Source organism: Hesperophylax consimilis, chromosome 25 (assembly GCF_061612785.1).
Source record: "Hesperophylax consimilis isolate HC1 chromosome 25, BYU_Hcon_1.0, whole genome shotgun sequence".
Classification (NCBI taxonomy): domain Eukaryota; kingdom Metazoa; phylum Arthropoda; class Insecta; order Trichoptera; family Limnephilidae; genus Hesperophylax; species Hesperophylax consimilis.
In genome coordinates, this window is record NC_142860.1 from 1,238,029 (window position 1) to 2,331,801 (window position 1,093,773).

At 33.2% G+C, this 1,093,773-nt stretch overlaps 6 protein-coding genes and 1 long non-coding RNA gene across 13 annotated transcripts; 3 read left to right on the forward strand and 4 right to left on the reverse strand.

Annotated features, from left to right (window-relative positions):
• The first annotated feature begins 38,690 nt into the window (after nt 1-38,690).
• On the forward strand, nt 38,691-785,160 carry LOC149411427 (octopamine receptor beta-2R-like). Its single transcript, XM_089646862.1, has 5 exons — nt 38,691-39,281; nt 205,683-206,092; nt 626,781-626,826; nt 776,654-777,126; nt 783,942-785,160. The coding sequence occupies exon 5, from the start codon at nt 783,942-783,944 to the stop codon at nt 785,106-785,108; it is 1,167 nt and encodes a 388-aa protein (XP_089502988.1). The 5' UTR covers nt 38,691-39,281; nt 205,683-206,092; nt 626,781-626,826; nt 776,654-777,126; the 3' UTR covers nt 785,109-785,160.
• Nucleotides 148,808-149,569, reverse strand: LOC149411428 (uncharacterized). Its single transcript, XM_089646655.1, has one exon. The coding sequence runs from the start codon at nt 149,567-149,569 to the stop codon at nt 148,808-148,810; it is 762 nt and encodes a 253-aa protein (XP_089502781.1).
• Nucleotides 785,161-819,263: 34,103 nt separating the features above from the next.
• Nucleotides 819,264-847,338, reverse strand: Sfxn1-3 (Sideroflexin-1-3). The gene is made up of 9 exons (XM_089646656.1): nt 846,826-847,338; nt 838,200-838,369; nt 830,034-830,188; nt 829,493-829,610; nt 828,485-828,560; nt 826,234-826,319; nt 825,726-825,853; nt 819,945-820,133; nt 819,264-819,331 (listed from the first exon to the last, which is right to left on the reverse strand). Exons 2-9 carry the CDS (start codon nt 838,355-838,357, stop codon nt 819,264-819,266), a joined length of 978 nt encoding a protein of 325 aa, XP_089502782.1. The 5' UTR covers nt 838,358-838,369; nt 846,826-847,338.
• A 6,047-nt stretch (nt 847,339-853,385) lies between these two features.
• LOC149411430 (uncharacterized) lies at nt 853,386-858,275 on the forward strand. The gene is made up of 2 exons (XR_016304804.1): nt 853,386-853,522; nt 857,003-858,275. It is a non-coding gene; the product is annotated as an uncharacterized LOC149411430 (long non-coding RNA).
• A 76,117-nt stretch (nt 858,276-934,392) lies between these two features.
• On the forward strand, nt 934,393-938,076 carry NHP2 (NHP2 ribonucleoprotein). The gene is made up of 2 exons (XM_089646926.1): nt 934,393-934,722; nt 937,785-938,076. Exons 1-2 carry the CDS (start codon nt 934,487-934,489, stop codon nt 938,014-938,016), a joined length of 468 nt encoding a protein of 155 aa, XP_089503052.1. The 5' UTR covers nt 934,393-934,486; the 3' UTR covers nt 938,017-938,076.
• A 10,891-nt stretch (nt 938,077-948,967) lies between these two features.
• On the reverse strand, nt 948,968-1,032,964 carry RhoBTB (Rho-related BTB domain containing). Of its 7 annotated transcripts, XM_089646857.1 has the most exons (17): nt 1,006,652-1,007,182; nt 972,871-973,071; nt 972,456-972,559; nt 967,794-967,991; nt 966,705-966,912; nt 966,452-966,544; nt 964,521-964,682; nt 963,739-963,824; nt 963,189-963,312; nt 960,492-960,629; nt 959,725-959,838; nt 957,576-957,746; nt 956,448-956,684; nt 955,348-955,496; nt 954,151-954,278; nt 953,540-953,672; nt 948,968-953,427 (listed from the first exon to the last, which is right to left on the reverse strand). In XM_089646857.1, the coding sequence occupies exons 2-16, from the start codon at nt 973,048-973,050 to the stop codon at nt 953,557-953,559; spliced, it is 2,208 nt and encodes a 735-aa protein (XP_089502983.1). In that variant the 5' UTR covers nt 973,051-973,071; nt 1,006,652-1,007,182; the 3' UTR covers nt 948,968-953,427; nt 953,540-953,556. The 7 variants fall into 7 exon arrangements, with proteins under 7 accessions (XP_089502983.1, XP_089502980.1, XP_089502982.1 ...); XM_089646854.1 differs by lacking the exons at nt 948,968-953,427; nt 953,540-953,672; nt 954,151-954,278; nt 1,006,652-1,007,182 and adding exons at nt 954,807-955,174; nt 980,627-980,718; nt 981,398-981,518; XM_089646856.1 differs by lacking the exons at nt 948,968-953,427; nt 953,540-953,672; nt 954,151-954,278; nt 1,006,652-1,007,182 and adding exons at nt 954,807-955,174; nt 1,032,839-1,032,964 and having other exon boundaries at nt 972,871-973,035.
• Nucleotides 1,032,965-1,061,833: 28,869 nt separating this feature from the next.
• LOC149411433 (uncharacterized) lies at nt 1,061,834-1,079,392 on the reverse strand. The gene is made up of 8 exons (XM_089646657.1): nt 1,079,338-1,079,392; nt 1,077,687-1,077,749; nt 1,076,701-1,076,814; nt 1,075,356-1,075,511; nt 1,069,203-1,069,367; nt 1,065,413-1,065,546; nt 1,063,812-1,063,992; nt 1,061,834-1,061,981 (listed from the first exon to the last, which is right to left on the reverse strand). Exons 1-8 carry the CDS (start codon nt 1,079,390-1,079,392, stop codon nt 1,061,914-1,061,916), a joined length of 936 nt encoding a protein of 311 aa, XP_089502783.1. The 3' UTR covers nt 1,061,834-1,061,913.
• Nucleotides 1,079,393-1,093,773: the final 14,381 nt, after the last annotated feature.

A 1,093,773-nucleotide genomic window follows, 5' to 3' on the forward strand; every position in this document is an offset into this window, starting at 1 on the left:
GAAAACAAATAAAACAAAAACAAAAAACACGCTCACTTCAATAAAAGGCTACAAATTCTTTTTGGATATTTAAAGGAGGGACTTTATTTAATTACAACAGAGTTTGGAAAATAAATAATTCCACGAAAAATCCGATAAGTGATGAAAACATTCGTTGTAACGAACATTACAAATAATATTTTTAATGTGATCCCGCAAAAGATTATTGACTGCCCGGAGCAAATTCATTTTGGGAGGCGGGTTTGGGTGCTGCCCCAGGAATCAACACCTCTGCCAAAGGTCACCCCAAGTGGTTCGCAACGTTTGGTAATTTAGCAGGAATACCCAGGTTTATTATATGAGTTGTGTTCAGGATGCGCCTGCCAAAGAGCTGAGTATTGTGTCAGATTGGGAGAGGCTCATTTGGGGAAACCCTTTGACCTCTCCAACTGGTCTCTCGACCCATCGCTTTGCGCCACAGTAGAAGGGATACATTAATTTATCCATCACTTCTGGACACACTAATCCCTAGATTCCCACCCAAAACTCATTCCTTTTACCTTCCCAAAACTACTTCCTCTCCTTCCGTTCCCTTAATAAAACCCTACATAGAGCATTCCAAAATATGACATAAGCCTTGTGTGAAATTATTTTTTTTCAGGGCCTCCTGTGTGGTGTTAATGTAAAATATTGTAGAATTTTTCTATATACATTTTTAATTTCACCAGGAATTTAGCTAAACATTTTTATGCCCTTATACAGTAAACGTGTGTTTTTTATTTATTCAATATTTTTTTACTGATTGCTACTTGAAAGCCTTACCCCTCAACCACGGAAACTACCAATTATTGTGGCGCAAAAAATTGTTTTATTAATTATTAAATTATTTTTATATCGAAATTTCTCCTAACACTTCCAAGGAAATACACTTTCTGTAGTTGCAATGGTTACTAAACATATTTAAATCCAGTTTTATCTTCTGTTCACTGTTTCCCGAAGAAACATCATTGTTTCTAAGCGATTAAAAATGTACTAGCCATGTATTTATGTTAAATTTGAAGCACTTTAAAATACACCAAATATCCTCACGTTATCCTAACCTAACCCAACTTGGCAATACTTATTAATATCTTCAAAGCAATATTATCGAAGGTTGATGAAAAATATCTTCCATTAGCCCACAAATCTCTCTATAGGCGGGTTCTAATTTTACCCAAAATATTAAGCATCATTTATTACAAGTAGTTTTATTTCAGCAAGTTGGATTAATTAGGCGATATTTACTCAGGGAAGACAAAGCCAAAACACTTGTTAGCGTCTAACAGATGAACAATTCATTGCTTCTTGAGTACACTTGTGTCAACTCTCGTCGCTACCTCTTATTATTCGAATATCGTATTTAAACAACTATTTATCATTTGAACAGATATTCTGTTTATTGACTTTAATTTGGGAGTTATTAAGAAAACATGTTGGTTTCTTGAGAGCTAAAAAAGACGAGGAGAAAAAATTCATATTTTCAGAATATACTATTTTATTTTGTGTTAAGTACTGTAAAATAGAATATTAGCCAATAAAGACAATATTATCGATTCCTAAACAAAAATTTTAAATTCAAAAATCAGAAAAAGATGCGGTCGCATCTAGGACTTGAACCCAGGACCCTCGCCTTGGTAAGGCGTCGCTCTACCAACTGAGCTAATGGGATTCTCATCATCTCATTCGATCATATTTAAATGTATCAAGATAGAACTAGTAATCTTTACACGTAAAAGGAAACGAGAAGGATGGAGCAATCCAACCTTCTATGAAAAGGAATTAGAACCCTCTGACACGGTTAAGTACTTCGAAGTCATCGTAGATGCCAAACTGAGCTGGAAAAACTAGGTGGAAACTGTAGACAGAAAGGCCTATGCTCTAATGTGGGCAACTAGGCGAATCTCCGGCAGAACGTGGGGTCTCAAACCTAAAATGATGCAATGGCTTTACACAACCGTCGTAAAACCAAGGATCATGCACGAAGCCCTGGTCTGGTGGAGGAGAACAACACTGAAAACAGTGATGGTCACACTCAATCACATACAGAGACTTGCATGCAGAAGCATCACAGGAGCCATGAGAACCACTCCAAAACTAGCCATGGGAGTGCTGCTGAACCTAGCCCCACTTAACATAGAAATAGAGGGGGCGGCGATGGCGGTAGCCTACAGGTTACATTGCAATGGCCAATGGAGAGGAGAGTTTCCCAGAAACAGTCACACGGAGGTAGGAATAAGACTGAGAGCAATTAGTCCGACGGCTGGGATGAAGCAGGACGGCAAACAAGCCAAATACTTCTTCGGACAGCTGTTTAAAGTGACGTACCCCACAAGGGAGGAATGGGACACGGTCCCAGGTCCAAACTCCAAACAGGAACTAATCTGGTTCACAGACGGGTCCAAGATGGAGGAAGGAACAGGGGCCGGGGTCTGTCTATAGGGATCTAAGAGGGAACTCAATATACCTCTAGGAGTGCACTGCACTGTATTTCAAGTTGAGATGAAAGCCATCTTAGCCTGCGCACAGGAGAATATGAGTATCGGGTACAGAAATAAGAACATAAATATATGTTCGGATAGCCAGGCGGCCTTAATGGCACTGGAAAGTAACCGATGCAACTCCAGACTGGTGATGGAATGCAGGACTATCCTTATAGAACTGGTGACCATCAATAAAGTAACCCTGCTCTGGGTACCAGGACATAAAGGTATTGAGGGCAACGAGCGGGCTGACGAACTAGCAACGAAAGGGGCGAAAGCACCACTTGCGGGATCTGAGCCGGCCGTAGGAGTAGCAGCTTGCCACACCAAACTACATATTAAGAGGTGGGTCAAATCCCAACACTGGAAGGAATGGAAGAAGGCACCCGGAATGAGGCAATCTAAAGTACTCATAAACGGACCGGACCCTAACCGAACCAGGCAAATACACGATATGGACAGAAACTCACTGAGGGAACTGGTAGGACTATTAACGGGACACTGCCATCTCAGGAGACACATGCAACTATTAGGAGTGGAAAACACCAACATCTGTAGGAAATGTGAAGAGGAGGAAGAGACTCCAATTCACTTATGGTGCCAATGTCCCGCTCTGCTGGGAATAAGGCTCAGATACCTGGGAAGACACAGTGTGGAACCAGAAGACATCGCCACATATCCAATGACAGCCCTGGGGAACTTTATAAAAGGGACCGGGTTACTGGCAAGGGAATGTGGTAAAATGGGAGATAGTACAATGGGCCTACGGCCTAAAAACTTGCGCGGGGAATGTAAGTAAACCGCCTCTGACTTAATTATAAATAAAAATTACCAAACTAACTGTCCTGGGTCCTAAATGCGACCGTATCTTTATCGGTTTTTCCTGCTACAAATTTAACCTATTTATAATTTCTATGTGCCTTCACGTGGGTTTTATTTAAAAACTTGCCATTTGAAAAAAAACCTCAGCAATTTTGATCAAATAAAAAATTGTGCTAATGCAAACATGACAAATTGTATTTGGATTTCCGGGAAATCGCGCGAATGGAAATTTATTTTTACTTTTTCGTAAATACAGTGACGAAGTAAAACGTTTCAGGGAAGTAGAAGGGATGAATTCGAACTAGGGGGATGTTGACAAGACGTGTTACCCGTTTTGTTTCGAAAAGTAAATGTATTCTTAATTTGAATGACAAGGGTTGTGTATGTAATCTTTATTTTCCGCTGGCGAACATGGTTTACTTGTTTAGACGTAAGAAAACAAATTTCCACAAAACAAAGTTCGACTTACATAATAAAATTATCTCTAAATTACGTTACGTTAGTCAGACGGTGGCAGCGTATTTTTCAGAATCTGAAAGCAATATTGCGATATGAAAGCAATATTGCGATGTGAAATCAATATTGCGATTTGAAAGCAATATTGCGATTTGAACGCACTATTGCGATTTGAAAGCAATATTGCGATTTGAAAGCAATATTGCGATTTCTAAACAATATTGCGATTTCACATATTTTCCTTTTTTTTAATGTTATCAAATTTAATTTTATGTTGCTCGGTTGTCAAACAATTATGTGTTTGTTTCACAAATAGATTATTATTAGTTAAAATTTATTATAATCCCTATACCGATGTAATTTACATTGTGACTTGAAAATGCATAGAAGAGACATTGACAGCCTCCGTGGTTAGGCCGTGTAAGGGCAAGGCTATCGACTAGCAAACCGAATTTACAATTTATTAATTTAAAATATTATATGGAGTGGAAGATACTCTCAGTATCGATCTGGTGTAAGACCACCTTTCAGAATTGAAGCATTGCTTGAAATAGCATTACCAGTGTGGTGACTAGATCTGAATTGCCAGGTACTCTTAAGACTTCTTCTACCCCATCTTCTTCCCTTCCCCACTACCTTCAGCCTCACAACAAACTCCAAATGTGAGATACCATAGACTGGCTCCAAATGGTTGGTAGCAAATGGGATTATCTTGCGGTATTCTTAATTATTTTTTTAATTTATTTTGATAAATTTTTTAAAAATTTTATTATGTGTATGAAGATTTAACTATTACAATTACAGTATTTTTCTCATGTTTTTTCTTACTTCCTACTAATGAAGGTTTTTTTATAATATTATAAATATGTTGTTACTAATTGAGGGGTATAAAAGCAAAAACGGTACTCTCCATAGTGATTGACAAGATAAATAAATGGATAGATTTGATAAAGGCAACATACTCAAAGTCGTACAACATACTCAAACTCAAACTCAAACACACTTACAGGCACATACCTATATACTATGAGTTTTTTTGAGTATGTTGTGAGCCTCTTATATATATATTTTTTTTATTATGTACAATATTTTTTACAATTCAGGTTATCCAGTAATGTAGGCCTCACTGGGTGGCTTGCCCGTGCTGAGGCCTTCATACATATATACTGTTTCTAATATACGTGTAGTTGTTATTTCTTGTGTTTTGTATTAATGTAGTATAATTTTAGAATTCAGTTGTTGATGTGAATACATTGAGAATTTACTCATTTATTTTCTAGATAAATAAAATCTGGTGCTTACCACAAATTTTATACTTGAAAAACGTTTCATAAATTATTCAAACCGTTTTACGTAAAAGATTTGAATGTAACGAAACTGTTTTTATTGATCATAAATATAAATAACTTACACCCATGGGTCCGTCTGAAAAAAAAATTGCATTTACAAATTCGTCGGAATTAATTAATATGGAAGCCTTGAGCAAATCCCCCTCTTGTATAGCCAATAGGAGAATATATGAAGCGGACTGTCGTTGAGTTGAGGGGCCGATAACAGGCATGTCAGAATGTTAAGCATTATTCCAAACGTTGCCTGGCTATAAAAGTCACATAAACAGTCTTCCTGATGTGTTTTTATCGTCATCTTTCATAAATCATCCAATCAAATTATTATTTTCGTTAATCTCTACATATACAAAATAAAACCCTTTTTATAAAAGTAAAAATATATATCTTACATTTAACCGCTTTCATGCTAACATTATGGTTTTGGTGTTTAGTCCAACGCTCGTATTATCAAATAGGGCAGCCGTGGGATAACCACAAGCCCCAATATTTAACAGTTTTATCTAAACCACAATATAACGCACGCCTAAAAATTTTACGTTTTTTGTTATATTACTATCGCAGAGCCGTGAAAAATCACGGGATATTTTATTCCCAATTAAATGACAATTTAAATAATTTTCTGTTAAAATATATTCTAATGGGTAGGTACGTATAATATGAATATGAAATGCTTAGTTTAGACATATAAATATCTAAGTTTATAAAAAAATGCTGCTTACATAAATGTAAGAATGAACTATTTTTTGTGTTTCAACGTAAATTGATCATTTGTAATTTAATTTTACGCCCATCATAATACTTACTTACAAAAATTATTTTTAAATAAGAATTTAATTTAGTTTTTATTTCATCATATTTATGTGGTTAATTAGCATTTTTTTTAAATAAGTCATAAATAATTTCCAAATTTGCCTCTAAAATTATGATCAGATGTCTTCTTTGATGGCCTTTATTGTATAAATTAAAAATACAAATTAATAAATTAGTACATTTTCTTACCAGACATATACTCTACCTTTTGGCTTAATTTGTTTTTTCAATTTGGTTAAGTATTTTGGCCTCAAAACCAAATTTGTGTTTTATATCAAAAAGGTCCACTAGCAATAGTTAGAGAAAATTAGAATTTTTATTAAAATTTTATTGCTTATAAGATATCTATGAAAACCTTTAATACTGTCGTCACACTGTGGGTGGCGCCAGTACTCTTCGTTGCAGCCGTTTACATTCCATCAGTCTTTTATGGGAATATTCCTGATATTTGCTCCAGCGACAAGTTGGCACAATTCTGGCTGAAATGGAGTTATTGTAAACCAAACATGTCTTAATAGGTTACCAGCACAGTACAGTAGGTCTTTATTTCAGTAATAATGAAAACTTATTCACAATAGTGGGTTTATTATATGACGAGGGTAAATGAGAAATGATTTAAGAAATCATAAGCTAAGAGCGAAGGAAAAATATATTATTGTAGTTGTAATGAAAAATAAAGATTCCGAGTTTTTGACTTTTGTTCTATGACATTCCTAATGGGAGTGGTGCGAGGCGAAATGGGAGAAGGGAACCTTTTGATATATTTTAATTATTTTATTTATTTAATAATTAATTTTCAGGAAACAATTTACATTTATTTCAGTTTATACATACGTATTATATAGCCAAAATAAAACCAATTATGGATTTTCTCCTAGTGACTTTACCTCTACTGAGACAACATAATAAGAAATTTAAATTTGTAAGAAAGGAATATGAAATCAAAAATTTATAAAAAACATCTATCAATACATAGAGGTCCATAAAATAATATCTAGGTCCATAAAAGATGTAAATCAAATCATAATAGAAATATAAACAATAGAGACATGACATTATTCACAAAACATGAGAAAAATATTTTTTCATGGACTTCTTGTAATCGGTAAGTTCGCAACTAAAAATATCCACCTTGGATAATACGATATTGTAATTATTGCATAGTTTGTTCAGGCGAGAATTCTGATTAGAGTTCGTTTTGCAGTGATCCATCCTGAACAAGACAGAAGAGCGTGTTGAACGCGCAAGCACATTGAATTGAATCATATTTAGCAACTCTGTGCATTGAATATTATTATTAAATAATTCTATATCGCTTTTTACTATCCATGTTTAATATTGGATATTTCATAGGAGGCGAGTTTTTTTAAAGAATGCATGAGTTCCTAAACCCTACTAAAATCAAAATTGGTTCAATCAAATAATTTTTGTTCATATCACTAAATTTAAAAAAGACCATGTGACCGTAAATATCACTTCCATGATTAACCTGTGTTAAACCTTTTGATTTAAAATAATTGGTATAATATTGGAAATAACGGTGTTCATTCCAAGTGGTTAGCTACGTTTGGTGACTTAGCAGCGGTGCCCGAGTTCATCGTATGAGGTGTGTTGAGGTCTTGGCAGCGGATGCGTGGTGGGTCACCGGCTGATCCGGATAGGCCGGTTTGGGGAGACCGTTTGACCTCTCAAGCTGGTGTCTCTCGACTCGTCGTCTTGCACCGCAGTGGGAGGCATAGATTCATACTTCCATCACCCCTGGAAATACTGACCTCTAAACTGAAACCTACCAAACTCTCATACACTTTTCCTTCTCAGAACTTCCTTTCCTAGAAAACAGAAATAAAATCACGCACGACTACGTAAGAGCCTAGTGTGGTAGTTGAGAAAATCACCAAAATCATAATTCAAAACATATACATATTATGAGTCTCTTAAAATTATTCGTAATTCGGTTAAAACCGGGACTGCAGGCCTTTAACGAATGAATCGAGAGGTTTCTAGTAAGCTATCAGTAAAACACAAATGGCGATGTTGGAACATAAAAATTCTAATATTCGCATTTCATCATTGTGGACAAACGCGTGTGCATTAACAGGTGTTGATATATTATGAATGCACTAAAAGTTTTTAAACAGGATTTTAATAAATCAGCAATATTATTTTTTCTCCGTGCTTCTAGGCCCCATACAGGTCAAAAAATCAATCTGTTCAAGAAAGAATAACGATTTTTGAAAATATTTTATGATGGAAAAAATGAGCTTATTTCGGAACAAGTCACTTTTTTATACATATTAATATTCTGTTCAAATAAAATATTCTCTGTTATTATAACATTCTAAGCTTTTATAGAATTTACTTTATAGTACATAATTACTATTCATTATCATAAACACCTCATACCTCGATTTATGTCAGGTTTTATACAAACCTAGTACTCATTCAACTATTTCTACACTAGTGGATATTTCTTTTAATTATGTATTGTTTAACTGCACTTCTATTAACAACTGTATCACTTGCAACAATATTTTTGTATACACATTACTTGTTCTGTAATCACTCTATTTTAAAAGCCATTTTATGGCGTTTAAATAAATAAATACTTACCTGGTAGGTCACTTGAGATTAACACTTAATTAACATTTACTAATTGCTTATTAGCGAAATTTAGATACAGGAAATACGACATAATTGGAAAATTGGATATAACTGGACTTTTTCTCAGGAATTGTAGATTTAATTTAAGGGTATGACAGTTTAAAAATGTAATTTTTTAGTTTAGACCTGAATTCTGTTGGACTTGTTAAGGATCTTAGTTCCGGAGGGAGTTTATTCCAAGCCTTCGGCCCAGATACTCCGGAAGCGCGATCACCAAACTTAGTATTTGACTTGCGCTTATGTTCCATCAGTCTGCCTACAACTACCACGCATAATGGGAATAACCTTCAAAATAAGTTGAAAATATAAGTTGTTCCTGAAGTTAACAATCTACATTATTTAAGCCAGTCTTGGCAACAATCCAAGTAAACATATTTTGGGGTTGCGTGAAATCAATCCTATGCCTTACATCAAATACCCCTAGAGATTGATTTCATATGGCAGGTTATATGATATCAGCGAAACCCTGCTAATTACACTCGATTTCATTAATTGGAAATTTTCTGATTATGAATTATTGAGGTCTATTATTAGATAATTTATCAGCGGGGTGATACTGAAAAGGTCTGCCCCAACACAGGGTGTTCGTGATAATTACTATTTGTGAATAAAAATATTGTTGAACTTTATTGAAATAAGATATAAACACCGGAAAGGCAAAAAGGCTTAAGCGACAATTTAGTAAAAATTTAATTAAATATACCATTTTGATTATAAAAAAAATCCGAACAAACCTGAATGATTAACTGACTTTTGAATAAATTGTCACTTACGCCCTTTTGCCTTCCCACCGTCGATATGATTAGAAATTTTCGCACGCTAAAATATTATACTGGTTTATTGTTGGAGAGTTATGCCGTGTTGCGCTACCTCCTTCTTTAGTCAACGTTTCGGACAGCATTACAGTGTCCATCACCACACATTTGCCCTGATGATGGACACGGTATAACACCCCATAAATAAAACTTTTGATGGTTATACCCATCAATGTAATATATTATTGAAGAAGAAGAAATACTCATAAATCTAAGCTAAATATGAAACAGAACAAGATATTATAAAATAAAAAGGCAAAGGCTTACGGTAACTATCTTGCTTACAACCACAGACATATGAATATGAATTCATATGTCTATGCCTACAACTAAATTATTTAGAACTTTGTACCGATTCAAAAACAAAGCAGCCATATGAAATAAATATGGAATAATTAGTTGAACATAACATTGTTAATTCTGCATTTGAAATATGAGATCGACAAAAGTTTTGTACGTTAATTAGGTCCCAATTGTCGAGTGGTTAGAGGCATTATCCTGGAAATATAGATATCCCAGATTTGATTCCCAGTTAAGGCCGTTAGTATTATCTTCTTCTTCAATGATTGACATACGAGTATTATTGTAACTATTGATAAATACACATCCCAATAAAATAAATTTACAAAATTTTGAAATTAGTTCTGCTGAGTTATTATTATTATTATTAAACGTTGTAGCTGTTTCTCCTTCCAAAGAAATCATCAAACTGTTGTAAGGACAATTACAGACGATCAATGTATATTCATTTTATGTAGTTACTTGTTATGAAAATCAAAGCTTTTACAAAATGAAACAAACACTTAAGACAAGGGTCCTGGGTTCGAGTCCTAGATGTGATCCTTTTCTGATTTTTCTGTTTCAGATTTTCGTTTAAAAAACCACTAATATTGTCTTCAATAATTAAATATATCAATTTGAGATTTTTACTCCATAAAGTTATTCCGAAAAATAAATATTCATTTTAGACTTGCCGAAAAGTCAATAGATGTCGCACATTAAAAATAAGATAGGTTTATCTAAAAAGACGCTGTCTAGATTGCATTTAGTTCGGGTTGAATCTTGCGATCATACATAAAGATAGTTGCCAATAAAAATGGGCGGTGAAAAAATGAAGACAATGTTGATAGTTCTTATTCGAAGTATGATACAATTTTTTTTTTTTTTATAGTGAATACCTCACAAGAGTCCCAACTGCTCCCGTCTGGAGCCAGTGAGACTATGGCATCCCCAATTGGGGGATGTTGTGAGGCTGGAGGTAAGTGGGGAAGGGAAAGAGGAAGGTGGGGAAGTACCTGGCTATTCAGATCTAGTCACTAAACACGGCTAAAGCCATTTGGAGCAACGTTTCAATTCTGAATGGTGGTCTTACACCAGGGCGATACTGGTAGTATCTTCCACTCTGGAACGTGCCGCAAATATACTTTATATTATTTTAATTAATTAATTGTGAAATAACACAAATTAATCAAATAAAATTTATTTGCGCACGCCGGGTTCGAACCCGCGACCTTCGGAATGGCAGTCCAATGCGTTACCACTGGACTATGCCGGCCGTCAATTAAAAGTGACCGATGGGGATAGGGTCCCATTAGCTCAGTTGATAGAGCGGTGTCCCGGAAAGACAAAGGTCCTGGGTTCGAGTACTAGATGTGACCGTATCTATTTCTGATTTTTCTGTTTCAGATTTTCGTTTAAAAAACCACTAATATTGTCTTCAATAATCAAAATAAAGTGGTTTAAAACTAAGTGTTTGTTTCATTTTGTATAATGTCAAGCCACAAAGTGTTTGCTTTCTTCGATAATTCAAAGCTTTTAATTTGCTTTTTAATGTCCGTCAAAAAACAATAGCATTTCAGTAAATAGTTACTTTCGCTAGTATAACATTTCCTTAGATTTTCCTTTACGTATTTTAATACATCACAATTCCTTCTGTGACATCCTCTTCCTCCTCCTCCCCAAACCCCACCTTTCTTGGATAAATCTCCTCTTTGATGTATTTAGATTGCCGCGCGACTCGCCTTTGTGTGCTGTGGAGATATTCGACAACTGTTGCTTTTGGGATTCATTCATAAACAAGGAAAACGGACGCTGGTTAATATTATTGGAATAATATTCACAGATTCTGTTGGCTTAACCCTCAACCCATTGGCTTCTGATTTAAATACTTATTTATTCGATTACTAACGCAAACCCGTGAAAAAACATAAGATATCAAGATTTGTTTAAAGGATTTGAGAAGCTGTTAGTATTTATAACAAAAAGATTTGCCTGACAATCACTGCCTTTCAAAATACGAAATTTTACCTTTACAATGTTCCACTTGTACAATTTTAAAATAACGAGACATCAATAGAGCATCTGTCACATATTTAAACAGTTAAATTCCTTTTTCAAATAAAATTATTTTAATGTATAAAATAATTTTGGTACCTACTTTATCGCTTGTCTGATATTGTGATTTATGCTTGTCAGTTCTAATTTTTAAAGATTAAATGCTCATTGAGCTTGAATAATTTTATGCATTGCACATGAAGACAATTTCTAATCACATACCCTGTGACGACAATTTAAATTTGTATGTTTAATTAATAATAATTTACGCCCATTTGTATGCAAGGGATTATTATGTCGGTTCCATTAAATCATTTGCCAAAGCCAAGCTTCGAATCAGCGACCTCTATGTCCAAAATCAAAAAGCTTCCCTCTCTACCGCAAAGGTTCGTGGCATAAAAGCTTGGAATTTTTTATTTAATGTGAGGCCGTACAAGAGTCCCAACTGCTCCCAAAAGCCTGGAGCCATTGAAATATTGGCATCAGGAGTATATTTTGAGGTTAAATGTACTGTTAAATGTACCTGGCTATTTTGATATGGTCATCAAACACGGCCAAAGCGATTTCAAGTAATATCTCAATTCTAAATTGTGGTCTTACTGAAAGTATCTTCCACTGTGGAATGTGCCGCTTATTAATTATGAGTAATTAGTGTAATAACATAAATTATCAAATAAAATTTACTTGCTCATTCCGGGATTCGAACCCGCTTCAGCTTGTCAATCAAGGACCTTACCCCTCGACCACGGAAGTCTTCAAGATGTATTTTGTAGTCACAATGGGTTGTTCTTGAAAAAAAATTGTTTTATTTTAGTACATTCTGTAACTGTGACAATTAGGCTAATAATAATTTAGACACCATTTGTCGCCAGTGAAATTCAATAATCTCACGTACAAATTCAACCACTCTAGGGCCGTTGTAACATGATTAGTAAAAGACAATGAGGATTGCTTTGTTATTGAATAAAAGAGGTACAATATATTTATTCAAATAACAAATAGGGCTAGAGACTCTCAAATAACAAGATTAGCATGATCTCAAGGGGTGTGTGACAATTCGAAGATTCGATCGCACGGAAAGAATAATTTCAACAATAATTTTATCTACCTACAGACTTGACGTTTCATCCTTGCTCATACTAATTTAAAGAAATAAACGCAAATAAAGCTATATTATAGCAGTAAAAAAGTGCAGAATACATTGATTTCACGATCGTGTGTTGTTTGTGTGTTTTCAAACTTTAAAAAAGTGAATCTGTGCTCTATTTCATTGTTTGTGAAAAAAGGACAATAAGACACAACAATTTAGTGAATTAAACAATTAACAAACAGTGAAACATAACGAAATTTAAAGTTTATCCTAAATATCTAGAACCTATTAAGGTTTTTATTAAAAAACGGTGTTTTTTACTTTAAAAAAAATATGAATCCACATCAATTCATGGATTCTGCGAAGGAGGCAATTGATGATTTATTGAATTGTGTTCAAGATAAAGTGAATAAATTTAATAAAGAACAAATTAACTTAATTACAACAAAAACAAGTGCTATATTTAACTGGATGGGACATCTAACTCTTCAGTTATCTGAAGCAAAGGGAAAAATAGTCGAACCAACATTTGGATACGGCAAAGTAGCTGAAAACCAAAATAAAACATTGGAAAGTGATTACAAATTAATAGTTTCATCGAACAATGCTGACGAATCTTCAGAAAATATACAAAATAAAATCAGGAAGAAAATTAACTTAAGTAAGATTGGTGCAAAAGTGATTGGTGTTAATGCGATATCTAAAAATAGAATACTTATAAAATGTTCGACAAAGTACGATGCGGAAAAAATGAGTAAAGCTATTGGAGACGAGTTCAAAGACATCAGCGCTACAGAAATTAAAAAGAAAAGACCAACTATAATACTTAAGGGCATTGCTAATGACTATAATAAGGATGATATTATACAAGATATAATCGAACAGAATGAAGATATCAAGGATGTGATGATAGATAAACCAGAAATTGAGATGACGTTAAAAAAGATCTTGAAAAACAAATATAATAACACATCTAATTACATAATAGAAGTTAGTACTGAAATAAGAAGAAGGCTAGTATATACCGGTAAAATCTATGTGGGATACCAGAGAATACAAGTAGAGGATGCCCATCCTCTAGTGCAATGCTATCACTGCCTGGGCTTTGGACATACTTCTGTCAGGTGTCTTCATAAAGAAAAGGACAAACCATTGTGTACACACTGTGCTGGTGATCATTCATACAAAGATTGTGCTAACAAAGATAAAGAACCTAAATGTAAAAATTGTGATAAAAAAAATAAAAAAATGAACTGGAATATTGACATCAGGCATTCTGCAAACGATAAAACGAAATGTATTGTGTATAAAAAAATGAGCTTTTTAGCAAAAGAAAAAATAGAATATTGACTAGAAATAAGATTAAACCTGTCTCAAAATAGATTTAGTGTTATTACATTTTATTACATAAATATCGTTATAAAAATTATAAAAAATCACAAATTAACTAACAAAAATAACATTATTATATTACATTATTTTTTTAATAGTAATATCATAACGTCACCTTCAAAAACATTTTTTTGTTTACTTAAACATGCATTTTTTCACTGTGTACTATATTTCACATTCATAATTATAAAAACAGCTTTTAAATTTTTTTTTAAATATGAAAAATATTCTGAAATAACACTAGATGTGAACATACAGTTTATTTTATATTTATTAAGCCTTTATCAAAAATTACTTGTACCAATTAGCTTCAAATACAATCATTTTTATTTTGTTAAATATTTAACATTAAATTCTTCAATTTATACTCAAAATATGTCTGTTAAACAAAACAAGAAAACAATTAATTACCATCACGAATTAAATGGCGCAGAATAATTTTTCTTATATAGATAATGATAATGAAATAGAAAGTAGTACAGTAAATAATTTAGAAGATTGGATAAAAAAACAAAACATAAATTCGTCTGATAATCTTGTTTGTATTCAATTAAATATTAGATCTATACAAAAATATTGGGATGTATTGCATATATATTTAATTAATTGTTTGAAGCATATTGACATTCTGATGCTATGTGAAACATCTATTCAAACTGAAAGTATGTGTATTTACAATATTCCTGGATATAATGCATATAACTACTGCAGGACTGATAAGTCAGGAGGAGGAATTATATTGTATATAAGAAACAAATTTGAATTTAGACTAAAAACATTAAAATCAATACATTTTGAAAATATATCAGGAAAGCTCATACTCCAGGACAAAACTAAAGTCAATATAATAGCTATCTATAGACCTCCTAACCTAATTTCAGTAAATCTTCATTTCTGACGGAATTATCATCATATCTTGAGACAATTAATAGTAAGGAAAATATTATCTTACTTGGAGATATAAATCTTAATTTGCTTGATGAACAAGATAATATTGTAACTTCGTATGAAAACTTACTTACTAACCATTATTTAACTAAATGCATCAATGTAGTAACCAGAGAAGCTGTATCAAATGGACAAATTACTCGCACGTGTATTGACCATATATTTGCCAAATTTAGAGGCAAGAAAATAACAGCTTGCGTCTGTGAAAATAATATTGCCGATCATTTTATCACTGCTATTAATATAAAATGTCATAAACGTCAGGTAGACTTTGCAAATAAGTATATTCAAATCATCTCACAAAAGGATATTGATAGACATATCAGAGATTATAACTGGAGTAAACTTATAGAGGATAAGGATTGTATTTCATTATATGAAAAAATAAAATCTTTATTTAATAAATTTTACAAGATTAGTTCTAAAACGATAGTGCAAAACTCGAAAACACGACCTTATGCAATAAATGAATGGGTAAGCAGTGAATTATTATGTCAAATAAATAAAAGGGATAAACAATATAAAAAATGGAAAAGTACACCAACAAACAAAACATATGAAACAGAATACAAAAAATCAAGAAACCTTGTCAATAAAATTATAAATAAAGATAAAACTAACTACTATAATAATAAATTTAAAAACTGTTTTAATGATACAAAAAAAACCTGGGATGTGATAAATAATATTTTAGGACGTAAACCCAAAAACGATTGTGATGAAACAATAACACGATATATGTTAAAAGATAGAACTGAGGATTCTGTGTCAAATGATTTTGTGAATTACTTCTCGGATAGCATCAGCAACATGTTACATAAATGCAATCACAAAGCTACTAATATTGTACTGGAAGAACTGCCTCACAGTTTATTTATACCAAGAGCTACTATAACTGATATTGAAAACATTGTTAAAAAAATGAAAAACTCTAAAAGCACAGGTATTGACAATATAAGAATGTTTGATTTAAAAAGAAATATAAAAACTCTTGGGCCAATAATTACTCATTTAATCAATACGATAATAAAGCAAGCAAAAATTCCACAAGAATTTAAATGTAGCATTACTAGACCAATATTTAAAGGTGGAAAACACATTGAACTGGGAAATTATAGGCCTATTAGTATACTACCTGCGTTAGAAAAAATTCTCGAAAAATTTTTATCAAATAAATTAAATAATTACATTGAAAAATTCGCTATCATAGATCCAAATCAATATGGCTTTCAAAGAAAAAAAAATACTGAAAAATTACTGCAAGATTTTTCCAATTACATAAATAATCAATTAAATAATAAATTACATGTTATTGTGTTATTTATCGATAACTCTAAAGCTTTTGACACAATTAACTCTAAAAAACTGCTAGAAACCTTAGAAAAAATTGGAATAAGAGGAAATGTGTTAAATTTATTTAAAGATTATCTTAGAAATAGAAAAATATGTACCCAAATAAATAATACTTTTAGTAAAACAAAGAATGTATCTGCAGGAGTTCCACAAGGTTCCATATTGGGACCTACACTATATATAATTTATGTAACTATAATGAAAAAACTTTTCTCTTTTGTTAAACATTTTGTATTTGCAGATGATACGGCATTGGTCATATCACATAAAGATCTAAAAATTGCAATTGAACTCATGCAAATTGACTTTAATCAACTTTGTAAATGGTCACATGATGCAGGACTATTAATAAATGCTAAAAAAACCAAAGTTATGCATATAAGATCACCTATTGCCAGATTTCAATTTAATCCTAATATTATTTCTCATAGTTTTAATTGCATCCATAAAAATATCCCGACTAATTGTAAATGTGAAAGCTTAGAATTAGTTACAGAATATGTCTATCTTGGTGTTACAGTAGATTGCTTTTTCAAATGGGACAAACATATTAAAAAAACCTGTAAAAGACTCAGATCAATTGCTGGCAGAATGTACACATTAAATTTTTTCCTATCAATTGAAACACTTAAAATAATTTATATGTCAATGGCAGAATCTATTATAAGATATGGATTAACCATATGGGGAAATACTAGTATAACCAATCTGAAACAAGTCCAAGTTGTACAAAACGCAATTGTAAAATTACTAGTCGTCCCTAATATTTTTAAACAGAGACATAATACACCGTTGCTGTTTCAGAGTGCCAAAATTTTACCTGTTAAGGCTATACTATGGCAAAAAATCATAATTCAGTATATATTTACCCCGCAGTATAAAGAAAAATTAGAACATAAATACAGTACTAGATTCACGCGCAATGACGGGTTAATAGTTCCGAAATTTAATAATAAATACGGACAGAGAACGTTTGAATACAACATACCGAAGATATTTAATTTATTACCTGACACTATAAAGCAATGTAAATCTATGAATAAGGTTAAATATATGGTGAAAAATTGGCTATCGGAAAAAAAATATTTATTTTAATATGTATGAAATATTGTATGAAAAAATTGTTAATTCTGTAGATATAAGATGTAAATTATAACTTTAAAAAATGTATTTGAAACTAACTTTAAGCACCTGTTGACAAGCCAATTCAATCGGCTTAGCAGGACTTGTTTTTTGATATTATGTATTAACTATTTATTCAATAAAAAAATAAAAAAAAAATAAAAAAAAAAGTAAAAGCTAAAAGTGTGACATTGTGAATAACATAAAATATATCTGACCTGATTCACCGAAATGGGCGCAGTACAACTCTTAGGAAAGAATTATAAATAAGTGAGAGATTGACATGATGACCAGCGATTAAATATATCTAGCTATGTCCGCCATTAGCGTCCCCCGTGTAATATGTCGACTGGAGCAGTTGCTCGTATCACATCAGTTGGCGCGACCTCTCCGCAAGGCTGTCCGATTGGTACTGGCCATAAATGAACCACTCACTAGATCAATATCTTCGGGTTTTTCGTACTGAGCCCATGGGTCCTAAAGTTAGCCAGAGACAAAAGTCTGTTCCTGAAAAATATACGTCACTACACGACATACTCACCATCGACTAGGATAGAAACTATAAAAAAGGCGTAACGATAGACAATATAATTCTCATTCGGAGCCAATCCCATTCACTAGCCTAAAATTGGCCAACGACAGCGGCCTATAAACATGCATGAAGTGCGCACTGTTTGTGGAAAATATACGTCACACGTCAGCCATAGAGCCACACGTGTCTTTTTTTCTGACCCAATTTTTTCTCGGAGTTATACCCCCCTGGTACTGGCTTTAGGAAAAAGGCGGTCTTGGATGGAGTTTGTTTAATTTTGTCTTAAGACGGTAGCGGGGCAAAAGTGAACTGCAACAATTCTTAACCTTCAGGCGATCGCGTCTTTCTGAGTACCGTTGGCACAGTTCTTCAAATTGACATATTTTTTAGAAAGAAGATTTAAATTTTTCATTAAAAAATTGTTGAATTTATTCAAAAAATTTCTTACAAACTTTTCTAATCCATAATTTTATTAATAAAACCATAAAATAAAATTCAAATTCTCTGATAATTGGGATAGTAAAAAAAAACTTTTCTTAGAGACCTTAAGCTAAGAACTATAAATCAACCCGCAAAAATCAAATATCTTTTACAACAAAACAACTTTTGTCAAATAACTTTCAAATCTTAAAAAAATTATTTGTTTGGGATCGAACCTTCATAACTAATAACCTCGCCAAGTGCCGATCGGGTAGGACCGACAATTTATTTCGTATATTAACTGCTGTAACTCCATTCAATTTTAGTGAAATTCTTATATGTCCGCATGTATATACGTGATTGACACCAAAAGGATGATATAATAGTATTTTGTCACCGACAACGAGTCTATTGTCAGATTTTCAGCTCAACCAGATGTCGGAAAGTGTGTTAATTTTCGCTTACAAGATTTGCACTCGGTCATTTCCGAAAACAAAAACAAAAAAACAGACAGATATGTTTCAAAATACTAAATCGAGTCCGGTGAAACCAAATAATAAAAACAGAACACACGTTGACGTTTCCAATCCAACAAGGTCTTAAATTTACAATACAAAACATTATTGATGAAATTCAAATGGGATGGAGATCTACTATGTTAAGCGAGTGTTGCAAAGCGCTGGTCTAATCACTAGTAGTTCTGGTCACCTGCAAAAAATTATGTTTCTTATTTTCTCTTGCTAAATAAATCTAAACCATAATTGCAGGTACTTACATATCTATCTACTTAATTATGAACCACACATATTTTACAAAAATTCAAATAAGGAATGAAACCATTGCATTGGTCCGAAAAAATGTCACCATCTAAATGACAATTCTTTTTCCAAACCTTCTTCTGACTCGTACCATGATATTGATTATTCCGATTTGACAACCACGTAACTAGTCATAACCACGATCATGCGAACTCTGGCGGGATAAAAAGGTAGTATATAACACGTCAACATCACGTACAACCGGAACCGGAATATAACAAACAAATTTACAGACAGATATAATCGTATTGCCAAGTGATCGAGTTTAAACAGGACTTCGTTACCTCAGTCAGTATAATGACATACCTACTATGAGATACTGGTACATTTAAAATATATAAATCTACTGCTAAATGAATTTATTTTTAAAGCGCCCTTGAGGTGATTTTTTTCTCACGACATCATCCAAAAATTATTATTATGTCTAGGTGTTAATTGTCTAGATATTTATTATTATATATAGGTATTAATTGTAAAGATATTTATTAATATGTCTAGGTATGAATGAGATTAATTTGTAGTTAGGTAATAGAAGTTGAATTTTATTGTTGTAGGTTCCAAATGATTTGAGTAGATATATATAAAATTTAATAATGATCTACGAATCAAATATCATCACACTAATTGTGGTTTGTTTTCTTCCGCCTTGCGGTGTAAGAAATAACTTTAACGTGTTTGAAATAATGTCGTTTCATAAGCCTGATTAGCTGATTTGTTTTGCGGTAAAAATAACTTGGCTCTTCCAATTATATTTTACTGAGGTTTTTAGAATACGTTGTTTGTGTATATTCAGTATTTTTTAAATAGACGCCTATTTGGTTTTTACATAGGTAAATAATAAATATGGAAGTTATATAAAAATCAGTCATTTTAAATACATGTAGGATTATGAAAGATTTTTTTAATATATATATATATATATATATATATATATATATTGAGGGATCAGTATGATTTATAGGTCCAATTAGAAGTTCTACCGAGGTGAATTATTTCCCGTTTGATCTCTGGTGATTTGACTTGTTGTTCTTGTATTGTTTTGTATTTATCATGCTTATATAATGCACTTGCATAATGTGGATTGACTAACTGGTCATTTGTGGAAAAGTATGTGGAAGGGTTTAGTTTTCCCTGTGGGGAAGATTAAACCCGGACATAAAGTCGGAAAAAATAACTATAACTTACCAATAAATGCACACATTTAAGTATTATTGCATATCTGCAAGTATATTTGCTTTTTAAAGGCGGCGATGTTTTTAGAATTGAAAAATGTCAATAGAGTATGTTTCATTTCCCACATTTATTTATTAATTGCATACGAGTAGATTTCATTTATATTTTCAGGCGATGCCTCTCTCTCTAGTCCCGACACAGGTCGAGACAGGCTACTTACAAATATTTTATATTAACAATAAGTATTGAAGGTAATTATAGTTATTTTCGACAGGTATAATTTATTGATGAGCCAGAAGCAATCATGTTTGATAGGTTTATGTAATTCAGTATTGGTAATAATAGATAACTACATGGTGACAATAATAGATAACTACATAGAGAACTTTTAATTTAGATTTGCGTTAGTTGACTTAGTATTGCATGACATTTGTTGATGTTCCAATTTTAAGCAATGATTTTAATTTTTATATTTATCAGTTAGATTATTATATATTTTCTTTTTAATGATTATTATAGATTCTCAATTTCAGAAATGGGTTATTAAAAGCTAATTCTTAATGTCAGGAAAGCTTATTGGTTGCCAATTCCTAATGTCAGGAATAGATGGTTAATTACTGATTCCTAATGTAGGGAATAGGTTGTAGATTGCTGATTCATAATGCCTGGAATAGGTTGTTAATTACTGAAACTTAATGTCAGGAATAGATGGTTGATTATTGATTCCTAATGTCGGGAATAGGTTGTAGATTGCTGATTCATAATGCCTGGAAAAGATTGTTGATTGTTGAAACTTAATGTCAGGAATATATGGTTGATTACTGATTCCTAATGTCGGGAATAGGTTGTAGATTGCTGATTCATAATGCCTGAAATAGGTTGTCGATTGCTGAAACTTAATGTCGGGAATAGGGTATTTAATGATATTTAATGTCAAGATTTGGTTGTTGATTGCTGATGCTTAATTTTAAGAATAGGTTTTAAATTCCTGATTCTTTATATCAGGAATAGGTCGTTGGTTGCTAATTCTTAAAGTCGGAAATAGGTTATTGATTGCTGATTCTTAATGTCAGGTATACTTTGAATATCTCCAATGGTTGCTTAATTTCCTTAATGGTAACATGATAAAGGTATAATACGTTTACCTAATACTTTGCCATCTTTTATTCTCTTTTTCAATCCTCCCAACGCATTCTTGGAAAATCGTCTCATTAGAACTAACAATTATTACTGACGGATACTTGTTTAATGTATTTTAATCATTGGATCACTCTTCATTTATTCATTTCAAAAAACCTGAAAATTTTGGAATACTTCTAAAGCATTGGAAAACGTTGCTTGTAATATATGATATAGAACATGACTAGCAGGTAAACTGGGTGGGAGTTAGTACAGTTAGCCACTAGTTTGATAATTTGCGGTATTTTCTCAGTATGTATTCTGTTCTGTTCAAGAAACATACTTATATCGGTTGTAAATCTATATGTGAATGATAGTCACTCTGGTTCAGTGAACTCGTGACCTCTTCAAAATTGGAATTAATAAATGTGTGCCAAGAATTCAGACAAGCTTAAAAAGTTCCTGCTTGAAATCACAATTTATCTAAGAAATTCGTAGATCAATGGCCATTAATTACTTTTGTAGTGTAAAAATTAAGCATTGAAGTAAATAATTTGTTTAAATGGCCCCATAATAAACTCCTTAAACGTTTCCTTGATTTTCGTTCATCTGTTCTTCTTCAGTATTATTATCATTGATGTTTTTATAATATTGTTATTCTTTTTAAAACTATCATTACAACAAATTATAATATCTCGTTTGTAACAAAGGTTTTTAAAAAGTAAATAATTAATATTATGTTTTCTGTAATTCTTTCGTCGGGATTCATCTTATTAACTCGCCGTAGTTTAAAGATCACCGCTGCACATGTCAGTCTGCCGACACCTTCGTAATTTTATGGATCGTAAACTTGTTCACTTTGCACATTACGCGTGGTTGTTGCAAAATATAACATGGTTCACTGGGATATTTTGTGGGGTAATTATCTTTGTTTATGTTTGTAAATATGACATTTAAACAGTTACTTATAAATATAAGTGAGCTGTTCGGGTATAGACCATGTCAACTGACAAAAACAAGTCTTGCGATATAGCGTTTTTAATATTTGCATTATTTAAAATAACATAATAAGTTTAAAAAAAATAAAAGTGGTTTTTATTTTTTATTAAACATTTATTATAACATACAACTAATTTGTGTTCAATGCAGTTATACGGTTTAAAACCAAAAAAAAAACTTGAAAAATGGGAAAAAATGTTGGTTATCATCCTTAACATGAACATTAGAACCAATTTATGGTATATAATATTATATATACATATATATAGATATATATATATATATGTGTTCCGAATATCATAAGTGCTAAAAAGAAAAATAATAGCAGTTCGAAATATAAGGTAAGTATGTTGAAAGTTAATTGAACGAATGTTGAAAAACAACATAATTTTTCATACTTTCATATTGCAACTTATATATTTATACTCTTTATGTTAACTTTATACTATATTAACTTTATACTTATATATATATGTATATATATATATATATATATATATACTTAAGATTAAAAACTAATTATATCCATGATTAATCATCTGGATCCACGTGAATAACACGACATGCCAAGAAATAACAATATTTTCTGGTAAAAAATGGCATGTGCACGTACATATCACTGAACGTTTTTAAAATCAATCAAAGTTGAAGCGTGTAAAACATGTTAAATGGAAACACTTAACATGCTTTAAACAAATAGGTTAGAAATTAATTAATATCTTATCGTCATCATAATATCTTCACAACTTGAAGAGCTTGCCTTATTGTTTTCGGTAGAAAACGTGGGATCTGGTGTACGCTGTCATCACTGTCAATAACTTACAATGTTTGCTATCATTCCATCCATTAATTGTGATGATACAGAACGTGATGTGTGTCGGCCATCCGCCGTCTGTTAAAATGGTGCTAATGATCTCCAGCAAAAGAAGACACCAGAAAACACTATTTACACGAAAAAAAACAGTTTTGAACAAATACAGTAAAAATGGTCTACGAGTAGCTCAATTGCCAATGATAAGAATTTCGATGGACGAATATGAGATGAATTAATTGGATGCACAATTTTACTAAAGAATCATCTTAGTGTAGTCTTTGATAATCGAGATTTAACAATAAAATAGTTGTATCAAAGTTAAATTTGAACTGACAGACATTTTGAACTGTTGTTTGTTCGTTGGTCAACAATTTCAAGTTACCGACATTATCTACCGTGCTAGTGGATACGCTGGTTTAGTAATATTTTAGAATTGCTCTATTTATTACAAGATAGCGATGTTCAATGACAATTATGTTCATTTTATAAAATAAATAAATGGAGAATAATTCAATGATTAAAAACATTAAAGGAATAGCCGTCAGTAATAATCGGAGTTTCAGTGAAATTATTATAAATAATGCGTTGGGAGAATTTTTGTGAAAAAGTGAATAACAACACACGGAAAATTATTGGAAAATGTGATTTTTTTGGCATAGTTTTAGGAAATACTATACTTTCTTCATATTACCATTTAAAACCTCGGGAAATTAAGCAATCACTGGATATATCAAAATTATTCCAGTCATTATGAATCAACAATCAACAACATATTTCTGTCACTAAGAATCAGCAATTAACAACAAATTCCCGACATTAAGAATCAGCAATCAACAACCTACTCCTGACTTTAAGAAACAGCCATCGAAGGCCATGTTTAAAGATCAGCAGATATTTTAACTTGTTTGGACGTCTGCTATAATATTGTATAATGGAACACATATTTATGTATTTTATATGTCTTCATATTAAAATTCAGATGCAAGATATTTTTAATGAGAGCGAGTAATTTCCAAATCCATCGCTTAAGAAATCCCATCACTGGACGCATTCCAGGAATTGACGCGATCACTCGACTAATTATCGATGGACATTGGCCACTATCTATCGATAATGTTGATAAAAACACTAACCATGTCAGGTCTTCTACCGGGACTTACCAAATGAGCTATTGCCACCTGTCCCAGTAAAACCTAGATGATCTGGGTTCGAATCCCAGTTGCGATCAGTACCTTTTTAGTTTCTGTCTAGTTCTCTTTCATATTTTATTTAGAGAGTTATTGATAAAAATTAAATACTAAGGTACATATACAATGAAAATAATATAAATGTAAATTTGCTGTCGTTTTCTCTACAATATTACCAATCATGGTCAAGATCACACTAAAAGGATATTCCAGAACCAATGATCTTACCGCACTGCCACGAAAGCCTGTTCACCACATCTTGCTGTCATTAGCTGTCTGAGCACCACTTGCATCGGCTGCTTATTTGAAGTCAGTTGTTGTCCCTGGTTTATTTTTTCGATCTGTTTTACCTCTTTTCGTTCACCTGTTTCCATTGTATAATGTTGGTAAATATCAGTTTGATTTGATTGCTAGAGAACTACAATGTGTTTGTGATTGTTGATTATGTACGAATCATATGATTGATTGTCACACGGTGATACCTTTAAAATAACCAAACTGTAGTTGTTCTGTCAGGCCTTTCGTATGACAATAAGGGTGTTTGTATTTATATGAATGACTCGCTTTGCTATTCGTCTCGCTCAGAGTAAATTTGAATAAATCTCACATTAAATTGGCAAAAGGAAATCGTTTTCAAAAAAACCTTTAACATAACATATTTTTCACAGAAAATATGATATGTTTAAGTTTTAGTTTCGTACAGTGGTACTGACGTAGAATATGGTATGTTTAAGTTTCGGTTTCGTACAGTGGTACTGACGTACAATATGCTATGTTTAAGTTTCGGTTTGGTAAAGTGGTACTGACGTACAATATGCTATGTTTAAGTTTCGGTTTGGTAAAGTGGTACTGACGTACAATGAAAACACATAAATTTGTTTTAAAGACTTAATATTTTTAAAAATTACTCTACAACTTTTAGACATTTTTTTATTTATCCGGAGAGTAATAAAACTGACAATATTATTACTAAGAATACTATGTATTTTTATGAGAGAAACTTTTAGGTATTTGTGTGCAAATTAGGTTTTACAATAAAGTTATTTTACAGATAATTATTACGTGACGAATAACCTCACACCACCACAGCAAGCGGTAAAATGTTGCTTGTGTTGTGATGGAAGACTTAGCCAGCCGACCAATTGAACACATTACACCTGGGTGGAATCCAAAGGCGATGCCAACTCAGCCACTGACCGGCTAGTACATACCGGTTTACTGGTCAGTGACTGAATTGACATCGTGTTTGCCTGGTCCCACCCAGGCGTCGTAAGTTCAATTCCTCCATCTTTTCGGTTACAGTTATGGCAGTCGGAGATTTTCACATATAATCAGGTTATTTATTTTAAGAAAATATGTATTTGATTTATTTAACAAATATATTTATTTTCATTTATTTGAAAAAAGTTAGATAGAATTTAATATTATTTAACATCGGGTGCGCTTTGATTAAGGAAAACTTTTTAGAAATCATTTAATAGTTCAATTTACTACTAAACAAAAACGAACGGCAGTAAAAATTGATTTTGCATATAATAATAATAATATATTGAGCTGTTGTATTTCCGATTTCATAATATTTTAAGTTATTCCATTTAACCGTGGAAAATTATAAGCCCCCAAAAATTATAAAATTCCTGTGTAGATACTTAAATAAATTAATTTCAGTAATTAAAAAAAAAACAATTTTCAATAACCCTTCCAACTATTCAGGTTATTCTATGAATTCGTTCATTCCAAATAATAGACCAACAGATTTTCAGAAGGTTTGCCGAGGAACTCTTGTTTTCTATGTTTATCAACAGGAAAGAGTTCCCTTCAAGGAGCTTTAATCAAATCCTATGCTTTTAAGCACTGTCCCAGGATTAATCTTAATTATTTGAAGGTACTAATGTGGTGGGTAAATATGTACTGAAAATTTCAAAATTAGGGTCAAGTTTACGACACAACTTTGAACTGTTGGGAGAAGGAAAATAAATATTTAAATTTTTGTTACTGACAAATCGTGCAGGAATTGCTTTATGATTATGAGACATAAAGCGAATAAAAAGGTTTCAATTTTATACCTCCAATTGACCTAAAACGTTCAACTAAACTAATACTACCGAATCTGGTCTACGTGCACCGCTTATCACGTTCCAATAATTGTACTTATCTGTGGGTAATTATGCCTGCTGGTAATAAACAAATTATTGATAATTCAGCTTTGATGATTCAGCTTCGTTGCAATATCACGTGATATTGCAACGAAGATGGTAAAAACCCATACAATTTTAATAAAATCATTTTATACCACCCATGTTAACCTCTTTCCCCCAAATAGTGTGTATTATGTAAAACATAGTCTAAAAATGATGAATAAGTCTGAAGATGGCTGTAATATGCTAAAATCGGTAATGATAAAAATAAAATAATAACATAATAAGTTTTACTAAATTACACAAAAAAAATTCTACACAAGTACATTGAATTTTGGGCGGTGAAGATATTTTTATTTTAACAAAAGTTAAATATAATAATATTTTTATTTAATAAATTTACAACTATGAACATGGAAATATCTAGAATACATAAAAATTACAAAAAAGTTGAGGGTTCTCATTATAATGTAAATAATAGAAATGTTAATGTAGTTATGTGTTAAGGCGATGCCATACGTAGTAGTGCAAAATCATGTGTTTTTGGTTTGAAAATTTGGTCGCCTAGAAATGTTTCAGCTGCCTTAATTAAATACTGCGAGTAGAATACATCTGGACCTTTGAAATAATCGAGTATTTTTTATATAAGTCTTTTTATAAGCCCAGAAAAAAATAATGTATAGGCCTATGAAAACTGCTTTAAAGTTCAAAATCTCCTACTTACGAACCCATTTTCACTTATAATTTTTTTTTTAAATGTTGCAAATTAAGTTATTTATAAAATAATCGGAAAAAAAATATTTATACCTGAACATCCACAAAATAAAATAAAAGGCACTTTTTGGCCATGTTTTTTCTTGCATAAATCAAAACAGGCGGATGGTGTTAAGCGGGAATTTAAACCTTATCGCCATCTACGTAAGGGTTGTTATTGATAGCGGCTCAATTTAAAATATTACACGACGTAGTGCATCGCCTTAAGGTTTATTACTAGGCCTAGCCTGTGTTGAGCCCGCGTGCCTGTAGCTTTGGCAGCTATCTACCAAGTTTATTTATAGTACTATAACATACCTACAATTATATAAAAATACGAACACTCAATAGTTAGGTAGCATCAACATCAATACATCATTTACCAAGTTCGTTTATAGTCCTAATAATATACCAACAATTATATGAAAATACATACAATAATTAGGTTGCATCAATAACTGCGAATTTGGATGAGTGCGCCGGTAAAGGCCCTGTCATTACTTTTGATCCAAATTTTTACGCTATCCTTGAAATTTTTTTGTGAATGACATGTTTTTATTTTATCAGGAAGAATGTTGTAAAGTCTTCTCGAAAGATATCTAAAGTTCCGTTGACCAAAAGTAGTGTGCGTTATAGGAATTTGAAGTAAGTCTTTGTTATTGCTTCGAGTACAGCGAGTCTGAGATCTTTTTTCATAGTATGTATGTATATTTGTGTATAGGTGAGTGAGTATTGTTTTTGCGTATTTCTGCCGAACATCAAACACATTCATAATATTAAAGATCAAATTCGAGTCAGTAATTAGAGGAAGCCTAAGAATTATTTTTATAATAGTTAGATGAACATTAACTGATAAAGAAACGGCAACCTAGAAAACACCTTATTTTTTCATTTTCTTTAAATATTCTCTCTTTTTTGAACCGTCCATTAATTTTTTTTATGTGATTACCGCACGTTTGCTCCCGACTGAAACTAATCGTTGAGAGCCACTGGGACTATGGCATCTCGAATAAGATCATCTTGTAAAGCTGAAGGGAGTAAGAGTAAGGTAAGAAGATGCGGTGGAGAAGATGGCAATATGAAATATTTGGATAGTTGCATATTATATTATACATACTATTCATACTATACATATTGTATGTACATAGTGTATTACTACAAATATTATACACATTGTACAAACTATACATATTATACATACTATACACACCATACATATAATAGATACTATACATATTGTACAATCGGCATTTTCTAGAAGAATTCAGAGATCGAGAATGTAATCAATACGAAAGCTTTCGCAGGGTAAGGCTCTCGACTAGCAACCTAAAGTTTCCAGGTTCAAATCAAAATCAATTTTTTGTTAATAATAATAGCGTTTATTATATTTGTGGCACGTTCCAGAATGGAAGATACTCTCAGTATCGCCCTGGTGTAAGACTACTTTTCAGTATTGAAATTTTGCTTGAAATGACTTTTTCCGTGTTTAGTGACCATATAAGTTTTAAAAATTATATCAAAACTAAAAACTAATGCATCTCCAGTGGTCGATGGTATGACAACTAACTTATTCGGATTCTGTAAAGAAAAATTAGCGGATCATCTTGTTATTCTCATTATTCAATCATTAGCGAGTGGAATGTTTCCATATCAATTAAAGCTATCAAAAATCGTTCCAATTCACAAAGAAGACTGCAAAAAAATCCATCTAATTATCGTCCAATATCAATACTCCCAGTCTTCTCCAAAGTATTTGAACATGTAATCAAAAATAGACTAACAAAATATTTCACAACTAATAATATTCTCACGCCTCAACAATATGGGTTCAGAAAATTCTCCAACATGAAATGTGCTGCCTTTGATTTTATACTAACTCTTCAAAAACACTTAGATCAAGGAAAATATGCAGCGGGCATTTTCATAGACCTCAAAAAAGCGTTCGATACGGTTGATCGTAAGATTCTGTTAGAAAAGCTTCAATATCTGGGCATCGTGGGCAACAATCTAAAACTTTTATCTAGTTATCTTACGGTTAGGTTAGGTTAGGTTGTTATTGGAAAAGAATCAAGTGATCATAGAAATATAACATGTGGTGTACCACAGGGCTCGATTCTCGGGCCTTTATTATTTTTGATTTATATAAATGATATTGCAAAATGTGGGTTGAAAGGTACCCTTCAATTTTATGCTAATGACGCAATATCTATCATAATACTAATTTAAACGAAATGGAAAAAGACATGTAAAGGGATTTGGGTCATCTAGCCGAGTGGTTGAGAATCAATAAACTAAGCCTTAACATTAAAAAGACTCACTATGTGCTATTCGGGAATAGGAAAGGACAATGCCTAAACATTTCCCTTGGAATAAACAAACTGGAACAAAAAGATGTCGCGAAGTATCTAGGACTTTTAATTGACTCACGGCTTACATGGAAAAACCATTTTGACCATGTTAAATCAAAGATTGCTCCGGTGACCGGTGTAATGTACAGACTACGTAAATTGCTTCCCACAGCCATACTGCAATCTTTGTACTATGCTATGATTCACTCCCACTTGGCATATCTTTCGAGTATCTGGGGCTTTGCTACCAAAAAAATGATATCGGAGGTGCAAATAATCCCAAATAGAGCCATGCGTAATATTTTTGGCTTGCCTTGGGATATACCTGTCAAAGATATTTACCGTCACGCACTTGTTTTGCCATTTATGATGGTTCCTAGCTTTGAGATAACAAACACCATTTAAAATATTATTCAGTGTAACACCCACACAAATATAAAACTGAACTATAACAACGATGTTAACCAATATAATACACGACAACACAACAAACTACATATATCAAAAATACACTCAACAAAGTTCGGACTGAAATCATTAGAATATATTGCCTACACTAACTATAACAAATTGCCTGAAGAATTAAGACAGGTATATTATGCCTCTAACAAATGTAGAAACGATATATTGAAATCCTATTTTTTCAAATGTTTTTTGGAAAACGAGTCATAAGTAGGTACAAACTCTGTTCTGATAGCCGTCCTAATTATCTCCAAATACCAAACTTTGTACATCCAGAGATGATGGGCTTTTTTAATCTTCTCATGTATTTTGAATGTTAAACATCTTGTATTAGGTCTGTTTATTTTTGAGCCCGTACTTTTTAATGTATTTCCTGATTTTGTTTTTATGCATTTCTATAGACTATCATTGAGGATACTTTTTTAACTTTTTGACACCAACAGTACATAAATCAAATGAGTGATTATAATAATTCATAATAATTCAAGTCTTATGAGACAATTTTTTTGAGACATATCTGTAAAGTGATTCTTCATATGCTGTGTCTGTATGTTGCTTTTGTGAAATGTTTTCTTCATACATTGTGTTTGCATATTTGGTTGGGTTGGGTCTAATTTTTCTGTACAAAACTCTTTTTTTTTATTTTTTTACTCTTCTATTTCAAAACTACCAATTGGCAATCCCTTAATGATTTTGATAACTCATGGGAGTGCAACATCGTTTGTTGTATGTTTAAAAAAAAAAAAAAAAAAAATATAGCCAGGTACTTTCCTATCTCCTTTCACTCGGCACTACGTTCAGCCTCACAACATATTCAAATTAAGGATACCATATTCTCACTAGCTCCAGGAAGATGGGAACAGTTGGGACTCTTGTGCGGTTTCACTTAAAAAAAAAACTTTAACGAGTTCATGAAATTTCGAAATGATTTACAATAATTATTTTAATATCAACATTATTTCATTCACTGTTCAAAAATAATAACTTAGGTTTTATGTGCGTCTTGTGTAACTCTGATTCAATGAACTCAAATTCACTTTTATTTTAAGTGTCATTTTAAACTGAATTCGAAATTCAAAATTGAAAGCGGTAAAATACCTATGTACATAAGATAAAATATTTTTACCAAAAAACAAAATTGATTTGTCTAGAATTTAGACTATCGGGTCACACTGGTAGTCACTGGTCCGCGCTAGTAATGTAATAACTAACCATCACGCCGTTTACCCGAAAAGGTAGGCAGAGAGAACGGACCGACAAACACTTCAGTCTTGGCACACACTTCATGCCTCATTCACATTCATACATCGTCTCATACATACTCTTCTATTATTCTGACTCTTGACATGGCCCAACTCGAGTATCTGATACACTTGATCGTGCCATGTTTTCCTGCCTTACCACTACTTCTGCTACCATTCGCATTTGCATCATATATCCTCCTTACACTCCTTTTTTTGTTCATTCGCTCTACATGCCCAAACCATCTAAGCGTTCCTTTCTTAATCTTACTCATTACGCTTACATCAGCCTTGCACAATTTACGGATCTACACATTCCTCCTACGATCATACATGGTTTTACCACACATTCGCCTCAGGGATCTCATTTCAACAGCATTCAATCTACTTTCATCCTTTCTCTGCCAGTCCCATGCCTCACTTCCATCCATCAGGGTAGGTACCAGCAACCCATTGTGGACTGCTAACTTCGCTTCTTTGGACATTTTTTTTAGCGCCAACTGCGTTCAGTCCCCTATTAATCGAGTTAACTGTATTTACCTTTCTTTCAATATCTCTGTCAGCCTTTCCATCTCTCGTAAATATACTTCCTAAATACACAAACTCATCCACCTGCTCCAAGTATTCTTCATTCACAACTATATTGAACACTGTTTTGGTACTCTCTTTTTCAAACACCATTACCTTAGACTTACTGTCATTCATCATTAACTCATTCTTCATACATACTTCGTTCATCCTAGACACGAGAGACTGTAGATCATCCATACTATTAGCAATCAGCATAAAACAGCAAATAATATATAATTTAGAAAAAAATATTTTTATTATTTTAAAATAACTCAACTCATTAATACTAAACTTGTCTCTTTTATGTCAGTGTCTTGTATGGTATTCTGAATTCCTTACCATAAGAATAGAGTAAACATAATAAGGAATATTTTTTTCTTCAAATTATATTAAATTTAAGGTCTCGGCAACAAAATGGTGTTTTTCAACAAAAACCATTCCAACCCATCTCAATGTAACCCCATTTTCCTCGATATAGATCACATCGGTTGTTAACCCGAGTTCCAAATACTTGTATTAATGAACATTTCATCTTGGCTTACATTAAATGTATAAAAAATGCCTTGTCACGTTTATTTTCAAATAAAAATATACATTATGCTACAAGGAATAAACCTTGATTTTACGACATTTTATTTATTTTTTATTTATTTATTTATATAATTTGTACATTTATTTATAACAATTACTGGTAATAAAGCCTAAGACGTTATAATTGTACCATTTATGCAGTGTATATGCAATGCCAAAAATCTCGCGAATGCGCTATAGAACACAAAAAATAAATCTATTTTTTTATCTACCGCATTCAAAAAGCACGTAGCTCTCTCCACAGGTGAGTTCATAAATAAATTAGTGCGGCTTGCTCTACTATATAGAAGATTGTGATGACTTCCTCGAGAGTGAGACTCTGGTACAAAAAAAATAATTGGGCCAGTATCTCATTATTAGATAAGTGACCGTTTATTAGTTGGAAAAAATATTTAAGCAAAGCAATACCTCTACGTGTCTCTAGGGAGTGGTAATTGGTCATGCCTAATATATAAATCGATGGGTAAAGCCAAGGGTAACGTCCATAGAGCCGTGAGAATAAAAACCTTAAAAAAAATTCATGGACTCTTTCAATGCGTAAAGTGTATGTTAATTCATGTGGAGCCCAGATGATCGAGTTTGATTCAAATACACTTAGGATTAGTGTATTATATAATAACGTCAGTGTTTTTGTGTTACGAAACGGATATGAATTTCTAATTACGAAGCCGAGAAGCCTGTATGCTCTGCTTATTAAATCATCGATGTGTTGGTAAAAAGTTAGTTTGCTGTCGTAAATAACTCCTAGATCTTTGATTTGGTTTAGGTTTTGGAGAATAATTTCATTGATTGTATATTCAAATACAATCGGTTTCTTTGATCTTGTATACGAGACGATATTGCACTTGGGTGTACTGAAGTTCAAGCCATTTATTTTGGCCCAGTTTGAGACGCAGTCAATGTCACGTTGAAGGAGAATACAGTCAAGATGGTTTTTTATTGAGCGATATAGTTTCAAGTCATCTGCAAATAGTAAATACAGCGAATGTGTGATGACTGAACCAATATCGTTAGTAAAAATCAGAAACAGAAGTGGTCCAAGGATAGACCCCTGAGGAACTCCAGAAAAAACTATGAATTCAAAAGAACTGGAACCCTTATAATAAACAAACTCTCTGCGATTTCGAAAATATGAAGCAAAAAAACAGAGTAGTCTTTTGGAAAAACCAAATGAAGCTAGCTTATTTAGAAGAATGTCGATATCAACCTTGTCGAATGCTTTTTTTAGGTCGAAAAAGGGTCGGTTTTGAGAACTGTGTCTTACTATAACGACATACAAAATACCATTTCCACGCTTTCCTAATGCGTTTTTATTTCAAAAATATTGAGAGATTGTTCGATGATAGATATTATGAACAATTTTAAAAATTAATACAACAATTGTTCCACTTTTTCTGCCCTGTCTCAAGATTACTCTATAATAAGGGCAAAATTCATAAACAATATTTTAGATAGAAAAAAAAAATCCGGATGGTGAATAACTTATAATTAACAATATCAGCACATGAATTTGTTTTTGGCCACTTTATTTTAATTACACTCAACAGGTTCCAGAAATACCCTCCTTCGTCGGGTGAATATTGATACTAGTGTTGATATTAATTTGGTTAATCACCTTTCATACAAAACATAATATATCCCTATTCCCTAACTAAGCGGTATAGTATGTACATAATTAATTAGTGTGACCTATTTACTAATAATTTCTCAAAATTTTCATCTTCTTATAATTCTCTAACTTCTCTATTCTCTTCTTGCAACCCAAACTAGCTTTACATCATTTTTCAAATTTTTCTTTTTCATATAATAGTAATGTATAGATTCTGTACAAACTGTAAAATTCACCCCTCATAAGACAAAATAATCCCTAGCATGAAGGGTGAAATATCACAAAAACCATATGTACTCTCTAAATCAAGTATTAATAAAATAAATCAATAAATAAGTGTATTGTTTACTTAATATTTTAGTTTTAATATTCTCTTGATGAAGGAAGAGTACTTCTGAAACAGGTAAAAATATAGTGGTCAGAAAAAAATTTACATGTTTATATTGTCAATTTGGCGAGTCACAAAGTTAATACTTTTACAAATATGTAACCTTATAATATGTTTCATCTCTTACTTTCATAATTTGAAATGCATGAAGTTACTTGTGCATTGACAAAGAACTTTATTACAACGGAATTGAACGCACGCGCCATGTGGGTGGGAATTCGACCACTAAACAGTCAAAAAAGTTTTCAAAAAAAGAATGATCACTTTAAAAAAAAAATTAATAATTTTTTACATATTTTGTGAAATTGATAAGTAACATTTGCTTACTGGTATCAAAATAGTCTCCTTTTCGAGCATGTTAACTCGTCCACCCTGACAAATCAGCAATTGCATAGCATTCAATTGAAACCGGAAATTACTTTGGATTTGTTCCTGATATTCTGGGAAGACCCTTAACACATGGAGCACGCCTAATAATTGAAATTCATAAAAATCTCATTATATTAATAAAAACTAAAGGACTAAGCTCGTTAGTTTTTTGTAACCGATAGTTGACGGCTGGACGCAAAAAACATCTTAAATCATAATGAATTACCATCTCGTAGATGATTCTAGTTGGCGACACGGTATCACATCTACACTTCCCCACTGTAAGTTTTTTTTATCCAGCTAAGAATTTTTCCTCATAAAACTTATTAATGAAACGTAAAATCAGTCAAGTAAATACAACCATCAGATGGTAATATATAGTAATAAGGCCAAATGAGTCGCAGTACTAGTTAGTTAGAAACATGAAAGGGCATTGCTATAAGCCCTGGCTAGTTACAGTATTACGAAAGAATCCATAAAATCAAAAAAAAAAACCCTTCATCACAATCTTTGCTCCACATTTTTCTTAGTAATACCCTCAAACAATCGCAAAATATTCGCAACAAACTAGGTACATACTCAGCATATTAAATTATGTATTGTAGATAGATAGGTTTTTTCAACATACTATACCTCACAATTACTCAAAAATCGCAAAGGTTGTGTGCGAATCTGTTTGTGGTTTATTTTGGATATTTGACACAACTATTGGGGAGCTGTGTAATAGACTCGAATTTAACGCACTGTACACTGCACATGATTTCTTTACAGACTGGTGATGTATAATACATTATTGCAATGTCACTCATGCAGATATGTAGGTACACCTCCGCTGTCATACAAGGACAGGTAATTGGGTGGAAGAAAGTTGAAACATACGTTAAAGGGAGATAGATGAATATAGTTGTGTCAACGGGTAGATTTTGTTAGCGGATTTTTTAATGGAAAATAGAGATTTTGAGGAAATGGTTCCGATTTTGGTGATGGGAGAAAGTGGGGTTGAATCGGTTAAGTAAAGATATAAGATTTGTTGGATTTCAGAGTAATGTGTTGATAAAAATAAATTAATATTGTTGAAGTGTTAAATTCTTATCCAGAGATCGCAGATTAGCAGAAAAATGTCATTTTGCACATGCAATTAGTATTAAAAAGGGATGGAAATATAGACAATCCTGATTTACTGAGCCTTATCACCTTCAACATACCAACTAGAACTGCACGATCGAAAATTCTATTCGTATGTAGATTGCATGCAGTCGGCTATAATTTCACAAAAATAGTAGACATGTTCAAGTGCACGGAATATAGTTACAAGAAGGCTATAATAACCAAAATCAATAAAAAAATAATACTTAAGGTTATGATAATACTATTCTTCTGCATTAGTTCTACATAATTTTACTAGCAAGTTTAACTTCATGATTACTGTTTCACTGAATTATCATGTATATCACATGTTTGTAAAAACACGTACACGTAATATAAATAAATATAATCAAAACCTTCCTTCAAACGGCTATGGCCGTGATTACTTGCCCATACTTGTTCACTACCATCTTCTTCCCCTCCCCACTTTCTCGAAAGATTAGTAAAAGTAGTAGTAAGTACTCATGTTTTTGTTGTTTAGTTTAAATAAATAAATACAATATTACAACCCACAAAAAATATCTAAAGGCCAAACCGAAGGGCACAATCTGCCCTCGGCTGAAAGTTCTCATGTAAACCTTTTTCGGACTCTCTCAGTCTCTGAGCCCGTGTTAATATGAGCAAATTATCATCTACCGGCCTCATTTCCAATTGCGACCTCTATTTGCAATCTGACGTGTGACCGCCATCACCCGCATTTTCCGGTTTGTATTTTTGAAACCTAAAAAACGGGCGCTAAAATGCATTTTGCATATTTGCATACATGGAACTTATGCACATGCACGTCAAATGTAATAATATACAGGTCTTAGTAACTTACGTCGTAGTCCCGACATATATATATACGTACACGATATAGTCACGTATAGTTCGTAGTAAATATGGATGTATTTTGAAATAAAATAGAATTCTGCTATCTTATCAGTTTCACCATTAGAAGAGAAAAATAATAATTTATTTTGGGGATGCAGACATGGATGTACCGGATCCTAAGCCAATGCGATTAGTAATCTTAACATTTTACAATTTTCATGTGAATTGGTGTAAAAGTAATATTACTTTGGGCATACAGTGCACATGTATCCAATTTCCTCCTCAATTTGAAGCGGCCATAAACCATTGCCGTAGCCCCACCCTAAGTTTTTCGCTGTATTAGGTGACTTAGTAAGGGTCCCCGGGTTTACTGCATGAGGTATGGTCCAGGTCTTGACAGTGGATGTTTCTGCCCACGAGATTCGTGGCGGGCCGGATCAAGAGAGGCTGATTGAGGGAGACCCTTTGACCCCTTTAATCGGAATCTCTGGAACCATCTTCATGGATTTAGTCACTCCTGGACATACTGATCTTCAGATTCCTATGCACCCTCCTCTATCTCTTATAGATTTTCTTCTAAAAGATTTTTCTTTGCACAGAATCTCCAAAGATGTTATAAGCATTGATTGAAAATTATTTTCATCAAGACCTCAGGAATGAAATAAACGTAAAAAAATCTTAGTAGATTATTCGCAACGAATAATTTGAATATTTATTTTTCGGAATAACTTTATTGAGTAAAACCTCAAATTGTAATATTTAAATATTGAAGACAATATTAGTGATTTCTAAACGAAAATCTGAAACAGAAAAATCAGAAAAGGAAACGGTCACATCTGGGACTCTAATAATAATATTACAATATTACAACGAATATTACAATTTGAGGTTTTACTCAATAAAATTATTCCGAAAAATAAATATTCATTCTAGACTTGCAGAAAAGTCAACAGATGTCGCACATTAAAAATAAAAAAATAAGATAGGTTTATCTAAAAAGACGCTGTCTGGATTGCATTTAGTTCGGGTTAAATCTTGCGATCATACATAAAGATAGTTGCCAATAAAAATGTGCGGTGAAAAAATGAAGACAATGTTAGTAGTTCTTATTCGAAGTATGATACAGTTAAAAGTGACCGAGGGGAATAGGGTCCCATTAGCTCAGTCGGTAGAGCACTGTCCCGGAAAGACAAGGGTCCTGGGTTCGAGTCCCAGATGTGACCGTTTCCTTTTCTGATTTTTCTGTTTCAGATTTTCGTTTAGAAATCACTAATATTGTCTTCAATATTTAAATATTTGAATAATTTGAACGTTACACGTAGCAGTTCTACTTTCATAGTTAGAGGCATATTTGCAACGTAGAACTTGTCCGCTGCACGTAGCGGCCGGGTACGGCCTACAAGCCGGGGTGATCGGGGAGGGGGGGACTGCAAGCTATGGCCGGGCCCGGGGGGGACGCAAAAGGGGGGATCGAGCTGGTGGGGGGGACGGTTTGGCGGGTTCAGACCCACGCCAGTGTGAAGTTGGCAGTGCCGCCGGGCAGAGCAGATTTACGCGTCGAACGTTTTCCCGGCGCCGGATTTTCCGATTCGGAAATTTCAATCGGCGTGCGCGTTGTTAATTTTTAAACCGGTACAAACACGAGCATGGTTTTTGCACGCAATGCTGAAAGTGCAGTCATTTTTGGATGCAGTTAACGTGTTTGCGGATGATTTTAGTGCTAAAAAAACATCACATTCAAAATAAAAAAAAAAAAAACAAATACATACTGTGCAAAATTAAAACATTCTCAAAAAAATCTTAAAATACTCAAACATAAAAAAAAACTAAAAATCTAAAACAATCAAACATTATTAATTTAATTTAGTGAGTGTTTTTTGCTGTTACAATTTCGATTTCCATTAAAAAAAGTGTTTCTAAATTTTTGTGTTTTGGTTTTTTTGCTTTAAAAGTGTTGCGTTTCATCTTTTAAAAAAATAATTAGTCAATCAAATAAAAAAAAGTATTTTCAAACAACAGTTTTTTTGTGATAGTTAAAAGACGCAGTTACATAATTTAAAAAAATATATATACTGAAGTATTTTTTGTTTGAGAAACTTGGATACATGAAATCGTGTTCTTGGATGCTAATTAGGCAGTCGGTAAGTCTTACATGTGTTTTATTGTATGAATAAGTGGAATATAAATGTAATTATGTTAATTCTTTCCAACATCCACTCTTTATAAGATGTACAACAAATTCGTTGAGTTTCATTAGCTGCGCGAAAAATGCTAATTATGTTTTTCCTTCATAACGTTGCGCACTGGTATTTTAAGCATTTCTTGGATTATTTAAATGGCGTTTGTGTTCGTTTAAATATTATTACCATTATAATTATATTTTTTCAGGAAATCATTAAGAAATCATTAAACTTGGAATAATTTATGATAATTAACCACCCTTATTTGATTCATACACAATCTTACGACAAACCAAGCGAATAGAGATTTATAAATATTGTTAAACAACATACAAAAATACGGTGACCGGTTATCCCATCAAAATGTTCAGTTCAACACACCTACAAACATTCATGAAAAGTGATGAAACAAAAATTAGGTTAAATAGGTTTCATAGCGAACTATTTAACCTAGTTTTTATTTCATCACTTTTAATGACTCTGTATCCTTTTTTAAAGTTGTGTTTAACTGTCATTTTGATAAAATATAATGGAACCCAAAAATAAATACTTCGACAAATAGAAAATTAGGTAAAATTTCACAATCGCCAGAAACGTTTAATGCAAATACGTTTGAAATGAAAAAAAATGGCTGAAACTGGTAAAACGCTAGAATTCTTGAAACTTTAACTGACAATATTTTTTAACTCTGTTGCATCTTTTGCCATCTCCACCTACGTAAATGGTTGTATTTTAAATTAATTATCTCGAATCGACGTGTTATTTAAAATAATATATTCGTTTTAAAATTATACTCTGAGCTGCTTACTTATAAACGCGGTGTAAAAATTACGCGGCGCGTAAAGTCACAACAGTGAAAAATCTGACGTATGACTTTTTTTTGATTAAAACGGTCTCAAACCAAGCTCAAGGCTGGATTTTCTACACCAGCGTTGAACAGAAGATTAGTAATCTAATAAGTAAGATGATGAAAAATTACCGAAAATTATGTATGTACTTTACCTTATCCATAAATTCCTTTTTTTCTTTGCAAAAACTTGTCCTAGTATAAACTATTAAACAAATATAATACAAAGATGACTTGAAAATTGATTTTTTTTTTCCTAACATTATTTTGTACTTACGTTGATACATGAAAATATATGGTAAATTTACAGAAAATAGTTACACAGTCAATACGTACTTTTAATGGAAAAAAAACAACTGTGCATAGATCAGATGAGAAGTAAGTATTACAGTTTCCGAAAATATAAAATATGGCATTTTAGTACCTATTTCGTAAAAAAAACAAACAATTTGACGTTTATCTTTGCGCCATACTTTGACATAATAACTTAAAATACTTTTTTAAATGTTTTAATTAGGCCGCTAAGTAAATATCGGTTATAATTTCAACGATACAACTTTTAAAATGCAATTTTTCGAAAAGTGAAATACATAATAATATACTCATCATTAAAATAACAATTACACCAAGTCAGTGGACATCTTTAAACAAATATAAAATGTTGTTAATGAAACAATTCAGTTATATACAATAAATAATGTATATTTCTTAATATTAATATGTAAAAGCCCCGAAAAGGAGCGTTAATTAACAAATAATAATAAATTATACGAAGTATTTTGAAAACAAAAAGTGCGTATTAAGCCTTTTGCTAGTTTCTGTAATTTACCCACGATATCGATATCAGATTTGTGTTTAAATTACTACCTCATTTTAAATTTGGATCTATTCTTTTTTATATATTATGATTTTAAGCATTGGTCTGCCAAACGGTATTTGGATATCAATAGTAATAAATGCGTCATTGCGAGATTATTACAAACACGCAAATAGTCCGACAATAATTTCTGACGGCAATTTTCAATTAATTTATTAATTTAAATTCCCTGATGGGATTTTGCATAATACATATATTTTAAAAGATTTATTGGATAATAAAGTGCCAACTGCAGGTTTTTATTAAAAAAAAATAACCAGAGACTTAAAAATGAACATAACGCATGGTAAATATAATTTTCCACAAAAATGTACATAATATAAAAAAAGAGAAAATAAATGAACCAGTTTTAAAGTGCAGATGGCATATAAATAATAGTAAAAGTGAATGAAATTAATTTACAATAAAAATTATATGGATGTTCCAATAATAATAATTTAATTCTACACAAAAAAATTATTCAGGTATGTCTTATACGAGTATACTGATAAACTTATATTAAATATATCAATATTTGAGGTGAATTTGTTTCCAAGTTTATGAAGGCAAGATATAGGTGCGTGAGTGTGGTAGTTAAACCTGGAATTATGTAGAATAATATTCATATTTAGCCTGGTTGATCGATTTGGTACTATAAAGCCGATGAAATGCAGGAGTTCGCAACAGTCTATATTATCAATGAAAACCGTAAGATCGAGAATATTCGTAATAACTATATAATAAATATAGTGTAAAAGTTCATCATAATATATTGTGCAATCCAATATTTTTATAAGGTTAGGTTTGGTTTCTTAGGTGAAGTTTTTATTTTTCGGCATTGCAGTTTAAAAAGAATATTATTTTTTAATCGACCATTTGCAATACCGGTGCTAGGAATTGGTTTCGACGTGTTTGTTCAGGTTATTTCACCTTAGCTAGATAATTTCATCTCCAATATTCTTCCCTTCTCCTAACTCCTCTGAGCCTCGCAATATACCCCAATTGGGGTGAGAAACTTCCACTGGATCTTGACAATTTAGAACAGTTGTGCCCGTAGGCGGTATTCAAATAAAATTCAATAAAAATCGCATGCATTCATCATTTAATACAATATATGAAGGTAGATAATCTTCAATTATTTAACCTTATCACCAGTAATATATTTTTTAATAATTTTGATAGCGTTACAAAGTCCTATTTTAACTCGACTGTTTTGTATTTCGTCTGTCTTTAAATTTTTTTGTGCAATCCGTTTCAAGATGGTGGCCGTGTTGGATGCTGCTTTTTTATCCTGCTAGAGTTTGTAGTGTGGATGCTTATACGAGCTTTAAAATCGAAATAATTAATATTATTATGGTATAACCTGCCAAGAAATTTTAAATAAGAATTTTCATTAAGATACTGACGTCTGTTTGCGCAAATTTTATGATTGCTTATTTGAAAAACAAAAAAAGATGCATAAAAAAATAAATAAGTACCTACTCACAAATATTGTCATTTCAGAGAAAAATTTTATTTTGATTTATGGAACAACAAAAAAAGTTAAATATTATTTCTGAGGTCTATTATTGTACACAGAAGTAGATTATAGTTAGTATAAACAATGTTGTTATGAGATAATAATTAATCGATTTTTTCCTCGCTAAGTTTTGTGAAAAAAATTGTTAAACAATTAATCACTCTGTCGCACAAATTTTTGCTATAAAAAAAACCAATGTTTATTAGATTGCTGCAACACGAATAAAGGTTTCCTTAAAACGCAGTTTTAATAAACTTAACTGAATGTAACTGAACGTAAAGCCAATAAGATAACAAAAAAGCCGTTGTAAGCCGAGTGTATAAATGCGTTTTGTTCCCATTCAGGTAACATGGGTTCATTTTCTTTTCTAGCTAAGTCCTCCATTTGAGTCGTCAACTTGCAAATCCCACTATGAAAATTTCTGCTTGTTCCGATTCTTATACGTTCAAAAAAAGTGCTTAAAATAAAATGAAAATAAATAAATTACTAATATCTTAGGCTTAACCTTTCCTCATCTGTGGTATGTATTTACTACACATTGCTTCTAATAACTTTAATAACTCTATAAATATAGTAAATTCTGGGTTCAGATTTTAGCTGTTCCTCCGTTATACATTTATGCACTGATATAAAAAATAATATTTTACATAGTTTTCAAATTCAATTAAATGACAGAGATTTTTGTTAAAAATCGGGAACAAATACAACAATACAATCAACCGTATGACGCTGCTACGCGAAGAGTGTGCGAGGAAATGAAACTCTATTGATGTCCCGCTTTAGTTCACATGAGAAATCCACACGTCCGCAGTTGTATTTAGACATTTAGACCATCGATACCTACGACCGCATAGCTGTGGGTGTGCGTCCAGCGTCCATCCAGCGCCTGTTGTACGTTAGATGTGGACCCCTCGCACGTTTCTTTAGCATGTGCCGATGGTTTTTTCATGTTTTCAGCAATTAAATGAAATTATTATCACCTTTGATATAAACTATAATACACATACGCGATTAGCTATGAATATTCATGTTTTTCCGATATTAAATCGCTTATTTTGAGATGTGTATTGACTACACAACACCGGAACGCGTGGATTTTTTTAGCACAGTAAGGGAAAGGTTAATAACAAAATAATAATGTATAATTATGTTGATTTTAATATAACAGGTTAATTCAATGTGTTAAAACAGTTTTTTTGTGACATCTACAGATTTTAGAAAAATTTCAAAGCGCATATAGAAACTTACCCTCTATGAAATATTGCTAATTTGTTAAAAATCTAGTTAAGTTATTCGCTTTCCTGTTAAAAGCGGGACTACACGCCGTAAATAAATGAATGAATAGATTTCCTAACAAACTATCAGTAAAACCCGAATGTGTTATGAGGATCTCGGATTTCTTAATGTAATAATATTGTTGCACTTCATCATTTTATTTATCAGAAAAGGCGCAGCTGTAAGAACACGTTTTCCTATACATTATGTATGGACTAATATTTTATTAGGAAATGGTTTGCCATCACGTTTTAAATAGAATTTTACCAAATCAAGCATACTCATTTTTCTACGTGCGGGTTTCGCAAAGTCAACAACTCAAAATCCAAGCCGAATTTTCTTCGCAAAATGATGACAGCATAAGTTTTTCAAAAGCTTTCGGGTTATTCGTAAACCGATAATGTTTTTTTCTTTTTAAAATAGTGTACTGACGATAAAAAGGTTCATAAACCATAAATTATTTCTGGAGTCGCTCGTTTTTTTAATGTTCATGAAAACAATTGATCGCCCATGAATCAGCTGGCATAACCTTATCGCATCTGTGTAATCTACATACGTGCGGTTCCTACACACTGTGCAGAGTAATCGTATTTTAAACGGAAATTATCTGCACTTGTGAACCAACCTTGAACGAGATTAATACAATACTAGGATATAGTAAATTATTTCAACACAAATGATGTCTGAGGTATGTATTTCAAAATGTATAGTAAGACTTTGACTTGTAATCCAGAGATAACGGGATTGAAACCCGGCGTTTACAACTAAATTATATTAGATTAATTTCGTGATATTTTTAATTAATTTATTTTAAAAAAAAGAATAAAATATATTTGCATCACGTTTCATAGTGCAAGATTGCACCCTGGTGTAATAAAATCATTCAGAATTGAAACATTGCTTGAAATGGCTTTAGTTATGTTTGGTGACCAGCTTATGTGACTTCCTCACCTTCCTCTTTCCCATCTTCTCCCTCTCCCGACTACTTTAAGCCTCACAACATACCCTAATTGGGAATGCCATGCAAGTCTCACTGACTCTAGACGGTTGAGAGCGGTTGGATAATTAATATAAAAAATAATTAAAATATTCGTAAATTAATATAATTATATAATTCATATAATTTTTTATAAACCCCTTAATATTTTAATAAATAAACTGTTTGAATGAAATGTTTTAAAACAAATGTAATTTTAATGATATTGTAAAATATTCTTTATTCCAAAACCTTGTCAATTGGTTTGTTTGTTTCACTGCCCGGCTTAGCCCGTATCCTTGTACATATTGTATACGAATACAATTCTCGCGTTACCTTGTAGTTTGCTGAAAAATGCTGAACAAACATTAATCAACAGACACAACTACATTATGTCGCAGAAGACGTTCACTCTCTATTCATGATTTTACCAAATAATAATTGATAAATCGGAATCCAAGGAAAACGAATTCGGCGTTTTAATTTACATTTTTGATACTTAATAGCTAATGATTACAGATGTGCAATTTGAATAACAACAGGGTATCGATTCTCTAATTCAGGCCGCTCGCAATCGCCATCGAAAGTATACACATTGGTCGACATTCTTATTCTTGAATCTCGTCGAAAGAACACACTTCCGTACGCCAAACATCAAAAGTCATATGACTTCGTTGAGAATCGACGCCCTGAATTCCATCAGAACAGACATTATCTAGTAAGGTGCGTATATTTATTAATTTTATCCATTAATTTCTCCATAAAACGGTTATACACCAATATATTACAGAGAACATAACAATTTTGAGGTACATAAAAGGTCATGGGGGCAGTTTTACTATTTAAATCAAAAGATAGTTGCTGAACTATCTTTGTTTGACGTTGTAAATGTCAATGCAGAATCGTTAAGCAGTTATACCTCTCTTTTGATTGGTGAGTTTTAATGGACAGAAGTACTTGTTTTCGGAGTTAAAAGATTGCATGGAATCTCCCACGAGTATACTTATTAGTAATATATATATGTTAACCTCTTTCTATGTGGATTAAGTACAGTTAGTTTAAAAAATGTTTGCCGAAAAAAAAATTTTCGCGTGCTTCTAAGGTGTTAAAATTGAGCCTTCCTGTTAAGAACAAAGGTACATAGAGAAAAATTTAGTACGTAGATTCTTTCAAATATAGGTAACGCATTAACCTCTTATGTGTATAAAGTAAACGAAAAACTAAACTATGAAATGTGTTGAAAAGTTGTTAAGATTTTTGTTTTGATTTAACAAATATATTTTCACATTTATCTTGAAGATTATTGAATCACATGCCATGCTAGATTATTGAAAACAAACGATTTTAAACTAACCCACACGCCATTGAGATGCTATTTTTAAGACATCTATACAGAAAAGTGTATATCCAACACCTAAATGTCTAAATAAATATGCAAAAGGGTAAAATTATTAAAGCATTTAAAACAGAATTGCCATGATGGATTAGAGACAAATAAATACAAATAATAGATATGCCTACAGTAGAACGAAGAAAAAATAAAAATTGATAAAAAAGGGTGTTTTTTTCCATTTCTAGCTTTTATTTTATCAGATGTGTAATGTCTACACTAGGAGCTCACATGTATTGTGGAGGATATTTTACAAGGACGAGTTGTTAAGAAGATTTTTTTATCATTAACCACTATTTCATCTCTTGGGATGCTGTGTATAGGGTTTTTTTTAATTTGAAATGAAGGAGAGGAATTTATGGGTAGGTATAAGGCATGAAGGTTGGCTAGGAATCTATTGATCAGTGTGTCTAGGAGTGACGTATGAATATATCCATCGCATTTAATCGCAAGGCGATTGATCGAGAGACAAGTTGAAGAAGTCAAATGGTCTTCCTTGCGGCACCCCTGCTAAATCACTGAACGGAGCGAACCAATGAGTGAGCTATGGCAGAGGTGTTGATTATTCAATAAATGGTTCCCGGGGCGGCGGTAGCTACACCTGCCTCCAAAATCGAAAACTGAACTTAACATTCATAAACAATCAAAAATTATAAAAAATTACAGCAATATAAGCAAGTTTCAACACAAACAAATGTTATATAATATTATGTAAAAAGGTGTAACTTTTAATTTTTATAGTATTTAAACATTGTACGAAGAAAATATAGTGAATATTTGTATGGTAAATTTTATTTCTTATTCCTCCTCACTAGGGTGACTTGTGCTGAGGAGCTCTAAAGTTGTTCATTTCTATTTTTTACCTATAATAGAAAAGAATTCTTACAAATATATAGGTACCGTGTTTATATTTTACATTTCCCATCGGTCAGGGTATTATATGAAATATTAAAAATATATGTAACAGGGGTAACATTAACGACTTGGCACGTCTTTTCCGAAAGCCCAACAGATTATTTTGGTTTAAGTATTTTAATTGCGGCTGTGAAATAATTTTTATTTACACGTAAAAAGTGTAACCACCAGAGAATACGAATCAAATTAAGCACTTTGTTCCTCATACACTGACTTATAATATATTATTTCGTAAGTATTCCTCAAATGCTTCCGTAATATTGGCACCAATATGAGTGCGTCCATGCCATGAGATTTGCTTTAGAAACACACCATCTTTCCTCTTTTCAGATACAAATTACCATAAAGATTTTGGACCACTCTTGACTTTATTTTCGATATTCTTTAAATAATCCCTATAAACGATCACGTTGACCATAGCAATATCATAAATTCGGTGACCGGATAAATCATCAAAATGTTAATTCATCACATCTTTAAAAAGTTATATAAAGTCATGGAAAGTGATGAGACAAAAAATTTATTAACTTGGTTAAAGGTTAGGTTAGGATTAAAAAATTTTTTTCATCGTTTCTTATCACTTTTAAAGGTGTGTTGAATTGTCACTGTGTTGAGTTATCATGGAACCCATAAATTCAGTTTGTTTGTACTTAACACTTCAGAAATCAACGAAAATATAGTTTAAGTACTCTATATTTAAACTATTGTTAAGTCAAAACGTCACACGGGTAATGTTGATTTTTTGTGTGAAATGTTAGTAAAAATTTTAATCTTCTAGCGGCCTTGTAAAAAGTGAACGAAGGTAAAACAAAAACATCGCTAGCGGTATCGAAATTATTATTCGTGGCCGTAAAAATAGCAATCTTTGGTTATTTATAACTCGTGAATGATGAAGTTTTTGGTACCAATATAATAGTTTCAGATTCGTCAGAACTATGCAGCGTTGCTGATAGTATGAAAACTGGTGTATGGTATCACACAAATCACATACTTAGGTTTTTTATTATTTAGAGAGAATATATTTATTTATTTATCAAAACATAAGAGGATAATAAACATACTATTCAATGTAATAATAGATGTAGTCATAAGATATTATCTGCGAATCAATTAGTGGTTTTCTTGATAAAGTGGACTGAAATCCATAATTACAACTTTTCAAATTGACACAACTCTTTGGAATAGCTGGTCAAGAGTTAGAATTAGGCAGACATTCTGAACTTAGCCGTGGTTTTCTGATACTTGTCTTTTTGGGAATTGATGTCATTGCAGGTGATAATCACTGCACAATTTTCCGTAATACGTTCGAATTTATACGCACTGCGGAAACACTTAATATGTTCACGGCATAGACTTTCTTAACGGACTGGACTAGGTATATTTAAGTTGGACATATCTTGCCTCACTAGGCGAACCTGTATTGAGACAGAATTTTGAAGTAGATGAATTCACACACCGTCCATGGTTATCAATACAACATAAGGTTGTAAAATGTGAATATTTAGAGTTAATTGATGATTTGTGTATTTGCGGGGTATATTTACGAGAGGTGGAATGGCTGATAAGAATATCGAAAGAATGAAATTAATAAAAACTCTTTTCATGGAAAACAGAACGCAGTTGGAGCTAGTAAAAAGTTGTGCAAATAGTTAGCAGTCTTTGATGAAGTTTTTGAGTCGTATTGAGGCACAGAACTGGCAGAGGAATCATGAAATTAGACTGAAAACTGTAGAGATGAGATCCCAGGTGCGTATGTGTGGTCGTGTTAAAACTGAGGATATCAGACATGGCACGATCAAGTGAGTTATATACTTGAGTTGGGACATGTCAGAATAATATAAGTGCATGAAAGCAAAGAGAGTGTGCCGAAATATGTAGCGATTTAACATTTACTATACCTACCTCCGTTGTGAGCCGGTATGATGGTTATTTAGTTAGTTTAGGTTTATTCTTATTCTCCGCATGGTAGAGAAAAGTTTGTGGAGATAAAATTGGGATTCGAGGTTATTTATCATTCACGATGGCATCAGGTGACACATGTATCAGTACAAATGTGTTACAGGGAAATTCGCAAAATGAAATTCGATGAGTTCCCTTGTTTGAATGTGAAAATTGACATTAGGTTTGTTATTTAAAATGGATATAGAATATTATTTTATAAAAAGAATTTGGTTGCTTGGACCTATATGTAGGTACTATGATAAATACCGGCCAATTAAAGATTGATAAGGAGGAAAGTAATTATCTATTTAATCTAGGATATAAACTTACCCAAAACACTTATTCGATATTAATAGTGGCATAATTTTATTAAATAAGAAAATAATTATCTTTGTTTTGAGCATGAAAAATGGTTGGCAAATCAATTTTAAAATTAAAGTTACCATTCATCACAAGAACGATGTCGTATATTTGAGTATGAAGAAACCAAGGTTCAGAGAAAAAACAATAATTCTAGGATGGTAGATACTCTCTTTCCCTGAGGAAACATAACACCTCACTATCCAGAATCGAAAAGTTGCTTGAAATTACTTTAACCATATTTAGTGACCAGATCTGACTAGCCAGGTAGGTACTTCACATTTGTTCTCTTCCCCACCTCCTTTTCCTTTTACACCTCATAAAATACCTTAGTAATTAAATTTAACATTGTCTCACTTGCTCCAGGTAAATGCAGATCTTAAAAAGTAAAATATTTTAAAAATTAACATTCCGTACAAAAAAAAACATTGCGATTGCTTATTTTTCTTTTTCAGGACCCATGAATTCATTTTTTGTAATTTGTCAAAGTTTATAACCAAATTTTGTTGATTTACCCCACAGAAAAAAGAATACAATATATTGTCACAATTACTTTCTTAGTAATTTTTAACCAGTAATAAATCATTTTTGACATCGTAATAATTGGAATTGGGCGGGAGTAAATACAATCATATAAATAAGTCGCCTAAATGTTGTCTAACCACAAAAGGTCCAAACAGCTGTCACAATAATAAAAAAATATAAAATTCCTGCAGAAATTAATAAAACATTTTTAAATTTGATACACCTTTTTTTGTTTTTATTCTAGATAAAAGAAAATTACATTTCACTTATTTAACTAGAAATAACTAATACATTAGGTAAATAACAATATTATTCACTTTCATTGTTTTGTTGATTGAAGTGAAATATTTTTTTTAAATGTGCCTAATGATATTATTCACTTTCATTATTTTGATGATTGAGTATAAAAGTGAACAATTTTTTTTAAATGTACCCTTTTTCCGTTTTTTTCATTTTGTCTGGAAGGCAATTATATAATGTTGCTCCCCTCGTAACCAATGGATTGATTGCCAAAATGAGTATGTATGGTGTTCAAATGTATTTTATCGTGTTGCCGTGTAAAGTGTGTGTACTTGAGACGTTTTAATGTGTTCTGTATTTGTAAGTATGAGTTTATTATTTATTTAAGTATATAAGCAGACATGTTTTATATTCATATAATTTTCTTAATGTTAATAGTTTTGTATCAATATATAATTATTTGTGGATGCTTAAATTTAGAAAAAAAATTTAATGAAAATTACAGATTCAAACTACCGATGTTTTGCTTTGATTTTTTTTCACTTTTACCAAAATTATTTGTTGGGATCTCGACACTGTTTGTTGTTGATAAACTTCGCTTCCAATTTAGGATACTCCGAGAGTATTTATTTTTGGCTTCCGAAACAATATATAAACAGGTACTAACTTCCACTCGAGGGGATAAACAAATAGGGCAGAGGTTAATACTTACTGATGATCCCGATTTCGCTTTGGTCTCAAGTCTTAAATTTCATGATTTCAACCTTAGTTTCAAATTTCAAACATAGCCTTAAAAATTTTTATGTTACATTAATTAATTACAAGTAGGTATATACATGTAATAATGCCTTAATACAGTATAAACATGTTGGGAATTAAGAGCTTCGTAGAGAGATGCATGCACAGATGGCAGTGCATAAAGCTTGCGTGGAAGTCCGCAAGATGGAGCCAGTGGCCAGTTGTCGCCAGGGCCAGTGGGAATGCTCCCAGAGAAACTTACTGTTCCAGATTCCCATTAGCCAGCTTCTAGTTAGGTCAACTATCGAGGCACCATTGTATTACGCGGAGTAATAATAAATCACTGATTAATCTTAAAAAACCTATTATTTATAAACTCTTTCCAAGACGAATTGGAGACCTGTTTATACGAACACAACAATACAGACAAATCATTTTAAAGGGGACACGCTTGAATGTATTGTAATTTGAATAATGCTGAGTGCGTAGTGACTTTTATCAATAATTATAATGTTTATTAGATATTAAATTTCAAAATAAACCTTTTAGATTTATACAATCGATGCGAGTGTAAACACTTTATAATGTCCATATCAATGGTTTTTAATGTATTTCTAAACTAATTGTTTACTGGATTCATTTTAAGAAATGTGATATACCCACCCATCTATGTGGGCAACTACCCTTCGCATTTAAGGCCCTAAGGAAAATAATTTTCCTTAGGGCATGTGTCATCTTAAGGGATGCTGTGTGGAAGTTAATTTTAAGGAATGGAAGGAGAGGGTGTTCTGAGAAGGAAACAAGTATGATGGGTGGGTAGGAACCTGGGGGTCAGTGTGTCCAGGAGTGACGGACGTATGAATCCATCCTTTCAACTGAGCAGGTCAGAAGGCCTCTCTGCATTATCTCTCGATCCAGTCCACCACGCAGCAGGTGGGGAGACGCATCCACCGCCCAGACCTAGACAAATGTTACTTCATGAACCCGGGAACCCCTGCTAAGTCACCAAACGTAGTAACCCAATTCGGGTGACTTATGGTAGATGTGTTGGTTACCCAATTAATTGACCGGTCGGTGGCTGAGTTGGCTGAGTGTTCAATTCCTCGGGTGGCCAAGTCCTCCATCACAACACAAGCAACATTTTCCGCTTACTGTGGTGGTAGTAGGAGATTTTCAAATATTGTCAGGTTAGTCGTAACCCGGGAATGTTTTCCTTTACTTAAAAAAATAATGATAATGGTTACCGGGGTGGCGTACCCATACCCGCCTCCCAAATTGTAAATTTGAATTGCGTATAGCCGTAAAGCGTTAAAAGGCAAATAATTCTATTTTTTTAATTCTAGTACACCACTACATAAGCAAAGGTTTCGAAAAAGATTTACCTGTAGTGCACATTATGTCACCTAATCTAAATAAATATTAATTTTTATAATTTATATTGTAAAATTTTATGAATGCTTTTATTGTCAATGTTATATTTGCTTAATGATCTAGTTTTGTCGTGCACTCCTTATCTAAATATCACTCCCTTTGTAAATTATATTATATTTTCCAACTCCAATTCCATTAATGTATTATAAATTCATTTAAATCACCATACACCCTCATTCCGTCAACATTCTGAAGTTTTCAAAACAGACTATAAAAGTGAAAATACAGCTAAACAACACAGGTAAAATTTCTCAATATTTTCCCGATGTTGAACCTTTTTGATTTAAGATCTAAACATTGTGAATTACGACATTAAATCATTTTCCCTGTATAACCTTGTTTTCCTATATGTTTACCTTAGCTTTTCGTCTACCGTTCTGGATACGGAAATAGCCTTCGAGCAGTCGATTATTCAGCAATATTCGAAGTGTTATGGAAATATTCAGCACTATTGTAATGCTAAACTGGACTTAATTACCATCGGTTAACAAATCAGTTCGATTATTTCGCCAAAATGACGTACTGTTACCACCTATGTGCTTACTAGATTGGTCCGGAATTGTTGTTTTACCGAAAAACTGAAAATTTGCCGTTTGAACTACTTGTTACATTTAGGAATTTAGGATTACATTTGACATGATTTTTAATGCCTTTGTAATTTTTGAAATGTTCAACAAAGTTAAATATCAAAATTTATAACATTTCTTTCGCGGTTACAGCATTTTGAGGCGTAAAAAAATATACAATACATTGTAATGTTTTTCCTTGTGTCTGACATTATCACTGAAAAAATATAATTTAATAAATTTATTTAAGTCCTCCATCACAACACAAACAACATTTTCAGCTTACTGTGGTGGTAGTAGGAGATTTTCAAATATTGTCAGGTTATTCGTAACCCGGGAATATTTGTCTTTCTTTTAAAAACAATAAATTAAAAAAATAAATATATATCTCTTTTGCTTTATAAGCAGGTAATGATAGTATCTACTTTTTTTTCCCCGTTTGTCTGACATTGTAATATTCTTTGAAATAATGTAAATTATCTGATTAAACCTTCTATTTTATTGCATTATAGACAGGTATGAATTATTTAAATATTTCATACATTGAATAGTACTCACATGGATACCTTTATTTTTGTAACAGATTTCAGTAATTGAAAATATAAGATTATAATATATTCGTTGAATTCAGTGAAATTCTCGTGTTATAGAAAACGGATTTAATGTTGCGAGGTTTTGTCAGATAAATAGGTTCCTCGCTAAGCAGATTGCCGTTTCTAAGCAACTAAGCAACATCTCAATTGTTCATTAAACGTGCTCAAAATACGTACGAACTGTTCAGAGTATTCAAAGAAATTTACTGAAATTCCCAAACAAACCCTCAGTCATTCCTTATATCTCAACAATACATTTTTGATTTGGAAAATATCAGCAATTTATTTATTTCTTATGTTTTTATTTATATATTTATTGCATCTCACTATACATAAATCATGTTTTAATTTTAAGTAACCTCACTAGGACTTAGCCCAAAGATATTAGAAGAACGAGATGTGCTACCGCAGTTCGTACTGAGTGGAATTGTTTTGCCCAGTGTCGCCGGTTTTGTTCACCAATACTACTGCACACCTTCGCTTGTGCTAAGGTATCGCTAAGGTATCCGCACTAATACATAGAACAGATTTCTGTGCGTACACGTCCCGATACCGTTCAAAGTACCCTAATTAGGTAGTACTCCGGCTACGGTCCGGCGGCCAACATAGCATATCTCGTTCTTCTAATATCTTTGACTTAGCCTGTATCGTGGTAAACAATTTATATATATATATATATATATATATTTTTTTTTTTTAATATTTTTATATTTTTTTATATATTCAATATTATTGAATATATAAAAAAATAAAAATTAAAATGGAGTTCTACAAATTAAACTTAATAACAATAAATAAAAAAAACCAATTATATTTGAGTGAGGCAAACATAGAGTAATCACTAACATAAAGTATTTGTAATATGAAAGAAAAATAAAGAAATTTACTATTATAAGTTTTGTATAATACACTTGTAAATTATATATTATTTAACATTGATCTATTTTTATGTTATTTGCAATTAGACAACTATTTTTTCCTTTTTTTTCTTACATATAGATACATAATTCTTATATATTATATGACTAGCTGTACCCCGCTACGCGTTGCTGTGGCTCAGTATGTCTGTGCAGATAGAAAAACAATAGTGCATTTACCTCTTACGTTCAACAGATAGCGCTGTTTTTCAAAAACATTTTTGTCCAACAACAAAAAAACAGATGTTTACCTTCACAGGCGCGGCAAACGCATAGTGCAGTTTTGAAAAGCTTTGAAAAAAACGGCCCAATTTACAGCAATTGGGTTTGTTTAATTTTATTCGGTACATCATGCCGTTTTATGCTATTAAGTCCTGAAGATGAAATCAGGAGGATGATGGCCCCCAGCAGGTTTTTGGAACATCTTGGAACACGGCGATTTCTTCCCGAATTCTATCCTTGAGTTATTCTAAGGTGTGATACTGATGTTTAAGAACATTTTTCTTCAGCTAGAAGTAGCAATTTGCAGCCAAAAAGCCCACTGGCTGGCGAAGAAAGAACGAAAACATGCGGACGACAAGCTCCGGCGTTGTCCAGATCAAACCATGACGGCCACTGCGGTTGAGGGATAACGCTCTTGACTAGCAAGCCAAAGTTTACCGGTGCGCAAAATTTTATCTGACTAATTTGTGATATTTCACAATTTATTCATTTAAAATAATATTTAGTATACTTGCAGAACGTTACGGCAGTGGAAGATACTCTCAGTAAAGCCCTGGTGTAAGAGTGTCACAGTTAAAACGTTGCTTGAAATGGCTTTAGCCGTGATTGATGACCAGATCTGAATAGCTAAGTACTCCCCCACATTTTTCCTCATCTTCTTCCTCTCCTCACTTCATCTTCACAACATACCCCAAATCAGGCAGCCATAGTTATTAATGCATAATGCTACTTGCACAATGACAATAGTCATATATTGACATATACAACATGGAGCAAAAGAAATCACCTTATTGGAAAACGCTTTAACTTTTGCAAATGGCGCCAAACGTCAATTTGGTTTAGACATTTGTGAAGTAAACAAACGCAAAATACAAATCGATAAGACATGTGGAGCAAAAGTAATAACCCTATTGGAAAACGCTATAACTTTTGAATTTAAATTTCAATTCAGTTTTGACATTCGTAAAGTAAACAAATCAACAAGTCATGAAAAAGCTTACTCCGCAAAAACGCGGAATAACAAGCAGTACCAAAATTTATCATAAAAAAAAATTACAGCAAAAGAACATCGGGTGACTACTTTTGCCCCATCCTGTAGAATAACACTAAAACTTTACCAACGCGTTTTTGTCAAACATACGTGAAAAAAATACTTCAGAGCGGGTTAGAGCAGTTATGCTACAAGCGGAAGGTCTCATGGTTCCGGTTTCTGAGATAACCTTTTCCTCGCATGTATTTTTACTGCGCATAATTTGACACTAAATGTTGTGTCATAATTTAATTTTAAATTCACACAGCCTTGGTTCAAATTTTGAAACCACAAAATATCAAGATATCTTCCTATATATTCCTCCTAGTTGGGCAGTCAAAGTATTTTTTATGTATATGTACATGTGTCATTGTATCATCACCTGTACTAAATAAATCACCTGTACTAAATAAATCTCCGATTTATTGCATCCTATAAACAATTAGGTATACAGAGTAGTAGATACTCTCAGTATCGCTCTGGTGAGAGACCACACGGATAAAAGTGAGTATTGCTGATTTATTCAAATCCTGGTAAAAACGGGATTGCAGGTTTCCTAATAAACTTTTGGGGATCATGTGAGAGGCACGAAATAAAAGTCGGTGTCAAAGGTCACTGTGTTTATTTATGAGTCGGATAGCCGTGATGAGAGTTGACGCAGGACAGATGATGTAGTATTCTCCGGTAGCTGGCTGTTATGGCTGGTCAAACGCGAGTCAGTGAGTCGACGCCGGGCGCTGATGACCGGGAGTCGTTGACTGTCAGACACTGGCGAAGAACGTGGGTCTTCAGGCACTCCAGTGCTGACGGGAAGGCCGAAGGTGCGGTGGACCTTGTAGGCGGTTGAGTGGGAGCTGCGTAGACCAGTGAGGATGTTGCGTATCCTCGTGGTGGTCATGGTGCGTGGGTGAAGCTCTGGTCAGAGACGCTGGAACCAGGGCGCTGTAATCCGTGGTAGCGCTGGCCAGGGACGGTAGGCAAGGCACTAAGATGATGTCCCGATAGAGTCCATGATGTGCACTGGCGAAACTGGGAGAATTGTCCTTCGCGGGGGCGCGGGGCGCACCGGTTGTCACTCGCGAGATTTGTAAACTTGGCGACATATTGATGACTGAATGACTGCTCGCTGCGTTGGGCTTATTTATACTGTTTTGTTTTTGTTTTTGAATCTTTATTTAGATGTACGCAAATGTTTTCATACATAGTAGAAATATATAAAAAGTACAAAAAAATAACATTTAAATTTTAAGAGAAAAAGATAAATACACAAAATAATATTATATAAGATATCTAGGTGACTAAAATAATATTGGTGAGTATGTTCAACAATCAAAAATTATTTTTTACACATAAAGCAGCATTGTACGGCCGGCGGCGATTGTAGGTAGGTGATATTGCAATTGAATCGGAGACACTCGCTCAGTCTGGGTCTTTCGGGAACTTTCAGTCGCGCTGCGTTAACGCATAGGCAATAGGCTCGAACTTTTTGGCGAGTTGTCGTAATGTGCCAGACCGACTGCGACGTATTGTCGTAAGTAGGCCGCATTGTTTTGTTTACGATTTCGGCTGTCAGTAGTAACCCGCAAGTAGGTACTCGTAGAAAGGTAGGTTACCTAAGTAGGTCGAACTGTTTATTATTAATGAGACAATTCTGGATTTCCGCATATTGTCACAAAATTTTAGTACATTCTTAATATGTCGTTGTTTTTCGGTTCCTTAATAAGCATTCCACTAATTATGGTTTCCATTATCCTTTGTCCAAAATGGCGAAACTTGTCAACTCCACGTCAAGTCAAAGTATTGTTTTTTTTGGTGTAAGCCTGAATGAATTTCGACTGTCGGTACGTAATGTGTAATTTTTAAAAGCCCTTTTACTTCCCTCAGTTGTAATTGTCGTGTAACACATGTAATTGTCTTCCATCTGTCACAAAAAAAACTATACGAATAAGACTTTTGCCTATTAATCAACAAAAAACAAAATAGATTTAAACACACGAATACAAAATTTATGAAAACATCATAAGTTCATTAACACAACACAAGACAAAATAATAAACTGTACACAAATTCAGTGGAGACTGAAAGTGGTTAAAGAAACAGAGGTTTAGAAGTCCAGAAAGGGAAATTTATATATTTTTTTGAACTTGGCAGTAGTTAAAGAATAAAGAAGAAAACTAGAAGTGCTTTCCAATTAAATTTGAATCGAAACAAATGATCCATAAATGTCATATAGCCCAATAGCCCAGCGCTCTCTCTCACTTATATTTGCTAGATATCATAGATCTCCACCCATTTAAATTTCGCAAACACTAATTTGTATTGAAAATTTAAGCTTCACTTGGGCAAATATTTGGATCACGAAAAACGCCCAAAAGGCATTTCTTGTGTTCTTGTTTATTCTATGGTATCATAATAGCATATTGTATATCGGTACAGCTGTTTGTAATATATAACTTTGAAGGAATTTATTGAGTTAGTGAAAAATATTTGTATTTTCAGATAAATTGATTTTATTCCTGAATATAAACTTTCACGATATAAAATTACATTTATATAAACATCTTATGAAATTCAAATTATTTTGTATCTTTTAGATGTTTATTTTCATACAGCATTATGGTGTCACAATATCTTCATGCGACGTTTCCGAAAATAAGGTCAAATATATTTATTACATCCAGCGAGATATTTACATTCATTTTTGCTGTTCGCGTTTCATCGAAAAAATAATTCCGCGATAAATTTAAAGGAATATATTCTCCCCACACCACGAGGCCGGGGAATATAAGAACCGAATAAATCGCACACACGTGAAAACATAAGGAAATTTTATGTCCCATTGCTTAAATAATTTTTCCAGTTGTTTAAATGTTCATCATATAAGTTCTTTTTGTTTAAAGAAGCCAGTGAATTAAACAGAACGTAATAAAAACCTTTCGAAGTTTAGATTTTCCACGAATAATGTTAAAAATTTCATACAAAGGAAATAAATCTTAATTTACTCCACAACAAAAACCATTAGATACAGTATTGTGGATTTATGTAAAAATACAATTTTTCTTCAATATTTTAATAAAGACTGATATGTACTCTCAGTATCACCCTGGTAAAATATCACACCACCATTCAAAATTCAAATTTTTTGCTTTGCAATCGATTTAGCCGTGTTTGGTAGTCTGGATAGCCAGGACTTCTCAACTCGGCATCATCATAGCATACTCATTTTGTGAGTCTGAAATAGCGGGGAAAGGAAGGAGATGGAAAATAGGAAGTTTGGGTAGAACCTACCAGTGTGCGATAATAAGGACGGGATGTTTCACAGAATTTGAATAATTCATAAAATTTAAATAGTTAATTTTCAAGTTTTGTTAAGGTTTAAGTTCTTTCATCATTTCAGTTTTGTAAAAAAACTGACTAATAATGATATATTCAGAACTTGAATAAAACCTTCATAGGACTTAAAAAACAAATTTCAACGTTGATTTTTGGGTTCTGTGAAAATCTTATTCAAGTTTTGTTATCACATTACTATGGGCCAGCTACTTGATAGAACTTGACCTTTTACAGAACTTGAAAATTAACTTTGAAACTTGAAGAATTGTTCAAATTCTCTAAAAAAACCTGCCTGTAAGCAAGTACAAGTTAATGGTAAAGTTTTAAATTTTTAGTAAAACAAACGGTCCGTGATAAGATACTGACAAAACATTAATAGAATTTTACAGAACTGATTTTAACTTTGAAATATAGTTAATTGTTCAAATCGTGAAACATCTCGTCCAAAGAGTTACTACCACTATGAAACGTAATACTGCAAATAGCTTTGTGTATTTTATTTATAAAATTAAACAAATTAATATAACTAAATTTATACGCGCATTTCTGGATTCAAACCCACACTTAAATCGTCATAACTGATTCTGTGATATGTTTACATTATCATAAATGATAATGCTTAGACTTATTACGCATTTCGGAAGAAATTCAATTCTTTGGTATTGTAAAACAATATCATGCAACGTGATTATTGTCTGTGTTCGGTAATCTAAAGCTTGCAATAGGAAATTGGTAACAGCTAGTAAAATCAAAGCTTATAATTCGTTCTCACAATCTAATAATACTGCGCTACCATTTAGCCATTTAACAAGTACTTTCACCTCTCTAGCCGCAATTGCAGTAATCCCGAACATGAGCGCGATTCGTATGTTAAACTTTATGGTAACCAATGCAATGTGGAATATTATGTATGCAAAATACGAAATGTAATCATCTCTGAAGTTGTTGATAACTTTACAACTGAAACTGCAAAATTGTTGAATTCAATTTATTACAGCTTATTCTGTTATACTCCGTATTTATCTATTTTCTCGTCATATATATTTTTATACAAAAGTCAGCAAAATTTTTTTTTCCGAAATTAATGAAATTTTGCTCACTTGATCTTCAAAACTAGAAAAAACTCAGCCTAATGCCTGGGGAACTCCGGGTACATCAGATATCTTTGTATTGGGACACTAAAGGGTGTGACACAGGGTGTTCGGGGGTAAAGTGCGATAACTTCTGGAGGAGATTCTACATAATGGTAGAAGTATAAAAGATACATAACTTTTTTCAGAATTCCAATGTATATTTTCCCTTAAAAATTGGAATATCTAAACAAGTTATTTTTATTTTTTACTTTGAAAATCACGTAGAACCTTACCCCCTGATACCCTCCACGAGTATATATAGTTTCGCAGTGTGTTGCGTGGGTTTGTTTTTTTATAAAGCTTCTTGATGAAATTTTGTACACTTGACGTTCAGCATAAGAGGAAAATTACTATTAAAATTGGTTTTGGAAAAGAAGTACGCTACTCTCCGCATTTCGTTTGGTCCTGTTACGATTTATTCAGTCAAAGGACGCGAGACTTCCATCACTGCATCCTGCAGGGGTTAACGTATTAATGGGGTAATGGTAATTCAGCAACTAGAAAAGTAATAATAATCTTATCAGCACCTATGCGAAACGTCAGTGAATTGTTTTAGCTGGAATTTCCTTGCCTCGATACAAGTCTTTATAAATATCTCACATATACTTACTTTTATTGTGTAGGACGCTCAAAAAAATTGGTATCACAAGACAGAGAATTGAAAAAACTCAACTCTTTGCTTTGTCTTTCAAAATAGGAATCCCTTCATTTTTGACAGATATGCTTCGCCGAATATTCATAAATTAATTATTAAAGATTCATATAATGTGGGCTTCTTCAAAACAACCTTGCCAGAGAAGTTTCACAAGGATGTAACTTTACGGGGAGTTGGACTGAATATTAATATGCCTCGACTAGATATTGATTACTGTGTAACTTCCTCAGATTTCTCTAACGAGTTCCACAGACCAGTTTCCACAGTTTACCTGGCCTCCACCATCTGTCTGTATTTACAACGCTGCCTGCGCTGTGGATGCAGGAGCATTTAGGGCCAATTGCTTTAAAGAAATTATGATATTAAATTGTCATCTAATGGCCAATTTGACGTTTGAAAGGTCTTACATAAACACAAACTCCAGGTCTATTTCGGCTTGGGTATTCGTCCGTTGATCAGCAGAAAGGCAAAATGGTTATGTTGTCATGCTTATCAGCTAATCATAATTTGATAGAATGCCGTAATGGGCCTAGACTTGACATTCAACGGGGACCTTTCAATCTCTAATTGGCCATATAATGACAAGTGAGTGTTAGTTCTTACTCGTTCTGGCTTTGGTTTGTAAGAGTCCGGCTGAAGAAGTCAAAACTCGGCCCACCACGCAGTGAAGTGCTGACGCATCCACCACCAAGACCCGGACAAACCTCACCCGATGAATCCGGGCACTCGTGCTAAGTCACCAAACGTAGCGAATGACTTGGGGTGATCTATGACGATGATAGAAGTGTTAATTAAACCAGTGAAAGTTTCCCGGGCGACGGTACCCATACTCGTCTCCCGCACAATTGGCCTCCGAATTCCGTCATAATAAAAAGAACATCTAAATGATTTTTGCCAGTCGCTAAACAAGTGACGGAATATTAAGTGTCCTGTGGTCCTGACCCACGGCGTATTGTTGACTTGATTCGACTGTCACTTTATTTTCTAATATTATATCTACCATATGTCTTTGCTTTCATGTACCTTTGTCTACTCCTATATTTTGCATTTTACTTTATTCGTGTTATTATTTTGTAATTTGGACGATGTCCGTTAATAAATAAATAAATAAACATGTTGCTTGAGCAATGATTGAATAATTAGCTAGCAGAGGATCTAACTGAATTTACTCTTTAATTTTTATTTCTTAAAAAAAACGACAAATATAATGAGTAATCTGACTTCCTCCTACCATTATGTGCGGAAGATGTTGCTTGTGGATTGACAGAGGACTTGCAGGCATAAAAACTTGGTGGGAATCACCTACTAATCGGTCATCATATGATGGTTGATAATAGTGCTGCTTATTTTTACAATTTAAGGTCGGCTCTTTTCACGGAAAGTTTATTTGAATGTTTTCACGAGACGCTCAGTCAAACGCTTAATTATTCGCGCACGAGACGACAAAGAAAATGAAAACGAAATTCAGGCAGCGTTAAAATAACAGATCGAAAATTGGTCAAATAAGCAGTAACAAGAATTTCGCATTCTTCAGTTGTCAACTAATTTTATATCTGTCTACAACATAAATATCAAAGCATAATAACAAAATTAGGGCACATCCACATTATGACATTACATTTGCCCCACCATATATATGTTATACAGTAATATTATTCACTTTAATTGTGTTGGAACGCGTTATTTAACTAAGTTAGGAATAAGAAATGCAGAGACTACAAACACTATCTAATACAACGCTAAGCAAATAATACCGATGAAACATGTATTTGCAAAGGTAAGATATGAGATAAGAAACCTAAATTGCAAGATAGTTTAGCAAAAGATTTTTTTCAATGTTAATTATTATTATGTTAAATGTGTGCATCAACAAACATTCATAATATTATATCATTGAAACAGTTAAATCCATTATTACAATATATGCACTCCGGGTTTAACGATGAAAGTAGAGATGGAAAAAAACAGATGAACACAGATTAGGTACATTCTGGAGGAGGCCCACCACTTCCCCGCCCTGTTTTAGGTACTGATGGTACCCCTTAAGAGCTCTCGCAAGGACGCTTTTTTTTATATAACGAGTTACATTTAAAGTTTCAAAACAAGACCTCCAAAATGTCCATGCATACAATGTTATTCGCAGTATTCACGTGCTGCGTATTAGTAACTTGTTAGTAAGATCTACTCTATTTGGTTAGTTTAACAGGTCTTATCTACAAGGTATCAACAATATCAGGTAAAAATAATAATTTACAGCAACCTGCAAAAAAAAGAAAATGGTGAAATGTGGACCTCATTGTATGGTGGGGGGGTGTCGTCACCCGCTCCCAGGCAGTCCTTTGGGGAGAAAGCAGGGCATTGGATAGGTTTCAAGAGGATCAGGTTCCGCGCCTCTAAGCCAGGAAACCGGTTGTGCCTCGACGAAAGATGTAAGTTGGGTTTGGGAAGATCCCGAAGACCATGTGGAGAAAGCGTCGGAGAACCTGGAGGCAGGGTGGAAGGTCACCAATTCACAATCAGCCCATCCTCAGTCCCGTTCTTGACCTCAGGGGAGGCGCTGAAGGTAGGCGATGGCACTAATCCCTCATCGTGAAATGGTCGTCCAAGATTAGGTACAATTTGGATTTGTACTTATATACTTTAAGGCTCCATTAAAACTACCGAAGATAGTTTTAAAGGGAGCGAATGTAAATACAAATGATAGAGGGAGCGCAATAATATTTGTGAAAGCGACTGTTGTGAAAACATTTAATAACTTATTTAAATATAGTAAAAAGAATCATGGTGCTAAATAAGGTCAAAGTTTGCGATTTTATCTGTCGAGGCAATTTCATATAATTCATTTTTCAACCTGTTATCTGCAAGGAGTTTATCTTAATAACAACTAAACTTAGATTAATTTAGAATTAGTTTTTCAGAATAAGGAATTAGGAATTAATTCTAACGATATTGTAATTCCTAATTCTGATAAACTCCGCCCACTCCTACCTCTCCCCCTCCTTCCACTTCTTCTTTCCAATTGTAATCAATATTTAATTGAACTTCGTTCACGTAACATGTAGAGATTGTATATAATAAAGAGACGTAAACAAAGTTATTTGTGTTTTAATAAAATAAAACTAAAATATTTCTATAAGTTACTAAGCCCAGTCTTAAAACCTTGAAAAGCTCCTTAACTAAATTTTATTCCTAGTTTTATAATACGTAAAAACACTGCAGAATAACCTTCTGCCATATTATGGTGTTACTTTGTGGAAATAGTTAGAAGCAATGGGGAAAGCAATTTTAACGTTTTCATATGGGCAACCATGCACGCTGATTCCCGAAAAAATGCATTATTGCACATTATATTGCTACTCTAGCGAGAACTTATATTGCAGGAGAAGTAGGCCTTTATAAACATTTATTTTTTCATAATTTTATTTGTCTTTTTCAATGTTTTTATAAATATTAGGTGTACCCGGCGTCGCTCGACCTTTCTCTGCTTCCAATTAATATAATGTAATATAAATAATAATAATAATAATTGAATGACTTGCATAGCGCCTTTTTTGTGTAAAATCTCCTCAAGGGCGTTTCATCTATTATGGTTAAGGTTTTAACGGGTGTAATGTAAAGAATAATTTTACCGGTTTACCCGCGTAACGTAGTCCTCAAAAGGACTTTTTAGTTCTTGACGTTTCGAACAGATCTCACTGTCTATCTTCAGAGGCCTTATGACTTGAATTTTGTCTCAAACTAAACGCTTTCGCGTGTCTGTTTGGTCCAGAAGTCAAGATACAAGCGAAGTCAAGATTCAACTGAAGATGGACAGTGAGATCTGTGCTAAACGTCAGGAATAAAAAAGTCATTTTAAGGACTACTTTACGCGGGTAAACTGAGAAAATTATTCTATAAACCTTCCAGAAAAAATATCTAAATGATAGTGAAAACCCTATCAAACTCCGTTGCAAGGTTTAACAGAAGAACAAAGCGCACAAACAGACAGACGCGGATAGTGACTTTGTTCTATACTATTTGGAGATACCAATCTATTGCCATGATTACGAATTTACTAAAAGTTTATCAGGAATCGGCCTGTTATCCCGTTTCCAGTTCATTATGTTACATGTATGTTCCGGGATGTTCCCGATAATTCTACACTATTCCTGAACATTTCAGAATATTCCGGGATGTTCTGGAATGTTGTGGAATGCTCTCGAATACTTTCAAAAGTTCTTCACTGTTCTGAAAATTTCTAGAAAGTGAAACATCCAGCCCTTATTACTCCAAAAGCACGCCCTTCCGATAAAAACGCGAACCTTCTTCATGGATGAGGGATAGTGGGCAACCACACTATATAACTCCCTTGATGCTTACCAACCAGTATTTGGTAATGATCCCGTGTGCAATCAAAAACTCTATTTCCAAAATATTAGAACTTGACATCCTTCTCAGTAACAGAAATTCGAGAACAAAAGTTCACATGTCTTTTCGTTTAAAGGGGGATTAAACGTGGTATTTATTAAATAAATGACAGATGTAAGAGTTTAAAAATCGTTTTTTATTTAAAAAAAACTCCAAGCCTAGCCGTCCTCAATACAAGATCCTGTAGCCCCCTAGTGAGGAGGAATAATAAAGACCTTAGGTAAATGAATTATCTCTTTTACCTTTCGATATGTAATATTAAGGTTGAAAAAAAAATATTATGAGCTTAATAAAAATTAAAAAAACCTCTTCAAGAAGTCTTTTCAAAACGTACACAAAAAAAAGACTCGTCTATCGAAATATCAAAAGAAGTAAATAAAATCGAATCGGTGTATAATCTTGACTGTCAAAATATTTGGGTAGAACTTTACATCATGCAAAAAAATATGGGAAATTTTCGAGATTAATGTTAGTAATTCAAAAATGGAAATGTGAGATTGATAAAAATTATGGGATGTAATTTATTATATTGCAATAGCTCTGTTGCTTGAGTGCTCGTCCCGTTAGGACTAGAGAGGACGGTTCGTGGTTCAAGTCCCATTTGCGACCGTTAGGTACCTACCTACCCTTTTATTATTTGTGCTTGTCTGTGACATATTGAGATTTTTCGATTTATTATCTTTAATGATTCAATTCAAAATGAGGAAATTTCATTTAGGCTAAGCATAGACATTCAAACTGAGAGACCAGATATTCAGGTAAAAGAGAACAAATAAATTTACGCCGAACGTGGAAGGTGGCATCTTCTCCCTTTCTGTGATTTGTCAATAAACGAATCTTACAGTTTACAGGCAACTCCCATTGTAATATTACTATTCAGTCCGGAAAAAAAAATCTACTTACGAATTACCAAAAAAATCCTAATCAGGTAAACAAAAGTTCGGGCTTGTTTTCAAAATTTAATATTTTGTTGCTCTATTAGTTAGACACTTTTACAAATGTGTTACAATTTACTCACCTCACTCATTTTTAGCGTCGCTACGCCAGGCCTTTTGTTTGAAAACGAACATTGATATTCTGCTTAGATGAGTCCCAAAATTTAATAAGAAAGGGTTAAAGAGCAAAAATATTTTTTAAATTTGCCTGAAATTATCCTTCTTCTCAAAAGATTTCATATACCTTTTAAAAAACGTCCAGTAATCCTTTATTCCATTTTAGACTTTGTTAACCGTATAGAAAATAATTGTACTAATATTTTCAAAACATTTTTCTTGCCTAAACTGAATTTTGCTTTGGGTTCTATTAATCTCCTTTACCTCACTCGACATCACATTCGACCGAAAATTATTTTTCAGAATGGGTAATGCGATATTTTATTTGGATGTGAATTCGAATAATATCGTTATAATCCAATTTCAAGGCCTTTGAAGCGATACCTAGTAGTGGGCAAAGAACCCTCCCTCAGCTATGATCAAAGTAACCGGAGGCCTACAATATTTGCACGGTGGTAGAACTTATAGGCCATTGATATTATAAATAATTCTGACTGAGAGGGTATGGTATTCTTGCAACAACACTAGCGATACATGGAAAGTCTTTTTGGTGGTATAATGACGTACGCTTTATTCTTCTTTAACTCCTCTTTTTTTTCTTTTTTTTTTTAATTGCCGGCAACCCGGGCGTTCATTGAAATAACATTATCATATACCTACAAACAAGTAAGTGATCCGCCCCACTAGAAGATTTCTGTTGAGGTGGATACCTCTGGCTAATTTGTTCGGTTTTAGGCAGAGCTATCTGCATTTGTTCACTTTTCGGAATAGCTCATATTCGGTCCCATATAAATCGTTGTCTTCCTTACAGTCACGGTTAGAAATATGAACTAAATAGAGTAAAAAAGAAAAAACACCAAGTTTTATATTTAAAAAGTCAATCACATCATAATTTAAATGTACACCGCTACGAAACCAATGATTCCGACCGCAATTTGAGAAAAAAATATGAAATTTTGTGTCACGGGTTCAACCAAAACCTCCTAGATCACAAGGCCGGAATCAAATCAGCTTCCTAACTTGTATGAGAACCCAAAAAATGTGTTTTATTATTTTTTTTTAAATTAACTTAAGCTTTTTAAGATGTTTTAATAAATAAGAATAAATTGAAAAAAAAATTAAAACGATTTTTTTTTTTGTAAAATCTCATACGAGTTAGGATGCTGCTTTGAATGAGTGTCCCGGCCTTGTGATCTAGGAGGTTTTGGTTCACCCCCCACTAGTCCTCCAAGTTTGTACTTCAAAGAACTTAATAGGAATTAATCAAATATTGTCAGATTATTCGTGACCTCGGAAAGTTTTGTTTTTTTGTCTCCGGTGACTTATTAAAAAAAAAATTTAAAAAACATTTTTTTTTTAAATTTTTTTTACAGTTTTTTTTTTAAATTTCTTTCTCTTGTCATCACTGTTTATTCTGTCAAGTAACCGCTTGACTTTTCACCCCGACATTAACTGTCCAATATTTACCTAATTTTTTTAAATATTGGAAAGAATCACTGGTTTAATAAAGTAAGTCAAGAACGTCCTTCAACACCCTGTATATCGAACTCAACCCTACCCATGGACCTGATGGACTACATAATACTCGTACTACCACCTAGTTTCTGAATCAGCGGCTCCACCTTGAATTTAACACACATTAATTGGCAAGAAACAGCCAACATTATGAATGATTGGGGGAAAAGTTTTAAGGTTCTGAATCCTAGTGTACAAAGAGGAATTAATTATTATAAGCCTTAATTAGTCGTCTGTAATATCAATACAAATTGAAAATATCTCCCGAGCCCGCGCCTTCTGAAGTCCGGTCAGCCGCCCTGGACCACTGAGCCAAGTCGGCTAGTGTACCAGCCACCAACTAGTGTACCAGTCTACTGGTGTATTTTTTAAAAGTGGGAATACTATTATTCTATTAAAATATGTATTTTTTTCACTTGTTCGTGCCATGTTTTTTTCGGGCTTCCTCAACTTTTTCAATCATTCACTTCCAAGTCACACATTATCCTCACACCTCTTTCTTCGTCCAGCACCTACGCCTCAAGTAACCACAAATAATTATTTGATTAGTGTCTTTTCCACCAATCACTTCATGTAATAATATAAATAATTCAAAAACAACATTATCTATTAAAACACTATCTTATATCGACTAAAATTTGACTCCAGATCTCATTTCAGTGCAAAAATAATAGTTAAGTCTCTTCCGGGCGTCCTTACTTTTTTTACTAATCACTATTGTATACCATACTGCTACTTTTAAAAAATCTACATTATGTCGATATTAATTCGTCTCAATATCTCATTTCCGTGCAGGGATAGTGCGTATAGTTTTCATCGAGCGTCCCCGACTTCTACAATACAAACTATTTTCTAAACATTCATGGCACTAATAAGAACATAAAATGAATTTTTAAGCTAAATTGGTTCTCTAGTTTGGGAGTCACAAGCCTTTATGCATATATAGTTTTGTGGATCGGCTGTATTGACCTAGAAATTATTTTTAATAAAATAGAGAGTATAAATTGTATGAAGCCAGAGCTGGCTTTCGGGGTGAGAAAACACATACTTTTTCTGGGTAATTATTTCAATATTACCTCGCTGAAACAAAAATTTTGCAGTGTAATATATACGAATATATTTACATTCAATAAACAATGGGGAAATTTAGTCTTTCATTCCTTTCAAAAAGCGTCTTGTTTTTACCAAATACCTAAAACCCTTAGATAAATATATTAAATTCTTCGAACATATTTCTAAGGTATTCAAAATGGAATAAAAAAATATTATTTACCTTTTCAATATTCAAGATATCTTAGAAGGCTGTTTTTCTGATCGAATGCCTTTTGGGAAAACAATGAACCGGTCTCTAAAAATTTCAGGATGTAGATTATTTTATATCTTTAAAATTTCCATAGAATTGTTTTGGGATTCCGTTCGCTAATTAGTCAGCTCTGAAAAGTACCTGCTGCTGTATATTTGTTTTTGATGTTGTAGTTTTTTCCTGTTAAAAGCCTTATTAATATATCTGAAGATATTACCCAAAATACGGTAGGTACTCACTTTATAAAATAACTCTGAAGTTGCCAAGGAAAGCGAAAACAGTATTTGACAATATGTTTATTTTATTTATGGTAGCAATATGAGTAGGCAAACCTATTAGTATCGGGTTCTATTAACTCTGCAAAACGTAGTTATGTTGTATTTTATTTGTTTACTAATATTTATACAGTACATTCTAATACAAGTTAATATTTGAGCCCTTCTCAACAAAAATATGTTCTAGATACAGAAAAGTACAAAATAGGTATATGGGTTACCTTTATATTAGAGAATATATGTTAGTAATCCATTCCTATTCATCTATTCTTGATTTCAACACCTTAGGAGCACGGCAAAAAATATTTTTAGAGAAACATTTTTTTTTATATGAAACTCTAGAAAGATACTTAATCCACTTATATTAAAATAAGTCAACTTATATGTGCCTAGCAAGTATACTCGTGGGAGATCCTTTACACATTTTATACTCAAACAGCGAGGACTTGTGCCTATCAGAACGCGCCAAATATCAGAGCGACTCGATCATGATTTCGGCAAAGAGGGAGATCAATGACTGTCTGGTGCAATTTGATGGGAGCACTCTCCCCAATAAAGACTCCATTGAAATGCTTGGAGTTACTATATCAGACCAGCTCAAGTATCGGGGATCCATAGAAGCCCGAGTAAATCAGGCCTCCAAAAAGTTGGGCGTCTTGTACAGGGCTAGGAGATTCTTCAACAGTGACCAGCTGCTGACCCTGTACAAGTCTCAAGTCCGCCCAACTATTGAATTTGGGAGCCACCTTTGGGCTGGTGCCCCAAAATACTTGATAAACCTGCTTGAGTCTGTGCAAAGGAGAGCGATCCGTCTGATTGACAATCCATTGTTAACAGACCGATTGCCTTCTCTGATGCATAGACGCAATGTAGGCATGCTGTGTCTGTTCTACAGGTATTTCAATGGAGCCTGCTCCAAGGAGCTAGCAGCATTGATTCCTGATGCACCGGTGCACGTGCGCGAAACTCGACGGACACGAACTGAACACCCGTTCACGGTTGACGTTGGCTTCATGAGAACGGGCCGTTTTTACGACTCGTTTTTGTGTAAGTCGGCTCGTATGTGGAACGAGCTACCGGCATCTATTTTTCCTCCCTCCTATAATCCGAGCCTCTTCAAGGCCCGCATTAACAAATCCCTCCCTACAGCCCCTACCTTACTCCGCCTCACAACGCCACCCAACCGGGTGGTGACATAGTTCCCCTGTCTGTGCACTGCACAGGCAGGGACACTCTTGTGAGGTGTCACATAAAAAAAAAAAATAAAAAAAATTGACGATCGACATTTTTAACGTCACTCACAGACAGTTCAGCAAGTATCTTTTGACGTATTGACATACTAAATAGTAAAACTGCCCCCCATAAACTTTTACATACGTCAAATTTGTAATCTTTTCCGTAATATATTGGTGCATAACCATTATGGAGAATCTTAATAAATAAGTGATGAGGTATTTAAATTATACATGATTAAAGTACATATTACCTAGGTCCATACAATATCAGTAATTTTACCGAGGTGAGTACGGTTCATAATCTCAACTAACTTAGATAAGAAAAATAAAGTGCGTGAAGAGATAAAGAGTAATTTTGAAATAAAAAATTAAGTAGTTTTGAAATTATTTATATTACAATTAAAAAAAAAATGCGTTAGAAAGGAAGCACGAAAAGTGCGTGAGTATTGGTGAGTTATTTTCTGCTTTGGTGTTGTTGGCTTCTATATCAACAATCTATTTATTATTTAGTAGACTAGCTGTACCCTGCAACGCATTGCTGTATTGTTTATCTGTCTGTGCAGATAAACAATACAATATGTTGATTTTACTTTCAACAGATGGAGCTACTAAGAAAAAAACTTTTTCACCTGTCACAAGTGTCATCTATAAAATATAGGTATATAAAATAACACATATATTTGAATTCAACGTTGTGTTAAAATTTCAAAGCAATCGATAAAAAAACTTTCGGAGAGTTAAGATTTTGAACAAACAAGCATTAACATTTTTTTTTAAAGATTAGAAACAATAGATGTGACAATGTACGTCTTTTTTGTAAACGTGTTATTTTTAGCTTTGTTGAATTTCTTCCGTAAGTGTTTGTAAAATTTATTCTGTATACTTTCTACTAAATCTTATAAATTTAAATAAATGAATTTCAATCAATTTTATCTAAATACGGCGCAGTCCCCGCTGCCCACAGCCATTTAAAATATGTCATCCTCAAATAGGGTACACTGTAAGGCTGAGGTATAGGAGAAAGAGAAAGGTTGGAAAATACGGATATTAATTTTTATTTATTTATTGTAAACGCCCTGATGTGATTTTGCATGATATATATTTTGCCAGATTTACCGCATAATACAATGACGACCAGAGGTTTTTTTAAAACTTAAAAAATGAATACACCTAAAGTTGCAATTAAATGTAAATAATATAAGAATGGAAATTAGATTAAAGAATAAAAGTATATAAAATACAAGTAAAGATTCACAATACACAATTTATAATGTGGGACTACTTTATTTCCCCCCACATGTGGCTATACTAACGCGAATTAATCCGCTGCTATACGCAAGCGAGCATGAGAAGAGGAATCTTCATTCCTGTTTTAGCGTTAGCAATGTCTTTACATTGTACAGTGAAGGGCGCTTTTGTGAGGTGTCAAATAAAAAAAAAAATTAAAAAACAAGCTGTTTCGATGTGTGACGGTGTTCTTTTACCAAAGCGATACTGAGAGTGTCTACCACTATGGAATGTGTCTCAAATATTAAAAGCAGGTGTGTAATATTATGTTATTATGTTATGTTGTAAGCAACATTACTTATCATAAATTAATTATTTTTAAAAAATTTAATGTAAATCAAATTCAATAATATTTTTATTAAGTTTTGCAAGTATTTTTTGGTTTTGTTATTGTTACAGCTGTTTCGGCTTTCAAGTCCATTTTCAAACTGTCTTAAAGGCCGAAACAGCTGTAACAATAACATAAACCAAAAAACAATAGCAGAACTTAATAATAATATTATTTAATTTAATTTACATAAAATATTTAAAAAAAAATTAAATGGAGTTCTACGAATTAAACACAAAAACAATAAATATATAAATTAATTGAAAAATCCCCTATTTTTAAAGAAAGTTCATAGTGCCTACAGACTTAGAAATGTTACATTTTTACATTTCGGAGTGATTAACAATCTTAAAATAAAAAAAATATTATTTTTAATTTCTTCGTTCCTTTTCTTAAAAAGGCTTTTGGTACTCCATCTTTGGACAATGGACATAGGCCTCCATTAAATATCTCAATTTTTGCATTTTTCCGCTCTCATCCATCAGAAGCCATCAAATCTCTTATTTATCTCACTTTGCCATCATCATCTGTAGACGACCTCTGTTTCTCCTTTTCTACCAAATTTGATTTGTCAAAATAATTTTAAAAAATCCAACCAAATAAAAAAGCACCCTTCCCATATACCTTGTTAAAATGTGATGAGGGCCGTACAAAATTATCCGAATAAATGCAAATCTATACAGAGGAAAAAACTAATGTCGTCTTAATCGTATAAAAGCTATTTACGAAAAATAAATCAAGCGATTCTCCCATTTGCCAATGAAAAATTTAGAGCAACTGTTTGAATTAGGCTTGTTTGTCTCTCTTGATGTGCTCTCAACGAAAATAAAATGTAAATGACGCATTTGAAACATACATTCTTTTCCTCCCTTAAGCAGGACTTTGAATGTAAAAATGACACACAGTAGCTTTATTCCATCTACCATGCTGAGGTTTATCAATGACAGTGAATAATTCTTATGCTATACGTACTTTTTTGTTTGGCTTTAAGGATTAAACCTTCCTTCCTAGAGACCGGAGTCAACCACGTCATCAACCTCTCCAGATGGCGATCGTGTAGGAATGACATGTATTTCGTATATTAACTTCTGTAATTTCTCTGATTTCAGTGAAATACAATTTGTCTTATGCGCGATTGCCTCCAATTGATATACCTAATGAATTTTCATCGAAGGCAAGTCTGTCTGTCGAGTTTCAGCTCGATTGAATGTCGGGAAGTGGGGTAATTTCCACTTCTTAGATTTGCATAAATTCATTACAGAAAAAAAGTGAATTCAAATAGATGTATTTAGTTATATTTTATTTTTTCTTTCTGAGGTATATTCATTTTCTAAATACATAAGAAGTCGAGAACGATCCAAAAAATACGAAAAGATTTAGTGGCTCAAAAAGGGATCTTAAATAGGGTTATATCAAGAGATGGAATAACAGAAGAGGAGAGTATTTAAGAGACGACGTATGAATTTGAATAAAGTGGAGAGTAGTGCCAAAATAGCATTTCTTCATATTTTCATATCACTGAGGAAATGGCGTGAGTGTTAAAAATAAGCTATGTGGGTAAGTAGTAAGTAAGCTGAGTGTTAAAAATAAGTTAAAAATACATAGTTAAAAATAAGCTTTTAAAAAAAAATTATGAACATTGTCACTGAAGTTCTTATCATCGTAAAGTCACGAACGGTGACCGTACGCATCTCATTTTGTTAAAGCTTATATATTTATTTATATATATATATATATATATATATATATATATATATATATATATATATGTCGCATGTAAATAAGATTGTGTATCCATGATCCATAGGCGGGATAAGCATACGCATATCGTAGTGTAAGTTTGCAATCTGCTTTTAATCTGCTCTTGGGTGTAAAATGACCTAACTAAATGCTTCCTTACTCTGAGAATATTTCACTATTAGAATCAAACATGAGATTAAATATGTGTAGATTTAAAATAATTTATATGTAAGGGGGTAAGTGTGCGCACCCACAAAACTAAATACGCTTACCCCTGCACACTTACCCTATAAAACAAAATTCAACTTTAAAAAGATATAAATTGTTGAGAAGGTGACCGGATAACTCATCAAAATGACAGTTCAACACACCTTTAAAAGTGATGTAAAGTCATGGAAAGTGGTGAAATTACGACGGTTAGGTATATTCGTTAGTAATTTCCACCACTTTTAATGAAATTACTTCAAAGGTTGTTGAATTGTAATTTTTCTGAGTAACCTGATTGAACCCGCGCTACAGAATTAAGGGATAAGTGTAGGTGAATCATACACGGATTCGTGGCAAACATCGCCGCGTACATTTTCCCACTGCGCTTTTCTCACAAGTCTTTTGAACATCATGGGGCACCTGAAGTAAAATGTAATTTGAAAAAAAATATATGACTAATCTTGCACAATATTTTAAGCAAACTCTATTGTTTTAATAAAATTTTTGGTGTCACTCTCCCACTGAGCTAAAGATACAGCCTCCCTATGCTTTGAGTCCAATATCAGGAATATATTTAATAAAATGTTTTTAATATTTTATAATATGTGCATTCACGTACATTTTTTTACCATTTTTGTCGATAGTTATACGATACTACTTTGAATTGGATAAAAAAAGTTAAATGGTATTTTGTAACTACAATATGTTGGTAGTTTTAATAAGCATTTTGTTGGCCCAGCTATCAAAGCCACCGTTAATATAAATACTTCTCAAGTCATGAATACATTAACTCTCATTTATTTTCTTGGGGATTTTTCTACTTGTTATATACAATGATGTTCACTAGTCTGGTAATACATAGGTGATAGCAAACATTTTGTACGTTGATCGTTACAAGCTCTGGTAGCAAAATGAAGGGTTGGACTTGGATTCTAGTACATAGAGATTACGAAATCTATTTTCACTGCAAGGCTAAAATAATCGTATCCAACCGCAAAATTTTTTTTTCGTTTCTTTTATTTTCTTAATTATTGTCTCCCAAACCTAGACAAAGTTAAAAAAAATGGACCTTGTTGATAGTATTAACTTCACTTGGTAAATTTCTGCTAGTTTTAAAATTATACAGGGTGTGACAGCAAGTACCATAAGGATTTTAAATAGAGATTTGTGAGCATATTTTGAGTAAAATATAAATATAATTATTTGTTTTTGGGGTATTGTGCCATATTGCGCTACCTCCCTCTTTGTCAAAGTAGTTTACACACGAGTGTTAGACTCTCGTGAAGGTAAAAGTTTTAATTATTATTTTTAATATGTTCTTATGATGTAAATATAAATTACTATATTGTATTTTATAAAATAATTAAAAAAAAAAATTAAAAGTTAGTTTCGGGCAGCATTAAGGTGTCCATCATCAGGGCAGATATGGCTAAAGAAAAATAAACGTTGGCTAAAGAAGGAGGTAGCACAATACGGCAAAATACCCCAAAAATAATTAAATGTAATACTTTTGGCCGTAAATATCTTAAATCATATAAACATGTAGATACTTTTTTGTATTACAGAAGAAAAAATTCTATCACACGTCGCCACTAATCATACCCGACGGGATCAGGTGATGCGCGCTGTCTCTCCTCTGTTACCACCTTGGTGAACGAGACGGATTGCGTATCACATGACCCGCTAGGCTGGACTCAACTTCTTACTTGCGACGTATGATGTATTTTTGCTCATTGTTTTAGTTTTAAAAAAATATCATCGACAAGAAAATTGACATGTTAATTTTTTACTCCAAATATGCTATAAATCTCTTACACCCTGTATTTTTCCTGAGTAAACAGTGATGAAAAACGTTTTTTTGTCCTGTTGATGAAACGGAGATAGTAGAAACAGATTGTATTTTTTATAATAGGTAAAAGATACCTACATTTAATTTAGTACTTATAGGAATACAACTCTACTATTTTTGATGAAATTAAAATTTGTGTGGTTTCCAAATATTTTAATATGGCTGTAATCTCTCTCACACACACACACGCCGTTCAGTGGACGGTGTTTCAATTTCTCTCATGTCATCTGGATTCAAGAAGTGGAACGTGTCCCAATTTATTTTCGGACGAGATATCCGAAAATATCTAAATATTTTTACATATCCCATCAGCGGCATCTGTCTCCATCTATCTCACGGGAAGCGCCGCGGAGAGGGGAAGGGAAACAGGGAGAGGGAAGGAGTGGGAGGCGAGACAAGGTTTCATATAAACTTATGAGACAGATGCACAAGAAGAAGACGGTGACGTTATTATTGAGAAAAGAAGCGTTTTCGAATACTATTTGAATTTAGAACAGTATTTGAATACTGTTACAAAGTAGACAAACTCTTGCAATTAACTAAAGGTAAGTTATAATATTTTTCTAACTGAACTTGTATTTAAATAAATCACTATTTTAAATTAAATAAAGACGTAATTTGAAAAATTCTTTAATTAAAATGGAACAAATCGATGGCCTAGTCGACACACGTATTAAATGCAATTTGAAAAATCAATTTATAAGATTACTCCAGATGTAAAACAGCAAAATTAATGTGAATATGCGCTTTTTGACTATTCTATATTAAATAATTAGTCTAAATTTCCAACTAAACATCTTTTTGCAAAGTATGTAATTTTAATAAATGCTTTACAAAACAAATAATTGTTTTTACTTAAAACTGCGCAACAGATCACGTGTGCATTAGGCGATCCAAATTAAACTGGATAACAATAAATAAATATCGGTCAGTGGCTGATTTCACATCGCGTATTGTTCCCTTATAGTCGTCGTGAGTTCAAATCCTCAATTGGCTGATTCCTCCATCATGATACAAGTAACATTTTCCGCTTACAATGTTGATAGTAGGAGATTTACAAATCAGTTTGAAACCGGGGAAAATTTGTCATTATTATGAACAGTAAATGTAATAATTGAGTGGATTTAAAACATTTCCATCAAAATCTTATAGGTATGTAATGATTATGTTATTTACATTTTTTTACAACTTTTTACATAAAATACAATTCTTATATTCACTGGATACTATTTTTTAACTATTTTGTTTTAAAATTGTTCAAACTTAAAAAACATGACAGGTTTTATGTTATCGCTTGTGTTCGTTACGTGAATAATGTTTGTAGACGCATTTAGTTTGCATTCCATGCGTGTCTGCTACATTTTCTGCATTGATACGAAACGCAATCAATTCACATGAAATCATCGATAATTGCATAATTAATTCACAATCGATTATCATTTGTCATGACAGGATAATCGAGGAATGATAACGTTTCCATCTAACAGAGTTACTAGAGTTTAACGCTCCGAATGAAAGATAATACATTTTATTTTTTAAAAGAAAGTCAAATATTCCCGGGTTACGAATAACTTGACAATAACTATCGCCATAGTAAGCGGAAAATGTTGCCAGTGTTGTGATGAAGGACTCAGCCAGATGAGGAATTGAACACATTACGCCTGGGTGGGACCCAAACGCGATGTCAACTCAGCCACCGACCGGTCAAACGAAACCTGTAACCATATTTTTGTTTTTTGGTATTTGAATATTTTCAGATATTAATTTTTTATACTTCCAAAATATCAATTTGTACTCAACGTGCACCACATAACCACGAAGAATTAAAAAAATGTTAAAATATTTGCAAAAATCCGATACCTACAAGGCTCTTCGTAAATTAAAACAGTGCATAGTAATTATAATATATATTTATCTGAAACGAATATTTCATATTCTTCGAACGTGAAATTGGCAACCCCTAACTTAATGGTAAACGTATTTCTATGGAGTTATAGCAGTGGTGAGTAACTTTCGTAAATAAATACACAGTTCCCTTCTTGATACTCTGACCAAAACACCAGATTGTTAAACCAGTGAAATAATTCATATTTCGACGGGCGCCTCCCAACTGTACCTACATAATACTAAAGCACTTAGTTATACCTTCTAAAGTCCTTTTGTGTTCTCCTGCCCAAACCCCACACCTCCTTCTCCTGGCAAACATATTTTAATAGTTATAGAAGTTATTTAGATGTATTCATTTTAATCTTGAATAATTATATTCTTTTAGATTTTGTATTTAGATGATAGTATTATAACTGTCTCGAATTTCCGCAGCGTGTGGGGCTATAGCATAATACATAAATATACAATGTATTGTTTGGTCTAAATTATTATATTGACTGGAGACAACATTCCGTGTGCTTAGAACAAAAAGGTTCTGTCTGCCATCTTTTGAATGAATCTGAGATATTGATGTTCTTACATTTAATCCCGAATATAATACGAATACTATACATTTATGAAAAAATGAATAAAGAATGTAGGTACTATTGAAATTGAATTTTCTTTATTTTAAAATACGTGGCATTTAGCCAAACAAAAAAAAAACAGATAAAACATTGTTGCTCTGAAATTCAGTTAAATTGAGAACCACAATTATAATTTTAATTAGTTTTTTTGGCTAAATGTCATGTTTTCTGCACAGAATGTTAAACCACAATGAATTTTAATGAAATTACATTTTTTCTGAATTCTTACCATTTCATAGAGATGATTTTTCATTTGTTTTCTCAGTTTGATGTAATAGGCCGATGTAATCCTATTATCTCAAGCGAACGAGTTCGAAAACAATGCAAATAGAACTATGTTGCTCTAAAAATATTTTATCTATGGAAAAAATTAAATATGCAAATGAAACTTTGCTTAAAAGATAAATGTAAATTATTTTGTTTATCTGGAAAATTACATGGAATTTCGACCTTTTTATAAAGTGTTTAAAAGATATCAAATTTTAAAAAGCTAAGTGCAAAAAGTCAATTTTGGACAAAATGTTAAAAATAACCTTAATATTTAAAGAGTGGAGACGGTTTTCATATAGTTCCCATGAGCACTTAGGCCGTAGGGCCATTGTGCCATCTCCCATCTTACCTCATTTCTTTAACACACACCGGTCCCTTTTATAAAGTTCACCAGGGTTATCATTGGATAAGTGGCTATGTCTTCTAGTTCCACAATGTGTCTTCCCAGGTCTCATCTTTTTTCTCCATTTTCATTTGGTTCCGTGAAGGCTCTACAACGAAAAAGTTCACGGAGGTGTCCTCATCTCTCCTCTCTACTCCTTCTTGGTTCCCCAAAGGCCCCATGGGGGAAGAGTCCACTCCCCGTTGGTTCCCTGAAGACCCCACGACGAAATAGTCCACTCCTCCTTGGTTCCCTGAGAGTCCCACGAGAGAAAAGGGCCCCTTCTTGTTAATATTATAGAATTTATTTTGATGTATATTAAAATTTCCACTAATTGCTCAGTTACGTAATATACAAATAAAAATATACAATGAAATATAGGTGAATTAATTGGATTTCAACTATAATAAGTAGTAATTAATATATTTAATATATTTCCATATAAATATTCGGAGGTATGATTTTTTGAATGAGCGATGCTTAATTTAAAAATAAATTCCCGGAAATCTTCATAGCTCAAACCATTTATTTTGTAAATACCCCGTCTCTTCAGTGGCTATTTGAAATCTTTAAAATATTACTAAAACTCTTATGATTTATGATTTATCAGGTAGGTATTTAAGTACCTACTAACAACCTTATGATTTAAGTGGAAATTTTTGTTTTATGTCTACTATTCAATAATCATAACCAGTTATGATCTATAGGAGTAATTGTGTTAAAAATCAAGAAAAGCTGAGTTGAGTAAAAACTGTTAGCAAGGTAATGTATAATAGGGTGTATCGATTTTTAACTTTTTTTTTGTTTTCAAATTCCAAGTTGAAATAAAGTTGCTACTAGGTACCACAACTTACCACATTTTTTTTTGGATTTTTAAAAAAATGTGTAGGTCTCCCGCACAAGGCCTAAAGTTTTAATTTTTTTCAAAAAATATCAATTTTTTTTTTAATTTAAAAAAATAAATTCATTACTTTTTTGTCTATTCCTAATTAAAAAACAGTAATATTAGGGCATAAAAATAAGTACGAAACGGTTTTTTTTAATAAAATATGGTATTTTGGTCTCCCGCACAAGCCCTAAAGTTTGTTAATTTTGATGAAATTTTGTAATTTTGTGTACATATATGAACCATGTTTTTTTTAAGTTTAAGCCACCGGAATTAATTGTACTTTTCTTACAGAAGGCATAAAATGAGACAATATATATATACATAATTCTTATATACATACAGTAAAAATATATACCACATATATACTATATATATATATATAATATGTTTTATACCTGAAAAAAGATAGTTGGACGGTGTAAATTGTATGAGAAAGGTGTTGAAAGAAACTAATGTTATTTGCTATTACTGTTGTTTTTTACAAAAGTATAAAAGGTTATAACATGTCATAAAATGTAGTATAAAAACTAAGTACAAAATGTTGCTGATTACTTTCCATACGACATGAGTGGCAGTTTTCTTGTTCTACTGCAAATTTACTGACTTGTTTAAGTATTCGTCCTTTCATCTTGGCTTCAAAACCTTAAATCAAAGTTATGTATAGTATTTACATAGGCCTAGTGAAAATTTTATAAATGTTATTACAGTTCCCAAATGAAATTTCAATTTAATATAGAAGACAGTATGATAAAGACGTTATTTAGAAACATTATAACTACAAAATAGTCGAAAAAACTTACTTAAATTCTAATCCTTTGCAGAGGTTTTGTACTGGCTCTTGGTCTCGAACGTTGGTAGCTCTTTACGGTCTTCCAGTCTGGCACGGATAAAACCATCTCTTTCGATCAGCCCACATACTCGCTTTAAAGCTTCTGTGACTTTCTTGACAATTCGTTCCACCGCTTGAGTGTGAGAAGGAATTCTAAATTCAACCCTTCCACTTTTGCCAGTTTCCGCAATTGACTCCAACTCTTCTAGGCTCATATCAGTAACAAGAAGGGGTTCGGTTACTGAAGTGGATCGCCAGTCAATCATATCTATATAGTCTTCGGCATCAAAATTGATCTGAGGGGGTTTAAATACCCTTACCCCTTTCCTTTCGGTTGCGCGAGCTTTCTGGATTCCCTTATAAGCCAAGGCTCTGATATGTTTTCGTTCATCGAACAGCATAGCTATCAAAACATGCTCTGGGTGAGCCATGAAAGCATTTCTCTGTAACAATGCATGGGCGACTTTTCTTAGCTCATCTTCCAAGTAATTGCGAAAAAGAATCCTTTTTAAAAAATGAATGGAAGCTTGCGGGATTTGGGGATTGCACTTAATTGAGAACCATGATGGTATGTAGACCTTCATTATGAACTCTGCAAGCTTTCTTAGCTGAGGGGTCGGATCATCGGTGGCTACATACAAACGAAGGACTCGATTTTCCAGAGTAAGCCACCTGGCGTGCGAGATGTTGCCGGGGTTTCGTTTGGCCAACTCTTCAGCAATAGAATTGTCTTCCATATTAAATTGAAATTTCATTTGGGAACTGTAATAACATTTATAAAATTTTCACTAGGCCTATGTAAATACTATACATAACTTTGATTTAAGGTTTTGAAGCCAAGATGAAAGGACGAATACTTAAACAAGTCAGTAAATTTGCAGTAGAACAAGAAAACTGCCACTCATGTCGTATGGAAAGTAATCAGCAACATTTTGTACTTAGTTTTTATACTACATTTTATGACATGTTATAACCTTTTATACTTTTGTAAAAAACAACAGTAATAGCAAATAACATTAGTTTCTTTCAACACCTTTCTCATACAATTTACACCGTCCAACTATCTTTTTTCAGGTATAAAACATATTATATATATATATATATATAGTATATATGTGGTATATATTTTTACTGTATGTATATAAGAATTATGTATATATATATTGTCTCATTTTATGCCTTCTGTAAGAAAAGTACAATTAATTCCGGTGGCTTAAACTTAAAAAAAACATGGTTCATATATGTACACAAAATTACAAAATTTCATCAAAATTAACAAACTTTAGGGCTTGTGCGGGAGACCAAAATACCATATTTTATTAAAAAAAACCGTTTCGTACTTATTTTTATGCCCTAATATTACTGTTTTTTAATTTGGAATAAACAAAAAAGTTATGAATTTATTTTTTTAAATTAAAAAAAAAATTGATATTTTTTGAAAAAAATTAAAACTTTAGGCCTTGTGCGGGAGACCTACACATTTTTTTAAAAATCCAAAAAAAATTGTGGTAAGTTGTGGTACCTAGTAGCAACTTTATTTCAACTTGGAATTTGAAAACAAAAAAAAAGTTAAAAATCGATACACCCTAATGTATAATGATCACATTATTATAACTTGCAGACATTATTAAGGGAATTGATACAAGGTGTGCGGCGATGATACGTTAATAATACATTATTTTATCTGCAATCGTGAGCCAGACTTGAATGTTTGCTGTGTTGATGGTGTGTTTCCACTGCCTTCGACTTAATCAATAATTCATCGCGTATTAACTGCAAAAATTAAATATCTGCGTCGCTAAAACATTATAATACATTATATCCAGACTTGAAGTAGATATTCTCAGTTTCGCCCTTGTGAAGGACAATCATTCAGAATCAAAGTGTTGCTTGAATTGGCTTTAACCTAGTTTAGCGACCAGAACTGAATAGCTATACACTTCTCAACCTTCATTTTTACCATCTCCTTCCACTCCTTCTGACTTCATCCTCAAACACACATCAATTGTTAAGAATAAGGTCAATCTTACTTCGGGTCAGTTTGAAATCCATAATAAATCCCAATTAAAATGTTTGACAAGATTTTCAAAAACCATGAATTCTTTTGAAACGATTTGTATACCGCAGTGGTAAACCGTGTGCGAGTCTACGTAGCGCAATTTTTCCGCATTCTAATGCAGGCGAATGAGGTAGCTGTGTAAGATCTGTCAGAACCCACCGACCAATCACAGGGCGTTTATATCTTTTAAGGTTTTAATAGTTTTTTAACGATGATTTATTAAATCTATGTAAAACAATATAAAATAAACTGCTTGTATACTACTTGTATGGTTAGAATTAGCATTTTTCGATCTTTATGAATACATGTTTTTTACTCCATAATATTATTCACTCAAGTCCCTAATTGCAATAGAGTATTTTTTGAGGCGAAAAGAGTGGGAAGCAGAAGGAGACGAGGAAGAGAAAGGTTTGTAATAAACTGGCTATTGAGATCTGGTCTTTTTAAGCAACGCTATTTTTTTTATTTTTTTTTCTTCCATTCTGAATGGTGGTGCAATTTGAAGGTATTCATATAAAAAGCATCTCAACATAACTGGCTCCGGGCAGTTGGCAATTTTGTTGACTATTTAAAATATATATATTAAAAAAAATTTTAAGATTGTTTCATAAAAGTGAACCAAAATTTTCCGTTTTATTTAACCAAACTCAACGATTCATAAAAGCGAATTGAGTTAATGCAGTATAATTGAGTTCACAATTACCTGCAGTTCTACCATTAGTATCGTGGGATTCCGGATTCTGAATAAAAAAAAGCAGTAATTACCTTTACCGTTGTATGTATACTAAGGTCAGGTTTGATTGCATTAGACAACTACTCGATATAAGTGCAGTCAGCCAGATGAATCACGCTGTATATGCATAACAGCGCCACGTCACGCAGCATCCGCTGCAACGGCGGTGGTTATGTGTTAGTACAGTGGTGGTTCAGAAGTGATCATGTATTGGTTATGTTGCAGTTCTACTGCACTTGCCTTCTTTAATTCTGGGCCAAAGTCGGACGAACGGTCTTGGCTCGGTGAGGTCATTACTAGACGGGCTCAGTTTTTCAAATAGATTTTAAATTGAAGTAATCCTAATTTGTATCTTCTTGTTTTACATTAGCTCCACACAGGAAGCCTTCAAAAAAATAATTTCCTTAGAGCCTATGTCATCTTGAGGAAGCTGTGTGAAGGATATATTTAGGAAAGGAAGTTTTGGTCAGAAAAAGGTATGAGAGGTTGTGTAGAGGAGTAACGAACGTACGAATCCATTCCTCCTACTACTGTACCGGTATTTCCTGATCCAACCTATCACACAGTTGGTGGGCAGATCAGGACAAACTTCACCCATGAACCCGGACACACCTGCTAATTTATCAAACGTAGCGAACTTCTAGAGGTGACCTACGGCAGAGGTGTTAGCTATCCTATAATATATTTATATGCTATTATACTACCCGAACGCTCCTCTCAAATTGAAAATCTTAAACGTCATCATATTATGCATTTTTTTTTTATTTAAAAAAACTCTCACTAGGCGACACTTATTTATTTAAAATTTATGGCGCAATCGCCATTTTCATAATTGATAGTTATTGACTGTCATAATTCAATAAAGAAAGAAGAAAAAAACAGTTTTTTTCAGCATATCGCTCGCCCTATACTTCCAATCGGAATGTATGGTGAGCGATATGCTAAAATACGCCAAGCCACGAAAAAATGGTCTGTCAAAGGCATTATACTGAGTTTTGAATTGTCCTGAGCTGTCTAAAAGCCGTCTTACCGAGGTGATATCAATAAATCATATGCACAACTTTTGAAAGACATTTATTTTCGACTTTTTCGTCCTACCGAGTGTTTTAAAAAAACCTAAATAAAATTCCAAAGATCACATAAAACAATACTAAATAAATAATATTTCATAGATATAGTCTGACTAACTACCTACCAACAAAAAATTTTATATTTTCATTTATGTTAATATAATCGATTTTTGCTAGAATGCCAACTCTCATTATGTGACAGGGACAAATCAGTATTCATGAACGCAAAACCTCGGTTTAAGAACCGCGTATCATTGCAAGTTCGAGGTGCAGACTGTCCGGCCGCATTCATGAATGCATTAATGGCGGCTTAACTCGTACAATGTCATTGTCAAATGACAAATAGAACCACTTATGTTTTTTTGTACACTGGATTTATTTTTATAATTTGTTTGTCCCGAATATTGTATTGCATATTTTTTTGTTAATTACTCTTACGTGCAGTGTATATGGTTGTTATTTAATTTTTTTTTTATAAATTTTTGGTCACTTTTTTATTACTATTTTTTATTTTTTTTTTTTATAAAGAAAGACAAACATTCCCGGGTTACGAATAACCCAACAATGTTTGAAAATCTCCTACTACCACCACAGAAAGCCGAAAATGTTGCTTGTGTTGTGATGGAGATTTATGATTTATTTGATTGCTTTATGAAACATATGCAATGATAGCACACTGAGAAAAATGATTATTGCTGATTTATTGAAAATTTCTTTAAATTGTTCGTAATCCGATAAAAAACGGGATTGCAAGCTATATCCTTATAAAAAAACTATCAGTATAAACTTTCAGTAAATTCCTCATATATCGAAACACTTGTTCATGCACCTACATTTGCTTCGATATTAGGTATATAATAACGAAATGTGAAAATTGTTATTTTCATTAACACGTGTTTCGACATCGTGATAAAACATTCCTCTTTTAATAAAAGCTTAATAGAAAACATATCAATTCTTTCGTTAGGGGCCTGCAAACTTGTTTTTAACTGGAATACGAATAATTTGAAGAGATTCTTAATAAATTAGCAATGCTTATTTTTCCCCGTGCAATCTTGAACACCGTATTTTTTGGCTGTGTTTTTTTTTTATTATTTTGGTAGGTGATTTCTTTTTTTATTTTTATTTTGGTAGGTGATCATTATTATTTATTTCGTATGATTAAGTTTTCAGTTTACTTTTTCAGCTGTATTTTAATGAATTTTTAGTTTATTAGGTAACAAATAATATAAGAAAAATGGTTTATTTATAATTAATGAAATTATTGGCTTATTACGTAACAATTCATTTTTGTTTTTAATGTTCATAATAATTATAAAAATAACTTCGCTTATGTGTAATGAGTAGATATTTAACTACTTGAATCATTTTTCAGAAAATTGTAGGTACCTACCTACTTCTCATCAGGTTTAAAAAAAAAACAAGTACAGCTGTTAATAAAAAAATCCGATGTGTTAATATAATAAAAAATACATTAGTACATTAATCGTCTTTACATAGTAATAATTCTACTATTATGTGATTAGCGTGCAAAAGCCTCAAATGCCAACAGCTAGTGGAAAAATAGCAACCCAATTTTTATGCAACATTTTTACTTTTTTTTAATTTTTGGGTTGGTATATTATGAGGCTGATGGATGTGGAGGGCGCAAAGAGATGGGGAACAGGGAGGTTTGAAGTTTCTACCCGGCTATGGGAATTTAATTATTGTTTATGTTTCAATTATGATTTGTAGTATTTCACCAATGAGAATTGAATGCACACGAAGTATAAAAACCTACATAGTCAAAATATTTCAATTGAATTACCTACAGTTGATTCCGCTTAATTGTGAATTTTTGTCAAATAAGCGACGCTTAAAGTACTTAAAAATGATTTATTGAGCTTATTATTGTAATATATATATATAGATTTTATTACATTTATTCGAGTTCTCTCAAATGTGTTTTTAATTACCGACAGTTTTTTGTTTTTGTTTTTTTTAATGAGTTTAATTATTCACAATGTACATTTGTTACTTATTAATTTATACTCATTAAAAAAACAAAAAATGTCTAGAAATTGTTACATAGTGAATGCCAAAGAAATACAAAAAAAAAAATTTATGATGACGAATGTCAAATATCATCAAAAAGTCAGCCTTCTGACACTCATAATCTAATTAAACATAATTTTCTGCTAAATTGTAATTGCCACCCCTTGGAAAGTGTAGATTGTATCATGTATCTAGGTGTAAAGATTGATATTTTTTTAAGATGAAATGACCATATAGATATGTTAACAAAAAATATCAGGAGACTTACATTTATTTATAAAGAACTGCGACACATATTGGACAAAGAGAAATTAAAAACTGTCTATTTTGCCTTAGTCCAATCTCGACTTTCTTATAACATAGTATGCTGGGGATCATGTCTAAAGTCCAATGTTGAACCACTAAATATTTCTCAAAAATTGATTCTTAAAGTAATGTACAAAAAAAAATTCTGTTATCCATCCAACCTACTTTATAAGGAATGTAATGTTATGTGTATAAAACAGCTATATATCACTCAAATACTTTGTCGATTTTTTATCAATATTAAATTTGCTGAAAGAACACAACAAATGCGGACAACTAGAATTAGCTCTACATTGAACTTTGTGGCGGTACATACTAAAACTTCTTTTGGTCAAAGAAATTATTTATATCAGGCACCACTTATGTTTAATATTCTTCCAAATCATATTAAGTCTACCAATTCCTTAGTTAAATTTAAAAATTTAACTAAGATTTTTTTTTTGACAAACAATTGTCTAAGTATTTTTTCATCCTTGTCCTTTCTTAAATAATAAGATTTTATGAGTCCAATTTACTAAAAACTTAATGTCACCCTATCTGTCTTTATTATCTACTTTGCTTCTTCTTTTGAATAATGATTAATGATTAGTTATGGTTCAAATATTGTTACAATATACTGTCAAATTACCCATCTGGTAACACATCTGATACTTATTTTTTTCTTTAATTTTGAAATATTTTATGTTTGTATGTAGAATTAATTTATGTTTGTGATTACTCTTATGTTTGCTTCACTATAATGCAAATTGTTAACCTCGATACAGGCTCAGTCCTAGTGAGGTTGATTTTTATGAGAAAAAAAAAAGATTGTTTTATGTATAATGAGATGCAATAAATAAATAAATAAATATTGGCGGACGGCGAACATCCAGCGTGAGTGTAATCTACATAGTTCTTAATTGCGCGGCAGTGTACTACGAACAACTTTTATGTTGACAAATGTTGGCGGAAGGCGAACATCCAGCGCGGGTGTAATCTACATAGTTCTTTATTGCACGGAAGTGTACTACGAACAGCTTTATGTTGACGAATGTTGGCGGACGACAAACATCAGCGCCAGTGTAATCTACATAGTTCTCAATTGCGCGGCAGTGTACTACGAACAACTTTTATGTTGACAAATGTTGGCGGAAGGCGAACATCCAGCGCGGGTGTAATCTACATAGTTCTTTATTGCACGGAAGTGTACTACGAACAGCTTTATGTTGACGAATGTTGGCGGACGACAAACATCAGCGCCAGTGTAATCTACATAGTTCTTAATTGCGCGGCAGTGTACTGCGAACAAATTTTATGTTGACGAATGTTGGCGGACGGCAAACATCCAGCGCGGGTGTAATCTACATAATTCTTAATTGCGCGGCAGTGTACTACGAACAACTTCATGTTGACGAATGTTGGCGGACGGCGAAGATCCAGCGTGGGTATACATAATTCTTAACTAAATATCGTTTACTGAGACATGTTAAGCATCGACTTCAGATCTGATTTTATCCCAATTAAACGGAATTCCAAGTAACCGATGCAAGTTAGTATTATTTTCTGTTCAATGGGTTTTCTCCAAAATAACCGGTTGTTTCAATAAAGCGGTTTACCAACTAAGCGGAATTGACTTTAATTAAATATGATTTTTCGATCATTTCATAATGAATCTGGAATGCTAATTATTTACGACTATTTCAATTGAATGCACTTGAACAATATAAAGTATTTTCCCGCTCAAATTTGCTCAAACGGAAAGTCACCATATTGGTTTAATTTTAGTAATTTGACTGATTTAAAATTGCAGGAATTACGTTTGAAAATAGGTTAGCGAAGATTACATAGCGTTTGAGCGGTTAGATCCTTTGATCTGGAGACTAAAAACATTCCTTACATCCTAAATGTTTTTTTTTACAAATGTTTGTTTTCATGAATGAATTGATGGAAACCTTGGATGGCAAGTGGAAATTAACACACTTTTCGACATCCGATCTAGCTGAATCTCGGCCAATAGACTCGTTGTCGTTGACAATACTTTCTTACAATAATTAAGTTATGGCAATACTTATACACACTTGGAAATATACGAATTCCTCTGAAACTGGATGACATTACGGCAAGTTAATATTCGAAAATGATATCGGACTTACCCAATAGGGATTTTGTTTAGGTGTTTGTGGTTGACACCAGTCCCTGGGAAAGAATATTCAATCGCTATTCAGAACTAAAAAGTTTCAAAAGACATTTAAATTTCACAGCAGTTAAGTTCCAGACCCTTCGGAGAAAGGTTCAATCCACAGTTTAAAAAAAATATTTGTTACAGGTTGTAAAAAAACTTTATTTTGCGGGTTGCTCTTTTGGTAAATAGTTTAGAAATATAAATTTCCAATATTTAATGGAGATTAATAAAAATATACCGACAACCTAAATGCTTTTTTTTTATTGAATAATTTTAAAAATATATAAGTACAACCAATAAAAATGAAAAATGACGCATTGACCTAAAAAAAGTTGCGTTTTCCTGGAAATTTCAGACAACGTGCATTTTTCAGCTCGCCATTTGAAATTTGCTATACAGTCTCTGAAAAAACACGTGAACATACTACGTAAACTTTGTAGTTGCTAGGTGTACTAATACTTTATGCATGAACAAGTAGTTTATTTATAAATATTGATAAGTCTGCATTGAATACGTAACCTTTTAAGAATACTTATTTAAATGAATCAAATATTAAATGCTGTTTTACTGCACATGTTATACGATAAAAAATATGTTAAATGCATTAAAAATTAAATAAACATAGTCACCGTGCTGAAAAGATAAATAGCTTATGATATTCACCAATTAAATTTTAAGAAATTTTATTGAATACAGTCAAAAAAAATTAGGTCGGTAGGTACCTAGAATTTTTTTTTTGTTCTAATGTTTATTTGTTGAATTATATTACAAGTTTAAATTCTCAATAATATAGCGCACTATACAGTTCTTGATATACAAAGTAGGTGTTATAATAAAAATAAGATGTAATAAAATAATGTCCTGATTTTTACAGTTTTTTATTTCAATTCACAAACCATGACAAAAGCTATAAAATGAATAAATTAAAAATAATAATTTTTATTGTGTCTCAGTGCCATGGGTAACTCGGATTCAAAGAACTCTAGAACTGGGATTTGCTTTGATTTTCAAAAATGTAATCGATTCGTTGATGATTCGCACAACAATAAAGTCCCATATTTTTTTTAAATTTTTAATTCTGTATTTTAAATGTGTATTTCTTTTGTGAAATCTTTTGACAGATGTCCTATTTTTTTGTTTCATATAACTCTTCCTCGGGCGTTGTCAACTTCTTCTACTTTTCACATATTTGTCACATATTTTCGTTACACTCTTGTTTTCATTAATTCGATCTACAATCACATATTTTCGTTACACTCTTGTTTTCATTAATTCGATCTACATGCACAGACTATCAGCGTCCCTTTCTTAATCTTACTCATTGCGTTTATATATCACGCGATCATACATGATTTTACAACACATACGCCTCAGTGATCTCATTTCTACAGCATTTAGTCTTCTTTCACCTTCCTCTGTCAATTCCATGCCTCACTGCCATACATCAAGGTTGGTACCAGATTTGTGTGGGACACGGTCAATATTGTAATAAATAAATACTAAATAAAATGATACAATGAATCGTAATAGGTACTAACCGCCAGATTATCATTATCCTTTGTTGAGTGACCTGAACCAACGGATTCATCCGGATCAACCATTGATCAAAGAGTTAATTCACTTGAAGTAAGCTAAATAATTCTTCGTCCCATTGCTCTCTAGTATTATCAAGTAAAAGATTAAATTTACTCGGACGTATGAAAGCATTTTTTTATTTATTTATTTATTATTATTACATTTATTACATACAAGATATACAAATATAAAAGGAAGCTTTGACTGTCCAATTAGGAAGTTTCCCGTTTTAGGACAGTCAAATATAAAGTTTTTAATATAAAGTTATTTAAATATAAAGTTCAAATTTCCATAAATTTAAAATAAATGAACACTCATTTCACTGCAAAAATGTAACTACGCGTTACATGGTTCAAAGAATCATTCAAGTTTTTGCTTAAAATTCATATTTTATTTATTTATTTATTGCATCTCACTATACATAAATCACTTTTTTCTTATAAAAATTAACCTCACTGGAACTAAGCCTGTATCGAAGTTAATAATTTAAATTTGAGTGAAGCAAACATAGAGTTATCACAAACATAAAGTAATGCTACATACAAACAGAACATATTTCAAAAAGAAAGAAACCTAATATGTATTTGATGAGTTACCAGATGGGTAATTTGACAGTAAATTGTAACAATATTTGAACCATAACTACTTTTTGATCATTATTCCCAAGAAAAAACAACAAGATAATATAAACAGCTATGTGTGAAATTCAATATCTAATCGTCTGTCAATACAAACATCCTAATTTACTTTTTTAATTTAACTAAGGAATTAGTAGACTTAATATGATTTGGAAGAATATTAAACGTAGGTGGTGCCTGATATAATAGTTTCATTGACCAAAAGAAGTTTTAGTATGTACTGACATAAAGTTCGACAAAGTATCTTCTACTTAATCTTAAGTTCTCAAAATAATCCATACTTAGATCATAAAACTAATGTTCAATAATAAATAAAATATTGAAAGAAAACAACAAAATGCAGAAAAAAACTTAAATATCTTACACACAGCAGGAGCAGAGAGTTCCTAGTTAAAAATTTGACTTAATTTTATCAAAAATACATTTGGTAAATTGACTATTTTTACATTGACCCCACACATGAGGCTGTGTGGAGGGTTTTAAAAAAAAGTAAGGATGAAGTTCTGGGAAGGTAAAAGGTATGAGGGTTTGTTAGGAATCTAGGTATCGGTGGGAGTGACGGGTGTATGGATATATCCCTCCGTCATTGATCGAGAGACCAGTTATAGAAGTCAAAGGATCGTCCCAAACCAGCGTCTCCCGATCTGCCACACCACGCGGTTGGTGAGCAGGTGCATTCTGAACACACCTCAGGCAGGCAATGTTGGTTATCCAATAACTGGTTCCCGGGGCGGCGGTACCCAAACCCGCATCCCAAATTGACAATTTGAGGACAAACGGATAATAGTAGCGTCGGAAAAGATATTATTGTATTTTGTGTACGTCTTTCTGAAAAAACTACAACAGACGACCTGCCTAAAAGAAAAGGTACGTGACGCAAGGTCATTATAATGGCTTTTCAATAAAAAAATGTGACATATTACATATATTAAAATAACCTGCTGACAAACTACTATAGTAGTTTGAAAGTTTTATCTCTTAGTCAACCGCCGTTGTAAATGCTTTTTGATGTTTTGTTAAAAAAAAATCTAATCATCAAAAGGGCATAAATATTCTCCGACCTGTTTTAAATTACTTTATTAAAGCTAGACGGCTGAGGCCCTATTAATGGTTAAAAAAAGGTAAAAGAACCATTTTTAATCGTGTTCATTGTGTTAACATCGGGTTTTCTCAAAATTTTCTTTTTTAATTATTGATTTAATAAATTTTACAAAGTACAATTTTGTAATATTTTCAACTACCAAATTAGACTTCTGTCGGTATTATGGCAGTAGTACATAATTACAATGTAAGTAAGAACTAGGAAAATAATACTTTGTAGAAAAAAATAATAAAACATAAGGCAAAATGATATATCAAAAAAAATCATATTACCTATTATATACACAATAATACAAATAAAAATAAATTTAAAATTGATTAATAAAAGATATTTTAAAAATAAAATATGTTAAATTATACCATTTATTTTATATCAAAAATCGTAATAAAATGTTATTCATGATTTTCCAACAAAACTGATCAACGATCTCATTTTTAAATACAAAAGAGATCGTTGAGGAGTAAGTTTGTATGTGCAGACAATTTAAAAGTTCTTCCTTAAACATTGCAGTCATGCATTATTTTGATATTTCGACATTAGTAAATAGTTAAAGTTTTTTATATTTGTTTTTCCTTTGCAATAAATATCAACCAATGATGGTGCTATCGTGAAAATCGGAAAATCTGAAAAGGGTTCCGGCATTGCCCCTGGTGATCTTTCGACGCTCCCTTCCGTTCAGATTTTATGAGATCCGTATCCAGCGAGGTGTGAAAACGCCCCAAGCTCTGACTACTGAAAAAACATGGCGAGAACAGTAATAACAGGGAAGAACCTCGTTTTCTATTCTCCATTTCAGTTTTATTTCGATATGAAGGGAGTTTATTATCTTACATGAAAAATCAGAACGGAAAAGGTGTTATTTTTATTAAAAATTACGATTTTTGTTTTTATTGGGTGTTTTGGTATTGTTACACATTATGGCTGTATTTTTGCATGATAAATAAAATGTTGATTATAAATTCGGTTGGGTATCTGGCCCATCGTTTAATCCTTGCTGGTTAAGTCCTCCATCATTGCACAAGCAACATTTACCTTTTTAGTATTTCTATTGTTATTTGATTTAACGCACAGATAATTTTATATATTTATTACCTAATGACTTGGGGAGACCCTGGACTTTTGTACCAATTTTGCTTGTACCATTTTCTACATCTTAGGTATAAAGTTTATGAGGAAGACACATTACGCCATATGACCTACCATACAGACCTCCCACACATTTTTTTTTCTTCCAATTGCAAACATCTGAGTTCTTCTGGGTCCCGCAGGCTACTGGCAAAAAATTCTTCTTCCAATTGCAAACATCTGATTTCTACTTGGTCCCGCAGGCTAGTGGCAATATTTTTTTCTTAAAATTACAAATATCCGGGTTCTACTGTGTCCCTTGGGCTACTGGAAAATATCCGCACGTGTCAGAGCCATCGCCTGACAACGCATTATAAAAGTTAGTGAGTAATTTGCTTTGGTACTACTGACCCGTAGTACAATAAATTTTTCCGGTATCCCCTATTCAAAAAAGTTTTAAGGCATGGAGTTATTTAAATTCTTTAATTTCTGGTAAAATAAAAATGAAAAATTTTTTGTAATACACGTAACAGTAACATAAATTAAGATATAAACTAAAACAATGACGTTATAAGATGTTAGAAATTGGCGTGGGGAGCCAGTGTTAGGAACCACGTAGGGCGTCATTGTTAGGCATTGTTAGCTCAGTAGTAGAATCATGAAATCTTATCATTCAGGTTAGGGTCGGCAAGGATGTCTTTACACAGGGTACTTTCAACAATCTAGACTCCACTTCTCTCGTCAAATTAAACTCCTATGGGAATGATAAATGGATGTATTTACAGTCAACATGTACATTGTATAACACATGAGCCGTCCCGGGAGATGCAGGAGTTGAGAGACCATGGAGGTGTTACTCACAGTCATAGTGGAGTAGTAACCAAGGTGGTGCCTAATCATACGCGCAAAACGTGCGCGTGCCATGCTTCAATAATGTAGCGGGAACTCCGCGTCCGAGACCGATTTTGTAGCAAACCACCCACACATGTTGTTGAAACCAAAGCTAGATTCGGAGTGATGGCCGCGGGCGGCTACAGAAAGCCGTTGGTGTTTGGCGTTGCTTGCCCAGCGAGATGTGCGTATGCCGCTTTGTGTTGCCAAGGATCTACGTTTAGTTTTGGTTTCGCGGGGTTTTTAAAATGCGTTTGAAAGATCTGCTTCGTGACAAAGACTCACAACTGAAACAACATTATCTACGCTACTATAATTTGTAGGGCTCAGCAAATAGCTGGTTTATATTACGCTCAATTTAAGTTTGGAGTCAGTAAACATATCAATACCCTGAAAATAGTTGCCCAGTTCATGTTTTATATTGGTAAGCGAGTGTGTCTGATATTTGGTTGTGTATGTATTGCAGAAAAATGCTCTAGAAGGAGATTAAATATTTTCATGTTAGGTTTGTTTAGTGTTTTATATACCTACACTGTACACGAGTAGTTATCAGCATTAATTAGTATTACGATAATTATTAAAGTAACTAATCAACCTTGGCGTGAGTTAATGCACTTCATACTAAAATGTCTAAGAACAAATCAAATCAACTACAACAACGGATGTAGTCTTCTATAATTAACGTTACTTAATCACCCTTCGTATCGCGTTAATCATTAAAAATGATTCCTTTGATGAATTAAAGTTATTGTTTTTTTAGTTGGGATTTTTCTTAAGGTGATTTGTGTTAAAAACAAAGTTATATAAGATATTAGGGCTAATATGTGACAGTGAATGACATGAGAATGGCAGAGGAAGACCGAAAGTAGACATGAGATCCCTGAAGCGTACACGTGTCGTGCTATAACAATGTATGCTTATGGTGATAGATATGATGAAGATGTGTAAGAAAACATACATATTTTTAGAACTTTTTTTGTGGATTACGGCACAATTCTTGTAGAGATATCTCTAGTTGTCAATGCAACCTACTGGAACGAGTAGATTCCATTAAATATTTGGGTGGGAAGATCACGAAAGCAATGTTACAAACTGGATACGGAAATTGGCGTATATCTTTAGATCATTACGAAATATTCTAAATAAAAAACACTCTAAAGACGGTATACTTTTCCCTATGTCAATTAATTATATCTTACGGTATAGTAGTCTGGGGAGGATGCTCTAAAACTATATTAGATACATTAATTAAAGCTCGAAAATTGATTATGCGGACAATCTACAAAGTAGACTACATTCACCTCACGAAGGACTTATTTAAGGACTTCAAAGTACTCAATATAAAATCCCTTTACATTAAACACTTATCCTCCTACTAATTCAAACATACGAAAAATTTTTTTTGAATCAACCTATAATACAAGATATTCCAACCAATTCAACTATACTACTCCAGCAACAAGACCTCAATGGCTCAGTCACAATTTAATTTTCTTGCTCCTAAAATCCTTAACAATTTACCAATAGAAATAAGTCAATTGCCAAATACGGCAGTTTCAGCAAGGCGCTTGGAGATTTCTTGATGAGTGATTGTAATACTGTCGGTAACCTGCTTCTCGTACTCAGATAGAGGTGTATAATATATTGTTTACATGTGTCAGGAAGAAGATACATGTATGTAAGTATTGTATATTGCGTGTATGTATGTAAATGAACATATGTATATATTTGCGTGTGTATGTGTATGTATGTATGTACCTATGTGTACTTTATATATTTGTCTTTATTTTATAGAAAAGTTTGTGAGTTATTGAAAACATTGTTTTACCAATTTGCATTTTTCTTTTATAATTCTACCAAAATAAGTTTACACTAGACTTAAATTCAAACTAACTATTCCTCCATTGGTCACCATGAAACAAGCAGCTTCCTAGTATGGTGTTCTAATGTATCTTTTCTAAATAAATGTATAAGTCATGAAACATGTACTTTTAAATAATTTTCTTTAAATGTAGTTGACTGAGCCTGTTTTGACTTTAAATTTGTTTGTGCTTTCCGTGTTCGGTCAATCCTGTCAAGATGGCAGACGGGATTGATAGCAGTAGCGGCCGGTGGTCAAAATATGTGGGGATTCACAGAATTTAATTTAATATTAGATACATTCCAATTTAGAATCTATGATTATGCCACTGTATGTGTGATTCTTCCCAAAAAACTCCCTTTAAAATTCAAAATTCCTAGTTCTGGGGACTTCTTCCGAGACATCACTGCGAGACAATGCTTGACAACAACTAATCACTCATCTCATAATAACATTTTGTAATTTGCATCGAAGAGAGCTGTGAGCGGAATATTGGCTGAAAAAGAGCAAGCAAATTGAAGGCACTTTATCAACAACAATATCATGCAAAACGCATTCCCGTTTAATATGCTACTGAACAAACGGTTCCTTTCAATAAAGTGGTAAAAGCTAGATCGCCGTCCGGGATAATGCTATTATTGGGAAAGAATCGTAGGTACCTACGCTTTCGACTCTTCACAGATTACCCAAGCAAAGTAGTAAAATTCTGGATCGCAATAAAAAATGAACTGCTACGAATAAGTACAGTCGCAATGCAAGTTACGCACGCTTAGTACTAGGTATCCATTGTATGAGATGTTATAACCGAACCGAAATTCGTATTACGATTAGCTATGTCGGAAATTTTGTTGGTTGTTCGGCGCTCGGCAGCACCTATTTCACTGGCTGCTACTGATTGATAGTTATTTTTTGTCTACCAGAGTGACTGTTGCGAGCTGTCATGTCGGAGTAATCAATATTACGCTAAGTATATATGATAGATAGTTGACATGTCGATAGGGTCTCGGACTTTCAGAATAATTTTCATTATTGCTGTTTGGGTTTTAATCAGTGATTTTAGGATATTGTCAGTTGCACTGTCCCATCTGTAATACCGTATTCTAAGAGCGATTGGCAAAGATCCATGCAGATCTTTATTAAGTACTTTTTACTGAGGACATACCTGATGGTTTTGAAAAAACAACTAAGTTTCTTAAATTTTATTATTAAAACTAGCTGTACCACGCCACGCGTTGCTGTGGCTCAGTCTGTATGTAAAGATAGAGAAACAATAGCGCGTGTTGCTTTTACGTCTAACATATGGCATTGTTTAAAAAAAACATTTTTGTTCAAAAGAAGGAGCTTTTTTAATAAAAGCGTGGTTTTACGTGTTACATGTGATATCTATATAATGGTGACCGGATAAATCATCAAAATGATAATAAAGTCATGGAAAGTGGTGAAACAAAAAAAAAATATTAATTGGGTATGTAGGTTAGGTTTAAAAAAAATTTCATCGTTTCTAATGACTTTATATCACTTTTTAAAGGTGTGTTGAATTGTCACTGTGTTGAGTTATCATGGAACCCTATATAATATAGTTATAAAAACACACGGGTATTCGAATTCAACGATGTGTCAAAATTTCAAAACAATCTGTGGAGAAAAACGAACATTACCATTTTTTTATATACCTATAAGATAGATAGTTAATATACTAATTCCATTTTAAATTTTAAAAAATGAATCGATTAATATCATTAACATTTTTATAGTTTCTTTAACGTATCTTAAGATTCCAATAATCGTTTTAATAGCGTAAGAGCAATGCGAAACAAAAAAAAATCTCTGGTAAAAACAATTGTTTATAGCATTTTTCATAACTTATCGGCTAGACTGCGCTGACAGCGCCATTACCCATTATATTATTATGCTATAAGTAGTACAGTTCATTGTGTTAGTATATAGATACTAGTATTAGTGTAATGTGTTCGGTTAACACGTGATTCAGTGCTGGAATCTTTACGCCAATTGGTTAACTACCGCTGTTCTGGTGCCCTTCAAACTTGACAATGTGTCCAGCCGGTGCCAGCTTCCGGCACATCCATGCTCCGTACGTCTAGCTACCGTCCTATTTTATAGGGTTCGTCAACCTAGTCAGTTTAAAAACGAGCAAAAAAATCCTTTATTAATTTGTTAACATTTTATACAATGGTTTTTGCCGTACCTTACTCTCTGCTCCAGTGACGTTAGATCGTTTTGGTTCACACGTTGATTTGGTTTATAGTTAATTTTACACATTTTGGATGATAGCTACATTATTTTTCATTACTGACGAGATAAAAAAATAAAAGTGTGTTATGAGCACAGGTAGATGCCCTAAGTAAGGTCAATATTATCTTACTTAGGGTGAAATTGAACAAACATTTTCAGATGTTGAATTTATTTCTTTTAATTTGAGAGATGGGAATTGGTAACCACGGGAATAATTTATTGGATAATTAATACCTCTACCATAGGTCACTCTACGTTTGATGACTTAACAGGGGTTCCCAGGTTCATGGGGTGAGATTTTAATTGACTGCGAATGATGGATTCATGCGTCCGTCCCTTCTGAACACGCTGACCCGAGATTCCTACCCAACCCTCATATATTTATCTTTCCTACCTCTTTTCTCTTAAAAAGGCCAGACAGCATCCTCAAATATGACATGGGCCCTGAGAGAAATCATTTTTCTTTGGGACCTTCTGTGAAGAGCTAATATAAAAATAACAAAAAATCGTCATCTTTGGCTTCCGTAAATTGGTGAGATCGATTTTATTTGAAATCTTTATGGATTATTATTGAGTTACGTTTAGTTATTTATGTTCAGTGTTTTAATTAAATTATATTATCACTCTGCAAACTAAAGGCCTGGGGTTTTTTCTCAGAGATTATATCATATTTTGAGGATGCTGGTTCTAAATGGACCCATCTATTAGGAGGGAGGAAACACAGAAGTCATCAAATCACTCCACATTGAGAATTAAACGTGTGTGAATTGATATTGGGCATGAAGTATGAAGTGTGTCCCGGCTGTAGGTATATGAGTACATTATTTGGTATGTGAAACATTTAACTTAGACAAAAATGTAATAGATTTTGCAATATGAAACAATAGCAAGTTCGAAAATCAGATATTATTATAAATTTGGTGTCGTTAAAATGAACTCCTTACATTTTTTTCTTGAAACAACTCGACGTTTTTACGTGAATAGAGGCAAACTACCATTCAAATATTTAAAAAATTACCGTAAGTTCAAAAAAACTAAATTTTGCAATTAATTATGGAATAATCCTGTGATATTCTATTTATCCTTCACGATATTTTTTTTCTCTAAATACGTGAAAATTTTTGATATTTGACTCCATAATCATGTTAACGATGTAACCATAAATTTACACGGTGCCCGGGGGTAGAGTGCACTAATTTTGGGGGGTGATTCTACATGATGTCAGAAAAACATTACAAACAGTAAAAAATAAAAACATTTTTTTTTCGAAATTCCAACGTTTCAAGGTAGTTTTTAGGTTAAATAACGTTTAATTGGAAAATAAATATTTTTCTATAGCAATTATATTTTAGTATGGGAAAAAAATATAAATATTTTTTTACTCCTATCATCATGTAAAATTACCTCCTAAAGTTAGCGCACACTTTACCCTGTACACACCTTTAAAAAAAATCCTTAATTCGAAGAGATATTTTCACTAAATATATACTATGTTACATAATTATGTTTACACCATAAATATATTAATAAACCGATATTTTTTTCCAAATGTACACTCCTCTTCCATACACAAGCAAATGCTTTTAATGAAAGAACAAGTCAGATTCAAAATAACCCATTCTAAAACTATAATAATAATAATATTTTGATGATTTGTATTGCGCCGTTTTAGTGCAAAATCACCTCAAGGGCGCTGTACAAATATACATATAATACATTTTTACAATGATCTATGTTATTACTAATTATATAAGTTGATAATATACAGTACCACACTAACCTGGTAGGTCACTTAAGATTAACAAATAATTAGCACTAACTAATTGTTTATTATCGAAATTTCGAAAAAGAATTTAGAACATAAATGGAATATTATTTTTATTTTTTATTATTATTTAACATTATAAATGATAACAATATGCAGACTTAAAAATATAATTTTTTCGTTATTATTCTATTTCTCCATAAGTTGAGCTCCAGGAGCTCGTGTTTATGGGAGGAGTCTACATTTAGTTCTAATGATTTTTTAAACAATAATCAAAAACTTTTGAAATAAATACAAACATAATATTATATAGGTACACAAATTAGAAAATTGTGTTTTTAAAGGTAATTAAAATAATACATCTTTTTACAGATTAAGTAAGCGTGAGGAAATTAAGGGTACAATATGTCAAGAAAAATTCAGAAAAATAGTTTTTTTAAAGACAATCAAATTAATATACATATATATTTTACAGATTGAGTAAGCGTAAGAAAAGTAGGGGTACAATATATCAATATCCAATTTGAGGGACTTAATTAATTTTTTGAATTGTTCATAATTCACAGTTTCGGTTACACTAATTTTATTTTTGGACAATAATATATTGTACCATCTCACACCTAAATACGAATAGTGGTGCTGAGCCGTGGTCGTTCTAAGCATAGGAATGGATATTAAGCCATTAGTTTTGAATCTATTGCTTATGCTATCTGAGGGGTGAATTTTATAAATAAAATATTCTTTATAAATTATATTATATTATTGGATATAATTGGACTTTCTCTCGGGAATGTTATATTTAATTTAAGGGTACGGCTTAAAAAGATAAGTTTTTAGTTTAGACCGGAATTCAGTTGGACATGTTAAAACTAATTATTATGTTATGCACAAAAGTTTATTAATAAATAATAAAAATAAAACGGAATTATCGGAAAGTTTTTTTTAACATTACGAATTTTGTAGACAATATTACAATATAATTATCATGTTTTCATTGTAAAACGTACGTGCCAAAAAAGCTTTTATCAAGTATCGGAGTATTTTTTTAAATTTTTATTTTTTATTTTTTATTTTTCAATGTTGTTATATTATTTGCAGACCTTTCAATCATTATTTGTATTTATGTTGAAAATGTTGTGGTTATCATATTATTTACATTATTAGACTGACCAACAATGAAGCAAATTTCTTAAACATTTTCTTTTATTGTCATAAATGGCTTCCATTTGTGAAACAAACAGAAGCGAAACACGCGATTTAATGCTATAAGGTCGAGGTCTACCCTTTTATAACATATTCTTAAACTGTAGGCAAACCATATCTTTGAATGTATTTGTGTGCACTTATAGTTTAAATTAGTACGAAATATGTTATGAGGAAATCGGAACACATTTTCTCCGAAAAAATAATATTTTTCGCATCTCGTCCATTATATTTATTCGGACAAGACCACTTGCGTTGAACACCTGTTCAGATATTCTCAATGACTAATATTTGATTAGAAAATGGTCATGTAGTCACATTTTGAACAGTATCTTGAAAAAAAAGCCGTACTCATTTTTCTCCGTGCAGAAATAGAAACAATAAAAAAATTGATCCGTAAACTTTGTTGTTGAAATGTTGAACGAGCTCCCTTCATCTTTTTTTTCTCCTTCATAAAATCCAGGCGTCTCCAAGACCCGCATTAATAAGTCCCTTCCTACATCCCCTACCTTAACTCGTCTCACAACGCTGCCCAACGCTGCAACACATTATACTGTAAAGAAAGGAGCGTTTTTGGGAGATCTTATCAGATTTAACAGCCTTGAATTATTGCAATTGATTTCATTTCATGTTTCTAATGGAGTCGCCCGAACAAAAATATTCTTCCACTGCAACAATAACGTCAATACTAAATCATTCATAAACTCCCTTTTGAAGCATATACGACCTAATTAACCAATATGCTTGCAGATATTTTTAACAGCACCGAAAGAACTTACAAAAAGCACTATTTTGATTAACCTTTGCTTCAGATAAATTGAAGGTTTTCCTATCGTTTTGCTTGAGTAGAATACAAATAATAATAAAAAATTAAAAATACAATACTATACAACATATTTTTCAATAGAAATGTAAGAACGCGTAAAGGAAACAACTTTAAAAAATACAGTTTAATAGTTTAGATTATATGTGACAGTTTAAGTTGATTAAATTTTTTGCTTTCATATATAATTATTTACAAAATAAATAAAAACAAGTTTTGTGCTTGAAATCGAACGTTTATAGACTCTGTTGTTTGTCGAGCGATTTTATTGCCTATTGCCTACAATATAAGGTATACCAATAAGATACACATTTTTGGCTTGTAACTTCCCCTTAAAAGTACACGCACCACAAATAAATAAATTATCAATTCTGTTGAAAATAATTTGAAGTTAGATTCTTATATTGTATTAATTTTTTTCGCAGCTATATTTCGCTACGTGCTGGACCCCTGCATTTTATTCAACATAAATCACATTATGTCGTTGCATAACGCTTCAATTCATAGGATCATTGCCAACCGTCGTTTTGTGGATAACTGAGTGGAAAATTATTATTCTACAGGATTTGCCTGCAAATAATATATAAACTTCTATCAATAATACAATTGAAATTAGAGTAGTTGTGCACAAAATCGGCCAATCTAGCACATAGAAAACTGGCAGATGTGAAACATCGAAAAAGATTTTTATCAAAGGAAATGAAAATGAAAGTAAACAAGTCATTATATTTTTATTAGCAAATAAATTCTTTATTATTATTAAAATATGCATAACGTCATATTATATTACAAATTTAAAAACCGTCATTATTTAGAATAGATACATTGCCAATTTTAGTGAGAATAGAAGCTAATATGGGGAAAGGAGTTTTGGTGGCCGACGAGAAAAGAAGTTGGCCGAATGACTCGTCTTTCCATGCAAGAACGTCGTCCCGTCTTGCAACGCTTGCAATGCAATAATCGGTTTTACCCCCCTAGGCGCGCCAAAAGAAAAGATCATCGTATTATTAATGATAGTTTTTTTCTATGTCCAGATTACAGCAGCCAGGGTCCCTCCAAATAAAAGTTAAAAAAAAAAAGTATTTAATAATTTTTAGCAAACAGCTAACATTATTTGTAAAGACATTTGATTTGAGTAGTTCTTCAGATAGCATACAACCCACACCAAACACTTATAGAGAAATTAGCTGTTTAGTAATGAGGGGGATTATTCGCATTTACTTAAGGCGATGCCATACGTAGTAATGCAAAATCATGTGTTTTTGGTTTGAAAATTTGGTCGCCTAGAAATATTTCAGATGCTTTAATTAAATACTGCGAGTAGAATACATCTTGGCCTTTGAAATAATCGAGTATTTTTAGATAAGTCTTTTTATACCCCAGAAAAAAATAATGCAAAGGCCTATGAAAACTGCTTTAAAATTCAAAATCTCCTACTTACGAACCCATTTTTGGTTGTGATTTTATTGTATAATGTGGCGAATGAAGTTATTTATAAAATGATTGAAAAAAATTTAAATATTTATGCCTGAACATCCACAAAATAAAATAAAAGGCACTTTTTGGCCATGTTTATTTCTTGCATAAATCAAAACAGGCGGATAGTGTTAAGCGGGAATTTAAACCTTATCGCCATCTACGTAAGGGTTGTTATTGATAGCGGCTCAATTTAAAATATTACACGTCGAAGTGCGTCGCCTTAAAGGAAATTAAAGTGTGTGTTTTTTTAAATGATGCAGTTAACATAGATCTATGATGTATTAAATCTTTTAGAAGATTCTATGCCAAATTTAATAGAAATTAGATGACTTCTTTCTGCCATGCAAATTGTCTTACAGTACAAATCTTTTAATTGCTTGACACGAAAATTCATCACCAGTTCCAGGCCCTACCAGGGCCCAAATGCCAATAATGATCATGACGGAATTACTTTAAAAATGAAAATTTATTCATTTTTCAGTAATAAACGCCACTTTGTCTGGGCATGTTAGTGGATTGGCTGATTTTAGCAGAATGCATTATAAGGCAGATCCATATATATATACCCTACCCAAATGTATAATTTGGAAATATACAGGGTGTTATGGGACGTATGTACTTGACTTACAAACCAGTGATTCCTGACATTATTTGTAGTAAAATAAAATTTTGGTCTCCGGTGATATTTTTGATGCTTTTTTTATATTTTAATTTTGTTTTTCCCAATCCTTCAAATCGACCATAACTGTCAAATTCCTGGTGATTTTCTATGTTTTTGTAAAGAAAATAAGTTAAGTACATCCCTTAACATCCTGTATATATGAATAAATATATATTTATATCCAAACCATCACACATCTCTGTCGTGGGTCACCCCAAGTGATTCGCTACGTTTGGTGACTTAGCAGGGATGCCCGGGTTTATCGGGTATGGTGTGTTTAGATAATGATACACCTACCCACCAGCAGCGTGGCGGACCGGCTTAGGGAGACCCTTCGACCTCTCCAGCAGGTCTTTCTTGCCTTGCAACGCAGCGGGAAGGATGGATTCATGATTCACTTTCGGATCACTGGATTCCTACCATACCTCAGAAATTCTTCTCCTTCTTTTTCTTAAAACAATATCTCCACACAGCATCTCCCAATGGAAGTTATTTTTGTCAAGGTGTCCTATGTAGAGTTAACGATAAAAAAGTGCTTCCATACAACCGCTATTGAATTCTAAGGACTAAAACACATTTTGTTTGCTATTTAAATTAAATTAAATAAATGATTAGGCATACCAGACCTCTTGTTGGCAAGGCAATATTTATTTCGAATGCTTTTAAAAGTGGCGCCTGTCGCACGTTTAACAAAATAGAGATTTTTTATTGTTTTTCTTTGAATTCTGTTTTATGGATGGTTAAATGTCACCATATATCAATGAGCTTCTTTATTGTGTTTGTGGATGAGAATGAATACGGTTTTTATTATTTTTTGAAACACGAATTTTGTCTGTTTTTCAGTTTTTTTTTTAATTAATAAGACAAAGCCATTTCAAGCAACGTTTGGATTCTGAATGATGTACGTTTGCAATGCTGAGATTAGGTATCTACCATTATCAGTATCACCCTAACAGTAAAGAAGCCGTCATACTTTTTGCTGACGCCAAAGGTAGTGTTATTCTAATGATTAATTCAAAATATCAAAAAAATAACTACTGCCTTCCAAATTCAAATGATGAATTCAAAATATCGTAAAATTAATTACCGCCTTCCAAATTCAAATGGTTTATTCAAAATATCCTAAAATTAATTACCGCCTTCCAAATTCGAATGATTCATTAAAATATCATTAAATTAATTACCGCCTTCCTAATTCAAAACAATCAAATAACAGATGTTATTTTACCTAACACGGTAACCGACTTTACTCAATTATTTAATTAGACTAATTTGGACAAAAACAGAATTGCGGTATATCAGACCAGATTCGGAAATTTGCCATACTGTCCTGCATTGAGTCATCCATCATAACCACTATCAACCGTGCGGTGGTACCAATTTGGGGGTTGAAATTAATAAAGATGTTTAGAAGGTAGATTCTAATCACTGACGATTGCTTTCACTAATCAAACTGTTCTAAACTCTAAATTTTGGTAAGGCAGAATATCTGTGTCACCAACGCGACTGAGTGCGGTTTTTTCTCTTCCCTAACCTCTGCTGCGTGTTGAACTGTCAAAGCGACATTAGCGTACTATTTACAGGTCAAAATCATAATTTTACTTATAAATACCCATTTTATTAAAAAAAAATTCTAAATTGGTTCATGAAAACTAGCGTGTTAAATGAAACATGACGTGTTCTCGGTTTGAACGAGGGTATTACATTTATGTTAATTTACAAATTAAATGGTAACATTTTACGAAATTTATGATTTCTGCAAATGGTGTTCCCAGTACGCCATGGTAAAAGATCATAATTCAAAATCAAAACTGCTTGAAATTTAGTTAGCATCGTTTGTTAACCAGATCTGAATAGTCAGATACTCCCCAACTTTCTTCATCTGCTTCCCTTAAGCCTAACAACGTACCCCAATTATTGGTGATGCTGTAGTCTCACTGGCTTAACTAGTCGAGATGTAAAGCTCTCGTAAGCTGGGAGTCTCGAGTTCAAATCCCGGCGTGTGAAAGTAAATGTTATTTCATAATTTACTCATTTAAAATAATATAAAGTAAATTTATGGAACGTTTCAGAGCGGAAGATATATCTCAGTTTCACCCAGGTGTAAGACCACCATTCAGAATTGAAACGTAGCTTGAAATGGCTTTAGTCGTGTTTGGTGACCAGATCTGAATTTCCAAGCACTTTCCCAACTTACTATCCCTCACCTCCCTCCCCTCTCCGCTATCTTCAGCCTCCCAACACACCCGATTTGGGATGCAATAGTCTCATTGGCTCCAGGCGGTAGGGATCGCTTGGGATTCTTGGTCAGTATTTATAACGGTTGTGATATTGTATGATCTTTCATAACTTACCGTTCGCTACGTAAGTAATTGTCATCGGTGAAATAACGTTAAAGTACTTTATGATACTACAGGGTTTTCCAATAAGGGTTGTTATTTTTATATTCAATCGTAAAAGATCAATAGTTTCGTTGCTTTTTTGGAACGAAGCGCCGTTTTGTTGAAAGTAAACGTTGTCCAGATCAATACCATCCAATTCCGGCCATAAAAAATCACGAATCATCTCTCGATAGCGATCCATTTACCGTAACTGTTGATCCAGCCTCATTTTCGAAAAAGGGAGGTCCAATGACTCCGCCGGACCATAAACCGCACCAAACAGTCACACGTTGTGGATATAGAGGCTTTTTAACAATAATTCTTGGGTTTTTCGAGCCCCAGATGCGACAATTTTGCTTGTTGACGAAGCCACTGAGGTGGAAATGGGTCTCATCACTCAAAATGATTTGCATTTGATTCACTTAAGTGAATTTTAATTTTAATTTTATTTTATTTGGAAAACCAACAGTTATAATTATTACAAGGTATGGTGTAGTAAGTGTTAAATTATTTAACCAATAATAGGTTTTCACTAAGGTATTTTAATTATTTAGTGAACATATATAATATTTATGTTAGAAAAAAAGTTATAAATTAGCCTATAGGGATGGGATGGCGGAAGGGAGAGGGATGGGATGGATCTAGTCTGTGTAATGTGTAACATGTACGTATGTGTATTAATAAAAAAATAATAATAATACTATAATTATTTATTGATTTTAGGTTTGAAATTGTGGGGTGCTGAGTTAAATAAGTCTAATTTACTGTATGAAGTATTAAAATTGTATGAAGCACGGTGAATTAAAGCATTTTGTTTTGAGTTAGTGTTTCATTGAGGGATGTTTAATGTGTGATTTTGTCTGGTTTGTCTAATGGGTACTCTTAATTGAATTCTTTCTAGTAATTCCGGGCAATCTATCACAGAGGTGGCAATTTTTTGTAAAAATAGTACGTCTGCGGAGTTTCTACGACTTTCCAGTGACGAAATCCTGAAAAACGCTGCTGACTTCTCGTGACTAATAATTTAAATGCGTTGTTAAAGCGTGTATTTCATTCCATTTTTATTAATGGCGTAGTTTTCACTTGTAAAATTTCAAAGAATGACAGCTTCAAAAGTAACATCTACCGAAATAGCGGGCTATTCAAAATAACACCTCTTATTGGAAAACCCTGTATAATTAATATAGGGAGTAAAGTTTAAATTTTCTCAATAAATGTTCTGTAAAGTAGGTCAGTTTAATAGAATGAGAACACTATGGTATGTCTAGACATAACACGCAGAAATACATTGAAAAAGTTTTAAAGAAAACATCACGCGAGATAACCAAAATGATACATTTATAACCTTTAAATAACAAGTAGAGTATAATGCTACTTCGTGTCTCCGGTTTCCTGTGTTGATCGCACGTTCTTCCTCCCATTAAAACAAATCGTCAGCCAACACGAAAATGTCAGAAATAATCCCAAATTGGTTTACATCCCGGATAACATGAACTCTCGTTGTAAGTTACCTACACGAGAACACGTGGGCGCAAAACTCGTCGAACAATTAGAACGGTATGCAATATTTTATAATATAATTAATCGTCATTTTTTATTGTCCCCTTTTATACATCCATGGGGTAGGCAGATAGGATGGATTGCCACACAAATCTTGGCAGACATATCATGCCTGATTTACATCCATGCACTGTCTCACAAATACTTGTTCAGACTCTTCACATTACCTACTCAAGTAATTAATTTACGTGATCGTGCAATGTCTTCTTTTGTCGTTTTCTTAATCTTGTTTACAATGCTTTCTTCAATTTTGAATTCTTTTCAAATCCACGCATTTGCAAAACGATCAAATATGATTTTACTAGGCAGATAGGATGGCGTCTCACAAATATTTGTTCAGACTCTTGACATGACCTACTCAAGTATTCAATTTACTTGATCGTGCTGGCGTCTTTCTTAATCGTGTTTAATACGCTTTCTTTAACCTTGAGTTCTTTTCAAATCGTCCCAGGTATTTAATTTCTACAACATCCAGTCTACTTTCATTCTCCTTCTGCCAGTTCCACACGGAGAAGACTTACTGATATCAAAAAATTGGCAAATTATCAAGAGTCCCTTCAACTTATTTGTAATGCGGTTAAAAACGGCACTGCAGGCCCTTACCGAACGAATGAATAGGTTTCCTGTTAAACGAATGTATTATGTATGTGTTCATAAAAATCACAATACTTTCGCATTTTGTCATTATATTATATTATCAAGACAAATGCTGGTGCATTAACACGTGTTTCTGTATATTAGGAAAGAACTAAAAGTTAAGCAGAAAATGGCCTCCAATCCCGTTTTAAGCCGCATTTTAATAAATCAACAGTACTCATTTTTCTCCGTGCATGCCTCACTGCCATATTGCATCAGAACTCATTTGTGGACTGCCACAAAATGCACAGTCTAGACACAATAACATTAATGACATGATGTTACTTGACGAGTAGTTACACAACATATTACTCGGAGATTTTGAAATACGTAATATAATCATCACATTGATGTCTCAGTAGGGATAATTACGCCCAATCGCATTGGTGATACCGATACTGCGTGATTAAATATGAATTTAACCTAAATTATATATTATAAGTTTTGTTTATGAATGTGGACGTTAGTAATAATGATTGCAGAACATACATAAACTATTTTTTTAAATGTGTAGAAGTTCAAAAGTTAAATTTTAAAAATTGGCCATCCTGTATCTGACATACAGCGTGCAGAGTTTGTGTTCAGCGATGAGAAGCCTTAACGTAGTTAATTATAATTTTACCTACTGTACGACGTACAGTCCGCCTGGCTGCTCGACCACTGGATAGGCGATCCTAAATCATGGGGTGGAAATGTCCCAAATTAGTGGTATTATTAACAGCCAGCTAATGGGACGCTAAAGCGTGATTTTATTGGTACAAATGTGGTAATATGTGCCTACAAATTAATATTGTGCTTATTTGAGGTTTCCGTCAACTTTTTGTGTGTTTTTTTATGCAGGGTGGGGCAAAAGTAATCACCCGATGTTCATTTGATGTAATTTTTTTTATGATAAAATTTGTTACTCTTTGTGAAATTTGTTTATTAAATCCATAATCTTATCAATTTGTATTCTGCGTTTGTTTACTTCACAAATGTCAAAACTGAATTGATATTTGGCGCCATTTTCAAAAGTTATAGCGTTTTCCAATAGGGTGATTACTTTTTCCACACCCTGCATGTGAATACCGCACTAGAGCCTTAACTGCTCACAGCTGCATGAAGCCAGTGATACTATGGCTTCCCCGATTTGGGTTGTAAAGCTGAAGGTAGTGTAGAGGAGAATAAGATTGGGAATAAGGATGAGAGGGAGTACCTGGCTATTAAGATCTGGTAACCAAATAAGGCTAAAGCCATATCAAGCAACGTTTCACTACGTCTAACACCAAGGCGATACTGAGAGTATTTTCCACTCTGGGACGTGTCTATATATTATATATTATTTTTAATGAAAAAAATGTCAAATAACACAAATTAATCAAATAAAATTTACTTGCGCCTGCCGGGATTTGAACCCGAAAGCTTCGGCTTGCTAGTCGAGAGCCTTGCCTTTCGACCACGGATGCCGTGCTTACAATTTTTACATCTTATTTCGGATTGTTTTAACTTCTTGTATAAAAATATTAAAGATACCCACCGCCAAAAAGCGTCTTATATTCATTGGATATGAAGTTCGTTGGTTTGGAACAGATCTTAGATATAATAACTAGATCTTAGATCTTGCCGAAATTTACTACCCTTTTATTTTTACAACACCAGGACACTGTCTTATCGAAATTCCCCAATTCCAAGACTTCACAGTCTCGGAAATAAGTACTCTGATCTGGGAGATATATTTCATCTGAAAAATAATCAATATAAATATTGTTTATTTCAATTCTTTTATATATCCAGACACAAATAGACATCTATAATTTCCGCAATGCATATATTTTTATTTTTATTTTGAATATCTATTTATGTCAGACTTTTTATCATTTTTACTAATGTATCTTATTATATACTTTTGTTGTAACATTTAATATTTTTTCTTTTTTTACTTGTATTATGTTTCCTTTATTGTTTTAATTTTGTAGAATTTATAATAACTGTGATACTCTACTATTAAATTTAGTGGTAGTGTGTAAGAGTAGTAGTAGTAGTGTGTAAAAGCCAATTAGGGCGTGTTATAATAAATAAATAAATAAATAATATTTAATTTACATTGGCCATATTATATGGACGATTGAACGTAATATTTTTATACATACGGAGATGTACCTGACTTACTTTAATCAGTGATTCCTGATGATATTAAGAATAAAAAATGGAGATAACATTTGTTCTCCGGTAGGTATTGGAAAGTAATAAGGGGGGGGAGCCTTTTAATTCTCTCAATGCGTTATCGGAATGCAGATACTCTCATTGTGGCCTTGGTGAAAGACCACCATTAGGATTCGATAAGTGGTTTTGAACATATTTGGTGACTAGACCTGAACAGCCTGGTACCAGGTTCCCAACTTTCATCTTCTCCATCTCCGTCCCTTCTCCACTTCATTCAGCCTCACAAAAGGGGGTGCCGTAGTCCCACTCTGGATAGTTGCGACTCGTGTGATTCTCAATACAAAAAAAAATGGATTTTGTGTTTCATTTTCAAACAAAATCACACACCAAAAATATTTTATTTTATTTTTATCCACTTTTTAACTACCCCTGGGTAGTATTCGTATTATGTAAATTAATTATACATATAATATAATAAAATAATTGGCACGATTCCACCCAAGGACAGTATTTCAAAAGGGTAGTCCACGATCCTTCAATAATTTCTATGGGTTTACCACTTCGCCAGTCAAGCAGTCGAGCCGGGTCCCGAATTTTCAAATTAGCTAGGCCGTGCCGCGGAGAGGTCACTCCCTCTGACCCACATTGGCTAGCGCGACCTACCGGGAGGTCATCGCTGTAATTACTTACCGTCGGACCTTAGCAGACTGTACATCAGGGACCTGTCGCTGAATATGTATGCAGCAGATATGAACAAACTCTTACTTCCGATATCAAGAATGGTATTCGGGATAAAATTGTTTTTTTAACTCAGGTAAAAATTTATCTGAATAATTTTAAAATATTTAAGTTTAAACTCATAAAAAAACCACCGAATCAGTCGCTTAAAGTTTCAAACAAAAGATTGCATTTATGATCATTTTTCACGCTCGTATATTTAAAAAGGATTTCGTCCGTGTTCCAGTTAATTTATTTTTAATTTAATTTCTACAAAATATCTTAAATATTTTCCAACACCACTACAATTGAAATTGCCCCATTTGTATACATGTAGCTGATGAGCAGTCAATGTAAGCATTAAAAGAACTGCTTGCCTTCATCCGTGGAGTAAATTATAAATTAGTTAATAACATTGGTCATTTATTCGAGTCTTGGGGTATTTCATTTATATATAGTTTAACAATTGGTTAGAGAGTGTATTTTTATTGAAATACTAAACTTCAACTCTGAATTATGATTTTAAAATATTATATATAGATGGCATTGGTTGCGTTTTGCATTATTAACTCCTATGACAAACACTTCATCTTTGTGCCATCTATGTTCAATTATTTACTTTATGCCTTAAATGTACACAATCAAGCTAGCAAGCCAAGCTTTCCGTGCTTCGAAATTCTAACGGTCAAAAATATTAACGTGATGAATTTTTGGGATAGCGAGCTCTGTTGTGCTTCATCCTTCCATAACCTTCAGTGTAGGTACATTCGCTCTGATGATGGATATTGTAAGGCTTTCTGAAACTTTAGGTTTTAACTTTACTTTAGTTATTTTCATTTTCAAGACTCATCAGCAAAAAATCGAAAGAGTACAACATAAATTTCTAAGGTTTATTAATTACAAACTTGGAATACCAATCAAAGAACTTAATTATTCATGTCTAATAGAATTACTAAACCTAGGCGATTTAACTTCAAGACGCACAGTGATTGACTTAGTTTGCCTTTTCAATATATCAAATGGCTGCCTGGACGCCCTCGATTTAACGATCTTAATAAATTTACGTATACCTACCCGCGATACCCGTTTAAGTGCTCTATATTTTGTTACCAAATCTGCCAATAATTACTTCGTAAACTCCCCAATTCAAAGGCTTCATATACTTGAAAACAAATATCGTTCAATCGATGTCTATCGTTTCCAATCGGTTTCCAAATTTAAAACCAATATATTAGAACTCTGATAATAAAACTATAAACATCTAGCTATTGAACCTCTTATCTAATTATTTCCTCAAGATTTACACAATTATAGGTGTAGTCTTCTTGCAATTACTATAACTGCATTATTTTTCACATGTAATTACTGTAATCATTTTGTAACAATGTTATTTTAATTTATTTATCAATTTACGAACTGACTGGCTTATGGAGAAAAGATAATTAAATGAATGAATAAATACATACACTAGCTTTTATGTGTCGCATACATATTATTTTAATACAAATACTACCTAGTATTACTAAACTTAACATTTTTATAAACAATTTTCATCTTTATGCCTTGGAAGTAGACGAATTCTTATTTTCTTACAACAGGCTTATACCTACCAACTATCATGTTTCCATTTGATTTTTGCTTGCTTTTATATATCGAATGGTGGAGATTATATTATTGCTTTTACTATTCTATACTTATAATCTTCACAATATTTTTTTTATATAAATATTTAAAATATGTATGTAAAATGGCAGACCGATCGCCCTCGATTTAACAGGCCACCATAACCAGTCAAACGCTCTATATTTTGTTAACAATACATATTCTAATTTTTGTTCAATTGGTTTATACCTAAAATTAATTGTTGTATGCATTTACTATTTACTTGCTATTATAAAATGTCAAATGGATATTGTTAAATGTATTATTACTGTTACTATTGTGAACTTACAATCTTCAGAATATTTTTCGTAAGAACTATGTATATAAAAGCCCAATGGGCGTGTAAATTAAATAAAATAAAATAAAAAAAAACAACAGGGCCTAATACCTCGAAAATCAATCACGATAGTTTAACATGTACATAATATCCAAAGATGCCTGCCTCGCTCAGAATCTCATTGACCGCTTTTGTGTTATTAGTACTCGCGCCAAAGCTTGTGTGCCTCTGAGCCATTCTTTAGCAAATAAGCAGGACATAAGTGGGCACTTGTCTGGAAGGCGAACAATTTAGTTCCTACAAAGGACTGACCTACAGAAATATTTATGTACGTTGGGTAAGAGGTTCAATAGGATGTTCAAGTACCTAAAGTGTCTCTTTGGGTTCAATTTTAGCGGAATTATTTATTTAAATATTTTTTATAAGTTTTTTGTATATTTATAAAATATTACCACATTTCAGAAGGTGTGTCGGTGGTGCAATGTAATATATTTTCTAAATCGGAAGATGCAAAGAGCAATCAAAACATTTTTCGATCCGTTGAATATTACAATAGTTTAAAAATTGTAAGCGTGATAAAGGTAAGGTACCATTAAAATTGTGTATAATAGAAGTGCACACGGAAAAAAAGGAGTATTACGATTTTTTTTAAATCCGGTTTAATACTGGATTGCAGGCCATTTCCTTATAAAATTTTAATACATTCTTTATATGTTGGAATACGTGTTAATGTACATGCGTTTGCTTATTAATATACAATGACGAAATGCGAAAATATGCGGTCTTAAATGAACACGTGTTCCGACATTGTAATTATACATTCGTATCTTACAGATATTTCACTAGGAAACCTTTCAATTCATTCGTTAAGGGCCTTCAGTCCCCTTTTTACCCGGATTATTAATTATCTTAAGTGATTTTTAATAAATTAGCAATATTTTTTATCATATGTTTTCTCCTTGCATATATGAAACGATGAATGAGACAAGAAGTATATGTGAAATTAGAGTGATACAGCAGTTAACCCCTGCGGAGAACATACATGTTTTGATTAATAAATACATTGAGGAAATGTGATGGTTCTTTTCACCAAAAGGCCACCACGGGGAAATCTATCAAGGCAAATCATGGCTTTAATGATGGTATTTTTAGATGGACGTAGTTCACTTGGGTGCTTGTATACATCCAAGAGTTGTGTAGTATCATATGAAATAAAATACAGACTAGCACAATTCTGATTTTTTGTACGAAAAACTTCATTAATCATTGCTGCACATAATTTGGATAATTCGTCCAATTTCAAATTAGAAATTTAAGTTCTGCAAATGTTTTAATCATATTCTATTCTAATTTCTTCAAGGGTGGGTTATTTTACCATAGTTAGGTAATAATAGAACTTGAACAGAACTTTTACCGAACTTGCACTTTTGAAATTTGATAAATTGTAAATTCTGTGAAACAATTCATCCTTTGTTCGATAAAACGATATTAAGATATACTAAATACTTATTTTGCTGGATTTCGAAAACCTTAAAAACTTAACATTTTGTTAATGACGTGGGTTGTAAAAGATATATCTATTTTAATTTTATTTGATATGTACAAGAAATCAGCCTATCTACTCAATGTATTAGAACTTGTCAGAAGTTTGATAAATTATTTACCAAATTCATATGAATGAAAAGGAAATTGAATGACAGTATTATGTGACGTGTTTGGAAAAATCATCACCATGTTCTCTGGCAAGTTAATAAATTCCACTTTTCTGAAAATACATGGATATTTTCTAAAACTTTCCAAAAATGCAAGCAAACATCGTGATGTCTGATCGATTAGAGCGAAAATCAAACGTGGCGTGCATTAACCTTTTTACTGGAAAATGGCATAAGCACTCGAAAGCTACTTTTGTTGGTTTTTTGTTCATATTTAAAAAAAAATATCTAGGAATGCTCCAAACTTGCTCCGGCTCTGCCCCTGTCACTTCTGTTCTCCCGGACCAGTTGACAGCTCGCTGACCTAATACTGCCAAGGTAGCGTAATTGCATGGCCCGAACTGTGCAGTGTGTGAATACCTCCACTAAGTAATATGTCCAAAACAGATTCAAAGCGTTGAAATAATAATACATAAATGTTTTGTGTGTACATATGTATAGTAGTTGATCTCCATCCTACGAAGTGATTGACAAGTTACATGGAGGACAATCAGTGTGTTATTTCAATGAAAATAACATTCTTTGTTCACACCACTTTTTATAAAAAAGAAATTTCAATCAGTTTAAAAATCGAAAGCTTCTTCATCAGCGTAAAAAGTATACTGAAAAGTAAAACAACTTAAAAATAAAATAAAAAAACTACCTCAAATCAGATTCTGTCTATATGAGACATCAAGCTTTTCCCCCCAGGCCAGTGAGCCCGAGTGTTAGATATTATTCACTCTCATGTCGCGCAGTTGTGGCTTAGATTATTTTTGATTACGTAGTGGCTGTGTCAATCATACTTTGAACCCCTTCCTCAGCAGTTCTAGCTTCACGGTGATGGAAGGCGTCTTTAACTTCTTTAACCGTCATTACCGATATCTTCAACTCTGGGATTAAATAACCGACACGAGACATAGGGCAGGCGAAGTGACATGTCAAATGTAGTGAAACACTTGGATGGTCGGCAGAGAGTATGTAAAATGGAGAAAATGTGAGAAACACTTGAATGGTCAGCAGAGAGTGTGTAAAATGATGCAGAAAATGTGGTACACAGTTGGATGGTCTCGCAGAGAGTGAGTAAAATGGAGAAAATGTGGTGAAACACTTGGATGGTCGGCAGAGATTGTGTAAAATGGAGAAAATTCGGGTAAACAATTGTATGGTCGGCAGAGAGTGTGTAAAACGGAGAAAATGTGGTGAAACACTTGGATGGTCGGCAGAGAGTGTGTAAAATGAATAAAATGTGGGGACAAACTAGGATGGTCTCGCAAAGTGTGTGTAAAATGGAGAAAATGTGGTGAAACACTTGAATGGTTGGCAGAGAGTGCGTAAAATGAAGAAAAACGTAGTGAAATACTTGGATGGTCCTCGAAAATTGTGTAAAACAGGGAAATATTTGTCGCACCTTCTGAAAAATCTCAGTTTTTGATGAGAGCAGACATTGGGTCAGAATTCCAAGGGATCTTTCATCACTTGAAAGATCCCTTAAAATTCCGACTCACTGTCTACTCTTAATCATTGACATTTTTTTAAATGCAAGCATATTGCCTTTGAAATGATCTACCCGATGATATGATCATATTGATTCTCTTTTTATAACCTACCGTCTAGACAACATTACAGTGAAACCCACATAATATGTGATTCGCTTTCTCCCACAGTAAATTATTTCAACATTTCATTTTTGCTTTGTAAATGTCAAAATAATAATACCGTTTACCGCAACTTGCTTATCTCTATATATCAAAAATTTGAGTAGACAGTACTGCGTTCCAATGCCATCAACTAAAGGTCACATAGTCATAATAAAGTCCGTATTGCCTACCGTTAACCTTTCAAGCTGCGGATTAACTGCAGCGCTGCGGAAATAGTGATGGGACGAGTGCACTCTTTCGAAATACTTTTACGCTACCGCTTCGAAAGCGTATGAAGCAAAATAAGCACAGACAACAATAATGCTTACTTCTTATTTTATTAAGAAAGACAAACTTTACGGCGTTCAAATAACTGGACAATATTTTTAAAACTCCTAGGATCATCAAATATTACTTGTTTAATGGTGTAGGACTTATCTAGCAGAGAAAGTTAACTCACGACACATTTTCCAACTCACCTGCTAACCACAGTTATTACTCTCATGAATGTCATAAAATCTCACGGGAGATTAAAGAATTTCGTATAAAAATTAAATTTACTGATGTGTTAACTTTGCTTTTTATTACCTACGACTCTTTTATCACTCTCCACATGCATTAATCTTTTAAATTTCTACATGCATTGTAAACTTTTATTTCTTTTACAATATTTTAAATATGTTTATATCTGGCATATATCCACTCTACTGTTTGTGAGTACATTGTAAAAATATGAAAATATTATTATGTAAAAACCTTTTTAACAGGCGTAAAAAAATAAATTATGTGAATCATTCCCATTAGTGGAATCTTTTGTAAAACATTTTCATGGAATACCTAAATTCTTAAAAAAAACTGAATGTTTACCATTATTTACTTTTTATACTCTCCTTCCCTAATCTTTAGACTATTTAAAAAACAAGTTTTAGCATATTAATTTTAAAATCGTCAAATTATTATAAGCAATAATTTGTCTCCTGAAATATCCAAACAAATTGAAAATATCTCACGAGTATAAATATTGAACCCGCACCTTCTGATGTCCGATCAGGTTCTCTGGACCACTGAGCTACGTCGGCTTATTTCCAACACGCCAAATAATTCAATATGTACTAGTACTTCAACCAACAATTACTGCTTATTATATTGTTTTCACCTGTAAACAGCCAACTTTATTTTATTTAAAATATTTTTTTTACTATACATTTACATTTATTTTTACTCGGGAGATATTTTCAATTTATATGGATAATTCAAGAGACTAATAATTGCTTATAATAATAAAAACTTTGACTGAAAATTGTTTTCGGTAGTGCCATAATCACATTTATTAGTGACACGAAGGTCTATCACACATATTGAGTCATTTAGGAGATACAGTTGGGCATAAACTGTGTTCACAGTTTGGCATATGAGCATTCCAATCTTTATTTGCGTTTATCTCAAAACTAACTTTTTGTAGATAGGTCCTCGTAATCCTAAACCCCCCAACAGAAAGTGATTGTTGGTGATGACTACCGTACATAGTAGATGTATGAAATTTTAATTAAAACCAATAATGGAGTCGCATAATACGACATTCTGTAACGGAGGTTCAGTTCATGTGAATGTAACAGTAATTATTAAATAATTATTACTAACGAAGTTGTATCATATTACAGCAGTGATGCAGAACCATTCAGTTGTTCCATTTTGCAACGACTAGTAATGAACAGGGGTGCCCGGGTTCAGGTCTTACGCCTACCCACAGACTTGAGTGTGATCCTCTTTCCTCTCCAGCAGGATTCTCTCGATTCATCGCCGTACACCACAGTGAGATGGATTCGTAAGTCCGTAAACCTGAACTCACTATCCTCCTGATTTCTATCCACTCCTCGTAAACTTCTGACTCGTTCTTGTGTTCTCGGATGTGGAACGATTTGCCGTTCTTTTATTTTCCTCAGGGCCTCCTGTACGGAATTAATCTAAAAAAATACCCTTTCCTTCCAAGAATTTCCTCCTCATCCTTTCCTTAAATGTACTCTCCACACAGCATCCCCAAATATGATTTTTTTTCCTCAGGATCACCTTTGAGGAGTTACCGTTAAAAAGTGGCTATTTTTATAACTTATAAATATTACCGATTGCTTTTTTTATTTATTCTTATTTCTTTATAAATTTGGTACAACTTTTGGAAAAGGTTGAAAATTATATTGAGATAAGAATGATAGATACAATACTTGAAATATTATACCCCCAGATTTTATTGTACTGACTTGCAATTGCAATTTTTATGCTGCAACGCAAAAAAAAAAACTTTAATACGATTTTTGATTCTGAATAATAGTGTGTCACAAAAGACCAGAATTAAATTGCAAGAACAGTTATTGCTGAAATTTTCGTATGAGAATTTAGAAATTGCAACCACTGACAACGAGGGCGTATTTTAATAATCGTCTGAAATTAACAAATACCGAATTAAGATAACTTACAGCCCTATATTAACTATTATATTCCTGATTAAAGCCTTTGAAATACCTTCTGTCACTTACCCACCCTCTCTCTTTATTTTGTCTCCTTGTATTTTGTCTTCAATATTTAATTTAATTATGATATCAACCTATTTAATATTACGCCCTATTATATTCGTTGCTTATTAATATTATGCCCTTTATGAAAATTTGCTTTGCTAAACCGTTTCCTAGGCGAAATGAAATCTATAAAGGTATTTGGTGTAAACAGTATTAGCATTTAAAACAGCATGCCTTTTAAAACGTAGGGGCCGACAAGGAACTTCAACAAATAAAAATATATTTTAGATAAAGCCAACACGTGGACAATACCATACTTAACAAAGTTCCATTTTTATATTAATCCTAACCCAGTAGAGGTAATATTCAAATGCAAAATTATTGCACAAGGTCGACACTGTAATTGCAGTGCTTTGTACCATGATCCTTCAACTCAATCTTGTTACATTTTTAATCAAATTTAGTTCCGTCAGCGTTATTTTGTTATTGTTCATGCCTGTGAATTTTTCCTGACTACGGATAATTCGTTTTATGGTTATTCTTGTGTCTCTCTTTGTATTTATTCGTTTCTGAAGTACAAGTGTTATTTTTTTTATATTATTATTTATTTATTATATTTATTATATAATTATATTTTTGTTTATTTGTTACAATATATGATCAAATATTTCAAGACCCCTATTCCATAGAAGCATTAGCTTGTGGCTGGAAGAGGAGTGTACATTGTTTTATTACAATAAGTAAGTAATTAAAAATAAAATGATTTTAAACTTATTTGAAGTGAGTTATTCTTAAGATTAATTCAATTGGAAACATTTTTATTTTTTGTAAGTTTGTCTTTAAAATATTTTTTCACAGTGTTTATTATTTGGATGTTATCATTAATTTTTTTATTTTTTTTATATATACAATAATATTATTATTGGGTTTATAAAAACAGTTTATATTTAAACAAGTTCTGCTGTGTAATTATTATTACGCGTGACAGCTGTTTCGCCCTCTAAAGGCATTATCAAACTATCATTAATGTTTTTAATTTCTTCAGGTAGTCGATTGAAAAAAATTCTTGCCCGGTAAGTGTAATAATTTTGTGCAAAGGAAGTGTTTAATTTTGGGCATTGAAAAATATATTTAAGTCGAGTACGGTTTTCAGTTAGAAATTCATACTTGTCTTTTTCTTTTATGATTTGAATTAATTAATTAATTAATTATTAATTAATTAATAATTAATTTTATTTTGGACTTGTCAATATATGTGTAAACATATGCACCGTTAAGCTCACAGTTTACGTTATCATTTGAAAATCTAATAAATTAAAACTGTTCAAGTCACATTTTTTGAGGATGTTAATTTACAGTTGTTTCAAATAGAAAAAAAGTCTTCAAAGTATAACATGGAAAGCAAGGAATTTTTTGTTGACTAACCACCCAATGGGTGTTGACATAGTTCACCTGCCTTTAAACTGTACAGATAGAAGAGTCACACAAAAAAATTGTGTAAAATGTATGCGTACAATTGCTTAAGGAAACTGTAATAGATATTACTGAACCCTCCAAATATATCATATTTACAAATAGAATTGCAATATTTTACATCCAACATTTTAAAAATCAAACACTATTCAGAAACTGCGGTCAGTGGCTGAGTTGGTATGGCATTTGGGTCCTACCCAGTCGTCATCATCATCAATCACAACACAAGCAACATTTTCCGCTTAATGTGGTGGTAGTAGGAGATTTCAAAATATTGTCAGGTTATCCATAACCTGGGAATGTCTTTTAAAAAAAAATGAATAATAACAATATGTAAATGTGTCATATATAAATTTCCAGGTTTTTAATTTTTTTTTTTTTTTTTTTTTAAAACATGACATATTACATATTACAGTGATCTTTGGCTGTCCAACTAGGAGAATACCTGTTTTAGGACAGTCAGAAATAGGCATATATTATATATAAAAGCGTTTCATGTGAGTCTTGTGTATTGACTTTTACTTATTGCACTTAAATAAGTGATATGAAAAGAAAAAAAAAATAATATAAGAAGTTGCTAACTTGTATTTTAAATAATATAAACGTAGAGAATAGACCAAAAGAATATTCAAATATGATAATACAAAAATAGCAATATCGTAAAAAATTATTGACATATGAGTTTATAAAATTGAAATTTTACTTTTTATTTAGATGAAATTATTATTAATAAAATAAAATACTTTTTTGTTTTAAAACCACGATATTTATTAATTTAAGAACCGACCGGTTTCGCTTTACTTAAGCATCATCAGGGTACAAATTAATACAGTATTAATTTGTACCCTGATGATGCTTAAGTAAAGCGAAACCGGTCGGTTCTTAAATTAATAAATATCGTGGTTTTAAAACAAAAAAAGTATTTTATCTTATTAAATATGTCAAACCACAAAGTGATTGCTTTTTACAATGAAATTATTATTACTTTAAAGAATTCGGAAAAAATGGTTTTTATCATTTCCTGTAAAGTTTTCATTTTGTCGCTTGAAAGCTTTTTCCAAACCACACTCAATATATTTAAAATTTAATGGTTTCAGATGACGAAGAAGTAATAATCTAGCGAACTTGTTTTTAAATGAATAGAAAATTGACAGCGTAAAACATGTGATTCAGAAAGCAGATAATACAGTGAACAATGGGAATTTATTCAGACTCTATTATACACCACCAAAGTAAATTTCGATCGGTATCTCAAGGAGGAATTCATTATTCCTTTTTTAACAAACTAAATCCTGCTTCTCCTTTAATATGGAACGCCCTGAATTTGTGATCCCTCATTTAATCTTGCCTAAATAGGAGCTCGAGAGATTGACATCTTCTTCCCGGCATATTCTAAAATTATAATCTTACCAATCTGTCTAAATTACAGTAAGTTTCTGAGCTTGCCTTAAATAATACTCCCTAATATAAAGCGAAGGCTGTCGGTGGAATATACTGTATTTTCCAGAATGGAATAATAATCTCACTGTACTGAAATCATTATTTAACGAGAAGGCTGAGGAAAACTGCTTAAAAAGGAAAATAAATTTCTTATGCAAAGTGCGGGTTTTGCTCAGATAATATTTACTAATTTTCTTTTTCATTGTAGTAAGAAAAATGATCCGTGTATTTTTCCTTGAGACTACTTTCCCCCAGCTTTCACAAATATTTACTGGAATGGAAGGTGACACATTTTCTGCGTTTCTCATAGTTACAATCATCATCGTGGTACCGGTCTTACAACACAGAGCAGAATTATTCATCTTCTTCAGTTGCTAGTCATTCTATTCCAGTCCTTTTGAAGTCCCATCCTGCTTTAAACTTTCATATCTCTTAAACATTGCCAGCCTATCGTATTACCTGGCACTGCTTTTATACATTACGATTGCCCAAACAATGTACTAGAATGGACAGTGTAATGATCTGCCCTTTCTTACTTCAACTTTTTCTTCTCTTCTTTCTACGATAAATTTTCTTTAAGTCCCATAGGTAATTTTTCCATAAGGCTTTGGTTATGTATATATCCGGGGTAGGAAGGTCCTCCCTGCCGTCTTTCAATCCCTTGCCTCTCTCTTTATTACACACCCCTTCAAGTGTGTACATCCTAGTTTGTCAACGTGACGTACGACCTTGAACGTACTCATTTCACGTGACGGTTCAGTATAAAAAGGCTTCACCGAACGTTGTGTTGGTTTTTTGTTTCTCGGTTTAGAAACCTAGTTATCTATGTATGTGTGGTATCCCTTGGTTCTTTTGAGATAGAGTGAGTTGAATTCATTACCGCTGTGTTTTAAAGCCATCTCATAAACCAGATTTTTCTGAGTCGCCTGCTCTTCAAACTAGCTACGTGAGTCTACCTGTCATAGGATTATGTGAGTATAATAAAGTGTTAGATTTTATATATGTGATATACATACGATAAATTTATGGTGTTAGTTGTCGGCGCCATCCATGTATATATTTTGGGAGGGGAAGGAGAGGAAAGGGAATGAATTTTTTTTCAAGCTAAGATTGGCTCCTCCTCTTTACCAAACAAAACCGATGGATGATAATTTGAGCAAGGCGATCGATATCTGCGTGTCTGGATATCACAACCGGCCGGGTCTCCCCTTGTTCCAAATCGGCAACCGTCACGCCAGAATAAAGAAAACCAGGTCTCATCACCAATTTCAGAATTGCCCCAACCTCAAACACCTCCAGGAAATCTACTTTACTGAGTGTAGAAGGGGAAAACCATGACATCCCTTGTCACGAATCTAGTCGCGAAAATGTGACACGTAAGGTCCTAAGTTACGTGCCACCTCTAGAAAACGTTGTAACTCCCTCGTCGTCGGGGATTTACATCCCTTTCTAGGTCAATAACATAGATAACACACGACAATCTTGTCGACATTTAGCCTGTTTTTTAGCGATAGGTTGTGTGCCTACCCATTCAGCCAATTATCATGTGAGATATATGTAAGGTCTACTCGAGATGCCAAATTTAGGATGAGGACTGTCTGTATTTTAATATTTGGTTCTAGTAATTATTTTATGAGGTTACTAGCATCCTCGTGTATTAGGTATGGGTAACTTCTTCTGAATACCTATCCTCTCAGGTAGGTATAAACGGATAATTGGTTTGATTTTTGCATTTTATTTAAAGAGGCTGCCTACCTCTCGAAAGGTACCTGTTGAGAAAAGTTGTTCGGTTGGTAGTTTTATTTCGGAGATAACCATCTCCCTCTTTTGACTTTAGATTTGTTTTTGTGCATCCCAATTCGTAACTTAGAAAGTCAAACAATAGATGAAAAGTATTAAATTATAAAGTCAAATAACAGAAGAAAAGTTTTCATTTTGTTCCGTCTGGTTGCATCCGATCGCTTTCAATTCGGGACGGCATACGCTAGCAAAACTTCCCCTTTGACTGACTGTACATCGCGCCTCTCGGCCTATATATGAAAAGGTCATTGGCCTGTCTCCCACTCACAGCTGATTGACAATGCGTCTAGCGTATTCCTTTTTATGGGAAGATTATTTGGGTTGCAGGTGTCGTAAACTTAGTTCCTGTACCTCGGTTGTATCCGTCTTTTAAAAAGGGTTCTCTGAAATTTAATAAATAATATAAAAAAAACTCACCCAGTTAGTCATCTCTCATTCTCAGCGTGAAGCTTACCTGGTTACACTATTTAGCTAAATCACTTTAATTTTCGATCCCCCCCCCTATCGGCCTCTTTCCTCATTTTAGCGAAATCCTTGCAATCTGTTCAATTTTGGTCCCCTCTCTACGACTTTAAAAGGGTAATTAAATATTCCTGTAAATAAAATTGTACCTCCCTAATCTGTCAGGATTCGAACCCACAGTTAATAATTTATTTGATTCTCTGGTTTTCGGTCTCCGTGGATAGAATGCCATCTCGCCAAATCAATAACCTAGCCCGATTAAACAGTTCCTGCCTTTATACGTTCACTCTGTTTTAAAAACGCAATCATTAATTTTATCATTTCCATGTTTTTAAGACAAGTCACTTAGTTTGGACTACATATTTACGAAATCACGTTTAATCTAACACACTTTCACTTCACACAAACACCAGATCAATAATCTTTCTCTTTAATTCAATTTTCCACAATATTCTCTAATACCATTTGAATTCAATAATCAACTGTAATTTCACATATCACTTCTGACTTGTATTGATTTCTCGGAGCTGTAAACGTACTCAAGTTCAGAGACCGACTGTCCTCCGATCTCTCCTTTCCCGTGGGAATCTGTTTACTCAAGGCCTATAATCTATCCCATGTTGCTAGTCTAGACAAAAAAAATTTTTTAGAGCACGTTCGTTTATTATTTATCGTTTATTTTTGTGGATATTAAAAACATCACAGCCTCCCTTTAGTTCTAAGCCCAGCGGGTAATCTCGCTTCCACGTGTTAGTCGATGGGATTAGAAATAACTATAGGTAATTTACGTTTCTCGAATACCTCTGTATTTATTTTTTATTTTTATTTTAAATTTTATTTTAATTCTTCCAAAATGTTGAGCGCCCCTGTTCTTCGTTTCTAACCTAGCATCTGTTTATTTTTTGGTTCCCGTGATCATCGGCTTGTTCTACTGGTGAGTTTTTTTCCGCCCTCAGCTTTTTCAAGTGTTTCGTGTCTCTATGGGTAGAAATTCAATATGTCATGTCACACTTGTTTATTTTCGAATTTTAAACTCCGAGTTTTGTTTATTACATAACAGTACTTGACTTAACTTTGTGTTTTTTCATCTCAATGCGTTATTTGTATTATGTTCGAGTGTTATTTATTTTCATGTTGATTTATTTTGTCCTCGGCGGTGATCCGATGGTTTTTTGTCTATATTCTTATCTTCGAGTCCGTTGTAGATAGTTTATTTTAAAGGTTGGCCATTAATCATGGAGACAATATTCGTGTTTTGTTTATTCTATTTGCCTTTGAAGTACGGTGTCTCTGTTATCATTTTTGACGATAGGTACCATTTCTTTCGCTGTTAATGTGAATTAATAAGGTTTATGAAATCCATTTTTTTTTTCTCAACAACAGTAATGAATTCAAGCCAGCTTGTATATCTATCTCTCCTGGTTTGCGGCATCAGATGTAATGATCTGCCCTTTCTTACTTCAACTTTTTCTTCTCTTTTTTCTACGATAAATTTTCTTTAATTCCCATAGGTAATTTTTCCATAAGGCTTTGGTTATGTATATATCCGGGGTAGGAAGGTCCTCCCTGCCGTCTTTCAATCCCTTGCCTCTCTCTTTATTATACACCCCTTCAAGTGTGTACATCCTAGTTTGTCTACGTGACGTACGACCTTGAACGTACTCATTTCACGTGACAGTTCAGTATAAAAAGGCTTCACCGAACGTTGTGTTGGTTTTTTGTTTCTCGGTTTAGAAACCTAGTTATCTATGTATGTGTGGTATCCCTTGGTTCTTTTGAGATAGAGTGAGTTGAATTCATTACCGCTGTGTTTTAAAGCCATCTCATAAACCAGATTTTTCTGAGTCGACTGCTCTTCAAACTAGCTACGTGAGTCTACCTGTCATAGGATTATGTGAGTATAATAAAGTGTTAGATTTTATATATGTGATATACATACGATAAATTTATGGTGTTAGTTGTCGGCGCCATCCATGTATATATTTTGGGAGGGGAAGGAGAGGAAAGGGAATGAATTTTTTTTCAAGCTAAGATTGGCTCCTCCTCTTTACCAAACAAAACCGATGGATGATAATTTGAGCAAGGCGATCGATATCTGCGTGTCTGGAAATCACAACCGGCCGGGTCTCCCCTTGTTCCAAATCGGCGACCGTCACGCCAGAATAAAGAAAACCAGGTCTCATCACCAATTTCAGAATTGCCCCAACCTCAAACACCTCCAGGAAATCTACTTTACTGAGTGTAGAAGGGGAAAGCCATGACATCTCTTGTCACGAATCTAGTCGCGAAAATGTGACACGTAAGGTCCTAAGTTACGTGCCACCTCTAGAAAACGTTGTAACTCCCTCGTCATCGGGGATTTACATCCCTTTCTAGGTCAATAACATAGATAACACACGACAATCTTGTCGACATTTAGCCTGCTTTTTAGCGATAGGTTGTGTGCCTACCCATTCAGCCAATTATCATGTGAGATATATGTAAGGTCTACTCGAGATGCCAAATTTAGGATGAGGACTGTCTGTATTTTAATATTTGGTTCTAGTAATTATTTTATGAGGTTACTAGCATCTTCGTGTATTAGGTATGGGTAACTTCTTCTGAATACCTATCCTCTCAGGTAGGTATAAACGGATAATTGGTTTGATTTTTGCATTTTATTTAAAGAGGCTGCCTACCTCTCGAAAGGTACCTGTTGAGAAAAGTTGTTCGGTTGGTAGTTTTATTTCGGAGATAACCATCTCCCTCTTTTGACTTTAGATTTGTTTTTGTGCATCCCGATTCGTAACTTAGAAAGTCAAACAATAGATGAAAAGTATTAAATTAGAAAGTCAAATAACAGAAGAAAAGTTTTTATTTTGTTCCGTCTGGTTGCATCCGATCGCTTTCAATTCGGGACGGCATACGCAAGCAAAACTTCCCCTTTGACTGACTGTACATCGCGCCTTTCGGCCTATATATGAAAAGGTCATTGGCCTGTCTCCCACTCACAGCTGATTGACAATGCGTCTAGCGTATTCCTTTTTATGGGAAGATTATTTGGGTTGCAGGTGTCGTAAACTTAGTTCCTGTACCTCGGTTGTATCCGTCTTTTAAAAAGGGTCCTCTGAAATTTAATAAATAATATAAAAAAACTCACCCAGTTAGTCATCTCTCATTCTCAGCGTGAAGCTTACCTGGTTACACTATATAGCTAAATCACTTTAATTTTCGATCCCCCCCCCCTATCGGCCTCTTTCCTCATTTTAGCGAAATCCTTGCAATCTGTTCAATTTTGGTCCCCTCCCTACGACTTTAAAAGGGTAATTAAATATTCCTGTAAATAAAATTGTACCTCCCTAATCTGTCAGGATTCGAACCCACAGTTAATAATTTATTTGATTCTCTGGTTTTCGGTCTCCGTGGATAGAATGCCATCTCGCCAAATCAATAACCTAGCCCGATTAAACACTTCCTGCCTTTATACGTTCACTCTGTTTTAAAAACGCAATCATTAATTTTATCATTTCCATGTTTTTAAGACAAGTCACTTAGTTTGAACTACATATTTACGAAATCACGTTTAATCTAACACACTTTCACTTCACACAAACACCAGATCAATAATCTTTCTCTTTAATTCAATTTTCCACAATATTCTCTAATACCATTTGAATTCAATAATTAACTGTAATTTCACATATCACTTCTGACTTGTATTGATTTCTCGGAGCTGTAAACGTACTCAAGTTCAGAGACCGACTGTCCTCCGATCTCTCCTTTCCCGTGGGAATCTGTTTACTCAAGGCCTATAATCTATCCCATGTTGCTAGTCTAGACAAAAAAAAATTTTTAGAGCACGTTCGTTTATTATTTATCGTTTATTTTTGTGGATATTCAAAACATCACAACAGACAGCTGAGATATTATATGGACATATTGGCGATGGGCACTTTAAAGGGTTGGGTGGAATATTTATCGTTCATAATACTGTTGAATCTATATTCAGCACGTGACTGCAGATACTACACATAATAGCTATTTAATATCGTCTATAGAACTACCATAAGGTTCTTCTATTTGAATCAATTTCAATACAAAGCTTTGGCTTGAACATAAGTAAATTATGCAGTTTTTCTGGTTAACTCTAAGGGTTCGTTTGAGATTAAGAACCTCCGCCGATTACCATTAATTCATTCCCTTGTTAATGTTAGGAACGAGTTGGGCTTATTTTATCAAAGCAATCTATTAATGGGTTTTATCCAACTTATTTGTTTTTTGATAATGTAAAAACTATTTACTAATAGAATGCATATAAAGCATTCTTGACAAACTCCTCTTAAAATTAATATGATTTAAGATTTTCACGGCCAAAAGTATTTTTGTTATTTGTTTTTGGGGTATTATGCCGTGTTGCGCTAACTCCTTCTTTAGCCAACGTTTCGGACAGCATTGCAGTGTCCATCATCAGGGCAGATGTGTTAATAACAATAACACATCTGCCCTGATGATGGACACTGCAATGCTGTCCGAAACGTTGGCTAAAGAAGGAGTTAGCGCAACACGGCATAATACCCCATAAACAAATAACAAAAATCCTCTTAAGACTGGTTGTTTCGTTATTTTCTTTGAACATAACAATTGTTTGTGTAATATGAATTGATGTTTCTAGTTTTAAAAGTGTGACAGCTTTTACATATTATGCACAACCTTCCAGAGTTTTATCTGAATTTTAACGCAAAGTCAAACGTCTACGAAGCATAGTAGAATAAGAGTATTGAATTCTCTTTTCTTTAAACTTATTTGGCGAGCGTTCAAGATTTGCTCTCGCGTGTCTTTCTTACCTTTGACAAGTCGGTATCTATGTACCCAAGGAATTTAACAATCCAGTAAGTACCTACGTTATATTCTTGTTTGGAATTTAGAGAAACATTTCGCTTGCATTTTAACGTTTTGAATATTGAATTATGACATGACTTCAAATATACACAGCTTTTGCTATCTACAATATTTAGAAAATTTCAACTCCTTTCGTCAATTGTTACAATGTGATTCATAAAATAATTTTGAAATATAAATTTTTAACTTTTCATAAATAGAGTAAGATGCCGAATTACTCGTTTAAAGTCTTCACTAACCGTTTTTTTTTTTGAATGATAAGAAAACTAACATAAATATGTGGAATTTAATTTATCTGTAGGTTATGTTAAATACAGTTTTTTGGTATGTAGATAATATGCTATATCGGTTTCAATGTAAAAAGATAAAGGGACAAAATAAAAAGAGGTTTTTACGATTACAGTTTACGTACGGAAATTACGAAAACCATTATGATTTTTATTAAAACCTAAATATACCGCACTTTTGTATATTTGGTATATTTCACAATACAAAACCTTTGCATTGAGGCATTTTATATCATTATTGATATTTTTTAAATTATTATTTTATTAAAAAAAAAACAATTGTACTCTCCACTTTCTAATTGTATAAAGTCAATCAACATGATTAAAAATGTTCAATACACAATAAAATAATGATAACGTTAGTAAATTTACATGAATACATGCCCAAGTCACTAATCAAACACACGTCTCACCCACAATTTTGACAGTTGTGTAGTAAAAGTGAAAATCGAAGAGATATATTTAAAAAAAAACACATACAAATTTAAATGAATTTTTGGTTGTTTTTATTAATTAATTTTTTAATCATATAGTTTTCATGGACTTTTATATAAAAATTTGTATAATCAATTTTAGAAAATTTATCTTAGATCTGAATTGTCCATTTAAAATAACTTAACAACCCCTAAAATTATGGAATTGGGGCAGGAATCCTGCCCTTGCGATTAAAATTTATGCTGAGAAAAGATATGCTTTTTCACGCTATGTGAAAAAGTAGGCTTATTATACTCGGTTAATAAGTTGATGGATATTTTATTCAAGTTCCCTTTATTTTGTAAACGTTATCACAAGCGATAACCAGTATTTCTATGAATTTTTAATAGAGTTTCTTAAGAGATAAGATATTTTGTGAAGATGACTAATGCTTGTGTTGAGCGAATGTAAAAAATTAAGTCGACAATTTTGTAGCACATTTTTTGTAAAAGCTTTCAAGTATTTGCTGTACGAAAAAAAATTCTTGTGTTTTATAATAATATTCGAAGTGCGTGATTTGTTTGACCTTGTAATTCCTTGTACGCGAATACGAATATAATACATTTCTATTATATTTGGCAACTAATACTCCGGTAATTACTTTTTATATGACTTTCACACAAGAGTCCTAACTGCTTCGAGGTAATTTTGTCAAACTGACAAAATTGAAACTGCCCTGAGAAAATTCATTCTTCTCACAGCCTGTCATCTTTAAAGATGCTGTGCTGAATGTATTTTTAGGAAAAGAAGGGGAGGAAGTTTGGGAAGGAAAAAGGTATGAGGGGTGGGAATTAATCTGGGGGTGAGTGTGTCCAGGAATGACGGACGTATGAAACCATTTCTACCACTGCGGTGTAAGGCCATGTTACGAAAAATTTCTGCTGGAGGGGTCAAAAGGTCTCCCTCAACCAGTCTCTTACGATTCGACCTGCAACGAATGCAACGAACGCAAAAATTGTTCTCTAGATATACACTCTAAATGTTTGACTCTAATCTCCTACAACTTATTCACAAGTCATGATAATGTATAATTTTTAGACCCAAGCGATCGTAAACCTGACAAAAATTGATAGATTATCATATTAATAGAGTTTTTAGACCCAGGTGATCGTAAATCTGACACAAATAGATAGATTATCATACTAATAGAGTTTTTAGACCCAGGCTATCGTAAACCCAATACAAACAAATATATAATCATTTTAATAGAATTTTTAGACCCGGACGATCATAAACTTGACACAAATAGATAGATTATCATATTAATAGAGTTACTTAACACGTGAAATCTCGTATTGTTCCAAGTAAGATTCCATTATTAAGGATGTAATGTAAATATTTTGATAACATTAATGTATTATATTTAGATGAGACGTGAAGGGAAAAATAGGTTCCATTATTTGCCTCCAATTGACCTCCCAATACTCTAACTAAAACTACCGAAACATTCCACAGCGAACGAAAATATGCTAGTACTAACTTAGTCAAGTCGTTTTTCATACTTTCGTCTCCACCACGAACGTATATGAAAGTATGTTAAAAGGTTAATAACGATGCAAGCTAAGCTAAACTTAGTTAGTACTAGGTCAGCTTATTTTACGGTGGATACAACACGTTTCGACGAGATGTTATTACGCAATAGCGCCTCTAATTGTAGCTCTATGTTTAGTATATTAATTTTGCGACCATAAAGCTTCAATTAGAGTTCCTGGATGGATAATAAAGACTACTAAAATAATATAATTTTGATTAATAAAAAAATATTTTGAAAACTACTTTATAATTGAAACAATTAATAAATCAATAAATATAAAACTTAAATTTTACGCCTCTAGGCAGATTTCTGACAATAAACTTTAAATACCTTACTGTTGCCATAGTTTTTTTAAATTTTTTTATTAATTTATTTTAGTAATTTGTACATTTAAGTTTGCAAATTACTAATTAATTGTTACATATAAATATAATATATTTTTTCTTGCTTGATGTGGCTCTTACGCAACATCTTGAACTTTCCAATTGGGGCAGATTTTAGGTTTTCCGGCAGCGCATTATAGTATTTCATTTCTTTATATAGTATACTATTCTGAGTATTGGCCTTGTTCTTTTTTGGTAGCCTGATTTCATTGCACGTTCTTGTTTTATGTTTGTGTATGTCCTTGTTGTATACAGGGTGTATCGGCACGTACCCGACAAACTTTAACCAGCTATTTCTTAGCATATTTGGAGTAAAAAATCTTATGTGCACTTTGCTGTCCGGTAACGTTTTTTTTTTAATAAAAAATTTACTATTCATATTTTCACCACATGTCACCACTGTTTTATCCTTTGTCAAAGTTTGAAAACCCATCTGACAATTTTTATTCGAATTCTATTGAATAATGCACGAGTGTACCTATATTGGCGCACTTTTACAATCACAACGAAATGGCACTGCACCATTCGTCTCATTTTTAACTATTATTATTTAGTGTGTGCGAAAGAGCGAAGACGCTTTTCGACATACTTGCTTATAACAGCTGTTGAACACGAAAAGCAAAGCCAATGACAGTGATGTAGTGTGGAAATTTTTATTTTTTTTTGTTTTTAATTGAAAAAAAATGCTACCGGACAGCAAAGTGCCCATAAATTTTTTTACTCCAAATGTGCTAAGGAATAGCTGGTTAAAGTTTGTCAGGTTAGTGCCGATACACCCTATATATACAATTTTATTGAAAAATATATGGGTACCAGGTTGTTTACTATTTTGTGTACAAATATCATCTTGTTCAAGGTCAACATCTGTTTCACCGTTAGCCAATTTAGTTCCTTTAACATTTTATTTGCTTTTGAATATCTATTTCGTCCTATTATTGTTCTCATTGCCCTATTTTGGAGAATTTTAAATTTATTTTTTTCTCGGTCGTTACACAGGAAAAGGATAGTTGAGCAGTAGTTAACATGTGGAGCAATAATGGAGTTATAAATGGTGATTGCAGTTTTTCCGGACAGTTTTTGGCGAATTTTTCTCAAAAAAGATATATTTTTTTCAATTTACTTTTGGGTATATTCAGTATGTTTGTTAAAGTTGAGTTTGGAATCTATAACTACGAACTCCTAAGTATTTTATATCGGTAAAATTTTCAATAATTTCAACATCAATTTTGATTTTGCTTTGACTGGATGTCTTCTTATATCCAATTACCATAAATTTTGTTTATAGAGTACCTAGCTACATGAAGAAATAAAATAAAACATCATCTTAGTCGCTGAAAACGTATACTAACATATTTATATAGTCCCCCTCAGCACAGGATCTCCTAGTGAGGAGGACTTCAATGATCTGTTTTAATTTTGTCTGTTTTTATTTCATGTGCCATACAAAAATGTACCTAATTATTTAAAAAAAGTAACTAAATAATAAAAAAAAAATAAAAAAAAACGATTTCAGTTTAACCTACACATCCTTATGGCTGCACTAATAGTTCTGTGAACAGTAGACCTCACGTAGTGTTGAATATTCCGATTTGATAGCTCGTCTACCATATTGACAGAATCGAACAGAAACGGAACACACAAACAAATTTTATAGAGAGACGTTATATAAAGCACTCGAGTTAAAACATTTGCTGCGCTCAGTCAATAAATATAAAATTCATATTTCTAAAATAAAAACAGAACTACAGTAAATTAGGAAACAAAACAGGATACATTTTCATTTTATATCAAAAAATTTCTAATTACATTTCAATTCTGAATAATGAAATGTGATTAGAACTGTATTTTACTGATAATGTTTTTCACTCTTAAACCTCAAAAAATTTTAACAAAAAAAACCATAAAACTTACATTTCATCGTTGTCTTCAAGTTGTGTATTTATTCCTCATATATCATTACATTTTTATCACTTGATTGAGATTGCTGCAATAATCGCTAATGAATTCATTTAAAGGCGCCTCGATATAGTCGAAACACTTCTAACGCTGACAGTTTATAAGGTAAAATTCACTGTACTTAGCATTAAAATTTACTATTTTCTCACGTTTGAAACTCCCTAAGAGCGTGCTAAGAAATAAATAATGTATTATGGGTGGGAAATCGTGCAGCTGCATGCAAATGATGTGATGAACTCGCATGCAAAGGAGAATAATATAAACGAAGATTATAATGTGATTTCATTATATATCAGTTACACAAATGAGCATAATTTAGTGTAAAATTGAATTAAACATTGTAGGTTAATGCATTATTTAACAATTTGTTTATTTAGACATACACGTTACAATGTAAGTATATTAATTTTTACAAAGATAAAGTGTATATTAAGTATGTACATACAATATCTTAATAATTTCCTCTGAAATGTGAATTATGTACGAGTAATAATAATAAAAACAAATGATTAAAGGGTGTTGTGAAATAAAGAGAAATTTAGCTCACTAATAGTAAATTGACCATTAATAAATGTTTAATGAAAAATTATGTGAGTAGTTTTAAATATTATGAATTTGTTTACTAGAAGTATCACTTTGCTTGAGCTACTGACTTATTTATATATTTGTAGCTGCCCTGATTATGATAGACATTACAGCACTGTCCGAAATGTTGTCTTAAGAAGGGAGAAGCGCAACACGGCATAATAACCCAAAAATTGATCAAGATAATACTTTTTGCTGTAAAAATCTTAAAACATTCCTCTTTTGGTTTCTTCCAGGAAAATTCTTGGAAAATGCCTGCATGAAAACCAACTGAGACTGCGATATTTGTAATTTTAGTAACAATAAAAATAAAAATAATAGTTAAATATTGAAGACAATATTAGTGATTCCTAAACGAAAATCTGAAACAGAAAAGGAAACGGTCACATCTGGGACTCGAACCCAGGACCCTTGTCTTTCCGGGACAGTGCTCTACCAACTGATCTAATGGGACTCTATTCCCCTCGGTCACTTTTAACTGTATCATATTTCGAATAAGAACTACTAACATTGTCTTAATTTTTTCACCGCACATTTTTATTGGCAACTATCTTTATGTATGATCGCAAGATTCAACCCGAACTAAATGCAATCCAGATAGCGTCTTTTTTATCTTATTTTTTATTTTTAATGTGCGACATCTGTTGACTTTTCTGCAAGTCTAGAATGAATATTTTATTTTTCGGAATAACTTTATTGAGTAAAACCTCAAATTTTAATATTTAAATATTGAAGACAATATTAGTGATTTCTAAACAAAAATCTCAAACAGAAAAATCAGAAAACGAAACGGTCACATCTGGAACTCGAACCCAGGACCCTTGTCTTTCCGGAACAGTGCTCTACCAACTGAGCTACGAAGCTCCATACCAATTTTTAAATTAATAAAGCGTAAAAATCTATTTTGTATTTTTCTGATTTTTGAACAATAGGAGTTTAAATGAGGAGACCAATTGCATGAATTGTGTGTGCATAATAATTATATATATACAACCAGAGTGTTTATAGTAATTATATGGTTTTAAGGTTATTTTTTAATTATTTCATATTATAGAAACAAACAGTACATGATTTACAGTTTTGAAACAATATACATGAATTAGATACTTCATGTTGGGTACCTATGATATGTTTCCTTGTCATGTCTGCTGTGTGTGCGTAATGTATGTGTGAGTGTTGGTGTGTGTGTGTATGTATGCGCATTGATCAGTTTATATTATTGACATGATGCCACGTTTGAATTTGGGCAGTGAATCCGAAAAGACGTCAATGTTAGTATATCATATTGTTAGTATATTGTTAGTCATATAGTTTAGTCAAATATTATTTAGAGTATGAAGAGCTCGGTTAATTGGTGAATTAGATCCTGCATTTGTTTTATAATTAAGCTTGTGGAATAGCACTGTATGTCGTGTACATCTCAAAGGTGTGTTACTACTAACGATACTACTCGCATATGCTGCAAAGTTTCAAATGTACATTTAATGTATTTGTTGAATTTGGAGGTAATATATTTTATAAATTTGTTTTGGACACGTTTTATACTATCTATGTATAGTTTATATTGTGGATTCCAAATTGACAACGCATATTCCAGTGTACTTATTAAAATCTTTAGCGATTCTGAGAATAAATAGATATATTTTAAGCAACCTTTTGCTTCTTGATGATGGTATCTCACCGGGAGCGGTTGTGAGGATGTCTATAACTTAATACGTTATTTTCTTACATGTTTCTCTGTCTTACATTATAATTCATAATTAATAAGCAACAATTGTCGGTAAATCTCCACTCTTAACTATTCCAATTAAGGGAATGTTGCGTAGCTGAAGAAAGGAGGAAGGAAGAATGGAAACAAAATAGGTAGACGAAGGTTGATATGTTTCTAGCAGTGGCGGTTTTTAATAAAAAGCGTTTCTTATTATAAGACAATTAAACCTAACGTTAAACAGCGCACTATTCAAATTCCGGGCTAAAAAAATCCACCCGTTTGAATAATACTATTCGAAATGATTCTCATGTTTTCTGCTGAAATAATTCATGCAAAACATAAGTAGGTAGTGGCAAATAATGTCTAAGCCGTATGTAATTCATATTTATGGTAATATGGATATTAAAAAAAATATATATATTTATATTTATGGATGTATCGTTTTTGATATTCATTGATATTTAATGATATTTTTATTATTATTTGGAAAAATGGGTGTTTTTTTTATCAAAATTACCTCTACTCGGCAGGCTATGAAAAAAATTGTTTCCCTCGGGGCCCATGTCATCTTTGAGACCCGTTGTCAACGATAATTTATTCATTTATTTAAGAGTGCTGGTATAGATTACGTTTAATTCTATAAACGGTGTCATAGATATATATCAATAATACCCTCAAACTTGTTGCCTAGATCATGAATTTGTCCTGTGTTCCTAGTCGGTACATAGAATTTTATACTGGCGACGATGGAAGGGCTATCAATTAAGTGGCTATCAATTAATGTCAATTCGTAAGAAACAGTTTGGATGCAGGTGAATTCTCTAGTTGATGTTTTGTATATCCTTGTCAATTGATATCTGTTTTTTCTGCTAAATAAAAAAAATAATATAAAAAAATAAAGTTAATAATGACACTGTGTAATACAATAATTATGGATAATGCATTATTTTGGTGGCAATCACGTACACACACGCGGGAGTACATTCATTTTTTTAAAATTGGATGACACAACAGCAGTTAATTTACGAAATAGATAATCAGTCCTCGTCGATTAAAATTTGAAGAGGCTAGTAGAATTGTTCACTCCAGTTCCTGGGTAGGAAGGTGCAATCCTGTGTTAAACCATAAAAGGAAAGTTTTGATGGATATTAGAAAATAAATGTATTATAGGAAAAGAAAAATGTGTATTATCGGTAAATTTTTATTAGTTGAGTGATTGAGTCGATAGTATTGGATAGTTTTCAAAATTTGACTTTGACTTTCAAAATAACATGAATTAATTATTTAAAAACATCTAGAAAGTATGAGTACATAATATGGAGTATGTTGTGAGGATGAAGGCAGTGAGAAAAGAAACAAGATGAGGAAAGGGAAGGTTGGTAAGAATCTTGCTTTTTAGATCTAGTCACCAAACGCGGCGAAAGCCATTAAAATCAATGCGTTGTAACTTTTCAATTCTGAAAGGTGACTCTTTAAACAGGGCGATACTGAGAGCAGTTTCCACATTGATATTTGTGTCATGTCAAAAGTCAGAATAACAGAAGAGAAAATACTTGAGTATGAAGCAAGTAACTTGTGCCGAGACAGAGTAGTGGGGCAATTCAACCTCTCTGCCTACCGTTTGAGGTTAGCGGCATATTTTTTAGTTTGTTATTTTGATTCAATATCAATAGATTTATTTTCGGTTAAAAATAATGTCAAAGCATACAACAAACTATCCATAATTTATTGAGAGAGTTAATGAACATGTAAAGCTGAAAGCTCCAACCTTCGTTTATCTGCAATCAGCAAATTACGTGAACTTACCCCTAACTATTCTAATAAAAAGGTAAACTACTTTGCCTACCCTTATACTGTAATCAAGATTATTATTAGTTTGAAAGAAGTGGTTTTTAGTCGAACTACGATTAAATAATTTTAATAGTGGAAAAAAACTGTCGATCATTCAAGTTTTTTGTGGTATACATGGAAGTTTTAATTTCTACTATTTTAACACCCCTTAAATCAAAAGCTCAGAAGTATTTAATTATGCGCTAGGCATTCGGATGTTAACATATTATTTACAATTACCCTACATTGTTAATTTAAAATAATTAAGTTTATTTTATTTTAATGTTGCTGAAGAGTCCATATTGCTCCAAACCGTGTGGAACCGGCAGTACTATGGCATCCCTAATTGACTTATTGTAAAGCTGAAGGAAGTCATGCAGGGAATGAGACGTGGTTGAGTACTACCTGGCTGCTCAGATTTGGATTCAAAACCTTGTTAAATACGTTCCAAGCAGTGTTACGTTTAATTTTATAACTATGGTCTTTCGCCAGAGCTGGAACTCTCCACAAAAATAGATATTGTAGTACATTATTGTAGTTCAAGAGGAAAAATGGAAAATGCCATTCCTTTCTTGCAATTCAGTCCACGCGGAAACAATAAATAGCCTGACTTATTCAAAAACGAAAAAGAGTGTTATTAATAAACCCAATTATTGAAAAAAAAAGTTTAACTAATTTCCCGATATTATATACATGTTTTAGAAAAAAACACACATAAGCATAAATATATTTTAATGTATTTTTGCAAAACTCTAAAAATGAGAAGGGTAAAACGCGCATCTAGCAAAACCATTCTTGTGTTTCGAACATTCAACGAGATAAAATTGAAAGTGTTTCGCCAAAACATTTTTTTAAGAGCCGCACAATAAATTGTATTCTTTTGCCTGATTGTTATTCCGTACCTTTCGAAGGGACGTGCTGCGGGTTGTTTTATGTTTAACTCGCGTGTCAGTAGGGTGGGTTTGTTGGTTCGGTTATGCCACCCTTTACCCCTTTACTCCTTACCCCATTTAACCGCCCTGTTCCCTACCCAGATACTGCTTTAACCATCCTGTACTCCTTACCCCACGTAACCACCTTGTACCTGCCTTTCGCTACTACTTCGGGGTACTGGCTGTTTCGCCTGCCTGTCTGCTTACGTTTCTAGGTGACGTGAAAAAAACAACCGTCAAGATCAAAAGTTTGTAATGCCTTAGATTTGATTTGGAAAAATTCTTGTCATATGAATATTTACAGATGGTACAAAATCTTCACTGGTATTACCATCGGTGGGGGTTAAGCGGTAAAACTTTTAGAGATTTTCAATGCCACAAGCTTATTTTATATAATTATGTTGTTTGACTCTGCTTTAAATTGATTTTCAAAAATAATTAAAAAAACCTTTTCTTGTACTTAAAAATATAATTTAAAATCCGACGCCACGGGTACCATTTATTGAATCACCCCAAGTGGTTCACTACGTTCGGTGATTTAGCAAAGGTTCTCGGGTTCATGGGTTGAGGCGTGTCCAGGATGCGCCTGCCCACCAGTGCGTGGCGTGCCAGATCGGGAGAGGCAGGTTTGGGGTGAAGTTTTTCTGCCCATCGCCTTGTGCCGCTGTGTGAGGGATATATTCATGTATCTGTCACTCCCACACTAATCCCGAGATTTTTACCTTACCTTACTTATAAGTGAAAATCTCCAAGTAAAAGTTTTAAGCTCTATACCATTCAATCTTTAAAACAATTTGAAAAGATAAAAATAGATAGCTTACTTTAAATTTTAAAATAACACTATTAAAGTTTAAGAGTGCAGTAAAACTCTTCAATAAATCATCGGTCGTTAATAATAATAAATAAACGGTTTACTTGAAAGTAACTAGTCAGTGAAAATCATCAATAAATCATCCTGGATCGTTAAAACCCCGAAGTCTTGCAAACACGATTTCAATGAATTTTCCACCCGTTTTAAAATGTGTATCAAAATACTGTTGTATAAAAATGATTAATTTTAATAATTTCAGAAAGTGTCCATATATGCGTCATAAGTGTTAAATCGTTCAAATGAATCGTTCGATCAATTTTTTTATGACGGTTTGCAATTAGCAATTTTTTTAATTTTTTTTATATTTTATATATAGAAACAAACAGTGCATGATTTATAGAGATGAAACAATATATAGGAATAAGATACTTAATTTTGTGTACTTATGATGTTTCCTTGTAATGTCTGCTAAGTGGTATATTATTTCTTAATTACCAGGTGACTTGTGTAGTTTATAAGTGTGTGTGTGACGTGCGTAATATATGTGTGAGTGTTTGTGAGAGTGTGTGTGTGTGTGTGTGTGTGTGTCTATATGTATGCGTATTGAATACTTGTAATTATTGACATGATGCCTTGTTTAAATTTGGACAGTGAATCCGAAAAAATGTCAATGTTAGAATTAAGACAAATATTATTTAAAGTATGAAGAGCTCAGTTAATTGTCGAATTAGATGCTGCATTTGTTTTATAATTTAGCGTGTGGAATAGCACCGTATGTCGTGTACGTCTCAAAGGTATGTTAAAGTTAATAAGGGACAGAAGTTAAGTACAGTCAATGTCATTGTTTAAAATTCTGTGTATTAATATTGAGTTAGCTACTGCTCGTCTTCGCTGCAAAGTTTCAAATGTACACTCAAAATTATGGTTGAATCTGTAGGTAATATATTTTTTAAATTTGTTTTGGATACGTTGATTACGGTATACTATCTATGTAAAGTTTTTTATAAGTGTCTTTCTCAGGCATCTCAGATTTCTTTCCACGATTTACTAATAAAATATATACACCATAATGTTACTTTTAAAATGCTATATTACATCGAGTTTAATTTGATTCGCTATCCCATTCCGGTTCAAAGATATTGCGTTACGTATTCCTCGAGCTTCTACAACCATTAACACTCTTAACACTCCTGGCACTAATAAGAACAAACGTTGAAATTTTAAGCCATATCGACTACTTTTCGAGTTTTGCGAGCGCAAACAAAGCAAACGTTGCCTAGGTTGATTTTTTTATATATTAAGGCAATGTATTACGGTCGTGTAGTATTTTAAATTGAGCCGCTATCAATAACAACCCTTACGTAGATGGCGATAAAGTTTAAATTCCAGCTTAACACCATCCGCCTGTTTTGATTTGTGAAAGAAAAAAACATGGCCAAAAAGTACTTTTTATTTTATTTTGTGGATGTTCAGGCATAATTTTTTTTTTGATCATTTTGTAAATAACTTAATTATCCGCATTATACAATAAAATCATAACCGAAAATGGTTCGTAAGTAGGAGATTTTGAACTTTAAAGCAGTTTTCATAGGCCTTTACATCATAATTTTCTGGGCTTATAAAAAGACTTATCTAAAAAATACTAAGTTAACGGTCACAACTAGGAATCAAATCAAAAACGCTTATTTTACCTGTATCGGTAGTGGTTTTTTTTTAAAATTTTTCTGTGTCTTGTTCATAATCATGTTTCGTTTAGATTTATTAGTATTTTCATCGTAAAGATAAGGAATCTTTATCCCGAGCCGGTTGGGCAGCGTTGTGAGGCGGGTTAAGGTTGAGGTTAAAGTACAGGAAGGGATTTTTGAATTTAGGTATCATGATTTAGGTATCATGAATTCAGGTCTCATGAATTTAGGTCTCATGAATTTAGGTCTCATGAATTTAGGTTTCATGAATTTAGGTATCATGAATTTAGGTCTCATGAATGCAGGTCTCATGAATTTAGGTCTCATGAATTTAGGTTTCATGATTTTAGGTCTCATGAATTTAGGTATCATGATTTTAGGTCTCATGAATTAAGGTCTCATGAATTTAGATTTCAGGAATTTAGGTATCATGAATTTAGGTCTCATGAATTTAGGTGTCATGAATTTAGGTCTCATGAATTTAAGTCTCATGAATTTAGGAGTCATGAATTTAGGTCTCATGAATTTAGGTATCATGAATTTAGGTCTCATGAATTTAGGTATTATGAATTTAGGTATGATGAATATAAGTCTTATGAATTTAGGAATCATGAAGTTAAGTATCATGAATTTAGGTATCATGAATTTAGGTCTCATGAATTTAGGTATTATGAATTTAGGTATGATGAATATAAGTCTTATGAATTTAGGAATCATGAAGTTAAGTATCATGAATTTAGGTATCATGAATTTAGATCTCAAAAATTTAGGTATCATGAATTTAGGTATCATGAATTTAGGTCTTATGAATTTAGGTATGATGAATATAAGTCTTATGAATTTAGGAATCGTGAAGTAAAGTATCATGAATTTAGGTATCATGAATTTAGGTATCATGAATTTAGGTCTCATGAATTTAGGTATCATGAATTTAGGTATCATGAAAATAAGTATCATGAATTTAGGTCTTATGAATTTAGGTCTTATGAATTTAGGTCTCTTGAATTTAGGTCATATAAATTTTCTCATGTCTTATCAATTTAGGATCATATAAATAAATAAAAAACAGGATTACAAAAAAAATCTATCAAATACTTTTTGCAGGTGACAAATTTTGACTTTATTTAATAAGTCTTTTTGTTAATAAAATCTGCTAAATCCATAAGATTCGACCGAATTTCACAAATTTTGTTCACGTATAGTGGGTGATGCGAAATTAAATATCTCTTTGAATTCAACAGCGGTACAATAATTTTACTGCCGTAGGTACTCTATTTTCATTCGAACAAAATGTATTATACCCGACAATTAAAATAGTTCCGGCATAATTCCATGACGACGAATAATAAATTAACAAAATGGTTCGTGAATGCAGTCGGTAATTGAGATACGATGAAATAGAAATTGAGGATACGCTGCATTGATTCTTCTGTTATTATAAGTGGAACCAAGCTGTTATTTTTTTCTTCACTAACCCTGTATGATATAATACCTATCATCCCAAAGATGATGAAGAAAGTGGATGGTCTTTCTAAAGAAGGAAGTTCTGGGAAGAAAAAAAGATGAGGGGTGGGTAGGAATCTAGTGATTAGTGTGAAAATATGATCAGGAGTTACGGAGGTATAAATCAATCCCTCTCGCTGCGGTCCAAAGCGTTGGCCTAAGAGAGACTAGTCGGAGAGGTCAAACGTTCTCTCCTTATCAGTCTTTCCCAATCTGGTCGGCCAGGCGCTCCGTTGCCAAGACCTGAACACACCTCGCACGAATAACCCGGGTACCACTGCTTAATCACCAAACGTAGCGACCCACTTAGTGTGACCCATGACAGAGATGTTGGTTAACCAATACATGGTTAAATCCAAACCCGCCTCACAAACTATTGTGTCACATGTGTGCATTTATAACATCATTGTAGACGATCAACTTTAGAACGTTTGCTTGAATCTAGCCGTACACTGTAAGTTATTCAATAATATTGGCGTAGAAGCTGACTTATATTTAGTAAAAAAATGAATTTTACTGATGCAGTGGCGGAAAATAAGATGTTTTTCTAATTAGAATATTATAGCTGAAAGAAGCTTCGTTCATCGAATGTGTTTTATCAAGAAAAGCATTTGGAATATGAAATAAATTTTAGAAATTATAGTACAAAAATTTGCTGAAAATAATGAACTTATTTACATAAAAAATGACGTGATTTATAATTCATACACAAAACCATGAATTAATGTGACCTTAAAATGGACTGCCCCAGTAAAGTCAGATTTTTTTTCACTTTTGTAAAAAATAATCGTATGACATATATAAATTTTTATTAAGTTGTGAAATGATACAATATATTACTGTCCAAATACAAAATTAAGGTAACCGAAATTTTGAAATATTAATAATTCAAAAAGCAATTTAACTCACTGTTATTAGATAGTGATATATTGTACCTATAATATACGTTTTTTTAATCTATACTATCTAGCATTTAAAAAAATACAATACTCTGGCTATAAAAATAATTCTCTTAAATTGTGTATATTGAATTACGTTTGTAGTTAATTTGAATATTGAATTATTTGTAGTTATTTAATAAGTTTTTGAACATTGTTTACACATCGCCTTTTCAGCATTATTTTATTTTTGTATATACTTACTCCTCCCATAAACACAAGCTCCTAGAGCTCACTTTGTGGAGTAGTAGAATAATTAGGAAAAAAATATTCATTTTGTATTCTGTTATAATTTAAAATTTTGTATTATTTTGTAAAAAAATAATTAAAAAAAAAAAAAAATTAAAAAGTCGAAAAGAATGTGATTAACTGGGATACCCCGTTCTAAGGTCACACTGTCCATGGTTTTGTTTATGAATTATAAATTATGTCAAGTTTGTGATCTATATGTAAGGTATCTGTAAAATTATAAAATAATTTTGTAATTTAAAATTATTTATAGAAATATTTTTATTTTATAATCTGCATCCTCTACAGTGAGAATTATTGTCTTATTCTGGCGAATAATTACCCATACAAACACTACTCCAGTAAAACATAAATCATATATCTTTCTCATAGCTCTAAGTAGGTATGCAAATTCCGGCTAAACAATGCTTAATTATCACAGGTAGATGTAATAATTACTGATTATTCGACTGCAACATCTGATTATAGGTACCATTCCCTTTTAGTCACTCCTCCAAGGGGACATGTGGTTTGATTTTCCGAATGAATGATATCTCTGATCTAATGGCTTTTTTATGACTTGAAATATGATTCATAACTCATTCATTATAGTCTTGCTTCCTATTAAAGAAGTAAGCACATCGTTTAACGGGACTTGACGCTAAACAAATTCTAATTCTTATAAAAGTATAAGGTTGCGTAGCTTAAAGTTATCAGTCATCACCCTATTGGAAGATGCTGTCATTTTAACAACAACAAAAAAACGCTCTGATCATCACAACTTTGAAATTTATGAAGTAAACAGAATCAGAATCGGCCACGTTGACAAATTCAATCATGAATCACTATAATACAAGAAGGCGTTGCAGAAAAGCGCAATACCTTCGTACGAAGATGTCGTCTTCAACCCGGCAAGCCGCTTGAAGTCCCGAAAGCCCTTCTGGGCGGAAAGAGAGAGGCTCCTCCGATTACCTCTCACCCCAGAAGATAGGAGAGTAGATAGGAGAAACTTGAGTGGCAAACGGCCAACGTGGGAAATGCCATTCTCATACAGGACCCCACCGAGAGACAGCCTGGGTTCTCATTGCCTCCCAAAACCCGGCCTCACACACCACCGAACATGTGATCAACGAATGCCCGCTCATTCCCCGGCGGGATTGATGAGGTTCACATGGCGACGCCTGAGGCCCTAGACTGGCTCGCAGACCTAGATGTCCCCCCCTGACCCCCCACCATCCGATAGAAGAAGACTATAATACTCGCCAAGAAGAAAGAAGAAAAAAAATACAATCAAAATATACTGTCTTAGGAAATCGGATGAGTACTTTTGCGCCACCTTGTATTATAAAGTATTTATTCAAGATCTGAGATATAAATACGCAAAAAAATATGTTTTTTCTATCGCCTTTCATGATTTTTTTATTGATTTTTTAATGAAACACTCACGAATAACCCAAAAATCAGTACAATTTGAAATATTCTTACTAAAATCATTATGTGCGGAATATGTTTCTTGTGCATTGATGGAAACTTATCTGGCTGAGGACTTAAACCTAAGACGCCTGAGTAGGAACCAGAAATAATTTTTCACGCAGTTACTAACCAAGTCACTAAAGGTAGCCAACCAATTGGGGTGACCTAAGGCAAAGGTGCACTGCGCCTACCTTAAAACGAAGAGATATACAATTCAGAGGAGCTATTGCGTTATAATATCCACTATTGCACGCAAGAACCAGTGCGCGGGGATCGGACTGGGTAATTTCCGTTCTCTTACCGTTGAAGCGTTGGAGGTCAATTGACATGAACAATTGACTTTTACTGGCAGGGCACCTCACAGAGCTGAATGATTTAAGTAAATGTGTAGATGCGAATTATGCAGATCTCAGCTATCGGTATATTAGTCGGGTTTGTGGCTCAGTTTGCATCGCGTCTAGATTCCACCCAGGCGTCGTGAGATCAATTCCTCGACTAGCTAAGTCATCTATGACCATATAAGAAATTTTTTCCGCTTTTTGTGGTTGTAATATGAGAATTTTCAGATATTTTCAGTTTATTATTTGAAATCCGCAAATATTTTACTTTAAAAAAATTCATTTAAAAAAATAAAACACATTGAAATCGATAGAATAATGTATTTATGATAACACAATAGTTATATTTTCAGTTAATAACAATTGAGATTGTGGTAAATTGTCGATTGGAATTTCCGAAATTTCATAATTATTAACTTTATCAAGAAATTATTTGGTTAGCGTGAATTACTAAATGAATATGTCTGCGTGTAACTTAAATTAGGTAATGAAGTTAATTATAATTGTTTGTTTGTTGTCTCGTTTCTATGGTAAAGTTTTTAAATAGCTGGTGGTTTAATGCTCTTGTGTTTTAATTGATCAATTAATTAACTGTTTGAACACCAATGATATTTAATTCCGTATGTCTAAACACTTGCGGCATTAGATATTTTTTTCGATTTCATTGGCATTAAAATGAAAATTTTAATGAAGAACGGTGTAGATGTTCTAGAGAGGAGTCGTACGTAAGTCATCTATGATCGTCTTCTTCCTTCTTACACGTCTTTTATGAAAACACAGTAGAACGAAGAATTTTATAGAACAAATAATTTATTTAAAAATATATCACAACATAATAGGAAATAAATTTTACAAGAAAAGAGATAAGTCCAAACAAACCACATTTTAGTAGTTTTTCAATGGGCCTTTATCGATGAAAAGATTATTTTAAGTACTTATTATAAAGAAGATATGTACATAACTATTCAAGATTCTTAAATGTAAATGTACATGAACATATATTGTGCATTTTATAAATAAATAACAACGTACACATACATAAATGGAAATTATAAAATAATATTAGTAAACACAGAGATAACAAAATTAAAACATTTCAAAAATCAACCATGTGCTAGATCAACAGCGATAATATCTACGAACAATAAAAACTATATATATATATATATATATATATATATATATATATATATGTGGGAAGCATAGAATGAGGACAGTTTTTCGAGCGCGCCCATACTTCGGGGACATTTGTATAGTTTGGGGACAGGCCCAAAGTATCTGTCCCCAAACTAACACTTTGCATTATATACGCAACGCATAGATTGAAGCCAATTTTAAAATTATGCAGAAGGCATGCTTTGAGCCATACATTACTAAAATATCCATAGATGCCACTATCGTATCGTTCTCAGATTTTTGAAATTTTCTATTGTGAATTTTCGAATTAGCAAAGGCTCGGTACCTATTTACCTAATTTATGTTTGTATTCTTTTTCGCTTGCTTTTGTCAGAGAATGTCGTATTTTTAAACCCGGTGTCCGCAAATATTTTTTTTATTTAATTGTTAGTATTATTTTTTCTTATTAGATAGTAATAAAATTAACATGCTTAAAATATATGCTCGTACATAATATGATGGTGTATTAAAAACTGATTTTAAAATAATCTAATAAAATAATTACACGTATAACGTTTGTGTAAACATTACAAAAAAATACTTTCATAATTTTTAATCATATTACAGATACATGTATTTTCAAAATAAATTTATTTTCATACTTTGACAATGTGGGCTTCACTACCCATACTGAGTTTTATACTTTTTATTTTTATGGTTTTTTTTCTTGTTACCTATTCAAAAGTATAAATGTATGTAAAATAATAATGAGAAGTACATACTTCCTACTCTCATGTAACGTGAATAATGCAATAATAATATAACTATAAAAAAAGAATTCAGAAATCGCGGGTTCAAATTACGGCGTGCAATTTGCATAATTTCACAATATTTATTTGTTTAAATAATACGTTAGTGCCTATATGGTATATTTGCGGCAAGTTCAAGAATGGTAGATAGGTACTTTCAGTATCGCCATGTTACGTGAATAATGCAATAAATAAATAAATAAATAAATAAATAAATAATTGTTTATTCCAGAATGTGGGGAGGTTAGTGCAATCCCACACAATCCATAAAATATAACTACAATGTTATATACAGAGATACAATTAAGTACAAATAATTTAAAATGTAAGTTTGATAGAGCAAATAAAATATAAGAAAAAGTAAAAGGAACTATATAGAATGGAGAGTGTTAACATAAAACATTTAAATATCTTGTAAGCTTATCATCGGAGCGATAATTATGGGGGCCAATATTTTTCTCCAATGTTTTTCGATGCTCGATCCTGAGGTCTGGCGGGATTCGATGATGAGGATGTTTCTGGAGTTATTGATCCTTCCCCTCGTTCCGGCTACCCTGGATCTCATTAGGGCAGCAAAGCCGGGAACTCTTCCCTCCATGAACATCGAGGAGGCACTGCAGTGCCTTGGAAGTCCGAACATTATGCGGTAGGCATTATTGTATTGAATCCGAAGCCTTTCCATGGTTCGCTTTTTGAAATTGGCCCACAGCTCGCAAGTATACAAGGTAGTGCAGAAAGCTGAGAATAGCGTCCTTTTCACCTGCGGGCTGCAGAGTCGAAATCTTCGACTGAGCATGTTACTTTTTATGCTCAGTGCTCGCCTCTGCCTATCGATGTCGTCGTCATCCGTTAAGTTGTTGGTGATGATATGCCCTAAATATTTCGTTGTTTCTACTATTATGAGAGGTTCTCCATTTAAAAACGCTGGGGGAATCTTTTTTGGTCCTTCTCTGTATTTGACGACCAGCAGTGCTGTTTTTTTCGCGTTATATAACATGTTTGTTTCGAGTGCGTATTCTTCGCAGATCTTCAAGAGAATTCTTAGTCCCCTTATTGACGGTGCCATCAGCACCATATCGTCTGCGTAGCTCACGTTGTTGATGCATTCTCCTCCAATATGGCAGCCTACCCCAGCGTTATTTAACCTGTGAGTTAATTCATCCATATATATATTGAACAGTACTGGGGACAAACAACCTCCTTGTCTGACCCTGAATATTTTAAAAAACTACAAAATAATTGTTCATTGTTTCGCCGTTGAGATTGAGATTACGATCCTTGACTACGAATTAGGAGGTCGCGGGTTCAAATTAGGGCGTGCGCAAGTAAATTTTATTTGATAAATTTCTATAATTTCACAATATTTATTAGTTTTAAATAATTCGTTAGTACCTACCTATATGGTATATTTGCGGCAAGTTCAAGAATGGTAGATAGGTACTTTCAGTATCGCCATGTTACGTGAATAATGCAATATTTTAAATAACTACAAAATAGCTGTTCATTGTTTCGCCGTTGAGATTGAGATTACGATCCTTGGCTACGAATTCGGAGGTCGCGGGTTCAAATTAGGGCGTGCGCAAGTAAATTTTATTTAATAAATTTCTATAATTTCACAATATTTATTAGTTTTAAATAATTCGTTAGTACCTATATGGTATATTTGCGGCAAGTTCAAGAATGGTAGATAGGTACTTTCAGTATCGCCATGTTACGTGAAAAATGCAATATTTTAAATAACTTTTTTCGCCGCTGAGATTGAGATTACGATCCTTGACTACGAATTAGGAGGTCGCGGGTTCAAATTAGGGCGTGCGCAAGTAAATTTTATTTGATAAATTTCTATAATTTCACAATATTTATTAGTTTTAAATAATTCGTTAGTACCTACCTATATGGTATATTTGCGGCAAGTTCAAGAATGGTAGATAGGTACTTTCAGTATCGCCATGTTACGTGAAAAATGAAATATTTTAAATAACTTTTTTCGCCGCTGAGATTGAGATTACGATCCTTGACTACGAATTAGGAGGTCGCGGGTTCAAATTAGGGCGTGCGCAAGTAAATTTTATTAGATAAATTTCTATAATTTCACAATATTTATTAGTTTTAAATAATTCGTTAGTACCTATATGGTATATTTGCGGCACGTTCATGAATGGTAGATAGGTACTTTCAGTATCATAATGTTACGTGAATAATGCAATATTTTAAATAACTACAAAATAGTTGTTAATTTTTTCGCCGTTGAGATTGAGATTACGATCCTTGGCTACGAATTCGGAGGTCGCGGGTTCAAATTACTGCGTGCGCAAGTAAATTTTATTTGATAAATTTGTACAATTTCACAATACTTATTAGTTTTAAATAATTCCTTCGTACCTATATGGTATATTTGTGGCAAGTTCAAGAATGGTAGATAGGTACTTTCAGTATCGCCATGTTACGTGAATAATGCAATATTTTAAAAAACTACAAAATAATTGTTCATTGTTTCGCCGTTGAGATTGAGATTACGATCCCTGGCTACGAATTCGGAGGTCGCGGGTTCAAATTACGGCGTGCGCAAGAAAAAAATATTTGGTAAATAGGTGTAATTAACAGTTTATTAAGTTGACTTAATACGTTGGTACATATACTATAGTATATTTCCGGCACTTTCACTTTGCACAGGCTCTTTCGGAACATTTGTAAATGTGTACTTTCAGTGTCGCCAGGCGGTTAGGAGCAGACTCTTGAGTGATTTTTTTGAATACCGCCTATCTTTCACAAAAACAGCGCAATATAAATAAAATGATCCATATTTTATTACTATGATGCGCTCCGCTCAGACTTGTTTTTAACATTAATATCACATAGGAGGCCCCGAGGAAAATATTTTCTCTCATGGTTTATGACATCTTTGGGGATACTGTATGAAGGGTCTTTTGGATGAGAGGAAGGATTGAACAAGGCACTGGAAGAGACCCATGTTGTAGGAGGGAGGAAAAACAGAGGCCGGCAAATCGTCCCACAGCCGAGCTGTTGAACTCAAGAACCAGTCGTAGGTACCGAAGAGATCAATGATGCTGGTTCTTCAGAGCATCTTTCATTGTAATACCGGTAGATCAATAAGAGCACACATACTTCACGGCTGTTCTCTAAAGATAGTTTTCTGCACAGGGAAAAAGGTCTTTTCAATTATTTTAAGGCTCTTGGCTATTTGGCTAGCGATTTGTACAACAGTGGGGCCCACGTAATATTTTTTTAAACAGAGACAAACATACCCAGGTGACCAATAACCTGACAATCTTTAAATATATCCCACTACTATCACAGTAAGCGGAAAATGTTGCTTGTGTCATGATGGAGGACTTAGCCAGCCGAGGAATTGAATTCACTAAGCCTGGGTGGGACTCAGACCTAAAGGGTAATTATTACATATATAGATAGATCTATTTTAATAAGAAGCAGATACTTTGTGTTTTGACATTATAATTAAAAATATAATAGTGCTAGATCTGAATAGTCAGGTACTTCTTTACCTTCCTCTTTCTCATCCCCTTCCCCTCCCCGTACCAGGTACTAGTAAACGTTTGTAACATAACTACATTCCTACAAATTGTCGTAAAATATATAATCTAAATCATGAAACCATCGGACCATGAGATAATATGCACCTATCAATAGGTACCTACTTATGGTAATATAATATTATCATTTCTATAATTTGGTAAAAATGTCCGTTCCCGAATTTGTTTAGCATGAACTTGTAACTACATGTCTCAACCAAATATGTAGGTACATGTAGATAGGTACTTACAGCCAGCCGTAGCGATCACGCGCCGAAGACGTGATATTTTTTTTGTGAAACCAACTGACACGCAAAATACGCGTGATTATTTTTTGCTACAGAATGCGCTCACGGGCGCACAGTGATTTTATTTTGAAAATTACTGGCCTATACTTTCATGTCTTCATTTTTATGGTTAGTATTATTATTGTTAACACGCAAATAAAATAAAATAAAAATGATTTGACAGACAAGAAAATAGTTTTTGTCTCATTTTAAATAAATAAAAAATATCAAATTTTGTATAAGTAGGTTTACAAAGAGTAATTAATGAAAATATTTAAATAGGAAGCAGATACTTTGTGATGTGACATCATAATTCAAAATATAACACTACAAACTCATTATTTAGTGGTAATTATTACAATTCGCCAGTGAATACAGAGCCGCTCTGTGATTCAATCACCTCAATGGCACTTACAGTATTATTTATTGGTAGCCTCTTCTAGTACTTTTATTATCTTTTTCAAACCAGATGGCTTCTGAACTTTCCAGAGTGGAAAATACTCTCAGTATCACCCTTGTGTAAGACCACCAGTCTTGAAACGTGGCTTGAAATGGCTTTAACTGTGTTTGGTTACCCTCCCCACTATTATCAGCTTCGCAACATACCCCAATTGGGGATTTCATAGTCTCACTGGCTACAGATGGTTTGTAGCAGTTGGGGCTCTTATGCGGGTTAATATTAACATAAATAAAAAATAGATTAAATGGCAGGTCATTTCAAGAATTTGAAAAACGTTAAAAATTAATGAAAAAATTATTTAAATTACACCAATAAAAAATGTTTCGATCTGCAGTTTACAGAAGTAAGTGGTAATTACTGCAAAAGATAAATTTAAAAAAATGCTTGGAAGCTAATGCTGCTGCAACAGAAATCAGTTTGTGTGGTAAAACCATGAATACTCGTGTGAGAAATGTGGAGATCCGCAAATAGTGTAAAGCTGATGTAAGTGTAATGAGTAAAATCAAGAAATGGACGCTTAGATGGTTTGGGCATTAGAGCGAATGAGCGAAGATAGGAGTGTAAGGAGAATATATGATACAAATGTGAATGGTAGCAGAAGTCGGGGACGCCGGAGGAAGATGTGGCACGATCGAGTGAATCAGATACTAGAGTCGGGCCATGTAAAGATTCAGAATAATAGAAGAGTATGTGTGAATGTGAATGAGGCAAGAAGTGTGTGCCAAGACCGAGTTGTTTTGCGGTCCGTCCTCTCTGCCTACCCCTGCGGTGAAACGGCGAGATGGTTGGTAAGTTAGTTTAGCAATAGAAAAGCAAAACATCAAAATATAAATACTAAACATTTTATACATTGCTTATATGTTTCCAAGCAAGGTGCTTTTCGGTTCTGGAAAGTATAGTTGATTCTTCAAAAAATTGCCTGGAATGGACGCTAAAAATATTTTCGTTCTTACCTCTTCCGTATTTTTTTGATATAGTGACATACGAGCTTCTGTTTCCATGCGTATGGTTTGTCTAGTCTGCGCGGGGCAAGTCATTTTAAAATAATGGAGTACTCATCTGCAATAAGTAAAAAGCGCCAGGCGGGATCTCCCGTCGAACACTAACTGAAACTAACTCTTTTTAATAGGTGGACTTTTTAACTACCGGTGGTTTTTGACAACTCGCGGTCGAGAACGCGTCTACTTTTAACTGCCGATAATTCTCCAACTTTATGGATTACTGATTAATATTTTTTTTTTTATAAAATTAAATTTTTGTAATTTATTTTAATACGGAAAACCAACATTTATTATATTTTACAATGTATAGTAAAAGGGTGCGTATAAACAGGCAAAGTTTTATCGAGTCGAACCACGAATTAGGGAAAGGAACGAAAATACCGCAATTGGCATCAATCTTATAATAGCTCTTTTTTATCTTATCTTCGGATATATATTATGTTTTCTAAATTTTTGAAATAATCTCTTATCTTTTTGAACTATACAACGGTTACAATTTTATTTATTTATGTTTAATTTAAAAGAAAGACGAACACCAAATACGAATAACCTGACAATGTTTTATATTCTCCCACTACCCCCGTAGTAAGCAACAATAATTCAAAATCAACCCGTAAAAAGTTCGTCTACTAAATATATGAAACATCTGTATTTATCAAAAGATGTATTTGAAAATATATTTTTTGGTTTGATTAAGGATTGAATCTTCCTCTCCAAGGAATACACGCGGACAAATATGTCCGCGTGTATTCACGTGATTGCCGCCAGTTCATTGTAATCAACAACGAGTCTATCTGCCAAATTTCAGCTTTATTGGATGTTGGAAAATGGGTGAATATCCACTTCATTCATACATTCATTTAAGAAAACGCATGTGAAATTCAAGAAGGTGTATTTAAAAGTATAAAAAAATAATATTTAAAAAAAACACACGAACATATCTTCACAGTTTGAGAACTAATAATAATTGTATACAAAAAATGTCAACAACGAAAAAAACAGTAAAAAAAACATCTGCACATCCGGTCGTCGCGCATCGGCCCATGTAGTGCCCAGCCAGCCTCATATACCTACTATCATATTATTATTCAAAAAGTAATATTTACAATAATTATCTAATTTGGGTTTCTTTTGCGGCAATTTTTTGAAACAAATGTCTATTATTAAAGCCCGAACGAAACAGAAAATACAAAAATGACTGTTACCAGTTTCTCCTTTGAGATTGAGATAACAATCCTTGGCTATGAATTCGGAGGTCGCGGGTTCAAATTACGGCGTGCGAATGTGAATTTTAATTGATAAATTTGTATAATTTCACAATATTTATTAGTTTAAAATAATACGTTAATAACTATATCGTATATTTGCGGCATGTTGAAGAATGAAAATAGGTACTTTCAGTATCGCCATGTTAAATTAATAATGCAATATTTTAAAAACTACAAAATAGTTGTTAATAGTATGAGGTTGAGATTACGATCCTTGGCTACGCATTTTGAGGTCGCGGATTCGAATTCCGGCGTGCGCAAGTAAATTTGATTTGATAAAATCGTTCCACAGCCGAGCTGTTGAACTCAATCCGAAGCCGAAGGGATCAATGATGCTGGTTCCTCAGCGCATCTTTATAAGAAAGACAAAAAGTTAATTTTTGTCACAGATAATCTTAGCCATAATTCTGTGTGTTTTTAAGTACCTAGTTACTCATGTGCGTTCTTATGATAAAATACAGTTTTTAGTATTTTACAATTATATTTTAAAATTATACAATGATACAAAGTAATTGAACAAATATATGTTAATTCCACTCAAGCAAAAGGATGGGAAAAACTTTATCAAAAGCATATTTATTGGTGTTCACCTTGTAAACCGAGTCGAATAATAGAGATACTTACATAAATGATTCGTAGTAAAGATACATTTACAGATGGTCGCTATGGTAGAACGATGGTATAATAGTAATTTATGTGAATACATCACAAGAGTCCCGAGTGCTCCCAACCGCCTGGAGCCAGTGAGATTGCAGTGAGGGCATCACAAATAATTGGGGTATGTTTTTATATACATATATGTAATACCTCACAAGAGCGTCCCTGCCTGTGCAGTGTACAGACAGGGGAACTATGTCACCACCCGGTTGGGCGGCGTTGTGAGGCGGAATAAGGTAGGGGCTGCAGGAAGGGATTTGTTATTGCGGGCCTTGAAGAGGCTCGGATTATAGGATGGAGGAAAAACAGATGCCGGTAGCTCGAAATTGCTTGTTGATAAGCTAAAAGTATTGGAGAGAGGAAGGAGATGTGGAAGAGAAAGGTGGGGAAGTACCTGGTCACCAAACACGGCTAGAGCCATTTCAATCAAATTTTCAATTCTGAATGATGGTATTACACCAGGGCAATACTGAGAGTACCCTCCAATCTGGAACGTATCGCAAATATACCTTATATTATTTTTAAAGATAAATTGTGAAAAAATACAATGCCATATCTGCTTTGTTACTTTTATCTATGGGTAAAACCATCTAGGTGCCTACCTAACACAAAAGTTAAATTGTGTAACGGAACAAGGAAGATAGGCCATTAATCGTTGTTAGTTTGTGTGTAGTGTCGCCAACATCATATAACCTAACAATGCCCTGCATCTACACTCCTACATAGTCACCAAACGTACAACCCGTGCAGTATGGTCTAAGCTCGATGACAGTTGGCAAACTTCCATGCCATATCCGCTTTGTTTCTATTATCTATGGATAAAACCATCTAGGTGCCTACCTAACACAAAAGTTAAAATGTGTAACGGAACAAGGAAGATAGGCCATTGATTGTTGTGAGTTTGTGTGTAGTGTCGCCAACATCATATAACCTAACAATGTCCTGCATCTACACTCCTACATATTCACCAAACGTACAACCCGTGCAGTATGGTCTAAGCTCGATGACAGTTGGCAAACTTCCATGCCATACCCGCTTTGTTTCTATTATCTATGGATAAAACCATCTAGGTGCCTACCTAACACAAAAGTTAAAATGTGTAACGGAACAAGGAAGATAGGCCATTAATCGTTGTTAGTTTGTGTGTAGTGTCGCCAACATCATATAACCTAACAATGCCCTGCATCTACACTCCTACATAGTCACCAAACGTACAACCCGTGCAGTATGGTCTAAGCTCGATGAAAGTTGGCAAGCTTCCACGCCATATCTGCTTTGTTTCTATTATCTATGGATAAAACCATCTAGGTGCCTACCTAACACAAAAGTTAAAATGTGTAACGGAACAAGGAAGATAGGCCATTAATCGTTGTTAGTTTGTGTGTAGTGTCGCCAACATCATATAACCTAACAATGCCCTGCATCTACACTCCTACATAGTCACCAAACGTACAACCCGTGCAGTATGGTCTAAGCTCGATGAAAGTTGGCAAGCTTCCATGCCATATCCGCTTTGTTTCTATTATCTATGGATAAAACCATCTAGGTGCCTACCTAACACAAAAGTTAAAATGTGTAACGGAACAAGGAAGATAGGCCATTAATCGTTGTTAGTTTGTGTGTAGTGTCGCCAACATCATATAACTTAACAATACCCTGCATCTACACTCCTACATAGTCACCAAACGTACAACCCGTGCAGTATGGTCTAAGCTCGATGACAGTTGGCAAGCTTCCATGCCATATCTGCTTTGTTTCTATTATCTATGGGTAAAGCCATTTAGGTACCTACCTAACAGATAAGTCAAAATTTGTAACGGAACAGGGAAGATAGGCCATTAATCGTTGATAGTTTGTGTGTAGTGTCGCCAACATCATATAACTTAACAATACTCTGCATCTACACTCCTACATAGTCACCAAACGTACAACCCGTGCAGTATGGTCTAAGCTCGATGACAGTTGGCACGCTTCCATGCCATATCCGCTTTGTTTCTATTATCTATGGGTAAAAGTTTGTTGGTACCCATAAAAAAGCTAAAATTAACAATAAGTATTGAAAATTATTTTTTTCGAGATGGATGAAATTTTTCACTCTTTTATCTTTCGAAAAACTCAGCGAATAAGTTTCATAAAGGATTTGACTTGAAGACGAAACATTACTTTATCATAATGTACCAAATTCACAGCGCGTAAATATCTACATATTTGATATTATTATTTGTGCCATCTGGCGTCAAGAATATTAATAATTACACATTATTCCAATGGAAGTTTCCTACTTACCATAGGTCGAAAGTATGCTATATGTACACGAAACACCTCTCTGTGAAAAGCATTGTTTGAGACCACGACGGGAAATTATATATAACGCATACATTGAGGACTGTCTTCAAACTATCGTCTGTACAGAATAAAAATATGTCTTCAAAGTATGCTCTAGATGTATGTATCGATATATATTTTAAACGGTACATCATAGACGTATATAGCTGTGAGGGGGTAGTTTTTAAGGGTTGATTAAACAAAATGGCATTAAAAAAAAGTGTATATAATGTGGCTCAAAGTATGCTTTATACAAATATATATATATATTTGTATAAAGCATACTTTGAGCCACATTATATACACTTTTTTTTTAATGCCATTTTGTTTAATCAACCCTTAAAAACTACCCCCTCACAGCTATATACGTCTATGATGTACCGTTTAAAATATATATCGATACATACATCTATAGCATACTTTGAAGACATATTTTTATTCTGTACAGACGATAGTTTGAAGACAGTCCTCAATGCATGCGTTATATATAATTTCCCGTCGTGGTCTCAAATAATGCTTTTCACAGGGAGGTGTTTCGTGTACATATAGCATACTTTCGACCTTATGGTAAGTAGGAAACTTCCATTGGAATAATGAGTAATTATTAATATTTTTGACGCCAGATGGCACAAATAATAATATCAAATATGTAGATATTTACGCGCTGTGAATTTGGTACATTACGATAAAGTAATGTTTCGTCTTCAAGTCAAATCCTTTGTGAAACTTTTTCGCTGGGTTTTTCGAAAGATAAGAGTGAAAATTTAATTCATCTCGAAAAAAATACACATTTAATACTTATTGTTAATTTTTGCTTTTTTATAGGTAACAACAAACTTTTACCCATAGATAATAGAAACAAAGCGGATATGGCATTGAAGCGTGCCAACTGTCATCGAGCATAGACCACACTGCACGGGTTGTACGTTTGGTGACTATGTAGGAGTGTAGATGCAGGGCATTGTTAGGTTGTATGATGTTGGCGACACTGCACACAAACTAACAACAATCAATGGCCTATCTTCCCTGTTCCGGTACACATTTTAACTTATGTGTTAGGTAGGTACCTAGATGGTTTTACCCATGGATAATAGAAACAAAGCGGATATGGCATGGAAGCTTGCCAAATGTCATCGAGCTTAGACCATACTGCACGGGTTGTACGTTTGGTGACTATGTAGGAGTGTAGATGCAGGGCATTGTTAGGTTATGTGATGTTGGCGACACTGCACACAAACTAACAACAATCAATGGCCTATCTTCCCTGTTCCGGTACACATTTTAACTTATGTGTTAGGTAGGTACCTAGATGGTTTTACCCATAGATAATAGAAACAAAGCGGATATGGCATGGAAGCTTGCCAACTGTCATCGAGCTTAGACCATACTGCACGGGTTGTACGTTTGGTGACTATGTAGGAGTGTAGATGCAGGGCATTGTTAGGTTATGTGATGTTGGCGACACTGCACACAAACTAACAACAATCAATGGCCTATCTTCCCTGTTCCGGTACACATTTTAACTTATGTGTTAGGTAGGTACCTAGATGGTTTTACCCATAGATAATAGAAACAAAGCGGATATGGCATGGAAGCTTGCCAACTGTCATCGAGCTTAGACCATACTGCACGGGTTGTACGTTTGGTGACTATGTAGGAGTGTAGATGCAGGGCATTGTTAGGTTATGTGATGTTGGCGACACTGCACACAAACTAACAACAATCAATGGCCTATCTTCCCTGTTCCGGTACACATTTTAACTTATGTGTTAGGTAGGTACCTAGATGGTTTTACCCATAGATAATAGAAACAAAGCAGATATGGCATGGAAGCTTGCCAACTGTCATCGAGCTTAGACCATACTGCACGGGTTGTACGTTTGGTGACTATGTAGGAGTGTAGATGCAGGGCATTGTTAGGTTATGTGATGTTGGCGACACTGCACACAAACTAACAACAATCAATGGCCTATCTTCCCTGTTCCGGTACACATTTTAACTTATGTGTTAGGTAGGTACCTAGATGGTTTTACCCATAGATAATAGAAACAAAGCGGATATGGCATGGAAGCTTGCCAACTGTCATCGAGCTTAGACCATACTGCACGGGTTGTACGTTTGGTGACTATGTAGGAGTGTAGATGCAGGGCATTGTTAGGTTATGTGATGTTGGCGACACTGCACACAAACTAACAACAATCAATGGCCTATCTTCCCTGTTCCGGTACACATTTTAACTTATGTGTTAGGTAGGTACCTAGATGGTTTTACCCATAGATAATAGAAACAAAGCGGATATGGCATGGAAGCTTGCCAACTGTCATCGAGCTTAGACCATACTGCACGGGTTGTACGTTTGGTGACTATGTAGGAGTGTAGATGCAGGGCATTGTTAGGTTATATGATGTTGGCGACACTGCACACAAACTAACAACAATCATTGGCCTATCTTCCCTGTTCCGGTACACATTTTAACTTATGTGTTAGGTAGGTACCTAGATGGTTTTACCCATACATAATAGAAACAAAGCAGATATGGCATGGAAGCTTGCCAACTGTTATCGAGCTTAGACCATACTGCACGGGTGGAATTTTGGTGACTATTTAGGATTGTAGATGCAGGGCATTGTTAGTTTGTATGATGTTGGCGACACTACACACAAACTAACAACGATTAATGGCATATCTTCCTTGTTCCATTACACATTTTAACTTTTGTGTTAGGTAGGCACCTAGATGGTTTTACCCATAGATAAAAGTAACAAAGCAGATATGGCATTGTATTATTTCACAATTTATCTTTAAAAATAATATAAGGTATATTTGCGATACGTTCCAGATTGGAGGGTACTCTCAGTATTGCCCTGGTGTAATACCATCATTCAGAATTGAAAATTTGATTGAAATGGCCGTGTTTAGTGACCAGGTACTTCCCCACCTTTCTCCTCCACATCTCCTTCCTCTCTCCAATACTTTTAGCTTATCAACGAGCAATTTTGAGCTACCGGCATCTGTTTGTCCTCCCTCCTATAATGCGAGCCTCTTCAAGGCCCGCATTAATAAATATCTTCCTACAGCCCCTACCTTAATCCGCCTCACAACGCCGCCCAACCGGGTGGTGACATAGTTCCCCTGTCTGTACACTGCACAGGCAGGGACGCTCTTGTGAGGTGTCATATAAATGTAGCCGTCTGAGCTTCTCTGATGCCCCATGACACGGAATGAACACATACAAACGCATTAAGTCGTCAACAATTTAGGCTCAAATCAAATTTACTTGCGCACGCCGGAATTCGAATCCGCGACCTAAAAATGCGTAGCCAAGGATCGTAATCTCAACCTCAAACACTATACTATTGACAACTATTTTGTAGTTTTTAAAATATTGCATTATTAATTTAACATGGCGATACTGAAAGTACCGCCAAGTAGAAATGGGATGTACAAATTGCTAATGTTTGTAAACGTCTACGAGCTATTGTGGGTAGGATTTATAAAATAAAATATTTCGTGCCTATAAGTACTTTAAAGTTAATCTACTTATCTCTGGCTGAATCCACTATACGTTATGGAATTACTTCTTGGGGACATTCTTGTAAAACTAATATAAGCTATATACAAACATTACAAAACTCCATTATAAAATTGTTAATCCATAAATATGACAATCAACACAGAAGTAACATTAAATTAATATACAAGTCTCTGAATATTCTACCTGTCAGAGGATTATTGTTTTATAATATTGTAAGTCAACATGTTATATTGTCTGATTCATTGTATAGGGAAAGAGTTTGCCATAAACATAACACAAGATTCACTCAAAATGAAGGACTGGTAGTTCCGAAATGTACTAATAAATATGGTGAAAGAACTTTAAACTATATAGTACCCAAAATGTTTAACTTATTACCAATGACAATTAAAAATAATAACATGTATACTGCCAATGTTAAATATAATCTAAGGAAATGGTTATTGGATAATAATGATCTATACTGATGCCCCTGAAATGGAATTCATATTCTTAGAAAATGGAAAAACAATTATTTTATAATACCTGACTACCTACCTCTATTTATGAAACTATTGATGTACTTGTTGATAATACTAATTTGTTCATACATTTATTTTTACTTGCTTATTTTATAAGGCTTTTATGTTTTATGTTGATAATACTAATTTGTTCATACATTTATTTTTACTTGCTTATTATATAAGGCTTTTATGCTGCTATTTAAACTTTTCTGCAATGTAACCAATTTATGTAATTATGTACCGTTCAAATTGTATCTTATGAGTGTATAAATGTTGTCTCTATGTCCCTGCTGACAAACTACACAAGTAGTTTAGCGGGTTTAAATGTGAATAAATAAAAAAAAAAAAAAAAAAAACCTATTTTCATTCTTGAACGTGCCGCAAATATACGATATAGTTATTAACGTATTATTTTAAACTAATAAATATTGTGAAATTATACAAATTTATCAATTCACATTCGCACTCCGTAATTTGAACCCGCGACCTCCGAATTCATAGCCAAGGATTGTTATCTCAATCTCAAAGTAGAAACTGGTAACAGTCATTTTTGTATTTTCTGTTTCGTTCGGGCTTTAATAATAGACATTTGTTTCAAATAATTGCCGCAAAAGAAATCCAAATGAGATAATATTACTTTTTGAATAATAATACAATAGTAAACGAGGCTGGTCAGTATATAAACTGCCGATGCGCGACGACCGGATGTGCAGATGTTTTTTTTACTGTTTTTTTTGTTGTTGACATTTTTTGTCTACAATTATTATTAGTTCTCAAACTGTGAAGATATGTTCGTGTGTGTATTTTTTTTAAATATTATTTTTTTATACTTTTAAATACACCTTCTTGAATTTCACTTGCGTTTTCTTAAATGAATGTATGAATGAAGTGGAAATTCACCCATTTTCCAACATCCAAATAAAGCTGAAATTCGGCATATAGACTCGTTGTTGATTACAATGAACTGGCGGCAATCACGTCAATACACGCGGACATATTTGCATTTCTCTGAAATTGAATGACATTATAGCAGTTAATATAAAAAATAAATGCCGGTAATACCAAATCAGGATTTAGCTCAGTTAGTTAGCGCGGTTGATTCCAGTCTTTGGAGAGGAAGATTCAATCCTTAATCAAACCAAAAAAAAAATATTTTCAAATACATCTTTTGATAAAAATAGATGCTTCATATATTTAGTAGACGAACTTTTTACGGGTTGATTTTTCTATTTCAAAATACCGGAACCGTTAGGTTTATTGCTTATTAGCTATTTAATGATTTATTTCTTATAGAAAATATACCTTACGTTTGCATTTATGGTCTAATAATGAGTTTTTATAGTATAATGAGATAGATAGTAAAAACAAAAACAAATATCCATGTAAGCAAGAAAGAAAACGATAAAATTAACGATAAAATAACGATTCGAAGGAATAGTAGACCCGCGTTAAATGCGTGTAATCAAATTTTTGGTTTTGTTTTGTTTTTAATAACTAGTTCATTTAATTTGATGAAAGTTTGCTGACCACATTTATTTAAATATTGTTGTTGCGCACGCACTACGCAAATAAAATATTAAATTGCATTTTTTTTTAATTTCCAGAAGCCACACTATACTTACCAAAGATATAAGAATTTCTAATATATTTGGTAAGAATAATTTCTAATATCTTTGGTAAATATAATTTCAAATAGTAGAATTTCTAATATCTTTGTAAGTATAAGTTCTAATAGTAGAGTTTCTAATATCTTTGATACCTACCTACCTCCGTTTTCATTTTTTACCTGATTTTGGTTCATAAGTCCAACCTCGGTAAAAATAACATAAAAAAATTAAGTTCTACCTAATTAGTTTCAAATTCTTGCAAATTTTACGGACACCGTGTTCACGGGTAATTTAAACATGTATCTAAATTAATAAGTTATATTTTAATATAGTATGTATATATTTTTTTTTACACGCCCATAGGTCTTTTACATACAACGCAGTATATCTTTTTATGAAAAGTTACAATGAAAATAGAATATAAAAAATATAAGTAATGAAATGAGGCTGTATTTTATATTCCTTTGTAAATAATAATAATAAAATATTTTGATGATTTTTATAGCGCCTTTTTTGTGCAAAATCACCTTAAGGGCACTATAAAACATGTAAAAATATCTCTTCTAAAAAATACAAATATTAAATAATAAAATAATATTATATAGTTGGCATCGCGGCTGGCGTCGTAAATTCAATTCCTCGGCTGGCCAAGACTCCAACATGACACAAGCAACCTTTTCCGCTTACTACGGGGGTAGTGGGAGAATTTCAAACATTGTCGGGTTATTCGTATTTGGTGTTTGACTTTCTTTTAAATTAAACATAAATAAATAAAATTGTAACCGTTGTAAAGTTCAAAAAGATAAGAGATTATTTCAAAAATTTAGAAAACATAATATATATCCGAAGATAAGATAAAAAAGAGCTATTATAAGATTGATGCCAATTGCGGTATTTTCGTTCCTTTCCCTAATTCGTGGGTCGACTCGATAAAACTTTGCCTGCTTATACGCACCCTTTTACTATACATTGTAAAATATAATAAATGTTGGCTGTCCATATTAAAATAAATTACAAAAATTTAATTTGATAAAAAAAAGTTTGTAATTATATTAATCAGTAATCCTTAAAGTTGGAGAATTATCGGTAGGCGCGTTCTCGACCGCGAGTTGTCAAAAACCACCAGTAGTTAAAAAGTCCACCTGTTAAAAAGAGTTAGTTTCGGTTATTGTTCGACAGGAGATCCCGCCTGGCGCTTTTTACTTATTGCAGATGAGATTATTTTAAAATTAGGTACTTGCCCCGCGCAGACTAGACAAACCATGCGCACGGAAACAGAAGTTGCTTGATTTTTAATACGGAAGAGATTTTAAAATAATGATGAAAGAGAAAGTGGCCTGTTTGGCACGGAGCTCGTATGTCACTATATCAAAAAAATACGGAAAAGGTAAGAACGAAAATATTTTTAGCGTCCATTCCAGGCAATTTTTTGAAGAATCAACTATACTTTCCAGGACCGAAAAGCACCTTGCTTGGAAACATATAAGCAACGTATAAAATGTTTAGTATTCATATTTTGATGTTTTGCTTTTCTATTGCTAAACTAACTTACCAACCATCTCCCCGTTCCACCGCAGGGGTAGGCAGAGAGGACGGACCGCAAAAAAACTCGGTCTTGGCACACACTTCTTGCCTCATTCACATTCATACATACTCTTCTATTATTCTGAATCTTTACATGGCCCGACTCTAGTATCTGATTCACTCGATCGTGCCACATTTTCCTCGGGCGTCCCCGACTTCTGCTACCATTCACATTTGTATTATATATTCTCCTTACACTCCTTTCTTCGCTCATTCGCTCTATATAATGCCCAAACCATCTAAGCGTCCATTTCTTGATTTTACTCATTACACTTACATCAGCTTTGCACTATTTGCGGATCTCCACATTTCTCACACGAGCATACATGGTTTTATCACACAAACGCCTCGGGGATCTCATTTCAACAGCATTCAGTCTACTTTAATCCTTTCTCTGCCAGTTCCATGCCTCACTGCCACACATCAGGGTAGGTACCCATTGTGGACTGCTAGCTTTGCTTCTTTGGACAGTTCTCCATTTGAATGGAGTTACCTGCACTTACCCTTCTTTGCCTGCACTTAACCCATATTTCTGTTGCAGCAGCATTAGCTTCCAAGCATTCTTTTTTTTTATTTATCTTTTGTAGTAATTACCACTTACTTCTGTAAACTGCAGATCGAAACATTTTTTCTTGGTGTAATGTAAATAATTTTTTCATTAATTTTTAACGTTTTTCAAATTCTTGAAATGACCTGCCATTTAATTTATTTTTTATTTATGTTAATATTAACCCGCATAAGTGCCCCTACTGCTCCAAGCCATCTGTAGCCGGTGAGCCTATGAAATCCCCAATTGGGGTATGTTGCGAAGCTGATAATAGTGGGGAGGGGAAGAGGAAGGTGGGGAAGTACTTGGCTATTCAGAACTGGTAACCAAACACAGTTAAAGTCATTTCAAGCCGTTTCAAGACTGGTGGTCTTACACAAGGGTGATACTGAGAGTATTTTCCACTCTGGAAAGTTCAGAAGCCATCTGGTTTGAAAAAGATAATAAAAGTACTAGAAGAGGCTACCAATAAATAATACTGTAAGCGCCATTGAGGTGATTGAATCAAAGAGCGGCTCTGTATTCACTGGCGAACTGTAACAATTACCACTAAATAATGAGTTTGTTTTGTTATATTTTGAATTATAATGTCACATCACAAAGTATCTGCTTCCTATTCAAATATTTTCATTAATTACTCTTTGTAGACCTACTTATACAAATAGAAGACTAAAATTAAAATAATGTCCGTTCTTCTCCGTCACAAAAGGTTCAGGCATATAATTCAAACTGACCATAATAATGATAGATATTGGTAATTCACAAATTGGTTAGCATCTTATCAGAATCCGATTGGTGACATTTCAAAGCACACTATATGCGCAGTTGTATTGTACATACGTTATTGAAATGTATCTTTACAAATAAAATATGCAGAATATATTTTTTTAAATTGGGTTTATTTGCATTGGATAAACTTTCATAAAGAAACTGAAATCTTGACAAAAACTTTTTAATTCAAGATTTCTTGCCATTATATTTTGTGAAATATGTGGCAATATTTCACAAAATATGATATTTTTTATTTATTTAAAATGCGATAAAAATTATTTCCTTGTCTGTCAAATCATTTTTATTTTATTTTATTTGCGTTGTAAACAATAATAATAGTAACCATAAATATGAAGACATGAAAGTATAGGCCAGTAATTTTCAAAATAAAATCACTGTGCGCCCGTGAGCGCCTTCTGTAGCAAAAAATTATCACGCGTATTTTGCGTGTCAGTTGGTGCTATTATCACGTGTATTTTGCGTGTCAGTTTTCAAAATAAAAGAATTTTATCATAGATGAGCTTGGAACATCTTTTACGTTCTCATACTTCCGATGGCTGAATTAGAAAGTATCTTAACAGTAGCGTTTGTAATTTCGCTTCGAAAACTTACTGTGTCATTTCTTGTGAACATTATTTTTATAGCGCCGATTTTGCGTACACCACTCTAAGGATGCTTTATATCTGACTGAGATATATAACATAAACATCATATTTTTATAAATACAAATTTTGGCGACACTACACACAAACGAAAAAACAGTTTGTGGCCTATCTTCATTATTTCCGTCCATGTTTAATTTAGCTTTATTATAGGTACCTACATGGTTTTATTCATATATATTAGAAACATTAGAATAACTGTCATCGAGTATAGGCTATACTGCACAGGTTATAAGTTTGGTATATAGGGGCGAAGATGCGATTTGCATAGAATTAATATATAAGTGAACTATGTTGGCGTCACTACATACACACTAAAAACGGTTCATGCCATGTATCTTCCTTGTTTACGTTCATATATATACACACATATAAATAAATATATTTTTATGTAACTTTATGGTTTTATCATAGAAGCAATGGAGATATGGCGTGGAAGTGTGTCGACCGTCGTTGAGCTTGGTCCTTACTGCTCAGGTTATAAGTTTGGCATGTATGGGCGTAGATACAATTGGCATCAAATTAATGTATAGGTGAACTATGTTGGCGACACGACTAGTACTGTATCAAAATATAACTAGCCGTCGGAAACAATAGTTTTATTGTTTCAACATCCAACTCTGTTGATAATAATTAGCGCCAATAGTTGAAATATAATAACTACTTGCGAATATTACTTAACGCAGTCAACGATTCAACTGTCTAATAAATAAAAAGATTTAGAGTTTGCACTTCGTGAACAACATTACTCGATATTTCAAATGGTCTTTTGGTTACGTAACTCCTGCTAGACGTTTTACTTTTATTTTTCCATCCAATATGGCCGATACGCATCGCAAAGGGACAGTCAAATTTATCAACGACAAGCAAAATATATCTTCAATGTCTTTAATATTTCAACAGGGTAATGTTTTCAACACCGAAATGAACGTCTTCCAACAGTTTCAACTTTCAACTTTATTATTGAATTATTATTACGTGTGTGGGGCATAGAAATAATCGTAATACATCAATTATCTGGGGAACAACCCGTTAATAGGGATTCTAATACGATTTTGATCCATTTTTTGTTAGTATCGTTTCGATCTCCTATACGTTTAGTTTGATTGTACTGGCTTGTCGCGCGTCTATTTAATCTGTTTTTGTTAATTGTTTTACTTAGGAAGTAAAAATAAATAGGTGTTTGATATAAATTTTATGACTAAACTAATTTCTAAGTGAAGAATAATTATTAGTGTTAGTGTCGTAGTGTGATTGAACTTTGAACTGATGATAAATATTAAACAGTTGAAGTGCTTTCCTAAATAGATATCAAATATCAATGGCGAACAATAATCAGAGTGATTTGTGGAAGTATTTATAATCTGATGGAAAGACAAAAACTGCAAAATGTAATGTTTGTAAGCGTGCACTCTCACACAAATCAACAATTTCCAATCTAAAATGCCATTTAAAGCACAACCACCCGATTGAATTTTCTTTGCTTGGAGCTCATATATCCAGCGAATGTGGTCAACACGGAACCGTTTCTAAATTAAAATAATTTAAAAACCGTAATTACTAAATTATCTAAAAAAAGATAATAACATATGTGATGAATGAGGTTTCATCGAGTATGGAGAATTAAGCACTGAAAACAGACCTGAGCTAATAAATCATTACAAATAATCAATTATAGTTGCGTTAACGTCGGCGTTATTTTCAACAGTTGAAAATCGCTAACGATAACAACGTTGGCGTTGGATGGAATTATCGTCAACGCCCAGTACTAGACACGACCCACAAACTATTCATCGACTTTTCAACGGTTCATGGCCTATCTTTCTTGTTTCCATTTATGTGTAATTTAGCTGTTTTATAGGTATTTATACAATAGAAGCAATATGGCATGGAAGCGTGCCGACCGTCGACGAGCGTATATCATATGCATACTGCGCGTATACTTCGCAGGTTTGGTATGTAATTTTAATAATAATAATGAAAAATATTAATTATTATTTTTATTTGCAAAATTTGAAGAAGTTAATAATAATATTTGGAAAATTTCTATAAGGCCCTTTTTATGGGCAATGACCTTTGTGCACGCACAACATGAACCTAAAAAGGCCATGTTGGCATAATAGCACATAATACTTTGTGCAGGGTTGCCGATGCAAATGCATTAAAAACCCACAATATTAGTTCAAAGGTTTAAATAAAATAATTTTACAAACAAAATTAAACAAAATTCTACGAAATTAGTTTTTTTTATTATCTAGTCATTTTCGGCTTTTTTCTTTCGTTCAGACTTTAAAAGTAGAAATTTCGTTGAATATTTACTCCTAAAGAAAACCAAATTATAGTACATTCTCACAATTGTTGTAAATATTATTTTTAATGTTGTTGGATAATCGATAAATGTCTAGACCCCCGCATTCTATACACAGAATATAAGTTCTTCAAGCAAAATAACCAATTCAGAAAAAAACTTGAGTTGAGTTGAGAAACCCAAGAGTTTGCAACCCAGGATGTTTTTGCAATCCTTTCTACATCGGCACTGTTGCACTGGGTGTTTCCAAACATACAAAGAGATCTTCAATATGTCATTTTATTAGATTTTTTCTGTATTTATTTTAATATTAAAATTAATTATTTAGTTAGTATTTAAAAATGTTTACTAAACTTTTACTAATGAAATGTTTTGAAATGAAATGTAATGAAATTATTATAAAAGCCTCATTTTATATTTTTTAGTACACAATATTTACTTTTCTTTAAAATAAAAAATAAATATTTTTAATCTAATAAGAAACTAGCATCGAGTCAAGTTCAGATTTGGCCGAAGCCGAAAAGTGAACAGTAAAAAAGGTTTACATGGCTAAATAATAAAAATTCAAACATCAGAACAAAAGGGCCGAATAGAACACATTCTGTATCCATCTAAAATGTTCAGAAATGCACTGGTTTAGCAGGAATTCTTATTTTTTGTTCCAAATTTAAATAAAACAAGATTTAAAATATTTTTCTTTCTTACGAACCTCGGGGTTAGGCCTATTACCAAAAGTGGTCGCATCCATTTTATTATTAATTTATTTTTTATATTTTTAGTAATAGCTATATTAAAAACACAAACCAAAGAATTTTATTCAAAGACCTCCTCACTGGGTATTCTTGTTCCGAGGCGGATTGTAGTATGTTGTAAGGGTGTTATGTCATGATTTAATCTAATTTGATCTAATGTGTCTACAGGTATGTTGATGTTTTAGACCACAACAATAACAATAACTATACTTAGAATGTTTCCATTTACCCCCCAATTTACACAAACTCCATAAATACAAAGTATAGAAAGATGGGGAATTTCGAGAAATACCAAAAAGTACCTATGTTATATACTAAATTTGTACGGACCAAACAACAACACAATCTATATCGTATCTGAATGCAAAAAATACTTAACCCTCGCTCTAACACTACGAGGAGGTATGGTAAAGTTAGTAGATAGGATATTAGAAGCAATGAATTATTTTTAAATACTTTAATAGAATCAGATGATGTTTCATATCAATAAATTTAAATATATCTAGAAATAATTGTTGGTGAAATAGTGATCTTTTTTTATTTTTCGAAACTTTACCATGGCATTCAAGTTATGTGAGAAAGGAAAAAAGATAACATTTTAAATTTATTTTAATGTAATTCTTGAAATCAAAAGGGTTCAATTCCCTCGCGATCTTTATGTGGCTAAAATTAGAATTTTCGAAAATTATGTTGAAAGTTCCCAAAAGAAATCAGCTTATAGTATGATTGTTGTAGGTACCTAATCCTACATGTTGGGTTCTGGTTTGGTCTAAAATAAATGCACACATTTTTATTATTTGTGAGCTAGGTTAATATGTGAACCATCCTATAACACGTTTTAGGCGCGTGATCGCTAGGCCTGGCTGAAAGTACCTATCTACATGTACCTACATATTTGGTTGGGACACAAGTTCATGCTAAACAAATTCGGGATCGGACATTTTTACCAAATTATAAAAATGATAATATTATATTACCATAGGTACCTATTGATAGGTGCATATCTCATGGTCCGATTGTTTCATGATTTAAATTATTGATTTTACGACAATTTGTAGGAATGTAGTTATGTTACGAACGTTTACTAGTACCAGGTACGGGGAGGGGAAGGAGATGAGAAAGAGGAAGGTAAAGAAGTACCTGACTCTTCAGATCTGGCACTATTATATTTTTAATTATAATGTCAAAACACAAAGTATCTGCTTCTTATTAAAATAGATCTATTTATATATTATGTAATAATTACCCTTTAGGTATTACGGTTTTACGGGAAAATCTATATTTAATTGCTTTGTGTGAATATTTTAGATTACCTGGAGTCCCCGGCGTTGCCCGGGTATTAGTTTCCGAAATCTAATTTATACTCTTGTTTTGAAGGCCAAGTATTAACTGTAGAGATGCCCCCGCCACAGCATCTGTAGAGTCAAGCCAACTTGGGATTTGGGAGGTGGGTATGGGTACCGGGAACCATTTATTGGATAACCAACACCTCTGCCATAGGTCACGTGGTTCGCTAAGTTTGGTGACTTAGCAGAGACACCATTGTTTAGGTCTTGGCGGCGGATGCATCTGTCGTTCTGTGTGAGGGGCCGGATTTAGAGAGACCGGTTGAAGGAGATCTATTTACCTATCTGTTTAACTCTCTCGACCCATTGCCTTGTACCGAATTGGGAGTAATGAGTTTAAACATCTGTCACTCCTGGACACACTGACCCCCAGATTACTACCAAACAAACCCTCATACCTTTTTTCGTCCTAGATCTTCCTCTCCTAAAACGATTCATTATGAATCAACAAAAAGTTAGGTGGCAGAAATTTTTATAATACATTTGTCTATTACAATATTATTTTTATTCGTAACGAGTCATTTAAGACCGGTCAGTGGCTGAGTTGGCATTGCGTCTGGTTCCCATCCCGGCTTTGTGAATTCAATTCCTCGGCTGGCCTTCAAGTCCTCCATCATGACACAAGCAACATTTTCCGCTTACTGTGATAGTAGTGGGATATATTTAAAGATTGTCAGGTTATTCGTCACCTGGGTATGTTTGCCCCACTGTTGTACAAATCGCTAGCCAAATAGCCAAGAGAGTGTGCAGAAAACTATCTTTAGAGCACAGCCGTGAAGTATGTGTGCTCTTATTGATCTACCGGTATTACAATGAAAGATGCTCTGAAGAACCAGCATCATTGATCTCTTCGGTACCTTCTCGTTTCGTATCTACGACTGGTTCTTGAGTTCAACAGCTCGGCTGTGGAAAGATTTGCCGGCCTCTGTGTTTCCTCCCTCCTACAACATGGGTCTCTTCCAGTGCCTTGTTCAATCCTTCCTCTCATCCAAAAGACCCTTCACACAGTATCCCCAAAGATGTCATAAACCATGAGAGAAAACATTTTTCCTCGGGGCCTCCTATGTGATGTTAATGTTAAAAACAAGTCTGAGCGGAGCGCATCATAGTAATAAAATATGAATCATTATAGTATAGGTACCAACGTATTAAGTAAACATAATAAACTGTTAATTACACCTATTTATCAAATATTTTTTTCTTGCGCACGCCGTAATTTGAACCCGCGACCTCCGAATTCGTAGCCAAGGATCGTAATCTCAATCTCAACGGTGAAACAATGAACAACTATTTTGTAGTTATTTAAAATATTGCATTATTCACGTAACATGGCGATACTGAAAGTACCTATCTACCATTCTTGAACTTGCCGCAAATATACCATATAGGTACGAACGAATTATTTAAAACTAATAAGTATTGTGAAATTATAGAAATTTATCAAATAAAATTTACTTGCGCACGCCCTAATTTGAACCTGCGACCTCCTAATTCGTAGTCAAGGATCGTAATCTCAATCTCAACGGCGAAAAATTTAACAACTATTTTGTAGTTATTTAAAATTGTATTGCATTTTTTACGTAACATGGCGATACTGAAAGTACCTATCTACCATTCTTGAACTTGCCGCAAATATACCATATAGGTACGAACGAATTATTTCGTATAATTTATCAAATAAAATTTACTTGCGCACGCCCTAAGTTGAACCTGCGACCTCCTAATTCGTAGTCAAGGATCGTAATCTCAATCTCAACGGCGAAAAATTTAACTACTATTTTGTGGTTATTTAAAATATTGCATTTTTACGTAACATGGCGATACTAAAAGTACCTATCTACCATTCTTGAACTTGCCGCAAATATACCATATAGGTACGAACGAATTATTTCGTATAATTTACTTATCAAATAAAATTTATTGCGCACGCCCTAATTTGAACCTGCGACCTCCTAATTCGTAGTCAAGGATCGTAATCTCAATCTCAACGGCGAAAAATTTAATAACTATTTTGTAGTTCTTTAAAATATTGCATTATTCACGTAACATGGCGATAATGAAAGTACCTATCTACCATTCTTGAACTTGCCGCAAATATACCATATAGGTAGGAACGAATTATTTAAAACAAATAAGTATTGTGAAATTATAGAAATTTATCAAATAAAATTTACTTGCGCACGCCCTAATTTGAACCCGCGACCTCCTAATTCGTAGTCAAGGATCGTAATCTCAATCTCAACCGCGAAAAATTTAACAACTATTTTGTAGTTCTTTAAAATATTGCATTATTCACGTAACATGGCGACACTGAAAGTACCTATCTACCATTCTTGAACTTGCCGCAAATATACCATATAGGTACGAACGAATTATTTCGTATAATTTATCAAATAAAATTTACTTGCGCACGCCCTAATTTGAACCCGCGACCTCCTAATTCGTAGTCAAGGATCGTAATCTCAATCTCAACCGCGAAAAATTTAACAACTATTTTGTAGTTCTTTAAAATATTGCATTATTCACGTAACATGGCGATACTGAAAGTACCTATCTACCATTCTTGAACTTGCCGCAAATATACCATATAGGTACGAACGAATTATTTAAAACTAATAAGTATTGTGAAATTATAGAAATTTATCAAATAAAATTTACTTGCGCACGCCCAAATTTGAACCTGCGACCTCCTAATTCGTAGTCAAGGATCGTAATCTCAATCTCAACGGCGAAAAATTTAACAACTATTTTGTAGTTATTTAAAATATTGCATTTTTTACGTAACATGGCGATACTGAAAGTACCTATCTACCATTCTTGAACTTGCCGCAAATATACCATATAGGTACGAACGAATTATTTCGTATAATTTATCAAATAAAATTTACTTGCGCACGCCCTAATTTGAACCTGCGACCTCCTAATTCGTAGTCAAGGATCGTAATCTCAATCTCAACGGCGAAAAATTTAATAACTATTTTGTAGTTCTTTAAAATATTGCATTATTCACGTAACATGGCGATAATGAAAGTACCTATCTACCATTCTTGAACTTGCCGCAAATATACCATATAGGTACGAACGAATTATTTCGTATAATTTACTTATCAAATAAAATTTACTTGCCCATGCCCTAATTTGAACCTGCGACCTTCTAATTCGTAGTCAAGGATCGTAATCTCAATCTCAACGGCGAAAAATTTAATAACTATTTTGTAGTTCTTTAAAATATTGCATTATTCACGTAACATGGCGATACTGAAAGTACCTATCTACCATTCTTGAACTTGCCGCAAATATACCATATAGGTAGGAACGAATTATTTAAAACAAATAAGTATTGTGAAATTATAGAAATTTATCAAAAAAAATTTACTTGCGCACGCCCTAATTTGAACCCGTGACCTCCTAATTCGTAGTCAAGGATCGTAATCTCAATCTCAACCGCGAAAAATTTAACAACTATTTTGTAGTTCTTTAAAATATTGCATTATTCACGTAACATGGCGACACTGAAAGTACCTATCTACCATTCTTGAACTTGCCGCAAATAAACCATATAGGTACGAACGAATTATTTAAAACTAATAAGTATTGTGAAATTATAGAAATTTATCAAATAAAATTTACTTGCGCACGCCCTAATTTGAACCTGCGACCTCCTAATTCGTAGTCAAGGATCGTAATCTCAATCTCAACGGCAATACATGTAACAACTATTTTGTAGTTATTTAAAATATTGCATTTTTTACGTAACATGGCGATACTGAAAGTACCTATCTACCATTCTTGAACTTGCCGCAAATATACCATATAGGTACGAACGATTTTTTAACGATTTTAAAAATGCGACATTCTCCGACAAAAGCAAGCGAAAAAGAATACAAACATAAATTAGGTAAATAGGTACCGAGCCTTTGCTAATTCGAAAATTCTCAATAGAAAATTTCAAAAATCTGAGAACGATACGATAGTGGCATCTATGGATATTTTAGTAATGTATGGCTCAAAGCATGCCTTCTGCATAATTTTAAAATTGGCTTCAATCTATGCGTTGCGTATATAATGCAAAGTGTTAGTTTGGGGACAGATACTTTGGGCCTGTCCCCAAACTATACAAATGTCCCCGAAGTATGGGCGCGCTCGAAAAACTGTCCTCATTCTATGCTTCCCACATATATATATATATATATATATATATATATATATATATATATTATATATATTATATGGAAATTATAAAATAATATTAGTAAACACAGATAACAAAATGAAAACATTTTAAATATCAACAATGTGCTAGATCAACAGCGATAATATCTACGAACAATAAAAACTATATATATATATATGTTATATAATATAGAAAGTATAAACATATAAATTCATAAGAGATAAAGTCGAATATAAACCATTTCTTAAAGAGAGCTATTTCTATTTGGTTTTGCATTTGTACATTTTTTTAAATTTCGTCAGGAAACATATTTAAGCAATTAGGTATTATGCAGTCCAGCGTTCTTTGCCCATAATTTTGTATGCTTAGGTTTTCCATTAGTCCTTCATTTAACGTATAACGAGTATTGTAAGTGTGGTCCAGACTATTTATGTATATAGGGCTAATTATAATTGTTGAAATACAATTTTATACCACAAAATTGCTCTCCCTGAGAAAATGTTGAGATTCTGATAAAATTATGGAATATTATGCCTTTGTTGGTACAAACTTATATGTGCAAATAATAAAAATAATGAATTTATTACTGATTGGATATGATTGGTATTTATTTAACAGGAAAGTCCCCTATTTGTAATTTTATACCTTACGACAGATTCAGCTGATGATAAATAAATTATTCGAATCTAATAATAACGGGTTTTCCAATAAGAGGTGTTATTTTGAATAGCCAGTTATTTCGGTAGATGTTACTTTTGAAACTGTTATTTTTTGACATTCGACAAGAATATTTTATTAATGACGTAGAAACTACGTCATTAATAAAAATGAAACGATACACGCTTCAACAATGCATTGAAATTATTAAAATTCACTTGAGTGAATCAAATGCAAATCATTTTGAGTGATGAGGCCCATTTAGTCACCAAGCAAAATTGTCGCATCTGGGGCTCGGAAAACCCAAGAGTTATTGTTGAAAAGCCTCTCTATCTTCAACGTGTGACTGTTTGGTGCGGTTTATGGTTCGGCGGGATCATTGGACCTTACTTTTTTGAAAATGAGGCTGGAGCAACAATTACGGTGAATGGATTGCGCTATAGAGAAATGATGAATGATTTTTTATGGCCGGAATTGGATGGTATTGATCTGGACAACGTTTACTTTCAACAAAACGGCGCTACGTGCCACACAAGCAACGAAACCATTGATCTTTTACGATTGAATATCAAAATAACACCTCTTATTGTAAAACCCTGTAGTTGATTTTATTATTATTTTTTTTTTTTATATTTTTTTTTATTTATTACATTTATTATATAAGTACATTTTTGTTTGTTTGTTACAATATAAGATAAAATATTTCAGGACCCCTCTTCCATAGAAGCATTAGCTTGTGGCTTGTGAATCTTAGTCTTTCAGCGATTTTATTTATTTGTAAATCCTCTTTGAGAAAACAGACAATAATAACACCGAAATAAACATATTCTTTAACTCTAAATGATAGAAATACATATTTTCTATACTAATATGATATGTGTCGGGATTGAGAGGTAAGGTTTACCATCATACCCATATCTGGTTACCTCTTTGAGGTGGTTAGTTACAAACCAACCTATACATTATGGTTAATCTCTCTTGAATCCGTAAAATATCGTTATGGTATTTTGATCCATGTCAATTTCAAAGTCCTTTCTTTGGGTTTGATATCCCTTTGATCTTATCCTTATTCTTTGAAGTAATTTGAATCATTACCTGTTTCCAAGTCACTTAAGGCTCCGTCCCGTAGTAAGCCAAGAAAAAACCATGTGATTTTTTTTATTACGTATAGCATGTAAAATATCAGAACAAGATTATTTTTTTATAATTTTCGGAACGTACTTTGCAATTGTATCTATCGTGAGAGTTTCATATAATTTATTTTTCAGCTTGGCAAATGCGCAGAAATTAACTTCCAAATCAATATGTAATTTTTTTAATAGCATAAAAAAGTGTTCAAAGTATTACCAGTATGTTATATTTCTTTAAAAAAACGGTTTGTGAGCAGTAGCGGCTAATGACTTTTTGGTGTACTAGAGTGCTAATATTACCAAAAAATAGCATTATTGATGTTGTTGTAACTGAAAACGTATTGAAGTGAAACTTCTTTACGCGCGTCATGCAATTTCGAGGACCGGAGTAAAACCGACTCATGACCGAAACGAAAATGCGGGTACCCCCACCACCGATTAAAGTTCATTTGATCTAGTCAAAGTTTTGAAGTAACATATAAATGCTTCTTAGCTCATCCCGACAACTGGCGTTGGTGGTGTAATGGTCAGCATAGTTGCCTTCCAAGCAGTTGATCCGAGTTCGATTCTCGGCCATCGCACATTATTTTTTTGTTTTTAACGCCTTTTTCATTCAATATCTTATTTTTTAGTAGGTCAGAACATTTTTTAAAAGAAAATAATATTGCAAAATAATAAAAACACTTATCTCACTGTGATAAGTGTTTTATTACTCCGCATTACTCCGCTAGAGCGCGCTTTGCGTTATTGTGTTGGATTAAAATTATTATCTAATCCGTATATTATGATAATTGTATTACATTTATTTAATTAATTTATTTATTTTGATAATATGTAATAATTTACAGAAAAAAAAATTAAAACTATCTCCCTCTGATAAAATATCCGTTCGCTAGAGCGCACTACGCGATCTTGTGTGGGATTCTATTTCTGTACATTGTACATTATTTTTAAAAATATATTATATTTTGGGTGTGATGTAGGTAACATTATAAAACATAACAAGCTCTCATATTTTCAGAACCTACATAATATAATCAATTTATGCGGCTTTGCTTACAGTTGGTGCTCAGCGTGGTTGGCTTTCAATCAGTTAAGCGAGGTTCGATTCTCGGCTGTGGCATTTTTGAAGTGAAACCTTGTTGAGGTGGGGGAGCCGCTCACGAACGTTCTCTCTCTTCTCTTCTTTCCTCTCTCTCAGACACCAGCGAACTGCGCCACGCCAAGCATCAGCTGAAACTAGAAGTTTCACTTCTGTCTTGCGTAGGCTTGACACACCCACTTTTTTTTTTCCTAAATTCGATTTTTTGTCTGAAGATTTTCAGGAAATCCGTGCGCACGGCCGAAATGAATTCTTTTTCAGCTACATCAATAATGCTTGTTTTGTAATATTAGAACTCTAGTACACCCAAAAGTCACGAGCCGCCACTGTTTGTGAGGTCTTAATAATGTACACCAAATTATTTTATAATACTTTAAGTACCTACCTTTCGAACGTTTCTCATATAGAATAGTTAATATTGTTATTTTTAGTAAATAACACACTTTCTTATGCATATGGGTTTTAACAATAAATGTTGTTAGGAATCGTCCACAATATTTCAGAATTATTTCTGAGAATGGATTTATCTTTTATATTCTTGTGGTGACAATCCAAAGAAGCAATCATCCCTTTGAAACGTGATCTTCAACAATAGATTCTTATATTAAACAGCTAAATAATATTTATGAATAACAGATATTGTTACAACCTGGTGTAGGTTACACTTTTTAACCAATGAGTCGCTTATTTTAATATTGTCCTAGTTCTGGCTAGATCTACAAATAAAATTGTTTTGGTAGTCTCTGTATGTCTTAAAAGAATTTTATTTTCCTTTCCTGTTTCATATATTATTATTTAAGTGAAAAATATTCCTGAAACATGAATAAATTGTTGAATTAAAAATAGGCACACGATTGGGGGTCAAATAAAAATACGGAAAATGGTTTTTTTGTAATTTACGCAACAATATTTTCTTAAAATTTGTAAGTACCTACCTATATTACGAAATTACTAGTTTGTTTTGGTCTGGTGGAGGCAATTCATATATCATTTGACAGAGACATGAACCCTAAGAAGCCAAGAGTATGTCAAATGAAGATAATGAAGCTTTTTTCTTACGTTAAAAAGGGAAAATTTTACTTTATTTATTATTACTATACAAATGAATGTATGCTCTGAGGAGGTAAGCAAACGGAAGCGGGTTGTCGCGAAGTAATCTCAATTTTCCCTTTCTTTTGTTGAAATTGATCGAACATTTTTTATGTAATGTATTAGCTGCACGAGCTTTTGACAGATTTTTTTATAAATCAGATCTAGACAGTAATTTTCCTCTTATTTTTGAACATCAAGTGTAAAAAATATTATTAAAAAGCCTATCAATGGTCTGTAAAGTGTTTTGGTGGGTTTTCGAAATCTCATTTATATAATGACTTTCCTCGTGTTTAGAAGGTCAAGGGTGCGAGGTTTCGTCAAACTTGGAATAAAACTGTAGATTTATTTAAAAAAAAACACATCACAAACCCAAACAGGGATATTCTTCTTTATACATAATGTATAAAGTTAAAAAAGATTCTTCTTTGAGCAGACAAACAATGTCCTTTGCTCTTGTCCTGTCTAAGAGCAAAGGAGTATAACGGTATTTTGTCAACTTGGTAAATACATAATTTATCCAATAAAAAACAGTAACTTATTAAACACCGCTTTCATTTTTTTATTGTCAATTGAAAACTATGCTTCTGAAAATCAAATAAAAATCTTCATTCACACACAGGAAGCCCTGAGGGAAATTATTCCCCCCAGTACCAATGTCATCTCTGGGGATGCTGTTTGGAGGTTCTCTTTGGGGAGAGGAAGGAGTAAACATGGATCTTGAAGATCCCCATGTTGAAGGAGAAAAAACATTTAGAGGCTGTCAAATCGATCCACAGCCGAGTTGTTGAACTCAAGAACGAGTCGTAAAAGAGACCCGTTATCATGTGAAAAATGTCACTTAGAGTTTCACCAAGAATATCAATGGAAGTCATTTTGGGAAGATTTCTTCTGTTGAACGAGATTAAATTGTCATTTCGATCACTTTTAGAGGTAATCAGACATGATCGGGTCTTAGAAACATGAAATTTGACCAGGTTCCCCAAGAGGAAACTTTCTCAAGGTAACTGTCCATTCTTCGCTTCAAAGCCTTTCGAGCTGTTGGAATTTGGATGGTATCATTTTATCTGTGAACTTTAATAAAAAAATAATAAAATTATGGAAGAAAGTAAACACTTTCTGGATTGAAATTGTATAAAAGACAAAAGTTTTACTTTGTTTTAAACCTCCATATTTAAGTTACATAGGTTGACCGGTTTCGGTTGCACTCAACCTTCTTCAGGACAATGAAAAAATAAAAGTTTTATATTTCAATTGTCCACCTATATAACTCAAATAAAGTGGTTTAAAACAAAGTCAAAACTTATTAGTTTAAGTAATAAAATATTAACGTATCTATGCAATTTCACTAAATTATTTTTCATAATTCCCCTGTTTGGCAGGGAATTGTAAAACTTTTAATTACGTTGGGATCAAATATTGCAATATCAGCAAAACCAGTGTTAAAATTAATACTTCTGCATGACTCTACACTTGTTTTTGTTTGAATTTTCACTATAAAATCAATTTCAATTCCGCGTTATCATGCCTAACAGCTGTGAGCTAGCCTTTTTATTATAACATGTGGAAAAAAGGTTTTCGCAGTGAAATTTAATAAAAAATACGTGAACGACCGGTGCGTTGGTCTAAGTTTTAAATATTTGATTATATTTTAATGGGAATAACTTTTCTTTAGTAACTTTTTAAGGTTATACCAATCGATGTCATATGTCATTGAAGTAGAAGATAATAATAACTAACTAACTAACCATCACGCCGTTTCCCCGCAGGGGCAGGTAGAAAGATCGTACCGCCAAATAACTCGGTCTTGGAACACACTTCTTGCCTCATTCACATTCATACATCCTCTCATACATACTCTTCCATTATTTTTACTCTTGACTTATATCTGATTCACTTGATCGTGCCATGTCTTCCTCGGGCGTCCCCGACCTTTGCTACCATTTGCATTTATATCATATAATCTCCTTACAATCCTTTCTTCGCTCATTCGCTCTACATGCCTAAAACCATCTAACCGTCCCTTTCTTAATATTAATCACTACGCTTACATCAGACTAATAAATCTAAATTAAATATGAAACAAAACAAGACACAGACAAATAAATAGATAACGGTCTCAACTGGGAGTCGAATCCATGATCTCTGTCTTACCGGGACAACGTCTTTAACCACTCAACCATTGGAATCTAATTATTTTTCAAATTGTGTATTATATTATTTACATCATATTAGTTGATTACGTTTTTACTTGTGTTTCATGTTTCGTTTAGATGTATTAGTATTATCTTATTTTTCAACGATATATTACATTTGTGGTTAAAACCTTAAAAAGTTAGTATAGAAATATATTGTAATAAAAAATTGAACATTCATTTAGACTTATAAATTGAGAAAGTAAAAATGTATCCCATATAAATAAAAATCAGATATATTGATCCGAGACATCATCTAGGTTACCAATTATTTAGAACTTTATAATCTTTTTAAAAGATATCTGATGATGATATGGGAAAATTAGTTGCAAGATAAATATATTTTTTAATTCTGAATATGAAATATGGGATCGATAAAATTGACGTATATCTAATAATTTGGTCCTAGTGGTTGTGAGCTTAAGTAAGTCAGAGATTATTGGTTCGATTTCCAGTTTTTATTTTTTTATTTAATTTAAACCTACCTTAAAGGTGACATTGTACGTGTTAAATTGTAGGAATTATAAATTGTAAATTTGTTTTTTTTTAAATGTTCAAAATATACAAGAGGTAAAATTTAATTCGTCCGTTATCTTTTTTGTTTTCTGTGTCTTGTTTTGTTTCATTTTTCGTTTAGATTTACTAGTTTTATCTGCTTCTATAATTAAATGCTTTATTCTAACAGTTTTGTTTTGTTTCATGTTTCATTTAGATTTACTAGTTTTATCTGCTTCTATAATTAAATGCTTTATTCTAACAGTTTTGTTTTGTTTCATGTTTCATTTAGATTTACTAGTTTTATCTGCTTCTATAATTAAATGCTTTATTCTAACAGTTTTGTTTTGTTTCATGTTTCATTTAGATTTACTAGTTTTATCTGCTTCTATAATTAAATGCTTTATTCTAACAGTTTTGTTTTGTTTCATGTTTCATTTAGATTTACTAGTTTTATCTGCTTCTATAATTAAATGCTTTATTCTAACAGTTTTGTTTTGTTTCATGTTTCATTTAGATTTACTAGTTTTATCTGCTTCTATAATTAAATGCTTTATTCTAACAGTTTTGTTTTGTTTCATGTTTCATTTAGATTTAATAGTTTTATCTGCTTCTATAATTAAATGCTTTATTCTAACAGTTTTGTTTTGTTTCATGTTTCATTTAGATTTACTAGTTTTATCTGCTTCTATAATTAAACGCTTTATTCTAACAGTTTTGTTTTGTTTCATGTTTCATTTAGATTTACTAGTTTTATCTGCTTCTATAATTAAATGCTTTATTCTAACAGTTTTGTTTTGTTTCATGTTTCATTTAGATTTAATAGTTTTATCTGCTTCTATAATTAAATGCTTTATTCTAACAGTTTTTTTTTTTTTTTCATGTTTCATTTAGATTTACTAGTTTTATCTGCTTCTATAATTAAATGCTTTATTCTAACAGTTTTGATTATGATTTTCATGGGAACGAGGTAAAAACGGTTTTATATTCTATATTCCTTCATTATATTTATTAATTTTTGAGTTAATTAACATGAACATATTGATGAATATGACCATATTTTATTTAATCTACCTTCATCATTTCAACAGCCAAAACTTTCAGTAGTTAAAGCAAACTTTGTTACGAAACGTTCAAGCCAAGCAGAATTTCGATTCGAATAGTTTGACTCCGTAAAATAGACTCTAGGATACGTTGAAAAACTTTGGTAATTACATAAACATGTATATCTACTCCCCAACTGAACTTGTAATGGGAAGTTCTCGACTAGGTGGAATACCAAACCACCATTGCCACCGCACGTCGCTGAAACCCGATATACATCAACGGTAGTGATAATAACTTTACCATGGAACATGTTTTAGGGTGGATAAACATACAAAAAGATGGACCTCGGTGGGAGACAAAAGAAGATTATCAACCCATCGATAGGCAAGGTGGCCTGGCCAGGCCATATTGTTATCATTTTTTTTACCGTTGACTTTTTGGTAAACGGTTTCAATATACTATTCAACTCGGCGCGGTGCATAGAAAGGTACTATTGCCGATGGATTTGCATTTAGTTGGTAGAATTGCCTGAAAACTGCACAGGCCATTGCGTATGGCATCATGGTTTGGTGGGTCTGCAATTCTGATACCAAATACCCGCTCAGAGTTCAAAGTTACACCGGAAAACTTCCAGATGCAGATCGTGAAGTTAATCAAGGTGTACGAGTGGTGTTGGATTTAGTTGGCAGGTATCGCTATACCGGCCGGACAGTACACTGTGAAAACTTTTTTTATGTCACAACACTTGACCAGAATAGTGATGGAAAAAGAACTTGCCATTGTTGGTACTGTACGCGTAAGTAATGTGTTTATTCTGTTATATATACACAAACGATATGTAGATACGTTCATCACACTATTTGCACACTTTCGTATGTGAAAAAAAACTATTTTGATAGCCCATACCACTTATATGGCCTGGCCAGACCACATTTCTCATCCAAAGGGGTAAAAGTATATTGCCTATCGTAGGGTTAATGACTTAATTTGTGATCTCAAAATACTCTGGACAGTACAGACAGATTATTTTGTAAGCACATGCCTAGGCCAGTAATCCATATATACATACCGTAATAAAGTTGTTAAAAATAATACTTTTAATATTGCACTAAAATACTTTTTTTTTATTTTAATATTTTTATTTATTTTATTAAATACAGTATAATGTTTAAATTTACATAGTAAGAACATATTTCAATAAAAATTAACATGTTTACCTTTACAAGAGTCTATACTATATAATAATACATACTATATAATATCTTTTAATGTTAATTATTATAATATTAAATTAGGTATCATTATATTAAATTAAGTTTTAAAATAATAAGTTTAGTATTATAATATAAAGTATTAAATATTAAAATATGAAGTATTAAATATTAAGTATTAAAATATTAAGTATTATAATATCAAGTTAAGTAATATAATATAAAGTTTTAAGTATTATTTATATTTGGTTAAGTAATATAATTTAAAGTTTTAAGTTATATAATTTAAATTTTTAAGTAATATAATATTAAGTTATTTATTATAAAAAATAAATCTGAAAAATAAGAGATTTCTTACAATTCAATTGATTTTTTCCGTTTTGTAAGATTTGTGTAAAATGCAATGTTGTACGTAAAAAAACTGAATAAAAATATTAAAAAAAAACATAATGATTGAAATATTTTCAAAAAATTAAATTCACTTGGTGACAGTAGGTACTGACTTCGTAATTTGGCGGTCGCTGACCTAGTTTTGTATTCTAATCGGACTTGCACGTGTGCCAATGACATACTGATTTCGTTCCTTTTTCATACTTAACTCTCTTTAAAATAAAGGTCTTCAACTCTTCAACTTCAGCTTGACATGACAAAGGCACAATTAGGACTTTTTTAATAAATTATTGCAAACCCTTTCACTTTCTCCACTTTTTCGTTAATTTTCTACAAGAACAATACACGTATTATAATACGAGCCAATAACTTAATTAACGTTTTGATAAAACATATTTGACTGATGTAGCCTTAAATTTACGTGCCAACCATTTGAGTAACTCTTTGATTTTTCCCGGAACAAAGAATGTGGTTATTTAGCGAAATTATTGGCTTCATGAAAATCAAACTAAACTTTGAGTGATTATAAAATAAACATCGGTTAATAATTATTTTGCCTCCATTTACAAAGTCCCCCCTAATTTCAAAAATATACAGGGTTTCCGGCTGTTAATGCGATATATTTAAGTGTAGTTGGGGGGAGATAAGTACCAGCAATTTTTTTATGAAAAACTGAAAATATATTTCAATAAATAGCCAAAAAAGAACTACCATATTATTCATGAAAAAACCGTCGTATTGTTGCAAAATAAGCGATGTTTTTATGCATAAAAGACGTGAACACCAAACAAGAGTCCCAAATCTCAAATTAATCGATTATTTTTTAACGTATCCGTGATTTTGAAAAAACTTAAAAGTATTTGAAATGGCTCAACTTACGTTTTTTCTTTCTAAAATTGCAGCACACATTTTAATTCTTCTGTGGTTATCTTTTAGATTTGAATATAAAGCGTGCGATTTTCTTATTCTAACACCTTTTAGCTCTTATTTCTCTCCATGACAATAAGGGAGACACAACGATGAAACCTATATTAGCCATCACATAAGTAGACATCATAATATTATGTAGGAACCAATCTCATCAAACAACTGACAGAATGTCTATAGTGAACTTTCCTTTGTAATTTCCTCGATTACCTCCTTCAACTTTCGCATCAAGTACCCACGTACCAGTTACCCTTTATAATGTATTACAACATTATATATTGTATCCTTTCTGTGTGCTTAAGAGTACAAACAAGCGATTCATCGTGGATGATTGTTTGTTTACCGCGGGTTCGCTTCTTTGTTCCACTTCACAAACGACTTCAAAGGTCGTTTAAACTGCTTATCCAACATTCACATCATAAAGGGTTGTAACTTATAAATGCTCTTTTCGGCACTTTTCGATTGAAAACTAATTGAGAAAGTATAGACAACCCTATTTGCGAGATCCTGAAGAAATGCGTACATTATTTACTATTTAAGAGATGACTGTTGTCATAAGCATCCATTGTTTTGCGTTATTGAATTGACTAGTTGCTTTTTGGATATGTTTTTGACACTGAGATCTAGTGTTTCTAATATACGTGTTAGTTGTTTTTTTTTGTGTTCTGTATGAAGCTATTTTTAAAAGGTTATGAAGTCGTCTTCTTCTTATGGTAACTTTAAATGTTGAAAAACTAGTAAAAAGCGCTGTTTGGCCATTTGATGACAATGTAGCCTTTGAATTTCTGCGAAATACTCCAACCTGTACATTGTTATTATTGTTACCATTTGAGAGGCGGGTTTGGTTACCGCCGCCACGGGAACCATTGATTGGATAGCCAACACCTCTGCCATTGGTCATAACAAGTGGTTCGCTACGTTTTGTGTATTAGCAGGGTGCCCGAGTTCATTCGGGGAGGTTTGTTCAGGATGCGCCTGCCCACCAGTTACGTGGCGTGCCAGATCGGGAGCGGCAGGTTTGGGGCGACCCTTTAACGCCATCACCTTGCGCCGCAGTGGGATGGATCTATTAATACGTCCGTCACTCCTGGAAACACTGATTCCTAGATTCCTATCCATCCCTAATGCAAAAATTCTTCTCCTTCCTTTCCTTAAACATGACCCCCCACATGGTATCCCCAGTATCCCCACATATGTTTAAGGCTCTGAGGGAAATTACTATCCTCAGGGCTACCTGTGTGGGGTTAATGTAAATAATACGATAAAGCAATCTTAAAGCTAATACCAATGTATTCTGTTGTTTGAGTTTGGCCACATTTGCAGAATTCTCTTTCATTTTGGTCTTATCTATGAAACGTATGTATACAACAATTGTGACTGTGTCTTGAGAGGAAGAGAGAACCATGGCAGCTTAATAATTGTGGATCTACAACAAGGCGCTTGTTTTTCACGTCCGAGGTCTACCACTTATTTTCAGGAGAGTGCCGTAATATTAGTATTAAAGCTGACTTTCTGGGATATGAACTGGAAATAATAAGATTGAGTTTGTATTGTTAGCTTTGCTTTTAATTATTAAACGATACGCATATAAAAATCGTATTAGCACGTGTTTGTGTTTCATTTGAAAGGTGGGAGTAATATTGTGTGTTTTACGAACACTTTGTCAACCGTACGAAAATAAAAGTGTCATGTATCTTTTGTTATTATGAGCCAGTAAAAAATCCGTAAACATTTTCATACTCCTCCTGAATTATCTCAGTACGAGCGTAAAATAGAAATTAAAGCAGTATAGCGTTATTCATTAAGCATATTAAATTGCATAGGCAATTTTCGGACAGTCATCGTATTTAATTAATTTCGTGTTAAGAAATAATTTTTATTTTGTTAAAATAAACTATGTAGGTACACAGGGAAATTATTAAATTTTTATTTGTTTATTTTTAATGAATTTGTTTACGCCGATAGTATCGAAAGTTTCAAATAAATATGTAGGATCTTGGTACTGTGACAATGAAAGATAATGATGTTGTTGTTGTCACAGCGTTTATTGTTAATCAGAATAACACATCAGTTAAGTTGCACAGTTGGGAGATGGCTCTGGATCGATGGTGATGATGACACCAGACGTAGATGACGATGGCGGCGATGTAGTCGTGGAGACCGGCCTTGTTGCTGCGTTCAGCACTGATGAAGACGTGGGGTCTTCCCGGTACTCCAGTGTGAACGAGGTAGACGAAAGTGCGATGGACTGGTCTGCAGATGAGTGGAAGATGCTGACCGGCGAATGCCACGGGGGCGAGGCGCAGGCTAACGTTATGCCAAGGCAGACTTGTTGACTAGAGTGATGTGGAATGATTATGTATTTAGGTCCTCCACCGCTTATATAGCTGCTGATTCCTTTGTTCTCGTCTGCCACGGGTTGGAGTAGCGTCTGGACGTCGAACCCGCAGGACTGCTGAATCGGTTCACTGTATGAGCGTTTGCATCACCCTGAATGCAAACACTCTTATCAGCAGTTTTACGTATCGCGGTCCCGATATTATTATTGAAGTTTCGTAAGACTGATTGCTGTCTCAGCTTTTTAACTCGTGCAGTCTGGTTATGATATGATGACCCTAGGAGCGGTGACGTAACCGCTACAAATATTTATTTTTTAACAGTCCATTCTTTTGTTTATGTGACACCCTACAAGAGCACCACTGTGTGTACAGTCTAAAAACAGGAGAGCTATGGCGCCACACGGCTGGGCAGCCTTGTGAGGCGGGTTAATTTATTAAAGCCGGTCTTGAAGAAGTCTAAAGAGGCCCGGATTATATGAACGAGGGAAAAACAAAAGCCTTAAGCTCGATCCACTTGTACATAGCAATGTTTATTGATTACTTTTAAATTTGGACTCGCGATTCAATCGAAAACTTTTGATGAATATCTCTAATGAGCCACGCACAGTAAAAATATGTCTTATATATAGATAATAATAATAAATAATATTTGTGAAAAATTACCTCTTGGGCGCTGTACATATATATATGTATCGTATAATAATAGTATAATAAGCTTACAACTAAGATTCACAATAACTAGTGACACAAATCTAAAACTTATATCTGGTGTCTTACGACCAAGGCTTATAACTACTGCCTTAAATGTAGTGACTTACATCTAAAACTTACGACTAAGACTCATAACTATTGATTTAAAAAAAACCGACTTATATCTAATGAATTACGACTAAGGCATTTAACTAGTGAATAAATTACGCATTTATTTTTAACTGTGGCTTATAGATAGAGACACTTACACTAACATTTAAAAATACATGTTTTGGCCCGTTTTGTCAATAATGACACTCTGTAGGTATAGATACAAACATGCAACATAGAAGCAAGGTGCCTAATAAATAAATAAATTACATATATTACGATTACCTTAAAATAATAAATTGTCAATAAACCAAAAATTTTGTTTCTTCCTTTGCTTCCTGGTTATAAATAAAAGAAAAAAATGAAAACAATTATGTTTTAAAATATTTCAAAAATATCTTAATGTAAAAATCACCAGATTTTAAGTTTCTTATAAAAAAGCTAAATCACAGTGTGATAATGTTAAATACTACACTAATTGAATAAATTGAAATAATGTTTATTTGCTAAAAACTGGTTATTAAATTAACCAATTATTTTTTTAAAATTATCGAAGAAAGCAAACGATCTGTGGATTGGCATTTTATAAATCGTTTATTTTACTTTGTTTTAAATCACTTTATTTTAGTCATATAGGTCAACCGGTTTCGGTTAATAATAATAATATTTGGATGATTTGTATAGTGCCGTTTTTGTGGAAAATCACCTCAAATACCCAAAACATTTCTACAAATGTACATATGTTTTTATTCTTATTTTGTGCAGGTAAATAATATATATTACCATACTTACCTGGTAGGTCACCAGGTAGATAGATTAACAGTGTTTATTGTTTATTAGAGAAATTTATATACGGTTCGCACGCACAAGACATAATTGGACTTTCCGGTATTTATTTTAATAATATGTATTTATGTTCTCTAATGAGCGTGTTTAGGAAAGGAAAAGCAAATTTTATACTTGGCGGTACCACAGTGCACGGGTTTGATTAGGATTGCTCTTCCTTAATGTAATTTGTCCCTGATACAAAACCTGATTGGGTACGGTCGACATTTTGATTTCAGAGAAATGCGCATATCTCTTCGTGTGTACTCGTGTTTCCACCAAAAGTCGATATAATGAAATGTAATCTACATCAAGTCTATTTACCGAGTTTCAGCTCGATCAGATGGCAGGAAGTTACTTAATTTCCACTTCCAAGATTTTCATGACCAAAAACAAAAGTGAAAAACAAATATTTAAAAATATACCATAAATATGTGACCGATGTGTATCAAAATTCAACGATTTATTTGGTATTATGCGATGTTGTTAATGTATAAAAATATGTATCAATTACAAAAATACATAATGTTAAGTTATAAAAATATGTATTAATGACAAAAATACATAATGTTACGTTATAGAAATATGTATTAATTACAAAACTACATAATGATACGTTATAGAAATATGTATTAATTACAAATATACATAATGTTACGTTATAGAAATGTGTATTAATTATAAAAATAGATAATGTTACGTTGTAAAAATATGTATTGATTACAAAAATACATAATGTTACGTTATAGAAATATGTATTAATTACAAACATGCATAATGTTTCTTATAAAAATATGTTGGCTAATAAAATACGGGTACAGGTTCAAATCGTTGAATAATTCAACAAGAACGGATTGAGTGGTCGCCGTAAACCTGAAGCGTGTTGTGCTTCATCAATAACCCAACAGTTCAAAGTGCCGGGGAGTTGTAAATGCATCAATTTACTTTTATAGCCTTCTTGTTGAGGTTTACTTCAATTTTATGTCTCTTTTCAAGAATAATTATTTTATGTAGCTAATCAATCTCTGGGAAAAACTTTTATGATTTGCACATTTTTTTCAAAATACAGTAGCTTAGTAGGTATTTTTACTAACTATACATATCTGTGACTATATAATCACCACCTTCCTTCCGCTTCACGGTAAAAATAGTGTTGGATAACAAACAGTTATTACGTTTTTCCTAAACTAATTTTAATTTAAAATATTATTTAAGGCGATGCACTACGAACAATAATAACTCTTACGTAGATGGCGATAAGGTTTAAATTCCCGCTTAACACCATCCGCCTGTTTCTGCCAAGAAAAAAACATGGCCAAAAAGTGCCTTTTATTTTATTTTGTGTATGTTCAGGCATAAATATTTAATTTTTTTCCGATGATTTTATAAATAACTTAATTTGCCACATTATACAATAAAATCATAACCGAAAATGGGTTCGTAAGTAGGAGATTTTGAACTTTAAAGCATTTTTCATAGGCCTATACATTATTTTTTTCTGGCCTTATAAAAAGAATTATATAAAAAATAGTCGATTATTTCAAAGTTAATGTATTCTACTCGTAGTATTTAATTAAAGCATCTGAAACATTTCTAGGCGACCAAATTTTCAAACCAAAAACACATGATTTTGCATTACTGCGTATGGCACCGCCTTAACGTTAAATACAAATTTCTCACACACAGTCCAAAACAATATTTTGTGTACATTCCGATAGTGGTAAATATTTCCAGTGTCGCATTGGTGAACGATAGACTCAATCGGAATCCAAAACCTTGCATGAAATAGCAGAAGCCTTGGTCGGTGAATAGATCAGAATGACCAGGTACTTCCCAACAGTACTTCGGTATTTGTATTATTAACGGTTTTTATATTATTAACGGTACTTCCCAGTCACCTTACTACACTCCCCACTCTTTTCAACCACAAAACATACTTCAATTATTAGCGATGGCATAGTTCCATTAGCTATGAGCAGTTGTATGATGTTCACAAAAACAAAAAATATTTACTGTTTTTATTTTAAGTTTTTTTAATTTTAAAATCAAAAATGCAAAAAAAAATGATACGATAATTCTTGTCACATTTCTTAAAATATAATATTTAAATAACATTATCCTTTAGTCTTCTTAAATTAGTTACTGGAAAAATAAAACATATGATCTCCTTTTGACAATACAAATGACATTTCAGGCACCCTTCTCGCGATGGAAATGTAGTCTGATTTTTTTTAAAATCTATCAATCTTTAAATAACTTACTGAATTTTTAAATGACATTATGACAGAGCTCGCCGTAGTCAATTAAATTCAGTAAGTATGCTAGTAAAAGCCATTAATTTAACGATTATGATTTTTTTGTAAGATTTAACATATTTTAAATAGTAGGTAAGGTCAAAATCATTTAATTAAACATACAAACCTTGGTGTAACAAACAAACATTAATTCCAAAAGGTTCTGTGAAATAATTTTACTTATAATAATCATAGGCCAAAATTTTAATATAAAATTACGATTTATTTAAATATTCATCGATCATCGGCTTTATTGTAGGGTATATGCTGTGGGATTTTCATTCAGTCAGCGGGTTGATTTAACGCTTAACCATTTATTAAAATTATTGAAAAAACTTGTTTTTCCTACTATAAATTAACAGCTGCCTTAATATTATTATTAATACATATATTTTAGGTACTCAGCGTTCAAATATGTCATTTATTATCAATTAAATAATATTGTTATACATGTATATAAAAATGCGAAAAATTTTTACAAAACAATGGAAAACATTTTATTTATATATTATTTTGAATCATACCTGCCGAGTGATGCAGTTACCTACATCAATACTGCCGTGGTAAGTAAATAATAAGTAATTCACAAGGTAGTCAATCGCCAAAATCAAATAATAAAATAATGTTTTGTTTAACCTTTAAGCGTATTTATAATTGGCCATATGTACTGTTTTAGCATACACCCTTCTTCTTAATTGGATGCTTAATTTACCCCTTAGACGAAAAATATCTTTAAGCAAACATTTTCTGAAAGTTAATCTCTAGAATTATACTTGATCTTCCTATTTTGAAAAACGTTTTTGCTTGTAAGTGTCCCACAAGTCGCTCGTGGAAGATCCCATCCTATTTTTACGCTCTGAAAGTGAGGACTTTCTGCCATCAACAGAGCTACTCAACTTCTTAACGATTTTGCATTGATCATCAACATCTTTGTCGTCCTTACATACAGACGGATCAGTTTATCGTTTTTAATTTTAATTTTAATTTACGCAAGTCACAAAATAGTCAAATATTTGCTATATGGGAACAATAATTATTTGTAAGACTCGTTCTAGTGCTCAGAAACTTAGCCGTGGAACAATTTAATTTATTTTATTAATTTCTGTGTTTCCGCGCTCGTGCAATATGGTTTTCTCAAAAAACTAAGTTTACTTCTTACTTCCCTTACGAGACTCCTACTTATCGCGAAAGAATTAAATTTTCCTATGTTTATGCTTTTTAAATTTAAAAAAAAAAAAATTTATATCAATCAAATTTAATGGATTCCAAACATTACAACAATGCCGTCAGGTGAAAATACTTTACATGTTTTACAAATATTTAAAAGGAAGGTGCCATCATTATTCCATTTGTCGCTAGTGTAAGTATAGTTGGAAGACACGCCAAACGCGTTCCCAACTGTTGTATACACTTTTCATTTATTATTATATGAGAAAGCAGCGTGATTATAACTCTTTTCTATTGCGGAATAATTTGTCAGCTTTTATGCTTCCCCCTTCTTACAAAAATTATGTATTTCTTTATTTTCTTTATAATATTCTCCACACAGCGTACCTAAATGTAACACAGGTCACGAGGGAAACCATACAGCCTCATTCACTTCAAATTATATATAAAAAGTAAAAAAAAATTGTTACTTTAAAAAAATATATAAATGTTTAATTTGCTAAAATGGTTTACTAGGTGTATAAATTTACAAAAGACTTGATAGGATATTTTCTAAAAAATTGTTTTGTAAGATACTTTATACAAATCCCTTCGGAAAAACTTCAAAATGTACGCCAAATTCATCAAATCATTTCAGATTAAAGGAAAACACGAGTATTCGCTTTTTTGTCGAATCGAAAGCTATGGATTAATTGCTAAGATTAAATGGAGGAAAATAAATGATGGCTTGGATATAATAAGAAGATGAAAGGAATGATACCCTTATTGAACAATGAGAGAAAGATTTGGGATAGGATGATCCGGAGAAAGGAATGAGAAGGAATTAAGAGAATTCTGATGACGAAACGGGAGAAAGAAAAGATAATGCCGAAGAATGGGAGGAATAATAAGGAATTGATGGAGATAATAGTGTCTGGAAAGCTAGCTTAAATTACAGTGAAAATACATTGTTAAAATATCCCATTGTGATTTTAGACAATTAACATAACTATAGATGGTTCCACATGGGTTTCGACCAACGCATAACCGATTATTGTCTAGGTTAGGGGATGAATTACTATTGTTGCAAGCTGTTGATATTTTGCTGATTATATGTAATAAGTTTAAGCCGATGCACAACGTCGTGTAATATTTGTAATCGGACCGCTCACAATAAAACTCCCCATGAAGCTGGCAATAAGATTTAAATTACGGCTTAACATCAGCTGCCTGTTTGATTTATGCAAGAAAAAAAAACATCGCAAAAAAATGTGTTTTATTTTATTTTATGTAGTTCAGGAACAAATATTTGAATGTTTTTTTTCAATCATTTTCTAAAGAACTTAATTTTCCACATCTGACAATAAAACCACGACCGTAAAGAGGTTCGTTAATAGGAGATTTTGAACTTTTAAGCAGCTTTTATATACCTGATACATTTTTTTTCTGGACTTATAAAAATATTTATCAAAAAAATGCACAATTTTGTCCAAGATGTGTTCTACTCGCGGTATTTATTTAAAGCATCAAAAAGATTTCTAAGCGATCAAATTATCAAACTAAAAACACATGATTTGGTATGAGTATATAGGGCTTGGGTTATTCAGTTTGTTAGATTGTTAGTTTGCTAGTTACTTACCCCTCTAATCTTAATAAAATTTTTGAAAAATTATTTAACACACGTCTCAGAAAAACATTCCTGAAAATGCGTTGTTGTAGCTACCCAGATATGAATTTGAGACCTCCTTTTGATTTATTGACGTTATTAAATGAATTATTTGACGTTATTAAATGAATTATTTATAATTAGTCAATTTGGTAGTATAATAAACATGATTTACAGAGAGAAACTAATAATTGACATGGATTTGCCATTTTGAAATCCGAAATTTTCGATTTTTTCGATACCGAGTCAACCGCATAATCCACAGTTAGTACGATAATAGTACGCAAGTTCACAAGGTACAAAGCTAATTTATATACACTAATCAAATCACAGTGAACACGCATCACTACCAGTATTTATACTAATATTGTAGTTCGTGAATTGTTTTTGCCATGCCGATGCGATGTGACAAAAAAAAACAGTATTTGCGAGATGTCATCACAACCGAATGGGATAACTTTGAACTGTTTTTCAGACCGCAAGCTGTTTTTCACGAAAATTGTGAAAATAGAAAAAATTTCGTAGTCTCAAAGTAAAACTAGAATCTACATTATATTTTTCTCAAGATTTTTTGTAATATTTTTTTTCCTTTTCAATTCAAATGATTGAACACCAAAGTGATAAATTTATGAAACTATTTTCTTTCCAACTAATTTCAGCTCTCAAAGTTATTTTCAAACCAAGCTATGAAATTTGTTTTGAAAATAATATTGTGGAAATGTGTTTAATTACTTGGAACGCCGCGGCGGTTGTTGACGTCCTTACGGGGACCTATAAATATGGTGTTTATGTTGCACTTCTGAATTATATTTAGTTGTGTAATCTGATTTGATGCTTCTGAGCACCATTCTACTAATCCATAATCAAATAATAGTGACATAAAGCGTAATAATATACTCTCTTAGATCTCCAGTTGACAAGAAGTTAGATATTTTTTTGAAGAACGAGATGTTTTTTTTTAAGCTTTTTTTATGGGCTTTATTAATGTGTGTATCCCAGTGGAGTTTGGTGTCAATTACGAACTCAAGATATTGCTTTTAGATTAGATTATGTGCGAGCAAGAACGCACAGAAAAGTTGTTTTCACATTGAGTGCATCATAATATATTCCTTAAATAATAATTATATATTTATGTGCGTAGGAGATGTTTTGCTAATAAATTGGTAAACTTTTAATCTGAGAATATAAGAGTATCTACTTAATCCCTCAAGCCTCTGTGGCGTATTCTGCCAGAATGTTCGAGTATTTTAGCTTTTCAAAAATATGAAAACTAAACACTGTTTTTGCAACTCGCTTTAAAATTTTATTATTAGAAATAAATTTATCAGTATATATATTTTGAATGCAAACATTAAACAATTTAAAAAGTAAAATTACTGATAATGAAAGAATAAAAAACAGATTTTATAATACAAATAAATTATAAACATTACTGTCACATCACTTTTTGTCGTTTCATATAAAAATATTAATAAAAAAACACGAATTTTAATTATTTTTTTCTCAAATTGTGTTTAGGAAACACCTTGAATCTTTAGTTTCATAGATGCATAATTTTGGCGCCAGTAAAAAGTGATCCACGTGATCAATAATATTCGGAAGATTTGTATTTTTGTGTAGGGCCGTTTTTATGAAAACAAATCTCAAGGGCGAACTATTAAGACTGTTAGTTTTTTTTAAGAAAGACAAACATTCCCGGGTTACGAATGACCTGACAATATTTGAAAATCTCCTACTACCACCACAGTAATAATAATAATAATAATAATAATATAATATCTTTATTGTGACAAATTTTCAAACTATAACTATAGAAACACATGAAAGACTGTTTTGTGTACATTGGTTTATAAATTAGATGAGTATATAATTTTTTCAACGGAAAGTAATATATAAACAGTAGGTAAAATAAATGTAAATAAAAGAAATGTTAATGTAGTTATGTGTTAAGGTTTATCATAGCCCGCCTCACTAGGCTTAGCCTGTGTTGAGGCAGCTATCTACCAAGTTTATTTATAGTACTATAACGTACCTACAATTATATAAAAATACGAACACTCAATAGTTAGGTAGCATCAATATCAATACATCACTTACCAAGTACAGTAAGCGGAAAATGTTGCTTGTGTTGTGATGGAGGACTTAGCCAGTCGAGGAATTGAACACACTACGCCTGGGTGGGACCCAAAAGCGATGTCAACTCGGCCACCGACCGGTGTTATGTGTTAGGTATTATCAGCGTCTTGGTAATTTGGCACCCGCGTAGGGCCCGCCCTGCATACACGAGTTCATTTAAATTATTTAGTGATTGACTTCTATATTTAATATAAAGCTTGGTGTTTTATCTTTCTAACATCGGTTAGATCATATTTCTCACCATGGCAGTTAGGGAGACACAAAGATTTCTATGAGCCCAGATGAATAATCAAATTTTTCACAATATAAAAGTCACAATTAATTCAATGCTACAAATAGAACATCCATTTTAATTAATTACTACCTTTGTATTATTTCATATATGATTCTTATGAAGGGATTGTCATTCAAAGATTCATTATTCCGTAATTGTATTTTTTAGTATCAAATAAATAAATAAATAAACAGTATATTATACAGCGCACCTGAGGTGATTTCTTATGAAAGCGGCAATGTATAAATCAGGCAATCATTATTATAAATAAACAGGGTTTTCCAATAAAAGGTGTTATTTTGATATTCAATCGTAAAAAATCAAAGGTTTTGTTGCTTGTGTGGCACGTAGCGCCGTCTTGTTGAAATTAAACGTTGTCCAAATCAATACCATCCGATTCCGGCCAGAAAAAAATATTAATATAAATCATCTCTCGATAGCGCAATCCATTCACCGTAACTGTTGCTCCAGCCTCATTTTCGAAAAAGTAAGATCCAATGACTCCGCAGGAACATAAACCGCACCAAACAGTCACACGTTGAAGATAGAAAGGCTTTTCAACAATAACTCTTCGGTTTTCCGAGCCCCAGAATTTTGCTTGTTGACGAAGCCACCGAGATGGAAATGGGCCTTATCACTCAAGATGATTTGCATTTGATTCACTCAAGTGAATTTTAATCGTTTGTATGCGTTGTTGAAGCGTATATCGTTCCATTTTTATTAATGGCGTAGTTTCTACCTGTCAAATGTTAAAAATGACAGATTTAAAAGTAACATCTACCGAAATAACGGGCTATTCAAAATAACACTTCTGACATTGGAAAACTCTGTATATGCGACGCTTTCCAGAGCGATCGCTACTCTCAGTTTCTTCCTTTTGATGGACAACAATTCAGAATCGAGAATTGCTTGAAATGGTTTTAGCCCTATTAAGTGACCAGATCTGAATAGCCAGGTAGGTAGTTCGCAACCTTCCTCTTTACCATCTCATTTTCTTCCTTAATACTTTCGGCCTCATAGCAAATCTCAACTGGGTACCTATGTCTCATAGGTTCTGTCCAGTTGGTAGTAATTGGAATTCTTGTGCAGTATTCATGTAAAAAAACATATGAATTCTGAAGTCACACGTCATGATGCATACTATTGATAATCTCAATACAACAACAAAAAAACCGCATAAAACATGTTTTTATTGGAACGATAAAATATTTTACTGCAATAACTCTAACGGTCTTGCATCCAACATCTAAGATTCACACCGCAGATTCAATCAACACTATAAAACGTCTCTCTATGAATGATGTTATGTTTTTATGGGAAATAGCATGGACATAAATAATCAATAAGCCATAGTTAGCCATCATTAAGATGAGGAAATGCCTTTACCAGTTGGCAGTCCACAGATAGTACATACCAGTTAGCGATTCCTACAGATAGATAGATACCGCTGCATCCATATTCGGAAAATAACTATGTGATTTGCCGCTGTGAACAAGCCGTCATCTTATTACCGTTGTAATTAATTATAATCGATACAAAAGGCATCAATGTGAAGAATGATTTCTCTTATATAATTGGTTGATAAATAAGTGCGTTCAGTTTTTTTCTAAATTGATAAAATAATACATTTTTCTTTTTGAAAGGCTTTATCTTTGTTTATTGTTTTTGTGTTAAGTTCGTAGAACTTAATTTATTTTTTGAAAAAACTTAATATAAAACAAATTTAATAATATTATTATTAAGTTCTGCAAATATTTTTTTGGTTTTATTATTGTTCGGCTTTCAAGGCCATTTTCAAAATGTTTAACTTTATGTTGACAGCAAAATTTTAGTTACAGCTACATGCATAAACAACATTTTTTTGTAATAAATAAACTGATATAAAGTTCCCGATAAGTAATTGAAAGTCTAAAGTGCAGTTTATTTAATATTTATGTGCTATCAAACACCAAATAATTGTTGACATACATAAATAAGCAAAGAAAATTTATTATTTTTTTAATGATAAACAAATATTTATAAGAAAAGGTTTCTTATGCATAGCACAAAGGCTAGCACATTATTTTAGCAATAATTAGTCCCCTGAAATATCCATACAAATTAAAAGTATCTCCCCAGGAAAATTAAATGTCGCCGACGGGAATTGAACCCGCACCTTCTGATGTCCGGTCAGGTGCTCTTTTTCTCTCCCTGAGCTAAGTGGGCTTATTTCCAATATGCCAAATAATTCAACATGTACTAGTACTTCAATTAAAAATTACTGCTTATTATATTTTTTCATCTGTAAACAACCAACTTTATTTTTGTATGAAAAGCTTTGTTAGTGATAAATTTCCCACTAGATGGCGTCGAGACATATTATATCTACATTTGTTGGTAAAATATTTTGACTTGTAACATATTGTTATTTTTTAATGATAAACTAATGTTTATAAGACAATGTTTCTTATGAATAGCACAAAAGATAACAAATTATTATAAGCAATAATTAGTCCGCTGAAATATCCATACAAATTGAAAATATCTCCCGAATAAAAATAAGAATTAAGCCCGCTCTTTCTTCCATCCGGTCAGGTGCTCTGGACTATTGAGCTACGTCAGCTTATTTCCAACACGCCGAATAATTCAATATAATATTTTTAACGGCTTATTATATTTTTTCACCTCTAAACAACCAACTTCCCGTCGTTTAGATCATATTTGTAACAATAACAATAAAGAAGACATAATGATTTCTGTGAGACCACGTAAGTTGTTCACAAAACGAATAAATAAGCCTGAAGGGTTAAATGAGATATTCCCAAAAGCGAACAAATTAGCCTGAAGGGTTAAATGAGATATTCCCAAAAGCGAACAAATTAGCCTGAAAGGTTAAATGAGATATTCCCAAAAGCGAACAAATTAGCCTGAAGGGTTAAATGAGATATTCCCAAAAGCGAACAAATTAGCCTGAAGGGTTAAATGAGATATTCCCAAAAGCGAACAAATTAGCCTGCGGGGTTAAATGAATTGTTCCTAAAAGCGAAAAAAATAGCCTGAAAGGTTAAATGAGTTGTTCCCAAAAGCGAAAAAATTAGTCTGAAGGGTTAAATTTGTCGTTTGTCACCATTGCCACCTGTGGAAATTAAAAAGACCCCGTCTCTGATCATTATGGTTACGCTTCGATGCGCACTAAACTATCAATTTCAACTATATCCGCATAGCTTTAATAAATGTGTGATTAAAAAAAAACGGCAGTAGGTATTGGTTTTTCCACTGAAGCATGTAAAATAAAACAAGTTTATAATGAAACAATTCAAAGTTTTGCACTGTGAAATTTTTGATATACATGTATTTTCTGTGGAATGTGGACGAAGCAAGATTGACTACTGTGTACCACGACAGAGTTCTGTGGCAATCAATCCTTTCTGCAACCCCTGCGGAAAAATGACGTTAGTATGTATGTATGTTAGTATATAATAGTAAATGATGTTAGTAAATATACTAGTGGTACCTTTGATAGTTTGAGTTTTTGATCTGCGTTTTGAGCCTTTGAGTTAATAACTGTACAGACTGACAATTGTCGTAAGAAAAAACCATAATACTATAGAACAATCAAAATAATAATTTCGGTTGTCTGTTTATCTGTGTAACTCTGGTTATGACGCTGGATTTGCTTTGAATTTTAGTGTTATTATCGAAATTGGAACTGATTGTATGACGAAATCAGCCAATCCATAAGGTATTTAACCATAATATAATATGTTGGCAGAAAACTATTTTAGTTGTCATTTTATCAGTTGAAACTAAGGTGTCAAGAATTGCACAAATTGAACGCAGTGATTTATCATGGGGTAAACAAACATGTGGGTGCCTACCTACAAACTTAATTTAGTTAATTAAAATTTTCTTCAAATATCTTTAAAAAACGTTGCCGCAAGTGCCAAATCGATCTTGTATTGAAATTTAACGCTCAAATAATTACCCTTTATAAAATCAAAGTCGGTATTGGTTTATCAGGAAATTTATGAATATTTTTGCGAAACAATAAATTTTCTTTTATTTTAAATCTATATTTTCTTTTATAAGTATGGAAAAATATTCAAATAAATAATTATTATGTTAAAAAAACACAAAACAATGTCATGTTTCTGTTGAAAGACAAATATCAAACATCCACGTGCCTATCATAAAAAAAACAGATTACCTTTTTTACGATAGGCACGTGATAAGAATTATTCCATCGTTTTTGGAATCAACATTAAGAATCTACTCCAGTAATTCTCTTTCATTCCATCCGTAGTGTTGCCAGAAATATGTTAAGTATTCTTCAAACTAAGCTTGGCATAATACTAGAAATTTTTTCAACTGAAAATACAATTATTTATTAGGTACAATGTAAAACCAAGGTGATCTCACTTTGTCCTTAAAATTTGTTCTTCTCATTGAAATTTCTTTACATTCTAGTTTGACAGTTCGTTTACAACAAACAAGGTAAAAAATTGTAAGTAACTTGATTTTTTAAATATAATTTCGATCTGAGATTCAAATATTGTTTTAATTTAATTTAAAATCTAAGAAATAACTAATTTGAAACCCGAATTTCAGAAATACAAAAAATCATCCTTTCATTTACTATTGTCTTCCTTGCAAAGCGTTAAATAGTAAAAAAGTTTAAAATAAAATTATTTTCTTAAAACATGATGTCTCATATTAATAAAATTCTATAACATCAAAAAATTGTTTTGCTTTATAAAGAAAAGCGTCCGGTCATTTACTTACGAAAAGGTTTTTTTTTCACATGTTCGATGTTTGAACTATAGTGTTAATTTTAAATCAAAGCTGGTTTCAGACGAAAGAAATCTTCAGCTTGGAGCAATTCGATTATGAATGGTGTTTTTTCAACTGGAAGATTCTTAGGGCCAGTTATTTCACGTGTCTTTAAAAATACATCGTATTTCACATTTAATATTCAAGTTTCAGATAGATAATCCGAGGGCCAGTTCAAATATCTTGCACTTAAAGCATCTAATCTAAGCACAGCAATTAAAAATACTAATTTTGATGGTGTGTCCATAACTCTGCTCTTACATATCTTCAAAATGAACTCTAGAACTAAGATTAGCTTTGAGTTTAAATGTAATTTTACTAAAATTGTACTGATGGTGTAGACAAGAGATAAATTACACCTACCCGTGATAACATACTTCACAGAAAATTATTGAAGTGAAACTTCTTTAGGCGCGTAATGGATTTTCGGGGACGGAGTAAAACCGAGTCAGGATCGACACGAAAATGCGGGTACCCCCACCACCGCTCACCGTTCACTGTCCCTCTCTCACCATATGCGCTTGTTGAGGTGGGGGAGCCGCTCACGAACGTTCTCTCTCTTCTCTTCTTTCCTCTCTCTCAGACACCAGCGAACTGCGCCACGCCAAGCATCAGCTGCTTGGTTAGTATACTGCGTCGTGAGTGTAATACGAGTGAAATACGTAATTGATTGTGGTTCATACGGTAAATTTGAAAATAGAGAGAGAGGAATAAATTAAATTTGAAAATAGAGAGAGAGGAATACTAGAAGTTTCACTTCTGTCTTGCGTAGGCTTGACACACCCACTTTTTATTTTTATTACCTACTTAAAAATTGGAATTATAATATCCCGTGATTTTTCATGGGTCTACGCTGGTAATTTTATAAAAAAATAACGTCAAATCCTCTTGACAGGAACAAAATATCAAGGGTCCAGAAATGTTACAGGTTATTTTTTTGTTAATTTACACATTGGCGCTAATGTCATAATTATACATAAACTTACTTTAAAACGTGAACATTATGAAATAAAGAACAAAGAGCACCCAAATATGATTGCGTATTTCCATTTGGTTAACAAACACGTACTGGTCTGTGAGAAAAGTTATTAAAAAATCACGTCCCAAAACTGAATAATTGAATTTTAAAAAATACACATACTCACCTTTTTTTAATTTTACCATGAGAAAGATCATATTATATCATATCACAAGTCTGCGCTAGTACTTTAAAAAATTTGGGATTTTTCTGTAAAACTGAATTTAAATATAATGTAACATAAAGTTGAAATTCCATAAGTAGAACTGGGAGGGTAATTTATCTTGTTTATCAGTAAGTTAAGAAGAGAAATGTCATCTCTGGGGGAGGACCGTTATTCTGGTACTGTCAGATAGCTGCTAACTTTTTGTCCTGAAATTCAAGTTTTGCCTTCTGTAATTTTGCATGCTGGATTTTCCGTGTGAGATTTGAAACTTGAAAACTTATTCAACTCCCGTTGGAAAAAAAACTGGAATTTGAACAACATTACAAACTTTAGTACAATAGTCAGGTAAGTAGTGTAAAATGAATGAAGGGTTGTTTATATTATTCAGTTGTAAATATTAACATTTTATTGAGATATTCAGTGAATTTATTGAGTGGCATAATCTTTCATCTTTTATGAGTAACGGTTTTTTAATAGAGGCGGAAGGGTAGATTTTGTTCTTCATTTTTCATTTTATATCATTATTCTTCATTTAGGAAAAAAATACAGAACATGACAATACAAAACCTAATTTAACTTTAAAATATTCATTAACTTGCACAGTTTTCTTTAATTGGGAGTTTACATTTAAAACACAAAAAAAAAATCCTCCAGAATCCTGAGTGCACTGCTTGACTCTACATCTATAAGGAAGTCATTTTACAAAAATATTAATAGTTTCCTCGGGAGATATTTTCAATTTATATGGATATTTCAGGCAACTAATTATTTCTCATAATATTTTTTTAATCAAAAGCAAATTACCTCAAGTAAGTAGGATGTATTCATATTGTAAGCTACATAGATCTCGTATTATAAGCTACGCAGTAATACGCATATTACCCAGTCTCAGTGAGGAATATTACAATACAAACAAACGTACATATGCACTGACCCAACAAACAAAACTGTATTGACTTCAATTAAACCGCAGTATTGACTAAACTTCGCAACTTGACAGAAATTTATCAAAACTTTGCCGTTGAAAAGAACCTTCACAGAACTTGAAAATCTACTTTTAAATTTGATGAATTGTTCAAATCCCGTGAAATAACTCAGGTGAAAAATCACCGTTACTCAAATATCTTTATGTTTAGTAACAACGCGCGTCTGAATAGCCAGTCATTGTTAAATAGAAAATCAATAAAAGAGTCAGCAATACCGATTTGAAAGAAAAATTATGTCGCCAAATTTCATAAGACCTTTCAACTCATAGGCATCAAATAGGCTAATGGAATTGGCTTTCTTCAAGTAGGAAATTTTGTATTTTATAATATTAAATCAATTATTTTATGTCGTTTAGTTTATAGCCATTTTAACCAGTGGTGGTTCGTGGCTTTTAAGTGTGATAGAGTGCTAAGTTCGAAAATATTATAAATTATTGATGATGTTTAATACAAAATTATTTTTTATTTATTTTCGAAAATTCGGTCTTTTGTATGAAGATTTTCAGGAAATTTCAGTCCGGCAGTGCACTGCACCGATTTCTTGAAAATCTTCGTAGAAAAAAGCGATTTTTTGGCTACAACGACATCAATAATGCTATTTTTTTAATTATGAAAATCAAAACACACCCAAAAGTCACGAACCACCACTAATTTTAACCATATCTAGATTAAGTCTAGTTTTCTACTATCCCGACCTTACGCGCGCGTAATATTTACACGGCGATTGAGTAAAGGAGCATAAGTGAATGAGTAGAATAAATACATCGCTCTCAGATGATGTAGGTATCGATTCCCTATTGATTTAATAAATAAAATTTTATTTTATTGATAGGTGATTTTCGTTAATTCAAAATGTATTAATTAAAAATAATAATAGCATATACTCGCAGCACATTTCGAAATGGTAGATTCTTTCAATGTCTCCCTGGTGAAAGGCCATTATTCGGATAAAAAGATTGCTTTAAATGGCTTTAGCTGGATTTAATCTGACTAGCCAAGTACTTCTTCATCATCTGCTTCCCCTGCCCACTGCCTTCAACCTCACAACATACCCCAATTGGGGAAGACTAACCGGTTCCAGACGGTTGGGATCAGTTGGAACACTTGTGCCGTACACACATAATCTCTGCCTTAACCGTTTCCAGGCGATCGGGAGCAGTTGAAACCCTTGTGCCGTACACACATAAAATAGTCTTGTTGTGAACCTATAATAATATTTTTATTTTATTTGTTTCAGATGGTGTAAAAAAGCGCTTCATTTGCAAATTGGAAAAAAAAATAATGAACATCAAAATATCTACTAAAAATTGGTTTATGCGTGAAGTGAAATTATTGGTTGTTGAATTTGCGATGAAGAAATAGTGCTTTTGTAAATAATTAATAAATATGTGCATCTTTGCTTGAGTGAATCGTCTAATAATCAGGTATAAATAATTTATTGTTTGTGGTTGGTGAGTTAAATTGATTGATGATGATGACATACTAGAACATGTCTGAGTGAAGCAAGATGTGAGTGAACAGCTATAAGATACGAATATAATTATATCTGTAGCGTATAATAATAAGTGACTGTGCTAAGTTTGTCTCAGGGACGACACCCGAATCTTGGAATTGGTCCAGTTTTGATCACCCCACACGAATGTTTTGGTAAGATATTAAATATAATTTTTATATAACGCACGAATAACTCGAAATAAAAAATACACGACAACTTTGATCTAGATAAAGTTTAATTTTAGTACTGGCGCCAAATTAATATAGACTGCTCTTTTTGATAACGCTTTGGAAGTCTGTCACCGATTTATAACTGAGAGCTTGCAACTTTGAGATATACAATTTTATTTACATTCTTGTCAATAACAACTTTTGAATAAAGTCACACTGTGTTCCAACTTCGTCAATTTGTCAAGCTGTTATTAGAATTGATTTTAATTAATAGTTCTTAGTAATAATTCAAGAGATAATTTATTGAATTGCATTTGAGTGATATTTTAATTAAAATTTAATGATACTGTTTAACATATTTGGAACATAAAACGAAGTATATTTTTCTGTTCTAATTTAAGCGTAAAATTAATAATATGTGAATCTTTTCTTTAATTGTTCTTTTTTTATGTTATACATCATAAGAGCAATCCAATTTTATAGTGTAATTACAGAGGAACCATATTACTAACCAGTTAGGCAGCGTTGTGAAGCGCGTTAAGGTAGGGGCTGTAGGAAGGTATTTATTAATGTAAGTCTTACATTATGCACATTCTACATACGAGACCAAGAAACAATCCGTTCTCACGAAAACCGGTCAGTTCGATTCCTCGGCTGGCTAAGTCCTCCATCACAGCATAAGAAACAGTTTCCGCTCACTTTGGTGGTAATAAAAATTTTTCAAATAATGTCAGGTTATTTTTTACCCGGGAATTTAGTCTTTCTTTATAAAATAAATAAATAAAATAAAGCAAACATCAACTGGGAAAGTGTGTAACACGCGTGTCTAGCGGGAATCTGAAACGCAGTCCTAATGCACTAACATACCGATATTTAATATTTCAGTCGATTTCATGACAATGTATGGATTATTAATTTTTTAGTCGATTTCATGACAATGTATTGATTATTAATTTTTCAGTCGATTTCATGACAATGAAATTTATGATGATTTATTTATGATGAAATTTATGATGATTTACAATGAAATTTATTTATTAATGATTTTTAAACTTAAATTAATATCTCAATTTAGTCGGCTCTCCAAGGACTATTAAAATTTTAATTGGCGAATATAAATCAGATTTCTGAATTCGGTAGGCGGGTATGGGGTACCGCTAATCGCCGCCTTGGAAACCATCGATTAAGCATCGATTAACCAAAACTTCTATAATTAATAATAGTGATGACGAATATAAAATATGTCGCTTCTTCTTCTGTAATTCTTTAAAGGATTAGATTTTATGGGGCAAGATGAGTGAATGTATCAAGTATGTTTTACTCTAACAGCTTAACCTATTTATCCCTCCATCACATTTGCTTATTCTGTTAAAGAGGGTTCTACCTACTCCTATTAGTCTCAAAGTGGTGTTTACTTTACATAAACAACTCAACTCATGACTTCATAACGTATTTTATAAGACGAACACTTCAAATATGTTAAATATTTATAAACGCTTTTAGTTATTTTGCCGGAAGTACTTCAGCCAGGAGCTGAAGTACTTCCGGGAAAATACACTTATTCTAAATACTTTGATAGTATTTTTTTTTTTTTTTGATCTGAGAATGGGAATAATGTTGGAATTTTACTGACCGGTATACACGGCAACCTTCAAGCCAATATTGGAATTAAAATTAAATTTGCTTGTTTTTTCATATTTTAAAGTCTTTCTTTATATTGTCTCTTCTTGTCTCGTATTTCCTCTTCTTTCCACTTTTGGTGTCTCTTTTTCGGCAATTTTTTTTTTGCCTTTTCTATCTTTTTTTGTCTGGTCTTGTGTCTTTTTGGCTCTTGTTTCCTCTTCGTGTCTCATTTTTGCTCGTCTTGGCTCTTCTTGGCTCTTTTTGCCTCTTTATGTATCTTTTCTCTTGGCTCTTCTAGGTTTTTCTTGCATCTTCTTGCAGAGCTTTGGATGTTCTTCTTTTTTCATTGATAATTTCAGTCTTATGGCATCTGTTTGCTTCTTCTTGCTTATAATATCTTTTTGTTGCTTCTTCTTGGTTCTTACGGCCTTATCTTCCTTTGTGTTTCTTCTTGATTCTTTTTGACTCTTCTTAGCTCTGTTAGTCTCTGCTTGAAACTTTTTGCAGAGTTTTGGATATTCTTCATTCTTCATTCATAATTTAAGTCTCCTAGCATCTGCTTGCGTCTTCTTGCTTCCAATAGTCTTTTATTGCTTTTTTCTTGGTTTTCACGGCTTCATCTTCCTTTTGTTTCTTCTTGACTCTTCTTGGCTCTTCTAATCTCTGCTTCAATCTTTTTACTTTTTTTGAAATTTTTCCAGTGTGAATGTACGTTAATGAAATTTAAGTATATATATTTAAGAAAGAAAATTCTCATCAAAAGGTGCCTACGAATTTAATTTTTTTACTATTTATTAATTTTTTTTATTAATTTCCTCAGTGTCTTTGTTAGATTCGTGGATGCCGTATAGAGGGTCTTTTTGAAAGAAGTGAATCTTGGTCTTGAAGAGACGCATATTATTGGAGGGAGGAAATACGCAGGCTGGCAAATTGTTCCACAACTGAGTTTTAATAATAGAATGAGTCGTAAAAGCGACCTATTCTGCTGTGACAAATTATGGCATCTGAGCACTCTTAAAAATTATGCTTGTACTATAGTATTTTATAGTTTCAAAGAGAGTTTGATAGTGCAATTACTGATACAGTTCAACAATATGTTATTTAAAATAAACTAACATTTCATGGTAAATTAATCATTAAAATAATTTTTATCTTGTTGAAATTTGGGGTTTAGTTTGTTAATCGTGAATAATTTAAACACGGAAACATTTAAATTTCCCCATCACTCATCGTTTAAAGCCGCGTACTCATCTGCGAGCTATAACCGTTATCATTACCAAAAAGTGGTTTTGCCGCGAATCAAAAAGCGCTCTACTCCCGGCTTGGCTCCCTGTTACTGTTACAGTAGTGTGAACATCTCACACACGCTGAAACAGTCGTACTCAACCTGCGGCCCGCCAAGCTTTTATATAAAAACATCTGATGATCAAGATATTTTCAAAAATCTAACACCTTATTATCAAAAATCATACAAATTTCGAAGTGAACGCTATAGTCTTTCAGTTTTCAGTTTTTTTTTAACATTATAATAACTACACATCTTGTTTTGTGCAAGTTTCAGATCTCAAAGCAATATTGATAAAAAATAACAGAAAAAAAACATGTTTTATTATTTTTAATTAGTAAGTTTTCAATAAATGGTTTGAACATATACAACAATAACATCCGATAGACGCGGTATTTAAATTTTTGCTCCTGATAAAAAATAATTAAATATACGGAATAATATTGAATTTTGAAGATAATACTAATTGTAAATCGCAGTAAAAACTAGAGATAATGATTTAGGTGAAAACAAACACATAATATAAAGGCACGGGCATCCGCAAGGTTCTCACACAAATCATCATTAACCCTTACAAGACGGCTAATATTTAAACCTAACCTTACCTAACCTAACCTACTTAACCCAGTTAATAAAGTTTTTGTTTCATCACTTTCCATAAGTTTATATAACTTTTTAAAGATGTGATAAATTATCATTTTGATGATTTATCCGGTCACCATTACTTTTATCTGTATAAAATTAAAAATGCCAACATTTTAAGCCGCGTACTCATCTGCGAGCTGTAACCGTTGCAGATTCACATTACCAGGCTCAAGTGCAGCCATACTCAACTTTTTTTCTTCTTGGAACGCACACCATTATGCACACGCACAACGATGTATTTAAAAAAAATTTAAATATTTAAATTTTTTTAAATACATCGTTAATCAATGGTTGTAAATGCTTCCAAGGTCCTTGGGTTCGTTCTCAGAATCAGCAAAGATTTAAAAAAAGTAAAAAACATAAATATGCTGTATTTTTCATATATACGCAGCTCTCCCTAAGGTCTGGAATCCCAGGGAGATATCACACACAGAATGAACTAAGAAAGTGCAAAATTGCTTTTTTAGACTCCTTGATTTTCGTGGCTATCGTCCTCATTTGAGTCATAAGAAGTCAGTCGCGTTTTCTCAATTTCGACATCAGAAAGACATAGAAATTTTGCTGACGTATTATTTTTACAAAAAAAAATAGTCACCTCTATAATAGAATGACGAAACTACTTAAAATAATCCAATTGAGAGTGCTTATTAGATAAACCAGACGAAACCAAAAATTAAATTTCCCTCAATGTAACTCAAAACAAAATAAATCCATTCACCGCGCTTCATACATTTTTAACACTTCTTTCAATGAATTGGACCTATTTAATACAGCACCTCACATTTTTAAACCCAAAATCTATAAATAAAATTTAAGCATACAAAATACTATAATCCGACGCCTACCCTCCATCCCCAATCGCCATAGGCTAATGTAACGATTTTCTCTTTTATATTCACTTAAAATTAAGGTTCATCAGTGGAGACCTTTTATTGCTTGAATAATTACTCTCCCCACCACTTCTCTTAGGGTTAACCTTTCCCTAACTGTGCTAAAAAAATCCACGCGTTCCGGTCCTGTGTATTCAATACACACCTCAAATAAGCGATTTAATATCGGAAAAAATATTAATATACATAGTTAATCGCTTATGTTTATTATATTTTATATCAAAAGTGATAACAATTGTAATTTAATTGCTGAAAACATGAAAAAACCATCGGCAGATGCTAATCAAACGTGCGACCGAGGAGTCCTTATCTAACGATAGCCCCCGACCGACTGGCTGCAGGTGCTGGATGGGCCATGAGCGCTGGACTCACACACACAGCTATGCGGTCGTAGTTATAGATGGTCTAAATACAACAGCGGACGTGTGGATTTCTCATGTTCCCGCATAGCGAACTAAAGCGATACATAAACAGCGTGTCATTTCCTCGCACACTCTTCTATTGGTGTATTTTATTTATTTTTAATTGAATTTGAAAACTATGTATAATATTATTTTTTAATTCAGTGCATAATAATAATTTTATGCATATATATAACAGAGGAATACCTAAAATCTGAACGCAGAATTAAATATATTTATGGAGTTATAAAAGTTATTTGAAGCAATGTGTAGTAAATACACAGGGTTAAAATAATGGTGTGCGTTCCAAGAAGAAAAAAAGTTGAGTATGGCTGCACTTGAGCCTGGTAATGTGAATCTGCAACGGTTACAGCTCGCAGATGAGTACGCGGCTTAAAATGTTGGCATTTTAATGACGTCCGTGAGCATATTCACCAAATGTTTACTTATATAAAGAGTTTACATACCTAATATAATTAGGTAAAGCCCCTACCAGTATGCTATTCAAGCTTCTATCACGCGTTTGGATGAAGTATCGTGGAATAATTGCAAAAGCCTAATTAAAATGCACATAATCGCTGCCAACTGCTGAATAATTTAATTTTAATAGAAATCGAACGCTAAAGCAAATAATACAAGATCTCGCAACGTTTTATTACTCGATTTCAAAAAACAGCGTGTTCAATTATTAATTTCAACAAATCAAATTCGTTTGGTGAAGACCAAAGACGCCGCAGTAAATAAATATATTGCCTCGGGAAGGCGCTTTATTTTAATAGTGTTGTTTTAAAGAACACACAAAATGGCCATGGAAAATCATTGGGTATATTTTGGATTTCTTATACTAATTTGTTGAATGTTTGAGTTATTGAATGACTACACATTTGAGGTCGCATAGCTACACATAATAACACATTTATCTTTGGTAAATTCAAAGTTGAATATCATATTTTTTTACAATTTTTACATAATACCAATCGTACAGACAATTATTGATTTTTTGTTAAGTTTTTTTCTCATTTTCTGTTAAAAATGAACACAATAGATAGAACAAAACTATTCAAACAGAATATTTGTGCCAACAAAGATGAATCAAATTCATAAAAATAAATGTAATAATTATAATTTAAAAGTAATAATAATCCATATTATGACAGTTGCAGGAAAGTATTCAAAGGGCACACATTTACTTAATATTGTAGGAAAAATTATGACACATAAACATTTATATATATTGAAATTAATAAAATACTTCGTTTTTACCACTTTTACTGTTTATTACCAACATGTTTCATGAGCAACGCCCACTTCTACAGGTTTTATAATAATATATATACTTTTTTTAAATTCTCTCCAAGCGCTTGGGGAAAAAACCCCTGAAGGGGTATGTCAAGTTTGGGATGGAATGTGGAGGGAGTTTTAGGGATAGTAAGGAGAATAAGTTCTGGGAAGGAAAAGAGTTTAAGGGGTGGCTAGGAATCTGGGGGTGAATGTGTCCAAGAGTGACGGACGTTTGAATCCAGCCCTTCCATTGTGGTACAAGGCGATGGGTAGAGAGAGTACGGGTGGAGAGGTGAAAATGTTTCACATAACCATTATCTCCCAATCACCCATGTTGCAGTTGTTAGGGATTATATAATTGTATTTGCTGATTTAAGGACGATCTCTGCAAAAGCCTGCACACAAGTAGGTATGCAGATACCAAATAGGATATTGAAGTGGTAAAATTTTTAAATAACGTTAATTACTCAGGATATATGTATGTCGGATGTTGTACGTTGGATTTCTCAAAATAGTATTTTTTGTTATTATTTTATGAAATAAAAACCAAAAACTAAAATGGAGTTCTGCAAATTAAACTTGACAACAATAAATAAACAAAACAATTATAAATTCAGAACCATTGAAACGTTTTTAAAAACTTGCGACAAAATTTGAAGACAGAAAATACCAAACACGTTATTTACCTAATTGCTTTCCCAGATTTTAAACTTTGAATCCATTTATTTCGAATGCCAAATTGCGCTTTGAGTTAAAAATGCAGAAATATTCAAAACATCCTTATCCCAGCAAAAAGATGACGTCATATAAATCGTTATTTCAAATATATTATTTTATGTGTTTACATTGTAACCTGTTTTAAAACTGTCACATCTCTAAGAGAATTGTACAAATTTGTAAGAGAATATATATAAATACCACAAACTTTGATTTCTTTCCCAGAATTGAAACTTTGATTCCAATTATATTTAAACGCCATTTTGACATAAGAGACATTCCTAAGAGTATAAAAATAAATAAAGGTAGATATGGCATGTAAGTGTGCTGACTATCGCTAAGCTAAGAAGAATCTGCACGTACCATCAGAGCGATGCGGTAGAACCAATGCAAGTTATGTTTTTAGTGTAGATAGAAACAAATATGGGACACAGCGCTACTGTGCGCAGATTCGAGTAACACTAGAGTTGACGAACGATATTGGCGACGCTTTCGTGATGGTTTATGGCTTATCTTTCTTGTTTCTATAATGGACCAGTTGTAGTCTCCGGCGTTGTGCGGGTTTTACGCAGAATTTTCGAAATCAGATGTAGACAGATCAGTGTATAGTAGTAAAATTATCCTCTTATTTTAATCGTCGAATGTCCAAAATTCATCCAGAAGTATAAAAATTCTACTTTAATGTGAGAGGGTAGTTTTGAAATATCATGAACTGACCTTTCTCCTACTTTGATAGTCAATTGTGTAAAATTTCATCAATTTCGGAATAAAACTGTAGATTTTATTGAAAAACAAAGCCACACCGCGACACTCTTTTTTCTATGGTATGGTTAATGGTGGGAGAAAGCGATAGATAGAACGATGCCCGCTTTAAATATATTTTGTATACTAGGAACCTACCTAAATAGTTATTGAAAAATTAATTCAGACAAGGTATTTATTATATGAAATAATTGGTTCACCTAATTCCAATAAAACAGTTTTCAATCAAATTATTTTGTTCAAATTAATATTCGTACATTAAGCCTTAAGTCAATTTTAGGTTTCGAAAATTAGTAGTATATTTCCATTTAATTCACCATTTAGAGTGTCTACAAATATACGTTGATTTCATACAATATTCACAGCTGGCGTCCATTTATCTATGACAAGTTTATTCCAGATCTTGGCTATTTCCGAAAATGTTTTAGAATTTCGAGTGTTTGTCCCACTGAAGAGATAAACCGACGACAGAATATGTTCGGGCATTTTTCTATGCCCGAAACAGGCAAAAGTTTCGCTTACTTTGAATAAAAATGATGCATGCCTTGCCAAGAATATAAGTTAATAAATTATTCAAAATATATCAATGAGAATAATACTTAGGCGAAATAGATTTTTAAATGTGAATAAAATGTTAATGAACTAAAGTGGTTAACGGTGAAACAAATACTGACCTTGAACACGATGATATTTATACATCAAATAATAAACAACCTATGAAACAAATATATTTTCAAAAAAAAATTATGTACAGCAAGGATATTCACAAATATAATACAATAATGGGTAGCGAAATTAGGCTACCAAAAAACGACAAAGCCGATACAAAAAAATGTTATACACAAGAAATACAACATAATACACTAGTTGACGTGTACCCGGAGATGCTGAGGTTATCCTTAGGAGATAGAATATACCATCGCATACTTTTCTGTAGGCCTGCACAAGATAAACAATTCAATTGAACATTATTGTTATGTATCTCAGAAGGTTTATCTAGCTTTATGTTAATGCCCGAAAATATTTTTTTTACGACTTGATTACAAAACATCTACTTTTTGTACTTTCTATTAGTATTGTGTATATAAACCTTCCGGAAAAAATTACCTAAATGATCCGTTGCGTATTTTAAAAGAACTAAGCGCACAAACAGACAGACATAAAATTGCGGAAATTACTTTCATGTTTACAATACAAGTTTTAGTTTTTTTTATTGTTTCTATGAGGTTTAATAATATAGTGTAATTATTAATAATTTTACCGATTCAAAACGTGTTTATAAGATATACATATACATATTATTTGAGATGGTGAAGTGTGGTGTGAGTTTTAGGTCTAGAGGCCAAAAATATTAAATAATTATATGAAAAATTTTTGTTTATCTGTAAGTTATCCTATATTCGCTCTCAACTCAAGTCCAGAAGCCAATTGTTATTATTTATTTATTAACTTAACGCTCAGAGGGCTTTTTCATAAAAAATACAAATTTCACATGAGAAATAATAAGTTTGAAAACTTTGAACGAAATGATAAAAAAAATTACAATTTAAGAAATAAACAACTCGTACAAGCACAATAAATTACCGTGATCAGGTAGGTTACGGAATTACAACAGAATGTTTGGGTATCATGTATATCATATCTTCTATCAATATTAATTTGATAACTGATCCAGGATCTAGCAGTTGAAAGGACTTATGTAATTGGCGGCATTAGTTATATAATAGATTGCACTTCTAGATATTATCTATTCATTGTTTTGTCCAACGTCAGTGATGGCTACTACACCTAGTGTATTACTACAACTATAAGAAGGTATTTATATAGTTCTGTTTCAGTGGCGGAAAATGAAAAATTAATGAAACATGAAGCTGAACAAGACAATGAAAAAAATATAACGGTCTCAACCAGGAATCGACCCCAGGATTTCTTGTTTTACCGGAACAAAACGAGGATTTTTTTTTTTGATTTTTGTGAATTTTTTTTTGAAGTATCAGAATCGGTCATCATTTAGTTTATAATAGTAGGCAATAGAATCTCATTTAAAATACTAATCATCAAACACAGATAAAGATATCGCAAATAACTTACAATAGGGGCATGCGAGCAGTATCGAATTGTAGTAAATATTCTAAGATAATTAATGTGCAGAAAAAACTATTTATGCTAAGAAAATTAATGTGCAAAAAAAACTAGGTATGTTAAGTGAGATTACTACAATTTACAATACCATAATATTTATGTTTAAGCTCAAAAATAAAATGCTCCCCAAATACATGTTTAAGAATGAAAATTTTAATTTCGAAATACATGACTACCAAACGAGAAACTGTAGGGATTTTAGACTTTCAAATACAAATTTGTCGGGAACACAAAATAATCTCTACTTTAAAGGATTTAAGATTTTCAATTAACTTTCGTCTGATGTTAAAGAATCTCAAATTCTTGCTGCTTTTTGTGGGTTATGCTTAGGCATTACCCTAGATAATATGAAGAATAAGTTTTAGATGTAGTGTAAAGTTTGCCTAAATGTCTTACAAATAAGTTGTTCGTCATTAGAATGTAATTTTGTATATCTAAATAAAAACACACAATATGCGGCTTTTTTCTTTGCGGTTTTTTAAAGTCTCATATATATGACGATGAGCTATAAATTGTTATTGAGTGTAAGGCGGAGATCCAACGTGTTATTGACAGAAGCAAACCATATTTGTGCAACGATTTTATATTTTAATTTCATCAAAGGAGCAAGAGTTTTCAAGGATGTCCGTGGTGCAAATTTGTCTGACATTTTATTCAATACTTTTTCAAAACATTTGTACTTTTACGACTTAAAAAAAATATTATCACTTTTCGAAGAATTAACGTTTTAAAATCAAAAACTTAATTAAGCGCTTTTATTGGGATGTGTACATAATGAATACTGGTGATGATTTTTTTCTCACCTTTTTAATCTCCGACTGGGAACCGCCACTGTTAATGTTATAGTTTGCATTGTCGGTGGTTAGGAAAGATGTTTCTCTGTGTTTCACTTGATCAAAGACTTGACAATATCTTTATTATCTCAGTTTAATGAATTGTGAAAAAGTGATTTCGTTATCGTAGTGGAAGCTTAAGCAGTGAAGGTTGAAAAAATGCTTCAATAATTTTCTACTTCTGCAATGCAACATCATCTCTTATATGTATTACATTATGAATTAATATCACCATATTTTATATACAAGAATTTTGTTTGTTGTAGCGAAAGCTCCAACGGAATGAAAATTTGCACATTTTTACCACATAACCCGTTTTTCTAAGCTGAAGTTATTCTTAGTATTATGTATTATAAAATACATCTATATCAATTTCACTTCTGTTTTCGGTAATGCAAATATTATTAGTATTGGAAGCATAAATTAATACACTTTCCGACACCCGATCGAGCAGAAACTCGGTCGATAGACTCTTTATCGATGACAATGCAATCTATCAACATTTGGTGTTAATCACGCAAAGACACGCGGACATGTTTGCATTTCTCTGAAATCGGACTAAATTACATCAGTTAATATACGATATAAATGATAGTCCTACATGATCGGCAACTGGTTTGGCAGTCCCAGGGAAGGAAGGTTCAATCCACAGCCAAACTTTAAGAAAAAGATAAGGTTTAAAAGACATTTTAAAATAGATTTTCAAATTTTGTTTTTTATATGATGAATTTTTAGTTTTTTTTAATATTTTTTTAAAAGAAAGACAAACATTCCCGGGTTACGAATAACCTGACAATATTTGAAAATCTCCTACTACCACCACAGTAAGCTGAAAATTTTGCTTGTGTTGTGATGGAGGACTTAGCCAGCCGAGGAATTGAACACACTACGCCTGAGTGGGATCCAAGCGCGATGTCAACTCGGCCACCGACCGGTGGCCGAGTTAAGGTCGAAACACATTATTAAAACCCGACGCGACCCGATGAAACGCGATGCGTGTTGAGTCGAATCAAATGTATTGTTTTCTTATGACCAGAAACACACTATGAACATCCGACGCGACGCCATGTCGGATGTTCATAGTGTGTTTCTGGTCATAAGAAAACAATACATTTGATTCGACTCAACACGCATCGCGTTTCATCGGGTCGCGTCGGGTTTTAATAATGTGTTCCCGCCTTTAACATCGCGCTTCACCTTATTTACTTTTAAAACTTCCGACTCGTATAGCTTTACCTAAAATTGCGTAGCCAATTTTCATAATGCAAAACTATTTACTATACCTACTTTTAAAGCAATGATAAAAGGTATTTCCATATACTTAAAGCTAGTCAATTAAATATTCACTTACACGTGATTAGTTGAGTTGATATCAGCGCCCTTTGGGTGATATCTCACGGCGGCGCTATACAAATTGTGCAATAAATAAATAAATAATATCTATTACAATTTTTTTTAATGTACAGGTTTAGCCACTGAATAGATAATTAATGCATACCTACAAATAGGGATGTTTTCCGTATACATATTTATAATAAAAAAACAATGTCGCTACTAACATAGCATATGACATCGAGACAGCCAATTAAACAATGTCGCTACTAACATAGCATATGACATCGAGACAGCCAATTAAACAATGTCGCTACTAACATAGCATATGACATCGAGACAGCCAATTAAACAATGTCACTACTAACATAGCATATGACATCGAGACAGCCAATTAAACAATGTCGCTACTAACATAGCATATGACATCGAGACAGCCAATTAAATTTTTTTCTCTGTTTCTCTTACACTGCCTGGCATCGTATTCGCCATTCCATTTGATTTTGAATCCAAATTTATGGATTTGAAATATAAGCCAAAAATGGACACACTTCTGTATCACCAAGCACTCCCATCACATTACTTTTTATTGTATGGGTATATCGTACCCAAGTCCGACAGAATTCATTTCTAAAAACTTAACTTTTTAAGCTCTCATACCCTTAAATTAAATATATTCGTACATGCCTGAGAGTAGCATTCTTGTAGTGCCTGTAAAACATTCTACTCACACTTTTCTTAATGGATTTGTACTATCCGAAATCTGTCTTATACTGAGGGATGGATCACTTTTAGGAAGATGAATTCTGATCAAAATCTTCTTCTCTGGTACCGTCCAGCATGAAATTCGCCTTTTCTTTCCTAAAAACGCTCATTAAAGAAAACAAATACATATTTTTTAAATAAATATAAAAAAGTCCAATTATATCCAATTTTATAGTTATGTCCCGTGCGTGCGAACCATATCTAAATTTCTCTAATAAACAATAAACAGTGTTAATCTCAAGTGACCTACCAGGTAATTTTTTATCTTCCTGTATAAAATGTAAATAAATAATAATATAAACAAATGTACATTCAAGCATCACGTTTATCAATCAAATGCATTAAACATATTATGGCTTTGTTTTGGTGATCGACGAACCGGTGGATGCAATCTATTGCCATAAATTTATAATAGTTTGAGTAGTCTATACTTAGAAATAAGATAGAGTTGAATAAATGTATCATATGTTTGTATAACGCTCTGAGGCTAAATAAAACATCCAAATATGATTATTATTATATCGAATTATCTGTGATTTATTCAGTAACTTACTGACAAAAAACATTACTCCTTTCGTTTGTTTCATTTTTACAGTTTTTAGGAGCAGTCTGGCGGTAACAGAAAAATTAAACACTTTTTTCTCTCTTTGGCAAATCTTATTATGATGTTGGCAGTATTTTTTTAATCTTTTTGTTCTTTATCTTGCAAACTTGAGTAAAAGCATTTTACAGTATTAGGAATGGGCTCTTCTCGAGAGGAGTATGAATAAAGTGTTATTGGATCCCATCATAGTAACGTAATATGTAGACCAAGGTGGACATATAAATTAAGGACAATTAGTTTGACCTTTTGATGATTTACATTTCAGAACGGTTTGCTACGTGGTTCTCAATACATGGATTGCAGCTTGAATCTCCAATCTTCACCTTCTTCTTTCACTCTTCTATTTAATTTACTCTGATAATATTTCTGTTTATGTTTTATCTCCACGACATTTTTCAATGAAATCATTTTTCCTTTTTGGGGATGGTGTATGGTGGGTGTTTTTAAGGAGGTGAAGTTATGAGAATGGAAAAGGGATGAAAGATGGATAGGAATCTGAGGGTCAGCCTGTCATGGAGTCTGGGGTGCAAGGAGATGGGCCGCGAGTCGGGCTAGAGATGGAAATCAATTCAGCTTATGAACAGACGCATCCACTGCCAAGTCATAGACAAACCTTACCTCATGAACCTGGGCACCCCTGCTAAGTCACTAAATGTAGTGAACCACTTGGAGTGACATATACACTGCTTTCGGTCGGTTGGGACTCTAGAGCGTGTCATATGATGTAGTTTTCAGCCTTCTCTGGCGTTTATCCATTCTCCACGGTGTTTTAGTTAGGGCGAAAACATTTTTTAAAACTCAATTATGTACCTATTTTCATAAAAGTAAATGTAGGTAACTTTCTCACTACTACCGTAGCTTAAGTACAAAGAGTAAAGAGTTAACTTAAGAGAATGATATTTCGTAATACATTGTTGTGTTACGAAATTACGGATTGTTTGAAAAAATCTTAGCAGTGAAGTGCATCGCTGGTATATTTATACGTAGGTACATCAAATTGCATTATAAACAATTTTTTTGCATGAAATAAACCACTCGAAGGATTGTCGGCGTATTATGCCGAGTTTGCAAAACGTCTTGAGTGATCGCACCACATAATATGCCATTTTTTCTGGCAGAATTCACGCAATTACAATTTTTTTATAAATCATAAAAAATATAGGATATATAATATATAAATATGGGTGAATTTATTGGCTTTATAGCACTTTAGTCAGTTTGTTTATCTCAATATTAAAATTCAGATGTAGGTATGACTTTTTTAGTAAGGGCGAGAAATTTCAATCTCAAATAAATCAATTCATATTCCAATCTAGGGTTAATCTGTTCTCAAATATTTTGAAGATGAATCTCACCGATATATTTCGGCCGCTTTCACTATTAATAATTTATTACGCATATCTAAATCATTTGAGATACAAATGCATATTATCAGATGAGGTATTAATATAAATACTAAAATAAACACAGTGGATTTATAAATACAACCTCGCTCTGATGCAATTGCGGAATAGAATCTCACTCATTTTATCGTTACATAAACTTTGTATAATTACCCCCAATCACTTTAGTATAATGTAAAAATAAACACGAATCTTTCGAGAATCTCTTTAAAACAGAACTTTCCTAGTAGGTCGGCTATTAGATATAAGTATTTTTTTGTTGATAATCATAACTTTTAAGACTTGCACATAGACGTGTTTGCCAAATTCTTAGTAAATTTATATAATAATATTACTAATATTATGTATTTTAACCTCCTCCTGTTAATTATTTTTTTAATTAAAAACTAATGTTTAGAAGACAAGGTTTGTTATGCATAGCACAAAGGATAAAAATTATTATAAGTAATAATTAGTCCAAATTAAAAGTACCTTCATGAAATCATTATATCAAATTGAATTCACAATGGTTGTATTTAGGTACAAGGTAAATAAATTAATATGAATACTATATGTCGATGAGTAAATGTATTCAATTCCTTCCTGCAATTTATTATCGTTTTGTTACTGTAAATGGAGATCATAAATCAATTTTTTTATGGACTAGCGCTGGGATATAACATAAATGTTTGGGATTGATTAATTATTGCACGTTAGCTTAAGAGTACAGATCCTTGAAAAATCATGAAATTCGACGTAACTTATTCAGTATTAACACTTAGGACGAGTTGTTTCGGAGAATCTGAACAATTCATCAAATTTCAACGTTCATTTTCGGGTTCTGTGAAAGACTTATTCAAGTTCCGTTTTTATATCATTGTAGGCTAGTTGCTTGACAAAACTGAAATAAAAAAAGAACTTGAAAAAATCTTTCACAGAACTTGAAAATGAACGTTGAAATTTGATGAATTGTTCAGATTTTCCGAAACAACCCGTCCTTTGAAATCTAAACAAAAGAAACACAAATTTCAAATATAGAATTTTTTCATAAACAACTTTAAAAAATATATATATTTTGAAAGTTATACTCATAAATGTAATTTATCATTTAAGAAAAAGATAATACTAATAAATCTTAAGAAAACATGAAACAGAACAAGACACAGAAAAAAAAATTAACGACCTCAACTAGAGAAAAAGGTAGATGCCAAAAATATGGGAAAATTCGAGTCCAAAAGGCTCATGAAAAAGAAGAAGATAAATTCTCTTAGAAAGTTGTGGGGTGTTGTATAAGTTCTTTAAGGGATGAGGAAACAAGATGGGGAGAGAAAGGTCGAGAATTAACTGACTATTCAGATCTGGTCACCAAAACTAGTTGGTTTTTCACCAGAGTGATACTGAGAGCTTCTAATACTTTAGATATATTGAAGAGTTGAAGCGACAAGCGATTTAACATTTTTTACAAACATATTTTCTTTAATACTTGTTAGAAATGTATTTAATATAAAACGAATGATGTAAGCGACCTGACAGATCTGAGACCCGCTGCTATTTTTATTACATCCGCCCCCAGATTAAACGCATATTAAATTTAATATTTCTAATATTACTCAACAAGTCACATATTATGACGTTCTTACGAAAATAGTAGAACCGATTAATTGACGATAGCTTTCAAAATTTCAAGAATTTAATTATTTTGTTTGTCTATTTAAGTATATTCTGCAGATTTATAAACTTGACAAACAACAAATAATTTCACTTGTAAATGCAAAAGATTGAGTAGCATCGAGGAATTGAATCCAGGACATTGAAACCCAGTAGAGCAGAATTCCAGCAAGATCAAGGTCTTCGGTTCAATTCCTCTTTTCAATATTTCAATCAATCTTCTCTTTTTATCAAAGAAAGCAAATACTTTGTGGCTTGACATTATACAAAATGAAAAAGTTTTTGTTTTTGTTTCTAAGCACTTTATTTTATTATATACAGGACATTTATAGGACAATTAATATATAAATTAATAAATGCCTATTTAAATTATCGAAGAAAGAAAACACTTTATGGCTTGACATTATACAAAATGAAAAAGTTTTTTGTTTTAAACCACTTTATTTTATTTTATACGTCGACCGGTTTCGTTTGATCTCAGGACCTCTCAGGATCCTTCTTCAGGACAGTAAATATATAAACTATATTAAAATAAATAAATATATAAACTATATTATATATAGTTTATATAATAATAATAATAATAATAATAAATTCTTTATTCCAGGATGTGGGGAGATTAGTGCAATCCCACACATCCCATAGAGGATATAAGTACAGATAGCATTTACATACAGATATATTTGTTATAAATTTATAAACTATATTTATTGTTCTGAATAAGGTTGAGATCAACCGAAACCGATCGACGTATATAGTAAAATAAAGTGGTTTAAAACACAAAATTATTTCAAACTGTTTCTGTTTCGAATTTTCGTTTGAGATTTCCTAATATTGTATTAAAAGATTAAATATTACTATTCGAGGTTTTACACATTACGTTAGACAAGGTTTTTTTGCATAGCACAAAAGATAAAGAATTATTATTAGCAATAATTAGTTGCCTGTAATATTAATACAAATTGGGCATTTATTTTTACACAGGAGATATTTTCAATTTGTATTTATATTACAGGCGACTTATAATTCCTTATAAAAATTTAAAAAATATTCAGTTATTTTGCCAGTATTTACGGTAGTTTACAACTATATTTTGGCAATTAAGCACAGAAACTGCAGCACTGTATTCTGCCAATTTAGGCATGATCAAGCAATTAATTACATTCATGAGTGAGGTTATGTTTAACTCCCGAGTTTGCCAGTTTGGAATGTGATAATAAAAGTGGCATTACTCACTTTTTATTTAATTTTTTAGAGTGCATGGTTTTTTATTTATTTTTATGTGTATTTTCTTCGGACGTACCTACACTGTACGGCCATTTTCTCATACAGATTTACATCTGGTAAATCGTTTATTTGTATATATATATTTTTAAATCGGTAAAACACAAAAAATGCTTTCCTTACAATTGTAACTTTGGTTCGATGATTAAAATTGTCGGTCTAATTTTTTTAAATGGGGATAACATAGATATATTATATATCTTACATATCCGTATGGGGATACCCATAACCCATACGCGCCTCCCGAATTTACTTCTTACGATGTACATATGTACAACCTGATTTTATCTGTCTATATTTAATTTTTTTTTGTATCAGTCGATTTTATTTTCAAATTTATCTATATATCTATAAAAATAAAAATAAATGCATATTTTCGTCTGTTCAAAATCTTAAATCTACAAAAGATCTTCAATGATTACTTTGAAATTTTGACATAACGTTGCATTTGAATACGCATGTGTTTTTAAATGTCTGTATCATATGGGTGTCACCCTTGACAGTTAAAAATCGCTTTAAAAAAAAAACAGCGCCATCTGTTGGACGGAAAAGCAAAACGCGCTATAATTTCTCTATCTTTACAGACAGACTGAGCCCAACGCGTGGCAAGGTACAGCTAGTTAATAATAAAATATACAATCATTTAAAATCTATAAGTATTGTGAGACAAGTATTCGTAATTCCGCAAACATATTTAGCTACTCATCTATCGAAATCAATTCCAACAACATCTCCAAGTAAATCCTTTGAAGGGAAGTTTACCATTTTCAGAGAAATTCACTTTTCTCGGCTTTTCCGTCAAAGCCTCTTCAAGCCTGAAGCGTCTCTGGTTTTTCTGTGCACTTATTATGTCTTTGCATTAAACATCGCTTCTACGATTGAGAAATCGCCATTATTTTTATTGATAAATACTATGTATGTGGAATTTATTGTGTGTATCTCTAGAGAAGTAGAGTACGAATTTGCATCGAATTAAATGCTTTATTGAACTAAATACATCATATGCGGGTATTTGATATTCATGCATATTTTTTTCTAACAGCCGACACGTAGTCTCGATTCACTGCATACAAATTTATTGCATGCATTTTTAAATTTAAAGTACCTTCATGAAATCATTATATCAAATTTATACGCCAAACGGAAGCTTATGAATTCACAATGGTTGTATTTAGGTACAAGGTAAATAAATTAATATGAATACTATATGTCGATGAGTAAATGCATTCAATTCCTTCCTGCAATTTATTATCGTTTTGTTACTGTAAATGGAGATCATTAATCAATTAGTTTTATGGACTAGCGCTGGGATATTAGGTACATTAATTGTAGTATTGATAATAAATTATTGCATGTTAGCTTAAGAGCGCAGATCCTTGAAAAATCATGAAATCCGATGTAACTTGTTAAGTATTAACAATTAGAAATCTAAAGAAAAGAAAATTATTTTGAAAGTTATACTCATCAATTTAATTTATCATTTAAGAAGAAGAAGATAATACTAATAAATCTAAATAAAACATGAAACAGAACAAGACACAGAAAAAAAAATAACGGCCTCAACTAGAGAAAAAGGTAGATGCCAAAAATATGGGAAAAATATTTGCAAGATGATACTGTTAATTCGGAATTTGAAATATGACAATTAATTATAAGCAATAATTAGTCGCCTGAAATAATAATACAAATTGAAAATATCTCCCGAGTAAAATTAAATGCCTTCAACGGGAATTGAACCCGTGCCTTCTGATGTCCGGTCAGGTGCTCTGAACCACTGATCTATGTCGGCTTATTTCCAACCCGCCAAATAATTCAATATGTACTACTACCTCAATCAACAATTACTGCTTATTATATTTTTTTCACCTGTAATTAACCAACTTTATTTTTGTAGGAAAGGCTTTGATAGTGCTAAATTTCCCACTAGATGGCGTCGAGACATATTATATCTACATTTGTTGGTGATATATTTTGACTTGTCAAATATTACTATATTTTTTAATGATCAACTAATGTTTATAAGACAAGGTTTCATGCATAGCATAATAAAATACAAATTTGTATTGATATTTCAGCCGACTAATTATTGCTTATAATTATTTTTTATCCTCTATGCTATGTATAAAACCTTTTCTTATAAACATTAGTTTATTATTTAAAAAAAAAAATTAAATATGTCGCTTAATAAATAGGTCACATTAGTCGAGTGGTTTAAGACGCCTCTGCCGGTAAGATAATATATCCTGGGTTCAATTCCTAGTACTGTTCTATGTTTTATGTTTCGTTTAGATAAATCAGTAATATCTTCTTCAATGGTACAGAATTTAGTATTTAAATAATTTTCTGGTAAAAGAGTTTTATGTTATTAACTTTAGGTAGGCACTTAACTTCTAAAAATGTAAATTCTTAAGATATACAAAAGAAATATGATATTACATATATATATTATGTATTGGTAGCTACGGTGTCGGTTTATCACCAGTTTCAATTTTCAATTCAAATCCGAGTTCTAGAGTTCATTAAACCAAAGTTACAGACATAATAATTATGTTTGAATATTGATTATCAGATAAATCATAAAAATTTACACTTTTTTTTTGGTTTTCATACGTTTTCTACCGTGAATAACGTTCACCATATTTAATATTTGTATAAACATAAACCTAAAACATGTTTTTGGTTACAGGTTGTATGAAATTCATTAATCTACTGGAATTTGTTAGGTTAATTTTTTTATAATTTTATATTTTTTGTACTTGCCCTGAAGATATTGTGTTACGCTTGAAAAACTAAAGCGAAAAATTTCAGCCATTACCAGATGCACATGCATTCAAGCTGGGTTATTTATTTAAATTTTTGTAAGCATTGGAAATAATAGCCGGACACCTGGTAGATGTTAAACATCGAAGTTGATTTTTATTGAAGGAAGTGAAAATGAAATTAAAAAAGTTTTTATATTTTTTTAAATAAAATATTTTTATTATTTCTTCAATAATTGCAAATTCATTTTTTTGTATCAATGAGCAGTGATTAATTATTTATCATCATAAATTAAAAAAAAAAAAACAATTACCCACAGGAAATAATGTAATATTAATATTCGCTGTAGTATTTTTGTCTCTAGGTACTTATTTGTCCATACATGTTTTTCTATTCTTATATGTGTTCATTTTTACAATACGTTCATCCTGAAAAAGAAAAAAATAAGATCATTGTGATCAACTAGTGATGTATTCAAAGTATACTATTTACATCATAAATTATTTTATTATTATTAATATACACACAAAAAAAATGCATAAATCATATAAAATAAACATTTATCGTATTTTAAGATCAATTGCCATTTTAGTGATAATAGAAGCAAATGAAACGCACAGAGTTTTGGCGGCCGGGCGGAAAGACCAACGACGAGTCACGAGGCTGGCCGAATGAAGACTCGTTCTAGCCACGCTTGCACGTGGCAACTGGGCTAGTGTCCAGTTGGTGGAGCAGCGCCTCAGTAAGGTGAAGGTCCTGCGCTCAAGTCCTAGATACGATAATTTATTTTTTATTTATTTTACTATTTCAAATTTTCGTTTAAAAATTGTCTTAAATAATTTTTAAAAAAAATAATTGGATACCAATTCTTAATAAGAACATCTGAGCATTATAAAATGATGTAAGCATATTTTAAATTCCTTATTTATGTCTCTTAATACCTTGCGTAAGTTGGTTCCAAGAAAATAAGATTATCGTTAATATCCCGAGGGACATTAAACAATCATAAAGAAGCATAAACACGTATTAAGCCATCATGTTAACACATTAAGGCCCGCTCCCATCCCATTAAACGAGTATCAATGGGTCATAAATAATATAATCGAATTGATATTTTCATACCGCCACAATTGATTAATAATAATATTATACATGGCGTGATTGATTGGATACACACGAGTGATTGGTGTCGTTAATAATATTGGGAATTACAATAGGCAGTATTATAATATTTTTTATTACTTGTAATTCAACGCCGGCAACTAACGAAATTTCAACTCTTATAAATAAATACGATAATACTCCTAAATAACAAAGTTATTGCCAGAGACATGTGCCTGGCAAGCGCTTGTAACCAAAACCTCCTAGATCACAAGGCCGGGACACTGAATCAAATCGGCCTCCTAACTTGTATCGGAACCGCCAAAAAATTTATATATTTTTTTAATTATCCAAAACATCTCAATATGCTTTAATAAATAAATAAAAAAATTAAAACGTAATTTTTTGTAGAAATCCATACAAGTTATGAGGCTGCTGTGAATGAGTGTCCCGGCCTTGTGATGTAGGAGGTTTTGTTGTAACCGACTAATGCCCGTGATCTCACAGAGGACAATGATCCGATATGCGTGGCCCATACTTTGAACGCCAAAGCTGGCTCTATCTATATACCTCAATGCTAAATTTAATGTATTGAGTCAAAACGGTTGCACTTTCGCTAATTTAATATTCGACTAATAAGAACTAATTAATTAAGAATTTAAGAGATTGGTTGTGGTAAATATTTAAAACGATGCACCACATCGTTTATTGGTAATCGGGCCGCTAACAATAACACTCTTTGTAGATAGCGATAAGGTTAAAATTCCCGCTTAAAGGCCTGAACAAACCGCCGCGTTCAAAGCGCGTCCGCGATCCCGTGCACGGTGGCGTTCAGATGTTGTGTATGAACTTGTAGCAACGTGTTCACATCGAAGCGTTCTCAGATTTGGCCGCGGCGTCCTGTGCAGCGTCTGGACGCGGCGATCGCTCGCGTCCGCGATCGGTTGCTGCTTGCAGGATCTGCACGCTGCACGCAACGTAATTATCTCTGAGTTTGTGGTATTTCTCATGATGTCGGATACAAATACAGAGAGAATGATCAACGAAATTAGCATCTGCCGATGGTTTTTTCATGTTTTCAGCAATTAAATTACAATTATTATCACTTTCGATATAAAATATAATAAACATAATCGATTAGCTATGAATATTCATATTTTTCCGATATTAAATCGCTTATTTTGAGATGTGTATTGACTACACAGCACCGGAACGCGTGTATTTTTTAGCAGAGTTCTATGTTTATATTTTGTGCAAAAGAAGTTGTAATTATTATATATGTGTTCGATTAATTTGTTTTATGTAAGTGTAAACCATTCTTAAGAATTTTGTCCCCATTAATCTGATATTTAAAATATTGAAATCGAAAGAAACTCTTGTAATTAAAATTCATTAAAAAAATAGTTATTTCAAATATACATAAATTCTAACAAAATTGCATTATGGGTTTCATTTTATCCTACCAACCCGTCGAAATTATTTATCTTACCAAACCGTCTTTTAAGTAAATTTACACTTTTCAGGGGCTTTTTCACCATCTTCCCAATAGCTTATCTACCCGAAAACAAATATTATTAAAATAAAAATAAAATACATGCAGTGGTTAAAAAAATCGGCCAACTTATTCAATATATAGCCACTATACAAAGGTTTGATTACCGAATTATAAACTCCAACTTAATAAATAAATAAACCGTAAATCGTAAATCGAAAATATTCGTTATTAGGGTAGATAAGCTACTATCTTCATCATCTGCAATGGCCGCTAGAAGTAATAATTCTTCTTCAGATTCGTCTCCAAACATGATTATGATTATTTAAATGGTTCCCGCTCCGAGCTATACCTACCACACAACCGACACGACAACGAACGAGTGCCACGGACGCCAGCTGATCGCTAATTGATCGCTAGTTTGGTGTGAACGGTTCTGCACGCACACAGGACGCTCACCGTGAACGCCATCGCGGACGCAAAATGATCGCGGCGGTTTGGCCTTGCCTTTACACCATCCGCTTGTTATAATTTCTGCAAAAGAAACATGGCCAAAAAACCAAATTTTATTTTGCGAAGTTAAGGCACTAAATAGTTCAAACGAAATTCAGGAAAACAGTGTGCAATATAGTTGTGAATGAAGAATACTTAAATGAGTTTGTGTAATTAGAAAATATGTTTAAGAGAGATGGGAAGGCTGACAGAGATTTTGAAAGAAGGTTAAATGCAGGTAACTCCATTAATGGAGGACTGTACGCAATTGGCGCAAACAAAAACTGTACAAAGAAGCGAAATTAGCTGTCCACAATGGAGTGCTGTTACCTACCCTGATGTATGGATGTGAGGCATGTAACTGGCAAAGAAAGAATGAAAGTAGATTGAATGCTGATGAAATGAGATCCCTGAGGCGTGTGTGTGGTAAAACCATGTATGATCGTGTGAGGAATGTGGAAATCCGCAAAGACTGCAAGGCTGATGTTAAACGTAATGAGTAAGATTAAGAAATGGACGCTTCGATGATCCAAAATCGATCCAAAGAAAGGAGTGTAAGGAGGATATATGATGCAAATGCAAACGGTAGCAGAAGTCGGGGACGCTCGAGGAACGACATGGCACGATCAAGTGAATCACATACTCGAGTCGGGCCATGTCAAGAGTTAGAATAATAGAAGAGTATGTATGAGACGATGTATGAATGTGAATAAGGCAAGGAGTATGTGCCAAGACTGAGTTGCTTGGCGATACGTCCTCTCTGCCTACCCCTGCGGGGAAACGGCGTGATGGTTAGTTAGTTCGTTAGTTCAGGCACAAATATTAAAAATTTTCACAATCATTTTTTAAGGAACTTATTTTTTCACATTATCCAATAAAACCGTCACCAAAAATTGATTTGAATGTAGGAGATTTTGAACTATGAAGCAGTTTTTATAGGCCTCATACTTTATTTTTTCCTGGGCTTGTAAAAAGACTTTAAAAAACTCAAAAATGCTTGATTATTTGAAAGGTTAAGATGTATTCTACTCGCAGTTATTAATTAAATTATTACAGCATCAGCTGTAGATAGACAGACTGAAATTTTGAAACTTTAAAGCGCAAGCCAAATACTAAGTTTGTTTATCGCGCTTTCGGAGTATCTGGGCCGAAGACTTGGAATAAACTCCCTCCGGAACTAAGATCCATAACAAGTCCGACAGAATTCAGGTCTAAACAAAAAACTTACCCTCTGAATCTGTCATACCTACCCTTAAATTAAATATCTGAGAAAAAGTCCATTTATATCCCATTTTCCAATTATGTCGTAAATCTTGTATCTAAATTTCGATAATAAACAATAAGTTAATGTTAATTAAGTGATTATCTCAAGTGACCTACCAGATAAGTATTGTACTGTATATTAACTGTATAAAAAGTTAGTAATAACATAGATCATTGTAGAAATGTATTATATATTTGTACAGCGCCCTTGAGGTGATTTTGCACAAAAACGGCAATATACAAATCATCCAAATATTATTATTATTTACTATTATTATGTAAAGTAAAAAAAAAAATTCAACCAAAAATACATGATTTTTCATTACTACGTAGTGTACTAACATAGACTGTGACCTTCATTTTGTTTTGAAGGTGCACACTGCAAGCGTGTGAAATTTCACCAATCTCAGAATAAAACTGTAGATTTGTATTAAAATCAAACTAACGCCGCCTTTCCGTTGTACGCCACCCAGTACCGCCGCCCTCCGCCCGCCACAGACACTCTCCTGGGAGAACATGATATTTGGTAATTTGTATTATTTTATTGACATTCACTGAAAATGACGAAACAAAATAATATTGGGTGTATAAAAAATATATATAAAATGTTAAAAAGATCATAAGAAATTTAGAAATCAATTTTTGTAATGAAATTACACGAAGAAAATATTTTTTATTATATTTCTACAATATAACAGATTTTATTATAGCTACTAGTTACTGCATTCAGTCATCCATTAATTGAAGCACAATCGTCTTTCTCTTAAAATTATTAATTCAAGGAGAATATTTTTATTTTATTTCTGTGAAATGAAGCCAAAAAATGTAGTTTTTTGTATTTTTCTTGATTGGACACAAAGATTTTTCTTTCATGTTTTATGTTAAGTAATTATTCATAGTTAGTAATGTTATCTCTCTAAATATACGTCCAGATCTTTTGATGCACGTTGCGTGGCCATTAAACACAAATTTCAAAAACTATATTTGTAAGAGCTGTCATGCATAGCTACTCTTACACTATTAGGCATTTGCAATATGTGCTAAACTGGAATGTACCAAATTCGGAAAAAAATCTGACTATTCAAAGAACCCTTAAATTTATTTTAGCTAGCTTTTTCTCTTTCTAGGCGTTTAAGATTTCCTACAAACATTTCCCGTTCTCATTTTGTAAATGTCCGTAGATTTACAAATGTCGAACTCGCGTTAGGTACATATGTCTAAATCTTTCATATTAATATCAGAAATTATTTTGTAAGCACTCTAAGCAATTAAAAACTTAAAAATAGCCATCACGGGACGCTTGACAGATGTGAAACATTGAACATGATTATAGTGAAACTAAATAAGTCTTTATATTTTTGATTTAGTATTCTTCAAAATACATATATTATATTACAAATTCATCATTTAGAATAGATCTATTGCCAATTCTAAAGAAAATAGAAATATGGAAATATACCACACAGAGTTTTGGCGGCCGGGCGGGAAGAGTCGAAGAGTCACGAGGCTGGCTCTTTCGTGTAAGAGCGTGCTACCGTTTCCGTGGGAGAGCGTCGTTCTTTCTTGCCAGAGGCGACTTAACCCCCCTAGGTCTGCCAAAAGATGTTTCACGTCAAAAAGTATTCCGATCAAAATAAAATGGGAATTCAACTAATCGGCGTTATTTTCAAAAGCTTGGCTTCGGGCGGGTTTTTTCACTGTTTTGAACTATTCTTCAATTTCAATTATGTTTTGTGACAGTCCTACACAAGTTCTATTACTAAGTACTGCAAAGCAACCGGCTTATGATAAATAATAAAGCAAAATTGAACTAGAACAAAACATTCACAGAACTTGATTTTTTACTTTTAAATTTGACGAATTGTTCAAATTCTGTGAAATTTGTATTAAGTTTCAATGGTGTTTGTCAAAATCAAATGTTTATTGTAGAATGGAGTCTTAGACAAAACACGGTAGGTATTAGGCAACTATAAACCCTAACAATCAAACCTAAATAGCAATACTTATCAAAATGACTAAGAATAACATGTGAAATTTAGAAATTAGTTCAATAATTGTAAATATTATTATGTAAAGATGTGCAAGTTCTTGGGTTAATTCCACATACATTGGCTCGGCCTGTTTTGAAGTCAAATTTGTTTTCAGTAAGTCAATTACATGACAATAATAACAAGTAGGTACTAGAGCGTCAATTGACTATTATTATCCCTCATGCCCACCGTTCGCGACTTGTAATGTATTTTGAAATGTTGCCAAGCATTGGACATAGACACATGCGATACTGCTGTATATTCCTCTATTAATCAATGTTGCTTTTAATCGCGAAGACGAAATTCATTATGATTTAAAACCATTGTTTAAGAACATTAAATCATGTTTGATTTCGACCGATTTGTGGCTCTTGGCTACAAGTTGACAGTTTTGAATTTGATCATGTAGTTTCAACATAATTTTCATTAGTTTATCGATATGTCTCACTTAAACGTGAACAAACTGGTAAGAGATAAATTGATATTTGTGTCATGGCCGTGTGCCCGAATCATATCTGAAACGGGACGAAAATCTTCAGGCGTATCGTCACCACGACTTCTTCATGATACCACACGACAGAACAGATGTTCTAGCTCAGCATAGCATGACAAGAAGAATGGTGCTATTGAATGAAATTTCTAAAATAGAAGATATATTTAATTAATCCTGAAATAACCTAAAAACTTTTTTTACAAATAAAAATCTTGCACTATAAATGGACAATTAATCAGTTGTACGAAAAAAGTTATTAAACTTTTTCAAATGCCCAAATTCCTTCTTGAGTAGATAATAAATTTTACTAGCCGGTCTGGGGCTTAGGACTTTAAATTATTCTACACTCCTATCGGAGGTTGGCTATAATCAGGACAATCTTTACCCTGCAGCCTTAATCCCAAAAGAGCCAAGTGGAATTAGAATCTCATCAAACAGTCTGATTTAGTGCGAATGTTAAATATAATTAATCTAACGAAAATTGTCTTGAATGACGGCTTCAATCAATCATCAATAAGTGGCGGTCATCATACTCAGTTATATATCGACGTTTACATAAGTTAATAATCACTGGGTTTAATTCCAAGATATCTAACATTTTCAGAGATGCATGCATTTTCAAAGCAAACAAATAAATTTAGGAAGTAACAAAATTTAATGTGCAATTATTTTAATGTTTCTAGTAAGAGTTTGGAAAGATTTATTTAATGGTCCATTTGGAAATAGTGCTTGCAATTAAAAAGCGCAATCCCATAATAAATGTATCCAATTCCAATAGAATGTTTGTGACTTTAAAAAGATACACACGACGTAAAAATGGTTCCGTTTTGATATGGGATGTGTATGCATTCAGTATATAGTTCTACAATGTTACATGGGTCCTTCTGTTTTTTTATATGTTGAAATATATTTTTTTTCTTTTTAGGATAGAGTAAAAATCTGCCCCAAATTGTTTCCGTTTATTTTCAGTATGGAGTGCATTATTTATTGATGTATATAACATTCGTGTATTTTTCCAAGTCATCGCATTTGAAACTGTTACTACTAAAAGTTGCAATCCAGCTGAATGATGAATGCTTGGAGCAAGTGTACGGGTTTGCACAATGCACATTAAGAAAGAATATTCACGAGATACAGACAGCCTGATATGTACGTAGGACTGGTAGGTGATAATAAAACTTGTCAAAATAAGCTATGCTAAAAGTCGAAAATGGAGTACTCTGATGATAAAAGTGAGGTATGGAACTGGCAGATGAAGGATGAAATTAGACTGAATGCTGTGAAAATGAAAACCTTGTAAAATCGGAAAGGAATGCAAGGTTGAAAAAGTTTATATTATGATTTGAAGTCGATGAAAGTAGAAAAAAGTCACAGGGAAACAGATTAGAAGCCTGAGGTGCTTGAATAAGATATTCCACAATCAAATGAATAAAATCCTTGAGGCAGAGTATGTATAAAACTATGTAAGATAAATGAACGAAATAAGAAGTATGCAACAAGACAGAGTTGTGAGTTACACGGCATAGAAGGCGTGATGGTTAATTTGCTAGTTAGTCGATTTAAACAAAACAACAATGCCGCCCAAAAATAAACATACAACAATAAGCAAGTGTGGTTATTTCCGTGCACGAAGCTTTATTAACGGCGATGCTTGCGGCCCCGAATCCGTTATTAGAGACGGAGTCGAGCGTTTTCAGCCGAATAATTCAGGATTTTTCAGCGTCGCTGAAATTAAATATGCAATTACTATTTTGACGACTGGGAATAAAACATCGTGCGTGCTTTGGTAGATAATGGCTTGGCGTGAGATGAGGCACGATGGATGTCTCTAGTTAAGACCACTTATACTAAATGTTTAAAATCCCTTTCTATCTAATTTAATGATTATAACGATATATCTAATGTGATGTCGTTAATGATTAGGGTAAAAAGCAAAGTCTCAAGATCAGAGCCTTGAGGTACGCCTGATATTAAAAAAGTTTTATTTATTTATTTATTTTTTTTAATTAATAATTTTCTTTTGTTACATGCATAAAAATATAATTACAAAAATAAAGTATTACAAAAACAAGTATTACATTATTAAAATTATTATAGTATTACAAAAAAGCATTAAATTCACAGGTAAAGAAGGTACTATAAAAAATAAAAAAAGGTAGCTTTAAGATAAGAAAAATAAAATGATACAATTAAATAAAAAAATATAATAGAATAATATGCATATATACCAAAAAAAAAATCCCACATAGGCATCGCCAGTTCGTGGGTATACTTATTTTGTTTAGTGCAGTTTATAAAAAAAAATTCCGTTTTTACAAAATTATAATTAAGAAAAAAAGGTTAAAAAATAGAAAAATTAAGGATTTGTAAATTTACAAAAGGTAGGATGTTATAGCAGGTAAGTATTTGTGTCAATGGTAGTGATCCAAGTCTTTATTACATTTTTGTATATGCTGTAAGACGATATATTTTTAGATCTAATTTCTATAGTCTGATAGAGTGCATTGTAGATTTTTGGGGCAATGAAAAAAGCATGTCTCTGCGCAAGCCTAGTTTTGCATAGTGGAACCTCATATGCATTATTTACTCTACTGCTAGAACGATTTTCGTTTTTTGTAAAATGTACATTTCGTGAAAATATATATTTCAGACATTGCATAAAGTAAATTTTTCTTATATCTAAGAGTTTAGCTTCTTAAAATAATTGCAAGGAGGGGTAGGTAACATCTTTTTGCAATATTATTTTTGGTATTAATTTTTGAGCTATTTCTAGCGGCTTAATGTGGTTATTATAGATACCCCCCCATCCAATTATTCCATAAGATATTGATGATTGCACCAATGCATGATAAACCAGTTTCATTCTTTTGATCTCAACTATGTTATTTAATCGTTTAAAAATGTAAGTTAAATACCTAAGTTTATTTACAAGCTTTTCTACGTGATTTGTCCATTTTAGTTGGCTGTCTATAGTAATTCCTAGGTATTTAACTGTGTTCCCCGAATTAATTTCTACACAGTTAGAACACGAAACAGGGTTGCAAGTATTGTTATGAAACCTTATATTTAGGAGAGTTAAGGGTGCCGTCCTTTTGGTATTATAAAATGAAATATAAATTGTTTTTTCACAGTTCAAAGATAGAAGGTTTTGGTTTAGCCATTATTTGACAATGGATGTGCACTTATTTGCATTTTCAGAGACTTCTTTCCAAGATTTACCATCAACTGTGATTGCAGTATCATCAGCATACGAGAATAGTTTTCCCGGAATACTGATATTACACAGATCATTGATATAGATTAGGAACAATAACGGACCGATAACTGTTCCTTGTGGAACCCCATGTCTCACAGATTCTGGTTTACTAATAATATCACCAATTTTTGTACATTGTCGGCGATCAAGTAAATAATTTGTTAAAAGTGTCAGACAATTATTTTTAATTCCTATATTATTGAGTTTTCTAATCAGTTTATTATGATTAACTGTATCAAACGCTTTTTTCAGGTCTAAAAAGATTGTTAAACTTTTCATATTTAAGTCAAGATTGGTTATGTTGCTGTCGTTTTGGAAAAAAACATAGAAAATAATTACCTACATTATTTTTACGCCGATAGGTTGAGATCACGTAAGTGAGTGAGTCAGATAGGAATTTTATTTTCCGAAATTTGTCGAGTTTCAACTATTTGTTGGAAGTGAGATTGGGGGGAATAGTTTCATTTGCAAACTACCTGGTTATTTAGATTTGGTCAACAAACATAGCTTAAACAATTAAAAATAATATTTCGATTCCGATTGTTGGTTTATCATTAAGGCGATATAAGAGTGTCTACCATTCTGGAGATAACCTAACATTGTAATTGTCTAAGCCGTAAATGATCATTTTCACACTGGATAGCGCCAATGAATGATGTCAAAAATTGGGGTGATTTTTTTATTGGGACTACCTCACAAGTGTCGCAACAGCTCCCAACCCTTTGAAGTCAGTTAGACAATGGCACCCTCAATCGGGATGCGTTGTGCGGCTGAATGCAGAGGGGTAGAAGATGGGTAAGAGGAAAGTGGAAAAATAACTGGTTTTTCTGATCTGGTGACTAAATAAAGTTAAAAACATTTTAGGCTACGTTTCATAAAATGGTTGAATTGTGTAATGCACCGTACTTCTCACATTCCATTCGATTATAATACTAATGCTCTCACTACCGTGTTCGTAGTCGTTATTATAATGATTGTTATTACGACTGATGTAGAATGATTTATTTGTCATTATTTAAAACTTTTAATTGTTTTTATGACCGCTTTATGGATGATTAACAACGCTACATTTGATCGATCAATTTATAACTTGGATCGAAATAATCCGACATGCATATATTCAGATATGACTAGTAACCTTCTGGGAAATTGTTGAATGAATTCTTTCTCATGACCATGGTCAGAAATGTGTGATTATTTTATTACTGATACTATATACTTTTTTCTCGACGTTGGTAGAGAAAAAATTTGCCCCAAAATTACTTTCTTTCTGCTTTCCGAATATCATGCATACATTTTTCGAAACTATTGTACAGATTCTTGCAATTTCATGGTTTTTTGTCCGAATTCATGTTTCACATTTTTTTCTAAAGTGTATGGAAAAAATCTTAGCGGTCGCAATCAACTGCTTTTCCAGAAAAAATGTTCAAAATAATAAAAAAATAGATACTTTACTACCAAGGGTAGAAATAAAAAAAAACATTTTTTAAAGAAAGACAAACATTCTCAAGTAACAAAGGAAGGGGAAGGAGATGAAAAAGTGTATGGTTGGGAAATACATGGCTAATCAGATCTGGTCACCAAATACGGCCAAAGCCATGGTCAATACTGAGAGTATTTTTTATTCGGGAACGTGCCGCAAATAAACTACATATTATTTTAAATGATTAATTTGTGAAATAGGACAAAATCAAAATAAAATTTACTTGCGCACGCCAGGATTCGAACCCGCGACCTAGTCGCTTGCTAGTCAAGAGTTTTGCCCCTCAACCACTAAAACCGTCTACCACCTTGTGACGTGATGGAGGACTTAGCCAGCCGAGGAATTGAACTCAATACGCCTATGTGAGAACCAGACGCGATGCCAGCTCAACGACTGACCGGTCGTGTTTACACTATAATTTAGAGTACATACTATAATGTATAATACAAACTGTAATGTGTAATATATAGTTAGAAACCTATTTATTTTTCATTCTCTGTTTGTGTTAGGTTAAGTTATTTTTAACTGATTACTTGAGGTGATTTATTACGAAAACGGCGCTATATAAATTAGCAAAATATTTTGTTATTTCCAAAACGGTTCTTCAAGTTTAATTTTTTCAAAATTTAAATAAAGTAAATAGGTAATATTTGAATGATAACCATTAAAATAAACGTTTGTGAAATTGCAATTTGAAATACTAAAAAAAATTAAAACGAAAAAGTTCTCTGCAGAAGAAAAGAGCATGAATAATATTATTATCCTGATTACAAACGAAGGAAAAATAGAGCCTTGAAAATTTCCTCTATAAATTTTGACAGCTCTCTATCAACTTCAAATTTGAGTGTAAAAGTTGAATATACTTCAAGCAGTCGTTCCGTTCAATGTGCTTCTGTTCTATACCGTTCAATTCCGGTATTCTTATATTATTATGTACCGGCTACACTGAACTGAATTTCTCTAGAAATGTGAGTTAAAGCAAACTGATCGTAAATTAACGTGTAAGACTTTTCTTCTCGCAGCTTTCAGATAGTAATATGAAATTGATCATTTGAAGAAAGAATTTTTTAATTTTTAAAGGTTTAATAAATTTATCAGTTAGTAGGACAAGCGTTCCAAATCGTCGGGTTCCCACCCAATTTTCTGCAAGCTAAGTTCTCCCTCATGTACAAGCAACATTTGCTGTGACTTTGGGATGGCGGAATAATTGTAAAAATAAGGTAAATCTGGTTTAAAAGAAACTGGGCAACTTTTTACAGTGCCAGCAGATTCTTCAATTGTGAGTGACCAGTTTCTAACCCTATACAAATCTCAAGTACGCCCAACAATTGAATTTGGGTGTTACCTTTGGGCTGCAGCCCCACAAAACCTTATACTACTTTAAGTCTACTTGATGCTATGCAAAAAAGGGCGGTTTATCTGATTTACAATTCATTGTAACAGACCGATTGCCATCTCTAATACACAGACGCAATGTGGGCCTGATGAGTCTCTTTGACACGAGCCGAACACCCGTTCACAGTCGATATTGGCTTCATGAGAACGAGCCGTTCCATCGACTCATTTTTGTGCGAGTCTGCTCGTATGTGGAACGAGCTACCGGCTTCTGTTTTTGCTCCATAATATAATCCGGACCTCATTAAGAAATCCCTTCCTACAGTTCCTAACTTTACCCGTCTCACAACGCTGCACAACTGGTTGGCGACATAAGTCCTCTGCCTTTATACTATACAGACAAGGGCGCTCTTGTGAGGTGTCAATTAATTAATAAAATCAGTTGTTTAGCAAAATGTTTTATCTTGGACGACAGGTGATAATGAAGGGATACTGGACATATCCACACTCTAAGTACCTACATGATTGTAGTCTCGTTATTTAATGCTGTATATGTCTTATATAGGACTCTCGTTCGTTACACATCGTTTGCCAGGATATTATTTGCATTTTGGTAACTTTTTTATTTTTTTTAATAAGAAGACAGATTTTTTACAAGAAGTAAGGAAAAAATTGTGTTTATTTCGTAACACGGATACGCCCAAAATATACTTCTATAATTTTGTCTTCCAGTGAGCAGCTCAAACCGAGAGAGAGCGAGCACAAGATGAATTTCTCGGGCAATAAGCCGCTTATATCCTCGAATTCATCAAGTGCGGCCATTTTGCGAATTCTTTGGGAGGATAAAGCAGGCGGGGAGGGTTCATGAAAAAATTCACCATTTCGTCTCGGCTGTATGAGCCGCGTAGGTATTCCTATAATCAGGAGGAGTCGTTCCACTGGCGCCTGGGAGCTTTATTCCCGATGAAACTTTCTGATGAAAAATTCATCTTTACGATTCCCCGAAATAAAATTCGCAAATTGTATGATTTAATAATCATTTTGAAAGAGGAATGATTAAACTTGGATGAAGACAGATGGAGTTAAATAATGCTAAAAATAACTGAAAAGTAAGACAAACCAACGTTTATCATTATGTCATAGACAGGTTTACTACCCTTGATACCTCTCTACTGATATCTTGCTGTCTCCCTTCGGTTAAAACCAAAGATGCTGTTTTAACCTCCAAATTATCACATGGCCTCCGCGGTCGAAAGAAAACGCTCTGGAAGGTCACGGGTTCAAATGCCGGCGTTCGTAAATACATTTTATTTGATCAATTTGTGATAGTTCACAATAAATTGATTAATTCAAATTAATAAATAGTATATAGTATACTTGCAGCATGTTCCTGAGTGGAAGATACTCTTAGTATCGCCCTGTGTTAAGACCATCATTTAGAAATAAAACGTTGCTTGAAATTACTTTAGCCGAGTTTGGTGACCATGTCTGAATGGCCAGGTACTCCTCCACCTTCCTCTTCCCCATCAATTTTCCCACCACACTACTTTCAGCTCCACAACTTACGCCAATTGAGGATGCTATAGTCTCGCTGGCTCCTGACGGTTGGGAGCAGCACTATTGTGCGATATTCACATTTTTTTTTTTAATAAATGTTCAACCTTTTGACCAGTTTTTTTTACTTGTTTTTATCATCTCTTCAAAAAGCATATATATTTTATATGACAAACGATATACAAATTGCGCTTTCGCAAATTTTCTATAACTAGAGGGCCTATCATTTTTATGTATTTCAAAGCGAATGTCAAAGAAAACCGATTTCAGATTTCAAAAAAAAATAATCGAATAAAACGATTTGAGTAAACAATAAACAGTGATAATCATGTTGCAAACATCATGAAGTCTTTGTAAAAGCAACTGCTTATTACAGTTTAAAACATTCATATGAAAACCAGAGGTGGCCCGTGACTGAAATTGCCAGCAGTGCATTTTAATTTTAAAATGTAGCTAGTATGTAATTTAGGCGGAGCAAATTATAAACTGCAATTCATTCTATCTACTAAGTTATATTTGTAAAATAATTGATTAACTAATACTGCTACGTCAGCGTTCCCAAAATCATCTGGATAGAAAAGAACACGTACTTTCCGCACTTCACGCACAATTTTCCAAATTCTCTGAAACAACCCATCCTTAATCGTTGAAAATAAAGCGTGTGAAGATCTGCACTTTTCAAACTTTTCTTTCTGCGATGAATTTTCTTTAAGTTCCATAGGTAACTTTTCCATAAGGCTTTGATTATGTATATATCCGGGGTAGGAATATCCTCCCTGCCGTCTGTACAAACCTTTGCTCCTCTCTTTATTACACATCCCTTCAAGTGTGCGCATCCTAGTTTGTCTACGTGTTTTACGACCTTGAACGTAATTATTTCACGTGACGGTTCAGTATAAAAAGGTCTCACCGAACGTTGTGTTGGTTTTTTGTTTCTCGGTATAGAAACCTAGTTATCTATGTATGTGTGTTGTATCCCTCGGTTCTTTTGAGATAGAGTGAGTTGAATCCATTACCGCTGTGTTTTAAAGCCATTTCATAAACCTTATTTTCTGTATCGCCTGCTCTACAACTAGCTACGTGATTCTACCTGTCGTAGGGTAATGTGAGTATGATAAAGTGTTAGATTTTATATTTGTGATATACATACGATAAATTTATGGTGTTAGTTGTCGGCGCCATCCATGTATATATTTTGGGAGGGAAGGAGAGGTACGTATATGAATTTTTTCAAGCTAAGTTGGCTCCTCCGCTTTACCAAACAAATCTGATGGATGATAATTAGAACAAGACAATCGATATCTGCGTGTCTGGATATCCGAACCGGCCGGAATTGACGGGCTTTCGCTTGGCCTCCCCTTGTTCCAAATTGGCAACCTTCACGCCAGAATAAAGAAAACCAGGTCTTTTCACCAATTTCAGAAATGCCCCAACTTCATTACATCTCCAGAAAAATCTACTTTACTGAATGTAGAAGGGGAAAATCATGACATCCCTTGTCACGAATCTAGTCGCGAAAATGTAACACGTAAGGTCTCAAGTTACATGCCACCTCCAGAAAACGCTGTAAATTCCACGTCGTCGGGAACTTACATCCCTTTCTAGGTCAATAACACAGATAACACACGACAATCTTACTGACATTAAGTCAGTTTCTATCGAAAAGTTGTGTGTTTACCCATTCAGCCAATTATCATGTGAGATATATGTAAGGTTTACTCAAAATGCCAAATTTAGGAAAAGGACAGTCTGTATTCTTATATTGAGTTCCAGTAATTATTTTATGAGGTTACCAGCTCCCTCGTGTATTAGGTATGGGTATCGTCTATTGAATACCTATCCTCTCAGGTAGGTATAAATGGATGATTGGTTTGATTTTGGCATTTAATTTTATGAGGCTGCCTACCTTTCGAAAGGAACCTGTTGAGAAAAGTTGTTCGGTTGGTAGTTTTATTTCGGAGATTACCATCTCCCCTTTTTGACTCTAGATTTGTTCTTGTGTATCCCAATTTGTAAATTAGAAAGTCAAATAATAGATGAAAGGATTCATTTTTGTTCTGTTTGGTTGCATCCGATCGCTTTCTATTCGGGCGGTCATACGCTAGCAAAACCTCCCTTTCGACTGACTGTACTCCACGCCTTGGCCTACATATAAAACGGTCATTGGCCCGTCTCCCTTTTACAGCTGATAGATAACCTTGTCTGACGCATTCCTTTTTGAAACATTATTTGGGCGGCAGGTGTTGTAAACTTGGTTCATGTTCTTCGGTTGCATCCTTCTTTTAAAGGGTTTTCTGGAATTTAATAAATAATATAAAATGACTCACCCTGTTAGTCTCTTTTCAATCCCAGTATAAAGCTTACTTGGTTACACACTACATAGCTAAATCAGTTTAGTTTATCTTCTCTCTCTCTCTCTCGGCATTCCTTCCTTCTTTAAGCGAAGTCCTTGCAATTTGTTCTATTTTTGGTCCCCTCCCTATGAACAGAAAATTCCAGTGAGGAGTATAGTGAAAAAACACTGTGACCTTATTTTTAGTTGTTTCATTTGGATTTTTTTTTTCAATACATATACAGCTATTTTATACATGTTAGACAGTAATAAAGAAAGAAAAAAATTATCATAGCTTTTCCTCACCAAAAAAGACAAGGCTCTTGTGTTTGGTGGGGGAATTCGTGCTATCGAATAATGAAGTATAAGCAATAACGTAATGTGTAACGTATGTAACTGAAAAATTCATGTGTGCGTAGAGGGTGATTTGAATGGTACTCGTAGAAGAAACCGGGGACGCTATAACGCAATATCTCTCTACCGGAATGAGTGACGTAGTAATGTAGTTTTTTAACAGTAACAGTACATTAGTGAATGGTGGAAAAAGTCGGAGATGCCCGATAAAGACATTAGCAATTACGAACCATTGTGGGATTCAATAGTCTTTCTATCTATCTTATATATAAATACAAATGTGAATGTTCGATTTTCAAAATTTTAAGTCTCTGAAAGTTCTTCACCCATTGCTTTGAAATTTTGACGCAACGTTTCATTCGAATAAGTGTCTGTTTTTATATATTATTTTATATAGATGTCGCCAGTGGCGAATAAAAAAAACAGCGCAATCTGTTGGACGTAAAAGCAACACTCGCTATTGTTATTCTATCTTCACACACAGACGCGTGTCAGGGTACAGCTCGTAAATAATAAAAACGCAAGATTTATCGATTAAATGAGTTTATTTTTTTATAATAATAACAAAAATGCACTTTTGTAGTAGTTTTAGGTAATTGCTCCTTATGCTTACGCTTTATATTTATACGTTTCTTAATACGCACAGTAAATATAACTTTTTTTTTTTACTAAATTCATAATTTTGTACAAAAATATGCTTAAATTAAAACTAATAATAAAGGCATGAATTATTTCCATTGCCACGTACGGTATGCAGATTATGTTAATATTATTTGTCTTCACCTAGCTCATAAAATATCACAGATACTGAAATAGGCTTCACCAAGTGAATCTTTAAAATAATTGAATTACGTGTAATATGTTTTTTACATTTCACACACGCATTTACACAAAGTTCATTATCTAGAAAAATCTAAATTGAGTCTGAATGAAAAAAATTTAGAAATTGTAAGAAAAGATGTCGAATAAATGTTTTTTTTATACAATAATAAAACTGTCGAAAATAAAAATCCAGTGAACATACCAATATATTATATTATAAAAGAAACATAAGGAGATATGGCATGAAAACTAACCGACTGTCACCGAACTATAACCAATTTGCACGGACTCTCAAAGCGGTAGAGCCAATGAAAGGATTAACGATGCTGGCGACACTTCTTTGCCTGGATTCATAATAAAAAATATTCATGGCCCAACATCTCTTTTGTTTTTATTGTCTATAGAACATCAGAAACATTAAAAAAATGCGTTGTTAACCAAGACTTATCAAATGAAATTTTGTTTCTTTCCCGGGTTTTACAGCAACGATTAAAGTAAAATTGACTGAGTTTCAACCTTGAGAATAACAAAAGTTGAAATAAAATCTCATAATAAGATACGCCGAAACAGAAGAGACTACTTGCCTCAGATTTACAGCCAATAAAAAAGCGATGAAATCAATTTGTAGAAGTGTTACTATCGGTTTATTTTTGTCCCTGATAAGTTGTCTCTGTCAAAATAGAATGAAATTTCGTTCAATGCGATCAAAACAAGGAATTATTTCTGTTATGTGATACAAATAATATTACATATGATTTGTATTATTTTACAGAACGTTTTCGCTTGAGAGTATTTGATTTTTTTCGATGTTAGTAATATTTTTTTTGTCTGGAAGTAATATCGAAAATTAAGTATTTTGTCTTTCACCGATAATATTCCAAGCCACGATATCGAGCTATGAAATGTTATTTTATTATAATAACGATCCATTTAAAAAAATACATTAATCATTAAGAAAATACAAAGCGTTAAAACTCAGGCAAAGTCGTGAGGTAATTTATTATTACTTCAACAAGCTGTAGTCATCTGAACAAAAGCTCGAATGTTTTATGAAAATAAACAATTGGGAGGTATAGTTTTTTGTTATCTGATACTAAATGTAAATATTGTTATAAATACTCATACCTACGTGATATCTACATCAATTTTGATTATAATATTAGTTGACCCACTTTCTGTGCAGAAATACCCGACATTTTTATGAAAATGTCGTCCATCTGATGAAGAATTCTGGAAGACGTCTATAGACGTCAGGGTATGGCGCCGCAGCCACAACGCAGGAATGTCCCCAGATTAACTGATGAAGTTTAATATTCACTGACCACGTTTTGCCGCCAGTGTTTATTGGAGTCAACCGCGACGAATATTCTCGACGCCGCATTATTGTCGTATAAATAATACTATTAGGGAAGTTTTACATCTGGGCGAGATGGCGTACAGAATTGGGTAGACGGATGGGAAAAAGTTATAACTTATATATATTCTGAAAATGTCACGTACGCAAAAGAGAAACAAGCGTCATCGTTAAAATGTTACAAAAGCAAAAGGTAATCTGATTGCAGCCATAGAGCTACAATTAGAGACGTGAATGCGTACTAATATCTCTTCTAAACTTGTTCCACTATAAGAACGCGGTAAGCGGTGCGCATAGACCGAATTCGGTAATTTTAGTTAGAGTTTTAGGAGAGTTGACGGTCAATTTAAGGTAAAAATACTGAACCTAATTTTTCGCTCAATGTCTCATCTAATTATAATACATCAATGGTCGCAACGTAAAAAGATGAAACACGGAAACAAAGTGTAATTTCAAATGTTTATCTATTTACATAATAGGAAAGGAATTTTTTTTAAAGAAATTTACTTGTAAAGGAACGATATATTATTTTAAAATGGTATTTGAGGACAAAAACGAACAGTTATTTGGTAATGACATTTTTTGTGAAAAAGAACCAAGATACAGTTTTTGATGAGCTGCAACACAAAGAGGAACTAAGTTTTATTTTGAAATGGCCATTATTGCTAGAAGGAATCTAGTTACAATGGGATAAAATTTTGGCTCGGGCAAAGGGATCCAAGTTTTACGTAAAAAGAAACGTGATTTCACTTTGAAATGGTCACGTATGTGCAGATACGCTACAGGTAATGGAGTTTTCTAAACAATTAGTCACTAGAACAAAATTAAATTAAGATTGGTTTAGAAATTATCACTGACGCAAAACCAACAAAACATTAATGACATAGTCCTCACGCCAAAAGAAATTAATTTGCATTCTGAAATTTAATAGTCTCTAAAGCGGACGTGGTATCAGTTGCATGCTAAAATGGTCATATACGGAACTGGTCTAAAGGTAACTATGTAAATTCTAGTCCGAAATGGTCACTTACTCATAACAAGAATTTGAACGAAATTAAAAATTGTCAATCGTACGTAGCAATAAAAAAATTGCATTTCCAACATGGATAAATTTATAAAATGCAATAACTACGTGGATACTATGTGTGTTAAAGTAAAAATATGAAAAGTCCATTGCAAATGTAAAAATGGAAACATGAACATGTTTCCTCTTTACGAGACCCTCAAACATGACTTTATGATTATTACGATTTTTTTATTACCAGATCTAACGCGTTTATATAATGTACTGCCTTGAATACAGTAACATCATCACTGGGAACGAGGGGAAACGTACGACTGTTAAAATGAGAAAATGCATGTCGAAATGTAAAATCAGCTAACTTTTAGTACGATGATAACGCATTTGATCATATCTTATATCAAATACTTACCGTTTGCATAAGTTACAAATATTCGAAATTGTCTCTTCACAATATTATTAATTATCTATAGGGTTTTCCAATACGAGGTGTTATTTTGAATAGCCCGCTATTTCGGTAGATGATACTTTTGAAGCTGTTATTTTTTGACATTTGACAAGTAAAAACTACGCCATTAATAAAAATGGAACGATACACACTTCAACAACGCATTGAAATTATTAAAATTCACTTGAGTGAATCAAATGCAAATCATTTTGAGTGAAGAGGTCCATTTCCACCTCGATGGCTTCGTCAACAAGCAAAATTGTCGCATCTGGGGCTCGGAAAACCAAAGAGTTATTGTTGAAAAACCTCTCTTTCCTCAACGTGTGACTGTTTGGTGCGGTTTATGGTCCGGCGGAGTCATTGGATCTTACTTTTTTGAAAATGAGGATGGAGCAACAGTTACGGTGAATGGATTGCGCTATAGAGAAATGATTAATGATTTTTAATACCTGGAATTGGATGGTATTGATTTGTACAACGTTTACTTTCAACGCGATGGCGCTACGTGCCACACAAACAACGAAAGCATTGATCTTTTACAATTGAATATCAAAATAACACCTCTTATTGGAAAACCCGTAAGTTACCTAAATTACCTGCTGTTGCAACAATTATATAACGATTATAATCTTATCGAAAGGGAAATTATACTTTGGTGTGATCGAGAAATGAACTAGGCACTTTAAATAGAATTGTTAAATTTTTATGAAAGAAAATTACTGTCAGTGTTTCATTTTGTTTGAAGGTAATTTCGTATCTTGCTTTATTTACAACTTTGTTTCAAAGCTCTCTACTAGCAATCCGGAGGTGCCGGGTTCAAATCCCGGCGTGCACCAGTAAATTTTATTTGATTAATAAGCATTTTATTAAAATAAAATAATGTATATTTGTGGTACGTTCTGGAGTGGAAGATAATTTTAGTATCGCCCTTGTGTAAAACCACCATTCAGCATTGAAATGTAGATTGAAAAGGCTTTAGTCGTGTTTAGTGACCAGAATTTGACGGCCAGCATAGTCCAGTGGTAACGCATTGGACTGCCATTCCGAAGGTCGCGGGTTCGAACCCGGCGTGCGCAAATAAATTTTATTTGATTAATTTGTGTTATTTCACAATTAATTAATTAAAAATAATATATAGTATATTTGCGGCACGTTCCAGAGTGGAAGATACTACCAGTATCGCCCTGGTATAAGACCACCATTCAGAATTGAAACGTTGCTCCAAATGGCTTTAGCCGTGTTTAGTGACTAGATCTGAATAGCCAGGTACTTCCCCACCTTCCTCTTTCCCTTCCCTACTTACCTTCAGCCTCACAACATCCCCCAATTGGGGATGCCATAGTCTCACTGGCTCCAGACGGGAGCAGTTGGGACTCTTGTGAGGTATTCACTGTAAAAAAAAAAAAAAAAAAGATCTGAATAGCCAAGTACTTCCTCCCCTTTCTCACTACCCCTTCCTACCCTACCCCACCCGACCTTCCTCCACTTCCTCAGCAATCCCTCCCCATAAATTACTTGTGCGTTTTTCACATTTTTAAATGGAAATTACAATGCGAGCTACGAAAATTGTATTTAATTCTAGTAAAAAATTGCATTTATCTAGAGTTTGTAAATCAAGGATTTTTACAGCTTCATAAATGTAAAATTTGAGCTTTATTTTTCTCAGTCTCATCTGAAGTTTTCTCAAAATTGCATCACAGGAAATTTTTCATCAAAATTTTGACTATACAATGTTCACAAACTCTACGTGGGTTTCCATTTCCCCTATTATTAAATTTTGTCAAAATTCTTTACAAAAAACGATTTTTTTTAGTAATGAGATGTTGCATTATACAGTCCTGATGAAGGATGAAGAGAGAAGTGGTTAAAATTGGCAATATTCGTGAAAATTGAACCCAAAGATGAGCGATCTGTAAACTGCTTTGCTAGTCCCAGCAAGAGCTTGTACGTTCGTCATCGATGGTCATTATCGAAAAAGACAAGACACTAGAATGATGAATTCTCGTATGACTTCTCACTGGGACTATTCTCATATCACCAATACTTTACAATACCTGGTGAATATTGTAATAAGTCAAAAAAAATGATTCATTGAAGTTTAAACCTCGTTTCAACATTTATTAATTGAAAATAATGTTAATAACTTTCATTGAAAAAATTACAATCAAAGTAAAAACTATTACAATTAGAGTAAAAAAAATTACAATCACAGTAAAAAATATTACAATCAGAGTAAAAAATATATTACAATCCGAGTAAAAAATATTACAATCAGAGTTAAAAAAATGTCAATCCTAATAATTGAATATTTTCGAATTTGATGTAAAACAAAAATAAAATTATCCATATAAAATAAATATCAAACAGGTATAATATCTAATGAAAGCCTACAAAAAAAAAGGAAAAATATTTTCGGACTACTTCGAACCAGTTTGACACCTACTCGCGATACTATCGATGCGCGCAAATATGTACGGTGCGAAATCATAATATACGCCCTTTAAAAAGATTTACGTGTACGTTGTATACACGCAGGATAAATTATGTTCGTGTTGCGAATAAAAAGATTCGAAACGGTTGCAAAGTTATGAAAAAGATATAAAAACCTCAAATACATTGAACATGGAGAGTATTTGAAAAAAAACGCATATTATTGACTCGCAAGTGGATGAAAAAGTAAATCAGAGACGCCAACAGTAGGAAAAAATAAGAGTATACATTAGTCGTTATGAATCGTGAGACTTTTGATCCAAGTTATCTGCCTACTCCTGCAGTAAATAGCGACACAAGACTCATAAAAGTGGTTCGCTTGTGGCTCATTTGAATTATTTCCGACGAATTCGTAACGATGGAATGCATATTTATAGAGCGATCCCTACGGATGTCAGTTATTTATATTACAGATTAATAAAAACAGTGCATTGTCATAAAAATATTTTGTGTAAAACGGTTTTAAAATATTATAAATCGTTTTTCAGCTATAAAACTAGTCGTAAACACCAAATTTTATTTATCTGGACGGTGAGTTAGTATTACCCGAGGGATTCCTCTATAAACATCTGACATTTTAGTAATACGAAATAATTAAAGTATACCCATTGAAAGATCAATTTAAAAGATCATCAGAAATAATTATAATAAATCCCACGGAAAGATTCATTTTCTAGGCTTGCTAGGGTAATTTAGACCGTCGGTCCATCAATTACGCCTGGCCGCGCTCTATATTGTTTTTACACGACTTCATCACTTACGTCGTTAAGATTCCCTTTACACTTTCTTTAAGAGATTTGATGGGGCAAATTCGATCGCATGTCTGTCCTATTCACCGGCATCGCGCGTAGCCTATTTTCCGCCTATTGTCTCGTTTTAAGTTCTATAATAATTTCTTTAAACCACACACTTTTTTACGTTTTATACCTTCGTGGTTTCGCGGCGTAAAAGCTTCGCATGTCAACATTCCGTTTCTTAATAAAAGCTTCATAAATGATATAAGGGCAGTGATGTTATTCACATCCACCCTTAAAGCGAGGAAGGTACACGACTAGGTAAAATAAATACAGGTTCATAGCACATCTGACATCTCCGCTCACAAATAATTTTACTTATTCATATTTCTTCCCACCGGAGAGTAAATAAAACTTCCTACGATACCAACACATCCTCTCTGAAATGTCGGATGCCACGATATTATGTTGAGCTAAATTCGACAATAATTTATTTCGGTCTTGTTGAGGTATCACATTCATTTTCCGTTAGGATTTTCAATTTCTATAATAGATGATTAATGTTGTAACATTACATGTCTCTGTTTAGACATTTAATAATCAAATCCATTTGTGATAATAATTTCCAACAAGAGATTCTTTTTAGTTTCAACCGATACATGGACCGGGAAAAGATGCCCCTTTTGCTTTGAAGAACACATGGACGGAAGAACGAGTGCAGTTGGCGAGCTGGCGAGATTTACTTCTGCTACCAAGTTCAAACTCCAAATTAAATATCGCTTTTATTTCAAAACTCTGCGGGATTTCTTCAAAGTTAAGTTTGAGTTTTTTTAGCATGCCACAGAGCTAAGATTAAAAATGTGCTCAGTTTATAAGGCTTCACACTGCAAAGGTGAATATTCTAGGGGCTATTGGAGGTTATCAGTTATCAAATAAGTCATTGTTAAGTTGTAAAAAATTATGTGAAGTAAAATCACATGTAGAAGAAGACCTTTAAATAGTTATAATGAAAAAATTCTAAGAAATTTAATTAACTTATTAAGTAAATATTTGAATGATAAATAATATTAAAATGTCAAACGATAAATCTTAGGAACGACAAATAATAAAAGTCTAAGAACTACATTGATTAAGGCTCAAAAAACTTTGTGTATGTTTCGAAAAATTAACAACCTTTTGTAAAAAAAATTTGATATTACATACTAACTTTTGAACTTTATTTTTTTTTTCACCATATAACCTTTACAACAATATTTAAAATTTAATCAGTTTTAAGAGCGTGCAGGGGTATGTAAGTCTTTAAGCCATAGTTCGACTCTTTTCTTTCTGAACTAACATTAACAGAGGGTCATAGAGTCTTACAAATTCCATTATCGAGGCAAAATCGTGCATTGTAACAGTTTTTTGATACAACTACTTTCACTTATCTGCAATGGCAATTATACCAGCCTTCAAAAATATCAAACTGACAAACTTCAATCAGTGTCAATGCAGAAGTACTACTCATAGCCGGGTCTCTAAATATTCGGACATTTCAGAACACCTTTGTAACCTTCACTGGCTCAAGTGCCTTGAAATAATACAATACAAATTGTAATGGATAGTGTTTAAATCCATAAACGAAACAGCCCCACCCTACATCTCTGAACTATGCGTCCCGGAAAACACTGGTCTGAAGCAGATCAAATCTTAGATCAACAACATCATCAACTATAATAATACTGATACAACCTAAGCACAAGCCAAATACTATGTTTGGTGATCGCGCTTTTGGAGCATCTGGGCCGAACGCTTGGAATCAACTCCCCCCGGAACTAAAATGCATGACAAGCCTTACGGAAGTCAGGTCTAAACTAAAGGCTCTCATACCCTCAAATTAAATATTCATGCCTGAGATTAGCATTCTTGTTTTGCCTAGAGTATATCTTAATCACACCTTTCTTATTGTATTTACATTATTTGAAATCTGTCTCAAACCGAGGGGCGAATCACACTTAGGAAGATAAATTCTGATCAAAACCTTGTACTGTTGTACCTCCCAACATGAAACTATTTCTCTCCTAAACACGTTCATTGATGGACAAAAATACATATTGTTAAAATATAGCGGAAATAATAATGTTATCTCCAATTATATGTTTTCCAATTATGTCGTGTGAGTGCGAACCGTATCTAAATTTCTCCAATAAACAATGAACAGTGTTAATCTCAAGTGACCTACCAGGTACATATGGTCCTTTTTATTATTTGCTTATACAAAATATAAACAAATAATTATTTTTATTTTTCGGAATAACTTTATTGAGTAAAACCTCAAATTGTAATATTTAATTATTGAAGCGATAATTATAATATTAGCGATTTCTAAACGAAAATGTGAAACAGAAAAATCAGAAAAGGATACGGTCACATCTAGGACTCGAACCCAGGACCCTTATCCTGTGTCCCTGAAAGACAAGGGTCCTGGGTTCGAGTCCTAGATGTGACCGTATCCTTTTCTGATTTTTCTGTTTCAGATTTTCGTTTAGAAATCGCTAATACTGTCTTCAATAATTAAATAATAATTTATTGAAGACGGAGACCACAAGGATGCCCGAAGCAAATTTGACTCAAAGAAAGAGAAAGAAATTATCAGAAAACGCAAAACGGACCACAAATTAACTTGTATTAAAATAAATATTTTTTAACGCATCCTTTGAAAACGTTTTTTGTATGCACCTACACTACAATTAATGGAAAAATCACCACATACAAAAATAAAATAAAGTGATCAGATATTTACAAAAATACAACAAAAGTTTTACGGGTAGTGTTGGAATGCATTTTGTATGTGATCCAAATAATTCGCCAAGTTGACATTATATATGTCAATATCGTTTTTCAATTTATTGGTTTCCCACAGTGTGAAGCCACTGTATGTCATATATTCATAGACCTAAAGAAAACCTTCGACAGCATAAGTCACAAAAAAATTACTCTACAAGCTTAACAAAATAGGAATTATAGATAATGCCAAAATGTGGATATAAAGTTTCCTGAACTCTAGAAATCAATATGTAAAAATAAATAACACTCTCAGTGAACCGAACACAAGTGACTTTGGAATACCACAAGGCACCATATTGGGCCCTCTTCTATTCATATTATATGTATTATATTATATGTATTATAATATAATACATATAATATTCATATTATATGTATTAAAATATCTTTAAATTACCATTAACAGGAAAACTCATTTCATATGCAGATGATACTGCAATTATATTTCTAGCGAATTCATTGAATGAACTTGAAATAATTGCTAACAATGATATCAATACGTTAAAAGAATGGTTTGATAAAAACTTATTAACATTAAATATTGAAAAAACATATTATATAGTTTTTAGTATAAACAAAATAAACCCTTTTATTACTTTAAATATTAAAATACATTAAAAAAAATGCATATCAAAAAAATCTACTTGCCAAAATAATGACTGTTTATAAATAGGAAATAAAAATGAAATGAAACAATATCATAAATAGATTAAGAAAACTCATTTACATATTTATTAGTCTAAGAAATATACTTAACTTAAAAATTCTTAAAAATATTTACTACGCTCTAGCCCATTCAATAATACAGTATGGTATCGTTGCGTGGGGGGAGCTTACAAATCATCACTTTTACCGCTGGAAATCACTCAAAGGTGTTAATAAAAATTTTAATAAAAAAACCATCAGACTACCCAACCTTACAACTTTTCCAAGATTTTCAAGTCCCATCACTAAAAAATACATATACGAAAAATACGCTACTTCAAATCCACAAAAATCTGTATAAGAAGTCACACCATGCCATGGTTCGTGTCGAGAGCAATAGGCAAAATACAATGGGTCGCTTATAGACTCCATTAATGCATACCAGTTTTGCACAACACTATTACACGTACACTGGAGTGGTATGGTTTAATAAATTAACGACAGAGATGAGATTAGAACCGGACTTTAATAAATTTAAAAATAAAATAAACTTCATTACAATAAATAATTTAACGAATTAGAATGACGATGATATCTCACTATGTTATTTTATAAATTATTGTATAAAAAAACTAAAATCTCTTCACTTTATATGTTTTTATGATTCTTTTTTTCTTCTATATACATATGTATGTTAAGTTTTTATTATTTTCCCTTTACACACAAGTTTTAGACTCTTGTAAAGGTAAACATGTTAATTTTTATTGAAATATGTTCTTACTATGTAAATTTAGACATTATACGGTATTTTATAAAATAAATAAAAATATTAAAAAAAAAAAAAAAAATGTCAGAGTGGGAAATTTTCCTTTGGGTATTCTGCAGTAGAGCAGTCTATATTGTCGTGTTGTTATAGTGGGTATTGTGTTAGTTTATGAGTTGCAAGAGTTCACAACAGTCGAAATTAAAGTATTTTGATTATTCAAACCTTCTTATGAAGGTTAAATTGTTTATCTCTCTTATGTATGTATTTTTAGCGTATTTAATTACAAATGAAAATTTATGTATTCTAGTGAGAAATTAACAAGAGTACAAAATACGTACTAGAGGTACTTTGAAAGTAGTTGCAGAGCAATGTGTAAAAACTTTGAAAGTAGTTGCAGAGCAATATTTTATAACTTTGAAAGTGTTTGCAGAGCAATATGTAATAACTTTGAAAGCAGTTGCAGAGCAATATGTAATAAGTTTGAAAGTAGTTGCAGAGCAATATGTAATAACTTTGAAAGTAGTTGCAGAGCAATATGTAATAACTTTGAAAGTAGTTGTAGAGCAATATGCAATAATTTTGTTGCTTTGTAGTTTGTTATGTAAAGCATAATATACGTGCAGTAATGCACGTAATTATATAATAACGTAATATGATATTCTATTTAATAAAATGAACTCTTTTCAAGTTATTTTTTTTTCTTTCTTTTTTTACCATCCATCTTTATCACTTCTTGCATATCATTTAGAGCCATCTATTTAGTATAACGATAATGTCACCAATAATAAAAAAAACATTAGATCGTTGGTAAGGGAAGAATTGTCTTTTAAAATATCACAGTATTAGAATTAATGTGAATGCTATGGGCATTATTTTTTACCAAAATGAATTCATAGTCTAGCCATTAGAGAGCCACTAGATCAGTAATAAAATTTTTAGAAAATGGAAGAACATATTTTTTAATATTCATTCAGAGCCAATAGGACTATGGCATCTCTAATTGGGGTATGTTGTCAGGCTGAAGGAAGTAGGGAGTAGAAAGAGTCGTGAAAGTGGAAGATTAAGAAGTTATTGTATATTCTGAGAGATCTGGTTATTAAACTTAATTTACTCTAGACATTTCAACCGATAAATTTACGCTTCTAAATGATGATCTTTCACCTGTATCTATCTATCTATCTGGCTGAGGATATTTACCACGCCGTCATTATACAGTTAACATAATTAACAAATTGATTTTGTGATTATATTTTTTGATTTCTATCCCTAAATGTAATAATAATATTATTGGGAAGATTTGTGAAACGTAGTTTTTGTGAAAAATCTTCTCAAAAGCGTTGTATATATATATATATATATCTTATATCTGATTACCTTCCCATAATTGACGAAAAACCCTCAAAATTCCAACAAATACGATAATTACATTACAGTCCAAGTATCCGAATATTTGTAAGAACTACCTGTAATAAAGTGAGATAACCTATCAAACACCGTACTTATTGATTTAGAATTAACGGAATATATGCCATTTAAATACATGATAGTTATTGACAGTCATCGTACAATATAGAAAGAAAAAAAAAATGTATATTAATACAAAGTTAATCAGTAAAAAACAAATATGCTCTGCTAATTAGGCCTTTTACTTCAGTAGAGACATATTAAAAACATCAGCTAACATGGCATAAAAGTTACCAATGGTGTGTAATCTATTCATAACAGAATTGTAGCCTGAAACCGACGTATAGTCGTAACAATAATATATACTAGAGAAACTTGATCTAATGGTAGGAACATGATAGTGATCAACCTTAATATCTCAGGGTAATCCAAATGAGAATTTAAAATTTTAGATAAAAATGTTAGGAAAAAAATAGGGGCAATAATAAAATATATTTTTCCATTAGCTGCAGTTTCCACCACTTAAAATACTTTTAAACCACTTAAAAAAAATTATAATAAATTTCAAAAGCTTCACACTGCTTTTCGAGTAAAATGTAACTGTTTTTCCCAGCCATAAATTTATTTTAATACGTATGTAAAAATTTCCGCAAAGCAATCAACAAGCCAGCTGTCATGGCAAATAAATTAATAAATAAGCATTTTCAATAAAATTTTCAATGAAGCGAGATTTCGGTAGGAAACCTTACCGCATTTTTCTTGTAATAAATTACGTTTGCTTGACAGGCTGTTCATTAATAACAAATAGAAAGTAAATATATTTATAACTTGTAGTTCTGCGAATAGCAGACTTCGCGTGATATTGACTCGACAACTCGTAACAGTCGCAAAGCTCATGCGCTCTGGCGGGATTGAAAAGTACTATCAAACACGGCTACCATCTTGTGAAGATTGACTGGACACAGTTTATATGAAAAAATTTACAGACATCCGATATACAAAGAGGTCGAGTCAAAACAGTACTTTGCTGCGCTCATGGATATCTGAACAATTTAGAAAAATATTTTTTTAATAATATAACCAGATAATTTGTAATTACCATTATGTTATCAAGTCAAGATTGTAAAAAATTGGTTTGTCTCGCTTTATCAGAGATGTGAAAACTTTGACACTGAGCAAAGAAATCTTAGCGAGAGGAAATATATATTTTTTTAATTAATTAGGTTATCTAGGTATGTACTGGTTGTACTGTGGTAGGTTGAGAGAGTGTTGTTTATAGTATTTAAATTTAATTTATTATGATTGTTTTACAAGTTTTGTATACTTCAAAAACACCCATATGGATTTTTTATGTTGTAACCGGTGGCATCGTTAATTTATGTCAATGAAGTTTGTGTACAATAAAATCAACATAAATTTTCAGAGATTCTTCGTGTTACATAATCGAACACGCTTATAATCCACAAAAAATTTGTACAATTTGTTAACAATAATTATGACATTAAAAATCGTGTGAGAAATTTAGAAGAATCTATTAAAAGTTGGCATGAGCTCATTATCATGTATTTGTTCATTATTAACAAATACAAAAACATATGAAAATCGCGTAGGGATTTAGAAAAAAAAGATCTATATTTAAAGTAAATAAACAAGAGAAAAGTGTGCTCCTGGCATTAAACGTTTGGAATAAATACATAGGAGTGTAATAAATAGGAGTGATATCCGATAAAGCAGGTTGTGTTGTCTAGACATCCTCACTTATACGGTGTAAATGTGGAAATAATAATGTTCAACAACATCTCTCTGTAGACTAGAATTCTGAGTCAAACATACTCGTACATCATCACAGTAACGTAAACTGAAAGTTTACGAGCAACGGAGACTTTTATCGAGGGACTAGTGCACTCTTATCAAAGCACTTCGCATCATCGCATGCATTGGTGGTTTTCTTTAAAGTGCTCCAATAAAATAGATAAGAAAACAAGATTAAACTGTATATTAAATTAACAACACCCTAAACAGCTCGCCACATAAATTCCCTGTTAAAAAATCCACCGATGCGAATTATATTGCCCACGATTGACTCTGAAATGGATGGCACTTGAGTGTTTTATGAATGTCAGCGACGATGGGACTTCTTTTATAAGAACTAGTTCATACAAAACACTGGTGGCGCCAGAGCGGTAGACTTGCAAAACTTGGGTTTTACTAGGTTATCGTGTGCGCCCTGATGGCACAGCGATTGACATTAATGTATATTTTTCTGGTTTATGGACTTTACTGCAAACACTTGTAGCGTATTTTAACTTTTTTATTCTGAATCACAAAACATGTTTTTTATAATATCAAAGTTGACAATAACAATTAATTGATAACGGGCCCGACCCTTGTACAGATAAACACTGTTTACTGTAATAGATTTCTGAAGGAAAGAACACTTTTTTACTGGGAACAGGCCCTTTATAGATTAAAAATACTAATCCATTGACACTATATTGACAGATTCGGACATACACAATGAAAAAGAAGCAACTGCTTATCGACATTTTAGAGCTCTAGAATGTTAGTGCAGATTCACACTATTTCTAATAATCAACTATTCAAACAATCCATAGATGGCGACTGTATCCAGAATTATTAAAAACTAATCATTTACAAAATTAAACAATTATTTAGCACCTAATTTGTAAATTTGTAAATAGTGTTTTGCTAATAACAAAAGATTTCTTTATTTTTTGTAGTTGTTATATATTAATTAAATAAAATAATTTAATTATAGAAAATATAACTTTTTTGAAAAAAAATAACAGATTGTCGTATAAATTGAAACAATCAAAACAATTTTTGCTACGTACGCCATTATTTTCTTTAGCCACTGGCGTTCAATTACCGAATTGTATTTTGTCGCCAGATGGCTAATCGCTGGTGCATTGATGTGATAAGATTTCTTTAGATAAAAGGAAAAATATAATATGTTTTATCGAAAAACCAACACAAGATTTTTTAAATTTATTAATCTGACGCAATTTTTATCTCCCTCTTTTAGTCTCCGATTGAACTCCAAGTGAGATAGGCCACGAACCGCCATGGATCGAGCATTGAAGATTACTCCAGTCAAACAATACGGTCGTCAGTGGCACGGTCACATGGAGGGACTTCTATCTTATGATCCTCCATAAAGTCATCCATTAAGATCTATTTAATGTTCGTATTGTTGACTGGGCGTAGCAAAGTCCTGTTTTAACTTGACATATCGGCATTTAATATTAAGATCTGGCTAATGTTCGTTTTGTTGACTGGTCGAAGCAAATCCCTGTTTTAACTTGACATATCGGCATTTAATATTTATGTAAAATTATTTGTACGTTTGGTCCGCTTTTTAAAATCTGCTGCATCTACTTTATTATTCGATCCTGCCTTGAATATATGGCTAACTTTCACTGAACTCTTAATTTTTTTAAAAGGGAATTTATATGGCGCTTTGTTTAAAGTGTGGTAAAATTAAAATGCAGTTTAATCTTACTCTCCTATCTTTTTTATTGGAGATCATTTGAGAAAATCACTACTCCATGCGATAATGCGAACGCGAGGAAGTGCTTTTATATATAATAGTGAACTAGCCCCCTCAATAAACATTTTTGTAACATATGTAAGTATGTATGTTCAACTCACAATTCAAGTCTACAAAGAGATATTCTTGAACATTATAATTTTCACATTAACACCGTAAAAGTGAAAACGTCTAGACAACATACCTGCTTTACCGGATATCACTATTCTTTGGTAGGTAATAATAAATTAACATATTCCAGACGTTTTATGCCAGGAGCACATATTTCTCTTGTTTATTTTCATAATATTTCAAAACATTTTTTTTCTGAATGCCTACGTGACTTTCATCTGATTTTGTAGTTGCGTACATGCTTTTGTCGAGGCCTTTATGAATAATTTACAAACACATAATAATGTACTTAAATGATTTCATGTCAGAGTATCAAAGATTTTTTCCAATTTGTCACATGATTTTTAATGTCATAATTATTGTAAACAAATTGTAGGTGAGCATAATACATTTATGTTTTTGTGGGTAATAGGTGTGTTAGATTATGCAACACTTAGAATCTCTCTATATTTCTGTTGATTATAATGTACACTATTCATTCGTCGTTTTTATAGCAGACATAAATTCACTTTGCCACCGGTTACAATTTAAAAAATCTATGAGTGTGCTTGAAGTACACAAAAACTTGTGAAACTAGTAATAAATTAAATTTCAATGCTTTAAACAACACTCTCTCAGTCTACGGTACTACCACTAGTGCCTACCTAATAAAAATTCATTTGATTTCCTCTCGCTAAGATTTCTGAACTCTGAGCCAAGGTTTTCTCATCTCTGACAAAACGTGACGAACCAATTTTTTTACAATCTTGACATCAATTTTTCAGAAATTACTTGTTTACAAATCGAAAGTTTGTGAAATAAACTTGCTAAGGTACTTCAAATAATATAAGCATGCCCTTTTAACGTTCAAGTTGAGTGTTTATCGATTTCTCATAAATATAGTCGAAAAGTTTCACGTTAAAAATACTGTAAATCATTTAAAATCTAATTAAACTTTTATTCGAACACTAAATCGATTAAGTAATTACGCATTCTGTTATCTTCATATCAAATTGGAAATCTTCAGGCTCCGTAGTAGGCGTTCAAAAATAAGAAAAAGATGAATTGAACGGGAGGTGTTACGAAACGATACAAATGTAAATATAAAAAAAAGATCATAATATAGACGAAAGCAAAAATATTTCACACCTGACTATTTAAAAGAGAGCGAAAATCTTTCGACAAAAGTCATGAGTATCATTTAAAGGATCACTAATTGTTTATTGTTGGGTGTTTATTGTTAATTGTTAATTGTTTATTGTTTATTGATAATTGTTTATTGTATATTGTTTACTGTTCATTGTTCATTGTTTATTGTAAATTGTTTATTGTTTATTGTTTATTGTTTATTGTTTATTGTTTATTGTTTATTGTTTATTGTTTATTGTTTATTGTTTATTGTTTATTGTTTATTGTTTATTGTTTATTGTTTATTGTCTATTGTCTATTGTTTATTGTTTATTGTTTATTTTTTATTGTTTATTGTTTATTGTTTATTTGTTTATTGTTTATTGTTTATTGTTTATTGTTTATTGTTTATTGTTTATTGTTTATTGTTTATTGTTTATTGTTTATTGTTTATTGTTTATTGTTTATTGTTTATTGTTTATTGTTTATTGTTTATTGTTTATTGTTTATGTTTATTGTTTATTGTTTATTTACATTGTATATTTTTTACGTTAGAATTTTTAACCTCACTAGAACAAACCTGTATTGAGGTTAATAAGTTTACAAAAATATAAAAATAAAAATTACACAAAGATTATATGTATATTAAGAGAACAATATTGTTACATTAACCTTTCTATAAATTGGGTACCTAAATGGTACCTAGTAATCTAATTCCAGCCAGTCCATTAAAGTATAATGAAGTCCACATGTAGGGCGACCATGATATACATTCATATTTAATTAAAATAAACTATTATTTTTTAAAAAGAGTATAAAAAAAAGAAAAAAATTACATTATAACAGGAAAAGATTGGAAAAAATATACACATACAACACATTTTTAATATTTTTGTCATTAACGGTAAATAACAGAAACAATTTTTTTTTCGGAACGTACCACGTAATGGTCTTAAAAAATTATACGTATTATTTTTTTAAGAGTTAAAGTGTTCAAGGAAATTGTGTTATATTTCGGTAGGAATTTGGAATGCGTGGTCAAGCGAAGTGTTGAAATTACTGCTGCATTGTATTTTGTATAGTATTTGTTTTTTTCGTTCCCACTGAGCATTGAACAGGAGACTTGCTGGATCAGTCCTTCACCATTGCATCAAGAACATTTTAAGCCTTTAATGGTAATAGTAGAAAAAAAACCGAAATTCCGATTATTCGTATCCAGTAATAAATAAATAACACCTAAACAGATCAAGATATCATGAAGTTATTTATATTTTTAAAAGTTTAACATAGTTCAATAATACCTAAGTTAAAAACAGTGCAAACTAGTTCTCGGTAAAATTCCGTAATAATGATAATAATGAAAACAATTTGCCACTTTATTGAACTAGCAGTTGACAAAACAGAAACAAAGCGACACTGGAGAGACTACTAAATAAACATATAGAATGAAGTTTTAAACTATTTTTGTTATACTCATTAGTTCGAATTAGTTCAGTTCGGTTGGTTGTAGTAATTGGTTACAGTTTAATTTAAAATCTACACGTACAAATACTACATACCTATTTAGAGAAATTATACACTATTGCTTTTAAATATTTAGATAATATCTGTAATTTGATAATCATTTCGGTTATTTTTGGGTTTATACAGATTTTCAAAACTGCCAAATAATTCATTCAATTCAGTAAGTACTGCATTATAAATAGAATAAAATCTTGATTTTTGTACATACTGCTTTCAGTGGTTCAAATTCTGGCATGCGAAAGTAAATTTTATTAGATTATTTTGTGTTATTTCACAATTTATTAATAAAAAATAATATAAAGTATACTTGCTGCACAATCCAGAGTGGAAAATAATTTTCAGCAACGCCCTGGTGTAAGACCACCATTCAGAATTGAAACGTTGCTGGAAATGGCTTTAGCCGTCTTTGGTTACCAAATCTGAATAGTCAAAAACTGCCCTACTTTCCTCTTCCCCATCTCTTTCCCTTACCCCTACCTTCAGCCTCCCAACGTACCCCAATTGGGAATGCTTTAGTCTAACCGACTCCAGACGGTTGGTAGCAATTGGGACTTGTGCGGTATTCACAAAATATACATAATTGTTTCTTAAACTTTATACTTATAACTTTTTAACCTTATATTTATGTTAATGGCACTGCTTTTTCGTATGTATTTAAATACATAAATACAGTTATACGTTCTTCAATACAAGTCGATACACATTCATTATATATTATGCGATTACTTTTAAGTACTTCAATTCAAAGGACTATATTGACATGAAGTATAATTCCCGTATAATTCTTTCAGTGACACTCAACTTTACCACTATTCGAGAAAAGTAAAATAATTCTTAAAATATTAAAATTTTGTGTGCTTATTCCTTTTTTCAATCTACATAAAAAATATATGGACCAAATCTGCAAATCAATATGTAACCGCATACGTTTGCTATTAAACATCTGCAGCCGGTATCCGTAGTCGGTTCACTCTGTTAAATGTGTTTACAAATAATAATTTATCGGGGAAATGTGGTATATTTACTTTGAATATTGAAGCTCATTCGATTCGATCAAGTGTAATCGATGGTGAAAGAATCATGCTATTTTGCTATTAGTCACAAGTAACAGCATACTCTTAAAACTAATTAGTAAAAAATAATTCATGCAATTCTTCATTACAAACAAGAGAATTATAAACTTTTTCGTATTATATAAAGAATTTAAGAGCGTAAGATAATAATATATATTTTTTTAAATTTATTATTTACTAGCTGATGTTAACCCGGCGTTGCTCGGGTTATGAATGGCTGAAAATACTTCTGGGGTACGCGAATGGTGCATTTTTAAGGAGGAAATAATGTTATTAAGTATTTAAAAAATATTTTTATTTATTTTTTATTATTTGTTTAGTTCTTCCTCTTCCTCGGGCGTTTTCAACTTCTTCTACTATTTTCTTTCATGTCATACATTCTCTTCACACCCATTTATTCGTTCATCGCATACACCACATTTTACCACACTTAAGTATTTGATTCCTTGGTATTTGATATTGTGACTATTTTTTAATTAAGAACTAATGTTTATAAGACAAAGTTTTCATGCATAGCACAAAAGACAATAAATTATCATAAGCAATAATTAGTCGCCTGTAATATCAATACAAATTGAAAATATCTCACGAGTAAAAATAAATGCCGCCGACGGGAATTGAACCCGCGCCTTCTGATGTCCGGTCAGACGCTATGGACCACTGAGCTACAGGTGAAAAAAATATAATAAGCAGTAATTTTTGATTGAAGTACTAGTATATTTGAATTATTTGGCGTGTTGGAAATAAGCCGGCGTGGTAACATAAGTCTCCCTCGGGCATCCTCAACTTTTTCTACCATTCACTACTGTATAACACATACTTAACATTAAAAAACTTCATTGTATCGACTATAATTTGGCTCCGTATCTCATTCAGTGCAGTGATGATGTGTTAAGTCTACCTCAGACGTCCACTATAAACAAACTTTGAAATTTTCAACTAAATCGGTCCAGTTATTTACGGAGATCGCCTTTTATACGAGCATATGGAATAAAAATAAACCCACCAATCAAATTAAATTATAATGTATTATGGTAATAATATTCTACAATCAATAATAATATATAATAACAACAATATATATCTAAACGAATTATATTAATATATCAACGACAACAACCAAATATTGGACGGCCGGCATAGTCCAGTGGTAACGCATTGGACTGCCATTCCGAAGGTCGCGGGTTCGAACCCGGCGTGCGCAAATAAATTTTATTTGATTAATTTGTGTTATATCACAATTCATTAATTAAAATAATATATAGTATATTTGCGGCACGTTCCAGAGTGGAAGATACTACTAGTATCACCCTGGTGTAAGACCACCATTTAGAATTGAAACGTTGCTCCAAATGGCTTTAGCCGTGTTTAGTGACTAGATCTGAATAGCCAGGTACTTCCCCACCTTCCTCTTTCCCTTCCCCACTTACTTATCTCTGTTTCATAATTTGGTATGGATATTTAATGATTGTTGAGTTCTACACCAATTCATTTGCAAACTCGATGGTGTCACGTATAATATATTATTATCTATCTAAGTAGATATATTGCTTGTGTCAAGGTTGAAGAATTATCTACATGTTGAATTGAAACCGATAAAAATGAAAATGATTTTGATGGAGGCAAAGTTAATCTCTTCACTTACAGTTTTCCAACTCCATAACCACTAACCAACTATGTAATGAGGTATATCAGATTTACCGGATGTATTTCTAGTACTAAATACGTGTAATGAAGATAAACCTAATGCCCGAAACGAGTGTACATTAGGGGCGAAGAAAGCCTTACAAATGTCTCTAATTAGCCCCCATTTCCAACTATCCAATTAATCCTTAGGGGTCGCGAAGTTAAGACGCTTATATTAGACCAATACACGGCCTGACACTATTTTTACTCACTTACGTCAGTACTCGAACGTGTTAGTATTTTGTACGAAATCAGCAACAATTTGTATCGCTTGAAAACACTAAATAGGTTGATGTCAATTGCGAAGTGCTTATTTATTTAAATTGAAGGAGAAATTTAATTTGAAATCACTTTTTTATATTAACTCCACACAGGAGCATTTTTGGGGATGCTGTGTTTAGAGTATTTTTAGGGAAAGGAAGGAGAAAAAATTCTGTAAAGGAAAAATGTATTAGTGGTGGGAAGTAATCTGGGGGTTAATGTGTCACTGCGGTGCAAAGCGATGAGAGATAGGTCAAAAGGTCTCCCTCAAATTGTAGGTTGGCAAAAGCATCCGCTGTTAAGACCTAAAAAAACCTCACCTGATGAACACGGGCACCTCTGCTAAGTCTGCTAATGTAGGGAACTACTTGGGATGAGCTACGGCAGGGGTGTCGCCACTTCCGTTGGCATTTTGCACTTGGACGGGCCCCAGGCTAACGGAAATACTGTGCTTTCACTTTAATTGCAGTTCCCTTGTACTGTAATACCTACAGGCTCGTAGTGGATTGAAGCTGGCGGCACGGTATCGCTTCCAAGTAAATAAGCACAAACTCGACAGCCAACAATTACACATCTTCGGATCTACCGGATCTGCCCTGATGATGGACACTGCAACGCTGTCCGAAACGTCGGCTAAAGAAGGAGTTAGCGCAACACGGCATAACACCCCAAAAACAAACAACGAAAATATGGCAGGGGTGTTGGTTATACATTTAATGCTTTCCGTGGCGGCGGTACCCGTACCCGCCACCCAAATTAATATTCCCACTATTTTTGATCAATAATACATAACGAATTGATTAACATTATGAATACCGTAAAATATGTCGTGAATAAATTTAACTTTTCCTATCGTTTCATCAAGTAAAATAAAATTATTGATCACTTTACAAAAACTATAGGCATAAATTACTGAAAATTCAATACAAATTTATGACCGTATATAAGTAACAATTGAAAAAAAGTATTATCAAAATATACATAATAGACACCAGGGCCTCGATTCTCGGCGAAGTCATTCCACTCGAACAACGAGTGGTTCGAGTGGAATGACTGTTGACGTTTGGCATATGTAAGTATGTACCTTCGACGAGACTCAGAAATTAGAATTCGACCAATGCATGTACTTTCGAAGGCCATATCCAGTTGGAGAGGTCAAAAGGTCTCCCCAAACCAGCCTCTCCCAATCCTCTATCCAATAAATGGTTCCCGGGGCGGCATAATCTTATATTAGTATTGCTGTCTTTCTCTGTTGTTATTATTGTATTGATGAATTTTAAATCTCAATATATAATTAGTCGAATTTCAATCAAACATAAAACCTTTCCAACAAAATCGAAAGCACTGCACATGAAAGCTTTTAAATTTAAAAGCGAAGTAAAATGCCACAGATTATTATTTAAAATGTCGAGCTTTTCACGTTGAAGCAATTTTTCATTATATCCAACGGGTTTGAAAATATCTGTAATCCCGTGTTTCAAAATTTGTTTCCTTTGTCGCGTCAATTCAAATTTCTGTCACTAGTTATTAACTTTAAAAACTTGTCCAAGATACAAATTCTTTACAATCTTTACATATTTATCACTGAAAATAAAATGTATGAAAGTGTGGTCTATACCGAACTTTAAGATAACTTTTGTTGCTAGTTTATATATTTTATTTTTTAAGTAATAAATTTCTTATTTACATATATAAAACAAACATCTTTATATATATTTATTTATTTTTATTAGATAAAATGACTTTACATTATTTGATAATCTGGGACTTAATTCGTGCTTCACTCCTGCTGAGGCCCCTATTTTACAATTAAATAATATTTATTTATTTATTGCATCTCACTATATATAAAACACTTATTTTTTCACATAAAATCAACCTCAGTAGGACTAAGCCTGTATTGAGGTTAACAATTTATATTTGAGTGAAGCAAACATAAGAGTAATCACAAACATAAAGTAATACTACATACAAACACAAAATATTTTAAAATTCAAGAAAAAATAAGTATTAGATGTGTTACCAGATGGTAATTTGACAGTATATTGTAACAATATTTGAACCTTAACTAATTATTATTCAAAAGAAGAAGCAAAGTAGATAATAAAGACAAATAAAGAGTAAGGACGGGTTGTTTCGGAGTATTTGAACAATTCATCAAATTTCAACGTTCATTTCTGGGATCTGTGAAAGTCCAATTCAAGTTCTGTTATTTTATCATTATAGGCTAGTTCCTTGACAAAACTGAAATAAAAACAGAACTTGAAAAAATCTTTCACAGAACTTGAAAATGAACGTTGAAATTTGATTCGTTGAAAATTGTTCAAATATTCCGAAACAACCCGTCCTTAATCAATTGGATTATAAATTGTATTCAATAAAGAGTTAATAACATAGAATAATAAATTGTATTCAATAAAGAGTCTTTAAAAAGTTATATAAAGTCATGGAAAGTGATGAAACAAAAACTTTACTAACTGTGTTAAGTAGGTTAGGTTAGGTTAATTTTTTTTCATCGTTTCTAATGATTTTATATCACTTTTTAAAAGCGTGTTGAATTGTCACTGTGTTGAGTTATCATGGAACCAAAATTATCAAGTATGTCGTTTATTAGTTGGTAAAAGGGAGAGTAAGAGGAATACAGGATAAGAACAGGTGATACTCCCGATGCATTCAATTCTCATGTATTCATTTATAAGCCATATATAAGACTCATACTAAGTCTAAGCAAACCTGTTGAATAGATTTAGTTCAGGTTGTCTCAAACTTTCGTCAAATATATTATTTTATACCTCTCAAATTGATGATCAGCGCCAATAACTTTTCTATAGATGTGTACGATGTTACAAAATCCTGCATTTAAGGTTATTATTACTATTACATAATGATGAAAGTAGTAAAAAGTACCGATTTTCTCAGGCCAACGATACAGCCATAACACACTTCTATTACTTTTGTCTTCAGTGGTATTTACATCTACACACTGTTTTTCTATTCAAGTCGAAATATTCGAATTTAATTATTTTCTTTTCAAACAAAAGAATTTGACAAACGAAATATGTTTTTAAATTCTATAAATTTGGATCCGGAATGTTCCATTAATAAAAGCAAACGAAAGACGTTAATAAAGTGTTTCTATTTGAAGAAAGTTTGATTACAAAATGAGTTTCTGAGTTTATTTTTGAACAGTTGCGACAAGATTCGGATTCCGCTACATTTTATTATTAGCATGTGTTTGCGTTAAATTTTGTAGCAGCAATATTAAGCTCAGTGTAACTGCTATTAATCTGCGAGTAAGTATATTATGTTCCCGACGTTAGGGAGCAGTTAGGACTCTTGTGCGATATTCGCATTAAAAAAATTAACTCTGGATATTTTTGCCAGAAATATTAACATTTTTACGTGTAGGCCTTGAAAATTTTAATGTTTCATGTAAGCGTTGGTTTTCAAATAAATTGTCACATTTAAATTATCAATTGAAGCCAAATATCCCGGCGTTTACGATGAAATACTCAATCGTTGAGTTCTGGCATCTTGAAATTAAGCTTTATGACGCAAAGCTTTTTTGTGTAGGATGTAGGTAAAATTTCATTTTGGCAAACATATTTTTCGTCATGAGCTATGGAGGTTGAAAATAACCATTCAAAGGTTTAAAAAAATAAGACAGAATAATGTTTTATCGAATGTTCTTAAGAAAAATGAGTTTAGAAAATACAGTAATTTTACTCTGACTAAACTGCTTCTCTGTTGAAAATGAAGTAGGTTATATGAGTTGCGTAGGAATTATTTCTTATAAATGTGATTTTGAGGAACAAAAAATCATAATTGATGTTGAATTAATACGAGAATCCGTGAAAAACATTTTTTTGTGAAAAAATTTATTATAAGAACACACAGAAATAACTCGAACAATTCTAGCGATATTTGATTGTACACACTTAGTATTATTTCCTTTGTAGGAATAATACATAATATGATTTTCGTATAAGCTCCTTCAGTTACAGAGGCACGTATTCATGTTACTATTCCGAACACGTTCTCGATAAAACTTTTAGCCATATCAAGTATTACGCAAGTTCCTACCCGGTGTATTTATAGGTACTTTTCTGCAAAATAAATACTAAAAGTCACTACGTTTTCTTATTCCAGGACGGTAAACCACCTTCATACATATAAACATAGCTGAAAATGAAGTAAAAACGTTCCTCCGCCATAAAAATGTTAAAATTACATTGAATTGTACTCATAAACAAAAAACATATTCACAATATAGTCTCTGAGAGAGAGATGAACTTGGATGTTGAGAATCCATCATGAAGGAAGGATTTTCATAGACGACTCATAAAATCAATCAGGCGGAAATTTTGGTGGTGAAAAAATTCATTTGCAATTTGAATAATTATGTTTTCAGTGTTTCAACTGCTCATCAACGATGATTGTAAATCAGTTCATTTTTTTTTTTTTTTTTATATATTCCATTATATTGTTATTGGGTTTATAAAAACAGTTTATTTTTAAACAAGTTCTGCGGTATAATTATTATTACGCGTGACAGCTGTTTCGCCCTCTGAAGGTATTATCAAACTGTGGGTAGCCCACTTACAGACGATACATTTATATTATTTCTAGGTAGGTATTTTTATTTTCAATTACTGATTTTTTAATTGATTTCTGAGTAAGTTATTAATGGTTATTACCCCAGCAAAGTTTCCCCAATTAGTGTAATGTTTAAATTTGACTGAATGTCTTTATGTTAGTTATTCCCAAACGATGACTCATAGGGTTATTTTAATAGCATAATTAAGTACTTCGTAGTGCACTCATATTTGTACTAGGTTTGAAGATATCAAGTAGGGGTGAACGAATTATATTTGTTTGTTCATTAATTAGAATAGCTTTTGGATTATTAGAGTTTTTGTTAATTTCTAACTGCTCTAAAAGATTCAGTTTACGGCATTTATTTTTTACGTGTAACGGAGTTGGTTTATTATTATCATTAAGTGAGTGATTTTCATCTAGGAGATGTTTGGCAAATTGAGATTGCATTTTATTATTATTTTTAAAAGATCTTATATGTTTTTTGAACCTAGTGTTAAAGGACCGGCCCGTTTGTCCAACATAAACAGCGTTGCATTCGTCACACTGGAGTTTATAAATGCCATTATTTTGTAATTTGAGTACCTGACTTTTTGAGTTTTTAAGAGATGATCCTAAGTTGTTATTTGTGCGAAAGGCAAAAAAAAAAAAAAAGTGTGGCTTAGATATTGCCTTTCGCACAAATAACAACTTAGGATCATCTCTTAAAAACTCAAAAAGTAAGGTACTCAAATTGAATGTATAAAAAATAAATAAATAAAATGGAGTTCTAAAAATTAAACTTAATAACAATAAATAAAAAAAGTAAATCAATCAGTAAAACAAAAAAGTATTTTATTTTATTAAAAGTAAATCAGTTCTTTTTTATTGTTATTTTCCAGTTGTCATCTACCATCTAAAGATTATTATCAGAGTTTTTTGGCTTGATACAAAGTCGAGATCCGATAGCAGGTGTCTTTGAGCAACGGATCTGAAGGTGTCTCATCATCAATATTTACAACAACGAAAGATACTGAATTAATATCAATTATAATATTGGGATGATTTGTATACCGAGGTTTTAGTGAAAAATCACCCAAGGGCGCTCTACAGATATATATATATTTATTTATTTTTATTTATTCGAGACACAAAGAGGATATTTATAAAAACATTAATTATGGATTACAAAATAACAAAAAAATATAATTATAAATATCCCTACACTAATGTGTCTTCAGCAATCACATTTGCACATTCATATAAGCATACATGTAAAACAATGACAGTATTTATATACAAAACTTTTAAAACTTAATTACAAAGATTGAAGCACATAATAAGTAGAAAAAATTATACAGTATCTATTTAAAAAAAATTCTAAACCACTAAACAATTTTTTTATTTATTTATTTTTCTTTTCTTTTTTTTTTTTTTCTTAGTACAGAAATCGTGGAGATATTTATTGAAACAAGTTATATTATTTCCAAAAATATCTATGACAGTGTGTGTTTTAGCAAGATCATTGTATGATCGAGACATTCTAGACATAGGATTAAAATATCCAGTGTTATTGGCAAAAATTGGCAAAATATATAATGTATATCTACAATGATCTATCTTATTACTACCTATAGACTAAACAAACTGTTATCAACTTATTTTTGGCTAACAGATTGCATCCACTGGTTCGTCGATCATTAATATCAAACTAGAATGCATTTGACCAATGAACGAGATGCTGCGTTAGAATGTACATTTATTATTATTATTTTTTACATTCTGTACAAGCAGATAATAATTATAATTTTGGAGGCGGTATGGTTACCGCTGACCCGGGAACCATTTATTGGATTACCAACACCCCTGCCATAGGTCACTATGTTTGGTGGTTCGCTATGTTTGATGACTTATCAGGGGTGCCCTGGTTCATGGGGTAAGGTTCGTCTAGGTCTTGGCGGCGGATGCATTTACCCACCTACTGCATGGCGGGCTAGATGGGGAGAGACTGATTGATGGAGACCTTTTGACCTCTCCAGCCGGACTCTCTCGAATCATCATTTGACGTCCGTCACTCCTGGAAACATTGACTCCCAGATTCCTACCCACCCCTCATACCTCTTTCCTTCCTAGAACTTCCTCTCCTCCCTTTCCCTAAAAAGACTCCCCACACAACACCCCCAAATATGATAGGCCCTGAGCGACTTTTTTACCTCAGTGCCTCCTGTGTGGAGCTAATGTTAAAAAAATACCTTACTTACCTGGGAGGTCACTTGAGATTGACATATTTTGAGAAATTTAGATAAAGTTCGCTCGAAATTAAAAAAAATGAATAAATTAATACGGGTAGGGTATTCTTAAATTTCTTGTGAGTACTTGCTGGATGCCATAGGATTGTTAGCAGTCATGGGAAGTGCATTATTATTGCCCGTTAAGATATTTATGAACCTTATGTGTGCATCGTAAAACTCATAATTATGGAGTCATCATAAATTACGGAATACCGTGAAGTTGGCACCAGTTGTCCGTGAATAATGCTGCACATGTTTTATTATTTTGACGACCTTCGTGGTGGAGCGTTAAGGTCCTTGGCTCAGAGCCCGAAAGTCGCGAGTTCGAATCCCGATAAATATATTATTATAATTTTAATGATGTCTATTGGTACATAATATATAATTTATTTTGAAGAGAATTAAAACAAAATATATCATAGAGTTGCTTAGTTACAATCGAAAAGGTGAGAAACCACTATATATCCTGATACCTACACAATATTACGTATTTTGACTTGACATTTGTACATCATGTATATTTTATTATTTAAAGTTAATATTATGTTGTATTATATTTTATTGGAAATGTTGTAATATTCCTTTTTTGAATATACATATTTAACCCTTCAGTACATTTGTTCAGTTTGCAATTTTTTTATTTATTTCAAATGCGCTATGTACATCTTATTTTTTATTTTCCGTAAAAAAAACTCTGTTTTAGAAACAAGATTATTATTATTTTTCCGGTGTATATATTTAAAATTAACGTCACTATTTCTAGATAATAAAATTTAAAAATCAATCGTGAAAAATGTTGTCAAAAACGCTGAACACATTTTACTTAATTTTTTACTCCAATCACATAAAAATTGATAGAAATTTATATTTCGAAAATACATTCGTTTAATTTGGGGAATTTTTCAGAAAACTGTATAGTCACTTTTATCTCGTTCATATAATAAAAAAAAGAAATAATTTTTAAAGTTATACCGATTGTTACGATAGCCGCGCGAGATATGAATTATTCATTTTGGCTATTTTTAGGATTTTATTTTTGGAGTTCAGTATAAAAAGTTTGGAGCAAGCTGGGAAAAAAGATTATTTTTCTATCTTACGTCAAAAAACGCGTATTTTTCGCATGATAGAAAAATAGATAAAAACACTTTTATAAAATATGGACGCCCGGTCATATATGACCCTCAAACGCTTGATGGGTTAAACATAAAATATTATGTTTTATAGATTGCAAATAATTATGACCGGTCAGTGGTTGAGTGGGCATAGCGCTTGGGTCTCACCCGAGCGTCGCGTGTTCGATTCCTCGGCTGACTAAGTCCTCCATCACAACACAAGCAACATTTTCGGCTTTCTGTGGTGGTAGTAGGAGATTTTCAAACATTGTTGGGTTATTCGTAACCTGGGAATGTTTGTCTTTCTTTTTAAAAATTAAGATTAAAAAAAAAATAATATATATATATATATATATATATCACTTTATCTTAGGGTACGAAAGTACTTCGTAAGAATTATGTAACTGCACAAAATAAGAGATAAATATTGATAGTTGAAATGCGAAGTCAAAAGAAATTGGAAGGTACAGGATAAGTTATGTTTTGTAGGTTTAGATACTATGTAAGTTTCCTCTTTGAAGCGTACCACAAATATACCTTACATAATTTTAATTATTAAATTGTGAACAAATTAAATCATTCAAACAAAGTTTACTTGCACACGCCGGGATTTAAACCCGCGACCTTTGGATCGCTCGTCAAGAGCTTATTTCTTATTTTGTGCTACGTAAAGCGGTTTTATGTAATTTGATAAGTTCCATCTCATCCTATAATGCCATATTTTTGATTGGTAGAAGGCAAAGTACGTTGTTCTAAGTAAATCTTTATTTCAAATATTTATTAGACATCAAAAAGATGTGTGTTAGCTTCCTTACTATGTGTTTGAGTATGTTTATGTGAGAAACGTCCGTTACACACTTCCATAGATCTTTAATGTCTTCAGTAATCATTACAGACTATAATTTTGTTCCTATACTCTATGGATTGTTATTTTACAAGACGCACAGTCCTTGCATGGTACACGTGTATTGTGTACCGTGTGTACCATGTAGTATCTGTTCTGTAGTGTTCGTAGTCGGTATGTTTGTATGCATACTCTATGGATTGTTATTCTACAAGAGGCACTGTCCTCGCATGGTACACGTGTTTCGTGTACCATGTGTACCGTGTATACCGTGTATACCGTGTATTATCTCTCTGTAGTGTTCGTAGTCGGTGTGTTTGTGTCTATACTATATGGATTGTTATTCTACAAGACGCACAATCCTTGCATGGTACACGTGTTTCGTGTACCATGTGTACCGTGTAGTATCTCTCTGTATTGTTTGTAGTCGGCCTGTTTGTGTCTATACTATATGGATTATTATTCTATAAGACGCACAATCCTTGCATGTTTCATGTGTATCTGTACCGTGTGTACCGTGTAGTATATTCTGTGGTGTTCGTAGTCGGTATGTTTGTATGGATGCACAGTTCAGTGTTGCGGGGGTGCAGTGTTATTATTTATTTGGCACAATGTCGCCAGATCTATTCCCGGCGGAGACCGCTATTCCTGTAGCGGGTCCACGGCCAGAAGACAGCCCGTAGTATCAGCCACTTTTATCTCACGGCTTTTAAATAAACCGAACTAAGAAATAGATAAGATTTTTGGATACGGTGTAGAGTATTTTCATATAAACTGTGATAATCTTTTAAAAATCAGTCCGTTTTAAAAAAAAATTCACATAGGCATTCGAAAACAATAAAGAAAATAATTATTTTACGTCTCGGTAGCTAATTTCTAGAGTGGAAGATACTCTCAGTACCGACCTGGTGTGAGACTACCATTCATAATTGAAACATTGCTTGAAATGGCTTTAGTCGTGTTTAGTGACCAGATCTGAATAGCCAAATGCTCCCTCATCTATTTCTTCCCAATCTACTTCCCCTCCCCTCTAGCTTCTTCAGCTACAAAACATATCCCAATTAGGAAGTTGAGTGAAAAATATTTTGACTTAAAAAAAATATGTTCATGTAGATCAAAAAATATCGATTCTTAATATATAAATATATTTCTCGATTTTTATTCTTAGAATTAGTTAAACGTTATTGAATAAGCATTAAATAGGAATAAACTGAATACGCTCCACGATTGGTCGAAAGAATTCTGAAGTCACATGTATCGTGGCTTGTACGTAGAACAGGTCGCCGCAATGTCTATGGTGCATCTCTTTCTATTACATGAGAGATGGTCGGTTTAGATGAGAGAATTGTATAGGCCAAACGTTTATTTGGGTAGAACCACAGCCGGTCGTGGAGTTAAAGCTTCCAAGTAAGTACATCAAATTATTAATTGTGTTCATTTGTACGTTACGATAAATATAATACATTTTTACAGTATAATAATCATTGCGTATTCTACCCATCTGACATTTCGCCATAACCTCACTAGTTTTGTACAGGTATATTTATTGATTTCCCATGACATGATAATTATTCTCTACTCATTATAATATATATTATAATGTGGTGATGGCTTTTAAATATTTCATCTTTTGTTTACCATATAATAAGGCACTGCTTAAAACCAGCTGTATTCCCGGAGAAACCCCTTTGTCAATAGGATCTATGTGAAAAAAATAGCTCCCATCTATTGTTAAATATATGTAGGTATTTATTTCTATTATTATATGAAATGGATTTTTAAAGATAATTCGTATAGTGCTTTATAATAATATGTTGTTTATTGCATCGCTTAGAAGTTTTTATTATGATACATGTCACCGCGCCACTTCAGGAAGCCGCGCAGAAAAGTCTCATAGTGAACTGGGCTGTAAACCGTTATTTTACTTTTGGTTTTTACTTTTCTGCGCGGTGGTCCTGAATTGGCGCGGGCACGTCAACAAATAGCGACGGCAATACCGTGCCGGGCGGGAGAAGCAAATATTCTAACTTAAAATATTAATTTTACTATGAAATCTTTATCAGTTTTCTTTTTTTTAACAACATCAATTTTAATAGACGGTTAGCATTGGTAAAAAAATTACTGGAATTCCTTATTGAAGAATTATTTTTTTTTTCCGTACAAAATGCTTAAGCGACGTGGTTCTCCATAGACATATGAATATTAGTAGACCTGCCCTAAGTGATTAAAAGCGTATTATTCCCCACTCCCCATACCGGTTCCATTGGAGCCGGCTGTGCTCGCGTATGGCCTCAAGTGAATTTAGAAAACGTGACGTCATCATTCTTGTGCGAACTATGGTCGAGGCATCATCGGTTCATTTTACGAAATAACACGGCCAAATGGTGGGTTGTGCTATGAAAACTTGTAAAAATAGATGTGAAAAAGAGAATAAACCCAATTGTCGTATTACATTCCATATATAAGCATTATTTTACTTTATTTTAAGCATATTCACATCGTATAATATGGATCAGTTGTAGAAACATATACTATCACATCGAGATACGTCTGGACGCGAAACACAAAGCTGGTTGGTTGCTGGGAAGTAAATTATGAACATTTATAAAAGTGTCTTAACTAAATACGTAAACGAAATATTCGACTCTGAAAATAGAAGAAATTTATTTTGCCGAATTTGGACTTCGTAAATTTGTTCATAACGTGGCGAGTAATTTGCGCTCCCATGTAAAAATGTCATTCATTCAAAAGCAGATTTTACTTTTAAGAACTAAATGGTGATATTATAATGCGAGATGCCTATTTACTGTCAGATTGATTTATTGACGAATCACTCGTCAGCTTTCCTCTCTGCGTCCCGCAACTCTTGTGTTAACCCCTCGTCCTTAACTTCTCGTCTATTAATATTCATATGTCTGTGTGGTTCTCACAGTTTGAATGACGTCACACCCACACCCTGCCTCTTACTGCTCGGATTCCGCTCGTTTTTGCGGGCTTAGTAAAATTTAAACTTTGAGAATTAATTTAATTATGAAAACAAACTTTAAAAAAAATACCAGTATTTAAGTTAGAATGATTCGTTATAATTTCTTCTCCGCGAACTGATTTAATTACCTACATAGAAAGGTATCAGCTGCTGCTTCTAAAACACCGTCAAAGATTTTATTCCTCTATCAAAAATTAATTCTTGGATAGAATTTTTTTTTTTGCTAAATACCAATCAAACCAACCTAAACGTTTATCAATAAAAAAATTTGAAAGATATTTCGAGCAAAAAATAACGGTTACAGTTTGTTTTTTTATGGTAATTTTTTTGTTTCGAATACATTTTATGAATATTTAAATTTATTGGGGATAATTATTTTTTTTCATAGTTCATCAACTTCGTAAAAAAAAATCATCTGCGTAAAAATGCTGGCAGTACCTGTATATATATTAGTAGATGTATTTAACAACATATTTTAAAGGAAGTATGCGGCGAAAATCATAATTTATTTTGTTATTACAAAACACATATAGATACTATTGTACTTAATGTATTGTATTTTTACAAACAAAATGTTGTACTTAATTTTGAATATTCAACTCACTCATTGGTAATTATATCGTTGAATGTAACCGAAAAGTTACAAAATTGGGTGAAAGCATAAAAGTACATCATATACAGCATAGAGCATAAAAATACAAATTAACTCAAGAAGGATATAAAGCGCCGCACTTCCATTGGAAGTTTTAAACAACATTCTTATCAATTTTGGCATATTATGTCAAGTTTGGAAAAATGATTTGAGTGATCGCTTTTAGTGTGTGGAATTTATTGAAACCAAATATAGGAGATGAACTGTGAAATCTAGGTGGAATCATTGGCTTTAAACCACAGTAAACAAATTAATGTGTTTTAAAAAACAAGTCACTTCGGCATACCTCAAGATACAGTCCTGGGACCGTTACTGTTTATCATTTATGTAAATGACATATTCAATCAAAGATTAAATGGAAAAATAATATTTTATGCTGATGACACTGTCATAATAATTGAAAGTACTGATTGGAATAATGTTAATAACTTAGCAAATACTGATATTAATATACTGAAAAATTGGTTCGATAAAAACCTCCTCTCATTAAATACTGAAAAAACAAAATGTATCCCATTCTCTATCAACAAATTTAAATCAATACCAGAATTAAAAATTATAATACATCAACTTAAATGTAACAGAACTAATTGCAATCAAGAATGTTCTATACTTAGTCTAACTTCTGAAATTAAATATCTTGGTATATATATAGATCAACATTTTAAATGGAAAAAACAAATTTGTGAACTTGTCAAAAGAATTAGAAAATGTATTTATATATTTATAAGACTTAGAAATATTCTTAGACTAGAAAACCTAAAAAGAGTGTACTATGCAATTGTACAATCTATATTACAATATGGTATTATTGGCTGGGGAGGAACTTATAACAATATATTAAATCCACTTAAAATAGTTCAAAGATTGATAATCAAAGTAATATTGAAAAAAACCATCCAAATTTTCTACTGATATTCTCTTTTCAATATTCAATGTACCCACAATAGACAATATATATAAAAAATATTCAATTCTACAAATTTATAAAGAAATACAGTTAAATAACTTACAATTCAATTCATCAGTAAGATATCAAAAAACTATCAAAATCCCAAAACTTAATACAAAGCACACACAAAATACCTATCTCTATCTAGGTATAACATATTTTAACATCCTTCCATTATATCTAAAAAATATTGAAGATATTCAGGAATTTAAAATAAAATTAAAAAATTACCTAAAACTACTATAAAAGTCCATATCTTACTTTTATTATTATTTCCTTCAAATCTTGAAACTGTATTATTGATAAATCTTGCCTATTTCTTACTTATCCCTTTGGTTTTGCAAATATATTATTTACTTACTTACATGATTCCATATAATTGAGCTAGGATTCACTCACCAAACACAAGAGCCTTGTCTCTTTATGGTGAGGAAAAGCTATTATTATTTACCTTGATAACACTGTATAATATGTATAATTGTATATTTATTGTAAAAAACATACAAATATTAAATAAAAAAATTAAAAAAAAAATATATATATATGAATATTTTTAGGATTGGTATTAATTAAATAATAATATATGGTAAATGTATAAACATGACACTAATCGATCGAATGGATACACATAAACTAATGCGTAGATGGTTGCCCAATTTACTGCGCCAATGTGTGTAAAGGATACCATAGCTGAAAGTTTTTTGCAAAAATGGTGTTGGTGAATTAGAAGCCTTTTTTGCTGTTATCACTGCGCAATTAAAACAAATATAATTAATAATCATAATCAAAATGGCCTTAATCGTCTCTATATTCCTCAGTTGGTATTATTTGGCGTACGCTGACTGACAATTTCACAAGCAGCGCTGTATCGAGGTAAACCTTGGTGTGGTACGACTCACTGTCGGCTTAACGAGGGTCGGCACAACAGCGAGGCGTCTCTTTCTAGCTATGGTCTTCACAACAGGTGAGAAGCGGCTGACATTAGCTTGAGGTAAACTGATATTGTTGTCGAAGGAAAAATTATGTAATTTGAATCAAATTATTATGTAGTTAAGTTTTTTGGCTAGCAAATTTAAATTATGGTTTTGTCTCCAGTTATTATTTTAGTAATTTTATTGTAAAGTCTTCTATAACTTTTAAAATATTTTATAACAGAAAACCACGATTCACATTGAATACGTACTTGAATTGTTTTCAAGCGTGATGCGATTGCATTACTATATCAGTGTCGTAAAAACAGTGTAGTATTTTTGTTTTTTTGTTTTTGGGGTGTAATGCCGTGTTGCGCTAACTCCTTCTATAGCCAACGTTTCGGACAACGTTACAGTGTCCATCATCAGGAAAAATCTGCCCGTTGGACACTGTAACGTTGTCAGAAACGTTGGCTAAAGAAGGAGTAAGCGCAACACGGCATTAAACCCCAAAAACAAATAACAAAAATACTTTTGGCCGTGAAAATCTTAAGTCATATTTTTTCATTTAGCACAACACGGCATAACACCACAAAAACAAATAGCAAAAATATAATGAAAAAAAAATTATCGAAAATATAACAGGAATGTAAATATACATACAAATCAAGATAACATTAGAAAAGAACGGTAATAGAAAAAAAAGTATAAACACAGTAATAACGACGGAGAAATAGTAAGACAAAACCTTGCAGAATTTTAAGCAAAATTAATCAAAACAATGTCTATGGTTAACCAATGTATTTAACATAATATATATATAATTTCCTATAAAACTATTTATTGACAAGCACAAAATCATCGTCCAACGTACAATAATTTCATACAACATTTGCTAGACTTGGGTGAGTTTACTGGTTATTGCACCATCTTTATTGAATATCCATTGATTTTTAAAGATTTATAAAGTTTTCTAATGCATTCAAAAGAAGACCTCAAGAAACAAGTCATTATTTTTATTGACAGTAGCGACGTTCCGACCATCGTAGATAAATACCTATGGATAAGTAACCAGCATTTTAAACTAAATGTCTTATTTAAATAATGATAAATGCAGACAACTCCATTAATGGAGGACTGAACGCAGTTGGCGCTAACAAAAAATTGTCCAAAGAAGCGAAGTTAGCAGTCCACAATGGAGTGCTGGTACCTACCCTGATGTATGGAAGTGAGGCATGGAAATGGCAAAGAAAGGATGAAAGTAGATTGAATGCTGATGAAATGAGATCCCTGAGGCGTAAATGTGATAAAACCATGTTTGATCGTGTGAGGAATGTAAAGATCCGCAAAGAGTGCAAGGCTAATGTAAGCGTAATGAGTAAAATTAAGAAAGGGACGCTTAGATGGTTTGGGCATGTAGAGCAAATGAGCGAAGAAAGGAGTATAAGGAGGATATATGATGCAAATGCGAATGGTAGCAGAAGTCGGGAACGCCCGAGGTAGACATGGAACGATCAAGTGAATCAGATACTTGAGTCGGGCCATGTCAAGAGTCAGAATAATAGAGTATGTATGAGATGATATATGAATGTGAAAGAGGCAAGAAGTGTGTGCCAAGACCGAGTTGTTTGGCGATTCGTCCTCTCTGCCTACTCCTGCGGAGAAACGGCGTGATGGTTAGTTAGTTAGTTATATTTTAAATTTTTTTGTGCATAATTTCCTCAAGTCCACGAGCAAGAACGAGTCGAGAAATCGACAAGTGGCAAATATTAGGCACGCGTTTGACATGTCTCTTGGCTACGCAACAGTGCCAGTTTTTCAAAGCGCATTCCAGACTTGAATACCGATACAACGAACACGGCATTCCTATTTGACATCTATTTCCTAAATATATCAGCTCAAGGTTATAGTGCAAGTTCAGCAGTCACTCCCAACATTCACAGTTACATGTTATGAAGTGAAATAATTGACATTTTTGTTAATTATTTGTATCCATAGTCACATATTCAGTCATAAGCAAACTGGAAAATAATATACCCACATCTACCCTACAGAACAAATGATTAACAAATTAGCGTTACGTCTTACTTTTTGGAATTTTATTGTAACTCCCCAACACGGGCATTTGCCTAGCTTGGTGGTAAAAACATTCCTAATAAGTAACCGTTATAATTATTTCAGTGAATAAAGAAAAAAACCATCATGACAATTTTTTCTTCAAAATAAAGATATTCCCAGGTTACGAATAACCTAAAATATTAGACAATATTTTAATTACTCCTACTACCTACCACCATTACCATCAGAGAATGTTGCTTGCGCAATGATGGGGGACTTATCCAGCAGATAATTGAACCCGCGACGCCTAGTTTGAAGTTTGAACACAATCAAACGTTCGACAAGTTCGATATTATTTTTACCCAGGGCTTTTAGATCAAACAAGTCTTAATAAAATAAATTAGTGCATTAAAATTGTGATACATGCAATTGGTGAATATGCTGTGACATAAAAAAATTAGTTACAGATTTCATATGATAATATTAGAGAAACAAAATGTTAGAAATTTCTGATTTAAATTTTAAAATATAATAAATTAAAATATCAAAGGAACTTAATTTTTTCCAAGCATATGTAGTATGTAATCTTTGGCCTGGAGATTGAATGAAACATTTTATTTTCGAAGAATAAACAAAGAACAACTTTGGAAGGTCACGTGCATTTATTGAGCCATTAGCTAATTTGTCTGAAATTTTCAAATCACTTATGGTTCTTCTGCGACATATGTTGGATTAATCAAGTAATTTTATTAAGTTATATGATTAATTTGTTAAATAATTAATTAGCTACATAATTAATTTGTTCAATGAGTATTGATAGTTTGAAATTGATATTGTATGGGGGCCAAATAGTGGAGCTGTATTTTAAATTACGAGTACTTCTTACCAAGGCAGTGAAGAGAATTTTAAAAGTTTAGAGCGACGTAAAATCTTTGACTGTTCTTAAAATTTATTCATAATTTTATAAACTTGTTAAAATAAGTTTACTGAACCGATGCTAATTTAATTTTGTGAAGTTAATCCACGGCACAGCAGAAAAGGGTTTTTTTTTAAAAAATTTTTAAACCTAATAATCTGAATAAAATTGAAAAATTCTAGAAAATCATTTCAAACTACCGAAAGCTATACTACCGCAGTAACTTCCTTCCTTGAAAAGGTTTATATCAGTTTTTTACATTATCTTCACACAGGAGGCCCTGACGAAAACAATTCTCCTCAGGACCTATTACATCCCTGTGGATGCTGTACGGAGGATCTTTTAAGGGAAAGTAAGGAGAGGAAATTCTAGAAAGGAATCGGGGGCAGCATGTCCAGAAGAGACAGACGTATGAATTGATCACTCCTACTGCGGTGCAAGGCGATGTTTTGAGGAAGACCTGATGGGGAGTTCGAAAGATATCTGTTAACTAGTCTCTCCTAATCTGACCCGCCACGCAGATGGTGGGCAGATGCATCCTACGCCAAGACCCGGTCAAACCTCACCCGTGAACCCGGGTACCTCTGCAAAGTTACTAAACATAGCGAACCACTTGGTTGACCTATGCAGGGGTGTTGATTATCCAATAAATGGTAACCGGGGCGGCGGTACCCAAACCCACCTCCCAAATTGTGAAATGTGTTATTGTTTTAAACGCTTCTCTGTGTTTCATCATTAAGAATTTAGATACTAATAACACTACCAACATAACAAAACAATTAATTTATAACATCAATATGCTGTTCTTGGTTTTACGCGTATGTCGCAAATCCAAATTAACTTCCTAAACTGGTCAGTGGTCAGTGTCAATTACTGACTTCCAATGTCAGGTCACTAACTTACGTAATCCAATGAATAAGAAATCTAAAAATACCGTCAAAGTGACGTGTAGCACCAAGTAATTTATTTTTAGTGTGAAATTTATTACGTATATTAAATTAAAATGTGATGGACAGTTTTTTCATGTCTTATGAAGTTTGCCGCAATTTGATTGCCAAGTAAAACTTCTTTTAGTTTTTGGTGAAGGTTTTAAGAAGGTCAATGTTTGATTAAAATTATAATTGCTGTTTTCAAAGTTCATGTTACACTCTGTATTTACGTTGAACTATTGCTCAGTATCGGAGCTATCTGTTATTTTAAGTCATAAACGACGAATTTCGTCTCTTGTTTGTCTTTCACCGGTGTTCTAAAATTACTTGTTTTTGCCACCTTGTTCGACAGTAGTATATTTTCTTTCTAGCTTTAAATTACTATCGTCTTTATCGGTAAAAAGCCACAATTGAGAATCGAAACATTCCTTAAAATTACTTTAGTCGTGTTAAGAAGAAGCTACAAGCCAAACATGTGTATATTCTTGGTATGCCTTATATCGCATAGGCATTAAAACTGCTTGACAAACGGTGTCTAGGAACGCTCGATTTCAAGCACAAAAGTGGTTTTATTTATTTTGTAAACAATTTTATAAGAAAGCAAAAGAGTTAATCAAGAGAAACTGTCACAGATAATCTTAGCTATAATATTGTATTTTTTAAAGTTGTTTCTTTTATGCGTTCATACATTTCTATTGAATTTTTTTCGTTTTTAGTACTTTATATTTATATATTTTTATTTAATAATTCAATATTTTATTCGTATTCTACTCAAGGGAAACAACATGAAAACTTTCTATTTGTGAACCAATTCGTTATAAAGATTAATCAAAAACAGTGATTTAGCATTAAACATTGCCTTAAGTGACCAGGTCTGAATGTACCCAAAAATCCATTGATTATCTTATCTTATTTTCAATATTGTGATCCCATGGTCTCAACGGATTTAACAATTGGGACTCTTGTGTGGTATACACATTATAATATAAGTTTAGTTTTATCGTTTCAAACTATTGACTAAGTGCCATATTGGTTTCAATTTGGGAGGAGGGGTTTGGGCACCGCCGCCTCGGGTACCATTTATTAGATAATGGTTTGCTACGTTTGGTAATTTAGTAGAGTTGCACGGGGTCATCGAGTGAGGTGAGTTCAGGATGTGCCTGCCCAACAGCTCCATGGCGTGCCAATCGGGAGACCCTTTGACCTCGCTTCCCATCACCTTGCGCGGCAGCTGAACAGATACATTCACTCCTGGACACAAATATCCCTAGATTCCTACCCAACCCTCATACCTATTTCCTTCCCAGAACCTCCTCTCCTTCCGTTTTTGAAAAAAGATCAAGCCGTTTTGCCAAGCAACTCGGTCCTGGCACACAATCCTTGCTCCAGTCATATTCATACATCGTGTCAAATGTACCTTCCCTTCATTATTGTTATATTCGTTATTCTGCCTCTTGACATGACCCGACTCAAGTATTTTTACCATCTTCCTTAGGCATCCCAGACTTTTTCTGCCATTCAAATTCGCATCATAATATATTCTGCTTACACTCATTTCTGCAAGCCCAAACTATCTTAGCAAATACTCTGAAAATAAAGCGACAAATATGAACAAAAAATTACATTAAATTATGAAAACCCAAAAAAAAAATCACCGTTTCCTTGGATTCGAAAAAAACTTGTTTTTAATTATTTATTTATTTTGCAACCTCCAGTATTATATATTATCTTATTGCGCTGACTGTTCAAAACCAGTTTGGCCTAATATTATTATAAGTTTAAGTGATGTAGGTGCACAGTTACAGCGTTTTAAATAATTAATGAAAGTTTCCAACTTCCCTAGCGAGATCGTAAGTTAAAATCATACAATAACGGGGTTGATTCTGTTCAAAGTCGCAAAGTACTTTATCATCTCCTGTTTAATCACGAGGAAAGATATAAACCTCATCCGATTTATAGCCTTCCAGTCATCCTCTGTAGGAAGCGATAAGTTACCAAAAGATTAAATTTATGAGCTGGTGACGTGCTCAAGTAAATAATATTATTAAATAGTTAACGTTCTGTAGGTTTCATTGGCAAATATGAGATTAAACCAACTAATAATTAAGCCTTACTCATATATGGCAACATCTGTTGACTTTGGTTGCTAGTTAACTTTGATGGTAATTGAAAAAATGAAAAATTTGTTAATGATATAAAAGACAGCCCTGATTTAATCCGTATACCTACTAGAAATACTCGACCTAAAATTATTTTTAATTGCAACAAAAATGTCTAAAAAATTATTGAAGTCTAAAAAGACTACTGAACCTAATAACAACAATATTAAATTTGATTGATTTTAAATCAATAAACATTAAATCGTGTTTTTTTTATCCTTTTTTTAAATGTTACACACCGCATTAGCGCCTCTATAAGTATGGTATAAAGACAGGGGAATCATATTGCCACGCACGGCGTATTTCCTTTTCCGTGTTCACGGAGGCATTAATAGAGTTTAGAAAGAGAATTAGCGTAACAAACCCGTGCGTGTTTCAAGGCAGTACTGCCTCCTATTGAACACGGAAAAGGAAATAAGTTTGTGTAGGAATGGATGAATTAATGCGAGTCTTGAAGAGGATTAATTATTTCGAAGGAAGAAAAATTAAAAATTTAACACAATAATAATAAATTAACGTAAAATAGCCTTAGCAAAAAAAACATGTTTCTAATTTTTATTTGTTATTGAAGTGGTTTTCTTAAAAACTCGAATGTATTGATTTTTTAAAGCTGATGGGCCAAACAAACATCTGATAACAATTCATTTCATATTGTATAAATTTCATGCATTTTTTATTTGTTTAAATTGAGGTATTCATTATGAAATCATCCATTATTATTAAAATCATTATCAAATAGCCAATTATAATAACTAACTAACTAAACTAACCATCACGCTGTTTCCAAGCAGGGGTAGGCAGAGAGAACCCTCTAAGGGCCCGTTTCTTACACGTTCATACATGGTTTTACCCATACGCCTTAGAGATCTTATTTCAACAGCATTCATTCTACTTTCATCCTTTCTCTGCCAGTTTTTTTAATAGGTTGTGAAAAGAGCGGGAAATAAATAATATGGGGGATGAGAAGCACCTAGCAATTCAGATCTAGTAACTTAATGCGGCTAAAACCACTTTAAGCAAACATTTCGGTTCTGAAAGCCAGTCTTTCACCAGGACTAAACATAAAGAACACGAAGTAGGTATAGGCGAGATTTATTACATATGATTTTAGATTTTCACCAAACGTACTTATAATTATTTTGATTAATGTTTGGTTTATTATGCCGTGTTGCGCTTCCGTGGGGCTAAAATTAACAGTTCATGTTATCCTATATTAGACGGCTATATCAAAACTAAAAGCAGAAAACAACGTTCACTGTCTCATATTTTTTCTTGTATAATTCTGACTATTGACATGATCCGACTCTAGTATCTGATTCACTTGATCTCGCCACGTCTTCCTCGGGCGTCCCCAACTTCTTCTACTATTCACGTTTGCGTATGTGTACATTCTCCTTACACCCATTTCTTCGATCATTCTCTCTGTATACCCATGCCCACACCACTTAAGCGTCTATTTCTTAGTATTAAAGTAGAATATAGTATGATATTCAATTTATTTACAACATATATATATATATGATGCAATAAAGAGTTCGGGAATAAGTAAAGCAATATAGTGTACGGCGATTAAGAGTTTGGCAATAAGTATATCAATATAGTGCACGGCGATAAAGAGTTCAGGAATAAGTAAAGCAATGCAGTGTACGGCGTTAAAGAGTTCGGCAACAAGTATAGTAATACAGTGCACGGCGATAAAGAGTTCAGGAATAAGTAAAGCAATGCAGTGTACGGCGTTAAAGAGTTCGGCAACAAGTATAGTAATACAGTGCACGGCGATAAAGAGTTTGGCAATAAGTATAGAAATGCAGTGTACTGATATAAAGAGTTCGGTAATAAGTATATCAATACAATGCACGGCGATAAAGAGTTCGGAAATAAGTATAGCAATACAGTGTACGGCGATAAAGAGTTCGGCAATAAGTAAAACAATACAGTGCAAGGCGATAAAGAGTTTGGAAATAAGTATAGCAAGGGCGATAAAGAGTAATAAGTATATACAGTGTATGGCCACAAAGGCTCTTTAGTTTGTTTAGGTTAGGTTAGGTTAGGTTAAGTTATTACATATAATATATGTATTTGAATTTCGTTGTTGGTTTAAATTTTGACGAGGTCACCGATGATTTTTTTGCACTTGTTGTAATCTAAAAAAATCTAGCAATAAGGCATTATTATTAATGTGTTTACTTAACTTATATTAAATTGTGTTATGAATAAATACCCTATTTCCCTAAATGTTATTTAATATTCAGGGTATTACATCCATTCAGAAACTTGGTTATCCGATCAATAGTAATTATCGGATTTTCTTCGTTAGATGCCGAACTCACATTTTCTGAATTATCACCAGAATTATACTCAAAGAAATATTCGCAAGAAACACGAGAAGATCTTATCGAAAATATCAAATAAATCAAAATTAAAAATCAAAGGGAATAAATTAAATGGTTGGCTGGTAATTTCACAAACTTCGTAAATCTTTCTACGGTTCTTAAAAGATATGACAAAAAGTTTAATTTAATGTCTTTTTTAAACGGAAAGTTATTTCTAAGTACAAGTTTAACGAATAAAACACAAAATTACGGTAAGATAATTTTAGAAGAATTAAAAAAATATTTTTCTTAAATTCTTCCAACGGTATTTGCAGAACTTTTACTGTTTGCTATTTGTAACTTAAGTCTAATAAACTCTGGAACTTGAGTTTGCTTTGAACATAAGTGTCGTTTTTCAAGTTTTTCACACACACGATGAAGTTTAATAGGTGAAACCCCTTTGACAGGTGAAAAGACAAAAATTTTTTTATTAAAAAAAACAGTACCTCCTGTTTTACGTAGAACAACACTCGCTATTGTTTCTCTATCTGCACAGACAGACTCAGGCACAACAACGCGTGGGAAGGTATAGTTTGTAGGAAATAAAATTGAATTGTGTCATTTTTTATCAATAAATAACAAGGCAATTAAATTCTATTAAATATTGATTGAACCGTTTGTATCCTTATCAATATCCACACAAAAAAACTGACGATCGAAAACACAAATACACAAAAATCACGCTTGTAATAAAAAAGCTTTTTATTTCCAAATATTTAGACCAGCCGAGTGTGTTTTGACAAGAAATACAATGAAATTAAACACGTCTAAATATCTTACATGTTTTTTGTTTTATATTTTTTAACGCAGTTCCATTGTATGGCCATTACTACTGGCGTTTTGCCAGCCAAAGAGAAAATAGCTTAGATTTTAATTGATCTGATTTCGGATGAGAAATTTTCTCGTAAATTAAAACCTTGGGAAGATGAAACACTGCATAATTAATTTTACGGCGCGTTTTGAGTTTTGTTGGATATACTGTCTTGTTAGCTACTTACACCTAATGTAAAACCACTTAAGTGTGTGGTTACTTAATGTACAGATGAATTATTTTGCATAAGCAGTCAAGTTGTATATTTGTTTCTTTAGTTTAATTTTACACTTCTTCTTATTTAGGTTTATTGTGAAAAGGCTGGATTATTAAGAAAGGAGTTAAGAAAATTATAAATGACGCGATAAGGACCACCGAGGAACACGTGGCATGACTTTATAAAAAATATTGAATACAGTTTCATGCAATGTAACAGTTTAGTTTGTATACAGTTTCATGCAAGTATATGGGATAATTCTGGGACGATGACGATGACGATGACGATGACGATGACGATGACGATGACGATGACGATGACGATGACGATGGCGATGTTAAACTTTATACAAGGATTTACTTTTCATTCTCTATCTTGTAAAAATAAGTAGGTACATTTTTTATTAGAACATTTATATTCGTCACCCTATTAAATAAGTTCAGGGTATTTTTAGAATCTCTTTTGCCTTTGTGTGCATGTTTCCAACACGTGTTGAAATGTGTCACATACTGAAGGGATGGATTTTACAACAACCTAAACATTTAGGGTGGAATTGTGGGTAAGGGATGAAATGCCAAATATTCCAGTATTAAAGGAAATGTCAAAAATAATGTGCTTGACATTTGTTCTGCCCTTTGGGCGACTCCGTGTTGTTTGTTTCGTTGTCACAATATTACTAACAGAACTTCCCTCTGAATCTTTCATTTCGCTGAGCATTTTAAATTCTTGCTAAACTTTCTCTGAGCCTTTTGTCTGGTTGAACTTTTTGTTTATCCGATAGTTGACAAGCCACATGTAAAATGTATTATGGTATTGTTTTATGCTGGTTTTTGCTCTGGGTTTGTTAGCATGCGATTAGGGTACCTTTCAAAAGATCATATATAGCTTTGGACAGTTTTTTTTATATTTTTTATAATGTATTATAACGAACTGCCGGCCTCTGTGTTTCCTGCCTCCTACAACATGGGACTCTTCAAGACCCATGTTCACTCCTTCCTCTCCACAAAAAGACCCTCCAAACAGCATACCCAAAGATGACATAGGCCCTGAGGGAAATTATTTTCTTCAGGGCCTCCTGTGTGGAGTTAATATAAAAAAATAAATAATGTGAATTCGCAGAAGTGTCCCAATTATAACATCCCCAATTACGTAACGTTGCGAGGCTGAAATTAGTGGGAATGGGAAGAAAGAAGGGGACTTACCTAGCTATTCAGATCTGGTTACTGAACACGACCAAAGCCATTCAAGCGAAGTTTCAATTCCAAATGGTGGTCTTATACCAGAACGATACTGAGAGCATATACTATATATTATTATTAATGAGTAAGTTGTGAAATAATACAAATTACTTTAAAAACTCACGTTGGGATATGAACCCGCGAGATTCAGGCTTGCTGGTTGAGAGCCTTATCTTTTAACCTACTCGTCAATAACCAATTACTATAAGAATTTGAAAATAAATAAATAAATGTTCTTTCTTATTTAACACGTTAATCTTCAGTACATTTGTTTTACCTACTGTTTTTTTACTTCAATATTACAACAATTTTTATATTGTAAACTTACATAGAAATATTTTTTTTACCAATATATTACTTTTGTAAGGTAGAACAAAATAGTATAAGCTCAAATAATCTCACACTTCAATAAAATAATTTTAAATTGTATTTAAAATTTTATTTTCTGTGAAATATTGTTGATCGTATCTTTCTGAATAATGGAACACGAACCTTTTAATATAATTCTCATTTTACAATTACTCGTAATTTTCCAGATCAACTTAATCACTATTTGTGGAAATTGAATGAACAAACGAAACAAAACCGTTGTCCACTTTTTTTAAATAAATTAAGGGTTTTTAAGTCACAGAATCTTAATTCAGGATTGAAAAAAAAAATGTTCTAAAAACTATTTCACGAGAAATCTCTGTTGTATTCAGATGCTTTCATTGTTCACTATCAGGATCTTGGTAAAACTTTTTCCGTTTCTCTAATAAGGACGGGTTGTTTCGGAGAATTTGAACAATTCTTCAAATTTCAAAGTTAATTTTCAGGTTTTGTGAGAGATTTTTTCAAGTTCTGTTTTATTTCAGTTTTCAAGTCAAGCAACTACCCTATGCTGATATAATAAAAGAGCTTGAATAGGACTTTCACAGAACCCGGAAATCAACATTGAAATTCGATGAATTGTTAAAATCCTCCTAAACAACCCGTCCTTAATCGTTCATTCAAAAACTAAGAATAACTATATCCATTATATTTTTTAAAATTCTAAATAATTGAAACAGTTCGTTACTACATTTCTTGTATTTTGATATTTTTAGACATTCAGAGGCTCGTCAAAAGTACTCTCCTGAGGTTTGACAGTAAAACATGTTTTCCAAGAAATTGAAACACATAAACTCCTTTAACAAACACAGTACGTATCTCAGAGATCTTAAAATTCTTCAAAAGCCTTTTTATTTAGTCGGAATAATAAACATTGCGTAAAAATATAACAAATCAGCAAACCGACTTAACTTGATAAATTGTATTTTTTCACAAATAACATTGTATTTCGTCTATAAGTTGTCGCTCATTCGAAATTTGCTTCAATCAAATATTCCTGACAGGAAAATTTTCAATAAGGTTTACTGCGTAAACACTGTAAGAAAAAAATGTTTTCACATTGAAACACGAAGCGTGAGAGACTCAAAATTTTCTTTTAAACCACACAAAGTAAAGATATTAAAGAAATTCTCACACACAGGTTAAAAAACCCTTCGTTCGAAATTCGGTAAACATAATTTTCCACTCGAATTTCTCTTAAGGAAATATTGTTATATTAATAAATTGAAAATACGTGTTTTCACACCAGAATCTCATGGATAATATGAAATTTTCCTAACCGTTTTAATTATGTAGGAGTATTCTAGCATATACGCTGTTTTCTCTCTAAAACCTAACTTTTTATTAACGAAAAATGTTCTTCGTTTTTAATTGCTAACTTAATAGCAAACATGAAATATTTGCTTCTTCAAATTTTGCAAATTCACTTTGTGGCACCATTTTTTTAAAGAAATAAATTAAAAAAACACTTTGTTTTTACCACGATAATCTTTATTTTTTAAAAATCGACATGTTTCCAGAACGATGTTCTCTTCATCTCCCCCCCCCCTTACTTTTATTTCTACCGACGCATTTTCCATACTTGATAATTAGTTTTAGTACAATTTATGTCCTGATAAGAGAACATTATTCTCGAAACATGTCGATTTTTGAAAAATAAAGATTACCGTGGTAAAAAAAGTGTTTTGATTTATTTCCTTAATAAAACATATGTTTTAATATATGTGTAGACATACTGAATATTGAATGTGTATGACTGCATAAACATCCCACATACCGGAATAAAAACATTATTAATATTAAGTGTAAAACGCAGAAATTAATTGTTATTTTTTACTCTGTAATTCTCAACGGACTCTACAACTTGGATTTGCTATGAATGTTGTTATCACATGTAGGTACCTAGGTACTTTACCGATTGCCTGCATTTTACATTCAGTTTCAATTTTGAAAATTCATAAGAAATTCGAGTTATAAACTATAATATAATATTTCAACAGAAAATTATTTCAATTTCCTTTTTGAAATTGGAATATCCCGTATTTTTTCACGGGTCAATAATAAAACTATTTTATTTCTTCAAAATTGACAGCGCCTGTAGTCAAGTCGTAAAACTCTTGGTTAGCAAGCCAACGGTCGCGAGTTCAAATCAAATCCCGGAGTGCGCAAGTAAATTTTATTAGAAGAATTTGTGTTATTTCACAAAATATTTATTTAAAAAAAATAAGAGTTTACTTGCGGAACGTTCCAGAGTGGAAGATACTCGCAGTATCTTCCTAGTGTAAGACAGCCACTCAGATTTGAAACGTTGCTTGAAATGGCTTTGGCCATGTTTGGTGACTAGATCTGAATAGCCAAGTACTCCCCCACCTTCCTCTCCCCATCTCCTTCCCTTCCCTGCTGCCTTCAGCAACATAAAATACCTAAATCAGAGATACCATGGTCTCATTGGCTCCAGACGGTTTGGGAGCAGTTGGGTCTCTCCCCCATTTAACAACTTAATAATATTCAATAAAAAGATAATATGAAATAAAATAAAATAAAACTGAGATGTCACAAAAGAAAATTCAATATTAAAGGCAGTAATGAAAAAAAATCGTTAATTCTGTTGTACCTACCTTCTATGAGGTTGTATATAATGATGTATGAATTGTAGTGGTATTGTGTATTACGTGTATTTATTTAATTATGTAACGTTATTTTGCCTTTTTATTCTTCAATCCATCGTTTAATTTTCTATCTAAAATGTTTTTGATTTTCCTCACTTTTTCATATCACGTGAAAGATTGTTCAACGCTTTTATTGTCGGGTGTTTATGGTTTCTTTGTCTGAAGATAGTGTTTACCGTTAAATTAATAGAATTTATCAACATTTCAAAGTGCTATAAAAGCAAATTCATACAATTTATTAACATTGCAAAGTAATATTAAGCAAATTCATGGGATTTATTAACATTGCAAAGTGCTATTAAGCAAATTCATAGGCTTTATTAACTTTGCAAAGTGCTATTTAACCAAATTCAAATGCTTTATTAACATTTCAAAGTGCTATAAAAGCAAATGCATACAATTTATTAACATTACAAAGTGCTATTAAGCGAATTCATAGAATTTATTAACTTTGCAAAGTGCTATCTTAGCTAATTAATAGGATTTATTAACATTTCAAAGTTCTATTTAACCAAATCCAAATGTTTTATTAACATTACATGGTGCTTTCTAAGCAAATTCATAGGATTTATAAACATTGTAAAGTGCTACCTAAGCAAATTATAAAATTTAATCATCTTTAAATTATTAGAACTAATAAACATTAAAAAAATTAAATATTATTATGTATATATATATAGATTGAGAGATATGAGGGTTGTTAACTCATTTAAAATCATCGCAGCTGTCTTTTGTCTCACTCCTCATATCATAAATTGCATTTATTTTATCCAGTATTCACATCTTCAAAGTTTGCTAGAGTTATCTCGGGAGTGGGAATATTCGCACATAATAGCCGCCCGAGTATACTCGGGCGTAATCCTTAAGCGGTTAATAGCGGTTGCAATGGGTAAATGAATAACGTAGATATTTTTCTATTCTGCATGCAATTCGTAAATTCTATATAATGTCAATGCCTGGACAGTGTTTGAAAAAAACATAATCCTATACTTGACGGGTTGATTGAAATTATTCCATAAATTTATTATTGCAAAATACATTATATTTATTAATGCATTGCAGACAATTAACATTTATTACACTAATTATTATTTATTAAAAGTATTTCATTCCATACATAACTCACATTAATATAAATTTATTGATTCCTTATAAGCGCAACACATTAAATCACTACCTGAATTCTTCTCAGGATATTATTTAATATATCATCTGTAGCCAGACTGATAGAACCTATGCGCAAGCCAAATACTAAGTTTGGTGATCGCGCTTTCGGAGTATCAGGGCCGAAGGCTTGGAATAAACTCCCTCCGGAACTAAGATCCATAACAAGTCCAACAAAATTCAGGTCTTAACTTAAAACTTACCTTTTTAAGCTATCGTACCCTTAAATTAAATATACCATTCCTGAGAGAAAGTCCAGTCATATTCAATTTTCCAATTATGTCCTAAATCCTGTATCTAAATTTCGCTAATAAACAATTAGATAATGTTAATTAAGTGTTTATCTCAAGTGACCTACCAGGTTAGTATTGTACTGTATATTATCTCCATATATAGTTAAGTAATAACATAGATCACTGTAGAAATGTATTATAAGTTTGTACAGCGCATTTGAGGTGATTTTGCACAAAAACGGCGCTATACAAGTCATCGAATTATTATTTTTATTATAGTTTCTGAGATTGAATAATACCCCTCAAGCCTCTTAAAGCCAAATGTCGTAGGGTGTGTCCCAAATTCCTACATTATAAAACCATTTTGTTTCACAATGTGCAAATACGTGATTTTGTATACATTATGATGAGAAATAACAAATCTTCTCAATCTGTCTCAAATATATAGAAATGGAAACCCAAAAGTGAAGAAGTCACGATTCGCGCCACTAATGTACAATATTTTTAAAAGTTCACAAAACAAAAAATGTTTTCAAAATATCTTGTTTTGTAATTTTTTGGTTTTGAGTAAAAAATTTAGTTGAGCGTTTTAGACAAAATTTTATAATTTATATTCAAATATTATTATTCAGAAATATCAATTTTTATTTTTATTTCATACCAGAGATATGTTCTAAAATAATTTTAGAACAGTATTTACTTTGTTTCAACATTAAAATTGAAAATTAGGTATACACGGAGAAAAATAACTTGTGCTTATTTATTATAATGTCTTCAAATTATTGGTAATTTAGGTTAAAAACGGGATTGCCGGCCTTACGAATGAATAAACAGGTTTCCTCATAAAATTTTGTAAATTACAAATGTATTATCATGTTTTCGGAACACGTGTTCACGAAATCTGAATATTTTTGCATTTTGTCATGACTCATTCAACCTGTTGATTTATTCGTATGTGGTTAATATCAAAATGGTTATCTAGTCTCCTTTAACGAAAGCAATCTTCCTAACATGTCTTCCATTGATTTGCTTGGTGTAACTCTAAGTCATCGGCTCAGGCACGGAGGCTCCATCAAAGCCGGAGTCAACTTATTTTTCACATGAGAACGGGTCGCTTCCACGACTCTTTTCTTTCTTGAGTTCAACAGCTAGGCTGTGGAGTGATTTTCCAGCCTCTGTGTTTCTCTTCAAGACCCATGTTCACGTCTTCCTCTCATAAAAAAGACCCTCACACAGCATCCCCGTAGATCACATATACCTGACTGAAATTATATTCCTCAGTGCCTCCTGTGTGGATTTAATATAAAAAAATGCATATCACATTTAAAATACGTCGGAAACATCGCAAGCTGAAATATTTAAAATCCTGGGGAGTTCAATCACTATTGATTCGGAATTAAGGCAGCCATTTAAGCAACGTTTGGATTCTGAAAGATGTTTTTTCACCGGGGCGATACTGTGTACTGGGTGTACATTGTATGTATTATGAGAATATTATTATTATTACATTGACTTACCAGCATCGGTACTATAGTCTAGTACCTACACAAATTCTCAAAAAAAGCAGACGATAGAACCTTTGGAAGGAATTTATTAAAAAAAAACTAAAATATTACGACAAAATTTTTCCTTCGGGGTTTGTCAGAAACATTATTTTCTTCTTAGGGTCTGTGTGGGGAGACTAAAGATTGAATTTAAAAATAAATGAAAATTCCACTATTTTCTTTGAACTGAATCTAGAAATATAGATGTTATAAATTATATAACATATCTCTCCCAATAATAGATTTTCTGTGCTACTTTTCAATTTGTACTGTTCTGCTGTTTTTTGGCTTCTTCTCAAACGAAGTTGTTTATTTCCCAAAGGAACGGTTTTCCTAGCATCGGAAACAATATCGTTTGTCGCCTTGCTTAAGTAAAGTGTATTTCTTATTTTCTTATGGGTATCTGTTACATTAGCTGCCTCGCTCTAGTTTGGTCTTTGAGATTCTTAAAGAAAACCAGGGATAAAAACAATCAGCAAATCAATAGCGCAATGCCAAAATAAGAATTTAAGTAATTTACAATTTATGCAAGCCTTCTTACTAATTGGCGTGTTTTAAATTTGACTCAATTTAAAAATAATTTATTTTGCATTTAAATAATAAAATATGAACCAAATAACAGTTTTTTTATTGATAATCCTAAATTTCTAACACAACAATATAGCGCCTCAATTGCAAAACATCATTACATATATATCCAGGAAAAAAAATATCAGAACAATCGAAAACGATTAATGCGCATCAATCTAAAATTATCAAAATGATAAAATTATTTTCTATAATAAAATGACTTTTTTTTTGTAATATTAATTTTCCTAAAGTAATACTTAAATACAGACACAACATATTTTTTTACCTTCTTCTGATCGCTCTCTTTTAAACACAAGTGCCTTAAAAGCCTTTCTTATAAAGCTGCAATTTTAAATAAATCTAACCAAACTGTAAAAACTAACTTTGTGATTTATTATTGTAGAAAAACACTACCCTTTTTTTGCAAACTGATTCATTGATTAACATAGAATAAAAATTAAAAAAATTAATTTATAATAGTTTTTCAGTTATGTACGCACGTTTATTAAACTTATCGAAAGATGAATGTGAACTAATTCGTTTGTTTTTCTTTGTTACAGGTAAGCAAAAGAAGTTTATGGAATCAGTAAAAGAATTAGTAAACAAACAATTAGTAAGTCCTCCATCACAACACAAGCAACATTTTCAGCTTAATGTGGTGGTAGTAGGAGATTTTCAAATATTGTCAGGTTACTCGTAACCCAGGAATGTTTGTCTTTCTTTAAAAAAAAAAATACACAATTTTAAATTGTTTAAAAGTCCAAATTTTTTCAGCAAAAATGCGTCAAAATTTTGGCATTTTTGTTTAAACGTCAAAATTTTTAACGCTTCTACGGTTTCCGTAGCAAAGATATTTAACGTTGCCACTCTTCACTTGCGGTGTATTTATCACGTAAGTTTGACCTTATAATACACATGACTTTTATTTTGACAGGTACGACTTTAATAAAGATTTTTGGAACAATCTTTTTTACTTGAAGTTTCTGCATTTTTCTCTAAGACACTTTGTATTGTAACTAGTTATAACCACAAATTTTATTTATAAATATGTGTTTACACGTTTTTTGTACTTTACAACTTGATAAGTTTATTTTCAATGTAAATTTCCATCTTTAAAAATGAAATGGTTTAGATAACTTGAATATCAATGGCTTTGTATATACATAAGTTTGCTTTGTCAACTATGCAGGAAGTGTTGACTACAATGAGAACCACTAATAACACAAACTTCGTGTACTTTTGATCGAACAATTGAATGATTTATGCACGGCTTGGAGTTTTGGAGTTCTGCATTTTGCTGGGAAGATTACATAAAAAACATTTAGTATTTTTTTTTTAAACTTAATATTCAAATAATTTGAATCTCTAAAAATTCTCCATGATATGTACTCGCAAACCGCGTAGTGCACTGTTTCCAAAAGTTTTTTTAAAAATTACAACGACTACTAAACTAGTCTTGTTTTCTTACATATCAATTTGGGAGGCGGGTATGGGTACCACGGCTGCGGGAACCATTATTTGGGTAACCGATACCTCTGCCATAAGTTAAATACGGTTGGTGACAGATCATGAGTGCCCGGGATCATGGGGAGTAGATTGTTCAGCTGCGTGGAGAAGCCGGATAAGGGACACCTTTTCACCTTGCCAACCGGACTCTATCAACCCAAAGTCTTTATGGATTCATAAGTCACTCCTGGACACACAGACCACCAGATGCCTATACATCCTCACACCTTATCCTTCCCTGAACTTCGTCTCATTCATTTTCTTTTAAAAAAACCCACACAGCATTCCCAAAGATAACATTGGACATGCGTGCAGTTAGTGTATATATTGTTAATAATAATACAAATATTGCAAAAAACACAATTAATGAAAACAATATACACGGCGAGTTTAATTAACTTCGAAAATCAAAAGTAAAATAAATTTAAAAAGAAAAACGCTTTTTCTTTACGGTTGATAGTAAAATGTTCGATAACAGAAGCGAATTGATTCAACGACTGGGTTTCTTTCCTTACAAGCAAGGTCATTGACCATTGGCAAGTCAGTTTTGCAGGCCAGGAGATAAAGAAATCATTTACGCTATCGATGTCAAAAATTCCCACTGGAATAATAAAACTGAATATCTTTGAATCACTACGAATCAATCTGAACGTCTGCCCAGAACATGTCCAAGAAAAATTGGTTTCGGTGGAGCTACGTTTATTTTTTGTTTTATTTCATTCGAAGTGTACTCTGAGGAACAAACGTGTTTTTCTTTTTCCCAGAGCTTAATAGTAAGACACAAAAAACGCGTGTCCAGCGCATATTCATCCCTAAACTTCGACCTCTTGAAAAATACCGTCATTATGACTTTGCCCATGATTTTTTAAGATGTGAATATTGCACAAGAGTACCTACTGCAACCAACCGTCTGGAACCAGTGAGACTATCTGCATCCACAATTGGGGTATGTTGTGAGGCTGAATATAGTGGAGAGGGGAATAATATGGGGGAAGAGGAAGGTTGGGAAGTAACTGGATATTCAAATCTGGTTGACAAATACGGCTAAAGCCATTTCAACACCTTTTGAATTCTGAGTGGTTGCCTTTCTCCTAGGCGATACTAGAAGTATTTTCATCACTCGGATGTGCTGCAAATGCACCTTTTATATTTTTAAATTGTAAAATATAATGAATCAATCAAATTAAATGTATTTGCGCACGCCGGGTTTTTTTACCCGCGACCTCCAAATCAAAAATTACGTAAAACAATTATGCCCGAATGGATGAGTTGGTTCAGGCGTTGTCCCGGTAAGATAAAGATCCTGAGTTCGATTCCCAGTTGAGACCGTTACCTTATTATTTTTCTGTGTCTTGTTCTGTTTCATGTTTTGTTTCGATTTATTAGTTTTAACTTCTTCTTCAAAATACTTTTATTTTAAATATTTTTCTGATTTTTCATAGTTCTATCACTATGAAAACTATGAAAATTACGTTGAAATAAGTTTTTTTTTAAACTTTCTTTATTTCGATCTCGTCAAGTTGTATGACACAAGAGATCACTGTTCTATAGATTTGCTACTTCATACCGTCGAATAAATTTATATATATTTTGAATCCCGAGGGCTGGGCTCAGTAAAAATCAATTTTGAAATTTCAATCAACCTTTTTATTATTTTTTTTTGTATTTTTAACAATAAGGATCACTCCTTTCTGTCCCTTAAAACACTTTCCCGACAGAATCCCCAGAGATATCTTATAACCTAAGGGAAATAAAGATACTCTATGTAAATTGAATATTTAAAATTATGATCACATCATTTATGAAGTTTGAAAAAATCTAAATTATCATAAAAAACGAAGTATTTTTACAAAAACACGTCCAATTTGTATTGACTGGAGTAAACCATGCTAACAATTACGCCAAATCCCGATTGAGTAAAATGGACATTTATTTCGTAAATTAACTGTTGTAATGTCATTAAATTCCAGATAAATGAAAGACAAACATTCCAAGGATACGAATAACCTGACAATATTTTAGAATCTCCTACTAACACCACAGTAAGCGGAAAATGTTGCTTGTGTTTAGATGGAGGACTTATCCAGCTGAGGAATTGAAGACACTACGCCTGGGTAGGACCTAAACGCGATATCAACTCAGCCACCTACCGGTCAGTCGACTGTAATTGTGATTTCCACCAGATTTAATTAATGCATTGTCGTCGACAACATGTCTATCTAGTAAATATCTAAGTTTCAGCTTCATCAGATATCAGTAAGTCGGTTAATATACACAAGAATTGCGTTTTTTCACGAAAACAAAAGTGAAATTAAAATATATTTAAAAAAAAAAGAGAATTACTTAAAAAAATTGTTATTATTTACAAGACAAAACAAATTAAATTCATTTCTTGCAGTAAAACTATTTTTATTATGGCAAATGATTTATTGGATTAAAGAAATATTGATTTATGCTCAACATCATAATGATCAATCAACAATCAACATTAATAATATTGTTAAAGAATGGAGATGTAGTCCACATGCATTATTTCTGATACCCCCTCAAACGTATATAAGAGGTGTTATTTCGATATTCAAAGAAACTTTTCCCGTAAAAGATCAATAGTTTCGTTGCTTGTGTGGCACGTAGCGCCGTCTTGTTGAAAGTAAACGTTGTCCAGATCAATACCACCCAATTCCGGCCATAAAAAATCTCTCTATAGCGCAATCCACTCACCGTAACTGTTGCTCCAGCCTCATTTTCGAAAAAGTAAGGTCCAATGACTCCGCCGGACCATAAACCGCACCAAACAGTCACACGTTAAGGAAAGAGAGTTTTCTCAACAATAACTCTTGGGTTTTCCGAGCACCAGATGCGACAATTTTGCTTGTTGCCCATTTCCACCACCGATGTGGAAATGGGCCTCATCACTCAAGATGATTTTTCGATGGAATTTTAATAGTTAATAATAATACTAATTAATTTTAATAATTTCGATGCGTTGTTGAAGCGTGTATCGTTCCATTTTTATTAATTGCGTAGTTTCTATTTGTAAAATGTTAGCTTTAAAAGTAACATCTACCGAAATAGCGGGCTATTCAAAATATCACATCTTATTGGAAAACCCTGTAGATATGCAATACAGGTAATAGATAACTAACTTCAATAATTGATGATAGTAATCAAATTGACCATAACGACTTTGCTACCTATAATATATGAAATGATTCCCTTCGTAAATGTTTACATGCATTGATTTGGTTCGATCGGTCAATTGGTTCCATAATTACTTAATTTTGTTTTCAAATTATAAAAAAAAGAAAATCAATCAACAAATCTGCCACAAATTGTTCAAATAAGTGTCAGAACAATCTGAAACGAGATTCATCCTCCAATATACAGACACCCTTGTCACAATATTGCGGTACATTATTTTCTATAGCACTAACCTATAAATGTCAAATTACGTACGAATCATTGAACGTGTGACATTAATATATACGTTCAAATATAAAGAGTAGTATACTGTTAATTATTATCTTAATTATGTATAAACTTGACGATTGGGAGGTATCAATGATTATTTGAGTTTGTCTGAGATTACAAGTTTATTTACTAGCATGATGTATTTATATTGAATATCTAGCAGGACTTACGTCCGTTCTACAGTAGGCTCTGAGTTATTCTGTTGCGGGAGTGAACTCGTGCTGAGCTACTCGCCTGAGGTTGGCTACCATGGCTCGTAACCATTTGAGTATAGCCGACATGTTGTCTCTGTCACGTGGCGTTACTACTTCCACCTATGGAGATATCTTAAAACTATATAAATAAAATATTAATAACTTAAACTCACACACTCTAACGAAATCTGTTGAGCTGTATCGCAACTAGAACCATATAAAATAATGTGTTTGTAATATTAATTACAAATACATTGATAGTAGGTTTATTGTTAAAAGTGTATTTTAAATACGTCAATCAGTTAAAAGCTTAGATATCCGACAGCGTCGAGTAATCAATTGTCAAACATTCAACCAATTTCCACTCTAAAAACTAAATAGATAAACTGTTAGAAGTGATGTGCCAGAAGTAAGATCAATCTTAGTTTACTTATCTTATTTTGATTTTTTTTCTTGAATCAATTTTATTAACTGTTTGAAGTTTTCGATTTAAAAAGTCTTGCGAAATTTTCCAGCATCAGTTTTTTTATCAAATTGGTACAGATCACGTATAGGAAATCTCATTAGGACAAAAATGGAAATTTTATGTTTGTGAAAGAAACTCCTACGTTTTCGTCGTTTTGTAAATTGGGATATTTTTAAAGCAGTCGGTTCATAAGGAAATAAAATGTGATTGATCAAGAATTAAAACTGTCTGGAGCTGGTGGAACTAAGGAGTTTGTGTTGAGGAAATGTTTTATAAGCGTACAGATATGTGGCTTAAATTACTATGTATTGATGAATAAACGTCTAAATTTTTGCTATATGTGTGGAGAATTTTATGAAATATCTACCTGTCTCTGACGAGAGCGATGCTGAGAGTGGGAAAAGTGCTTTGAACCAATTAGTAGCTAAGTTGACAAATACGTTTCCATTCTTCTACTAGCTAAATCCTCTGGTTTTCATATTTTCTGCTCATAATTAAAGTGTTATGAGTTTGTAATACATTGTCAGGTTATTCGTACCACTGTAATATTTGTATTCCACAAAAACAAATGAACACTTCTTGTTCTTGTGTTGTTTTTGTTTAACAACAGAGCAAGAGAATATTAGTTTATTTGTGAATATTTCAGTTGATGTTAGAAATAGAAAATTTGAAAGGCACCAAAAATATTAACGTTGGCAAAGAATTTGAAAAAAAAATTAAATTGTCTTCCATTTGAAAACGTTCTTTGAATTTCAGAATGAATCACAAATACTGCGTCGGCGCGGTTTATTCCCTTATCTCTGAAGTCACGTGCACCAGTGGCGTACCAAAAAAACAGACAAACCAGTGCAACATTGTGGGCACCGCGGGCCGGCGGGGGAAAGAAAGGGATTAGAGAAAAAAGCTGCCTCTGAGCTAAAAATGCAAAATGCTTTTCCACATTAGGAATTCCCGGTTCTGAAACGATAGCTAAAAGTTCGATTTACATATTGAATTTTTCATTTCCAACTGTTTGAATTTACATCGCATACAAAAGATTATTTTGGTTCTATTAAATAATAAAACGTTACATCATTTGTTTGAAATACCTACGTATTGAAAATGAAATTACGCTATATTAAGTTATTCTGTAGTATTCATTACACTTCAAACAGTGAAAAGGAAAATAAATAAATTCAAAAAGTTTAAGTTTTGGAGTAAAAATATTAATGAGCATTCATTAATTCCATAACATTATTTTTGTTATTTTCAGAAGATTAAAAAAAAAATTCGAGATTTTCTTTCCGTAAGCACTAAAACATGGGTTTTTTTTCATAAAATTATACAAATTATAACTAACAGCTTCTACCATCGAATAAGTTGTTTTTTATTCTTTAATAATTGCAAATCCATTTTGTAACTTCATTTTAAGTTTTATTAAAAAAATGACTTTGTACACACCAATTTACTATATTTAATCAAAATAGTCGACACGTTTCAAAATCAATGGTTTCTAAGTCAAGATAAATTTATAATGAAAATTAACAAATATAAGAATAAACGAACGAGATAATAAGTATTTATTTATTTTGTTTTATTTCTTTGTAGCAATTTTTTTAAATCATTAATTTTATGTTGACCAGTTTTAACCAACACAAGGACATTTAACTGCCAAAAAATTATATATATATACCTACTCTACGCCCATACGAGCTTTTACAGACATGTGATATACATAATAGTTTAGTGCAAAAGTAATCAAGAAATAAAAATTTGCCATTAGTTATATAAAAAATCAATGCAGAAAATAGTATTATGCTTAGCTTAATTATTAATATTATTGATGTATATTACTATAGCGTTCTTGTAACTATATTCCATGCAGTTGAACACATCTACAATTTTTGCAAAATTATTGCCAACTGCATGTAATCATGGTACACAAACAATCTTTGATCGAGTATTACTAGTTAGTATGTTGAAGGTGAATAGGCTCAATACATCATGGCTGTCTATACATCAATCAACAATTTTTAAAATAAAAATCAATTTGGAAACTAGACTTCTATAGAGTTTTAATAATTTTAATTCTTTCATCAAGTGGTTGTGATTTATAGTTTCTATTGATATACCGCGTCTAAAGTTAATATATCTTAGAAATTCCAGAAGTATACAGGATGTCCGGAAACTCGTAGTACAAGCGGGAAACTGGTGAATCTACATCACATTTGGAGTCGATTTTGTAGTATATATTTTTTTTGATTTGAGCTTTCGTTATCGAGTAAATCGAGTTAGAAGTTGATTTTTTTTTTTTTTTGTATTCAAATTTTTATAAATTATTACTAACCCTAAACACCAGAAAAAACTTTAACCCTAAAATAGCCGAAAAATATTTTTTTTGGTTTTTTTTTTTTTTGTGAAAATGCTCAAATCAAAAAACTTTATGTTTATTTGGGTTCCCCATGTGGTGTAGATTCTCCAGTTTCCCGCTTGTACTACGAGTTTCCGGACACCGTGTTTATCAACCCCGAGTAAAAAAAGATAATAAAACCTTTTGGGTGGTTTAAAAACTTATATAATAAGGACTTCAAATTCTTCAGTAAACGAAAAAATATTACTTTTTAAAATCACTTTTTTGTTTAATAAACCGACCGGTTTCGGAACAACTGTTCTTTTCTCTGGGCATAATAAATACTTATATTACAGAATAATGATTAGCGAAATCATAAAAATTATTATTAATAAGACACCTTTGATTCTAATGTATAAATTGCGAGATGTTTTGAATGAGAAACAGTTATTTAAACTTATTCAGTTTATGTACACAAGAGTAAGACAATTTATGGTCTTTACCTTTTGCGTTTCTCAAAAAATTACTTACATTATTTCTTGTACAAAAAACCGGTTTAATTAAAATGAATTGGGAGATTTTTGTAACATTTAACTGAAAAGTTATTATATGGCCTCATTCATTCAAAAGTATAATCATTTTTATTGTTCGTTAAAACCTATTACCATACAAATTTATATAATGAAACAGAGTTAATTCCTTGTAGATACGCTTCAAATACGTTTTTAGAGAGTCTGAATTGATACTTAATTCATCACCGAATGAATAAACTTTCATGACTTCTGCTGAAATTTATCGATCGAATGTTTTCAAACACAGACGTTCTTTCTTGAAAACTTAAAGTTAATTATATTGGCGTGTTTTGTACTGCGGTTCGAATGGTTTCATAAATTATGGACGTTTTCGTTCAAATCGGAATATAATAATAATAATATTGGATGGTTTGTATAGCGTCGTTTTTGTGCAAAATCACCTCAAGGGCACTGTACAAATTTATTTTGCATTTGTAATTATTTTTTGTTAATTTGATGAATTTTGAATTTGGGAGGTTTGGGTACCGACGCCGCGGGAACCATGTATTGGATAACCAACACCTCTGCTATAGGTCACCTCAAGTGGTTCGCTAGGTTTGGTGATTTAGCAGGGGTGCCCGGGTTCATCAGGTAAGGTGTGTTCAGGATACGCCAGCCCACCAACTGCGTGGCACGCCGGATCAGGAGAGACTGGTTCCAGGAGACCCTTTGACCCCCCCAAGTAGTCTCTCTTAAACCATCGCTTTGCGCCGCAGCGGGAGGGATAGATCATTCTTCCGTCACTCCTGCTCTTTCTGGACACATTGATCTCTAGATTCTTACCCAACTCTCATCCCTTTCTCCTTTTCCTCCCTTCCTCCTTGTTTTCTTTAAAAAACCCTCCACACATCATCTGCAAAGATGACATAGGCCCTGAGGGAAATTATTTTCTCCTATGTGGTGTTAATTAAAAAAAAAGGATTTCTTTCGAGAGATCGCAGAGATATTTTTTTCTGATATAAAACAAAGAAGCCAGAATTCAGCAATCGACGAAAATGGTTTTTTCTTGTTTTATTTCGAACGGGACGGAACAAACAATGAAAGTGTTCGCTGGAGAATAATAAAGGTTTGCCCTTTGTTCCGAGGGAAACGTCCGTAATCGGATCGATATATATTTTTTCTGTTGCTTGATCCGTTACAATCCGTCTTAGTTGCATTTTTTTTCATTTTATTATTTCATATTAACTTTTCATTTAATTTTAATAACTTGAAAAATGCAGCCTCAGCACGGACAAAGTAAAAGTAAGGCCCACAATATCATATAATCTTTGAAAATACATAATATTATTGTATCAATAAAAAAACAATATAATTATGTTATAAATTGTTCTAATTTCAACATCGTATTACAAATCTGTCGCTTGAATTTCAACACTTAAAATAATAACTTTCATAAATCAATATAAATCAATATAATCTCAATATCGAAGCGTTACTTGAAAATGGTAACTAGATCTAAATTGGCGGGTACTTCCCAACCTTCCTATTTTCCATTTTCTTCCCTTATCCGCTCTATCAAGCCTTACAACGTACCCAAATGAGGATGCCCAAAATCCCTCTGGCTTCGGATAGTCGAAACTGGGAGCAGTTAAATTTTTTGTACGGTATTATTTTTTTTTAACTTCTAAAGAAATGCAAACATTCTCATGATACAAATAACTGATAATATTTGAAATTTTCTTTCGTCAAAGCGTTTACAAAGCGTTAAAACAGATGATTTGAACCCCTCCACTCTAACCAAGTTAAGTGTGTAAATTTATATTTGCTAGAAGGATACCCTGTGATAAAATTTCTCATTGTGATTTTCCATCCACCATCGTTAATATAAAAAAGTTTATTTTTACCAAAAGCAGCCTCTTTGTGAGAAGTTTCTCTCTCTCTTTATTTTTATTAAGTATCAAATTCAACATTTGACTTTAATTTACCTGTGAGATAATTAATTAACGTAAACCGCTGAAATTTCAGGCACTTTTAAGGGTTAATATCGATCTTGATATTGAAAAATATCAAGATCGTTTTTTGGAATATTTAGTCAGTAATGTTGCTGAATCCATTTAAAAATTGAAGCACAAATAAGTTAATTAACCAAACAAATTCTCTTGTTATTTTGAATACTACAAAGATTCTTATATTTGAAGTTATTTTTTGCTGTTGTATCATAATTTATGGTGCAAAACTAAATATTCAATCAAATCGTAAATCCAACCCTAGTATCGAATTTGGTTCAATAATCTGATACCATTTTTGAAGACGCTTTCGTCGCGCTTTAGCTCCTTTAAGCTCTTCCCTTTTCTAATAAATGGCGCGTGCAATAGAAAGAAAGCTGACAGCGGAGCTCCACACATTAAGAATTTGGCAGCCACCTCTAGTCTGTGGCTAAAAAAAACCTTTGACTCTATACAGAAACGGGCGTTCCGTGATAGATTTCATTCCGTGGTCAGCAGAATTATTAAATGTTATAAATTAGTATAATAATATAGAATGTATATATAAGTATAATAATATGGCATGAGTGAAAATTCATCTAAATACAGATACACAATAAGTCATGGTTTTGAGGTATTTTTAATCAAGCCATTTAACAATCAATAGATTATTATTTTTATTTTTATTTTTTTTTATTAGTAAAAAAAAGATACATGATTTACATTACACAATATTGAATATAGTACAGTTATTAATTACATAATATATGTATTTGATGTACCTCCATAAATAAGCAGGGCTTGTGTGTATGGGGGTGTTGTTATATTGGTTTATATTTGATATGATTCAGTTCAACTGTTCGGAATACTTTTTAAGGTGGCTTTTGAATTTTTAATGTTGCCATGGTTGAGAAAAAATAAGTGAAAAAAAAAATTCAGTATCAATCGACAGATTATGGGTTATTACGACAACTATATATAGGGTTTTCCAATAAGAGGTGTTATGTGTATTTTATTCCGGCCATAAAATGATTTTTTATGGCTGGAATTGGATGGTATTGATCTGGACAACATTTACTTTCAACAAGACGGCGCTACGTGCCACACAAGCAACGAAACCATTGATATTTTACGGGAAAAGTTTCCGGACCGTGTTATCTCTCAAAGAGGTGATCACAATTGGCCACCAAGATCTTGTTATTTAACACCTTGCGACTTCTTCCTTTGGAGCCACGTGAAAGAAAAGGTCTACGCCAATAGCCCAGCGTCGATTCAAGATCTCAAAGATGGAATTCGTGAGGCTATCGAGGACATAAGGCAGCCACTTTGCGATTTGGTTATGGAAAATTTCATGAAAAGGATATGGTCCTGTAGGCGTGGTCGTGGTGGTTATTTGACTGATGTTATTTTTCACTATTAACGTCATACCCTTGTCTTTATAATGAAATCAACATTCGATCATTTATATTAAGGAATGGCATTTTTCTTTGAATATAAAAATAACACCTCTTATTGGAAAACCATATTATACATATCAATATTTCATTAAAAACGTGATATTTGTAAACATTTGAAAAACGTTTTTATCATTCATTAAGTATTATTTGAAGATTCGTATTCATTGATTAAGGCTTATGGTGTATATAATCATCTTTAATCATGCTCTTTAGACATCAACTCCAATTTCACCTCCACTCAACCAGCCGTATGCGATAGAGTTGCCGAACGCAATTTGACTTGAACAACATTAGTGTTGCAAACAAAAGATTTCGCTTTTAATCTATCTCCAAAAAACTATTTAGGTCAAACGTTTGGAGGGATCGCTTGCCATAATGTGCCATATTTATAGAACTTAACAATATGAAATAAACGTTGAAATCTAGGTGGATTCATTGGCTTTAAACCACAGTTAGCACTGTTATGTTTCCATATTAATAATTGTAAGAATGGTATTGATGAAAAAATTTGGTGAATGTATATATATATGACACCAGTCGCTCGAGTGGATGCAAGACTCGTTCACGGAAATTGATAATTTAAAATTTATTTCTCTGAAGAACCTGTTCTTTCTATTGAAATCTTTGTTTTTATCGCAGAACTAACTGAAGTCCCCGTCGTTACCCGGAATTACGTTTTAAGTTTTATGTTTCACCAAATTAGTTGTAGACATTTTCTTCTTGTTTTGAACTTCAAGTTTGATAAATTTCATCAGGAAGTATCGACATTTTGCTTTGAGGGGTGGGAAATGGTGATGAGGGTGTTGCTAAATCTCATGTAAATAGTCACCTTCCTTCGCTTTGAAGATCAAGTGTGCAAATTTTCATCAATCTAGGAATTAAACAGACACCTCCCTCCCACGGATTATACAGCTCTCTGATACATTTGATTTCCTGTGTCCTTGACATTTTGGATTTTCTGAGTTTAAAGTCTACCTTCCTAATCTTTGCAATCTTTAGAGCGCAGTCGTTAGATGGGAATACCATCATTTTTCTACCGGTGTTTTAATGGAAGAGGTGTTTCAATGTTTCGAGGAACTAGCGTCATTATTGACGGTATCGATATAAAGTCGGGAAACCACGCAAAGCCCATGCTCAACATTTGTACATGGTTGACATTTTTCACACGAGAAAGCATCATTTTTACGACTCATTATTTAGTTCAACAGATTGGTTGTGAAAGGTTATGTGCTTTTTCCTATGTTCCTCCACCCTTCTACAACATTAGTCTATGCAAGACTCATGTTTACTCCTTCCTATCCTCAATAAAACCCTCTAAGCAGCATCCCCAAATATTACATTTATATGTAGTTTAGTTACTAGTCAATCGATCTTGGATATTTCACACGATATGAGTGGAGTCCGTTGTCATTAAATTTCCTACAATATAACCTAACCTTTAATCCTAACTATATATGGAATCTTACCTGGTAGGTCATTTATCTTCCTTTAGATGATGAATTTTTGGAAGTTATAATATGGAATTATTCGCTAATTGCTTATCCTGTCCTTACAACTTATTTGAAAAATACTACTGACTTTTATACAACTTATATAGTTTTATATTGCATAGTTCTATTATACTATTTTCTACCGCTATAGAAAAGAATTAATGCCTTGAAACATGGTCAGAGCTATTTCAGCAACCCATCTAAGTCAGCAAACATGTCTTCAAAAGCAAATAAAAGAAATGAATCGATGTTTTTCTTTCCACAAATTTATTCTTTGTGAATTTTCACTCTAACGCCATAGCCAGGGAAGAATGTCAAGTTAAAATGAGCCTGTTTTCTACTTTGTTTCATGTTCAAGGCTTGAGATGGCCGCTCATCGATAGATTCTGCTACTTTCCAGGATAAAGTGAAAAGATTAGGAAAACTTTATTCGTTTCAAGGACAAGGGATTAAAATAAAATACATGGACAGCGCACTGTCATCGCATTTTACATTCGACGGATAACTAAAATGTTGAATGTTTAAAAAATTATTTGTGTGATTTTTATTTTATATTATATGAACAAACAGTACATTAGTTACAGTGATGAAAGAATTTACAGATGTCAGGGCGGTATTAATGATATATTATGTTTTCTTGTAGTGTCTCGTACGTGGTATATATATTCAGTAATTTTCGGGTGACGTGTGTACTATATAGGATGTTTATGTGTGAGTGTGTGTGTATATGTATGAGTGTGAACTGTTGACATGATGCTGCATTTAAATTTGGGCAGTGAATCGGACAAAATGTCTATGTTAAAGTTTAAATATATTGAATTTTTGAAGAGGACGGTTAATTGGGGTATTAGATTTATTTGCTTTGTAAGTGTGTGCGAAATAGCGCTTTATGTGGTGTACGTCTCAAAGGTATGATAAAATAATAAAAGACAGAAGTTCGGTTCAGTAGAAGATATTGTTTAAAATTCTATATATAAAAATTAAATCAGCCACCACTCACCTTTGCTGCAAGAATTGAAAGGTACATTCAAAGTTATCGTTGAATTTAAAGGCAAAATATTTTATCAATTTATTTTGAATACGTTCTTTGCTATCGATGTACAGTTTGTATTGTGGATTTTTAATTGGCCATGCATTTTTCAGGGTGATTTTGACTAATGCTAAATATAACATTACGATTGTACGTGGATTACTGAATGCTTCACTTACACGTAGGACAAAAACAATCAATTTATACGACCTATGAACTAATGTGCTTTTTATATAAAAGTTTTTTTTACTATCCAAGTGAACGTCAAGGTCTTAACACTTCTTTTAAAATTATATGTTTACATATAAAGATAAAAAAAAACGTGATAGTGTTTGATTATTTAAGGAGATCAATAACTCCAATGTAAATGTGAACATAGCTTAATTGGTACAGTGCCATTAAGACTGGAACAGTTGAGACCGTTAACTTTAATTTATTTTTTGTTTTTTGAAATTAATATTGAGTGTAAAGTTGTTGATATTAGCTTCGCCAATAATTTAATATTATAATGAGGTTTATAAACTTCAATAGATATGCAAGGGAAAATTTAAGTAGATAATATATACTAGATCAAGCAAAACCACCGAAGAGGGATCTGTTACTAAATTTGCGGTATTTGCCGCAGGAATAAGGATTGCAGGAACTATGGAAAAATCATTCACAAGCGATATGCGAAATACGGGGCTTTTTGTTTACCAAAATCAAGAAATATGTTTTGTTCATACGCCTGAGGAAGAACACTGATATTAAAATGGAGTTCAATTGGTGAATGGTCCCGTTAATTTACCCCTAACTAACTAACCATCACTACGTTTTCCAAAGGGGTAGGCAGAAAGTATGTACCACATTTACATTAAAAAATACCCTCCCGTTATTCTTACTCTTGACTTGATTTTGAGATCACAGCCACTTTGTTATTGATTGAAAAGTATCGTTAATGTGTTCTAGTACATTCGAATAACACAGCGTGTAACATAAACCCAAATATAATAGTTAATAATTAAGGTTGACCGGTCGGTGGCCGAGTTGACATCGCGTTTGGGTCACACCCAGGCGTAGTGTGTTCAATTCCTCGGCTGGCTAAGTCCTCCATCAAAACACAATCAACATTTTCGGCTTACTGTGGTGGTAGTAGGAAATTTTCAAATATTGTCAGGTTATTCGTAACCCGGGAATGTTTGTCTTTCTTTTTTAAATAAAAAATAAAAATAAAAACGGCAGAAAAATATAAATTATCAAAAAAGCTAAAAGTAAATGAAAAACAAAGTTCTATTTAACGAAATTTACGTTCCTTATTTAAAGTTTGAAGTTATGGAAAGGACTCATTATTGGGATGATTATTTTAATTTGTGTTGTATTGGTATGCATCAATACGATTGCCTAGATCTTCGAATCGTGTCATTAACAAATATCGATATCTGTGCCAGCAATAATCTAAAGTTCATTTGTGTCGATAAGGAAGAGGAGAGAACTATGATTGTTTCCTTGTGGCATGCCTTTGTTAATAGTTCTCCACATAAATTTTACCATGTACTACATCATTTTTTTGGCTTACGCGTGTGCATGAAAAAAACTTTTTGCTTTCTCCACGACAATATTACATCTCTTTCGTTCTGCGAGAAGCGACGTAAGAATCTAATAACAGTATACTTTGCTCTTTATGGAAGTTTGACCCTAGACGACACAATGAAAAGTGGCAAAGTGGGAAGGTTACCTACTTCAGTGTAGACGCCAGAGTAAATAGTTAGACGACACGGTGTTGCCATAAACTGATTGCATTACGATCTGGATTCATGGATTCAATTTCCGATAGGTAGTTTCATATTATGGATTACAGCGAAGTTTTAAATTGATTTAAAGAGCACTTGTAGTTAAAGGTTTTTTATTTGCTTATCTGGAACTCTTACTACCATTATTATAAGCTGAAGTTGTTCCTTGGGCAAAAATGAAAACTTTGTGGGGAAAGGAATTAAACCCATGATGGATGGATGAGGAACCAGACGCATTATCAACTCAGCCACTAACCATTTATTAGAGATGAACCGATATAAATGTTTTGTTGGCATTTTCGTGTGCCTTAAGCTAAGGTTGGCAAAATAATTTTATTTCTGGTTAAATTTATTAAGTATTTTCAATTATCTCCAAAAAATTAAAGAAATTTCGTGAATAGATTTTGAATTTCATTTGCCTCATTAAGTCGAACGGTATATGCAAGGTTTTACCTAGGCTGGCGACATCTGTTTTCTTTCAAATCAGTATAGATAACATTTTTAAGCATTTTATGTACAGTAATAGTACCTAATATTCCGGTGGGTAAGATGGTGAACAATCAGTCAAAGGGAACGAGTTCGATAATCACAGTGGAAAGCAGACGGAATCATTTTTAACCCAAGTTATGCTAGCAAAGGTTAGGTTATTTCATTAGATAAAGTTAGTTTTAATAGATTGTTAAGCTTTTGTTAGATTATTTTTGCAATCCGCTCCGTATTCATAGATTCAATTACCGATGAGAAGCTTCAAATGGATTACATCGGAGTTTTAAATTGGTTGAAAGGGTACTTGTAGATTGTTAGAGTTTGTTTTTATTGATCGAATTGGGTCGAGTGTGTAGTACTTTAGACTTAGAGTTACCAGATACTTAATGTTAGATAGTGATACTGTCATCAACTCTCTGGGAGAGGTATTTAATATTATAGTACAAAGATAACGTCTGGTTCTAATTCTCAAGATATACAGACACCAACATTTAAAGTCGAAACGCTGCTTGAAACGGTTTTAGACAACCAATGCTGAATAAACTTATATATGCTCAACTTTCTACTGTTCCATCTCCTTCTTTTTTATACATTCTTCGGATCGATAACATGCTTAAAAATGGCGATATTATAGTCGCGCAATATCTGAACAGTGTTGGGGACTAGTTATACGGCAATCACATAAAAGGCGAATACGAACATCATAGAACAATTTATTGCCTCTAGAAAACCGTTCGTGCACCAGTGAATTTTTTTCCGCTGACAAAAACGGTTTGTGTTATGCTCGCATTGGAATTTCGCCCTAGCTGGATTTTTTTGATATGCGATTTAAACCTGTACGCCATTAGAAAGTGTATAAAATTTTGTGCAAATTTAATGTTGAGATTTAATTAGAATTGTTTTTTCAAACTGTGATTCTTACATCTGTAAGAAAAGATTGAGGTTAACACTTCGAATAATGCTAATCAAATAAGAAAAAAATGTGATCAATATACAAAGGCAATACAAGAATGGAGTTCGTAGAACGGTATATTGAACTTAAGGAAAAGAAAGTTTTAAAATTAATGTTTTTAGTTTGGACCGAAACCCTATCGGAGTTTTTGTGCATTTTAGTTCTGGGACAAGCTTAGTCTGAGCTCTTATGCCTTGATACTCCAAAAATGTAATATTTAAATGTAAGAGTTTAAACAAAAAATCTTTAAATAGTATAAAATAAACTCGCTATCCTCGTCTGTCTGTTTGTGTTGATAGGGTTGATTTTGATATTTAGTTTTCACTACCATTTAGAAAATTTCTTCCGAAAGGTTGACATATACAACACATGCATATTATTCTTAAAGAAAGTAGAGTAAAGTCAATGTTATAATAAAATTGAAGACGTAAAAATATATTTTCGGGCACTACATTTTTAACGCTGTCTAAACCTCATGAGATCATATAAAAAAATATTTACTACGGAATTGTTTATCTTAAAAAAGCCTACAGAAAAATCCGCTGTGATATAATATATCTCCTAAGGATAACCCCCAGCAACGCTGGGTACATGGCAAGTAGTTAAAAATAATCTTCAATTGATAGTGTATCATGGATATTTTTTATTTTTTTTTAAATTATTTATTTTCTGTTCTCTTAGTTTTTGCTTTGAGCAGTTTGGGCTGAATAAAATCACTGATTTTCTCTTATATTATATATTATAGTTCACACCAATTTCCGTGATTCAAAGTATATTTTCACATTTTTCAAAATTGATTCATTTTTTGTAGAACTTATTATGTTTTCATTTTTTATTTTGAATTTAATTTAAAATGTCGTTATTTGATCAATGATATACACTCCTTACACCGTCAAATGTGTATTTATGAAGCTAAAAAAATAAAATAAATTACTTGGAAAATTATTGCAGATTATGTTTTAATCAATTTATCTGTAACATCATTTTCGTGACTTCGTATTATACTGGAATCAACGAACAATCATCGGTCCAAACTTTAAAGTTTGCTTACCCACCTAAACCGAAAGTACAATTCTGATAATTGACGTGCAAAGACCAATGGTTTTTAGAACACTAATAATAGTAGAACCGTAAAAATAAGGCGCGTGAATTAAATCGTTCATTTTGATAAATGAACCTAAAGGAGATAAACCAACAAAAGCAATCAAGTAAATAAACCAACAAAAATGTATTGCTTTGAAGTGTTAAAAGTTGAGTTAGTTAATGGTTTTCCAATACCACTTACGTATACTTTAATATTATAGATAATTAATAGCTCTTCTTTATTTATACAGAAACATTAATTTCATTTAAATATTTTAATTTTAATTAAAAATCAAACATTGACCTTTTTTAGACTGATCTACCACACTTAAAAAGAGCATCATGTCAATGACAAAAAAGTTTAATACATATTATACAACCACTTCTAACACCTACAAATACACTCTCACATACACACATACACTAAGCGTTTCACACGTTAATTACTAAATGTACCTTTATTATGAGTACAACACAAAGGCGCCAACTATTCCCAACCGCCTGGAGCCAGTGAGACTATGGCATCCCCAATTGGGGTATGTTATGAGGCTGAAAATGGTAGGGAAGGAAGAAGACGGCGAAGAGGAATGTGGAAAAGTACCTGCTTATTCAGATCTGGCCACCAAACACGCTGAAAGCCATTTCAAGCAACCTTCCAATTTTGAAGTCTTAAGTCAAGTGATACTGAGAGTATCTTCCACTCTGCCGCAAATATACTATATATTAATATAAATGAGTTAATTGTAAAATAAAACAACAAAAAATGTGCGTGCGTGCCCTTATGTATTTTAATGTGTTTATTCAAACACCGAAAAACAAAACGGTTTAAAAAATCATTCATCAACGAACAGTTAACGAACTTTCATTACCCATCAGTGGGTATCACCAAAAGTAATATTAAGCCATCAATGTTATTGATATCATAATGATAATATTATGCGGGCAGTATGTAGGTACTATTGCCTTCATTAGTATTGAAGTGGCATTTGTTTTATTTATTTGCCATCATTATGTATGATTTGTCATCAACACATTTTAAATTCTTTTGATTTGCTGTCAATGCGGACAGTTAGGAATTCCAATTAATTTTTGCAATTGTCGATATCATAGGTAAAATAAATTTCAAAGTTTGCACTTTTTAGAGCCGGCTAAAATAGTCGAAATCTGACGGGATACGCGTGACGTCATACGTACCTGGGTTTAATCTGTTAATTGTGAGGTCAATCCCACTCGGATATGAAAACTAAAAAACCCAAACGTGAATTCTTTTTAAATTATTTGTAAATTGCAATAGTGACCAGTGCCAGGGCGTGTGAGAGTCAATGCAGCGCACAGAATTGCAAAGCATGCGGCCAGCCAACCCGTGAGGTAGCTGTTTAAGTACCAATCGCATTTGGCGTTTGCTTGTCTCACGGTTTTAATTATTTTTAATTGACGTTTTATCAATTCTATGTATAATTGTATACATGATTTTTGACGGGAGGTGATTCTACATGATGGCATATTTTATCCATAGAAGAATATTTATTTTTACATAAAAACAATAAATTTTGATTGAAAATTTTTTTGCTTACAAACTGCCATAAAACGTTGATGCATCTTTTTTTTGGTACTATTATCTAAAAATAAGAATCAGCATTAAATGTATCGATCTACATATATGAACATGATTTTTAAGCCAAAATAGTTTTTTACTCAAGTTCCTTATTGCTGACAATGAAAATTTGTTGACATTATGCTTTCTCTGTTGCGATTCAAACTTTCCTTTACGGTGCTATAAAATGCTTTCCAGTGCACATTAGAGTGTTGTCGATTTTTATTAAAAGTTCTAAAAATAAAATACACTATGTTTAGTATCGCTCTGGTGAAAACCACAATTCAAAATCAAAACGTTGCACGAAATGGCTTTAGTCGTACTTCGTGACCAGATCTGAAAAGGCATGTGCTTTTCGATCTTTCTCTTCCCCAGCTCCTTTACCCTTCCTAATTTGGAAATTCCACAGACCGAATCAATTGCTCAACGATATTGTGCGGTATTCAAAAAAAATGCTACGTAAGCATGATAACCACCCCTGAATCATTAAACAAGTAAACAGTAATACATAATTTCAAATATCTGTTTACAAAGTAGGTCTTAACTTTCCCTAAACAAAACTTAAGGGTGTTTCGACCTTGACTGAGTGCTCCTTAAATATTGACACCACTTTCTGGGCGCGGACGTTCACACGAAGTTAGAACTAGTTAAAAGGGGTTGAAAAAGCGTCCCAAAACTTCTTGTTCGTTGAGATATTTCTCTGAAGCAGGGGTAGACTCGTAAATTACCAGTACCGGATTTAACATTTTGTTTTATATCCAAGAATATTTTTGGTTCACAGCAACAGGCGACTGGCTATATAACAGCGTCATGAAAAATGCGGTTTCATGACAACACCGAACATTGAAGAAAATAATGTCATGTTCTGTTTTTTTCTACTTTTATTTAGCCTAATTACCTTTTATATTTTAATAGGGCCTTTAACGGTGCCCTCACCCAAATGCGAAACTATTTTACAGCAAAAATATTGATTCTTTATATTATAATATAAGTGTAGGTATACTTATATTTATTTAAATTATCTTTTAAAATGACTGCCTCAACACATGCTAGCCCTAAGCCTAGTAAGACAGGTTATATGGTACCTCAACTGTATCTTATTGTTATGTGTTATATCTACAAGTTTATAGTTATAGCTATTATACTTATATAACAACTAGAAATTGCAACAACAATACTAGGGCCGAGTCATTTAAATACTCGCTTGTACTTAAATTGCATAGTGTTGGCAATATTTTCTCAGAAAAAGGAGATGTGTTCGTTTATTTATTTATTTTTATTTATTGTTGGATAATTTGTATAGCGCCGCTGTTAGATGAATTGCACGGAATTTAGTTACAAAAAGGCTATACTAACAAACTACGTGAATTTATATTAATGTTGGCTTTAATCATTGTTATGAATTATTTTATAATTTATACAACAAAAGTTACTTCTTTAATAATGTTTTACTAAATTATTAGATTTATATATCACATGTTTATAAAAGCTGTAATGGCGTATACTACAAATAAATATAGTACAATGTTAATATTAATGGCAATATCAATTCAAATGTTATTTAGAAAATTTAAAATTTGTAGATTTTAAAAACTTGACATAATCTTCGTCCAAGACACTCCACAGAACGCATGTGAGACGTTCCTAACTAGCAAGTAAATTAATAAATACTTGAACATTGAAGGGAATATCCGAATATGTCTTCAAAATAATTGAATTGATATACTTTGTTTTGTCGTTTATAATTAAATGTTCTAATGGTGAACGGCTCACGTGGGATGCATGAATTGTTTGGATGAAGTTATTTAACATTTAAAGAAACATCAGTGAACATTAATTTATTTTATTCATTGAAATAGTCCAATTTTGATACGCCCACAGAGTTGCAAAAACTCAGTAGATAGATTATTGGTTTCGTCCGAAGTTTTTGGTTTTGCTTGAAATATTATGTAAATGGATAAGGTTTTATTTCCCCCAAAAAGCAGTGTGCGCGTAGACACATGCACCACTTGCCGACCATTTTTGACGGACGCGTCCAGTGCTAATTTGTAAAACTTCACCCATAGACAACACAACACTTACACATGGTGTCAGACTTACACCGGCCGGTAAAGTCGGGACATATTTCTTTGCGTAACGGAACGGCGTTCCGGAACCAGTGCACCCCTGCTCGGCTAAGGAGGCTTCAGCTAGGAGGGGTGACTGTGACTAATGACAACTCCTAATGATTTTGAAACGTTGGACAGCCAACGATTGTAACTTGTGCGTGAAATTGATGGATAAAATAGTTACGAAGAAACGCGGACGGGACTTGACGCTGCTCTTACAAAGAGATTAGTCACGATAGTTTACAATTCATTAGTAATTTTTTTTGATCCATCTCACTTTGGACGTCTTACAGCGTTCCAGTTTTTTTTAATTTTTTTTTTTATTTTTTTATTTTTATTTTTATTTTATTTTTTTTTTTTTATCTTGGAACATTTATGAAATACAGAATGATAAAATAAAAGCACCCAAACACATACAAGGAAATATTTTAAAAAATAAGCGTAACAAAAAAATCCACAAAGTTTAGGCCTGTGCGTGGAAATAAATTTTTAACAAATTCCTACGATTTAAGATTTTATGATTACACATAAAATATTAATCACTAGCTGTACCCCACCACGCGTTTTATGACTCAGCCTATCTGTGCAGGTATAGAAACATTGACGCGTGTTGCATGTACGTCCAACAGATAGCACCGTTTAAAAAAAACATGTATTCCGACAGATGATGCTTTTAAAAAAATGTATTTTCAAAAATACACGTATTCGAATTCAACGTTGTGTCAAAATTTCAAAAAAATTGGTGAATAACTTTCGGAGATTTAAGATTTTGAACAACATTTACGTTTTTGTTTACATATTTATTTACTTTGCTTAATATATATTACACAAAGCTTAAGTTTTTTAAGATGAATTACATAAAACGGAGTTATGAGTTTTTTTTTTTTTTTTAATAATTACACGGCAGAACTTGTTTAAAAATAAACTGTTTTTATAAATCCAATTGAATATATAAAAAATAAAAAAATAATTTGGAGTTCTATAAATTAAACTTAATAACAATAAATACGGAGTTATAAGCGCGACAAATAAAGAAGAAAACATTCTAGAAGTATGAAACTATATTGTTGATTACTTAGGACGGGTTGTTTCGGAAAATTTGAACAATTCATCAAATTTCAACGTTCATTTTCGGGTTCTGTGAAAGATTTATTCAAGTTCTGTTTTTATATTATTGTAGGCTAGTTGCTTGACAAAACTGAAATAAAAACAGAACTTGAAAAAGTCTTTCACAGAACTTGAAAATGAACGTTGAAATTTGATGAATTGTTCAAATTTTCCGAAACAACCCGTCCTTAGAATTACAAAGAAGATATATTCATTTCAGAAAATTGCCACGTATTTATAATTTTTTTACAAAACTTAATGTATTGAAACAACACTTGGTTTCTTTTAAGGTTACAATATTGAATTTTACATTTTAACGGCAATGAAATTGATTTTGGGCTTATGTCGTTTTCCAATAATAATGGTGTGCTGAAAATGGTTTGATTTCTTGACACTGCATGCTTTAGGTTTGTCTGAGGAACAATTTTTGGAGAGGTTAGTTTTGATATTCACTATACATAATCTTGAAAATTGATTTCTGTACAATTTCAGCGGTTTTGTGTGATTATCGTAGGTTCCCCCCAAACCAAATTTTCCATAGGAAAGGAATGAATTTTACTTCAGTGAAAATACCGTTAATATAGCATATACCATGTTAGGAATATAGTCATAAAAAATGCTGACTTTCGAAATCCTGAATCCTGGTAAAACTCGCTGCGGACCGAATGATTATTTTACAATCCTTTGATTAATCCATCAGCTTATAGGTATCCACCTCGTCTTTCACTATCATTCTGACTGGGTTTCATATTACATTTTCAACTTTTTTCATCATGGCGATGAAATAGTTGAAAAAATATAGCAAATACCTTTTGTGCAAAATGACCTCAAGGGTGACAAAAACGGCGCTATACAAATCATCCAAATATTATTAATATTATTAAATGTTAAGGAAAAATCGAAAATGTTTTTCTTATTATTAAATGTCACATATTATAATATTTTAAATCTGTATTTACATATGACAGCTTTTTGGCCTCCAAAAGCTTTTATATGTCAACATATTTTGAAGCCAATGACTGGCTTTTTAAAGGAAATCAAGTGATTTTTAACTATTAACAGAAATATGTTCAATTTAATTGTATAACAATTAATGTGAGTTTAGTTGATTAAAATCTTTATACGAGAGGAATGCAGTTTATAGTTATATAGTTAAAAAATATTTTTTATAAACTGTATACATTTATTGTAAAAATGTAACGCTAAGTAAAGATATTGCAAACATTCGTTCTTTCTACGTATATAGTAAGTATGTGCGCAAGGAGGCATTTAATTCAAGGAAATCGAACGACGGGGATTCAGTGCAAATATTATTTCAATCGTGATTGCAAATTTCATTGGTATTTGCCATTAAGTAAATGTGTTTATCTATTTAATGAGTTGGTCGGATCGGTGGAGGCGAAGACTGGCAAAGTGATATCTGAATTAAAATTATAACTATCTCTAGGATTTTCAAATTTCCCCCTTGCCAGGATCGGTATGCGAATTTAATGTATGTTTTTGTATATTTATTTTATATTTCTACATATTTAAATAATATATTTCATTTAACGACTTCCATAGCACTGATACTGGAGGCCACGGATTAAAAAAAATATATGAAGATATATCTCCAAAGCTCTCCAGGCCATCGGTGCTTATCTGCCCTTTGGATATTTGCTAACCCTCCGTCGGGCGCAGCCGGCCTCAGAGGCCAGCGAAAGACATTTTTTCCCTCTCTAATTCTCAAAGGCGGCCCCCCGCCCCTTCCCTCATTTTACTCGCCTAACTTAGGAACTTTAGGAACCTCACACGGTGCCCGTCTTTAGTCAGTCGTCGGTCTTTACGCAGCTCACTTACACCTTCCCTGGCTTCACAGGCCGCCTGCGCCCGATTACGTCACAATTTTGAAGGTGGGTTCTTTAAGGATATTTGCAGTTTTTCATTAAACTCAATTATGCTTGTTCTGTATGAAATTTATCAGTATCTTGAGAAATAAGTGCTGTATTGGACCCTGGCCTTTCAGGCAGGGTGCCCCCGATTGAATTATAATTTCAGTTTTTCTCTTTTCTGGCATTTTATATACATATGTTTGTGCCGAAATGGCTAGAAAATATGATCTTTCTCTCTCAACGCAATGATGTTGATGATATGGTGAAGTTTCTTCTTGATGATGATGCTTCTGAAGATCCAGCTTTGGTTGAAGATTTAGGCGATGCGAGCGATATCGAACAACTAGCTCGGCGAAGTATGAATACAAGTGGAATGCCGATTCAGTTGAAAATTCGCTTGAAAAGGTTTTTTCCTCGCGAGAAAAAAAAACCACATCCCCTACAACACCTCCCAAAAGGCAAAAGTGTGATATATGCGTGTTTAAATTAGGATTTAGGAGGATGACGAATTACGAATTTTTAGGTTGTCATCAACCAATTCTGTTTACTCCACGTAAACGCGCTGTGCCTAACTTGTTTTTCGGCTGCTGATTTGAGAACCTCATCGTCCGTATCTGGCAACGGCTATAGTCAATAGAGACTACCACCTACCTGACCTTTAAATTTTCATTACTTTAAAACTTTTATTACTTTTATGGAGCTCGGTTTGACCAATTATTTTGAACAGTGTTTTCGAAAAAATTGTTTAGTTTGATTATTTTAGTTTATGGTTGGTAATGTTTAATAAACTGGTTATTCTGTGTTATATTTGATTTAATTCCATTCTATAGATTCTAGTAAAGACTAACCGACAAGTATTTTGTATTAGAATTAATATAGTGGGAGGTGGGGGCTAAAAATATATAGGTGGCCTCTCAGGCCGGGTGCGCCCGATTTCGGTTCGCCCATAGGTGCGCCTGACGGAGGGTTAAACAACAAGTTTCGATAGATTATACCGTCACACATTCAACAGAAAGTCATTAAGGTGCAACCAAAACAATGGTGGACTCAGAAAACATACCTGTGGAACACTTTTAAGTAAATAAATACAGGTTAAATATATATTATCTACAAATGTTTAAGAAAATACATCGTTTGGTGATGCGGGTAATGTTACAATAATGTACAGGTATTCAAATTAAAAATCAACTTTGAATAAAGTAATAGCTAGGTACTACCTAACTTATTAAATATTCAATATTGATGGACCCGCCTACAAATGATAACATATTGCACGTACAAATGAGGCTCGGACTTGTCCATTTTAACAATTAATTGTTCATATTATATTATGAAGAAAGAAACCCTCAACCCCTACGGTATACTAGTAGCTAGGTATTAAAGAGCCTATTTCTGAAACGTGTGATGTTTTCTTTGTCCAGCCGATTTCAGCAGTTATTATAAAACTTCTATATACCATCCCGTAGTAGTTATAAATTGATGTGGTGATCACTTTGATTGAATTCGTCTGCTCTGTTAAATACAAGTATTAGTCAATCTGCCTACATCATTAAACCAACACCTTTCCATCAGTCATTATTATAATGAAGTTCAACGGTTGCTTTGACGGCTGATGCAAATTGCAAACTTTCGACGAATACTGTGAATTCGTGCGACAAGATAATCAACGAGGTGTACACTACATTTATGGCGTAACTTCAAAGCGTGGATCTGTTAGCGAATCCATCACAAATGTTATTTATTGGTGTGTTCTCTGTACCAAGTTACCCCGTTACACCCACATTGTAGACAGGATGAAAATGCGAGCGCAGCTTGTGCCAAAACCTTGATGTGATTGATTTTGCACAATATCAACTCGTACGCGTTTAACACGTTCAAGAATGTACGCGGTAATCGAGCGTGAAACGTGCAGTTTGTCTAGATTAAGGGCAATGAATTTTCTAGAGTGTTTTGATCATACTGGCAGCTTGAATTCGTTGAACATGTGTATTATATTAATTCTATTTTGGAAAGCGACACATATACTGATAATAAATTTGTATGTGATATTGAAAAAGAGTTCAATTTGCCTGAAGATACTGTAGCTATGTCATGTCATTTAGGAGTGTTGTAAACGTTTTGATTATGATCCAGCAGATTGTAAGTTCAATTGAAAAAATAAATTATAATTTTTAAAAACTAATGTTTAAGAGAAAAGTTTTTTATGCACAGCATAAAAAATGACGAATAATTTTAAGGCTATAGTTATTAGCCTGAAACTTCTTTATAAAATGAAAAAATACATGCAGCCGACAAGAATTAAATTATATGGAAGATGGAGTCAAATTTAGACTTTGAAGAGATGCGATGTTGAATGGAGAAGAGGCAATTTTTTGATAAGGCTAGATAGAATAGAGGATATTTGTTAAGAGAGGGACAACCAAAACATATTCCCACTTCTAGACCACAGAATGTACAATCTGGGGAGTCAAGTTCGTGAATTTAAGAAAAGTGAGAAGGAACGGAACACTGTCCAATCCTTAATCAATGAAATGGGGGAATTGTTGAATCCACGATTTGATAGGATAGTCCATTGGATTGACTAGCAATGTTTCAATACTCTGACCGAGCATTGCGGGATCTATCTTTGAGGATGGAAAAAAAAACATGTTTTTGAAAATTTTAATATTCTGGCATCTCGTCCATTATATTTGTTCGAATTGAGTGAACACGTTCAGATACATTCTGAATGACTAATATTTTATTAGTAAATGGTCATGCAGACACATTTTGAAGAGTATTTTGATGAACAGTATGGAATCAATTTTCTCCGTGCATTACATTCAAGTGAACTTGTATGATGCAAGATAAAACATGGTTAAAATTAACTTTATAAACATCAAGAATTCAAAATACATATAAATTTACCCAGTGTCAGAAATTTTCTAATTACACAACCACTGTATACCCACCATGTAAATACGTAAACAAAGGTATGGTACCCAGTAAAAAGTAGGTATTATTTGATTATACAAAAAAGATAACTTCCAGTCCGCTGCAACAGGTGGCATTAGGTTATTTCACCAACTTCAAATTCTGTGTAAAAATTTTTCTGTGCTGGAATTAGCCAAGTTCAGCACAATTATTATGCCGAAATATTTTTTCAATTAATTACTTTGGTTATAATTTTCGTGGCTTCGGTTGGCCATTACCAAAATGTGTTGTCTAATTTAAAACACTTTTTAAATAATGTTAACGAGGCTCTTCATGTAATATTAATTTCAGTTGAAATCTGCCCCGGTTTTTAAATAAGCCGTTCATCATTTTTGATGAATGTAATGAGTTTTATAAGTGGAACATGATTTTTTATAAGTAAGGACTACGCTCGTCATTCTGAGCAAATATTAAAAATTCTACCCCAACCGAAAAAAAACCTTTCAAAGTGTTTAGTGAAATTTTAATATTCGTAAATCCTTGATAGATTTTTTCTAAATGTTGGGAAAATTTTAAGCGGTTCGGTTAAACGATGATTGGTTATTCGATTAGATACCAAATGATATGTAGTCTGATTAATGATTTTTGAAAAATACCTTTATACCTATTCCTTTACAGTTACAATTCATGGTTAATCTGATGTTTACATTTAAGCTTGGTGGATAGAGCAAATGCCTTGTAACAAAATAAAACACACTTATATTTAAATCAAACCACGTAGGGCGCCATTGTAACAAAATAAAATAATGTGAGCAACTACCACGTTGGCGCTATTGTGACAAAAATAATTATTGCGTCAACTTAAATTCACCACGTTGAACGCCATTGTAATAAATAAAATCTTTACCAAGCAAAAGTAGTACATAGATAATTATCAAATATGAGATGACAAACCCGCATTTGCGGCATCATTGTAACATATTAGGTTTACTATCAGAAAGGTTTGCATCGTTAAAGAATAAAAGAAAGATGAAGTTAACAACATTCATTAAATAACAATCAGAAACATGAGACATTACATTTTCTCAAGGTGTGAAACGAAGATCGCTAGCACATTTGGTATTAATGTTAGCAATTTATGAGTTTTAAAAAAAGTGACGAAAAAAACGATTACAAAGAATATTGTCTGACCTGTTTCTCAAAAGAACTGTAAAATTTATAAAGGTTTACATGATGACCAGCGATTACAACAGCTAGCTAATCAGCTATCAAAATCTCCCGTAATGTCTGTCGTCTGGAGCAGTTGCTCGAATCCTTCCCGTTGTCCTGTCTTTGCTCCAACGCCGCCCGTTTGGTACCGCTTGACCGGAGCTCAACCATAGACTGAGAGTCCCATAGAGGAAAGAGGTCTGCAGATAGAGTTGTGGATAGAATTACCATAAATGTAGTGGGGCAAAAGTGAACTGGTACAGCCTGCATTCAAATTCTGTAAGCAGCCATACCAATTTTTTTGGGTTGTTTTCTAGAGTAAGATTGAGATTAGATATGTATTAACATTGCATTATGATACCACGGAAATGTAAAAACGGTCCAGAAATAATGTTCGTACATTTAAATTCAGTATAACAATGTACGTTTAGAATAAAATAATGTACAGTGTTTATGCGGCACGTTCTAGAGTGGAAGATACTCTCAGTATCACCCTGGTGTAAGACTACATTCAGAATTGAAAAATTGTTTGAAATAGTTTTTGGCCATGCATCAGATCTTAATAGCCAAGTACTTCCAAACCTCCCTCCTTGCCCTCCCCACTACCTCCAGCTTCGTAACATACCCCAATTAGGGATGCCATAGTCTCACTGGCTCCAGACGAGTGGGAGCAGTTGAGACTTTTGTTTGGTTTCATACATAAAAAGTTCACGCAAGTTGGTGCATAATGTATACACACGTCTTTTCGAAACATCACTGAGAAACCACCTCATGTCTTATATACGCCTGCTTTGATTGTTTTTGATGAATATGTTTCACCAGGTTTGGCGGTTCGTGATCCAAATCATTAGAAGTTTAACATATTAGCGATTTAAAAAGGAAAAAAAAATGGAAAGACCATTTCGAAAAGAATCGGCACAATTTTCAGTGCATGAAGTTTAAAATAGATCGTAAAAATATCAATAAGTGCCTACTGCAAAAGTGATTTAAAACAATACGTATATTGACTAATATATTGTGGCTTGTGTAAAAAGTCGCATTGAATAAAGTAATTTCAAATACGAAAATAGCAGTTTTCAAACACTTGTTGACATAAAGAAACAGGAAAATAAAACATGAATATACTTATATAAAGGTTTAACATTGCCACGCCTAAATTTTTACACAGGCCGCGTCTAGAATCTTTCAAACGTTATACCTACGTTCTTTTTTTTATGAATCGTTTTCAATTATCACGTCTAACGCATTTCATTAAATAAAAATGGAATTATGTTTTAATTCCCCGTGTCCCATTTTAAGTAGGGATGGCGTTTAATTAGGGTCCTAGCAACCCCGCAGTTGGCAAAGTAAAAAGAGAGAAATTATTTAATCGTATTAAGGGTACGATTTACGGGGGTGGAGAGACTAGGGAGGCTGTAGGTTCGTCCTTTTTATTAAGCTTATTAAGCATCTTGGAATGGTGTTTTAATATTTTTGAAGAAATATTTCGGTATATTTATTATTGTTTTATTTTTAATACCTCTTATTCGAACTTATCATTATTATTTATTGGTACATAATTAATATATACATGTGAGATATGCAGGATTGCACTAACATTCTCCGTCAAACTAACAGTCCCCACATTAAGAATCAATATTTTTTATTATTGTTTAACTTGGGAGACCTATTAAATCTCTCATAAAAATCCATCTACTCTTTGTAAAAATTAGGGAGTGTAAAAAAAAATAGTTTTGCTCGCCTGGAATCAGAACGATATTTGTACGGAAACTTTTATAGTCATTTTTATGAATTCTTTACTTTTAAATCTTCTTTTTAATATTTTATTTCAATGAACCCAGCGTTACTCAGGGTTATTTATTTATAAATGATAAAGATAAATACTTATAGTACCTAGAAGAAAAATGAGTAAATAACAAAGCAAACTGAGATCCTGTTTCACTAATACAGTATTGGATTTTTTTTATATCTTACCACATATATCTTAAGTAGGTAACTGACTTAAGATAGATGAGGTATACAATAAATGCTTATAGGTAGGTGTATGAAAAGTATATTTCAAGTTGAAAACTTATAAATGAGAATTGTTTAAATAATAAACAGCTCGTATTAGCGTGTATAACATCGACTTAGATCGAACATAGAAGAGAAGATCTAAATACCTTTAAACATAATAAAGTTGTCATTGGTTTGAAATAAAGTTATGATTGGTTTAGAATAAAGTTATTATTAGTTTGGAATAAAAATATGATTGGTTTAGAATAAAGTTATTTTAATTTTAAAGTTCTTATTTTTCGTGCACTGTCACTGTCTTTTATTGTTATCCTCTACTAAAATAGCACTGTTATTATTAAATTTTATTTTCTGCTTTTGTGTAAACCGTTTATTCTTTATTTCATATTATATAATTAATTTTTTTTAAAAGGAACACAATAGGAAATTTTATTTTAAGTTTATTATAGTTAAGCGCACTTGAAGTGAAACAACACAAAACTGCGCTATATAAATGTTATGTTATTATTATTATTATTATATTAGTTTGGAATAAAGTTATGATTAGTTTGGAATAAATTTATTATTAGTTTGGAATAACGTAATGATAGGTTTGGAATAAAATGAAGGTGTAAATTCTAGTGTACCTGTAATATAGGTGCATTTTTAAGGTGGAAACAATGTTATTCTAAAGAATTGAAAAAGTTTGCTTTTTAAGTATTTTTTTCACTTGATCGTGCAATTCCTTCCTAGGGTGTATCCAACATCTTTAACCATTCATTTCCACGTTATATATTCTGCTTAAACTTGTATCTTTGTTTGTCAAATGCACTTAATTATACCAAACACAAGTATTTGATTCACTTGGTCATGTTATTTATTTTTATTTTTTATATAAACTCCACACAGGAGGCCCTGAAGAAAATAATTTCCCTCAGGGTCCATGTCATCTTTGGGGATGCTGTGTGGAGGGTCTTTTTGTGGAGAGGAAGGAGTGAACATGGGTCTTGAAGAGTCCCATGTTGTAGGAGGGAGGAAACACAGAGGCCGGCAGTTCGTTCCACAGCCGAGCTGTTGAACCTAAGAACGAATCGTAGAAGCGACCCGTTTTCATGTGACAAATGTCAACCGTGTACAAATGTTGGGCGCGCGTTTGGCGTGTATCCCGACTACGCACCAGTGCCGAAGGGATCAATGACGCTAGTTCTTTCTGGGACATATCCAACTTCTTCTACCATTCGATTCTACGTCCTACATTCTCCTTACACGTCTTTCTTCGTCCTATGTTATTTTCTTATTTTAATTTCACTTTTTCATGTAATGCCACAAGTCACTTTTAAAAAAATTAGAAAACATGGGTATAAAAGGCAAGGAACTTCAGCTATTAAAAAGTTATATGAGTAACAGAACACAGCAAGTCAAAATTGACGACTAAACTAGTAAACCACTGCCGATTACATATGGAGTTCCACAAGGAAGCATACTAGGGCCCGTTCTTTTTACTATTTACATAAATGAACTTTGCAGCATGAAAAAAGAAGGTGAAATAGTTAGCTATCTTGATTGCCCTCCTCTAGAAAAAACAGAACATGTAAAGTATCTAGGAATCGTAATTGACCATAACATTAGATGGATACCTCACATCAAACAAATCACAAATGAACTTCTCAAAACAATACACATTTTCCTAAACATAAGAAACATATATAAAATAAAACAATATATTTTGCATTTTTTATTTTTTTATTTATTGTTTTTGTGTGTAATTCTTAGAACTCCATTTAATTTTTTATAAATTTAATTTAGATTAAATTTGATAATATTATTATTTAGTTCTGCAAGTGTTTTAGTTTTTTATTATTGTGACAGCTGTTTCGGCTTACAAAGCCATTTTCAAACTGTGGTTAGTCCACATTGAGACGACGTATTTATACTATTTCAAATGTAATTTTTGAAGGTGCATACATTGATTTATTACTGGTTAAACCGATGACATGATCTATTGTTGGTTAAACCAATCTATGTTTTCCCCTCAGTAAATGGTAATGAGTTCTCGAAAAAAAGGGCATTAGATTAAATTTACTTGAACAATTAGAAATCAATAAACGAACGAATGACCCAAATTTAACACTAATTAATAAAGTACTGAAAATAATTTACTCACCACTTCTCAGTATTTTCACAAAACCCAAGCAGTATAATGCACCCAAATAAATAATTCATAGCAATAAAGTCATAAGAAAGTAATTAAGAACTCATTATCATTTACTGAGGGGAAAACATAGATTGGTTTAACCAACAATAGATCATGTCATCGGTTTAACCAGTAATAAATCAATGTATGCACCTTCAAAATTTACATTTGAAATAGTATAAATACGTCGTCTCAATGTGGACTAACCACAGTTTGAAAATGGCCTTGTAAGCCGAAACAGCTGTCACAATAATAAAAAACTAAAACACTTGCAGAACTTAATAATAATATTATCAAATTTAATCTAAATTAAATTTATAAAAAAAATATATATATTTTGCACTCTGCCAATCAATACTAGAATATGGAATTATTGCTTGGGGAGGAGCAACAAACTTGGCTATCAATTACATAGAAACCGCACAGAAAACGATCTTAAAGGTAAAACTAAAAAAGCATAGACTGACTGATATAGACCAAATATTCAACAGCTGTGACGTACTAGATATACGCCAATTATACGTTTAAACACTACTAAACTACATTTTTGGAAAAATAAAAATTTCAACAAACACAAAATACTCTTACATAATAACAATTACAGAGCAGTTAGACAAGCGTACAAAGAAAACATAAAAACTCCGACAGTAAATTCAAGCTTTGGACAAAGACACTACCAATACCATGCTATAAAAGCTATCAACAGTCTAAAAATTGAAATTAAAACTGAGGAAATTAAAAAGAAACTCACACACAAAATTACAAAATGAATTAAAGAACAAAAAAGATAATATTACCAAAATGTCATAGCATAAAATAAAAATAAAACCCTCATGTAACACACAAAACCAACATATAAACACATCACTCACAAACACACAAGATTATATATCAAATGTATTATTTTATCTTATATTTTAGATTGTATTTAGATTATATTTTCATATTATAAAATGAAGGCCTCAGCACGGGCAAGCCACCCAGTGAGGCCAACATTTCTGGAAAACTTGAAATGTAAAAAATATTCTACCAAATAAAAAAATTAAAAAATGTTTTTATTGTATGTCATCATTAGGTACCTACCTATTATGTTTTAAAAAAAATATTTTATTATTTTGTCAGTGTTATTATTTTACTCTTGTAATTGTTGTGTATGTGCAGTGCATATCTCGTAATATGGCAGAATGATTTATTTTGTAAAAAACAAACAGCTTTTATATAATATACAATGATAGATATAAATATATAAGTTAACTGAAGTCAAGCCACAGAAGTTTCTTATGTTAAAGTTCATTGGAAATGAAGTTTTAATATCTTAAAATTAATTGGTGTTTAAAGAAGATGAGAGGAAGAGGAAAATAAGAAGAGGATAGGAGATGCATTCCATACTCTCATATTAATAATTGATCGTACGCATTACTTCATATCGATATTTCTTTTGGTTATTACCAAAAATGTCAATGCTGTAAAATTTTGTATTATATTGTGCACATATACGAGGAATTGGGGATTTTTTTCGAATGTTTGTTCTACACGAGGGTAGATAAAATAAATCAGATTGTCGGGTTGATCTAGACGGAATATGAAGATTCATTAAATTGGTAAGTTCTGGTGAGTCCAGACCATTATTTAGGATTTTAAACAATAATATTTGATCAAAAATTAGACGTCGTGTTTGGAGGGAGTTAAAATTATGAAATTTAATGGATTCGGGATAATTTGAGAAGTGTAAGTTAGGTTTATAATTTTTAGGTTTAATTTTTTTTTTAATTCTTTCGATTTGGGCTTGGTATAAAGGAGTCCAGATTGGTGTACAGTATTCCAGGTGCGGGCGAATATATGAGGTGTAAAGGGAATATAGAGTGTTTATGCTGTGGAAGGGTTTTGCTATGCGAATATGATATTGCACTGTACTCCTATTCTCGCTGAACTAAAAAAATTAAATAAATAATAATGATATAATTATTTTCTGAATGAAGTACAGTTAGTTATTTACAGTTATCAAGTTCAATTTGACGATTTAAATTTTTTGTTGTTTTTTGCATGTTCAACAACATTATTACTCAATTTAAAAAAGAGGTTTATTTTTGAACTGGTGTGTTAATTATTACGCGTGATAGCTATTTCGCCTTTTAAAAGCATTATCAAACTGTGGTTAGGCCACCAACAAACGGTAAATTTATAGCATTTCTCTATATATGTATATTTAACCCAACACAGGAGGCCTTGAGAAAAAAATTTCATATTATCTTTCATTGCTTAATAATTTCATATTCATTATGTCATATTTTGAGATGCTGTGTGGAGAAGAAGGAAGGTGAAGAAGTTCTGGAAGGTAAATGGTATAAAGGTAGGGTAGGAATCTAGGGATCAGAGTAACCTGGAGTAACGAATATTTGAATGTATCCCTCCCACTGCAATGGGTCGAGAGACCAGTTGAAGAGTTCAAAAGGTCTCCCCAAACCAGACTCTCTCGATCTGGTGGGCAGGTGCACCCTGATTACACTTCACGATAAGCCCAGGTACCCCTGTCAAATCACCAAATGTAGCAAGCCACTTGATGCGGCTTATGGAAGAGGTGTTGGTTATCCAATAAATGGTTTATATAAATATATCGCCTGTTAGTGGCCTGACACATACAACACCTGAAATCACTTGATTTATGAATTCTTTTCAGAGAACACCTCAGAATAGTAACAATAATGACTATTTTCCTCTCGGAACTTTTACGATAAGTGAATTAATGTGCTTCCACACTTTTTCTTACACCGTTACCACCCTTTCGCCCTCCCACGAGTGTCTTTGATTTCTCAATTAATTGTCTGTCTTCTCTTTTCTGTTTGCTCCTACCCCAACCCTTATTCCACCTTGAAAGCCTACGAAAATTCTGTAACCACCCTCGCCGCAGACATTCTTGAGAAAATTGCTCACTGTTTTCTGATTTATCGTTATCAAATTAATAATAATAGGTATTAATAAAACACGTTTTAATTTTGTAGCATAATTTAAAATGAAGCAAAATAACACTGGTGGGTGTCTTGCACGGTCGATTGTTATTGGATTTATCAATGATGTCTATAACTTGTTATCGTTCCCGAGCATGACCGCAGATCGCCAACTTATAAACAAAATTTCAGGTTGAATAAATAAAGAAAACTTATTAACTGTTGTTTGTTCGTTGGCGAACTGCAGTCGTGCTTAGAAGTGATGACAAGTTACCGACATTATTGACAAAATATTTATCGTTCAACCGTGCTAGATATCCAGGAGCGCTTCTCAATGTAAAGAAATACCATAGAAAATTTAATTTTTTAATTAAAAAAAAATGTTTTTTTTACTGTGTTTTAATTTTTTTGCCATATTTTTTCACCCAATGTGCTAGGGATGTCCCAGTGCTACTAAGTAGAGTAGTGCTAATTGAGAAATAATTAGAGGTATTATTTAGAATGCTAAATGCTCGCAGTATCGCCCAGGTAAATTTCAGAATCAAAATGCTGCTTGAGAATGCTTTAGCCGTGTTTAGTGACCAGATCTGAAAAGCCAGTGATTTTCAAACATTCCTCTTTTCTATCTCGATCTCTTCCATGCCGTTTAGGGATGTCCTAAACGGCATTTTGCCGTTAATTATGCCGTAACGGCATAGCACCCCAAAAATAAATCTTTTTTTTTTTTAAAGAAAGACAAACATTCCCGGGTTACGAATAACGTGACGATTTTTGAAAATCTCCTATTTCCACGACAGTGAGCGGAAAATGTTGCTTGTGTTGTGATGGAGGAATTAGCCAGCCAAGGGATTGAACACACTACCTCTGGGTGGGACCCAAACGCGATGTTAACTCAGCCACCGACCGGTTAAACTTTTAAATAAATTAGTTTTGACAAAATAAATTGATTCACAATCAAATAAGAAAATAAAAATATTAAGAAAAATTACAGTTTTCACAAAATTTATTTAAAGATTTTCGTATTCGAATTTCGTCGCGTTAGAAATAAAATTCTCCCTTTTTTTCATCAGTAGAATACATAATATTTCCATAATATTGAATAAGTGGTATTTCCATGAAGTTTCTAATATACTGTATATATTGATACCTACTTATCAAAACCGTTTTGATATTTCCACAAGTAAATTCTAATACGTTTATTATGCTAAATTTGGCTTTAAATTAGAAACGGATGTTGATCTACTTGATACGCGGTTTGAACAGCTGTCAACCTATTCTAAGGACAGACATGTAAGGTGTTATCTTACTTCTGAGCATGTTGCCGGTGAAAATAAATACGAATTATTGTTGATATGCCACGAAGGTAAGATTTTCTTTAATAATTACGCAATCATTATCAACTTACTAGTAGACCCCGCAATACTTCGCTTTTGCTAATGTCTTTCTTGTGCAAATATATTGCGTTAAATGTTCCTCAGGCATTCCTGACTTCTTCTACTATTCACACCACTCTCTAAAAAAAATGGCACTGATAAGAACAAACTTTGAATTATTCAGCGATATCAGTCGACTACTTTTCGAGTTTTGCGAAAACAAACAAACGCAGGATATTTTTTATATATTTAGATGATTAACCTTAGACTTCACATTCAAAAAGAATATTTCAAAACCAAAAACTTCTCTGAAATCATAAGTTTTGTAAGTAGGTACTTAAATACCTACCTCAATTAATAATTGTAAACCACAATATTCGAATCGAAGATGTATATATATTTTCACACGACATAAGAAACATATCCCTTCCTTTAGGATAGACTTAGATGATCGATAAAGATCTGATAGCATGTTTGCAAGTATATTTAATATTCTCCTGAATTCGCTCAATATTGTCGTCTTTCATAAAGATACAGCTCAGTTATCGTACGTTTTTTTACTGTTAGAATATTTCCATAGATCTTTATCATTTGAGCTTTAGCTTACTCAGTTCCTTTTACATAAATTTTCTTTATATTATTTTCTTTATACATTTTTCGTAAAACTCGTGCCTTGATGTAAATACATTTTTTACGATTTATTCTGAGAAATTGAAGAATAAAAAAAAACTTTGCTTCTTTTATCAATTCTTTTTTATAATACTCAAAAATGATTTGCATATTTCTGGTAGAGGTATAGAAACAATAATTTCTAACTCTAATTAAATGACCTCTTGAACTGGGTTGTGGTTAGATGTCATAAGAACTGATTGTGTGAATAAAAAAGGTACCAAAATTATTTTATCAAATAATTAACTAGCTTAAAGCCCAGGCGATGCACAGATAATTTTTCGAGATCTAATTCAAAGAGTAACCTTTTTTCTTGTTTTAAAGTGCACGTGCGCTAAATTTCATCAATCTCAGAATAAAACTGTAGATTCGTGTACAAAGAAAATTCACCCCGCCTCACAGTGGCCAATTTTGATGATTTGGCGCGACATCGCTCTCGGCGTTTGACCATTTGGCATCATTGATGTTTTTTTTAAGTATTAATACCACTTATTTTTTGTTAATTCTTATTAGTTGAAATGTTGATAATGATTTTAGTGCTTTTATAAAAAGTAGCGTGTAACTTGGGCGCTAAGTTTGTATTTTATAGATTATAATTCTTTAAGAAAACAGATAATGTGGTTACTGTGGAGTGTACCCCTGTTCTGCGACTAATTACATAATAATTGAGTTTCAGATGTTAATTTAAATTGACAGTGAATAATTTTGAATAAATTAAATTTTATTCTAATGGTACGCAGAACTAAATATTACATACAGTTGATCTTTCTTTGACATATCGGAGTCAAATATTGGATTCTGAAAAAAAAATTGACGAAAATTAAGTACAATCATTTTAAAAAAATGCAAGTACTGGAGTGGCTGGCTAAAATTGGTGGTGATTTATTTTTTCCATACACAAAAAAAAAACAATAATATTCTATTAAAATTAGCGTGAAAACTCGTGAAGATTTTTATTCCTACTCCATTGACTCCATTCCAAAAAAGGCAAACTTCGATCCAAGGCAACAGTTATAATTTATGAAAAAAAAAAAAATTTTCAGTTATTTAAATAAAGCACGTATCTTAAAGAATATCAAGTAATTTTTAAAATTACTTTTTTTGTAAAATAAGTACACAAATAACCTGATTTCAGACGCCTTCAAACTCGCCTAGATACAGCAGCATAGTTGCGCGCACGAACATCTCAGTTCTGTGCGTAATTACCGAGTAAGTAAGCTTCGGATGTTATTTTCAATAGTTTTTTTAATGTAATTGATTAATTGAGAACACATTGGTAAAAAAAATCATTTCGGGAACATGCCGATCTGGGGTCAATGTCGCGCCAGCGCTCAAATTTAAGCCACTGTGCGCCTGTTTGGTGCCCGGATGTATAAAAATAATAATTGTGATACACAATAATATAATATTACACCTACCATTGTAACATGTTTTGAGTAATATCAGGACCTCTTTTCCGAAAAATTATTTTTATCGAGAAAATGTCTACTTCAGCACACTCTATCTTCTTACATATTTGATAAATTTGAGACAGATTTAATATTATTTTAAATTGTAAGAATGTGAAATATATATGCTATGGCGTGAACAAAACGAATAAAGAAAATTTATTTCAATACCTACTTCTAAGACAATTTAATGTAGTATCGAGATGACTGTGATTTATTTCATGCAAATATTAGATCAATTGCCTTCTAATTTGAAGTGGATAAGTATTTAAGATTTGAAAGAATGGCATTCACATATAAGTATAAGTGTCTATTAATAATCATTCATAAAATAATGACTAAAATATTCTTATTTACCTATACTCCAAACTGGTGCATGGAGAAAAATGACTAAAACGAAATACTGTTTTATTAAAAATTTGGTATTTTTTTTTTGTTTTCCTGTTAAAAAGGGGACTGGAGGCTTATAACGAATGAATTGAAAAATTTAATTAAAAACTATCATTAAAACACGAATATTCTATGAGGAAGTCGGAAAATTTTTCTTTGCATCTCGTCCATTATATTATTTATTCGGACAAGGCCACCTTTGAAAACATATTCAGATATATTCTGAACGATTAATGTTTTACTATGAAATGGTCATGCATTAACATAAAAAAAAACTTTACCTACTCATTTTTCTCCGTGTGACAACGGGATTTTCCATGTGTTTCCGTTGACCTTGTAAATTTCCTGTGTCCACCGGAAATACGAAGAATGAACGGTTTTGACCTCTCTTGCTTCCTCTTAGGTACCTGTCCATAATTTAACATATTTATCCTAACAAACAATAGAGCTGGATTAATTTTACTAACGTACAGCTTTAAAGACTTAATACTTTCATACCGGTTAACTGAATTAAAGATGCAATTGTTTATTTTTTAAGTGACATTAGGAAATGAGATCTAAGATATTTTTTGACCGCTTTCGTGACCGAACTAATAATACTCTTGCCTACGTATTCATAAGTGACGAGTTTGATATCCAGAACTCGCAAATTAACGTTATGATATTTTACACATAATTTATTAAAATACCGGCATACTGCATTTGCGACAAATTTACAAATTGGTTGATACTCAAAATATCGTCGTCGTTAGAGAAAACCATTTAGAATTGTATATTTTGGTCAGCCTTATCAATTTTTGGTACCTTGCAGACTGCATTTGCGACATGTTCCAGGTTGGTTCATACTCTCGGTATTGTCCTGTATATTTTGATCGTCCTTTATCAATTTTTGGTGACTAGATATAAATTTATTATTAATAGCTTAGAAAACTGAATTTGCGCCACGTGTCAGATTGGTTGATACTATTGGTATTGTCTTGGAGGAAGACAACCATTTAGAATCCAATAAATTGATCTAAATTTGACAGTGTTTGGTGCATAGATATGAAAAACTTACGTACCTCCGAACCTCTTTTTCTACATTTTCATTCTCTTCCCACTATCTTCAACCTTGCAGCATATGAAAATTGTTGGAGATGCCATAATTTAATTCGATCCAGACATATGGGACAGTGTTCACATAATAAAAACCCACTTCAGGTCTGACAAGAAAACTAATTGAAGTGATATATAATTTCAGAACACCAAATAAACATCCATGGTGTTCAATAAAGCCCAAAATGAAAAAAAAATATTACCAAAAATCTTACCTAAAACAATTTTGAGATATAAATAAATGTGATTGATGTGAAATAATATTTGTTAGTGCCTAATTGATATACCGTATTACCGTATACCGTATTTTTAGATTTTACACATCTGATAAAAAAACCATTGGTGTAGAGTAAATTGTGGTTAACATGTTTATTAGTGAGGGATTAACTTTAAAATTATGGTGTTGCCAGAAAAAATTCATTATTTTTCAAAACTGAACTTATTTTTAAATGAATATTTTCTAATTGCATTTTTCTTTTATTTCAGGTAAGCTGTCGTATGAGCTCTACAATAATATATGACCCACCAAATAAGTAAGATTATGCATAAAAATATGATTTAAGATTTCACGGCCAAAAGTATATTTGTTATTTGTTTTTGGGGTGCTGTTCCGTGTTGCGCTAACTCCTTCTTTAGCCAACATTTATAGCCTTCTTTAGCCAACGTGATAAAACATCTGCCCTGATGATGGACACTGCAATGCTGTCCAAAACGTTGGCTAAAGAAGGAGTTAGTGCAACACGGCATAATACCCCAAAAACAAATAACAAAAAAAGATTATTCATTTTCTACCAGGTATTGTAGTTTTAATGTTTTCATATCCTACATCCTTTATTTATGTTAGGTAATTTAGCATACATTGTTGAACGCCTTGATGGTTTATTAATGATGCCCATTTATAGGGCAATTCGTAGGTCAGTGGTTTGTTTGGTTTTCATGTTAGTGAAAAATCCTTGGAAACGACCAAATTCAACAATAGAAGATTTGATCCATTCAACTCTAATAGTTTTTTTTGTGAATGGGAATTATAAAATGTATTAACTGCTTTTAACTGTATTTTTGGATTAATTCATTCACAAATTACAACAGCATAACGATATTCGATATGGGAGGTGAGTATGGGTATCGCCGTCTTGGGAACCATTTATTGTACCTATAACCAACACCTCTGTCATAGGTCACCCCAAGTGGTTCGCTACGTTTGGTGTTATAGTAGGGGTGCCTGGGTTCATCGGGTGAGGTGTGTTCAGGATGCGCCTGCCCACCAGCTGCTAGATTGAGAGAAGCTGGATTGGGGAGACTCTTGTACTCTCCAACAGGTCTCTCAACGCATTGTGCTGCGGTGGAAGGGATATAATCATATGCCCGTAACTCCTGGACATACTGATCCCTAGATTCCTACTTAACAATCAAACATTTTACTTTTCCACAACTACTTATTTTTTAACTATAACGCCACACAGGAGAAGCTACATAGAGTGTTTTTTTGAGAAGATGAAGGAGTGAACATGTTTTTTGAAGAGACCCGAGATGTTGAACTAAAGAACGAGTCGTAAAAGCGACCCATTTTCATGTAAAAAATGGATCAATGACGATAGTTTCTCGAAGCAGCTTCCATTTTAATACCGGTAGAACAAGGAAAGCATACCAACCTGACGCCTGTGCTCTAAAGATTACAATCCGGCTGTTAAAACAGTGGAATCTATAAAACGGACCGCCCGTTTCTGCATAGAGTCAAAGGTTTTTTTTTTTTATTGGGTCCGGATTCTGGTGGCTTTCAAACTCAACAGTGAAACGCACTTGCAATTTGTGTTGTGTACTATTAAAGTATCTGTGGGCCCTGTACAGTACACCCAGCTTCTGTGAGGCTAGCTTGACTCTAGCTTCAATTAAACCTTCGTGCCTGAGCTGCTCACTTAGAGTTACACCAGGCTTATCAATGGAAGACATATTGGGAAGATTGCTTCCGTTGAAGGAGACTATAAATCTTGTAAGTAAATCTTGCGTCAGTCTCATACATTTTTCCTTCCTAGAACTTCCTCATCTTCCCTTTTTCAGAACGATTTTCCACACAGCTTCCCCAAAGAAGACACAGGCCCTGTGGGGAATTATTACTATTGATTTTTTTTGTATATATAAATATATTTGTATTACAAATAAATAAATAAATAATGTAGATGGTGATAATTGAACTGTTCTCTAAATTTACGCTTAAAAATGGAACCAGCTGATTTCAAACACATAACTTCATTGATCTCATATTGATGCAAGAATCAATTTACTTATTAAAAGGTAGCGATAAATGTCGAAGTGGAAGACATTTTCAGTGTCATACTCTTTAGTGTCACGATCTCGAGTAAATGGCAGTGCCACGGTACAATATTCTCCGAACTGAAGGAAAACCTAACCTGCAGATTAGAGTTTGGAGTCTTAACCCACCAATTTGGTTTATTCATTAAATTAAATAAATTGGATTTATACTGTGAGGTTGAAGGCAGTGGGGAAGAGAATGAAAAAGGTAAGAGAAAGATTGAGATGTACCTGATGATTCAGACCTTGTCACCAAAGTAATTTCAAGCAAAGTTTCGATCCTAAATGGTGGTCTTTCACCACAAAAGTATCCACCACTCTGGAACTTACCGCAAATGTAACAAAAATTAATCACATAAAAAAATACTTGTGCACGCTAGAATTTATGCCCGTAATCTCCGGATTTACAGCCGAAAATCGTAACCACTCTATCACCTAAGCTTTGAAACTTTGGCCTGTTCTGTGCAATGAATTATACATAAATAGAGTCTACAATCTGTGCAATATCATTATGAAATATTGTTCCCGTGTGAGAAGTAGGAAGAAGGGTGTGGCGGATGTCGATGTCGTCCGAATCCTTCCGACCGCGAACGAACTCAACGTACGATTGAAGGTCACCGGTGGCCGTGCAAATGCTCCACGAGTTTTTAAATAAATAAGTCAATTTACACAATTAATAATTAGGTTAAATCCCTACTCACCAATGCAAGGTTATACCATTGCTTTCACTATATTTTCCAGTACGACTTGTACAATATCTCAGCTGCATGTCGGCATTTTGAAGTTATCGCCGGAGACCTGTGCCCGGCGAGCGCTTGTAACAGACTGATGCCCGTGATATCTAACATCGGACAACGATCCGATATGCGTGGCCCATCCTTCAATCGCCAAAGCTGGCTCTATCTATATACCTCAATGGTTCTGTGCCAAAAGCGTGTTCACGCGCTCTTCGTTGCCGTGTATAGCAGGTCGGCCATACAAGATAAGCGCGTTTACTTGCCTCTCATTATTCATTTGTTACTTGATTATATCAGGTATTGATAAGAATTCAAAACATGGAACACATAGAAACATCTATTTAGATAATACTTTAATATTTCATTTTATTAATATTACCGACTTTACAGTTATCTTTACAGTAATCTAATTATTTGAAAAAAAATTCACGCACAGCCGTGCACAGTAGCACGTGCCATACAGAGATAAAAAGTGTCTTATTTCAAAACAGGTAAACTTAAAAACAGATTAACTAGTTTTCACTATTTGTTCGCTAAAACGGTTTAATGTTTTAAATGTAATGATGTTTCGATTTGGGAAAAAATTTAAATAATGGATCCATGTTAATTTACTTGTTATTCCATAACTACAGTACAATAAATACAATTTTGTAAATATACTAGTATATATATATATATATATATATATATATATATATATATATTTACATTGTATTTGTTTTAACAAATACAATTTTTTAATAAAATCAAGTTACGAAACAATAACGTACACTAAAATTTTTGAATAAAATACAACAAATAAAAAAACAATTGTTTGCACGAATAAACAATTGTTTACAATGTATTTCAAAGAAGAGATATAAAATTATTATATGAGTCAATTAACGTACTGTTCGAAGTATTATGGTTTAAAATTATATATCAAAACATAACGTCAGATTCAATATACAAAGAAAAAGTAGATCATTCATATGACACAAGATTCGACAGAAATGAAGGTATGTCCATTCCGAAAATTATAAATAAATACGGACCACGGACTTTCTCTTATCTTGTGCCTAACATATTTGATAAGATTCCAATGGAAATTAAAATTCAATTAAATCGCACCACCGAATCGAAAAATAAAATTAAAAAGTGGTTAATAGAGCTTTTTTATACTGATACTGTTTATAATCTTATACATATGTATATGTAATATAAATATACATATGCATAAGTTATTCTTCTGTATCTATTTTAAATATTTTGATTTCTTGTTACATGTATGCTTTAGTAATATATCAATATTGTTAAATTGACCTGCTGATAACTGCTTTGGTAGCAAAGATATTAGAAGAACGAGATGTGCTTTGAGCAGTTCATACTGTGTGGAATTGTTTTACCCAGTGTCGCCGGTTTTGTTCACCAATACTACTGCACACCTTTGCTTACGCTTAGGTATCCGCACTAATACATAGAACAGATTTCTGTGCGTACACGTCCCGATAGTATTCAAAGTACCCTCATTAGGTAGTACTCCGCCTACGGTCCGGCGGCCAACATAGCATATCTCGTTCTTCTAATATCTTTGTTTGGTAGTTTAGCGAATGCTGTAGTATAAAGACAGTTATTATTTGAAATCTTGCTTGGAATTCAAATTGGGCATTATACATAGAATCTAGTTTGGCAGAAATATAGTGTTTTTGAGCATTATAGCCAGCTACAGAAGAAGGTGCCTCTGGAAGATGTGTGGCAAGGAAATTTAGGTAAACGGAATCTTTTTTTTATTTTCTTTGTTACATAATTCGTCCGTTTATATTGTTTAGTTGTAGAAGGATGAGTCAGAATTAAATATGTGGCTTTCTAGTCAATTAATTTGTGAATGCAGTTGAAATTAATTTTCGGAATGATGAACTCTCCTGAAGTTTGAAGGGCCTTATCTTTTGATCCTTCTGCATCTTAGCTCCCTAGAATAACGTTCTCTGAGTGTGCAAAATACGCATTCCTGTGAATCGCTGGGTTGACAACGGTTTCAATTCTGCTGAAAGACTGTAAGTGCCGACTATTTTTCAGATATTTCGGACCCCATTTATACAATAACTAATTCACTGTATGGTAAACCATAGTGGAGCATATGATCACGTAAGTAAGGTGGCCAATATCTGCAAATTTTGTGTTTGGTTTTCGTTATAAAGTACAATAGTAATATTTTGTTTGCAGATTTTAGCCACCTTGCATGAGACATTTGCTTGGTTGTATGCTTCCCAAATCTGCATTTCTTTAGCGATTGACCCAGCCAGGCATATATCCTATAAATAATCTTGGTCTTTATATTATTTTCAAGTTAAAATTTTATGGGATGGATGATCGAATTGGAACAAACCGTGTAACTTCCATTTCTCACAATTTTTAAAGTTTCTTTTCTGGTCCCAAGAAAGCTTCAAGTCCGCTGGTTGGTCAGTCTAAAGAATACACTAGATGTTACAATGGTAGTTGATCGGCGTGCAGCTGGCAGATAATCCAATGCAGAGGCTTTTCAAGTTTCTTTTGCATTCTTTAAACAATGTTGCAGTGTTTGCAGTTTGCACCACAATCCACTGCAACATTTTCTCAATTTGATGATTTTCATCATCCAAAAAGAAACATACAGCATTTTGTGTTGTAGTGTGTCCGAGATACACTGACCAAGTGACAAACATGTAAATTATTATTATAGCTGCGGAAGGGGGTAAAAGTACATTAGTAGGATGAGGGTGTTCTAAAAGAGATGAATGGGAAGTAAAGGTATTAATTTGAGACCTTTTATATCAATCCAAGCTCAACAAGTTGAAAAATCAGTTTGGTAGTGGTGACGGGTTAAGTTTTTTTGGATTTTTGGGATTATTACCTATTTTTTATTAAATTCAGATTTATCATAGACTATTTTGTATGTAAATACAAAAAATATTAATTTTTCACGTTTTAATCAACATACATAATTTAAAAAATGTTTTTGGATTTGTAATTTATTTTTGAGGCGCTTTAGCAAACTAATATCAATATTTGAAAAATAAATTCAAATTCAGTTTTCATTTTCGTTTCAAGACGCAATTTTTGAGATATCAAGTTATTTTTTAATTCAAAAGTTAACTCATCCTACTTTCTAGACTAACATTTACATATATCTCTAATAATTATTATTATCTTCGGTTGTTCCATAGATCTACTGGCTCCATCTAGTATGACTCTTGTGTAGTATTATTCTCGTGGGACATCTTACTTGGCTACTTTTATTCAGCCAATATCATTTGATATTATTTTTCTTAAAATATTCACACGAAAGCCTTATTTCTCCATCATCCCTTATATTTAAAATGCTAAAATAAACCCACACGAGGGAGGAATCTTGGTTAGTCTGACTAAACCAGAAAAATACCTTCATAAATCCTTATTCCGGAGCATAACCACCTAAGGCCGTCCCTAATTGGTGATATGGTTTTCTTTTCGGAGGCTTGCTTAGTTTGGGTACCTGCCACATTTTTTTTTAATCTTTGCAACCTCAAAGGCAAAAATAAATCGTTGAGGTAAATATAAGTCTTCAAAAAATTATTTATTTAAAAAATAGTTTAATATTCCTTAAAATCATAAGCCGATCATCTCACCAGGGAATTCTTGGGTCTCGATGAGTAACTATACAATTATAGAAAAAAAAGAATGCATATAAACGTAATACTGGGTGTCCGGGGATGAACTTCGAGAAGTTATTCTACATGATGGCAGAAGTAAAAAAGATAAAAAACTTCTTTTGAAATTCCGAAAATCATTTTCCTGTACAAAAATATTTTTCCATAAAAGAATAGTTATTTCCCCACGAAAAATATCATTTTTTCACCTAAATACTACCTTAAAACGTTAGAATTTCGAAATAAGTTATTTTTCTTTTTTACTTTTAAAATCATTTGGAATCATCTCCCGAAGTAAGCGTACTATATCTCTGGACATCCTGTATTATATTTAAAATATAAATCTTCAAAATTATTCAAAATAAAAACTAAATAATACTATTCAAACTGAATAAGTTTTACAAAGTACCTGCTGTGGCTTTTACGCAAAATTCATCGGGTGACCATACTGACAGTGATAAAAAAGATAGAATGTATCATTTTGAACATACAATAACAATAAGTAAATGAAATTGAAAGTTGGTTGGAAATTCTAACAGTTAAGTAACATTTTGTAAAAAATAATCAGTAAGTAGTAATCCTGAACAGTTCATGCATGTGATTTTATGCAGAAAATAAAGATTGTTATAGAATAAAAAATGTTCCATTTAGCCCAAGAGTATGAGCCTCGTCTCACTTACAATCTCTTGACATAGTAGATCTCCATCCTATTTGTATTTCTTAAACACATGTTTTATTAGAAATTTATGTCTCTATTAGGTTCATATTTGGATCACGAAATACGGCCACAAGGCACTTCTTGTGTTACTCTTTATTCTATGATTTTATGCCTTGTGTTTTGAATGTTGAATTCGTATGCTGAATTTTATGCTCGTGTTATGAATGTCATGTTTATGTGGTGATTTTTATGCTTGTATGTTGAATTTCATGCTCGTGTGATAAATTTCATGCTCGTATGTTGAATTTCGTGCTTGTGTATTGAATTTCATGTACGTGTGTTGAAAAAGCTCGAAACTGCGTAAGCTCTACTTAGTGACTGAGTCAGAAGAGCATAAAGCTTCCTAACCCCCCTTTCTTTTCTTCATCGCCCTACCAATTCCTTCGCCCAAATTCTCCTTATTATTGTGAACACCATAGTCTTCCTGAGTCTGGGCAGCTATGACTCTTGTGAAGATGTAATCAAAACTTTAAAATAAAAAAATATTTTTTGTGGATAAAGGTGTATTATTTTGCAACATAACAAACACATTCATAAAAAAAACTTTTCCTTGGGCAAGTACAAAACGTAGATGTCGAGAAGAGAGCTGTTTATTGACAAATTTATATCTTTAACAACAGATGTACATAAATATTCATTCCAAGATGCTCCTTAATTGCCTGTACACAAATAGAATAGCGTTTGCCGACAAGGGAGCCGCAATTGAACTGTTCTGTAATTAGGTATCTAACCGCGTCTTCAATTAAACAATTGTTCTTTGAAATGTTGTGACAATAGCCTAGAGCCAGTGGGAATTTTATGGCATCGTCACGTTGGAGTGGTGTCAGACTGATAAAAGAAAAATAATTCAAGGAGAGCGGGAATAAATAGATTGGGAACTTGGATAAACAGAACTAAACATAACAATCACTAAATACACAGAAACGTTATAAGGTACTTATTTTTTGGAATTACTTAGTGAATATAATCTTAAATTGTAATATTTAATTATTGAAGACAATTTTAGCGATTCATAAACGAAAATCTGTAATAGAAAAATCAGGAAAAGAAATGGTCACATCTAGGACTCGAATCCAGGACCCTTGGCTTACCGGGGCACCGCTCCACCAACTGAGCCAATAGGACCCTACCTCCTTCGATCATATTTAAAGGGTTATCACACGTCGAATAAGAACTACGTTATTCACATTAATTATTATTATTACATTAAGTTATTCCAAAAAATAAATATTCATCCTAGACTTGCAAAAAAGTCAATAGACGTCGCACATTACCATAAAAATCAGATATGTTTATCTAAAGACACTGTCTATATTGCATCTAGTTCGGGTTGAATCTTGCGATCATACATAAAGATAGTTGCCAATAAAAATGTGCTTTGAGAAAAATAAAGACAATACAAGATAGGGTCTCAATAGCTCTGTTGGTAGAGCGGTGCCCCGGCAAGTCAAGGGTCCTGGGTTTGAGTCCTAGATATGACCGTATCTTTTTCTGATTTTTCTGTTTCAGTTTTTCGTTTAGGAATCGCTTATTTTGTCTTCAATAATTAAATCTTATTAGGTACTCTCATGGAATTCGGAAAATTTATATCACTTTTTGTTCTTCTCAGTATCGTTGTTTTTTTACATTTATTAGAACCTTGTTAAATGATTCCTAATAATCAACATGATCCTTACTTTTATTTGAAATAAAATAAAATGGTAAACATATTAAGCACTTGTACAACGATAGCTTAAAGGAAATTATCCATATATGGTGTAAGGGCACGCCCTGTCACTGGGCGACGGCCTGGACAAAAGTGTTTTCCGATCTCCGATAACTTAGACTCATCCCGGCTACTCTGTGGCGCATCAAGGCAGCAAATACATGTACACTTCCTCAGCAAACATCATTGAGGTGCTGCATCGCCAATGGAGGCCGAACAGCGCCCTGTGTGTTTATATTAGAACGTTGTTCAATTTATACGGATTTATTAGAAGCATTCGATATATTTACTGACATTTTCTAGGTTTTTGGTTTTCATGAAAGACGCGTGAGATGTAAAATAAATACGGAAAAATTATAGCCAAATATATTTTCCTTATCCATATTCTCTTTCAAAAAGACAGTCCACTGTTTATTTAGAGTCACGAAGGTAACAAGAAAGTCACGTCTTGCAATTTAAAGGTTTTAAAAACCATTTTCCATATTTTAAAGTTAATCGCTGAGGCTATAAGTAACACCAACGGATAATAATTATAAAACCAAATTCAGCGCTCCAAATATTAATCACGTTACAAAAAAACATCTCAAGGAGGATTTTGGGGAGATGGTTTGGGGGACTTTTTAATTTAGTACCTTCAAATACCTTGGCGATTCAATTAAGGCACCTACCCAGCGTTTAGCCTTAAATTGAGTGTAGGGAGGGGGTGAGAAATGGTAGAGGAAAGGTGAGGAAGAGACGGCGAAGATGAAAGCAAGGAGACAAGAAGGAATGGGGTCAGTGGCGGAACTTTGGTTGTTCAGAAAATTTAGAAAAAATATAAGATCGGCTGCAAAATATTACTTTTTTCACATATTATTTTTTGCGGAACGTGTTAAAACTTAAAGTAATACACAAAAATCAATACAATGTAGGTACAATATGCAATTTAAAAAACAGTTAAGGTACCTATTTTCCATCGTAGAAAAAACACATAAGTATGCGTATGGTTTTTATAATAAAGACAGTTTTCTTCAGTTTCACGAATGCTTTGGCTTTATTATCTCTTGAAAAGTAGCGATTTGTCACCTACGTCATTTAACTTGGGACAGTCGAACTCTACTACTAAAGGAACTTAATTAAAAAATGTGTTACATATTATAAAGTTAAACAAAAGAGAAAAGCACTAGATTATTTAAAAAATATTTTTAAAAATTAAAATTAACATTGATATTTTATTTTTCACTTCTAATATTATAATTTTACTGGACTGAAACTTTAAAATTTACACAACAACTTGCTTGATGTTGTATTTTATTTATTTTAAGTTTATTTTATTAGTATTTTTTATATTACCCACGCACAGGCAGTGCCTTTGTGGGTTCCCTGTACTATTTTTTTTAAAGATTTTACAAGTATGTAATTATTTGTTACAAAAATGTGCTGAAAAAAATTATTGGGAAAAAAGCAAAAGACAACAACGTGACGGTTAGTAAGTTAGGTTCAAAATGAAAATAATGCCAACATATTCTCAAAATTCAAGAATCAAATTTTTTTAGTTACCATCGCCCTTACGCGTCTGATTTTATCAAAAAAATATAGATTTTTTAGTCAAATTCTTAATTAAATTTTTTAAATTGGAAATGAACCCAGGGTTTTGACGCGTTGCGACTTTTTACAAAATATGGTTACTTCACTGCCCAGGGTAGTAGGGGGCAGTAAGACGTCGGCTGGGAAAGGGGATGGGTGTGGGTAAAGGCATCCCCATGCTTTAAAAGGTGTTCTGTCACCGAGAAACCACACACCGCCAAGTGTTTTCGATTCGGTTACTCTCCATGATAATTACATTAAGAATTGTGTTAATGGATTCACTCAGGACGGCTTTGTATGAAATTAGGACTGATATTGGGAAGCGTCAATATTAATAATCATTATTTTACAATATCATTCAAGATGACACGCAGCACTTAAATAATAATAAGAATTCATTAGTTTTTGTTGTTGGAAATAATCTTAAAATTATATATTACTTGAATTTTAACAGTAAAATTTTACTTTTTCATTCAATGATTGAATGCAAATCTTGAAAGCGTAAATAAGTCCAATTCTATACATTCCATAGAGATGAAACTTTGCAGATAGACTCTTTGTTGATGATTGTGTATTCTATCAATTTTTGGTGGCAATCACGTATACACATTTATCTGAAATAGGATGACAACACAGCAGTTAATTTATTAATAATAATATTTCGGTCTTACCCGATCGGTATATGGAGAGGTTTTTAGCGCGGTTGACTCTAGTTTCTGCGACAGACAGTTCAAAACCTAGTCAAACCGCAAAAAAATGTCGAACACAAATGAATGAAAACACATGAAATAAATGTCAATCAAAAATAAATGAAAAACATATGAAATAAATGTCGATCACAAATAAATGAAGACACATGAAATAAATTTCGATCATAAATAAATGAAAAACAAATGAAATAAATGTCGATCACAAATAAATGAAAACACATGAAATAAATGTCGATCAAAAATAAATGAAAAACATATGAAATCAATGTCGATCACAAATAAATGAAAACACACGAAATAAATGCCTATCACAAATAAATGAAAACACGTGAATTAATTGTCGATCACAAATAAATGAAAACACATGAAATAAATGTCGATCCTACCCAATCGGCATTTGGTGAGGTTGGTAGAGTTGTCAACACCAGTCTCTGGGTAGGAAGGTTTTAATCCTTCCAATGGGACTCAATTTCCTTCGGTCATATTTAACTGTATCATAATTTGAATAAAAACTATCAACATTATCTTCATTTTTTTCTCACCATACTCGACCAAATGCAATCAAGATAGTGTCTCGGATAAACACATCCTATTTTTATGTTGATGTGCGACATCTATTACATTTTCTCTAAGTCTGGGATGAATATTTCATTTTTATTTTTGTAATAAGTTAATGAGTAAAACCTCAAATTGTAATATTTAATCAGTAGAAACACTTATTCATAGCTTAAATTTTTAAGAAATTTAGCATTAATTATTGAAAAACTAGCTTTTTATATCTTGAATTTTGCGTTTTCATAGCGTTTATAGCTAAATAGGATCACGTCAAGGAATGGGAGTCGGCAAGAGGGAAAAACAATTAAATTAGCAAAATCACCAGAAACGTGTTTATTGTATTATTGATTGAAACTCAACATGGCACATATTTCTATGTGATCATGTTCGTTCTACGATCCGTCAACACAAGATTAAAACGACTAAAAAACCTATTAATTATATTATAAATATTCTCTATTAATCAGTTGTTTAGTGACTAAAGCTGTCTTCATGATCATACCGCTATAAAACTTCCCGGTCATTTAAAAATTCTCCTATCTTTTGCCCCCACACATTTTCCAAACACAATTAATTTTTCCAGATTTAAACGCTGTCAGCATAAAAATAATACATTTGTATGTTGACAGTGACTTTTACGTATATTTCTAATGAAAGAACGCAAAGAACATGGTAATTTTGAAGGAACTGTCAGCTACTGTCACCTGTCAACGGAAAGAATGTAGCAATTTTCCGGGATGGATGCGAGCCGAACCAAAAGTTGTCAGCGGATATGCTACACTTGTCAATATGTATTACGCATTGTAAGGCAAAAGTTTCATTTTCATTTCCACTTAAATTTTAAAATACCAAAGTGTCAGACGCTACAGCTAAGAAAAAAGTGGGTGTGTCAAGCCTACGCAAGACAGAAGTGAAACTTCTTTTGTTAAACCGTATGAACCACAATCAATTACGTATTTCACTCGTATTACACTCACGACGCAGTATACTAACCAAGCAGCTGATGCTTGGCGTGGCGCAGTTCGCTGGTGTCTGAGAGAGAGGAAAGAAGAGAAGAGAGAGAACGTTCGTGAGCGGCTCCCCCACCTCAACAAGCGCATATGGTGAGAGAGGGACAGTGAACGGCGAGCGGTGGTGGGGGTACCCGCATTTTCGTGTCGATCCTGACTCGGTTTTACTCCGTCCCCGAAAATCCATTACGCGCCTAAAGAAGTTTCACTTCAAAATTAAAAATGTTTCTAATATTGAGTCGAATTTAAAATGAAATTCATGAGAAACCAATCAGTAAAATAGTTTATTCATTTTCAGGAAAAGCTTTTTCAGTGGCACCTTTCAGATAGCTCGTTTTTTGGTTAGTTCCTTGAAACCTATGCGCCGTGCAATTATTTATTTATGATAGGTACCAATAATGACAATTGGATAATTTTAAAAGCGCTATTTTTTGTGAAAACTTGCCTTACGAGCGCTTTAAAAATATAATTTCCAGTTTCTGTCTTATTAATAACTGCTAAACTTTCGGGTAATTAGTTATATAATTAATGTGTTTTAAATTTTATACAACCAATGAACAACCATTTGAATGATTATGTTAAATTTAAAATGTGTTTATTAGATCCTTGAGGCAAGTGTTTAAACCTTGTATGATCGTGTGAGAAATGTTGATTCGTAAATAATGCGATCACGTCTAAAAGGGATCCAAATGATAATCTAGTCTCCTTCAACGGAAGCAATCTTCCGAACAGGCCTTCCATTGATATGCTTGGTGTAACTATAAGTGACCAGCTCAGGTACGGGGACTCCATCGAAGCCAGAGTAAAGTTGGCCTCTCAGAAGCTGGGCGTACTGTACAGGGCCCGCAGATATTTTAATAGTACACAACTGCTGACCTTGTACAAATCGCAAGTACGCCCAATTGTCGAATTTGGCAGCCATCTCTGGTCCGGAGCCCTTAAATACCTGAAAAAAACCCTTGACTCTGTGCAAAAACGGGCGGTCCGTTTGATAGATTCCCCAATCTTAACAAACGGACTGCAATCTTTAGAGCACAGTCGTCAGGTAGGTATGCTGCCTTTGTTCTATCGGTATAACAATGGAAGGTGCTCTGTGGAACTAGCGTCATTGATCCCTTCGGCACCGGTGCGTAGTCGGGATACACGCCAAACGCGCGCCCAACATTTGTACACGGTTGACATTTGTCACATGAGAACGGGTCGTTTCTACGATTCGTTCTTAAGTTCAACAGCTCGGCTGTGGAACGAGCTGCCGGCCTCTGTGTTTCTTCCCTCCTACAACATGGGACTCTTCAAGACCCATGTTCACTCCTTCCTCTCCACAAAAAGACCCTCCACACAGCATCCCCAAAGATGAAATAGGCCCTGAGGGAAATTATTTTCTTCAGGGCCTCCTGTGTGGAGTTAATATAAAAAAAATAAAAAATGTGTAATAAATAAGTTTAAGAACGGGAGGCTTAGATGGTATGGGCATGTAGACCCAATTAACGAAGAAAAAATAGTAAAGAAAATATATGACACGAATGTGAATGGTATAAGAAGTTGGGGCGCCCGAGGAAGACATGGCATCATAAAGAGAACCAGATACTTAAGTTGGGCCATGTCAAGAGTCTGAAAAATAGAAGAGTTTGTGCGAGACGTTGTAAGGATGTGAATGAGGTATGACCATAGACATATGAATATTAGTAGACCTGCCCTAAGTGATTAAAAGCGTATTATCCCCACTCCCCATACCGGTTCCATTGAGCCGGCTGGGCTCGCATATGGCCTCAAGTGAAATTTGAAAACGTGACGTCATCATTCTTGTGCGAACTATGGTCGAGGCATCATCGGTTCATTTTACGAAATAAAACGGCAAAATGTTGACTTGTGATATGAAAACTTGTAAAAATAGATGTGAAAAAGAGAATAAACCCAATTGTCGTATTACATTCCATAAGTAAGCATTATTTTACTTTATTTTAAGCTTATTCACACCGTATTATATGGATCAGTTTTAGAAACATATACTATCACATCTCAATGTAGCGATTCTCAAGTGTGCTCATCGTTGTTTACTGGGGTAAGTAAATTATGAGACATTTGTAAAAGTGTCTTAAAATATTCTAAATAAATACTCTGAAACTAACTACGACTCTGAAAATAGAAGCTGCCTTACTTTGCCGAATTTGGACTTCGCAAATTAGTTCATAACGTGGCGAGTAATTTGCGCTCCCATGTAGAAATGTCTATTCATTCAAAAGCAGATTTTACTTTTAAGAACTAAATGGTGATATTATAATGCGAGATGCCTATTTACTGTCAGATTGATTTATTGACGAATCACAGTCAGCCTTACTCCCTTCGTTCTTCAACAGTTGATTTTACCCCTCGCCATTAGCTTCTCGTCTATTGATTCCTATGTCTGTGGGTATGACCGAATTGTGTGGCGGTCCGTCCTCTCTACCTACTCTTACGGGGAAACGGCGCGATTGTTAGTTATTAAGTTTAACGATAATTATAAGTAATAATATAGAACTTCTTGAATAATTGTTAAATTACTTTGTGGCGTCATTTTGATTTTACGTAAATGAAACACTTTTAACTAATAATAATCTACGTGTTTCAAAGCCAATGGCTTTTTCGTCAGGATAATTAAAATTAGGTTTATTTTAACTGACGAATAACTAATTAAGAATTATTGGCTTTGAAACATATTTTGTTTACTGAAAAAAAATAATATTTTATAACAGTTATAAAATACAGGATAATAAAAAAGAAAAAAATCCCACATTAAATGTACATTATTTTTAGACAAATTTCTGTGATTTAAGATTTCAAAAATATTTGAAAAATATTACGTAGGTATATAGTATAGCACATGTTCCAAGCTGTTAATACCTCTCTATTTGAGATTAACTCGTGTTTTGATGTATTATTATGTAGATTATTATTAATTAAAAATATGTCGTTTATATTTAATAACATAGAACTTAAGATTTGAGACATTTATTTACAATTTTTCCTTAAAGATGCTTGCGATGCAATGCAAATCGCATTGTTCGGACGTGTAATAGATTTTTTTTAATCAGCTGTTATACAATTAGAATTTAAAATTATTTTAACCGACGCCCACTTCCCAGAGTAATATACTAGAGAATTCCAATAAAAATAAATTAATCATTAAAGAAAAACTGCCAACCATGGTGCACTTGAGGCGATTTTTCACAAAAATGGCGCTATACAAGTTATCCAATTATTATAATTATTTTTTTCACTTTCCACCATAATTAATCATAACCAGCAGGTAAAAAAACAAGTTTTTTGCTATTACCGCCCTGCAGGCGGCTTTTTATTTGGTGAAAATTCCACTGCGTAAAATAACATAAACTCTCTCCATTTGGACAATTCGTTTTCCTATTGGGCAATTCTAATGCACAAATTATCATCGAATTTGTTCACGTTCAAAATATTGTCAAATTTATTTTTTTTATTTGCGGACATGGAGGGTATGTACAATTAAATATCACACCTAATAAGCCCACACAGGAAACACGTATTTCAAATATTAGGGTAATAGTACCTACTTGGAGGTCTTATAATTAAAACTAAAGAATTAATAAAATTAATAGCATTGAAAAAATCACAAAAACCAAGAAATAAAATTAACTTAATATTTATTTATTAAACGCCCTGGTGGGATTTTCTTTAAAAAAATACAAGCATTTTGTATCAGAGTAAACACTAAAAAATTAATACAATAAAGAAGAATGTAAACATAATGGCAAAAATGAATCCTCACGCATGTAATTGAATTTAAAAGATTCAACAAAACAAAATAGTAGAAGCGGAGAAGTTATATGGGTACATAGGTCTATTTGTGTCTAGAAGAATAAAAGTGATAGAATATACAACATTTATACTGATTAGTTTTTAAATGAAATTGCACGGTCCCTCGGTCTTCTTTCGAGGTCTCGAGTCAAGTGTAAATCCAGCTCCGGTGTTACTTCATTTGTCTTCTAAACAGGCGGTTTTTTACACAGTTGTGTGTAGGTTACACTTGAATGATAGACTCTTGTTAAGTTATATTACTTGTATATTGGGAAATTGCGTATAAATAGGTAAGATGAACTTGTAATGAAATGCTGACTGCAGGGCTCTTAGAAATGGAATACAAGAATTTTGGCAAGGAATTGATGAAGATTCTTTTCATTGATTTGACTGGATTTGACACTTTGTCTTCGTAACAGTGTAAACAAAATTATACAAAGACAATATTGATGTATGGAACTGAAGATAAAATGTGACATGCACGTGAAATTTAAAGCAAAACAGTCCATAAACGGAAATTAAGCAAAATCATTACAAATAAGTGGCAGGTAAAAATTTACGTCAAATACTTCAAATAGAAGACACGAGATGCGACAAATATAACCGGTACATAATAGTTAAAAAAAAATCATTTCTTTAATTTATCTATTCAATATCTGTAAAAGCAACAAAATAAATTAAAAAATGTGATTTAAATAAAGCTTTTAAAACCAATAATAACATAGGAAAGAGCCTTAAAAATACAAAAAGTAATAATAATAAACGTAATAATAGTGGCATAGATATCTTTCATCTGCTTTATCAGTTTAGAAGTGTTTATATTGAAAAAAATAGAAGAATAATTAAAATGTGACCACGCCCGCAATGCTACTTGATTCGGACAAACGGGAAGGGCTAAATCAACAAGATTCAAAAAAGATATACTAGATGTTGTAATAGTAAACGTAGTTTTTCAAACCTTTTACTGAATAATCACTTTTCGCTTCACAACAACGATCCTCAACCCTTACGTATGGAATAAAAAGGTCTCAGATTAAATTTACCTGAACAGTTAGAAATTGATAATCGAACGAATTGAAGAAATATAAAATTATTAAGTAAAAAAATAATTATTCTCTATTTATCAGTATGTTCATATCGAGAAATGAGGTAAGGAGACGAATGAGAGGTTGTGTGATCACAGCGTTTATTGATTCAGTATTGTAGCGAGATTTGAGACTCCGGACCGATGCTGAAGCAGTCGGTGGATGTAGTCGACGGTGAATTCCCCGGGCTGAAGATCGACACCGTGTCGGTAGATGTAGTCAGCGGCAAATTCTCCAGGACGATGGTTGACACCAGATGAAGCGGAGATGAATAGAGTGGCCTATGGTGGTGCGGTGAGATACGAGAGCGGGAGGCAGCGCGGGGGCCGCGGAACGTCCGCCTAGTTAAGTTAGCGCTCTCGTAAGGTACTCACTTGTAAGAATAATTTAGGTACCTCGATGGCGCGGCTTTTTTATAGGATACATGCGTTCAAGATTGTTTCGGCAGTCGCGAGAAGGTACTATATGTAATGAAAGCCGCTCTGAAAGATCTCGGTCGTTTGATGAATGATTTTAGTAGCTACCGCTACAAGACCTAAGCTATATAACACATAAGAAGTCATGTCATTATCAAAAAAATATGAAAAACTAACATTTAATGTGGGTAAAATAGATTTAAAAGTACCCCTCAGTAAAGAAAATTTATTGTTACAATTACTTTCTCAGTAAATCGGTTTATCGGGTAAAAAATCATTTTAAACATCATAAAAATTGAAATTGAAATAAAATCATATCAATAACTTGTCTCAACGTGGCCTAAGCATAATTTAAAAAATCCTTGAGCGCTGAAACAGCTGTTACAATAATAAAAATAAAAAAAATAAAAAATTCCTCGCATAACCCATAAATAATATTATTAAATATGATTTTCACTAAATTAAAAAAAAACATAAGTAATCAAAATATCTTCTTAGCGTTACCTAATATATTTATCTAGTTAACTAGCCAACTATAAATGGATGTATGCAAGAATGAGTTAATGATAAATGTAAGTAAGTCTAAAGTCAGGGTGTTTGAAAGAGAGAGTACGAAAACCGTATGCAATATAGTCGTGAATGAGGAATACATGGAGCAGGTGGATGAGTTTGTGTATTAAGGGAGTATGTTTACGAGAGATGGGAAGGCTGACAGAGATATTGAACGAAGGGTAAATTCAGGTAACTTCATTAATGGAGGACTGAACCCAGTTGGCGCTAGCAAAAAATAGTCCAAAGAAATGAAGCTAGTAGTCGACAATGGAGTGCTGGTACCTACGCTGATGTACCGAAGTGAGGCATGGAACTGGCAGAGAAAGGATGAAGGATAAAAAGATAGACTGAATGCTGTAGAAATGAGATCTCTGAGGCGTATGTGTGGTAAAACCATGTATGATCGTGTGATAAATGTGGAGATCCGCAAAGAGTGCAAGGCTGATGTAAGCGTAGTGAGTAAGATCAAGAAAGGGACGCTTAGATTGTGTGGGCATGTAGAGCAAATGAGCGAAGAAAGAAGTGTAAAGAGAATATACGATGCAAATGTGAATGTTAGCAGAAGTCGGGGACGCCCGAGGAAGACATGGCACGACCAAGTGAATCAGATACTTGAGTCGGGCCATGTCAAGATTTAACAAGAAGAATATAAGAGTATGTATGAGACGATGTATGAATGTGAATGAGGCAAGGAGTGTGTGTCAAGACCGAGTTGTTAGTTAGTAACTAACTAACCATCACGCCGTTTATCCGCAGGAGTAGGCAGAGAGGACGGCCCGCCAAACGACTCGGTCTTGTCAAACACTATTTGTCTCATTCATGCATCGTCTCATACATGATTTTCTATTATTCTGACTCCTGACATGGCTCTGCCCAAGTATCTAATTCCCTTAATCGTGGCATGTATTCCTCGGGCATCCCCGACTTCATTTACCATTCAAATTAACTTCGTGTATAACCCCTGACCTTCTCAGAAAGTACACAAATTGATAATTGAAAAACTAGAACTAAAAGGCGATACAATACACATTACTATATACCAATCGAGTCTTGCAAACGTCGTACCGTATTTTTACGATTTTAATATCCTAGAAAATATCACAATTTATGTCCTTTGAGATTGAAAATTAAATATCTACCTCGCTAACATTCCATGCTAACACGCTTCGCGTTCTACTTTAAAAACTTCGTCTATCTTCTGGTTTCTTACTTTGAGCTCTGGAATTGTAGATTGTAGACGGAAAATTATTTCGCGTATCGAATTTCTCATTCCTTTACAAACGTCATATTGCGAGAAGAAATTGTCAACGCGTTTTAGCAAAGTCGTTTGAAATAAAATATGATTTTCTATGATAGGGGTGTTCTATATAAACCCTTCGGAGTAATACTGATGAGTTAAAGATAAAGATTGATCCACGATACTAGATACTTAAAATTTATTTTTATGTATGATAAAGATAGATAAATACGTTACTGATTAGCAATCGTGCTTGTATTAGGAAAAAAATGATTTTTAAAAATCTCCACTTATTAATAGTTATTAAATAAAGGATTTTCCAATAAGAGGTGTTATTTTGAATATTCATTAAGGAATTGATGATTTTTTATGGCCGGAATTAGATGGTATTGATCTGGATAACGTTTAATTTCAACAAGACGGCGCTACGTGCCACACAAGCAACGAAACCATTGATTTTTTGTGAGAAAAGTTTCCGGACCGAGTTATCTCTCGAAGAGGTGATCACAATTGGCCACAGATATCTTGTGATTTAACACCTTGCGACTTCTTCCTTTGGGGCCACGTGAAAGAGAAGGTCTACGCCAACAACCCAGCGTCGATTCAAGACCTCAAAGATGGAATTCATGAGTCATTTGACTGATGTTGTTTTTCACTATTAACGGTATACCTTCCTCTTTATAATGAAATAAACATTCGATCATTTATATTTAAAAAATTGCATATTTCTTTGAATATCACAATAACACCTCTTATTGGAAAACTCTGTATTTTTAAATTCAGGGTTGGTACATTCTTAAACGAATTGTTGAAAATGATCTATTTATACATATAAATAAAAATGTAAATATTCGTTTGTTCAAAATATTAAATCTCCAAAAGTTCTTCACCGATTGCTTTGAAATTTTGACACAACTTTGCATTCGAATACGCTTGGGTTTTTATGTACTTATATGTCCTATATTATATATATTTTTGTTTTATTTTATTTTATAGATTATTTCGTAACCCTCCAACTAGCCGGGGCTTATGAAAATACCCTTTCATGTTTATAACTAACTAGTACTGCGGCTCATTTGGCCTTATTGCTATTACCATCTGATGGTTGTATTTACAAGACTGACTTTACCTTACATTTATATGTTTTATGAAGAAAAATTATAAGCTTGTTAAAAAACCTCATATAAATAGTGACAGGTAAACAAATGCTTTTTTTGAAAAATAATGCCATCTGTTTGACGTAAAAGCAACACGCGCAATTGTTACTCTATCTGCAAGACAGACTGCGCCGATGTGACGCGTAGCGGGGTACAGCTAGTTTTTCAAAAAAAAAGTTACCGAAACTGACCCGTGAATCGGTCCCTTATAAATAAAATCAAATAGTAATAATAATAATAATATCTTTATTTAGGAAAGTTTACACATTACAACTATAAATATATTATTAGTAGCAGATACATACCTGGACGCGGTGGACTCTCTTGCTGCAGCAGCTGGTCCAGTTCCTTCACCACCTAGGATTCTTGCTGCAGAGTCTCCATCTTCTATCTTCGTAGAACGTCACAGCGGTGCTGCCGAGGTCTGGTATCTGTGAGAGGATAGTGTGTCAGCGCTTTATTAGCAGCAGACACATACCTGGACGGATGACGTACCTCGTGCTGGCACTGTTGGTGGACGCGGTGGACTCTTTCGCTGCAGCAGCTGGCACAGTTTCTTCACCACCTAGGATTCTTGCTGCAGAGTCTCTATCTTCTATTTTCGTGTTACCTATTCTTATACTTCATTTTACTTAACTTAACTTCACTCTATTTTTATTATATTTATATTTTCTGTAATACCTGCATCAACTGTAAAGCGCCTCTGAGGTGATATCTCACAAAAGCGGCGCTATACAAATTATCCAATACATAATAAATAATAATAATATTATGGTGTACATTGATTTGTAACTTTAATTTTTAAGGTTATAAAATTAACAGAAAAATACAAACATAAACATAATAGTAATAGGCTTTCGTTTCAATATTGATAGCTGATGTAAAATTTCAAATGAACAAATGATGATGATTACCCTATTCAAAACTTGCCCGTAATATTTAAACAAATACTAAATAATTTTCATGTATAAAAATTCAGCCTTCGTATGTTTGTGCTCGCAAAACTCGAAAAGCGGTCGACCGATATCGCTGAAAACTTCAAAGTTTGTTCTTACTAGTGCCATGAGTATTTACAGACTAGTTTGAATGGCAGAAAAAGTCGGGGACGTCCGATGAATACTTCGCAATATCTGTGCACCGGAGTGAGATACGGAATCGAAATAGCGTCGATGTAATGAAGTTTTTTAACAGCAAATTGTGGTATACAGTAGTTAAATAATGTTTAAAGAAGTCGGACACGCCCTAGAAAGACATAAGGAGTAACGAAACATAACGGGGTTCACTAGTATGATATTAAATATGTTTTCCTTTTGAAAATAAGTGTTGTGCAAATGTTGATCTACTAGGTCTTATACTTTTTAGAATCTTGAGTACTTTTTAGAATCTTGAATCGTTAAGGCGATGCCATACGTAGTAATGCAAAATCATGTGTTTAAGATTTGAAAATTTGGTCGCCTAGAAATGTTTCAGATGCTTTAATTAAATACTGCGAGTAGAATACATATTGGTCTTTGAAATAATCGAGTATTTTTTTATATAAGTCTTTTTATAAGCCCAGAAAAAAATAATGTATAGGCCTATAAAAACTGCTTTAAAGTTCAAAATCTCCTACTTGAGAACCCGTTTTCGGTTATGATTTTACTGTATAGTGTGAAAAATGAAGTTATTTATGAAATGATCGGAAAAAAAAATATTTATGCCTAAACATCCACAAAATAAAATAAAAGGCAATTTTTGGCCATGTTTTTTTCTTGCATAAATCAAAACAGGCGGATGGTGTTAAGCGGGAATTTAAACCTTATCGCCATCTACGTAAGGGTTGTTATTGATAGCGGCTCAATATTACACGACGTAGTGCATTGCCTTAATATCTAACGTACCTTCCACCATCAGTGGGTACTACTCTAAAGCTCGCTACATCTATTAATATAATTAATAAGTTTTTTTTTTATTTATTTATTCACATTTAAACCCGCTAAACTACTTATGTAGTTTGTCAGCAGGGACATAGAGACAACATTTACACACTCATAAGATACAATTTGAACGGTACATAATTACATAAATTGGTTACATTGCAGAAAAGTTTAAATAGCAGCATAAAAGCCTTATATAATAAGCAAGTAAAAATAAATGTATGAACAAATTAGTATTATCAACAAGTACATCAATAGTTTCATAAATAGAGGTAGGTAGTCAAGAATATGAATTCCATTTCAGGGGCATCAGTATAGATCATCATTATCCAATAACCATTTCCTTAGATTATATTTAACATTAGCAGTAAACATGTTATTATTTTTAATTGTCATTGGTAATAGGTTAAAAATTTTCGGTACTATATAGTTTAAAGTTCTTTCACCATATTTATTAGTACATTTCGGAACTACCAGTCCTTCATTTTGAGTGAATCTTGTGTTATGTTTATGGCAAACTCTTTCCCTATATAATGAATCAGACAATATAAAATAACAGTTAACATAAGTTACATTATCAATTTATATATAAATTGCTATATATATATATATATATATATATATATATAGGTATTTATTTTGATTTCTTGTTATAGCAATCCCTATGAGTTACAAAACTCATTTTAGGACGAGAGGAACTTATAATACATAGGTGAGAGTTAATATGTACAATTTTAGTTTGAGTACATCCCGTGGATTTGATTTTTTTTGCCTATTGGCTGAGACTAGCGAATAATTTTTCACGTGTTTTGTGTATTTAAGAAAATTTTAGATGTTTAAAATTTGTCGAATTTCTTGAACTTGAAGTAACATGTAAGGTTTTTTGCTATTTCTTTTTGAGGTTTTATGCCGCGTTGCGCTAACTCCTGTTTTAGCCAATGTTTCGGACAGCATTGCAGTGTCCATTTTCAGAGCAGATGTGTTTTTTGAGGTTGTGGTGAAATGTGAGCTTATGTATGAGGATGTGATACCGCGTTGCCAGCTCCAACACTCTTAGCTAACATTAACGTAGAATTTTTAAAGTGGTTTTCTTCGTTTAGCTCTGGTGTAGCCGTCAATTATTTACCAGATACCAAGAACTATTGAGCTTAGCTCCATCGTCTCTATTAATATTTCAAAGCCTGAAATTTCAGAGCTTGTAAACTTGTAAGCTTGTTTATACGCATTTTTTTTTGGCCTACATTAGAAAAATAGTTAAACAAGCGGAATGCCAAAACCAATTAAATAGTTCTAAGACAAAGAAGCGTCAAACTATGTTGCAATTATAAAGTTAGTTTAACATTCCCCTCTTGTGTACGGTCAATTTAAGATGATTAATGAGAGAGTCTGCCTTATTACAGGCAGCCGAAATGAGATTCTTGGGAGGTGGTGGGTGCCATAACATGGGCCCAAGTAAGAGCCCTGTTTATTCCAGAAGCGCTAGGTAAGAACTCATTATTAAAAACCCCTAGAATGAACATGATCGGGAGATTAGCACACTTATTGTTAGACAAAATTTCATCAGCAAATTGTTTTTCATGACAAAACGTGTGAACCGAGATGCATAGGGTGCTATAATGTGGTTCTATAGCAACTCAGGACAGTGGCAGTTCAACACACTTTTGAAAAGTGATATGAAGTCATTAAAATACCTTTTTATGTAAATATCGCACTAGAGTCCCAACTGCTCCCAATCGATTGGAGCCATTGAGCCTATCGTATATCCATTCGGGATATGTTGTAAGGCTAAGGAAAGGAGACCTTGTCAGTGAATAAAATTAATGTTATGTAATTGTTACAACAATAGTATGAATCGAAATATTATCGACTATTGCTTAGATTAGTAAGTTTATTGGAGGCCATGTCATTTAAAGATAATGAAAAATTAATTATAAGTACATTGATGAAACCAAAGACAAAATTATTACTAACTGATGAGTGTTTCGTTCTTGTGTCTGCAAGCGCCACCATTATCCGTTCAGTTTCTGGAGGAAATGTCTCAACACCTCTCTGTAATACCCATTTATCACGATACCTTTTTTCATCGAGTTTGTTTAAACGGGATGAAAAAAGGGACGTGTTCTATTTTAGTGATTGGTACCGTGAGTGACGTGCGTTGGTATTACCGATTTTCGTGCAGCTTAAGATGGCGGATATTCTGTGATACCTGCCATCTCTCGTTGTTGTACGTAACTATATTACGTGAAAATTTTGCATGTTTATTCCGTTTTGCATTTAAAATATTGCTACAAAAACTACAATATCTATACATTACTGATTAAAAATGTTGATTACTGTTGGGGATTCTGAATTTTATTTATTGTTTTTATGTTTAATTCGTAGAACTCCATTTAATTTTTTTATAAATTTAATTTAGATTAAATTTGATAATATTATTATTAAGTTCTGCAAGTGTTTTAGTTTTTTATTATTGTGACAGCTGTTTCGGCTTACAAGGCCATTTTCAAACTGTGGTTAGTCCACATTGAGACGACGTTTTTATACTATTTCAAATGTAAATTTTGAAGGTGCATACATTGATTTATTACTGGTTACACCGATGACATGATCTATTGTTGGTTAAACCAATCTATGTTTTCCCCTCAGTAAATGGTAATGGGTTCTTAATTATTTACTAATGACTTTATTGCTATGAATTATTTGGGTGCATTATACTGCTTGGGTTTTGTGAAAATACTAAGAAGTGGTGAGTAAATTATTTTCCGTACTTTATTAATTAGTGTTAAATTTGGGTCATTCGTTCGTTTATTGATTTCTAATTGTTCAAGTAAATTTAATCTAATGCCCTTTTTTTCTATATGCAATGGTTTAGGACCCTTGTTGTTAAGTGGGTTATGATTATTCACCAAGAGATGTTCTGCGAATTTTGAGGATGTGTTTTTATTATTATAACATCGTATATGTTCTTGGAATCTAGTTGAGAATGCCCTCCCCGTTTGTCCGATGTAAGTGGCGTTACAATCGGCGTGGTCACATTTTAATTCATATATGCCACTGTTATTGAGTATAGGGATTTTACTTTTAGAGTTTTTAAGGCTTGTTCCTAAATTATTGTTTGTTCGAAAAGCTATATTTAAACCACATTTTTTAATTTCTTTTGCAATTTTTTCAGATATTGGGCCGAGGAATTCGAGACATGCAAATTTTTCTATATTTTTGTTATTTACCGGATATATTAAATTGATTTTATTTTTATATTTCTTATTTTTTATTATTTTTTCAATGTTATTTGCCTCATAGCCGTTATTAATCGCGATCGTTTTTATCGTTTCCTTTTCTTTTACATAAGCTTTATTGTCTAAGGGAATGTTAATGAGTCTATGTACCATTGAATGGTACGCTGATAATTTATGAGACCAAGGATGATTTGAATTTGAATTTATTGTTGTATCTGTAAAAGTTGGTTTTCTAAATATTTCAAAGGTATGTTTATTATTACTTTTACCAATTGTCAGATCTAAAAAGTTTATTTTACCTTCAATCTCATGTTCAACTGTGAAGCAGATTTTATTATTAACGGTGTTGGCCCAATTAGTAAAGATATCTAACTGTCGGTTGGTACCATTCCAACATATGAGGATGTCGTCTACGTATCGGACATAATATACTATATGTTTAGCTAAGGGAGATTTAAGAATTATATTTTCAATATAATCCATAAATATCTCCGCTAGAAGTGGACTTAATGGTGACCCCATGGGGAGACCATCATGTTGTTGGTAATATATATCATTGAAAAGGAAATAATTTGTATCTACGCAGATTTTTATGAGCTGGAATAACTCTTTTCTTATTACCGGATTGATATTGCATTTTTCCAAGATATTTTCAATTATTATTAGGCATTCTTTAGTGGGGATGTTGGTAAACAGGGATTTTACGTCTAGAGAAATTAATTAAACTAAACTAAACTTAATTAAACTAAACTAAATTAATTAAACTAATTGGGCCAACACCGTTTATAATAAAATCTGCTTCACAGTTGAACATGAGATTGAAGGTAAAATAAACTTTTTAGATCTGACAATTGGTAAAAGTAATAATAAACATACCTTTGAAATATTTAGAAAACCAACTTTTACAGATACAACAATAAATTCAAATTCAAATCATCCTTGGTCTCATAAATTATCAGCGTACCATTCAATGGTACATAGACTCATTAACATTCCCTTAGACAATAAAGCTTATGTAAAAGAAAAGGAAACGATAAAAACGATCGCGATTAATAACGGCTATGAGGCAAATAACATTGAAAAAATAATAAAAAATAAGAAATATAAAAATAAAATCAATTTAATATATCCGGTAAATAACAAAAATATAGAAAAATTTGCATGTCTCGAATTCCTCGGCCCAATATCTGAAAAAATTGCAAAAGAAATTAAAAAATGTGGTTTAAATATAGCTTTTCGAACAAACAATAATTTAGGAACAAGCCTTAAAAACTCTAAAAGTAAAATCCCTATACTCAATAACAGTGGCATATATGAATTAAAATGTGACCACGCCGATTGTAACGCCACTTACATCGGACAAACGGGGAGGGCATTCTCAACTAGATTCCAAGAACATATACGATGTTATAATAATAAAAACACATCCTCAAAATTCGCAGAACATCTCTTGGTGAATAATCATAACCCACTTAACAACAAGGGTCCTAAACCATTGCATATAGAAAAAAAGGGCATTAGATTAAATTTACTTGAACAATTAGAAATCAATAAACGAACGAATGACCCAAATTTAACACTAATTAATAAAGTACGGAAAATAATTTACTCACCACTTCTTAGTATTTTCACAAAACCCAAGCAGTATAATGCACCCAAATAATTCATAGCAATAAAGTCATTAGTAAATAATTAAGAACCCATTACCATTTACTGAGGGGAAAACATAGATTGGTTTAACCAACAATAGATCATGTCATCGGTGTAACCAGTAATAAATCAATGTATGCACCTTCAAAATTTACATTTGAAATAGTATAAAAACGTCGTCTCAATGTGGACTAACCACAGTTTGAAAATGGCCTTGTAAGCCGAAACAGCTGTCACAATAATAAAAAACTAAAACACTTGCAGAACTTAATAATAATATTATCAAATTTAATCTAAATTAAATTTATAAAAAAATTAAATGGAGTTCTACGAATTAAACACAAAAACAATAAATAAATTAAAGGTAGTTGATATAGCTACCCTTGTGATCTTATATAGACGACTTAAACTCAAACATCGAAAAATAGTTCAAAATTTGTGGTTTAACCAAGAGTGCTTGAAGTGTAATGTGATTCCGAAGTTCGTGCAGATCTCCATCAAAAGTACATCTACGGCAGCCATAGCCACTGTGGTGAGAGCACAGAGGATATGGCTGAAGGAAGAAACAAAGGAGTGCTGTCGGAAACGGGACACATTGCTTCACTACATAAAGGTGATCCATTCAGAATTAACATTTAAACTTCACGCATGGGAATTTGATACCCTAGATTTTGATACACGTGAACATATTAACGGAATTATATTTGAAAAATTTAAAACACAACAAAATAAACTTCAAAATTTGATTGATAACAAAAATAAAAGTTCGAAAATAACTAAGATTCCCACCAGGAAAAATATAGAATTTTATAAAAAAACTGTGAATTTGTCAAACACTGCATTTGAAACGGATGAAAATAATTTATTAGATAAAAGCTTTAAATATAAAATCCCTAGCGAAGTAACACCCAAACAAATAGAATCATTAGCTATCGACACTGAAATTTCTCTACGTAAAGTGGAAAATAATAATTTAACAAAACACGTCACGGCAGTTATTTTAGAAAAAACACTAAAATCGATAAACAATAAAAATAAATATGCTGTCAGTACAGAAACCCGAACATTGAAAGAAATTAGAGATAAAATTAAAAATAATAATCTAACTATAACCAAAGCTGACAAAGGTAACTCAATCGTTATTTTAGATAGAATTGATTACATCAGTAAGGTGGAAGACTTCTTGTTACCAGAAGATTTTAAAATTTTAACTAAGAATCCAACCAATAAAATTGTCAATAACGTCAACATCCTTATAAATAATTGCAATGCCATATTTCCCACCGAATGGTCAAAGAAAAACGTAAGGGTCATGAACCCAAGAGCCCCAGCTCTGTATGGCCAACCTAAGCTCCATAAAGCGAATAATCCAATAAGGCCCGTAGTATCTTTTATTAACGCCCCTACATCAAACCTGGCTAAAAGACTTAACTTCATCTTCAAAAAATTAACAAATTTTTCACCACGTTACAGTGTCAAAAACTCGATAGATCTAGTTAATAAAATAAAAAAATTTAATCTCCCGCATAACTGTAAATTCATTTCTCTAGACGTAAAATCCCTGTTTACCAACATCCCCACTAAAGAATGCCTAATAATAATTGAAAATATCTTGGAAAAATGCAATATCAATCCGGTAATAAGAAAAGAGTTATTCCAGCTCATAAAAATCTGCGTAGATACAAATTATTTCCTTTTCAATGATATATATTACCAACAACATGATGGTCTCCCCATGGGGTCACCATTAAGTCCACTTCTAGCGGAGATATTTATGGATTATATTGAAAATATAATTCTTAAATCTCCCTTAGCTAAACATATAGTATATTATGTCCGATACGTAGACGACATCCTCATATGTTGGAATGGTACCAACCGACAGTTAGATATCTTTACTAATTGGGCCAACACCGTTAATAATAAAATCTGCTTCACAGTTGAACATGAGATTGAAGGTAAAATAAACTTTTTAGATCTGACAATTGGTAAAAGTAATAATAAACATACCTTTGAAATATTTAGAAAACCAACTTTTACAGATACAACAATAAATTCAAATTCAAATCATCCTTGGTCTCATAAATTATCAGCGTACCATTCAATGGTACATAGACTCATTAACATTCCCTTAGACAATAAAGCTTATGTAAAAGAAAAGGAAACGATAAAAACGATCGCGATTAATAACGGCTATGAGGCAAATAACATTGAAAAAATAATAAAAAAATAAGAAATATAAAAATAAAATCAATTTAATATATCCGGTAAATAACAAAAATATAGAAAAATTTGCATGTCTCGAATTCCTCGGCCCAATATCTGAAAAAATTGCAAAAGAAATTAAAAAATGTGGTTTAAATATAGCTTTTCGAACAAACAATAATTTAGGAACAAGCCTTAAAAACTCTAAAAGTAAAATCCCTATACTCAATAACAGTGGCATATATGAATTAAAATGTGACCACGCCGATTGTAACGCCACTTACATCGGACAAACGGGGAGGGCATTCTCAACTAGATTCCAAGAACATATACGATGTTATAATAATAAAAACACATCCTCAAAATTCGCAGAACATCTCTTGGTGAATAATCATAACCCACTTAACAACAAGGGTCCTAAACCATTGCATATAGAAAAAAAGGGCATTAGATTAAATTTACTTGAACAATTAGAAATCAATAAACGAACGAATGACCCAAATTTAACACTAATTAATAAAGTACGGAAAATAATTTACTCACCACTTCTTAGTATTTTCACAAAACCCAAGCAGTATAATGCACCCAAATAATTCATAGCAATAAAGTCATTAGTAAATAATTAAGAACCCATTACCATTTACTGAGGGGAAAACATAGATTGGTTTAACCAACAATAGATCATGTCATCGGTGTAACCAGTAATAAATCAATGTATGCACCTTCAAAATTTACATTTGAAATAGTATAAAAACGTCGTCTCAATGTGGACTAACCACAGTTTGAAAATGGCCTTGTAAGCCGAAACAGCTGTCACAATAATAAAAAACTAAAACACTTGCAGAACTTAATAATAATATTATCAAATTTAATCTAAATTAAATTTATAAAAAAATTCTGAATTTTGCTTACATGTTTGATGATTTTGTTTTGAGGAAATAATACACGAGAACTTTACATGCGTATTGTTAACTTTAGAATTTCTATATGTGTTAACTTCATATTAGAACATACTTTTTAATTAAATAATAGAGACAGGGTTGTAACAGCTATTGCCTTGTCATCTGCGCTGCTGTTTTTAGTGGTCGCATCTCATGTATTATTACCACAATCAATTTTCCCATGTCATACAAAATACCTATAAAAATCATTATGGTAAAGGTTCGAATACGAACGGGTAAAAAAAATTGATTGGATAATGACGAAGCACGTGATTTAGCTCGCAATGACAGTGAAAGATGTTTTCATGATTGTGATCTATGGTTATGTTCAAGGTATTACCATTTTTGACGATTTAGTACTGTCTCAAAATATTATTTATTTTTTAGTGGAAACTATTTATATAAATTTGTATTTTTTTATTGAATTAGTTTGAATTTTGATGTTTTATTTAAATTATTAATTAAAAATTAAATTAAATTTATTATTAATTAAAAAATTGAATTATTATTATTATTAATTAAAATGTTTAAATTAAACTATTTATAACACATTATATTAAAGGCACTGCTGAAAACCAGCTACATTTCCGGAGAAATCCGGAATGTACTGAGCAGTTGCCCTTTTGACAATATAATTATCTAAATGTATGTATACAAACTATATGCAAACATGTAAAAATTATTGTCAAATAAACGTTTTTATTATTATTATTATTATTATCTGTATAAAATCGTAAGTAAGAAAATAGTATTGGGGAAAGCAGGTATAAGGCCGCTTGCCGTGAACTGCCGTCAAACATCCAATGCAAATTCTACAAAGTAAGAAAAATTAACCATGTGCCAAGAAGAAAATGGCACGTAAACGTCGACCAACAAGTCAACAGTCAATATCGATGCGCGTGAAGAAGGTCATAGAAGTAGCTCATTTAAACGATGTCCAAAAGTACATTCTCGACGAAATATTGATTTTTCAATGCCGCTACCATAAAAAGGGTATAACATTTGTGTTTGTAGCAATTTCGTACAGCAAATTTGAATAAAATGAGATTCCACCATTCGATTCAAAACATTGCTTGAAACGGTTTCAGCTATGTTTCTTGAGCAGATCTAAATGAGCAGACTACTTTTCAACCCTTCCTTTAACCTTCTTCTTCTTTTCTTTACCCTAGATACTTTTAGTAACGCCCTGGAGAGTGATTATATTTGTTTAATTTTTTTATTTATTAATAATAAAACTTTTGTACATCTCTTAATAATTAGTTTTACAATTGGTTATTTTGTATCTTAAGTTTCATACTGCTCTTCCATTAAAAACAGTTGCTTGTGTATGGAAGAAAGAGTATATATTGAACAAATATCAGATTAAGAATATTTTTTTAGTGCAACATGCTTAGTGAAAATTAAACATTTAGTGAAAATTAAAAATTCAGTGAAAATTAAACATTTTGTGAAAATTAAATATTTAGTAAAAATTAAACATTTAATGAAAATTTTTGTTTGAATTGGGGATTTAAGGAGTAAGGGAGTAAAGGTATATATATAGTAATGGTTTAGTCGTAAACATGATAACGGAATAAATAACAAACATTCTTACGTATTTAGAAAGAGAGAAACAAATAGTGTGTGGGATAAATAGAAAAAAACGAAATGTTACTTAAAGATGGTTTAAGTACTTTTTTGTGACCAAATCTGAATAGCCAGGTACTTCCTTACTTTTCTAATCGACATATTATTTTATTTCACTCCTTTTATTCTCACTATATACCCACAAGAATAACAAAAAAAAATACTTTCCGATCTAAAAAAATGAGTTTCAAGTGAATTTTAAATTGATTGACTTTCGTGACGCTAGTGAAAATCAAAAATATATTCAATTTGTACATTATTTAAATCACTTTTTTTTCTTCGGGTAGTTTTCCACCCTTTTAGTCTCTGTCCACGAAAATGGGAAATTATATTTCAATATTGACCCAATCAAGAAAATTAGCATTTATCTTAGGACGGTACGGTAAAACGTAAAATTGTAATTTTGAATTATTGTTTCGCTCGGCAGTTGTAAACTGAATTACAGAACTTGACTTTCAGTCCCTGAAATGGAATAAAATCATCGTCACCTGCAAATTGTGAATTCCGAATTGGCAAATAAATTTCATGTGAATTTTCCAGATTCAATCGGCAATTTGTGTAATTTGGATTTCAAATAAATTTTCGATAAATTGTTAAAGTTTTTTCGGGTGAGTTATTTGATTTGCATAACATTTTATTTTATTTAACGGAAGTATTGTCAAATTTTCATCTGGCCTATGGGATTTGATTCTAATCCTAAGGCTTTTAGAAAAATGTGAAAAATCTGTGCTCGCATGAAATAATATGATACTAATAACTAATTTTAGAATATTTGTATTAAAAAACTAGCGCAGACCCGTGAAAAATCACGGTACAATATAATATTTATTATAATAATTATGTGGTCGAGTGGTAAGGCTTTCGACTAGCAAGATGGAGGTTGCGGGTTCAAACCTGGAGTGCGAGACTAAAATTTATTCGATTAATTGTGTTATTGTACAAATCATTCATTTTAAATAATATGAAGTACAATTGCGGTAAATTTTAGAGTGAAAAATACTCTCAGTATCACCCTGGTGAAAGACCACCATTGAGAATTGAAACGTTGACTGAATTGGCTTCAGCCATATATCGTGACCAGATCTGAATATCCAGGAACTTCTCTAGCTTCAGCCTCACAACATGATGATATTGGTTCCAGACAGTTGGGATCAGTTGCGACTCTTGAGCGATTTCACGTAAAGATAATAAAATTTATGGGGTTTGTGAAGCTGAAAGTATTCATAAAAAAACTATTACAACATTTCATGAGAAAAAATATTGGATGTTAAAAAATTACTAAAATCTATCCAGTGACAGTATTAATATGTAAGACACGTTATATTCATACTAATCAAACAAAAAATGTACCATACTTATGAGAAGGATAACTATTCAAAGAATACGTGAGAATAAAGTTTCTCCACTGGACCTAGTTCAGAGAAACCAAACGCGTTGTTTCAATAACAAATTTTCACTATTTTAATTCATGTATACCTCTTTAAACCTTCAATTACGCATTTCGTATAAATACATTATTTTAATTAATTCAACCATGTTTGTACCTACTTTAGTGCTTTAGACGAACCAGTAGATGCAATCTGTTAATTAGTAAAAACATTGATTACTATAAAAATGTATTATATATTTATACAGAGCTTTTGAGGTGATTTTGCACAAAAACGGCGCTATACAAATCATCCAAATATTATTATCAAGTAATTTCAATAAATAGTGCAAATTTTTAAAGTTCTTTTATATTTAAAACAACTTTAAAACAACTCAACTGAAAAACCATTATATTTACCAAGCCATAAAAAACTACAATAATCTGTATTGCGCTGTATTACGAACCAACCAGAACAAATAAATAAAATCAAACTTTTTTTCCAACACATAACATAATATTATAACATAGAATCTAAGTAAGAATCGTGGCTCCCTTATCAGGCACAAGAGCTCCTCTTTTCTGATAAGGTGTACATGACCAATTATGAACCTTAATATTATATTTTGCAAAATATGTATGTAATGTAACCCATATGATCTATATTAAAATAATTAAAAAAAAAAAAATCAAAATTTCATCACGCACTAAAAAATTAAATTGGCATCTTTGATAATTATGTAATTATATAGATTTTTAATGGTTACGTAAGATTCTATCTAGAAAAACACCCACATTAGTAAACGCCCTAAAAACAACACGGGATCAGTAAATAAATGGCAAAAAAACACCACAAAAATAAACCATTTCCAAAGGGTTCGACTAAAGAATCTCTTTCATTTTTAAATAAATTTCTGTACTGAAAATGTTCATAAAATATAAGAATATATGGAATGAGTTTACTTTGAAAAATTATAAGGGGTTCTCATAAATCAATTTACCAACTTTGCAGAATAGTTTCATCGTTTCTTCTCCCACTCAAAATATTTGAAAATTTAATTCAAATCGGTGTGAACTCGTACACGACTTCGGTTGCTACTGAGAAATTGAGACCAAAGTTAGTTCAACTCTGCCGTTTAGTTAATAAGATTATTTGATTTATGTTCGCAATTAGAGACTTGAAACATTTTGGTTAAGACGACACTGTTACCTATACACCAGCAAACCAATATTTAGCATTAAACTTGCTTCAAAATTAAAGCTAGGAATTCAACTTTGGTTAAATGCTAAGTTAACATTTAATACGAGGATTGCATGTGAACTTTATAAGTAACGTTCGATCTGGAAGTTTCCAGAGAATTATAACAAACGATTAAAAACGAGTTAACATAGTTATCCTTTACAATATTTCTTGTACTACTGCTACTATGCAATTATGTTATACATTAAAATAGTAGTAAAATTGAACGCGTGGAAGTCAATTTCGAGAATTTGTGAATTAGCATGCTTGAAAACTTACATAATTTTTTTTATTATTTATATTTACAACTATTTATTTTTGTTTTGATTTAGGAGGACGGATAAGTTTTAAATACCTATCTCGAAAAGGTCTCTATATAAATTGGCAGTTTGGTGAAATCGCAGTGGTGGGGAGTGACATGAATAATTAGCGCTTTGGTTGTCACAGTTGACAATATAGTAGAGTTGAGTAGATTCAACAAAAACACTTAATATTTGAGGACAGTCTATCTAATGTGTAATGTATTCTGTAATTGAAAAGAGAAAAATATAAAGGTTAATATTTATCTGGGTATAAAGAAGAGCCCGTTTTGAATTGGTTAACGTTTAATGTATTGTACTGTAGAGAACAAGAACTAACACATTATTGTAATATTATTTTTGGCCGCTGGCAATCTTTGAAAGATGGCAACTCTGCCTCGTGCCGTCAGCTGTTCGACGAAGCCATTTTGAAAATCATTTGAGATCTCGCGCCCTTCGTTGACAGTTCTAATTCTCTACCTTCAGATAAATTTACTGATATTACTTATAACTTTAAATGAAAAAATAAAATTCAATTATTTCAATCATTGTTTTAATTTATAAATTGGTCTGAGACAATCTATGGATATCCCTATCGCTGAAGGTAAGCTAGTGATCTACATATTCAGACACGCACTCACATTTTAGCTTCATCTAACAAGGGAGAATAAAGTGATTTAAGCGTTGTGAAAAGTACTTGTGTTACGTATTACAAAACCTAAACAATTTATTTTCCTTTTGAAAATTGTTTCGCAGTGATGATCGAAGGTAAGTTTCCTGTCGAAAACAAGTAGGAGGTCTTAATAGTAAGTAATTAATAATGAAAATAAGTTTCTGAGACAACGCTCGTCGTTTTACCGAACAAGGTCCAGCGAACATATTTTATCGGGCGTACGTGTAACTGTTTCATTCGTACACGCATATTCTTTGAATTTCTATCCTTTTCATAAGCGGTGCTATATTATTCGTTCGATTAATGTGATTATGACGGGTCTTCTATTTTTATAAGTTCATTGCTTGAATCAATGTTTTTTAATACATAAAAATTAAAGAAGTTTTTATATTGTGTGACATTGTGTGTTCATTAACGTTTTTGGATAGTTGAACTTGAAAAAAAAAGGAAAAACTTAGGCCAAGTATTCTGTATTATTCAGTATTAGTATAAGAATCGATCGGTCCAACTGTTAAATATAATTAAAAGACCAATGATAACTGTGGAAAAAACATAATAAAAGCATTGCATTTATTCAGCGCCGTTTTGTAATATTAACACCTCAACTGTAAGTGCATACATTATGTGAGCTTAGGCACTATATACGATATAATTCATCGTATTTTGTACTTTAATGGGCGATCGATTTACGCGTGATTAAATTCAATACCTCAATCAATTTTTTTTTAAATATGTTGCATAAACGGTACATTAAATTTTATTTATGGAGAATTCATAATTTATTTTTGATCAATTATTAAGAACATTTATAGAGTGTTAATATTATGAACAATTATTACAATAATGAGATTTCCATTGGGATGTGCATTGATACCAACATTCATATTAAAAATGTTCGCAGGATGTAATCAAGGACGATGTTGTAACTAAGTGGAGATGCTACTAGTCAAATAATGTAAATAAATATAATAAGGAAAAAAAAATTATTTAGCCAGTTCACATACAGATAAAGAGCAGAAAGAAAAAAAGAAAGGAAATATCAAATACACAGTACAGATAACAGTAAAGAGAAGAAGGAAAGAAACGAAATATCAAATTCATATTACAGATAAAGAGAAGAAAGAAAGAAAGGAAATATCAAGTACACAGAACAGAAAAGAGAAGAAATAAAGAAACGAAATATCAAGTACACAGTACGGATAAAGAGAAGAAAAAAATAAAGGAAATATCAATGAAGCATAATAAATAAAAACTACACAATTCTTAATTCAAAAGCTTCCGTTCACAATCACATAATTCTAGCTTATAACTATCAAAACTAGCACTTGCTTCCTAAAATATATAGAGGCTGCTTGCTGTCTGACAGCCTCCGTGGTCAAAGGGTAAGGCTCTCGCCCAGCAAGCTGAAAAGTCGCAGGATCAAATCCCGGCGTGCAATGTAAATTTTACTCGATTAATTTGCATCATTTCACAAATTACTTCTGAACTTACATTTTAAATAATATGTAGTGTATTTGCGACACGTTCCAGAGTGCAAGATACTTTCAATATCGCCCTGGTGTGAGACCATCATTCAGAATTAAAACGATGCTTGAAATGACCCTAGTCTTGTTTGGTGACCAGATTTTAATAGACTGGTACTTTTCACCTTTCTCTCCCCCATCTCCTTCTCCTCCCCACTCTATTTTCGGCTCCAGGCGTTTGGGAGCAGTTGGGACTCTTGTGCGGTTACACACATAAAAAAAGATATCTTAACGTTACTGACTTCGTCACATTCTAAGACTTTAAACAATCTACACATTGGACTGAAAAAAGCAATATTGTTTTTTAAGTAAATAAACCTGATTTTTTTATGACTCATTACTAATTAGGATTTTTAATTAGAATATTACTTAAGACAACGAAAAAAGTCCAATCATGTCATTAGATTCATGCTAACGGACAAGGAATCTGTACAATCTAAGATCCTTGAGACGTATGTTTAATAAACCAAGTGAATATGTAGAGATTCTGTAAGAATTCAAGACAATGCAAAAACAATCAGTGTTAATTGTAAATCTAGTTCGTTTCAAATGAGGAGAGGACTAACACTTAATCCCTTAAGACTTGTGAATTGTCTTATTAATTAATTGATAAAATTAATTATTATCCACTCTAAAACTAAAAATTAAAAACATACATTGACATTTTTACTGTTATCGAGTTAATTTGTATAACCACCTTTTTATTTTTTTTAAACTAAATTTATAATTAAATTAAATTTATAAAAAAAGATTTATTTATAAGCGAGTTGGCTTGTACCAGGCGTTGCTTGGGGTTGTGAAGGATTTGCAAAGTTTGAAGTATTGAATTCTATGATAAACGTAGACCTTTCTCCACTTTCTATAAATAAAATATGCATGAATTATTTTCATATAAATTTTACGGAAGAACTTCTAAAACCGCATAAACAGACAGACGCGGATAGCGACTTTATTTTTTTACTATTTATAGATAAGTTTTGCTGTGGTAATTGTTATTGTAATTTCAATAATTTTAATTGTTTTCTGAAGAAAATAAATTGTTAATTACATTCATAAACTTTGATGAAAACTATATGAAGAGATGTCAAATTGATTGACTGTAATAATACTTACTGCTAATCCATCAACCAATTATTACCTTAAAATATCTCAATCCAATACAAACACCCCAAGAAAGTTAATAAACACCGCGCTGTTATTATATTATTATTATCTTTGACGCCGAAACTCATAAAAATATTTATCCGTGAGCGTTTAGAATTTCAAATGGCCAATTAAGTTCCAGGAAATCTCATTTATTTGGTGGAATTTTGGTAGAAAATTGTGAGAATTTCTTCGCCGCAGCCTCAGGGACTGGCTAATTGAAGCTTTCGCTAAACATTTCGCCACTTTTCGCAAAAAAATGGCGTTTTAAGACAATCTAAGATGTCGAATCTCAGATACAAGCATTTTGGGAAATGATATGAAGTCATGGGACTCTTGTAAAGTCGGCGAAATGTTCATTTAATGATCACCTCGACGAAATTTTTGCTTTTGATAATATTTTTTTAAATGGTGGGTATTTGAATTTTGCACAGTCGAAATAAAGCGAAAATAATGTAGAAATTTGAAACATGAATCGCTAGATTACACCTTGCAAGAAGAATTTCATGATAAAACAGAACTGGTACAAAACAGACTATTGAGAAATAGCCGTATCTTACCTATCCTGTAATTTTAATATGTTCTGTTTTGTCGCTGTACTGTTTGATCCGGTAACCCACCAAAGAAAATAATATTCTCAAACATGTCGCTTGTCATCGCAAATCCGTTAATGATTTTGTATTTTATCATGAAGAACAAAATTAGCAAATTCTACAACATAACAAAAGTAAAATCACGAACTTTTCAAACAATTATTAAAAATCTTGAAATATTCTGAATAATTTATTACTTGTAGCAACCAAACTTACCTGTTGTGGGTCTCTCTTTATATAAGTGATTGTAACTCTGGTTCAATGAACTCGTATTTGTTTTGAATTTAATTTTGTTATTTTGTTCTATAACCAATAAATTAATTATCAGAAAATTATTATAATTGTCATTTTACAAATTGGAATCGATATGTCAAGAAGTCAAACTAATCCATGCTTTTTGATGGGTATGCGCTTGTAGATATAATGTGATTTGTAACGATGTTAACATCTCCCTCTCTCGCTGTTAACAGTATTTTAATGTCATAAGTTGTTCTTCATAAAGTCGTTCAATAAACATTAGTATGACCGCCGGCAGAAGTCTGGATGGGAAAAGGCGCTTCGAATTAATTGTTCTAACTATAGACTCGAGTTAAAATGCCATCCGTATCAATTAAGGAAACATAATATGTCGGGCAAGTGATATTGGATTATTCACCAGTTCTGTATCGTCTGACTCAACTACGTTTAGAACTGCTGTCAGAGGCTTGGCAAGCCACTGAACAAGCAGGGTAACCTCAAGAAGGTGTAAGATCCATTTTTAGAAGCCTACGGAAAATCAAGAATATGGAAAAATTGAATGATTTTCAAAGTTTTTATATCCAATGGCCTCCGTGGTCAAGGAATAAGGCTCTCGAATAACAAATCTGATGTCGCAGGTTCAAATTCCAAGTACATTTTATTTCAAAAAATTATTAATTTAAAATTAATTTTTCGGTACGTTTCAGTGTTGGAGATACTCAAAACTTTGCTTGAAATGGCTTTAGCCGTGTGGAGAAACATTACACTTAAAACTAGTTAAAAATAAACTTTGAAAATTAAAATTAAAAATAGTGGGAATTCTCGCATTAATTTTGCTCTGCAGGTAAGTGATAATAAAACACAGTCATCTTTGCATTAAGCTGCTGGATTCATCTGAATTATATTGTTTGAGAAAAGAGGGCTCCACTATTCCTGTTTGGTCGATTTAAGACTAAAAGATTTAAATATTTTTTTCACAAGAATGTGGCAGTACTTTTTGAATTAAAATGTGCTAATTCAATATTATTCTAAATTCTACTCTCTTGAGAGCTGGTAGTGACAGATTATTTGTTCATGGTGCAAACGCAAGTGTTATTGTGCTGATTGCCGTCCGCTGCCAAATTTGGAGATTAAGAAATCGCTGCCAAACTCAATGCGAGTGATATATTCGGTGAGTCATCTGTTTTTATGTATTTGGTGGCTGGATTATAATTTGTTACGTTTCCTGCAGAGCGAATTTTGTAATCAACCCAGTTTTTCATAGGGAATTAATTATTCCCTGATGGTCTGTGTGGTTTACAAGCCAGATCATCACCACCGTGTTTAGTGACCAGATCTGAAAAGCCAGGTTTTTCCCTACCTTATTCTTTTCAATTTCCTTCCCCTTCCCGCTATCTTCAGCCTAACAACATACCACTATTGGGGATGCCATAGTCTCACTGGCTCCAGACGGTTTGGAGGGGTTGGAACTATTTGACATGCTGGTATTTTCATTTCTTGCTATTGCTAATTGTAGGCAATATACATATTTCTGTTCCTAACTTTTAACCCAATCGAGTCAATATTTCCCTACGCCACTGAGTGACTGAATGAATATAGTATAGTATGTACATAAGTATTCATCCGTCCCGAGATTCGCCCTAATTAGTTCATACTAAAATAGATTGTATTGTCGACAAGAGACCTCAATTAAGTAATTAGATAAAAAACCGTGTCTTCAATTGAACTTGCATTATTTCAATTGTTTGAGATTCAAAATAATATACGATGCACGTATTACGACAGCTCTCGGATTTTTGGCAATCGAATTTATCAATCTCTAAATAGTATAAAATATAGTCGCTATCCACGTCTTTAGGGTTTTTACTGTCATTTAGAGAATTTCTTCCGAAAACATAAATATATATTTAATACATGCATACATTATATTTTATAGAAGATAGAGAAAAGTTGATGTTTTACTTGAATTAATTTCCTCAAAATTTTACTTCAAATGATTCACAACCACAAACAATGCCGTGTATACATCAGCTAGTTAGTTATAACTAAGAAAGAGTACATAAGCTCAGTAAATTGTATTTATAATAATTTCAATGAACTTTTGTTTTCTCCAAATTTAATTAAAATAATGTTGTCACCCTACTATTTTTCGAGTCAATAACACAGTTTATATTGATATATTTTTCGAGTCAATAACACTGTTTTATTGATATATTTTTTGTGTCAATAACACAGTTTATATTGATATATTTTTCGAGTCAATAACACAGTTTATATTGATATATTTTTCGAGTCAATAATGCTGTTCTATTGATATAATTTTATATAAATTAAATAATTTTGTTTTTTTTACTATTTTAAGGCCATGCATTCATAATTTCTACCGATATAATAACATACTTTCCTTGGACACTGACATTTTTAAGCTCTTTAAAATTTTTTTTAGCTCTTAAAATATATGCATGTATATATATATATTTATATAAACATATGTATTAATACATATTTCTAAAAAGCATTAACTTGGTGGCTCGCCATATTTTACAGTATAAACAGATAAATTTCATTCATTTTCAACGATCATGTTTTTAATAAAGACACCGGGGTTAAAATTCTTCACCGCAACAATAAATGCAATCAATTAGATAACTTAGAAGCACTGGAAATCGGAAAATTCATAAATTATAACTCTAGTTTATTAAGTAAAAAAATAAATGTATGTTTTAATCCTATTCTAGACAAATTTCCAATAAACTGCACTGTTCTTCCCAGAAATCCCTTAATAAGCCCTTCCCCTTTACTCACCTCTCACTTCAACACCTACATATATGTATTTTATTTTATTTTCTTTGAGTTTACGCCCAACCGAGCTTTTACATAGATTTTAATAACAGAATATACCTAGTGAGCCATCAAAAATTATATAAAAAAAATTAAAGCATTGTATAACAGTAAAATGATAAACTGAATATGAAACAATATTAGTAAAACATGTAAAATTAACATAAAATAATAAAGATACTAGAACAATACTACATATAAGTCACTAAACCAACATTATTAACGCTACTATAAAATTGTAAGATTCAACAAAGTGCTGGTATTGATTACGCTTAGTTCTATAAATGGAGTCAATAAATATATTAATGGGTTCCATGATGAATCAACACATCGACAATTCAACACACTTTTAAAAAGTGATATAAAGTCATTAGAAACGATGAAAATTTTTTTTTAACCTAACCTAACTTAATTAACCCAGTTAATAAAGTTTTTGTTTCATCACTTTTCATGACTTTATATTACTTGTTAAAGATGTCATGAATTATCACTTTGATGATTTATCCGGTCACCATATCAATGATACCCCCAAAATTGTTGCCCAGATCATGCATCCTTTTGGTTAGTGAGTGTGTCTGAAAATTGGCTGTGTATGTATTGAAGAAGAATGTTACATTTTGTCATGTATTATATAGGATTAATTAGGTTGTATTACTGCAAATGTTACTTGCTTTATGTTCAAAGAATTGATTCATTTTCGGGTAGAAAAATCCTTGACTGTTTGTAAATATATCATATTTAATTGTACCTTTATAATTATTCGAATTTACATAATTATGTATCTTCCTTTCAAACAATTTTCTTCTTCTTTTTGAACGCTTAAAACGGAGCTTTTATAGGCATTTTTCAAGATTTTCACTCATGATGGAGATGAGCAAGGAAAATTCTAGCTGAAATGGTTAGGTCGGTCGATAAAATTATTATTGTAAGTACCAGGCTATTGAGATATGGTCACCAAACTCAGTTTAAGCTTTAATTCAAACAACGTTTTAATTCTGAATAGAGGGCAATACTGAGAGTATATTCCCATTTTAAAATGTAATTGATGATTGTTTGACTGATTTAACCATGAAATAACACACCCGTGTACTCGGCATTTCTCGGGGTTTTGAAAGGTTTTAGTAACTTTTATTGGTTGTGAATTCTAGCGTTCATGAATGTGGAGATAATTTTATTCTAAAAATTAATTTGGTTTCCTTACTTTTTTATTTCACTTGATCGTGCCTTGCCTTCCTGACTTTCACTATGCACTACATTATAAATATTACAAAAAACTAAATTATATGATTTTTTTACTCTATATCTGTTATAATTTAGGGTCCTTTTAATTAAACTCAGTTATTGAGAGCAGCTGAATCACTTTATTTAACAATAAATATCCACTATCACATGATATGACTAGGCACTTTTTACAGTAAATACTCTGGATTCAGGCTAGTTCCTGTGGTTCTTTAGGAAAGGTGAAACCTTTGGTTGTTTTTGAGCAAGAGAGAGTTTTTAAGGAAACCCAACCTTTTATATGACAAAAGACTGTTGACAACCTTCAAATTCAAAAGTCCACAAAACAGGAATCATCTTTGCCGACACAATTTAATCACAAACAAATAGCAGAGGCGAGAACCTTTCATAAAAAATATAATCTAACCTTCATAGGTGTTACATAGTTGTTCACTAGTGGTACAAAATTACTCTGAAAATTATCCAGTATCTCATTCCAGTGTAATAATAATGCGTTAAAGCCATCCTCGGGCGTTTCTGACTTCTAACTACATTCAATCTACTCTCTAAACGCTACTGACACTAATAAGAACAATCTTTTAAATTTTCAGTGAAATATGTTCTGTAGTTTTTTGAGTCTGTATGAAAAACATAGAAATATTGATTTTTATGTAAATACATATTTTTTATATGAAACCGCACGAAAGTCCCATCTGCTTCTAACCGTCTAGTGCCAGTGATACTACGACATCCCCGATCGGGGTATGTTGTAAGGCAGGAAGTTGGAAAAGTTGCTGGCTATTCAGATCTTGTCACAAAACAAGTCCAAAGCCATTTCAAGCAACTTTTCAAATGTGAAAGTAGGTTTTACACCAAGGCGATACTGTGAATATATTCTATTATATAACGTGCCGCAAAAATATACATAAAAATAAAAAAAAATATATTGTATATTCTACAGACAATTTTTTTTTTCAAAAATCAAAATACGTAAAAGTGTGACTGGAAAATTAGGTTAGGTAATTTAGGTTTACAGGTTAATTTTTTCATCGCTTCTAATGTCATGTGCTTGTATTACTTTAAAGATGTCTTAAATTGTCATTAAACCACAAAAAGTAACGTAGGTTCACTAAGTTATTATTTTTTTAATGCTAAACTTATGTTTATAAGACAAGGTTTTTTTGTGCATAGCACAAAGGATAACAAATTATGATAGGCAATTATTAGTCGCCTGAAATGTAAATTGGTTGTTTACAGATGAAAAAATATAATAATCAGTAAATGTTGATTGAAGTACTAGTACGTGAATTATTTGGCGTGTTGGGAATAAGCCATAATATAATGTAACCATATAAACTAAGTAGCTCTGTTTATCTTACCAAAGTTTTGTAATTTTTTATTATATTTTTCCATATTGCATGGTGGAGTATCTAGTTTCCACTTTATTTCGTTTTGACATAGTTTTTGTTTAAGAGGTTGTGTTTTATTGTGTCTTCTATTTTCTTTTTGATTTTGTTTTTTTGAGTTTACTTTGATTTTTTTTTTCTTTTTGATTTTCTTGTGTAATTTGCAAAAAAATAAGAAAATAACATGCAAAAGCCCAGCCGGGCGTGAATTTACAAATAAATAAATAAGCCGACGTAGCTCAGTGAGCCAGAGCGCCTGACCGGACGTCAGAAGGTGTGGGTTCAATTCCCGTCGGCGGCAATTATTTTTACTTGGGAGATATGTTCAATTTGTATGGATATTTCATGCGACTAAGTATTGCGCATAAGATATTGGTTTTTCATTAAAAAAAATAATCACTTCAAAAATATTAATGTTTTGTCATTATATACGTCTTGTTTAAATTTCTCTAGCCTTCACTTTAATACTTTACAAATAAATTAACATTATTTCCGTTATAATTGGATGCTTTGTATAAAATGTCAGCAGCTAACGAGGTTCATAGTCTATAGTAGGTGAAATTACAATGATTTGATTCCGAACAAACTGAATCCCAAATGAGAATTGTTGTTTTTGTGACAATAATTGTTCGATCGCTTTTGTATTATTGGGTACATAGTTATTTTAATGCAAATGCGTCCAGATTTGTTAATTCAATAGCTAAATTTGCTTTGTAATAACCAAACTGCTTTTGTTATCATTTTAATTTGAACACGGGAATTTCGAAACAATGTTCCAACAATTTCCGTTGTTATTTTGCCACGTTTATTTCGGGTATATTTAAGCAAATTTTTGGCTTAAATAACTCATTTAATCAGATCTGAGGATTGGAAAAGTAATTTAATTAAAATGTATCTTAAAATTTCTCGTCTTCGTTGAAGTGTTTTGTGCAAATTACTGGCGAAACTATTAAAATTTGTTTTAGGATTCTAATTCCCTCTTAAGATTGGGAATACATTTTTAATTGAACCTTGCTTTAAGCTGTACAAAATTATGGTTATATACTGTTTTTCAGCCCTTATTTTCATTTGTGATTCTTCAAAAGGGGACAGAGGGGAATATCCCCGCCAGATATTACCAAACCTACTGAAAAACAGTTGATGCTCTGTCCACCCGAGAATGAATGAATATCTTTTCTCTTTTATTCTTACAATCTTAGCAAATTCCCGATGTTGGTTCCTTTTAGCCTTGTCAATGCCCAAACGTCCAAAACGTTTCAAAACATAGTAATTATTTCACTTAATTTTATTCATAAGATGTACCACCATAATAAAGCTAGGTTTGTGTGTATGGGGATGTGTCATTTTTTTTCTTTATTTTTTATGTCATATGCCAAAGTATTCAGTTAATATTTTCAGTCTGTGAAATTTAAAATCTTGTTGTTATTTATATTTCGGATGTTTTTTGGTAATGAATTTAAAAGTTTTCTCAAAGATATTTATAGCTGAATTGCTCCATTATTTTTTTATACTTTCAAGCTTTTTGATGCATTTCTCAGTGAGCAGAACATATAGCGCAGGCGTGGATTATCCCAGATATCCCCTTAGGGTACACTTTTATGTGATTTCATGCAATAAATTTCCTGAAAGTTTAACATTCAATACCGTAAGATCTTTGACCTCAGGTACTGAATATTTAATATTTGCTAGTCAAATACTTTTTCATTTGTCAACAGTTTTAGTTAGTTTTCAGTTTGTTCAGTACTCAGGAGTCTTTTGACGTCCTCTCTATGGTTTTAAGCATGAGGGAGGTTGGTCACAGCCGACGGAAAATCTTGTGCCTTTGAGTTATGTATGAATTCAAAACATCATAATTTAACTTAAATTCTGAAAGTGTGTTTTAAAATAGAAATAATGTTTAATGCCAAGAAATCAATTGTTCAGGTTTTCGACGTCCATTGTCTTGGCTGCTGTAGAGCAAATAAATAAGGTAGAATAAAGCAGTAATTCAAATTTAATCTTTGTTATAAGTTTGGGTTCATTCACAGATCTGCTGTGCTGAAATAGATTTGAAATCTGTAAATTAACTTCTAAATTTGTCCACCAAGAGATCAAAGCTATTCCAAAAAACGTTAAGTCATTTGCTGAAATATAAATCTCCAAAGGTGGATAACAAAAAAAATCGTTTTATTTTTTATTATTCTAGCATTTTAGGTACTTATCCTTTCATTCCGAAACACCTGTGGAGTGGTCATTTTTCAAGTCGAATATTAAGGAACTGAAAACACGACAAATAACCCCCCGATTGAGCTAGAAACAGAAGTTGTAGAGTAAGTATTTAACTATCAATTCATAATAATCAAAGACCAAAACGGTTCGAGGCTGTTTCTATATGCAACAGTGAAATAAATACTGCGGGGATAGTTCATTATACCACCTCGTGGCAAATGATACTGAACCGTTTTAGTTCAGTAGTTACGTTGATTCGGGCGGAAATCACGTGCGTCCAAATTAAGTTCAATGATAATCTTGCAAGATGTTACGTTATTTTAACAACACTATTTTATTAATTAGTAGATAATATGCACCTACAGAAACTTAAGTACATTTTGTATTGAGACATCTGATTAGGTAACACTTACATATTGTATTTGTTTTCTGTGCACTGGGTAAGACAATGGCCGTATTCAAACATTACGTTGAAATACAAAAATGCAATCATAGTACAACAATTATAGAAACAGATGGTATTATAAAAGTTCATCGTCTAATTTAGAAAGATTACAAAGTTCTTACTAATTGTCGCACACAATTCATACTAGGGCGTCTCAAAAAAATTAAAGTTGTTATTTTTGAACGCATACCCTCTAATTTTGTTTCAATAATGACAAAACACTCGTAAATAAAATTTCGTTTACTTTGGACAACTGCAACCTGTGCCGACTTGCATCGAAACATGTTGGTTACTTGTACATTAAGACGCTCGCGAGCAAACGTGTTGATGAGCTTGTAGTAACTTGCTTTTTTGTTAGTAAACTAATATCACTCATTCAGGCAAGATATCGTTAGATTTGCGCAGTTCTAAAAAGAGTGTATTTTTAATGAGAGTCGTAAAACACCAAATATTGGGTTCTAAACTGCCATCTAATGGACAAGTTCTTGAAGTTTTGTTCAAAAATATCCGGGAATTGAATTTAACTGTCAATATATACCAAATATAGTCATAGTTGGTATTAAAAGCTGTGTTTGAAGTAAAATAAGTCAATGACTACAAGCCCTGACCTCCCACTCTTCAAAAAGTTTCGAGATAACTGTAATAATGTTGATCCCGTTAAAATTCAGTGCTACAGAGAAAATCTCACATTGCACCTAACCGCTTCTGAAATCGACGATTTGCTTGACTATTACCTTACTGCACTGACAACAAAAATACTTGGAGATGACTATCGAGAGTTGTTAGAGCTCTCTGTGTTAGTTTAAGGCGGAGATACAGCGAGAAAATTTAAGATTCGGCCTCCAGGTGCTCGATGGATGCGAAAGGCGCTTTATTCCTTGAAAATATCATTACTTTGTGCGCCATTTAAAATTACCGGTAAGGATAAGGCGGCACTTTTAGACCTTTGCCTGTTCGTAGTAACATCCTATGTCAAGCCATGGCTACAATGTACTATAACAGTTAAAGCACCTTACCAGGACTTGTGCTTTTTGAAATCGATGAAGGCTTACGAAAAAATTGATGAAAACATCTCAATGGCAGTTTTATTTCTGTTCAGTAAGCATTTATGGTATTTGACCGATGAAGTTTCTATTTTATCGCTGTTTGATGACGCTATGGATCAAACAACTAAAATAAAAATAATTAACAACCCATGACAAACGTTACATCCCATCGAAGGAAGATCTTGATGGTAAATTGTATGGTAAGTTTATTAAGTAGTTTAAATTATGTTTTGTATTGAGATTTTTGTTCATATCATAATTTAGTGAATTTTGTTGCAGAGAAAAATATTTACGGCTTCATTTCAGTCAAAAGCAAATATTTTGTTGATCTTCTGAAATAGATGCCAGTTTTCTTAACGAATTCTCAACGATGTGGTCAAATAATGCTGCGTATCAAGAAGCCCGAAAGAAGGTGTCGTCGCTGAGGGTAGTGAATGATATAGCTGAAAGAGCTGTTAAGTTAATGCAAGATTTGCATGGCTTAATCACGGTCGAAGAGGAACAAAACAATTTTTTTTCACGATTCGTTCAGGAACACCGTAAAATTTATCCTGACCGTAAAAAACAAACTTTGAAGAGAAAATTTAATCAATAAACAATTTTTAAATATAAAATACTACATAATTGAACATTTGTGCATTTTTAAATTTTATTTATCCTTCCATATTAACTCTGTACCATATGCTTGGCATCAAGTCGGTACGGGTTCTTCAATCAAAATTCTTCCTTATGTCCTGGGACACCCTAATGCATATACATTTTTAAGATCAAGCTCAACAATAAAGCTTTATTTGCTCAGTTACCGTAGTACAACTACTATTTTATTATTTACGTGTGAATAAAATAAATAATGTTCTAATTGGTTTTTCATTTATTTTGTTACAGGTAAGAAGAGATTATTAGATTCTTCAACCCAAGTAACCGAATACCGACATGTTAAAGGTAATTAAACTTTGTTGATTTTATAGCCCTTTATATATTTAAAGATCGAGATGGACAACTATGGGTTACTAATAACTTGGTGAAATAATAAGAAAACTTTTATTTATAAATAGTTCACCAGCTCGTAACACAAAATTTACAAAATAAAACACTGCTATGCTCCTCATCTGTACGTTATTGACTCGAAATGCATCCGTTTTTCAGCAGCGTCCATAAATTTAAAAAAAAATCAAATAATTAAAGTACATTTAAAAAAAAAATTTAATACATAACTTAAGACGGGTTGTTTCACAGAATTTGAAAAATTCATAAAATTTCAAGGTTTTGTGAAAGTCCTATTTAAGTTTTGTTATTATTTCAGTTCTGTGAAGCAACTGGCCCATAATGATATGACAACAGAACAGGATGAATAGGATTTTTACAGAACTAGAAAATTAACGTCGAAATTTGATTTGTTGTTTAAATTCTATGAAACAACCTGTCCTTATTAATGTTAGAAATATAAATCTTTGTAATAAGATCTTAGTACATACCTAAGCTTAAAATAATCAGGATATTTAAATTTATTTTCCTGATTTACATAAACGTACCCAAACAAACTTCATAATAATTATTTAACTAATTTTTGAGGGCCGGCATAGTCCAGTGGTAACGCATTGGACTGCCATTGTCGCGGGTTCGAACCCGGCGTGCGCAAATAAATTTTATTTGATTAATTTGTGTTATTTCACAATTAATTAATTAAAATAATATATAGTATATTTGCGGCACGTTCCAGAGTGGAAGATACTACCAGTATCGCCCTGGTGTAAGACCACCATTCAGAATTGAAACGTTGCTCCAAATGGCTTTAGCCGTGTTTAGTGACTAGATCTGAATAGCCAGGTACTTCCCCACCTTCCTCTTTCCCTTCCCCACTTACCTTCAGCCTCACAACATCCCCCAATTGGGGATGTCATAGTCTCACTGGCTCCAAACGGGAGCAGTTGGGACTCTTGTGATATATTCACTATAAAAAAAAAAAATAATAATAATAACCCTCTTTAATGGCTTTGCAGAAAACATTGAATCATAGAAATAAAATATTTTATCAGTACCTATTTTAAGTATTGGTAAACAGCTCTGCCGTTTGGTTATCTCAGTTTGCATATCAAAAGGTGATCTCTAGTAATGAATAATTAATTATTCATTCAGTTGATGCGAAAATGGGGCAAACAAATTAAAGGAGATTTTACAGAAAAGTTACAGAGAGCAAGTTATTTAGATATTTTAAATTGATCGAATGTGTCTTTTAAATTTAGAGGTAAAATTTCTGTTATAGGATCAAAGGCTAGCGGATAGTGCCAATTAATGGATTACCTTGCTATCTGCACCCTCTCATTAGTAACACAGACCCCTTTTTTCCCAAACACCATCCAAACCAACCTCCTTGAACACCCCTTCCCTCGCTAATCAATCGAGTCCTGAAAATAATGCTTTCCTTGCAGTATTATCAACGATCAAGTGAAGGAATTTCGAATGATTTTGTTTAAAAACCACAGCTCATGCAAGACATGTCTTTTAAGTAATAGATTCAACAAATGAAAGTTGTCAAATTAATATGTCATAAAATAATGAGTGGTCGTTTTATACCAGTGTGATACAGAGAGTAAAACTTTTTTCACCTTTCGTTAGTCAATAAACTTTTGATCGATGATTTTTTTCCCTCCTGCTACTGTCATTACAAGCGGAAAATATTGCTAGTACATTAATAGGGAACTTTGCGAGTAGAAAATTGAACACTGAACGCCTGGTTGGGAACCAGACGTTTTGTCCACTGAACCACTCGGGAAAATAACAAATAGATGTTTAAAAATGTTTGTTATATACTATTTTACCAACATGTAATTATTCGTTTTTTTCGAATCTTGAAATTTCGCAATTTTGTGCTCTTACAACGTGAAATATTTATTTCAAATAAATATGTCCCGAAAAGAAAACTTTAAAAAATAAAGCAATTTGATCAGTTTGTGGCTGAGTTCACATCGCCTTCGGGTCCCACCCAGGCCTAGTGTGTTCATTTCTTCGGTTATCTTAGTCCTCCATCACAATACAAGCAAAATATTTTGCATACTGTGGTGGAAGTAGGAGATTTTCAAATATTTTCAGGTTATTCGTATCCCGCGAAAGTATGTCTATCCTTAAAAAAAATAATAATGAAATCGATAAAATCAAATTAAACAAGAGTTTTTTTATGTCATCTACAGGTGAGGCAGGTTTCGAGGATAGTTTAAACAATCATCTCGTATTTCAAATGTATAGAATCTTGAAAAAACTTTTAGGTAACCATTTACAACAAATTAAAAAGTAATTTAAATGCAAAACTTTTATCTCACCTTTCTGTGTTTGTACAATAAAGATGTTATCCCTTTGGGCCTCGTGTTCATATCATGAATAGTAGTTTTGTAGAGCCGGTACTGTTCCACATTCAGTCACAGTAAATAAACGTTCCGGATCGTAGAAGCTTTTCCCTGACAGTGTAATTAAACGTCCATCGTTGCATGCGAGACCCGTACTGCCTATTACGTACTACGTTCTGCTAAATATAGTGAATACACTTCACGTTGTTCACGAGTTACGATTATATTTTTTAATGTTTAGCAACTTTTAAAGCTACATTAAGGCAATGCACTACGTCGTGTAATATTTTAAATTGAGCCGCTATCAATAACAACCCTTACGTAGATGGCGATAAGGTTTAAATTCCCGCTTAACGCCGTCCGCCTGTTTTGATTTATGCAAGAAAAAAACATAGCCAAAAGTGCCTTTTATTTTATTCAGTTATTTTGTTCAGGCATAAATATATTTTTTTTTTCAAAAAATTAATTTTCTTCATTATACAATAAAATCAAACCGAAAATGGGTTCGTAAGTAGGAGATTTTGAACCTTAAAGCAGTTTTCATAGGCCTTTACATTATTTTTTTCTGGGCTTATAAAAAGACGAAAATCTAAAAAATACTCAATTATTTCAAAGGCCAACATGTATTCTACTCGCACTATTTAGAAACATTTCTAGGCGACCAAATTTTCAAACCAAAAATACATGATTTTGCATTACTACGTATTACATTATACGCATCGCCTTAATATTTTTTTAATTTAATTTTCAGAGTAAAGTAATAATTGCAATGAGTATTATAATAAAATATCACACTTGTGAAACTTACGGGATATTGTAGGATCTATTAAGTTGAAATTATTTATAAAACTACTCGCTCAATCCCGCCATGCATTTCTGTGGCTCAGCCTATCTGTGCAGATAGAGAAACAATAGCGCGTATGTTTTTACGTTCTACAGATCGCTGTTTATTATACTCTATTATACTAAAAAAAATAACTATCCGCGTCTGTCTGTTTGTGCGCATAGTTATTCTAAACTACGCAACGGATTTTGATAGGATTTTCACTATTATTTAGAGAATTTCTTTCAAAAGCTTTATATAGAAAAGTCGAGCGACGCTTGGTATACGTCAGTTAGTGCATATGTTCGCCAGTAGTCAAACAGCGTAACCTTAATCGGTAATAGAATCGGTAATACCTATTCAACGGTAATATTTGATTATAATTGAACAAACATGTTTTTACCATCGTAGCCTGAACATTTGGTTCGGAGAAATTTATTTGTTTCCTCTTTCATTTATAAAGCCCGAGGATAAAAAGAAAAACTTGATCTATGGGTAGTAAATAAAGTTTTAGTTTTCTCTCTGGCAAGAATCTTGGGTTTACAATGAATAGAATGATTTCTGACTACGTTAGTTAGCTGCTATTGAAAGAAGTTGGTAAGTATTGACCCAAGAGATTTTATTTGAATTAAAAATTTCCAAAAGCTTTTTACAGTAATTGAATGTTTTCAATGTTGTCGCGTTCTGAAATGTAATGATACTCGCATCACTCTAATAAATTAACCTAGCAATAATACAACAAGTGTTTTAGATTACATATTCAATGGAGCTTTACTAACGTAAAATAAACCCACAGTAGTATATATTATTATTAAAAAATATATGCATTCATACAAAAAAGTATTTGCAGATACCAACTTCCAAATACAATATAATGGGGACGGAACAAATAACTATTTAAACTCGAGTGATTTTAGGCATATGTTGGCAAGTTTGCAAATCGTCTCGAGCGATCGCTCGCCATAATGTGCCAAATTTATAGGACTTATAAAATATGGGATAAATAGTGAAATTTTAGTGAATATATTGGATTTTAACCGCAGTTAGCAGTTTATATGTGTCAATATAGATATTTTGAGGAATGATATTAACTAAATCTAAAATTAAACAACAATCGCTCGAGTAGATATAGATATGTTTAACGCATGATACTATGAATACATAATATTATTTTGATATACATTGTGCGTAGGTACTAACTCGATGTCTTGACACATTTAATAAGAACAACTGTAGCATTTGTATTTGTGATTATGGTAATTAGGTTGAGTAGTTAATCGGTAGATGGCGGTAGACATAAAGATGACGCTAGTGCTTAGCAGATACTAGCGATAGATATTATCGGCAAAGCAAGCATCTGCGCGATTTACAGATTTACCTACCCTCGGGTAACGAACAGTTGTAGCTAGCCAGGCAGGTTATTGTTACGTAAATAAACAGTATTAAATTAAGTACCTTTAACTGATTATAAGAGTTCCCAACACCCGAAGTCTGCTTAAGTAAAGGCAGATATTATATAATTATGAACACAGATTCGTTTTACACGAACCTCACTAAATTCATAATATTCTTAAAAAAATAACATTCGATTGACAGCGTCATAATAAAAAAAATATCGAAAAAAAATACATGTTTTGGTAGACATAGTTATTATTAAAATTATTGCCTCCTCACTTTTTGTCGTTTCATGCAAAAATAATTTATATAATATTCACAAATTTTCATAATTTTTTTCCAAATTGCGGTCGAAACCTTTGATTTAATAGAGGTGTACATTTTAATTCAAGTGGTTTACTTCTTTATTTGCTTCGTGTTTTCTCTTTCTAACTTTTCATCTTTCTAACAATGACAATACGGGAGACAACAATTTATATGAGACCATATGAGCTGTTCCTAAAAGCGAACGAATTGACTGTGTGGAAAATAGCTGTTTGTTCTCAAAACCGAACAAATTGATTCTGCATATAATATCTGCTTTTCCCAAAACCTAACAAATTAGACTGAGGGTTTAAAAAAATTCTTTGAAAAATTAATATAATTTTCATATCCAATAAATACACAAAAAAAGAGATTTTTTTTAATATTTATGGATGGTAGGAATGGAGTTTGTAAAATTTTTTTGTAATTTGATGGGCATGAAATGTGACGAAGATTTAAAAAATGCTCAACCAAAATAATATTTATAAATTAAATTTTAACAAAAAAATATTTTTTCATAAAATAAAAAAGTTAACTCTTGAAATAATTGTTTCGCTTCTAAATTCCGACCATTTTATACTCGCGAATATTAAATAAAAAACAGGTCGTGTGTTGGACGGATTCGGTTTGACAAAATGGTTTGTATGCACAAAATTCCGCTAAACTTTATCCCGGGAAATGCGGCTGAACAAGGTAGGTAAATGTACCGCCTTATGTATCAACTGCCTGCCGTTACTCTCGAGATGGAGTATACAACTCGATTTACCTCACTTCAATTTTGCAAATTATCCTGAAATATCAAAATTAAAGTTACTTAACGTTTCTCAGTTTCAGTTTGATCTCAATTTCTTTGATCTTGAGTCGCTGAGAACTTGAATGCTAAACATTTCATGTAAATACAAACGAAAATCTATCCCGATCCCACCCAGGCGTCGTGAATTCAATTCCTCGGATCGCCTCAAAGTCTTCCATCATGACATAAACAACGTTTTCCGCTAACTGTGGTCGCAGTAGGAGATTTTCAAATATTGTCAGGTTATTCGTAACACGGGAATCTTTGTCTTTGTTTTTAAAATAGAAAAATAAAGTAATCACATTTCCAAATATTGTTAAAATTACCGGAAGGAAAAATAAATTTATGAACTTTCAAGTAGAAATTAAAATATAATTATTCTCGTACTAGAATATTTACACACTGTGCAACTAATTATGTTAATGGCAATCAAAATAAATCAATTGATTTTCATTTCACATTTACATCCTAGTTGATTGACTGACAAATTGCAATTATTATTGCGGTTCAAAATTATATTAACAACTTCGCGAACGGAATTCATTGTAAAATAAACCAGTTATCATACAAATAACCACTAATTATTTGACATGATTTTAAATTAAATTTATTGATATTATTGCTGGTCGGTTATGTTTGAAGTGACTTTTCATTTTACTGATTTCCCGATTATGGTCGATATTTTACATTATTAAATTTCCGGTAAACTTTTTTCCCTCCCGGCATCAACAATATATTATATCGAGTGACATAACTATATATGTAGACCCGCTAGAGAAAGTAAGCAAAGCGAAAAGTACTTCAATTGTAGTGCTTTCGATTTCGTAGTTTAGTACTAAACTACGCGTCACGCGTCGTGTATGGTCGTGTGCTACCTCTAAGTAAATAACCTTAAACAACTGCCAAAAGACCCTCGTGTGTGGTGAGAACGTGTTTTAATTAGACGGTAAACACTAGTATAAAGCCAAAGAAAAACATTTTAATCGTGAATATATGAAATAGACTTATTTTTTTCAATTGTTTGCCGTCCAAAGATTTTATACTTCATAGATAAATGCAAGGCCAAGTAGAGAAAAGGTCTGGGCGCAAGTCAGAACTGTCGCCAACTACACTTCTAACTAACTAACTAACCATCACGCCGTTTCCCAGCAGGGGTAGGCAGAGAGGACGGACCGCCAAACAACTCGGTCTTGGCACACACTTCTTGCCTCATTCACACTCATACATCGTCTCATACATACTCTTCTATTATTCTGACTCTTGACATGGCCCGACTCGAGTATCTGATTCACTTGGTCGTGCCATGTCTTCCTCGGGCGTCCCCGACTTCTGCTACCATTCGCATTTGCATCATATCCTTATCCTTACACTCCTATCTTCGCTCATTCGCTCTATATGCCCAAACCATCTAAGCGTCCCTTTCTTAATCTTACTCATTACGCTTGCATCAGCCTTGCACTCTTTGTGGATCTCCACATTCCTCACACGATCAAACATGGTTTTACCACACATACGCCTCAGGGATCTCATTTCAACAGCATTTAATCTACTTTCATCCTTTCTTTGCCAGTTCCATGCCTCACTTCCATACATCAGGGTAGGTACCAGCACTCCGTTGTGGACTGCTAACTTCGGTTCTTTGGACAAATTTTTGTTAGCGCCAACGGCGTTCAGTCCTCCATTAACGGAATTACCTGCATTTACCCTTCTTTCAATATCTCTGTCAGCCTTCCCATCTCTCGTAAACATACTTCTTAAATACACAAACTCATCTACCTGCTCCAAATATTCCTCATTCACAATTATATTGCACACTGTTTTCTTACTACTACACTTCACTGTTTAAAATAGTCAAATCATTTTATTTTTGGTGATCAGGGGTGAGGCACGAAATGAAAGAAAGTTGTGAAGGTCACATGTGTTTATTGGTGAGTCAGTGTAGCCGTGACGAGAGTTGACGCTGGACAGAAGAATATACCGGATGCTGGCTGATGATGTGCTGGTCAGGCGCGGGTCAGTGAGTCGACGCCGGGCGCTGGTGACCGGGACTCGATGGAGGTCAGGCACTGGCGAAGAGCGTAGGTCTTCAGGCACTCCAGTGCTGACGAGACGGCCGAAGGTGCGACGGACCTTGTAGGCGGTTGAGCGGGAACTGCGTGACCAGTGAGGATGCTGCGTGTCCTCGTGGTGGTCATGGTTGCGTGGAAGAAGCGCTGGTCAGAGACACTGGAACCAGGGCGCTTGTAATCCGAGTAGTGCTTGCCAGGAACGGCGATCTGGACAAGGCGCTAAGATGATGTCCCGATAGAGTCCATGATGGTACGGGCGAAGCCGGGTACGTCTTGTCCTCCGCGCTAGTAAGAAGAGCGCGGGCGACCACTCGTTGAGCCTCGTAGACTGACGGCTGGTAGGTAACTAACTGACTGAATGACTCGCTGCGTCGGGCATATTTATACTACACGGCCGACGGCGGCAGTAGGTAGGTGGATGGCAACTAAATCCTAGGCACTCGCACAGACTGGATGTTTCAGGAACCTTCGATAGCGTGGCAATTATGCATAGGCGGCAGACTCGTTCCTTCTGGCGAGTTCTCGTAATGTGTAAGACTGATAGCGCGATAGTATTGTCGCGAGTAGATACTTGTACTAATAGGTAGGTTGCTTTGTTTTGATTTCGGCAGCGAGTACGTACCTAAGTAGGTCGAGCGGTTTATTATTAATTATTCAATGGATTATTCTCGACGCCACATATTTATCGTTTTGATTGCGGAAAAAACATACAAATCAGCAGTAATCAACAGTAATCGCTACCATTTTCAAACTGTCGCTGCTCTATTGTGGCGTGGCGCTGACTTATTAATCAATATTTAAAAATCTGTGGCGCCCAGTCTTGTAACTCTAGTCAGGCTCGTAGTAGTACTTGACGCAACTTTTAAATACGAAAACATCGCCCGATCCTATCGTTCATTTCGTTAATACACATTTTTAATGTCTATCTTCGTCATAGAGGAGCAATAATTTACTGCCAACAAAAGCAGACAAAAACAAGTCTAGATGTTTAACGTCATTGATTACGTATACCTAGTATTATAAACTAGAAATGAATAACCTTGGTCCGCCTCAGCACAGTCACCCTAGTTAGGAGGATTAAGAAATAAAATGTAATTTACGTATATTTAATATCATATTTTGTATATAAAATGTTTAAATAGTCGCTTTAATAAAAAATAAATAAAATAAACCCATTGAAAGTTTGACACGCTGTTACGATTCAAAACAATTTGAAAGATTTTGTGATTTTAAAAAAAGGACGCAACATGTGAAAAGCATTGTAAATTTTAAATCGCGTTTTTGCAAGTTTTTACGTGGTATCTTCATGTGTGTTTAAGTAAAACTTTCTGAGCTTCGAGAGTTTTAAAAGGATATAACATAATAATATTATGCTCTGTTCGTTTATTTTGGTTTTTACTAAACAAGTATCATCAATAAGCTGTTTGAAAAAGCCGAAGACAATTTACTTAAAACATACTTTAACAAGCTCAGATTATTATTCCTTACCTCAATTAATATTAAATACAAAGCCTTTATTTCCTATTCCTTAACTCTCCTTCAGCCTCACAATGTACCTGACACGGAGAAGTACGAATATTACTAATTTATTAAAAAAATATTATCAAATTATTGGTATTCCGGCAAAAAACGAGATTGCAGGATGTTTTTTGATACAATTTTAGTAAATTTCCAATATATCGGAACACGTGCTCATTAGCCTGGGCCGCAACTGTGACTTGACTTATGAAAATTGACTTATTTCAATAAGCGCTACCGATAAAAAGTTGTCTTAGGTCTTTATTGTTAATATTGATGCAATTTATACTGATTTCCAAAAAGCTTTTGATAAAGTTAATCGCTCCATCTTATTAAAAAAACTTGAACAAATAGGAATACATGGAGATCTACTTCGCTGGGTGAAATCATATTTGTATAACAGAACTCAATTAGTTCTTATTAATGGATACAAATCATCCCCTATAATTGTAACTTCCGGTGTACCACAGGGTTCAAATCTTGGCCCCCTGCTTTTTCTTATATTCATAAATGACCTTGGCTCGAAATTAAATTGTGATTATGCTTTTTTCGCCGATGACCTTAAAATTTTTCGTAAAATCAAGTCTGTTTCCGATCATCAACTGCTTCAAAACGACCTCCACACACTTAATAACTGGTGTACTGTCAATGATATGCACTTAAATGTTGAAAAATGTTACATTTTAAACTTCACTAGAAATAGAATTATAAAGGATTTTTCCTATGTTATTAATAATATTATTCTCAAAAAAGTATCTTCAATAAGAGATCTAGGAATCACTCTTGATTCTAAATTCATATTTGATGTACACATTAACGACATTAAGTGCAAATCATTAAAAATGATGGAATTTATTCATAGAATATGTAAACCTTTCCAAGATCCTCAATCAATTCTAACTCTTTACAATGCCTTAATTAGAAGTAAACTTGAATATGGAAGCTCTATTTGGAATCCACATTACTGCAAATACGAAAATATTGTAGAATCCATTCAAAAAAAAATGCTAAGAATGTTATCCTTCAAATGTGGATTACATGACCATCTAAGATCATATGACGTACGTCGTGATTACTTCAAGATTGATACACTTAAAACTAGAAGGCAATTGACTGATCTCATATGTTTACATAAAATTATTCACGGTCAACTTGATACTACATTATGTCTTAGCAATATTAAAATAAATGTCCCCTGTTCGCATTGTTTAAGGCGCCATAATATTTTTCACCTGAATACATTTATAAATAATATCGCCTACTTTAGCCCTCTGACCCAGATGTGTCGACTATATAACAAGATAGAGTGTGCTGAAATAGATATTTTCGTCGATAATTTGTACGGATTCAGAAAAAAAGTTCTGGCGCTATTAAAAAATATTAGCTAATTCATTGTGTCAATTTTCTCTCTATGCATACCTCTCGTATTTCTTATGCCTCTTACCACTTGTAATAATGTATAATGTAATGTGTTACTTGAGCGAGCTTGTATATGATTGTGTATTTTATTTTTATTTTTTGATGTTTTTGTTTTCTAATTGCATGTATCTGTATTTAATTGTATGTATCTGTATTTAATTTATTGTATCTTTATTTAATTGTAGATTTTGGTAATTGTACAATAACTGAGTTTTTATAAGTGGATTGTTCTCACGTAAGTGTGATCATCTGTAAAACCCAGTATAAATAAATAAATAAAACTCATAAATATTACAGATATCGTATAGAAATAAACGTAATCAATTATTCCGGTATGAAATCACGCTTAGTTTCACTTTTTGGCATATTTTTTCTGGAGATTATGGTGGTAGTAATAAGGCCTTCCCTGTTCTTCTTGCCACACACTTTCGAAGATGCTTCAGTTACAACCTTCACACAGCGTTCTACCAATTGTGTGTGACAGGGGAATTTCTTAAATTTTATGAAAATGGAACTGATTTCTGAAGTTAGTTTAAGATCCTCCAGGTCTTGTTTTGTTACATCTTCTAAAATGGGAGGATATGTGATCGGCGTATCTTGCCAAGATATCATATCAATATAGCATTGTGTATTAAAATTCAATGTTGGTACTTTAAGTGTTCGGAGCTCTGTCCGGGAAAACTCTCTGGCTTTCAACAAACGTCTTATCCCAAGTTCTTTGATGATAGGCGATTCACCGGTTATCATTGATAAGAGTAAATTTTCCGGATGAGCGTAGTAAGCATTTTGCTGTATTACGGGATAAATGATGGCTTTTAATTCGTCCGGAAGATAGCGCGAATAGTTTATCATATTATAAATATGCCTCGCACCATCTTTGCACGACCCATGTAGTTTTATATCAAACCACATGGGAACATGTACCCTCATGATAAATGTGGTTAATATGACCAGATTTTCTGATGGCGTTGCGCATCCAATATATAGTCGTAGGATACGACTCGCTGTAGTAAGCCATCATGCATGTGACATCACTCCTGGGTTTCTTCTGGCAATATCAGGATGACAACGTCCGCTGGGAACTGTTTTAAAAATATCAAGCAAGTATTTTTGATCGGTGCTTAAATCAGCATGCAGGACATCGGTCGAGTACTCCACGTCAATATTTAAAAAAGATTGAACCGGCAAATTATGACAATTATGATGAGCCGAACCTACGGGGCCGGAAAAAGCACAATGTCCAGTAGTTGTACCATCCAACTTAATAATCAAATGGCGTAGAAGCAGCTCGTTGCAATGAAAAAGACTGATCAGCCACTGTACTGGATTTAAGTCTCTCTCCATCGTTCGAATCACACCACCAGTTGTTCCCGTGTTAACATTTGTACCATCATAACCAATTGCTTTTAAATGGTCAAGTGAAATGTTTTGACAAGCAAAGTATTCTATAATTGTTTTGGTTATATTAACGGCAGTGCCTGACCTAGGGGTAATATGGGTCAAGAAATGAGATTCTGGTTCCACGATCAACGATACGTATTCTTCAAGTACCGTGCTTTTATAATATTTCTGTCCCTTTTTATATTAACCAAAGTCTTGTCCTTTCGACTATCAAAAATAATCCACTTACTTTATCCCAAGTTTTTGATTTCATGAGTATAGATCTGGTGCGCAGACGTGCATGACGCAGTCTATTTTTATTTATTACTTTATTAGTATTATTCTGCGTCATTATGTTGCAATCATTAAAAACGACAGAAGCGATTGCTGCATCAGCTCGATCCGATATCCTGAACCTGTCACAGATCTTGGAGAGAAATATAAAAGATGGAGATTTGCTGGTCGTCGGAAAAGCAGTGGTATTAGTCTGGTAAGTAGCCTACTTGATTTTGCGATCGGAGAAGATGATTTTGATGTTGAAGTGGAAGATAATGATACAGTGTCCACAAATCATTTTTTTTCACACACCTGGTCTTTTATTTTAGTGAGATCTTTTCTCTTTCTCTTCATAATTTTTTCCATTTGTTTCGTAGTCGGTGTATCAACACTGCCGATGAACATTTTTCTCTCACCTCTTTAGTCTTCCAAAAACTGTTTTTCTTTAAGGGAAACTTTCCTTGCTTTCGAAAAAGTACAATAATTGTCTTTATATTTACAAAAACAAATATCGAACAGTCGGGAGCTTGTTTCCTTAAATTGAGATACTTTTTTTTTGAAACAGGAACTGCGGGCGGGAACTTTTTTGTGTCGTATTACTACAAAAATAATAGATTCTAGTTATATACAGTAAAGCTACATACTTTATTAAAGAAGATTTCATAAATGCACATGATTTAACTGATCCAGAATACTTTATAATGAGACTGAAAAAAACTAATTTTTAGCATATTCTCTCCATCTTTAAAGGCAAAGTGGAGCCTTAAGATATTTTTTGATTTTATTAAAAGTATATTATTTTGATGTTTTAGATACAAAGACAACTTTTTATAAGTAGCGTCAAATGGAATTCTGAAGAAAAAAAAATCGGCCCACGCTAGTGCTCATGTACCTGCATTTATCTTAATAGTGTACAATGACAAAATGCGGATATATTTATTTATATTTTTTGAACACGAGTTCCAAAATCGTTATAATACATTCGTATTTTACTAAAAGTTTATTAGGAAACCTATCAATTCACTTGTCAAGGGCCTGCAATCCCGCTTTTTCAAAATAAATTATTCACTATCAGTATTTTTTCTTCATGCAATTGTGGATGTCACTGTATCACGGGCTCTACATAGTTGAAAGTTTTTCGCAATATTTAGGTAAAAAAAATGCAGCGTGGAAATTGATAATTTTTAATTATGAATGTAAAATACTAAAATTTCCAGTATCGTCTAATTTCAATCCTCCCACTCTGAGTTCCTTTTGCTAAGTACGCAACTTCTTACAGCAATGTGTTTGTGTAAGGTCTTAGCAAAAAATATTACAATAATTCACAACGCGAAAAGCGCTCAATCTCTACTCCTCAACTTTTGTGTCACTGCCAACACTGTGCGTCTGACATAAAATGATAATAATAGTGATGGAATGTTTGTAGATTACTTTCAATTAATTCTGAAATGTTTGAGATGTCTGGAAAAGTATTTTGTTTGTTCGCATTATTTTTTTAATCGTTGTCAGATCTTTTGTCTACCCATTTCTCTCCGTGAAGGTTCTACGTAATGTTGGTACCTAGTTCTTATTCTAATTCAGTTTAATATGACCGAAGGAGGTAGGGTCTCATTAGTTCAGTTTGTAGAGCGGTGCCCCGGCAAGGCAAGGGTCCTAGGTTCGAGTCCTAGATGTGAACGTATAATTTTTTTTTTAATTTTCGTTTAGGAATCGCTTATATTGTCTTCAATAATTGAAAAAACAAAAATCTTATCAAAAATGTTTGGTGAAGGGTACAAAGTATGGACTTTTTCTGAAATATAAAACTTTTGAAATGTACTATCAAAGGTTTTACGGATATTAGCACTATAAACACCAATATCTCTTTGAAATGTACTATAAAAGGTTTTGCGGATATTGGCACTATAAACATTAATATCTCTTTGAAATGTACTATGAAAGGTTTTGCGGATATTAGCACTATAAACACCAATATCTCTTTGAAATGTACTATGAAAGGTTTTGCGGATATTAGCACTATAAACACCAATATCTCTTTGAAATGTACTATCAAAGGTTTTTGCGGATATTAGCACTATAAACACCAATATCTCTTTGAAATGTACTATCAAAGGTTTTGCGGATATTAGCACTATAAACACCAATATCTCTTTGAAATTTACTATCAAAGGTTTGGCGGATATTAGCATTATAAACACCAATATCTCTTTGAAATGTACTATCAAAGGTTTTGCGGATATTAGCACTATAAACACAAATATCTCTTTGAAATGCACTATCAAAGGTTTTGCGGATATTAGCACTATAAACACCAATATCTCTTTGAAATGTACTATCAAAGGTTTTGCGGATATTAGCACTATAAACACCAATATCTCTTTGGAATGTACTATCAAAGCTTTTGCGGATGTTAGCACTATATACACCAATATCTCTTTGACTCTGATTTGTGTTGAGCTTTCATCTCTCTTGGTTCATCTCCAAAAGCACAATCTTCTGTCTTATTTTTATTTTTATTCGAAACCGCACAAGAGTACCATCTGCTCCCAACCAACTGGAGCCAGTGAGACTATGGTATCTCCAATCGGGGTATGTTCCGAGGCTGAAGGTAGTCGGAAAGGGGAAGGAGATGCGGGCGAGGAAGGAGGGGAACTTATTGGCTATTCAGATCTGGTCACCAAATACGGCTAAAAGATTTCAAGCACCGATTCAATTCTGAATCGTGGCCTTACACCAGGACAATACTGTGTTCCGACTTTGTCATAACATATTCGTGCTTTACCGACAGTTTGTTATATAACCTGTCTTTTAACAGGAATGCGAATAATTTGATCAGATTTTTAATAATGTGGCAATATTTTAGATCGGTTAATTTTCTTCGTGTGTTAGAACATTTTCTAGCAACGTTTCGATACTGAATGCTGGGTATCGATTCTCCAATCCAGGGCGCTCGCAATCACCGCCGAAAGTATATACATTGGTCGACATCCTATTCTTGAGTTTCGTTGAAGTTACATAATTACATTCGCCAAACGTCAAAAGTCGAACCACTCGTTGTTTGAGTGGAAGGAATTCGCCGAAAATCGAGGCCCGGGCCTTTACCAGGGCGATTCTGATACACCTTTTTATTGTCTTTGTATATTATTGTGTAAAGTTATAAAAAAAATGTGAACATAATTAGTGATTATTTTAAAAGCAAGGTTTAAGCACAAAGTGAAAATTTATAAAGTTTTATAGTGAAAAGTTACTGTTACTTAAAGTTTGACATGTATATTAGTTAAACGTGTACGTATATTATTGCGCAAAGTTATAAAATGTAAAATTTTAAAGTGATAATTTTCAAAGCAAAGTTTAAAATATAAATTGAAAAGTTGTTTTAAAGTGATGTTTTAAAGTGAAAAGTTACAGAGTGAAGTTATGTGAAAAGATTGACATGTATATTTTTTTGCATAATTATAAAATGTACAATTTTAACGTGAAGTTATAAAGTGATAATTTTAGAAGCGAAGTTTAAAATTTAAAGTGAAAAGTTGCAAAGTGAAGTTTAATAGTGAAAGGTATGTGAAGTTAAGTAATAATATACATATGTATGTTATTGTCTAACGTTATAAAATGAAAAATCTACCAATCTTATAGTTTTTATGCTGAACGAAGCTTAATTGATTTAGCTTTATATTGCCGACAGGGCAGATCATATTTTCATATTAAAGCATACCATCATTAGGACTTATTCTTGATTTAGAAGGAGATTACATCGCGTATTCTTTATCAGTACCAAGTCAAAGCCTAATTGAAAATATCTAAGCCATGAAATAATAATTAATTAATAGAATCACATCAAAGAGAAGGGATCTATCGTAATTAATGCTCGCTCATTTCTTGCCGTCATGTATAAGAATTAAATTATTTAACTGCAAAGTGGATTTTGGAATTCAGAGTAAACCAATGAAATCATTAATTTCGAATTACTTAATATTTAATATTTTGTTTGTTGGTTTAAAAATAGAACTTTTTGGTAAAGATCAATAGGATTTGAACTCTAGGAAGTTTTTGACCTAAAAAAATGCTGGAAATCATAAGGTAAAATCGTTTCCTCTTTTTCCAAGAAAGAGACAAACAATCTCGTGTTACGAATGACATAATTATTCTGCTTTTTATGACTTTTATTAAATCATTAATGATTTCAAGAAATGCGGAAGTTAAGAATGGCACGATTGTCAAATTGGGATGTGTAAGTGGAGATTCGGTTCGAATCCCAGCGGTACCATTTTATACTATTGTTATTGCGAAAATTAACTATATCAGACGCGTAAAAAATCACGGGATTTTTTCCAATATAAATTGTTAACACTTTTGCGAAGTAAGAGCTTCATAGATGCACGCACAGATGGCAGTAGGGGAGACCTGTACAAAACCGTATACCGGGGTAAAACCGTATTTCTCTTTAAAAGCTTTATTTCTTTAAATATTTCCGCCACGCATTCCGCCCATGTTAAGCCCCCAAATCAACGTAAGTCAGCAGAAACTTGTTAAAACAAGCCTGCCCGCTGGCGAGATAATACGATTATTTAGTTTTTCGGTGATCTGATCTAATTTTACGGATATTGAAATAATGAATGGTGAAGTATATATCATTAGCAGGTGAGTGACATATCACATACTATAATTATGTATATTTTAAATTTGATTAAGTAAAAAATTTGGGTGATTTTCGTTAAAAGTTTAACATTTGTGAAAGAATGTGTGAATAGAAATTTCTCGGGCACAACCGTACGGGGTAAAACCGGCCAGTATACGATTTTGACCAGGAGTATTTTCGTTGAAGCATTTTTTTTATGTGTTTACAGACGTTATCATCATGCCTCGTAATTACCAAAGAAAAACTACAAGTCAAGACTAGAATACGGAAAAAATTAGAGTGTCGTCCCAGGAACTATGGGTTACCTAAAAGCATCAGAAATCTACGGAGTGCCGAAATCACTCGTTGATCACGTTCTTAACATGGAACGTCGCCTATTTGGGATAACTTACAAAGATCTTCGAAGCTTAGCATTCGAGTTGGCGGAATCCAACAAAATAGTGCATAATTTCTACAAAACTGAGAAACTGTATATGGTATACGGTTTTACCCACCCCCCGGGGCAAAACCGGAAAAAATAGAGGTTTTGTTTTTTTTTTTTAAATACATTTACGAATAAGATTTTCGTAAATTTTTCTATTATGTTTTGTTCCTTATTAAATTTATTAATAAAAATAATTACTATCAACCTTATCTTATTTTTAATTACTGAACTACAGAGCTTCTGCCTTAGCTATACGGTTTTGGACAGGTCTCCCCTACCTATAGCTTGCGTGGAAGTCTGCGAGATGGAGCCAGTGGCCAGTAGTCGCCAGGGCCAGTAGTCGCCAGGGCCAGTGGTAAGGCTCTCAGAGAAACTTACTGTTTCAGATTCCAATTAGCCAGCTACTAGTTAGGTCGACTATCGAGTTACCTTTATAATACGCGAAGTATTAATAAATCCCTGATTAATCTTAAAGAACCACATATTTATTAACTCCTTCCAAGACGAGTTGGAAACATGTTTGTACGAACACAACAGATACGAAATATTTTTTTTAATATTTTTAATGATAAACTAATTTTTATAAGACAAGGTACTTATGCGTAGCATAGTGAAATGACACTTAACTGCGCTTCATAAATGCTATGTTATTATTATTATTATAGCACAAAGAATAAAAAAATATATATAATTTGATCCCGTCGGCGGCATCATTTATTAAGTTAGGGAGATATTTTCAATTTGTATAGGTAATAATGTATTTTTAAATATTTGTTTAGTCTCAGTCCTCAAAAAGTCCCAACGAGCGAATCCTATTCAGAGTTTCTCAAACAGTTTTTTTTCTTCTTTTTATTTACAGCATAAGTTTTTACGTAGGTTATTTGCTTACGAAAAACAGGAATTCTTGTGGGGCTTTAATTTGTTCATAAAAAAGTAGATTTGATTCACCTTTTTTCAAATTTTAATTTCAAGAAGTCTTTGTATAGTCAAAGAACGGAAAAAGCTTTGACTGAGTGGTCGCTGATTAAAAATTAATTGAAGTGCAAATAAAATGAGTCTTCGGGTAAATAACTTTAAAAAAATCAAAATGAACAGGCTTTTACGAATGAGAATTCGGTATGGCGTACATAAAACTACATATTTTTTATCGAAATATTTTAGGTCGTCTACTAAAAATTCCAACCTCCCTTTGTTAATGTCGTAACAAAAAAATTCGCTCCGGGTTATAATGCAGTTTTCTATAGTCTTCATAAATGGTTAAAAAAAACTCATTGCACTACATGTTTGCACGAAAAAAAATCAATTTTGTAGGAATTTATATTATTATAATTTATAAGAATCTACTTTTCCGTCAGAATCAGTCGACTATTGTAAAAATATCATCCGGTTCTCAATCAACATGGTTAAACGAATTATATTCTGATAAATGAAACATCAAATGAATACGTGAAGGGGTGGGTAATTCAAAAGATGTATATCTCAAAAACATCACTCCAACGGCTCCTACCCCAAAAACCCGCCCTTAGCAAAATGAAGAGAGATATGATTATTCGCTTCGTTACCCTCACTGAAAAAGAAACGGTTTCAGCTTAACCTGCAATATTTGTTGACGTAGTCAAAGGTATACTTTTTATTTAAAAAAGTTTATATGGATTTAGAGGTATTTCTTGGTTGCAAAAGTGAAAATATTTATCTTCTCCTTTATTATCTCCGGTCATACATACATTTCATTAAATGTATTTTTTAAGGTGTTCCTCAATGTTTTGTTAAAGTTGACAGCGGAAAATATGGTGAAAATGAAAATGGAACGAGGTAAATTTTTGAAAGACGTGGTGAGAGAAAACGCTACGCTTCATGACTTTGAAACGTACATGAGTGGCTGCTATGGTTAAGGTGATTGTCATTGTGGACCAAATTCTGATAGAAGATGGGACAAGTAAGTGGAGAATGGTTATTTCAGTAATATTTTTGAAAAAATAAAAAAAGACCATCCACCATTTTAAGTCCATCAGGCCCTCTGTTTGTGCAAATCTATGTACTGATATTTGTATTACGCATGTAATTGAGAATATTAATTTATTTAAGCTTTCCAACTACGAACAATCACATATCTACACATCATAGAAAAAAAGATATAATAATTTTTATAATGTTAGGATGCTCCGGCCAGATCTCACCTTCAGAGCCTCTAATGGCATATGATTTTTGTGGCTAGTAATTTCCTTCCGAAGTTTGAACAGAAGGTATCGCATAGAAGGTATAAGCATTTTATCGCATAGAAGGTATAAGTATTAAGGCACGAAGGTATAAGCATTCAACTGCAATTCGTCTTCATTTGTTCTTCCTCTGCTTACTGCATAAATCAATGTCATACATCAGGGTTCAACATCTTCCGCCTTTAATGATGGTGGCAGAAGATTTTTTCAAATATTCGCAGCTTATTAGAAATATTTATTTTTTACGTTAACGGGGATTTGAAGAAATCTATTGAATTAATTACATGAAAAAGTTCAATTTAATTTTAGTCCCTCATCGCTGCTCATCCTTTAGGGACAAACAGTGATGTTTTGTAAATGAAATAACATAGATAAAACAAATAAATTTGATGAGAATATTATCATTCATGACACCATATATTTTGTTTTATCACGATGCATGGTAAAATGGCTTCTCGTGGGAAGGGGAGAGCATGAGAGAAAGTGGATCAAGCAAATCAAAAGTCTTCTATCAGATTCCGCAAATTCACTTTATCTTAATCAAATTCCACGGCGGAGACGTATTTATGTGGGTATCACACTTTCCGAATACCGCCGCTACCCTTCGCCCGCTGAATTGAACTCGGAACGTGAGAATATCGAACTGGGTCGTTATGGGAAAACGTTGAAGTCACTGAACGGACAATCTCTAGAAGTGGCAATATGATAAACATGTTTTGGTTTCTTCTTGCAGCTCTCTTACCAAGTACCTTCTTGAAAGAGTCTGATTAGCTCTGTTGGATATAGTAACACTATGCCTACATATTATCTTTGTGTATTATCTATGCCTAAGATTGTCTTTGCTTCGGAACCTTTTCCTGTCAAGAACTTGTTAAACGATTGTCGATAAGAATGGTTTATTTATTAAGCTCAACACAATTATAATCGTGTTGTTATTTCACCACAATATAACAAGCTCGTAAAATATTTTCTGTAATTGCGCTCGGACGTTCGGCAAACTCCGGCTAAAGTCGGGATAGCATTATTAGGGATGTGCAATTATGTGAAGATTGGGTAGTAACCCACACGTTACATTGTCTTACACCAGGGCGATACTGAGGGTATCTTACACTCTGGAATGCGCCGATAATATACTATATATTATTATATTTGAGTAAATTGTGAAATAACTCAAATTAATCATATAAATTTACTAGCTCACTCCGAGATTTGAGCCCGCAATCTCCGGCTTGCGAGTCGAAAGCCTTACCCCTAGACCCCGGATGCCGACAAAAAATGTTCTTAAGAGGGATAGGAGTACTAGGAGGCTAGGTTTAGAAAAAAGCAAATACTCATATGATGAAATTGAACTAACTCTAAACCTCTCTCCTTTGGAAGTCCGTCGGGAAAGAAATGACCTCATTTGCTTCTTCAAAATTATAAATGATATTATTGATTCACCTACTCTATTGCAACTCATTCCCTTCAATATCCCCTCGCAAAGACTCAGAAATAATGAACTGCTCTTCCTCAACCATCATTCGACAAATTATGGATATTATTCACCATTGTCCAGAATGTGTAGACTGGTCAACTCAAGTCAAAATCTTAACTCTTTCGGGATAAGTCTGAATGATTTTTGCCAGCCGCTAAACAAGTGACGGAATATTATAAGTGTCCTGTGGTCTTGACCCACGGCGTATTCTTGACTTGATTCGACTTATCATTTTATTTTCTTATATTATATCTACCATATGTCTTTGCTTTCATATACCTTTGTCTACTCCTGCATTTTTCATTTTACTTTATTCGTGTTATTATTTTGTAATTTGGACGATGTCCGTCAATAAATAAATAAATAAAAAAAACTGGAATTTTACTTTCAGAGACATATTTAGAAAAATATTGAAAAAAGTCTAACCTCTAACCCTAACAATTCAACAAATGTGACTTCCAACCATTCAGCTTTGAAATACAATGTTTATCTGCTAGAAAAAACGGTTGGTATTTGTGGACGTTTGATCAATTACAGCAAAGTAAGAAAAAATAATTTTATCAACATTATTTTATTCATACTTTGTTTAAAAGGACACGCCCCCAAGACACTTTATTTGATTCTTCTCTTCATTGGTTTATCTCTTCAAACGTGAAAATGGAGATAGGAATATCGTCAGATTCCGTGGATTGAGTTTTCTACAGAAAAATCAAACAGTTTTCATCGTTTGATGTTTCGAGATTGGAAAATAATATAAACAAGTGTACCGTTATTCTGCAACCATATATGCGTAGATTATTGTTGGATTTTCGTGTATGTCATAATTTTAAACGGTTCTGTCATGAAAGCAAATCACATTTTCGCTATGAAAGATGAATTTTATTATTGAAAAGAAACAAAATTTTAAATGTGGTATATACATAAAGACGCGAGATAAAGAGACGTTTGAGGTTAGAGCCAGTATTTCATCGCAGTGTTACTAAATTTGGGTAGGTATTTGGTGGTAAGTTCTTACTTCATATTATTTGAAAGTGTTCGGTTTTTCAAGTATTTGTAAGAAAATCAAATAAAATTTTCGCTATGACAGATCAATTTTTATATTGAAGGGAAACAAAAGCTTTAGGGAAGAAATTCTAAATAAGAAATAGAGTAATATACAACTTGGAGGTTAGAAAATTGTATTGCAAATATAAAATATAACAAGACTTTCTATCGTTTGGTAAATGGATTTATTAAATGTAATACTAACTAGTATTGCATAATGGAGTAACATAATTTGGTAGGTGGGTTTTGTAGGATTTTTGGAAATTTGAATGTATTCCCTTTTTGTAGTGTTTGTTATAGAAGTTCTTTATAATGCATTTTATTATTAAATGGAAATAAAACGTTTATAACTATCGTCTCATAGCAGCGCCGGTTCGTGGTTTATTTCATTGGGAGTTCGATCGGAGATTATGGCTAAGTACTCACTGACCGATTTTTACCCGCGCCCGCTGCGGTGGCGGAATGGAGTATTATTTTCAAAACTCACGAGACCGGACTTTCTTGCGGTAACGCAGCCGTCGCGGTTGCGGCTATCGCCCGCAATCTTGGCAGTTGATTATCGCAAGACGGGCGGTTGCAAGACGGGCAGTTAAACGATCAGTTGAGTTCCAGACGGCCATGGACACACACCAGAAACGAGCTGTAGCGTTATACTTACTTCACAGAAGAATTAAAAAAAGAAGGCGTAAAAGGTTCTGGATACATCCACTGATTGCGGAAAGAGATCGTTATGGATTATTTATTACTCTTATTAATGAGAGAAGGATGAAGAAAAGTGCGGTCGCCCGCCGCAACCCGTCGCGGCTGCGGGACCGCGCCCGCGCCCGCGCCGGTACAAGATAACCGCCGGTGCAGCGGGAACCGCAAACAATCGCACACGCTTCGTGAAATATGCTTTAATTTTTTACATAAATATCAAATTCTACAAAGGCTGCGGGCCCGCAACCGCGGCGGGCGCAGGTAAAAATCGCTCCGTGAGCCCTTAGCCTAAGGGAGAGAGAAAAAAGTTTTAAATAATATTTTTTTTATTTTTGATGTTACATTATTTTTCCTTAGATCTAAAGGAATCTCATAGCATTAATGCATCAACGATTATCGTTCTATCAACAAATACATTTCAGCGATTCGTTAAAACGTCCGCGACTAGAAAATATATTAATCTTGTCAAAATTCGCTGCACACAATTTTAAAGAGCACATCGTTTCATCTTTATTACTAACTCAGAGATAACTATTTATGTCGTTGAATATGGTAAAAGATACAATAATATTCCATTTTTTCTGATTCAGAGTTAAGTTTAAAGGTGATGAATTTGTTAAAATTATTAAAATCACTCGAAATAACATCCTAAAAACATATTTCGTGCATTATTTTTTTTAATGATAAACTAATGTTTATAAGACAAGGTTTTATGCATAGCGTAAAGGATAACAAATAATTATAAGAAAAAATGTATATATAATAAGCAGTAATTGTTGATTGAGGTACTAGTACATATTGAATCATTTGGCGGGTTGGAAATAAGCCGACATAGCTCAGTGGTTTCAGAGCACCTGACCGGACATCAGAAGTCACGGGTTCAATTTCCGTTGGCAACATTTATTTTTACTCGGAAGATATTTTAAATTTGTATTGATATTTCAGGCGACTAATTATTGCTTTTAATTAATTGTTATTTCGTGGATGTTTACTTAAATCCTTGACTTAAATAGTTGTCTCCATTAGGTATTCAAGATGAAATAAAGTGTCGTTTTTTTTAAGAGCATTTACGTGTAGCAAAATTAGACAAGTTTTAAATACAAAAATTACAATTTTTCAAAGTAACATTCACTATAAATAACATATATATTTTTATTGTATGTATTTATTAAAATAAAACATGATAGTCACTGAAAAGCATCTGTCGATCTTGCAAAATACTATTCCGTGCTTATTTGTCATACGGCAAAAAACCAAAGATTTGCACGTCTACTCCTTTGACGCCACGAATATGTTTTGTATGAACTATATTATCTTAGAACAGAAAGTCTCATAGTCACTGATATTCATAACGCACATATGGGATTCATTTTGGGCTCACTCTTGGGCACTATAATTCCGAAGAGCAGCTTTTTTTAACACGGAAATAGAATGGTGGACTATTTAAAGTATGTTAAAATTATAAAAAAAAGGTTTTTCTTATTTTTTATCTGTTTTATGGGAGTTTACTACACAAGCACACCTTACAGAAAACCGCCACTGCCTCCAAGTAAACAAATTTGACAAGTCAAAATATTTCACCAACAAATGTAGATATAATATGTCTCGACACCATCTAGTGGGTAACTAACAAAACTTTTCCCACAAAAATAAATTTTGTTTTTTTACAGGTGAAAAAATATAATAAGCTTAATTTTTTATAGAAATACTAGTACATATTGAATTATTTGGCAAGTTGGGAATAAGCCGAAGTAGCTTAGTGGCACAGAACACCTGACCGGCAAACAAGAGGTGCGGGTTCAATTCCCGTCGGCGGCATTTATGTTTACTCGAGAGATATTTTCAATTTGTATAGGTATTTCGGACGAGTAATTATTGCTTAAAATGATTAATTACAGAGAGGTTTGAATTTAGATAAATCATATTGCAGAATGTTCGCGTTTGAATGCGTTTAATTTTTTTACGTGATGGGTGTTTTTTAACAGTAAAACAATGTCAATACTTTATATTATTAGGCTTACTAGAAGGTAGTTATGGGTTCAGCTTTTCTTAAGTTCACTTGGAGTGAAATATTACAAAACAAACGTTACATATTTACTAGTTAAGTAATACTAACGTTAAGTTAAATATTACATCACGTCGTTTCCCCGTAGTAGAGAGGAATGACCGACATGCTACTCTGTCTTGGCACACACTCCTTGCCTCATTCACATTCTTACATCGTCTCATACGTATTCTTCTATTACTCTGACTCTTGCATTAGCCGGACTCAAGTATCTTATTCCTCGGGAGTCCTTGACTTCTTCTTCCATTCACATTTGCGCAATGATCTACATGTCCAAATAATATGAGCGCCCGTTACTTATCGTACTCATTAGGCTTTATCATACAATCATACATGGTATAACTACAGGTACGCCTCCGGGATCTCATTTCACAACATTTAGTCTGAACTATTACTGAAATTCGCAATATTGAATGAAAGAAAATATACAAAATTGTGTTTTTCATCAAATAAACATAATTAATAGTACATATTAATAGACCAAATGAGCTTTACCGTAAAATAATTCAACGTTAAATAATGTATTTATGATGCAAGTCTTCTGCCATGCAGCTTTGAAGATATTCCTCACTCCAATGTCAGCAGTTTTGAAAGTTTTTTGCAGTTCTCAACCTTCCAAAACTAATTTTCTGTTTGTTCCCAAACCACGGACTCTCCATAGCTAACTGCATCGAAATCCAGTGCAACTATAAATAAAACTTGTACAACTTTAAAAGTGGAATTCCTGTGAAAACAAAACCTCACAAGCGATATTGAAAATGAGAAAATAGTTTACACAAATAGTTATCAAGGTAGCCAAACAAATTCCATTCTTCTACTTAGATTTAATATGGTATATATGTTTTTAACTGACAGTGACAGTAGCATTACAAAGTTGACACACGTAAAAATATATTATAACAGCTTAAAAAAAGTTCAAGTGTGTTTATAAAGGCACAAAATAAATTCAACTGTTTTTCGACTGCTTTTTCAACCATGATTCCAAAAAAATTTTCCTTCAATAATCCAAAACTCAAAACTGCTATCTCACTTTTTTTCAAAATATACAAATATCACCAAAAAAATATCGTCTTCTTTTTACGTTTACCAACATAATAAAGAGTGTATTATTCTTGCAAATACTGAATAATTTAATTAATTCTATTATATATGTTTTTTTAAGCTAATTCCACACAGTCATCTTTGAGGATGATATGTGGGGCTATTTTAAGGAAAAGAAGGAGAAAAAGTTCTGTAAATGAAAAAGGTATGAGGAGTGGGGAGGAATCTAGTCATCAGTGTATCCACGAGTGACAGACGTATGAATATGTCCCTTTCCGCTGCGGCGTAAGGCGATGGGTCGAGAGACCAGTTAGAGAGTTCAAAGGGTCTCCCTAAACTAGCCTCTCCCGATCTGGTACGCCACGCAGCTTGTGGGCAGGCGCATCCTGGACACACCTCACCCGATGAACCCGGGCACACCTTCTAAATCACAAAACGTAGCGAACCACTTGAGGTGACCTATGGCAGAAGTGTTGGATATCTACTCAATGGTTCCCTGGGCGGCGGTACCCAAACCCAACTCCAAAATTATATGTGTATTTGTACAAGAAGCTCATAAAGCTAACCTCACATTAAAAGGCTAATAATAAATTCCAAACAATTATGTAACTACTCATAAGGCCTAGACAGAAGTTAAAAAAGTTTTAAGTGATGCAAAGTATTGATTTTTGACATATACATCATCAACACATAAGCTTAAAATAAATAAATAAACATTTTTTGCTGTGCTCTCAAACCAATATATATCGTAGGTATGCTAAGTCAGTAATTTAGACAAACAATCTGTTATCCATACATAGTATAAAAAAGTGTCTTTGGTTTGTTTTTATACAAGTTTTCAGTTTTATTCTGAGATTAATGCAATTTTGCACCCTACCTGCAAAACGGGAGTAAGGTCACTGTCTAACACGAGATTTCAAAAAACCAACTCCGCCCACTTTTTCACCAATAATAGCAGATTTTGATAAAATTTTGCACCCTTGACGTTTAAAGAAGAAAAAAATTTTGTCTACACCTGTTTTTAAAAACCTAAGAATCGCCTTCAGCTAGTTAATACTAAATTAAAAGATTAACTACTGCTCTTTAATTTGGAAAGTTTCAGTCAATGCAAAATATTGATTCTCGACATCTTGAAGCAGTATTGCAGTAGTTTCTGCCCAGTTATAAATAAACTCGAGTGAGTCTATGATGTTTCAGAACATTTGTGTACCATATCAAGCAGGCACTGAGCATTGTGAATATTACTCTGCTTGCGTTCCTCTGAAAGCTCTTTGTGTTCCAAAGCCTGCAGTAAAACTTTTCTGAAAACCTTCGGCTAAACTGTTCATTGCGATAAAGTAACGGTACGAATGTATGATGCATAGCGTTCTGTGGATGTTTACGATGTACACTGTTCGCCCCAGCACTTTGTGCTAGTTTTGATATTGTAAGTATTTGAGTAAGCTTTGTGGAAGTGTTTGATTTGTGCTAATGCTTATTATACGTACATTGAGAACATATAGTTTGTGATATTATCATGCATTAGGCGGTTTGTTTTAACCTTGCTCAAAACTGGGGTAAATTATTATTGACAATCCTTTTTACACAATATATTTTTTTAAATAAAATCGGTACAATTTGAAAAATCGCTTAACGTATGTCATTAAAGTGTGTATATTTAAGTCAGGATATTTATTTTATGTAGCTTTAAAATGTCTCCATAGGTGGCAGTAATAATGATACATGACAGAGACAACATGTCGGCCATACCCAAATGGTTACGAGTGCAGCCCATGCTAGACGATTTTTAGATGAGCATCTCAGTACGAGTTCCCTCCCGCAACAGCATAACTTAATTCACTCGTAATCTCAGACAAACCGTAGTCATTATTGAAATCTTCTGATCATCAAGTGTATAGCAAATAAAGAAGACAATTAACAGTATTCAACAGTATACTAGTTATTACAAAACGTAAGTATTAAAAAAAAATACATATCGTAGAAAACAGTGAAGATTTTGAACAAAATTATAAGAATAGAGCTATCTACCATACACAGGGATTCTATTTCGACATTTTTGACTATGATTATATATGCAAAAATTGTGTTTATTTGTTGAGTAACACACGGAGAAAGACCGTGTATTTAGTACACGATTTTAAAACTATATATTCCAGCGAATTTTTATAAAATACTGATTTCTTTTTCGTATTTCATTTACGGGTATGTTAATTATCAAAAAAAACATATTATTTCTTAAATAAACTTTGTGATGCATAATACAAAAAAAATCTTTCTTCCTTAAGATAATGTAGCTAAAGATAACAGCATTTCTAGCGGTGAAGTATTTTAAAACCATTTTTATGATCGCATCATAGTGTTTTGAATATGAAGTATGTAACAAGCTTTCCGATTCAAGTGTTGAATACTCATACATTAAAATAATAGTTATTAAAGGAAATATTATAAATTTATCGGGTTGTACCTACTGTTCAAGTACTTTATTTTTTTTATGTTCAGTTTCCGCCGGCGGCATTTTTTCTCGAAAGATTATTCAATTTATATTTGTGTTGTAGGCTAATAATTATTGCTTATAATAATATAATAATAATAATAATAACGTGTTTATTCCGGAATGTGGGGAGGTTTATGCAATCCCACACATCCCATAAAATATATACAATAATAAGAACAACACCAAGAAAAGACGTTAAGTATTATATTGATGGAGCCAACAACATTCTCCAGTGCGCTGCGATTCTTGAGTCTGGACTCTGTCAGGTTTCCATGATAAGGATATTTTCGGGGTTGTTTGTCCTCTCCCTTAAACCATGGTTTTTATTAGAGCGGTTCGAGGTGGTTTCAATTATGGGGGGCTAACATATTTCTCCAGCACTCCACGATGCTCGATCCTGGAGTCATAAGGGATTCAATGATAAGGACATGTCTGGAGTTGTTGATCCTTCCCCTCGGTCCTGCTACCCTGGTACTTATTAGAGCTTCAAATCCGGGAACTCGCCCTTTCGTGAACATTGAAGAGGCACTACAGTGCCTGGGAAGTCCAAACATCATACGGTATGCATTGTTGTATTGCACCTGAAGCCTTTCCATGCTTTTCCTTTTGAAGTTAGCCCACAGCTCGCAACTATACAATGTACTCCAAAAAGGTGAAAGAAACGTTCTTTTCACCTGAGATATTATTTTCATAATATTCATTGAAGAAGAAGATAATACTGATCAATCTAAACGAAACATGAAACAGAACAAGACACAGAAAAGTAAAAAGATAACGGTCACAACTAAGAATTGAACCCAGCACCTGAAGGTAGTTATGATTTCACTGAACTGCTATTGTAGTTGGTCCTACCCTAAGGGTTAAGGTCGCCGTGAAATCCTCCAGTGTTAGTATTATAGACATTTTAAAATAAGAACAAATCAAAAGAGGTGTTACAATTTAACGTTATAATTTATTTTAGATATTTACAACACTGTTTACGGTTGAACTATTTATTTCAAATTGCTGGCTTCAATTCAACAACAATAAATCAATTAAAACGGACTTACTAACGGTATCTTAGACTTTAAATCCTTCCGAATACCCTAACATTTTAAAAACTCATTAGAATTCCACTATCTATCAATATTAGAAGATACAAGAGATATATTCGACAAAAATTTGTGTTCAAAATTATCCACAACGCTGTTGACAGCGACTACCTTCTGGAAAATGTTAGTTTCACTGACTAGTTTGAAACAAAAGGTTAAACAAACTATTCTAAACTACACACCAGTCGTTTTTCAGAAGGACACGCACAAAATACAATTATATATTTTCAGACGCTGATATTTTCCATTTGTCCTTAGTTCAGTTTACTTAATGCGTATTGGAGAAAATTAAATCATATTTTTAATTACCTACTATCTCCCCCTACTGTGTGTAAAATTTTATTTTATTTGAAAACTTTACTGGTTTATTCAAACGTGTAAAATGTAATTATTATAAATATATTTAACTGGTTGTTTCCCCAATAAACTATAGTAAAAAATAAAAAGGTAAAAAAATAGAATACATACTTAAGTTTAAGGCTATTACAAAACATATCGTGAACATGCAAAGCAAAGTGGCAAAGTCAATATCTCTGTTTGTTGGCAAATCAAGGTTGAAGTTTTTGCATGGAGACAAACTCATAGTTTTGCCAGCTAGGATATTTTTTATTTCAAGTTTATTTTGCTTCATACAGAGATTTTCAATAAGAGGTGTTATTTTGATATTCAATCGTAAAAGATCAATGGTTTTGATGCTTGTGTGGCATGTAGCGCCGTCTTGTTGAAAGTAAACGTTGTTCAGATCAACACCATCCAATTCCGGCCATAAAAAAATCATTAATCATCTCTCGATAGCGATATATTCACCGTAACTGTTGCTCCAGCCTCATTTTCGAAAAAGTAAGATCCAATGACTATAACTTCGTTCGAGATTTTATTCTGAAGTGTCTTACAAACCAGCTCTATAATTTGGCCAAGAAATCTCAAAATCATGAAATTTCACTTGGCCACTTTTCCTTGTATGCTCACAACATGTCTTATAAATATAAATACATGGGAAATTTCACCCTAGGTGGGCTTTACTCTAAGAGCATTACCTTATATTAATTAACACTATAAGCATATTTGCATAGATAATTATAATCTATTCAGTTAGGCTTTTCTTGTTAACACCTCCAACAAAAGCGAATATCTTATTATGCGTTTCCTTCCAACTACCAGACGTTTGGCATTGGATTTTGTGCTTCTTAACCTTACAATTCAGTAATTTCATTTTTAGTTGTATCTCTCATCTTCGGGGAAGCTGTGTAGTAGATATTTTTAAGGAAAATGAAGGTCTGGGAAGGAAAAAAGTTATAAGGTGTGGTTAGGAATCTGAATGGTCAGTGTGTCCATGAGAAAAACGTATGAATCTATCCTTCCTACTGCAGTGCAAGGCGATGGTCAAAAGAGTCCGAACGGAGAGGTCAAAAGGCTTTTTTAAACCGTCATCTGCCGATCCGGTCAGCCAAGCAGTTCGTGGGCAGACGCTTTTGCTGCCAAGACCTGAAAAAACCTAACCATGTGAATCTGCGCACCCCTGCTAAGTCTCCTAACGTAGCGTACCTTTTGGGGTGATCTATGGCAGAGGTATTGGTTATCGAATTGATAATACCGGGGGCGATCGTCTCCAAAATTGAATTTTTATTTTTTTAAATAATTTGGTTTTATTAAATTACAATCATACGCATTTTAAAACCTAGTAAACAAAAATACAATTTGTGGGCTTTAATACATGGTAGTATTAGTAAAATTTACAACTGATTATTCCTTATATATAAAAATATAATTATTCCCAGAAGGATAATGTGTACAAGAACTTGATGGAAGCATCTTATTTTTTTTAAACATCATCTAAGATTCCTGTATTTCAATGTATCTATTTTCCTACGTATTAATTTCACTGCGCAGTGATTTCCATTCTTACAATTCTAGGGTGATTACTGATTAATGCGAAGCGCTACTTAGAACAAGTTATTTCGGAGAATTTAAGCAATTCTAAATTTCAAAGTTGATTTTCTGAAAAAAGTTTCCAAAGTTCTGTGAAAGATTTATTTAAAGTTCTGTTGTTATTTCAGTTCTATCAAACAACTAGCCTATTTTTTATTTTTATTTTATTGATACATGATTTAGAGAGTATATGTGGTTTATTGTGATATTTCACCCTCCATGCTAGGGATCACCCTGTGTTATGGCGGGTGAATTATACAATGTGCATACATAGAATCTACACATTACTATAATAAAAATAAGAAAAATGATGTATAGCTAGTTTGGGTTGCAAGAAGAGGATGGAGAAGTTAGAAGATTATAAGATGTTGAAAAATTTGAGAAATTATTAGCCTATGATGATATAAAAGCAGAACTTGAATAATACTTTCACAGAAAATTAACGTTAAATTTAATGAATTATTCGAATTTTCCGAAACAACTCATCCTTAGTAATACAAAATCATGTGTGTTTGGTGTGAAAATTTGATCGCTTGAAAATTAAATATTAAAATACTGTAAGTAGAACACATCTTATCCTTTCAAATGATCGAGTATTTTTTCGATAAGTCTTTTTATAAGCCCAGAAAAAAAATATCACACATAAAAAACTTCCTTATAGTTCAAAATCTTCTACTTACAAACACTTTTTCGGTTATGCTTTTTATAATGTGGCTAATTAAGTTTTTCAGAAAACGATCTAGAATTTTTTTTAATATTTGTGCCTAAACTTCGTAAATTATAATAAAACAATCTTGTCGGCGATGTTTTCTTACACAAATTGCACCTTGATTTCATGCATAAATCAAAAATTGCCGCAGGCGTCAAGCGAGAATTTAAACCTAATCTTCATATATATAAGGGTGTTGTTTTTAGCGGCCCGATTTCAGATGATTCCAGATGTGCATCGCCTCAATGCAGATTCCAAAATAATGGACCGTACAGTTATTTTTTAAAGAGTTGCTTGATTTTCAGAATGGTATTCGTTCATCCGTTAATGAAATTTTAAAATGATAACACACAAAGCTGCCTATGGCCAAAGTAAATAAATACCATAATTTCACTGGCTCCCCATTTTTTTTAAATAATGCTGCTTACCAAAATAAATAGGAAAATGTGTGAAGTGAGAAATAAGGTCTATAGAAATATGCCCTAGACTGTCACCAAAAGTACCTGTATTCATATCAAGTACATTTTCAAAACCTGACTGATGGTCTCTCCCCAGGCAATACCGGGAATATCGTCAAATGTGCGGTTTAATTCTCGAGTATAGCAATGTATTCATTTTTTATTTAAAAAAATCTCTTTTTCAAAAACCCATTATTTATGATATTTATTTTTTTGTCCCAAGATTTTCAAGGGTCTGCGATTGTTATAATTAATTAATCACTATAATTCTTTTTGTGATTTTTGTTGTTTATTTTACTAAATTCACATAAATTAAATACGTTTTCTACTTTGCCCTTCTTACAAAGGTTATTGCTCGACCAAGAAGCTGGTCTATTTTAGGAAATCATTTTCTATACCCTTCTACACCAAGGTTGAAAATAATAGCTGATAAAGTACCTAGCCTAATTTCAAAAAGCACAACTTAAATTTGTAGATAATAAAAAAAAAATCTTTTGATTTTAGTTTAAGTATCTACCTGTATTACATGCGAAATTAATACTCTTGTTTATAAATGTAATAGGTACCCAATGATATTGCAAATCAAAGACATGTTGCAGAGATCTCAAAAGTGGCAAGTGAAGCATACGGTTATAAAAATTATCGTACATTCGATTTAGTGGTTTAAGGCTTACACTGTCGTATACAATCTCTAACGAAATTGTGCAAATAAGTGCCAAAATGCCCTCCCGTGTGACGAGAAAGTTTTTTTTTCCATTGCACTGCAAACAATAGTGAAAGCCCAATAATAACTTTATATTTGTAAAATCACGTAAATTAGGTATTAGTATGAACATATATGTATAAGAAGGACAGAACTACTTTCAGTAGGTCGTCTCACACGACATTCCTTATTCGTTTTAATGCTAGCGATGAAGCATATCTTGTCATCTCAGTCGCACTCGTGATGTAGATATTGTAGAATGTAATATTTGCCGCAACTTTTAAATACAAAAATGCCGCCTAGCCCTATATCTATTACATAATATTAAGTATCAAAAACGATAAAGAATTTACTGGAAACATAAAAGTGTTTGTTGCTTGCCACATTTACTGTTAATTTTGTGAGACAATAACGGGTCTTGGTATATTTTATTTTTTTATGAAAAATTTCGAAAAACTGAAAAAATCACCGTGAGCTTTCTATAACGCGGGTAATATCCGCATATTCTTCGTGATTGTGACTCATTAATAGTTGACTGCAGCGGAATCGTTATGGATTGAATGCATTATTTTAAGTAATTACACGTTATAAAACATGGGCATTAGCGGCGACTGAGGGTGGCACAAATTATTGTCACGTCACGCTTTGGTGACAGATTATGTAGTTTTAGAGGATTCATATTCGGAAACATGATAATAAACAATTTTATAATTCTCTAAGTGCTTACAGTTGTGATTTTTCACAATTATATTTAATTTAATTTATTTTACTAACTATTTTATGCATCCTTGCGGCTTTGACATTTTTTTTTTTTATAGTGAATACCTCACAAGAGTCCCAACTGCTCCCGTCTGGAGCCAGTGAGACTATGGCATCCCCAATTGGGGGATGTTGTGAGGCTGAAGGTAAGTGGGGAAGGGAAAGATGAAGGTGGGGAAGTACCTGGCTATTCAGATCTAGTCACTAAACACGGCTAAAGCCATTTGGAGCAACGTTTCAATTCTGAATGGTGGTCTTACACCAGGGCGATACTGGTAGTATCTTCCACTCTGGAACGTGCCGCAAATATACTTTATATTATTTTAATTAATTAATTGTGAAATAACACAAATTAATCAAATAAAATTTATTTGCGCACGCCGGGTTCGAACCCGCGACCTTCGGAATGGCAGTCCAATGCGTTACCACTGGACTATGCCGGCCGTCAAAATGACCAACGGAAATAATGCATTTAAATAAACCAATGCAACTATATAATGCATTTAACTAAAATAAACGAACGCTCGCTATTGTTTGGGCATGTAGAGAGAATGAACGAAGAAAAGAGTTTAAGGAGAATTGTAGCAGTTTCATTTTGCCCCGCTACCAAGTTCCTAACTACTGTCAAGACCTATCAGTTGTTTATGTGTCGCATGCTTTATGGCAACTTCTATAGAGAACTCCACACAGAATTGCGGGAGCAGCAACTTGAGTACTATTCGGGCACCCAGCTGAGGACGTCGTGACTACAGGGGAGATACGAGCGAGCACTCCAGTCGACAATCTTACGGGTAGCGATGACGCCATCGGCTTATAGAATTATTACTCTGGTCATCGGATTGCACCGTTTACTAAATTCAACAATGCTTTATGCGTAGTTTGGCGCCCTTTACACGTTAAGTCAGTTCAGATAATTTTATGTCATCACACAAATGTCACACATCTTTGTAATTTGAATTCCGTCTGTGCGCTCAGTACTTTGTACTCCTGAGATATAACTAATAATGTTTAAATATAGTTCTTTTGTTCTATAAGTTGTTGGAATAAATGTAATATTGGATATCTTTTCTCTTTTATTTTTACAATCTTATCAAGTTCCCGATGTTGGTTTCTTCTTAGCCTTGTCAATGGCGGCCCAAACGTGGCTTATTTAGAGTTATTATTTGAGATTTTTTCAATGGCGCCCAACGTGGGGCTTATTTAGAGTTATTATTTGAGATTGTTTCAGAATATATGACGCAAATTTGAATGGAAGAGGAAGTCGGAGACACCCGAGGAAGAACAAGTGAATCAGATACTCGAGTCAGGCCATGTCAAGAGTCAGAATAATATAAGAGTATAATAATATATGAGTGTGAGTGAGGCAAGGGATGTGTATTAAGATAGAGTTGTTTGGCGGTCAATCCTCTCGGCTTAACCCTGTGAAGAAAATACGTGATTGTAAGCTTGTTAGTTTAATTAAGTTAACTGATTTTTTCAAGTCAAACTCCCAACTGCAAAATACAAATGTTGTTCTCCAGTGTAAAAACAGCTCGCTGTCGAGTGATATCCAAACTTTTTATAGTAATATAATCATTGAAAAAAAGGAGATAATATTAATAAATCTAAACAAAACGTGAAACAGAACAAGACACAAAAAATAGAGGGTAACGGTCGCAACTGGGGATCGAATCCAGGATCACTATCTTATCATCAACATCGTCATGGAACATCGTCTTTTACTTAATTTCTCAGATTTTATATTTCAAAACGGAATAATAAAATAATAATGATGTTCACATTCTCTTTAAGTTTTTCGTCCTAAGTGCCATGAAACAATGTCAAATAATGCATTCGTTTATCGCGCTGTTTAAGGCTTAACGATTAATTTTGAATGGTATGTCGTGTTGGCAGATTATTAACTTCATTTTCATAGTAATATTGTATACTATATATGGCTTTATGGCTACCATCAGTTCCGGCGGAGAATTTTTAGACCCGTAAAATTAATTGTTATGAATTTTGTGCGAAAATTATTCGTTTAACGTAATTTTTTTCAATATTGTTTCGTCGCCGTCGATTGGCAAATATTTAAAATAAAAGATAGTAAAAATTGATATTTCTTGGAACAGTACATGTGATGTAGGAAAGTATTATTTTGAATGATTTTATTGCACGTGATTCGATTTTGAATATTTCCGATACATCCTAGTCTTTCTTATGCAGCGATCACAGCAGGACAGCGCAATACTGTTTTGTCTCATCTCCCGACCCACTGTGCAAGAGTGAATATAGGACAATGAAACATGATAGTATTTTACTCCCTCCACCGCGCCGCTTTATCCGCGTGTGAACGCGTTTTGACAAGACAGTAGGACAAAAGCCAGTCGCTCCGCGTATATCGGCTCTCGAAGCCGGGATTTCGTATTTCGGCTTTGAAATGTAGCGTAAAAACTACAATACATGTTAGTATAAAAGACCGATTCTAAGATAATATTTGTTTGCCCGCAGTCGTGCGTCTATTTTAACAGCATTCCGCGTATGAACTACTGTTACTGATTAAATGAAATTCTTTTAAACACTAACCCAACTAGACGCCAAATGATTTTTTGAACCAAAAAAAAATTTTTTTAAAAGTTAATATCTATATTTTCTTTGTGACATGAGTACAGAAGCGTCTTCATTCAAAGAAAGTAAAGATTTTAATAAATGTGTCAGTTCAGAACGTTTACACGAACCGCCACTGCCTTCAATTTATTATTTCACCGTAGAATGATGTCATTATTTAGGTCATTTCTAACTGCATACTATTTTAAAAGACGATTATCTAATGGATGAACAATTGTTTTTTCTTTGTAATCCAGGGCATTAATGGTACCGAAATAAAATTTAAATATGGTGGTCTGTCGCCAGGAAGACACTGAGAGTATTTATTTTATTTTAGTCATTTGTACATCGATCTTTTTACACTTCTGATTTTATGTCCGGGTTAAATCTTCCCCATAGGAAAAACTAAACCCTTCCACACACTTTTCCACAAATGATCATCTAGTCAATCCACATTATGCAAGTGCATTATATAAGCAAAATAAATACAAAACAATACAAGAACAACACGTCAACTCACCAGAGATCAAATGGGAAAATAATTCACCGACTCCAGATATTTTCATATCAGAGGGTTCGGCTCGGTAGAACTCCTAACTGGATCTCCTTATCTCTCCTAATCTCTCACAAAAAAATAATTAAAAATTCTTTCGTTATCCTACATGTATTCAAAATGACCGACTTTTGCATCTTTATATATAAATTTTTTGATAGATCTAATACGCCTAAATTTTTAATTAGAGAGCTAGGTATAATGCCAGTAGCCGAAATAACGAATGGTAATATTTTATTATTATTATTTGTCTAATTTATTATTACATTATAATATTTTTAATATGGCTCCTACAATTCAACTTCAATATATCAATTGGTGCAGACTTTATGGTTTCCGGCATCGCAATGCAATATTGTATTTCTTTGTATGCTAAACTATTTTATGCATCGGCTTTGTCCTTTTTCAAGTATACTCATTTAATTTTACGTTCTTGTTTTATATTTGTGAATGTCCATATTTTTTTTACATTAATACCGTACAAGAGTCCCACCTGCTCCCAAATGTCTCGAGTCAATGAGTCTATGGCTTCCCCGAATAGGGAAGGTTACAGATATAGTCACGAAACACGGCTAAAGCCATTTCAAGCAACGTTTTAATTTTGAATGGTGGACTTACACCAGGTTGTTGTTTAAAATCCTATTTTAAAAGTATTTTGGTAATAGGTTATTTATTATTTTATGCATAAATATCATCGTGTTCAATTTGAACTGTTTCACTGTTAGCCAATTTAGTTTCTTTTACATTTCAATTACTTTTAAAGTCTATTTTACCTAAATACTATCTATTTTAACACGCACTGCTGCTGGCTAATTTCATGGTGTTACGGAAATAGAATTAAGTAAAAACGCCAGCCGCAGTGCGTGTTTGTACGCGGTTTGTCGTTTTCATCTATTCCAAAACCACTGCGTTTAATCGCAATGCGTGCACCCACTACTTTGAAGAATTCGCAACTTATTTTCTTCTGTCATGACAGTAGGTAGTTTGAATGTAGAGCAATAATTGATTGTAGTCCTTCTGGATTTTTTTTACGAAGTATTCAATTTTAAAGCGGTTGCATATTTCATACTAGTTTCTGTGATTTTCGATAGCCTTTTCCTGAAACTTCTCGATCTCACTAAAGCGTTGCTGGAAGTATCTTACGCTTTGAAGCACGCGGCGCAGCGCTCAAATACAGGTCCCAGATCAAGGTAGAATTTCTTGCGGAATTTTGGAATGCTTCCGATGAATTTTAAACGTAACAAATATTTTTAATTTATTTTTTAAATTTGAAGAAAAAACCAGTATTATTTTGGAAACAAAATAAAATAATCATTGTGATGATTGTTTTAGAAATTAAAATTGATGTTTTTAAATGATTAAATATTAATATCAAACATAAACAACGCTTACAGAAACATTCTCGAAGACTCAAAATGTCCATAATTTTGAGAGAATTCGATATTTAGAAAACACGTTCCTTTTGTATGGTAAATTAGTTTTAGTAAGGTATTTAAAATAAACTATTACTTCAAGTTTTATACCATTTATACAATAAACAAATAAAATAAATTTTAACTTCGACCGAAAAATCGCTGGGAAGAATAATTATTGTTCTTTCTGACTGTGAACTAATCTGATATAAAAAAACGGTTCCAAGATAACTCAACACAGTGACAATTCAACACACTTTTAAATAGTGATTTAAAGTCATTAGAAACAATAAAAAACTATACCTAACCCTACCTAACCTTAACTAACCTACTTAACCCAGTTAATAAAGTTTTTTTTCATCACTTTCCATGACTTTATATAACTTTTTAAAGATCATTATTTTTATGAAATAAAATTGTCTTGTGTCAGATCTGTCCCTAAGCGGCTCTAATGGAATATGATGTTTGAGGCTAGTAATGTCCTTTTAAGGCTTAAAGAGTGAAAAAATTAACTCATATTAATTTCACTTATAAATTCCCTCACATCTGGCTTCAACAAAAAACAAAATCTTGTTCGAAGCTTACAAAAAATAATGTTATTAAGATTCGTGATGGACTGTAAAAATATTCGAGGTAAATTGACTTCGATTTATTTCATTTTACCTTCGAAAACAAAGAACTTCGAACGTTCGGAACGCGCTCTACTTTGGGAAAACTTTGATAATTACTTTATTCAAAATTCGGGTGACTCCAAAAAGGTTATAATATATAAAGCCCTAGTTAGAGGCAATATAACTCCCTTCTCAGTGGTTTCATAGCATGGAAGTTACCACTTAATGGTTATTTTAACCAAATCGATACTTTTTGCTCAGTGGATTGCTAGAATAACTTTTATACCAGAAAAGTTCCAGTTCGTTTGAACTTTCCAATGTGTTTGTGTGACGGTTGTCAACAAAACTGTGTAAATTGAACCAGAAACAAGGTTAATTGTAGCAGAAAACAAGGTCAGTTCAACGATGTTTTCCAGCTCGATTCTGTTTCCTTGACCCTTATAAAATGATGTGGTCTGCAAATAGATTTACTGCCGTCGAACTAAAAATAAAACATTTTTTTCATTGGCATACAAATACAGTTTGCTTTCAGAAGATGAAAATAGAATTACTTACCTTGCGTGTTTTAAACGTTAAATTATAAAATTATACAGAGATTATATTTTTTACTGTTAGTCATCGGTTCACATTCGTAAAGTAAAAAAAGTGTCTTATTGTTTATTTTAAATCTGAATACTGCACAATATTCCCAACTGCTCTCAAACGTTTAAAAACAGTGAGACTATGGCACCCTCAACTGGGGTATGTTATGAAGCTTAAAGTAGAGCAAAGGAGTAACATAAGGCGTAGAATAAGGTGAATAAGCTGGTTATTCAGATATCTTCACAAAGCATGGTTAAAGCCATTCAAAGCAACGTTTAAATTATGAATGGTGGTCTGTTTCCAGGGCGAACACAAAATAATTAGTAAAAAATTAGTGCACTGGACAAAATATAAGTCCACGGCCTCTGAATTCGAAGTCGGAAGCCTCACTTCTCGGTCATCAAGACATGAAAGTAATTTCTCCGAAATATATCACGTGAAACTACCTTAAGCTGTGCAAACGTGAATTCAAATCTGGTGCCTATCCAAAAATTTATATCAGACGTGCTTTTTTACCTGCGGCTGAATGAATGGTAAAAAAGAATAGTAACCTTAGTCAACGTGTTAGATACCTTTTGATTGATTGATTATTTGTAAATTGCAAAAATGGTTTAATATGCGACTTCACTTACAGCAAGGTACCAGCGTATTTATTTGATGAGTTCGACCTTACACAACAGATTTGTGGTTTTGTTTTTTGCCTGTGCTACCGTGTAGAACTTGACCACCTTCCGAAGTCACCGTAACTTTAATGCGGACATCTTGTATAGTGCTACCAATAAATACTTTGGAAATTAATATACCGAAAAGTATTTTTTTTTTTAGAAAAACCAGATAATGCTTCACAAAGACGCTAAATGTACAGTTTATCTATGCCCGAGTAAATATTACTGACCAGAACCGGAAAGAATGCAATAATGGAAGAGTGATGTTTCAGATTTTTTCTTTAAGTTTGATGTATGAGGTAAATTTCAATTTAGGAGGCGGATTTGGTTACTGCCGCCTGAGGTTACCTCTGCCATATGTCAAATGCCCAAGTGGTTCGCTGCGTTTGGTAATTTAGCAGTGGTACCCGGGTTCATCGGGCAAGGTGTGCTCAGAGTGCGCCTGCCCAGCAGCAGAGTGGCGTGCTGGGTCGAGATATCTCCAACTGGTCTCACTTGAACCGTCACCTCGATGGATAGATTATTCATTCGTCATTCCTGAACACATTGGTCTCCAGATTCACAGCCACCCACCCACCACTCATACTTTTTTCCTTTCCATAACTTCCTATCCATCCTTCCCCTAAAAAAACCCTCCACACAGCATCATGTAAAAGACCCTGAGAAAATTATTTTCCTCGTTGGGTTTATGTATAAATAATATATATGGTTGGGCATCTAAAGCAGATTATCATTTAAAAGGAGTTTAAGCACAATGATTTATATATGACGCGAAAGTTAATGATATAAGAAATCAGGGACGCCCGGGGAAGACGTGGCACAATCAAGTGAAAGGAACACTTGGGTCGCGTTACATCAAGAATCAGAATAATTGAACAGTATCTATATACAGGGATTTTCAATAAGAGGTGTTATTTTGAATAGCCCATTATTTCAATAGATGTTATTTTGAAGCTGTTATTTTTTAACATTTGACAAAAAGAAACTACGTCATTAATAAAAATGGAACGATACACGCTTCAACAACGCATTGAAATTATTAAAATTCACTTGGGTGATTCAAATGCACATCATCTTGAATGATGAGGCCCATTTCCACCTCGGTGGCTTCGTCAACAAGCAAAATTGTCGCATCTGGGGCTCGGAAAACTCAAGAGTTATTGTTGAAAAGCCTCTCTATCCTCAACGTGTGACTGTTTGGTGCGGTTTATGGTCCGGCGGAGTCATTGAACCTTATTTTTTTGAAAATGAGGCTGAAGCAACAGTTACGGTGAATGGATTGCGCTATCGAGAGATGATTAATTATTTTTTATGGCCGGAATTGGATAATATTGATCTAGACAACGCTTACTTTCAACAAAACGGCGCTACGTGCCACACAAGCAACAAAACCATTGATCTTTTACGATTGAATATCAAAATAACACCTCTTATTGGAAAACCCTGTATTAGTTACTATGTATGAGTGTGTATGGAACAAGAAGTGTATGTCAATACAAGGTTGTGTGGGGTCTTTACCTCCTACCAAAAAACATCGTGATGATTTTTTTAGTTAGTTTTAGTTTTGTTTTTTTTCTTGACATATTCCATTAATTTACAAATATAAATATTTTGAGCATAATTGCTAAATAATTGTATTTTTTACGAAACTGTGAAATTATTTCTCGTGTTTGTTAAATATAAATATATTAGTTAAATATCATTTACCTTTATGGATTTTGGATGCATAAAAATGCTGAAAGTTATGATCCTTAAAAAACTAGTTCTGAGACTCGAAATCTCGGTCTTTGGGCTTATGTATTATTCACAAAAGCTTTGGGCGGTATCTTGTGCAATAGTTGAATTACAGCAGAGCTTTTGCTAAGCCCATTAAACTGATAACTCCGGAATACTGGTAGCTTCTTCGCAAGGTAAAGAGCTTTGGCGCTCAGTGGCGGACCTCTATTCCCTAAAGTCATTTATAAAAATAAAGCTGACATTATATGCAGCTTGGAAACAAGTTTTATTGTATTTTGAATAAACAGACCGTTTAAGGGATTCAATATATGCTGTTAAATTGCAATTTCTAAGAAAGATTATTTTTTCCCCTTTTGGAATTTCATCTTTCCGTTTGCAGTTTCTAAAATCTGCTTCATCTTATAAATTATTCAATCAAATCCTCTTATGTCCAGATGCTTAATCTTGACTAGGTATTTGACATTGACTGAGATTTACTATTGTGGTATATTCATGATGAATCTACTGAAATTATTTTACAGAATATTATTGTTTAATTCCTTAAGTAGTTAAGCATGGTGAACACTAATTTGTTTCTAATTTTCTCCTTTTTAATGAATTAAAAACAAACTTTCCTCCGAAATCATAATATGATCTGTTAGAAGGTACTTCAATACCTACCTGCTAAGTTACAATCCTAAGAATTTATGCAACATTTTTATTTTAAAATTAGGAATTATAAAATTTTTCCATTTGTCATTTTTAAACTTTCTTCAGACAAGTAGATACTATAATATTGGAAAAATACAAATAAGAATTTCCAAATAAACACGAATATTTCACATTTGAAAAAATAATCTTTACTTAACGTTCAAATGGCATCATCTTGAAACTGAATGTGCAAACAAATATACTGACAGAAAAAATGCAAAACGTTATAGTTAAAACAAGGCTTCGCTTCTCTCAGCCAATTTTGTAAATTATTTCATAATAACGAGAGATTGGGACTAGTTCGCTTCACCTGACAATTATTCATTTTTTATGTGAAAATCACGTTTACTTAAAAATCATTTTTTTAAAGTTTATTTTATAATACGAGACCTATGAATAAAAAAATACCGCTTGCTTGAAGCTGTTTGATTTCAATAGGAGTTAGCATTCGACAAGAGATTTTTTGTTTGTTTTTGTTGAGAGTCGTACCTAAATCGAATCATTATTTTTAGGACCAAAATGAATTGATAGTTCGCCTCTGGCGTTATAGAACTTTGTTCATGAGGGGTATAAAGCCCAAATTGGGAAAGTGTAGATCCCACAAGATGTAGATATAACCCACAGGAGATAAATCTTCCCAGCATCCTTCATGCTTTTATGTGACACTGGGAATGTGTACTTTCAAACGCCAAGGCTTTACCATGCAAAAATACACTATCAAGATTTTCCAGATCCATGAGCTTTGAAACACATGAAACTCTTAGTATTAATCAAGAAGTTATATTTATTCTGGAAATAAGAAAGGGTTAAAAAAAGATAAAAGAAACTTGGTTATTCAGGAAATGTTTTAAATTAAAAACGTATTCCTTTGAATTCCGCTAACAAGCTACTGGTAAACTTATTTCCAATGGTCGTACCTCTAAAAGCTTTTTAAATATTAACTTCACAAAGAAATTTCTCAAGGTCCGTGTTATCATTCGAACAAAAAATTAAAAAAATCTTTTTAAATGGAATAACCTGGGTTTTTAAGTTACTAATGTTGCAGAAGGGAATTTATTTAATAAACCACCTTTGTTCAACAACTGAACTCTCGATAAAAATAAGCTATATCTATTTTAAATGGTGCGAAAAATAACTGTGTATCGATTATAGAAAGTTAAGCGTTTGATGTATTTCCCAAATCTATTGTGCCACTGTGGCAAATGTATCAATGTATCTCATTCCAAATAGCAAATTCAAATAACATATTTATTGGTTTTACTAAATACGCTCAGCTTATGATATATGAATAAAAAATGTAAATGTTCGTTTTGTAGTGTTTAAAGTGATGGCTTAGTAGACATCGCGTATGGGTCCTACCCAGGGGAAGTGGGTTGAATTCATCGGCTGGCTAAGTCCTCCATCACAACACAAGCAACATTTTCCGCTTAATGAGGTGGTAGTAGGAAATTTTCAAATATTTTCAGGTTACTCGTAACCCGGGAATGTTAGTCTTTCTTTAAAAAAAAAAGTTTTTCTCTGTTAGCGTCACTTATTCACTTCGCAAGCTAAGTCCAACATATCTCCATAATCGAAAATAAATCATGATTATAATCAGTAGAAATGACTCGCGAAAAAAAAGGGGTACTTAAAATCTTTCATTGCGTTTTGATTTACCTTAAAAAATTATTAAAAAAATAAATTAAATCACATTTCGAAATGCTACAAACACAAACGTTTCCTATTAAATCTACAAGTAGTTCTATTACAATTCCAAAAAAGTATGTTTTCTCTTATTTAATTAATCAAAACTAAAATTTCCTCAAATAATATGAGTTATAAGTAGCTACTTAGACACCTACCTACTTAATAATTGAACCATATTATATTTAATGTCAAAAAAAGTCATTTAACAAACTATACAATTTATCCAGATAAACTTCAATATCACTAGGTACTATATTGAAAAAAAAGCGACTAAGATTATCTCAATAATCACGACTAATTCACATTTAAAAAAAAATCTTCACTGAACCATAGTGAATGTTAACCATCTAGTCAAAGAAAGGGTTGCTTGAATAATAAATGGAAATGAAACCCACATACAAATTTAGTGATTCTTATTATTTTCGGCTGTCATATTTTTTTCTAATTTACGATCAATTTCAACGACTTTACGTAGAGACGATTTACATCCATCATTTTAACTATCATTCAATAAAGCTCCCATAAAATTTAACGTCAAATCCATAAACCTCAACCCCCAACCCTTGGCCAGAGCTCCGCGAGAGCTTAAAGCCCCCAATGAAATAATGTAGGCCGCCTGCGCGCCCTCAAAAATAAATGGGCTCCACCCACTGAACAAAGATATTCCCTAGAAGTGAATTTCCTATCGCCATTTGAAATAAAATGGCTGTCTCTTATTTACATTCGACCTTCGGACGTTTTGGCCTTAGACAGGTCTGAAAAAATTGTTATAATTTCGATTTTTTAAATAATAATTTCAGTGGTTTGACGCTGTAATTTCGGTTGAGCAGCCTTTGAACTGGGATTTGTTTGGATTCTCAAAATCGGAAATGATTGTTGAAACGCTTCAGACAATCCATGAATTAGTTACCAAAATCATTTTACTAATTGATAATTCTGTTTATGAAATATGAAAATGTTTTGTTTAAATTTTTGACAGTTGTCGTAATTTTTCAAATTTACTAACGGTGTTCATTCAAAATTTTAATTTTTGACCACTTGTTAAATAGCAATGATCATTACGAGTTTATATGCCCATATATATATTAATAGATATATAAATATGGGCTTAAATGCAAATATTTATTAATATTCAGCTTCACAAATTGTACACTTATGATATCCCGTGTCTGTGCTAGTTTGAAAATAATTATTGATTAATTTCATTGCATAAGTTGAAGCCACCTCCATGGATTTTTCCCTCATGAGGTCTATTGAAAAACCCATAGCACTACAAGATTCCCAAGGAGATCCATAAGTTTGAAGGCAGGGAACCTCACGGTACCTGTAAATGAACTCAAAGAAATGAGGCGCTCAGTGGAAGTGGCCCGATTATCAAAAATGCATAATCAGCGAAAACTTTGGAATTGTTAAAAATAAATTACTTATTTTTTTATTTTTTATATATACAATAATATTATTATTGGGTTTATAAAAACAGTTTATTTTTAAACAAGTTCTGCTGTGTAATTGTTATTACGCGTGACAGCTGTTTCGCCCTCTGAAGGCATTATCAGACAGTTTGATAATGCCTTCAGAGGGCGAAACAGCTGTCACGCGTAATAACAATTACACAGCAGAACTTGTTTAAAAATAAACTGTTTTTATAAACCCAATAATAATATTATTGTATATATAAAAAATAAAAAAATAAAATGGAGTTCTACAAATTAAACTTAACAACAATAAATAAATTACTTATTAGTAATGGAAGAACGATATTATATATCGCCATCCTTTGAAATCAGCTCTCACGGGAACTATATGTATACCATCTCAGCTTTAATGAATAAAATAATAATTTGTGGTGTGTCTCTGTGTAATGTGTTACACCTACTGTGTCTAGAGCTGGTATTTGCTTTGATTCTGTAAGAAGTAAGGAAATAACTAGCCCAATCAGGCATAAACGCAAGTCTACAATATACTTCTATCGGATAAACAATTCAGCGGCTCGCTCCACCCTTGTGGTTTATTAGGCAGAGTCACTTCTTTATGAATGGACTATAAATAAAGCTTCCCCGTTTTATTTTTATCAGTTTTTATTTATTAGCTATAAATGTTTGTCTCTAAATGTGTCTAATTGTGGTAATGGATTCTTTTAAATTTAAAATTTATTTTACTTTTTGAAACCTCATTAGAGTCCCAACTGCTCCCAATCATCTGGAGTGATTGAGACTATGGCATATCCAATTGGTGGGGAGGGAAAGGAGATGAACAAGAGGAAAATGAGAAAATATCGGGCTGTTCCCGTCATCTCCGGCTTGCTAGTCGAGAGCTTAACCCCTCATCCAAGGAGGCCATCGTTAAAATTTTCCCATTATTATAGGAAATGAAATAAGTGCAGTTGATTAATTCATTTTATCAGGTTGTACAATACACATCTAGGAATACGAAAATAACATGAGCACTATAAGCAGTGGGTGCATTTATGAAAATGGAAAGAAATCATAAAAAAATAGTTTTTTTGAGTTATTAAAGTATGTACTATTTATGTTTTGTTGTTGTAATTATTTATAATATATTCACACAGTCTGAAGTTCCCGGTGTCGCTTGGGAGATTATTCATAATATATTCACACTCGCTGAAGTTCCCGGTGTCGCCTGGGAGATTATTCATAATATATTAACACTCGCTGAAGTTCCCGGTGTCGCCTGGGAGATTATTCATAATATATTCACACTCGCTGAAGTTTCCGGTGTTGCATGGAAGATTGATCATAATATATTCACTTACTGAAGTTCCCGGTGTCGCCTGAGAGATTATTCTGTTTTAATAGATGAAAAAATGGAATGGGGGTGTTTTCATAGTAATTATAGATTTTCGTATTATTATTACTAAGATAACGGTCTTAAGATCTCTATAATATGTACCTACCATAGTTTATAGAAACAAAGGTTTATAGAAAACAAAAAAGAAAGAAGAGTTCTGACTATGTTACTAGTTCTGCCTCGATTTAATTGCAAATACTATCAAAGCGGCTTTGCAATTACAGTTATGCATTTGGTATGTAAATTGAAACAAAACTTAAACGTATCTGTTGACACTTTGCGTGCGGTTACAAACTGAAAATCGTGGCCAACGTCTTTTCTTTCTATCATTTATGACATAGACAATTATAAAACAAACGAAAACTTAAATAAAACTCGTTTACATAAAATAAAACTTGGATGTAAAGAATAAAAATTTAACGGTTCCGTGAAATTAATTAAGGTTTCACCTGCACAATTTATTTTACGTTTTTCCGTAGTAAAATCTTCAACTCAAAATCAACGAAGCATAATTATATTTTCCATAGAAAGTACAATTTCCAAAATTAACCTATATTATAATATCAACGTTGGCATTTTCAATTTCGCTGACAAGTTTCTCCGAAACTGGCAACATTATAATAGCGTGTTATTTCTAACTAACAAAACAGATTAATGGTACTTGCGATACGAAAGTTTTGGACCCTTGAGCCAGTTTGGAAGTGCAAACTACTCGTACAACAGCGCTGCATTGTTGTTGCTCTAAGCTGAGTGCAAGCGGTGAGAAGCATAATTATTAGTTCATTATTGCAAGACGCAACAAGATCAGAAAACATAGCCATAAGGAAGATAAAGTAATTGAGTTAACAAACTAAAAAATAAAAACAATGGAAAACTGTTTGAGTTGTATTAAATCCAGCGTCAAAGTAATATATGAGATGATTTGTGACAGATATAATTATGTGTGAGTTGATTTGTGACCGAAAGAATAATGTGTGAGTTGATTTGTGACCGATAGAATAATGAATGTGTTGATTTGCGACCGATAAAATAATGTATGAGTGAATTTGTGACCGATATAATAATGTATGAGTTGATTTGTGACAGATAGAATAATTTATGAGTTGATTTGTTACCGATAGAATAATGTATGAGTTGATTTGTGACCGATTAAATATTGTTTTTTTTTTATAAATGCACAAATTTAGTAATTGCTTGGCGCTGGGAATAATTTCTATCAATCCTTTAGGCCTCTGGCACATTGACCGTTACATTTCTTTAAGATTCTGTCAGAAAGTCTGAGAATTTGTGCGTGTTTCCGCTCCTTAATAAAATCCAAATATACGGGATATATCTGAACGCATTCGAAAACTGTTTGCAATTTTATCATTAAAATTAAACATATAACTTACAAAATATTAAAATATAATTATTAAAATCAAATTACATTAAATACGTTTTTTCATCTAAGTGCTGAACAAAAATTACTGATAAGGAAAGATAGATTAATTGATATATAACAAAAAAAAACACTAGAAAAATGTAAAATAAACATCTAACTATTCTCTTCCTCTAACTATTTGTGTTTCACAAAGTTTTTTTAATTTTTCTCAAATTTCGGTTGGAACCTTTGGTTTCATGGAGGTGTATTTTTCAATTATTAAATGCTTGGTTTTATTATTTATTTGCTAGTTAGAAGCAGATCAGTTGTGATTTTCCATTATTTTCAGAAGCATAATATTTACAAAATAAATAATAAACTCATACATACAAATACAGAACTCATTAAAACGTCCCAAGTACACACACATTTTACACGGCAACACGATAAAATACATTTAAACACCATACATACTCATTATGGCAAGAAATCCATTGGTTACGAGGGAAGCAACATATACAATTGCCTCCCAGACGAAATTAAAAATGAAAAAAGTATAGGTATATTTAAAAAAAAATTGTTCAGTTTTATGCTCAATCAACCAAACAATGAAAGTGAATAATATCAGTGTGTAATATATTTATGTGTAGTATATATGTTATTTCTAGTTAAATAAGTGAAAAATGTAATTTTCTTTTATCTAGAATAAAAATATTAAAAAAAAAAAATTAAAAAAAATATCTTGCTGATATAACACTTTTAACTTTCTTCTCAAATATCTGATTCAAACTTCAACCTCGTGATAATTTTGAATTTTTTATAAAAGCATTTAATTTTATTCAATCAATTTGTTTGATGTTTTTACGGTTAAATTTGAAAGGAATATCAAATCAATCAAAATTGAGATAACATCTCTGAGAATGGTTTTTTGGAACTCAATTTCCCCTTTCTCAGTGTTCTTTTTTGGGGGTACGAAAACAAAAATCGTTATTTTCTTTAAACTCTTCCGGTTACCTATCTACCCCTCTTTGAAGGGTAGTTCTAAAAAGCGACCGGTTACTTCGTTAAAGCTTTAAAAATTATTATTAAGTACATAACTGTTATCAACAATTGCAACAAAATAATAAACCATACTTAATAATCCAAATCGACAAATATTGCAAGTAACAACACTGTTATCAGACACGAAAGAAACAAAAAGGAGCACACAGCAAAGGTTAAGACTTTCGTGAGATATTTTATTGAAAAAATAAATGACACGCAATCACGACAGAGTGATAAAAAAATCCCAGTATTGCCGTAGTAAATTACAAGCATTCAGAATCAAAACGTTCCTTGAAATCGCAGAATCCATTTCTGGTGACCATATCTGAAAAACTAGGTTTTTCTATTCCTTCCGCTATCCCATATCTTTCTCTTCATATGCTATAGTTCTTCTGGCTCCAGCAGATAGGAAGTAAAAAGCAAACCAAACCGGAGACCTCTAACAGATTTAATTTAGTTTTGCCTAAAATATTTGCACTGATGTAAATTTTTAAAACATTTTCTAAACTCCACTTTCCGAGAGCAATTTCATTGTGCGTCGGGCAGACGAATTCTAGCACTAAGGACGGGTTGTTCCACAGGATTTGAACAATTCATCAAATTTCAAAAAAGATTTGTGAAAGTTCTATTCTTCTGTCAGTATTTCAGTTTTGTGAAGCAACTGGCCAATAATGTTATAATAACAGAACTTGAATAGAACCTTCACAGAACTTGAAAGTTTACTATGAAATTTGATGAATTTTTCAAATTTTGTGAAACAACTCATTCTAAGTGAGGTTGCCGTATTACGGCTTTCAGATATGAATGCAATTAAAGTATCTAAGCATATTTTTGGAGGGGCCTTATCATGCACAGAAGACAACAAATTATAATCCACATATCAGTAAATAACAGTTTTTGAAATAATCAGGGAAGACATTAGACTGTAGCTACTAAGAACAGGAAATTGTAAGAAAACCTAAAGACGGGAGGGTCGCTAGGCGTTGCAGACCAACCATAAGCTGGATGGCGTGGTGCAGTAATTGCACCACAATGAGCGGTCCCCGAAGATTAGGAGGCTCCAACACCTAAAGCCTTGCTGAAACAACCACTGGATCGGACGGTCTCAAGAGCAGATTGTTGTGGAACGCCGCAATATCCACAATTTAGCATTAACAAGATAGCAAATATTTGAACTTCAACACTGGATTGTTGGTCAATTGAAACAGTGGAATGTTTATAGTTAATTGAATTTATTGTACGACACATTAATTTATAGCACGATATATTTATTTATTGTTCGAAATATTAATCATCTATGTATTCACAGAATAAAATTTCTTATTTTTACGTTCTTAACATTTGGGAAGACAGGTAAGTGTACAAAAAGTTTTACTGTAATTTAACGAGTTATTAAAAAAAACTTCTGTTATGGAAATTTCTTTTCAACACTCTTCTTGGAATGCTGTATCTTTCTAAAGCGTATGTTCTGCCCTGTGGAATATCTAACAAGTCATGACGCCGGCTAAGGCTATACTGCATATTTAACCTTTAAATTGAATGAAACCACTGAATGTATAATCCGATTGAAATATGTTGTTCTCTTGTCCATATGTCTAACCTGCTGAAGAATTCCCTTCTTCTCTGGCTATATTTACGAAACATTTTCAAATATATAATCAATTAAATCGTTGAATGGTTTTATGATCACATTTCTAGGAAATTTCTATTTGGTCATTGAAACAATAGTCTCTTCAGTCACCGCTTTGCACTGGAGTGGGAGTGATGGCTTCATAATTCATATGTCATTCCTGGAAACACTGACCCCGAGAATCCTTTGCACTCCTCAGTCAAGAAACACTCCAAACGTGCGTCAAAGATTTGTATATACTTGACATTTGTCAGTAAAAAACGAGTTCAACAGCTCGTCTGGGGAACGATTTGCCGGCATTGTTTCCTCCCTCCTATAACATGGGTCTCTTAAAGACCCAAGTTCACCCCTTTTTTTCAACAAAAAGACCACTATACAGCATTCTCAAAGAAGACAGGTCCCGAGGAAAATGATTTTCCTCAAGGCCTCCTCCTTTCCAGAACGTCCTCTCACTCATTTACTTTAATAACACCCTGCACACAGCATCCTCAATTATTTTCTTTGAAGCGTCTTGTGCAGAGTTCAGCAAGAATTCAATTAAGAACCGTATTTAGTTTTTGCGTTCCGTTGCTTTAGCAATAGCTCTGGCCAAGACAAAAAACGACCATTTCACAAATCACGAACGAGATGATTTTGCGGTGCAATTAGTTAATTACTTGATTAATAATAGCACAATGCACTGGGTGCAAAAGATACCCGCTGGGTGTTCTAAAAGTTTATATTTTTCTATCAAATAAAATCAGAGCAAGGAGAGGTAAATAACAATAATTTAAAAAGTACTATGCCGTGTCTGCAAAAACCACAACGTCTGGAACTTCACGAAAGTTTCTTAATTTTTTGGCCGCGTAAGGGTTCAATAGATCTTATATTACCTAACTTGAGATGACGGAACTCCAAAATAATTAGAGAAATTTGAAAGACAATATGATTTGATGAGTTCAATTTGTCTATTTTAAGCCTTTTCCGAATAACAGTTCTACTTGAATTTTAAGTGTTTTTTTTCTTACTAGAAATACCTTACGAAGTAAGAAGAGGGAGGGTAATAGTTATTATTATTATTACTATCGGTTATTATTTACCTATTTTTATTTAGTTATTTTATTTTTTCTTATAATTTATTATTCATACTATCCATGTTGTAATTGTTAGTATGGTTACCCTATGCTTGTGTCTGATAAGCCAGCGCAGGTACCTTGTACTTTAGTTAACAGAAGAATATTATTGTTGTCAACTTACTTACCAATGCTTCTTTTGTTGACATTTTTGTTTTTATTTTTCGTACATTTGTTACTAAAATTTTGTTTATTTTTGTCTACCGGTCACGAAACAACCGTGTCATAAACTTTTCTTTTTTAGGTTTAAATTTAATGTTATTATTATATTAAGTTTACATATATGTATTGTTTTAAATGATATAATTGTAAAGCTGCACAGCTTGATACAGGAATGCCCTAGTGAGTTGCGCAGAGTACGTTTTTTATGTTAAAAACTGTTATTTTGAATAAATGAATAAAATAGAAACGTTGGAAAATACCCGGTCACTAAGCATGACTAAATCCCTCTCTAGTACCGTTTCGTTTCTTAAAAGTGGCCTCTCACAAGAGAGGTACAAAGATTACCATCACTGTGAAACGAGACGCAAATTCTCAAATGTAGTATTTTTAGAACTAATAGATGCCGGTACAACGCATTGAACTACTCCCAACTAGAAAGTTAGTTAATGCATTTTTAACACTGATGAGAAGGCAGTAATACGCCTTTAAGTTAAAATTGATTTCATACACTTTATTTGGCCCTTTTGATTGTTATTTATTTATTTGCTTATCGTGTGGACGGAACCAATGAGCTAACTACTCCAATAATCTAAAGAACTACGATAAGTAGAAGAAGATTCCGTGTCGTAATTTCCTGGTTCATCTCGACCATTTGGTATTTTATCTGTCTGTAAATTTGTATGTTACATTCTAGTTCCGGTTCAAGATGGTGGCCTTGTTGGATACCGCCTTTTTATCACGCTTGAGTTCGCACAATCGTGGTTTTTACTTTGAGCTGTCAAATATAAATAATACATACAATGGTACCTACTGGCTTGGCTTGACTTTGGAGAAATTATTTTATCATTCCTTATTTAAAATTAAAAATGTTTGGATTTCAATATTTTAAATATATCAAAAAATTAATATAAGTTAAGTAATTGATGTATTATACTAGATTAGCCTTGTCTAGTTAAATCCATTTTAAAAATGACCCCACATTGCGCGTACGTCACAAATATGGAGATGAACTTAACAACCCAACTATGTTTAAACTCCTTCTACAAGCGTTCAAACTCGTAAGCGAAACCACGGAGAATTTGTTGTCAGAGGTGTTGTAATATGGACATAAAGCCAAAAAAAAACTAACACTTACAGCAAATTTTATGTGCTGAATAAGGGCTGAATCAGGAAAAGAATTGATAAAAATCACAAAATGATTTTAATTTTTTTTTTTATTTACATTGCGACACAATGCGTGGGCCTTTTCATAAATGTGCACGTGAACCAAACCAAAATTGAGTTGGGGATATTTTTCAATGGATATAACATGTCTAGTCTAATTAAGTCTATGAGTTAAGTACGTCCCTTAACACCCTGTATAGTATTTTACTGTGAAAAAGCTTCCTTTAAACTACGAGTATTTAGACAGCAAGCTATATACATGTACCATGTACCTCCAACTTCCAAGTGACTGTACCACGGTACGGGACGTGGGGAGTTAATGCCATTATCACGCTGCAGCACACTTTGGGAAACTTTGCTTGAAATGTGGCTGTCAGGATACTACAGGGCATTTTATTCTATTTGCAACTCTGCTAATTTCTTTAAAAAACTTGCAAATAAATGGCTATAAAACTTTGAACTAGTGCAATGAATTACAGTTATGTAAATAATTTATTTTGATTTATAACAACGTTATACGCACATTTTTGTTTATTTTTTTTCATGTTCGGCCTTATTATGAATACGATTTCCGAAAAACTATATATATTTCGGTGCTAAATATAAGTTTTTGAAACGTTTATTACAACGCTTGAGTACAAGGATAATGAAATCTCTAAAGTGGTCACCGAAAGATACACTAACTTTCATAATTTTGATTTAATAGTAAACTTGTGTTATCTCTTACTACATTGCATAAAACGTACCAAATTGCCTTCGTGTATAATGAGAATATTAGAATCAGCCAGAAAATATCACTTCATTCGTTTACACACGAATATCACTGATATATTATAGATGATACAATTATTTCGATTCTCTTCCGAATATATCAGCGCCTCGGAGAAAGTGAGATAGCGAACGCAGCAGTACATAAATATAAGAAAAACAACTTACTGGCAGTAAGTATATTCTGCGTACATAAAGTGTACTGTATTTCACTCAGTGTAAGCGAGTAAGCGTGTCTAGTCATCTCAGATTAGTAGAGTGTTTGAAGTAACTAAAAACTGCCCTGTCTTATTCATATATACATTTTTTAATGTCCATCTTTGACATACATGAACAAGGTTTGAATTAAGATTTTACTGAGTGCAATAACATCGGGAGGTGATTCTAGACATGATAGCTCGAGTTAAAAAATGTTAAAAACTTTTTCCTAAGTTCCATAAAAAATAATCACCAATTTCGGCTGTGTGTCTGTAACTGCAGTTCAATGGAATCCATCACTCGGATTTCTTTTGAATTTGTCATTTGACTAGGAACTGATTGATTTCAGAATGACGATAAGTTAAGTATCTACCTATAATAATGTAATATTATCTAAAGGAATATTGTAGATTAACCAGTGTTAAATTCCGCAGTGACGCTAATGTCACAATTACATATAAAAAAATATACAAAAATGAAAATTGAAAAACCTGAATCTGACGACAGGAACCAAATACCAGGAGCTCAGAAATATGATTTGATATTTTCTATTTGGTTAGTATTATTAAAAGCATTTATTGCTCAATACGTTTATACGTTTATACACACCAATTTTCCCGGAACTTTTTACGGGTCTTCTTTAGTGGGTATTTATCTAAAAATTGCAGTGTAAGGTCGAATTTGCCGGATAAATACGTCGAGAGAGAAGAGTGGTAACATCACACACAATGTAGGTATATAGTATATCTAATCTCTATCAATGGTAATCTGCACAAACAACGAGCATGTTTACCTGAGAACTACCATAAAATGTTGGAATTTTGAACAATTTTTTTTACTATCATGTAGTCATCATAATCATTCCTGATGATACTGAACTTTATCCCAGGCAACCTATTTAATATGTAAAGCGATTAATGAATGCAAAAAGAAGAAGACTGTTCATGAAAATAATGTGTTTATAATAATGACGCCATAAAGTTGTTTTTCAGGAAAAATATGAAATGAAGAAATTATATTTGTAATAAGCTTTTACTTTGTGGCTCGTCATTTAAAGTCAGCTCAGAGTTTTAATATTCTCCTGACGAAGGAAGGGTGCTTCAGAAACAGGTAGAGTACAATTAAAATTAAAGTGGTCTAAAACAGATTTAAATCTTTTATTGTAAAGAAATAATATTTTTAAATTATTTTCTGTTTTCAAACACCCCTAAGCTTAGGTACTTATATTTATATCACCCGCACATGGCACGGAACTGCACCGTACAGTATCACTGCCTTTACCTACATGTATACCTAATTATAGTACAGCTTTGTGGGGGTTGAGGTTGGATAATGACTAAAGTCTGCGGACGGGTTGTTTCAGAGGGTTTTAACAATAGATTAAATTTCATAGTAAATATTCAAGTTTTTCGTGAGTTCTCGTCATGTTCTGTGTTTTATTCGGATTATTCGGATTCTGTTACTATCCAAGTACTATGAACAAACCGGCCCAAAATAAAATAATAACGGAACTTCAATTTTTAACATTTAATGTATTAAGGCGATGCACTACGTCGTGTAATATTTTAAATTGAGCCTCTATCAATAACAACCCTTACGTAGATGGCGATACAGTTTAAATTCCCGCTTAACACCATCCGCCTGTTTTGATTTATGCAAGAAAAAAACATGGCCAAAAAGTTTTTATTTTATTTTGTGGATGTTCAGGTATAAATCTTTTTTTTTCGATCATTTTATAAATAACTTTATTTGCCACATTATACAATAAAATCATAACCGAAAATGGGTTCGTAAGTAGGAGATTTTGAACTTTAAAGCAGTTTTCATAGGCCTTATACATTATTTTTTTCTGGGCTTATAAAAAGATTTATCCAAAAAATACTCGATTGTTTCAAAGGTCAATATGTATTCTACTTGCAGTTTTTAATTAAAGCATCTGAAACATTTCCAAGCGACTAAATTTTCAAACCAAAAACACACGATCTTGCATTACTACGTATGGGATCGCCTTAAACTAAAATTTGTAAGTAGGTATGTAAGAAATTTAACAAAAAAATATTTTTATATTTATTAAAACCTACTTTGAACTACCTTCTAGGGGTTTCTATCACTGCTGATAAATAATACAGACTAACAAATACCTCGTTAAGAAAACACTCAATCCTTCAACCCTACATAATGTTTAATTAATTAAAACACACATATCAGTTGCATGGTTAGGTTATTTTGGACATCGTGTAACGTTGGTCACCATAATGAAACTTAACACGATTATTTGCAGTAGTCACCAGAGCATTAAATGCATCTATTTATTTTTTGTATCGTGTATTGCGCTTCCATTATATGTCTTTCATGGCTATTCTGAGTCTTACATGACTTTTCTAAAATCGTTATTCTATTCGCTTATTTCCAATTCCATGGGATTTACCAGTTTGAAGGAGAGAATAGGGTCTGCTGGAGCATAAAATACGCCACTGCACATGGCCTAGACAAACGGCAAAGGAAAACATCAGGCTTGACTTGGTCCGGCGCATCCCGGATGCTGATACAACAATGTCCAACTGACAGTTAGGTAAATATGCGCGGCTCGGTATGTTCAACGTTTACAGGGGGTTTAGTTTTCAGGGGTATAAATTCTTACTGTGAAAGCTAGTTATAACATAGGATACACAGTGTGGCGGCTGGCACTGAGGAGCGTTGGAGCTTCGCACTCCCTATTTAAGTCAATCTAAAACCAATTATTTATGCAGTGAGGTTTATCCAGATCTTGGCTGTGGTTTGTCCACTAGCTGCGTGGCAGGCCGAATCGGGAGAGACTGGTTGAGGTAGACCTTTTGATCTCTCCAACAGGACTCTCTCGGAACATCGCCCTGCACCTCGGTGGGAGGGACGGATTCATACGTCCGTAACACCTCGACTCACTGACCTCCAGATTCATACCCACCCCTTATGCATTTTTCTTCCCAGAACTTCCTTTTCTAAAATGACCCTCCAAACAGCATCCCCAAAGATGACAGACCCTGAGGGGAATTATTTTTCTCCGGGCTTTCTGTATGAGGCTAACGTAAAAAATAACATTAATGCCACCAAAAATCAAAGCAAATAACATTATATTAAAGTAATACTATAATAAGTTAATTCAACTGCCTCGAATTCACCTTTTTTTTGACCGGCACTCATCAATGCCTATGAACCCTTCGGTGAAGCGGAAATCCTCGAAGACAAAATACATTTATTTGTCGCGCCGAGATGACACCACTTTTGTTCACAGTTTGCATACGGATAATTTCTGCAGGTAAAGACTTCAAAACTGTGTTTTGTTGTTTTACCTGGCGTAGGGGTTAGACTGAGCACCACCCACTTTTGTCAGTACAAGGCACCACTGTTCCGTAATTCCTTCGGCATCATAATATCATAGTTTCAATGTCTAGAAACAGTAGGGATTTTGGTCTCCCCGGGGAAAATAAGGTGGAAAGAAGTAAAACTCTACATATTTGAACCAACTCAATATTTTTTCTGGTGTAACCAAAGATAATAGAACTTTTTTACTTATATATAACCATGTATGTTTGTTTTGACATTCGGAGAAACATTTAAGGCTTACGGTTGCTTTTTGAATATTGAAATTGGGAATGAAACTGTAATGATGATTTGAACACTCAAGTTTGATGGATTGAAGGATGATGTATCATAATAAAAGGAGAATCTAAAGACGTCCAGGAAGGAAAGAAAGTTTCGGGTCATGACGTGTGATGTCAGTTGTCGCAAGCAATTTTTGAAGAAATCGCCTACGCAAATTGAAGAAAAAATTGTTTTAAATTCTTTCTCTGATTTTTCAAATAGGCTACCAACTACCATGTATATTGTATATCTCGTAGAAACTGTACTTTCTGTTTAAATATTGTCATACTAGCTTCCATCGCAAACTGCAATATCGCTTCGAGCACCGCTGATTTAACTCTCCACTGTCGATAAAAGGTAGCGTTTAGTACTTGAGTAGGAAGTTTCTGATAAAGAAAAACTAGTTGAATTAGTAAGATTTAACTTAACCTAACAAAAATGTTTTCTTCATTGCATTGTAGACGTAGAGGAATGTATAAGCCAACCATTATTGATTTTTAGGTATCGTGTAAAAATATAATCACATATTTCTTATTTGCTAGTCATCTATTATTATCGAAATAGTTAGTTTAATCTTTCTTTTACATCTTAAAGGGTTGTTAACTGGTGAAACTATGTAAATACTAACCCTTATAGTTTGTTTAACTCTTCAGTAACTATATCAGGCAGCGTTAAAGAGTTGACTAGGTACCCTTACTTTAAAAAAAAATAACTTGTTAAGATCTCAAAGACCGACAGTAAGTAATAATTATATGGGGGAGATACGTAAATACCAATTCCACTGGGTATTAAAAATTTATTTTGATCCTCAATAACAATAACAGACTGAAAAATGAATACTACTTGAATTAGTAAGTTTTAACTTTCTTACGTGGTGGACCTAAATACTAATGCCGTTGGTTTTCTTACCCTCAAGTAACTAAAACAGTCAACAATTAGTTGCTATTTAGGCATTTACTAAAAAAATAAAAATTGTTTAAATATTAAGTTTAAACATTTTTGAGCATCATCAAATAATATAATTATGCGATAACGTATTTACTAACTCCGGGGTATATTTCAAATCTCTTTTAACGATAACTAGCAGTAGGTATTTAGTAGGTTGTCAAAAATGTCTTACTATCTAACATAGTTAAAATGTGAAGCTTAAACATTCTTTCCCACATTATTAAGGGTTATGGCATGGCAGAAGTACTTCAATAATAACACTTGGGGCTGTGGTGTTAACTTAATTAAGTACCTTGTTAGCAGGAAATGGGGCGCTTATTAATTATTTAGATTTTACAGCCGTTTGATGATTCAAACATTAAAATAGTCTTCACGTTATAACTTCCAAGGACTACATTAAAACACGTGCACGTTATTTACGTTGATTTCATGTAGAGCTGAATTCTTACCTTTTCAGTTTATTTCATTTTAAAATATTATCAAACTGATTTGAATGTAATTAAACAATTATCATACAATATATTATAACTACCTAATCATTAGTTACCTCCAGACTGTCCGCACAACGCACTTGAGCCGCTCCCAACTTGTAAGTAATTTAATATATACCTTAACATTGATGGGAAGGCCTTAATATGGCACTATTGTACCTTATCAAAATTCATTTCATACACTTCATTGTGCCCTCTTGATTGATTTATTATTTATTCGCTAGTTGGCAGCGTTAGTTGTGAGGACTTATGGCTTAAGAGATTTTTACATTTAAATGAAAAGACAATGTTAATTGGAATGACTTTCCTTTTAATTACTTTTGAAGGTGATACACGATGTTCGAAAGGGCGAGTGATTAAAAGCGTTGTCCCGGTATGAAAGAGATCCTGGCTTCGATTGCCAGATGAGATCTACCTTTTATATTTTTCTGTGTCTAGTTCTGCATCATGTTTCGTTTAAATGTATTAGTTTTATCTTCTTATTCAATTAATAGTTTTGCTCAATAGCTCATAGCCTGGAGAAACGCATCTCCCATTTCTGCTATATATAATAATAATAATAATTGGATAATTTGTAGAGCGCCGTTTTTGTGAAAAATCACCTCAAGGGCGCTGTACAATTTATTTCCTAGGATCTATATTTGTTATTTAGAAAAGATACCAAAACATACTTACCTGGCAAGTCACTTCCGACAAACACACTTATATTAAAAAGTTTTATGCTTATAAAAGATAAAACTGCACGCAGAGGACACTATATCAAAAAACACTGGTCATCGCATGATCTTGTCTGTAAGTATTATTTGGTAAATGCGGTACCAATCGTTTTATTCAACTTTCTGTGTCTTTATCTATGTAATATTCTCTGAAGACTGTTTTTCTTCTAAATAATCAAGAACGCATAAAAACAAAGGTATTGCTTGAAAATTTGCTATAAAATATTACCTAAGAACAAAACAAAATATTTGTTTTAAATGGAAGAATCATGTATTTTAAAATATTGCAAGAATCACGTAACGTTTAAAGATAAGCCACAATTCCGGAAAACCTTTTAAAGATAAGTAGTTTGGCAATTTCCCTAAAAAAGACATAATATCCAATTGATTTTTGATCATATCCTAAATGTTCCACTTCGTTTTGGCGCAGGTGTAAAAAATATTGGGTTTCGTGATTTCAGCAAACCTAAGTGCTTATCGCAGCTGCCTACACACTCTTCCATTCCCATATTCCTATAGCACGTTTTAATTCTGTGGAATTAAACCCCACCGTCCAATTTTCCACGTATACCTTTTCTATCGACGAAAAAGTTTTGATGGATGCGTTTAAAATCAATTTTCAAGAGTTCTGTGGTGATAAAAACGATTTTTAAGTAACCTAAAACACATTGAAAAGAACATCATACATTTTTTTGCAAGAAAACACTCCTTTCTCCATAAACATCAATTCCTATATCGTCTTTTCCCACATTTCGAATTTGGATAAAACCAGCTGAATCAAGAATATGATTTATTCGCTGGAGCAATTTAGATAGATATTCCTGGGTCTCTAGCACAGTCGATCAATGAATTCCTTTATAAATACCATATTGGCTAAAATTGTCATCTATGGTCAGTTGGCGATATTTTCGAGCACAGTCAGCATAAAATAATTCCGGCAGATCGTAGACAAAAGCCCCCGCTTTTAGCGCGGCCTCTAAGCTGTCAAATAAACTGTTAGTATACCCTACTTTTTGAATAATTTTGTTCGTCATGCAGAATTGCTTTCTCATTAATGAACGGAGGTGAACTAACAAAACTCTTAGAAATGAAAGAAGGGGTGTACGCGTTAAGCTTAATCCAACCAAGTTGTAGTAATGAAAGTCGTTCAAAAGTTATGGCATCGTACCTCATGAACCAATGAACTCCCTTTTCAGTATCAAAAAATTTAATTCGAGCTTCCAATGTATATTAAAGTCAGTATTATAATTCGACACTGTCAATTTTTTCGTATTTATGCAGCCGTTCGACGCTTAGAAATGACAATTCATAGACAGATCCACCAGTGTTGCCATCGTATAAAGATTTTTTTTTTTGTTTATCGTGTTAAAAAAGTTTTTTCATAATTTATCTGCCACCTGTAATTTTTTTTCTTCTGACGTTATGTAATTTTCCAAATATTTCCTAGGTAGGTATTCGTTTGAGATGAGCAAGTTTAATGGAAAAATGACTCCCACAGGAATCGTAAAACAATTTATACTTTATTTACACTTCCATCAACATAATTTAACCGTTACATCTTCCCACATGCGCCGTATAAGGAGTTAACTTAAGGACCGAATCAGAAATAATATTTTTTTTAATGAACCACTAAATATATTGAAGTAAAATTTAGTCTCACGATTACGTATGAGTATTGTTACCTACTACTATTTATGAAATTATATCATAAAAACACACTTTATAAAGGTTAGTCACGTAAATTTCCAAGTCTCGAAGGGCGTCCTACCAGCCATGTAAATTTTCAAGCCAAAAATTACGGCGTCTTTCTCTTATAATGTAATAAAACATTATTTATTTATTTTATTTTATTTATTTGATATTATAGAAACAAACAGTACACGAGTTACAGTGATGAAATAATTTGCAAGATTTATAAATTTCATGTCGGGTACCTATAATATGTTTCCTTGTATTGTCTTGTAAGTTGTATGTATATTCCTTACCAGATGACTTACGTAGTATAAAGGTGTCTGTATTTATGTGTGAGTATGTGTGTGTGTGTTTCCTTGTAATGTCTGGTAAGTGGTATGTACCTATATTCCATAATTACCAGAAAACGTGTGTAGTATAGGTATGTATATATGTATGTGTGTGAGTGTGTTTGTATGAGAGGGTGTGTGTGTGTGTGTGTATGTGTGTGTAGGTATTCCCATTGAACAGTATATATTATTGACACGATGCAGCGTTTGTTAAGACAATAATTATAATGTATCAATATATTATTTTAATATCACAAACATGTAGTTGGAAAACACGTTTAACGCGACCCCAACATTTGTACATGGTTGATATTCGCACTTAAGATCGAGTCGTTTCTACGACTCAAAAATCATCGATGAAATTTAATTTTTAAAAAAATCGTTCGAATACTTATTTTGGAATCAATTAAAAATAATATAAGGTTAAATAATATATCTATCCTTTAATTTTTGCCATTCGTTCCCCAGCCGGGTCTGACTTTGTAAACTTACCAATTATATATTATGTTCCCACCACCACTCCGCCTAAGTAAATACTATTTAATTCAGGATGTTTGGTAAAACCATAACAATCTAAGAAAATAAAACTTTCAGGGCTTCTGTAGGTATATTATTACCTAGCAATGTGTTGAAATATTGCCAATAAAATCCTACTATAGAAGGTTTCACTCACAAGGTTTCTTATTCTACAAATACCAATGGAGAATTTTAATGTTTTACAACAGTATCAGAATATAGCGTAAGCGCTTGTTTCAATATTAAAACAATGCTTGTTCTACCTGTATTTCAATAGAAGATGCTCCAAGGAACTAGTGTCATTGTTGCCATTGGCACAGGTGCACAATTTAACAAAAATTCGTTCAAGCCAATTATTTATCACATGAGAACTCGGCTATGGAATGCTTTACCAGCCTTCGTGTTTCGTCTCTCTCACGGGTCTCAGAAGATAACTTCATTACCTCTTTTCTTTCCTCATAAAAACCCTCCACTCAGCATCCCCAAAGATGTTTTATACTATTTTCTTTTATATGAAAACCCCATAATGCTCCCAACTGCTCCCGACAGTTTGGAGGTAGTGAGATCTATGGCATCCCCAACCGGGGTATATTGTGAGGCTAAAGGTAGTAGGGAGGAAAATGTAATGGGGAAGAGGAAAATGGGAAGGTAGCTAGGTATTCCGGTCTGTTCACCAAACACGGCTAAAGCCATTTCAAGCAACGCTTCAATTCTGAATGGTAGTCTTACCTCAGGGCGATAGTGATGTTATCCTCCACTCTGGTATCTTCCGCAAGAGATACTAGAGTGACGAGGTAAATAATTTCCAAAAGGGCCAGTGGAGTTAATTTTACACACCTTTTTTTGCTACCCGTAAGAAATTGACAGTTTATGTTTATTTCAGTTTGTACATAAGTATTTTGTAGCCAAAATAAAACCAATTATGGACTTCCTCCTTGTGACTTTACCTCTGCTGAGACAGAATATGAATTAAAAAAAATTATTAAAGAAAAGATTATATAAAAAAAAATTACAAAACCGCACATTTTTCAATACATTTATAGCCATGAAGAGAGGTTGTAGATATAAATCAAATCATAATAGAAATATAAACGATAGAGACATAACATTCACAAACCATCAGAAAAATATTCTTTTATGGACCTCTTGTATTTTCTAAGTTCGCAACTGAAAATATCCACCTTGGATAATACGCAGTTGTAATTATTGCATAGTCTGTTCAGGCAAGAATTCTGCTTAGAGTTCGTTTTGCATTGATCCACCCTGAACAGGACAGAACATCATGTTGAACGCGAAGGTACATTGAATTGAATCTTTTTTAGCAACTCTAGGCATTCAATATTATTGTTAACTACTTTATACAGGAATAGTGCATCCTTATGATGCCTCCGTACAATCAACGTGAATCAATTTTAAAGTATTAAGCTGCTTCAATGTTTTTAGGGTGTTAATCGGTGTTGCGCTAACTCTTTTTTTAGCCAACGTTTCGGACAGCATTACAGTGTCCATCATCAGGGCAGATGTTTTATCATTAAAGAAGAAGTTTGCGTAACACGACATAACACCCCAAAAACAAATAACAAAAACACTTTTGGCCGTGAAAATCTTAAATCATATTCGATGTTTTGCAGTGCAATATTATTTTGGAATCGGTAAGAATATAATTATTAAATTCTTTGTTTATTATATTATATTTTGTTATGTTATACTTCAATTGCAATTTAATTATTAATTATTTATTGTTCAATTTATTTTCCTTTATTTTTTTATTTAAGGGTTATCTCTTTGACGTGAGAAAAAATAACTGGCTTATTTTGTGCCCACGTTATCTTTGGAAGACAAAACAGCTGTCACTCAAAAAGTACCTACATACTAAACTGATTTGAATAATAACAATAATAATAGCCACTTTCCTCTTCCTCATTTCATTTCCCTTCCTAATACATTCAGCCTCACAATAATAACTGATATTTTAAAAAACTTATTTAAGGTACAAATTCCTTTCTCGGTTAATATGCAATGGACACATGGTTGAATTTCACAATCTATTTTTCCCACTGTCAACAAAAATTGGCATTTAGGGATATTCAGCTTCTGGTTTACCAAATCATCTACCGACATCTATTCCAACATCACTTATTTGCAAATAATGTATTATAAATAAACATGCTTACTCAACTCTTTGTTTTAAAATACATTTTCCATAAACCTATTTATGGCTCTATTCCAAAAAATCAACGTTATCTATATAACCATATATAAATAAATAAAAATGTAGATAAATGTTTGTTTGTTCAAAATCTTAAATCTCCGAAAGGATTTTTAAAAACTATTTTATATTTATATCGTATCACATGTAAAACATGCTTCTTTAAAAACAGCGCCATCTGTAATTGAACCCAGGATCGTCGGGAATTGAACCCAGGATCTTCCGATTCATATTCTATGATTTTAACAGCGCGACCAGCGAGATTGTCAAATGTAGGTAAATTTTATTTGTTGTTTTCTACCATTTTTCTTATTTTCCTCACTGAATAAAGGATATTGGTGTGGGCTGTATCGATTAGAAACACATGTTTCGAAATGGACATCACTAGCGTGCACGCACCGGTCTGGAACAATTTGTGAGTGTGGACAGGGGCTGTATTCGATCCGATATAAATGAGAACAGTTCGCCAAATTACTATTGAAAGGGCTCGCCAAATTAGTACTGAATGGCTTCGCGAAATTACAACTGAACGGACCGTGAAGCTGACAGTTTTATTGGATGCTTTGATTTATACTTAGTTCGCTTATGGTGAGCTGTGTACGCTGCCTTTGGAAGGAGGTTTAATTAAACTTAACTCTACCTGTGGGTAGATTACACTGCATCCCAATGGCATAAGCTAATAGTCACTTACAATCATATATTACTATTCCGCCTACCAAAGAAAAAAGTACAGAAAAAAGGTATAAAAAATAAAGAACTTAGGGTGATATAGGTAAATTTGTGTGTGGGTGATATTGTATGTTACGTGAACACACCACTAGGAGAACCTGTGCTGAGGTATTAACGTGTTTGTGATTAAGGGTGACAGTGTTGTGGTAGAAAGTTATTTTTTTTTTCACAGACATATATTGAAGCATGAAAACACACATTTATATGTGAATGTATGTACTTTTGGATAATTCTTGAAGGACGTGTGTAATATTTATTTTTACTTATTATATTTTGGTATGTTTGGTTTGGAATTATAATCTTTCGAATGAAGTGAATATCTTGATTTTTTATCCAGGCTACGATATGTTTTTTTAGAAAGTTTTAAGATGTGTTTGTAGTCATTAATTGTTTCAAAGTGGGCATACTGTTAAAAAGTTTGGTTGCGTAGTATTGAAAGTGTCTTTGTCCGTGTGTGGTGTGTGTCATCGGAATGTTCAGTGTTTTATTTGTTGAGGACCTGGTTTTTATTATGGCTTTTGCTTGATTTGTAACATGAAGATTATTATGGACGAGGTGTAGGAGAGCAGTTTTGGCGTAAAGTTGTCTTATTGACATGACGTCTAGTGCTTTGAAGATTTTGTTAAAGTCTGTGTAGAATGGTACTTGCAGTATGAGTTTTATTATTGCCTTTTGAACTTTTTGAATTGGGTCAATTGTTGTGTTTGTAGTGCTTATATATTTTGTGTTTAACATTTTTCACTTCTTTTTCGCATTTCTAAATTTATTTTATCTTTCTTCGGTTACTGTTTTTTTATGTACCGTTATTTTCATTTTGTATTATTTTTTTATTTCAATTGTATTGCATAGCACTACCGTTTCATACATTCTGGAATAAACTATTATTATTTATATTTAATTTGAGTTTAAACTTGCGATCATACATAAAGATAGCAGCCAATGAAAAGGTGCGGTGAGAAAAATAAAGGCAATGTCGGTAGTTCTTATACGAAGTATGATACAGTTAAATATGACCGACGGAGATAGAGTCCCATTACCTGAGTTGTTAGAGCAGTGCCCCGGCAAGGCAAGGATCCTGGGTTTGAGTCCAAGATGTGACCGTATCTTTTCTGATTTTTCTGTTTCAAATATTCGTTTAGGAATTACTTATATTTTCTTCAATAATTAAATATTACAATATGAGGTTTTACCAATTAAGTTTTTCCAAAATATAAAATATTAGTCTTTATTATTATTCATATTAAATTTGTCAATATGTAAATAAATCCGACAGACTGCTAGTCTAGCGTTTTACCCACTGGGCTATCGACTGACAGTATAGTATATAGAAAATGTATTTAACAATTTTCTTGAAAAACAAGCATCTTTAGAAAAAAAAATTATACGTTGATTGTTCACTAAACTATAGCATTAATAAACCCATAAGGTTCCTCAAATCACCTTTTCGCCATAAAAAAACTCACATCCCCTATTTTATAGATGGGAATGAGCAGAAATACAATCAGGTGAAATGCTTTGAAATCGTTTACTCATAATCATAAAAGTACAAGTCAAGGGGAAAAGTTTCAGAAAAAACAATAAAAAGGAAAAAGTTCTGGCACTATACGCCAAGGGCTATTAAGTAGACTAAATTCAGGCTACTCTTTGAGAAGGTAGCTACTCTATTGTGATATTTTACTTAACTAGGTTAAGATGAAAACAATATATATTTCCATATTTTATACATGGTTTTCCAATAAGAGGTGTTATTTTGAATAGCCCGCTATTTCGGTAGATGTTACTTTTGAAGCTGTCATTTTTTGACGTTTGACAAGTAATAACTACGCCATTAATAAAAGTGGAACGATACACGCTTCAACAACGCATTGAAATTATTAAAATTCACTTGAGTGAATCAAATGCAAATCGTCTTGAGTGATGAGGCCCATTTCCACCTCGGTGGCTTCGTCAACAAGCAAAATTGTCGCATCTGAGGCTCGGAAAACCCAAGAGTTATTGTTGAAAGGCTTCTCTATCCTCAACGTGTGACTGTTTGGTGCGGTTTATGGTCCGGCGGAGACTTTTTTAATTTTTTTTATGTGACACCTCACAAGAGTATCCCTGCCTGTTCAGTGTACAGACAGGGGAACTATGTTACCACCGGTTGGGCGGCGTTGAGAGGCGGAATAAGGTAGGGGATGTAGGAAGGAATTTGTTAATGCGGGCCTTCAAGAGGCTCGGATTATAGGAGGGAGGAAAAACAGATTGGACCTTACTTTTTCGAAAATGATGCTGGAGCAACAGTTACTGTGAATGGATTGCGCTATCAAGAGATGATTAATGATTTTTTATGGCCGGAATTGGATAGTATTGATCTGGACAACGTTTACTTTCAACAAGACGGCGCTACGTGCCACACAAGCAACGAAACCATTGATCTTTTACGATTGAATATCAAAATAACACCTCTTATTGGAAAACCCTGTATATTTATACATACAAGCGCAAGCCCGTGAAAAATCACTGGATATCATAATTCAAAATATAAAAAATAAAATAATTAAAATAATTTTCTGTTAAAATATTATTTATAGGTAGGTAGGTACCTACTTTATCGACTGTCTGAAATAATTCTTCAGTTCCAATTTTAATCGAATTTGATTTTATTGAATGTGTAAAATTTTACGCAGTAATAACGCACATCGTAGACAGTCAAAATTAGTACGTTTGATTGTACCGTTGTAATGAAAAAGGTTTGGTTGCTTGATTTATAAATAATTATTTTGTTTCTTCTTTGTTGCAGGTAAGCGGAAGAATTGATGGAATTTTTCTACAAAATAAGTTAAGTGTACATTTTTTTAGTTTATTGTTTGTTTAAAGGGCAATGTGTAAAGTTGTAAAAAACACATTACGCTAAAATTTATTTCATTTTTATCACTCGAATATTTTTTCGCGTATGTTCGCAAGTTTTCCGAAAACATTATATTCCAAATTTATAGGACCAAAAAATATGCAATAAACGTTGAAATTAATCTAGTTGGATTCCTAAGTTTTAAGCCACAGTAAGAAGTGTTACGTTTTATGCGTTTCAATATTAATATTTGAGGAAATGTAATACTGTTTGTATTACACATTCATCGCTCGAGTGGTTCCTTAATCATGTTTTTTGTAACTTGTCTTTAAAATCAAATGAAATCAGCAAAATTATAGAAGTAATACAGTAAACTAGTGAGAACAATAATTAAAGGCCCTCCATTATATGTTTCCATTACAAAACAGAATACTAGGAAAAGTGAAGGAAAAAAATCACACCAACCTAAACTTCGTTAAACTAATCTAAACTATACTAACAAAAAGTATATCATTTTTTTAAATAACTTGTAGAATTTAAAATGATGTTTGCAATTCTTAAATTAAAATATCAAATGCATAAAAATTTCGAAAAGTAATCAAGTCTAGATAGCTTCGTTATTAGAGTGTTGTCCCGGTAACATAGATTTGTAGCGACTTCTTCGATTTCTTGTACGGACTACGCGTGTTACAGCTAGGAAACTTATAGATGTGCTACTGCCAAAGCGTTTGTCAGCAGGTCATGTTAAAGCTTACATATAACGAGAAGCCACAATAGAATAGATACAGACGATTGATTGATTAAAAAAATAAATATTTAAATCCGTCAGTTCTGCGAGGTCTCGTAAAATGTTTTTCATTACAACATATGAGAGATATAAATTGTAAAAAAATGGTTTTCGAAAGAATTATTTGTGAAGTGTTTGAGGTGGTAATGGAAATGGATAAGTGCAAGAAAAGCAGAGTGAAAATAAGTTTATCTTTTCTTCTTTCCAAATAACAATTCAAACTAGCTTTAAATTGGTTTATATCGTTATTTAACCGATGGCATGTTGTGGTCCGTGCATCTCTATTTGCAAGGTAGTATTTCCTAAAAATGGATGCAAAAGGTATTTTATACAATTTTTTTAGTGTCCATGAAAATTTATATTTTTGTTGTTGGTGAAGATTTTTCGGATGACAGGGCAACTAAAATGTCCAGATAAAATTTTGAAAGCCTTAATTAAGTCACCCATTTTTTTCTTTCTGTCCATCTTCATATTGCCTGTCTTATAACGTTCTTGGATTTTTTGTAAATCTTCTCTATACTGTCCCTTTAAGTTATGCCTTTCGCAAAATATGGACTACATAATTATGGAGTATAAATGGAATATGACTCCACAATTATGGAGTATAAATGGAATATGACTCCACAATTATGGAGTATAAATGGAATATGACTCATTAATTATGGAGTTTAAATGAAATATGACCACATAATTATGGAGTATAAATGGAATATGACTCCATAATTATGGAGTATAAATGGAATATGCTTTCCAATTGGAAATCATATTCGAGGAAAGTTAACAATAAATTTATTAATAAAACAACTACGTACTACAGTCCTGCTATTGAGAAAACTATAATAACCTCGTATTCATCGAAATCTTGCTTGAAATTATTCTAACCATTCTAAGTGAAGAGATCTGATCTGCAAAGAACTTGCAACCTTTTACTTTTTTATCTCCTTTCAGTATAACAACAAACTTCAGCTTTCTCGGTGCAGATTGATCTATTGTGAGGTAAGCGCTTAAAAAACATTCTAATAAATGAACGGTTGGTACTCAAGCGTAGTGTGTTCAATTCCTTGACTGGTTAAGTCCCCCCATCACAACATAAGCAATATTTTCCGCTTATTGTGGTGGTAGTAGGAAATTTTCAAATATTTTCAGGTTATTCGCAACCCGGAAATGATTGTCTTTCTTTAAAAAAAAACACCAAAAGACTAAAACTTGTTCTAGAAATCTCGTTGTTCCGAAAATCATTACACTGAACTTGTAAATAATTTGGTTTCGAACAATAATCTTTATAATATCTCTCACTGGAAAAAACATCATTCAAGCGTTAATGGTTTATTGTTGAATTGTTTTAAGGTGACGCTTAACGTGAAATCGCTGCAGTAAATTATTATGCCTACAACCTTTATTCATGGTGATATAAGGCACACTAAGAATGTAAACACATTTTAGCTTGCGTATTCCTCTTAAAGTAACATAAGACCCTACTAACGGGGGTTTACTCGAAGCTCGCATGTTGATTATTTCTGATGAACATATATTACTAAAATCTCAAATGTTTTTAGAAGGATCCCTGCGGATGTAAGATCTTACCATTAAAATATTTTACATAAAACTAATAGAATATTTTATAAGACGTGTTGAAGCTGTAAAATTAGCGGTTAGCATCAGATTTTATTTTTTTAGACGACGAATTAGCAACTTCATGTGGATTCCTTGAGAAAAAAAGTGATATTTTAGTGATACATTCACCAGACATAATTAAATTAAACCTCATGGAACGATCGATTTTCTAGGCCTGCTAGGGCAAAATCAACCGTAGGTCCGTCCATTACGCTGGGCCGCGCGTCAAATATTGTTTTTTAAACGACTTCATTACTTAATTCGTTAATTCAAACTTTATCTTAGAGATTTGATATTGCAACTTTAACCTCAGGTCTGCCAAATGCACCAGGGCCGCGCATATTTTCGTGAGCTGCTTCACTTGCGTCATTGAGATCCTGGTATTGTCTTCCATTAACCACTCGAGCGATATATACATTATATTATTTCATTTATTATCATCCCTTAACATATTGCTATAGAAACCTATGAACTGCGTAATTGTTTACTGCGGTTTAAAGCCAATATTCTGGTCTATAGATATGGCAAATTATGACAAGCGATCGCTTAAAACGTTTTCGAAAACTTGGCATAGTATGCCAAAAATCGCTCAAGTGGTTAAAAACCACAGAACAAAACAGAAAATAATATTTAACCAAGTCTAGTCAACATGCCAATCGAAATATTATAAGGCTTTTACATTGTCCAAACAACTGTCTTTACAATAATATTTCTAATACCTCCCACTACCTTTCGAGGTCTTTGTGGCAGCAAAAGATAGAAGTGGGATGTGGAAGAGGAGTAAGGAATGGACAAACAATGATCCGGAAGAATGTGAAATTAAAGGGAGAGATGAATACGAGTAATATGAAAGATAGGATTTAGATAGCATGGTATTGAAAATAGGTAAAATATTTTCGTATTCTAAAAGTTTTTTAAAATTATTTTTTCGTAGTTACCCCACAGAAGGAACATAAACCAATAAATAAACAGAACAACCTCTGTGCTCGAGAAATAACGTTATCAACTAAGAATCCAGAGGTCGCGAATGTAAATACCGCAATTAACGCAAATAATTAATTTACTGTAGTAGATCGGAATAGCCAGGTGCTTTCCATCAATATTCTTCCCTTACGCCATTCCTTCTTCAATTCACAACATAAACCAACTGGAGATGCCATAGTCTCACAGGCTCCGAATAAATGGGAGAGACTCTAACGCAGTATTCACATAATAATCAGAAATAATTGCTTTCTGAACAAATACGATACTGTATAATAACCCCTTACTAATAAACGCAATTTAAATTATCCAAAACAGATTAACAGATTTACGAGATATTAATGGTTATTTATCAGTTATGTTAATTTTAAAACACGTTTATTAAGTAAGGCCCTATATTTCTCACCAAAGAAATGCCTACCTTTGTCATTATATATTTAAAATGATTTAATTTAAACGTTAATAATTATTCCATTAAATGATGTACCTATCTTTTTTTTTAAATGTCTTTGTAATTTTTTTTCCAACTATCCTGAAAGCTTTTTTCCTTAAAGATCGTGTTACCACATTTTATATCAAAAACATAAAAAAAATATATTGTCTAAATTTGAGTAGGTATTGCCATTATCTTAAATTCCATAAATATTGAAACGATAAAATAGGTCGGTTCTTGGAATTTTAACACATTTCCAATGAAAATGAAACAAGATAAATCCACAAAATAAAATTAAATATACTTCATTTTTAATTTTTACTCCCACGAAAATTTTTTATGCAAAATTGGTTTTTTTCGGAATTCATTTGTACTTACAACATTTTTATAATGGTTGGCAGACATATTAAATTCAAAATGGCACCAATAAATTTACTTTCAAGAAAGTTACTTTACCCGTAGAGATTTATTAATTATTGAGTTCACATCGCTCATTGTTGATATTATTTCTAAAACAAGGTTAGGTCACTGTCTTCTTCGTTATAATCCTGTTGTCGTTTAATTTATTAAAAATAACAATAATTTTAAATTTATTAAAATCGTTTTATTTATCAAAATTCAATAGTATGAATAATATAAATTGTTGAGTCGTTTTCTCGGGTTTTATTTTTCTGAACGAATTTAATTTTTTTTATTCTTACTGATACTTATGGTCTGCGGTGAAATGCATGGTTTTGGTTCGAAACTTTGAAATCAGTTTACTGCTCTTGATGCGTTGAAGGGACTGAAATTTTGGAATCGTACTAAAAATTATGGTATGAGAAAATCTGCATGAAGTACCATTTATGGAAAATTTTCATCGTTCTTATAGGCTTAAATGCTAGGCTTGGGTTCAAACTTACTTTATTTATTCCGTGTGTTATCCCGCCAAAAATTAGATATTCTTGATTGTGCCATGTTTTTCTCAGACATCACGGCAAAATACTCACCTTCCATTAGTTCCTCGTTCATCCGGTAGCGTCGTGTTGTATAATCTGTTATCTATTTAATATTTCCAATTATTATTGAGAACTCATTTCTGCAGCATTATCATCATCTCTGCCTATGCCATGTCTCTATATAAAACATCAAAGCTTGCATCAAAATTCCATTTTATTTTATCAAATACGTTAAAAAATGCGTTATTTCTTGATATATAAATAATTCTATATCTTTTTTATGAGAAATCTCACAAGAGCGCCCTTGTCTGTGCAGTGTAAAATCAGAAAATCTATGTCGCCACCTGGTTGGGTACCATTGTGAGGCGGGTCAAAGTAGGGGCTTTAGGAAGGGATTTATTAATGTGGACCTTGAATAAACTCGGATTATATGAAGGATGAAAAAGAGATGCCAGTAACTCGTTCCACATCAGCCGTCTTACACAAATGTAATCAAATTTCTAGAATTTTATTAAAACTCCTACTACAATCATTATGAGAGGTAAATATTGCTTTTTGAAAATACGGAGGACTAATTTAAGTAAATAAGTTAACCCTGGGTGGAAATCCAAGGCATTGTCAACTTATCTACTAAACGTTTAAATTTATTAAATTTAGAAAAAAAATCAGTTCAACAATAATAAATTAAGTATGTATAGCGATACACGCTGTGCTGTTAAAAATTAATGAAACAGGTAACATCACTAACCTGAAATAAACATCCCCAAATGTGTTTTAAATGCATCACCTTCTTTGCAATAGTAAGAGGGTTTGCAACTTGCTATTTTCGCTACCATCCTGTGAGAAATTGCTAGATATTTACTACCGGGTGGTTCGCTTTAAACGGTCACTTAGTATTCAGCAGAGGAGCCCGCTGGGTCATTACTTAGCAGAAGCCAGTTTACGGTCACCCTGCACCTGCATTATAGGTGCTGCAGGGTGTTTTATGAAGCTGGTATGTGTGACGTGAGCTCGCATAGGATGTTTGTCTAGAGGACGTTATGATAAATTTGAAAATGACGTGGAACACGGTGTGAACTTTTAAAGCTAGGTCAGATGGAAGATTTTATAGAGGTTGCGCACCCCTAGAACAATACCGCCACAATCCCAAAAGTCATATTTTGTATGAATTAACTTTGGATTTTCAGCTTAATTTGTTTCATTGTCTTGACTTAAATTAAAATTTAACTGAGCCAAACCATCTGCAAACAAAATTTATTATTTTTGAAAGTATGATTTTAACCGCTCGATCGATTGGTTTCATATATATATATATATACATTTACAATATTATTTAGACAGTTAAGATGGTATGGGCACATAAGACGGAGACCACCAGACCACACAGTGAAGCAGGCAATGTCTATAGAGCTTCAAAGACAGTCATCCAGAGGTAGACCAAAGAACTCCTGGATGACCCAATGCTCCAAAATCCTACAAAGAAACGGCTTAGATGAAAGCGACACTCAGAACCGAAGAAGCTATAACCTGAGAACGAGAGGAGCCGACCCCAACAGCCTACCTAGGCAATGAGTTGGGATAGTGCTAGGAAGAAGAAGAAGAAGAAGACAATATTATTTAAGTAATACCATTTCTCAAAATATTAATATGAAAACATATAAAATTGCTTACTGTGGTTTAAAGCCCATCAATTCACCAAGATTACATCGTTTGTGCCATATTTTTAGATTGTATAATTTTGACATTATTGCAAGCGTTTGCTCAAAATGTATTTAGAAACTTGGCATAATATACTTAAAATGAGTGGTTTATAGAAATATAAAACTGCTAGCAGTTAAAAACCCGCTCCGTGGGTTTTTTGCTGCTAGGCCCTGCGGGCAGCATTTGGTTGGCCTTCGCCCAGTTTAAGTGATACTAACAACAGTTACATTTAATAGGTAGATATTATTAGGTCAATGGGAAGATATATTATATAAAACATTCTGTAGTAGTCAAAGCGCGGAGAATGAGAGGAACACACTTCACCCCAACATAAATCTCGTCAATGAGAAAAATGTTTCCTCTCCCATACCACCGAAATGATTTCATATATATTATAATAAAACAAATAAAAAACTTTATTCCACTTAATTTTATTTTGACCGTAACCGGTTTCAGCTCGTCAAAGCCATCTTCAGACTGGTACACAAAATTCTTAGTCTACGGTTTATATACACAACATATGGGGAGGGGGGAGAGGGGTAGTTTATAGGGTTTTATATAGTCTGAAGATGGCTTTGACGAGCTGAAACCGGTTACGATCAAAATAAAATTAAGTGAAATAAAGTTTTTTATTTGTTTTATTATAATATATTATAATGGAATTCCACCACGAGTTATCGGTCTCAGAAATAGAAATATTGAAATGATTTCAATTTTAAATCGAAATTAAATTGCAAAGTACATATATATGTAATTCGGAAATCAAAAAAAAACAACAATATAACTTTGCTGAAATAATATTATACTCTTACCAAAAGATTGTCAAAGTAATTACATTTATTTTCAAATATATTATGAATTATTTTATTGGGATAAGTCCTAAAAAATCTACATATTTGGGTGAAATAAAATTACGCTCTTGCCAAAAGATTCTCCAAGTGAATAACATTCAAAAAATATATATTAAGAATTATTTTATTGGGATAAGTCCTAAAAAATTGAAAAACATAAAAAACGGTCTAAAACCATTAATTATTTCACCGACTAGAGTAACATCAAGTACTGAGAGTTGTATTGATCACATTATGGTTAAGTCAAAAGACGATCCTCAGAGTGCTGTATTCAGGACCAGTATTACAGACCATTTTGCTACATTATTGAAATATCCTAAATCCAGAGTAACAAAATCAAAAAAAATAGACGTAAAGCTTAGACTAACTGTGGATAATGACCTACTAAATTCGACACTGAAAGAGGAAACATGGGATACAGTCTTATCCACCAGTGATGTCAATACTGCAGCTGATAATTTCATAAGACGTCTAAAATTACATATTGGAAATTGCTCATATACTAAGAGAATCCATTGTAATAAAAAGCACTTGAAACCATGGATAACTTCTGGAATTGTTAACTGCCTCATTAAACGTGACAAATTACACAAGAGTTGTCGTAAAGAACCAAATAATATCGAACTGTTTGCACATTATAAAAGATACAGAAATTGGTGTTCTAAAATTATAAAAACGACCAAACAGACATATTATAAAGGGAAGCTTCACGAGGTAAAAGGAAACATAAAGCAAGAATGGAAAATAATAAAACAAGCATTGGATTTGCAAAAGAAATCAGTGCCCATAAATAAACTGAAAGTAAATAATAACATTGTATCCATAAATGATAATCCAACAGTCATTACTAACCATGTGAATAATTTTTTTAGTGACATAGGTCAAAATTTTGCTAATCTTTTGTGTAGTGCAAATAACACCAGTGAAGAATCTTTAGTAAAAAATTATAATCCAACACAATCTATGCAAAATGCCTGCTTTGAATTCAAACCAACGAATTGGAATGAAGTTTTAAATGTGATTAATGAGCTAAAATCAGGTTTTTCGAGTGGAAATGACAATATAAGTGCAATGGTCTACAAACAAAATGCTTCTGAACTAGTAATACCTATTACACACATTGTAAATGTTAGTTTTGAGAATGGCTTGTTTCCTAATCATTGCGAAAATTCCAAAGTTATTCCTTTATTTAAAGGAGGAGATAACAAAGATGTAAATAACTATCGACCTATCTCCTTGCTAAATACGTTATCAAAAATAATAGAGAAATTAGCTAAAATTAGGTTGATGTCTTATGTAAAAAGATATGAAATTCTCTCAGATAATCAATTTGGCTTCCGAGAGAACATGGGAACAAGTGATGCTGCATTAAAAATGATCACCACAGTCGTAGAAGCTCTTGATACTGGCAAGAAAGCAATGGCCGTCTTTTTAGACTTGTCTAAGGCATTTGATACCGTATCCCACGGTTTACTCTTAAAAAAACTCAGTTCAATGGGTATTGTTAATAAATCTTTAGATTGGTTCAGATCATATCTTGAAAATAGAACACAGAGAGTAATAATTAATGATCACATTAGCTCAAATAAATCAATTGTATATGGTGTTCCTAAAGGTAGTGTTCTGGGTCCAATTCTATTTTTGTTATACATTAACGACCTCTGTAAACTGAAATTTTCTGGATCTTCAATTGTATTTGCAGATGACACTGTCTTGGTGTTTGCTGCTGACACGTGGAACGAAACGTATGCTAAGTGCGAGGCAGGATTAAGGGCAGTCAAAAATTGGCTTGATCAAAACTTGTTAACCTTAAACATGAACAAAACTAAATATATTACTTTTAGCATTTCCTCTGTAAATCAACCATCTTTGGAACGTTCATTAAAAATACATTGTTGTGTGCAGGAGTGTAATTGTCAATCTTTGGAAAGAGTAGACAACATCAAATACCTGGGTTTAGTTATTGATAAAAATTTAAAATGGAACAATCACATTACTACATTAAGAAACAAAATAAGAAGGCTAGCCTACATTTTCAAAAATCTAAGAAACATATTGGACAAAGTTACATTAAAAACTGTATATTATGCTCTAGTTCAATCAATGCTTTCATATAATGTTGTCTGTTGGGGTTCTTGTAACAAGACTACCTTAGAGCCTTTGAATGTTGCGCAAAAATTAATTTTAAAAATAATGTATAAGAGAAATTTTATGTATCCAACAAAGTTATTATATAGTGAAAGCAAAATTATGACAATAAGGCAGTTGTACATAATACAGGCTCTTTGTAAATTTTTCAACAACACTATTACTGCTAAAAGATCTCAACAAGTGCGCAGCACTAGAATGGGTTCTTCTTTAATGTATCAGCCGGTGTATACCAGAACATCCTTCGGACAAAGGAGTTTTTCATATAAAGCTCCGTTGCTATATAATATGCTTGGAGAAAATATAAAAACTATAGGTACGTTAAATTCATTCAAGAAAATGGTCAAAATCTCCGTACTAGCTGAGAATGATGATTTTGGATCACCCATGTTGTCGCTTATATCATAATTCCTTGTGGAAGCTCTGTTTCGATACAATCCTTATTTACTTACTGCGCATGCACTTATTTACTTCTAAAATAACTTTTGGTTATTTATTATTATGTTACTTATTATTATTATTATCTACTTAATTATCGTATTAATATTTACTTTAATTATTGTCTAGCTAAAATATTTACTTACTTACTTTTTATTATAATATTATCTACTTACCTATCGGTTATTATTTACCTTTTTTATTTAGTTATTTTTGTTTTTTCTTATAATCTATTATTCATACTATCCATGTTGTAATTGTTAGTATGGTTGCCCTATGCTTGTGTCTGATAAGCCAGCTCAGGTACCTTGTACTTTAGTTAACAGAAGAATATTATTGTTGCCAACTTACTTAATAATGCTTCTTTTGTTGACTTTTTAGTTTTTTGTTTATTGTTTTTATTTTTTATTTTTTTCATACATTTGTTACTAAAATTTTGTTTATTTTTGTCTACCGGTCTCGAAACGTCCGTGTCATAAACTTTTCTTTTTTGTTTAAATTTAATTTAATGTTGTTATTATTTTAAATTTACATATATGTATTTTTTTTAAATGATATTATTGTAAAGCTGCACATCTTGATACAGGAATGCCCTAGTGAGATGTGCAGAGTATGCTTTTTATGTAAAAACTGTTTTTTGAATTAAATAAATAAATAAATAAATAAAAATATATAAATTCCCAAATTTGAATAGAAATAATAACTTAATACTTTTTGATACTAAACAGGAGTTAATTTGTATTTGAGGATCAATCATATAAGCTTCAATAATTTAACTACGCTTGTTCCTCTGTCCAATAGGACACTGCAAATGTCCTATTGAACATTCCCAATGTCCGATAGGACATTTCCTGTATCCGACAGGACATTTGCAGTGTCCGACCGGACATTTTCTCTGTCCGACAGGACATTTGTAGTGTCCGACCGGACATTTTCTCTGTCCGACAGGACATTTGCAGTGTCCGACTGGACATTTCCTCTGTCCCATCGGACATTCCCAATGTACCGATGCCCTGCTGTGATAATGATAATTTTTATTTTAATGTAATTAATCCAATGGGTTATTAGCTTTGTTAAACATATTTTCTTCGATATTATTCAAAAATTTTATGAGCAAAAACGGTATTTATTAAGAAATCTCGTGTTACATGAGGCGATCCAAAAATAGTACATTTTCTAACGGCACGACGCGACGGCAAAAAATAACATTTTAAATATGTTTTTGGCACGAAAGTTTCTATTTCAAAACTTATTTTTTTTACTGGTGAACCTGTCGCTTGGAAATATAACTACGGCGGATTTTTTTTGGTGAGTTATAAGAGGTTCTAGTTTTGGTCGCCGTGGGTCGCAGGTAAATTTTGTAACGGTATTTCAGTATGAAATCGGGTCTTCATTTTTTGGGTCCGGTCGTCTGAAACCGAAATGAACCTTAGGGTCTAAATAAGACCACTAATACTAAATTATATTTAATATATTTTACAGGAGGCGGTTTTTTTCTTTATTTAAATGAAACATTATGATAGTTCTTTAAGAAAAATCTATTTTCGTAATGGTAAAAGTCTCATTAGTTGAAATAATTCTGATTAATGTGACTAATTATCGATTTTGGTACTTATTTTTTAGTTATAAATGGAGGTTGAACAGTTTGTTAATTGATAGTTTTGACATGACATTTGGTAGTCTCACATTACCATAAATAGTCACCAAGCAGTTGACTTGGCATTCACAGAAAAAAAAAATTGTGGCGGTGTTGTCCCAAGAGTGCGACATGGAACGGCATATTTTTAAACTTTTATCTTATGCCTGGTTTACACACGAAGAAAAAGGAGTACGACTGATCTATTAAAATCCTGTTAAAAACGTGATGGGTAGCCATTTCCTAGTAAAATATTATTCCATTCAGGATATATGGAAACACGTGTTGATGCACCTGCGCTTTTCCTGATAAATATATCGACGAAATGCGACGATATAAGAATTTTTATGATGACGTATTCCAACATCCTCATAACACACTCATGTTTGATAGCTTGTTAGAGAATATGTTAATTCGTTCGGTTAAGGCATGCAATCCCGTTTTCAACAAGAATACGAATTATTTTAACAGATTTTTAATAAATTAGCAATATTTCAGTAAGTTTTCTCCGTTCACAGTTTTTTAAATTATAAATAAAATTTTCGACTAGGTACAATTTTAGGTTAGCAATATATTTTTTTATTGTCTGTAAAAACGATTTATTTTAAAATCATTCTGGGGTGAACTATTATATTTTTAAGTATTAATCCCAAGACCCACTTTTCACACTTAATAGAGATTTTAAAAGTAAGAAGAAATCGATTTAAAAGTTTTAATAAGCCAAGCTATTAATCTTTAGTGGAGGTTTAAAGTTTAAAGTTTAAGCAAAACTTCAAATGCGTTATTTTTACATCATCTCCATACAGGAGACTCTGAGGAAAATAATTTCCTTCACAGCCTATGTCAACTTTAGGGAAACTGTATGCAGGGTCTTTGTGAGGAGATTTTCTTCATATTATGAATTTCGGACTTATATCTTAGGCATCTGTGGTCAAGAGATAAGCTCTGAACTAGCAAGCTGGAGGTCTCAGTATCGCCCTGGTGTAATACCACCATTCAAAATTGAAACGTTGCTTGAAATGGCTTTGGCCGTGTTTAAAGACCAGATGAGAAAAGCCAGGTACTTTCCCACCTTCCTCTTCCCAATCTTATTCTCCTACCCACTACCTTCAGCCTTAACACATATCCAATTGGAGATGCCACAATCTCACTGGCTCCCACTTCAATTAGATCAAGGTTCCCTGCATTTATTATTGTAACAATAATTATCCTACGGTTTCAGGCTACAATTCTGTTATGTATATATTACACACCATTGCTAACTCGTAAGTGGTGCTTTTGGTGTTTAAAAACATGTTTTTTTTTAAAACAGTGACATCTGTTGGCCAAAAAAGATTTTTTTTAAATACCTTAATCTAGTGGATGTAAAAGCAACCCGCGGTATTGTTTATATATCAGTTAGTTCTAAATAAAGATTTTCTTGACTATGTTTCTATCACGTGAACGTGATACATATGTACTAGCTTTTAAATTATATTCGTTAAAACAGAATAAAAGATATTACTTTTTTATCAGCGATCCCAACACTTTTTTGTGTACTAACGTATTAAAAAAACGTTTTAAAATAATACGTGATCATACATAAAGAAAAATACTCATTTGAATAATGTTCGCGTCGTTTATTTAATATTTAGGCAGCTTAATTCTGAGATCTTTCAGGTGATAAAATAGCACTGAAATACAACCCGCAAAACCTGAATACTTGATCGTATACCAGACTTAAAAATATACACAAAAAGCTAAAAATATGCCTGGAAACTGGGACAAGTGTTTACGTAGTGGAGGCTCTGTTTGTCCGGGTCCGGCATAAAGGTCCGCCTGAAAGCCTTTTCAGGACCGAAACAGTTTCGTGCTTTCAGAAAGGCTCTCGCGGCAAAGGCCCGAAACAATGTGTCGCAAAGTACCTGAATAAAGCAGTAATTAAAGTGAAAGGTTAAAAGTTATGACCGTATTTATTTTATATTACGAAACAGCTGAAACAGGCCGCTGATTAAACTGGATTAGGCTTTATTATCACTAAACATAATACGTTAAACAATGTGCCAACAAAGAATTTTTAAGACCTCTGTATTAAATTTTGTGAGTGGGCGGAATCCAAATGTAAAGGTTAATTTTGTCGATATTCAATAAACTTGTGTACGTTGGCTTGGATAGTAACACGCAACGACACTTAACTAGTCAATTCATTATAATATCCGAAGTCAGCAGGTGAATAATATACTGAACCCTTCACTTCATTACCTGTATTCAAATTTAATAATTCACTAGGCACCGTTTTTGTGTGTGGATAAACGAAAAGTGTCTTGTGGTACAGAAACAGATAATGGACACGATCACAAAATAAAATCTCATATTTTTAAATTTCACGTAGGTACTGATGCAACACTGCCAGAATTACGCGAGGGCGAAATTACACTCGTGGAGAGAATTAAACCTACCGGAATTACACACGTCAAAAATACTTAACCAAACTCTTTTTTTGTCTAGCACACATTTAAAACCGTTAACCCTTAAATGCATACTGTTGTAAAACTGCAACATACCGTTCAAACCACCTTTAACTCTTTGGTGTATACTTAATGCATGCCGTTTTAGAATTATCAAGTTCACGGTAATATATTTTATCGAGTGGCATCACCTTTTTTTTCTTTCGCGAATGTCAAATGTCACTTTTTCTTTAACAAAGTGAAGATTCTCGAAAATTGGTTGGAGGTTAGAATTACAGTTTGGTTTTGCTGTTATTATTTTGATTTTCTTAGGTAAGTAGATACAATAATACAATACTTATATGTAATAACTCGTATTTTTCCGGTACACTTATTAGTTTTGAGAATTTTTTTAAAGTTTTTTTTTTTTTTTTTCATACGTAAATTGTTCATATTATTTTTTATTAAATACATGGTGTTGTAAATTTGCAACAATTTTTTTTATTCAAATATCATTAACAAATTACAAATAAAATAAATTCTTTATATTTCCTTGCATATGCATGAAAATATCTACAAAATATATTTTTTTCCAGAAAATTTAATAAATCGTGCATTTAATGGTTCCTGACAAGGACAGAAATATTCAAATAAAAAAATATTTTCTGCGCTGTTTTGGCATTTTATTTGAAATTTATTAAGGAAAATGTCATTGTTGTATCATCCAGATTATATATTTTTCCTTACATTGCCAAATATTGTTTCCCGATAAATAAATCTGTGAGGGAATATTAATTTGACCTTCGTTTAATACATGTTATATGTCAGAAACTCAAAAAATATCCGATTTGTGAACTTATTGCATTTTTAAAAAAGGACCTCTGCAAAAATCTTCTTGAAATGAAAAGAGTCAAGTTTGACGGTGATTAAAACCGCATGTAATTATCTGATTAAAAGTAGTTTAGTTAGATAATTAACAGTAGAATAACATAAAAAAACGAATAAAATAAAAAGGAAGATCTACTTTAGTAAGTGAATCTTAATGGATACAAAATCATTTCCGAAATTTCCGAATTCGTTTTCCGTATTCGGAATTCTACTAGACTAGCGCAAACGTTCGTTTTTCTTCATTCGGAATGTATAAACTTCAGTACCAGTGCTGCCAACAAGGGCGATATATCGCCATTTAGGCTACTCAGAGCGAGAATCGGCGCCGAAAAAATCTAAAAGGCGACTGGTCGCCAATTAAGCTACTTCAAAAACATCAATTTTAAACATGTCCCACCTAACAGCAAATTCGGCTACTTTACGCTACCTTATATATGAGAAACGGCGATATTAGGTCAAGATCCGTTGGCAACACTGAATTTCTGAACGGAAATTTCCGAACGTTTGCGTCGGCACAAACAAAATGTATGCAATAGCTGCGTTCCACATGACGTCATTAGGTTTTTTCCATTCGGTTTCTCCGAACGCGCCGGCTCGCATTCGGAATGTGCGTAAAGAATTTGTTCCGTTCGGAACTAAAACGAACGTGTGCGGCAGTTAATGTATTTTCTACTGATTCCGTACATTCGGATGTCCGAATACGGAAAACGAATTCGGAAATCGAATACGGAAAACGTATGTATGCGGCCAGCCTAAAGGTTAAACACCCTTAAAACACACATTTAAAGACAGATTTTTTGACGTGTAATTCCAATAGCGTCTGTATGTGATGCTATGCTGGCAATGTTACTATAATTGGTATCTAAAATTCCCGCTTGTGTAGCTTCGTCCTAACAACAAAGGATACAAGTTCTGGGAAGATAGATTAAATGCTGAAATTGAACGATAGAGGAGAATAAAAAATATATGTACGTACAGTTTTCCTGTCTTTTCTATCAATGAAGTACGGAAATGAAATGTAACTTATTTCGATCCATCTTTTTCAACGTATATTGGACACCTACTCGATATCGTGCGATGTTCTTTAGTATAATGTACTAGCTGTCGACGCTATCGTATAACCGGCGTTTCTGGGGGTTATCCTTCGGAGATAAATATATACTACAGCACAGACATAGGAATAAATAGACGAGAAGATAATGGCGAGGGGTAAAATCAACTGTTGGAGAACGAAGGGCGTAAGGCTGGCTGTGATTCGTCAATAAATCAATCTGACAGTAAATAGGCATCTCGCATTATAATATCACCATTTACTTCTTAAAAGTAAAATCTGCTTTTGAATGAATAGACATTTTTACATGGGAGCGCAAATTACTCGCCACGTTATGAACTAATTTGCGAAGTCCAAATTCGGCAAAGTAAATTTCTTCTGTTTGCAGAGTCGTAGTTAGTTTCAGAGTATTTAGTTAAGACACTTTTACAAATGTTTCATAATTTACTTACCCCAGTAAACAACGATGAGCACACTTGAGAATCGCTACATTGTGATGTGATAGTATATGTTTCTAAAACTGATCCATATAATACGGTGTGAATAAGCTTAAAATAAAGTAAAATAATGCTTACTTATGGAATGTAATAAGATAATTGGGTTTATTCTCTTTTTCACATCTATTTTTACAAGTTTTCACATCACAAGTCAACATTTTGCCGTGTTATTTCGTAAAATGAACCGATGATGCCTTGACCATAGTTCGCACAAGAATGATGACGTCACGTTTTCAAATTTCACTTGAGGCCATACGCGACCCCAGCCGGCTCCAATGGAACCGGTATGGGGAGTGGGGATAATACGCTTTTAATCACTTAGGGCAGGTCTACTAATATTCATATGTCTATGTACTACAGTAAATTTTTCGGTAGACCTTTTTAAGATAAACAATTCCATTTTACATTATTTTAAGGTATCTCATAAGGTTTATCCATCGTTAGCAATGTAAACGTCCTAAAATATTTTTTTTACGACTCGAAAACAAAACTTTTTTCTCTACTTTCTATAAATATAATAATATGCATGGAATAAATATATAAACCTTCCGTAAAAGAATTTCTAAATGATAATGAAATCCCTATTAGAATCCGTTGCGTAATTTAGAAGAACTAAGCCCACAGCCAAATTCGAATAGGGACTTTATTTTACACTCTTTAGAGATAATAAATAGTGTACACTTGCACGAAAGAATGCGGCCTACCTGTACAACATTAAGTTATGGACGTGTGCAGATTTTTAGACGCTAGCAAATTTATAATTACTTTCACTACAAGAAGAGCTTAAATCTAGTAAAGGGTTTTCCAATAAGAAATGTTATGTTGAACAGCCTGCTATTTCGGTAGACGTTACTTTTGAAGCTGTCATTTTTTATTATTTGACAAGTAGAAACTACGCCATTAATAAAAATGGAACGATACAAGCTTCAACAACGCATTGAAATTATTAAAATTCACTTGAGTGAATCAAATTCAAATCATCTTGAGTGATGAGGCCCATCTCCACCTCGGTGGCTTCGTCAACAAGCAAAATTTTCGCATCTGGGGCTTGAAAACCCCAAGAATTATTGTTAAAAGCCTCTCTTTCCTCAACGTGTGACTGTTTGGTGCGGTTTATGGTCCGGTGGAGTCATTGGACCTTACTTTTTCGAAAATGAGGCTGGAGCAACAGTTACGGTTAATGGATTGCGCTATCGAGAGATGATTAATGATTTTTCATGGCCAGAATTGGATAATATTGATTTGGACAGCGTTTAATTTCAACAAGACGGCGCTACGTGCCACACAAGCAACGGAACCATTGATCTTTTACGATTGAATATCAAAATAACACCTCTTATTGGAAAACCCCATATATGTCCCCATGTTTGACCGGTCAGTGGTTGAGTGGGCATAGCGCTTGGGTCTCACCCGAGCGTCGCGTGTTCGATTCCTCGGCTGGCTAAGTCCTCCATCACAACACAAGCAACATTTTCGGCTTTCTGTGGTGGTAGTAGGAGATTTTCAAACATTGTTGGGTTATTCGTAACCTGGAAATGTTTGTCTTTCTTTTTAAAAAAGTAAAAAAAAAAAAAAAAATTTAATGTTGAACTTTCCATTGTTCTTAATAAGCAATTTAATCCTAGTCGGCAAGTTATATAAAAAATTTTAAACTGTTGTTTTTTTTTAATTTTTTGGTTGTGACGCCATACTTAAATCTTTTTAAATATATAATTTTTGAATTTGACTTTCAATTTTGTTTTCGTAAATGAAAGCAAATCTTGATAGTGGAAATTAACCCACTTTCCGATATCCGACCAAGCTGAAAATCGGCAGATTGACTCAGTGTTGATGACAATGCATTCTATTTACTCTTTGTGAAATACACGATTTTCTTCTGAAGTTGCGTGAAAAAAAAACCGTGGTATAAGTCAAAACTGTTTCGCTACATAATAAAAAATATTTATGTTGTAGTTGTCATTGTGTTAAGCATAAGAATGTAAAACCTATGTGTTATGTTATTTCATACTAATCTAATAAAAAATAAAAAAACTTTCCTATTTCTAGATTATAATCGAATAACGTAACGCATAAGAAAAGAGTAGCCACAACGAATATGTGTGAATGAATAAAATGACTTTAAATAACATCATTTACAGCTAAATGGAACGTAACGCATTAGAAAGAGATGTGTACGGGTGAAAAAGATACATTATTGTGAATGCCCTTCATTTCTTCATGCGTTCCTTGCGTCACCACTTGCAACCAAATGCCCACTGACTGGCAAGCATGACGTCACAGGCGAGCGATGAGTATTTTTGTATGGATGTCCGCCGGATAAATCGCGTGACATCTTGCTCAGACTACTCACCGCTCAAGTTTTTCCCCTTCTTCTCGACAAACGAACGAGTGAGCAGAATAGTAGAATGTGACGTAGGTCCTCCTTTATTCACTTATATGTTTTGACGTTCGCTGTCTCACTTCATTTTGTTTGACATTTAAAGTTTTCAGTGCAAAAAGCACTGTGAATAATTGTATTGAAATAATAGTAATTTTGAGTAACTGCGAATAGAAATTTGGCTTTGGTTTTTGTTCGAGAATGATTTTTGCACATCTCAAAAGCACATGAAGGTATTTTTTCAGAAAAAAGAGCCTAGATCGACATTTTTGTGGCATCCGTTAACTAAACGTAGTAAGTCACAAGTTTGTCCGCTGGACCTAGTTCAGTGAATGCATGCATATTGTCTCAGTAACCTATCTTCCCTTTTAATTTATCTAAGCTTTGTAGCACGATTGGCGTTATATTGTTCGATTAGATACTTCACGCCATCTCAATAGGCTTGCCGGCAGTCGCTATTACAGTTTTGTTTGTTGGGTCAGTGCATGTGTACGTTTATTTGTATTGTAATATTCCTTACTGAGGTTGGGTAATATGCCGCACGCGGCGTTTTACTGCGTAGCTTATAATACGAGTTCTATGTAGCTTACAATATGAATATATCCTACTTACTTAAGGTAATTTTGTTTTGATTGTTCATATAAGAGGAACTGTGTTGGTGCCATATTACCCAAGTTGTTGGTGCCATATTCCCGAGGGTTTTGGGTAATATGGAATTTTCACATTATGTTCCTTTTTTTAAATCAGTCATTCATTGTTGTGATTATGTATCTAGTTTTTGAATTAGTTATAGAGACGTAGTATAATTTGCAAAGAGAATTTATTATCTAATGTTCATATTGGCAGAGCAAACTTCGCTGAAGAAAATCGGTACTATCACTCCTGAACACACATCCCTTACCTTCCCAGAACTTACTCTCCTTCCTTTCCTTAAAACAAAGACTCCCTACACAGCATCCCAAAAGATAACATAGGCCCGGAGAGAAATTAATTTCCTCGCGGCTTCCTGTGTGAGGTGTTAATGTTTAAAAAAAAAACAATTTAAAATTTTGATGTTCTGTGAAAATTCCATTTAAGTTCTGTTATCATTTGTGTCGGTTGTTTCAAGCTATTTTGATAGTAACAGAACTTGTTTAGAAATTTCAAGTTAGTCACGATTTCAAAAAGAAAATTTAGTTTTGAATTTCTATAAAACTCCCCTTTTAATTTAACGATTTATACGTCATCATCAAATAGTCTAGAGAGAGAAGCAGCCCTGTTTGATACACACAACCCCTTCATAATAATTAGATAATGTGTCAAAGGATAGGGCTTTATGGATAAAATGCGTATTCCGTTATTAGATGCTGTAAGATTTGCTCTCCGACTGTGATGTCATTAGTTTAGTCGGGCAAAACACAACGGAGGTTCGTTTTGCTTTACTGAACCTTGAACATTCCCTAATATTTGTAAATACCACTCCGACAAACCCTTATATACATGCAGGGAGATTATAAGGGTATATTATGTCCACACTTCTTCTTCTTTCGTATGGTGGGGGTCCATACTAATTCTTGCTCATTAAAAAAATCAACCGGTTGAAAACCAATTTTTTTTTTAATAATAAAACGCTTATTTTCAACTAGTTGTATCCCGCCTCGCATTGTTGTAGCTCAGTCCGTCTGTGCAAATAGGGAAACAAGAGCGCGTGTTGCTTTCAACAGATTGCGCTGTTTTTCAAAAAAGCATGTTTGTCTGTCTGAGAGATGACGCTGTTTTATTTTTAAAAAGAAGCTTTTTACCTGTAACAGGTCACAAAAATCAGATTTTTACCTGTCATAGGTAACATCTATACATATAATATACGCGTATTCAACGTTGTGTGTTAACTTTCAGAGATTTTATATTTTGAATAAACGAAAATTTGCACTTTTATTGATATATTATAGACTACTTGTATCTGTCTAGGCATATAGAGAAACAATAGGGCGTGTTGTTTTTTCATCCAACAGATGGCGCTGTTTTTCATTAAAGCATCATTGTGCCTGTCATAGGTGACAAATGTAAAAAATAGGTATTTGAAGGCACACGCGTATTTGAATGCAGCGTTGTCTCAAAATTTCAAAATGATCGGCGAAAAACTTTCTGATAATTAAGACATTGAACAAACAAACATTTACATTTTTATTTATATTGAAGAAGATAAGTTTTCGGCCTAGTGGGGCAATCTCTTTGATCCATCAGCTTTTTGATTTGAATAAGTATTGAACCTTCCTCGCCAGGGACTAGAGACAACACCACTAACACCTAAGCCGAATCCTAATTGGATAGAACCGACCTTTAGTTCATAAATTAACTGGAATTAATTTTTAAAGGAATGACAACCAATTTCAAACAAATACGCGTGCGGTTATTTTTATTTAGTAATAAAAAATTACATTTTTATGTCTAGTATAAGCATTTATTAACAACTAACAACTTATTTTCATGACATTTATGCACACTTTAAACTACATCTTTTATTTTCATGACATTTATGCACACTTTAAACTACATCTATTATTTTCATGACATTTATGCACACTTTAAACTACATCTTTTATTTTCATGACATTTATGCACACTTTAAACTACATCTTTTATTTTCATGACATTTATGCACACTTTAAACTACATCTATTATTTTCATGACATTTATGCACACTTTAAACTACATCTTTTATTTTCATGACATTTATGCACACTTTAAACTACATCTTTTATTTTCATGACATTTATGCACACTTTAAACTACATCTATTATTTTCATGACATTTATGCACACTTTAAACTACATCTATTATTTTCATGACAGTTATGCACACTTTACACTACATCTATTCTTTATCGCATTTATGTATAACCCACGAATAGCATTGCTGCTTAAAGTTGATAGAATTCACTGTCATTGACAACGGTTCCGTCTGCCTAGATTCAGCTCGATCAGATGTGGGTGAGTAAGTTAATTTCCACTTCATGGATTTAATTTCAATTGTGTATATGTATTCTTTCAGTCAATAAAACAAAAATTTGAATAAATGTATTTAAAAATTATATAAAAAAAAATAAAGACGATGTAGTACCTCAGAAAATACTGTTTCTGATTTTGGATTGGAGATTTTCACAGCCAAAAGTATTACCGTGATCTATTTTTGAGGTAATATGCCGTGTTTCGCTACCTCCTTCTTTGGCCAACATTTCAGATAGTGTGTTATATTACAGTTCGTTCTAACATTAAACAACAATCACTAGATTTAATCATAATGTATTTTTCCCCAAATAAACGGACAAAGTCAAAACTAGTTGAATTTAGAAAAAATATTTAATTTACTGAAAACAGATTTTTTTTATTGTTTTACGTTTGCTCCGCACAGGAGGCCCTGAGGAAAAAAACGTTTCCCTCGGGGCCTATGGCATCTTTGGGAATGCTGTGTGGAGCGTATTTTTAGTTATGGGTAGGAAAAGGGTATGAGGGGTGTGTGGGAATCTGAGAATGAGACCAAGTCTGACGACGTATGAATCCATCCCTCCCACTGCGGCGCAAGGCGATGGATCAAGAGAGAGTCTGGCTGGAGAGGTCAAAAGGTCTCCTCAGTCTTTCCCGGTGCGACCCGTAACGCAGTAGGTGGCCACATAATCCGCCGTCAAACCTCCTCTTTCACCCCATGTACCCACGCACCCCTTACAAGTCACCAAATGTAGTAAACTACCTGGGATGACCTACGGCTGGGGCTTAGCCAATAAATGGTTCACGGGGCGGCGGTACCCATACCACCCCTTAATACAGTGTATAATAGATAATATCACGATCGGTAAGATAAGACGGAGATTTAAAAAAAAAATCATTTATATTCAGTAATATTAATATTTGATTTATAAATAAATTTTGCCATTTGATTATTATCACACATAAAAAAAATTGAAATGCAGTTCTACAAATTTAACTTGATAATAATAAAAAGCAATATTTGTTAATGTATTTTCGGTGTATTTAATAAAAATAAAACTATTTTGAATATTCCTCCTTTGCATCTATTTCTAACATATCAGTTATGACGGCCTCCGTGGTCGATGGGTACAGCTCTCGACTAGCAAATCCCAGTAAATTTAATTAAATTAATTGGTTTTGTTTCACAACCTCTTCGTTTTGGAAGTGGAAGGTACTCTCAGTATTGCCCTGGTGTAAGATCACCGTTTAGTATTGATAGATTGCTTTAAACGGGATTTATCCAGTTTTTGTGACCAGGTCTACATAGTCTGATATTTCTCCACTTCTCTTCATCTCCTTCCTCTCCCCACTACCTTTAACCTTACAATTATATCAAAAAATTGGGAATTCCATGGTCTTACTGGCTCTTTACTTGGGAGCAGTTGAGACTCTCGTGCTGTATTCACATAAAATAGTTATTTATTTTATTTATTAACGCCCTTTTTCGGGGCTTTTACATGAGAATATTAAGAAATATACATTATTTATTGTATATAACTGAATAGCTTCATTAACAACATTTTATATCTGTTTAAACATAAATTGAAGATATCCACTGACTCGGTATAATTGTTTCCCTCCATTAGTATTCTGGGCAAAGAGGAATACATATGGTAGTGAGTACCAGAATTTCTGCACTGAAATAAATCCTTACTTCTAGTATTACGTTGTAGAATCCGAAAGCTATCTTAAAACCATTTTTTTTAATTGTGAAACTGCTTCATCACTACTTCATTTCGTTCCGCGCAAGTAAGAAACTTTAACATTCCGCCAGATTAAATTTAGCTGGCTAGTTAGAAAAGTTGTACTTTGATGTACCGTGCTTTTGATAGGATACTATCACAATCTATCTATCTATTTGCACAAGTATATAGTACAGGCGTAACTCGTTGCCTGCATCTGACAGCCTTGCAAGTGATCAATTAGGAAGAGCTAACGATACTAGGGGTGTATATGTTCAGTCAGAATGAGTTCTTGAACCTTGGTCCTTTGCGGGAAGCGTTTCTTACTCCTACTCCTTTTTCTAATCAACTACTCCCAGAGAACTCGTACCCGAATTCGCACCCAAATGCCTCTTCATATTTACCCAGCGCGAGTTAATTTTCTTGGGTATTTACTTTTATAAACTTATTAAAATGGTGAGTAGACGAAGTAAAAGTATTTATTTTAAAACAGAAAATTAATTACAAGTGAGTTAAATATAAATTCAAATGAAAAATCTAACAAAAGCTACAAGTAGCCTTGGTGACTGAAGGTTGAAGATTAGTCCTGTCTGGGGTGTTGAGACTTTTGAGTTCCTTTTTATATCTCTCATCGCTGGGCTTGTCCGGGTCCATCAGTGATGCTAATAGTATCATTGGTGTTGACGCGGCTAGATAAGGTAAACAGCCGGCTGCGTGGAGTTCTTTGTGTTATTTTCGGGTTGGGGGCATTCTGGGGTAGGTAACACGCGCGAGTTCTTGGTGAGTGGTGACATATCAGTCTTCGCTTGTAGCCGTCGATTCTACTTATGGACTTTACGGTTGGTGAAAGTTTTGTTTAATGTTCAATAGTTTGGGAATTGGCCCTTTTTGGAACCGATGAGTTAGTTAATTAAATAATAATCTTGATTAAAGACTTAGAATTCAATACAAGCAAGAAATTTATTATTTATTATTGGATAATTTGTATAGCGCCGCTTTTGTGAGATATCACCTCAGGGGCGCTTTACAGTTGATGCAGGTATTACAGAAAATATAAATATTACAAAAATAGAGTGAAGTTAAGTTAAGTAAAATGAAGTAAAGGAACAGGTGACACAAAGATAGAAGATGGAGACTCTGCAGCAAGAATCCCAGGTGGTGAAAAAACTGGTCCAGCTGCTGCAGCGAAAGAGTCCACCGCGTCCACCAACAGTGCCAGCACGAGGTTCGTCATCCGTCCAGGTATGTGTCTGCTGCTAATAAAGCGCTGACACACTATCCTCTCACAGATACCAGACCTTGGCAGCACCGCTGTGACGTTCTACGAAGATAGAAGATGGAGACTCTGCAGCAAGAATCCTAAGTGGTGAAGGAACTGGACCAGCTGCTGCAGTAAGAGAGTCCACCGCGTCCAACAACAGCATCCAGGTATGTATCTGCTGCTAATAAAGCGCTGACACCTCAAATAGATAAGAGACCCTGGCAGCACCGCTGTGACGTTTGTCAAGTCCATCATTTATCTGGTCGCTTGCGGGCTCAATAGGTCGAAATTTTTGCAAACCCAGTTTGCCACCTCTTACCAGACCTGACGGCTCACTAGCAAACACCGCCACCGAAAAGGCAAACCTTTTAGGGAAAATGTTTGCGGAAAACTCGACCCTCGACGACGGGGGTGCTGTTCCGCCGTCGGTTCCTCACTGCGGCTTCTATATGAAAAAGCTGAGGATCCGGCATCGGGATGTACTCCACGTCATACGGGGGCTCGATGTTAACAAAGCTAGTGGACCTGATGGAATACCTGCCCTGGTATTGCAGAGGTGTGCTGCGGAAATAGTTCCAGTTTTGACAAAGCTCTTCAAAATGTCCCTGAAGTGTGGCACTGTGCCCTCTGGTTGGAAAAAAGCGGTAATTCACCCTATTCCCAAGAAAGGTGACCGCTCCAACCCGGCCAACTACCGCCCCATAGCGATCACATCAGTTCTGTCCAAAGTGATGGAACGTGTGATCAACGACAAACTGCTCACATACCTCGAGAAGAACAAAATTATCAACGACCGTCAATACGGATTCCGGCGGAACCGCTCGTGCGGTGATCTTCTCGCGTATGTGACGCATGTTTGGGGGCGGTGCCTGGAACGTCACGGTGAGACCCAAACGGTCGCACTAGACATATCCAAGGCCTTTGACCGGGTCTGGCACCGAGGACTTGTCAACAAATTGCATTCTTACGGACTTCCCGCATCCCTGTGTACGTGGATTGCTGACTTTTTAAGGGATAGGTCGATTCAGGCGGTTGCTGACGGTTTCACCTCTTCCTCGCACTCCATAAATGCTGGCGTCCCACAGGGATCGGTTCTGTCTCCGACTTTGTTTTTGTTGCACATCAATGACCTTTTGACATGTGCACCGATTCATTGTTACGCGGATGACAGTACAGTTCATGATAGCTTTTTGTTTGACAAGCCCCCAAAGGGCACACAAACTCCAACGGCTCGGAGGGCTTTGAAGCAGAGAATGGACGGTTATCTCGAGAGTATTTCCTCCTGGGGTAAAAATAATCTCGTCGAATTTAATGTTTCAAAGACCCAATCCTGTCTGATTACGTCTAAAAGGGATCCAAATGATAATCTAGTCTCCTTCAACGGAAGCAATCTTCCGAACAGGCCTTCCATTGATATGCTTGGTGTAACTATAAGTGACCAGCTCAGGTACGGGGGCTCCATCGAAGCTAGAGTAAAGTTGGCCTCTCAGAAGCTGGGCGTACTGTACAGGGCCCGCAGATACTTTAATAGTACACAACTGCTCACCCTGTACAAATCGCAAGTGCGCCCTACTGTCGAATTTGGCAGCCATCTCTGGTCTGGAGCCCCAAAATACCTGAAAAAAACCCTTGACTCTGTGCAGAAACGGGCGGTCCGTTTGATAGATTCCCCAATCTTAACAAACGGACTGCAATCTTTAGAGCACAGGCGTCAGGTAGGTATGCTGTCCTTGTTCTATCGGTATTACAATGGAAGATGCTCTGAGGAACTAGCGTCATTGATCCCTTCGGCACCGGTGCGTAGTCGGGATACACGCCAAACGCGCGCCCAACATTTGTACACAGTTGACACTTGTCACATGAGAACGGGTCGCTTCTATGATTCGTTCTTAAGTTCAACAGCTCGGCTGTGGAACGAACTGCCGGCCTCTGTGTTTCCTCCCTCCTACAACATGGGACTCTTCAAGACCCATGTTCACTCCTTCCTCTCCACAAAAAGACCCTCCACACAGCATCCCCAAAGATGACATAGGCCCTGAGGGAAATTATTTTCTTCAGGGCCTCCTGTGTGGAGTAAATATAAAAAAAAAAAAAAAATCTCCATGTAATCCTGTTCCTGGTAATTGTTGAAGTGGTGCATTCTGTCCGCAATAAAAAGCGACGGTTGGGTAATAGATTGCCCTGGGCTTAGTAAAAAACTTGCCAGTGTCCAAGCTTGCCCAGTTTCCGAGAATTTTGTTGAAAACATCTGGAGTGCATTTACCGGTCGTCGTTCGTTTCGAAAGTCCGATATTTTTGAGCAAATTTCAGAATATTCACTTTAAAACACTGCACTCAAATCACATATTATAAAGTTCTAATAATTATTAAGTTTATTTTTATTTAAGTTCAAATGTTGATGGATTGATTTTAAAAATAATTTCATAGGGATGTTGCCTCATTTCCCTTGAAAATACTAAAAAAACACAAAGCGGTTGGAGGAAGCGTTAGGACGCGTCCTGCTGCCACGAAGGGCGCTACAATACTTTTACAATCATTTCAGTGTTTGTAAAAATGAACTTATTTTCAGCGTAAATAAAAATTATCAGTTTTTTGTGAATATACTGCGTGTATATATGTTTTGTATACATTTAAATTAAATAAAAAATTATATGCGTAGTTCTGAGTCCTGATGTGGGTTGCAACTAGGGTTACCAGACGTCCTTTATTTTAAAGGACGTCCTCTATTTCAGACCCAAAAATTGATTTTGTCCTCTAATTTAAAATCTTCAATAGAGGACAATACTTTGTCATCATGGTATCAAAACTACAGATACCTAATATTAACCTTGATGCATTGTATGAAGATTTCTGTATATTAAAGCCTCTCCTGACGAAAATTATAGACGATAAGAAGTGTGAAAATGTTCTTGAAATTTGGATTCAGATTCTCAAATCTACGGATGAAAACAAGAATCTGCTAAAAATAATACAATAAGTATTTTCCATCCCCGTTTCTAATGCCCTAGCCGAAAGGATTTTTTCCTTGTGTACGATATGTGAACCAAAAACCGAAATAAGATAAATATTGATACTGTAAAAGCAGAACTACAAATAAAGTCGAACTTCAACATGAAATGCAAACAATTTCACTATCGAAAATGAAGAAGCTCTTAGAGCAGCCAAAAGTAATACCAAGTTTCAACTTTATTTATTACTTTAAATGCAAAATGACTAATTAAGGTCGTACTACTTACTTGGCTTCAATTAACATTGTGCATATTGTTTTTTTATTAATAAATATAACTACTGATACCATAACAGCATTTTATTAAAAAATATATTGATGTCCTTTATTTTCATCATATGTCCTTTATTTAATCGTATCAAATCCTCTAATTCATAAAAGCTGAGAGCTGGCAACCCTAGTTGCAACCTAGATTGTGTCCTGGTCCGAATCCGAGACCGAGTTCAGGGCCGGAACCCGCTACAGACTTAATACCAAATTAGTAACGAAAAACTCGGAACCCACTCCTAGAACTCGAGTTCTTTTAAAAGGACGCACTCCTCGGAGGATTCTGGCAAAATGCAGAACCCACTCATCTCTAAACGGAACCACTGATGTGACGGATGAATGTGGCTATAATTGTGCAATCAGAACAGAAATCTTCTAGTAAGGCGGGTTACTTTCATGTTTGTTATTATGATTATGTTATTGCAATAAACGCCCGGGTTGCCGGCAATTAAAAAAAAAAAAAACAATGTCAGATACATAAGTAATACCCCCGGCATATCACTATAATAATAACCATTTATTCCAGAATGTATGCAGGGGTAGTGCAATGCAATACATTCCATATTTTGAAATAATATACATAATTAGAGTAAGAAAAATAATAATACACAGGCGATTTCGATAGGCACAAATAAAACGGAATATAAGTGAAAAAAGAAAAAGATAAACACAAAAATGAGTGTAAGCAGCTTTTTATGGAGGATATTTGGCCATCTCCCGTGTTCAGAGGGCCATCAAGGGGGACTATAATGTCGGTTTTGGTATATGTTGTGGAAACTGGAAAAAATCGTTTTCATCTGTTTTTATTTATTGCAATTTTTTTTGATCTTTGTTATAAAAATAATGACAGGCAAGCTCTATGCATAAATGTAAGTTTTCCTTTCAATAACACTGTATATCAGCACATTTGTAAAAACCTAGTACATATTACCATAATGTTTCAATTTTAAATATGCAATAATATAATTTTTCAATTTATAAAAAAAAACTTTATTTATGAACAAGTTTTCTGTGTAATTATTACTAGGAGTGACAGCTGTTTCTCATATTGAAGGCATTATCAAACTGCCTACAGTGAAATTTTGACAGTTTGTCAGTGTGACGGTTTGATAATGCCTTTAGAAGCCAAAATAGCTGTCACGCGTATTTTCGCGCATAAAAATATATGTTGAATGTATGTAAGAAAAGCCTGAAATAATAAATAATTTTTTAAAAATTAGTGTAAATTGTGCATTGTAAATTACAACTCTTTTAAAACAATGCCTTGATTTCATTTGTGTCATCTCAGCTTGCTGTTAATTAATATGTACATCGATTTGGATTCAATTAAACCTAGCCGTTCTTCTAACACTCACATCTATAAACCGATCACAAATAATATTGTCAATCAGATAACTGTCATAATATTGATGAAACCCAATAATTTACATCGCTAGCAGCATTCAGTTGTAATCTAGTTTATATGGTTAAACCAATACGTTATGCACACATTTATTATTAGGGGAGATTCCATATTATGTAACGTAACCGCCATGGGATAGGCAAGGATTTCTCCCTTAATATCGACGTTTGATTGGTTTCCAAATACGTTGTGGGGTAGCTTCTCGTACCACAATTAATATGGCCAAATCAACGTACGATTTATATAAAACACATCATTTCGTGAACATAATACTAATATAATTTAATTGTAAGACAATATTAGCAATGTTTAAACGGAAAATTAAAAAAGAATAATAAAAAAATAAAGTCTTTTTTTTAATTCTTCTGTTTCGAATTTCAGTTTTACAGTCGCTAACATTGTCTTGTATGGTTATATATTACAATTTGAGGTTTTTCTTAAAGTCATTAGATGACGCACATTAAAATAAAATTGGTTAATCTTGGTTGATCTGGACACTATCTAGATTGCATTTAGTTAAGAAAATAAAGATAATGTAGGAAGTTCTTAGTCGAAATATGATGCAGTTAAATTTGACTGAAATAAATGGGGTTAAATTAGCTCAGAGATGAGAACAGAGCCCCGGTAAGGCTATGGTTGAGTTCCTAGATGAATAAGACTGACTGAGTGCTAAAGACTGACTTGCCGCTGAACGTAACGCAACATTTATCGTATAGGAACACCCACGCCTAATAGAATTGAGAATCTTCCCGGTAGTCACGATTAGCAGTTTTTCCGCTTATCTCGTAGGTTCCAATGCGATGCGCGTTGCACATATCGATGTTCTTGGACGTACTACAATAATTTGATAGCATGCCGCTACAATTACTATTTGAGGATTTACTCATAAAGTTAATCCAAAAATAAAATAGTGTTTATTATATTTGATCGAACAGCTTGATTTGGTTAGAGCGGTTAGATTGTTCGCTCCGAAAATCCTTATAAATCCCTTTCGGAAATTGGCAACCTCCAAACCTGCAAACTGCATCCATGAAAATCTCAGTGATATATACCCGACGTGTTGACGGAAGTCATGAGGTTCAACGTCTTTACCTCTGTATTTATTCAATATTCTTCAGGAATATCAGTTGAATTATCTTATACATAGCGTTCTAATCATTTTGTGACCTACACAGATATTGGAATATTTAATATCCAATATAAAATTGATAAAGAAATTATTCAATCGTCACCCTACATATATAAAGCGAGAGGTTTTTGAGGATTTATTTTATGCGTCAACATCTCGATATCATACAAAAGTAAATGTGTTATAAATTTTAAACGTGTTTCCCGATTTGATTAATAAATAAAAATTCGATACCTTAAAGTTTTTCGCTGCTTTCCCATTATTTAACGAATTTATAACACCTTTTATCTAAACGCCATAAGTATTATTGCATCGTTCATCATACCACGCTCACGGTTCTGAGCAACAAAATTTTTAATATATGCTACCAAATTCGGTAATAAACCCCAGGCATGACATTATTATTTTGTTTTATGTGTCTGCCTGCAAGTATTTGGATTGGGCTCTACGTTTGAATTTTCAATTCAAAATATTTTTTTCTAAAGCTGGGTAAACAATTTTTGAGCATATTTTAAAAAAAATCAGCCAGAAATAATTCGTGTTTCATAGAATTAAACAAACATTTTCACCACATTTTGAGAAAGATTTTTGAAAGGGGGCCTCAGGCGCGGACGCCAAAATTCTTTATTCAATTTTTTTGTACAACCTTTTGAATTACCATTTTCTTGATTTTCTACAATTTACAAGAAAATTTACCTTAACTTTAATTAGTCTTTAAAATAACCCAACAGTTCAAAACATATCCTAAATTTTATTAATAAAACATCATCCAGTTTATACATTATATTAATAAAATCAAATGTTTTGTTATCTTCCTCTGTATGTATCAAATAGCGATAATTATAAATATCCTCACTGGGATCTCCCGTACTTAGGATTTCATTTACATATATGAAGTAATAATAAATACATAAGTTATGTGTTTTGTATCCAGCTTTTTATTTGAGATTTAAATGTTAAATTGTTATTGTGATTTTTTAATGAGAGTGGAATTTTTTTGTAGAGATGAGTATCATAGTATAAGAAGCTTTTTTGCCCAAATGTTGTATTTGGAGTTGCTTCTTGGATGTTTTTGATTACTGTTTCCAGTAAACTTGTTTGGTCTTATTTCTTATGTTTTGAATTTATAAGTAAAAAGAAGTATTGTTTTAAAATACAGTTTTTTTATTGACACGATGTTAAGATTGTTGATGATTTCACAAGTGATAGTTCTTACTTTACTTAAATACATTAGTTTAATTTACATTATAGCTTTTAGATTTTAATTAGGGATTCCAAGTTATATAACTAAAAACTTACCTTTTTAAGCTGTTAAATTAAATATACCATTCCTAAGAGAAAGTCCAGTTATATTCAATTGTCCAATTATGTCCTCAATCCTGTATCTAAATTTCGCTAATAAACAATTAAATAATGTTAATTAAGTTTTAATCTCAAGTCACCTACCAGGTAAGTATTGTATTGTATATTACCTTCATAAATAGTTAGTAATAACATAGATTACTGTAGAAATGTATTATTAGTTTGTACAACGCCCTTGAGGTGATTTTGTACAAAAACGGCGCTATACAAGTCATCCAATTATTATTATTATTATTATTAACTAAAAAATCAATAATATTCAATAATTTCAAGTTTATTCAAGTGAACTTCAATTTCTTAATTTCGAAGAATTTATAGTAAAATATCAATTGGATCGAAGCTATACTGTTTTATTAAGAGGGGCACTCACGGTACCAGCTCAATATTTTTTTACTGCTCACGGCTCAATTGAACGGGAGCCGTGAGCTCAGAGCGTATGGGCAATGAGAACACTGCGCTCCGCTGGCTACGGTTCCCCAATACGGCTCCCGTGATTCGGCTCACCACGAGAACATAAATATGTTAGGTAACAACCTATTAACTAGTAGGTGTAGATACATATTATGTCCAAGAGAATGTAATAACAATTAATACATGGGTAATTTTAATAGCGCAATTTTTCTAATATCAGGGTATATTAAAAAAGGAATAAGCGTTCATTTGAGCTGTGCTACGGTTGACAGGGAGTCGTACGTATACGGCTCTTCAAAAAGAGCTTGCTCAATAAATTGTGCCGCTCATTCCTGAATGACTCATCGTTAATGCAATGGAATATTATCGGACGACAATAAATTATTATCAAACTGATTTGGCTATGGAATTGTTTGGCTACGATCAAATTTTCAATGTTGTATGGACATGCACAGTTAGTTTTAGCAAACAACTACATTGCACTGTATGAATTTCCGAGATTCTGTAAATAAAGTATCTACTATCGATAATATGTTCATTTCATTAACGGATTTATGAAATGTTTCCGTGAGTAATTTACAAATTATAAATACCTTTTTCAGAATAGACAAATTTAAAAAATTAAATAAACTCATTCTGAAATAAAAAACAACATTTCTAAAATGAAAATTTGTCCATCAAAAATATTTACACGTATAAGTGACCATTTCTGCCAAATATTAGATCCTACGAGACTAACTTTACGGCTCCCAAAAAACCTGTATTCGAATAATTCGAGAACATAATACATTAGAGAAGGCATTCAGGATTTTACGATTATTGCTATGAAATATGGACCCATTCATTACTTCTTGTGACGTTATTACCAGCCATTAATTGTACTAAACGTTAATTAATTACAATTATGATAATCAATGATTTTAAAATTCAATTGTAATTTTCTGATCGTTATGCAAAATGGGTTATTAGTATTATTACGTTTGAAATTATTTAGTAGTTACTTTCCGTTATTGAATTTGCAAAAGCGATTTTTTCTCTAAGTCATAACTGCTTTTAACCAAAGTCTGGAGACAGTGGCACCTTAAACGGGGTATTTTGTGAGGCTGAAGTATATTTGAAGTCTATCATAAGGGCTATTCTGAGAGTATTGAAGCGACAAGCTACTATAATAATGCATGCAGCACAGCCAAGAGCGCACCGGATTTCCCACAGTTTTTTGAACCATCCGGGTCACTCCACCAAACGTGCGCTTACATATATAAACGCGACGCGCCTCGCCACATTTCATTCTAGCAAACACGATCTGTTTAGTCTATATACTAGTTTTCACAAACTTTTGCGCCTGGCGACACTGCCGGCCTACGCGGTGCTGGCCACTTGAGACCCGCTTGCGTCTCCAACCCAGTGCACTGTTCAGCCTCCGCCCACATGGCGTCGAAAACCAACGACATTACTGCGACCACACTCCAAAATTTACCACCATTTTTCTCCGCCATCACCCTGGGAAATTGAACATCTCACTAGAGGACCAGAAAGATCCGTGATGTTTAGCACCAACTGATCAACAGCATCTAACAACTACCACAACTACCGAAAATAATAAAGTCGATGTGATATTACATCAACATCTTTGATTTATCTCTACCTTTAGTTACCTACAGTATTATCTTTTATGCTTATTATGATTACTGCTAAATAGTCCTACACAGAATATTACCAACAATCAACTCAACACAATGTGCAAAAACAGGAATAAAATTAAAAGTTAGATAAAGAAAATATAGGTGTATTTATTCATATACTATCTCAATAAACGGATTGCAATCCTTATAGCATAGGTCAGGTGGGAATGCTATCCTTATTCTGCCTTGAGAAAAATGATTTTCCTCAGAGCCTCCTGTGTGTAGTCCACGTAAAAAAATACTAGCCGACAAATAATAATTTACAAATCATAATTTTCAGTCGTTCAGTATCAAAAATACGGCTAACAACTTCATTTAATTTTCCGAAATATATTATAAGGTGTTTTTTGTATGGGGACACGATAGGCACGTACCGTATACAATCTGTGCCAACCGAGGCGAATATCGACTCGATGGCTATTAAGCGCAAACGAATTTTCCGATTCGATTCGCCGATTGCCGGCGATATCTTCTATTTGGCCATGCTGCAGATTCTTTTTTAGGGATTTGATGTTAGTATTTTTTAAATCTCATTTTATAAATTTCATTTATGGGATAAACACGCAAGTGCTCAAAATGTTCAGACCAAGTGGGACTAAAGAACTACAAGATAGAGTTATAAGTAGCGTTTTTTATGTTTATCCCGCACAAGAGTCCCAACTGCTCCCAACAGTCTGGAGCCAATAATAATACGGCATCTGCATCGGCATCCCCTATTGGGGTACGTTATGCGGCTGAAAGAAGGAGGGAAAGAAGATGGGGAGAGAAAGATTGCGATTCAGATTTGGTCACCGAACACGGTGAAAGCCATTTCAAGCAAAGTTTCAATTCAGAATGGTGGTTTTAAAACATGATGCGAACAAATCTTTTTCTGTCTTTTCTGCCTTAAATATTTCGTTGTATAGTCTTTAAAAATGTCTAGAGTGATTTAATGTTACAATTTGAGGTTTTACTCTATATTTTTTTACTCGGACTACTCTGATAGTATTAGTATCTGACAGTATAAGTATCTCAATGACTGAATATTTTTGTTTTTATTTTTTTTGTAGACAGTGGCGCCCTCTGTTATTTTCAAAAAGAACCGACGAAGTTTTCAAGAAGTATATCCGATGAGAAAATTTACAAAAACTTGGAATTTCTCAATTGCAAAAACTTTTACAGAATTTTCCGAGTTATTTTCCAATTTTCCGGGAAGAATTTTTTCGATGAAATAAAAATTAGCGGCAATGAAGTAAAAAAGATACAATATTAAGTAAAATAAAAATATAAAGTGATGTAGTTTGTTCTCAGTCCTCGGCACTGGGTATTCCTGTTCTGAGACGGACTGTAGGTTGTTGTATGTGTGTTGATCATGATTTCCTCATCTTCTAATTTGTTGGTTCCCAATAAGTATAAAATAAATTAAGCAAAAAGTATTTATGTTTGTTGTCTGTAGGTTGCGTTGGGGTTACTTCATAAATTTAATGATTTCCTCATCTTCATTTTTAGTTTTAAAAAGACATCATAATTTGATGTCTTTTTAAAACTTTTCTATATCCATGGTGTTTTTAATTTTAATTGGAAGGGCATTATATAATTTTATTGCATGGAAATAATGGTTTTTCTGGCCAAAAGATGTATTTGAAATGTTTAGTAAGTTTGAGGATTTTATATACAGTTAACATAAGTTTTGTGAACACCTCACTAGGATAACCTGTGTTGAGGTTTTACATGTATTAGGAATGTGTTATTAACACACTATCGTCATTGAGGTATTCAAGAAGGATACTGCGGTTTCACTCATGGTGGTATTAATGTATAAATAATAGGTTAATTGTTGTTACATCATAATATTACATATTACATAGACATAATTTCGTGAAAGAAAAGGATATTTAAGATAAATTTAAGGTGAAAGGGAATAAATCAATATTGAAGTAGATGATTTTCAATGCAAGTAATAAAAATGAATGGTATTTAAAACTTCACCAAATAATTATACAATAATTATCTATTTAGTAGATCTAAAAACAAAATATACATGCAAATTAAAGTGTGTTATGTTTTTTTTTTGGGTGAGTATGTTTTGGAAAAATGTTGTATCAAGTATTTTTTTATTTATTGTTTTTATCCATTCTGTGACCTGTTTTTTTTCTGTTTATTGGTGAATTATCAGCAGGTTGTATCAGATAAGATGGCAAGTAGATATACAGTTTAATGGAATAGTACTTAAAGGATCTTTGTCCGTGGGTGGAGTGTTTTATTGGGATGTCAAATGTTAGGTTTGCTCCATTTTACTGTTAAGTTAGGCAGGTATTATTCGAGCGTATATAATGACTTCATCAAATACTTGATCTAATTTTATGTGACATCATTCCCAACACTTTCGAATCAAAGTAATATGAGATGCGAAATAAAATCATCACAAATTTTTTTCTTAAAAAATTTCACTAAATTTTTCGGTAGTTTTTTTTATAGTGAATACCTCACAAGAGTCCCAACTGCTCCCGTCTGGAGCCAGTGAGACTATGGCATCCCCAATTGGGGGATGTTGTGAGGCTGAAGGTAAGTGGGGAAGGGAAAGAGGAAGGTGGGGAAGTACCTGGCTATTCAGATCTAGTCACTAAACACGGCTAAAGCCATTTGGAGCAACGTTTCAATTCTAAATGGTGGTCTTACACCAGGGCGATACTGGTAGTATCTTCCACTCTGGAACGTGCCGCAAATTAGTATTTTAATTAATTTTAATTAATTAATTGTGAAATAACACAAACTAATCAAATAAAATTTATTTGCGCACGCCGGGTTCGAACCCGCGACCTTCGGAATGGCAGTCCAATGCGTTACCACTGGACTATGCCGGCCGTGAATGAAAGCAAATCTTGGAAGAGAAAATTAACCCACTTTCCGATTTCCGCTCAAGCAGAAACACGTTAGATAGACTCGCTGTCGACGACAATGCATTCTTTCTAATCTTAGTGGCAATCAGGGACATACACGTATTTCTCAACATTACTGCAGTTAATATCCGAAATATATGACTTCAGTTTCTGGGTAGGAAGATTCAATCGTTAGTCTAACAAAAAAATATGTTTTTAACCGTAGATTCATAACTATTCGTCCCACAGACCGCGGAAAACGTAAATTTCTTTCTTTTGTCTCGAGTGAAAGAGATAGAATAGTGACCTCTCAAGTACCTTCCTATATCGCTTGTTCATTAGTAATGCGGGTGCGTTTGCCTTGCAGTGAAGTCTTGTGGACAAGTTATAGACCTTTGAACGTCTGAGAGACGAATGTTTATGAATAGTGTCCCTTTTGACGAGACTGCAAGTTATTTTGAAAACATTGTTTTTGATGAGTTCTTGTTATACAGAGTAAAAGTAAGTATATGATATTTTATCGTTCAAAATGTATTATTTTGTGTATTTTACATCAAATCTTTTTTTTTATTTTAGAATGGATGATCGGCAAGTCGATGACTATTTGAATCGTTTATCTGATTCTGTTGATGATGATTTTACGAGTCTATTTACGGATATTTAGTCTATTTTACGGATCTAGAAATCAGTGATGTCGAAGATCATGTGGAATGAGATGAAATGGTCCCGACAGATTCCGACAGTGATAATGACATGGTTACGTAAAAGACACGAAATGCCAACTTTGAAGAGATGCCTAAAAAGGAAAATCGCTTTAGATGAAAGTTTTAGATGAAATGCCTACCATTGCCACACCTGGTCTAAGTGGTACTCAAAAAAAGGTTTGTTGTTATTGTAATTATAAAAAACGGCATATGACAAGGTTCCAATGCAAGCAATGCAAAAAGTATATGTACATGGACCATCGCGGCCTCATGTGTGTGGAATGTACCGATAAAATTTAATTTTAACTCGTTTATTATTTTTTTTGTTACCTAATTAAACATATTAAAGAGTGCCGTACTTAATTTATTTATTTTATTTACAAGTACCCCAAAACTCGTCACTTAAATTTAGTCGTCTGTGAGATGAATGTTTATGAATAATGTTCCTTTTAGATAAGGTTATGAATCTAGGGTTAAGTGACATTTTAAAACAGTCGTATTATAGTAAAAAACCCCAGAATGTTATAACCACTCGAGTGATATTCGGTATATTATGCCGGGTTTGTAAAACGTCTTGAGAGATCGCACGCCATTATATGCCATTTTTGACTGGCAGAATTCGAGCATTTACGATTTTTCAATATTTTTTTATAAATCCTTAAAATGTAGGACAGACGGTAAAATAAAGGTTTCCGTATTAAAATTCAGAGGTACGATTTTTTTAAATGAGGATTTTAAACTCGATCGCCAATCACGCAACTCATATTCCGAGTTGTTGACGTGATCACTCAAGTGGTTAATTGGTAGGTTGATTTTTTTTTACTATTTTGACATAATTTTTTGTGTAATTAATACTTCAATTTGGTATGCGAAAAGTTTTTTTGTTTTCCTCATTTCGTGTTTTACGGAAAATGCCTTCTCCAAGAAATAACTTCATTTAAATGTTAAAATTATAAAGATCGCCGTAATATACCTTGTAAAATATAATATATAAAGGGGAATGTTGCAATATTGAATTATGTCTCCATTGGAGCGTGATAATCTCTATGGTCCTTATAATGATAAATGATAATACTGCTCCAAAATATTGAATTATAATAAGCACTAGAGAGGCTCTCGCGTGATCTTAATACAATAATAATATATTGCATCACAAATCACAATGTGGGTTCAGCCAGCCTTAGTAAGTTGATTATCCTTTCTCTAATCCGATCAGATTATGCGCCGTAGGCGGAAGATTATCGTTAAATTTATTATGGATCACGTGATCAAAGGTAAACATTGTAGTAGAGCCTTCTCGAGTGCTTTAGGATTCTAGGATGATAGTGAGCATGAATCTACCCTAAAGAGAAGGGGTGGGTTGAACCTCTTTACGGACCCGTTTCTACCTAGTTTTAATTGAGTTTATGGACAAAGCTTTTACTGATTTTCATTTGCTCCGTATCGATATTTTTATGATACGTTAACACAGCATTCATTATATGTTGGTTTAAAAAAACTTCTGATAAATTATTTTATAAATCTAACTAGCTGACTAGCTATCCTTCGGAGATAAACATTTAAAGATATACAATTCCGTAATACATTATTTTGATGTATTTTATAAGGAATAGCCAGCGTTAGCAATGTAAGCGTCCGAAAATATTTTTTTACGTCTCGAGAACAAAACTTTGTCTCTACTTTCCACAAATATGAATAACATGTATAAACCTTCCGGAAAAAAATCTCTAAATGAGAGTGAAAACTCTATCAAAATCGGTTGCGTAATTTAGAAGAACTAAGCGCATAGACAGACACGGATAGCGAATTTATTTTATACTATTTATAGATAATCTATTTTTACACTTGCACGACAGAATGCGGTCTAACTGTACAGAAGTAAATTATGGACGTGTGCAGATTATTAGAAACTAGAATGTAAGCGCCCGAAAAAGAATTACGACTTGATTACAAAATATCAACTTTTCTCTACGTTCTATAAATGTAAAATGAACGTCTTATATAAGTTTAAGCCTTTCGGAAAAAAATTCCCAAATTATAGTGAAAATCTTATCAAAATCCGTTGCCTAGTTTAGAAAAAATAGGCATAGAGACGCGGATAGCGACTTTTTTTTATACTTTTATCTTTTTTTCATTTTAAAAATGTGAGTTGTATAATATGATAGCTTTATGGTTTGTTGATTATCTTAACAAAGAAGGAAGTAAATAATATTCGTTATTGGTGTATAACTGTCTAAATAACATACCTGAACACCTCGGCATCGGTTCTCCTTATGAGGTGTTCGCGGAACACAAATAATAGTTTTTTAAATCATTTACAGTGCGTATTTACATATTATCATACTTACCCAAACCATTATTTTTTAATAATATTATTTAATGTTATAATATAATCAATATACAACAATATTACCTACTAAGCACAGGTTCTTCAAGTGAGGTGTTTGCGAAACACTATAATATTTATCTCAATACAGTTCACATTATTCTTATTTTTATATAATAATATACAACATTTACAAGGTATTATTAAACATTTATATTACAACTATTTTAAAGAAAGTTGTGTAGCAAAATCGATGGGGAACAGGAAAGTGGCGAAGCACATACATATCTGGTCGCCGACCATGGCCAAAGCCATTTCAAGCAACATTCCAGTTATGAATGGTGGTCTTATGCCAGGGTGATACTAAGAGTATCTTCCACTCTGGAATATGCCGCAAACATACTACATTTTATGTTTAATGAGTAAATTGTGAAATAACAATAATTAATCTAATACAAATTAATTGCTAATTTTTTATTTAATTTGAGATTGTTATATAAAACTTTAATATATTTACTATAATAATGTGCGCTTTCCCTTTGCCTTTGTTTATCCCTTTACCTTTGAACCTCCATTCTTCATTTTTTGTACGATGTAAACATTTTTGCTTTAAATAACATGCATGTGACATTTTTAATTAGGTTTATTTGCCAAAAACGTGTTAATTAGGAAAAGCAAGAATACATTAAAACAACATTTCTTTGTGTTTTTTCTCAGTTCTTTATTCATTTCCGTATTTCCAGTAGGTACATATATATTCATATACATATATTTTAGATAATGAAAATATAACGGTCTCAACTCGGTATCGAACCCAGGACCTCTGTTTTATCAGGACAACGTTTTTATACAATCGACCATGGTAAAAAATCGTAAAAAAATCGCTAAATACCGTTTAATAATGCAAAAATCATCTTGTGTTCAATGAACTTACAAAAATATTGCGGTTATTTGCGCTGTGACTGAATTTTCCATTACAAAATAAAAATATGTTTCGATGCAATAAAAAAAAAATCGCACAAAACCATTAAGTTAACAGGAATTCGATAACAGTGGACGAAACAAACTCTACCAGCGATGATTTAGTGCAGTAATTTGATAAATTGAATAAACTTCACAATACCGGGTTAAAAATATGCGCATCGCACTGAGTTTAGTATTTTAATATTATTTTATGATAAAAATACGATATTCTTTATTTCTAGATAAACGGATTTTACTTTGAGTCAGATAGTTAATGCAGACATTGCGAGTTCAGTTAGTGAGGTTTGCCAATAATGGTTAACAGACAATGCAGACACTGCGAATTAAATTAGTGATGATTGTCAATTAGTGATGATTGTGAATTATTGTTAAGAGACAATGCAGACACTGCGAGTTCAGTTAGTAATGATTGCCAATAATTTTTAAAAAACAATGCAGACACTGCGAGTTCAGTAAGTGACGATTGCCAATAATTATTAAGAGACAATGCAGACACTGCTAGTTCAGTTAGTGACGACGGCCAACAATTGTTAAGCTTGATGAACCTTACATAAACATTCAAATATCATGAATCAGAAACGATCTTTACTTCAATCATTATTAGCGTAACTCTCAAACGAAAATTTGAAACAAAAAAATCAAAAAATGAGACGGTCGCATATAGGAATCGAACCCAGGACCTTATCCTTGCCGGAGCTCTGCTCTGATCATACATCAAGATAGCAGCCAATAAGAACATATGCTTTAAGAAAATTAAGACAAAGTTGGCTGTTCTTAATCGAAGATGGTGCGGTTAAATCACAACTGCCATTCTACAAATTATTCAATACTCCTCACACACTAACACTAAACCAGCACAAAATACCACAAAATCAAATACACTTATCGTCATCTACTTACACGACTAAATTCGGAATTAACTCCTTACAATACATTGCACATAAGCTATATAACGCATTACCTATTAATCTAAAACTTCCCGCAATGAACAAAAAAACATTGGCAAATTCTCTTAAAAGCTATTTCCTCAGCAGTTTTATTAATGACTAACACTTTCTTTCTTTGGAACTCCAAAATAACTTCAGCTTTTATTTATTTGAATGTACTTATAAGTAAATGAAAGCTATGCTAACATTAAATTCATCATGACCCAGTATTTGGAATTTCGAAAATTCTTTTTTTAGCTCTTAAAAAACAATATTTTTTGTAGAAAATCTCTACATTTTTGCCGAGCCTAAAAAGTAATTATATGAAAGTCCTTCTTTAAAAAAAATCGCAAATTACGCTCCCAAAATTATGAAAAACAAATATGGTTGTGTTATTTATTATTTTACATGTATAAAAAATTCAAAGTGTTTCTTTATACGCTACTTTTTTTATATACACCGTGTTTTATTAAAGTTTTTCGCTTACACCCATTAATAATAATCTTTTTTTTTATATTAGCGTGTTCCCTCTAACATTCATATTTCTATATCTCCCTTCCTAACCATCTTCTATTTTTAACGCTTATTACTGCACGAAGTACTCCAATAGAAATCAGTATGTTTAAAGTAATTTATACTATGAACCTGACCTTTAAAGTCCAATATTAATAAAGTCATCTAACCTTTTTAAATACCTGAGGCTCTTTGACCTGCGTTAGGTTCTGTAGAAATATTTCCAATTTTGTGAATTATTTCAAACGTTGAACTTTAATATTTGCAAATTATTACTATTTTTACTGTTTATGTAAGCGCACTCGAAGTGAAATGACACTAAGTTGCGCTATATAAATGCCATGTTATTTTACTATCATGATGTAGTCCGTTTAAAATCAAAAGGGTGAGAATATTAAATATGACTTGCAAAAACCGGTGCTGGAAAAAATACAATTATTTTGTATGTCCTTGTGATGCAAGCCAAAACCAATATACTTCCAGCTTAAAGTTTTAAATACCGAGAAAATTTCGATCTTTTTCTACTACATTTCTAGCAAAATAAAATTCACGTTAAAAGCTTTTGGGTTCACGCAAAACTGTGATTTTCAATTTCAACCGGAACGTTGGAATTTCGCAGCAAATGCAATTTTCGACACAGAAATGAAAAGTTTTTTTTTGTTTCTATTCGAAACCTGCAGTGGAAAGGCAAGCAAAAATATGTTTTTTTGCTAACTGTTATGAATATAGAAATACATGGAAATCAAATTATTATTTTGGGCGTTTATTATGTTTGTAGGAATACAAGTAAAAATAGTAATAATTGTTTATTCCAGAATGTATGCAGGGGTAGTGCAATGCAATACATTCCACATTTCAAAATAACAAATTAGATAGAACACAAATGTTTAGAAAAATAAATTAATCTTTATGTAACATTGATAAACCTCAACTAACTTTACTTTTAGTTTCTTTTTACCTTCATCATATTATTTTTCTTTTGATTTTATAACCTTAAAAAAAGTTACAAATCAATGTTTAATATAGTGTGCCGGGGTTCCTGTCTGAAGACTGTAATAGAACCACTTAATATTGCCCAAAAACTGATTCTCAAAGTTATGTACAAGAAAAAATTTACATATCCTACACAGTTACTTTATAAGGAATGTAATATCATGAATTTAAAACAACTATTTATCCTACAAACGCTGTGCAGATTTTTTAACAATATTAGTTCTGCAAAAAGAACGCAACAAATTCGTACTACAAGAATTGGCTCTGGTCTGAACTTTATGGCAATTCACCCTAAATCCTCATTTGGGCAGAGACATTATTTGTACCAGGCTCCACTTCTATTAAATAGTCTTCCAGATCACATTAAGTCAAATTCCTTGTGTAAAAAAAGAATGTTAAATTATTTCTGCCATCCGAGGATTTCCAACATATTCTTTCATCTTTGTCCTCTTAAATTGTGACATAATATTTTGAATAAGTTAATTTTTTCATCCTTTTCTTTTTTAATGTAAATTATTTTTTTCTCTCTTTCTTTCTTCTCTGTTTTTAAAAAATAATAGTTACATTTTTATTGCAATTAAATATCATGGTCACCCTACATGTTTACAGCATTATATTGTAATGAATAGGCTGATAGGTACCATGTAGGTATCCAATTCGCAGAAACGTCAATGTAACAATATTGTTATCTTAATATTTGAATTATTTTTTTAATATTTGTTCTATTTTAAATCTCTTATAATCTTTGTTCTATTTTTTAAATATTTTGTAAAATTATTAACCTCAACACAGGCTTGTCCTAGTGAAGTTAAAAATTCTAACTTTAAAAAAAGATACAGTGTAAGGAAACGATAAATAAATAAATGTACAATATATACACCATAATATGCATTTAAAGTTGTAATGTGCATACTTTCTTAAATAAAGATAAATATTTTATTATAGATTCATAATATAAAAACATAAAACAAAACAAAAAATAATGCGATAAATAAGTGAAAAATTTTTTCAAGCAGTCGTGGTTTTTTAAAAGACTTTATCAAAAATGCCTGATTTTTACAAAGGCCAGGATGTATTATACTAGCATAATTTAATTAAAGCATATAAAATACTTCTTAGCCATAAAAATTGTAATTGGGAATATTTATTTCAATATTTCTCAAACATTTTGTGTAAACATATTAGATCAGTCAGTTGCTATCTAATTTTAAGTGTATTAGTATCGTATTTAAGACACGTGTGTCGTACAGATGGTTATGTAGATAATATATAATAATTTTTGCATTTTTTCTTTACCGATTCTACAATGTTTTCATATTAACAGTAATTTTGATTCCAAATAGTGCTTCAATATTTAAGTTTACTTCTAATCGAGGCACGAGGGTTAAAATTAACCAATGGTCTTTGAGAGGTTTACATATTCTGTGAATAATCCCATCATTTTAAGTGATTTGCACTTAATGTCAAATTTGTAAATCAAATATGAATTTAGAATCAAGAGTCCATAGATCTCTTATGGAAGATAGAATAATTAATCCTTTATAATTCTATTTCGAGTGAAGTATAAAGTGTAAGATTTTTCAATCGACAGTATACCAGTTAGTGAATGTGACGAGGTCATTTTGAAGCAGTTGATGATCGGAAACAGACTTAATTTTATGAACATTTTTAAAATCATCGGCAAAAAAGCACAATCACAATTTAATTTTGAACCAAGATCTGACGTGTTACAATTTTTTTTTACCTGAAGTCTAACTTTTGTTTTCTTACAAAAAACAATCAATTGCTGATTAAAACAGACAGAGTATTTATTTTTTGAATTGTCAGACGGTAAGTCTCTCAAAGTCATGCACACCTCAAACATGTTCACTCCTTCCTTTCCTTAAGAAAAAACTTCCGCACATCATTCTCAAAGATGACATAAGCCATGACAGAAATTATTTTCTTCAGAGCCTCAGAGAGGAAAGGAATGTAAAAAAAAACTAAAAACAAATGGCAAATACGTAAAGAACAACACCAGTCTCCTTTCGAGGAAAGACAAACAAGTGGGTAAGGATTAAGTCTAAGATTGCTTATATTACAATCATCAGGAACTCTTCTGTCCTTTGAAACTACAATATCTTCAGTTGGCGTCCTTAAATGGAAAAACGAAGAAAAGATCGCACACAGACCAGATGGGCTGACGAACAAATCTGAACTGAACTGCACGAGTGAGGACTGCCAAGGGACGGACTTTATGGAAACAATATAATTGAGTGAAGCTATTGTTCATAGTTGGACGCAATAAAGCCCTTAAACAAGGAGGATGAGAGGCTCAGATACAATTTATAAAAAATCAATAACGTATTTTTTGTAGAAACGTTGTTTATTACAAAGTTCCCTTTTCTCATCAGTTTTTAAACAAGTTCCAAAACTTAATTTGTTCTTTAACATTAAAACATTTCCTCGGCTATTTTGTGAAACGTTCTTCTTTTAAAAAGCTGACCGTTAATTTAAAATAACATTTCCAAGAGGTCTAGATAGAAGTGCCCTAAACTTACATTATATTTTGAAGACGAAATTATTTAATAGATTGCTTTTGGAATTGGAAAGATTAATTATGTATTATTCTTTTGGAGTTCCTACCTGACGACTTTGTGCGAAGGTCTAATTGGATTCCTCAAAATTCGTTGAATTTTTAAACAGGTAAGTTTATAAGTTCGGAAAAACCTCAGTCTTTAGAATAATTATTTTTAGAAGACATTATTACGGAATTTAGTAGAGTAGTTTAGTAATTTAGTTCAAAGTGATTTTTTTCATTGTTTTGAAATTAAACTAGTAAATTAACATAAAAATATTAATCAATATATATTATAAAATGTATGTGTTTGATTTGCGTGCCACTAAAACTGAGAAATGAGTCCCGGTACGATCAAAGGAGTTAAATGGTGTGGTAGCCCTCTATCCCCCATCCATGAAGAAAGTTCCCGTTTTTAACTAAAGAGCTGAATGTTTCGCTCTCTAGGAATTTCTAGAACAGTCTAGAACATTCTAGAGTATTCGAAAGCATTCCACAACATTCAAAAATATTCTCTAATGTAGGGTAATGTTCGGGATTAGTATGGAACGTTCGGGTACATCCCGGAACATCCGAGATCAGAATGAACTAAAAACGGGATTACAGGCTTAACTTTTAGTAAATTTGCAATCGTGACAATATATTGGTAGCTTTAATTAAATAGTATAAAACAAAGTTACTATCCGCGTCTGTCTGTTTGTGCGCTTAGTTCTTCTAAACTATGCAACGGAGTTACAAAGGGTTTTCTCTGTCATTTAGAGAACTTCTTCCTGAAGGTTATTTATATAATACATTGATATTATACTTCTTGAAAGTAGAGAAAAGCTGAGCAACGCCGGGTGCACGTAAGCTAGTCAAGAATAAAATGCTCCAAAACATTCCTTTCGTTTTAGGAATAATATTATCATAACGGTACAAAAGATTTCAGTTTCAGCATCAATTTTAATACTATAAGCTTCAATGGTTTCAAATATGAGTTTCAATATCACGTTATCATAAGATTCCATCTAAGTTTTGACTTCAATATCACTGTTTTTATAAGATTCCATCTAAATCTTGACTTCAATATCACGTTATCATAAGATTCCATCTAAGCTTTGACTTCAATATGAGCTTCAATATCACGTTATCATAAGATTGCATCTAAGTTTTGACTTCAATATGAGCTTCAATATCACTGTTTTTATAAGATTCCATCTAAACCTTGACTTCAATATGAGCTTCAATATCATCGTTATTAAAAGATTCCATCTAAGCTTTGACTTCAATATGAGCTTCAATATCACGTTATCATAAGATTCCATCTTAGCTTTGACTTCAATATGAGCTTCAATATCACTGTTATTATAAGATTCCATCTAAGCCTTGACTTCAATATGAGCTTCAATATCACGTTATCATTAGATTCCATCTAAGCTTTGACTTCAATATGAGCTTCAATATCACGTTATCATAAGATTGCATCTAAGTTTTGACTTCAATGTGAGCTTCAATATCACTGTTTTTATAAGATTCCATCTAAACCTTGACTTCAATATGAGCTTCAACATCGTTATGGGTTTCAGTTTCAATACGGTGATATTTCAAAACAATTATATTTTTGATTCAATAATTATTGTTATGTGATCTTCGCTTTCAAAGTGAGATACAACTTGAAGGCGAGTATATTTTTTATATAAATATAGTACAAGAGTCCCAACTACTCCCAACCGTCTGGAGCCAGTGAAACTATGTCATTCACAATCGGGATATTTTGTGAGGCTGAAGGCTATAGAGAGCAGTTGGAGATGGGGAAGAGGAAAGTGGTGAAGAACCTGGCTATTCAGATCTTGTCACCAAACACGGATAAATCCATTTCAATATGAACTTCAGTTTCAATAAAAACTTCAATTTAAATATTAGCTTCAAACCTTCACCATTATAAAAAGAATGCGACTGTCTTTAGGAAACAGCCTGCCTCGCTTGCTTCCCAGTGAGAGTAAACCGGAATTTCCTCCCTAGAGTGTTGCTTGCTCCAAAAAACCATAAACGCGGAAGAGAAAAATAAATAATTACTTGATTACCGTGTATCAATCAAGCACTTTAAGAACTGCATCATAAGAATCTACTTAGAAAATCTTAAATATTATTTTTTTTTTTTTTTTTTTTTTTATTTTATTTCATTTTATTAACGCCTAGAAGGCTTTTACATATACATGTTATGGGTTTTGTTGTTCAGTAGCATTATAAAATATTTTAATTACATAGCATAATAAATTGAGTATGAACTTACATAACAATGTGTAGGGTTATTAATATTTCTATTTTTGAGACCGATAATTCGTGGTGGAATTCCATTATAATATATTATAATAAAACAAATAAAAAACTTTATTCCACTTAATTTTATTTTGACCGTAACCGGTTTCAGCTCGTCAAAGCCATCTTCAGACTGGTACACAAAATTCTTAGTCTACGGTTTATATACACAACATATGGGGGAGGGGGGAGAGGGGTAGTTTATAGGGTTTTAATCAATTTTATTTGTTACTAAGTCGTTTAAGATTGTGGAATTTCTAAATATTTGGTAATTCCAGTAAGCTAATTACCTTGGGTTTGTAGCTCATTTCAATATTTATTAGGGAAAAAACCTCACAGGTAATATGCATTATTAATGACCTAATTTTATTGTCAAATCATTATTTATTATGGGATTATATTTGCTTTTTGAAAAGATACATGTTTAAATTTGAGAAATTATTATAGAAATTAAGAAAGTAGGGACTTAGCAACTGATACTAATAGCTTATTAATTACAAAGTTACTTATTGAAGGGGTACATGTTTACATTGAAGTAGGGATGGTCTAACCTAACTACATATTTTAATGTTGAAATTATTATGAAAATTACAATGGATACAAGAGCGGAGACTTGGCAAATGATTCTAATTGTTTATTCATTACAAAGTTAGGGTCTATTTTATTAATTAAGCGAGTAATTTCTAAAGATTCTAGTCTATCAAGCTTGTGGCCTTTATTGCAAGTATGGAGGACTTAAACATCTCTGTCTTTATCAAACGAGTGTTTGTTTTCTAATAAATGTGATGCTACATTTGACAATTCGCCTTTATTATTTACCCAATTTGTAAAATGTTCTTTAATTCGGGTTTTGAAAGATCTCCCTGTTTGACCAACGTAATATGCTGGGCAGTTAGCGCAGTTCACTTGGTAAACGCCCGAGTTCTCGAGTTTTTCTCTTTTATCTTTGTTGATTAAAATTTTACCTAGAGAGTTTACATTATAAAAAACTGTTTTGCATTTATCATTATTGGTTAATCTAGATATTTTTGTTGATATTTCACCAATATAAGGGATTTTAACCCATTGTTTATTACTATCTTTTTCATTTTTATTTTCAAGGCCTTGTGAAATGATTGTTAATGTAAGTTTTTTATCCTTTTTCTCTATTAGCCTATCAATAGTTTCGCTTTCGTTGTTATTGGCGATAGTTTTAATAATATTTAATTCATTATTATAATTTATATAATTCCTAGTGCCTTTGAATTATATAAATTATAATAATGAATTAAATATTATTAAAACTATCGCCAATAACAACGGATACAAAAGCGAAACTATTGATAGGCTAATAGAGAAAAAGGATAAAAAACTTACATTAACAATCATTTCACAAGGCCTTGAAAATAAAAATGAAAAAGATAGTAATAAACAATGGGTTAAAATCCCTTATATTGGTGAAATATCAACAAAAATATCTAGATTAACCAATAATGATAAATGCAAAACAGCTTTTTATAATGTAAACTCTCTAGGTAAAATTTTAATTAACAACAAAGATAAAAGAGAAAAACTCGAGAACTCGGGCGTTTACCAAGTGAACTGCGCTAACTGCCCAGCATATTACGTTGGTCAAACAGGGAGATCTTTCAAAACCCGTATTAAAGAACATTTTACAAATTGGGTAAATAATAAAGGCGAATTGTCAAATGTAGCATCACATTTATTAGAAAACAAACACTCGTTTGATAAAGACAGAGATGTTTAAGTCCTCCATACTTGCAATAAAGGCCACAAGCTTGATAGACTAGAATCTTTAGAAATTACTCGCTTAATTAATAAAATAGACCCTAACTTTGTAATGAATAAACAATTAGAATCATTTGCCAAGTCTCCGCTATTGTATCCATTGTAATTTTCATAATAATTTCAACATTAAAATATGTAGTTAGGTTAGACCATCCCTACTTCAATGTAAACATGTACCCCTTCAATAAGTAACTTTGTAATTAATAAGCTATTAGTATCAGTTGCTAAGTCCCTACTTTCTTAATTTCTATAATAATTTCTCAAATGTAAACATGTATCTTTTCAAAAAGCAAATATAATCCCATAATAAATAATGATTTGACAATAAAATTAGGTCATTAATAATGCATATTACCTGTGAGGTTTTTTCCCTAATAAATATTGAAATGAACTACAAACCCAAGGTAATTAGCTTACTGGAATTACCAAATATTTAGAAATTCCACAATCTTAAACGACTTAGTAACAAATAAAATTGATTAAAACCCTATAAACTACCCCTCTCCCCCCTCCCCCATATGTTGTGTATATAAACCGTAGACTAAGAATTTTGTGTACCAGTCTGAAGATGGCTTTGACGAGCTGAAACCGGTTACGGTCAAAATAAAATTAAGTGGAATAAAGTTTTTTATTTGTTTTATTATAATATATTGTAGGGTTATTGTTATGGTGTTATTATTTTATAAACATAAGCAAGCAAAGTTTATTGTACAAAGTACGTCGGTTGAATATTTTACAGAACATAGGTTAAACTAATACATAAACTTGAGAAAAATATAACAGATATAGGTAGGTAGTTAAGTAGATACAATTCAAGTATATAGTTACGGTGTTATTGGAATTTGGACAATGAGTTCAATAAGTTTATATAAATATAGTGTAGTTACAAGAGTACAATAATGTAAGTAGGTAATACACACAAGACAAGTAAGTTTGTTATTATTATTATAAAGATAAACACTACAGTTTGTTGTAAACCATCTTTGTAATCATCAATCTTTATTTTGCCCGATTGGGAATTTTACAAAACAAAGCTTAGTTAATGAAACAATAAAATATGCGTTTGAAAAAAAAATTATGAATCTGTTACAAACATTTTAGTATACTGTATTTTAGTTTGTATACTGATTGGTGATGATAAACATCAATTGAGCTATACTTATTACCGAGTATGTGAAGTCTTTGAATAGGTGAGTTTTGAAAATAATTGTTAGCAGATATGGGAACATTATATAGAGCGGTCTGTCGAGTGTCGCGCGTAGGTACATGGAGCGATATAAGACTCGTCAAATCAATGGCGTCCAGTCTGCCATTCGAAATTTTGAAAAGAGATACTAAGTCGCACACTGTGCGTCTCAATGATAAATCGGTTAAATTTAGTAAGTTCATGAGGAAAGTGTAATTAAGATATTCGTTTGGAATTCCTAATTTATAATTAATAAATCGCAGAAATTTATGTTGCACTCTTTCAATTTTTAATTGGTGAATCTTATAAAATGGAGACCAGATTGTTGAGTTATACTCTAGATTACTTCTAACTAAACCAGTGAATAGCAGTTTGAAGGAATTTATTAATTTAAAATCTTTCGTTGTCCTTAATATAAAACCCAAACATTTCATGGCCTTGTTGGTTATTTCGTTTATATGAGGAACAAATGTTAGTTGCCTGTCAAAAATAATACCAAGATCCTTAATATTCTCAACTCTTTTTAGGAAAATGTTGTTGATGCTATATTGATGCGTAATGGGATTTTTGATTCGGGAAAAAGTTATCGTTTGACATTTATCAATATTGAGAAATAGTTCATTGTGGGTGCACCACTCTTGTAGCCTCACAAGATTAAATTGTAGTACGTAACAGTCATGAATATTTGTAATGGTTTTATAAATTTTGAGATCATCTGCAAATAAGAGAATCATGACTCCATCAAAAACCGTAGTTATATCATTGATAAACAATAAAAATAGTACTGGTCCTAAATGAGACCCCTGTGGGACGCCGGTAAAGACTTCGAACTGGTGTGAATAGTGTGAGTTGAGTTTAACACATATTTTTCTTTTATGCAGATAACTCTCAAACCATCTCAAAATATTCCCTGTTATTCCAAGGGCACTAAGTTTATGTATGAGAATTTTATGTAAGACTTTGTCGAATGCCTTACTCAAGTCAGTATACACTACGTCTGTTTGAAGACGCTTTTGCATTGTATTAAATAGGTATTCCTGATAGATCATCAAGTTTGTAAAAGTAGATCTTTTTGCCATGAAACCATGTTGACGATGTGAAATAACTTTATTAATCTCAGGCGAGAGTTTAGAAAGCAGAGCAGATTCAAATAGTTTAGGGATTGACGATTGGATACATATAGGTCTATAGTTAGAGATATCTGATCTATTTCCTTTCTTAAAGATTGGAAATAGAAAACTGGTTTTCCATTTTTGTGGAAAGGTACCAATTTTTAGAGACAAGTTAAAAAGTTTAGTTAGAGGTAATGTTAAAACTGATAAGCATTTTGATAAGAAAATTGGAGGAATGTTATCGGGACCAGCCGATTTATTAATATCAAGGGATTTTAATTTAGTTCTAATATCGCTTTCTTTGAATATACATTGGCTAAAATCGATCTTGTTGTCATTGTTAGCTGTAGTTGTATCGAATAATGGTATAATAAATATCGAATAATAATTATCACTCCCACACTGTTCAAAACAGTAAATACATACGTTTATTAAGTATCTACTTAAAAAATCTCAAATTTTATCACTCCCCACACGGTTCAAAAAAGTAAATACATACGTGTATTATAATCTAAAATTTTTAATAACCATTGCAGTTATCGGTCTATATTTTAAATTTTTTACCCTTTTCATGGTTTCCGCCACATATTAAGATAGATTCAAACAGGTTATATTGAGAACTATTAAATATCATATTTATTAGCTAATTAATAATGAATCAAAGCTTACTAAAAATTGCTATATTTCTTTTCACCAGAAAAACACCCTGATAATTAAAAAGTAAAAAATCATTTGATGTGTATGTTGAAACGTTGAAATCGAAGAAATGAATAACTGAGGTTGAAAAAAGGGATGGGATCAGGAAATTCAGAAATAGATTCCGAGGAAGGTTCGATTCGACCCTTGCCCAACCCAGACAAGATGATTGATGATTTTAAAAGCAAATCAGATAATATATTTAGAAATTATGGAACTCTGACAAAGAGAATCTGAAGAATTTTATAATTTCCTACTTCAACTGGAAAGCTTTACTGTACTTTACTATCGAAGTAAATTTTGGTAGCATTTATTTAAATTTTAAATATATAATAATAATAATAATAATAAAAACGTTTATTTGACAATAATTTTTTACATGTTTGCATATAGTTTGTACACATACATTTAGATGATTATATTGCCAAAAGGGCAACTGCTCAGCTGTACATTCCGGATTTCTCCGGGAATGTAGCTGGTTTTCAGCAGTGCCTTTAATATAATGTGTTATAAATCGATAAATACAAATTTCTTTAAAATAAAATAAAATATAAATTCAGGATTAAATTTACATAAAATACATAGATAAAATAAAAAAAAATAATAATCACAAGTAGGTGTCCCTTTCATTTTAAATTCGATCAATTATGATGTTGTGCGGTTGACTGTGCTGTCAGCAACCATTCGCTGCAGAGCTTCTTAAAGCACTGCAACGATGTTGTTGTTCGAATAGGCAGTGGTATTTTATTCCAAAGTTTTGACGATGAGTAGCTAAAACTACCCTCAAAAACAGCAGTTTTATGTTTGGGGAGAACAAGTAAATGGTCTCTTTGGCGTGTACTATGTGCATGTGAGTCACGGGACCACTGCAGTCTGTCAAACAGATAGGAAGGAACCTTTGAATTCATCAAGTTGAACAGTTGACACATTTGATGTAACTTCCTTCTGTTCGACATATTCAGTATTCGATGCCGATAGAGGTAAGGCGAGATATGCTCGCGTCTCGGGACATTATAGCAATATCGGACACATGCATTTTGGACTCGTTGTACTTGTTTTTGGGTTTTTTTCAATAAAGATGGACCGTAAACTGAGTCTCCATAGTCCAATATTGAGAGAACAAGACTATCAGTAATAATCTTGCGTAGTTTCACTGATATGTTATCTCTTATATTGTACAATAGACGAAGCCTCGAGTAGCACCACTGTGACCTGTTTTTAACATGTTCATCATACCTCAATCTACCGTCCACCATTATTCCAAGGTTGCGCGCAGCATCAACAAAGGGAACGGTGGTTTCATGTATTTTTACAACATGTCCTCCATTTTTTACGCATGATATTTTTTGCTTAGTTCCCATTAATAAAGCAACAGTTTTTTGAGGATTGAGAAGTAACGCGTGCTCCTTTGCCCAACTTCAAACTCTACGTAGGTCACAATTTACCATATCCACTGCCACATGAGTTTTACTTACGTCAAACGATAAATATAGTTGTGTGTCATCAGCATACATGTGCGAACCACAGTGTTCAATAGATTGCATCATGTCAGCGGTATATATAGCAAAAAGCAATGGCCCTAGTATCGATCCCTGGGGTACCCCTCTTGTTATTATAATGTCAGATGAATATTTTAGAGTCCCATTACTATCCTTGCAAACTGTGCGCTGAGTTCTATCTTTGAAGTAATTTTGAAACCATTTTATTGCTTCATCGTCAAAACCAAAGTAACGCAACTTTGCAATAAGTAATGGAATGCTCAGTAAGTCAAATGCCTTAGAGAAGTCCAGCAGAACTAGTATCGAGGCTTTGCCTGCATCAGTGGAGGCAAGAATATCATCTGTAATACATTGCAGAGCTGTTGTAGTGCTGTGGCCTTTACGAAACCCCGATTGATGACGAGGTATAATCCCGCATGTTTCAGCGTAGACTACTGTTTGCTCAAACACAACTTTTTCGAGTACCTTGGATAATGCTGGTAATATGCTAATCGGTCTGAGATCACTAATACTTGAAATTGGTTTCTTTTTCGGAATTGGTGTGACTAAACCATTTTTCCACAGTGCTGGAACTATACCTGTCCGTAATGATTGGTTAATAATGGTTGTTATAGTGCTGAGTGCATACGGAAGTATGAGTTTAATCATTGAGATACTTATTTTATCGCAACCAATAGCGTTTGATTTGATAGTATGAATGTGTTTTGATATTGTAGTTTCATCAACTATTTGAAGTGAAAATGATTATGCTATAGAGTGATTTTGTGTATTATAATGGTTGACTAAAATTGGACTATGTTCTAGATTTTGACTGTGATTAATAAAATGATTATTTATGGCTTCTGGGTCATTTAAATGTGTTGGTATATCTCCGACTTTGTCTTTAACATGAAGGCAATTTTCTAAAGATTTCCAGAGTTTTTTTGAGTCATGTACATTATTATTGATGTTATATTCAAAAAATGCTTTTTTTTCTCTTTTCATGGAAGAGGTTACTAGATTTCGTAATTGTTTATAATAAGTGTAGTGTGAGTCTAATTTTGATTTTAGATACCTGATATACGCGCGATCTCGAATTTTCATCATATATTTAATGACATCTGTTATCCAAGGTTTGTGTTTGTCTTTAATGGTTATTGTCTGTTTTGGTGCATGCGTATCGTAGATATTCAATACGTACGCATTGAAGTGTGTGACCATACTGTCAACATCATTCAAAGCGCTTATGTGTTGCCATGGCCCGTTAGCCAAATCGGCATTTAGCCTATTCATGTCTATGTCTTTAGTGTTTCTGTAAGTTATTGTTTTTGGTATATATTTTGGTTTTGAAAATTTTAAGTCGCATATAACTAAACCATGGTCGCTTATAGTTTTATAATGGTAAATTTGTGTACGTGTAACTATTTCAGGTTTATTAGTGAATACCACATCTATAAGTGTCGAGGAAGTACCTGTTACTCTTGTTGGTTCGTTTACAGTTGGCGACATATTAAATGCTTGCAATGCATCTATTAACTTTTTTGCATCCGGTTCCTGTTTGTTTAATAAGTTTATATTTAAATCGCCAAGTAAAAAAAGTGTTTCACACTGAAACATGTGGTCAGATAAGTTATCACTGATACAATCGATTGCGTCATTGACGAGGTTTTTACTAGTTCTGTATGCTGTGCCTAAACATATATCGATATTCGGAGCCTTAATTTTAAGCCACATTTGTTCCAAGTACTTGTTTTCGTGTGGTAGTATAACGCTTGATAATTCACGACGTACATAGAAACCAACACCTCCCCCACGTTTAGGACGAGGGGAAAGATATAAGTTATAACCCGGAATTGCTCTATCAGTTGTACCTCTGCTTGCATCAATCCAAGTTTCGTTCAAGGCTAATGCATCGATTTCGTGTTCTCTAATATAGATACATAGATCATCAAAGCCTGTACCAAGCGATTGTGCATTTAGAAAACCAATAGTCAGTCTACGTTTTTTATTATTATTTGGAGCCATTTATGTAATATGCAATCATCTTGAATGGTAAAGACAAGATATTGTAATATACAGTATTTGAACATAGAGAAGTTGAATGAAATAACAACATGGATAATTTAAGCAAACACAGCACAAGATTTAAATAATCTGGAGGTAATAAATAAAACATAAGGTTTTTAGCGCATGAGAAGTTAATGTAATGAACGTGTAGGAATTGTAAGATAAAGAGACATAAGAATAGAACAGAAAAAATAAAGTTGGAACTCAATACCACTGCCCGTCCGGTAAAATTAATAATATAATATGGTTGCCATAATGTCGCACTACGCGCATAACAACAGCAATATAATAAATCGAGATCATCAATATTGGTAATACTTCGTATATTCTGGTGTACAATTTTTAGACTGTACGATTCCCAACAGTATTTATTTATGTCTTTAGGATTATCAACTACATAATTGTTGCATGTGAGCATAGATTCATCGGGAATTTTAAAAGAATGTTGGATCATTTTTAGAGTAAGTTATCTGTAAGTAAACCCACATGGTAATATTAATTTGGGATGGTAAATTTATGTTTTTGATGTGTGAACAAAGAGTACATAAGTTTGGTTGCTCAGTTATTGACATAAAATAATATACATAAATTATTGTAATACATAAATTGTGAGAAAACATTAGCCATTTCATGTTCTTCGAATGGTACAAATAAAAATTGCAATTGGTATTAGTGGTGAATTGAGGGTTAGCTAGTAATTTCTTATAATAAGGAAGTAAAGTAGCGGGGTCAGAGAGACACAATGATGTAGTTGTAAATTTGTCATATAAGAATTTCCTGATAATGTGTGGGTAATATAAATGCACCACGATGTTAATAATTAAATTATTAATTGAAATGTCTGACATCGTGCTTATTTGGGGATTGAACAATGCAATATTGTAGTATTTTTTTGAAAGGAATAGAAATATCATGAAATATAGGAACACTCTGATTAACATTTTGAAAAGGGATACAGGTAGTATGGGTATGATTGCATTTGTGAGTCATAGTGCAAGTAAGATATTCTCAGAGGTGATATGTATAGCTCTCGATTCCGTGGTTTGGCGTATATATACTCGTCCCGCTTTTACCCATACGAATGCAAATTTTTTATCAATAGCCGTCTTCTTCGCTAGGTAAAGTAGGCGTTTATTTGTTGAAGTCAGGTGTTCCGATATATATACCGGCGTGCGCGGTCCGGAGAGTTCTATTGAGGTCGTGTTGAGTTTGTCTTCCTTAGTCACAGCATTCATATTGTACCTTTTTACATCGTTTAAAAAGACATCTCTTACGTGAACGTGCTTAAACCGCACAATTATAGGTCTGGTTTTTTGGGGGATTGTCTTACCCGGAGACCTATAGCTGGTCTCAATGTCATTTTTCGTAGTGTTTGTTTTTATTTCTTGATTTATGTTAAATAAAATATTTGCCAAATTCTCACCTTCAACCTCCGGTATACCTCTTATTTCGGCGGCAAAATTTTTTTGTTGCCGATTTTGATCGTCGATCTTTAATTCGAGCATAGTTAGTTTTGCCTCGAGTTCTGTGTTTTTTTTTTGAACGGAGTCTATGCTTTGTAGTTTTATCAGAGATTTTTTAAAGTCTTCTTCAAATCCCTCCATTTTGCTATTAAAGAATGTTAGCGAGGCCTTGAAGTCCTTGAATTCATCGAACATTTCGTATAATTTCGTCTGGACATTCTTGAATCCCTGTAGCTCAGTCTTGATTTGACGTAATTCATGTGTAATTAGGTCGAGCTGTGTTTCACCTACTTTAGTGGTGCTGGCCGCTGGGGTCTCCTTACTGGAAATAGAAGTAGAACGCGCCGTACTGCGCGTTTCCGTCTTGCAGCCAGTGCATTTGGTATTATTGCGTTTTTCTTGGGAGAGTTTTCGGTAATGACCTTCACTTACGCCACCGCAGGCGAAATGTAGACTCTCCTTGCAGGAGGAGCACCAGAACATTGATTCCCTCGTGAGTATGGGTTCCGGGCACTTGCTGCAGGTGGTGCTCTCCATATTACAGGGAGTTATTATGTATTACACTGAACGATCGACACAGAAACTGAGTTGTAAAAAAAATTATATTTTAGTATTACAGTTTTGAAGGATTTGTATTAGAATATTATATTTAGTTTATTTTGTTGTTGGATTTAATATCACATTTATTTTTAAAATTACAGTATATATTTGATTTAGTATTGGATTTATTTTGTATGATTTATTGGATTGCCATCTGTTGGACAAAATGTAAATCAAACTTCACAACGTAAAAAATAAAAAATAAATGTTTACTCTGGGTTTCGAACTCACGTCCCAGGAAGGTAGATCGGAATGTGTCGGCGCCTCTCACCACGCTGCCAAGTACCGATACACAATTAGCGTGATTTAATCCAATATAACAGGTAGACTTGCGAAATAGTCGTACAAAAGGTCTAAATTATGGTTTAGTTGTTTGACACTTATATAACGACTGTTTTTTTTTTTAAATAAATCATGAAATTCACGTTCGCGCACAACGGGTTCACTGGTTTAGTAGTAATTATTTTTAATGTTTGTTATTTAGATTCACTTTTCACTATGTTTATTACGATTGTTTGTTACCTTCTTTTGTATGTCAGAAGGTGTTGATATAAAACACAAATTTAATGTCGGTTTGTCGTTTTTTAGAATAGCGCAGCTCACAGATAGTGCGCAAACGCAAAAATGATTATATTCACTTGAATTCTAACTTTAATTCTAACTTTAAGATTGTTTTATTTTTAAATTAGTTTATAGTAAAATGAAATGCGACTGGTCGGTAGGTAGTTTTTGTATTGAATGTATCATACTAGCTAACTTATACCATCGCGGAATTTTCTGTGAGCCTCTTGAAGATGTACAATTCCGTAGTACATTATGTTGATGTGTCTCATAAGGTTTAGCCAGCGTTAGCAATGAAGCTTCAATTTAACATCGACTTTTTTCTACTTTTTTATAAATACAATATGCATGTATCATAAATGTTAACAAATGAATATTAGCTATAATTATTTATTATCCTTTATGCAATGCAATAAAACCTTGTCTAATAAACATTAGTTTATCATAAAAAAATAATAATATTTGGCAAGTCAAAAATATTTCAGCAATAAATGAAGATATTATATGTCTCGACGCCATCTAGTGGGAAATTTAGCACATACAAATCCTTTCCTACAAAAATAAAGTTGGTTGTTTACAGGTGGAAAAAATATCATAAGCAGTAATTGCTGATTGATGTACTAGTACATACTGAATCATTTGGCGGGTTGGAAATAATCCGACATAGCTTAGTGGTTTCAGTGCACCTGACCATACATCAGAAGGCACGGGATCATTTCCCGTTGACTTTATTTTATACTATTTAGATATATAAGTTTCTAAGATGACAAAATATCGTGTACATAATTGTATAAATATGTACTCTTTAGTAATGTTTACACAGAAAAAACTTACCGATACAAAATACTGTTAATTCATAAAAAATCTGGTCTGCAGGCCTATAACGATTGAATTGAAGACTTAGCAATTATAAAGTATCACATAAAAGTGGATGTTTTATGAGGACGGAGGAACACATGTTTATACAAACATTGATATAGATACTAACCATCATTATATTGATAAGGAAAGGAGTATGTATTCTCGATATATTCTGAATGACTTATATTTTATCAGGAAATTGGTATGCTACCACTTGTTTGACAGGATTTTTTTTCTCCTTGTAAAAATGACTTTTGAGATGAGTTTTGGCCATTTATCAATTCTGCCCGGGTCCTAGATCAAAAACAAAGATCCAATGTCCATAAAATTTTAGTATAATTTGCCTATTTAAAGTCGTTGGATAAACAATTCCGCCCAATAGACAATAGACACCTTAACAAATTAGCATTAATGAAATAGTATCGGAACGGCGAAACGGTAGATTGTAAAAAAACTTGCTGGCTTCGTATATTTTGAAGAAAACAGCACACAAAACTTTAAATTTCCAATTCCAGTTAATATTCATGGTACGTACTTTAGATTTGTAAAACTGGCTAATCAATAGCTTTGGCCAGCCACCCCACACATTGTGTAGAGTCTGGGCAGAGCATAAACTCAATAGTCCTTGGATGCAGCTATTCGATAACAATAAGTGACGAGGTAAGGGGAAAGATGAAAGATGAAAGAAAAATTCCATTATCTATTATAGTGATTAATTTCTGAGTAATCATGCCGTATTGCGCCTCCTTCTTTAGCCAACGTTTCGGACAGCATTACAGAGTCCATCAACAAAGCAGATGTGTAAAAATTCTTGTTAAGTGTGTGCTGATAATGGACACTATAATGATCTCCGAAACCCCAAAAATAAATCACTATAATACTTTTGGCCCGGAAAATATCAAATCACATTTGCCTTTATCTAGTTACTTACTTTTATCATGTCTCATCAACCCAAAAAAATCCTAAGCCATTATGTAGACTAAAAGTACAGAAATAAAAAAATATAATGTTTTTTTAATGCCAATACACATATAAATCATTTCAAAATCTCGTCATACAAAATGGCTGGCTGCTAGTCAATTTCCTCTCACCCTAGATTTGGCTTTATTACAAAATCGCACGTAATGTTTTACTTGATACATATTACGTTATGAAATGAATCCATCTATATTTTTAAGAGTTGTATGAACTTTGGTGAAACAAAATTATTTCAGTTTTCAATCCGAACTCGGAAAAACTATTGAAATAATTATGATCTTTGCTGAAAATATATTTATGAGCCGTCAACCAACTATTCTAAATTTATCCAATTACTCCAAGTGTCGTCCTTTGAAATTTCTAGTATTGAAGTCAACCAATTAATTTTCATATTCATTTCCTTTAGAGCTATCTTAATTAAGGAACGGTATTATACTGTTTGAATACGGTAGCCGACAGAGAAAAACCTCTAATTAGCGCAGTTTGCAGTATCGTAACATGCTGAATTGTTAACTGCTAGAAAACAATGATGATACCGCAACCCTTATTGTGATCGTCATTTTATTATCAAGTAAAAAATTGCTTAAATTATATTAATTACAGTTTCGATTTGAAAATGCATTCAAATACCACATTCAAATTCTGCGACATCGAGTTTGCTTACATTGAATTCTACAGTCATTCATAACAAAGCTAAATCATAGAAATTCAAACAATAGACTTGTCCTAACATGAAATCCTGGTATCATTTCGATCGTATTTTGGTCACCAATTTTCGGTTCGAAATTTTTTTAAATAAACTATTACTGAAGTTGTACACTGACCACCGACAAACGCACATTGAAATAACTAAGCCAAGCGCAGTAAAGTAAAGTTCACTATTGTATGCAAAAGGTTTGCAGCGCTGTCTATTGTGGGACTTTTCTGTGCGGGATCTGAATTTTCGTTATTAAACTAACCGCTTGGCGTAGCGAAGCTGAAATTTAGTGAGGTGGGTAAATTATTACACACTTCTAAAAGTGTCCAACTAAATAGTGCAAAAAAATGTTTGTATTCGCGAGTTGGGGAACGTAGTTAAGTTTTTGCTAAGCAATTTGCACGCTATTGTAAAAACGAATAGTAATTCGTAGGCAAATTTTCTTTTTGATGGCTAAATAATAAATAGTGATTATTACAATGCGAGATACCTGTATATTGTCAGATTGTTTAATTGACAAATTTCTTAAAGTGTGCCGTTCACGCCGTATCGCGCGCTCCACGCAGTTGGTTTGTTCCCCTTTCCGTGGCTTATCTATTTATTTTTATGTAGGTACTAATATATGAGCTAAATACGCAGTGAAGAGCAACCTTTTGTAAATTAATTTTCAACTTCAAAGCGGACCGCAGGAGGTAGGGTACAAACAGTTTGATGTGGTAACTTACTAAAACGGTATTTGTAATAATAAAAAAAAAATGTAAAAAAATATCTCATCAAGAAAACTTTTGTTATTTCATAAAACGTAAACCTAAAAAAATCTCAAATGAAAAAAAATACTTCTAATATATCAATAAAAAAATTATATATATTTGTATTTAATGTATATTTTATAGACCACTACAACACGGGCTTGTGCCTAAGATGGGGGTCGAAAAATTCTCAATTACTAAAATAAACAATGAAATGAATAAATAAAATTTAAAAAAATTTTAATTGAAAATGTCTTTTGTGCGACGAAGCAAAGTGTGATACCATAAAAAATTTAGCAAATTCAAATTTCGATCGTTTTACTCGTTTATACTGATTATATTAGATGAAATAGAAAACCTTTTTTCTTTTCCAATACCCTAAATCAAGAAAGGGTTTGTTTTATTTTTATTCCGGACCATTTGTAGGTTGGAACATAAATATATAGTACCCACCCTCGCTTCAAGCTATGTACATAAGGTTATTTACTATTTACCAAATTCCAACAGATTTCAAAGTCGATAGAATCGAGCAGACTAACGGAAAAATATAATTGAAATTATGAATTATTTATAAGTGGACAAAGTTTAAAAAGAAACCAAAGCACTAAAAATATATGCCGACAAAGTCCTGATTTGAGAGGTGGTTATGGGTACCATAGCCTTGTGAACAATTTATTGGATAACTAATACCGCAGCCATGGGTCACCCCGGGTGGTTTTTTACGATTGGTATGACTTAGCAGGAGTGCCCGGGTTAATGGGGTCAGCTTTTCCTAAGGCTTGGTGATCTGTTTTGTGGCGGGTAGGATTGGAAGAGGCCTTTTGAACTCTCCAGCTGTACCATATTTCGACCCATCGCCTAGCACCGCAGTGGGAAGGAAGGATTCATATGTCCGTCGCTCCTGGGAACGTCCTTTCTACCCACCCCATATACCCTTTTCCTTCCATAAACTTCCTCTCCTCCCTTTTCCCAAAAAGACCCTCCATACAGCATCCCCAAAGATGACATAGGCTGAACGAAATGTTTTTCCTCATGACCTCTGGCGTGGAGCTGAATTTTTTTTTTTTGTATTTAAACTATGAAACTATTTCATGGCGTTTGTTTTTAAAGACTAGCTTTCTACTAGCTGTACCCCGTCACGCATTGCTATGGCTCAGTCTGTCTGGGCAGATAGATAAACAATAGCGAGTGTTGCTCTTACATCCAGCAGATGGCAGTGTTTTGTTTTTTTTTTATATAACTACAGCTCCACACAGGAGGCCCTGAAGAAAAATTCTTTCAAGGCCTATGTCATCATCACACGATACCCTAAAGGGGAAACCGGATTTTACAGTCAATGTCACTGGCATTGGTGTCGAGTACAGTTATCGAATTTTCCAAAGCCTCCTTCACTTCCAATAATGCTAAATATAACTGTATTAAAAACACATTCTTTCAACATATTCCCAACGCAGAAAAATTCCTTTAATATGTTTTTTTCCTTGGAATCCTATCAAATCTTTAAATCTATACCATTAAAGTTGGGTACAGTAAATTGATATTTGGAATCGGTTAACTTTTGCCGAGTGCCTTCATCTGAAATCTAGACTCCCATTTGTTACAAATTGTTTCCGTTTCCGAAGAAACTTTCAGCATTTCGTGTTGTGATTGTTTAAGTTTCAAATATAAATATAATGAAAGTGTGAAAGCATTTCTACGGACAAAGAATTTTATGAGTTTCGTAATAATAGAGAATTTTTATCTGAAACGTAAATACATTCAAGTATGACGTATCAAAAAAATGCACAAATAAAAAAACCATTCTCCATGGCAGAAAAGGTATAAAACTCCATGAATCTTGGCATAAACTTCTTGATTCAAATCGTACAAGTAGTATGTTGTGGAAATGTTCTTGTGACCAAATTACACAAATTTTCTTTCCAACATCTGCTGAGATTGATTAAATATTTTTCAATGAAGAAATTTAATCACCACTCGAGCGATTTTTTGCATATTATGGCAAATTTGCAAAAAAAAATGAGTGATCGTTTGTCATAGTGTGCCAAATATATAGAACCCATAAATTTGGGAATAACGGTGTTATTACCAAATTTATAGAACCTCTAAATTTGGGAATAACAGTGTAATTCCCATAATTATTTCCCAAATTATTCCCAAATTTATAGGTTCTATAAAATTTAATGAACAGTTATTTAAAGGTTTACAGGTTCCCAAATTTACAGGTTCTTTAAATTTGGGAATAATGGTGTACGATCTCGGTAAATTCATGAGCTTTAAACGGCAGTAAGTAGTTCACATGTTTTAATATGAATATTTAAGGAATTATATGAATTAAAACACATGGTAAATACATATACACGGTGTCCGGAAACTCGTAGTACAAGCGGGAAACTGGAGAATCTACACCACATGGGGAACCCAAATAAACACAAAGTTTTTTGATTTGAGCATTTTCACAAAAAAAAAACAAAAAAATATATTTTTCGGCTATTTTAGGGTTAAAGTTTTTTCTGGTGTTTAGGATTGAACAACAGATGTTTTAACCCTGCAGAGCAGAAATATTTTATGATTACACCGGATTAAATGAAGGGTGATTTCAAAATAATGCTTCAAATCCGAGTTTCTTCATTTGTTTTACTTTCAAATAGTTTTAATTAGTTGGGTACTTTGATCTTCAGTAATAATTTATAAAAATTTGTTTAAAAAAAAAAAAAAAAATCAACTTCTAACTTGATTTACTCGATAACGAAAGCTCAAATTAAAAAAAAATATACTACAAAATCGACTCCAAATGTGATGTAGATTCACCAGTTTCCCGCTTGTACTACGAGTTTCCGGACACCCTGTATATTATAACGAATCACTCGAGTGTATCAGGAAGTTAATCAATTTTATCGTCTTGTCTGGGGCCTAGGAGGTGAAAGGTTGTTACGTTAATTGGTGAAAACATTTTCTTTTGAAATGAAAAGTTGGGATATTCCTGTCTTTTGATACCTGGTAACCTGAAGGCAGTCAACATCCTGCAAAGTATTATAAGTAAATGAATGAAAGAACTCATATTAAATCTGTAAAAAATACTTTCGCACGCTAGGATTCAATTCCGTGACTTCTGGATTCGTAGTAGAGGACTTTGCCCCTCCATCATGAAGGCCGTTGCACTACGATCAATCTAGATGCAAGAGAAGTAATGAAATATAGAAAACTAATAAAACAGAAATTAATAACTTTAGTCCGCCTCAGCACAGTTCACCCTATTGAGGAGTACCAAGAAATACACCGTGTTATACGTATATTTAACAACATATTTTGTAAATACAATGTTTAAATAGTCACTATAATAAAATAAAAAAGTATAATGCCGTATTACGGCCGGTAAATGCAATACACATGTAAGTGATTATGAGTAACGTTTTCTATTAAACCTCTCTTATCCCGCCCCATATTATCGATTATGAGTAAGACTGTAAGTTTACATCTTTAAAAAAATATTCGTTGATGTTGCATTAGAATGTGGAATAATTGTACTAGGGTCACATTTTTTACTTGGTTTCGGTTAAAGACGTGACATTCTAAAATAAAATTCGAGAAAATATAACATTTTCTTTAGAGTTATGTCGTCTTCAAAGTGTGCGAAGTCTCACAATGGCAGTTTTCCACTCCCGTGGTCGGCTATTCAATTCTTAGTTTGGCCACTATTCATGTTGTTCGCGTTTGGACATCATTGTTATGCAAAACAAAATGAATTTAACTTTGAACAACTTGATGTTGGTCTTTGTAAGAAGTTTTCTCTGTTCAAAAGAATTTCTCTATCTTTTTCGATCAAATTTTAATAATTTTATTTTCAACGAAAATTCAATTTTAATTTTTTAAACCATGAAAACAATGACTAAATTTTGTTGGAAATTTGCCAGAAGTCAGTAAAATTATGAAATCTCTAATAAAGACATGTTGTGAGAACAGTCCATACTTTCTGGCTATTCAGTAACTTATTATTTCTCAATGATGATCTCGCGTCAAAAAAGTTGGAAGTGGATTCTCCTCTCGTCAAAATGTAATGTTGACAAAAGCAGTATCTAACACTAAGGAAGGTTTGTTTCACGGAATTTTAACAATTTATCAATTTTAAAAGTTTATTTGGAAGTTCTGTGAAGTTTTTATTCAATTTATTTTATTATATCATTATTGGCCAGTTGCTTCACAAAACTGAAATCACAACAGAATTTGAATAGAACCTTTACAAAACTTTAAAATCAACTTTGAAATTTGACGAATTGTTCAAATTAATTAGAGTACCCTGTCCTTAATAAACCCCAGCGTAAATTGTCGTGTTTGATAAATATCGATATTTGTCATAATTTTTTCTTCTACGTATAAAATCGTATGTGCATTATCACCAAAATAGTATTATTGACAAAGGATCCTAAAATAATACACACAAATAAAATATTTGTAGAAAATTTGACAAAAATCGCCTTATTGGATTTGTATCGATCAAAATAAACTTTAAACTGCTCTCCTCAGCATTCGGGATGTTGAAGATACGATAGTTTACGTAGAAGCTAGGGGTCGATTTGGTTACGCGCTTTACTGTTGCTGACCAAATAACAAAATTTTAATTTATAAATCACTGATCGGACGAGATTTGGTGGTTGACCTGTGGTTCAAAACTTGAGTTGTTGAACAATTAGGAAAACTTCCTATAAAATCTCATTGATTTTCACTAAACAATCAATTTTGAGTTAAACCAAATGTATTTTGACTTGCTCTAAACCTCCCGTAATGGTAATAAATTTAAAAAAATCCAAATTAGCTTTCTTTTTGGACTATTAGAGCATTATGGTGTTCTATGATAATTTTATTTAAATCGTATTAAAATAAATACGAGAAAATAAATGTAGATATATTTTATAATTATTATTACCATCATTGAGATTTAAGCCATTAAGTATTCATTAACGATCCACTTACGTTTTACATTAAATTTAATGTCATTTTAATGATTCCCAAACCATATTCCGCTAAGAACCATTTACTTAATTAGAAAGTTTAAAGGTTTTTTATGACTGCCAAAGAAATTAAAATCTTAAGGACAATTTGATTACTGAAAGTTATTCAAGTCTCCTAATTTTTTTTTATGTAATTGTTTTATTAAATAATGATAAAAAAAATAAAAAAATGAAAAAATGTGTGATAAAATATTTTACCTTGCCGTTTAGTGAATTTGGCGTAGACTTTGGCGTAATTCTTTGTTTTAATCCAAAACCGGGTAGCAAAAGTATAAAAAAATCTAACTAAATGAAAGTATTTTTTTCGTTGGAAGCAATTACTTTCTTATTGTGATTTTTTTGGGGTATTATGTCGTGTTTCACTACCTCCTTCTTCCAACGTTTTGGGCAGCATTGCAGTGTCCATCATCAGGGCAGATGTGTAATCTAAGGTTGTGGTAAAATGTGTGTTTATGAAAGAAGATGCGATACCGTTTTGCCAGCAAGTTCTGGTGTAGCAGTGTAATAAAACAAAACTTTGTTTATTAACCACGAGTTAAATTTTTAGTAAGCAAAGTATTTTATTTACATATAGAAAGTATTTTTACTAAAATGTCTCAGTTTTACAACTATTAAAAGTTTATAACCTTTTTATTTGAATTCGATGAATACATTTGTTAAATAACAAATTCTCATTTCGCCCAAATAATATCATTGAAAATATTTAATTTTATTTGCGTAAAATGTTTAAAATTCTCCTACCATTTTCTTTCAGTTTCTACCCACTACCACCGTCCAGTAACATTTATCACTCACGGAAACTTTCCTGGAGCGATTTCCCTCTCGCATACTTCGTGATCGGTGCCCCGGTATAAAAGTTCGCATAGCGTAGAAAACTTCTGTGTTACTTAGAATAGAAAATAGAATTTCACGTGTTTCGCTTACCTAGTGATAAATTCAAATTTCTGCTACCTAGAATAGTAGAGGATGCTCTAAATTATAGGGTATGATAAACACGAATCTGTAAATTAACCATTTTTGCATGAAAAGTATAAGCTATGTGTTCTGAAGTAAGCAAATATGACAACATTTTTAATACTTTGTTTTTTGTTAAATTTTTTATGAGTTTTCGTATAAATGGGCCCATTTTAACAATTATTAAATATCAATGAGAAGATATGCAAATAATGCAAAGCGGATGAAAACATACTGACCGAATTTAGGAAAAAAAGGTTAGATTAAGTATCAAAAATGTCGGGTACCTTTCTTAAAACGTGGTACAAATTTTATTATAACCAGAAAAAGTCACAAGTGTCGGAAGAAATTTTTTTAGATATCCATGCGAATAACAAAGGAAGAAAGGGGTTTTAGTGAAGAGTTTATTTTTTTATCAATGATTGTCAAACATAATTATATTTGATCTGTCTCACTAGGGAATTTTTGGGTCGAGACAGACGTGGGAGGTATACAAATAAAATATTTGATTAATACAGTGCAGAAGATTAAAAAATATAATTATATTTGATCAAATATATTTTTTTAAACAATTATTTTTTAAATACGGTTCTGTAAAGTATTATCCCGCTGTACAACAGTTAAACAATTTGTCAACAGAATATACATGTTAAATTAAATATATTTGCATAATGTTATTTCTTTTTTCAAATAAACATTTTATTGCTACTACCATTATTTATATAATCTAAAATAACACTAAATTTTCATGACTAACAACTTTTGATTGATAGTAATGACTAGTATGAAGTAGGTAAGTTTTTAGATTCTCACGGCCAAAAGCATTTTTGTTGTTTGTTTTTTGGGTGTTATGCCGTGTTGCGCTAACTCCTTATTTAGCCGACGTTTCGGACAGCGTTGCAGTGTCCATCATCATATGAAGTATTTTTTTAGGGTTTGCGGGACCGTATTTATGACTATATTCTGGAACAAGCATGCCTTCATTCTTTGTGAACCTAGTGTTTTGTTCATGTTCCAATTTCTTTTTATATTCAGAGTCAGATATATGTTGAAACAATATTTAGTCCCATAATAAGGCCAGCACAGGCAAAATATTTTTCGAAACTAGTAATTAAATCATCGAATATTGTACTGATTGTAGGTAATTTAAATTACTTTTGCAAGAATGTGAAAAAAAATAGTAAAAAATGGAAGAAAAACAGATGTACTTTAGAAGAATTACATCAATTGGAAGCATACGTGTGAGACATAGCATCACTATCGAACTTGCTTGATAAAACGACTCCGAATCCAAATAATGACGCCTGTAGAATCAGATTCTTATACAGAAAATACAGCAGCGCATCGACAGTGTTCACGGAATTAGTACTAAATAGATTTTCCGGCCTGATGAGACACCGGGTCACTGGAGTCAGGATGCGGCTAAAACACGGTGGTGACCGCAGCCTACCAGCACCAAGCGCTTCTCCTGAGTGAGCGCTGAGCCCAATCTCACTCAAGGCCGCGCCCTGCATAGTTGTTCTTGATTGCTAATTTATTTTTCTTTATCTATTTTTAATTTATTTTTTTTGTACAAAATATGTAAATCTATACGGGACGCGTGGGATTGCACTAACCTCCCCACATCCTGGAATAAAAAATATAATTATTTTTATAAATCTTAATATATGGTTTTCAAGGCTAAAGAAGCTAGGTGCTATGTAAAATGTTTTGTGTTGCGATACGTCCTATCTACCTACCCTTTTTGATTAGTTAACTATATTAGTGAATCTATTCTTAACCTCAAATAAGATTAAAAAAAAATATTTGTTCTTAATTTACTAAATACTTTGATGTATTATTCCTATAATTTTTTTTTATTAAATTGTCTCATCCTGTATGTATTGAAACTTCCACGATCTTCTTAACCAAAGGTATTCCAGTTTTTTCACTGTGCCTCAAATATCAAAAGCTCGGGAGCTTTAACAAAGCTTAGGAAAGTGCCCACTTTTAATTGATTAATGATATCGTTCGAGTATTTTTCTAACTGAATTTGTTCAAGAATCCCGTAAATTTTTTTACGTCTACCAAGTGAATTTATCTTATTGTTATCTACTTACGTAAACGTTCTAAGTAGTGTTTTTCAATAACGTATTTCAATTTTAAAACTTTTTTGATCACATAGTATAAATCAATCGATCAATCAATGAACGATCCTCCAAACTGATGATTCAAATTCATACGACGAAAAAATGATGGACATATTCGCTAAAAACCTTATAATGTAGATAAATTATCGCATTTACTGCCGCCACCAAAGATGTTGACCCCCATATAAATCGATAGAAAAATGACACTTTGGAAGTCAAGCAAAACCGTATTATCGATGTACGGTAATGTACAGCTTAAATCTTTGACTGGTAATGATATCATTATATATATTATAAAAAATAGGTGGACAATGTCCCTGCCGCTAAAACTCATAAACGAGTCCCAGTACGATTAAAGTAGTCATATGGTGTTTTACCCCTTTTTTAACCAATATAATATGTCTACAGGTTTAGTCAAGTTCCAAACCTTGCAAATCAATAACCTAAGAATTAAACCAACAAAGGGCGATTTTCAATCTTAAAAAAAAACAATTTTTTCTCCATACTTTTATGTAAATTATATTATTTTCGTGGAGGGCCGTTAGATTGAATAAGTTCATTTGGTGAATTTCATTTTTATTAATAATGCGTACATTATGGAGTGCCGTAACTTAACAATTCATAACATAATAACCTTTCAGAATCGCTTAACGCAAATTAACCATGAGTATAATTTTCGCAAGGCTTCAAGTATTCGAGTTCGTAAGTACCTAACAGAAAGCTGTGAAGTGTTTTAATCACCTTAGTTCAGATTTGGTGTGAACCAGCTAACGTGTTCCCTCAAACTATCAGTCTGCAGCGCAAATTTGAATTTAATAATTCCTATAACATTGACGTAACACTGCAGTGAGTTCAAACGTATTTTAATAATGATATTATTTAACTTTTGTTTTGTTATTACAAACATAACAAGCTATGTGTGATTTGGTCCTTCTTCAACATTTTTTAAACTTCGTCAAAAAAGTATCATTAGAAAAAAAACATCAAAATATTTCCTATTTTGCACTAAAAAAGATTATTATAATGTGGATATTATATATTGAACATTGTTTTTCTTATCTAAGCAATGATTCGTGGATGATTTATGGATAGTTACATCCGTGTGTGAACCGGAACACGTCAATTTCTGCCGGAAGTGCCATAACAAGGCTCCGGAAGAGGATGTTTTGTCGGACATTTTAAACAGTCACAGTACATAAAATCTCATCCCGTGTCACACAGCGTCACACCGCTTCACACCGTGTCACAGTACATAAGATCTAATTCCGTGTCACGCAGCGTTAAACCGCTTTACACCGCGTCACAGTAAATAAAATCTCATCCCGTGTCACACAGCGTCACACCGCTTCACACCGCGTCACACCGCGTCAAACCATGTAATGGCGCGTCATAGTACTTAATTAAAGACTTACGAAGTAAAAAGAAGGTGTAGAAATAAGACGAACTATTTATTAATGGGGGTAGAAGTAACTAAAAGTGGCACTAATATCATCCATCAACGCCATAACCAGGGAAATATAAAACAATTGTTTTCAGTGAGCCTTAACTAATTAACCGTGCCTAAATAATGGAAAACCAAATGAAAACGCTCTTTTTTATGCACAAAGATTCAAAATTATCGTTTTCGCTTATCGGTTTAATGTAATCATGCAGATTGTATCGAACGTCATCAGCATCATCAATATAAAATGTACATCAATTATAACAAACACAACAAAATGCCACGAAGAGTCTGGAGGGATAGAAGAAGTTGCACCCGCAATAAAAACCAATCGTCTTTTTCAAGACGCTTTCAAAGAAATGCATATTACAAAGGTCGAATAAATCGTCTTTCTCAAGACGCATTCGTTGATGCAAGCATATTACAAGAGTCGATATTAACCGCATTTTTATGAAACTCTGTGACGGTTCAAATGAAATACCTCAAGTGTTTTATTTGAATCATTACAAAGGACAAAGGTAAATGTGTGCCGGTGCTTATATTTTACAGTTTTTTCTTGTGCAGGTGAACACGTCCCGTACACAGATATTCTTACAATTTCGGAGGCGGGATTGGGTACTGTAGCACCGCGAACCATTTATTGTGAAACCAACATTACTGCCAAAGGTCATCCCAAGTGGATTGCTACGTTTGGTGATTTAGCGGGGGTGCCTAGTTTCATCAGGTGAAGTGTGTGAGACCCTTTGACCTCTCCAACTGGTCTCTCCATTCGATTGCCTTGTGCCGCAGTGAGATGAATATGCTCATATGACCGTCACTTTTGTATACACTGATCCCTAGATTCCAACCTAAACTTCATACCTTTTACCTTCCCAGAACTTTCTCTCCTTCCTTTTCTTAAAAAATTCGTGTTTTCCTATTTTTTTACAATTTATACAACAATTTCGACGTCTTATCGAATGATCGAAATTCAAGATAATTAAAATTATTTCTTGGATTTTTGTGCCATTTTTTGGCTATTTTTCACTAAAAATAACATATAACTTTACCAAGTCACGCCTTTATAGTATCGCATCACACCTTGTCACAACGCGTAACCCCGCGTCATTCCTCGTCACCCCGTGTCATAGCGCGTCATACCACATCACAAGGCATTACGTTAAATCCCCGGTGGTCAAATGATCGGGTAGTGAGAAGGGTAGCCACCCTGTCAAAATCTTATCGGTTTCCAAAAGCAATGCATCATATTATTAAACTTGAAGAAGTTTCTTATAACTACACTATGAGCGGGTAAAAAACTTTCGCTCTGAAAACTATCTGTGGTAAAGTAAGCGTTGGCATTTTTGTGACTGAAATAGGAGTAATGAACGAATACCTAAAACTATGCTATCTCAATCATATGATTATACCGAACGTATAAAAAGGTATGTCTGTTAATTACCTTCCTGGTGGTAATTTATACCATAGTGCGATAATAAACAGCGTGAATATTCTATCGAAAAGAGCATTATTATATTCTACCCACCATTACAAATAAACTTGGTAATCAAGTTCGTCACCAATCGAAGATATTCCATTAATAGAACTGCACACATTTATAGCAAATCTTTTATTTTATTATTTATTTTTTATTTGATGAAATTGATCACATTCATTACATGAACGCTTCTTTGCAAGCAATTTTTGTAGAGTAACACGTACATATAAATAAATAAAACAAATTTACCCATAGAGTTACATGAATGGGTATATAATCGTACGAATTTATTTCGTATCTATTTTAACAAGCTTATTTTCAAATTATTTTTGAATGACCATCGCAAAAACTATTTTGCATCAAGTTTTAATCACCCAAAAACCGACTCTCCGACTGTAATAGAAAAAGGTTTTTAGTCCTGAAACCATCCTAAGCAAAAAATACTCGACATAACTTTTTTATTTATTTTTTTTAATTAAAATCAAATTTAATAATATAATTATTAAGTTCTGCAAGTATTTTTGGTTTTTGTTATTGTTACAGCTGTTTCGGATTTCAAGGCCATTTTCAAACTGTGGTGTTAGCCACTTATTAATATGATTCTATTTTACCCCTCCCAATTTAAAATGATTTATTACCGGTTAAACCAATTTACTGATAAAATTATTGTGACAACAGATTTCATTGGTCTAATATTCTGTGGGGGTATTTTGTCTGTTATTTAAGTCTGTTTTCCCCACATTAATATTATCTTAATTGTTTAATAATGATGTAGCAGTTATTAATTTATTTATATAGGTATGTCTATTGTTTATGTTTTTTGAATATACTTAGAATCGGGGGATAAATAATTTTCCTTACCTTATTAATTAATGTTATATTAGGGTCAATGGTTATTTTATTGATTTCTAATTGTTCAAGTAAATTTAATCTAAGGTCCTTTCTTTCTATATGCAAGGGTTTAAGTTTATTGTTGTCAAGCGGGACGTGATTATTTACTAAGAGATGTTCTGCGAATTTTGAAAAGGTTCTCTTATTATTATAAGATCTTATATGTTCTTTGAATCTAGTTGAGAAAGCCCTTCTCGTCTGTCCGATATAAGTAACTTGCAATCCTTAACAATTTTTTTACATCTCTACACTCATTGATAAGTGATTTACTGCGTTTTACTTATTTATAATCGACACATTATTAATTTCTACATAATTCCGACAGACAGACAGACTGAATTGCTTGAACATTACCGTAATATTTCAGTTTCGTAACCTAACCAAATTTAACATCTGTGTACGATGAGTAACTCCAGCGAAAAATGTTATGGACTTAAAAAAATGTATTCTTATAGATTGATAAACGCTAATGCTGAAAAGATCAGTTTTATTTTATTTAATCATATGTCAAATTTATAAATGAATAAAACACCATCACATTAATACCACTATTTGGTTGGTTCTGTTGATTCTGATGTCACACGTCACGGAACCAGTCCCAAATGTCCGTATTTTATTTTGGTTTTATATGGCGATTTTACAAATGAAACTCAGGTATTGTTTGTATTTTAAAGATTTTATTGTTGTTTCAACGTGTTTGTAAAAGTGAAAATTATTTAAGCCTCAATAATTAAAATCCAGAGGAAAATGACGGAAATTGGTTACATTCGAGAACGGTCTGACAATTTTCCCATGGTGTTAATTAATTGAGAGGCATCAAAACGCAATAATAGTTGTATCATAATAATGTAAGCAGATTACCATATTACAACTTATGGTAATCTGTATGTGGAAATTGCGTAAGCAGATTACATAATTATGTATACGATACTATCATTCTTGATTATAATAATTCTAACATTATAATAGGTACTACAAAATAAAAATTATTAGAACTTTTTAAATTTATTTTTAATTTTGCAGTAGATTCATCAACGTGTAATACAACTATAAGTAGAAAGATAAGTTAAAATTTGTAGCAAACATTTATTAAGTCACCTAATTTAAACTTTTGCACTTTGGTACTTTACAATAACAGTAGTGACGAGATGTTGAAGTTTCACTTAATGTTCTTCAATGTTAAAAACGGTTAAGCTTAAAAGTAAAAACCGTCTCGACTCTTAAACCCGCCATAAAAATACAGTGCCTGTGGAAATAAAACATAGCCTCCTTGTAGCTAGTGACGTTACAGATCCGAAAAATTGAGACTTAAAATTTTTACTTTTAAAACTAACTGTAACAACAAAATAATATACATATTGGTATATGACGTGCTTTATAGTCAAGGGGTAAGGCTCTAGATGAGCAATTCAAAGGTCGCGGGTTCAAATCCCGGCGTGCGCAAATAAATTTAATTTGGAAAATTTATGTTATTTAACAAATTATTAATTTAAAACAATATATAATATACTTGCAGCACGTTCCAGAGTAAAATATGCCCTTAGTATCGCCCTGGTGTAAGGCCTCTATTCAGAATTAAAATTTTGCTTGAAATGTCTTAAGCCGTGCTTTGTGACTAAATCTGAATAGCCATGTACTCCTTAAACTTCCTCTTTGCCAGTTCCTTCCCCTCATCACTACCTTCAGCCTCAAAACATACCTCAATCAGGGATGCCATAGTCTCACTGGCGGCTGCAGACGGTTAAGAGCAGTTGGAACTATTGAACAGGCTGGTATTTTCATTTCTTACTATTGCTCATTGTAGGCATTATACATATTTCGGTTCCTAACTTTTTAACCTAAGCAAGTCAATATATACCTACACCACTGAGTGACTGAATGAAAATAGTATAGTATGTACATAAGCATTCATCCGTTCCGAGATTTGCCCTAATTAGTTGATACTAAAATAGATTGTATTGCCGACAAGAGACCTCAATTAAGTAATTAGATAAAAAAACTATGTCTTCAATTGAATTATTATTATTACAATTGTTAGAGATTCAAAATAATACACGATGCACGTATTAAAACAGCTATTTGGCACACGAATTTATCAATCTTTGATCTCTAAATAGTATTAAATATAGTCGCTATCCACGTCTTTATGATTTTTACTGGCATTTAGAAAATTTTTCCCGAAAAAAAATATGTACATAATACATGCATAATTATGATTTGAGATTTTTACGGCCAAAAGTATTATAGTGATTTGTTTTTGGGGTATTATGCCGTGTTGCGCTACCTCCTTCTTTAGCCAACGTTTTGGACAGCATTGCAGTGTCCATCATCAGGGCAGATGTCTAATTTTATTGTAAAATTATTGTAAATTTTATTGTAAAATCATTGTAAATTTTATTGTTAATTATTGTAAATTTTACTGTAAAATTATTGTAAATTTTACTGTAAAATTATTGTAAATAATATTGTAAATTTTATATAAAATTATTGTAAATTCTATTGTAAAATTACACATCCGCCCTGATGATGGACACTGCAATGCTGGCCGAAACGTTGGCTAAAGAAGGAGGTATCGCAACACGGCATAATACCCCAAAAATACATGCATATTTTATTTATAGAAAGTAGAGAAAGTAGAAAGTGTGATATTCACATATAAAATAAGGTTAGAAATTCGTAAAAAAAAAGTACTATAGTTCCATATTTATATGGACATTGCGATAAATAAATTGTTATTTTAATTTTTGATTATTGGTATGTTGTCAAATAATATGTGGATAAATTTTAGCTGCATACAATATAACATATACTAATCATCACGTTTTTCTTGTTTCAGGTAAGAAGTTACATGGGCTCTACAACTATGATCTACTGAATAAGTAAGATGACGCATTTTCTATTACATAAAAGTTTAAAAAAAGGTACGCGCATGTCGTTAAAGTAAGCGCAAACGATATGGTTGCGCCCTTCTTAGCGTGTTAACTGATAGTTCTGTAACATCGCGTGAGCAAATGTTAAAAAGGTTGTAAAATTTCGGTGGGAACCTTTATCGTCTCCGATAAAGATGACCAGCTATTTCGTTGTTTTATGACTTTTCTACGCATTGCGGTAGACTCCCATTCGAATCAAATATGATAATGAGTAGGTACCTCAAAATACGATAGAAATGTCTCTTGCTCATTGAAGCGAAGTTTTTCGCAATTCTGTACAAGACTAATGACAATATCCAAAATTTGAACACACAAAAAACTGTTTCTACGTGAATTGATCTTGAAAATAGCCTAAATTTCATTCCTATACCCTAAAGCGACAATTTTTTCTCCATGTATATGTACAAAAAACAATGTCATTATTACTATTTACATTATTTTTGATACGTTTTAGCCACATACATGTAACAAAGTAACATGTAAAAAAAGAAAAAATTAACTTTTTAACTGCTGTATACTTACTATATCTCAACATTCATAGATCTCTCATATTATTAAATATTACAAATAACTACAATAATGTACTGTACACTTATTTTCCAACCATAAGCTGACGCTTCTATGCCAGGTAGTATTCAAATCTCACAATATGTGCAAACACAATAAATACTATTTTGTATTTTTTTTATTTTGACCGGACGGTGGACGAGTTGACATCGCGTTTGGGTCCCACCCAGGAGTAGTGTGTTCAATTCCTCGGCTGGCTAAGTCCTCCATCACAACACAAGCAACATTTTCAGCTTATTGTAGTGGTAGTAGGAGATTTTCAAATATTGTCGGGTTATTCGTAAACCGGGAATGTTTGTCTTTCTTTAAAAAAAAAAAAATGTTCTCACCTTATTTCCTGAATAAATATATATTTTTACCTAAAAACATTTTAAAAACAGCAGAGCAGAGAAGATCACCAGAAGTGGCTTTCATACAAATTTAATGTAAACAAAAGTCGCCACTTACTTACAACGCAAAGAGTCTCTCTTACGATTTTTGGATCATGAAACAAGTCTACTTGGCATAGCTTGGAATAACTTTATAATAACTTAATGCCAAGCTATGCCAAGCTATGCCAAGCTATGCTAAGAAATGTCAAGCTATTCCAAGCAATGCCAAGCTATGCCAAGCAATGTCAAGCTATTCCAAGCAATGCCGAGCTTTCAAGCTATGCCAAGCTGTGCCAAGCTATGCCAAGCAATGCCAAGCTATGCCAAGCTATTCCAAGCTATGCCAAGCTATGCCAAGCTACGCCAAGCTATGCCCAGCTATGCCAAGTTATGCCGAGCTATACGAAATAATTATCTATCACCAAGTTACTTTAATAATAATCGACCTTAGTTTTATTGTTTCCACGCGATGCAAAATGATATAAATACCTACTTACCTATTTTATTTTTATTTTATGGCATTTATTTGTAAGCATTTTATTCCTAATCATACCACCTGCATCACCATGCAAAGCTTTCCCATTTGAATAAAAACCAACGTAAACTAGGAAAACTTCCCAAAACACAAAAAAACTTTCAAAAACTTATATATAGTCACATAGCATTTTTTGTATATTGGAGCGATATGCTAATCAACTAAGGAGCCCATTCTCAGCCCCGCTCGATGATTGATGTGGGCGCAAACTATAATAGCGAGGGATCTGGCAGGTTAGCATGTGAGGCTACATCGCGCCGGGTGAGAAAATTTCGATTTTGGCACTTTACTTGATAAATGCGATCGGAAAATGTAAATGCCGAATTTTAGCGCCCGTGAAATGAGGGTATAAATAATAAATCTGGGAAGAATGTATCGGAAAATGTGTTGAAGACAAACAAAGGAAAGTGCTTCACACGTAACATAAAAATTGTACCATGTCATGGGGAATTAATATTAAAACAAAATTATAATGACATGTTTGTTTATGAACGCACTGGCTTAAATACTGAACAATTTAGCGTATCTGCCCTGATGATGGAAAATGAACTGAGAAAACACAAGAATCCCAACCACTCCCAACCGTCTAGAGCCAGTGAGACTATGATATTCCTTGTTGGGGCGTGTTGTGAGGTTGAAGGTTTTGGAGAGGGGAAAGAGATGGGAGAGAAGAAGGTTGAAAGTACCTGGCTACTCAAATCTAGTCACCTAATACGGCTCAAGCCATTTCAAGCAACGTTTCAATTCTGAATGGTGATCTTACACCAGGGCGATACTTAGAGTACCCTCCAACTTGGAACATACCATATATAACTAAGGAGTTAATTGTGGAGTATTATAAAATAAATTCACTTACGCGCAGGGTTTTAAACTCGCGACCTGCGCTTTCTAGTCGAGAGACTTACTCCTCGAACACGGAAGCCATCAGGGAATGATGTGTATTTTGATCGAGCGCATAGACCGCCATAGACAAGCACCATTGGCGCAGCCAAACGATCTTTTTGCCAAACGATTGATAACCGTTCGTGTAATTGCTATATATATTTACATGGCAATTCCAAAGACATATATATAGTTTCATCGCGGAACGTGATTCGTTTTACTTATAATTGCATTTTATTGCGATTGGCAAGAGTTATAAAAACAAGTATCCGAAGATTATCACTGTATTCGCACGATTAGGTTATTTTTCCGCAGAAATCCACAATGCAACTGGGGAGAAAACATTGACGGGTTGATTTAATTTCCTTTAATCGCAATTCATTACATCGGTTTATCTTTCCAATAGGCTAAACTCTTCCAGCGTTTTAAGGCCATATATGACCGGGCGTTTATATTTTATAAAAGTATTTTTATATTTTTTTCTAAATGTTGAAATTCTAATTTTTTTAATGTTAGAAAGAAAAATAATACTTCTTTCCAATTTGCCTCAAATATTTATATTGGAATCCATTAATAAAATACTAAAAATGAATAATTTATATTTCGCGCCGCTATCGTAACAATCGTTTTAATTTTAAAAATTATTGAATTTTTTTTTATTACATGAACGAATTCTTTCTAAAATAAATTCTTTAAACAAAGCAAATGTATTTTTGAAATATCGAGATGTCTCAATTTTTCTATGATTGGAGTAAAAAATTGAGTAAAAATGTGGCTAGCGTTTTAGACAACATTGTTCACGTTTGATATTAAAATTATGTGTTTTTCAAAAGGTATTTTTTAATTTAAATGCAAACATCAGAAACATACTTTTATCTTGTTTTTAAAAAAGTATTTGTTTTTTCGGAAAATTAAAAAAATAAGATTTATGTAGCGCATTTGATGTACACAGAAAACATTGTAAACTGAACCAAAATGATGAAATCCAAACTGAAATGAGTATTTTTAATTAAGTACATACATAGATAAAAAAGTAACATTTGCATTCCATGAATGAATTATAAATTTTCTCATGGTTTAACCATTGCATTGCTCACCTCGCCCATTATTACCTTTTCCGTTATGCTTCAACTATATAAAAATAAATAAATGAACACTACAATAACACACAAATTTGAATGGAAACAAATTTTCTATTTAGCTCGAATGCCTATCGTTCCGTTTCACTTACACTCGCCTAAAATCGAAGATCGTCATCCCAATTCGAGATGCGGGTTTACGTACCGCCTCCCAGAGAACCATTTATTGGATAACAAACACTTCTGCCGTAGGTCACCAAAGGTAGTTCGTTACGTTTGATGATTTAGCAGGGATGCCCGGGTTCATCGTGTGAGGTGTGTTCAGGATTCACCTACCTACCAGCTACGTGGCTTGCCAGATCGGGAGAGGCTGGTTTGGGAAGATCTTTTGACCTGTTCAACTGGTCTCTTGACCCATAGCCTAGGGCCGCAAAAGGAGTGATATATTCATATGTCCAAAATTCCTGGACAAACTTATCCCTAGTTTCCTAAGCAACCCTCGTATCTTTTACCTTCTCAAAACTTCTTCATAGCCTCCTGTGTGAGGTTAAAATAAAAATAAATAATAATAATTAAAATCCATTTTAATTTCGAAAACACAATTTTTATTGAAAGCATAGGCCCAAATTTATAAAATATTTGGATCATAAAACACGCCCACGAGAAACTTCTTGTGTTATGTATTACTATGACCTCAGCGCTGAATGCTTTTCTAAAATATTCACGAATATAATCGTTTTTTCAGCTACTCTGATGAAAAAAAATTATTATCGAGAAAACTGCTTCATCCTAACAACGTATCTCGATGAGTTGATTTTAGAATATCATTTTAACATTAATTATTATTGTTTCATTATTTCAGTTCACAAGGAATTAAATTTTTTTAATTTATTATCGACTTTATTTTTATTTCTCGACTTTATTTTCTTTTAAAATCAAATTGGGAAATTTGATTTAAGATTACTAGTAGTTCTTTAAACAATGGAATACGCGTCCAAAAAAGTTTTTGTAATTTCTTTTACTTATTTAATAAATCAGATCCAAGATTTCCTCTGACATCATAAGATTTTTAAGTAGATACTTAAATACCTACATATGTAATTATCAATCGTACGTTTTGCTCAGAACTGTTTTATTTAAAAAAGCAATCATACTCGTACAATTTTACCGGAGAAATGTGACTCAATTACAATTCTGTTTTCAAACACTCTACAGGCAGGTCTCTCTCTCTGGTTTCAATCCTGGGATTGGTTTGCAGCAATTTCGTCTAATCTCCTCTTCCATTCTTCCCTGTCTTGTGCGGCTCTTTTGACTTCTGCATATGATGAGCAGCGCACGTCCACCAGCAGGTCCTCCAGGTACTCTCGGCGTGGGCGTCCCCTAGAGTTGGTCCCCTCGGTCATACCCTCTATTATGACATGCAAGAGGCCTTCTTGTCGTATAACATGGCCGATCCATCTTGCACGCCTTTCGGACAAGGTCCTGAGCAGGTGCCATCCTCCTTCGATTCTTTGGAGAACCTCCTCATTTGTAACATGGTCTCTCCAGGAAATTCCTAACAGTCTTCTATAGGACCACATCTCAATAGTCTCCGTTTATCTCTTTCGGATAGGCACCATGTTTCGCAGCCGTACATCAAGATACTCCATACATAGGTCTTGATGAGGAGTATTCTCAGTTTTAGGTCTATATTATTGGATTCTATTATTTTCGACCTTAGGTTCCATAATATTAAAAAAAACGAATAAGAAAATCAAAACAAACACAATGATAATAATTAAAATAAAATAACTTTGTTTAAATACCACTTTATTGTATATATTTATAACCAACCGGTTTCAGTTCAGCCCGAACCTTCATCAGGGTTAATAAAAACATATTAAATTAATTACAGAGGTGTATGGGTACTTATAGTTAAGCTGGAAGAGGGAGAGAGAACATCAACTTTGGTGGGGGTGGAAGACTTAGGTAGGAGAGAGGGGGTAAACATAGGTGCAGGAAATGGAAATATATTTAAAATGGGGCTGTTTGTTAAATCTAGTTGTTTATTTAGTAAATTGATTTTATTGACTTTAAGGGATTTTTTTATCTCGAGTGCTTCTAAATTGTTGAGGCGTAGACCTATACCGTTTCTATGTAATACTTCTACACCTGAAGGCTTATCAAATGAGTGATCTTTATCTATTAAATGTGTTGCAAATTCCGAAAAACCTATGTTGTTTAAGCATCTCAAGTGCTCAACTACCCGCGTTTGAACATTTCTTGCAGTTTTACCAATGTAAAATGCTTCGCAGTCGTTACATTTAAGTTTATAGATGCCAGAATGACTTAAATTATTTTCTTTATCTTTTGAGTTAATTAAAAGTTTACCTAGGTTATTATTGGTATAAAAAGCGGCTTTAATTTCTGTTGGAAATTTTAAAACACATGAGGACGAGAAATTATTAATGTATAAAATTCTACGCCAACCATGATTTTTATTTACTGCGATGTTGGGGATACTATTGTACAGGAATTTATTACAAAATATGAGTCGTTGTTTTTTTGCAAGGATTTTATCAATTAAGGTATGGGTATATCCGTTATTTATGGCGATAGATTTGATTATAGAGAGTTCAATATTGAAGTTAACTTTAGATAGCGGAATAGTGACAAGTCTGTGGACCATAGAATGGAAGGCAGAATGTTTATGGGAAATGGGATGGTTAGAAGTACTATGAATGACTGTATCGGTAAAAGTAGGTTTTCTATAAATATTAAAATTAAATTTATTATTAATAATGGAAAGGGATAGGTCTAGAAAATTTAAACTGTAATTAGTACATATTTCTACTGTAAACTGAATATTTTTATGGAACGAATTAAGGAGGGACAAGAAGGAATTAAGTTGACGTTCTGTACCTTTCCATATGCAAAAAATGTCATCAACATAACGTTTCCACATAAAAACGTTATTTAAAAGAGGTGAGTTAGAACTAAAAATATTTTTTTCCAAGTTATCCATGAAGATGTCAGCAAATAGAGGACTCGTAGGAAGACCCATGGGTAGTCCGTATTTTTGTTGGACTATAGCGTCATTAAATTTAAAGTAGTTTTGGTTAAGACAGATGTTAAACATTCGGGCAAGATCGTCAGAAAGATCTTTTGGTAGGTTTGAATTTGTTAATAAATTAGACAGTATAGTTCTACATTCGGGTACAGGTACATTTGGGAATAAATTTACAACATCGAAAGAAACTAATTTACAGTTATTGGGTAGAGACAAATCTTTTAAATTATTGACTAATTCATAAGAATTCTTAATTGTATACACAGGGGAAAATACATTTGAATTATTAAATAAGTGAGTCACAAAGGAAGCTAATTTGTAATTTGGGGAATTACAGCATGATACTACAGGTCTAATGGGGCTATTAGTTTTGTGGATTTTTAAGAATCCATATAGTCTTGGGATTTTTGGGTTTTTTGTGAGGAATTTGACATTATCATATGACAGATCTTGAAAAACTGGGGATTTACAAACTTTTAATGCGTTTTTGATGTGTTGTTGAAACTTATTAGTAGGGTCAGTTCGTAGAGTTTCGAAATTGTCATTACTGATGAAGTTGTGCACTTTAGAGTTGTATTCCGAACGGTTCATTATTATTATTGTATTGCCTTTGTCGGCTTTTGTTAAAACTAAATTTTCATTAGTTAACTTTTTACGAATATTGTTTGTTAACAGTGCGATTGAAAATGTAGCAGTGGACATGCAGACAGCCTTACAATTCTTTCCAACTACATACCAATATAAGAGTGCTGAAATTCTTCAAGATTTAATCCCTAAATATATTCCAAAGTTTTATCCAGAAAATCAACAAGCAAACAATATTCGTAAAAAGTTAACTAATGAAAATTTAGTTTTAACAAAAGCCGACAAAGGCAATACAATAATAATAATGAACCGTTCGGAATACAACTCTAAAGTGCACAACTTCATCAGTAATGACAATTTCGAAACTCTACGAACTGACCCTACTAATAAGTTTCAACAACACATCAAAAACGCATTAAAAGTTTGTAAATCCCCAGTTTTTCAAGATCTGTCATATGATAATGTCAAATTCCTCACAAAAAACCCAAAAATCCCAAGACTATATGGATTCTTAAAAATCCACAAAACTAATAGCCCCATTAGACCTGTAGTATCATGCTGTAATTCCCCAAATTACAAATTAGCTTCCTTTGTGACTCACTTATTTAATAATTCAAATGTATTTTCCCCTGTGTATACAATTAAGAATTCTTATGAATTAGTCAATAATTTAAAAGATTTGTCTCTACCCAATAACTGTAAATTAGTTTCTTGCGATGTTGTAAATTTATTCCCAAATGTACCTGTACCCGAATGTAGAACTATACTGTCTAATTTATTAACAAATTCAAACCTACCAAAAGATCTTTCTGACGATCTTGCCCGAATGTTTAACATCTGTCTTAACCAAAACTACTTTAAATTTAATGACGCTATAGTCCAACAAAAATACGGACTACCCATGGGTCTTCCTACGAGTCCTCTATTTGCTGACATCTTCATGGATAACTTGGAAAAAAATATTTTTAGTTCTAACTCACCTCTTTTAAATAACGTTTTTATGTGGAAACGTTATGTTGATGACATTTTTTGCATATGGAAAGGTACAGAACGTCAACTTAATTCCTTCTTGTCCCTCCTTAATTCGTTCCATAAAAATATTCAGTTTACAGTAGAAATAGGTACTAATTACAGTTTAAATTTTCTAGACCTATCCCTTTCCATTATTAATAATAAATTTAATTTTAATATTTATAGAAAACCTACTTTTACCGATACAGTCATTCATAGTACTTCTAACCATCCCATTTCCCATAAACATTCTGCCTTCCATTCTATGGTCCACAGACTTGTCACTATTCCGCTATCTAAAGTTAACTTCAATATTGAACTCTCTATAATCAAATCTATCGCCATAAATAACGGATATACCCATACCTTAATTGATAAAATCCTTGCAAAAAAACAACGACTCATATTTTGTAATAAATTCCGGTACAATAGTATCCCCAACATCGCAGTAAATAAAAATCATGGTTGGCGTAGAATTTTATACATTAATAATTTCTCGTCCTCATGTGTTTTAAAATTTCCAACAGAAATTAAAGCCGCTTTTTATACCAATAATAACCTAGGTAAACTTTTAATTAACTCAAAAGATAAAGAAAATAATTTAAGTCATTCTGGCATCTATAAACTTAAATGTAACGACTGCGAAGCATTTTACATTGGTAAAACTGCAAGAAATGTTCAAACGCGGGTAGTTGAGCACTTGAGATGCTTAAACAACATAGGTTTTTCGGAATTTGCAACACATTTAATAGATAAAGATCACTCATTTGATAAGCCTTCAGGTGTAGAAGTATTACATAGAAACGGTATAGGTCTACGCCTCAACAATTTAGAAGCACTCGAGATAAAAAAAATCCCTTAAAGTCAATAAAATCAATTTACTAAATAAACAACTAGATTTAACAAACAGCCCCATTTTAAATATATTTCCATTTCCTGCACCTATGTTTACCCCCTCTCTCCTACCTAAGTCTTCCACCCCCACCAAAGTTGATGTTCTCTCTCCCTCTTCCAGCTTAACTATAAGTACCCATACACCTCTGTAATTAATTTAATATGTTTTTATTAACCCTGATGAAGGTTCGGGCTGAACTGAAACCGGTTGGTTATAAATATATACAATAAAGTGGTATTTAAACAAAGTTATTTTATTTTAATTATTATAATTATGTATACCCACAAAGTGTTTGCTACAAGGGAAAAAAAAAAAAAAAAAAAAAAAAAACAAACAAACACAATGATTTCACATCTGAAGTTAACCATTAAAAGCGAAATTGAAAAAGGTTTGAAAATTTTATAAAACGTTTTTAAACTATGAAATTAGTGGTAAGCACCAGATTTTATTTATTCGGACGGTGAATTAGTAACTTCTCGAGGGATTCCTCTAGTAACATTTCATATTTTATTGATTCGTTCATCAGAAATATTTAAAATAAAGCATACAGAAAATCCGTTTTTTTGGTCTGCTACTTTTTTGTCACGCGCTCCGAATAATGTTTTTATACAACTTCATCAATTATGTCGTTAAAATTGTCACTTTATTTTAGAGATTTGATAGGACTAATTCAACCGCAGGTCTCTCCAATACCCAGTGCGGCGCGTCGCATATATTTGTGTATGGCTGCTTCACTTACGTCGTTAAGACTCTGATTTATTGTATTGTGTTGTATCGTTTTAAAATGGCTACACTCTTGAAAGGGAAATGTAAAGTACACACAAATTTACGAATAGACAAATTCAAAACGGTAGAGTTAAAATAGGACTTTGCTATGCTCAGTTAATTATGCATTTTACTTTGATGCTTAAGATTTTCACTGTTCAATCAATCTAAATTGTTTTAAGTGGGAAATAAAACTTTCTCATTAATTTTTAAACGAACAATTTTCATTACCGGTAATTAAAATACTGCAATACGATTTTTTATGAACAAAAGTATATAATTATTAAGTTGTTAATTTTTTTTTCATTAAAGTTATAGATGTCTGTGTTCCTTAGATATGGGATTTTTTCGTCTGACAATTGTTACTTTATTACTAAAATTCTTGACTCCTAGACAATTTTTCATTTCTTCGATATGGGATTTTTTCGAATGACAATCGTTACTTTACCTTTAATATTCTTGACTTCTAAACATTCTATAACATTCATTTTACTCTGCAATCTAGATTTCTATACAATTCTTCCTTCCTTCGATATGGAATTTTGTCGTCTGACAATCGATACTTCTGTTTGATATATTCAGTAATAACTTTGCACCAAGATTAAAAATAAAATTTGGACGATAATCTTTAGAGTTTCTCGTTTTTATTTTTTTGGTTCGTAATAATATCACAAACATATTTAAAACAATCGTCATTATAAGCTGATTAAATATCGCCAAGTCTGCTTTGTTTATATATAATAAAGGATTTTATAAGAAGCTTTTCAAACTGAAGAAGCAGGTTCCTACCATTGGCGTAACGTGGAGTTTTTTTAACTGAGCGTAGCGAATTCCTTTTTTTCAACTCGACCGTTTGTCATTTCATTTCTCTGTTGTAAATTGGTCTGTTACGTTTTGTTTCAGGTTCAAGATGGTGGCCGTGTTTACAACCTGTTTATCCCACTAAAGCTCGCGTGAGCGTGGATAGTACCATTAGCTTTCAAATTGGAATAATCAGTACAATATCACATAGTTGCATGAAGAACGTTTGAAAAGAAAAAGGCCAGAATCGGAATAACGGGATTGAAAATTACCAGCCCAATATATATCTCATAAACTCTTCCAACGAAGCCGTGAGGAAAATAATTTCCCTCAGGGCCTATGTCATCTTTGAAAAAGCTGTGAGAAGGGTGAAGGATGAGCAAAAAACGTATTATGATGGGAAGGAACTTGGAAGTCAGTGTGTCCAGGAGTGACGGATGCATGAATCCATCCTTCCCACTGCGGTGGAAAGCAATGTCCTTAGAGTCCTGTTGGAGAGGTTAAAAGGTCTTCCTCAACCAGTCTCTCCCGATCTGGCCTGCAAGGCATTTGATTTGCAGACGCATCTGTCGCCGAGACCGGATAAACCTCACCCCATTAACCTGGGCACCCTTGCTAAGTCGCCAAACGTAGCGTACCACTTGGAGTCACTTATGGCAGAGTTGTTTATCCAATAAATGATTAATAGATGGTGCGCGTACCCGCCTCCCAAATTGAAAATATAGTTTTTAGTAAAAAATCTCTTTTTATAGCACGTCCCTGAAGCCTACTTATCAGAATTAAAATAATTCACCGTTTGAGATGAGAAAAAGCGATTCGGTAGGTATGGCTCACGGAACAAAAGCACAGCCACTTCTTTGTGTTCCCAGTGCTACTAATAGAATATGTACACACAATGAATAGTTGGCGGTATTGCTACTTGGAGTAATTACTCTCTGAGGAGGCTTGAATTAATGACTCATTGTACAACTGAACGCGTTTCGCTAATTAGGAATTCATTGTTTGTTTGCGGCCTGATGTCAGGAAATTTTATTTGAAGTGTTATTTTGTAATACCTACGAATTATCGAGAACGTATAATTTCTATAAATTAAACTCTACTAATTACTCATGTATCGTATGTTTTCGAAACAGATTTTTCGATTTTGGAAAATCGGTTTAGCTTCAGATTTTTATTGTAAAATAGGAACAAACAATATCTTGGCTTATTGTGTGACAAATAAATTTTTATTTTGAAGCTCCAATACTCTGATGGAAATTATGTATCGAAGTAAAAGTAATTAAAAAAATCCTAAAATATCCACAGATAATTTTTATTTTAAATTTGTATGATCCAACCTTTTTTACACTAACCCCACACCGAAGGCCCTGCAGAAAGTTACATCCCTCAGGGTCAATTTCATCTTTTGTGATGCTGTGTGGATGGGCTTTTTAAGGATAGGAAAGAGAAGAAAAAGATATGAGGGATGGGTAGGAATCTTGTGATCAGTGTGTCTAGAAGTGACGGTCATCATATCTCTATGATCAAGAGACACCAGTTGGAGAGGTCAAAAGAAACCCGGACACCCCTGCTTAATCACCAAACGAAGCGAACCACTTGGGGTGACCTATGGCATATGTGTTGTCTGCGGCTTAAAACCAACGAATTCAACTAAATTTCTTCAATATTTTAAGGTTCTATACATTTGGCATAATATTCCACAAATCGCTCGAGTGTATTAACATATTAAGTAATTAAAATAAAATAAAATCAACTGTTTTAATAAACCCAATAACAATATTATTGAATATATAAAAAATAAAAATTAAAATAAAATCTTTGCAGTAAAATTTTAATAAAATTCATGTTCAAACTAAAAAATAAAATGACAAATACAAGTAGGTATCCCTTTCATTGTAAATTCTATCACTTGTGATGTTGTGTAGTCAGCAATCATTCGCTCAGAGCTTCTTGAAAAATAAGGCTCACGCGACCAGTACAGCTCGTTAAACAGATTGACAGGAACTTTAGAATCCAATAAACTGTACATTTGACACATTTCATGTAATTTTGTTCTGTTATAATATCGATAAGAAAATACACTTACCTACTAAATAATTTCACTTAACCTTCCAAGAATCACATTACCGTAAAATATGTATTTTCAGAATAATGACACCTAACAAGTGCGCCCCTGTCTGTACAGTGTAAAAAAAGAGGAACTATATCGCCATCCGGTTGGCAGCGTTATGATACGGGTTAAGGGAAGTGCTGTTGGAAGGGATTTATTAATGCGGGTTCATTTTACCTTTATAAAACCATTAAAATGCTTGTTAACAATTTATTGAGCTATAAAAACCATTTTGTTTTAATTTCATTTTACCTAAATAAAAATGTGTCAAAAAATCAATTTTTATTTAAATCCAATATGTCTGGCAAAATCAAGCTAAACTTCCTAAAACCATCTCAATACAAAGACAATTTTAAATTAATCGCTTTGATCCCATTTCTCCCCGTAACTGAATCTATCAGAGAAACAAATTGACTAAAAAGCCAATATTCTTCGATGCTTGATTGCAAGCGAATTCTTCTTTTTCTTCTCAATTTTTAAACTACATTTCTCCATGTCAAGTGAATTTATTTCAATCCTTAAAAAAAAACCAAAACGGGTAGACTTGAGAAATTGTTTGACACGGGATAAAGGAAAATTCTCCCTTACTCTACAAGGGTTTCTGTTATAAATAAAATACACAACCTTAAAAAAAACTTTCCCCGCCTAAAAATAAACGGCCGCAGATAAAAAAATGACCTGATACAACAAGATAGATACAATACAAAGGGGAAAAATATTTTAAAGAATCTCTTTTGCTGAGATTTTTTAAACCATTTTTAAAAGATGGAACATCTGAGAATCGAGGGGTAGTTTTACAAAACTGACTAATTCCTTTTCTCATAAAATTTGACTTGAATGCAATATTTAAAAAAATATATATTTCTACGCAATATTGCAATATGATTTTGCAAAATTCTACTTATTTCCAAAAAACAATATCTTTAAAAAATTACTGTTTCTTGAAAACACGTCATATTCCATCCAATTTTACTATTAAAACAAGCTTATTTCATTTCATTCAATAGAAATAAAGCATTGGGTTACATAAAAATGGCCACCTTGTTGATTAGTATGCAAATTGATGTGATCTGAAAACGCAAACTTCTTTAAACCGAGAAAATATTACATATTTGACATCCATAACGATTTCCCAACAACGGTGATGTGGATTTAGTCTGTTTTACAGAAACACTCCTCAATTTTAATCTCGTTTTAGAATTGACAGGGGAAAATCTAGAACGTGGAGATAATATACAGAAAGCTATCCTCCCTCTGATAAAATCATATTTATTTGTGTACTTGAGAACATTTATGTAACAGCTAAAGTGTCCGGAGTTACCCGGAATTTTTCTGCTTTAAGGGATGGGAAAAGGGGACGTGGATATTTTATCGAAATATAACGTAAACAGAAAACTTTCCCTTATTTTAAAGAACATTTGCGCAAAATGCCATGAATCACGGAAACACAAACCTACAGACATTATTTTTTATACATGGTATCCAGAGGTAAAATGTATTTACTTTGAGGTGGTTCTGCATGATTGTGCAGGTAAAAGAGTTAAATAACTTTTTTTCTATATTCCAAGGTAGGTAAATTTTTAGTTAAGTGTAAGTGAAAAAAAAATTGTTTGGGAGTAAATTTTTCATTTATTTGTCTTGTTTAGTGATCCTATACTTGTGACGTTTATTTTAAATTTTTTTAAACATGGGCGAAGCCGGGCCACTGCCTTATATTGAAACTACAAGTAATTTAAAAGAAACTTTTCAATACAACCTTAACGGGTAGTTAATTCTTAGGTTTTTAAAAAAGTGGGAATTATTTGGTTTCCCATGTTACAAAGTTCAGATGTTTCCAAACTTTGATATTGTAAAACCACCGATACCCAATTTAATTTTTTTTTCTTTTTCAGCATTTAAGCCTCTTTTAAAATTGCATGTCATCCCTCGTTCTGAGGATTTTATCTTTTCCGGCACCCTGGGACCACTGAACAGGTTAACTGATAGACGGGTGTTGTGGACACGTCCGTATGGCCAAACTAAGCTCAATTCTAGTCTTAGGACGGGTTGTTTCGGAGAATTTGAACAATTCATCAAATTTCAACGTTCATTTTCGGGTTCTGTGAAAGACTTATTTAAGTTCTGTTTTTATATCATTGTAGGCTAGTTGCTTGAAAAAACTGAAATAAAAACAGAACTTGAAAAATCTTTCATAGAACTTGAAAATGAACGTTGAAATTTGATGAATTGTTCAGATTCTCCGAAACAACCCGTCCTTAGATAGGATCCCACCTGATTGATCTATTCAATAATTTATTTCAATAACCGTTCAAAAACAGAATATTGTCAAGCGTTTATATTAAATTACTTTATTTAATTGCGGTGGGCTATTGGTTTTTACCCCGCTGGAATTTGCATGAGCGATACTCCTATAGACTGTCAAATCACAATAATAGGAAACGAAAACAGCCATAATTTGCTCTAAATTTTGAGAATATTTTTTCAAAGATGTTCATAATGTCTATAATAGATTATTATTAATAAAAAAACAAATGTTTTTAATAAAAGAGTTTGTATGCATATAACAAAGTATAGTGAATTATTATAAGCAATATTATTTTTCTAAAATCCCGATAATATCTCCAGAGTAAATGGGTATTTCTTAATAAATTAGCAAAATTTTACAGCAGTTAATGTTCTCCGTGTAATTTGGGGTCAAATAGATCAAAGTTTTAAAAAATCTTTATTTTTTACCCTAAAGTACCTATATACCTGGCTAATCAGATTTGGTCAGAAATTCTAGCAATGTTTCGAGTCTGAAAATTGTATTTTCACTAATATATATCACTCAAAAATTATAAATCATTGTCCAGTCTGTGGCCTAATAGTCAACGGGTTCTTTGTAATCTGAATAAATGCATTTTCTCTAAAAGCGTTATAGATCGCGCTTCTAGGGATAATTTGTTCAGTGTATTGGGATCAACTTATTTGAGAAGACTTTACTTGTACCGCGTAGAGCCTATTTTCTGAAATGTTCTAAACGTGACCAAACTGTAGAACGAGATTTTTTTTCTAAGTATGTATATTCTCGAAAAAGTATTTTTCCGTGTAGAATTTTTTTGATTGGTATCATTTTTAGGTAAGTCATTTAAATTATAATGTACCTAGAGGCAAATCATTGAGCGCATGTTTGAAATTACTTGTGTCAACCGATAGTGTTCAAAATGTTTAGAAATAATTTGGAACACCTGCCCACAGTCCCCACTTATCCCGCAGTAGTCCTACCATACAGTACACCATACAGTTAATACTGTCCTACGGTACAGTAAATCTCTTAAACCAAATGCAAGTGCTGGCTACTACGACATACTAAAATGTAAAACAATACTTAGTCTTTCCGAAGTGTTGGCTCCTCCAAAATCAATTTCAATTAATCATTGTATTAAAGAGAGAACTATTCCAGATTGCTTTAAAATCCACGTCAATTCTCACTTTCCTTTTGTTATGTATGGAAGTGCATGTATTATAAACGGAGTCTTAGATACCTTGAAAGTTGAAAACCGTGCTGTGGAACCTGGAGACAACTCCAAGAACCCAATAACACAATCCTAGTTAACTTAATTAAGAGTACTGGGCTACTGTCAAAGGAATTAGTTGGAACATGGGAGATATCACAATAAATGGTCCAATGACCAAAGTGCTTAGAGAAGCTATACAGACACAAATCTGTCTCTTTTTATATTTTATGTTTTTTTTGTTAAGATTTATTCCCAGTCGGACATTTACATGGATCATACGAACAGAATTTACTAAAATATTTTTGATGAGCTATCGAAGGTTTATTTTTTTTTAATTTTATGTGAAACCGCATAAGAGTCCTAACTGCTCCCACCTATCTGGATTCAGTGAGACTATGAACGTAGTGGTGAAGGGAAGGAGATGGGGAAGAGGAAATTGGGGATGTACCTGGATATTCAGATATGGTCACCAAACACGGCAAAAGCTTATGAAAGTTATGTAAAGCTAACAATATATTTTTTAAATGTAACAAAAATATAAAATAAAAACAATATTGAAACACAAATTTCTGGTTTAGATAACACTTTATTTTTTAAATGGAGTCTAAATATTATATCAACAATACGGTTGGAAGCAGTTGGGACTCTTGTATGGTTTCACATTTAAAAAAAATCGTAGAAGCAATTGCATCAGAATCTAAATGTTTTGTAACTAAATTTAAATTTTACGACCTAACATTCCTCCATCAATTTCTTCTTGCTAACCTACTGGGAGGTAGTGGAACTCTAACTTGCAGTCTACCTTACCCTCACACGGTTTGTCTACATGGGATTCTGAGAGAATGGACCGATACAGATAAAGGCACGTATCCCTACCTTCCTTCGCATTATTGCATCGTGCCATAAAAACTTGTTGTTAAGCAACGTATTTTTACTTCCGAACACTTTCTTTTTTATTCTAAGATTAAAAAACAGAAATAATTGATGTATCCATCTATCTCTAGTCGGATGAAGACATCCGATCACGGCAAGAACTAATTAAATACATTTTCCAATCTCACAAAGTATTCGGGTATCTGCAGAAAATCCAAACAACTTTGTATCTTTTTCTACGCCCGCTATCGAGCCAACCGAATGGACGCATTAAAGAAATTGCTTTCCGCAGATTTCATGAAACTGATTGGTCTATTTCTTCAACACTTTCCGCCATCGCTGAAAATATTTCAGTTAAGTGAAATTATTCATGTTTCGGTTAGAGAAATTTCTAAGTATTTTATTCCTAAACGAGCAATCTTTTATTTACGATGTGAAGATATTTGAGCTATTAAAATTTGATATATTCTGCTCCATGCCAGAATTGTGCTGACATGCCAACAATTATTTTAAACGATTGCTAAACTGCCTGGAGATGTAATATTTCATGAAAGCACTGAAGGCGCAAATACGCCCTAAATCAGATTGCTTCATTTGAATTTATCGGAATTTTATGAGTAGAGCTTTAGAATAGCAAAGTGATTTTGATAATGTGATTCTTATTCTGATTTTATAACAATATTGGCAATATTTTCCAAGTGAAAGATATTCTCATATTTAAAACAGATTTAGCTGTGTTTGATGACCAGATCTGAACAGTCAAGTACTTCGCAACCGTTCTCTTTCCCATTTTCTTCCTTTTTCACTCCTTTCAGCTTGACAATAAACTCCAATTGCAGATGCCATATATCACTACTGTATCTGGATATTTGTGAGCAATTGAAACTCTCTTGCAATGTTCATATAAAAAAGATGTATTCAATCAGCAGAACATGTTGTTGCATTATAGCCATACGTTAACTAGTGATAATTTGGCTAGATTATGAAAAATCCATTTGTATCTTAAAGTGGCAATATATCGTTAATTTGTACCCATTTTCAAAAAATCTCAAGACAATCATCAAAAATATATCAACTGTGTATGAAATAATACTAACGTAAAACTTGTATAGAATTTTTGAAGCTTAAATTAACCCAATTTCCGACATCCGATCGAGCTGAAGCTTGGCTGATAGACTCGTTGTCAATGACAATGCATTTGATGGCAATCACATATATAAACTTGGAGATTTTTCTGAAATCGGAAAACATTACAACAGGTATTATACGAAATAAATCTCATTCCTTCCCGACCGGCATTTCGCGAGGCTGGTAGAGTTGTCGACTCCGGTTCTAGGAAGCATGTTTCTATCCTTAGTCAAACAAAAAATAATTTATCTTTTTTAAAGACAATTTAAAATAGATGTATTGTAGTAAAAAAAAAATTTTATGAGTGAACGCAAGAGTAAATAATTTAAAAAAGACACGGAATTCCAAGGTCTTACGTTTGACCTCTATTTACCTACAGCAAATCGATAAATCGGTTTTCAAAACGATAAAGAATTCGTATCTGAAATCTCCTGAATAATGTATGAGCAGTATTTACGATATAATTTCTCGGGCTTTTTTCAGATAAACTTGAAAAATACCAAATACCTCACTTTCTGGATTTAAGTTACGGGAGTGAACTTACCACTTGAATATGAATGATTTTCTACGTTCTCATTACAACAGAATTCGACCTTTGGAAGTTAACTTGGTTTCACGAAGGCACACCAGTAGTAGTGCGTGTTATCTGTTTCTGGTTTTCCATTCCAAAAAATTGAAAGATGTTTCCCTCTTTACCTGATTGAGGGATTTTTTATGCGACACCTCACAAGAACGCCCCTGTCCGTGCAGTGCGAGTACAGGGAAGCTATGGCAGGTTAGCGTAGGGGCTTTAGGAAGGGATATATTAATGCAGGTCTTGAAGAGACCTGGATTATTGAAAAAGGAACAACAGATGTCGCTAACCCGTTCTACATATGAGCCGTCTTACACAAAAAATAGTCGAAGAAGCGGCCCGTTCTGTTGAAGTTAACGCCAACTGTTAAAAATATTTAAATTATGGAAAAGTTGGCAACTACTAACCCTGACAGTTATTTGACAGTACAACTCTGTACTATCTAAAAAACTTAATGTTTTTCAAATACCAATAATTATATACATTTTACTTTTCTAAATTCATTATTGAATATCCTTCTGCAAGTCGGACAATTACAAAACTTAGTTACAAATAAAATCAACCCTTGAAAACAACGTTTTCTTACTGTGAAACGTCTATTTTCATTCAATGCCAGAAGCGTAATTTTGGTTTTATCACAATAACCCGCAGGCCGAAACTTCTTTTCTATGGAAACTTTGCTATTTTATAGCAAATGATATAATAATTAGTCACCTGAATTATAAATACAAATAGAAAAAATATTTTTTTTAAAAGAAAGACAAACATTCCCGGGTTACGAATAACCTGACAATATTTGAAAATCTCTTACTACCACCACAGTAAGCGGAAAATATTGCTTGTGTTGTGATGGGGGACTTAGCCAGCCGAGGAATTGAACACACTACGCCTGGGTGAGAACCAAGCGCGATGTCAACTCGGCCACCGACCGGTCCCGAGTAAAAATAAATGCCTCCCGACTAAAAATAAATGCCGCCAACGGGAATTGAAACCGTGCCTTCTGATGTCCGGTCAGGTGTTCTGAAACCACTGAGCTATGTCGGCTTATTTCCAACCCGCCAAATGATTCAATATGTACTAGTACCTCAATCAACAATTTCTGCTTATTATATTTTTTCCACCTGTGAACAACCAACTTTATTTTTGTAGGAAAGGCTTTCTTAGTGCTAAATTTCTCACTAGATGGCGTCGAGACATATTATATCTCCATTTATTGGTGAAATATGTTTGACTTCTATAATATTTTGAAATATCAATACTAATGCTTTATGCTGAAAGACGACTTCAGGCGACTAGTTATTGCTTATAATTATTTGTTATAAAAAATCCTGGTCTTATGAACATTACTTTATCATTAAAAAATAATTTCCATTTTATAATACTAAAAACCGTTTTTCCAGTCCAATATTTTTTTTTTTTTCGGTATTACCTATCTGGTTTTTAGAAAAATGATACTGCAAGTCCCTGTATTCTGATCAACTTATCAAAGCCGCGTTTAAATTTATGAACATTTCACTATTTAAAAAATATGGTTCCTTAATACATGATGCTAAATATGACTTGATATTAATGGAGTGTTACCAATTCCATCGTTTACATGTCAATCTTGGTGGTTTTTTATTACTTCAACTTAATATAACTATCTGTATATATGATTACGCTATTAAAACATTCATATAAGCTCAACTGCCTTACCCTACGTAGCCCTCCTTACAAATAGGTTAAATTCTAGGTATTATTACGGTAATTTTCAGAATATTACATTATTAAATCGGTTTGCAAAGGAGCCTTAACAAAACTTTAGACAGACCATTACAAGTACGTTTAACCAAAATCTTTCCAATTTTGAGAAGATAATTAGACAGGAAGGCATTCAAAAGTAATGGGAAACCGCGTTATCTCTAGGAAAGTGATCCAATAACTGCTTAATTCATAAGTAGAGTGGAACCACGGAACAGAAAACATCTAGACGTAAGATTCAAATTGATAGGCCAGCTAATCAAACCAAGTTGCGCGGTGCGAACCGTCTCGGTTGACTGAAATGAATCTGACAGTGTATAATCATCAAAAAGGTCATCAAAAATAAAATGTGCTTACCAATTACTAGTCATTTTTACAATGGCCCCCAAATTGCTGGTTGTTTAAAAAACTAATTTTAAATCCCAAATCGGATACAAAATTGAATGTTTCACCGTTTAGTTAGACAATTTACCCACTTCATTCATTTTTAGCGTCGCTATGCTAGGCGGTTCGGTACAAAATGAACATTCGAATCCTAAAGTCCCACAATGGACTGCGCTGCAAACCGTTGCCTTACTTTAAACTTTATTTTTCTGCCCAGAGTCAGGTTTTTGCAATGTGCGCTGTTCGGAGATAAACTATCAATAGTCAGTTTATTCAACGCATTCTCCAATCCTCCTGGTGCAAAAGATATGGTCACGTGCTTTGCCTCCAGCATATCAAAATGAAACCTACCGATGAAAATAATTGGTTCTTGAAATAAATACACATTCTTAAAAATAAACACAGGTCCTTTATTGGATTTAAATCTCTTATAGTGGTGCGGAATGTAGAGTACATAGGACAGCTAGGAGGCTATCGTCAGTTATCTAAGGCTATTATATTGATCGAATCTTGACTGCTCACCATATCCATTGGTACTCACCATGAAAGGGCAAGCCTGTACACTATTTATATCTATTGGAGAACTCCGTGTACTATATGAGCAACTAGAAATAGAACCATCTTCGCTATGTATCTTGAACTATCATTCCTACAACCTGAATGTCTTGCTTAATCAGATTTTTGGGTTCCTCTTTCATTATAAAAATTCTGCTAGATGTAGTTTCCTGCTTCACTAGGTCCAAATAAAAATCTTTATGACAATTTATATTTGAAATTTTTTGCTGGCTTGGACACGAGAACACCAGAAGGCCGACTTGAATACAAAATACTGAATTATTCTAGAGGGAAGACGCTAAGCGGGCGTTCCCAGGCAAATTTTTTAATGCATTTCTATGCATAGAGCAGAATAGGGGTCTGCAATGAAACAAAAAATTGAAATCCACAAAAATCTTATTAACGTCAATAGAGACTACGGGGCTTAGCTAAATAGTTTTTGCTATACAGTACTTGACGGTTACACCAAAACTAAACACCGAAAACCACATTATTTTACTAATTATTATACTGATACTAGCCCTGAAAGTAAGGTGGCTTGCAACGCGATATAATTTCTACATTAATAATAAAAATATTCTTTATTCCAGAATGTGGGTAGACGAATAAGCACCGAGCTGTAGGTTTTTCCTAATCCCCCGACTTCCTTCCAAATTTATAACGTTTACATATTTATTTATATTTTTATATAATATTTTATAATTTGTATGTATATATTTACATTTTTTTAAAAACATACATAAACATTCACACCTCACAATGCAGGACATCATATTATACTGATGTTACTGAAGGACACCTCAGTTTCAAGTTGACGGCCGTTCCCTTCTGAATAAGGTTTGCTGCGATTTTCCTTATTCCACAGGCAAATTCTGAGGAATTAACTAAAATAAGACGAAGCTGAATTTCTTTGCTGATCTCAACATAACACAAACACACACGTATGTAGTATACGGCCGTGGTTGGCTGCTGGTGAAACTGAGGATGAAGAATGTTGTGATCGAAATATGCAATTTAAGTTGGGTGTTTAGGCAACAAATATATCCCAATCGAGAAAATAGAAGGCCTCTAAGTCTATAAGAGCCACACTCATATGAGCTCAAAAGTGTGAGGCGCAATGACGCCGTTCTATTTGTTTAAAGAACAGTATCCTTAAATTCAGTAAAATTAATTGGTTCACATCTCCATGGCAAATAAGAATCTAGAAAATGAAAAAAACAAAATCCAGAATGTTGAGAGGTAAGTGCAATCCCACACATTCCATAAAGATTACATATAAAAGTATATACTCATGTACAAGGATTCTAATAATAATTTATTTATAAATAGGAAAAGAAATAAAACAAATGAGCAAAATAATATAAGAAATTAAATAATGTTTAATGGAAATAAAAATATATTTTACCAAGTGAAATCATTTATTGATTGCTTATACGCGTTATTATCCATCGGATTGAAGATTGTGGGGGGCAATATCTTTTTCCAATGTTTTTTATGCTTGATCGTGGGGTCAGACAGGAATTAAGATAAGTAAAATAAACTAAGATAAATCAAGGAAGAAATATCTGGAGTTGTTGATCCTTCTCTTTAGTCCTGCTACCCTGTTCTTGTTATAAGATGCAAATCCAGGAACTGGCCCTTCCGTGAACAGCGAGGAGGCACTGCAGTTTCTTGAACACTTAATTATTAAGTTCTGCAAGTATTTTTTGGTTTTTGTTATTGTTACAGCTGTTTTGGCTTTCAATGCTATTTAAAAACTGTGGTTATAACTACGTTTAGACGACTTATTTATATGATTCTATTTTACCCTCTCAAATTAAAAATAATTTATTACCGGTTAAACCGACTTTGTGATAAAATAATTGTGACAGTAGATTTCATAATATTCTGTGGGGGTATTTTGAACTGTTTTCCTCACATTAATGTAATCTTAATTTTTTAATAATTATGTGGCTGCTATTAATTTATTGAATTGTGTTATATTATTTAGGTTTTGTTAAAATACATAATTTTATTTACTTTATTAATTAATGTAATATTAGAGTCATTGGTTCTTTTATTGATTTCTAATTGTTCAAGTAAATTTAATCATAGGACCTTTCTTTCTATATGTAAGGCTTTAAGTTCATTGTTGTCAAGCGGGACAATAACAGCTGAAACAATAACAAAAACCAAAAAACACTTGCAGAGTTTAATAATAATATTATTAAATTTGACACTTCCGTCAGCTTATCTCTTCAGTGAGTGGAATCATTATTTGCCCCATTTAGTGAGATTGTCATTGCGCATAATAATCAGCACTTATCCGAAATTTTATTCATATAATCTCGAGAAAATGCCCAGGGTCTAACGAGCATAAGGTCGGTTCTGCGCCAGTTTGGCCCATTAGTATTCTGATAGTGACTATTGCAAGGAGATTCTTTACATAGGATAATTACCTACATTTTCAACACTTTGAAATGAAAGGCGTTTTAATAATCACTCTGTATTTAAAACCAGTTACTTCTTTAAATGGAAAAAAAATTGTAAGCCTCTTGGAGAAAAAATTTACTTTCTCGGTAAGCTGGAAAATTTTATGTATCAAATCACCAACGATAAAAGAGATATGAAACCTTTTTTCATTATTGTGGAATTCAATGAACTCGTTGATGGTTAGTCAAAATAACAAACCTTTTTTGCACAACTATTTAATGAAAATTATCAACATTCTATTTTATTCATATTATAGAAACACAACCGCGAATAGATTACAATGAGATTGACACAATATCACCCATAAATACTATTGTTTAAATTCGATATTAATTACGGCGTTAGTATTTTGCCATTACTTATTAGTTTTTTTTAATAGACATTATTTTTCTTTTTTTTTTTAAACATTTGCTTTATAATACATATCCATTATCCATATATTATATATGTGTATTTTCTATATACCTGACGAGTAAATTATTTTACTGTTTTCAGTCTTACTGGTTTTGCAACAAACATGAATAATTAAATGCATATATGAATGTACAATATACATAATTACTTTACACTATTTGGATTTGAATGTTAATCTTAGTATAAGCATTTGAATGTTTGGATGTTAATCTTAGTATAAGGATTTGATTTTTATCTTTGTTGTATTTAGTTATGATATTATCCATGTATTATGTTACACTTACATACATAAACTGTCAATTTACCCTTTAAAAGCCCTATAGGGCGTTGATGAACAATAAATAAATAAATATTTAATATTTCGTACTGGGTACCAATAACAAAATCCTTGTAAATTCTAATTTATGGATGGCCCGCGATTGATTATCGATATATTGAATCGAATATAAGTTGTATTTACAGCACGTTCCAGAGTGTAAGATACTCTCAGTATTGCCCTGGTGTAAGACCACCATTCAGAATTGAAAAATTTCCTGAAATTGCTTTAACCGGCGTTTGGTGACCAGATCTGAGCAGCCAGGTACTTCCTTACCACTCTCTTCATCATCTATTTTACCCCACACTATATCCAGGCTAACAACATACCCCAATTCGGGATGCTATAGTCTCACTGGCTCCAGGTGGTTGAGAGTAGTTCGCACTCTTGTGTGGTACTCACAAAAAAATCTACATTGAATAATTTACAGTGTGTGTATGCGAGAGTATGTTTGTAGGTGTGAGAAGTGGTAGTAGATAGAAATGAAACATGTATGAGCATTGAACGGTTTTTTTTATTGACATAATGCTCTTTTTAAATGTGGTCGGACAGTCCGAAAAACTTCGGCGTATAATATTGAAGGTGTGAAGAGCACGGTTGATTGAAAAATTTGCTGTCGCATTTGTTTTAAGTGGCCTGTAGAATAGTGCTGTATAGCGGGTTCGTCTCCATGGTTTGTTAAAACTAAGTAACGAAGTTTGGTACATAGGTTCGATATTATTATTAAAAAAAAATTATCTTCTATGGTTTCTTCATCAGAACACAGCCATTTTTCATCGGGATAATTTATAATAATAGACAAATATGTATCTATGTATGCAACAAAAGTTGCAATTATCTGTGATTAATTAGTCATAATTATTAAAAAAAATATATTTATCAAAAAATTAAGCAACCAAATCAAGCAGTTGAACAAGTTTGGAATTTTTTTTAATGCGTGGCGTCTTCGTGAACTTTGAACATGATATTTCAAACGGTGTGTAAATAAACTTAATTGCTTTACACACTTCATTATATACAACTGTACTTCATAATATTTGCGTCATTTATTTTATTACCGCCTTCATTATGCCTGTGGTAGACCACGCTATATTCTCGTGGCTTCGCCTATTTCAGCAAATCGTTCGCCATACATTCCCGTTGCTACTGTATGGCGAGCGATATATGCTGAAATGGGCCAAGCCATAATGCGTATAGCGTAAAGTAATCCTCCACACAGCGGCCCCATAGATGACATAGACCCTTTAGAAATAAATTTTGCCTCCTGTGTGGTGCTATTTTAAAACAAGCAATAATGTATCACCTACCTCAAAATATTTTATTTTATTTCACCTCATATGGTTTTTAAAATTTTTATTTTTTTTAGTTTTAAAATGAGGGGCCTCAACACGGGCATAGCACCCAGAGAAGCCCACACTATCAAATAATGTTAAAAATACACAATGTTTAGTTATTGTATCAATAAAAAAAATAAAAAATGAAATGCTTCGGAAAGTTTAATTGTAAATTTTATAGCCATTATATATAATTGAAAATATTTATTGTTCTTGTCAAATTCCATCATTAAAAATTATTTTAAAAGTAGGTACTTGAATAATATATGATTATTCAAAAATAAGAATAAACTTCTTAAGGATTATCCTTATGCAATGTGAAATGGTGAAAATAAAATATTTTCTGTATAAATAGTGAACCGACAATATAAAATATATGATTAATCCTATAACAGATAACTATGATCTCTGTCAATCCCTATCAACATACGGCATCATCTTTCGGCACAGTTTCTGTGCACAGACTATTATTATTATAATTATATGCTTTTCGAAGGTCCTTGAATGTTACTGTAATTACCACTGTACATAAGACAATAATATGTTGTACGGAAAGAAGGACTCACCATTAGGAACAAGGGCACTTGTTTTCTTCCTGTTTATCCTTCTCAGGTATCACGGCGGTAGCAATGAACACGTAACGGGTTTGCACGATATCGGCGCGGTTGTAAAATGTAATAAAATAAGCAAGATAAGATCTCGCTCGGATTCCGTTTTATAGTGAACCATGCGGGTTATTGTAACAGACTGATAGCAAAGTACGCAGAAAGGTGCAGGAATAGATAGGAAGGTAGGACAAAGGGAACAACAATATTAATTCAGTACAGTGGTGGCATGTATGTACATATACAAAAAGCACAAAATGGTAATGCGTGTTATTAACAAGCGACCGACAAAATATTCTTCCATTCAACTCTTCATCGAGTATAATGTCTTAAATTTACGTCAACTCCCTTTAAAATTTATGCTTACACATTCCTTTTACAAACACAACATAAAAACACACAACACAATCATTCAACCAAAACTATAACCAACCGACACAACAATACCACTACTACATCATTACAAAGTCAATTTGTCTACCTAACTCCTAAAATCTTCAACCTTCTCCCTGACAGCTTCAACACAGAAATCCAACTCCGTACTTTCAAAACACAAATATTGCCATAAATCTTTACATCTGCAATACATTTCAATCATAACACCCATACGATCTACACTCTAACTACCTAGTATCTTTTCGTACATCTCTCACAATCCATATCCAATATTCTTAATTAAATTATCATATAAAATATCTATAACAAACTCTGAATTGTATAATTTGATAACAATTATACAATTCAGCGTTACAATTATTTGCAAATTATGAAAATTTTCAATTTGTCAACTAAACACTCTATAACATAGGGACACACTAATATCTAACGTACAATTTTTTTTTGAATGAATAATTTTTTTTAAACATTTGCAAACTGTTTTTTCATTCCTTGATATCTGAAATTAGTGAAAACTTTGTATAATATACCAAGATATATATTTTTTAAATCTTTTAGAATTGTGAATTATTCTTTGTGTTCATTTATTAGTATGCTCGGTAAAAGATATTTTATAGATAATATCATTTGAATTCGTTGCTTACAGATATTTCAATTAATTCTTGGATCGAATAAAGATTCTTATTAAATCAGTATTTTTTCTCATCCCCGCAAATTGAATAGTATTATAAAATTGATATTGAAAAATTAAACATGAATAAAATTAAATGAAAAACCTATGACATTTTTTAATCATCGAAAAATATAAAAAATATGTTTTTTAATAAATCTAAACGAAACAGGAATCAGAACAAGACATTTTTTTTTTATATTAGTTCCACACAAAAGGCTCTGAGGAAAATCATCATCATCTTTGGGGATTCTGTGCGGTGTGTCTTTTTAGGGAGAGGATTAGGTAGGCATCTGGTGGTCAATGTGTCTAGGAGTGACGGACGTATTAAAAAATCCCTCACACTGCGTTTTAAGTTGATGGGTCAAGAGAATCCGGCTGGAGAAGTCAAAAGGTCTCCCTCAACCAGTCTCTTCCTATACGGCCTGGGAAAATCCATCCGCCGGCAAGACGTACCTCACCGGATAAACCCGGGCACCCCGGCTACGTCACCAAACTTAGCAAACCACTTGGCGTGACCTATGGCAAGGGTGTTGGTTATCCATTAAATGGTTCTCGGGGCGGCGGTACCCATACCCAAAAAACAACAAAAGGTAACGGTCTCAACAGGGAATCCAACCTAGGATCTCTACTGGGACAACGCCTTTAACCACTCTTCCATTGAGACCTGATTATTTTACGTCATCTTACGACGCCTATTGACCTTTTCTCAAGTTTAGAATTAGTATTCAATTTATTGGAATACTTTTGAAGGTAACCCATCAATATGACATACAATTTATTTATTACAAAATAATTTCAAATTTCAAATTCTAACAGCATTCAAAATTATATCATTTTTTTCCTAATTATTCTACTACTCCATTATAAACAATTTTTTTTTTTTTACTAATTTATTATTTATTCCCCAAACAAGGCTAAAATCCGTATTATGGTGGTTACATAAATAAGGAAATATAAAAACAACAATACAATGTTTTACATATATCTTTAATGCAAAAACAAAAATATGAAATATTTTTATACGATTATAGGGATAAACTCTGAATTATTTAAATTAATGCACTTTCTTCAGTTAGACAATGATTTCATTCAGAAAGCTTTCCGATTTCGTTACTGCCACTTTCTATCAGGCATATGGTAATTAGCTTTTTAAGAGGGTCACAAAAATGGCGCCATTTTTATCAGTTTTTCTAAATAATTTTGCAAAGAGATTTTTAAATTTATTTTTTTGTTATAATATATACAAAGGAGTGATTTTAGATATTATTTAAATCAAAAAAATCCAAATATATTCTGCAGATATTATGTCTACGACTTTGCTATCGAAGCCGCAAAACAACATGTTATTTTGTAATTGCGAACAAATAATATGTACCTATATTGATTACGATATTCAATTTCCCGGAAAATACACCTTCTAATTAAATACATTAACCCAGATTATTTCACGTTAATTCTATAATTGGGCACATTAATAAATTTGTGAGCGTATAAGTAAAGTGAACGATGTTAAAAATTGCAAAAATATATATTTTTTATATGTTAACCCCGTAAAGGAAGCCCTGAGGAAAATAATTTCCCTCAGGGCCTATGTCATCTTTTGCGATGCTGTGCGGGGAGTCTTTTTGAAGTAAAGGAAGAAGAGGAAGTTCTGAGAAGGTAAAGGGGATGAGTATGAGGTAGGAATCTAGGGATCAGTGTGAATATGAATATATCTCTCTCACTGCGGCGCAAGGCGAGAGGTTGCGAGACCAGTTGGAGAGATCAATGGGTCTCCACAAACCATCCTCTCCCGATCTGGCACGCTATGCAGCTCATTGGCAGGCACATCCTGAACACACCTCACCCGATGAACTCGGGCACCCCTGCTAAATCACAAAACGTAGATCACCACTTAAAGTGACCTATGACAGAGGTGTTGGTTATCCAATAAATGGTTCCCAGGGCGGCGGTACCTAAACTCGCTTACCAAATATATGTTTTATAGAACGCGAAACCAAACTCAACACTAATGAGTGTGATTTATACAAATACCAAAAATTAATTATGCTCTTATTTAGGCAAATATACGTAAAGTCGTTGTAGTAGAGAAAATGAAAGAAAAATTTAGATCACAGTGTAGACAGTATTGTTGTATGTATCATGTTGGAATGTATGCCATATCATGTCGAGGTGTGAATCTGTCAGTGATGTTGTAATCAGCTGATGGTGAAGATCGCGGATCTTCCTGATCCTCCAAGACGCTCGACACCGTGCGTAGTGTAGTTGAATGTTGGCGAATTCCTCCTGGACGATGCTTGAGACTGTAGATGGTGGAGATGAAAGGTGGCCAATTCCTCAGTTCGATGCTCGACACCATTCTTCGAGACCGATGAACGGTGGTGAATTCCCTAGGCCAATGCTTGACAACGTGGGTGGTGGAGATTAACGGTTGTGAATTCCGGAGTTTTGCTGTGTCAATGATTGCAACAATGGGTTAAATAAAAAATAAAGAAACACAAACATAAAGATGTGTATTAACTACGTTAACTCGTACAATTCGGAAAAGTAATTATAGTCCATTCAGTGGGGGATAAAAAAGGGCTCCACCTTGCAAAAGTAAAACTCCCCACTGACTGGACTATTATGAATATTTATTTTCATTACTAATACGGAATTTTAAACATTCATTTATTTCTTGGATAATTTGTATAGCGCCGCTTTTGTGAGACATCACCTCAGGGGCGCTTGTCTACAGCAATCCCAAAATCAAGCCGTCGATTAATAATTGACTTGACTGTATTTGAGTACTAGACTAAACAAGCATCACTTTTGCGCCTGGCGATGCGTCGCCAGGACACGGTTTGGTTTATGTAAGTTTGTACTTTCGACGACATTCCACAATAAGAATGTAAACCAATGTATTATTTACTTTCTACGGCGATTGCGAGCGGTCTAGATTGGAGAATCGATACCTTGTAAGCTTTGGTAATGCCGGCGCGTTCTCGCTGCCAATATCGAAGATTCCTCTGCTTACGCGCGAGTAGTTAGTACTAGAAGTTTAGTAGCGCTTCGCTGCATCCATATTTTTCAATTTTTATTCAGTGAAGCCAAAAAAGTTAAATCGTTATAATGTTAACCCTAGTGAATAATATATTAAACGATTTTTACTGTTTTTAGACTTATCTCTTATAACTCCAGAGCTTCGTAGAGGATATATCCCTGTCTAAATACTACATTTGGGGTAATTAGCTCCATAAACTTACCTGTTCCCGGGCTGCGATGACTTATTCTAAGATGAAATGTACGAGAAGCAATTTGTCAACTAATTTGGTTTAACTCTTGTCGTTAGAGTTAACTATAACAGTTAAGCGCCGGTTTAATATTGCGGCTCGCTTAATAACGTCTCGGAATTAAATTATTATTTAATATAACTCGCTGTATTAAAGGTAATTTAATGTTAATTTGCTTTGTTTTAGGCAATAATTGCTTTTACTACGAATTCATGTTTTTGTAAATAAGATATATAATACACACCCCTTAACCCTAAATAGACGGCTTGTATTTTGTAAATATCTCAAAATATAATATTAAATTATAAATGAAATAATTGACAGGCATGTCAACTTTTTACTTAAGAGTTTTCTTGGACAATATTGAAATGTGTTCAAAACTTCTAAAACCTAGCTCTATACACTGCACGTTGCAGTGCAGGTATAGAGGTCCTGAAGATAGTCAGAAAGCACAACCCCTTCCATCTTCCTTCCTTTCAAACCTCAATTGAAAACTGATAGTGGTGGAACATATTTGATGCTTGATAATAAAACACACCTATATGAATTTATTTTATAATCTTGATTGCATGAATAAATGAATGATTGATTGAAATGGAATCTTGGAAATGTAAATTAACCCTTTTCCGTGCATCCGATCGAGCTCAAACTCGGCAGTAGGCTGAATTACACCTGCCGAGTGCTCGGCCGAGTCACTTGCTCTGTTCGGTCAAGCAACTTATTGCAGAGTAGAGGTGAACACATGTAGAAGAGACAGTGGGCGAGTTAGTCGACATGGTTACGCCATGTATGAAAAAAAGAGTTTAACAACAAAAGTCAAAAACTTTAAATTTTGATTTTTTTCTTTCACTTGCTGACTCGGCTGATCGCACTCGGAGCGCCGAGTGAGTATGCAGGTGGAGAGGTTTCTTACTCGAACGAGGCAATGGGTCTCGCCCAAATCACTCGCCCGCTCACATTAGCCGAACACTCGCCCGCTCACATTAGCCGAACACTCGCCCGCTCACATTAGCCGAACACTCGCCCGAACGCATTGTATCGGTCAAGCATTCGGCAAGTGTAATTCAGACATTATTAGACTAGTTTTCGATGACAATGCATTCTATCAATTTATGTATGATCTATGACAATGCAATCACGTACACACTCGGATGAAATCGGATCTCATTAAGGCAGTTAAAAATTAAATAATTTGTTGTCCTAAGAGTTGAAGACACTGGCTCCCGGGTAAAAAGGCTCAATACTCAGTCAAAACAAAAAAATATAAATTTCAAGACATTTTAAAGGGGGTGAATTATAGAAAAAACGTTACGGGTTTTTTTATAATTTTTTATTATGTTACTACTTTCATTTAAAAAAATTTTAGGTCTCAGAGGGCGTGTTTCAAATAAAGTGACAAATCGTACACTGTATCCACCGACGTCAGAAAAGGTAGACTTTCCCTAACACGAAATCCGCGTATCATTTCAATAAGCTGGAGACACACCACGTGACCATTGTTGGCACCGTAAGGGTTCGAGATTACTTTGAATAATCTACGACATCATTCAAGATCAAACGTTAACATAATCAAACCATACTCAGATAAGTTACATTTTACAAGTGGATGCTGCGCGTCCCCAAACTGAGAATATCCTGAAAATCTTAGTAAAAATATTTCAATTTTCCAAAAATAAAAAAAAATTTCAGCCAGAATAACATATTATTTTTTTATTCTTTTATCCTAACAGTCTAGGCCACTGATAAGTCACGGATTTTTCTGTGAATGTACATAATATTATATATAAATAAATTAATTAAATGATTTGTGTTCCTACGCATTTCAATTCGATATTTCTGAAGGTTGTTTTTTAATGGCAATATAATGAAATTGTGTGTTACAATAATTTATACTGCACACATCCGGAAAATTAGGGAATGTTTACAAAAACTAGGCTGTGGATTTATATAAAATTGTAAAGTCCAGGCAAATTGAGAATTTTAGATCGAATGTAATCTTAAGGATAAACATGTATACTGAAGATATTCAACCTGCGATAGGACAAGTATCTAGAATAAGGAGGTATATTTGTATTGTTAATGAAAAAAAGTATATAACTCATCAAACCGACAAATTACACGATTTTTTTAACGATATGGTTTTAATGGGTAAATATTTTCGATAAAAATGATTAAATCATGTGAAAAGATTAACTTCAGCATTATTATATAAAGTTTTTATTCTTTCCTTTAAGAAATTTTCTATATCAGCCTAAAAACGCACAAAGACTAGAACTTTTTCCTTATTCCCAAAACGTTTTTTCTTTCCTCCACTCTTTCCCTAAATTGAACAATTATTATTCGAGATGGGAAATTCCTCCCTCATTTAAGCCGATTGGCAGTCTGCCTTAAAAATGGCTTTTCATAAATATTTATAAGAGTAATGCGAAGTAAATGGCCTTTGAAGACTCTCAATAAAACATGAAAGATGGCTTACAGCAGCAGGAATATCTTTACTCTCAGGATAAATATTTAATGAACATTTGATGAGAATAACAATTTAGCCTAAAGGGAACGTTTCATGATTTCGACTTGATATTTCCTAGCTAGGGCGAGTGTCAAAGGATGTTTTTATCAAATTAAGATCACATTATTTTGAATTACCATATTTATTAGACTTTTTGGAATCTATTAAACAAACATTTGGCAATATGTAAAACTACGTGATGATACTATTACCTAGTTGCCAGGAGTTTTATTAAAATGTGAAAACCGCACAAGAATCCCAATTACTTCCAACCGCTTGTTTCTACCAGTGTGTCTATGGCGTCACCAATTGGGGTGTGTTATAAGGATGGATGAAGTACCTGATTATTTAGATCTCTTCACCATATACCTACAGCCAAAGCTATTTCAAGCAACGTTTCGATTTTTTTTTCTTTGATTTATTTTTCCGGGGCGATTTCGAGATTTTTCTGTCAAAGAAATACTAATTATTTTTTTGTAAATTAATAAATTAACTATGAAGTAATATTTTTAAGAACTTATTGAGGTTAATATTCATAATTCAAATTCAAAAAAATATTTACCGCACAAAAATACAGAGTACAAAGGGTATAGCTTATAGGTTACATCTTTTTTCTTCCAGCTAACCCAACAAATACACATTATATTACATAACCCCACAATTACAAGATAACAAATATATGTAAATTTAAAATAAAGAACAGAAATAAAAAAAAAGGTTTTTAATTTCTGTAAGGTATTCATTTAAGGTGTAGTGACATTTGTTTAAGAGAAATGTTTTTAGTGATGATTTAAATTTAAGTACGCCGGTTATTTGTTTGATGCTACGTGGAAGGTTGTTTTATACTTTAATGGCCATGCAGTGTGGTCGTTTTTGAAATATAGTTTTGTTTGCTTTTTTGTGAATGTTGTAGCGTGTTTATGTGTTGAGTTTCATTTGTGGGAACTTTTCTGGAGATGATCGAAATAACAGGCATAACTCCATTATATATATGTCCGTCATTGTCAGAAGTATGAGATTCTTAAAAATTGGTCTATATGAATCCCAGTAATCAGAGTTTGTCATTTTTCTTAGGCACCTCTTTTGGATGATAAAAACATATTTGGCGTTTACTTGGTTTCCCAAAAAACTATTGCGTATTTTATCATTGAGTATACGTATCCAGGGTATGCGGTGATAACTGACTCGATGTTTAAGATATTTTTATGGGTGCCTGGAACAAAAGAAAAGCTACTGATTTTTGCTACAACTTTATATACGATAAAGAACATCTTTCCAGTTTATATTTGCATATAACTTGTATTCCCAGCAATGAACAAGTTTGGGAAGGTTCGATATGATTATTATTAAAGTTAACATTTATGTTTATAGGTGTAGCTTGTACTAGACAAAATTTTAGAAGTTCGGTTTTGTTTGTGTTAAGCGACAGATTTTGTGATAACAGCCAGTTTGCTATTGATTGACAAAACTCGTCAACGTTTCCAGTACATTCAAATAACAGAGCTGTGTCATCAGCAAACATTGAATATTCTGTGCCAGCAGGTATTGGAAGTTCGTTTATGTACACGAGGAAGAGGAGAGGCCTAAGAATGCTTCCTTGTGGCACGCCCTTGTTTATGGTTCTCCATTGTGATTCTACCATGTGTTTCTTTCGATTCAATTTTTTCGTCAATATTTGAAATTTGGACTTTCTGCTTACGATTGTTTAGGTACGATTCAAACCATTTTAAGGCTAAGCCCCTTATAACAATGTGTTCAAGTTTGATTGGAAGAAGCTTATGGTCAACATTATAAAATGCTTTTGAGAGATCGAGAAAAATTTTAATATATTAAAAATATATACATATTCATTTGTTGCCGGGAAAAGGCCTCAATATATTCGTCCATTGTGATCAATTTTTATTACGTTAATTAACAATATTACCTTCAACTAATGTTCCCATATTTTTAATGCTATTTTTTTAATATTTTCAAAGTTCTAACGAATTTATTTGTATAGATATTATTATTATTATATAGATAGGGTCTCAGATAAACATTTGTGATTTTTATTTAAAGTCTGGAAAGAATATTCAATTTTAAGCGGGAGATCCTGGGTTTGATTCCTTTACCATTGTTATTCTATTTGTCTTGTTTTGTTTCATGTTTCTCGAAGATTTATTAGCATTTTCTTCTTATTTAATGATTTATATTATTTACTTACGTAAATTGGGATTTAACCCCGCGACCTAGCGATTTCACTTCTGGATTCGTAGTCCACTAGACCAGTGTTCCGCAAATTTTTGTGTTCAAGGTGCACATATCAAATCAAAAAATTTTAGAGGTACACCAAAGAAAAAAACAATGTTTATTTAATATTTATTTATTACTTAAATCAATATACCTTATATTAAAAGATGTTTAGTGAGAAATGTAAGCCTGTTTAACTGAGCACAGGTGATCGAAATTTGGAGCAATCGTTGATATGACTGTTCTCATCTCTTCATTGATCGTCCTCGGGCGTTCTCTTTTTTTCGATTTAATAGTAGTGAGAGTTGAAAATCCGCGTAAGTAGGTTGTGACAAATGGTAATATATTTTTAACAGCACGCTTTGAAAGCAGTGGATACTCATTTTTTATATACAGCCAAAAATGTGCCAGCTCTACTTTGGAAAATTTTCGTTTTAATGTCGGATCAGTTTTAACTCTATGAATTCTTCCTGCTCGTTTATCGGTATAGTATCGGTATGAAAGTGTCCAAGGGAAATATTATCCGAGAGTGGATTTCGTACCCAATCCATAGGTTGTAGGTCACACTTTGGAAAATAAAAGTTCATTTTTCCTGCTAATAGTTCCAAGTGTTTCACTATCAAAGCTTTCACTTTGTTTCTGAATCGGCAGCCATGACATTTGGAAACAATTCATTACTACCATTGACAGCGTGGCTGATCCATAATACCAGCTTAGCGCGAAAGCTTTCAATTTTGTCCGAAGACGTTAAAATATAAGAATTCCTGCCTTGAATTTATTTATCTGTTGAGCTCATTTAAATGAGCGAATATGTCCGCCATATATGCAATTTTAACTACCCATTCTTCTTTTTAGACACAGAAATCCGAACCCTTGGCCTCTAAAAACGTATATGACTCATTTTTTTAGCTCGTTAATCCGAAATAGCACTTTTCCGCGAGAAAGCCAACGTACTTCTGTATGAAACAGAAATGACTGATATTATCTCTCATCTGCTCCCATTTGCTTTCTTATTATCTTCACAATACCTTGATTTTTTTCCACGGCACACTAACTGATGACCACGGTACAAGAGTGTGCCTCGGCACACGCTTTGCGGAACACTGCACTAGACCACGGTGCGCGTCCTTTAATCCCTCTTGATATTGGTAACTGAACTAATAGGGTAACATTAATATTGTATTATATAATACGTCTTTTTGAATATTTTTTTTAATATTGAGAGAAGATAAAAATAACGAAAAGAAGAATATTAGAGGAAAAAACAGATCTTTTAAATAAAAAAATGTTGTAACAGTGAGGCCCAATGTTTTATAAATAAAGTAATTTGAGCGAGTTGACAAATTTAATATTTATTCAAATTTATTTGTGAAAAATGAAAATGCTGCAAAAAATACGAATAAAACAAATAAAACTGTAATTTTACGTAAAATTGTATGCACTGCAAATATGTTTTTTTACACAACAAAAGGAAGAAAATACTACGAAGTAATGTTATCTTCAAAAATATATATTACTCGGAATATCCATCCGAACTCATTAAATATGCAGAACTGAAGATGTTTACCATATTTTGTTCCATAGATCTTTAGTCACAAACAGTATTTGATGAAATTTAGTTCTTTGACGTAGTCAATATGATTTATTTAATAAGAACCTTCTAGATAATAGTTTTCTCCAACATTTTAGGGAAAATATTTTCATTTATCTGAAACAGAAATGACAAATATTTTCACTTTTGTTGGACAGAAATTAACGTACGAATCCCGACAAATTAAATCGATGTCGAGATGAGAACATCTGACATCATAGGCATATAATATAATCATTTTAAAGTCCTTTAACATGGCTCATTGTCATCAGACATACTCATTTCCGTTTTCCGTGTGCTGCGCGTATCACACGCGATGTGAAATGTTCTGTTTTGAATTCAAGACTATTTTTCAAAATTGGTACTGATTATTCAGATAAGCGAAAAGGTTGGTACCTACCTAAACATAACTATTTAATGTTCATTAAATTTTTGTTTCATAATCTGAATGATATTGGTCAATTTATATAAACACACTTAGAGAAGATACGACTTCACACGGAGAGGGTAATATGTTAAAAGCCTATAAAATTAAAGATTTACCGTTTATATTTTAGCCTCTATTAGTTACAATTTATATTATGACATTTATTCATTCTCTCCAATTTGTCAACAAACATATAATTACATAAAACTAAAATAAAAAAAATAAAAAATTTCATCTAAGCCAAACAAAATATGGGATGATATGTATTATGGAGTATCTCTCGTTGTAATTATTCATACGTTATAACGGTTTATTGTTAAATATACTGTTTAATCATTAAAATGATAATGTATAAGAATAATGAGGAAATCTGTATTTGGTTTCCCAGCAAATATATAAACAAACCATGTTGTAAACTGTTGATTTTCCTGAAACAAAGGAAACAAAGGAAATTGACTATATTTGTTATTGGGAGGCAATGAGATTCACAAATCCTACAATAAAGTATAATTTCCTGTGACTTTTCACGGATCTTCTCTAGTAATATTATAAAATCTGTATTTTAATAAAGAATATTGCGTTAAACAGTATACCCTTATCTATTTTTTCGATTTAGTTATATCTCATGAAGTTATAAATTAAACCATAACCATCTTTGTGATTAAATTTATGTTCGCTGGTTCAACACCGGTGTGGTAAAGCCGTTCTTACGTCTTTAAGGCCAATTTAACCATGCAAATGTCGTGGTAATAAGTGAAGTTTTTAACTCTTCTGATCTTGCGCGCTTGGATTACATTTACACCGCGTTTATAAGTAAGGGGGTATTTGTCTAATACAAACCGATAATTGTGATATCTGTAGTTAAATAATGACTTATCCTAAACTAACAAAATAATAATGGTTTATGATACCAACACCCAAACGAATCATTTACTAGAAGTTGGTATTCGGATTTATCATTTCCGGAACGCGTAGGCAATCGCAGATTTGATTAAACCTAACTACCGTAGCACTAATTCACGTGATATCAAAGCCGTTTATTTGCCTTAAAGTAATGTTCTACGCGGCTGACACTGTCGTGTAAGGAGGGAGGCCTTTGCATATGAAAATAGACAGTTTGAGCTAGTGTCACTAGATAAGCCTCCCACCGAAATGAAGGCTTTTATTATTCGAAAGGCTGTGTCTAAGACGCTTTACACTCTGTACCAGTGGTGCAACCACGAACTTATTTTTGGGGCGGGTTAAAATTTTTCCGCCTTCGTAAATTTGCAATATTTATATGTTGTTTTCAATTTGACAGTGCTCTAGACAATTTGTTCAAACCATATCATATAATCATATGCACATTAATAGTTAATTACACGGCAAACCCAGGCTATAACACAGACTTTTTAGAAATCATATATGGACACTAATTTTCCTCTTATTTTGAACGTCAAGCGTGCAAAATTATTGATAAAAATATTTTATTGTTATGAGGAATTTGAAACTGTAACTAAACATATGTATAAAGTGTGCATAGTGTACATTTTTTTCCAATTAGGTAAGCGCTGTATTCGTACAAACAGGTCTCCAACTCGTCTTGGAAGAAGTTTATAAATAAATGGTTCTTTTAGATTAATCAGGGATTTAATTAATATTCTGCGTATTATAATGGTGACTCGATAGTCAACTTAACTAGTAGCTGGCTAATTGGAATCTGAAACAGTAAGTTTCTCTGGGAGCCTTCCCACTGGCCCTGGCGACTACTGGCCACTGGCTCCATCTTGCGGACTTCCACGCAAGCTCTATGCACTGCCATCTGTGCGTGCATCTATGAAGCTCTTACTTCCCAACAGTAAGTTAATAATCAATAAAAAATAATTTATATAGAGTAGGTAGTATGAAACAACTAGAAATGTATATTCCAATAGTTTTGTTAAATCAATTATTACGAATTTGGGTGAGTGCAACGGTAAAGACCGTATTCTTACTTTTGATCCAAATTTTTATGTAATTTTTAAATGTCTTTGTGTATAACATTTTATTTATTTATTTATTCACGCTATGAAGGTTTTTAAATATATACAATATTAAAGTTTGACTGTTCAGAAGTACAATAATGAGTGTATATTATAAAAACGTAACTTAATAGGCCGAATACGAACAATATAAGCAGGTACAATAATAGTTACCGTTTAGAGTTGTTGTACAACTTAGTAATAGTTGTTCAATAAATAATGAAAAATAATAAGAGTACAAGATATGTACTTAAGGTACAATGAAAGTAGTAGCTGATCAATATGTAGTAACTTTGTTGATATTAGTACAACTAAATATTTATAATTTTTTTAAATTTCAAGCTAGCTAGATGAATATTGTAATATCATGTCGCAAGGTACCAAGAAGTATCACCAATGGAATGAGGGCTATTTTAATAATAAAAAACTAATACAAGCTATACACGCACACATCAAACTCAATATACGAAAAAACTTATTATTTTATGAAGGGGTTCAGATGCCCTACTCTGCTGAATGTGCCACTGCTCTTTATAGTGGATACTGTATTGTTCTTGTACATATTGCTTGCTAAAATAGAACATCATGCGGTGTCTCTGTTTTAGCTACAGAGTGGTTTAGTGCGATTAAGATTTGTGAAAGCTTCGTGATTCATTAAAATTATATCCCACAAACCACGAGAGAGAATGTTAACAAGTATTTATTTATGAAGTAATTTGATTAGGTAAATTAGCTGACTAGACTTTGGTACAATATTTGTTTCAAATTCCCCTGGTAAATCCCACTATTAAGCGAGTTCATTATAAAACAGTTCATTATAAAACAATAAATTGAGAAAAAATTTTTTAGAGTCCTCCTCTTTCAAAACAAACATTAGATTCTGAATATTTAAATTTATTATTATACCCTAAAATAAAGTTCAAATCTTAACGACGTAAGTGAAAAAGCCGTGTTTTGTGGATGCAACACGCGGCCTTGGTGTATTAGTCAGACATGCGGTTGAATTTACCCTAGCAAATTTCTAAAATAAAATGGAAATCTTAACGAAATAAAATGATGAAGTCGTGTAAAAAAAATATTCGGCCCCGTGTAATGGACGGACCTATGGTCCAATTTTCCCTAGCAGACCTAGAAAATTAATCTTTCCGTGTGTGTGTGTTTTGTTTTTTTAAGTATTTCTGATGAATGTATTACTAATTCTAAAATGTGTCTAGAGGAATCACTTTGAAAATTACCAATTCATCTTTTAGAAAAATAAAATCCCGTTTTTACCGCTTATTGTTGAAAAAGGTTTTATAAAATTTTTAAGCGGTTTTACAAAAAATATTTGAACGGTAGGTACTGTTTTTTATTAAAGAGTCCAGACTCAAACATCGCAGCGCACTGGAGAATGTTGTTGGCCCCGTCAATCTAATGCTTAACGTCTTTTCTTTGTGTAGTTCTTTTTATTGTGTATTATTGTAATTTTATTGAATATATTTTATGGGATGTGTGGGATTGCACAAACCTCCCCACATTCTGGAATAAACTCGTTATTATTATTATTTTTGTGTTTAATCTTCACTATAAATATAAATAGCTTACACTATACTATACTATAAGTGTAGCGCCCTTCGTGGCAGACGGACGCATCCTAACGCGTCCTAAGAGTCAACCGCTTTGTGTTTTTTTAGTATTTTCAAGGGAAATGAGGCAACATTCCTTTGAAATTATTTTAAAGTCAATCAATCAACATTTTAAATAAACTTATCAACCATTTATAAGAACTTTATAATATGTGATTTGAGAGCAGTGTGTTAAAAGTGAATATTCGGATATTTTGCTCAAAATATTCGACATTCGAAACGAACGTCGATCGGTAAATGCACCCCAAATGTTTTCAACGGAATTCTCAGAAACTCTGAAGGGCCTAGCAAGTGTTAACAAGCTAAGCCCAGGGTAATTTACTATCGCGACCGTCACTTTTATTGGGGGCAGAATGCACTGCTTCAATAATTACCAGGATGGACTAGCCGAACGTCTATGTGAGGTGTCAGCGCTTTATTAGAAGCAGACAAATACCTGGGCGGATGACGAACCTCATGCTGGCACTATTGGTGGACGCGGTGGACTCTTTCGCTGTAGCAGCTGGTCCAGTTTCTTCACCACCTAGGATTCTTGCTGCAGAGTCTCCATCTTCTATCTTCGTGTCACCTGTTCCTGTAGGTACTTCATTTTACTTACCTAAACTTCACTTTATTTGTGTAATATTAATATTTTTTGTAATACCGGCATCAACTGTAAAGCGCCCCTGAGGTGATATCTCAGACAAGCGGCGCTATAAAAATTGTCCAATAAAGAAATACATACAATGGGAATCTAAACATATATATTATCGTTACGAATTCTTCCAAATTAACTTAAACGTAAACCTTGGGGAAACCCAAGTTATTAGAGTCTTGTGTCGCCTTAAAGTAACTTTGCCGAAATCTGATGAGATCATTTATATTACAAATAAATTGAGGCAGACGGACGAATACAATGAATTTTTTTAAATTTAATTTATTATAAGTCACACGTAGTATGTTAATTTGAACAAATATCAAATAAAACCTCGTCATTTTAACATTTTTACTAATATTATCTTTTTTGTTTGAATAGAATAAGGAGGAATTCTATGTATTTCCTCCAAGAATATACATCCTATTCATTAAGTTGTAAATTATTATCAATAATGAAATGATAATTCTACGAAAGAGTGTATTGGCTTATGCCAAAGTAAGGTTAATTGTCTCTTACTTGAAGTGAAATTGGTCAAACTAACCAAAGATTAATATTCTCCCTACTAAAAAATTGTTGTCTTCAGTGGTCTGTCTGGAGCTCAAGAATCAATGGCGAAGGCACTTTTCTATGAATTTGGTATAGATTACACTTTTTAGGATATTCTGATCAATTACTTTTAACACCCTTAGGTTAGACGAGTTTCGGTTAGTTTGATAAATGTATAAATAATTAAATTAAATAAATCGTTCATTTTATCAATGAGCATACAGAATTTTAGGTTAGGTGAGTTTTTGTTAGAATTAATTAAAAGAAACATCCACTTCCGTATAAACTAATTAACTCAATACCCGACGTTTGGATCATTATTGGCGAAGGTTTTGGTTGGAATTATAGGACGTACTTTTCACAAAGGTTTTTTAAACTAACCAAAACATACCATTTAATACAAACAATACGAAATAAGACACCCCTACTGTTCTTGTTATAATTTTATTTTAATAATCCCAAAAAACCTACCTATTAAAATACAGGGTTTTCCAATAAGAAGTGTTATTTTGATATTCAATAGTAAAAGATCAATGGTTTCGTTGCTTTTGTGGCACGTAGCGCCGTTCTGTTGAAAATAAACGTTTGCCAAAAAAAATCATTAGTCATCTCTCGATTGCGCAATCCATTCACCGTAACTGTTGCTCCAGCCTTATTTCCGAAAAAGTAAGGTCCAATGACTCCGCCCGACCATAAACCGCACCAAACAGTCACACGTTGAGGATAGAGAGGATTTTCAATAATAACTCTTGGGTTTTCTGACCCTCAGATGTGACAATTTTGCTTGTTGACGAAGTCACCGAGGTTAAAATGGGCCTCAAAACTCAAGAAGATTTGCATTTGATTCACTCAAGTGAATTTTAATAATTTTAATGCGTTGTTGAAGTGTGTATGGTTCCATTTTTATCATTGGCGTAGTTTTTACTTGTCAAGTGTCAAACAATGACAGCTTCAAAAGTAATATCTACCGTAATAGCGGGCTATTCAAAATAACACCTCTTGTTGGAAAACCCTGTATTTTTTCTAGCCCACAAACACATCATCTGAAAACAAAACCCGTATTTTTTTGTAGAATTTATAAAGCTACAGTTTTTTCTCTCAGTACGGAAATAACACAGTGAATATTTAATGTTTCTTTCAAAGAACCTAGAATATTGCAAAAACCAATGCACCATATCCAAGATACGCAAAAAATCATGCACGGCACTTTTCAGTTTTCATTCTCAATTTCAGTTATATAACTTCTGTGTTTAAGTTACATAGGCAATGTAGTGTTCGTTATATTGATCAATACGGTATTTATTTACTATAAGTTGATGCATCAACCGTCGCTCATTTTAATGTGATTTGTAATGTGGAAATCTTCATGTTACGAGTATATATATAGTAATATTTTTTTAAAAGTCTCCGAAATATTGTTTCCTCTAATTGTTGTAATGTATGATACAAACTGTTGTAATGTTTGATAGAAACTTTTGCAATGTATGATATAAACTGTTGTAATTTTTGATACAAACTGTAGTAATTTATATTACAAACTATACGGACAACAATGGAGTAGTTTCATTTCGTTTTCTCTCATTTTGTTTAAATATTCTACTTTATGTGAATTTTCGTTCTACCATAATAAATGAATGAGATACATACCGCATCTAATTTAATAAATATGACTTTATGATTATACATGTATAATTATATTGCCCGTATAAATTAATGTTTTAAGTGCTACTAAGGTAAACAATATATTTTTTAGTCTAGCGTCGAAAATTGTTATCAAGTGTTGATCTCAATGCGATAAATTTTGCAAAAAAAATATCAGTCACGTAAATAAGTTATAAATGAATAAAACAAAGAAACTTTTACGCAATTCGGGATACTTCTGAATTCACGTGACGAATTGATTGGCTCATCCTGTATTTACGTCCTGCGCCGTAAATTCCGTAAAATCTGGCAACACGAGCAGTAAAGGTTGCCAGTAATTGGGTTTATACCCTCCCCCCCTCCCAGCCCCAGCAAATCAGCTTTACTACCACTAACCCGTCCTCTGCCTGCCCTGGCAGACTACCCCTACATTGTTCAGGCGACACAATTACCCATCAAAGTTTCAGCAATACAGCCTTTAATCCGGAACTGTTCGTCTATGATCTCAGTAGTTGATTTAGTAAACAGAGAATTAACGAATTTGTTAGAGTAAATTTACAAATTGTTTTACCAGACTGGGAAAAAAATAACCTGATAAAAACAAAGTTTTTTAACTTTAACACGTCAGTTTTTACTTAATTTTTTTCGTTTGACAGCAGATTGATCCTCCCTATTCGAGGACTAACTTTTATCTGCTCTGCACGTTTAAAATGCTTTTTAAAAATTAAATTAAATATTAGATAAATGTATGTTAATTTGGCTGAAAATTGAATGAAAAAATGATTAAGAAAAAGCATGTTTGTCCAACAAAGCAGGTTTTTCAAATAAAGCTTACATCTATAACGAGCGCATAATATAGGTATATATGAAAGAATGCAACATTTTGTCAAAATTTCAGAGCATTCGGTAAAGAATTTTTGGAGATTAAAGAATATGAACAAATGAACACTTTTTGAATGAAGATTTTATTTATATAGATTTATTACACAACATGTGCCATTAACATAAGCGTAAAATTTAAAATTATAAAGTGTTAAAATGTATTAAAAATAGAATAAGAAAAAAGTATTATTAATTATTTTTAGTGACAATAATAATCCCAAATAGAATTATTTTCCGATGGTGCCAAACTGTACGCATTGGTAAATAAATATCCTAAATTTTTGCATCAAATTACAGGTGATTTAAATGGCATAGCTATCTATTGTCAGAATAACTAGTTATTTTGAAATGGTTCATAGTATCACCACGTCATGTTATCATGAAATGATAAAAAATGAACTGTTAATCAATGCCTCTCCGTTAAATGAAAACTAAATTGTAACCAGCTCCAATGTGCGCAATCTTGTTGTGATTCTTGATAGTAAGGCACAACTTTAGATCTTTTGTGAGAAGTATACTAAAAACTTAGATCAATCACCAATCTTAACATCATGTTAATTAAACAACTATATTCTAAAACTATACTCATTTACATTCATAAGTACAAAACACAAGAAATAACAACAAACACGTACAATAGAAACACTAGATCTCATGGTCAAAAACTTATCCAACAAATAATTACTAATACAAATTTTGTGCAAAAAAGCTTCTTATATCATAGTATTAAACTCTACAACAAAATACCACTCACACTCAAAAACCTTAACACTTTAAGATTTAAATCTGAAATAAAAAGCTGGATACTTAACATAGGGAGATCTGAAATAGAAAATTTACTGAAATCAAACACAGACTAAAACAGAATCAACTGAACTATACCAAAAAACATTTAATATATATAACTATACCAAAAAACATTTCATATATATAACTATACCAAAAAATACATTAATATATATCAAAAAATTATATTATTTTAAAATTATTAAAAAAAAATTATATTGCATGAAATTTGTTCATAATTAAATTTATTTGTAACTTTGATGTAATATTAATTTTCTTATAATTAAATTATACATAATATGTAAATGAAATCCTCAGCACGGGAGACCCCATTATATCTATTTGTTACACAAAAAAAAAATATAATAAAACACTTATTATTATTATTAGATCCAGCTTATGGCATATTTATAAAAACTTTCAGACGTATTAAATGAATTTATTGTGTGATTTTAGTTCTAAAGATTCAGATGGGAATGTGAATGTTTTTTTTCGAAAGTGGTTCGTTGTTGTACGAGATAATTTATTTCCTATACTTTGACCCAGAATAAAAAAAAAATAATGATCACTAAACATTTCACGAGCCTTTACAAAATTCTTCAGAAAAATTATTGGGATATTTATCATCTCATTTTTCTTCGTGAGCTTCCGTTCTGTCAGTAAAAAAGCCTCTTGACAGAAAATTATTTATTATTATTTCTACACATTATTTATTTTATGTTGTGATATTTTCCGATTCCTAAACTTGTAAAATATATTTGGAATTACGTTTTGTAACCATTTTCAGAAGGCCACTTTCACCAAACAGAAAAGAGCGAAAAGAAAAATTAACCCTCAGGCAAGACTTAGCATTCAAATTCTAATCTCTAAAATGCCATCGAACGGATTTTGATAGAGTTTTCACTATCATTTAGGGGATTTATTCCTGAAGGTTTAATTGTGCGTGAGGTTTTAATTAAATATCTTTAAAGGTGTACCCTTCCCCACTTTGCCCCTTCTCTCCTTTTCTGCTAATACGGGCCAAACGATAAGGTAACATTAATGTTGCATTTTTGTCACCGCGAAGAATTGTTGTGTCAATTATGAATACCCGCAAATATTGAACTCAGCTGTGATTTTTTGGAATACCATATCTTCAAGTAAAGCATTCAACCTGCCTCAGTGATCATCGCTGTTTTATGTAATGTGAACAAAGGGTCAAAAGGAATTGCATTTATTATATTTGAACTGATCTGTATAAAAAGAACCAGCGGCTACGGAAGACCAGACCGAAGGGTAAGTCTTTTCGCCTTTCCCAATCTTTATTCTCCTGTAAACAATATATAAGGCAACTTTAATTCGTTTGTTACTTTGTAAAGTTCTTTACCACACCTCTCCACCTCCGCACAATTGCGAGCCAAAGATTTGCCCAACCAAGGTTTATAAATAAACTTATCTAGCAACGCCGAGTACTCGTCAGCTAGTCTGTTCTTAATGGAAGTTTCGTAGTTCCTGATCCAAAGTGGACGATACTCTCAATATTGCCTAAATTTAGAATCAGAACATTATTTGAATGGCGTTTGGTGATTAGATATAAATAGGCAGGAACTTTTGGAGTTAGAACTCTTGTGCGGTATTGACATAAACAAAATCTAAAACCCTCAAAAAAACATTTACTGCGTTACCTCTTAGATTTCTGCTCTTCTGGGAAAATTTAAAATAAATAAATTGCTCCTTCAGCAGGATTTTTGTAATTAATTACGGTGCACAACATTGAAATGCTTGGATTACCTAAGTGTATCCGACCTGCTCAAGAATCGCGGTTCTACAGAAGCCCGAGTAAATCTGGCTTCCGAGAAACTGGGCGTATTTTATAGGACTATCAGATTCTTCAATAGTATCCAGCTGTATAACCTGATAAAATTCTCAAGTACGCCCAAATATTGAATTTGGGAGCCACGCCTAGGCAGGAGCCCCACAACACTTGATAAACCTACTTAATATTACTTAATTCTGTGCAAAGGAGGGCAGTCCGTCCAATTAACAATCCGTTGTTAATAGACCGATTGCCATCTCTAATGAACAGACGCAATGTGGGCATGCTTAGTCTCTTCTACGGGTATTTGTAAGGATCTAGAAGGATTGATTCCTGGTGCACCGGTGCACGTGCGTGAAACTCTATGTATACTAGCGGAACACCCGTTAACAGTTGACGTTGGCTTCATAAGAATGATTCGCTTCTTCGACTCGTTTTTGTACAAGACGGCTCGTATATGGAACGAGTTACTGGGACCTTTTTTTTCCTTTTCCATATAATCCACGCCTTTTCAAGACCCGTATTAACCCATTAATGCCCACAACTATTTTTGACTCTAAATTGAATGAAACTTTGGGAATTTGCTCACTATTTTTATACAAGCAAAGTAATTTCTGGAATTTTCATTTTTTAGATTGGTTCCTTAAATAATCAATGGGTCGAAAACGACCCAGTGGGCATATGAAGTATACAATTCATTTTTTTTAAATCTTTATTACAATGTGAAACATATGTTACAATATCAATTCCTTATATTACAAAAATTATTAATTAAGTAATTATTACTTCTTATTCATCTAGGTTTTAAATCTAACTTGAAATTATTTACTTTTGATGAAAAAGCACAAAACATTTATCGTGAAGAGCAACGATGCATTTTATGCAGGCCTTCGTAGTCTTGCTTGCACAAACTGCGCATCTTCTTCGAGCCTGCTTGGTAATAATAAGATGTGCTGCTTTGTGTGTTCTGACAGCAACGGGCACACAAAATGCACCGCTCACCGGCCGAGATGGTCCCGAAGCGGCAGTTCGAACACCATACTTCATGATTAGGCATCGTGCGACTGCTCGCCGAAAACCCAAATTGTCCAGTTTTGACCACACGCCCTTGAAAGCAGCCAAGCATTGTTCATACAGACATCGAAAAGCCACATGATAATTGGCATGTACCATTTCTTACCACGCATCCCAATGCGGTACTTCGCGACGCTGTTATCCATTTGGTCTACTCCTCCCATGAATCTATTATACACGGAAAACATATGCGGTTGAGGTACTTCAACCTTCTTTTTCTCTTTTGCGCTGTAACGCAGTGTTTTTTTCAGTGGATGAACACCCGTCTCGTTGGACATGACCGTCACAACAGCGTTATCCTTCCACTTGCAAGCTATTATATTGTTGACTTTGTCAAGTTTATAATCATAGGTGCCCCTTTCGGCTTTCTTCATGTCTGTAGATTCAGTAAGTGGACATCTTTTGGTTCTATTGTCTCTCACGGTACCAGTACCAAAGAAACAGATTTCACCCAGCTTTGTAATAAGTTTAGCTGACGTGAAAAAATTATCAAAATATAGTGAAAAATTTGAATGAATTTTTCAATGTATTTGCAAAATTTAGAACCACGGATTCCCCAAGACCCATCTCTGGAACCCTCAAGCCATCACGCCCTTGATATAAATTAACTTGGAGGCAATACCCAAGTCTATGGGCCAAAACCCATCCTTTGAATCCAAAACGGATTGGTTTCTCACGGATAAATTGTTTGCATCCGTGACGCCTAAAGTACGGAATCATAGACTCGTCTATGGATACCTCCGCCTCGATAGGAGCATATTTCAGAAAATTATCGTTCAGCTCATTCAGCAATGGCCTTATTTTGCCGAACTTGTCACCTTCCGGTAATTGATTATTATCCGCAACGTGCAAATATCGAAAGATCTCTTCGAAGCGATTGCGGCGCATTGCACCCGAAACTAAAACGTTGTGCACGTCGTCTTGTGACTCCCAGAACATTCTTCGGCGTGGGAGCGGCACATATCCGCTTACAAAAAGAATGCCCATAAATGTGTAAATGTCATTAACAGACAACTCAAAGGATGGTGAATTCTTAGAAACTGCATAATTGACTGAATGTTTTACAATATTGGTAACAACATTTGTATCCATGAAGAATTCAAAAAAATCGGCTGGGTTGCTCATGCTCTAACCTGCCGATAGTGCGGTTTTGCGGCAAATCTCCATTTACCCATTTCCGTTGATCAAGTTGAGCATGGAGCATTGAGCATCCCTTCGCCACTCGTTTTCTTCCACCATGAATAACGGTGAACGTTTTTGTCCCATTATTATCAGTTGATACACTGTTGGTAACAGTCGCGACAGCTAGAGGTGGTATTACACTTTCATTATCATTCGACACGCCATCATCAAAGACTATTTCTGCCTCAGCCATTAGTTGTTTCCGGCTTAGTCGGTTCGGATCATCACAGTCGTCTTCATCTCCCGAATCTCCGTCAATTTCTGGCCCATCATCGTCGGACGGAGTGAGGTATACATCAACGGAGTTTGCTTGGATGTCATCTAAGGTGTCTAGCTCCTCCAATATCTCCAGTGCCGTGAGAGTCCTTCTTGACCTATTCGGAATACATATATTAGTTAGTGACTCATAAAGAAGACAGAATAATAAACAGTGAAAAGTTAGGTTATGGATGAAAAGAACACATATATGCCCACTGGGTCGTTTTCGACCCAGATGATTTTTGACCATGTATAAATAAAATCCTAACAAAGATTGAAGACTTTCGATGATTCTGAATTGTATGTACATATCATGTGAGTGATTTAAAAATGCAAAATGCTTCATTATCATATATAAAGTAATTAGTACTTACATGTTTATCTTAGGATGACAACTCGCAAAACTGACAGCAGTCAACGGTAGTTAGAAACTTTCACTTGGTGACCACAGATGTCACTGCAGTATCAAATATGTTATTGCTTTTGCAGAAGTACCAACCAAGAAATAATTTAAGAGGGAAACAAAAAAAATTGAATAAATAATAAAAAGTAGAGAGCAGCTGAAAGTGGTTGGGTCGTTTTCGACCCTGTGGGCATTAATGGGTTAATAAATTCCTCCCTACAGCCTCTATCTTAATCCGCCTCACAACGCTGCCTAACCTAACAGTCAGGGCGCTTTTGACAGGTGTCAAATAAAAAAAATAAAAATATTGCTCAATTCACATGCTAAGATTGTTGAAGATTTATCAAAAACAAAGTGATAAACACAAAATTGTTTCCGATACAAAGGCATCCAAATGAATAGTTAAGTTCCCAGAAATTAATAAAAATACCTCTAATAAGCATATTCGAAGGCAGACGTATTATGTACGTAATATGTAAAGACAACTTGTAACTAAATACAAAAGTTTAAAAACTACAAACCGCCTCAGAACAGGAAACCCTAGTGAGGAGAACTGTCAGAAAAAATTATACTTTATACCTACATCATGTACAAACTTTGCAATTGCAAGTAAAAAAAAATATTTTTAAAAAATATTAGAAATAAGCAAGTTTTGATGGAAATTCAAAAGTGTACAGTTATATTAGACCTCGTGAAGTGGATTTATTCTTAGTTGTTATAATCTATAGTTAATAAAAAATAAAAAAAATCATGACATACCCTATATTGTACTAACTCTTAACATGACCCGAATCAAGTATTTTATTCAATTGATTGTATCACGACTTCTTTGGGCGTCTTTGACTTTTTTATCCAATCACTTAATCACTAACATAATCTCCTATGTAATTATTATAAGCCGGTGTTAATTTTTGTATCGTTCTTTAACCTTTCGATTTCTGCTCCCCAGGTGGAATTAAATAAATTGCTCCAGTAGCAGGATTCAAGTAATTAGTTAGGACAAGTACTACATAGTATCTGTTTGCCGGGGACATTACCACCGGGCCCTAGTTCCCGAAGCCCATAAACATGAGGTGGCCCAATACTCGGGCTGATTTATATTACGGCTGGCCCCTTAATGGGGAAAGGTTAATACGGCTGGGCGTAGAACTAACGACAACTACAGCATCAGCCGTTAGTCTGGAAATACGAACTAAAAGATTTAATTTTTATTAAATATTTACGAGGTTAGTTAATATAATTACACAACAATACAGTATTTCTTAATATAAATAAAACGTATGTTTTAAATTAACGAGATTTGAAAAAATATATTATTAGTTACTCACTAAGGGAACTGGTAGGAATACTAATGGGACACTGCCATCTCAGGAGACTCGTGCAATTGTTGGGAGTGGAAAACACCAACAGATGCAGGAAATGTGAAGAGGATGAAAAGACTCCAATTTACCTTTGGTGCCAATGTCCCGTCCTGTTGGGAACAAGGCTTAGATACCTGGGAAGACACAATGTAGAACCAAAAGATATAGCCACATATCTAATGACAACCCTGGTGAACTTTACAAAAAAGACTGGATCACTGTTAAAGGAATGAGGTAAAATGGGAGATAGCATAATGGGCCTATGGCCTAAGTTCTCACGGGAACCTTACGTCAACCGTTTCATATAAAATGAATATCAATTTTTAAAAATACTAAGTCATTCTGTCTACCGCTGTTGAGGAATGGCGTGAAAGCAAGTTAGGATATTTCAAAAGTTTCAATAAAATATTCAATTTATTTGGTGTTTCCAGACTAACAAACACCGTAGTATTATGATCTTACTGCCAATGGAACAGCCAGGTGATCATCCCGGCTGTTAAGGGCCTAAAAGGTTACAGGATGTTTAGTTTAATGGTGATTGCGACATTGAAATCCTGCCAGGGCTTGCGAATGTCGGCTTTATTGCTTGCTGTCCTTTCAGTTGCAATCTTTGGTCTCATAAGTTCCACAAATAATATAAGATATTATAATTGTGTTAGGGTTTGCTGACGAATGTAAACTGGTACTTTAAATCTAGTCGTCGGACCTAACAGCTTGATGACGTCGACCCACAATGCTATTGACGAAAATTTGATATGGATCGATACTGATACTGTCGGTAACTAATTCAACATAATGCGAGATATATAACTCACTACCTAAGTATTGGTTTAGCGGTTTTGATATCAAATAAAAAAGGTTTAAAAGTTATACTATGCTTGGTTGAGTACCCTCCCAATGGACGTCTTTGTACCTTTCCTATCCGTTACGACCAATACTTGATGCTTGGCATCAAGCAATTCTGCAGATATGGGCATGTGCCTAGTATAATAATGATGGTTGATAGAAATAATATAACAATATACCCGATATAATATCTTGATTTAGGCTTCGTCCGCTTAGTTAGTGAGGGTTATTTTTAAGAGAAAAAACGTGATCTATCTATAGTGAGATGCAATAAATAAAATATAACAAGTAAAGTGAATAATTTTTTTTAAATTAGAAATTTTTTTAAATTTATAGAAAAGTTAATGATACTTACGGAAGTTTTAATAAATCACGAAAAAAATTAAATAAATATGAATGACAAAATTTAAGAAAAATACATAAATCAATGGCAATTAAAATATATTCACCTAATAAAATAAATAAATCAAACTACCTAATATTGAGATTATTATTCCAAAGATATTATTCAGATCGTTTTTTTATTGTTTTTTGTTAGTATTCGCGGAAACGTCCACGTTACTTCCAGCTGTTATTATCAACAGCTGACAATCGCCAATTAATACGTAATTTTTTTACTTAAGAATAAAAAATAATAATTCATTCCAGTTCGCCTCAAATATTTATACTGGATGCCATTAATAAAATGCTTTAAATAGCTAAAATGAATTAATAACTCATATTTAGCGCCGCTGTTGTAACAATCGGTTGAATATTAAAAATCATTTCTTATTTTTATTACATAAACAAGGAAAGAGAGAAGTTACAATTTTTTTTACGATTTTTCCAAACAAAAAAAATGTGTTTATGAAATATCGAGTTCTCTCAATTTTTCTGCGATTGGAGTAAAAAATTAAATAAATTTGGTTAGCGTTTTTGATAACATTTTTCAAAAGTCATTTTAATGAAAGGTTGCGTAGAAAGCACCTTGAAATGAAGTCAAATTTGGGTAGTAACTTCTACTTTACAATAGTGTAGATATGCGCACATAAACAATTACACTATCCACGTTTACTCTCAGAATTGCAGAGGTAATAGACCACCATTAGAATCGAAACGGTGTTGGTTTAAATGGCCTCAACCGTGTTTGGTGACCAAATCTAACAATAACTAGGTATGTAGGTCTCCTTCGATCCTCCACTACATTCAGCCTCACAATATACCCCAACTATCAGTCCCACTGATAGATGGGAGTAGTTGGGACTCATGCGCGAATTTCACTTAAAATAATGTAAAGGAAATCGTAAAAAGTTTCCTAATCGATTGTACATTAAAATATATTTTGCAAATCACCTTTTACAATTGTCAAATTTTCTCGGAACTTACCATACATACTTTGGAATTGTAACATGGCCCTTACAAGAACAAGAAACACATGAGCTCAGGGAAAATCGTCACATGCTAGGAATTCCTTAGAGTCTTAAACAGATTTTGGAGAAACCAATGTACACTGTAAACTTGTACACATTGTACAGGTCGTGGTCAGAATGTAAACACATGAAAATGTGTTGGCACGATCGAAAAGCACAAACTAAAATAAATATCCCTGCCTCGGATTTCTTGTGTACCTAAACGCCGTTGCAAACGGCAACGTTCGACGAACTCCGTGGTCGACCGGTAAGGCTCTCGACTAGCTAAGGTCACGGGTTCGAATCCCGGCATGCGCCAGCAAATTTGATTTGATTGGTTGGTGTTCTAATTATTGAAATTATATAAGGTATATTTACTTCACATTCCAGAGGGGAAGATGTTCTCAGTATTGCCCTGGTGTAAGACCATCGTTCAAAATTGAAACGTTGCTTGTAATGACTTTAGCCGAGTTTGGTAACCAGATGGGAATAGCCAGGTACTTTCCCACTATCCTTTTCCCCATCTCCTTCCCTTCCCTACTATCTTCAGCCTAAAAGCATACCACAAATTGGGATGCCATAGTATCACTGGCTCCAGTTAGTTGGGATCAGTTCACACTCTTGTGCGGTATTCACATAAAAAATAATATAACATAAGAAATATTATAATCTTACTTAAATATAAACTCAAATATATACATAAAACTTTAAAAAATTTACAAAATATTTGGTATATCGCATGAGTAATCAAGTTAATCCCGTTGCTCTATATAAACGTACAAAACATCTGGTATATCGCATTAGTAATCAAGTTAATCCCGTTGCTCTATATAAACGTACAAAACATCTGGTATATCGCATTAGTAATCAAGTTAATCCCGTTGCTCTATATAAACGTACAAAACATCTGGTATATCGCATGAGTAATCAAGTTAATCCCGTTGCTCTATATAAACGTACAAAACATCTGGTATATCGCATTAGTAATCAAGTTAATCCCGTTGCTCTATATAAACGTACAAAACATCTGGTATATCGCATTAGTAATCAAGTTAATCCCGTTGCTCTATATAAACGTACAAAACATCTGGTATATCGCATTAGTAATCAAGTTAATCCCGTTGCTCTATATAAACGTACAAAACATCTGGTATATCGCATTAGTAATCAAGTTAATCCCGTTGCTCTATATAAACGTACAAAACATCTGGTATATCGCATTAGTAATCAAGTTAATCCCGTTGCTCTATATAAACGTACAAAACATCTAGTATATCGCTTTAGTAATCAAGTTAATCCCGTTGCTCTATATAAACGTACAAAACATCTGGTATATCGCATTAGTAATCAAGTTAATCCCGTTGCTCTATATAAACGTACAAAACATCTGGTATATCGCATTAGTAATCAAGTTAATCCCGTTGCTCTATATAAACGTACAAAACATCTGGTATATCGCATTAGTAATCAAGTTAATCCCGTTGCTCTATATAAACGTACAAAACATCTGGTATATCGCATTAGTAATCAAGTTAATCCCGTTGCTCTATATAAACGTACAAAACATCTGGTATATCGCATTAGTAATCAAGTTAATCCCGTTGCTCTATATAAACGTACAAAACATCTGGTATATCGCATTAGTAATCAAGTTAATCCCGTTGCTCTATATAAACGTACAAAACATCTGGTATATCGCATTAGTAATCAAGTTAATCCCGTTGCTCTATATAAACGTACAAAACATCTGGTATATCGCTTTAGTAATCAAGTTAATCCCGTTGCTCTATATAAACGTACAAAACATCTGGTATATCGCATTAGTAATCAAGTTAATCCCGTTGCTCTATATAAACGTACAAAACATCTGGTATATCGCATTAGTAATCAAGTTAATCCCGTTGCTCTATATAAACGTACAAAACATCTGGTATATCGCATTAGTAATCAAGTTAATCCCGTTGCTCTATATAAACGTACAAAACATCTGGTATATCGCATTAGTAATCAAGTTAATCCCGTTGCTCTATATAAACGTACAAAACATCTGGTATATCGCATTAGTAATCAAGTTAATCCCGTTGCTCTATATAAACGTACAAAACATCTGGTATATCGCATTAGTAATCAAGTTAATCCCGTTGCTCTATATAAACGTACAAAACATCTGGTATATCGCTTTAGTAATCAAGTTAATCCCGTTGCTCTATATAAACGTACAAAACATCTGGTATATCGCATTAGTAATCAAGTTAATCCCGTTGCTCTATATAAACGTACAAAACATCTGGTATATCGCATTAGTAATCAAGTTAATCCCGTTGCTCTATATAAACGTACAAAACATCTGGTATATCGCTTTAGTAATCAAGTTAATCCCGTTGCTCTATATAAACGTACAAAACATCTGGTATATCGCATTAGTAATCAAGTTAATCCCGTTGCTCTATATAAACGTACAAAACATCTGACATATCGCATTAATAACTACAACTTTTTTGTAGTTGTTTATACTGTAGTGTATGTTTAAGAAAAAAACAAAATGACATAAAATATTTATAATTATTTAAATTATTCGAATTCCTTTTACACTGCATTGCAGGTCTTTAACGAATGAATTTGATAGGTTTCCTTATAAACTTACAGTAAAACACGAATGTTTTATCGCGATGTCGGTACACGTGTTCATAAAAATTCTGATAATTCTCATTTTGTCGTTTGCCATTATTAGGACAATCGCAGCTGCATGAAAATGTGTTCCAATATAATGCAAAAGTACTAAAAGTTTATCAGGATGCGGCCTGCTATCGCGATTTAACAGGATTTTAATGAATCAGCAACACTCATTTTTCTCCGTATATATTTTTTTTAACGTATGTTCATTTCACAATTATTGTATCGAACGTCATCAGCATCATCAATATAACATGTACATCAAATATAACAAACACAACAAAATGCCGTCATATTTACCACTGTCGAAAACTATGTAAAACCTTCCATAAAACTAATGTTGATAAACCTGCCCTACAGATAGGTAACTCATCTGAAATACGAGTTCCTCTGAACGCAAAATTGCTTTGCATTATTTATTTTTGCCGTGATTATTCGAACAGGAATAACAAGACGAGTATCTCATGCACTTACTTTTCATACCTTGGTAAAAAAACTGTGTAAATATTACGCGGTGCGTAAGGTCAGAATAGTGAATAACTTTACTTATTACGATGGCGTTTGTCTGGTTAAAACGGTCTTAAACCAGGCGCGGGGCCGGATTTACCACACCAACTTTGAACAGCTGTCTAAGAATTTAGTTATTATGTATATTAGGCACGACATTACATAAATCAAATTTCGGTATTGTAATAGCAGAAAAAAGACGTTATCATTCATATTCTCGCAAAAATACTTCATATATGTTTTTGTACGGCAACCTGTTGATTTATGAAAGCGAAGATCATAAATTTCGCCCTTTTTCACAAAATCCGCCAAAAGGTCTCAAAAATGACTATTATGTGTTTCATGAAAATCTTTCTTTTTTTAGATTTGCTTGCATAATATTGGATTAATTGAAAATTTATGAGCACAGGGGAGGCAAACCGATCATCGTGCGATTTCTTTTCCACCACTGTTTTCGCTAAAACTTGCAATGAGATCTTAGAGATTATTTATAAATATAAATGAAAGTAAATACGCTTAACAATTTACTGTACTGATTAGCCTCCGTGAAATTTTTTACAATTTTTGACAGAAATTGACATGTTGCCGTATTAAGACATACCTATAGAATTATAACTATAATACGAGAATATGGATGAAACACTAAGTATTTTTAGGTATTACAATACGCAAATCCAAAAAAAAAGTTTCATACAATTTTGCTCCGGCTTAATGTATCAAAAACTTTAAACCTGAATCCAAACAATTTTCTTACATTTAGTTTCATGAAACAATTTATGTACGCTTGTCCTACGAAATGGTTTATATTTGGTTTCAAAGCCAAAGAACTTTAAGCTTGTGTGTGGATCTTTAATCATAAGAGTAAGTTTGTTATTTGGCCTATCCAACTTTAACCCTGATTTTACTGATAGAATTTTTAAGACCCGATAAAATTAAATCAATGTAAAAAAACGATACTTTTTTCTAAATATTCGATATAACTTATTTAACTTCAAGGTTTAATTTTGCTATTAATAACTCACTAACCAGCATAGAGGAAAGTCCTCTACAATATTGTCCATATTTGAGTTGTCGAATTTTAAAACCTGCACTGGATTTTTTAGGAAATCTGTTGGTTTCACGTAAAACTGTTTGGAACACTTTTAATATACAAAAAATATACTTTTTTAACCAGAAGACTATCGATGGGTTTCCGGAAAACATGCGGGCATTCTAATATTATGCTTGTTAGAATAATTTTCAATGCGATTTTGACCTTAATGCTTTGAAAAATGTATGAAAAACAAAATCACGATCGTTTGGGCTGATAAAACTTTAAGTTAAACTTTTGATTTTTATGAATGGCGCCTCTCTGAAGGCTGAAAAAATTTGTTTCTGTTTTATGCTCTGGCCTTCAACAGGTTTAAATAAATATCAACATAATCTTACCGTACTCTTTTCATATTTAGCTAAAATATTACTATTCGTTTATTTATTTTCAATTTACTTTAAGCACTTTTTGTGAATTAATCAGAACCAGCAACGTTGGTTCTACATACATAGGTCTCAGTTTGTCAACTTCTCTATCTTTCCTCTACCAATTCCATGTTCTGCCATACACCAAAACATAAAAGATATTTTTGTATCTTATTTCGGTTAACAAGGGGTTAAGCGTAGTTAGTAAACTGTTGTGATTATCTCGTAGAAGAGTTAGTTTGATGCTGTGATTACATATAAATAGTAACTTTGGTTTCTGATATGGGTTTGACAATATGATGATTCTACCACCAGTCCGTCGTACTTTAATTAGGATAAGGATCTAATTGTTCTTACATCCATCAGCGCTATCTAAAGTCAAGTATCAAATTAATTAGGGGTAGTTTGTGTTTCGCAGCGCTGGCTCGGTAAACATTGGGGGTGGATTTATGGCAGTAGTTAGAACTTGGACTTAGAGATTGGGTGGTCCAGATTGAATCAGTTAATTAATTTATAACTATCACGTTAGTGTTTTTTATAGATACAGACGTCATTATGAAATTAATTCTGTTAAATATTTGTTTATTCTTTTTTTCTTTTAAACTGATGTAAAGAATCAGACAAATGGAGAAACATATGACGGAATAGAATGTCCGTGATATAATAATTATGTTGCATCATGCCAAGAAACGGAACAAAAATGTAGTATGGGCATAATAAACAAGTCCTATTGACGTGACTTCAAAAACTAGGAATGATTGGCATTACTTATCGAGTAAAAACTCAAAATTTTCATATTTCATCATTTAAGATAATGTTAAAAACTTTCAAATGAAAAATGTCTCGAATAAACTTGCCTCGGCAAGGTCTTGGGTTCAAATCCTAGATAAGACCGAATCTTTTTCTGATTTTTCTGTTTGACGTTCTTCTTTTTTTTGGAATAAATTTTCTTTAACTTTTAAAAGTTATACCTATCTATGTAATATATCATTGAAGAAAAAGATAATACAAATATATCTAAACGAAACATAAAACAGAACAATAGACAGAAAATAAAAAGATAACGGTCACAACTAGGAATTGAACCCAGTATCTATTGTCTTACCGGGACAGCTTCTCAATCACTCGACCATTGGGACCTAGTTATTAAACGACATATTTGTCTATCTCATGTTTCAAATTCACTACCTTCCAACTATTTTTTAAATAAAATTAAACTGTGTTCGATTCCTAGCTGTGATCGTTATGTTTATTTTATTATATGTGTCTTGTTCTGTTTCATGTTTGTTTAGATTTGTAGTATTATCTCCTTCTTCAATGAAATAACATTTACTTTTTAATAAAAGTTTCTTATTGTAATGATCGATGAAGATAAAAAAGTAATAAAATGTTGACTAATGGCATTTTGAGAAAAATATCATTTTTTAAAGCTTTTTAGTATAGTTATGCAGCATATGAATCGTAATGCAATAGCATTATTTATTTTAAGCTTAATTTTAAATTCATTAAAAATATAATTTAATCACTTTGAAAAGACACTCTTCAATTGGCTGCCGGGCAAGAAGGAGCCTTGTCCCCTGCACTCGTCAATGTATATATGGATGACCTCAGTACTCCGCTGAATGTGACAAATGTAGGGTGTTTTATCGGAGAGATAAAACGTTAAGATGTTAAGCTCCAATAGCATTTGCTATCCTGATGACATTGTCCTGTTTGCGCGATTTTTACGGGTTTAAAAGGCTACCCCATATATATTATGCGAGTAATATGCGTATTTGCTAATGATTTATAATAATACCGAGTCCTTGGTGATGGTTTTTGCTGTAAAAAAGCTATCGATTATAACTCGAATAACAAAACATTATGTACGAACCTTTACGCGGCCAAACCGTAGATCTACTATAATACCCAAGAACAATGGAACGCCACAAGAGTTCAATACTCTAATGCTTATAGACAATTGTTTCGGTTACTGAGGTCTTACAGTACCAGCGAAATACGAGTATTTATATCAGGTGGAGTCAATTGTTATGTTACAATGTGGCATAAAGCGGTCAAATCCCGATGCTAGGAACTATTGTAATGTACCTTAAAATAAAGCGTGCTGTGGGGTTCCACCCTTTGTTTCTCTGTTGTAAAATTCTGTGATGATACAATAGTAAGTTAACCATAATCTCATGGTGTAATTTTTAGAATTGAAATCAATGCTGACACTTTGTGTCCAAAATTCAAATAAAAAATACGAAATAAATAGTATTTTTCCAGAGTTCGGTAGATAAATTAAATTAAATGTGTAGAGCCGATACGATAATTATATAAATTTCCATTGACGTTTGTTAATATGTTTCAAGTATGAAAAAAATACAACGTATCTTTAAAAGCAACTTAGGCATTTGTCGAGACATTTTTGATCTATTTTAAACAAGTCGTGTTTTAATAAATATTTTCAAAAAATTCGCGTAATTATTATCGTTTTTTAATACTAGCATACTCCCTCTAACATGGGTATTGACATATCTCCCTTTCAAATCATCTAATTCTACTTTTTGAACGCTTACCATAAAGCCTTAAAGGATCTTAGTAAATTGAGTTTTGTTAATTACTGTCATTACGTATGAATGAAAAGGGTAATTAGAAGCCACCCGTACTTAGGTAAATATAATAACGTACATTGAACAAGTACGTAAGTGATAATTTTCAAGAGATTTTTGAGAAAACATTCCTATTTACAACTTTTCCAACAAATGATCAAGTTCTTACACTGAAATTTATAAAAATAACCACCCTCATTTAACTGATGTTTACATCATATCATCGGAAAAATGTAATGAAACTGTCTTTCTACCCCGTGCAGGAAGGACGTATGGAATGTGGTTGAGGGTGTTGGTAGCGGGGGCGGAATGGCGGTTAGGATAAGGGTGAAGTACTACCTCAAACATTTTAATCTTACTCTCGTCCCTTGGCCTGAATTAACATTTGTTCAGGGATGGCAAAAACTCTTCACAAAAATTACAAAAATATACATACATTAAAATAAGAAGTTCGATTTAATTAATCTATTAATAACCGTTTTTATTCCAGGAGGACTGAGTGAATTTTGCCAGACTCAATATTCGATATTTCCTGAGTTAACATGAAATTAACCCTTTCGATACCAGTGTTCTTCCTTAGGAACATGAAAAAAAAATTTAATCTTGTTTTCTCTTTTTTAATATAGTAACAGCATGTCGACGTCTTGCTTTTATCTGTGGTCGATTATTATTTTTAATGTTTTTGTACGTTATCTTTTTACATTTATTCACGTTACACTGAAAACATTTTTTTTTAATAAAACGTGTTTATATGTGTTAGGTTTTTTTTCTTAACTAAGGTACTAATAAAATATAATCTTTTGAGTTGGTGATTTTATTTTAAAGTTCTGGAAGATATCTAAGATTTGTCCAGAATCTTGCCACGACAGTGGATGTTATATAGTCGAGTTTGCCTTAAAGGATTTAGCTCGACGCTCACATTTTAATTATTTCTGATGTAAGTATTACTTAAATCACAAATAGTTCTAAAAGGGTCCCTACCAATGTAAGTTATTCATATAAAAACAGAACCTTACCATTAAAATATTTCGTGTAAAACGGTTTAAAAATTTCATAAAAGGTTTTTCAGCTACAAAATTAACGGTAAGTACAAAATTTTATTTTTCTATACCATAAATTAGTAACTTCCCGAGTGATCCCTCTAGAAAAAATTGAGATTTTAGTAATACGTTCATCAAAAATAATTTAAACAAACCCCACGGAAAGATCAATGTTCTAGGTCTGATAAGGCAAAGTCGACCGTAACGAATATGAAGTCGGTAATCATGAAGATGAGGAAATCACTAAGTAACACTATCACAATTACTATTAGTCCGCCTCGGAACAGGAATCCCTAGTGAGGAGTTTGTGAATGGTATACTATTAAAGTAGTTATGTATTTTAATAGCCGAGTGGAAAACACTGTCAATATCACCCTGGAAAGATTTCGAAATATGGAATCAAAACTATCCATCACTTCTTTCAGTCTCTCAAATTTTCAAAATAACCCAATCTGTGATTTTCATTAACCCACTATCGCCAATACTCAATTTGGGAGGCTGGTATGGGTACCGCTGCACCGAGAACCATTTATTGAATAATCAACCCTGCCATAGGTCACCCACAAGTGTTTCACTACGTTTGGTGTCTTAGCAGGGGTGCCCGAGCTTATTAGGTGAGGTTTTTTAGGTCTTGGCGGTGGGTGCGTTTGACCTTTGATCTCTATATTCAGACTCTCTCTCGACCCATCGTTTTGCTCCGTAGTTGGAGGGATAGGTTCATGTGTCCGTCACATGAATCTATCTCTCCATGGGGGTCAATGTGTCCAGGAGTAACACATTGACCCCCATACTTTTACCCACCAGATTTCGTACCTTGCCAGAACTTTCTCTTCTATCTTTCCCTAAATATACCTTTCACACAGAATCCTCAAATATCATATTCTCCTGTGTGGAACTAATTTTAAAAAAAATTACTTCTTATTTGAATTATGTAAATTGTCAAGAACTAATCTTCTTATTTAGATTCTGCCTTATTGCCAAGTATCGTCCTACGTCTCATCCCTTAAATTACCTGATTAGATTAGGTTAGATAAAAAAATAAGCACAATAAATGACAAATAATCGTTTCATAAAATTGATACAAAATATATCTTTTTCATAGAAAACATATTATGACTATGTGATTACAAATTGATACACGGTACTAAGTAGGTTTTAGAACGATTGCCAAAACGTCTCCCTCGGGCACAGCTTATTTCCAGGGCAGGGGCGTAACCAATTATTCAGCCCCAGGCTGATGGGCGCCACTGTCTAGTAAAACGTGAGGGAGGGCGGAAGTGTGGTAGCTAAACGGGCCAGATTTGACCGCAGATGGCCAAACCGTATTTGACCACTGATATATCGCATTTTGTTTCTAAATAATTGCCAAAATAATCTTAATATTATTTTTAAAAGAATAAGAATTAAATTTAATATTGAAAACTATTTTTTTCATAGTTATTTTAGAGTGTGTACCTACTTGGCTGTTATTTCTTAATATCACAGATGTTGTAAAATTTCTAAGTTGTTTTGTATGCCAATAAAACCAAGGAAAGCGTGGATAACTAGTAATTATTTATTTTATTCAAATTAATTGGGAGTTTGCTATGCATAATAAATAATAACATTATTATAAGATTACTGGCATCACGAAAAGCTATATGGTTACTTACGATTTTACAACTATTTAAAATTTCAATAATATGTACAGACAAATCTTTTTATATTGTTTTTATATTTTGATCAAAAAATGAATGAAAGTTTTACAGCTCGTGATTGAAGTTAAGTTGCGATCATAAAATATTTTCTCCAATTTCAGAATTCCGTCTTAAAAAAGGTGTTTTAAAAGGTAAATTTAATGAAGCCAAGCCACTATTCTAGAAATAACAATACTTCAAATATGGCCCAAACAGGTTTTCTGATTTACAGATATGATATAAAGCTCGTTTTTTTATTATCTTCTCAATTGACATCTCAATTCTTTTCTCAGTTTCAGAACAGCGAGAGTATACAGTATTTACTAATCTCATTATTTGTGGTTTTAAGTGAGATTTGAAATGGTGAAAAAGCGTATTACAAAATGGTTGATTCTCTCAGTATCGCTCCGGTGAAAGACCATCATTTTGAATCGAAACTTTTCTTGAACTGGCAATAGTAGTAATTAGTAAATAGGTAACTCTCACGGTTTCATCTTCCCCATCGCTTTTCAGCTTAACAACATACACCAATAAATAGATATACTATATACTTTTGGACAGTTAAAGGAATAATTATTGGAACTCTTGCGCGGTATTTACAATTTTAAAAACTTTTTTTTTTTTAAGTATATATTTATTGAAATTGAATGCAATTTTCATCCCTGTCCGTGGTCTGTGACTAACCTCCGTAATGACCTCGTCACCCAGTCATTAGCGTAGTAATAACCAGTCTAGGGGTTGTAATGAGGGTGGGTTTCAGTAGGTAGCAGGCTGTCAAGGAAACCAAATGGATTATCATCATGTATTAAGTGACCTTTTTTTTGACGAAGCCTATTTTTATTTGATCTTGATTTAGTTTATCTGTGCGTAGGGTAGTAGCTAATTATAAAACTATACAAAAAATAATATTTAGAAAAACTTTTCTTAAGGCTTGAAGATCTTCATGGTCAAGTGGTTAAAAGTAAAAAGTGGTAATGGGTTAGGTCCGGTTCTAATCCTGGTGTCATTTAATTGATAAAAAAAAACATTAGGCACTAGCAGCATGTTTCAGCATAGTGGTAGATGGAAATATTATGTTTGAAAAATCTGAAATCTTTCTTTGTATTTTTTTGGGCTATATAAAGGTGAATTTTTCGTGATTCTTTTTGAAAGTACGTCGACATAATTTTTGTTTTTTTTTTTTAAGTACAATTCATGCATGGAGAACTTTAACATCATATTTACACCTGAGATAAGAAATTTAATGTATGGATTTGTTTTATGTGAGCTTATGAAAAACCACTACAAACAGTTTTTAAAGATTTCGTTAGAAACACGAACCTGATATTTCTACCCTTTACAAGAAATTTTAGAAAAAAAAAACCGTTTCCAATATTATAACCAATATGTTATCGCAAGGAGGGGTATTAAATAGCTAACAGCGCCCACACGAATATATTTGAAGTTTTCCGTAATATCGCCGCATTATCAAGTTTCCATTTTACCTGAAATAATTTTCCACCCCAAACACCTTCTGTCTTTAGTTTTATCAACCCCTCCCCCTCTCAAATTACCATTCCAGAGACGATGGCAGCATGTTCGTTGTCTCTCAAAACATAATCCTCGTGACTAATAAATGTGTTTTAAATTTTACACAACTGCTAGAAAACGTCCGTGGTCGAGGGATAAGGCTTACGACTAGCGTAAACGTGAGGTCGCCGGTTCAATTCTCGTTCACATGTAAGATATTAGCGTAGGCTGTACTTTATTTATTTTATTTGCATTTTTATTGATTGGTATCATATCGAAAGTAAGAGCGTTTGGTGGGGGTGGCTGAGCTTGAGTGGGCGTGGTTTCTGGAAGTTTCCAGAAAGTTCATGAAGGTTCTATGTGGTTCCAAACTGAGTGCGGAGTGTGTTGGTGAGTTTGAAAATGCTATTTAAAGTTCTGAAAGGACACACAGCAACTTATGATGCAGTTCAGCCAGTATCTTATAAAATCTTTATAAAAAATGGTTTGACTAAAGATTGAATCTTCCTCCCCAGCGACTGGCTAAAATGTGTGAATACCGCTACCACAGAAGCCTAATTGGATGTTACCGAGGTTTATTCAGATTAATTGCTCTTTATCTAGCTAATTTAACTGCTTATTTTACCTGCGTGCGCGTGATTGCCACAAAAAGTTGATTAACTGTATTGTCATCCATAACGCGTCTAACCTAATCTATTTAGTTTCAGCTCGATAGGATCTAGGAAAGTTTGTCAGTTTCCACTTCCGAAATTCCATTTCATTAATTCATTCAATCGAGAGAACAAAATCAAAATTCAAATAGATACACTCGTATTATAAAGAATTATCATGTGACGTTTAATTATTTTATTCCAAAGTTGAAATAAACGATGTATGGTTCATAATTAATAAGGCAGGTATTATACTACGTCGTATGATTTTAAAGGAGATTTTGGTTTTGATAAATGAAATAATAGAAAATTATATATAAACTTTATTGGACGCGAGGTCTTATGTTCTCAAAACTTTTAGTTAATTAGTTAGTGTAGAATCTAGATTTTAACATCAACTTAATCAAATTAAAATTCACTCAATCTAATAATTTTTGCCAACCGCAAATGTTGAAGCTTTTAAACACACAAAAAACCTTTCAGAATAAGTGTTGATTACTTTTCTAAAAATCAGACAAGAAATTGTATTCAATGGTAGGATTTCCAAGCTTCTATACCCGATATATCCATTACATTCAATTATTTCTACGTTGTTTCGTGTAAAATAAAAAATGCACGAATAAGCTCAAATAGAATTTAATTTACTAGAAAACAATTTAGAGAAGCCCTCTCATTATTTGATTCGAAAAATTTCTTTTCCATTTTCAGAGAAGTAAAGAAGTATTGTGTGAGTGGAATAAAAGAAAATTCCTACGAAGCTTGTCTTTATTTTTTTTATTTTTGTATCGCAAATTCGTCTTAGATATTGTTCTCTAATTTTTTCTCATTACATTAACTTCCGTCCACTGGAGCCAAGCCGATGAAAGTGGGTTGTGAGCGTGTGTGTGTGCCTGTAGTCAACTCGTTTTAACCTTACTGATAAAATTGATAATACATTTTCAATTTTTATAATTATCTATTTAAAGTATCATGAAATGCGCTAACTTTTGAAAACAGTATTTCATTTTGTAAAAACAGCGTGATGAATCTGATAGATCTTTTAAAGTAAGTTGACGGCAAAATCTAAAAAAACTCCAGGGGTTATCTGCAATTTCAGTTCACTCAAAGGACATCAATAAAGTCGTCAATTTTAAGGTTATTATAAAGTTTGAAATCGCCCCTCAGTATCTTTTTAAATGATCGGTGTAGATCACACTTCTATAGTTTTCATGTTCAGTGCTTGAATACTGTAATTCTGTATTTGTCTCAAAAATTATGTTTTTGATACATATTCATTTCAATAGGAGTTACTTATGCGTAAATTATTTTTCATTGTGAAAATACATTACTAAATTCGTGTAACGGTTACACACGTACACTTAAAAAAAATAATATCGTTGAAAATGGCGCTATACAAAGTATTCAATTATCAGTAACTTTTCGTAGTAAAGTTCTTCTGAAGATACATTTTTGCTTTGTGGTGATGTAATTACATATATATGAATTAAAGACATATCAATTTGCTTTCACCACCTTAATAGATAAAAAATCTACTTCTTTCGTTAATTTTATCTTCACCGGGATGAGTCGCACACGGAGAAAAATGAGTAGATACTGCTAATTAACTTATAATCTCTTTGAATTATTGGTAATCCGGTTATAAACGGGATTGCAGGCTAATTATTTGGTATTTTACTAAGAGTTTATCAGGAAATCTATCAATTTATTCGTTAAGGACCTGCAATCTAATTTTAAACCGGATTACGAAAAATTCAAAGAGATTCTAAATATACAAGCAATATTTTTTTATTGTAAATTATGTTGTGTACTATGTTTTTTATTGTAGATTATTATTATAACCTGCTGTTTTTGTCTTGATGTTTTATGTTTTTTTACTAAAAAAAAGCGTTTTTATAAGTGATCACATCCCAACAAAGGAAATTTTGTTTTGCTGAACTATTTACACTTTATAAGGAATGTAATTTTATTTGTGTAGCTCAAATGTTTTTTTAATGATTATTTAATTTGCAGGAAAAACACAACCCTTTTATACCACTAGAATTGGCCCTTTAATGAACAGTTTCATGGCAACTTAGGACAGTGGCAATTCAAGGCACTTCTGAAAAGTGACAAAAAGTCATAAGAAGTGATGAAAAAGGCCTATGCACCAAATCTAACGTAGCGTAACCTATTTAATCTAGTTCTTTCATCACTTCGCGTGGCTTCGTGTTGTAGCTGTCGGTCAATGTTTTGATTATGAACGGTGATATTTTATCTGGACTTCACTATTAAACCTGTCTTCCGAAATTGACATTTTTAAATCGAATCTCAATCATTTCAAGAGCGAAATAATGGTATTCTTTAGCACCTGTCTTTATTAATGTACCTATTATATTATATAATAAATGTTATTATAATTAAGCTATTAACTACAGATTGTGGAATGTAATTGGTTATATATGTAAACTGTTATTCACAATAAAAATTTAAAAAAATAAAATTTCATAGTTAATGTTCAATTTCGGTGAATGTTCTATTATTTCAAGTTAATGTTCATTATGGACCAGTTGTTTCACAGTTCTTGAATTATATAAGAAATACATTTTTTTAGTAATAATTTGTAGTAAATTTATTGTATTGTTTAAAATGATAAAGTTATGAGCTTTCAAAGTGAGCATATGTAAAATGTATACAGTAGTGTCTCGTGAAGTCAAACCCAGTAATATGACAAAGTTATGAGCTTTCAAAGTGAACAAATAATAGGTAAAATGTATGCAGTAGTGTCTCGTGAAGTCACACGCAGTAAAATGACGAAATTATGAGCTTTTAAAGTGAACATAGGTAAAATGTATACATTAGTGTCTGGTGAAGTCATGAGCTTCCAAAGTGAACATAGGTAAAATGTATGCAGTAGTGTCCCGTGAAGTCAACCGCAGTAAAATGACGAAGTTATGAGCTTTCGAAATGAACATAGGTAAAAAGTATGTAATAGTGTCCCGTGAAGTCACACAATCAACATTTGGACGGTTTACGATATCTATAGGTCAATTTTCGCAAACATTTCTAAAAGATGTATCCTCAGTGCGCTCCAGTGAAATTAATGCAATACATTTTAAAATAAGATCGTTCTAGAAACGACCTCGTTAATATTAAAAATCCCTCCCAACAGTTTACATATTTTTCAAAACTTCATATGTATATTTTGAAAAGTTTCTCGTATGCATAAATTCCATCTCACGTAGTCTGCATACTTAAATACTTGACGGGGTAATATTGCGAGCAAATTGCTCTAGATTTCTCAGGCAAGTGGGACCATGCTGATATATTAAAATATTGAAGGCATCAACTACGAGATGTGCTCACATAAGAAATCCATTATAAAATAATAATTTAGGGAACGCATGCGTGGGAGAAAACTGGATTAAACTCTTTTGAGAATGATTTAAAGATAAATAAATTAATTCATATTTATGAGCACTTGAAATAGAGAAGAGTAGGAGTGGTAGCGCTTAAATCTCGATTCTACTTTCTTGAATGAATTAATAAATGAATGACATGAAATTTTTAAAGTGTCCCAAATTCAATGAAACTAAAACTTGTCAGATAATAATAATAATCTGATGACTTGTATAACGCCGTTTTTGTGCAAAATCACCTCAAGGGCGCTGTACAAACTTATAATACATTTCTACAATGATCTATGTTATTACTTAACTATTTATGGAGAAAATATACAGTACAATACTTACCTGGTAGGTCACTTGAGATTAACACTTAATTAACATTATCTAATTGTGTATTGGCGAAATTTAGATACAAGATTTAGGACATTGAAAAATTGAATATAACTGGACTTTCTCTTGGGAATGGTATATTTAATCTAAGGGTACGACAGCTTAAAAAGGTAAGTTTTTAGTTTAGACCTGAATTCTGTTGGACTTGTTATAGACTCTTTATCGATGACAATGCATTGTATCAATTTTGGTGGCACTCACGTGCACACGCTCATTTCTTTGAAATTGGATAACATTATAAAAATTTACAGTATTAAAAAAATCTCGGTACTGTCAAATTAGTATTTGGCTTAAGTGAAGGGCGGTTCACTTATTTTAGTCAGTCCCCGAGGAGGAAGCTTGGATGTGATTATTATTTCTTAATTTGCTTTTCGGTCAATTAAAGGATTTAATTTCAGAGTACTAAGTATCACCCTGGTAAAGAACCACCTTTCAGAATCAATATTTGGCCTATTTGGTGACTAGATTTGAATAGCCGGGTTAAATATCAAACATTTTCACATTGTTAATTTGTATAAAAATAATCACAACAGTTGCAAATATAGCCTAAACACAGATTTTTATAAAAATCTAACTACATAATTGACAATGTGAATCTTGTATTTATTTAGTTGTTTTTCTAATATACCACCCTTGAATCTTGGAGCCTAGGTGTCAACGATCAAGGGTAGTAGTTATTCTTCTTCCTTAAAGGATTTTACATTCCACCAATATGAAACGTTATTTGAAATTATTATTTTTTAGCATCAACTCCACACAAGATGCCCCTAAGAATTTTTTCTCCCATGGCCTATATATTTTCTTTCGGAATTCTGTGTTGAGGATATTTTTAAGGAAAAGAAGAAGAAGTTTTGGAAAGGAAAGGGATACCTGAGAGAGTATGGCGTGTTACAGTAAAACGCCAAGTTGGTAGGATCTTTGTTAGACTTCCACGTCTCCTGAATCAGGTACAACTGACTTCGGGTGGTCAGTTTCAAAGCATTTTACAGGAAATGATTTTTTTTTCTAAAAGACTTTGAAGTTCAAAGTGTTAGCATTGTGGTAGCATTGAACATGTTTATTATGACATAATAAAACTATTACAACTCAACAACAACTCTCAGAAATATGTAGAATAAGTGAGAAAACGTGTAGGTAGATTATACCCTTCGTAAGTGATAATAAAACCCTTAGCTGTAATAATAATATATAAAGCCACCCTTTATGATACATCATCGTTTTTACATCCCTCACAAGATTTTGTAGCGTGATGAACGTGTTTATAGGCGGCATTTAAAAATAATGTTTTCTTTTCAAACTTTTATGGTTCTTTATCGGTACCTCAAGTTCTAAGCACCAACTTCTCGAGATGCTTTGTACCAAGAGTGTAATACCTGTTGAAAATTGGGAAATTATGATTTTGAGCTTAAAAGTCAAGTAAAGTAGATTTTTTTTAAATATTATAATGTATTTTACTTGAGAATCAGCAGTTGATCAGTTATATTATGAATACTCAACAAATATTTAAACGAAGTCATTTAATGTACCTATCTTTCTTGTCTACACTCATAAATTCTATTATTTATTGTTTCTTTACGTGGTAAATTTTCAATTCACAATTCAATTACAAGCTTTATGTATCTCGCTTTAATATCTATGTTCAAATCGTCTTCAAGTTATAGAAAGCACAAATATTATGAACATTTTTAGATAAAATCCAGGTTCTTTTTAAAGATGAGGATCGGTTTTTAATAGAATTTGAAAGATTCACCAAAATTTTATATTTCTATAATTTTAATTATTTCTATAAACATTTATGATGTATGTATGCCCTTGCCAGATCTGTCCTTCAGAGGATGTAATGGAATGTTGTGTTTCTGGGTAGTAATTTCCTTTCGAGGCATGTGGGGTTAACTTAGAAATTCGACGAATTATTAAAAGAAAAAAAAAAATTATTTTGAAAATGCGTGAAACTTTTTTCATGAAATGTTCATTGTTTTTCAATGTTTTAATCTAATTACAATTTTGCTCCTTCAAATTAATATTTATTTCTTATCCTAAATGACTTTGAATCCTCTAAATAACTCTAACAAATACAAAGTGTAATGAACAAGTAAGCACTCTTTTTCCTTCTAAAAGCACATTCAATTTCTATCATTTTAATAACACAATTACTTTTTTAATAAAATGCTGAAAGTATCATCATATTTTACTCCAAGCTTCTTTGAATGTCAGGCAAAATTACGAAATATCTTCCCCAAGCTTGCCTGGGACTTTTTTTTCGTAAAAAGCAAAGTAATTAATTAAATCGTGCTGATATATTAGTGGAATTTCCACTGAAATGTTTAAAGCGTGGAACTGAGGAATGAAAAATATTTCCTCTACTTTTCTGACTGTGGAATATTTTCCGTTCATCTTCAAAATTTTCTTATTATCACTGGAATATTATTTTATATTTTTTATTAATTCTGAACTTCAAAAATGATTAATTAAAATGAATAATTTTTTTATATACTAGACGTGGGTTGATTTTTTTAATTTTTTTTTAATCAACTCACCTTGAGGAAAATCAATCCTCTGTATAGAGCTTACGTCATCTTTGGGGAAACCGAATGGATAGTCTTTTTGAGGAAGGAGTGACATGGGTCTTAAGGAGACCTATACTGTAGGAAGGAGGAAACACAGAAGACGGCAAATGGTTCCACAGCCGAGCTGTTGAACTATTAGAACGACTCTTTTTGTATATTCGACGCGCGTTTGGCGTGTTTCCCGTCTGTTACTTGGAGCATCTTCTATTGTAATACCGGTAGAACAAGGAAAGCATTCCTTATGAGGCCTATGGTCTAAAGATTGCTAATCCGCTTTTTAATATAGCGGAATTTAACCAAAAAACCACCCGTTTCTGCACAGAATAAACGGTTTTTTTCAGGTATTTTGGGGCTCTAGACCAGAGGTGGCAGCCAAATACAAGAGAGTAACGCACTTGCGATTTATACTAGATCAGCAGGTCATTTATTATTCAGTGACAAGTAGAAAATAAAACTTTCTTTAAACCGTTTCAGGAACATGTTGGCTGTCGACTTATATTTGCAATCTTTTTAAAAATGGGGTTTATGTTGCAGTAAAATTGTTAAACTTTTCATATTATTTTTTCGTATTCCAGAATATTTTATCTCACATTTACATAAACATATATTTCCATAATATTTAATCAAAGAATGACACCATTTTATTTGGCATCGTAACTTGCACGTGTCACACAGCGAATTCTAAGAAAATTCGTATTTTAATTATCTTCTGAATTAATAAATATTTTCGTTAGCGAGATAGATAAACATCTGAAATTTATTGTTTTTTCTTTTTATTTCCCCAAGATTTCTGTCAGACGGTGGCATTTGGTTGAATTAATTTTACTTTTCTGTAAAAAAACTAATGACTTTATGAGTAGGCTTCTCTGGTGGAATAAAGAATAAGGTTCGGTTTTCTTTTCTCGAAATAAAAAATTCCGCTTAAGGGTGGGGAATCGATGGAACGCACATTTCCCCCGAGCTTTTCCTACGGGCTGACTGAAAAAAGTTTTCACTCGTGGAACTGGAAAATTTCGTTCAGTGCCGATATATTGTCTATATGTCTGTGTCTTTTTCTAGTGAGAACACGAACTGTAGACTATAGGGTGTTTCATTTGTAGTTCCGGTCAGGCAAAAATCATTTCTTATATCTGAATCATTTCTACGAGAACGTGAATACTCTAGAGGTGCGTGCGTTATTTATACACATTAAAAACCTCAATCTTGCTGCCTACTTTTTTTTTATCGAATCTATGTGTATATAAAAATGAATGTTTGTCTGTTTGTTTGTCCCCTATAGACTTAACTACTACACCGATTTTACTGAAAATTTCAAAGTTTGTTTTTACCAGTGTCAGGAGTGTTTAAAAAGTGGTTTGAATGGCAGGAAAAGTCGGGGACCTCCGAGGAAGACTTAACGCACTATCTCTGCAATGGAATGAGATACGGTATTAAAGTCGATTTATATAGATTTTTAACAGTTACAATATGGATTTTATGATATTAAATTAAGTGAATTGTAGTGTTTCGTGTTTTACTACACTTTTAATGGAACCGCAAGCCTCGTTGTGTGATTGAAACTATGATGGTTCGTATTCAGATTTATTACAATATAATATTATTACAACCGAGCTGTACAATCTTAGTTTGATAACGTGTGCTCGCTAGCAGGTAAATTTCCGTCCTCTCGGCTGGCTCCGCGCAGCGCTTGCTGTTTACGCGACTGGATCGGAAGCGCTTGGCCTTTCCGAACGGTTCCGATCCGCCTGTTCAGTGTTGCTCGACACTGCATGAATGGTAGGAAAAGTTGGCCATGCCCTAGGAAGACATTGATCAAATAAATATTCGTGGTAAAATTAGACGTAAGTTATGAACGAATAAAGAGGTATAAGGAGAATGTATGACTTAGAATCGAATGGTTGAAGATGTAGAAGACGCCCTAAAAAGATGTGGCGCGATCAAATTAAACAAATACTTATTACAATACACTTGAATTATATGAATATGCTCAAATTGTCAGACAGAAGAAATTTCATTAACTTGGTATTTCTATATAAAATTCTAAATGATTTAGTTGATAGTCCAGTATTGCTAGAATTGATACGCTTTTGGATACCACAACAAAATACTAGAAGTCAGGATTTATTTCAGTGCAGAAATTCTGGAACTCACTACCATATGTATTCATCTTTGCCCAGATAGGAGGGAAACAATTATACCAAGTCAGTGGACATCTTCAATTTATCTAAACAAATATAAAATGTTGTTAATGATGCAATTCAGTTAAGTAGAATAAATAATGTATATTTCTTAATATTCATATGTAAAAGCCCCGAAAAAGGGCGTTAATTAGTAAATAAATTATTTCCACCTTAAAAATGCACCCACTGGTACTCTAGAATTAAAATAGAATCAAAACATTACCTCAAACCGTTTATAAGTCCCTGAGCAATTTCTGTTTTTCTATTTATTTCTGTTTATTTCTAATTATTTCTGGGTAGATTACCCAAGCTTTATTTCTGAACATCTGAAATGATAAATATCTCAATATGATGTCTTGTTAAGAAGACAATAATGAAACATATTCTTTAAAAAAACCTAATATCCTTAACATTTCAAAAACTGATGGATATGACATTGCGAGCTCAAAAAAATCTGTCCATTAAGAATTTGCAAATCAGTCGTATTTGCGAAAATGAGCACATCTCATGAAAAAGGAACTTACCGTTTTTCACTCTCCTTCCCCTCCCTACTACTTTCAGCCTCACAACATATCCAAATTGGGAATGCCATACTCTCACTAGCTTCATATGTTCGACATTTAAAAAAAAAAAAAAACAAAAAAAATATAAACGCTTTCTTTAAAACACCCTGTTTGACTTAAATCTGTGACGATATATATCTTTATACCCACTAGCACGCCGAAATCCACCTTGTTTTCCGCCAAGTAAACCGACCAGTCATACCTACGAGCTATCCGGCTCTCCATTTTATGGGAGGAACATAAAAAAAGTAATCAGATTCCATAAAATGAATTATTTTGGAAGTGACAATCTTATTTTTCTCTGTCAAATTGTGGAAGAGGGTAGGGAGGATGAGTTTTGTTCGTTATATCGAGGAAGTTCCCTGGAAAATATAAGAATTTCACTGTACGAGTGTAAAAATAGAAGCATTCTTTCTGATCGGATATGTTTTGTAAAATCACTAAGATTGTAGGTTTTTGTGGAGCGGAAATTTGAAGGCATGTTTATAAAAATAATATTTGTCTCTGAGAAACACACGTTGTAAATCTGAGAATACCAAAAATTGACCTTTTGAATGAACACTATGATTTTAGACATCTATCAAACATTTTAACAAAAGAAATACCAATTTCAAATTTAATTAGATAATTTAAATAAAATAATTTTCGTACCTACTTTAACGCTTGTCTGAATTATTCCCACAATCAGTTCCAATTTCAAAATGTCACTTCCAAAGCAAATCTAAGTTGCAGAGTTTATTGAACCGGAATTACAGACTGAATCACAACCGCAAGTAGTATTTTCAATAATATCTATTAGAAATCGCAATTTTAAAAAGAATAACTTTTTTTGTTTGTAAAATGCCAAAAATGTAACAAAACTTTGTTACAAAATATCTCGGCTTTTTAGAAAAAAAAATTCACCGCTTTTCCCAAAAATAATACTAGTATCGTAAAATAAATTTCAATTTCTACCAAAAATTACGCATATTTTGCCAAAAATTACGCTTAATTTAATTCAATGAATGATAAACATAAATGATTTTTGATGGGTAGTTTGAATCAAATTATTTCACTAAAAAATAGATATCTTTTTGTTGTCTTCCTACCGAAATCAAATTGTTACGTGCTTAATTTTTTCAAAGATTTGTTTTTGATTGTGATTTAATTATTATTCATTAATTAATATTCATCAGTACATAGTATTATTCGTCAGAACATATTATTATTCATCAGTACATATTTTTATTCATCAGTACATACTATTATTTATCAGTACATTTTATTATTCATCAGAACATATTATTATTACTCAGTACATATTATTATTCATCAGTATATTATGTGTATGAATTTTTATTTGCTCTGCAGAAATACAAATTAATTTCCCATAGTACAATATTACTGCTTTTTGTAATAACCGATGAAATTGGCTATTAAGAAAAGAAATGAAAATTCTTTATTTAGTACAAAGTACCTTAGGAACATCATTTTATTTAATTATGGATAAACGTTCTAATTAAAGGCATCTAAGGAACAATTTTCGCTATTTTCTTATAAATTCTACTATAAGCGTTATCATCAAATTAACCTTTCTTAATAGTTTATTCTTTAGCATAATCCAGTTCCACGTAAATTATTCAATTGGAAAATTTTTATAATTAAATGATTTAAAAATAATATAGGTAGAGTAGTAAATTATTAAAAAAGTCTTCAATTATAACCCAAATATCCCCACAATTAGCGTGGGATATTATATGATTGATTATATCATCAGGGTTATAACATCAAGTATAAAAATAAATTTAATATTATAATATTCCCTATAAATCATACCTTTCACACTACATTATTAATGTTCCGTCACACCATTGTGAAATATTTTTCGTAAAAAATGAGTGTTAATAACAGAATTCAGATCTTAACTCTAAACGCATCAGATCAAAAAACATGTTCATTAAAAAAAAGCTCTAACTTTCTTTATTTGAACGCAAGCGGGTAGCTTTTTTATTTTTTTTTTTAATAAAGAAAGACATTCCCTAGTTACAAATAATTAGACAGTATTTGAAAAACTCCTACTACCGTCATTAAAAGCGAAAAGTGATGTTTTTGCAAAGAAGAATGACTTATCTTGCAGAGAAATTGAACCCACGACCTGATGTATCATGAATCCGCCCAGCTATTAACTGATCTAAAGTCAGAGTTATGAAATTAAGAAAATTTTCTTTCTTGCATTTATGTTAAAAAAAATTATCCAGTATGCCTTTTAATTAATACTTGCTTTGTGGGAAAAAAATTACGCTCACACTACGAAATTCCAATCTCTGGCTCGTTTCCGCAAGAAAGTAAAAAAGAGTTTGTAAATTGAACTTTCCTCTGTTAGAAAGAATAATGACCTTTTTAATAAGCTGACACTAGCAGTTCCATTTTTCTATAATAGTTTCCCCACAGCAGATTTTTGTTCACTTCGTTTTCTTTCCAGTTATAAGAATTTTTTCCCTTTTACTCTTATGGAATCCACGTTTTGGGAGGCGTAGATGGGTACCACCACCCGTTTCCATTCATTGGATATCTGCCATGGGTCACTCCAAGTGGTTCGGTAACTTAGCAGGGGTGCTCGGGTTCTTGGAGTGGGATTTGTCCAGGTCTTAGATACCTCCGCCCATCAATGGCGTGGCAGGCCAAGAGTCGATTGAGTGAGATCATTTTATATCTACATTCGGACTGTCACGACCCATCGGGTAGGCGCAGTTTCTTTTTCGAGAATTAAAAATAAACCTTAAAAAAATATTATGTTAATACCGCATAAGAGAATTCTAACCAAGCTGATAAACAACCCATCATCACCAGAGTGATAGGCCGATTTGTATAGAGACTGGATGGTCTCCAGATCGTTGGCCGCAACTCCGAACCGGTGGCCTTCAGCGACGGTGATTTCAATCCTTCTCGATTTGACTGCCCTTATCCTGTATTAGGGCCAGGTTCTAGGGATAGCGGGGGAGGGTAGGTTTTATTAGCACGTATATACACACCACTGCGAATGGTTATTAATAGTATCTATAAATTTCTATAACTACAGATTTGACCAATCTGATGCCGTTCCTTCATTAAAACTTTAAATTGATAATAAACTATCAGTAAAACATGAATTTGTTATGAGGAATTCGGAACACGTGTTCTTCAAAATAATAATATTTTCACATCTCGTCCATTACATTTATTCTGCCTGCGTGAACACGTGTTCATATATATTCTGAATGACTAATATTTTACTAGGAATGATCATGTAGTCACATTTTTAACAGCATCTTAATAAAAAAAGCCGCTCTTCCATTTTTTTCCGTGTGCTTAGTATACTTTCCAGATTTTCAACTCGAGCCGAAAATAAAATTAGATTCATAAACAGTAGATAAAACGTAAAATTTCGTTTGTACAATATTATTTAATAATCTCTGAAAGACATATTCCCATTAAATATTTCCAGCTAGACTGCCAGTAAATTAATTTAACTATTTAATTACGTTATCCATTAATCCTGCTAGAATTATAATAAAACTTATTCGAAACACCAGAGAATATCAGAATTCATCATCGAAACCACTGAACTGATTGTTCATAGAAGTGTTAAGTATATCCGATTCGTAATAAAATTGAAAACCTTTTGCCTTCTAGTCCTTAATCGGGACTACAAAAATTATTATCTGAATATAAAAGTTTTTTTTTTATTGATTTAATCAAAAGTAAGTAAAAATTGAGCTCATTTAAGGAACACGAACACGCCCACGGCATACGTATATAGATGTATCTGTTCAGTGGTCTGAGAGAGGTAAATACATTTTTTCAATTCACACAACACCTTTCGATGCGTTTTTTTATTTGAAACCTCACAAAAACGCCCCTGTTTAGTACCGGTAACTCGTTCCACATGCCCGTACACAAAAACGAGTCAAAGAAGCGGCCGGTTCTCTAGAAGTCAACATCAACTGTGAACTGGTGTTATGCTCGTGAGCGTCAAGTTTAACGCACGTACACTGGTGCATCAGGGGTCGATGCGGCCAGCCCCTTAGAGCAGGCTCCATTTAAATACCTGTAGAACAGACTCAGAATTGTGTATTTTCATTGGATATGGCAAGATACCAGTGGATTGTCACTTAGACGGACCGCCCTCCTTTGCACAGAATAAAGTAGTTTTTTTTTTTTTTTTTAAAGAAAGACAAACATTCCCGGGTTACGAATAACCTGACAATATTTGAAAATCTCCTTCTATCACCACATTAAGCTGAAAATGTTGCTTGTGTTGTGATGGAGGACTTAGCCAGCTGAGGAATTGAACACACTACGCCCGAGTGGGATCCAAGCGCGATGTCAACTCGGCCACCGACAGGTCGGTTTATCAAGTATTGTGGGGCTCCAGCCCAAAGGTGGCTCCCAAATTCAAAGTTGGGGGTACTTGAAATTTTTATAGGGTTAGCAGTTGGTTTTTATTGCTGAATCTGCTAGTCAGCTACAAGACACTTAGTTTTTTGGAAGACAGTTTTACTGAGAGCCCAGGTCTTGTAACGGACGTTGTTGGCCATATTTTTCCATTTCAATCTTAACTTTTATAAAATTTGCCAACTCTACTCCACTGGCAAATTCTTCACTCCCCGCCACTGTTCATTTCATAGCCCGTTTCGGCCAAAATTGCTCGAAATTTCTGACTCCGAAAAGCATCGCGCGCATACCCCGCAGAGCGGAACGATGTTTATTTTTGTGTATACATATTTCTGATAACTAATTATAATTTTAAAAATATGTTTATATTACCTGTTTTAACTTGTACATCTCCTCGGCGGTAGTCAAATAAAAACTATTTACGATATGCTACCACTGGGGAGATATTTAAAATGCTATTTTTAACGATTTCAATATAACCATTTTATATCATTAAATTTACATGTCTCTATAAAAATCCAAGAACCTCGTAGCATAGTGAATCTTTCCTCTTTCGGAGCGCAACGTTAATAGGAATCTCGAAAAAATACTGTCATAACCATTTTACACATTTGGTCTCTTCAAGATCAAATTTACAATTTTATTATACAAACATTTCTTATTTTTTGTCAAACCTTGACAAACTAAAAATCTAAAAAGAAGGAGCATTCTTATCGTCTGAAGACACGCTCAAATCTACTGTCTAGTGCGGACTTCCGTCCAGTACAGGTATCATATACTTACTTCCAGTATTTCAATGGAGTCTTTATTGGGGTGCTTCCACCAATTACTCCAGACAGTCATTGATCTCCCTCTTCGCTCAAATCAGACACGAAAATAAAAACTAGAAAGGACAATGAAATAACGAAATGTATAAATAAGAAAAAATTTGCTCTATTTCACTCAAAGTAAGGAAAAATTGAACTTACGGAAACTCTCCCGACCCACTTCTAACGGTTATGTTTTCACTAACAAGAACAAAGATTAATTTTTGCTAGGAGTAGAATAAATTCATCGGAAATTTTAATTAATCCCTCTCGCGGGCGTATCTTTAACGTGCAATTTCTGATAGCGAGTTAGAAACGTTTAATCATTTTATAGAAAAAAATCATTTCATTTTAATCCATTCTAATCTGTTGCCTAACTTTTAATGTGCTTTGGATTAAACCAGATGTGCTCAAGTCGTGGCCTGCTATCCTTTATTCTTGTGCTTTAGAATCATTGAATTTGTTCATAAAGAAAAAAAAAACGGCAATTAGCAACGAAATATATGATGCTGTTTTCCCCAAAGTGGTAGTACACGCTATTTATTATTTTATAAATTAAGTGAGTGGTAGTACACGCTATTTATTATTTTATAAATTAAGTGAGTGGTAGTACACGCTATTTATTATTTTATAAATTAAGTGAGTGGTAGTACACGCTATTTATTATTTTTAAAATTAAGTGAGTGGTAGTACACGCTATTTATTATTTTATATTCGCTGCCCGATCTCTGAATTCAAAGCCTACAGTAATTAATAAATATTAATTAATAATTATGAATCTACTAAGCGTAATCAGAAATCAAAATCAAAAATACTTTAAATTTGAACAAATTTAACAAATTTTAAACGAAAATAAATAAATTTGAACGCCACAACTACACCTTGTACAGTTATCGCTACTTAACCATAGAGGGCAGAAAAACGCGTAGGAATTAAACAAAAAATAAAATAAATAAATGCGTTTCGCTATTCGTCAACAGATGGAACTAAACACATAAATTGTTTGAAACTAATTGCGAAACATATATATTTTTATTAATCCAATAAAATCAAGAAACCTCGCATAAAATACAAATAAACAGAAACTGAATAAATAAATACATTATTAAAATAAACGTTAATAATTACAAAAATGGACTGCTATAGTTGCGATAGTATTATTAGTCCAAACAAGAGCATAAAATGCAGCATATGCTTAAATGCATTTCATTACACCTGCATTAATAGCACCGCAGAAAAATTTTAAAAAATGTCAAAAACACTCAGAGACAACTTGAAATGCAAAGAATGTAAAACATTGGATCCTAAAACTCAATCACAACCCAATTACACTCCTTCTTCTAGTAAGAACTTTCGGCCTAACGACTCAACATACACTGAAAACCCAGAAAATATGAATTACACTATAAATTACATCGACAAAAAATTCGATGAAATGAAAACAGTGATTTTAAATAAGATAGAAACGGAATCTGCGGACAATAAAAAATCGCTTCAATTTATAAGCGACCAATACGATACATTAATAAAATCTATTGAAAAAATTACACAGTTAGAAAAACAAATATCGGAAATAAAAAATGAACTAGAAAAAAAGAACATAGAATTCAAAAGTATTGTAATAAAAACAACAGAGTTGGAACAGGCGACACTGGAAAAGTATCTCGAAATATCAGGAATCCAAAATCATGATCTTAAAATGACAAAAAATAATAAAAGAAATAACTGATGTATGCGGAGTTCAAACTGAAGACACAGAAATTTCGAATATAAATTACATCCAAGATCACCGACCAAACCACCCAGCAAAAATAACTTTCAAATTAAATAAAAAAAATAAAATGAATGCGATACTTTCATCAAGAAGAGGTCTCACCACGGAGGTAATAAACCAGCCCGGAAAACAAAACATTTACATTGGAGAAGTAATGACGCCATATTACAAGCAACTAATGCGGAAATTAAAAAACCATGCAAAAATAATTAACTACAAATTTGTATGGTTTCGAAGAGGCCAACTATTAACCAGGAAGACCCCGGAAAGCAAAATCTTAAACAATATTAAACATTGTGATTATAAAAATAAACTAACATAAACACAACTCCACACGTAACTACACTTCACATCATATACTTACACTATTAATCACCAAAATGGCGGATTACATGGAATATACAGACTCGGACAACCAACACTACTGTGTAAGTACAAACGATTTTAATATATGGACAAATATCACAAAAGAAAAAAATAGAATCAAAATATTTCACCAAAACATTAGGTCGATTAATAAAAAGAAAATTTGATGAGTTTACGATATACCTACAACAGCTTGAAAATGATTTTGATATAATTGTTCTGACAGAATGCTGGTTGAACGATAAATATGTATCAAAAACAATCGAAAACTATAACACACACCACACAAGAAAACACAAAAATTAAAATGATGGCATAGTTATTTACACCAATGATAAAATAAACATAATCGTCAAAGAAATACACATCATAGACTCCATCTGCATACAAATAACATATGATAAAGAAACGTGTATTTTTGCGAAGTACAGATCTTCATCCAAAAACAACATTAAACCTTTCCTAACTGCACTAAACAATACTTTAAAAGAAAATCAACAAAAATAAAAATATCATCATCATTGGAGACCTAAACATAAACATCTTACAAAACGGACACCCACAAAACATAGAATACCTAACACTACTAGCACAGCATGGACTGGAGCCAACGATAAAGGTTCCAACACGAGTCACACAAAACACAAAAAGTTGTATAGATCATATAATGATCAAAACAAAACTGAAAACCAAAACCGTAGTACTTCAAAGCAATATCACAGATCACGACATGAATATGATAGCAATAGACACCGAAAACAGAAAACCCAACCAGCATAAAACATTCACAAAAAAAAAATTAACTACTCAAACTTGAAAAAAAAACTCAAAAAATAGACTGGAGTACAATATGCAAAATAGAGAACGTGGAAGAGGCCTGGGATAAATTTAATAAAATGTTAGCACAAGAAAAAAAATAACAACACTAAGATAAAAAAAGTAAAACTCACACACAAAGCAAAAAAAATCAAACTATGGATAACACAGGGAATATTAAACTGTATTCGTAAACGAGACAAAATTCAAAAACAAATTAAAAATACACCCTATGACATGTAACAATTTAACTACTATAAAAGATATATAAACATCTGCACGAAAATTATTATAGTGCCTAAGGAATTGTACTATAGAGAAAAACTTAAAAAAGAAAAAAATAACCCAAAGGAAATATGGAAAATATTAAAAGTAGATAGGTACATACACACAAAAAAACAAACAGAAAAATACTATATAAAATCTAAATATTAACTCAAAAAAATTAGATGTCAACACAAATACAGAAACTATAGCAAATCATGTGAATAACTTCTTCGCAAACATAGGAAAAGTTTTTGCGAACCGTAAATTGCATAACACAAACACACTAACAAAAACAAATAGATCAAATATCAATAAAAAAAACCGACACAACACAGATTTACAATAAAAACAACCTCGAAAGAGGAAATTGACAAAATAATACTGAATACCGAAATAAATAAAATAAATAACCCGAATACTGCTCTCTGTCAAGAGACACTTTAAAAATATTCTGAAAAAAAAACTACTGTCATTTAATTAATCTCACAAATATCCTTAGTTTTCCATAACTTCCTTTCTTTTTTAAAATTTATTATATTAATATATTATCCTTCACTACTATCAAAAAAAATACTACAGCAAACATACATTTATGTACAATTAATTATTTAAGTACTAACTAACAACAACATTTATGTACACTCCCCTTCCATACACAAGCAAATGCTTTCAATGGAAGAGTAGTAAAAAAAAACCCAAGATGTAAAATGAATTATGTACCATGTTAACATATTATTAAAAATAAAAAACAATTAAAAAAATAATAAAAAAATTAAAAAAAATAAAAACACATTAAAAAACCAAATTGCTCCTGGATTAGATGAGATAACAACGGATTACATTAATATATTGAAAAATGAAAATTTCAAACCTATAACACACTTAATCAACCTTAGTATAACACACACCTGCTTTCCTAGTACTCTTAAAAAAGGACTAGTGATCCCCATTTATAAATCCGGAGACAAAATGGAAATAACTAACTATAGACCAATCACTCTGTTAAACTCGCTTTCAAAGATTTTCAAAAGAGTATCAAAAAACCAAATTATAAAATACCTAGAAGAAAACAAATTAATCTCGGATAACCAATATGGATTTAGAGAAAAAATAGGCACAAAAGAAGCTTTGGCATGTACGATAGATTATATACATAGCAACTTAGATAAAGGGTAAAAATGCATAGCGATATATATAGATTTAGCTAAAGCCTTTGACTCAATCTGCCACAATTCACTTTTAAAAAAATTAGAAAACATGGGTATCAAAGGCAAGGAACTCCAACTATTAAAAAGTTATATGAGTAACAGAACACAACAAGTCAAAATTAAGAACCATACTAGTAAACCACTGCCGATTATATATGGAGTTCCACAAGGAAGCATACTAGAGCCCGTTCTTTTTAATATTTATATAAATTAACTTTGCAGCATGAAAATAGACGGTGAAATAGTTAGCTATGCTGACGACACAGTTTTACTCTTCAAATCTAAGGATTGGAATAATGTATATAACATAGCGAATTTGGGAATCTCGCAAGTGAAAACATGGCTAGACTCAAACATTCTTACACTTAACATATCAAAGACAAAATTCATAACATACAGTATAAATAGCACGGGACAGCCAAAAAACAACACAAACACCATAAAAATACACAAATGTTTAATAACCAACAACTGCGATTGCCCTCCTCTAGAAAAAACAGAACAAATAAAGTATCTAGGAATCGTAATTGACCATAACCTTAAATGGATACCTCACATCAAACAAATCGCAAATAAATTTCTCAAAACAATACACATTTTCCTAAACATAAGAAACATAGATAAAATAAAAAAATGAAAACAATATATTTTGCACTCTGCCAATCAATAATAGAATATGGAATTATTGCTTGGGGAGGAGCAACAAACTCGGCTATCAATTACATAGAAACAGCACAGAAAACGATCTTAAAGGTAATACTAAAAAAACATCGATTGACTGATACAGACCAAATATTCAACAGCTGTGACGTACTAGATATACGCCAATTATACGTTAAAACACTACTAAACTACATTTTTGACAAAAAAATAAATTTCATCATGCACAAAATAGCACTAACAGACCAATTAAACAAGCGTACAAAGAAAACATAAAAACTCAGACAGTAAATTCAAGCTTTGGACAAAGACACTACCAATACCATGCTATAAAAGCTTTCAACAGTCTAAAAATTGAAATGAAAATGGAGGAAAATAAAAATAAATTCACACACAAAATTACAAAATGGATTAAAGAACAAAAAAGACAATATTACCAAAATATCATAGCATAAAATAAAAATAAAACCTACACGTAACACACAAAACCAAAATAAATACGCATCACTCACAAACACACAAGATTATACACGGTGTCCGGAAACTCGTAGTACAAGCGGGAAACTGGAGAATCTACACCACATGGGGAACCCAAATAAACATAAAGTTTTTTGATTTGAGCATTTTCACAAAAAAAAAAAACCAAAAAAACATATTTTTCGGCTATTTTAGGGTTAAAGTTTTTTCTGGTGTTTAGGGTTAAACAACAGATGTTTTAACCCTGCAGAGCAGAAATATTTTATGATTACACCGGATTAAATGAAGGGTGATTTCAAAATAATGCTTCAAATCCGAGTTTCTTCATTTGTTTTACTTTCAAATAGTTTTAATTAGTTGTGTACTTTGATCTTCAGTAATAATTTATAAGAATTTGATTAAAAAAAAAAAAAAATCAACTTCTTACTCGATTTACTCGATAACGAAAACTCAAATCAAAAAAAATATACTACAAAATCAACTCCAAATGTGATGTAGATTCACTAGTTTCCCGCTTGTACTACGAGTTTTCGGACACCCTGTATATTAAATGTATTATTTTATCTTATATTGTAGATTGTATTTATATTATATTTTCATATTATAAAATGAAGGCCTCAGCACGGGCAAGCCACCCAGTGAGGCCAACATTACTGAAAAACTTTGAAATTTAAAAAAATATTGTACCAAATAAATAAAAAATGTAAAAATAATAATAATAATAAAAAATAAAAATAAATCATTGAAATTTTTCATCTGGAACAGAGTGTCTAAGAGAATGTAAAAAAGATTTTTAAAAAACTGATGAATCTACTTCAAAATTATCGGAGAAAATGTATTGAAAATAATATTTCACTCCGTCAGTCATTTTAGGGTACGTATGCATTTGCGAACCAAAACGGGAACCGTATCATGAATTACGTGAAAGGAACGAATCAATTGCAAGCCGTGTTTCGCGCCATTTGCGGTTACTTCGTTTCTTTCCCATAAGTTGAGGTTCAGTTCAGCAGTTCGGCTCGCGGATGTATACGTAGCATTAGATCATTTCGTGAACCTCGACGACTTCCTGCTCTATTTACCCCTCCGCCGGATATTGAATACAGCCTCTAACGGAACTATTTTCTCGTTTCCATATCTTAGTGTGATACTCGTTTAATTTATTTTTGATATACCAAAATACTTTCTTAATTGATTGAATGTCTTACCTCGTTTGGTTTTTAATCAAATACCGGGACAAGTTTCGGGTTATCGTTCACGTAATAAAATAAATTTAATTATTACATTATTCTCTAAAGACCGAAACATATTCCCAGTTAACGAATAACCTTTAAGGCGATTCGCTACGTCGTGTAATATTTTGAATTGAGCCGCTTTCAATAACACACCTTACGTAGATGGCGATAAAGGTAAAATTTCCGCTTCACACCATCCACCTGTTTTGATTTATGCAAGAAAAAAACATGGCCAAAAAATGTCTTTTATTTTATTCTGTGGATGTTCAGGCACAAATATTTAAATGTTTTTCGATAATTTTATAAATAACTTAATTTTCCATATTATACGATAAAACCATAACCGAAAATGGGTTCATAAGTAGGAGATTTTGAACTTTAAAGCAGTTTTCATAAGCCTATAAATTATTTTTTTCTGGGCTTATAAAAAGACTTTTACCTAAAACATGGTCGATTATTTCAAAAGCCAGGATGTATTCTACTCGCAGTATTTTATTAAATCATCTAAAACATTTCTAGATGACCAAATTTTCAAACCAAAAACACATAATTTTAAATTACTACGTAGTGCATTGCCTTAAATGTTAACACGTTAATGAGACTCTCGTGGAGGATGCCCTGTTTTAACTTATGACGCCAGTATGAAATTTAAAAAAAATTGTCCAAAAATAATCACCATTTTACCAATTTAAATTTTTATTGCCAATTTTTCTCCCAGGCCATGTAAATGTTCACATCCACACATAAACCCAACCTATGACTCTTTTAATATCGCTTCCTGCATCCCAGTTCACATAATAGTTTGAAAATATCTTCGTCGACACTCCCTACATATCAGGTTGATGTTCTCTTTTCATTTCTTTCACAGAATATAATATAAATATATTGAACGAAGTGCCAGCGAGTTTCGTAAATTGGCTATACTACAAGAAAAATATTCATGGCGCTTCGAAAGTCATCCGAAATATTTTCTACGAGAGCGAGTTCAGATATTTTCACTGTAGTGTGCGGAAAAAATTCACATAATAAAATATTATGTATTGAATGAAAACACAAAGACAATTTTACTTTTCAAATTTGTCTATAGATATTGATAATAATAAGCAGTTAGTTATTACATTGTTCGTATTACATAATAAGGCATGAAGTGATAAACTAATTGAAACGTGTTGTGAGCGTGTCTGCAAAGTAAAATTTTTGTTCCTTACTTCTACCAATATTTTCAAGAGCCGCATTCACGCTACCTACCAAATTACGTACTACGGACGGCCTATATAGGCAGACGCACGGCCTTGAACGAGCAGAGATCCTGAACCTGTCGAAGGCTCGGGATATGGGTAGCGTGATATGTCGTCCCTTCCAGCGAGGTCTTCGAGAAATCCAAGGCCGAAACGGATGATAACTATTTAATGTTTTAAATTGGCGCGCAACGTTGGGTTGTGATGAAAACAAAAAAAAATGTGTTGTGTTTTGGCTCTTAAAAGTGATAAAAATTGTAACAATTAAATTCAAAATATTTTTTATCTCCTTTGACCAACGCCATTTCCTAAGGAAATGATCATTGAAATCGTTTACCTTGTTGTTTAATTTCCTCAAAAATTAAAAAAAATCCACTAACCTTTTCGTTCAGGAATCCATTCTACTCTTAGGCACGTGTGTGTGTCGTTACTCAGAGAATTGTTTACCTTTGAATTTAATAAAGCTCATTCCACCGGCAGTTTCCAGAAGCCTCTTACATAATGTTAACAAAAACAACGGTGTTTTTGGGTGGGAAATGCGTATAGCGTACAGCACCTTTTCGGGCGCGAACATTTCCATAAATAATCCATGTTCCGGCGATATAAAAACGAATGTGAATTTGCTCCCCGTGTTTTGCGGAGGTGCTAATCAACAAAGGCGTGGAAATTGTCATTTCGCATTTTTATAGACACACTACCCAGAATTAAAACAATATCATTTCGGCCCAAAAAATTCACCTGAATTTCTCTTTACGTGGAACAGAGGTACCCAACCTGACATTTGCTTTTGTCTAATGCAAATTTAAACACATTCAAACTTCGTTTCAATTTCATTTTTAGTGCCTATAAATTGGCGTTTATCTAATGAAAATTTTACACTTTCGTAATACAGAAGTACCGTAAATTTCTACACAATTATTCGATTGTATGCTATACAAAAACAGCGCCATACAAATCATCATCTTAATATTAATATTTATTATTATTATGTAACCTGTTTTAAGGTAGGTTACATAAATGTAAAACAACATATTTCAGTTCAATATTAGTGACATATTTCAATGTTTGTGTGAAAAAAAACAGAATGCATGTCACTTAATTACAAAAAATAATTTAAAAGTACATTTTTTTATGCATTATTATTAAAGACGATCGGATTTAACGAAATTAAATAGTGATGTGGGACAGTTTTATTGTGAAAATTCTAGATAAAGATCGTACGTACGTCATTTACGGTCGTCGTCCTCTTTCTTCTCATACATTTTGTAAGAAAACGAAAAGAAAGAAGATACTAAGGTTTTGAAGGAACTTCTCTTTTACGAAAAGAAAACGACAGCATTATTCAGAAGGCGGTTATAGTTTAAATTTAATCTATATTTTGTAACTGTCATTAGAATTCACCGTTTTATATTGAGGCTTTTGCTATGATTAGTTGTCAGGTGGGAATAGTGATGTTTTAATTCTCAACCATTCTAAGCCCTCATTTTCTCTTCTTGTTAGTATCCCCCAGTATCCTCTTGAAACGAGGCGGAACCTGTCGAAATTCCCGGAATGAGGATGCCATACGTCTATTTGCTGTATTCAGTTGAAACTTTTATGAGATGTCTCATAAAAAATATATTTTGTGAAGTTTCCCTTGTAATGTTAACATAAGTTCGTTCGTAACTGCTGACCCTGCACCAATTGTAATTGCACCCACTGATAAGTTCGGAAGTCACCTCTGTTCTGGAGCCTCTAGACACCTGATAAAAATAACTCTTAAACACTTTATTAGTTTGTAAAATATTAAAATATTTAAATATATATTACATAGTATTTCAATGGAAGGTTCTCAAAATAACTGCATCATTAAAACCTTCGGTCGAGACAACATTAATCTGTATAATCATCACAAAAATGAATTTTACTGTGGTGTTTTTTTTAGCAGTGCATCTCCGGAATGAAAAACAGATGCTTATCTAATTCTGCTTAATCTGAAGTGTGCCACACCACAACACTGTTGACAACCCCTGGCAGGTCTATAAAAAGCGTGATAAATCATACGAAAACTCCTTTTTTACAGTTATCGTAAGCTTTATGAACTTTTCGCTACAAACAATGTGAGTGGGGAAGTATGAATTATATTAACACTTCGCAATTTTCATACGCTTTTGACGTGTTTATCTTTTAGCGTCGGTACTTTCAGGTTTGGTAAAAAACAAACTTTGACGCATTACGCTTAGATTTAATAACTGAAAAGGTGACATACAAACGAATTGAAAAGAATATATGACAAAGGGATGTTTTACCTCGCGTCGGACCAATTTTATTTATTTATTAATGTATGCCTGAGTGGATTACAGAGGATTCTAACAAAATGAAACGTAAAATGAATTTTTAAAAAATTAAAATACACAAAATTTTACAATTCAAAACACGTTTTTGTAGTATTTTAGGTTCAGTAATGTTTTCAAGCTTGAAATTGCTTCAGGCGTATGCAGTAACAACTGTTTGATTTATTATTGTCAAGATTTATATCTGTATGGCAAATTGTATGGAATCAAAATTATATTTAAACTTATTACATCAACTTTCCTCTCAAGGGAAAGGAGAGACGGACGCCATAAAATCTTGCGACCACTTCTTTCTTTATTCGTCTCAAACACAAACTTCTGTTATTTCCAAGTGCGTAATTGATTAATTCTACAATTCTTGTTTTCTTATGACATCCCTGACTTATTCTGCCATCCACTTGCTCTTCAAAAAAAATCCTGGCATCCATAGCATACGAGTTCATGTCAATACCAAATACTATCGTACTCTTCTCAATCTGTTTCATATCTCGTTCATCGACATGTCATTCTTTCTATTTAAGTCAGTATAATTTTGCACTTTAATTATTTGATTATTTATTGTTTTTAAATAAATTAATAATAAAAAAATTACAAAATTTTTGAAGATATTTTATTTATACATATAAAAAAAAGATTTTCACCAATATTTAATTGAAAAGGGTTGAAATATTTGTTCGTCAAAACAAACATTGGTTTACATACTTTTCAGCGCCATTTGCTGGACATAAAGGCAATACGCGCTATTGTTTCCCTATCTGCACAAACAGATTGAGCCATATCAACTAGTGGTACAGCTATTAACACGCCTAAAAACAGTGATTTGTTATTTTTTTCATAAAATAGGAATAATAAACAAAATTAAAGAAAAATCGTTTTCATAAATATAAATCGTCAGCATCTGTCTCAATGAGTTCTAAGTTAGTTTCTATTATTCAATAAATTCATTCCGACAAGTAAATTTATTTATTTTGTTATTTTTAATCATTTAACCATAAATTAATAGCCATAAATATATTCATATCAAACATAAATAAAAAATGTAAAGATTTTCATGACAAGATTAATAATATTATTTCCTTAATTGTTTCAGGATATATCAACAGATGGCACCACATCATTTCAGCTACTAATGTATAGTAAGTACCACCTTTAATCAATTTATTGTGTTATACGACGTAATAATCCTATAGCGAGAAACCCGTGCTTCTATATTTATATTATTAGGTTTTGTCTTAGGCCTTCCCCAAGGCCCAAGGCCTTTTATAAAGTACTAAATATGAAAAAAAAATCTCTGCCTCCTGAGGTCCTTCATAAAGTACTAATAATTTTTTCACTGTTTTCACACAGAATAATAAATTAAGTTATATGATTGATTTTTTTTCATGAGTTTTCTTACTAAAAGTTTTTCAAAATCGCAAGTATATTAGAAAATCTATCAAACCATTCGTTTGGGCCTGCAATCCCATTTTTAACCGATTTTACCTTGTTATTTTGCTATTGATATAATTAGTTATCTTATCCTTGCGACTACATACCTTCAAGATTCAGTCAAGTGATATGCATTAAATGAGTAATTCTAAAACCCTCAGCATTACCTCGGTAGGAATATAAATAAAATAATAATTAACTCTGCAGGGAAGCTAACGCACTTGCGATACTGAATGCACTGAGGCATGCGGCTGACTCGATCACTCAATTGAGTTCATCCATAATGATTTCGCAGAATTTTAAACGAATCTATTATTGAGGACCGTTAATATTTTTTAAATATTTATATATATAAATTACAAACAATACAAAACAAAAAGAACCTTTGTCTGTCCAACTGGAAAGGATTCCCGTTTCAGGACGGCCAAATTGTGTATTTAGTACATAATATTCTTACAATGGAGTGGCGATGCTGTCAAAACAAATTTCGGAAACATTGTTGATTGCATTCGAAGTGACAGGATGGTTTCATTATCCTTGAAAGAATCGCAAAGAGTAATGTATTACCAGGGTCAATTTGGATAACATTAGTAATTGCATTCAGAACAGATGAATAGTTTCTTATGATTCTTATGATGTGTAAATGTTCATGCTACCTACTAGACAACTAGAAAATGATCTTCTAACCTTCGAAAAATCTTAACACTTCCGTTCCGACAGGGGGGTACCCCACCTAACCTTACCTAACCTAACCTATCCTTAAAAAAATGTTAACACCATCGAAGGTGGGGTACCTTACTCTTTACGAAAGATTCGTGCGATATCTAAGTAGTTTTTGCACCACGTAACATATTATTATGGGCCATACTGAGAGTATCTTCCAGAGTGGATTGATTTAAGACCACCATTCAGAAATGAAACCATGCTTGAATTGACTTTGGCCGTGTTTGGTGACCAAATCTGAATAGTCAGGTACTTCTCCACCTTCCTCTTCCCCGTCTCTTTCCCCTCCCTATTAGTTTCAGCCTCACAACATTCAGTTTCAGGCGGTTAGAAGCAGTTGGGTTTCTTATGCGATTCACACATTCAAAAAAATGTTGTCGAAGAAAAACTATTAGGTAATCGTTGTGAATTTAAAAAAAATCCTAACTATTTTTCAAGATATTGTATAATATCCATCTAATTCCGTTGAAATTTTTTCTCTTCTGTTATTAATTACCTTTAAAACAAATCCTCGCTGCAAACAAGCCGTAAAATGATTTTTTCACTAGAAAGGGCTACAACAAAACATATATTTGAGTTAAGACTTTGTACTTAATGTTTTGCCATACTCAATGATACTGACTGCTGGGTAAAGATGAGCGATGTCCGGATAAAACGCCATGTATTAACAATATCTGAGTACTACTGAAAAGGGAAAAAGAGACACGGTCGCTTCCCGATTTTATGGGGGTCACAAGTGACCCCTCTTCGGAGCGCTCGATTTTTACACTCAAGTATAATTCGTAAAGGTTAACAAAAAAAGTCTTCGGTCCTTCAATCTCGGATGAGAATTGTTTAAAGACGCGCCAGTTTCAATAACCACTCTACATTTAAAGGAATTTTGAAGAAACGAGGTGGGAAGTGAGAAGCGGGAAGCTGGGGAAGTAGGGGGGTAGGGAGGTGGTGGTGGAGGAATATTTACCGAGAGAAGAAATGCTTTCAGAGTTTCTTCGCACATCGTTACACTCACGAAAGGGGTCCTGTTATTTATCTTTATTGTGTACCACTTTAATGGAATTCTGATTCATCAACAAGCCCGTACATTGTACAATTCACAGAGCTGCGAATTTCTTGCTTATTTATATGCAAATTAGGCTGTTGGTTGAATACCAAATAAGATTTTATGGAATTTTTCTTTGGTAGATGAAACTTGTTTAACCCTTCAGGCCTCTGGCGTATCTGCCAGTGTAAATAATAGATCGCTTTGGAAGTCTGTATATCTTGTAATGTTTTCCCCTCCCGTCAACTAATGTTAAGTATCCGTCTCACCCGATCTACGCGTTTATCTATTTGTATCTACGTGCTTGTTGCGGTTCGTCAACCCTTCAATATTATCGAATTAATCTGTCACGTTGTGTACATTTTTTTTTTCAACATATTTGAATTAGTTGAAGGATTTATTTTGTGGTTATGGTAATTTTGGTTCTTTTAGATGAAGGCGTGTTACATTCTGTATGGTTTTAATATAAGACAATGACTGATTACCTTGAACATAGCTACCGTTTCCCTACCTTGTAAATATCAAATAATAATAACATACGTGCATTCTAGCATCACGTTCATCAATCAAATCATCAATCAAGTGCATATGGCTTTGTATAGGTGATTGAAGAACCGGTGGATGCAAGCTGTTGCTAATTAATAATAGTTTGACTTGTCTAGTAATAAGATAGATAATTGTAGAAATTTATTTTTGTACAGCGCCCTTGAAATGATTTTGCACAAAATAGGTGCTATAAAAATCACCTAATATAATAATAATTATTTATTCATAGTTATTTTTCTTAAAGTTGTTATTACAAAGTCCAAAATCTAATTAAAAGGGATATTTTTGAACGTATTCGAAAATTTAAAACTGTTATAAAAAGGTCATATTATGCGCTAAAATTTCATTGGAAATTAACATTCAATTTTTAAATATTAATATTTTTACCAAACAAACTTTAAATTTTTAAATGATTCATATTACGATTTTTCGTCTAAACGCCGAACTAAAATTACTTATAACAAAAAAAGTACATATCTTATTCAACAAATATATTACAAGCATTACTGCTACCTAATTTTTTTGTCTTTTCACCCAAAAAATAATTAACATGGATTCATAAAAAAAACCTCTTGATTTCATAGAGGAGTACATTTTAACTATTCTGTGATTAAATTCTTTATTTGAATTTGAAGTTTGGTGTTTTTTTTAAACACCGTTTAGTTCATATTTCTAAATATCACGGTAAAGGAAACACTAAGATTTCTAGGAGACCACATGAGCTGTTCCCAAAACCGAACAAATTAACCTGAGGGGTTAAATCTTTTTTTTATTATTTAAATCTTATGAACACATATTTAAAGACTTTTTGTTGTTGTTTCTTGTTATCAGACGATTTAACCGTGTAATTATTGTTGTTCTTGCTGTGTGCTCTCTTAATAAATCATGGATTGAATCAGCAAAGCTATTTTTAGAATCTAAGCATTTCACACGTCAACATTTTAGCGATGATTTTAAAGTTTAACTTCCCTAATAATAATACTTTTTATTTCATTACATGGACAGAGCAAAAAAATGTGTGATATTTTCACTTTTCCCACCATACCCCTCTACCTTAAACATTTAAATTTTTACAGAAGTATTAGAGTAGGTATGTCCAAAAACCAAAACACGATTTAAGGACAAAGAATCAAAGCACAATATACAAGTAAAAAAAAACAAGAGACCTTTTTTAACAAAAATTTAATTCTTTGAGTAGGAAATAAGGACTTTACATGACGAATACGGGAGCGGAGAAAATAAAACCTAGATATTTCTCAAAGCGAGCGTATAAAGTTCCATGTACCTGAATGCAATATACCCATTTTACTTACGGCATCTTTCTACAATAAAAGCTTAACGATGCGGAAGCTACTAGCCTGAAGCATTTGTAATGTGCCAAGTTAAAAAATGCATATTTCGCTTTTGAGTTTCGTAATTATTTTTCAAAAAAATCGCTTGAGAATCCAATAGAAATGCGCTTCCTCTTTTTGTGCAGCAAAATCCGTGATACTTTAAAAATGGTTTGCACGATGAAAATGGGCTTCGGAAAACAGTATTTATATGATTTTAATTGAAAGAGGAAATTCTTCTTCTTATGATGACACATCCGATCGAAGGTTGGCTATCATCAGGGTAATACATAATCTACTGACTGCTACAGTCCGAAACAACTCAATTATGAACATACCTTTAAGAGTTGCCACCAATATAACAGATGTGGAAAAAACTTTCTGCTTATTCCACTCTGTCTAAAAAAATGATGATCATTTTTTTCCCACCGACAAGGCCAAGGTCTTGGGTTCTAGACCTAGATGTCTAGAGTCTTAGATAGATTTTAGGTAGGTACCGTAGGTAGATACCGTACTGTATATGCATCAATACTCAATCCCAAGATATTCTGTTATATAGGTAGGTACTTTAGGTAGGTACTGTAGGTAGGTACTGTAGGTAGGTGCTGTAGGTAGGTACTGTAGGTAGGTTCTGTAGTTAGGTACTGAAGGTAGTTACCGTAAGTAGGTACAATAGGTAGATACTGTAATGTCGGTTGGAACTGTATGTGCAGGTAGGAACTGTAGGTGTAGGTAGTTACTGTGGGTTTTTCTGTTTCAAATTTTCGTTAAAAAATATTGTCTTCAACAATTAAATAATAATATTCAATCCTAAATAATCTTCTGAGATTTGATCTCCTGCAAAAGATCGATATTTTAATACTGTAAATATACAGCCTTCGAGACACAACAATACAGCCTTCGAAATTGACAGCAGCATATTTATGTGGATGGCACAAGCCATCTTTCAGAACATTCTTTTTGTTTTTTTTTATGTCTAATACAAACTTCTGTGTTCTTGCCATTGTTGCAAAAATAATGAGATTGGTTTTGAAATAAAATATTATTTACTAAGACGTGGTTGAAATTTTAGAAATTCTAACCATAAACATTACCTTCTTTACATATACCAAAATGGGCCAATGAATGTATTAAATTGTGTGTAAGCAACAGATCAAAGTTTAAATATAAATAATCGTTTTCTACTTCCCCTACTTCCTACTAGGGTGTACTCGCAATAAATGTCTTCTTTAATGCATTACTATTATGAACAAAACAGGAGAAAGCTGATACAGAAAGCCACTCTTGCACAGACACAGCACAAGAATTTACGAAATAAGAGGTCTAAAAACTCACTCAAAACTTGTAATTTTTAACAAACTTAATAAACCCGTAAAATTGGAGGATAATGAAAGAGCTTTCCCAGAAATGATAAAGCTGTCTTTAATAAATTACCAATCCGTTTGTTTTTGAATACTTACCTAGCTGAATATTTATCTGCAATATGTACCTCTAATTTAAGCTCAATATACCAATTTGTATAATAAAGATAAATGTATCTTTAAAACTCGAATTTCCTTACTAATAAACGCGGTGTAAGTATTGCGCGGTGCGCAAGATCGGACCAGTAAAAAAACTTACTACAGCGACGTTTGTGTGTTTAGGGTTTATAAAACATTTCTCAGTACATTTGTGGTCTTACAAAATAGATTCTCCCGTTAAATTTCACGTGTGGTAAATCCAGCCTTAAACCAGGCGTAAGGCCGGCTTTACCAAACCAAATTTTAATGGGCGTATAAGAATCTAATTAGTAAGACCGTAAATGTACTTAGAAATGTTATATTACGTTTTAAATAGAAATACGAGTTGGTAGAACCTACAAACAAGCATATGACAGCTTTGTTGATAATTATCCCATAATTGTAATTACTAAATAATATTCATGTAATTTTAACCCCTCAGCCTCTGGGATATTAGGATAACGAAAAAACCCACGTTTGGTGACCTTACAGTCACCGCATTTTTTTCACTACACATTTAAAAAAAATTTCATAAATCTTTCTCAAACTACGGTCGGAACCTTTGATTTCATCGAGCTGTGCATTTTAATTCTTCTGTGGTTCTAGATTTGAATATAAAGCGTCGCGTTTTTTTTCTTTTCAACACCTTTCATTTTGATCATGTTTCTAACGATGACAGTAAGGGTGACAACGATTTCTCTGATACTATATGAATTGTTTCCAAAAGCAAACAAATCAGCCCTAAGAATTATTGTTCTTTCAATAAATATATATTTTTTAAATTGCATAAGCAAATATATATCGTGGTTGATGTTTAGCATACAACCAAAAGACCGTTCTAGCTTGTTTTATTGCTGTGCATTAATTAAAGGAAGTCTTTTGATTAAAACGAACAGCTCGTTGCGTTTTGGATCACTGGAATTATAATTATGGTTTGGTAATTAATACGAGAATTTTCGTTCTTAACAAATAGCATTTGGTATTGCAAAAACCATGTTATTGAAATCGAAGCCATATTAATTGGTTTGCGAAAACATCAAATCATTTCTTAAAGCAACAGATTCGGAGTAAAATAAACTGAATACGATGACGGGTGGATATTATTTTTATTACGATATGTATTTATAAAAATATCATAATGTTTTCATGGAATCTGTATTTTGTAAAATCTTGAATACATATTATCCCAACCCTAATTGTTTTTTTTTTTTTTTTTTTATTATTGATACATTTTTTTTACAATATTTTATATTTCAATTTAGTAATGTTGGCCTCACTGGGTTGTTTACCCGTGCTGAGGCCCCCATGTTATAATTTAAGAATTTATACATTTAAAAAAAATAAAAGAAAAGAAAAACAACATTAAAATAAAGATAAATTTAAAATAAAAAATAAAGATTAAAAATTAAAATATAATTATAACACTAAAAGAAAAATATCAAAAGAGAATGTAAATCGGCATTTATAATGATATATGTGTTTGTGTGTGTTGTGTGTTTTATATTTTTTTTTGTGTTGCGTGTATATGTTTTATTCTTTTAGGTTATAGTATTTTGGTAATAATGTCTTTTTGTTCTTTAATCCATTTTTTTATTTTGTGTTTGAATTTATTTTTATTTTCCTCAATTTTTGTTTCAAGTGGAAGACTGTTGAATGCTTTAATAGCGTGGTATTTATGGTGTCTTTGTCCAAAGGTAGTGTTTACCGTCGGAGTTTTTATGTTTTCTTTGTACGCTTGTCTGACCGGTCTATTAGTGATATTTTGTGTTTGTTGGGGTTTGTTTTTTTGGTCGAAAATGTAGTTTAGTAGTGTTTTAACATATAATTGGCGTATATCAAGTACGTCACAGCTTTTAAATATTTGGTCTGTGTCGGTTAGTTTATGTTTTTTGAGTATTACCTTTAATATCGTTTTCTGTGCAATTTCTATTTGAGCGATAGCTGCGTTTGTCGCTCCTCCCCAAGCAATTATTCCATATTCTATTATTGATTGGCATAGTGCATAATATATTGTTTTCAATTGTTTTATTTTATATATGTTTCTTATGTTTAGGAAAATGTGTATTGTTCTGAGGAGTCTATTTGTGATTTGTTTGATGTGATGTGTCCATCTAAGATTATGGTCAATTAGGATTCCTAGATACTTTATTTGTTCTGTTTTTTCTAGAGGGGGGCAATCGCAGATGTTGGTGTTTATGCATTCGTGTATTTTTATGGTGTTTGTATTGTTTTTTGGCTGTCCTGTGTTAGTTATACTGTACGTTGTGAATTTTGTTTTCGATATGTTTAGTGTGAGTGTATTTGAGTCCAACCATTTTTTCACTTGCGTGATTCCTAGATTCGCTATGTTATAAACCTTATTCCAATCCTTAGATTTAAATAATAAAACTGTGTCGTCTGCGTAACTAATTATTTCTCCATCTATTTCCATGCTGCAAAGTTCATTTATGTAAATTATGAAAAGAACGGGCCCTAGTATGCTTCCTTGTGGAACTCCGTGTGTAATCGGCAGTGGTTTGCTAGTATAGTTATTAATTTTGACTTGTTGTGTTCTGTCGCTCATGTAGCTTTTTAATAGTTGTAGTTCTTTGTCTTTGATACCCATATTTTCTAATTTTTTAAAAAGTGTTTTGTGGGATATTGAATCAAAGGCTTTAGCCAAATCTAAATATATCGCTATGCATTTAAACCCTTGATCTAAGTTGCTATGTATATAATCTATTGTACTTGCTAAAGCTTCTTTTGTGCTTCTTTTTTCTCTAAATCCATATTGTTTGTCCGAGATTAATTTGTTTTCTTCCAGGTATTTTATTATTTGGTTTTTTAATAGTCTTTCGAAAATCTTTGATAGAGAGTTTAACAAAGTAATTGGTCTATAGTTAGTTATTTCCATTTTATCTCCGGATTTATACATAGGGATTACCAGTCCTTTTTAAGAGTATTAGGAAAGCAGGCGTGTGTTATGCTAAGGTTGATTAGGTGTGTTATAGGTTTTAATATTTCATTTTTTATTATTTTAATGCAATCCGTTGTTATCTCATCTAATCCAGGAGCAATCTGGTTTTTTAATGTATTTATTATTTTGTTAATTTCCATTTCCGAACTTGTTTTTAATATAAATCTGTGTTGTGTTGGTTGGGTATCGATGTTTGATCTGTTTGTTTGTGTTAGTGTGTTTGTGCTGTGTTTTTTACGATTCGCTAAAACTTTCCCTATAGTTGCAAAAAAGTTATTTGCGTGGTTTGCCATCATTTCTATATTTGTTTTGGCATCTATTTTTTTCGAGTTAATATTTAGATGTTCGATAGTATTTTTTTGTTTGTATTTTTGTGTGTATGTAATTTCCTTTAATATTTTCCATATTTCCTTTGGGTAATTGTTTGCTTTTTTAAGTTTTTCTTTGTAGTACATCTCCTTAGCTACTCTAATAATTTTCGTGCATATGTTTCTATATCTTTTATAGTAATTAAGTTGTTCCATGTCATACGGTGTTTGTTTAGTTTGTTTGTGAATTTTGTCTCGTTTACGAATACAGTTTAATATTCCTTGTGTTATCCATAGTTTAATTTTTTTTGCTTTGTGTGTAAGTTTTATATGTTTTACTGTAGTGTAATTATTTATTTCTTGCGTTAGCGTATTTGTAAATGTATTCCAGGCTTCCTCGACATTATCTATTTGGTATAATGTATTCCAGTTTATTTTTTGGAGTTTTTCTTTTAAGTTTGAGTAGTCAATTATTTTTTTTGTAAATATTTTATGTTGTTTCGAAGTAGTGTTTTCGGTGTCTATTGCTATCATATTCATGTAGTGATCAGTGATTGTGCTTTCAAGTACTACTGTTTTGGTTTTTAGTTTTGTCTTGATCATTATATGGTCTATGCAGCTTTTAGTGTTTTGTGTGACCCGTGTTGGGACCTTTATTATTGGCTCCAGTCCGTGTTGTGCTAGTATTGCTAGGTATTCTATGTTTTGTGGGTGTCCGTTTTGTAGAATGTTTATATTAAGATCTCCTATGATGATGATATTTTTGTATTTGTTGAGATCATTTAATGTATTGTTAAGATCAGTTAAGAAATTTGTGATGTTGTTTTTGGATGGAGATCTGTACATAGCTAGGATACATGTTTCTTTTCTATATGTAATTTGTATGCAGTTGGAGTCGATTATGTTTATTTCTTGAATGGTTGTGTTATTTTTATCACTGACGTATATAACTATACCATCATTTTGGTTTTTGTGTATTTTTGTATGGTGTGTATTATAGTTTTTGATTGTTTTTGGTATGTAGTTGTCATTCAACCAGCATTCTGTCAGTACAATGACATCAAAATTATTTTCAAGCTGTTGGAGGTATATAAAAAATTCATCAAAATTTTTATTGATCGATCTAATGTTTTGGTGTAATATATTGATTCTATGTTTTTCTTTTGTGAATTTGGTCCAGAGGTTAATATCATTTGTACTTTCACAGTAGTGTTGATTGTCCGAATCTATATATTCCATGTAATCTGCCATGTTGGTGTGTATTTGTGTAAGTATGTGATGTGAGGTTGTGTTAGATGTAAAGTCGTGTTTATGTCAGTTTATTAGATATATCGTTTAGGTGTTTTATTTCCATAACCTTTGAGTCTTTGGATTTTCTGACGAGAATTTTTCCTGATTTTACCCAAACATATTTGTAGTCTTTTTCTTGGGCTCTTTTTCTGGTGTTCCAGTGCAGATTTTTGTAATATTGGGTTAATGCCGCATTAAGATAAACATATTTGGCTCCTTCTCCGTTGAATTTTTTTATCGGGTCACTGTGTTTGGATGCTAACATGGTTTGTGCTTTTGTGGTATCCTTAAAATTAATTGTTATTTTTGTTTGATCATTTGTTTTGTTTGTTGTGACTTTGTATGTATCCTCTGGGGACATCGTAACGCCTGCGAGTTCAGCGATCCGTGTAACAGCGTGGACTGGGGATATGTTGTCCTGTAATTTTAGGCCGTTTATCTCTATGGAGTTCAGCAGGGCTGCTTGTTCTATATCCGCCAGGTGGATTTCTACCGTAGATAATCTGATTTCTTTATCCGCTAGTTCCTCCTTGATTTTGTTGACGGTGTTTGGAATGTCCATGATTTGTTGAAGTTTTTGTAAAATGTCATCATATTTGTCATTGATGAAGTTCGTGAAGTTTTTTATTTCTTGCAGCTCTGTTTCAATTTTATTGAGCATTACTGTCTTCATTTCCTCGAATTTCGTATTGATGAATTCAAATATTGATTCACTGTCTATATTAATCATAGATTGATGTGTCGCCGACGGTGAGTCCATAGTGCTAGTTTGTGGTGAAGATGTGGTTTTCTTCGCGCTGGAGAATTTACTGCGAGATTTAGACATGTTGTGTTGTCCTTTTTTTTATTAGGATTGCTCCTGTTGGTGGGCAAAAACAATGGCACTCTCTAGCGCCTAAAGGTAGGCAAAATCAATTACACCGGTTATGTATTTTGAGGGTTGCGCCTGTTGGTAGGCAAACACACTGGCACACTCTCTAGCGCCTATAGGCAGGCAAAACCAGTTACACAGGTTGTGTTTTGGTTTGAATCCGTGATGGTAGCTGATTGTGAAGCTGTTTTTAAAATCCAAGTGAGAGTTTTATATTCTGGGTTGAGTATTATTTATTAATATTTATTATTAATATGTATTAAAAAAAAGGTTTTGTTTTAAAGTCGTTCGCCGGTCTGGGATTTGAACTTGGATCGACAGAATAGCGCGGTGCTGACGTTTTAGACCACTGAGCTATGGAGCCTTGGGCGAGAGTTGTGGGATACGTTTAAATATACTTGTGTAAAGTTCATTTAGTACTTGTTTATATTTTGTTTATGTTCTTGGGTAAAAACATGTATTTATTGTTGCACTTATAACGTTTTTAGCACTTTTTTATTTTGTTATTTCACTTTTTATCTTCACCGAAAAACTGTGAATTATTTACTACTGTTCTCTTTGTTTTGTATAGCTTCTTGTCGAAATACAGTCTATATGATTTTAATTTTTAATGAGATTAAACTGTGCAATCTAGTAGGAAGTTTATTGTTTTAATTTCAAAACACTATTTTGATACTTTCGGGTGTTACAGTTCAGAATCTAAGATCACGCGATGATAGTGCGCGAAAAACTACACTGTATTTCATAAACTGAAGTGATCCACTTAACTTTTTACTACACTTTTGATTAGATTAATGTTGGAGCATTTAAATAGTCGTCTGACGTTTATGATTGTTGTTATTATTACTGTATTAATTGTATTAATGAACAATATAATTTTGTGATAATTCAATAATCTATGAAGATGAGTCATGCGGGTTAACAGTACGCGGTGGCTAAGTGTGCGTGGCGAGGTTTGCGACAAATAACTGCTGACATTATTTTCATTAGTAATTTGGAGCGCTTTTGGTCGCCTTGGAACAGAAAATTGACAGTTAATTATGTAAATAACTTTTTTTGTAGGTTTTTCATTTGTTTCGCCAATGTTACCAATGAGTGCTTTTGTGTAACCAATTATTTCAAAGCGATGGGGTTTTTGACAATAACTATCGTTAAAAAAATGCACTTACAGGCAAATCTCTTTTTGCAAAACTTACTTTATATTGTTTCGTGGGATAAGTGTGCGTAAGTAAGCGTACGCAGTTGTGTGGATGCGTACTCTTACCCTCACACGCCATGGTCAAATCTTATCTGCGAATCAATTTGTGGTTATATTTTGGACTTTAATCAATATTTCACACAACTATTGGGGTAGCTATCGTTAACAGTTAGAATTGGAAAGGCATTCTGACTGATCTTTGGTTTACGTCTTATTACCAATCAATATTATGGACACTGCGGTTGGTCACTACATAAGCTTCCATAAAAAGACACTTTTAAATGTAACAATAACCTCAATACTAACTACTCTATGTATTCACCAATTCCAAGAATTCATCACCTTGCAAACAAATACTGTGAACTTATTGATATATATTTGGTTTTAATAATTTTGTGAGTTTCAAAAGGCTACTAATTTCAGACCTATTTGTTAGTTATTGACTTGTATTATTTATTAGCTTTTTTTTTAAAAAAAGTCTTGTCTCTATACCTTCCAACGTTTAACTCATATACTCCTTAGTTTATTTGTTATTTATTTTTTGACGCATATTAATGACTGTATGCATGTACGGTCATACTTGATATGTATATTATACTTTGATTTACTTTACCATTTCAAGTGCTATTATTTAAATGTGATATTAATTATGGTGTTGGTATTTTGACATGCTATTTTATATATAGTTATGCTATTATAAAAGCCCGATAGGACGTTAATGAATGATAAATAAATAAATGAAAGACTCAAATAAAACGCACTGAGGGAACATGTTCACTGTACAGGTTTCACTGCACTGCAGATGTTAAGTTAAAAAATTGAAATAAATTTATAAAGGTCTTAGCTAGGAAGGAACCTAAAATGCCTCGGTTGTCACCCGACCCATTTCTCAACTCATTTACTAACCGATGTATAAATAGATTATTCTCACAATTACGTCTTGTTGGCACATCAACATTTCGCTTGAAGCTGAATGAAGCACTAGTCACCTTGTAATGAACAACGTAGTTCTGAAAGTTTAGACTGCATAACTATTATCTGCAGCGGTGCCCACGTTTCATATAACTTGAACTGGTGATGTTGACTGGCGAACTAACTAAAGTTTTGCAATTAACATTATATCACCGCTTTCTGGTAAAAATTAATTTATTTGAATTTGCATTGCTGCAAAAGGGTGTAAAACGGATTTAAAAATTAATCTCTCATTTCCTACCAAAGCAGAGTTAAACTCTTATTTTATTTTATTAGGTTTTACGCCCAGCCGGGCTTTTACATGCATTTTAAAACACAATATATCTAGTAAGCTATTGAAAATTATACAAAAAATATTAAATAATATTAGTAAAACGTGTAACATTAACATTAAAAATTAAAGAGATTAGAAAAATACTAAATATAAAACAATCACCAAAACAATATTTCCAACGCTGCTCTAATTTGTAGGATTAAACAAAGATATGGAATAGATTACGCTTAATTCTACGAATGGTGTCAACAAATATATATTTTTTTTATTTCTTTTTATTTAGGAAGCAAACAGTCGTACGGTAAAAAATTATAACAATAAACATTCATATGTTCAAGACCAATTAAGTTCCATTGAATTAAATGTAGATTTAGTATTTTTTACCTACACAACATATTAGATGGCAAAAAAATAAACACAATAAAGAAATACATAAAATTAAAAACTAAAAGAAAAATACAACTTTTCGCATAGCTATACTATTCACTACGGGTGATAATAATGTAATTTTTAATTAAAAATATTTAATTTTTCATCGCAGTGGAAGAAGTACCTATGCAGCGAGTTAATTGCTTAGATATTAATCTAAACGTAAATAAAATGTGTTTTAATATTATTGCAATTTACCGAACACACGGATCAAACGAGTACACATTTATGGATGAATTGAGAAGCATTATCTTATCAAAAAAAAAATAAACAGAACATAACAATAATCGGCGATTTCAACATAGATGTTTCAAACGAAAATAGTAACAGAATAAAAACTGAATTTATCAATTATATGACGGAAATGAATTTCATATTGTGTATAAATAAATATACTAGAGAAATTACGGGTCAACGTCCATCTTGTATCGATCACATATGGAGTAACACTAAAGATACTGACAAATTACACACGATAATATTAAAAAATAATATTACTGATCATCACACTTGCATCTATATACAAAAACTTAATATTAATAATCATATTGATTCAAAATGCAATACTTTTACAAAAAATTCACTAAACCATCATAAATTAAACCTAAAAATAAAAACGGAAACATGGCGTTCCGTATTAGAATCAACATGTGCTGAAACATGCGCAAATATTTTTGATAATATACTATGCAATTATATTACAGCATCAACAGATATTAAAACCATAAAAATTAAATCAAAATTCAAAAAAATAAAACCATGGATTTCACATGGCTTAATCGTGTCTATTAGAAAAAAAGAAGAGTTATATCGCTTGACAAAGAAATTTCCCTTAGATAAAAAAATATACACAGATTATAAAAAATTTAGGAACAAATTAACCTGTTTACTAAAAACAACTAAAGAGAACTTTTACAAAAATGAAATTGATGTGGCTAAACAAAATGTAAAACATATATGGAAAACAATAAATGAAATAAATAGTAGAAAAAACAAAAAAACTCAAATTAAAAAAATTAATATCGGAAAAAATTCTATTAATGCCCTAATGGAACCGACAAAATGTGCTAATGCCTTCAATAAATATTTCGCTAACGTCGGACAAAATTTAGCTACACGAATCGATGAAAATTATAAAATAGATAATTTCGAAAAGGACTGTCACAAACAAAATAATCTGTCAGTTTTCAAACCGGTAACAACAGATGACATAAAAAATATTATTAGTGAATTAAAAGGTGCATCTGCACCAGGGTTTGATGGAGTCACAGTAGAAATATTGAAAAATTATAATGAATTATTAAGCATTCCAATTACACACATTATAAATATTAGTTTAAATAGTGGAATATTCCCCTCCGTTTATAAAAAATCTATTGTAACACCCGTTTTTAAATCTGGCAGCCCTGAAGAAATATCAAATTATCGACCCATATCTGTTGTCTCAAACATTGCAAAAATTTTCGAAAAGATCGTAAAAAAGCAACTTTTATACTATATTGAAAATAATAAAATAATTAGTCCTAGCCAATTTGGATTTAGAGAGAAACTAGGCACTCATGATGCCATTGCAGAACTAACTTCAACTATATACCGTGCATTAGATAAAAAAAATAAATGCCTTGGCATTTTCATTGATTTACGTAAGGCTTTTGATAGTATCTCCCATACAAAACTAATTAATAAATTAAATGATATCGGTATTATTGGTAAGGTAAGGTATTGGCTGCAAAGCTATCTAACTCAAAGAAATCAAAAAGTAAAATTAAATAACTCACTTGGCGTAGATGAAACTTTAGAATTTGGAATTCCCCAAGGGACTGTTATTGGACCAATTTTATTTATAATTTACGTTAACCATATGTTTAAATTATCACTTAATGGTAAACTTATATCCTTTGCTGACGACACTGCAATAATTATCGAAAAAAAGACATGGATCGAAATTACCAATGCAGCGAATCAGGATATGAAGGTTATAAAAAATTGGTTCGATGGCAATTTATTATCACTTAACACAGAAAAAACATATTGTATTCCTTTCACTCTACAAGAAGATGTGCCAAATAACCTAATTAACATAACAATTCATTCTAAAAATTGTGTAAATGACGGTACATGTAATACGGACTGCGCGAAACTAAATCATAAATCCAATATAAAATATCTTGGTATCTTAATAGATAAAAATGTTAAATGGAAAGACCATATTAATCTCACTGTTGAAAGAATAAGAAAACTTATCTATATTTTCTATAATATACGAAATATTTTAAATAAGAAAACTATCAAAATTGTTAATTATGCATTAATTCAGTCCTTATTGCAGTACGGGATTATTGGGTGGGGAGGGGCTTTTAAGGCTTCTTTACAGCCAACAATTACAATTCAAAGAATAATTATAAAAATCATCCTTAGAAAACCATATGACTCCCCTACTTTAGAGATATTTCAGGAATTCAATGTACCATCTATAACAGAATTGTATAAGAGAATCGCTTTATATCAAATTTATAAAGAATATTTTATTTATAAAATGCACCCCTCAGATAGCATAAGCAATAGATTCAAAACTAATGGCTTAATAGCCATTCCTATGCTTAGAACGACCACGGCTCAGCACCACTATTCATATTAAGGTGTGAGATGGTACAATATATTATTGTCCAAAAATAAAATTAGTGTAACCGAAACTGTGAATTATGAACAATTCAAAAAGTTAATTAAGTCCCTCAAATTGGATAATGATATATTGTACCCCTAATTTTCTTACACTTACTCAATCTGTAAAAAATATATATTAATTTGATTGTCTTTAAAAAAAAACTATTTTTCAAAATTTTTCTTGATATATTGTACCCTTAATTTCCTCACGCTTACTTAATCTGTAAAAATATGTATTATTTTAATTATCTTTAAAAAAACAATTTTCTAATTTGTGTACCCATGTTAATATTATGTTTGTATTTATTTCAAAAGTTTTTGATTATTGTTTAAAAAATCATTAGAACTAAATGTAAAGACTCCTCCCATAAACACGAGCTCCTGGAGCTCAACTTATGGAGAAATAGAATAATAACGAAAAAATTATTTATAAGTCTGCATATTGTAATAATTTATAATGTTAAATAATAAAAAAATAAAAAAAAATAAAAAAAAATTATCACAACAAAAAAATCGAATAAAATAAAAGTATTTTAATTTATTAATTTATTAATTTTTTATGATATTAAGTTATGGTTGAAAATGTCTACATCTCTAGAGGCATTGTGAGTTCCACAGATACGTACTATTACAGAGTTTTGCGCGTATTTGGATTTACAATGTGGTATTCTAAATAAATCGTTCGATCTGGTGTTTTGATTGGGGCAACGAAATGCAATATTTCTAACAGATATGATGAATCAACTAGGCAGTTCACGATTTTGTGTAAGAATAATGCATCAGAGATTTTTTTGCGTTTATATAAAGTGACAGGGACAAATCGATAGTCACTAAAACGATACGATAGGTGTTTCATAAATTTGTTCTGAATATTTTCAATGCGATCAATATATGTTTGATATTGAGGATTCCAAATTACTGAGGCGAATTCTAGTTGTGACCGTACATATGACATATATAACAGAATTAGGGTGTGTGCTACCGTAAAAGGCTTTGTAATTTGAATAATGAAACCCAATTGCTTATAAGCTTTTTTTAGAATATTTTCAATAAGATCCCTAAATAACATTTTAGAATCTAGTATTACTCCAAGATCTCTTATTGTTTCTACTCGTTGTAGGGGTACATGGTTTAGTTTGTAAGTATAATAAATTGAATTTTTTTTTCGTGTAAAAGTAATACTATTACATTTATCTATGTTTAGATATAGTTGATTGTTTTTGCAATATTCCTCAATTTTACCAAGGTCTTCTTGTAGTTGGTTGTAATCATCTATGGAGCTAATACATTTATATAATTTCATGTCATCAGCGTAAAATAGGAAACAAGAATTACTAATAACACGATTCATGTCGTTTATGTATAAAATAAACAAGAGAGGCCCTAGATGGGAGCCTTGCGGTACCCCTGAGGGAATAATAAAAATATCAATTGTACCCCCATACTTGCTGCCCACATCATGCATCTTATTATTCAGGGAGTGTGTCTGATATTTGGTGGTGTATGTATTGCAGAAGAATGTTAAATTTTGTTTTGTATTCCTTATGAACCTATATTACGGGTTGACACTCAACTTATTTATTTTTAGTCAAGTGTAGGTATTATTCATTAGGTAGTTTATCGGGTAGTTTTTTGTGATATAAAAGGAAATAATGATAGTTTAAGGCAATATCCATTTGGCGTACAGAAATTTGCAATGCGAAATTAATTATTTTTGCTAATTATCAATGTTCTGGTTAGGTTTTTAATGATTTTTCACATTTTACGTAAAAAAGGTTGATTTAGGGGATGGTACAGAGAAGTTATGTTTTATTTACCCTGAGAAAGGCCTTAGCCATTCAGCACTGATAAAGTAAATCAATGTACATATGTGAATATGCTCTTTGAAAGATTATAATTAGATGTAATTTTTCTAAAGGTATTTTAAAAACTTCATGCAAACACATGGATGGGAAATTTTTATCCCCTTGCCGACCAAAGGTCACAAAAAATCATCAGTTCTATTCTAAAAATCAAACCCATCAACTGTTCTCAATTTGATAAACTACAGTTATTCCTGAAGCAGAACTCAAAATTGACTTTTTGTAAAATTTCTAAGAAATTCTCTACGATTCAGAATGCCACGGAACAATGCCATGTAAGTGCATTATTATTTACTTTTATTTTCAGAGTTACTTTCTCTCTCGGGTCAGATTTGATCCACGTGTACCGAAGTGTAACTTTTGTCCCTCAAAAGAGGACAATAAAACTAGCATTATTTGGACAAAAAAAATATATATATATATTAGTAAAATAAATATAATGTATTATATTTTATTTTAATGTAAAATATATATGTATATAATGTAAAATAAAAAAAAAAAATATATATATATATTTTAATTTAGGCTCATATTCTATGAATGTTATTTCTTATATCTAGTGTAAAAAGTCAGGACTATTCACTCAGTGTAAAATACAATATTAAAATTAATTCAAATACATTAAAAACAAGAAAAATCACCCAAAACAATGTTCACACTAAATAATTGAATTCGGGTCCAATTATACTTTTGTATACGGAGAAAACATGATGACATAAAATATATATTTTTAAATCTATTTAAATTATTCGCTATCCGGTTTTAAACGGTATTGCAGGACTATAATGAGTCAATTAATTGGTTTCCTAATAAACTTTCAGTACAACACGAAAATTCCAATATTTTCGGATTTCATCATTGTATATTGTTATATCTTTGCCTTTACTTGCAGATTTAGTGTGTCGGGAACTTTTGATAAAGTAAAAGGTTCTAAACAATAATTACGTTACAATAAATAAGTGTGAATTTAGCTACACTGTTCATTACCCGAGGGTTGGTAATTCTCTGTTTCTAGAAGCTTGAAGTGTGACAAGGATACCCCACAGGCAATTGCTACACTCTAGCGACATCTGTCGGACTCTGGAGTAAGCTTTCTGACTAGTGCCATCTATCGCTTGAATACCCATTTTTTTACCATACACCACATATTTTATCGAGACAAACTTAAGTGCATGAACAAGTGTTCCGATTTATTAGGAACGTACTAAAATATTAATTGGAAATGGCCTGCATTACCGTTTCTAACCGGATTTTAATAAACAAGCAATACTTATTTATCTCCGTGTATACCGGTACATAGTTGAAAATATATAAACCAGTCAAGTACTTAACTTATTAAATTATTCCTCTATAAAATAATATAGAGGTGAATTTGTTTTCAAGTTTATGTAGTTGCGAAATAAGTGCTAAAATATATATGATCATAATTCTTTGAGTAGTGATTTAAATAATTTTTTTCATTTTTTGTTCTTTTGAATTTTAATGAATTTCTAATTTAATTTTGCAGAACGTCTCTCGAATCGCTTTAATCGAGTGTTAAGAGAATATTTCACAATGGACGAACTTTGGTTCATTAGCTTTTATGGCCAAAGCACTGAGCTTAAATGCCAAGAGTGTCAGGTTTAGGGCCTGAAAAATAAGTCTTCCATCATTGCTCGATAATTTTTAGCATCATTTTATGACGGGAGGTTGAATAATAAATCAGAAAAAATTTCAGTATATTTTGAGTACTGTGTTATTTTTATACGTCCGTCTACTGCAGGGGTGCTCAAACTTGAACTGCTGGCGATCTACCTCAATATTATTAGATTCCGATCGATCGACTCTGAGAGGCTGCAAGTATGTGTGATGCGGGATTGTCGTCTAAGTAGGTAGGGTGTATCGTGGCGCAGGTATAAGTGTATATATAAGGACGTTGCATAATTGCTCGGCCACGAATCCACATAGAATTTGGAGGAACGACAGAAATTAGTTCGCAATATGCATTTTTTTAGTCAAGGTATGTGGAGATCTGCACTAAAAAGTCAATGAAAAAACTTATATTTATTCAAAATCGCAAGTTTATTGGTTCTTACAAAAAACAAACGAGTTCTAGTTTCTAAACTTAACTAAATAATGACTTTGGATGTTGAAGCGTGGCACTGCATGTCCTCAGCATACTTTTCATACGATGGTACGCAATTACCGAGTACTAATCGCAAGCACGATGCCATATGCTCATCAGTTAGTTGATTGCGATATTTTGAATTCTACAAGCTATAAATAAATAATAAAAAAGAAGACATGAAAAATGGGAATTTGTTCTCGAGATCGACTCAAAAAGCACTCGGAATCGACCGTTTGAGCACTCCTGGTTTATTGGGACGATTTTTTTCATATTTTCAGCCGATAGCTTCCCTGGTCGAGGGATAAAACTCTTGAATATCAAGCTGAAAGTTGAGGGTTCAAATTAAATTAAGTAAATTGTATTTGATTAAATTGTGTTATTTCACAAATTACGTATTTAATGTAATAATTGAAACGTTGCTTGAAATGGCTTTGGCCGTGTTTGGCGACCAGATCTGAATATCCAGGTACTTCCCCTTCCCACTACCTTCAGCCTCACAAAATACCCCAATTGGGGATGCCATAGTCTCACTGACTCCAGACGATTGGTAGCAGTTGGGACTCGTGTGCGGTTTCACATAAAAAAGGAAGTGTTTCTTATGATGTGTTTATATTGTATATAACTTACACAAGTTACATACAGCTAGTTAGATATACTTACTATTAAATGAAAATTACTAAATTTGTTCACAGCATTATTTATCAACATGTTTCAAAACCGAAAGTAACTTCTTAAGAAACAAAGTATACTGAAAATGGATACATTAGAATAGAAAAAGGTTTACTTTTATATTTTTAGATACTACTACTAGATACTACTTATTTGTCTAAACTTATTTAGTTTTACTTGTAAACATTTCCTAATAAGCTGCTGCAGAGTTGGTATAACTGTACGAGGAAGAGGGCCGTATACTGCTCAAGTTTAAATCTTTCATCATAATAATATTCATCTAAGATTATTTATATTGGCACCATTTTGTTCCAAACCTCATAAATATGGTCAATTTTTCATTCCGCCTTTTGTCTCTAACTTCACGTTTCTTTAGATGACATAAATAATTTCATTTACCAAGCCTGTTTTGAATTGCTTCGAAATCCGGTCAATTCGATTATGCGTTCCCTATTTGCTTTGGTAAATCGATTTAAAATATTCCTCTGATAGTGCTGCAAATGTGAATTACTATTTTTTTACATTTGCATTTCGCAACCGATATATATTTTTTTGTCAAAGCAATTAGATTGTTAACAAAGTCCGCGATATTTGTCTTATACTACGATTGTAAATCGTTCCTGGGGGTCGGGCTGTTTGAAAATCTGTCCACTACTAAAACTGTCATATTACGGCCGGTATATTAGTACACAGTACGCATGTGCGTGATTATGAGTAGCGTTTTCTACTAACCCGTTCTGATTCCCTTGTATTATCTTTTGTGAGTAAGAAGTGAATTATTTTAATATTCTTATTTTTAGTACCCCGATGAAGAAATCTTTGTTTTTAAACAAAGATTTTATATGTTTTAATAAAAAATGTTGTGTAAAAAAAAGTGGATTATTTTCATTTATTTTAAATGTGTAATATGTCGTCATAAATCATATATATAGAGTTGAAAAAAATACTTCAATAAAGTCTTAAACACGTATCAAAAAACAATGACACAAGAAAAAACTGCCATCCTACATTTTCAACTACGAGCACAGATAATCCGCAATTCCTTTAAGGTTTTATGACCCGTAAAGTAACTGCTCTAACTTTTTTAACTACGTGACTCTCACAAACGATAGAACCTTGGAGGAAGTAAGGATAGAACCGATCCTGATTCTCAAGTATCGAACAGAGAAATCCCAACTTTCCCTATATAGTTATATATATATATATATGTGTGTGTGTTTTGCAAGTTTCCTTCGACGAAATTATCCACCCGAGAAAACTGCGTGCTGCAAAATAATAACTAAATTAAACTCAGTGAACAAGTTATATTTTATGATCTGTTTTTATTTTAAAAGAATTATTAATTGTTTACAGGTAATATACCTACCATATATTTTTCGTAAAGGAAGTGTTTTATTATGTTATTATTTAATTGAAAATAATAGAACGTTGTTTCACTATTTTAGTTTCTTTTACAAGCCGACACAGGTAAATGATTTCCCTCAGGGCCTAAGTCATCTTTTGGGATGCTGTATGGATGGTTTTTTTTAAGGAAAAGAAGTAAAGGAAACTCTGGAAAAGTAAAAGGTGAACACACCTCACCCGATGAGCCCGGGCACCCCTGCTCAATCACCTACACAAGAATGAATAGTGTAAATATAACATTAAGTAACTAATTGGTTGTTTGGACAAATAAAAACTAGGGTGACGATGTGCCATTCAAATAAGTATGAAGAGTGTAAGTATAACATTAAGTAACTAATTGGTTGTTTGGACAAATAAGAACTAGGGTGACGATGTGCCATTCAAATAAGTATGAAGAGTGTAAGTATAACATTAAGTAACTAATTGGTTGTTTGGACAAATAAGAACTAGGGTGATGATGTGCCATTCAAATAATTATGAATAGTGTAAGTATAACATTAAGTAACTAATTGGTTGTTTGGACAAATAAGAACTAGGGTGACGATGTGACATTCACTTAAGTATGAATAGTGTAAGTATAACAACATTAAGAAAGCATTAAGTAAATAATTATCAAATATCTTAAAAAGTATAAAATTTACAAAAAAAATTATGTTAAAATGTATAAAAAATAATGAATGCTCATAATACTTATATTATGGATTGACGAAAATGCGATATACATTAGGCAAAAACAGACAAATCATATATTTATGCAACTCTAATATTATTTTTCATCGTTTTCCAGGTTCTAATTTACTAATAGTTTTAACAGAAGTTTGCCACTTAACACAACGTTTTGTGGAATTGAGATAAGTGAAACCCATAAAAACACAATAACATTGTTTAATTCCGCACCATAAAAAGAATTGCTTCCGAAACAAAAACCATTTTAAAAACAGTTCTGTACACAAGGCACAAAGCTAGCAATGAAAGCCTTAATTCACAATCAATAAAATACTTATCATAATGTAATGGGAAGTTTCAAGCATAAAAATCATAAAATTTGTATATTTTGATGCCACAGCTTGCCTTTATTCCCATTGCTTCGAATTCAGACCAATAGAAAATTGCAAATGTGTTTTTAGCAGTTAGTTTTGAAACAAAAATCGATTAAAAGCCTGTATGTAAAAAGTTTTAGAACATTTGGACAAAATAAGAGTCATAACAAAAAAACGATAAACGGTAAAATTTTTGGTCTAATTTTCTTGTCTTTCGCCTTTATTGAAAATCTGATTTCAGAAACATTTCTATGAATATTTAAACATAGTTGAAATGATCATTAAAACCATTGTATTGATATGTTTTTAAAATAACTGTTTTTTTCTTATTTACTCAATTGTGAGGGTTGTCAAACAGATGACACCTACAGATGAGATGGGTAAACGACGTTTTGTTTATTTTTTAAGTCCTTTTTTATTTTTGAAATAAAACCACCAATTGTAATATTTAATCATTGAAGACTATTGTAGCGCTAATATTATCTTTGATGATTTTTACTGAAAAGTCAATAGATGTCACATATTAAAATAAAAATCGATATACATATATATTATTTAATACGCTATCTAGATTGCATTTAGTTGAGTAAGAATCTTACTATTCTTAGCAATACATAAAGAAAGCAGCCAATACAAATATGCGTTAACAAAATGAAGATAATCTTGGTGGTTCTTAGTCGAAGTATTATACAGTTAAATATGACCGAAAGGGATAGGGTCGAATTAGCTCAGTGGTAGAGCAAAGCTCCGCAAAAGCTGAGGTTCCGGGTTCAAGTCCTAGAATCTTTTTTTGATTTTTCTTTTTCCGCTGATATTATCTTTAATGATTAACTTTTATTTCTAAAATATCTAATTTTAGAAAAATAATACCTGTACTGTTATTAAATATGTAGTATTTTTCAAATATATTTATTTTGTGTAAAAACCGCACAAGAGACCCAACTGCTCCCAACCATCTGAAACTAGTAGAATATGACATCCCGAATTAGGGAACATTATGAGGCTATAGGAAGTCACAAAGGGAAGGAGATGGGAAGGTGGGAAAGTATCTGGCTATTAAAATCTACTCATCAAGCATGATTAAAGCATTTCGAATAATGATCTTTCACCAGGGTGATACTGCAAGTACCTACCACTTTTGAATGTACCGCAAATATATAAGGTGCCCAGGCTGGTAAAGACTTCTTTTTTTTTGCTTGTTCTACTTGATAGCACAAGCAAAAAATATAACTTATATTTTTTTGAAGTTCAATGGTACTACTTACTTTAAAAAAAATGGTAAAAATGTTTAATATCTTTCACTGGGGTGATACTGGGATTATCTTCTAGTGTGGATAATTATTTCATCAATTTTATCCTGCAGCTGTTCTGTCAAGCCATTAAAACAATTCAGATTATTGGAAATATAACGGTAGTGTCCCTTGGGCACTTCTGTCTGGTTTGCGACCAGCTGTTTTCTTCTGGAATCACTTATTTCCCCAGGGATGCGTTACTTTAGCGGATATCTTAGCTAGGGGATAAAAGATGATTCGGGATTTGATATTAAAAATACATTGCGTTCTTGGAAACTTTGGAATTAATTCAGAATTCAGTTCTGTACGTTCTCGTACGTATATTATAACCTATAATTGATTTGGTTTAAATTATGAAATATGTTACGAGTTATTTTCCTTCGTTACAAGATATTATACATAATTGAGGGAAAACCCTAACCTAACCATATTCAAAACTGAATTTGTGCTTATATGTATATCCTTGTTGGTTTCTTATTTGTTTGGTTTGTTTTCTGTTATGTTTTCTCTACTGATCCTATCTATTCATTTTTGTACTGTATTGTATGTGAAGCTTATTTATGTATTATTCATTACGCCCTATCTGGCTTTTACAGAAGAAATTGAGAATTTAATTATGTAAGTGCAACATAATACATGGCTATATACAAAAAAAATATTAATTAAATGTTTTTACTAAGATTAACATCAAATCCAAATAATAATACCTGTTATTGTAAATAAAGCAAAAATTTCAAATATTAAGTAAGTATGTACATTGTACATTCGTAGGTTTGACGTTTGACGGCCGGCATAGTCCAGTGGTAACGCATTGGACTGCCATTCCGAAGGTCGCGGGTTCGAACCCGGCGTGCGCAAATAAATTTTATTTGATTAATTTGTGTTATTTCACAATTAATTAATTAAAATAATATATAGTATATTTGCGGCACGTTCCAGAGTGGAAGATACTACCAGTATCGCCCTGGTGTAAGACCACCATTCAGAATTGAAACGTTGCTCCAAATGGCTTTAGCCGTGTTTAGTGACTAGATCTGAATAGCCAGGTACTTCCCCACCTTCCTCTTTCCCTTCCCCACTTACCTTCAGCCTCACAACATCCCCCAATTGGGGATGCCATAGTCTCACTGGCTCCAGACGGGAGCAGTTGGGACTCTTGTGAGGTATTCACTATAAAAAAAAGGTACTGATATCTATTATTTTAATTAAAAAAATACCTATGTAAGCTTGTACCTATTACCTCCCACTTATGTGTTTTACATTCCTCCCGTCCTAAAATGAGTTTGGTAACTTATCAGGTTTGCTCTAGTAATAAATAAAAGTTTTTTTATTTAAATTGCATGATCCAAATGAAAGAAAGACTGTGGGTCAAGACAGATTTGGTTTACCATTTTATATGTCTACCTTTAACGTAGAAAAATCATGATTGTCAATTCATAAATCTAAAAATAGTTAAATTTTCTCACAGATTTCTTAAATAATTTCGTCCTGAAATAAATAAAAATTATAGTACGAGCACAGTACCCTTATTTAATACCTATTTTTTCACTACAAAACACCACAGTCCTTACAATTCTCACAATGGCTTCCGGCAAGTGCATAATAACCAGAAGAACGAGATAAGGAAGCCCTTTGTGTAGTTTCATTACATATAGAAGAACGTGGTACAGCCTTCATTGTCTCCTGAGAAGCCGCCTAAAGGTTTGCGCCGCAGGCAGATCTTTTGCACGCGATGTCCTGTTTATGAAGGCAGTAAATCTTCGAGTTATGTCCTGATTCAGCGGGAGAGATTAACGACACTAATAAATTTATACAAACAATTACGATTTAACGTCTCCCAAAACAAAACTTAAGCAAAAATAAATTATTAAAAACAATAATTACTAGCCTGAAACTCGTATATAGATTAAAAAATCTTCCGAGAAAAAATAAATGCCGCCGACGGGAATCGAACCCGCAGCCTTCCGATTGCTGGTTGGGTGAACTTACCACTATGCTACGAAGGCTTATTTTAAACCACATAATTCAATAAATACTATTTTTTTATTCAACAATTATTGCTTTTTTAATTCTTTTAACAAAAACAAATAAATGTGCTCATTAAAAGTATTTCGTTATAATAATCTGAATTTTCTGAAATTGAAATTCTGAATCTGAAAAATGAGCATTATTTCGAATGTTTTGTTTTCAGAAAAAGTCCGTACATTTTTCTAATTAGGTTCTTTAATTTCATATGAAAATCTTAATATTTTTCAAATGAAATACGATTTATCATGCGATCAGTGATACAAAAATGTTGTTAATACATTTATGTTTGCTGTTTGTCCTGGCTTAATTTAAAAATGCTTTTGCCCATAAATATGAAGATGATAAACAAAACGTGAGTACCTACCTCTTGGTAATTCACGAGAAAAAAGCTTCAAAAAGTTCGGACGTCCCGAGAAAAATCACCACATAATACATTTTCATCCATTATGCAAAAGTAACTGACAACGAGCGAGTTATCATCAGGCAACTTATCACCAGCAACTTATGACGAGCAACTCATCACCAAGCAACTCATCACAAGCGACTCATCACCAAGCAACTTATCACGAGCGACTCATCACCAAGCAACTTTATCCCGGGAAATTTATCAGCGCGTCTCTAGAAACACTTTTCTCGTCCTGCGACCATTAATCTCAGTCTCAGTGGGATGCTAACTTAAATCTTTTCAATCTCTTTGCCATTTTCTTCAGAAGGGCTAATGACGGGGTAGAACCTGTCTGTTTGTACTACCTGGTAAACGTGTCCATCTTCATAAATATCTATATTAAGTCAATCTTTGACGTTAGAAATGGTTCGTATGGAAGCATTAAAACATATTTTCAATGCAAGTGGACTGAGGAAAATTGATTAAAGTTGTGTAAACTATGCAGTTAATCGTAGACAGGAAAAGTTTGTTTAAATTAACATACATAGCTTTCTTGATAATACTAAAAGATAACACAATAATTGTGTTTTTGTAGAAATTACGAAGTTTGATTCACACAGATGCATTCCTTTCGTACCTCACTTTTCAAACTTGAAGATCGATTTCACAAAATATAAAATTATATAATTGCAGGGCGGTTTGGTGCAAAAACAGTACTTACGCTGATGCATTGCTTTGATAAGCACTTTTAAAACTTTTTGTTCAATGGAATAAAAGATTCAAGAATATAATAAAAAGAAAACACTGTAAAAGTCGTCTACTACCTGTTTGAAACCATTTTGACTATCCTAATTCGATGTAGGCCAGGTAGGCTTAAACAAGCTGTTTCTCAGTGACTTTTGGCTAGGATATCACTATTTAATGTTTATGTTGTTTGGGTTAAAAAGGCAGATAAGTTTAAAAATGTCACTGTGTGATATTCCTTTCCTTTCGATGTTATAATCATGATGACAGGGCTGTTTATTAATTACAAAGAACTGAAATTGATCAAGATATGATATTTAAATGGAAAACAAAATGGTATAATGAACATAATCAGAAACTTCAAAGTAGATAAAGCAATCCGCTTTTCTTCGACTTATTTTTAAAAGTCCTGATTATTTCGTTTGTAGCTTCTTTTAGTTACTTTTTTTGTACATCTCTACAATGCCTTGGTTGAATAAAGTTTTGCCTTTGTCTGTATCTCTGTTTATCCTCTATTTCTTCAGAGATATTAAATTTAATCTTAGTTTCAGCAGCCGTAAAATAAAAGTTGTCAAAGTTAAACAATGAAAGCTTTATGGAAAATGAGAATAATTATACTTTTAATCTTATTATTTAAAAAAATCAGAAAGAATTAGAAAGCGTTTTGTAAGTGTCAGTATAAATCTGTGAGAACAGTCAAAAGAAGATCGAGCTTAGGGACCAAAAAAGACTTAAGTAATTTTTAATGCTTTGGCGTGACAGAACTGATTTTGATTTAGGATTAAAATCGCTGAAATGTTTTACTTTGCCTTACAGATTTGTTAAAAACACTTTAAAACTTAAGGGAAATTATCTCGGCATTCCTTAGAGAATCGCTTCACTACTCTAATGTAGTTATCAAAAAATACATTTTTACAGTACACAAAATATTATTGTGAAAAGATAATCCATTAAAGTGAGGTCTTTAATGATATGAAATATAACTGATTTCACCAGTCAAATGAAAACGATTTCCGGTATAAGAAAATTTTTCGTAATATGAAAATTAAAATTTTTCTCCCTTAGTGTCTAGGTGTCCAGTTCAATACAATAATTTTAACGAGTTATTTGGCCTTAATTTTTTAAGGCAAAAAAAATATATGTATATAAAAAAATATAAAGAGATAATTTAGAATAATGTCAGCAGTTACTGGTAAAATGTAGAGTGCTGGTATTGTAAGGCTAGATAGTTTGGGTTCTAGTCTCAGTTGCATAGTTATTGTTTTATTATCGGTACTTTAATCTATTTTCGTATTTTTGTTGAGAAGTTATTAATATTATTTTCAATTGCTTGAAAATTTTGTTCTTAGTTTAAACATGTTTGTACTGTAAAACATATGATTCAGTTGTAAGATATATATTTTTTAATTTGTCTCTTAGATTCAAATGTATTTTGTTTGTGTAAAACCTTAATATAGAACATCTGATTCAGCTGTTAGATTTTGATGGTTGATAATTTAACTGCCGGTGACCCGGGCGTTTATTGTAATAACATGATCAATATTATAAACATGAAAGTAACCCGCCTCACTAGAAGATTTCTGTTCTGAGGCGGGTACATATATTTGATTACACATACACATACATTTATACAAATATATATATATATATATATATATATATATATATATATATATATATATATATATATATATATCAATATATTCATGAAGCATTCCATATATAGTTACATACATATGTAGTTACATACATATGTAGTTTCATAAAAAGAGGAATTTCGTAGGAACTTTAAATTTACAAAATGGAAGCGTCTAAATCTCATAATAATAACATATCAAAAAATAGTTTAAACAACAGTATTAGGTATTGATAAACTCTCTCTCTCTGGTTTCAATCCTGGAATTCGTTTGCAGCAATTTCATTTAATCTCCTCTTCTATTCTTCCCTGTCTTGTGCGGCTCTTTTGACTTCTGCATATGATGAGCAGCGCACGTCCACCAGCAGGTCCTCCAGGCTCTCTCGGCGTGGGCGTCCCCTAGAGTTGGTCCCCTCGGTCATACCCTCCATTATGACATGCAAGAGGCCTTCTTGTCGTATAACACGGCCGATCCATCTTGCACGCCTTTCGGACAAGGTCCTGAGCAGGTGCCTTCCTCCTTCGATTCTTTGGAGGACCTCTTCATTTGTAATATGGTCTCTCCAGGAAATTCCTAACAGTCTTCTATAGGACACCATCTCAAAAGCCTCTAGTCTCCGTTTATCTCTTTCGGATAGGCACCATGTTTCGCAGCCGTACATCAAGATACTCCATACATAGGTCTTGATGAGGAGTATTCTCAATTTTAGGTCTATATTATTCGATTCTATTATTAAAAACATAAAAATTATATTATATTATATTATTAACGTAAAACATAAGCAGTTTTAATAAGAAAGAGTAAATCCCTATAAATGCAAATAACACATGTATGTAAATAAGGAATGAGAATTAGACTAAGAAATGATTGCTACAAACTTGCTGATGCATGCTTTTTTGTGTAGTAACCATGTAAAACATTAAAATTTGTGACAGTAGTTATGTCAAAACTAGAGGAATCTGTTAAGGAAGGTATGAACACATTATTTTGGGTAAATACATTATTGATGGTGGTGTAAATCATATAAAAACATGTGAGTAGGACAATACGTATGGAATGATCTACTGTTTTCTTATAGAATATTAAAGAGGCTTTAGTTTTTACCAAAATTAATAAACTATGGTAAGAGTAATTACAAGATAGATTAGCAATTTTTGCAATAGGTATGCTGTTACAAGAAAGTACGAATATGTTAATTTGAATGGTTAATAAATGGAAAATAGTTGTATGGATCATACAAAAACATGCTAGGAGAAAAATATTTACAGAATGATCTATTTTTTTCTTAAATAATGTTAAAAAATAATGTGTTTGGATGATGAGAAGTAAAATATGGTAAAAATGTTTAGCAACAATATTAGCAGTTATTAAAAAAAATTATGATCGTACAAGAGAAATCTACTAAAGAAGGTAAGAATACATTATTTTGAGTATTTAAATTGTTAAGAGTGATATAAGAGGAAAATAATATTTACGGAATGAACAAATTTTTGCTTAAAGGGTACTGAAAAAACTCGAGTTTCAAACAAATGAGATAAAATATAGTAAGAATAGTAAGTAGCAAGATTAGCAATTATTACAATAATTTATTTTTATTTTATTTATTTGGGAAAATCAACAGATTATTTACAAATATAAGAATAAACTAAATAATAAAGATAAAATCCAATAACAGATTTTCACTTAAAATTATAATAATAAAAAAGAATATTAAAACAAAAAACTAAGGGTTCTGTACCCGTGGCCTGAGAGATTTACAAAAAATACAATATTGTAAATAATAAATAAAAAATAATAACAGATCTAGGAACACAAATAAATTAAAATTTAAAGAATAATCAAATTAAAATAATCGATCTGTTACAAGATAAAAATACTAAAGACAGTAAAGAGGCATTATTTTGGGTATATACTTTGTTACTAGAGATCCGGTAAATATAAAAATTTGCGAAAAAAAAGATATCAGCCGAATGATTATTATTACTATGCAGCACAGTAATGAATGAAATACCTTTTATCAACCGTCACAGTGATTGACGTTTTTGTCGATCGAGATCATGGACATTTTTTATTGTGATGATTTTGGAGGTGTCCGTTTGTCTCAGCAGAATACGCCCCGAAGCCGTCCAGGAGTGTTTATAATCGTTTTCTTTGGAAATTTTTTTTGTTTGCGACAGTAGAAATTTTCCTTTTTGTGTCAGGTGTTCGGACACATAAATACGTTTGGCTTTTTGTGACAGTCCTAGGTCCGCTGTGTTTAGTTTATTTGTTGTGGTCGCAGCGGATTTTTTATATGCTTTAATTTTGTTTAGAAAATCATCACGTGATTTAATATTATTGAAAGACACTATTAATGATCTGGGATTCTTCTCGGACAGTTTCTGTCCTAGCCTATATATTTTTGATATTTTTTTTAGTGTTTCAATATTTTCAGTGTTTGATTCTGGAATACCTCTTATATCGATATTGCATATTTGGTTTAGGTACTCCAGTCGGTCAATTTTGTCTTCTTGTTGGGATATGGTATTTTGTAGGATAGAATTACGCTTATTTAATTCCATCATATCAGTATTGACTGTTTTCTGTGATTGTTCAATGTCAATTATGCGCTTTTTTAATTCATCGTGTTGTTCCGATATGAATTATATTGATTTAATAATTTCTTGATTTTGTAAGATGATCGATTCATATTTTTGGGCATATGAGTCTAGTTTTTTTTCAACAAATTCCACTACAGCCGTTTTAAAATTGGATAGTTCATTAATAAATCATCCTGAAGTAAGTAGCCCATTGCCATCTGTGGTTGTAATTGATAAATTATCTGTGCCTTTTGGCTGGACGGGTGCAGTTTTTGGTGATTCACTCATCTGTTTACCTTGTTTGACGATAGATGGCTGTTCATCATTTAATAATAATATATCATTTTTTGTCGTCTGCTTCAGTTTATTTTTTGGATGTTGAATGCATTTTTTACACTTCCATTGTGTATTTCTTGCACTTCGACGGGAGGATTTCACAATTTCCGCACAGCCGAAATGATAATTGCTTTCACAGAGACAACAGCATACAAAGTCTGATGGGGTGTCAATATTATGTTGACATATGATGCACTGAGTATTCATTTTGGATGTTGTTATAAGCGAGATCTACGTAAAAAATGATTTTTAGATGATAACTTTCAATATAAGATGGTAATCACTTTAGTTGACACTTGTTTACTTTATAACGGCAGAGTTTTTTTTCCGAAAAGATTGACACTTGGTGACAGTTTTGTACTTGGGGTAAAAACAGTAAAAAACGCAACTCCGTGAGATAAGAAAACACAGGTGTGATGCGCGATCCTCAATTTATTATAAATTAAAACTTTAAACTTAGTAAACTATCTTTTTGTTTGTTGATTTTGTATTTGTTTAATGTGGACATAGAGAGACGTCAACACTAGACTGGGTGGGTATGGTTATTCTATATGTATACTTTTATGTTAGCCATTCTATATAGAAAAATGTTAGCCATTCTATATAAAAAAATGTTAGCCATTCTATATAGAAAAAGGTAAAACTTTAAAAAAAACACATTTTTAACAAGGGAAATCCTTCCAACAAATTGATAATTAAAATAAAGCGGTCGCAAGACAAGAAAGATAAGTTAGATTGTTGTTAGTTAAGATTAATGGTTTGTTTCCTGAAAGGAAATCTTCCTGTTGTTTGGTGATTAATTGTGTTTTACATTTTGGTACTTGTTTCATTTGGGTTGTATGGCAACCTGTCACGGGAAAAACGGAACAATGTAGATTTTTTTTACGGCGGTTTGGTCGGCTTGCGTTTTGAATTAGTACCTCTGGCATTTAAATACGCACATTTCTTATATTAGATACTACTATATATCTAAGCCGTGTCGGTTCGTGGTCTTTTTAACTGGGGATTCAGGAATTCCAGAAAATACATATTTAATCAAAATTTACTGTTAGTATATCTTTCATGGAATCGTGAAATACAACGGTAGTCACATAATATAAGTTAAGTTGGTGAGAGATCCCTCTGACCAACCAATCTAGGTATCAATTTATTTATTCTTTTAACGTACATAACACTACTACTGGTATTTTGCCATTGTGAACACAGTTATGACATCAATAAACGCAATGGCTATCAATTTCAAAGCCCTGACATCACCACACAAACGCGCTTTAGAGAAAACCGCCACTGTTATTCACAGAATTTGAACAATTCATCAATTTTCATAATTGATTTTTAAGTTATGTGAAGGTTTTATTGAAGTTTTGTTAATACATCACTAATCGCCAGTTGTTTCAAAAAACTTCAATAATAACATTAGTTGAATAAAACCTTTACAAAATTTGACAATAAGCTCTGAAATTTGATGAATTGTTCAAATTCTGTGAACAACCCGTCCTAAGTATAATTAGACGATGCCTTTCATTGAGAAAAAGCATTGCATAAAAAATTCACACTAGAAATGCCTTTCTGTCGCCACTGACTTAAAACCTTTTGGTTCTAACCACTTGCCCGAAATCGTTTATCGCCATCGCATTTGAATTTCATAATAATGCATTAATAATTTTTCGTAACCCGGGAATGTTTGTAACTCTTTGAAAATCAAAATACCTCCCGTAATAAAGGCATGGAAATAAATTGGCAAATCATTTTTAAAGCTCACGTTTTCAATATATTAAATCGGTCAATGACTGAGTTGGCGTCGCGTTTGGGTCTCACCCAGGCGTTGTGAGCTCAATTCCTCGACTGGCTAAGTCCTCTGTCACAAATCAAGCTTTGTTTTCCGCGTTGTGGTGGTAGTAAGAGATTTTCAAGTACTGTCAGGTTATTCGTAATTAAGAAAAAAACTACGTACAAATTTAATAGTATAGCAAAATAAAACCGTTATTTATATTTTCGCTGAATAATATATCTCTACGAAAAATTATCCAAAGCTTTTGATCTTCGTGAGACCAGATGAAGACCAACATAATTTATGATTGAAACCATTCTGAATTGTTCAAACAATTTAAGCTCTGTATTGATTAGAACCTACTTCGGATTCATCGAATATTGTCGATTTTAACAATATAATAACGTCAAGAGGGGTTACAAAAAGACTTTCGTATTTAAAATAAGTAATTTTTAAATTCTTCTGTTTTAAATTCGATTTTTTCCTTGATTGATTGGTAAATAAACAAATGAAACTCAGATACATGATACAAGAGCCTCAAAAAGGGATATACGAGATGTTCCAAAATTCAAGACAAGTTTTGGCCCAAGAAACCACATATATCCGGCAACCAAACTTTACAACATCCTTCCTCCAAGTTTGAAAAAGATAGAAAAGATAAATAAGCTTAAGGAAAAAATCAAAATATGGGTGAAAAAAATAAATGCAGACATACTAGAAAATGCATTAAAAACATCATAGAAACTAAATAACAGAAAATCAAAGAAATCTACCAGTCCGCCTCAGCACAGAACTACCTAGTGAGGAGGACTAAGAACAAACAGATGCAATATTATAGATTATCATATATTGTTACTCTCATCAAACCTGTAATTAAATAGACACTAATAAAAAAAAAATTAAAAAATCTTGGAAGTGAAAATAAACCTACTTCCCGACATCCGATCAAGCTTAAGCTACGCATATCAATAACAATGCATTTTATAAACTATTGGTGGTACTCGTGCATACAGACGTGCGCACGCAGGAATTTTTTCTGAAATTGGATGACATTTTAATGAAAATTTACAGCCGTTAATATTCGAAATAAATTTCAGTAATATCTAATTAGAATTTGGCCGAGGTGTTAGGGGTGTTGACTCCATTCTCTGGAGATGAAGCTTCAATCCTCAGTCAAAGCAATAAATAAATTAGCTACTAGTGTACTAGAGTACTAATATTATAAAAAAATGGCATTTCTGATGTTGTTGTAGCTAAAAAAGATATTTTTTTCTAAAAATCGATTTTTGTGTGTAGATTTTCATTTAACGTGTTAAGTTTTTTTTAATTTTTATTGAGTTTTTCCTATTAAAATTTTAATTGGACAAGATTCGATACATTTGTTTAAAGACTACCTAGTTATTCAGATGTGATCATCAAACACAGCTAATGCCATTTCGAGCAAGGATTCGGTTCGGAATGACGGTCTTCTACCAGAGCGTTACTGAGAGCATCTACCACTTCTCCGACGGAATTCTGTTAAGAAAATAATAACTATTAACTTATGAAATAGGTCCATAACCATCACACAATTTACATATCTAATGAAATAAGTTTGTCCATAACCATCACATAATTTACATATACAATAAAATAAGTAGTTCCATAACCATCTCATAATTTACATATCAAAAAGATTAGTCAAACTACTTAGCAAGCATAAAAAAACGACTGAGAATCAACCTTAAGTTTCTTTTAAATTGGTATAAATTTCGACCGATAATTTTTCAAAGTAAGAGTAAAAAAACCATTTAAAGCGAATTCAAATTAAAAGCAACAACCCGTCTCTGTCTCATAACATTTTAAAAGTCGGGCTAAATTTCGCTCAAAGATCTTATCGTTGTGAATTAGACGTCCCTAAAATCTCATTGTGTCTTAGGGCCTATAATGTTGGGTCCTCTTAATTGGATTTGTCTCGAGAAAGAATTTTAAAACTAGCACTTGCTGAGATCGGGAGAGGGGAGGAGTTAACGATGGGGAGATTTAATTCCGTGACAGCCTGCAGAGCAGTGGCGGCTGATTTCGAAAATTGAACAAAAAAATATTTGACTATTTTAATAATTCACTTAAATTCCTTCAATTACTGTTGTGTTCCCACAAACTCGTCGTGGCAGGAGATTTTAAGGAATAGTTTTTTATGTTTAAATCAGGGTTTTATTCAATACTTCGCGTATTACAATAGTGACTCGAAAGTCGACCTAACTAGGAGCTGGCTAAATGAGATCTACAAACACCAAGTTTGTCTGGAAGCAACCTAACTGGCCCTAGCGACTAATGACTACTAGCTGCCATCTTGTGGATTTCCAAGCAAGCTCTTTGCACTTCCCTCTATGAGTGCACCGGTGAAACTCTTAGATAAATCACTTCCCAACACATAACGTATAAACGCTGTATTTAATTGCCTAAAAATAACAAGATGGAATTTTGTCTGTTGTCCAAAAATTCTCTCAAAGAGGGTTGTAAATTTGTATCAATATTTCTCCTATGGATTTTACGTTAAAGCATCTACAAACGGCATTATATTTTTTTCATTAATATGTTAGAAGCATTTTTTTTATAAAATATTTCCTGTAACGTAAGCCTCTCTTACCCGTGCTGCAGCTCACAATTAACAATATAATGTGACAAATTGTATGTAGATAAAATTAATTGTATTGAAATTATGAAAAGTTAGAAGAATTGAAATAAAATAAAATAATGTAATCAAAATTTAAAAAATACAGTAACCGAATTAAAACTATTCAATATTATGTATGTAATGATTAGTCAGTTTGTGTATGTATAATACTATTAATAAATACACAATTATATGGAAAAAAAATTAATTATTTTAGCAAACACGCCATTTCCAGCATCAATTAAATTTATGACATTCCAAACAGCTAAAAAACGCAGAATACTTATACACTTTTTTAGTTATCAGTTCGTCCAACCATTTAAAAAAATAATGAAAATCCAGCGACGGTATCTAATCTTTCATTTATGAACGCAAAAAATATTTTCTCCACTGCAATTTTTTTGGGTTGGTGAGATTATAAATCTCCCTACTACCAAACCAATCCAAACATCGGTAAGTTATAATTGTAAGTTATCGTAGTCTTATGAAACAATACATCTTTATGTGAATTTTATTAATCATTAGTATAATTTTCCATAATGATGAATAAACTTTACCGTCGCTAAGCAAAAACAAAAATCTTTTTTGGTTTTGATATTTTAGCCGCCACTGCTGAAGCTTTCGCAGATTGGTATCTTTAAGTAAAAATAACCGTTCTTTGTCAAACACTAACTAAGCGAATTACCGCCTTCTCAACCCTTCCACAGCCTTATCTCCCTTATCGGACAGATGACGACAGATCCTAGCAGGCGGACTTATTAACGAGGCAATGTTTTAAAGAGCAGTATTTAAATGTGTATACCGTATTTTTTGTATATAAGTGGATGAGCATAAGAGAAAAGTGGATATCAGATTGAAAATATAAAAAAAATTGTCTGCGTGCGTTTTCAGCATGTTGCTAAAATAAAATACGTGTATCTAACTACGATATAAAGTAAAAAATCTATTTACTTGCTAATGAACTTAAATCTAAACGTATGAAAAAACATTCGTGTATCAAATGGCATGATTAGGCTAAATAGTGTAAATGGGTAGGTCTTCTTTTTTCATGTTTTTTTCCAGTATAGCTTCCTTCTAAATAACAGATATCAGTAGTGCGACAATAAACGTGTTAATGATCTACACTACAGTATTATTGTTGTAAATCTACCTATCATTATTATAGGAGATCTTCCACTGATCTCTACAGAAGAAAACACAAGTATTATAAAACGAGGAACCAGCTCGTTACAGAGTGACTCAGTCAAAAGTCACCACAAATTGGTGTAGCCGATAGATTACCACACTTTTTTAGTGATAGATAAGCAATATTACTTATATTATTATTATTTTCATAGATGTTTTTGTAACATTTTATAAGTGTTCCTTCCGTGCTATGCAAGCTTAGGCCGTGGTGTAGCAAGTAGCAAAGGGACCAATGAATTTATGGGATCTTTATATGAAGGCACTATGAGTGAGTATTTGCAGTGGTTTTTTAGTAGAAAGGTTAGGTAAAATATGGATCCGATAATATTTGAAGTACAAATGGTACGAGGGTCAAAAATAGAAGATGGTAAACACTAATTATTATATTTGTATCATTAGAGACATACGTTCAATATTATTTCATAATCTGACCTACGTTCATTACACTAACTAACTAATTCTCTCTCATCTACGTTACGTTGGGTTTAAAACACTAGTTTTTAATCAAAACTCTCACCACTATGAATATTTTCATAGTAGTGAATCACGTCGTCTCACGTTTTAGGTAGGTAGCACTTTAGTAAAAGAATTCGTATCTCCCAAATTGCGTGCTGCTTAGAAAGTTTCGTAATTCGAAAATATAATGTAAGATTGAACCTTATTTGGTGTATTATTATGAAGAATAGAATTTAACCTACAAAGCCCTGTGTGCCCATTAAAGTATATCAGTTGTTTAAGGGATTGCATGGAGGGAAGATGGAATGGTTATAAGGGTGGAATGAGCCCCTCGCATTAGACAACAAAACGGGGGAGGAAATGACCTTAGATCACGAAGGAGGTTCTAGCACTGTATGGAAATGATAAACCTTTAAAAATATTTACAAAATACACAGAACAAAAAAAACTGTAGACTGAGAAATATTATCGTGATAATTTTGCGTGGTGGTTAAGAATTATCTTACATGTTTATGATTTAGAGTCAACGTTTATGAAACAGGCACTATTATGATAGTGAATCATTTAAGAACAGTATTTTGGACACCAATTTATAAAAAAAATTTCCTTTATACCTCAACATGTTATGTCAATAAACCAAGTTTCAACAATGTTTTTGTTGCTTTACTCTCCATCATTCGTTTTACAATGTTCTACTATCGATTATATTTAAGCCATAGGTTTTTTAAATTCTGTTAATTTATTTCCATTTTCCAATCTATCTATCTTCTATATAAATAAAAATGTAATGAATTATTATAAGCAATAATTAGTCGCCTGAAATATCCATACCTATTAAAAATATCTCCTGAAATATTTATATAAAAATATCAAACCCATTCAAAACTTAAGAAGCAATTTCTTTATATATTTTGTTCCCATTTGTACTGTTTTGCAAAAAATTTTCTTATGCACAATATTTTTTCTTTCCTTCTACATTAGCACTATTAATCTTAGAGAAATCTCTCTTATAAAACAATGCAAACAATATGTTCGCTCTTTCCTCATTTTTTTTGCTATATTCCTACCAAAAAAAATTGCCATACCCGTTTGCATAATATTCTTTATTTATTTCTGTATGCATGGCATCATTATATGAGTTTTTTTCATGTTCACGATTTATTGAAAGCCTTTCTCAATTGTTGAAATACATTGAGAGCTGATGTAAGCTTAATGGGTAAGATGAAGACAGGGCGCTGAGATGATTTGGGAATATGTATATGAAATGTAGAGCGACTGAACGAAGAAAGGAGTGTAAAGAAAATATGAGAATAATTCGAGGAAGACACGGCACGATCAGGTGTACCAAATACAAAATAATAGTTGGGTTATGTAAAGAGTTAAATAACAGAACTGTATGTATGGAACTATAAGTGCATGTGAATCAAGCAAGGAGTTTGTATCAAGATCCTTTAGCGATCCATCCTCTTTGCATACCTTCGCAAACTTTTCTGTAGCGCTTTTTAAGAAATATAATTTCGTGGTACATTATTTTTCTCATATCATTACATTTCATAAGGTTTAGCCAGCGTTGGCAATGTAAGCGCCCGAAATATTTTATTTTTTTTGACTTGATTACAAAACATCGAATTTTCTCTACTTTCTATAAATATTGCTTGTTTTATAAATATAAACATTTCAAAAGAAAATCTCTTTATCAAAAAATGAAAGAGAAAATTCTATCAAAATCCGTTGCGTAGTTTAAAAGATCCAAGTGCACAAATACATATTAGATTATTTTTGGATAAAGAGTTTTTAAACAAGTTTTATTAAAAAGGTAGATGCCAAAAATATGGGAAAAATTAGTTGTAAGAGTATATTGTTAATTCTGTATATGAAATATGATATCAACAAATGTGCTTATTTTTTTAATGATAAACTTATGTTTATAAAACAAGGTTTTATGCATAGCGTCAATGATAACAAATAATTGTAACCAATAATTATAATAATATTTCAGGCAACTAATTATTGCTTATAATTATTTGTTAACAAATGAAGTGCTTAGTAAATAAGTCCCAATGGTCGAGTGGTTTAAGACGTCTGTCCCGGTAAGACAAGAAATCCTCTGTTCAATTCATAGTTATGGCCGTTATCTTTTTTTTATTTTTTCTGTGTCTTTTGTTTGATATTTTGTTTAGATTTAATAGTATTATCTTCTTCTTCAATGGAATATGTTTTATACTATTTATAGAAATTCAATGTATTTCTTTGAAAGACAATGATACCTCTATACCGTATTTTTTTTACTTTATTGATATCAAATACCTAATAGCAGATTGGTTCGGTATGCGGGCCCATTTCAACGCTTTTCCGTGGTCAGCTGTTTGTTTTCGGACTTCGGACCCTTCAAGATGTGCCCAGGAGATTGGTGAAGTCATCAAATCGGCGATGGATGGCTTCATACAATCGACTACTAAAGAAACTGGTGTGGGCTCAAAGCCGTGGTTCAGTCGACAATGCTCCGAAGCAGTCCGACGAAAAAACGCGGCTTACCGAGCCTACAACACATCTCGAACGCCCGAAAGCAGATCAGCATACAACAAACCGGCAAAGGAATGCAAGAGAATCATCAATAGGTCAAAATTCGAACACGACCTGCAGATCAGCAAAAAGCTGGCTGCCTGCCCGCATGGCAGCAGAGCATTCTGGTCGCTTGCGGGCTCAATAGGTCGAAATTTTTGCAAACCCAGTTTGCCACCTCTTACCAGACCTGACGGCTCACTAGCAAACACCGCCACCGAAAAGGCTAACTTATTAGGGAAAATGTTTGCGGAAAACTCGACCCTCGACGACGGGGGTGCTGTTCCGCCGTCGGTTCCTCACTGCGGCTTCTATATGAAAAAGCTGAGGATCCGGCATCGGGATGTACTCCACGTCGTACGGGGGCTCGATGTTAACAAAGCTAGTGGACCTGATGGAATACCTGCCCTGGTATTGCAGAGGTGTGCTGCGGAAATAGTTTCAGTTTTGACAAAGCTCTTCAAAATGTCCCTGAAGTGTGGCACTGTGCCCTCTGGTTGGAAAAAAGCGGTAATTCACCCTATTCCCAAGAAAGGTGACCGCTCCAACCCGGCCAACTACCGCCCCATAGCGATCACATCAGTTCTGTCCAAAGTGATGGAACGTGTGATCAACGACAAACTGCTCACATACCTCGAGAAGAACAAAATTATCAACGACCGTCAATACGGATTCCGGCGGAACCGCTCGTGCGGTGATCTTCTCGCGTATGTGACGCATGTTTGGGGGCGGTGCCTGGAACGTCACGGTGAGACCCAAACGGTCGCACTAGACATATCCAAGGCCTTTGACCGGGTCTGGCACCGAGGACTTGTCAACAAATTGCATTCTTACGGACTTCCCGCATCCCTGTGTACGTGGATTGCTGACTTTTTAAGGGATAGGTCGATTCAGGCGGTTGCTGACGGTTTCACCTCTTCCTCGCACTCCATAAATGCTGGCGTCCCACAGGGATCGGTTCTGTCTCCGACTTTGTTTTTGTTGCACATCAATGACCTTTTGACATGTGCACCGATTCATTGTTACGCGGATGACAGTACAGTTCATGATAGCTTTTTGTTTGACAAGCCCCCAAAGGGCACACAAACTCCAACGGCTCGGAGGGCTTTGAAGCAGAGAATGGACGGTTATCTCGAGAGTATTTCCTCCTGGGGTAAAAATAATCTCGTCGAATTTAATGTTTCAAAGACCCAATCCTGTCTGATTACGTCTAAAAGGGATCCAAATGATAATCTAGTCTCCTTCAACGGAAGCAATCTTCCGAACAGGCCTTCCATTGATATGCTTGGTGTAACTATAAGTGACCAGCTCAGGTACGGGGGCTCCATCGAAGCCAGAGTAAAGTTGGCCTCTCAGAAGCTGGGCGTACTGTACAGGGCCCGCAGATACTTTAATAGTACACAACTGCTCACCCTGTACAAATCGCAAGTGCGCCCTACTGTCGAATTTGGCAGCCATCTCTGGTCTGGAGCCCCAAAATACCTGAAAAAAACCCTTGACTCTGTGCAGAAACGGGCGGTCCGTTTGATAGATTCCCCAATCTTAACAAACGGACTGCAATCTTTAGAGCACAGGCGTCAGGTAGGTATGCTGTCCTTGTTCTATCGGTATTACAATGGAAGATGCTCTGAGGAACTAGCGTCATTGATCCCTTCGGCACCGGTGCGTAGTCGGGATACACGCCAAACGCGCGCCCAACATTTGTACACAGTTGACACTTGTCACATGAGAACGGGTCGCTTCTACGATTCGTTCTTAAGTTCAACAGCTCGGCTGTGGAACGAACTGCCGGCCTCTGTGTTTCCTCCCTCCTACAGCATGGGACTCTTCAAGACCCATGTTCACTCCTTCCTCTCCAAAAAAGACCCTCCACACAGCATCCCCAAAGATGACATAGGCCCCGAGGGAAATTATTTTCTTCTGGGCCTCCTGTGTGGAGTAAATATTAAAAAAAAAAAATAATTGCAATTTATTCACATCTAGGATTTTTTTAATGACTAAAAGTTATGTTCTCCATTCATTTAATTTAGTGCAGACCTCCCCGTAATATAAGGTCGTGCAAACAAAATTTTAACAGCTGAGAATAACTCGTGGCGCCCGACGTTTTAAACTTTATACAAACAATTTAGTGTCGGCTATTCAATGTCAGGGAGTCAACAGTAGCCGGGGCTCGAATTAATTTATTCTACCTCTATCTAGAAATACTCATACTTCTACAAGACAAGAACACGTTAAGTTCAATATTAATAATAAGTTAAAACACACTTCTTGTAATATAACCATATTTAATATTTAACCGAAAGAAACCTGTTACAAACTTACGAGAGTAAAATTTAGGGGCAAAATAATTAACCTCGAAAGTAATATTCTAAGCACTGCAAACTTAAATAGTATTTTATTGCTCTCCACTATAATGAGTTCTGTGATTTTAGCGTCTTACGAGAGGGAAGTCTTACAATGGGTGTACTTTTTCACGTATTTTAATCTTACGTGTTTCAAATTATTTAAATGTTTTTAATTTTATTTTATCGAAAATATTTATTTCTGTCATTCAGTTTTATTTTCATTTTGTTTTTTAAGCATTATTTTTGTTTTTGTTTCTACTAAATACTATTATTCTTGTTATTACATTAATTATAACCTACGCACGACTACCACAATACGGACAGGAGCCTAGTGTAAGAGAATACATATAAATTGTAAAATTTGCATTAAAAAAAAAAAATTATATCTACTTCCGAGTTTATGTCCAGGTTAAATCTTCCCCACAGGAAAAACTATACCCTTCCACACACTTTTCCACAAATGATCATCTAGTCAATCGACATTATGCAAGTGCATTATATAAGCAAAATAAATACAAATCAATACATGAACAACAAGTCAAATCACCAGAGATCAAATGGGAAAATAATTCACCGACTACAGATATTTTCATATCAGAGGGTTCGGCTCGGTAGAACTCCTAACAGGGCCTATAAATCCTACTGATCCTTCAACATAAATATTTAAAAAATCTTTCGTTATCCTACATGTATTCAAAACGACCGACTTTTGCATCTTTATATATAAATTTGTTGATAGATCTAATATGCCTAAATTTGTAATGAGAGAGCTAGGTATAATGCCAATTTCACAATCAAGAGAGATTAAATATTTTTTCTATGAAATAATAATGCGCGCCTGATCTTTTAAAAGACTCTGTAAAAACACATTATTTTAATTTCGACAAAATAATTTATGCAAAATTTCATGATGCCAGATCATATTGTTCAAGATTTTTTCTTGCTCCAAATTAACATACAGACAGTTTTTCTGCTAATTACTCATAGTAAATACTTTTTTTTAAACGTTGTTTATGTTATGCATGTGGTTAAAGCTTATACGATGTACTAGAACAGAGTTGAACGGCGTACCATTCTCCCCATTTCATAAACGGCCCTTTTCACCCTTTTGAGTTAATTTAGGTTAGCACATGTTTATATAAAACAAAAAATCTAAAATACAATATTCGAATTGAATCAATAATAACCTAACTCAAAGTCAATAACACATAGCATTTCGTTACGAAGGCATTCAAACATATATTTTATTTCATGCTTAAGTTTTTTATCTGCGAGTTATTTTAAAGGGTAGGAGTGTGGTTCAAAAAAAAAAACAAGTTGAACTTTGATAGCCTAGAAGTTGGAGTATTAATTAAATTCAACTTTTATGAAGTTGTATTTGGAGTATTAAACTGAACTTTGATTGAGTAGTATTTGGAGTATGAAATTGGACTTTGATGACGTATTATTTGGAGTAATGAATTGAACTTTAATTGCGTTGTATTTGGAGTAATGAATTGAACTTTGATTGCGTTGTATTTGGAGTAATGAATTGAACTTTGATTGCGTTGTATTTGGAGTATTAAATTTGTCTTTGCACTCCTTGGGTGGCATACTTTAATGGATTATCATTTATCGATTGAGTGTGCAAGAAAGAAACAAATTTATGATAATATTACTGCTTCGTACTAGGAAGTAATGTAACAACGTATTACATCTAAAAAATCTTTTATTGGCATAAAAACGATATTAAAACAAACGATATGTGCCAAAAGGTATAAACGTAGATACACGAAACAGCGATTTAAAAAAACACTTGTAAAAATAATTGTCAGCTTTTTCTTTACATGATAATATTATTGCTGACCCAATAAATAATTTTAAGCGCTAGCAAAAAATAAAACAACAGAAAAAGGACGATAAAACGTTCGATTTTCCTTTGGAATGGAAACGCAAGGGTGAGACATGAAAAAAACCTTAATAATTTATGTTTCGTTCTGCAGAATGAAGCTTTCCAATAAAAATAAATAAAAAATTATTCTCGATGGTATTTTTTTTTCTATGTAGTATTTAAGTATTGTGTGTCTCTTAGCCAGGAAGTTGATTTCAATGGACATATTTTATTGTACTATTCAGAATCAAACTAATTCAAACAGACTATATTTATGTTCTTAATAATCATTTTTAAAATATGTGGTCTGAAATTTTATGATCTAGCGTCATAAAATGTGTGCAGATTTTTCTTTCTCGAATTGGTTATCCTCGCTTTTACTTAGATTGCAAGCAGTTGGCAATACTTTCTCGGAAATAGTAGATATGTTCAACTGCACGGAATTTAATTACAAAAAGGCTATAATAACATACCTGATAAATGAATATTTAAGTTAGCTCATATTATTCTTTGGCATGTGTTATATTAGATAGATTCTTTAACAAATTTAACTTCTTTAATAACGTTTCACTAAATTATTATACAATATCACATGTTTGTAAAAGCCAGCATTACAATATAAATAATTAAAATAGGACCTGAAGCTAATATATTTTATTAAATTTACATTTTATTTGTTTCGTTTCATTAAATTTGATTGTAGAAGAGTGATGGAATCTCACACCTTTAATAGTTTTTTTTTTGCATTGCATACCTGATTGGGGTACAATTTGAGTCTAAAGTGAGTGTAGAAGGCTGATTTTCCATTACTTGTCTATTTACATCGACTGGTCAGTGGCTGAGTTGACATCACGTCTGGGTCCCACCCAGGCGTCGTGAGTTCAATTCCACGACTGGCTGAGTCATAAGCAACATTTTCCGCATACCGTGTAGTCTGGTAGTAGGAGATTTTCAAATATTGTCAGGTTATTTGTAACACGAGAATGTTTGTCTTTCCTTAAAACAAATCAGACCTGATCACCAAACTCGGTTAATGCCACTAAAATCACGTACTCCGCTTGTATAAACCAGGCTTTAGTAACGTTACAATAACGTGTTAAGCTGCGTACTTACTTGCGAGCTGTAACCAAAACTATAACACAGTACCTTTACCAAAAAATGGCGAGCTAACGTCTGTATAATCAAAACCTCGTAGAACATAAGGCCGGGACACTCATTCAAAGCAGCGTCCTAACTTGTATGAGATTATACAAGGCTGGGACACAAAATCAACTCGCCTGTTATCAGCCTTCGTCTCAACAGTAGAACCTGGTTACAGTGTCTACAACGTCCCGTGTACGGTTACATGTAGGTGAAATAGTGACATTTCACCGGCGCGATAATCGAGAATGCGGCTCTACCACTCAACGTGTCGCAAATATACTGTATTAGATCTTAATTAAATTTTAAATTAAATATTTTCAAAAACTACCACAATTCTACATAATTATCATAATGTTGGCTGGCTTAATTCGGTAGAACTCCATCCAATTGCAGCTTTAAACCAGGCAAAAATTATCGGGGTAATAAATTGTGTTGAAAAACATTCCGACTATAAAAAGCCACCATCCAGGATAGCTGTTTAACTGTGTATACAGGGTGTAATGTGATATTTATTCACGCAAATAATAATATTTATTGAGCTAAAGGTTAATGGAATAAGATACGAAGACTACTCAATAATACTTCAATGATATGTGAAATTGTTAAGTTTTTATTCCTGGAGATGAATCGGTGTTACTACGCAGCCGTTAACACAATGTATCTACGAAGAATTCTTGCAGGTTTTCAGTTGATATCGATTGCTATAACTTCTGTATAAAATGACTAGGTAATCTAAGAATGTGGCACATAAATTAAATAAGAATGATACTAACTTCTTTTCAATCGTTTCTGGCTTTCACCCTTCAAGGGCGTTATAGGCCATCGTTTCAAATTATGGAAAGAAGAAAGTGAATTTATATATCAATTTTGTTTAAATGGGCAAATTAAAAAATAATATAGAAGATTGGAGTTGAAGTCAGAAAACAGAGATGTTGAATGGAGAGGAGAAAATTTAGATAACGCTTGATAGAAGAGAGGATATTTGTTTAGAGAGGGACAACCAAAATATTAGTGATACAGAATATACAATATAATGGGGAGTCAGATACGTTAATTTTAAAAAATTTAACAACATCCTATCCTCATTATAATAAGTGAGGAAATTTATTTTATCGGAGAAATGAGGGAATTGTTGAAACCACGGTTTTGATGGGATAGTCACTTGTATTGCAAAACAGCAAGCTCCCTTGGATTGACAATGCACTGACTAAACATTTACATCTTTGACGAAACTAACAATTTTACATTCTTATTATTATATTATGGAGTGTAAGATTGTAAAGGTGTAAATGGTGTAAGAATGAGTTATAGTGTTTAGTGATCATCTCACTACGAAAATCTGTGCTTGTTTACTACTCGTTTTGTAGTGTTGTGTGTGTATTAAACTGCTGCCTATCATATTAAAACTTTGGTTCAATGAACTCAAATTTGCTTTGTATTTTAGAGTCATTTTTCAGATTCAACCATAATATTATGATATTTTTAGCATAAATTATTAAAATTGTAATTTTAAAAATTGTAACAGCTTTTCCAAGATTCAGATTATTCCGTAATTTTTCACTGGCCTGCGCTAATAACATACACTAGATATAATATGTAAAAAGTTATAGCTAAATAGAAATGATCTCTGCGTAAAAGATCTGAAACAAAGATATTATGTAATGTGTACTAGAATATGCATCCTTTCTTTCAGAAGCTAGACGTACTTTACCAAGCGCGCAGACACAGTTCAGGCACGGGGGCTCCATTGAAGGCAGAGTCAAGGTAGTATTTCAGAAGCTAGGCGTACTTTACAGAGCCCGCAGATACTTTTGATATAGTTTTGTTTTTTTCTTTTTTCATCTTTAGTAATTACATTTACCTTGTTGATATTCTGTGCCTGTCATTTTAAGAACTCTTGTATTGAAAGCAAGCGCACTTTTTATTATATTACAACAAAAATGAAAACAACAACACAATATTATATTTAAAATAAAAGACATACTTGTAATAGGGTTGCGTTTATGTTTGATCTGCCTTGGCGATGATCCAAGATCTGGTGTCTGATTTATACTTATTCTTAAGTGAAGGTGATTTGTAGAACATATATAGAACATTACTGCTGACCTGTAAAAATAACACTCAAAACCCTTGTTCTTTCCTTTCCTCAAAAGGACCCTTCACACAGAATTCCCAAATACGACATATGCCCTGAGAGAAATTATTTTTCTCAGTATATTTTTTTCGTTGTTCCATGTGATTTGATGACGAATTCAAAGTTCTATGACCCTTATAAATAAAGCTTAGCAGCTTTCATAGAAGACATAAAACCTGTAACATAACTTATAACGTTTTGTTAAAAGTTAGACCCTATAAGTAGAATCTGACTTTCGTAAGTGCACGGGAAGTTGCCTACACGTTAGCACATAACTCAAGGCAGATAAGGCTTTCGGGGTAGCTGTACATTGTGTGTGAATAGGTATAATGCACAGTAGCTACTTGCTACAGACCAGGGCTCGGCACTTTTTGTTTTGGAAACGGCCAGATAAAAACAAAAAAATTGGCTGGGGAGGGCCAGGAAGCTCGAAATAACATGATTTTTTTTAAATTTTTTATCTTCATGATAAAAGCAAACTTAATATTTATCTTTATAAAACCATTTAAATTAAAATTGTAACAGTTCAAACTTTGCGTATCTTTGAAAGAGAATTGAGGTATGGGAGAGTCACTATTTAGAGGACATTTTTCATCTTAATGCTATTATATAGCTGAATTTTTCTAATTACTCAACTACACCAACTCATTAAATTCATATTGGAAATCGTTTCACCATTTTGACTTCTGAGCTAAGGCGGATTTTCTAAAAAATGGGAAATGTTCTTTTCAAAGGGTGACGTGCTTTGAAGAGGACAAGTTTCCCCATGAAACGAACAGTTATGGACTTTGACCATAATTAGGTATGATATTTATGGTTCCATGATAACTCAACACAGTGACAATTCAACAGACTTTTAAAAAGTGATATAAAGTCATTAGAAACAAAGAAAAAATTTTTAACCTAACACAACCTACTTAACCCAGTTAAAAAAGTTTTTGTTCCATCACTTTCCATGACTTTATATATTTTTTTAAAGATATGATGAATTATCATTGTGGTGATTTATCCGGTCACCGATATTTATATGTTGCTACGAAATGTATGTAGTTTCATGAAATTACGTAATAATTTCTAAAAATTCTAAATAAAAAATGAATGAAATCAAGCATTGTTATGAAAAATAACATATATAATTACAGAATTACAAAATATTTTAGAAAATAACCTGCATAAAAAGTTGAAGAAGCCCTTTTCAAGACACAATTCGTGGCTTTATTGACTGCAAACCTTACACAGGAGCCAGTCTTCAAATCTAACATTGTAGTCACTGTAAAGTGGCATTACATTATTAACGATCTTTTGAGTATCTGAAAATCTAGATCATGACATAACGTATCTTCAAGGTTTATGAGATGTATAAAGAAAGGCGGAAGTGTTTATTTTCTTCAATATTTGTTACCAATAACAACTTTTTCCCAAGGTTTTATCAGTTCATTTTCAATATGAAGGCGAAGGCAAAAACGGTTTTGGTTAACAGGAAAGATTAATATTTCAAATGCATTTTGCATCCAAATGTTCGTTCCTTAAAAACATTTTTTTAATGGACACCCTATTGTTTCTTTGTTTCACAAAGGGAGAATCATACTGTTTTGGTGTGTATGACATTTAAAGAATAATTTTCTAAGAGGGCGAACTTTTTTTTCATTTTTAAGGTTTGTATATGTGTATTATTATCTATTAATTAGTAGATACTAAAAACTACAATTACAGAATATTGAATCTTTGACTCTCCAACTGAGAAAGTATCCCGAATCAGGACAATCGAATTGATAGGTTGAGTTCATATGAAGTGGGTAGTTCAAATAGGCGGCGGCCCGGATATGATCCGTGCGCCGTGGTTAGTCTAGCCCTGCTGTAGACCGTATACGGGGTTACGAATAGAGTATATCCGATAGTCTTTAGCCAGGGGCGTGCCGCGAATCTTCTGCGATGTTAACTTTTTTCTTAAACCTTTCTTGAATTTTTATAATCTTTAGAAATACAGCTTTATACCTGTCGTCAGCGATGATAAAATTCGTTCCACTACTATCACATTGTCATTTTTCTTCTTAGTCAGCCTTCTTTGGATCTCGCTTTTAAAAAGTTTCTATTCATTTTATTTTCTCTTTTTCTTTTTCCCATTAATTGTAGTCACTTATCTTTAAGTCGTCAGCCAATTCCATCTTGGCGTAACGTCTGTTTTAATTACCTAAGCCAAGGATGCTTCCTTAAGTTACTTTTTTTCAAATATAACCTTTGCTTCATGCCCAGCAAAGTCTCCATTTAGAGAAGTTGTGAGTATTCATCTATCGCTCTTTTTATTTTTATCTATTTTTTTTCTTAGTCCGTTTACTCTATAGTATTTTGATCAGCTTCTTCTTCTTCTTTCTTATGGTTGGGCTTCAGAGAGGAACATGTAAGTCAATCAGCTAATTCAAAACCTCAGGCATCGCCCTTTGGACCTCAACGATCCCACTGGGGAATGAATGCAGCGGGCATTCATTAATCATATACTCGGTGGTCTTCATTCATAGATGACTCTTTAAGGCCCCACCGGCTGTAGGAGGACCTTATTTTATTGATGATGGACCAGAGTTTATGAGGCAGTGAGAATCCAGGCTGTCTCTGATTGGGGTCAGGCACGAGATTGGGGTCAGACTTGAGTGGTAATCAGCTGATTGCCACACAAGTTTTCACCTATCTTCTATCGCTATTCCGAGGAGCCTATCTTCCTCATGCAGGCTGAGAGACAATATTATCCTTTTAAGGTATTGCGCTTAAATAAAGAGTTACTTTCCACTTTGCACAGGTCTTTAATTTTTCTCTACTACAGAAAAACGAGAAACACACAATATGGTAAGCTCCACAGCTCAATATGGAAATAACCCAATTATCTGTTAATAATTACTAAGTTTATAAAAAAAACCGAACAGACACGCTTCAGATACACATTTCCCAACGACATAGCTCACCGTCCGTGAAATGTTTATGTTACAACGCACATGTTTCAAATAAGGCTATGATAAATTTTGTCTCCCATTCCCAACATTTATCTACTTGACTGGTGCGAGTGCAGTTCCGCGAATCAGGTGAAGATTTTTCTGATCAGAGTCAAAATTCAATGGGAGAGGGCACTTAAAGGAAAATAATAATTAAAAAAAAACAGTTGGATAATACGTAATTGGTATATTTAGTTAGCAGTCAACCACCACAACACGGGCATGTGCCTAGTTTGGTGATTTTAACACACCTAAAAACTGTAAAAACCAATAAAAACACTGAATAAAGAAAAAAAATCAAGAACGGGTCGCTTCTACGACTCGTTCTTGTATCCAACAACTCTTCCCTTTCCTCTAGAAGGCTTTTCATATAACATCTCAGATTATGACATAGTAATTTCGTGTTGAGATTTTTGAGACAAATTTTTTTTAAATGTTAAAAAATACTGTTTTAAAAAATCTTCGGTACGTACGCCCTTGGCAGTATAAAGTAGACCAAACAGGCAACTGTAGAAATAGAAGTAGGACGCGTGACGGCCAAAAGAAGCCCGAAATCACTAGAACATTTGCGTCACTCGCTTGGTTTACTGACGACTTGCCTTATAAGATATACTCATGGTAGGGTTGTTACCCCCCACCGCCACTCCCCCACTGGGGTGGCACTGCTCTGCTGGAGCAAAACGATCTCACAAGGAATGTTTAGTCAAATTGTTAAGCATTATTCTACAAGTTTAGATGGAGCTATTTATGTAGATGAGTTTAAAAGACATAGGATCAGAGACGAGATATATTCTCTTGAAGGGGTGTGATACTGTAAGGGTTGATGTAAGAGCAATTTAAGTTGAGACTTGTTAAAATTAATTTAATTGAGTGTTTTGGTAATTTTTTTAGTATAATATTATTTATCCTCATGTTTTTTAATAACAACTCCACTCCATGTCATCTTTATGGATGCTATGTGGAGGGTATATTTAAGACAGGAGTAAACCTGGGCCTTGAATAGATCTATGTTGTAGGAGGAAGGAAACACAGATGCTGGCAAATCAAATAGAACGACAAATCGTAGGAACAACCCGTTTTCATGTTATGACAAATAATTTGAACTTTATTTAAATGTTTGGCGCGTATTTGATGTGTATCGGTGCCGAAAAGATCAATGAAATTAGTTCCTCAGAGAATATTCTATTGAAATACCGGTAGAATGAGGTATAATTGCAACGTTTTATGAGGTAATAAGATAAAGGAGAGAGGAATAAGAAGAGATAAAGGGTAGTTATGAAGTTCCTACCTGGTTTTCGCGGCAATGTTTGGAAAATTTAATTAAATTTATCTTTGAATTGACTCAATTGAAGAGTTTTGTTAGTATATAGATTCAGTGCGTTAAATGCTCTCTCCTCAAACTTCGCAACATTCATACGAGAATATTTAAACAGTATTAACAACATTATTTTTTTCCAAATCACTTAATCTCAGACTAACTAACTATTCCGATATCGTGACTCTTAACTTGTCTCAAGTATTTGATTCTCTTGATCATGTCATATCTTTCTGGGCATCCCCGACTTCTTTCATTCATTAACTTATGTTAAGCCTTTTGATCATTTTTTCGTATCTGTGTGGTAACAAAACCTTTAATCATTACGAGTTTATTATTTTGCAACTTCGAAAGTTTTGATCCTGCCACCTCTGGCATAGAGCCAAAGATCATATCTCTCACCAAAGAAAGATTTTTGTAACCACGTTTTATTAAATTTGAACAGTTTTCAGTACAACTTGTAATAGTTTTAAGTAACCTGTTCTAACTAATTAGCTAGAAAATATAAATTAAAAACCAGCATGATTAACAAACTTAGTGAAACGCAAGTTCTATATATCAAAATAAAGTTTATTCTGAAAGGTTAGAAGTTGACATTTTCAAAAAATATAATAAATGAACTACTCAATTTATAAAAGAACTTTATTATTAAATTCATATTAATCTCAAGGGTGGTCAAAAACTCGAAGATAATTTTTTATAGTTATGTTACAAATGTCACCACATTGTTATATTATAAGATAGTCAAGTAATGTATGAATTTAATAAGACGGTAGTTTATTTAAAAATAATAAGCATTCAATTAATGAAGCTACCTAATTAACCAATAGAAATAATGCTAAATAAAATTATTATTTCTTTACGTGTTCGTAAACTTCGTTGCTTCGCCATGGCTAGCCAGGTCTCTCGTGTCTGCACGTGTTCCTCGTTGCTCTGCTGAATTTGAATGATCGATATCTTCGAGCTTTTTGTATGAAACAAATTTACCCTAAAAAACCATAGATATGACAATATTTAGACGGTAAGATTATCATTCTGAGCCTACTTATTATACTATACACCAGGGGTGGCCAAACTTTTGACCTGTTCGGTCTACTTGCGTTAAAAAATATTTCTTGCGGTCGACTGCAAGGTAGAGTTTAAAAGTGACAAAATAAACTATTTTGTGATAAATTTGTTAGAATTTATTAATGCAATGTAACATATAAAAAAAATTTCATTCGGCTTTACGTTTTAGGGTGGATATTTGACACTGCATATTCTCGATAGTGTACGAAGTAACTGCGATTCGCAAACACGAAGATAAGTAAGCATCTGTTATGCGGGAACAATGTTTGGTTTGTATTGCATTCATCAATGAAAATGTTGATTCGTAAAGATAGGTAGAACCGAAAAACGACGTCAAATATAAAGCTACCTTTCTTAGGCATGTAATCTTTTGATGGAAACGCGCGTAGCGAGGCGAGCCGCATTTAGTTGCCTGACTCACGCACATGCACGCAACGATACTGCCATTGCGTTGTTGCGATGCGACCGAAGCGTGTGAGTAGGTACCTTATTCAGTATAGTATAGTATAAAATACATCTCAAAATAATGTTATTTTGTCCTATTTTCCTATTCACTTGATTTCACTCTCGCGGGCTACCTAAATCAGCTTCGCGGTCGACCGGTAGACCGCGGTCGACTTGTTGGCCATCCCTGCTATACACCAATGAAAAACTCTGAAAGTTTATTCCATAGACTTTCAGAGTTGGTGGATATAATGAGGCAATAATATGACGTCACAATATTTAGGTTCCAATTTTTGATCGGCGTTATACCCCTCATCCGATAAAGATTTTATCGATTATGTCGATAAATTGTCATTGTTCTCACGCACAACCGCAGACCGCTAACGTACAAAAAACAGATCGCGTCGAACAAATTAAGAACACCATAGTCGTGTTGAATTTTTGTTTGTTTGTTCGTTCGGGAACAACGACAAGTTACCGACATTATCGATAAAATATTTATCGATCGACCGTGTTAGATAGCCAGGTCGGAATGAAACGTAGCTTTGCTGTCAGTGTAGTTATGTTAGCTCTCGATACGATCGCCTAAATTTTCCAATCGATATTTGTACCGTAAGACGGAGCATGTTGTTTTCAACAGTTACAAACTCTCATCGCTATGTCCTCAGTTCTGCTGAATGAAAACGTTTCTTGAAAATAAAATTATTTATTAATTACGAAGATCATCAATCTTCGTAAGTAAGTCCTATTTTAATGACCTCTAAATATTCTTGTTAGGTTTCTATATCGCACTGACCCCGGGCAGTTAGGACAGTTTAGTAGCGTAAACGTATTTTTTTTGCTGTTCACAATGTAGATATATCATGGTATCCCTTGAAGCAAATAGATATATCAATTTGACATCTTACAGAACAATCGTCTAAAAGACACTTGACTTTATACATTTTTTATTGGAGTCAGTGCGAATCCACCCACGTACAAAGATTTGGCTATGTTCCAGGAGAGACAAAAAGCCAGAGGCGATTTCACGCATTCGCAACGTATTGGAGATTTACTTTCATAGTATTACCCCCACAGAACCATTCCCATACATTGGAAAACGTGATAATATTTCTATCGCTGGCACTGTGAAGCTACTGTCACCACCAATAGTACCTATATCAGTAAAAATTCTTGCCAAATATGTTGAGTGACACTGTAATTTTTTGTAAGATATTCATGCGAGGTTTATTGAATATGTAATATGAAAAAATATGTCAAGTGTTTTTTTTTAACTAGCTGATATTTATTTATTTATTTATTAGATACAAATAATTACATACATATTAAGGAAGCTTTGGCTGTCCAACTAGGAAATTTTCCCGTTTTAGGACAGCCAAATTCCCTGGTTTAGTTAACATTTGTACACGCTGCTGTTATGAATTATATTTCCATACTTTACATTAATAGTTAAGCTAGTAATATATAGTCTATATACATATATATTTTTCAAAGTAATCAAAATAAAAACTTTTCAGACATATTTGTACACCCGAATATTAGTTTTTTTAATGAAAACACCTGATAAATGTTATCAAGTTACATGTAATAATATGCATAATTAAGGAACACTGTATCAGGGTACATGATAACATATTGGATTAATTCATGCACCCGGCATTGCTTGGGGACTTACAAATCGTTTGAGGTAAAGTTTTCAGGTTGTGGATTCTGGTACTTGACAACTGGGTGCATTTTATGATGGAAATAATATTATTGTATTGTAGTATTTGTTTTACTTGATCGTGCCATGACTTTTTCGGACGTCCTCGAACTCTAACCATTTAACTTCTTTTTCAACCTTCTTCACTCATTTTATAAAATTTAGTTGATTTATGCCTTCCTCGCGCACTTCCGACTTTTTTATAATTAATTTCATGTAACTTTTAAAAAACTACATTATTTTTTGTAAAATTCGACTCCGTATCTCATTTCAGTGTAGAGATAATGAGTAAAGTCTTTTCGATCATCCCCAACTTATTCTACCATTCAAAAAATCGGATTAATAATATAAACATAGATGATAAAACCCACCAAAGTGCCAAAGCAGTTTGTCAGCAGGTTAATTTATCAATTTTATGACGAAGGTATCATAACGATAAATTACAATAAATGTCTAGAAAATAGTGAGTATATATGTAATTGAAGCACGGGAGGTGTCCTCATTTTGGGGACGTTAATATGTAATTGAAACAGAGGAGATGTCCTCATTTTGGGGGCATTATTTTTTTATTTTTTTTTTTTTTTAAAAGACAAACATTCCCAGGTTACGAGTAACCCAACAATGTTTGAAAATCTCCTACTACCACCACAGAAAGCCGAAAATGTTGCTTGTGTTGTTATGGAGGACTTAGCCAGCCGAGGAATCGAACACGCGACGGTCGGGTGAGACCCAAGCGCTATGCCCACTCAACCACTGACCGGTATGTAATAAATAATATATGTAATATGTAATAATATGTATGTAATAAATAATATATGTAATAAATAATATATGTAATATGTAGTAATATGTAATAAAGCACGGGAGGTGCCCTAAGTTTAGGTACCTTAATATGTAATTGAAGCACAGGAGATGTCCTCCTTTTGGGGGCGTTAATATGTAATGAAGCACGGGAGGGGTCCTCAGTTTGGGGACCTTAATATGTAATTGAAGTACGGGAAAAAAATCGGCTTAAAAAAAAGAAAGACAAACATTCTGGAGTTACGATTGACCACAACAGTTAGCTTAAAATGTTGCTTGTGTTGTGATGGAAGACTGCCAGCCGAGGTTTTGAACCTGCGTCGCCCGGGTGGGACCCAAACGCGATGCCAACTCAGCTACTTTCAGGTCTATTTATTTATATTCATTCATGGTTCGATCGATAGTCGCTCGTTCCCCTAAAGGGCCTAAGAGAAGAGTTGGGACGACTGGCGAGAGTAAATTGAAGGTATATATGCACTGTTTAAACAAAGATTAAGTTTGAGCTAGTGCCATTACATTTAAATTGTGATTTTATACTGAAAGAAAGATCAGATTTAAGACAGAAAAAATTTACTTAGTAGTATTTAAAGAAAAATATCTATAAAATTGAACACCAAAGGTATTAAAAAAACCTACATTTTTATCTAGGAATAATTTACTTTAACAACCTTTAAATCCAAATCAACAATTTTAATGAATCTGCAAATCGAAAAATTACCTACCACCACTATTAAGTCGGTTATTTTTATTGTTCTTAAAGATTCTTCTTATTCTGCTATCGGCAAATCTTGCGTTTATCATATTTATTTTTGATATTAATATTTACATTTTTTTTACTTACTGGCCTCTTTATGGTGAGCATACATTAAAGAGATGGTGAGGAGAAGCTCTTATGAGTTTGTGAAAATGTAATAAATAATTGTAGTAAAAACAACATATTTTAGATAATAATAATAAAAAATGTATTCGTTTTAACTCCGTCTTATAGTTCCTGGATACTGCCACCAATTCGGTTATAACTTTTATTCAATTTGTTTAATCTATTATTTTAAATTTTGGTAAAATAAAGGCATTGATAGGCAATAATGCTTTGTAGAAATAGATTTGGTAGAAAATAAGACATCAGATTAAATACCTACAGACTTAAGATAAAGAAAGCAAGACTGAGGCTGTAAATAATGCCACGCGTATGGTCGGTCGACCGACGACGTAGCGCCGACGAGCTGGACCGATGGTCCTCACACGCGTCGCAGAAATTTTAGCTTTTTTTCTTCGCTGTTTATTGGTTTGAATCTTATAACATTATCATGTTTGTGGATATGGGGTTGCGTGGGCTTCAGCGTTGCTTGGAAAACGGATGTTGTTGTATCAAAATACATAGGAATTTACCCGCAAACAGGAAATACCGCTGACTAAATCATGTAGCGTCTATCAAAAAAATTTAGCGAAGTTAGACTGGAGTTGCACATTATTTAGCTGTTGGGTTGCTTGTACAGACGCCATTGCCTAGTAAGAGTTTACATATATTTTATTTTGGTAGTTGGCAGGGCAGAGAGATGCGGGCGGAGAGACGATGAATGGTTTCATCTTGCTATGGGATGGGCATTAACAGAACATAATAATATAATAATTACGTACCCTCTCCTCCTGTGTTTAATATACTTTCTAAGATATCTCCTTTATTAGGGTGTTTTTTTCTTTATATTTATATTGTTTTTTGTATGTAACATCAATTTTATGTGGAAACTTCACTTGCTAATGCAACATGTAAAATGTAATGATTTATATAAAATTGTAAAACTCTTTGTTTCCACAATACACTAAAATAAAAATAACATAAAGACATTGTTCTTTACGTTGCTGGTTCTAATCTGGTCCCCAATTCATTAAAATATTATGTTTGGTAGAGCCGTTTTAACACCTTGGGTCTTTTGTGTCATTTTTCATTTGTGAGTTTTCCTAGGTGCTTTACAGCACAAGGAGATATGACTCATAAAAGTTACTCAATCTTCTTTTGTATTACTGTGAGATATATGATTTTTTTTCTTTATATTTATATTTTTTTTTGTATGTAACATCAATTTTATGTGGAAACTTCACTTGCTAATGCAACATGTAAAATGTAATGATTTATATAAAATTGTAAAACTCTTTGTTTCCCCAATACACTAAAATAAAAATAACATAAAGACATTGTTCTTTACGTTGCTGGTTCTAATCTGGTCCCCAATTCATTAAAATATTATGTTCGGTAGAGCCGTTTTAACACCTTGGGTCTTTTGTGTCATTTTTCATTTGTGAGTTTTCCTAGGTGCTTTACAGCACAAACTGATATGACTCATAAAAGTTACTCAATCTTCTTTTGTATTACTGTGAGATATATGATTAAAGCAATGTTCAAAAATAGCATAAATTAGTACACAATTTTAAATGGAATCATATGAACTTCCAAATAATTATAATATATACCTATACATCAAGCACTATTGCATTTGTTTAAAAACAGAAAATCTGTGTTAAAATTAACGTCAAACGGGAATATTTTTAAATAAGTCATCATTCCAAGATATCTTTTAAATTGACAAAATTTCAAAAGACCCCAGAGGTTAATCAACTTTTCATTTCCAAATAGTCTCAGTCTGTATCTTACCTCCTTTATTGTTAGCTAAAAGCATCGACCAAATAAGTTAGCATATTGATTACTGCAAGGGATACAAATATATTGACTTGCATTACCTAGCCACTAGCTATGGTTTTTTCCTTGAATTTGTTTTCTCATGTTTCTTTCTTACAGAAAGAAGGCAATCTGAGTAATTCTCTCTCTGAGTAATCAATAATAAAAATAAAATACTATCACATGTTTCAAGAAAAAAAAATTTTTGGTTCCTTGAATTAAAATCTGAAATTATTAAAGCCAGATGTCGGAAAGAAAAAATCACTATGTTATTGTTGCACTGAAGTAGGTATTATGTTTTTAAAACCCCGTATGGGCAAATCATATTAAAAATAAGTAAGTCTTAATCTTTCGGGTTTGGACAATACAATATTATGTTAGTTATAAAGTCTGTCAGATTTATAATTTATTTCGACAATGGAACTTAATGGAATACCTCTAAAAGCAGTGACATTACAACAAGACTTAGGAGTTACCATATCAAAGGACTTGAAATGGGAACCACACATCGCTGGAATTGTGAAAAGAGCAAATTCACTAACATATCTAATCAGGAAAACCTTCCTTGACCTAACACCGGACATGATATTAAAAATATATAAAACATATGTGCAACCTCTCCTGGAATATGCTTTCCAAATGTGGAGTCCTTACTTCGCAAAGGATATAAATCTGTTAGAGAGAGTACAGAGACGTTTCACTAAAATACCAAGAGCTCTGAAAGATCTACGATACGAAGATAGACTCAAGGAACTAAGATTACCAACCTTACAAGAAAGAAGAGAAAGGGGTGACTTGATCGAGACTTTCAAAATTTTATCTGGACATTACAGTTGCCCTAGCATCCAAGAAATCTTCACTACTAATAAAAATATAAATCTCCGTGGACACTCAAAAAAAAATTACCAAAACGCCTTTTGCATCTAATCCTAGAAAACACTTCCTTGCAAATAGAGTAGTGGATGCTTGGAACAAACTTCCACAACATGTCATCGATGCAGCAAATATAAATCAATTCAAAGCTCTATTGGATTGACATTTGGAGAGAAGAAAGGACTTAGTTCAAACTTAAAACATGTCAATTACTGTCAAACTTGTTGTGAAATCAGATATGAGCGCATCAGCAAAATGCTGCCTACTCATTACATAATACTAATAATAATAATAAATTTCTACTTGCATTGCATTGATGTTCTATCTTTCTTAAACTGTTTATATCATATGACTGACCATAATAGAATAGAAGACCCGATGAGTTTTTCGATGTCGTAAGGACATGTCCTTTAGTGAAAGATATAACACAACTTGACTCGACAACTTTTTAAGTTTCTTCATAAAAATTCTGCACCTCCTGATCCAACTGGTTTTAATTGACTAAGCATTTAATTTTAAGTAGCTGTACCCCGCTACGTTGATTTACAGATAAAGAAACAATAGCGCGTATTGCTTTTACGTCTAACAGAAGGCGTTGTTTTTCAAAATAAGCATGTTTTTACCTGTTGCAGGTAACATCTATATAATAAATAAAAAAAACGCGTATTCGAATGCAACTTTGTGTCAAAATTTCAAAGCAATCAGTGAATAACTTTCGGAGATCTAAAATTTTGAACAAACTCACATTTTCATTTTAATTTATATGGAAAGATGCATAGATAATTAAACGCCAGAAAATGATGAAGGAAAACAAATTTTCGCAAATTTCACCATTTAAATAAAAAGATCAAAGAGAAATAAACGACTCGTGCATTATGTAACAAAGAAATGAGCTCATTAGATTACATGCAGTTTTAAGTGATTGTGTTGAAGCCAGTTGAATATTATGTTTCCCACGGGAACAACTAAACGCTGCACATTTTCTTTTCAACGACAGCTGTGGTGCGGTTGACTGGCTTGAAAACATGCAAGTAGTTTATACTCTTAACTGCAGAAAATAAAATATTAAGTATCACAGTTAAAGCAGATTCTCCATTTTAATCGAATCATATTTTAAAGATAATCCTTTGTAATTACATCTGTTTCAATATCACTATCGTTTTAGGTATTGAATTAGTAAAAATCTTGGAAGCGGAAATTAACCCACTTCCCGACATAAGTTCGAACTGAAGCTCGTCAAATAGACTCGTTGTCGATGACAATGCATTCTATTCATTATGGTGGCAATCACAGAAATATACGCATTCCTCTGAAATTGGACGACATTACAGCAGTTAATGTACTTAATAAATGTCGGTTCTACCCAATTGGGATTTGGCTCAGTTGTTGGCATCATTTACTCCAGTCCCCGGGGAGGAATGTTTAATCCTCAGTCAAAACAAAACAATTTTTAAATATATCTAAATACAACTATTTATAAAAATAATACTAATAATTACGTATACTCACAAAGTGTTTGCTACAAGTGAAAAAAATAATAGATACTCCTTATTTTTTGCGTAAATACTGCACAAGTGTCAAAACTGCTACCAATCGTCTGGTTCCAATCGGGGTATGCTGTGAGTCTGAAGATAGTGTGGAGGGGAAGAAGATGGGTTAGAGATAGATGGGAAATTACCTGGCTATCCAGATCTGGTCACTGAATACGGCTTAAGCTATTTCAAGCAAAATTTCAATTTTTAATAATGGTCTATACTTTACCAGAGAAATACTGAGAGTGTTTTCCAATCTCGGAGTATAGCATGGAATCAACATTATCTGTTACGTTATAGCGGGTTTTTTCAAAACTATAAATGATTCGTGTGGAATGATTCGCCAGCTTGGAATGTGATATTTTTAGTATCCAAATCACTCATTCCTTTCCCTAAAAAGACCTCCTACCCAGCATCCCCAAATATCACAACGATCGATAATATATTTGAATCCACAAAAACTAAGCAAATAATTTTATATTAGAATAATATATGAACTTTATCAATTTATACCAATTAGTGCTGATTCAGAGAAGATATGTCAAGATTTTAACATCTTAAAGAACAAAAAATATATTACACAGTTACTTTCTATGTCCCAGTATCAAACTATTTTTTAAACCTATTTTCTTTAATAAGCCGCCAAACCTTTGTGGAAAAAAACTCTAAAACACAGGGGTGAAATTTCTTTCAGTTTCAAACACATTGACTCATGGCCAAAGGTAAATTGATATTCGGAAAGTTTTAAGGGTCACTTTAGGTTGGCAGAATTATAGGCGGAGTTTGCGAGGGGTTGAGAGGGCCGGGAGGGCTCTGGAAGGGTTTATAGGAAATGTTAGCGCCGGAGTAATGCACCGTTATGGGTATATTAAACCGTTATATCATTTGAAGGGTTCAAGGCAGTGGCGGAACTACGTTGTGCAGAACCCAGGGCAAATTTAAAAAACACATTCCTAATGAATTTACTTCCAAAATTTTCCAAACATCCACTGAGCCGTATCTTTGCAGGGGTGGGCACAGAGGATGAACCGTTAGATATCTGCGTCTTACTACACAGTCCTTGATTCATTAACATTCATACATCTTTTTATAAATATTCTTCTATTATTCCGACTCTTTGATTTGACTTTCTCATTCCATTTTAAGAGTCGAGTATAAAGTTGAGAATATTATGTATGATTGAGAATTTGTTTGAATATCATGGAGTGTATTCCATGACAGATTTGTTTATTTAGCCGCTCATCCAATCTTCCTACCGATGTTATCGTACTTTGTCTGCTAGGTTAGGTTGGTTAAAATTGCTTATAAACTTTTAAATACGGATTTTTAATAATCTACCATTATTCGGGCCAATAATGAAACATTATTTATGCACCCGAATGGGATTGGGTATTACATTAAAATCCCTGTGGTATTCCGAGATTTTCCGAGAAATGACAAATTCATATTCATGATTTATTTAGGATGACTTGTTTCGGAGAATTTGAACATTCCATCAACTTTCAACGTTAATTTTTGATTTCTGTAAAAGTCCTAATCAAGTTCTGTTATTACAGAACTGAAATAATAACAGAACTTTAAAAAATCTTTAACAAAACTTGAATATTAACTTTTAAATTTAAATAATTGAAACATTCCCGACTGATATTAATTTTTCCACAGTTTCGTTGTTTTTCAACGTATACTAAAATGAAATTGTGCTTTTAAAAGCAGTTAAAATATTATTACCGAAATTGAAAATTTTATTTAAAAACATGGAAATTTTTAATTACGATTATTTTGTCACTTACCTACCGATTGCTTTTTTTATTTTTTTTCGTTTCATTTAAAAATAATTCACAAACTTTGAGAAATCTTTCGCAAACATGCAAACTATGACGATCGATGATTTTTGAAATATATTAAAATTACTTGACAGTGTTTGTGACAAACTTTTTAATGCAAATACAAAGTGTGGTGTGGCCACTTTCTACACTGCTTAAATCGATTATATGATTTTTTTAATTGCAACCCGGGCGTTTATTGAAATAATATTACCATATACAAACAAGTAAGTAACCCGCCTCATTAGAAGATTTCTGATCTGAGGCGGGTACATATATATGTTTACATATACATGCTTACGTACGCATATATTTATATATCCGTATATATACCTATTAATCAATATATACACATACATTCATACAAACATATACACATATATGAACACATACATACACACATACAATCACATACGTATACTCATGGATGCACATAATCATAAAAACATCATAAAGTATAAAAATTACAGTTCGCCTCAGAGTGTGCCGTAAAGTATACAAAAATATTCTACTACTATCGGTGAACCGTTTACTTTAAAGTCACTCAAATACCCAAGGGGTTAACAAGGAAGTTTTCTAATAATATTTAATTGACGGACTTCGTGGTCGAGGGGTAAGGGCTCGTTCCCACTTGCGTTTTCAAATCGGAGGCGGGTCCCGTTTTAAAAACGGATGCTTTACGGCCCTGCTCACACTTCCGTTTTAAAAACGGATCCGTTTTAAAACCGGATCATACTCTACGAAAACAAATAATTGTCGATTCAACCGAAACATTTTATTTGCTCATTCTTCAGTAATGGTACGCAATGGACGAAGATGAAGCTCTTGTTGTCATGTGGTACTTATTAAAAAGAAGAAAAAAAAAGGGAAAAGTAAATTTTGGGTGCACTCAATCATAGCTGAAATATTTTCTGTAGGAATTTTCCAAGTGTTAATTGGTGAGTTGAGAAGTGATGAACTAAAGTTTTTTAATTATTTTAGAATAATAATGATTGGATTATTTATTTAGCGCCGTTTTCACCGTGAGAAAATCACCTCAAGGGGGCTTAATGGCTTAAGAGAATGTCTATCACTTCCTTTAACCATCTACATGAGTTTCAGAGAGCTTAACATATCAAAATACTAAATTGAGAGAGTGCATTTGTCCTGATGAAAGGCTATCGATATTTTAAAGTAAGAAAACAATAACAACTCAAATATTTTTTATTATGTGTTTATTAAACTAATACGCTCTTCCGTGCATCGTGCATCTCATTAAAGCTTTTAAATTTAAAAAAAAAAAAAAAAATTTAAAAATTAAAATATAAATTTTGATATACAAAAGTTGTGTACACCAAGTGTTTTGTTTTTATTCAGTTAAAAATGAAATATTACTTTACTCTTTCTTCGACCAGTGGTATCAAATTTTCGGAATTTATTTCCTTATTTTATGCTTCCTTGCTACTGGGAGCGGGCGGGGAGGGGTCGGGGTGTGGCGGGGACTCTGCTGGAACGACCGGAACGACAAGTGTGAATATCCATACAACAAATGAATGTCCATACAACAATATGAGCGAGCGTGTTCCGACACGATTTGAAAACGGACGCGCTGCGCTGGCGATCCATCCGACAAAAAATGTCGGATCCGTTTTCAAATCGTGTCGGACAAGTGTGAACAGCTCCATACATCCACTACAGCCACTAAGGCATCAGTTTTTAAAACGGGACCCGCCTCCGTTTTTAAAACGGAAGTGGGAACAGGCCCTAAGGCTCTCGACTAGCAAGCCGAAGGTCTCGGGTTCAAACCCCGACGGCGCAAGTATATTTTATTTGCTCAATTTTTATTATTTCACAACTTATTCATGAAATAATAATATGTACACTTGCGGCACGTTGCAGAGTGGAAGATACTCTCAGTATCGCCCTTGTGTAAGACCACCATTTCAGAATTGAAACGTTGCTTGAAATAGCTATAGCCGTGTTTGGTGACCAGATCTGAATTGTCAGGTACTACACCACCTTCCTCTTCCTCATTTCGTTCCTCTTATCATTACTTTTAGCCTCACAACATACCCCAATTGGGGATGTCATATTCTCACTGGCTCCAGACGGTTGGAAGCAGTTGGTCAACTCTTAGATCAGCAACATCATCAGCTGTAGGCAGACTGATAGAACCTAAGCGCAAGCCAAATACTAAGTTTGGTGATCGCGCTTTCAGAGTATCTGGGCCGAAGGCTTGGAATAAACTCCAACAGAATTCAGGTCTAAACTAAAAACTTACCTTTTTAAGCTGTCGTACCCTTAAATTAAATAAACCATTCCTAAGAGAAAGTCCAGTTATATTCAATTTTTCAATTATTTCCTAAATCCTGTATCTAAATTTCGCTAATAAACAATTAGATAATGTTAATTAAGTGTTAATCTCAAGTGACCTACCAAGTAAGTATTATACTGTATACTATCTCCATAAATAGTTAAGTAATGACATAGATCACTGTAGAAATGTATTATAAGTTTGTACAGCGCCTTTGAGGTGATTTTGCACAAAAACGCCACTATACAAGTCATCCAATTATTATTATTATTATTAGCTCTTGTGAATCAGGTATAATTTTAAGAATGTCCAATGTTGGTGTTGCGTCACTGGGTATAAGGCTAGGGGTTGTCCTGGAGAAGGGGACTGTTGGGGGTTGGGGGTTGGGGTTAGCTGGTTGGTGAAGGCTCATTGTTATTCCAACGGAGTGCAAATCATGATGAGGACCAAAATAGAATGTCGAGATATATGGCTTTGAAATTCATTCAAGTATGTGACCTTCGACTGGTGACTTGTTGTTTATTGTACACGTGAGATGTACAGATAACCATGTGGTTGTCATGTGGTGCTACCCTCGATATAAGCTATCCAAATTCAGTCCATTTTTGAGATAGACTTGAACAGTCGCACCTCTCGAACGTTCTGCAAAACTAGTTTAATTTTTATTTGGAGCATTGATGTAAGTGTTTTCATTTTCTAATGGTAGATATTACATTAGAACAGACCCGTGAAAAATCACAATCAGTTCCAATTTCTGGAATAATAAAATACTATATTAAAGGTAGGTTTACATTTTTTTATGTGACACCTCACAAGAGCGTCCCTGTCTATACCGGGTAAATGCAGGGGAGCTATGTTGCCACCCGGATGGACAGCGTTGTGAGGTGAGTTAAGGTACGGGCTGTAGGAAGGGATTTATTAATGCATGTCTTGAAGAGACCTGGATTATTTAAAAAAAATAGATTCTGGTACCTCGTTCCACATACAAGCCATTTTAAAAATTAACGAATGTATATCTACCATTAATGTAATATTTTATTATTATTTTTAATGATAAACTAATGTTTATAAGACAAAATTTTATGCATAGCATAAAGGATAACAAATAATTGAAATTTAGCTCTTACAAAACAGCCTTTCCTACAAAAATAAGTTTGGTTGTTTTCATGTGAAAAAAATACAGTAAGCAGTATTTTTTGATTGAGGTACTATTACATATTGAATTATTTGGTGGGTTGGAAATAAGCCGACATAGCTCAGTGGTTCAGAGCACCTGACCGGACATCAGAAGGTACGCGTTCAATTTCCATTGGCGGCATTTATTTTTACTCGGGAGATGATTTCAATTTGTATTGATATTTCAGGCGACTAATTATTTAATATTTTATTGTTTTAAATTTAAGATATTTGTAATTTATTTTTTTTGAAAAAAAATATCATATAGAATTCAGACAAATGATAAAGTAGATATTTTTATCTGAATTTTTCACATAATTGATTCCAATTTTGAAAATGACACTTCAATTCAATTCAATTTGAGTTAATTACATCAGATAAACAACCACGCACAGAAAACCGAAATCACTATGTTCAATGATCACGTGTACGACGAAAAAAACAATTTTTCTTATTATATTCACTGGTTTCATTCTCAGAAATAATCTAAAAATAAGGTCAAGAACACCATGTGTCATATTTTACATTCACGTCTTCGGCAACACTGGGAGGTTTAAATAATGTAATATAATACTTGAAGTTTTATGAGAAAATATTACAGTTTACTTAATTTAATATTTCATTCCAGGGGCTTTGGCATATCTGTAGAAATGTCTCCGTGATTTTATATCAGAACGCCTTCTGAAATGAAAACTGATGGTAGTAATAAAATCGATGTTCAACTTGAGGTAAAGAAGGTTATTTTAGAAAAAAAATCTCAAATCTAGGAATGTTGAGACAGTGAAAAGAGTGGGATGGGTTGAAAATTGGAAAGGGGAAGTTTAAAAGTACATGGCTATACGTATCTGGTCACTAAAAATGGCTATAGGAAAATATTGAGAGTATCTACTATTGTATACCAACACTGCACTTAAAATTAAGTCTGAAAAATACTCACCATAATATAAGAGGAATGTGAAACATGAACACAACACTAGGTTCACAAATAATGAAGGCATGCTTGTACCAAAAAATAACAATAAATACTGACAGCGAACCCTGGAGTATAACTTTTCCATAAAGAAGTTGGCTTGTACTGGCGATGACGGACTGCTCATCTGCTTAAAAAGTTCACCCTAGAATGCAAAGAATGAAAGAAAGGATGAAGTTTATGAAGGTTTATGTAGGCCAGAAAGAACGGACGATCTCTAAAAGGATATCAAAAAAGTTTCTGGCATATGAACTTTACCATCATGACAAATCGGTAACTGCTGAACATTTAATTTGAACTGGCAATTACTTTTTATTCGTTCCTAAATTCCTGGGAAGACCCAAAACGTATAGAGCACGCCTAATTACGGAGACAAATGAAATTATTAAAAATCCCAGTAATATTAATAAAGACGACAGGGCCAACCTCAATATTTCTTGGTATCCGGTAATTGACGGCTACACTAAAACGAAATGCAAAAAACCAATAAAATTACACTGTAATTTCAGTTTTTAAAGGCTAGATCATTAGTCCACGAAAATCACAACGAACACACAAAACAACCACAGTCAAAAAATTCACCCCAGCCGAAAAGACAACTTCTCCAACGCAGTGCCTAGTATCCTAGCATACTGACTAAGGAAAGGTAGCTGTACACGGTTCTTCCGGCAGAACCCTGTACTGTAAAAACTAAGCCCCCCACAACATCAGTTCGGTTTCTTTTGGGTACCCCTCTTATGTATTAATATCCTCAGTAATTTGTGACATACGTCAAAAGATAGTTATTGTCTGTAAGTGACGATTTTGCATTTATTGAAGAAGTAAAAATATTAGTATTCATTCATTCATTTCTTTAGATGTTTCAATAATAGTAACCTGTATATTGATTATGTACACTTGAATTTATCTTGTTATTGAATATCTTGTTTACTAAATGCTTATTGCAGTTTAACAGGACTTTTGAAGTATATTAAATAAATAAAATAATTTAAAAACGGGTTGCTTCACAAAATCTAAGCAATTAATAAACTTTCAATATTTGTGGAAGTCGTATCAAGTTCTGTTATTATCAAAATAGTATTAAACATCTGACCCATAGTGAGATAATTTCAGAACAAGAATAGAACTTTCACAAAACTTGAATATTAACTTTTCAGTGTATAGGTACAGAAAAAATATAAATGATTTTAAAAATACATTTTGAGGACCTGAACACATTTCCCAACATCTTCTCCTTTAAAATTGTCTCCTGTTCGCACCCCGTGACGAATAAGATAAAGTTTATCAGGCCTAACCCCGCACAGGCTCTATTATTTACCCCCCCATACCCAACATCCACCACCCACACCAAACCCCCCGACCTACCTATGTATATATCATTCTACGGTGTTTATAATATATTCTCATACATATATGACATACCTAGTAAATCAGATTTTTCTTTGCATTGTGTGGTCTAAAGGGCTTAAAACACAGCAAAACATTCTCTTTTTCATTTTGACTCTTCGATTTTGTTGTGTGATTTATATGAGTTATTTGGTATTTATATTGGTAAACAGCTAACTTACATTCGTAAAGTATTTTCAAAATTCATTACAAAATCATACTTGCAAATTTGTCAGAACTTTTCGTAGAAATATTTTAGAAATTCAAAGAAAAATATTATGTTGAACTCCATTAAGAACTAGCACAGACCCGCGAAAAATCACGGAATATTGCAATTCTTATTTTGGAAAAGACAATTAAAATAATTTTCGTATAAAATGTTATATTATGGGTAGGTACTTCTTCGCTTATCTTAATTTGTTTAAACTATACAAAAAAAACACTTAAAAAGAATTGAACTGGATTTACAGTTACAAAACTGTTGGGAAGTAAGAGCTTCATAGATGCACGCACAGATGGCAGTGCATAGAGCTTGCGTGGAAGTCCGCAAGATGGAGCCAGTGGCCAGTAGCCGCCAGGGCCAGTGGGAAGGCTCCCAGAGAAATATACTGTTTCAGATTCCAATTAGCCACCTACTAGTTAGGTCGACTACCGAGTCACCATTTTAATACACAGAGTATTAATTATATCCCTGATTAATCTAAATGAACCGTTTATTTATAAACTCCTTCCAAGACGAGTTGGAGAGCTGTTTTTACGAAATTTTTATTTTTAATTAATGATTTTACTACCAGTGACGAAAGATTTCTGAGTGTTTAAAAGCCTTTTATTTTCTTCCCGTGTATTTAAAATGCAACATTTTACTAAGAAAATGCCGCAAAAATAAATTATTCCGTCAAAATTGCAACTTCCGTTCTGAGTTATGGTGTTTCACTTTACCGACAGTTAAAAAGTTCGTCCTGTTAAAAAATTATAGCATGCCAATTTACTGATAGAATATTAGTCGTTCAGAATTGTTGTGTTCCCACAAACAGTTCTCCAACTCGCCGTGGAAGGAGATTTTAAATGAAAGGTTCTTTGTGTTAAATCAGGGATTTATACAATGGTGACTCGATAGTCGACCTAACTAGAAGCTGGCTAAATGAGATCTGAGAACACTAAATTTGTCTGGGAGCAATCTAACTGGTCCTGGCAACTACTGGCTACTAGCTGCCATCTTGCGGACTTCCACGCAAGCTCTATGCACTGCCCTCTATGAGTGTATCTGTGAAGCTCTTACTTTCCAACAAGAATATATCAAGAACAAGTGTTCTTTTACTTATAAATGTCATGACGGAATGCCACAATATTGGTATGTCAATATCAATATAAGCATTTGTATTAACACGTGTTCCACCGTCCTCATAAAATGATCGCTTTCAACTGATACTTTGTTAGGAACTCTGTCAATTGATTCGTTTAAGGATTGCAGTCTCTTTTTAATGGGAAAACGAATAGTTTTACCCTATTTTTAATTAATTAACAGTTTTTTTTATATCAGTTAGTTTTCTCCGAGTATCGCTCTGAATTTAAAAAAAAAATTAATACCTAATCAGATGCTGGTACTACTCATAAATGTTCTATATCTGAATTCAAAATTTATTCACGGGATATCCCTAGTAGACAGGCACAGTATTTAGATGTGCCTGCTAAATAAAATAATGATAATAGTTAATATTCCAGACTTTCATCGCAATTTAATAAAACACTGTTAACCCTTCAGATTTTTAAATATTTTTACCAACCAGTCTCAACGATATGCTAAATTTTCTTGGAATTTCGGAATGCTCTCGAGGTATCTAAAATGTGCTACGTATTAATTATTTTTTAAGTTATCGTTAAAAGAAATACTATTTTAGAAACTAGGTTAAATTATCTTTGAGATATTTGCATTTCAAAAAAACGTCGGTCTTTCTAAAAAATTAATTTTTAAATCAAACATGAAAATGTTAACAAAAAAACTTACCAGGACATTTAGACTCGGAACGTCAATAATTTTGAAATAATTCGATATTTATAAAACATATTCCCTCTATGTAGGTAATAAGCAATAAAACTGTAACTTCACTTTTTTTAGCATTTTTACAATAAAAAAATATTCATATTTTTTTAAACTTTCAACAGTTTATGAAAAAATGCCGAAATTCGTAATCATGCACTTTTACAATTTTAAAAAAATAAACCCAAGTAATAATGTATAATTAATTGATACAAACTTTAAAGAATAATTATTTATCTTTCCAATGACGAACATATCACATATCTAAGCATTATAGAAAAAAATACTTTTTTATTGTATTGACGCCCCGGTCAGATCTGTCCTTCAGAGTCTATAATGGAATATGATGTTTGTGGCTAGTAATGTCCTCCCGAGGCTTGAAGGGTTAATAAACATAAAGCAGTATAAATACATTACAAACTAAAATATTATATACATACTATATATTCAAACTAAGATATTTACATAATTGTACATAACATGACGTTGCTAAGCCACACAACGTGTGGGCGCAGATGATTCATTGTCCCGAGATGCAGAACTAATCTGCCATTAGTAATGTCTAGCGGAAAAATGAAAAATTCCCATCGATATATAAAGGACGCCAGTGGTAGTAACGTGCATTGACAGAAATTTTTTCAATACATATTTGTTATCGAAATATGTATTGAAAAATAAAATATTGCTACAAGACTATTAAACTTAGTGTGTTGAGAAATCCACCGTGTATTTGTTAGCAGCCTTGTATTGTGAACCTTAAAAACTCCTTGGGACTCCTGTGAGGTATTATAATTAAAATATTATAGTTTCTTTATCAGAATCTAAATTTATTAACTCTATATATCCTTACTAGGATTTGAATCCGCAACTTTAGAGCCAAATACAAGATTTTAACTGCTCCTGCACAGAGCAAGTCATACAGTCGCAAACTACATCAATAAAAACTGCACAAATTAATTTTGTCGTATTTGAACAATCAACCAGCACACCAAAATGTTCTCTTCCGTAATCATAATAAAATTTTGCAAAATATCATTAGAGTGTGCCAAATTGGCATGTCCGGTACGAGGTAAAAGCGGGCATACTAATTTTATGCTGTTTTATTATAATATAACCGCTGGGGCTTTAACCCTTTGCTTGGCAATGACAGAAATATTCAATTAAAAAATATTTGTAATACTAAGTTTTCTACATTTGGCACTTTAAATGAAAATATATTCAAAAATATCATCTAATTAACATAAACGATGTATCTTTTCAGATATCCCATGTCGAAAACAGAATGCTACGGTGTTTTGGCTGAGTACCTTTGTATGGTCATCAAATTAAAAATCTACTAAAAACGGGTAATATTGTTTCCCAATAAATAAATTGTAAGAGAACACTAAGTTGACCTACGTTTAAGGTGTGTTTAATGTCAGAAACTCCAACAATATCTAATTTTGTATATTTATTTGTGATTTTAAAAAGGTTTTATAGAAAATTCTAGATATGAAAAGGGTCAATTTTGACAGTAGTTAAAACCGTATGTAAATATATATGATAAATCGCAATCATTATACGATTTATTTCTTAAAATTTACAGTATTTCAACACCACAGTGGAAAAACATAAAAAGGACTTTGTTAATGAGCAATTTTAGTGAGTGTATCTTAAAAGATACAACACCAAATTACGGGTTAAAATACTAACGAGTTGAGACAGAAAAGCATGTGTTTATAATTATTTTAGTTGTGTACTACCTATGCGTTAGTTGTAAGTTGTGTTTTACTGTGCGGTAAACATTATTGCTGCAGTAATACGAGCAAATACCAACACTTCAATAAAAATGTTCACAGTAGTATGCTTAAATCAAGGACTTGTTGTAACTAGATGGCTTAGCAGGGGTGCCCAGGCTCATGGGGTGATGTTTGTCTAGGTCTTTGCGGTGGATGTGTTTACCCACCTAGTGCGTGGCGGGTAGGATCGGGAAAGACTGTTTGAGTTCTCGTTTTGACCTCTCAAGCCGAATTGTCTCTCGACCCATCGCTTTGTACCACAGTGATTAGGATTGATACATTTGTCTGTCACTCCTGGACACATTGACCCCTAGATTCCTACCCACCCCTGATACCTTTTTCATACACCTACTACTACCCACCACACAGCATCTCCAAAGATGACATTAACCCATAGTTTTTTTTTTTACTTTGGGCCTCTTGTGTGGAGCTAATATATTAAATTAAAAAATCTGTAGATGCAACTAGCAAAATAAAACCATTAATTATAATGAGCAATATATAAACCGAGAGATTATCCAACACACCTAATTTTTGAAGAATTTAAAGTATTAAAATTTAATGATCTTGTCTAAAAAAACATAATAACTCAAATAATAAAAGAAAAACAAAATCACAGCTTTTTAACTGAAAGTCGTACACGTCAAAAATATATATTTCCAACACATAAATGTAACACCACTTTTGCTCAACATCATTACATATATCTAGGGAAAAAATATTTCCACAGCCTACCCGAAAATATCAGAACAATGAAAAACGATAAACACCTACTTAAAGCAATTAAAGAGAAGTTCAATGTAAAAATACGGAAATGATGAAACTATCTTTGCAATTAATTATAAATTTTAAAATTCATAATTACAAACACTAAATATTCTTAATCTTGATGCTCACCACTCTTCTCGACACAAGCGCCAGCTTCTATAGAAGATGAATATTAAAAAATCAAAAGCAGTGAAAACTAGTTGTATGAATTAACTTTGTTAACATTATTGATTATTTTCTGTAAATTGATTAATTATTTAATAAATATATTTAAAGAAAAAAAAAAAAAAAAAAAAAAAATATATATATATATATATATATTTACGAAACAGAGCAAGTACACAGTACAGAGAAAAAGAACGAAGAAAGAAAAGAAATAACAATAAAGCATAATATAGCAAACACATTATTTTTAATTCAAAAACTTCCGTTCGCCATCACATCATAACGCTTATATCTAACAAAACTATCACAAGCTTTTTGAAATATACGAGGCTATTTGTAAATATGTCTATATCGTCACATTCTACGGCACTAAACAATCTACATATTCAACATATTTTCAGAATAGTATTGTTATATAACTGAAGATGAAACGTTTTATTCTATTTTTGCTGAAGTCTTCAGAGTATGATAATAATAATTAATAACACTCTGGCATGGAAGTCGTTAAATTGAATAAATTTAATTTGAGTTGATTAAATTGGATAGATCATTTCGTATCTTACTGACACGTCTTTAAACCTAACATCTTCCTGAAGCCTTTACGCTTTTCGTTTCCAAACCATTAACTAGTATTACAGAATTAATCTTGCATCCAAACAAAGTAAACATGGAGATTTTCGCTAGCTTAGTTGATTTTCACATCAATTTTTCATAGCAATGCACTAACTGAAATATCAAACGAAAATAACTTGGCATCTTTCGCCAAACATTTAAGGCAGATTCCGCAACTTTGAATGGATCAAAAAATATTATTATACTGTGTAAACTATGCAACATAAAACGTATGAAGAGTTGGTTTGGTTTCTGTGTCTATTAAATTGGGTACAATATATTAATTTCTAATATTTAAATTTAAAGGCGTTCCATTGGTACAATAATCATTATTATAACTAGACAACTCTTTATATAAAATTACTTATTTATATTGTCTATACTCATACGGACTTTTACAAACATTTGAAATACATAATAGTTTAGTTAAATAGTTAGTAATGAATAAGTAAAATTTGGTATTATTTATATAGAAATTTAATGCCGAAGAATGGTATTATGCTAAGCTTAATTATTAATACTATTGAGGTGTGTTACTATAGCTTTCTTGTAATTATGTTCCCTGCAGTTGAACACATCTACTATTTCTGCAAAATGATTTCCAACTGCATGTAATCAAGGTACAAGTTAGTGTCTAAATGACACAATCCTGGAATTGTTTTTATTCATAACTATACTAATTTAACTCCTGTGTACAATTATTTTTTAATGATAAACTAATGTTTATAAGACAAGGTTTTTTATGCATAGCACAAATTATATATATTTATACTCGGGAGATATTTTAAATTTGTATTGATATTTCAGGCGACTAATTGTTGCTTATTATAATTTGTTATCCTTTGTACAAGTTAAGATTTGAGATATTTAAAAGTATTAAAGTGACATATTTTAAGGGTATTACGCCGTGTTGCCCTACTTCCTTCTTAAGCCAACGTTTTGGACAGCATTACAGTGTCCGTTATCCGGGCAGATGTGTAGTCGTGTTAATCCTTTCCATGATAATGTAACTAAATACTTGTATTGTTCCTTGCAAGAATTATAGCATTGTACCTATTTTTTCATTTTTTTTTAATGTGCACCTTTTATCACTGTATTACAAAAACAATAACCATTATAATAATATATAAGCATTATAACATTATTTTCATCCATTTCCTACGGAATAATCGCCTGGGGAGGAACATACAATAACCATGTGAAACCTCTAGAAATTATTCAGAAGTCCATTATTAAGATAATGCACCAGAAGACCAAGACATATCCCACCGGTAAATTGTTTCAGGAAACTGACATTATGGAACTAAGGCGGATCTACTGTGTCCAATGTCTTAAATTTATATACACTCATCCTTGTAATTTCTGCAAAAACTCAAATCGTTCTAGCCAGAGACACAACATATGCGTGTACACAGTGCCTCACTGCAAAACTATGCCAGCCCAAATACATATTAACTATATTGGCGCAAAATTGTTTAATTCCTTGCTGAATTCCATCAAGATGTGCCAAAACCTAATCTCGTATAAAATAAATGTTAAAAGCTGGGTAAGAAAAAATCTCGAGGTGAGAGAATTTTTTCTATAATTTGTACTACGAATATAATACCTAAAATATGCCACTACCGTCTACATTTAAAAAAAATTAACTTTCAACTACATTTTTTTATTAAATACGCAAAAATTCCAGTAAAATCATACTAATCTAACTATAAGAACTATATATAATTTTTTTTCTTTATTTAACCACCACTTTTTTTAATACATAACTTATAATGCCCACGCACAGGCTTCGCCTTTGTGGGATTTTTTCGTTACTGTCTTATGTTTTGTATAATTATATAGTAAGTATCAAAAAAATTGCCAGTAAAAAATAAAAAATTATATTATTTCCAGTATATCAAAATTGTTATAATTATTATTTTGGTTTTTTCCATAATAATAATAACAAACTTCATTAGTGTAACCCTATTACTTTTTACAAACAAAGTAAAAAATTGGATAAACTGTTTTTGTATAAGATTGTGAACTGCCAGTATTATTAGAAAGGATTGCATTTCGTTGCCCTGAACGCAAAACGAGGGCCTCGATTCTCGAAAAATTCACTCCACTCGAACAACGAGTGCTCCGATCAACTCGTTGTTCGAGTGAATGAATTTTGACGAATGTAAGTATGTACTTTCGACGATACTAAAATAAGAACGTCGACCAATGTATGTTTTTTTGACGGCGATTGCGAGCGGTCTGAATCGGAGAATCGATACCCTTATCGAATACCTTATTTAACACTTAAATCGAAATAACTCATAAACCTCTTTAGACGTATCTGCGAATCTTACAATACCCTAAAAGATGAAGATATTTTCCACTGTATCCCTAAAACGTTTAAAATCAAATAAACCTTACGATTTACATACCAAAAAAATATTGTTTACGAGCTGTACACCGCCACATGTTCTAGTAATGTGAATTGAATTACTGTTATTATCTACCTAATAGATTATGCCGATGAAATAGTTTTCTATTGAATAACAGAAATTTAAATTAATTTTCCAAGATTTAAATTGTATAGAATTTTAGCCAAGTCTATTGTGACAATAGATTGATTTTATTCTAGAATTAGTTTTCCACGAAGCATAAAATACGGATCATGAACATTTTATGTTATCTTAATTGAAATGTAAGGATGTTTTATTTCCAGCAGGTGGGTACAAGTAAATGCCCACCTAACTGATACTAGGAAATTGAGATACTGTTATGCTGAAGTCCCCGGCGTTTCCCGAGCTTTACACGGAGTTTTTTTTCTCAATCAAATGTAAACGCTGACCTTCCTCTTGTTTTGATGGTCAAGGGCGCAATTTTTCAACTGTATCTAAATAAAACTGAAGATGTATATATTTCAAATAAACGCCGCGCGCCCAGTGTCCATGGTGTCCAGTATAGACACTTATATAAATTACTAGCTGTACATTTAAATATTACGAGTTGCTGTGGCTCAGTCTGTCTGTGCAGACAGAGAAACATCAGCCCGTGTTAATTTTACGTCCAACAGATGGCGCTGTTTTTCACTAAAGCATGTTCTACCTGTCACAGGTGAAATATATATAATTTAGGCATATAAAAACACGCGCACCTTCGAATACAACTTTGTGTCAAAGATTTTCATAGATTTATGATTTTGAACAAACGAACATTTTTATTTATGGATAGATTGAAAAAGATTTATAATTTTAGTTATTTTTTTGTTTACACTATTTAATATTATAATTTTGAATATCTACTTGTTTCCTAATCTGAAACCATAACTAAAATTATCGCAAATGGAAATTAACTAGTTTATTTTATATTCACCACTAAATGTAAAATTAATCTATAATATATGTAGCTTTATCTTTCCCGAACAAACTTAAATACATTTTGAAAACTTACTAACTTACATTACCTCTATAACTTCTTTCAAAGTACCCTTGTACTTACTTATTTCGTAATCTTATTGAACTCCTTTGTGCAAGTCTCTATAATAATTAAATTACATACTTATATTACATAAAGCTACTTTTTTTTATTTTTCATACTTAGTTTATTATGTTGTTAAATGGATTTTGGCGCAGACGTTATAACAATGAGCTTTATACTCTGTTTAAGGAGCTAAACGTCACAAAGTTAATAAAACTGGGAAGACTTCGGTGGCTAGGTCATGTGGAGAGAATGACCGAGCATCAAGAACCAAAGTCCCTGCTGAGCTCAAGACCGATAGGGAGAAGGAGCCTGGGAAGGCCAAGGTTAAGATGGAGCGACAACGTCCTCAAAGATTTGTCTGCCTTGGAGCTTTGAAACTGGAGAGAGCTGGCGCGGGACCGAGATGAGTGGAGGAAGACTCTTGAGGAGGCCAAGACCCACCAGGGGTTGTAGAGCCAAAAGTGATGCTGATGATGAGTTTATTATGTTATGTAGTATATAATATTGTTATACTTTTTCATACAACTTACCTTTAATAATTTATACTTATAAAAGACTTCAAAGCCTGAATAATAAATAGAATTAATACAATGATCATGCAGAAAAGCACAAAGAATTTGTTTTAAATAAGTAAATAGGTGAAATTTGTACCTCTTGCTTGTCCCACCAAAAATTACTCCTCTATCTTATCATGATAAAATTTAAAAGTAATTAATAAACTTCGTTACGCTAGAGCTCTTCAAGATCGTTATTAATATCACTATATAAAACTTATGAATAATTAAACAATAAATAATAAGATATATAATAAGACGGAGAAAGGGTAAAAACACGTAAGATCTTCTTAGAAATGTGGAGATCCACAAAGAGTGCAAGGCTGTTGTAAGCGTAATGAGTAAGATTAAGAAAGGGACGGTGAAAGGAGAATATATGACGCAAATTTGAATGGTAGCAGAAGTCGGGGACGCTCGAAGAAGACATGACACGATCGACTGAAACAGATACTTGAGTCGGGCCATGTCAAGAGTCAGAATAATAGAAGAGTATGTATGAGACGTTGTAGGAATATGAATCGATGTAAGGAATGTGTGCCAAGACCGAATTGTTTGGCGGTCTGCCATCTGCCTACCCTTGTAGGGAAACGGCGTGATGGTTAGTTATTTTAAATTTAAAAATTACTCAAACTTATAACCTAATCATAGTGATTTATTTTTGGGATATTATGCCGTGTAAGGTTACTTCCTTATTTAGCCAACGTTTCGGACAGCATTACAGTGACAGTGTAATATATGGTCCAAAACGTTAGCTTATGAAGGAAGTAGCGTAACACGGCATAATATCACATAAAGATATCACTATAATTCATTTGGCTGTGAAAATCTAAAATCATATCTTAGAACCTCCACAATCTACCAACTTTTTTACCGAAACCCATCTGATTACTGCCATTTAAAACTACTAGTTATATGCTTAAAATAATATCTAAATTTAGAAAGACATTTTTATAAATCATGTATTAAAGTACTTGAAGAAACCAACGGCCATATTACGGTGATAAGACCACGTTAAGGAAAGGGTCCAATTTTTCTTCGCTCTAGTAACCTGGAAAATTTATTAGGGAAAATTTCGCACATGGAGCCTTAGAACCTTCCTTAAGAGTAGTATATTAAATCGTGCGTGACGATGGAATAGGAGTTTTAGGGGAGAAGGATGGAAGGGTGGAAAGGGGAAGGAGAATTAAGGGTTGGAAAAGGTTGCGGTGGCTCGAATAAGGATAGGCTTCTAAACAGCGATGGGAAGGGCTTTTAAATGCGATTTTTATCGTAAATAAGCGTATTACAGAATAAAACTTTTTGTTAAGATGGTTTCATTGTTGAGAAAATGATTTTACAAATAAAACTGAAAGGTTTGCTTGTTTTTAAATATTATAAAGAGTTAGAGAAAATTATTAAAAGCAGCTTTACAGAGTTTCAAATACTCTCGGTATCTATCAAGTTAAATGCCACTATTTGGAATCGATACCTTGCTTGGTGTTCATTTCAAGAACAACACTGTTTAGTACTGAAAAAGTTTTGTGATTAATCCACATGCCACTTCCTATTCAAAATTGTATTTTCCTAAAAATCTTACCTTGGAAGAAACAATAATTTAAAAAAATAAAACCGACGCCGTGTTGTTCATTTGTTATTAACACACATTATGTCATTTGTTTATGATTCGAATTTTTGTTATAATTGAGAGAGCATGTTATTTCGCTGCTCGTATCAATAAACCTATGAAAAGTCTATTAAATAGTGCAAACATCATCCCCAAACTTATTATTTTCAGATGGTTAGTATAATCAGAATTCATTTTGTAAAAATCAAACGCTAATGGCGGTTGTGTAATGTGTACATCTAAACTATAAGTGACCCACAGAATGTTCAAGCAACCAACAAGATAATATTATAGAAAATAAGTAGCTATCACAAAGGAAAAAACGACATTAAATACTTGCGACCATATTTCTGACATGTCAAACCAACCTTACAATACAATCGAATATGTACAACATTACAGAAATATAAAAACATTTGAAAATAATTGTACTAATTCATAAGAATTTTTTTTAGCTTTAAAGCTTTCAACGACATTTACAATTTTCATACATGTTTGATCCGTTTCTTGATTATCTTAAGTCCTGAATTCTTTTTGTTTCATTTCAAAGGATTTCAGAGAACACGAGACAAACCAATTTTCCCATCATTCATCGTTATGCGTCGGCGTGATGAAAAAATAATAAAAGATATACCAGGAACGCAATAAAAACGTAAGGTAAACGACCTTATTTCACGAAACAGGTAACATACGAAATAAATTGAAGGTAGTAAAATCTAATGTAAAATAAATACTTGGTAATCGTTGATGGTTGACTTTATTAGGTAAAAAACTAGCATGGCCAATTCGATTTAAGCATTAGGTTAGAATTTATGTTACGATTAACTATTTCTGCTAAGCGATAGAGCCATTAAAATTCTGAAGTTTTTTCCTTCCATTATTGAAGTGAAACTTCTTTACGCGCGTTATTCAATTTCGAGGACCGGAGTAAAACCAACTCATGACCGTCATCAAAAACCGTGATCATTTCGCTATAGGAGCCTAGCCAATATTATATACCTACTTTCGGTCGCTCTCCAAACTCAGTTTCGCGGTCTATAGGCAAAGCGCCCGATTGTCTTCGTGAAGAACCGAGGTTCGATCCCCGCTTTAACTATTTTTTTTTTCTTTTTGTGATTTTTTTAATAATATTTTTTTTTAAAGTGATGAAATGCTCTCGTGCTTCGACTTTTAGATATTTTGACTATATGATATTTTGGTCGAATACGTAATAACCGCGGTCTAGAGGCAGAGCGTTCGACACTCGTTATGCAGGACCCGGGTTCGAATCCCATATTTTTATAACTTTTAATTTTTTTTATCAACGATTTGTAATAATGTAGTAAAAAATTAGATAAATTTGTTAATTTAAATTTAATTTACTTTACGGTACCTATATGATATTTTGGTCGAAATATAGCTTACAAATCGTGCCGGTAAAGTCGCTCGGTATTTTGATTAATTATTTTTATTTTGAATCATTAAAATTACTAATCAAGGCCGATAACGCCGCATCGCGCGAAATATCTCTCCTCGCGGTCTAGAGGCAGAGCGTTCGACACTCGTTATGCAGGACCCGGGTTCGAATCCCATATTTTTATAACTTTTAATTTTTTTTTTTCAACGATTTGTTTTTTTTACTTAAAAATATGTCAATAGACAGAAAAAAGAGAGAATGAAATGAAAAGAGAGAGAGAAGAATACTAAAAGTTTCACTTCCGTCGTGCGTAGGCTTGCCACACACTGTATTTTTTTTTTTAAATAACATACTATGAATTGTCAGCCAAACCCTTTTCTATATTTTTAAAACTTTAACTTATTCAAGACAATACATAAAAATATTTAGACTGGTCGCAGTGAATCTAAGTATCTCGATCAATTTTGCAACAGTAAATTACTAAACTATTCAATCAGACGATTCGGCTGCTAGTTCTCTATCATTGCACAAGCCATATTCTCCGCTTACAACGATGGCAGTAGAAGGAAATTAAATCTATTGTGGGGTTATTCTTATTCGAAACCATTCATATTTCGTGTCAGTTTATTCGTACCATTTGTATTTTGTATCAAGTTCTTCGTAAACATTTATATTTTGTGAGGGGTTATTTGTAATCATTTTCATGTCAGGTTATTCGTAATCATTTATATTTCATGTTGGTTTATTCATAATCATTTTCATGTCAGGCTATATATTTCGTAATCCTTTATAATGTCGGGGGTTTAGGATCACAGGGGCCTATCTACATAAACATTATTTTGAGATAACGCAAATATAGATTGGAATGCTCACATGCCCAACTGTAAATCTAAAACGGCTGAATGTACGAGATAGAGCTTTGCGTCACTAATATATACGATTATGGCGTTAGCGAAACCATGTTCAAACACCATTTTTTGTAGTTACGACCTTGTGATCCCAAGCCACCGATTTATGTCAGATTATTCGTAACCATTCATATTTCATGTCAGTTTTTTCTTAACTATTCATATTTTGTTTCAGGTTATTTGTAACCATTCATATGTATTCCGTGTCAAGTTATTCGTAACTATTCATATTTATTATGTCGTGTAAGTTTATTCGTAACCATTCATATTTGTGTCAGGTTATTTGTGACCACTCGTAACATTTGTGTCTGCCTTTTTCTGATTCAAAAATTGTGGGAATATACAACTACGTATATTTTAATTTGAAGAGCATACATTTTTCTAACATCAAATCAATTGAAATACAAAAAATATTGAATTCCCTTAGTTTTTCATAAAAAAAACTAATGTATTGTCGTTGGTTGACATCTTTATGTCCCCTATTTAATAATTTATTGGTGCTTTTGATGCTATTAATAACGCTTTTAGACTAGAGTGCTCTACTAGTTGGTGGGTTTCAGTGGGAATATTAGATATCTAGAGACTTTCTTTATCTAATTATGTTGAATCCAACGAACGCAAAATACCTAGATGTCTGATGTGCGCTTGGTCAAAATACAGGTGAAAAAAATATATTTAAATAATCCTAAAATTGATATTTTTTTCGTGTTACGACCGTGACTAATAATTTATCAGGAGGGAATGCAAAAATGTGAGGACTTTTATGAACACATGATCGGACATCGTGAGAAAACATTGGTATTTTGCTTAAAGTTTTTTAGGACATCTATCAACTCATTCGTGAATGCCCTGCAATCCTGTTTTTAACAGGAATTCAATTTAACGCGTTATCTCTGCACTGGAATGAGCTACGGAGTCCAATTGAAGTCGAGATAATGTAGATTTTTAACAGTGACTACATGGAGTGAATATTTAAAATAGTCGGGGATGCCCGAGGAAGATATAAAATAAATAATTATTAGTGGTAAAATGAGATGTAAGCAATGAACGAAGAAAGAAATGTAATCAGAATCTATGACTTGGAAGTATTGAATAAGTCAACGACGCACAAAGAAGACATGCCACGATCAAGTGAAACACATACTTTGATTGCAATACAATAATATTCTATTCACTTAAAAAATGCACCTAGTTGTCAGGTACTCTAAAATTCACAACCACAACACTTAGCTTTAAACCATTTATAAGTCCCCGAGCAACGCCGGGTTTCAAAAATTTCCTCTGAAATCATAAGATTTTTAAGTTGGTACTTAAGGCAATGCACTACGTCGTGTAGTATTTTAAATTGAGCCGCTATCAATAACAACCCTTACGTAGATGGCGATAAGGTTGAAATTCCCGCTTAATACCATCCGCCTGTTTTGATTTATGTAAGACAAAAACGGCCAAAAAGTGCCTTTTATTTTATTTTGTGGATGTTCAGACATAAATATTTAATTTTTTTCGATCATTTTATAAACAACTTAATTTGCCACATTATGCAATAAAATCATAACTGAAAATGGGTTCGTAAGTAGGAGATTTTGAACTTTAAAACCGTTTTCATAGGCCTTATACATTATTATTTATGTGCTTATAAAAAGACTTATCTAAAAAATACTCGATTATTTCAAAGGCCAAGATGTATTATACTCGCAGTATTTAATTAAAGCATCTGAAACATTTCTAGGCGACCAAATTTTCAAACCAAAAACACATGATACAATTTGTTCAAAGTACAATTTGTTCAAAGAAACGATGATTTTTTTTTTAAACTTACTAACTTACTTCAAGCAGGTATTATTTATGTACCATAATAAAGATAAATACGAATTTGTCGAAATAAACTCGGAACGTAGAAACAAATTTACTGACAGATGAAATGCAAAACGGTCGAGTTAAAACGTGACTTCGCCACATAAATACTCACAAATAACAAAACTTTCTTAATGTGAATACCGTACAAGAGTCCTAACTGCTCGTTGCGGTTTCATATAAATCTCAAATATGTGTGAGACGATGTATGAATGTCAACGAAGCAAGAAATATGTAACAGGAGTGAGTAAATCAGTGTGAAAAGTATCTCTATCGACTCCTTCATCGAGCATACATAATACGCCCACAATACACTTCTACTATATTATATCTTCAGTGATTGGTCCTTATACCCAATTTGTCCTTCCTATCTAAGCCTTACTTGCCCTCTGCCCTTTATGCCATGTCCGCGCTGTGAATTGGTTAAAGTAAATACCTTTACATTCGCTATTAGACAAGCAAGAACCTTTTATATTTTAGGGTCTGAATTAAACCGGAAAGGAAAAGTTAAAAAGAGGAAAAACTCTAAGCTGACCTTAATAATATATTCTATTTGGAGTATTTGAATTCCCTTTCTGAAAGAAATCTGCATTTCTCTCTTATTATTTCCCTTGCTAACCTTACAAACATTTACAAAAAAAATATCTTTAAAAGTTTTTTTTATTTTTTTATTTCGTGTTTTTTTAATTATTTTTATGATATTCATATATAAGGTTTGGTTGTTACAATCTCCATCACAAAGCACCACTGAGATGTTTTTTTCAGTAAAACCGCGTTCCCATTATTATTATTTGATGACCATATCGAATTGACCACCAGCTACATTTCGAATTTTTGACGTTTGAACCGTTTCTTTCAAACGTCGATTCTCGTCTCATTACAGTTTTTGAATAAAGTACGATCAGCTGCAAAGCATAACGGCTATGCCATTATGCTTGTCAATTGGTCGACATTTGATCAAAAGTGGAAACGGGCCGAAAAACGGCCTTTAACGCCTTACCATTTAAATGGCGATTGACTAATTGATTGTCATCAAACGTATAAAAGAAAAACAATTATTTAGTGTAAACCAACAAAGAATTATTTATAATCATTTGACCAACTTAAAATATTTGTCTTTACACATATTCCCATTCAACAAGCAAAATTGTGGTATTTTATGAGGCTGAAGTGAGGAGGAGGTGAGGAAAAAGGGAATCGGAACATTGTAAAGAACCAAGCCATTCAGATCTGCTTACCAACAGGGCTTGACTTTGTCAACAGGGCAATACTGAGAGTAATCACCACTCTGGAACCCTCCTGTATATGGTCTATAACTCTATACCATAGAATAAAGAAGAACACACCAAATGCCTTAAGGATATATTTGCCCAATCGGAGCTTAAATTTACAATGCAACACGAAATTCAAATTGGATGGAGATTACCATGTCAGGCACGCGTATATGTGAGACACGCTGGGCTATTGGGTTAAATGGAATATCCGTTTCCATTCAAATTTCTACGGAAGGTTCTTCTAGTTTTCGTCTTTATTCTATGGTCTATGCGTTTGTACATTTTTTTATTATTGTGAGAAGGGTGAAGGAAAGGCTGCAGCAAGGGATAAGTTAATGCGGGTCTTGAAATGTCACATTATTTACGGCACCCGACATATTCAAATACAGCCGACATCAACTGTAAAAACGCGTATTGTATTTTTTTTTTTTTTTTTTTATAGTGAATACCTCACAAGAGTCCCAACTGCTCCCGTCTGGAGCCAGTGAGACTATGGCATCCCCAATTGGGGGATGTTGTGAGGCTGAAGGTAAGTGGGGAAGGGAAAGAGGAAGGTGGGGAAGTACCTGGCTATTCAGATCTAGTCACTAAACACGGCTAAAGCCATTTGGAGCAACGTTTCAATTCTGAATGGTGGTCTTACACCAGGGCGATACTGGTAGTATCTTCCACTCTGGAACGTGCCGCAAATATACTATATATTATTTTAATTAATTAATTGTGAAATAACACAAATTAATCAAATAAAATTTATTTGCGCACGCCGGGTTCGAACCCGCGACCTTCGGAATGGCAGTCCAATGCGTTACCACTGGACTATGCCGGCCGTCAAGTATTACTCAAAATTACCTACATTTCGTCTTTGCATAATCTGATGAATCTGTGAATAACATCCAGTAAATTTATTTGTTTTTGTTAGTTTTCCAAAGGAAGCACTTATTTATTTCATTTCCAAGGCAAATACTATAAAAAAATATTGCACAACTCTATCCTCAATCCAAAGCTCCGGGGAAAACTTTGAACTGTTTTTTTTCAATTCAAAGCAAAGTGAATATTTACAAGAGCCAGTGATGGGTACTACCAAACGAAGTAACGTTTTAATTTCCTTTTGGGGTTTTTAAAAACCCTTTCGGACCGAATGTATTTTTGAAAATATGTAGATTTAGAAAAAATTCCCTCACTATTACAATTTATAAAATTTGTCGAATTTTGTTTTCCAATTGATTATATTTTTAATTGTGTTTTAACCACTTGTTCAGAAATCACAACACGTTATTTATTATGGCTTATTTTTTTCGACATTTGTTCAATTTTGCAATATCTACCGGTGTTGTCAGATTCATTTGACAATAAGTTTAAAACCGAATTTCTAATTATTTTTGCTGTTCATTTTGTTGTCGATTAATTTGTTATAATTTTATACTTAATTCTTAAAAAATGGCCATTCTGCTGAGTTACGAACATTGTGGGTGATTTTTGAGAAAAATAAACATTGCACAGTATTTTAAATCTAGCAGCTGGTGAACTTCTTCTTTCGTATGGTGGGGGGGTCAAAGGGGGACATCTCAGGCGTCGACATGTGAAGCTTATCAATTCCGCCGGGGAATGAATGGAGCGGGCATTCGTTGAGCACATGTTCGGCGGTCTGCACCACACCACATTCACACATGACTCTTTAAAGCCCCATTTGTGCATCATGTGGACACAGCGGCTACGTGAGCACCTTAACCTATTGATGGCGGACCAGGTTTCCATTAAACTCTAATGCTGCATCGGCTGTCATGGAATATTCCTCGATGACATCGGGGGTAATGCCAGTCTGTTGTAGCCAAACCAAAAATTCCATACATCAGTATATCAACATCATTTTTTTTGAATTTGGTGAATTTGGTGAGTGTTCTCAATTATATGGCAAAGTGTGTATCAGATCTAGTACAGAGAAACTCGTATTTTGAGACCTATTTTTCTTTAAAATTAACCATTGATAAACATTTTAAGCTACCTTAAAAAACTTCACAGTTTTAATTAAGGTCTAAAGGGGTGAAGAAAGTATTCCAAAAGCTTTCCAGAAAAGCGGAAGACTTTAAATTAACCGAAGGAAAAAGGAAGAAGTGGAAGTTAGAATAACCGAGAAGCGGCTTAGCTTTCTTGCAGTTGAAGATAAACTCTAAGTTAGGACAAAGCTGCTTTAAATTAAATCAATTTATTTAAATTCCTTTGTGTTCATTGCATTGTGCATCGTGCAAACAAATGAGCTCATTTAAATTGAAAAATTCCCAAGGCTCCGCTTGAATCTTTATTTTATTTTCATAATTATTTTTTCAGTACTTCTTCATGTGATTATCATACAAAAGTTTCAACTGCTTCAGATTTTTCGAAACCTTACTATTGTATTCCCAATAGGGGATTTTCACAAACTTGTAAATACCGTTAAAAATTTGCGGATGATTACAAAGTTAATTTATTGCTAGGAGTTAATTAATCCTCGTGATACTGTATTGAGTTTAACACTTAACACATTCGAGTTAAGCAATATAAACTAATCGCTGCAAACTTACATACATTATTTTTCTGATTCAGTTCACCGTACTACTCGTAAACATGTGTGATATTAATATTTTCATTCATAATTATCGATTTCAAGAACGGTCTAAAACCGCACCTCCCGACACGGTTCCAACCCTTATTTATGACCTAGAAAATGAAACTGGCTGGAAGACGGCTGTCACCGACGTTGGCCGGTGTGATGTCAATAACGCCATGTTCACGAACAAAAACAAGCACGTCATTTTAGCAGCAAATCATAAATGCCAAATTACGAGTCTGAAAATTTTTGAAAATTAAAATAAAAACGCCTTCACAATGGTTATTTATTTTTAAAACAAAAATCCTTTTGGTATGTTTTGAGGCTTAAGGTAGGAGTAAAGGGAAAATGAGATGGGGAGGGTGAAGGTTAGGATTATTTCGGATATTCTAATCTGGTTACCAAATAGAATATCTATTACGAGCAACAATTCGATTCTAAATAGTTTTTAGTAAAATTTTGTTGATAAACCACAAAAATCAACATAAAAATAATAAATTCAGTGTGTGGATTAAATATCAGAAATTTACTGCCTTAAATTTTGCGTTACTTTCATATTAATTTAGCCGGTTGTAAGTACAGACAGTTTTTAGTAAGACCAATTTTTTCCAAAGAGACAATATTGCTTGAGACCCTTCCTAACCATATCGAAGTCTTTATTTTTGAGGATTTCTGTACATGTAGTGGTATAAAAAAGAAAAATTGACAAACAAATGTATTATGACAACCAGTAAAATATATTTATTTTCCTCTCCACAGCAAGGTTCGTTGATATGCGCCGACCCAACTTTATAAAATATCACCAGTGAATTCTTCATTGAGCCACAACCCGCGAGTCAATAAAAGGTAATAGACTCACTAAACGCGTGACGTGAATACAGCCTTCTCCAGGTCCCAGTTCCAACTCCCAACCTACCCTTAAGAGTTGGGGAAGGGGCCAGACTGCTCTTTTGAAAGACTAGACGAAAAAAGCCCCGAAGCCAATTGGTATTCTTGTAACGATGTATCGGAAAAAAATGAATAAGCGTTTGGTCAGGTATCGGTTATATACAATAACCCTTTTTATGTGAATATGAATGGCACAAGCGTTCAAACTGTCCGGAGCTAGTAGAACTATGTTACTGACCAATATAAATAGATCACGATCCTGAAGGGAGTGGTGTTTAAGATAAATAATATTATAAAGTGTAAAACTTCATTCTTTCATTCATTGAGTTCAATCAATCATGGTTTAATTTACCATTAGGAGAGTGACAGATTTCGCTTTAAGTTCAAAGCGTTATATATAACTCCATATTCCTCGCCATACAATCCCATGCAGATCTGTCACACCTCAAAAGATGGCGTGGCGACAATATGCGCTGTGATCTGCTAGCCGGGCTATATATGAAAATTATGTCAACCCCTCTCCTACCTACAGCAGGAGAAGGGCTCAGAACAATTTACGTAAATAGATCCCATACAAAGAAATGATATTCCGCGGCAGTCCCCCAATTGATCGGACCTCCACTCATATAATACGTAAATGCAACATATCGTAATGTGTCTAAGGCTTAAATTTACATAATTAAAGCTTTTCCTCCTGATAATATTTTTTTCAACAAATGTTTAACCTTATTCATGGAGTTACTGGGAATAAGATTTATTTTTATATTTTTCATCACTTAGGTAGAGTGTATATTCCACCGTTCTCTGAACGAGCTTATTTGTATATTTCTGAACTATTCGGTCATCGTTGTCTGTGAAGAGAAAGATCAGATTAGATCTGGTAACAGAGAAGAAATAACAAATTATAATAAGTAATAATTTTTAGGCTTTCTGTGGTGGTAGTAGGAGATTTTCAAACATTGTTGGGTTATTCGTGACCCGGGAATGTTTGTCTATTTTAAAAAAAAAAAATTAAAAAAAAAATAAAAATTATTCGCTTGGAATACCCATTCAAATTGAAAATCTCTCCCAAAAAAAATGCTGCCAACGGGAATTGAACCCACAGCCTTCTGATTGCCGGACCTAAACCACTAAGTTACTTTAGGTGGTAATGTAAAATCATGTGTTTTTGGTTTGAAAATTTGGTCGCCTAGAAATATCTCAGATGCTTTAATTAAATACTGCGAGTAGAATACATCCTGGCCTTTGAAAAAATCAAGTAGTTTTTAGATAAGTCTTTTTATAAGCCCAGAAAAAAATTATCTATAAGGCCTATGAAAACTGCTTTAAAGTTCAAGATCTCCTACTTACGAACCTATTTTGGGTTATGATTTTATTGTATAATGTGGAAAATTAAGTTATTTATAAAAATCAAATATTTATGCCTCAACATCCACAAAATAAAATAAAAGGCACTTTTTAGCCATGTTTTTTTCTTGCATAAATCAAAACAGGCGGATGGTGTTAAGCGGGAATTTAAACCTTATCGCCATCTTTTTTGTTGTTTGTTTTTGGGGTGTTATGCCGTGTTGCGCTAACTCCTTCTTTACACATCTTCGGATCTATCGGATCTGCCCTGATGATGGACACTGCAACGTTGTCCGAAACGTCGGCTAAAGAAGGAGTTAGCGCAACACGGCATAACACCCCAAAAACAAACAACAAAAATGCTTTTGGCCGTGAAAATCTAAAAACTTACCTTATCGCCATCTACTTAAGGGTTATTATTGATAGCGGCTCAATTTAAAATATTACACGACGTAGTGCATCTCCTTAATTTAGTAGTAATTTCATTCTTTCATTTACTTGAAAACAGCAAACTTGATTTTTGTAGGAAAGGCTTTGCTATTGCTGAATTTCCCATTCGAGACATAATATTATATCTTCTTTTGTTGGTGAAATATTTTTAATTTTTAGTGTCTTATAAACATTATTTATGCATAGTACAAAGGATAACACATTATTATAAAGTAGATTAGTGGTTTAGGGCAGTTGACCGGTAATCAGAAGTATGCGAGTTCAATCCCGTCAGCGGCATTTATTTTTACTCGTGAGGTGTTTTCAAATTCTATTGGTATTTGAGGCAAATAATTATTGCTTATAAAAATTGGTTATATTTTATGATATTCATAAAAAAACTTGTCTTCTAAATATATTTATTTATTTATTATTCATAAATATAATTTTATCAAAATAATAGACAGTAAATAGTTGTTATCTAAAACTTAGCTCGTAGTCTTCCTAAATGTGATAATTCAGAGGCAATTATTAAATCTTCCGCTCCTGCCATAAAATTCCCCAGTTTCAGTAGGATAGTTCGCCGGAATGGCGAAAGAGATTCCTTTTATTTCTACCCTCACTGAATTCCCCTTTTTAAAGATAAAAGAATTTTCTTTATTAAAGACGTAACGTTTACCAGCCATAAAACTTTCCCCATGGATAGATGGGGAACTTAAGCAGCTTGCGGTTTGAAACTTCACGAAAAATAACAAAAATCTTAGATTGTGAGTTTTTCTTTGGTAAATTAATGGTATATCTGTCCCGCTCTCATGCCAAGGATTAACATTTATATAATGTCAACTTTATGGTCAGATTAAAATATATTTATAAAGTACAAAATTTTCTTAAGCGCTTTGAGCAACGGACATAATATACCTAGAACCGAAGGATAAGCAAGAAATACAAAAAAATATTTCCATTATAAATAATTGTATACTGTGGGAGGAGGTAGTGTGTTCGCATTTTAGCTAAAGTGTATGTGTGTAGCTACATAATAGTTATTATGTACATCGATAAACGAATGCATTCGGGTTGTTATTTTCGAGTTGTTTTCCCTTTATTTCGATCCAGACCGGAACCTTTTTATGCTTATACAAATGAATGATCACTGTCATGTGTCTAGTCTTTTGGTTGTTCAAATAAACCTTTAATAAATTCTGATTGCTGATTAAAGAAAAAAAATGGAACAATGATTCCTAAGCCTTACTTCAGGGGCACAAACATAAACCCACAACACACTTGTCAGTTTGTCTCTTCAGTGGTTTTAAGGTTATTTGATATTTAACTTTTTTTACGTAGAAGCATATAAATTTCAGTCAGTTTCAAGTTTTTTTCTTTCAGTACGGAGTACGCCTTCAGAGTTTTTCTACAAAAGGAGTAATTACTCTTTAATCAATCTTGGTAGCATTTTTGATTGGTAATTTACGTTGGGAGTACAAAAATATACTTTTATTAATAATTGTAACATAAATGTAATCATTGAAGAAAATATTAGGGTAATAGTCGCACCTGGGAATCGAGCCAAGATCTTTGTCTTACTGGAAAGTTCAAGATCGCCTCTCAGAAGCTGGGCGTAATGTGCAGGGCCCACCGATAGATTGATTGAACGCAACTGCTGACCCTGTACAAATCGCAGGTGCATCATACTGGTCTGCACCTCTGGTCTGGAGCTCCAGAATACCTAAATAAAACCCTTGACTCTGTGCAGAAACGGGCGGTCCGTTTGACAGATTCCTCTATCTTAGTAAGCGGATTGTAAGCTTTAGCGCACAGACGTCAGGTAGGTATTCTGTCTTTGTTCAACCGGTATAACAATGGAAGATGCTCCAAGGAACTAGCGTTTTTGATCCCTTCGGCACAGGTGCATAGTCGGAAAACACGCCAACCGCGCGCCCAACATATTATGTACACGGTTAACATTTGTCACATGAGAACGGGTAGCGACCCGTTATAATATTATTTATCTTAGAAGCGTCCACGACTCGTTCTTGAGTTCAACAGCTCGGTTGTGGAATGAGTCGCCGGTCTCTGTGTTTCCTTCCTCCTAAATAAGCTCTCCTCAAAAAGACCCCCCACACAGCATCCCCAGAGATGACAAAGGCACTGAGAGAAATTATTTTCCTCATGGCCATTGATGTGCCTCACTCCTGTGTGAGGTTAATGTAAAATATATAATACATGCAGGATTTTCCAATAAGAGGTATTATTTTGATATTCAATCGTAAAATACCAATGGTTTCGTTGCTTGTGTGGCACGTAGCGCCTTCTTATTGAAATTAAACATTGTCCAGATCCATACCATCCAATTCCGGCCATAAAAAGTCATTAATCATATCTCGATAGCGCAATCCATTCACCGTAACTGTTGCTCCAGCCTCATTTTCGAAAAAGTAAGGTTCAATGACTCGCCGGACCATCAGCTGCACGAAACAGTCACACGTTGAAGATTAAGAGGCTTTTTAGCAATAATTCTTGGGTTTTCCGAGCCGCAGATGTGACAATTCTGCTTGTTGACGAAGCCACCGAGATGGAAATGGGCCTCATCACTCAAGAAGATTTGCATTTGATTCACTCAAGTGAATTTTAATAATTTCAATGCGTTGTTGAAGCGTGTATCATTTCATTTTTATTAATGACGTAGTTTTTACTTGTCAAATGTCAAAAAATGACAGCTTTAAAAGTAACATCTACCGAAATAACGGCCTATTCAAAATAACACCTCTTATTGGAAAATCCTTTACTTTGGAACATAGGTAGAAGACAATAAAATATATATGCTGCTTTTGTTAATATTAGAGCATAGTTGATCAAAAAAAAGTGTCACATGAACGCCGATAACATATTATAATGTATAACTTGTTTGTTACATGTATCCCTGACATTTGTCTGATTAATCTGATCTCTAAAGCGCTGTATCTGGTCGGCTGGACACAGCATCCGGATCGGCCCGGGTAAATATAATCGATAAGTCTAACCTACCCAGGCGTGATCAGCCAATAGGCATTGATTCGCGCCAACTAGATTAAAAAAATCAACGGTATCAAACAAAATGGGAATAATGAAACATCAAAAGGCACACTCGCAGTATGAGTTGGCTGATTTATTGAAATCCTGTTAAAAACGTGATTCCAATCCGTTTCGTGAGAAAATATTTTTAGTCTTTTCAGAATATATTGGAACACGTGTTCATGCATTTGGCCTTTTCCTGATAAATATTTTGACGAAATATATATGAAGAAATGTAACAATTTTATAATTTTTATGAATATGTGTTCCGACATCCATATTTACCGATAGTTTGTTGGGAAACCTGTCAATTCTTTCGTTGAAGGCCTGCAGTCCCGTTTTTAATAGAAAATACGCATAATTTGACCAGATTAGTAATAAATCAACAATATTTTGAGTTTAAAATATTTTTATTTATTTTAATGTAATTAAATATGTACATCCTGTTGACAAACTGCTTATTTGTGGTTTAACGGGAAGAAACTTTAAAGAACAATAAAAAAAACTAACTAACTAACCATCACGCCGTTTCGGCAACTTATCGGTCTTGGCACACACTACTTTCCTCATTCACATTCATACATACTTTTCTATTATTCTGACTCTTGATCATGGCCCGACTCTAGTATTTGATTCACTTGATCGCGCCATGTCTTCCCCAGGCGTCCTCGACTTCTGCTACCGGTTAAAATTGATTACAACTTTAGAAATTGTTAACTTAATCCTACAATAAATTTTGTTGCTAGTAACATGTTCTCTCATTTAAAATACTAAGCCATAAAGCCTCCGATGCCCAATTTCTACCGATTTATAACAAGTTCCTAGGTAAGTTTGTAAGTTACAAAAAATATATATGTTCTTTTTGAAGATAATATCTTTAAATTTTTTATGCCGAACCGTTATTTATATAAAAAAAAAAAATTTTAAATCGCAAATTATTAAAAACACGTTTAGTTCTGTTATTTACTTTAAATACAACTAAACATTTGTCAATACATTTTTACTCTATTTCAAACGAATCATGTTTTATTAATTTTTAACACCTTTTCACCTTCTTCGCAAATTTTTTATCGTTTTTTTTCTCTAATATTCGTATTTACACATCTCTCTTTCAAACCATCTTTGAACGTTTACTGCGGGTCTTAATGGGACGAATACATTAATTATGAGCGTTACAAGCGTACCAACAACTGTCAATAAGCAACGACCAAACTGCACGGACAACCAAAGTAATGGAATGCAAGTTATATTATAGCCCATCATTCTTGTTTCTATTAAGAGTGACAACCAAAGTAATGGAATGCAAGTTATATTATAGCCCATCATTCTTGTTTCTATTAAGAGTGACAACCAAAGTAATGGAATGCAAGTTATATTATAGCCCATCATTCTTGTTTCTATTAAGAGTGACAACCAAAGTAATGGAATGCAAGTTATATTATAGCCCATCATTCTTGTTTCTATTAAGAGTGACAACCAAAGTAATGGAATGCAAGTTATATTATAGCCCATCATTCTTGTTTCTATTAAGAGTGACAACCAAAGTAATGGAATGCAAGTTATATTATAGCTTATCATTTTTGTTTGTATGAAGAGTATGTACGGTGCGAAATATTGTAATAATAAATTCCAAAGAGAAATTTAAAATTAAAAAGTTTTCTTTCATATACGTACAGTTCAAGCTTCTAGGAATTGACGAGTAAGTGTTTTAAATTCAGTTCAAACTCACCTTCCTCATCTCCATATCTTCCTCCTCCCTACTACCTTCAGACACACAACATATCTCATTTTGGGGATGTCAAACACTTGCTGATATAAAATGTATTTATTTATTTTTACTGGGTTTTTTAAGACGTTCTCACTTACGTGAGAACTATCCAGTTACAAAAGACTCAGTTAAGAGGAAGCTTCAAAAATGTGTATAGTCTTGGTATATCTTATATCATAGGAATAGGCATTAAAATTTCTAGACAAGCGGAGTCAAGAAACGTTTGATTTAAAGCAAAAAACTGATTTTTATTTATTTCGTAAATAATTTTATAAGAAGGCAAAAAAGTTAATCAAATGAAACTGTCACAGATAACCTTAGCTATAATACTGTATTTTTTTAAGTTGTTTCCTTTACGCGTTTATACATTACTATTGAAAAAAAAAATTTAGTGGCTTACATTTATATTTCTTATTGAGTAATTTATTTTTTTACTTGCATTCTAATCAAGCGAAACGATAGAAAAACCTTCAATTTATCTAAAGCAAATTTTTTGGTATTCATAATTTACACTAATTCGTTATAATGATTAATCAAAATAGTGATTTAGCATTAAGCTTCGCCTTAAGCGTTTTTTCTTAAATCATTAAATTAGCGCCATCTATGAACGCGATGATTATAAATTATGTTACATTTGACTCTAATTTAAAAAACAACTAAAAATTGAACCCTTTATTTTCATATTTAGACTCAGATTCCACTTTATTCCATTGATATATTATCAACATTTAGATGATACGTGAAATAGGTTTCGCTTTTTTACCTCCAACTCTGTCAACGATCTAACTAAAACTACCGAATCCGGTCTATGCGCACCTAATAGTGGAACCAGTTTGGACGAGATATTAGTACTCAGTGGTGCCTCTAATTGTAGCTTTTTGCTTTGTTCTAATATTTACCTCGTTCTCATAAACAACAACTTTCATAGAAAGTGAGGTTAAAAGGGGATTATCAGTAGCAGTAACTTAAATCAATGTTTTTCGGGTAAGTAGAATCTTAGGTAGGTATTTTATTTCAAACCCTGTTATTCGTAGAATAAATACGATTTGGAGGAAAGACGTTTACAGAACGCCATTATCTGCCATATATTGTAATATGAAATATATTCCATGCGATACGCAATGAAATCGTGATCACAATACTAATTTCAGCCAGTAAAAATATATATCGGTATACTGTTCCTATTGTGGCGCTTAAAGATTATGCGAGGCGAATATTAATTGTCGCTAAATTACGTTTTGTCGTATCTGTACAAAGATGAAAGATCCGTAAAGGACGAGTTACAAAAAAAATGTTGTAAATAAGAATATAATTATGAACAGGGTCCCAATAGCTTCCAACCGTCTAAAGCCAGTGGGACTATGGAATCACTAAAACGTGTATATCAGTATATCATGAGGCTGGGGGAATGAGAGGAAAACAGACGGTTCTCCTGTTATTCGAATTTCCTCTGAGGCAGATACAAACAAAATAGCATGACTTCTTCAAATACTCCAATGATTTTACTTACACTATTTAAACATAATCTTTTTTCTTTTCATTTCTTTTCGCATTTAGTATTTTTAAGTAGCATACACAATTTTAAACTATTTTTTGATGTTGTAACTTCCATTAAACAAATTATTTTTAATCAAGTTATGGCATATCATACGTCTCGTAAGAGGTTAAATTTACATTGCACATTTTTCGTCTACATAAATCGAACTCGCATTACTACTTTACAAAACCATTATTTTTTTATTATTATGAAAATGGAATTTTTGTGATATCTTATTTACGTTTTACAATGTGGCTTCTTTAAGATATTTTCCACTGCACCCTAAACTTTTAAAAACAAATTAACTTTACAAACGATTATTTTTTATTGTTCGTCTATTCTTTTAATTCATTTTTTACCATTGTCTTTGTGTCTACTTTCTTCCTAACCTGTAACCGTAAAAAAGATTGTAAGTGGAATTTAACTGGCTTATCTTATATTGAACTTAAATTTTTAAAAAGATTGTAAATTGAATTTAACTGGTTTATCTTTTATTCAACTTAAATGTAAAATTGATTCACATTTACAACTCTCTGTTTCCTAAATAAACTAAAAAAAGAACAGAGGAAGATTATAAATATGGTATATATTTTAAAATATTGTTATTGAACACGTCTAAAATTAAGGAAAATGTATGCTTTCTACAGCAGTATTTACAAGCGCCCTTGAGGTGGTTTTAAGCTATTTCCTTTTTAGTATGATTAACAACATTGTTAGTTATGTAGATATCAGATGTATTTTTACAGATAACGCGGTTATCGAAAAGTTGTAAGAGAAATTAAAAAATATATTTTTTACTGGCTAAAATCCCCGAGGTTGAACATGCTGTGTGCCGAGTTTTTCAAAATTTTGTGCACACAGTGAACTTCATCTTATTTTAAGCTTGAAGCTTACAAAATTTTATCCATTTCGGATTAAAACTGTAGATTTGTATAAAAATCAAATCTTCGCCGTCCGCCTTACGTCCGTCATGCGATAACCCGCCGGCCCGTCACTGGCACTCTCCTTTATATAGGTCGATAGAAAATATTTTTATTTGGTGGTTTCCCTTCTGAAGATAAAATTTTTATCGGCAATGCGCCATTATTGCATAATACGATATAGGTACAAACTTAGCTATGCAATCAGGAGCGTCGCTACCGTAGATATACAAACTAATCAATTGTATTTTTGTGTAATAAATACACAAAAATAATTAATTTTAAGAAAGTTCATTTATTTGATAGTTTTTTTTTGCCTGCTGCTGAGATTGGTATTTAATTTCGTTCGAAAATATATACAGTAAGTTATGACTTATTTTCACGGCCAAAAGTATTAATTGAATTATTCCTCCTTATTTAGTCAACGTTTAGGACAGCTTTACAGAAGCCATCGTCTCCCCACATCTGTCTTGATGATCATGATAAAACATGCAGATGAACAAATATCTTTGACCTAATGAATTTTTACTATATATTTTACAAACCAATGAAGTTTTCGCAGTGTGTAATAATATTTTTTGCCAAATTTTGAAAGAAAAACAATACAATTCTAGTGAATTTACTTCAAACGTTTACCATTTTAGCAACTGCAAATTGCATTGTCTAAAAAAATTAAAAGATTTTAGCCTTGCGTCTGTCGGAATTTCTGAATCCTTCACAGTTAAATAATGTGAACATTATAATATCTCTTCCTTGCTTGAGAGGATTTGTAAAATGTTCAAATTTCATTACAGGATTAATATCACTTGAAAATGTAATATTTTATTAGACGGCAAATTGAGAGACGGGATCCCAGCGCGTTAATTTAAATTTTAAACTTTAATATTCCAGTAGTCGGTAACTAATTCATGATTCTCGTATTAGGAAATGTCCCGTTTGAAGTTTGGAGTTTCAAGAAGACCTATTATAATATTTATAATGTATTAATTTAGCGAATGAAATGATTTACGAGGTTTCATAAAATTATATTTAATATAAATATCGTCATCAGCTATTGAAACTTGTCTAAAAAAGCTAAGCTAGCAGTTCACAGTGGAATGCTGATACCAACCCTTATGAGGAAATTACGAGATTAGACTGAATGCTGTAGAAATAAGATCTTTGAGTTTTATGTGTGGTAAGACTTTATATGACTATGGCACTGGTTGGCCATGTGATGAATTTCCTTGAAAAATTCCAACCTGAATTGAACATTTGTTTGTATTGTTTTTTTTTTTATTAATAACTATTTTTAATTCATTTATCATATCGTATTACTTAAGTACCTAAAAATATTGTATTATAGAATTACTTTATGTTCACAGTCCTTCTCAGTAGGGATTAGTGTTGTAAACTCAGCTTCTTTAGAGCTAGATTTATCTCCAAATTAATGGTTTTGACATTTAGCTCTTTTTTTCAAATAATTTAGCTCTTTTTATAAAAATAGGGGGAGAAAATATTTTTAAGGGATAAAGCACAAAAATCTAAGGAAATTCTGAGTAAATTTCTAATATTCTAGGGAAATTTTGAAAAATTCTGATTTACCCCACATACACGAAGCGACCTCCCTTCCCCAAGGGTTTGAACAATATTGTTGTTGTGTTCGTGTTATATGTTGTCTTCATACATATATACTTTATTTTGATATTGCTTAAAACTTATTTATTTCCTTATTATTTTTAAATGCCATTCAAACATTATCAGTAAATACGCATTATGTCATTATGGAATCGAATATCGATGAGTTACATCTAAAGACATAGGTAACCTAGATACAATTAAAAGAGGAATCATAAAGGCCATACTGACAGTATCCACTAGAATATCGCCTTCATTTAAAAAATAATAATATTTTGATTTACCAAATTTACCCACAACAAAAATATTAACTAAGATAAACTATTGAAACTATCCAAAAATACGAAATTCTCCACGAACCGCGTGTCCAGGACACCAGATTGAATCAAAATGACATAAAAACATCAGAATTATAAAGCTACATCCGGACAATGAAATTACATTATTTATTTACAACAAAACTCCACGACATCCTTCTCCCACATATAAAACGAATAGAAAATTTTAACGAGTACATTTCAAGAATTAAAAAGAAAGAAGTCAATGAAAAAATACTAAAAACAATATAGAAGACAATAAAAAAAGGATTGAATAACTTTTATCCACCTCGGCACAGAACTCTCTAGTAAGGTTTTGTATGGTAGCTAGTAAAAAATAATTTACAAAGCAATCTTTAAATTTCTAGTTTCAAATGACTAAACTCACTTTGATTCAACCGACACAACATGCTAACATCCCTCTTGTTCGATGCATCATTGTCGATTTAGCAGAAATACATAGCCAGATTAAACGTCCATTCAAACACATGACAGAGACATGACAAGTCGATATGCAATTTCATGATTTATACCACAAACTCTATCTTCTTCCTACACCGCTTGCAAATCGTCATTCCCACTGAATACTGATAATCTCTAGAAATGTCTATTTATTTCAATATCAACTGTATAAAATATACCGTATACAGTAAATTATAAACAGTGACATTAGAAAATATACAATTAACAGAAACTCTAGATGGATATAAAAAGTTAGAGATACAAGTGCATGCAAAACTTATAGGAAGACTAGGTTAGATTAGTATTAATTTAAATATATGATAGTATAGATACATGATATAATATATTACAATAGCTAAAATGTATGCATTTATTTTTAGGATTTGGTTGAAAGTAGGTAAGTGCCAATCAAGCTGTTGGTTCACCGTATTGAATATTATTATTGACCCAAGTTTCCTCAGTTCCCCCAGGCAGTTCATTTTATATAAATATTTATTTGATTTTTTACGTAAGTATGAGTAGACTTACATTTTATTGGTCATGATTTAATAGATATGATATTAAAGCCTTTTTGTACCTAGCTTCTGTGCAGTTAAACAGATCCGCTACATCTGCGTACCTATTACTAATTTCATGTAATCTAGGTACAAGCGAGTGTTTGAAATGTTCAGTCTTAGAATTGTTACAATTAAAGAGGGTTTTAGAACGAGTAGCTCTTATGGGTACATGAAATGTAATGTAATCTATTATAAAAATTTAAAATAAAACTTCTGTCACAAATATTTAATACGCTGGGAATAAATAACACATGGATTATAAATAACAAATATTCAACAGCTGTGACGTACTAGATATACGCCAAATATACGTTAAAATACCACTAAACTATACTTATGACAAAAAAAAAAACAAATTTCAACATACACCAAATATCACTAACAGACCAGTTAGACAAGCGTATAAAGAAAACATAAAAACTCCGACAGTAAATAAATAACAAGCTTTGGACAAAGACACTACCAATACTATGTTATAAAAGCATTCAACTGCTAACACTTGAAATTAAAATTGAGGAAAACAAAAATAAATTCAGACACAAAATGACAAAATGGATTAAAGAACAAAAAAGACAATATTTCCAAAATTTAATAACATAAAATAAAAAAACCTACACGTAACACACAAAACCAATATAAAACACACATCACTCACAAACACAAAATATTATATTTTAAATGTATTATTTTCTTTTTAAATGTATTATGTAGATTATATTTTTACATTATAAAATGAAGGCCTCAGCACGGGTAAGCCGTGGTGAGGCCAATATTACTGGATAACTCTGGAATATAAAAAATATTTTATCAAAATAAATAATTTAAAAAATCTTTAGAAGAAATAGTCTGGTGGGAATGCCGATAAACTTGCGTCATCTCGCTCAACGCCTCCTTTGTGGAGATAATTTTAAAAAAATACATGGACTGTTAAAAGCAATCAGTATCGACAGCCACAAGCAGGGACAGTGCATCGATCTGCAGTTTCTTTTAAGAAAATACTTTCGAAATACGATAACTGTCGTGTATTTTTTAGCGACTGCTTGGAGCTGTCGATGTTGACTGCTTGTATTGGTTGGCGTATTCCAACCCTAAGACTCCTATGCTTCAGACAAGCCAATGAAAATGATTATCTTTTCAAAAAAGAACTTAGATGTTTTAAAATATTTGATATATTTCTAAATACTAAGGAAAAATTGTGTTGAATACCGTACAAAAGTTCAAACTGCTCTGAATTGCCCGAAGCTAGTGAGATTACGGCATATCCGATTAGGGTATGGTACGAAGCTGGAGGAAAGGAGATGTGGAAGATTAAGATTGGGAAGTACCCAGCTATTTGGGTTTGGTCACCAAACACAGCAAAAGCCATTTCAAGCCACGTTTCGATCCTGAATAGGGGTATTTCACAAGAGCAATACTGAGAGAATCTAATACTCTCTATTCCAAGAAAGAATTTTTAAACACCCAAAGTAAGGAAAATTTTAGTTTACTTCGGGTATACGCACATGCTCACAATACTTTTCTATAAGTCTATCCCTTCAGTGGTTTTTTCCATGATATACAAATATTATGCAGTAAAATCCACTACTATATCCCAAGCCGGATTTACCGATAATCTGTAGAAACTGCAGCTTAGTTCCACGTCCTGAAAGGAAGAAACGGTTTGTTGTTTGTTTGTACTTTAATGAGATTCCTCTACTTTCTAGTATTTCTTCTGCATTTAAGGTTATATTCGGCTTTCAAAAAATGTTTAAGTACCTTTTTACTTCTGACAACTATATAATATAGAACACTTTCAAAGAAGAATCCTACAGCAAATTGAAAAGGATTAAAAATAAATTCACAATGACTTAGCTTCAAGAAAACTCACATAATTTTTTTTAATAACTTAATGAGTAAAAACCTAATATCAACGATTATCAATCGAAAAATGTAAAATAGAAAACATTCAGTTGAATCTAGGATTTGTACTGGGTCTCTTCCTTGCCGTGGAAGTGCTCTGACCATTAAACTAAATCGACCATATCTTCGACTGAGAGCTACCAACGTTATCTTCAGTTTCTTAATTCATATTTTTTATTAGCTGCTATCTTTATTTATGATTGCAAGATTCTACCCGAGCTAAGAAGAATCCGAAGTATAAATAACTGGGTACATTTTTAAGGTGGGAATAATATTATTGTAAAGAATAGCAAAGTCCACGGGCGCCATTCGCTTATACCATTCGCTTCCAAGTCATACATTCTCTTTACATCCCTTTGTTCATATTTGATTCTTTTGATCGTGCACATGTCTTCCTCGGGCGTCTCCTACTTCATCTACCATACACTTCTACGTCATACATTCTCATTTCACCCCTTTCTTTGTTCATCACATTTTACAATCCTTATTTCACTTTATCGTATCATGTTCTTCGCGGACGTCACTGACTTCATCTACTATTTGGTTCTACGTCGAACATTCTCCGTGTACCTCTTTCTTAATTCATCAAGTACGCCTCATTTCACTACAGATAATTATGATAATTTGATTCAGTTCATTTTCGGCCGTCCCTGAATCTTTCTACCGTTCACGTCATGTAGTATCATGAAATAAACAGAGTTACTTTTAAAAACTACATTATATATACAGATTTGATTCGACTTTGTATCTCACACCAGTGCAGAGGTAATACTTCAAGTCTTCCTCGGGCGCATCCACGATTTATACAGCAATAAAAATATATACTCTTTAGTGACATTGCTGACCTGATGATATAGCTATACACAAGTGTAGTACTTTAAACGTATATCTTTATAATGTTAAAATCTAAAAATAAAAAATTTCAATATCGTTCACAAAACTTTTTTTTAAATAACATGTGTACAAATGCTATTATATTATGTAAGTATAATAACTTGTGAGATCTATTAGTTCCACTCCAGTTTTGCGTTGTGTATAAATTATTCTTTAATTATTGTTTTCTCCAAATTTGCTATTTATTGAGTTTATTATTAATACGTACGAATAATTGTTTAGGTGACTTAATTACACAAAATTTTCAGACTCCCCTCTACTTACTGGCGATGAGTCGTTCATTAACGAGCCGCACAATTGAGCATGAACTTTTTCATGAGCCGTGTTCGTACGACTGTCGATAAACCGTACCACTGCCCGATTGGTCGGTAACTCCTTTTGCAAAAGGTGTTTTAGAAAAAAGAGCGTCATTGAAATTATCCAAGTATTTATTGTTGTAACATACTCAGGGATGTGAACGACGTCTGACAATCCGATATCTGTATTTGAACATGTTTACCTACATCTATTTTTCTCGTTGTACGAGGTGGCCTAGGTACCGGTCATTCATACGCTTACGCTGGGGATCTGGGAGCCGTATCGAGGGAGCCGTATCAGATGAGCACTAGAGGTGGGTCCTGTGAGTACATTTCGTTACTGGGTACAGTGAGTACAGGTGCAAAAATATACCCATTTGCGAAATACTCAGAAGTATTATATTATATTATATTTTGTACCGACCTAAGGATTGATTAGTAGCGCCCTTTGTGGCAGCTGGACGCGTCATGCCGTCTCCAACCGCTTTGTGTTTTTTTAGTATTTTCAAGGGAAACGAGGCAACATTCCTTTGAAGTTATTTTAAAAATCAGTGAATCAACATTTTAAATTAACTTACCAATTAGTAATCAGAACTTAATAGTAATGTGACTAGAATGCAGTGTTTCAAAAATGAATAATCGAAAATTGTGCTAAAAATATTCTAAATTCGCTGAAGTTGAACTTGGGACGAGAATCGGTAACTGTAGGTACGCCAGATGTTTTCAATGTTATTCTTGGAAACTCTGAAAGCCCTAACAAGTGCCCGAGGTGATTTATTATCCCTTCCGCCGCCTTTTATTTCGGAACAATGCACCACTAACATAATCACCAGAAACAAGTGTACAAGGATATGGACTTTCCGAACGTCACAGCGGTGCTCCCAAGGTTTGTTATCTATGTGAGGATACTGTGACAACGCTTAATTAGCAGCAGACACATACCTGGACGGATGACGAACCTCGTGCTGGTACTGTTGGTGGCGCGGTGCACTCTTTCGCTGCAGTAGCTGGTCCAGTTTCCTCACCACCTGGGATTCTTGCTGCAGAGTCTCCATCCTATACCTTCGTCGAATGTCACAGCGGTGCTGCCAAGGTCTGGAATCCATGAGAGGACATTGTGTCAGCGCTCTATTAGCAGCAGACACATACCTGGAAGGATGACGAACCTCGTGCTGGCACTGTTGGTGGACGCGGTGGACTCTCTCGCTGCAGCAGCTGGTCCAGTTTCCTCACCACCTAGGATTCTTGCAGCAGATTCTCCATCTCCGTGTCACCTGTTTCTGTACTTCATTTTATTTAACTAAATTTCAATTTGTAATATTTATATTTTTTTTGTAATATCTGCATTAACTGTACAGCGCCCCTGAGGTGATATTTCGCAAAAGCGGCGCTATAAAAATCATCCAATAAATAAATAAATAAAATAAATAAATAATAAGTCATTTGCAAACTGTACTCAGATAATTTCTGCCCACAACGATTCCCCACAAATTTTCTACGTAAAAAAATTCCGATGAGTTATTTTCCCCAGAAAATTTTATTTATTTATTTTAAATATTAGCTACGAGATTCCCTGTCGATAAATTCTTCACAAGTTTTCTTTTTAAAAATACTTGCTGAAAAATACTTACTAAAAATACCTGCTAACCTATTAAAGTAAGGTACCTATTAAAAGTACTTATTAAAAGTACCTATTAAAAGTACCTATTAAAATTACCTATTAAAAATACTTATCAAAAATACCTGTTAAAAGTAAATATTAAAAATAACTTTTTTTTAGTACTTATTTAAGTACTTACATAGAAAAAAAATATATATATAATAGCGTTGATAATATTATGTAAAATTTTATTTTTTATCTTACAAAAGGCTATTTTATACTTAAGAGAGATAAGGATCTAAAGTCACTTTTTATTTAAACTGTAAGTAATAAATACGTCCCAGTATAGAATACTTGTGAGTATTTTGGAGATTTGTCACACGTACAAAGTATCGCATGAAAATACCCGTTACTTATACTGGGTACGATAAATAGGCCTCTCCTCTAATGAGCACACTATGCTTATTGCTCATCCGCTCTGAGCTCACGGCTCCCGCTCAATTGAGCCGTCGTTCAATAGAGTCGACTTTTTGAGCCGTACTAAAATATTGAGCTAGTATAGTGAATCCCGCTCTTAATAAAATGAGTCACGACCCATCGCTACTAACCAAACCTAACCATTTGGAATCTTACATATTATTCTTTATAATATATATTTCATTAAATATTATTGAATATCCTATCAACAAATCGATAAATATTTTTCGTCAAATTTCAACACATCAATCTTCACTCCATAGTCTGCTTCTTGGAACTTCACTGGTACCAGTCACGAAGTCGTGAGGTTAAAACTTGATAGAAATCACACAGCAAGTTGAACATATTAGCATTTACCTAAATATCCCATAACCAGTGTTATATTTCTGCCTTTACTTGCAGATTTAGTGTGTTGGGAACTCTTGATAAATTAAAAGGTTCTTTACAATAATTGCGTGTATTTACGTTACAATAAATAAGTCTGAATTTAGCTACCCTATTCATTACCCGAGGGTTGGTAAATCTCTGTTTCTAGAAGCTTGAAGTCTGACAAAGATACCCCACAGGCAATTTTTACACTCTAGCGACATCTGTCGGACTCTGGAGTAAGCTTTCTGACTAGTGCCATCTATCGCTTGAATACCCAACTTTTTACCATACATCACATACAGATAAATAAAAAACTGTTCAAATTTCATGACGTCAGAAATCAACGTTCAAGAGTTTTACAGACGTTAAGATAATTTAAAAATATTTTCCAAGTGGTTTATAAATAATTTTTATAAGGGTCAATTAAATTTCAAGCCACCAAACTGAAAATAAATCATGAATACGTCTAATTAATCATCTATTCACTGGCATTCTGAAAAGCCGAAAGCTGACTTACAGCAGAATTCATTACGTATGGAAATGTAATGTACGTTGGTTAGTAGGTAATACCATTTGAGCACCTATCGAGGGAAAATTCTGCGCAGCCTCGTACACGTTAACGTGCTTCAGGGGATATAAATTAGAACCTAAAAGAGTGTAAACGAGGGAGGTGGTACATCCATAATCCATAGGTAAGAGATCTGCAACTATCGGATGGTTGAAAAAATATACTCGGGTTCATCGGGTGAGATGGGTTGAGGATGCGCCTGCCCGCCAGCTGCGTGGTGTGCCAGATCGGAAGAAGCTGGCTTGGTAATTTCATTTGACCTCTCCAATTGATCTTGTTTGATCCATCGCCTTCATCGATATATTCATATTTATGTCCGTCTGTTTGTTTATCTGTCAGTCGTATTATCCATTGATCTCTAGATTAACATGATTTCCAACAATCATAACTTTTACCTTACCAGATCTTCCTCTCTTTCCTTTTCTTTACCCTTAAATGCATGATTTATTTATTTTTCTGGAAAAAAATATATTTGGTAGATATGTACATGCATATGCAAGTAAAAATAAAGAAAAAAAATTGCAATTTTTTAATGATATTTGATTTAAAAAAAAACAATTTAACAAGATTTACAACACCATGTATTTAATAAAAATTAATATGAGCAATTTACTTATAAAAAAAAACCTAAAACAATTTCTCAAAACTAATAAGTGTACCGGAAAAAATACGAGTTATTACAAATAAGTATTATATTATTGTATCTACTTACCTAAGATAATCAAAATAATAACAGCAAAACAAAATTGTAATTCTAACCACTAACCAATTTTCGAGAATCTTCACTTTGTTAAAGAAAAAGTGACATTTGACATTCGCGAAAGAAAAAAAGGTGATGCCACTCGATAAAATATATTACCGTGAACTTGATAATTCTAAAACGGCATGCATTAAGTATACACCAAAGAGTTGAAGGTGATTTGAACGGTATGTTGCAGTTTTGCAACAATATGCATTTAAGGGTTAAGAATATCCTCCACATAGCATCCCCATAGACGATATAGGTCCCGAGGATTTTTTTTTCCTCTTGGCCTCCCTTGTAAACAAAAAATATATAAATGTTGGTATACATTCGGGATGTGGTGTCTTAATTCCCCGAAAATTTAATGATGGAAATTCTAAAAACATATTTATTTATAAATTAAAAAAATATTATGTTAAAATTAGATTATAAGCCGTTCATCTGACTATGGAATTCCTGTGTCGAGATGTGCAGCTTTACAAATACTAATAAAATATTGCCCACAAAATTATTAAAAAAATAAGCACTACAGTTACTAAAACTAAAATTACAGCTGGGCAGTTTAAAGTTGGCAACAATAATATTCTACTGACTATATAAGTATTACAAAGTAACTGTGTTGGCTTGTCAGCCACAATCATAATGACAATGACAAAAGGGAGAGTACGAATAATTATTAACAAAAGATAACAATAAATGAATAGGACAGTACTTTTAATTGTTCACAACAATATAAAATTAAATTAATGGCATAGTGTGAATAATTATTACCAAAGAGAACAATAAATTCATGGGATAGTATGAATAATTATTGACAATAAATTAATAGGATAGTGTGAATCATCAATTCAATGTTTGATACCCCTGATTTATTATATGCAACATCTTTTCATAATCCAAGCAGGTCAGTTACAAGAGAGTACCTACCGTATTATTGTAGCAATTCTACATCAATGTCCCAATACTACACTCCTATGCGACGGATTCAACAGCTAGGAAACAAATACTACGATGTTGTTGATATATTTAGTACCTACATCAATTTCAATATATAAGCATACCTTATAGAAATTTTTTTCATCAAGTAGTGGAATATTTTTATAATGGTATTTAATTTGACTAACACATAATAATTTTGTCGACAAAGTAAAAAAAATATATTTTGATATTTTATGTTTTGTACCTGCATGCTGTGTGGATCAAGTTCAGTGATATTTTGTCTTTCTATTTATTTTTGTGCAATTGTTTTAAATAGTCATTTCCTGCACTATTTGAGTGTACAATTTCGTAAATATTTTATATATATATATGTATGTTAAAGCCTTAATAGGCGTGAAATAAATAAATTTATATTTAAAAAATCAATATGGCAATGGGATTGTGTGAATTATTATTAATAAAAAATAACAATAAATAAATAAGATAGTGTAATTAATTATTTAAAAACTAACGATAAATTAATGGGATAGTGTGAATAATTATTAACATAAAATAACAGTAAATTAATGGGATAGTAAAGCCTTAATAGGCGTGAAATAAATAAATACATATTAAAAAAATCAATATGGCAATTTGATTGTGTGAATTATTATTAATAAAAAATAACAATAAATAAATAAGAAAGTGTAATTATTTATTTAAAAAATAACAATAAATTAATGGGATAGTGTGAATAATTATTAACAAAAAATAATAGTAAATTAATGGGATAATATAAATAATTATTAACTAAAAATAACAAAAAAAATAATTAAAATAGAAATTGTTAAAATAAAAACAGTTAAGTGAAAATACCAACTAAAAGGAAATTAATAATAATAATTAAATAATAGTAAGTAAATAAATATATATATAAATATTAAGTATATCAAATCAGACGATGTTCGTTCACCTGAATGTTCACGACCCCTGCCATATATGCTAATAGGGGCCGCGGAAGGTTATTGGGGATTTATTGGATGGCTGTAAAGAGTGACGGCTTTATCCAGGAAGTGGTGGGAGATGGTGGGGGGGGGGTGCCGGAAGTGGGGGTTAAGGCTGTGGCAGAGCATTTATGAGACGAATAATTATAAATAAGAGTAAATTTGGCTTCCTTGTTTCAGTGATTACAATCCTTGACTACGAATATGGTGGTCGCAGGTTTAAACCCCGGCGTGCTCAAGTAAGTTTAATTTGATTAATATATATTTTTTTTTAAATCACAAAATAAAAATATATATTTAATTATGTAGACGCCCATTGGGTTTTTTAATCTAAAGATTATAAGTACATAATGAGTAGTCGTAACAATGACATAATAACCATAGACCTATACAAGTAAGTTTTTATTCTATTACCTCACACAGGAGGCTCTGAGGAAAATAATTTCCCTCGTGTCATCTTTGAGGATGCTGTATGGAGGGTCTTTATTAAGGAAAGGAAGGAGAGGAAAATCTGTTAAGGTTAAATTTATGAGGGTTGGGTAGGAATCTAGGGATCAGTGTGTCCAAGAGTGACGGACACAAATATGAATACATGTTTTTTTTCGTTTCACATAAAAATAATTAATAAAAATTTCACAAAGTTTCATATTTTTTTTCTAGAAGTAGTCTTAAAACTGAGCCCATTATCATTCTCTTATCAAATGCCAAATAAACCTTTAAATAATTAATTTATAATATACTGAAGTAAGATTAATATCAACTGTGTTTTGGTAAAACCCTTCCAGCCACATTTTTTTGCAATTTTATTTTTCAGTGATTTCATTTATAAACGTCTTCAAAGTACAACATGGTTATATAATTTTTGCTGATAAGTCCTTTTCAAAAAAAATTAAATGGGTTATTTCTATAAAACTGTAGAAAAAATGATATATCTGTCATGTTAAGAATTAGAACAATTGCATTATTTTACGTCAACATATTAAAAAAACATAACCATTTTCCAATAAACTTTTAATTTTTTTAATTAGTTTTACGAATCTGAATATATGTGTTTTTATCGTCTCCTGTAAAATGTTCATTTTTTGGCTTGAATGGTTTTACCAAAATTCACTCGATACAATGTTATTATGATTTTAAGAAAATTTATTCCACCAAGTTTGGTTTGAATTTGAAAACTGACTTCAGACCTTGGTTTCTATATTTTAAACTATTTGTTAACTGTTTCGCTCTAACGATATAAAGCATAATTTTTTTAGAGAAAAATAAATTTTATCAATTTGCATAAGTTGTGTAATGTTTTAGCTATCTCTTCTTAGATATTTTTCCTCAAAGATTATTTATTTACCCATATATTATGGCAGGAAGAATCTCGTATCTTTAGAAAAGCCTGAGAAAATATGTGTAATGGTTACTTTACAGTATTTCTTTTCACACGATCAGTATATATTCTGATATTATATTACATCAAAATCGCCCAAAATTCTTAAATGTCCTCAGACAGAGGGCAAAACTTCCGGCCCTTATATCTTCAAAAGCACGCCCTTCGGGTAAAAAAGGGAACCTTCTTCGTGGATGGGGGATAGAGGGTTACCACACCATATAACTCCCTTGATCGTACCGGGACTTTTTTCTGAGTTTTATAATATATTTATTGGAATTCACTTTACGACTTATAAATTTTTTAATGCCTCTTGTACCTATCTGTGAAACTATTTTTGTAACTTATAGTGATTTACTTTTGGTGTATTTTTCCGTGTTTTGCAACGTCCTTCTTTAGCCAACGTGTTGGACACCATTACAATGTCTATCTGTGCAGATGTATCCACATCTGCCCTGTAGCGCAACACGGCACAATACCCCAAAAATAAATCACTTTAATACTTTCGGGCGTGAAAATCTCAAATCGTATCTATTAATATGACTGTTCATTTATACGTAATTGTTATATAATGCTTCTACAGCTATATATAAATATATGCATATTCAAACAATTCTGTTAATATAACAAAAGGGTTTGAATTTTAATTAAAAAAAGAGAACGCGAGTTATAACCGGTTAACCTGATCAAATTATTAAGGTTAACCTGACCAAATACCGCATTTGAGGATGTCATAGTCCCACTGGTTCCGAACAGATGGGGGTAGGAGGGACAATTTGGCAGCCTCCGTGGTAGAGGGATAAGGCTCTCGACTAGCGATCCGAAGGACGCTAGTTCAAATCCAAGTAAATTTTATTTGATTGATCAAATAAAAATCATTTAAATTATAAAAAATATATTTTCGGCACGTTCCAGAATGGAAGATACTCTCAGAACAGCCCGGGTGTAAAACCACCATTCAGAATTTAAACTTACATTTGAAATGGCTTTAGCCATGTTAGGTGACCAGATCTACTGCGACCATCTTCTTCCACACCTCTCCCCCCCCCTACTACCTCCAGCCTCACAACATACCCCAATTGGGGACGGCAAAGACTCACAGGCTCCAGATAGTCTAGAGCAGTTGCGACTCACCGAAAAAAAATTAAAAAGAGGACTCTCGTGTAGTATTCACGTAAAAAAAACTTTCTAAATAACTATAATGTACGTTTTTTATGTTTTTTTATTCATTGAATTGATTGTTACATGCATTGAGGATTTTTCGACCACCATGCTAGGCACATGCCCGTGTTATGGTGGTCGAAATGTGGTTTGAAGGTACTTTTTAACCTATTTGATACATTTCCCTACTAATAGGTACATAACCTTTTTTCTTTCTTTCCGAAAACCCGATTTGTTAACATGGCTGTTCAATAAAACATTATCGATTATCCATAAAGAAAATAAAAACTTGACTGACCTTTCCTTTAACCTTTCACCGTTGGTAATTGCTCAGTTCTTTAATAAAATAAATTGCTGAATTGGGGCACTAAATTCGCCCTACAAAAAATAAAATTCAACAAAATATCATAAAACTGGCTTAGAATTCAATTAGTATTTCCAGTTAAGCTAAAATTTGGCTTCAATTTAAATTAAATTCCGAACGACTTTCAGTATAATGCCAAAGTTAGAAACGAAAAAGAGAATTATTACATTTGAACAATATTATTTGATCATTATAATATTGGTACAATCTGGCAATAAATTGTAGAAATTTATTCAATCAGTACTAAAACTTTCATTACTATGGCAAAACCAAGCAACTAATAATTAACCATCACACTGTTTCTCTGCAAGGGTAGGCAGATAAGACGGACCGCCAAACAACTCGGTCTTTTTACACTCGAAGTTAAAACTGTTAATTCAAAACCTGGTCAATTTATTCGTATTCCTGTTAAAAACAGGATTGCAGGCCCATAACGATAATAGATAATCAGTTAAAAACTAATGTTTTATGATGACGGCGGAACACGTGTTCGAACAAACACTGATATGTAATATTATGTGTGTCATGATATTTATTAGGAAATGAACACGTTTTCTCGATGTATTCTGAATGACTGATATTTTATCAGGAAACCGACATGCTATCATTTTTTTAACAGGATCATTTTTCTCAGTGCACACTTCTTGCATCATTCACATTCATACGTAGTCTCATACATACTCTTCTGTTATTTCGACTCTTCACATGGCCCAAATGAACGAAGAAAGGAGTATAAGAAGAATAAAGGAAGCAATGCGAATGGTAGAAGTAATCGGGGACGCCCTTGGAAGATATGGCACCATTAAGTTAATCAGATACTTGAGGCGGGCCATGTCAGGAGTCAGGATAATATAAGAGTATGTATGAGATGATGTATGAATGTGAATGAGACAAGAAGTGTGTGCCAAGACCGAGTTGCTTGGCGGTCTTTCCTCTTTGCCTACCCCTGCGGGGAAACGGCGTAGTAATTAGTTAGTCAGTTATATTCATATAAAAACTGAAAAGCCCTAAAAAACCATGTTACTGATTAATGCTTGCAATAACCACACTAAAAATGTTCTCATTTACAATCTACTCCCTCATTGTCCATCTGTTATTCGCTATATTTTCCAATCTATGGCTCCTGTTGTAGTAATTGTAACGCACTCAGCCACCGAAAAGAAAAACATAAAGAAAGGTATGATGGGCGTTTGCGTATGCACAAATTAAACTCTATTTTTCAATTTTTTTTTTCTTCAAGAGTCCTTTGCATCCACCTTTGAACTCTGTTCTCCGTTGGAAATGGGAGTAACAACTAACTAACTAACTAACTAACCATCACGCCGTTTCCCCGCAGGGGTAGGCAGAGAGAACGGACCGCCAAACAACTCGGTCTTGGCACACACTCCTTGCTTCATTCACATTCATACATCGTCTCATACATACTCTTCTATTGTTCTGACTCTTGACATGGCCCGACTCAAGTATCTGATTCACTTGGTCGTGCCATGTCTTCCTCGGGCGTCCCCGACTTCTGCTACCATTCACATTTGCATCGTATATTCTCCTTACACTCCTTTCTTCGCTCATTCGCTCTACATGCCCAAACCATCTAAGCGTCCCTTTCTTGATCTTACTCATTACGCTTACATCAGCCTTGCACTCTTTGCGGATATCCACATTCCTCACACGATCATACATGGTTTTACCACACATACGCCTCAGGGATCTCATTTCAACAGCATTCAATCTACTTTCATCCTTTCTTTGCCAGTTCCATGCCTCACTTCCATACATCAGGGTAGGTACCAGCACTCCATTGTGGACTGCTAACTTCGCTTCTTTGGACAATTTTTTGTTAGCGCCAACTGCGTTCAGTCCTCCATTAATGGAGTTACCTGCATTTACTCTTCTTTCAATATCTCTGTCAGCCTTCCCATCTCTCGTAAACATGCTTCCTAAATACACAAATTCATCCACCTGCTCCAAGTATTCCTCATTCACAACTATATTGCACACTGTTTTCGTACTTTCTCTTTCAAACACCATTACTTTAGACTTACTTACATTCATCATTAACTCATTCTTCACGCATACTTCGTTCATCCTAGACACGAGAGACTGCAGATCATCCATACTATTAGCAATCAGCACCGCATCATCAGCATACAACAGGCAACATACTTTCAGATTACTCAAATTCGCGCCCAATCCCACATCTTTCAATTCTTGCATACAATTATCCATGTATAGATTGAATAACCACGGTGACATTACGCAGCCTTGTTTAACACCTTTTGTGATATCAAACCACCGTTCACCCTAACACATGCAACGCTTCCCTCATATAGAGACGCAATTGCCTGAGTCAGATTCGCATTCACTCCATACTTGGACAACACCTTCCATAGCTTTTTCCTGTCGACTCGGTCGTATGCTTTTTGTAGATCTACAAAGGCACAGAAAAGTTTCTGGTTTTTTGCCAGAAACTTCTCGGTGAGCATACGCAATGAGAAGATCTGGTCCATGCACCCCCTTCCACTCATAAAAGCACCTTGCACATCCCATATTTTATCCTTTGTTTCCTTTCTTACCCTTTCAATCAAAATTCTACCATACAGCTTGCCAACTGAACTTAGCAGGCTAATAGCCCTATGATTCCCACATTCCATACGTGACCCTTTACCTTTGTATAATGGCATGATCACTGCCCTTCTCCAATCTAAAGGCGTGTAACCTTCCTTTAAACATTGGTTAAAAAGATTGCACAACCATGTGAGAATTATACGGCTACCTCCTTTAAAATATTCAGCAGCAATATTGTCGAAACCGACAGCCTTACCATTCTTCATACACTTAATTGATCTTTCTATCTCATCCATGCTAATTTCGGTAACATTCAGTCCATCATCGTTCATATCTGATTCGCCGCTAGAATCACTGTCACTCACTTCGCTTTCAAAGACTTCCTCGAAATACTTCATCCATCTCTCTTTAATTTTTTCCTCATTCGTCAACATTTTTCCATCTTTCGATTTTATTACTTTCATGCTTCCGGTTTCAGGGCCACACCGGGACCTTTTGACTTCCTTCCAAAACAACTTAATGTTTTCTTGGAAATGGTTTGTCATTTTCATTCCTTCTTCCTCTTCCAGGCGTTTCTTTCGTTCTTTCACTCCAACTCTTACTTTTTTCTTACATTCCTTATATACTTCTTTCGCTCGATCCTTCTCTTCGCTGGAAGCACTGCCAGCCGCAATCAGACATAACCATGCTTTCTTCTTCTCTGAGACCAGTGCTTTAATATCATCATCCCACCATGCATCACCTTTCTTTTTACCTTGCGTACTTATTCCACACACCTCTCTAGCAGATTCACAAAGACTCACTTTTATGTGGTTCCATGTTTCGTCTATGCTTAGACCATCCATTTTTTTCTCATTTAATCTCATCTCTCTGCACAATTCACATACTTACTTCTCTCATTATTGTTTTGTAGTTTTTCTATTTCGATTCTTGTTGGAGTTAGTACCGTATTCACTTTAGAGCGCCAACCGCGAAAGAGGTTTACTCTCGACACCACCAGAAAGTGGTCAGTTTCAACCTCTGCCCCTCTGAAAACTCTCGTGTCCTCGGTAACGGCTCTCAACCTAGAGTCAATTACTAAAAAATCGATAATTGACCTCTCATTTCCTCTTTCCCACGTATATTGGTGGATACCTTTATGATCGAAAAAAGTATTGGACACAAACAGGTTCCACTCTAAACATACTTCAAGTATTCTGTTCCCGTTGTCATTCGTTCTTTTATCCCCAAACATACCTAAGGCCGATTCAAATCCGTCACGTCTAATTCCTACCCACCCATTCAAATCGCCTGCCATTATAATCCTTTCATTAATATTTTTCAGTCTCATCACATCATTCACACCAGTCCAAAAATCATCTTTCTCTTCGTCACTCTCAGAATTGACAGGGGCATAACAAACAACAAGAAACACCCTTGTCAAACCGATTTTGAACCTAATCCACATTATTCTCGGACTTACACATTCATACTGCAACATACATTCAATCATTCTGGGAGACAATAGCGCTGCAACACCTTGACAAGCCCTCTCCGTATCTGGTCTCCCAGACCAAATGACGAGCCTATCATTATGCTGCATTGTACCGCTCCCTTTTTTCATACTCTCTGTTACACAAAGTATGTCCAAATATTTGCTAACCATCGTGTCACACAATTCATTAATCTTTCTTTCCATACCTCCTCTAATATTCCACGTACCAATTCGACATTGTTCGAGTTCCTTCCTCCTCTTTGCGCCACCGAAGGGTTGGCGATGTGATGGATAGCGAGCCTCATCGACACCTGTGTCGGCCATTCCCTTCTACGAACTGCTTATCTAGTCTAACATACTGATACTTAGGTATAAATCACTAACATACAAATTAGTCTAATATTTAACTTAATCCTAACGCCATCAAAACTATTCCAGATGTCCAAACGAAAAAACTCAATTCTAAAACAAAAAATATTAATAATAATAATAATAATAATAATGATTTATTGTCTTCTTTTCTTATTAACACATAGATATAATGATATCCTCACTGGGATCTCCCGTGCTGAGGATGTCATTTACATATTATAATTTAATTATAAGAAATTAATATTACAACAAAGTATAATGTAGTATATATATATTTTTTAAGTAATTTTAAAATAAGTAAGGTACTGTTTTTTGGTATAGTTCAGTTGATTCTGTTTTAGTCTGTGTTTGATTTCAGTAAATTTTCTATTTCAGATCTTCCTATGTTAAGTATCCAGCTTTTTATTTCAGATTTAAATGTTAAAGTGTTGAGGTTTTTGAGTGTGAGTGGTATTTTGTTGTAGAGTTTAATACTGTGATATAAGAAGCTTTTTTGCCCAAAAGTTGTATTTGTAATTATTTGTTGGATAAGTTTTTGATCATGAGATCTAGTGTTTCTATTGTACGTGTTTGTTGTTATTTCTTGTGTTTTGTGTTTATGAATGTAAATGAGTATAGTTTTAGAATATAGTTGTTTAATAGACATGATGTTAAGATTGGTGAAGATTTCGTTGGTGCCAGTTCTTACAGGAACTTTCAGTATGATTTTCATTATGGCTTTTTGAGATTTGATAAGTGGATTTAGTATGTTTTTATTTGCTTTGCCCCATCCGATAATACCGTATTCTAACAGTGATTGGCAGAGAGCCATGTAGATTTTGATTAAGTCTTTTTTAATGAGCACATTCCTGATAGTTTTGAAAAAATAACTAAGTTTTTTAATTTTATTATCTAAATAGCTAATGTGATTGGTCCATTTTAAATTCCCATCTATTTTTAGACCTAGATACGTTATATTATAATCACTATAACAATACACTAATCACTGCATAATTGTTTGTAATAGTTCATATTGGCAGAAGACAAAAGAAGCGGCTTCATTTCGATTTCGTCCTTCCTAGGGCGTAGGGGCACGGGGGCGGTGCAGCGGGGGTGTAGAAATTGCCAGATGATTGTTTTGTATGGGTCATCTTGTAGGGGCGATGGTGGTGAGCGAATCAGTGACCGAACCACGGACAGGTCGTATAGCCGACAGACGTCTATAACGGAGCCGGTAAAGGTAACGGCGAGCATGGTGGTGGCAGCGGGGGTTGAAATATCGGTATGTGACGGTCGATGAGGTCTCCACATCTGGTAGAAATTATCAAATGCCAAACTCGGGCTCACTGACACTGCATTTTTTTGCGGCACCGGGGGTTGACGTATCGGTACGGGGTGGCGAGAGACACGGGTAGGTTGCTGCGACCGCCGATGAGATGTCCACATCTGGTAAAAATTCCAGACTCGGGCTCACTAACACTACACTATCCCTTGGGATAAACAATCTTGCTAATTATTCTTAAAACTCGTCATTCTTCCACTCCTGTCACCGTAAAATTATTATAACTGCACTAACGTAACTGACAGACAAAACATGATAAAAAGAATTAGGTGCGGACAGAAAAGGTTATATTAGGTTTTATACTTTTCTTTAGTGTTCATACTTATCACTTTTGTTTATACACGGCTTTCGGAAACTCGTGGTAGTATATGGATTTTTTTAACGTTCCATTTTTTCAAGCACAAGCTTTGTACTAAGATACATCTCATACCAGACAAAATAAACTTTTAACAATCTGACGCTCTGCACAAAAATGAGGAAAACAAAAAACATTTCACAATGATATGGATTAAAGAACAAACAAGGATGTATTACAAAAAAATACATCTTAAAAGAATAACAAATTTACCAACATACTACTTACCTACATATATCTTACACAACCCGACAAATAATTACATACACATAGCTTAGTTTTTATAATTACCTTAATAATAATAATAATATTTGGACAATTTGTATAGCGCCGCTTTTGTGAGATATTTATTTTATTTCTTTATATGTCATTTAATTCGTTTTATTTATCATAATTTCAATTCAGTTATTTTATTTACATAAAATTTGTCACATAAAATTTTAAAATGGGTCTTCATCACGGAAACCACCTAGTGCGACTCGTATTACCAATTATTTTTTTAATGGGGGCCTCAGCACGGTAACCAGCCAGTTAGGCTCACATTACCTACCAAATGATATTTTAAAATGGGGACCTCAGCACGATAACCACTGAGTGAGGCTCGCATTACTAAATAATATTTTAAATGGGGGCCTCAGCACGGTAACCACCCAGTGAGGCTCAAATTACCAACATTTTTTTTAAATGGGGGCCTCAGCACGGTAACTACCCAGTGAGGCTCACATTACTAAATGATATTTGTTAAATAACAATGCTTCTAGTGTATCAATACAAATAAATAAAGTTTTACAACAAAATATGATATACATTTACCAAGTTCTCCGCTTGTTCTACGAGTTCAAGGATACTGTGTACTAATTAACCCTTTTCTTTCAAACCAATAAAGATCCTTCTAGAGATCGCATATTCAGTGCACACAGCCTTTTTATAAGGTATATTTATTAATATACATCCAGTTCGGAGTTTTGCAAATGTTTATTTTTCATCAGAGGCCTTTGAGTGCCATTAGAGGTCGAACCAAATGGAGATGTATTGAAATCACCCACCTGAGAGAATTTGTCGAGGCCGAAGAGGTATTTCCATAAAGCTACTGCTATTAAATAGAGAGAAAGAGAGGAAAGTTTTTGAATAGCTACTGTGGTAGGTACCTACCTGGGGCGTGGTAAGAATCTTTTTCGTTTTAAAAATTTCCTGAAAAAAGATCAACCATCCACTTCCCCTCCTCTTTTTTCACGAACTTCAGTTTAAGGAAAATAATCTCCCTCAGGGCTTTTGCCATCTTTGGGGATGCTGTGTGGAGGTTTTTTTGAGGAAATCAAGGAAACTGGTGTGGGCTCAAAGCCGTGGTTCAGTCGACAATGCTTCGAAGCAGTTCGACGAAAAAACGCGGCTTACCGAGCCTACAACACATCTCGAACGCCCGAAAGCAGATCAGCATACAACCAATCGGCAAAGGAATGCAAGAGAATCATTAATAGGTCAAAATTCGAACACGACTTGCAGATCAGCAAAAAGCTGGCTGCCTGCCCGCATGGCAGCAGAGCATTCTGGTCCCTTGCGGGCTCAATAGGTCGGAATTTTTGCAAACCCAGTTTGCCACCTCTTACCAGACCTGACGGCTCACTAGCAAACACCGCCACCGAAAAGGCTAACTTATTAGGGAAAATGTTTGCGGAAAACTCGACCCTCGATGACGGAGGTGCTGTTCCGCCGTCGGTTCCTCACTGCGGCTTCTATATGAAAAAGCTGAGGATCCGGCATCGGGATGTACTCCACGTTATACGGGGGCTCGATGTTAACAAAGCTAGTGGACCTGATGGAATACCTGCCCTGGTATTGCAGAGGTGTGCTGCGGAAATAGTTCCAGTTTTGACAAAGCTCTTCAAAATGTCCCTGAAGTGTGACACTGTGCCCTCTGGTTGGAAAAAAGCGGTCATTCACCCTATTCCCAAGAAAGGTGACCGCTCCAACCCGGCCAACTACCGCCCCATAGCGATCACATCAGTTCTGTCCAAAGTGATGGAACGTGTGATCAACGACAAACTGCTCACATACCTCGAGAAGAACAAAATTATCAACGACCGTCAATACGGATTCCGGCGGAACCGCTCGTGTGGTGATCTTCTCGCGTGTGTGTCGCATGTTTGGGGGCGGTGCCTGGAACGTCACGGTAAGACCCAAACGGTCGCACTAGACATATCCAAAGCCTTTGACCTCGTCTGGCACCGAGGACTTGTCAACAAATTGCCTTCTTACGGACTTCCCGCATCCCTGTGTACGTGGATTGCTGACTTTTTAAGGGATAGGTCGATTCAGGCAGTTGCTGACGGTTTCACCTCATCCTCACACTCTATAAATGCTGGCGTCCCACAGGGATCGGTTCTGTCTCCGACTTTGTTTTTGTTGCACATCAATGACCTTTTGACATGTGCACCGATTCATTTTTACGCGGATGACAGTACAGTTCATGATAGCTTTTTGTTTGACAAGCCCCCAAAGGGCACACAAACTCCAACGGCTCGGAGGGCTTTGAAGCAGAGAATGGACGGTTATCTCGAGAGTATTTCCTCCTGGGGTAAAAATAATCTCGTCGAATTTAATGTTTCAAAGACCCAATCCTGTCTGATTACGTCTAAAAGGAATCTTAATGATAATCTAGTCTCCTTCAACGGAAGCAATCTTCCGAACAGGCCTTCCATTGATATGCTTGGTGTAACTATAAGTGACCAGCTCAGGTATGGGGGTTCCATCGAAGCCAGAGTAAAGCTGGCCTCTCAGAAGCTGGGCGTACTGTACAGGGCCCGCAGATACTTTAATAGTACACAACTGCTGACCCTGTACAAATCACAAGTGCGCCCTACTGTCGAATTTGGCAGCCATCTCTGGTCCGGAGCCCCTAAATACCTGAAAAAAAACCCTTGACTCTGTGCAGAAACGGGCGGTCCGTTTGATAGATTCCCCAATCTTAACAAACGGACTGCAATCTTTAGAGCACAGGCGTCGGGTAGGTATGCTGTCCTTATTCTATCGGTATTACAATGGAAGATGCTCTGAGGAACTAGCGTCATTGATCCCTTCCGCACCGGTGCGTAGTCGGGATACACGCCAAACGCGCGCCCAACATTTGTACACGGTTGACATTTGTCACATGAAAACGGGTCGCTTCTACGATTCGTTCTTGAGTTCAACAGCTCGGCTGTGGAACGAACTGCCGGCCTCTGTGTTTCCTCCCTCCTACAACATGGGACTCTTCAAGACCCATGTTCACTCCTTCCTCTCCACAAAAGACCCTCCACACAGCATCCCCAAAGATGACATAGGCCCTGAGGGAAATTATTTTCTTCAGGGCCTCCTGTGTGGAGTTAATATAAAAAAAATAAAAATAAAAAGGAAAAGACGTTCTGGGAAGTAAAAATGTTTAAGGGATGAATAGGAATCTAGGGTCATTTTATTCAGGAGTGACGAATGAATACATCCCTCTCGCTGCTGTGCAACGTGTTGGTTGGATCGAGATAGTCTAGATAGTCTGGAGAGACCAAAGGGTCTCCGTTAACTGGCCTCTTCAGATCCGATCTGCCACGCAGCTGGTGAGCAGACTCATCCAGCTGCCAAGACCTGGACAAAACTAACCCCATGAACCCGAGCACCCCTGCTAGGTCACTAAACATGGCGCACCTAATAAGCCGTTGGAACCCTTGTGCGGTATACACATAAAAAAAACAAACTTATTAATTTCGGTTGTATGCGAATGATGCGAAATATTGCTGCGTGAAATTATTATCAATGATCTTAAATTTGTGTTCAATTAAATGTATTTTTTTTAAATTCTAACTGATTGTTCCGGCAAGTGTTAAAGTAGGTAAAAGGTACCTACATGTAATCAGAAAATGATTTGTGATTTTTGAAGTTGAATAATAATATAAAATGAACAATATTTGTTTCTGAAAGGTAATAAATAGGCAAATATGTTTTTTTAAATTACTTTCAGCTTTACAAATCCTACAAAAATAATGTCTCGTGGGTTGATAGCGATATGGAGCTACAAATAACAGTGGATAATACGCGGGGTGTAACTTTATTTGTGATATTGCGTGACGAAGTCACATTTATCGTCTAGCTTTTCAGACATCTTGTGTTTTGTGTATATCTTCCGTCAAATTATTATTTTGAAACTGCTTTCAAAAATGCTATTAACTATTGTACTAACCTTTCCGTTTGCACAAATAATTATTTGAAAAATAACCTTTAACACAGAAGTTCACCATAAAATCGTACAAGAAATGCTTTTTTTATATAAATATGGAATAGAAATTTCTACTCCAAATTTATTTTCTTTGTATGTAGATGTGTTTATAATATTTTTCAGAAAATCACAAATCAATATAAGTTGCATTATATGAAGGTTCTAAAGCCAAATAATAATTTAAAAAAATTAGGATTGAAAAATTGAAATTAGGCACAAGCGTTACAGGTAACACGACGTAAGTTACGTTACATATCTAGGTAAATAAATGAGGCACAAGCGTTACAGGTAACACGACGTAAGTTACGTTACATATCTAGGTAAATATTGGCACAAGCGTTACAGGTAACACGACGTAAGTTACGTTACATATCTAGGTAAATAAATGAGGCACAAGCGTTACAGGTAATACGACGTAAGTTACGTTACATATCTAGGTAAATAAATGAGGCATAAGCGTTACAGGTAACACGACGTAAGTTACGTTACATATCTAGGTAAATAAATGAGGCACAAGCGTTACAGGTAACACGACGTAAGTTACGTTACATATCTAGGTAAATAAATGGGGCACAAGCGTTACAGGTAACACGACGTAAGTTACGTTACATATCTAGGTAAATAAATGAGGCACAAGCGTTACAGGTAACACGACGTAAGTTACGTTACATATCTAGGTAAATAAATGAGGCATAAGCGTTACAGGTAACACGACGTAATTTATGTTACATATCTAGGTTAATAAATTCACAGTAATAATAACGTAAATAATCTCAAGTAGAGGGACTTACAGAAATGTTATCAGTACATAAAGTGTACGTGGCTTCTAAAGTTTAAAGGGAATAATAGCTTCCGGCACAAGGAACGCGTCACGGCGGAAGTGAAGAAGGATTTTATTTCCGGATCCGAGCGGAAATGAGCTCCCGCAAGTAGACTCTACCTGCGTCCAGCCACAAAGCCTTCCAACGTAGTAAAAGATGGCTACCGTAAAATAAAGCATTCCCAAAGGGAAGCAACTTTGCATGTGGAATAAAGCTCCCCAAATTCTCCGAGGGTTGAAGGGTGTAAGACGCGTCAAGTTTTATGAGTTACCTATTATTGAAATTCTTTCTGGAAATTCTGCTGTTTCAATTTATCGCTTCAATAAGAATCCTTGTTTTCTTTAGCGTGAAGAATATTATGGTTTGCTCCGTGTAAGAGCGGAAGGTATTATAGTTCGGAGTTGGGAGGTCGTAGAGTGAAAATTTTGGAGGGTTGTGATTATCGTCAGTTTCTGACTCCAGATAAGAAGGTTGCGTGAAAATCTTAAGTCATATATAAGGTTGCGTGTTCAGATCACGTCGGGGTCAAAAATTTTGGAGGACTGTGACTATCGCCAATTTAAATGAGTTGTTGGCTGAATGATTCTGTGGTTCTCCAATCCGCAGAATCCAAGGTTGCGTGATTTCTCTCGGTGTGTAAAATTGAGAATTCGAATATTTTCCTTTTTAGTTTTTATTTTAACAAAACTCACGTTACAATAATTTTATGTACAAAACAGATCGTTAGAGGAGATTTAGGGCTAAACCGGCTGCTAGACCACTGGAGAGAGAATGAAATATTTGCCGCGCGAGGTATCGCGCGCAGGTTCACAGTGATACCAGTCTCACATAAATGTGCGTAAAAGTAATGTTGTTATTATTTTCGGGAGATGTAAACTCCCTTTAATTTACCCTACAGAATCTACTAAAATACAAGTCAAGTGTAATAAGGTGAATAATCGGCATGATGAATGATTAGTAAGTGACAACTATTCAGATTGAGAACGATACTTGAAATTGCTTTACCGTGGTCGATGGTTAAAATTATCGACTGCAAATCCACAGGTCACAAATTTAAATATAACATTATATTTCATTAATCGTACTTTCAAAATCAATCAGCATTAACATAAAGGCATAAGGAAGAAAACGATTGAATTATTTGTCAGACTAGCTGACATATACCCGGCGTTGCACGACTTTTCTCTACTTTCAATAAATATAATATCCATGTTTTGTATAATATATAATCCTTCCGGAAAAAGAATTGTAAATGATAGTAAAAACCCTATTAAACTCCATTGCATAGCTTAGAAGAACTAAGCGCACAAACAGACAGACACGGACAGGGACCTTATTTTATACTATTTAGAGATATTCATTTGGAATAATAATTAATATTCCAAAAAATTATTGACAAAAGCTCGTAAAATGAAGGACTCAAAAACACCTTAGAGAGATTCATGTAACTTAAATTTAAAAAGGATTTGTTGCAATTATTTAAAAAAGCATATTTGTAACATCCTCAGAATTCAGTAAACAGTCGCATAAATACTAAAATAAACAAAACTTCTGCACAGTAAAACACCAAAACTTCTCCAACTTACATCTAACTTCTCTCCACTTTAAGGATTTAGTAGCAAACTGTCAGAAGCGACAAATGACTACAACTTAGCACTAGTTTTTCGCTAAATGGTGGTTAATGTCCAGTAATATGATGAAGAGCAGAAGCAAAGTGACACTATGGAAAACTGGAAATTAGCCATTAGGTCCATGTTACCCAATGAAGCCAAAAATAAATATTGTATAAATATTTGTTTTTTGTACAAATCTACAGTTTCATTCCAAAATGATGCAAGTTACACATTTCATCTTCAACATAAAGAAAAATTTCAAAATCTGAGTTCGAAAAACTATTTCGTAAAGCTTGGGCAATGCCGGGGACTTCAGCTGATTGACAATAAAGTTTTTATTGTTAGGATATAAACGCTGACAAATCATTCATAAAAAAAAACCTAAACAACTCCTACGAAAAACTGATCTCCCTATATTGCAGCGATGTTCCTGCAAACAATTTTTAGCAAACACCTAAAAAATCTATAAGATATTCAACAACCATTAGATAAGCTCGTTATGAAAGGTAAAGGGACCTTTTTGTCCCGGAGCTCTGTATGCCATTATATCAAAAAGTCAAAAAGCCGCTGCGCTGCTTGAAAAAACGCCCTGAATGTGCGCACATCTCCGCAGGAACTGTTACCGCGATGATAGTCTTGAAATGCGGAGATTCCGAGAGAATATCTATCTATCTATCAAATTTAACCGTATCTGTATAAAGTTTTCTTCCTTCATTTATAATTCAAAAATAGATTCAAGATGGCAGAGGGTTTTTGGGCCTAACGTGAAACCTTTCTACTATGTAAATAAAAGGTGTTAATGTTCCTCGTTGTTTTTTTATGTATTGTTCGTTTTATGATATTGCTCCAGATAAAATTTATATTATTTAATATTTTTAAAGTGAAATTACCATGTTGAAATATCATTGGACACCCCCAAAATTGCAAGTATAAACTAGATTGCATGCAGTTGGCAATACTTTCGCAGAATTAGTATATGTGTTCAAATGCACGGAATATAGTTACAAGAAGGCTATAATAACATACTTCATTAATTATTATTATGGGCTCTATATTTATTTATTTACTAACGGACCATGTCCAATTTCACTCACTAACTAACTTCACAAAACTGAAATAATAATAGAACTTGAAAAAATCTTTCACGGAACTTTAAAATTAACTTTGGAATTAGAAGAATTATTCAAATTCTCCGAAACTACCGTCCCAAGTTTGGACTGGGTGAATGGTTTCCACAATTTGTGGAGAATTGATTGAGGAAAGGCAAATCATTATTTCTGAGTCTATGTGAAAGGATATTGAAAGGGATGACTTTAATAACATATCTAATTTAAATTGCAAATTTTACTTCGTCATTACTGTTCCGCTTAATTAAAAAAGCCCATTAGGCGCATAATACAAAAAATATACATATTGTGAAAAAAGAAAGTTGGAAAAATCATGTGTTGAATTTATTGTTTAATTTAAGAATTTATTATTTAATTTAAGTCCATTTTGGAGCATTTCAGTCGCCATTTTTCCAATAGATAACGAATAGTCATATATGTAAAAACTCAAATGTAAAAATTCCCAAATATCCCAGACTCATATAGTATGGTGCTGCCGCTTCAAGCTCCGTTATAGCCTCTCTTTCTGTTGTATGCGCGGTTTACGAGCAAGAGGGAGAGACTACAGTGTGGCTATCAGCGGTATGCCTACATTACATGCTACTGCGGATTATTTACGGCCAGAAGAACCGCCTTTATCGAATTCGCTGTTTATCGAAGCGTTCGAGATTTAACGCGGCTCAAATGTATTATTTTTATTATTATTTGCGGATGGGTTTAGATAAATTACGGCGAGGTAAAAGGTCTAATAAATAATAGATACAAAATAAATTAAATTGCGGAAGATGTGAAAAACGCTTTTATCGCGATTTTTTACCAGACGAGCTTTAGATCACGTGCTATATTCGTGTATTTGTAGTTTTATTGCTTTTTTACTGTAAAATCGTCAATAAATTTACAATTTGTATGGCAAAGATCGACGAGTTACTTAAGTGAATTTATTTTTATAATTTTTTTACGATTCAATCAACAAACATAATAAAAATGAATTGTCTTTAACGCTTAACTGTTCGTTTTTATAGGGAAATTAATATTTATTTCTTATTTGTCATTCAATAAAGTCCATTTTTTTATAAAAAAAATAGTAATCTATTTCATACATAGAGCTACAATTAGAGGCGCTACTGCTTACTAATATCTCGTCGAAACTTGTTCCACTATTAGAACACTATAAGCGTTGCACATAGTGTACATTCACTGGTTTTAGTTGGAGCGTTGGGAGAGTTGGAGGTCAGTTGGAGTTAAAAAATCGGAACCTATTTTTTTGCTTCATGTCTCATCTAAATACAATACATCAATGATTTCATTATAATTTTATCGGAAACAGCTTTTCAGTCTTTATGGTAAGCACAACGTCTTATAGTATTATGTTTATATTGAAGGAATAAAAATTTTATTTTATTTATTACATTTTTTTTCAGACTATTATCCAATAACAACGCAGTACGAAGCATTTAATACGAATTGAAAAAGAGTAGGTACAATGAACGAAGAGAATGGTGGGTACCTAAAATCTCTTAAATTATTCGTATTCTTGTTAAAAACGGGACTGCAGGTCTTTGACAAATGAATGTTCCGGTATATTATGAAAGTAATAATAGTTTGTTAGGAAATGGAATTCTATCACGTTTTTTACAGGATTTTAATAAATCAGCAATACTCATTTTCTTCGTGTAGCAACGAATTACGTACAAAAACGTAAATTAGTAATATTACGATTTCTGAGGAAATTAGATCCTAATTATTACACCGATATTCGAATACACTGATTTCGGTTGTCGGTGATGTGCGTGATGCGAAATATTCCTGCGTAATGAACACAAATTTTATTTTACATTTTATAATTGAAACTGAGGATTGTATAAATTCAGAGTAGCGATTAAGTAACCAATAATTAAAAAATGAATTATTTTAATTTGATTAATAATTTTACGATTGAAATGTGTATTTCTTTTGTTTACATTTTTGACAGATCTCGAAATTTTTCAAGTTTACTAACGCTGTTCATTTGAAAAGTTTCTAACGTCTCTATAATTTGTCAACAAAAAAATAATATACTTAAATTTCAAAGTTAATTTTTGAGATCTGTGAAAGTTCTATTCAAGGTACGTTATTTTTACAGTTGTGTTAAACTACTGGCCCATTATGATATAGTTAACAGAACACGAATAAAAGTGAGTCAAAATTTTAAAAATCAACTTTGAAATTTTATGAATTGTTCTAATTCCGTGAAACAACTGGCCCAGTCTAAGAAAAATAATAGAGAATATTGAAAAATTTGACTTATCACCATGGCGTTTATTTGGTTAAAACGGTCTTAAACTAGGCTCAAGGACGGCTTTATCATGCAAACGTTGAACAGGCGTGTAAGAATCTAATTAGTAACAGCCTTACTAAAAAAAAACGTGGAAAACTTGACTTATTACCAAGGCGGTTTTTTTAGTTAAAACGGTCTTGAACCAGACTGAAAGCCGGCTTTACCACACCAATGTTGAACGGTGGTGTAAGAATCTAATTAGTAAGATAATAATATGGTAAATTTATAGTTCACGTATATAATACATTTATCTATCGAAAGGTCTAAGGTCTTATTAAATTAATTAATTCACTAGATCAGTGTTCCGCAAAGTGTGCTCCGCGGCACACTGGTGTGCCGTGGCCATTTGTAAGTGTGCCGCGAGTCCCGCGTCACTTCTCACAAAGTGCTCTGTAAATCGGTCTTTGCTTTTCTGTGCGTAGCGGCGGCCGGAGGTGGCGTGGGTGGGACTCGATCGCTGCGAAGTGGCCGTGTGCTACGCCGCTACGTTACATTATCACGTGTGCTACACTACATAAGTGGAGTGCTATTGCTACATTATCACGTGATTGCGCACGAGCTATCGGGGTGCATGCGCGTGACAACATAACATTACGAATTACGACGGTGACGTTGCGCCCGCTTGTTTAGTAGTCATTCGTTAATGCTAGTGTTTGGTTGTGTCGTCGCGAACTTAATTGACTTTATTAATTGCAAATTTATTTAAAAAAGAAGAATGGGTACATATTCGCTCAATTAAATGAGCTAAACAAAAAAATGCAAGGAAGAAATTGTAACATTTGAACGTCTTCGGACAAGATTGAAAGCTTTCGCGCTAAGTTGGTGCTATGGATCAGCCACGCTACCAATGGTAGTAACAAAATGTTTCCAAATGTCATGGCTGCCGATTCAGAAAAAAATGCAGGCTTTGATAGTGAAACACTTAGAGCTGTTAGCAGAAAAAATGAACTCATATTTTCCTAAGTGTGACCTGCAACCTATGGACTGGGTAAGAAATCCATTTTTGGAAAGCATTTCCCTTGGACATTTACCAATAAACGAGCAGGAAGAATTCATGGAGCTTAAAACTGATCGGACACTAAAATTAAAATTTTCTGAAACAGAGTTAGCTCATTTTGACTCCACGTAAAAAAATGAGTATCCACTGCTGTCAAAGCGAGCAATTGCAATTCTATTACCATTTGCCACGACCTATTTATGCGAATTGGGGTTTTTAACTCTCACAACGATAAAGTCAAAAAAAGAGAACGCCTGAGGACGATCGACGAAGAGATGCGAGCAGCGTTATCAACGATTGTTCCAAATTTTGATCGTCTGTGTTCAGTTAAACAGGCTCACATTTCGCATTAAACATCTTTTCATGTTATATTGATTTTAATAATAAATATTTATAAAATATTGTTTTTGGTAAATTTTGGTTCGGAGTGGCCACGCTTATTACGAATAATTTTTAGAAAAAAACTTTAGATATGCCGTAATTACTATAAAAGGAAACTTTTTGGCTTGGTGGCGGCGGAAAAATATGCATTTTAATTATCAATTGGGTAAAATTAAGATTCACTTCTCGAACCGATTCGGTGACAGTTCGCGGTCATTCTGTCACTGTTATGTGATAAATATCAATCATAATTACACAAACCCGGCTAGACAAACCCTGCTTTGCCAAACAAACCATTCAAAACCTGGGATGTTTTTTTAAATTATGATGACATGCAGCTTTCGTAGTTGAACCTCAAAGTTCACCGTTATTCGTAATAAGCCTAGCCAATCCTATCCAAAATTTACCTTGTTTTTTTTCTTTGGTGTACCGTTAAAATTTCTTGATTAGTTAGGTGTACCGTGAACATAAAAAGTTTGCGGAACACTGCACTAGATGACCGTCCACATTCACCGGATACTCTGAATTCTTCACAAATCAGTACCAATTTTGAAAATGTGACTTGAGTTATGGAATCCGAACTACGCGGGACACACAGAAAACCAAAATTAGTATTTTTGATAATATTCTACCACGATAAGCTGTTAATCTTCTAGTCAGAGCCATAAAAAACAAAATCAATTTCATTTATTTTTTACTATCATCAATAAAGACTATCAAAGAAGAAATATTGCTGTTTTCATCATGAAAATTAGTTGTAAACAATCACTTTATGTTTCATTATGTGAAATATTTTATGTAAGGATTTTTAACTACAAAAGAGAAAGTACGCAGAAAAAACTGTCTAGTATTTTATTATTTTCGTTTTGAGCTTCGACAGTAATTCCTTAGAAGGATATATAGACGACCTCTATGGTCGAGTTACGAATCAAGTCTTCACAACTTTAAATGGCTTTTGCCATGTTTCGTGACCTGCTCTGAAGAGACAGGTAGTCTCTTTCTCACTTCCTTCCCTTCACCACTTCAGCCTCACAATTTACCCACAATGGTACCACTTGCTTCATATATTATTTTACAAAATTTATTCCCAATATAGTGTAACGCCACCAAAAGACAAAGTTAGGAGAGTCGTCCAATATAAATGTGGTTTTAAATTACAATAAACATCCAATATTTCATCAATTTTCCTATTGTTTGCTGCTTTTATTATGTTTTCCATAAGACTGAATACATTTTTGTTTTGTTTCGGTAAAAGGTTTAAATTAATTGAAAACGGTTTAATTGGGTAAAGCTTTTTGTATATTTGATTCAGCAATATTTTGAATGGATTTATTATTTGTAAGCCTGCCCGAAAATAAATAGTAAAAAATCATTTAACAAACGGAAATAAAACGAATTTTATTTCACTTTTTATCCTTTGAGGAAAACATAAACTGAAGGTTTTCACCCGGTCAGTATAAATCATACAAGATTCGTATCAAAAGACTTACGCGGAAAAAAGGTATTGTTACGCTGTTAGAGACCTATAAATCAGGTGTTTTGTTGTCGTTTATGCGTGTAAATAATTTATACTTATGTTCCGGAAATATGACAGTTTGTTTCTGGGTAAAATGGATGGCAAAACAAAGGGATTAACACTAAGACTTACGTTTTAGGGGACGATAAGGAAGGTCTCTCCCTCATCCGTAAATGAACCGTTAAGGTAGAAACACACTGGGTAGACGTACGCTATACACGCATTACTACGTTCCTAGGTAAACGTGCATACTGGTTTTACGCACGCCACTCATGTGGTCACATGACAAGTTATCTCTAGTTCTAGAGTACACAGGCGCGCAGGCGTATAATCATGTAAAATAACATCATACATAGCTAAATGAACGGAACGCATTAGAAAGAGATTGCCATCCAAAGAATATGCGTACGGGTGAAACGGCTATATTATTAAGAATGCACCTCGTTTCTCTTAACTCCTCGCGACACCAGTTGAGAGTTTACAGCGACCAACCAACGGGCGAGTATGTCTGCTGCAAGCATGACGTCACAGGCGAGCGACGAGCAATCTCAGACTGCTCCCCGCGCACATGCTCGCCCGCTTTTACCTTCAGACTTGATGAACAAACTAGCGAGCAGAGTAGTAGAATACGACTGTCTGTCCTTTATACTGGTTGTCTTTCATACTCTTGAGTGTTTCTGCGTTCACTGTATAAATTTATTTATTCGAAAAGCATTGTGAATAATTGTATTTATTGAAAGAAACTCCATCAGATTTGATTATTGCTCGAAAATGGTATGTGCGCATTGCAAAAGCACAGGAATGATTTTTTTCACTAATAGCCTATCTAAAAAACGGGCACATGAGCGATATTAAATGCAGTAAATCACCAGTCTGTCCAGTTCAGTGCAACCACGCGCTTTAAGAACCAGCTCAGCGCTCAGTAACCTGTCTGTTTCTATTATCTTGGTACCTGTCATGTCTTGCGATTCAAAGAAATTTGAGGACGATATACTTACTTTATTATTTTTAACTGTCAGATAAAACAACCATAGATATACCAAACATAACAAAAGATGGATAGATAATACCACTCATAGATGTAAAATCAACTTGTTGGAGGCGTGACTCCATTTTTAAACGTCAGAACAGACCAGATCGGAGTAGCGATGGAAGCGTGGGTTTGCGTTGCGTGTGACAAGTGTGTTTCAAGCGCATCTATTTCCATAGAAAATGTATGGATTGTAATAAGTCCAGATGTCTTAATGCGTTGCTTACGTAGCGTACGTTAACGCGGTGTGTTCTACCTTTTTGGGTGGTGGGTATAGGTACAATAACTTATTGTGAATACCACACACGACAACCAACTATTCCCTACCCACAGGATTCAGTTAGACTATGGTATCCACAATAATTGAGGTATGTTGTGAGGCTTAATGGAGTGGGGAAGAAAAGGAGATGAGGGAGAGGAAGGTTTAGAAGTAACTGGCTACACTGCACGAATATTGTCATTCAAAGCAACGCAACCTTTCTATTTTTTTTTTTGTTTTAATTCTTTAAGTATCTACCCATAGAATAAAGAAGAATACAAGAAATGCGACGTGGGAGTGTTTCAGTCTGACCATTATTTGCTTATATTTTGAATACAAAACTGTCATTCATCATCATTGCAAAATTTTCATTCCGATCAAATGGGATAGCAATATGCGATGTCATGCGAGTGTAAAAGAGACAGACATTGATTTACAATTCAAATCTACATGAAAGGAAGGCATTTTCAACGGTTTTTTTTACATATGGTCCATACATATACACTATACTCAATCCGACTTTTTATTGAGTTTAGTGTCTTAAATATACGTCAACTGCATTTAAAATTTATTCTAACACATTTATTGTACAAATGCAATAAAAAACACTCTTACAACACAATCATACCACCAGAAATATAACCAAACGACACTACAATGTACCTAAACCTCATACTACATCAGCACAAAGACAATTATTCAACTATCTAGCTCCCAAAACCTTCAATCTTCTCCCTGATATCCTAAAAAAACACAAATAACTCTATGGATACTAACATCTGCAATACATTTCAACTACAACACCCATACATTCTACACTTTAACCCCCTAATCTCCCTCCACACATCTCTCACATTCCTCAATTGATTTAGTTCATATAAAAAATAGCACTTGTCAACGTTTAATTAATTATTTATCAAATAAAATTTGAACTGAATCGGAATTGTATAATTTAATTTACTTACTATTGTGAGTATTATTAAATTCTTCAATCTATATACTTCATCCGCCATAACACAGAGGCATCCCTAGCATGGCGGTTGAAATAACATCCAATTTAAATTTTCTCTGAAATAAATAAATACAGGAGGCCATTCTTTGGAAATGCTGTACGGAGGATGTTTTTAAAGACATAAAGGAGATGAAGTTCAGGGAAGGAAACAGGTATGAGAGGTGGAACGGAATTTGGGGGACGTAAGAATTCATTTCTCCCACTGTGGTGCAAAGCGATGGGTGGATAGAGTCCTGCTGAAGAGGCCAAAGAGTCTCACTCGACAAGTGATATATAACAATTTGGCCCGCTGTGCAGTAGGGGAACAGATACAGCCTCCAACAAGGCCTTAACAAACCTCACCCCATGACACCGGCCACCCCTAAGTAACCCCTAGTAATGTAGCGAACCACTCGAGGTGACTTATGGCAGAGGTGCTGGTTATTCAATAAATAGTTCCCGGGGTGGACTTTAATCTTGTATTTTACAGGGTTTTCCAATAAGAGGTGTTATTTTGAATAGCCCGCTATTTCGGTAGATATTACTTTTGAAGCTGTCATTTTTTGACATTTGACAAGTAAAAACTACGTCATTGATAAAAATGGAACGATGCACGCTTTAAAAACGCACTAAAATTTAAAAAATTCACTTGAGTGAATCAAATGCAAATCATCTTGAGTGATGAGGCCCATTTCCACCTCGGTGGCTTCGTCAAGAAGCAAAATTGTTGCATCTGGGGCTTGGAAGACCAAAGAGTTATTGTTGAAAAGCCTCTTTATCCTCAACGTGTGACTTTTTGGTGCGGTTTATTGTCCGGCGGAGTCTTTGGACCTTACATTTTCGAAAATGAGGCTGGAGCAACAGTTACGGTGAATGGATTGCGCTATCGAGAAATGATTAATGTTTTTTTATGGTCGGAATTGGATGGTATTGATCTGGACAACGTTTACTTTCAACGACATGGCGCTACGTGCCACACAAGCAACGAAACCATTAATCTTTTATGATTGAATATCAAAATAACACCTCTTATTGAAAAATCCTGTATTATATTGCATTGTGCATTATGTATTCAGCGTATCTCTGTAGAACGGGCCGCAAATATACTATATTTATTTTTAAACTATGGATGGAAAAAAACTTACTGATATGAAATACTCTTAATTTATTAAAAATCTGGTCAAATTCTTCGTTTTCTGTTAAAAATGGGACTGCGAACCTATAACGAATGAATTGAAAGAGTTAAAGAGTGAAAATATCAGTCAACAGCAAATGTTTTGTGAAGACAAACAATGATATTGATACTGACATACTTATATTGTAGCATACCGTCATGATATCTATTTTGAAAAGAACGCGAGTTATTGATTTATTCTGAATGACTAATATTTTATCAAAAAGTTTCGATGCACTTCATCGTGTAATATTTTAAATTCAGCCGCTATCAATAACAATCCTTACGTAGATGGCGATAAGGTTTAAATTCCCGCTTAACACCATCCGCCTGTTTTGATTTATGCAAGAAAAAAACATGGCCAAAAAGTGCCTTTTATTTAATTTTGTGGATGTTCACGCATAAATATAAAAAAAAATTCAAATCATTTTATAAATAACTTAATTTGCCACATTATACAATAAAATCATAACCGAAAATGGGTTCGTAAGTAGGAGATTTTGAACTTTAAAGCAGTTTTCATAGGCCTTGTACATTATTTTTTTCTGGGCTTATAAAAAGACATATCTAAAAAATACTCGATTATTTCAAAGGCCAAGATGTATTCTACTCGCAGTATTTAATTAAAGCATCTGAAACATTTCTAGGCGACCAAATTTTCAAACCAAAAACACATGATTTTGAATTACTACGTATGGCATCGCCTTAACAGGATAATTTTTCCTCCATGTTTAAAATAACACATAAATTAAATTTAATTTAAGTAATCATTCGATCATCGTGTAAACCAGATTTACGTGTCGATAAAATCGATTAAAATTTATCAACTTATCGAAATCTGTGAATAAGTTCTTAGACCAATTGTGGTTTAGCAGACCGTCAAGTAAATCACTTACGTACTTGAGTTGGGTTTCGTCCGGCGTCTGAACAACAGAAGCGTAGATTATATGTATGATACAATGATCGAATATGATTGAACAATGGAATGTTTGCTAAGACGCTGTTATGTGCCGTTCCATCACCCCTGCCCACCCATTCGGGAAATGACGTGACGGTTAGTTAGTTAGTTTACTACATATGGTACCTGATTACTTATTGAGAATCAAAATACTAATTTTGTTTGTATCTGTTGTTCATCGATCTTGTCTCTGGAGGTTTGAATTCGGTTGCAAGGCAAGTTCCTTTTCCTTGTGCCGCAGCTTCAATCGCACCCATCGAGCGTGCAGCCGGATGGTTGAGCCTGCGATTCATCCATTCTAGAACTTAAAGATAACTTAAGATTAATGTAACTTAATTACAAATTTTAGAAGATATTACGTGAACGGAGTCTGCAAGCACCCACAGTATCGGAATACCGGGTGATGATAAATTGACGATTGTCGAAGACTGCCGTTAGCGTTACATCTGTGACGGAAAATATTCTTAAACAAAATTGTAGGTAAACCTGTAGGTATATAAAAAAATATTATTGTTCTTCTCAACACATCTAAACAACTTAAGCGTTAAAGCTTCACTGGCCCTTTAATAGGGCGATAAGCCACTCAGGCAACACTTTTTTTTTTTAGGGAGGTAAACCAACCCTCACTTTTCACTGAGTCTACTTCTCCGTTGGAGATAAAACACACTTCGAAGAAATTCTATCTACTCTACCTGACCTGGTTATTGGGTAAGTCTTTCGAAGAGAATTTATACAATAAGACAAAATAATCATCCTTGGAAAGCATTATTTCGTAATAGTAGAAAAAACTTTTAACCTTTACACACACGCAGGTGTGTAAGGTGGTTTAATCGAGTGGAACTGTCAACAACCAATCTTATAGATGTGGTGCAATTAGTAGTAGTATACATCCATTGTTGTAAATGGAGTCATTGGTCGAAAATTGTATACATCCATTGTTGTAAATGGTGCAATTGGTAGAAAATTGTATTATTGTACTAATTTATAGATAAAACTTACTTTTACTAAATATAACTAAAGTTATAGAAGGAATTTAAGGAAAAGACATATGCTGAACCAGCTCTTATAATTGTATCATTAATTACTATGAAATTATTAAACAAAATATCAAGAGTACTAACATAAGTATACCATTTCCAAACATGACAAGATAATTATAATAAAGTAAACAAAAATATATTTGGTAAAATTCAATTCTTAATAATAAAATTTTTAAAACTGCTTAGAAAACAAAGATGTACTGGACCGGTACATCTTCACTTTCTAAGTAACGGGCGAACGTATACAATATGCACATAAGTATATATTAAGAAACCTAGAATATACGGGGATAGTGGGAAAGTATCACCGTGCATTCCAAGATTTGGGCAGTTTATATATCCCATGCTACCTAACTTTCACTTGTTTAGTCAAAGCCATATTTCAAGTCGTTTTTTTTTTTTTTTTTTTTTAAATTATTTTCCTATAAGCTTATCTGAACAACATCATTGTCGTGTAACAAACTCGAGTAGGATACTAGAGTATTATACTAAATTTATTATGTTTCTTTCTATTATTTACCGATTATACTAACCATTTTACGAAATTTCTATATTTTCTAAAAGAAAATTAACTAGGACAGGACTAAGGACTGTCATAATGCTGGGTCGCTCCAACTCGGGTGATCAAGCCGCTTTGTGCTCCCGTGCATTGAAAAATATTTGAAATATTAATTAATTGAGAGTACTTGGTAGGGTGGCCAGACCCACCAAAGCACTATCAGAAACATATTAATCCGGTATATTTTCTGACTTGACGATGTCTTTCACGTGAAAGTTACCAGTTTCCTTACCTTTGAGGTCTGCTAATGTATAGATTAAGTCTGATTTTTTCTTCACGACTATATTTTGCACAAAGCGTGGAGCTAGTTTCTGTGCAAAGTAATTTAAAGCGTTTGATTGGACGAAATTTCTACGCCAAACCCTGTCTCCGACTTGAAAACTAACATGTTTTCTCCGCAGGTTATAATGGTTTGCTCCTTTTTGAAAAGCTTTTAGTAAAGCATCTGAGACTTGCTCATAAACTGATGACAGTTCTTCTAATTTTTGTGCGTAGATTCTCTGACTAGTACAATTTTGTGAATTAGATTCCGTATCAGCTATAGGGTTACGATGCAAATCGCCGTCTAATATTTGCTCCCGACCATGCATTAGAAAATAAGGTGTAAAACCCGTAGCGCAATTTACGGAATTGTTCATAGCTGATTGTATTTGTGGTAAAAATTTTGACCAATTACGGTGGTCTGATTCAACTAATATCGATAATGCGGTGACCAAAGTTTGGTTATATCTCTCTACCACATTATTTTGAGGGGTATAATAAGAGTTATAAAACGGAGGTGGTATATTATAATTATTTAATAAGTCCTTAAATTCTTTGGATACAAACTGACGGCCGTTATCACAAACAATGGTGCGCGGTACGCCATGTACAAGAAAGATACTTTCTTCTAAACTCTTCACAATGCTTCGCGCGGTACCTTTGCGCAACGGGAACAGCCAGGTAAACTTTGAAAAAACATCGACACAGGATAAAATAACGGTAAAACCAGAGTAACTTCTCGGTAATGGACCTACCAAATCCAACGATAACATTTGCATTGGACGTGTAACTTTTTTTGGATGTGATGAAATACCGTTAGGTGAGGCCGTACTGATTTTGTGGGCCTTACAGACCGTACAGCGATTTACAAATTGTTTAATGTCTCTGTACATATTTGGCCAAAAATACCGTAATTGTGCTTTTTTATAAGTTTTAAAAACGCCGGGGTGACAAGATCGAATAGACTCGTGAACACTACTTAAAATGTCTAATCTTTTTTCTTGAGGAATTACTTTTTTCCACGCAGTGTCTTCACACAGTGCTAAACGAGTTTTCGTGTGACGAAATAGTTCGTTTTCCCGAATTTGGAAGTTCTGAAAACGTTGGGGAAATTCTTGACAACCCTTCCAAATATTTTGATACCACTCATCTTGAATATTTCCTGAATCTATAATGGAGATTTCGGCAAGATCCATTCGCGAAAGGACATCTGGGACTATGTGTTGAGTACCTTTACGATGGATTACGTCAAACGAGAATTGGGATAGGCGTGAACTCCAACGCGCGAGACGACCGCTGGGGTTGGACAGAGAACCTAACCATTTTAGGCTTGAGTGGTCGGTTACAACTGTAAAATGAGTTCCTTCAATGTATGGTCTAAAGTGTGTAACGGAGTCTAGTACGGCTAAAAGTTCGCGCTCAGTTATTCCATAATTACGTTCGTGAACGTTTAAGCATCTCGAAAAATAAGCAATAGGGTGCTCCTGTCCATCTATAGTTTGAATTAATACCCCCCCAATGCCTACGGAGCTTGCGTCACAGTGTATAGCGAAGGGTTTCGAAAAATCTGGACAACTTAAGACTGGGGCAGAAGTAAGTGCTTGCTTTAGTGCAATAAATGCGGATTCAGCTTCCGGTGACCATTTAAAATTACTAATTCCCTTATTTGAACCAGTAATACTTGTTAAAGGAGCTGCAATGCTTGAAAATCCCTTGATAAACCGTCTAAAGTAACCGCACAGGCCAACAAATGCCCGAATTTGTTTAGCATTTTTCGGTATAGGAAAATCTTTAATACTATCTATCTTACTTGGATCAGTGCGAAGTCCCTGGGAATCCACCATATAGCCCAAGTATTTAAGCTCGGCTTTACAAAATTCTGACTTTTTTAAGTTAATGGTGAGACCCGCGTCTCGTAGACGTTCGTACACCCGATTTAACAAGTTTAAATGTGATTTCAAGTCTTCCGATACTAATATAAGGTCATCTAAATAGCAAAAAACATTATCATCGAAATCAGGTCCAAACAATGCATCCGCTAGTCTTTGTAATTCGCTAGGAGCATTTTTCAAACCAAACGGCATGCGAGTGAACTCAAAGAGGCCCCGCCCAGGAACAACAAATGCTGTCTTTTCACATGATTTTTTGTCCAAGGCTATTTGCCAAAATGCCTTGGAGAGGTCAATCGAGGAAACATATCTGGCACCGCCCAGTTTATCTAGGATACGCGCAATATAGGGAAGAGGGTAACTATCACGTACCGTGACGTTATTAATTTTTCGAGAATCAAGGCAGAATCTAGCTGTTCCGTCTTTTTTTGTTACAATTATTACTGGACTGGACCATGGTGAACGAGAAGGTTGAATAACCCCTAATTTTAGCATTTCATCAACTTCTGTTTCTAATTGTTTCTGCCGTGCGGGTGAAAGAGGGTAATACCGCTGTTTGATGGGTGGTCCTGTTGTAATTATTTTGTGTTTAACTAAGTGTGTTAGACCTAACCCCTTTTTTTCAAAAGAAATTGACTCGAATTTTTTAACTATTTTAGAGAGTTCCCTGTTCTCTTCAATAGTTAGGGATGAGGCTGGCCGAATAGCCCGCAACCCACTAATATTTCCTTCCGAAACAGGAAGAGTAGCTTTCGAAAACAGTTCCGGTGCGATGTGGAACTCCTTCCAAAAGTTAACTCCTAGAATAATTGAAGGCGACAATGTCGGGATGACGTAGAAAAGAATTTCCTTTGTGGATGATTTATACGTGACCGGCAATGACATTGTCCCTAAGACTGGTTGGTTTGAACCGTCCGCTGTATAAACACTAAACTTAACTTTAACTAACTTAATACCTAATTCCTTAAAAATTTTATAACTATTGCCTCCTAGACATGACAATGAAGCGCCGCTGTCTAGCATTCCACTGTAGAAATTATTTATAATATGTACATAAGTATAAGGACGGTTATCATTTTCAATAGCCATCTCCCGTGGCAGCGGGCCCACTGTTCCGGTTGATGGGGATGAAAGAAATTTATCAACTATTCGGAGCCAACTCTCCCACTCGCTTTTCCTCTGCGCCAAGGACGGCTTGTAGCAAGAGAGACTCCGACCTAGTTTTTTGACTTTTTATGAGCTTTGTCATTGATAGCTCCCACTTTAGGATTGTTAGACCTTGAATTTTTCTTCCTGCAATCTTCTATAACGTGTCCCGATAGTTTACAATATGAACAGAATGGTTTATTGTAAAACGTTCTAGAATTTTCGTGTGCAGTTTTTGTATATGTGTTAGAAGTAGAAGAAGACGGTTTATTGTATTTATAATTATTATCTCTGTTTCCAAGACTAACTTTAGTATAGTTGTTGGAATAATTGTTGTTATTTGGTTTTCTGTACTGATTTTGGTTATAACCTTGGTGTCTATGCATATTATTATTATTAAAATTAGGTGTTTGTCTAGCAGTACTATCAAATTTCTCCGGTTTATTAGTGACAGGTAAGTCTACTTTTGGTTGAGAAACGTTGAAAGATACGAAATCATCCGACAGTGATGCATAAGATTCCAAGTTGCCTGCATGAGTAGTCAATTGCTCGAATGTCGATATATCTCTTGAGACTAGTAAATTTGTATACATAGGCAATAAAGCTTTTTTTGCCAACCGCAAAAGTTCTAATTCCGGTAGTTTAGCTTCAAGCATATTGTTTAATGACTTCATTCTGAGAGTGAATTCTAGCACTGACATACCTTTAGGTTGTGTCATGTTAAATAGTTTTACCTTAAGATCTGTTTGAAGGTCGTTTGCTTCAAATTGTCTTATCAAAAGTTTTGAAAGATCGTCCCATTTCAAATCCTGAGTGTAAATAGACCTGAACCACAGGAGTGCTAAACCTTCTAAAAGATCAGGAAAAACGCGTACAAGATGATCCTGGTTAAAATTTTTTGTCCTACATTTCTCCTCAATTAATAGTAAGAATTCCCTTACACTACTTTTTCCGTCATATTTCAGTTTCCAACCGTCTACGTTATTTGAGTGTGAGTCCCTATAAATAATCTTCGTTTGTTTAATTATGTGGGCTTTCTTAATGGTTGTGTCGTCTAATTCAGAATCCGATGATTCAGAATTCACTTCACTTATAGCAGGTATTTTAATCTCTTTATTATAAGCGCGCGCCTGTAAACGTAACTCATGAGAAGTCGACGATGGATCAATATTCCTGTCTTTAAGTTCTTTAATGAGAACCTCCTTCGAAGCCCCATTGATATTTGGTATTGGTATTGGTGAAGACATGATTACGTTCTTTGATGTTCAGATAGAAAGAAAGAAGTAAAAGAAGAGAAAAATAAATATTTAATTTTTTTTGTTTATAAAACAAAAGAAACTCTTCATTGACGGCTGTAGTATCATTAGACGTAATATTAGCTCAACTTCTATTGTACAATTGTGAAAAAAAACAAAAAAAAATTGTTAAAAAAAATATGCTCCACCCTAATGAGAATTGCGAAAAATGGACCACCCTATTATATTGTGAAACGTTATTAAACGTCGGCCTAATGTAATTGTCAATCAAAGATATCATTTAATTTGGGCGAAAAAAAATGACGTAGGTATGTATATAAATAATATTGAGTGTTTGTTGACTTACGAGTAATTAAAACGCATATCGATTGTAATGTGGACTTACAATTTGTATTGTAGAACGCCGACATAAATGTTTTTAATATTATGTATATTAGCGTAAAAATCTAATAATATTATAAAACGCAAATATGCCTTGATCAAACAAGTGAATGACATCGTAAAATAATCGTAAATAATTATGAATTAGACAGTTTGACATAACCTCCCATATAATCATCTTGTTTACCAATTAGTGTTGACATAAAATTTGACAGCTACAAAAGCATAGATAAATCATAGATTTCATGAAAGATGAAAGTTTACGCAAGATTTTACCATAGAATAACGCAAATTATGAATTATCGTTACAAGAATACTGAGTGTATTTGAGGTTATGAAACAATATTCAAATCACTTGACATATGTGATACAATATTATGTCAATTAATCATGAAACATTTCACCAAAATCAGCACAACATGCAATCACCACGAGCCAAAACACGTTGAGGCGCCAATTGTTACCGGCCATATTTTATATTAAATGCCATCCCGAACTTTGCAGATTTTCTGCGCGCCAATACTCGGTCCTCGAGTAATGTTCGGGATGGGCAGAGCATGAAACTGTCGCCAAGGCATGGGCACACAAAGGATTACAGGTTCTACTGATTGTAGTGAAATGAAAGCAGTAGTTTTGTTTTTGCACATTATAAAACATGGAGAATATATTTAAGTAAACATGTTACATATTATGACTCGGCACTTACCCCCAGGGATCAAAAATTGGTTCTTAATTCTATCTAAAACTGATTAACCACTTAATTACGGAAAGTGAGCGGGGAGCTTCCATACGGCCGGCGGTGGTCTGTCCCAGACAGATCGAGCTGGCACCATCAGGGCTTTGGTCCAGGAGACGGGTCCAGCGTCTCCGACAAGGTGGCTGATAAGCGGTTCTGGAGCGTATCGGGTCTATCGTTTATGTAACATTAATGGAGCGAATCCATCCATTGAGCTGATCGGCAGATTACTTGAGCGGGTGCCGTCCGGGCTTGTGATTTTATTATCCGTATCTTATTAAGAAAAATACGGCTTGTATCGCGCCACTTGAGGTGAATGCTTCATTTCCCGGAGTCCGCGGAATAACGATTTACAAGGGATCGCGTATATAAACTTCAGTAGAACATTATTTGTGATCTTCACGAACACACACACGGTCATCCATTATACGGACGTTTATTTAATAGAGCCTGCACCGACTTGGTTTTTGTAAAAAGGAACCGAATAACCCGCATCAGGAATACTGATGTACACTTTTTAATACGATCGCCCATCCAGGGTAAAAATGAATTATAATCTAATTGACTGTGCGATCATTACACGGCCGTCCCGCTCGTGTAACAATTCCAGAGTACCCAGCGAAAGGAAACGGAAACGAACAATAGACTGCCCGGCGGTCTATTTGTTGCCAGACCGTGCTCTCTATAATTTTAATCAAAATTAATGCTATGAATGGTACTTGTTCTGAAGAGGTGTTTTAAATAATTACTTTTAAATAAGACTTAACACCGCTTCATAACAATAACTTCTTTTTTTTATCCAAAACAAGCGGATTTTGGATCGATATCTTCGGGCTTTTTGCATGAAACAAATTAGACCTAAAAAAACCATAGATATGCCAACATTTAGACGGTAAAATTCTCATTCGGAGACTACTTATTATACTATACACCAATGAAAAAGTCGGAAAGTTCATTCCATAGACTTTCAGGGTTTTTCATTGGTAGAAAAAGTTAGCCAACCAAATGACGTCACTTTATTTTGGTTGCAATTTTTGATCGGAGTTATACCCCCCTGGAATTTTGTACAGTAGATGAATGTGTAGGTTATGATCGAATAAAAGACTTTTGTTTTATTCATTTATATTGAATATTGCTTATAAAAATTTAGATAAACTATCTAAGTTAACATAATGTTAGTGCCGTTCCTCTAAATATAGAATGTGAGATTTTAAGCAATGAATTCATGAAAATACAATTCGTAGGAATTCAATTGATTAGGAAGTATGTTTTCGAGAGATGGGAAGGCTGACAGAGATATTGAAAGAAGGGTAAATGCAGGTAACTCTATTAATGGAGGACTGAACGTAATTGGCGCTAACAAAAAATTGTCCAAATAAGCGAAATGGAGTGCTGGTACCTACCCTGATGTATGGAAGTGAGGCATGGAACTGGCAAAGAAAGGATGAAAGTAGATTGAATACTGTTGAAATGAGATCCCTGAAGCGTAGGTGTGGTAAAACCATGTATGATCGTGTGAGGAATGTGGAGATCCGCAAAGAGTGCAAGTCCGGTGTAAGCGTAATGAGTAAGATCAAGAAAAGGACGCTTAGATGGTTTGGGCATGTAGAGCGAATGAGCGATGAAAGGAGTGTAAGGAGAATATAAGATGCAAATGTGAATGGTAGCAGAAGTCGGGGACGTCCGAGGAAAACATAGCACGACCGAGTGAATCAGATACTTGAGTCGGGCCATGTCGAGATTCATAATAATAGAAGAGTATGTATGAGACGATTTATGAATGTGGATGAGGCAAGGAGTATGTGCCAAGACCGAGTTATTTGGCGGTCCGTCCTCTCTGCCTACCCCTGCGGGGAACGGCGTGATGGTTAGTTAGTTACAATTCGTTGAAAACATGATTTGACATCTTTTCTTTTTAAGCGTATACAAAAGATGCAAAGACAATTTCAATGTAAATAATTTACACAGACTTAAAATGTAAGGTGAAAGGGTCTATAGACGGAAATTTTGCATAAATGTTTTTTAACAGAATAATGTAGGTAACTACTTAATCGCTTATCTGAATATGTCGCACAATCTGTTCAAATTTGGAATATGACATTATTTTGGAACGAGTAGCTCGCGCAAGTACATGAAATTCATTGAGGTTAAGTAAATTAGGGCTGCCTATACTACCAATTACGATTTTGAACATAAATATTAAGTCGGAGAATTTTAATTATTTTAATTCTTTCATTAAATATTAAATATTTATTTATTTATTCATGTCTTGAAGGCTTTTACATGCAAACATTATTGTAGGTAAGTTGTTCAGGAGTACGATAATGTAAGTACATTAAATTTTTATGTGTGTGATTTACAATATCTCAAAATAAGTCTTGCGTGTATAGTTATATTTCATCGGTACGTGAGATATAATTAAGCACACTTAATTTTATATAAAATCAACTAAAAATAGTTTATGTCGCATTTAAATAAAGTGTAGTATACATTCAACATATAATTTTATTTTATTGGTTGTGTGGCTGTCTCTTTATCCTCTCTACCTACCCCTTAGGCGAAACGATGCGATGGTTAGTTAGTTATTTAGTTTAGTAGTAAAACTTAATAATCGTTTGAGTTTTTTCAATACACCGTATAATCATTCCTATATCTAATTACATAAATACGTATTCTTTCTAAATACTTGTACTATTCTTTCTGACTGGAACAAAAAAAAAACAAATGAAATAGAGGAAAATACGTTAAACCTTAGAATGCGGATATCCGGATTTAATTCGCCACCTGGGGACTTCCGGAACCGTATAGGAAATAGGAAGGGGCTTAAGGCTCACTAGGAATAAACAAGGAGGCTTTCCGGCTGATATATAAATGTAAGGTCGCTATCATTAATTAACAAGACATGGGAAACATCCTATTTTAATGTATTTGTTGTTTTGTCTAAAAACCACTATTTACAAGCTATAACTACATACTTTATTAAAATTGGCAACCCTTTGATATATAATATACCTTTAGAGTCCCAACTGTCCAAAGCCAGTAGAGTTATATTATATATCAATTTTAAGGGGTTAAAATCAAACAACTTATCTACAAAAACCACACACCAATAATTCAATGGCTTAATGTCAAAAAACCTTATCTACACAAAAACATTCCCATAATTCGAGAGCTTATCTTATTTTAACTGTGAAGATTATAGAAACAAAACCGTACATATGTACAAAAAACCATACCAATAATTGGATGGCTTAAAGTCAAACAACGTTTTCTACAAATAATTCTAGGGCATCAAGTGAAAAAAAGTTATCTAAAAAAAATACCAATAATTCAACAACGTTATCTATAAAAAGACATACCGATAATTATTATTATTGACATGTTTTTGTAGATAACGTTGATGCCTCGATTTGGGGTATGTTGTGAGGCTAAAGAGAGAGGGGTAAAGGAAGTTAAAATGAAAGTAAACAAGCCTTTATATTTTTGATAATAAAACATTTATTTATAAATATATGTTCAAGGACATATATAACAAATTAATATGTCATCATATTTAGAATCAAACCATTGACAATTTCAGGGAAAATAAAAAAAATAACAGAAAAGATTTTTCATATAAAAAAATATAAAAATGTGTTTAGCTACAAGACACGCGGAGAAAACTTACTATTATAAAATATTGCTAATTTATGGGTCTTTAACAAATGAATTGTCAGATTTCCTACTAAACTATCAGTAAAACATAAATGCGTTATGGCTATGTGAGAACAAGACATTATATATTAATAGTATAAACGCACCTTCATGAACACGTTTTCCGATATACTATGAAAGTACTTATAGTTTATTAGAAAATGGCTAGCAATCACCCTTTTAACAGGAAATCAATAAATCAGCAATAATCATTTAATAATATCAACTTGTTTTACTCAAAACACAGAAAAAAATGGATTTATTTAAAATATTTCGACTTGTAAAATCAATTAACGTCAGGTATATTTTTAGCAATATTTGAATTGTAAAGTTCTACTACAAATAAGTAGATATTGAACCAATACAATATTAACTCAGATAGAATCCTCTAATATTTGACCTAAAAGTAAAGATCAATATATATTTTACTCCGGCCTTTGACGATCTGAGAGCAAAGGGAAGGCGAGAAAAAGAAGTTATGCCGAATAATAATTTTGGTCGTAAACTCCAAGAGTTGAATACATAAATTTATTATTCCTTTCTTTGATGAAGAGGGGTATTTTTTGCGCATAATAAAAAGTCTGCTAATTTTAGAAATTTCTTTTCATGTAAATTCCTTTCTTGGAAATATTAGAATACCTCTCTTTGATTCTAAGTAAATTATACTTACTTCTCTTTGTTCTGTTTTAAATAATTATTTATTTTATTTTTGAAACTGGGTTCTTTTTTATTTGACACTATTCAATGGGCGCCCTGTCTAGGCCCTATCAAGTTGTTCGGGAACCATTTATTAGATAACCAACATCTCATAGGTAGCCGCGTTTATTTTGCTACGTTTGGCGACTTAGCAGGGGTGCCCGGGCTCATGGGGTGAGGTTTGTCCAGGTCTTGTCGCCGGATGCATCTGCCCACCAACTAGGTGACAGGTGGGATCGGGTCCGATTGAGGGAGATACATTTTGAGTCTTCATTCTGACTCTCTCGACCCATCGCCTTGCATCGCAGTGGAAGTGATGTAGGTACTATGAATGATTTATTTTTTTCAAGTCCTCCTGTATGGGGTTAGTGTAAAAGGAATTAGTTAAGCCTCGTTGATAAAATTGGTTAACCTTTTCAACTCCTCACGAGAAGTTTTTCTGTTCATGAGTTGCAAGTTTCGCCACTTATTTGGGCAACGTTGTGAGGCGGGTTAAAGGAGGGGATATAGGAACACAAAACCTCTTAATTTGAAATGATAGTTTTTAACCTGGCGATACTAAGATTAGGTATCTATCACTAACATGCCGCAAAATAGGTACTACTAGCGTAGTCAAGTGAAAAATCCAGTCTCAAATCTCAGTTGATGGTGGCTTTATTTGCGAGTTTCGGATCCGTCGTCCGTTAGTCCAGAGATGGACCGATTTTTTCGACTGTCGTACAAGGAATAAGAACTGAGCTTTTGCCCAGTTTCGCCTACCCAGGTTCTGTCCATGTTCTGTATTTTAAATGTTTCACAGGCTTTTTATCGGTTGTGTAAAATTTAAATCACTTTTATTAATAAATCTTATATTGTTTAAAACAGCCTTTTTTGTAATATTCTAATTTGATTTAATTTCATAATAATAACCACATGGAAACACCCAATCACATTTCTGTACTCCTGGTATTTTGTTTTTGTTGGCAGGATCACGTTTTGATATTTATTTTTTATGTATAATTGTGACATTAGCGGCCCTGCGAAAATTACCAAAAATTAACCCTATGGCATTTCTGTACTTCTGCTATTTTGTTCATGTTGACAGGTACACGTTATGATGTTTATTTTATTTATAAAATACCTAATTCAGACCCGTGATAAATCACGGAAAAAATATTTTATTGTTATAGTTAAGTAGGTACCTACCTGCAGTATCGCTTGTATGAATTTTTCACACAATAAGTTCCAATTTTGAAAAAGACCCTTAAATTCAAAGAAGTGATCTGATTTCTGGGGTTCATTGAACCGGAGTTACAGACGCCCAGTCGAAACTTTTATTTCCAATTATTATAAAATATTTTGTTAATTTTAGCAATTACCGACTACAAATAAAACTTTTATTATAAATGTGTTATTAAATAATTTACGAAAATATTAACACACCCATAGTATTAAAAATAAATCAAAAAAACTATTTTCTAGTTATTAACGAAATTTATTTTACTTTTTTCAGGAAGCCTTCAGTCTAAAGTCATCAGCCGACCATCAAACCTGCAAAATAAAAATAGCAAACTTCAAGATACAAATACAAAAAGACTGTGAAAATTTGCGTTTTTAAACAGAGTGAAATTTTTTCGATATGTAAAATCAACCAAGTGTTTCAAGTGTGTTGTGATGAAATTGTCTGGGATTATAAAATATGTATAGATTTATCAAACGACCAATCTATGGGGAATATTGCGAAAGTTGTATTTGCGAGGGCAGAGGTTCGCGGCAGAAAAGAACTAAAAAATACGTAAATCACTTAGAACATTACTTAGTGTATAATTTGTGAATACTTATAATAATACTTGTTTAAATTTCATAAATAAGAAAGCAATAATATTTAAGCATAGCAATTCGGTATTCTAGTAATATCCTAGTTGATTATTTGAAGACAATCAGATATTGGGAGTTGTGACTTCGTTGCAGATTATCTACTTAAATGTGAGTATGTTTTTTTTTCTAAGAACAAGTTTATTTTAGGTGCTACTATTTGTAAGAAGAAAAAAATAACCACAGAACTTCTGTCAACCGGTTTACTGGAGTTCCAACTGCTCCCAATCGTATGGAGCCAGTGAGACTATGGTATCCCCAATTGGGGTATGTTGTGAGGCTGAAGGTAGTGGGAATGGGAAGGAGATGTTGAGGAGGAAGGTGTGGAAGTATCTGACTATTCAGATTTGGTTACCAAACACGGCCAAAGCCATTTCAAGCAATGTTTCAATTCTGAATTGTGGTCTTACACCAGGGCGATACTAAGTGTATATTCCACTCTGAAACGTGCTGCAATATACAACATATTATTTATGATTAGTAATTGAGAAAAAACACAAATTTATCAAAAAACTCGCGACCTCCAGCTTACTAGTCGAAAGCCTTACCCCCTGATCACAGAGGCTCCTTCCCTTACCCACTCCCTTCAGCAACACAACATACCTCAATAGGGGATGCCTTAGCCCTACTGGCTCCACATAACCTACTATAAGCGTAACAAACAAAAAACACAGAATTTTTACGTTACGTCGCGATGAGTTAGGTTTTAATAAATACATTTGAGAAAAAATTTTACGACTCTTAAAAGTATTATCTTAAACCAGGAAATATAACATTGTGTCCAGAATTTCGAAGTACAAGCGGAAATTTGTTCAATTTACATTACATTTGGTTTTGCGGTATTACTTTTTTGCTTTGAGCATTCGTTTTCAAAATAATTTGAGCGTTAGTTTTTAATTGTTTGGGGGGGGGAGCATAAATGTAATACTTTAAAAACATAGAATGACTGACAGGAACAAAATATTCAACACGTTTGACGTACTTGCCATGCGCCAAATATACATAAAAAACACTACTAAAGTGTATTTATGACCAAAAACCTAAATTTCAACAAACACAAATGAACACTAACAGACAAGTTAGACGAGCGTACTAACTTACAAAACATAAAAACTTCGTCGATAAACACAAGCTTTGAACAAACACACCACAAATACCAGGCAATAAAAGTATTTAACAATCTTGCACTCGACACACGAGGAAAACAAAAAAAAATCACAAACTAATAATTACATACATTTTGCTTACTTTTTATAACAATTTTATTTTATTTATTTTAATTTATTTTGTTTTTTTTTTGTATTTTATTTGATTAATTAATATTTCATTTTAATTCGTTTAATTCAAAATAATTTCAATACAATTCAATTTATTTATACACAATTTGTCACATAAAATTCTAAAAGGGAGGCCTCAGCACGGGTAACCACCCAGTCAGGCTCACACTCCCAAAAATATTTTATAAAATAAACTTCTAATATATCAATAAATAAATAATATTGTATTAAACCACGAAGCATTTCCCTCAAATAAAATTGTTCCAAATAACTTGTTCAACTTTATGTATTTGGGCATAAAATATATTCAATCTCTTTGTGCTGTCGAAACGTTCACCGATAAATGGGACCCCTTACATAAATTACGCAAATATATTTAAACTTCAAACTTCCTGAGCTTTTCAGTGATTTTTATTTATTTGTATTGATAAGTAATAACACTGCCCACGTATTGTTTGCTTTACAACCGAAAACCACCAGAAAGCTACTCTTTACAAGTCAATAAAACGAAAACAGTGCTTCAGTGCTTTTGATTTATTCAGCAAACTTTTTGTTGATTTAACGGAAATATTTGGTATTTCATTAGATATTTGGAATTTTATTCAGATACCAAACTAAATGATTTATTTATATACGTTTTGACCTGTCATCTAACTGATTTATGGCTAGTAATAATATATTGTTACTAAAACCACATTATTCAAATTTGAACCTAAAAATTACGTGTTGATTATTGGATGTATTTACTAACGCCCGTTGGGCATTCTCATACAAAGAAACTATAAGGAAAATTATAAATAATACAACTGTATTACAGTAATAATTAACTTTTTATCTTCGTTATACGCGGATGATATGAAAGTTTTTAAAGCTATTCAATCTTTATCCGATTGTGCGGAATAACAAAGCGATCTTGATAATTTATCAAACATATCTAAAACATAAGTGTCCATTATGTTTATCAGCCTTACGACTTGAACAATAAACTTCTACAATATATGTTTACATGTGAAGATCCAGGTGTTCACTTAGACAGCAAATTATTTGTTGGTAAGCACATCGAACAAATTATATCAAAATCCTACAAGATGTTAGGTTTCCTTTTAAAAATAAGAAAAAAAAAATTAAAAATCCGTACATTATCAGATCGATTTCTTCCTAATAATAAAATAGATAGTTCAGAAATATTATCCGTCATTGGTTTAAATATTCCAATGAGGTATAACATACTACGCTTTTTCATACATAGAAGCCAACAATACTAATGCAGCAAATATCACCAATCACAACATACACCCACTACGAAATATTGCTAAGCCTGGACATTTTTTATGATTCTTTTCTAATGTATAAAACTAGATTATTAAAATTTTTGGCGAGATAATTTATTGAAAAACTATTTGCGCTTAATTTTCAAAAACTTTTATTAAGAGTCAATTACAATGTCAAAAACTGTCTAACACTTCAATCTAATATTAATAGCTTTAACGATTGGTGTCTTAAAAACAAATTAACACTTAATGTAAAAAAATGTCAACTTATGAGATTCCACAGAAAAAAAACCCATTGTTGTTCACCTACTTTCTCAATAATCACACCTTATTATCTGTTGATGAAATAAGAGACCTTGGTATAACCTTTGACACTAAATTAACATTCATTAAACATATTAATAATATAACCAGTAAAGCAATGCAAATGTTAGGATTTGTCTTACGGATTTCAAAGGATTTTAAAAATTTAAAAACTGTCAAATTACTTTACACTTCACTTGTTAGAAGCCAACTAGAATTTAACACCACCATTTGGAGTCCTTACTACAGTGTACATGAGAATTCCCTTGAGCGAGTCCAACATAAATTTTTACGTTATATTAATTTTAAATTGGGAATACTCATCGAAAACATTAATTACCCCTCTCTGTTACATTTATTGGGACTCGATACATTAAAAGAAAGAAGAATTTGTTTTGACCTATTTTATTTATTTAAAATCGTTACCAACCTGTTGAACTCCCCTGAACTTCTTTTTTTGTTTCCGTGTACCTAGTCGATCAGTTCGTTTCAAATTACCCTATCACTGCAACAATACAGGATCTAACGCTGAACTCAATTCCATAATGAATCGCCTACATGTACTTGGTAATAAATATGTTTTGGATTAATCTATAAACATTGCTAGTTTATCCTCATACAAACACCACTTAATTAAAACTGTATGTCAGCGCTTCTCTGATTGAATATAACCAAATACAGTTTTAAAGTATTAGTTTATCCGGGATTTATTGTAAATTAATTGTTTATTAGTATTTATATATACACATTGTTGCATTGTATTTATAAAAACCATTTCTATTGTTCTCTTTTATGTATTTTGTATTTATATTTTTTTTATCTATGTATATTCTGTATTTATAATAAGTAAAACAATTGTTATGCTTTTGTAAAAGCCGCTATAATCGGCGTTAATAAATAATAAATAAATAAACAATACGTAAGCTTCTTGTATTCAATGAATTTAAAAATCCGCTTCACTATACTATACACCTTCTTTCTATTTAGTATTCTTTGTCACTCACACCTACAAAATTAACATTTATTTATTAAATTTACTGTGAATGTTTAAAAAATAAATAAATAATAACATAACAAACAAATATAGATCAGGCGTATTTGTATGTTTTAAAATATTTGGATAATTTGTTCGGTTTTGCAAGCAAATAGCCATTACTCAGAGAGTCCATTTGTTCGCTTTTGGAACAGCCTATACGGTCTCAAAAATCGTTGTCTCCCTTACTTTCGTAGTGATAAATATGATCTAAACGGTGTTATAAAGAGAAAACACAGCACTTTATATTCAAATCTAGAACTTAACTACAGAAGAATTAATATTTGCCCCCCTATGAATCCGAAGGTTCAGACAAAAATTATGAAACTTGGTGAAATTTTTTATTTTTTTTTATGAAACGACTAAAAATCAGGTGACAGTAATGTTTATAATACATTTGTCAAAAAAGAAAAAGGTTTCGTTATTGGTTCAGGGCGACGAAAAAACGTAAGGTGAGCCAATTTAAATGCCTTGTTATATTTGCAAAAATTAAAATTTTCTTAAATTAAATGTTCAATTTTGTTTATATGCATTAAGATATTTATTATTTCTAAAATTTTATGTTTAATTCTAGCAATAAAATTTGAAAGCTTATTTCATCACATTTCCAAGTTTTTAGTTTTCGAATGCGTTCGGAAATATTCCATTTATTTGGATACTATTGCAAAGCAGAAACACACACATATTCTCCGACTATAATGGTCAATGTGAGCAAGTTTCATTCTTCACACGATGCAATCTCTGAGAACAAAAATTGCAAATATAAATAGTGTAAAAGTAACTACATTCAATGGAGCATAGATTCTAGTATTGTATTTATTGGTTACGCGATAAATAATCTAACTAGTCAGGGCTATCTAAATGTCCGTTAATGTTTTTCAATAACAATAAAATATAGATTATTTTTCTTCGCTGTGACAATTCAGAAACTTTAAATATTTGCATTAAATCCCCATAATTTACATTATTTAATTTGAAATCGTAATTAAAAAAATAATGTTGTGTGCCATTAAAATTATGCTGTGTTCTTTCAATTTTATGTCAATGTGGTATAAAAAAAGAGGAATTAGATAATCAAGAATGCTTTATGATTTGTATTTTGTGTAATCGCTGAAGAGATAAAGAGATAAGTGAATTGATAGTTTAACGTATTAGGCACTTACCATAACGCAGAGCTAATGGTCACTGATTTGTAGGGATAAATAAAAAGGAATATTGTTCTGTAGATTACTTTTACAAAAGTGAACACGGAAAGAAGGGTAAATGTACAAAAATTTGAACACTGAAAGTAGTGTGAATGTACAAAAAATAGGAACACATTTAATACGATCATTCTAAATATGACCCTAAAATAAGCTCCCAGGTTGTCAATTTAGGTTTCATTCAAACATACATGATACATACAGATGTAATGAAGTTAAGAAAATATGTCAAATTATCCGGGTTTTTTTATGAAAAAGCTTCTAAAATGCATTATTTTTCATTTTTTTAAAACCGAAATACTTTCTTCTTATTGTTATCTAACTTCTTACTGACACACAGTGGTTTGCCTATTAAAAGTTCGTATTAACTGTGTCCATGTTTTCTGTATATTATCGGAGGAAGTTATGTGGATGTAATAATCCTATAATTTCTATACCCGCTATATTCGATTTTTTGACAAAATGATCTGAGTATGACATCTTGTTCACATTTTTGCGAGCAACAAGAGGAGCCTAAAATTGAGTTTCAAAACCCTCCTTATCGCGACCAAAAACCATGTTAAAACTGCGAGTGAGAAACCAAATCCGCTATATCATACAGAAAGTTACTATCAAAACCCGCTATATCGGATTCAACGAATCGCAAGCAGTTATTTTGCCAAAATACAATATGGCCGCCGCTTTGACGCCACGCTCGTGTGTCAAAATGATCTACGCGTGAGTTTCTAAACCCGCCATGTCGGCTCAGTTGACTTTCAAAATTACGAAGTGAGTATCAAAATCCGCTATATCCATTTTATTTATCGAAATTACTTAATTATTGCTAGACATATATAGAAAAATAAATGCTTTTCGAAATTTTATTACTCATATTCATTATATAAAAAATTGTAATGCATTTACTTATGTACGCTAGAGATGTGACAGTTTTTTGCGGTTTTCTCCAAATCAATGAAAGTTGATATAGCGGGTATAGAAATTACACGACTCGTATCGTCACTCGACGTCGACACGGTATAACCAGAATAAATTTCTGTTCGACGCGACCTCTTAGGGTATTTTCTTTAGTCGTTGGATGCGACAACTTACAAGGACCACGTGTAGTTTCAGTATTACAAGTCTACAAGAGCATGTCTGTGTTTGTCAAAAATGTATCAAACATCGAAATTCTTCATTGAACAAATTAACAGTTTCATTAGCCTGTCTTTTCAAATGGGTTTAGATAATACTTATATGTATTATCAACTTCTACGTATGTAAAACACTGATCGACTTTTGTTAGTGAAAAAAATGTAAGAGCACGATTTGTCTTGTTCCGTGGAAACTATATTTACTTTGTTTGGCATAAACTATTTGGGTTATCAATAAAATAATTCCAAAATGATGTGTCATTATAATTATCTAAATAAAACTATACCTACCATACCGTCAGGCATTATTTTCAGAGGAATAGAATATAAAATCTACTTTACATCCTAGAAGTTTGCTTTTCTGTTTTCCCTGCTAAGAAAAAATACCGCCATTACACTCATTACCATAGAAATTCATAAGAATGGTCGATTTATTTTCGTGTCTTTCCTAGTTTAACCCTCATCATACATATTAATAATACAACCCTTATGATTATTATTGAGTATATATTCTATTATTATTGAGTATATATTATATTATTATAAGCCGATGTAGCACAGCGAATTAGTGCCCCTGACCGGCAGTTAGAAGGGCGCGGGTTCAATTCGCGTCCGCGTCATTAATTTTTGTCTGGGAAAATTTTTTCAATTTATATTTGTGTTTCAGGCTTATAATATTTTTTTTAAATTTATCCTTCATTCTGTTCCAGATGGATTCTGAGCCCATGCGGGAGACCTCCACCCTCCTAGCGGGGGTGACGGAAGTGTCCACTGGACTGGGTGACGACACCGGCGAGGACCCCTCGGACTGGGCAGACAGCCTCGGTCTCTTCGCCAAAGGGTTCGCCATGCTCTTCGTCATCGTGGCATCCATCCTCGGCAACCTCCTCGTCATCGTGTCCGTCATGCGACACCGGAAGCTGCGCGTCATCACCAACTACTTCGTGGTCTCTCTGGCCCTAGCAGATATGCTTGTCGCTATGGTGGCCATGACCTTCAATGCCAGCGTGCAGCTCACTGGAAGGTGGATGTTCGGATCCGTCATGTGCGACATCTGGAATTCAACAGATGTCTACTTCTCAACGGCTTCCATCTTACATCTCTGCTGCATCAGCGTGGATAGATACTACGCTATCGTAAAACCTTTAAAGTATCCCATCAATATGACCAAAAAAGTTGTAGCCGTGATGTTGTTGAATACTTGGCTATCACCAGCAATCATTTCTTTTCTTCCCATTAGGATGGGCTGGTATTCCACGGAAGATCATCTGGAATATCTGTCGCATCATCCTGAAGTCTGCGACTTTAAAGTGAATAAAGTGTACGCACTGTTGAGCAGTTCTATTTCGTTTTGGATTCCCTGCACCATAATGATCTTCACGTATTTGGCAATTTTCCGAGAAGCGAATAGGCAAGAGAAAGCGATGCACTTGCGACAAGGTAACGCCATGTTGATGCATAGGAACTCAAGGGAGATTCCGCACGATAATGGCATGACTCATCCTGGGCATGGAACTCCGAACAGGGACAGGTCAATCAGCAAGATGAAGAGAGAACACAAGGCGGCCAGAACGCTGGGCATCATCATGGGAGTGTTCATCCTGTGTTGGCTTCCTTTCTTCCTGTGGTACGTGTCGGTCAGTGTTTGTGGTGAAGCCTGCTACTGCCCTGACGAGGTGGTGGCTCTGCTGTTCTGGATCGGATACTTCAACTCCACGCTCAACCCTCTGATCTACGCCTACTTCAACAGAGACTTCAGAGAAGCCTTCAGGAGTACCCTCCGCAGTGTGTTCTGCGCGTCTTGCAGGAGGGGTTCCGGAGACCTGGAGGCTCTGGCCAGGGCCCGAAGGGGGTCAGAACCCCCTGCCAGCCTCTAACACGTACGCCGCCCCCTCAAGGGAGCCGAAGAATCTAGCCTCTAAACCACTTCTCCCGCATAACCTAAGTGTATATAATCAGTTAACAAAGCTACCGCAAGTGGAAACAATCAATACCCGACTGCCCTATACGTAACTTTGACTCCAAGGCCTAAAAATGGACTACACGAGTCGTCTACGCTGCATCGAAGAATAAGTGTTTGACTGTGAAAAATCTTAGCGGTTATATTGAAAGCAATTTACGAATAAGCGTTTTAGAAGAATTATTAATAAAATATTTCGTAAATAAATTATAAAACGGTGAAAAACAATTTGATAAATAATTGTGTTCCATCGCAAGTGGAAAATGCGTGTTTTACTTAATGTAAACATTTTCGTGTGATTTTAGATAGGTTAAGATAATCGATTTTGTAAATGAATATTCTGACGAATGTAGAGATGTGGATGTAAAAAGGAACCAGGATCTGGTAAAGTTTTGTAAGATAAAGCAGTCTATCCTCTAGTTAAATAAGTACCGAGTAGTATGAACAATCATTATGTAAGTCGAAGGGGACTACTAACGCTTCACTAACATACTCGATTATATAACATAAAACTTATTTATACATAAGCTTAAAACGACTTTTAATATACGATATGGCTCATCTTCATTATGATATTATAGACTGGCAACTAATGAATTGTATTACTCAAATTTATGAGAGTTCGCTATGCCATAATCAGTTACCTTACAAATTACCAAATTTTCAAATCATTATTAATTTCTTGAAATAAAATTACGATTATCTGCATTCTTGGTGTTTAAATGTTGATTTTATCAAAATTTCTACAATTGTTAATTATTTTATTTTTATCATTTTGACAAATACAAAACTTTGGATACATTTTTTTGGTGGATTTATGAAATATCTGGTGGGGAGTATCCCTGTTGACCTCCACTGTGCCTATCTCAATAATTCAATTCAGTTTATTGCTTTTTTTATTATAATTTTTTTCTAGATGTGTAACATTTGTTTAGATATTTTGACCATTCAGAGGGGAGTCTGAGTGCTTTGTTTTCACTTTTTGTCTATAAATAGGCGGCTACTATGTCAAGTACTCCCTCAATATAATTTACCCTTCCAAAGTTCCTGATTTGCCTAACTTTCTTTGACAACAACAAAAAAACGGCAGGTGACAAAACGCGGGTGAGATTTGCATCAACATGCGTTTGGGTTTACCCAATGCAATTCATTTTTATGTTTTGCCAGTCTCACTCAATGACACAATGAAATATTTTGAAACAAAACTTAACATGTCTCGTTTTACAGTAAAATCATTTCTAAATGCTTTTCTTTTATCGAAATTGTGTCGTCGTATATAATGCGACATTATATTGAATTCATGATATTGTCATTATAATGTAAAGGATTTTTAAAGATAAATACTTATGTTTCTATAAATTTAATTATAATCATCTCATTTATTTATCAGTTTTTGCAAGCGAATAATATATATCATTGAAGAAAAAGTTAATACTAACAAATCCTATCTGAATAATATATAAATCATTTTTATGTTGAACAATCTTAATACGTAATAAACAAATTATTTTAAAAACATGTAATATAATGTATTGAACTTAAAATTTTTCTTTGCATTAGGAGTTGAAATTCTATTTCTTTTTTGTAAAACCTCAATAATATCTAAAACAAACTTGTTCTATACCTTTTCTACGTTTTACTTCATGTGCATTCAAAAATTTTTCAACATTTTGTTTACCTAAAGTTTTCAATGGTTGAATCAGTAGTCATTATTTTCAATGTTTTTAACATAATTTTTCAATGATTGTTCTGTAGTCCTATCGCTGATATTGATTATCAACGTGTAAATATGTGTATATTTCTAGGACAAATGAAATTTAAGCCAAAGTGTGAACGTTATTTTGCGGTTTTGGGTGTCTAGCTAAATGAATATATTATTAATAACTGGATGTTTGACGTTAATACAAGAATAATAATAATAAATAAATGCGCTACATATTCGTTTCGCTTAGACGTATTATAAAATGGTTTTGTAATGTAAATGTCTTCCAATGATAATGTAAATATTGTTTTTTTGATCAGTGTTATATTATATGTATGAGCCATTAAATGTATTAAAACTGAATGGCCTAAAGTTTTGCCTAGTGTATAATAATGAATTGGAATTCTCTGGTATATTTGAGAAATTGAAATACTTTAGCTCCTGTTAGATTTAAATTGAAATTAGCCATGAATCTTGGTCATAGTAAAAATAATGTACGCCAAATTTACGTTATTCAAAATACATCAATTTTCTCAAAATTTCAACAATTAAATTTCTATGTTGAACATTTGAAAATAAGAAAAAATCATAATGTGTCTCTATGTAACTCCGGTTTTAATGGCTGGGATTTGTTTTGGTTTTCAAAATTGGAACTGATTGTGGGAAGGGTTTCGACAAGCACTAAAGCAGGTACCAAATTTACCATTACTAATTTCTTTCAATTTTTGACAGATAACGTAATTTTTCATGTTTACTAACGCTGTGCATTAGAAATGTAAATTCTGATCTTTTTTTGAAAGGCAATTATTACGAGGCGAATATTTTTTTATAAATACATTCAGCTTCACAAATCCTACAATTTCTTATACAATCCCTTGATTTTCCACGGGTCTGAGCTAGTATCAAATAAATTTCAGACAGAAGAATTTCAGGATGCCCTCACCTTTTGAAAGTTTTTTATATTCAGAAAACAGATTTCTGCCTTTATAGATTGTGACTACTTTGCGAGGCTCTATTTTTATCAACCATTAGGTGTTGTTTAAGTGTTTACGTGGCCATAATAGCGTTCTTCCATATCTCATAAATGTATATTTCTCCCGACCTATCTCGGGTTTCCATGCTTTTAGTTTCAGCTTTCAACTACGAACTTTAAACATCAACAATAGTGTTAAAAAATGAAATTTTTATTATAAAAGTAGAAATTTTTTTAAATAAATTCATTAAAACACAATTATATTTATTTTGAAAAGTAGTTTAATGAACCTCTGTGTACATTTATTTATTTTAAAGAAAAAAAGCCAAATGGTTTCGGCAAACGTAGTTTTTTAACCTTCTGAATACCAAGCAACGATAAATCGTTGCTCCGGATTGAAACTGCAAACAACGATCGTTGTTTGAGCAAAGATTAAAATCTATTAAAAAAAAATCATCGTACGCTGTACATGGCATCAAACATAATCTGATTTTATTTTTAGTTATCTTTACAAAATAAGTTTTACATAAACATTTGTTTTAGCAGTTTACGAGTATATCTGCCCTCAAGAAGGCACGGTTTATTCGAAATCGTCTGGCGTTTTCTAATAAATAAAACGATGTACGCAAAGGTACAGAGTTTCCTTAAAAATAACTTTAGATTTTTGGAAAATTTATTTAAATATCAAACAATTTTTTTTTCATAAGACATAATATTACCTAAGCAAAAAAAGAGTACCACCTTTATCAAAAATCGAGCAATAAATAATGTGGTAGTAAAACAACCTTAAAGACCTGTTCTTTTATGTTTTATAAAATGGTAAGATTTATAAAAAAAACATTAAAGTAGAAGAATGATGTTTGTAGTTCCTATGCCCGTATTTTCGGAATACATTTTAGCACAATGTAAATTATGCGAGATGTTAATATATCTCACAGCTCTGTAATATGCATAGGTTAAAAATATTATGCATATTTTAATTGTAAATAAATCATAGACTAATTATAATTGTACCAACAGAATATTAGATGTTTTATATCAATATTAATGAAATCTACCAAGCCTTTTTTTAAATCTGATGTTCAAAATATTTAAATTATTTTTAAGTAATTTACTGAACAATTATGTTTAAAATGTTTTTTCAATTTATACCAGTGTTAATTTTGAGTTAACTTGTTGTAGTTAAGTTATTAAATTAATTTTATTTGACCCTGTAGGTCACGCGTGCATTTTATCGGATTAGCATGATTTTTTTTCTGGAGGACTATAATTTTTTTGAATGTCTATATATCTCAATAGAATACGTTAAAAGACTCGTTTATTAAGGGTTACTATAAACATGATTTTGATGTTTATTTTAATCCTGAATATAACGTAACATTGGGATAATGGCGAAAAGTGCATAAAATGAAAGCAAGACTACACTTTTTTGCGTTTTATTTGAAACATCTAAAAAAACTTTGCTCTTCTCCGCGTGTAACCTTTTACTAGTGATAAAATTTTTAACTGTGTAATTGAACACTTTTTAAATCTAAAAATATGTAATGAATATTTTAACATTTAATGGTTAATATTAAAATTAACGTTCGCGTGTACTACAGCGTTAAATCGAAATGTTTCACTTTTAATCGAATGAACAACTATTTGCGAAACAATTTCGTAAAAAATATCCAAATTTAATTTGTTATGTGTGTTATTTTAATTATGTGTAGATATTTTAAAGAATTATAATTTATACAAATTAGCTGTAGCTCAATTGTTTATTCGTATATAGAATATGAAAAAGTCAGTAGCAATAATAAACTTCAGTACTTACCGAAAAGGGAACATTTGAGATTGTAATTGTTAACATTTCAGATAAATTAACTGTTAGATAAACCTTCTAAGTGTTTAGATTGTGTTTAATGGTTAAACATATCTTAGAAAATTTCACTTATAGATTTCTGCATTCAAATATTCAGCGAATCTGTTCCTCCCTCATCATCTTTGAAAAAGTATTTACTTTGAGTAAAGTGTATGTATTTGATTTGTTTTTAATTTGCAAGCATTAGCCTACAAGGCAGAATTCGTGTAACATTATAAATAAGATACTACAGGGTTTTACAATAAGAGGTGTTATTTTGATATTCAATCGTAAAAGATCAATGGTTTCGTTGCTTGTGTGGTACGTAGCGCTGTCTTGTTGAAAGTAAACGTTTATTTATTTATTTTATTTTATTTATTTTATTATAAGGACTTGTTGAACATTTATACATATTTGTGATAATACATCCGCCATGCTAGGGATGTCCCTGTGTTATGGCGAAACGTTGTTCAGATCAATACCATCCAATTTCGGCAATGAAAAATCATTAATCATCTCTCTATAGCGATCCATTCACCGTAACTGTTGATCATTTTCGAAAAAGTAAGGTCCAATGACTCCGCCGTACCATAAACCGCACCAAACAGTCACACGTTGAAGATAGAGAGGCTTTTCAACAATAACTCTTGGGTTTTCCGAGCCCAAGATGCGGGTATTTTGCTTGTTGACGAAGCCACCGAGGTGGAAATGGGCCTCATCACTCAAGATGATTCTCAGCATTTGATTCACTCAAGTGAATTTTAATAATTTCAATGCGTTGTTGAAGCGTGTATCGTTCCATTTTTATTAATGGCGTAGTTTTTACTTATCAAATGTCAAAAAATTACGGCTTCAAAAGTAACATCCACCGAAATAGTGGGCTATTCAAAATAACACCTCTTATTAGAAAACCCTGTAGTACATTAGAGTTCCTATTTCTGAATCATAATCACGGTGCAACATCCCAGGGTAAAATTTTGCCAGACCGGTTTCCATCCCTAGCCATCTCCAGTTCTGCTCCAATGTTATTGGCAGTATATTCACCTTTTTTTCGGTTTGTCTCTGGATAGCTTCCACAGACGACGACCATTTGGTCATGATATTATGTACCCGTTACCCAACATTCCTTCTACATGTCCAGCGTATCACCGACCGACAGAGTTTTAATTGTCTAGAATTGTTTCAAAATTGGAATAAAATTGAACCATGAAAGTGAAAAAAAATTGCTGCTTAGCACGAGACTAACTTTTCTAACTAATGCCTGTCTTGTAATGCGAGCCTTGGATTGGAACTTGCAATTTAGCAAATCGGGTTATGATTCTAATACATTATAATACGGAATTCTACTGTATTTACCTGTAGTAATATAAAAAGTTCACAATTGGTTACAATGTTTTTATAAAACAATCTCTAAGAAGCTTATATAATTATTTGTCTGTTAAAAGAAGTACCTAATATAAATTATCGCACTTAATCAAACCAAAAAATATAATGTTTAAAATTTTAGTACTATGTTTATAATTTTATTTATCGTTGATATGTTTTTATAAGATTTTTATGAAAATGGCCAAAAATCCCACTTTCAATAATCTGAAAGTCGTGAAATAGATATAGTAATTATTATTACATTTATATTATTATTTGTTAGTAGTTTGAAATCAGAGTTACCTCTAAATATAAATTAAATGTGTGTATTCTATTAAGTTAATGTATTCGAATATTAAATAGGTTTATTTTTAAGTTTGTTTTGTAAATGAATGGTGCTGAAAAGGTATTTAGTTCTTAAGTATAATAATGTTTTTGCTTTTACTAATAATCTACGATTAACGCAGAATCCAGAGTCATTATGACGAAAAAAAAACAAGTTGTTTTATATCTTTGAAAATCATTTTTTACAATTGAACTGCTCGGGTGTATACCATGTTAACTGACAAAAAGATACAAGTTTTGAGATATAGCGTTTTGAATATTTGGATGCATAAAAATAATATATTTTGTAAAAAAATTAAGAATTGTTTTTATTTTTCACTGAGCTTTTATTTTATAACATAACAGAATTATGTTAATTGCAGTAATATAATTTTTTTTAATTAAATTAGAAAAATTGGAAAAAATGTTGGTTACCATCGTTTACTTAAACACACGAACCAATTTATGTTATATAACATATTTACATGTTTTAAATATAATAATTGCAAAAAAAAATCCAGTGCAAAATATACGATAAGTATACTGAAAGAGAAATTAATTTTAGTTAAAAAATTACATCATTATTTATTCTCGATTAATCATTTAGATCCATTTGAATCACAAAAAATATAAACGATTGATAACATAACATGCCATGAAATAACAATATTTTAGGTAAACGATGGCATATGCATGCAGATACCATTAAAACGCCTTTGAAATCGATAAAAGTTGTAGTGTGTAAAACATGTTTTCAATGAACCTTACTTGAAAATTTCGGAGTGTTGTTTTTGTCAGGTAACGTGATATCTCCTACACTGGCAAAAAACCACAGAATTTATAATGTTTGCAATCACTTCATCCATTAATTGTGATATCACAAAACATGGTATCTGTCGGCTATCCGCCATCTTGCACCACTTACCATTCTTTACTTAAAATAGAATGTCGTATACGATTGATTACATATCTCAAATCGTCCGCTAAAACAGTGCTACCACTACGACAGTGATCTCCAGCGAAAGAAGACATACAAAAACATCATTCACACGAAAAAAACGATTTTTGCAAAAATGACAGTTAACATGGTTTACTCCCGAGCAATAAAAAAATATTTTTCTGAAAAATTTTTTATGCAAGTCCAGTGGTTACAAACCGTTTAGTGTTTTAAAACATTTTTTTTCTAATTGATCAAAGTGTAAACAACGACATATATGACACCTTCTTTCAAAATGTTGATAATTAATGAATAATAATTTAAAGCTTTATATCTCGTGATGTAAAGGAGGTAGAGAGCTGAAAATATTTTCGTTGATTTGTAGGAATTCTTTACAGAAAAAAACTTTGATAATTTCAGAACCCCCGTGTTAACCAAGGTTTTTTTTTAATTATAAGAAAATAAACGTTTTTCACTAATAGTTGCCAGATAGGTCCAGAATTATTTAATTGGAAATAGAGAAAAAAATTACCATTAATATTAAGAGCGTTTCACGCATTTTTTGGTTTCATTAGAATAACCAAAAAACAGGGGGGTTTTAATTATTTATTTTCTAGATTTATATGGAAATAAGAATCTCGTAGAATTTGATATTTGAATGGATCTGCCAAACATATTATTATAACAACTTCAGTAGAAATCCAATTAGTGACTTTAAATATTGTGTTGTTTTATGAGCCTTTATTAGTTAAATAATAATTATATGATTGTATTCTAAAATTAAATGTCCAACCTAATCTGTCATAAATAATGGTCTGTTTTCAATTATATTTCCATAGCAAAAACACAGTAAATTAAAAAATGAAATAAAACAGTTTATTTAACTATAATTTATTAAATTTATAAATGTCACGTTACGCAGAAATTCTTGTGACTTTTTTTATTTTTTTCTATATTTTTTTTTTCTTTTCTATAAAAAACTTTTCATTCGTGTTTTTTAGACGAATGTGTGTTTTTTTTGCTTAATTTATAACGGTAAACACTGCGTCTGTGACAAATATAGGTTATCAAATGTTATAATTGGGATTCATACTAATAGTCTTGTGAAAAATTGTTGAAATCGGCCAATTGTTTCAAATTTTCCATACAATACTAAAATGATAGTAATATTTCTATGTCTAATCTTTAATCTATACACCTATACATTGTAACTAAATGTAATCATTTTGTAAAGAAATCAATCATTATTGTTTATTTTATTTATTATATAGAGATGTTATAACGAAGATAATAACTATAACTGTACATGAAATATAATAAATATTATATATATCACTGTGTAAGAATGGTGGCAAAAATTGCCAGTGAAGAGAGTAAATGTGTTTCTGACTGGGGGCTAATAAATATATCAATATAATTCCTCTATTATTTCTCACAATTCCTTACCTTTCTACATTATTACGGCGAAAGAAAAACTTGACACTGTCCCGCGCAGTTCGCGGTAACCTAAATTTTCTAACGAAATATGCTTGCCGTGCGATGCGCGGGTTTCATCCGGAAAGGGTTAAACCGATATTTCTTTGAAAATAATACATGTAATAATTTGAATTAAATTTTTTTAAGTATTTCTCACCACAATCCTTCTTTAAAGTGTTCTCTGAAGTTAAAGCATAGTTTGTAGTACGAACCCATAAACTGAAGAAGTCAATAATTATTGGTCAAAGTTAAAAATATTTTTATTTAAAATGTATGTATTTTAACTAAAAATTATTTTAATTTGCAGTTGGCCCAAATCATTACAAAAATAAAATGAAAAAATTTCAGTACTTATCTACATTGCCTACGTTTCCGGGATAACTCTAAACAATAATAATTCAAAACGTCTAAAAGTGTTCAAAAATCATTAAAAGCAATAAAAAAAACTAATCTATTAACTTTAAATATATAACCCATTAAACCTAGTTTTGTTTCATCACTTTTCATGATTTTATATCACCTTTTAAAGGTGTGTTGAGTTAACATCAGGATCATTGTGGTGAGTTAACGGGTTACCCGTTTCTACAGGTTAAATATAGTGTATTTTTGTTAAAATATCCTCGCACACTAAAAAAAATAATATTGTAGGAATCACATTTTTATATGTCATATAGCTTCATAGAAACATTTAATTTACAACATTTTATGAAATGAATATGCTAGAAATAGAACAATAGTAATCTTTTACCTACTGGCAGGCGTCTACTGGTTTTGACAAGGGGCAATAAAATGTTACTTGCGCCAGGTGCCGTTTGGCTCAGAGCCAACCCTGCGTATGATATGTACGAGTATTCAACATTGTCAAGAAAAGGAATGGAGGGAAATAAATTGGACATTCTCAATTTATTACTAAATAAATACAAAAAATTGTCACTGAGGCAGTTCAGTCATGTATATTTCTTACTGTTCCTATGTAAAAGACTCTAAAAAGGATGATAATAATTAAATAAATATAGCTGAAATCTTTAAAGTAGGACGGGCGTAAAAGGTAGATCTGCCCTTACCGCTTTAAGTGTTTTAAGTTTCCTTGTACAGACCAAAACTGGAAGAACCTAATGTTTTGAAAATGGGAAAAAGTCTGTTTTAAGCGGCCAATTTGTTGTAAAAGAGTACTGTGTGGAAGAGATGTAGGGCAGGATGGAAGGACCGAGGACTGCCTGGAGGCGGATAGCGAGGAGCCGCAGCCAGTGGAGAGCATTTGTGGAGCAGGTCAAATCCCACACCATAATAATGTTTTTTTTATTTCAGCTAAACAGAGCGGTAAGTGCAATACTCTGTCTGCCATATAAAATAAGCAGACATATAAATTAATTATATGATTCATCCCCGCTAAGGGGGACGCGCGATGGTCTAGATGAGAATGTTTTCCAGTTTTTAACCTAGGCAACCTTCTCTCTGCGAACACGGCGAGGCGCTGCATCGCCAAGGGAGGCCTAACATCGCCCTGTATACTGATGACTGGAGTTTTCAAATTCCAAACCTAAAATCGAACAAATCACCCAATTCTGGATCCAACTATAGGCCAATCGCTTTTTCGTTCACCTACAGTAAACTTGATGAAATATTAATTAAAAACCGGTTAGAATTTTTGTCGAGAGAAGCTCTCTCCATCTCAATTTGGATTTAGGAAAAAAAAATTACACAAGAAAACCTTGCCATCATCATCAACATCACCATCTGCAGAGGACATTCATAGCTTCATTGAGATATTTGATAGTGGGTGGGATGTTTTTGGATGATAGGAAGAAAGCTATGTCATTTGCGAACTCAATAACTTTTACTTGAGGGGGAATAATGCATTTCGTATGCGTAGGTATATAATACAGTAAGGGAGATAATACATCAACTTGGGGTAGACCTATCTGACATTTTGTCCATACTCAAAGATAGATCCGGCAATGTTTGTTCATTGCTAATCAATCCAAGGAAGCCTGCCATGCCTCAATACAAAGGACTATCCCATCAAACCGTGGTTTCATCAATTCCCTCATTTCTCCAAAAAGAAATTTCTTCACTTATTCGAATGAGGATTGGACATTGTTTCGTTCCTCCTCATTCTTTCAACATTCACGTGATGGAATCCTCAAATTATACATTCTGTGGTCTAGAAGTGGGAACTCTAGATCACATATTTTTTGTTGTCCCTATCTAAAAAAATATTCTCTCTTCCATCAAGCCTTATCTAAATTTGCCTCCCCTCCATTCAACATCTCATCTCTTCTAAGTCTGTAATGGACCTGTTTGGGGTAAAATAACGTAAAGAATTTTTTTTTTTCATAAATTAAAATACGTTCAGAGAATAGGGAGGAACGAACAGACTATGGACATCTTTGGGACATACTAGAAGCTTTATTATAGAAACCTACGTCGGTAATAGGTGTTAACCACGTAATAATTGAAAAGAGGCGTGATGGAGCTCAACGAATCAGATCATTCCCAAAATCAATTAAATAATTTTTCGCCAATCACGGAGACTAAGGGCGGTCTAAAGACACGAAACACTCTAGGTTGATTTACTGTTGAGCTAACCTTGGGATCCGGTCCCACGATGCGTGTAAGGGCACTTGGAGAACGACGATAAATCTGCATTCTAAGGTAGAAACGAAGCGATACCCAACCATCGATAACGAAACAGGGGGGTGACGGTTTGGCGAAAGAAGATGGTTTTTTAGAATGTTTTGGTCCAGAAGACATATTACGAGGTGATCCTCATAGCGAGAATTGTTTACGATCGCTGAAGTTCTGAGTGCTATTTCAAGTGTTGACAATGGACACGAATTTTAACTTAAGATGGGATGTTTGGCCGAAATTGCCTAATTATATTAACACGGGGGAGATGCAAGTGGGGTAATTAAGAAAAGACATAAAAGTTAATGGGTCACGAAGTCTTTGATTAACGATCAAAATTTTACGACCTTTTTTGCGCGTAAACAAAGTTACGAGGATAATATATTGAAATTCCTAGATGAAGCGAGAAAAGGGTATATGGGTTGGGCTAAAACTAGACGCAAAAAAACTGTAAAAACAGGGATGTACTGGGCGTAGATCGCCGAAAAGAAAGGACCGGAAATCGAAAAGAAACCCGAAAAGTAGTTTAGCTCATGATGGAAGGGGTTTCAACGACTCGGGTAGTGGACAGCGTTGGGTTACGAAAGATTACCAGAAGATATGCGGCGGATATCACGAAAAGAGTCAAAACAGGTAGGCGAAATTACAAAAACGTGTCGGATCAAATTTTGGAACGAATGCCTACGTATGTCATCACCGAGGGGAAGGTATATGTGTCCTGGGATCACCCACGGATCGTGTAGACACCAATCAAATGCTAGAAGGCAGCACACAAGGAAGGATACTGGATTGCGCAAGCGCTGGACATAATAGGTGAAAAGCTTCCGTTAGTTGGGATAATTTATCGATTATATTATCGATATCAATAGCGAATTTCTCGGAAAGATTTCGAAAACAACGATATAGAAATGAGCTACACCTAGTCTATAGGCCGGAAATCAACCAATATTACGGACACAACACGCGTACGAGAAAAAATAATCAAATAATTTTGCGCAATAATCTACATCGCCGAAAATCATTTACGGGAGGGCGCCCGGAAGTCAGGTCACCGAGTACACGCCTGTACCCGTCTCGGCAGGGTGGTAGGTGTTTACCTCAACTCGGCAGGCGGGAACAAAAAAAACTGAAACGGGGTTATGCAATTCTAAACTTAACGGGGAGTGAAACCTCGAATTCATAAAGGCGAAAGTCGCACAAATTTTAAGTCGATTTATTCGAAAGAACATTATTAAATAGCGTTGTTTGGAGGAAATCAGGGCTTTTTCGTTTTAACTTGGTAGGAGTCGGTCTTCGAGAACTTAACGTCGCGACAGTTTGGTGTGCTATCTTTAAACTAAACTGATAGAGTTTTAAATATAGTGAAGTTGTGGTTTTAATATTAATTGAAATAATTGAAGTGTTTTAAAATTTAATTAGATTCAACCAAAAAAAAAGGGTAAACTCATAATTAGACGATACTAAATTCACGGGTTGGAGTCTCTTGGTTCAGACTAATATAGAACGATGAAACTCAACTGCAGTAATGTTTAATAATAACGCGTGTGCCATTAGAGGAGAAAAAAAATAGAGAACCATAATAATTATCAAATGACCTGACGAAAACGGCTAAGACAAAGTTCTAAAAATTTTGTGAAATTGAAGAGACAGCGTACATTGATCAAAAAGAAATAATAATAAAAATCGTGTAGAAACGCGGCGAATGAGTTTACTCGGAGAGTAGAATTTAATAAGAGCTAAATACATCATTCGTAAATCACATGTGGACCTTCTGGTCAAAATTAATAATAATTCATTTCCAATATATAAAACGTAGAGTAAATTGCTCATTTGAATTGGGGGTATAGACAGTGTTTTCCTTGCGAACACGGGAAGGATTTTAACGGTCTACACGATATAAGAATTGAGTGAAAAAAATCGAAGTGAACGTGGCAGATAATATATGAAAGGTTCTAGGGAGGGGAAGGGGGTTTTGGGTAGATCTCGGCAAATACTTACTTAGATACTCTAAAATAGTCGATAGGGAGAGATATCTAGACTAGGTACAGTGGAGGCCAACAAATACCTATGCATGTCAACTATCAACTTACGGTCAGGGAGGAAGAGATATTCTATTGAAAGAAATGATCCGCTTAAACATTCCGAAATCTAGTATTCGGTAATTTATGTGCTATCTACGGGGCGGCGTATGAAAGTAGAAATTTTAGCTAGAAAATTAGATCCAATATGGTTATAGTTCCTACTGGCGAGTAGACGGGTGACATAGATAATCGATTTCGAATTTAATACGAACCCTTAACGGCTTAGGGGCTTCTACATCCTACCTACAGCCCCTGGACGTGGATTAATGTACATGTCGTCGATATCCCGACTGGACTGGTAATATAACGATTTTGGGTGAGTGATCTTGCATGAATATATATTTCCAGAACGTTAAAATTGCGACGAAGATGGGGCTGCAACTGATAAAATAGTATCACATTTAGAACTGGTTGCTTGCTTCTAACAGCTGTGTTTAGCACGAGGCCAATGACCTACTTATTTGTAAGCAGTTAGTGGCGACACACGACCAAAAGGAAGAAAAGGGACCCCATAAATCACTCGACGTCCGTGCCTGACGACAAAAGTCGTACACTCTACCGAGTTGGCGGCCGCGCAGAGGCACCTCAAATCAACATGGAAGCGACTAGCTGCAACCAACTCGTGCTCAAAACAAATAAAAAATTAAAATTAATAATATTTGTATAACCTTATATGTTCACTAACAAATTCCTAAATACCTTTGGCCTCGGCTTAGAACTCACCGTTGGAGTATGTTGTCCGTAAGCTGTCTTGGGAAAGCACACAACTTCCTCGGCTCAGAAGATTTTCTACTTTCCTCATCACGCGATTTCGGGGCGTCAACGTTGTATGGAGAATCACGAAGAGTTCGGGAGGTCATCCCTTTTCGCGGGACCGGGTCGGATGAGAGGACACGAGAGGCAGTATGAAAATTAATGTCAAGTTGGAATGTTTGGGCCTTGGTTCGCTGCGAAGGCGTTTAATTGAACGGGCTCCAAGTCTTTCAAAATCGCGTGGAGGGGACGTCGGCGTGATGAACGAGGGTTCAAAATCGGAGGACGAACACATACTAAAGCGGGGTTTACCCGGAGGTTGATGCAACTCGACTGGAAAACCCTCGAGATCCTTTGCAGCAACCTTCGTGAGGTGGATAGTAGGCCTGGCGGCTAGTGGACGTTGAAAGCCTCACCAGAACAAACCTATTTGAAACATGCACGCGTTTAGCATCATGACAAGGGACGCAATGAAAAATTCCCCTTTTACAGTCAGTAAAGTAGTCCGTTGGAGGAAGCGGGGCGGGGTGATTTGGGATATTCCAACAGGTGCATTATCTCTCCCTCTGACGTGAGCGGTCCGGAGGTGTCAAGGCGACTATAAGAAGAAGTTAGACCAGACCTCGGGGAAAGCCAGACACGTATTGGTTCTTGGGGTTTTGCATTTGGAAGAATAGCGACCATTTCATTTGGGGCAGTGAGGTGCCGACCCAGTTTGCAAAAAAAAAAACCTTTTCTCGTCATTCAATCCGTTCCCATCTCCTTTTCTCTCGTTTCCACTTCCATCCGCAACACCCAAAGTTTACTAACCACAGCTAAACCCATTTATCTAGTTTCAGTACATCGTTACAGAGGTCGACGAGAGAGTCCCGGTACTTATGCGGAAACAACACACTATTCAACGAAGGGTTTAATAGCCCGTACACAAGAGGGGGGGGGAGGGGTACGGTTCTATGTCACAATCTAGAATTTATAAACACGGGGACGTTAGAAATGGCGGGGATACAAGGCAATTGTAAAGATATGATAGAAACTGTTAGGTCGATTAGTAATAGGGTCCAGTATCCGAAAGTTAGGTGAGACACGTACTCGTTCCTTGTAGAACTCGCTGAGGGTCGATGGACGTTTTCCCCACACTTTGGCTAAAAAGAACCGGGAGTTACCACAGAAAGGAGACATTAAATACCTACCACCCCATAGCGGGGGGGCTTCGAATTAACAAATCACACAACGTGAAGTTAAGGGATTTATTGTAGATCATCCCCAAAGCGAAGGCCTTATTTTACTGTGTCCAATATCGCAGGGGCGGGGGATGTTCAGAGTTAGCTAGGCTCAGCACGATATCATTTTGCAAAAGCGAACTGAACGCTGGGGATAAAGAGGTATAAAAACCTCATTCAAGCGAGTTAGGACAATTAGGAGGTCGAGTCAACACAAGTCTGAACTCGACTCCAATCTTCCATATGATTTTTAAATTTGCCAAATTAAACAAAATTAAAATATAAATTCACCTTCCCTCTCTCCATAATTTGAAATGATGGCCTAGAAATCCAAAAACATTTGTGAAAAGAAAAAAAAACGTAGAATGGATTTAATATATATAATAATTAACCCTTTTCTAAATTTAATACATTACATTCATCATTTATTCATTATCACTCTTACATATTATTTGTATTTAATATCAAATGTATGTGTGTGTATGTGTATGTATGTATGTATGCATCTATGTATGCGTATGTATGTATGCAACTATGTGTATGTATGTGTGTACGTATGTATTTATATGTGTATATGCATGTGTATGTATATATATATATATGTATGTATGTGTTTATACGTGTATATATATATATATTTATCCCCTCTCGTACTATGTTGATCTCGCGCGACGGTACGCCAGGTATATGTTGATCCGTTTGCATTTGTTGATCCACCCCGGATATGTTGATCCACTACCCAAGCTGGCATACATATGTAAATCCCTACAGATCAACTTGTGTCATCGAGATTTTGCTGTAAGCCACGCCCATTTTTCGGTCGCATATACATTTTACACGATTTATTTTTTTGATCTATATATTTCAGACAAACTTGACCGCTTGCATGTGTTGTAACTTGTAACCGCCAATTTCGCGCGCGTTGTGGTACTTTTTAGATTCCGTTAGAACATCCATATTCTATGAAAATGACTCTGTACTTAAAGAGGATAGACTGCCTCACGCGTATTTATATTGAAATGGAACTTTCAAAAACGTCAAATCCATGCTTAAAAAATCTTTTGAACTTAATTAAACAAAAATGTAATTTTAATGCATCATTTACTACGTTTCGTGACTTAGCAGGGGTGCCCGGGTTCATGGGGTGAGATTTGTCTAAGTCATTTTATAAGAGAAATTTTGAACATTGATTGAATAAAATTTTATTTTGATGTATCTTTTACCATCTCTCCCGACGTAAGTTTCTTGTAATGATTAAGTTGAAACAAAGCGTAATATCCATAATATGTGCCTATTAAAATTGCGGTGATTAGATTGGTGAGAATTTAATTTTTCAAATTTTAAATTGAAATTGCTGAAAAATTTATTCCAATTTGTTTTTTACTAAACATGGCTAAAGTCATTTCAAGCACCGATTCCAACCAACGATGTTTTAGTATATGTTCGTCAATCAACAGGAGCCATAATGTCTGTACATCAGAGCCCTCGAGAATTATTACAATTATGTGTACCGCCGCCCCGGGAGCCATTTATTAGATAACCAATACACCTACCATTAGTCACCGCCAACGATTTAGCGAGATAGTTGTTTATTTTTTGTATTTTTTTACATCGTCTCCACACAGGAGGCCCTAAGGAAAATCGTAACCCTCAAGGCCTATGTCATCTTTGTGAATGCTGTGTTGGGGGTATTTTGAAAGAAAGGAAGGTCAGTGAGTTCTGGGAAGGAAATAGGTATGGATGGGTGGGTAGTATTCTGGGGGGTCAGTGTGTTCGAGTGATAAACATAAGATTCCAACTCTTCTACTGCGTTGCAAGGCGATGCGTTGAAAGAGGATTAATCGATCCGGCCCACCACGCATTTGGTAGGCAAGCGCATCCGCCGCCAAGAACCGAACAAACCTCACCCCATAAACCCGGGCACTCCTGCTAAGTCACCAAACATATCAAACTACTTGAGGTGGCTCTCGACTAGCAATCCGTAGGTCGCGGGTTCAAATAAATTTTATTAAAATTAATTTGCACTATTTTACAATTAGTGTTTGGTTATATCTGAATAGCCAGGTACTCTCCCACCTTCCTCCTCGTCATCTCCTTTGAGGTCACCTTTGAGGATGCCATAGTCTCACTGGCTCCAGACGGAAGTTTTTGTAAGTCTCCATATTCAAATTCGGCGGTATGATTTTTTTATGTGACACCTCTCACTAGAGCGCCCCTGTCTTTGCACGTTAAATACATAGAAACTATGTCGCCAACCGGTTGGGCAGCGTTATGAGGCGGGTTAAGGTAGGGGCTGTAGGAATGAATTTATTAATGCGGGTCTTAAAGAGGCCCGGATTATATTGATAGCTCGTTCCACATGCGAGCCGACTTACGATAAAACGAGTCGGAGAAACGACCCGTTCATATATGTATAGATAACATCAACTTAACTGTGAACGTGTATTCCGCTCGGTCCGTCGAGTATCAAGCACGTGCACGGTGCACCGGGGATCAATGCTGCTAGCTCCTTTTACCAGGCTCTAATAAAATATCTGTAGAATAGACACAGCATACGCACATTTTGTCATACATGATTTTACCGTACATATGCCTCAGGGATCTCATTTCTACAGTATTCAGTCTACTTTCAGCCTTCTTCTGCCAGTTCCATGCCTCACTTCCGTATATTAGGGTAGGTACCAGCACTCCATTGTGGACTGCTAGCTTCGCTTCTTTGGACAGTTTTTTGTTAGCTCCAACCTCGTCCAATCATCCATTAATTACCCATTATAACCAAGAACCCGGCCACCCCTACTAAGTCACGAAGCGTAATCAGGAGAGATGGTAATAGATGCAAGTTCAAAATTTCCCATATAATATTATGCCTTTTGCTGCCATTTTGGATTTTGATGGTCAAAAGGTATCCCTCAACCAGTCTCTTTCGATCCGGCCCGCCACGCAGTAGGTATTTTTTATGGATTTGATTTTTGCGAAAGCTTCGTTTCAATCTAAATACGCATACATTTCTTATAAACAATTCAAGCAACATATATTAGGGTAGGTACCAGCACTCCATTGTGGACTGCTAGCTTCGCTTCTTTGGACAGTTTTTAGTTAGCTCCAACCGCGTCCAATCATCCATTAATTACCCATTATAACCAAGAACCCGGCCTCCCCTACTAAGTCACGAAGCGTAATCAGGAGAGATGGTAAAAGATACAGGTTCAAAATTTCCTACATAACATTATTCCTTTTGCCGCCATTTTGGATTTTTATGGTCGAAAGGTATCCCTCAACCAGTTTATTTCGATCCGGCCCGCCACGCAGTAGATGGGAAAACGCATCCGCCGCCAGGACCTAGACAAACCTCACCCTATGAACCCGTGTACCCCTGCTAAGTTATGATTTTTTTATGGATTTGTTTTTGCGAAATTTTCGTTTCGATCTAAATACGCATACATTTCTTATAAACAATTCAAGCAACACACGTCATTTTGATTTGAAACGGTACCATTTCACAGTCATTTCATGCGATATTCGACTCTAGAGACTAATACTTTGAGTTCAATATCACAAAAGATTACGGAATCACATAAAACCTTGTGATGAACAGTCCACCGATTGCCCCTTGATTGGTTCATTTAGTAAAACCATATATAGGGACACAGATCAACTTTGTCTAATAACTTCTTACCTGGATCAACATACTACGGGAATAGATCAATATATATGAGATCAACATACATAAGTATGCCAATTTGGGTAGATCAACATACTACGGGAATAGATCAATATATATGAGATCAACATAAGTATGCCAATTTGGGTAGATCAACATAAATTATGCATCCGATTTCCATACAAATTTTGAAAATTTTAACCTTGGAAATAATAACCATACTTGTAAATGCGAAACCCTTGAATGTGTTAAATCTATTAAATATTTAGGTATAATAGTGGATAACCATCTTAAATGGAAACAACAAATTGAAAACACAGCTAATAAAGTTCACAGCTCATGTTCTACCTACCTACTGAGTCTAGTGTTGACATATTCTTACGTCTGCTATAATTTTATAAAAATCAACATAAAATTGAAGTGTACTAAACTCAAAAATCTAAACTATTAGAAATCAAAGACCGCGCTTCAAATCAGTGCATTTATATCTTGTGAAGTGCTATTTTTTCATGTTTTTTTGTCTTCACAAAGAAACTGCATGTTAACTGTCAAAAAAAAAACCAAATAATAAAAATAAATCTGTCATTCTGTACTAAAACGAGCCAGCTGTTAAAAAATACAAAAGTGCCTAAACGGTGTTGAAACTATCAATATTAAACATCATTCAATCAATTTTATTCACGGCGAAATCAATTTATTTCAACATGAATACTCTGTGCATCGTTTGCGACAAAAATATTGACAGTCCAGCCGAATTCATATCTTGTGTTGTCTGTGATAATGGCTATCATCTTGTTTGTGCAGAGATTGGTGAAAACATACGTGGTGCTCGTAATTCTCAGTGGAAATGTAAAAAATGCTCTAAAGCTTTTTCTAAAAAAAAGACCAGAAATATGAATTATTGTGATGAAAAAATCGTTCAAGAACCATCTACCGGCAAACCTACCAAACATCTAACTCAACAGTCAACAGACGCAGAGAAATTTCCTTCATCAACCATAGATGGCGCAAGCGGCATTCTTACGTCAGAAAAGTTTATTTTAGAATTAAACAATTTCAAAAAAACAATAATGGATTTTGTGGAACAAAAATATGATTCGATTATCGCACAAAACAAAGAAATCCTTGATTCATTTAAATTTTTAGCGGATCAGCAAGACCTTCTAAAAAAACGATTAACTGACATTGAATCCTCGCAAGAAAGGTTCATTACTGATATGCTAGAATTAAAAAAACAAAACGCTGTATTAGAAAATACTACTTCTCATCAGGACGACAAAATTGACCGGCTGGAGTACATTACACAGATGTGCAATATCGACATCAGAGGCATCCCTGAAGCAAACAATGAAAATATTATGGAAACTCTTAAAAAGATATCAAAAATCATAAATTACGGAGATACCTCGATACCTTTACAATCTGAAATCAATAAAATGTACAGACTAGGACCAAAACTGTCCGAAAAAAATCCCAGATCTGTAATAGTGTCGTTCAATAGTATTAAATCTCGAGATGACTTCCTACTCAAAATCAAAGACTATAAAAAATCCTCTACCTCCAGTTCAAGCAAACTCAATACAGCAGATCTAGGGCTATCTCAAGAAGCAAAACGGATTTACGTGTCAGATCATCTAACGCAAAAAGGAAAATTCTTACTCTCCCAAACTAAAAAATTCGCCAGAGAAAATAACTACAAATACTCTTGGTCATCTTTGGGGCGCATTCTGCTAAGACATACGGATACATCCAAAATTATTACGATTAAAAACATCACTGATCTTGATCGAGAAAAACGCCAACAACTATGACAGATGATAAAAAGTACCTCAACATTTACTGCACTGCTAAACAAAAATAATCCGGATAATATCATATTCATCGCAAGTTTTCTCATGAGTTATTTCTTTGTCTTTATAAATAATAATGTTTAAATTGAAAATAATGCATTCCTACTCTTTTTAGGAGTTCTTTCATGTAGCAACAATATCAGTGTGAAAATTGTTTATATCAGTATTCACTATTTTTATTATACTTTACCTCCTTCGACTGTATCTCACGTTTCGTTAGCTCTCTCTAAAAAAAAATTATATATCTCCATAAATAATACTTTCACTTCAAGTTTTTATTTGAATATTACCGCTATATACTTTTCACACACCCTAAGCGTAATACCTAATTTTTATCAAAATAATTCATTCTTACTTTCATTAGTAGCTTTCCCTAGTAACATCAAAATTATTATAAAAATTACGAATCTTACAATTAAAAATTCTAACCATACTCTTCCTCTAAGCAACAAAAACCACGCTGTTTTAGTATTCTTTAAAATATCTGTTTACTGGGTAAATATTATTCTTCCTTCATGTTCTCGTAGGAATCAGAGTAGTAATATCTTATTTACTCACTATATGATGCTCTTATTTTCTTCAATAATCTTTTATTTTGGCTAACTTTTATTATATTCACTTGTATTTACAGAATTTACATTAACTACAAATACTCGAGCTCTGTCAAAATAATGTTTTTGTATTTCTCAAAAACCTTTACTACTGTTTTATTTACATATTTTATTCGCACATTTTTAATCATACTTTTGCATTTTTCACATGTTAATAAATTTAATTATTGTCCTTTATCACACCTAACAATTACAATCAGAAGCATTATACACTATAGTATGCACTTTACAGTTAAAATATATTTTAAGTTGGAATACTATGTATCAACATTATCATTCATGTTATATAATGTTCTCTCATTATCTCATAATAATGCACTCTCTCTATTCCCTCTCTCTGTGCTTCAATCAAACTCATATGTACGTATCACAAGCAGCGAGAGTCTTTGTAAGATTATGTTCCCAACAAATCTATGTAAATCTGGAAAAAATCTTAATTTACATAAATATGTCCTAGTATTGGTTCTTCTTTGCATTTTTCGCATGTTATGGTATTTAATTATTGTTTTTTGGCATTTTTTTCGCATCAACTCCTCTACAGAATCAGCACATACTTTGCATTTGGCCATTTTATTGATTTTATTGTTTTCATATTTTTTGTATTTGCAGCCTTCACGACAGATATCTACATAATCATCAACTGCTTAGATTGCTCTATACGAAACATACCAACACCATCATCTTTTATAACATCTTTTACATCTAATATAATTAGTGGATTCAACTTTCATCTCGAAGTAAAATACGCATCATACTCGAATAATCAGAACTCACATTCTACTATACAATATATTAATAAAACACTGTTTAACAACACAGTAATTTACACTTTCGCTTTTAACTTTTTGTTTGCAGACTTTTCGCAAAAGAACTACGGGTTCACCACCACACATCATAGTAAATTTAATCATAATTATGTTTCAGTTACCTTCGGATAATTACAATGATTCTGTAATTAGCATTAATATGAATATAATTCGAGATCTGGAGAATTTAAACAACTATAACTGGGACTCATATAGTCTAAAAATCATACACCAGAATATTAGAAGCATATCAAATCTCGATGACTTTACAATTTTTCTTGATCAATTTAATTCATCTTTCGATGTTATAATATTAACCGAATGCTGGTTAAATAAATACTACACCGTAAAATCAATCCACAATTACTCTGAATATCACACCACAACCAACCTCAACAAATCCAGTGGAATTGTTATCTACATCAAGGACGGAATTAAAGCTCATGTAGAGGAAATTACTTTAGCACAATCAAACTGTATGAAAATAGTATTGAATAATAACATATGCATATTTGCCATTTACAGATCTCCATCCTTCATCAATATTGACCCCTTCCTTTCTTCATTGCAAGCAATTTTAAACAATGCGAAAAAATTTGAACAGCAAATTATAATGGGAGATTTAAACATTAACACTATCCCTGACTACCACCGTCAATCAATCGATTATCTATGTCTACTCGCGGAAAATGGTTTCACACAGACTATTAACAGCTTTACTCGTGAACAGGGCTCGAGTAAATCCTGTCTTGATCACATCAATGTAAAAAATATTAACTTTATTGACACTTTTGTTATACACTCAACTATTTCAGACCACTATACAACATCTCTTTGTCTTAAAAACAAGCCTCCCACTTCTTCGAAAATTAAATACGTTGCTAAAACTAATTTCAACAAGTTAATTGAGGACTTGAGCGCAGAAAACTGGCTAAATGTTCTAGATAAATCAGATACTGACTTAGCAATGAAAGAATTTATTATCAAACTACACGAGTATATATCAAAACACACAAGTAATACAACCGTATCTAATAAACAAATTAAATTCACACCATGGATCACCCTGGGGCTAGTTAAATCGATTCACAGAAGAAATCATCTTCATGAAAAGGCAAAAACATATCCTGAGAATTTGGTATTACAATGTTATTATAAAAAATATAGGAATTTGTGTAAGAAATTAATTACATCGGCGAAAGAAAATTATTATAAAAAACTCATTTACGAAAACAACTGCAATCCAAAACGTTTTTGGGATACCTTTCGCAACATAACCAAATCCAAAATCAATAAATCTTCTGAAATAAAATCGCTATACATTAACACATCAAACTCTGAAGTCCCCAAAGATATGGCAAACTTTGCAAACAGTTACTTTTCATCTGTGGGTGACACACTTGCGAAAAAAATTCTAGATAAGTGTAAGAAATCAGAAACCGCTCTCGCCAATTTAACTATCCCTAGGATAGGTCACAAAATAGACTCAATCACAACTTCAACCAAAGAAGTCATGAAGATAATTGACGACCTTAAGTCATCAAAAGCATGTGGTCCCGATAAGATTTCATCTAATCTTCTAAAAATCATTAAAGTATACATAGCCATACCGATTGCGTTCATTGCGAATCTTAGCTTTAATTCAGGGAAATTCCCTAACCATTTAAAACAGTCAATCGTCATTTTACTGCATAAAAGTGGGGACAAATCACTGATACATAATTACCGGCCTGTTTCCTTGCTCAACTCTGTCTCTAAAATTATGGAGAAAATTGTAAAGAACCGTCTCATCCTTTATCTCGAAAATAACAACATCCTTTCTAGTAGACAATTCGGCTTTCGCAAAGGTTTAAGCACTGAAAACGCCATCGCTAATTTGACAAAAATCATCTCTAATAATCTAGATAAAGGTAGTAAATGCATTGCACTTTTTTTAGATCTAGCCAAAGCGTTCGACACTATCTCGCACAAAATTCTGCTGAATAAACTACAGCGAATTGGGATACAGGGTCAAATTTTCAAGTGGTTTGTTAGTTACCTAGAAAACAGGAGCCAAATAGTGGATATTAACGGTACTCTAAGTGATCCAGCCAATATTAAATATGGCGTACCGCAAGGAAGTACACTAGGTCCCATATTGTTTAATGTTTATATAAATGACTTATGTAATACTTCATTTGCAGACCACATTATTACATTTGCTGACGATACAGTACTTTTATTCGAAGGCAAAACCTGGAATGAGTCTTGCTTTAAAGCTGAATTTGGCATAAACAAAGTTAAACAGTGGCTAGATAGTAATCTCCTCACTCTAAATTCGGATAAAACGAAATTCATCTGCTTCAGTTCAACTCAAGCGGGTCAACCACAAGAAATTATTAACATTAGAATACACCATTGTTACGACACTATTACATGTAAATGCAATACCTTAGAATGTGTGGACAATATAAGATACCTAGGAATTATCATTGATAAATTTCTGAGATGGGACAAACACATAGCCTTTACTTCCACAAAGGTCAGGAAACTTACACATCTGTTTATAGCAATAAGAAATATTCTATGTCTAAATGATTTGAAACGAATTTACTTTGCAATGTGCAATTCCATACTAGACTATGCTTCCTTAGGTTGGGGAGGTTGTGCTAAAACCATACTCGATCCCTTAGCTAAATCCCAGAAATCGCTTATAAGAGTCATACTGAAAAAACCTTTCAGGTACCCCAGCGATTCATTGTTCGCAGAGTTTCGTGTTCTTGATGTAAGACAATTATACATGAGGAAAATCATTTTACATACTCAAAAACAGAGGCACTACTTAGCTTCCGTAAACCACTGTCATAATACAAGACATGCAAAAAAAAAACCAACAGTTCCGCCCACCACTTCCTCATCTTTAGCACAGAGACAATTCTCATACTTAGGCCCTAAACTGCTCAATCTCATACCTGATGCATGGAAGGCAAAGAGTACTAATATTCTGCGTATGCAGGTAAACAATTGGCTTCTGGTCTTGGGGAGAGTTGAATGCGAGAATATGCTAAAAAACAGTAATTAAATTGTAAATTTTGTTTTTCTTTACATTCTTCTTTACATTTTAACTTATATTGGTATTATATTAGCATTACAGGAACTGTATTTTTACATAAAGAAAGTTCGAAAATTGTTCAATTCTTCGTGATATTTCTCCTTAAAGGAAAAGTTCCTTCTTTACTTTCATTTTTTATTTTTTGTTATTTTTCATTTCCTTTTTTTATATATTAATATTTCTTTATTTTAATATATCAGCTAAACAATAGTAAAAAAAAAAAAAAAGAACATACATTTGTATTACTTTACCAACAGAATTTCTTCAATTCAGTTTCATTTTCAAATTCATTTTCTGGTTTTTATCTATTAATTCAGCTTATGTTATGTTAATTCAGTTATTATGTCAGCTAAATAATAGTAAAATATGTCGTGATATAACTGGAAGTATTCTAGAATATGAATATACATATGTATTTTTTTTTTAACAACAGAATAGTCAACACTATAATGTACCATAATTTACATGTAAAAACATTATCATATTGGAATGTCCTAAAACGGGCAATCGCCTAGTTGGACATTTTAAGTTCATTAATTTTATTATGTAATATTTACAAACAAACAATAAATAAATAAATAAATAAATAAAGTGCGCAAGCTTATTTATATATTTATAGCATTGCGGGAAATTATAAAAACTCAAGACATTAAAAAAATATACTACGGGCTCTGTAACTCCGTCATAACCTACGGTTGCATTGAATGGGGTGGAACAGGATTAACAATATTATACCCGCTACTGAAGGCACAGAAATCCATTCTACGCGTCATTATGAAGAAACCCTTCAGATACTCGAGCGACGCTCTCTTCAAGGAGTTTAATGTGCTTGATGTTCGACAGTGTTACATAAAAAAAATAACAATCTGCGTCCACAAAAATAAAAACAAAACGATAACAGTCGATCATAATCATCACACCAGAAGTAAGAGCAGAAACGACCTTTCTATTCCAACTAGCAATACTGCGGCTTATCAAAAAGTTTTCTCATACCTGGGACCAAAAATATACAACAAAATCCCCTCTCAATTTAAACTATGTGAATTATCAGCCTTCGGTACTAAAATTACTAAATGGTTATTAGACTTAGGTAGGACAGATTCCGAAAAATTATTAAAAAACGTAGTCTGAGATGATTTCCTCGATTTTGTATTTTGTATTTACCTAAAAAATATTTTTTTTATTTTTCTTTCTTACATTGATATATTATATTTTTATTTTATATTTTACATGTACCTATCTGGATTTTATTGTTCATTACTGCTAAATTGTATTTTCCTAAAAAAATATTTTCTTTCTATTTTTCTTTCTTACATTTATATGTTATATTTTAATTTTATTTTATATTTTACATGTACCTACCTGGAATTATGTACACGCAACCTGCCAATTTGACTGTCCTAAAACGGGAAACTTCCTAGTTGGACAGTCAAAGCTTCCTTTTATATTTGTATATCTTGTATGTAATAAATGTAATAATAATAAATAAATAAATAAAATAAAATAACACACGAAAAAAACGCGAGCCTAGCCACGAATTGTGGGAAAGGAACGAAGCAACCACAAACAGCATTCGTACTCCAAATTACATTAATCATACTGATCTTTTTTATAAATTAACCTAAATTAAAAGTAAATATTTTCCGTAAGGGCTCCCTGTAATGCTTAGAGGGTATTTTTAATTAAAGGATGGAAAGGAAGTTTTGGGAAGGAAAATGTATGAGGGGTGGGTAGGAATTTGGGGGTTATTGTATTCAGGAGTGACAGACGCATAAATCCATCCCTCCCACTGCAGTACAAGGAGATGGGTCGAGAGTCCTCCTGGATAGGTCAAAAGGTCTTCCTCAATGATTATCTCCGGATCCGTCCCGTCATGCAATGGGTAGGTGCATCCGCCACCAAGACCTAGACAAACTTCACCCGGGCACCCCTGCTAAGTCACCAAATGCAGCGGATGATGTGTTGGTTATTCAATAAATAGTTCCCGGGCTGGCAGAACCCAAACTCGCCTCCCAAATTGCATTATTATAACTCTGTTGTAGACTGCCACAGTAGGAAGCTTCCTGTACTATGTCTTCCAGTTATCTCATGACTGGTACAAGTGCAGTTCCAGGCTTCATTCAGCAAAGTTAAAATTACACTGGTGATAGCCAACCTCCAATGAGGTCACCAGAAGTAGTGGACAGCTAGTGTGAAATATGGTTAATGAAGAAAAAATTGTTGGGTTCCCACCGGGGCGTTGCAGGTTCAATTCCTTTAGCTAGCTAAGTCCTCCATCAAAGCACAAGCAACATTTTCTACTCATAATGATGAATGTAGGAAGAATTCGGATATTGTCAGATTATTATTCGTAACCCAGGAATGTTTGTCTTTATTTTAAAGAGAAAAGGCAAAGTTGATAAGATAAGTAGAGAACAAAAAAATCCCAAATCAGATACATTTTATTCAACAAATTTATAATAGTCGTTCTTCTATAAAATAAAGATAATATCAACAATCATTAACAATTAAAGGATACCTTAATATTATTTCCAAAAACAGAATTATTTGACTACTATGTCCTTCTTTTTGCAATATAATCTCACACACATTTGCAGGGATAAATTTGGGGGGTGATTGATTATTCAAGATAATCTAAGAAAAATCCAAAAAAAACGTTTTTCAAGCAAAGCAGTTCTAATTACCAATAAAATATTATTTATATAATTCAAACAGAAATTTTCACTAACCGTCTTACTAATTAAAAATCATGTGGTAAAGCCGGCCTTGAGCCTGGTTTAAGGCCGTTTTAAGAAAACAAACACCACAGTGATAAGTCAAGTTTTTTACTGTTCTGACCTTACGTGCTGCGTAATATTTACACCACGTTTTTTAGTAAGGCTGTAAATGTATACTATTTCACAAAATGATGCTTGCACCATAATATATTATTAAACTGATGTTTATTTTTGAAATGTACACTCCTCTTCCATCCACAAGCAAATCCTTTTAATGGAAGAGCAGTATACATTTTAAGATACAGAATAACTCATTGTAAAATTTTATTATTGTGTTTTGTACAAAAGTTTTATAAATAAATTTTAAAATTGTCTAGTGTAATCTTAGCTTTACTTTTGTGAGTCGTAATGTATGCGTTCGGATAACATCAGAGGTTTTAGGTACATACCTAGTAACAGTGGTTATTAATTTAGACCAGTCATACCCCAAGTGATCTATATCGACCCCCAGGGATCGATTTCGACCTGCGTACATGTCAAAGATGTAAATGGGGGTTCACGAGAGTGGAACTTGCACATTCCAAAATGTATTAAGAGGATTAATACGAAAATATTGTAGGGAATTATTCTTCTTGAAGTCTACAGGACAAAAATGTTTGGGGACCTCTGATTTATACACATATTCCAAGCATCGTTTAAAAGATAACAAATAAACGAGTATAAATTCAAATCAATGTAATTTATAGAATAGCTGAGCGAGCACGGAGAAAATATAATTATTACAATGGTGTATTTATACAAGTGTTTTGTAAACCGCACAAAAATAAGAGATTTATCATCAACTATATTTGGGCATTCGCAAAAAAAAAATTACATTTTTCATGAATTAATCACCCCCAAAGTTTCGCAGTAATGAGTGTGGGACTAGTATTTAATTCAATATTTATATTATAGGAAGTGAAAAAATTATACAATCATTTTAATTAGTCCAAATTATTAAAAAATGTATATATATATATAATTGACTTTTACTTGAAAGTGAACTGAAACCAATTTACATGATATTTAAGTTTACATGAAGGTGGGTCTCCAGCGGAAAAATGTTTTCAAAATATTTTACTGCAGGAATGCGCCTTTGAATATGCAAATAAAAGTAATTGTAGAAAAATAAATAACCCAGTAGGTAATATATATATTTTATTAAACAAAATATTATACATAAACACAAAATTTTATTTATTTAATTTGCTATGACTGACCAATTTCGCTTGTTATCGGTCGGTCATAGCAAAATAAATAAATAAGATTTCGTCATTAAAAACAAAGCAATTTTTTTTATTTTCATAAATATGTCAAACCACAAAAGGACTGTTTTCTACCAAAAAATAATAATTTATCTTATAAATTCTAGCAAATTGATAAAACCTGGAATGTGGTTAGACTTTAACAGTGGGATAAATAAATTCTATAAAAGCATTTTCATACTAGAAAACTAGTTTTATGTTTTGAGCAAAATATATAATCGAAAGTAAAAATATCAAATCATTGAACACATGAAAAGGGAATTAAAACTACATTTCACTATATCGACCAACAGATTTCAAGTACAAAACCCCCACAAAATATTGATATTTGATATCATCAATGAGAATCCATCTCAGCAATTTAGAATGTTGAAAATTATTTTATTGTAAGATTGGTGGGGTTAATTTAGGCTTTATTCTGCAGGATGAATACAGGAAGATAGGAAGGGTATACAATATGTAGGTATTAACCCCTCAGGCCTCTGACACATTGACCATTATATTTCTTAAAGACGATGTCAGAAAGTCGTAGAATTCTAGTGTTTTTCCACTTGGCAATAAAATCTAAATAAAAGGAGTATTTCTTAACGTTTCCCGAAACTAAAGAACTGTTTTTGAAAGTTGACAAAATTAACATATTGTTTTCAAAATATAAAAATTTTGAATGAAAGCATAAAAAGTTTAAAAAAAGGCTCTACTTTCGTTTTTTCCTCTAAACACAAAATTACCGATAACAAAAATACATTTGTTTTTAGATAAATATGAGGGTGGTCTGACGATAACATTGCTAAACTTCACCAAATAGAGTTAGACGACCACCGAATTAAGGTAAGAGAGATAGCAGAGGTTATGAAAATGTCCAAAGAACGTGTCTGTCACATATTAAATCAAGATTTAGACATGAGAAACACGTTAGACCAAAATCGTATTCGAATGAACATTTCCAAGGCTCTGTTGGCGCAGTTTAGGCGCAATAAATCCGAGATTTGGCGCCGATTAACTACTGTAGATGAAACTTGGATACACCATTAAATGCCCGAAAAAAAAATACAGTCAAAACAATGGACTGCAAAGGGGGAACCGGCTCCAAAAAAAGCAAAAACTGTTTTCTCGGCTGGGAAAGTGATGGCGACTGTTTTTTGGGATAGTCATGGAGTTATCTTAATTGATTATCTTCAAAAAGGAAAAACTATTACAGGAACATACTGCGCATCATTACTTGACAAGCTGGAGGCAGAAATTGCGGAAAAACGGCCACATTTGCAGAAAAATAAAATCCTGTTTCACCAAGACAACGCGCCGTCTCACACCTCAGCAGTTGCCAGAGAAAAAATCCACGAATTACGGTTGGAACTGCTGACCTTTGTGAACAATTATTTTGCAGAGAAAAACGCCGAGTACTATTTGGACGGGTTAGAGAGATGGGAACATCGCTGGGAGAAGTGTGTAGAGTTACAAGGAGACTATGTAGAAACATAAATAAAAAACATTAGAAAAAAATTCTTGTTTCATTGTTAGGTCGGAAACTTTTCAGATACCCTCGTATATCAGAAACATTACTGTCACCTCACTTCTTATCGATTCATATAAAAATAATTTATAAAAAATTAACAAAATTTCATAAAAATTTCTAAAATTGTGGTTGGAACCTTCAGTTTCATAGAGGTGGACATTTAAATTCTTCTGTAGTTAACTTCTACATTTGAGTATAGAGTGTAGTGTTTTCTCTTTCTGGCACTTTTTATATCTTATTTCTCACTATGACGAGTCAACGATTTTTATGAGACCATATGAGCTGTTCCGAAAAGTGAACAAATTGACTCTAAATTAGCCTAATGAGGTAATGTAGGTTCATTAATTTCTCATAGGTAGACTGCGATTTTGTGTATTTGCTGCATATGTATTAGAAACTTTGTTTAACGAAAAATGAAAACCATCTCATCTGAAGCCCTAATGATAGCCAACCTCTGATAGGAGGGGGCTGAGGACAAGAAAAAACATGAAATTTATGCTGATCCTACACATAGGAATAATCTGATTTTATTTATACTGATGTAGGATTATTGGCACGGTCAAATGTAAAATGAGATTTCCGGAAAAGTTATGCATGGTGGATTCACAGAGATGATAACATATTACTATGATAATATAGAACAATTACAAATATTAAGTTCCTGTTTGAGGTAGGTTATAGTATGAGTTAACTTCATAGTAATATAAAATGTACAGACGTTGAAAGAAGTTGCAGAAATGTATTGGATAAAAACATTACATCTTACATAAAACAGGAGGTTCACATTAAAATGGTGAGCAAAAAATAAATAAGCTTATAATAAAATCAATATTATTATCTTTTTTTGGAATATTTTGCATGTAAAAACAATTTATTACATGGTCGAACCATTAAAAATTATGACGAAATAAAAAAAATATTCTAGATTAAAAGTAGCAGTTAGATTGTAAATAAAAGCATCTTATCGAGATTCAATAAGTTTTATATAATATGTATATGTATTTTATAGAAAGATAATTATACTTATTTTATTTGGATATAAATAAGTCTGCCTATTTTTATTATTTTTTGGAAGCAAAGGAGCACCTAACTACATATTATAATGCAAACAATAAAATGATATTGGAATAAATATTATGATCGATGGCCTAGCGCACACATGTGTTAAATGCTATTCGAAAATTTTATTTATAAGAATACTCTAGGTTATTATAGGATCCATTCTAGATGAAATAAGTACTGTAAATTTCCCATGAAACATCTATTTACATGGTGAGTAATCTTGGTAAGTATTTTACAAAATTGTTTTTACTTAAAACTGCATTTAACACATGTGTGCGCTAGGCCATCGATGTATAACATAATACAAGTCTTTCCAAATGAGTAGACATTTTATTTTTTAAGCGGAGTTGCAAAGGGAAAGCATTTTAAAACAATTAAAAGTAGTTCAAATGGAACCATAAGTGGACAGCAATATAACATTTAATAACGAATGACAGTTCAGGTTTGCTTAACTCCACCGAATTGAATTGAATGTCATTTGGTTTCATCCAACGAGCAATTCCTATGTTAATTTGACAGCTCCAACTTTAGGAGGTGTTGTTTCACAAAATTTGAACAATTCGTCAAATTTCAAAGTTAATATTCAAGTACTTTGAAGCAACCGGCCCATGGCGAAATAACAGAACTTTCACAGAGCTTGAAATTTAACTTTATTATTTGATAGCCTTTTTATTAAAATTTTTTCAACAAATGTATAACTTTTGAAATATTTAGTGACAACTCCATTTTGAGAAAATATGAAGTAAACGCATTCATTCATTTGAACTAAATTTGCCATTTTATTCACGATTCTGTCAATAGTTATTAATTTATCAAGTTATTAAAGAAAGTACTTTATTATTGATGTTAATGCAAATAAAATTTTGAAAAAAGTGTATATGAAACTCACTACAAAATGTTAACAATATATTACTCACTAAACATGTATATATTAATATATTATGTACTAGACAAGTAAATACATATATTATCTTAAAAAATAAATAACAATATTGTCAATCAAACAAAGTTACAGTGATATGGCAAATCAATAATATCATAACTACAATAATAATAATTTAGGAATTTTACACAAATTAGATTAGAAATGTTGATTCCATTTCGCACGTCAAACATAAATGCATTCCACGACACAATACCAAATCTATATAAAAATAATGACATTCAAAATTATTTATTGTCATCCTTACAAGTCTATTTGGGGTAAACATCCATTCCAATGAATAAAAACAACATTATTTTTATAAATTGACTCATTCATTGTTAGAAGGAAATCAAATATGCATTAAAAAAAATTATCAAAAATTTGTAAAATTTTAACTTATTTCTAAATGAGGCGTAAGTAGTGACTGTTTGAAAGTTTGCTTGCTTCAAAACTGTGCAAGGGAAATCAATTCCAGTTATTAAATAATTGCATATTTTAAAATTATGTTAAAACTAAAAACAATTAACTTTATATGTTTTCAACAGAAATCAAATAGTGATTTTTATCTATTCATTGACATCGATTGTATGGAATATTTTTATCAGAAATTATTTCTAATTCTGAATATTTTCAACCAGGGCAAATGTTTTACAATCCTTTGTTATAGTAGAGTAGTGCGGGCGAATTAGTAGGAAATTTGTTCTTGATTTCCTCCTGAAAAGAGAATAAGAAAATTATTTAGGTAGGTACTTACTTAGTATGTACATATGTAATATGTTTTTGAGGTAGGTACTTTCTTGTGATATTTTTTTACAGGTTCCATTTTTTAAGTCTGGCAAACAAAAGAAAAGAAGCTAGTTTTGACAGATGGATTATTGGTGGTTGGTGGAAAAGAGAGTGGTATATTTATGGTGGAAAAGCAGGGAAGAGAAGGTTTATGTTTAGTTGGAGGATAGAATTAAAAGATTGATTATGTGTGGTGGGAAAGATGTAATAAGAGTAATTTGAGCATTCTAAACAGAAGAGAAAGATTCACAACAAATGGTTGTTTGAAAATGTATTTTATACATTGCAGTACTACATCCGAGAGTGGGATTTGAGCAACATAAATATTCTCCACTGGGTCCATTTGGTTCCTAAACATTTGTAGCCAGTCTTCAGGCCTCTCACATCCTTCACGATTCATCTTCATCACAGTCAATCCTCGGTTTGGTCATTTAAGTAATTTGGTCATGATTTCTGCTGTCCTGTCATCTCGCATTCGGTAAACTTGTCAAATTCCGCTGCATGCAAAGACTCTTTAAAAGAACAACACTTGATTTCAACTTAAATATCTAATCGAGACAACCATTTAAGTCGGCGGTTTAAGTAAACATGAAAATATAGATTTTCAGGTTGTTAGTTTGGGTTATTTTAATAAATACTTATTTTTTACTTAACTTTGAATAAAAAATTGAACTTTAATGCATCTTTTACAATCTCCCATGACATAAATCATTATGTTTTGTTGTAATTTAGTTGAAACCAAGTTTTATTTATAATTTTTTTGCATAAAGCGTGCACTGGAATTTGACAAGTTCTCTATTAAGACTATTTGACAAGTATCTGGCATTTTTTCACATATCCAATATTTCTCTGTATTTTGGGAATACAGAATATAATGTTATATACCAATATTTCTCACAACCGTGGGTAATTCATAATACATATACAACCAGTATGCTGTTTTAGTATTTTGTCAATTTCATTTATATGTGTGTCTCAAGTTCATTTTCAATGGGTAATTTAAATGCCATTTAAAATTAAATTGGTCTCTCCACATATAATGTTTGTTTTTGCTTGTTGAATTTGCCTTTGGTTGAAAGATGTAGCAACTATGTCGGATATGGCATTGATAAATACAAGAAATACTAGCCTGTAGTTCCGTCTCCAATCGGCTGGCAGGAATGGCGGCCCTCTGGGAGAAGATGGCGCAGCATAGAGGGGTGGCCAGCGTCAGGCAGGACGCCACCAGCATCACCTGCAGGGGCCCGGCTAGCCAGGGCCTTCTCACAAACACACCCTTGCGTTCCATTAGGGATATTACCACAGGAGTTATGACTGCAAGTAAAATAAGACGAGTTAATTAGATTACGAATAGGATATTTTTACAGGTATTTGTTTATCAAAGCCTGAGAGATTTTTTTGCATATTCAACGACTTGAACTGACCGGCGGACAGGGTCAGTAAAATGGTTAGTAAATTTTTTCAGCTTCGTCTTCTACTGTAATAATTGCCCTAATCTAAAATGCAATCTACCTATATAATAGTTTTCTGGGTTATTTCAGTTAAAACAATCTTTCAAATAAGAAAATGGCGGTAATCAGATTATTCTATTGGCTGTTCTAATTGTACAGAAATATTCCTGAGCACATTTATTTTTAGACTACACAGGCAAGTGAATGTTGGGTTACAATGAGACATCGTAAACATTTAATCGTGTTCACATTGGAGGCAAAATGTGCAACATATCATTTAGGAATGCTGTGTTTGTCCTACCAGTATTTTCATGGAAGATGCTCTGAAAAACTATCATCATAGAACTCTTCGGCACTAAAACACACCCAAGAAACACCGTAGTTTTCAAATTCACCATAAATCAAAAATATTTTTGACTGTAGGTACTTATTTGATTTTGAATGGTTTTTTATTGAATTCAAAATGCATAAGTGTGCCCTACTCGGTTGAAATTTGCCACTTGTCACGTTAGTACGGTCAATTTTATGTCCTGTTCTTGTGCTTAACACTTCGACAGCGGATTGATTTGCCATTTTTTTAATGTTTTCTCCCTTCTACAAAACATGGACCTCTTCAAAACCCAGGTTCAATCATTACCTTTTTTAAGACAAAGCACTACGTAGTTGAAAATTTGATCGATTAAGACTTTTCATATGCCCAGAAAAAGATAATGTATCAGGCCTAAAAAAACTGCTTTCTACCCCGCCAGGCGTTGCTGTGGCTAAGTCAGTCTGCGCAGATAGAGAAACAATAGTACGTGTTGGTTTTACGACCCACAGATGGTGTGGTGTTTTAAAAAAGCATGTTTTTACCAGTCACCAGTGACATCAATATAGTATGTATAGGTATATAAAAACACATGCGTGTTCGAATGCAAAGTTTTGTCAAAATTTCAAAGCAATCGGGGAAGAACTTTCGGAGATTTAAGATTTTGAACAAACAAACATTTACATTTTTATTTATATATAGGTTTTTCCAATAAGAGGTGTTATGTGTATTTAATTCCGGCCATAAAATGATTTTTTATGGCCGGAATTGGATGGTATTGATCTGGACAACGTTTACTTTCAACAAGACGGCGCTATGTGCCACACAAGCAACGAAACCATTGATCTTTTACGGGAAAAGTTTCCAGACCGTATTATCTCTCGAAGAGGTGATCACAATTGGCCACCGAGATCTTGTGATTTAACACCTTGCGACTTCTTCCTTTGGGGCCACGTGAAAGAGAAGGTCTACGCCAATAGCCCAGCGTCGATTCAAGACCTCAAAGATGGAATTTGTGAGGCTATCGAGGACATAAGACAGCCACTTTGCGATTTGGTTATGGAAAATTTCATGAAAAGGATATGGTCCTGTAGGCGTGGTCGTGGTGGTCATTTGACTGATGTTATTTATCACTATTAACGACATACCTTCCTCTTTATAATGAAATAAACATTCAATTATTTATATTAAAAAATTGCATTTTTCTTTGAATATCAAAATAACACCTCTTATTGGAAAACACGTAGATAGAAGATGTGGCAAATTAAGTTCTTTAGAAATTAGTGAATGTCCTATTCAAGTTCTGTTATTATATGTTTATAGGCCAGTTACTTGACAGAACTGAAATACTAACAGAACTTGAAAAGAACTATTACAGAACTTGAAAATCAACTTTGAAATTTGAAGAATTGTTCAAATTCTCTGAAACAACCCGTACTTAAACAATTGTGGCTGACCTTCGTAAAATAAAATTAAACACACTTTTTGGCAAAGCATTGACAAAGATGATAAGATAAGCAATAAGAAGAAATGGATATACATAGTGTTTTTTAAATTCATGAATGATTGGCTATGTTTCAATATGTATTTGGTGTCAGTATATTATCTATTTCTGATCCCCTTATGCTTTGTATCCAGCTTTTTATTTGAGTTTTAAATACTATAATGTTGTTATAATTTTTTTATCAGAATGGTATTTTGCTGTAGACTTTTTTACCATAGCATGAGAAGTTTTTTTGTAAAAATGTTGGAATCGTAGTTACTTGTTGGATACGTTTTCGACCCTGACATCTAGTGTTTCTAATATGCGTGATAATTACTTGATTTCGTGATCTAATCATTAATCTACGCTTTATAAAATTAACCAGTAATAATAGCGGCTGCGTGGAATTAATAATTTTAAAAATATGTATTACATCAGTAGGTTAAATAAAATGATCATAAATGTATACTTTTGAGCGTGTCCAAGACGCTTCTATTCAAGGAATAACAAAGCTGTTTGCTCCGATATCAGTAATTGAATGATATTTGTATTATAAATTTAACACAGACTGAACAAGTAAATAAAATGTAGTTTGTTTGCATAGAATCAAGACAAACAAATCGGCTGTATGTATTTAGCATGCCAAAATGACTTTGAATCCAAATACTTTAATAATCAAATGATTTATTGACCCATTTGCTCAGACTCAGACGACCAAGTCATATTTAAATACCAATATAAAAATTATCAAAATTTGAATCCTAAAATAACAACGGCAGCCAATGTTTTTGCTATTAAATGAAACCAAAAATCTTAAAATATTCAAAATCAAATATGGCTACTAACAAAGTGATAAAAGGTAATGAAAGATTGATCTAACTTCACTAAAATGCAATACAATGTGCAGTACTTTATGTTATTGTGATTTTAAAAATTAGGTAAAGGTGAAGTGTGTATGAAGAATGAGTTAATGATGAATGTAAGTGATTTCTAAACGAAAATCTGAAACAAAAAAATCAGAAAAGGAAACGGTCACATCTGGGACTCGAACCCAGGACCCTTGTCTTTCCGGGACAGTGCTCTACCGACTGAGCTAATGGGACCCTATTCCCCTCGGTCACTTTTAACTGTATCATACTTCGAATAAGAACTATGTACTAACATTGTCTTCATTTTTTCACCGCACATTTTTATTGGCAACAACTATCTTTATGCAACTATTTTTCTGCTTCAGATTTTCGTTTAGAAATCACTAATATTGTCTTCAATATTTAAATATTACAATTTGAGGTTTTACTCAATAAAGTTATTCCGAAAAATAAAAATGAATTTAAGTCTAAAGTCATGGTTTTTTAAAGAGAGAGTACGAAAACAGTGTGCAATATAGTTGTGAATGAGGAATACTTGGAGCAGATGGATGTAGTTTTTGTACTTGGGAAGTATGTTTTTGAGAGACGGAAAAGCGGATAGAGATATCGAAAGAAGGGTAAGTGCAGGTAACTGCATTATTGGAGGACCGAATGCGGTAGGTGCAAAACATTGTCCAAGTGAAGCTAGCAGTCTATAATGGAGTTCTGGTACCCTACCCCGAAGTATGGCAGTGAGGCATGGAACGGGCTGAGGAAAAATGAAAGTAGACTGAATGCTGTAGAAATGAGATCCCTGAGGCATAGGTGTGCTAAAACCATGTATTATCAATCGTGTGAGAAATGTGAAGATTCGCAAGGAATGCAAGGTAATGAGTAAGATTAAGAAAGGGACGCTTAGATCGTTAGGGCATGTAGAATGAATGAATGAAGAAAAGGAGAATATATATGGCATGAATGAGAATAGTAGAAAAAGTCGGCAACGCCTGAGGAAGATATGAAACGTTCAAGTGAACCAAGTAGGTACTAGTAAATAGAAGCTGGACCATGCAAAGTCAAAATAACATAAGGGTATGTATAAGACAGTGCTCTGCAACCGGTGTGCCGTGGCACACTGGTGTGCCGTGAGCCGGACACAGGTGTGCCGCGGTCAAATTCAACGTATTTGACATCTTACAATATTTCATTATGTATTTAATACACAATGACAAAATATTTTTCATAATATTGTCTATTTTTCATTGTCTGCAGATACTGTTGAAAGACGTATTCACAATATATTAGAAACACTGATTATTAAAACTGTTATTGGCTGAAGAATTCGCGCTTCAGATCAACGAAACAACCGATATTAAAAATAAAGCACAGTTGATAGCTATTGTACTTTTCGTTGACGAGGACTTTATTAAAGAACATTATTTATTTTGTAAGGAGGTTCCAGAGCGAACTACCGGTGAAGAATTTTTTCAAGTAACCGATGATTTCTTCAAAATATATAATATTAAATGGAGCAATTGCATTGCTGTTTGCACAGATGGCGCTGCGGCAATGACGGGTAGTAAAAAGGGTTTTGTCTCTCGTGTAAAACAAAAAAATCCAACGTTACAATTTACACACTGATGCATACATCGAGAAGCATTGATGGTCAAAAATTTACCGGGGGAACTTTTGAACACGATGAATGAATGCATTAAAATCGTAAACATAATTTAATCAAGAGCCCTAAACTCGCGAATCTTTGGAATACTCTGTGTAGAAATGGGAGCCGAATATGAATCCTTATTGTTTTATACTGAAATTCGTTGGCTATCCCGAGGTTAAGTTTTTTGCTAGATTGTTTGAGCTTCGTCACGAGGTTTCTTTTAAATCAAAATATGCCAAAACTATATCAGCACCTCGATGATAATTAATGGATAGCCAAACTCGCATACGTGGCTGATATATTCGAGAATTTGAATGAACTTAGTAACGAACTTTGGCAGAAAGAGTTGAAAAAAGGATGTTTAGAAATGTACCAAAGGATCAACCATAGTACAATTGAAAACAAACAATTAACTGTGGATCTGGCCCAACAACATTTAAGTATGTTTCAGCAGAAATTTGGTCAGTATTTTTATTCCATTAATACGGAACAATACGATTGGATTCGAAATCCTTTTGCAACCAATGCAATAAATTCTACGGAAGCACTGCCTCTGCAAATTCGAGTGGAATTTACAGATTTAAATAATGTCATGACATTAAAACTTCACTTCTCCGAAGATCAATTGGATGTTTTCTGGATTTACGTTAAAAAAGAATATCCTCACATTTCGGTCAAAGCATTCTTAACACTACTTCCATTTTCAACGACATATATTTATGTGAGCAAGTTTTTCAACGAAAACTTTTCAAATAAAAAACAAGAAATTATTGTAAAATTAGTGTATCAATTTAATATCTATATATTTTAGCTTTTGGTGTGCCGCGGAATTCTAGGAAGAAATTTGGTGTGTCGTAGGTGAGAAAAGGTTGCGGAGCACTGGTATAAGAGACAATGTATGAATGTGAATGAAGCAAGGAGTGTGTATCAAGACAGAGTTATTTGGCGGTCCGTCCTATCTGCCTACCAGTGTGAAGAAACAATGTGATGGTTAGTTAGTTTAGTTAGGTAAAAGCATAAAATTGTACCCTCTCCGTATTTCTCAAAATTGTTGAATGTAGAATAAATAGAGATTACAACAGAGCTCAGAGTGGGAGATCCATAAAAATGATATTTAAGCAGTTTACACAGTATATAAAATATTATATTTAGGTTACCCATTCCCGGCAATGCCATGGCCACACGAGACATGGTGACGAGAGCTATTCCCTCCTTAGCTGCGGCGGCAGACTTGCCTATCCTGGCTCCTTCCTCAGTCTCCACTGGCACTCCTTCTGCAATCTCCCTGGAAATTAATACAAATATGTTCATATGGAATAAAGTAGACCCGCGTCGGAAACTAATAATGAAGAAAAGAAAAAAAGGTGTTTTACTTATGGGATGCCGAACTCCCTAAAAACCTAGTTGGCTGACAGTGATTTCATAATTACTCAGTGTTGTTATGTAAAGCAATGGTTTTGTAAATTACACTGTCACCAGAAAATACCGTTTTTATGTATTTATCAAAATTTTATGTAAGTACATATAATATTACATGAGTAGTTTTTTTTCCACGTAATTGCAGATGGAAAATTCTGCAAATTGCCAGAAAGCTCACCGATCGAGCTTGGACGCTTCATTCACACAGATCATCTGCAGTTAAGATGTAGTTTGGCGGTTACTTACTTCATTCTCATCATGGGAATGTTGATACAGTTGGAAGCAGCCACGGCAGCAAAAGGCACGAGGCGACCAACCACCTTGGGCATGCTCTGGAAATACAAAACAACATACTTGTCACTACGAAGCAGTCATTACTACGGTAAATGAGAATGATTTATGCCAATCCACTGCAATTCTCTAGCCTCAAATACTGGTAGCTGCTTTTTTTTCTTTACATAATATTTCAAGAAATATTAAAGATTGTATCCTTGATTAAGAACTTGAAAACCTTACAGGTCATGAGATCATTTTAAGGTTCTGCAGATCCCAAAGACTGCGATGAGCTGGTAATGTGGAAAAAATAGAAAATGATGAACCCAGGGGGGGGCCATAGTGAGCCCGGGCCCCCAAAATAATATATACATGCAGTAGAGCCTTAATAATCCGAACTAATGAAACGCAACACCTGTTCATACTCGCAAAGCTTTTGTTGGATAGAAAAATTAAAAGAAACAGCTGTTTGCTGAGGAAAATTATATTTAATCAAAATTTTCAACACCATATTTAAGAGAAAATCACGTTCCAGACATTTCATCTTTCAAACTCTCCATTATGGCACACATTTGCACAATGGTAAAAGTTTTATGTTTTCATTTTGGCGTAGAAACCATGTATATAACCTAAAACACTGTGTGCAGCACAGAAGAGCGTAGTCACGGTGCAAGAGCTCCTATGTAACTACATAAAAACATAGCATTAGCAGCCTCGGTATGAGGAGACGGGGGTCATTCGGCAGTTCGGATCAGTCTGGATATGTGTAACGGACGTAGTTGGCCACATTATTTTATTTCATAACAAAATGTTTTACATTTATAAAATGTGCCTACCCCACGCCACTGGCAAAATCACCACTCCCCGCCACTGGTCATTTTGTTCCAATTTTCGGCCCAGGCGGCCTGAAAACTTTGACCCCGAACGGCATCGATACCGCATCGCGCGTCTACCATTGCCGAGCGGATCGATGTTCCATTTTTTCTATGTAAAATTTACTAGGAAAAATCAATTTTTAAATGTTGCAAATGTCTGTATTTTACTTGTACATCCCCTCGGCGGTAGTTAAATAAACACTATTTGCTATGTATTACCGCTGAGGAGATACTAAAAAAGCTGTTTTTCACATATATGTATAACCATTTTTGAACAATATTTTTTACCTTGTTTGCGTGTACAAAAATCCAGGAACCTCGTAGCATAGTGAATCTTATCTCTTTCTGAGCGCTATGTTACGGGGGACCTGGGAAAAATACTATCTTAACAGTATTTTACAAATTTGATCGCTTTCAAGATCATTTTTACACTTTTATTTACAAACTTTTCTTATTTTTTGTCGTATCTTGACAAACAAAAAATCTAGTTGTCAAGATACACATTCTTATAACTACTATGCATTTAAACTATGTAATTGTTATTCATGTAAGCCTTCAAAATCTTTTCTAACTCGCAAATTCAAGCGACTACCTTCGACCATGCTACCGGCAAAATGAATATGCGACATTTTGCCGGGGCATATAAACACATTACTGGCGCGGATAGAATCCCCCACCACTTTTCTACTCACAGCCCAATGTCGGGTGCGAGTCATGCTTATTGCATATAAGCAGCCACATAATAAAATAAAATTAGTTCATCTTTACCACCGAAACCAAGCGTTTTATTATCTACAAGTGACTCCTGCCCACCATCTGCCTCACCTCGCCAAGTCTTCTGCTCCAAACCTTCTGGTGTTACCTCCTCAAGACCAGCCGGCCCTCCTCTGGAAAACCGCCAACGCCAGAAGCGAGCAGAGACGAAAGCACACCCAGTACCCAACATTCACCAAGCACTGGGTGCGGGAGGCAGATTCATCAAAAATATTTCTACTATCATCATCATCGGCCGTAAAGGAGCATTCTCATCGGTTGAAGACACGGTTTGAAACCGGCGCCTAAATCTACAGTCTTGTGCGGACTCCCGTCCAGTACAGTATGGATTATCGAGGCTCTACTATAGAAGTTTTTTTAAGAAAAAGTGTTAATTACTTCAACTGACATTTTTAATTACTTCCAAGATTCCGTTTCATTAATTCATTAATTTATTTGATCAATCAGAAAACAAAATGCCACCCCTGTGCCTTTGGACTGGAGGAGAATAGCGAGGGACAGCAGTCAGTGGATGAGACCACATCCCACCCTGCGATGTTCCTAGTGCTGATGATTAATGATTACATCATAGATACCTTAGTTAGAGAGTTCAGACTAAGAGCTGTAGCCAGAGCTCCTCCTGTGGCACAAACGTAGGAGGTGAGCAGCTGCCTGTAATTAAAAAGGAAATATTATAATACTAGCTGGACCCCGCCACACGCTGTGGCTCAGTGCAAATAGAGAAACATAGCACTTTTGCTTTTACATCCAACAGATGGCGCTGTTTTTCAAAAAAGCATGTTTTTACCTGTCACAGGTGACATCTATATAGTATAGTATCTAAAAACTCACGCAAATTCAAATGCAACATTGTGTTAAAATTTCAAAACAATCGGTGAAGAAGTTTTGGAGATTTAAGATTTTTTCAAACAAACATTTACATTTTTATTTATATAGATAGAAGATAGATAGATAGATTAATAAATCTTACTTGTGAAGGTAAAACATATATTTTGTGAGCACAAGGAAGCTCTCGCCGTGGTTCCATAAGAAAACAGAAAAGTGAACAAGAAAAAAGTACCTAACCTAATCTAATCTAATTGAACTGAGCGTAGCGAACTGCTGTTTTAAATCAACCATATGGCATTTTATCTGTCTGAAAATTTGTTTTTTTATGTTTTGGTTCGAGATGGTGGCCCAGCTTTGCCCATTACAATTTATTATTTATTTAAAAATTACACATTATATCATTTTAAAAACGTAACTACATATACCAAATTAAAACACAACATCTCCATCTGAAAAATGTAATATGTATTGATAGATGACATTATAATTCCTATGTCCAGATAAGATTTCAGAATTAAACACAGAAACTGTCAAAAATATTGAAATCGAAAATTGAAATATATATTTCATAATAATACCTCAAAAAGAACGTAAAGCGTAAAGCACCCAGTGTGGCATACGTTATCAAATAGTAATGCACCTTATATAAAAAAAATACATATATATTTAAAACAGAAATGGCAAAAATCAAAATTAAAAAGTTTTGAAAAGGGTTGTGCTTAAGAAAATAGTTAGGTAGGGAATAAAGGTCTTACTTTTGTGAGATGGGAGAATCACCGGAACGGTTGGTATAGTTAACCAGAGCATTGAAGGACTGATTGGTCCACTGCCAGAAAACCACCGCTGGAGTGGAACGGTAGAACATCAGCATGCCTGTAACATTACGGAAAACTAATTTAAAACAATGAAATTATAGAATTTACAAGCATAATATATAATATATAACAAACTTCTGAAACTCTACTAATTTAACTAACTAACTAACCTGTTTCCCTACAGGGGTAAGCAGAGAGGACGGACCGCCAAACAACTCGGTCCTGGCACTCAATCTTTGTCTCAATCACATTCATACATCATCTCATACTTCTGTTATTCTGACTCTTGACATGGCCTGACTCAATGATTTGGTTCACTTGATCGTGCCATGTCTTACTCGGGCGTCTCCGACATCTTCTATCATTCACACATGCTAAAATTTAATACATTTAGTATTTTTATGCAAGAAGGTAGGGTAGGCAGTGCTTATGGACGGCACGTTTCTGGAGACAAATTATAAATACAGACAGGTATATTTACAGGCAGTGATGGCCGTGTTGCAGGGCACCTGGGCGCTCATACGACCAGGGAGAAGCATCATCTCCCCAGTATCGGGGTGGAACGCCGAGTCATACAGGTTCTTCGAGCGCCACAAACCATCAACGCCCAAATTCGACGGGATCTCTCCATCTTTCCTGGAAACACAATGCAAACATTACTGCCACAGATCGATATAATTATTTTTGAATCAGGGGCATGATTTCAGTATTAAAGACGGGAAGGTCAAATTAAGGTAGAAATAAAATAACATATTCATGAGAAGTTTGGTCCTATGTCCAAAATATTGAAAATGAGTTAAATACGTTGTTTCGTTTGGAATTTCATTATCTAGCTTAAAGTAAGCAGCACTCTTCATTAAGTAGCTTAATCATCGAAATGACTTAGCAAAAATGAGCCCAATGTCACAATAAATTCATTTAGAGGTAAAACAGTTATATATGTATATGGTAATATGGACATAGGACCACTGACCTCTGAGGTGCAGATATTTATACTCTATTTCCCACGCCCTCATTAACATATTCTTAAAATATAAGCTAGAACTAGACTTAACCTAAACCTTTGAACAATGCAATTCCAATTCAGCTAAGTAACTTGATTAATATTATCACCAACTTCATGCATAATATGCATTTTTAACAAAAAAATTGAATGATTTTACAATGGTGTTTATATGCCATCAGCGTGGCACATAGTAAGTCGACAATCAACTTTAACAGCCTACGTGGCAGAGCGGGAAGAGCTTATGGAAGTAGTTTTCTATTCTTCTTCTTTTTTCGTATGGTGGGGGGGTCAGAGGGGAACATCTAGGTCTGTGAGCCAATCTAGGGCCTCAGGTATCGCCCTGTAGACTTCATTAATCCTGCCAGGAAACGAATGGAGCGGGCATTCGTTGACCACATGTTCGGTGGTCTATACCCTGCACTCCCATTCACACATCGCTGACTCTTTAAGGCTCCACCTATGCATCATGTGGGCACAGGGGCTGTGGGAGGACCTTATCCGATTGCCGATGGCCGATTGCCACTCAAGTTTCCACCTATTTTCTGGAGTGAGAGGTTTAGGCTTTTTCCAGAGCTCTCCTGTATTTCCTCAGTGTTGCAATCGTTCGCCTGATATTTGACGTGGTTATGTTCGTGCCAACTACTGCATGCAAAGATTGTGTTCGCCGCACTGTTTCACCAACACTTTTAATGTTACCACTAGCACGGGTAGGGCAGTGAGTGATGTGGCAACCAAAATAAATGGGACAATGACTACAAATTATATCGCTACAAAAAGGGCCTAAAAATGGCTGAAAGGTCTTCCCGCCAAGGGGAATCACTGAAGTAGTTTTCTCTAAGGAGTGTTCATGCAGTAAACTTCCAAACACTAGAAACAACAACAACAAACAAGACAAAAATTCACCTGTGTGAATATCTCTTTACACACTTATATTTACAGTCCATAGGAGCGGAATCCAAAATGCACTCATTGACAAATCGTTTTTATGAACATTGGTCATCTGGAATGACGCTCATTCCAGTATCATCTACCATTGTGTATGTGACTTCCAAACTTTTTAGAAATCTGCTAGATGTCACTTTTAGTTAATAGAATATTCATCTGGACTTTTCTTTAAACTCTGATTGAACTCCTGTTCGGGCATAACGCAAAGAAATTATAATTATTTATTACCTACATCCTATTGTTCCCACCTTGCCATCGGGATATAGGGATTTGGTCCCCGGCGCTCGCTAGTACAATTTCTACCACCTACGGATACGCGTCTCGGGTCACATTTCAATGGACATTTCTTTCGTGGTCGATACCTAGTGACGGAAATAGATTAATACTGTGTGAGATTGGTGCCATCACGGAAGCTGTAAGGAGATACCAGTACAAGGTAGGACTTTCCTTTAATTCTGGTGGCATCCTCAAATTCCCATTCCCGTTATTTTTCCCATATCGATCAATTTGCACCCGACACAGACGCTTAAAGTTTTTTTAAGAGCTATCGAAACATTGGTCTTCAGCCGGATAAGATTATTATGATATACTAAATGCGTAGAAATTGTATTCAAATAGTTTAAATGGTTCAATAATCGTACGATTAAAAGATTATTTCAAGTAGTTATTATTTCTTACCGCGCGCCGCGGTTGTATTTCATAGGTGGGTAGTAATTTCAGTACATATTTCAAAATGGACAAGAATGAATCTAAGATTGCTTCTTTAAAGTTAAAAAGGCAAAGATTATTTGGGCGTATACAAGCCGCATATGATCTTATTAAAGATTTAAGTATAAGTTCAAAGTTATGTCAATTCAAGGCTAGAATGGATAAAATCGAGTCGACATATGAGGAATTTCAAAGCATACAATGCGAACTGGCGGACCTGGTTTCACTTCCCGAATTTGAGTCAAAAAATGATATTTTGGAAGTTTCCCGTGTTTTTGATGAATTGTACTTCGAGGTCACGTCGGCGCGTGACACTCTCGAGGCGAATAAGAATGGTCATAATGACTCATCAGGCGAGGAATTGCAGCGCCCGGGTCGAAGTTTTCTGGCACCAGAAATAAAAATACCATCGTTCAGTGGCCACATTAGAGATTGGCCTCCGTTTTTTAATTTATTTAGGAGTCTCGTTCACGAAAATACAGTTCTCACTAATATTGAAAAATTTCACTACCTACTAAGTTCTTTGAAGGGCACAGCATTATCCCTGGTTAAAACAATTCCAATAATACGAGAAAACTATGAATTAGCCTGGGAAACATTATTAAATCAATTTTCGGAGTCGAGAGCATTATTTATACACTATGCAAACTCTATTTTAAATTGCGATTTCACTAGCAATGTGGAGATATTAAATGGTTTACGTGAAAATCTTTCCGGTCTATACGAACTAAAACGACACAAATTATTCGAGGAATTTATTTGCCATTTTGTTTTACAAAAAATAGATTTGAATACGCGGCGGTCCTTTGAATCTAGGATTGATAAGGATGAAATTCCGAATGTCGAAAAATTAATTGATTTCTTGGCAACGCAAAACCGCGTAAATATGCTTTCAGATTTAAAAGAAAATCGTAAGTCTAAACGGGTTCTATTTGTTAAAAATGATTACACGAAGAAAATTATTTGCAATCATTGCAAAGCCGATCACCACATTACAAAATGTAAAATATTTCTTGGATTACAAGTAGACAGTAGGAGGGACTTCGTCAAAAGAGAAAGATTATGTTTCAATTGTTTAAATCCACATCTAATTAAAAATTGCCGATCTAAATTTCGATGTAGAAGTTGTAACAAGTCACACAATACCCTTTTACATAGTGACGAAAGGTCACCTTCACCGAACCGCGATTCTGAAAACGAAAACTCAGCAAACTGTAATGCTGCGTACACAGTGACAAAACGCTCTATTTTACCTACCGCGCTGGCAGAATTCCTTGACATTTCAGGACGCAGAAAACGCGCCAGGATATTAATTGACTCGGGCAGTGAAATTTCGTTCATGTCTGAAAAATTATATAATGCTTTGGGATTAAAATCGAAGAAATGGTTAGGTACTGTCACTGGGGTCAATAATGCAATAGTCAACAATGTGCAAGGTTTAGTCACTTGTAAAATATATCCCATTCAGAATCATTCTTTTGTGTCAGGACAAGCGATAGTTATTTCAAATATTACGTCCAAGCTTCCGCCCGTTAATATGCATGAACCGTTTGAAGAATTCAAACAGTTGAAGCTGGCGGATCCAGATTTTCAATTTCCAGGCGATATCGACTTCTTAGTGGGAACTGACTTGATATCAAAAATATGGAGACCAGGATGTATTTCAAGCCGTAAATGTAATTTGCTGGCCGTGAATACAATATTCGGATACGTAGTCATGGGTTCATGTGTAGCACAAATGAAAGATGAAACACAGGCTTTTGTGACGTCAGCTTTAACTGCAGTCGAAAACAACGACTTAAATTACGCTGTAAGACGTTTCTGGGAAGTCGAAGAGATTTCTAACGAAATTATTCATAATAAAGATGATAGTGAATGCGAAAAGATATTTAAGGCAACGGTTAAACGGGATATTTGTGGCAGATATGTAGTAGCGCTACCTTTTAAAAATAAATCGGAAGTAAATTTAGGAAGTACATATGATATCGCTCTTAAGAGATTATATAATTTGGAAAAACGTTTGTCGTTAAATCCAACCTTAGCGGAACATTATCGTAAATATATGAAGGATTTTATAGAGCAAGGCTTCATGTCAAGAGTTACCCAATCGACTGAGATACGGAATACCAATTACATTCCCCATCATCCGGTCGTGCAAAAAATTAGTAATGATATTAAAATTCGAGTGGTTTTTGACGCTTCCTGTAAATCAGACCGACAAATTTCTTTAAACGATTGTTTATATTCAGGTCCCAAATTACAAAATGAGATAGGACAAATTTTATTAAAGTTTCGCATATACCCGGTAGTATTTACTACGGATATTCAAAAAATGTTTTTGCAAATTCGAATAAGAGAAGAAGACACTAGCTATCAAAGGATTCTTTGGCGTTTTTCTCCTTTGCAGCCGGTAGGGCAATACACACTTAGCACAGTCACGTTTGGTGTGACTTCTTCGCCCTATTTGGCAATCAGAACTTTACATCAGCTAGTGCAGGATGAGGGTGCACAATTCCCAAAAGCTTCCAAGGCACTGTTGTCGGATACATACGTAGACGATATTGTTACTGGTGATTGGGAGCCAGACAGCGCCTTTCAGCTTCAGAGGGAGCTGAAAGAACTACTTGCGAAAGGAGGCTTTCAATTAAGAAAATGGATGAGTAATTCGCTGCCGGTATTAAAGGACATCCCGAGTGAACATCGGATCCACTCAAGTGGTCAGGTTGTATTTAATGATGAAACATCTGGTTCGTTAAAAATTTTAGGCTTAATTTGGGATCCAGAAAAGGATACCTTTTCATACTCCGTGGAAGAAAAGTTAACGGTATTTTCAAAGCGTGCAATACTAAGCTGTGTTGCTCGCATATTCGATCCTATTGGATTAATAACCCCTGTGGTTTTCAAAGTAAAATGCCTTTTGCAAGAAATATGGAAAATCAAGATAGGTTGGGATGACTCGCTCCCTGAAAATATTATCATTTTGTGGCAAAATTTCTTAAATGGATTACCATCGTTACGTTTTTTACAAATACCTAGACATTGCAATACAATTAAACAGTCAAACTGTATTTTAGTAGGATTTTCAGATGCTAGTGAGTTGGGTTATGCTGCTTGTGTATATTTGGTTACGAAGGAAGCACACCCTAAAGTGACATTACTTACTAGTAAATCTAAAGTTGCGCCACTGAAGACATTGTCAATACCGCGCCTTGAGCTCCTGGGAGCTTATCTGCTTTCGAAACTGATAAAAATGACGAAATCGTCGATTGAAACTCTTATACCAATTACAGATATAATATTATTTTCGGATTCTACAATTGTTTTATCATGGATTAAGGCACCTCCTCATACCTTAAAAACATTTGTCGCGAACCGCGTAATTAAAATACTCGATCAAGTCGAGGACGCAAGGTGGTATCACGTTGTTTCAAAGGAGAATCCAGCAGATTTAGCTTCTCGCGGTTTATATCCGCCTCAAATAATAGATAATGAATTATGGTTTCAAGGCCCTCCGTGGCTAGTTCAGTCGTTACAGAAGTGGCCGTTAGCTTTACCGGAAACATTAAGGGTTGAACAATTGCCAGAGGTAAAGTCTCACGTCTCAACGGTTTATGAGCCGCATGACTATTTTAAGGGCCTAGGATTTTTCCGGTTTTCATCTTGGACACGTCTCGTGAATGTGGTTGCTTGGTCCCTCAGATTCATAAACAATGCTAGGCAACAGAGCAAGAGCGGTTGTAAGCGTGGAATTCTAACCTGCTCAGAAATAAACCACGCGACTATGGTCTTGTTAAAATGCGATCAACAGTTTCATTTTCCTGCTGAATTCCGAAAGCTCAAAGGAGATGGGGTGACCACAGTGGCTTTTCAAAAATTAAATGTTTTCATTGACAACGAGAATTTACTTCGCGTTGGCGGGCGGCTCTGCAATTCTCGTTTAAATTACAATACTAAGTTTCCAATAATCCTTGCGAAGAATAGTAAAATAGCTGAGCTTCTTATATTATATTACCATAATATATATTTGCATGCCGGATCACGAACCTTGCAGTTCCTGATTCAGCAAAATTACTGGATTATATTTGCCCGCAATAAAATAAAGAATTTAGTCTCAAAATGTGTGAGATGCGCACGATTGCGAGCCTTACCAACAACTCCTCTCATGGCCAGTCTGCCAGAAGCTCGTGTCACACCGAGTCGCGTATTCAGTTGTGTAGGGGTGGATTTAGCGGGCCCATATAGCATAAAGGAAGGAAAACGCAGAGGTGCTAAAACATACAAGGCTTACTTTGCGATTTTTGTTTGCATGTCAACGAAGGCGATACATCTCGAGGTACTCTCGGATCTTTCGTCTGAGGCCTTTATCGCTACACTTAATAGATTCGTTTCAAGACGGGGTATCTGTCAAGCCATTTATTCTGATTGTGGTACAAATTTCGTTGGGGCTAAACGCCATTTGATTGGAGCACAAAAATTCTTAAATAAATGTCGTGATGATGAACTTATAATGCGCACATGTTCGGAAAGGGGAATAGTATGGAATTTTAATCCTCCTTCCAGTCCCCACTTCGGGGGACTATGGGAAGGTAACATAAGAGTGGTAAAGAATCATTTAAAGAGGGTATTAGGAGATAGTTCGTTAACGTACGAGGAGTTTACTACTATTTTAACCAAGATTGAGGCCATACTAAACTCGCGACCGCTGTGTTCCTTATCATCAGACCCTGAAGACATTCAAGCTCTCACTCCAGGTCATTTCTTAATAGGTGAACCGCTAATTTCAATTCCCGAATATAATTATTCCGAGGTTAAGACCAACCGACTCAATCGCTGGGAACACTTGCAGAAAATCACGCAACATTTTTGGCAGCGCTGGAATACCGAGTACTTACAAGAGTTACAAAATCGCGTTAAATGGTACAAGGCTACACGTAACCTCCAGGTAAATGACCTGGTAGTCATTAGGGATACCAGGAGTCCTCCTTTAAAATGGCCGCTCGGCAGGATAAAGGAGGTGAAACCAGGTTCGGACGGGGTCGTTAGAGTAGCCTCAGTTCAAACCAACGACGGGGTATATCTACGGCCTGTGACAAAGCTTTGCCTTTTACCCATAGACTAAATAGTAACGTTCGTATATACTTTTTTTTTTGTATTTTGCACGTGTATTTTTAGTTTCGCGTGCATCTAGTTTGTAAGTAATAGACTAACTGTTAGGATTAAGTTTCTTTTCATATACCTACTGTTTTCATGTAGCTTATTTGTTTTTTTTTTTTTTTTTTTCGGGTTCGACCAGTTTCGATGGGTATTGAAAAATTGTTAATTTTGGCGGGCGGTATATGTTCGGGCATAACGCAAAGAAATTATAATTATTTATTACCTACATCCTATTGTTCCCACCTTGCCATCGGGATATAGGGATTTGGTCCCCGGCGCTCGCTAGTACAATTTCTACCACCTACGGATACGCGTCTCGGGTCACATTTCAATGGACATTTCTTTCGTGGTCGATACCTAGTGACGGAAATAGATTAATACTGTGTGAGATTGGTGCCATCACGGAAGCTGTAAGGAGATACCAGTACAAGGTAGGACTTTCCTTTAATTCTGGTGGCATCCTCAAATTCCCATTCCCGTTATTTTTCCCATATCGATCAATTTGCACCCGACACAGACGCTTAAAGTTTTTTTAAGAGCTATCGAAACAACTCCCATTGAAAATCCTAACTATGAGAACAGAGGTTGCAATTTTTCTATTCTATTGTCAGGTCATTTATGTTTTAATTCCTCTTACTTACAACATTATAAGCAGAAAACGTTGCTTATGCAATGATGGAGAAGAGGATTGAATCTGCAATGCCTGGGTGCTCTGAATATAAATCTAGCACAAGTGTGTACGATTCTCACTGACCCATTTTCAAATGTAGTTCTCTGTAAGTCATCATTCAATCTATTATCATATTACATATTACTTTTCCAAACAAGCATTACCTGTATTTCTGCACCACGGCTTTGGCCTTCTCCAGTTCCCCAGGACTGGCCAGCAGGTTGAGGGGATTGGTGATGGTCAGGAAGTGTTTGGCGCGCCCCCAGTAGGTCGCCTGGTCGAACTGCGGCTTGTCGATGTTAACGCTGAACCTCGCTGCCATCTTAAGTTACTTCTATAAAACAAACAATCTAAATACTTAATTATATATTATTTATTATTCATTAACGCACTCCGGGCTTTTACATAGGAAATTGACAATTTATGTACGTAAGTGTAACATAATACATCGATAATAGCATAACTAAATAATAATAATTTAAATTCTCGTGGCATTAAATATTTAACACCAGCAGACCCCACAGGACTTTCTCGGACATCTCTGACTTCTTTCTCCATTCACTACTGTATAACACAATATTCCTGTTAAAAAACTACATTACATCGACTTTAAATCGACTCTGTATCTGTGGTGGCTATCTCTAAGAAGCGTTGGAGCAACACACTCCCAAAATTTCAGTCAATCTTAAAATAATAATTATCAACCGGTAATAGTATCAAAATAGGAAAATCAAAGCAAATAAGACTAATAAGAATATTAAGTTAAATTCAACCTGCTCGAATTTTCGGACTTTGTATCACGTGATGCGAGCGAATTCCATATCGCTCATCGAGACACGTCACCCGGGAACATGAATTATCTGTATTGAAATCTCTCCGAAACGTGAACAGCGCTCGCAAACAGACTCTTCAGTGGGATTGCACTAATTTCGTTTTTAGTTTGCATACCGATCATTCCAGCAGGTCAGTATAAGCTCCAAAATTGCCAATTGCCAGTATATTTTTACCGCGTAAGGTTTATCTGACCTGACGTAGGGATAGATTGGCAATATTTTTAGCGTAATACCCTTTTTTGTGAGTACAAGCCGCCAGGGGCAGAGATATTGAGTTAAGTATTCCTCGAGCTTCCCCGACCTCTTCTTCTATTCAAACCAATCTCTAAACACTTCCTGGCACTAATAAGAACAAACTTTGAAACTTTCAGTGATATCGGTGAACAACTTTTGGAGATTTAAGATTTTGAACAAACGAACACTTGCATTTTTAATTATTGAAGACAATATTAGCGATTTCTAAACGAAAATCTGAAGCAGAAAAATCAGAAAAGGATACGGTCACATCTAGGACTCGAACCCAGGACCCTTGTCTTTACGGGACACCGCTCTACCACTGAGCTAATGGGATCCTATCCCCCTCGGTCACTTTTAACTGTATCATACTTCGAATAAGAACTACCAACATTGTCTTCATTTTATCACCGCACATTTTTATTGGCAACTATCTTTATGTATGATCGCAAGATTCAACCCGAACTAAATGCAATCTAGACAGCGTCTTTTTAGATAAACCTATCTTTTTTTCTTTTTTTTTTAATGTGCGACTACTATTGACTTTTCTGCAAGTCTAATATTGTCTTCAATAATTAAATATTACAATTTCAGGTTTTACTCAATAAAGTTATTCCGAAAAATAAATAAACTTACATTTTTATTTATATAGATAGATAGATTTGATTGTTCGGATAGTTTCCCACTTTAGTATTTTGACAAAAAATTTCAAATTCGCTCTACAGAGAAATAAACCTATTTAAAATATAGGTTCAAGGTTCATTCAATATGATGTGATAAAACCAAGAATACGTAATAAAAGCAAGCATTTTATCATGATATGCCATTCGCCTATTTTAAACATTTCAATTATGTGTACATATTCGAGTATAAACCAACATTAAAAAAAAATTAAATTATAGGTACCCCTTATATAAATCTATTGAAAATTAGTCATTGCCACTTGTTTGAAAGTTGGATAAATTTTCAAAAGGTGAGTTCTGGCATCATGAAATTTGTATTTTTTTTCTCTGAAATTTCTAGGTAATTACAAATATTTTCTGCTGGTAATTTCATTTCCATCATGCGGTATGGAGCTTTGAAATGTTCACACTCTCAAAAACTTGACAAGACGCCAAATTTTATGTTCCATAATTTTCAAATAATAAAAAGAATTCTTTGAATGTCCTATGTTGCCTGGTAATCAATTACGGTAGTGCCAAAAATTAGATTAGAGGTCTCAATTACATTTGATCACTTGCCATTGGGGGACTCATCAAATGGACTCTGTAATATCAATGAATGCAACCTTGTGGTATGATAATTTAAAGCGAATTATTCGCCAACTCTTATAAAATTATAGCTAGCATTGAACAAGTCATAAAGAAGATCTCTTACAAAAGAGTCTGCTAAAACTCTTGTAAATACTTTTAAGTGTCTAAACTGGAGTAGGTGCTGCAATACATCCGGATTAATGTTAAAAAAAAATTGATAGAATTGTTGGCCAGAGTAAACGGAATCAGATTGAGTTCAATAATTCGTTCTTTCTTTCAAAAGGGAGTGTTATACATAATTATACCCATAGACATCCAAATTGATCGACTAGCCCTTCAGGGAAAGGCAAAACAAACAAAGGAGGAGGCGTGACCGGCTCTTTTTCTGTAATTTATCAATAATAATATCATCAACTATATTAATAGTAACATCACTATTTAGTCTGCGAATTACTAGTCCTTTTTACAATGGCGGCCAAATTGCTGGCTTCATTATAAACTTAACCACAAATCCCAAATCAGGTGAACAAAAGTTCGGGATTGTTTCCAAAACTGAATTATTTGTTACACTATTTGGTTAGATACTTTTACAAATGTGTTATAATTTACCCACTTCACTCATTTTTAGCGTCACTACGCAACCTGATTTAAAGGCAGTTCGGTTTTTTAACAATGCTTACGAACATTCAGTGCAAACATACACTGCAAACTGTTGACTTACTTTAGCAAACTTTACTATTCTTCGCTGGGTCTGATTATTTAACACTCTTAAGCATTCAACGTTCGACTGATGTCCTAGATTATTAAAAGCATTCTCTAACCCTACTGAACCCTTCAGCTCGTAGAAATGGTTTTACCGGTACGATGAACGTCCAAAGTTTAAAACACATCTCCATTATGAAAGTTCTTGATATCGTGTTTGATTCACATTTTATGCTCATATTGACATGACGTGTAGTACTTAATTGAGAATGTTAAGATCCGTCCTACGCACTGCGAGGAATTTTAGAGACACCCTGGTTATCATAGTACTGCACACTGCAGTGGTTAGGAGGAGACTTGAGAGTGGATCGGTGGTTCGAAGCCCGCACCAGGTAAAGTATTCCCTCATTTTGGAGAAGATTTAAAAGAAATTTCTGAGATTTCTCTACCTGAGGGATTTCTTTACGAGCTACTGCCCGTGTCTCTATCCTACTGACTATATGAATCTCTATCCTATACGAAGTACACACTGCTTCACATTTCTTCAGACTGATTCGTGGATGGTTTAAAAATTCAGCTATCTTGGAGAGCATTAATTTATCTTCCCGTTAGTGATCTCCGTCACTGACAGCACAGAATGTTTTATCTCCCGGCCTGCAAGACTAACTTGCCAATGGTCATGCTGGTTTGGAGGACAATCTTGCTTTTGAACAGAATGAATTCAGATATAGTTAAACGTATTTAACATCAGTGAGGATTTTTGTTGTTTGTTTTTGGGGTGTTATGCCGTGTTGCGCTAACTCCTTCTTTAGCCGACGTTTCGGACAGCGTTGCAGTGTCCATCATCAGGGCAGATCCGGTAGATCCGAAGATGCCCTGATGATGGACACTGCAACGCTGTCCGAAACGTCGGCTAAAGAAGGAGTTAGCGCAACACGGCATAACACCCCAAAAACAAACAACAAAAATGCTTTTGGCCGTGAGAATCTAAAAACTTACATCAGTGAGGATGCTTTTAAACGGCAAACCTTGCTGCTGCTAGTAAAGTAGGAACCATTAGAAGCTTTAGTTACAATACTTCAGCGTTATATAATTTATATTTACGTTTCATAATACGTTATTTAATCAATCGTCCTTAGAATTGTTAAGCTAAAAAGTTGTCTATTACTTCGGAATTTATTTAACCTTGATACAGGCTTAGTCCTAATGAGGTTAATTTTTAAGAGAAAAATTATGATTTATGTAGGTACAAAGAAATAATAAAATTATTTACCAAAAATTTAAAATCTGCAGTGGTACACTAAATCTAACTTTTAAACCATAAACCATATTATATAACGTTATCAGTTATTTAATTTTACTTGCATTTTGGATCTAATTATGTAAAATACATATTTTGTATGGAACCTCACTGCCATAAATCAGTGTAGGAAACAGAACCCCTTTGTGGACTGCTGGCTTCGCTTCTTTGGACAATTTTTTTGTTAGTGCCAAGCGCGTTCAGTCCTCCGATAATGGAGTTTCCTGCCTTTTACCCTTCTTGCAATATCTCCATCTGTCGTAAACACACTTCTCAAATACACAAACCTGCTTCAAGTATTCATTATTCATAACTTTATTGCACACTGCTCTCGTACTCTCTCTTTCAAACAACATGACTCCGAAGTAAGATAAAAATTAGCTTACTTAATGCAAACAGACACGGTAGCTACATAACTTCTATTGACTCAACAACTCTTCAGTTGATAGAGACAAGCAACATTTCCTTTTTTTGTAAACAGAAAACAGAAATTTTCAAGTTGATTACTGAATATATGATTTGGGGATTCAAAAAATTAAATCAATTACTTACATAAGTTTTCAGAAAAACTATACTTAATATTGCTCTGTTTGATGTTTGATATGAAGAGTTATAATAACTAAAGAGTATAATATTATATGATACTAAGTAAGAATGTGAATGAAGCAATTAGTGTGACGGCTGTCCTCTCTAAGTTAGTTAGTTTAGACTTCCAATGATTATGAGAATTAAATAAAGCCATTCAAATTATAAACCATGAAGCCAGTAATGTATTACTATTATTGATAAGACCATTGTTGAAATACAATCAGATAAAAATATCATAAATAAACAAGATAAGGTGTAAAATTGTGTGATAGTGGCTAAGTAAATAAATAATCCGCATTGGACACTTTGAATGTGATAAATTTTGCATTACTAACTCATTACATAATTACATAGACCAGTTATAATAATTACATTAACCAAATTATTATTATTGTGATACTTTCGATTCTAAATTGTACTGTACAAAGGAATAGACATTCAAGGTTGAATTTAATTCATTCCAACGTGAAATTATTATTCAATAGAAAAAACGCTACGTTGAAACGTACGACTTATCAAAGAACTGTACCAAAACGCTTAAAAATAAAAATGATAACAATTTTCAGAACGATTGGTCGCGTCATGTTTTCAAAGTTTTCTCTTGAAAAACATTATAAATGTAACTTAAAATGCGTGGGAAATGTTGAAAATATTCAAATGGAACATTTTTAATACAAAAAGCAGTTAAAAACAGATAAATTCACTTACTTTAAGCTGTTTTACGATTGACTTCTAACGTTCAACAGGCTCCCAGCGCGCGCTGCGTTACTCAATATATTAGCTTCAATCAATGTGTTTTAGTTAGCGTATTATGTGTTTAAATAAATTACGTAATCAAATAAATGTTTAACAGCGGAGCAAACTGTTTATCTCTTGAAGAGTAATAACATTGAACTATTTGACACGGTAATGTCAGATCAAAAGCTAACGTCAGTGGTTGGTTTTAGCGAATACCGACCATATGAGCGTACGCCGGATCTGACAGGAAATAAAGGCAGCGAAGGCAGTGCGACAACGTAGAAAGCAAAACAAGAAACGTCACGTAGTTCGCAGGCTTGCCAATAGAGGGCGATGATAGCGTAGGAACCTTTATTTATTTTTAGAGAAATCTGCCTCTGTTCTACGGTTTGGTTCTGTTATTTTTTTATACAGGTTATTACTAGTTTTTTAATGTTTTATTTACAGATAACACAGCAATTTTACAAGTAAAAAAATGTAGTTAAAACATTTTTAAAAAACCTATATTGCAATCAACTTTTTAACTTCGTACAATTAAAAACATAATTGAGACATGTCTGTACTATAATAAGAATATCGCGAAAACGTACAAAGTTTCTTTGGAGTTTCAAATTTTGCAGAATACACAACGCAAATTAATGTGTAAGGTGAAAGAAGTCGTGGGACTCCCGACGAAGACATGGCACGATCAAGTTAGTGAATCAGATACTTGAGTCGGGCCAAGTCAAGAATTGGAATAACAGAAGAGTATTTGTGAGACGATGTATGAATGTGAATGAGGCACGAAGAGTGTGCCAAGACCTGCGGGGATACGACCTGATAGTAAATGAGTTATTTCATAGTATGCGTACCTGCTTAGATAATTATTAAAGAGAGTGATTAAATATAAGCTTTTTTACGGAAAAGTACATAAATTATTGATATGGGTAAAATTGTAACTAATATGGGTTTAGCATTTATGAATAGCTTTATCTACCTGTCTATAAACTTTTCTTTATTCTGATTGTGAAGTATTGAAAAAGCGTGAAAAACAATAATTTGTCATGATTTCGCGCGTCGTGTTATTCTAATATATTTTTTTAAATCCGTTGTGAAAGTATCTTACACAATAAAAGCTTTTTTCTGACTTTCGTCGTATTTTCTACGTATCTGTGAATTTTTTTTTACTAACGAACCATGTAATATGTAAATTACCATAATTTACATATTACATGAAGTTAATCTAAGAAAATTTAACAGTATAAGAAAAATATTAAAAAATCACAGCTGTGACAAAATAAGAAACAAAATCAATAAAAATAATGTCAAGTCCAGATAGGAACAAGGTTTTGATTTAGTTCACGAATTTTGCCACATTATCAATACAAAATATTAGTTGCTTAGTGATGACTGACAAAAATCATTAAGACTTACACCAAAAACATTAAGGTTCTAACTTGAGTTGACAATTTGTGAATGGTATCCATATTTTGTGGAGTGTTGATTGAAGAAAAGAAATTCATTACTTCAGAGTCTACGGGAAGGGATATTGAAAGGGATTAGTTGCAAAAAGTAAAAGTAATGTTGAAAATGCAGATGAAATCAAATTCTTCTTACGTTTTTCTAAATACTAAAGGTTTAATTTTAGTATCAGTAATCGCCTCTTTCTAGCCCTAACTTCCCAGCAATTCCCCTTAAGAATTAATGCAGCACGGATTCGATATAGGTAATTAATGTAAACATCATAGACCAAATAACGTATCCGAGTTTTAAGTCCTCTATAATTTATATAACTAGGTAAGTATTTTAGTATACAACAATTTTGTATTCAATTCGTTTGTTTTTTATAAGAAAGACTAACTTTTACAAGTTATGAATAACTTAAAAAGAAGCTACAAGCCAAAAATGTGCATATTCTTGGTTTACCTTATATCCTAGGTAATAGGCATTAACAAACTGAGTCTAGAAACGTTCGATTTCAAGCAAAAAAACGTTTTTTTTTAATTATTTTGTAAATAATTTTATAAGAAAGCAAAAAAGTTAATCAAGTGAAACTGTCACAGATAATCTTAGCCATAATACTGTATTTTTAAATGTTGTTTCCTTTACGCGATCATACATTTCTATTGAAAAAGTATTTTTTTTAGTAGTTTGCATTTATATTTTTTATTAAGTAATTTATTTTTTATTTGTATTCTACTCAAGCGAAGCGATAGGAAAACGTTCAATTTATCTAAAGCATATTTTTTGGTATTCATAATTTACACCAATTCGTTATAAAGATTAATCAAAATAGTGATTTGGAATTAAGCTTCGCCTTAACAATACTTGAAAACTCCCGCTGCCACCTTATGAGCGGGCATGTTTGTTCACTGTACGTTTTAATTATTATTACATTCATTTTACAATCTTACATGTTTATATAGTTTTTTTATATATCGAAAAATATGCATACGTAATATATTATATTTTTTACATAAAAAAAATACAATTATATTTTTTAACTAAGTGTTGATGTATAATATATGTTTCTTAATGTTAATTAATACCTCCCTAATTGAAAATAAATCATTAATAACTAACGAACATACGTGTACAGAATAACAGATACCTATGCGCCAATTATTGCAACAACAAAAACTTGCAGAAAAAATTAATATTATTTTTTTTACAGAAATTTTAAATAAAAATATACTTCCTGTATACATATATACACATTATTAATTTATTTTTGGGGTATGTAATATGGGTATTTTTATTCTGTTTTTGTTCCAAATCAGAAGTTAGCGACAAGTAATGCTACGTATATATATACGAGCCGAACTGAACCTCAACTTATGAAAGGAACTTGCAATTGCTTCGTTCCTTTCCCGTGATTCGTCGCTTGGTTCGCGTCTCGGTTCGCAAATGTATTCGTAACATTATGTAAATAATAAACGGGTACTTAAATAATATGTAGGTACCTACTTAACAAAGTCAACAAGCCTGCAAATAATAACAATAGTGATAAGTCTGTCCATCAATATTATATGACTAAAATATATATTGTTATTCTTATCTACACAAATACAAAACTTCTGATTTATTCATCACTTACATACATTAACGAGTCCTCATAAAATTATATTATCTACAAAATAAATTATAAGTTCTTGAAACAAACCTTTGTTTGACGCTTACAACTGAAAGTATATATTATCTCGTGATAAGTTAGTATTTATACTCTACTTATTATTAAATATTGGTTCAATTTATTAACACTTCATTTAAATTGGCTTTGAAAGTTTGTTGAAAACCACTCCGATTTGATGCTTATTTGCATTCAATTAATTTAAATTGAGAACACTTTGAAAGTTTGTTGAAAACCACTCCGATTTGATGCCTATTTGCATTCGATTAATTTAAATTGAGAAACTTTGAAAGTTTGTTGAAAACCACTCCGATTTGATGCTTATTTGCATTCAATTAATTTAAATTGAGAACACTTTGAAAGTTTGTTGAAAACCACTCCGATTTGATGCCTATTTGCATTCGATTAATTTAAATTGAGAAACTTTGAAAGTTTGTTGAAAACCACTCCGATTTGATGCCTATTTACATTAGATCAATTTGATAATTTTAAACACGTCAAAATAATTTTCGGAAATTTAACAGCCTCTTATCCGCTGTCCGTAGATTTAACTTGTGATGTGTTTCTGTTTACTAAGTGAGCTAGTGTAAATCTGTTGTTTAGAATAGATTGTCACAAGAGAGGTCTAAATAACTCTGTTAATTACTCCTACACTATCACCACGAGACATCGAGATATTTGGCAAAGTTCTCAACAATGTTGTTTTTCTCTTATTTTATATATTGTTTTTGTTTTCCTTGCGTATTATTTAAATCTGCCTATTTTTTTGGCAGAGCCGGATTAGTGCATGTGAAGAGTATCAAAATGCAAAAAATAATAATACGTGCTTTCGTGAAACTTTTTTCTTACATTCCTCTTAGGCTGGAACCATTCATTGTATAACCAACACCTCTGCCCTAGGTCGCCCCAAGTGTTCGCTACGTTTGATGACTTGGAAGGGCTGCATGGCAGACCGGATGGGGAGAGACAGGTTTAGGGCGACCTTTTGAATTCTCTAGCAGGACTCTCACAGAACATCGCCTTGCACAGCAGTGGGAAGGATGGATTCATGGAATGGATTCAAGGATGGATGGTTATGCCTAAGATGCACTCCTGGATACACAGACCCGCAGATTCTTACTTACCCCTCGTACCTTTTTCCTTCCCAGAACTAATTCCCATTCCTTTCCTAAAAAGACCCTCCACACAGCATCCCCGAAGATGACATAGGCCCTGAGGGGAATCATTTTCGACTGTCTGCCTATGTGAAATGACACAAAACTTCTCTATAAAATGCTTATTATTATTATTGTCTACCAACACAAAGCATTTGGATATAAAGTCATTAAAAGTGATGAAACAAAAACAAGGTTAAATAGGTTACATAGGTAGGTAACTATTAAACCGAGTTTTTATTTCCTCACTTTTAATGACTCTATATGACTTTTTAAAGGTATGTTGAATTTTCATTTTGATGAAAAGTTTTTTTTTCTATGGAACCCGTGTAAAATGATGTGTGTAATCCAGAGAAAAAATCTTTTCATGAGTGAAAAGCCATTTACACATCTGCAAATATCGGAAATCCTGTCCTGTCTGCGGGTAATCATTAGCATTATTTTTTTGCGACTCGGAAATGAATCTGCGTATTTTTTCTAGCTTTCCCAGTCATAACTTCCCACGCCTCGCCCCACGTGTAAGATCATGTGTTTACGTAAAAATAGGAAAATGATAATATTTCCGTGTGGGAGGGAGTAAACACAAAAGCTCATCACTCATCCGACTGGGGGCGCGGCCGCACAAAAAATCTGGCAAATATGCGACTCATTTGTGACAATTTTAGCACTCACGTGTTACTGAAGATGTTTTTAGGACGATCTAATAAAATGATTTCAAAACTTTTAAAAATCTTGTTGTTCCGAATATCTGATAAAAGTTGAGTGATCACGATAAAAACATTGACATTTCTAAAATATTATGTAGGTAGGTACCTACCTACCTAGTACCAACATAAACACTATTAATTTTTTTTTAAATAATAATAATATTTGGCTAATTTATATACAGCCGTTTTCGTGAGAAATCACCTCAAGGGCGCCGTACAAATTTATTTCTTAAATAGTTAATACTAGAACTACTGACTTAAAACTATTTACTTAGGTCTGAGACTTATATCTAGAGACTTACGACTAAGGCCTATAACTACTATCTTAATAAAATATACATATATTTACATATGTAGAAACTTATAACTAAAATTAATGCTACAAGCTCCAGAAGGAGGAAGTTCTATTATATTAGGGTGTGTTTAAATTTTTTTTTTATTATTAGTTGGAAATAAATCTTAAATGAATGAATGAAAGTAATCGTCGATCTTTAATGCATTTAAATGATTCATCTGCCAACAATTAAACCGATTGAAATGTGATTAGGTACCGCATAAAAGTTACAACCCTTCACTCTGTCTGGAGCCAGTGAGACTATGGCATCATCTCCAATGGGGTATTTTATAAGGCTGAAAGAACCGAGGAGGGGAATGAGATGGAGAGGAGGAAGGTTGAGAAATACTCGGCTATTCGAATCTAATCACCAAACAACGGTAAAGCTATTTCAAGTAAACGCAACGTTTTGATTCTGAATGGTGGTTAGAGGTACCGAGGCGATACGACGAGTCTCAATTCTGAATAGCGAGGTACTTGCCAACCTTCATCTTTCCCATATCCTTCCCTCCCACACCCACTACATTCCTACCCCATTTGGGAATGTCATAGTCGATATGTACATAAAAACTTTTACTTTTATGAAATTCAAGAAACGTTGGCTGAATAAGGGGAAGCGCAACGCGGCATAATACCCCGAAAACAAATCACTATTAATGATAAATTGTTTGGGAAGCACTGCTCCACTATTTCAGAGACAGAGTGTCGTCAAACAACACTGGTACAATATAATATATTCAGATATTTGGGATGAGTGCCGATCTGATAATAATAATGATTTCGGGTTACATACAGGGTTGTGCAATGCATGTAATACATATTGGCATAACATACCTATAATAAATCATTTAAAAAAATGAAGAATTCAAATAAATCAAAATAAATCTGCAGTTGAATTTGCACTATCAAATCAAGAAAATTAGGTGGGAAAATAAGTGATTAAGTTGTGTAAAAATATATAATATATAGATAATCAATCTTTCTGTGGGGTTTATTTCAATTATTTCTGATGAACGTATTACTAAAATTTCAAAGTTTTTTTAGAGAGATCCCTCGGGAAGTTACTAATTCATCGTCTAGAAAAATAAAATCTGGTGATTATCGCTAATTTTGTAGTTAAAAACATTTCATAAAATTTTCAAACAGTTTTACATTAAATATTTTAATATTTAGGTCCTGTTTTCACTTATCTTACATATAAATAAAAAAAAATCCGTAGGGATCCCTCTTGAACATTTGAAATTTTAGAAATACGTTCATCAGAAAATAATTGAAATGTGAGCGTCGAGCAAACCCCAGTTATTAGGGCAGCTAAATGCGCAGCCAAGTGGGGCAGTAGGTAGCACCCAAAATTACTATCCTCCTTATATTAGCTTATGTAAATACTTGACATTTCATTTTAGTATTTTACGTATATCTGCGTAAATACATAAGTTACCATCAATAATTGACTGAATAATTGGGATTTCTATAGTTTAAAAGCCCATAAGACAAAAAAACGCGTGGGGTCGTCGGAAGACCCACTTGGTTACAGACGTTTTGTTTGGCATCTTGGCGATCTATCTACTACATTCGTATTTATAACTGTGTCACCTATCTGCCTCGCTCTGTACTGACAGTCAACCACACAACTTATTTAAACATTTCACCGGGACGCCCAATAAACTTGGCGCAACCCTAGCTATATGAGTTGATTCTAAATATGAATATGTCTTACCTTCCTGCTTACCTGCTCGTGTAACATAATTACATGTAATATTGGATGTGGATTGGCAATGTTGACACACTTGCGGTTGGGAGAATTTTTCAGGCGGTTAGCTGTAACGTCATATGATAACGTTTCGTGATCCTAGTATATTATTATACTCTGTGAAATTGATCTGAGCAATTCTCGACATTACGGCAGATAAATCATCAATAGTACCAGCTACCCAGATGATCCATGGACTTAATAATCTTATTGTATACTATGAGAAGGAAAGGAAGATCTGGTAAAGGAAAAGGGTATGAGGTTTGAGTAGGAGTCTGGAAGTAAGTGTGTCCTGTAGTAACGATGAATTCGGTGACCGGATAACTCATCAATATGATAATTCATCACATCTTTAAAAAGTTATATAAAGTCATGGAAAGTGATGAAACAAAAACTTTATTAACTGGATAAAGTAGGTTAGGTTAGGTTAGGTTTAATTTTTTTTTTCATCGTTTCTTATGACTTTATATCACTTTTTAAAAGTGTGTTGAATTGTCACTGTGTTGAGTTATCATTGAACCGATGAATTCATCCCTCCCACTGCAAGTCGAGAGCGGCTGGTGGGTAGACGCATCCGCTACCAAGACCTGGACAAGTCTAACCCCATGAATCCGAGTATCCTTGCTAAGTCACAAAACGTTTCGAACCACTTGGGGTGACCTATTGCAGAGGTGTCGGTTGATTATAATAATGGTTAGTACTGGCTGAAGAAACCCTCCGAGGTAAGGGAGATTTTTTCTCTTGTTTTGAAGATCATCTTAACAAAATTTCATCAATCTAGAAATAAAACTGAAGATTTTCATTAAAAACAAACCCAAGGATAATACATATCTATGTAGTAGATATAGGTGATGAATTTTGAAAAAATATATCTATGGAGTGTTAGTCACGGAATAGATAAAGTAAGTACCTACGTTTTATTTATTTTTACATTACGCAGTACTTACATTCTTCGGGCAATCTTTGGTCATAGTTCTTGAAGTCGATTTGAATCCACCAGATATTATATCAAGTTATTATTTACATTCATTACCATATGTTTTACCTTCTGTTATACAAGACCCGAGTGGTGTTAGTATCATTGTTTGTTTTACTTTACCAGAGGATTTGTCGCAACCTGTTGTACAGGGTGCTGTAAATCATTTATACTTCATTGCCGTTAAAACGTGTATATTATTAAAATCCTAAAAAATACTTAAGGCCCCGTAGTTAGCGGTCAAAGATGGTTTGAAAGGCAGATATGAAAATACGAATGTTAAAATAAAACGATAATAACTAAACGAAATGGTGAATTTATTTAATAAAACACGATTCGTTTGAAATAGAGCAAAAATCTTTAGAAATATGCTTTAGTTTCATTTAAATAAACACTGTGAACTTTTTCATAACTATAACATATTAAATAATAGAACAAAACATGTTTTTCGGAGCTTACTTTGCAACTTTTTAATTAATTTATTTATTAATTTAAAAAATAGTTTTTTCTACATAAAAAAACATAATCTGCACATCTCATTAGGACCCTCCTATGTCAAGATGTGTTACTTTAGAGGGAATTTCATATAATTAACGTTTCTGTATAACAAATGTATAGATATTATCTTCAAAAATACCTCTTCTTGGAACTTTAAAATTCAAAGAGTTAAAGAGAGATATGTTATAAATCGATAGAAATTGGGAATGCGGGGGCTTAATTAGGAAGCTCCGTAGGAAGCGAAGATGATTCAAAAAGAAGAGAAGATGTTTTGAAAGCGAGATATGTAAATACGATTGTTAGAGGGAGCGCGCTAATATGAAAATACGATAATAATTAAGCGAAAATTGTGACTCGTTTAAAATTAGCAAGAATCTATCGGCAAATTCCTAAGTTGCATTTAAAAATAAACGGCGGATTTTGTCATACCTATAACATGTTAAATAAGAGAACAAAATGTATTTTATTAACTTGACAAGGGAACTTCATGTAATTAACGTTTCGGCTCTATAAATACAACTTCAAAACAACATATATTTTTTTATTCAAACGAAATATGTTTTAAAACGGTTGACATTAGGAATACGGGGACTTAATTTGATGTATTCCGACCAAGTATCTCAATTGCCGGAGGCCAGGGGGATTATGGAATCATCGCTGTGAGTAATGTAGTGGAGATGAAGGAACGGGAGAAAGAAAGGAGACAGGAAAGCAAAAATCAGAAAAACCTCAGGAGTTATTTTTGCATATATTATGTAAATAGTATCTATATTCTATATAAATAGATAGGTATCGGTAACTGAAAATGCTTAATTGAGTAAACATATTTTGTTTGTTCGTATTTGCAATAATGCTCGGGAACGATTACAAGTAGCGTAACTTGTAACCCACCCTCACAAAGCATTTGAAAATTAGTACTGCGAGAATAAAAATTTAAAAAATATTCGGAATTTTTTTTTCTGTAGTTAACCAATCGGTTCTTTCTTAGTAAATTTCATGGCCCCAACACTCACCGTGAGAGAGATATTATTGCTTATGCTAAAGAAGTAAATAAAATCATTGGATAGTCTAGTTTATTATGTTAATTAATGAATCTGCCTACACATCAACCTGTAGATATAGGACTGGGCACTTGTGTGCTAGCCACAGGAGTTGCATTACAGCCTGAGGTGTGGTGAATTAGACTCCATAAGACGTAGATACCGGAGAGAAGCAGGCAGTTGCTGTCCAACATTTACACCTTCAACACGTTCATCTTGTGAAGTAATTAGTGCTGGATCAATCAGCCAAAGACCACCCACTCCTGGACACGTGAGTTATGTACACTCATGATTTTAATCTTTCAAGTGGGGTTCAACTATAATTAACACCTCTGGTCTATTTGGTGCTTAAATCTAATCTGTATAAAGAAATAATGCCACTTAAAATTTATATAAAACATATATTTTATTTATAATACTTTTCAGTGTTGTTGTCTTAGAATCATGTCACTAATCAATCATCCTATTTTTGGACGTGGGGTTCATCTAAAATTAATATTTCTGGTCTATTTGGTGCTTACGTAAAGAACAAATCCCAATTCAAAGTTCATTCTTAGGAAAAATTTTAAAAGCACGTTTTTTTATCAAATACATATATACTGTTGCAATTTATCTTTATTTACTCCAATCTTTGTATTTGTTACTATTTGGTTGTTCACGCTGTTCCACGTAAGGAATGAACATTAGTCAATATTTAAATAAATGTAATCAATAATGGTTACGTAATTACAATAATCTTTGAAAATGACGCATACATCTTTTGTGAAAAACACTTAAATAGATTAGTCAAATGGTTATGAGACCAAACTATTTAAATGGTTTGCCTTAAAAATATTATAACTAAATTAAATATATATTTATATAAACACATGTCGCTAATTTCCAAATTGCTACTTTTCTGTCTTCAGTGATGATTAACAGGGAAAATTGAGTTGTACAGAATATTGTTCTCGTTGGTTTCTCTAAAATGGCAGATTTTCAATCGTTGGTGATGTGGGCACCTACCCATGCATCGTCACTTTTTGTTAAATTTCATAAATAAGCATCATCAGGCTCTGAGAAGTTTTAGTTTCATTTCATCGTTTTAACTATGACTTTTTTTAGGTCCACGTTGACTTATTTTTAATAATCAGGGAAACATATCAAAAACCACCAGTGCGGGCGCGTTTAATTGAACAAAAATAACAAGTATTCATCAGCTTAGACCACGTTGATCAAATGTAGGAATTTTGTCTTTGAAACTTTCATCATAATTTATTAAACTTACTGGTTGAATCAGAATTTCGCGACCATTTTGGTTTGCAAATGGTTTATGTCCAACTACAAAAGTATTGATTTTTTGAAAATGTCATGAATTTCTCCATTAGTAAGATTAGTAAACAAGGCGGTCATTTTCCACACATCGTATTTGTTTAACAGTTGGCATCTTGGACCATTTCTTTGTTACTGAAAGGACGATATCGAACTTCTAACATTACTAAATCAGCATTTCGTAAACTGTCTTGGGAGGTCACCCATCCTATATTCCTGTTCTTCCTCCATCATAATTCATTTGATCCATTCGACAATCTATTTTCAATTCAACTTCAATATATTTTTCGCCTTCAAATAAAGGATTTAATTTGCAGTGGCATTGAACTATCCGATCAATGAGATTGAATAACCTATCGGTTTATTCGATACAAAGCTCATTTTTTGTAAAACACAAAGATTTTAATCATACACTGAAAAGTACAGTATACAAGTGTTTTGATTCAGCTTTAATCCATACCAGAAACAATGCACATCAAAATGTATTCAAATAATGATTTTGGGTCGACGAACAAAAGAAAATACAGGCCCTAAATCTATATACACAACTTAGCGCCATACGTGTCTCTTCGATGGAATCATCCTTCTGTATTGAGCTGCATGTATTAGAATTCTAGACATCGTTTTGGTGTGTATTTTTCGATTTTTTTATATCTGTAAACAAGCCTTTGTTGGTCATACAGAATGCGGTGCAGGCAATACACCTGTTTAAACTGTTTTCATAAAAGCGAGGTGATAAATCAAGAATTTTAGAAATGTTTGCTTGATTGAGCACAGAAGACGGTCTTTTAACTTCAAATTTATAATTTTTTCTGAGAATTGTTTTACAATTATTGCTTTAATATACATACGTATTACATTACTACATCTACCACTCTCAATATGTTGCTAGTCCGATAAATGTTAAGTAACTACCATAAACTTTTTAATATTTAAAAAAATCAGCCAAAACTCGAAAAGCAGCCGACCGATATCGCTAAAATTTGCAAAGTTTTGTTCTTATTAGTGCCAGGAGTTTTTAGTAAGTGGTTTGAATGATAGGAGATGTCAGAGACGCCCGAGGAATACTTATCGCAATATCTTTGCACCGGAATTTCACATTCATACATAATCTCATACATAACTAACCATCACCGTTTCCCCGCAGGGGTAGGCAGAGAGGATGGACCGCCAAACAATTTCTTGTCTTGGCGTACACTCCTTGCCCCATTCACATTCATACATACTCTTCTATTATTCTGACTCTTGACATGGCCCGACTCAAGTATCTCATTCAATTGGTCGTGCCATGTCTTCCTCGGGCGTCCCCGACTTCTGCTATCATTCACATTTGCATTGTATATTCTTCTTACACTCCTTTCTTCGCTTATTCGCTCTATATGCCCAAACCATATATGTGTCCCTTTCTTGATCTTACTCATTACGCATACATCAGCCTTGCACTCTTTGCGGATCTCCACATTCCTCACACGATCATACATGGCTTTACCACACATACGCCTCAGGGAACTCATTTCAACAGCATTCAATCTACTTTCATACTTTCTTTGCCAGTTCCATGCCTCACTTCCATACATTGTGGACTGCTAACTCATACATACTCTTCTATTATACTGACTCTTGACATGGCCTGACTCAAGCATCTGATTCACTTGGTCATGCCATGTCTTCGTCGGATAATAGATAATATTCTTCTAATTTTGATTTCTAGAACTGGTTCATTGTGTAAATGTTCATAAAATATTGTCATCCGATAGACTTTTCTCGCAATATTTTACAACAGCACATTTTTTCATAATCATCATTTCAATATTTGTCGTTTTAGAACTGCTCACAGAGGTATAAAGAAAATTAAGAACTATCAGCTTTTCACTTTTTACATGGAAATAAAAACATGTTTATTCAACAGCATCTCATCATTTCTTTGCATGGTATCGTGAATCATACATGTTTTTTTCTTTAAAGGATGCTTTGCCTTCTTCTTTGGCCTCACTCCGCCTTGGCTATTTTGATTGTACGCATCTTTGGCAACACTATTTGGTGGCATTTTCCCTTTTGGCTGCCCAATGCCCATTCTTATATCAGCTTTGCCAGTCTTTTTTACAAAATGACCTGAAGCATAACGCAACACGTAACATTTATAGTAGATACAATCACAGTTTTAGCGCTAAGTATTTCCTAAAATAGAAAACTGGCTTGCGTTGATCAAATTTTAAGTTAATTGTTTCAAAAGTAATCACGTCGTTAATGTCCGACATTTGCGTTCATTTACTTATGTGCTAAGCTTTGGGTTTTCAGGCTATATTTGCATTATTTCCCTTCTATTATATTATATTACCTATTAGATTCCTTGCTGCGTGACCTACCTCTTCTTGTTCTCAGTTCTGTCATTTGATTTCTTACATTTTTTAATTCTCCCAATTTGTTTTGGCCATTTCAGTTCGGCTGTGGACGGTTCGAGATTGCAAAACTGCCGACTATGTGTAGAGGTTGCAGTAAAGCCGACAACTTATTTTTATAAAAATGGTATCGTCAGAAGACTGAAGACCACTAAAACATAGAAGACATTATTTATGAATGGACCAGAGCAGCAGAAATGACCACCAGAGATACAAGGGAATTCAACATTTCGTTCATGTCCCATCTTCATGTTTCTATTATATTTGGGTGTAATGAACGGGGGCAGAGAAGGCCAGCCTCTTGTGGCCCCTTGTTAGGCGATGTTGGTTTGTGACCGTCACTAACGGGCAGTGTTACGTTAGATTTGCCTGTTTTGGCGTTCGCAAAATGAACTCGCTTTAACTGTTCTCTAATTCTTCTCTGCTCCCTTGTGTATTTGTTTATCTACATCAAACCAGATACAACACCATCTTCTATAATTTTCCACAACTTGTTAGTATTTAAGAATGTAAGAAGTTACCTGCTTGTTACGTACTTTTACGGAAATTTCACCCACTATTTGCCGAGCTTATACATTTTTCAAAAATTATTATAGGTATAATGTATTTTAAAAACAATTTAAAATATAAGAAAATTCCAACTCAGAATTCAGTAAATAAATCCTACGATAATAATAAAATGGCGATTGTAGTCCAAAATTGTACCGACTCAAATAATAATTTCAATCGACCAAGACTAATTTTCAAATTTGTTTAAGATTAAACATCGTGATTATTTTATCACCATACAGAGGCTATGAGCCTTTGTTTCTTACATGCTTTTGTGTTTTCTGGTAAACGATAAGCATAAAAATATTCTACATTTTCAGATCAATTTCAAATACATGGATGATCCATTGCTAATTGCGTAATTTTTGTCGTGTTGTACTTTGTTTTGTTTCTTTCTCTCTCCTTTTCTATCCCCTGTAATTGTAATCGAGCATTATCTATTTTTACCAATGTATTAGTGTGCAAATACCTTCTTCTAAATTCCTACCTTGGCTCTGTGCTAATGTGTATACCCCAATGTGTTTCCTTTTTTGTTTCTTCTTGTTTGCTCTACTTATCCTCCCTTTTTCTATTTGTGTACTGTTTTTTATGTGAAACTTATAATTTTGGTATCGAAATACCAATGTAAAATTGTACCTTTTAACCTATCTATATATTGTAAGTTTCTCTCGTCATACAATGAGTTTTGTAACTCTTCGGGATTGCTAGTGCAAGAAATAAAAATAATAATAAAAAAAAATCAAAATTCTTCTACTAAGAGTCGAACTTAATTTGTTTTCCTTCTGATTAATTTTCTGCAAAATAATGTATGATATCTTCGACTATTAGAGCAGAGTCAGTGACTGCAGAAACAGTCTTAGACCAATGTGATAATATTTGTTATTTGTGAATTGAGATTTACGAAGATGCAAAACCTGGGTTCTAAGAACTTGGCAGCCAACGGACTTAAAGCATCGAGTCGACCCTAAAAATTGGGGTTCCTTGACATCCAATGACCAAGTTTTAAGCCAGACCAACTGCACACAGTCTTCAGTCACATGCAAATTGGTAGCAACGGTGATTTTACACAAATCAGCTTAAAATGAGGAGGTCAAAGCTTGCCGCAGATGATAAAAAGATAATCATACTGATGGTTTTTCAACGTGATGAGCAACAGATATCTGATACGGACAGCATACAAACTCAGCTGCTGAGGATTCGACAAGGATCATGTAGTCCAAACAAAAACGACTATAAAAAAAGAGATTGGATAATTGGGTTCGATAACGAGTTCTCATTTTTTTTAAATATATTTATTTGTTTTATAAAAACTGATAATAAACCATATTTTTACTGGATGACTAATTAAAAACCTCCATCTCATTAAAAACCGTTACGGGATGCATTAATCACAACTATAACACTAATCAAAATGTCAATTTATTTGATTGTTTTATTTCAAAATATCTAGAAGTTGTCATAAATATTTTGAAATAAACCAATGCCTTATAATTTTTACCAGGTCCCAAGGGCGTATATAGCGGGAGGTATAATGCAACAATATTATTTGCATCATCACTTTTATCAATGTGAATTAAGTAAGTAGTTGTAAGTAGAGGTCTCAAAAATACCTTTCCAATTTCCCCTCCCCTTTCTCCTTTACTCTCCTCCCCACAGGGTCGAACCACCCCCCCCATGTTTCGCTTAAATTTATTAACATTATACATCTATAAAATTTTGTTTGAGTTTTTTATAAATTTTAATAACTGATTGCAATAAAAAAAATTACAACGCAAGTGTTTTAATCATTCATTTTCCCCCACCAAGTTATATTGAAGTATGACCAGATTTTCGAGAAAGATCCGACCTTTATAAAAAAGCTTTACATAAATACAATACCGTTGGAACAATATAATAAGTGACTAACTTGTTATTATTTTTAATGATAAACTAATGTTTAAGAGACAAGGTATTTTTTATCAATAGCACAAAGAAACACCAACATAAATTGAAAAAATCTTCCGATGAAAAATATATACATGTTGCCGAAGGGAATTGAACCAGCAGCCTTTAGCCTTCTCGGCGGCATGTTTTTTTTTTCGGAAGATTTTTTCAATTTAGAAAGGTGTTTCAGGCTAATAATTCAAATTTATTTATTTATTTATTAAGCGTTCGTAGGGCTTTTACAGACATAATACGGTTAAAATAACGCAGAAATTTAATACCTAAGTATATAAAATAAATATGATTTGATCATTAGATACAATAAATCGATCAACTACATTTTGCACCTCCAGAGTCTTACTAACTATGCTTGGTCTATAATGGTTTACATTTCACCAAATGAAGCAGTTCCATTTGTAGCATAATTAAACCACTCACATTTGATGTCATAAAATGTATTAAAGCGAACTTAATTTGAATATTGTTATCATTATTGTTATATCTACGGCATCTGAGTGTTTCCCAAATTTTGGATTCGTCTCATAGGCGCGTAGTACTGTGAAGTACTACGCGCCTGAAGTTATTGGAATTTTTTATTCTGTAAATATGCATTTAAAATATAAGTAAATAAAAGTTGCAGAAAAATTGCTATAATAGTATGGTAGGTAATGTCTTGTAACTTTCCTGCCAGATGAAACGATATAAAATTAAGCAACTCATGGGTATTCAATGACGAATTAATAATTTTAAACAAACACATTAAATCGACAATAATTCTTCGTTCGGATAATTGTTATAAATTTAATGAATAAAGAAGGTAGCCGTAATCTAAACATACTTTGGGAATACCTATTCTAAAATTTACAAGTCTTAAGAATTTATTTTGGATTCTTTCAATAGTGTGTGAATGAATTTCATAATTTGGAGACAAAACTGTGGAATTATACTCGATATGACTCCTTACTAGTGACATAATACAATGTTTTGAAAATCCTTACATAATCTTAAAATAAAGCCGGACATTTTCAAAGCTTTGTTGGATATGATTTCAATATGCTTTATCAAATTGATTTCCGAGACAGAAAATAACGATATTTCACTAATTGAATAATAAAAAATATAGGATAAAACTTCATAATTTTCTTAACACCATTTAAAGAGTTTGGACAAGTTATATGAAAATATATGGCAATCATTGACATGTCATGTCTTGAATAATTTTAGATCATCTGAAAGCATTGGGACATGTTCATCATCGAAAACAAGAGCAAATAAGATCGGTTCTAAATGTTACCCTTGTGGAACGCCACTCGCAGCAATGAATGTATATGATGTTATGCCATCAATTTTAACAGCCAGTACTCTGTTCAATAAATAACTTTTTAACCATTGATATAGTGATCCATCTATACCGAGTTTATACAGTAATAAATCATGATTCATTTTGTCGAACGTCTTACTGAAATCAGTATTAATAGAATCAACCCGATGTTTACTAGACATTGACTCGGATAAATAATTTTGATATACGAGTATTGACAATTCAGTAAGAGTAGATTTTACGGCAGTAAAATCATGTTGTTTAGGAGAATAATTTACTTGTATCTAAGACAAATTTTCAGAGAGTTTTTTTTTACTTTTTAAAGAAAACCAAACTTTTTCATTAAGGAGAATACAGAAAAATAGTGAACCATAAATATATATTTTTTTCAAATTTAAATGATTATTTAATTAATTAACGTAAAATGTTTTTTTTTCTGACTAATCACACTAGGTACCTACCTGTATATTTTCGGAAACCTGACAACTCAGGACTGTGGTAATTCATATACTTCAACACACTCTTAAAAATTGATATAAAGTCATGAAAAGTTATGAAAAAACTAGTTTATGCTAGGAGAGTTCTTTAACACTTTTAATGAATTTATATCACTTGTGTTGAATTGCCACTATCCTGAGTTGTCATTGGACCATATTTTCCAAATAACACCAATAGAATGAAAAAGAGCACATTGTGAGGCTGAAAATAACTGGACATGGAAGAAGATGCAGTAGAGGAAGGTTGGGAAGTATCTGGCTATTCAGATATTGTCACCAAACTTGGTTAAATCTATTTCAAGCAATGTTTAAACATGGAAATAAATAGGACAAATGATCTTCAAAGTATTACATTTGCTTTTGTTTCGTTTCTTTCCCATAAGTTGAGGTTCAGTTTGGCAGTTCGGCTCGCGGATGTATACGTAGCATAAGAGATTCGCTTTTAATCTTTTACTCATAATCGAAAACAGATTTAAGTGTGAGTATATTTAAATACTAAATAGTTACTATATTATATTATACTAAATTAGTTAATCGTTAATTCATAATTTTTGCATGTGACTCATTCATGACAGCATTCATTTGTGTTATTCGTCATCATTGACTAGTTACAACTCGAGAAACGATTGTTATTACCCATCAAACCTTTTCCTTTATTCCCCAATATGTACTTCCACATAATTAAAGAAATAGATAATTCTCAATATTATCGCCAGGTAAACATGCATCGAATGAACAATGACCAACCGCATTTATCACTATTTGACTTTCACCCAAACATTTACCACCATGTCACTCAGAATACAATTATTACTGATAACCGTATTACAATCATTAGATAAATATTGAAACATTATTTGTATAAAGCGACGGACTTTAAACTAGAAACATTGATTTCTGACTCGTATATATAGAGTTCAAATCAATGTTTGAAATGAGTATTAATGTGGTGTTTTAAGTGAGAACATCCTTGTAAGATGTTCTCAACGCTTCTAAATTAGTGATAGTTAAAATTATCCAGTTTTAGTTTTAAATTCAGTGGTTCAAAGACAAAGTGACAAATGGCAAAATCTTCAAAGTTGTGTTGTGTTAAGTAGTAAGTCTAAGGGGACTTTTTTAAACTTGTCTCCTTTTTCATACTGCTTTTCATAATCAACTTCTTCTTTCTTCTGTCACCATACATCTGTAAACTGTTTTCTATTGATCTAAAAAAATACCATATTTTTTTCAATAGTTACGAAGTAAATAGATATCGTATATTTTTGGTATATTATACTAATTTTTATTAATATAAAATCAGTATAATGTATTTTTGTTGCGCCTATATTACCTAAGCTTTATATCGTTTTATCAGATTATTAAATTTATCTCTGCTAATTCCTACCCAGTTTCAACGATACCTAGGTACCTACCCACCTTTGTCGTTTTTTTTTTCTTTTTTATCAAACATTTGAATGGTAATTCAAGAAATATTTTTGCATCTTTTAATTATTTTTGTACGGAATAATATCCATGATTGAAATGATGCCATATGCGAACTGAAAATATTAGATAATATAGAAATTTCAGATGGAAATACCATATTTCCTTACTCCAGAGCTCTCACTACCATTCAATCTAACTTCTCCGGGTAATCTGGGTGAACGCAACCATTTTTAACACGCAACGTCATTTCGAACTATAACGACAATCAATAATTTATTATAATTTTGTATGCTAATTGGTTAGTATCAATTTTATAATAATTCCTTTTGAGAATAAGCCGCCCTTACAAAGTTTGGGAAAAAGTGAAACCGGTATGCAACATTATCTTCAGTATATTATATAATTCTAAATGTTACGTTAAACCATTTTATATTTATTTTTTAGGAAAGTGTATTTATATAGATATGTGAATATATCTACCTATGCAGGATGTAACAGCACGTACCAAAAAAATTTTAACCAGCGATATATTTTTTTTAAATAATAATAAAATATATGTTTCTATCACTTACCGCCACTGATTACACTGCAATGCGCGCGACGAGATCACGTGATGTGCGTTCTCTCTCCCTTGTTACCGCGCTGCAGGAACGAGACGGAGTACACATCACGTGACCCGCTTGGCTGAATCCAACTACTCAGTTGCGGCGTGTGATGGATTTTTTGTTGTTGTTTTTAATTGAAAAAATTTCATCCGACATTAAAATGACATTTACATTTTTTACTCCAAATATACTCAAAAATCGCTGATTAAAATCATTCGGTGCGTGCTATTACATTCATATATTTAATGACTTTTGGGTATTAAATAATTTATTAGAGTTGTCTCGTTAAGATAACGTGGCCAGTGCAGTGTTAAGTAGTGCGCCTCGGACGGATCGACTTCGACTCTTGTGACCATACACATCCGCAGGGGTGCCCTGCTTTCTACTCCATTGGCCAAAGTCTTCGTTATAAAATACAAAGTGCATCGAACAAGTGAAAAAATATTATTCACATTACTTATACAATTTTAAGGCATAAATTATAAAACGAAGTTTATTAATTTTGTCAATAGATGGCAGTTGTAAAATAATATTATTAATTTAATGCAATGTTTTTATTTATTTCAACAGATGTCACTCTTCACCGGGGTTTACTTGCCGACATATCATTTTAATTCGTTAACATTCATACATCATTTCACACATACTATTTAACATTACCCTGTATTCAATTTAGGTGGCGGGTGTGGGTACCGCCGCCCGGGAGCCATCTATTGGATAACTAACACCTCTGAAATAGGTGACTCCAAATGGTTCGCTAAGTCTAGTAACTTAGGAAGGATGCCTTGTTCATTTGGTGATGTTTGTCTATATCTTGGCAGCGGTTGCGTTCGCCCAACAAATGCGTGGCGGGCCGGATTGGAAGAGTAAACGAGGGAGACCTTTGACTCTCCAGCTGGAGTATCTCGACCCATCGCCTTGTACAGCAGTGGGAGGGATGGATTCTTACGTCCGTCACTCTTGGATGCACTGATACCCATATTCCTTCCTACCCTTCATTCCCTACTCCTCCCCAAAATTTCTTATCCTTCTTGTCCTTAAAAGGACCCTCCACACAGCATCCCCTAATACAACATAGGTGTTGAGAGAAATTACTTTCATTGAAAGTTGTGTTATATTAAGTAGTAAGTCTAAGGGGACGTTTTTTTACTTGTCTCTTTTTTCATACTGCTTTTCATAATCAACTTCTACCTTCTTCTATCACCATACATCTCTAAATTGTTTTCTTTTGATCTGAAAACATTTCACCATGTTTTTTTTCAATAGTTATTTTAATATTTTAAGGTGTTAAGTACTACGAAGTAATATTATAGACAACTCTAATGGTGCTAATGTAAAAAAAAACCCTGATGAAGTATTTGATATCTTCAACCAATCACATTTCGGGTCATGAGTCATTGAGTAGTTATTTCTATTACGGGTTTAATATACCCACTATTCAAGTAGATATGTTTTTTAATCTATTAAAAAAATATATTTATATACAATTGCGTTTATTTTAACCTCACCTAACCTAACCTAACCTAATCTAAGAAACTAATTAATAAAGCCATCTTAGATTGATGTTAAAAGTTTTGACATTTCAATAGTACCAACTGCTTCCAACTGTTCTATGTCAACCCCAATTGACGTATGAGGTATCTGGTCACCAAACTCGGGTAAAGCCATTTCCACATTCCACCATGGCTATGCTGAAAGTATCTAACGTTTTTTTTGTATGTGAATACCGCACAAGAGTTCCAACCGTCTGAAGCCAGTGAGACTATAGTAGTATGTTGTGAGGCTGAAGTTAGCGGGGAGGGGAAGGAGATGGGGAAGAGAAATCTGGGGGAATATTTGATCAACAAACATGGCTAAAGCCATTGCAAGCAACGTTTCTATTCTGAATGGTGGTCTTACACAAGGGCGATATTGAGAGTTGATATCTTCCTTTCTGGAACTTGCCGCAAATATACTATATATATTATTTTAAATGAATAAATTGAGAAATAACACAAATTATCAAATAAAATTTACTAGTGTTTGCTGATGATTTGAACCCACGATCATCGAATTGCTAGTCGAGAGCCTTACCCCTCGACTACGGATCGTAACATCTTACTAAATTTTGAAAAAATTATATCAAAGAGAAAGGTATTTTTACTGTGAATGGCAACGGTATTATTGAACAATGATTTCATGGGAGGATCGAAATGTATTAATGAGTTGATAAAGTAAGAAATGTTGTAGATATTAATAAAAATACATTAAGTTTTTAAAAATATATTATTTAATAATAGCGACCTTCTGACAAGCCACATTTTTGGCTTAGCAGTACCAAGTGTCTATATTTTCTTAATTTTAACTTAAAAATAAATAAAATAAAATAAATGCATTTTCACCACTAATTTTGTTCAGACTGTAATTCACAAAAAATAATTCAAGCAATTTGAATGGTCCCATAGATCACATCTACAGCAGAATTAACATCATGAACTTTCCTCCGCTGAGAGCTAAATGATTACAACATCTATTTTTATTACTGTGATGTATGGTAATAAGTTGGGTATTCAAGCGATAGATGGCACTAGTCAGAAAGCTTACTCCAGAGTCTGACAGATGAGGCTAGAGTGTAGCAATTGCCTGTGGGATATTATTGACAGACAACAAGCTTCTAGAAACAGATAATTACCAACTTTCGGGTAATGAACAGTGTAGCTTAATTAAGTCCTTTTTATTGTAACGTAAATGAACGCAATTATAAGTAGAACCTTTTACTTTATCAAAGAGTTCCCAACACAGTAATCTGCAAGTAAAGCAGAGACTTAACAATTACCTAAACGCATCGTTCATGGTAAAGAGGGAGAGATCACAGCGGATGTATATGAGGTAAGCCTAGATATCTCTACATGAAGGAGCGCGGATTCTATCCGCGGCTACGGCCGGGAATGTCAGTTGATTTTAAGATCGGCTTGGTTGGAATGTCGAGCTTAGCGCTGCTTGGAACATAATCCGTACATAGGTCATAAGCCTAGATATCAGTAGTATTTTACATGATTTTAGTGGAGGAACGTGTTTAATGTTTTTTTTTGTATATTCATCAAGCTATGACGAACGTTGGAGTTATTAATAGTTAATCAATCTACATTGTCTGAAAGTTATCATAGGAACGATTTTGTTTTCAACTTCAGGACAGTGTGTTTCAGCGGTTTTTTCGTAGTGATTTCATGAACTGACTACAGCAAAACAAATAATATTTACAATTAGTATCCTCGCGTACAGCACCACGCTGATCGAAGTGGGGAAAAAATCAACTCGTAAATTAAACCTGCCAAAAAATAAACCGCTGTTGTTGACATTTTGGAAGATCACAATCTTGTGACGACATTAGATAGTATAGACATACTACTAACGTAGACAGTAGTTTGGTGTTACAAAGAAAAAATATTAGAATCATAGACAATACGTGTAAAATTGCAGATATCTAGTTTAACGACCCTATGTACGGTTTACGTCCCAAGACGCGCTAAGTTCGACATTCCATCCAAACCGAGCTTAAAATCTATTAACTACTATACCGGGCCTTTATAAGACAGCGTTATAAAAGATTATTTTATCTTCCTACCTGAAGGACCAACCTACCAATTATTCTCCCGATGGAGAAGATTAAATGGATCCTGATAAAAACATTTGGATATTGACATGATTTTTTTTCAGTGAGAAGAGAATTAAAAAAGAAATTCTATTGATCCTTTCATTGTGGCTTAGATAATCTCGCCCCATTGTCACGATTTCCATCACGCCTTCATTTTTTACTTTTCAATTTGGTAAGTCTTTAGAATCTTGTATCCAGGGCTGGCGCTATGCGGGCGCAATTGGAGCAGTCCGCTCCGGCCGCCGAATCGTCAAGGCACCAAGGCGCTGTTAATACCTAATACCTAACAGTCTTAAGCCCCCATATACCCAATTTCTACTGATTTATAACAAATTTATCGTAAGAAAAAATCGCAAAGTAAGCTCCTAAAATTTATTAAAAAATTGTTCTTTTATTTAATATGTTACTCGTTTATCAATAAAAAATTTACAGTGTATCTTTAAATGCAAAAAGCATTTGTCGAGAGATTTTTTATGAGAGATAGATGGATGTTTTATTAAATATTTTCACCATTTTCGCTTAATTAGAATCGTTTTTTTAATATTGGCGCGCTCCCTCTAACATTCGTATTTACATATCTCTGTACGCTTACTACGGGGCCTTAACACATCGCCCTTGAGATAATTTTTCACATAAACGGCGTTACAGAAACATACAAGTCATCAGAATATTATTGATTACAGTAATCACCTACTACTGGGTCTACTGGTTTTGAGAAGGGGCGTAAAAATTATAATTGCTCCAGGCACCCGTTTGGCTCATGGCCGGCCCTGCTTGGATTCCTGCACATTTTCTTACATTTTTATTAATTTATTTTTTTAATGTTCATTATATTAGGAATTTAACAAACATATAGTTATTTTTATAAGCAATAAAATTGTTCGCCTGAAACACTCATCCACATTGAAAAAATCTCCTGATAAAAAATACATGACGCCAACGGGACTCGAACCCGTGTCCATTCCGTGGTCAGAGCTTTCGACCGGAAATCGAATGGACACGGGTTCGAGTCCCGTTGGCGTCATGTATTTTTTATCAGGAGATTTTTTCAATGTGGATGAGTGTTTCAGGCGAACAATTATTGCTTATAAAAATAATTGTTATCCTTTGTGCTATGCATAAATAAAATCTTGTCTTTAAAAACATTAATTTATCAAAAAAATAATAAACATATAGTGTTATTGTTATTATTATAATAGATAGGGAGAGGATTGTAGAAGAGAATAAATTAAATCTTCAGCCACCATTGCACAGGAACAATTGGACTTCCGGTCCCCCTCTCTCTCTGTTTCTCCCTCCCCGTTCCCTTAACTTCTCTTCCTCTTGCACTGCTTCCCATTTCGTCAATTCAATTCAATGTTCAATGCAGGGTTCTCCAATCTCCGGCTAGACGAACCACTTGAAACGTTAAATGATTTTTTTAATGATTGTGTTTATTTTTGACATTTATGCAACATTAAACTATCGTAAATGCATAAGAGGTAGGTAAAAAGCGGTCACTGGCTGAGTTGGCAACGAGTCTGGTTCCCAATTCCCACCAGGCGTCTAGCGTTGTGATTTCAATTTCTAGCCAGGCTCCTTCATCAGTCCTCCATCACGAAACAATCTACATTTTCCGCTTACTGTGGTAGTAGTAAGTGATTTTCAAATATTGTCAGGTTATTCGTAACTCGGGAAGGTCTATGACTCTTTTAAAAAAAAACAGTGGAATCTCTAATTCCTTTTTTTTGTTCTGCTTACTCTAAATATACGATCCTATAAGTCGTTTTAAAGTAAGTAGTCTTAATTTCACTTTAAGGTCCCATAGTATGCGTTCAAAAAGAAGAAGAGAGGATAACTGAATATGATTTGAAAGAGATATATGTACATTAATTCTAATGTTAGAGTGAGCGCGCTAATATTTAAATTAAGGCGATGCCATACGTAGTAATGCAAAATCATGTGTTTTTGGTTTGAAAATTTGGTCGCTTAGAAATGTTTCAGATGCTTTAATTAAATACTGCGAGTAGAATACATCTTGGCCTTTAAAAGGATCGAGTATTTTTTAGATAGGTCTTTTTATAAGCCCAGAAAAAAATAATGTATAAGGCCTATGAAAACTGATTTAAAGTTCAAAATCTCCTACTTACGAACCCACTTTTTTGGTTATGATTTTATTGTATAATGTGGCAAATTATGTTATTTATAAAATGATCGAAAAAAAAAATATTTATGCCTGAACATTCACAAAATTAAATAAAAGGCAATTTTCGGCCATGTTTTTTTCTTGCATAGATCAAAACAGGCGGATGGTGTTAAGCGGGAATTTAAACCTTATCGCCATCTACGTAAGGGTTGTTATTGATAGCGGCTCAATTTAAAATATTACACGACGTAGTGCATCGCCTTAAGAAGGACTTATTTAAAATCGAGCGAAAATTTCGAAATAAATCTCTTTATTAGCATTTTATTTATGTGAATACCGCACAAGAGTCCCAACTGCTCCCAACCGCCTGGAGACAGTGAGACTGTAGCATCCCCAATTAGGGTCTTTTATGATGCTGAAGGTTGTGTAGAGGAGAAGGAGCTGAGGAAGAAGAAAGTGTGAAAGTACTTGTTTATTCAGATCTGGTCACCAAACACGGCTAAAGCCATTTCAAGTAACGTTTCAGTACTGAATGATAGTCTTACAGCAAGGCGATACTGAGAGTATCTTCCACTCTGAAACGTGCCGCATATTCACCTTATATTATTTTAAATGATTTAATGGTGAAATAGCACATATTAATCAAATAAAATTTACATGTGCATGCCGGGGTTTGAACCCGCGACCTGCGGATCGCCAGCCTAGAGCCTTACCCCTCGACCACGGAGCCCGTCGTGGAGAAGGCTCTAGCTCAAAATAAAAGCTGTGATTTTTTTCATACGTATAACATGTTAAATAATATAACAGACGTGTTTTGTCTAATTGTTGAGCATGTTTTGCGTTTTTTTTTTATTGAGGGAATTACTTTTTCAACTCGTCAAATGAACAGAAATTATCTACAAATATAAAATATATATTTATAAGAGCTTAAAAACATAGTGCACAAGGGAAGTATTTTTTTTTCCAACAATACATAAAGAATGATAATATGATAATAAAAAATCATAGAGTAGTTTACTCAGCACATTAAAATACTTGTATTCTATTTTTTTTATTTTATTTGTCTAAACTTATAATAATTATAAGTATAAACGAATTGTTATTGTTACAAAGATTACTTATAGTACGGTCTCTAGAACACATACTGACCTAAATTCTGTATTTAATAAATAAATTTTTGTGTAAAAGACTCGAACAATTTATATTTTTTTTCTATTTTATAAAATAGCAAATTTAGTTTCACTTCTGGGTTATGTTAAATTTGTTAGAGAATTGTTGTGTGGACCATGAATAATTTTCATTTTCATGTTAACCTAACAAGACCTGCAATCTAGGCTGCCACTGAAAAACATTGGAGACCCCTGTCTTTACAGTCCTGACTTAGCAAAGCATCAATGGCAGTGGGGTAACCATACTCCTGCATAAATATAATATTTTTTGGTACCTAAAATAGTGTGAATGCGATTATTTTTTTACAGGTGGCATCCCCTATTTATGAATACTGTCATACTGCCTGAGATCTTATATTGAATCCATAAATGTTGTTTGTGGTATAAAATAAATCGATTTAAATTAAAGTGTTCGTTTGTTCAAAATCTTAAATCTCCGAAAGTTCTTTAGCGATTGCTTTGAAATACCTGTTTTATATACAGGATGTCCGGGAAATTCTACACGAAAAAAGTTTGGTGACATTCGTTTTTTAGCAATAGCGATGGCATTTTCCAAAAAAGGAAAATGGTAATTATGGTAATTTTTTGGTATTCTTTTAAAGTATGACAGTTTGTGACGGTTTCGACGTGTAGCTGTATTCTATATTATTCCTAGTAAAGCTTGTTAAAACCATGGCCTAATAAATATATAGAGTTATTTATTTTTTATTATAGCGAATATTTAAACACTGTAGAAACAAAAAATATTATGTTAAATATATTTATAGTAAATTTTATTTCTTAGTCCGCCTCACTAGGGTGCCATGTGCTGAGGCGGACTAAGGATATCAATTTCTGTTTTATTAGTTTTCTATGTCCTTTTTAATGTTTTTTTCAGAGTTTTTTCACTAACCTCTTTCAGCCAGATTTTTATTCTTGATTTGTAATCATTCAAATTTTCTATTCGCTTTATGTCAGGGGGGAGGATTTTGTGTAGTTTCGTCGCAAAACAAATATAATTTCTTTGTCCGAATGTGGTTTTATGACCTGGAATATTTGTTATTTCATTGTGATTCGATGTTTTTGAATAGTTTCAATAATATATTTTTAGCATATATTTATTGTAAATTTGGTACATGAAAACTATACTTGTTTTTATAAACCAGAAAATCCAGTTCAAATTTGAAAATTCACGATGTTTGCCCAAAATTTGCAAATTTCGCTCGAATATTGTTCGTTATTCTCGTGAAAATGAAAAAGTCTCACAATCAAGTGCCAGAATTCAAGTTCCCGAAAAATACCTAAAATAACACAGGGTCATCTCTAGCATGGAGGGTGAAATATCACAAAAAACCATATGTACTCTCTAAATCAAATATCAATAAAATAAAATAAATAAAAAAATATAATAAACATAATTCATGGTCAGCCTATCAAATTATAATAGGTCGCTTAAAGTAACTTACTGTACAGTAGGTAGTTAACTAGACTTAATACGCTATGATAATTATTATTATATTAAGTTTCGTGAGTTACCCGCAGATTTAGCCGAGTGGGGGTTAGATATTAATTGAATGCCGGACTCCATAACAGCAGTGGGTACTTGATTATTATACCATCCCTGACTGGCAATGGAGGGTCATTTAAATAGGAAGTTGGGTCAATGAACCTTCAAGTGATGGTATGACCCTGCTAGCCGAAAATATGAAAATGATAATGATATCTTGTCCAATGTACCTACACTACTAAAAATATTATTAATGCGGGTCTTGAAGAGTCTTGAAGTAAAAACAGAATCTCTTATCCAGCTTCCAAGTTCGATAAAAAGTTACAAATAGCAATTTTGTAGAGCATTTAATTTCATTAAAGTCGTTGGTGTATTTCTGGTGTTTTATAGATATCGAAGTTCTAATCCACCAAAATTAGCTCAAAAATTGAAACTGAGGTATAACGTTACTTGGCATTCTTAGGTTTGTTTATTTTTTTTACAAAAATGGTTATTTGCAATGTATTACGAAGTATTATTAAAACACATACGTCAACAACATCAATCGATAATTACGACATGGAATTAACATTACAGTATTGGTATGGTAAAATGATATTTTTGGCACTTTATTTAGTTAATTTGTAAGTACAACAACGGAAAATAATGTTCATAAAACCTCTTAGGACTATTAAATTGTATATTTAACTCATTACTTCTGAAAAAACACAATTTTTAATTATTGAAAACAATTTTAGTGATTCCCAATCGAAAATCTGAAACAGAAAAATCATAAAGACTTACGGTCACATCTAAGACTCAAACCCTTGCCTTGCCGGGGTACCGCTCTACCAACTGAGCTAATGGGACCCTATCTCCTTCGGTCATATTTAACTGTATCATACTTCGAATAAGAACTACCAACATTGTCTTCATTTTTCTCACCGCAAATTTTTATTGGCAACTATCTTTATGTAGGTATGATCGCAAGATTCAACCCGAACTAAATGCAATCTAGACAGCGGCTTTAGATAAACATATCTTATTTTTATTTTAATGTGCGACATCTATTGATTTTTCTAGGATTAAAAATAAATATTCATCCTAGATTGAAGTCTAGGATGAATATTTATTTTTTGGAATAACTTTAGTGAGCAAAACCTCAAATTGTAATATTTAATTATTGATGATAAATATATTCCAAAGATTCGTTTACTGCCATTCCTTGCGTGTTTGCGAAAGATTTGTTAAAGTTTGTGAATGTTTTATTATTATTTTTATGTGCAAGGAAAAAAGGTTAGTGATAATAAGAATAACCATTGAATTAAATACTTTTTTATTATTTCCGCAAAAGTGGTAATTTTACGGTTTACAAGAAAAAGCAATCAGTTAACGACAAAACAATTGCCAAAAAAATTATCTGTTTTTGATTACATAAAGTCCGATTGTAATTTTTAAATCTATTTGGAATATATTATTCTGATTTTTCTGTTTCAGATTTTCGTTTAGGAATCGCTAATATTGTCTTCAATAATTAGATATTACAATTTAAGGTTTTTCTTACTAAGTTATTCCAAAAATAAATACACAATTTTTAATTTAGGCAGGTGATTCAACAATTAAAAGACTGAATACATAGTTCGAGCCCTCGGGTCTTGGATAGCTTCAATAAGTCTTCATCTGTCTCATCAGCCGAATCTGTACTGACTGGGTCTCTAAATTCCTCGTCATAATCATCAACGAAGGTTCCTAAAGCTTTTTCGCACCAGTTGACGTTTCCGTATTTGGTGACCGGTTATCTCATCAAAATGACAATTCAACACACCTACAAAAAGTGATATAAAGTGATGAAAAGTGATAAAACAAAAACTAGGTTAAATAGGTTACATAGGTAACTAAACTTTTGATGATGTGTTGAATTTTCGTTTCGATGAAATATCATGGAACCGTCGTATTTAATATTATACTATGGTACGTCCACTAACCAGCCGCTGTGCAAGTTTTTTCTTATTATTATTGAGCGACAATTTATAATATATTATAAGTAGAAATGTACCCAAGTTAATCTCGATCCCCTATTTAAAGAGCACGTACAGCCATTAGTAAACATTTTACCAGTTCGTACACAAAGGTAATGATTACCTACTGCATACCGCTGCAGTTGGTCATGATTCATGACGAATGTAATGATCCTACACACGAAGAAAAATGACTAATATTCAATATTGCTAATTTATTAAGATTCACTTCAAATTTATTAATAATCCAGTTAAAAATGAGATTGCAGGCCCTTGATGAATGAATTCATAGGTTACCTAATAAACTTTTACTAAAATCCGACCGTATTATCAACGGAACATGTGTCCATCACAGACATAAGAATATATAGACTAGAAATTAAAGGTGAGGGGTAAAATCAACTGTTGAAGAACGAAGGGGGTAAAGCTGACTGTGATTCGTCAATAAATCAATCTGACAGTATATAGGCATCTCGCATTTTAATATCACCATTTAGTTCTTAAAAGTTAAATCTGCTTTTGAATGAATAGACATTTTTACATGGGAGCGCAAATTACTCGCCACGTTATGAACAAATTTGCGAAGTCCGAATTCGGCAAAAAAATTTCTTCTATTTTCAGAGTCGAATATTTTGTTTACGTATTTAGTTAAGACACTTTTATAAGTGTTCATAATTTACTTCCCAGTAACAACGATGCGCACACTTGAGAATCGCTACATTCGACCAGATGTATCTCGATGTAATAGTATATGTTTCTACAACTGATTCATATTATACGATGTGAATAAGCTTAAAATGATGCTTACATATGGAATGTAATACGACAATTGGGTTTATTCTCTTTTTCACATCTATTTTTACAAGTTTTCATATCACAAGTCACTATTTTGCCGTGTTATTTCATAAAATGCCTCGACCATAGCTCGACGCTAGTTCGAACAAGAATGATGACGTCACATTCTCAAGATTCACGGGAAGCCATACGCGAGCACAGCCGGCTCCAATGGAACCGGTATGGGGAGTGGGGAATAATACGCTTTTAATCACTTAGGGCAGGTCTACTAATATTCATATGTCTATGGTGTCCATAATAATTCAAATATTTTCGCATTTCGTCTTTGTGTATTATAAATACAAACGCAGATGATGTGTACGTGTTCCGATGTTTTTGGAGTTTATTAAATGCTTAAGAATTAATAATTTGAAGAGATTTTTAATAAATTAGCAAAAATCAGTTTTCTCCGTACATCATTAAAAGCCTCCGCCTGGATGAAGAGTTCCTCAAATACTTATTAATTCCATTCGTTGCACGTATTTCATTATATCGGTTTTTGTTCCTCGAAAAGTGTCTTCTATTACCTAGTTCAGAATTAAAACACATTTATTTATCAGTCTCTTAACACGATGCTTTTTCCCCATGTAGAAACAACATCGATACATTCGAGACAATAATGAAAAATCTGTTATTTAAGGGATCATAATTTTGTTCATAATTTCACAGTTTTAACTTACTCTGCTTCTTTTCGTTAAAAAGACTCTCCTCACAGCATCCCTAAAGAAGACCTGGGCCCTGAGGGGAAATTATTTTCCTCAGAGCCTGCTGTGTGGAGCTAACGTTAAAAAAAGAAAGAAGGGTATGGTTGGTCTCTTTCTACTTTGTGTTATTTATTTATTGAGTTATTTTCGATAAACTAATATGTACAAGGATAGATTCGATATGTTATATACGTATATAAACTAATATGTTCAAGGATAGATTCGATATATTATATACGTATATAAACTAATATGTACAAGTTAAGAGATCTTTGTATGTAAAATTATATTTTTTCAGTAAGTATTACAACTTTTTTTTTAAATATTATTTTTTCTTCATTCGTTTCAGTATACGTTTTTAGTCCTTTTTGTAAGCATTTCATCATACTTTTTTGGTCATTTATACATGAAGCAGCTCTGTGACTCTGTTTGTCTCATTTGCGGTTGAGACAGATATTTGGATGTCTCCAGCAGGACTATCTCAGAATATCGCCTTGCACCGCTCCTGTCACTCGTGGACACATTGACCCTCAGATTCCTACCCACCCATCACGAATTTTCCTTTCTTGAACTTCATCCCCTTCCTTTCTTAAAAAGACCCTCCACACAGCATGCAAAAAGATGACATAAGAGCTGAGGGGACTTATTTTTCTCAGGGCCTTATTACGCGTGGAACTAATGCAAAATAAAAAAATCCAATTTTTATTACGTTTCTGGTTTCGTAATTATATGTATTAGTATTTATTAATTTCTTTATTTTTTTTAACACATTGACACATCCAATTTAGCTCCCCTTTCATATGTTTTTTTTTTTCCTATCTATATTTATCATCGCCACATTTTGTATAATTTTTAGTTTGTTCAAGTTTATTTCAGATCTCTAATAATATGTTACGAACAACAGAAGTTGCAGTCGACAATAAAGCAAATAAATTTCAGTTAACGAAGTATCCTTTTCCGCGTTAATTTAAGTATAACATCCGTTGTGATTAAGCCTCCTAATGAACGGTGAGTGCTTTAGTCAAGCTTTCAGGACATCCTTATTATGCGGAGTTGCTCTACCCAAACCATGATCCCTCCTCTTTACTTCCCCTCTTGCCTTCCTAAATAATTTCCGTCAATGTATATTGAGCTGATACCTCCGTTGATAACTTCTACATGTTTCTCATAAATGTTGCATACATGTGGTAGTAATACTCTCCTAATTATCCTGGTCCGAACCACCATCTGACGAAATCTTCAAAAATCTGTCAACATTATGTTATATATTCTAAAACAATACTCCTTTACATTCATAAATACAAAACACAAGAAATAACAACAAGCAAATTATAAACACTAGATCTCAGGGACATATTATGTTTTTTAATAGATGAAAAGGTGTATTTTTTTAGAATAGATGCTTTGTGTTTGACCCTGAGATCTAGTGTTCTTAATATAAGTTTTGTTATTTCTAATGTAAATTACGAATTTATGAATATACATTCATAAATACAAAGCACAAGAAATAACAACACTCATATTATAAACACTAGATCTCAGGGTCAGATGTTTTTTTAATATATGAAAGGGTGTATTGTTTTAGAATAGATGCTATGTGTTTGACCCTGAGATTGAGTGTTTATAATGTGAGTGTTGTTTTTCTTGTGTTTTGTATTTATATTCAGTAATTATTTATATTATATATAGAGTTTTGTATTGTTATTATAAACACTAGATCTCAGGGTCTAGTGGTTATAATATGCTTGTTATAAACACTAGATATCAGAGTTCAAAAAAATATATAGTTCCAAAAAGCAACCACGAATACAAAATTTTAAACATATGGTTTTTATACCCCTTATAGTTATAAACTCAACAACAAAATCCTACTCTCATTCAATCATCACAAAATCATTAAACTTAACATTTAAAACTTAAGTTAAAACACAATACTTTACATGGGGAGATTAGAAATAGAAAACATACTGACACCAACTACAGACTGAAACAGAAACTATAAGATTGCATTAAAAAACACCACATATTATTTTTAATTTTTAGTAACTTCATGTAATTCAAATAATATTAATGCAATCACCCAATCCATAATTGAGTATGGTATCATTGCATGGGGAGGGGGTACTTCATCAGCTCTAGATCCTGTTGAAAAGGCGCAGAAAATAATCATGAAAATTATTGTCAAACTTCGTCAAACTGCAAGCAGTAACTTAATCTTCCACATAATAAGAGTATTTGATGTTCGACAGATCTATGTAAAAAATATCCTGATGCATCTCTTTAAAAACAAACACGTACTTTACGAAAAAAAAAAACTTAAGATTTATGCGCAATTCGAACAAAGACATATTGCAAGCTCCAGCACTTTCTTCCACCTTCGGTCAACGTAGCTTCAGATACTTTGCCACAAAAATATTCAACATGCTCCCAGAAAATATTAAACTGAGTCGAACACAGAAAGAGTTTTAAAAAAATATTAAATTGTGGATTTACTCAAATGATCGAGCATATACTGGTGCCCTCACCCAAACGCCTTGTCACTGACAGTTATCGTAGTATGTATGGTGATAAAACTTGCTGTATTTGTATTGTGTATATGCTAATAAAAATGTAACCTAAAATAATGTATTGCTGTATAGGAACCTATATTCAACATTTGTAAGTAAACCATAGACAAAATGCGAGAAATAATTAAATAAAAAATCTGCCTCAACACAGGTTCGCCTAGCGAGGCAGGTTATGCACAAATTAAAATATAATATATTATGCCATATCTTTATAACACTCATACATATTTACGCTTTCTTCTATTAGAAACTGTTCTATTATTGTAACATTAGTTTTTCAACAATGTCATTGTTACTAACTTACATATAGGTATTTTACTTACTAATGATATATTATATATTCTGTAATTTTTTGATGAAAAATAAATAAATAAAAAAATCTTAGTATGTAAATGAAATCATCAGCACGGGAGGGAGATCCCAGATAGAAAAAAAGAAGATAATCACACATTTATCATTATTATTCAGGATCTGAACGTTGCTTGAAACGACTTTAGCCGTGCTTGGTGACCAGTTTTGTTCAATCTTCTCCTTCTTCATGCATTTCCCTTCAGTATCACAGAATACCCTAATCGGTTATATCATAGTCCCGCTGATTCCGAACAGTTAGGATACTAGTAAGGATATATTTTTGCTTAACTTAGAGTTCGCTAAGTTTCAAACGGTGAAGGCGACCCTAATTGGAATTCACTATTAAAAATGGTTGTATATTTTGTTAAATTATTGTTCAATTTTTAAAAAAAATATTACACAGTTTCGAAAGTTTCATAAAGCCTTATGAAGGCGAAACAGCTGTCACGGATGATAATAATTACACAACAGAACTTGTTTGCAAATAAACCCTTTTAATATTATACAAAAGAAAAACTTTAAATTAAAATGGAATTTTATAAATATACTTGAGGTCAAAAATACTATTATGAACTCAATAATCGCTTCCCTGGTCATTTCAGTTGTTCTCTTGATTGATCCAAATAGAAACACAACATTATGCACGAACTCAACTTAAATCAAACCAAACTCAACTCAACGCCACGACACTTTAAAGCTTCCATCGACGACAAAAGCCGAGTTTGATTTTCATATTAGAGTCGAGTGAGTCCAAGGAAGGTGTTAGTTCTAAGTACAGGGGTGGATTTTTACCGCTATTATTTACTGTCAACGACTTCTAAATGTGTTAAAAAATGTACTTTCAAACCAATTTTAAATAAGATCAACGTATAACTTAAGCCAGCAGCGCTAAGTATTTTATTTTAGGTAAATCATAAGATGGTGTATTTGAATACAACACAATAATCTAGTGATTTAGTAGTGACGTTATTAATAGTTTCAAAAAGATTCCGATAGAGGACACTAGGATGTTTGTAAGATATAAGAATTTCCGATAGAGGTCACTTGGATGTTCGTAAGATATAAAAGGTTTCCGATAGAGGTCACTAGGATGTTCGTAAGATATAAAAGGTTTCCGATAGAGGTCACTAGGATGTTTGTAAGATATAAAAGGTTTCCGATAGAGGTCACTAGGATGTTCGTAAGATACAAAAAGTTTACAATACCCTTTCATGTGTCTTACTAACTAGTACTGCGGCTCATTTGGCCTTATTGCTATTACCATCTGATGGTTGTGTTTACAAGACTGATTTTACGTTACATTAATTTGTTTTATGAGGAAAAATTCTTAACTGGATAAAAAACCTCTTACAACCGTTTTCATGGATATATTTTATTTTAAGTTCTTAATCCAGCGGAACTGAGCGACGGATAATTCAATCCGGGCCTGCCATATTGCTTGAGATATAAGCAATTATTACATTAAGGCGATGGGTCTAGAGACCGGTTGGAGAGGTCAAAAGGTCTTCCCAAACCAGCCTCTACCGATCTGGAACGCCACGAGCCCGGGCGCCCCTGCTAAATCAGCAAACGTGGAAAATCATTTGGTGTGACCTATGGCAGAGGTGTTGGTTATCCAATAAATGGTTCCCGGGTCAGCGGTACTTGAATAGGCGATGCCATATGTAGTAATGCAAAATCATGTGTTTTTGGTTTGAAAATTTGGTCACCTAAAAATGTTTCAGATGCTTTAATTAAATACTACAAAATCTCCTACTTACGAACCCATTTTCGGTTATGATTTTATTGTATAATGTGGCAAATTAAGTTATTTATAAAATGATCGAAAAAAATTTAATATTTATGCCTGAACATCCACAAAATAAAATAAAAGGCACTTTTTGGCCATGTTTTTTTCTTGCATAAATCAAAACAGGCGGATGGTGTTAAGCGGGAATTTAAACCTTATCGCCATCTATGTAAGGGTTGTTATTGATAGCGGCTCAATTAAAAATATTACACGACGTAGTGCATCGCCTTAAATAACTATTTGCTCATAAGGCCCGTTTTCATCAGCTTCCATGGCTTATTTTATGTGCTGCCCGCGCCGGCCCTGCCAATGTAATCGCATCGGGTTATAAATTGCCCCCGATTAGGATTGACGGACAAATTGTCGCTAAAATGCATCCAAGGTGAACGACCTCGCACTATTGGAGTTCCTTGATGTTTAAGTGGATAGATTGAAACACTTTGTAGGGAGCGAAATGCACCAACAATTGGACCATCCCATCATACTATTGCTGGGCACACTACGTACACGGAAAAAAACTTACAGATATGAAATAGGTTTAATTTACTAAAAAACTGATCAAATTATTGATTGCCGGCCTGTAACGAATGAATTGAAAGAATTCCTAATAAAGTGTCAATCAAAAGAGAATGGAAAATGGAAATTATAAGGACAGCGGAACACGTGTTCATACAAACTCTGATATTGATATTGATATGCTGATATTGTCGCATTTCATTATGATATATATTAGGAAAAGAACACGAGTTCTCGATATTTTCTGAATGACTAATATTTGATCACGAAATTGGCATGCTGTCACTTTTTTACCAGGATCATTTTTCTCTGTGTGTAGTGAATTTCAAGCGCTCTTCTCTTATAGTCAATCCACCAACATCTACTGTCGGAGATTGGCAATCATGTTGGCATTCGTGTCTACAGATCAGCGGATTTAAGTGATGCCGAACTTAGAGTTTAGTCTTTTATTGTAGCTCTAATATGCAAACTGTTTGCATAAATTGTTTCGTAAGCACTCTTGCTATCTCCTTAATTTCCCCTTAATCTTTTGGTAATGTCCCAGGATAATTTTTGATAAACGTCATCAGGGTTGTCAAAGATTAATTGGTGTTTGACGATGTCCCCTGGTTTCACAATGTTTCACGAGACTTATTCCCATCAAATTTACTCATTAAAAAATAATTAATAAGATCTACATGGCTATTTGTCAATCACTGTTAGAAGACAGTATTATCAGATGAGGCAGAATAAATGACAATTACTAAATCCACTAATTAAAATAATGCTGAAAGTCTCAGAAAGAATTAGCACTGATGAAATCTTCGACAATCTTAACAGCATGTCAATTAAATAATACATTCGTTAATACAAAACACGAGAAATAACAACTAACATTTATAGAAGAAACACTTAATCTCTAGGTCAAAAACATATCCGACAAGTAACTAAGAATACAACTTTGGACAAAAAAACCTCTTATACTATGATATTAAACTATCCAGCAAAATTCCACTCTTATTCAAAAATCACCACAAGATTTAAATCACTAATAAAAAGTTGGACACAAAAAATAGAGAGATCAGAAATAGAAAATATACTGACACCAAATTCAGACTGAAACCAAAACCACTCAACTGCACAAAAAACACTACATAAAATATTTATAATTACTTCATATTAATCATACTATAAAATTGTAATATGTAAATATAGTCCTCAGCACGGAACATCCCAGGATATCATTATCTCTACTTGATACGAAAAAAGGAAGATAATATAATATTTATTATGTATTAAACACATTTTGGTGCTTTGCACTCCTAATTGCAGCATTATCTCCAGTGGTGGCAGAATCCTTTTAATATTCCTGCTGACTCTATCAGTGATTATCTATCTACGTCAAGTAGTTACTTTGATGGTTTGCAGTTTAGAGCCTCGCTTATTTTACTGTTGTTCATTTCAATAAATATATTTAAAAAATGATAAATTAACTTGGGAGGTATGCAATTTTGCTAAAGAGATATTTTTTAGAAATCTTGATTGATAATTGTGTGTTTGGTTAAACTAGAAAGAGTCGTGCATGTGGGCAAAGTAAATTAGCGATCATTTGAATCATATTTCATATATCTGCGGTGTTGTTCCTTGCCAACGGTAGAACGAGCGCCAACATGTACGTACATTCTTAAATAAAATGAAATTGTTATTTTCCTCAAACTAAATGGCATATGAACTCCTACAGGACCATAGATCCAACAATTTGTGAACGTTAGAGATGAGATGAGAAAAACCTACCTGACGATTAGCTAAACACAACCAAAGCCCTCTGAATAAAAGTTTGGTTCACTATTAATTTCCTTTTCTTGTACGGTGAAAAGGATTTTTTTTAGCCTTCGGCTTCTGAGCCTAGGGCCAAGAATCTTACAGTAGGTATTTTATTTTTTATTTAAGTTTATTTGGGAAACAAACAAATTTACAATTTTATATAAATAATTACAATTTACATGTTGAATTAACCAGTGAAGTTTCCACATAAAATTTATGTTACATACTGAAAAAAACAACTTACTGAAAATAACTGATATATCTTAGATACTCGTATCTTACACACAGCTCGGGGAGAGGGTACGTAATTAGCAATTTGAATAAACTATCCATTTAGGAAACTGAACTAAGGACAAATGGAAAATATCGACGTCTGAAAATACATTATTTTATTTGGCTCATGTCCCTCTGAAAAATGAATCTTATCGGTATCCATATGCTGATTATGTATAATCATAAGTGATTGTGTACAACATATTTTTATCATATAGAAATGTGTGGAACTGTGAATCCACTATACCCAAGCATAATGGAATACCATAGGATATCAATGCAACAACACATAACAATCATTTCTGTTATCAAAGTCTTGAATAGCCAACGAATATTTACTTTAGGTAGAGTAAATTGTTTGAGGCCTAAAACGACGAACTGGCGAAGCAAGCAATAAATAGATTGCTTAATTTATTAAATTCCAGAAATGCTCTAGTAAAAGTCACAATCGTTTGGTTAAACGCCCCAATAAAAAAATGAATGCGTCAAAAACATAGAATATAAACTAAACTAAAATACTATAAAAATTGGAAGTTGCGATGTACCTTCTTTTTTTAAATAACTACATCTACAGGGTTTTCCAATAAGAGGTGTTATTTTGATATTCAATCGTAAAATATCAATGGTTTCGTTGCTTGTGTGGCACGTAGCGCCGTTCTGTTGAAAGTAAACGTTGTCCAGATCAATATCATCTAATTCCGGCCATAAAAAATCATTACTCATCTCTCGATAGCGCAATCCATTCACCGTAACTGTTGCTCCAGCCTCATTTTCGAAAAAGTAAGGTCCAATGACTCCGCTGGACCATAAACCGCACCAAACAGTCACACGTTGAGGATAGAGAGGCTTTTCAATAATAACTCTTGGGTTTTCCGAGCCCCAAATACGACAATTTTACTTGTTGACGAAGCCACCGAGGTGGAAATGGGCCTCATCACTCAAAATGATTTGCATTTGATTCACTCAAGTGAATTTAAATAATTTCAATGCGTTGTTGAAGCGTGTATCGTTCCATTTTGTGTTAATGGCGTAGTTCTTACTTGTCAAATGTCGAAAAATAACAGCTTCAAAAGTAACATCTACCGAAAAAGCGGGCTATTCAAAATAACACCTCTTATTGGAAAATCCTGTATTTAAATTTCGATAATGTTTTCTTGATTGAAGGAAAAAATGAGTGAAATGGAATCTTGAAAATGCAAATTAACCCACTTCCCGGTGTTTGGTTTAGCTGAAATTTGGCAGATAGACTCGTTGCCGATGGCAATGTATTCTTTCAACTTTTGGTTGCACTCATATACACACACACGTGCACGTACGCATTTTTCTGAAATTGTATCACGTTATATTTAAAAGTTTACTGCAGTTGATGCACCTAATAACTGTCTGTACTATCCAATTTGACACGATAAAAAACGGGAATATAACGAATTTGTAGTTGCTTTGTCCTTTCCCATAAGTCGTGGTTCAGCTCGGTAGTTCGGCTCGTGTGTTTATACGCACCCTTGCATAGATCAAAACCACCATTTGAGGGAATCTCAAAATTAATGAGATCGTTAAACCACAGGGACTAACTACACTATAAAAACAAAATTACGTAAATTCTATGAAGACAAAATTATCGCCCTTATTGCAATAATCGTATTGAAATCCCCAAGTGGCCGCCCGCATGCCATCACCAGTCGGTATTCAGGATTCACCCCTCACATCGGATGTAGCGCGGAATCTACTTACGAACTCGAGGACACTGGTAAATTAGTTTTGTTACATAGTTATTGCCATTGTGACCCGCCCTCGAGTCATAAGTCATAGGGGTAAGGGTGTAGTTATTACTAAGCCTACTTATTTGAGATGGCCTCACAAATGGGAATAAACATGTTGACGTATTTGAGAGATTCGAACGAAAATGTCGGATCTTTGTTGACCATCACGTCGTTTTACCACAGGTTTAGACAGAGATGATAGACCTCCACACAATTCTGTATCACTTTTATGTTTTCCTGATATTCCTGAATTACTAATACATTGACATTTCCTAAAATTTTAACACATTAAGGCGATGCCATACGTAGTAATGCAAAATCATGTGTTTTTGGTTTGAAAATTTGATCGCCTAGAAATGTTTCAGATGCTTTAATTAATTACTGAGAGTAGAATACATCTTGGCCTTTGAAATAATCGAGTATTTTTTAGAAAGGCCCAGAAAAAAATCATGTAGAGGCCTATGAAAACTGCTTTAAAGTTCAAAATCTCCTTTTGGTTATGATTTTATTGTATAATGTGACAAATTAAGTTATTTATAAAATGGTGGGAAAAAAATAAATATTTATGCCTGAACATCCACAAAATAAAGTAAAAGGCATTTTTTGGAGAAGGTTTTTTTCTTGCATAAATCAAAACAGGCGGATGGTGTTAAGCGGGAATTTAAACCTTATCGCCATCTACGTAAGGGTTGTTAATGATAGCGGCTCAATTTAAAATATTACACGACGTAGTGCATCGCCTTAATAAAAAATTTGAATAAGTGCACTTCGATAAAAAAAACATTTTTTAAAAAGCGTAGCTTAATTTTTCTACCGAGCCGAACCCTCTGATATGAAAATATCTGGAGTCGGTGAATTATTTTCCCATTTGATCTCTGGTGAGTTGACGTGTTGTTCTTGTATTGTTTTGTATTTATTTTTCTTATATAATGCACTTACATAATGTTGATTGACTAGATGATCATTTGTGGAAAAGTGAGTGGAAGGGTTAAGTTTTTCCTTTGGGGAAGATTTAACCCGGACAACTTAATCGGAAGTTAAAAGAAAAAAAAAAAAAAAAAAATGATGATTTTTATAGCACCGTATTTGTGCAAAATCACGTGAAGGGCGCTGATGTGATGACTTTTTTTCGGCTTCAGCGTTTTTCAGTGAAATATGAAAGAAATTCAAATAATAATCGTTCAAATGAAGGTGGGTGCATCTCCATTTACTCTATTTATCAATTGTAAGCTGAGAGGAGAAGTGGAGGAGATGTAGAAGAGGATGGTTGAGAAGTACCTGGCTATACAGATATGGTCACCAAACATGGCCAAAGTCTTTCACCCTGCAATGTGGCGTAAATATATATTATTAAACAAACAGTTCGAACTGTGTATTTCTTTTGTTAAAATTTTTGGCAGATCTAAATCTTTGCCAAATCAAATCGATTTTTTTTGTTTTTGATTGCACCAATAGCGCAATATTTATATAATTTCACAAAACTTCTTATGTTAAAAACATTAATATTTAGGTGCAATATTTTTATGTTTAGTTTAAAAGTTCCACAAAAAATGTTCACTTGTTGTTTTTTTATTATTTTGTATCATATATTATTTGAGATTTTCACGGCCAAAAGAATTGTATCGATTTATTTTTTGGAGTATTATTCCGTGTTACGCTACCTCCTTTTTTAGCCAACGTTTCTGACAGGATTACAGTGTCAATCATCAGGGCAGGTGTGTAAAGAATGTGGTGAAGTGTGTGCTTGTGTATGTAGTGCTTAATCTTTACACGTCTGCCCTGATGTTGGGCTCTATAATGTTGTCCGAAAATAAATATTTTATCTTTAAACCATAGACATTTATTAATAATTACTGTAATACCCAGTCTTTGCCTTTTATAGATTTTTTGTTACAATAATATAGAAAAGGGAAGAAATGTTTTTTTTTATTAAATTGATTTTATGCATTCTGAGCTTATAGATACTAAATTACTATGCTTACAAACGGCGTTCATTCGGATGGTAACTTTCTAAGATTGCAAACTGTATTCATTCGGATGGTAACTTTCTAAGTTTACAAACGGTGTTCATTCAGATGGTAACTTTCTAAGTTTACAAACTGTGTTCATTCGGATGGTAAATTACTAAGCCTACAAACGGTGTTCATTCTTTTTTTTTATTTCTATATAATATGTACAGTGATCACATAATTATTCATATTTGTACATGATATATTTCAAACTTATAACTATAATTTGTTGTGTGTAAGGTAGGTTTGATAAGGTGAAACTGTATGTGAGTAATATTGTATGTTTCGTGAACACCTCACTAGGAGAACCTGTGCTGAGGTGTTTACGTGGTTATGTATAGGTGTGACAAGTATTTATGTGTTTTAGAAGAAAGTTTTTATTTTTTATAAGTTTTAATTTTAATTTTTGTTTTTTTTTCGGATGGTGAATTTCAAAGTTTCAAAGGGTGTTCATTCGGATGGTAAATTATTTAGTTTACAAACGGTGTTCATTCGGATGGTAAATCTCTAAGTTTACAAACGATGTTCATTCGGATGGTAAATTACTAAGCTTACGAACGGTGTTCGTTCGGATGATGAATTTCAAAGCTTACAAACGGTGTTCATTCGGATGGTGAATTTCAAAGTTTCAAACGGTGTTCATCCGGATGGTAAATTTCTAAGCTTACAAACGGTGTTTATTCGGATTGTAAATTTCTGATCGTCTCTAATTATTGTTTTTTCTAGACATTGATAAAAATTCATAAAAATATAATTTTATAAAAATACTTTCAGCTCGACAAATCGTAAATTTACAATATCCCTTATTTTTTATGGTTTTGCGCTAGATTCATTAATTAACCCCTCTGGGTAATTTGTTCGATTTTGCGAACAAACATCTATTACCCTTGGAGTTAATCGTTTATTCGCCTTTGGGAACAACTCGTATGGTCTCATAGAGTCCAAAAGAAAAAACACTAAAAACTACAGAAGGTATTCAAATGTGCACCTCATTTATGAAACTAAAGGTTCCAACCGCAATTAGAAAAAAATTATGATGTTTTTTATAAATTATTTTTATACGAAACGACAATAAAGTGAGGTGACAGTTAAATGTTTTTAGTAATATTCCGTTTATTTAGATTTTATTGCAAAACAGAAATACACACGAATACTCCGACCATCTCACAGCATCTTTAAGAAATATAATATGTGAGAGGCCTGGGGGGTTAAATTTGATCTAATTTACTTACGCCTGGATTTGTACCCTTGACATGTGGATTAATTTATATTTTGATAATACGGCTATGCCACGATGCCATCACCAAACCCAGGCAAATAGCCCTACATTCAATACACAGTCAATCAAATCTCTACTCCAATAAGGAAATGAGCGAATCACACAGAATCGCCCCTGTCCGTATAACATTATATTATATCTGTCACCGTTGTAACTATATACCATATGAGTATGATTCACTTAACATTTTTCACGGAGTTATCGCTTAATAGCGTTCTCAATGAACTAAGTGCCGTAGGCGGGCTCCAAAGCGGACAACTGTATGGGTGATATTACTGACAGTATTTAAGTCCAATCAAAAACACTTAGCTACTAGTCACCGACGCATTCTCCGGGTATAAACAACAATACTTATTATTGCTCCGTTGTAATCTGAATTTAAACTCTAAAAACTTGTGTGCAAAATCACAACCTAAAATTTTTTTTATAATAATCATGTTAACAATAGTTTTAACGTTTTTAAAACCCTCAACCTCTGATATATGTTAAATTGTGTGCAATACATGCGTTTGTGGTTTCTTATTGATTAAAGCGAGTTTTTCAAACTCTCATCTTTCGAATTTTGTAAATATTTGTGACGTTCGGGAATTTTTTTAATGTTGACCGGTTGAAATTTATTTATCATAAACCTACCCTGACAAAACCATAATATTTATCATTTTAGTAGTAGTTTTAACCTTTTTTATACTGGCGTCTTTTAATTCGGTTCCATGATAACTCAACACAGTGACAATTCAACACACTTTTAAAAAGTGATATAAAGTCATTAGAAACGATGAAAAAATATTTTTTTTTACCTAAACTAACATAACATAACCTAACCTACTTAACCCAGTTAATAAAGTTTTTATTTTATCACTTTCCATGACTTTATATAACTTTTCAAAGATGTGATGAATTATCATTGTGATGATTTATCCGGTCACCTTTTAATTCATGTTAATTTTTATGCGCTACACAAATTTAAAAAAAAGATTTTTTGTGTTTTTTTAATTTTTTTAATATTGATTATATTTAATCAAATGTTTTGAGTTCTGTTAGTTTGTGTGACAACTATTTCGACTTCGGAAGTCATTTTGCAACTGTCTATAATAGTTAGTAATTTGCAATATTTTTAATTTAAAAAAAATGTATATTTCGTTCAACAAGGATTTCTGCTGAATTCTTTGTGGCTTGCATTGCTCTGTGTGATAGTAAAGCAATTGAAAAGAAATACTCTCTGTTTGTATTAAATCCACCTTATAAATTAAATTAATTGAAAACTGCTGAAAATTGAGTAAAAATCATTAGTTATAAAATGCATATCTTTAATAATATTCATATTAAATACTTATTAACAATAATAACTACGTAATACAAAGTGTCATAAACGGAAATAAGTGCACTCAATTCCACTATGTTTTAACTTGTATGTGTAAACAGACGAACTTGGTATATTGTTTAATAATAATATGTTTTTTTTGCAATATTGTTTCTTATCAGCATATAATATAATTAGCTCGATGTCCTTTTGCCACCGAAGTTGCAATAAAACGTAAATAATAAATTGTTGTAATGCAGTTTGAAGCCAAATTGAACTTTCACCTAATTGCACTAATCGAGAACTTCTTGATGTAAGTATTATATTTTTCACGATTTTGTTAAAGTACTTTCATTTTTTGAGGGGTTCATTTTTTATTTATTTACTAACAATGTAACTAACGAACCAGTTTTCCATAAGGGTGGGAAATATGATAGAATATGACAAATATAATAACAAACAAGAGTCACAACTGTCCGAAGCCAATGGGACTATGGCATCACCAATTGCGGTGAATCGTGAGATCAAACGGGTAAGGAACGGATATGGGGAGGAGCAAGTACCTGGCTGTTCACATCTGGTCACCAAACAAAGCTGAATACATATCTAGCAATGTTTCTAAACGGCAATATTTCAGTAGCGAGGTGCTGATAACAGCTACCACTCTGGAAATGCTTAATTTACAATAAACACCGTTTATTAATTTTATTTTGTCCTTCGAGTAGTTTGACCGTGTCATATTTTCCAGGGAAATCCCCGATTTATGTTTCCATCGACTTGCTCGTCATATCTACGTAGTATATACTCCTGATACGTCATTATTCATCTAACCTGCCAACACGCAGAAAAATGTCTATTACTAATTTATTAAGAATCTCTTCAAATTAAACGGGAAAGCAGGCCTTAACGAATGAATTAACGGGTTTCCTTATAAACTTACAGCAAATTACTTTTTTTGCCTATTACTTCATATTCAAATGATTGAGAATTTATTCCGAAAAGGTTTATCTATATAATAACCGCATATTTTATTTACAGAATATTTTACTATCAGTATAACGTATAACCCGTAGCAACGCAAGCAACGTACATATCAGCTAGTTAATAATATATTTTTGAAGAAAATAATAATGAAAAAGTACTACAGGGTTTTCCAATAAGAGATGTTATTTTGATATTCAATCGTAAAATATCAATGGTTTCGTTGCTTGTGTGGCACGTAGCGCCGTCTTGTTGAAAGTAAACGTTTTCCAGATCAATACCATCCGATTTCGGCTGGTAACTGTTGCTCCAGTCTCATTTTCGAAAAAGTAAGGTCCAATGACTCCGCCGGACCATAAACCGCACCAAACAGTCAAACGTTAAGGATAGAGAGGCTTTTCAAAAATAATTCTTGGGTTTTCCGAGCCACAGATGCGACAATTTTGCTTCTTGACGAAGCCACCGAGGTGGAAATGGGCCTCATCACTCAAGATGATTTGCATTTGAATCACTCAAGTGAATTTTAATAATTTCAATGCGTTGTTGAAGCGTGTATCGTTCCATTTTTATTAATGGCGTAGTTTCTACTTGTCAAATGTCAAAAAATGACAACTTCAAAAGTAACATCTACGGAAATAGCGGGCTATTCAAAATAACACCTCTTTTTGGAAAACCCTGTAGAATTAACAAATACAAGAAACTGAAAATATTAATTTGTATCATAAAAAAACAATCAGCCAAAATCAATGATAATATCAATAAAAATGAATGAAAAAACAATCAGCCAAAATCAATGAAAATATCAATAAAAATGAATGAAACTGTTAGGTAGAAATAAATTGCACATACGGTGATTACTGCAACGGCATTTATGCCAGCCTAACAAAATAACAAATTGACAATCTTAGAATCAGAACACCTTCGTTACCTTCAATGGCTCAAGTGCCCTGAAAGAATCCAGTACAAACTGTGCTCGATGGTGTTTAAATCCATCAATGAAATGGCCCCACCCTACTTCTCTGAACTATGCGTCCCGGAAAACACTGGTCTGAGGCAGTCAACTCTTAGATCAGCAACATCATCAGCTGTAGGCAGACTGATGGAACCTATGCGCAAGCCAAATACTTAGTTTGGTGCCGAAGGCTTGGAATAAACTCCCTCCGGAACTAAGATCCATAACAAGTCCAACAGAATTTAGGTCTAAACTAAAAACTTACCTTTTTAAGCTGCCATACCCTTAAATTAAATTTACCATTCCTCAGAGAAAGTACAATTTTATCCAATTTTCCAATTATGTCCTAAATCATGTATCTAAATTTCGCTAATTAACAATTAGTTAATATTAATGAAGTGCTAATCTCAAGTGACCTACCAGGTAAGAATTTAATTGTATATTATCTCCATATATGTATAGTTATTAGAGCATTGTAGAAATGTATTATATATTTGTACAGCGCCCTTGTGGTGATTTTGCACAAAAATGGCGCTATACAAATCATCCAAATATTATTATTATTATTGAACTTTGCCAAGCAAAAATTACTGTCAAATGCATTAATATCCTCTAAATGTGGGTTGGTGAGGGAAGTAGGTTAATTTTCACTTCAAAGATTTGTATTAATTCATTACGGAAAACAAAAGATAAATTCAAATAGATGTATTTAAAAAGGAAATGATAAATAATTCATTACAGAGAGAAAACTTACTGATGTAAAATACAGTTAATTTATTAAAAATCTGGTCAAATTTTTCGTTTCCCGTCAATAACGGGACTGCAAGCCTTGAATGAATTGACAGAGTTCCTAACAAAGTATCAGTTAAAATCGAATGTTCTATGAGGACGGCGGAACACGTGTTCATTCAATTGTTGATATTGATATACTGATATTGTCGCATTCTGTCATGATATTTATTAGGAAAAAACATGTGTTTTCGATATGTTCTGAATGACTAATATTTAATCAGGAAAATGGCATGCTATCATTTTTTTAACAGGTCTTTTTTCTCCGTATGTTCTTAAATGGTTTAAGACCCCGTAGTAAGCGTTCAAAGATGGTTTGAAAGGGAGATATGAAAATACGAATGTTAGAGGGAGCGCGCTAATATTAAAAAACGATTATAATTAAGCTAATGGTGAAAATATTCGATAAAATACGACTCGTTTGAAATAGATCAAAAATCTCTCGATAAATGCTTTAGTTGCATTTAAAGATACACTGTGCTTTTTTTAGGCCTATAACATATTAAATAACAGAACAAAACGTGTTTTTAATAATTTTCGTAGCTTACTTTGCGATTTTTTCTATGGAGGGAATGTCATTAAAGTTTCGTTATAACAAATGTATATATATTATCTTAAAAATTACATATATTTTTTTGGACTTAAAAACTTAGAGTTAACGAGAAACTTGTTATAAATCGGTAGAAAACGTTGCAAGCCATTTTTTTATGTGAAACTATGCAAGGTAAGTTACATCCCTCAATTTCTCACTTATATTGTAGATACATAAAATTTATTAGAATGTAATAATTCCACTAACTTCACCAGATGTCGTGATGGCATGTTGAGGTTATGTTGCGGTTGTGTTTTTGTTCGTTGTTACGAATTTTCCTGTCGTTTGTAACCACATTTTTGTAATGAAACTTAAACATTTTACTCATATCCTTTGAATTTTGTGGTCAATTGACTCAAGGAACTAACCTGAAGCATGTCACTAAGATGACAATACTCAAAATTACGGAGCTACTCATAAGTACACACAAATGTATATTATTTATTAATTTCATCAATTCATTCTAATATACTATTTACTAGCAGAAGTTTACCAGGCGCTGCCGAGGGATTATTCTTGGGGAATATACTATACATAAATATACCATTTATCACTTTTATGTAGGCTTTTTTAAGATATACAATTCAGTAGTACATTATTTTGATGTGCGAGTATATCTGAAATTTTTATGTCGTGAATACAAAACATCGACTTTTCTCTAATTTCTATAATAATATAATATGCATGAATTATACATGTACACCTTTCGGAAGAAATTCTCCAAATGGTAGTGAAAACCCTAGCAAAATCCGTTGCGTTGAACTAAGCGCACAAACAGACAGACGTGGATAGCGATTTTTTTAATACTATTCAGATATTAGAGATTCTGGAATGCGGGGAAGTTAGTCCAATTCCACATAAAGAACATTAAACATACTAATTTCAGTTTCAGTTGCGTGCATAACGTGAAATATTCCTACGTACGTATTCCAGCGTTATGGGTAAAATGATTCAAGTTCAATGATTTTAATTTTCAAAATTGGAACTTATAAGTGTTAAATCTTATCAGACAGACCATAAAGTAGATACCAAAATGAATAATTCTATATTTGAATTGTGATTTCGTTTTATTTAAATGTTTGACAGATGCTAAGATGAATTAATTTACTCAGGCAACGCGCGTCGTTTCACTGAACTAGGTCCAGTTAACATACTTTAGTGGGCCGTTCATATAGCTACTTCATTCATACACCCAAAAATATTATTTGAATGACTGTCATTATCTTAAGCGGCTTAAGTTTTTTGTACAATTAGTATGAATATAAAGTGTCGTGTATTTTTAAATCTATTTTAATTTCGATTTTGTTTTCGTGAACGAATGAATTTTAAACCACATTCCCGACATCCGATTGAGCTGAAACTCGTCACATCGACTCAACGTTGATAACAATGGATTCTGTCAATTCTATTTTGGTGGCACTCACACACCCACTAGAAATGGCTCGAAAGTTTAAAGGTAGTTAAAAAACTTTATTTTAACTACGGGTTGATTTTTTATAACATTATTGGATATAAGACGTAATTTTTCAAGATTACTAACACTCGAAAGTTTTTTTTTTCTTTTGAAAGGCGAAAAATATTTATTTATAAATTCTTTCAGCTTCACAAATACCACAATTTAAATATCCCGTGATTTTTCATAGTACTATCGCGAGTATACATCATTTTGGTCTTAAGAGGAACCTACAAGCTAAAACTGTGTATATTCTTGGTATACCTTACATTTTAGGTAATAGGCGTTAAAATCGCTTGACAAACGGAGTCTAGAAACGTTCGATTTCAAGCACAAAACTGGTTTTATTTTATTTTGTAAATAATTTTATAAGAAAACAAAAAAGTTAATCAAGTGAAACTGTCACAGATAATTTTGACTATAATACTGTATTTTTAAAAATTTGTTTCCTTTATGTCTTTATACATTTCTATTGAAAAAATTTTTTTTTAGCAGTTTGCATTTATATTTTTTATTGAGTAATTTATTTTGCTATTTGTATTCTACTTAAGCGAAGCGATAGGAAAAACTTCAATTTTTCTAAAGCATATTTTTTTGTATTCATAATGTACACCAGAGATGTGCTTTATTTCAAATAAATCCATTTCAAATGGAAATGCAAAATGCAAAATGGGTATTTTCCATTTTGCTTTTTAAATGCTTTTCTAAAAACCATTTTGCATTTTGCATTTTAAATGCTTTTCTCAATGCATTTTCCATTTTAAATGCTTTTTTGCAACATTCTTCCTACTATCTCCACCCATTTTTCTCATAAGCCCCAAATATTAGTCGGTCCTCAACCTCGCTATGAGAGATAATTTACATTTGTCACGTTGCTCCCTGGTAGGAGCCCTGGCAATTGAGTGATACCATTACAAAAAATACTGAACATGAAGCCATGACGCTGTAATAATATTAGATAGCAGTTTCTATGTTTTTACGTTAGCAACATTAGTCCCGCGCAAATTTTTTGTGGTTTCATAATCTGTAGTCGTGGTATTTTTGGATTTACCATCATGTAATATGTTTGTTCTACATTGATGTCCATTATTAAATGACAAAATGGTTTAAAGATTCTATAATTATTTTAATTGTTTAATCTATTTTGAAAATAGGTATTTTGCATTTTGCATTTGAAATGCTTTTCTAAAAATCATTTTGCATTTTGCATTTTCAAATGGAAAAGTTTTGACCCATTTCCATTTTGCATTTCAAATGATTTTGGGTACCCATTTTGCACATCTCTGTTGTACACCAATTCGTTATAAAGATTAATCAAAATGGTGATTTAGCATTAAGCTTCGCCTTAAGACGAGACAATCCTTTAAACTAAAGTCGGTACCTTAACGACGTAAGTGAAGAAACCATGCACAAAAAAATTGCGATGCACGGCACCGGTGTAGGTATTGGGCAGACCTACGGTTGAATTTGCTCTAGCAAATTTCTAAAATAAAGTTAGAATCTTAACCACATAAGTGAATAAGTCGTGTCAAAAAATATTCGGAGAAGCGGCCCGGCGTAATGGACTGACCTGCGGTCGAATTTGCCCTAGCATGCCTAGAAAATTGAGCTTTCCGTTGAGTTTATTTTAATTATTTCTGATGAACGTGTTACTAAAATCTCATATGTTTCTAGAGGAATACATCGGGAAGTTACTAATTCATCACCTGAAAAAATTAAATCTGGTGCCAAATTAAATTTTATAGATTCAACCAGTCTTATGTCGCCTTAACATTGTTTAACCTCCAATGTATTGTTATGTTTGTTTATATTTTTAATAAATGTTGTTTGTTTCTTACAAATATATATATATTAAAAAATCAGTAACAAGAGATGCCAACTCTCTTAATGATTTTAGCCATAATTTATCCAATTTAAGTTCAATCAACTATTCACTGTGAATCATCACAATATATTTACAAAGGTACAACACGGGACTATACTAATTTGAATAATTAGACTTCTGAATGAACAGACACGTTTTTACTATCCACGTGTGAAAGCATCTTATAACTTATTGAAAACTGTTCGGAGAGACTTACGATGTTTCGAATAATAAGAAATTAATTTAGGATTGCTTGTATGATAGTTATTATACAGTTTTTTATGGCCTTTGATTTCATATTCAAATGAGTGATCCGTTAGTTGATTTATGTACAAATGCGTCGGGTTTCCACCAAGGCGCGCTGAGAAAAAATAGAATTGCTAATTTATTAAGAATCTCTTCAAAAATAGGTAATCTGGTTAAAAACTTGATTGCAATGTAATGTATATCACGATGTCGGAACACGTGTTTATAAAAACGAGATTGAAATGTAATGTATATCACGATGTCGGAACACGTGTTTATAAAAACGACATTGCAATGTAATGTATATCACGATGTCGGAACACGTGTTTATAAAAATCTTAATACTTTCGCATTTTGACATTATGTATTATTAAGGCCAATGCAGATGCATGAGATAGTAGGAATTTACTAAAAGCATATCAGGAAATAGCGAGCAATACCGTATTTAACTGCATTACCAATAATTAGAAGAGTTTCTTAATTCTCAATTATTGTACCACACATAAATTACTGTAGCAGCATTCTATTCTTATCCAACGACGGTTTAATGAAACAAATGACAATTCTACAAAATAGAGCAATGAGAACCATATTGAAAAAAAATAGATTCACAAAAATTAAGAACATGTTGAAGGAGTTAAATATCTTGTCATTTAAACAAATTATTTACTTTAATACCATATTTTTAATCTACAAGATAATCAATGGCCATACGTCTAGTGAATTCCTAAGAAAAATTGTTAAACTGCAGAACAAACACACACATGAGACAAGGAAAAGAAATGAATTGAGACTCCCCTTCAGGAAAAAAACACAGAGTCAAAAGTCATTGATGTACGGAGCGTTGAAGATATTTGGAGAGCTACCAGAATAAATAAAATCAGAAGTAAACATAAAAACATTTAAAATTAAATTAAGAAAATATGTGATTGATTCATTTTAAATGTGTTACCATAATTATATGTATATAAGGATTGTATTAGGACATAGATAACTATGTACCTACTTAAAATACCACAATAAACAATAAACAATAAATTGGCAATATTCCTTTTTCTACGCGGGTTCATTTCCTCTGCTAGCTAAGTCTCCATCAATGCACAAACAATATTCTCCGCTGATAATGGCAGGAGTAGGAAGAATTCAAATATAGTCAGGTTAATTAATAGTAATCCGCGAATTTTGTGAAAAAAAAATATAAATTTTATATCAAGTATATACCTATTCCAAAACTACTACAATAACATTCCATTACCTACAATCTACATAATAATAATACTTGGACTTGATCACAAGATTGAGACATAACCCACGAAAAGCTGCAAGACTTTTAGCTTCCTTAACAATTACCGGGAGTTCATTGAACATTTTAAAACCTTTATAATAAATATTGTTTTGTGTTGCCGATAAATTTGTCTTAGGAAATTATTATAAGTAATATTTATTACACCTGAAACACAAATAAAGAACCAGGTAGTACAGTGGTTTCGTGAACCTGACCGGCAATCAGAAGGTGCGAGTTCAATTGCCATCGGCTGCATTTATCTTTTGTCGGATGATTTTTTCAATTTATATTTCTGTTTCAGGCTAATGATTATTGTTTATAATAATTTGTTATCCTATGTGCTTTGCATAAATACCTTGTCTTGTAAACATAAGTTTACATGAAAAATAATTGTCTTAGGAAGCCTACAATCGCTGCAACTCTTCGTAGGATAGCCAAGGACCGTACTATAATAACCGTGACTATACTATTAAGGCGATGCAATACGTCATGTAATATTTTAAATTGAGCCGCTATCAATAACAACCCTTACGTAAATGGCGATAAGGTTTAAATTCCCGCTTATCACCATCCGCATGTTTTGATTTATGCATGAAAAAAACTTGGCCAAAAAGTGCCTTTTATTTTATTTTGTGGATGTTTAGGCATAAATATTAAATTTTTTTCGATCATTTTATAAATAACTTAATTTCCCACATTATACAATAAAATCATAACCGAAAGTGGGTTCGTAAGTAGGAGATTTTGAACTTTAAAGCAGTTTTCATAGGCCTTTACACTATTTTTTCTGGGCTTACAAAAAGATATAGTTATCTAAAAAAATACTCGATTATTTCAAAGGCCAAGATGTATTCTACTCGCAGTATTTAATTAAAGCATCTGAAACATTTCTAGGCGACCAAATTTTCAAACCAAAAACACATGATTTTGCATTACTACGTATGGCATCGCCTTAATACTAACACCTTTTGACATTTAATTTGGAAAGTTGACCCTAAGTTCATTTGTTTCGTACGATGTTTTCCCAAACCAAATACGCGTACGTTTTTATATACCTATATTATATAGATAACAATAATGATGCCAAATAACACATCTGCCCTGATGATGGACACTGCAATGCTGTCCGAAACGTTGGCTAAAGAAGGAGTTAGCGCAACACGGCATAACACCCCAAAAACAAATAACAAAAAAAGGAGTCTAGAAAGGTTCGATTTCAAGCCCAAAACTGGTTTTTATTTATTTTGTAAATAATTTTATAAGAATGCAAAAAAGTTAATAAAGTGAACTGTGACAGATAATCTTAGCTATAATAATGTATTTTTTTAGTATGTTACAAGTATATTTTTTAATGAGTAATTTATTTTTTTATTTGTATTCTACTCAAGCGAAGCGATAGGAAAACCTTCAATTTATCTAAATCATATTTTTCGGTATTCATAATGTACACTAATTAGTTATAAAGATTAATGAAAATAGTGATTTGGCATTAAGGTTCGCCTTAATTAGTTATTTGATTAATTAGTGAAATAACACAAATTAATCAAATAAAATTTAGCCGAGAGCTTTACCCTCGACAATGAATAGATCACATTTCTAGAGTATATCAATTATATCCAAAATCCACAAATCTGTTTCGGCCCATCCTGTTGTGTAACATGTAGTTACCATCTAGAATATAATTTTATTCGCGTGTGTGTGTTACTTTACACCGCTTCATGACTGTTTCCTATTTATCGTTAGTTTACGTGTCTTCACGTGGGTGTCCACTTTATCAATTATTATTATTATGCTCGTACCAAGACAAAGAATAGTCATTTGAAATTATTCTATGGGCGGGACGGGAAGGAAACGGTGAGTGAAGTGATTAAATGGTTTCAAACACTCGAATGATGAAATTCAGGAAAAATTTTCCTCTGAAAAGTGAGGGAATTGTAAAATGTTATCTATCAAACATGTTAATTTCAGTTGTGGGTCTTTCTGCGAAACTAACTCTGGTTCAATGAACTAGGATTTGTTTTGAAGTTAATTTACTTTTTCAAAATTGGAACAGATTTTGTGAAGAATTCAGACAAGCGATAAAGTACCTATCTATAAAACGTTGTTTTTTTTCACGAGAAAATCATTTTAATTCCATATTTAAAATGTGTATTATTTCTTTTGTTTAAATTTTTTAAGGTTAATCTTTGCAAGTAAAGCCTGATTTTCTCATTTTTCAAGGGTCTGCGCTAGTAAAACTAACATTTGTTACCCGTTTAAAATTTAGGAAAGTATAATTGACTTAGAAATATGAAATCTGATAAATTTTGCTTATACGTACATGTTTTTATTTAAATTTAAAGAAATCAAATAAATGTTAATTATTAAGTTCTGCATTTATTTTAGTTTTTTTTATTATTGTGACAACTGTTTCGGTGTTCAAAGCCATTATCAAACTGTAGTTTTGCCACATCGAGGAGACATTTAAATATAATCGTCGATATAATGAAATATATATAAGTACCTACATACTTTCTCGCTTGTGTGGATTTGAAGGATTGTTTTTATATGTTAAAATTTTTCACAACACACATATCAGTACCGATTTTAAGAGAAAAGCAGTGCAAATAAAATATTGTGAGATATCTTCGATTGTTCATAGATTTATGGAATATGATGGAACTCTGCTCTAATCAATATATATTATAAAAGTATGTATACAATGTGCGGATCGCTTAAACTCAAAAACGAGTCCCGGTACGATCAAGGGATATATATGGTGTGGTAGTGCTCTATCCCCCATCCATGAAGAAGGTTCCCGTTTTTACCTGAAGGGCGTGCTTTTGAAGATATAAGGGCTGAAAGTTTCGCCCTCTAGAAATTTCTAGAACAGTCCAGAACATTTGAGAGTATTCCACAACAACATTCCGGAACACTCTAAAATGTTGTGGAATGTTCGGGAATAGTCTTAAACGTTCTGGAACATCCCAGAACATCCCAGATCATAATGAACTAAAAACGGGACTACAGGCCGTTACCTGATAAAGTTTTTAAAAATACTTAATCGTGATATTGGAATCTATAAATAGTATAAAATATAGTCACTCCGCGTCTGTCTGTTTGTGCGCTTAGTTCTTATAAACTATGCAATGAAGTTTTTAATGCAATATACATTTTATACACATAAGTCAAAAATTATGGATTAGTGCTGAAAACAAGGAAAAACATCGGCCATCCCTCTCGCTCACTACCGTACTACGTGGCAAGTTATCAACGCACCCACACATACGTATACGTTAATCGATTTTTTCTCGATTTTGAACAAAAACATTCTGTTTCGTTCGAACAATACTTATATGTTTTTAATATTTTATCTTATATGTATATATATTTCTGAGGAACACCTGAAATTAGATCTCTGCATTTATATACACAAGTATTTTAAAATAATTATACATTTCGAATCAGTTGATAACACCGGCCAGCTTTACAAACAAATTTAAAAATATAGTATTGTAAAATAATATTATCCTTTAGCAAAAGAATTTGTGAGGGAATGTATGGATTTATCCATAGATACAGGTATTTGGACAAACCACAAAAAAGAGAAGATCACTTGACGTACCTTCCGTACAAATTTGAATGAACACAATTAGCCCATCACTCTACCTCACTTACGTTAGCCGGACATCGTAGTTCTCCATCCCATTTGAATTTTATAAACACAGCTTAAGACGAAGCTTAATGCCAAATCACTATTTTGATTTATCTTTATAACGAATTGGTGTACATTATGAAAACCAAAAAATATGGTTTAGTTAAATTGAAGGTTTTCCTATCGCTACGCTTGAGTAGAATACAAATTAAAAAATAAATTACTCAATAAAAAATATAATTGTAAACTACTAAAAAAAACAATTTTTTCAATAGAAATGTATGAACGCGTAAAAGAAACAATTTTTAAAAAATACAGTATTATAGCTAAGATTATCTGTGACAGATTAACTTGATTCACTTTTTTTCTTCCTTATAAAATTATTTACAAAATAAATTAAAACCAGTTTTGTGCTTGAAATCGAACGTTTCTAGACTCCGTTTGTCAAGCGATTTTAATGCCTATTACCTACAATATAAGGTATACCAAGAACATACACATTTTTGGCTTGTAGCTTCCTCTTAAACATACTAATTTCGGTTGTTGTAACGTGAAATATTTCTACGTATTCCAGCGTAATTGGTAAAATGATTCAAGTTCAATGAAATTTCAATTTTCAAAATTGGAACTTATAAGTGTTAAATCTTGCATAAAATGCGTATTACCTACGATATAAGGTATACCAAGAACATACACATTTTTGGCTTGTAGCTTCCTATTAAAACCTCGATTAGGCAAATTTTGAAATCATGAAACACGCACACATAGCATTTCTTGTTCTTTATCCTACGGGATGAACGGTGTTAGCAACACTTGTCCGCGTGGTTTCATACTTATAATGGTGCATGAAATCTTCGTTATTCCGATTATCTATAGTTTTATCAGACATAACCATTGTTTCAAAAATGATAAGCAACTCTGAATGGATTGTTTAGAGTGGAATAAATCAAATTAGCCACTCTGTCAGTTGTGTTATCACTGTTTGTATACCTTACTACTGCGGTGCTGGTCACTCTTCCTGTTTGAGTGCAGTAATAGATAAGATAAACCATGCCAAAATATAGATTGCAACGCCAATTGTTTTGTTTCAAGTTCATTCAAGTAGCTTATAAAATAAACCGTTTCAGATATTTGAGCTTTTAAAATTAATAACGTACTAAAAACCCAGTTAAGAATCAGTCAATCAATTAGGAAATTAAACAGCTCTATTCCAAAACGGAAGAAAAATCGGAAGAGGACTCTTAATATTTGTACCTAGGTATGGGATGCTCAAGTAAATTTGTGTTTCTGTGTATATTATGCATCGAATGGGATATACTATAAAACCGTGGTTTCATCCAAAAAGATATTTCTCACCTATGTGAATTGAATATTGCTCGTACCACCTGACTGTTACACATGTCTGACTTCTGTGGTCTAAAAGTGAGTATTCTTGAATTTAGATCATAATATTTGATGGTTGTCTCTTATTTTAGTAAATTTATTGCACGCTAGGCGCCTGTAATCCATCTACATACATTAACAATTTACTGTAGCATCCTCTGTAAACACAAATCCTATTTTCTAGCAAGCATTATTTAAAATTGCATCCCCTTTATTAAACAATTCATCTCGTTAAATGGCCGTTTTACATGGCACCTTTTTTCATGAATTTTGTCTAATCGGGATGAAAAAAGGGACGTGTTCTATTTTGGAAGTTGGTACCTTGGGACACGTGACTTGGTATTCCCGATTTTCGTACATTTTAAGATGGCGGACATTATTATTACACCTATCACTGTTTTACGTAGCTATATTACGTGAAAATGTTGCATTTTTATTCAGTTTTATGTTTAACAATATCAACTTATTTCTTATTGTAAATGTGTATTACTGTTAGGTGTTGTGAATTTCGAGATGACTGACATTTTTTCTACCATCTCTCATTGTTTTACTTAACTATATTCCGTGAAAATAGTGAATATGTGTGTATTACTGATTGTGAATGTGTATGTTTGTTGATTTGACTTTTTTTAAGGGAATAATACAAAAGAACATACGTACAGTTAACTCATAGAATAAAGAATATATATCTGTGTTATATATATGAAACAGGGTGAGTGGTTTATTTATGGAGACATGGTTGTGAGAGCTGTTGCTTTGGCATCTGCGCTGCAGCGTTTTGGTGGTTGCACCTCATATATTACACGAAGATCGTACCGATTAAGATACGATGATCAGGTAGGCAAATTTGCCAAGGCATTGGTACCTATGAAAATCATTATGACAAACGTTCGAAGACAAACGGGTAGACAAAAATATCGATTGGGTAATGACAAAGCACTTGACAAAGCTCGCAAATGACAGTAACGGATAATTGCATGATTGTGATCTAAGGTTATGTTCAAGATGTTGCCATTTTTTGACGATTAAGTGCCGTCTCAAAAATTATTTCTTCTCTAATGGCAACTAACTACATGAAATCTTAAGTATGAAAATAATTATCGTGCAAAGCGAAAAATTTTTCTGTGGGTATCGGTATGATAAAAAGTATGGTGTAAAGCATTCATAAGTCTGAACTCGACCCCAATTATCGGGGCTAGAGCTGTGTAGGGGCAATTGGAGCAGTCCGCTGTGGGCGCCGACAAGTCAAAGCGCTTACACTGTCCTAGAGTTTTTACTAGCGTCAGTCACCATTTGGCCCTGCCAACTATCCATATAATTATGAATTTATCCATTTAAACAATGTTAACATTAGTCTTCCCTCTATCTTAGTCTAATGCAGCTCTCTTGTGCCTAGTTAATATTCAATCAAAGATAGTCGATTTTATATTTTAAAAAGTACCCATCCGCACATTCCTAATAGCCAAAATAAAACTGTCAAATTTTCGAATACAGTGTGCGAACGTCTTATTAAATTCACACAAGTCGCTTCTGTCCAGGTTTAGATCTGTAAACTTTACTGTGGCTAGTGATAGCAAGAGTCATCAGCCCCAATCTAATCGCATAAAGGTCAGCTGGGTTCCTCATATCACATCGCCAGCGTTCACAACACACATGGGCGCATAGCGGGCTCACAATGACCCTATTGTTTCTGCTGTCCTGGCAGATGAATAATAAATTCTAAGGATTTCTAAGAACAAAATGCAATTATTTTATTGCAATGTGCAAGCCATGCAAAAAATTTAATTATAAATTTAAGTTATACTTCTTTTTTAAAGAAATGAACTTTTCCAAGTAACGAACAGCCTGACCATATACTTATTTCAATTCTTCCTGCGGCAAAAATGGTATTTTTGAGTTCTAGTATCTACTTGATTTTGTATCGTTTAAGATTTAACAAAGTATTTTATTTTTTATGTTATTCTATTGTGGTTTTAAACTTCTGTTGATTTATTTTTTAAGTTGTTTACTGATGTCCATCTATCGAATAATTACGTACGGTTTAAATCACCGTCAATTGACACTTCTCATTTCTAGAAGTTTTTTGCACAGGCTCTTTTTTAAAAATGCAATAAGATCACAAATCAGATATTTATGAGTTTCAGACTATAACATACTTTAAAATTAGGTCTAATTAATATTCTCTCACGCAATTATTTATCGGGAAACAATATTTAGCAATAATGTTGGACAATGTAAAGAAAAAGATACAATCTGGAAAAACAACCTAAAACGATTTTTTTATTTGAATATTTCTGTCCTTGCCAAGTTAAGGGTTGGAAGGAGTGAACAAGGATTTTTAAGAATCCAATGTTGTAGGAGAAAAGAAAAATAGAATCTGGTAAATTTGTCAACAGCCGAACTGTTGAATATAAGAAAAAGTTGTAAACAAATTGATGTCAATCGTTTACACATGTTGGTCGAGTATTAGTCGAGTTGATCTTTTGTGCACCGGTGCCGAATGGATCAATGACTTGTTCCCTTAGCATTTTTCCATCGAAATTCCGGTAGAATATTGCTACCTTTTCCACTTGACGTCTGTGCTCCAAAAATTGCAATCCTACTTGATCGTGCAGTGATGGAGGTTACTAATCCTGGTGATGTAAGTTGATTTCAATTCCGTAATAATAATAATGATTGGATCATTTCTATAGCGCCGTTCTCATGAGTAAATCACCCGAAGGGCGCTTAATAACTTAATTTATATGTTTAACCTATTCCCTGCCACGTAGACTTTTAAGTACGACTTACTTCTAGTGGATTAATAACTAAGTTAAATAGCTAGATTATTAACTAAGTTAAATAGCTAGTGACTTACAAATAAGATTTGTAACTAGTCGTAGGATAAAATGGATTATTCATCATATAATGCAGAAGAATTTATAATTACGTGTACGATTGCATAACTGTATCTATAATTAAAACTATGCTTGAATTAACGTAATTACAGACTTGAAATACTACAAATATATATTGTTTATATTAAAATTAAATGTAATTCATTGGTTAATAATCCACATTTACCCGTAGCCATAACCATAAAATAATACCTGGTTTTGCAGTTCACATATATTTTCGTTGCCCTTATATTTTTATTTTATAATAATTTTAAAAAAATCACATGTTGTTTTTCTTGGCTTTTACAAAAAATATCTAAAGAAACGGTCTGATGTTAAAATTAAACTTTTTATAACATTATTTTTCTTCTTAAACGAGCTGCTCACTGTATTTATACCAAATAGAGATTTATGGGTATCCTGATATAGATAATTCCCATCTAAAACGATTCACATATTTCTTATCTAAACTAGTTTTTTTTCTTTAATTTGATAACCACCATTCCACTGCACTGATTTGTCTCTCTTTCGGGCGCGGGGAAAATAGCGGGTGAGGGGGCCGTCTCTGGCCTGACCTCTGCCCCCGACAACGATAATCAATTTGACCTTTTTACTTTAGTCATTCAAAATGGAATTGGCTCCAATTGAGCGCCGGTCTTTGAGAAGCTCCAACGGAGGTGGTTGGACATGCCCGGAGAAATATTGTATTATTTTTGTGTCGTCATTGTTTAATCTGTCGCTTTATTGGTAGTAATGAACGGCTTCCGTTGAATGTGTTCTGGTATTCTCTTCCACCATTAGAGTCGCAGTATTCAGTCTCACATCATCTGTAATACTCTGCTCCCCTGTGCTCCTGAAATCAAATTTAAATAGGGTCTAAATTTGATCCTCGTGGAACTCCTGTTAAATATTTTTGTGATTTAGTATTGTGATGTGCTTCGTGTGTATAACAGCGATGTCTACGGCTCGGAACATGGTAAATTAACATTATAAATTATAATCTCTTTATTTCGTATCTTATCTACAATTTGAATAATTATTAATTATTGTCTGAGCTTTGTTTTATATTCGAAAGATGTCGTTGTATGTATTATAAACGCGCTTTTACTGCATTTTAGGCTAGAACTTAAATATTTTTAATTTATAAAATTTTTATCGTTATATCATATATTAATTTTGGGTTTATGGTGTCTGTCGTTTCGATTGTACTTCGTTGAGAGATCACTTGTGGTGTTGGAATGCAAGCAAAGCAAACGTCATATTGGTGCGAAATTGGCAGCATGGTTTTAGCGCACATGGGCGGGGTTCATTTTCAACTCGTGATGGTGGCACCATTATAATTTTTATAAACTCAAATATTGAAAATCTTTATAAAAGGTCCATTTAACCTGTTTCATATATTAATTAAACATTTCATTAAACCATTTTTATTGTATTAAATCGGTGTAGAATCGCAATATTGTTAAAATTAACTGTGGCAAAGCGTAAAGTGTTTAGTCCAAAGTTCTCGGGTTCAAAACCCGGCGAAATTCAAATAGGAATTTATTATGCCTATTTGGATGTATTTAACAACATTGTTAAGTCAACAACAGTGAAATTAAATTAAATGTGGTACCATTTTAACATATTCGACAGATATAGGAAACTGATATTCTCAGGAACTGGCTTGAACAATGTTTTGTTACCTAGTCATATACCTCCTTACCATATATCTCAGCTTCTCCTTTCAATGGTTGCCATAGATCAACTGGTATTGGACAGGTGACTTGAATATATTGTTCGCATATAAAAAATTAAATTTTATAAGCTTGCAGAAAAAAAACCAATATTATATTTTTGGTGTCAAAAGCCGCCTGATTATAGGCAATATTCATAACTCCATTTTCATCAGTTTTCACAATGCCATTGGCCTGATTAGGTTCAAGAGAATTTTAGAAGAAGGGAAGGAGATGGGAAAGAAGAAGGCTAGGAAGCATCTGGCTGTTCAGGTCTGATCACCAAACATGGCTTAATTTATTAAGAATCTCTTCTAATTATTTGTAATCCGGTTTTATAGGCCTCCTGTTAAACTTTTAGTAAAAGAGGAATGTATTATCATGATGTCGGAACACGTGTTCATAAATATCAAAATATTTTTGCATTTCGTTATTATATATTATCAATGCAAATGCAGACGCATGAAAACGTGTCCGGATGTTTTTTTAATTTTTAAAAGTTTATCAGAAACCGCCTGCAATCGCGTTTCTAACCGGGTTATTCTATGAAAACAATTTTCCGATATAAAAAAATAATTATATCGCTTTTAGAAATAAAATATACATGAATTATAAAACTTTTATGAAATGAGTTAGTTGCTAAGAGGTGGTAGGTTATAAATTGTGTGTGCATGTTGATAATTTATCCTCAACATGTGGGAGATGCGAAGGTAATCAATTTTTAAAAAGTCAAAATGGCGTCGTTTTAACAGCTGATATATCATGTGTGACAGGACGACGTGACGTGACCGGTGGAAATTATTAATTACACGAATTTTACAAATTCAATTACGGATATAATTGTAATAGAACTCTTTATATATTATTCGGAAAAAAATTCTTTGGTATGTCTATATGCGGACGAATGGAACATATCCGAGGTTAATGCAACATATAGACTTACTTGAAGCATAACAAATAGATTTAACCTAGAAATCAGATGAAATGAAAATCTTTCAATACTTAGTTTTAGTATAATTCATATTTCTATTGATAGCACATTACTCTTGGAATGCTATGACTTGTTCAAGATACCACACGGCAGAACAGATGTACTATCACAACATGACACGAGGAATGGTGCTATTGAATGAAATTTCGGAAACAGTGGATGTATTTAATTCTTCTTTAAATAGCATTAATCCTTTTTTTAATACTTACATTCCCAAAAGTTAAGAGTGTGTCAGAATGAGACGATTGTACTGTAAATGGATTAATAATCTGTTGTACAATATTAAAATATAAAAAAATATATTTATATATAATTGTAGTCAAAGTAACTTCAATGGTCCCTCGACTGCGAAGCAAGAGATGGCGGATTTAGTTTTGTCAGTATATATATTTTGGCCTATTTGCGGTACGTTCCAACGTGGAAAATATTCTCAGTATCGCCCTGGTTTAAGACCACCAATCAGTATTGTTTAACGTTGCTTTGAATGGCTTAAGACGTGTTTGTTGATCAGATCTTAATAGCTAGGCAATTCCCCACCTTCCTCTTCCTCTTCCCATTCTCCTTCCTCCTTGTGTTGAGTTATAGTTATTGTAATTATAGGAACCAAGGTAGTGAAAAGGGAAATTATTTATACTTTGTAATCATTAAAATTAATTTAAAATTAGTTGCAAGATAATATAGAGATAGACAAAAATAACGTATAATAATTAGGTCGAGTGGTTAAAGACGTTGTCCCAGTAAGAGAAAGATCCTAGGTTCGATTCCCAGTTGAGAGCGTAATCTTTTTGTGTTTTTATGTTTCGTTTAAATTTATTAAAATTATCTTATTTTTGTGTAGTAAATTAATATACCTTTCTGAATACAACGAAAAAATCAATAATATTAATTAATTATTCTTTCTTATTAACGCCATTTGATTACAATTCGTTTTAAAACCCGTTAAAAGTAATAAATACAAATATTACCGAGTGTGAATACCCCTGTCAGTATTATTTATCGTTCATGGCCGTTATATATAATCAAAATAAATAATAAGGGTTATCTAACAATATACAAATAATGATAATAGAATAATGGAAATAAACTTTCTCATATTCTCGTTTCGTCTGTCGCAACCCGAAAATAACTCTAATCTCTCATTTTATCTTCAAAGTTAACCAATTAGCCTATATGTTTTACAATATTCACATTATGCTTCGCATAATATCTTAGAAATTTACTAAATTGGCACTATTTTTTTTCATTATTTCTTTCAACCCCCTGAGCAATTTTGGTTGATATTCAAGAAACAATCGTAGATTTTTTTTATTGATCATCGAAAAAGAAAGTAATACTAATAAATCTGAACGAAACATGAAACAGAACAAGACACAGAAAATAAAAAGATAGCGGTCACAACTAGGAATCGAACCCAGCAGCCCTTGTCTTATCGGGACAGCGTCGTAACCATTCAGCCTTTGGGACCTAGTTATTAAGGCCCCGTAGTAAGCGTTCAAAGATGGTTTGAAAGGGAAAATGTAAATACGAATGTTACATCTCTCAACAAATGCTTTAGTTGCATTTAAACACACACTCTGAATTATTTCATGCCTATAACATATTAAATAACAGAACAAAACATGATTTTAATAATTTTTCTAATTTCAGATAATTAACGTTTCGGCAAAACTAATGTTTAGATATTATCTTAAAAATAATTATTTTTAGAACTTAAAAACTTATGATTTAAAGAAGAACTTGCTATAAATCCATAGAAATTGGGAATACGGGGGCTTAAACGTCATATTTATCAATCTCATATTTCATATTCAGAATTAACAATGTCTTATTTCAACTATTTTTTTCCTAAATGTTATTTTTTTTTTTTTTTTTAAAGAAAGACAAACATTCCCGGGTCACGGATAACCCAACAATGTTTGAAAATCTCCTACTACCACCACAGAAAGCCGAAAATGTTGCTTGTGTTGTGATGGAGGACTTAGCCAGCCGAGGAATCGAACACGCGACGCTCGGGTGCGACCCAAGCGCTATGCCCACTCAACCACTGACCGGTCAACTGTTATTTATTTAATGCACAAATTGTACATTTTAAGTATTATTTCACCCGCCATGATGTTATGGCAGGCGAAGTTTACAGTTTGCAATTTATTATTATTTGCAATATAATATTTGATATTAAATTGTACAATTCAGCTGTAGTTATAAATAATTTACATTATAATTTAACTAAGAAAATTGGTTAAGGAGTGTGAGAGATGTATGAAGGAAGATTAAGTGACTAGAGTGTAGAATGTATGGGTGTTATTAGTGAAATATATGGTATACCTTATATCGTAGGTAATAGGCATTAAAATCGCTTGACAAACGGAGTCTGGTAGTTTCGATTTCAAGCAAAAAACTGTTTTTTATTTATTTTTTAAATAATTTTATAAGAAAGCAATTTTTTTTTTGTTTGTATTTTACTCAAATGAAGCGATAGGAAAACCTTCAATTTATCTAAAGCATATTTTTTGGTATTCATAATGTACACCAATTCGTTATAAAGATTAATCAAAATAGTGATTTCACTTGATTTGAAGCTTCGCCTTAGATGAGATATATATCCCAACCTGACACGGTCTTAAAACTTATTAAATTATTTAGTTTGAAGATGAGAAATGAGATTTAAAAATTGTTAGAAAATAGAGAATATCGTGTTTTCAGTTTGCATTCAAAAATGTATCGTAAAAGCTTAAAAAAATAATTCTGTGAAACAAATTTAGCTTTGCAAAATTTTAATAATTATTTTTTTATATTAATTGAAAAAAGTGAAGTGGCAGTAACTCTTATATTTCTTTTGTCCGTTTGGACGTACAGTTTTCATATGAGACGCACATTGCAAAAGGCTTTAGAAGTTAAAAAAAAAAAAACAGTAATAAAAAAAATCGATTTTTTTCACGTTATGAATTTCATCTAAGAATTGATTTCGTTTTATATTGATCAAAAGTCTAATGAGAAATAAAAAAAAAAATCATATATTTCTGAAATATTTGAAAAAAATCGCCTAACTCTCATGTTTCGGCCTATTTTAACATATCGCTTGAGATACATTCCCAGCGTGGTCGAACGGTGAAATAGGCGAAGCCATATTAATATAACGCTCTTTTGATTCTAGTAATAACCTATAACTATCCTAGAATATTATGTAGAATCATCTCTTTTCGGAAAGTACTTACCCCTATTTTTAACAACCACTGTTTGGTTAAAGTGAGTTCCTTTTTTAAAACTTACATTCATTTTCCTATGTGCCGTCTTGGTGTTGCCATTTAAAACCTTTTGAAGGATCGCAGAGCATTCAATTATCTTTTTTCTAAAATTAAATGTCGGGCTGTATGTAATTATTTAGGAAGGGACCTACTAGATATATCGCTCGTGTAACATAATTTAATTACTCAATGGTTTTATAGGTTCAGATATTTAAATGTATATGTCCAGACAGGCAAAAGAGAAACTATTAGCATACAGGAATACAATCATCAATCTATTAGCGAAAATTGAACAATATTTTTATTTTAAGCTTAGAGATTATGATCCTGCTGAGAAAAGGGGGCGTGCCCGGGATCCAGCTAAGACAGACTTTTTTTTAAAATGATATATATTTTTTTAAATACGTATATTATATTAAAGATATACCGCCACCTCCAAATCCGCAATCACCTGAATCAACAAGCTAACCTAATGGGCGTTTTACACGACGCTTATTTTAGTACAGTTTCCACATGAATTCGATACTAAAAAAATTAACCTGTAAAAAACAAAGTTTTTTTACTATATTACATATATTTTCAATCTTAAACCTATTTGCGACATCTCTACCTCCCCAGGAATTGGCTCTTAAACTGCTGTTAACTTTAAAAATGTATTTTTAAACTTAATTTTATTTTTGTTTTGTTTCACTGGGGATTGAACCTTCCTCCCCAGGGACTAGAGTCAACTGTGCTACCAACTTCACCAAATCCCGATTGTGTAAGAGCGACATTTATTCTGTATATTAACTGCTCTAATGTCATCAAATTTCAGATAAATAAATGCGTATAACTCCGCGTGTGCATGCGTGATTGCCACGGAAAGTTGATAAAAAGCATTGTCCTTGACAACGAGTCTATCTGCATAGTTTCAGCTCAATCAGATGTCGAGAAGCGAGGTGATTTCCACTTGCACGATTTGCATTTATTCATTAACTAAAACAAACGTGAAATTGAAATAGAAGTATTGAAAAATAAGACTTTTTCACATCTATTTTCGTCCAGTTTGCCGCGCAGTGTAATTTGACAGCTGTCGTTATTTTGCATCATAAATATTGTTTACAAGATTATTTATAGACTAGTGAACGATTTTGTTTGCCTGTTTCTGTTCAGTATTATTAACTTGAGTATCTTTTAGGACATTTGGTGATCTACGGCAATGTTAAAGGGATTGCGATTTTTAACGATTAAGTACCGTACCAAAATATTATCCATTTTTATTTCCAATAAGTATATCTTCAAATCTGTTTGAAATACTAGATATGAAAATAATAATAATGTAAACTGAAGATTTTCCATATGGGCCCGGATGTAATTTGCAGATGAAGATCGGTTTAGAAATAGGTATCGTGTTAAACTAGCTTAACAGGTATATACAATCACCGAACTTCAATAATTTATTGTGATGTATTTAAAAAATTTTACATTGTGCTATTTTTATTATTTGAAAATAATAACTTTTTTGAGGGCAACAGTTGTTGCATTGCAACAGTCACGTGCATAAATCCATATAAATATGGAGGTGCACGCAAGGGGCGACGCGTGACGCGATCCTAGGCAGATATTTATTGTATTTGCATGGATTTTTAAATAGACAACTACTGTTAAATGTCGCGGCAATTAAAGTAGCTCGTGTGCGGTGGACATTAGTCCCAAGTAGTGCTTTTGTATTAGTAGGTATAATCTGACAAAAACATTAAAAACTACATAGAAAACAAATAAAATAGAAATGAATAACTTTAGTCCGCCTCAGATCAGGTCACCCTAGAGAGGAGGACAAAGAAATACAATTTACTATACATAAATTATAATTATCAATGTTTAAATAGTCGCCATAATAAAAAAGGTACTGTGTTCGACTCCGTTTTTCGTTAAAAAACAACGAGTAGGCTTACAAGACTAAAAGCTGTTTCTCAGTGATGTTTTACAATGATATTGCTGTTTGAAGAGTATATATACATATATACAAGGTGTATCGGCACGTACCGGCAAATTTTAACCGGCGATTCCTGAGCATATATGGAGTAAAAAATGTTAAAGCCACTTTGCTATTCGGTATCGTTTTTTTAATTTAAAAAAATTAGTCATATTTTCACCACATGTCACCACTGTTTTATCCTTTGTCAAAGTTTGAAAACCCATCTGGCAATATTTTATTCGAATTTTGTTGAACAATGTACGTGTGTACCTATTTTGGCGCACTTTTGCAATCACAACGAAATGGCACGGCACCATTCGTCTCATTTTTAACTATTATTATTTAGTGTGTGCGAAAAAGCGAAGACGCTTTTCGACATACTTGCTTATAACAGCTCTTGAACACGAAAAGCAATGCCAATGACAGTGATGTAGTTTTATTTTTTTTGTTTTTAATTGAAAAAGAAATGCTACCAGACAGCAAAGTGCCCATAACATTTTTTACTCCAAATGTGCTAAGGAATAGCTGATTAAAGTTTGTCGGGTTAGTGCCGATACACCCATATTTACATATGCTGCCGTGGCAAGTAAAAACATAGTATCTCCCTTGAGACTCAAGGAATATTTTGTGATATTTTCTCAATATAAACCACTGTGTTTTTACTTAGCGCGGCATTATACTCATAAATCTATCAAAGTCAACTATTATAATAATTGCGTGACCAAAAGGTACCTCCGAAAATTCCAATCTTACCATTTTTACATTGAGTTACTTACCTACACAGGGTAGACCGAGGCTATTCGGATCATTTTTAAACACTTTTTCTTCGTAACACTTTTCGTGGCCCCATTCTTCGCAAGCAGAACTTAATCCTGAATCCAATCTTCCTTTCGAGGATGCACAAAATTTTAACTGACATAAATGCTAACTTTCTGACCATTTTTAGAGATATGCCGAATCCACATTTAGACTTTTTTTTCAGATGCAATATCTATTGTAGGTTGTGCTCCTGGAATAGAGATGATCCCATTGAAAGAATACGCTTGTCTTTATAATGTCGTTCATGATTTCACTTTCATTTTGTCACCTTTTTTATTTTGCGAACAATCTGTTTCAAATAAAAATGTTAAGCAATTAAACCATAGAATTTTGAAAGCATTAAAACTATGATCCGAATAGCCCCTCCGTCATTGGTCCGTTTAACTCCATATTTAGTAAAGGGATATTTTCTAAAAATAAACCACTAAAGAGAACAATATTGCTTCCAATATATGTATAATTTATTTCAATGTTAATTCGTCATCATAGCCGAGATATAGCCACTTTACTTAGCTTAATCCGAATAACCCGCCTGATCCGAATAGTCTTGGTCTACCCTACTTAAATAAAAGGATATTCGGATCAAAAATAACCCGCTTGATCCGAATAACCTCGGTCTACACTACTTACTTTAATTTAACCCAAGGGCTATCTAAGAGTGAGGGGTTAGGTGGTTCAATTTACTCTTTAAAATAATATGTTGTATATTTGCGGCACGTTCCAGAGTGGAAGATACACTCAAATAGGGCTCAACCTGGTGTAAGACCATCATTCAGAATTGAAACGTTGCTTGAAATGGCTTTGTCGTGTTTGGTGACCAGATGTGAATAGTCAGGTAATTCCCTACCTTCTCTTCCGCATTACCTTCAACCTCATAATATACCCTATTGGGAATGGAGATGCCATAGTTTCAATGGCTCCAGACTGTTGGGAGCAAATGGTACTATTAGGTGTGCGCTATTTGGTTCCTTCAACCTTTCCATACCTACAGAATATATAGCAAACCTAAGAGATGATTTTCGTGAAATTTGTCTGACTAGTGACTTTTAAGATTTTTTTCTGAAAATATTTAACACGCCAACGCTAATATACAGGGTTTTCAAATAAGAGGTGTTATTTTGATATTTGAAGAAACTTTTCCCGTAAAAGATCAATGGTTTCGTTGCTTTTGTGGCACGTAGCGCCGTCTTGTTGAAAGTAAACGTTTTCCAGATCAATACCATCCAATTCCGGCCATAAAAAATCATTAATCATCTCTCGATAGCGCAATACATTCACCGTAACTGTTGCTCCAGCCTCATTTTTGAAAAAGTAAGGTCTAATGACTCCGTCGGACCATAAACCGCACCAAACAGTCACACGTTGAGGATAGAGAGGCTTTTCAACAATAACTCTTGGATTTTCCGAGCCCCAGATGCGACAATTTTGCTTGTTGACGAAGCCACCGAGGTGGAAATGGGCCTCATGGACTGAAGATGATTTTTCGATGGAATTAGTTAATAATAGTGAATTTCAATAATTTCAATGCGTTGTTGAAGCGTGTATAGTTCCATTTTAATTAATGGTGTAGTTTCTACTTGTCAAATGTCAAAAAATTACAGCTTCAAAAGTAACATCTACTGAAATAACGGGCTATTCAAAATAACACCTCTTATTGGAAAACCCTATATTTGTTACAACTTTCCCAAACATCATGGTTCATTCAATAATATTAGATTTATCATTTAACAAGCAGTTGCCATTAAAAAACATTTACTTTGCCACCATTCAACAACACTCTACGACCCACGAATAGATCCCTTTTAACCTCTCCCTCTTTCTCATAAACATTTCGTGCACCAGAAAGTGAGGTTAGAACGGAGTTCACGGTAGTTATTCGCCCCTATGGTCCCCTCCCGCCAATTAAAGCCATAGATTAAGGCACATTGACAGTTTCCGTGCGCAGATTGCCAGACTAGAAAAACACGGTTAGGCCGGGCGTTTAAGCATCAGTGTTTCCAGTAGTCGGTATCTACCCACATTAATTAAAATAGAATAAGTCCTCCCATTGACTGCGATCTCAATTATTGAGGGGGTTTATTCATGGAAGCATTGTAACAATGTGAAACATTCTCAGTTCAATGGGCTAAATTGACCCGTCAATGGCTGATGGCCTATGTATTAATATTATCACGTTCACACGTGCGTGGGTTAAGATAAAAACACACTGGGTCCACGTACTCAACGTACGAAACGCATTATGACATATGGACATCTTACAATCTATACATTTTCTATAAAAAATAGAAAATTCACGGAAAATATTTTTTTTATTTATTGTATGGATAAAGATAGATAAAGTTACAAACATAAATTAGACATACCAATCATTGGTTTATTCTGACGATTATTAATGCATTCAGTCTGCCATGGCTTTGTTCTGCCTTTCCTCCAAAATTTGTTCTTTTTCTCCAGGGCCGGCCAGGTTCTTCGCATTTGCATCTAAAAATTTTAATGTGTTACTATCTATAGATACTAAAATCACTCTTTTTATTTTTCTGTATTATACTTATTAAAAACATATTTCTTTTTTCAGATGGAGTTGCCGAAGACAAACGACTTTCTTGATATCAGACGCTATTCAAACGGGGGGCATTGTATTATTACAACATCAGCCAATCCTTGTTCCTAAGTACTAGTGCCGCAGGAGTGACAGTTCAAGTCTCCTGTAGTCCCAGTGCTTATCAATAGGAAAATGGTTCAATCATCGAATCAATGCCCCATCACTTCAGAAAATCAGTGCAATCGACACCACAATTCATTCACAGTACAATCAACATATGACCAAATAAAAGCAATCAACGCACTCCAACAATAAGTTTAATGTCAGTAATTACAACGGTGCGATCGGTATTTCAATTTGGTTTACAAAATTGATTCAGTAATTGGACCTATGCCATCTTTGAGGATTTTGTTTGGAGGTTATTTTAAAGTTTTGGGTAGCAAAAACGTACGAATTGCTGGAAATCTTCGGGTCAGTGTATCCAGAAGTGATGGACAAATTATGAATCCTACTGCAGTACAAGGCGATGGCTCGAGTCCAGCTGGAGAGGTCAAAGGGTCTCTCTTAATCGGCCTCTCCTGATTTGGTTCGCCATGCAGTTGGTGGACGGACGCACCCGTTGCCAGGAACTAAACAAACCTTACCTCATTAACCCGGGCACGGAATTCTAAGTCTCCAAACGTAGCGAATCACTTTGATGACTATTGGCAAAGCTGTTGGTTATCCAATGGATGGTTGCCGGGGCAGCGTAAACCGTGCCAGCTTCCTAAATTAATTGCAATGATTCAACAATTGCATCAGTGAATTAAATGCATATCAACGAGCAACACAACCAGTACAAATTCAATAAATTCAAAATTGCGATCGGTGGATCAAAATGGTGCACGAAGTGGATTAATAAATTACACCTCAATCACGGAATCCGAGGAATCTTCGCATTTCAGGGCTGTTCGATGGCAACAATTTCTCAAAATATTTCTATCTCAGCATTAAAATCGCAGAAAAAAATTGATGTTAACAACAACGTTTGGTCGTGATTTAATTCTGGCCTTTGTTATTCAAGAAATGGTCCGTACCATTATCAAAGCAACCTTTACAAATATAATGTATCTTAGCATTAAAATTTATACAAGAGTGGTAAAAAGTGTCAAGCAACCAACCACCGACCTAAAGCTTTGCTTTCTGCACCTGCTAAACTATAGGAAATAATTATCTATAAATATGCATATGTATGCCAAAGTTGAACCATTTTTGGAGAACAACAATTTTTTTTTTTTTTTTTTTTTTATTGTGTTTATTTCTTGCTAGAGCAATCCCGATGAGTAACAGAACTCATTTTAGGACAGGAGGAACTTACAATTCATATGTAGGAGGTAGTAGGAACAATTTTACAACGGTATTTTGATATCAAATATAAGTTTCACATTCAATACAGCATAAAAATTAAAAATTAAAATAATGACACGTTAAGTAGAACAAACAACAATAGAAAACAAGTACAGAAAGAAAAAAAAAAACATGGATAAGATACAACAAGAAATGACAACACAGTTACATATTTTCATTTTTAAATGTAGTTAAAAAATATTCTTTTAAAGCATTGCTTTGCAATTTTTTATTGTGGTGGATGTGTTTGTACATATCTGGAAGCGAATTATATAGTGTATAGGCAATATAGTTCAGTGATTTTAACCCATATTTTGTAGTGTGTGTTTGAGGAATGCGGATTTTATTGCTATTTCGAGTATTGTGGTTGTGGATGTCTTGATTGTAAAGTGGCTTGATGTTGGTGTGAGTTGATTTTTGGGTAATTTGTAGGATGGTGCTTGTGATTTCATATTTAGGAAGGATTGTAATTGGAAGGATACCAGAAACTGAATAGATGTCCCTAACATGAGTGTCCCATGGAAGTTCAAACACATTTCTGAGAGCTCGGTTTTGAGCCACCTGCAGGTCAGCTATCAATTTCTTTGAGGCAAAACCCCAGATACAGCAGAGATAGGAAAGGTGTGAATGTACCATGGCATAGTATACTGAAGTTAGTAAAGGAATGGGTAGTAACCCTTGAAGCCTATATAGTACACCAGTTATAGGGGTAATTTTCTCTTTTATATGATTTATATGGAGATCCCACGTGAGTTGGGAATCTACGATCAGACCCAAATATTTTGTGTTCATTTTCTTTTCGAGGCAGTTGTCTCCAATTTTAATATCGAGGCTGAAATTTTTCTTGTTACCGAAAAGTATATAATGGGTTTTTTTTACGTTAAGAGTTAGTTTGTTTATTCTCAACCAGTTTGTGAGATGGGAAATATCAGCATTCATCTCCGTTTCAAGCTCCGCTAGGTTCAGTTTATTGTAAAAAATTACCGTATCGTCAGCATAAAGTTGTATAGTTCCTTTAATACCCCACTTTGTTATGTCATTCACGTAGATTAGGAATAGCAACGGTCCAAGAATTGATCCCTGTGGTACTCCACATGTTATTTTACCTAATTCACTCATTTCTCCTCCAAATTCTACTGCCGAAAAACGATTTGATAAATAAGATCGGAAAAGCTCCAGAGGTGTACCAACAATACCCAAATGCTTCAGTTTTTCGATCAATACGTTATGATCCACCGTGTCAAACGCCTTCTTTAGATCAATAAATATTGCCGCCGTAAAATCACCGTCATCTATATGTTTCTGCAGATTTGATATAAAATCGAAGGCTGCACATTTAGTGTTAGATCGTCGTCTGAAACCATATTGTTTTGACGTGAGAATTTTGTTGTTTTCGAGATATTTCAATAGTCTTTCTTTAATGACACTTTCAAAAATTTTAGAGATAGCTGGAAGTATAGAGATTGGACGATAATTTTGGACATTTTTTTTACATTCATCTTTATGTACAGGAATAATTTTTGCAATTTTTAGTTTATCTGGAAATATACCCTTTGATAAAGAGAGATTTATTAAGTAAACGAGGTCATCCACCAGTTCACCCTTGCAGTTTTTGAGAAGGAGAGAGGTTACACCATCGGAACCAGCTGCTGCTTTAGACTTAAGGTTAGATATGATCCGTAAGATTTCCTTTTTATTTGTCCTGATCATGTTAAAAGATTGTTTTGCTTGAGGTTCCGTGTAGATCGTATTTACATCAGTTTTTGAAGATTTTATGACTGATGCTAAACTTTCCCCAACTGAGAGAAAAAATGTGTTAAATGCAGTTGCAATCTCTTTTGGTCCCTTTACTTCTTTGTCATTTATGACTAGAGATTTACAAGCTATTGTTGGGTTTCGCGAGCTATTTGATAGAATGGAATTGATTGTTTTCCATGTTCGTTGTGGCTTATTAATGTTTTCATTAATCAATTTCGTATAATATTTAGATTTAATGTATCTTCTATAGTTGGTGACAGTATTACGAGCTTTATTTTTTTCTATTGTCAAAGGAATACTTTCTTGATTTTGTTTCCAAAGTTTAAATATACTATTTCGTTTTTTAATAAGTGTATCAAGTTCAGCATCAAACCATGGAGTATTGTTCAGTCTTTTGTCGCCTGTATTTGTTTTTACTTTTGTTTTGCTTGAATTTATAGCATTCTGGAGATAGTCAGCGAAATTATTATAATTTTTGTTTACATCATCTGACGAATGATCAAATTTACAAGTTTTAAGTGAAGTATTTAATTTTTGATAATTTATTTTGTAAGCATTTGTGAGGTTTATTGCGGATCTGTTATTGGAAAGGTTTTTCAAGGAATTTTCATAATCCAATATAAGTATATTGTGGTCACTAAGGGGATCATCAATGTTTGAAATTGTGCCGGAAACATTTGTCCTATTTGTAATGATGTGATCTATCAACGAGCTAGTGTTATTAGTTACCCTTGTGGGAAACATTGTGTTACATAGATAAAAGTTATATGATTTCAAGGTGTGAATATATCTTCGTGTAGTATCAGTGTCTTTTGAGATATCGATATTGAAATCTCCAAAAAGTAATGTGTCTTGTTTGTTATTGTTTAATATTATTTCGAAAGATTCAAAGAAATCTGTTATATTTGAGTTCGGCCTACGGTAAAAAACATACAAATTTAGAGGTTTAATACTTTTTGACGTGACTGTAATTCCTAGAAAGGTATTTTCGCTGCAGCATTTTTCGATCTTCTTACTGTTGAGTGTATTATGCATGTAGATGGCGACCCCTCCTCCTCGGTCCATCTCGCGGGAAGCAAAGATTCCAGAATAGTCAGCAATATTGAAAAAAGTTTCCTCTCCTTTACGTAGCCAGGTTTCCGTAATCACGAGAATATGTACTGTTTGTGTAATGTTTTTGAGGGTTTCTTCGATTTCGTCTATTTTGTTTCTGATGCTTCTAGCGTTCATGTACATAATACGCATACAGGAATTTATAGTAGTGTATTCTTGTATATTGAAACATTTTTTTTCCTTTATGTTGCCTTTAACAGTGGCCCACGTAGTCTACCCTTTCTCTGAAGCGCTCATCCATTAGCTTCCAGAGTGGGCACTCTGGATTTGTTGCCCGGTGGTTTCTCGTACCTCCACTGCAATTTGAACATGTTGGTTCTTTCGCCTTGTTGGGACATATGTCATATTTATGACATTCGCCACAGTGAAAACAAGTTAGCTTCTCTGTACAGAAGCGTTGGGTGTGACCAAAACCTAGGCACTGATAGCATTGCATCAGCGGTGATTGGTCTTCGACCACAAGCCGTTGGTATCCGACGTTTATTCGTCCAGCGTTTACCAAGGATTTCCAGTTTGTAGGGGACGCTTCTAGGACAACGTTACACAGAAGTTTGTTTCTATGGTTTTTTTTATATTTGATTCTTAAATTTTGTGTGAAATCTATTTCACACCCTTTATTTTGATTTTGAAGTGACTTGAGTAAGTCTTCGTCGGAGGCACCTTTTATCAGTCCTTTTATTATAACAAGCGGATCGAGTTGCTTTCCGTCCGTCACTGTTATCTGTCCATGGAGTCCTTTGCTCAACTCCGTTTTGAAATCATTTTTATCTTGTAGTGAGGCCATCTTAAAAATTAGTTTGTCGTTATTTGTTTTTCGCATACCCGATACACCAATTCCAAGGGATCGAACATCGATGTGCTTCTTAATTAGCTGGTCCAAGTCATCAGAATTTTTTCCCGGGTCATCTGAGCTAATTACTACAGCGTGACTCTGTTGCGTAGTTCTCGGCCTGGCTGTGACATTCGCGTACGTAATATTGTTGTTCAGTTTAGCCTTAATTTCGTTAATGTTAGTGGAGAGCGATTTGATGGATTCTAAAACCATTTCCAATGGTTTCGGTGAAGAAGTACATACTTGCACCGTAGCCTCCAGGTGATCCATAATGCCACTGACATAGTTCATGAGGGATGTCCGCTTTTCTTTGCTTAAAATATTGATGGTTAGCATATTCTTTATTTTTTCTTGGAGAGCCCGAGCCTCATTTAAACGGTCGGTCGCAGACGGCAACAAAACAGCGGACTCATTCGTTTCTGCTTTATCGAGAGTCATACTTATATTGACAGATTTTTTTTAAACTTTAGAACGGAGTTTTGCACGTTACGCCTATTTAACGTCAAACTGATTATCACAAAATGTCAAGTTTGTTATTTGCAAGTTCTGCGCCTGAAATTTAGTTTACCGCAAAAAGCTTATCACTTTCACTTTGCAGTGCGCCTGCGCGAACTTTTGTAGATGTTTGTGACAGTTTGGGTTGATTAGATTAGGTTATGTAGGATAAATTATTTAGGATACAGACAGGTTATTTGCACGGAATTGTTTTGTCGCACTTATTTTTCGATGGATATAAAGAAGAGCGGAAATGAAGAAATAATGCACTGTGTAATTCCTGTAGGTTTCTGTCACAATAAAAACACTAATTGAGATAGTCACTAGAAGTTATTCCAGAAAACGACAGAAAATCATCACAGTTTAGCAGTTCAGTTGGCTTATGCTACCAAGAAGGTGGAATAATCCTTTACAACAGACTTCACTATTTCAATAATAATAGTTTGGACGGGGCCGATCAACCACTACAAATTTAGTAGCAGGTAAGGTTACTAGGTTACTTTTTTAAAAGTATTAAATAGAAAAATATAATAATATAACAATTAGCAATTTAACACGCATGCAATGACTTAGCGGAGGCGTTCGATAAGGTTGGTCACTTAGTTCTAGTATGTATGCTTGAAGAAATTACTTTTTATGAAAAATTTGTTTAAGCGCTTTAGTAACTATTTTAATGGAAGGAAACAATTCTTATCCTATAAACGGTTTTTCCAACTTACAACTCTGGCGCATATTCTACAAACTCTGGTGTGCCACAGGGATCCAATTTAGGACCCTTACTATATATTTTTTGTAAATTCACCCGTTTTTTTTTATTTATTTTTCGATGATGACATTAAACTTTTCTTATTAGAAGACTGTGTACAACTTCAGGGCGATCTTAATTCAATTTATTATTGACTGGAGTGTAGCTAATAAACTCTTTAAAATCTGTAAAAACGTTCAGTTATTTGTTATTTCGTTTAAAATTTCATGCTCACTTTGAAAAGATCTACAAGTCAACCACAAATATGTTGGGTTTTGTCATACACAACTCAAAGTAGTTGACAAACCTTGTAGTTGGGCAAAGGGTTTTTTTAAGGTGTAGAACTTTAAAATGAAATAAAACACATAAAAATCGTGGTAATGGCCATTATATTGGATTTATTGGAAAGATAATTTCATGATAAAGGTATTTAAATATGATTTCAAGCGTATGGACACTCTCGGCAATCTGGAGATCTAATTTTTTAGCATTAGGTATTGGGGGCGTATATCGGCAATAATGCAGCGAATGTTATCTTCCAATTCATACATCGTCTCTGGTTTATTGACGTAGACAAGTGACTTTGCATATCCTCATAGAAAATAATTTAAAGAAAAATCGATGATTCACATGATCGTGGAGGCCAATTCATAGGTCCGTAATTATACGCCCTTCCAATGTTTCCATGATTCAATACAATGATTGAATTGAGCTCTTCCACATTAATGCCATTCAATTGGGGAACAAAAATTACTAATCATGAATACGGTGAAATGGCAAAAAAAACTGGGCATAAATCAGCTATCAGCTTTCAAATGGGCTGTTGCTGGAAAAAGTGTCACCAATTTGAAAAATAAACCTCTTAAAAAATACCCTTCATAAGGCTGCTTTACTTTAGCTTAGTGCTTAAAATTTTCGAGAGTAGATCTCAGGTATGGGGGGCCTGAAGACACTATGTATGCACTGATGGTTCAGAAAATTCAAAATAATTGTTTGCTTTACCTTTACTGGAGTGAGTTCGATGTAATTCATGGCTGTTTCCAACAGCATTCATCAACACATGGGATTCTGAACTGTTTAGTACTAATACCAAACATCTTCCTATGATTCTTCCCAGGTTCAGAACTAACAACAATGCTGATTTCCTTTGGAAAACTTGCTTATTTACTTAACTGCCTTACTTACTCACTTAACTGCCGCGTAGAAAATGTGTAAATTTTAAGCACTTTAAGTTACTATAGGTACATGTTTACCTACATGTTTACCTAATTTCTATTACCTTATATTTTTTGTCATTTGTTACCGTTTTTGCATTTTTATTGGTCCTAGTTATATATTTTTTATTTAAAAAATAAACTTTACCTAGATAAATAATCACCACAAAAATAGCTCAGTCCGTGCATGGTTCAGATCTTTGGTTTTATGATTGAAACAATTCAACCACGTGTTCAATTTATGTATTGACCCAACGGACCATGTACAATCACAACATATTACAGGAGGTTAAAACAAAAGGAGAAATGTTTCATTACGGGATATTTTAAAAATTACAGCTATGACAAAAATAGGGTACAAAAACAATGAAGATAATGTAAAGTCAAGACAGAGACAAGGCTTTGATGGAGTTTACAACTTCTGCCACATCAACACAAAATATTACTTACGTAATAACTGACTAACTTCAACCAGTTCAACAACCGCTCCACACAGGAGGCCCTGAGGAAAAAGGTATGAGGGGTGGGTAGGAATCTGGGGGTCAATGTCTCCCTCTGCGACGAGAGTCCTGCAGGAGAGGTCAAAAGGTCTCCCTCAACCAGTCTCTACCGATCCTGCCCTCCACGCAGTAAAATAGCCAACCACTTAAATTGTTCCCGAGACGGCGATACACATACCCGCCTCTCAAAATAAAATTAATGAAATAATGCAATCACCGCATCAATGGAGACGCCTATTGAAATGCGTTAAAAATAATTACAACACTAGTTACATTGGACAGAGGAATCGGTGCATCAGCGTGATTCACATCATTCACCATGATATCAGTACAAAAACGCACCATAACAACGTTCTAGAATGAATTTTTGCACTGATTCTGCAACGTACACAATCAGTGCAATAAAAACTCAAATATTAGACATTACAATGTATTCGGTGCATCAGTCTAGTTCATCTCCCTTGTTAAAATGATTGCATCAATTCACTCAGATTCCAGCTGTGGTTCACATTACAGACTCGATGATTCGAACAATGAAATCGGTGCACATAAATAGGTTCAGAAATCATTTCCACTTCAGTAAATCAGCTCATCCTCGCATCAATGCAATCAACGCATCAATCCTCAATTGCATCATTCTAAATCAAGGACTTCACAATGCAACAAGAGTCATCATTCAATTCAATGTTAGCTTTGTGTAATTGAAATCGTTACTCCTCGTTATAGGCTTAATATGTTCTTCCTGTTCAATAATCCGTGCTCGGGTGTTAAATTAATGGAGGCGATAAACAGGACATAGGTAATAATAATAAATAATAATTGATTATCATGAAAGTAGCAATGTGGCCTATTGAGGTAGTAGTTTAAGCCAATTGAAAAAATGTCTACTATACTCATTATTTATGCCACTATTCTTCCCCATCTTTCAAAATGATGTGTATTAAAAGTATTGTTTTCATTTTGAATAAGTATTACAATTGTAATATTTAATCATTGTAGACAATAATTGTAAAATGTGAAAGAGAAAACACAGAAAAATATTGAGTCACATATAAGAATTAAACCCAACTGGACCTCCTTGCCGGGAAGTGCCCTGACCTCTGAGCTAATTCGTATCAACTTGCGTCGTTTTTAACTTTATCATACTTCGACTGAGAGCTACCAACATATTTTTATTGGCTGCTTTCTTAAATATTATTGCAAGATAGAACCCAGAACTAAATGCAGTCTAGATAGTGTCTTGGATAAAAACCTATATCCATTTTTATTGACTTTTCGATACTTATTGAGTTAATATTGTCTTCTGTGATTAAATATTACATTTGAGGTTTTACTCATAGAGTTATTTCAAAAATGAAAAAAATCTTCTTCTTAGACTTTTAGAAAAGTCAACAGTTGTCGGACATTAAATAAAAATGGATATATTTTTCCAAGGAAGAGGTGCTGGGTTCAACTCCTAGATGCGACTAGATCTTTTTCGGTCTTTTCTGTTTCATATTTTATCCAGATTGATTAAAATAGTTAGAAATTTTGTCGAATTTTGACAGAAGACAATTCCACCAAAATATTAACTTGAAATGGATTTTATACTATATCCCATCGCTTAATCCAAAGTTATTAGTTATTACGAACATTCCAAAACACAAATTAACAGTGGCATATTAAATCTTTTGCCGTTAAAGCGGTTTTTGTAGATCGCTGGATTTCGATTATTCGATTATTTTCCTACATCACAGGGAAACTTCTCTCGACATCAAATATGATTTAAATATTTATTTCTCTCGACATTCCCCAATTTGTTGAAATTTAAAAAATATATATTACAAAAAGTTTTAGAACAGATGGTTTGATTTTAGAGGTGTTTTGTGAGACTTTTTTTTTTTTAATTTTTTATTGAAACATATAAACAAGGTTACAATTTTTTAACAATATAAACACCAATATTTCAATCACTCTCCTAATAAAGCAGCTGCTTGTGTTTAGTAGGGGTTTACTACTTTTAAGGGGTTATAACACTACAATCTATGTTTATTTAAAATTTTAAATAAATAAATGTGAAAAGTTCTATAAAACTCTGCTTTTTTGCCGCAATATGAATTTAATATTAGAAGCGTGTTGATTTATTTTACGTATATACTGATGTTATCTGAAAATGGTAACAATAATTTAAGACTAATTATATAATCCTTAAATACTGAGAATTTTATATATTCTAACAACACTATTTCCTATCTTGAAATAGCACTTGCACCGAGCCCGGCGAGATATGGTACGTGTACATTTGCGAACCGATAGCGAGCCGAGCCACGAATTACAGGAAAGGAACAAAGCACCATTTGGGGTTGATTTATTCCTTTTCCATAAGTTGAGGTTTAGTTCGGCAGATCATAACATGGAATTAAAAAAAATACTGTTTTTAAATATATTAATTTATTTAAGAACCTATTAAAAGTTTTTACAGTGAGAAGAAATAATATAAAACAGTTTTACTTAATATGAAGAAAAAATACAAACTAACATCTGAATATATTCTTATTAAATAACATTATTACATTTTATTTGCATTATTATTAATTCTTATAAAATATAGATATTCTCTGATGTCAACTGCATACTTATAATTTAATTTATAACCTTTATGTAAACGCCTTCTTAGACATAGAAATAAATAAATGTTTTAAGATTCTTCAAAATTCGATATGGTAACGTTCTTTTTAAAATAGCAAATTTCAAATGCATTCCTAGGATACACTGTAAATATATTTCTATTGTTATGTCATTTCCTTTTAAAATGTTAATATTATTTAGTTTTACACGCCAGGCAAAGCGTGGAAGAAAATAGTCCTACGAAGGTCAACTTTCGTAATGTTTATATCATTCTTTATATTTTTAGTTTTAAAAAGCAGATACCCCCAATATCGAGTAGTCTGTGAGAAGTGGTAAGTACCTAAACTTAAAAAAATGTCCTGTCTTTGCTATAGTTCAAATGTGCTTCTGATCGGTCAAACCAATAGAAGAGATGTACAATACGCCTTTCTCAATTTACAATTAAATTTATGAAAGTGGAGCCAAAATTGGTGCAAAGTAGGAACGGTTTACGGTAGTGGAATACCTTTATTATACCTTAGGGAAACTAGCCCCTTAATATGAGACTATGATCGTGGAAGATCACAGAGGAGTATAGTAGAGCTACTAGGTATAGAAGTACCTACAGACTAAGTGAAATTAGACCCTCAGTGATTTTGGAGATCACAATACATTTCAACTGCGGCTGATGTTATATTATATTAAAATAAATTTATGTGAAGAAAAATCGAAGAAAGTGTTTTCCTGCCTGCCATTGGGTGTTCTAGTACCACGATAGTATATATGCACGATATATGAATTTTTTTATAAACTATAATAAATTTTATTTTTCCAGACGATGAATTTGTAAATTCCCGAGGGATCCCTCTAGAAACATTTAAGGTTTTAGCAATACGTTCATTAGAAATAATTAAAAAGTGAGAGACGACCAAACCCCCGTTATTAGTGTTATGTCGCCTTAAATCCATAGCGTCCAATCTGCCATTCGTAATTGTAATTAAGATCCTCGATTGGATATCCAAATTTATAAATAATAAATATCAGGAAGTTATTCTGCACTCTCTCAATTTTTATTTAGCGAATCTAAGATCATATTTGTTTAACTCTTTTAGGGTTCTTAGTTTAAACAAAATATTAATTTACTCATATTTTAATTATTTGAACCCATTTGTAATTTGATTGATTAAATTGTGTTATGTACCTAAAGGTTATAAATCAATTAATTAATTAATAAAATAAAAATTTAATTATCATTTCCTCTAAAAATATTACATCAGCTATCGAAATGTCAATATTTTGTATATTATATGTATTAGTTTCTTCAATGTTGCCAGCTGTCTGTGGAATTTAAAATATATTTGTCTAAGAATTTAAAACCTACCTTCTATTATTTCCTACCTAATTATTACAATTATTTTCTAGTTTTGATTTCTATTTCTTTTCTTTTCTACAGTGTAATAACTATTATAATATTAGTTATATATTTTTTAAATTATCTTATGCTTATTATTTATTCGCTCGAATGGAAACAACTAAACAACTACATAAAAGAGAATATACTGAGTCCACGCCATTTTGGCTTTAATAACAATCAAACAACCAAAAAAGATAGAAACTGAGAAAAAGTGTCTTGGTATCTTCACTAACCCCTCAAGCTATTTTATGGCGTATCTCTTTCCAGGGCCGGTCAAGAGCCAAACGGCGCGAAGCGCGAGTAAAATTTTGGCGCCCTTTGTCAAAACCAGTAGAAACCTAGATTGGTAATCACTCTAACCAGTCTTATCAATAAAATTCGGATGGTTTGTATTTGTGTAGCACCGTTTTTATGAAAAATTATCTCGAAGGCGATGTATTAGGACTGTTAGGTGTTAGGTATTATTAGCGCCTTTGTAATTCGGCACCCGGGGTGGACTCATTCCAAACTCAACGAAAAACTAAAACAAATTTGTATAGATGGAATAGCACTATAACAGAAATTTCAATATGTCAAAAAAATAATACCCTAAGTCAGCATGGGCAAACTTTTCTAGGTCTGGGGCCAAATTATCATTCTGTCTCCGAGTCAAGAACCGGGCCAAATTATTAAACATAACATGCTACCTCTAATATATATGTATTTATATAATGAACGACGTAATATTAATATTATATGCCAATTACAAAATTTAGTGTGAAGATTGGTCTTGTACTTGAATTACGAGACAATCAATATTGGCTTTGGTATTGCGGATCTCCCATAGCATAGAATTTTCGAAATTTTCTCCTGTTATCCTCGTTAGAATTTTTGATTTAATTTGTTTCATCCTCGAAAAAAACTGTTCACACATATATGTGCTGCCAAAAAGACAAATGATTTTTCTTGCAGATGTGCGTAAATTTGTATATTTTTCTTCCACCAAATATAATTTATAAAAATCCGTCAAAGCAATGTTGTTAAATAGTAAATCCCCCTGAAGCTCAATAAGTTCCATCTGTAAATTTGCTGGCACCACAGACATAGGAATTCATATGTCTATGGCTGGCACATTATTTACATCAACATCCATTGAACGAGAAAATACAGCGAATGTGGAGTCTTTGTTTTGGAAGTCGGCAAACCTCGTATCAAATTGCTCTTTTCGTTCCTTCAGTTCCTCCATAAGAATTATGTGTGATGTTTATGTAAATATTTATGTTTATTTATTATTTATTTATTTTTATTTATTTTATTTATGTTTCTACCCATAAGCTATACCTTTTGTAATTTTAATTTTACAATAAATAATTTTTGATTTGATTTGATTTGATTTTGTATGTGTTGATAGACTAGGAAAATTTTAACAATTTTTACCAATTAGCTGATTTTCCAAAAAATTCAGTTTATTACAAAAAACTTTGACATGTCCATGCAGTTCATGAACCAATTGTCCCTGTTTTTGTAATTTAAGATTCAGATCATTTAGGTATAGGGCGACATCTACAAGGAATGCTAAATCACACACCCATTGATTATCTTTTATTTGGTTAGTTGTGTTTCCTTTTATGTCGATAAAATCTGCAATGTCTTGTCTCAAATCATAAAATCGTTTTAATAATGTTCATTTACTCAACCACCACTTTGAATAAGACACATCTTCATAGTCTGAAAATCGGTCTTCCAAAAACACCTAATCAAACTGGGGGTGATTAAGTGCACGTGACTTAATAAAATTAGTGCTGGCTGCTACTACTTTCATAACATTCTCGATTTTAATCGATATGCTGGTGGACAATGTGTTGAAAATTTGTTAAATTTTTCAGGCTGGTGAACCTGTAATTCTATTGCTCTTCCATGAACTACATCAATAAATCCCTTCCGTACACCAACTATTGCAGGGGCTCCATAAGCGCATACGCCAAATGTTGCTCTACATTTAATCCCAAAGCTTCCGCAGGCTATCATCATTGGAACATAGTAGAGTGGAGCCACTGCAAGCGCCCGTGTCATCTCCATTATTGAATCTCTACTTTCAATTAAGAATTTCTTTCTCTATTACTTCGTCGAGATGAATTAGGGACAGAAAAAATAACTCGGCGGGCCGGAGGTTGCCCATAATTGCCCTAAGTAAACCCAAAACCCCGTCACTTGGCATACCACGAGGAACTGTCATCGGTCCAATCCATAAATATGCACTCGTCCAATCCTTTTTCATTATCTAATATGTAAATAAAATGTTATTCTACCCATAGTTGGAGACATCATATGTTCTACAGAAGACACTGTACTGATCGCAAAAGGAAAAACATGGGAGAAACAATGAGGATAGCAAACTCCAATGTAAAGACACTCAAAATATGGTTCGTCCAGAATTGTTTGTAACCATACTGACAAAACTTATTTTAGCTCGTTCTCATTACCTTTTGTTGGTCTGCAATGACCAAATTTGTCTCCCAAGATATTATCTGATGTACACAAAATTACCCGTTATTAGGCCGAATTTTTATTTGTTTTTTAATTTCAATTTTATTTATTTATTAAAGGAAAAAGTACATACAAGTAATAAGGTTTACAATTTGCAATGTCAATATTTAATACTACCCCTCCAGAATTACTACTCTACTATGCGAAGGAATTTACAAGACACGCCATATCCATAGTTGATATAATATATCGATGACATGTATATTAAAATATTTTAAAAGGCATCTATTTTCAGGAGTCAAACTATTTTCCTCAGTATGGCTTGTGTGGATTTAATAAAAAAAGATTATTTCAGTAGATCTACCGATTTCCGCAAAAATCTACCAATCTGTCGAATTCGTAGCAAATCTATCGAAATTTTTGAAAATCAGACAATTTTTCTTTAAATCTACCGAAATTTATTTTAAAAGAATTTATGTGGGAAATTATTTTTGTCTGAAATTCGCCAACTACCCCCACCCCATGATTTCAAATATGGCATCACTGGTCGCGGGTCCCGGCAGGTCCCGGTGTATCTGTTATCGTTATCCATAACCCTCTCAATACCAGAGTTCTTCCTGAGGAACATGAAGGAAAAAAATAATATCTCTTGATTTTATGAACCAAACAGCCCCGTATTTTGCGTATCGCTTGTAAAAGATATATTTTATAAGGAATATAACAAATCGCGTACTGGCAACACCAAATATTTTTGTTATTTCGATTTCAAAAGGCATCTTTGACAGCATTTAACGGTTTGACTCATCTAGGATTTCTGCATAACATCAAAGGTAAGATATAGCATTTTTTCTGTTGAAAATAATTATTATATTGTATATACATGTCTAATCTGGTCGATAAATATGATTTCCATTCAAAAACATTGCTTTTTCATTTTGTTTTCGCTAAAAACGTTCATGTTCCTGTGGAGGCACATTGGTTGTCGGTGGATGTTTTTTATGGAGATCTTTTTTGGGGCTTTTATATTGTTTTTCTTGTTTTAATTTGATTCTTTCAAGATGTTTTAACTTATTTTAACATTTTCCGGTAGAATATAACTTATTATTATCATTTTTATAGATGGCTGTAAGAGGTTTAACACACGATGAGATTACTGTGGCGTTGGAAGGTGATATTTCCGACGTCGAATGTGAGTCTGATGGTGAAGGTGAAGAGGGCTGGCAAGTGGAGTACCTTGAACCAGAATCAACTCTCCAGGATCGTGCAGAGGAATGCAATGTGGAGGCATTGAGCCAAGCTCTGAGAATGGATGTGGAAATCTATGTAAGTACTTTTGTCATTATTTCTTATTGTCATATTACAGAGATTATTGTTTTTGATATTGTTATCAATATGGATCATTGTGTTTGATATTGTTATCAATATGGATCATTGTGCTTGATATTGTTATCAATAAGGACATAGCTGGGTTTTAAATGAAACTATAAAGTATTATTTTTTCAATTATAGAGTTTTGAAGAGAGGCAGCAGCCGGAGGGAGCAGTGGGAGGCGAGCCAGAGTCCGGCACCGTGCCCCAAGGACAGCCCGATGACGCCACAACCTCCCATGGACGGAGAGCAGATCTCCGGTGGATTAAAAAGGATCAGGAGCCTGTGGATTCTAACTGCGATGTGGAATTCTCAAATCCACCGCTGAATATGTCTGCTCTACAATATTTTTCATGTTTCATAGATGAAAATATTATAAAAAATATTGTAGAGCAGACAAATTTGTATTCAGTGCAAAAGAATTGTAACAGTGTAAACACTTCACTTAACGAAATGAAACGATTTCTAGGAATGCACATCATGATGGGTATCCTCAACTATCCGGCATTTCACCTGTACTGGGCGAATGATACGAGGCTATCTCTTATCGCTGATGTCATGCCTAGAAATCGTTTCACTAAGTTACGGTTGTGTTTACACTTGAACGATAACAACACAATGATTCTCAGAGGACACGAGGGCTACGACAAGTTATTCAAAGTAAGGCCGTTGGTAAATGCCCTGCAGGAAAATATGGCCAAGATCGAACCTGAAGAGTTCAATTCTGTAGACGAGCTCATGATACCGTTCAAAGGGAGGAGTAATTTGAAACAGTACATTAAAAATAAGCCACATAAGTGGGGCATCAAAGTCTTCTCCCGAGCGGGAGCCAGTGGGCTCGTCTATGATTTTGAGATCTATACGGGCAAAGGCACTAATGTGGGTGAGAAGAGTGCCCTCGGTATTAGTGGAGACATTGTATTGCGGTTGGTAAAGGGTATCCCTCCAAACCGTAATTTCAAAGTCTCCACTGACAATTGGTTCACTTCTCACGCACTTATGGTTGCCTTGAAATCGGTAGGCATATTAGCCGTGGGAACAGTAAGGACTAACCGCTTGCCTGGTTGTGTGTTTGTGGCTGACTCCTTACTGAAATCCCAAAACCGCGGCTCGTATGATTACCGATGTGAGAGGCAATCCAATGTTTTTGCCCTAAAATGGTTCGATCGGAAGCCTGTTCACGTCGTATCATCATATCTGGGACATAACCCCGTGACGGTTGTGAAGCGATGGTCACAGGCAGATTCTGCACACGTTGATGTGCCATGTCCCGCTATCATCGCCGAGTATAATAAATACATGGGTGGGGTCGACCTTCATAATATGTTGGTGGAATTATATCGCACAGACATTAGGACCAAGAGGTTTTATCTTCGAATTGTATTTCATTTAATTGACATGAGTGTCGTCAATGCATGGCTGTTGCATAAACGACACTCAAATCAATTAGGTATGAAACACAAAACGTTGATTGAATTTCGTGCGGAAATCGCCAAGGCTCTAATGTCTGCGCACGATAATTATTCCGAAAACAAAAAAAGGGGTCGACCTTGCTCTTTGGCGGATGAAGCGGGGCCTAGCACGGTAAAAAAACGTGCCCTACCTGCACCACGTCCAGTAGCTGATCTGAGATATGATGGTATTGGGCATGAACCAACGTTCATGGATAAGCCACAGCGATGCAGGCTATGCATTAAAATGAAGACCTTTCTAAAGTGTGAGAAATGTGGCGTAGCCCTTTGTCTCCAAAGAGAAAAAAAATTGTTTTGTTTTATTCCACCATTAATGATGGAATAAAACAAAACAATTTTAATTGTGTATGTTCTATTTTATTTGTATTTGTTTGTCTTATGTTAATTTAGGGAAATGGTTTTGGTAAAAAAAAAATATAATTTAGAGTTTTTTTTGTGTATTAAAATTATTTTAGCGTAATATTATATTGTAATTTAATGTATTGGTCTTTATAGTTTATTAGTATTGAATTTTGTATATTTATTTTTCATTAAAACAATTAAAAACACTTAAAAATTATGTATGCTTCTTGTACTACCCGTCCTTTGATTTACACCCCCGAAGCCCCAATGTTCTTCCTCAGGAACATGAAATATTTCCAAAACTGTATGATAAAATTTTTTTTTTTTTTTTGTAAAAATATTGAAAAAAATCACAGATGTCGAAAACATAGAGAAACATTTTTTTCAATGGCTGGAAAAATTCTGGTATTGAAAGGGATAAATATACCACTCTGTTATCATTCGTGAGTGGTTTATTTATGTATCATGGTGCGATTGGCTATGCACTTGCTGGTGTCTATGCTTTTGTCGTTTGACGTTTTCGCTCTTGCGTTCTCGCTTCTTGCCGCACACGTGCTCATTTGTTTTTACTCGATAACAAAGCCGAAATCTAACATGGGTAAAATAAAAGTGGAACCCGCAGATGTGTCCATGGGAGACGTATCAATCAAAGAAGAATCTAGCAGCTACGAGGAAAAACTAAAAAATTGCAGTCTGATTGCTAAACCTATGGCCCCCAAGAAGCTGAGCAAAAAGTTTTATAAGTTAATCAAAAAGGCCTCTGCGCAAAAGAAGTTCCTTAATTGCGGTCTTAAATTAGTGCAAAAACAAGTTCGGCTTGGACACAAGGGGTAAGTTATTTAATTGGTGTATTAACTATTTTTCTCACGGTGTGTTTGTATTCATAACCTAAAAATATACCCACTTGTGTTTTGTTAGTTTTCGACTCCCTCGTGGCCCCGAATCAACCCTAATAGTATTAAATGTCATAATTAGTGACTGTGATTTAATTTATTTTTAATTTGTTAGGTTTTGAATTCTGAACTGTCAGATAACCGATAAAAACCATAAATATTGAAGTTGGTTTATTTCCAGTATTATGTTTGTTTATTGGTTAACAGAGTTTTGAAATAAATATAATAATTAAATGTTAGGCTGGGGCGCACTAGGCAGCAAACATTTGGAGGAGATAATGCTTACAGCCAGAGCTAGCAGTCAATATCGCCTTGTTTATTTACCTCTTGAATCAAAGCGTTAAAATAAAAACGTTGGATACAAAGTTACAAAATAACTTAAAAACACCTGGGATCTTTTATATCTGTTGAAGAATCTCAGTGAAGTCGCTTAACAAGCTGTTAGAATACTGTTCAAGAATCAGTTATGGGATTGTTCACTTCTCTTTGTTAAAAGACATCGTGAAATTTGTCACAAAACATGTAAAAGAATTGGCTTCCGTGACAAGTGAGGCGAACACATAGATTTTAACTAGTCGTACTAGCCGCTTGTGAAATCGGCATGTTTCAAATGACCTCTAGCCTAATGCGCCCAACCTTAATGTATTGAATATCCTGTTTTAAAAATTGTAAGTGACACCTTTCATAACAACCAAATATTTTCAATGTATAATGAAAATTAATTTCACTCATTTTAGCCTAAACGTAATGAAATGCTGATTTCGAATATCTTGTATTAATTGAGTCCTTGTGCAGAAAAACAGAGTTATGTAAAAAAGTGTGTTCCGAGATGTTAAACATTTCATTTGACTGTAGTGTGCATATATACATTGAAAATTTAATAAATTTATATGTATTTAGGTAGGTAATATCAATGAATAGATTTTAAGTATTTTAATCATTTTTTTCATTAGTTTTGAGTACAATAAACATACATTTATTTATTGCATCTCACCATACATAAATCACGTTTTTTCTCAACATTTTTTCGTTCTTTTTTGTTAACAATTTACATTTGAGTGAAGCAAACATAGAGTAATCATAAACATAAAGTAATATTACATACAAACACAAAATATTTCAAAAAGAAAGTATGTATAACATATGTATTTGATGAGTTACTAGATGGGTAATTTGACAGTATATTGTAACAATATTTGAACAATAACTAATTATTAATCATTATTCCTAAGAAGAAACAGGTAGATAATAATGACAGCTAGGGTGACATTCAGTTTTTAGCAAATTGGACTCATATAAAATCTTATTATTTAACCCTTAGAAGACAGCTAATACTTTGTAAATATCTCAAAGCCAAATAAAATATTGGAAATTATATTTGAAATAATTGACGGGCATCTATAATGTCAACGTTTTAGTCAGGAACTTTCATGGACAATATTGAAATGCGTTCAAAACTTCTAAAACCTTGCCTCTATACACTGCACATTGCTGTGCACCTAAAGGTAGTAATGATTTCTGCTATCGTAGTTGGTTGTATCCTAAGGGTTAAGAAAGGACAAGAAAAAAAATATTAAGACAATCATCTGTCATTACAAATTAACTTTTTAAATTTAACTAAGGAATTGGTAGACATATGATTTGGAAGAATATTAAACATAAGTGTTGCCTGATATAAATAGTTTCTTTGACCAAAATAAGTTTTAGTAGTACTGCCACAAAGTTCAATGTAGAACCAATTCTAGTTGAATGCGTTTGTTGTGTTCTTTCAGCAAATTTAATGTTGATAACACATTGGCAAAGTATCTGAATGATATACACGGTGTCCGGAAACTCGTAGTACAAGCGGGAAACTGGAGAATCTACACCACATGGGGAACCCAAAAAAACATAAAGTTTTTTGATTTGAGCATTTTCAAAAAAAAAAAAAACCAAAAAAAAATATTTTTCGGCTATTTTAGGGCTAAAGTTTTTTCTGGTGTTTAGGGTTGAATAACAGATGTTTTAACCCTGCAGAGCAGAAATATTTTATGATTACACCGGGTTAAATGAAGGGTGATTTCAAAATAATGCTTCAAATCCGAGTTTCTTCATTTGTTTTACTTTCAAATAGTTTTAATTAGTTGGGTACTTTGATCTTCAGTAATAATTTATAAGAATTTGATTAAAAAAAAAAAAAAAAAAAAAAAATAAAATCAACTTCAAATTCGATTTACTCGATAACGAAAGCTCAAATAAAAAAAAGTATACTACAAAATCGACTCCAAATGTGATGTAGATTCACCAGTTTCCCGCTTGTACTACGAGTTTCCGGACACCCTGTATAGCTGTTTTATACGCATAACACACATGAAGTCACTTTGTTCGCTATTTTGAACAACTTGTATTGTCTCATAGAAATCGTTGTCTCCCTTACCATCAAAGTTAGAAATATTAACTAAACAGTGTAAAAAAAAAACTCCAAGCTTATATTCAAATATAGAATTTAACCAGGGAATAATTAAAATTTACATATCTATCAAACCAAAAGTACCGACCGCAATATAAAAAATTAATGAAATTTTGTTATTTTTTATTAAATTATTTTTATATGAAATGACAAAAAAGTGAGGTGAGAATAATGTTTAAAATATATTAGGATAGCAAAATGTTTTTTTTTTTGTTCTATCAGTAATTTTAATTCAGTGTTTAAATGAAAAAACTTAAGACGAGAAATTTTTAAAACTTTATGTTGGCATTCAAAATTTTCATATTTCATTAATTATATGTTTATATCTGATTATAAAATTTGAAAGTGTATTTCATGGTTTTAGTTTTCATTATCCCATTTATTTGGATTTTATTGAGAAGCTGAAATACACACATTCTACGACTTTCTAACGGCTTCTTGTTGTAACAGTCAATAATACATCAGAGGTGCGAAGGGTCAACAAACATCACAGCAACCTATTAATAATTATCCAAAAACGCGACTAATAAAATTGTTTTATTTTTTCCAGGATTGTGGTATTCGCTGGTGACGTATCGCCCATCGAGATCATGTGCCACATGCCTGGTCTGTGTGAAGACAAGTCCATTCCATACGTGTATGTGCCCAGCCGCATGGACGTGGGAGCGGCCATGGGAGTCAAGAGGGGCTGCCTCATGGTCCTGATCAGAGAGCATGGAGACTACAAGGAGCTGTTTGAGGAGTGCCAGTCCGAGATCAAGCTTCTGCCGATGCCCTTATAAATGATTTGATTGTTAAATTACCAGTTAAGTTACGTTAAGATATATTTTTAAATTTACAAATTACCGTCTTTTATTTTGATTTCATATTTTTATTACGTTACCAACAGATGTCCCAGCATTGCCCCGATTTTACACAGGGTTTTCGAAATCAGATGTAGACAGTAATTTTCTTCTTATTTTGATTGTTAAGTGTGCAAAATTTCATCAAGAAGTATTAAAATTCTGCTTTGGGGTGGGAAACGGTAGTGGGGGTGGTTTTCCCAAATCTAATGTAGACGGTGACCTTCGTCCCCGTTTTGAAGTTCCAGTGTATATCGGAATAATAGATTTGTAGATTTGTTTAAAAAACAACACCAGAACACTTCTCTAAATTCTTCATTTTTCTCATTTTACACGCTTGTCGTGTGTGGAATAATGGTTGTTTTTCAATTGGAAAGTTCGGCAAAGGTTTGGAATAATTCTTTGTTGTTATCAATATCGAATGAAACAAAACTAAAAACGTAAATGATCATTGTCAAATAGAATCCAAGTCTAAATTTTAATGGAATTGGTAAACGTTGCATAGCTTTGCACCCAGTATCTTTAGATACTGCGGAAGGGCATTTCAAACTGTTATTTTGTTACTATTTTATTTATTTTATGGTGTGCACAACTACATTAAAGCGTATCGTCTTTAAAAAAGTTAGCCGTAAGTACATGGATTGTGTAGTTATTTCCAATTTACTATATTAACGTAATGTGTATTTTGAGTCATTGACTCATGACATACCTAACTGCAAAATTGATATAGAGAATAATATATGGTCATTTTTCACAGTATCAAATAAAGATAAGTCATACATTTTTTTCAAATGACCTACCACTCCTGTATCCCTAGAGCCGCCTCAGCTTAAAACGTTGAAATTTCGAAGAAAATTGTTCATCTCTTTTACTTGTAATATCATGTAGAATCATCTACCAAAGTTTGTGCACTTTATTACCCCCGGACACACTAAATAATAGATACACTATTGGAACTGGCAGAAGAAGGACGAAAGTAGAACAGATCCCTGAGGCACACTGTGTAGTAAAACCTTGTTATGAATTTGGAGATCCGGAAAGAATGCAAGGTTGAAGAAAGTGAAGTGAAAATGGCTAAGAAAAGGACACTTGGATGGTTAGGATATAATTGAAGAAAGAAGACCATAGTGCCAGGAGAATATAATGATGCAAAAATGAATGGTAGAATTCGGTGACTTTGGAGGAAGATCAATCAAGTGAATCTAATACTAAGGACGAGTTGTTTCGGAGAATTTGAAAAATTCATCAAATTTCAACATTCATTTTTGGGTTCTGTGAAAGTCCTATTCAAGTTCTGTTATTGTATCATTGTAGGCTAGTTGCTTGACAAAACTGAAATAAAACAGAACTTGAAAAAATCTTTCACAGAACTTGAAAATGAACGTTGAAATTTGATGAATTGTTCAAATTCTCCGAAACAACCCGTCCTAAGGGGGTATTTCACTATCTCTGATTATGTTCTGACCAAGCACTAATCCGCGGATTAGTCATTTTTTCGTTTTCACTATATCTGAATAACGCTAACGCTCGGGTTAAAGTTAGATTTGACTAATCAGTGCTCGAACTTCACGTTAGGCGCTATTCCTCGAATCAAAGATGGCGTCAAAACATTCCGAGTTTAACAGCTGAGAAGTGAGTCGAATTTTGTAGAATGAATTTGAATGCTTGTATGATCCATCCTGAATTATTTGATTGTGTTCAAAATAAGAAACAATGTATTAATTCGACACGAATCTATCTAAAATGACCTGATAATCAACATAACATAACCAAAAAAATTCACACTTCGCGGTGTGCGGACTGTGACGCATGACAGCCGTGGCAGTAGATGGAGAACTGCAAACATTTTGCGATGTTGCCAGACTATTTCGAGTGTTATCTATCCGGAAGCTCGAAACAATGGTGAAACGGTTGCCGTTGAATAACGAAGTTATTCTGATCTATAAAGCCAGCCAACGGATAGTTAGTCAGATATTTAGCCCGACATAGTGAAATACCCCCTTAGTCATATTGTGTCAAGAGTTTGAATTAAAGAAGTGTACGAGACAATTAACCGTCCGTACAATTACTGTATATGCATAGGAGGCTGGGTACACTTGTCAACTTTTCAGTCTTGGCGAGTGTGGTGAAAGCTTGGAGTAAAGTTTGAAGCCAAGTTCAGAAAGGAATTTATTTCCCAATCTGAGCTGACGAAAAGAATTTATTACTGGCAAAAACTGAGTTTAGTACTGAGTAAAACACTTGAAAATATTTCTTGGAGACTTGGTGATGGTTCTTCAGTAGAGAGGATTCCCTTTCGGAGGTAATTGTTGAACTGACTTTGTATGGAATTCGGTTCTCTATTTATAGAACAAATTCAAATCGTGCCCTCTTGAAGGAGATTTTCCTCTTTAGTGAGGAGTAAATTGGTTAGGTATTTTTCCTCTCCGTAGTTAGTTTGCTGAGAGGAAAGTAATATTTTGATGTAATACCTCCAAGTCAGTTCAATTTACCAAAACCATCACGCCAAGTCTTGTTTATTTATTTTATAATAAAATATACAAATTTTCATATTGGGTTTGAAGTTAGATATCTTTGGTTTGAACATTTCCTAAAGAGTAATAAATATATTCAGGTGTTATTTTTCATGTTATTATGTTAGCATATAATCATTTCTTGATGTTATTATTTATTCCGTAGTTATATCTTCGATCATTTTCCCGTAAATTGAGTCTAATGTTATCACAAATAGTCACTTTTGAATTTGTATTGATTGTTTGATTAAAATCTCAATGGAATATGCTGTGCTGTGATTGGTTGGAGGCGGGGCGGCCATCATGGAATACCCTCTGGTGAGTAGTGGAGGGGGATCAATGTAAATACTGAGTCGGTTCCTTAGCGGTGGTCATTTCGTTGACTGGTGGCTCCGAGTGAGGTGGTGGATGTTTATTTTCAGATGTGTTTCAGGTTCTACTGTTATATCACTATGTAATTCTCTTGATTAATCACATATAGCATATCATTTGATAGAGTAATTGCGATGTAAACATTTTTAATTGTGTCGGCGACACGGTATCAAGTGGTTTCGGGGTTCGAGTGTTTTTGCAGTTTTTACGTAAATATGAATTTCATTGAAAAATGCTGGATATTCTGGATACTTATGATACAAGAAGAGTATGTTTACTTTTTTCGACTGATGGGAAGCCCTGAAGGAAATATGCGGATGCTGTGTGGAGGGTGTTTTTGAGGAAGAAAGGAGTGAATCCAGATATTGTAGAGGCCCACGTTGTAGAAGGCAGGACTAACAGAGGCTGACAAATTATTCCAAGGGCTGATCGTTGAACACATCGATGAGTCGTGGAAGCGAGCCATTCTCGATGCACTAATGTTGGGCACGTGTTTCCTGAGTGCACAGGTGACGACAGGATCAACGACGATAGTTCCTCAGAACATCTTCCATACCAGTACCAGTAGAACAAGAACAGCATTCCCACCTGGCGTCTGTAACTGTTTAAGATATGGGAAGTTATCAAAAAAAGGACCACCTGTTTCTGCGTGAGTGAAGGGGTTTTTCAGATGTTTTTGTGCTCCAAACCAGAGGTGGCTGCCATTTAACATAGTATAGTACCCCAAGCTTCTAAGAGGCTAACTGGATGATCCTTAAAATTCACAAGGTAATAAAAAACACAATTTAGTAGCTTCCTTTTTATTGCATCCTTTACGAACCATTGACTATTTGCTTGTTACATATCGTTATCTCTGTTACATTTACCGTTACATTATGTTTCATTGTCATTAAAACTGTCTAGTACAAAAATAAATGGCTAGTCCGTACAAATACAAAATGTTGCTTCGCCCTTGCTTGTGGAGTATGTGAATATTAATACATATCTGAATCTGGTTAAAATGGTTTATTATCTATGATTAAAATAATAATCTACTTGCAATGTTAATTACATCTAAGGCTAGGAATTCATAGACTGCTACAAACAGTCAGTATCGATACCTTCATGCGGTGACTGCGCAGTTCTTATAGAAAAAAACAGCATGACAGTTTGTGTATTTCGAATAACGACTGCTCTTTGCAGTCCGTGTATTCCCTGCCAAAGTTTCATTGCTGCAATTTAAAATGTTTGTCTGTTTATTGCTTTGTAAATAATCTACAGACATTAAAATCTTTTAATATTACGTTTTTCCTATCACATTTTCCATCACAATCATGCTCATCACTTGGTGTTACCTGGGAGTCAATTCAACTGCATTTTGAAAAGTATATTTGAATCACTTATTTAAAAACAATGGATAATATGTAGTAACAAAATTATACGAAAGCGTGTCGACTATTGCCGAGCTACGACCAAGCTACACAGACTATCAAAGCGGATATCCAATGAAAGTTATGCATTTGGTGTGTAGTTAGAAACAAAGGCGGGGTGCCACTGGGCATTGATTTGATTTGCAGTAGTCTGGGTGAACGATGTTGGCGACACTCCTTGCGTGCACGGGTTCATAATAATATGTGTATTGCACATCACATCAAAGCGCCAATTTCTACAAATACAAAAAAAGTGTTGTTGCAAAAACTGCCATCCGATAATATGACGCATTCATAGCAAAATCGTTAATACATATTAATTCCAAATACAATGTTTTTATAGCTTTTTTCTTGAAAATACAGCAGAATTTAGACTCCGTTGAACTCAATACTTCATGCCATCAATATACCGGCATTTTTTTTATACAACGATTTCACATTAAAAAGATGAATTAAATAATAATGAATCTTGTACATACACGTGATTGACATTCATAATTATAACGGCCAGTACCTGCTAACTACATATATCCTCTTCAGTCTAAAGCTTTATGTATAGTACGTTACTCTAAGATTGTGAAGGTTTTTAAATAGAAATACAAATTAAAATAATTAGGTAAAAGGAAAATATAATAACCCTCTAAACTGAGCATCCATAAAAATAAAGAATAACTAGGTTGGGGTGTTCAAATGTAGCATTGTCATCAAATGAACGATTATCGCCATTTTGTTTTTTAGAAATTTGAAAAATGTAGATCTGTTTCAGATTTCCATCAAATTGTGTTCAGCTGACAAGCGTAACAAGATGATAGTTGACCTTTTAAATGTCTTAAAACAAAATGGTGCTGATTTTTCATTTGATGATGGTATGTATCTACAGTAAAATCTCATTTAACAAACATTTCATTTCACAAGCCTAAAAGTAAACTTTTTGAACCACAGATTGTTCATACCAAATTGATCTTTAGACAGAAAAATATTCTATTTCAAATAGTGCCTTGTAAAATACTCATTTTAAATAATTTAGCTTTGACACTAAAATAATAGGTATAAACAAACAATAAAACTGACATGGTGTTAAAGGTCGCTCATTTAGAATTGAGGTGAACAATAGCTGACATGATGTTAAAGATCACTCATTTAGAATTGAGGTGAACAACAACAACTGACATGATGTTAAAGGTCAATCATTTAGAATTGAGGTGATCTGACGTGATGTTAAAGATCACTCATTTAGAATTGAGGTGAACAACAACAACTGACATGATGTTAAAGGTCAATCATTTAGAATTGAGGTGATCTGACGTGATGTTAAAGATCACTCATTTAGAATTGAGGTGATCTGACGTGATGTTAAAGATCACTCATTTAGAATTGAGGTGAACAACAACAACTGACATGATGTTAAAGGTCAATCATTTAGAATTGAGGTGATCTGACGTGATGTTAAAGATCACTCATTTAGAATTGACATGAACAACAACTGACATGATGTTAGAAGTCACTCATTTAGAATTTGCAAGAACAACAACTGACATGATGTTAAAAGTCGCTGATTTCGAATTGAGATGAACAACAACATAGGATTGTGTATATTGTTGCAATTCCAATAATTACATTAGATTTTTGCTGTGATTTTTTAACTGCATTGTTGTACTTTCTAGTTTATTTCTTTTTCTGATATTTAAAAGTCTTATCAGCTTCATTAAACGAGGTATTTCTGTAGTATACATACAAAGAAAAGTTATTATAGTACTTAAAGCTCTGTACATGCTCGATCGATTCACATCGAGCTATTGGCTTGAAAAAAGCATCGAGTTTGATGGTACACATATTGAGACATGTCCGAATGAGCGTAAAACCATCAAACGTGAACGGGCGTGGGTACTTATGATACCACACGATTCATGCAAATAATGTTGAGTTTTGCTTGAAATTAGACTTTGTACAGTTTTTGCTGTGTACTGAAAATATGTTGAGAATTGCATTATAATTGATACACCTACCCTTACAGAACTTATTAGGTACCTGTTTGTAATACATAGACAAAAAAGTGTTACATATTTACATAGAATTTTGCAGTAGTAGTGAATTTGAATGATTTTTAAAAATTTGTTTGCACTCCTTCACAATCTCTACCCAACTACATACTTTTTTGTTTTACACAATATAAAAATGTTACTTTATAATTTTAAGAGTTAGGTAATTAATATACGAGAGGAAATAGGTTTTCAAAATAGACAAATAAAAGCGATGAAAAAACACAAACTTATTTGATTCAAGTGTGGATTTTGAAAAGATGTGCAAAACTATGAAGACTTACTTTAATGTTAAAAAAATTACAAAATAAAAGTTAAGATTAATGAAAAGTCTATAGGTACGTATTGCTTTCTGACCAAATGTGAGCGGATTTTTATAATTTACCCAAAGATCGCCTCATCATAAAATTACATCGTACATTATTGATGATAACTGTGGCACCATCATCTTTTTTTTAAGTATGGAGGAGCAGTGTAAGGAAGAGCAGTTTATTTTAATGGGCTAATTAGATTTTTGGCTAAGATGAATGTTTTTTATGTGAAATTTATTTTGTGACGATCTTTGGCAAATTTACTTGACTATTGTAAATTAGAAAATTTCAGATTTGAAAAGCAGAAATTAGTTTTGAAAACCAGCTTAAAGTGCGAAATTATAGAGTTTGATAGCTAGTTAATTAATCATTTTGCAACATTTGATTGTTAACCGATTGTCCACAATAAAAAAGGTTTTTCAACTATAATATAGTTTCCTAAAGCTAGAATTTTATTAGCTAAAAGTATCAATGTAAAAATAGACAGTGAGTTCACCATACTACATCAAGTAATAGTACAATCTAAATTATTCTAAGGTTTTAATTATAATTGAAGCATTCGTTCCAAGTTATCATCTTGATTTAGATTTTTACTTCACACCAGTGATGACAATTATTTTTGCACCTATAGTTGTCGACAAATGATTGACACCGATAAACTTAATTGCTAATTGAACTTTTAAAACCATCCTTGCTGAGAACTGTGAATAATTACTCCATACTAAGATTGAATCTGACTTTAGCGTTTTATTATATCTGTTGTTTTTTTAATAATCGTTCATTTCATCATTTCATTTTGCCAAACTTCCAATCGTGAGTAGTATTATACTGTCATTTTATGTATATCTCTCCAATGGCAGGTAATCTGATAAGCTCGAATCAGCCGTTGGCACTGTTGTAATTGGACATTATGTCAGCCATTATTCTTATGCAATAGCTAAAGTTTTATTTTGCAAAAGTTGAATAATAATAGTAATTAAAATGTCCCAATTGTGCCTTTATGCTCCCAGAGATCTTCTGGACAAAAGTTTCTAAGCGATGAACAGTTAAGAAAAAAGTAGAATGTAACTTAAAAATACGTAAAATATAACCAAATATAAACTTCTTGTTTTTGCAATAAAATTTTTGTTTTGTCAGACTATATGATGCCTCTGGAATGTGTTTTAATTGTAAATGTAGTCTAATTTGAACAAAAATCTATTTTAATAGAGATATAAATAAGTACTATTCAAAACATAAGTTCACCTCACTTTAGTTCAGAAAACTGCCTAAAAAATTGTTATTTCTATCGCAAGCCGCCAATCTGTAAATAAAGCTACACTTATTTCTCATGTTATTCTGTTAAAAGTGTGTTTAGATATATATGTTCATGGGAAAACAATCTGAAGTAGGTTGCGGTTATAGACAAACCAAATCTTCATTTTTTCCAATGACTTTTACATTAATTTTTCTCAATTTACAGTTGACCCTCCAATCACAATACTTATCAAGCATTTTTTTTAATGTTTTTAAATACTTGAAACAATATCTTTTATAAGGTATCACATAGCTATCATATCATGCAAATGATATCCAACTACACCCTCGCCATCTGCATTGATCTTTCCAGATTACCTGCTATTATTTTACAATGCGTTTTTATCTAATAATTTTTACAACTGGCAACTATGATGCAGATTAATTCACATCAAAGATGGCGCTGTCGTCAATTTTGAACTTAGGATATTTTAGTACATAATTTACAAAACCAACGTACTTCTGTAAAGTGATAAAATACATAGGTGATAGACTAATAAGAAACGAAACGTTTAGCCTGTTCTACTTGTGAGAGTTGTGATGTAAAATTATTGTTCTTTGGAGCAATGCATTCACACAATGAAGATATTAACAAGACATTAATAAGATAACCTACAAATAATTACTTTATCTTGATTAGAAGCGATTTTACTTTAAATTATAATAATATACCCTGTGTGGATAGCAGTAATTAATTGTATTGTGATCATATTGCTTATTTTAATAATTAATTGTGTAAAGGTAAAGATATTGAAAATTCACAGAGTAAATATGAATCGCTTTTGTGAATAAATATATGAATGTGATTTTTTACAAACTCGGGCCGTAAAATCATCAATTTTCATTGAATATTATAACCTTTCTTAAGTATGAGCTACGCAGACAAAATTACAATGAAACGGAGATACTAAATAGGTACTAATAATTTCACATCGACAATCTGCAAAAAATGTAAGCCATTCTTTCTAATGTGTTTCCATCATTTACATTACAAATCAATTTCCAGTAGTTTTTACATCAATGGCTGTAAAATACTAATCATATTCTTATTAATTAATAAATTAATTACTATTATGCAAAATATGGACAAATTTAATGTTTCAGAGTAGGTACAAACTTTGTACATTTTTTCCAAAAAATTATCCATACACATTGTTGTAGGCTTATAAAATACTTTGTTACACTAATTATTACAGACCTCGAAAACAATATGTATTACAGTTTCAAAATGGTGTTTTTAGGTAGGTACCTATGTTCCTTTTCCCAACACAATAAATAGGTACCTATTAAGAATTTTTAATTTTTTGAAATGTTAACATTACCTTGTTCCACAACATAAGTACAATTAATAATACATATTTTTATTTTATTTTATTAGATCTGGTAGGTAAAGTTATGGTATTAATATTTAATTATAAATAAGTTAATATAGATTTTAATGATTGACGTTACAATATATATAGATGCGCTGCAGAAATCTCAAAGTGGCAAGCCAAAAGTAAGACAGTTGTATTGCTTTTGATTTCGTAGTTTTAGTACTTAACTGCCACGTGTCGCAGATGTGTGCTACCTCTAAGTAAATTTCATTAATAAGTGCCAAAATATCCTTGTGTGTGATGAGAAAATGTTTTCATTACTTGGCAAACACTAGTAAAAGCCAAAAAATAAGATTTCATTCGTAAATACACACAGTTTATTTTATTATTATAAAAAATACAATCATTTCGTTGTTTTTAAAAAAGATTTTCCGCGCCATTAGAGAAAGTGAGATAGCAAACGAAGCAACACACAAGTATAAAAAGGACAAACTAATAGCAGTTGTCTCATACAGTATTTCGTGTCCGTCTTATAATCTAAGCGAGTAAACATATCTTGTTATCTCAGTCACATTCGAATGAAGTATTCAACGAAAATTCGTAAACGCCGCCCACAATTGTTTATTTTGTTATGGCTTTATGTTTCATACATGAACAATGTTTAAATTAAGAATTTACTGGAAACAAATGAGTATTTCGTACTTCCACATTTTATTTAGAGTTTGCGAGACAATAACGTGTCTAGATATTATATTGTAACGTCACTGGGAATTAATATATTATTATGTAGCGAGATTTATGCATTACTTCAGTTGAAAGAGGTTGCCATGACCAAGTAATACTCCCACAGTTAAATCTACTAACTACAAATAATAAGTAATTTGAAAATCTGCAGTTACTATACGTATAATGTTGCAGTTAATTATTTATAAAGTATGGTATTAAAAATTTAAACAAGTTTTCATGAAATTATAACATATATTTCTTACCACTGCTGTCACCAATCAAAACTTGAGTGAAAGGTAATTTGAGTAAAAATGTCACATTATCGAACGATAAATCATTTCTTTCACCATCATTTTTTGACTTTTATTGCACATTTCTAAAGAAGTTACTGCAAAAAAATCTGCTAATGTCATTTTGTCTGGTTATTCACGAAAATTGATGGCTTTACTTCGAGTTGAGCGATAATGATACTCAGTTTGCGTTGGTGAAATTGTATGCTTGATTCATATTTTAACATGATGGTCGCTCAGTTTGATTGGCAAAAGAAGTACGTAGAATATGTCAGTAGGACTGTAATATATAATATACTAATACTTATTAAGTTTAGGTTTAAAATTAAGACATTATTTAATATTTATGTACATATTATTTTGTTGTTGTTGATAAGTGGATAACGTGAAACAAAAATAACAATAAGTGAGGTTATGACAGCACATGCTTTAAATGGTAAAAAAAATCGAGGATCGATGTGAGGTAGATGTTAAAATAGAAATTATTAATAAGAAGAAATGGGATGAAAAATCAGTATTATAAAGCAAAGGAAATCTGTTAAATTTATTTCACGTTTGACCAAGAATCAAGTTTCAGTCTATAATTAGTTAAATGGAGATCAATAATGGTGTATTTTAATTTTTAAAAATTGCTTCATAGGATAAACAATACTTTAGCAATTTTGTGACTTTATGTAATGTTATATGTAAATTACATGAGAAATTTCAACTCGGCAATAGTAAGGTTAGGTTAGGATTTGAACTCACGAAACGTTTTAATAAGAAAGTAAATCTTAAGCTGAGAATACACGGACTGCTACAAGCAGTTGAAATCGGCAACTTCAAGCAGTGTCTTTATAGTGATCTGCACTTCTCACAGAAAAACATTTTTGAAATTTTGCGAACTGCCGTCTACATCTGCCATGTATTTTGCAGTCACTGCTAGAAACTGTCAATATTGACTGCTTTAAGCAGTCCGTGCATTCACGACCTAATACCAACTGTTTACGTACGTAACAATCTTGGAAGAACATAATCGTAAGAATTATTTATTTTATTTGAAATGAAAACATGTAAATTGAAGGTTCTGCGTTGAACTAAAAATGATATGATGTGAAAATTTATCTAATTTAAGTCATACTTTGATTAATGTCTTCTAATGAGATCTGTCTTATAGCTCAGTGCCCACCTAACCTGATCAAATGCTTTTACTAAAGACAAACACCCCCTGGTTAGGGGCCGTTCAAGTATTATGTAAGCACTATAGGGGGGTCTTTGCTTTGCTTATGTTTGATGACATGGGGGGGTCGAGATAGTGATTACGTCAGCACTGCTCAGCAGTAGTTATTTTTTTTTACACATTTTCAACCCACACATTGTCCATGTTTGAAAACCGAATACATATTCGGGGATTCCCACAAATAATTGGGAGGGGGGGGTAAGAGCTTTGCTTTCTTTTGGTGACAAGGGGGAAGAGGGGGTAAATAATTGTAATAAATCTGATTACGTAATACTTGAACGGCCCCTTATGAGTAACCTAACAATATTTTTTTAAATTCCCACTCCCATCGAAACCTGCGCAAAATAGGTTGCATGTATTACATACAGAAAAATAATCTTTTGCTCTATCCTTATTGACAAAGACAATGCAAAAATCCCATAAATTCACATCATAGTACGAGCGGGAAATTGATAAGTCTAGATCACATACAGATCCCAAAAAAACTTATTTTTCACTCTGAGCATTTCGATGTTTTATTTAAAAACTTTTAATATTTCTTTCAGCAACGGGTTAAAAAACCCTAAAATATTCCAACTCCAGACTCGATTTAGGTAAAAATTAACTACCATTTAACTTATACCTGTTAGGCTCCGTTAAGTTGATAACGGTAGTATCTTATATCACGGCAGAATTATTTGATTAGGTGAGCATTGAGTAGTATTTTGTTAGATCCGTAGTGAGTTTTAAAAATGAAAAACACAATAATAATAATAATTGAAAAACATTTTTGTTTAAAGCAATAGTACGACACATACATAGAATAATTTGCTTAAATTTCAAATGCAGAAATTCGTTTCACCATCATTATGAGAATTTTCATTTCGAACAACGGAATGCAGATATACAATGACAAGCCGTTTAAGAGAGACAGAGCGCTTGTGCTAAGGGGGGAAAGAACCAAAATGTACTAAGTCGTGGCTACTGTGGGTTTCTTTCAAAACGACATGGAAGGCACTTCTAGCTTGTTTTATCTGTACAGTGCATACATAGAATAAAAAAGAACACAAGAAACGCGATGTGGGCTCGTTTCAAGAACCAAAAGTCAGACCGATTGGACGTAAATTTCAAATACAGAAGTGTGTTTTATCATCATTTTCAGATCAGACAGAGACAGAGCGGATGTTAAATGGGCTAGAATCAAAAGGAACTAAGTCAGTAACAACTCCGGTTTCCATTCATATCTACATGGAAGGCATTTCTAGTGTACATCTACTCAGTGGATACACAATATTCAGAAAAGACAGATTATTGAAAAAAACATCTTAAAAGGTTAATAATAATAACAGATTTATTGTATTCTGTTAGTCAAATTTGCATAGATAAATTCTTGCGACTTAAAGTAATTAAGGCTTAATTAGGAATAAGAGAGAATAATTGAACTATATTGAAGTTAATTGTAAATTATATTAAAGTTAATTATAAATTATATTTAAGTGAAGATAATGGCTTCTGAGAACTACAATGATGATAATATTATTTGCATGGCAAATGGCACGTGTGGAATTATAGTGAATTTAGTAAATAATTAATACCTAATAAAGATGATTTTACAAATACTGAATCACATTGATTTTACCAAATACTTAGTTTTTCTTTTAGGTTTAGAAAAAATCAGAGTAAAGATTCGTAGAACTATATTAGGATAATAATATATCGGAGGAAGCATAATTTAGTTTATAACTTGTACCGAGAAACAAGGAGGTAAAGCTTTTGTTCATAATTGCACAAACTCTTTTTTATTAATTTATTACAATAATGGATTAAAATTAGGACCAAATAAGCAGACAAAAATTACAATTTTTAATGGATTTCAAGAAAGGAAATGCGCAAATTAAAATAATTTTTTATGGAAATGGAAAAAGCGCAATGCTTACATGAAGCTTATTTGTGTGGTGTTGCATTTTGGTCGTTTTGTCATGTTATACTAACATCATGTAGGATTATATTGGACAATTAGCAAGGCTAAAAGATAATCGCTGTAGATTTCTGCTTGAAAATGATAAGGACTGCTGGATTAGGATGGGTGGCGACATTGGAGCCTATGTTCAAAGCTGGATATCAAACAAATCAAGAAGAATAATTATTTTCAAACACGGCTAAGCACATATCGTCGTGGCAAAAAAAGCAATAAAATTGCCAGAAAAGATGCAAAATTTCATATTGCTTAATTTGTTTCACTGTTAAAAATAAACATATTCTTCTTTCGGTGCGCTCTCCAAATGGAGGTTGACCATCCTCAGAGCAATCTTTATCCTGCTGTTTGCAACCTGGAATAACTCAACGGAAGCAGAAAGGAAATTCAATTCTACATGATGCATTTGACCGTGAAACTATAAAATTTTTCAGCGGGCACATGTTGCGTATTTTACATAATATTTTTGTATAAAATAACACACAGATCGGTGACTATAACCTACCTTAATAATATAAAGCCACTCTCCCCAATATAATGGAGCGATTTACGGACGACACTCATTTTTAAAATGCATAAAATATATTAAATCTTACCTAAATCTACAACCTGAATATAAAAAGATCACCAGTGTTTGTAAGTTCATAATTCCTTTCTCATGCTTAAGTGTAAGCTTATATTCCATTTCACGTGCTTAAGTGTAAGTTCAAATTGTTGCTCATTCTTTCCAATAGTCAAAATACAAAAGTGTATACAATAGAATCTCATTAATACGGCATCTCTAGTAATCCGGAAAGTTGAAATCGGAGTTTTTAAGCAAGATTTGAGTATGAAAAAACAACGATAAGAAACTAATTTGGTAAACAATAGAAAAACTTTTGTTTGTTTTGCAACTGTGTACATTTCCATAAAACGAAACACTTTTTTTTATTTACTGTGCATGCATTTTTCATTTTCTAATGTGGGAAACAGATAAGGCTAATGTAGGGTAAGAGTAGGCAGATGCTTTTTATTAAAGAATATAATATGTATTATATGTTTAATGCCAGAAGTATCCATGTCAGTTTTTGATAATTTGAAAGAAATCGATAAAAAATCTTCACACCAAAGCGATTCATAAATTTGAAATACCCACTTTTAGAATTAAGTCACAGGTATTATATTATATTATGTAATTTCTTTTATAAAAGCACAAATAATAACACTCAGATAATTTCATGTCTTATAACATTCCAATAATCTGATTTTATGCAGTGAAATAAATGAGATTCTATAGTATTTATAAAAGAGTCTCAATATACTTGAGCTAAAATAATACTCCCAACACTGAGATATCCTTTGAATAACCTAACCTATTAATCGACTATATAATACGACAGTTTCACTCCGTTTTTCCAGGACATAAGTCTGATTTTACAACCGCAAATTATAAACTTCATCCCGCATAACCTACATAGAACAAAATAATTTTATAGCCGAAAGTATTTCGCCACTTTCAAAATGAACGTAACCTTTTCTTACTCGTTAAGACACTGAGTCATGTTTCCGTTTCAATTGCCAACCATTAAATGTTATTTCCGTTTTATTTTGCCAGCTATTAGATGTTGTTTCCGTTTCTTTCGCCAGCTATTAGATGTTATTTCCGTTCCTTTCGCCAGCTGTTAAATGTTATTTCCGTTTCTTTCGCCAGGCGTTGAGTGTTGTTTCCGAGTATATTCACTGCATTTCAGGATTCAGTGCAGGAGAAACGTGAAATTGGAAGAAGTGGAATAGTTCAGAAGGGTAGAATATTCCCCCGGCGCCTCACGGATAGCTTCATGTATATATTTGCAACACAATGAGGATTGTGAAGATGGAGCAGATGAATCCAAGCAGCACGGGAAGGATTACCACAAATCTCAAGGACCTGAAAACAATTACAATATATAAATAAATATATTCCCGTTATTTTCCTCAGAGCCTCCGGTGAAGAGTTACGTTAAAATGATCAATGACAAATTAACATGATGGATGCTTACCTCCGTAAAGGCTGTTGTCAGGGGCTTTCATCATGATCCACCTCGATGGCCCGGACCACTATGGGAGGGCTGCTGGGGAATAGGCTACTCGACACGTCCGGTGTGGATTCTGTGCCCTCTGACTTGGTCTTACCTGTAAACATAATGAAAAAAAATATGCAATGAAATTACCATATTTTTTTAATTTTCTGTGCAGAATCATCATAATTTTTTTAAATATTTTTTATGGTTATTTTTAATGATAAACTATGTTTAAAAAACAAGGCTTTTTATGCATAGCATGTATAATATATATCAACGCCATCTGGTAGGAGATTTAGCTTTATCAATGCCTTTCCTACAAAAATAGGGTGAGTTGTTTTCTAGTGAAAAATCTAGTAAGCAGTAATTGTTGGATGAAAAATACCAGTACAAATGAATAAGCAATGTATTTTTTCTAGCAAGAATGGTAGCGACCCCTTAAATTTATTTAAATGAAAATACAAAAAAATTGGGTCTATTTTTTTTTACTATTGAATTTTTTTTACATATACCAGGGAGCCCTGATAAATAATATTAACTTTTTTCTTTTGAAGCACCCTAATGGACATATTAAAATAGGTTTAGCTTACAGCACCAGGCAGCAAAACAGAGGCAGCTTGAAGTGCCCGGAGAGTTCTGTCTTCTCTTGAGATTGGGCTCGGCCAGTCGGTTGCGTTCATTACAGCACCTCTGGTAGTAGTCATAGTCCTTCAGGTACCTGAAATAAGAGGGTTCAATTCATTGTTAACACGTCCACTCTAGTTCTGTCTTCTCTTGAGATTGGGCTCGGCCAGTCGGTTGCGTTCATTACAGCACCTCTGGTAGTAGTCATAGTCCTTCAGGTACCTGAAATAAGAGGGTTCAATTCATTGTTAACACGTCCACTCTAGTTCTGTCTTCTCTTGAGATTGGGCTCGGCCAGTCGGTTGCGTTCATTACAGCACCTCTGGTAGTAGTCATAGTCCTTCAGGTACCTGAAATAAGAGGGTTCAATTCATTGTTAACACGTCCACTCTAGTTCTGTCTTCTCTTGAGATTGGGCTCGGCCAGTCGGTTGCGTTCATTACAGCACCTCTGGTAGTAGTCATAGTCCTTCAGGTACCTGAAATAAGAGGGTTCAATTCATTGTTAACACGTCCACTCTAGTTCTGTCTTCTCTTGAGATTGGGCTCGGACAGTCGGTTGCGTTCATTACAGCACCTCTGGTAGTAGTCATAGTCCTTCAGGTACCTGAAATAAGAGGGTTCAATTCATTGTTAACACGTCCACTCTAGTTCTGTCTTCTCTTGAGATTGGGCTCGGCCAGTCGGTTGCGTTCATTACAGCACCTCTGGTAGTAGTCATAGTCCTTCAGGTACCTGAAATAAGAGGGTTCAATTCATTGTTAACACGTCCACTCTAGTTCTGTCTTCTCTTGAGATTGGGCTCGGCCAGTCGGTTGCGTTCATTACAGCACCTCTGGTAGTAGTCATAGTCCTTCAGGTACCTGAAATAAGAGGGTTCAATTCATTGTTAACACGTCCACTCTAGTTCTGTCTTCTCTTGAGATTGGGCTCGGCCAGTCGGTTGCGTTCATTACAGCACCTCTGGTAGTAGTCATAGTCCTTCAGGTACCTGAAATAAGAGGGTTCAATTCATTGTTAACACATCCACTCTAGTCGTGGGTCTGTTTTTACAATATTATTTTATTTTTACTATATTGACCGTCCCGAAGAACAATGTCGATGTGCAAATTTGTAGTTTTGAGATAAAGAAATATAGTGTCGTTTGATATATTAAATACTCACCAAACGGGAGGCCATCTATTCTCACTGAGATACTCCTGGTTGTCAGGGTGCAGCAGTTTGACGGAGCGCGGGGACATGCGGCAGAGGCGGTTGTAGTTCACGCACAGGTGGTTCATGCACCATTCCGCCAGGTAGTGAGCGTTGTGGAGCTGAAAATACAATTCAATCAATGTGTAATCATGCAGTTAAGGATGAAACCGAGCAAGTAATACAGTTACAGGTGACAGTCCGTTTGATAGATTCCCCTATCTGCAGTCTTTGAAGCGCGGACATCAGGGTATCCAGCACGGTCGTTCGATAAAGGTTTTATTGATAATGTCGGCAACTTTTCATCATTCCCGAGCGTGACTGCAGATAGCCAACGAACAAACAGCTCAGCATGACTCATTTTTTTCTTAATTTTTTCAACTGTTGTTTGTATGTTAGCCCTATGCAGTCGTTCTCATGAAAGACAAGTTATTGACATTATGGATAAATCCTTTATCGATTGACCGTGCTAGATATAAGGAGTATAAAATAAAGTCACTATCTGCATCTGTCTGTTTGTATGCTCAGTTCTTCTAAACTATGCAATGGATTTTGATAGGGTCTTCACTATCATTTAGAGAATTTCTTCCGGAAGGTTTACACATATAAGATGTGCATATTATATTTATAGAAAGTAGAGAAAAGCGATGCTTATCTTAGTTTTCACAACCTCAAAACTTTACTATAAATCATTCACAATCATAAAGGATATCACATAGTAAGGGATAGTCGGTGAAATCTAGGTGGATTCATTGGCTTTAAACCGCAGTAAGCAGGTCATATGTTTATGTATTAATATTTTGACGAATGATATTAATTAAATAGAATGGCCGAAATCGAAAACTGAAAACCCATCACTAAAGACGATCTTCTATACCGCATTCCCAAACACGACCTAGGTTTTTAAGGAAATTATTTTTCTCAGAGCCTTCAGTGGAAATAAAATATTTAAAAAAAACCTTTTCCAATAAATTTAAATCTTTGAAATTTTTTGTGTTTACAAAATTTTTTATTTTTTTTTATTACATGGCTCTTTTTCCTCTTTGTCAGAACTCGCCAAACAATTTTCATACCTTCACTGGTTCCAGAAGCCGTATACAGCTATGAATAGTCTGATTGGTGTCCCCGTTAGCGGCGAGGTGCTGGATGGCCCTAGCCTCCACCAGAGTGATGAGTCGGGGCAGACACAGCCTGTTCCCAAGCTCCAGCACGGGGGCACATCCCGAGGATCTCATGGGAGGCACCCAGTCCGTGTACAGGTAGCAGAGCAGCTTGTGGAAGGTGTACCACCGCACGCCTGGGAAAGATATCTGGAAGAAATTCGTAATTAAACATACTAATTTCGGTTGTCGGTGCATGGGTGATGTAATGATATTCCTGCATAGTGCGTAAAATTCGAGCAAGTTCAATGAACTTTTAATTTTCAAACTAATAAGAGGTATATAAATCATATCAGACATGCAATAAAATAAGTACCACAATAATTTTATGTTTGTTTGTTCAAAATCTCAAATCTTCGAAAGTTCTTCCCCGATTGCTTTGAAATTTTGACACAACGTTACATTCGAATACGCATGTGCTTTTATATACCTATATTATATAGATGTCACCTGAGACAGGTAAAAACATGCTTTTTTTTTTAAATCAGGGCTATCTGTTGGATGTAAAAGTAAAAGGTGCTATTGTTTCTCTATCTGAACAGACAGACAGACTGTCGCTAGTTAATTGATTTTATTTGAAATGTGTGTTATTTTTAATTTTTAATATTTGAAAAATGCTTGTCTTACATTACCGAGCCATTTTGTGTGGTTTCACTGAACTACGTCTACTGGACATCAGTGAGCCTTTCATATAGCTATTTCATTTGTACACAGAAGCGCCCACACTCTGACCCCTCCACCATAAGAAACAAGAAGAAGACTTGTACACACATATTCTTTGAATGACTACCCTTTTCACAAGCATGTGCTTGTACAAAGCTACATTCATAGTGCTACATTTTTTTCACAACTTATATGAAAATAATGTGTTTTGTATTGTTCATTAGATAAGCAAAAAATATTGCCTGTGCAATGATGAGGGACTTAGCTGGCAGAGGAATTGAATCCACAACGCCTGTCTGTAAACCCAACGTCAAGTCAGCACAAGCTAAAACCATTGATTAGGTTATGTGAGGTGATATTAAGCAAGGGAATGCTCACAATCTTGGCAGTGCTCTCTCTGAAGTGTCCACGGAACATGGCCCCCATGGGATCGCAGCGGGCGGCGAGGATGGCCTTGTGAGCTGACTGTTTCCCGTCCTCCAGCTCAAACACAACGTCCGAGAATAGGCCACGGTCGATGCAAAGCTCTTGGAGTTTGGCCCGCATTGTCTGAAAAGAAAAATACATCAACTATTGGTTTGTGTTCGTGGTTTTCCTTGTATCTACTATCTATGGATTCGCTTCTCAGTTATTAAAGGTTTAATGCCCCGAGAAAGCCGTATGGCTCATCTGTAATAGTGCAATCATTCAATTGTATTTTCAGAGATAGGTACTCAGTATCGCCCTGGTGAAAGAGAACCATTCAGAATCAAAATATTGTTTTTTTTTATTTTTTTTTTTTTACAAGATAATTCATTACAAAATGATAACAAAGTAATAATGTTAAAATAGAAAATAAAACATTTTTTAACTTATTTCCACTTGTTTATTTTACCAGTACCGGTTTCGTCCTATTATGGACATCTTCAGGCTGGCAATTGAAATTCTTTTGTTACAGAATTTATACAAAATTAGGTACACAATGTCAAGGTAGGTACATATGTTTGGGTTATTAAATTACAATGGTTCTTTAAGGTTAATATGTCATAAATAAGAAATAATAATATAACAATGGTCACTATAGCAGAATAATCGATAATTTAGTAAATAAAATAATGAATTTTCCTGCATACCACGCAGGACAATCCGGAAGAGAAGAATCAAACTGTACAAAAGAACACCTCCTTAGTTGGGCAAATCAAAAAGTGGGGGGGGGGGTTATGATCTATTGAACATAATTTTGCATCTACCACAAAACGAAAATTATTTCCACAAAGATAGAGATGTCAAAACTCTTAACGTTTGTAACAAAGGATCAGAAGATTACATAATTAAATTACACAACTGTTATTTAAGGTAAATAAGTCATGAATAACAAAATGTTCAATAATCATCAATACATACATCGCAAATTACTTAGAATAAAATGTTATCTCAGAGCCTAAGGTAACATTATTCAAATTAATTACAATGGATATATTAATGGTGACTGAGCACCATGTTCCAACTGTTTATTCATGACATATTTACGATCAATTTTCTTCGTTAGGCGATTAATTTCTAGTAATTCTAATCTGTCTAATTTCTGTCCCTTTTCACAAACGTGAAGAACCTTGACATCTCTATCCTTGTCAAAAGTATGTTGGTTCTCTAGCAAATGCAAGGCTACGTTCGATAAATCTCCCTTTCGATTTACCCAACATGCGAAATGCTCCTTTATACGGGTCGATACTGCTCTTCCTGTCTGTCCCACGTAACATGCAGGGCAATTCGAGCAATTTACTTGGTAAATTCCAGAGTTCTCCAATTTATCTCTCTTATCTTTATTGTTTATTAATATCTTACCCAAAGAATTCACGCTACAAAAAGCTGTCTTACACTTCTTGTCACTGTCTATCAATTTCGAAACTTTATTTGATACTTTCCCAAGGTATGGTATTTTACACCATTGTTTTGTTTCAATTTCATTTTCTGACCATATGTAATTGAAATAGAATTTATCGATATTTTTACGTAAATAGAATTTATCGATATTTTTACAATCGAAAGGGTTGGCAATGGGTAGCCCAATCTCTCCAATTTTAGCAGAGATCATGATGGACCACTTAGAAGAGACCATTGAGAGGTTAGTGTCCTTTAAGAATGTTGTTTTCTATCGGAGATACGTGGATGACATTTTGATCGTATGGACTGGTACACAGAGGCAGCTGGATGTCTTCATCAAGGAGATAAATCAAATCAATAGGTCGATCTAGTGGACTGCAGTGGTGCACTGATCTAGTGGACTGCAGTGGTGCACTGATCTAGTGGATCTGCCCCCCAGGCCCCCACACTTCATATTTTGTGACCGCAAGCTAGCTACAAAAGTTTTGTAGGAAATAACTTCACGAAAATACATCACGAATCTTGATAAAAACAAAAAAGTAATACAAAATTTGTATTATTTAATTGTTCACGTTAGCATTTGCACAGATGTAGTTACAGTAAATAGAGCTATGACTGGTAAATTAAAGAATTATTTAATGATATTATTAGATTGAGAACTCACAGTAGCGTAAAGTTGTTTGGCTTCATCACTCAGAGTTTGCTGACTGCTCTGAATTCCTGTCAGTAGTTTGCTGAGGTGATTCAGCTCTAAGAATTCAGCGGCTTGGCGGATTTCCTAAAATTCATGAAAAAATTAATAGAATTTGAAAATACATAAATATTGCGTATTATAAAATGGTCTAATGATCTGTGAGCTTTATGCATAAATGTAATAATGCGCGCAATTGTTTGAAAACTTCAACCATGCACGAAATTTGCTATTTAGACAATGGTGTCTAAATAACAAAGCAGAGTGGAAGATACTCTCAGTGTTGCCCTGGCGAAAGAATACCGTTGAGAAATGAAACGTTGCTTTAAAATGGCTTTAGCCATGTTTGGTGACCAGATCTGAATAGCAAGGTATTTCGCCACCTTCCTCTTCCCCATCTCCTTTCTCTCCAACTATTTTAGGCCTCAGAACATGCCTCTAATTTCTGATGCCATATTTCTATTAGCTTCTGACTGTTGGGAGCAGTTGGGAGTATTCACATAAAAAAAAGTGTGTTAAAGTAGCAAAATATCTTCAATGATTCATAAGATCTTCAATGTAACTTTCAAATACACCCTTAGTAATGAATCCAGTGTTTTTTTTTCGCTTTGGTTCAAGAGGTAAATGAACTGGTTATATTGGCTGCTACACTGGCTGCAAGCATTGGCTCCACCAAATTTTGGCTGCTTAGTGCGTGCCCAGCGTAAATCATTAAGTAATTTGATTGAAAATTACTGTACCTGCATCTCGACCAGTTCATTATCCAAATTGCCTGTGTAGATGAACCTCAAACATTGCTGCAGGGCGTGGGGAGTGATCACCTTGCTTAGAGTCACTATGGTCTGTGTAGGAGCTTGGCCAGTTACTGTGGGCTCATTCTGTACGGAAATATATACACATAATATCATACAAAATATTGCATTAAAGTACGCAGAAAAAATAAAATTATTAATACTTCTATAATTGAAGACAATATTAACTACTCTAAAACGAAAAATATGAAACAGAAAAGAAAGAAAAAGATTCTGTTGCATCTGGGAATCGAACTCAGGGCCCCTGCCTTTCTGGGGCATTGTTCTAATCACTGAGCTAATTTGACCTTGCGTCGTTTTTAACTGTATTATATTTCAACTAAAAACCACCAACATTTTCTTAACTCTTTGCACGCGGCCGTATCAACTGTTGTTACGGCAAAAAGTCTATACTCACACGCGGCTGTATCAACAGTTGATACGGAAACTTTGACGGCCGATATTTCAGCGCTCTTTCGTCATAAATGTATTTCTTGCTCACTTGGACATTCGTAGAACTATCACGATGCTGACATCTACAAGAATTTCTCAAAAAAAAAAATTTTACATACCTGCGACAAAGGTCATAAATTAGATAGGCTAGAGTCATTAGAGATAACCCGCCTAACTAAAAAAGTAAACTCCAACAATGTTATGAACACAAAATTAGAATCAGTTGCTAAATCTCCGTTGCTATACCCATTATAATCAGTGTGTCACCTATCCTAAATATGTATTTGAATTATATAAAATCCATTAAAATATGTTTCCTAACCACACAATAGATTACCGATAACTTTATGTTGGGTAAATCCTTAAATTGATAGTCCTAATAGGCATAATTATCATAGTTCTACCGATAAATTCATTTGATTTTAATAACAATACTTATTTGGGAAATATCATATTTCACGAAAAACCCCTCATAATTCAAATCAACCTACTATGTCAACCCCTCCCCTCAATGTAATTTGCCTATGTATATAAACCCTAGTTTAAGACAAAAATTGTACCAGTCTGAAGATGGCCCTAACAGGCTGAAACCGGTCACGGTCAAATAAAAATAAGTGGAAAAAAGTTTAAAATTGTGTTCTTTATATACCTATATAAATAAAATTGTATTTCATAAAAAAAGATCGATAATCAAGTGCGCCTCTTCGCGCCTTTTAGTCCTTTAGTTTACATTTTTGTCAACGGATGGCGTTAGTACTAGTATGTCATTCATAACTTTTCATAACTAAAAATGATAAGTGATCATGGTGTCCCACTTGTGTCTATCACCTAAGTACACACACGCCGAGTGAATGGCGGGACCACATTCAATAGATACGGTACGTCTTTGTATGAAATTTTATGTTTTTGTTTTTATAAACATCTAAGAGTGTTGACACACGAGGATTTGTTTACATATTGTGGAGAATAATCTGTTCTATCTATATAGTCCAATAAATCAATAATTCATCAGAATGCTATAATTTGACATTTAATTGCGTGCATAGGTATTTGAAAATATGTACCGCGTACGGGTATAGATAAAACGGAGCAAATTAACGCATTCAAAAGGTTAATGAACATTTTTTATTCATAATGTGGTTAATTTTGTCATCAATGATTAAATATTACAATTTGAGGTTTTATTCAATAAGTTATTTCATCATAAAAAATTAATATTATTACTTCTGGTGCAAACTCAGTTTGCAGTTTTTCGAGGTACTGAATTATACAGGTATCGGATAATTTCATTTAGAAAAAAGGAAAACCGCTGGACGATGCATTAGTTGTAGCGGTAGTGCCACGAATAATACATTAAAAGCACTTCCACAGGATTCCGGATATTGCCTCTGATAGGACCTGAATGCGTCGATAATAGCAGAACAAAGTTAAAAGAAAAGTCCGATTTATCGATGTATGTAAGTACATATCTATTTTGAATAAAAAGAAGGAAAACATATTCAACCTTAAATTTGAAGTAAGTACTCATAAAAGGACCAGACCCTAGACGAACCAAGAAACTACTCGATATGGACAGAAACTCGCTGAGGGAACTGGAAGGACTACTAACGGGACACTGCCATCTCAGGAGACACATGCAGATATTGGGAGTGGAAAACACCAACAGGTGCAGGAAATGTGAAGAGGATGAAGAGACTCCAATTCATCTATGGTGCCAACGTCCTGCCCTGGTGGGAACTAGGCTCAGATACCTGGGGAAACACACAGTAGAACCAGAAGACATATCCACATACCCAATGACAACCCTGGTGAACTTCATTAAAGGGACTGGGTTGCTGTTAAAGGATTGAGGTAAAATGGGCTTATGGCCTAAGTGTTCACGGGAATTACGTGTAAATCGTCTCCGCTTTAAAAAAAAATGATAATAATAAATTTGAAGTACGCTTCAATTCATGGGGCTGTTACTCCAGAGTAAACAGGTACTATTAGAATAAATTTATTGATGAAGCTGATCAAATACAGTGCAAATATACAAATTTTCCAAGGGACTGGAAAAAAACTTCTTATTTACACGTGAGATAAATTGGTCAATTTTTCAAATTCAGTTTTCAAGGCACTGAAAAAAACCAACTTCCCGAGCATGAAAATATCTTAAGTGAGTTCACTGAAAACATCTTAGTTTTGTTTGTTTACCTTAACAACTTTGATGGAGATAAAGGCCGGGTGGTTCAATTCCTTATAGTATTCTGGACATTTTCTGGTAACTTCGGTGCACGGCAATATTTGGCAAGAGCGGCGTTTCATTTGATCCCATACTCTATAAAAATAAACACAATGTTGTGAAAAAAAATCTCAGAAAAGTGCACAGTAGTATGGTTTGATATTTAAAGCCTAAACTATAATTCATTATGAAACAATTCTATATCTACTCAATGTGTTAAAAGATAGGAAAATTACGAAGGTATTATCCAAAATCATTTTGAAAAGTTAAGATAGGTTTTATAAATTATTACATTTGGACCTGTGGATAGTATGAAGTATCACCTTACCTAATATGTATAAGCATTTGAAAATGATTCCAGATAATGCATAATTACCAGTTTTCAAAATGCTTACGAAGAATACAAGTACAATTATTGAAAATTTGTCTCGAAAAGCAGGTACCTTATTTGGTGAAATAATAAAAAAATATTATTTGATAATGAATGATAAGTTTTTGAATGAAATTGTTATTATTGCATACTTATTAGCCTTGACCTGGTCTTGTCTGATGAGATACTCTGTGTCCTCGTTGAATTCCCCCGCAGTGGCTTCACCCATTGAACTCACCTGGAAAAGAAAGAATACAAAGATCTATTCTTAAAACCGTTAATTTGAAAGATGCAATAGAGTAGGCTAGCAGTCTACTATGGAGTGCTGATACCAAAGATATTAGAAGAACGAGATGTGCTATGAGCAGTTCATACTGAGTGGAATTGTTTTGCCCAGTGTCGCCGGTTTTGTTCACCAATACTACTGCACACCTTCGCTTACGCTAAGGTATCCGCACTAATACATAGAACAAATTTCTGTGCGTACACGTCCCGATAGTATTCAAAGTACCCTAATTAGGTAGTACTCCGCCTACGGTACAGCGGCCAACATAGCATATCTCGTTCTTCTAATATCTTTGGCTGATACTAACCCTGATGTATGGCAGTGAGGCATAAAACTAGCAGATGAAGGATGAAAGAAGAAATGAGATCCCTGTGGCGCACGTCTGGTAAACACATGTTGGACCGTGTTTCAAATGTGGAGATTTGGAAAAAACTAAAGGCTCAAGGGAAAAAAATGAAAGCTCAGGGAAAAGAGATCAAAGGAACAAGATTAAGAAAGAACCGTTTACATGGTTTGGATAAACGTGGAGCGGATAGAGGAGGAGTATAGGATAAATAAATGACGGGAAAGTGAATGGCATCAAGAATTAGAATAACATAAGAGTTAGTATGCGACGATGCGATGGTTAGTTAGTTTTTTGCTGGTTACCATGCTGGACTCGCTGGAGCTCCGGGCCCCCATGTCACTGTTCTGCTGCGAGGACATCTCCATGGTCAGCAGGCGGTAGAAGGCAACACAGCCCGAGGCGACCACAAACCTGTGGCAAGGGAGAGCTACAGAACCCGCCACCAGCACCATATCCGTGTACACCTGGAAACAGAACAAAATTGTTGTCAAAAGAAAATTATATCAAAATAATATGGCAAACAGGACAAATTTGGCATATTCATTCTTCGAGAAGGTATATTTACGGCTGTAACTCTTTCAGAATGAATGCATTTTTTAATATATATCGATTTTGTGAATTTGTTCCTCCCTACTTCAGTGTAATCCTTTAAACGAATTCATCGTTACCTCTTCTCCATGCTATATCTCAAAAAGGGTTACCCTTATGAAAAAAATGCATATAACCAATCTTGTAGTAGTTATTGTTTTATTTTTTTATTTTATTCCTTTAGATTTACACACAGTACAATATGATACAAGATATAATTAAAATATTTTTAGTGATTATTGATTATTGTACCTTATCAGGTCGAAATTATTGGTTCCTAACTAGGCAAATTGTCCGTTCCAAGGAACCAAAATATGTGAAAGTAAGTGTGTGATTTGTCTATGTCTATAATATATCTCATTAATGTTTTAATTTGTGATGTTTAATTGTTACAATCTTATGATAGAATCGAACTTGAGCTGTTGTGTATGTTTCAATTGTGTATGAGCAATAATTAGAATAATGGAAGATACATATAGTGTGTGATTAGTCTATGTCTATACTATGTCTATTTATTATGTCTATTTATTATATATTATGTCTATTTATATAACTTCTATTTAGTTTTTATCGATGTACGCTACGTAGGAGGCGAGCTATACGCCAAAAACCAATTGCGGTGACCTTTGTCCTTTGATATCTTATATTGCCCTGCTGATATTTTCAGGATTTTGTGAAATAAAAAAATACTGCTTTTTAGGAATTATTCCGACCTATCGGACCTTTTTGGTCTGGACACATTAAAAAATGCAATTTCAAATCTATAGCAAAGAAACAAAGCAAGTATTTTACAATGGTATTTACCCTGATGTATGTATGACAGAGAAGCATGGAACTGGCAGAGGAAAGATGAAAGTAGACTGAATGCTGTGGAAATGAGATTCCTTGGGCGTATATGTGGTATAAATGATGATAAATATAAAAATGCACAGCTGATGTAAGTGTAATGAGTAAGATTAAGAATGGGACACTTTGATGGTTTGTGCATATAGAGAGAATGAATGAAAAAAGGAGTGTAGGGAGAATAAGATATGACGCGAAAGTGAAAAAAGTTGGGGATGCCCGAGGACGATCAAGTGAACCAAATACTTGATCGGGCTATATAAAAAGCCAGAATAACAGAAGAGTATGTATGAGACGATTATTGTGAATGAGGCAAGGAGTGTCAAGGCCGAGTTGTTTGGCAGTCTGTCCTCTCTGCCTACCCCTGCGGCGATACTGCGTGATAGTTAGTTAGTTTATCACAAGCGTAATCAAGCTAGCGATTAAAAATATTAGCGGAGTGCGGAAAGTTCGAAAATTTTAATTTTAATTTGTATAAGTACCCAAATTTCGATAGCGAATACTCAAGTTCTTTCACCTTGCTACCCAAATTTGGGTAGCTGGCCCTCTAGAGGTTATTGTATACAAATTAACACCCTTTGAGATCTGATGTTCTTTCAGATGAACATAACGTAACAAAATTTCTAAAGTAAAAAAAAAACTTACACGAAAAAATTTTACAAGCAACGATTTTTTTTTACCTCTGCTAGTTTTAATTTCTGTCTGAAGGGTTTTAAAGAAAGTTTTGTGAAAAAAGGTAAAAACCAATTTTTTAGGTTCATCTTGACTGAAAAGCAAAAAAAAATTGTCATTGTCTACTTACAGGGCTGAGATACAAGTTGGTCATATCTTCTGGGTAAGTGCTAGGAACGATCACGACTTCTGGAGGTCTGGGCTTCGGTGGTTTAAACGGAGCCTAAAATTAAAACAGTACAATTACAATTTTTTTTTCTTCACCAAATATATGTTACCAACAGTGTTAGATATAAATGTCATATTACATACTTCACAGCCAGCCACACAATTTTTTAAATCCACATCGTTTTGATGAATTAAAAATAAAATCTACAACTGACCTGACACAAGGGTCGTTGAACCCTCTTGAGATTTGTCATCCAGAATCTCTGCTGTCTCCTGGCAAGCAGGGCCGCCCTAATCGCATTCTCAAACACCTCGTTAATCCCGTAGTAGGTGAAAACCGATGTCTCGTAGTAGTACACTCCCAGCTCCTGGGCTAGGGCGCGGCCCTGTTCTGGCATCACTAGGTCACTCTGTCTTGTTGCCCTGTGAATAAAAATAAAACAAATGTGACCATTGTTCAAAATAACCAGACCTAAGCATAAATTAAACATTTAAAATATTGTATATATTTATATAATATTATATATTTGGACATGGTTTTCTGTTTTTCAAACAATGCCAACGATATGTACTTTAAAATTATAGTTTATAATGTAAGAATGAGGTTCAAAGTATGATGTTTTGAGCAAATGAGTCGAATGACACAAATTGAAAAATGTTTGGGGCAATATTTGACAGCCTTCTTGATGGATGGGTAATGCTCTTGACTAGCAATCCTTAGATCGCAGGTTCAAATCCCAGCGTGTGCAAGTAAATTTCATTTGATTAGTTTGTGTTTCTTTAAAATTTAAAAAATAATAAATAGTATGTTTGCGGTACGTTTCAGAGTGGAAGATACTCTCAGTATGGTTACTAAATCTGAATAGCCAGGTACTTCCCCAGCCTTGGGTAGTCCTTAGACATCAAAAACACTTAGAAAAAAATACCATCAGTCTCTATGATAGTCTATTTAATTTGATATATTCTCTAACTACATCATTTCACTTACATATTTGGTGACACTGGTCTCACAGACCTGTTATACTGACAATACTTGGTAGCGGGAAGGACTGTCGATCGGGGACGCGCAATCAGGAAGCTACTCAATCACAGCCCGAATCGACGGAGGGGAAAAAAATATTCGCAGTTTTCCAAGAACCTGGTCTCACAGATATATTCATCACTAGTCACGGGTTAAAAACAGTCTTTATGAGTTTATTTTTATATTATGATGGATAGAAATTATTAATATATCTGAGATTATACAAGGTTTCGTTTTCACTTATGCTACCCTTCTTGCCTTTTTATATCAATGGTATAGGTACCTGACAAAAGGACTCCTGTCCCTGAAGTAGGACAGATACGCCTCGTCTCTGTACATGTAGCGCAGGTCGTTCTTGCAGCCCACAAGCAGCACTGGCGTGTGCGGACAGAACTTGCGTATCTCCGGGAACCACATAGCGCCGCAGTTGCGCAGCGATATCGGGTTCGTGATGGAGAAGCATAGTAACACCACATCTGACCTGAAATATATAACAATGGTTTTGAATTGAGGTAATATACATAGGTACTTGAGGATTAGGACATGTGATAAACTATGTGAGTAATCAGCCCGTACAGGCGGAGACTTGAAACCGTGTACCATTTTCTTCTTCCTTTCCGGATCAAATCAAATGTTTTTGTTCTACATCTAAAATCTCGTTGGTGTGTAACAACCGTTCACAAGAGTTATCTTTTTGACAAGCTCTAACCACTTATGATGTCCGAACAGCTCGGGAAGTTTGAGACAACAGTTAACGACAACCTCAAGAAGGTTCGTGACTGCCTCAAGAAGGTTCGTGACTGGGGTAAGGCCAACTTGGTCATTTTCAACATCTCAAAACCCAAGCATATCTGATTTCAATTTGAGTACCCTCCCCAATAAAGACTCCATTGAAATGCTTGGAGTAAATATGTTAGACCGGCTCAAGTATTCAAGGATTCATAGAGGCCCAAGTAAATCTGGCTTCCAAGAAACTGGGAGTCTTGTATAGGGTTATCAGTTTCTTCAATGGTGACAGTTGCCAACCCTATTCTTAACTAATTAAATGTAGCTTCATTCTACGTGAAATTCTCAGGAAACGTGCAGAATTTTGTCGAAATTAGCTAAACCTATATTGCGTTGTCATTATTTCACTAGTAGTGGTAACACAATGTGTTTTGCAAACTTCAAATTTTAGCCAAAAAAAACTTATTTTTTCTTAATTAGCAGTAAAAATTCACTTTCCTCAGGAAAGTTAGTCTGTCACATTTTCCAAACTTTATTGAAGTTTTTTTAACTCGGTTTAAGCAGTTCAGTATTTTAAGGCAGAGTTGATTAGTTAGCAATACATCATGCACGTGCACATCATACAGAGATATTTAAGGCAGAGTTGATTAGTTAGCAATACATCATGCACGTGCACATCATACAGAGATATTTAAGGCAGAGTTGATTAGTTAGCAATACATCATGCACGTGCACATCATGCAGAGATATTTTTAATTTAATTTAATTTATTTCCGAGCACCAGTTGAGTGGAGACATTTCCAGCGTATTTTGTTTGCTTGTACAGTGGGCAACTTAAAAAAGAGATTAATAATAAAATAAAAACGTTAATATTTTCATTTTTATCTCAACGCTGAATATAAGCCAATCAAATATATTTCTATCTTTCTATTTGTGCATCAACAATAAGAGTGTTTATTAAAATAATAACTGACGTAATTTTATTAGAGATAAAAGCTAAAAACAACATTATTATTTCAAAGCAATGGAAGATTTTGCTTCAATCCTTGTCATTATTTATAGAAAGCCAGTTAAACCAGGATATTTCCAGAAATTTTTACTTTACGCCAGAAGTTAATCAGGCCTCATGTCAGAACACTACTTACTTGCTTTATCATTATTATTTTATTACCGTAACATTAGTTAGCTAAGAACCATTAAAAATAATTCTATCGTTTGATAAATAAAAACAAGAAATGAAAATAATAAATAACTATTACAGACCCATGACAAATCACAGAATAGTCTTGATTCCTGACACATCCGTTTATAAGTTTCAGTTTCTAAAATCCGAGTTCATTGAACCAGAATTAGAATCACATTCAGAGTGACAGACATTTTGGTACCCAAATTGGTATTTTGATAGTTAAGGCGAACCTTCACGCTAAATCACTATTTTGATTAATCTTTATAACGAATTGGTGTACATTATGGATACCAAAAAATATGCTGTAGATAAATTGAAGGTTTTCCTATCGTTTCGCTTGAGTAGAATACAAAAAAAAAAAATTACTCTTTAAAAAATATAAAAGTAAACTACTAAAAAAAACTTTTTTTTCAATAGAAATTAGAGATGTGCCGATTATGACTTTCGCCGACTAGCCGACTAGCCGATTAGTCGGTTGTAATAAGACCGACTAGTCGGCTAAGCCGATTACGGTTTCGGGGATTTCCGTAACGCTTCGTTTACGGCTGATTCGCGCGCAATCGCATACGCCGCCTGCAAACGTGTCGGAACATGTTTTGTTTACTTCGCATTGTTCCTTCATTTTTGCCTGTGTAATGGTCGAGAGCGGTGTTTTAGTGAAAAAAAATATTTTTTTTTGTGCATAATTAAAGATAATACTGTTATTATTCATTGAAGTGAACAAGTAGAATTAAAATTTAATCATGTCAAAAAGAAAATCTCGTGTATGGATGTTTTTTGAACAATTGGACAATGATTCCCGTAAAGTTAAGTGTAACCAATGCCAAGAAGGTATTATGTTGTTTTTTATGTTAATTAGGATAGGTACTAATTTTGTTCAATAAATGTCATAATTATGTTTTCTTTACAAGCAAGTAATTTTAATAACTGATTACCAAAGGAAAGATTGCTTTACATTTTTTAATGTATAAGAATGATTATAAAATAAAAAAAATAATATATAATCATGGTTTTTATTGCATGTAGTTCCCCCGCATTCATATTATTGAGAAATACATACAACGTAAGAAGCCGGATAGTCGGCGCTCTTTGCCGATTAGTCGCCGACTAATCGACGACTACAATAGTGGCCGGATAGTCAGCTTTACCGACTAGTCGCCGACTAGTCGGGACATCTCTAATAGAAATGTATGAACGCGTAAAGGAAACAACTTTTAAAAAATACAGTATTATAGCTAAGATTATCTGTGACAATTTCACTTGATTAACTTTTTTGCTTTCTTATAAAATTATTTACAAAATAAATAAAAACAAGTTTTGTGCTTGAAATCGAACGTTTCTAGACTCTGTTTGTCAAGCGGTTTTAATGCCTATTACCTACAATATAAGGTATTCCAAGAATATACACAATTTTGGCTTCTAGCTTCCTCTTAAGTGATAAAAACAGTTTACAACTGTGAAATACATTTGTTTAATTTAAATTCTGCTGCATAGCATACAAGATGAGTGACAACATGAGACGACTACTTGCTACCGAAAATCGGAATCGTCCAAGCCCTTGTCTAGTGGCAGGGCGCACCCCTACTCCATACACGGAGAATTTCCCTCAAACCACCATAGTAAATTGTAATAAATGTTAACTGTTTTATTTTATCTATCCTATATTCAATTTTATATTGCAATTCCTTTGTATGTATGCTTTTATGTGGCAGGCAGAGTATTTTACGCACTGCTCCGTTCAGCTGAATTAAAAAAAAAATATCATTATTATTTTAAAAAAACATTGCAACTTCACATCTGCAGGTGCAATGCAAGATATATTTGTAGCGATGCTACGAGAACTTTCTAGAACGCTCGCCAATACAAAACGCATTGTGGCAGGAACACTCTATTCACAATGCGAGTGTTCGGCGTTCCTACCTACAGTTCTGAAATGTTCTCGAATGCACCTGGGTGGCTATATAATGAGGCGCGCCCAGAAGTACTTCAGTCAGTCATTAATTAGCAGTTTTACGAGTGACCAACTAGCGAGCGCTGTGACTGCTTGCTGCGTACTGAAGCGGCCGACACCGACCGCCGTTTCCCCCGCTTCGCGTCCCGCTCTTTCTTCACCACACCGCTACAGGACCTACTCACCTACACCCGGCTCTGCACGGACTACAATTAATTATGGACTCTCCGGGATCACCTCAGCGCCCTGGCCCTGGCCATCGACCAATGCCATATTATTTTTATTACATTTGACTGGCCCTTGTCTTGTCTTGTATAGGGCTAGCAGATTCTTCAATAATAACCGGCTGCTAACCCTATGCAAACCTCAAGTACGCCCAGCAATTGAATTTAGGAGCCACCTCTGGGCTGGAGCCCCACAATACTTGATAAACCTACTTGATTCTGTACAAAGGAGGGTGGTCCATCTGATTGACAATCCATTTTTAACAGACCGACTGCCATCTATAATATACAGATACAATATGGGCATGCTAGGTCTGTTCTACAGGTATTTTGGAGCTGGCTCTAAAGAGCTAGCAGGATTGATCCCCGATTTCTAAAAAAACTGGGCTAATATAAATGAAATAAGGAGAAATAGGGAGAGAGTACAATGTTTCCTTGCTCCACACAGTGGTTCATCCCTTAGAATGCCACGGATAAAATGCCAAACGCTCACCGTACACCGGCTGATAATATTTTCGTAATAACTTACTTGTTTTTGTAAATCATAAGTCTTACCAGACAATGTGTGGTATTTATATAGTGTTTTATATATCTATCGTATGTTGGTTCCAGACATTCAAGCTAGAATAATTTTCAGGTTATTTCCTTGCTAAGCGAATAAAAAAACAGTCCGCTAAGAGCATTTTTAAAGGTTCAAAATGCTGTAAAATTGAGGCAATTGCGGTGAGCTACTAGGACATCTACTGTGGATGTTTCTTCACACTGAGGGTCAAATATCTAAGAAGGTAAAAAGTAATTAAGTACTAGACTTTTGTGAATGTGGAAGAGAATAAAACAGTATTATTAATAGTGGCTAACCTCCCGTAGGCGAATCTCCTGTCCTTGTCATGATCTCCGAAGGTGTCCCACAATCTCAGCGACACATTGACTCCATCTACGACTTCCCACGATCTTTCCAACACCTGAAAATCAAAAAATCCGTTAGTCCATATCATTATTTTTAGATCAAAACTACTTAAGAGTTCTAACGAGTAGGAGAATTCTGTTAGACTAAAAGAAAGGTAGATAGAGGAAGAATAGAGAAAACCAGGAAGAATTCTATCACAGTACTTTCACACAAGTCTGCAAGAAGAACAAAAGAAATGCGATGTGGGCATGTTTCATGATCCAACATTTGATCAATTAATGATACGGTAATTGAGTGGAGGAGAGGTCGCAATAGAGCTATCAGCAGACTGCCTTTACAAGGAGTGTATTTGCAAAAACCACTTACGTCCTTGTAAATGCGATACTGGTCTATGGCCCACACGGTGGGCACGTGCGTGGTCAGCAGCTGAGCCAGGGACACGTGCTTGTTGCAGGCGCGTGCGCAGATCAAGCGCGTCTTCCCCACGGCAGTATCGCCCACTACCACGCACTTGACCAGCTCTTGGTGTGGCTGTTCGTTGTCCATGATTCCATAGTTTCACCAAGTCTGGAAGTAAAGAGATCAAGTTTCACCAAGTCTGGAAGTAAAGAGATCAAGTTTAACCAAGTCTGGAAGTAGAGAGATCAAGTTTAACCAAGTCTGAAAGTAAAAAGATCAAGTTTAACTAAGTCTGGAAGTAAAGAGAACAAGTTTCACAAAGTCTGGAAGTAAATAGTTCCATTTTTTAAGCTACTCATGAAAATAATAAGAAACAAAAAATATATTATATGGATGTATGGGTTTTTGCATTGATAATTGGTCGAACGGGAGGTGGTGATTAACGATTCATCTTGGACATGAAAAACTAGCATTTTGTCATTTATTTATTCTGTAAAAACAGTATAAAAACCAATAAGTATGTGCGTAGCAAAACTGATTAAAAAAATCTAAAAATATAGCATAATATATAAGGTTTTAAATGTATATGTAGGTACATATATTATAGTTATAAGTATACTTTGTGCTTGAAATTGTTGAAGGACATGTTGATAAATGTTAACATTTCCTGCGAGACAGTTAATTAACATAGTAAGTCTTTCCAGGGGTGTGAGCATTGGTAAGTTAGTTTCGCATCTGGGAAAAAAACCTAGAACGTAGGCTGCAGACACCCTCGCATTCCCGAGATAAATGCATTTGGAAACAGCCATTAGTAAAACCAAACTCTCTCATGTAAAGGTATTGTAAAAATTTATTTGGAATTTTCTTGACCATCAGTACCTGCATAGACAATGTCTTAAGGCCCCCATACCTGATAAACTACTCTTGAGAATGCTAAGCACTAAGCTACAGTAAATCAGCATTATAACTGCGAGGTTGGTCAACTTCCTTGAATTGTGTATGATCAAACTCAACATCTTTGTGGCCGATTTGCAGAACTTCTCAATGCATCATTCACAATTCCTAAGTCCTTACAAGTCGTCATGTGCTTTAGAGATGTATCTTTTATTCTGTAAGTATTACAATATACGATCTTGTGTGACACCGTAAAGCACATAACCATAAAAATACTTTTAGAAATTAAAACTGAGTTTATTAGCAATACTCCAGTCTAACGGGGTAACCAGGCAACTAAGGACACTGACAATTCAACACAATCTTGAAAAGTGACAGAAATTCATGAAAAGTTAAGAAAAAAAAATAGGTTACATTAGGTTAGGTTTTTTCATAGTCGAAAGTGTGTTGAATTGCCACTGTCCTGATTTTCCATGGAACCGTTTTCATTAGATGTATTTAATAATTATTTTTTTTTGGGTTGACTTTGAATTGAATCTTCTAACGCTAACAACTGAGCCAAATCCCAATTGGGTAGGACCGACATTTATTTCGTATATTAACTGCTAAAATGTCATCCAATTTCAGCAAATTTATAAATGTTCGCTTGTGTATCCTTGAATGCCACGAAAGTTGAAAGAATGAGTCTATCTGCTGAGTTTCAGCTGGATCAAACGTCAGGAAGTAGGTTAATTTCCACTTTCAGGATTTGCATTCATTTATTAACGAAAACAAAATCAAAATTCAATTGCATAGGTATACATATATAAAGGGAAAGGTGAGAAGTCAGAAAAAAGTGTATAGAATTCGGTCATAAAATTTGTGTGAATCACGGATTTTCGTACCTAATCATTGATTTTATTTTTTACTAGTTGGCAATAGAAGTTTATTTTCATGGAGCCCCAAAACACTTGATAAACCTACTTGATTCCAGTGGGGTATAACTCCGATCGAAAATTTGAACCGAAATATTGTGACGTCATATGTTTGCCTAACTATATCCACCAATGAAAAACTCTGAAAATCTATGGAATAAACTTTCAAAGTTTTTCATTGGCGTACAGTATAATAAGTAGGGTCCGAATGAGAATTTCACTGTCTATATATTGGCATATCTATGTTTTTTTAGATCCAATTTGTTTCATACAAAAAGCCCGAAGTTATAAATCTGTAGAAGTTAATTTATGCTTGATTCTGTGCAAAGGAGTGCAGTCCGTCTGATTGACAATCCATTGTTAACAGACCGATTGTCATCTTGCATATAGGCATGCTGAGTCTGTTCTACAGGTATTTTAATGGAGCCTGCTCTAAGGGGCTAGCAGCATAGATTCCAGGTGCACCGGTGCAGGTGCGTGAAACACGACGTATCCGAGCGGAACACCCGTTCATAGTTAATGTTGGCTTCATGAGAATGGGCCGCTTCTTCGACTCGTTTTTGTGTAAGACGGCTTGTATGTCGAACGATTTACCGGAATCTGCTTTTCTCCTTCATATAATCCGGGCCTCTTCAAGACCCACATTAATAATTCACCCCTACAGCCCCTACCTTAACCCGCCTCACAACGCTGCCTAACCGGGTGGCTACATAGCTCCCTGCCTTTACACTGTATAGTCAGAGGCGCTCTTGGAAGGTGTCACATAAAAATAAAAGCCAAATACGAATTTGTAAAGTGCGTCGTTTATGTTTACTAATTTATCACTATTTTAAATCACTATATTTCTATAAATAGTTTCAGTATATCAATGACGGAATGGCTCACGGCCTATAAATACATACGGTTGTGTTTTAGCTATAATTTTATCGATACTCTCGGACCAATACATTATGGACCTTGCCATCGGATTGTATGTATCTCTCTGCGTACTCCTTCGGAGAAACGGGGATTTGGTATGAGGGTAGGTTAGTAGTGATAATACCTACATACCTATAATACCTACATTCAATTTATTAAATACAGACTCGAAAACAATTATACAAATGAACAAGCAATACTGCAATTAAAACAAGGGTTTCCGATATACGTAGATACCCACCTTTTGTCTAATTTATTTCTTAATATTTGTGAGGTAGGTACCGTGAGCGAATAATTTTCCTATGATAATATTCAAGTAACACTATCCAATTTTCTTGAAATCTGAAGCGATCAATAAATATCCCATTTTTTAAAATGGACAACATTCGGGAATTAGGTACCTACCTACAGTTATACGTGAATTTTCTTATGATTCTTTGGCATATTTTATATATTTTATCCTATTTTCCAGAATCGTACGATGAATGAAGTTTTCCCACGCAGATTATAATATGTATGCGCGCGCAAATTCGATACTCAAGTCCGTTTGACAGTTCGGTCACTAACCTATCGCAACAAGCAACCACGTCAATGCGAAAGAAAATGAAAACTTTTCTCCCTGCTAAAAATAGACACAGTATGGATTTATCTGATGCTTAGAAACCGGCACACATCTCACGCATAACAGATTTATAACGCCATTTATTTCATTTTGAAGATACTGTTAAAAAAATAATGACCGGTGCGCCAAGAACGGCGCGAAACGGTGATGCAGCTGGCGCGGGTTTGAATTATAAATGAAGAAAATGCGCAGCGGTTTTTCTACGAAACATTTAATTTGAATTTAGAATAAACGCGACAACAAAGACGTCTGTAACTAACTAGGTACTTGCTTGATTGAAAAAATACCCTTTGAATATTCGAATGAAGAAAATGCGCAGCGGTTATTCTACGAAACATTCAATTTGGATTTAGAATAAACGTGACAACAAATATGTATATAACTAAGTAAGTACTTGCTTGATAGAAAAATACTTTTTTTGAACATTAGAATCAATAAAATGGGCAGTGCTTTTTTCTACGAAACAAATTATATTTTAATTTAGAATACAAGCGATAACAAAGAAGTTCGTAAGTACCTCTATAACGCCCTTGGGGTTATTTTTTCACCAAAATAGGGCTTTTGAAATTACCAAAATATTATTACAAATTTAAGTTTTTAGAATATTCAGATTATGAAAATTCGCACCAGTTTTTTTACGGAATATTAATTTCATTTATTGAAATAATAGAAATTGAGTAAGTAGGTACCTAGATATTTAATAAAAACGTGTGAAATTTTAAATATTAGCATTAAAAAGGCTGCGATGGTTTTTTACGAAACATTAAAAATGAATTGTTTATCATTAATGGAATAAACGAAACTTAGTAGTTTTTAGGATAATTATTATTATTTAATTAAATAATTACCCTTTTGAATTTACCATAGAAAGGGAGGTATATTCAAAACAATATTGTATGTTCTAGTAATGTGAATTGAATTAGTGTTATTATCTACTAGAATCGTTGAATTAGTTTTCTACCAAATAACATATATATGAATTGTAAAGAATTTTTGTCATGACTATTATGACAATAGATTGATTTTCCATTAGTATTTTAGAATTAGTTTTCCACGAAACATAAAATAAGGAAGATGAACATAACATTTGATCTTAATTTTGAATGTAAGTAAGTGCCTACCTAATTGATACTAGTAAATTGAGATACTGTTATCGTAGGACTAGCTGAAATCTCCGGCGTCGCCCGGGTTATTTTTTCGAAATCAGACGTAGACGGTGATCTTTCTCTTATTTTGAAGGTCAAGTGTGCAAATTTTCATCAGTCTCGGAATAAAACTGTAGATGTGTATGTATACATTTCAAATCCACGCCGCACGCCCGGTATCCATGGTGTCCGGTACAGACACTCTTATTTGTGTAAATTATTGTAGAATTAATTGGTTTCCTACAAAATATACAGTATGAATAGAAAAAAAAATGGTAGTAAGAACTGGAAATTAATTGAAATCCAGTGAAAACCAGAGAAATGTTTTTCTACATTATAAGATAATAGTATGATGTAATATACGTGTCCAAAACATTATTATTTGTTAATATGGAACAAATAAATACTATTTGTAATTTGAATTAAGTAAAAAAAAGAATAAAGTAGCTTCATCAGCATTGGTTAGGAATTGGTCAGTGTAGGCACTAACCAATTAGCCACGGAGATATTTCCAAGTAAAGTTATACGTAGGTAAATGATTACAATTTCCAATGCATGTCATCTATCTATACAGGGTGTATCGGCAAGTACCCGACAAACTTTAACCAACTATTCCTCAGCACATTTGGAGTAAAAAATGTTATGGGCGCTTTGCTGTCCGGTAACATTTTTTTTCCATTAAAAACAAAAAATAAATAAAAAATCCACACTCCGTCACTGTCATTTGCCTTGTTTCTCGAGTTCAACAGCTGTTATTAGCAAGTGCGTCAAAAAGTGTCCTCGCTCTTTCGCACACACTAAATAATAATAGTTAAAAATGAGACGAATGGTGCTGTGCCATTTCGTTGTGATTGTAAAAGCGCGCCAACGTAGGTACGTACGTACATTATTCAACGAAACTCGAACAAAATATTGCCAGACGGGTTTTCAAACTTTGACAAAGGATAAAACATTGGTGAGATGTGGTGAAAATATGAATAATAATTTTTTTATTAAAACAAAAATGTTACCGGACAGCAAAGTGCCCATAACATTTTTTACTCCAGATGTGCTAAGGAATAGCTGGTTAAAGTTTGTCGGGTACGTGCCGATACACCCTGTATATCTATGTAAATGTTCGTTTGTTCAAAATCTTAAATCTGCGAAAATTCTTCAACGATTACTTTGAAATTTTGACAAAACGTTGCATTCGAAATAGGTACGTGTATTTTTATCTACATCACATATGTCACATGTGACAGGTAAAAACATGTTTTTTTTAACAACAGCGTCATTTCTTAAAACATGTTTTTTTAAATAAAAAAACAGCGCCATCTGTTGGACAAACATATTTTTTTTTAAACAGCGCCATCTGTTGGACATAAAATCAACACGCGCTACTGTTTCTCTATCCGCACAGACAGACTGAGCCACAGCAACGCGTGGCGGGGCACAGCTAGTTTAAAAACAAAATACTGATTTTTGCATATTTGAGAACTTATTATTCTTTTTAACATAATTGTTCATGGCTAACTAACTAATCATCACGCCGTATCTCGTAGAGAGGACTCACCGTCAAACTCGGTCTTGGCACACACTCCTTGCGTCATTCACATTCATACACACTCTTCTCTTATTCATGGCAATGTCAATAAACCCTATTATATACTTTTATGATTTTCAATTCTTTTAATTTTTGTTTTATCATTTCACCAACTTCTAAATACGGTAAACTAAATTTTCCACAATTAATAATAATTTTTAAGTTCGATAATTGGTCCTAAATGCGGTTTTTTCAGGTTAAGGCGATGCAATACGTCGTGTGACATTTTGAATCAAGCCGCTAACAATAACACCCCTTATGTAGATGGCGATAAGGTTTAAATTCCCGTTCAACACCATCCGACTTTTTTGATAAATACAACAAAAAAAAAAAACATGGCCAAAAAGTGGCTTTTATTTTATTTTGCGGACGTTCAGGCACAAATATTTAATTGTTTTACGATCATTTTATAAAGAACTTAATTTGCCACATTATACAATAAAACCGTAACCGAAAATGCGTTCGTAAGTAGGAGATTTTTAACTCTAAAGCAGTTTTTATAGGCTTGATACATTATTTTTTCTATGCTTATTAAAAGACTTATTTAAAAAAAAAACTGGATTATCTAGTAGGCCAAAATGTGTTCTACTCGCAGTACTTAATTAAAGCATCGAAAACATTTCTAAGTGATCAAATTTTCAAACCAAAAAAACATGATTTTGCATTTTACGGGGCGGCCCTGTTTTTAAAAAAACAGGGGCGGACCGGACCACCTGTTTTACTGAGGGTTATATATTTATACCCTGACTCCCATAAGACAAGCACCACTGGTTCTATAATTCTATGAAACAAGATTTAGCATTTAAAAGTTTTGTAGATTTTTTAATAAAAAAAAATAAATACAACAAAATTGAAGTGATAGTAACTTTCATAATGCCTTTGTCTAATTAAACTTGCTTTTTTAGTTTCGTGTAAAGCAGTAATTACAGTTAACACGATAAAAAACTTTATCTTTGATCGGGTTTCAAATTTGAATATTTTTAATTGCATACGTTGATTTATAATACAAAAAAAACTTTCATTTTGTTTCAAGAACAGTATTTCATTTTGAAACACGTTCAAATATCAGAGGCAGGGCTTAATGTTTTTTTAACTACATGACCGTGGATAAACAGAACAAACATCTTTAAGTACTTCTGTTTAAATTTCGAATTTGTTTTCTAGAATGAATTAATAAATTAATTGATTAATGAAATGGAATATTGGAAGGGGAAATTAACCCACTTCCCGACATTTGATCGAGCTGAAACTCAGCAGATGCACTCGTTGCCGATGACAATGCATTCTATCAACTGTGGCATGGTTTTATATTAGTGGTACTCACACATTTCTCTGAAATTGGACGACACTATAATACATTACGGCAGTTAATCTACGAAATAAATATCGGTATCATCCAATTAGGATTTGGGTTAAGTTATAGCGCGATTTCCTCATTTTCAGTCAGTCCCTGGGGAGGAAGGTTCAATCCTCAATCAAACCTCAACAAAATAAGAATTTTTAAATATGTACATCTATTAATAAAAAAATGTATAAAAAAACTTTATACTGGTTGTTTTTTTTTGATAATGGATTTTACCAGACTGAACAGTTCAAAGATGGATTATAAAATATATTTATATCTAACATAAAGTACTATGTAACTTACCTTCTATTAATAAATATCACGAGTAAACAATTCACTTTACCATACAAAGGTGTTATTAATTTTAATAACGTTTGTCTGGAGATGTTTGACCTCTTTATATGTTAATCAAATAATAAGTGATATTATTAATACGCGACTTGTTGTTTTCTCTCGGTAATTTATTAAACACGTGAGTTGAAATAATAGTCATAAATTTATATAGCGCCATAATAAACTTAGACATGAAAAGATAAGTTAAACTGGTAGGGGATAGATGAAAATAGACTGATTGTTGTGAAAATGAGTTATCTGAGACGTATGTGTTGTATACATGCATGAAATTGACTTGAGATATTTGAAATAGCCAGAGGAAGGATGGAAGTTTACTGAATGCTGTTCAAACAAGATCCCTGAGAGCTATGTGCGGTAAAACTGTTTGACTATATTAAAAATGTGGACATGTCAAACTGGCAGAGGAAGAATGAAAAATACATAATAGCTGTATAAATTAGATCCATGAGGCAATATTACAATTGTGGAAATCGGGAAAGAATGCAAGACTTGTATAAACGCAATGATAAATATTAAGAAAGGGACGCATAGATGGTTTAGATTGCCAGAAGTAATATAATACGACGCGAAAGTAAATAGTAGAAAAAGCCGAGGATTCCGGAGGAAGACAAGGCACAATTAATTTATTGACTCTAATATTATGCTTTGTCAGAATAACAAAAGTGTATGTATGAAAGTTAATTAAATAAAAAGCCAGAGAAATGGGATCTAAACTAATACCATAAATACTATAAATGCGCGGTTAATTTTCAGTTTAAATAACACCAGAACCTAGTCGGTACAACAAATAACAACACTGTAATACGAAAAAAAACAATTTTGACGTTTGAGCTCTGCGGCAGCTAGGAAAATTGTGATTTAATTTCTAATGGTGTATCGTGCGGAAAAAACAAATTAACAACAAATTGACGAGAAGCAAACCAGAATGCACGAATTCTGCATAATGACGTAGAAATCACTTATTTCATATCTGGTCAAAAGCGGATAGCATTACAACAAAAAAGAAAGCAATTTTTTAGACAATATAACAAGAAAATTTTGATTTTTCCGGAAAAATCACATTATTTCCTCAATTTTATACTGTAGTGGGTGAGTTTAAACCTTGCATATTGTTTGTAATAATGATTTTTCACTTTTAAAATAGAATTTTTTCATCAATTATCGAATAAATACGTACCGTTTTCGCAAGCTTCCCTGTCGACTGTCAAAATTGTTAAGTGTCGAGTTTGGAGCGATGGCGGACTCGCGTTGAATAGGGAGTTGGGAAATGTGCCTATTGCATCGTTTGCTTCATTCACAATCACCGTTTTGTTGACATTTTGTTGTATTTTTGGTGAATATCGGCCGTCGAGTTTGAGATATCGAACCGATGGCGGAAGGCGACGGACGGAAAACACACTGGTCGGGCGCGCGGCGGCTTGCGTCAGACGGGGTGAGGATGCCAGGCGAAGGAAACTCGTGAAACCCGCTTTGGTTGGTGCGGCGATTTTCCCCATTTCCAGGGAAATTCTAACATAATTTCCATAGATTTTTTCCTCGCGTGAACGGTGTCCGGTTGGATGCAAAAAATGGATTAAACAAAAAAGTGAGAATCAGTTCAAAGAATAGGTTAGTTAAGTTTTGCTTGTTCTTTTTCTTAACTTTTCTTCAATGTTACATTTCGTTACTGTTTTATTTTATCGTGGAACACGTGTTCATTTTGTGGTTTAGGCACTTAATAATAATAGCGAGTTCCAGACTTACCAAGCGTTTAGTTTAATTTTATCTACACATGAAGTTATGAGGACTAACTGAAAGCCTATGCTATCATGATTGAGATTTGTATAACGCCGTTTTTGTGAAAAATCACCGCGCTATGATAAACTTTCGTGTAAAAGTGTTGAAAAGGCGTTTGCAATGTCTCTCAGCTGTGCGCCAGTGCTAATGGAATTAGATCTTCAAATCACTGTCCGTCGAAATATCGATAGAACAAACACAGCATACGCACCTGACTGCAATCCGTTGGCCCAATAAATGGGGTTGTCTTCTACAACGAAATTTCGTTTTATTAACAAATGCAGGGGCGTAGCTACCTAGGGGCTACGCGGGGCAGTGCCCCGGGGCCCTCAAGCTCAGGGGGCCCTCGAATCCTTACCAGAAATCTCGATCGAACTGAACTTTTGGAAATTTCTCCCATTTTCAAAATAAATATGACAGGTTGCAACTTGCAACCCCACTTTAATCATGACAACTCAGTTGAGAGAAATTCAAAATTTATGCCCAGGGAATTCCCCTAAATTCAACTAAATTCAGGAAACAGCATCAAACGTTGGGATCTACTGTCAAAATTCAGACTTCAAATTCAATGCGAATCGGACTCCACTCTAAAAAAACTTAACCCGACTAGATGGTCCAGTAGGGTCAATACGATATCTGCAATAAAAGTTCGTTATTTTGATATTATCAAAGCATTATCAGAAATAGTTCTAAAGAGTCCTAATAAAGATAAGCGTAGTGAGTTCGTGTTGCTTTGCGAATTCATGCACCGTGCATTGAACGACATCAATTATGCATCCAAAACTTTACAAAAATGCGACATCAATCTGGGTGAGGCGAGTAAAGTTTTAGCAGAAACCAAAGCAAAGTTGCAAATTTATAGAAATGATTTCGAATTATTCAAGTGCAAAGCCAGTGAAACTGCAAGAAAATATGGTATCCATACCCATTTTCAAAAAAAGGCAAAGAAAAGTTTTAAAACATTTTGATGAATTAGCTGCTGATCACCGATTTCCAAACCGAGAAACAAATATTTAAAATTGAGATTTTCAATAATGTACTAGACACAGTAATATCTCAATTAGATACACGTTTTATTGGTATGAGTGCAGTCTGTCATATATTCGATTTTCTAACACCAACATTTTTATTACATGTTGATGAAGCAACTTTATTACAAAAGTGTGACGTATTCCAAAGAAAATATTCAAATATAATAGGGCCTAGTTTTTCACTTCAATTTATTAATATTTACCATCTAGTTTTACCTCAACTAACTCAAGCATGGACTGTTCACCAATTATGTAAGGAAATAATGAGGCAATATGGAGTGCTAATGTTATTATTCTTTACAATTCCTGTCACTTCTGCAGCAGCTGAAAGGTCATTTAGCAAATTAAAAATAATAATTTAAGAAATAAGATGGGCCAAACTCGACTCCGACATTTATCGCTAATAGCAATTGAAAACAAAACCGCATCAAGCCTGGATTTAAACGAAGTCATTGATACTTTTGCGAAAACTAATGCTAGGAAAAAATTGTAAATATAATTGTTATTTAGTCAGTTGGTAGGCCCGACCTTTATATAATACACCTTTGAATCTTCTCCATTTTGTTTTATTAGCCAAACCTACATTAAGTATCAATTGTAATTTATGTTGTTACTGTTTAATATTTTTATTACCTGCCCTGCAGTCTGCAGTGCACAAAAAAGAGCGTAAGTAGCTTAGCATTTTTAAAGTGTTTTTATATTTCATATTTTTATTTGATAAAACCTTTACATAGCAGTGGGGCCCCATTTTTTAATTTGCCCCAGGGCCCTTGGTTACCTAGCTACGCCACTGAACAAATGTATCGTATTAATTAGAATATGCTAATGATAGAACTTTTTGAATTTTCGGAAAATGCCGAATAGAACCGAAGATAATAAGCCGTCAAAACGTTGATATGTGTAGCCGGCCGACAAACGTGTAACATCACGGTACACGCGCAGCAGTAGGTTCTTACTCCATTCGAATTATGAATTGGATTGCGTGTGACGTCACCATACCCAATTGCATACACTTTACCAAAAATTATGAGACAACCTCATAGGTTAATCTTAGTAATTTATTTAAGATATGAATAATATTTAAAACCCTGACTATGTTCAAAAACGTACGATTCGTTTGATATTCTCCTCTACCAACAAACGGATTGCAATCTTTATAGCTTCGGCACCGGTGCATAGTCGGAATATACGCCAAACGCGCGCTCAACACGGTTAACATTTGTCACATGAGAACGACTCGTTCTTGAGTTCAACAGCTCGCTTATGTGTTTCTTCCCTCTTACAGCATAGTTGAGTAGCGGCTCACTATTTCTTCTTATTACAGACGTGTACAGATTATTAAACTAAATTCACATGTTTTACATCTTTGGAGATAATTTTTACATGGTTTTATATTTTATTAATCTAATTGCTTTTATTTAATGAGAGCTATGTTTAGTCTTGGTTTTTTTATATGGCAACCATGATTTCCAAATGCTGATGGAAAATTCATGAACACAAGGTTCCTTGCTACAATGCCAAAGTTGTCTTGGCTTGGAAATAGTGGAAAGAGCCCTGATGTGAACGTTTTCGAAAATCTATGGTCGATTGTGAAGAAAGAATTGAAGAAAACCAAGAAAAAAATAACACTCATCGAGGAACTCATTCGAAAGGGCTCAAGCGAAGTTTTTTATAGTACGTATACATTTGTGAACCGAAACGCGAGCCGACCCACGAATTACGTGAAAGGAACGAAGCAACTGCAAGTGGCGTTTAGCGCTATTTGCAGTTACTTAGTTCCTTTCCCCTAAGTTCAGGTTCGGCTCCGCAGTTTGACTCGCGTATGTATACATAGCATTACATAGGGTTTGAACGAGATAGTAATATTTCGCTTGCGAAATGCAACCAAGCTTAATGTATCCCATGCGTTGTTATTATACATGTATTGTATTTGGAGAACCAATTTTGTCACTGTAATTATTACCTATTTTTTACTAGTAGTGATCTTTTGGTGTGTTATTTAAATTGCTTGAGTCTAATTATGTGCACAAACTACAGAAAATTTCAGAACACTCGCTAGTAGTGTATTACCTACTCTTTCTTACTAGTTACACTGAACAATAATAACACCTATACGTAATCGAATTACTCAACAATTTTCCCGACTTTTCAGTAAATACTTTCAGCACTGGCATCACCCAGACGAATCCAAGGTGTATGCTCGCTTTTTGTATGTGTAGGGTACACTATGCTATTGAACAATACAATACTGCTTCATTAGGTTAGGAACCTGGCTACAGTACCTACCTACCTACGTACGTATACCATATTTAGTTCTTACCGTACTATAAATTGAACGACGCAGACTTGGATGTCTCTATGCAATATAATACTAGTAATTCTGTGATGCTTCTTTGAACAGAAGACCGAGTAGACCTTGCGTCTAAAAAAGTATGTTTCTAATTATTTCTCATTTGATAACGCAAAACCAAATTTTCCCCTGAAATCATAAGATCCAAAGAAACGTCACTATATCAAAGACAATGATTCTTTTTCAAACTTTCTTCAAGCACGTAGGTTAGTAGGTACCTTAGTATTGAACAAAAATGCGAGTAAGAAAGTCCAAATAAACACGACGATTTTACATAAAACATATAGGTACTTTCTAATGCCTTTTAACACATTTTTTTGGTTTGACTACTGAGGATTAAACCTTCCTACCCAGGAACTAGTCGAAAACTCTACCAATCGAGCCAAATCCCGATTGGATAAGACCGAAATTTATTGCGTATCTTAGCTGCTGTAATGTAATGGAATTTAAGAGAAATGTGTATACATATGTCAGCTTGCATGTGTATACGTGATTTCAACCAAAATTTGATGGAATGCATTGTCATCGACAACCAGTATATCTCCTGAGTTTCAGCACGATCGAATGTCGGGAGTGGTTTTGTGGGAAAAACAAAAGTGAAAATCAAACGGATGTATTTAAAAATAATCTTCTATGAAACTTATTGTTGTGTTCCCACAAACAGTTCTCAAACTAGTCGTGGAAGGAGATTTTAGAGAATGAGTTCTTTAAATTAAATCAGGGATTTATTTAATACTTCGCGTATTACAAGAGTGACTTCGATGGTCGACCTAACTAGGAGCTGGCTAAATGAGATCTGCAAACACCATGTTTGTCTGGAAGCAGCCTAACTGGCCCTAGCGACTACTGACTACTAGCTGCCATCTTGCGGACTTCCAAGCAAGCTCTTTGCACTGCCATCTATGAGTGCATCTGTGAAGCTCTTAGCCAACTTACTTCCCAACAGTTATTCAAAGCTACCCAAAGTTAGTCATCTGGTCAAAGATCTGATTGCTTGAAAAATAAATAAAGTGGATGCAGAATATTTTCTAAAATGCAGACGGAATAAACAAACAAATTTACATAAGATGACATGCCAAACGGTCGAGTTAAAACAGGACTTCGCTAAGATCAATCTATTGCATCGGTATTAAAAATGGTGTCCGGATAAATCATCACAATGATAATTCATCACATCTTTAAAAAGTAATATAACGTCATGGAAAGTGATGAAACAATAACTTTATTAACTGGGTTAGGTGGGTTAGGTTAGGTTAGGTTGGGTAATTTTTTTTTTTCATCGTTTCTAATGACTTTATATCACTTTTTAAAAGTGTTTTGAATTTTCACTGTGTTGAGTTATCATGGAACCGAATAAACAAATTTAATATCACAACACCCAGATTGATTTAACCGAACAACCCCATCAACCCAGGGCACCCCCGCTAAGTCACCAAATGTAGCGAACCACTTTTGGTGATCTATGGCAGAAATGTTGGTTATTTTTTTTTTTTTTTTAAGTTTTTTTTATTAGTAAAAAAAAGATACACGAATTACATAATATAACAATTACATAATATAATTACACAATATAGTAGGTTATTAATTACATAATATAATTATTCGATGTACCCCCATAAATAAGCAGGGCTTGTGTGTATGGGGGTGTTGTTATATTTGTTTATATTTGATTCAGTTCAACTGTTCGGAATACTTTTTAAGGTGGCTTTTGAATTCGTTTATATTTGCATTCATGTTTCTATTTTTTTCTGGTAATGAGTTAAAAAATTTAACTCCGAGATATTCATGGTTGAACTGTCCTATTGTTTTTTTACATTTAGGAGTAGGAAGTATTGACGTTTGTCTAAGATTTCTGTTATTTTTAAAGGGTGCAATTTTATTTTGAATATTGTTTTTATAAATTTGTAATGTTGCATGGTAGAAGTATAATGCACTTAATTTTCTGACCTTAAATTGTTTGAATAAAAGTTCGGACGAATATGAATAGGGTTTTTTTAATATGGTTTTTATTATTAGTTTTTGTGATATGTAAATTGTTTGAGTTTGATTTTTATATGTACCGCCCCTAAAGATATCTAAAGAATGTTTCCCAGGGCGCTGTGTTAAGCCAATGCCATACATAGTAATGCAAAATCATGTGCTTTTGGTTTGAAAATTAAGTCTTTTTATAAGCCCAGAAAAAAATAATGTATAGGCCTATGAAAACTGCTTTAAAGTTCAAAATCTCCTACTTACGAGCCCATTTTCAGTTATGATTTTATTGTATAATGTGGAAAATTAAGTTATTTATAAAATGATCGGAAAAAATAAATATTTATGCCTGAACATCTACAAAATAAAATAAAAGGTACTTTTTGTCCATGTTTTTTTCTTGCATAAATCAAAAAAGGCGGATGGTGTTATGCGTGAATTTAAACCTTATCGCCATCTACGTAAGGGTTGTTATTGATAGCGGCTCAATTTAAAATATTGCACGACGTATTGCATCGCCTTAAAATATATAAATTGGTGACCTTCATGGCTTTTTGCTGACGTTTTTGACCCTAATAGAGTTTGCGTGTTCGAATCACATTTAAATGCAACGAAATAAATATTTATGAACTGTCCTGGGAATTTTCTACATTGCATTTATATTAAATGCGCAACGAGTATGTAAAATTTCCCCAGGGAATATTCACTATGCTCTTAGTATAGCCCTGGTAAAAGAAAATCTTGAGTCACGTCATGTCAATAGTCAGAATAACAGAAGAATATGTATGAGACGATGCATGAGTGCGAATGAAGCACGAAGCATGAAAAAATGAGTATTGTCAACTTATTAAGAATTTCTTAAAATTATTGTTAATCCAGTTAAAAACTGGATTGCAGGCCGTTTCCTGACAAATTTTTAGTAAATTCGTAATAATATCGGAACACGTGTTCATCCACCAGAATTTGTCTTGATAATATATCACGACGAAACGCGAAAAACACGTGTTTCGATATCGTGATAATATATTCGTATTTTACTAAAACTTTATCAGTAATCCTATTAATTCATTCGTAAAGGCCTGCAATCCCGTTTTTAACTTTTACCAAAAATTTGAAGTGATTCTTAATAAAATAGCAATCCTCGTTATTCTCCGTGCAGCTAGGTACCTAATATTTTTTTTGTCTTCTAGTGGGTACCATTTTCTTTACACTTAGCTTTTCCTCACCCCTTCATTAGCACGGTCGATCGATAAAGGTTTTATCGATAATTTATTTATTGTCGCTATGAAGGCTTTTACACGTATTCAATGTTTAAGGTAAGCTGATCAGGAGTACAATAATGAGTGTATATGAGAATACAATATAAGTAGGTACAATTCACACTTAACATTTAACATTTAACATTTACGATAAATTATTAGTAACAATAATTAGTCGTCTGTAATATCAATACAAATTGAAAATATCTCCCGAGTAAAAATATAATAAGCAGTAATTGTTGATTGAAGTACTAGTACATATTGAATTATTTGGCGGTTTGGAAATGAGCCGACGTGGCTCAGTGGTCCAGAGCGTCTGACCGGACATCAGAAGGCGCGGGTTCAATTCCCGTCGGCGGCATTTATTTTTAGTCGGGATATATTTTCAATTTGAATTGATATTACAGGCGACTAATTTTTGCTTATAATAATTTATTGCACTTTGTTCTATACATTAAAAATCTTGTCTTATAAACAAGAGTTTAAAAAAAAAAACATTGTTAATGTTAGTAAAATAAATATGATATATTTGATTTAGATAAGATTGTTATTTTTTTTGGTAAACTAATGTTTAAGACAAGACTTTTTATGCATAGCACAAAGGGTAACAATTATTTTTATAAGCAATAATTATTAGCCTGAAATACTCATCCACATTGAAAAATCTCCTGATAAAAGATACATGTTGGCGTCATGTATCTTTTATCAGGAGATTTTTCAATGTGGATGAGTATTTCAGGCTAATAATTATTGCTTATAAAAATAATTGTTACCCTTTGTGCTTTGCATAAAAAATCTTGTCACATTAGTTTATAAAAAAAAAATTATAATTAATATTTGACAAGTTCAAGTATCTTCACCAAAAAATATAGACAATTTGTCTCGACGCCATCTAGTGAGAGAGTTAGCACTTACAATGACCGCTTTAAATTTTAAACCCTGTATAAATAAATATACTATAGAATTTAATAATCAAACACCATCGTGTATTGATCATATATGGTGTAATTCCAACTACACTGGTAATCTTCAAACAATAATATGGAGAAACAACATAACGGATCATCATACATGTATTCTTAACCTTAACATAGAAAAACAAAACATTAATAATAGTAATAAATCTAACATGCCTAAAATATCGATAAACCAACAAACACTTCATGAAAAACTGTCTCACGAAACATGGGAATCTATACTCTGCACAGAAGATGTCAATATAAGCGCTTTAAAATTTCATGACACCTTACAAAAGCATATAAAGGATTCAAGCTGTGAAATACACAAAAAAATATATAAAAACAAATTCAAAAAAATTAAACCATGGATTACCCATGGTCTAGTTGTTTCCATTAGAGAAAAATAAAAAATTATTTAAACTTACAAAAAAATTCCCACTAAATAATTCGATCATTTTACATTTTTTAAAATACAGAAATAAACTAACGGCACTAATTAAAATGACCAAAGAAGAATTCTACAAACAAAAGATGTTAAATTCAGGTAACAGTGGTAAAAAAATTTGGAAAACAATAAATGAAATAATTGATAAAAAATGAAGACAAGTGACATTTTAAAGCTACACATTAACAATAATATGATGCAAGTTTCTGATAACCCAAAACTATGTGCGAATGCTTTCAATAAATTTTTTTCAAATGTTGGAAAAAATCTCGCAAACGAAATAACTAACAACATAGATAATACCACCACATTAGGAATTCCAGTAGCTTCATTAAATAAAACGGTAAAAACATTCGAAACTATAACTGAACAAGAAACTGTTGTTATAATACAAAACCTAAAAACTGAGTCCGCACTAGGTTTTGATGGGATAACCGTTGAAATTCTGAAAAAAAATCTTAACTTTTTGAAAAAACCTATTACACATATCATAAATAATAGTCTTAAAAAAGGATTTTTTCCATCTATTTACAAAAAAACTATTATTTCACCGATTTTTAAATCAGGTGATACTAAAGAAATTAATAACTACCGACCTATATCAGTATTATCAAATATCTCAAAAAATTTTGAAAAGGTAGCAAAAAAGTAACTACTAAAATTTATTGAAACTAATAATTTATTGAGTGACCAACAATTTGGATTTCGCACAAAAATAAGCATACAGGACGCAATCATAGATTTAACAACAAAAATACATCAAGCTCTAGACAAAGGCAAAAAATCTCTTGCAATATTCATAGACCTAAAGAAAGCCTTCGACAGCATAAGTCACAAAAAATTACTGTACAAGCTTAACAAAATAGGAATTATAGATAATGCCAAAATGTGGATAGAAAGTTTCCTGAACTCTAGAAATCAATATGTAAAAATAAATGACACTCTCAGTGAATCGAACACAAATGACTTTGGAATACCACAAGTCACCATATTGGGCCCTCTTCTATTATTATATGTTAATAGTATCTTTAAATTATCATTAACAGGAAAACTCATTTCATATGCAGATGACACTGCAATTATATTTCAAGCGAATTCATTGAATGAACTTGAAATAGTTGCTAACAATGATATCAATAAGTTAAAAGAATGGTTTGATAAAAACTTATTAACATTAAATATTGAAAAAAACATATTATATAATTTTTAGTATAAACAAAAAAAAACCCCTTTTATTACTTTAAATATTAAAATACATTAAAAAAAATGCACATCAAAAAGATCAACTTGCCAAAATAATGACTGTTTTATTCATAGGAAATAAAAATGAAATGAAATATTTAGGTGTAATAATAGATATTCACCTTAAGTGGAAAACTCACATAAACAATATCATAAATAGATTAAGAAAACTCATTTACATATTTATTAGTCTAAGAAATATACTTAACTTAAAAATTCTTAAAAATATTTACTACGCTCTAGCCCATTCAATAATACAGTATGGTATCGTTGCGTGGGGGGGGGGAGCTTACAAATCATCACTTTTACCGCTGGAAATCACTCAAAGGCTGTTAATAAAAATTTAAATAAAAAAACCATCAGACTTCCCAACCTTACAACTTTTCAAAGATTTTCAAGTCCCATCACTAAAAAATACAAATACAAAAAATACGCTGCTTCAAATCCACAAAGATCTCTATAAGAAGTCACACCATGCCATGGTTCGTGTCGAGAGCAATAGGCAAAATACAATGGGCCGCTTATGCACTCCATTAATGCACACCAGTTTTGCACAACACTATTACACGTACACTGGAGTGGTGTGGTTTAATCAACTAACGACAGAGATGAGATTAGAACCGGATTATAATAAATTTAAAAACAAAATAAACTTCACTATCTTAAATGATTTAACGAATTAGAATGACGATGATATCTCACTTTATTATTTTATAAATTATTGTAAAAAAAACTAAAATCTCTTCACTTTATATGTTTTTATGATTATTTTTTTCTTCTATTTACATATGTATGTTAAGTTTTTATTTTTTTCCCTTTACACACGAGTTTTAGACTCTTGTAAAGGTAAACATGTTAATTTTTATTGAAATATGTTCTTACTATGTAAATTTAAATAATTATACTGTATTTTATAAAAAAAAAAAATTTAAAAAAAAATGCCTTTCTCATATAAAATAAAATTGTTTTTTTTTAGGTAAAAAAAATGTAATTAGCAGTAATTGTTGAATGAAACACTAGTATATATTGAATTATTTCGCGGATAAGAGATAAGCCGCCATAGCTCAGTGGTCAGAGCTGTCGACCGGTCCCGTTGGCGTCATGTATCTTTTATCAGGAGATTTTTCAATGTGGATGAGGATTTCAGGCTAATAATTATTGCTTATAAAAATAATAGATTAGATTGGGTATTATACAGAACATGTTTAACATTAGTATAAGAATGAACAAGAACGGTTTTTTGTAAAGCAAATTTATAGTCAACAAACATTTATTACGCCCGATTGGGTGTTTTATGGATCATAGAAAAAAATATATAAACACACGTTGAGGATAGAGAGGCTTTTCAACAATAACTCTTGGGTTTTTCGAGCCCCAGATGCGACAATTTTGCTTGTTGACGAAGCCACGTTGTTGAAGCATGTATCGTTCCATTTTTATTAATAGCGTAGTTTCTACTTGTCAAATTTTAATGTCAAAAAATGACTGCTTCAAAAGTAACATCTACCGAAATGGCGGGCTATTCAAAATAACACCTCTTATTGGAAAACCCTGTATAATAGAGTGTGAAAATAACGTAAGACACCAACCTGATCACGGGCGAAGTCGGGTACTAAAATAAAACTGCAGTGTTGGATGGTTTACCTGTTTGAATATTTCACAGCTGCATAGCGCTTTTCTGCAATAGCTATAGATTTTACAGATAAATAAGTAGGTACCCATGTAGGTAAGTACTGAAAGCAGAGAACTTTAATACTGAATCAGAACCGCATTGTAATGCGGCTTTAGAAATATACATTTAGAACATGCTGATGTCGATTGTATTCCTGCGTAATAAGTTAACCTATTTAAGTTCAAAGAAAATTATGATTTTCAAAATTAGAACTTTTGAGTAAGTATTATAATTAATTAATTTATTTTTTATTTATTCATAAATATAAAGTTTTATTACATAATTTTTCGACATTCTGTCTCACTAGGGTACACCTGTGTCGAGACAAACGTATTCAGGTACAGATTACTTACAAAGGGGCTATTATAAAATTATTGAATATATTATTTTATTTTATTTGTGAATTGTTGTTACTGTTTACGTGTAATTTAGTTTACATATGTTTGTGATAGTGGGACGCCCAATACTTGTTATCCATTTCTGTTCTCTAATAAAGTGACTCTGTTCGGCTGGTAGTATATTGTATAGTTTGCAAGCTATGTGTTTGAAATGTCTTTGCCCAAAGGTGGTTTTGTTTGAAATGGGTATTTATTTTGTTTAGTCTATCGAGAGTGGAATAATTCACAATTTTCAATGTATTCTAACGGTGTTCTAGTGTCTCTCATTAGTTAAATTATTTGTTAACAAAAAAATGCACACATATTAAATGAAATTGACAGTATTTGTTTTAGATAGGAATGATCTTAAGTCAAATAAAAATTAATAAATAAATAAAAATATGAATGTTCGTTTGTTCAAAATATTAAATCTCCGAAAATTCTTCACCGATTGCTTTGAAATTTTGACACAGCGTTGCATTCGAATACGCATGTGTTTTTATACTCGTAGATGTCACCGGTGAGAGGTAAAAACTAGCTTTTTTTAAAACAGCGCTATCTGTTGGACGGAAAAGCAACACGTGCTATTTTTTTCTCTATCTGCACAGACTGACTGAGTCGCAGCAAGGCATGGCGGGGTACAGCTAGTATTTTAAATAAATACTTTCAGCATTACAAATACTATGATAAATTATAACATGCCGTGATTTTTCACTGCTTTGCGCTAAGAATACTATATTTGACACAGAAAAAATCATCTATATTTTAAGAAATTAAATATATTGTTTGCAATTTGGGAGGAGGATATGGGTACCGCCACCCCGGGAACCATTTTTTTGGATAACCAACACCTCTGTCATAGGTCACCCAAAGTGGTTCGTTACGTTTGGTAAGCAGGGATGTTCGGGTTCATGGGGTGAGGTTTATCCGGCTCTTGGCGGCGGATGTGTTTGTCCACTAACTGCGTGGCAGGCCGGATCGGAAGAGACTGGCTGAGCGAGACCTTTTGACCTCTCCAACAGGACTATCTCGGAACATCACCTTGTACCGCAGTTGGAGGGATGGATTCTTCCGTCCGTCACTTCTGGACTCCTAGAACTTCCTATCCTTCTTTTCCTAAAAAGAGCCTCCACACAGCATCCCCAAAAATGAAGGGAATTATTTTCCTCATAGCTTCCAGCGGGGAGCTAATGTTAAAAAAAATATCAAAAAAATAATTTGGAACGCTTTAATTAGAAAAATGTTGCTTGTGCAATGAGAAGGACTTTGCTAGCAGAGAAATATCGAATCCAGGGCTGGGTGGTAATCCGAAGCAATTTTCAATTCAGTTACTAACCAAATGGATGAAAATTTTGGAAAAAATCTTGCTATTGACTTGCAATCTTTGGAATTTAGACAGCAGATTTAGATTCTGCATTTATTCTACTGGTAATTTAATGGTTTGTATTCCAAAGATTTTCCAAGAATTTAAGTTTAAAAATATAGATTTACCATACTTAAAGAGAGTGCTGAGTAATATGAAGTCTAAGGAATCCCCAGATGGTATTACAATAAATATACTCAAAGACTCAATAAATATTATTGGCGAATCGATGGTCCAAATCATCAATGAATCTTTAAATAGTGGAGTATTTCCCAAAACTTGGAAGACATCTGTAATAACTCCTATTCCGAAAATTGACAACTCAAAAAAATTTGACGACTTTAGACCCATCAATTGTTTACCCAAATATGAACAAGTACTGGAATACATTGTAAAGGAACAGTTAAATGAATACATTGAGGCCAAACAGATATTAGTTCGACAACAATCTGGTTTTAGAAAAAAATGTTCTTGTGAAACTGCTATTAATTATGTAATAGACGAGTGGAAAAATTTTCGAGATAAAAAAAGTAAAATTATTGCAGTATTTCTAGACTTAAAACGAGCATTTGAAACAATCGACAGAGATAGATTAATCCAGAAATTAAGTAATATTGGAATTAATGGTAAAGAATCTATATGGTTCGTTGATTACCTATCAGAAAGAACACAAGTAACAAAATATGATTGTATAACATCTGAACCACATCACACTAATAAAGGCGTTCCGCAGGGTTCTGTATTAGGTCCACTGTTGTTCATTATATACATGAATGATATTATCAAAGTGTTAAAGCATTGTGCAATTAAACTATTTGCCGATGATACATTGTTATACATAGCCAGTAAAAATTTACAGGACGCCATTGAAAAAATACAAATTGACTTAAATTGTGTAACACTTTGGTTAAACCAAAACAAACTAAAATTGAATGTTATATAAACAAAGTTTTTAATTGTGGATAGTGTAGGGGGAAACGAGCAGGCAATACTAAAAATTGATAACGTAAACATAGAAAGGGTGAGTAGTATTAAATATCTGGGTGTAATATTAGATGAAAAATTAAAATTTGATGAACACATAGAATACATAACAAAGAAAATTGCTAAAAAAGTTGGATTCCTAAAAAGGATCATAAATAACTTGGATCTAAAGACAACGCGCCTTTTTTACAATTCTATTGTTACTCCGCATTTAAATTATTTTTCTAGTGTTTTATTCTTATGTAACGAAGCCCAAAATAATAAACTCCAGGTTATACAAAATAGGGGGATGAGAATGATTTTAAAATGCAACATTTTTACTAGAGTTAAAATTATGTTACAAAATTTAAATATGATGACAACCAAACAACATATAATATATAATACGTTAACTATGATGTATAAGCTTCAAAATAATATGCTTCCAAATTATCTGCAAAGTAATGTTATGTACCATGAAAATGTTCACAATATCCTACGAGAAGACGCAAAGATTTTAGGCTTCCCAAAACTAAACTTTCATGCACACAAAACAGCGCGTTTTATACAGGGCAAAAACTTTATAATAACCTACCAAATGTCATAAAGGAAGCCACAAGCCTTAGCACTTTTCGTAGGACATGTGCTTTATATGTAAAAAATAATTTTTGATTGTTGAACATACTCACCAATATTATTTTAGTCACCTAGATATCTTATATAATATAATTTTGTGTATTTATCTTTTTCTCTTAAAATGTAATTGTTATTTTTTGTATTTTTTATATTTTCCTACTAGATGTATGAAAAAATTTGCGTACATCTAAATAAGGCTGGCCGCATACATGCGTTTTTCGTATTCGATTTCCGAATTCGTTTTCCGTATTCGGACATCCGAATGCACGGAATCAGTAGAAAATACATTAACTGCCGCACGCGTTCGTTTTAGTTCCGAACGGAACAAATTCCTTACGCACGTTCTGAATGCCAGCCGGCGCGTTCGGAGAAAACGAATGGAAAAAACCTAATGACGTCATGTGGAACGCAGCTATTGCATACAGTTTGTTTGTGCCGACGCAAACGTACGGAAATTTCCATTCGTAATTCAGTGTTGCCAACGGATCTTGACCTAATATCGCCGTTTCTCATACATAAGGTAGCGTAAAGTAGCCGAATTTGCTGTTAGGTGGGACATGTTTAAAATTGATGTTTTTACGTGAAAATAAAAAAATTTCGTGGGGGGGGGTGGCTAGAGAATTTCAAAAAAATAAAATTTGTCCCCAGAAAATAAAAAAAATTCATGGGGAGGGTGGCTAGAGAATTTCAAGAAAATATAAAATTTGTCCCCAGAAAAATAAATTTCATGGGGGGGGGGGTGGCTAGAGAATTTCGGGACATGTTTAAAATTGATGTTTTTGAAGTAGCTTAATTGGCGACCAGTCGCCTTTTAGATTTTTTCGGCGCCGATTCTCGCTCTGAGTAGCCTAAATGGCGATATATCGCCCTTGTTGGCAACACTGGTTCTGACGTTTATACATTCCGAATGAAGAAAAACGAACGTTTGCGCTAGTCTCACGGAATTCCGAATACGGAAAACGAATTCGTAAATCGAATACGGAAAACGTATGTATGCGGCCAGCCTAAAGATTCAAAAACAAAAAAAATAACATGCTTCATAGATAGGGATCTAATGTTTCTAGCATGGTACACAATAATAATGGACATTTTCCGCATGAGAGTAATAATAATTCGTTTTTGTGAAAAATCACCTCAACGCTAGTTAGTTAAGTTTTAAAGTTGGGTTTTAAGAATCATCATGTTTGTAGATACGCATAAATTACTAAAAGTTCTTAGTAGACTTTAATGTCAATTACCTAATGTTGATTACTTCTACTTGACAGCTCGCAACTGGCGCAACGCTCATGCGCTCTGGCGGAATAAAATGTTACTATCAAACACGGCTACCATCTTGACATCGGCATGAAATACACAAATAAATTTACAGATAGACGATATGCAAAGTTGTCGACTCAAAACACAATAAACTAATCTAATCCAACCTAACCCAGCAGCCCGGAGTCAGTGGGACTATGACATCGCCAATGCAGGCATGTTGTGGAGGGGAAAGAGATGGGGATTAGGAAAGGTCTGGTCACTAAACACAGTTAAATCCATTTTAAATCCAGTTACGTTTCTGAATGGTGGTCTTCGCCAGAGAGAGACTGACAGTATCTACTTCACATATTATAAAGGTCTGTTTTGGTTTTACTGACTTTAAGCATTTTGAGGACAAACTTTCTGAAATTTTAAGCCATTTAATCCCCAATCCGGCCCTTTGCATCAACTCCAATTGACTCGGCTAGCAAAGGACAGAGCGTGTCTGCAAGACGGGTTCAACGTTTCAACGACTCAGCCAATCTCTCCACAACAATGAACTAATAATATGTCTCGTCGTCCAAACTGTAAAGGTTTACTACGATTTTCGCTTTCCACACACATTTTTATTGAATTATTTTCGCGAAAATTATGGAAATTCAACGCATTTACCACAATAGATTCGGGGTATCGATATGGTGACTGATAAATTTTGTTGTTGTAGAAAAGAATTTTATATTTTTAAAAGCAATAGAGCTAACATTGGCGTTCGAAGTATAGGCCACAAACATCGGTTAATTGTCTGCTGTGAGATACCACGCCTTCAATCGGTTACAAGCACTCGGGGACAACAGGTCTCGGGCGTTAAATGCCGACGTGCACGCTGAAATACTGTACAAGTCGTACTGGAAAGATAGGAAAGCAATGGTATAACCTTTCAACGGTAAATAGGGTTTTACAATAATTGATGGACGTGTAAATTTAGTTCTTAATATTAAAAAAAAACTCATGGAGTACTTGAATTTGGCGCGCCGGTAACCCAAATACCCGGCTGCGGCCTGTCTCCGTACGTTGAGCTCGTTCGCGGTCGGAAGGATTCGGGCGACATCAACAGCCGCCACAACCCCATCCTATTTCCCGCACGGAAACAATATTTTACACTGATTTTTCAAGGGATACTTTGTTTGTATTATATAATAAGCGAGAATTCAAAAGTGAAATTTTTGTTGAGGTTTCACACTGCTTTTCACAATTTTCTCGTTAATTTAGACCCGTCAAAATTCAATTACTTGCAATCATTCAGATGGCAGCATTAAAATATAGTAATTAATTGAAGACATTACTTGTAATTATTGAACTTGAAATTATAATATATGATATTCTTAAAAACAACCGAATACGACTAGTTTCAGTAAGTCAATTGAGAGAGTGTTGTCCAGGTTAAAAAAGGATCTGGGTTCAATTCCCAGCTGCGACAGTTAACTAACTACCTTTAATTTTCTGTCTTTTCTGTTGCATATTTCATAGAGTTTTCTTGAAAACTTTTAATAAAAATTTTTACATTATTTTGTATGTTCCATTGATATTTTTGGGGTAACTGTGCTAAGTGACCGCAGCTTAGGCACGAGACACCATCGAAGCCAGAGTCAAGTTAACCTCACTTTAATAGTACACAACATCTGCTGACCCTGTATGAATTGCAAGTGCGCCCCACTGCCACCCCTGGTCTGGAGCCCCAAAATATCTGAACAAAAAACCCTGACTGTTTGCAGAAACGGACGTGTTTGATAGATTCCCCAATCGCGGTTTGCAATCTTTAGAGCACAGGCGTCAGGTAGGTATGCTGTGCTTGTTCTATCGGTATTACAATGGAAGATGCTCCAAGGAATTTTCGTCATTGATACATTTTTCATTGATCCATAATCGGGAAACACGGCAAACGCGCGCCCAACATACGTACACGTTTGACTTTTGTCACATGAAAACGATTCGCATCTACGACTCGTTCTTGAATTCTTGAACGATTTGCTGGCCTCTGTGTTTCCTCCATCCTACAAGAGAAGAAGAGACCCATATTCACTCCTTCCTCTCTTCAATAAGACCTTCCACACAGCATCCCCAGAGGTCTCATAGGCCTGATAGGCCCCGAGGGAAATACATTTCCCAATGGCCTCCTGTGTGGGTTAATGTAAAAAAAATGTCTATAAGCTACAATAGTTATTATAATTAATTGAAAGCAAAAATCATTCGATCGGTCGGTGGTTGAGTTGACATCCTGTTTGGGTCCCACCCAGCCGTAGTGTGTTCAATTCCTCAGCAGACCAAGTCCTCCATCACAACACAAGCAACATTTTCCGCTTACTGTGGTGGTAGTAGGAGATTTTTAAATATTGTCAGGTTATTCGTAGCCCGGGAGTGATACTCGCATATTCTTTTTGTTTTAACTAAGGATTGATCATTTCTCCCGGCTCCTAACCGCTGTGACCTTTTAAAAAGTCTTTTAAAATTGGTTTTAAGATGGAACCTTCCTCTCCAGAGACTGGAGTCAACCGCGCTAACAACTGATCAAATCCCTGTTGGGTAGGACAGACATTTATTTCGTAAATTAACTACTGTAATGTCATCTAATTTCAGAGATATGCGTATATGCCGACGTGTGATCGCATAAACAACGAGTCTATCAGTTTCAGCTGGATAGGATGTCGGGAAGTGGGTTAATTTTCACATCCAAGATTTGCATAATTTTTAAAGAAAGATAAATATTCCCGGGTTACGAATAACCTGACGATGTTTGAAAATCTCATACTGCCAACACAGTAAGCGAAAAATGTTGCTTTTGGAGGAATTAATGGAGGACTTAGCCAGCCGAGGAATTGAACTCACGACGCATGGGTAGGACGTGATGGAAACTCGGTCATTAACTGTTCAAATTTATCTACATCTTATCTTATCATTATCTTCTGGTTATCTTTCTAATACCCCCTCGGTGTGTTAGAAAGAAGGAGAGGGAAGATGGTTCATGGAAGTGCCCACAAATGCATTGTTTATTTATTTAACGCCCAGAGGGCTTTTACATGGTTGGTATTATAATTTTAATTTGACAGATACTTTGAAACATAAAAAATAAGAATAAAATTACATTTGATAAAAGCTATGCAACAAGTCATACAAACACAAAAAACAAAAACAGAAAATTACAGCTATTTGTTGGTTTACATGATGTGTTTAGGAATATTGTTGAAATAAATGTTTTAAATGATCCACAAAACTTGCCAAGTTGGTATTGAATATGTCAACATCACCCAAGTAATGATTTCCCATGGTGTGAAGTCGTTGTATCGGAGAGTGGGCAATATAGTTAAGCTTATGTGTGCTGCTGTAGAATATTGTATTTTGTCGTGTTGTTACTGTGGGTGTATGTATGTTTATAAGTTGCAGGAGTTTACAACAGTCGAATTTAGAGTTAAGTATTTTGAACAAGAACGTTAAATCGTTTATTTTACGTCTATCTTCTAATGTATGCATTTTTAGAGTATTTAATAAGAAATTGTATTTTAAGTCTTCGACAGGGACATTGTGCAGTAGATATGCGTTTGTGGACATTCAGTGTACATATTGTACGTATAGTACCGTGTAAATGTGTAAACAAACACGTCCATTGTCCACATTACATACGTGTTGTCTGAACATAAACAAGCACCTCCGAGACTGCGGGAACAGTCCGACGAAAGTACCTCATAAAATACACAAAATACCAAAACTACAAACATACACAACATATAACCAGTTACTTATTGTGATTTAAACTTACAAAAACAATAGTTAGAAATACATCTGAACGGGTCGTTTATTCGACTCGTTTCTAGCTTCTATTTTTCTAAGATTGAAAACGTTGCTTGAAATGGCTTAAGCTGTGGTGTTTGGTGACCAGATCTGAATAGCCAGATACTTTCTTTTCCTTTATTATTTTGTTCCCAACTCCCATCAACCTCACAATATATCCTAAATAGGGGTGACATAGTCTCAATGGCTTCGGACAACTGGGAGCAGTTGAAACACATAAATGCATGTAAAAATACATGCAATTCTAGATGCTTTCTTTTTTGTGTTATTGTCCGGGACCAGTTGGACTATTGCCGAATGAAGTTGGGAGGGGAAGGAGAAAGGGAGGAGCAAGGTTGGGTAGTACCTACCTGGTATAGGTATATCATGAGATGACCAACAAATGCTTATAACTGTGCGTATTGATGCATATATAAATATGGTGACCGGATAAATCCTCACAATAATAATTCATCACATCTTTAAAAAGTTATATAAAGTCACGGAAAGTGATGAAACAAAAACTTTATTAACTGTGTGTAGTAGGTTAGGTTATAGCCCAGCTACACTACTCGCGAAGTTGATCGAAGTTGACCGAATACGATAGTGTGGGCACGAACTTCGCTTCGCTTCGGGCAACTTCGCTTCGCTTCGCCCGACTTCCGATTGTTGTCGGTAAATGCGCCCGAGTCAAAGGACTCGAAGCGTCACGGCATAAATAAACCATTCACTGACGGGTTGGACTGAGTTACTCGCGAAGTTGCACGAGTGTGTGGGCACGCACTTCGAACATCGGCTAACTTCGTCGAGGACTTCGTCGAAGCGTCGAAGCAAGTAGTGTAGCGGCCGCTTTAGGTTAAAAAAATATCGTTTTTAATGACTTTATATAACTTTTTAAAAGTGTGTTGAATTGTCACTGTGTTGAGTTATCATGGAACTATAAATATGTACAAAAACTTCCGGACACCTATGTCCTTGCGAAGCGTAACTGAGAAACACCCTCTTGTCTTCATTATGTCTACTAATTACTATTACTGGCGAGAAAATGAAAACAAATTGTACTGTCATGTAATATCACAAGGAAAATAAAATAAGTAATATATAATGAGAAAAATATATAAATTCGCAATTATTATTACAGTTCTACAGCGTGTTATTTAAATTAGATATATTAAATATAATAATTTTTTTTTAAATTTTAGTTTGATATTTCTTTCCTGAAGAAGAATAACAAATTTGAAATGTGCTGTATGCAAAATATGAATCTGTCTGAGTGTGTTGATTGTCGCCTTCTGTATTCGACTGTCGCTTACATTGATCGTCACCTACTGTGTTTGATTGCTGTATTTGACTGTCACCAATTGTGTTTGACTGTAACCTACTGTGCTTGAATGTCACCTACTGTTGTTTTAGTGTAACCTAATGTAATTTTCAGCCACCTACTGCTTTTGACTTTCACTTACTGTATTTGACTGTCACATACTGTATTTATCGGTCACTCACTGGGTATGACTGGCACCTTCTGCGTTTGAATGTCATCTACTGTGCTCGACTGTTACCTACTGCGTTTGACTGTCTTCTACTGCGCGTGACTATTAACTACTGAGTTTAGCTGTCATATAATGGTTTTGACTGTAACCTACCGTGTTTGACTGTCACCTACTATTTTTACTATTACCTACTATCTTTGACTCAAATCTCATTGCGATACCAAAATGTTTGAACGAAACTAGGAAAATTTGGAATATCGGTCGTAATATAATTACAATAAATCATATAATTTGTTAACATATATTATATTCAATTCTGTGTATTCACATGAGATAACAGTGAGACGAGTCACGAATTACGGGAAAAGAACGAAGGAACCGTAAGCGTCGTTTCACGTCGTTTACGTAGATACCTACTCTGATGTTTCGAAGGATCAATTATTCCTAAAAACAAATAACACAATCTTACATTTGTAAATTGATGTTAATTTTGAAAAATATGTGAATGAATCACAAATTGATAAATAAAAAGTATAATACATAATCGTTGCTGATATGTACACTGTACATTGAACCCTGGACCCAAAATGGGTAATGTGGATTGTGGACACTGAACTTAGCAACCAAATAAATGTTAATTATGTTAATGATACTTAGATACATTATAAAGAAGAAAAAAAAAGAATTTAAATTAAATATTAAAAAAAAACACGACCTTTGGTTGTAAATCTCTAAGCCACGTGCCAAAAAATTTCAATGTTTTATCTCGTGAAATTTAGTATCCATGGTAACATTTGCCTATTGTCAGACAGTTTTGAGATTTCTCTAGTAGGTACATACCAGAACAGTATTTTGGAGAGTCAACAACTAAATTGTACTCTTTGTTGATATCGCTTTTCTCTCTTGGCACATCAGTCCGGGTTTAGTGTTGTTGATTTTTAGGAAATATATTATTTTTTTTGTCTACCGCTTTTGAGGTTATGTACCTATTTTGTGGCATAATTATTTGCAGAGACATCATGAAATAGAGACAACAATGTAAGAATATAACAACAGTATTTAAGGTTTTCCAGTGACTCTTGGTTATCATCTGTCATCTCAGATAAAAAAAAAGTTAATTATATTGACTATTATTCCGTCATCCCAATGTCAAAGCCAAATCGTAAGTGTTAAAATGACACTTTAATGACAACAAACCTTAAACTGCAGATAAATTAAATTTACCCACACTAAACTGCAAAACGGCAGCTTATTAACAATAATGGAACTGAAGGAGATCAAATGACGAACCCGAATATAATTAAAGAGAATGGAGAAAAGGAACTACTTAATGACACCAAATTACAAAACTGCAGCATAATGACAAGAATGAAGAAAAGGAACTACTTAATGACACCAAATTACAAAACTGCAGCTTATTGAGAAGAATGGAGATGAAGGAGATCAAATGACAATATTACAGATAATTAATGAGAATGGAGAAAATGAACTTACTGACACCAAACAACAAAACTGGAGCTCATTAACACTGATGGAACTAAAAGAGATCAAATGACGAACCCGAATATAATTAAAGAAAATGGAGAAAAGGAACTACTTAATGACACCAAATTACAAAACTGCAGCTTATTGACAAGAATGGAGAAAAGGAACTACATAATGACACCAAATTACAAAACTGCAGCTTATTGACAAGAATGGAGATAAAGGAGATCAAATGACAAAACTATTGATAATTAATAAGAATGGAGAAAATTAACTTACTGACACCAAAAAACAAAACTTCAGCTCAGTTACACGAATAGAGCCAAATAAGATCGAATGACAAAACTGCGGATAGTTAAAAATAATGAAACAAAGGAACTTCATGACACCAAACCACAAAACTGCAGTTCGTTTAAACGAATGGAGCTAAAGGAAAGCAATTGACAAAATGGCGGATAATTAAAACTAATGGAACAAAGGAACTTACTGACACCAAATCACAAAACTGCATTCTATTTACACTAATGGAAGGTAGATCAAAGATAAACTGAAGATAATTAACGAGATTGGAATAATGAAAGTTGTTTACAGTTATTATTGCTTGCGTGCTGTTTCCATTGATATACAGAACAGATGATTCAGATAGATGCGCTTCTTTGCAGTTCTTCAATCACTGATCTTAGCGGATAAGTTCGACGTTACACCACAGATTTTTATTTGGTACGACTTTTTGCATGGTACAATACAATGGGATTTTGACAAAAGTTGTTTACCTTTTTTACTTGCATTAACACGAATAACCTCCCGGAGGCACCTTGTAAAAATATGGAGAAAGGAACTAAAAAGGTATAATGATACTAGAATATATTGAAATTATATAATTATAATAAAAAAACCGCATAGCAACCCCAAAGATAACCTCTTCAGGGCTGTTTGTGTGGGGTTAACATAAATAAATAAAAACATTGGGCCTCAACAAATAATATGTCCGCAAACTGTGCAATACTAATCTCAGGTAAATAAAGAATGTTAAACTAAACAACACAAAAAATATTATATTTAAACACAAACAACTTTGTTTACATCACTTTAATATATATATAACCTCGACATTTTTCATGAACAATGTTCACCTCATCGGGAGCAAATATATACTAAAGTGAAAAATTAAATATTCAGGGTTTTCCAATAAGAGGTTTTATATTGATATTCAATCGTAAAAGATCAATGGTTTCGTTGCTTGTGTGGCACGTAGCGCCGTCTTGTTGAAAGTAAACGTTGTCCAGATTAATACCATCCAATTCCGGCCATAAAAAATAATTAATCATCTCTCAATAGCGCAATCCATTCACCGTAAATGTTGCTCCAGCCTCATTTTCGAAAAAGTAAGGTCCAATGACTCCGCCGCGGCCGGACCATAAAACGCACCAAACAGTCACAAGTTGAAGATATAGAGGCTTTTTTACAATAACTCTTGGGTTTTCCGAGCCTCAGATGCGACAATTTTGCTTGTTGACGAAGCCACCGAGGTGGAAATGGGCCTCATCACTCAAGATGATTTGCATTTGATTCACTCAAGTGAATTTTAATAATTTCAATGCGTTTTTGAAGCGTGTATCGTTCCATTTTTATTAATGACGTAGTTTCTACTTGTCAAATGTCAAAAAACGACAGCTTCAAAAGTAACATCTACCGAAATAGCGGGCTATTAAAAAAAACACCTCTTATTGGAAAACCCTGTAAATTACAATTGAACAGTGGAAGAAGTGGGGAAGGGTAAGAGTGGGCGGAGTTATTTCTGTTTTTCATATAATAAATAATGACATCACAAAGTGATAAATTTCGGAAGAAATTTTCTTAAAAATTAATACAAAAAATATGTTAGAATACTTACATTTCGGATTCCAAGGCACCATTGTGGTAATTGTTCCGTGAAAATCACGATCGATCCAAGATTCGGCAATATAAAAAGAAAAATATGGTAACCAAATTAGAACACTCTATTTCACATAACTCGATAATTCATCATTCGGCAGTGGCTTGGAATACAGAAAATGTGGTCGAGTTATTAAGGCGAAGCTTAATGCTAAATCACTTATTTGATTAATCTTTATAACGAATTGGTGTACATTATAAATACCAAAAAATATGCTTTAGATAAATTGAAGGTTTTCCTATCGTATCCATTGAGTAGAATACAAATAAAAAAATAAATTACTCGATAAAAAATATAACTGTAAACTACTAAATAATAGAAATGACTTTTAAAAGATACAGTGTTATTGCTAAGATTATCCGTGACAGTTTCACTTGATTCACTTTTTTGCTTTCTTATAAAATTGTTTTACAAAATAAATAAAAACCACTTTTGTGCTTGAAATCAAATGTTTCTAGACTCCGTATGTCAAGCGATTTTAATGCCTATTACCTACACCAGGGGTGCTCAAACGGTCGATCGCGATCGACCGGTCGATCGCGAGTGCTTTTTGAGTCGATCTCGAAAAAAATCCCATTTTTCATGTCTTCTTTTTTACTATTTATTTGTACCTTTTAGAATTCAAAATATCGCAATCGACTAACTGACGAACATATGTCATCGTGCTTGCGATTAGCACTCGGTAATTACGTACCATCGTATGAAAAGTATGCTGAGGACATGCAGTGCCACGCTTCAACATCCAAAGTCATTATTTAGTTAAGTTTAGAAACTAGAACTCGTTTGTTTTTTTTAAGAACCAATAAACTTGCAATTTAATAAATATATTTTTTTTTTATTTGAGCTCTCGTTATCGAGTAAATAGAGTTTGAAGTTGATTTTTTTTTTTTTTAATCAAATTCTTATAAATTATTACTGAAGATCAAAGTACCCAACCAATTAAAACTATTTGAAAGTGAAACAAATGAAGAAACTCGGATTTGAAGCATTATTTTGAAATCACCCTTCATTTAACCCGGTGTAATCATAAAATATTTCTGCTCTGCAGGGTTAAAACATCTGTTATTCAACCCTAAACACCAGAAAAAACTTTAACCCTAAAATAGCCGAAAAATATTTTTTTTTGTTTTTTTTTTTTTTGAAAATGCTCAAATCAAAAAACTTTATGTTTTTTTGGGTTCCCCATGTGGTGTAGATTCTCCAGTTTCCCGCTTGTACTACGAGTTTCCGGACACCGTGTATACACTTATACCTGCGCCACGATCAGAGATGTGCAAAATGGGTACCCAAAACCATTTGAAATGCAAAATGGAAATGGGTCAAAACTTTTCCATTTGAAAATGCAAAATGCAAAATGGTTTTTAGAAAAGCATTTCAAATGCAAAATGCAAAATACCCATTTTCAAAATGCATTGAAAATGCAAAATGGTTTCTCAGGTCAAACAATTAAAATAAATATAGAATTTTAAACAGTTTTGTCATTTAATAATGGACATCAATTTAGAACAAACATATTACATGATGGTAAATCAAAAAATGCCACGACTACGGATTATGAACCAAAAAAAATTTGCGCGGGACAAATGTTGCCAACGTAAAAACATAGAAACTGCTATCTAACATTTAATATTACAGCGTCATGGCCCCATGTTCAGTATTTGAATCATTATTTTTTGTAATGGTATCACCCAATTGCCAGGGCTTCTACCAGGGAGCAACTTGACAAATGTAAATTATCTCTCATAGCGTGGTTGAGGACCGACTGATATTTGGGGTTTATGAAAAAAAGATGAGTGGAGATAGTAGGAATAATGTTGCAAAAAAGCATTTAAAATGGAAAATGCACTGAGAAAAGCATTTCAAATGCAAAATGCAAAATGGTTTTTAGAAAAGCATTTAAAATGCAAAATGGACAATACCCATTTTGCATTTTGCATTTCCATTTGAAATGGATTTATTTGAAATAAAGTACATCTCTGGCCACGATACACCCTACCTACATAGACGACAATCCTGCATCACACATACTTGCAGCTTCTCAGAGTCGATCGATATGAATCTAATAATATTGAGGTAGATCGCGAGCAGTTCAAGTTTGAGCACCCCTGACCTACACTCATGACAATATAAGTGTGATGTGTGGTAATAAGGTTGAGTAACTAAGCGATAGATGGCGCTAGTCATAAAGCTTACTCCAGAGTCCGTCAGATGTCGCTAGAGTGTAACAAGTACTTGTGAAATGATATTGACAGTGAACAAGCTTCTCGAAACAGAGAATTACCAACCCTCGGGTAATGTAATGAACAGTGTAGCTAAATCCAGACCTATTTATTGTAACGTAAATAAACACCATTATAAGTAGAACCTTTCACTTTTTACAAAGAGTTCCCAATACAAAATTCTGCAAAGTTAGGCAGATATAACATACCAAGAATATACACATTTATGGCTCGTAGCTTTTATATTAATATATATTCCAATTGTTTGTCAAATCGACAGGTTGTTACACAATGTGACTAAAATGAATATTTAATAACGCTTAATTTAGTACAGGTAAATTACGGTTTGATGTAAGATGACATACATTAAACTTTGGTCATACTTCATCTTGTCGGAATAAATGAAGAGTCCGCCCTATAAAAGTGGTGTAACACTCTTCCAACTCCTTCAATTTTGGAGGTGGGTTCAGGTACCGCCGCCCCGGGAACCATTTATTGGATAACCAACACCTCTGCCATAAATCACATCAAGTGGTTCACTAAGCTTGGTGATTTATCAGGGATGTCCGGGTTCATCTGGTGAGTTGTGAGTCGTCAGCTGCGTGGTGTGCCAGATCGAGAGAGGCTGGTTTGGAGAGACCCTTTGACCTCTCCAACTGGTGTTTCGACCCATCGCCTTGCGCCGCAGTAGGAGGGATATATTCGTCACTCCTGGACAACCGAACCCTCATACCCTTTACATTCCTAGAACTTCCCTTTCTTAAGAAAGACCCCCACAGAAATTATTTTCCCCAGAGCCTGCGGTGTAATTTACTAAGTTTTCATTCGTGCTAAATCGAGACAGATCCCAAGTCGACATAATCAATATTTGGTGAGATTAGATTGGTTCTTAGCAAAGAAACGTTAAAAGTTAAGAAATCACCAATGGTTTACCGCCAAGAGGGCTATCCAACATTTTGTTTTGGGTGGAATCCACAAATCTTTATTTCCATTGCCAAGAAGAATGTATGAAAAAATTTTGTAATTTATTTTGTGCATTTTGGTGCCATTTTACCTTTACTTTAATCAGACAAGTACAATTGAAACAGTCACTTCAAAATATCCATATTTAGCATACATGGGTAAGTACAATTTACTATATATTTTTAAGTTCCATTGTGAATTCCAATTAGCTATACTTCGTCAGGATAATAAAAATTAACTTATTTATTTAAAGATAAAAAAAAAATTTAGGCGTATTAGATCTATCAAAAAATTTATATATAAAGATGCAAAAGTCGGTCATTTTAAATACATGTAGGATAACGAAAGATTTTTTAAGTATTTATGTTGAGGGATCGGTAGCATTTTTAGGCCCTGTTAGGAGTTCTACCGAGCCAAACCCTCTGATATGAAAATATCTGGAATCGGTGAATTATTTTCCCATTTGATCTCTGGTGAGTTGATTTTGTTTTGTTTTGTATTTATTTTGCTTATATAATGCACTTGCATAATGTGGATTGACTAGATGATCATTTGTGGAAAAGTGTGTGGAAGGGTTTAGTTTTTCCTATGGGGAAGATTTAACCCGGACATAAAATCGGAAGTAGTATAAATTAATTTAAAGATTTTTAATTATTGAAGACAATATTAGCGGTTTCTAAACGAAAATCTGAAACAGAAAATATTATCTTCAATAATTAAATATTACAATTTGAGGTTTTACTCAATAAAGTTATTCCAAAAAAATAAATAAAGATTTTTATTTATTTATTTAAAGTTCATTATTGATTTACTTAAAGATTCTAAATTAGCAACACTTATTTTTCCTCGTCCGATTTCCATTTTTCACCTATACAAATCTACCTACACCCTCTTAATTATAATGCATTGCACACCTATACTTAATTATTTGGTAATGGTTTTTTTTAATAATACTTGCATTAATTATAATCAATTAAATTTTTGAAGTGGAAAAATCAACCCACTTTCCGACATCCGATCGTGCTGAAACTCGGCCGATAGACTCGTTGTAATGTCAATGCATCCTTTTGGTGGCACTCATTCAAACGCGGGAACACAAACATTTTTTTGAAATTGTTAACATTATATTGAAAATTTTGCAGCAGTAAATATACGAAATAATTTTTTAATAATAAAATAACTTTTACGATTGAATATCAAAATAACACCTCTTATTGGAAAACCCTATATATCAGACAAACTCACTAACCAATAGGATACTTGAACTGGGCAACAAGTTTGGGGGTAATATTGATATACCTATGTAGGGGAAGGGAGGGTAAGTTGGAAGGAGCGGGCAAGATGGAAACTATCTACCTATCGCAAACCGCGCGACAAAGTGCCCGTGTCTCTACGCACACAGATATAAGCGCCCATGTTGTATTTATGTCCGGTGACTCGGTTCGGCTCGCGCCACCAAGCGACTTACACGCGTGTTTTGTATTTTCGCGACGAATTATTACAAAATCAGTGGACTTTAAAAGTGTGATTACTCATACAAAGTAAGTAATACTACCATTTTGTTTTTATAAACACTAACTATAAGGGATAGATTGTATGAATTGATATTTAAAGAGGAAAAAAATTAAAGGATTTTCTAAGATATTGATATTATTATTGGCAGTTAGCTAATGGGCAAGATGGAAAATTGCATTTTAGGGCAAGATGGAATAGTTTCCATTTTGCCCGCGTGCAATTATTTTGATTTCTGTTTTAATTTTTTTCAACTAATTGAGAATGATTCTCTTTATAGATGGTGTTCAAGTATATTAGAAAGAGCAACATAGGATCTTGGATCTTGACTTGGCAGATAGCGATGGACGAAGCTGTAACTACTACAATACGCGCAGCTTCATAGAAATATGGAATTGCGATCGGAACTTACACCGCTATATCAAAAAGGTATCGTGTCCAAAAACCAAGGTAGATTTCAAACTGTTTTTTCGAAAAAACTTGGGAGAAAAATTTGTGACCTTGCCATTGAACGGGACACCCTTTTTTACGGCAAAGTTTACAGCAATTTGCTTATGAGGTGGCGGTACAAAACAAATACCGCATCCATTTACATGTGAGAAGGCTGGGGGATCATGGCTTAGCGGATTTATGAAAAGGCTTCACCAACTATCTTACAGGACACCGGGACCCACAGCTTTAGATCGTTGTTCTGCTTTTGATCGCACTCAGGTGGATCGGTTCTATGATAACCTATGAATGGTTATTACACAAAATACCTTTATGTCACGACCCGACGACATCTATAATATGGATGAGACTGGTGTTAAGACTAGTGCCTCTAAACCTCCTCGACTAATTTCTACAAAAGGCAAAACACAAGTAGGCGTTGTAGCAACAGCAGAAAAAGGGCTACTTACCACAATGATTTGTGCTTGCAGTGCAACTGGTCGCTTCATTCCACCTTTCTTTATATTTGGACACAAGAAGAGAATGAATGAACGTCTTTTAGATGGAGCTCTTAATGGCTCTCAAACTTGGTGTTCTGATTCGGGCTGGATAACTAATGACACTTTTAACAACTGTCTTCAAATATTTAATGAGAAAACAAGACGAACAGCAGATAGACCTGTTTAATTAATTTCAGATAATCATGTTACTCATCAAAACCTAGAAACTTTAAATTTTGCTCGAGAAAAACATATAATCATGGTCAGTATTCCCCCCCACACAAGCCACAAGCTGCAACCATTGGACGTCTCGGTTTAGCGTTCATTCAAAGTGGCTTTTGAGCAAGCCCTGACACTTTTCAAAATAATCATCCTGGAAGAAGAGTAAATCAGTTTGATATAGCTAGGCTAGTATGCATCGCCTATGAAAAAAGTGCTACTGTGCAAAATGCCACTAGTGGGTTCAGAAAGGCTGGCATCTTCCCATATAATAGACATTTGTTTTCAGATTTAGACTTTGCACCGGCACTTTTATGAAAACGCTCCAGTAATTGAAGGCGAACAAAATTCCATTGTGACTGATGAGGGAAACAAAAATACCGACACAAATGATTCAGCAATGGAAAGCCAATCTCACGTCAACGTCAATATTGCAGACAATATTACCAATGAAACACCTACTTTCCATGATGGTTATGAAAAAATACAGGATGAAGAAGTGCAACTTAATTTTGATAATACACAGAATACGATGTCAGAAGAAACAAGTTCAGGTGTTATTGATAAGAGTTTGGAACAACCATCCACCTCGTACTTAGTTTCTCCAATTAAAATACTTCTATCACCAAAAGTTACTCCTACAATAAAGAAACGAAAATTGAGATGTCAAAAATCAGAAATCCTAACTAGTTCTCCATTCAAAGAAACTATTGAAAAAAATACGGAGCTGAAAGCGAAACCAAAATTAGTCCTTAATCCGGTCATCAATGACAAGAAAAACAAAGGAAAGGGTAAAAGAAAGGAGAAAAGGACAGGAAAAGATGAGAACATACTACAACATCCGGAGCAGTCAACACAAGACGATGGGTTGTGTGTATTATGTGGAGAAGCATATGTGGAACCGCCCACAGAGGACTGGGTACAGTGTCCAGAGTGTTGTGGTTGGGCACATGAACTATGTTCAGACTTAGAAAACGGTTGTCTTTTATGTGTCAATTGTAAAATGCAAGGATATCCTATTCATTCCATCTTGCCCTTTTAAGCTTTCCATTTTGCCCTCAGGGTTAGGGCAAGATGGAATTATTCCTGTTTTTCTTTTATGAGTCTTAACAGATTTTATACTCAATTTTAATTATTTTTAATAACGCAATTTTATAAGTATGTAAGATCTCTCTGAACACTTATTAAAATAAAGGATTAATATTATGTTGTTCTAATTTTTTTTACATCTTAAAGTTAAGCCTTCCATCCTGCCCTCCCTTCCCCTATTGATTCCGTTTATAGAATTAAGGGTAATCTATACCAGCAGTTTTTGTGACTTATCTTTAATGTGGTATTATTCTAGTTTCTATATTATTTTATTTTACTGTTATCTGTTTACCGTTATTTCATGATTTAATAACTTTGTGCATTATTTTAAATTCTGTTCTTAAAATCCATGCAGTAGCTCGGCTGGGCGTAAAACTAACTAAAATAAAAATTAACCCTGCGATCATTTTTCCAGATATCTTAATATCACGAACGTCTAATCTGTACAAATTTTATGTCATTATTAACCTCGTTCTTAAGTTTACATAGCTGTTTAATTTTCTCAATAAGTCTTACTGTAATTCTAGTACCTACGTATGACTGTTGGCAAAACAAAGACTCGTATGATCGTGCGACATCCCGATGAAACTAGTTAATCCCAGTTACTTTATGTCCACATTTGATGAAATGTGTAGATTGTGGGATAGAAACTAGGTATAATGTGGAAACAGACTGTTTTGTATTACCCACGCCTCCCAAATGAATAATTTATTTAATACAATAAAATTATATAAAAACTTCATAAAAATAATGATATAGGCATATAATCAAATTTTATTGGACGTCAAATCATTATCCGAACAATTTATTCTGAAAATGGAATCGAAGGCACACTCTATATCGGTTGGGTACCTACTCATTTTCTCTACCATCAAAAATCATTAACCGAACAATTGATTTTGAAAATAGAATTGAAGGAACATTCTATATCGGTTGTGTATCTACTAATTTTCTCTACCATCAACAATCATTAAGCGAACAATTGATTTTGAAAATGCAATTGAAGGAACACTATATCGGTTGGGTAGCTACTAATTTTAATTGGTCATAAAATTAAGAGCATTGGCCGACAGGTAAAAATAGCGTAAGGTTTATTATGTTGCGTTCAGTCAGCTCAGTCAACGGATGACTCAGATAAAACTGAGCAAGCAAAATCTCGGCGGAAGATAGATTGCACGTATAATCAAAAACAATATATGTAATTTAAATCGTACCTACATACATGCAAAGAGGCTAGGTAAATATTATAAAAAATCTCCATTATAAAACTGGGGTTATATTCTAGATATTTTAATGAATTTTTATACAAATTTTAAAAATATTTTATTTATTTATGATATATATTTTGAATTTTATTATAGTTGTATTTTCAATTTAAAAAAAATATTACATATAAACACGCATCTCGGTGTAACCAAGGCGTTGTTGGTTGATTCACTGCTTTTTTTATTCAAGTTAGTGAAGCAATTTAATTTCGAATAATCTTACTATATTTTAAATTTCTAACCTCCAATAATTATAATTAGACAAGTATGCTTGTGCAACGATGGAGGATTTAGATAGCAGAGGAATTGAACCCACGAGAGATACGACTAGATATGAACCGGAAGAATTTGTCCACTTACCTACTAATTACTAACCGGTATTTATTAAATTACAGTTTGACCTCGCTACTTGTTGACTTCCTGTTTTTTGGTTAACAAAGAAACAAAATTATTTCTTTATTTGCAAAAGGTTAAAAAATGTTTAAAACATTGTTCAGGTAGGTATGAATTTGGAAATAAAAATCAGGAAGTATCATATAATTTGACGAAAAACAACATTTAAGACGGAATTTCCTACCGCAGCTATATTAACCATCACGCAGGTAAATAAGTTGTTTCGCATTCATTGTATTTAATAATATGTCACAAAACGCGATAAGGAAGTAATAATATTGCCGTTAGCCAAACAAACGTGGTGGTCAGTGGTGTAACGACTGCCCGAACAGCCTGGGCAGCTTCCCAGACAACCTGGCAACAAACGGGTCAGTCCCTATATCAATGAAAACTTTAAATCTACATGAATTTTTTTTTCTCAGAAATTTTCGTTAGGTATATTCAGGAAGAGTTGAAATTTCTAATTGAACTGAAACTTTTTTTAATCCCTTTGAAAATTGTGTAAAACTGAAGAGGCCAATAAACGCTCAATGTGTATGCACTGTCACTATGTACCGAATTCATTGAATTCAAGAAACAAACAAGCTCATTTATAAAATTCACTGGCTAACGACCGATGGCTTCCTGTCACCTGGATTTTGGAACTTCCCAAGACCGCTAATGAAGCAGTCAAGTTCAACGGAGAGCGAGTTTGGATTGAATTCTATGAGACAATAGAGAGTTCAACGGAGGACAAGACTCATCAGCAATGGTAGTGGGAAGGAGAATTTTACTACCTAAGGCGTAATTTTGTGAAAATAAAACATGCCAGCGTAGCTTTCAAACACAGAACTGTTTAAAACAATGCACAAACTGATAGTGATACTAAAACCAAAGGGCACAATCTCTTACTTATCTCTTTCACTAAAACAACTTTTGGCCAAATAAGGTTTAGATACTTTGCAACAAAGCTGCACAGTGCACTTCCACTAGCCATTAGATAGAACACAAATTACTTGAAATATAAATCAGACCAGGTTGGATCATCAGCCAAGACAGACCAAACAACAAAACTTTTGATAAAACTATTTATTAGTACTTTTTTCTATGGTATGATACTGTTTGTCTTTTATTTAAATGTAACCCAGTGCTGTTATTTTGTATTTTTGTTGTAAACTTCGCCCGCTCTCAACACAGGAGTTCTTGGTGAGACAGGCACAATACATCACCAATTGAATGTAATTAATAAAGACAAATATATGTTAAGCTCATATAATTCAATAGTTATTCAGTCAAAAAAATATACTACGTAATCAATGTGTTGTCATTTTCTCTACGCCTTAGCTAGCTGGCTACTGACGTCAGCAAAATTCTTCAACAAAGTGCGGAGCCGCGACCAGTCTGACTCCTAAAAAACCATTATTTTCATTTAACCCTATCAGACTTGAATTAAAATTGACAATGATAACCTTGTAGAATTATTTTTAAAATGTTGGTCCTATTTTTTTTACTTTATAAGTTATTGGTATCTTCATTTTTAAGAACAGTTATAATACGTGTTATATTAAGATTAGTTACTTTTAAAAAGTAACAAAAAATTTAAAAAAACTTTAAAACATAGACTTAAAAAACAATTTCAAGGTAGCAGAGTCGTGACTAAACACAAAAATTATCTTTCAAAATATAAACTCTTCATTAAGATTTTAAAAATAATTCTACAAGGTCAAGTGTCAAATACATTTTATCACTGCTGGTTTGAATTCAAAATGTAAACATGGCTACCGTTTGAACGATTAAATCTTAGGCTTATTATTAACTTCTTACCAAATTTACATCATCACAGAGTAAAAATTTACATCCAAATAAATACATATTCAACCCATTTTGGGGTCACCAAAATATGATCCCCAATTTTATACTAAAATGTTTCCTATATATTTAAGTTTACGTTAGTCAAATAAAGTACCTGACACAAAAAATAATACCGTTTTCTAACAAGTAGTAGATGTTTATTTGTTTATTAAACAAGTTAAGTTTCCCTACATTTTGAATAACATTTTATTCCTTAATTGATTAAATTAAAAAAATTTACTCAATCACTTCACTTTATATTTTAAAGTTCAAGCATCACCATATAAGTTTAAGCACTTCTTTATATGCGATGCGAATTTACTATTTCATACATTCGCTTCTTGGTTTTCTTTTGTGGTGTTCTTGTTCGTTTTAGGAGTGTTTAGGGAGTCACAACTTATTTTGTAAGCAATATATATGTTGCTTAGATAGAATAAAACAAAAAAAATAGCGCGCAAACCCAGCAATGCCTGCAATTGGAAAACGAAAATTGCCAATTTGTAAGTGTTAGTTCTGGATAGCAAGGGAAAAAATATGAAAATCTATGTACTTTTAAATATACGCACGGTACAAAAGGGTTAACTGCCAGTGTGACACAAACTAATTAGGTAGGTATCTGACACGTACATAGAGATAACAAGGTGATTAGTACTGAGTAGGTACCCAACGTATCACTTGACAACTAATCACATTCAGGTAAGGTAGGTCGATAACCCGGTGAGTGGAATATTGGGCTAACGTTAGTAGGTTAGTCGAATAAACCGCGTTAAAATCAAACATAAATTATGCTCAGTTAAAGGTTAAAAAATATATTAATCGTGGAAATCTGTTTATTTGATAGTTGAGGAAGCCATAACTGTCGACCGCTGAGCTCTGGTATTATAAAATTTATACAGATTATCTGTCTAAATAATGCAAATCTACACTTTCAGCTCGTAGCGTAATTTATCTCACGAGCTATGGAGATTTCTAATGAACTGTAAAAAATTATACATGTTTAGTCTTCATCTTTCTTTTGTTCAATGAGATTTCTATAAAAGAGTATTGAAACTCGGACGAAACCGGGTAGTAACTGCTAGTGTAACATATGAAAATCTTACATAATAAGATTATCATATTTTACAATATCTGATTTACATTTCGCCCGGGGACCGTTTGTTCATCGCGACGTCAATGAATTTAGAACGCATATTGTTAAAGGACGTTGTATTAGTCAGAAAATTGAAATTATCATCTGCCTAGCCTTGTGGAGACAGGAAAACATTTTTTTTGTAAACTTCATTAATTTGTATTCTAAGGTAAACAATATGATATTTTAGGTGTTCAACTCTTTGTAATATTGTGGTTCTATTTTCATTTTATTGCCATGACGTGCATTTCAATTTTGCAGTCACCATTTAAAAAGTTCATTCTGCTATGTCATAAATTTTCTTGCACGTATATAATAATATTGGTCAGTAATAATAATAATAACGTTTTTAACACAGCAAAAATCTTTATAAAATATCAACCGCAGATGACAACAGTACAAGGCCTATTGTGACGGATCGGAGCGCGCTCTCAATACAAGTCGGTTAAGGCGATGCACTACGTAGTAATGCAAAATCATGTGTTTTTGGTTTGAAAGTTTGGTCGCCTAGAAATTTTTCAGATGCTTTAAATAAATACTGCGAGTATAATACATCTTGGCCTTTGAAATAATCGAGTATTTTTTAGTAAAGTCTTTTTATAAGAACAGAAAAAAAAATTATAAGGCCTATGAAAACTGCTTTAAAGTTCAAAATTTCCTACTTACGAAGCCATTTTCGGTAATGGTTTTATTGTATAATGTGGCAAATTAAGTTATTTATAAAATGATCGGAAAACATTTAAATATTTATGCCTGAACATCCACAAAATAAAATGAAAGGCACTTTTTGGCCATGTTTTTCCTTGCCTAAATCAAAACAGCTGGATGGTGTTAAGCGGGAATTTAAGCCTTATCGCCATCTACGTAAGGAGTGTTATTGATGGCGGCTCGATTTAAAATATTACGCGACGTAGTGCATCGCCTTAAGGCCCCGTAGTAAGCGTTCAAAGATGGTTTGAAATGGAGATACGTAAAAAAAAAAAAACGATAATGGTGAAAATATTTAATAAAACACTACTCGTTTGAAATAGAGAAAAAATGCTATAGTTGCATTTAAAGATACACTATGAATTTTATCATGCCTATAAAATATTGAATAGAGGTTCCATGATAACCCAACACAGTGACAATTCAACACACTTTTAAAAAGTGTTATATCACACTTATCACAGTCATTAGAAACGATGAAAAAAAATAACTTATTGCCCAGATCATGCCTAATATTGGTTAGTGAGTGTGTCTGATAGTTGGTTGTGTATGTATTGCAGAAGAATGTTATATTTTGTCGTGTGTTCCTAGTCGGCACATAGAATTATGCTCACTATAGTCAAATGAAATCTTTAACCGCCAATATCTCGCTGTTTTTCAAAAGATTTCAAATTTTGAAAAATTGCTTTAATTACCTAACTAACTAAAAACAAAATTATATTTTTTAAGGTTTATAGAAGAACCTACGTGAACCTTGTTATGGAAAGTGAGTCATGTCTCAAATGCCTACGTGACTTGCGACTGGTTCGAATGCACTTCCGCCGATTTAATCCAGGCTGCAGCGTGAAGGGTGATGATTGCTCTGATGATTTCCAACCTCCGATAAGAAAAAATTAAAATTAAAAAAAAAAATCCATCAATTAGCCGACCTTCATCTCGTTTTATTATAATACAGGGTGTAGCAAAACAAACAGTGCATTTTTGAAGGGCCGGTACATCACGTGTGGTAGGGGTAGGGACCTGGGAGGGGTCTAATTATGTCGGGAGGGTCTTGACTTATTTTGGCTATACACATACTGACAAAATGTAGACTGTCGATTTCCCGAAAATTAAAAGATAAATGATATTAATTTTGAAACTTGTTTTTTTTCTCTCGAAAAATAACACTACAAAAGTTTTCGATCAAAACATGTTTTTCATAGTGCAAATCACCGAATTCACAATGACAAGGTATTGAAAGTACGTTTAAAAGTCAATTCTCGGAACGAATAATTCGAAATGAATTCAATGGAAGAATCAACGGATAAATATTTAATAAATTGTGTTTTTTCTGGCATACGGAAATGATAATATTCTTATGGAACGCTTTAGCAGGGCGATACTGAGTGCTAGATACATACTTCATAAAGAATTGAAACGTTGCTTGAAATGGCTTTAGACGTGTCTGGTGACCAAATCTGAATAGCCAAATACATCCAAACCTCTTAACTTACCCCAATTGACGTTGCCATAGTCCGATTGGCTTCAGACAATTGAGATCAGTTGAGGCTCTTGTGCGGTATACACATAGAAAAGTTAACCCCTCAGGTTAATGTGTTCGCTTTAGGGAACAGCTCATATAGGTCTTATAGAAATACTCGATTCCCTTACTGTCGTGGTGAGAAATATGATCTAAACGGTATTAGAAAGAGAAATTACCACGCTTCATATTCAAATCTAAAAGTTAACCACACAAAAAAATTAAAATACTAACCTTTGTGAAAGAAGGTTTTTTTTTCTTTATTCATAAAATATATTTGAATACAGTTTTGACATGCTTTTCGACTACCACACTGCCAAAATCAAATTCGTAGTTTAGAAGAACTAAGCGTACAAACAGACAGACGTGGATAGCGACTTTTTTTAGATAATATAAAGAATTTTACACGAAACAACAAAAAAGTGTGGTGACAAAAACGTTTATAATACATTTTTTTAGTAAAGATCTTTTTGTTATCAGTAATTTTACTAGAAAAAAATTAAGATAATAAAATTAGAAAGCATCTTTCATCACCTTTTAAAAACGATTTTTAGTTTAGGATACGTTCATAAATATTCCATTTATTTGGCTTTTATTGCAAAGCGGAAATAATATAACTATCTGACAGAATAAACCAGAGATCTGAGTGGTTGGTTGATCTACCGTCCGTGTAAAGAGACGTTTGGTGCTCAGTTCTGAACAGTTGAGGTAAAGTTTTGCAATCATTTTTTTAATAGCTTGTCTGTATCACCCATCCTTTCAATATCATCATACAACAGGGACAAGTTTATGAGTAAGTTCCATTTAATTAACGGGTGTTTAATATATTAGGGCCATAAATATCATCGTGAAGAAGAGAAAGTAATTGCTGCAAGGCGCCTACATGAAATCGACTTAGTCAAACAGGTCACACGTCGGTTAAATGTTGATGTACGTAATACAGTCGCAGTAAACTGACATGGTATTTTTGAACGTATTTTAGGTTCCTAGAAAAAACTCGCTTGAAAGAGCATATAAAATTATTAACCCTTTAGGCATCTCATATTGTCCGTTTCGTAACGACGACATTATCAAATGGCGAGGGAATTGGTGTGTCTATTACCACATTGCAAAAAAATCCAAATAAATTGAACATTTCTGAACTTATCCAAATTCCCTTGAAAGGTGTTAAAATACGCTTTCAAATTGTAATTATATTACTTTTGAAATATATATATTTTTTAATGCACACATTTAAAGGGTTCAATAATGACTCACCTTACGTTTTTTTCCTATAAAAACTGAAATGAAATAACGGATAACGAAAAAAAAACATATTTTAATTTCCCAACATATTATAAACATTTATATCATCTCGATTTTTTTACAATTTCATACAAAAAAAAATAAAAAGTCACAAAATTTCATAAATTTATCTCAAATTGCGTTCGGAACCTTTGGTTCCAGGTAGGTGTACATTTTAATTTTTCTGTAGTTAACTCACATATTTAAATATGTAGGGTCATGTTTTTTCTTTCTAAAACCGTTTATAACATATTTTTCACCATGATAGTAAGGCACATACAACGATTTCCATGAGACCATATGAGCTGTTCACAAAACGAACATAGATTCTACGGGTACTAGCTGTTGGTTCGCTAAACCGAACAAATTAGCCTGACTGGTTAAGGGCCAATCGTTTGACTGACCGTCACATTTGAAAAAGTTACAAATCATCGATTTCGACATCGATCCAAATTCAATCGGTTTTGAGAGACGGCCTTGTATAGTTTCCCGCACGGTGCGTCAAATTTGTTTACAATAATTAAAAATATTTCTATGCGCTAGTGGTAGATGTTATATTATCTTGTGACCTTCATAGTAGCGATGAGTCGTTCATGAGCGAGTCGCACAATTGAGCTAGCTCTTTTTTGATGACGTATTACTGCTCAATTGAACGGTTACCCTAATATGGGGATATTTTAGAAAAATTACACCATTAGTATTTATTCTTATTACATAGTCAGAGACGTGAACGGTATCTGACAGTCTGACATATGGACTTGAACATCTGTACCTGCACCTTCTATCTATCTAGCATCTTATTTATCAAGAGTCGTACGATAATTCATATGCGAGCTCAGTATAATTCAGACGACTCTATCGGCCGTTGTTTCCAACTTTTTGAACGATCAATCTCAGGCTCCCATCAGCCAAGTGATTTGTTCAGTAACGTTCGATTCGCCTGTTTCCAAACATCTTTACTGTTGATTATCTTAGGTGGCCCCGCCCACTTTCATAGAGAATAAAATGACATCAAAGTAAAAACTTTCAATGCTAAATTTAAATTGACGAATTTATTATTGAATTTATTTTTAATCATATATATTTTTTTTAATACTGTAATACATAAACAGAAATATATTTTTTAAAACAAACGTATATAATATGATAAAAATAAAGTGTTAGCTTGCTTTAATGCCACAGTGTCTTAATTTCGTAAATATTTTTCACTCTGTCGACACTTTTTATAACTAGTCATTCACTGAGGAAAGCTTAATCCAGTAGTTTGGCTTCCTCAAATTGGTTAATAGCTCAATCGTCACCTTTCCGTTGTAAAGAGCGTAGTTTTGCGTTTGAGCAGTGTTCAGCCAAAATTTCGGCTCAACCGTAAAAGCCGTACAAAAATATTGATCTGGTACCGTGCCTAAAAATGACACATTGCTACTTCATAGGTATATAATTTTACATTGAACTGTTTAGGTTTAAAATTGTTAACATTTTTATGTTTAATTTTTATTGCATTTTATCTACGCAAATAATATTGATTGATGCATTGTCTTAAATAGGTAATAAGGATTGATGTAAGTTAATTTGTACTTACATTACAATATTTTCGTCAAGATTTAATCGATTGCCATGTTACAATAATGTGTGGAAGTTTCACAGATTTTGAACAATTCATCAAATTTATAAGTTTATTTTCAAGTTCTATTCAAGTTCGGTAATTATTTCAGTTCTGTGAAGCAACTGACTCATACTGACATAATAATAGAACTTAAAAACTAACTTTGAAATTTGAAGAATTGTTGAAATTCTGTGGAAAAAAACATGCCCTTAAAGTTGATTTTTCTGATTATGATTATCGTACTATATGTAATATTATTTTTTTCAGTCATAATTATTGTTTTTAAAAAAGATCTATTCACATTGCGAAACCACTGATGGCTACAACATCAGTATGACGTAGAAAAAGCCAATGTCTGGCAAAACGTATGTCAAGTATGTCACCAACGTCACCCGGTGTGATGTAAACGCTGCCGAATTCACGAAAAAAACGAACATAAACAAAAATAAAATAAAAATACCTGGTTACGCCAATACGCATTAATTTACACATACATCTTATGCACACATATATTCATACCTAACTGCACTGAGATAGTATTGTTGTTCCTTTGTCCTATCTACTTCGATTCCTGCACCTTTCTGTGCACATTGAGTGTCAGTCTGTTACAATATCCCACATAGCTCACTATAAAAAAAACCGCATCCGCGCGAGATCTTACCTTGCTTATTTTATAAAATCTTTTCATCCGAGCCAATATCGTGCAAACAGTTACGTGTTCAGTGCCATTGCTGTGAGAAGAACAAACAGGAAGAAACGATTGCCAATATTCTTAATGGTGAGTCCTTTCTTCCATTCAACATTTTACCATCTCATGTGCAGTTTTAATTACACTAAATTCAAGGTCCTTCGACAAACATTTTTTTAATCTCCTAAAACAACATAACATTACATCTTTTACACACCAATACCTTGACTACCGTCATTATTTTTATTCATCTATTAAGAGAATAAAAAAAAACAGTGAAAATACCCCTATTACATAATATTATGAATTGGGGTGAATTGAGCTGAACCACGACTTATAGAAAAGGAACGAAGCAACTTCAAATGGCGCGAAACGCCGCTTGCGGTTACTTCGTTTCTTTCCCGTGATTCGTGGCTCGATTCGCACAATTTTACTCGTATTTATTGCGGTTATAGCGATTGAATATTAAAATTGTGAAGTTATAAAAAATATGCCTTCACGTTAAGAATTTACCTACTGTTTTCGGCCTTTCAGAGTTTGGATAATTTTCGTTGACCAATATGTTCGACGGATATATTATAAAGATTCTGAAAACGATACAAAACGAAACTGGCACAAAGATTAAAAAAAATCAAAATGGAGCTGGTCGATGTCATATAAGGTGATGGTTGGCTGAACAACCGGCCCTAAGAATTGTTACTTCAGAATTTTACCTTCAATATATTATTATGAGCGTCGAATTGCTCGCTCGTGTTTTAGAGTCTAGACAGAAAAAAGTTGCAATTTTCACACCCTTCAACGGGTTATATTCCTTTGTTGAAAAATGTTAAATAAAAAATACCTCAGCGATCTTCCTAGTTACATGTACCAGTAGAAGTGTATTGTGGGCGTGTCCGTGTACCCCAAGTAGGCTCAATTTTCTCTTACTACATGATACATACATGATGAAACATTTTCAAATAACGGAAAAAGTTAGATAATCAATGACAATGAACTGTATGTAATCCTGGTCTAGGAGTCGGAAGGCAATTTGTAAGCTAGTGAAAACGGTCTAACTGCCAAATTACTATTTTGATTAATCTTTATAACGAATTGGTTTACATTATGAACAACAAAAAATAAGCTTTAGATAAATAGAATTCAAATAAAATAAATTACTCAATATAAATATGAAATGTATGAACGCATAAAGGAAACAACTTAAATATACCGTATTATAGCCAAGATTATCTGTGACTGTTTCACTTGATTAACTTTTTTGCTTCCTTATAAAATTATTTACTTATTATTTACTTAAAATTAATAAAAACCAGTTTTTGCTTGAAATCGAACGTGTCTAGACTCCGTTTGTCAAGCGATTTTAATGCCTATTACCTACGATATAAGGTATACTAACAATATACACATTTTTGACTTGTAGCTTCCTCTTGAGTCTATATATAGCATTAAGAAAATGTTTTTTTACATTAGCTGTACTCATTATTTTCGGTTCATTTATAATTATTTTCCTCGGGGCTTATGACATCTTTGAGGATGCCGTGTGGAGGGTTTTTTAAGGAAAAGAAGATCTGGGAAGGAAAAAGGTACGAGGAGTAGGAATCTGGAGGTCAGTGTGTCCAGGAGTGACGGACGTTTGAATTTAACCTGCTGAAGGTCAAAAATCTCCCTCAACCAGTCTGTCCAAATCCGGCCCGCCACACAGTAGGTTTGCAGACGTATCAGCCGCCAAGACCTAGATAATCCTCACCCCATGAACCCGGGCACCCCTGCTAAGTCACCAAACGTAACGAACCACTTGGGGTGACCTACAGATTAGGCGGTACCCATACCCGCCTCCCTTTAATTGCTTAAAAAAGTTTAATCGGTGTCTGGTAACCAGTTACTTGTCCACATTTCTCTTCCCATCGCTTCCCCTTCAGCCTCTCAACATGGTTATGACGTTGTCCCATTGTCTGGTAACCAGTTAGTTGTCCGCATTTCTCTTCCCCATCGCTTCCCCTTCACCCTCTCAACATGGTTATGACGTTGTCCCATTGTCTGGTAACCAGTTAGTTGTCCGCATTTCTCTTCCCCATCGCTTCCCCTTCACCCTCTCAACATGGTTATGACGTTGTCCCATTGTCTGGTAACCAGTTAGTTGTCCGCATTTCTCTTCCCCATCGCTTCCCCTTCACCCTCTCAACATGGTTATGACGTTGTCCCATTGTCTGGTAACCAGTTAGTTGTCCGCATTTCTCTTCCCCATCGCTTCCCCTTCACCCTCTCAACATGGTTATGACGTTGTCCCATTGTCTGGTAACCAGTTAGTTGTCCGCATTTCTCTTCCCCATCGCTTCCCCTTCACCCTCTCAACATGGTTATGACGTTGTCCCATTGTCTGGTAACCAGTTAGTTGTCCGCATTTCTCTTCCCCATCGCTTCCCCTTCACCCTCTCAACATGGTTATGACGTTGTCCCATTGTCTGGTAACCAGTTATTTGTCCGCATTTCTCTTCCCCATCACTTCCCCTTCACCCTCTCAACATGGTTATGACGTTGTCCCATTGTCTGGTAACCAGTTAGTTGTCCGCATTTCTCTTCCCCATCACTTCCCCTTCAGCCTATCAACATGGTTATGACGTTGTCCCGTTGTCTCGGGCAGTTGAGACTCTTGTTCGTTGTGCACAAAAACAAGACAGTTATGTTGGCTTATCTTTATCATAAAATTATAACGTTAACTTGCCTCGGAATACCTACATATTATATTATTGTTTAGTAAATATTTTACAATAACAAGGAATTAATTACATTGATAGCGTCTGTACATATTTGATTAGCTGTGTATTTTTCCTCATCGTAAAAAAATTTGCATTGCACCTAAGTTTAATCATCAAGTAGCTACTTTTACGGGTAGATTATTCATGACAATCATTACCATCCAGCTAGAATGACAGAACGATTACCCGTAATCGCATGTTATAGTAATCGGATTTCGTAAAGAACGAACATTCCTACTTTATTTATAAGTCAAATTCCTAAAATATCTTTGTTACAAGTCATTTGTAAGATTTAATAATTATGCAGAGGCAGCTTCATACTTTAAAATTGATTCACTGAGTGTACGGAGGCATCATAAGGATGCACTATTCCTGTATAAAGTAGTTAACAATAATATTCAATGCCCAGAGTTGCTAAACAAGATTCCATTCAATTTACCTGCGCGTTCAACACGTTCTTGTGTCCTGTCTCTCCCACCAAATCTATCAATCTTAAAATATTTCCAAAACGAAAAATACACCGATTTGAAAAAAAACTGAAGTCACAAATTCACATAAAACCTGCCGAGGCCCAGATAGGATAATGAAATCGTTCATCCATTCAAGAAAGAATATTTCACAAGTTTATCTAAATTCTGGTAAAATTGACGAATTCAGTTTCACGATTTTTTTTAATCAACTCATGGTTTCAACTTAATTACTACAAGAAGCAAGCAACTATTTCCATTAGGTTAGGTTACCCATAAATTATTGAAATAACCTAAAATAACAACCTAAAAACCTATTTCTTGCAAGTTTACATCTCCCTCGACAATAGTTGTTTCCATTAGTTTCGTTAAGTTGAAATCAAGTGATTTTTTTTGATTGCGTGCGTGAGGCGGAAATCAGAAACTTGACCAGATGTTTGATCAATTCCAACAGAATGAAGGCCAAATTTCGCTTAAGAGTAAGCTACAAGACAAAAATATATATATTCTTGGTATACCTTATATTGTATTTAATAGGCATTACAATCTTTTGACAAACGGAGTCTAGAAACGTTCGATTTCAAGCACAAAACGGGTTTTTATTTATTTTGTATATAATTTTATAAGAGAAAAAAAAATTAGTTAAGAGAAACTGTCACAGTTAATCTTAGCTATCATACTGTGTTTTTTAAAGTTGTTTCCTTTATGCGTTCATACATTTCTATTGAAAAAATGTGTTTTTTAGTAGCTTACATTTATATTTTTTATTGAGTAATTTATTATTTCTTTGTATTCTACTTAAGGGAAACGATAGGAAAACCTTTAATTTATCTAAAGCATATTTTTTAGTATTCATAATGTACAACGATTCATTATAAAGATTAATCAAAATAGTGATTTAGCATTAAGCTTCGCCTTATGTTGAAATCGAGTGTTTTTTAATTGCGTGCCTGAGGCGTAAATCGGCAACTAGAATGTTCTATCAATTCCAGCAGAATTAAGACAAAATTTCGCTTAAATCGGGCACACGACAACGCTAATAGGTTTCTTCGGTTTTCAATGTGTTTGAAATCCAAATATAGACTTTTTTTAAATAATAAAATATCTAATTTTAGCCAGGACATTGCAAGGTCGCCTATGAAGTTGTATAGAAATAATAAATACTGGCGTTTTTTTTATTCTTGTATAAATTCTCACTTCTTTTAATGGGTGTTTGTTAATCTCGCGACCTCTAAACTAGGTATAATCCCGCATTATGTATTTATTTAAGGATGCTGCCGTGCCAACTTGAATAAGACAAGATATTATAAAAGCATTTTATAAATTATAGCTAATAATTCTATTTTTGTTCGCTGGACCTTCAGAAATCATATTGCATAATATCCGAATACCGTATACCGTTGCATTGGCTTAGGTACCTACCACAAAAACGCGATGTAAGAATATAATTAAATATTATAAAAACTGCTTTTAAGAGTGTGAGATTCTCTTAGTATCGCCCTGGTGAACATCAATATCAGAATTTAAACGTTGCTTGAAATGGCTTTGGTATTTGGTGACCTGATCTGAATATCCAGGTACTTTTCAACCCTCCTTTCATTATCTCCTTCCCTCCCTACTTGGTCATAAATATGTATAAGTTTTAAGTAACTAGTTATAAATCTTAGTTGTAAGTCACCAGCTATCAAGCCTTTGATGTAAGTCGTAAGTTATAAAACATAGTTGTAATTCACTAGCTATATATAAATAGCTTTGACGTAAGTCACTAGTTATAAACCTTAGTTGTAAGTCGCTAGTTATAAATCTTAGTTATACGTCACTAGTTATAAATCTTAGTTGTAAGTCACTAGCTATGTATAAGTCTTTTATGTAAGTCACTACTTATAACTGGACTGTATATGCCATGGCGTAAAATGTTCAGGAAACGCCAAAACGAGTTTTTGTTTACAATTAGAACGACGTACGCCACTAAGGTAACATTCTTTTTGACATTTGTAAATTGATTCGACAAATAATCTACTATTTATTAACACCTAACATTTTTCTAAACAACTATTTTTACATGTATTTTCTTATTAAATCGCTTATAACCGATAATGTTAAAATATACTAGAGTTTGCATGAAGTGATTTGGGATTAGTAGAAAAAAAATTACTCTAACTAAAATTAAAAAACACATTTCCGACATCAAAACACCGTATATCTCTCACATACCGTGTTTAAATTGGGTAAATATATTTTACAGTGTTTTTACTTGGGAAAATCAGTCCGGCAATGGATACATAGGTACTAACGAAGGTAAATTATTCGGTGACACAATGATAATTCATCACATCTTTAAAAAGTGATATAAAGTCATTAGGAACGATGAAAAAATAATGTTTTAACCCATCCTAACCTAACCTACATAACCCACTTAATAATGGTTTTGTTTCATCACTTTCCATGACTTTATATAACTTTTTAAAGATGTGATAAATTATCATTGTGGTGATTTATCCGGTTACCAAATTATTCATACACACACGCAGTGATTGGTTACATGCAAATACTGATCGTTATAAATCTTTGTTGTATATCATTAGTTATAAATCTTAGTTGTAAGTCACTAGTTATAAATCTTAACTGAAAGTTATTAGTCATATGATATAGGTTAAATAAATTAAGTAGTAAAGCGTCAATTGGGTGTTTTTCGCCGCTATAAAAATAATCCGATCATTATTAAAATGTTGCTTGAAGATTAGCAGGCAATTGAACCCGCAACGCCTGGGTGTGAATGGGAACCCGCTGCATTTGTTCACTCAGCCACTAAATGTGTTGTGTGATCATCCCCTTTTTTATCACCATTCTTTTTTGATATTTTAATATAACATCTTCAATATAAATAAAAATGTAAATGTTCGTTTGTTCAAGTCCTTCGCCGATTTATTTAAAATTTTGACAACGTTGCATTCGCGTACGCGTGTGTTTTTATATACTTATATTATCTAGAGGTCACATGTGACAGGTAAAAACAGTATGGTCTGTAGGACAAACATGCTTTTTTTAAACAGCACCATCTGTTGGACGTAAAAGCAACAAGCGCTATTTTTTCTCAGACAGACTGAGCCATAGCAACGCGTGGCGGGGTACAGATAGTGCATTTAATATAATTTTATCACAGTACAAAGTATTCATGGTGTATGTTTTATCATTTGTTTATATCACGCGGTGTTTGTTGACATCACGCGGTGAATGTTTACAGACACACTTGTTCATGTGCTATATGCATTTACAGGTACAAGTTATTTACACATTGAAATGTTTATTAACAAACCACACGACGCGAGACCCGGATTTAACACGAAAGTACGTACCTACTTAAGATCAAATCCGTAATTTTTCAATTTACTGAAATGAAAGTGGTTTAAATTTTTGCTTTCTCCCAAATTAAAAGCGCTAAGATTTTCATTACATTTTTCTTCGTAGTGACTACTATCGAATTACAATGTTATTTCAGGTGGGCACGCATCACTCAGTAAGTAAGTACTAATATCGTTATAATTAAAATAGAAAGATAAAAAATGTCAATTCGTTACCTATTAAGTAACATTAAATTACTCGGTCGGTGGCCGAGTTGACATCGCGTTTGGGTCCCACCCAGGCGTAGTATGTTCAATTCCTCGGCTGGCTAAGTCCTCCATCACAACACAAGCAACATTTTCAGCTTACTGTGGTGGTAGTAGGAGATTTTCAAATATTGTCAGGTTATTCGTAACCCGGGAATGTTTGTCTTTCTTAAAAAAAATAAAAAACAAAAAAAATATATGCGATTCTCAAACAAAAATTTAAAACAGAAATAGATGCTTGTCCTAGATGCGACCGTATCTTTATCTGATTTTTCTCTTTCAAATTTTTGTTTAAAAATCATTAATAAAAACAAAAAATATTCATTAGACTTACAAAAAACCTTAATAGATGTCGCATATCAAAATAAAAATAGTTTATATTAATCCAAGACACTATCTCGATTACATTTAGTTCAAGATGAATCTTGCGATCATACTTAAAGATAGCAGCCAATAAAAATATGCGTTAAAATAATGAAGATCATATTGATGGTTCTTATTCGAATCATGGTACAGTTAAATATGTCCGAAGTAAATAGTGTTGGATTAGCTCAGTTGGTTGGTTGAGGAGACTCATTAAGTCATTCCAAAAATAAAATAAAAAACTTTATAAACTTTTTACACACTTGAGACGAAATATTTGGGAAAATGTGCACCATTATAGGAACAATTAAATTAATATATGAAGATCACAGTTATTATAATTATAATCTACCTAATTACTACCTATTATCTATATTTACGACCAAATTAGTAATTTCAGGTACCTAGAAGTTGTTTACGGAAAGTCGAAAACCTTTACTGTATTATTATGAAAAATTACAAGATTTTTTAATGATTTTCGTAGCAGTAATAATTAAAGTTGATTAAAAAAATAGACTACAGCAAATGAAAATGTGTTGACTTTTGAGGCTGGGTAATGATTATTTCAAACAGTTCATTAAAAAATGCACATTTACTAAAATTTTTCTATTTTAAAACAAAAAAAAATATCCAACTTGTACATAGTAGATTACATTGCCATTTTTCGTAAATCAAATTTTGTTTTTTATTGAACAATTATTGATATAATTGACATAATATGCAATCAGAATATTATGTTATTTTAAGTTAATCAAATTTAATGATATTATTAAAGTTCTGCGAGTACTTTCATTATTGTTTTATTATTGTGACAGCTGTTTTGGCGTTTAATGCCATTATCAAACAACTGTCACAACACAATATTACAATATAATAGTAAAAATAGTAAAATACTTACTTGCAGAACTTGATAATAACATTATCAAATATGTTTTACTATGTTTTTAAATGCTCGGTTTGTTTGTGGTTTGTGTTTCGAAAAACCTGTCAGTCGAGATATTGGAATGTAAATTTACAACTGTAATGTCGAAATACACGTGATTTTGGTTGAAAATACGATTAATTTACTGTTCTGTTTACTTCCATTTTCAGAACAGAATACGTACAATTCAATAAAGTTATATATAGAGATGAAACTGTTTATATTTATTCTTGACGTAATAATAATACGCTGAAGATTTTACTTTGATTTGTCAATAATAACTAATAACATATCAACAAATACTATTAATTGAAATATAGGGACTTTAACATCTATAAAATACCGTTGCTCTAATGCTATGCTGCATCCAACTATTAAAAACATTTAATAAATCGAGACACAAATACATAGCGAAGTCATACTGTGTTGATGTTTACATCATTGAACTATCAATGAATATGAAATATCATTAGTCGTTATTAACGGGTCGTAACATCTAAAAAAAAGCCACTGCCGAAATGCTATGCTAAAAACTGCAAGTTTCCTCAATTCAAAGCATCGAAAATAGTGAAGTATCGTGTGTTGATTTTCACATAGTTACATCACGTCACAAAATGCACCAACACCATCACAAACACAAAATTCAATCACTTGTATTAGTAAATCATAATTTAATTGCCATTGTAGCTGCTGTTGAGATTTCGGCGCGAATTACAAAAAGAACATGGCGAAGTTTTAAGTACTTGTAATAAACATTGTACACGGAATACGAAAGGCCGAACGACGAACGAACTTCTGTACTCGGGTAATGAGAAAAGCCAACTAAACAGGCGGCATTTAAAAGCGGTTCTTGTACGGCTGTATCTTATTTCGATAGGCTGGTTAGGAAGGATATGCGCCTCAGGTGTTAATAAATTAAAAATAAATATAATTTCAATTTATTGTGTGTAATTTGAAAGGTTTCAATTCTGGCGTATTTCGTTAAAAAATATAATACGTGTAGAACTAATATTGTTTGTGCAATTCCAGATATTTCCAGTTTTAGCTCGTTGAAAATATATTATTTATTTTTTCTGTTCGCTTGGCTGATATTTGCCAAAAGTTCGTGTTTCTATGACGATACGAAATTGGTTTCCCATTATATTTGGGTATATTGAGTATATAATTATTCTCTTACTTATTTCTGCTTCTTTATATACCTAGCTTTATGTTTTTAAGTCAACCTATTTTGAACATTAATAATTGGACTGTTTTTTGTTAACCTCTTCTAAATATTAATATTTTTTTTTATTTTTTATTTATTATTTAACATTATAAATGATAACAATATGCAGACTTATATATATAATTTTTTCGTTATTATTCTATTTCTCCATAAGTTGAGCTCCAGGTTTTATTGTTTTTATAGCAGTTCGAAGAATCTATTATGTCAAAGTGCGCCCAACAATTGAATTTGGAAGCCACCTCTGGGCTGGAGCCCCGCAATACTTGATTCTGTGCAAAGGAGGTCGGTCCGTCTAGTTGACAATTCATTGTTAAAGTATCGATTGCCATCTCTAATGCACAGACGCAATGTGATTATGCTGAGTCTGTTCTACAGGTATTTTAATGAAGCCTGCGTGCACGAAACTCGACGTAAACGAACGGAACACCCTTTCACAGTTGATGTTATCTTCGTGAGAACGGGCCGCTTCTTTGACTCGTTTTTTTGGAAAACGGCTCGTATGTGGAACGAGCTACCGGTTACCTTGCCTTAACCCGCCTCTCAACGTTGCCCAACTTGGTGGTGACATAGCTCCCCTGCCTTTACACTGTACATACTGGGACGCTCTTGTGAGGTGACAAAAAAAAATTTAAAATCTTTCAACAGATTTGTAGTTTTCTGGAAAATGTACAAATGATTTGAAATATTTCTGCTTAGAAAATTTTCAAATTCTATTTTTATTTTGTGTTTGAGAAAAAAGGACAGTATTTTAAAAGATCGTTAGGTATAAATACCCACTTCACTGATAGAATTGTGTTCGTGTGTCCGAAGTAAGCTCAATTTTTCCTTACTTCTGGCGAAATCGATCAAACCTTTCTAAAAACCGAAACTATTTCTCGAGCACACGAAGAACACTTACTGATATAGAATATTGTTACATTTATTAAAATTAATTAATCTGGTCAAAATTATTCGTCTTCCTGTTAAAAATGGGATTGGAGGCCTATAACGATTGTATGACAGAGTTCATAAAAAACTATCATTAAATCACGATTATGTTATGAGGATGTCGGAACACGTGTTCTTCAAAATAATAATAGTTTCGCATCTCGTCTATTAAATTTATTCGGACAACGGCACCTTCGTGAAAGCGGGTTCAGATATATTCTGAATGAGCAATATTTTACCGGGAAATGATCATGTAGTCGTTTTTAACAGTATCTAGATAAAAAAAGCAGTTGTCATTTTGGTCCGTGTCGATAAATAATTTTATTGTATTGTTAATTGGCGAGATCGGTTTTCTTTTAAAGCAGTACCTACCTAAAGATCTGGCTTCAGAAGATGATCTCACTATATTTGCACTGCAGAAGTTTCAAAGTGTCATACAGAACTAGAAATAATAAAATTTATGAATCGGCAAGTAAAGTACGTAGTGGTATATCTAAAGCAAGCTCATATTTGGTCACAGACCTGTTTCTTTGGTTTTTGGTCACTAATTTTAGTATAAGTATGCAGAATAACATTACTTATTCGATAACCAATTCCCTTGTCATAGGTCACACCAAGTGGTTCGTTACGTTTGGTGATTTTATTTTTTTTATTTTGGTACAATATCTTTTTACATTTCATATTTATCCAGTAATGTTGGCCTCACTGGGTGGCTTACCCATGCTGAGGTCGTCATTTTATAATATAAAAATATAATATACATAATACATTTAAAGATAAATACAAATAATCTTCTATGTTTGTGAGTGATGTGTGTTTTATATTGGTTTTGTGTGTTATGTGTTGGTTTTATTATTTTATTTTATGAAATTTTGGTCATATTGTCTTTTTTGTTGTTTAATCCATTTTGTAATTTTGTGTCTGAATTTATTTTTGTTTTCCTCAATTTTATTTTCAAGTGTTAGACTGTTGAATACTTTTATAGCATGGTATTGATAGTGTCTTTGTCCAAAGCTTGTATTTACTATCGGAGTTTTATTACGTTTTCTTTGTAAGCTTTTCTAACTGGTCTGTTAGTGATATTTTGTGTATGTTGATATTTGTTTTTTTTTGTCAACAATGTAGTTTAGTAGTGTTTTAACGGATAATTGGCGTATATCTAGTACGTCACAACTGTTGAATATTTGGTCTGTATTAGTCAGTCTATGTTTTTTTAGTATTTCCATTAAGACCGTTTTCTGTGCGTTTTCAATGTAATCGATAGCCGAGTTTATTTACCTCCCCAAAGAATAATTCCATATTCTATTATTGATTTGCCAAAGTACAAAATATATTGTTTTATTTTATATATATTTCTCATGTTTAGGAAAATGAGTATTGTTTTGGGGAGTTTATTTGTGATTTGTTTGATGTGAGGTATCCATCTAAAGTTATGGTCAGTTGCGATTCCTAGATACTTTATTTGTTCTGTTTTTTCTAGAGGAGGGCATTCGCAGATGTTGGTGTTTAAACATGCGTGTATTTGTATGGTGTTTGTGTTGTTTTTTTGATGTCCCGTGCTGTTTATATGTATGTTATGAATTTTGTTTTCGATATGTTTAGTGTAAGTATGTTTGAGTCTAGTCATGTTTAGTTTTCACTTGCAAGATGCTCAAATTCGCCATGTTATATACATTATTCCAATCCTTAGATTGAAAGAGTAAAACTGTGTCTTTAGCATAACTAACTATTTCACCGTCTATTTTCATGCTGCAAAGTTCATTTATGTAAAAAGATTATAATTATTATTATTTTTTTTTTTACAGGGGTACCTGGATTCATGGGATGAGGATTGTCTATATCTTGGCGGCGAATACGTTTTTCACCTTGTGTCGTGGGTCGGATCGGGAGAGGGTGGTTGAGGGAGACCTCTTGACCCCCCCAGCTGGACTATCTTTAGACCCATCACCTTGCACCACAGTGGGGGAATTGATTCATACGTCTGTCACTTCTGGATACATTGATCCCCAGATTCCTATCCACCCCTGATACCTTTTTCCGTCCTAGATCTTTCTCTTCTTCATTTCTCTAAAAATACCCCACCACAATATCTTCAAAGTTGACATAGACCATGAGGGAATTTTTTTCTTCAAGACGTCCTGTGTAGAGCTAATGTAAAAAAATCTTCTTCAGTACACTGCAATCTCTAAATGATATACTCTTGTGGTAATGTGTTATTACATGCTGGGCACGTAGCACGGCTAATATACAGGGAGATACGAAATTAATATAATTTTGAAACCAAACACAGACTAACTGAGAGTGAGACCCGCTATGTTAGCTTTTAAATTTACATTGAAAAAGTATTAAGAAATACAAAAAATTGGAGCACACATTCTAACTAGTGTAACAGGTATTAGATTACATTATTATGATGTAAATTGAATAAAATACAGTAAATGTAAAATGGATTCCCCAGGACGGGAAGCCCAATAGAGAAAATGTAAAATATTATGAAATATGATTATCTCAATACGAATCATAGAATATGTGTTGGAATTCCAATATCATTGAATGGCATCCTTTTTATATGTACACCCATCAAAGATATTAGAAGAACGAGATGTGCTATGAGCAGTTCATACTGTGTGGAATTGTTTGGCCGAGTGTCGCCGGTTTTGTTCACCAATACTACTGCAAACCTTCGCTTACGCTAAGGTATCCGCACTAATGCATAGAACAGATTTCTGTGCGTACACGTCCACGTACACGTCCTGATACCGTTCAAAGTACCCTAATTAGGTAGTACTCTGGCTACGGTCCGGCGGCCAACATAGCATATCTCGTTCTTCTAATATCTTTGACACCCATAGATAACAGAAACAAGAGCTAACAACCCAACATCGTCCACCCATACTAATGTAAACCTCATCTACACACATCGGCGCCCCGCCTATGTTTCACCTACACATCAATCGCATAACTTTCATTGGCTCCGCCGCTTTGATAGACCGTGCAGTTTGATCGTAGCTCGGTATCTCATCTCTCTTCGTTTCAATTATATTTTTTTATGTGAATGTCGCATTAGAGTTCCAACTATTCACAACCTTCTAGGGCTAGTATGACCATGGTATACTTATTGGGTTTGTTGACTGGATGAAGTGGGGAGGGAGAGAGATGAGTAGAGTAAGGTTAGATAATTGGATGACTCTGGATATCTATATCACTAAACACGGCTATTATCATATCAAGTTTGATACTGAGGGTGATACTGAGACTGTATCTCCTCAGTATCTCCCAATCCAGATGGATGAGAGTCACCAAGAAACTAGAGACATTAGTTTACAGAAGACTTGAAGAATTGGTAAGTAAGTACCTAGTTGGTCCATGTTATTGGGGAAAGTTATTCATGGTGTTCGAACACTCGTAGTACTAGCAGGAAACTGGTGATTCTGCGATAAAAATATGTCCAGATTCCAATATTGAAGAACACGTGCAAAAGTTATTGGCCCCATCTATATCGAATAATGCAACAGACCATCAACATACATTATTTTGTTGTTTTTGTTTTTGTTTTTACTTTCTCACATGTATATATATACTTTGTGGGATATGTGAGATCGCACTTATCTCCCCACATATCTCCTGAATATATTTAAATATTTAATCGATTTGGGTTATGTAGTGAAGTTATTTACGCAGCCCACAATTTGCGCGCCATTGTAAAAAGGACAAGTAATTCGTGTTTTCGAGGACCAAATGGTGATATTAAAATGCGAGTTGCCTGTATACTGTCAGATTCATTTATTAACAAATCACCGAAAGTAGGTCGGTCACGCCGCTCCGCGCGAGTTGGTTTCCTCCCCTTCCCCTGATTGGCTCGGTGGCATGGAAACTGGCAACTAAACCAAGAATCGGTATGAAAGATAAGATATATTCGAGGCACCCAGTAGATATTACAGCGCTTTCAACGCTGGAGCCGTAAATGAGTAGGACAGCTTACTCATATTTATTATTGTAGCTTGGGTAAATAAGAAATTCAGCCAGAACGGTGGCTTCAACGTTCTCTCTTCTTTGTGTAATGCACTTTCGAGCTCATTTTATTATTTGTATAAATACCTAGCGTATATTTTTCATAATCAACAAATCAGCCATATTCCCCTTCGAGATTTTTTCTTTGTTTGGAAATAAAAAAAAATTATAAATTCTTGTTAACGCTAACAGTGTTGATCTTAAAATAAAAGTGAAAGTAGATTTATATACCTAATATGATTATTTCTAATTAATCTTCTTCAATTCAATAAAATTATGTGTTTTGGGGTTGGAAAACGATGTAGTTTTTTTAGTGATCTTTTTCATGATTTAAAGATGAAATATGCATAATTTCATCAATCTTGGAATAAAACTGTAGATTTATTTAAAAAAAAACAAACGACTCTCATAGTTATACAGGTTTGGAAACTCGTAGTAGATTCGGGAAACTCGGCGAATCTATCTACATCACACTCATGGAAAATTAAAAAAAAAAAAACAATTTATTCATGTCGACTTTTTAAAAACTTTTTTTCCACTTCTTTTTGGCAACTAAAGGATTAAAACAACCTTTATAGCTAGGTGTACGCCTCTAGCAATTGATATATACAGGGTGTATCGGCACGTAACCGACAAATTTTAACTAGCGATTTCTGATCATATGTGGAGTAAAAAATGTTATGGCCACTTTTCTGTTCGGTAACGTTTTTTTTAAATAAAAAATTAACTATTCATATTTTCACCACACGTCACCACTGTTTTATCCTTTGTCAAAGTTTGAAAACCCATATGGCAATATTTTATTCGAGTTTCGTTATAATGTACGTAGGTATGTACATTATCAACAAAACAATGTAACAAAATAATGTACGTATGTACAATCTCAACGAAATGGCACGGCACCATTCGTCTCATTTTTAACTATTATTATTTATTGTGTACGAATAGCGAAGACGCTTTTCGACATACTTGATAATAACAGCTGTTGAACACGAGAAGCAATGCCAATGACAGTGACGGAGTGTGGAATTTTTTTTATTTTTTGTTTTTAATTGAAATAAAAATGTTACCGGATTAAGGCGAAGCTTAATTCCAAATCACTATTTTGATTAATCTTTATAACGAATTGGTGTACATTATAAATACCAAAAAATATGCTTTAGATAGATTGAAGGTTTTCCTATAATTTCTCTTGAGTACAATACAAATAAATAAAAAAAATTACTCCATGAAAAATATAAATGTAAACTACTAATAAATTTTTTTTTCAATAGAAATGTATGAACGCGCAAAGGAAACAACTTTTTAAAAATACAGTATTATAGCTAAGATTATCTGTGACAGTTCCAATTGGTTAACTTTTTAGCTTTCTTATAAAATTATTTACAAAATAAATAAAAACCAGTTTTGTGCTTGAAATCGAACGTTTATAGACTCCGTTTGTCAATCGATTTTAATGCCTATTACCTATAATATAAGGAATACCAAGAATATACACATTTTTGGCTTGTAGCTTCCTCTTAAGTGCCCATAACATTTTTTACTCCAAATGTGCTAAGGAATGGCTGGTTAAAGTTTGTCGGGTACGTGCCGACACATCCTGTATATATAAATTTTACCAAGAAAAAATCAATTTCAAACTCGATTTACTCGAAAACGAAAGATCAAATCATGAATAGTTTATACGTCAAATTGACTCAAAGTGTGATATAGAATCACCAGTTTCCGGACCCCGTGCACAGATAGATTAAAATATGCCCGGCTAAAGAATGATTTTCCGGATTCTTATATTTTTTTAAAGAAACAACATGGATTTTTCCAAGACCCGCGTTCAATGTTTACCTTTAATTTTAGACCATCTTGGAAAATGTTTAATTTTAGACCACTTCGATAAGATTATTGTACAATAATAGATATCAAAATCTGATATTTACCCTAAAACTTTAAAGTCACTGTAAAAGTACGGATTCATGTCAAACTTGAATGATGCTTGTTTGATCTTCGTGAGAATTAAAACTGTTAAAATTTGGAAAACGAAGACAGGTGATAAAAAGTTGTTTACAGATAATGATAACACTTAACATCTTTAATAAATAGCATCGTTACGTGTATTCCGTCATGCTTTTTAACGAGGAACACTGATGAGATTCATTCCATTTATTGGGCTGTTTGAACAACGTTATCGAATTTATCGAGCGTTTGAATAGTTTAAATAAGGGGTATTGTTTGAAAAACTGACTTATTCCAATTTTCATCAAATTTGACCTGTGAATGCAATATTTTTCCAACTAAAATGACTGTTTCTTGCGAACTCGTATTATACCATCCGATCATGGCCGGTCCTGTGCTGGCGCAATTGGGACAGACCTGCCAAGGGCCAGTGAACCAAGGGACCAAGACTGATAATAGCCCTTGAGGTTTTTACTAGCGCCAGGCGCCGTTTGGCTCAGGGCCGGCCTTGCATCCAATTTTATCAAAATAGGCTTATTACTACATTTGGGCACGTGACAAAATGACCGCCTAGTTGATATGTATGAAAGTTGCTCTCAGTTGAGTTATATTTATTTATGAAATCAGGTTATTCCACGACAGATTGTCTTGCAAAACAGACTTATTTCAAACATATATATATTTTTTTTATTATTATTTTAATATAGATCATAGTTACATTAATACATACATATTTTGCAAAATATAATATTTAGGTACATAATTGGTCATGTATACCTTATCAGAAAAGAGGAGCTCTTGTGCCTGATAAGGGAGCCACGATTCTTACTTAGATTCAATGTTATGTGTAAAATATAAATATGCATATATATTTTTTTTAATATAAGTTTTTTGGAAAAAAAGTTTGATTTTATTTATTTGTTCTTGTTGGTTCGTAATACAGCGCAATTCGGAAGGGAGATTATTGTAGTTTTTTATGGCTTGGTAAATATAATGGTTTTGCATTTGAGTTGTTTTAAAGATTGGCGTAATAAATTGATTTCCATTTCTCATCAGTTTGTAAACTTCTTGATATTCTGTGTTATTTTTTTCTTTACACATTTTTATAATTGAAGTTTGCTTAAATATATCATCAATATTTGGTACTGGAAACAATTTAAAAAGCAATTTTGTTGGGAAAGTAGAGTTTTTTTAAGTATTACCTTTATAATATTTTTTTGCGAGACTTTTACTGAGTTTAGGTTGTTTTTACAAGATCCTCCCCAACCTATGATTCCGTAAATAAGCAGGGAGAAATAATTATATAATATAATTTTCCATAAATAATATAAATTATAAATATCTTATAACTGTTCAATATTTGTTTTTATTTAATGATTCAAATCTACTATTATTAAAGTTATATTTTGCTTTAAAAAACACAGAATTTTCCTGCGGAATAAATCAGTTTTTCAAAAATACCCCTAAAATGTGGGTTAAAGAGTTTCCGGACACCGTGTATATCTTTCAATGCCACAAAAAGCATTTTTCCTAAACAGTTTACATAAATAAATTGTTGTTTTTTTATCAAAGCAACAAAGAAACCCAGTATTATTTTTTGTTGTTGATGCCTCGATTTCTTGCTTGCAAAAACTTGTTTTTTTTTTCTTTTATATATCCGTGTTCATTTGTGATTATTCTATTATGATAATTATTATTAGTCCCGTGATTCAAGTCGCACAAAGGTAAACAATATATTATGTTAAAAAAAACTATTTATTTTGTCTGAATCAAGCGAAGTACTGAGTCTAGTCAAGATGGAGTTAGGTACTCGACACACGAGGCATAAGGACCTATTTCAATGTCACTGTTTGAGGAACTGTAAAATGAAGTATAAATTGAAGATTTAATCCCAGATCATGCAAGATGTATTGCATTTAGTGCAAAAATACGTGTAACAAAGTTTTTTTATAATTATTATAATAAGGAGACATCATTTTAAAGATTTTGTTGTTTTTGTGGAAGGAATTTTGCCATCTTAAGTTCAACAGTAAATAAATTACTATTTTTTAATTTAATCTAACATTATATCACTTTTATTAGTTGTGATGATTTGCGATTGATATTTTTTTAAAGAACAAATAAGAAAGTCAATTTTTTAAGTAGTTTTGAAGCATTTGAGTCCCTAGGGCCCACGACGTCACTTACGTAAATTTTGTTCACTACGTCGCATAAGAGAAAGAAAACATAATAATCGTAAAAAATAAAAATAATAAGAGCAAGGTACCTACTTGTATGATAATATAAAATAATAAAAAGAAAAACACGTTATAACGAGGGGAGGAAGAAGACGATTGTAATTGTGGTCAAAGAAATCATAGAGACGTTTTAAACCTCTGGAAAATGTTTACGTATGCAGATGATTAGTGCGTATTGTTTTGCTAAATAGTTTATTACCAACTACTATAATATGATTTATTTATTTATTATTAATTAATTAGTTATTAACGGACTTACGTCCAATATAAAGCGACACGAGATTTAGGACAATGTACAATGGAAGAGTAAAGGATGGTATATAAAAGCAGAGACAAACAGGGAAAACATAAGAAAATAGAAATGAAATAGTCTTTGCTAAAACTATAGTGATACAAAATATCCTCAATTGCGTAGTGAGCGACAAAAAACATTCTGACTTACACCAAAAAAATCAAGGTCTTGACGTGAGTTGACCATATTCTGGACAATGGCAAATTATAAGCATAATTAGTCGAGTGTTGATTGAGGAAGAGCAGTTCTTTATTTCTGAGTCTACGAGAAGGTATATTGAATGAGATGAGTTCTTGTAATGTAAGTGAGAGGTGAGTGAAATTGTAGATAATTTTAAAGAAACAAATGAGATCAGATTTTTTCCTACGGTCTTCTAAAGGAGAAAGGTTTAGAGTTTGTTCAATTTCATAATACGAGTAATTGCCTCTTTCTAATCCTAGCCTCCTAGCAATCCCTTTTAGGAACCGATGTTGAACGGACGGACAATATGATGAATATGGATAGCATAAAAAGGAGACCATATAACACAAGCATATTCAATTTAATAATACTATCATAGGATTGTGTACTTGCAATGTAATAAACCAGCGTCGTATTGTTTGTAATATTCGTAGATTAATTTGAAGTGCGTGGAAAGAGTTACATTTAAAAAGTTATGTTCTTACAAGTCATTCACAGTTCTAGTAAACAACTAGTAGATTTTTCGCAGACCCGTAAAAAATCCACAGGAGAGTTCGAACTTTAACAAATCAATTCCAATTTTTTAAATAAATGACAAAAATATGTACTTCCAAAAATATTATATTCATTTTTTTACTGTAACTGTAACTGTACCCCGCCATGCGTTGCCGTGGCTCAGTCTGTCTGTACAGATAGACAAACTAAAATAAAAATACTACTCTTCCATGGAAGCGTTATTTTGTGGTTGGAAGAGGAGTGTAAAGTACATTATTGTAGTTATTTATAAGTAATTAATAATACGATAGGTGTCACGTGTTGTAATAAGTACATTGCAGTGAGAAAGAAAAAAATAAATACCAGCTAAAGATTTAGTTTATTTTTGACGTGGATGCAGTTTTTTTGATAAGATTGTCTTTAAAAGATTTCTTCAGATAAATATTTAAATAGTTAGGTGCTTTATCGCTTGTCTGGATTCCTCGCATAATCAGTTCCAATTTTGAAAATGTTGATTGATGTTGAAAATGCACATCGCTGTTGTAACGTCTACCAAAGAAAGATGTCGTCAACGGCGTAGGTATATATATTTATGAATCTACTGCGACATGATGGTGAAATAATATACGTTGTAATATGTTGTGTTCGTACAAACAGGTCTCCAACTCGTCGTGGAAGGAGTTTATGAATAAATGGTTCTTTTAGATTAATCAGGGATTTATTATTACCCCGCGTAATATAATGATGACTCGATAGTCGACCTAACTAGAAGCTGGCTAATTGGAATCTGAAACAGTAAGTTTCTCTGGGAGCCTTCCCACTGGCCCTGGCGACTACTGGCCACTGGCTCCATCTTGCGGACTTCCACGCAAGCTCTATGCACTGCCATCTGTGCGGGCATCTATGAAGCTCTTACTTCCCAACAGAATATAAGTTAATTAAAATCTAATCTCGAAAATAAACTTTTTTAAACTAAAACAAACGGTCCAATCATTCGTCACGATTTTTAATGATTTGTCCCCGAGCGATATATGAAATGAACATACAGTACCTACAGGATCGTCTAGTAGTCGGCCTAGTCAGCTACAAGACATACGAGGCTTGAGGTATTGGGGAAGGGAAAAGTACCTGAAAAGCTTGAAAATGATCCGAAATTATTATTCCTTTTATGTTTAAAGAACTCAGGTTTCACAAGAACTCAGGAACTTTGGTAAAGACATTGGAGGGGCCCTACCACTTTCCCAACGACGCACAGTGGACGGAATGAAGCAAAAACACGAATTAATTGTTTGTCGAGTATGTGGTAGCGCAAAATATTTTTGCTGTTGTTAATATTTATATATAATCATTATTCTTAAGTATGAATTGATAGCAAAAAATTACTGTTTATTATTATTATTTTAAATTTTTTAATATTTTAACTTATATCTATGTAAACAAAAAACACGGGAAAGAAGTAGTTACATACAACAGAAAAATTGTAGCAAATGTATGTGTTAAAGGCATCTTCGTTGTCATCAGAGTCTAAATCATCACTTCGTGACTACCACTACCATCACAACCCCTCAGTGCTTAAATAATTCTCCACGCATAGGCCTTTCTAAAAATAAGAAAAATGTTCAAGGATAAAAGATGACGACAACTTATAAATGGCTCAAAAGGAGACATCATTCTGTAATATTTACATATTATTAAATGGGAACAAATGATGTTTCGTTTCTAAACGTTTTTAAAACATATAATATGCGTTTAAAACATAAAACGTAACAAAATTAGTGGTTCATTTGATGTTAGCTGAAATATCTCATACGTATGATAATTACGTATAATTTATTAAATCGAATAAAAACACTTCTTGAGGAACGTCTTCCACGACAATTTTTTGTTAACTTATCCAAACGTCACACACAACTGTATTTGCTCCATCGTAGGAACCAACTGAACATAAATCATCTATCAACAACCGAATTAACTGAATAATGCTTTCATGAACATCCAGTTTACGGCATATTTCGCGACGTTGCCAAGCTGCCGTCATGCGCTTTTTAGCTATTCAAATGAACACATAAAATGCACATTCTATAGTGCAACACTAAATATAAAATAAAATAAAAATGTTTTTTTAATTTTAAAAACCAAAACCACTTAATTCGAGTTTTTTCTTAATACCTCCCATAGTGCGACGGTATGAGGAAAATGATTGTGTACCTCCTTCATCGTACACGTCAAAATTATTTTTAATAAAAAGAAGCTACATAATTATTATTAATGACTCTAGACCCTCAGTGTCTCTGCATACAGTGTTTCTTAGTACATTTACATATTTACACAAAATAACAAATAAACAGTACCTACATAAAACAAAAATTAAAAAAACAATTTGAAATAATTTCTTCTCACATTTGCCGGATTTAAGAAACAAAAATCACTATCACAAGGCTGTCCCATCATGATTATGCGTTGTAATAAGCCTTCCCTAAAACTAGTTCACCGAGAGATTTTATGAAGAAATCTGATTTGACGAATAGGGGAGTAACTTCTGAAGACTATAAGGGAAATGGTATATATATTTGGTGAAGAAAAAAAAACATTTTATTATTTTTCATTTAGTAGGTTTCGTGAAAATTTGTGGGGATTATACTCATCATCCCCCCTGAAGAACTTCACAGTATTATATGGTTGATATCATCATATGAATACTAGAGACATAAAACTCGCCCATTCTCCGAGACTTTACTAGTAAAGTAAAAGAAAAAGGATTTAATAGATTTCATCAAGGTACAGTTTTATCGAGATGAAAATTTTGTTTGCGTTGTCTGGAGCCCTTGGCGCTGAAATACAGAGACGAATTATCGTGGAATTAATTAAAAATAATAATCCATTAATGATTACAGATTAATAGCCGAGTAGATAGATGCGTCGGGTACCCACCGTTGTGGGTTCAATTCCTTTGTGAAACCGTTTCCTTTTCTATTAGAATATATTATATTACACAGAGATGTGCTTTATTTCAAATAAATCCATTTCAAATGGAAATGCAAAATGGGTATTTTCCATTTTGCATTTTAAATGCTTTTCTAAAAACCATTTTGCATTTTGCATTTTAAATGCTTTTTTCAATGCATTTTCCATTTTAAATGCTTTTTGCAACATTATTCCTACTTTCTCCACTCATCTTTTTTTCATAAGCCCCAAATGTCAGTCGGTCCTCAACCTCGCTATGAGAGATAATTTACATTTGTCAAGTTGCTCCCTGGTAGGAGCCCTGGCAATTGAGTGATACCATTACAAAAAATACTGATTCAAATACTGAACATGGCCATGACGCTGTAATATTAAATGTTAGATAGCGGTTTCTATGTTTTTATGTTGGCAACATTAGTACCGCGCAAATTTTTTGTGGTTTCATAATCTGTAGTCGTAGTGTTTTTGGTTTTACCATTATGTAATATGTTCTACATTGATGTCCATTGTTAAATGACAAAATTTGTAAAAATTCTATAATTATTTTAACTGTTTGACCTGAGAAACCATTTTGCATTTTCAATGCATTTTGAAAAAAGGTATTTTGCATTTTGCATTTGAAATACTTTTCTAAAAACCATTTTGTATTTTCAAATGGAAAAGTTTTGACCCATTTCCATTTTGCATTTCAAATGGTTTTGGGTACCCATTTTGCACATCTCTGATATTACATAGCCTCTTGATACTTATATATGGGATTAGGTTTAGGACATTAGCTTGACGGGCTTCGTGGTCGAGGGGTAAGACTCTCGACTAGAAAGCTGAAGGTAGCGAGTTCAAATCCTGGCGTGCGCAAATATTATTTGATTAATTTGTGTTATTTCACAATTTATTAATTAAAAATAATATAATATGTACTATACTTGCAGCACGTTCTAGTGTGGAAAATACTCTCAGTATCGTCCTGGTGTAAGACCACCATTGAAAATCGAAAGGTTGCTATAAATTGTTTTAACCGTGTTCGGTGACCAGATCTGGTATACCCAGATATATAGATTAGCCAGGTATACCCCCACCTTCCTCTTCCCATCTCCTTCCCCTTTTCACTACCTTCAGCCTCACAATGTACCCCACTTGGGGATGCCATAGTATCACTGGCTCCAAACAGTTAGCAATCTTGTGCGGTATTTTTTTTAAACTCGTTAATTCAGTTACATATTATTATGTATATCCTATTTCCCATAATATATATTTGAAGTGTTCAATATTTTCATATTTATATAATTGCAAGAGGAAAACAGAAAAGTCCCGCAAAAGAGTTCTAAAGACACAAGCAAAACCTTCTAGACCAGGAGGTTTTGACAGAGTGTCGATAATTTCAATCCAAATTTCGATTGTGCCCATGACTAGACGATGTAGTGGGTACTTACCTACCACTTCCTGTACTAAATAAATCCATAATATATTTATTTTAAGTACCTAACTACAACTCAGTTTCCCAATGCGTCCCAACCTTGCCCAACTTATTGAGAGACAACGAGACTACCACTACATATAAATATGGCGGTGACCCTGCGGTACCTACCTTCACTACGAAGAGTGAGAACACTGAAGGTACGAGTAGGTACCGCACACAACCAAAAAGTATTCTCCACTCTCCGAGTTTACTGCATCTGTGACTGTGTGTATGCGGCTTTATGAACTAGGGTCACCACAGTTCATTCCCATTAGGTTGGAATTACAAGAGAGGTAGTAAGTGCCTACCTACTGCAGTACGGAATATAATATCAGAGGCGGTTAGAGGGGGAAATAACGAACGATTTATGTTTTTTTTAATGTATTGAAGTGAAACTTCTTTACGCGCGTCATGCAATTTCGAGGACCGGAGTAAAACCGACTCATGACCGAAACGAAAATGCGGGTACCCCCACCACCGATTAAAGTTCATTTGATCTAGTCAAAGTTTTGAAGTAACATATAAATGCTTCTTAGCTCATCCCGACAACTGGCGTTGGTGGTGTAATGGTCAGCATAGTTGCCTTCCAAGCAGTTGATCCGAGTTCGATTCTCGGCCATCGCACATTATTTTTTTGTTTTTAACGCCTTTTTCATTCAATATCTTATTTTTTAGTAGGTCAGAACATTTTTTAAAAGAAAATAATATTGCAAAATAATAAAAACACTTATCTCACTGTGATAAAACATTACTCCGCTAGAGCGCGCTTTGCGTTATTGTGTTGGATTAAAATTATTATCTAATCCGTATATTATGATAATTGTATTACATTTATTTAATTAATTTATTTATTTTGATAATATGTAATAATTTACAGAAAAAAAAATTAAAACTATCTCCCTCTGATAAAATATCCGTTCGCTAGAGCGCACTACGCGATCTTGTGTGGGATTCTATTTCTGTACATTGTACATTATTTTTAAAAATATATTATATTTTGGGTGTGATGTAGGTAACATTATAAAACATAACAAGCTCTCATATTTTCAGAACCTACATAATATAATCAATTTATGCGGCTTTGCTTACAGTTGGTGCTCAGCGTGGTTGGGTTTCAATCAGTTAAGCGAGGTTCGATTCTCGGCTGTGGCATTTTTGAAGTGAAACCTTGTTGAGGTGGGGGAGCCGCTCACGAACGTTCTCTCTCTTCTCTTCTTTCCTCTCTCTCAGACACCAGCGAACTGCGCCACGCCAAGCATCAGCTGAAACTAGAAGTTTCACTTCTGTCTTGCGTAGGCTTGACACACCCACTTTTTTTTTTTCTTAAATAATTACAACGTAGGTACTTGTGACATTGTCTGTCTTTTGTTTCGATCCAGACTGAAGCCCGCACAGAAGGATTCCAAGAGGCTGTTAATAAAATTATATTATTCGTATGGTGGGGGAGTGTGGTTGAGATAAAATTTCGATCCTGCAGTCGATGGCATCGGAAGTAAGTAACTTGGTTCAGCACAAATTTGCCTCCGGGAAACTAATGAAGTTATAGGCACATAAATAAATAAAAGAGAAAGAAGACATTCTATAAATGTAATACCTATATAATATCCACATTCAACCATTTCAGAATCCTCTGCCCTATTTATAAAGATACGGAGAAAACTCGCTGAGAAAATACTGCTAATTTATTAATAATCTCTTTAAATTATCCGTAATCCGGTTAAAAACGGGATTGCAGGCCATTAAAAAAAGAATCAATAGGTTTCCTGTTATCATTTTTGTCATTGATTTAACAAGCGTTATTTCGTTGCGAGTGTTACAAAATCTGCTATCAATTATTTCGTGAACTCGCCTATTCAAAGATTACACAGACGTGGTAATAAATATAGTTCAATCGATGTTTACCGCTGCCAATCAGTGTCAAATTTTAAACTCAGTTTATGGAATGTTTACATTGATATCAATGTTTTTTATTACACCTTTTGTCGATCCTTATCCTAATCTTGCGTAATATAGATTGTTAATTAAATTTTCATCGTTTATAGGCTAATGTGAACAACAATTTTATGCTTTTTTATTCAATTGATTTAAAGGATATTGGCAGATCATCTATTTTCATTTAACTTAAATTTAATCATCTATTTTCATTTAACTTAAATTCCATGTTACCTACGTTTCGTAAACTTTTATGTATCATGTTACCTATATTTTGTTAACCTATGTATTGTTAAATCTTATATTTTATGTAATATGTATATTCTTATATACGAGTATTATGTAAAGTCTTTATTTTTATTATATTAAAAAAAAATTGCATTGTATGTAAAAACCCTATGGGGGTTTAAACGAAATAAATAAATAAAATACCAATGTATTGTCACGATGTCGGGATACGTGTTCATTGAAATCCTTACATTTTATCATTTCCTCATAATATATTATTAAGACAAACGCAAGTGGATGAACACGTGTTGCTTTATTATTAAGAATTTATTAAAAGTTTATCAGGAAGCGGCCCGCAGTCCCATTTTTAACCGGATTACCAGTAATTTGAAAAGAGATTTTTAATAAATCAGCAACGCCTACTCATTTTTCTTCGTACATCGGCTATGACTGCACTGAATGCAGTTTATTTATATTCTGGAGTGGTATTTTGCAACAAAAGTGATGACACAGCTATTTGCTTACCAACTTTTTGGAATATCGCATAGAAAAAACTACGAATGACGTGGCGTTTTGCAAGTGAAGTTAACTGCATTCCTAATTATTCAAACTCTCAAATCCATAGACAAAAAAGTTAAATTACTTTCTTTAAAAAATTCCACAAATTTTCATAAAAAATATGAAAATTCGCGTTATTTTCCATTGAATTTTGCGTAAAAAATTGCGTTATCGCATAAGGGAATTTTGTAGGTGTAGTAATTGGAAAATACTTTTATATTAACTCAAAATTAATTTATGCAAAGGACATATAACTACTATAATATAAAATTTCCAAATATAGACACTCTTGCTGACATATTCACTGCTAGTTACTATCACTACAGAATTTCATTGTATCACATTCTAACTCATATTCACGACTGTTAAATTGATTGTACCTAATATTTTAATATTACTTGCGTGGCAACTTTTCCTTATATCTCTCCTCCCCTTTCCCGTTCCAACCCAAGTCTATTTAAGTATTGTTATAATCACTTTTATTTATTGCTATTTATGGTAGGTATATTATATGTTTATCGTTTGTTGAATTTACATTCGTATTATTATTTTTCTTATTTGCTGCTTTATTCTGTTTTTTTTTTTTATTAAATATTGTAGTTTACATGTTAGTTTTATGTTTCTGAATATCTATCTGTGAACATTAATAATTGGTCTGTTTTTTGTTATCCTCTTATGTATATTGTATTACTAAGACTGTTTATGTTCCTCAAATAAATAAATAAATATTTTGGAGCTTCTAGGGCTTGATGACTTTATTTTGAAATATCTAGTTTCAAGACATACATTACCTTCACTCCCTTTGTACGAACAGGGTCGGCCCTGTGCAAGCGCAATTGGAGCAGTTCGCTCCGGACGCCGACCTGCCAAGGAGCCAAGGCTCTGACAATATTTGCGAACTGAAGGAGGACAAGCCAAAAATGTGTATATTTTTGGTATACCTTATATTGTAGGTAATAGGCATTAACATCGCTTGACAAACGGAGTCTTGAAACGTTCGATTTCAAGCACAAAACTGGTTTTTATTTATTTTGTAAATAATTTTATAAGAAAGCAAAAAAATTAATCAATTGAAACTGTCACAGATAATCTTAACTATAATACTGTATTTTTAAAAAATGGTTTACGCGGAAAATAAATTTCTATTGAAAAAAAAAAAATTTTTGTAGTTTACATTTATTTATTTTATTGAGTAATTTATTATTTTATTTGTATTCTACTCAAGCGAAACAATAGGAAAACCTTCAATTTCTCTAAAGCATATTTTTGGTATTCATAATGTACACCGATTCGTATTAAAGATTAATCAAAATAGTGATTTGGCATTAAGCTTCGCCTTAATATTTGCAACCCGAAACGCGAGCCAAGCCACGGATTACGGGAAATAAACAAAGCAACTGAAAGCGGCGTTTTGCGCCATTTTCGGTTGTTTCGTTCCTTTACCGTAAGTCGAGGTTCAGCTCAGCAATTAGGCTCGCGTATGTATACGTAGCACAACACAGCGCCCTAGAGGATTTTACCAGCGCCAGGCGTAGTTTGGCTAAGGGCCGGCTCTGTGTAGATGCTTACTTTTTTACAATGAGTGAAGTCCGCAATAGTAAAGAATCTACAAACATTTTTATTTTAATTAATATCTACATCTGCAGGCTTTATGTCACGGCCAATGCGCGTGTATTTTTAGATTCCTTATCGAAGCGATCAACTTTATCGCCGGAGGAGTATGAAGATACCTACCTAAGCAGTAATGGACGAATCTTCATTACTTAACAGGACTATAGCCAGATAGCCTCCGATACAGTGATTGAACAGCTGCATACGGAGTGTTTGAGATAATCCTCAAATCTGGAAGTTTGTGGAAAACAATAATTTTAAGTTTTTTAAGCAGCCAGTAAATTGCGCGTCATTGTAAAAAGGAGTAGTCATTTATTTTGGTTCCATGATATTTCATCAAAATGACAGTTAAATACACCTTTCAAAAGTGATATAGTCATTAAAAGTGATGAAATAAAAACTAGGTTAATTAAATAGTTACCTATGTAAGCTAGTTTTTGTTTCATCACTTTTCATGACTTTATATCACTTTTTGTAGGTGTGATTTTGATGAGATACCCGGTCACCATTTATTTTATATATTACAACAGATATTATATATTTGGATATTACAATGCGAGTTGCCTGTGTTCTGTCAGATTCAAGCCGACAAATAAATCTCCCCAGCTCTTTCACCAAAACTCCTCAGATTTCATAAAAAAAGTCCCCAGATTTGGAAGAGTGGGGGGAGTTTACATTTATGATTTTACTTGGATATATCGTTAGGCTAGCTTTAGACTTGTAAATTTACGAAAAAACTTACAAGTCTAAAGCTAGCCTAATAATTGGACATAAAGTATGACTATACACAATACCGTTGCTCAAAATTCCCTGAATATCATATTTTAAATAGAAAAATCCCTTTCAAATTCAAAATCACTTAGATCTGGGGACTTCTCCCCAGACATATCATAGTACCGTATTTTTAGAGCCTGGGGAGTTTTTGAAATGTAAAATTGTAATCTTAAACATTTGAAAAACAAAAAAAGCTTTTTCGACCTTTTCAAGTTCTATTTGACTTTTTGATGTTTCGGACAACAAATAATAATCCCACCTTAACTTAAAAAATCCATATGTAAGGGCATAATTGCAAGGAGAAGGAAAAGCACAACATGGCATAATTCCCCAAAAATAAATCTCGATCCTACTATATTTAGTTTGTAACTTTATTGCTTTATGATTTTTTTTATATTAGCACATATGAAACTACCGCACACATAATGATATGTACTTTTAATGTAATGTAATGATAAATAAATAAAACAAATAAGTCTGTATAGTTATTCAAAAATATATATTTCTTTATTAAACTTAATGAAACAAATAACAGAAACAATATATTTTCTTTTTGTTATATGCATGTATATGTATTATATATTAATAATAATCATGTTACACCTTTTTTTAGGGCAACACTCTTGTTAAAAGGGCGCAGGCACATATTATGTGATCAAAGATTTAACATAAAGTTTTCAGAAAGAAGAGCAAGAGATCAGAAAACAAATAATCTTCTATATCAATAAAAATGTTCGTTTGTTCAAAATCTTAAAACTCCGTTCACCGATTGCTTTGAAATTTTGCCATAACGCTGCATTCGAATACGCGTGTGTTTTTATATATCTATATTATGTAGATTTTACCTGTGAGAGGTAAAAACATACTTTTTTTAAACAGCTTAATCTGTTGGACAAACATGATTTTTTTTTTAAAACAGTACCATCTGTTGGGTGTAAAAGCAACATACGCCATTGTTTTTCTGTATCCTCTACTCTTCTATCTTCTTCCCTTACCCACTCCCTTCAAACTTACAACATACCCCAATTGGGGATGATATAGTCTCACTGGCTCTGGACAGTTGAGAATCTTGTGTGGAAATCACAAAAGAGAGTTCAAAAATTATTTTGAAAATTTTAGGGTGAAAACAATGAGCTTGTTGTACAAAAGTAAATTTATTTAAAAACATAACAATAAATTCAATTTGTTAGGTTTAGGTCAGGAATGCGGAGGTGACTTGTGGCACTGTTTCAAAATACAAGTGAATCCATAATAAGTCACCCTTATGTCACATTGCTACGTGTAGTCACCACCACACACTGCAATGGATATTGAGACAGTGACAAAACCGTTGCCGTGACAACTCACCTGTGCGTGCCTAGCCTTATAATACACAACTTTTAATTTAGAACGGGCTGTTTCACAAAATTTTAACAATTCATCAAAATCCAAAGTTGATTTTCAAGTTCTATGAAGGATCTATCCAAGTCCTTTTATTATTTCAGTTTTGAGAAACAACCGGACAATAATGATATAATAATTGATGAATTGTTCAAATTTTGTGAAACAGCCCGTCCTAAGCATTACATGTTTTAAAAAGAGAGTTGAGTCGGTAACCACTGTAATTCGAGCACTAAACTCAATTTGTCAGATTGGTAGCCGAGCGTCTTACCCAACGGATTATTGGTCATCGTAAAAGAGGAAAATAATACAATCTTAATGACTTTGAGTCTACCTCTACTGGTATGACAAATATGCAAAGATTAGAGCATTGCAGTTACTGAAGAGATTAACAGACAGAAGTGTTATTGGCAAGACGCCCAAAGTAAGTTCAATTATTCCTTTCTTTATATTTACAGAAGACAATTCTATTGGTGTATCTCTTCGGTGATTGTGGTGCATTCTTCCATACAGTGAGAAAACCACAATTCATAATGTGATAAAAGTAAAATGAAATTATTAGTATTACGAAGCATTTTCATTATGCTCTTAGTGTGTTCATATAACTCTGGTATTTGGGATTGTAAAACCACTGGATGACTTTCTAAATAGAATGCAGTTGATCTTAAATCATAAGAATATAGATTAATCAAATTATCTTTCAATGATCTGCATCTAACTTCCTGTAAAATATATTGAATTAACTTTTGAATGTTATATTCAAAACACGACCTGATAAAAATATCATTTAAAATGAGAAATGCTTTCATAAATATGTGAGTAGAGTGACTCATCCGACTGAATAAAACGTGTTTATTTGGAAAGTATTTATCAATCAGACATTCAATTTTATCAAAGTATTCTAAACTGCTTAAACTTATTAACTCTTCCGACAGATTTAAGAAGTTTATTTCTAGCAAACTTACAAGTCTTTCTGATAAATTGTCGAAAACTTCTATTGGAATGATAAGCTGGTTATGTCTCCACACTTTTGAAAGAAATTCATAAGTTTGATCGTCGAAATTGTCTAATTTTAAACAAGTATTAACAATGTTGTTTAAAGCGATTCTGCTATGTTTAGAACTTATGTTGATTAAGGCTACGCCTAAATTTAAACTTTTCACTTGTGTATTGTCTTTTGAATTTGATGTGTTTGTATATTTAAAGTTCTGATTGCCAAGAAGGTTGAGTTGTTCGAATAATTCGTTGATTTTCTTCTTCCTGCGGGAGCTGAAATCCAAATCTGTTTCGGTTTTCTCGCCACAGCAAGTGTGTTTTAGGATTATATCAATTCTTGTTTTGTCAGGGCATTGCAAAACATCGTCAGGATACTTGATCTTACACATGCTTTGCGTGAGTTCTACTATACTGTTACGAAGGTTGATTTTTAATTGCGAACTCTTAGCGTTTTGAGTAATGGATAATATTTTACAGATGCTCTTGGCGACATTGTCGGCGGTTTCTGATGAAGTTAAAGGGTCGACATTGCCAACTGATGCTTCTTGATTGTTATAGCTTAAAAGTTTTGATAAAATCTTATCATTCACCATTTTAAAAGGCGCAAAATCTTTCTGACTTTTGCTAAGTTATAAAATTGGGTTATAATGACAACAACCAATGACAACCAACACAACTGTCAAACCATAAATCAACTATCCATACAACTATCGAACTATCTATGTCAAACACAGCCAGCGACGCCAGCGTTGCCAGGTCCAGATTGCAATATTTCCCTAGATTTGGAGTCGAAATTTCCCTAGATTTCCCTAGATTCCGGGGGTACCACCTTGGCAAGTTAAAAACGTCTGTCCGTCCGGAGGGGGGGGGGGGGAGCTTTGAAAAAAAGTACTTGGTTTTTGTTGATAACTTTCATATATTATTTGTAGTAATAAAAATACACGAATACCCAAATACGTCACATATACACCAGTACGTAGTCACTATTTTTATTTATTCTCTTTCTTATATAGCAATACATAACATAGCAATGCCTTAATCTGAAATTTTGTGTTTTACCGGGTAAGTAGAAGATTACAACGCCAGTAATAATTTGTCAAATAACATATTTTAATGATAATAATATTTGGAAAATTTGTAAGGCGCTGTTTTTGTGAAAAAACACCTCCAAACTTTGGAAATGTACGCTTTGCAAATTAAAACATCGATGGGCTGTATTCATTGATATTGGCTTCTGTGATTATGACTTCTAGTCATTCGCCGAAGATTTTAATTTAGATTATAGCAAGGAACAAGAAGATTTGGAATAATGAATTATTTGTGTAGCGCCGTTTCAGTGAAATATTACCTCAAGGGAGCTTTGAATTATTAGTACAGGTTGAAGACTGAAGTTTATCAGTTTGGCACTTGAGATGATTCAGAAGAACAGAAGGGAAATGACAGTGGAAATATTTGGCGAGAAAAAACCTGTACCTGTGTGAAATTGCCGAAAGTGGAAAGCCAAAAGTGAAAAGCTGAGAGAAGATAATTTCTTATTGTAATGATCATAGACAAAGTCGTAATCTAAAACTTTTAAGAAGTCCCCGGTTTTAATATTTTTAGGAACATAAATATAATTTTGAGTTGTCAGTGATAAAAATAACATTGCTTCATTTATGTACATCAACATTATTTAAGATTCCTGGAAATCCCAAAAATAAAAAATGAATATACATTTATGTTCACTGGCAATCCCAATAATATTGTCATGTAAAAAAAAATTTTTGCCAAAAAGTACGAAATTTCCCTAGATTTGTGCTGATTTCGTGAAAATTTCCCTTTTCCCTAGAATTTTTTTTTCCCCTAGATCTAGGGAAATCTCCCTAGACCTGGCAACGCTGAACACAGCTAATATTGAGCAAAGACAATAATAGACATAGACAACAATATTTTCTATTTTTGTCCATAAATAATAGAAATAGAGATGTTGATACCTGAAGTGGGTTATCACCGCGCTTCCAGTTACCCGAAAACGAATGAGGGGGGGTGGGGTTTGCTGCAGAAATTCGCAGATAAAACTCGTTTTTTTATAATTTTTTCATTTATTTATAAAAAATATTTAAAAGTGGAATCAGTTCCAATAATAATCAGTTCCGATAATAATCCGTTCCCCAGAGAAATAGAATAGATGATTCCAGTGACAGTGTAGGAACCGGTCCCTTGTAGCCGGGACAGAAATATTTATCGTTCATCTCTAATGGAAATTGAATAAAAAATAAATAATATTTAATCTGTTAAAGTATTTCAGAGAATGGTTTATTTATGGTATTTCAGTATTTTTAATCGTATCATCGTGAGTGTTTTATTTATGCGTATTATGATCGTATCAGTCGGCTTATATTGGCAGAGCTTCTACCTAGGGTTGCCAGATGGTCCAGATATAAACTTCTTAACGGTAACATCTGTATTCCCGATAATAGAAAAATTTGATTTTTATGTCCCCGACAATTATTACACAAGAGCCCGCAGGCACAGAACCTTTGTCGTTCCAAAATGCAGAACTAACATACCATTAGTAATGCCGCTAGGAAAAATGATTCTGTTACTAAATTACCTGTCCCCTGATATAAATATTTTCCAATTAAATATTCAACAGTTCAAAAACGCGATTATTACTTAATAAAAAAAATGTATATTTATTATTGGTTATTTATAACTGTAACGGTGCATTTAAAATAAAATAAATAAAAGAACCGTAATTTTTTATCAAAGGGTCCCCCATTTGATTTTTTTACAACAATTTGTCGAAAAATCAAAGGATCCTTTGATAAACCCCTTTGATTTTGGCCAGATCAAACAGAGAAAATTAATGAGGGTGAACACAATGAAACACTTAGTAAATATTAAAACGTATATTTATTATTGGTTTTGGTAAGCAAAAAATCACTTTTTAACATATTTGGCACTAGATGCTACTGCTTTTAATAATCGTTTACTGCCTGAAATTTTATCCTTAAATTCAGTGCAACAGACATTTAAATTGAAGAAAACACATAATCGCTTTTTAAAAAAAATTCTACACCCGACAGCCATTCAAAAAACCGTACTGTCCGGTCCAAAACAGGACATCTGCCAACCCTACTTCTACCACAGAGCAATTTGATGAAAACAAATACTTCTCAAGCCAAGCTTAAAATGAAATTGAAATTCCGGCCTTCAGTATGTATCTCAGATTTGATCAATACAAACTTTTTGAAGTGAAACTTCTTTAGGCGCGTAATGGATTTTCGATGGACGGAGTAAAACCGAGTCAGGATCGACACGAAAATGCGGGTACCCCCACCACCGCTCACCGTTCACTGTCCCTCTCTCACCATATGCGCTTGTTGAGGTGGGGGAGCCGCTCACGAACGTTCTCTCTCTTCTCTTCTTTCCTCTCTCTCAGACACCAGCGAACTGCGCCACGCCAAGCATCAGCTGCTTGGTTAGTATACTGCGTCGTGAGTGTAATACGAGTGAAATACGTAATTGATTGTGGTTCATACGGTTTAACAAAAGAAGTTTCACTTCTGTCTTGCGTAGGCTTGACACACCCACTTTTTTTTTTTTTCAATGATTTATAAAATACAAAGATTTTTTTTGAGGTTATAGAAGTTTTATAAAAAAAATTACATTTTTTAGTGGGAAAAGAAGTGGGGCAGAGAAAGGGAATGGGAAATAGGAAGATTAGGAAGTAGTTAACGCACATTTATAAGATCTAGGATATGTGATGGTTCATATATTTTCTTTGGTCCATTGATAAAGCAGGTACCTACGAACTAATTAAATTTACTATCCAATTCTTAAAAATAATACCATAAAAATTTGCACATTTAGGTAAATACAAGGGTTTGTGAGGAACTTATAAACTTGCATTGACTCTACCTGACTATTCAAATCTGGTTACTCACAAAAATTGCCATTTAAAGCAACATTTCGTTTCTGAATGATTAAGCCAAGTTAAGCTAAGCCATTGTCTTAGTTGGTAATAGATTATTATTTTTTTTTGGTAAACTAATGTTTAAGACAAGATTTTTTATGCATAGCACAAAGGGTAACAATTGTGTTACAAAAATGTAACAAGCAGTAATTGTTGAATGAAACACTAGTATATATTGAATTATTTCGCGGATAAAAGATAAGCTGCCATAGCTCAGTAGTCAGAGCTGTCGACCGGAAATCGAAAGGACACGGGTTCGAGTCCCGTTGGCGTCATGTATCTTTTATCAGGAGATTTTTCAATGTGGATGAGTGTTTCAGGCGAATAATTATTGCTTGTAAAATAATGGTAATAGGTTGATTGTGAAAATAAAATCATCGGTTTGTTGTGTTTTTTTATTACAAATAAACAGAATATAAAATAAATGCAAATATGATTTGTTAAAACTAAACAAGATTCACAAATCTATACATATTAATGTGTTATTGATAGGTATTTAAGTCTTTCAATGCATCATAATAAAAATACGATTTAGCTCGTTGTCCTACGGGTTGGTAAGCATCAACATAAACCGAATACTGCAAGACCCTGCGCAGAAAATTAAGTTTGCTGTAGTAAGGTAATGGTCTGCAGTGCAGTTCAGTGTGGAACTTTTCTGCGCTGGGACTTACAGCATTCGGTTGATATCGATGACGGGACGATGGGCTTAGTTTTTTTTAATTAAATATTTGAAAGAACAAAATAATATATAAGTACTTGCTGAATTAATAACGTTTTACCCATTTTTATTGTTGACGAAGTAACATTTAGTAACAAATATTTTTTCGTATAAGTATTTAAATAGTTTGGTATCATAAACCAGTCTTTAACACACAGCTTTTATAAATTATTTAAAAAGTTACTTCACCACACTAATCAGTACAAAAAAATATGGCACCATTAGTAAAATGAGTTTTTATAGCAACAGTCCCAGAGAGTCCGTAAGAAAAAGTTATAGTTATAATTATAATATTCGGTTGATTTATATAGCGCCTTTTTTGTGCAAAATCACCTCAAGGGCACTGTACAAATATATAATACCTTTATCAATGATCTATATTATTACTAGTCAAACTATTATCAATTTATGTCTAACAAATGCTATCTGTTAAGTTACATGGGTGTTATTAAAGTAAGTCACGAGGTAAATCTAGCACTTTGGTGTTTTGGACATGTTTTCTTTGGATTGAATAAGTTTTCTTTGGATTAATAAATAAATTTAACAAATAATCTCACAACACATGGGTATTATCAAATGACATTTTATAATAAAGTGACTATCTTAATTTCACTAGTTTGGTACTTTGTAGTAAGGAACTGTACCGTATTTTAAAAATACTTTAAACTTAACCATTGTACGTGGACCACACAACAGATGTTTTGCAAACTTTTGTTGTCAACAAAGTAGGAATTCTTTGGTCTATATTTGTAAAGTCTTCATACTTTCATTATGCTAGCGACATCTACAGGATTTAAAAAATGTGTAACATTCTGTTTACGTTCTCCTGTCGTAATTTGATTATCGATTATATTGATTCAGTGTAAACATATATGTATAAAAATATGGATTGTAAACATTTAAAACTTCTAGCCAAACTTCGTCTTTTATTGTCATAAATACACATGTTTGGAACTCTTTTGGAATGAAATAATAACCTTTGTTTAAAAATCATGAGATTCAACAAAGATTACGTAGATTATTTTGAACACTAGTATTTATAAGGCGTAATGTGAAACAATATCACTGACACTGATAGCATGCAAAGGCACCTGATATCGAAACGTCAGGCATTTAAAAATTTTATGAAAAGTAGGAACATAATGAACATACTTACTTGAAGGTCTTTGTTAAACTTTACAACACTGAACTTTAATACAATCTATCTCATCATGCGGCATATTTTGATACAATGTATCTTTTGGTGAAACTGATCACATTTGCGATATTTTGTTTCTAGGATAGTCGATGATTGATCACATATGCGACAGCCGCGTCGATGAGGTTAAATAATACTTAAACTAGGTGTTTAACAAGCGCCAAAAAAAACTTCCTTAGGCCTGGACCCCACTGCCATTTCTAATTGCGTGATTAATCGCGTCGTTAGAGTGTGCACCCGTATTTAAAACATTGAGATTTATTTTTGCGACCGAACAGTCGCGCAGCTAGAAAACGCAGTGGAGTCGACATTTAATAGTACTGACACACCTATAGTACCTATAAGAAGGTAAGTACTAATAATTATATCTATCAATAATATTAAAATTAAGTACGTAAGAAAAATTATTTAAAAAACAGTCATGGACCATTAATCGAATTCTTGATTTGAATACAATTAAATACCAAATAATACAGATGAGATCAATGAGTTTCTACTGTAAATATAATGTACCTATCTAAAAATCTGATATGAACAATTTTTAATGATTGAAAAATGTAAATATTAGGAGTTTTTTTGTGATATTTTGATGATGTTAAGTTGAAATGTCGACTAATGGTTAAAAAACTTTATATTAGATTATTATAATAAATAAATAACATATTTAGAAGTATTGAGCACGCATCTTGCCATTGGCCATCTTCATACATTGCACAGCCGAAATAGAAAACACTGAAACCAAAAATATGGGTAAGTATTACAATTTGGGAGCGGGTATGAGTACTGTCGCCCTGAGAACCATTCATTGGTTAACCAACACCTCTGTCATATGTCACCCCAAATGGTTCGCTACGTTTGTTGTCTTAGTCTAGGTGTTGGCGGAGAAAGTGTCTGCCCACTTACTGCATGGCAGGCCGTATCAGTATACACTGGTTGAGGGATACCCTTTGACTTCTCCAACAGTACTCTTGCGACCCATCACCCTTCACAGCAGTGGAAGAAATGCATTTGTCACTCCTGCATACACTGACTCCCAGATTTCTACCCATCCCTCATAATTGTTTCCTTCCCAAACCTTCCTCTTCTTTATTTCCTTAAAAATAACATCCACGCAGCATCTCCAAAGATACAACAGGCTATGAGGGAAATCATTTTCCTGAGTGCCTCCTGTGTGGAGTTAATTTAAAATAATAAAAAATAAACAAACTTAAAAATTATTTTTTAATAAATCGTTATCCAATTCCCATCCCCTTTCATCGTTTGAACAAATTTTGATCAGGTGCATTGTGAGACATTGATAAACCCGTAAAAATAAAGTTTTTTTTACCACGATACCTCTTTTGTAACCCCGTACCTTCCAGCGGGCGCATTGAGAAATTTCCCTTGAGCGGGCGCTTGTCGTAAATTTTACGTCATCGACTTTTCTCCATGTAAGTGGTGTTTTCATTATACAAATGTTAGGGAATTTCTTTAAGGTTATGAAAAATGATAATAGGCAGCACTTAAAAAAAAAAAAAAAACGAAGCAACACTCTAAACGTGTTGGTATTTCAAAACAACTTATTTAGTCAGAATCAATATTCTCATCCTTACAATTGTTACAAACCACCTCAACTGAAGAATGGTTCTTGCATGTAAAGGACTGGCAACGGCAACACTTCATTGATGCTGAGGATCTTTTCTTATCCAGTGCACATAACCGACAAACACCGCATTTTGGAAAGCGTCTGTTTTCTTCTTCTGTTATCGGTTCAACTGCCCGAACGTAATTAACTTTGAGAAAATTACTTATATCTTGCGGTAAATGTTTGACATTTGATTTGATTTGATTTGATTTGACTCTAGCATAGCTCAAAGTTCGATGCTTACGACTAAGTGGTAAGAGGGGGGGAAGCGATATGGCGCGTCTGTCGTAAATTTTACGACAGCGCGCCCGCTGGAAGGTTAAGCGTTATAGGGTCCATATTTTTTAAAGTATTTTTTTTCCTTTCTTGTGGAAATACGTAATTTTTGCTCATTAGAAAGAAAAATAATAATTCTCTCCAGTTTTCCTCAAATTATACTGGATGCCATTAATAAAATCCTAAAAATAGCCAAAATGTTTAATTCATATTTCGCGTCGCCATCGTAACAATCGGTTTAATTTAAAAATGATTTTTTATTATATGGTCGAGATAAAAGTGATGTTGCAGTTTTCTTACAAATTCCCCAAACAAAACTAATGTGTTTTCGAAATATCGAATTCTCTACGATTGGAGTAAAAAATTAAGTAAAAATGTGGTTAGAGTTAACATTTTTCACGTTTGATATAAATTTTTTATTTAGAAATAGTAATGTTTATTTTAAATGCGTACACCGGAAAGATAATTTTATTAAGTTTCTAAAACAGTATTTGTTTTTACGGAAAGCTAAAAAATATGATGTATATAGCGCATTTGAAACACACAAAAAAAATTGAACAAGTGTGATGATAAAACTTAAAACTTGAAAAAAAACTTTTTTTTGTTTTTCATTCATTAAATGAATTCCCTTCATTCATTAAATGAATTTAAAAAGTTTATACCTTCCTTAGAAGTCTGTTGGGAGCAGTGTTTTATTGTGTGTGCCTTTTTTCCGGTGGCCTTGCAGATGGGACAAACGTATTTGCGCAGTATGGGGCACTCCACCTCTCCCAGCACATTCTTCAGGTTGTGGGACTTGTATACTTGTTGTGATTCACCGTTTTGCTGGCAAAAGCGGCACAACTGCAATGGAAACACAAAAGGCATAAAATAAGTATTAAAAAATAATAGTATTACCGTGCTCTATATTCTATGGATATCTTAACATTCAGCCCGCAGGAAGCATCTAAAGTCATTTCAACGCGCTTGCCTCGCACGCTGGAGCTGACATAAGTAATTTATAGGTTTGTTTTCTCGCTGTATTGCGTACAAGCACATTACAAGACCGAAATTCATTTGTAAAAATTATGCATTCATATCTCTAGCGACATCTCAAGATATGTTCAAAAAAATTATTTGTTTTTCTAGGATAAGGATTTAAAATGGCACCGACAGATATTTCCCTTCAGCTCGATTCAAATTTCCCGCACCAGTTCGAAAAGTCTTCTTCGACCTGCAGGTGCAATAAAAAATTATCAATAACAGAAGAAACGTGTGTCGATTATTATTTGACGATGATTTTGCGACAGAGTTTTAACAAGTGTGAATTTGGGAATTTCATTTGACGATGTCATTTCAGTCGTAAATATTTTATTAAAATGTGCAATGTTGCATATTACATCAAAAATAACATTTCTCTATTGAGATTTGCGTCTAGTATTATATTATGCTGTCTGTTGTTTGTGGTTTAGAGAATTTACGTGTTGAAACACAACTTAGGAAGGGTTGTTTTAGAGAATTTGAACAATTCTTCAAATTTCAAAGTTAATTTTCAAGTTCTTTTCTTATTTCAGCTCTGTCAAGTAACTTTCCTATAATGATATAATAACAGAACTTGAATAGGACATTCACAGAATTCGCAAATGAACTTTAAATTTGATGAATTGTTCAAATTCTCCGAAACGACCCGTCTTTAATGCCTATAAAATTGTTTTTTAATTGGAATAATATTTAATTATTGAAGACAATATTAGCGATTTCTAAACGATAATCTGAAACAGAAAAATCAGAAAAGGATACGGGATAGGGTCCCATTAGCTCAGTTGGTAGAGCGGTGTCCCAAAAGGGTCCTGGGTTCGAGTCCTAGATGTGACCGTATCCTTTTCTGATTTTTCTGTTTCAGATTATCGTTTAGAAATCGCTAATATTGTCTTCAATAATTAAATATTACAATTTGAGGTTTTACTCAATAAAGTTATTCCGAAAAATAAATGGAAAAATATTTTTTTTAAGATACGATTTTATTCAAGGAAACAATGTCATCTTTATTCTCGAAGTTAAAAAATTAAAATATTTGTAAGATTGATCGAAAAAAAAGTTTGTAAATAAAAAAACCTTGTGGTATCAGACGTAATTGCCCCTCAGTATTGCTTGGACCGTTTTCAGTAATGTTTTATCTGCTCGGTAATATTTCATTTTGTTGATATAAACATGTTAAACAATTATTTTGATTTATTTATTTGTGAAGTTAATTAGTTGAGAAACTAGGTTGGTAAATACTCACTTTATCTCCAGAGGTCTTGAGAATGGGACGCTTCTGTCGTCCTGAAATATTTTCGAAGGACGAAGAATAGTTATGAAAACTTTCTTTATAACTCCCAAAACGAGGGTTCCTTTGCATGGATGGCAGGATCGATTCTAGAAGTGTCATAAGAATATCAGTATAAATAAACATAGACTACTTTAATCCCTTTAGGCAAACCATAAATCTCCGAGATGGTGAAAAATCAAAAGACCAGGTACATTGATGTTAACGGTCTATTAACATCGAAATAATCCCAAACCAATTTTGGTTTGGTTCACGTGCACATTTATGAAAAAACGTGCGCGTTGTGTCGCAAAGCGAAGAGGGCACTGTGCATTGCGTTTTGCCTTTTGTTGGTCTAGAGTAGAGCTATGTATGTATTGTGTATCTCAGCTATGTTGAGCAGGTTAATTTTTTTCATTCACAAAAATAACCTAGTTCCAAATATTTTAGATTGTACCTATCGTGGACTTTATTTTTAAAATGTAATCAGCTATTCGAATACAAAAAAGACTGCAATTTCTTTGAGGTCTTAAGGTAAGGTTATTTTAATTACTAGTTGTTATTGTCTAGCTTTGATTAAGCGCCATCTACATATTTCACAAAAATGGCACTGCAAAAATAAACCGAGTAGGCCTTTCTCTAAAATCATATGACATAACAGTAGTTAATTTACAAAATAAATGTCGGTCCTAACCGATCGGCATGCATTTGGCAAGGTTGTTAGCGCGGTTGACTCTAGTCCCTGGAAGGAAGGTACAATCATCATTTTTTTCGCAGATATGTAAGTTGTGCCTATATTCGAAAAAAGGAGAAAACACAACAACAAAAAACACAATGTAAAAGCTTATTTAATGGGCATAAATAAATTGATATTATAACCATGTAATCCCCACCCTCCCTTGTCCCACCCCCCACCACACCCACTCTGAAGCTCTGTCCTTGTCTAATATGATTTCTCTCTCTTTATTTTAATATTATATTTTTATACAATATTAATGTGTCTACTTAGATTAGTTTTCTATAATGCTGTCCTGTAAACCTAGTAAAGAGGTTAAAAACAAAATAACTTTTGTTTTTAACCTCTTTAAATGTGTACGATTCCAAAATAGGAATCGTACACATTTTTTCTATAATGCTGTCCTGTAAACCTAGTAAAGAGTAGTAAATAACTTTTGTTTTTAACCTCTTTACATGTGTACGATTCCAAAATAGGAATCGTACACATGTTTTCTATAATGCTGTTCTGTAAACCTAGAAAAGAGGTTAAAAATAAAATAACTTTTCATTTGATTATAGTTACAAGCCACAAAGTAAATGCTTTCTTTGATAATTATATAAATAATTTTGTAAATTAATAAAACCTTTGCCCAATAGTAATTATGTGTACGATTCCTATTTTGGTTCAATGTACATGTACAGAATCCGAAAAGTAAAGTATGAGGACATAAAAATCATTTTTTATTATTCATTAGCCCTTTACCTCTTTCAGACCTGGTTCAGCAAAAAATGTTGATTTGGTGACGGCTTTGCATTCAAATTGCAACAACACCTAGATAACAAAATGAGCACTCTTCACTGGTGTCGCTTACGACTTTAGAAGCTTGTATTCAAAGTTTACACCAAGTTGGATTGTTAAGTTCATCTCCATATCTTGTGACGAGGGCTATTTAGGCTTTCCTATTGACTGATAAAAGAGCAAACTACATTACGGGATTTGACGGATAACTTCGTGCACTGTTTTACATTATAGGGAACATGCATTTATATTATCTAGGCTTTCTAAGCGAGGCAGTGGAATTCGAAGAGGAGTTGTATTGTGAAATTACTCCATCGTGGGATTATTTTCAGATTGGGATTTACTCGTACTGATAGAAAATCATTAAGGCTGGAGTCACACGCTAAGCTACATGAAAGGTATGCTTACGTACAAAATCAGTTGATATTAGGGAGCGGTCAAGTCAACAATCATGTCACTCTCAAAACTAAGCAGAAAGCTATGCCTCAAAGAGAATTAATGTTTAAAATTTCTCAAGTCTCTACATAATGTCAATTCATCTAAAAGTACTCTTGGAGAGTTTCAACTTATCTACAAAGAATTTCAGAATTATGATGAAAAGTTTTTCAAAAGAATGACGCGACGCGTGCAGTGTGGCCATTGCGATAATATAGTGTTCGTCCGTTCTCTAGGAAATGTCACATAGCTCATAGCGTAGGTATAAGCTCAAGCGAGGCACCTACCTGTGTGGCCGTAGCCTAAGGAAGCTGGTAAGATATTGACACCCATAAATAAACCACTCACTAGAACTATATCTTCGGGCTTTTTGAATGAAACAAATTGCTCCTAAAAAAACATAGGTATGCCAATATATGGACAGTACAATTCTCATTCGAAGCCTACTTATTATACTATACACCAATAAAAACTCTGAAATTTGGATGTAGGAGAAGAGTCCTATGCTAGAATCCCCAGATTGTGAGAAAATCACCCAAATTGTAATCTTTTAAAATGTAAAAAATAAAAAAAATAATTAATCACGGTAGTTAAGCATTCATAATATTATATATATTATATATGTTATACCCCCCTGCTGACGCCTCAAGAAACACACGCAGCTGTGGGAGTGGAAAACACAAATATCTGTAGGAAAGAGTGATTGAATTATTTGAGGTATCTGACATTTCATTACATCATTTTCATTTCATTACATAGCGGGACATTATTTATTTTAAAAATCCCAGTTGAGCATCTCCGTATATGATTATGCCATTTTTCCAAATTGCCCACTGCTCATCATAGTTTAAAATCGGACATACCTTAACAAAGAACCACTAAAAATGTCATAGCAACAATTTTTTTGACAGTTATAAATCAACCGCCAAAGGTCATAAGTACATTTATTGTATGATACAAGAAATTTCAGGTGTATTGAAGTTTTGTGAGATTAATACTGAAAACATCAGTTGTTATTTTATATATGTAGAAGGTAGAGGTAGAAACCAGAAACTCATTCCACAATAAGCACAGGAACATGTCATAAAAAGGACCAATCCTCTTGAAAGAAAGAAGGCTCAGATAGCCGGGGAATTGAATCCCATGGTAGGTGAAAAAGGAGGCATTTGCAAAATGCCCAATGACAATCCTGATGAATATGAGAGTAAAGCAGGAGTCAGACAGTTCACTTTTCGTTCATTTCTGTCTTTCTTTTTACCTCTTTCACCAGAAAGAGGTAAAAATAAAGTTATTACTTTATTGGTTCCATGATATTTAATCAAAATGACAATTAAACACACCTTTTAAAAGTGATGAGTCATTAAAAGTAATGAAACAAAAACTAAATTAAATAGTTACCTATGTAACCCATTTCACTTAGTTTTTGTTTCATCACTTTTCATGACTTTATATCACTTTTTGTAGGTGTGTTGAACTGATACCCGGTCACCATACATATTATGAGGCGCTTGAATTGCTAGAACAATCAATCACAATCAGACATCTCATATTCATTAGAAATGATAACCTTGATAGATTGAGTACCTTAAAAACAGAATACAGACATCACATACTACTCTCCAAGTTGTCGGGTGAGAAAATGAGTAGGGGGGCTCAATGCGCCTCTTAAAGACAGTAAGGTACTGGGAAAGGTGGGATAATACAACGCTTCGGCGGGGAGGGGTTAGTAAAAGATTCCAGCCTGTGCCGGTCAGATCAGGTGCACCCGACACAGGGTTAAAGGGACTGTACTATAAAAGAAATGATCAATCTTACCAAAGGTTTCGCTGGATGCAGGTGTTTGGATTTGAGCACATTTTTTATTATAACCGATTTGAAGAGGTTCATTTTGCGTAAATACTTTTGCGATACTAGCAAGAGACTGGGAACTTGAACACGGCACTTCATGACGCAGGTAACCGCTACGTAACTGCGGGGTTTCTAGAAAATAATCAAAATATCAGTATTAAAATAATCTAGGGCTGCTTTCACCAATAAAATCTGAGCGTTCCCCAATTAAAGAAAATAACAGTATAAAAATAAATTTATCCTTTCCTGAAGTAGGCAGATCATATCTACTCACTAGTTCTCGGTAATCAAGTGAATGGAAATATATTATGTCACTCAGCGAAAAAGAGACAGAGCGTGTTAATTAATGTATTTTCATTTGACTCTCTCGAGGATAAGCCAAAAAGTTTAACACCATTGGCATCACCAGTTTTCTTTGAATGATTTTCCATTATGTATAATCTCTTCAATGCGTTCCAATAGAAATCAAAAAACAAAGTTCAATAACACTTTTACTTAACTTAGGCTGGGGTGTTTCAAACCTCGTCAGCTTTGATTGACAATCAAATCGACGATCAGCGCCATTTTGAATATTTGACATTTTAATAGTCCTCGTTAAATGCTGATCCTTGAGTATTTGATCAAATTGTGATGAGCCATGCACAAAATGGCTGTTATGCTTGTTGGCTGATCAACAATATCAAAATAATATTGAAAAAATTAACAATATTGAAAAAATCGTACCTACGAAGCGAAGCGTCGTGCTCTGTCAAGCTATCGTTAATAATAGTAAACAACTTTATAATAAATCCCACGGAAGATAAAACGTAATCGTCGTTAAAAACAACGAAAGTTTAACACGTGGTAGTGTTCTCCAGTGACTTTTTAACATTTTACCATTGTTTTTTTTAATAATATAAACTATAAAATTCACTGCATCCCAAACCAAAGTGTTGTGTACAACGGATAAAGTGCGCGGATTGGCCGCTTTAATTATGAGCTCACCTTTCAGGGCTCCTATTGGTTGCGTTTGTGTTGTGAATTTGTCATACCCCTTGTTTACAATCGAAACTATCTAAATTCTGTGTATTAAATCCTTTTAAAGTGACAATTGTGCGTCGAAAGAGATTACTCTCATCTCGCAAAATACTTTTTAGTATACATTTGTGTATTTTTTCTTTTAAATAAAATTATCCAGAACCTACAAAAAAACATATCCGATAATTTCGTGAATAAAACAGAAACTTTTCGGTAAAACCGATAGTGGATTTCGTAGATACATTCATAGTGATAAACTGTTTAAAGTTATTTGTGCTCAATTAGTGCAAATATAAAAAAAATCGTGATATAAAAACTCGATACGGCGACTTTTGTTTTGATTTACATAGAGCTAGACCGATTGCCCACCTACGAATTTTCAGGCGCAAAGCTGAACAGAACTAATACTCTGTTTCAAACATTGTTTTTTTTTTATGTGTCCTTATAAAGTAGTGTTTAATAATGAATCGTCCTAAAAAACGACACATAAGCACCATGATGTCTCCTAGTCCAGAGGATATAGGAGGAAAGTGCGTCACGATTGAGGATGCGGATGAAAACAGCTCGGTTACGTCATCCAAAGGCTCGGACGTCACCGAAGCGGAATATCCTTGCGCTTCAGGAGTAGATGTGCTCAATGAAACCCAAGCACATTTGACAGCTCTTCAACTTGTGTTAGCAGAGAAGCAATCTAAGGTCTCAAAAGACCAGCAGCTGAGGATCGCTAGAAACGTATCGGAAGTTTTCAGATCCGTATCTCAGCTGTTGTTGGAGCGAGAGACGATGCGTGCGGATTTAGCTACAGTTACAGCACAACTTAGAATGGCAGAAATAAAAATACGCCACGAGAAGAGGGAAAAAAGGCACCTTGAGCAAAAAATCATACAATTAGAGTCTGATCTCGGGCCTGTAATGCGGAGAGTGGCAGTGGCAACGGAGGCTACCCTCTCTTTTGCTGACATCGCCCGAAAACAGCCATATGATGCTCACCAACCCCCACCAATCACTCAACAAGGACATCGCGTCGGACCACCAAGACCTGCCGTTTGCATCTTTCCAACGGATGCGGACGCCACAAAGGACAGTGACGGTACGAAAAAAATGATTGAAGATACAATTCGGCCATCTGAACTAGGCTTTCGGGTCACGGGAATAAAAAAAATAAGAAATAAAGGCATCCTGATCAATACGGCAACCACGGGCGAACAACAAAAGCTATTAAATGCACCTTGCTTCGACAACTCGAGCAAACTGAAGGCCCGACTACCGTCAAAGCGTCTACCGAGACTGATATTCTTTAATGTTCCCCGGGACCTGACCGACGAAGATTTTTTAAGGATGGCTCTCACTGGTATTCCCAACGTTGAAGACATTGAAGAAACTATTGCAGGCTGTAAACTAAGTCACCTGGCTGGTGCTCGCACAGGTAACGCTTGTCACCGTATCTACGCAGTACCCGCTACCGTACGTAAATTTCTAGTCGAGCAAGAGAAAGTATTTATAAGCTGGACTATTTGCCGCGTCCGAGATTTTATTGGCCTTACTGTCTGCACCAAATGCTACATGATTGGTCACTCATACAAGTATTGCAGAGATACCAAACCCACATGTGGACATTGTGCTCAACAAAATCATACTGGTGAGTCCTGCCCAAATTCCACCATCAAACCAGTTTGCGCGACATGCACCAGATTTGGTAAGCCTGCTGATCACTCAACTGGAGATAGGGACAACTGCCCGGCCTACATCGCTGCACTCAAGAACGACCTTGCAACTATAGATTATGGAGTGTAACATACATGAGCATAAGTGCCTCACCATCGAGAATTATAATCCCGTGACGAACTGTCTACGAATAATGTATATGAACGCGAGAAGCATCCGTAATAAGTTTGATGAGATCGAAGAAAAAGTAAGAAGTTCGCGGTACATTGTACACGTGCTCGTCATTACGGAAACGTGGCTTAAGATTGGAGAGGAAAAGTTTTACTCCCTGAATGGTTACAAAAGTGTTTTTTCTTCTCGCCCCAACGAAGGAGGAGGCGGCGTAGCAATATATGTGATTGATACTATGAAGTGTGCAATTATTGAAAATTTCTCAAATGAAAATTCCTTTTTAGGTATAACGCTTAGTAGCAGTGATAGGAAACCAGTTAACATCTATGCTATCTATCGAAAACCCAACACAAATATGCAGGATTTTCTAATACATCTAGAAAAAATACTGAACGAAAGTAGACAAGATACATTAATATTCGGAGACTTTAACATTGACATATCCATATCCACACATTCTTCATTAAATTTTTGCAACATCTTACAATCTTACAATTTTTCAATACATAACAAAACATTTCCCACGAGAGTCACTGATACAAGCTGCACCTTAATAGATCACATCTTATCAAATAGGCAAAACATTCAGACTACTATATCGAATATTGATGATCCACTTAGTGACCATAATATACTTATTGTTGATTATAAGAACAACTTAAAAAAATGTTTTAATAATAGAACCAAATCCCGGATTACGAGACCTATCATCAACAGTATGTCAGTAAAATCCTATCTTCTTGATAACAATTTCACGATCAACTTAAGCAACTCAGAAGACCCTTTTAAAAGTTTCAATTATCACATTAAAAAGGCAATAGAATCAGGTACAACTACACCAAAAACAGGATTAAGAAGTCGGGTACAACTGAATACTCCGTGGTTTGATTCCAAATTAAATACATTAATCAAAGAACGAAACCAGATTCACAAGCAGTGGAAACAAGACCCTGGTAATCTTACTCTTGTAACACTTAAAAAGAGATTGAGAAATACCATTACTAATTATAGGCGAAATCTAAAACACAAATATTATGCGAACAGCTTTCAACAAAACCAAAATAACCCCACTAAAACCTGGAAAATCATAAACTCTATTCTATCAAACCGAACACATAAACCAACTAACGAAATAGAATCCCTCGTGGTAAATGACTGCGTAATTAAGGATCCGAGCCAAATAGCATCCGCATTTAATGAGTTTTTTCTCTCAATAGGAAAAAAGCTAGCAGCTACCATTCCGTCATTCCCGGATGACTGTAATACCGTTTTTGTGGAACCGAAGGCTTGCCAATCCTTGTACATGGCTAGGACAAACAAAGATGAGGTACTGAGGATCATCTCTAAAACTAAGCTGAAAGCAGCACCGGGACTCGATGGAGTAACACCATCAGTTCTTAAGACTTGTAAAGAAGAATTAGCGGGTCACCTTACAGAACTTTTTAATTGGTCACTGTCCTCGGGAAAGTTTCCAAATGAATTAAAGTTAGCGAAGATAATACCTATACACAAAGGAGACTGTAAAACATGTATCTCTAACTACCGTCCTATATCACTTCTATCGGTTTTTTCAAAAGTATTTGAGACCATAATCAAAGATAGACTCCTAAAATACATATCTGCGAATAATATCCTTACACCACAACAATATGGCTTTCGGAAAAATTCTAGTACTCAATGTGCCGCCTTTGATTTTATCTCCAACCTTCAACAGTATATAGACCAGGGTGAATATGTGGCAGCCATATTTATAGATCTCAAAAAAGCCTTTGATACGGTCGATCATGAAATACTCTTAAAGAAATTGGAATATTTGGGAATTGTTGGGAAGCCCCTAAATCTCCTCCGAAGCTACTTAGATGATAGATTTTGTCTTGTTGAAGTCAAAGGTGTCTCGAGTGGCTTAGGTAAAATCACATGTGGAGTGCCACAGGGATCAATTCTTGGGCCTCTGCTTTTCTTGCTATATGTCAATGACATAACTAAATGTGGTATCTCTGGAAACCTCCAACTTTATGCGGATGACACTGTAATCTATTATCACAGTACAAGCCTGAGTGACCTGGAGTCTCAAATGAATGTAGATGTCTCAATTCTAGCTAATTGGCTGCGTATTAATAAATTGAGCCTCAATATAAAAAAAACGCACTACCTAACTTTCGGTAATAAGGATTATGTGCCAATGAATATCACACTTGGAACTGAGAAGCTCCAAAATATAGAAGTCACGAAATATTTAGGGCTATTAATAGACTCTAAACTTTCGTGGAATTCCCATGTTGAGCATGTGAAATCTAAAATATCCCCAATAACCGGCGTACTGTACCGACTCCAAGGTCTTCTCTCTACATCTCTACTAAGGGCCACATACTATGCGATGATTCACTCCCATCTGAGTTATTTAGTTAGTATCTGGGGCACTATTACTAAAAAACAAATATCAGAAATACAAGTGATTCAAAATCGAGCAATAAGGAATATCTACCGTCTACCGTGGGATATACATATCAAAGATATATATTTAAAGACAAACATACTTCCTTTTACGGTTCTACCTAAATACAATATCACTTGTACAATATTACAAATCATACATAGATCCTCACACACTAACATCAAACCAGCATTTAATTCAGACATACACCAGCACAAAACACGGTCCCAAAATCTAATACACCTAGCATCGTCTACCCACACAACAAAATTTGGTATTAACTCATTACAATATATTGCATATAGACAATACAATGCATTACCTAATGAAATAAAGCAATCAGTAACTAACAAAAAAATATTAGTTAAAACGCTTAAAGATTATTTCCTGAAAATGTTTTTAAACCAGTGAATTTTCGCTCGCTTTCATATGTTGGTTTACTATGTTTCATGTGTATAGATGTCTCTCAGTATTTCTAAAATCTCTATTCTTAACAAAGTATTTTTCCTTTTTTATTTATTTTTCTTTTCCTTTTCAATATGTTGTATTTTTTTAAAAGTGTAATATCCTTGTAAAATGTATTTTATGTGTCTGTACTTCCCGTAATGAGTTTTATCTCAACTCATTGGGAATAATGTGTTACTTACCATGTTTTTTGTAATACATTATAAATAAATAAATAAAAAAAAATATTAAAATAGCACTGATCATTGATCAAATATCACAATTAACTTCTCAACCTTAATCTTAGCAATTGCTAAGTTTATTGGTGAATATTGGTATTGTAATAGTTCAAGAATTTGAGTAACAAAAATATTTATGAACAAACTTACCAAAAGTATTAGTGGAGGGTGGGGGGAGATCAGGAAAACTTTCAAAATAACTGTGAAGTGATTCATTGTCCAATGAACTCGTGTTAGAGGGGGACAGAGAACTGGAGGGCATGATGTGTTGCTTCGACGAGCTGCCAAAAGGTTGCTGCATGATTTCTATAAAATTATCATTCAAACGATTCCATGATGCTTGACCCCCGACACAGTTCATCCCCAGGAGAGTTGATTCCCAGGATAGTTGATCCCCTGTACAGTTGATCATTCGTGCACTTGATCCCCCAAAGGATTATTTATGTTATACTTTCTGTTTAGAAACGAATACAAATAACAAATCATTTAATGTCTTACGTTATTCGGATTTCGACGACAAGATATTATTGTTAGCAAAAATACTTGTATTGCAGGTTTCCACTCAAGACGCCTGCAGATATAAGTATATCGACTTTTATTATACGGTCATATATCCTCTCTGCTTATGTTAACAGGTAGGAAGAACAACAGAAATAATCCTTTGGGAGATCAAATGACTGAAGGATCAAGTTTTTGAGGCATCAAATGTCCCAGGGATAAACTGTCCCGGGTATCAACTGTCGGAAGATCAAGAGTCGAACAGATACAATATTCACCTATGTACAAGCTATTTAAAATATAAATAAATATTGAAATTAACCAACATAAAATATATAATACCACGGAGGATTACATAACATTACGAAAGCAAAAAAAACAATTATCTGTGTATTTTATTAAAATGCACAAACCCTGCACATCCCTTAATCTCTATAATCTATACAACCTTGGCATGGTTATAAATGCGCACATAGATCCTACTCAGAAAAGTCCCACAGTGGGTTGGGCTGCAAACTTTACTTTTCTGTGGAAGGCCTCTTAATTTTGATGTTAGATATGCTGGAACTCTCCGTTTCCAAAATGATTGTCACTTGGTTTTGATTCCAGCTCGTCAAAATGATACCCGTATTTCATGTTAGGGCAAGTCTACCTCTTCTGACGTCCATGGGTAAGACAGTACAATTTACAAAAACATAATTTTTCAAAAACTTAACGTTGGCACACCTCATAAACCTCATCCTGTTCTCTAAATAAGCACATTTTTTAAAATGTGTATACTGCACAAGAGTCCTTACTGAAAGGAGCCATTGTAACTATCAAGAAACTATGGCATCCCCAATTTATTGCAAAATGTTGTAATGCTGAAGAGAATATGAAATAAAAGAGATGGGGTGGAGTAAGGTTGGGAAGCCTGGGATCTAGTCACTAAACACGGCTTAAGCCATTTCAAGCAACTTTTACTATCAATTTATTATTTATTTGAGGTTTTAGCTACCTCTTTGCTGCATTTTGGAAATGTTCTCACCACTGGTAGCCAAGGAATGCTTGAAGATGCCTGTTTGTATTATTTTTTGGTAGGTAGATCCCTTAGGAGAGGGTGACCTGGTTTCTGAAAATAATATAAGTGATCAACATAACTTTTTACATAAAATTATTTGAGACAGTTTTTATTTAGGACGGGTTGTTTCGGAGAATTTGAACAATTCATCAAATATCAACGTTCATTATCCAGTTCTGTGAAAGATTTTTTCAAGTTCTGTTTTAATTTCAGTTTTGTCAAGTAACTAGCCTATAATGATATAATAACAAAACTTGAATAGGACTTTCACAGAACCCGGAAATGAACGTTGAAATTTGATGAATTGTTCAAATTCTCCGAAACAACCCGTCCTTGTTAATTATTTTAGAGTTCCAATTTCAAAGTGTAAGCAAATTTGGATCAGGTAGGTACTTACGTAGATACATTTCTTAAAAAGTTAAATGGTTTCCATTTTAAAAGAACAATAAGATGAATTGAATATGTTTTATAAAATATTGGAATGTGTTCCATTTTGTGTGAATTTAGGCCAAGTAGGCAGGTACCTACATAGTTTACTTTTTCTCAAGAATTCAAAAGGCTTCCAATTTCAAAGTGTTAGCAAATTTGGACCAGGTAGGAATTTATAAAGATAATTTTATTCATAATTTTAATGTCTTCCATTTTAAAATTGTACGCAAATTTAGGCCATATAGGAAAATGCTTATTGTCTTCAAAGTTTAAAAGATTTCATTTTTAAACCATAATGAATAGATTCCACATTGGGCAGTTAAAATAATTTTTTTAAAGAAATGTTGGCATTTTGAAGGGAATAAGAGAACAAATATCAGAACAGCCAGGCACTTCCCCACCTCCCTCTTCCTCACCTCATTCCCCTGCCCTGATGACAGCCAACCTCCGACAGGAGAGGACATCAGAGGAAAAAGGTGTTTGAGTAGTCTTACCTTCAATGTCGACGTGTCGCCCATTCCTTTGAAAATCCTCCATGACTTCATCGTAGGACAAACCTATAAATATCAATAATTATTGAAGCATATTTAAAAAGGAGGGTAGTATATTTTACAGGCTACAATGCACAGGTCAATGGAGAGGTGAGCTGCCCAAAAACAGTCATACAGAGATCAGAAAAAGTCTGGGGCAATTAGCCCGACAGCTGGAATGAAGCAGGACGGCAAACAAGCCGAATACTTCTTCAGACAGCAGTTTGGGGTGATCTACCCCACAAGGGAGGAATGGGACCTGGTTCCAGGTCCTACCCCCAAACAGGAACTAATCTGGTTCACAGATGGGTCCAAGATGGAGGAGGGAACATTGGCCGGAGTCTGTCTGCAGGGATCCAAGAGGGAACTCAGTATACCTCTAGGAACACACTGTACTGTGTTTCAAGCTGAGATGAAAGCCATCTTAGCCTGCGTACAGGAGAATATGAGTATCGGGTACAGAAATAAGAACATAAGCATATGTTCTGATAGCCAGGCAGCCCTCATGGCTCTGGGAAGTAACCGATGCAACTCCAGACTGGTGATGTAATGCAGGACTGTTCTTACAGAACTCGCTACTTTCGATAAAATAACCCTTATCTGGGTATCAGGATATAAAGGTACTGAGGGCAACGAGCGGGCTGACGAACTAGCAAGGAAAGGGGCGAAAGCAACACTTGTAAGATCCGAGATGGCCGCATGAGTAGCAGCTTGCTACACAAAATTGCATATTGATAGGTGGGTCAAATCGAAGAACTGCAAAGAATGGGAGAGGGCACCTGGAATTGAACTGGGCACTGAATTGTAGCATATTGATACCTGCACGCTTATTGGGAGGCTGTCAGTCGGTTTAGGAGGTTTCAAATCCAGACATGGCTAAGCCATTTCAAGCAACTTGACGATTTTGATTGTAGGCCTTTCACCATCTTTCTCGCCAACATTCAGCCTCAAAACATACCCCAATTGGGGATGGGGATGCCGTAGTACCACTGCGTCTGAACAGTCGGGAAAACTTGGAAATTTTGTGAGAGTAACCGGACAAAACAAAACCCTTTCGAAAAGTGATGGAAAAAACAAGCAGGTTAGGTTAGATTAAGTATTAAGTACATTTTTCTTCAATTTTTATGACTTTGGAAGAGTGTTTTTTGTTTTGTCATGGTTCTCCTTTTTAAAGTTCTGGTTTGTCATAACTTTTTTTTGTCATTTTTCTGTTTTGTCACAGTTATGTGCCTCGTGTATATGTTTTGTTAAGGTTAAGGTGCTCCCGTAGTCGCTGTGCCCACATGATGCACAGATGGAGCCTTAAAGAGTCGGCGATATGTGAATGTGGTGCGATGCAGACCACTGAATATGTGGTCAACGAATGCCCGCTCCATTCGTTCCCCGGCGGAATTGATGAGGTCCACATGGCGACGCCTGAGGCCCTAGACTGGCTCGCAAACCTAGATGTCCCCCTCTGACCCCCCCACCATATGAAAGAAGAAGTCACAGTTATGTTTATCATAGAATCCTTGTGCGGTATTAAAATAATGAAATTAATATGCATATAACAAAAAAACGAATTTTCGAAATATCCATGAATTCCAAAATTTAATGTTCTAATATTACCAATTACCTACAACTAGGGCTGCCACCTCTCCGGGTTTGACCTGGAATCTACGGGTTTGCATGGTGCATGTCCGGGCTACGGGTTTAACATCGATATCTTCGGGTCAGACCGGGCTGTGTTTGCGAAAAAGGTGTTCAAGATAAATTAATGGATTTTTATGAGAATTCCAACAAAAATGTTCTTGAGAACATTGACAATTTTATGCTTCGACACGACTTAGACACAACTTTGTTGTTTGCATTCTCTGCAGACAATGCATCGGTGAATTATGGTGCTCACAATTCCGTGTATCAAAAAATTAATGAGAAATATTCTGACACCAAAGTCATTAAAGCAAATTGTAATTGTCACGTTCTTCACAACGCTGGAAGAAACGCCATGAAAGCTTTAACATACAACGTGGAAAACTTGATTATGAAAGTGTATGAGGAATTTTCGAACATTGCAAAATGCACGAGAGAGTTACAAACATTTTTTGAGGAGTTTGAAATTGAATACAGAAAAGTTTTACGACACGGGCCAACTAGATGGTTAAGTTTGGGGAGAGCTGTTGACCGATTGATATTGTCGTGGCCTGCTGTATCAGCGTATTTTAAAAGTCGTGGTTAAGCAGCATGCCATAAAATAATATGGGAATTCGTAAGAGTGTGGCAAAGGCGAATCCAATGACGCTAGAAGTTTATCTTCAAGGATCACACTACAGGAATGTTATTTATATTTCATTCATCATTACATGAATATGCTGGCAGAAGCCATACTATTGCTAGAAAAAAAACCCGTGACAGCTGCCGAGTTGCACCCTATTATGAGAAACATGATAAGGTTGAAAGCCGACTGCATGATGAATTTTACGGTGCCAAAATAATGAGAAACATAATGTTTTTGAGGCCTTCTGATCAGGATCAATTAAAAAAAGAAGCCAATGAGGTTTACAGGAGAACTCTTGAATACATACAGAAATATTATGATTTTGAGGATTCTGTATTCAAAATCTTTTCCAAATTCGATCTAACAAGTGCAGTAAGTTACGAAGATATCGTGGAAGCTGTCAAATCACTTGGTTTGAAAAATTTCGACTAAGATAAACTTTAGGACGAGACCCGAAAATTAAACCAAGTATTTCCTCAGTTCGTACAATCTTGACATTGCCTATTGACTTACGATGGGTTCAGTTATTCAAAGTCATCTCAACCTTCACCGAACTCCCAAAAATAATTGGAAATTTTTTTTCTATCCCTATAAGTAATGCTTTTGTTGAACGCGTCTTTTCTTTAATGGGAAATTTGTGGACAGACGAGCGAAACAGCTTGTCAGTGGACATGATGAAGGCAGAGTTAATTGTGAAGATTAATTACAATATGAATTGCCATGAATTTGTTTTTGAAGAAACCTGAGCAAGAAAAAATGCTTAAACAATCCCTTCAGAATAAAAAATATAGTTTTAAGTGACAAGCTGGTCCAAGTAAGCTTATCACTAGTTAGGTCATTTATATATTTTTTAAAACATTACCAATGGTAATTTACTATGAAATTTTGCCTATATTAAATAATTCATACTAAAAAAGTTTTATTTTAATAAAAAACACTATATTTCTAAAATCTCCGGGTCTATTGTTTTTGAAAGGTGGCAGCCCTAGACGTAATAAAAAAGTTCCTAGCGGAATGTTCAAAATATCCCTGAATTCCGAAATATAATGTTCTAATATTACCAATTACCTAGAACTCGCTAAACAGTTACAAACAAAATAATTACCTTCTTAAAAACACATATAAATAATAAAAACAGATATTATGTCAAAAAAAGACGCGAAACAGAAAAGCTTCTAGAACTTTAATAGGGATAGGTACCTACCTGATTGATTTCTGTGAATGTATTACTGCACAAAATATTAAAATATATATATATTTTTAAAGTAAGTCCTACTAGTATTTACCAACATAAATAAAATAATGCAGTAGGTACTCACCGTGAAAACTCATTATATTCTTTATTTTTTTATTATAAATTATATCAGTGTTATTTTAGATAACAAGTATGTACAATAGGTAATTATTATCAGAATTAAAACAACACGCCCCATATGACCAACGGCAACAAAGCGCAAAACGCGACTGAAGTACAACTAAGTGCAACTAAGCTTCCAGATCACAAGGCATAAAATCTCAGCCATTCCCAAATGACGGGTCGCCTCCTCTGTGTACAGAATTCCGTCTAAACTTGGCGAAGCTTAACGCTAAATCACTATTTTGATTAATCTTTATAACGAATTGGTGTACATTATGAATACCAAAAAATATGCTTTAGATAAAGTGAAGGTTTTCCTATCGTTTCGCTTGAGTAGAATACAAATAAAAAAATAAATTAGTCAATAAAAAATATAAATGTAAACTACTAAAAATAATATTTTTTTTCAATAGAAATGTATGATCGAGTAAAGGAAACAACTTTAAAAAATACAGTATTATAGCTAAGATTATCTGTGACAGTTTCACTTGATTTACTTTATTAGTTTCTTTTAAAATTATTTACATAATAAAATTAAAAAAAAACAGTTTAGTGCTTGAAATCGAACGTTTCTAGACTCCGTTTATCAAGCGATTGTAATGCCTATTACCTACAATATAAGGTATACCAAGAATATACACATTTTTGGCTTGTAGCTTACTCTTAAACTTTAGGGCGCACAGTTTATACCAGCTCTGTGCAAGCGGGTTCCTACAGAGCATCGGACCATCCATGTATATATATCGCTTCAATAATTTACTCTCTCTACATTTTTGTAAGAACTACCTTCTCTTTGTTGTTGACTGAGCGTAGCAAAGTCCTGTTTTAACTCGACCGTTTTTCATTTCGTATGACTGTAAATTTTTTTGGCACGTTAAGTTTCCGGTTCAAGATGATAGCCGTTTTAATGGATCAGTAAAGATGATTTGTTTTCAATTTCTCGGCCTAATCCCGGCGTGGGAAAGTAAATTATATTTGATTAATTTACGTTATTACATAAATTACTCACTAAAAATAATATTTGTGGCACGTTCCAGAGTGGAAGATACTCTAAGTATCGCCCTGGTATAAGTATAACCTCCATTTAGAATTGAAACGTTGCTTGAAATGGCTTTGGCCGTGTTTGGTGACCAGTTGTGAATAACCAGGTACTTCTCCACCTTCCCCTCCCTACTACCTTCAGCCTCACAACGTACCACAATTTGGAATGCCATAGACTCACTGGCTCCAGACGGTTGGGAGCAGTTGGGACTTTTGTGCGGTTTCACATTTAAACATTTTTTTGAGAAATCTTCGTAATTATTTCGCATTTTTTTTAATCTCATTGTACCTACCTGCATGGAGAAAGATTGAAATTAATTGTAATCAAGATAGTAATATCTCATTCGACAAATTTTATAATTTCTTATTTGTTTTTAAAAAAATTACATAAAATATATTGTTTACAGTTAATTGCGTAGGTAAAAGAACCTATATTCTTATCTTATGATTTCATAGGATATTTTTGTATGATTTAAGATACTTTAGAAATATATTATATTTATGATAGCTGTATTGATAATGATAGTAAGTTTTTTTTTTAAATTTCTTTGTTTTTGTTTTTTTTTTTTTTTTTTATTATTTAACCACTGAACAAGAAACCTGATCGAAGTTTTTTAAGAGCGTGCCTGCATGCCCAATGTACGATCAATTTTCCTTACTTCTAGGGAAAATGAATCATTTTAAAATAAGGAAATTCTTTCTTTCAGACAATAATCAACGTCGGTTTTCTTTAAAATCGTTATTATGAAAAGCCACCGATTATATTTCTGTTTTCTATGATAAAACAAATTGCTCCGTCTTTAGTACCTATTTGAAGGATTGTGATTATCACCAATTTAAATGGGTTATTGGCTGAAAGATTCTATGGTTCTCCAACCCGCAAAATCCAAGGTGAAGTGATTATTCTCGGTGTGCAAAAATGAGAATTCGGATCTCTTCAATTTAGTTTTTATTTTTACAAAACTCACGTTACAATAATTTTATGAACAAAACAGATCGCGTACGTTAGAAGAGATTTAGGGCCAAACCGGCGGCTAGACCACTGGAGATAGAATGAATTATTTGCCACGCGAGGTATCGCGCGTAGGTTTACAGTGATCCAGCCTAACAAGAATGTGGGTAAAAGTAATGTTGTCATTATTTTCGGGAGATGTAAACTAACTACACCTATTTTGAATCAGTATAATAAAAGCAACAGCATATTGTAGTTTTTTTTTTACATTAGTTCCACACAGGAGGCCCAGAGGAAATTAATTTTTCTCAGGGTCTATGTCATCTTTGAGGATGCCGTGTGGAGGGTTTTTACTAAGGAGGGTGGATATGAGGGGTGGATAGGAGTCTAGAGGTCAGTGTGTTCAGGAGTGACGGGAGTCCTGCAGGATAGTTAAAAAGATCTCCCTCAACCAGGCTCTCCAAATCCGGCCCGCCGCACATCGGGTAGACGCATAGACAATTCTCACCCGCATGAACCAGGGTACTCCTGCTAAGTCACCAAACGTAGCGAACCACTCGGGGTGACCTAGGGCAGACGTGTTGGTTATTCAATTAATAGTTCCCCGAAACCAAATTGAACAGTTTTTTTGTACGATATTAAAAACGATATAATCCTGCAGTTTTTTTTTAGATGTAATTTTTATTTCACCTGTAGCGCTTTATGATACGATATACATCTCGCATATTTCGAAATGACAAAAAGGGCAATATTTAGCATTAGTTTGATTTAAATGATCAATAAAAATAAATCCTACCGCGCTTTTGTGCAGTCGATGGTAGATTAGTTAAAAAAAAAGTCATGACGCAGAAGTATAAAAAAATGTATCGGTCCACAGCAAAACGTTTGGGAAGCACTGATCTGACAAGGAGTTGGCGTACTTGGTCAGAAAACTCCGCACGGATAGATTATTTGACGGGCGAAAAATAACTAGCCAATAAATTTGTTAAAAAATGACTAAATAATCATTTTAATTTTCCTCTGGGGTAAGCAGAGTGGACGGACTGCCACAAAACTCTTACCTGGGACACAATCCTTGCTTTATTCACATTCATGACAAGTATTCGTTTTACTTGATCGTTAACCGACTTCTTCTGCTATTCGCTTTCGCGTCGTTTATTATTCTCCTTCCATTCCTTACTCTGTCCATCTGTTCTACATATCAAAATCGTTCCTTTTTCATAATTCGTGGTTCGGCTAGCGCAAGTTTTATATGTAGCCTAAACGTACTTACGCTTACATTAGGATTATTCTTTGTGGATTCCCACACTATTGTAACACGGTCAAACATATTATTACTTGAAATGACTGAAATAGCTTTATCTGTATTTGGTGAACTGAAGAGATTACATACACTCCAATTTTAATGCCATAGTCCCCTGGCTCCGCCAGCAGTTTGGACTCTTGTGCGACATTCACATAAAAAAAAACTAAGATAGAACTTCACTTAAAACTCACTTTTTCAGAGTCATGTCTATAAAGTATATATTCTAAATGATAGCAAAAATCGGGGACGCTCGAGGAAGACATGGCACGATCAAGTGAATCAGATACTCGAGTCGGGCCATGTCAAGAGTCAGAATAATAGAAGAGTATGTGTGAGACGATGTATGAATGTGAATGAGGCAAGGAGTGTGTGCCAAGACCTAGTTGTTTGGCGGTCCGTCCTCTCTGCCTACCCCTGCGGAGAAACGGCGTGATGGTTAATATGGTAAAACAATACTAAACTTCATGCATTTGATTCACTTGGTCGTGCCATGTCTTCCTCGGGCCTCTACGACTTATGTATCTGTGTGTAAATAATAGTACATGGTCCTTAAGATGATTTTTCACGTAAACGACAAATTATCCGATTATTTAATATTATTATTACAATATAAGGAATATTGTCAATCCATATTTTAGAAGAAACATTTTATTGTTATTATAATTTATTGCGGCATGATAATATGGTTAAAAATGTGAATAACGTCAATAAATGTGAACACCTGCATACCAAATACTAAACTTCATGCAGTTGTAATTACGGTTTGTTATAAAAAAGACATTGTATTTTGAACGTGCTTTTGTTGAAGAGAATTATTAGAGAATGGCGAGTAAAACCTTTTTACCTAATACATTTAAATTAGCGATTTACTAAACGTTTGACCGTTTATTTTTAGAAACTATTATTTTTCAGTAGGAAACAATCATTGTCAGTTGCGATGCAAATGACCGGACAACATTTCAAATATCAATTCTTCCAACTGTCAATGTTGCTTGTGCAATGATGGAAGACTTGTGCAGCAGATAAGTGAATTTAGATGGGAAGTCATAGCCTTGAACAACTCGTCTACTAACCGAACGATAAGCTGGACAATGGGTCATTTATTTTTGTGTCTTTTGCCCAAGAGCCTGAACTGTCCTGAGCCAATTAAGATATTTTGTGAGGCTGAAGTGAGAGCAAGAGAAAGGAGGCAAGGAAGGGGAAGGTTGAGAAGTACCTGGCTATTCAGACCTGGTCTACAAACACTTTTAGATAAAGATTGGTGGTATTCCACAAGGACAATGTTGTATCTATTATTCATCATTATGGAACGATATTCTTTAACATAAAGATTATTTTAATTATACTTACCTTATTGCTTGAAATGGCTTTAGCTGTGTTTGGTGAAATAGCCAAACTATCCAACCTTCCTCAATTCCATATACTTTCAACCTCATGAGACATGAAAAATTCATGTTGAGGTTGCAATATTGTCCCATTTCTCTTGTGCGGTATTCACATAAAAATTGATCCATATTATAATTATAATAAAAAAAATATTTATTTATTCCGCCGGGTTACGAACCCTCGATACTTGAATCCGGAGGTAATAAGCTTATCTATTTTGACTTAAATAATTTGACTCCCGATAAGGATGCCGAAAACTCAAAAATCGTAATTAAGATACTGTGACGATTTTTATCGCCATAATTATTTATATCAGGGATAATTAAGTAATAATATTACACATGATATCAGGAACATCCTTTCGCAATTAACCCCTTCAAACCCGAATTGAAACTATATCAATCATTTAATAGTTGCTGAAACACCCGGAGTTGCCCTGGCTTTTTTCTAAGTGGAAGAAAAAGAGGATAAAATAATAATAATATTTGAATGGTTTGTAAAGCGCCGTTTTTGTGAAAAATCACCTTCCTCTCTTTTTGAAGGTAAAGTGTGAAAAATTTCATCAACCTCAGAATAAAAAATGTTGATTTTTATAAAAAACATCCGCAGTGATTACAAGAGTAACGTTTTTCACTATCCCGACCTTGTACGCCCGTGTAATATTTATACCGCGATTATGAGTAAAACGGCATAATATGTACTAGCTGCCGGGCTTTACACAGATTTTTTCAATTTAAAATGTAGACAGTAATTTTTACTGATTTTGTACGTCGAGTGTTCAAAATCAAATGTACACAGCAATTTTCTACTGATTTTGTACGTCGAGTGTTCAAAATCAAATGTAGACAGTAATTTTCTACTGATTTTGTACGTAGAGTGTTCAAAATCAAATGTAGACAGTAATTTTCTACTGATTTTGTACGTCGAGTGTTCAAAATCAAATGTAGACAGTAATTTTGTACGTCGAGTGTTCAAAATCAAATGTAGACAGTAATTTTGTACGTCGAGTGTTCAAAATCAAATGTAGACAGTAATTTTCTAGTGATTTTGTACGTCGAGAGTTCAAAATCAAATGTAGACAGTAATTTTGTACGTCGAGTGTTCAAAATCAAATGTAGACAGTAATTTTCTAGTGATTTTGTACGTCGAGAGTTCAAAATCAAATGTAGACAGTAATTTTCCACTGATTTTGAATGTCGAGTGTGCAAAATTTCACCAAGATGTTTAAAAATTCTGATTTTATGCATACATAGATATTTTTTATAGATGTTACATCGATGAAATCTTAATGCTCAATAATACCGCATAAAATCAGTACGGTCAGTGGCTGAGTTTGCAGATGCATCATGTTCCCACCCAAGCGTTGTGAGTTCAATTCCTCGGTTCAAGTCCCCCATCACAACACAAGCAACATTTCTTTATTTAGATACTTATATATCATTTTTGATAATGTGAGCTTCACTCGCTTAGTCGTGCTGATCACGTGTTTTTTTTTTCATTTTTCCAAATATTGTTTAGCTATTCGGGAAATGTTTGTTTTTCTTTAGAACAAATATTGTTGAGCTATTTATCATTAGTATTTCAGTCCAGGAAATTTTTCTACTTGATTTTTTTTTTCACTTTAATGTAATAACCGTTTATTACACGTAAACTATTTTGCAATATTTTATACCTTACCAATGACACGACGGGCAGAAATCATAACAATCTGTATTTGTAAATGTAAATATTATGTTAGTCGTAAATCTCTAGTTTAAGCCGTAGTTGTAAGTCATATTATAGTGGTATTGTGTGAATACCCACTTGATCAAAAAAATATGTTTAGTTTTAAGTCATTAGTTAAATCACTCGACATTAATATTAGTTATAAGCTAGAAGTTATTAGTCACTAGCTATGAAACTTAGTTATAAACCAAAAGTAATAAGTTATAAGTCTATAAAAGGAATAAATTAAATGCATAAATTAAGTTGCTAGACGCCCTTGGGGTGATTTTCTCGCGAAAACGGCACTTTACAAATAATCCAATCATTATTATTATTAGAGGAAGAGCGTACGTTACTTATACAACGCATGTGGTTTTACTGAACTGATTTAGTGAAAATATGTCTAGTACTTTTCATATCGCGAAAGTATGTCCAGTGGACAGACTTTCGCGAGCCGTAAATATACCTATTTTTTTCATACACACGTATTCATTGAAAGGCAATCCTTTTTATGCGCGGTGCTACATTGCTTGTTCAATTAGTTTGAATATAATTTTAATAGCCCAGCTACACTACTCGCGAAGTTGATCGAAGTTGACCTAATACGATAGTGTGGGCACGAACTTCGCTTCGCTTCGGGCATCTTCGCTTCGCTTGGCCCGACTTCCGATTGTTGTCGGTAAATGCGCCCGAGTCAAAGGACTCGAAGTTCGAACACGAAGTGTCTGCCCACACTACTCGGTTCACTTCAGTTCGCTTCGAGACGTCGTGTTTGGTGGTTGTGCGTGCGCAGAGTCATAGTGACTATACGTAATAAAATATGGCTTCTACACTGTGGTCACAGGACCTAATTTTTTTGTTTCTAGAAACACTCCAATCCGAGGCGGTTATTTGGGACCCAATTGAAAGGGACTATAAAGATAACTAACTAACCATCACGCCGTTTCCCCGCAGGGGTAGGCAGAGAGGACGGACCGCCAAACTACTCGGTCTTGGCACACACTCCTTGCCTCATTCACATTCATACATCGTCTCATACATACTCTTCTATTATTCTGACTCTTGACATGGCCCGACTCGAGTATCTGATTCACTTGATCGTGCCATGTCTTCCTCGGGCGTCCCCGACTTCTGCTACCATTCACATTTGCATCATATATCCTCCTTTTTTATATTTTTTTATAGTGAATACCTCACAAGAGTCCCAACTGCTCCAGTCTGGAGCCAGTGAGACTATGGCATCCCCAATTGGGGGATGTTGTGAGGCTGAAGGTAAGTGGGGAAGGGAAAGAGGAAGGTGGGGAAGTACCTGGCTATTCAGATCTAGTCACTAAACACGGCTAAAGCCATTTGGAGCAACGTTTCAATTCTGAATGGTGGTCTTACACCAGGGCGATACTGGTAGTATCTTCCACTCTGGAACGTGCCGCAAATATACTATATATTATTTTAATTAATTAATTGTGAAATAACACAAATTAATCAAATAAAATTTATTTGCGCACGCCGGGTTCGAACCCGCGACCTTCGGAATGGCAGTCCAATGCGTTACCACTGGACTATGCCGGCCGTCACACTCCTATCTTCGCTCATTCGCTCTACATGCCCAAACCATCTAAGCGTCCCTTTCTTAATCTTACTCATTACGCTTACATCAGCCTTGCACTCTTTGCGGATCTCCACATTCCTCACACGATCAAACATGGTTTTACCACACATACGCCCTTGAGGTGATTTTTCACAAAAACGGCGCTTTACAAATTATCCAATTATTATTATTATTATTATTATACGCCTCAGGGATCTCATTTCAACAGCATTTAATCTACTTTCATCCTTTATTTGCCACTTGAACGTCCATGTTGCCTAGTGCACGGACTCCGAGAGACTGAGCTACTCGCGAAGTTGCACGAGTGTGTGGGCACGCACTTCGGACTTCGGCTAACTTCGTCGAGGACTTCGTCGAAGCGCCGAAGCGAGTAGTGTAGCGGCCGCTTTATGTCATTCCGTGCCTATTGTACCAAAGTCAGCAATTGGAAACATTGAGAAAGAGATGAAAAAAATCTTAAATCTATGTATTTCCAAATATTTACATATGGTACGAAAGGGTTAAGTTATCTTACTTTTCGAATCCGAATGTCTTTTAAAAATTACAATAGGTCGAATTTCACAATTGTCGTGAAATAGTGAATGGTGAGATCACACGATACTTTGGCGACCAACGCCTTGTACTACATATTCACTAATTTATTGTTCTTATGTTCAATAGAATATCTATAGTCACCCGTAAAAGCAGAACACAATGTTGCCCTGCTATTATAACAACAAAAAAGTGTTTCTATCGATTACATTTTTTAAATTTATAAGTAACTCATATTCGCGAAATACTCATAATTTAGTAAGATTACGAAAGGGATGCTTAGATGGTTTAGGGATGTAGAGAGAGAGAGAGAGAGAGAGAAAGATGAAAGGATTATAAGCTGAATATCGATGACCTAGAATTAAAACATTGTATCTTGAAAAATCATAATATTGAGATAACTGTCATCGAAAGATTGCAAATCTTGGGACAACAGATTTTGTTTCAAGATTTGTATTGAAAGTTTGCAAATCTGGAACATCAGATTTTGTACCAAGATTTGCATCGAAAGTTTACAAGTCTTGGAACATCAAATTTTGTTCCAAGATTTGCATCGAAAGTTTGTAAATCTGAGAATATCAGATTTTGTTCCAAGATTTGCAAACTTTCAATGCAGAGTTTCTAGATCAGATTTTGTGAATAAAAAACAACTTTTAGTTCCAAAATATTGTAGGTAACCGGATAACTCATCACAATGACAATTCAACACACCTGAACACAAAGTGATATAGTCATAAAAAGTGATGAAACAAAAACTAGGTTGAATGTGTCAGGTTTATAGGCTATTTTGTTGTCATCGTTTTTAATAACTTTATATCACTTTTTAAAGGTGTGTTGAATTGTCATTGTGTTGAGTTATCATGGGACCGATGTCATCCGATTATAGATAAATGCGCTTGTTTGAACGTGAGCGTCACTAAAAGTTGATATAATGCACAGTCATCGACATCGAGTATACTGCCGAGTTTCAGATCGATCGGATGTCGGTAAGTGAATTAATTTCCACTGCCAAAATTCCATTTCTTTCTTTAATTTATATATTCATTAATTCAAGACAACAAAATCGAAATTTAAATGGATATATTTAATAAAAATTGTCGCAGAAGAATTATTTCGCACTGTCAATGTTATTTTGTTTGTAACCATAAAAAATTCTTACTACAATAATAAATAATGAATTAATTTTAGAATCTTAATTTTAATATACAGCACTTCCCACGCAGTTCACTTCTGAGAAATGAAGGCATAAATAAACAACTGACAATGAAGGAGTCCTGTTTCACTTTGAATGAAAACATTCTACAATGTCTTGCACAATTAAATATGTCTTGTTTAAAAGCAGGGTTGTCAACCATCCCAATTTCGACCTGATGATCCAGTTTGAAACTCTATTCATACAAATTGACAAACGCTGGAAATACATGGTTTTCCAATAAGAGGTGTTATTTTGATATTCAATCGTAAAAGATCAACGGTTTTGTTGCTTGTGTGGCACGTAGCGCCGTCTTTTTTAAAGTAAACGTTGTCCAAATCAATACCATCCAATTCCGGCCATAAAAAATCATTAATCATCTCTCGATGGCGCAATCCATTCACCGTAACTGTTGCTCCAGCCTCATTTTCGAAAAAAGTAAGGTCCAATGACTTCGCCGGACCATAAACCGAACCAAACAGTCACACGTTGAGGATATAGAGGCTTTTTAATAATAACTCTTGGGTTTTCCGAGCCCCAGATGCGACAATTTTGCTTGTTGACGAAGCCGCCGAGTTGGAAATGGGCCTCATTACTCAAGATGATCTGCATTTGATTCACTCAAATGAATTTTAATAATTTCAATGCGTTGTTGAAGCGTGTGTCGTTCCATATTATTAATGGCGTAGTCTCTACTTGTCAAATGTCAAAAAATTACAGCTTCAAAAGTAACATCTACCGAAATAGCGGGCTATTCAAAATAACACCTCTTATTGGAAAACCCTGTCCTATAGGAATTTTCTTTGAATTAACATTCCTAAACGTCAGACGGCAACGTAAAAGTTAAAAATGCTCATTGACAGTGTAGAATTGAAAAAAGTAATAACTTTAATTTAAACTGGCGAGCCACATGAACTTTTTACCAATAAAAATGGAGTTACTTAGTTCATGCGGTCTTTAGTCATAACACTCATAACTTTACAACTAACAAGTTTTGGTTTTCCAGGCTGGAACGGAATGAATTGATCTCGTCTTAGATGAATTGATTAAGTCTATGGATCAAAAATATATTAGCTTAGATGGTTTGGGCATGTAGAGCGAATGAGCGAAGAAAGGAGTGTAAGGAGAATATACGATGCAAATGTGAATGGTAGCAGAAGTCAATCAGATACTTGAGTCGGGCAATGTCAAGAGTCAGAACAATAGAAGAGTATGTATGAGACGATATATGAATGTGAATGAGGCAAGAAGTGTGTGCCAAGACCGAGTTGTTTGGCAGTCCGTCCTCTCTGCCTACCCCTGCAGGGAAATGGTTAGTTAGTTAGTTAGTTATCAAAAATATGCGATATCTTTCAATTCTAAGAGCTACGTTAGTTCACCTCCATTCATCAATAAGTCAATTATTTTGCATAACGACCGACGTTATCCAAAAAGTTGTGCATATTGACAGCTTATCCGAGACCTTTCAGCGGCTTTTGTCTACTGACTGTCGGACTCATATTCTGACCGTGCTCGCAAATATCGCCATGTGACCATAGATGACGAATTTCGTCAATATCGTATTGACATACTGCTTTATCGACCGTCCGTGTTAGACCTTCTGGTAACCCTGCTTAGAAGTAATAATTTGACTATCCCACACGTACGCTTTGAAACGAGCGTTCTGCGCGTCGCTTCACGCCACCGCGCAGAAAAGTGATGTCCGCTAAAGGAAGGTAACGGTTTACATCGAGTCCATTGTGGGACTTTTCTGCGCGGCACGCGGAACGCTCGTTCCGAAGCGTACGTAATCTCTTGCTCTTCCAATCAATACGTCTTTATCTTCCTGTTTCATTTGCTGGGTAGGGTGTTTGGTTGCAATATAAACAAATAGTTGTGTAAGTTGAACAATATTTTTTGAACAATGCCAAGATGTGATACGGACGATTGTATTATTGATTTGATAAGATACAATTGTTATAATACTCATGCTTGTTGCTACAGTCAACTTTTGGGAAATGATAAAGGCTTGCCCTAGTGAAATAAATTAAAGTTGCTTGAAATGGCTTTAGCCGTGTTTAGTAACCAGATCTGATTAACTAGGTTTTCCAGCATTCCTCTTTCACAACTCTTTTCGAATCCCTTCATACTCACAACATACTCATTTTCGGGACCCTAGAGCCACTGACTCAGGGCAGTTGGGACTCTTGTTCCCTTGAGCGATATTCATACTGTGTTAAAAAAGGGGAGAGGAATCAGATTCGGTTTGAATACGATTGGAAACAGCTGGCTAATCAGCTCTAGTCACTGAAAATAAAGTGGAGAGAATTTATAATATGAGAATTCAGAAATGAAAATGTTCGATGTTTATTCACTAGTTCTGAAGAGCCGGGTTCTCGCAACCTTCATTAATTTTTTCTCCTTTGGGCCAATACTGGGGCCAACGTTTGCCGGTTAAAAACGTTCATGTCATTTACGCGGCAAATCGAAAATGGCACATTATAAATCGTAATAGAAAATTTATTTGGCAACATAAAAATAAACTAAATATACCTTCAACATCGTATTTTTTTTCCTCCTATTTTTGGAAATAAAAAAAAAAACAATGACAATTCCTTATTATGCGTTGGCCATTTAATCTTCTTTTTTTATGTGAATATTGAACAAGAGTCCCATGTGCTTCTAACCGTCTGAAGCCAGTGAGACGAAGGGATCCCCCATTGGGGTATGTTGTGAG

Bases quoted from the DNA above. Each gene is read 5' to 3' on its own strand.
- LOC149411428 (XM_089646655.1), bottom strand. From the start codon at position 149,569: ATGGATGAATTAACTCACAGGTTAAATAACGCTGGGGTAGGCTGCCAT.
- LOC149411427 (XM_089646862.1), top strand. From the start codon at position 783,942: ATGGATTCTGAGCCCATGCGGGAGACCTCCACCCTCCTAGCGGGGGTG.
- Sfxn1-3 (XM_089646656.1), bottom strand. From the start codon at position 838,357: ATGGCAGCGAGGTTCAGCGTTAACATCGACAAGCCGCAGTTCGACCAG. The intron at 829,611-830,033 runs GTAAATATACCT...GTAATGTTACAG, and splicing joins CAACACGGCCATCACTGCCT to GCATGCTGATGTTCTACCGT. The intron at 828,561-829,492 runs GTAAGACCTTTA...TTTTAATTACAG, and splicing joins GATTCTCCCATCTCACAAAA to GCAGCTGCTCACCTCCTACG.
- NHP2 (XM_089646926.1), top strand. From the start codon at position 934,487: ATGGGTAAAATAAAAGTGGAACCCGCAGATGTGTCCATGGGAGACGTA. The intron at 934,723-937,784 runs GTAAGTTATTTA...TATTTTTTCCAG, and splicing joins GTTCGGCTTGGACACAAGGG to GATTGTGGTATTCGCTGGTG.
- RhoBTB (XM_089646857.1), bottom strand. From the start codon at position 973,050: ATGGACAACGAACAGCCACACCAAGAGCTGGTCAAGTGCGTGGTAGTG. The intron at 963,825-964,520 runs GTAACCAGCAAA...TTTCTTTTCCAG, and splicing joins GCTCCAGCGAGTCCAGCATG to GTGAGTTCAATGGGTGAAGC. The intron at 960,630-963,188 runs GTAAACAAACAA...ATTTCCGTACAG, and splicing joins TCTCCATCAAAGTTGTTAAG to AATGAGCCCACAGTAACTGG.
- LOC149411433 (XM_089646657.1), bottom strand. From the start codon at position 1,079,392: ATGCAAACCCGTAGATTCCAGGTCAAACCCGGAGAGGTGGCAGCCCTA. The intron at 1,076,815-1,077,686 runs GTAAGACTACTC...TATTATTTTCAG, and splicing joins GCGACACGTCGACATTGAAG to AAACCAGGTCACCCTCTCCT. The intron at 1,065,547-1,069,202 runs GTAAGATTGATC...TGACACTTCTAG, and splicing joins TGCATCCAGCGAAACCTTTG to AATCGATCCTGCCATCCATG.